Genomic DNA, 931,698 nt, shown 5'->3' with positions numbered 1-931,698 from the left:
TGTCTAGTTTATAATGCTAATTCTCTTAAAATCTCTGGCAAACCAATTTATAAAGTTGCTTGTACAAATGGAATCTATCGATTGCCCCTCAATATCTCCCCCGTGGTGCACTCTTCATCTCTCTTGCATAGGCAAAAGGCTCAGAGCGCTAAACCAATTGAGGTGTCAGCTGCAGAGTGGCACAGGAAATTGGGCCACTTAGGTACGTCTGGAATGATAAGTTTAAGAAACGGGATGGCATGCGGTGTTTGCTTTCAGGATACGGGTCTGCAGGAGTTGAAGGATTGTGCGACTTGCCTCAAAGGAAAGATGGCGAGCCAGCCTTACCCTTCGGCCTCCACACACCGTGCCAGTCAAGCGCTGCAGCTCATTCATTCTGATGTCATGGGACCCCTGCCAGTGGAGAGTTGGGGCGGCTCGCGCTATGTCGTCACATTCACTGACGACCACACGAGGATGACCCATGCCTACACTTTGAAGAGGAAAAATGAGGTACTTGCAACATTTATTAATTATAAAAATCTTGTTGAAAAACAATATGGTCTGCCAATAAGAACCTTACGTTCAGATGGAGGTGGGGAATACTGCAGCCATGCTTTTATTGATTATCTCACTAAACATGGGATTGTTCACCAGACTACTGTTCCATATTCACCTTCCCAGAATGGAGTCTCTGAACGCCTAAATCGCATTTTATTGGATAAAGTTAGATGCATGCTTTTTGAATCCGGTTTAGACAACCGTTTTTGGGCTGAGGCATTGATGACTGCGGTCTACCTAAAAAATAGGTCGCCTACATCAGCACTCTCTGGCCATACACCATTAGAGAAGCTGACTGGATTGAAGCCTAATCTCAGTCATTTGCATACTTTTGGTTGCATTGCATATGCTTTATTGCCTAAACATAAAAGGACTAAATTAGACCCAAAATGTAAAATGTATATTTTTGTGGGATATAGTGAAACTTCAAAAGGTTACAGGCTTGCAGACCCACTTGACCCCAGAAAGGTCATTATATGTAGAAATGTAGCATTTATAGAGAATACATTTTATACCAAAGACATGGATAAATTAAATTTTATTAACAATGATTTTAGAAATGATTATATTTATTATGAATTTTTAGATAATGATAATGAAATTAATGATGTCAATAATTTAAATTTATCTGATAAATCAATCAATTCTAGTCAAATTAATTGTAGTAAAGATTGTAGTCAATCTTTATGTGAGCAAAATGTAATCAGTTCGCCTCTGGTTTCAGGAGATGACGAGCACTACTGTACCGGGAGTGAACACGATGACTCCGTGTCGTCACCTGACGAGGAGTCGCCGCAGCAGCGTGTGACGTCATCCGACGTCGAGACGCCGCCGCAACGCGTTACGCCACCGTCGAGGGGGGTGACACATTCAGGGGAAGAGGAAGTCTCTGTTCCCGTGCCGCCAGTGTCTTCACGCCGTCCCGTTCGTAGCACTCGTAATAAGTTGCCAAATAGGTATGAAGATTATGATCTTAACTTTTCTCTCCTAACACAAGATGGCGCTGGGTTGCATGCGGATCCTCTAACATACGAGGAAGCCATTTCTAGCTCTGACTGTCTCCATTGGCAGACAGCTATGCAAAGTGAATATGACTCACTTATTGCCAACAAGGTATGGAAGTTAGTTGACCGCCCTAAAAATGAAAATGTTATAAAATGTAAATGGGTATTTAAAAGAAAATTTGATGCATCTGGTAAATTTGAAAAATATAAAGCTAGGTTGGTTGCCAGAGGTTTCACACAAGTTTTGGGGGTTGATTACAACGATACTTTCTCGCCTGTTGTTAGGCACAGTACATTAAGAATATTGTTTTCATTAGCAGCTGAGTTGGATTTAAATATTAATCATGTTGATGTCGCTACGGCATTTTTGCATGGTGAGCTGCAAGAAACCATATATATGGAGCAGCCTCCAGGTTTTAGTGATGGTAATAAAAGTAAAGTCTGTCTACTGTTAAAGGGGATATACGGCCTTAAGCAGGCTAGTAGGATTTGGAACTTAACAGTACATGATTTGTTATGTAAAAATGGTTTTAAGCAAAGTGATTGTGAACCATGTGTTTACACTAAAATTTCAGGTCAATCAATGACTATTCTAGCACTTTATGTAGATGACTTCTATATTTTCAGTAATAATACTAGTGATAATAAAGAGATATTATCTTTGCTTGAAACTCATTTTAATGTTAAAAACTTGGGAACACTTACCAGCTGTTTAGGTTTAAATATATGTATAAACAGAACTGAGCATTTTATAAAAGTGGACCAGTCTGATTATATTAAAAAATTATTAGTCAAGTTTGGCATGCAGAATTGCAAACCGGCCTCTACGCCTATGGCTACAAATTGTAAGTTGCAAAAGGCTGATGTGTGTCTAGATGATAATACTTATAGATATAGAGAGCTGTTAGGATGTCTTATGTATCTGAGTGTGTGTACTAGACCGGACATTGCATTTTGTTGTAGCCAGCTGAGCCAATTTAGCCACGCGTACGATAAGTCACATTGGCAGGCAGCTAAACGTGTTCTGAGGTACTTGGCAGGGACACTAAATTATAGTCTATATTTTTATAGGTCTGGTAGTTTAGACTTAACTGCTTACTCAGACGCAGATTGGGCTAACGATACTGTCGATCGTAAGTCATACACAGGTTACGTGGTTAAGCTGGGTCGTAACGTAATAAGTTGGGAGGCACGTAAACAGCGGTGCATAGCCCTTAGTACGGCCGAGGCCGAGTACCTTTCTATTGGAGATGTTTGTAAAGAACTTTGTTTCATAAAAAACTTTCTTACAGAGCTTTTAAATGTTAATTTTAATATTACTCTGTATAACGATAATCAAAGTGCTCATAGAATTGTAGAATCAAAAGAATTCTGTCACAAGCGTACCAAGCACATTGATTTGCGTTATCACTTTGTCAAAGATTTAGTACAGAAAGGATTTTTAAGTGTTAAGTATATGCCAACTGAAGAAATGGTAGCCGATGTGCTCACAAAGTCTCTAAGTGCTGAAAAACATAAGAAATTTGTTGATAAGTTGTGTTTAAAATAACTAAAATGTCTTGAATTTTTCTTTGTATTAGTATGTGGAGACTTGAATTTGTTTTTATACATTAGACTAAGCATGTAGAGCATGTAGAGTTTGCTTTATTATTTGTTTAGCTTGTTATCCTAAGGGGAAGTGTTAATAATATAGTATAACAAGCGGTGTTAACCATTTCCCAAATAAGTTCATACTGTCTCGAATAGCTTTAGCTGTCATCTTCGCTTGACAGATATGTTATCCGTCTCTCTTTGATCCTAGACACCGTTCGGTTGACATCGTTTCTTATAGCTAAGTAATAGATAAGTCTTAATCCTAAGCCATCCTTTATTTCAAGTGTTTGATATTGCTCTGGTTTAATGAATAAACTCTGTGCAACATCTATATGCGTGTTCTGGATTTATTTTCTGTCTCATCATCCTGACGTCGAGCTGCAAGTGTGCATTTCTGCCAAGAACCGGTAGCTACATATCAGCCAAACGTACCTGCACTTTAGAATTTTCCAATGGAAATGAGAAGGAGTCGATCGGTACTTGTAATACTAACAATTTTATGGCCCTAATGCAGTCTGAAATAAATATATTGAATTGAATTGAATTAATAATATTTTGTATTGAGATCACTCTGACCCACGCTTAATATTATTTTTTATCTCCCATGTAACAACAGTTTTGTATAATAAACTATATATTTTCTTAAACGTAATAAGTGTAGCTTTACAACTATATTTTTTGTTTTCAGATTCCTACTATACTTTAAAAAAAAATTGGTAAGTAATTATGAAAAAATCTAAGATACGTTTTTTAGTCTTTTCTAATTTATGCTTTTTTTTTGTTAGAAAGTGCATTGTTTTTGTTCCAAAACTAGATTCCTCATCCTTAATTTATCCGAAAATGATATATTACATGCCCTAATAGGTATAGTTTTAGAGAAATGTTGCTCCAAGTGAAGCGCGGCAGCGTCGAACTTTCCCCCTCCGCCCCCACTAAATGAGAGGTGGTTCTCGACGTTTACCGGTCTGTTTCTGCTCAAGACCAGCTAACAATCAACTGTGCCAAGTTTCAGCGCATAGTCTCAAAGTGCAAGATCCCCATACAACGGTGTGCAGTAACAAACCAGCTACAAATAGGCATCTCTGCTGATAAAATATTATTAATATTATTATGATTGTGGTACGTTTAATTAACAAAATAGTTAAAGCCCCGGCTCACGTGTTATTTTCCATGAAAATACTTTGGTTGGGGTTAGGCGGTCACATTATGACAGTCGTAGGGTTCGCTAGTTTTAATACCCCTACTAGGATTGAACCAGAAACTCGCTCTAAAATAAAATATAATACTTAAAGAAAAATGTTTAGTTTAGTTTATTTATCTCCGCAGTATAGTTTTAATACATAATGCAAAAGAATACATAAGGTATTATTTATCATATAGTGATATTGGATATATTATTTACCATTAATAATTATTTGAAATACAATATTTATTAAACAATGAGGAAGAACAACGTATAGAATGTTATGAATGTGCGAGACACGTGACGTAGATAATATTTCTTCAGATATCAGGTTAAATTACGAAGCTTTGTCTTCGATTTAATTATTATTTTATAGGACATCATAAATTTAATAAAGGTATTTTATCAAAATTTACTACCTTCAGCAATAAAGTTCGATAATTAAATATTTATTTTCATAGATTACGATTACGTTGCTCTTTACCTACGTACATACCTAATGAACTGTTTAGGTAGGTAGTCAACAATGTTTGCAGTAGGTAGAATTATTCCATATTCCATAAATTCAGAAACTAAATAAAATAAACTTGCTACATAAACATATACATATTAAAACCTAAACCGGCCAAGAGCATGGCGGCCATGCTCAGTGTAGGCACAGATTAATAAATAGTTACTATAATACGTAAGGGTTCCGTAGTTACCCGTCAATCACAATATGTAGAAAGGGGGTTATTTTAAGGGGTAAATTTCATTTACCATTAGCGGCAAAAGTGTACGTATGGCGACTTTATTAATGAATTCATTCATAATTTCTCCATGCAATTTCGCAGCTCACTTACATACTAAACGAGGAAAAGATTGAAGAGGGAGAGAAGGAAGGAACCTTCTCAACGGTTTTGCCTCTCTATCACTCGATTAAGCAAGAGCGATAGAGAGATAGATATTTTTTTGGCGATAGCCTCTGTAATAGGGAATATTACGCAAAACTCTGCGTAGAGAGCGTCACTAGGTCAATCACATGGCCTACCGTGAAACACGACAGTCGAAAGTTCGGTTTCTGCCTCTCTATCACTCTTGCCTATTCGATCGATAGAGGCAGATAAAGATATTTCGATTTTTGCGTTTCGCGGTAGGCCACCTGTAAACAAACCGCCTTGATGCATCAATGTCATAGTGAAAACTTGACAAAAAACTGTTTAAGGCCTAGTATGTATAAGTTACTCTATGGTTTACTAAACAAATTAGTAGTGTCCGACCGAAACATGTTTTTTTGCCGAAACCGAAACCGAATGTTCGGCTTTGGCTCTAGTTTCGGCCGAAACCGAAACCGAAACCGAACCTTTTGTAGACTTGTTAAAATCGTTGAAAAAATATCATAAAACCGCTTTTACACACATATTATGGGGCTGTCAACAATGCCCTTGAAATTCATGTTACTTAAGCAGTTTTTTTCAGAAAATTACTAGAGTTAGACCAAGATAATCCTGCAACGATTTTGATAACAGACGCAGTGCAAGTGTTATTTTAAACGTCAAAACTTCTATGAAATTATGACGTATAAATAACATTTGCACTAGTTGCACTGCGTATGCTATCAAAATAATTGCAGAATTTTCTTGGTTTAACTCTATTCATTCACCAGTCAAGCCAACATGATAGTAGATACAGGGTGAAACAACACGAATTTTTCGTTGACAATATCGCAAGGCCGGGTACCGATCTTCACCTGGGCCTAAACGTCCGAAGTGCCCCAGTGAGGCGAACTTTCATGCGAAGTCAAAGCCGTGCTTCAGGCTTCAGGATAAGTAGTTGAGCACAGACTCCAAGCAATGTACATTGTATTAAAAAGCGAGATATTTCCTTGAGCGCTGGTGCGACTTTAAATCCGAAGGTCGCAAGGTACAAACCCCGGCCACGTACTCTTGACGTACTCGTACCAATGAATTTTTCGGAACTTTTATACTAAATATAATTTTGATATTTACCTACTATTTGCATTTCGGTGAAGGAAAAACATCGTGAGGAAGCCGGACTAGTCCCGATAAGGCCTAGTTTATTCTCTGGGTTCGAAGATCAGTCTGATGGTAGTCGCTTTCGTAAAAACTAGTGCCTACGACAATTCTTGGGATTAGTTGTCAATTGGACCCCAGGCTCCCATGAGTCGTGGCAAAAATTCCGGGATTACGCGAGGAAGATGATGAGTTTTCTTATTATTCCTTTGCCCAGGCCCAGTAACATGCGACAGTCCTAATCTCATTTACTCCGATAGTTACAATTAGACAGTGTGCGCGTTATAGGTATTAACAGCCTCTTAAGACTGCGTCAACCGTCTAGTGGCGCCCTCATTAGTGGAATTGTGTTTTATAATAAACCTATTCATTTCTGTACCTATACATGAATCAGTATATGTAGGTACATATTAATAAATATTGTTGTCCTACTTTTTCCCCAACTTTTGGTCTTTGTCACATAGTTTAGTTTCATAGTACGAAGTACCATTTCGTTAGTTTCGGCCCGGCCGAAAGGTTCGGCCGTTTTTTGGCCGAAACCGAAACTACAGCCGAAACATGATTTTTTGGCCGAAACTGGCCGAAACCGAAACCGAACCTTCGGTCTGACACTACAAATTAGTGCTGCACTCTGGCGGCAGAACATAGCAGTAATACTCCCTATTGCGGTTATGCCGGCTACACACGTAACTATAAATCGTAGCGATTAAACTGTGCAGTCCGACTGTGCAGATGTGCAGATATACTTGGTCAAGCAGATCTTGTCAGTAGAAAAAGGCGGCAAATTTGAAAAATGTAGGCGCGAAGGGATATCGTCCCATAGAAAATTTGAATTTCGCGCTTTTTTTTACTGACAAGATTTGCTTGACCGTCTATAAATCGAACGTTCCTAATGCTAGCTACATACGTAACGATAAATCGTAGCGATTAAACTGTGCAGTCCGACTGTGCAGATAAATCGAACGTTCCTAATGCTGGCTACATACGTAACGATAAATCGTAGCGATTAAACTGTGGAGTCCGATTTGCGCAGTTTTATCTGCCGTGTGTATGACAAATCGTTGTCGATTATCGTTGATCGGTGGCAGTTGCAAATTATATTAGAAAAATCGTTGTCGATGCGTTTGCACAGTTTTATCGTTGCGTGTGGATGACGATCGGCCATTTCGGCAGTACTTCACGTAGCTTGCTTGTGTGCGCACGTTCGTTCCTCAAGTAAATAATGAAAAATGTAATGAAAAATATAAAAATGAACCCATATTTCTCTTGGTCACGGCATTTGAGGCATTAGGAACGTTCGATTTATCTGCACAGTCGGACTGCACAGTTTAATCGCTACGATTTATAGTTACGTGTGTAGCCGGCATAATGCCTCCACACGTCTCCGATATCGGCGTCGATCTTCAGTTCTCCGCAGAAGCTCACGCAAGAAACATGTTATCCATGTCATCAAAGTTAATATGGTAGTTAAGTTTTCTTAAATTTTCTAATGTTCCGCGCAGCTTTCTTATTTTTTTTCTGTCATAAGAAACTTCTCCTGACAATAACTAACATAAAGACAGTCAAGCAAATCTTGCCAGTAGAAAAAGGCGCGAAATTCAAATTTTCTATGAGACGAAGTCCCTTCGCGCCTACATTTTTCAAATTTGCCGCCTTTTTCTACTGCCAAGATCTGCTTGACCAACTTTAAGACAAAAAGAATTAGCGAAATTGGTCCACCGTTCACGAGTGATGCCGTGACCAAGAGAAATATGGATTCATTTTTATATTTTTCATTAATTTACTTGAGGAACGAACGTGCGCACACAAGCAAGCTACGTGAAGTACTGCCGAAATGGCCGATCGCCATCCACACGCAACGATAAAACTGTGCAAACGCATCGACAACGATTTTTCTAATATAATTTGCAACTGCCACCGATCAACGATAATCGACAACGATTTGTCATACACACGGCAGATAAAACTGCTCAAATCGGACTGCACAGTTTAATCGCTACGATTTATCGTTACGTATGTAGCCAGCATTAGCCTTTAAAAAATATTAGTTGTTAGGCCCCATCAAAGAGTATAATAATATATGTATTAGGCCATATTTCTAAAGGCCCCAGTACACAATGGGCCATCGCCGGCCACTCCAAGGGACGCATTTATGCGTTAGAGGGAGCAAGTGGTATTGCTATCTCATTCTACCGCATGGCTGCGTCCCTTGGAGTGGCCGGCGATGGCCCATTGTGTACCGGGGCCTTAACATAAGTAACCATTATTTCTAAAGGCCCCTGTACACAATGGGCCAGCGTGGACCAGTCTGGGGGACGCATTTATGCGTTAGAGGGAGCAAGTGATATTGCTATCTCATTCTACCGCATGGCTGCGTCCCTTGGACTGGCCGGCGCTGGCCCATTGTGTACAGGGGCCTTAACAAGTATGGTAGATCTAGGCCAGCGTTTCATGAAAGGCTGGAAATAATGAAAAATTTAGATGGTGGAAATGTAGTAGTAGTAGTAAAACACTTTATTGTACAAAAATCAATACAAAACAGATATGTGTAGTTGATTAAAAATTATATTGCGGATTCTTTCTCTTTCTAAAAACTTTATTTGCTACCCTGAAAGGTTAATCGATAGAATTAAAACAATCGTTTCAGTATTTCTGAACGCAACATAAACGTCAATGTCATATTTTGTGACATAAGGACATAACCTCAATTCCCTGTTTCTAATAATTCTAATATTTTCTTTCGCTGTAATTTATATTCGTATTTTATCATCTCATTCTCATAAAATTGCCTCAAGATGCGGCTAAGTCCTGTGCTTTTTACTGCGCCGACTGGCAAAAGTGCTAGAAGGTATCAAAGAGAACCAGTTCCATTTCAAATGCTTCTGCCATTGGAACTGAAGAAAACTGTTTCAGGGAAAAGCGATAAGTTAAAAGAAGCTGCTTGTATGCAAGAGCTGGCTGTTATGTTCGCGTGCTTTAAGAAAAACGAGTTCGACCAGCAACAGTGCTTGAAGGAAATCACAGAGTTCCAGGGCTGTTACAAAGATTTTAATCAGAGAATGTCCAGCCAGAGAGAACACGGCAAGAAAGGTATTTTGGTACCAGGAGAGACAAAACTGACGCATAGACAAATGAACCAGTTGCTGAAAGCCTTTCCTCCTAAGAAAAATTAGTATTAATAACTTGTTTTTGTGATTTCTGATGGACACTCAAGAGATATAAGTGCTAGTTTGTTATCGTGAATATAGATTTTAATTGGAACATGTTTTTTGATTGACATTATTGCTACTTCATACTTATATCCCTCTAATGGAAATCCAACTGTAAGCTAGGGGTGCCCCTTCTTTTTTGTTTTAGATACATAGGGTCATTGCATCGGTTCACCGTCCAGTGCATGTTTCCCATCCAGTTGGCGTAGTTGCCACAAAGAATTGCGTATAATTTCAATATTATACCTATATATTTAAATTATACACATGTCACATGTCAGCATGCAAATTGTTTGTTTACTTTTATTCAAATACCTAAATATACAGACTATAGTTGATAAATAAAAACCAAACAACATCATAGTCAATCCATTATTATTAGATTAAAATATTGTACAATCACATCGTAAAAAGGTACAAAATAGCACGCTTTACTTAGGGGCAGTATGTATCCATTGCGGTGAGGACACTTGCAACTCAATGCGGCACACGGTGATGAGTTCATCGTCTAATTCATGGATGTTGTAGAACCTTTCCAGCTCTTCTATGGCTTTGTCTTCCAACTGGAAATAAAAGAAATATAAATATATAATTAGTAGTGATAGCAGTACACCCTGAAATTCGGGAATCAGCTGCAAATGGTGTTAAAGGTATGAAAATCGGCACGATTAATCTTTATTTCCGTCACTTGCATTCAATTAAAATAATAATAATTTTCAAAACATACCAAGTTTGGGCTCCTCCAGATACGAAACCGTTGAATTATTTTTTGCTAAATATACCTATATATAGTTTTAGTATTTGTTTTTATTTTTTTATTATTACAAATATGATCTATCAATCTATCAATGAAACGGCCTCCTAGCCTAGTCGATAATGACCCTGCCTATGAAGCAGGAGGTCCCAGGTTCGAATCCTGGTAAAGGCTTTTATTTGTGTGTTCATCATCATCATCACACAAATAAATGCCCTTACCAGGGCTTGTATACATATGTTTGTATATATATGGGCATTTATTTGTGTGATGATGATGATGAACACACAAATAAATGCCCTTATCAGGATTCAACCCTGGGACCTCCTGCTTCATAGGCAGGGTCACTATCGACTAGGCTAGGAGGCCGTTTCATTGATAGATTGATAGATCATATTTGCAATAATAAAAAATAAAATAAAAAATACTAAAACTAAATATTTTCGAAATTAATTTCTTGGGGTTAGATATGAGGATATTGGGTATTACTTGAGGTATATTCTACAAAAAATAATTCAACGGTTTCGCATCTGGAGGAGCCCAAACTTGGTATGTTTTGAAAATTATTTTTATTTTAATTGAATGCAAGTGACGGAAATATAATAATGTGATATATTTTTAGAACCGGCTCAAAATGCCCTTTCATTTAATACCACACACGATAGGTTTCTTAACAATTTTTTTTATTTTTCCATACAAAAAAAAGATGAAGTCTTTAACTCCTTTCCGTTTGTTTTTCTTTTTTGGTGCTACGGGTCAAATTGATTCAAATGGCCTATAGATTAATCGTGACGATTTTCATACCTTTAACACCATTTGCAGCTGATTTTGGTCAACCGCTACTACTATAGTATGTTTTCTAAAACATCGGCCATATTACTTTTCCCCACCAGACAAAACAGCCATAGAAAAACTTATGCAATTTCCAATTTTAAACTTGTTTTCCAATGGCTGTACGGCTTTTATAGGCCCTCTGAGGGCCTACCGCGAACCATGTTCGACGTGTTCGCGCTTCTAAATTTGTACGTAAGTATGACAGGGAGGCAAACACGTCGACGTGGTTTGTGGTAGGCCCTCGGTGCTGGGACATAACTTCTTGAAATCGCAACGTCTTTGCGTATACGCTGCGTCAAGTCTCGGTGTGGTCGGTACTTAAATTAAAGGCAGGCGAGACAACAATGGATTGAAACGTTTTGCAATAGGCGAAAAAACGAATTAAAACTTTATTGTCTCAAACCGCGTGAAAAATTACGATCAAAACCAAAGACACGAGAGATGAAAAACATAAAAAATACTAACAGAGTAGAGTACACTGTAGTACACCTTTGTTGAGGATAGAATATGTTCTGATGTAATCTCACAGTAACACGCAAATGTATTCGACTGTTTGTTATGGTCTTTTTTATGCACTGTTTGTATTTCTTACAGGTCGAAGTTTTAATAATTAATGATATTTTTACCATATTGAACAAATTTATGGCAATTAATTACGTTAATTACAAAAATACTATTGCTTTATCGCGATCTAATAACGTGCTATTAAATTTGTGGTAATTCAATTAATTATTTAATTACGTTTTGAAAAATAAATTATTAAAATGTTATTAAAATGAATTCTTGCGTGTAGGTATTATTGGGGTTAAATACCGCAGTATCTAAATTACGTGGCACTTAATTAAAGAATTCCATTTTACTGGTGGAATGTGAGGCGAGGCTTTATTGTAATGCCTCAATGCCTTTATGTAATGTTTATTGATTTACCCGCGTTTTTACACTTAATTTGTGGTACCACTAGTATTGCCATATTAAACACTAATTAAGAGTGAATAAATAGGAAACGTTACCTGAGTTAAAAACAACGGTTTCGTCATGATCCTTGAGGAGTCACCCTTCATTTTCTTCTGATCAGCTAGGATCTGGTTGAACTCCATAGCCTTCTTCTGCTTAGGGCTGCTACTGGCCACCGGCACCTCCACTATCTTCCACGGATTCTTGGGCTTGTCCGGAGGGCCTACTACTTTACCATCCAAGTACTCGGAGAGATTCTGAGGAGAATAGTTGTTTCCTTCCATGGCTAACTTTTTCCTTTGCTTTTGCGAGAGTTTAGGGCCTATGTGGTTAATGACTAGATTCCCTGGCGATCCCCAAGCCATCTCAGCTATCGGGGATTCTTTTGGTGATACTGACATGCGCGATGACGTAGGAATCTCTGGAGTGTTAATGGCACTTGATGAACTATTTCTAGTGAGTTTAGTGAAAGACTCTACTGGACTTTCGTTTAGAATGTCCTTAGCGTTGCTTAGGGCTTTGAGCCTTGCTTGGACGACTTTCTGTTGTTTTTGCTGCGATGATGGCACTTCTATCCACTTATCTTTTTTCCCTTTAGCTGCTTTTTCGGTCTCTATAGCTATGTTACTTAAGGATAGTGTGACGTCACCAGAAATATCGTTAGATAAGTCTAAGGATGTCACAGAACTGACGGACTCATACCGCATCCTTGTTTTCTCACTCTCAGTGTATTCAATCTTTTTAGATTTCTTCTTCTTAGTTTCAACAATACTGTCATCTTTTTTAACATCTTCGGCAGTAATTGTTAAATCAACGGGGCAGTTTTTAGCAAATTCATTGATAACTTCATCATCTGGTGCGTTGAAAAAGGGTGTAATAACCCTAGAAGACATTATAGGGTTGAATTTGCAATAGTATTTAGAGATGTCTTCTAATAATTCTTCTTCTAGCAATTCAAGGAATTTGTTTTCAAGTATGCTGCTGATATTTAGCGATATGAACTCCATGCAACATTGTTTTAGCTGAGTAGCGTTGTAAGTGTGTGCGAATTGGCACAGTTCTGCGCAGTTCCGTAAGGTGATAAGGTTGGAAAGGGCCACTTCACACATTTCTCTAAGGCGCGTTATGAAGAGTTGGTCGGCGACAATGAGCAGACTGCATATAAAGTCGATGCTGTCTGAGTTTTCTACTTCGGGACACGAGTCTGTGTACAGGAAGTCTATGACTGGTAGGAGGATGCCGTGGTTGATTGGCAAAGTCACTTTTGATGATAGTTTACTCTGTAACCAAAATAATGGACAAGGTTTAATTAGAAGGCTAAACAGACTAGGTTTGTGTGTATATTTAAGACAGATTTTTGATAGACATTGAAAAATATACCACTTACAAATAAAAAGAATATTAGTTCCTGCTTTAATTCAAATAGTATCCTCAAATAGGGTACTATCGCCTAAAACCTCTCGATCAGTTCACAACAGAACTAGTTTACTAACCTCGGACCAGGAGTGCATGAACATGCCGTGGAAGTACTCGAGCCTCGCCGCAAGCACACATTTATGCGCGGGTATGAGAGCGCCATCTTTGGTGACTACACTGGTGTCAACTAATTCTTGAAGGCTGTTTCGGTCCCAGCACACTGGCGGGTTTTTGGTGAACGTCGCGCTCTCTCGAAGGCAGATTCTGCCGTCTTTGTAGCTGGAAGAAAAAAACATATTGAAGTGAATAGGATTATTGGGCTAGACCATTCGAAGGGAATTTGAAATTACGTATACATAAGTTTGACAGCTGAAAGAGTAGATGCTGTTGTAGTTTGTAGTACAAGCCCGTAAGGAGCGTGCGTGAACTGTAGGGGCCAGCACAAGAGCCCCAACGAGTATTAGCGTTAAGTAGTGAATAGAATCAGGCGTTACTTTGCGGAAATCCATATTAATTAAAACTAAAATATTACTTTGCTAATCCGCGAAAAGATAACGTGCTAGTCAATCAGTGCTAACCCGTTATACTTACTTGCGTATCTTTACATGCAATTAATATTCCCACCCACAACACACACACACACACACACACACACACACACACACACACACACGCACGCACGCACACACACACATACACACACACATATATACACGTGTCGAGTATTATTCTTTTGGTGGTGGTTTGTTATATTTATTTGCGTATTTATTTTTGCGGTGGGAGGGTGGGAATATTAATTGCATGTTAAAATACGCAAGTAAGTATAACGGGTTAGCACTGATTGACTAGCACGTTATCTTTTCGCGGATTAGCAAAGTAATATTTTAGTTTTAATTAGCGTTAAGTGTTTCAAAGTGAAGTTGTATTTTCAAAATTAATGTTGTATGCCAATTCAGGCCACGAGGCGGCAGACCTTCCAACTAGACGTGCGCGCCGCCGCGGCGCGCCGCCGCCATAAGGAGTCAGCGCGCCGCCGCCGCCGCCGGTAGTTTAAAATTCGCGCCGAGACAAAGCCCGCAAGAGTACAAATTTAAAATCAATGGACAATCATAAACTCGGAGTAATTAACAATGGAGCCGCCATTAACAGGCGTTCCCCTCTGTCGAAAATAGGCGGCCAATGGTCAACAACTTGTCAACCATATGTATTTGAGACATGGCGTCTCCGTTGGTTATATCCTCTAAGGACATAAAGCGCGTGCGACGTGCCCAGCTTTAGCGTTCCGACTGTTCCGTTTTTTTTAAATTCATTGCTTGATTTATTTTAACCCTTAAATCGATAACGTCCACTATAATGGACATCCCAAGAAAAATATTCTGCACCAAATATTAAAGCATAGCGTTACTTTCCTCTGGTAACGTAGTTACACTACCAGGAAACTACTACTACTACTAATACTACTTGAATGATATGTTAATTTTAAGTATGAGTATATAAGAAAATATTGGGAACCAGTGTGAACATAATCTTTTTGTCAAAGTCCTACAGAACGCAGAACTTGCAAGGAAGCATCCGACAGACTGACATTTTACCCATATTTCATTATTTTTTTTTATGACAGTATTAAGAAGCGTTAAAATAAAACGTGTAATAGGTTACTAACTGGTCTGTTTATTACGTGGCAATATGATTTACATAAAAATGTTTTTTGTTTATGGGTAAAACAAGTGTAAAAAGTGTAATGTCCAGTATTTTGCCCGTTGTAATCGACAACATGCACGGCACTTTTGCTAAGTCCAATATGTTAGACGTTGCCTAGTATGCGAAGAGTAAAATTATTAAATTTTCTGGTAGTTTTTGTGGTAAATAAATTAAATAGCATGTTAGGTGTTTCAAAACATTTTAAAAAGTCATTTTTTGCCGTATTACGTAATGAACCAAATAGATAAAAAAAATATTTTTATGGAGGTTTCCCTGTGGATGTGGTGTGTGTGTGTGTGTGTGTGTTTGTTTCCTGTTTGTGTGTGGATTTGTTTTCATCAAGAGACAGACCCGATTTCTCTTAAGAAATTTGTTAGTAAACTTTTGATAAAAGTGCATGCATTATTGTAAAAACCATTGCTTAGATGTTACTGCTACCTAGGATAACCCGCTGTTTGATTTAATGTTAAATAAATGACGTCAATGTCTGGTAAAATTTTACCACCTACGAGCTATAAAGTTATTCCAAAAATATAAAAATAATAGGTTTTACTTCAATTCATTACATAAGTTGACATTATCAGTAAGTGTATGTCTAATAAAAAAAATGCAATTATTCTATATTTATTTTAAAAAACATGAATTGGACTTAAAAAACCTTATGCACATAAAGTAGGTAGTCTATACTCGGCAACGTCCAAAATACTGGACGTCTTTTCATTACGCGGCGTATCTTTTTATTAACACCGATCCTGGCAACGTCCAACATACTGACATATGTTTTTAGGGTTCCGTACCCAAAGGGTAAAACGGGACCCTATTACTAAGACTTCGCTGTCCGTCCGTCCGTCCGTCCGTCCGTCCGTCCGTCTGTCACCAGGCTGTATCTCACGAACCGTGATAGCTAGACAGTTGAAATTTTCACAGATGATGTATTTCTGTTGCCGCTATAACAACAAATACTAAAAACAGAATAAAATAAAGATTTAAATGGGGCTCCCATACAACAAACGTGATTTTTGACCAAAGTTAAGCAACGTCGGGAGTGGTCAGTACTTGGATGGGTGACCGTTTTTTTTTTGCTTTTTTTTCGTTTTTTTTTTTGCATTATGGTACGGAACCCTTCGTGCGCGAGTCCGACTCGCACTTGCCCGGTTTTTTTCATGATATTTCTACAATAAACCAAAAAAACGATGTAACACAGTTTTCTTGAGATTTTTCCCGTGTTGATTTAAGTGTAAATTTTGGTTTCTCATTATACATATATTGAAAAGTTGAAAATCCCACGCCGCCGGCGTTACGCCGCCGCCGTGGATTTTAACGTGGCGCGCCGCCGCCCGATTTTTTTCGACCGGCGCGCACGTCTACTTCCAACGCGTAACAGAGCAGCACTTTGTTGCAACCAGTACTTATTTTAGGGCTAAAATCCACGTGCTTGCAGAGTCGTAAAACATAAAACCGACCGTCTCACTCGCACTCACGATCTCTAATTATCGGTGTTGCAGTTTTCTCATGTTATTTTTATTGCCCTACCGGCACGTTGGTTTTGGCCTGACGATAGTGATTTTTGATATAACTTACAAGAACTTATCGAGCAGTTTGTGTAGCCCCATGACGTGCAGCCGTTTGGCGGCGGCTTGCACCAGGCGCACAGGGTCGCAGTACAAGTTGCGCGGTGGGGTGTCCACGCTACGCTCGTTGCGTTTGGTGCGATTCTTCTTGTTTCTGTTGTCCTGGTGCTTGTAGACTTCGAACGCTGAGATTTCTGAGGCGTTATCTGTAACAAAGTTTTATTTAGTCAACATTTTACCACATAAAGAGTGCCAAAAGCGAGTAAGTTTACCATACTGATAAAAAAAAAAAAACTAAAGTGGCACTGAGTCCTTCGAGCGTTTCCCTAAGTAATTTGGCTTTATTCTGTGAGAACTTCATTCAAATACAATTACAGATGCATAATTATTTTACATCGTATTTACACGGAAACGTACGAACGTGTCTTGCTATTCAGTCAGTCTCGGTACAAAAAGCACTGAGGTTGACTGAAGTGTCATGACAAATACGAACGTTTCCGAGAAAACACGATGGAAAACAATTATGCACTACATCTGTATTTCTGATTAATTTAAGTGAGCCTCACGGATATGTGCTCATAATTCAATCAATCAATCAATCAATCAATTATTTATTGATAACAAGCGTTACACGTCATTTAACATTTTCTGTTTACACAAACTTTACATATCGAGAAAGATTTACAATGATAAAATGTCGTTATTGGTTTAGGAATTAAATTACATTATACAATCTAAGATTAGTATAATAATTTTTTTTTTTTATAATTTATTTAACAGGTGGATAGATGGGTCAGTGACTTGTAGCAGTTTACGAATTCGTCAATACTGTAGCACGCCATGTCCAACAATATCAGTTTAAGTTTTTTCTCAAATATTGAGTCCGAAGTAGCTTTTAACTCTTCGTCTAGAGTATTGTAAAGTTTTATGCCTACTATGTGTAAGGATTTCCTAGACTTTGCTAGACGTCGCGGTGGCACGTATAGGAGGTTGCGTCTACGCGTTACAGTCTGGAGTTTTTGGTGATTAGAGGGAATCCATTCGAGATTGCGTCGTATGTACTTGCATGCTTCGAGTACGTATACAGAAGGTAACGTGAGAATTTTCAGCTGCTTAAACAACTCCTTAGCATGGTAGTCTGAGGGTTTTTTAGCCATGATACGGATTGCTTCAGTTGCTGATATATCTAAGTGAGATCTGATAAAAAATTGGCCGTCGACCATTAACATACAAACGAATCACATGATACCAAGAAGTATTAATTAAAATTTTAAACATCAAGCCGCGTAAGCAAATCAGAATTAATAAAATACTGTAATGTTACTTCGCAATTGCACTTCAAACTCACCAGCGAAATTCTGTTCTTCTAACTCAATTTCCACATCCTTTTCCTTCTTTAAGCTATTCAGATCCTCCTTCCTTATCTTCAAGCTGCAGGGGCCCAGTTCTGCCACATCACAAGTCCCAGTATACATGTACCGGAGAATCCTCTCGAACACCTCTGGGTGCATTTCTATGTTGACTGTAGGTTTATCCTCCGGGTCTTTTATGGAGTCCTGGTACAGTTTGTAAAGATGCTCGCTGCTGGAGGCTATTATGAATATGTGGGCTGGGTAGAGTTTTGTGCCCACCTGTTGAATAGAGGTGATTAGTTGTGTAAGCTCTTACACTCTTACCCCCTTATTCATAAACGCGCTACAAACCACAATTAGCTAATAATCGTTTGTCCTTATCTGTCATTTTGACTTATGTATTTGTAAGAAAGGTATAAAACATAATTTAACTAAATCAGGCCCGTAAAGTTTTATGAATAAGCGCCACTTGCACCACTCCACTTTGATATACTTTGATATACCTATTAATCGATTTATTTCAAATCTTTTAAGGAAATTTTAACTCTAAAATGTCTCGTACATCATAGGGACTTTTTACCTTGAATATAACGTCATGTAAGATGTCATCTTCAGCTGCGGTCTCCATGAGGGTTTCCATGTGTTTGGGTAAACTGCTGGGCGACAGCTCAGGTAGGGATGTGAGTCCACATGTTGGTTTTATCTTGAAAATAAAAACACGCCTTTAAAATGGGGAGTAAACGTTGCTGGGAGTAAAATTCTTACTTATAGTAGAACTATAACAAAAAAAGACACCCTGTTACATTTCTGTTATAGTAGAACTATAACAGAAATAGAGACTCTGCCACGAACGGTGTGCTGGAACAACATACCTCCGCCTATACCTAACTTCAAGACACTATCCACATTTAAACACCAGTTTAGAAAATATCTCTTTAGCCTGCAATTGCCGTGCTCGTTGCGTCCCATGGATTTCTCAAATTGTCAGACATAAAAGTTTTTTACCAGAGTTTACATGAATTTAAACTAGTTTTTCAAATTTTCCGAATATGAGTATGATAAGTTCTATTATATTTCAATCTCTCAACCTCTTATAATGTCTTATACTTACTATATATAATACGAGTACCTACCCTTACCATCATAACATTAAAGCCAATTTGTAACTTTATTAGTAATTATATTATCTGTATTTTTATATATTTTTCAAATGATTATGTTTATGTTTCTGCTTCCTTTCTGCAATATTGTATGGTTGCCACTACCGTTAGGTAATAGTTCTAAACTACCCTCCACCAGCGCTGTGGTATTTATACCAGAGCATATGCTGAGTGGTGTCCTTTTGTAGCCACTATAGCGGCGCCAAATTTTATTTTTTAGTAGTTATCTTACTCCTTTTTCTTTTATTTTTCACTTTGCTGGTGGACTTGTCTATTTTTGTGTAACATTTACTTTAGCAATTACCCTGTATCTAGCTTCAAGTGTTTAGTGAGTAAGTTCTTCTCTCTTTTTTTGTAATTGAAGTGGCGCTGTATGTAGAAGGTTTTTACAATAAATGACTTTCTTCTTCTTCTACATTGTGCAATAACGAAAACGTATAAAAAAATGTAAAACAGAGGGCAAAAATGGCTGCCTTTGGCATTGCGAGTAGTAGTGTTAGTTCATAATAGTTCATATAGCATTCGCTTTCGTAAAAAACGATGGAATCATAATACTACAAGATACATTTAAATTTAATAAACCAGTTTAATTTTAAGTTGTTTTATCAAGGGTTTAGAGTGGCAGCCGCGAACCGGAGGATGCAGCCAGGAAAGACCCCCAACAAGGTGGATCAGTCTAGGCAATCTGGTCAAAATCTTAGGGAACCTTTGGTGAAACTCTTAGAGCATTTAATAACTGGAGTCGCCTTTAAGAACTTACCCCTCTGCCGAAAAACTTGCACAATTGTGCAAACTTTTGTATGGACTGATTTGTATGTTACGTATAAATCATGTAAAAATAGCGATACATTTGACGTCCCCTCCCCTGCAAAATCGGCAGACTGTTTCGTACAGAAAATAACAGCCATGACGTCTCCAGTTACTAAATGCTCTAAGATCGTACTATAGGTTGTCGTGAAGGTGCCAGAGGGCCTACTGCGAACCACGTTCGACGTGTTGCCTCCCTGTCGCACTTACGTACAAATTTACAAGTGCGACAGAGGGGCAACACGTCGAACGTGGTTCGCGGTAGGCCCTCTGAGGTCTGTGTCGAGTCGGGTCTTCGTTATGTTCCTGTAGATCAGCGGTCGGCGACAAGCGCATGCGGCCCGCGAACCTCTCACTTGCGGCCCGCGAGCCCCCTGGCTATTTTATATGTAATATTTTCAAACATCCATGTCACAAAGTCACACATATGAACAAAAGTGCGTTTCTTTACTAATATGCGGCCCTTGGCTGTTAAAAGGTTGCCGACCGCTACTGTAGATAAAAATAAAAAGTTACCTGTAAGCAAGCGAAGTTCAACCCCTCACTGTCCACCACGACTGCCACGGCTCTGTGCACATTCGGTATCCTCACAATCCGCGCTGACGTACAATCATCCTTCTCAAGGAACTTCACCAGAGCGCTCTTGTTGCTGTCTCGCTCCCTCTCCTTCCTGATTGGCTGCGGCGCGGGGGGTGTGGCCTTACGAGAGATGTAGCCAATGAACGCTTCGCCGTATTTTGTGGTAAAGTAGAACGCGTCGTGTGTTAGTGTTACGTTGGTTATGATTGTTTGGTGGTTGAGGCCGAAGACGCATCTGTAAATACAAAAGAAAACCGTACGTTGTAAGCAATAATATATAATATTGCTAAATGTAAAAAAGTAGGGGACAATCCAATCGAGGTTCGTGTTCTTCTCTCACTCTTACTGAGCGGAAGCGTGAGCGAGATGGATGGCAACCGTATTACGATCTAAAAAAGCGCTACGATTTTTCAAAAACTCCCGTTCTCTGAGCCTACTGTAACTTAATGAGGAAATTTCAGATCTACAAGAGATAGCTGTGTGCATGCCAATTAGAATTCCTTAAGTCCAAGTAAAATTGAAACATAATTTTATTGATTGACATAACGGGGTCCAGGAGTGAAATTAGCAGCTGAACGACGTCCCTGTGGACATAGGCCTCAGCCAGAGAGTGCTTTACAAAATAATTAAAAATATAATAAAATCATAATAAAAAACATTACTATTTTTAGGGTTCCGTACCCAAAGGGTAAAACGGGACCCTATTACTAAGACTTCGCTGTCCGTCCGTCCGTCCGTCCGTCTGTTACCAGGCTGTATCTCACGAACCGTGATAGCTAGACAGTTGAAATTTTCACAGGTGATGTATTTCTGTTGCCGCTATAACAACAAATACTAAAAACAGAATAAAATAAAGATTTAAATGGGGCTCCCATACAACAAACGTGATTTTTGACCAAAGTTAAGCAACGTCCGGAGTGGTCAGTACTTGGATGGGTGACCGTTTTTTTTTTGCTTTTTTTTCGTTTTTTTTTTGCATTATGGTACGGAACCCTTCGTGCGCGAGTCCGACTCGCACTTGCCCGGTTTTTTTAAATACAAATATAAATGTTTTTGCTGACCATATATTTCAAGAAGTAGTCATTTTGCGACAGTGTCATTTGACGATGTAGTCCTAATACTAAGGAGGTATTCAAGAGTAGTGGGTTTTCTTCAACATTGGCTTTCTGCTGTGTGTACATTTTCCGACGTACACAACTTTCACTGTAGGTTTTATGGCGTTATAGACAATTTGCGTTGTAGTTTTTCTGCTGTGTAGCCATTTTGCGAGGTAGGTGTTCACTCCTGGACCCACGTAACGAAATAAGAAGTCTTCAGATTACCAAATTCAGAACGAAAAAAAAAGAAAGAAGAAAGTCGTCATATTAGTAGTTTACATTTTAAGAATTCCGGTTATTTTGATATACCTAATAATGTTTCAGAGAAAGGCCTACCTGGTGAGCTGGTTGGTGGTGTCCTGCCAGAGCATGAGTTGTCCCACGTTGGTGAGCAACAGCACTGTTACTCGCGAGTATGTGCCGTTCTCGCTCACTTTCGCCTCCACGCACACTTGCCGTAGATTTATCTGTCTGGAAAATTTAAAATATTTATCGATTTTCAATATTCAATGCGTTCACATTTGCGACCCGAATTAGGGTTCACATACTTGTTAAGTGACTAGACTAATAAGCAATTCATTCGAAGGAATAGGCCCCGTGCATGAACTATATAGGGGGCAGCATAGGAGCCGTCAGATTTTTGGCGCGAGGCGTAAATGTGTCGTTTATGCTTCCGATGTAGCCCACAAGATGGCAGAACCTACTATGCACAAGTAAACGTACCGACGAGAACGGTAGATGGTAGCACTTGCTTTGGCAATGTACATGTGCACATGTTTCCGATTCAGGCCACAAGATGGCAGACCCTCCAACGCGCACGGCCCCTATAAGGAACGCGTTATGTATGTAGGCGTATGACTGTTCGTCAGGTAGACAGAGTCGTAACAGTTAAGACGAAAGTGGAGGACCCGCGCGAAATCGCCTTTTCATACAAACGTATTTTCCTCTCAATGAAGATCAATGAATGATTTACTTCATGGCAATCTTCTTGCAGATGTGCTTGTGCAGCAGATAGACGTCGCCGCGACTGGTCGTGATCACGGTGGCCGCGTCGTCGGCGCCTACTAACTGTATGCTTGTTGTTGGATATAGCCTACAATAATAACTTACTTGATGGCGATCTTCTTGCAGATGTGCTTGTGCAGCAGATAGACGTCGCCGCGACTGGTCGTGATCACGGTGGCCGCGTCGTCGGCGCCTACTAACTGTATGCTTGTTGTTGGATATAGCCTACAATAATAACTTACTTGATGGCGATCTTCTTGCAGATGTGCTTGTGCAGCAGATAGACGTCGCCGCGACTGGTCGTGATCACGGTGGCCGCGTCGTCGGCGCCTACTAACTGTATGCTTGTTGTTGGATATAGCCTACAATAATAACTTACTTGATGGCGATCTTCTTGCAGATGTGCTTGTGCAGCAGATAGACGTCGCCGCGACTGGTCGTGATCACGGTGGCCGCGTCGCCGGCGCCTACTAACTGTATGCCGGCCTCTTCTTTGTTGTTCATGGATATTGCCACCTACAATTTAAAAAATATTATTGTAACATGATATTTTTTATAGAACAGGTCATAATCGTAACATTACATTTTAATATTTGTCAGTTTGTCGTCGCAGATGTGTAGACCACAATAAATTTGTGATTGTTAAAATACTTAAAGTGTCAAGTATCTTCTCCGAATTACCCACTCGTCTGATCGCTTTATCATCTTGCGAGGAAGAGTATTTGTTCATCTTTTCCTTACATTTATTGGTTTAAAAGCTGTCACTCCTAATGATAGGTATCACTAGCTTACTGTCTATACTTGTAGATTTGATAGGGTACTTACCCGTTTGGGTGTAGTAACAATCTTATCCTCCTGCGAGTGCCCCAACTGGCCACAGTTGACGCCCCACGTGTACACGGCGTTCTTGTTCCACACCACAGCGTGGCTGCGGCCGGAGCACAGTCCTATCGGCTGGGACAGTTTGAGGAGGGGCTTCGTGGATGGCAGCCTTAGGGATGAGCTGTTGGTGACGGGGGAGGTGTCTGTGCTGTTCAGGGTGTATTGTAGTACCTGGAACGTAGAACATTGAGAGATTAATTTGAGATCACTAAAGAATTCTGTCTAGCTAGATTAAAAGTAAAACCTCAACTTTGTAAAGATAAAATTTCTTGGAACGATTTTGCAGTGTAAAACCTTTGAAAAACTATAACTTGACCATGGATTAGGTAAGTAGATTCAAATGTTGCTTATAATATAGTTTAAATGACCATAATCATCCCTGTAGTTTTGACGCTACATTGGAACACATGCAACAAACATACCTACTTCATATCTCTATACCAGATACCCATTATACTGTGTGTAGACGCAGAGACGCGGGGTGCAAGTGTTTCTCATCCGCCTATAATACTGAGAGTTTAACAATGTCCTCACCGTTCCGCTCTGCGTGAGGAATACAGTGGAATCCAGCAGCAAGGCGACTTGTTCTATGGGTTCTTGTAGACGCAGCGGCGCGGGACGCAGCAGTGTTCCCCGCCCGGCCCCCGCGCGCCCCGCTTGCCCGCAGACCCACACTTCACCGCCGCAGACCCACAGGCTGTGGAACTTGCCAAGGCACACCTGCAAAGAGCGACTTTATAAGTGTGGGAATAAGGTAAAAATTTTACAAACAACAGAACCTTCGAAAAACGATTGGCACTGATACCTTTATTGACTACAGCCTAGCCTACAGATTAGTACAGATACAGCTTAGAAAATTTAATAATGTACGTATTCTGTACGAGTTTTATTTATATGGTGATTCGTTTTGATTGAATATGAACTACCCAATATATATAAAATAACATATATACTTTGACAAAATATACTAAATACAGAAGGCTAAAAGGAAGGTGTGGCAATAAATTGTGATGGTCAGCGTAGAAATACGAAGTGCATAGTCGAGTAAAATTTAACTCTACGAAGTAGTGGCTACTTCGTTCCATATCTGCGGGCTCAGCACGGTTCCAATGCGCGTCCCTTTCGCACTTACATACTTGTTAGAACGTGACAGGCATGGTGACAAGGGATAAAAACGCGACCGTGCTAAGCCGCCTGGTCACACAAATACAAATGACAGAATAAGCGTAGGTACTTATTACCTACTACCTAATCAAAAGGATTTTCTGCAGCCATTGTTACGGTGTAATAATTGATTGGGCTATAAGTATACGTGTTTTAAGGAAAACAAAATGCAGTGTATATCACCAGCCATTTATTAAACAAACTTCTAAAACTACACTTGTTCCGGATAATATTTGTAATTCTGAAAAGGATTCGCAGCCGACACAACCCTAACGACTTTCGTCGTCGGTTCCGACGCATCGTTTACAAACATCATGTTTTGCAGAGAGCTCTCAGATTGCTCGGGCTCCGCGTGGCGCCCTCGCCGAGTTCCGTAGATATAACCATCCGTGTCAGTTATCAGAGGTTCCCCTCTCAACACGCAATAAGCAAAAGACATCAGTGAAGCATACGCACAAAGACACGTAATACAAGAAAATATTATAAGTCCTTTTCTATCCACAAACGACTGTCTTAATGCTTCGAAACATCCGTTCGGATTAATTGTACCCGGATCTACTGATAATTGACAATCTTTAACTAAAGGTATTAGATGCGTACGATTCTGTAAAACGCAACACTCTACTGGAAACAATTTATCAGGGTTCAGATTTATCCAATAAGAATCCTTGAAATCAACGAAACTGACGACTCCACAGCATTCGTAGTTTACCATTATATAGTTCCATAGCGAAGTAAACAGATCGTTCTCTCTTCCGTACTGTGTGCGTATCGTGCTTTGCAGAAACTTGCGTGTTTTATCGTTATCAGAATAGATGTTATATATGCAGGAGATATAGATAAACCAGAAAGCCACAGAGCATATAACGGAAACAAGGAAGATGTATGATTTCATTGCGCATTTGGTCTTGCAGCCAGCGCCGAGTATGCCGCAACACGACGTCAACATCGCAACGATAGCCGAAGTTATTATTACTGTTGTTAAAGGCGTTAACCACAGCTTTAGGTTCACAAAGTTAGCTATAACACCGACTAGTTCGCTTCTAGTCACAGTGTAGTTCAAGTCTCTGAATAGTTCCGTGTTGATCGCGCACCATAAGCAAATACCGAAGCCGATAAGTCCAACGAAGAAGAATAAGAAGTTGGTGAAACCTAGACAGGTTCTAGGACACATTACGGAATGCATTTTGATAAAAAGTTTTGGTTTGATTGATTATTTGTGACTTTTGACATGACTATTTGACCGGTTGTCTAGCTGCGAGTTTTCCAGCCAGTGTTATGTGCATGGTTAGCTTGTTTATGTTTACACGTCATGGAGGTTAATTCTCTGAGTATTCTCGCCTTCATTGGGGTGGTCGACCGTAGGTACTGCATTACCAAAATATATTATATCGAATGAGCTGTTACATAGATTTGAACTTTAATACTATCACGATACAGTTGCTTTTTAAACGCCATTATTGCTTTGCCACGCGCCAAAGTTGGAAGCTTGGGCTCGTCATAAAAGAAACAATGGCTTTTGTTTAACAGATTAGGGTTTTAGGCGTATAAATCATTTGAAAAAATCCACACTATAACCTGACAGACTCTGGCATTAGACTAGCTAGCTGAAACAACTTAGTAATTGGGGAACCGCTCGCGGTTGCTGCGTCCCCGTGCCCGGAGTATAGTTGCAATTGCTGCCCCATACTTTTATTTTATTTTATTTTATTTATACGTATACGTCGCTGAGTTCAGGGTGACCACTATTTCCTACAACTAAAATTCCCTGACTTTTCCCGGTTTTCCAGGCGTTTTTTCAAGTTTTTCCCTGACCATAATCTTAAATGTAATAAATATAAAATATATAATTGGAATACATTTTTGCGCTTTTGCAGAATTATCTGCTAGCAAATCACAATTTATAAATACAATGAAATAATACAAAAACGTAAATAATAAGAAGTAGTATCTGAATAGCTCAGTTGGTAAGAGCGAAAGCATAGTTAGACGGAAGTCGTGGGTTCACATCCTACTTCAGGTGACGTTTTTGTACTGTTTCATTGCATTTAAAAATTGTAATTTGCTATCAGACAGTTCTTACAGTTACCCAATAATTAATTTAATTTTTGACCATTTTTGTTAAAAGCTAGGTATACAGGAAAAACCAATTGAAACAGTAGGTACAGTCACCTGCAATAATATGTTACTCTTCGAAGGCCGCAAAAATATGTGACACGCTCTTATGGCTCAACAAATAAGATCGTGTCAGATATTTTTGCGGCCTTTTTTGTGTAACATATTATTGCAGGTGACTGTACCTCTGACTACTGAATTTATTGGATATTAAATGTATCATATAATATAATCGAGCCGCGTGGATCTTTTTTTTTCAATATTTATTTTGTATATACCGCCGTGGTAGAGTCAGACCAAGAAAAGTCTGCAGCGGATTTGATAGCCCACGCAGTGCAAGTGTTATTTTAAACGTCAAACTTCTATGAAATTATGACGTATAAATAACACTTGCACTGCGTGGGCTATCAAATGCGCTGCCGACTTTTCTTGGTCCGACTCTAGGATATAGCGTCATAAACGCGTCTTTGCGCAATTATAGACTCTTGCGAAAGATTTTCCACTAATATCTCCTTATTGATGGAAAAGCCACGCTCAGCACTATAAGCGTTTCCGTGGGATAACACCATGACCATTTTTATTAAAGTTTGCATGTCTTTATTTTCCTTTTTTATCAAACCGAGCCAAACATCATCCAGTCGGTGACCATCCTTAATGGAAAATTGTTTCATTCATTTCTCAAATTCAGGTGATTTACAAATATCATTGCAGACCATAGAAGGTAGGATCGTATAGAAGTGGTATACGCGTGCCTCCGTGAGGGACAAAACATACGCAAATGCGACACTGTGATTGGCCGAATTCATTTGTTGCCCACCATAATCCATACTAAATTTACGGTGGGGAACAAATAAAATGTGAGACTGTGACAAGGACAAACAATAATAGCTCTTTCGCTGCTACTCCTACTGAAAGATACATAAGACTATCCTGTTCGGTCACTTCTCCCCACCCTCATGCCAGATTCAGTTTTAATACTAGATTCATGTTGCAGACACTTTTGGCGTTATCTGCTTCATATCCTGAAAGCCGGTTATTTTTGACAAATATGTCCAACACTTTATCGAGCCTCTCTCGTCGGAATTCTGCATTGACTGCGATTGCGGGATCGAAACAAGATATTCCCTTAGTCAAAGCATACGAAATAATTTTAGTGGCGCGATCAACAACGCTAACGTTCTCGAGCCAACGCGGCTGCCCTAAGCAGAAAACAAGTAACTCGAAAATTTTCAAAAACAGTTTCTTTGGATTTTCGGAATCTACAATTTCAGGCGCATCATTCACCAAAAGAATAATTGTAAAATAATGTGTAGTTTTCAAAATATTCATGTTTTTAAAATCCAAGTATCTTTTTTTGACCCTGAATTCTACGCTAAATTCAAGTATATGCTCCATTTCTACGCTAAAGACAAGTAACTTAACAGAGATACTTGTAATTCATATAGATGATCGAGATACTTGAGTTTAGCGTAGATGTCCGTAACTGCGATTTAGTTTATTACAATGGTAAAACAAGTATCTCTCAACACAATCTGCGATTTAGGTTAGAAATTCGTTACATAGTTATACAAAAGGTACCTTGTTTAAAGACATACATAGAAAACAAATTTGCTTAGCAATATTCCTGTCAAAGGTGAAAAATCTGTGAAATTTAAGTTTAAAGAAAAAGAGTTGTTAAAACAATTAAAATTATCTGTATTGTCTACACTGTAGACTCTACAGCAGCGGTCGGCAACCTGCGGCTCGCGAAACTGTCACTTGCGGCCCGAGAGGCGCCTTGGCTATTTTGTATGTAATAGTGACAAACGACAATGTCTCATAAAGTCATTAACAAAGTACGGCCCGCATCACCTCCGTTAACTACTATTGGCCCTTGGCTGCTAAAAGGTTGCCGACCGCTGCTCTACAGTAATGAAAACAGAACACTAGAATACGCCAAAGAAAGAGGAAATCATAATTATGCCGTATCCGTGCCAAAGGTTTTGGAAAAAATTAGAAACAAACAACAACTGACTGTATTCAATTGACCAAAAGGCAAATATTTAATCCAGGAATAATGCCAAAATTTGAATTTTTATAAAGACACTTATTATGTGGTAAAGTGAATCATCTGAGGTCAATCGCGAGAAGTCTATTAGTAGAGTTCGACCAAGAAAAGTCTGCAGAGATGTTGAAAGCACACCAGTGCCAGTGTTATTTATATGTCATAATTTCATAGAAGTTTGACGTTTAAAATAATAACTGCACTGGTGTGCTCTCAACATCTATGCAGACTTTTCTTGGTCTAACTCTACTAATAGACTTATCGAGATTGACCTTGTGCTGTCAAAATCTCTGCAGACTTTTCATGGTTTAACTCTAGCCACTAAAGAGATCCACCAATTACTTACCATATTAATAGGTGTATATCAGCAAAATTTCAGATCGATATGGTTTTATAAGGAATATGTAAAACTGACTTGAAGGATTTAATTAGATTTTTACTTTGTTACAAGTAAAGTTAAATAGTAAATAAAGTAACTATGTACCTAAGTATGTATTTATCTATACAAGTATGTATATATCGTCGCCTAGTACTCATAGTGCAAACTTTGCTTAATTTGGGGCTAGGTCAACTAGTGTAAGATTGTCCCCAAATATTGATTTTTATGAACTCGCCAGCTCTCACCATTCCATGCACCTGCCTCAGTCCTATCAAACACGTATGTCAAATAGGACTATAAAAAATATAAGTCGGACTCGCCCACCGAGCGTTCCTTACAAATACGTTATTGATTTTTTATATTTTTTATAAATTCATAGATCTAGGGCAACGGCACTTCTCGTTGACCTAGCTACCTACTACCCACCTACTTAGGTACCCTTTAAATTTTGAATCCCTTGAGAATGTCGAAATATACTTACGTATTTTGGTATAAACCACCGTAACTTTTTTTTACGTTAATGTAGATGTTTGATTTTTTTCTATAACTTTAAGGGAATGTAGACCTGAGTATAAGGTTTTAATTTCAACTCGAAACCTCCACGCGTTTCCGAGATAAAGGATCTTGACAGACATATGGACGGAGGACGGACGGACAACAAAGTGATCTTATAAGGGTTCCGTTTTTTTCTTATGAGGTATGGATCCCTAAAAAAGAAAAGTTCGGAAGCAGGATCCTGTAGGTACCACCCATCCACGAAGACAGAGGGTTTGTTGAAGGAATGGGTCATCGTATCACAAAATAATCTCTGAAAATAAATAAAATCGATGAAATAAGTAAGTACCAACAACCATGTGTCAGAAGGTACGAGGATGGCAACATCAATCACTAATTAAAAAAAAGTCTATTTTCCAATAGAAAAGAACTTTAAAATATATAAAAAAAAAATATTTTTTTTCAAGCGTTTTATTATCTAACAGGGATTTTGAAGTCGATAAACCTGAAAGAAATAAAAACCAGTTTTCGGTAGCATATGTTATTAGCTTTCATTTGGTACCATTTCCTTCAGAATTGCATGAAAATTTGAAAAGTTATTGAGCGGAGAGCCAAATATGTTTAGTATTTAAGAAGCTAAAGTGCTTGCTATTTCCAAGCTAAACACGAGATACTTGAATTTGTGTAGAATGGTTCTGAGATTTTCGGGCAGTAAACTACACAGAAAGCATTTTATGCCCGTACAAAGTTTAATATACAAGAATAACAAAAAAAAAAGTCTGTATAAGCTTAATTTCATCGCCTTTAACATAATGATATAAACAGATGTTAAATTTTAGACCAAATACCTAACAAAACTGACAAATTACGTTTTTTTGCTCTCCTCAAAAATTTGTCAAAACTGGGTTACTTGTTTTCTGCTTAGGGCAGCCGAACGTACGTACTGCACAAAAATTTAATGGGAATGTACTCGAGCCTGAAAACCTTGTATAGTCTTCACGTCGCGCGGGGCTATAGCAGAATAGGTAGTATAGAGAACGTAAAAACGCTAACCTTCCATCCCGAGGCTTTCAGTGATTTTTTAAACGCATTGTTGAGATTATGAAGTCCACAACTCCCCATGTTGAGCAGAATTGGGTCACCTGCTTCGCCCTTACTTTTGAGTTTGGGCTTTAGGTCTTGCAAAAAAATATTATCCATCGAAACCTGCAATATTTTTTTTGTGTCATTGCCATCAGTCGTGGCAAGAAAAGCCTCCAACAAATCAGCAGCAGTTGCGTGCCCCAGAAAAGCTGAGCCGTAATATCTACTTCGGACTTGGTTTTTCTCATTGTCCCAATAACGGAAAAAGATGTCCATCTGCCCTTTCTGAGCAACTTTATTAAGGGATTCGTCAAAGCCTATGGTAACGACATCACAATCAGAACATGCTTCTTTTAATTGTCGAAAAAAATATGGCGTCCGTATACAACAGTGTAGGCTATTTTTGTTCTTTGCAAGCGCATTTTTTTTGCGATATCAGAGTCCGGAATCATCAGAGGAAAGAGATCCACGGCTTGTCCACCGCTCCTTTGTTAGCTATGACTTAGTACTTGATACAAACACCAAATGATTTCAGCCTTCGTAACTTCGTCCTTAATCAGCATTGTCATTATAACACGTTTTTCTTTAATATTAGTGTGATGTGATAGAGTGATCGCATTTACCTACTATAGTAGATATTTATAATGTTTGGAGATGGTAAAATTAATAATTTGTTTTTTTATTATGTACTTATATTATGTACAATCGACGTCAAAGATATTTATGTTTACACTTTTGCACCTTACTCCTTTGAAACAAGGCGAAAAATGTAAAGATATCTTTGACGTCGACTGTACATACAGAGACAATTTTTATTCCCTGACCTCCATTAAATTTCCCTGACAATTCCCTGACTTTTCCATGACTAGCGAAATTCCCTGACTTTTCCCGGTTTTCCAGAAAGTGGCCACCCTGTGAGTTGCGTGCCTTCATACTTGAACTAACTAATGGTATTAGCTAAACTAAAACTAACCTGTCGCACGCTGGCGTTCGAACGGCTGAAACAACTCAGTAATTCAGGAATCGCTCGCGGTTGCTGCGTCCCTGTGCCCAGAGTATAGTTGCAATTGCTTCCCCATACGTATACATCGCTCGGCTGCGTGCCTTCGTGCTTGTACATGTATTGGCGGTCTAGCATGGCATGCTCTATTGCCCTGTAGTCGTCTTTGTCTACTATGTCCATGTTAACACCTAGAACAAGGTACAAAGTTGTAAACCACCTCAATATAGCATAGAAGCGAATTTATTGTAATACTTTTGAGAATAAAGATTTCTTTAAACTGAATATATGTCTATACTTAGGTCACTTTTGACAAATCTAAGAGTCTTAAATGTTACATTCTACCAACGCCAAAAATTACCTCTGCTTTCCACCGTCACAATATCAGATAAAGCGAATCTATAGAAATATTAGGAAACACCGAAAACATCTGAGTTCTGGGTTGGGTTTTGGGGAAGGTTTTTGAAATTTCGATAACATGTTTCGGTCAAATAGCATTTTAAAAACAATTTTTCAAGAGGGCTGCTAGTGTTGTTGCAAAATTCAGGTGCAATAATTACCAATCTTCATCAAAGCAACAGCAGAGTGTATCTGTCCGTAGAAGATGCTCCGATGCAGTGGGGTGTATCCAGACTCTCTGTCCCTGGCATTGACGAAGGCTTCCGAGGAGTGGCGGACCAACCACTCCATGAGACGTGCGCGGCCGCGGGAGCATGTCATATGAAGGGCTGTGCGACCCTATAATACAATTAAATATCGATCAGGGAAATTGGTGACCTGATAGTTCTAAGAAGTAGCTTCTCATGAGGCTTTTGTTTATCTACACAGTGTCTGTGTCTATAGACTTTAATGGAGTTGTAAACATTTTTCTAGAGACAAATAGTTTATTAATGCCTTGTTTTTATCTTTAAGGAACCTGTTAAATATTTAATTACTTTAATTCCTTCAATTCTTATTAAATTAAATAGCATGCACCTTAAGTATAATATGTCATCATTCCACCAAAAGTACATATCAGTTTAGAGTCAGCTGTTTAGATACAAATTTGTCCAACTACCTCTGCAGCCTACTGTACATTACCGTGTACATTCAGTGTGAGTGAGAAATTTCTACCTACATTTAAATAAACAGAGAAGTATTTCTTTCGTTTTATAAAATTTTCATGGGAGGTATGAGGATAAAGAAAGAATTACAGACAAAAAATATTTTGCAATTGTATTAAACATAACATCTTCCAAATCATCTTATTCTTATATTACATACCTCAAAATCAAAAGCCTGTATGAAGTTAGCACATGTAGCTTTAATGAAGCTGGCCAGTGCCTGATCGCTGACAGATCTCTTCGTAATGGCTCCTGTTAGGGCTTGTCCATGACGCCGGGACCTGCACCGGCGGGTGCAATCTACGTCTATCTTACTCATAATTTTTACCCTGTTTTCTTCTAAGGGTAGTACTAGATATTATTGTAATAAAATATTTATTTGTATTTGATGTCAATATTAAATTTGTGCAAGGATGAAAATTGTTATGATATGAATACACTAAATGTATGATTTCTATAATAATTATGTACAGGAGCCTAGTGCTCGGGTAGCCCCTCCACGGGGCTACAGTTTGTGTTTAGCAGGACATAATTGTATTGATGGCAGTCTGAAAATAAGAAAAAATATTTTAACAAGAAATATAACAAACTATACTCTGTATCTTTAGGTATTTAAATAAAAGTAAACAAAATCTTCCCTCAAATGGCTCCTTAAGCCAGTTGAGGGTAGATGAAAACATTACATGATCAAATAATGTAGGTTAAAGTCAGGTTGTTCAGTGACAGATCCAGGCGCTTTTGTATTTGGTTGGTTGGTTAATCAATAAATGTTATAACTACCCGAAAATGTAAAAATTGTTTGTTTACTTTTATTTAAATACCTAAAGATACAGACTGTAAGTAGTGTCAATTTAATATTCATAGCAAGTAACTTTAAAACATAGATAATACTGATGCATTATTGGCCAATTCTTATAAGAAACTAATAATACAATACCTAACTCTACACTATGCCACACGAAACTTAAATAACCAAGAGAAGTGTGTTATAGTAAAGTGCATAGAGTAAACAAGAATATTATCAAAGCTTACGAGGTATTTTACAAATCATGATTACAATCATGCAGTCGCAAGAATAACATTTGAAAATCTACAAGGCCGTCGCCCACCGGCAGTTATTCGAGTACGAGTACGTAATACTTTTTAAATGGCAAATAGATGGGTGGTATTTAGAGTATTTAACTAATATGTTAGTGATAAATATATAATATTGCCCGTAAACATACCTTTACATTAAAACAGCTGTGTTAACTCCTTTATTTGCGAAGAAATTCTTATACATTATTATTTTACGTTAGAGAGTTGTTATTAAAATAACTACACATTAGCCGCTAATTAGCAAAGGTCACATAAATACAAGAGCGAGATTGCGCAACGAAAGGTATTAATGTCTTTATTGCAATATAAGGCATACGAAAATAAAAATTAGCCAAGCGAATTTGATCCGCCGTCAGTCAAATCCTAAATACTTATAAAACATACAGGAACAATAATATAGAGATGAAACGGGGGAGGGGCCAAACGACCGAACGAGATGCACTTATGGAACTTTCAGTAGGAGTAGCAGAGAAAGCGGTATTATTTCTTGTCCTTGTCACAGTCTCACTTTTTGTTTGTTCGCCACCTTTTTATTAGTATGGATTATGGTGGGCAACGAATGAATTCGACCAATCACAGTGTCGCATTTGCGTATGTTTTGTCCCTCACGGAGGCACGCGTATACCACTTCTATACGATCCTACCTTCTATGTTATAAAACAAATCAACTGTCAAATATTGACATTTTCTGTCAATGTGGAACACCTACGTCGTTTGAGTTAGTGCTTAAAACGTTGATTTTGCTTTCTGACGCTGAAATTGATAACTGTTTTTATATGAGCTTGAATAGAAAATTGATACCGAATAAAAATCAAAATGTCAAAATGAATTGTCTATTTTTTTGACACTTGACAGATGTCAACCGAATAAAGTGTTTTGTCGGAGAAAACGCAGAAATTTTATTTGGATTGATTGTTACGTAAAAATAATTTGCAATGTTCCAAGTAATTAGACATAGTGCTAGTCTAGCTAAGGGATCATTGACAAGGTAGGTACCAATAGTGTAAATTTCAGGCTCATGTTATAATATGTTCATGCGCCATTTCTAATGAAACGAAATTTAACAGGCCTGTCCCAGCCTTCTCAACATGTGTCCCTCGCTGGAGTACCGATCCATCCAGTGTAAATGAAGCTCCGAAGATCGACAACGATGCAGTTTTGGCGCTGCCCCAGGAAGCACGAGAGAAGACGGCGTTGGAGTCAACCATAGTGGTCCCTGAGAAGGTAACTTGTGCCTACATAGAGAACCAACGGCTTACATGCCAGTTTATCATTAAATTATTGACTGAAAGGTGCACCTCATGACCGCATTGTATTGTTTGTGTTATTCCATCTCCATTTTGAAAATTGGCCTTCCCTAAACAATTCTTATTGATTGTCAATTTCTTCTTGATTCTCAGAATGTTATTGCAAGGTATAAGAGACATTCATAATAGTGTAATAGCAATCCCCTATGTAAGTCCTACTGTCTCCTCCATATATTGATATATTGTTTACGTCGAAATAAATCATGTACTACAACATGAGCAATTGCAATCCCCATTCACTCTGAACGATGAATGGTGATCCTTACTTTATGGACTTTTGATTTTCGGGGGGGAAACAGGGGTAGGGTAGGGGGAGAGGGCTACCCCCCAGTCCACCCCCATGGCGCGGAACCCCATGGTTACGGAGATATCCTTATTAATAAAAGCATTTTAGATTTCTTTGAATAGCTGCTTAAACAAGTTGTTTGACAACATAATAATTATTTTCTAGGCGCTCTTTATTCAATTTCTACTCTTTATTGTAGGAGAAGTAATGGATTTTTCTTTCTTTCTTCTAATAGCCTGATTTTATCCATTTCAGGTGGACCTCTCTCCAGTCAACGGTGTCCCCGAGGAGCACATCAAAACCCGCCGCGTCCGCATCTACCAGCCCCCCAAGAATGCCATGCAGAGCGGCACCAATAACATCCACCACTGGCAGATGGAGTTCGACAACCGCCAGCGCTGGGAGAACCCCCTCATGGGCTGGACCTCTACCGGAGACCCACTCTCCAACATGAAAGTACAGTTCAAAACCCCCAAGGAAGCCATTGAGCATTGCGAGAAAAACGGATGGGCTTGGTTCTTGGATGTACCGAAAACCGAAAAGGGATATAAAGTCAAGAATTATGGAAGCAATTTCGCATGGAACCGCCGCACTAGAGTCTCCACCAAGTAAACAATGTTAGTACAATTTGATTGTTGATTTATTTTATACTTTAATCAGTCTCTTAGTTATTTAATACTGACTGAATATAGGTACTGCTTTCATCAAGCGTAGATCAGCTATCAGTATGTATTTATGTATATAAATTAAATTATGGGTAGTAAATTGCAAATAAATAGAAATAAAAATTCAGCGTTTCTATATTTTTCTTTAATCGTAGTTCTCAACATGGTTAATTTATATTTTGTACCTCGGAAGAAAATCATATTTCGCAGGTCTCACTTAAAGATTTTTATTTACATATGATACAATTTAAATATGTTACATAAAATTGTATGTATGAACCGTGATCAACACATGCTCATTGCAATTTCGCTAGCTACAGTAGTTTTACATGTACATCGTACATGATTATAATATATAGAGATTTAATTAATAACTAACAACCTTTTAAAGATATAACTACATAAAATTATTATGAAAAATTATTGCATTGTCTTTTTTATCTATGTATTTACATAATAATGAACAATATACATTACAGAGAAAGTCATTCCTTCAATAGTAGATAGTCTTCTGAACTAACTTTGACTACAGAATGAAAAGTGGAAAGCAAGGTGTAAAATCGTCATAAAGCGTAGTGTACAAACATTAGTACAATTTAAAAGGTGTCAGGGTCTAAAATCTAGAACAATAAATTTTGAAACAGGCCTCGAAAAAGTCTACATAAAAATTAATTACATTTAATTCAAAAGGGTTTGGTCAAGTTTGGGTAAAGGTAAAATTTGTAAAATAATACACAAAGTTGGTCCTTACTCAAAATAGCATTCGGCTAAAACTACGCGGGGTCTTACGGAGTAGATATGAAACTTTAAAAAACTGACTTGAAAGTTTTAGAATCTGAATTCTCTCTTTGCTATCAAATATATATATATATATATATATATATATAAGTGTTTACACTACATACTATAAATTAAACATGCATACCTATTGTTCGGCGCAGCTAACAACACGTAAGTAGATACGTTCTAAGCAATTAACTTGACATAGAATTTTACAGTTTTTAAGGATTATGTTTTGTATCATTTAAGTAAGTAATTTACATTCATATTACAGTGTTTAATGCACTTTTTAATACAGGTGTTTTTGCGAAGGTAATCGACACAGGATTTATCTGAGACCTTTAAACGAGCAATTCTTGTTTATTTATATATATAATTCGGGGATCTCGGAAACGGCTCTAACGATTTCGATGAAATTTGCTATATGGGGGTTTTCGGGGGTGATAAATCGATCTAGCTAGGTCTTATCTCTGGGAAAAACGCGCATATTTGAGTTTTAATGTTTTCCGAGCAAAGCTCGGTCTCCCAGATATTAGGTGTTACCTTCCTTATCTGTTAAAGCCTAATACATGACTTATTCATGTGCCTGATAGACAGGGACATAACTGCTAGAAAAAGACAGCAATATATGAAGTACGGACTTCTCGTTCTAACAATGAGCTGTGTTCCTGTCAATGAGACCCCATACGCTAGTAACAGTTATTCGCACCAGTGTCTTTGATAAACCACTTTCTACTTCAAAACGACACTTTACTTAAAGTTTCTTATCAAGCCAAACCAAGGAAGAAACATTGAATGGACGTAAGATTGCAGAATAGCTTTTGTTACACAGAAGTTTAATTTATGTATGTAGATTGTAGGGGGTCTATCAACTATTTCTTGTTACTAATTACCATGGTTACGTGAGACGTACGCGGGAACAATCTTAAAATTGAAAAGTTTTTCAACGATTTAAATTCTCCAAACCTTTTGTAAGTATATAGGTATGTACATAGTTCTTATAGTTCGTTTTTTAGCATTAGAAAAAGACTACGCGATCTTGACGTGTCTTTTAATTGAAAAACGCTTTTAAAAATCAGTAACTATTACTTATGAAAGCAAAAGAATGTAAATAACCGTATATGATTCATAATTGTTACATATTTGCCGTGACTTATTTTTCCAAAGTGTTTTTCAATGAAAAGACACGTCAAGATTGTTTACCTTTTTCTAATGCTAAAAAAACGAACTATAGTGGAGGCAGTTAGGAGTAGTCATGACCCATCTTCTAAGCATGGTACCTGGTAGAGTTAGACCAAGAAAAGTCTGCAGCGATTTTGATAGCCCACGCAGTGCAAGTGTTATTTTAAAGTCATAATTTCATAGAAGCTTGACGTTTAAAAAGACACGTGCACTGCGTGGGCTATCAAAATCGCTGTAGACTTTTCTTGGTCTAACTCTAGTAGATATGTTTATATTGTATAGATGGGTACATACAAACAGTTGTCTCCTGGCTGACGAGCTCAATATTAGCAACAAGAAATAACTGACTGTCCCATATGTCCTATTTTACTTTTACTATGCAAACATATCATTTGAAGTACACTTCGGCTAGCCTGCTTAAAGCTATTATTTCAGAATCATTTACTTACAATAACGTAAGGACGTCAAGCACGAAGAATATCGTACACTGACCCGATATTTCCTATCTCCATCGCACGCGCATAAGTATTCTTATTATTGTCCCGCTCGCACAGTGGCATTGACCGGCGATGTGCTGGATAGTACTAGGAGATAAGAAAGCGCGGGTCAGTGTACGAAATTCTTCGTTCTTGGTGGCCTTACTTTAACAAAATTTCTAAACTATCGCTGAGTAGCATAATAAGATTGAACCTCGATCTAGGTTACATTTTTCGCATGTCGGCTAATATTACAATTAATCAACGAAACTTAAATCGTGGACGGGCCCGACATTATTTAAAACATATTGAGGTATTTTTGCAGTTTCTAAAGGTAAAATAATACTGATACGTTCAATAACAATCACGAAAGATAATTCATTCTAATCTAATATTTTGTGCTTTCGTATTTTGAACTTTAAGTCCTTACGGTTACAGGTACTAAGTACAAAAAACGTGAATCATTAGAACAAATGAATCTCCTTAATAAATGCCTGCAATTAAAATTATGTACCGATGTAGGTTACTTTGATTTACAAAATAGGTAATCTACTTAATTATAGGATTAGGTAATTTACTATTTGACTTTAATTGAAGGCTATTACATATAATATTACAGTCGCTATCAAACCCATCTGAAAGGAAACTGTGCTTAGAAACATCTGTACAGGGGCCTTACCATGATGTCCTTATTGCGATTCTGTTTAGGACCTAAACTGAATTGCTAAAGGACGGAGCTAAATAACATATAACTCCGTCCATTAGCAATTCAGTTTAGGTCCTAAACATAATCATGGTAAGGCCCCAGGTCTCTTGTTGTTTTTTTGATACAGTACCTACATATTTTTTCTTGCTAGGCGGAATATTGCCGCTAAATTTGTGACTCAGGGCGTCATGTCTATATTATAAGAGATCAAAGTTGTCATTTACTAACTGAAGAGAAGGCTGTAAGTTTTCAAAATGTCGATATCCAAACATAGCTTCACGTTTTATACAAATTTATTCTGGCAAAAGTGAATTATTAAAAAAAGTACCTATGTATAACTATCTTGTGCGAGCAGGATCATTTTAAAGGTTAAATTTGAGCTAGTGAAAAAAAAAACTCAGGCGAGATTTTTGTGTAATGAATTGGAATTATCAACCTTCAATTACTAATGTTAAAGTTCAAATTCATTCGCACTAAAATCACAAAGCGTCGCTGTCTACCCGGTGTGGTAAAGGCACTGCTTGTCTTCACAATTCAATTGCATTTCATAAAACCGCGTGCCAGCTTTACGAGTGATTTAATAATATTCAGCAAACAATCGGCGTCTTAACTACGTTATAATAAATAGCGAGAGGCACTGTGAAACTGAAACGATGCCTACATCTACCATATCTATGCTATAAATTGTATAAACAATTTAATTTCTATTTCACTAAGGCGAAAATTGACGTTTCTTATTATTTTTCACTATAATTTAGCTCTGTTATAACTCGGGTTTACGCTTGTCGAGCTCTTTTCGATTCAGGCCGCGTAGCCAAGATGCCAATCGCTTACGCTCCGTAGCGATCGAAACGCAACTGTCACTGTCACCCTAATATAGAAGCGATAGCGATTGTAACCTTGGCTAGGCCGGCAGGTATTGACTACTGGCCGCGTAGCCAAGATGCCAATCGCTTACGCTCCGTAGCGATCGAAACGCAACTGTCACTGTCGCACTAATATGGAAGAGTGATAGAGAGACATAAAGCTTTTCGTTGTCGAAGCGATAGCGATTGTAACCTTGGCTAGGCCGGCTGTTATTTATCGCCGTATTTTTAAGATAGCGGTTAAACTAAACGGAGACGCAGCGCCCGTCGTAGACTTCTGTACGGTTACCATCAGTTTGTCACTGACATAAACGCCGTCGAGAACGTAATTTACTTTCTATACATCCCGTTTGCACTAATATGCGAGTGCGAGCGAGATGTATAGAAAGTAAATTACGTTCTCGACGGCGTTTATGTCAGTGACAAACTGGTGGTAACCGTACAGGTGTCGGTATCAGTCGTTCTCGTATTCTAAATACTATTTACAACAAAGTCGTCAAATACAACCATCATCGAGATTCCTCATACAACTAGTAAATATCATAAAAACAGCTGTACAATCCACCGGCGACTATGAAGCGGCGCGAATACTGAATATCTATCTAGTTTTAAAATTGATGAGACACGATAAAACGTCGCTATTGGAAGTTCCGGGTACCTACTACGCCGCACTCGTACATTAATAGACGTGGTCATAAAGCTAGATTAAATTTAAAAATCACAATCACTCCAGCCGCGCCGCGCGAGCGTCGCACGCGGTCGATAAACATTTGACACTCGGGCCGGAACACTAGACCGTCTCGGGGGGAGTCTGCGGGTCTTGGCCGACAGGCTCGGCGGACTCGGATCAGCTGGGCCGCTCGTCGCTCTCGCGGTGCACCAGCACGCGCACCACCGTCGGCGGCGCGGCCGGCGGCGGCGCGGCGTCGGGCGACGCCTCGGTCACGAGGATGCTGACGGCGCTGCTCGCGTGCGGTGACGGCGTGCGCGCCCGCGCCGGCGAAGTCGCGCGCCGCCCCGACGACCGCAGCGACGTTAGACGAAGGGAACCTGGTGGTGGTAATGTGCTTACAAAATACGCCAGCGAGTGTGATGCGAGGCTCGTCGGAATACATCATTTAAATATCAGTGAAGAACCGTTATTCGAGGTACGTTATGTCCTTGAAATTATTGATCATCAAAAATGTACATTTCAAGACCATCGTGAGACTTCTCAAACACAAGCACATTTATGTAGCGTAATAGCGGAAAAGCGTAACTTTGCTAGTAGCTGCGAAGCTGCACAACGTCATTCTCTAAGACATGTATTGTACTCCACACATTTTCATTTATAAACCAACATTATAGATGATGTTTGCCTTAGAATATCACGCTGCATTGCTGGATTGGATTAACGGCACACACACAAACAGTGGGGTGGACATTTGTAATCTACTTAGTTTCTAAAGTGGAAAATTATGTAGCGGTTTATACTAATTAACATGATTGTTTAAATTTAAATACTAAACGATTCTTACGTTTGTTAAAATCGACTGTTCAAACCTAGTTCGGGATCAAAGAGAGAGCAAAGTAACATGCTTACTCTGAGTTTGAAATTGGTTGAAATTAATATGATCTTGGTAGCCAACCAAACTTATGCGAAAACGAATTCTGATGGTCAAAATTACAATATTGAGATAGAGCGCGCTATGGTCTGCATGAGAGTAACAATGTCGAAAGTACTTGTCAGTCTGTGAACATCAAGGATGTAAAATGTAATTTAGACTTACTTGCCTGCAGCTCAGATTTAATCTGACTACATAAAGCGCTAACCACTTCCAAGTGGGTGTTAGAAAGCATCGAGTCTAATAGAGGGAGACACGGAAAGCAAAACATTACATATGAACCTGCGCGTTTGGGCCCGCCGTCCTCATCCACCGCGTCCTGGTGTCGTAGGAATAGCGGCAAACCGTACGCCGAGCGACGCCGAGGCGGCGCCGATTCGGACCCGCTCGGCACCTGGCCACAACACTCACTGTCATTCCTATACCCTAACGAATACCCAAGTTAATCTACCCCACAAGCCTAACCACAAGGTCTATTGGAGATGATTTCTTATTGTTAGAAAAGCACTATAAAGTCCTATATTTTTATCTATGAGCGCACATACAAAACTTTCGCAAACTAGACTGTCCATGATTGTGTTCGCACGTTTCTTGCGACGTTTAATTTCTAGGTGCGACGCAGGTACGAACAGTGACTGTGTCAGTGCGTGCCAGTGATTTGATATTATATCCGCCTTGTGGTAGAGTCTTGTCATAAACGAAAGTGGTTTTTTCGAAATAAACTTATGTGCGTTCAAGCAGAGGTTGAATTTTACGTTAGTCGTTTACCTGGTCACCAGGCGTGGCCCCCGGCAGGAGTAGGAGGGGCAGGTTAAGCCAAGCCCCTCCTAGCTCGCTAAGGTCCGAAGCGTCGGAAGCTCGAGAGGATTTCCGACTAGTCGACGCGTGCGACCCTCTTCGGACGTGCAGCAAAGCGCTGAGGCGACCGCCCCAACCACCGCCAGGCGACCACTTTGTACTCTCCTCCTCATTTGAAGGACTACGATTCTTTCGCCTGAAAATTAAAAAATCGTTAGTATCTCGCCAGATACTGCTTCAACATAAATGATGTTTAGAGCGTCTTACTTGATATACTCCCTAAACGTCCGTTGTATCTTTCGAGCGGCTTTGTCTTCTCTCTTCCATATCCTAGTAGACGAAACGATCTCGAGTTCCTTTCTCGTTGGAAACTGTTTCTTAAACTTGATATCCATCTGTTCCTGTAATTGCCTGAAGGTATCTGTCTCCTCAACGTGGCCGAGGACATGTTTGACTAACGAATGGAGAATGTCTAGACAGTGGATCTTGTTTCCTCTGGCAATGGGGAGATTGAAACTGACTAGAGCTACTGTATTTGGTTTCGATATTCCTAACGGTGGATCCAGAGAAGCGATGAAATCTGAGAGCTGAGCGAAACTTATAAACTGGGTTGCGTGTGGATCGTATCTGGAAATAAACAACTTAAGTTACTTATCATTATCACTCTTATCAGAAACGGATGATTTGAAGAAGATATAGTCCAAAATCAAAAGTACCTATAGTTACTGTACTGGACAAGTTATTGAAACTCTTTTTTTTGCGAATAAATTATTGTGGATTGTGGATTATGAAATTCACTTACTTAGACCATCTGATGTAGAACATTTCCAAGTCATCTTCAACTATTCCTATTTCCTCTTCCTGATGGGCTTGATTGAAGTTCTCCAAAATGATGGCTATGTACATGTTAATGACAATCATGTAGCTGATGATAATGAAGGATGTGAAGTAGGTGATGGCGAGGAGGGGGCTTCCGCAGTTGCCATTGTTGCCGTGATCGCCGTACTCGCATTCGGGGGGAGTGATCATCAATGATTCTAGAACGTCGTTCCAGCCGGCTGACGTCATGAGACTGGAAACGAAAAAAAGACTTTACCCGCCGCTAAATGGTTTAAGTTCTTATAATAATTAGTAATTATTGATTACTGATGTATTTATAATGCCCTCGGAATACCCAACTGGCGTGAAGTGACGCAGAATAGGGCAGAGTAGCGCTCTCTTGTGTCAGAGGCCAAGTTCCTCTTTAGGTCACTGAGCCAGTGATGTATGTATGCTTATGTATGTATGTATTTATAAGAACAATATTTCTTTTTCTAGAAGTTTTATGTTGGTTACTTAGTCACTTAGTCACTTAGTCGGTCGTCACTAGCCCGTCTTTCAGCTAATGGATACGGTAGAAGTCAAAAACAGTGTTTTTTTCTGCTGTTACCACCACCCACCACCACCTGATTTAATAGCTCATCTTGCTGAAGCTAGCGTGATCACTGCTGAGGTGTATGTCTCCCTGAATCTGCCCGACGGTAACCGGTGACAAGAAAAAATTCTTACCGAAAAAGCAGCTGCATGCTTCTCCCAAAGGTCTGGAAGTTGACGAGATCATCTAGCGCGCCCTGCTCCTTAACGTGGCCGAACACGGACATGCCGATGATGGCGTAGATGAACGTGATCAGCGCCAGTAACGCGCCGATATTGAACAGCGCGGGCAGGGATACCACCAACGCGAATAGCAGCTTTCTAATGCCCTTAGCAGCCTGGGAGGTAAAAGATTTTTTGTGAAATCGGATGCTTGCTGCAATTAAGACAGATGGTACTAAAGGGGAAAACATTATTTTGTCCGTTTTTATGGTTATTTTATTCGCCAACCGCCTTTATAAAAATGAGACACTCCAAAGCTCCAACGGAACTCAATGGTGCAAATTTTCAATTTGGCTGATAGCAGCCAAACTAACTTGAAATTTAGTATATGAACATGTTTCACTTGTGTCATCTGATAAAAGGTCTTATATCGATAAAGTGTGCTTATAATTTTCAAGTGACTCGTGGAACATTTCATCAGTGACGTCGAATCAGTGTTGAAATGTTACGCTTATATTTCTGAGAATGCTTGTTCCATTCCTGATTTAAAAGTAGCTTTTAAAAGAGTAGGTAATGTTTGGGAGCGGCAATCTGCTGAACTGTTCCTACAAGTACGTGTTCTCTGTTCCTGAAGTACGGTGAACCAAGAATACTCACTTTAATCAGTCTTAAAATTCTCCCTATGCGGAAAACGCGGACCACCCGGAGTAAGGTGGGGGATATCGGCAGGTCTATCATAATGTCTTCCATGAGGATGCCGAGGATAGACGCGAGCACGAGCAGGAAGTCGAACACGTTCCATGGAACCGTGAAGTAGTGGTAGCGGAGCCCTATTATTTTCACTATTGCCTCTGAAATGAAAGGGATGGAATTAGATGACCGAAGGGCAAACAACGTAGAAATAGAATCCGTGAAGGGAGGTAATTGACACAGTATAATTTATTATCTTCTTCTTCCTCGCGCTATCCCGGCATTTTGCCACGGCTCATGTGAGGCTGGGGTCCGCTTGACAACTAATCCCAAGAATTGACGTAGGCACTAGTTTTTACGAAAGCGACTGCCATCTGACCTTCCAACCCAGAGGGGAAACTAGGCCTTCTTAGGATTAGTCCGGTTTCCTCACGATGTTTTCCTTCACCGAAAAGCGACTGGTAAATATCAAATGATATTTCGTACATAAGTTCCGAAAAACAGTATAATTTATTATGTATACAAATATAATTTGAAAGATTTGAGATTGTAAACTTACCTAATCCAAATACTGTCGTGAAAAACGCGTTACTAACTTCTAATATAAAGAAAACGGAATGTGGTTGATCGTAATGTTCTATGCCCATCGTCAACATGTTCAAGAATATAAGTACGAAAATCGCAATTTCAAAACGACGCGAGTTCGACAAGTCGTAAAACATCGCGAGGAATTGATTCCTTGGCCTTTTTATCACTTTCTGGGGCTTCTTTCTGCCAAGTTTCTTCATGGCTGTGTAGTAATGTTTTTGACTTTCTGTCAGGAACATTTCTAAGACTCCACCTTCGTACTAAAACAAAGAAAAAGGATTTAGAAACAGACTCTTAATAACTACAGATTAATGGATTTGACAAAAATGTTCCAAATAGACTCACCTTTTTCTTAAGCATATTAAAATTATCTATAATAACTCCTATGAATAAATTAAGAGTGAAGAACGATCCACACACTATGAATATTACAAAATAAATGTAAGCGTAAAGGTTAGCTTCTCTGGCTGGTTGTAGGTCTACCCCTCGTGCGTCTACCGCGTCCGCCATCACTTCCATCCAGCCTTCGAATGTAGCCACTTGGAAGAGTGCCAGATACGCTATACCTACATGGTCGAACGATATTTTGGAGTTCACCCAAGAGTAGTTGTTATAGTAACACTCCCATTTATCATTCACTTCCTGAAAAAAGTAATTTTAATTTAAACTTTTAGCTAGATAATTTTCTAACCAAGGTAATTACAAAAAATAATTATCTAGTTATACTTACTGCTATAGGTAATAGCCGGTTTTCGCTATCGACACACTTGTAGAATTTTCCCCCAAAAAATTGCACACCCATTATGGAAAAAATTAACCAAAACACTAAACAGACAAGTAACACGTTGAAGATACTGGGTATTGCGTACATCAATGCGTTTACTACGATTCGCATTCCCTGCCATCTTGATATTGCTCGCAGTGGTCGCAGTGCTCGCAAAGTTCTGAGCGACCTTAACACCTTCAAGTTTTCATTTTCTTCTATTAACAAACTAAACACTGACACCTGAAAGAAAAAAAGAAAAATGATAACATAGCATTTAACCTAAAGTAGAATTCTACTCACAATTTTTTAAAAGTTACTTACAAAAACTATAGTAAAATCCAGCAACGTCCAAAAACTCGTGAAGTATCGAAAAAACCCCAGCGCGATCCATTTGAGAAACATTTCAATTACGAAAATCATACAAAAGCCGAGATTTGTCCAGTAAAGAATTTTCTTGAGCGGCTTGTTTTTCTCGAGATGTATGTCTTCGAAGCAAAGGGTTATGCTAGATGCGAAAATGAGTACTAAGACGAACCACTCAAACGCTGGCGTGTCGACATACCGCATAACGAATGTACGGAATACCATCCATCGCTGACCCATCTTTGTTTTGATACATGTATCCCAGCAAGGACAGCTAAAAGAGAAGAAAAAAGAAATTCAGCTGTGTTCAAGTTGATGTAATAAAAATATTTAATTTCAGTCATAGAGGAATTTCTTACTAATCGTAGCACTGAACCGGGTAACAATCTTGTGGAACTTTCTCCTCTTTCTGGATCCCGAATCCCGGAAAATTTCCCATTGCATCAGCGTACTGCCCCTTGGAGTTTTTTCTCCCACCTACGGTTAATTCATCTACATAAGAGACCAAAGTTTGCCACGGACGCTTCATGTCTTGGTCTTCTGGTCTTTTGCCAGATTCCTTACATGAAACGTTTGGTGGCTCCCTTCCTTGTCTCTTAGATTTTTCTGGTGTCGTCCTAGTGGACATATGCGCCATTTCGTATTGCTCGTTATCATCTGAAAAGTAACAAAAAGCGATTGAAGTACATGTACTCTAAAAATGAAATAGCATGCTTGTCTCGTTCTTTACCTATTGTCTCTGAAGGCTGCGTATGGTATCCCGAAGACATTTGATTCAATAATCTTTGCGCGTTCACCTGCTCCGTCGCTACAGACAAGTCATCCAGGTTCTCTTTGGAATCTTCTCGAATACTAGTTATTTTGTGTTCTATTGCAAAGTCCTTTACATCTTTTAAAGTTTCTTGGCTACCGTGATTGAAGTTGTTTCCGGATTGAAATAGAGTAGGGTAGTCAAATCCGACTACTGGCCTGAAAATGTTAGTAGTGGGTTAGTAATATAAACACTCACTTTTTAAAGTCGGAAAGTAGTGCGTGTTAGTTGTGTTATACATACCTGTTTAACGCTTCTTGGTAACTGTGACTATATATATTGTCGTGAGGAAACAGGGCCGTAGTCTCCTGCACATTGGAAAAGTAAGCATTCTGTTCGCTAGGTATCGACGCCTTTTTCTGCGCCGTGCGGTTTTGTATCATAAACTCGTTAACTAGCTCTTCTAACTTAGATTTCTTTTCAGTCTCTTTGCTTCTTGATATAAGAAAACCTTTTTTTCTTACTATGGAACGTATTCTATCGAAACTTTTAGCTAGCTTGGAATCCTCGCCTACTTCCTGAAAACGGTTGAAACAAAACGGTTAGCAACATGGTTTGAAATATGGATGGTGCATTAACTTAAGCGGCTGCGGTGTAAAAAGTGTCCTCTCTCACGCGCGTGTCATCGCCCAGCTTTAAAGCATGTTGTGCTCCTACAAAGTTTGTGCCGTTTGCGGTGTAGTGCCGGTGCGGTGATCGCATAAAAGAGTCTTTTTACCTTTTTGATTACCTCCTTCTTATTTTTAAGCTCTTCGCTGTTAAAGCTGTTGAGCAACAAGGCAAGGAAGAGGTTGAGCACCATGAAGTTGCCCATGACGAGAGCGGGGAGGAAGATGAAGAAGCAGCTCTCGGCGCCGTTCTCCTGCTCGGCGCGCATGCAGTCCCACAGCGGCTCGATCCACTCGCCGCACAGGATCCGGAATATCATCATGAACGAGTGGAAGAAATCATTGAAGTTCCACCTTAAACACGCATATTACAATTACATATATAGCAGAAAGGGAGATCAAGTGTATGGAATAATATGTAGAATGTAAATATGTAACTGAAATAAATAAGGCAGACGTTGAAGTACATATAGCAATAGATATATTTAATACGAAGGAAGAAAAATTAGAGACATTTAGTAAAGTGTAAGGAGAAAAGTGCAGTTCAGTAGAAGATAAAAAATTTGAAGAAACTGGTGTGGAACCAGATTTTGGGTGGTACCTGGGCACATCGTCCGGCTCGAACTTTTCGCGTGTGTACGACTTAGAGAACAGTTGCATACCGATAACAGCGAATATGTATATAACTATCACTAACACGAACGTCAAATTACCGAGAGCACCGATTGTCGATATTATAATACTCAACAACACTTTCATTGTAGTCCACGATTGAGCTAACTTTAACACACGCAACTGAAACAAATAAATGAAATTTATTCACATTTCTAATTATATTTGGTACCTTTTCGTATTCCTACATGTTGTCTCTTTCTTTTTCAATTTTCTGTTTCCCATGCTACTTTTAAGTTTGTGTGAATACTCCAAACAGCTTTGTTAATTGTACCATTACGCTAGGTTACTTGATTATTCATAAAAACTAGAACTCATTTAAAATTAATTCTTACCAAGCGAAGGCCCCGTAGCACAGAAAGGCCGTCAACAAGCTCAAATATGAGATCGAGCAGACTGGCCGACACTATGATCAAGTCGAATATGTTCCAGCCGCAGGCGAAGAAGTCCTTGCTCATCGCCATCACTTTCATTATACACTCTAAAGTAAATATTGACGTGAACACCTGGAATCAAATCAAATGTTAATATGATTTCTAGACGCGTAAAGAGACGACATCAAAAGAACAGCTGGACCAAAATGGGTACAAAAAACACAAAATAGAACAGAAAGGCAAAAATTGAAGGAGGCTTACATCTCAAGGATTGAAAAAGGCTAAAAAAAAGATTTCGAAAATGAAACTAAACTTTTAAAACATTTTGATACTTGAAATGCTTTGACTAAGAGAGGACATTAAATCTGATAACCTTACCTTATTTCCTATATCTAATACGTTTCTAACGTTTTCGCTCATGCCGTGGTGCTCCAACGCTAGGAACAGCGTATTGAGAACTATACACGTTGTTATGAACAACTCGAATAGTGGGTCCTTCACAATTCCGTACAGACAGTTCTGAAACTGCAGCCAGCCCTCGTAGTCAATACAGCAAGTCACGCAGCATTCACAGTTTCTGTCCATCAGTTCGTCTGCGATAACATTGTTCTAATTAGTCAACTTCGAACAGCAAGACTCAACACCAATAATCACATTCATATAATAAAGTAAAAATTGGAACAATCAAGAAGCCAAAGCGTAACGAAGCAGTTTCAAATCGGACGCAAAGCTTTGATTCCAAAATTGTATCTATAACTGAACGTGGCATGCATTTAAAAGCGATAGATCGGGACTAAGAGGATAATGCAGAAAAATGCACGGTACCGGTACAAACACGCCAATTGGTAAAATTTTGCACAGTCTGTGTCTAATCGGTGCAATTGCCAGTGAAGTGAAAGTCTGTGGCTACTCAAATTGTAATTGTTATAATTTTGTTTACAGGAAGAGAATCACATAGAAGAGTTGCGTGAAGAAATTATCAAACACAGGTATTTAGAATATTGTTAGTATATTTTATTATGCATGAAAGTTTGGATAGGAAACATCTCGTAACATTGAAGTGGCTACCTCTGTTTCAGTGCTTTCCTGACAATTTCTTCATCGGTCTCGCATGCGACTCCGATAATGACGATGATAGCAAAACCAATCGCAGTTACCCTGCAGTCTTCCTGTGGGGAACAGGGGTGGACTGGGGTATAGAAAATGCGTCTGTGTTTACTAACCTGTGAAGTAAGTGCAATTTTGTTCATAATTGCCCATATGAGTTTTGTGCGTGGCTGCCAATAAACTGAGCTCATTAATTTTCGTCGTCTCCGCTTGGGGGAGGTCGGGCGCGCGCTTGTATGGCCAGTCCGCCCCTGACGATATTAATGAGGTAGAAGCGAGATTGCAATAGTGTCGAACAAATGCTCAACGAGGTCGAACCTCGTCGAGAAGTGAAGCTAATGGTGATTACCAGCCATTTGACAGCTATTTCAGCTCTGATTATGTCAGTTGTATGTATATAGTTATTATTCAGATATTTTGAAACAGAGCGAAATTGCCGTTAGGTAACTTAGCGTGACTACTTAAATTATGAATTTGGCAAAAACTCTGGTCAAAATTTGAAGGCTTATGCAAACCATGTAAATAAATTGTTGCCAACTGTATATCAAACTGTTAGAATGACCATGAAACCAATTTGTGAGATTTCTTGGACATTCGTCTAGCTTCTGAAGAATTCACTTATAAAAAACCGTTTGCTCAAGATTTAGAAAACAGATGTGTGAGCGATGTTCTGAAAAAGATGCTCAAAATGAAATAATCATCAAATTGAAAATGAGACTTAGATTAGGATAGAGCAACTAAAAAGTTAGAAGTTTAGAAGTTGTTGTAGATCACTACAGAAATTTAGAATAAAACGCGGAAGTAGTCTGTACACTGTTTTCGAATAAAAGATAATTTTGCAAGAAACATAAGCGTCGAAAGTTCATAGAATCCTATGTACTAGATGTTTATTTCAAACGTGGCAGATTCAAAAGTAGGTATAGAAGGAATATACCATGCATAGAACCAGAAATATCTTACATAATTAATGCTAATCTACGTAATTTATAGTCAGCTCTTGCCAATGTCGTTTCAGCGCATGTCGTGTATTTCGTTGTTTGTCTAGTTGTTGGTGTAAGCATTCATTCTGTTATTGCAGCATCGGTTAACTTTGTCCTGTGCTCCAGAGAAGCCGTGCCAATTGGGAATAAGTGTTCTTGTGTCGTGCCATCTAATACTCAAATACGTCATTTATTATTAGATACTAAGCAGTAGAAAGAAGTAAATATCAGGAAGATTCTGCTAACGTAAAATTCCTCTGATGAACTGACTTGTTGATACAATAGACGGCAAGACACATTTTTCCAGGGTTAGAAGCTGTGCAGTAAGCATATGAATTTCTTTACCTAGCACCACGATCTGGTTGAGGTAGTCCGGGTTCAGCGGATACTTCTCTTGGATGCTCTTGTCCCCTTTCTTCTTGTCTGACGATTTCTGCTTTGATTGGGGTGGCTGTGTTTGTGCTGGTTCCTGTAAAGTACCATAAAATTTTCTCATTATTATCGTTTCAGACCTACATAGTATCGCACCACCATTATATTAGAAACAATAATGAATCATAAGTTATATCGCTATCTTTAGTATTAAAATGAATTCTGTAGGATATTATTATGGATATTGTTCAGGTTACGCGGTTGGCATATATGGATTTCAGTACTTGTCGCCGCAAATGTTTCTTTTCCAAATATTTAGTATCGCGAGTCAATACAGTTATTTATACCTGTATCGTGGAGTGCTTTAATTATGATAAGGTCGATAAGATTTAATAGGTATCTATCGTGAAAAGATTTCGAAAAACGCTGAGATGAATGATATATTGTCCTTACCCGTGGCATCAAAGCCAGCATAGTAGGCGGCTGCGGCGGCGGCGGCGGGGGCAATTGCACGTGAACCCGCCGCGGATGCGGATGAGGATGCGAGTGTGGATGCGGGTGCGGGTGCGGATGTGGATGCGGCGCCTGGTCGTCGGACGTGTGCTCGCCGTCGTCGTGGTCGTCGACGACGCCCGAATCGTCCAGCGACGACTCGCGGTTGTTGCTGTGGTCGCTGAGCTGCCGGCCCGCGGCGCTTAGCGCCCCGCGACCTGCGAAGAGTATCACTGAGGGTACTGTATAAGAGTGCTCTAACAGCCATGCACGTTTAAACATAATTTGTAAAGTGTTCTAGTGTTAGTTTGTGATGTCACAAAATAATTAATGTGTATTCAATTGGAGTTTAGAAATTTTACAATAGTTTATTATCAAGATACATAGGTAGGTAATTGAAGGTTTTATTTTCTATGAAGTTTTTGAGACTGGTAAAGAAAAAATTCTCCTAAAACCTCAATGCTGGAGTGTTCAACATACAGAAGGCAGAATGTTCACAACTAGAAAGTTTAGGGTACTTGGATCATAGAAAACATAGATATTATCAACACCGAAAATATAAAGTTCGAAGTTTGAGGGATCGTACAGGAACCGTGTAGTTCAAAATCCCTCAGACTTCGTTCGCGAACTGTAGCTACTCACACTTGGGATTTGGATAGGTACAACGAAATAGGGGCACAACAGGTTCTACTACGACAGTCTAATGATCCAGTGGGTTACCTCAGTGCATTATCTAATGCGTTGTTGGGTGAAGCGTGTGCGAGGGAGAAGGCGATGACGTGATGTAGGGAAATATATGGGAACAACAACAATACGAAGACAAACCGGGTTGGTCCTTCTTCTTTCTTTTCCCTGCCCTTATCCCACGTTTATGTGGGGTCGGCACAACATGTTTTTCTCTTCCATTCTCCTCTGTCTTTCGTCACCTCAACACTCGCTCCATTCTTTCTCATATCCTCATTCACTTTCACACAATCCATCCATCGTTTTTGTGGGTCTAACATCCGCTCTCCGTCCATCAACATTCATTCCTAACATTCTTTTGCCTATATGGCATTCATCCCTCCTCATTACATGCCCATACCACGCTAACCTACTACTCCTCATCTTCTCCGTTACTGGTGCTACTTTTAAACTTCCTCTTATATACTTACTTATTCTTAATACGATCCTTTCTTGTCACTCCACACATCCATCTCAACATTATCATTTCCGCTGCGTGCACTCGTCTTTCATTGGTCCACAACGACTAAATGAGCTGGCGCGTTACTTAGCGCGTTGTCGGGGTACAGTGTGGACTATGGACTGTGGTGAGAACGTTCAAATCTAACCAGCCCATTAAGTACATAGTGCGATGTAAACATCTAACGCATGCGGGGAACAAGGCGGTCGCGCCATATTTCAGTGTATGTAGGATAAAAAGTTGGAAAATTTCACAGGGGACAACGGAAACTTGCATTTGAGAAATGGAAAATTTCGATTCCCATGCAAAAATATGTTTTTTTTTTATATGATGAAGATTTCAAATTTTTTCCACGGCAAAATTTCGCTATTTTGGAAACTTTCCGACCAGGTTGATCCCAAACAGCCAAACGTGTTAGTGTGTTACACAGTGCGTTGTCAACTTGTCAGGTTGGAGAGTGTGCGTGAAAAAGCGGCGACGTGTAACCCAATGGCCATGAAACGCACGCTCAACGCAGACGCTGAATGCCGTACATTGGTAAATCAAACGGAGAGTGCGTCTTGTGGCCTAGGTGTTGGTGTCGACGTGCATACAACAACGGAAGGCACAAACCAGGTTGGTCCACAACAGCCAAACGAGCCAGCGCGTTACCTAGTGCGTTGTCGGGGTGCAGCGTGTGCGGGGGCGGCGGCGGCGGCGCGGGCATCGGCGGCGGTGACGCGCTCGGCGTCACGGACCGCGACCGCGAGCGGGACCGAGACCTGGAAATGTTTATAATAAAATTAAGAAAAAAATCGTAAAGATGTGACAATGGTTGGGATAAGATTGCTGAACGGTTATATGCTCCCTTCGCTAGCCCTGATAAAAAGACGAGATAATGCTGAGAAGAAGTTGACTTACTGGGCAATGATTTTGAGAGGAATAAAATATATATCTTTTTACCATACGCGGAAGATACGCGGTGACCTCAAGCGTCGATAGAAGGCATTATCTTTTTAGTGTTCCGTACGAAACTTTGTTCACGGAACACTTATTTTATAGAATTTCAATTTATGTAGGTATAAATGGGGCGATAATGGAATACAAACAGCAACACTTCTAACTGTACATCGGTGGACCTTATTACAAAAGGCATAAGGTTCATCGATGTGTAGGTTTATTGCTGTTACCACAGTTGGCAAGATAGATTCTGATAAAATTCGTTAAACTATTTAAGTTAGCAAGCAAAATTCTGATGGATTGAGAAACTGTGTTTATAACTGGAAGCAAGCGGAGTCATAGATTTCCACAATTTTAAACATCCCCCATTGTCATTCCGGTGAAAATCCGACGAAACTCTAACATACAACGTGAGAAAATGTCGGCGTTGCTGATTACGCGGAGCGGCGTAGCGCGTTGTTTGGAATTCATTAGTGGCGTAGCACTACGGCTACGGCGTAGCGGACACGGTGGCAGGGATCTACGATTATTATTCATTTACTCATTTGCCTAAATGAAAGTGCGAATATATCTTAATTATTTTGAATGAATATTATTAGTTACTATCGTTAATGTATCCTATGGGCTACTAAACCTTAAAACCAACATATTTTTTTAATAGTTGACACTAGGGACAGGCCTCAATTCTAAATGCCAAAAGAAACTTATTAGGAAAGCCACTGATAACTTCGATCCTACTGGCATTAATCTGGGATTTTATTTGTTTTATTTGTTATTTTTATTTATGTTGCTTTGCACTAACACTAAATTTAAGTATGTTTAACTTGTTACTAATATAATATGGGACTTGTCGTGAAATAAATGTTATTCATTCATTCATTAACCTCAAAACGAATTTAGCTTATTAATTAAGTATTTTAAAGGCTTTTTAGGTTTAGGTTTAAAGACATTTATTCTCATAAAGACAATACATCACTGACATGAGAACATATTTAAAAATACATATTTACATCTATTTTCGTCGTCGCAACATAACAAAAATAAGACAAGTACATATTTAATTTTATTAGGATTATCTGAAAAACATAAATTAACTAACACGTTCAACTCGTTTTATATTATAGGTCTGTCTGCAATGACATGTTTAGCAAGTTCCTTTTTAAACGAGTTAAACGCGTCGATATGTTTAATATGTGAGGGTAGGTTGTGCGCATGTATAACAACATGCGCGCACCCTCAAAAGTAATCATTGATTTGCCGTAGTTAGTACGAATCTTCGGTAAGATAAGAAAACTAGCGCGGCGGCTATGGCGAGTACAGGGGTTCGGAACATTTTTATAGTACTAGTCTGAAATTTTGATCCATATCCCACAACTATGGCCTACATTGTAGGTAAGTAACTCTCATTAGACATATAGTGTTTGTTAAATTAGTAGTTATGTAACTATGTAACACCTAAACATAAACACCGGCTCGGCAATGCCCTCGCAAACACAATATAACTTCACTTCCACAACAGCAATCGTACAGCCCGCGGCCATCGTGCCATAGACAGTGACAGTTACTATTTTATGGCATTGCAGCCAACACAAGGACACACGAGACGGCGTATGTATGCTATTTAAGCTACTCGCATAATCGCATACACTACATCCCTCCCTTGAAGTTAAATTAGATAATTAACAACAAGAGTTTTATGACCACAACAAATATATTTCTAGGTACAATACTAGAATCAGTCTTCCAAATTAAACAGTAATGAAACATATTATATGTACTTTTGAAACAGATAAATCAGGTACATATTATATTTATAAAGTATGAAAGTACATACTAATTAACAACATTACAACCACAACCAAGAACAAAATAACCAAATCATGGCACATTAAATCACAGCTACATTCGCTCATTGTCACTATCATTGTGTTCTCTATCAGTTCCTTCTTCCTGATCCTTCCTCTGAACATCTTCCCACTTTTCAGATGAACCATGTTCCTTCTGAGTATTTGCCCTGTTACATAATTCTCCACAGATACATCACCTCTATTAAAACTCTGTACAGTATGAGGTGTTGGGTTGTAGTTCGATCTGAATTTATTTCCTTTATCCATATTCTTAACATATATACTCTATCTCTTTCAGCTAGACTCATACTCTCCCCCCTTTTCTTTATGTATCTTCGCTCACGCACATCCAGGTCAACATCAGTGCTTTTAAGTCTATCAATCGATGGAAGTTTGTTCCTGTTCTGCCATCTAATGAACAGTTTTTTTTTTTTTCTGTGGATGAATGAGGCTGTACCTACATACATTAATACGCTAATATAATATAATTTTCACCACACCAGCTCGGAAAGGCTTACTTTGCACTTCAAAAACTGATAGCAAAGTTGCATTTTATTCACATGTGAGGCAAAGTAATCAAATGCAAATTTTGAGTTGTTTTCTTATGTTTGCTGGTAGAATTGACTTTTAAATGATGATTTTGGATGATAAATATTTAAAAACATTCATTTGGATTTGATTTGGTTTTGCGTGCTTTGAAACCCTCGCAACGCTCAAGATTCCATTTTCGAACTTCAACTTTGGGATCTTTCGCTCGCTCGGGTATCAATATTAGCACGAGCGGTTAAACAACAACTTTGCCCCCTTGTAAAACAAATAACTATTATACCTTAATAGGTGCATTAGGTACTCCATCAGACTTTCTTGAAAGTCCTTTGTCTCCATCCTAAATTACTAAATTTGAAACATTTTACTCATTCATATAGGGCCAATATAAGTACTAAAGAATGATATTACACTCTACACAGAACGATCAAAACTCCTCTCTTACAACCTGCTAGAGCTGTCTGAATTCAAACTTCAACATTTATTCAGCAAATAGGCCACAAGGGCACTTTTACACGTGAACATTGAATTTACATACAAGCAAAAATAATAACAATACATCAACAATTTTATAAAATACAACTAACTGCAACTACCAATTCAAACGAATGTAGGAAATTAACATAGCTAGCAGTTGTAAGCTTAGGAAATGGTTGTGACGTGACATATTCATATGAAATTTGATTGGGATGGACATTTGGTTAATTGCTCTAGCTTCTAAACTATCCAAGGCATTCAAGGTTTCCAATTTTTCTACAGTAATAAGGTTCGGTTTACAACCAGAATTAACCAGCAATATTTGTCAATCAATACATATTAAAAAATGTAACCTACTTCATCTCTAGCTTTTTTGTTTCCTTTTGTGTTCATATTTGAGTGCCTTTTCATACCACAGAATTGGCGAAAATGTCCCATTTTTCCACATATAAAACAAGTTTTTTCTAGTGCAGGGCAATCTTTGTAATGCATTTGATGATTTTTATTTCCACAACGTCCACAAGAGTTTATATTATTATTGATGTGTGTCCCTTCCCTTTTAGTTCTGTAAGTACCATATATTTTATTATTTCTATTGACTCTATTGTAAATAGCATTAACTTCTTCGTCTTCTTGTTTCTAATCTAGGTTTCCTTGTTTTTATCCTCGTATATGTATTTCTAATTTATCAGTGACATCCGCCGCGTTCAGATATATGAACAATGACCTCTTCCATCTCTTCCATTTGCTGCCGATGGAACTTCGGTCGCCTTCCAAATCTAACCCCTCCAGGGTCAGCGATGGTTGTTGATCATGATATGTATGTAATCACTTTAATGCAACCTGAAATATCAAATTTGTTGGTAACCAATAGGTGACCCATCAGACTGTTCTCAATTTAATGAAGGTTGTCAACCCGTTCCAATTTAATGGAGGTATTCATTTGAACTACCAGACATTTTCCAATTTAATGGAGGCTGTCAACCAATTCCAATTTAATGGAGGCATTCATTTGAACTACCAGACATTTTCCAATTTAATGGCGGCTGTCAACCCATTCCAATTTAATGGAGGCATTCATTTGAACTACCAGACATTTTCCAATTTAATGGCGGCTGTCAACCCATTCCAATTTAATGGAGGCATTCATTTGAACTACCAGACATTTTCCAATTTAATGGAGGCTGCCAACCAATTCCAATTTAATGGAGGCATTCATTTGAACTACCAGACATTTTCCAATTTAATGGCGGCTGTCAACCCAATCCAATTTAATGGAGGCATTCATTTGAACTACCAGACATTTCCCAATTTAATGGAGGCTGTCAACCAATTCCAATTTAATGGAGATATTCATTTGAACTACCAAACATTTCCTAAGTTAATGGGGGTTATGTTAACCAATTCCAATTTAATGGAGGCATTCATTTGAACTACCAGATATTTCCTAATTTAATGGGGGTTATGTTAATCAATTCCAATTTAATGGAGGCATTCATTTGAACTACCAGACATTTCCTAATTTAATGGGGGTTATGTTAACCAATTCTAATTTAATGGAGGCATTCATTTGAACTACCAGATATTTCCTAATTTAATGGGGGTTATGTTAACCAATTCCAATTTAATGGAGGCATTCATTTGAACTACCAGATATTCCTTAATTTAATGGGGGTTATGTTTATTAATTCCAATTTAATGGAGGCATTCATTTGAACTACCAGTTATTTCCTAATTTAATGGAGGTTATGTTAATCAATTCCAATTTAATGGAGGCATTCATTTGAACTACCAGATATTTCCTAATTTAATGGGGGTTATGTTGGGGGGGGTTATTTCTTTATTTCAAGACGAGGTAACAAAATATAAATTGGATACATGCGTATATATGTGTATACCTTACCTTGCAAGTTAAATAAAACTGAAATAAATGTTTACTTATTATTTGAGACAAACTCATTCCAACCAAAATAGAACATTTGAACCTTGATTCCTATTTCACCATCATTATCATCATCATCATCATCATCATAGGCCTTTTCACTTTATGGTGTCACCAGTGAAACACCGTTTTATTTTAGTGGCTGAATAGACCGATGCGAGACCAACATGGTCTACCACATGTCCGACAAGAGAAGTTTGCAGAAACCGGTACTGAGACACCTTGTCGTCGTTTTTACCTCTTGTCAGCGAGTGCGGCGAACCAGGTTTCATTACAAAACTAGCGACCTTCCACAACACGTTTGCGCCATTCCGTCCGCTGTTCACCGTCAGTTAAGTTGAAATTTAATAAAGTGTGCAATACATGTTTCTTATGGTGTGATTATTTAGAGGCTCACTGTGTAATTATAATTTATCAGATAATAGATATGTGTGCAACTCACAGAAAGTATTGTTTCTTACACCCATATGGTATGACCCATATACAGTTAATGAAATGATTTGCCTTAATTAAACTAGTGTTTTAAATACTATATTCTTATAATATAATTACCATTAAAATAAATGTGTTTATAACAACCCAGGAATCATTTTGTATCTGTAGGTACTAGCAGTACTTGTCATTATGAGTGAATATGGACAACTTATTTTTTAAGTACTTAATAGCAGGAGGAAAGTAAAAACCACAAGTTAAATGCAATGTTAACATATAAATGTAATAAGATTGTAGAAATCCCAGAATGAAACACTATCTGGTATTTGTAAATACTAAATAAACTAAGTAAACGCTGTCTAGGTTCCTTACTTTGTTTATATACGAGCCGGGTAAACAAACCTCGCATTTGCATTAAAAACCCCAATTACATCATAATGTATGGAATTTAATGTTAGAAACGATCGAATATATTGTAAAAACAGTGTTTTGTATACGATGCTACGCAAAATAACGAAAAGATCTTGATTTTGGAATGCAATTATAACCTTAATTTTGTATCGAGACCGGTCATCCCCTTCCTTGAAATTTTAGCCTTAAAGCTTACCTTTTTCTCGTCGCCACTTATAGTGTTTGTTAAATTAGTAGTTATGTAACTATGTAACACCTAAACATAAACACCGGCTCGGCAATGCCCTCGCAAACACAATATAACTTCACTTCCACAACAGCAATCGTACAGCCCGCGGCCATCGTGCCATAGACAGTGACAGTTACTATTTTATGGCATTGCAGCCAACACAAGGACACACGAGACGGCGTATGTATGCTATTTAAGCTACTCGCATAATCGCATACACTACAAGACATATTACAATTATAAAAATCATAAATTGTTCAACGAATTGCGTAAAAATACACACAATCATTTCTGTGTAATAATGTGATTACTTATTTCATTTTCCCACCTCCTTATGCAAAATCCCAGATTCCTGAGTTAATATAAAATGTTAAAAATTGATAATGTGCAGCACAAGACAACGGCAGCACCCTTCGCTTCCTGCTCGCCACGCCAAGTTCCGCAAACATACCTATTATCATGCAAATCCACCGTGTTGACGCCAAAACCGGGTCACAGGTGTACGCCAGTTGACACACTTAGTCGGGGCCGTTAATAATTTCCTGAGGGTTGTTAGCTGGCTTTTTAACCACTATCGGCTGGTTAATTTGGAATGTTAGCTTTTGATTAATTAATGTAATTTAACTGCGGCAATTTTACTGTGTTGTGATAGACTTGACCATGCTAACTTTGCACAAACTTGGTAGTAAGAATACATACGCATCCCTATAATCTCCATACTTGATATAAAACTTGGCATGAAAACCTAGTTAGGCCTTTTACTAATTTAGAAAATGTTTAAGTGCATTAACGCAGTATTCCTCCTTTGCTTCGCGCAGTCGGGTAATGAAAGCGTAAGGTTATTATGGTGAGTTTCAGGTTTCAGTGTCATAATACAGGGTGCCCAGTAATTAATGGACAACCTTCTAACCATCGACAGGGCACCTTAGGCTGGTCCAGAAAATGCACTTATAGGTCTAGTAAAAGTTTCGTGGTTTGCGAGATAATCGAACTTTTCTGTCTGTTTTACTAGTTAGCACCATACTACACTTTAATCACCATCTAGGCCATATCTTTGTTTGTAAAAATGTAAATAGCATTTGTGATACCATTTTAGAATCAGTATTAGATAAACTATTTTTAAGAAAGTTGGCCACTCTGTTCCATCCATTTTTTTTCACCACAAGCGATCAGACTTCTTGAAAATGTTAGAGTACAATGTAATTTTTTGGATTAAGGTCTTCTAAATATACACCTTGGCTATGGAAAAACTTTATTGTCTATTTATTGAATATTTTTCAAAAAACAGAAGGTAAAAATCTTTTCATTTGTGGCCTAAACGATCATTACAGTGAAACAAGGAACCAAAATTAGAAAAGTGCGAAGGTTATCCATTAATTACTGGGCACCCTGTATATGAGACCATTATGCCCAAAGCGGTAAATTTGTATGCATTTGTGTTTGTATTTTTTATTTGTATTTGTAATTTGAAATTTTTTCTATTAACACATTCAACACCAAGAACCCGACTGTCGGGTACACTGTTCGTAGCGACTACGCGCTACATACGACGAAACCGTGGCTACGCGCTACGAGCGTAACCCGTAGCACTTAGTGGTATTGAATGTGTTAATTAAAAAGATATTGAGTATTTAGTTTTAAAATAAATATGTTTAAATATCGCGTAAATAACTCATTCAGCGTTAATCTCGACACAATGGCGTTAAGACTCTACCTACAATATTTTAACGCCAGGGTGGACGTTGACAAGGGCCCAATTTAACTCGTAAAAGTAAACAGAGTGACGCAGCCTTTGCGCTATAGTAGCGATGTCACAGGAACGGAGCATAATGCGACACGCAAAATTGCTCGATATGACATTTGTCATCGAGAGACATCGAGTGACACAGAACTACCATAAATAAGGAGCCAAGTAACATTTTGTTATTGTTACTTTCTCGAGTTTAATCGGCCCACAGGCTTGTAAAATTAGCCACTACGGGGTAGTACGAGTATTCTGCCCGCGGTATATTGCTGCAACAGCTATTGGAAAACCCATTCAATAGTTTACCGTAGGTACTCGCACGCAACAAATTACAAATTGAAAATGGATATTTAACGGGTTATATTCAATGGCCGTTACGGCTGTTATGGCCCTGGAGGGCGATAATAACATAACTTTAGCCATAAATGCGCTATACTTATAATATCTTAGGCAAAAATAAAAAAGCAGGCGTATCGAGATCCCCCCTTTGTTGGAGTTGGTAAAAAGAAGTAGGTATCTACTTTTTACTTTAGAAATTACAATTCCTAGCGACTCACCCTTCCTTCCACAATCATGGCTAATGTCTGGATATTACATCGAAATCTATTAGCACTAAAGACCCAGACTAAATACCACCTATCTATACATAAAGGAGCCAGGACGGAATGAGATTTCTCATAGCCGCGAGCTGCAACTATTGAAAAACTAATAAATGACCCGCCATTGATTATTTTTATGGACTTTTAGGGCGGCGGTGCGGTTAGATTTGTCGATTCCTGTCGCGATTAACTTCCCGCAGCGAAATGGAATTGAATTTTCGATAAATTTAAAGAAGGTCATATGTACCATTTGCTCGGCAATAAGCGATGTGCCGCTTTTTAGGGTTCCGTAACTCAAAAGGAAAAAACGGAACCCTTATAGGATCACTCGTGCGTCTGTCTGTCCGTCTGTCCGTCTGTCACAGCCTATTTGCTCCAAAACGACTGGACCAATTAAGTTGAAATTTGGTACACATATGGAAGTCTGTGACCCAAAGACGGACATGTAATAAAAACAAATGAATTTTAAGCATAGGGGGCTCTTATAGGGGGAATATGAGAAAATTAAAAAACAAAGTTTTGCAAACCATATCGTGTTACATATTAAATGAAAGGGTTTATTTTAAGGATCTCAAATATATTTTTTTTTATAATTTTAAATGAAATAGTTTAGAAGTTATTTAAGATAATAGGCAAAAAATTACCATTCCCCCCCTTAACTCCGATACTACTGGGTCTAAAATTTTGAAAAAAATACACATAGTAGTTCTTTACCTCTAGATGACAGGAAAACCTATTAGAAATCTAGAGTCAAGCGTGAGTCGGACTTGAGAAAAAAAACGCGGTTGGGCTGTTTTAGGGACACAGCCGTAATGGTTTACGTGAAATTCGGTGTGGACAGCTTTTGCGAAGGCCCAAGGCCAAGCTACGCGTAGGGCCGAAGGCCCGAAGCATCCCCCAGTAGCTTTTTGAAACGCACGGCCGAAGGCCGAGTTGCGGGAGGTTAGTGTTCAAACACAGAACAATTATAGTACAAGTGTCTGAATGCGAAGGTCGAAGGCCCGGAGCCTCCGACATGTGCATGCTTCCTGCAAAGGAGATCGTCGATTTTGGTCTATCTTTTGTTAAGCGATTGGGCCCGATACCTATAGATTACTGGAAAAACGTATAAGAAGTCTGCAATTATTAAGCATGAGCCGGACTTAAGAATTGCGGATAAGCTCTATCAGGGCCATAACCGCAATTGATTTACGTGAAACGTGGTGTGGACAGCTAGTGCGAAGGTCGAAGGCCGAGCTCTGCGTTGGGCCGAAAGCCTGAAGTATCCAAGAGAGGTGCGCCTCCACGCAAGGTCGAAGGATGAGCTTTAGGAGGTTAGTGCTCAAACAGAACAAATAATTGGTTTAAGTACGAGTAGCTAAATGAGAAGGCGGTCTACCGCGAACACCGAAGTTCGCAAATTGCGGGGATTTCTCTTTTACTCCATACACATACACACATACACTCCGTAATTAGAGTGACAGAGTGAGATGCCAGCAATTTGCGAACTTCGAACAAAATTAAAGATAGCCAGCCGTGTGTGGAAAAATTTAATGAACAATTGAATGTACTTATGAACTTTGCTTTGCTCGCTCGTTCGAAAATGTGTGCGGTACGGAACCCTTGGGACGCGAGTTCGACTCGCACTTGACCGGTTTTTTTTCGATAGTACCTATTTTCTGTTGCTAAGGGTGGGTTGCACCAAACTGTCTGTCATCGTTAAAGTGTTCGCAAACTTTTATTGACATAGTTTAGTTAGGTACTGTTGAACACTGATCATCCGGGCTTACGCGTACATTCTAGAATTTCTAGATGGGGTTGGTACGAGTAGCCGTAGGTCTCTTTCAGCGCTAATACTACACATTCAGGCCTATTCGGATTTCGAGATAATCACAAGATCTTGAGACGATTTAGAGATCAAATAGATCTACATTAGATATCGACTAGATGGATATCTAAGTCATAACTTGTCGAAATCGTTCAAGAGGACCTCCGGAATCGCGGAAATGTCAAAATTTACATAAAATATATCTATCTTACAAATATCTTTAAATTATCCGTATCGTAACTTGTTGAAGTCTAGTAGAAATCTAATTCATTTTCCGAATCGAGCCGATTGTCGTTACGCCTTTACGAAATATTTTCGCTACATACATAGCGGGAAAACGCAACTATTTAGCAGTGAATAAGAGGAAAGGAATAATAAGGAAAGAGCGAATAGGCTATTACTAATTTTGTTGGTACCTAATGCTTTGTTTCGGTTAATTTTTTTAATACATTTATGTTATGGTTCTTAATAAATAAAATAAATTAGTAACAAGAAACTCCACTTAATGGAAAGCAAGCTTTTTTGAGCTTTCCGTTCTGTTAATTCATACCGTTTCAAATTTAATTTAACGCTCGAAACTGTTTACCAATCCTGAAACATTTATTAACAAACGAAAAGCTTTCAAACACTGATTAATAACTGTTAAATAAAGCTAGAGAAGCCCATTTATTTTCCAGTTGGAATAACTCTGCTTTGTGGAAATTTGTGGAGAATTTATCGGATCTGCTTTCGAGTGTTGCGATATTAGTTCGAAGCTCAGGGGAGTAAACCGTTTGGCTTGTAGGTAAGTGCGGATAATGCACAGAATACCGTCCTCAAGGTAGTGCAAGAGTACACAAACCAGCAGCGTGGCGGACCGTATAAGCAAGTGACGAATATATTTCACATCTAGACGTTCATTTCGGCAAAAGTTCTCGAAAAAAAAAATTATTATCGTTTGGCTATATAGATGTAAAGAAAATAGTAATACCTATTTTCTTAATGTTAACCTTTATGCGGCTAGCCGCTTTAGCCATAGACTTTATCAAGTGTCACGAAGTGCACTTAAGACATTGACATCCATCATAGGAAAAAACATTGAATACTATAAAATAGATAAAGATTGATTTTATGTAAAAGAAATAACAAAACCCTAGAATAGAGGCTTTAAATGTTGTTTCTTTATTCTTTACAGGTATAAATTACTTTATATTTCAAACAAATATTGTAGAAGATAAGATGTATTTAGTTCGGTTTTAAAATAAAACTTTATTCTTTACAGAGAAACGCAATTTCGCCTTTATTTCATGCACCATAGTGTGTCACTATTATAAAACAACATTTTCTGCAAATATTTCAAGAAATATGGAAAAGTTAAGATTTGATTTTGCTGTAAAACCTGCGGCAGATGGAAAATCAAACGTTTTGTGTATAACATCAATCGCTACACCCGGTGGGCAGATTTTTGGATTACCACCGGAACACCAGCCTGTGCAAATGCATCCAGCTATAATAAATACTTCCAACTTTGCGAAAATACGGAAATCGTTAACTAAAAGGCATCAAACAAGAAAAATTTGGATAACTTTGACAGAAGAGATATCAAAAGTATACTTGGATGAGGAGAAAAACATACAGTGTAATGATATTTATTTGGAAGAAATTTCAGAAACAAATGTTGAATCTATGCCAAGCGGTTCAAATGAAACATTGGAAAAAATTTTAGAAAAATTGCTTGACGAAAAACAGAAGAAGTCTGAAACACAAAATTTAGGGAAAATTGCAAAGGATTTCATGATTAACAAATTTTCCGGGCGAAACTCAAATGCTTACCAGTGGATACAAGATTTTAACAAAGAATGTGAACGTTTCCAAATTGTTGAAGATAGGAAAAAAATTGAAATTCTAAAAAACTTCTTGGAGTACTCCAGTGTTGATTGGTACAGTTGTATGCTATTGAAATTTACTGTAGAATCTGAGTGGAGTAAATGGGAGAAAAACTTCTGTGAGACGTTTGCAAACAAAGGATGGTCACCCATTAGATATGCTCTTACCTTTAAATATCAGGCAGGTTCGTTACTTGAGTATGCCTTAAAGAAAGAAAAACTGTTACTGGAAATAAGAAAATCAACCGATACTGGAACACTGATCGACCTTATAGCACTTGGTCTGCCTAATTATGTAGCGGATAAAATTGATCGTGAAACTTTGCAACAGACGGAGGACTTATATAATGAACTAGGAAAATTGGAACACATGGTTGGAAAGAATAAATATGATAAAAAAAATCCTACATCTCCAGATATGAAATCCAAGAAAGTTGAAGAAAAAAAGCCATGCCAAGTTTGTATAACTGAAAACAAAGGGACACGCTACCATCCCGAAGATAAATGCTGGTTTAAAGGGAAAAATCAAAAAGCAATTGTGAAAAGTGTGAATAACTCAGAATTGGAAGTTGAGCTGAATGAGCAGAATCCAAAAAACTAGAAGTACCACCATTAATAAAAGTAAAGTTGCTGTTAAATGATACATTAAAAGTGTCTGGGATTTATGACCCAGGTTCGAATGTGTCATTGATAAATTCTAAATTATTAAAGATAAAAGATAAAGAAAAGACAACTGATATAGAAACAGCAAACTTGAATACTATTAATGGTGCGAAGAAAACAAAAGGTATAATAACACTCAAAATAAAAATATATAAAATTGAGTCAAATATGGATATTTTCGTCATAGAAAATCTTCCTTATGATTTTCTAATAGGTTTGGATTGTATAAAAAAATTCAAATTAATGCAAGATGATGAATTGAACATTTTACAATATAATAGTCCAGAAGATAAAAAGAAGTTCCTGAATGGAGAGAATATAGAAAAAGAAGAGTTGATAAGTAATTCTTCAAATGTATCTAACGTCAATATTCCTGATGTACTGGGTGACGAAGATGACGATATTACTTGTACGGAGATATTACTAAATAAAGAGATTAAAAGCAGATATGAAATAAATTTTAACGAACATATTAATTCAGATGAATTTGAAATGTCAGTAAACCATCTAGATTCATATCAACAAAGAGAGATTGACAAGTTAATTGAAAAATATAAATCAGTCTTTGCTAAGGATAAATATGACATTGGCACTGTACGTGATTATGAAGCTCATATAGACTTGATGGTGGACAAGTACTGTAGCAAACGTCCATATAGATGCAACACAGAAGATAGAAAAGAAATAGAAGGACAAATATCGAAACTACTAAAGAACAAATTAATTGAAGAATCTTATAGCCCGTTTGCTGCTCCGGTGACTTTGGCATATAAAAAAGAAGATGGAAAACGAACAAGGTTATGCATAGATTTTAGAGAGTTAAACAAAATCGTCGTTCCACAGTCACAACCATTCCCGCTGATTGAGGATTTAATGGTAAAAACTGTAAACTGTAAGTACTTTTCTACTTTCGACGTAAATTCCGCTTTTTGGTCAATACCTTTGAAAATTCAAGATAGATACAAAACTGCATTTGTTACCCAAGAAGGCCATTTTCAATGGACGTGCCTTCCGTTTGGTTTAAAGACTGCTTCAGCAATTTTCCAAAGAATATTGAGCAATATCATTAGAAAACATAAGCTTTCTGATTTTGCGGTAAATTTTATAGATGACATCTTAATTTTTTCGAAAACTTTCAATGAACACATACAACATATATCTAGACTACTCGAGGCAATACTAAGAGAAGGGTTTAGACTTAAGTTCTCTAAATGTAGTTTTGCAAACAACCATGCTAAATATCTCGGTCATATAATCGAGAACAATTCAGTCAGACCACTTAAAGACTACTTAACCGCAGTGAGGGATTTTCCAGTTCCGAAAACAAGAAAAAATATACGCCAATTTCTAGGAAAAGTTAATTTTCATCATAAATTTATACCACATAGCGCAATTATTCTGGATCCGTTACACAATTTACTACGAAAAGATGTGAAATTTATATGGTCGCCAGCATGCCAAGAATCTTTTGAAAAAATAAAAAGTATGCTATGTTCAAAACCGATTCTGAAGATATTTGATCCTGAACTGCCAATGAATATATACACAGATGCTAGTATCGACGGAGTTGGAGCGGTTTTGAAACAAGTAGATAAAAACGGAGACAGTAAGCCCGTGGCATACTTCTCGAAGAAACTAACTGAGACTCAAAAAAGGAAAAAGGCCATATATCTAGAATGTCTTGCAATAAAAGAAGCTGTTAAGTATTGGCAGCACTGGCTTATGGGAAAAGAATTTGTGGTATACTCCGATCATAAACCATTGGAAAATATGAACATCAAGGCTAGAACTGATGAGGAACTTGGTGATTTGACTTATTATCTTTCCCAATATAATTTTCAAATAAAATACAATCCTGGACAATCTAATCAGGAGGCAGACTGCTTAAGCAGAAATCCAGTACTAGAAACATATGAAAATAATGATGACTTTTTGAAAGTAGTAAATTTAATAACACTAGAAGATATAAAAAATGATCAATATAAAAATCAAGACCTACAAAATGGAAAAACAAACGCGATATTGGAAAACACAATTTATTACAAAAAGAACAAAAATAGAAATAAAATCATACTATCTGAAGCACTTAGCAAAGCTCTCATCAAAGATGTTCACAATACTTACTGCCACATTGGAAGAAGCCAGATGATATATAAAATAACACCATTTTATACAGCGAGAAATATATTCACAAATATTAAAAAAATGTGTGATGAATGTGAAATATGTATAAAGAACAAATCAAGGAGAAAGTCAAAATATGGCTTATTGTCACATTTGGGTCCAGCAACACGCCCGTTTGAAATAGTATCTATTGATACCATTGGAGGCTTTGGAGGATCACGGTCAACAAAAAAATATTTACATCTTCTAGTTGATCATTTCACGAGATATGCATATATTTTGACATCAAAAAATCAAAACTCTAGTGATTTTATTAAACTGATAACTTATGTGACGCAGAGTTATAATATTGATATGGTATTAACAGATCAATACCCCGGCATAAATTCTAAAGAATTTAAAGATTACCTAAAGAGCAAATATATAAAAATGGTTTTTACGGCTGTAGATGCGCCATTCTCTAATGGTCTTAATGAAAGGCTAAATCAAACTTTAGTCAATAAAATAAGATGTACAATTAATGAAAATGATAAGAAAACAGCCTGGACAACTACTGCACAGAAATGTGTAGAAAAATATAATGAAACAGAACACACTGTCACGAAATTTACTCCAAAATACCTTTTGGAAGGTGAAAACGTAAATATTTTACCATTAGAATTAAAATCAAAATGTTCAAAAGAAGACCTGAAAAGAGACAGAAAATTAGCCTACGAAAACACAATAAGATCTCACAAATATAATAAAGAACAATTTGATCGGCATAGAAAAGAACACACTTTTGAAATGGGAGACATGGTCTATGTAGAAAATGGGAATAGACTGAATAGGAAGAAGATGGATGAATTAAGAATTGGACCATTTAAGATTCTAAGAAAAATATCAAGCTCCATCTATGAAGTTGATGCAGGACACAAGAAACTGGAATCTAACCTTTACCACATTACAAAATTGTCTCCAGTGGTACTTAGTACCTGAATTAAAAATTGCGTGATTGTTTTCTCCTATGCAATTTTTTTTCTCTAGGAGGGAGATGTAAAGAAAATAGTAATACCTATTTTCTTAATGTTAACCTTTATGCGGCTAGCCGCTTTAGCCATAGACTTTATCAAGTGTCACGAAGTGCACTTAAGACATTGACATCCATCATAGGAAAAAACATTGAATACTATAAAATAGATAAAGATTGATTTTATGTAAAAGAAATAACAAAACCCTAGAATAGAGGCTTTAAATGTTGTTTCTTTATTCTTTACAGGTATAAATTACTTTATATTTCAAACAAATATTGTAGAAGATAAGATGTATTTAGTTCGGTTTTAAAATAAAACTTTATTCTTTACAGAGAAACGCAATTTCGCCTTTATTTCATGCACCATAGTGTGTCACTATTATATAGATATTAACTTTCGAGAAAGTTTTAGGGGGTAGAATATACTAGAAAACGGGATACAATAATGTCACTTATCATCGGGGTAAATTCAACACAGAAAAGTTAGAAAACCGTGAGAGAACATATGAGACTCTTTGGGCTCAACATTCATCAATACACTCATAATGTTGAATTTTGCAATTTATTGGTAAAAAAATTAGTCCCATTTTATAGATAATATATCTATTCATAGTACTTATGGAATCTTGATGATACTATGTTTTACGGATGCCACAGGAAATTATACTTACTATATTAAACATTACTTATAAGTAGGTACCTAAGCTACTGGCGAGTCGTGAATTATTGCGAGATCCTGTTGAAGGAATCTATGTAACAATGCTACGAACAGTGGCGTAGCTAGCATGGGTGGCACCCGGGGCGGAAATTGTGGGTGTCACCCCAAAATTCAATCAAAATTGTAAAATATGTTTAATATTTTACAATTATAAAATTACGTTTAATATTCCATAGCTCACAATATACTCCATCACTTTCATTTTAGATTCCATGAACTCTCAATAGTCCACACCCTGGCGGGTGTTGCCTCTGCGCGCGTTCTATGACACGGGCAAGGACAGCATCCGCTCGGTGTAACCCACATTTCATAAGTGTCATAAGGGTCTACATGTTGGCCTGGGCTCCGCTCACGCCTCCCAAAGGTCCGAGTCATCATTGTCCCGTGAAAGATATACAAATAATTTACGTTAAAAAAAAATTAAAAACTTTTTTGCCAAGTGCGCGATTTCAAAGAGATTCTGTAAAATCCCATTTCACAATGAATTTCAAATAGTCCAGAGTCACCCAATTAGAAATAGTGACATAGCTTCTCAATTACAGAAATAATCACATAATTAAAAAAAACTTTCTGAATAAGTAAACCTACGAGGCACCAACATATTATTGTTACATACCAGGAACCCCGAGAGATTTTAACCAAGCATTTCTGAGGCCAAAATAAGGAAAAAATACTAAAAGAGTTTACGTCAATTTCGCCAAAATAAAATTGTTTTTAATTTTTTGTACATAAAATGTAAATGCTATAATTTGTAAAACTGACACACAAAAATAATTTTTACTTTTTTTTGTCAATTACAGAAATAATCACAATTAAAAAAAAACTTTCCAAATTTGCGAAACTTTCCACATGAGAATTTCTCGTTTTTCGATTTTTTGTACATAAAATGTAAATGCTATAATTTGTAAAACTGTCATCCAAAAATAATTTTAACTTTTTTTTGTCAATTACAGAAATAATCACATAATTAAAAAAAAAACTTTCCAAAGTTGCGAAACTTTCCACATGAGAATTTCTCGGTAACTTCTGAGAATGTTCTCGAGAACGAGAATTTATTTATTTATCGTAGTTTATACCATGAATATTCACGATAGTTTAGGTGTAGTATCCTTACCCCCAGAAAATTCCGACTTTTGGTCTACCGCTTCCGGTCAGAAAAATGTATGACGGCCCGGCCAAACGGTCAGACCTAGGTGGGGGGTGCTCGACCAAATGTCATATTGACGCCGCCATGTTTTTTTTTCAATATGGCCGACTTTTTTTTTTATTTTTTCAAGTTTGCACTAGCGCACTGAAATTTTTGCCACGGAATCTTGGGATCCCCTAAATACCTATCAAAAATTGTTTTTTTGGAAAAATGCTACAATTGCGGGAAAACTGGCCACTTTTATTTTGTATGGCAACTTTTAAACGGTGCGTGATAGGTGGGGGATGCTCGACCAAATGTCATAGAGGGCGCCGAGACAAAACAAACTGCATTAAAAAAAATAATGGCCGACTTTTTTTTTATTTTTTTCAAGTTGGTGCGAGCGCGCTGAGATTTGGCATGGCGGGAGATAGAGGTCTCTTGATTCCTATGTCAAAAAACAGTTTTTTTGGAAAAAATCCAAGATGGCGGAACAATAATTTCCATGTTCTGAGAACATTCTCGAGAACGTTTCCGCTTTTTGGGAATGTTCTGCAATTTGTACATTGCTATACTGGTACTACTGGACTATGAAACTAGGCGAATTCCAAAACACTTTATAGGAAATTTTAGTCTTTAAATATGATCAGGAATATTCTGTCAAAATCTCTCGGGTTCCTCGTGGGCATGTTGTATATTATTTCCTTAATGGCGGTTGTGTAATCTGCCACAGTTTTACGAATTTTTATAGATGGCACTACTGATGTTCACGGTCGGGTGTCACCCCCCAAATGGGTGACACCCGGGGCGGGCCGCCCCCGCCGCCCCCCCCCCTAGCTACGCCACTGGCTACGAATACGAATACAGACAGCGTTATCTGTGAATGCAGAGGCATCAATTATTAAAGAAATTGCAAGTACAGTTTACGAATGCTGCAAACTGCATAAAATCCTGCAGTGCTTTCTTACAGCTAGAGTAACAAATACTAGACCATCTAGCTCTTAATATACGCTGTAAATCAACATAGGTATCTCACTTCAGCGATGAACAGATACGTTAGTACTTAGGTAGTACCTACCTACTAAATTCATTTATAAAATCACCAATATTGTGATAAAATATCAATAAATAACACGATACTGGTAGGAACGCGAACACTGCAAGATAAATTGCGATCATGGCAGTTTGTGAAAAAGTTAAAATCCTTTTAAAATACGCCAAGTGCACAAAATAAAAGGTCGGTGACAGCTGGCGCGGTTTTATAAAAATCCGCGTGTGAAAAGCTTTAGCCACCGTAAACGGCCCAAAAAACTGCAGGTTTTCGCGCCTTATCTATATTGAAAATTCGTTTTGCAGTATTGCCGGGCGAATATATTTTATTTGTACTTATTTACTTTCAAATTTATCTAGTTCCTGTTGTATTTAAAGCGCGTACAGTGGGTATGTCGGTTTTTCTCTGTTTGTAACTTTACAAGTAAAATTATTTCTCCATCTTCTAGTTAATCTAATGATGGAGCTGGAAGATAAGCATTAGAAATTATTAAGACCAAGGTAAGCCTATCAAACGACAGATATATATTGTTCGGTAAAACTGCCTCGCACGCAATTGTAACGCAATCTAAAGCAGTTTATAGCTTTCCAACTCAAAATACAGTGTATTGTTTTACTTTTATAAGATATATTATCCTCGGTTCCTCGTATCACTAAAAAGCTTTGTTATCATTTATGTGTCTAAACCACTCATAGCTCGGACCCATAGGTATAAATTTATCGTCTCGTGATCAATCAATCGCGTCAACTGTGAATAACAAGCCTTTTTGGCCACGCAGAATGACGGAGTGAGTGAATTCATTGTTCTAAACTGAGCGACGGACGAGCCAGTAGCAACAGCGAGTAGGTACATTTACCTAAGTCCTGTTATTAAACTCTTTTTTTATATCCCAGATTTTTTAAACCACGTCGGTGGTAAACAAGCATATGACCCGCTTGATGGTAAGCAGACACCGTAGGCTTGGACGCCGCCGGCAACTCCAGAGGTGTTACATGCGCGTTGACAGCCCTAAAATTCTAAAATGACAGTCTACTACCCGATTTGCCCAATAAAAATGGGTCTTACACATTTTATAATTTACTTGACTCGTTCACGTCTTTCCTGTAGACATCACCTTACACACCGGATACATTTTCAGTAGATACCTACTTGCGGTTAAAATAAGAAACCAAACCCAAAAAACCAATTGGAACCAACCCCGAAACGCGAAACAAAAAAACCCGGGCAAGTGCGAGTCGGACTCGCGCACGAAGGGTTCCGTACCATAATGCAAAAAAAAAAGAAAAAAAAGAGCAAACAAAAAACGGTCACCCATCCAAGTACTGACCACTCCCGACGTTGCTTAACTTTGGTCAAAAATCACGTTTGTTGTATGGGAGCCCCATTTAAATCTTTATTTTATTCTGTTTTTAGTATTTGTTGTTATAGCGGCAACAGAAATACATCATCTGTGAAAATTTCAACTGTCTAGCTATTACGGTTCGTGAGATACAGCCTGGTGACAGACGGACGGACGGACGGACGGACGGACGGACGGACGGACGGACGGACAGTGAAGTCTTAGTAATAGGGTCCCGTTTTACCCTTTGGGTACGGAACCCTAAAAATTACACTCCCATAGAAAATGGACCAGCCAAAATGTATGAAACAGCCAAACTTTTTTTTCGCGTTTTCGGGGCTGGTCCCATAGTAAAAGTTGCTCAACGGGAATGCAGTTATTTTTTAGCCACCGTGTATATCGTCTCCTAGTACCCATTAGTATTTACAAGCTGTGCTTAGTTTGGGGCTATGTCCAAGATTGATTTTTCGTTTAAATGTTAGGTACCAATTAAAGTTACAAACAAAGCAGTTCTTACGCAAAAAATACGAGATAATTATTAAATGAGTGCGGATACCATGCATTTGACAAGCGTATATATTTAAAACGCGTTATAGCTAACATCCGACAACCAGAAACCTGCCGACCACACTTTATTAACCTAAAGCTTCTAACCTTACCATGTATTTACATACTGGAGGTTGGACTATTTGTAAGAAAACACATATCCAACTTCCAGTATGTTAAAAGCGCGCGTCGAAATAGTACAACTAGTTCTCCCTGAACCTAAATTAACTATGTATAAAAACGGGCCCCATTACCAGTCGATAAAAATATATAATAAAATCCCTGATTTTATTAAAGACGTTGAAACTTATAATATGTTTCGAAATAAACTAAAATCGTGATTAAGTGATAAATCATTTTATTCTTATCAAAAATTTATGGCACCTGACAATAATGATAACGACTGAGAAATAATTTTACTAAAACCAATAACTTTGTCTCAATGTAATGGAATGATTAAACGAATTATTATTATAAATTAATTGACATGTCTTTCCCATCACGGAACAATGGTGTTCCGGACCTTTGGGAGGCGTGCGCGGAGCCGAAGCCAACACGTAGAGGCCCTTTTGACACTTTAATGAAATGTAAGGGGTACACCGAGCGGAGGCTGCCCTTGCCCGTGTCATGGGACGCACGCAGAGGCAGCACCCGCCAGGGTGTAAGGACTATTGAGAGTTGATGGAATCTAAAATGAACTAGGTTATTGGGTGAAAGCGATGGACTAAGAACTGAGCTATGGGGTAAAAAACCGGACGCCTGCCTAATAAAACGGTATGCAATTTTATTTCCGGCAGACGGTGACTCGCCCTCACAAGATGGGCCCCCACAATAATTGACATTATTATTATTATAAATTAATTGACATTATTATTATAAATTAATTGACATTATGAGTTATTGTATCGCTTAGTGTTACTATGACTCACTACAGCTTAAATTCAATTATTAATATTTGACATCATTGCATTATATAAACAAGTATAGCATTTAAATTCGTATTGATTATTATTATATATTAGATTCCATAATTAGTATTTACTGTGATGAAACTAACTAGATATTAAGCAATTCATAATATGTTTTGTAAGGTAACTTTAAGTATTTAGCTAACTTGCCATACCCTATTCAGGGTCCATGTTGTTCAATTCAATTTAAAATACCATCTGTAAATACCATGGAATGCAATAAATTAATGAAATGAAATGAAATGAATGAAACATATATTTAAGTACACAGAAAATGAAGTGTAACAAACTGACAATTCAGCGGCGGGAGGGCGACTTTTCAATCTACGACTAAACTGAATTCCATTGACTGAGCGCTGATCTATCAGACAGATAAGTTCAGTGTCGAAAAATCGGTATTGAAATAGGAATCGGCTTGGCCGGTGACGGTTTACCATCGAGAGATCCGTACGCTTTTTTTGGCACTAATTTTTGTTTTCCATAACCGGCATTTACTCAGTCAGCCACATATGACGTCATGGATCCTAGCACGACTACGCCAATATAATAAAATGTAATGATTGCACAACTGCAACATTTTTTAGGTGCTAATTAATGCCAATAATCTCATGAATTTGCACATAAACGGCACTAAGGTGCGAAAAAATAACATCCTCACTTTACGTTAAGTGACAGACACACAGACAAACGGACATGGCAAAACTATAAGGGTAAGGGAACCCTAAAACATAATATTTGATGAACTGGGAGGGAACAGGTAAACATTAATAAATGTTGGTAAATAGGGAAAAACTACCACACCATTCAATAGGTACGCCTTTCAACACACGACATCCATAAATAAAAACGATACGAGCCATCGCAGAGTTTTATAACGCGACCTCTTTGTGGGGGAATCCTATGAAATAAGAGGTCGAGCCAGGTAATAAAATAAGGCCATTTCCTACATATCGAACATTGGTTCCAATTGAATTTGCGACAACGGACGAGTTTTCTCGGGGGCGCTTTGTAGGGTTACCAGACGTCAGAATTTTCTCCGCTTTATCAGGAATTTGCAAGTGTAACGGAAACGGGGTCACTTTGTGTTAAAATATCCGAACAAAATGACTGATTTTCATGGCTCTTGGACTGCGCCAAAATACAAAATTTTTGCAATATGGTAAATCTGAGGATGAGAGAGTTGCATAATCACTCAAAATTAAACAAAACTGCCGCCTTCACTACTGCTTCTATTTTGTCAGTTTCATTTCGGCCTTTACTTTTTAAGAGATATTAATAGTTAATACCCCCAACCGGACACTATTGGTCCTAAGGGTGGCCACTCTGTGTCCGTAATTTTTGATTAGGAATTTATATATGGGTCGGGCAACCCTATGCCCTCGTATCTATATTATGCGTCACGATAACCGCCAAACGAACAGTATCATACCTAAATTATCCGCAAAACAATAGCTGTAAGCGAAATTGAAACACAAAATCTTGTTTGGTTTGTTTTGTTTTTGCAAAATGATAGGAAGTTTAGTACAAATATTGTTTTGAGAACTTCTCTTAAGCGGAGGTTGATTTTCACTTGCTTACTCGTAAATACATTTAAGTAATAAGTTATGTATTAAATACGACAGTTTTTTAAGCCAATCAATTTCCAATCAATGCTATATATGAAATTTTAACAACTTTGGTCTTTTCTATTTGACGATGAATGTACATAGTTACTTATCGGCTACTCGGCATTTAACGGTATAAATACTATAAATAGGTACGATTTTAAGTTAATAAGGTCTTTCCCCTTTAAATTACAGATTACAGATAATTATTGTATAATGTATTTGAATTTGTTATAATGAGTTCCCGTTCTTGTTCTACGTTATATTATAAACCTTCGTATTTTCTTATGTATCGTATCATACTTTCGCAAAGTGTCATGTGAGGCATTTATTCAAATCATAATAGTATTCGCTGCTAGACATTTTTATTAACATTTCGCTCCGTGTACCGATGCAACGGCATGCAAATCGCAGATCTGTGTGACGAGACGTTGCAATTCCAATGATGCATGGAACGCCGAAGAGTGTGGTGGACATTTTTAGCGTCCTTTCAATTGCTAACCGAGCTTTGGAAAAATAGTGTAAAACTGGCCAAGTAATAGTGACGTTTGGTAATATCACCATTGATACACATGTAGTTTTGGGCCACCCTGTATGAAAATGTAGATGGATACTTATATTTCGCGTTGACACCGCTATAGGGGCTGAGTACTGAGTTTAGAGTTCTTTGGAAATCTTCGGGTACATAACTCCAGTAATCGCTTTCTAAATTCCGGAGTTGTATATTGACTCAATTTTACGCTGGTGTGCAAAGGTCTATTCTCGGCTAAGACCGCTGCGTGTAGCGTCACATAATAATATCTGGGAGACCGAGCTTGCTCGGAAAACATATAAAAACTCAAAAATGCGCGTTTTCCCAGAGATAAGACCTAGCTCGATCGATTTATCGCCCCTTAAAATTCCCATATAGCAAATTTCATCGAAATCGTTAGAGCCGTTTCCGAGATCCCCAAAATATATATATAAATAAACAAGCATTGCAAGTTTAAAGGTATTAGATAGATAGATAAATAGGAGGATATTTATCTATCTATCATCTATCTATCTATCATAACATTTATAAAGAATGCGACGCTGGATGTAGCGTATGACATCATACAGAGACCAGAACCTAAGAATATGATATCTCGGAGCTCGCGTAACGATGATAATATGGGGCTTAGTCGGGTTTAAACGGAAAGTCAATGTTCGGTAGCCGCCGGCGCCGGATGAAATGGATTTTTGAAGTTTGAGAAGTTACTTAAAAGGGTTTTACTATTTCTGTCGGTTCTGTAGGAACGTCTGTTTCTACTCAAAATCTTCATGTTTGACTTCAGATTTTTTTTAGGTACTTCAGATTTAAAATATAGGAAAAGGAGAAGGTAGATAAAGAAAGCTATGCCGCAGGTAATGGATAATTGGGTATGGCTTAGGGAAAGAAAAATGATTGCGGTAAAATGTTATATTGGTATGGTACCTATGTCCTATATCTATAGCATTGGTACCTACGCTATGTAACATAAATAATTAATCAGAGGTAGGTATTTCTTGCGCTTAAACCGGGCGACGATGTAGGTATAAATAAGCTTAAGTAAAACTGAAGAAAGCTGGCGGGATACCGCTCTGGACCGATCAAAGTGGCGTGCTCTTGTGTTGGAGGCCAAGACTCATTTTGGGTCACCGCGCCAACCAAGTAAGTAAGTAAGTAAAACTGAAGAAATATGTTTTTTGTAGGTATTCAAAAAAGTAAGAAAGAATATAACCGTAAAAAACTTTTCAGTAAAAATGTCGTCGCTCTTATTCCTGACTAATGTTATTTTTCTAATAGATACGAAGCGTTGACGTATGAGCTACCTGTTGCTGTGATCGCTATAAAGCTATCTAGTGCAGTGACTACATTGCTTTAATTGACCTGTTACACTGTCTAGGTAATAACGTTTACTTTGCGAGCGGAAAAATCTGGAGCTTGTGGGATAATAGACTTACTATCTCGATGTATCTAGTAGGGAACTCGTTAGGAGTTCTTGTCAGTTCGTTTGAAAAATTAATTTACAGTACATATGGTCCTATTTTCCCGCACTAGTGCGTAAAATAGTAAGTAGTAGTAGTAGTAGTTAAAACGTTGTACGATACACGTGCGATTAGGTAATTCGCAACTCGTGTCGATTTAAAACACTCCCTTCGGTCGTGTTTTAATTTATCGCCACTTGTTTTGAATTTCCTCTTTTCCGCACTTGTATCGTAAATAACTATTTTCTCACTGAACTAATTTTTGTTATCAACTATTACGTACTTTATTCTGCCAAATCAATTCAGTGAGATGATTCTAAAAGTCTAAACTAATTGTTAGTGAGGTTGTTTTGTTTTCTATAGGTACGAGTATGTTTTGTTACCGATTTATTCAGCTCAAATATATGGTTTTAAAACGTTTAAATCATTTCTTACTTTACCAACACAAATCTTCTAAAAATATTGGGTTCACTTCGCAAGTGAACTCGCTTTTGAGCTTCTGACAAGAAGCGCATGCTGACAAGTACCGATAATAGATCTATCACCGGCACGTCGAAGTAGTTTTCTTTTCAGAAGCTACAGTTTGATGGTCCCGAGGGTTTCCGATATCGCTTCCCATTTTACAACGAATGAGTAAATAAATAATGGTAAGAATTTGTAAGAGATACTTATGGCGTCAGTCGCTAACGAAGACGCTAGTTCAAATTCAGCCACGGCCTTTGCTATATTTTCTTTATTAAGGTATAATTATGACATCTTTTTTCATCTTATAAATTGAGGGGAGTTATTTCTGCATTTTAACGCTTAACCTATTTATTAACACAGTAAAGATGGTGTGCTTATCGACTTTTTTATCATATGAGAGAATTCTGCAGCCGCGCATGACAGCAACGCCGATACAAGACCAGCCTCAACCGTTTTTTTCTCAAAGACCACTAAAACTACGTGAACAATATCCATTCATCCTTTTCTTACCTCTCAGCCACAGCAGCAACGGCAGCGGCATGGTGTATGGCGCTCTTCCCTCGTTTGCGTCTCCTCGTCCGCTTCCGTGAATACGATGCTAATAGAAGCCCTTTGCGGGCGTCTATCCTCTTCTTTGAGTCCTTGGCTAGGGTCCTGACGGCCAGCGACGTGGGGTCAAAACTGAACGTCGAGTCGTCCCTGTGTTCGTTTAGGTCCTTTTTTCTTTCCTGTGATAAAATATGTATTGTTAGTGCGTATAAAAGGTCATACGTGGACAAGGAAAAAAAAAATTTAGGTAACTCTTTTAGTCTTAAAAGCTAAGGATAATGGATGCTGATTTCTGGTTGGTACTTCAATCACCGAAAATTTATTATTTGTCAAGCGGACCCCAAGCTCCCATGAGCCGTGGCAAAATGCCGGAATAACGCAAGGAAGGAGAAGAGAGTACCTACCACTTGCGACCTGCCTCTATTGATATGCGTCCTATCTCTTTGTGATCTGCAAACTGCAAAGTTGCAAACTATCTCTTGTGTGATTAGGCAGCATCAGGTTTATTTGGTAGAATCCCCCGACCACCACCGACAAAATTACACTCACTTCGGATCTCAGGATCTGAGATCTAGCTGCGACCAAGAGGTCGCACTCAAGAGAGTGACCTACCATTTTTGACCTGCGACCTAATCATGTGTGGTCTGATCTGCGACCTACCTCTTGCGTGATCTGCGTCCTACCTCCCGTAACTGCGACCTACCTCTTGTGTGATCTGCGACTCCTCCTCGTAGCTGAGCGCCACGACGGCCAGCATCAGGTTGATGAGGTAGAACGAGCCGAAGAACACCACCACCGTGAAGAATGACACGGACATTGGCCCGCAGGACGATAGCACCTGCAACACCATACAGTATGGTTATTTTTTTAGGGAAGAAGCTTTAATAACTAAATGGGTGAAACACATTTCAGAAAAAGGTCACTTCTGTGGTAAAGCATCAGAAAATAACGATCCGGGTACAGTCGCCATCAGATATATCGGAGCGGCCAAGGTGCTCACAAGTCACAAATATCGGAACACGCCTCTACTGTCAGGGCGTTAGAGCGCGTGTTCAGATATTGAGAACACCTTGGCCGCTCCTATATATCTGATGGCGACTGTACATATATATCACGTTTTTTTTTTAAGTCTCAGGGACTGAAGATCCCGCTATAGGTGCTGTTTAAAATTTGCTTCTGATTCTCTTAACTTTGAGATGTCTACAAGGAAAGACACGAACGAGTTAGACATACAATATAATGTGCAGGTATGACCCTAGTGTAAAATAATTAAAAAATGTTATGTTGCAAGTCGGTGTTTACGCTGTCATGCCTGTCATGGTCGGTATAACACGAAATTTGGTAAACCGCATATAAATTTGCTCGAACGCAATCATCGTTAGATTGGTTATTACTACTCTTAATATGCTATATAATATGCTCCATCTCTCTCTCTCGCGCAGTAGGTAAACAAAAAAGTTCTATTTTGTAAAAAGAAATATTTGCCTACCACGCCATAACAACAATATTTGTCGCGGGCGGTTTCATGTGTGAGCACTATAAAACCCTTTGAAAAGAACGGGCGCTGTTATTTATTCTATTTTACGCCAGCAAAATCCTTAAAAAATTCACATCATTTTTATTCATCAAAAGAACATCGAATCCCAATTTTACTAAATTGCTCCAACCAATTGTGCAGTTTGTGCGTGATAAAATTCTGTTATGATTACTTTTGACTGCACTGTGTTTATCGATAAAATTATTGTTACGCCAATAAACCGCTTCAAATAACTCATTAATTAAGGTTTGTCTCGAATTCGGCATTTTCATTAAATAGCGGGAATGGCGGTAAACGTTTCATTTGGCATTAAATGGATCTCTGGACGTCTGTCATTAAACATTTCGAAACAGAGCTCCTCAAATGATCGAGAATCGAGACTTTAATTCAATCAACGATTCGAACGTTGAAAGGTTGTCGAACTGCTCGTTGCCTTGAATGTGCTGGGTAATCTGAGCAGAAGAAAGGTAATTTCACATTAAAGTGGTTCGCTTTCCATACAAAAAACAATTGCGTTATATTAAGTAATTACACACTATTACTACCTACATAAATATGTGCGCATCTATCTACTTTCGAATGTTTATTTGCGCTAAATTGATAGTAAAACTTTGTTTCATACAGAAATCACGTTTTATTTTTTATCAAATCAATACCAAAATAACGTTTTTCGCGTGCTTTCTGTGTAAAACAAAGTTTTACTATCAATTTAGCGCAAATAAACATTTGAAAGTAGACAGATGCGAACATATTTATGTAGTAATATTTAGTGTGTAATTACAATTGTTTTTTGTATGGAAAGCGAACCACCTTAAGTAGGTATAGGCAAAGACATATGTAACTTCGTATAAGACGAATAAAGTCTAGGAAAAAACGTGCCTCGGAATTCAAGTAAAAGTCATTCTCGAATAGATGCCGCACACACCTTTAGCCTATCCTCGGCTAGATGGCGTGACGACACCGTTTCATATTTAACAATTTTAACACATAGATATCAGTGAATGAACATGGATCAAAATGATATAAAAATAATAAAATCATTTATCCATATATATACATTTTTTGATAACTTTATACGTTTTCATTTTGAGTTTTAGTCGTGTGTCGATAGATGGCAGTAAATTTACAGTGACTACAAAATTTACAATGACAGGACCCCTCTATAGCTACCATCTATTCTTTTTGGTATAGGTAATAGGTACCGTAAAATCTCCCAACGATAGTCCAAAATCTCTCTGTGAATAACGGATACGTTTTGCCTATTAATCTGTGTATCAAACCCAACAAGATACTCTGTTAATAGACTTCGGAAAATTATAATTTCAAATCAATTTAATCCGTGTTATTTCTTCGCCAACGCAATAATAATGGCTATCGCAACAATGGTTAAGTAATCAAGAAACTACAAAGTGAAATTCCCGCCGAATAGATTATTTAATCTTAATCGCGTATTATTTCAGTCGTCTCGACTCGAGCTAGGGCGCCATTTAAACTATGAGCAGCACGAAATAGAAAAGAACTCTAGTCTCCACAGAAGGGTCTTCAGTCTCTGAAAGAGTTTAAAAGGCCTTCGATTTATTATAAAGCCTTAAATAAACAATAATAAATACATAATATCATGCAGACATATTTAAACTCTGCTTTTTTTTCTTTATCTACGGCTATCTTCACGAATCTCAAAAACTGAAGACACTTTTTTTCTTTGTCTCATTCAATAGTACTTGTGATCCTGAGTCTAAATAACCAAAAAGTGGATGGTTTAAAAAAAAGTAAATGGTACCATTTTGAAAACCCCCATATAATGTTAAGTACGATGGTTTAGTTAAGAAATCGTCTCGGCCGCCCTCGCGTACACGATGGAAATACACGGCCGCTTTGATTTAAATAATTGAATCCTTAATGCTATGCCATACTTGATTAATCACATTAAATCCACATATTCCACATGCAAATATTGGTTCATTAATGTAAATTGTAAATTCGCGATCAATGACTGATTCTGAATTTGATGGCGTGTTTATTTTGCCTATTAGTTCATGTCCGTTACGCAAGTGACAGTCCTGATTGAATTAGGGTAAACGTCCTAGTGCTTACAGCCTGTTTTTCACCTTTATTGCTTGACGGATCGAGTAAGAGTGAAGGTGGCAGCTATTCGGACAGTGTCCAGCAGCGAGGCTGCTATTACATCACGATTTATGCAGTTATAATCGATGTTTTGCGGTATTTAAAAGCAATCAGTCAGTCTGTCAGCCAGTCATCTTTTAGTCAAAGTCTACAAATGGCTTCTAAACTTAGCGTTAACTTAAATCAAAAAGGCCCTTAATCAAATCCCAGCGAACATTAAATCAACAATAAATGCACAATTGTAGCCGTACCTCAGCGAAACTTACCTTAATGATTTGAAACAGAGATAGGTCAATACTACAGACTGGAATCATGGATATAAATTCGCGTTTTAATTTATTTATTTTTATTTATTTAAACTTTATTGCACAAAGTATATACAAAATGTACAAATGGCGGACTTAATGCCAAATGGCATTCTCTACCAGTCAACCATAGGGCCAAACAGACATCTACAATTGGTGCAGAGAGAGAAATATACCTATTCAGTGAATATAAAAAAAGCAAACTATACATATAAACTACATAAATAAATAAAATATATATAAACTACTACATATTTATACAATACATACTATAAATATAATAATGATGGATATTATTCGAACTCTTGTTTTAGCAAATGCTTACGCAACAACCGCTTAAAAGAAAACTTACTTGGAGCTTGTCTAATATTTAGAGGGAGTGAATTCCAAAGACGACTAGCCTGGACGGCGAAAGAATTAGTCATAAAACCAGTACGGTGAGAAGGTATGGTCAGTTTGAGAACGCGGGAGGTACGCAGCTCACATCCTGGACGAGGAGTATCGAAGACGAATTTACTTTTGAGATATCCAGGAGCAGAAGGCTCAAACAGGATTGAAAATAGGATACAAAGGATCCGAAAGGACCTACGACGACGGATGGAGAGCCAGTTGAGCTGCCGGCGGTAAAAGGAGACATGATCGTATTTACGAAGTCCAAATATAAATCTAATACAGTTATTGAGTAGACGGTCTAGTTTATTGAGTGATTCCTGAGTGGCATTAGTAGTACACACATCCCCGTAATCAATTATTGGTAACACTAAGGACTGCACTAACATTTTTTTCGTGCTTACAGGCAGAAAGTTTTTAAATTTATATAGAGTTCTAAGTGTACCTGTGACCTTCCGACTTGTCTCCGAGAGCTGACCAGACCAGGAAAGGTTGGAATCTAAAACTAATCCGAGATTCTTAACCCGACTGCTCACCGGAATTACAGTATCCTCAAAAAGGATCGGAGCAACAGGTACTGTACTCAACCTAGACATTTGCCACTGGCTACCTAAAATTATGGCTTGGCATTTAGCTGGATTTACACAAATGCCAAAGCTAGCAGACCACTCGGCGATGTAATCCAAGTCAGCATTTATGGATGAGATAGCCGTGTTTATATCTTCCACGTCAACTTGCGCGTACAGCTGAAGATCGTCTGCGTACAAATGGTAAGAGCATCGAATCTTGGCCGTAATAAGATTAATAAAAATTGAAAAGAGAAAAGGAGAGAGAATACCGCCTTGAGGTACTCCAGTACTCAGTTCAGACCAATCAGATAACGAGCGGCTGGCACGGACTGCCTGGGCTCTATCGGAAAGATATGAAAAGAACCACTTTGTGGCATCTGAAGAAACCTGCAAATGAGTAAGAGTAGCCAAAAGTAGGTCATGGTCTACCGCATTAAAGGCGTTGGAGAAATCTATCAGCACTAACACCGTAACTTTGGAAGATTCCATACCGAGTCTTATGTCCTCTGTAACTTTAAGTAGAGCGGTGGTGGTGCTGTGTCCAGACCGGAAACCAGACTGCAGCGGTGAAAGGAGACTGTTGCTATGAACAAAGTGTGAGATCTGTTTGTGGGCCGCGGCCTCCAGTATTTTGGACAGAAACGGGAGAATAGATATGGGACGAAAGTGGCTAAGTGAGCTCGGATTATTAATTTTGGGGAGTGGGATGACAAACGCCTTACGCCAGCATGATGGGAAAACGCCAGTGAGTAGAGAAGTATTGACTATGTGAGCAATAACTGGCAAGACGCTGTCCAGAATGTGAATAATCATAAGACGACTGACATTATCATGGCCAACGGCCTTAGATTTAATTGATACTATAATTTTGCGGATTTCTTCAATGGCGACAGGAGAAAACGTAAAAGGAACGATATCTGGAGAAGTAAAAGAGGCAATGAGAGATAAAGTTTTGAATTTAATTAATGGATTGAGAGTTGATGTTTTAGAAAAATGCGAATTTAACTGGTTTAATGTAAAAGAAGAAGAATCTATATCAGGTTTACCTTTACCAATGCCAAGCGATCTCAAAAATTTCCAGGTGTCAGCAAGGGATGAGTTCAAGACATTTTCGTGGATATGCCGACGCTTTGCTGCCCTTACCGTTTGGTTACAGCGGTTTCTAGCAGCTTTAAAAAGACCCCAGTTACCCTCACTCCGATCCTTCTTGTATTTACGAAACGCTTTATCCCGTTTAGCCATCGCCATCCGAACATCCCTTGTGATCCAAGGAGCAGGCGGTCGCCTCAGTCTCACTGCGCGAACCGGCGCGTGTGCATCAAATAACTTTAAGAGAGAGGAGTTAAAATTGGCTACTTTCTCATCTACAGTTGATGCACCCAACGCGGCAGCCCAATCAGCCGAAGCGGCGTCCCGCTTCAAAAGATTTATATCAAGTCGGGCAAAGCTCCGCAAATGTACGACTACCGGTTTTGGTTTGGGTGGCTTGACTTTATATGTTAAGAAAATCAAATCGTGGCGTGAGAAGCCCGGTGCCAGAAACTGGCCAGAGTTAATAACGTTATCTAACGACGATGTCAGAATCACGTCCAGCCATGTATCAGGGGAGTCAGAATTGCGGTGCGTAGCCTGCAAGGGCACTAAGGAAAAATCTGCCGCTTCAACAATAGATCTTAGATGCCGTGATCTGGATGTGTCCCTCAGCAAGTCTGTGTTAAGGTCGCCCATAATTATGTGATGTGTGCACTCTGAACCTACATCCGACAGAAGGTCTTCAAATGCTGCAAAATAGTCAATAGTGGGTGGACAGTATATCACGCCCAGAATTATGCTCACACCGTGCAACTTTATTTCAAGTATTAGATTTTCCATTTCCATTTAATGCGGTCTGATCTTCGCTAAATACATTTAAATCGATTTGGCAGTATGGTCGGTCCTCTCGATAGAAACCGCTAACGAACATACAGTTACCTTTAGGTACAGTGTTTCAGCAGAAGTTAAATCGCCTTAGAAAATGACCTTAATGGGACCTCCCTAAATAAGATGATATTTACAACCGGAAATGCAACAACCGTGATTTTTTCGAGAGACTACAGTAATAAAATTAAAGATTTCAAGAATTGTACAAGAAGGCAAAGTGCATCGCATATGGCTGCTTACCGTGAAGCGAGCCATATTTTTCACTGTTTTTTTTTTGCTTGAGTGTATCTTAACGGAGCAAATGATCTGCTCACTGGGTATATTAACTAATGGGAATTTGCATGGAACCCAGTCGGTAATATTTACTAGTCTCTTATCCGAAGCTTAGCCAACGTTGATATAATGAAGGGCCTTCCCGAAATGAACTTTAGTCTGAGCGTATTCATAATGTAAGGGCTGTTTTGCTGGGCCTTAATTAATTCTGCGAGGAAGGGCGCCCAGATGATATCATCTGTAGACGTAGTGGTGCCAACTCAGTAGGGCGGTTTCTATTTTATGTATAAAACACTTGTCTCAGCCCTAACTTTTTTGTGCTTTGTTAGTTAGAATTTTCTAACTAATAAAGCACATAGAAGCTCTATATACTTACCTAGATTACCTAGAATCTAGATTGATTCTAGGTAAGTAAATAGTGGAATAATTTTCTATTAATTTGCTTTGTAAAATGCGTCACATGAGATAATTTTAAATATTTTATTTGTTAGTTTCGTAATAAAAAGTTCTGATATAAAAAGCTAATGTATTATTAGAGTAACAATTAAGTATAAGGACCACCCCACACTAGCGTCTCCCGAGCGTCGGCGTCTACAGTCGTCGCGCTAACAGCTAATTTAATTGTACTGATCAAGCCGTTGATTTTATCATTGCTGCTGTTTATTATAGTGGCCTGTGCCGGCGCCACATTTAGAAAGCAAGCTGATACTGATTTAACAATATATTACAGAATTGATCTTGTTTTATACCTTGAAGATCGATATCACGATTGGTGCAAGCGAAATGGAAGTCGCGCATAAGGGTCCACTTTCTTTGTCCAATGTCAGTGCGTCTCACCCTCTCATTAAAGCAAAATGTGATACGCAATACACACTGGACAAAGAAATTGGATAGGTGGAAGGAGGAGGTAAGATGCGCACGAATCATCACGACGATCGTCAACGTCATATCAAAACAAGATCAAAAACATAACAAATAGCTGAATTAGAATCTACCTCCAGACCAAACAATAGCACATCTGTGCACCTGACGTCACGGAATACTCACGAGATTTGTAATAACGTCACGACGGTGAGGTTATTACAACGCCCTCGTGTTGCAGTGTTCCAACAATGCGCTTTTCAACTTAAGCTGTTTCAAATTTGACATTTATGATGAGATTACTACACTATCTCATTGTAAATGCTGTGCTACGTTAGCTTGGTCCTAGTCTAAATATGTATTTTAGTGGCAAAACATCGGCTATTCATTGTTTTATCTACTATTTATTAGAACAAATTATTTTCAGGAAACCGGATAAGTGCGAGTCGGACTCGCCCACCGAGGGTTCCGTACTTTTTAGTATTTGTTGTTATAGCGGCAACAGAAATACATCATCTGTGAAAATTTTAACTGCTTAGCTATCACGGTTCATGAGATACAGCCTGGTGACAGACGGACGGAAGCGGAGTCTTAGTAATAGGGTCCCGTTTTTACCCTTTGGGTACGGAACCCTAAAAAATCAAATTTTTCAGAGATTTTTATATTTTAGTTGGAAAAATTCAACCTATGCCGCCGTGGCCCGGTGGCCGAATGGCACAAGCACCTGCCGCAATCGCAGAGGATGCTGGTTCGATTCCAGCCTGGGGCACTGGAGGCCTTGGTCACTTTTTCTTAGTACCTATATGACATTTATTTCAGTTCATTGATTATTATTTAAAAACAAGTTATTTTCATAAAAAAGTAATTCAAATACAGTTTTTGACATTCGCTGTTGTCTGGGTCATGAATAGTCTCATGGTCGTCGTGGTAGAGGTGCGCCACAAAAGCAGGATAGCTCATGATGATTCTAAAGCTACTCACGCTAGAACGGTCCGGGTCCGGGCCGAGGCGTCTGACACTTAGTTTTCTATAGAAAGCATCACGTCGTCGCCGATCATACGTCAAAGAAAACGAGATGTCAGAAGCCTCGGCCCTGACCCGGACCGTACATGAGTTATCCTTTAATCACGTCATTTGGACCTGTGGTGGTTTTGTTGTAGTTGTAACGGTACCCGGTAAACGGGTCCACCGGACGAAACCGCCCAAAACTATTTCACCCGGGCCGTGTTTGAGTACAGGGTGTTATTATAATCTTGAGTGTCGTTACAAAGACATATGTAACTTCGTATAAGATGAATAAAGTCTAAGGAAAAAACGTGCCTCGGAAATCAAGAAAAAGTCATTCTCGGATAGATGGCGCACACACCTTTGGCCTATGCTCGGCTAGATCTAGATGGCGTGACGACACCGTTTCATATTTAATAATTTTAACACATAGATATCAGTGAATGAACATGGGTCAAAATGATATAAAAATAATAAAATCATTTATCCATATATACAGGGTGTCCCATAAGTGACACGTCACAGTGACACTGGAGGTAGACCAGGCCAAGAGGACCCAAACTAACTTAACATGACCCCAGTAAAAGTGGCAGGGTTTTCGAGTTATGGCCAAATTAAGGTTTTTCAAGAATTTTGACCGTTTTTAACATTGTTAGTGCCAGTGTGCACTCGGAAAGGTCTCGAAAATTTTTTTTTTATGTGTACGGCATCATGAATAGTTTATTTAGATAACAGAATAGGTATTTTATCGATAAAAAATGCAGAACACCGAAAAAGTACTGGTTTAATCTTGAATTAAATTCACGGCGAAACATTAATTTCGACTTTGACCACCTGTCGTGAAAAAAAATTACTAGAAAAGTAATGAGCAAATTATGTCAAGTTATTGCGCATGTTATGCAGATTCAACAATGGTAAGACACATGTACCTTCCTGCAATAAAATAGGAATTATTATCATCTTACGAAAGCCTCATAAAAAATAAGATAAAACTAGGAAATCAGCAATCCGTTGCTACTTAGTAAAAATAACGATTTATGTTAAGATATCTAATTCTGGATACAGAAATAAAAAAACGCCTATTCAGTATTTACTAGGGATGTACCGACTAGTCGCCGACTAGTCGGGAAAGCCGACTATCCACGGCCACATTTGTAGTCGGCGATTAGTCGGCGACTAGTCGGCAAAAATGGCCGATTAGTCGGCACTTCATAAGTCCCAAAAAAACAGGGCAAAAAGAAATAACAAGCAAATATTTACCATAAGCTTTTCACCTATTTTACCCAAATTCCTATTTAGGGTGCTTACGAAAACTATTGTTCGAATTATTGACCGTGTGTTCGCTTTCTTATGTTCGATTGTCGTATTAAATCGCCTCAGGTTTTTTTTACTGATTTTATTTTTTAGCGTTACTATAATATGATGAATAGCGCGACGAAAGGGGTAAAACGATTCTTAAGTGCATCTGAACCGAACTTAGATGAAACTAATTAATTATCTGGCCGACTAGCCGACTAATCGGCCATCCGAGCGCCGATTAGTCGGCTAGTCGGCCAAATCAATAGTCGGTACATCACTAGTATTTACCGAATGGCTAAAAGAAAGAGATGGAAAATTGTTATCTCCCTTTTTAAGGATATCATTGAGTTGATAAAGGTTCAAAGAAAATAAAATACTGCAGGTTGAAGTTTAATCAATTTATTAAAATATTTGCTCTCTCTTTCTTCTAGGCATTCGGCAAATACAAATTAGGCGTTTTTTTTATTTCTGTATCCAGAATTAGATATCTTAACATAAATCGTTATTTTTACTAAGTAGCAACGGATTGCTGATTTCCTAGTTTTATCTTATTTTTTATGAGGCTTTCGTAAGATGATAATAATTCCTATTTCATTGCAGGAAGGTACATGTGTCATACCATTTTTGAATCCGCATAACATGCTCAATAACTTGACATCATTTGCTCATTACTTTTCTAGTAATTCTTTTAACGACAGGTGGTCAAAGTCGAAATTAATGTTTCGCCGTGAATTTAATTCAAGATTAAACCAGTACTTTTTTGCATTTTACATTGTTTATCGATAAAATACCTATTATGTTATCTTAATTAACTATTTATGATGCTGTACACATAAAAAAAAACTACTTCGAGACCTTTCCGAGTGCACACTGGCACTAACAATGTTAAAAACGGTCAAAATTCATGAAAAACCTTAATTTGGCCATAACTCGAAAACCGTGCCACTTTTACTGGGGTCATGTTAAGTTGGTTTGCGTCCTCTTGATCTGGTCTACCTCCAGTGTCACTGTGACGTGTCACTTATGGGACACCCTGTATATGTCGCAGTCAAAAGTGTGAACTGGTCAAAAGAACTTTTAACCGACAAAAACAGGCAAAACTGCTTTTGACTGAGCATGTTGGTCAAAAGTAGTTTTACCTGAAAATAATTGGTTAATAGTAATATTGTGACTGTTACTATCAGTCAAAAGTAATAGCAGAAATAGGTAGGTTAGGGTTTTTTTTTTGCTACGCCCTAAAAACGAAACTGTTCCCAGAGATAGGTAGGTTAGGGTTATTTTTTTTGCTACGCCCTAAAAACGAAACTGCTGCCAGAAATAGGTATGATTTTCAGGTAAAACTACTTTTGACCAACATGCTCAGTCAAAAGCAGTTTTGCCTGTTTTTGTCGGTTAAAAGTTCTTTTGACCAGTTCACACTTTTGACTGCAACATATACATTTTTTTGATAATTTTATACGTTTTCATTTTTAGTTTTAGTCGTGTGTCGTGTGTCGATAGATGGCAGTAAATTTACTGTGACTACAAAATTTACTATGACAGGACCCCTAGATACTATCTATTCTTTTTGCAATCGCTTACAGAACGACCGAGTCGATGGATCAGAGTACCTACAGATGTGTAAGTTGCAGAAAGTTTCTAAAAAGTGGGAAAGTTCTCGGAAATTTCAGAAAAAGTCAGGAAATAAAGGAAAGTTTCATGGTAATGGTTCTGCGTACAAAAATATGTGATGTTCCCAAAATTTGTCCATGCGGAAATTTCGCAATTTTTGAAACTTTCCAAAGGCACTTTCAGAAGGTCAGAGTAGTTAGAGTTACAATAAAGTCTGTAAATTCGTTACGAATTTTAAGGAAAATATTATGTTAGTGGATTTAAAATTCAACGTTAACTAGTGTAATGGTTGGTCAAGCAAGACCTCGACTTAATTCGTAGGTACTTAACCCTTCTTTGCATGATTTTTTATTTTTGCCCCAAATTAATATATGTATCACGTAATTGTTTACCGATTTTAGAATAAATAGTAAAAAAAATTATATCATCGATTTTCACTGCGAAATCAGTGTTAGAAGTTGCATAGGCTAAATTATATTTTTGTAAATATATAACTATTAGTAAAGGGTAGGTATAGGAAAAATCTTACTGCCATCAGAAAGGTACTTACACTATTTGTGATATTCCTATGATAAAGTTTGTAAATATCAAATAATTACAAACCCCGAAAAATCTGCCCAAAATCACATAATTACTAAAAATCATCAACTTCTGTGCAATTTCCAAGTTTTCCGACATTTCGTCTTAAAACAAATGTAATTTTTATAAATTAAAATACTGCGTAAAGGATGATGTTCCGCTCCCATACAAGTTTGGCCCAACACTCGCGAAACATGGGTGGTATATTGTTAGGCTCCAAACATGAAATCAAAGTCCCCATAGTTATTAGAAATTCACGGACACTTCACAGAACATTATAAAAGCGGAATTTCTCAACGATTTTGAGGTTAGGAATTCTGCCTTGTATCGGGCCATGTTAAATATTATTATGCCTTATTACAAGGAAATAAGGTGCCGTAAATAGTGTAAACATATCGATGATATTGGGCGTTTAATGGCTGTCAAGGAACAAAAATCGAATGAGTTGGTATTAGATTAGGTTAATACGTTTTTTTAAATAAAATAATATATTTAATATGACTTCTTTAAATGAATAAGACATAGCATGCGAACCGGGATAGACTATAACAACTAGAGCTGTTTTATAGTAAAAATTGTTATAGCATCAAATGTAAAACCAATCGCTTAAGTAAACATATTTACTTCAATTCCAGAGAGAGAAGAAATACAGTAACAATCACAGGATTGTTATAATGAATTCGATAAGTAACTCATTCCAAAAAATAATGTTTCAAAAACAAATGTTTGCCTAAAAGGCACTTAATTATAAACTTAATTTATTTCAAAGAAGTTAGAATTCCTATTTTGTAGGTTTATCATATAGGTAATTTATAAAAAAAAGTTAGATATATATTTTTCCCTTTATTTTAATGTATTTTTAAGTTTTAACCTATAGATGGTCAAGCAAATTTTGTCAGTAGAAAAAGGCGCAAAATTCAAATTTTCTATGAGACGATATCCCTTCGCGCCTACATTTTTCAAATTTGCCGCCTTTTTCTACTGACAAGATCTGCTTGACCAACTTTATTTTCGTGTTATTCATACCCTGATATCAAATAAGGTCTTATTAAAAAAGTTAATCAATTTTAAAGAAGTAAAAAACGACTTCAGGTGGGAAAGCCGCGGTGAAAGCTAATTGTAAATTGGTGCTCTTCTAGATTTCATACAATACTATCAAATAAATATGTAATAATTAATATGAAAACACAATCCATGGCGACTCTATTCGTTCCATATTCGTTCGCTATTCACTTTTGACGTAAGTCATTTGGGTATGTTACAATTAAAGTCATTGGAATAAAAAGTTTTTACTGTATCGCAGTATTTTTTGCAATTTTGATACTTAGTGATTAAAACAGTATGTCGTTAGTGGTAATTAATGTTTTTCTTTGTAGTGAGCGTTATTAGCATCAACAGGAACATCGTAGAAAAGTATTTTTCACCTCAGCAGCTCGAACAAGGGTACTTTGCTTCTTAAAAACAGTGAGCAAAATGCGATTTTGCTCACTGTGTCATTTTGTCTCACTCAGTGAGCAAAATCGCATTTTGCTCACTGAATGAGACTCACTCAGTGAGCAAAATGCGATTTTGCTCACTGAGTGAGACAAAATGACATTCAAGTGACCTTCATAGTCAAATGTCATTTCAACATGCGGGGTCTAATACAAGTTCGATATACTTGGGTTCTATTATCTCTGTCCCTCTAGGTATGTTCTCACTGCTTAGGGTGAAAAATTTTGTGTACTACACGAGATCAAAGTTATTTACGTCTCGTGCGCTTTTGAATCCCTTACTACGCTCAAGATTCTAAATTAGATTCACTCGCTACGCTCGTGAATCTATTATAGAATCTTTCGCTTGCACGGGACTCAAAATAAGCACTCGAAGAAATATCAAACTTTGATCTCTTGTTGTACAAATAACTATTGCTGCCATACTTTTTTGTTTGGCTCTGGACGTCCATTTATGAAATGTCATTGATTCTATGTAATGGCGTGGGATGTGTTGATTTGGTTTAATTACTCTTTAACTTATTTTTTTTACTAAGAAGTGTCCGTTGAAATCTAATAAATGTATGAGATTGTAAGAAATATTATGAAATTTATCGTATATATAGCATGCTTATCGAATTGTAGGCCAAATTCGGCATGATCCTTTATGTAAAAAATCAGAAAATGGATTAGTGTTGAAAGTTGACAGTCTTAAAAATAAATATCAATCACCTCCGAAAGCACCTTTATTTCATAGGACAATCTTATGATGGAAATTTCCATCACCATGCAAAGAAGGGAGTTTAGGTACGATTTACTTTACATGTATGTCCGGTCGAGGCCGATGACAATAGTATGATAGCGGATTATTGATATTTGGATAGTTGGATATTTGTTACACATAACGAGTAGGTACGTAAAAACTAGATTAAGCAGAAGCAGTGAGTGAGTGCTTTAGATTCTTTAGAGCCATTCCTTCCAGGAAACTTTTTCAAAGTGAAGAAAAATATAGATTAACCCCTTATTCATAAAACTTTACAGGCCTTATTTAGTTAAATTATGTTGAATCCCTTTCTTACAAATACATAAGTCAAAATGACAGATAAGAACAAACGATTATTAGGTAGCTAATCGAGATTTGTAGCGCGTTTATGAATAAGGGGGGGTTTAAACTTAGTTCTTTGGTTACGTAAAACTCATTTCTAAACCTTTTAAAATTACAATAAACGTTAACTTTCGGTTGTAAAAACCGAATAACTCGGCGATAAAGTTGCATCGAGTAACAGGTGCCGAGGTTACGGCGCTCGAGAGGCGCATTCAGATTGTTCTAATACGATAACAATATCTTACAAATTTCAGCGCATGGCGCTCGCAATATTTGTTAATACTCCGGGGACTGTTCCTTCAATCTCTTTTAATTAGTTAGGCTTGATTAAAAAAAATAATAATTATGTTTTACGTACCTATTATCATATTAGTAGTAGTAAAGTTTTAGTAGTAATCACTTTATTTTACACGACACAGGTTTACATCAAATTTACAGAAATAGGGGTACAAAGGAGAATCGAGGCGAGTATATTATGTGCTAGACCTCCAAAAACATATCTACAAATATTTTACGTGACTGCTACTCCATATAAAAATGAACTGTCATAGGACTATCATTCGACGAGAGAGATATTATATAATAGAAGGATGCACTGAGAAAGAGAATATTGGTATAATGTTTGAAAAGTCTGAATGCACCTCAGAGGTTTAGAGCATTACTCATTTTGCCCCGGGAAGTGTTTTACTCAGACATAACCCATACAACCATTTCCAGTCGCCGTTACGACGCGGTGTTGACACATCTTGTGTCGACACCGTCTGTTTCGGTCACAATTCCAGTCGCAGAGTCGTCGCCGTGTCGACACAGTTACCAGAAATGGGGAAGGGTCGACACATGACACAAAGTGACATAAAGTGTGGTCGCCGTGTGCACACATTGTTTCGGGTTTGCGACTACTTTATGCCAAAATCATTCGTTCATTCGTTCATTTTGTTCCTGTCAAATGGAAACTGTCAGATGGAAAAATACTTAAATAAAAATAAGTGACATTAATACGCCATCTCTAAAATGGATTACAAGACGTAATTATATATTGTTTGCATTTATATTACAATAGGACTTAAATTATTACGGGGAATTAAACTGCTCGAGTGATTTGATAAACTAAGTGTAATATAATCAACGCGCCACCACATTGTTTTAGTTTAGCCGGAAATGAAATTGTTTACTTCTCAGTGCCTGTGTTCATAACTATATTATTTGAAGCATTTTTAGTACTTCGATGCGTATACTATACTTAAATAACAGAAATAACGCTTTACATACTACGAAACTTGTTAATTATGATGTATAAATATGGTTTAAGGCTGAGAAATATTGCAGTCACAAAGTAGTTGCAATGTTTCGACTTTGTGTCGACTCTGTGTTGACACATGACACGCGCTGTCAAAAGTAATAACAAAGTTACTGGTATGTTACTGGATTTGCAAAATGGCTCCTTGTGTTGATTTGTTTTCAGATATTCTCAAAGTGTAAAAATGCCGTGGTCAGAGATGGGCATTAATCGATTAACTGTTTATTCGACTAATTAATGGAATAAAAAAGTTAATTCTCAAATTTTAATCGCGATTAGTTTAGTCGACCTAACATAGATTGAAATTGAATTAATCTGAATATTAATCGAATAAATTATCGATTAAATCTCGATTGAAAGTTGACAGGGGGCCATTTTTGTACGTAAAAATAATAGAAATGTCTTGCATGCAGATGGTAGCAAAACACTTTGTCATAAAAGTCGAGATGGGTGTCGATATATAGGTTTTAGGGAGTGCCGATTTTGAAAATAATGACCATTTTGGAATCCGAAATGGCGGCCATGCACTGTGTCATAAAAGTCGTCATGGATGTCGTTTTATACGTTTTAGAGGGCCCCAATTTTGAAAATGATGACCATTTTGGAATCCAAAATGGCGGCCATGCACTATGTCATAAAAGTCGTCATGGATGTCGTTTTATAGGTTTTAGGGGCGAAGATTTCGAAAATGATAACATTTTAAATTTCAAAATGGCGGCAATGCACTATGTCATAAAAGTCGTCATGGATATCGTTTTATAGGTTTTAGGGGGCGCAGATTTCGAAAATGATGACTATATTGGATTCCACTTTTATGACAAAATACGTAGCCGCCATCTTGGATTGTAAAATGATCATCGTTTTCGAATTCTGCACTCCCTAAAACCTATAAATCGACATCCGTGACGACGCAAGTTATCTTTATTTTCAGATCTAACAAATTGCTACAGAATACAAAGGACAAAAAAAAAGCGAGGAGGTAATGAAACAAGCAAACATACAGATGATTCCTCGACGCAATTGGATGATTCTTAAATTGTGTCCAGATTTTTTTTGTCATAAAAGTTTTTATTTTTCACATATTACTCTCACAAGTTCCGTGACATTTCGACCTTGTGTTTTTTTAAGTAAATGTTTTTGTTTATCTATGAGGATCTCACTAGAATAGTATAATCAAGGTATGTTTATATTTGATGAATGAAATAGTAACGCAAAAAAAAAAATATATTTGTGTCTTATATTCCTGCCGAAGACTTTTATTTTACCTTTTCCTTCTACACAAGTTTGGCCAAGTAATAAGAATTTAGGGCTCTCAATTTTATTTTGACTTCTACAACAGTAAAGCTACGAGGCCATGTTTGGTATCGTTTTCGTATAAATTCGCAGTACCAAATTTAGTTAAGGTATCACATTGACACCATTCCGAAGTAAAAACATATAAACTTATTAAAATACTTTCTTTTAAACTCCTCTTCACGCTTAAACTGCTGAACAGTTTTAATTTAAATTTGGTACACATATATTTTGAGTCCCGAGACAGGATATAATAAGTTATCTCAAAAATCATCCTTTAAAGGTGTGAAATGAGGTGTAGGGGGGAATTCAGAATTGACTTCTTGAAGTTAATACTGTTTAAGTTTAGGTTTGAAGTCATGTTTTTTCATCATTTTTAACTAAATCAAAGATGTAGACCATCCCAAATTTCATATAAATCGGTTCAGCGGTTATTGATTTCCCGTACAAATTTCCACGCCACTTTTCACACCTTCAAAAGATGATTTTGGTTATAAGATCTATCCTATGTCCTGTTCCGGGACGCAAACTATTTCTATACCAAATTTCAACGAAATCGGTTCAGCGGTTAAGCGTCAAGAAGAGTTTCAAAAAAACCGGCCAAGTGCGAGTCGGACTCGCGTATTAAGGGTTCCGTACATTAAGTCCGACTCGCGCTTGACTGCACATTTCTAATAGGTTTTCCTGTCATCTATAGGTAAAGAACTATTTTGTGTATTCTGACGGACATACATACAGACGCACGAGTGATCCTATAAGGGTTCCGTTTTTTCCTTTTGAGGTACGGAACCCTAAAAAGATTTATTTTTATTTTGTGGAATGGTGTCAATGTGATATCTTAAATGGATTCAGCACCCCAGATTTATACGAAAACGATACCAAACACGTAGGCCGATACCTTCACTGATATAGATATATCAAGATAAAATTGAGAGCCCTAAATAAACTTTCAAGAGCGGATATCTCAAAAACTATTCAACATATCGAAAAAATTGACTGAATAAACTTGTAACAAATTAAATTATAGATGGTCAAGCAAATCTTGTCAGTAGAAAAAGGCGCGAAATTCAAATTTTCTATGGGATGATATCCTTTCGCGCCTACATTTTTCAAATTTGCCGCCTTTTTCTACTGACAAGATCTGCTTGACCCAGTATAACTTTCATTTTGTATAAGTGGCCATGTCGCTGAGATGCATAGTTTCCGAGATATAATCGAAAAACCGGGCAAGTGCGAGTTGGACTCGCGCACGAAGGGTTCCATACCATAATGCAAAAAACGGCAAATAAAAAACGGTCACCCATCCAAGTACTGACCCCGCCCGACGTTGCTTAACTTCGGTCAAAAATCACGTTTGTTGTATGGGAGCCCCACTTAAATTTTTATTTTATTCTGTTTTTAGTATTTGTTGTTATAGCGGCAACAGAAATACATCATCTGTGAAAATTTCAACTGTCTAGCTATCACGGTTCGTGAGATACAGCCTGGTGACACACAGACGGACGGACGGACGGATGGACGGACGGACGGACGGACGGACGGACGGACAGCGGAGTCTTAGTAATAGGGTCCCGTTTACCCTTTGGGTACGGAACCCTAAAAACCGGAAAATGGGACCTTCAAAGCCCCCTCTCTCCCCCCCACTCAAGGGCTACGGCCGGGGACTTTTGATATGTTCACCTCCTAACTTGTCAAACCGAGTTACGGAGTCAAAAATTGTGTTCCGAGCATTTCCCTCTACAACTTTTGGAGCATTCGTTGCCTGACCTAAGTAGCTTATTGAATTTCTTTAAAAACTTTTCTGTAAAAGGTTGACGGGTGTTGGGTGTTTATATGGTTTCGGTCGATTATTATCATTTGCATTGCCCATGATGACTTACTAGAATTACGAGCACACGCTACACTAATAGTAGTTTGACAAACCTTGGTTTTCAAGAGGTATTTTATATTGACATTTGCTGTCACAAATTTGCTGTCAGATTTAGTCGCAAACCGCACGCAAAGTGCACACAAATGTGTCGACACCTTGTTACGGAAAAGTGTAGACACGGCGACGACACTTTGTTTCGAAACAATTCTAGACACATTGTGTGGACTCTGTTACGACACATCTGACATTTAGTTACCACTTTGTGATTCTGCGACTGGAATGGTTATATGGGAACCACGGTTTATGTCTGAAATTTATTCAAACAACTGCTTTTGTTAGGTAAATGTGATTGCTACTTAGGACTAAACAGCGGTACCTAACTGAGGATAGTTCGGTCGGGTTATACTTTTTTTAACGAACTTATTATGATTTTGAGTTAAATCAGTGTAATAGTAATACAGGAGTTTTACATGGAATTGTTATTAACAAATTCTCTTTAGTGTTTGTTTAGTTTTAAGGCAAAAACACCGTTGACTACTACGAGTAGGCATGTATATAAAATAGTCAGGTTATATAAGTATGCATCACCTGGAGTCCTGGATATACTCATAAAGGGGCCCACAGATTACCAGCTCTCCGGACGACATCAGCCTGTCAGTTAATCGCAAAAGGTGACAGTTCCGAACAACTGACAGGCTGATGTCGTCCGGTGAACTGGTAATATGAAGGCCCCTTAATACCTAGGTATACCTATACAAAATTCAGTATCCCGAATGTTCAATTTCTCAATTTCTCCTAATTTAAAAACCAACATACCTAGGTACCCGTATTTCGCTGATTATTCCCGAACAAAGTTTATTAGTACATTCTGTTCGCTTTATAAACTATAGTTTCGAAGGTAAGTAAAGTACTTACTACACAAATTGTTAGAACTGCGAGTGCAGTAATGGCGGTAAATGAGTGTAAGCTTTACTGAAATTTGCGGATAAATGGAGGAGATTGGATGTATACATAGGTAGATATGTAGCGATGTACCTATTGTGCTTGTGCGCAGGAATACGAGGGAAATGATTTATGTAGATATGTATTTTAGTTTAGAATGAACATAACCAATATAGTTGAGGGACTGAAGAACTATGTCTAATAATTTGCGAGTGGGAATTATTATAGCTAATATTAGGAAAATCAGGTTATTGCTTTCTATTACTACCAAGTCTGTACCTAACAACTTTTTACCACGAAACAAGTTAACAAACTGAACAAAAGTCATGGTCGACAACAGCAGTAAGTATAACTTGGTATTAAGTACTATCTAGTAACAAATTTCTCGAATCTTGTTAGACAATTATATGTAATCGTTACCGCTAATATCCTATGCCAATATGCCAGCAATTAATTAATAATCGGGTGAAAGAATCGGGCCTTTTCAAGCGCACTTACCCGAATTCTGTGGTGTGGTAAAAGGTATAAAATCGAGCCTTAGCTCATATATTCATAATTATCGATAATGCGTTCATAATTTAATATTAACATATTATATTATATGTGTTTATATTAAATTATGAACGCATTATGAACATTTTATTATATAATATATGTTTGTATTAAATTATAAACGAATTATTGATAATTATGAATGTATGAGCTAAGGCTCGATTCTGTACCTTTTACCACACCACAGAATTCGGGTAAGTGCGCTTGAAAAGGCCCGATTCTTTCACCCGAGCCTCATTAATCTTTTCGAACTCCCGCTACACATTTGTAATGCGTCTATAAATTCTCGGTCAGATGGGTGGGTAAATCATTCTCCTGTGACAAACGGACGCTTTTTTGGACTTTTTGATTGAAAAATGCCTCATACACAAAGAGTGGCGTCAAAACGGTTCCCACAAGACTTGTTTCAATACTGTACGACACTACTGTGACATAATTAATCATAATAATCTGTGTAAAATTTGCTTATTCTACAATACTTACCTATAGCAAAAGTTCAGTAAGTAAGTTCATTGTCTAATCTACTTAATTAAATACTCTTACTAAAACAAATCACTAAATACCTATGTGTTTTGGGAACAATTTGGGCGTCCACTCTTAGACAGGTTGTCCGATCACCATTGGGTGGCGATCAGTGAATAATTAAGTGACATTTTTCTTTTTCGAGGTTTTAGACAAAATACTGAAAAGCCAGCGATCAAGGATGACTCACGCTAGACCGGGCCGTGCCCGGGCCGGGGCGTCAGACATGTCATTTTCTATGATGGCTGATCGGTGATCACGTGGTGCTTTCCATAGAAAACGAAGCGCCGGAAGCTCCGGGGCGGCCCGGCCCGGTCTAGCGTGAGTCATCCTTTAATAATTACAGGCATGTCTTTCATTCGCATCGACATATGTGGATGGTCGCGAAGTGCCGGCCGCCGGGCAGGTTGTTTCAGATAATAGGACTCCTCTCGCCCACCAGTTTAAAATATGCATCTCTTTTATTCGACGAGTATGTCTTATCGCCCTAATAGCCGATCACTAATCGTTCCTCACTGATCCAACTACTAGGTACCTACCTAACCTACCGTAAAATCAGGTAACTATAGTCCTTACTCCTTAAGTACACCTATGGTCCAGTTTTTAACGTTGATTCTTAACGAACCTTTATTATTTGTACTCGTTACATTTATTTTGGAGCTTAGATACACTAATACTCTTTCTATATTATATACTCAACACAATTTGAAAAATACTTAAACATATTTTACTGGTACCTGAATTTGGACCATAGTTGTAAATTGTGGACGTTAACCTGATTTTACGGTACCTAAATCTTTATCGTATCAAAACAAGTGACTCACCATATTGTACACATTCTCCCAGTAGTCCAGCGTAATAAGCTGGAATGTGGTCAGCATGGACCACAGGAAGTTGTCGAAGTTGGTGTACCCGTGGTTGGGGTTGGGGCCGATGCAGAGGCACGTGTGGGTGGGCGCGCAGTGCCGGGCGCCGGTCAGGTTGCCGCAGATGATGGGGTCGCCGTCTTCGTCCACCCACCAGTTGCGCGTGTCGTTGATCCATCTGCAGTGAAAGGCTGATTTAGTTTTGACCATTGCTATATATTGGCTATTTAAGCCAAAGAAGGGTTTCGTACTCAAATGATAAAAATGGGACCCTATTATTAAGACTCCTCTGTCCATCTTTGTCTGTCACAAGGCTGAATCTCATGAACCGTGATAGACAGTTGAAATTTTCACAGATGATGTATTTCTGTTGCCGCTATAACAACAAATACTATAAAGTACGGAACCCTCGGTGGGCGAGTCCGACTCGCACTTGTCCGGTTTTTTACCTTTTATAATAAGGTTGAGCTAATTCTGACTCCTTTAAGATATGCAGTAACTTTGTAGCCATTCGATAATTTATAATCCTGTGTTTTTCCTGATATGAGTCATGACTAGAGTTGGGATTAATATCAAAAAATAGTATTTTTTAAAAAGCTGAATACCCACTGTGGTTATATAAATGATGGTAGAGTCGGACCAAGCTAAGTCTGCCCGGTATTTGCAATGATTTCAAAGTACCTAAAGCTACTCATAAAGGCAAAAACGTATGGAAATTAATTTATTTTATTTAAATTTTAACCCTCCGTATTATAGTTCGTATGTCTAAGCACTGATCAGTGTGAATGAATTTAAACCATCTAATCAGTGCTTAGACATACGAAGGGTGGAACCTAAGTAATTGTCAATAAAGGCAACAGCACGGTGGTCTGTTTGGCATTAGAATGACGAGCACTAGGACGTTTACCTTAACAAATGAATGATTCATACTATTTTCGCAGTTCCACCCACATTCATGTGAAACATGCGTCGAATTTCCACCTTAATTGTTTCCATGAATACCGAACAGATGGCTAGTGACGTCACTTCATCAGTGCACAACCCACGCTCCAAACATTTATGCCGCAATCTGATTCCAGAGGTCACTTTCCCTCGCGTTGCTTAGACTAGCATACCTAATCACTGGCTGCATTATTATGCATTGGATGCACGGAGTTTGTGCATGTTTGCCCGGCGACCGGCCTAATTCAGACGAGGTCAGCTTAATCCTGATTTTCGTTGTTGTCGTTTGATGGGAAATGTCACATGATGAACGAGAAATAAGATTGAAAGAACGCATACACCGAGTCATTTACTTTGCATGTAAGGTCTGTCCACGATAAAAAGTGGGCAGCATTTAATAAACAATAAAAAATAAAATAAAAGACAACTGACATCTGTCACTTTGATTGTTAGATAGCGGGAAGAATAAACTATCGTTTAGGGCTATTTGGAGTTTATAAATTCGTAACATTTATAAAATGTCGTCTAGCCAACTGGACATCCGAAAAAAGATCGTGTACACCTACAACCAAAATATCGGTATATCGCAAGGAAAGTTAGCCAAATTATTAAAAGTTCCGAAGTCAACCGTGCAAAAGGTATTGGCTAATTATCAGTCCAGATTGTCTGTTTCAAGAAAAGGTGGTTCGGGTAGAAAACGCGGTCCTGCTGATAAAACTAAGGCAAAAAAAGTAATCGAGCATTTTAAGAAGAATCCAACTCTCTCTGTCCGTGACGTCGCCAGAAAATGTAAGGTATCGAAATCGTATATGTCCAAAAAATCAAGCAGCGTGCAGGTTTACGATCGTACAAGGCAACTACAGTTCCTAATCGCGATGCTACAAAGGATTATTATTATTATTGGGAGCCTATAATGTCCCACTGCTGGGCAAAGGCCTCCCCCCACTTTTTCCAGTCTTCCCGATCCTGTGCAGTCTCTGGCCATTCCCTTAAAAAGGAGTCTAACTCGTCTCGCCATCGCCGACGTGGTCTGCCAATTCCTCGTTTTGAGCTGGGCTGCCACTCTGTGGCGATCTTGGCCCACAGCTCACTCGGCATTCGGCAGACATGACCAGCCCAGTCCCACTTTAGCTTGGCCGCTTTCCGAGCTACGTCGACTATTTTTGTTCTGGAGCGCAGCGTGGTGTTCCGGATACGATCCATTAATTTCACACCTAATATGCTGCGCTCCATAGCTCGCTGGCAAACCCCTAGTTTGGACCTCTGATACGCCGTCAAGGACCAAGTTTGTGCACCGTAGGTGAGAACTGGAAGTATGCATATGTCCATGAGTCTCCGCTTAAGTGACAGGGGGAGATCGCCTTTCATCAGATGTTTCATGGACCAATAGCTCCTCCAGGCGTTTTCAGTCCGTCTTTCGACTTCCTTCTCTTGTCGCGCCTGGAAGGAAACTAGTTGGCCCAAGTAAATGTACTCCTGGACATATGCAACCGATTCTCCGTTTATCTCAATCCTACGTGGGGTGCTGCTATTTGTCATTAGCTTGGTCTTCGACATGTTCATCCGAAGTCCAACCTCGAGGCTTGCATTGCTGAGGTCTTGAAGCATTGATCGATCAATGCTACAAAGGATAAATTATGTAAAACCCGGGCTCGAAAGTTGTATACAAAATATTTGACGAAGTTTGGTTGTATTTTGATGGACGACGAAACATACGTGAAAGCAGATTTTAAGCAATTACCAGGTTTGCAGTTCTATGTGGCAAATCAAAGAGGGAATGCCGATAAAAAATTTACAACAAAAAAACTAGATAAATTTGCAAAAAAATTCCTTGTCTGGCAAGCCATCTGTACATGTGGTCAAAAAAGCAAATCGTTTGTTACTACGGGTACGATTAACCAATCCATTTACACGAAAGAGTGTTTAAAAAAACGTTTATTGCCGTTTATAAGAAACCACACCGAGCCTGTCATATTCTGGCCTGATTTAGCGTCCTCACATTATGCCAAATCTCTTTTAGAATGGTACACTGAAAATAATATCTCCTTTGTACCGAAATTAGCAAATCCACCAAACTGCCCAGAACTCCGGCCGGTAGAGCGTTATTGGGCAATAATGAAAAGAAAATTGAACAATAGTGGTAAAATTGCTACAAATGAGAAACAGTTCAAAAGAATGTGGGATACGACATGTAAAAAGGTGACCGAAAGTGATGTACAGAGATTGATGGAAGGAGTCCGAAGCAAAGTCAGGGCATTTTACCAGTGTTAATTTGTTAAACAGGAGGTTTATTAATTTTAAAGAACACTAATAAAGCTTTAATTTAAATAGCCCATGAAATTGTTTTTCTTAGTTTTTTTTCTAATTTGTCGTTATAACACCGACCACTTTTTATCGTGGACAGACTTTAGTACATCAGGAAACCCGAAAATGATTTTCTAACTTTTATGTGGAATAAAATCGATATGGGTAGCTGGGTAGTAAGTAGTTACGAACATATATATTATCTTTAGAGTGTCATCCAGATAGGGCAGTAAGGGAAAATCGGAACGACACCGACGAGCCGATTTTAGAAAATCAGTTACTCAATGAATTTTAGATTTTTCTAAAGTATTTTAAATATCTGGATGAAATATTCTGTAAATATGAAAAATATTGACACAGAATGTTGATTTACGCAATAATTTGATATTCGCGACTTTTTGCGTCGAAAATGGTTTGCCAGACTATATGTGGATTGCCGAGCTTTGCCTTTATAAAGTTCTAATTGTGACATTACCTGTACCAAGCGTCATCCGTGAAATTTTCCCCCTCCACGCCCTGGTAGTTCAGCACACACTTGTTCCTCAGTTCCCCCATGTAGACCTGCAGCGCGAACAGCGCGAACACCATCAGACAGAAGATGGTCAGCGTCATGACCTCGGCCAGCTGCTTGAAGGAGTGCAGTAGCGCGTTGATGATGGTTTTCAAGCCTGTAAATAATAAGTTTTAAAGTTAGTGTCAGAATCTGATTTTAAAATCGCTAATCACCTATACTGCCCTACCACGCGTAAAGGATAACTCACGCTAGAATGGTCTGCGCCCGGGCCGGGGCGTCCAACAGTTCAGTTTTCTGTAGAAAGCATCACGTGATCACCGATCACCAGTCATAGAAAACGAAGTTTAATGCGAGTTCTATTTATAGTTTGTCAAAGGACTGTCTCATTTCAATCATAGACAGAGAGAATCATACTATCTTTGTCTTACACTAGTACTAGCACCCAAAAGTAAAGGATGAGTATAGTTTTCCTAGTTCTTACTGACTGACAAATTGGTTTGACCAACTATATATTTGCAACTTGCGTTTCTTCAAACAAAAACGTCACTTTTGACACTGACATATCTAATCCATATCGTATCTAGATTTAGACGTAATACTTATTTGACGTATCTTTGAAATTTGAATCGGGCCGAGAATTACATTCGCATAAATTTATAATATTAGTAGGGATTGTTGCAAAACAAAACATAAATACCTTTTATTTTGTTACTTTTATCGCGTCAATTTACCAATAATTCAAAAATATCTCGATAAAACTGCAGTCAATTTCTGTATAACACAGTAAAAGTTTTTCAGTGTCCATTTTAACGAACCTAAATTATCGGACAACGGGAGCGCGAGTTAAAATACTCGTACCGCAGGCGAGGCGTTGGAAGCGGAAAAACGTGAATGGATAATAAAACTGTAGCAGTTATCCATTTTGTTTTTTGATAACAAGTTAGACCAAGAAAAGTCTGCAGCGATTTTGATAGCCCACGAAGTGCATGTGTTATTAAATTACGTAAAATATACGTCAAACTTCTTAAAAATTATGACGTATAAATAACACTTGCACTGCGTGGGCTATCAAAACCGCTGCAGACTTTCCTTGGTCTAATAAATCGGATAGAAATATAAAAAGTAGGTTAGTTGACTGTGACATTTTTGTGTAATGTTTCATATAAATTCCATAGTAGGAAATCGCTATAACAGTTCTAAAAAAGAAACTGATTTGACTAGTAATACCCTATTATTATGGTTATGAATACGTCTCTTCCTAACTCCGCATGTAAGTAAGAGACGAGCGCTTTAACACGTCCCTAATTAATTTTCATTCCACTATGACACCACATATCGCTTCGACAACGAAACGCTTTGTGTGTCTCTCTCTCTCTATCACTCTTTCATATTTAGTGCGACCGTAACAGTTGCGTTTCGATCGCTACGGAGCGTAAGCGATTGGCATGTTGGCTACGCGGCCAGGCGCGACCATAGAAAAGCTTGCTAAATACAACAACAGTTTTAACTCGAAGCGTAAATTACGGTTAATTTCACAGTATCATATCACCGCCACAATACTGCGAGCTGATAAAAAACAAAAGTGAATACCGGCCCTGCTAGGTTTATTTGCGGTCCGGATAGAGGCGGGGCGCGGAAACGGCCGGATTATGCAGTACAAAACATATATTCCAATTGGTAGATCGAGTTCCGACGAGTCGAGTTCTCGGGTTCCAGGGGGTCTAGCCAAGATAACAATCGTACATCGACAAACGCCAAACGAAAAGTAAATAAGTTTATGGCAAAAATTTCATTTTTGGTAAAGGCTTCTATCGCTGACTGTACTTACGACTGACAACTAATACTCATCGAGACAATCTAAAACCCCTAACAGAATTAGGTTGCGTTGTTTCATCACAGAGTTCTTATGGCCACCTCCTGTCTCCATCATCAGATCAGCTCAATGGTACCATAATATTGCATTGTCATCCGATTTAAACATGCATGCAAAATTTCAGCTCAATCGGAAACCGGGAAGTGTATCAAATTTAACTTGCAAGATTTGATTACAGACAGACAGACAACGGGACAGGTGAAAGTAAATAAAAGCTTGTAAAATGTGTCGGAATGACAGATGCTACGAAAAGTCACGTGACTATTTCCATACATTATTTAAGTTTCGATTGGCGTTTTCTATCAACGATTGTCACCTTGGCTAGGCCTCCAGTCCCAATTTAACGTGACCTTGAGTTTCACATCAATTGGCCCTTCTGGTGGGAAGTGACGAAAGATCGATATACCTACTTAAACTAGAATTAGATAGTCCCCAAACTGTTATTTGTATGGCGTACCGAACTATTTGAATACCTACTTTGGATGCTACCTACTATACGACGCTGACTGTACAACTGCCATTAAACAGCTTTTAAACTTGAAAGGTAGGTACTTACCTAAAAATTATAATTTACCTACCTAATATTGCGCCTAACAGTAGTACTTATTAATAAAATGCCTCCGTAATTATCTTTTAACGCACACAAATGTAAAAGAAACAAATAAGATATAAAATACTGGCATCTTCACTATCAACGCCATACGCCATGAATAACAGTATGTAATAACACCATAAAATTCGCCCGTATTGGGTAAGCTACCAGAATGACACCCCAGTGTATGCAAATGCTTGATTGCTATCTCGTTAATTCGCACCTAATCTTTTATTGCGGCCCTACAGCTGTTGGCGGTGTAAGTGAATTTCATTACAGCTTTGTAAGCGAGCTTTATGAGATTAGAATAATAAGGATTTGCATGGTTACATTGCTCAGAGACTTTATTATTTACTGCAGGAAAAGTGTGAGTATGAAAGACGACGAAGAAAAAATTGGCCAAGTGCGAGTCGGACTCGCACACGAAGGGTTCCGTACCATTATCTATAAAAACGGTCACCCATCCAAGTACTGACCCCGCCCGACGTTGCTTAATTTCGGTCAAAAATCACGTTTGTTGTATGGGAGCCCCACTTAAATCTTTATTTTATTCTGTTTTTAGTATTTGTTGTTATAGCGGCAACAGAAATACATCATCTGTGAAAATTTCAACTGTCTATCACGGTTCGTGAGATACAGCCTGGTGACAGACGGACGGACGGACGGACAGCGGAGTCTTAGTAATAGGGCCCCGTTTTACCCTTTGGGTAAGTACGGAACCCTAAAAATTACACTTGATAATTCTTAATAAACAGTTTCAGATTGGTTGGTAAAGATTATATGCATATTCTGAAATAATGATATCTAGATTTTAGAAACAATTTTATCGAAACATAATGCGCCTGCCGGAGAGACAAGAAATATTATGCATGGGTTTGTCCAAAAATTCAAAGTACCATAGATTAATCGAGCAAAATAGATTAATCGATTTTCATTATTTGACAATATCGATGCACGATTCGATTAATGGGGAGTTTATCGATTTTTAACGATAGGTTCCCATCCCTATACAATTGAATGATATGAATGAATGATTTACAACCTTGACATTTTAATATGAACTTTATTTCTATGCGCATAATCTCTGCGCATGAAGAAAAAAAATGGCGGGAATTAAGACTACAGTCTAATCTACTTTATAATTATTGCTTTGTGTAATTATTTTGCGAATAAATAAAGATGAGTTCAAGTGAAGATAGCGATACGGACCATATTTTAAACGAATGTTTGCTACCATTAAAGTCTAAACAGAAATACATAGGATCATATGAGTGTTTTATGAGATGGAAAAACAAAAGAAATGAACAAAACTTAAACGAAGACGTGTTTTTAGCATATTTCACTGAGTTGGCAAAGTCTCAAAAGCCAAGTAGTCTGTGGGCGCAGTATTCGATGCTCAAAGCAACTATGCGAATAAGGCACCACGTACTCATGCAAAACTATGAAAAACTTTTGTCATTTCTAAAGAGGTACGCGGTTGGCTTCAACAGCCAGCAATCAGAGGTTTTGACTGAAGATAACGTTTTGCAGTTTATAAACGAAGCTCCAGATAAGAAATATTTAGCGACTAAGGTAATTTGAAATTATAATTTGTTTTATTTTCCAGTATAAATGTGTTCTTACTTTGTCGACAGATCTGTCATCGTTACTCGCCATTGCGCCGCCCAATTGTATGTAAATGTTATTGAGTTTTACGAATTTGTTTATGGCTCTTATTACAAGGGCGTTAAATTATAATTTTGTAAAACAGCCACCTTGGTGAAGTGCAACATTTACTCGTACTATAAATAACGCGGGAAAACCTTATCAAATTTTCTAATTATAAGTAGATTCGATACGATGCATTCATTGGATTCGGCAAATAAGCAATGTGTAGTATGTAAAACGTTATTTTTCACTTCAACAACCAATCAAAATAGGTATCTTGTAACAATAAAATTTCGCGTTCCCATTAAATTGTTTTGTTATATATACCTTTGTTTTGTGTATTATTGTGAAGATTTCCCTAAAATTGTTACAGGTTGCTCTCATCATGGGCGTGGGCGGCGCGTGCAGCTGCAACGAACTCACCGATTTAACTGTCAACGATATCAAAACACACGGAGACGTGATGCTCGTACAGAATAATTCCCAGCACAAAAACCGTAGGTTTATAATCCGCGAGAAATTTGTACCCTTAGTGAAGAAATACCAAGCTTTGCGGCCCAAGGAAATGCCGACGGATAGATTCTTTGTAAATTATAGGGTTGGCAAATGCACGAAACAGGTTATAGGAAAAAACAAATTTGCCACGTTGCCGAAACAAGTAGCTACCTATTTAAAGTTAAACAATCCTGAACGGTATACTGGGCACTGCTTTAGACGGTCGGCGATTGCTTCTACCACTTCTATGACATATAGACTTAGACAAGCAGTACCTTTGGAGACTTTAGTGAGCCTAAACAAAGAGCGGGCTTCAACTGTTCAAGCAGAGAACAAAAATTATGAAGTAGATGTCAAGGTTGAAGAAATGGATGTATTTGAAGAAGAACCTTGGTTGAATAACGAGTTTCAATTTCCTATGGAAAACGGCAACGATATACCAACGCCTTCGCAATCATCTGTTTCTGGTCGACATTGTGGCGTCTCGCACAATAAAGACATTCATGGTGATACTCCTGATGATAACGACTCTGTTCATATCATTGAAGAAGAAATTGAAACTGTAGATTTAACAACACTACAGGAGAATCGTCAACCTGTAACAGTCACACAAGGAACTAACATTGCCGTTAACGGAAATAACATACGAATTTCTTTCTTAAACTGTGGAAATATTAGAATTAATTTTAATTAATAAAGATGGCAATTGATTATATAATTTAATTTTTTTGCCATACATATTTTCCTTTTTTTCCTAGGCTCCCATGAGCCGTGGCAAAAATGCCGGGATAACGCGAGGAAGAAGAAGACATATTTTCCTTTTAGCAGGCGCCTATATACAGGCTGATTCAGGAGACGTGAGCAGGACTAATACTGCGCATTTCGTAGATTATAAGCAACACTTTCGTATCAGTATTAGTGAGGTTAACGTTAATTTTCTAGTCACGTTGAAAAAAAACACACACATGCGTGGTCACCCTAAAATTAGAATACTAAACTACCGATATTCTGTGTCAAATTGAATGTCACCACTGTCATCGCGGTCTGGTTACTTTTGAAAACTCGTATCTCACTCAAGTTTGACAGTTTATTTTCTTCGTAATCAAAAATTAAAGAGGTTTTATGCTTATTAATTAGGTCTTGTAGGGTGACCATGATTGTAGAGGATTAAATTTGCCCTCACCAAAAAGTTAAAAAATAGGAAAAAGTGTGGTTGTTTCCCCTAAATACGACGGTGATCGATCAATTATCAGTTACTGAGTGTGCAGGATTAGTCCTGCTCACGTCTCATGAATCACCCTGTATAGTACGGACAAGAAATTGTAGAAATTTATTCAGGGCGCCACTTCCTACGTAACTGTCACATTTTTGACGGAAAATGCTTAAACATGGCAACAATTTAGTATGGAATTTTTTTAGTTCCATTTTATTTATTTTCTACTATTTTATGTCGCACTACACATTTGTCTTTCCTAACTATAAGACAGGTTGCCAAAATGTTCAGTAGGGTAAAATTGATGTTTTTCCCTACTTTAAATAAGTCGGTACTATTAATCGGAATAGTACCGACTTATCTAAAATACTAATACCTAATTTTACCTAGGTACATATATTTTTTTGAGTTGTAAATAGTAATATTATCTGGAATTAATGGACTGAGAATGTTATCGACGTCTCATCACGCTGAACTCAGAATATCTGTCATTCTCAGGTAAAACTTGACTGCTAACTGTACGGTTACCATCAGTTTGTCACTGACATAAACGCCGTCGAGAACGTAATTTACTTTCTATCCATCCCGCTCGCACTCGCATATTAGTGCAAACGGGACGTATAGAAAGTAAATTACGTTCTCGACGGCGTTTATGTCAGTGACAAACTGATGGTAACCGTACTGTTTGTATGTGTGGCAATGAATAGCTTGAATAGGTACCTTATAAGTTAAGTGTCATTCAGGTAGCTTTTTTACTAAGAATAACCATAATCATGACTTAAGTAAGTAGAACATTATTATGACTTTAGGTAACTTTGGTTCTTAACTTAAAGTTCAACAAATAAAACTCCCACGAAGTCTGCTTGAGTACAGTCAAGTGTAAAAATATGGGTGCACGAAATAAATATGTCCCATAGCTATTATGTCAGCGAATTAAGAACTATAGGACATATTTTTGAGTAAGTTATATGTACCCATATTTTTACACTTGACTGTACAAGCATAAGCAATAAAGCAAGCCATGGAACATTAACACGCTTGACAAGGCCCGTGTAGCTTTAGAACACGAAAACCGGTAGCGGAACATGATTCGCTAAACGGTGATGTGTACTGTACATATTCCTACCTACTTCAAGAGCGCAGGCGAATTTTATGACCAACCAGTGTAGCCACTCCGTCGTCGGCTCATCGCTGTTCATTTTTATTCCCTGGAACCTATTTCTGAGAAAACCCTTTCGCGAATTCTGCAATTTGAACACGAGGCGATAGTACATTTCTTCAAGAAAAGGCGTACACAGGTTTAGAATGGGTCGGTAACGCTCATATGTCACTTCAGGAGTTGCACGTGTTATAGGCCACGATAACTGCTTATCACTGGCGGTATGATGATTGTTTGCCACATACATGGTATGTATAAAATACAAGGGTTTCTAAAAGAAGTATGCATAATAATTAGTGTCCGACCGAAACATGTTTTTTTGCCGAAACCGAAACCGAATGTTCGGCTTTGGCTCTAGTTTCGGCCGAAACCGAAACCGAAACCGAACCTTTTGTAGATTGGTAAAATAGTTGAAGAAATGTATAAAACCGCTTTTACACACATATTATGGGGCTGTCAACACCCAATGTCCTTGAAATTGATGTTACTTAAGCAGTTTTTTAAGAAAATTACTAGAGTTAGACCAAGATAATTCTGCAACGATTTTGATAACACACGCAGTGCAATTGTTATTTTAAACGTCAAAACTTCTATGAAATTATGACGTATAAATAACATTTACGTCACCCACGGGACGGGAAGAAAATCTCACTTCCTGGCCAAGGCAAGACGTAAAACGTTATACAAACCACGGGCGGTAATTCGTAAAGCCCCAGATCGTATATTTATGCACACACAAACACCTGCGATCTGGAGCATTTACGAATTTACCTCCCTAGTTATGTAATGTACTATTGCACTAGTTGCACTGCTATCAAAATCATTGTAGAATTTTCTTGGTCTAACTCTATTCATTCACCAGTCAAGCTAACTTGTAGATATAGGGTCAACTAAAAAACCAACCATAAACGCGAGCGCAGCGAGCGCGAAATTTTTTGTTCACAAATATCGCAAGGCCGGGTACCGATCTTTAACTGGGCCTAATAGTCCGAAGTTCCCCAGTGAGGCGAACTTTCATGCGAAGTCAAAGTCGTGCTTCAGGCTTCAGGATAAGTAGTTGAGCACAGACTCCAACCAATGTCCATTGTATTAAAAAACCGGGCAAGTGCGAGTCGGACTCGCGCACGAAGGGTTCCGTACCATAATGCAAAAAAAAACAAAAAAAAAAGCAAAAAAAAAACGGTCACCCATCCAAGTACTGACCACTCCCGACGTTGCTTAACTTTGGTCAAAAATCACGTTTGTTGTATGGGAGCCCCATTTAAATCTTTATTTTATTCTGTTTTTTATTATTGTAAAACATTTATTTACATACAATATATATACAGTGGTACTACTAAACGAAATTAATAACTAGCTTAAATCTAAAATAGGCCCTTGAGGCATTGTACCAAGGATGCAATTCTGTTTTTAGTATTTGTTGTTATAGCGGCAACAGAAATACATCATCTGTGAAAATTTCAACTGTCTAGCTATCACGGTTCGTGAGATACAGCCTGGTGACAGACGGACGGACGGACGGACGGACGGACAGCGAAGTCTTAGTAATAGGGTCCCGTTTTACCCTTTGGGTACGGAACCCTAAAAAGCGAGACCGCAGGCCGAGCATGGCGCAGCGAGGCTAAATGCTAAGCTGATGTAGAGGACATGTGGAACACAAACCAATGGTAAATTGAGGTAAAAAGTGAGGCTAAGGTCGAGCATTCGTATGATAAACTGTACTGGGGACACTTTTAAAATTTGCCATTAGAGGCTGTATGTAGGAAAATGACTGAATAAGTTGATTGAATAAGAGCGAAAAAGACATCGTTCGACTCGGGCCGACCTGATACTGTGGGCCCCGACATGCTTAATCCGGCCCTGCTTAAAATTACCATTAAACGGTTCTAATGTCTTTATTTTTTTGACTTATGTATGTGTAAATATTTATACCTAAACCGTTAACGAGTATATTACACAAATAATACACGTTTATTTTTATTACAATAGTTTTCTTATTATTTCCTTAAGTGCTGGTGGCCTAGCGGTAAGAGCGTGCGACTTTCAATCCGAAAGTCGCAGGTACAAACCCCGGCTCGGACCAATGAGTTTTTCGGAACTTATATACGAAATATCATTTGATATTTACTATTTGCTTTTCGGTGAAGGAAAAACATCGTGAGTAAGCCGGACTAGTCCCGATAAGGCCTAGTTTACTCTCTGGGTTAGAATATCAGTCTGATGGCAGTCGCTTTCGTAAAAACTAGTGCCTACGCCAATTCTTGGGATTAGTTGTCAATTGGACCCCAGGCTCCCATTCCCATTGCCACGGCTCGGCAAAAATTCCGGTATCACGCGAGGAAGATGATGAGTTTTCTTATTATTCTCTTGCCCAGTAACATGCGACAGTGCGATCTCATTCACTCCGATACAATTAGACAGTGTGCGCGTTATAGGTATTGACAGCCTCTTAAGTCCAGTGGCGCCCTCATTAGTGGAATTGTATTTTATAATAAACCAATTAATTTCTGTACCTATACAATACATGAATCAGTATATGTAGGTATTAATATTGTTGTCCTACTTATTCCCCAACTTTTGGTCTTTGTCCGAAGTACCATTTCGTAAGTTTCGGCCCGGCCGAAAGGTTCGGCCGGTTTTTGGCCGAAACCGAAACTCCAGCCGAAACATGATTTTTTGGCCGAAACTGGCCGAAACCGAAACCGAAACCGAACCTTCGGTCGGACACTAATAATAATCAAATAGCACTTTTGCTAATTCGCTCGAGCCTTCAATCGTCGGTGCTTAGAAAGCGATTACTTAGATCGACAGCCTTTATTAAATCGGGACCAGCCGGCCTAGCCAAGGTTACAATCGCTATCGCTTCGACAACGAAAAGCATTATGTCTCTCTATCACTCTTCCATATTGGCGCGACAGTGACAGTTGCGTTTCGATCGCTACGGAGCGTAAGCGATTGGCATCTTGGCTACGCGGCCTGTCACTTGTGCCGATGACTTGGCAACGTTTCAAGTAAGAGCCAGTCAACGCGAACAAGTTTGATTCTATAATGTAATACTGTTGCATGTTCATTCAATTCGAGCTCTTGTTTGCGACGCTATTTAATGTAATTAATGACTGGTAATTAAAAAATACCTAGTCAGAAAATCAAGGCAGTAAAGGCGAGGTGCTTGGGTGCTAATAAATGGGTGTTTTATCCCATATATGGCGCAGTGCAGCTTTAATATGGATACCTACTTGAAGTAATAGTTATTTACGATACAAGTGCGATGCGAAAATAGGAAATTCGCAACGAGTGGAGAATTTCAAAACACGACCGAAGGGATTGGTCTAAATCGACAAGAGTTGCGAATTACCTATTAGCATGTGTATCGTACAACGTTTTACAGTACATGTGGCCCTTTAAATTTTCGACGTAGTTACGTAATGTGATTATTATAACTTCGGTGTCGTAATGGAGTACCAGATGTACTGTAAAAGTTTTCATTTTACCTATCTATAGTAATTATTAACAATTATTGATGTGTGTAGGTACCTACTATTTATAATTTATAAGCAAAGTAAGTGGCATTAAAATTCGATACGAATTATAACTATTATAAGGAAAAATTACGAATACTGAAATATAGTAGTATACCCTATAATGGACACGGAACCAGTAATGGGACAAAAAAACACAATTCCTCTAAAATAAGTATATAAAAGTAGTTTATAAACACTGGATATATTTTTATCATAAATAAGAGTCCTAGAGCTGATTATGTTTGAATTTTTATTAAATTCGGTTATTTTTTAAGAAATGTGCGTCAACCCAAAAGTTGTCGTGCCACTGAAAAAAAATATCACTAAAAATTCTTAACAACTTCGCTAAGAGAGGTGAGTTAATTTATTAAATTTTAATTACTTAATACTTGATGAAAACTAGAATGTGTTTTGTTAATTGCATTTACCATGAGATAAGGTATACAACACACTATGTTGTGACTCCACAGATGTAAAAAAATAGTGGTATTTGGCCCAATCCCATTATAGGAGCTGTAAAACTGCATACCTCCTATGATGGGACAATTGACATAATGATGCTTGCCATGCCATAATTTCATGTTTTAAACAATACAGAAGTAAAATGTAGTTACGAAATATGTCAACCAGGAGGTATTCTCGGACTTAGGATAAATTAATATCGTTTTTCCAAACTTTTATTTAACTTGCCTAGTTAGTTAGTGTGGGTCAAATCTTGGTAGCTGAATTTGACCCACTTTTCGATTTCCGATTCAGTTGAAATTTTGTGTAAGTACGTAATTAAGTATGCAAATCGGATGATAATGCAATATTATGATAACATGGACTTGATCTGATGATGGAGACAGGAGGTGGCCATGGGAACTTTATCGCAATAAACCCTAACTAATTGTGTTTGGGTATATTAGAATTGTCTCAATGGGTCTAATACAATAATAATTGGCTGTGGAAAGAAAAATACATTCAGCGATAAAAGCTTATATCAAAAATTGATTTTTTTGCCATAACTTATTCCCCATTTCAAAATTTTATACTGATAGAGCAATGTCCATTATAGGGGGCCCATTACTGGATCCACGTCCATTACCGGGGGCCCATTACTGGAGCTTTGGTGTCCATGACTGGAGAAAAAAAGCATAGTTTTAATTTGTTAATTATGTGGAAACTCATTGCAGTATCTTTGATACAACACGCCTAAAACATGAAAGGCGGATAGGACTTTCATCTTTTAACACGCTAAGCGGAAGACCATTTACATGTACAAGGGAAATATCATAAATACTCCAAATTTCCTCTTAAGAGCCAACAGGAGTGGTCATTCCTCCATACAAACGTAGTCCTCGTTTTCCTCCGTGGTTTTTGAAGCTAGAGCAATGATTTTTTCAACACAGATTAATATTGTCAATATCTGTGTCGGACCGTTTTGCTTTTTTTGATATTTTTGTTTTTTAAGGCGCTAGAGCCCTTCAAAAACGGCCAAAATGGCCTAATAGACTATGCCGCAATGAGAGGCGTGGTATTCAAAACTGATATCAATTAGCCAAAAAAGCAAAACGGTCCGACACAGATAATTTCATAATCATTTAGATTTCCAAATTTGGTTACGATTGGTTAAGTTTTGGGGGAGGAAAAAGAGGACTACGAAACCTCGATTTTTGTCATTTTTACGCAGGATTTTTCGCCTCAGCTGCAGTTGTCCCTATCGCACTAATTTTAGGGGCGGAGTCAAGTTTCTAAATACGTACACAGCCAGAAAAGTGATGGGCAATAGTCGACATTTAATGTCGATAATCTAGTGATGTAAGAAGTTATCGATAAACCGTCTTGTGTGAAAATATCTAGATCCTAAGATACAAGGGGTTTTGGGTTGAGAGTAGGGAACACATTTTTGTAGTTATGATATACAATCTATTATGAACTTTTTGATTCTAATATTTCAAATTAGAAATCAAAATCAAAAATATTTTATTGCATGGTTAAAATGGGTTAACAAAATTTTTAGGTACCTACAGGTACGCTTCGTAATTGTCGAGCAATTTAGGGTCCTAGGGGCTATTCATAAATTACGTCATTTCAAATTAGGGGGGGGGGGGTCTGGACATCGGATGACGGTAGCATGAAGTAGGAGGAAATGGGGTCATTTGAAGCATGATTTTTGGATGATTATAGGGGGGGGGGGGGTCCAAAATCGTCAAAAATCGATGACGTAATTTATGGACAGCCCCCTAGCTGAATTGGTTGTTCCATACTTACTCGTGCTCTATGGAATGTCCAATTTAGCTAGAACCCTAAATGGCTCAACAATCACGGAGCGTGACAGTACTAATGATTCATGTTCTGTATATCCTGCCCTACAATGGCGTTAATATTTGGTTGTCATGTCTATACTTCGTTTTTAAGCATTATTGAAAAAAAAAAAGTAAATACCTTCGAGCAACACGGAAGGGAGGCGGCATTCGCACTATTTCCCCTCTGCCGAGGTACAAGATTAGCGCGTCAATCTAATCTAGCGCGGGCAATAAAACTAGTTGCACTTGGATTTTTCACTAGACCGAGTCCAGACGCGCGCGTGAACACTGCTGCACAAAAATGCCTGTTTGCTCGGTTTTTTGTTATAAAAAGAGGTCGGGAACATCAAATTTACAAAAAGAAAGTGTTACATTTCACATGTAATATTTTTTTTACATATCATACGTTTAATTACATTCAAACACAATTATTATATTTTAGTCTCATGTAATTGTTGGATTTATCGATTTTGCTCGCTCAGTACAAATTGCGGATCGGTCGAGCGACAAATCCGACTTCTCATCTCTCAGAATACAATAACATACTTCAACGAAAATGTGTTAGTGTGCGTGTTGTGATACTTGTCACTCGTCCGTACACAAAAAGAGATCGAGGTTTGTAAGATTTGTCTTTGACGTGTGTCATTTTCTATGTATTTGTGTCGTCATTACAAATTGGATTTTGTATGTAAGTGTGTGAGAAGTGCGACTGTGTGCACCTTTCCCCCCGCGAAAAATGGCAGAAAGATTTGTACGGTGAGATATCGCTTGGGCCCCTCCCTTCCGATGTGTCGGAAGCCGGTGTTGCTCGAAGGTAAATACTAATATTAACCACTAAGTACATAACTATTACAAAAAAAGCTAAATAATTATACGATTGCATGCTTAAAAAAGACACGTCACCTTCACACTAATGCTAAACAAACGAAGAATAAGAACTAACAGCGATAAGACCGCCTGTTGCTACCTTTATCTACATTGTAAATCGGTTTTAGGGTTCCGTACCCAAAGGGTAAAACACGGGACCCTATTACTAAGATTCCGCTGTCCGTCCGTCCGTCTGTCACCAGGCTGCATCTCACGAACCGTGATAGCTAGACAGTTGAAATTTTCACAGATGATTTATTTCTGTTGCCGCTATAACAACAAATACTAAAAACAGGATAAAATAAAAATTTTAGTGGGGCCTCCCATACAACAAACGTGATTTTTGACCGAAGTTAAGCAACGTCGGTCGGGGTCAGTACTTGGATCGGTGACCGTTTTTATAAATAATGGTACGGAACCCTTCGTGTGCGAGTCCGACTTGCACTTCGCCGGTTTTTTTTAAATTTGTTTTTAGGTTTGTGGTGTAATAAAGAATATTTTAGAGTCAGACCAAGAAAAGTCTACAGCAATTTTGATAGCACACGCAGTGCAAGTGTTATTTATATGTCATAATTTCATAGAAGCGACGTTTGAAATAATACTTGCACTGCGTGTTCTATCAAAATCGCTATAGATTTTTCTTGGCCTAACTCTACTTTAAATTACAAAGTAAGGCCTAAATTATAAAATAAGGCCCATCAATGTTTTTTTTTTTGTGTTTTTTAAACTTGATATTTTGTCTATAGTATTAGCGAACATGGCCTCAAAATTTAAACCCGCTTAAGAATCGGGCCTTATTTCGTGCATTATATACAATACTACCCATTTTTGTGTAGTCATTATTTATACTATAGAAGCATTGTTTGAGTAGCCAATTATTTAAACAGTATTTTTTTAAAGGGCAACGGTGGCAATATTTTAAGGTCTGGATAATAAGATACAGATCTTAATAAGGATATCAATGTAAGTGAATGTTACCATGACTACCAAACAAACAAATGTGATAGAATTTGCCAGCTGGCATTGTAACATTCAGACAGTTATCTATGTACCTAATCTGAAATATGAATAAATTAGTAATATTTTAAACAGGAAAGTAAACCGAATTTTGGCCTTTTGCTGGACACAATCACAATAGTAATTTGTTTTACAAGAGGGCAAAGTTTATCGCCACCGGTTGATGCATTTGCAGCACCAATGGTAGAAAATGCAAGCTCATCATCAACTGCATAATCGACGTTTGATATGACTATTGAATCCGAGCTTTTTGATCATGAATCATGATAAAACAAAATTTTAGAAGGTCGCAGAATAGTGGATTTAAAATATTTATTTTCTGTGATCTCAAATATCAGGCACGATCATACAAATTGTACATTTGCTGATCTTGCCTTTGTCATTGAAAGACGTAAGGGTTTACACAGAGAATATATATTTAAGTGTAATATGTGCAAAAAAAAGGAAACGATACACTCTGAAGACCCAAAAAGAAAATGTTAGTAAATACTGCTCCTCCCCATGGTTACTTGGTTCCTTATTCAACCTACCTGAAATTAAACGAGTAGGTTAGTAAATTATATCATTTTACATTATAAAGTTAAATGTTTAGGTATCTCAATCACTTACTCACTGGTGGACATGGACGCAAAATTTTTGCCCATCTACTTATACTATCTTATAAAAAATGAAATTTTGAAAGTTAGCACGCTTAAAGTTCGTTTTTAGGGTTCCGTACCTCAAAAGGAAAAAACGGAACCCTTATAGGATCACTCGTGCGTCTGTCTGTCTGTCCGTCTGTCACAGCCTATTTTCTCGGAAACTACTGGACCAATTAAGTTGAAATTTGGTACACATATGTAAATTAGTGACCTAAAGATGGAAATGTTTTTTTTATAATTTTAAAATACATAGGTTCGAAGTTATTTAAGAAAACAGCCAAAAAATTACCATTCACCCCCTTTTATCTCCGAAACTACTGGGTCTAAAATATTGAAAAATACACAAAATAGTTCTTTACCTATAGATGACAGGAAAACCTATTAGAAATGTGCAGTCAAGCGTGAGTCGGACTTATGTACGGAACCCTAGTTTTTGCATTAAGGTAACAGATTTTGACATGTCTTATTAAAAATTACCATTGAAAAATAAGTCATAGCAAATATGTTAGAATTATAAATCATATTAATCATATTAATGAGCAAGAGCACCCTAAACCGGCGAGCGTGTATGAGGAATGTTATGAATGTGAAGGAAGCGAAAGTGGTATGTCAGGATCGTAGCAAGTGGAAATCCGTGGTCTCTGCCTACCCCTCCGGGAAATAGGCGTGATTGTATGTATGTATGTATGTATGTATGTATTAATCATATACTTTTTTATATTCTTTTGCTTTCATAAGTAATATAAACTAATTTTTGAAAGCGTTTTTCAATAATTATTAATAAAAAGACACGTCATGATTGTTTACCTTCTTTCTAATGCTAAAAAATAACGAACTATAATAACCGGGCCTTATTTGGTACAGAACCTTGATTTGATAGGTACATCGGATATTCTGGGCCCCTGAGTTTGTTACGTAAAGGACAAAATGGTGACATGTGGTTAGAGCTGATACTGTTAAACTAGTGGTTCTGTGCGCTAAGTATAAAAAATAAGCTTCAGCGAACTCATTAATCCTAGAAAAAACCCTACACCCTACTGCCACTTAAGTCAGTCTTGAGTCTTTGAATCAATTTCCGTAGTAGTACTAGTACTACTAAGGTACTAGGAGGTAATAAGGCCTATAGTAGGTATAATAAGGCCTACCTGAAAAATAATGTTCTTACAACAGTGTAACCGTGTTAGTTATTTGAGTAACATATATGTAAAGTGATACAATTAAAAGCTAACAGCAAACCAGTACATAAATTATATCTTATGTACTTCTTATGAATTACACTCTTATAAAGGTTTCGGCTAATTACGCTTAATTACTTGAATAAAGGTAGATGAATTGCGTGCGGTCCAATAGGTAACCACAACTCACGGAGTCCAAAACAATAAGCTGATCAGCAAAGTCAAGTAAACAAAGCCAAGTCACAGTAGTAGAAAGATTATCGAGTTCCGTAAACGTAAGCCGGGTCAAAAAATTCAATCGCAACACAGTAAGTAATAAGTGAACGCCTCGTGGCAGTAACGCACGAAAAATAACATTGCAAATTGTCGGCAATGAGGCGCGCGCGGGTGCAAGCGTACGCATCTGTGTGCGTGCATTACACACACAAATACAGTCTCTCACGCCCCGTCAGAGCGACGGGTATATTCAGCTTGAAATCTCAAAATTGACTTTTAGCTCAGCTCCCGTTTCGTCTTAAATGTCCCATGACTGGTGCTGTTACTATAATCATATCCAATGTAAGTACAGTCGGCATCAGATATATCGGAGCGGCCATGGTGTTCACAATATCTGAACACGCACTTATAACGCCTTGACAATAGAGGCGTGCTCAGATATTTATGAGCGCCTTTGCCGCTCCGATATATCTGATGGGGACTGTACCTACAGCTGCTTTTCGCAATGAACATAACCGAAAACCGCTTGTCACCCGCCGGACTTCCGAGCAACGTGCCGCGCGAACGGTCCGCGTCATTTCACACCCAAATACTGCCTAATTACCATCCACTTACTGTTGTTAAAACGTCGTATTTGTCTACAAACTCTTCTAACTTACGCCCTTTTCGGGATGGAATGCGCCTTCGGTCTTTATACTTGCCCTAATGGAGTTCGTTTAGACTGACGTTTTGATGTAAACGATATTGCTGGTGTTTATTCTAACAGAAGCGCTTTTAAAAGTGTTGTAAAGTCTGTTTTGATTTCACACGAGCAGTAGTGTAGTAAATAAAGGTAGTGGACCCCGCAGTAATTCCTCAGCCAGAAAAAACTTTACAGTATGATAAAGTATCAATAAGTAAAAAGTATTGTATAAATTTCCAAAGAATAATAATAATATAATTAAAGTAAATACCTAAAGTCTTAAATCGTTAATAAGTTTTTACGGAAAAATGCTCCGTTCAAACTTTCTTCACCGGACATATTCATGTAACGTATTGCAACAATATATGAAATATCAAAAAAATAACCTTGCAGAAATCCCAGTATTAATAAAATATAATTTTTTGGCGTGTCTTGGACCGGAAAATTGCTCAGTCTAATTTTTTCACTGGAATGCCATTTTATTGCCGTTTTATACCTACAAAATGAAAATCTAAAAATTTTTCGCTCTCAGTTTTTAATAGTTCTATAATACATACATTTGGGTACGCATTTTTTTTGGATTTTCTTACCCACTGCGCCAAATTATATTCTATGATCATATAAGAAGAAAAAAATGACAGAGCAATTTTCCGATGAAAATGAGCGGCAAAAAAAGGAATTATCATAAAAAAATATTCTCATGTTTCACAAAACTTTTAGATTTTTTTCTAGTATCACATACTGATACAAATAACTTATTTTGTAAAATAATTTTGGACTGAGCAATTACTCGGTTCAATATATAATCAGATTTGTGTTTTTACCTAACTTAGGAGTGTTTTTTTTTTGGATATTTATATGTTAGTCTCGGCTCATGCTATACAATAACCTAGCTAAATTTCATCGACTGAGAAATTAATGCATGGGTCTCCATACAACAACTTGCTTCATTTACTATACTACAGTAGGTATACTCAAAAAGAATAGATAGTATAGAGGGGTCCTGTCATTGTAAATTTTGTAGTCACTGTAAATTTACTGCCATCTATCGACACACGACTAAAACTCAAAATGAAAACGTATAAAATTATCAAAAAATGTATATATATAGATAAAATGATTTTATTATTTTTATTTCATTTTGATCTATGTTCATTCACTGATATCTATGTGTTAAAATTGTTAAATATGAAACGGCATCGTCACGCCATCTAGCCGAGGATAGGCTAAAGGTGTGTGCGCCATCTATCCGAGAATGACTTTTACTTGAATTCCGAGGCACGTTTTTTCCTTAGACTTTATTCGTCTTATACGAAGTTACATATGTCTTTGGTATACTATTTGTTGCAGGTATTAAGGACTGTTCACACTTATGTGCGAATTACGCCGCGATATCGTGAATGCGAAGTGTGTCGTGGATTTCGCACATTGTTCACGCCTTCACGCCTTGTTCCTCGTTTTTTGTCTCGCGACACAAACACAGAGCAACACAGGAGGCGTGTATTGCTAATATAGGGACCGTGCGCGTTGGAGGGTCTGCCAACTTGTGGCCTGAATCGGAAACATATGTGCATATGTACATTGCCAACGCAAGTGCTACCATCTACCGTCCTCGTCGGTATGTTACCCTTGTGCATAGTAGGTTCTGCCATCTTGTGGGCTACATCGGAATCATAAACGACACATTTACGCCTCGCGCCAGCAATCTAACGGCTCCTATGCTGCCCCCTATAGTTCATGCACGGGGCCTATACTTACTATACTCTTTGCTGTCTATACAGCACATACCATAGAGTAGTATTAAGAGAATACGGTACAAACAGTCAGTGTCGTGAAATATAGGAAAATAATAAAATATCGTTTCCGACAACATAGGTAATTACTACTGTACCTAATTACCTACCTAGCAGTGTTCTATGCATGTGTGCATTATTGTCTTAAGCTATAAAAGCTGTGTGAAGCTCAAAAATCCACCAGTAACAGCAGCACTAGTCCAACGGTAACTATTCCTAAGCATAAGTATATTTAGGTACTCGTTGTAATTAGGATTATTCCAGTTAAATTGCCCTCATTCTGTTGTAGCACTTTTATTAAGCGGCTTCATGCTTATACCTTTACCTAATATAAACTTAGTAAGGAGTTAACTAAGTAAAATGAAAATGAAGGAAAGCCACTTGCATCGCTGCAGGTCGCAAGCTGTTTAAAGTTGCTATTAATTTATTCAATTACGAAACACGATACGTGCCATCGACTATCACAATTCTTCGTAAGCGCTTGTCTCAAAGAAACCAGTGTCAGTTTGAGCTCTAAACCCGTGAAAAATACGAGTAATCGTGGATCGTACTACACCGGTTTTGTTTTTAGTCAACGCTGCATAGGAATAAAGGGCTGTAAATCAAGTCTTACACGTGAACGTTTGATTTATCAGTCGATAAATATCGGCTGCACGTGAGATGTGTCGAAGCGGAATAACTGAAGCGCTTCTGTTCCGTTTAGGTAACAATTTCGCTTTAATTTATTTATGATCACGGTTAGTACGAGTAGGTACCCGTGTACTTGGATATGACCTTTAACTTAACCCTTCAATGCATGGGTTTATATGTGCCTGGGGTAATAATAAGAGTGAGAGCGAGAGGGTTGGATCGCATGGATTCCACTCCCATTTTTGATAGACACCCCCTCCAGGGCGGGTCTGGTAGCCCAAGTCGCGTAACCCGAAGTGCAGCCAGTTCACGAGCCCCGCATTGACTATGACTTCGAGTGCTCAAAGGTAGTCAAGGTATGTATTAGATATGATTAACCCTGAGGCGCTGCTAACTATTGTATATTTTTTAAAGCCTATGGTGGGTGAGGTGTCCCACTGATGGGCAAAGGCCTCCCCTCTCCCTGTGCTGAGCAAGATCCCGCTATGGAACTTTGTATATAGTATAATTAAATTACCTTATTAACTTACCAGGCATGATGGACACGGTCTTCAGCGCCCGCAGCACCCTGAACGTCCTCAAGCCAGCGAGGTTCCCCAGGTCAAGGCGGATGGTCGCGTAGCCCGACGTGATCACCACGAAGTCCAGCCAGTTCCACGGGTTCCGCAGGTACGTGTACTTGTTCAGGATGAAGCCTTTCGCTATGCACTTGATTACCATCTCCAACGTGTAGATTGCGAGGAATATGTACCTGGGGAAGAGAGAAAAGTTTGAGGTCAGTGACATTAATTATGAATAATAGGTGGTTGCGTTCTCGCGCGCGAGTCAATACTTGAAGTCGCGCTTGATGTATGGAGTCGCGCGTGAGAACGAAACTCATGCTAGACCGTTAGGTATACGTACATATTATGTAAACAAAATAAAACTAGTTCTAAAATATGCTTTAAACTTTTCGCGGCGTAATGTTTTAGGTTAAAGGCAGACCCTAAGCCACGGAAATTAATATCGTCAGTAAACTATTATGTCTGCACTGTAGAAGTCTAATCCGTCAGGCGAGAGTTGGTGAAACCACAACGCTGTAGTACAAAATCGATTTCATAATACAAGGTCCACAATTTCGTCTACCAAACCCCTATGTCCGATTGTTTACTGTACCAATATAGCAGTTTATTTAGTAAATAAGTACCAGTGTTAAATAGGTACGATTTTTAATAACATATCTTAAAATATCAAGATTGTCATAAAATCTACCAATTTGCTGTTAATTTGACATTCATCATCATCATCATCATCATTGGCCACAGCATCTTGACAGATGATTGTTGCAGCGACAGTTTATTAAGAAGAGGTCTGTGCGCCGTCGGAGATCGGAGGTGCGACACACCTTTTCCTATGGCTGTAAAGTCCAATCGCAGCACGACACTTCCTGCCACAAAGATCGCAAGTGAAACGCGAATCCGTTGATGGTTCCTGTGAAGCCCGAAGTCTTTTCTGCTTTAAATCATCGAGCCAGACTTCATCATGCTTCGCTATGCCGTCATGTAAAAGTTTACGCCACTCCGCTCTTTTAAGGGCTTCCGTTTCCCAGGTGCTCGGGTCGATGCCAAAGGACAACATGTCCCGCTTGCAGGAATCCTTAAAGCAGCAAAGGGCGTCCGACTGGTCGTTTGGCGTATGCAATTTCACTCAGCATCACTGCCCGGGGAAGTCTATCTGAGTGCATACGTAAAACATGGCCCAGCCACCGCAACCTTCCTTGTTTTGTGTTAATTTGACATTATGGCGCTAAAAAACAGCCTTTTACGCTCTCTAGTCACGAAATGAAGAGAAAAACCCTACCCCATGCTGCCGCTCTGCTGCATGCTGTAAGCATTTAATACTAGCCTGCCTGCATGCAAAGGCATGCATCTACTTACTGCAGCATAACCTATTGTAGCTACTAGATACCTAGTAATATATATATATTTTAGTTTGATAACTAGTGGAGCCATAGCTGCCACGACAAAACATGTGGCGATTTAAGTTGCTAAATTCCGTTCCGCTCCGACGTCGGAGTTTAAAGCGTGGAAAATTTAGGTTTAGTGCACTCGTGTTAGAACTCTGCATAAAGTACTTTTGAAAACGACAGGCAAATATAAACTTATTTCACTAAATATAATGCCCTAGCGCAAAACCGCATAATCACATATATGTACAATGTTAGAAACAGCAAATTGATTTTAGGTACTATCAGTAACACTTACATTTTACTGAAACTTTCGATTGAGGTTTTAAATTATCTATTTCGAAATGAGCAGAAAAAGGTTTCAGCCATCAGTTTCGAAGATCAACCAAATTAAAGCATAGAAAAATCTTACTTTAACGGATAAAGGTTGATTTAAAGTATTTTGTCCTAGGCAATTAATGGAATATTTATTTACCGAAAAAAAAATTGAGATGTTTTGATGAACGTTCACCCGTAATACAAAACAAGCGTTCCTTTAAAAGGTCGGGACATTTTTTATTCATTGTTTGAGTCCCTTCCAAAGTAATTTCCGTTGAGTTTTGCTATGAGATGAAACAATTGCGTCAGGGAGTGTCGACTGTAATAAAAACGTAAGCTTTTGTAAATAAATATACTTGGAATGAAAGGTAAACCTAGCTACTTATTTTTGAAGTGAAAACTTCTTTAGCGGCGCTGTGCACTTTTTGTGATGGGAAAAAAATGTTAAACTCGCAACACGTGACCTGGGGGCCGATTATTGAATTTCGACCGCTCGATTTCGTGTATTTCGTTAAATAATATCTCCACTACTAAGCATTTAAATTCTACTAATAGAATTGAAATCGAGTGGTCAATACCAATAGATTCCAAATTTCGATCGTTCGTATTTCAAAAATTAGGATTTCGCCGTTTTCCACCGATTTTCGAGTGACGAATTCGAACGATCGAAATTCAAAAATCGGCTACCTACCTGATGGAAAAACTGTTACAATTGAGTTTTCACTTATGCCGGCACTCTCGGAGTGCAACCCGTTGTTTTTTTGTTTATATTTTGATTATGAGGGAAAAACCATATTTAGTATTTTTAACCTACTACTTATCAACTAAATTTGTGTATGTAGGTATAGCTTACTTAGTATCTAGTCATAACTTATAACTCAGATACCATGTAGTTTGAGCGATAGAACTCTATAACTAATTATCGCTAACATATGTTCAGTGCTCTATTAGAACACTATTTAACTATTTATTATTATTCAATTGTAATTTCACATTTATTCAATTGTAATTTGGTGTAATTTAATTTAATTGTATATAATTGTGTTATTCAATTTATTTATTAGGTAAGTTGACATTGTTTATATGGTAATTTTATGTTGTACTATCTTGTGAGCGTTTTGGGGCCACCTGTAAGCCCGCAAGAGTTGAACACCAATAAAATAAATAAATAAATAAATAAAATAAATAAACCTGATTGTCCTGAATTAAGTAACATAAATGTTAAGTCAAGCCAGCTTTCGCAAATTTATAAGTAGATGTAGGTACACAATCAGTATTTTAACTTCAAGTCCATAGTCTAATAAAACATGGTCTTCTCTTCCCAGAGTGACACAAGCCTAAGTCACAATAACATTGCTACTTTGTATAGCGCTATTGCATACTATTATATAGCGCTGTCGCTAACGTAGGTTTGTGTCAGTCACGTGGTCGGAAGAGAGTACCAGGCGGACTATATTATTATACCATGCTTCGAGTCTATAGATGTATTTTTTATAATAATAAATGATAAATACATTTTCTACTTAATTATTCTGAATCTGAATAACCCAATATAAAAAAACACATTTAAACCAAAATACAAAAAAGTAAACACTCTATCTATGATTATAAATTTACTTTTCATTTCCAGCAAAATCAAAACCTACAGACAACTCCTTATCAAAATATAAAGCTAGTTATTTCCTATAGGAGGCCTATTTAAAGCTTAAAAATCTGATTTGGATTCGTTATACGATGCCAAGCTGACACGATTTGAAGTACATCTTATCATTCTTATCTTTGCTCGCATGCCTGCGAGACATGTCATATTTATAATCATATCGATATCAAGTTGAATTCAGATTTTAAACTTCGACAAACCCTCGTAGACTTTGCCGCGAGGATTTCACGGTTTCGCTGAAAGTTATCTGGCGGGATTATCCCGGCGTTCGGCGGATCGCTTAAAAAGTTTTATGCAAGCCAATTTCAATTTCGGTCAAGCATTAAATACTTTGCATTTTATACATACTTTTAATCAATAGAGAATTTAGTTGGGAACGTAGAGATAAGTAACTTACCTACTGTTAAAATAGATAGGTATGTTTTACTTCCTTTTATTGTTTTTTGCTTATGTTTAGCCTATTATCTTTTATTTAATCAAATCTTCCTCTTTCTTTCCTTCCTTCCTCCTTCCTCCTCCTCCTCTTCTTCTTTCCTGGTCCTTGTAATTTGTTGACCTTATAATATAAGGTTTCGAATCAAGCCTCTTTCTCATTAATATCGATTTAAATAGGTAGAGACCTACTTAGCTGTATCGGGCTATATTTAAACACAAATTTGTCTCACGATTTTCCTAAAACACTTTAGTATTTTTTAAAGTTTTTCAAATTTCTACGTTTCACGTTGAAAATGTCAAGCTTATTTCGAGCAACCTAGTTATGGCCTTGCACTAAAGGAAGGCACTAAAAGTCGTATTTCTGCCACTAAAGTGGATGAGAGCCAGGCTGACATTCTAGTCGCTTGACGAGTACCTACGGATCGTGGAGGGCTGAGGCAAACCAGGGGGCCTAGCTAAGTTGAGAATCGTACATCGATAGAAGTCAAGAAGAAAAAAAAATCGGGATGAGAGATGCTACGAAAAAAAAATGTGACTATTTCCACACGTTATGTTTTGATTGGCGATTTATCAACGATTGTCATTCTGGCTAGGTCCTCGTTTTTTGTCAGAGGTGGAGGTAATCCTCATTGGATACTGCCGGCCCGGTATCCGGCAGATGCCTGACTCAGCTGCGTTGGAGATTTTTCTCCCAGCCGCCTACGGACTAAGCCCCTCCACCCTGTGTTTTGTTTTGTTGCCAGAAACTGGGCGCTATCGGTGTACGCGTTGTTTCTGGGGGTGTAGTTGTGTGATCCGGGAAAGATATGAGTGTAGAGTACGTGATGAATTGTTAAGTGTTATGTGTGTTTGGATAGGCCCTCAGCACCGGTAGCACTGGCAATGACAGTACTTACTTATATGAAGGTACAGACTTTTCTTTTATTTAATTAGGTAAGTAGGGAATACACTTAGGTAGACTATTTCGCGACATCCATACCACAACGATGCGAGCTCATACTCTGCGCTTGCGATAAAGAAACTAATAATACATATTTTTAGTAGGTAAGGTTCTCGAAAGCAAACATTTCTTGCAACGGCTAGTTTGCCACTGATTTCGAAGTCACGTCATTCTAAAGATAGTTTTCCCGAGACCATTACTCGCCAAGGCTCGCTTGAGCAATGGGAATGCCTCGTCTGGATATTCCTGTCCTGCCCGAAAGAGCAGCTAGAGCCAGATTAAGTGCACTACCGTAGAACCACCCAACTGTAGTCCAAATACCTACTGCAACTAGGGCCCACAAGTTTAAAAGGTACTTATTTACCTAAGTTTAGCCGTTATGAACTATTAGTATTTTTTTGAAATCTGCTCTAAGTCACTTTGAGTTTAAAATATCAAACATATGTCCGAGTAAGAAGAAAAATCCTGGTAGGCATAGCTAGCTACAAAATTGGGTACCTATTTGACTACTAGTCAAATCAGTTTCAAAACGATTTTCTACTATTAGTACTATGCCTTATGGGAAACGGTCGAAGAGATAGTTCAGAGCCGGAAACCGCTACCAACTTTTAGTATGTTGTTGGGCATGGCATTGGGTCTCCAAAACTGCCGGGAGACAGCGGCGCCGGCCATCTACTTCAGCGGAATGACGTCATCAAAATGACTCCCGCTTCGTTGCGAATATTGCATACTGCACCCAAACTATGCATGGCACATACACGTGTGGGGTATTCAATGAAAGCCAATTAAATAAACTATATTTCATTTAGACAGTGTGCACCAAAATATGCAACAGTTTAAGAGAAATTTACAAAAAAATAAAAATGACGTAAAAAAATATTCGATTATTTGGGTTTTACAACCAAACCAAAAGTCGGACGATAAAGCAATGTACTACAACATTAAAGATGACGTCTCAAGCCATATACTGATATCAATAAAATCAAAATTGGGCCAAATATGTGGAAATTATGCATCAAAATGTAGATATTTGCCCATACAAATGCATAATAGTTAAAAAAATCCAAATTGGTCATTTTCAGGATAATCCGCATAAGCTTCTAGTATGTTATTAGCAATATGACCTGGATTCTAAAACTGCCGGGAGAACATCTCTGTTGTTCCTCAGTTACAAATAATGACGTCATATAAATAATCACTGCCGAATTTCGTAAAATGTAAATTATAGCTATACCACGAGTCTCACATACACGTGAGTTACATGTAATGAAAGGTTATTAAATGTATTATGATTCACCTAAACATTGTTTGTAAAAAAAATGTACGGGTTAAGAACTATAAACAAAGAAATAACACTTTTTATGAAAAAAGTAGGTGTATATCAATTTTATAGCTAAATTAAAAATGTTAATAAAATGTTGCGTATATTATCAGAATAAACAGTTATTCAGGTTTAGGATATTGCTTAAATTTTAGATTTCCATTAAAAACTGAGAAAGTTATGCAAAAAGAACTAATGCGCGCCATCAATTCTACCTACAACGGGCTCATATTATGCAATGTACAGTCCTAAGTATTGGGCAAGAAATGAAAGTACAGAACGTAAAAGGAATTCAAATGTAATTTTTGATTTTTATTTTTTTGTAAATTTCTCTTAAACTGTTGCATATTTTGGTACACACTGTATAAATCAAATATAGTTTATTTAATTGGCTTTCATTTAATACCCCACACGTGTATGTGCCATGCATAGTTTGGGTGCAGTATGCAATATTCGCAACGAAGCGGGAGTCATTTTGATGACGTCATTCCGCTGAAGTAGATGGCCGGCGCCGCTGTCTCCCGGCAGTTTTGGAGACCCAATGCCATGCCCAACAACATACTAAAAGTTGGTAGCGGTTCCGGCTCTGAACTATATTCCCATAAGGCAGTGCACTATATGGAATTTATATGAAACACTAGCATGTGACGTCACGATCAAGTTACCTACTCTTTATAGTTTTATACGGGTTTTAAAGTAGAAATTGTGTCTAAAAATAACTGCTATCTATGTTTCTCTATTAGTCTTCTGGTGCTTATATATCTTGCATGGTGTAAAATAATTTACTTTAAATACAGTCAAGTACCCTATTGGATGGACACATAACATAATTTATTCATTCTCACAAACTTTCCGTTCATAACCAATAAGATAAATAGAATAGGCATATTTTGGTGTACGAGTAGAATTCAAACACAGAGCTGGGGATTGACCTGCCGCCGAATATAATCCTATTATCCTACTCACCATTCAGAGCATGCATCTCTTAACATTCCATAAATTCACACCTCAAATCCTTTATCAATCTCAGTTGTACGCCAAGAATACACTTAATGTAGCTCTTATTTCGTGATAGTTAAGGTCTAATATTGTTAGATGGCTAGAATCTGTTCAGCGTCTTGGGGGCGGGCGTCCAGCGTTAAATGCAATTGCGCGGGTCGTACTCGGGGCTAAACTGATTAGTCGCCCGGGCAAAGAGCCCGTGATCATTTTATGAAGGGGTCAATGGAACACTAACACTTTACACCTACAATAGTGCTGAATTAGATATAACTACCTACGTACAGAATTTTCACCGAATAAACTCAGTCAACAGTTGTTTAAGTGGATTATGTTTGTTGTTATGCTGTCCCGTTGTCCAGGGGACAATTGTGGAACAGTTTGTTTAGAACTGAAGATATGTTGTATCCTTTCTACAACACTCTACTAACATGCTTACTTAATATTGGAAATTTGCAGCGTAATCAAGCACAGAAAAACTAAAAATAACCTTAAGGACACGGGACATCAAATCATCATCATCATCATCATATCAGCCAGAGGACGTCCACTGCTGGACATAGGCCTCCCCCAAAGAGTGCCACAATGACCGGTCCTGCGCCACCCGCATCCAGCGGACTCCCGCGACCTTTACCAGGTCGTCAGTCCACCTTGTGGGAGGTCTACCCACGCTGCGCCTTCCGGCACGTGGTCGCCACTCGAGAACCTTTCCGCCCCAACGGCCATCGGTTCTACGGGCAATGTGCCCCGCCCACTGCCACTTAAGTTTAGCGATTCGGAGGGCTACATCGGTTACTTTGGTTCTGCTGCGGATGGCCTCATTTCTGATGCGATCACGCAGAGAGACTCCAAGCACAGCCCTCTCCATTGCCCTTTGGGTGACTGAGCCTTCTTATGAGGCACACAGTAGGTAAGCGGCCACGTTTCAGTTCCATATATCATCACTGGCAACAAACACTGGTCGAAGACTTTCGTCTTGAGACACTGCGGAATATTGGACAAAAAGATGTGCCGTAGCTTCCCAAACGCTGCCCAACCGAGTCGGATTCGTCGATTAACCTCTTTCCCGAAGTTGGACCTACCTAACTGGACAGTCTGTCCTGAAATTATTTGATGTCTGATGAGACATCAAATAATTTGTTAAAATTAATCGTGCGTCTAAGTATAGAATAACGTCCAATTCAATAGGTCGCTTTATAGGGACACTTTAATTTATGATAGTTTTCATTGCTCTTCAGTATATCTAAACAGCCAGTGGCCAGACAGACAGGGAGAGGGGTCGTAATGATTTTATGGCGAGACCAATGGGGTGCTTAATGTGAGGAGTGAGATTGTGGCTCGTCGGCCTCGCCCGCTTTGGTAGCCGTGATTTACGTCATTGTACTAATTGTTATTGGTAGATTAGGGTTGTTAGATAACGATGAGACGTTTGTTACCTATTCTTAGATGAAGTTAGAGGGAAATCGGGAGCCTTCTTATTCATATTAAAGCGTTAATTAGCTATGCGCGAAGTACCACGTTTATTAGCAGGATTCGATCCTCATGATTGTCCTTATTGATTCGTGCCATAAAAGTACAAGAAGTTGTTTTTTTCTTAATTTTAGTCGATTCGATTGCTGGGTGACGGATGTGTATTTTTTTAAACCGTTGAAGGCAGTTTTGTTTCTTTTCGGAAATAAATAAATGTTTCTTTTAAGTGAAATTTGCTATCTCCATTATTTAGATTTTAGAGTACTTTCCCTCTGTATTCCGGTATTTGAAAATTCCATCCTGTATGTTGACAGGTTTAAAACACCAAATTAAATAAGCATTCATTGTAGACCACGATATCAAAGATTAAGGTCGAGTTTCCATCAACCCGTATGAGAATAAAGTTGTTAGTCGCCGTGTAGAGACAAAAGGGGCTGTCGAGCGGGATTTGAGTCGATCCTGTGACGGATGCGTGGCTCATATCTGTTCCCATTGCGAGTTAAACATTGAGGCGAACCAGTGTGATTATCAAATTTAATCAAATGGCATATAAAGGAACTTGGATTTAACGTAGCATCCAACGGTAGGTATAATAATACCTACCTACGTACAAACAATTCCTTTTAAGGGGCTACCTGAGGTTTTCATCGATTCTTGACAAGTTTTGAATCGTATCTCCTTTTTTTGCACTACAGATAGAATTATAAGACAAACGGTTATCGGTTCGTCAATCTTTTATCTCCGTTTTGGTGTACCGGATTTTGAAAGGAATACTTATTATTTTATGATTTTTTTAAACATTGTCTAAAAAACACTTTTTTCGTATCTAGTTTGCTGTGAAGGATCTTACATGTACGAAATCTACATATTTGGGTTCGTCTTTGACGTCTCGAAAAATGTGTCTAGGTTTTTAATTTTAAACTAATTAACACAAAAGTTATGGGCAGAAAACCAGTTTTTTAGCCTAAAATTGTTCAACTTTGATGCCAAATATCTCGAAGACAATGAACTTTTATGTAATATGGGATATTATATTGCTAAAAGCCGTTGCTGTTAATATGATAACCTACAAAAATCATTAGAAAAGTAAGGGATTCAGATCGAAGGTCATTGGCGTGGGGTAGCCCCTTAAACTAAGTATAGAAAATTGTAAAAACTAAAAAAAACGCCACTTAGGGTCACCCCGCACTAGCGTCTCCCGAGCGTCGGCGTATAGCCAACTCTATGGCTGCCTAGCAGGTCAGCTGAGCACTCGATTGTGTTCGACTCGCATTTGCTGGATACGCAACAGGAACGCTAAGGCTTAGGACGACAAATGCTGAATTTATCACCAGCCATACCAATTTGTAGTCTATGTTATGCTCAATAAAGCCCACTTTTCCCTGAGATTGATCGGAATCGTTTTCTTCGGGATTTAGATGTAACTAACGTTAAGAAAACGGTTGAGTTATGATATTGGATGAAACGAATTGGATGGGGTTGCTTGATATTAATTGGTTGGAGATTTAAGATTCTCGAAGGCAGTTAAGTTGGTGTTAAGTGGATGAAGGGCCTTTATATCTTATAATATGTAGTTAGCTGTCCATATTTACCGTTTATATAATAGGGTATTTTCCTACTAAGTCAAATCAGTTACTATTTTAGAACTGTCAAAACGATTTGCTAATATGGAATTTATATGAAACATTACATCGTGACGTCACGGTCAACTCACCTACTTTTTATATTTCTATCCGATTAATTAAATAGAACTTGTGTTTAAAAATAACTCCTATCTATGTTTTTCTAATAATTATCTGGTGCTTTATTTCATGCATGGTGTAAAATAATTTATTTTAAAAACTGTATAATACCCTATTGTGTAGCTACAAATGATGATTTGTGCTAACTATCACAAATTTGCGCCTGACATTGTAACAGGCGTTTTTTGTTACTTTGGGTTCTGTTTTCTATTTTACGTTTAAGGCCAGAGCACACCGGCTGCGTGTGCGTGACGTGCACGTGCGCGTGCGCTAAAATATTGGAGCCGCACACGCACACGTCACGCAAGCGGTGTGCCGTCTCTCATAAGGATCTGTATACTAACGCACGTGCACGTGCACGTCTACGCACACACATTCGGTGTGCACAGGCCTTTATCCAGAGATTTTTTTAGTAGTAATAGGGCTTGCAATATCGGATGGTTTCCAATTCCGGAACTGATTTTCGATATTGTACTCCAATTCCGGAATTCCGGAACTGGTTCCGGAATTAGGGTTTATCATATTTTTATTCGATTTTTTAGTAAAAAACAACAAAAAATGTGAAATTCTGATAAGTACTTAACGTTTATTAAGATAAGTATTGTTTAAGAGAAATTGAATTTGAAGTACGTTTTTTTTTTCACCTCTTATTTTATCACCTTATTAAAATGGTACCACTTATTCACTTCTATTATAGGTACGGGGAACAAATTGGAGAAACTATAGTTGCTAGCAAACCATTCGATGCATAATTTTATAAATAATAGCTTCCTACTCTTCCTAACCTAGTATTCTCTCTGAATCGAAGATAAAACGTCCAAATATTTTTAAATTTCTAGTCTTAAAATTCACTTATGTAGGATTCAGAATATTTTGTCTATTCTAAGCAAGTAGCAAACGGAAAAGTAAAATATACCTAAACTATAGGTAGTTCACTGAATGACTAAGAGGCACTTAATAACAGCAAAAATCACCGGTATAGTGTAGTTTCTTAACAATTTTCAATAATAAACGTATTAAAACCTAAAAAAAGTACTTAAATCCAATTCCGGAATTTTCGATATTCAGTTGTATCAATTCCGGAATTGTAATATCGGAAAATTTGTCCGAGATTCCGGAATTTCGAAATTCCGGAATTCCGGAATGCAAGCCCTAAGTAGTAATAAAGATAAGTTACCTACTCAGAACTTTTTAATTTAATATACTTAGTTATCAGTGTCGGAATAGAGCACATATGGGGCATTATCTATGAAAAGGGACCTTATTGTCGATGGCGCTTACGCCGCACAGCGTCGCGCGGCATTGAATTTATATCGGAGCACCGTTCATATATGGCGTAAGCGCCATCGACAATAAGGTCCCTTTTCATAGATAACGCCACATATAGGTAAAGGTAATCTAGATATGCATACCTATATATTTGTCAATAGAATAGAGAGGTTACTAACAGTTTGCATAGTTTGACTGCAGTGGTGCAGTGCACATAGTTACATAGTTTAAATGCTGTGCATACATAGTTAGTTGCATAGCTTAAGTTTATCCGGGCTTCGCGGTGCAAGTGGTAGTGCAACAAGTGCACAAAACAGATCAGATACGTTCGAGTGCACAAATATATAGTATTAAGTAAATATATACTACTTAATACATAACATAACAGTTTAAACTTTATTAAAATGGTTTAAGATTAAGGGTAGGTACCTACCTATTAGCAAATACATATGTAACTCCGTAGGTATAAGATGAATAAAGTCTAAGGGAAAAACGTGCCTCGGAAATCAAGAAAAAGTAATTCTCTTTGCTATTAGTGAATTTGTTAGATACTTATTATCAAAGCACCACGCATGTGCTGAAAATTACCTATCAAATTACAACTAGAGTTAGACTAAGATCTAAGTCTGCAACGATCTTGATATTAGTACAAGCAGTGCAATTGTCGTTTTAAACGTCAAACTTCTATGAAATTATGACGTATAAATAACACTTGCACTGCGTGTGCTATCAAAATCGTTACAGACTTATCTTGGTCTAACTCTGAGTCAGTCTGAGTACAATAGGTATCATGTCGCAAAAAATAACTTTGTGTTTTATCGTTTGACTATAGATGGTCAAGCAAATCTTGTTGCAAGGCAAAGGCGCGAAATTCAAATTTTCTATGAGACGATATCCCTTCGCGCCTACATTTTTCAAATTTGCCGCCTTTTTCTACTGACAAGATCTGCTTGACCAACTATATTTTGTTTTCGTCTGCTCTCAATTTTTGAATGACATTAAAAATACTAACTAGTATACCTACTCTACTTACATTTCATGATTCGCATTGAAATCATCCCGTCGGAATTACCAAAATCATAAATAAAAAAGAAAGATCTACAGAAGCCTACTCAAAAGCCCAGAAAGCCGAAATAATAATAGTATTCACCCAATTTCCCTTGAAAATACGCGCCGACTGCTAAAACCATTCTGAACTAGTACCATTTTTAGTGCCCGTGAGGCCCATTCTGAGATATACGTCAAGCTAAAACTTATTAGGCAACCTCGGATCTATTTCTAAATTTGAATTAGAAAAACGACCTTGTGCCGTATGCGTTAAACCTCAGTTTTCATAAAAGGGGTTTTCATAGATACGAGCACTCTGTGGATTCGAGTTAGGCGAAGTGAGTCGATATGAAGCCAATATTTAAGGGAGTGTAGAGCCGCTTGACTATGAGGCATTTGTATATGACGAGGGTCACAACACACATCCATCCATTTTTAGGGTTCATGATTTATTCATGTGAACTTTTTCCAGTTATTTATGTCTGTATTTCTGTTTTATAGCCTTTTAATTAAATCAAAATTATAATGTGATAATAAACGTTTAATAGTAGGTACCTACACATACAATATTACTCGTATATACAGAGTCGGGAAAAGGGACAATTAATTTAACGTATGTAGATAGACCAGTCTTTCTATTTATTGGTTTTGTCCTTACTTGTCCGGTAGTTAAAAAATCATTACCTAATTAAAAAACCGGCCAAGTGCGAGTCGGACTCGCGCACGACGGGTTCCATTACGCAAAAAACGGCAAAAAATCACGTTTGTTGTATGGGAGTCCCAGTAAGATATTTATTTTATTTTTAGTATTTGTTGTTATAGCGGCAACAAGTAGGTACCCAACGTACCCCACCTTACGTACCCAAGTACGTAAGTACGCATTTAATTTAATTTAATCTAATTTAATTGTGGACGAAATAACGTAATGAACACACCTAAATAATTCGCGATAAAAAATGTTAATTGCAATCTAGACGGTGCGAGTGAAGAAACGAATCAAGTGAATGGAAAGAGTGAGAGAGATGGAACGTATGAAAGAATGATCATTTAGAGCAGAGCCACGCGAACGAACGGACTTGCCGCGCACCGTTCCCGGTCTTAACAAAATGGCGGCAAACCAATCTGTGTAGTCTGTGTCTATGTTTAGTTTCTTCTCAATAATTTGTTTGTGTTGTTCTAACTAATTAAAATGAGTTCCAGTGAAGCAAGTAACGACGAAGTGGAGAATGTTCTAGTAGAAACATTGATACCAGCGAAATCTAAAGAAAAATATTTGAATGTATACGATGGTTTTATCAAGTGGAAAGACCAAAACAATGAAAAATCTTTCTCTGAGAAAGTATTCTTGAATTACTTTAACGAAATTGCCAAGAAATTGAAACCGAGCAGTTTGTGGGGTATATATTCAATGTTGAAAACCACAATGCGTGCAAAGCACAACATTTATTTGCAGGACTATTTTAATCTTCGTGTGTGGCTGAGGAAACGCAGTGTTGGATTCAAAAGCAGTCAGTCTAAAATTTTGACTCAAGAGAATATAAGGAAATTTATAGACGAAGCCCCAGACGCGCAGTATTTAGCGGCAAAGGTCAGTACCAGTAACGTAAATATATATTTATATTATTATTAGCATTCAGAATAATCTTCACGTAAGTAATAACAATGCTTGAGAGCGCAAAGTACAGCGTTTGTGGACGGGACGGAAGCCAACAATCCTAACAAAGGGGCACCCGACTGGCAATAGTAGGCCACGAAATCTACGGTAAAAAATATTTATTTTATGAATGTACCTATATTTTTTGAGTGCCTACTTAGTGAAGCAGTTTTATTTATTTAATATAATCATATCCAATTGCATAAAATTACAGCTAAACACTTATACATATGTACTTACCTACCTACTATTTTATTTAGAAAGTAAAGTATCTTCATTTTTATTTATACATATTCATATATAACTGCTTATTTTTTCTTATCGAAACTGCTAAAATATTATATTTCCTTTCATGCATGTGTAATCTTATTATTCTATAAAATCACCAACATAATCATACAACAGTATTGGCACGCGGCCGACATTGTACGCTAGGCTGATAATTGCTTATTTCCTGGCCTCCAACAGTACGCTTGCGTCATTGCATGCTATCTCTTTCCAGCTTAACCTCGGCCGCGTGTACGAGAAAGGCAGCGAGTTTTACCGCTGCTGCTCGCGTCTCGGGTCATTGAACTACCTATATTCTGTTAACTGCTTATTTAGTAGCAAAAATAATAATTTTCAAATTTTTAATGCGTTATTATATTACTACGATTTGAGCCATTAGAACCTACATTTTACTTGTATTTAGGTCAATGTTTACATTCAAAGTATTTTTCGTTGACGGTTATTTGTTTTTAATTATTTTGTCGGTAAAAATGGAATTCTTTACTTGGATGATTAGTGTTCAAAATTGCGTTTCGGGCGTTTAGTAACAAGTTGTCCTCAAACAGGCAGACGCCGGCAATGATCAATTGCAGGCGTCTCCCGGGCCGCTCGGCCGCCGCCGGGAGGTCATCAACTCAATTGAAATCATAACAAAATTTACTCTTCAGGGTTTTATTTCGTAAATCTCATATTGTTGTATAGCAAATATTTATAATATACCTATATACAATTATATACATACATAAATACATAGGTCGCTATTTTTCATCAGGCGTTTGGACTAATTGAGCTTAAATTCGACATAGGTACACCTATTGCATAATGTGATACAGGTGGCCTAAAACTACGTCGACACTTTTTTACTGCGTCATATTGTTGATGATTTGAAATAACGTTTGCAGGAGAATATTTTAAGATATTTAATACGTTTGTTTTTAGTTAAATGATAGTAGATTTAATTTCAATGACACTTTGCAAAAGACGGGTAAGACAAATATTTGTCAAAATTCTTTGCCAACGTATATTTGGACCATTCTGTAAAATTGGACTACCTACTAAAGTATTTTTGATAGCTAGTATACAGCATGAAAAGTTGACAATATAAAATTGTTTAGTATAAATTCTGTTTTTGACAAAGTGTTTAATCTATTTTATTTTTAAAGCTAAGTATATTATAAAAGAAATCACATTTTATTAGATTTTGCTTCTTTACCGTTGATTATTTAGTTCGGGATTGGGAATATGATACTATAGGTACCTAACAATTTCTTATATCGTATCCAAACCGTTGCAGCCTCTGTTATAGTACATACATGTTCTTTTTGTTTCAGGTGGCGCTTATCCTGGGTGTTTGCGGACAGCTGCGAAATATCGATTTAACCTGTTTTAACACTAACAACATAAAAATCGTCGACGGCTTAATGATTGGAGTATTGAATGATGCCCAGAACAAGACCGAAAAAATATTTGTCATTCGAGATGAATTCATTCCATGGGTGCAAAAATATCAGGCGTTGAGGCCTCCCAACTTAGACACGGAAAGATTCTTCTTGAACTTAAGAGATGGTTATTGTACAAAACAAGTAATTGGACGTCATAAAATGGGAAACTTGCCCAAAGAAATAGCTGCGTATTTAAAGTTGTCGCACCCGGAACGTTTTACTGGACACTGTTTCCGGCGATCGGCGAATGCTATCGGTGCGGTTGTAAGCAATGTAGACAAAAGTAACAAAGAACAACTTCGAAGCACAGCCCAGGGCGAGATTTCAGATGTATTGGAGTTCGCAAGGCGATACAGGAAAGGTGATTCCGTTGAGCAAGATGTATTTTTGGAAGTTGAACCTGTCACTGGTAAGAGTAATATTCAGGCTGCAAATAAGGAACTTTTGAATGAGATTAAAAATAAAACCGAAGGAATAGATGAAGATACTATCGATGAGGTTTATGTTAAAGCCGAACCGTTCGATGAAACCATCGGGGATCCTATAAATGCTTTTGATACAAACGATTTGACAAAATCCAAACCGTCTGCTTCTGGTAGGTCTTCCCAATTGTCCGATGTTGTTATGGAGGATTGTGATGATTCATTAGATATGATTCGCATCATGAGCGATGACTTGGACCGATCGACCAGCTTGCAAGCCCTTCGGGAGGAGTCATCACAAGGAACTTCTAGCCAGAATGATACAAAAATAACTGTAGCTGGAAAAAATATAACAATAATTTTTAAAAACTGTACTAATGTCGGCAATGTAACTGTCAATGTTATTAATAAATAGATTTTAAACGTTTTGTGTCACTCATTATTTTTGCTATATCGTAATAGGGAGTATTACTGCAATGTTCTGCCGCCAGAGTGCAGCACTAATTTGTTTAGTAAACCATAGAGTAACTTATACATTGGCCTTAAACAGTTTTTTGACAAATTTTCACTATGACATTGATGCACCGAGGCAGTTTGTTTACAGGTGGCCTACCGCGAAACGCGAAAAATTTCGTTATCTGCCTCTCTATCGATCGAATAGGTGTGATAGAGAGGCAGAAACCGAACTTTCGATTGTCGTGTTTCATGGTAGGCCATATGATCAACGTCGATTACGTGGAAAATGTTAGGCAAATTACTTTAAAGTTGCCGAGTTCATATCTGGCGACCGAACATTTTTTACTAGTATACTGTAGATACATAATACATATTAAAATATTAGTGGTGGTAATTGCTATAACTATAACTGTTCCAAATTTTAGGTATCTACGTCAAACGGTCTCTGAGAAAAACGCATTTAACTGATTTGCAAGACCGAAGTGATCCCATAAGTGTTCCGTGAACAAAGTTTTGTACGGAACAGTAAAAACGTTAGTTATTGACCTATCGCTGTCACGCACCAAGTGCAGTGCAGTGCACTCAAACATCACAGGCTTTGGGATCGAAAACAGTAACTGAGGAATAAGAATGGAACCGAGATAAAAGCTAAGATTGGACAGAGGCAGAGACAGATTCAATAGTTTTTGTTAGTATTGAATTGAGCCGTTAAACAAATGTTTTATTACAAAGTGGATATTAATATGTTAATACATACTATCATCCATCTGTGTTCCAACTACGTTGCTCTTAGGCATAAAAACATTTAATCCATTTCAATCGCCCGGTTCCACAGAGTTTTGAACAATGCAAAATCAAATGTCATCTAGATCTAGAACTAGAAAACCGTTATGTATAAAGCTTTCAGATCGAGACCAAACAATATGCCTCATAATTGCTTAAGGCAATATGTGCTTTATTACAATAGCAGAAGGTGTTATTGAACGCTAAGACGTTTGTCGCAGCCTGGAGAGATTCTTCACAGAAATTTAAGCCTTATTGTTCAGTGAGGGAGGAATATATCTAGAGTTATTTTCGCGTGAAAGGTGCGGCGACGGCAACGGCATCCGACTGCTGCCTGTAAAGTTTAAATCAATAACCTGTTGATGTTGCGGCCGATAAACCGCCATATTAGCCGTATATATGTATTTACGGTTTATCGATAGTGCCTTTGTAGAGCCGACGGTTGATATGTTTGCGTTTGTGGGAAATGTCGAAATGTTTTCAATTTCTGATCGGTTTGTTTTTATAAATTTTAATGTTCTTTACTTACACGTATCGTTGCTGTAGTCCATAGCAATCCATAGTCAGCAGCAGACGTTGCTGAGGGCCGGGTGTTCACAATGATTCTCAGGTAAACAGTAACTTTATTGTTGAAGGAATTAGAGCTTGTGTAAATATTTTGAATACTTGGTCCACTTAGATTCTGCTGCTAAATCGAGTTTGTAATAATTTGCGTTGCTAGTTACCCAAAGGTTGTGTCTGGATGAGATCACTCTTTAAGAATGAGACCGTCGGTTGTCTATCATAATTAAATTTATATCTTAATTTATATCATGTTTCTTTTGATATTACATTTATATGATAAAACATACTTTTAGGGTTCCGTACCTCAAAAGGAAAAAACGGAACCCTTAAACTCGTGCGTCTGTCTGCTTGTCTGTCTGTCTGTCACAGCCTATTTTCTCGGAAACTACTGGACCAATTAAGTTGAAATTTGGTACACAGTTGAATTTTAAACATGGGGGATACTTTTGGGGGGTAAATGAGAAAGTTAAAAAAAAAAGTTTGAGAAAATAGCCAAAAAATTACCATTCCTCCCTTTATCTCCGAAACTACTGGGTATAATTTTTTGAAAAAAATACACACAATAGTTCTTTGCCTATAGATGACAGAAAAACCTATTAGAAATATGTAGTCAAGAGTGAGTCTACATAAAACGTAGGTACCTATATGCTATACATATTTATCACGCTCACCAAAATCCACATTTTAGACATGGCTTGCACTATTATCGCTTTTTAACCGACTTCCAAATCTCAAAGAAGGAGGTTATCGATTCGGTTGTATGTTTTTTTTATTTTTATTTTTTTTATGTTTGTTACTCCATATCTCCGTCATTACTGGACCGATTTTGAAAATTATTTTTTTGATTGTATGTATATGCATACAGATTGGTCCCGTTTTTGTCAAAACTCAATTCTGATGATGGGATCCATAAGGAATCGAGGGAACTCCTCAAATCTTAAAGGCATACATATAGTGATTTTTGGGTTTTTATCAACAAATCAAGCATATACATCCAAAAAAGTGACATTTGATGAAGTGGAACTGCTGATGATGATCAGAACGGAACTCTTCAAGGACGCATAGTTCACGTTTGGCGATTTTTCCTCTTCGTTATGTTTGTTAAGCAAGTTAAGTTTTTAAGCCACATTTTTGTCAAGCTCGAGTTCTGATGATGGGATCCATAAGGAATCGAGGGAATTCCTCAAATATTAAAGGCATACGTATATATAGTTTTTTTTGTATTTTCATAATAAAATCAAGCATTTACATTAAAAACTGTCGCATTTGATGAAGTGGAACTACTGATGATGACCAGAACAAAACTCTTCAACGACGCATAGTACACGTTTGGTGATTTCGAATTTCGATTTTGACTTGGACTGGGACCCGGACTCGGACCCAGAACCGGACTCATACTCGGACCCGGACTCGGACCCGGACTCGGACCCGGACTGGACCCGGACTCGGACCCGAACCTTGACCCGGAAAACCACTATGATACCTTAACTAAATAAACCACTATGATTACCTACCATAAAATGTAGGTATAAAGTATGATGATGCCAATCTTACTAGCCCCTCCCGCTCAAACCCCCGTACACCGCACCGCATGCGCCGTTAAGTGGGTTAGGTTTGAACTGCGATCCTTACAGAACCGAACAAGGGTTAGGTTAGGTTAGAACTGCGAGCCTTACAGAAACGAAATGCTAGTTGAAAAGTGGGTTTGATTAAGTTCGAACTGCGATCCTCACAGAACCGAACTGCTATCAGAGAAGTGGGTTAGGTTAGGCTAGAACTACGACCCTTACAGAAGCGAAATGCTTGTAGAAAAGTGGGTGGTTTTACCTCCTTTTCTACATAATGCACAATCTACAATAATCTTTCACCCGCCCCCATAGAAGTCGGTTTTTTTTCTTAAAAATTATAATTCCTATAAATTAGTATATAAATTACTTTTAACCATTAGTAACTTTAGAGATTCTAGAGAAGAAAATTTGTATCCAGAAGTTCACGTCTTTCGGCAGATATAAAATAATTAATAAATAAAATAAAAATAAACGAAAGCTGTCTAATACCTACCTGAAAAACATTACCGTTGTTTCTACGCCAGTCTGTTATTAGGAAAAAGTCTTAAAATATTTCTAAGAGGTAACCAACAGAGTTCAAAGGACAAGTAAAAATAAGATGATGGTAATCCTCTTACCAAAACGTCTTTGTCTAGGCACCACTGTTTGACGACCCTAGTAGGTAACTAATGCTTTTAGCTCATTCTTTATACATTGCGGCGTCAGCGCGCGCAAGGGGTTTAATATCTCAAATGTAATGCGCTTTGGATTAGCTGCCTTGCGGAAAAGTTGCAAGCTTGGTATTTTGAAGCGCATTGTGAAGGAGTGCTGTATAGCTGGGGCCTTTTACTAAAAATTGCATTTTGACGAAGAAAAACGCTTTCTTCAGAAAGGGGAGCGGTAATTATATTGGTACGAGCGTGATGCATACATTATAATTAATAACTACCTAATAACAAATCTAGATCGAACTATATTTTGGTACACCACTTATGACTACGCATGAGCTATGCAAGGAAACACTTTTATATCATTTTGGTTTAATAAAACATGCTTCGAAACGAGGTAAAATTCAGGGAGTTTTAGATGGCATAATATATGCTCCTGACACCCTGCGTAAAATTTTTTGTACATATTTAACAAACTATTTTGAACTTTTATTGAATAACTAAAATGTCCAAAAAACAACTGCGCCTGTGTCTCAGGAGGATAGATAATATGTACATATATAGGAACACTGAAGGAACGTATATCATCGTCATCTCGAATGAAATGCCTAAATTAATTCCTAAATCAACTTCCTTCCATATATATTGCTTCCTTGAGCTGAATGAATTACACCTCTACCCATATTTCAACAAGAAAGTATAATATATTTACAAGCTTTAACTTCAACTGTAAAATCAATGTAGTTAAGATCATTTTGCAACCAACTTACTGGCTGAGATATGGCCCTTCGTAATTACTATTCAATATGCCGTCAATTCGTATCTCTAATCAATTTGGGGCGTGATTGGTATTGAATTAATTCAAATCGGTGGGTTGGAATTAGTGAGAATTTACTTTACATGTAGGACAAGTCAATAAGTTAGATGCGAGGGTTGATTTTAGGTTGTATTTTATATTCTTCTTTAGCTTTGATACACAAACGCAAATATTTGTTAAATTAAAGGTACCTAGCGCAGTAAACACTTTTGTACGTATTTAAGGGTCACCGTCCTTCTAAGTCCCAGAAGCTTAAATTTTGTTTTTGAATTAGGAACCTTGTCTTATTTAATAAAAGTTAAGTTTACATTTTGGAATAAAGCCTTTATAAGGGCCTTTGGGATTCAGGTGGGTATACCTTAATTCATATAATATATTTAAATCTACCTAAGTAAATATTTGAAATGCATTATTGTATTATTTTAGGGTGCAGATTTAATATCCATTTAAATTATGACTTGAGATTGTTGATGCTATGAACGTGTTAAGATAACAAAGCAAATGTCCAATAAAGTTTAAACTCTGTCCACATCTTCGCTGGAAATTTGGCGACGTGACTTGAACTAAGTGCCCGACTTATATTACCCTACCAATGCAAAAAGGGCGTAAGTAGCAGAAACCGCAGTGTCGGTTGCAACATTTTATAATATAGCGAGGCGAATCCTATGAAATGTACGGGAGAACAAATTTAATTTGGTGTGAATGCGACTTTATGAAGATCTATTCAAATAAGCGAGTGCATTTTGAAGATCTTATTGTCATGATAATATGGCAAGCTCAAGGCCGATTGTCATTTGATAATTAGGGTTATCCGCAGATGGCCTAGAACGCAAAATGACTAGTGTGTTGTTTTGCCTAAATCGCAATTAGTCTACACCGCAAACGGTCTAGAACGCAAAATGCCCACTTTCTATATCACCACATTTTACATAGGTAGTTTAGGTTCGTTAGGTACTTATCTTCAAATGGCCGAGGGCCAAACAGCACAGAATAGGAGCCCCGCGGAAGCGGGGCTCCGTCGACATCGCTATAATAAAGTTGAGATAAAACGTAAAAAATAATGTGGGCATTTTGCGTTCTAGACCGTTTGCGATGTAATGTAATTGCGATTTAGGCAAAACAACACACTAGTCATTTTGCGTTCTAGATCATCTGCGGATAACCCGATAATTAGTTTAGATTTTGATCTTGTTTTGATAAGATTTTGACGACGAGTTTTGATACGTGCGAAATGCACACTTCAATCAGCATTTTCATCTTTGTTTAGTTGATTATAATAACACGGAGTAGTTAATCGTAATAGTAGCTGTCACTGAATGGTGAATAGGCGATATTTTCTTTTCTTAATTTTCATAAGTAAAAATGTAGGTCTTATATACCTACTCAGAATGTTTATGAACTAAAATTTTCTAAATGAACTACCTAGTACCTATATATAGTCTTCAAAGTATTTTCAACCAATGTTTTCTGGTGATACTGGTGATACTCATAATAAATAAATGGTCTACCAATTTAGAAAAGCACTAAGTAATTTGTACAGGAGATCGATCTTTCACGCCTACATGTTTCTCCCGCGTTTTTTTACTGACAAAGCTGGCTTACCATACAGTGCTGCACTAAAACTAGTCTCTTAATTAACGAAAGCAGTATCTAAAATAACAAGCTAACTTTAATTTGAAATACAATCTCGAGACATCTTGTTCAAATTGTAAATTTGATTCTGAATAAAACTCGACTCCTAACATCGTAATACAATTAAGTCAGTTTTAGCGCTACTTATTAAGGACACTTGAGTTCATCTCGTGTACGTGTTTAAGAAAGGGTTATAATATTACTATAAACTGAGATTGATGATAGAGTTAGACCAAGATAAGTCTGCAACGATTTTGATAGCACACGCAGTGCAAGTGTTATTTATACGTTATAATTTCATAGCAGTTTGAAGTTTAAAATACCTAACACTTGTATACGTGTGCTATCAAAGTCGCTTTCACTAACTATGGACATACCTACGTCCGTTAGAGTTAACACTGTCAGGCGGAGGTACCTGTCAATCAAGGCCTGTTCACTTCCTAAGAAAGTTATGTCCCCAAATAATTGCGCATGTGTGCGCCTTAATCTTCTATGTGTGCGTTGGCCTCCGGGAAAAAGTTGCGAGTAATAAAAATAAAAACATTTTTCTACAGCAACATTGCTCCCAACTCTGATTTAAATTATCACGAATTTTATACAATATTAATCATAAAACGGGACTTAAAACGCTTAAAACTTAATTACATGCGATTAAGTTTTATAATGAATATTTGCTTCCAACTGTCTTTATCAATGTTCATAAAATATATGGAGGGTAGGTACGTCTACCCACCATAATAAAAAATATATTTGTCAATGACTCTGTCCAACTGCTGTGGTTAAAGTTCATAACGAAAATTTTATTTATTAACTCTTTAAATAATACATACAACGTGTACCGCTACGTACCACTTAAGACTGTAAGTCTGTACCTACATGGATTACAGCAATGCACATAGAAAATGTGCTAAATGCGGAGCAACGGCTGTTGAAGCAGCCAGAGTGAAATTTACAACTTTAGTGGGTTCAGAAGGAACCGAGTCATAACGCATCTGGAAAGCGTATTAATTAACCGTGAAGAAATGTATGAATACAAGTTGGAAATCTGTGTAAAATGCCGTATGTAAAGTGTAGTGTATCTGTGTGTAAAGTGTAATAGGTAGGCATGCCTAATGTTATTTGTATAAAAGGTACTGAAAACTTTGTGAATGCGCTTTATTAATGTCTATTTTTTTATTAAGTTGCCAGTTGCCAGTTGCCAGTTTTCAGTGTATATTTTTATATGTAAAACATTTTTTAATAAATAATATATATAATGTTATAAACATAAACATGCCTTTTATTTAAATCAATTGATAATACCACAAACAAGGGGTAATATTTGCATCTTGCATATATTTCGTGATATGAAGATAACAAATATGTTTATCAACAGAATTACTACCTACCAATACCCGCCAGGCTAAACCGGTTGTCAACTTTAGTTCCATTGGTACACAAAGACGGCGCCACTAGTATAAACGTATAAACGGTTGGGGACATTTTTTTGTATGGAGTTACCGTTCTTCTCCTAGTGAGTATTATATTCTTTGCTGTCAATGTATCTGTATCTGCTATCGTAAAAAGCCGTTTTAAGTGGGAACGCATATTCCTTAGTTAAGATTAGATATAATATATTTATATGCATGAAAGAACACAATAGGGTATTTGTCTACTAGTCAAATCCGTTTCTTTTTTCGAACTGGCAAAACGATTTTGCTACTATGGTATTTACTTGAAACACTAGCATTGTGACGTCACTCACAATCAAATAATCTACTCTTTATAGTTTTATACGGGTTTTAAAATAGAAATTGTGTCTAAAAATAACTGCTGTCTACGTTTCTCTATTAATCTTCTGGTGCTTTATTTCATGCATGGTGTAAAATAATTTATTTTAAATACAGTCAAATACCCTATTGTACCTACGTATATTCCTAGCTATCTATCTCGTTTTTTCTTCAATGGAAGAAACTGGCAAGTGCCTATTTACCTAAGTATCATAAACATTTTCAAAGTCTTCAGTAAATTAGTTAAATCTTATTTATCGCACGTTCCGTTTACTCGTATTCATTGGCCGAAACTTTGTCAAGTGTTGCGTTACAATTGGATTATCTTTAATTAAGAGTTGTTTTGTTCAGATCTCCAGAAATTTCATAATTTGTAAAGTTGTCTGGCATTTTCCTGTATTTTTAAGATCATTATCTGGTTGTCTGTTTCTTTTTATTGTAAACTCTCTTTGACAATAATTATTAATTATACCAATATTCAGAAACACAAAGAAACTGAACAACGGCAGGCGTATTATGGATCGCTTTATCCACGTGATAAAATAACTGTCACTTTTTAACTCCGGGGGATAGAAAGTGATGGATACCGTTTTATCACGCTGTCGCGTAGACAAAAACGATTATCATATCCGTACAGCATATTTTTAAAATTAGATATTTAATAAACACATGAAATTATTTATAAGTATAAAATCTTCGAGCAACTCCGGCTAGCCTGACACGTCGAAGTATAAAACAGCCAAACTCTGCCAAATATTTCGATAGCAAACATTAAGAGAAAGATTCCATAGGATTTCGCGCTCTTAAAATGAAAGCCTCTAATTTAAACAAATACGTTGAAAATTCCAACTCGCAAATTACTGCGGGTCTTTCATAAATATAATATTTAGAATAATTTGTCGAGATGTAATTAAGATTTATTTCTCGCGCCCTAAAGAAAACGTGCCAAGCCCCGCAGAATCAACGCGATGCGTGACGATAAGAAAATTTTGTTTTATGTTATAAACGTGTGGGAATGAAGGAGCTTTAAGAATACAGTTTGTTTTTATAGTCTGTATCTTTAGGTATTTAAATAAAAGTAAACAAATAATTTGTACATTTTCGGGTAGTTATAACATTTATTGGTTAACCGAACAATTACAAAACCCTCGCGTTTTGTACACATATTTAATTACACAAACGGGTCTACCGCGATATAATTTCATTGTTTTTACCTTTAATTCCGACGTTTCAGCTGAGTTGCACCAGCTGTGGTCACGGAAAGTCTGACGTCCCAACAAATGTCAACGGAGATATTAATAAAACACCACTAAACTACCCGAAATTAGTTTATAAAAATGTTCGGGGTAGACAAAGAAATTGCAGCTACCCGTTAAAGTTTAATGTTTATTGTCCACGGCACGACACGCAACACTCACAGTATCCGTACACTGGTCCGAAGATATATCCGCTGGTTTCAACATTTAAATCACTGGTCCCCAAGTAGACGATAATTTGTACCCGTCCTCACGATTGAAATTTTTAGGGTGTATTTTAATTTCAATCGCCTCTCTCACGATCCGCGGATAATAGTGTCGCTCGTTGGAGAGGACTTTGGGTTTATGTAGCTCAATCCAGTGATTCGTTCCTGTTGTCAGCAAGTGCTCAGCTATTGCGGATTTGTTTACATGGCGATTTTTAACAGCTGCTATGTGTTCCTTCACCCTCTCTTGAACGCTGCGCTTAGTTTGGCCAATGTACGCACTTCCACAACTGCATTCTATCTTGTAGAACATTTTTATACACTAATTTCGGGTAGTTTAGTGGTGTTTTATTAATATCTCCGTTGACATTTGTTGGGACGTCAGTCTTTCCGTGACCACAGCTGGTGCAACTCAGCTGAAACGTCGGAATTAAAGGTAAAAACAATGAAATTATATCGCGGTAGACCCGTTTGTGTAATTAAATAAATTACAAAACCGCCTGGATCAGTCACTGAACGACCTGACTTTAAACCTACCTTACATTATTTGATCGTGTAATGTTTTCATCTACCCTCAACTGGCATAACGAGCCATTTGAGGGTAGATTTTGTTTACTTTTATTTAAATACCTAAAGATACAGATTATAGTTCAGACAATGATATTGTGTTTAGGTCCTGAAATAATTAGATTGGTTATGGTTATAGAAACAGGCCAACATGAGAAGTTAATTTACGCCTTGGTGCCTAGCGAAGATGCCAATCGTTTACGAATGTCGTAGCAAACGAAATTCTAATGTCTCTGTCGCACTAATATGGAAGAGTGATGGGGGAGAGATTACCGTTTCGTTAGTTACGGCGCAATCGATTGGCATCTTGGCTGGGCACCCTGATTAGCGTTTCTTCAGTTCCAGCATGAGCAAAAAACCTGTCTTAAGTTGAAATACCATATTTACCTATTAAAAGAGAACAGTACATTTACAGTTCTCAATATGTACCTATATGAAATTAATTAACTAATTATCTCTGGTAATTATAGCAAATAATTATTATAGTTTGGTTATTAAATACTCTAATTAAATGCATTTCATTTCGCGAGTTATTTGTTAGTTATTGTGCGTTCGCTGCTGTGGTATTAACTATTGTTTGCGATATTTATGTTATTATTAATTATGCGGCGAATACGACGAAGCGTACGTGTACCTATCTACAACGAACCGTCATAAGTTGATAGTTCGATAGTCTTGGACGTAGGTAGTAAGGTACGTCCGCCGCAGCAGTGACCAAGGGGACCACCAAAACAGAGGGATGCATAACGGGTTAACGGGTATAAAAGCATCGTAAACAATTCACTTACTCAGCCTCTTCGATAGTCTCGGACATGGCTAGGAAGACACAGTTGAGCAGGATGGTGGCCATGACGATGTAGTCGAAGTACTGGTTGGTGGAGAGGTAGACGCACGCCCGCCGCAGCGGTGACCACGGGGACCACCAGAACAGCGAGCGCGTGGCGGTGAAGCGGTGGATGTAGTTCTTGCGGAAACGCTTTGAGACCACGCAGAATGTCTGGAACAATTGAAAGCAAGGTCAATTATATTTGATTTGCACGTTTTTAGGTAGTAAATTTTGTTTAACAGTCAGTAGTCATTAGATCAACGAAGTGATGAGCAGTAGTATGTTTGTGCCGGTTCGAGGACAAAACTTTTGCGCTAGGGGGCGCCACTTTGTAAGTATATGTAAGAGGCAACTTGTTAGTTCGAGCAAAGATCCGTTAGATGGCGCCACTTGTTGATACAAAAAAAATATGTTAATGAGTTATGTTTTTCTACAAAAGAGGAAATCTGCAGGGTACTTATACCTACTTGAGTTTATTTTCATAACATTTATAACAGTTACTGAGTACGAGTACTTAGACAGACGGTAGCGGTAGCGGTAGAGGGCGGTCGGTAGCGGTAGGTAGGGTACCTATTGGGATACCCTCCTCCAATTGAGGGGGGATTTAAATCTTCTCGAGGCAGAGGCGTACGGTTGGAGCCGGTATAGCTTTATTTGACGTTCATAAGCGCATTGTAATATGCCTACTTGAATAAACTATTTTTTATCTTTTATCTTATCTTATCTTAGTAGGTAGTAGTAGTAGTAGACTACTGTTTACTACTATACTAAGTAGTAAACACTTTATTGCACAAAACAAGTACATAACATAGAGAGAATACAGTAAATGTGTACAAAGGCGAACTTATCCCGTTAAGGGATCTCTTCCAGCTAACCTAAGCTGGTAGGTAGATAATGTTTTGAGCCCATAACCTTAAGTACTAGCAGAGTACTAGTCAGTTTACTATCTAGGTATCCTTGTAGTATCGTTTATATTTGCGATGCATTTTTAATGTACTATTACTCCTAAATAGTATTCTAGTAGGCTCCCCAAGTAGCACAGATAGCTCTATAACTACTCACTTTTAGTTCTATCTAACGCTCTGTGCGTATTAAGACACTTATAAGAGCACACTCGTGGTCCTACAGCTGTATAATAGATCTCAGTGATATTTATATAGCTTAGGGCTGATTAAAAGCTGCATTACGGCTCTGAAAACTACCATTAATACGCAAAGAGTGATATAAAGGTATATTTGCTACTACCCTATACAGCTTTAAGGGTTATCAAATGCTTTAACCGTTATAAGGTCTGTTTAGTGGATAAAATTACGCCATGTGCTGTATAAGGAGGTAATTGTGGACTTTTATTACGTTGACTTATTAAGGGAACACAAGTGAACTATTATGAAGCTAATAGACGTATAATGGAACACATGTGGCACATAATACAGCTTGTCGCTTAACATGTTTACCCCTAAGCAGCTTTTATTACACTGACTTTTAAGGGAGCACGAGTGAACTAATATGAAGCCAATAGACGTATAATGGAACACATGTGGCACATAATACAGCTTATCGCTGAACGTGTTTACCGCTAAGCAGCTTTTATTACGCTGACTTTTTAAGGAAGCACGAGTGAACTAATATGAAGCCAATAGACGTATAAATGGAACACATGGGGCGCATAATACAGCTTATCGCTGAACGTGTTTACCGCTAAGCAGCTTTTACTACGCTGACTTTTTAAGGAAGCACGAGTGAACTAATATGAAGCCAATAGACGTATAAATGGAACACATGGGGCGCATAATACAGCTTATAGCTGAACATGTTTACCGCTAAGCAGCTTTTATTATTCTGACTTTTTGAGGAAGCACGAATGAACTATTATGAAGCCAATAGACGTATAATGGCACACATGGGGCGCATAATACAGCTTATCGCTGAACATGTTTACCGCTAAAGCAGCTTTTATTTCGCTGACTTATTATAAGAGAGAACGAGTGAACTATTATGAAACCAATAGACGTATAATCGAACACATGTGGCGCATAATACGGCTTAGCGCTGAACATGTTTACCGCTAAGCAGCCTATTATACTGCCATTGGGACTGTCTGCATAGCGGCTGTTAAAACGTTCACAAGATGCCTTATAACTGTTTAGAGGTTCACTAGTGTATCGAAATAACGACTTGGACTTTATAGTGGTTCACTTAAGTATCTTTATCAGATATATAACAGTCGTATGCTGCATATAAGAATTTTAACGGTTCACGTTGCTTTTTAACATTGACCGCCATTTTATTGTATATAACCTATAAAATTGAAATTGCTTTTCCAACTTTTAAGGGTAACAATAAGGTTTTGTGCCTGAGTTCTTAACCTAAATCATTAGTTTAGTACTTCCTATAACGTATTATTAACTTTTTATCTCATAATTCTGTCCAAACCACTGAAATAGTTTTTACACATAGCTTATTTATATCATTAATTTAAATAAATACTGATTATTTTCGTGGCGCACTGAAATTTTCTTAGATAATGTATATATATAATGTCAATAAACTTGCATTCCCAAACATCTTTCTCGCATTAATATATAAAACATAACATTTAACTAAACACTTTAACAAAATGACTTATGGTGTCGTTGCGCTTAACGTTTTTGCTTCAATATAAATATGTTCACCTCTGCGTTCGTCGTCACTATACAAAATTTAATAGCTGATTTTTAAGGCAGAGGTGTAAAAGTATGTTATTAATTATCTTTTATTCAGCCCAACGTCAATCTTTCCCGGTATTAGGGCGCACATGTGATATATTAGCTGAATAAAGGGTAACTGGTGGTCTCTTACCCAGTCAATATACACCTCTTATAACTCCTGTTACCCATTATAATTCCGTTAAATTGCTGCTACAACGCTCTTAAGTAGCTATGTGAACTTAAGGCTGCCTAATTTGTGCCCATTTAAGAGTTATAAAAGCTGAAAAGACGCTTATACAGCTCTTATGCAGCTTTTATATTCCAGCTTCAAGCGTATTCGTACGTCATTATGCGGCTGCTATACAGCTAATCTGTGCTACTTGGGTCCTTTACTTGGTCGTCCTATTTTCGGAACTATTGCAAACAAACCTTACGGAACGTTTATTAGAAAATATTTATGTGCATTGTGCTTACATGTTGGAATGTAGGTCACGTTAATATAGGGGTATGCGCTTTTAATATCCAAAGTACAATGTCGGATTTTTGTTTAGTAACAATATCGTTATTTAGTTTTATATTTATTTAACATTACCTAAGTCGTCATGTTGATAACAACACATATAGGTAACAGGTAAACGAAAGCTGCTTTCGTTTATCAGGTTAAACCCGATAAGTAAAACGAGACCCCTCTCGTTTTACTTATATCGGGTTTAACCTGATAAACCGTCATTATCTAACGTGACAAGCTCATCGTCATGGCGAAAGGTGATGATTTAGGTATTTACAGTACCTGTACCATGAGTCACTGACAGTGTCAAGACTGACATATACGCTAACTCCCTTATTCATAAAACTTTACGGGCCTGATTTAGTTAAATTATGGTTTATCCCTTTCTTACAAATACATAAGTCAAAATGACAGATAAAGACAAACGATTATTAGCATACATCGGAGACTTGTGTCAATTAGGTGGCACTAGGATGAGACATTTCTCAAGTGTCTTCTCAGGTACGATAAATTAACAATTTAATACCTATTACTTACGTACATCGTTTTAATTATGAAGTAGCTTATTAAGGTTTGTAGCGCGTTTATGAATAAGGGGGTTAGTCTCCTAATTAGTCTCTATACCTACATCTCGCTCGCAGTATTATGCGAGTACGAGCGAGATGCATAGGAAGTAAGTTGCGTTCTCGATAGCGCTTATGTCAGTGCCCAACGGGTGGTAGGTACACAGGTGGTTGTTAAACTCACCATTACTATTGCGAATGCAAACAATCGTTTACTTCGATAATACCAGGATAAGTCTGACCTCAAGATCCGTAACAACTGTGATTGTGGTTGATTAGATATTACTTATGCTATAGTTATTCTGAAGTTTATGAAATACAAAGTTGCATTCTCATCACTTTCAAATAACTGGCGAGTATAAAAATTAAGCGACCTGTGTAAAAATAAAAAATAAAAACATTTATCACTCGAGGTCAAGTAACGTAAGTGTACCCTAGAAATGGACTCGCCCTCCCGCCAAAGGCAATGAACGGCCAGGCTCGGATAGTACGGGTGTAGCGGCGCGGCGCGTGCCGGAGTGCTTTCGAGACGCCGCACTGCGTCACGCGCTAAATAAAGAACGCAGGCTTTCCCTGAGTGGTTAAATCGGTTTAGCCTCTGCTTATCTTATTTGTTTGTCGTGTAGTAACATTTAGCTTGAGGTATTTTTATAAGTGTACAGGTCACGTGACAAATTTTCAGTAGTACAAAGATGTGGTAAAAAAGCCCTCTTTCACGATTCGCGATTATATCTATGTTATTATTGCACCGGTGTGAAGTTAGCAGCCAAAGTTAGCAGCCGCCGATAACCCAACCAAATTAAGAAGTCAACATTTTTAATGTAAAAAATGTCATAGAAAACCAGTAGAAGACCACCTGATACATGTAATTACAAAGTAAACAGACCGAACAAGACTACAAGTGATGAAAAACTAAAATATGTACATTTTCGTCAAATAACTCATGCTATCTGTAATATCGCCTAGTAAAACGGCAAGCAAGCTCTAGAGGTTTTTAAAACAGGTTCCATGCAGCTAGATAACCAAGGTAAAAAGCTGCTGGGATCTATAAGTCATACTCGACCATAAACTTGGAGAAAAGGGGAGACCAAGACAAACTGAACCCAAAATATTCTAAATAGTTGCAGTATTCAAAGATTTCTAGCATGAAGGACGGCAGGCAAGGGATTTTCGACCTATGTGACAGATAGCTACTGTCATAACCTGCAAAAGATTGCGCATCGCAAGTTGATACTCGATCGATAAGACTAGTCAATTAAGAGAAAATTATAAAATTAAGATTTTCTTACTTAAGTGGCTGATGAGAGCTACAAGTGCTGAAACGGCAAGCAAGAGATTTTTGAAACCTGAACTATACCGCTAGATAATCACGCTAACGAACTGCTGAGAGCTTTAAGTGATACTCGACCGTAAACTTTGTGAAAAGGGGAGACAAAAGCTAAATGTACCCTAAATATTCTGAATAGTTGCAGTTTTCGAAGATTTTTAGCATGAAGGACGGCAAGCAAGGGATTTTCGACCTATGTGGCAGATAGCTACTGTCATAACCTACGAAAAATTGTGCATGGCAAGTTGATACTCGATCGATAAGACTAGTCAACTAACAGAAAATTATAAAATTAAGATTTTCTTACTTAATTGGCTGATGGGAGCTGCAAGTGCTGAAACGGCAAGCAAGAGATTTTTGAAACCTGAACTATACAGCTAGATAATCATGCTAAAGAACTGCTGAGAGCTTTAAGTGATATTCGACCGTAAACATTGTGAAAAGGGGATACCAAAGCGAAATGTACCCAAAATATGCTGAAAAGTTGCAGTTTTCAAAGATTTTTAGCATGAAGGACGGCAAGCAAGGGATTTTCGACCTATGTGGCAGATAGCTACTGTCATAACCTACAAACGATTGTGCATCGCAAGTTGATACTCGATCGATAAGACTAGTCAATGAAGAGAAAATTATAAAATTAAGATTTCTTTACTTAATTGGCTGCTGAGAGCTACAAGTGCTGAAACGGCACGCAAGAGATTTTTGAAACCTGACCTATACAGCTAGATAATTACGCTAAAGAACTGCTGAGAGCTTTAAGTGATACTCGACCGTAAACATTGTGAAAAGGGGAGACAAAAGATAAATGTACCCTAAATAATCTGAATAGTTGCAGTTTTCAAAGATTTTTAGCATGAAGGACGGCAAGCAAGGGATTTTCGACCTATGTGGCAGATAGCTACTGTCATAACCTACGAAAAATTGTGCATGGCAAGTTGATACTCGATCGATAAGACTAGTCAACTAACAGAAAATTATATAATTAAGATTTTCTTACTTAATTGGCTGATGGGAGCTGCAAGTGCTGAAACGGAAAGCAAGAGATATTTGAAACCTGAACTATACAGCTAGATAATCATGCTAAAGAACTGCTGAGAGCTTTAAGTGATATTCGACCGTAAACATTGTGAAAAGGGGATACCAAAGCGAAATGTACCCAAAATATGCTAAAAAGTTGCAGTTTTCAAAGATTTTTAGCATGAAGGACGGTGAGCAAGGGATTTTCGACCTATGTGGCAGATAGCTACTGTCATAACCTACAAACGATTGTGCATCGCAAGTTGATACTCGATCGATAAGACTAGTCAATTAAGAGAAAATTATAAAATTAAGATTTCCTTACTTAATTGGCTGCTGAGAGCTACAAGTGCTGAAACGGCAAGCAAGAGATTTTTGAAACCTGTACTATACAGCTAGATAATTACGCTAAAGAACTGCTGAGAGCTTTAAGTGATACTCGACCGTAAACATTGTGAAAAGGGGATACCAAAGCGAAATGTACCCAAAATATGCTGAAAAGTTGCAGTTTTCAAAGATTTTTAGCATGAAGGACGGCAAGCAAGGGATTTTCGACCTATGTGGCAGATAGCTACTATCATAACCTACAAACGATTGTGCATCGCAAGCTGATACTCGATCGATAAGACTAGTCAATTAAGAGAAAATTATAAAATTAATATTTCCCTGTCTTAATTGGCTGCTGAGAGCTACAAGTGCTGAAACGGCAAGCAAGAGATTTTTGAAACCAGACCTATACAGCTAGATAATTACGCTAAAGAACTGCTGAGAGCTTTAAGTGATACTCGACCGTAAACATTGTGAAAAGGCGATACCAAAGCGAAATGTACCCAAAATATGCTGAAAAGTTGCAGTTTTCAAAGATTTTTAGCATGAAGGACGGCAAGCAAGGGATTTTCGACCTATGTGGCAGATAGCTACTGTCATAACCTACAAACGATTGTGCATCGCAAGTTGATACTCGATCGATAAGACTAGTCAATTAAGAGAAAATTATAAAATTAAGATTTCCTTACTTAATTGGCTGCTGAGAGCTACAAGTGCTGAAACGGCAAGCAAGAGATTTTTGAAACCTGAACTATACAGCTAGATAATCACGCTAACGAACTGCTGAGAGCTTTAAGTGATACTCGACCGTAAACTTTGTGAAAAGGGGATACCAAAGCGAAATGTACCCAAAATATGCTGAAAAGTTGCAGTTTTCAAAGATTTTTAGCATGAAGGACGGCAAGCAAGGGATTTTCGACCTATGTGGCAGATAGCTACTGTCATAACCTACAAACGATTGTGCATCGCAAGTTGATACTCGATCGATAAGACTAGTCAATTAAGAGAAAATTATAAAATTAAGATTTTCTTACTTACGTGGCTGATGAGAGCTACAAATGCTCAAACGGCAAGCAAGAGATTTTTGAAAACTGAACTGTATAGCTAGATAATCATGCTAAAGAACTGCCGAGAGCTTTAAGTGATACTCGACCGTAAACATTGTGAAAAGGGGATACCAAAGCGAAATGTACCCAAAATATTCTGAAAAGTTGCAGTTTTCAAAGATTTTTAGCATGAAGGACGGCAAGCAAGGGATTTTCGACCTATGTGACAGATAGCTACTGTTATAACCTACAAACGATTGTGCGTCGGAAGTTGATACTCGATCGATAAGACTAGTCAACTAACAGAAAATTATAAAATTAAGATTTTCTTACTTAATTGGCTCATGGGAGCTGCAAGTGCTGAAACGGCAAGCAAGAGATTTTTGAAACCTGAACTATACAGCTAGATAATCATGTTAAAGAACTGCTGAGAGCTTTAAGTGATATTCGACCGTAAACATTGTGAAAAGGGGATACCAAAGCGAAATGTACCCAAAATATGCTAAAATGTTGCAGTTTTCAAAGATTTTTAGCATGAAGGACGGCAAGCAAGGGATTTTCGACCTATGTGGCAGATAGCTACTGTCATAACCTACGAAAAATTGTGCATGGCAAGTTGATACTCGATCGATAAGACTAGTCAATTAAGAGAAAATTATAAAATTAAGATTTCCTTACTTAATTGGCTGCTGAGAGCTACAAGTGCTGAAACGGCAAGCAAGAGATTTTTGAAACCTGACCTATACAGCTAGATAAATACGCTAAAGAACTGCTGAGTGCTTTAAGTGATACTCGACCGTAAACGTTGTGAAAAGGGGAGACAAAAGCTAAATGTACCCTAAATATTCTGAATAGTTGCAGTTTTCAAAGATTTTTAGCATGAAGGACGGCAAGCAAGGGATTTTTGACCTATGTGGCAGATAGCTACTGTCATAACCTACGAAAAATTGTGCATGGCAAGTTGATACTCGATCGATAAGACTAGTCAACTAACAGAAAATTATAAAATTAAGATTTTCTTACTTAATTGGCTGATGGGAGCTGCAAGTGCTGAAACGGCAAGCAAGAGATTTTTGAAACCTGAACTATACATCTAGATAATCATGTTAAAGAACTGCTGAGAGGTTTAAGTGATATTCGACCGTAAACATTGTGAAAAGGGGATACCAAAGCGAAATGTACCCAAAATATGCTAAAATGTTGCAGTTTTCAAAGATTTTTAGCATGAAGGACGGCAAGCAAGGGATTTTCGACCTATGTGGCAGATAGCTACTGTCATAACCTACAAACGATTGTGCATCGCAAGTTGATACTCGATCGATAAGACTAGTCAATTAAGAGAAAATTATAAAATTAAGATTTTCTTACTTAATTGGCTGATGGGAGCTGCAAGTGCTGAAACGGCAAGCAAGAGATTTTTGAAACCTGAACTATACAGCTAGATAATCATGCTAAAGAACTGCTGAGAGATTTAAGTGATACTCGACCGTAAACATTGTGAAAAGGGGATACCAAAGCGAAATGTACCCAAAATATGCTGAAATGTTGCAGTTTTCAAAGATTTTTGGCATGAAGGACGGCAAGCAAGGGATTTTCGACCTATGTGGCAGATAGCTACTGTCATAACCTACAAACGATTGTGCATCGCAAGTTGATACTCGATCGATAAGACTAGTCAATTAAGAGAAAATTATAAAATTAAGATTTCCTTACTTAATTGGCTGCTGAGAGCTACAAGTGCTGAAACGGCAAGCAAGAGATTTTTGAAACCTGACCTATACAGCTAGATAATTACGCTAAAGAACTGCTGAGAGCTTTAAGTGATACTCGACCGTAAACATTGTGAAAAGGGGATACCAAAGCGAAATGTACCCAAAATATGCTGAAAAGTTGCAGTTTTCAAAGATTTTTAGCATGAAGGACGGCAAGCAAGGGATTTTCGACCTATGTGGCAGATAGCTACTGTCATAACCTACAAACGATTGTGCATCGCAAGTTGATACTCGATCGATAAGACTAGTCAATTAAGAGAAAATTATAAAATTAAGATTTCCTTACTAAATTGGCTGCTGAGAGCTACAAGTGCTGAAACGGCAAGCAAGAGATTTTTGAAACCTGACTTATACAGCTAGATAAATACGCTAAAGAACTGCTGAGTGCTTTAAGTGATACTCGACCGTAAACTTTGTGAAAAGGGGAGACAAAAGCTAAATGTACCCTAAATATTCTGAATAGTTGCAGTTTTCAAAGATTTTTAGCATGAAGGACGGCAAGCAAGGGATTTTTGACCTATGTGGCAGATAGCTACTGTCATAACCTACGAAAAATTGTGCATGGCAAGTTGATACTCGATCGATAAGACTAGTCAACTAACAGAAAATTATAAAATTAAGATTTTCTTACTTAATTGGCTGATGGGAGCTGCAAGTGCTGAAACGGCAAGCAAGAGATTTTTGAAACCTGAACTATACAGCTAGATAATCATGTTAAAGTACTGCTGAGAGCTTTAAGTGATATTCGACCGTAAACATTGTGAAAAGGGGATACCAAAGCGAAATGTACCCAAAATATGCTGAAATGTTGCAGTTTTCAAAGATTTTTAGCATGAAGGACGGCAAGCAAGGGATTTTCGACCTATGTGGCAGATAGCTACTGTCATAACCTACAAACGATTGTGCATCGCAAGTTGATACTCGATCGATAAGACTAGTCAATTAAGAGAAAATTATAAAATTAAGATTTCCTTACTTAATTGGCTGCTGAGAGCTACAAGTGCTGAAACGGCAAGCAAGAGATTTTTGAAACCTGACCTATACAGCTAGATAAATACGCTAAAGAACTGCTGAGAGCTTTAAGTGATACTCGACCGTAAACATTGTGAAAAGGGGATACCAAAGCGAAATGTACCCAAAATATGCTGAAAAGTTGCAGTTTTCAAAGATTTTTAGCATGAAGGACGGCAAGCAAGGGATTTTCGACCTATGTGGCAGATAGCTACTGTCATAACCTACAAACGATTGTGCATCGCAAGTTGATACTCGATCGATAAGACTAGTCAATTAAGAGAAAATTATAAAATTAAGATTTCCTTACTTAATTGGCTGCTGAGAGCTACAAGTGCTGAAACGGCAAGCAAGAGATTTTTGAAACCTGACCTATACAGCTAGATAATTACGCTAAAGAACTGCTGAGAGCTTTAAGTGATACTCGACCGTAAACATTGTGAAAAGGGGATACCAAAGCGAAATGTACCCAAAATATGCTGAAAAGTTGCAGTTTTCAAAGATTTTTAGCATGAAGGACGGCAAGCAAGGGATTTTCGACCTATGTGGCAGATAGCTACTGTCATAACCTACAAACGATTGTGCATCGCAAGTTGATACTCGATCGATAAGACTAGTCAACTAACAGAAAATTATAAAATTAAGATTTTCTTACTTAATTGGCTGATGGGAGCTGCAAGTGCTGAAACGGCAAGCAAGAGATTTTTGAAACCTGAACTATACATCTAGATAATCATGTTAAAGAAATGCTGAGAGCTTTAAGTGATACTCGACCGTAAACTTTGTGAAAAGGGGATACCAAAGCGAAATGTACCCAAAATATGCTGAAAAGTTGCAGTTTTCAAAGATTTTTAGCATGAAGGACGGCAAGCAAGGGATTTTCGACCTATGTGGCAGATAGCTACTGTCATAACCTACAAACGATTGTGCATCGCAAGTTGATACTCGATCGATAAGACTAGTCAATTAAGAGAAAATTATAAAATTAAGATTTCCTTACTTAATTGGCTGCTGAGAGCTACAAGTGCTGAAACGGCAAGCAAGAGATTTTTGAAACCTGTACTATACAGCTAGATAATTACGCTAAAGAACTGCTGAGAGCTTTAAGTAATACTCGACCGTAAACATTGTGAAAAGGGGATACCAAAGCGAAATGTACCCAAAATATGCTGAAAAGTTGCAGTTTTCAAAGATTTTTAGCATGAAGGACGGCAAGCAAGGGATTTTCGACCTATGAGGCAGATAGCTACTGTCAACACCTACAAACGATTGTGCATCGCAAGTTGATACTCGATCGATAAGACTAGTCAACTAACAGAAAATTATAAAATTAAGATTTCCTTACTTAATTGGCTGATGGGAGCTGCAAGTGCTGAAACGGCAAGCAAGAGATTTTTGAAACCTGAACTATACATCTAGATAATCATGTTAAAGAACTGCTGAGAGCTTTAAGTGATATTCGACCGTAAACATTGTGAAAAGGGGATACCAAAGCGAAATGTACCCAAAATATGCTGAAAAGTTGCAGTTTTCAAAGATTTTTAGCATGAAGGACGGCAAGCAAGGGATTTTCGACCTATGTGGCAGATAGCTACTGTCATAACCTACAAACGATTGTGCATCGCAAGTTGATACTCGATCGATAAGACTAGTCAATTAAGAGAAAATTATAAAATTAAGATTTCCTTACTTAATTGGCTGCTGAGAGCTACAAGTGCTGAAACGGCAAGCAAGAGATTTTTGAAACCTGACTTATACAGCTAGATAAATACGCTAAAGAACTGCTGAGTGCTTTAAGTGATACTCGACCGTAAACTTTGTGAAAAGGGGAGACAAAAGCTAAATGTACCCTAAATATTCTGAATAGTTGCAGTTTTCAAAGATTTTTAGCATGAAGGACGGCAAGCAAGGGATTTTTGACCTATGTGGCAGATAGCTACTGTCATAACCTACGAAAAATTGTGCATGGCAAGTTGATACTCGATCGATAAGACTAGTCAACTAACAGAAAATTATAAAATTAAGATTTTCTTACTTAATTGGCTGATGGGAGCTGCAAGTGCTGAAACGGCAAGCAAGAGATTTTTGAAACATGAACTATACAGCTAGATAATCATGTTAAAGTACAGCTGAGAGCTTTAAGTGATATTCGACCGTAAACATTGTGAAAAGGGGATACCAAAGCGAAATGTACCCAAAATATGCTGAAATGTTGCAGTTTTCAAAGATTTTTAGCATGAAGGACGGCAAGCAAGGGATTTTCGACCTATGTGGCAGATAGCTACTGTCATAACCTACAAACGATTGTGCATCGCAAGTTGATACTCGATCGATAAGACTAGTCAATTAAGAGAAAATTATAAAATTAAGATTTCCTTACTTAATTGGCTGCTGAGAGCTACAAGTGCTGAAACGGCAAGCAAGAGATTTTTGAAACCTGACCTATACAGCTAGATAATTACTCTAAAGAACTGCTGAGAGCTTTAAGTGATACTCGACCGTAAACATTGTGAAAAGGGGATACCAAAGCGAAATGTACCCAAAATATGCTGAAAAGTTGCAGTTTTCAAAGATTTTTAGCATGAAGGACGGCAAGCAAGGGATTTTTGACCTATGTGGCAGATAGCTACTGTCATAACCTACAAACGATTGTGCATCGCAAGTTGATACTCGATCGATAAGACTAGTCAATTAAGAGAAAATTATAAAATTAAGATTTTCTTACTTAAGTGGCTGATGAGAGCTACAAGTGCTCAAACGGCAAGCAAGAGATTTTTGAAAACTGAACTATATAGCTAGATAATCATGCTAAAGAACTGCCGAGAGCTTTAAGTGATACTCGACCGTAAACATTGTGAAAAGGGGATACCAAAGCGAAATGTACCCAAAATATTCTGAAAAGTTGCAGTTTTCAAAGATTTTTAGCATGAAGGACGGCAAGCAAGGGATTTTCGACCTATGTGTCAGATAGCTACTGTCATAACCTACAAACGATTGTGCGTCGCAAATTGATACTCGATCGATAAGACTAGTCAATTAACAGAAAATTATAAAATTAAGATTTTCTTACTTAATTGGCTGATGGGAGCTACAAGTGCTGAAACGGCAAGCAAGAGATTTTTAAAACCTGAACTATACAGCTAGATAATCACGCTAACGAACTGCTGAGAGCTTTAAGTGATACTCGACCGTAAACTTTGTGAAAAGGGGAGACAAAAGCTAAATGTACCCTAAATATTCTGAATAGTTGCAGTTTTCAAAGATTTTTAGCATGAAGGACGGCAAGCAAGGGATTTTCGACCTATGTGGCAGATAGCTACTGTCATAACCTACAAACGATTGTGCATCGCAAGTTGATACTCGATCGATAAGACTAGTCAATTAAGAGAAAATTATAAAATTAAGATTTCCTTACTTAATTGGCTGCTGAGAGCTACAAGTGCTGAAACGGCAAGCAAGAGATTTTTGAAACCTGACCTATACAGCTAGATAATTACGCTAAAGAACTGCTGAGAGCTTTAAGTGATACTCGACCGTAAACATTGTGAAAAGGGGATACCAAAGCGAAATGTACCCAAAATATTCTGAAAAGTTGCAGTATTCAAAGATTTTTAGCATGAAGGACGGCAAGCGAGGGATTTTCGACCTATGTGGCAGATAGCTACTGTCATAACCTACAAACGATTGTGCATCGCAAGTTGATACTCGATCGATAAGACTAGTCAATTAAGAGAAAATTATAAAATTAAGATTTCCTTACTTAATTGGCTGCTGAGAGCTACAAGTGCTGAAACGGCAAGCAAGAGATTTTTGAAACCTGACCTATACAGCTAGATAATTACGCTAAAGAACTGCTGAGAGCTTTAAGTGATACTCGACCGTAAACATTGTGAAAAGGGGATACCAAAGCGAAATGTACCCAAAATATTCTGAAAAGTTGCAGTATTCAAAGATTTTTAGCATGAAGGACGGCAAGCAAGGGATTTTCGACCTATGTGGCAGATAGCTACTGTCATAACCTACGAAAAATTGTGCATGGCAAGTTGATACTCGATCGATAAGACTAGTCAACTAACAGAAAATTATAAAATTAAGATTTTCTTACTTAATTGGCTGATGGGAGCTGCAAGTGCTGAAACGGCAAGCAAGAGATTTTTGAAACCTGAACTATACAGCTAGATGATCATGCTAAAGAACTGCTGAGAGCTTTAAGTGATATTCGACCGTAAACATTGTGAAAAGGGGATACCAATGTGAAATGTACAAAAATATGCTGAAAAGTTGCAGTTTTCAAAGATTTTTAGCATGAAGGACGGCAAGCAAGGGATTTTCGACCTATGTGGCAGATAGCTACTGTCATAACCTACAAACGATTGTGCATCGCATGTTGATACTCGATCGATAAGACTAGTCAATTAAGAGAAAATTATAAAATTAAGATTTCCTTACTTAATTGGCTGCTGAGAGCTACAAGTGCTGAAACGGCAAGCAAGAGATTTTTGAAACCTGACCTATACAGCTAGATAATTACTCTAAAGAACTGCTGAGAGCTTTAAGTGATACTCGACCGTAAACATTGTGAAAAGGGGATACCAAAGCGAAATGTACCCAAAATATGCTGAAAAGTTGCAGTTTTCAAAGATTTTTAGCATGAAGGACGGCAAGCAAGGGATTTTTGACCTATGTGGCAGATAGCTACTGTCATAACCTACAAACGATTGTGCATCGCAAGTTGATACTCGATCGATAAGACTAGTCAATTAAGAGAAAATTATAAAATTAAGATTTTCTTACTTAAGTGGCTGATGAGAGCTACAAGTGCTCAAACGGCAAGCAAGAGATTTTTGAAAACTGAACTATATAGCTAGATAATCATGCTAAAGAACTGCCGAGAGCTTTAAGTGATACTCGACCGTAAACATTGTGAAAAGGGGATACCAAAGCGAAATGTACCCAAAATATTCTGAAAAGTTGCAGTTTTCAAAGATTTTTAGCATGAAGGACGGCAAGCAAGGGATTTTCGACCTATGTGACAGATAGCTACTGTCATAACCTACAAACGATTGTGCGTCGCAAATTGATACTCGATCGATAAGACTAGTCAATTAACAGAAAATTATAAAATTAAGATTTTCTTACTTAATTGGCTGATGGGAGCTACAAGTGCTGAAACGGCAAGCAAGAGATTTTTAAAACCTGAACTATACAGCTAGATAATCACGCTAACGAACTGCTGAGAGATTTAAGTGATACTCGACCGTAAACTTTGTGAAAAGGGGAGACAAAAGCTAAATGTACCCTAAATATTCTGAATAGTTGCAGTTTTCAAAGATTTTTAGCATGAAGGACGGCAAGCAAGGGATTTTCGACCTATGTGGCAGATAGCTACTGTCATAACCTACAAACGATTGTGCATCGCAAGTTGATACTCGATCGATAAGACTAGTCAATTAAGAGAAAATTATAAAATTAAGATTTCCTTACTTAATTGGCTGCTGAGAGCTACAAGTGCTGAAACGGCAAGCAAGAGATTTTTGAAACCTGACCTATACAGCTAGATAATTACGCTAAAGAACTGCTGAGAGCTTTAAGTGATACTCGACCGTAAACATTGTGAAAAGGGGATACCAAAGCGAAATGTACCCAAAATATGCTGAAAAGTTGCAGTTTTCAAAGATTTTTAGCATGAAGGACGGCAAGCAAGGGATTTTCGACCTATGTGGCAGATAGCTACTGTCATAACCTACAAACGATTGTGCATCGCAAGTTGATACTCGATCGATAAGACTAGTCAATTAAGAGAAAATTATAAAATTAAGATTTCCTTACTTAATTGGCTGCTGAGAGCTACAAGTGCTGAAACGGCAAGCAAGAGATTTTTGAAACCTGACCTATACAGCTAGATAATCATGCTAAAGAACTGCTGAGAGATTTAAGTGATATTCGACCGTAAACATTGTGAAAAGGGGATACCAAAGCGAAATGTACCCAAAATATGCTGAAAAGTTGCAGTTTTCAAAGATTTTTAGCATGAAGGACGGCAAGCAAGGGATTTTCGACCTATGTGGCAGATAGCTACTGTCATAACCTACAAAAGATTGTGCATCGCAAGTTGATACTCGATCGATAAGACTAGTCAATTAAGAGAAAATTATAAAATTAAGATTTCCTTACTTAATTGGCTGCTGAGAGCTACAAGTGCTGAAACGGCAAGCAAGAGATTTTTGAAACCTGACCTATACAGCTAGATAATTACGCTAAAGAACTGCTGAGAGCTTTAAGTGATACTCGACCGTAAACATTGTGAAAAGGGGATACCAAAGCGAAATGTACCCAAAATATTCTGAAAAGTTGCAGTATTCAAAGATTTTTAGCATGAAGGACGGCAGGCAAGGGATTTTCGACCTATGTCACAGATAGCTACTGTCATAACCTGCAAAAGATTGTGCATCGCAAGTTGATACTCGATCGATAAGACTAGTCAATTAACAGAAAATTATAAAATTAAGATTTTCTTACTTAAGTGGCTGATGAGAGCTACAAGTGCTCAAACGGCAAGCAAGAGATTTTTGAAAACTGAACTATATAGCTAGATAATCATGCTAAAGAACTGCCGAGAGCTTTAAGTGAAACTCGACCGTAAACATTGTGAAAAGGGGATACCAAAGCGAAATGTACCCAAAATATGCTGAAAAGTTGCAGTTTTCAAAGATTTTTAGCATGAAGGACGGCAAGCAAGGGATTTTCGACCTATGTGGCAGATAGCTACTGTCATAACCTACAAACGATTGTGCATCGCAAGTTGATACTCGATCGATAAGACTAGTCAATTAAGAGAAAATTATAAAATTAAGATTTTCTTACTTAAGTGGCTGATGAGAGCTACAAGTGCTCAAACGGCAAGCAAGAGATTTTTGAAACCTGAACTATACAGCTAGATGATCATGCTAAAGAACTGCTGAGAGCTTTAAGTGATATTCGACCGTAAACATTGTGAAAAGGGGATACCAATGTGAAATGTACAAAAATATGCTGAAAAGTTGCAGTTTTCAAAGATTTTTAGCATGAAGGACGGCAAGCAAGGGATTTTCGACCTATGTGGCAGATAGCTACTGTCATAACCTACAAACGATTGTGCATCGCATGTTGATACTCGATCGATAAGACTAGTCAATTAAGAGAAAATTATAAAATTAAGATTTCCTTACTTAATTGGCTGCTGAGAGCTACAAGTGCTGAAACGGCAAGCAAGAGATTTTTGAAACCTGACCTATACAGCTAGATAATTACTCTAAAGAACTGCTGAGAGCTTTAAGTGATACTCGACCGTAAACATTGTGAAAAGGGGATACCAAAGCGAAATGTACCCAAAATATGCTGAAAAGTTGCAGTTTTCAAAGATTTTTAGCATGAAGGACGGCAAGCAAGGGATTTTTGACCTATGTGGCAGATAGCTACTGTCATAACCTACAAACGATTGTGCATCGCAAGTTGATACTCGATCGATAAGACTAGTCAATTAAGAGAAAATTATAAAATTAAGATTTTCTTACTTAAGTGGCTGATGAGAGCTACAAGTGCTCAAACGGCAAGCAAGAGATTTTTGAAAACTGAACTATATAGCTAGATAATCATGCTAAAGAACTGCCGAGAGCTTTAAGTGATACTCGACCGTAAACATTGTGAAAAGGGGATACCAAAGCGAAATGTACCCAAAATATTCTGAAAAGTTGCAGTTTTCAAAGATTTTTAGCATGAAGGACGGCAAGCAAGGGATTTTCGACCTATGTGACAGATAGCTACTGTCATAACCTACAAACGATTGTGCGTCGCAAATTGATACTCGATCGATAAGACTAGTCAATTAACAGAAAATTATAAAATTAAGATTTTCTTACTTAATTGGCTGATGGGAGCTACAAGTGCTGAAACGGCAAGCAAGAGATTTTTGAAACCTGAACTATACAGCTAGATGATCATGCTAAAGAACTGCTGAGAGCTTTAAGTGATATTCGACCGTAAACATTGTGAAAAGGGGATACCAATGTGAAATGTACAAAAATATGCTGAAAAGTTGCAGTTTTCAAAGATTTTTAGCATGAAGGACGGCAAGCAAGGGATTTTCGACCTATGTGGCAGATAGCTACTGTCATAACCTACAAACGATTGTGCATCGCATGTTGATACTCGATCGATAAGACTAGTCAATTAAGAGAAAATTATAAAATTAAGATTTCCTTACTTAATTGGCTGCTGAGAGCTACAAGTGCTGAAACGGCAAGCAAGAGATTTTTGAAACCTGACCTATACAGCTAGATAATTACTCTAAAGAACTGCTGAGAGCTTTAAGTGATACTCGACCGTAAACATTGTGAAAAGGGGATACCAAAGCGAAATGTACCCAAAATATGCTGAAAAGTTGCAGTTTTCAAAGATTTTTAGCATGAAGGACGGCAAGCAAGGGATTTTTGACCTATGTGGCAGATAGCTACTGTCATAACCTACAAACGATTGTGCATCGCAAGTTGATACTCGATCGATAAGACTAGTCAATTAAGAGAAAATTGTAAAATTAAGATTTTCTTACTTAAGTGGCTGATGAGAGCTACAAGTGCTCAAACGGCAAGCAAGAGATTTTTGAAAACTGAACTATATAGCTAGATAATCATGCTAAAGAACTGCCGAGAGCTTTAAGTGATACTCGACCGTAAACATTGTGAAAAGGGGATACCAAAGCGAAATGTACCCAAAATATTCTGAAAAGTTGCAGTTTTCAAAGATTTTTAGCATGAAGGACGGCAAGCAAGGGATTTTCGACCTATGTGACAGATAGCTACTGTCATAACCTACAAACGATTGTGCGTCGCAAATTGATACTCGATCGATAAGACTAGTCAATTAACAGAAAATTATAAAATTAAGATTTTCTTACTTAATTGGCTGATGGGAGCTACAAGTGCTGAAACGGCAAGCAAGAGATTTTTAAAACCTGAACTATACAGCTAGATAATCACGCTAACGAACTGCTGAGAGCTTTAAGTGATACTCGACCGTAAACTTTGTGAAAAGGGGAGACAAAAGCTAAATGTACCCTAAATATTCTGAATAGTTGCAGTTTTCAAAGATTTTTAGCATGAAGGACGGCAAGCAAGGGATTTTCGACCTATGTGGCAGATAGCTACTGTCATAACCTACAAACGATTGTGCATCGCAAGTTGATACTCGATCGATAAGACTAGTCAATTAACAGAAAATTATAAAATTAAGATTTTCTTACTTAAGTGGCTGATGAGAGCTACAAGTGCTCAAACGCCAAGCAAGAGATTTTTGAAAACTGAACTATATAGCTAGATAATCATGCTAAAGAACTGCCGAGAGCTTTAAGTGAAACTCGACCGTAAACATTGTGAAAAGGGGATACCAAAGCGAAATGTACCCAAAATATGCTGAAAAGTTGCAGTTTTCAAAGATTTTTAGCATGAAGGACGGCAAGCAAGGGATTTTCGACCTATGTGGCAGATAGCTACTGTCATAACCTACAAACGATTGTGCATCGCAAGTTGATACTCGATCGATAAGACTAGTCAATTAAGAGAAAATTATAAAATTAAGATTTCCTTACTTAATTGGCTGCTGAGAGCTACAAGTGCTGAAACGGCAAGCAAGAGATTTTTGAAACCTGACCTATACAGCTAGATAATCATGCTAAAGAACTGCTGAGAGATTTAAGTGATATTCGACCGTAAACATTGTGAAAAGGGGATACCAAAGCGAAATGTACCCAAAATATGCTGAAAAGTTGCAGTTTTCAAAGATTTTTAGCATGAAGGACGGCAAGCAAGGGATTTTCGACCTATGTGGCAGATAGCTACTGTCATAACCTACAAACGATTGTGCATCGCAAGTTGATACTCGATCGATAAGACTAGTCAATTAAGAGAAAATTATAAAATTAAGATTTCCTTACTTAATTGGCTGCTGAGAGCTACAAGTGCTGAAACGGCAAGCAAGAGATTTTTGAAACCTGACCTATACAGCTAGATAAATACGCTAAAGAACTGCTGAGAGCTTTAAGTGATACTCGACCGTAAACATTGTGAAAAGGGGATACCAAAGCGAAATGTACCCAAAATATTCTGAAAAGTTGCAGTATTCAAAGATTTTTAGCATGAAGGACGGCAGGCAAGGGATTTTCGACCTATGTCACAGATAGCTACTGTCATAACCTGCAAAAGATTGTGCATCGCAAGTTGATACTCGATCGATAAGACTAGTCAATTAACAGAAAATTATAAAATTAAGATTTTCTTACTTAAGTGGCTGATGAGAGCTACAAGTGCTCAAACGGCAAGCAAGAGATTTTTGAAAACTGAACTATATAGCTAGATAATCATGCTAAAGAACTGCGGAGAGCTTTAAGTGAAACTCGACCGTAAACATTGTGAAAAGGGGATACCAAAGCGAAATGTACCCAAAATATGCTGAAAAGTTGCAGTTTTCAAAGATTTTTAGCATGAAGGACGGCAAGCAAGGGATTTTCGACCTATGTGGCAGATAGCTACTGTCATAACCTACGAAAAATTGTGCATGGCAAGTTGATACTCGGTCGATAAGACTAGTCAACTAACAGAAAATTATAAAATTAAGATTTTCTTACTTAATTGGCTGATGGGAGCTGCAAGTGCTGAAACGGCAAGCAAGAGATTTTTGAAACATGAACTATACAGCTAGATAATCATGTTAAAGAACTGCTTAGAGCTTTAAGTGATATTCGACCGTAAACATTGTGAAAAGGGGATACCAAAGCGAAATGTACCCAAAATATGCTGAAAAGTTGCAGTTTTCAAAGATTTTTAGCATGAAGGACGGCAAGCAAGGGATTTTCGACCTATGTGGCAGATAGCTACTGTCATAACCTACAAACGATTGTGTATCGCAAGTTGATACTCGATCGATAAGACTAGTCAATTAAGAGAAAATTATAAAATTAAGATTTCCTTACTTAATTGGCTGCTGAGAGCTACAAGTGCTGAAACGGCAAGCAAGAGATTTTTGAAACCTGACCTATACAGCTAGATAATTACGCTAAAGAACTGCTGAGAGCTTTAAGTGATACTCGACCGTAAACATTGTGAAAAGGGGATACCAAAGCGAAATGTACCCAAAATATTCTGAAAAGTTGCAGTTTTCAAAGATTTTTAGCATGAAGGACGGCAAGCAAGGGATTTTCGACCTATGTGACAGATTGCTACTGTCATAACCTACAAACGATTGTGCGACGCAAATTGATACTCGATCGATAAGACTAGTCAATTAACAGAAAATTATAAAATTAAGATTTTCTTACTTAATTGGCTGATGGGAGCTACAAGTGCTGAAACGGCAAGCAAGAGATTTTTGAAACCTGAACTATACAGCTAGATAATCATGTTAAAGAACTGTTGAGAGCTTTAAGTGATATTCGACCGTAAACATTGTGAAAAGGGGATACCAAAGCGAAATGTACCCAAAATATGCTGAAATGTTGCAGTTTTCAAAGATTTTTAGCATGAAGGACGGCAAGCAAGGGATTTTCGACCTATGTGGCAGATAGCTACTGTCATAACCTACAAACGATTGTGCATCGCAAGTTGATACTCGATCGATAAGACTAGTCAATTAAGAGAAAATTATAAAATTAAGATTTCCTTACTTAATTGGCTGCTGAGAGCTACAAGTGCTGAAACGGCAAGCAAGAGATTTTTGAAACCTGACCTATACAGCTAGATAAATACGCTAAAGAACTGCTGAGAGCTTTAAGTGATACTCAACCGTAAACTTTGTGAAAAGGGGAGACAAAAGCTACATGTACCCTAAATATTCTGAATAGTTGCAGTTTTCAAAGATTTTTAGCATGAAGGACAGCAAGCAAGGGATTTTCGACCTATGTGGCAGATAGCTACTGTCATAACCTACGAAAAATTGTGCATGGCAAGTTGATACTCGATCGATAAGACTAGTCAACTAACAGAGAATTATAAAATTAAGATTTTCTTACTTAATTGGCTGATGGGAGCTGCAAGTGCTGAAACGGCAAGCAAGAGATTTTTGAAACCTGAACTATACAGCTAGATAATCATGCTAAAGAACTGCTGAGAGATTTAAGTGATACTCGACCGTAAACATTGTGAAAAGGGGAGACAAAAGCGAAATGTACCCAAAATATTCTGAAAAGTTGCAGTTTTCAAAGATTTTTAGCATGAAGGACGGCAAGCAAGGGATTTTCGACCTATGTGGCAGATAGCTACTGTCATAACCTACAAACGATTGTGCATCGCAAGTTGATACTCGATCGATAAGACTAGTCAATTAAGAGAAAATTATAAAATTAAGATTTCCTTACTTAATTGGCTGCTGAGAGCTACAAGTGCTGAAACGGCAAGCAAGAGATTTTTGAAACCTGACCTATACAGCTAGATAATCATGCTAAAGAACTGCTGAGAGATTTAAGTGATATTCGACCGTAAACATTGTGAAAAGGGGATACCAAAGCGAAATGTACCCAAAATATGCTGAAAAGTTGCAGTTTTCAAAGATTTTTAGCATGAAGGACGGCAAGCAAGGGATTTTCGACCTATGTGGCAGATAGCTACTGTCATAACCTACGAAAAATTGTGCATGGCAAGTTGATACTCGATCGATAAGACTAGTCAACTAACAGAAAATTGTAAAATTAAGATTTTCTTACTTAATTGGCTGATGGGAGCTGCAAGTGCTGAAACGGCAAGCAAGAGATTTTTGAAACATGAACTATACAGCTAGATAATCATGTTAAAGAACTGCTTAGAGCTTTAAGTGATATTCGACCGTAAACATTGTGAAAAGGGGATACCAAAGCGAAATGTACCCAAAATATGCTGAAAAGTTGCAGTTTTCAAAGATTTTTAGCATGAAGGACGGCAAGCAAGGGATTTTCGACCTATGTGGCAGATAGCTACTGTCATAACCTACGAAAAATTGTGCATGGCAAGTTGATACTCGATCGATAAGACTAGTCAATTAAGAGAAAATTATAAAATTAAGATTTCCTTACTTAATTGGCTGCTGAGAGCTACAAGTGCTTAAACGGCCAGCAAGTGATTTTTGAAACCTGAGCTATACAGCTAGATAATCACGCTAAAGAACTGCTGAGAGCTTTAAGTGATACTTGCTTGTAAACTTTGTGAAAAGGGGGGACAAAAGCGAAAAGTACCCTAAATATTCTGAAAACTTGCAGTTTTCAAAGATTTTTAGCATGAAGGACGGCAAGCAAGGGATTTTCGCGCCTATTCCACTTATCCCTACCGCGATATCCCCCCCAGTGGGGATACGTGGAATATTTTTCCATGTATTTCTACTAGTAGGGATACTTTTCCATCTATCCCTACTAATAGATGCCAAATGGATTTTTTTCCGCATATCCCTACCATTTATCCCCTGGTAGGGATAAATGGATTTTTATCCACTCGTACCTACTATTTCCCCCCCTGGGGGGGACAGGTGGATTTATTTCTATGTATACTCATTGGTTTCCCCCCCGGTGGGGATAGGTGGATTTTTTTTCACTTATCCCTACAACCTCGCTTTTTGGTAGGGATCGATGGAAACTTTTCCAATCATCTTAACCTGATTGTATTTTGGTAGGGATACATGGAAACTTTTCCAATTATCTTTGGCTGATTGTATTTTGGTAGGGATACATGGAAGTTTTAGCGCAGATCACTTTAAATGTATCAATGTGTATTCTTCCTTCGAGCAGACATCTTTACCTGATTCTTATTTTGGTTGAAATACATGGAAACTTTTCCAATCATCTTTACCTGATTGTATTTTGGTAGGGATACATGGAAACTTTTCCAATCATCTTTGGCTGATTGTATTTTGGTAGGGATACATGGAAGTTTTAGCGCAGGTCACTTTAAATGTATCAATGTGTATTCTTCCTTATTTAAATTTCATTCAGGTATAAATTTGAATGCTCTGAGACCGATCTCGGAGCATCACGGAGGATTATTACTCCGCGGTATCGAGGAGCACGTTAATCCTCCTGGGTGATCTGCGCTGCCGTCCGCCAGTTTGCGCAGGCCTTAAACAGCTAGTAGCAGGGACTAGTGGAAGAAATTCCATATATCCCTACCAAACAGCAAGGTAGCAGGGACGAGTGGAAAAAAATCCATATAGGTATCCCTACCTTCGTTTTGGTAAACCCTTTTCACAATGTTTACGGTCGAGTATCACTTAAAGCTCTCGGCAGTTCTTTAGCATGATTATCTAGCTATATAGCTCAGTTTTCAAAAATCTCTTGCTTGCCGTTTGAGCACTTGTAGCTCTCATCAGCCACTTAAGTAAGAAAATCTTAATTTTATAATTTTCTGTTAATTGACTAGTCTTATCGATCGAGTATCAACTTGCGATGCACAATCTTTTACAGGTTATGACAGTAGCTATCTGCCACATAGGTCGAAAATCCCTTGCCTGCCGTCCTTCATGCTAAAAATCTTTGAAAACTGCAATTATTCAGAATATTTTGGGTACATTTCGCTTTGGTATCCCCTTTTCACAATGTTTACGGTCGAGTATCACTTAAAGCTGTCAGCATTTCTTTAGCGTAATTATCTAGCTGTATAGGTCAGGTTTCAAAAGTCTCTTGCTTGCCGTTTCAGCACTTGTAGCTCTCAGCAGCCAATTAAGTAAGGAAATCTTAATTTTATAATTTTCTCTTAATTGACTAGTCTTATCGATCGAGTATCAACTTGCGATGCACAATCGTTTGTAGGTTATGACAGTAGCTATCTGCCACATAGGTCGAAAATCCCTTGCTTGCCGTCCTTCATGCTAAAAATCTTTGAAAACTGCAACTTTTCAGCATATTTTGGGTACATTTCGCTTTGGTATCCCCTTTTCACAAAGTTTACGGTCGAGTATCACTTAAAGCTCTCAGCAGTTCGTTAGCGTGATTATCTAGCTGTATAGTTCAGGTTTCAAAAATCTCTTGCTTGCCGTTTCAGCACTTGTAGCTCTCAGCAGCCAATTAAGTAAGGAAATCTTAATTTTATAATTTTCTCTTAATTGACTAGTCTTATCGATCGAGTATCAACTTGCGATGCACAATCGTTTGTAGGTTATGACAGTAGCTATCTGCCACATAGGTCGAAAATCCCTTGCTTGCCGTCCTTCATGCTAAAAATCTTTGAAAACTGCAACTTTTCAGCATATTTTGGGTACATTTCGCTTTGGTATCCCCTTTTCACAATGTTTACGGTCGAGTATCACTTAAAGCTCTCAGCAGTTCTTTAGCGTATTTATCTAGCTGTATAGGTCAGGTTTCAAAAATCTCTTGCTTGCCGTTTCAGCACTTGTAGCTCTCAGCAGCCAATTAAGTAAGGAAATCTTAATTTTATAATTTTCTCTTAATTGACTAGTCTTATCGATCGAGTATCAACTTGCGATGCAAAATCGTTTGTAGGTTATGACAGTAGCTATCTGCCACATAGGTCGAAAATCCCTTGCTTGCCGTCCTTCATGCCAAAAATCTTTGAAAACTGCAACATTTCAGCATATTTTGGGTACATTTCGCTTTGGTATCCCCTTTTCACAATGTTTACGGTCGAATATCACTTAAAGCTCTCAGCAGTACTTTAACATGATTATCTAGCTGTATAGTTCAGGTTTCAAAAATCTCTTGCTTGCCGTTTCAGCACTTGCAGCTCCCATCAGCCAATTAAGTAAGAAAATCTTAATTTTATAATTTTCTGTTAGTTGACTAGTCTTATCGATCGAGTATCAACTTGCGATGCACAATCGTTTGTAGGTTATGACAGTAGCTATCTGCCACATAGGTCGAAAATCCCTTGCTTGCCGTCCTTCATGCTAAAAATCTTTGAAAACTGCAACTTTTCAGCATATTTTGGGTACATTTCGCTTTGGTATCCCCTTTTCACAAAGTTTACGGTCGAGTATCACTTAAAGCTCTCAGCAGTTCGTTAGCGTGATTATCTAGCTGTATAGTTCAGGTTTCAAAAATCTCTTGCTTGCCGTTTCAGCACTTGTAGCTCTCAGCAGCCAATTAAGTAAGGAAATCTTAATTTTATAATTTTCTCTTAATTGACTAGTCTTATCGATCGAGTATCAACTTGCGATGCACAATCGTTTGTAGGTTATGACAGTAGCTATCTGCCACATAGGTCGAAAATCCCTTGCTTGCCGTCCTTCATGCTAAAAATCTTTGAAAACTGCAACATTTCAGCATATTTTGGGTACATTTCGCTTTGGTATCCCCTTTTCACAATGTTTACGGTCGAATATCACTTAAAGCTCTCAGCAGTTCTTTAACATGATTATCTAGATGTATAGTTCAGGTTTCAAAAATCTCTTGCTTGCCGTTTCAGCACTTGCAGCTCCCATCAGCCAATTAAGTAAGAAAATCTTAATTTTATAATTTTCTGTTAGTTGACTAGTCTTATCGATCGAGTATCAACTTGCTATGCACAATCGTTTGTAGGTTATGACAGTAGCTATCTGCCACATAGGTCGAAAATCCCTTGCTTGCCGTCCTTCATGCTAAAAATCTTTGAAAACTGCAACTTTTCAGCATATTTTGGGTACATTTCGCTTTGGTATCCCCTTTTCACAATGTTTGCGGTCGAGTATCACTTAAAGCTCTCAGCAGTTCTTTAGCGTAATTATCTAGCTGTATAGGTCAGGTTTCAAAAATCTCTTGCTTGCCGTTTCAGCACTTGTAGCTCTCAGCAGCCAATTAAGTAAGGAAATCTTAATTTTATAATTTTCTCTTAATTGACTAGTCTTATCGATCGAGTATCAACTTGCGATGCACAATCGTTTGTAGGTTATGACAGTAGCTATCTGCCACATAGGTCGAAAATCCCTTGCTTGCCGTCCTTCATGCTAAAAATCTTTGAAAACTGCAACTTTTCAGCATATTTTGGGTACATTTCGCTTTGGTATCCCCTTTTCACAATGTTTACGGTCGAGTATCACTTAAAGCTCTCAGCAGTTCTTTAGCGTATTTATCTAGCTGTATAGGTCAGGTTTCAAAAATCTCTTGCTTGCCGTTTCAGCACTTGTAGCTCTCAGCAGCCAATTAAGTAAGGAAATCTTAATTTTATAATTTTCTCTTAATTGACTAGTCTTATCGATCGAGTATCAACTTGCGATGCAAAATCGTTTGTAGGTTATGACAGTAGCTATCTGCCACATAGGTCGAAAATCCCTTGCTTGCCGTCCTTCATGCCAAAAATCTTTGAAAACTGCAACATTTCAGCATATTTTGGGTACATTTCGCTTTGGTATCCCCTTTTCACAATGTTTACGGTCGAATATCACTTAAAGCTCTCAGCAGTACTTTAACATGATTATCTAGCTGTATAGTTCAGGTTTCAAAAATCTCTTTCTTGCCGTTTCAGCACTTGCAGCTCCCATCAGCCAATTAAGTAAGAAAATCTTAATTTTATAATTTTCTGTTAGTTGACTAGTCTTATCGATCGAGTATCAACTTGCGATGCACAATCGTTTGTAGGTTATGACAGTAGCTATCTGCCACATACGTCGAAAATCCCTTGCTTGCCGTCCTTCATGCCAAAAATCTTTGAAAACTGCAACATTTCAGCATATTTTGGGTACATTTCGCTTTGGTATCCCCTTTTCACAATGTTTACGGTCGAATATCACTTAAAGCTCTCAGCAGTACTTTAACATGATTATCTAGCTGTATAGTTCAGGTTTCAAAAATCTCTTGCTTGCCGTTTCAGCACTTGCAGCTCCCATCAGCCAATTAAGTAAGAAAATCTTAATTTTATAATTTTCTGTTAGTTGACTAGTCTTATCGATCGAGTATCAACTTGCGATGCACAATCGTTTGTAGGTTATGACAGTAGCTATCTGCCACATAGGTCGAAAATCCCTTGCTTGCCGTCCTTCATGCTAAAAATCTTTGAAAACTGCAACATTTTAGCATATTTTGGGTACATTTCGCTTTGGTATCCCCTTTTCACAATGTTTACGGTCGAATATCACTTAAAGCTCTCAGCAGTTCTTTAACATGATTATCTAGATGTATAGTTCAGGTTTCAAAAATCTCTTGCTTGCCGTTTCAGCACTTGCAGCTCCCATCAGCCAATTAAGTAAGAAAATCTTAATTTTATAATTTTCTGTTAGTTGACTAGTCTTATCGATCGAGTATCAACTTGCTATGCACAATCGTTTGTAGGTTATGACAGTAGCTATCTGCCACATAGGTCGAAAATCCCTTGCTTGCCGTCCTTCATGCTAAAAATCTTTGAAAACTGCAACTTTTCAGCATATTTTGGGTACATTTCGCTTTGGTATCCCCTTTTCACAATGTTTGCGGTCGAGTATCACTTAAAGCTCTCAGCAGTTCTTTAGCGTAATTATCTAGCTGTATAGGTCAGGTTTCAAAAATCTCTTGCTTGCCGTTTCAGCACTTGTAGCTCTCAGCAGCCAATTAAGTAAGGAAATCTTAATTTTATAATTTTCTCTTAATTGACTAGTCTTATCGATCGAGTATCAACTTGCGATGCACAATCGTTTGTAGGTTATGACAGTAGCTATCTGCCACATAGGTCGAAAATCCCTTGCTTGCCGTCCTTCATGCTAAAAATCTTTGAAAACTGCAACTTTTCAGCATATTTTGGGTACATTTCGCTTTGGTATCCCCTTTTCACAATGTTTACGGTCGAGTATCACTTAAAGCTCTCAGCAGTTCTTTAGCGTATTTATCTAGCTGTATAGGTCAGGTTTCAAAAATCTCTTGCTTGCCGTTTCAGCACTTGTAGCTCTCAGCAGCCAATTAAGTAAGGAAATCTTAATTTTATAATTTTCTCTTAATTGACTAGTCTTATCGATCGAGTATCAACTTGCGATGCAAAATCGTTTGTAGGTTATGACAGTAGCTATCTGCCACATAGGTCGAAAATCCCTTGCTTGCCGTCCTTCATGCCAAAAATCTTTGAAAACTGCAACATTTCAGCATATTTTGGGTACATTTCGCTTTGGTATCCCCTTTTCACAATGTTTACGGTCGAATATCACTTAAAGCTCTCAGCAGTACTTTAACATGATTATCTCGCTGTATAGTTCAGGTTTCAAAAATCTCTTGCTTGCCGTTTCAGCACTTGCAGCTCCCATCAGCCAATTAAGTAAGAAAATCTTAATTTTATAATTTTCTGTTAGTTGACTAGTCTTATCGATCGAGTATCAACTTGCGATGCACAATCGTTTGTAGGTTATGACAGTAGCTATCTGCCACATAGGTCGAAAATCCCTTGCTTGCCGTCCTTCATGCCAAAAATCTTTGAAAACTGCAACATTTCAGCATATTTTGGGTACATTTCGCTTTGGTATCCCCTTTTCACAATGTTTACGGTCGAATATCACTTAAAGCTCTCAGCAGTACTTTAACATGATTATCTAGCTGTATAGTTCAGGTTTCAAAAATCTCTTGCTTGCCGTTTCAGCACTTGCAGCTCCCATCAGCCAATTAAGTAAGAAAATCTTAATTTTATAATTTTCTGTTAGTTGACTAGTCTTATCGATCGAGTATCAACTTGCGATGCACAATCGTTTGTAGGTTATGACAGTAGCTATCTGCCACATAGGTCGAAAATCCCTTGCTTGCCGTCCTTCATGCTAAAAATCTTTGAAAACTGCAACATTTTAGCATATTTTGGGTACATTTCGCTTTGGTATCCCCTTTTCACAATGTTTACGGTCGAATATCACTTAAACCTCTCAGCAGTTCTTTAACATGATTATCTAGATGTATAGTTCAGGTTTCAAAAATCTCTTGCTTGCCGTTTCAGCACTTGCAGCTCCCATCAGCCAATTAAGTAAGAAAATCTTAATTTTATAATTTTCTGTTAGTTGACTAGTCTTATCGATCGAGTATCAACTTGCCATGCACAATTTTTCGTAGGTTATGACAGTAGCTATCTGCCACATAGGTCAAAAATCCCTTGCTTGCCGTCCTTCATGCTAAAAATCTTTGAAAACTGCAACTATTCAGAATATTTAGGGTACATTTAGCTTTTGTCTCCCCTTTTCACAAAGTTTACGGTCGAGTATCACTTAAAGCACTCAGCAGTTCTTTAGCGTATTTATCTAGCTGTATAGGTCAGGTTTCAAAAATCTCTTGCTTGCCGTTTCAGCACTTGTAGCTCTCAGCAGCCAATTAAGTAAGGAAATCTTAATTTTATAATTTTCTCTTAATTGACTAGTCTTATCGATCGAGTATCAACTTGCCATGCACAATTTTTCGTAGGTTATGACAGTAGCTATCTGCCACATAGGTCGAAAATCCCTTGCTTGCCGTCCTTCATGCTAAAAATCTTTGAAAACTGCAACATTTTAGCATATTTTGGGTACATTTCGCTTTGGTATCCCCTTTTCACAATGTTTACGGTCGAATATCACTTAAAGCTCTCAGCAGTTCTTTAACATGATTATCTAGCTGTATAGTTCAGGTTTCAAAAATCTCTTGCTTGCCGTTTCAGCACTTGCAGCTCCCATCAGCCAATTAAGTAAGAAAATCTTAATTTTATAATTTTCTGTTAGTTGACTAGTCTTATCGATCGAGTATCAACTTCCGACGCACAATCGTTTGTAGGTTATAACAGTAGCTATCTGTCACATAGGTCGAAAATCCCTTGCTTGCCGTCCTTCATGCTAAAAATCTTTGAAAACTGCAACTTTTCAGAATATTTTGGGTACATTTCGCTTTGGTATCCCCTTTTCACAATGTTTACGGTCGAGTATCACTTAAAGCTCTCGGCAGTTCTTTAGCATGATTATCTAGCTATAGAGTTCAGTTTTGAAAAATCTCTTGCTTGCCGTTTGAGCATTTGTAGCTCTCATCAGCCACGTAAGTAAGAAAATCTTAATTTTATAATTTTCTCTTAATTGACTAGTCTTATCGATCGAGTATCAACTTGCGATGCACAATCGTTTGTAGGTTATGACAGTAGCTATCTGCCACATAGGTCGAAAATCCCTTGCTTGCCGTCCTTCATGCTAAAAATCTTTGAAAACTGCAACTTTTCAGCATATTTTGGGTACATTTCGCTTTGGTATCCCCTTTTCACAAAGTTTACGGTCGAGTATCACTTAAAGCTCTCAGCAGTTCGTTAGCGTGATTATCTAGCTGTATAGTTCAGGTTTCAAAAATCTCTTGCTTGCCGTTTCAGCACTTGTAGCTCTCAGCAGCCAATTAAGTAAGGAAATCTTAATTTTATAATTTTCTTTTAATTGACTAGTCTTATCGATCGAGTATCAACTTGCGATGCACAATCGTTTGTAGGTTATGACAGTAGCTATCTGCCACATAGGTCGAAAATTCCTTGCTCACCGTCCTTCATGCTAAAAATCTTTGAAAACTGCAACTTTTTAGCATATTTTGGGTACATTTCGCTTTGGTATCCCCTTTTCACAATGTTTACGGTCGAATATCACTTAAAGCTCTCAGCAGTTCTTTAGCATGATTATCTAGCTGTATAGTTCAGGTTTCAAATATCTCTTGCTTTCCGTTTCAGCACTTGCAGCTCCCATCAGCCAATTAAGTAAGAAAATCTTAATTATATAATTTTCTGTTAGTTGACTAGTCTTATCGATCGAGTATCAACTTGCCATGTACAATTTTTCGTAGGTTATGACAGTAGCTATCTGCCACATAGGTCGAAAATCCCTTGCTTGCCGTCCTTCATGCTAAAAATCTTTGAAAACTGCAACTATTCAGAATATTTAGGGTACATTTAGCTTTTGTCTCCCCTTTTCACAATGTTTACGGTCGAGTATCACTTAAAGCTCTCAGCAGTTCTTTAGCGTAATTATCTAGCTGTATAGGTCAGGTTTCAAAAATCTCTTGCTTGCCGTTTCAGCACTTGTAGCTCTCAGCAGCCAATTAAGTAAAGAAATCTTAATTTTATAATTTTCTCTTCATTGACTAGTCTTATCGATCGAGTATCAACTTGCGATGCACAATCGTTTGTAGGTTATGACAGTAGCTATCTGCCACATAGGTCGAAAATCCCTTGCTTGCCGTCCTTCATGCTAAAAATCTTTGAAAACTGCAACTTTTCAGCATATTTTGGGTACATTTCGCTTTGGTATCCCCTTTTCACAATGTTTACGGTCGAATATCACTTAAAGCTCTCAGCAGTTCTTTAGCATGATTATCTAGCTGTATAGTTCAGGTTTCAAAAATCTCTTGCTTGCCGTTTCAGCACTTGCAGCTCCCATCAGCCAATTAAGTAAGAAAATCTTAATTTTATAATTTTCTGTTAGTTGACTAGTCTTATCGATCGAGTATCAACTTGCCATGCACAATTTTTCGTAGGTTATGACAGTAGCTATCTGCCACATAGGTCGAAAATCCCTTGCTTGCCGTCCTTCATGCTAAAAATCTTCGAAAACTGCAACTATTCAGAATATTTAGGGTACATTTAGCTTTTGTCTCCCCTTTTCACAAAGTTTACGGTCGAGTATCACTTAAAGCTCTCAGCAGTTCGTTAGCGTGATTATCTAGCGGTATAGTTCAGGTTTCAAAAATCTCTTGCTTGCCGTTTCAGCACTTGTAGCTCTCATCAGCCACTTAAGTAAGAAAATCTTAATTTATAATTTTCTCTTAATTGACTAGTCTTATCGATCGAGTATCAACTTGCGATGCGCAATCTTTTGCAGGTTATGACAGTAGCTATCTGTCACATAGGTCGAAAATCCCTTGCCTGCCGTCCTTCATGCTAGAAATCTTTGAATACTGCAACTATTTAGAATATTTTGGGTTCAGTTTGTCTTGGTCTCCCCTTTTCTCCAAGTTTATGGTCGAGTATGACTTATAGATCCCAGCAGCTTTTTACCTTGGTTATCTAGCTGCATGGAACCTGTTTTAAAAACCTCTAGAGCTTGCTTGCCGTTTTACTAGGCGATATTACAGATAGCATGAGTTATTTGACGAAAATGTACATATTTTAGTTTTTCATCACTTGTAGTCTTGTTCGGTCTGTTTACTTTGTAATTACATGTATCAGGTGGTCTTCTACTGGTTTTCTATGACATTTTTTACATTAAAAATGTTGACTTCTTAATTTGGTTGGGTTATCGGCGGCTGCTAACTTTGGCTGCTAACTTCACACCGGTTATTATTGCTTGGTGTTAGGTGACTCTATTGAACCTGTATATTATTCGCACATCTGTAAATTAAATGTAGATATAAAGTCTCGACCTAATATCGGATTACCTCCATTCTTTGCGATATAAACGTCTATGTCACTCGTCTGATTATTGTATCGAAATGGTAACCTAAGTACACCTAAAGTCTCCAAGACCTTATTATTATAACCTCTCAATATTGAGGGAGGTTTAAAGACCATGGAATAGATGCAAAATGTTTATAGTAAAATTTATCTGACAAGGCTGTGATAGCTGAACCTGTATCCAATTCGAAATTAATAAGCATCTCGTTAACCAAAACATGTTCCCGCATAGGTTCCCCCTTATAAGTGCGAATATTAAAGACATAATTTTTAAGAAAAAAAAAAACCGACTTCTATGGGTCCGGTGAAAGATTATTGTAGATTGTGCACTATGTAGAAAAGGAGGTAAAACCACCCACTTGTCTAGTGCATTTCGCTTCTGTAAGGGTCGTAGTTCTAACCTAACCTAACCCACTTCTCTGATAGCAGTTCGGTTCTGTGAGGATCGCAGTTCGAACCTAATCAAACCCACTTTTCAAGTAGCATTTCGTTTCTGTAAGGCTCGCAGTTCTAACCTAACCTAACCCTTGTTCGGTTCTGTGAGGATCGCAGTTCAAACCTAACCTAACCCACTTAACGGCGCATGCGGTGCGGTGTACGGGGGTTTGAGCGGGAGGGGCTAGTAAGATTGGCATCATCATACCTACATTTTATGGTAGGTAATCATAGTGGTTTATTTAGTTAAGGTATCATAGTGGTTTTCCGGGTCATCATCCGAGTCCGGGTCCAGTCCGGGTCCGAGTCCGGGTCCAGTCCGGGTCCGAGTCCGGGTCCGAATCAGGGTCCGAGTCCGGGTCCGAGTCCGGGTCCGAGCCTGGATCCGAGTCCAGGTCAGAGGCCGGGTCCGAGTCCGGGTCCGACTCCGGAACCGAATCCGGGTCCGAATCCGGGTCCAAGTACAGGTCCAGGTCCGGGTATGAGTCCGGTTCTGGGTCCGAGTCCGGGTCCCAGTCCAAGTCAAAATCGAAATTCGAAACCATCAAACGTGTACATGCATCGTTGAAGAGTTCCGTTCTGATCATCATCAGCAGTTCCACTTCATCAAATGTCACTTTTCTGGATGTATATGCTTGATTTGTTGATAAAAACCCAAAAATCACTATATATATGCCTTTAAGATTTGAGGAGTTCCCTCGATTCCTCATGGATCCCATCATCAGAACTGGGTTTTGACAAAAACGGGACTAATCTGTATGCATATACATATAATCAAAAAACTTATCACTTATCGCGAGTTAGAAAATTTGCAATCTGATGCCGAATATCCACGGTAGCCGCAGATTGTGCACGAAGCGCCAGTAGAACCGGTGGGTCGCCCGCCTGCTAAGGCGGGCGCCCTGCTGGCTGCCATCTTGTGTACGCTAAACTCGCTGTCGGCGGCGCTGGAGCCCGTGGCCCCGGCTGCGCCGGCACGCGCGCCTTTTCGGGCGCTACGAACATTTTCCGCCGTTTGCAAAGCGCTGGAAAATGTGAGGCTAGACATCGCCTCAGTGAAGAGCTTGTCCCGTTCTGGTCCCTGAACCATACCTAAAACAAATCGGTCGCGAAGGGTGTCGTCGAGCGTCGATGCAGAGAACTCACAATGTAGTGCCAAACCTCGTACTCTGGCCGCCCAATCCGAGAAGAATTCATTAGCGGACTGCGTGGCACTGTAGAAGCTATTCCGCTCCGCAAATCCACATATTTTAGGTTTGAAGTGGCCATCCAACAATAGCACAACATCTGTGTAGTTTAGGTTCCCCAGTTCTTTTGGCAATGCAAGATCTCTTAATAACTTATAGGTGCATTCCGCTAAGCTGCTGAGGAGTATGGCACGCCGTTTAGCGCTTGCTGACTTGTCATCCGCGGTTTCTCCTGCAATGTCATTTGCGACGAACCACTGCTCCAACCGATCCTTATAGATTATCCCATCCTCGTCGCCACTGTTAGGTTTGAGGTTAGGACTCAGAGAATGATACACGCACACGGTCGGTTGCTAACTAACGTTTATTGGTCCGCGCGATGCGCCTATACATGCATACGTATATAGGTAGGTACTTATAGATAGACCCTGCCTACAACTATAGCTAGATACAAATATTAATCCTAACAGTTAGGTACCTACACATAAACAATCTGAAATATAAGGTAATATAGGGCAATAGTCTAAAGGGGGTAGTTAAATAGTTCAGGTTTGTAATCAATACATAACCAAGTTTGCTAAGACTCAAGAATCTAACTAAGCACGTAGTAAACTTTAAACAAATGCATTGCGGTAGTAAACTTTTAGATGAACGGTTCGATATAAATGTCTATTCGCCGAGTTGTTTACTTGCGTTCTAGTTTTAATGAAAACTACTACTTGGTTACTTGGAAAATACGAAGTTACTGCTGCGTTTGCTTTAAATAGTAAGTGTAGTGTGAGTTAAGAGTTAATGACTTTAAAGCTCTAAGAAGAGTTACAGGTATGAGATATTTACCTACCTATATTTAATTTTTAGTGCGATAATTATAAATTAAAGTGTAATTCTATTATTTTTATGTACTAAAGTTAATGTTACCCAAAGAAAAATAATTTGTAATATACCTAATATACAATATTAAGATCCGCTATTATACAACCTTGTTTCTTATTTGTTTAATGTCGATTTCAAATTAAACAATTTATATGCAAAAAAAGTTCTCAGAGATTCGTTTCTTTTTAACTTAGTTAATACATACTCGTATATATAGATTACCTAAATCAAAGTCTGAAAAAGGCTAATGAGTGTATTGTGTACTTTTGAAAAGGAGGTAAGTGAAACGTAGGTACGTAATGTTCTGATCCAAAAAAAAAAAAACTTTTTTTTTTAAACGTAACGTGATAAAGAGCCATAGGTATTAGGTAGACATAACTTACTTCATCATATTAATCTTAAATTAAACTCACGTCCAGCAAGATAAAACTTTAAATTTAAATTAATTACACAGTAAATCTCAATAACGTGTCTATTACCATAAATTACTGTCTATAAGGCTTAATTAATACTTCCCATTATTCACAAGAATTAAAACACGGTCGAATAATTACTGGTTTTCATACAGTTGCAAAGAAAGTAACGCAAAAGTCCCGAAACAAACCCTAATTAGGACACACTGCGGTATGCAGGTCACGTACAGGCGCTGTTTGATACGCACAAAGCCGTATGGTTGCGTTTCCAATTTGCGTCTCTCTCACATTTGACGTCAAGTATTATACGGCCTTTCCTGGGCTATAACCGCGAAAATCAAAGTTCGCAAATTGAGGGCATCTTTCTCTATCACTTATTACGCCTTCATTGGAGTAAAAGAGAAAGATGCGGCGATGTTGCAAATTGCGAATTTCTGTTTTGCGGTAGGTCCCCTGGCTTGTTGGGAATCGATACAGTACGCAGTATTTTTTCCTGATTTGCGCGGGTGTAATGAGGTAGGTACTGATGTAGCATCGATTCCTGAATCCGAAGTCAGTTAAAATTACGCCCTTACCTGACTTCGTAGACAACAATTAATTTACCACACCGAATTTATCGAATTTATCGAAAACATTAACATGTTTTCGATATAATTCATATGGCAATTTGCAATATTGAAAAATCAAACTGCTTTTGCAGTTTGATTTTTGGTCACTTCTATATAAAATTATTGTTGGTAGAAACTAACGTGTTTTTTAAGCGGCGGGTGAGTAGGTATTAAATCCACAAATCGACATCTAAAATTGCCTATTTTGCGTGATAAACGGAGGCAGCCGCTACTCTAACCACTTCAGATCCCTCACGAAATGTAGCATACGTGTTGTATTATTGAATGGTCTAATGGTCATTTCCGAATACGCTCCCTCGTGGCACGAGATGTGCGCAAATCTTGTAGACGCCGGAAATTAGGCGTTCCAATACAAACACAAACATGACACTACCGTAAGTCAACTTGTTTGATTGTCTTCCTTGATTGTGGATAATAGGCTATTACTGAATTAAATAGTGAGTACATCACCTATAAGAAGGTGTATTATGGTCACGCTTATCTCGTACGATATGATATAAGTAGTAGTTACAGTAACTCGCTGTGTCAGAAATGACGTTATGCTATATCACGCCGTGGCATGGCTCATAAGCGTAAAAAATACTCTAAAAATATGTTAAAAAGTTAGCGACAACCGAATACAGAACATCTTCCTTTTTAGGGTTTCGTAGTCACCTAGAAAAGAAACCCTTATAGTTTCGCCAGGTCTGTCTGTCTTTCCGAGGCTTTGCTCCGTGATCGTTAGTGCTAGAAAACTGCAATTTGGCATGGATACATAAATCATACATTGCGACAGAAGGGTAAAATAAAAAGTACAAAAAAATTTTTTTTAGGGTACAAACAGTTTTTTATTTATTTATTTTTTGCTTGGTTCGATAGTGTGGGGTATCGTTGGATAGGTCTTTCAAAACGAATAAGGGTCTCCTAAAACCATTTTTTGACATAGTTAATATTTTCGGAAATATGCGCTCCGAAAGAAAAAAAAAAATGTGTTAAAGGGGGGGGGGGCTCTAACTTTTGAACCACGGGTCCAAAAAATATGAAAAAAAATGGCCCCAACATGCTCTTGGCCGATTATTGGAATTGAAGTGGATTAAAAATGATGACACTCACGCTATAGCGGATGGTGCTGGGACTTGATTTTGATATCTATAAATAATATAATAATAATAAATTCTTTATTTCTGAAATAGAAAATAGCAGTGTTACAGTTATGCTGACTCCCACACTAGGCATAGCCTGTCCCGTGGGAGAAATAATGCGGCTTACAGTATACAATCGGTTAGTTACAACAATGGATTTTTGAAAACAGAGAGACAATTATTTAGTTTACAATAAATTATAGAAAAGAATGGTGAGAAATGGAATTTAACTCTAAATAACTTGTAATTACAGTTCATTTATCACTTCACATATCATTCATCATCAGTTATCACATATCATCAGTTCACATATCATTTAAGCTACTAGGTCAAGTTTGGTATCGTTTTCGTATAAATCGGGGATGCCGAATTCATTTCTGATATCATAATGACACCATTCCGAAGTAAAATCACATAAAATATGTAAAAAATACTTTTTTTTAATTCCTCTTCACGCTTAAACCTCTAAACCAATTTAGTTAAAATATGGTACTGAGATTGTTTGAGTTCCAGGGCCTAGCCTACTTTAAATCTCAAAAATCATCCTATAAGGGTGTGAAAAGGGAGGTGGAAATTTGTATGGGGATTCAATAACCGCTTAACCGATTTAGATAAAATTTGGTAAAGAGATATTTTGAGTCCCGGGGAAGAACATAGGAAAGTTTTTTTCAAAAAAAATCTCTTAAAAGTGAAAAGGAAGGTGTAAGATTGTATGGGGAATCAATAACGGCTGAACCGATTTAGATGAAATCTATGTCTACATCTTTGATTTATTTGAAAATGATACTAAACTTGACATAGAACCTAAACTTAAACAATTATTAACCTCAGACGTCGCCGACCCTTAAAACCCCTCACCCCCCACCTTTATCAAAAATCTGGGTGGCTCCACTTCTTAAATACATTTTAGGAACACAAAGATTAATTCTGCCAAAGGAAATCTCTTATTCATTGAACGCCGTAGTTGACCTTTTTATGGCCTGGGCACACTTGACTATTACTAATAATTTACGTTTTAGGCTCTGCTAACCGCCGCTACACCGTCTAGGTTGAATATTTTACTACGTGACATTTCGGTATTGAGGTACAAATGCACGAAATTTGGGAAAGCTGGATTTGGCTAGCTTAAACCGATATCAAAGGTCATTATACTCATTATCTGGCGGTGGGTATTTATTAAGGGGCCCATTGATTAACAGTCCGCCGGACGGTATTGGCCTGTCAGTTAGAACAAAATTTTGACAGTTCCGAACAACTGACAGGCCGATACCGTCCGGTGGACTGTTAATCAGTGGGCCCCTTTAAACAAGTATTGCATTTAACGGAACGGAAGTGTCTCTGCAAATACGCGTCACGGCTAATGTGCGTCATCCTTTAGTGTTAACCAAGTGTTAACAAATAGCTGGTTTCCACTTTCAAGCGTATTTTTCATAAAACGCAAATATAATAGCGTTGGTAAAATAATTAAGAACGCGCCAGCGACGCGGTAATTAGTTGAACCAGACAAAGAATATTTAATTGAAAGTGCTTAATTATTATAAGTAGACTGAACATAAATTATAATGAATTTTCGCGCTCTATCTTTCTCTTCGATTCTTTAAGGCAATTAAGTACAAGCAAAGTTGAAAATGACTATTTTCACAAGATAAATCCAGTTCCGTTTTTCTTTTTCCTTAACATTTTTCCTGCTAAAATCTGTTCAGCGTCGTCTTAAAATTTAAAACTTTTCAAGTTATAGTAAGCTTTTGTATATTTTACAGTTAATTTTAAACGCAAATTGGAACGTTCACTAGCTCTACACCTACGCTCGAAGAGCTTAACAAGCTTAAGTACCTGAGAAGCTGTTTAGGAAAGTTGCATGGGGTTATGGGGTAGCTTCGGAATCGGGATAAATTCTAAAATTGTAGACATTTCCTTGAAGCCAACAAAAGTTTATGCGTCACGCTTGTTTGTGGTCGAAATTATTTGTGGACTTTAGCGATTTTATTTTTATCCAGTGTCATTTCTCTTAACAATGTTCTTAAATTAAAAGCTGAAACTGAAACTTCCGAAAAGTTTACTGTTCTTTTATTGAGTTTAACAATACGCAATAAACATTATTTGCACACTTAATTATATGACACAAGACAGATCACCATGTTTACTGGAATCTAGTTTCATTCCCCTATTTTTACGACCCCTCAACACTTAGAACACACACAGTTGACACAAATACATTCGTCTCATTCGGCTTAATGCCTTCACAGACTTCTTCATCAGTAACCAAACACTTGGCGTGGAGCCAGCCGCCGCGGAGATTTAGTGTAACCAGTGAGTAATTGACTGAAGCGTATAACACCAATAGGTTGGTTGTGTTCGAAAGTTTTAAGTGGAGGGTATTTGTCGATATCCCTTTATTTTTATCCAGTGGTAGCATTCAAAACTTTATGCTCTAGTTCAGTTTGTGGTTGATTGTGGATGAAAGTTTTTAGGGGACCGTATTTGGCGATATCATTATATTTTTATCCAGTCTAGTGGTAGCACTCTAGTTTATGCTTTTGTTCAGTTTGCGCCATTGTACAATAGAAAGTGAGACAATATTATACCATACGGCTCAAAATCAACTGATTTCTTAATTTGCTTTTCGCTCCTAAGTATATAGTACCTACCTAATCAAAAAAACCGAAAAAAGATAAGTTAAACAAAGGGGCATAGTTATTATGGTTAAAAAACAATAAACTTTGTAGGTAAATTAGTTTCCATTATGTATCCAGAGAGGAGAATGGGGATTACGTTTGTATAGTCTGACAAAAAAAGAGTAGAAATTAAAAAGTGGACTGGCAATACTGTAGTAACGTTCCGTTTTCTTCTACAGTATTGTCACTTTTTAATTTCTGCTCTTTTTTGTCAGACTGTGAGAAGCGGTCGTCCACTGGCTATCGTCTTAACTTTCGGGAATAGAAAAGGATAGTTTTAACTAACCAACCAAGGTTCCAACTTGGTTTTAACCAAGAACTCTTTAACTTTTTTTTACGTTGACTCTGCAATCTTATGTATGTAGATTTTTCTTTCTCACCATGAATTAAAAAAAAAACCCATGAAATGAATTAGTTTAGATAAACCATAAATAATAAGGAACTGCCATGCTCTGCCCGTGATTACAAATACATCCCGGAAATAGGTTTTTGTTCACAATTTTAATAATGCATACTCACGCGTCATAAATATGCATTAAGTTTTAATATCAAACGCATGCTTGAATTATGACCGGGATGTGTTTAAATAACATATTCATGCGTTCAGAATAACCCGTAATTAATTTCAACACGAGCAGGAGCGAGAAATATGGATATTACCTACAACAATGCAGTGGTACTTGTTGAAGCCGTATATTTTAATCTTATGACTTTCTTTAGTACTTCACAGTTTGACTTAATTCACCGATACATGGCGTTAGTAGTAGCGATTTTGGAAATTTATTACGGTTATTTTTGTTGGCAAAAGAGTCAATGTTAAAAACTGGTCCATAGTTGTACTTAAGGACTATAGTTACCTGAGTTTACGGTACTTGGATGCATATGCAAAACTGAAATGAATGAATTCAACAACACCCAAACTGCAATAGCACTCAGTGAGCCAACTGCGCTGTAACTCAAACGGAATATTGAATATGAGGCCGGTTAAGGGGAGATCTGCTTTTATATTTGACCATTTTTTTAAAAGGAAAATCAGTTAAATAGTTAATGAAAATGATCCGTTTCTAATATTTTGCGCCTTCTGCGCCACTAATGGGTCATATTTTATTAGAACACAAAAATATTATAAATGAAGATAAATAATCCAGTAGGTACAGAGTGAATACGGAATTTATGTTTAATTCCAGCATTGAAATATTGTAAAAATCAGTCGGATATTCCGGTATTTCGTATGGTGTCGCTCCCGACTCCTTCCTTCTGTAAAATCAAAGTAATATCAACGAAATAATTATGTAGCTATTTGAATTGTAGGTATCACTATTGTCTGTTTTGCTCTGAAATTAATGAAGTATTAGTTAATAAAATATATGGATCGCAGGAGATTGACTCCTTAAAAAGTGAACCCACACCATTATTCGAGCAGACCACATGGCCGGTCGTTGTGGAAATTCTTGAAGGAGGCCTAAAGGCCTAATTCTATATTACATTATATGGATTCATTCATAAAGTGGCCATGCAATTTTGCAGTTGGGTTTACATAGGTACATCTGTGTTCGAGAAATTATTAAGATAAGTTATCATTATCAAACTTTGAGGAAGGAAGGAAACAATTGATAAGAAACCTCTAAATCGAAGTTTATGTTTAAGTTAAAGGTCTCTGCCCACTACACCGTATCATACCATGACCGTGCTATGAACGTGTCAGGCAAAAAAATATTCTTTGTATTAAAAAGTATGAGACTATGTCCACTAGCCCGTTCCGTCACCGACCATACCCGTCGCGTGCCATGCACGGACCGTTAAAAATAGTCGGCGAGGATATTTTGCCGCTGCCGAAACGCTCCGCGCATGGCACGCAACGTTGCCAGAACGGTGCGTGCAGGCGGCGAAACCGACCGTTCTAAGCTCGTTATAAACGCGTTGCTATATTTCTTACTCGCTCTTACCAGTCTGATAACTATTCGCTCGCTCTTTCTGACGAGTCATGCTCTCGCGGATAAAACGCGGGTACTACGGGGATGAAACTCGGATGCTAGGGGGATTATAGGCGGATGCTATGGGGATGATGCGCGGTTACTACGGGCACTAAACCCGTTATGTACGGATATGAAACAATGTGGACACGGTGTAGTGGGCATAGTAGTCCGTATGGCGTTACATTCCGTGCCTGATACGTTCACAGCACGGTCATGGTATGATACGGTGTAGTGGGCAGAGACCTTTAACCCTAACTCACGTTTCCCCTTAATACGGGTATCGTCAAACTCAGTTGTTTAACATTTAATATCTTCGAGTTTATGCCGGTGTAATACTCAGCCAACATTATTATTTGGGTTATTAAATTTCACCGGGTTTTGCCTCACACCGGTATTTTATGACCTAAATATTTGTTCGTATATTGGTTATGTGAGCATTATGTGTTAAATGGTTGGTTGGGACAGCGTTGATTTTACAATTAGAAAAAGCATTTGCTGTTTCAAACCATACGAAAAACTTGTATAAACTATCCTCTTTTACCTTACATCAGCTTCCTTTTCCTTATCTGTGTCCCTTCTTATCCTGACTTATGTATCTATTCCGTGAAGTTATTAAAAAAAAACATTTATTATCCCTCCTTACGTCACGGGCATAAATACCTACGCGTCTTTATTGTCAGTGACTAACAGCCCGTAATTTATTTATTTATTCTGCTACTATACTACTACCTACCTATTTATTTTGACTTCGAACACCCAGGTAGCTTATAGTTCTTATAGTTGTTTTTAAGTTCCCGTTATTTCTATTAGAGAAAGTATGTAAAATTATCTTTACACTTAGCCTACTATTTTGTATTTTGTCACTTCTGCCACTGATTGTACCTATAGATGTAGTCGTTAAACGACCATATGTAGAGAAGTCCTTGTAAACTATTTGGAAACATAGCTAACGTACTTAATTCCCCTCTATCTGAACCGCAAATAGCTCTACAATATGGTAACGGCATCCGACCATTAGTGGTTGTTAGCCAATATTGCACTTCATTGCTTAGCTACCATATTGTTATGGTTTCAGAACATATACATATACCCCGGTTTCAGAACAATACGGACAAATTTACACATAAACGTAAATGTACTGGATTTATTCTAATGTCCATGTTAAACGTGGGATCATCGTTAACATCAACATCATCATTAGCATAAAGGATGACTCACGTTAGACCGGGCCGGAGCTTCCGGCGCATCGTTTTCTATGGAAAGCATCACGTGATCACCTGTCATGTCATAGAAAAGTAGGCACCGGAAGCTCCGGCTCTGACACGGCCCGGTCTAACGTGGGTCATCCTTAAAGATCAATGTTTAGTATTCCACCTAAATGCCATGCTAACTCATTTGAAGTAGCGCTACTGGCCAGTGACACAAAAAAAGGTCTTTAAAAAAACAATAACTAACAAATACATCAGTGTCATTAAAATTTGCTACAGCACACAACACGAATATAAATAATATTTAGTAAAAAACCTTAAGTGTTCCCAATATAAAGAAAGAACAGTAGGAATCACACCAGCAGATGCCTCTGCCAACACGAGGACCCGCTGCCACCGGTAAGCCAAGCTAGTTTTATTTGGGTTAGTGTAGAGATGGGTAGTGAGTAAATACTCACGGGTAAATACCGCGTAAATACTCAGTATTTACTCAATATACCCGTATTTACTCGTTTATACCCAAATTGGTGGGTATAAACTATTCAGAGTGCTGAAAGGGCCATATACATTTTAAATATAGGTGTATTTTGTAAGCCGCTACTGGATTAAGTACTCAAAATTGTAAGAAATGTATTTTTAAGGGGGGCACTCCATACATGTAACTAATTGTCACAAAAAAAGTTTTCAGAAACCACCTACGTGCTGCACATCATAAAATGGGTCTTTAAAAATAACTGATATGTTTCTAAGAACATTTTTGGATAAATTGAATATTTTTGAAAAAAAAAACCGTTTCGAAAGGCCAAAATAATTTTTATCTCTCTATAACTTTAGAACCAAAGTTCAGAAAAAATATGAAAACATATCGGGAGATTAGCCGTATAATAGAGTACAAAAAACAATATTTTGAACATCATCGGTTGAGCCATTTTTGAGTTTTCTTTAAAAAACCCTTAATAAAAGGTCGTAAGTGCCGCGTAAACACGCACTTTTGCGCGACATGCAGTTATCTAGAACATCGATAGAATTTGAGTATCATATTTTTAAAGTAAATACCTTCTTATTTAAAACAAAATTGTTAACTATGCATTATCACAATTTGCCTCTCACTAATAATTACCTTTTTTTCCTAAATTAAGCGTCCTATATGCTCTTTATTTTATAGATATTGTTAATACACGTTAGCACTCTTCAATAAAATACAATTTTGTTCTTAAATCTCACTTTTTGAATATTTTATAACCAATCCTGTTTACCCACCTAAATGAGTAAATACGGGTATTTATCGACATTCTATTAGCTTTACGCCATAATCAAAATAATCCAGTTGCGTTTAGCTTTCATCCGCGATCGTAATCCTGACCTCTTCTCTTCTTCATCTTGACCAAATTGTCAGTCCACCTTTTTGTCTAGTGAGTAATCATCACATAAAAAAATTGTCTTTCAACGGTTTTCGAAAATAAGCTACGCTACGCATCATTGATAATACAGTTTCATAAAACTTCTAAGCGTGACTTTTGGTTATGATGGAATTTGATAGATCTTTCATCAAACGAAAAATCTATTTCAAAAACGAAAAACAGACATAAGTACTTAATTTGAGCTCTTATAAAGAATCTGTCAAACTTACAATCTACCTTGTCTTGAAACAATCTGTCAAACATTTTCCAATGCACAATAAATATAATTGGTGTTTCTTAAACGTAACATGTTTATAAACATAGCCCATTTAAATATGCGACAATTATTTTTATTTCTAAGCATGTTATAATATTTAAAAAGTGTTTCCCATACCTACTAGGTACAGCTTTTAATCATATTTACAAATATTCAGCCCAGTGCTTAATTACAACTGTACAAATTAACTGCTAACAGCAATGGGGTGTACCTACGCGCTCAAAACCATCATACAACATTAGGGTACCTATTAAGCAAACAGTACACAAAGTTTGGATGTAAAGCCAGGCCGGGTATTATGGGCGTGCGTTACAATGAATCGTGTGTACAGTAGGCCATTATTAAAATATTGGAACTGATGCAGTTAACCCAATAAGTGCCACTTGCATCAACCCAAACCCCTGGTTAGAGTTAGACCAAGAAAAGTCTGCAACGATTTTGATAGCCCACGTAGTACGTTTATACGTCATCATTTTATATAAGTTTGACGTTTAAAATAACACTTGCACTGCTTAGGCCATCAAAATCTCTGCAGACTTTTCTTGGTCTAACTCTAACCGGTTTAACCGTTACCCCAGTGTCAAATTGTACTGGTAACAATGGTAACTCCAGGTTTAACCGGTTAACCCCGGGTTAGTGAATGGTGCAAGTGGCCCTATGTGAATAGAGTCGAAAGCGAACTCTGCATGTCATTTGCAATGACAAAGTGTGACATTGTCATCATTCATGTCATTTCTTAATGAAAATATGACGTTCATAATGACACTCCCTCACTTTGTTCTATTCAAGTCGGTGCAAAGTTAGCTTAGCCGGACTCTAATTGATGGTCATTTCTCCATACAGATGTATTAGTTATTTTTATTCTGGGTAGTGACGTATATGAAAATAACTAGCGACCCGCCCCTGCTTTGAACGGGTTAACAAATTATACACCTAAACCTTCCTCAAGAATCACTCTACTGATACGTGAAAACCGCATGAAATCCGTTCAGTAGTTTTTGAGTTTATCGCGAACAAACACAAAGACACAAACAGACAGACGCGGCGGGGGACTTTGTTTTATTAAGGTGTAGTGTAAAGTTTGTTTTATATCATACCATTCGATTTACTATTTTGCACAGCAATGCTATTTTGTTTATTCTTATGATGATTGTAACATTTTAAATTTTTTCTACTCTCGTACTTTTATTTGTCATTTAAAGGGTTGTGCACACACCTTTAAAACCCTACCTTATAGTTGTCAAGACAAGTCTTTACTCTATTCCCCAAAAAAGAATTTGTGCATACACGCAGTATCTTTTTGACGATTTTACCATAGTTCGTGTAATGCCCACTTAAAAAATATTGAATGAAATACAGTGTTGCCAACCTTATTTTAAATGTCATCTCTGACAAATAAGTGAACCATAGACATTTTTTTTTAATTTCAGTCATTCAATTATTCTTTTCCCGGCCGTACCCTCCATTTTTGCTATTTCTTGAATTAATAATATTTGTTAAATTTAAAATTTTATTTCAAAGTAAGTGGTTGGTCGTAGAAAAAGTATTGTATGCAACGTTGTTTAACTGACTCAAAAATACTCGTGGCGTTTTTATTAACAATTTTCGGCTTCGCCTCAAATTGTTACTCACGCCACTCGCCTTTTTTGACCTCTCTTAAACAACGGTTGCATGAAATACTATAAACGTTGTATTTTTTCGAATTAATCAAATTTTGCTTAAAACTTTTTTTTTAATATGCAAATTATCATTTATTTTAAGGAGTAAAATTAGGAACTACAAAATTGTATTGAGAGGTAGTAAATAGTGGCACCATAAGGGGAAATAAAATATAACAAATAAACTATATAGAGTATTTGTAAGAGGCAGCCTTATGGCTAAAAAACAATGCTATCCACGAAATACCATCAAACATGTTCTGATAATAATTGCTAATGTCTTTCGGGTATCGTCTTGGGTCGTCCCATTCGTGTTTCGTCAAGTTCTTAAATTAGTCCTATTCTGCTTTCGTCACTCATTCTATATTTGTCACAATCGTAGGTGGCTTTCAATATAGAATGAGTGACGAAAGCAGAATAGGACTAATTTAAGAACTTGACGAAAAACGAATGGGACGACCCAAGACGATACCGTCTTTCGCCGTTTTGGACTTGCTGTATTTGTTATGATAACTGTGTAGATACCTGAACAAAGCTTAGTTCCTGAACAAATAGGTTCCCAACTGAAACACAAATCACAGCGTCGGCTTAATTAATTTGTTGCTCCAAATTGCTGTAAACTTTTCTTGTAAATTCGTATTTGTTGGCCGTCAGTGCTATTTTGGGAAGGAATATTGAAAATAGAAGGCACAAGCGAACCCCAAGAGGGATACAAAATGTACAAGTGTGTGTGTAAAGTAAATCACACCTTCAAATGAAGTTTAAACTCAGGTGCGATGTTCACAAGTAAATATAATTTATTATCAATTTGATAAGATACAATACGAATTGAATGCCATAGTGAAACAATTCTAAATAAGTTGCATTAACGACATATAACTATTTTTGGACATGTATCTTTTTGTCAATGTTTGTTGACAACTATTATTAGTAACTATAAACAGCTCGTATAATGTCATGTTATGTTTCTTAATGTTTGCAGTACATTGCTGCGCGGTAAATTTTCAAAAATTAATTACAGGCTGATAATTAAGTATAACTTAAAAAAACTTCTTAATTAATGATTAACTACATGAATAAATTATATGTCTGGTTTAATTTATCGCCCGCATTGGTCTTACTTACTGTATAATTTGATTTATAAATAGACGTAAGAGTTCACGGTCAACAAAACAAAAAACAAATGTATTAAGATTGCTATCACATTTGTAGAGTCTGCATGTGCGGAAAGACAAGAGTCGTAGAATGTAAGTTACTTATTATGGGCTCCCTTACAATCCACGACTCTTCTCTTTCCGCACAAACTCTATCGTTTTTGAAAATCGACAAAAACCCACAATTTGGTTAACATCGATCACTGCTCATTCAAACAACGCTGCCGGGCCGGCAGTTGTAATAAACTGACTAAGAGCATATTGAGCTATATTAGTATAAGGGTTCCGTAGTTTAAAAAGTGATCACTTTCATCGTCTTTAAGTTCTGAACATTCGTTTACTCGTTTTTTTTTTAACTTCAATTTATTTGAGTGAGTGTGTAGAAAGGGCTCATCTAGACGTTGCGGGAACTGGCGTGCGATTTTAGTTACATTGCGGACTTATGAGGTTACATCCAATTCAGCCGACCAATCAAATACCGCTATAATTAAACACATATGCGAGTTTTCACACCGTCTAAATAAGTCCTTAGTTCTGCATTTTTTCGCGTAGGTCAGGTAGATATCTAACAATAACCGTTTAAATATGGAAGAGGAAAAATAAATGAATATATTTCGCATTTTGAAGCCAAATAATTCACTAGCCGACCCCGAAAAATGGTATTCAGCCTTCGAGCAACACCGGCTTCCGACACATCGGAAGGGAGGGGCCCAAGCGATATCTCACCGTACAAATCTTTCTGCCATTTTTCGCGGGGGGAAAGGTGCACACAGTCGCACTTCTCACACACTTACATACAAAATCCAATCTGTAATGACGACACAAATACATAGAAAATGACACACGTCAAAGACAAATCTTGCAAACCTCGATCTCTTTTTGTGTACGGACGAGTGACAAGTGTCACAACACGCACACTAACACATTTTCGTTGAAGTATGTTATTGTATTCTGAGAGATGAGAAGTCGGATTTGTCGCTCGACCGATCCGCAATTTGTACTGAGCGAGCAAAATCGATAAATCCAACAATTACATGAGACTAAAATATAATAATTGTGTTTGAATGTAATTAAACGTATGATATGTAAAAAAAAATATTACATGTGAAATGTAACACTTTCTTTTTGTAAATTTGATGTCCCCGACCTCTTTTTATAACAAAAAACCGAGCAAACAGGCATTTTTGTGCAGCAGTGTTCACGCGCGCGTCTGGACTCGGTCTAGTGAAAAATCCAAGTGCAACTAGTTTTATTACCCGCGCTAGATTAGATTGACGCGCTAATCTTGTACCTCGGCAGAGGGGAAATAGTGCGAATGCCGCCTCCCTTCCGTGTTGCTCGAAGTATTCAGCACCAATAATGTGTCATTGTAAATGAAGGTGCCTTTTCGACTACGGAACCCTAGATTGGGTACAGTACCCGACCCTTCAATTTGCATACCCTTCAGTGTCGGCAATTCAATATATCCGTGTGCGATGAATCTCGATGGGGGGCAATAGGGAAAGCCAATAAATAGTTTAACATTGGGCCAAGCGATAGGACCATTGACTGATTCTTGAAAGGACAGGATTTTATTTTCCCGTCCCAAAACAGTAAACTGGGGCGATGTGATTTTTGAAAATTATTAATAACCTAGTATTAATATCGTACTTATGTTAGGGATATATTTAGAGACTGTTCGATTTTTTTAATACCTTGCAGAGGCTGTCTAGTGCATTAAGACTGATAGATTATATTTAGCTACATGTCCCGCTATTAAAGTTTGGTTTGTTAAATTTGTGAAAATTATATCATATGTAATATATGTGTAATATCTAACTTAGATTATTAACATTTAATTATTAAAGCCGATCGCTATAGAAACTCCTCTGGAAAGCTTGCAGTGCATCGGAACGAAGACTTCGCACAGTCCTCAGTTCTGGATTGTTTTCAAAGTTAATAACTATTTCAGTTAGTTAATTAAATAAATTTGATCTGGATGCAGACTAAAGTGACAACCATTTCAAATTCATAACTTTTTAGTCAGAATACCTAAGCCGTCTAAGGGCCACTTGCACCATTCACTAACCCGGGGTTAACTGGTTAACCACCTAGAGTAAGCATGGTTACGAGTACAATTTGACACCGGGTTAACGATTTAACCGGTTAACCCCGGGTTAGTGGTATGGTGCAAGTGGCCCTAAGTGTCATATGAGCCTCATGAGACATCTCCCTCGCACATATCTATTGGTGCACGTAATTACATCAATAATAAAATGTCAAATCACAATTGGCTTCTTAAATAAGTAAAAAGATATTTTATAAAAAAAAGAACTGAAATACACACAAAGCTTTGTCAGTGGATCACTGTTATTTATTATTTGCCCCACCTGAATACGTTGTAAAAAATAAATATTAGCGATGCGAATCCAAGGTCCCGGTGTCGGCGACATATTCATTCATATTTACAACCAGATTTAGTTGTGAACCCTCGCATAATGGGAAAGTGTTTCTGGTTATTTATGGTTATTCTAACAAACCCTTTTACATATTACATTTTGTAGAACTATGCTAATGTACCTTCTACTTAGGGCATACTGAATGAATTTATAAGCCGGTTTTCATGATAATTATTTTTAATGTTAAGTAATGTATAAGAATAATAAAAAAGTTCCAATATGACTTCATGTAAGAAAGATATGGTTTTCCCTTGATTTTATCTTGTCTTATTTACTACTATTATATTGCACACAGCTGTATATCCCAGTTGAAAATCAACATAAGTTTTAAGCAATAGAATCCTTCGTTTAATAGGTATAAAATACCTTTATTTTATAACTGCACGACAAACCAGTTACCCCGGCCGCGGGTTCATTCCAGGGACGGAATTAAATTATTTGAAACGAGTCTACCCTCACCTAATACGGGTATATCTCATTTTCTACCCTCAACACCCTGGCAAACGTTATGTCAGCAATTGAAGTGAATAAACACATTGTTTAATTGTTGTTTGGACTTTGGGTGTAAATTTTAATTAGGTACCTACCGTAAAATGGGGTGAGTTGGGTGAAATTTGACTTTCAAACCTCGATAAAATTTTATTTTTACATGTGAAAACTGAATGGTGTATATAATAAGTGGTTCGGACGTTTGTATTTTATTTTGGGGAGTCCCATTTCATAACTTTGACGATAAAGAGGAAAACCCACCTCACCCCGTAGTGCCTCGTATTTGGGGTGAGAGGGGTTTTCATACAAAGGTGATTTTGGAAGATTGTTGGATCAATTTTTTTTTATTATGTATATTACTATAGCTCCATTTTAAATTGGAATACATTATTTTTGTAGCAGTAGCCTTAAAAACCCACCTCACCCCCCTCTCAATCCTTCTCTCCCCATTCATAACCCATAGCTCCCCGCGAAACCTACTCACCCCGTTTTACGGTACCTAATTTTAATGTTAATATGCATATTGTTACCTTAGCTACTTTAAAGCTTTACAATAATTTAATCCGTAATTGTGTGTCAGAATATTATGGTTGACCGAGCGAGGGCGAAGCGCAAGCGAATCCTCTCCGACTCGTGAAATTTTGTAACCAGTGGTTATTTTTAGTCATTCACATTTTGATTTCTAATTTCAAAATGGCAGAGCTATGGAGATTCCAGATTCTCTTTCACCACTAAATATTTAAATTAATTGGTTTTATAATATTAGTATTTGAATAAGAAGCTTAGTTTTATCTCGCTCGATTTTATTTGAAATGCCTATGGAAATCTCGTTGTCAATGAAATATATTCATGGCTGTCATATATTACAACTTGCCAAATATTGTTATCTTTTCCGCTACCAAAATGCATCTCAAACTATTTTCAACCTTAAACGCAAGAGCATTAAGCCTATAGTGAAAATGACAATAGCGTTTTAGCAGCCTTATCAATCTTCAGCAGACACGGAGAATGGACACGGACATTTGGTTGATAGTGGAAATTTGGATGAATTCTTGCTCTTTTCCGGGACAATAAGAGATATTTTATTTCCATCTATCTATACCATTATGCCCATATTTACAGTCAAAGAATTTAATTTCCTACCTATTTCGTACCTTGTCTTCTTCATTTTGCGTTTTCAACTATGTATTTTGATACCTCTACTTAGCGCATAAAATACGACGCTTGTCAACATGAAAGTTCACTGGTGGAAACCTGTCTGTAGTTGCGCCAGTGACTTTTCCTGACTGAAATTACTTAAACAACAAAAATAACGTCTTTGAAATGTTATGAGTTAACCCGCATACATACGAGTAACTAGTAGGACCGACGCAACAGCTAAGTCTAGCCGCTCCTCCCGGCGATGACGTCACGGCATGTCGCATTGCCGTCGCGCCCACGTGCTCCAACACTTTACTTACAAAACCTCTTATTAGCTCACATACATCCACGCTAATGTCTACTTTAAATATTCACAAACAAGGTTCGATTTATACTCACGTTGATTTACAGGTGGCTTGAATCAAGTTTCGTGAGTTTTATATTTCTTGTTAAACATTGATTGGAATTGGTTATTGAATTTAAGTTTCCGGAAAATGAAGCTACCAAAAGGAATAAAATAGAATAACATCGAGGCAATTTCATGTTGAAGCCATGTTATTCAATCCATAAAATTGTTTGCTTTATGTTTCTAGTTAACTATAGGTAGAACTTATACATTTCTTATTAAAGGAATTAACTTTATCTCGCTTTGTGTTGAATTCTGCCACAAGCAACCAAGCTTGAATATTACATGAGCTAAAAAGAATTTTAATGTTCCGAATCCAATCAGATTATTTTAACACGTTTAAATCTTGCGCTCCTTCCTCAACATTTATTCAGAATCGTTAAAAAAATGGAAACTTCAGGATCATTGTGTTTTTTTCTATACGTAGATTAAATTACGCCTACTGTACCTAGTGTATTTCCCACGTTGTACGCCATTTTTAAACTGGTCCCTGTAACTTGTATTCTAACTTTCACGGTTTTTACCGCCTAAGATGTGTTTTTGACGTGGTCCCCTCACAATATTCTTAGGCGTGTTTTACAATATTTTTAAAAACCAGCCAAGTGCGAGTTGGCCTCGCGCACTAAGGGTTCTGTACCATTACGCAAAAAACGGCAAAAAAATCACGTTTGTTGTAGTAGTACCTAGCACTAGTAGTTACATATTTGTTTTATTCTGGTGTTATAGCGGCAACAGGAATTGAAAATTTCAACTGTCTATTAGCTATCACGTTCCATGAGATACAGCCTGGTGACAGACAAACAGACGGACAATGGAGTCTTAGTAATAGGGTCCCGTTTTTACCCTTTGGGTACGGAACCCTAAAAGCTAGCCAGTCAAAGTGAAGGTATTTATCGAAATGTATTTTTAGCCAAATGTGTTTTTAATGACTGTCTGTGTATGGTCTACTATTCGGGAGTATTTGACATGGGATGGACATGGGTTACTTACAACATGTGATGTGACGTAAGTTGGTAAGGGCAGTTATTTAGGTATATGATAAGCACAGTCTTTTCCTAGAAAGTCTTGACTAAAATGTTTTCTATGGATTAAAGGTGATGGTACTAGTGTTCGGGAGCGGTGGTGGCCGAGTGGATATGACGTCCGACTTTCAATCCAGAGGTCGCGGGTTCAAATCCTGGCTCGTACCAATGAGTTTTTCGGAACTTATGTACGAAATATCATTTGAGTAAGTATCAAACTAGCTTTTCGGTGAAGGAAAACATCGTGAGGAAACCTGCATACATCTGCGAAGAAATTAAAAGGTGTAAGTGAAGTCCCCAATCCGCATTGGGCTAGCGTGGGGACTATAGCCCAAGCCCTCTCGCGCATGAGAGGAGGCCTGTGCCCAGCAGTGGGACGTATATAGGCTGAAATGATGATGATGATGATGATGATGACTAGTGCTCGACATGCTAATGCCCAATAGATGACACCCTGCTGTCACCTCTATTGACAATGGCTTAAGTTTCAAGATGACATGTATTGGGACTGGGACCGCGTCGAGCACCAATACCACAACATCCACAACCTTATATATTCAGCAAAAAATACGCATAGGCAATGTTTATGAAATCAAATCAAGGAAGATTTTCATAAATTTTTGAAAAGGCGGTTTATTTAATAGTTATAAGTTTTTTTTTCTGTTTTGAATATTTGATTCGTAATGACTGTGAAAAAAAGGGTTCCATGGATTCCTATTAGAGTGAAACATTTTTATAGCGTTTTGTCGCTTTACATTCGTAGGTACATTTACAACGAAAACATTGTTTCAGTTATCCCATTCAAAAACGTAGGTCTGTACATACAAAGACGCGCCGAAGTTACCCCTAAACACTTTAACTTTTGAAATAAGTTTCCTCACCAAAAAAATCTTAAAATGAAGATGGAACTTCACACCTCTCAAGCCACGGCCAGCATCTCAACCGCCTCGTTACTGCACGTCAAACGTGTGCGTCACGTTCACGAGTGTCGCGTCACCCGCGTCAAAGGTAATGAGGCCGCTTAATTCAGCGCCCGATGGCGCGCGCTCCTGATTACTTGCGGTCGCCGCCTGATATTGTATTAATGTTGAAGTCGTTTAACGGCGCGATTCGGGAAATGAATTAGAGATTAACTAGATATGATATAGTAAAGATATGTGACATCCCACGGGTAAAGGTACCTTATGGTGGTTTGCGCTTACGCTATTATTAAACCCCGCTCCAATATTATAGCGACGCTATGCGACGTAAGCGCCAGCCGCCATAAGGTACCTTTTGCCGTGGAACGTCACATATCTTTGCTATTTCATATCTAGTGAATTTCTAAATCATTTACTGAATCGAGCCGTAAGTTAAGGAACGTTTACGTTGCTTGCTTAACTCGGGAGTCTGGTGAAACAAAGGTTAAGCACTTTTGGTGATGTTACCATCCTGCATAAACTAATTCTCTCTCTTTTCTAACAACCCGGCAATTTTATAACTGTTTTGCGAAGTTGTTCTTTTTAAAGATAATTTCAGGGGGCCTAGCCAAGATGACAGAAAGAAAAAAATGTATCGGGATGACAGATGCTACGAAAAGTCACGTGACGATTTACATACATTATTTAAGTTTAGATTGGTGTTTTCTATCAAAAATTGTCACCTTGGCTAGGCGTCCACCAGTTCTGTCAACGACACAAGGCGGACTGATTAATGTAATTCAATAATAAATAACTATTTGAAACTTCCCATACAATATAATGTTAGCGAATGTAATTATGGTCACTGAAGGTTTGGTTCAATCGATCCTAAGAGTACGTTAATGTAACACACACGTACGAGAAAGCAATCGTGCGCGTTCACATCACGAGTAGATCGGTATAGTAAATGAGTCTGTCGCATTCAGGCCCAGTCAGTTTGGCGTGTAATATGAAAACGCGAACAAAATCAAAACAATCAACAAAATAAAATAATCACAACGTATTTAATGGCAAATTTAAACTTAGACAGTTCCTTTGTTAAAATTCGCTTTTTATGAGCAAACATTTAAATAGGTACTGGTATGAGTATATACATGCTCCCTAGATTCCCAATGTTTTGAATTTGTATGTAGTCAATCAAGTGAATTGAAAATGAGTTCAATTTTCAATACTTTCTAAACAAAGTGCTTTTTATAGGTCTTGAGACTTCGAAAAATACTTACCATGCCTTTAGATAAATAATAACTGTAAAATAAACTGTAGCTGGAACTTTAATCAGTGTGCTCCCCGCGGCAACGCTTCCAGCCAATTTCCGCGTGCACTGGATTCAATATCTTGCAACTCACGACACATCAAACTATTTCATATCCGTGCTTGCTGCCTCAGTTCTTAAAACTCTCTCGGTTCGCTTTTATAATCTCTATCGTTTTTTACAGACCCTTATAATTCAATAATATTAAACTAGTTATATTTTATGTTCTAGAAAACAGTTGAACGAGAACTAGGATTCTTTATCAATATAACTGAAGCCTTATTGTAACTCTGTTGTTGCCTGAGCCCGCAACGAAAATCGTATAAAATTATGACACAAAAAAATTTGGGTCGAAATTGGAATAACGCTTGACATACAATTTTCAAATTTGGTCTATTACTAATTAAAGTAATTATTTTTTTAACAAGCAGTAACATATTACATACTCTTCGTATCCGAACGTGGATTACGGACACGCACGCACTGATAGCTAGTTATCCAGTAGATTTCGTCCCAATCCACTTGTATCCGTCCTACGACCCCCGAGGGACGACTTGACGCTACTTGAAGCCGGTCACGGTCAATTACTGCTGTGGGTACTTATTTCAAGATATTTCGCTATCCTTATTTTATTTTATTTGAGAAAAGTGGAAGTAATTGGTTGGAAATGGATAAGTAATGTAGGTTGTTTATATAAAGACAATATGGGTTAATTTTCAATTTAATAATAGCACTTATATTACTGAAATAATTTAACCTATTTCATTTTAATTAATGGAACTCTCTGTTAATGAGTAAGATTTTTACATGTAAGTATTTAAATCTGGCTACATGAGACGCAAATTTACAGGTCCCATTTATCGATTTATCATTGTATTAACAACTTTATACCTTTTTGAAGATCATTGTTTAGAAATTTGATTTACTTGTTTATGAAAATAAATGCGTTATTTATTAAAACCAGGAACCCTTTTCTTACTTACGTGTATCTGCGACGTTCTACGGCGTAGCGCTACGCCGCTCTTGATCAGTCTGGTAAGTAATATCCGCAGACCACTTTGATGTGTGAGCGAGAAAGCACTGAGCGATGTCGCACAACGGACCGGTGTGTGGCTCCACATCCAATGCGATATTATTATTATTCAGACCCCACTGTGTCCCACTGCTGGGCAAAGGCCTCCCCTCTATTTTTCCACTCGTCTCTGTTTAGTGCTATATCTGGCCAGGCTCTCAAAAAGAAGTCCAAATTATCCCGCCATCGCCGATCCAATATGAAGACCGTCTTAATTAAATTTGTTACTGATTTCGTTATAGCTAGTTTTTATTTATCCTCCTAAGACCCGACCATATAAAGTTTTTAATTTACTAATTTCAACCTTATTCTTGTAAATTAGAACGAATTTTGTTTTAAAAAGCAATGAAACAAAAGAAATGCTACTTTATTTGGTTCATGAAAGGTTCAAATTAGGTTGCACGAATATGTACATTGTAACATTTAGTCTCAGGAGGTTATAGACAGGTATTTGTAAACATAGCTCATGTGCAAAAAAGCGTCCAAAAAACGTAATTAACTGCCGTTTTCGAACTTCAAGATATTCACAAGAGACGACACATACTAGATCCATTCTAGATACGTTATAGTTTAGATATCAACTAGTTCTCTTTTGCAGCGCAATTCGGGCAATCAATGTCACTTTTACGTTAGATTGAGTAAGATATCTATTAGATGTGAATTGGATCTCTAAGTCATATCCTGTGGAAATCGTTCAACAGTATCTCCAGAATCGCGCAAATGTCAAATTTGACAGGTTAGATCTTAAACATATCGTTATCGTATCTTGGTGATGTCTAAAAGATCTAAATCATCATCTAAATGTCTATTTCAAAATCCGAATCGGGCCCTAAGTATAACATGAGGTCCTACTTGTGATCCGATTAGACACATTTCTAAGGCATACCTTAGATAGACAAAACGAACATGTGAAAACTATTCCACTCAGCCGCGCGCCGCAGTTTCCCTTTGCTTGCACAAATCCAATTCCGGTTGCTTTCAAGTCGATCGACTTAGGTGTTAGGTTCTGTGCGCTAGATTCAGTTTGCTCGACTACGATTTGGATTAGCGTTATTCTATGTTATTTTCTGGCTTGCCCGTGGTAAATATAATGTCGATGCGATAACCTTCGCTGCGGAAATTATACTATTAGTGTAACTCGTAAATAACCATACTTTTTAGATGAAAATCCGGGCTTTTTTAACCTAACCTAACTACGGGACCTAATGTAAACTTACAAAAACTGTGCGTTCAAAATGGAAATATAGTCTTAATAAGAAATTCGAAATTGAAATGACTTTTGACGAGACCGATTTGGCCTAGTTGTTAGTGACCCTGCCTATGAAGCCGATGGTCCTGGGTTCGAATCCAGGTAGAAGGGCATTTGTTTGTGTGATGTGCACAAACGTTTCTATATTTTACAATTGCCTGCTGGAGCTTAGTCGATTTGTGTAAGAATGTCCTATAATATTTAATATTTATTTATAACAAATAATATATATCTTGATGCTAAGGGAAGATTTCGTAAAATGGAATTTAATTAAAAGTCTTCGTTTTGCATTCATAATAGGAGATATTTTCACGGCGCTTGAGCACCAACGACGCCGCACGATATGGGAATCCAATTAAATCTTAATTCCATCGACACACTCGACGCCCCTAAGTGACTTCACTCGCACAAATTACTTTCATCAAAATTACTTAGTCATCATCGAAACGCGAGAAAAAAATGTAATCTATTAAAAATAACCTGGGACCAAATCCGAAAATAGAAAACTAAAGTATATGTAGGTATTCATCCTTACGTGTCTTATCATGTAAATTGTAAACATACGGGACGTCAAAGTGTCATTCCAACAATACGATTCACTTCATTTCAATTCGACGATTCATTCGCAGTCACGATACGTTCGTAACTGCGATTATTGATAAAAAAATTATTAGAAATTATATTTTTCAGTGATTATTTGGTTGATTTCAATACTTTATGAGTTTCTTTAAGTACTACAAACAAGTAATACAACAACATTTTAATTTGTGATTATTGTGCAATTCCAGAGAAAAGTGTGATAATGTCTTCGAGAAGTGTTTGTTTACATGATAGGACACACATATGTTTACATATAAGCTCGGGACACACTTATCCCACGTACGTAACGTATGCAATGCATTATGACATCTGAACCCTGAAATTTGTACGTTTAGAAACATACTTGTCATACGCAACGCAACGCATGACAAGTATGTTTCTAAGCATACAAATTTCAGGGTTCAGATGTCATAATGCATTGCATACGTTACGTACGTATGATAAGTGTGTCCCTGCCGATATGAATTACGTGTGACAGTTGGAAACTTACTCCCCCAAAACTAGTTGGTCTTTCTTCACTTATGAATTCACAAATCATAATCATAAAAAAGTAGAGTCGCCTTTTATATTTTATCTCGTAGGTCAAAATATTCAAGTAGCTCCTTATTTATTTAACCTTTATTGCACACAATACAAAAAATTTACAAATGGCGGACTTAATGCCTAAAGGTACTTAGTAATGTCTATTTATAATATTTACTAATTTTGAATTTACCTCTCAACGAATCACGACTTGATCACAAATTTTACAGGTAACAAGAAACCTTAATTCATTTTTTCAAATAAAATCCTGAAGAGCTCATAATTCCCCGTCGCCATCTTCAAATAAGACGGCGCTTCGAGCTCAGAATTCAATAATTTAGAACAGAAATCAACCAAAACAGAACACCTGGATAATGATGTAATTTATTCAAGAAATCGCCTTTGATCTGAATCGTGTTGTGAAGGGCTTCAGGCTATATTCCCGACGATTATTGAGCACAGCTTAGATTTGGCTTAGAACCACCGGTTTCTGTGTAACTTTGAGATATTCCTAATATAACAGCATTGCTATTGCAGTTTTGCAGCACCGGGAAAAGCGCGATGTCACTGTCAATTTTCTTAATCAATTGAGTTTATCTCGTTGCCGCAATGCCGCGATTGAAACGTAACTCCATAACTCATTTTTAACGTACAATGTATCCCAAACTAAGTATAGAAATACCGATGCGTCTATATTTCTGCAAAACAGGCATCGCATCAAACAGATTACACAATCCGGTGTTTCGGGATCACACTCGCTATTATTACTCTCGGAAAGCAGCAATAAGAACCCTGAAGCCGATCACTGACTAACAGGTCGCCGGACGATATCGGCCTGTCAGTTAGAACAAAAATTTGACAGTTCCGAAAAACTGACCGGCCGCTATCGTCCGGTGGACTGTCTGTCAGTGGTCGGCTGGTCGGCTTTAGGAGCACTAGATTTCATCAAAGACACCGATATATTTCCCACTTAAAAACGGAATATGAAATTAACAAAAACTCTAACTGAAACAGATTCTACAATATCGAACCAAATCTCATTTCGTTCAAGAACGGTTGAGTTCCTCTTGAAATTTTATTGTATTGCAAGAAAAATAATTAAGTTTTTTTCTAATAGCATGGACCAGGTTTTTGAAACGAATTAAATATATGTACGTTAGTCACAATAGTTGGAGGAGACAAACAATTTATTATTTTTTATAGATTCTGAAACTCGGCGTTGTTCTTTCTACTTTCTATGCAAAGCTTTGTAATATTCATATCGTAAAATTTCTAACGTCAACCCATTGGCGATCGTCTGAGTATTGTAACCTAGCTAGTAGCGTGTGTTCACCGTATAATGCAGGGGAGCACATGACGTCATATTTGCTGGAGCATAGCGTGAATGACGCAAACAGCAAATTGACATGAAACCACCAAGTTTGAAGTGCAGCTCATGTGATCGTAAATTTTGATGCAACAGACAAAATCTGTTTATGTTATGAGGTCAAATATAATGATTATTTTGTTATTGTACTTATTTACTAGTATTTTGTAACTCTCTTTGGCCTTTTGTAGTCTAAGCAGTTTGGTAGTTTTTTCATTACATCACAAATACAGCTTGGGAAAATGCACCATTCAATCAGCTTGGGAAAAGTCCGATAACAGACGGCACGGTTCGGGAAATGAATTAGAGATTCACTAGATATATATGAAATAGTAAAGATATGTGACGTTCCACGGCAAAGGGTACCTTATGGCAGTTGGCGCTTACGCTATTATTAACGCCGATCTAATATTATTGCGGCCGCCAAAGGTACCTTTTGCCGTGGAACGTCACAAATCTTTACTATTTCATATCTAGTGAATCTCTAATTCATTTCCCGAACCGCGTCGATTAGCTAAGAAAAGAAAAAATATTGCGCCAATTGGCGTTTTGCAGACCCCCCTTCTGAAGGACAGTGAAAAAGACAAACCTGTCAAAGGAACGCTTTTCCCCTTATCGTCCTCTGTAGCGAGTGGGGTTTATAGCAGGTAGGCACCCTGATAGGTACGAGTAGGCACTCGTACCTATCGACTCGTATTGACTAGATAAATAAATTATACTTAATTAGCTATATTTATTTTGATTTCGACGAATATTAAAATGAAATCTGTTACTGCATTATTAAATTGTAAAACGGGACTTAATCGCGTATGTATAAGCGATAAGTCCCATTTTACAATTTAATAAAGTGTAAAAAAATCGTGAATGTTTAAATCAGTGAAATCTGTTACTGTATTTAGGGTAATTTGCCAGTAACTGGCCACTTTTAGTAACTGGCCGCCCTCAACTAATTCATTTTCATGTCTATTCGCGTACAAACAGGTTTCATTTTAGTATAAGATTTGAATAACTGGCCACCTTATACTAAAATGAATTCTTTTTATAGGTGAATAGAATTCATTTTTGGTTTGGGATGGCCAGTTACTAAAAGTGGCCAGTTACTGGCGAATTACCCTATATCCTGTTAAAAAAATAAAAACTCCATATTACACAATGGCTATTATTTCATTATTTTAATGGAGTTCGTATTTTGCGACCGCTGTGTAGAGTCATAAAATCTCAATTTGTAACATGAAGCTTACTATACGCTACGGTTTGTAGCCGGCTCAGAAATGAGGGCGGCCAGAATATTCGACTTGCCTTTGTCTCACTGATCTTGAGCGCGAAATTAAAACATTACCTGTGGACAAAGAATTAATTGCAATTAGTATAGTTTGTATTTAAGTTTTAATTTAAAAAAACAACCTTAATTAACTAAATATTATTATCTAGCTAAATATATTAACATTATTAATTTAGGCATCCTGTTGATTACTTGAAACGTAATTACTTTTATAGCTCGTGTCGTGACAAAGCAAATATTGTGGTGAATATAAATATATGTACATATATAATAATTATGATTAATATCGTGATATGACATAACGTAAGCAACCATAATTTCACTTCAAACCATATGCCATTTTGACCAGTCAACCAGTGATCTGGCCGTTTTTTCTCATAAAAGTAAAGTAGGTACTTACGTACTTACTGAGTATACAAAAGAAACAATTTAAAATACTAAAATTAGCCACACATAATACTCTGAGCTATTCAAAATTAACCCCAGTAAATATCAAGTAATTTTATGTTGTTATTTAGACTACGACATTGCACACAAATGTCAAATTATCGAGATTATTTTCTCAAATATTGTAGTAAATTTATCAGATTTATTGTCGCATCGTTTCTTTTAGTTAATAGTTATTATCACTCAAAATATACGATTATAAGAGTTCAGTCTTAGAAATATTCCGATTATAATAAAATAAGATATAACTTTCATACCGGGATCTTAAATTGAAAAATTACCTTAAATCATCAGCACGTCAAGATGGTTCGCCTTTTATAAATTTATGTCGTCATTTTAATTACCCCGGCTTTAATAAAAGAAGGGCCGTTTTGATCGCTTCAGGCGTAGCCGCCAGGTGGCGCGAAGGGGCCCATCTTCTCGATAATGCTGCTTTATTCCTTGGATTTACATATACCTAGTTTGCAATTATTTTTATTTAAAGTCTAAGATGTAAATGGAATAGAAACATTCCAGTAGGAAAATATGGCATGTGTTTTACATGAATAATTATAATTTTATAATTATGTACACATATTTAGTAATATTTACTTAACTTAAAAGTTGAGACTTAAATAAAATATGAAAAGAGATGGGCTCAATAGTAGGTATGTGTGGTAAAGACTCAGTATGATGTTTTGAATTAAGTACGTGTTACTCTAAAAATATAGTTACACAAACAAACAAAAAACCAAACTAACAAGTTTATATATTTACAAACAAGTACGGCTAAGTATATCGATTTAAACTTTTACGATATTTATAGAATACTATTTTTTCGTATAAATATTATATTTACAACAAAGTAGATGAAATTCTTTTTAACCTTACTAACAAGTTTATATATTTACAAACAAGTACGGCTAAGTATATCGATTTCAACTTTTACGATATTTATAGAATACTATTTTTTCGTATAAATATTATATTTACAACAAAGTAGATGAAATTCTTTTTAACCTAACATTTAATTTATAAACAACGCTGCGTCAAGTTACGGTACCATTTGTAATTTATAGTTTTATGTGTAATGCAGTAAAAATATTGACTAACCAATTAAAAGGTAAAACAAATTATTCTGAACATATTGATATCGACCGCGCAGCTTATCGGCTCGGAAACTAATTTTCCATTTACATTTTCCGCCCGAACGGGTAATCTGTCACCGCCGAGGTTTTTCTGCCCTAGGGAGATAATAGCCAGTTTAGTCTATTTCAGAGCTTGGGTCACTGCTAAAAATATTTCCATAGCTCAATTTGTTAAACGAGAGGCTTTAGGGGTTAACAGAGGGTCGTAATCGGGATCATTCTTGTTTCAATAATGGGATAAATTTCTTAAGATTTCTTTTTGATTTGAGTAATGTAATCGAACTAATATGAAAAATTATTCTGTATTATTATCATTTAAGTCCACATTATAACCTAGCTAAAAGGATTTTAATGAAATGTGAAATACCGATAGTTTATAACCTGCATGGAATAACCCAAAAGGGTAATAAATAGAGGCATGAACTTAGCACAATAATTAACTCAAGTTTGTATAAATTGTCAATGAAGTTTTAGGTGTTTACATCACTTAAAAGGAAATATTATTGAAATGATTTTAACGTTACTATTCTCCGAGATGTAAGTACTTACTAAGTAGGTATGTAGTAGTAGTAGTAGTAAAACACTTTATATTACAATAATCAAAACAAAACAGGAAAAATAACTTTCGACATTAGTACAAATGCCAAAGAGTATGTTTTACTTACTTCGATTTAGATTTGCATATTAAGTATGAGATTTGTTTGTATTTATAGCAGTTTATAATTAAAAAGTAATATAGGTACTCTGCAATCAACTTGAAACTGAAAGCATTACGTTTAAATGGAATAAATTGGAAAAGAATTCAGGTTCGTTCTAAAACAAAACATAAATCATAATAGTCACTCATAACTATCTAGACTGGACACCAGTAAAACTCTTGAAAGCCTTACAAAACGATACAATGGAGCGTCCAAGTTTGCTGTATTCATTTGCTCGCCCCTTGTTTTTTACCTGCCCGAGAATAATTCATTCTTCGGAACAAAGAAAACCAAATCAAATCGCTTTCACAGCTGCTCCATTATTTATTCCGTCTGTGGAACACTTTTCACTCTGCTGTTACTAGTAATGAACTGTCCTGAAAATGTTAACATTGTGGTGGCAAATAAACTTATGGCCTGGCTCCAATTTCACCACGGTGACAGGTGCGACAATAGGGAATATTACGCAAAACTCTGCGTAGAGGGCGTCACTCGCATACTCACAGGCCCTACCGCTAAAACACGAAAATCGAAAATTCGGTTTCTGCCTCTCTATCACTCTTGCTTATTCAATCGACAGAGAGGCAGATAACGAAATTTCGATTTTCGGGTTTCGCGGTAGGCCACCTGTAAACAAACCGCCTTGATGCATCAATGTCATAGTGAAAACTTGTCAAAAAACTGTTTAAGGCCTAGTATGTATAAGTTACTCTATGCTTTTACTCTATGTTTAGTGCTGCACTCTGGCGGCAGAACATTGCAGTAATATTCCCTATTGTAAAACATCACTGTTGTTGACGTCACAGGCATCCATGGGCTACGGTTGGCGTATGGTAAGCGGTAACCGTAGCCCATGGATGCCCGTGACGTCAGCAACAGTGATTTTACAATTGTCGCACCTGTCACCGTGGTGAAATTGGGGCCTGATGTTAAACAGCTATATATACCTATGCATTGGGCATAAAAGCTTGATACTCTAGATATGATGAGTCGAACCTTTAAAAACCTATATACCTACACCATTTTCTTGAAGAACCTCATACTGCAGTCCATCGTGAAAACCTCGGAAGGGAATTCATTCCACAGCTGGAGCGTTCGCGGTAGTAAATTTCATGGTGTGATAAATTCGCTATTGAAGCAAGTTTCATGGAAAATTTTACAATTTTATTATGTTTTATCTGTGCGTAAAATTTCATAGGAATATACTCCAATTTGTATTTTTAAGTTTTGTCAATTCTAAGCCATCCTTTGCCTAGAAAATGAAATATGTTAAGTGTAGACTTTTAAATTCATAGTTTCCTGGATCCAATTTCGGTCATTTAACTGTGTGTTTATACACAAAAGATAGGTATATATTTAATCTATGTGTCTAAGTAGTGATGTATTTATTTATCAGAGTACTATCGTCTAGTGCTACGTTTTTGTATATTTCTGGGAAGAAACTACTTTTTGGGAATATTTAACATTTATACACTATGTTTGATAACTTACTTTACTTTTGGCGCGAACGAAGGCTACAGTTTTATTACCACAAATTACAGAGCAGTGCGCATGAATGCCATCCGTTAATAAAATCAAATTATTAATAATTACTTCGAAGTGTAATACAAACGGAAAACCGCGATTACTTTGCATAATGTCGTGTAATAAATGAATGAAAGAATGATTTGTGTTCATTACAAGTACAAAATAAATTATTAGTGATTATTTTCTTATAAAATCGGCTTTATTGTCAATTTGTTTGAGTTTATCCTATCAAAAAGTATTGCACAAATCCACGAATATAAATGAATTGGTTTAGGAACATCATTTACTTTAAGATGGTCTTATTTTTAAATCATTTTTAAAAACAAAACTTGTTAAGGATTATTTAATTAAGGTTAATAAGACATACATACATACATACATTACTTTTTTGTATTAAACAGAGATTTAAATAATTCCTTCGATTTAAAATAAATTCAAAACAAAATTTACTATACTGTTAATAAATCGATATTTCTTTTAATAAACGTATTTATTGTTTTCACATCTCAAACTATAAATTATAGATACAGGCGTCTATCACAATGAAAAAATGAACTATGATCAACTTTGGCTAACGTGGGATTCGAACCCACATGTTTGGATTGCCGGTCCAACGCGCTATAAAATCCATTCCAACTATGTATACCGGGTGTGGCCTGTAACATGAGCAAAAAATTAAACTGTAGGCTGTACTCCTCATACTGACCAACATTTGTTCAGCGACTTTTAAAAATAACTTGTAGTTTGATTTTTAATACACTTTAAATTTTATTCTAAGTCGCAATGTATTGCGAATTTTGTTATGTTTAAGCCGTGACAAGCAACGTCAATCACAATGATATGGCGTGGCGATGGCGTCCATTGAAGATAATATTTATTTTGTATGAAAAATAGGGAGTCTAAATACTTCATAATTTTTAAAAGTTGTTGAACAAAAGTATCACCGTTTGAGGAATATACAATCCATGTTTTAATTATTTGCTCATGTTACAGGCCACACCCGGTATAGTTGAAATTCTATTTTCAATTGTGATAGACACCTTATATTAATTATACAGTTTATACACAATCCACTAATACTAACACTAACACTTTCAATACCTACTGTCTACTAATTATGAATCGATGTAAGCGTAGCCAATACCACGAGTTGAAATGCGGTCTGCATAATTTATAGTGCGTATTGCAGAGTCCTCCGAGGATACACACGATATCAGCTGCTGGCTAATTCCACTAATCTTGAATATTTGTGTTGCCAGGAGGTATACTCTATTCAATAACAAATACGTTAAATTATTGTCGTACGTAAGGTCCAAGAAATTCATTGGTACGAGCCGAAATACTAACTCTTGACTTCGGGTTTGGAAGTCACGCGCCTTACCGCTAGGCTACTGGCGCTAAAATTGTATTTGTAAACACACGAAACGTTTTCTCATTACAAATGGCGCAAGCAATCAACGGACTTGGGAAAAAGTGCCACATTTTCAGTAACCATCCCTCGAGGTGAAACGCAAGAGCATTCAGCGAAACAAGTAAACGCTAGCTTAAAACTAACTATGAGACTTCAGCACTTGAATCCAAAACAGCTTAACTGCATTTATGCGCTCCTATAAATTGAACAGACAAGTCTGTTTGGTAAAGGTTATAATGGAATATGTGGTTGACGTAACTTGATGTCCTTTTTGCGTCTAGCTGCAGTAATACAAGAGACAAATTGGTCCGCGCTCCTCAGGGACTGCGTGGACGGCAGCCAGTAAGGAATTCCAATTACGGAATATTAACTTTGTTATATTTTTATAAAATATTGACCGCATTTTATGTATTTGTTCAGCCGTCTAATGCCGTAGGTACCTGTGTATGAGACTAACGCCCGTTTCGAACTTTAAGATACGTCAAATATTACGTCTAGATATGATATAGATTAGATATGTCAGTGTCAAAACTGTCAAAAGTGACGTTTATGTTTGAAGAAACGTCATATTTGACACTGACATAGGTATCTAATATAATATATATCGTATCTAGCCGTAATATTTGACGTATCTGAAAGTTCGAATCGAAGTATTGAGTATTAGGTATTAGCTAGTACATATTAGTGTTGTCAAGTCCTTTGAGTCATCTGATTAAAGACTCAATTCAGTTTTTCAGATTAGTCAATAAGTTAAAACTTGAGTTCTCATCGAGTCTTTTTTGTAAATTCTTCAGCCCTTTAAAGAGAACTCTCAAATTATGGACCTACAAAAGTTTCCTAAATTGCACTGTCTCCACATGAAATACAATAATGCCTGTTTTCCTTAATGCTAAACCTAGCTAAAATAGCGACAGATAAAACCTACAAAATTTTTGACGTACTTAGTTTTTATCTGAAGTCTCAAGTCCTTTTAAGTTGCGCTTAAAGGCAATTCTGAAAAAGTACGTTAATCATTTATTTGTCTTATATCGTTGGAATAAAGTAAAGATCATATAAATACGTATATGTTTATCAGTAATTCATATCAATATGTTAACCTTTCTATACCGTATGTAGGAAAAGATCTGGCAAAAAACATTGCCCCCTAAATATTGCAAAACTATATTAGGCAGTCATAACGCAGAATAATAAAAACAACGCAGTTTTGTTACTCGTATTTTCTGTTACGACCTTGACACCTAAAGCTAAAGTTCAATGTCACAAGTGTGAGCTTTACATATGCGTCGAGAAATTTTGCTGCAGTGCATGAAATATGCTCGCTGCACACACATGCTCTAGGCTAGGCTACATACTAGACAATAGCTCTGCATTTATGGCAACAAATACAATATAAATTTAATGGCATTTCAAACTGGTTATGTATTAATTAGTGCGTCGACGTTACAGATTTGGTTAATCGTTTGATAGCGCGTAAACCATTATATTTTCAATTTAATCCTAATATCCTAATATACACGCAAAATAACGCAAATAAACGATATCTTATCTTATCTTACGTATTAATTATAGGTACCTTCATTTAACATTCATATATAATGCCACAATTACCCCGCTGGCCACATCAATACACACCCAACGCAAACAGGTTAAAATGACTCGTACAGCTTTCTAAAAATGTAATCAAAATTATATCGCAATTCACAATGAAAATGGAAAAACATTTGCTTATAGCGTAGGTGTTTTTTCCGATACATTTTAATGAAAAGCACGCAGCATTGGACAGCTCTGTAGAATCGTTTCACAATGGCGAGTAAACAATGGCCGACCTGGATCGGAGTTTTTGTTGTGAGCACCTAATTTTACAAAATGCTGAAGCACGCTCCGTTACACGACGGGTTTTTATTCGAAACGTCGGTTCGATTCCGTTGTATCGATAAAGTGCCCGGCTTGAGGCCACTTCTCGGTCTGTTAATGAAGCTATCGTTAACAAAATCAACTGCGCATAATGAGTGCGCCGTCACTGCGGTTCGTTACAGCGGAATTCGAATAACGAATCAGTTTTCGTCCCCTTTACTCTCCTGCTGTCATGAAAGTGACGGTAAATATTTGGATTTCATAGTGCACAGTTTACACAACGGCCACAAATGAAAAACGAATGAAGCGAAATCCCTTCTGAGGCCAATACGACTTTCCAAAACCGACAGGTGGCTTGGCAGCTTAATATATAGTAACCATAAAACCAGCTATGATAATCATATCTTTTGCAATAATTGTGATGCCAAATTTTGAAAGACAACAGTGGTAGTACGGTTGTGACATATCGAAAGGTTTGGTCATCTCTTTTCACGTTCTCGAGTCAAATTGGGCCTCTTTTTTTCAGTAGCACTGTCATCATATTTACGCATAGGACAATAGAAGGTTTATATCGTAGCAAGAGGTCAATAATGTTTGAGGGCATTTGCCGCGCGTTGCGCGTTGCCGCGTTGTTTATGTGGCGCGGTCACGCGATGCGGACGCCTCTACTGCCGGTTTATTGACTTTTTACTGGTATAACTAAAGGCTTCCAAGTGTTTACGATTTCTATCGTCCTGATAACTTTTTCGATTTCGTTTTTGTTCGAAGTTTTGAAGGAAGGTCTAGTTAGAAAAGAGTTAAAGTTCGGTGGGTCAGTAAGTTTTATAGGAATAAGGGCAATTACGTGTACTATTGTACATATACCTCAAATATCTATTTCCCACTACTCAGACAGGGATTGAACAAAGTAACCCGAGTGCAATTTATCAATACGTAAGTACTTAGTAGGGATTATTATAAAGTATATTTTAGTACCTTGTCAAAGTCAAATAACGAGAAGAGAGTAATTTCAAATGAGTACGAAATTTACAAAATTGCAAGACTATTTCGCGGATTAGTGGAATGCCACGTTAATTCCAGATACTGCCATCTTCCGTCAAAAATATAAACTCTAGCGAATTTACTGATACTTCTTAATATATCAACAGAAACACAATAAAAACACATCTCCCAAACATTGCTTTGTCATCACAAAACAGCACTACTTCGTAGATTTATCTCGCATTCCCGGTCGATCTATTTATTGGCGCCAATCCGCCAATACACTTCTGGAGTCTGGAGTCTAACGATGTTTGCTCTGGGATTTATCTCGACGCTCGGTGCTCGAAGACGCTTCTTTAATCACTCTACTTAATTGTATCGAATCTGTTGTGAAGCTATACTACTTAACCTTATGTTGGCTAGTTGACTAGAGTTCCGTCTGTTTTATTCAATGATTCATATGATATGATGATACTTGTGGAATAATCCATATCCATATTAAACACTGAATATCTTCAGTCTACCTCGATTTATCCTTTAGCGATGCAAACATTTTCGAATACAATCTAAGCAACCATGATTTTCTTTTAATACCGTATTTGCAAAAAGATTGCGCGAAATGGAGAGAAAATGCCAGAAAAGCTGACCCCACAATCAGATGGCAATAATAATGCTCAAGAGAGAGAGAGAAAGACCATATTACGAAAAGAATTCTTAAAATACATTCCACACACTTTCAAATCCGTTCACGATGGAATAAATAACCCGGTAAACAAACACGAATCCATTACACTTTTTACAGGCCGCCGTGTAAAAAAGGCACTTTATAGCTTATTTTATTGTGGTTTTGTCCAATAAATTTTCGGTGAAAAGCAGATATGGCCAATAACAAATCACCATTATCCGTATAAATAGATCAGGAATGCATTAGATTAAATTTATTTTCACCCTCTCACAAAAAAGAGAAGTATGTTTGAACTTATAACTACAAATCTTAATTTTTTTTTTCTTTATTAAGTGTCTATAATAAATGTTATTTCAACACTTGTGTAACAAATGTTTCTTTCTTTTATTGCCTGTCGAGTGAAAATACGCCATTTTCCTTAACCATTTCCTGTTGTCAACGGTTTTACATAATCACTTGCCTCCTCGCACGATCTCCACGATAAAACAGGCTTAAGTGGGTGTAAAATATACAAAAAGATAATGAATAATATAATTGAATGAATTCCTCTGGATTCTTTTGTGAATCAAATTTAAGCCCTCCTTAATACAAACTATTGTCCAATTCGAACTTAGATACATTTTTATGTCAACATTATGTCTTTTTGTTATTATTCGCCCGTGCATCTCGCTCGAACCAATCAATAACAAAAAAGTACGAGCGAAACGAACGCGATATTAAAATGACATAAGTTCAATGCAATTTCGAATTGGCCTCCCTGCCCCAATTTTACATCCGTGACAGGTGCGACAATTGTAAAACGGTTACATATCAGAATACCGAAAATTAACTTACCTAATGTCGAATCACCTATGCTCGATTCACCTATTTTTAAATTACCTAACGATCATTTTACCTAAATATTGAATGACCTAAGTTTATAATACCTAATCTCAATTACCCTAATGGATGAAACACCTAATTAACGTTTTACCTAATGCACATTTTACCTAACGCACGTTTTACCTAAAGCTATTATACCTAATGCATGAAACACCTAAAGCTGACATACCTAATGGACGATCCACCTAAAGCTGATATACCTAATGAACGATATACCTAAAGTTGATTTACCTAAAGGATAACATACCTAAAACTGTTATACCTAACGAACGAAATACCTAAAGTCGATATACCTAAAGGACGGAATACCTAAAATCGATATACCTAATGCATGTTATACCGAAAGTCGATATACCTAATGGACGATATGCCTAAAGTTGATTTACCTATTGAACGAAATACCTAGAGCTAATATACCTAATGCACGTAACACCTAAAGTCGATATACCTAATGCACGAAATACCTGAGGCTGGTATATGTTTTAACGAACGAAAATACCTACTGTAAATTTTGTAACAAGGAATAGACTCCGGCTGGAGCAAAAAGCTTTGGAAACTTAGCAAAAGACAACTCCAAATCATAACGGGGGTGTTTACTGGCCATTACGGGGTCAAAGGATTTCTGGCCAAGATGGGACACTCTGACAACACCGATTGTCGTATGTGTGGCGAAGAGGAAGAGACAGTAAGACACTTAATGTGTGAATGTCACGCCCTCGCCAGACAAAGAATGAAGGACTTTGGAGCAGGATACCTGGAACCAAAGGACTTTAAAACGCTACCCATGAGCTCCATCATCCGACACATGGATATGGTGGGAAAAGCTCTTGAGTAGTTGACGGATCTCTTCTAGGGGGTAACTGCACAAATGATCCCTATGGGTCGAAGTGTATCCGCAAGGGCCCCCGAAAACAATAAGATAAGATAAGATGACTTCGTTTACAGTGACATATTGGTTACCACGGTTACCATGACCTATTAAATGGAAATACCAGCGGGCTCAGCTGCCACCACCATTTAATGCCATAATAACGTTTAACTGTGGCATTACGTCTTTTTAAGTTTTTACTAGAGATGCCCCAAATAGTGAATTTGGCCGAATACCGAATACCGAATATTGGGCGACCGAATATTAGGCATGACATGCGAATATTTTAGTCACAATTATTATGAAAACTGTTCGCCAACTAAGCACAATGTTTGCGAAGATATATTTTTATGTTGAACAGAATTAAATAATCATAATCATAATCATAATCATAAATTTATTTCATAGAATATGGTATGTACAATTTTGGTGTCGTTGTGTTTTGGTATAGAACAGCATATTCTGCCATCACTGGCGTAGAAATATATAAATAGGTGATGGAATACATTAACTACAAATACTCTGTATACCATAACATTAACAAGCAATAATAAAATATACATCATTCAATAAGACGTGTCAACAATAAGAAATAAATACAAAAAAGAAGATTATTACACAAAATTCAAAATTAATAAATAATAAATGTCAGACTTCATTACAATTTAAAAATTCTGTATACCATCAATTTAAATACTCTGTATACCATAACATTAACAATCAATAATAAAATGTACATCATTCAATAAGACGTGTCAACAATAAGAAAGAAATACAAAAAAGAAGATTATTACACAAAATTCAAAATTAATAAATAATAAATGTCAGACTTCATTACAATTTAAAAATTCATGTACTTTATAGAGACATTTCTCCAGAAGCCATGCGGTTAATTTTCTTTTAAATTTTGACAAAGGCATTTCCTTAAACCGAGTCGGCAACTTATTATATATTACTATGCACATGTAAAACACATTTCTCTTACAACAATCTAAGCGAAATAATGGAGAGAAAAGTTTGTATTTGTATCTAGTGGGCCGTTGTGAGATCTCTGACTGCAATCTAAACAGTAGTGGATTATGTCTTACAAACAAACAAATCTCTTTTATATACATACATGCTACTGGTAATATCTTTAGCGAGTAAAATAGTGGTTTGCAGCTTTCCCGGTAGGGTACCCCGCAAATTGCTCTAATGCATTTTTTCTGTGCCTTAAAAATATCATAAATGTCAACTGAATTGTCCCATATTATCAGTCCGTAGCTGAGAATGGATTGTATGTATCCATAATAGGCAGTAATAGCTGCTTTTTGGGAAATAACTTGTCTCAGTCGTCTTAGGGCAAATACGAAACGATCTATCTTATCGCATACATAACTAATGTGAGATTTCCAATTTAAATAAATATCCATTTTTATACCTAAAAATGCGATTGTATCGGCTTCCTCGATTTTATTATTTTCAAAGATAACATTTAGTGGGGCTGAATTAGTTTTGTACGTTCTAAATTGTAAAATTTTAAACTTGCTTACGTTTATCTTAAGACAATTATTTGACAGCCATTGATGTATCTCCGTTAATGACATTTCAATTTAATGTAGTTAGAGTCAATCAAATCAGATCCATATTAAAAATAAAATATTTTGTAATCAACAAAATAAATGCTAACAAACGTGTCTTCGTATTTAACTACTATCCAAGAATTCATTTTAAATATTAAATATACCTAGCTTTTGGTTATTTTTTGTGTAATTTTTCGTTTTAGGTAGGTGCAATTAGATATTCGGTATTCGGCCGAATAGTAGGCAACATTCGGCCGAATATCGAATATTCGGCAAAATGGGCGAATAGGCCGAATACCGAATAGTTGCCGAATATTCGTGGCATCTCTAGTTTTTACTATGAAGCGGAGACTTTTTGCGATAACTTAAAACGGATAAATTTATCATGTTTGCTATAGTTTTCTTTGAATGTCTTTCTTAAGCTCTAGTTCCACGGTTTTTTTTATATTTTTTGGATTCATTGTTCAAATGTTAGAGGGGGACACATTTATTTTTTCTTTCGGAGCGGTTATTGCCGAAAATATTCAGTTTGTCAATAAATGTTGGTTGAAAACCCCTATTCGTTTTAAAAACCTATCCAACGATACCACACACTATAGGGTTGAAGCGAAAAAAAAATTCTATCCCCACTTTACGTGTAGACGAGGTTTTTTAAAGATTATTTTCTACGAGTTTGTTGGATTTATTGATTTATATTTTTATGTCAAATTGCAGCTTTCTAGCACTAACGATCACGGACCAAGGCCTCGGACAGACGGACAGACAGACAGACGGATATGGCGAAACTATAAGGGTTCCTAGTTGACTACGGAATCCTAAAAAATAGGATTGTATTATAAATTAATTTAAGTTTGACATTCTAATTTATTTTTGACTGCGCGTAACATTATACGATTTAAACTATTTTTTGCTTTTTGTTTTAGAGTTTTTAATTTTAATCTAAATTTAATTAATAAATGTATAGATGTTATCATTTTTAATTTAATAATTTTATTATAGGTATCTATTAATTACATTATTACAATATTATTTTTATTTTAATTATTAATGCTATATTTACTTAAATTATCTGCAGTAAATGATTTTTTATAATGACTTTAGGTATTTCGTTGATTAGATACAGTCAACTGTAAAAATATGGGTGTAGCCAACTTATTTAAAAATATGTCCCATAGTTCTTAATTCGCTGACATAAGAGCTATGGGACATATTTTTGAGATGATTTGTGCACCCATATTTTTACAGTTGACTGTACCTAATGGGTAAGGTCACTGTGGGTAAGTCCGTCTACAAGGCAAGTCCGTCAACACGTTATAACTTTTGAATTTGAAGGCGTATGCGACTTTGGAGTTCAGTCGATTAACCAGTTTTTCGCGCTAGTTCCGTCACTGTAAAACAGATGGCGCTGTAACAACCAACTTCAGAGCAATCCGCCTCAACAAGTCATTTCGTGTTTTGAACTCGAAGTCATAGTGCGACAACCGTTCGAAAAAAATTTTTTAAAAATAGTTTTTGAAAAGATTGTGCATCAAAAAGTAACTACGTAGGTAGCATAAGAACCAGTTGTCTTTATTCTATTTTTAAAATATCAGAAATTAGCTTAGTTTTGTAATTATACGTCCCACAATTTATCATATTAAAATTTGACTAAGTTGGAAAGTCCGTCTATTATGTTCAAGGCAAGTCCGTCATATGCCGGACTTACGTTAAATCAGAGATTACCAACTGTTTGTGCGACTTTAATATTATAACGATTTGATAAGGTATCAAAAAATCCTCCTGACTTTGCGCATGATGTTACTTAATTAAATTTTGATCTCAGTAAATTAATAGAAACGACTAAAATTCATTTTAAAATTACTATTGATCTTTTATTTCGGAAATCAAAAAAATAATTATGTTTAATTATTTTCCAAAAAAGGTTTACCACCCCATTTTGGTAGTATATGCCGGACTTGCCTTTGTTTTAGAAAAATGGTGTTTATTTCGAATCTGAACCGTATATTAACAAGTTTAAAATACACTTTTCATTGTCTTGATCCGTTCTTTTTAGGAATTTGACTACGAACATATACACACCCATAGATTGGCTGATATCATAACTAGACGGACTTCCCTTAAACTGCACGGGAAGTCCGTCTACTCGCCGAATTTAAAAAAATGCCATTGTTTTTGCTTAATTTGTGCTTGAAATGATCTGTCACTAAGGCTAAACTATTAATTATTAAATTATTCATCGTATGCGATTACAAGCAGTAACATAGGTGAATAATTAACGGAACTAGATCACTCCAAAGTAAAAAATAAATAAAGTATGCCGGACTTCGCCACAGTGACCTTATATCAACTGTATGTGTTACGTGCATTAGGTATATTAACTTTAGGTATTTCGTTCAATAGGTAAATCAACTTTAAGGATATCGGACATTAGGTATATCGACTTTCGGTATTACGTGGATTAGGTATATCGACTTTAGGTATATCGACTTTAGGTGTTTGGTTCGTTAGGTGTAACAGCTTTAGGTAATTCATGCAGTCGGTATGTCAGCTTTAGGTAATTTGTGCATTAGGTATATCAAAATTAGGTGTTTCGTGTATTAGGTATATTAACTTTAGGTATTTCATGTATTAGGTAAATCGGTTTTAGGTATTTTAAGCATTAGGTGTATCAAGTTTAGGTAGATCGACCATAGGTATTCTGAGCTTAGGTAAAACAATTATAGGTGAAACGTGCATTAGGCAATTCGTTCATTAGGTGTTATGAGCTTAGGTTAATAAACCATTAGGTGTTTAAAAAAATAGGTGAATCGAGCATAGGTGATTCGACATTAGGTAAATCAACTTTCGGTATTCTGATATCGTCGTTGCGCTTTTCAAAGCTGATATGTGTTCGATTTTTGATTGACAAATAGTTACCTAGCAACAAAATACATAAGATGTTAATTCATTTGATTAAGATCTCGCACATATAAGATTTGGTTAGCGCAACGACGATATGTAACCTTGTAAAACATCACTGTTGCTGACGTTACAGGCATCCATGGGCTACGATTACCACTTACCATCGGGCGGGCCGTATTCCTTCGCAAGAGAAATATCTGTTTTTTTCCGATTAATAATAAAGTTTTTTTAAATAATACAATGATGGTGGCAAACAGGAATACGGCCCGCCCGATGGTAAGTGGTAATCGTAGCCCATGGATGCCTGTAACGTCAGCAACAGTGATGTTTTACAATTGTCGCACCTGTCACCGATGTGAAATTGGGGCCAGTAGGGGTGTTAATAGATTTATGTAAATGAGGGTTAACAAATCTTTTTTTTAGCTTTCTTGGCCTTGTTCTTGAATTTATCGAGTCTGTATTCGCGAATCTGTATCACAATATTCACAATACGCTGGTTATTCTTAATGACAAGTGCGAGTCGGACTCGCCCACCGAGGGTTCCGTACAAAAACTTTTTTTTTCAGTTAAGTGTACATTTCTGTGGATTTAACACAATATTTATATTAGAAAGGGGCCGAAAACGTATGAGCTAGTGATAGCTGTGGTAAACTAACAACTTTTGATGTCTTTTAAATTATAAAGGTATAAGCCTCAATGAGACACGCCTTAATTATAGTAGATATATAGGAATTTCTAACGACATGTCGGTCGTAAGGTAGCAAAATCACAAGGTATATTTGTGTCCTATATATGTTAAGTTTACAAATAACTGACATATAAATAACAATGTCTAACCAACACTACTACATAAGTATACAAGCGTACGCATCTTTTATATAAATGTACTTATGTATACTTGTCGGATTCTCACCGTCATTAGTCGCCTCACCGATATAATAAAGAATGTTCAGAATTCAGGAAAAGGTAAACCCCATCAAAAATCATGGCGAGTCATCAGCGCGCGGGTGGTCCCATATTCCCGACGCTATTAAATTGTGGGTGAGTCAATCGGTTAAACAAAATAATATACTCGTCACCTTTTCAGTAGGCGGACACGTCTTAATATTATACCACGCCGCCGCCGAGTGTCTACTGTCTATGTGCGCACGTGATGTCTGTATACGCATCAATGTGTATAACGTCAGGTGACTCTACAGAAAACTCACTAATTACCACCACAAGTTCATAGCCATAGTGAACCATATTAGTACTAAAATAAGGTCGATTTCTATTTAATATTTTTTTGTAATTATTGAGATTTGGTTGTCGCCTGACGATAAGTTCTTTAGGGCAATCAGTTCAAAATACTTTGGAGTAACTATGGAAACGTGGTAGTAGTAAAAGTTGTTATTTACTGAAACTGACAAGTGCACCTGCACATACACAGGCATTTTGAACATTCCGTCATCGCGTTGCTAAACGAACTGAGATTCTGTCGCAGCGGGGTGAGGTAATTCCATTCGGGGCGGGAGGGGTGTACCCGTTCTTATTCTGTGAACTTGTATATATTCACTTTTACTGGTGCTCGTAAGAGCTTAAAATTAAAATAAATATAATTTATTTTCAGGCAACTAAGGCCCATTACATATAACATACCTACCTTAAAACAAACATTTTTTATTTTTTATTATTCTTTTATTTTATATTTATTGGTTCACCAACAATTGTTTACACTTTGTAAAGTATAACTACAATCGTTTTAACTATTATCGCTTAGCGTAACAATTACTTAAAGGTAAACACCACATGCATTGCATAAAGTAAGATAATTGCATTTACGTTACATACCTAATACCGTTTACAATAATAATGCGGGCATTAACTATTTACTATTGATTATTAACTATACATATAATATAACAATGATACAAACCGTTACAGTAACATTGCGTTGCGTTATTTATAAACACTTTACAGGCCTGAATCAGCTATGAATCATGTTTATCTGTCGTTTTGACTTGTGTATTTGTAAGCAAGTGACAAAACACAATTTAACTAAATCAGGTCCGCAAAATGTCTTGTTTAGGGGGAACGGACTTTAAGATGCATATTATCTATTACATTGAGTGGATATCACTAGCTTATGATATTATTTTTTGCTAAGCAGGAGCGAACAGATTTTTTAAAGTGATGCGCAGAGTCAAAGTGAATATCCATTACATGGCTACAACTATTTATTACCTTGCACAATCTTGGGACAGGTGAGTTACTGCCGTGGACCGTCCGTCGGAGCGGGGGGCACAGGGGTGTTATCGGATTGCGGGGTATTCTCTTTGGAGCACGGAAGTGCAGAAGGCCAAGGCTGCCGTCCTAGTCTAAAAGGCAGTTTTTCGACAAAAGCTAGTTTCGAGATAATCGCAAAAAACCAACCCAAACATCTTTCTTGAATTTCTACGAAACGGAAAAACTTTTTCCATTTTTTCTTTTTGTATGTGGTAGGTATATATATGTACTTATTTTAGGTATTTATAGTATGTTTCTAAACAACTCAGTTTTTTTTAATTTTATAAAAAACACTTTAGATTAGTATTAAGCTTAAAAATGTGTAGGTCGTACTAGTCAAGAAGGCGGTAAACATGCGTTATGCGGCGTTCTAACTTAGTTACGAAGTAGAAACTAGGTAAAAACGCCGTATATGTCACATGCTGCCTTTTTGCTTAGTAACAATAAATAATTCCCACTTGAAATCCTAAGTTAAAAGACCTTATAGCAGCTATTCGGCCTTTTTGGTTAGTATACTAGAAAAAATTAAGATTTTGTCCAGATTTTCGACTAGCGTGCTAGTGTAAAAAAACGTATACCACCAAAAACACCGAATATACGGTTTTATAGATTAGTATTTATGGAAGAAATGGGAATAAAAAATAGACACGTAGTTTAAATGTTTATTTATATACGAACAAAAAACGCCATACTACTAGGCTATTATTAAAAAAACGAGGTCCACCGATTACTTTTTGGATTATAAATCTTAATTACCATACAAAATTAACATATAAATTGGGTTATTCCCACTAGTTACCATCAAGTTGTTACCAGTGGTAACTAATGGGATTTGTTTCCCCGTAGTTACCACTGGTAAAAGGTGGGATTTTTTCCCCAGTAGTTACTACAATTTTGTTAGGGTTCAATAAAGCCTCTATTTTTATAGTATTCTACTTATACTGTTTTTATTACTATTTAACTATAACAACTTGATGGTAACTAGTGGGAATAACCCGATATATATGTTAATTTTGTATGGTAATTAAGATTATAATGCAAAAAGTAATCGCTGGACCTCGTTTATTTAATAAAAGCTTAGTAGTATAGTGTTTTTTGTTCATAAGTGCTGGAATAACCTTCCGCCACCTATTTGGAAGAGCATTACTGTTAGTGGGTTCAAGTCTAAACTGAAAAAACATCTATTGGCTCAACAAGGTATTGCTGCCTAAGGGCATCATTTTCTAACATATTGGTATCAGCTCTAGTTCCTTAACCTCAAAGTCGATTCCTAGTTAACCGCCGTATAATAAAATCATATGTATAATATTTTTGTAATACTTATATAAGTATTGGTATTTAATATTTTAAACACATTATTTAATCTGACAACAAACTACTCCTACTACTGACACACAAGTCGCGCAGTATGCTGTCCCGCACCGCACACCTCGCTGGCTCCGCAGAAAATCAGCGCCGTTGGCAATGCTTAGTCGTGCCAACTGCATTACTGAGTGGAGACCATTTCAGCCTCACATCTTTATCTGTAATATGTCTCTTTGTGTTCTGTATACTTCTTGTTTCACATTTTATGTTTTTTTTGTAATGGAATGATGTGTTGCCTGAATAAATATTTTTCTATTCTATTCTATTCTATTCTATATAATAAAAGACATTTAAATTGTACTGTAAAAAAATGTTGGTGGTAACTACTAGGGAAAAAATCCCACCATTTACCAGTGGTAACTACTGGAAAAAAACTTCCCAGTAATTACCACAAAACTGAGTTGGTGGTAGCTACTGGGAAGAAAGGTGGGAAATAAATTCCCAGTAGTTACCACTGGTAACAACTTGGTGGTAGATACCTAACTGGTGGGAATAACCCCATAATATGTACATAATTTTAATGTGAACAGTCTTTCTGATTTTATTTGTATCATAGGCTAGATTTACTCGACTCTACTAATGACATTACATGTACTTCTAATGAGCATGAGCAACGAAACTTAAAAGAGTCCGCAATGAGCTCAGCCGAATTATTACTTCCCATAAAAACGGAGATTCGTACTCATTTTAAAACAACGTGTTGGATTGTAATAAATTGCACATACAATAACATAAGGTATATCTATACCAGTACCTAATTAGTTTATATTCCAACAAAACTAATGAAATAGAGGAAAAATAAGTTGTGTGTATGAAAAACTTATATTCGCTGTATTTTTTTATTATGGTATCTGAAGCTACACATTAATTACAGGCATAGATATACCTTATCCTTTAGTGAGTACAAAGTTTTAGAGCAATCTACCTAATCGTTTTAAAATGAGAGCGTAACTACGTTTGTATGGAGATCCCAGCTTGCTGCTGACTTAAATCTTAGCAACCATCTATCTTTGTAGGTGACCAGTTTTCGCATACACGTAACTCACAATAATACATAATGTTTTACCGAATTCGTGGCATCTCTAATAGTTATTTTAGTTTATTTTCAATAGGCATCGAATCATCGAGAGTTTCATCGCACGGTAAGACGTTAGCGAGTTGTGTAGTCTACATTAGCAATAAAATTAAACTCGTATTAATTTCTGCACATACTCTGTCATTTATTTAATTCTAAAACGCATTTTAGCGGTTGTACCTAATTAAAAATCAGATTCAAATATTAATAAAATTATTTTTCTATTAGATTACAAACTCATAGCTTTTACTATTTTAACATACAACTATTACCTATTAACTTATTTTAAGATACATATTGTTTTTTTATAAAACCCACTTAGGTATTTAATGGCCTAATATATATATAACTCTCAGTTGGTTTTTGGATGGACCCAGGTTCCATACAAAGATGCCCATGGTCCTTTGTCCTGGTTATCTAAATACTTAGGCGGAAAATGTTATTCCATCCATAAGAATTCTCATTAAATTTCCATTTAAAACATTCTTCAATAAGATTTAAACTCTTCGTAATGTCAAATACCTACTTGGCTTATAGGGAATTAAACCCGATACAATTAGCTCTAATATAAATTTGATTTTATTTAAATAAAAGCAGTCAAACCGTCGAATGAAAAAATAAAACTTAAACAACATTTGCTGTAGAAAAGTACGTATGAACAATTTCATCAACACAAACTACGCTAGAAAGACGTATTTGCTGTCGAGCGTAAGTATTTGCGAGGCAATTTTAAAGTATATACCTTGATAAAAATGATAATACTCGAAGGTACTGATTGTAAACACTACATATTATTGATAACATATGATGGTAATGCAATAATAAAGTATTTTTCTTACTTTGGCGTTCGGTCAATATTTCGCGCGCAAAATGCCACCTCCGCTCGCATACCGGCAGCCACAAGCCTGCGCTTGCGGCTGACGGCTTTTACTTAGCATAAGGGTGTCTTTCGGCGCGCGGGGATCATGACGAAGGTTGGAGCATATACTGCGTTATAGACTAGTTAGACGCACTTTCAACCATTATAAAAGTTTGTTTGCGTTTAATACGACGTCCATACAAAATAAGAAGAACGTATAACATTTATACGTTTCTAAAGACTATTATGGTGACGTAAAAAAGTTAAGTGATACTAGGCTTAAATGACGTATGAGACATTTAAACAAAAAAAAAATACTATACGATTTTTTAGACTAGTATCAGATCTAAAATTTTGCTAAAGATCCTAATCTTAAAGCGCGTATAGCGTCTTTTACGTATTTTTAGCCTAGTTTTTGGCTTATACGTTATTTTAGGCTAGACATGGTGGATAAGATTTTACGCAAACCAGAGCGTAAAAAAAACGTATAGCTGCATATACGTTGTTTTAGCCTGGCTTTGTCAAATAGTCGCTTTTTAGACTAGGAACGCTTAGAAAATTAGTGCAAATACGGTCTTATTACGATATTTTTCTCGAAAACTAAGCCACTTATCGGAAAACGGGCCAAAGTGGTCGATGCATCTCGATCTCTACATTACGAATATCACAAAAAGTCAATTTTGGCAAAATGTCGAAAAACTGCCTTTTAGCTTAGGAGGGCAGAAGGAGTTGCGGACAGTCTATGTCATTATTCAATAATTTATACAAAAACATTGCATCCGCAATGCTTCTGCGTAGCGATAATGACTCAAGTTTAAAAAGTTTTAATCTTTGGGCATAAGAAACGGCTGTTTTGGCTTTGCCATGTGCAAAAGTCAGGTGTCGCATACATATAATAATAAAAATCTTAAAAGCTAAATAAAAATCATTTTGGCGACACAGTGTTCTGTAGCCTCGCCTGTTTACCTGTACTCTCGAAGGGCTTAGAATAACATCCCTGAACGCAAATTATCTGTTCTGTGCCGTGTCAGCGGAAACAGGAAGTGTTGTCCCGATACTATCGCTCTATCGCCCCACCGTTCATTCTCGATTGAATTAAATGGGCCAGGTTCTTCAGTTCGTTCAATAGGTTATCTTTGAAGGTTAGACAAAACAAACCTAAACTGATTGTACAATCAGTTTAGGTTTGTTTTGTCTAACCTTGTCTCCGCAATGCATGTTGCGAGTAGTAAATATATAGCGAGGTTTAGGCATTCGAGTTCTAGAGTCCTACCATTCGTAGTCGGATATGTATCACGGGTACACAGGTTAATATATGACTAAAACTCCATTTTCTAACAATTCATAGAGATTAAGGCCTGTATTTAACAGTGAAGTGGACTGGCGCATCGTGAAATTAAATGTTTCACAACGATAATCATTGAAAAACTATTCACTGCAATTTTTCTCATCATAACAGACACAATAGGCCTACCTTACAAGCACATACCTACCTACAATAGATTATACCTACGTATAATACAGCATTCAGGCAGCAGCAGCAGTTGCTAAGCTTTATAATTAATTGACTAATAGCGTCTATAGGTCATTATGACCACCTGTCATCTAACCCGCTTAGTTACTTATGCTGCTGACTGTACATCACATCGGACACCGGCGTTAGTGAGAGATGAGCGTTAAGTCATGTCATATCAATCATATCATGCGCGGTAAGCCTGCTTAACCCTTTACCAGGCCCCTAAGAACTAGCGTGTCTTTATACGTACTGTATATACTGTTACAACCGTATTGAACGCCTTGTAAAAAATGTATTTACGATAGTCGGAGATGTTCCTTTAAACCAGAAATAAAAATGTGGGTTACGGTTATCCCATCGCCTGTCTACGTAATTAACTGTCATACTCGATTTTGCCTTATTATATTCTTGATCAGGCGAAGGGATATATTCCTCCCACATCTTATATCGGTTATCATAGTCAAGGTTTAACTCCAAATCTACTACGAAACATTATCTCAATCACTGAAAACATTATTTTATGATCTTCATTCACGGCATGAGTTTTTATGACATGACAAGACAATTTACCGGGCCATGAGAAGAATAGCTCCCGCACAGTTAAACTCTAATAAGGCCATGGGATAATGTCAACCCACATCCTAATTCTTGTCATACACAATAATGCATGAATATTTAGCAATGTTTACGACTACATTACCTTTCAACACTCAAAATCTACAAAATATCAAAAAATTGTTCGACCTATGTACTTCTGTTTCATAGAAATTAAGGAAGGTGTTCGAATTTCTCCGTAGTTTACTGAAATTAGAGTTCAAGTGAATTTAAACGACTGCTAAAGATATATTACGCGATTTAGAAGCGTGTTGTGAATGAAGATCATAAAGTACTATATTCAGGGATTGACAAAATATTTTGTAGGAGGTTTGGAGTTAAAACCTGACTACGGTAACCGATATAAGATGTGGGAGGAATATATCCCTTCGCCTGGTAAAGGGTTAACGACTGCTGGTCGATCGTAGCGATCCGCTACAGAGCACACGGACGTGACACTGAATGGGTGGGCACTTTGTATTCTGCCTAGTGTCCGCGAATGAATTAAAAGCGGGGAGATATCAACCCCCGCGGTCTACAGTTTTTTTCGCTTTTCATCGCTTTGTTGCTGTGAGTTATGTTTTAAATCTATAAACAAATAAGTACCTATTTTATACTTGAGGTAAAATATTAGGGGAGTTAAAATAATTTTCTGGCTTTTCTTCATTAATTAATTCTCAGAATGAAATAAAATACATAAATTCTATCAAACTGAGTAACATAATGTTTTAACATAGTATGATAATTTATCAAAACCTACTAGTTCTTAAATTAAATAAGGTATGCACGTGTACCATATTTATATATTACCTACATATAAGTACATACTTAACAAATCTACCAAATATTGTTTATAAATGTATTAATGAGGTTTGTAAGTATAATTTTAAATTGATATTCGTTTAATATAAATCCTTTTGTTCAGTAGTATAAATAAATATCGGTTTTAAGCAAATTTCATGCGGTAAATTTTCCAGTTTAATTAAGCACTAAGCAATATGCAGCGACAGTATAAGGTAGAAGTATAATTTAATATAGCAGATACTTGTCTGTTATATTAAATTATACTAATACTAAACATCCGTAGTATTTATTCAGCATATAAGTACAGTCGAGGTCAAAGACATATACTATAGTTATAGTATAGATATACACTTTTTGCCTTATTACAAAGGAGTAGGATGCAAAAGTGTAAACATATTTTTGACGTCGACTGTAGATACATCTGCAACTATCGTATATCATTCAAATATGGCCGCATTGAGCACTAAATGCACGTCACTCGGTGCCTTTGAGGCTGGCGACTAATTGCATCCACGGCGCGGATGCATTCGGATGCACCTACAACATGAAGCTTTACTCACTAATGTGCTTTTCCTGTGTCGAAAGGTGTGTCCTTTTTCAGCGTAGTTACAGTGTACAAGTTAGTTATAAGTCATTTTTCTTTCTGTGTATGTATTGTATAACTGTGTACTTATACTGAAATAAATGGTATTCTATTATATTCTAAAGGAAAACGAAAACTTATTTGTGACGTGCGCTTATTCTTGAAGCCCCCAGCTAAGCACGTGTATGTGCAAATTAGATTGGAATTATAATGGCATTGAGTTTTCCTTTCAAAACATGGTCTGTGAATACAGTCATGTAGATGTAAATTACACGATCGTATTAAGGATCTGTGATGTATTAGAGCTCATAATGAGGCATATGACATTAACACAGGGTTGGAGTTTTCAGATGAATTTAGTGACTTGAATACGAATAACTATGTGTACCTAAAGGTCTTTAGCTTTACTGTTCATATTAAATAGAGTCTCATAAATACAGCATCATATTAAATAATAGGTATACAGTTATTGCCAAATATAGATTTATGTAGTTATGAATAAGAATGAAGTATGTCCCTTATGTATGTTAAGGTCTTTATGGTTAACTACCCGAATAAGTAGGATTGAATTTAAATACCGTAAAACGGGGTGAACAGAAATCGCGGGGTGAATAGAGAAATTTTGAACTTTTTCTTTCAAGTTGTTATATTTAAAAACGTACATCTCTAAAATTAGATGTTTTGGAATGCGTATAAAGTAGACTATTTATTCTCTACATTTATACCAAAAGAACTTAATCAAACTGCCTGAAAGTTTTGAGAGATTTTTTTGACTCTAAAGTAAGGTCTCGTCAAGCCTGTCTGAACTTTGTTCTAGCGGTAAATGTTTTGACATTAACTAAGTAAAAGTTAGCTAACCTGGTAATATAGTATCTGTAGTACCTAAATAATAAATAATATCACTAATTTTCTCTATAATAATGCATTTTTTTGCAAAAACCCAATAACAAGCAAATTTACGTGATAAAGGGGTCAGTGGACACGCATATGGGGTGAACAGTTACGCCATAGGGGGTGATTAGATACAACAAAGGGGTGTAAAGACACGCCTTGGGGGTTAAAAGACACGAAAAAATAATTTTGTGTTAAATAGCTGTTTAACAGATATATATACCATTTGCCAATAGAGTATCAACATAATAATGACCAAATTCGATGCCTATGACAGCTAAAACTTAATATTTCTATTCACCCCTTTCTTGTGTCTATCGACCCCGTTTTAAGGATATGGAGAAAACAGATAGTTTTCTTTGATTTTCTCTGAATTGGGTAGGTAAAAATTTATTTCACAAATGCAAAATTGAAGAACTAACCAAGACTCAAAATTTGATATCAAAATTATTACTTTTATCATTTGGATTATTGGCGAAAATCGTCCTTGAAGTTGAAAATCGTGTCTTTTCACCCCGTTTTACGGTACATTGTAACAATACACGGTCGATATTTTTAAGTGCATTATAAAATTATTTTTATGCATTATTTCGCACAACATTTGCACTTTTTTTAACGTTTTTCTTATATGGAATTTATTTCGTTTGTGTTTGTAAATAAAAATGATTCTCTTATATTATATTCTAAATAAACATGTCCTCTACGTAAAAATAATATATGTATGTACTTACTTTTAAGATATTGATAACGTAAATTTTAATCGCCTGGCTAACCGTTCAAACATCTAAAACCTAAAGATGACAGATTGCTAAAATTAAGCTATTCAGTCACTTTATTATTTTCACGAACTTTTAAATATCCTGGTCTTTAACAATTTTTCCAGCCAGCCTTTCCCCAGCATCAACTTTAAATTAAAAGAAAACTCCACGAGCACGGCACGTGACTATGATGCACAAAATATTTTCACATCAGCCACTAAATGCGAATATTTCAGTGTCGAGGGATAAAGGACCTTATGCAGTGAAGGGAGGTTATCGTTGTCAAATAAATGGCTTGAAGCTTGAAGAGCTATATATGTTATCATAGTTCCTTTGGTGAAAAGAAAGATTGAACGCGAGATAGTTTGAGCCATACACTGACGTATGTATAGTGAGTACACATTAGCTTATTTTTTTAGTAGATTACTAAAAAAATATCAGGAACAGGTCGATTAGTATCTACTATTAGACAAAAGCATCAGTGTGTAATAGAACATATAGAAACTACATCTACATTTCAACGCTGAAACTGAGAATCTGCAAAATGATATAGAGTCGCATATCTTATCCGACCCACCCTATAAAGAGACGTTTGTGTTTGACACTGCAACAAATTGCACGACCGCCCGCTTCGCGTTACTCACGCTACCTCCCAAAAGCTCTTATCACAACATCTCGCATCGAAACCAGATTATTCTAAAAGCAACCTTACGGCTATTCAATACAGTTTATCTTGGAGTCTGGCGCTGATAAGAGATATGAGGTTGAGAAAGTGTAAGCGTCATAATGGGGTCGCATTATCCATTTCTTCCGCCCCGGAGTGTACACTGTGATTTGCATTTTTCGGGAAATTCGTTTGAGCCTTTTAAAGACGTTTGGTGAACCTGCTTCTTGTGGTAACACTTCTGGGAAGTTTATTGCGCAGGGGCAGACACGATGATAATAAACTGTATAAACTTTAGGGAGCGGTTGAAGAGTGTTACAAGTGTTTCAATCGTTTACGTATGTTTCAAATTGTAATAATAAAGAACTTTGAGCCAATTACTTTTTTAGTAAGCGTGGTGTTTTTCTCAAAAAAAAGTGTTCGCCAGCTGTGTGAATAAACAGCAGTCAATGATTTTTCGTTCATTTTATATACTACTATCAGAGATATATGTACTATGTTACCGAGTTGATAGCTAGTCGCTTTCTTGTCCGTGTATTTGGATAGGTGTCTAAAAAGTGTTTAGAAAAAGTATTTTCTAATAATAAGTAGTAACTTATACCAATTTTGGATCTATCGACTGGATCTATAGAGAATGATTGAATGATGTATTTCTTCCATTTCAATAATAAGAATGTATCAAAAGTTCATAGTAAGTGTTCCTACTCTATACGAGTACACTAACCGAATAAATAAATAAATAAATATTATAGGATTTTTTTTTACACAAATTGACTAAGCCCCACGGTAAGCTCAAGAAGGCTTGTGTGGAATTTTAAGACACTATGCATGCTGTTATAAATAAAACCAAAGGAAGTCAATGTAAATAGTACAAATATTTAAATCAATTCACATGCTGCAGAAATTCTCGCTTCTAAAATGTGCACCTCCATTCCACCGTGGAATGCAACATAGACAAATGCAGTGCTATCTGTACAAACAAGTCTTTGTGCTAGCTGCGTCCCTGTAGACATGCACCATGTAGCGGTTGGTAATGCAGCTGCAGTATGTTACATGCGTATTGTATGTATGTCAATTGTCAGCAATATAGCTGTACCTATATAGCAAAAAAGCCGTAAAAGCCATTGGTAAACCAGTAAAAACTTGAAATACATGGCACAAGACTACTGTAAACAATTAAATGTGTTTTACAATGGCCGTTTCTGTTATTTTTCATGGCGAGGTAGTGTACAGGTTAAACTACAGTTAGTGAACGCATTAGATCATTTTTATTTATTGTTGTTAAAACAGTGATGGATACAGGTTGGCCCAAAATAAAGTTGACAAAAAAAATTTTCGTCTTTGCAAAGGTGCAAGACGCATTTTGGTCAAGAAACCAAAATGTCATTAAAAATTAAAATTACAACCATTCAACTAAAACAAAACGTATTATTCTCAAATTATTTTCCTTTAGCTTTGATACGCAAATGAAAAGGATTGTAACAATAATATTATCAACAAAATGCCGCAAATATTTTTTTGTAAAAAAAATTATAAGCCACCTTTTTAACTGGTAGCTAGGTGATTTTTTAAAACAGAGTGCCAGACCAGTTTTTAGTAATGCAAAGCCGCGGAGAATGTAAAGTGAAACTATTTCGTGCATAAAAATCTCACTTTTACTCAACCCTTTTGCCCGAAAAAATATTAAATGATAAATCTGAGGCATGGATGCATTCTTTCCATAGACTCGGAGGTTACTTGAGTTTGGGTCCGCCCATAAATTTTCCGGTCCCCAGTCGAGTCCATACCCAACCTTCTCAACGTCTACATAAACTTATAGACATAAATGCAACCTTATACTAATGGAAATAAAGTTACAAGCCCGGGAGCAAAAAGCTTGAGAACTTTCCCGTAGTTTCGTCAATATGCCTGGTGCAGAAGCGATAAATCTTCAATGGTGAAATGTGGTTGGCCTTGGGCATTAGTTATTTTAATCTGCGCTTTGTCAATTCATCTTCATCTTCCTCGCGTTATCCCGGCATTTTTGTCACGGCTCATGGGAGCCTGGGGTCCGCTTGACAACTAATCCCAAGTATTGATGTAGGCACTGCGGCACTAGTTTTTACGAAAGCAACTGCAATCTGACCTTCCAATCAAGAGGGGAAACTAGGCCTGGCCTTATTAGGATTAGTCCGGTTTCCTCACGATGTTTTCCTTCACCGAAAAGCAACTGTTAAATATCAAATGATATTTCGTACATAGGTTCCGAAACACTCATTGGTACGAGCCGGGGTTTAGGATTTTGTAGGTACATTCAATTGAGAGCATAATATAAAAAACTGTAGAATGAAACTATTAGCAAAACAAATAATTGACGAAAATGGCTGTGATTCCCGAAGTTGGTTTTCATTCAAAGAGTAAGCAATGAAAACATCGAGAGGAAACCAGTTTTATACCAATGCGTTTTTCCTCTGAGTTAGAAGTTCAAAAGGTATTAGACATGTTTAAAAAAAACGGTCAAAAGAAAAGGATCCAAATGAATTCATATGAATGCGAATCCACCAAGTATTTTTTGATTGCAAACGGTGTGCTGTGGCTAACAGGAGCAAAAGAACAAGTTTGCTTAAAATTACCCATTCCTTTTGAAACTGATAGGTTTTTTGCTGGCACCTAATTGATGTAAAAATATTCAGTTATTTAACATTAAGTTGGATAAGCGGCAGGAGTGTGGTGCTGACGCGGTGAATAAAATATGTCCCAAAATTAAAGTAGCACGCTCCAGCTAATTTACGGAGGATTCTGTTTTGACAATTCGATATAGATTCATCTTGTTATGACCTTGACCGTGAGCATCGATAATGTTAGCGGCTTACTCTGATCTATCGTATTGACGAAATGCAAGCCGAGGCCTGATTCAGATTTTAATTTCTCGTTATGAAACAATAATTCATATGATTTGGACAGATAAATAGATTATATTGATAGATTGGAAGCTCCAGAAATGTCATTGTTGACAGATCATATCCATAACCGTTTCATAGCAAGAAATTAAAATGAATCGGGATGGAGTCCTCTCATAAGGCATTTTGGTCACACTTATTGGTGCATGTGAGGTGCCTAATACGGCACCAGGTGGTATCAAAATGAGACGAAAACTATATCAAATTATTATAACAGAATCAGCCTCTGTGTTCGTATCGGAGACTGCCACTCAATTAATTATTGCCGTACGGAAAAAAATAAGGCTCGTTTATTAGTAGCCTACTTTTTAAATTTAAATGAATCTATAGAGCCTGGACCGGATCTAACTAAAGTTAACTGCTGGACTGGACTCGGATAATCGAATAAGAAAATTCAATTAGTTGATTGCATTACCTTCAGTTTGAATTTGCTCTTTCCTTTTTATAATTAATTTTGGCTTTTTATTTGCTTACAATAAAATTATTTTAGAATTTGTATGCATGTGTAAAACCCAAATGATAATAATCGCTTCAGTGAACGTGACTGAAATAAAAATTAGGATCATTTTTAACAAGCTTTTATTAGGTCGACCTGTATGTAACTAACATGTAATGGAGTCTAAGGTAACTAATTTAACCATCTTCCAAGGATCGTAGCGTCATGAAAATTGGCAGCTGTATGTAGTTCTGATGACAATACAATAATATGATACTGTCGAACTGATCTGATGATGGAGACAGGAGGTGGTCATAGGAACTCCGTGATGACACAACGCAACCTAATTGTGTTAGGGGTTTTTAGAATTGTCTCGATGAGTATTAGTTGTCTGTCGTAAGAAAAGTACAGTCAGCGATAAAAGCTTGTACCAAAAATGAAATTTTTGCCAAAAACTTATTGTACCTACAGAGCACCTTTTTTTCTCATCTCAGTTTTTCTTATCTCTTCTGTCAACATCAACAGACAATCTCGACGTTTCCTTAATCGTGCCGCTTTCATAAACGTGATGATTTTTTATATTCTCAGTTCTCATACTCCCGCCTCCCTCATCACCCTTCTTTTTAATTTATGAGTTTATGTTATGAAACTGGTGCAGGGATTTTATATTTTTGGTTTAGAACTTTCTGACTTAGTAATTATACGTCAATCAATTTAGTCTCAAAAAGTTTCCGTAGGTACCTTCAAACTTTTCGCTTAATCAAATTATGGTAGGTACTAAGTATTTATTCTACATTAATTTATTCAAAGGAGAATCATTTTACGACCCCATAGTGTTCAATATAAACACAGATCTGGATTTTATGGGAGCCATTAGAAATAAATGAAACAGATACTCTCACTCAACAAACAAGCGATTTGCTCAAAATAAACGGCTGAAATTAATTTCATTTACGGCGCTGCGCCCAAGCCGTATATTCCCATTGGTGTAAGAGTCGAGTTCTCTGGCATAACGTCAAAAATTAAAATGTTATTACACAAAAAAAATACATGACATCACAGAGTAAAAAAAATGAAAATGAAAATGTTTATTTGGGTAACAAACAAATTACAATTACAAATGATGGCTGGAATTTCCTAGTAGATGAATAGCATTCATATGTGTCAAGAAACCTCTAAGAACAGTAGGTATTAAAGATATAATTTCATTCTATATAAATAGGTGATTTGAAATTTGAATTCATTTTAAATATATGAGGTGAAATTTTTTAGATGATACTAGATTTAAATGTACGCGTTTGTATCATTTCTATGATCAATTTTTACTATAGCAACTTGAAATGAAAAATCCTAATTGTCGAAATGAACTTTTTTACAATTATAGGGTTGCTCTCATTACAAAAGTTGCATACAGTAATTAGTAGGTACTCATGCATATCCTGTCCTGTATCATCTCCAAAATTTCACCCAGTATTCTAGAAACACTATTCTTCTAGAAATAACTATTATTTTTCTCTTCTCTTCTAAAACTTTTTGTATCTATTTATACTGGTTTACTTCTTTATCACGCTTTTATTTTGCCGCTATTTTGTGAGCTATGTGAATGCCACCCCAGATTCAGCGGAAATGACCTGTTGAGACAGTGTTGAGTGCAGTTGGAATTATTTTAACGTCGCCAATCCATCACCCTGTTTCCGACCAAGCTGTTCGCGAATATTTAGTCCGAAATGTTGGAAAACTGAGTTGCTGTTTATTCAACCGGGGAAGAAGACGAGATGAGGAGATTTTCTACGTTTGTATTGTGTGCGATGTGCCTGGTGAGGGAAATACGAGCGAACACAACGACATATGGCATAGGCAAAATGTGAACTTCGTGGAACGGCATCATCCTACCATTTAAGGCGACGGTAGCGGTGGGTAAAATATCAGATTCTGTCAATTTACCCCATTTCACACACAAGCGCACTTCACGCACACTACCTCACTTTACTGGGACAGGTCAGTGACCCATCATGTTTTTTTAAGATTGGACTTTTAGTTTAGTATTGACCACTAGCCTCCTTTGAGGGTAAAAGCATTCCATTTAAAGATGAAAGAGAAACAATGCATTTAATCTTGCTTTCCTTGTCTGTTCATGTCACACGTGACGTACCTATTTAATTCATTTGATTGTTGACTGTTTTACTACCTACTATTGCTTTGTCGAGATACGCGTTTTGTACAATTAAAGCGAATAAAACAAGATGTCATTAAGTCAGATGTAAAATGTTATTTACTACTCTATACGGTTTTTCATAAGGTGCAAAATCCATTCAATAGGAATTTAAATAAATAAAGTTTCAGCAGGGTGGCAATTCCATTTTGGCGGATAAAGCGAAACAGAATAGTTCTATCGAACCTGCTTACAAATTTTCACGAGAATCAGTTGAGAAATGTGATCTGCAAAGGAGAACATACAAAAGCATTTTTGCCCAAGCTGAAACGGAGACCTTTGCTAACGCTCGGCCAATGATGGTTTAGGTACACCTATAAAAAATGATTGTCCCTGCTGTAATTTTAATATCTTTATATTTCAACCGGTATAGTTTTACCTTCAAAAATAATCGGTATCGCTAAACAATAGCGGTACCTTACTACTTATACGTTCACGAAATCGGTATCTGCATAACTTGATTGTTAGTAAACTAACCTGGAAAATAATCTCAAAATCACCGAAACATTTATGTACAGTCACCTGCAATAATATGTTACGTCATTAGCGCCAACTTTGCCTCCAGGGAAACTTTGCCCAAAACGACAATTTTAAACAAATTCGTTAATGTAGAAAAATTGATAATAGTTATGGCCACCCTGCTGTTTTTAGTAGAAAATTGGTTATATTTCTGACAAAGTATATGCCAAACTTGTGCATAACTTGACTTGGGAATTTTGAGTTTGACCGAGTTGTCTAATATAGGGTATATTTCAGCGGGCAAAAAATTGATAAATAATGAATGCAAGTAGAAAAAATTGAGAACCCTTTGACAAATATTTCCGGGTTTCAGTTATAACACATGAAGCATAGATTATGTCTATTGAGATTTAAACTAATAAGGCCTAAATACACAAAAGTTTTAGCGGTGGGCAAAGTAATCCGGTAATTTGGCATCCATACCAACATTGCCCACCACCAAAAACGGATTAGGGTTGTCATTTTCATCTAATTTACCCAACTTCGCAAGTAAAAGAAGGTTATGTTTGTACACTAAAATAAGTTTATAAGTATATACTGTATTTAATTTCTCTTATTATCCTTTATTTAGATGTTTTATCCCGTTAACGAATGAAAACACAACAAAAATCATATTAATGGTCATAAAACTATTGTAACAGATTTTCTCAAAAGTGACAACCCTAGCCTTTGTAAAATGCTTAGGCGAGCCTTATTTGGAAATGGGCAAAAACGGGTAGGCAACATTGCCCAGCAAATTTATTTAAAAGTTTTTACACTTATCGCTAAGTTATTAACAGGGAATGGTAGGATTGCCCAAAACCTTTAAGTGATCCTTAGACATCATCATCATATATACGAGCTGTATTTGAATACCAAATTGACGTGGGCAATGTTGGCGAAAACCCCGGATATTTTTTTATTTGCCCGCCCTCTAAAACGCAAAAAAATGGGTAAAAACACGATAAAAAAATGTTTTCTTCACATAAACTGATGCGTTTGATCACAATGGACGTGCTGAGCAAAAAAAAGTCATATGATGTGATTTTTTTTGAGAAATTCGTGTTTAAAAAAAAAAAGCGGGCAAAGTTGATGATAATGAGTAATGACGGTACCTACTCTTCGAAGGTCGCAAAAATATGTGACATGCTCTTATGGTTCTACAAATAAGATCGTGTCAGATATTTTTGCGGCCTTCGTTGTGTAACATAAATTGCAGGTGACTGTACATTTGGAATAATTATTTTATTTAGTTTCAACGAAAGTTTCAAGTTTAGTACGAAAATACTTCAGATATGCAATATGCACAAAATGTAGACCTAATCGAAATAAAACATTGCTTTTTATAGTAAATTTATAAAACATTCGATACATAGGTATACATAACAATAACGGCCACAACGCTATTGGCCTGTAAGCTTCATCTCGGTCTCCAAAGCCGCAAAAACTTGCTAGTACTTAGTGCTGGTCTAGCCTTTATTTTTTCTTGAAGATTTTCAGAGAACAGCACGTACACGCATTATACATATAGACGGAACGAACGGCATAATCATAATAATTTATTCGTCGCAATCCATGGTATTACAGATCTAGTTACAAGACTTTCAGGTATTACTTATACGAATTACATAACTCTTCCTGTTAATAGGCAATATTTTAATATAAAAGTTCTATAATATAATACAAGATTACAGTTGTCATCGAAATTCATTGACATACAGAAGTCAAATACGTTTTTAAAATGACGCAAAATGATACCAGCATAATAAAAATTGATCCCAATCAGTAAAGATGAGTCTTTAAACTTTTTTCATTTTAAGCGAGTTTTGAAGGAAGATAATACTTAAATTCGACTCGAATCGTATTATTTTAAGATAGTTTACTGCGGTTTTCAACAATAATGACCCGTAAATAACAGCAAATGAAATTTAAATCAGACGCGAGCTGATATTTATTTACCCTATTTTTTGAAATACATTTTATCTACTGGTATGCTTTCTCGTGTGCGTATATGATTTAATGTCAATATAATTGTCAAAAGCAAGAAAATCAAGCTGTCATTTTCATTTGAAGAAGTACACGTGTGCTCCGGTGTAGCCCCAACGGGCATCTGACTTGAAGAAGAATTTTGAGTGATGTCGTCAATGTATGGAAATTGTTCGAAAGTTTACATTTGAGATTGAATTTCTGTGTTGTCTTTGTGAGTAAAAATATAAATCGATAATAAATTGGTAGCTGAATTATCTAGCTTCCAAAATCATACAATAATTCAATTACTGTCAAAGACAAAATTGTTTTGCTTCTGTCTCAAACGGAACTCCATATTTTGATTTTTTGATACTTTTAGTGTCGATTTGTAGAGAATAACAGCAAATTAAAAATATAATGGCATAAAGAGTCGGTACACGGTTTCTTCGTGAATAAATTTACGTGTAATTTAATGCAATTATCAAACATTTATTGAACAAATTATGGTTACAAAGTGAGGTCTAAATCGAAAACGTCATATACCGGCCCCTTAACAGCTGTCAATGGGGTTGGCCGGTCGAAGTATTTTTTTTTTTTTTTTTTTTTTATTTATTTAAGGTTTACCAACAGATACAACACTACAGAAATTACAGATAAAAGCCATAAGTACATGAATAAGTGTCTATCCAATTATAGGTAAACACGACATGCGTTAATTCTTAGTACATATCTAATTAATTAAGACCTAAAGTATAAAGTAATATAACATACTTATAGTTAAATTAGATCTTATTAGCATACATGTAGCTAGCGTTATTATACTATACTACACTATAGCATTTTTATACAAGAAATTCTTAAAACTACTTTGACTTATGGATAAGATGTCGACTTGGGAGGCTTTGAATAACTTGTTGTGTTCCCTACATATTCTGGGTATAGTGCCGTGAGATCCAAGGTTAGTTCGGTAAGTTTTAAGAGCGAAAGGACGGAAGTTGACTATACGAGAGTTTGGTCTTGGCACTGAAAAACTTATTTTACCTATAAGTTCGGGAGATTCAATGATTCCGTTCAAAATTTTATGTAGCAAGAGTTGATCTGAAATCCATCGGCGCTTCACTAAAGAAGATAATTTGAAAAAATTTAGTCGATCTTTATATGACGGAAGAGAACGGACTTTCTTTTGATGTATAGATAGGAAAAATAGAAACTGTTTCTGGATTCTTTCTATTCTATCTTCATGGCATTTGTACTGAGGGTTTATTAATTTAGCAGATGGTGCCAGCATAACTTGCCCTGTCAATCCTTAGAATTGTGTCAAATTTTTGTTTTTAGAACACATTCAGTGCCAGCGCGAGCTACGCGCTACGAGCGTAGCCGATAACACGGGAAAAACCGTATGTAGCGGGAAGCGCCCACGAACAGAGAACCCGCCTAGCGGGTCGCTGGCAGTGAATGTGTTAATGTCCTAGATGCCAGCCCTTTAAGCCAATTGAATGTAATAGAAAAAGGGGCAAGCTATGATGGCGCCATCTATGCAAACATTTGACAGTTGCCAACCCCATTGTTATCTAATGTGTCCTATACCTGCCAGGGCGACGTCATCGAAACGCATAGAGCGAATACTTCTTTGACACGCGGTGCAGCTGCATGCATATTATGATCCAACTAATCGTGCATGACATGATACAAAAAACGACAATTTCTGACATTGCGCATTGGTAATGCCGTCATGTGGTATAAGTGCGACCTTAATATACCAAGTTGCCAATCGAACTGACTCATTTTATTGTTCTGAAAGTCAATTTGTAAAAGTTACATTGTTTGTGTTGTGTTATTCTTAGTTATATTACTTATAGATGTTAATAGCCTGCATACACTATCGCATTGGGAAACTGTTAAGATAGCTGTAAGATTGATAAAAAAACAAAAATCCTGATACCATGTCAAGCATAATATGGTGCATAAGCTTTGGAACACGTTTTGGAGGCGTAATTTTTTTTTTAATATTTAATATCAATTTAACATTTCAAAATAGTCAAACTAAAATTGTACTGCATCATAAAGGCTGAACACAAAAGGGGGAGACCGAAAAGCCATCGTTAAAAGAGTCGTCTGAAGAGGCGCAACAGGTCGCGTCAGCGTTGGCGGCTGATCAGATAAGCGGTACCTCCGGTCACCTGTGGCCTGTGTACACTAAATATCCACCTATATCTTTATCTATTAATACCTTTAAACGAGCAATTCTTGTATACATAGGTATATACTCGTATATATTTCAGGGATCTCGGAAACGGCTCTAACGATTTCGATGAAATTTGCTATATGGAGGTTTTCGGGGCGAAAAATCGATGTCTAGCTACATCGATTTTTCGATGCCTTATCTCTGCCTTAATGATTTTTGGGAAAACGCGCATTTTCGGGTTTTTGTTTTTATTTTTTCCGAGCAAAACTCGGTCTCCCAGATATTACTAAACTTTTGCATGTAAATAATTGACTGAATTTTAATTATTATTATTATTTATTTTGTGTTTGTAATTCTAAAATGTACCTTTTTTTATTTTGTATAAGACTGAATATTTTAAATTTAAATTTTATTATTTTAATCATTTTTAAGTGTTCCTATTTATTGTTTTTTTTTTTCTATTTATTGTGTACGTATTTTTAATTATTTTAATTTAATGTGGATTATTTGTTATCTGCAATAAAGAATTGAATTGAATTGAATTACTAACTTTTACTGTGGCGGCGTTGAATGTTGATGTTATTTATGTATACTATGATGTATAGATAAATGTGTTAATTACATTTATTGATGCTTTATAATGATGTACATACGCAACTCTGACAATGTTTTGGAACACAACATTGAATATCGTTACTAAGTACTTAAATTGAGAAGGCGGCATCAGTTGCATGCTGGCAACATGACAGCGATGATAGGTAGGTATTCATTCCAATTTCGACTGCATTTCACTTCAGCAAAAAATGAGAGTCAGAAGAGCGAAAGTAAAACTATATGACGGAGGCACATGGGTGTATACAGGATGGCGGGTGGGCGTAGTATCTCAATGTATTACTTCACAGCTAAATCAGTATGCTACCAGTGCATGAAATAAACTTTCGAACTCGTTAACCATACTAGTGCCTACTATATTTCAGTACTAAATGATTAAAACATAGATAGTCACTATTGGGATGTATTTGGATAGAACTCAAATAAAAGGATCACATAAAATTGTTCAAATCTTTATTCAAGTCAAGCTAGGCCGGCTCCAACCCTACACCTCTGACCCGAGAAGATTAAAAGATAAGAGAAGATGGAAAAGGGTATCCCAATATGGGACCGGCAACAAACTCGGCGGGACACATCTTTTGAAAACAACACTCTTCTCTTTATTTTACAAAGGTAAGCTTCTAATCACACGTAAGAAATCAAAATAACACTTAAGGTTAAAGAACGTTAGAATCTATAAGCTTTCAGAATAATCCTTCAGGTATAAGCCTTCAGGAACGTGGCGAATTAGGCACGAGGTTGGCTAACGTCCGATCTCTAGCGCGGCTTGATCAACTCTGCTCGCGGAGCCTCACCGCTCCCACCTTTAAGTCAAGTAGGCAAACCTGCTCGACCGGTCCACCAACATAACGACAAAAATGCCAACTCGTACCTACGTTCACCCAAGTTAAATCACTTGACGTTCCAAAGCCTTCTACCTGTCATCTTAGTTCAACAATACGACAATAGATGGCGTTACTCTCTACGCAACATTATGAATTTCGTTACAACCAAGTAATACGTAGCCAAACATTGCTAATCGATTTTATACAGGCGTCTAAAACTATGAACTGTAACGCTGCAATACGTCCTTCTGGAGTCACGCTCCGACATTTATATCATTTTCGTAGCAGTGAACAGATCGTAAAGCCTGAAAAACTCTCTTAACTTGTCTCATTGAAATGTTTGTATATCCTGCGGACGTCGTGGGCATCTGCAGGGTAAAATGTTATTTAAAACTTTATATTTGTAAGCATTTCTTCCATTTTTTGCTACAGAGAGCTAGGTTTACCGAAGTAAGTAAAACCTATGAAATTCAATTACAGCTGTAATCTGAATAAACTAAGAAGACTGATGTTTTACATGACACAATTTCAAGAATTAAGTATTAAGCTGTCAAATAGGATTCTTCACGATAAAAATATTTCGCATATAGTTAAAAGAGAAGTAGTTTTTTGTGAAAATGTTGTTTACAATACAAGTGACACTAAAAAGCTATTCGAAAGCTCATCGATAATGAATTCGTCAATCAATATTGAAGAAAAAATATTTAGTACCAATGCCCATTCATGTGTACGTAAACCCAAACTCTTACTGTAAACGAATATACCGTCTCCATTTTATCGTGAGTAAAAAAAAAAGATCGCAAACGACACCTATATTCGGGGGTTTGTCGAATCCACGTTGCGGTCCCTCGACAGTGTAGCAATAAGCAATCACTCAGGCGCCGTCGCAGTGACCGACAGCTCGGGGATAACCGGCGGCGGCGCGAGTGACGTTAATTGCTGCTCGGACATTACAAACATGACGAATAAAACACTTCAACAAAATTATACTACGGTTATTAAGTTCAATTAGAATTTATTATTTGCCGAATTTAAAAAAGTATATAAATTCTGCTCATGCTAATCTGGTGTAACTTTTTCATAGTCGACGCGCGCATGCGGCACTGGCAAATGTATTACATACTCGTATATGGAATGCCGACAGCGACGCTGCGGCGCAGCGAGAACGTGAGTCAGGTTAAAAGCGATTACAAGAATCCAAATAGTTAAATAATTATAAAACGTTTTTAAAATAATGTTACTTTAAAAATGTCTTTCAGTTACATTCGAAGAACTGCCCAATAAATAAGGTTTTTAGGATTGGCGAAGTTTGACAATCGATATCCACTTGATGGTAACTTCGTACTTCAGCCTAATCGGGTTTTGAGGTCGCCAATCGAATCATCCTATCAACTTTAAATTGGTTCGTCGAAAATTGATAGCTTTCAGAAAATTGTTAGCTTTTCGAGCAAGTTTTTCTAAGATTTTCTAGAGGAGTCGTCGATGCTTCACATGAAAATCATAATGTCCTAAAATAAAACTTCACCAGCCATGCAAATTATATGAAAAGCGAGCGGTGCGCGAGACATGATGTTGTTGCGTGGGATTTGTCCAAGGAGTAGTCATAATAACGTAGGTAGATAATTATAACTAAATATTTTTTTCACAGTAAATTTTCAATGAAATCAGTTTACACATTAATTTTTATTATAAGATCTATAAAGGATTATCTACCTTTATAGGTAGATGCTTATATTAATATAGACAATAAACAGTAACGCTAAGGTTTTCTTCGTAGATTGTGCAATTTTGCTTTCCTAGAAGTAAAGTATCATTACATTTATAGAGCGCGGGCTTTTTTTCTATCTGGCAGAAAACTGACGGCCAATTCAGCAGAAGTTGGAAAATAGCCAGCAAATCGCCACCGAAGGTATAGCGAGGGCAATCGGCTGGAAAAGCTGGGCTATTGGACTCCATGCATGCGGACTCCGTAGTAGGCTTTCGATAAAAAACAATTGGTAATAAAAATATGTTTTTTAAGTCCCGTTGAAGTATATATTATTGTGTTCTAGCATAAAATTTATGGATACCTATACGAGTATTTTATAGAACCAATTCTTGCAGTATCTATTTACCTACTAGGGCCATTAAAAATCTGTTAAATGGATGTACTACATCGTAAAATTTCTAATTCTTAAGATATCACTATTGTACAATGAATCAAGAGTCGAATTATAGGCAATAAAAACTATGCACCAGCATTTTCCCTTAAGTGAATTGATTCCTTTTAGGAAAATACTTCAACGCAACGTTCAAGAATGATGTATTAATGATATGAGTTCTAACTGAAAGTTTGCTATTACTTCACAATAAACCTACTTATGTTACACCTTTAATACGACGGCTACGGCTATAAATTCGCAATATTTTACGAATCGTTTAATGTCTCGTATAACTGCTCAAATCAAAGGACATAATTGCCATACAAGCCGGCGCACATTCTCGTAAATACCATTATTTTTTACGGCGCCATCCGGTTCCCACGTGTGATTCGCTCGTCAAACTGACCCTCGCCATTCTAAGCTGAACTATCCGATGAACTCAGTACCACTGTATAGGGGTCAAGTAAGGCTGGTGTTTCTGTAGTGGACGTAAGGTTAATGGGACACGGAAAGGTGGACTGTGGACAGTGGATGTGAGAATAGTACGCCATAACGGAATCCAATAATGCGACAATGTGATTCAGGGAAACCTCTTACTCTTAACAATGCACAAGTATTTATACTTTATTTATAGTATACTATAAATAAAGTATAAATACTATACGTTAACGCACTATAGTGTGCCGTTAGAGTAACTTTTCTTGGAGTTTAAACTATTATTGGAACCGTTTATAACAGACACGGAAAATTAATAGCATTAGAGCATAATTTCCGATAGTGAGTTAATGATATATATGGCCATAAAAATTTCTTCTGACGGAATTTTGGTCCGAATTTGGCATTTAAATATCCTCAACTTTCAGGAACATCTATGACAATTTAGAGCGTCTATGTATAATCTCGTTTCGCTCGCTTGGGCTGACGGACTTTCCGAAATAAGCGTTTACCGTAAGCCGAAACTAACTTATACGCGCAGAAACCAACGTCAGACTAAAATCACTCTTGCTATTACAGTTTTAGGCGTATTTTTGTACATGTCTAACATTTACGAAAAATGATTTATGAGATGCATAATGCGGCCCACTTCAACCCTCATTTGAGTGGAAATGCATAGAGTTACGCAAAATATGTAAAACTCAAATAAAATCATACCCGCCTCCGGCCGGGAGTAATATTTCACGGATTATCATAAAAGGATGCGAACAAAGAATTTTATGATTATGGACCGACAACTTTTTCAGAGTTATTATGCGCTGCCGGATTGGTAGTAACATAAAACTAGGGATATAGTTTTACAACAGCGGTTTATGGGCGGCGTTTTCGAAATAGGAAATGTTATACGGGATTGTTTGTGACACTGATCTAATCTGTTTATCTGCGAATGGTTTAGGTCTCGACGAAGCTCAACTTTACTATTCTTTACATTGTTTCGTGGTGAAAAATAAAAGTTTCCACGAATTCATAATTTCGTACAAACTGGACCCGTCACAGCCTCTTCTATAACTAGATATATTGTATCTACGTTAGGTTAGTTATATCTTTTTTACTTTTGGCACAAGTTGTTTTACCTTGATAAAGTGCCTACTGTACTAAATATACCTACCCGTATTATTTAGTCTTTGAAAACGGCAAATAGGAATAAATTCAGCAACTATTAAAAAAGTGTGCATACGTACCTACGTAAAAATATAGGTACAGTTTGTATAACTCACGCTAATTCATTATTAAACGCTAGAGTACTGACCTCATCATAAATGAAGTTGTCGATCTCCTCAAGCGGGCGTCCGTAGAGCTTGGGCGGGAAGGGTTCGTACTTGCGCGGCAGCCGAGCGCCGTCCTCGACGCTGAGGCGCCGGCGCGGCATGAAGCCGAACTCGCGCACAAGCTGCGCGCCGCGCGAGCCCGCGCGCCGCGCCGATTCGCGCGTGAACGGCGTGACGGCGGCGCGCGGCTCTTCGCGCCCGCCTGCTGGAACAACAAATCACATTTAAGTTTAGATTTCGATTGCGGCTGCAACAGCGTTACTGCTGCGGCGTTGTGCGGACAATGTTGCTGTCAATTCCTTGATAAATGTGTTACTGTCCTTTCCGCATTGCTGTTGCGATTGAAACCTTTTCAGTTATGTCGCTAATTCTATCTAGGAAATTTGACATTGTCTGTTTCCTGCAGTTGCAAATGATCAGAAACTGAACATAACCTTTATAATCTCGAAAATCTGCGTGAAATACACCATTTGTTTATTTGTGTGTAATCTTAGGTTAGATTTGGTCTCTGATGGATCGATATTTCGTGTAATGATCTAAAATTATGCTGTCTTCCCATACAATGTGATGCTGTAATCAGAGCGTAAACAGGAAACTAAGGCCTTAAATCTTCACATAGAAACATGCTTGACGATCCAGCCTTCATGTACCTACAAGTCTGTATATATCGAATATCCACGGTACGTATACGAATACAGATTTATTAACGCGGAGAACATTTGCTAAGAGCCTTGTTTGAAGCGGAATAGTTGAAATTTACTCTACGAGGTGCATTAGTCTCACGCCTACACCCATAGGTCACTTACAGCGTCGTGCCAAAAGCCACACTCATATCTATGGATTCATGCAGCGACTCGTAGCACATCGCCTTTATTCTTTCCTTTAAACTATCTTTTCCTTAATAGTAGTAAAATATATTTACGTTGCATTTTATTTTTAAATAAAATTACGATGATTATTTATAAACAGGATAACGTAAACTAACCCATGACATTGATGTTTTATGTGCAATAAAATTAATCCGTGCTCTTTTACGTGTATTAGCAACGTTGGATATTAGCCTGTACGTATTATTATAAATAAATATCTGGGAGACCGACCGTAGCTCGGAAAATATATATAAACACAAAAATGCGCGTTTTCCCAGAGATAAGACCTAGCTAGATCGATTTTTCGCCCCCGAAAACCCCCATATAGCAAATTTCATCGAAATCATTAGAGCCGTTTCCGAGATCCCCGAAATATAATAAATAAACAAGAATTGCTCGCTTAAAGGTATAAGATCCATAGCAATAAAAATATAAATTGGTATATGGGCAATAAAAATAACGTTTCCAGCTTAAGAAGGAAAACACACACTTACGGAATGATTCGAGATAAAATAGGCAGTGGACAAATAGGCCCTGACGTGAAATATACCCGGGCAAAGTATTGTGGGATCCAATCGGTCTTCGGCCGACAGTAAGCTCTATTGTATAAATTTGTCTTCTCATCAGTCTCAGATATTTTAGAATATAATAAAGACGTTATAATCATATTTTGTGTTTAGATATTAAATGTTGAGGCACGAGGCAAGCACGCATGCACAAGTCGCTTCAGAATACAGCGGAGCTTCCGGCGCATCGTTTTCTATGGAAAGTATCACGTGACCACCTGTCATGTGATAGAAAAGTAAGCCCCGAAAGCTCCGGCCCGGACACGGCCCGGTCTAACGTGAGTCATCCTGAATACAGCGGTTTACTGCCAATTTAACGCCGTAATCTGTCAATAATCCGGTAAGTTTCATGGGCATTGGATTCTTTCTCTTGAAATTACGGTCAATCGAGAAAAATAACGTCGCGGAATTGTATGTAATTTCTACAGTACACATTATATGCTCGAGACTGAAGATAGTGGAACATTTAGTGGAAATAGGTGAGAGCCGAAGCTATTTTTGTTGTATTTTTCTTTACAATAACCACTACAGTCGCGATTTTCCATGGGTATAACAATTTTAACGAGACGAGACGGTTATCAATCTCGCAAAATACACTCAGAATATTCGTTTACCCGAGTGTAGCGTCCCTGTGTCTCCAGATGCGACAGCGACTGGTGTCACCAAGCGCTATCAATCAAGCCGGATCAACACCGGATAGCTCACTCGCGTGTGATCGGCACGTCAGCGTTACAGAGCGTTTTTCATCGATCAATCGGGTAACGTATGGATTGGCGTTCAGGGGACATTATGTTGTGATTGCTGAGTAACGGTTTTGGAGTTCGGTTGATGAGAAAAATGGTAATATGATGAACAGGTAGTATGATAAGCGCTGTCATGTAAATTGATGATAGTATGTAAGATAATATGTAATGTTGGGTGAATGTTTTTTCTAGCTATCATATCTAAGGTAGGTATATCATATTGAGCGTATAACGTGTGAAAGAAAATATTTATTCACGTTTTACATTCGTAAAGCGATAGGTGCCGCTCTTGGGCAGTATGGGCAGCACCTCTCGTCGAGGCCACGCGCTTTCCGTGTGGTGATTTTGTTGTTGCCACCCCGTTATATAGAATGTAGGTAGTTGCACAACGGGTATCCAGTGATGATACTACAGATAACAAATTATAGACTAACCTTTTCCCTGCGCATCGCTGGAGAAGGTGACACCCTCAAGCGGTATACGCAACTCCTCACGCCGCGGCCGCTCGCACTCGACGTCGAGCGCATCGCGCGACTGCGAGGCGACGAGCGGCGCCGCCGCCTCCGGGTTGGTCGCCTCGAGCGTGCGCACGATCTCGCCGAGCAGCCGCGAGCCGTCGATCTCCTCGCCGGGTGAGTTGAGCGGCGCCGGCGGCGGGAACGAGAGCCGCCGCTCGTCCTCCTCCATGTCGGGGGCTACGTGCGATCGCCCATCGCTACGCGGCCCCGCGCGAGCTCACACGCTCGCACCGAATGACGACGCCATTTTGGATTACTGCCTGCGAACAAAGAGAACGCAAAGTTAATTGAGCATCTACGTACCTATGTAAAAAGATGAATAATTATTTACAAGCCATATTCGGTAGTGTTCTTCACCACCACTGCCACTGTAGGTACTCGCCTGGTTACATGCAAACACTTAATTAATTTGAAATAATTATCGGTGGGATCAGTCTCAATAATAATTATTTTCTGTAAGTAGGCAACTTGTCGCAATATTAACGTGACTAAACTCATAGGTAAATAGCAGTAAATTTAATGCCTGTACAACTCACTAATAGAAACAATTAATAGCTAAAATTAACCTATTTAGTGGCAATATTCTATTCCGAATGTAAATATGATTGCATCAATATCATACCTAATAACCAATAACGTCCCGAGCGACTGAACCGACCCGCAGTATTATGATCATTAATGCTTTCCGATTGTCCAGGTTTGCAATGACCCAATAATTCCTCGAGAAATTTCTCTGAGGTTTGTTCAAAACCATAAAATACGATAACAATTTAACTAGTGCATCGCTCGTTCACGAGATCTTTGCGTTTTTGAAGTATTTCTATTCTTTCCAAGCTACGACAAGCCTACTTGATGTATGAGTCTAATGTCTAATCAATGTTAGATCAGGTTGAAAAACACCTTTCCCACTCAAATATGATTTACATTATTGGTATACTATATTCAGAATATACCCCCTGTTATAGTAACAATTAATTTCAGCGGGTGATTATACTGTATGCGTTAGACTGACAGCGTCACCAGTGTGATGGTTATTAATTATAGGATTTACTCACTCGCATGCATGCGTTGATTCACATATCACACTTCGGAATAGGTGTTGTTACTAATGCTAACCTTTGGTGGAATAACCTTTTGTAAAATATATTTAGAATTCATATTTGAAAGGAAAACTTTTAGTTTTACTTGGCGTTTTTAGGAAAATCAGGAATTTTTTCTTTTGTGGCCTTCCGGCCTTCCCCTAGGAAAAAATATCCCAATAAGAAAACTAATCTCTTATTGGGATTAGTCCGGTTTCCTCACGATGCTTTCCTTCACCGAAAAGCGACTGATAAATATCAAATGATATCTCGTAAAGGAAAAGTAAATGAAAAGAAAGACGTGTTTAAAATATTTAGTTTTTTTTAACGAATTATGCTTAAAACAATCTATTAACTACTACTTATAGCAAATAGGTTGAGTAGGCACCGACGCGTCAGTTTAGCTTCCGATTAGCTGCCATTACGGTCGCGGTCAGTGACCCGGACACACTCGATATCCGGTTAACCGGGCTTATCCGGCACGTTTATGCTTAGACCCCGTGAAAAACCCCGGCAGTGACGCGTCCTTTCCCATATTTATTTGAAAGTAAAAATGTTCACAATAGAAATCGTCAAAATAGGCGTACGTTAGGTGTCTGGAGTGCTACAAAGGAACAAACATACACATACTGATAAACACATTACCCTCTGTTTCATCCTACTGACGGGTAGTAAGACATCTTTTATTAATCTTTAATAAATCTCATTAAATAAAAAAAACATAGAAGACACAATGACAACATAATATATGCAACAGCTGCTCCGCAGTTTGGCGAATATTTGATATTTCCATGTTATTATCGATAAAAAAAACATAACTATTTATGCGTTTTAAACTCTTTTTAAAAAAACCTTTTCTCTTTTAATTTGCATCAAACGTCGTGATATATTAATCAGAGCTCTAGAGACTAATGAAAATGCAATTGAAATCATACCAATACTCCTACCAAGCCTGTACATGAATACGAAATTGAAATACGAATAACCGTTGTAATTGCATTTCGTTAAATTAAATCATCATAACAAAACGTATGTACCAAACACATCCACGGACACTATTGTGCATTTTGGACTCGCTTAATTGCTCGTTTTTGCCGTTATCATCAAATGTACATTTGAAGGATCAAAATTGGAACGTTTTGGTTAGTTAAGCTGAGTTTTCATTTTAAAGTACGAGCTGTGTGAGAAAATTTTAATCCAGACTATATTCCAAAATTTCCCAATTATGGTCCGAAACTAACTCGAATATCTTCTTAATAGGAGTAAAGCCTAACCAGTAATATATGATTATTGTCAAGAGGGCGCTGTTATTCTCATTGTACAGGGTTACAGTTCAGTATAGTACGAAAAAATTTGTTCCAGTGAAATTCCGCAACATGGCGCGTGATCATATATTCCTGGTCAGGCTTTAACTATTAATTGAAAAACACAATCCTAAGGCAAAATATTTTCGTATGGAAGAAAATACTCAGAAAAAGAAACAAAAGGAAAATTGCTATTATCAATACCTTTGATACCTTAAAACATGTTGGGCCTTTGAACCACAGTTGTAGTATTAGACTATAGTTGGGTGGTTTTACGGTAATCCACAATACGGCGCAACGTGGGTAGACCCCCCACAAGGTGGACTGACGACCTGGTAAAGGTCGCGGGAGTCCGCTGGATGCGGGTGGCGCAAGACCGGTCATTGTGGCACTCTTTGGGGGAGGCCTATGTCCAGCAGTGGACGTCCTCTGGGTGATATGATGATGATGATGATGACGGTAATCCACTACATATACAAATTCAGTGGATAGAATAAACCCCAGTAAACACTACGACCTCGGAAACTACGATTTGCATGAATACTCGTCATTATGCATGCATCGCAATATGGGGCATCCGAAGTGAAATCAGAATCTATAGATCGTGTGTACATCCATTAACAGCAACCGACATGCACATTGAGTTAATATTTGCTACCTATCGTTGTTCTACTTTGTTTTCGACAGCTAAAAATTTGAATGACCTTATTGACAGCCATTGAAAACTATTGACTTGCAATCTTATTACGATTATTTTTATAAATACTTTAGGCATAATCCGCTAATATTGACTTCCGGCGCGATTCGGGAAATGAATTAGAGATTAAGTAGATACGATATAGTAAAGATATGTGACGTCCCACGGGTAAAGGTCGCTCCAATATTATTGCGGCACTATGCAACGTAAGCGCCAGCCGCCATAAGGTACCTTTTGCCGTGGAACGTCACATAACTTTACTATTTCATATCTAGTGAATCTCTAATTCATTTCCCGAATCGCGGCGCAAGCCGCGCCGCCATAAGGTACATTTTGCCGTGGAACGTCACATATATTTACTATTTCATATCTAGTAAATCTCTAATTCATTTCCCGAATCGAGCCGTTCAGTTCCCACAGTGAACGGTTTTTATCGCGTATCATTATTACAATTCATTAATTTTAAATACATCCTGATTTTTCGAACCGAGATGTCGAACTACTGTAAAGGGTTTAACAACGCTGTAAACGCTATATAATCCGTTCACATAGTTTTATTTCATAAATCACAAAGTTTAAAATAATAAGTAGGTACCTATACTCTGTATCTTTAGGTATTTAAATAAAAGTAAACAAAATCTACCCTCAAATGGCTCCTTAAGCCAGTTGAGGGTAGATGAAAACATTACATGATCAAATAATGTAGGTTAAAGTCAGGTCGTTCAGTGACAGATCCAGGCGGTTTTGTATTTGGTTGGTTAACCAATAAATGTTATAACTACCCGAAAATGTACAAATTGTTTGTTTACTTTTATTTAAATACCTAAAGATACAGACTATAGGTAGAGTTTTACCCTTTTCAGAGAATTAGGTAACTACCTACTCGCAGGCAGTAATTAAAACTTGTCTACCTCATACAATATCTCTAGCAAGTATACCTACTAAAACTTAAGTTATCTAAAGTCTCGTCGGTCCTCGAATCGGATAGCTATTTCATACCGTCGAAGCTAAGTAGCAGTTTCTCTCCCTGACAGCCACTCCTATACCATATATGCATTGTATATGAGACCGCATAAAGCTCGTGCGACAAAAGCACGGCGACATGCCGAGAGCTTATTGTGTAACTTCAATCGTGCCGCATCGCGTGATATTGTAAATGTATTTGTCTTGTAAAAGGAGCACCAGCGCCTTATCGTCTAACAAATTAGATTTTCGTTTAAGATAAACTAAATTTATGGTAGTTAAACCAGTGAAAACGTCAAAATTAACTCAACAGAGTAGCATTCCGGATAAGTCTATTGGTAACTTCGCATTCGCAGTCCGGAGCGACGATTTGTCGAAAATGTTTAAGAAGAAAAGTTAACCTTATCTTTCCGGCGCGGCTTTTATAAATGAATATTGAAAAATCTCTTAAAGAATCTCGTCGAAAATGTCTTGAATTTTTTTATATTGTCGTCGAAAGGACTCGGCAAACACAGTTAAAGATTTTTTTATAGACCTCATTTGAATTTCGCCTATAGAAATTAATGAGGTGCAAAAATAAGAAATGGAGTTTGGAAAGCGATTGCGAACATTTGTTTCTTTAGACAACTCGAGACTTTGGAACGGATTTTGTGAAATGGTCCTTATTACAAATTTTTTGTGACTCCTTTCGAACAGCAAAAAATGATAGTTCACACGTAATATCGCCTATAAAGAGATATGTTTGCCGTGTTACAATTTGTCATTATAAATAGGTACATTTTGTCCCGAAGGCCACGTTAGGTTTCGTGATTGACACGGGTTTGCTTTATTAGAAACGTGCTTTTCCAATTGTCTAGGGATGTCTCCGGCTAAAGGAAAACAATGTGAACTAGTAGTCATCACGTATTTAATTTAACGCAATCTTTGGGTACGTGCTGCGTTGCTGACCTAGTTCATTCAATTTATTACGTACGCATAGGACCAGATAATAAACGATTCTTACATTACTTTATATCTATGAAATAGTAAAAGTCAAATGGCGTTATTTATAAACGTGCTACAAGCCTCAATTTAGCTATTAATCGCTTGTCTTAATCTGTCATTTTGACTTAAGTTACAGATAATTAAGAAAGGGTTAAAACACAATGAATTGAGGCTGGAAGTTTTATGAATAAGCGGGTAAGAAATCATCATTATTTAAATATTCTCGTCGTTGGTATAATAATTCCACAATAAATATGTACCTACCTCGTTGTACACATCCATAGCTAATATACCCATTTATGTCTAACAAAAGGCACTAACAAGTACATAACATAGGTACCTTATTAATCACTGTCATATTTATCTTATAATTTTAGTATTATAGCTATAGCTTTCTTATTACTTACTTAATTTTACAGCGCATTGGCGCCCCTTGTGCTGGTGCTGTCCATAAATTACGTCATCGATTTTTGACGATTTTTGACCAAATACTAACTAAATTCGTCCAAAAATCATACTTCGAATGATCCCGTTTCCTCCTACGTCATGCTACCATCATCCGATGTCCAGACCCCCCCCCCCCCCTCATTTGAAATGACGTCATTTATGAATAGCCCCTTAGCTGTAATGCTGTAAAATTTTATTTCAATAAATATCAAATATCAAATAACTGCGAGAGGCGTTTTTTTTTAAATAAGTACATTTAGCAAAACTATTTGCTTAGCACCCCTGCATACATAACGTGTAAATTGGTTTTACTACCTGACTTATGATTTACTTATGACTTATATATTTGTATGCAGTGGTACTAACAGGAAGGACAAAGATATAACTACTTACTATTCATAAATGAAACCAAATCTTCTGAGTTTCAACTGTTATTATTCTCCTTCAAATACGCCGTTGATCTCACGTAATTCTACAGCGCCCACGTCTATCTGTTCGCATTTCACTCGTTGGCATAAAAAGGTATTCGTTATTGAGACCGCCCCCATCTCCCCCCATTGTACCATTGTCTCAGAGCGGCACTGTCCGGACACTAGGAAGTATTTTTACAGAGGGAAACTTTGCTCGGCGTATCTGTATAAAAATATGCCGCGAGCGCTCGAAATATGACTTTAATGTTTATTTGGCTAACGGCCAAGAGGTCGTAAGTCTTGATTTGACTAGACCACAAAATGTTTGTTTTTAACGGTCGGTGGGCTTCCACGTTACTACTAGGTTTTGAACTCTAAATGTATTTTATTAGCGGTATAAAGTTCAGTATTTTCGAGCGTGGAGACGTATGCAATTTTCGCTTTGTTGCTTTAAAATAGTTGAGCTTTATTTTCCTTGCACACAAATTTTTATATCGTGTTAAAGCGACGGAGTAATTTACAGTCGTATGCGAGTTTAAAAATTATAAATGATTCAGTTAGAAGTTTTGGAATGTAAAAGAATATTTCCACTGTGCAATTTTCCGCGAAGTGTTTTATTTTACTTCAAACTTGGTGTTTAACTTTTATTTTCAGGTGTCTATAAAATGGTGGTAAAAACTTAAATTAAAACTAATTCGTGCCGTGGGCTACAGACCAATAGTGTAGTTCTTAGAAATTTAAACTTTTATATCTGAATCCTAATTTCCATTGCGAAGGCATTATTCAACTAATAGAATCAGGCGTTACTTTGTGGAAATCCATCTTAATGTAAACAAACATACTGTATTTATTATACCTATAGGTACTAATTTATTTAATTTTAAATTTCTCAATTTTAATGTTGTTTTGCTTATGTATTTAATGCAATAACAAAAATATTACTTTGCTAATCTGCGAGTTAAAACTAGCAAAACAAGTGTGATCTCATGCTATGATAACAATTATAAGTTTATGCAATATGTAGACAAATATACCTGTCCTTGTTTTTTGTGGTTATGCGATCCGTAAGTAAATTCACACTAGATAATAAAGCCGTGATGGATGCATGCCATATAAAGTTATAACGCTTCCAGCACTTGAGATGCTCAAAGAGTGAACGAATAATAAACTTTATTTATTATACTTCTGACACCTACCATCTATCAAGTAAGTGCACGATAAAGTTGTGTGAATAGCTCTCGGCAGAGACAAGTTTATAAACGGAACATATTTTCAATGTAGATTAGAGCGGTGAGCAAGTACCTCCCTAAATCTTAAGGGGCCCACAGATTACCAGTTCGCCGGACGATATCAGCCTGTCAGTTGTTCGGAACTGTCACCTTTTGCATTTAACTGACTGGCCGATATCGTTCGGCGGACTGGTAATCAGTGAGCCCCTTTAAGAGGAAGTTAAAAAAGGCGTTGAAACATATTTTTCAAACGAGGGAATGTAAACCTCGTGAAAAGGCATTATACTGCTTCACCTTAGCGAACGAAGTCGCGGGGCAACACCTAGTAAATACATATACCGCAATTCATTGCGTCATTGTGATAACTAAATGTATCAATTACGTATGTAAGTAGACAAAGACAAGAATCACAAGCCTATTCGGATTTCGAGATAATCACAAGATCTAGAGACGATTTAGAGATCAACTAGATCTACATTAGATATCGACTAGATGTGACTTGGATATCCAAGTCATAACTTGTCGAAATCGTTCAAGAGGACCTCCAGAATCGCGGAAAAGTCAAATTTGACATATCTATCTTACAAATATCTTTAAATTATCCATATCGTAACTTGTTGAAGTCTAGTAGAAATCTAATTCATTTTCCGAATCGAGCCGTCAGTCATGAACGGTATCTAGCCTAACTGAGTTAGAATGATCTTTCTATATCTTCTATCCCCCTTATTCATGAAACTTTACGGGCCTGATTTAGTTAAATTATGTTTTATCCCTTTCTTACAAATACGTACCTACCTAAGAGACAGATAAAGACAAACGATTCATAGCTAATTTAGGCTAGTAACGCGTTTATGAATAACGCCATTAGACTTTATCACCTTACCGGTCTATGCATTCAAAAAACAGCCAGACCATTACTGTCATATAGCTTTTCCTAGCTCTAAAAATCTTAAAATGCAAAACTTTTCTTACATTTTAACGTAGCACCAGACTCAAGCTCATTGATTTCTAATTCCAATTTATATGGTTATTTCATAATACAACATGTAATCAGGATGAAATTGATTTGCACATAAAGCATCACATCACATACTTCCTCGATCAAATAACTCAATTGGCTTCAATCAGAATCACCAGCTGCGTACAGGAAAAACGGGTAAAGCTAATCTTATTGCTACCAAATGTCCTATACTCGTAAACTTAACCTAATCACAACTGAATTGCTGTGAGTTTAATACGGTAATTTCCACAATAAAGTGACAAACATTTTTAAAGATTAAACAACGGATACTAAAATTCAAATTTGATTGATCATCATTTCTACTCATTGCTATACATTTTTTGTTGAAACAGCATTTAAATTTGACTCCTAATGTCACATTTTATGGTTCATATTGCATTGATGTCCAGATAAAACTTATTGCTTTTTACTTTTCGACGCGGTGACGTTTTGCGCGCGACACGGGACCCTTAAATTTCATTTCCGACAGGGATTCCGTACCATGTTCACAGTCTGACGGGCCCGTGGTGTTAATTCGTTAAATATTATGTCACACAATGACGTAGGAGTCGTTCAACACATCAATAGTTCACATAGTTAGTTCATTAGAATCATTCATTAGATATCTATTACCTACTTTCCATCACAGCATTCATATTTGCTCTTCACTGAACTTCGCATAAAGCACTCCGTAGTTAGGTACTACGCCGCTGCTGTAGGTGCCTACTTGACATGCTACAAATCTCGCAGCGCGTTAATAGTTTTATTTAGTTCATCGTAGAGATAAATCTTAACAATAAAGTAGCTACGTACTCTGATAAAATATGACTGTGTTCTTAAGATTTTTATTTATTTATTACTACCTACACATTGTATGATATCACAAGGAATTGAATTACGTGAATCTAATATTAGGTAATTACCTACTGTATATGAAATTTTCCGTGTAATACCTGTCATAAATTTATATTACGCTCAAAAAGCGTCCATATCATATTTAACAAATAGGAAATAGTTTATATATTTCGAAAAAAGGTATGAAAAATCCAGCTCTATGTGTTAAAATTCGTGCTGGTGATATGCGACTGAATATTGTCGGTTTAATGTCCGTTTTAAATTCCACGAAAGTTATTCTGAGTTCTGAAAAATATTTTTAGACTGATATATTTTATTCAAATGTTGGTTGATTTAATGATTTCACTTCCCGTGAAAGTGCTAAATTGATATTAAAAAATGTTGAAGAAAATGGAACAATATGGGACACAAACTAAAGAACAGGTATAGTCAAGAAATTTGACGATCATTACATTATTAAAGCCGGTATCGTACTTATAAAAACCAGACTTTGAAAACCAGATTTTTGTAAGAGAAGAGTTTTAAAAATGCAACTAGGTACTCTTCTACTCGTATTTTCACAACGAAATATTTCATTTTGTACTAGTTATTTTACTCGTATGTGTAGCAAAGAACCTCCAGGGACGGCGTCCGTGGACCAGTCCCGGCGTCCAGCGCGGCTATAAACTCGGAGCGCGAAGGCTAAATAATATACTAGCCGTGCTCTGTGTATCAAGGCGTATCCAGACTAGTCAATTTTTCGCCAATCTGATTAAATTGCCCGATCGAATCAGGACGTGCGGACGCAAACGCCAATTTGGCTCGCCAAATTCATCCGCCGATAATGACCGATATTACCGATAAAATGAGGTGCGGACGGTAGAATACCAATTTGTGACGCCAGTATTTTCGGACTGGGGCATTTTTCAATTTAGAGGGCTCTAATATCACCATAAATCTAAAATTGGTCATTAAATTGGAGATTGACGCCAATTTCATTTCTGATCAAATCGGTCGATTTGATCATCCCGTCTGGATACCTCTAGTACAAACAGTAACAGTCCTAACTGTACATCGGTGGACCTTATTACAAAAGGCATAAGGTCCACCGATGTACAGTTAACAGTGTGGGCGATGGTACTACCTAAATAACAGTGCATTTTAAATATATGACATCAGTTAGATGTTATTCTGATATCACTACATTCTTATTCGCCTGTCAGTCATTATATACTTTTTTTTTTATTGGAAGGAAAATCCGTTATGGATACCTCCGCACCGCAGGGACAACGCGGAGGTTATGTCGGACTTTCACCGACTAAAAACCTCCCAGTAGTTCTCCTCGGCGCATTTCGGACGGCTCTGGGATCTCCAATGAACGCGCCAGTGCCGTCCTAGCGCTATGCCCCTTTGTGGGTCCCCTCTTTTTTCAGTCGCAGTCCCTAGCTGCGACCGTCTCCGACCCCGAGAACCCCTTTTAGTCGCCTTTTACGACAGGCAGGAGATACCGTAGCCGTATTCTTACGCCCGGGCTACAGGGCGCAAGTCATTATATACCTAGGTACGTCATATTTTCATAGAAAATAAAGAAAACAGGCCGCGTAGCCAACATGCAAATCGCTAACGCTCCGTAGCGAACGTAACGCAACTGTCACTGTCACACTAATATGGAAGAGTGATAGAGAGACACAAAGCGATTCGATGGCGAAGCGCAAGCGATCGACACCTTGGCTAGGGCGCCTGCCGCCAGTAGATTCCACAGGCCAGTTTCCGAAGTCCAGGAACATTACAAACGTGATGTGTTTTTTTATGAATATACTATCAGTGTCAAAAGTGACATTACTTCAAACAGAAACCTTTTGACACTGACAGATCATATCTATAATAAATCCAGATCAAATTTGTAACCTGTTATTACAATCGAAATACGCGTCCAGCGAGCCAATAAACTCTCGAAGTGCACTTGGTTAAATTATTCAACTAACCCATGTTGAGCCATGGTTAATTCATACATCACTAGCGAATTCGAACTTCGAAAGTTGACATCAAAATGTAAGTTTGAATCGGCCTCTTGTGCTCTTGATTTTTTAGATACCTTACAGCATGTTATAGAGGTATGTTGCATGTTATTTTGTGAAGTTATAAAGCGATATTAAATATGCAGCGATATTCTCCAGATTAAGTAAGAGCACAGTGATGCATGGCTCAGCACGGGCTAGTTGAATATTTAGAACACAGCTACATGTAGGTACATTGTACAGCATCCAGAGTAACGGATCAGACTGCGCGTCAAAAGTATCTACTAAAGTGTCATTTTATGGAACTTGCTAACTATGTAAACAAAAGTCACTAAGTAGTAAATTCATAATTCAGAGACAATTTCAATATGGCGGTTTGTTTACATAGTTAGCAAGTTCCATAGAATGACACTTTAGGTAGGTATTCTGTAGCTTAACAGAAATATATATCTAAGCTGTTAGACTTGTATGCAGAACAATTAGACTGTCGGCTCGATTCAGAAATGAATTAGATTTCTACTAGACTTCAACAAGTTACGATACGGATAATTTAAAGATATTTGTAAGATAGATATGTCAAATTTGACGTTTCCGCGATTCTGGAGGTCCTCTTGAACGATTTCGACAAGTTATGACTTAGATATCTAAGTCACATCTAGTCGATATCTAATGTAGATCTAGTTGATCTCTAAATCGTCTCAATATCTTGTGATTATCTCGAAATCCGAATAGGCCTGTGTGACTGAGAATTCCAGTATTGCAGGCCCTCAAAAATCCAATATCTTATTATGACGTGCGCGTACAGTATAAAAAATCTGTAACTGAACGAAGAATTCAAAACGATTTTGTACAAATCATTTTAATACTTTCAATGCTCCATGATGTACGACTAAGCATCGTGTTTAAATCAGACATATTGTTCGCTAACTCAATTTTCCACACGAGTACCACACCGTTACTTAATTCTTGATTTACCACCCCAGCACACCTGAGCCTATGAACAAGAAACCGATCGGAAAATTGACTGCCTCGACCCTTACCAGTGTTCAATGTTCCGCGGCTTGTTATCGCTAATTGATCAGTTGTTCCAACTTGTAGCGTCTTCTTTGCATTTTCTTTGGCAATCTAAACGTTCTAATTGATGTTATAACATTATATATGGAGTGTTATCGTTAATTGATCAGTGGTTGGAACTTGTAGCGTCTTCTTTGTATTTTGTTTGGCAATCTAAACGTTTTAATTGATGCTATGTATGAACATGATCAAGCCGGAAAATTGAATATCCCGGTCCGTTACATAATGTTTTATGCAGTGTTATCGTTAATTGATCCGTGGTTGGAACTTGTAGTGTCTTCCTTGCATTTTTTTGGCAATCTAAACGTTCTGATTGATGGTATATGATGTTTTATAGAGTGTTATCGTTAATTGATCAGTGGATTGAACTTTTAGCATCTTCTTTGCATTTTTTTGGCAATTACAACGGTCTAATTGATATTATGTATGAACAGGAAGGTGGAAAATTGAGTATCCTGACCCGTTGCATAATGTTTTATGGAGTGTTATCGTTAATTGTTCAGGAGTTGGATCTTGTGGCACCTTCTTTAAGCTGCATTTACTTATACTAAGTAGATTTTCTTATTCTTGTTCAAAACATTTTCAAGAAAGATAATTGATTTTCATGAATCATACACGTTAATGTACTCGATACATTCTTAACATTCTACTACATACAACATATATTCCTTAATACCTATACCTTGAAATAATAGAGAAATCAAGATGTAAATGGGTCCAAAACAACAATGGAATGGTAATTGCAAATTGTATACTGAACACCAAACTCGTTTTATTGCTTCCCAAACTTAAGCTAATTTGTGAGACAATACCAATGTTATTTACTTTCAAGTCAGCGGCCATTCATCATGTCTGCGGGATAACTCGTTGTTTACCTATTTATCTATGGTGTTTGCCGTGGCTCCATTTAGCCGGCAATAGCACAACAGTTTTGATTAACGACTTCCATCTCAGAAGACTTATTGTTCTGAATTAGGGAGAGTTACGTCAGTTTTTTAACAATGCATGGCACGTTCTGCTGCTTTTAGAGGAATTCTGTGTTAAAATGTTTCACATTTTGGTGCTGCAGTTTATTGCGTTTCATTCCTATATACGAGCTATTTAGGTTAGCATTAAAGCCTTTTACCATTTCTACGCTATAAATGTTAACAAATAGTGAATTTGCTATAACGGCACCGTTATTGTGTGCAACGAAACGCGGACAGCATAAATAGGTAACTGAATTCGAATCAAATTCTTTATAAATATGTAAGTACGCTGATGTATAACCAATGTATTTTCTATTGATTATATATCTTGGTATACACGTTTCTGCGTTATTTTACATCAAAATAAATACGCAGCGCCGTTGAAGTAACTACAAATCAGCGCATAAAGCGTATGCCTGTCAAAATAAAAACACAATTTAAATTGGTGGCAATTGAAATAAAAACTTGGATTAAAAACCAAGATCATAACAAGTACGTGATATTAATCACCCTTGTCGTAAGCAATGTTTTGGCTCACTTTAGTCACTTTTACCCGCCCTGGCATCTCGCCAGAGCTGAATACTGATACGGTTTGACTGTATTCCTCTACGGCCGCCTATTATTGAACATCTTTCATACTTATACGCTGCGAGCTTAAACTAATGATTACAAATATGACATGTGACCCAATTTGGTTATACCAGTTTGGTTATACCCATTAGGGCGGTTAAAGGAAAATTCCCTTTTGAAGTAATTTAATAGACGGTTTAGTAAAGATAATTATTCTTGTTTTGTAATGTGGCGTTTATTCTGTTATCATGTTGTTTTGTCTGTTAACCTTGTTGGTTTACTGCTGTTTTATTTCCACATACTTAAAATAGGGGGACAACAATATTTGCGTATTTTTAATTTTATTTTGGTGTTTTGAACTATCTAGTACGTCCAATAGCGTATATGTATATGCATTTCCAATTTTCCAGTTTAAGGATCTTAAAATATTTAGGTAAACAACTGCACAAATAGAAGTAGGTATTTTTGTAGCTTTGCAGGTGAAATAGCAGACATCTAAGTTTCATTACTCCTCCGTGGCTTGCGGCGCGATGTCGCCACTCGCCGCACGTTATATAGAAATGTATACTGTAAACAAACATTTATTAAAGGCCTGTCCCCGCTATGAAATGTTTTAGAGCAGTATACTGTCTATCTTACTCTAATAAAAAAGAGTATAAAAACGTAAGAAGCCAGACATTAATTTGTTCAAATCTTACCTATTTTTTTGTGTATATGTGTACTCCTTGCCCGATCTACTTTTTGCGGCAAATAAGGCTATACGCCTGATGGTAAGCTGTTTGGTACTCTTGCTATCCAGGGGTGTCACATGAGCGTTCACAGGTTTTAAAGGTTGAAAAAAACAAAAAAAACCTTTTTTGATTAGGAATCTCAGGTAACCATAACCCTACCATATAAGGAACCAGACATTAACTTCAGTCTTACAAACCTTCAGTTTCAAAAAATAAAGTTAGGAACTTAAGTATTGATGTGATAGAGGATACACAGCTGGCAGAAATTGCACTTCTGCAATCTCTGCATATGTTAAGGGGCATCGTTCGCCCAGTATTTCAATCGCCTCAGACAACCTTGATGAATATTTTAGACTTTGCAGACTTTAAATGGCAGGGCTGTGTTAGAAAATGTAAGAAAACAACAAAAAGATACTTTCGGCTCAATGCGAATAATGCTGACAAGATGTTATAGCGTTACGATACCGTTCAGTCTTAGAATAAACTTCAAAGTGTATTAAACATCTAACACTATGTTATTTTTAAAAGTTCCTGAACAAATGTTGGTCAGTTTGAGGAGTAGGTACAGTTTAGTTTTAGGGTTCCGTACCCAAAGGGTAAAATGGGACCCTATTACTAAGACTCCGCTGTCCGTCCGTCCGTCCGTCTGTCACCAGGCTGTATCTCACGAACCGTGATAGCTAGACAGTTGAAATTTTCACAGATGATGTATTTCTGTTGCCGCTACAACAACAAATACTAAAAAGTACGGAACCCTCGGTGGGCGAGTCTGACTCGCACTTGTCCTCTTACACGGTTTTTTGCTTCTGTTACTCTGTCTCGTTTCTCTATGCCTGTCGTATTACCGCACGCGGGCCGTATGTGGCCTCAATCGATCCTGACGTTAATAAGGCCTCGATGTCAATAAAATGCCTCTTTATTATCCGCCCTGCCGTTATTATATGATACATTCTATCGCATAAGGATAACGGAGTTTTTTGCATGTCTGCTTTAATTATTGTTATCTGTAGTACGGGAACTTGTAGTATTTATTTCCTAATACTACTCGTAGGTAACTACTACTACCTTCTACTACTACTAGTATCTAGAAATACCTACTCGTCACTAAAAATATATTTTTATCCTAAAATAGTTGACAATAAATCTCATAATCTATAGCGCATCAGAATTCCTCATACCAGCTTCATTCAAATAAGTAACACAACACACTTCGCCAGTATATTAGGTACACAAACAATAATTACCTAACAAGCTTCGTCAAAAAAACTTAAAACCTATCAAAACCGCTTCCAGGCCCAAGAGCACGAAATATGCCAGCCGCATTGCCACGCTGAATACTATGACGTAATCTCAGTCCAAAATACTCAATTAACATTGAATAGTAAAGGCAAATTAAAAAAGCAAATTATCTGAATTACAGTTAAATCGATTGATTAGTTGAATGGATTGGCACGGGCTTACAAACTTCGGATAACTAAAAAATTAATCCATTAGCGATATATAAAATAAATCGCCCTTTCTAAAGAGAACAACGAACGAACGAAAGTAATCATTCCGTTCTTTCACCGAGTGAATGGATGAATGGAAGGGTGTGGGCGTATTCATCCCTTTGGAGAACTCTGTGTAAAAGCGTTCCGTAGTCGGTGGATAAAGGTGTTTGCCCAGAGCTTACCACTGACCTATATAGGATGTGAAGTCTTGAACAGACCATAAAATGTAGATTTAGAGTAAGAGGGGCCTATTCGACCCATCAGGAGATATAAGCCATCATTTTTTTCCTGACCCTTGTCGAGTCGTTATGTTTTCACATTATTTTGTGTTACACGCTACACGCTAACAAGCTACACGTTACAGTCTGACAAAAAAGATTAGAAATTAAAAAGTGGCAATACTGTAGTGTCGTCCCTTTCAAATCAATTTGTATAAGAGAACGGGACGACACTACAGTGTTGCCACTTTTTAATGGCTGCTATTTAACTGATCACCAGATTTAGTAATATTTAATACCAAAAAAATATATTTTACCACCCTAAAATAATAAATGATCACCAAAATGATAACACCATTTTAATGTAAAATGATTACCAATTTTATTACATTTTACTATCCTATTAAAGGAAATGACACCAAACTAATTATTATTAACCCAAAAATAGTAAATGATTACCAAATTTCAAACCCCATTTTAATGTGAAATTTTTATATCTTACTATCCTATTAAAGAAAATGACACCAAAATAATCATTGTAAACCCAATAATAGTAAATGACCACCAAAATTAGAACTCCATTTTAATGTAAAATTATAACCAAATTTTGAAATCTTGCTATTCTATTAAAGCAAATTACTCCAAAATAATCATTGTAAACCCAAAAATAGTAAATAACCACCAAAATTGTAACCACATTTTAATTTAAAATGTGCACATATTTAAAAATATATCGTTATCCTATTAAATTAATGAATCCACTTCGTCACCTTTTTCTAGTAGCATTTTATTTCTGTAACAGTCGCAGTTCTTAAGGATCGCAGTTCAAACCTAACCTAACCCACTTTTCTAGTAGCATTTCTTTTCTGATAGGGTCGCAGTTCAAACCTAACCTAACCCACTTTTCTAGTAGCATTTCTTTTCTGTAAGGGTCGCAGTTCAAACCTATCCTAACCCACTTTTCTAGTAGCATTTCGTTTCTGTAAGGGTCGCAGTTCAAACTTAACCTAACCCACTTTTCTAGTAGCATTTCTTTTCTGCTAGGGTCGCAGTTCAAACCTAACCTAACCCACTTTTCTAGTAGCATTTCTATTCTGTAAGGATCGCAGTTCAAACCTAACCTAACCCACTTTTCTAGTAGCATTTCGTTTCTGTAAGGGTCGCAGTTCAAACCTAACCTAACCCACTTTTCTAGTAGCATTTCGTTTCTGTAAGGGTCGCAGTTCAAACTTAACCTAACCCACTTTTCTAGTAGCATTTCTTTTCTGCTAGGGTCGCAGTTCAAACCTAACCTAACCCACTTTTCTAGTAGCATTTCGTTTCTGTATGGGTCGCAGTTCAAACCTAACCTAACCCACTTTTCTAGTAGCATTTCGTTTCTGTAAGGGTCGCTGTTCAAACCTAACCTAACCCACTTTTCTAGTAGCACATCGTTTCTGTAAGGATCGCAGTTCAATCCTAACCCACTTTTCTAGTACCTAGCATTTAGTTTATATAAGGGTCACAGTTCCAACCTAACCTAACCCACTTTTCTAGTAGCATTTCGTTTCTGTAAGGGTCGCAGTTCAAACCTAACCTAACCCACTTTTTTAGCAGCATTTCGTTTCTGTAAGGGTCGCAGTTCAAACTTAACCCACTTTTCTAGTAACATTTCGTTTCTGTATGGGTCGCAGTTCAAATCTAACCTAACCTACTTTTCTAGTAGCATTTCGTTTCTGTATGGGTCGCAGTGCTAACCTAACCTAACCTAACCCACTTAACTGATAGCAGTTCAAACTGATAGCAGTTTAACCTACTTTTCTAGTAGGAGTAACGAAATGCTACTAGAAAAGTAGGTTAGGTTAGGTAGGTATGCGGTGCGGGGTACGGGGGGTTGAGCGGGAGGGGCTAGTAATTTTGGCATTACTTTACTTTATTTGGTAATATGTATACATTTTTTGGTAATCATAGTGGTTTATTTAGGTGAAAATATCGCATTAATTTGGTCTTCAAGATTTGGTGATCATTAATGATTTTTGGTGATCATTCAATATATTTGGTATTTGAATACAATTTGAAGTGCAGTCGTAATTAAAACGGTGGTACTCTTGTATTTTTAGGCCTTATTTTTTTGGTGTTCAGTAATTTTTTTTGGTAAGCATGATTTTTTTATTTAGGGTACCAAAGTATTTTTTGGTGGTCATTATATTTGTAGCCCTTTTTAATTTCTACTCTTTTTTGTCAGACTATACAAATGCTACAATTATTAAATTCAAACCGGCAGAACTGAAATGTATTTTGTTAATGTCAAACCTGTGTCAATCAGAACACCTATCAGTTGTAGTTTGCAGTTTTTTGAACGTTCTAATCGCGATTCGCGACACTAAGGCGGCATCGACATCGACGGCAATCATCAAGCAAGGAATCAAGGAAGGAGGCGGTATATTCCCATTTCCCGCGTTAACGCTACGGCAGTATTCATTTTAATAATAATGACGCCGAAGTCGTCATCCCAATATAATTTTAATTAAAGCAATTTTTTTTAACACACACACCAACAGCCACACGCCAACAGTAGCAAAAACAAAAAAACGCTGTCACTGTGAAGTTACCTACTTAGATCTTCTGTGTAAACGTCTCGTTGCCATATTTTGACAAAATAGGTAAGTACTTAAGCATTGACAAACCCTGCTCACATTGTATAAAGAATAAAGGAAAAGATTCATGAATAGCCCAGCGACCTAATACTCTCAGACACAGTGCTAGAACTCATCGTGGCAGTGAATGGGTCTCCTTATCGGCTCGCCCACGTCGCCTGCGAATGTTCTATTCAAGTTTACTTGCTAGTATTCGTTGTAACTCCTCCTATACACCAGGACAGGAGAAACAACTAATGTTCTTATTCATTGTTTATAAATACCTATACTTATTTATAATGTTCCATTATAATTTTAAAGCTTTTGAATAACATGTTAAGTACATCGAAAACAGACGGCAATAACTAGGGAGTGCTCCCGGTACTGGTTTTCTATACAAATACAGAACCGGAACCGGGAATTCCCGGTTCTCGCCATACAAACTCAGTACCAGGAGCATAAATTCCTAGCAGTAAAGGATGACTCTCGTTAAACCGGGCCGTGTCCGGGCCAGAGCTTCCGGCGCATCGTTTTTTATGGAAAGCGTCACGTGATCGCCTGTCATGTCATAGAAAAGTAAGCACCGGAAGCTCCGGCCCGGACACGGCCCGGTCTAACGTGAGTCATCCTTAACCCATCATAAGCACCGGTGGCCTACGGTAAGCCCTACGGCGATAAGGCGGCCTCCAAGCCGGAGGTCGAGGAATCACCTCATATCAAAAGTTTCTTGCATTTTGTGTACGAAATATTGTTTTATAATCACCAATTACGTAATGTTTGGTGAGTAAAAAAATACAAAGAAACTGGACTAATCCATACCTACTAAGTACCTACTACATACCTACTAAGGTATGGCCTAGATTTCCTTCAGTGTTGAAAGGTCAGATGACAGTAAGCAACCGTCAAACCATAGAGATGAAGAAGAGAAGATGGAATTATTATACTACTTGGCCGGAAAATATATGTATGTATAATAATATCACAAAGCCAAGAATTGAAACTAAAATGCGAGCAAAATGAATCATATGTATTAAATACGTTCCCTCTCAAGACGTTTGTTTTATCACGCTACTCTCAGAATACCTACATTGCAAACCTAAGGAGAGTGTAACATTTGTTTTAGAAGAAAGTATTTAAATTCGCCGGTCTACGGTTGAGGCACCTCAACTATGCGCCAAAGCGTTCCGGCGGTGTTTCGACGCCAGAGCGCGAAGTATCCGGGCGTTCAATTTGGATTTCAAAACGTTAACAGAACAAAAATGTAACTAACGTCTGAAAACACATTTCAGAAACAAATAAGTGCATTGTGAACTACATTTTGTAGCTCTAAAAAGAAGATTTACGGTTCAAATTGGTGCATATTCCACTACCCTGTTCATGTATCTGGCGATGGTGAGTGGGATAGAAGACATGCCATCGCTACCGTTAAAGGCGCGATTTACGTCAAAGGGTACATTCGATTCTACAATTCTAAGATACCTATCTTTCTGTTTTTTTTTTGTATATTTAGAAACACTAATATAAGGCGACGGTTTATTGCAATAAATATTTACTCCTCCTGTCTGGACTCCCATAGTATTTATAGAATCCATAAAACTTTTTGGCTACTCGTGTGTAGGTCCAAGGATTAAACACCTATAATGTCGGAAAATAACTTTAAAACCACTCTGAATAAGTATCTTGAGAGTTAAAAGAAAACTTGAGTTCCTGCCCCACTTCCCGTGGTCACGATTCAATTTCCATCCACCCGGCCATTGTTCGACGATACTTGAAAATCAAAAGGAATTCTTACAATATTCAGGTTTGAGTATTATTATTAAAAGGCGGAGCTACCAAGTGGTTCTTGAGACAGCTCATAAACGCTCTCATAGGAGCGGATAAGGCACGTTTTATTAGCCCTTCTGTGCACTTGCTTAGTAAAGTGCACATTGAACGGTGCTAATATAAACTCACGCACTTGACTTATTAAGCTTGCAAACATAGCGCAAATAATGTATGTATTTCTGAATGCGTAGAAAGCGCGTCAATACTTAGATTAAAGCTTTCGGCTCGATTCGGAAAATGAATTAGATTTCTACTAGACTTCAACAAGTTACGATACGGATAATTTAAAGATATTAGCGGTCGGAGCCCGGGAAGCCGGTTACTGGCTACATGCCCATCCTTCGCCCAATACTGGTACTTTCTTGGATCCGGCCTCCCTTAGACTGGCGAATGGTTTGCGACTCGGGGTTTCGGTGTGTACGCCACACATATGTTCTTGTGGCACGGACGTGGACCGACTGGGACACCACGGATTATCTTGTCAAAAAAGTGCAGGCCGTTTTTCGAGACATGCGTCGCTTAATGTCATAGTCCGTCGGTCTTTTGCCACCATCAATGTGCCTGCTCTTCTTGAGCCGACTGGCATTATCATCAGAGATGATGGCAAGAGGCCCGATGGAGTGTCCTTAGTTCCTTGGAGCTTGGGACGGATGTTGGTGTGGGATGCTACCTGCGTAGACACACTGGCACCGTCCCACCTCCAACGGACTACTGTAAAAGCGGGCGGAGCGGCGGAAAGCGCCGAAATTCTAAAACGTAACAAATATAAGAGCCTCGGTAGAGAGTACCATTTTGTACCATTTGGAGTTGAAACTCTAGGTCCATGGGGTCCCAGCGCGCCTAAGTTGTTCGCAGAAATCGCGAAGCGTCTGGTTGACGTAACTGGTGACCGAAGAGCTGGCGGCTACCTCGCACAACGTATCAGCATTGCGATACAGCGAGGAAATGCCGCCAGCATCTTTGGTACAATGCCTCAAGGGCCTATTTTAGATTTAAGCTAGTTATTAATTTCGTTTAGTAGTATCACTGTATATATATTGTATATTTGTAAGATAGATATGTCAAATTTGACGTTTCCGCGATTCTGGAGGTCCTCTTGAACGATTTCGACAAGTTATGACTTAGATATCCAAGTCACATCTAGTCGATATCTAATGTAGATCTAGTTGATCTCTAAATCGTCTCATGATATTGTGATTATCTCGAAATCCGAATAGGCCTGTAGGGCTACCGCCAATACCGAAAATCGTCAATTGCGGGCATTTTTCTCTGTCACTCTAATTACGCCTTCATTGGAGTAAAAGAGTAAGATCCCCGCAATTTGCGAATTTCGGTTTTCGCGGTAGCCCCTCTGATTATGACGTGTCATGAAAAGTGTCGTTTCCAAAAAGTAGTTTTTTTATTAGCTAATTATACTTCTCCAAACTAAAGGTTTTCCAAACAAATTCAGGTGAATTTCGTACCTACTTTATTATTTTATTGTCGACAGAGGAGTAAGATAAAAATTTGTGTGTACACGCTGCAGCAAAGAGTAATTAAAAACCCTTACAACACTCGGGATTTTACTGTTATTTTTTTCTGTTTCCGGAATTTCATTTTCTTTTATTTTAAGTATTTACACTAAATTTGTAGGTAGCTTGTATAGTATACAACAAACGAATATGAAGCGGATATCCTAAAAATCAGCCTCTAATTATCAATCGATGTAAACATTGTGTGATATTTGACCCTTAATGATGTTCCATTCAGGAGAAGCTAGAGTATCATAAGTATCTAATGTCAATGCCGCGTATCAAATAGTCCGGCACTCGGCGACACAAAGGCTGACCGATATCTAACACAATTTACACAACCGCGCGTGAACGTCGACATTTATCCAAGGCTGAAGATGCGGACGATACTATGCGATACGGAATATGAACCCACACCACGATATGATTTCGCAGGGAAGAAATGGCATGAAGGAGACTTTGAAAAACCCACTTGTATTATTCCGGCAGTTTCAGAGCGAAATTATATGAATCAAATGTGTGTATATTTCAACTGCTAGTAAGGTTCCTCGATTGGCCACATACCGAAAAGCGCAGCATGGGAAGGCCCCAAACGATTTGAAATACCTCTGAATTTACATTTCCAACGTGCATTTTATTTTATTTATACTAAGATTGATATTAAATAAAACCCAGCCCGAGTTCCTACCATCTGGCAACCTTCCCAAAGTAAATATTTGTCTTTCGTACGCGTAACGCTTTTCCGCCGCTTTGTTTAGAATTATTCCTCTGAATGAATGTTTTCGCCATTTCAATTTCGCGAGGTTACCATTTTTATTGCATTTCCAGGATGTTTTGATTTGATTTTGACGCATAATTTAACACGTTAGCAATGTTCGTTTATTTTTCCTCGTAAGTAGCTTTTAGAAAAAATTGGATAACCAATAAAATGAAATGACTACCTACTGGCACGACAGTGGTGCCGCCTGGCGCATTTGTGATTCATTATTTATTTAGGAGTTGATATATTGTGGAATAGGGCCCGGATTTGTTTTATGGTATGCTACAGTGTGCGCTGTGATGTAATACCATTCAATATAACAGTTGTACAGAAAATTAGTAGAAAAGGAAACTGATGTCATCATCTATTGCGTTTTGTAGTATTTTTTTGGAAATCTATACCTACCTATCTAATAAAGTAAACCTAATTATACTTTTACAACGTCTAGTCAATATTTCAATATTTAACCAGTAAGAACTCTACAGAACGGTCAAAGTTCCCAAACAGATCGGGTGTTAAAATTGAATTAACCCTTATCTTGGCATTGTAACACCCGTGATACATGGAACTTTAAAAAATCTAGCAGGTCCACTTTATTACCTAACAAAACAATTCTGTCATTATTATGTCAAGCTACCCTCCTTTATTATAGAAAAAAATAATGGACACAAGTGTCATTGTAAATTAATTAGTAATAATCAATATGGCGCCACGGAAACAACAGAGTTCGGTTCGCACTGGAAGTTTTGCATTTATTTCTTATATTACTATATATTTTTCCATAATCTACATTTTGATGCATTTACTATCTGTTAGTGCATACATATTTACAATGCGTATGAATTTAAAAACATTTAATATATAGAACCTTACATGAAACTGTTATGTATTATATTTGATACATTGCAAAGAACTCAGAAATGTACTTATCGAAGGGATTGTATTACATTTAATACATTGCCAAGTTGTCGTCAAAATAGTTTTACATATTTTTTAAGTTTTTTTCTATTTGTGGGGTTACAAAACATGTTTCAAGTATTTAATATTAGTTGTCTTATTATTTAGTTATTCAACTTTGATTTTTTTAAAGTGCTTGATGTTATTTAACTGTATATTCGTACGCTGTAGCATTATTGCTACGCCGTAGCCCGTAGCACGGAAGAATATGTGTATGGCAAAAAATGCCCCCAGGGTAAAAAAGTTTTTTTTTTTCACTTTTAAAATATTTATATACTTTTCATATTTTACTCAACTTATTGCTGACGACTTTTATGAAACTTTACGGCATGAAATTTTCCGCCCATGTGATCAGGTATTCGTAGATATAATTAATTTTTACAGGTGTAATAGTCATCTGATGATTTAGATTGCGTTTAATTAGCAATAAATGATAATTTCTGTTGCATTACATGTTTTATTTTTATTAAAATCGACATTTTTCTTTTAAAAAGTAGGTAACTATTTTGTCGAGAGATTGGCATTGTATCAAATATGATACATATGATTTTCCGAAACAGGAAAATCCTGGATTTTTTCCCTTATTTTTTAATAGTCTAGTATGCTCAATAGGTGACGAAAAAGTAGAAAAAATGTTTATATTTAAGATATTTTGAGCCTTGCCAAGATAAGGGTTAAGCTCTCTTTAGAGGTTTCCGCGCGGTTCCGTCGTCGTGCTTATATTACGGAAGCCGCCGCGCCCGCCGCGGTAGCGCCGGTGCTATTAAGCCCCCTCCAGACTATGCGCGTGAATCGCGGGCGAAGCCGCGAACGCAAGTGTGGAGTCGATTTTCGCAGACAGCGAAATCGACTCCACACTCGCGTTCGCGGCTTCGCCCGCGATTCACGCGCATAGTCTGGAGGGGGCTTTACAAGTCATTTGTCATGGGCGGACGTTACACTAACGCTGTTGACCGTACGTGCCGGTCGCACGGTACTCGCTGGTACTCAGGTTTACATAGGTTATCAAGCATGATACAAAAAGTAGGTGAGTTGACCGTGACGTCACGATGTAATGTTTCATATAAATTCCATATTGGCAAATCGTTTTGAAAGTTCTAAAAAACCAGCCAAGTGCGAGTCGGACTCGCACACGAAGGGTTCTGTACCATTATCTATAAAAACGGTCACCCATCCAAGTACTGACCCCGCCCGACGTTGCTTAACTTCGGTCAAAAATCACGTTTGTTGTATGGGAGCCCCACTTAAATCTTTATTTTATTCTGTTTTTAGTATTTGTTGTTATAGCGGCAACAGAAATACATCATCTGTGAAAATTTAGCTGTCTAGCTATCACAGATTACGAGATATAGCCTGGTGACAGACTGACGGACGGACGGATGGACGGACGGACGGACGGACAGCGGAGTCTTAGTAATAGGGTCCCGTTTTACCCTTTGGGTACGGAACCCTAAAAATGAGGATGAGGTACTGCCACTAGACTGGATGTGAGTATACCTACTCGATTTTTTTTCAATAAGATGCTAATGCTGTAACCGAACATACAGAAGCAATCAAGGATTGCTATGGTGAATTAAAAAAAAACCGGGCAAGTGCGAGTCGGACTCGCGCACAAAGGGTTCCGTACCATAATGCAAAAAAAAAAAAAAAAAAAACGGTCACCCATCCAAATACTGACCACTCCCGACGTTGCTTAACTTTGGTCAAAAATCACGTTTGTTGTATGGGAGCCCCATTTAAATCTTTATTTTATTCTGTTTTTAGTATTTGTTGTTATAGCGGCAACAGAAATACATCATCTGTGAAAATTTCAACTGTCTAGCTATCACGGTTCGTGAGATACAGCCTGGTGACAGACGGACGGACGGACGGACGGACGGACGGACGGACAGCGAAGTCTTAGTAATAGGGTCCCGTTTTACCCTTTGGGTACGGAACCCTAACAAGACGAATCCAAGACAATAAGCCGATCCCTATTGCTGACTTCACTAATTTGGTTCAATTTAATTGCAATGTTAAAAAATACTCTAGTTATATGTAAGAAATCCGCAACGCAGGCTTCGTCCGGTGGCTACAAACGCAAATCAGCAACATGCTTCGTCCCAAACATACCAAGGATGATATCCGCAACACGCTTCGTCATTATAAAATCTAGGTTAGACAATATAACCTAACTACTAATTTAGTTGATATTATTATCGTATCGTTTGATTGAAAACGCCACACATATTTTTTGTTATGAACTACTGTACATAGCGAACGAAATACAATAACATAGGTATTACGTATAAAGAAGGCAGAAAGAGGCGGTGTTATTTGTTACTTTCTGTTAATTGAATACTGATACTAAGTTGAATTTAGCTTTTGCAGAATCAAGGCTTAAAATGTCCCTCACAAGCACCCTCGACAAGGGATACAGGGACACATAATCGCTCAAACAAATTGCGTCCCAGAACCCAGCATGTTTTGTGACCCCCTTATATTTAGCATGCTCTTAATCCGACCAACATATTATGTAAACAAACAGTTCTAAATAAAGCAAACGATGTTCCAGATTTCTTTACATCCTCAAATACAAAGTAACTTTTAACAATTTCTTCATAAGTCTACCTGTCTATCTATGCCACAATCATTAGAAAGTTAGAACCTCATTACTAGATTATTCAATGCGAAGAGCTTTTTTAAATACCTAATGCAATATATTAGAGGCATTCTATGTGAAATATATTTAATACATTTTTATACTATACCTAAACTCAAACTCAATAGGAAGTGGAAATTGGCAACTCCTTAGTTATTTTTAATACAAAACGTTAAAGTTACCTTTTGAATATTTGATAATACTAGCAAAATTAAGGCAAAAGTTCCTTAAACTATATCTACACTATTTAGTGTGCTATCATTCTAACTTTCCTCTTCCTCGTAGTGCATGAAGAAACCCAGACCCTAAGTAGTATATGTCCCTGTAACAGTACGAATCAATACGATATTCGTTTGACGCTAGTGGGTTTGAAAATTGAAGACGCAATATGAAGATGAATGCATACTAGTGTGAACATATTATTAACTTAAACAGTAGTGTTGTTAACAGTAAATATGTCAAGCACCTCGGGAAGCCAAATTAACACTATAACAACATTAACATATTTGTTTAGCGGCTTCCGTACAGAAATTAGATTCTTCACCATCTACTGTTTATATTTGTAATGGGAACTCATACGGCTCGATTCGGAAAATGAATTAGATTTCTACTAGACTTCAACAAGTTACGATACGGATAATTTAAAGATATTTGTAAGATAGATATGTCAAATTTGACGTTTCCGCGATTCTGGAGGTCCTCTTGAACGATTTCGACAAGTTATGACTTAGATATCCAAGTCACATCTAGTCGATATCTAATGTAGATCTATTTGATCTCTAAATCGTCTCAAGATCTTGTGATTATCTCGAAATCCGAATAGGCCTGTTAGGCTGTTTGCTTGATAAACAGAGCGTGTTTGTGAATTATTCGCGTGTGGTAGGTACCTAGTTTTGTATTTACAACGTTTTAGTTAGTTTCTTCTGCCCCGCCCAATATTCGTCGGTGTCAAGCTAAAATTTTTCATGCAGCGTAGTTGGGTGCAAGGGCAATATTAGTTTGTCTTATAAACTGAATCATCATTCTGGTATCAGTCATAACATTTGAGAATCTACGAAGTCATTTCAGCACAATCAAATATCTGCAACTGGTTAGATATCTGGAATTGATGCTTTGGGAAGTATAATTTTAATAAAATCATAAAAATTTAATGTACCTATACTTTTATGTGTTTGGTGTCATTTACCCCGGGCTAGGTTAGGTAAGTATCTCAACTACCACATGGTTACAATCGATGGCCATTCCCACGATAGCTTGCCAGTAAACCGGTAATGATGTCATTGGACTCAATTATTATTAGTTATTCCATCGATTTTATATGACTTGTGATCAATTATTCATACTGCATAGACATTGTCATAAAGGGACACCGCGATTGCGACATGTAATGCGACCATTTTTAAGGTCGACTTTAATGGGTTAGGTTAAAACTAGGCCTAAGGCCCCATTTAGACGGTTCAAGGACTTGCACGTAATTTTCAATACATTACTACTCGTAATTAATTACACAGTAAAATAAAATCCTGTCGATCGACCAAATACCGCAATTAACAAAAATCGCATGCAAGCTCTTGAACCGTTTGAATGGGGCTTTAGAGCCGTTATAATTTTACGATGGAGTTAATATACTTAATGACCTTTTGTAACATGTTTCAAATAAAAATCGTTGTGATTTTGTAGTTTTAAGTAAAGGACTTTTAATTCAGTGTATCGCGCTCTCTTCATAGGATTACGCATGACTAAAAAAACACGCCAACAAGTATAGGTACTAATACAACGAAATACTATAATTACATAGCTACAAGTTTTTATTTACTCTTCTATCAATAATCGCATTCCAAAATAGAGCTTACAAAGGTACTTTTAAAATTCCAAAAACTAGCGTCGCGTGTTAACAGCCAACGGGCATTCCTTAAATGTAATTACTATGCAGTGATTTTTACTTGACAAAATGTAACTTTTCAAAATAAGTTCTGCATTATTAAGTTAAGCAGACGTAGTAGTAAGCTTAATTTGATTTGAGTAGTTATTTAATCATTTCAATGTGCAATAAAATTAATACAAGTGAAAACAAAAAATACCTAAAGTAGTCTTTAATGAAGCCAAGCATAAAAACTCACGAATAACGCTGAAAGAAAACCCTAGTAAAATAAAAAGTAGGTCATGTTGCCGGACCGTTGCAATGGGCTAACACCTGGCCGGAATATTCTTTATTTTAATATAGGTACATTTAATGTTGTTCACACAAATGTGCATTTTATGACCGGCGATTTAAAAACGAATATGCCTTAGGGAGGATCTGCCGCAGTGTCCTCACAACAGACTACAAAAGAAAATGCTGTAAAAATAAAATGGAGGTACTTCCACCTATAATCCTAGAATCCTACTTTGCCTGACTTTGGATATCTACCTAGTTACTTCTTTTTGTTGTGTAATATCATAATATGATATCAAATCTTAATTCATGCCTTTCTTACACTTAACACTTAACAGAAAGTCTCATTCCACAAGTCAACAAAAAAGTGATTAAATGCTGTTTTTATGTAGTTTCCTTTAATTTCCAATAATTCATATATTGTTTAGGCAGTTGTAGTTTGTTTCGGTTAGACCTAGTTTGTTGAATAACTAAGGTATGTTTCGCGATAATCTCCAACGTTTGTAACCGACAGTAAAGTTGTGCGCTAGACTTACGGCCTCCCTGCCATTAGCCGCCCTAAGGGATCACGGAGGCCGGATGACCTAGTTCGTCGACTACAGGTTTTTGAGAGGATTATCTGACAATCAGTGCCTAAATGTCTTTTTTCTCTTAGTAAATATATTGAGACGTTAAAATAAATAATATGCAGTAAACTTAAGGTTTACTCGTAACGTCTCAAAACACAAGAACGCTCTGCATAAACAGTCATGCGACTGTATGAACTTACGTGCATGTAATTTCAACACTTTCAAGAGTGATTCAGAGCAACAATATTCGCAGAAACCTAGAGTTGGGCCAAACTAACTCTGCACAGACTTTTGCAATGAAAAGGTATTGAACTATCACCATAAACGTCAACATTCTAACGTTTATTATGACACTACCACATTTTGTCACTTTACAGACTGTGCAAAGTTAGATAGCGTTCTTTGCTCTACTTAGACAAGGTATACGACTAACTTTATCTTTGCCTTATTTTCCACCTTGATACCAGTTGACCTTCAAATAGTTGAAATGTGTACCGAAAATCCTCAATCAGCGTCATGTGAATTATTCGTCGGACGAAGGTTGCACCATTTGAACCAGCTAAATCGGGTTAATGGTGCCCAACGAAGCTTGCTTAAGCCGGGTCGACGCAGCCCTAGCGAGACAATTCTCTGTCCCCAAATTTCCTGTCGCTTACCGAGTACTTGCCTCGAGCCGTCCAGAATAAATAAAACCTTGGGATAGTTTAAGCCTCATCTTAGCCTTCCAGGATTCGTTCCGAAAGGCTTGCTCCTTTCTTAGTTAACCCGTTTGACGTCGTAAGATTTTGAATAGGCAATCATGTATTAAAAATAAATTATTTTACACCATGCATGAAATAAAGCACCAGATAATTATTAGAAAAACACAAATAGGAGTTATTTTTAAACACAAGTTCTATTTAATAAATCGGATAGAAATATACAAAGTAGATGAGTTGACCGTGACGTCACGATGTTATGTTTCATATAAATTCCATATTAGCTGCATATTAGCAAATCGTTTTGACAGCTCTAAAAAAGTAACTGATTTTACTAGTAGGAAAATACCCTATTTTAGTCAAGATGAAGCCTGCTTTCTCACAATATTTTCCTTGTTCTTAATATCAAATAACTGGCCATCATGACTGATGGTGGTGATCGTAGTTTGAAAACGAATGCACTGTCATCCCATCATTACATTTTTCATCGTCATAGAATAAAATCCCATGCACCGAAAATAACTATAGGTAACGTATAGATTCCAAATCTTATTTATACAGTATGTCCTATGTGAATGCTCTGTAAGTGCTGAAAATAACAGGCTGGTCCCTTTTTCGGAGTCTTGGGTAGTTTCTTCCTTCCTTAGTCAAAATACACGTATTAGTGCCAGTTTCTGTAATTGAAAGGCGAATTCGTTTAATTCTGCCATTGTCGTGGAGTAGTCAGTAGGCTCGATAGACTTCGATAGACTCGTGTCGGTGCTAAACAATAGTTACATAGGTTCAAACAAAATACATGCTAGTATTTATGTAAATTGTTTTTCCTTTAAAATAACTGGGCAATAGCCGACACGGCTTAACGCATTCACTGCCAGGGGGCGTGGACTAGGAACAAACTTGTATGACGGTGGACGAACATGTGCGTCGGGGGCAGTGAAAGTGTTAAACTCGTGATAAAACTACACTTTACAACAAATACTGACACGAGTTGTATATTTGTAAAGCAAAGACTGATGAAAGTTCCCACAAACTGCTGAAAAATTCTTTGTCGCTAGATATTTTAACGCTGCCTTCATTTTTAATCCTGCAAATGACAGTGCACCAACAAACAAAACGAGCACAATTTCAGTACCGAAAAAGCATAAGCCATAGCCACGCCAATACCCTTTTTTTCTCTAAATGTGGCATTATTTTCTTTGCCAACCCGACGGTGGTAAACAAACTATGCAAATATGATGCTAAATGGACTAGATATGATGATTGATAATGATTCTTTTTGAGGATTTGATAATACAATCTCTTAACAAGTTAAAGGGCAAATGCACCTACTCTCACCGCCGGTACACCGGTCCGGTGACAGAAAAACCTCGAGAGCTCTGGCAACTTTACTCACAATCTGGACACACTTTAAGGCATTGAGGTTTTTACCCACGGAGTAAATAGTTATAATCACATTACTATTACAAATACAAATCACATAAATAGGTATCTACATTACATTGTAAACATTAAGTAACCCTGTGAATATATTTAACACACTACGAGTATCTTCAAGCATCAGTGAGATGACTTATAAAAACGTTATATAATCAGAACTTAGGTAACAGGAAAGTAGCACTAAACATAAGTGCAGAGTACACAGACTTGAGACAAATACTTGGAGTCCTAAACACAAATATTTGTGAAAGTTTCCACGGGGAACTGTAATGACATTACTTCCATGTTATTCCTGCCTTCAGCTTTATGTTTTAGTTTCAAACTCCTACAGCAGATTTTAAACTTAACTATTTCATGGAATACTCATACTTGCATGCATGTGCTTTCGAATATTACAACTAACTTAGTGATGCTTTCAGGAAATATTGAAAGAATAGTAATTTTAGAAATGGGATTGTACGATTTGAATAAGAGTATTACAAAAATGACCTGAAGGTATCTCCTGTTCAAAATACATCTAATTTTCTGAGAACAAACAAAATAATATTTGCATTTTCTGTTGTGTTTTAACTTTGTATATACAACAAAGAATAATTTTACAAAATTACCTTCTGTCTTGTGCTAGCAAGGAATTAAATAGAAAATGTTACCATCTAATTTAATGTAATCAGACCTGTAGGCGTATTTATAGATGGCTTTATCCAAGTGATAAAATAACAGTCTCTTTTTAATGCCGTGGGATAGAAAGTGACGTATACCGTTTTATCACGCTGCCACGTAAACAAGAACGACCATCATATCCGTGCTAAGTATGAATATATAGAAATAAAATATTTTAATCTTTAGTCATTAACCTCAGTTAACTACCTATGCTTGCAAATGTTGAAATGAAACTCGCTTTCCATTCTAAAATTATAATTTAGTTTTTCATCAGTATCTCTCCGCAAATCAAGATTCAACACTCAACGCCTATTAATTTCAAAGTACCTAAACCATTTCCAAATGCAACTTCAAAGTCCCCCGTTTGTACAGACGCCCTTAGCAAAGCTATCGTTACAATAGAAGGCTGTAGGACTAGTAGAAGCACGCACCCTGGTTCTGAAGAGTCGGTACAATTCTCGAGGTCACGTTAACCTGGTTGCTTATGAGAACTCGAGTCACTAGCGCTACCCATAGATATAAACATCCAGTGGCGCCGGAAGCCGGTGCGATTGCCGGCTCCCACGGGTCCCTAATTACATTTTCGATAACGGATAGTCACTGGGGCCAGATGCACAGATGACATAAAACCTTGTTGATACTGAAGCGACACCATAAAGCACCAAATTCAACCATATCAAACACAATTTTTAGTTTCCCTAATTATTATAAATAAATTTCAGTGAAAACTCTAGGTTGCTTTGTTTCTGGTTCTATATAACGTTACAATATTTTAAGCTAAATACATTTTACTTAAATAAAAAAAAAATTTAGTTTACATGTTCCATAAATAAATACCTTGCGTCCACATGGAGTTCATTTGAGGGCTAACTTACCGAACATCGGTAAGTTAGGTTCGTCGTAAATTTAAGAGTTAGACTCTTGTCGGTGTAAGTTAGGTTGGCGGATCATATTGGGTTCATTTGGGGCACAATTACGGCTTTTCTAGATAGCCAAAAATGAAAAATTTTTAAAATGCAGTTTGTATTTATTTCAAATACAATCGCAATCGCATCAGCAACGTATGCAAATGCACCCGACACCATTTCTTTTCAAAATAAATTTGAAATATACTAAGTTTCAGATGCGTATGTGACATACTTATTAAGCGAAATTATTTTTTCATAATCGTAATCATAATCATAAATCATTTATTTTGCTTAAAACATGGTATAATAGATGGTCAACAATTATAAGTGAAGCACACGCTTCACCAGTAACTGGCATGCAAAATTTACACCTATTGATCAGATTAATCGGATTTTCAAAGCTTAAAACTACTTTTGTATGGCAATGCTGTATCTGCTATTAGTAATATTTAATCCATGACTAAAACTCCAGCCCCTCCGCCTGTCGACGCCTCTGCTTCAATGCATGCAACTGACCTTAATTATTCCGAGCTGTCAAAGGAGAATTGCAAGACCGTTTGGGAGATTTATTCTAATTGCGCTTTATTGGATCGTAAATCTAGATGCTTGAAAAATTACAGTATCATTGACAGTCGTAGATGAAGTCGGAGCTCACAAATAGTGTTAAATTAGGGTTTGTATTGATATTGATACAAATCAGAACGTACGGAGCAGCAACTTTCGTACTGAAATCAAATCTCACGGCAACCCTTTGGGGTTTTTAAGTTTGCTCTCAGAGTTTAAAGATCAGATCGGTTAAAAAGTAATACTAAGTCTAGTAAATATCTACTTAAATTAAATCGAGTGAATCAGTTAAACGGATTCTGGACTCCTATAGAATACAACGAGAGACCACTTACGTGAGGACATCAAACAAAATATATAAAACGGATTTACTCACGTAATTTAAGTCGATTATTTCTTGACAGGTTTTGATCGGTTTTGATATGTTTGAGTATCACGTTTGTTTTATAATCAGTACTGGTAGTTAAAATAACTGATTGTTTTCATTTCAGTTACTTGGAATTACTGTTTTTGATTGCATGAATACGTAATTGGCACAGCACGAAGTTCCCGACCTGTGGCACGTCAGTTGAAGTAAACTGTTTACACACCAACCGCGAAACTTTCGGGTAGATGCAAGTATGTGAGTGTACGTGTGTGCGCTAGGCGTCGAAACCGCCAAACTTAGCACCAACTTTGGCCTATTACATGTTCCAAACCTCGTTGGAGGACGGTTTAAAAAGAAATACGGTACAGATGTAGTGTTATATTCCATCATATTTTCACGGGAAACTTACGAACGTGTCTTGCTATTTCAGTCAATCTCGGTACAAAAACTAATGACATATTATTACTGAACTAGCATGACAAATACGAACGTTTCCGAGAAAACACGATGGAAATCAATTATGCACTACATCTATAATAGTGCTGTTTTGGAAGGTATAATATGATATGTAGGTAGTTGTATTTTTTCCGACAGATCATTTAATGTAGGTAGGCACTTACACTCCCAAATACAAGGTGTAGTTAATAATGTATCCTGTATGTATGTTTCCTATTTTTATAACTCGTTAATAATATCCGCCAAATTATGACCGCATAGCAGTGCGAATAATAATTGCCACAAGATAAGAATAGAGAAGCAGGAAATGAGGTATATTTTTCCTGTAGGTACATTATAATTTTTTGCAATACAATCGGCACAAAAGGGTAAATATGGAGCTAAATTGAGCACGAGGCTACTTTTTTGTCTAACCTCTTTCTTTAGAGAGAGAAACGAATGAGGAGTACAAACAATTTCCTTAACCAATGATTTCGGAAATTACGAAATAAGTATATTTTTAATATTATTTTTAACTCTTAAACCTGGTTATAAGTAACATTGGCAGCATTTCAATTGTACTCAGCTAAAGTTCGCTTGAATTGTTACAAAACTATTAGCAGAATTGGCAATACGAAAATAGTTAAATGAACAGTTGACGGCTGACGGCCGAACGGAACCGAGGAGTTCCAATATCCAATTATTAGGCGATAAATTAGGCGTCGTCAAACGGAACTCAAGGAATTTGTGACTCAGAGGCGTATTCTGATGGTAATGGAATTTGATCCGGATTTGTTATGGGTATGTTCTGTCAGTGTCAAAAGTGAAAGTTCTTCAACCAAAAACGAAACTTCATCTACTAAGTATAGGTATATCGACCAAAAACTTAAAACTGTTTTTTGTAGGTGGGTAGATTTTTTTCATAATAATACTGAATTCCGAATCGATGGGCATATCTACTATGGATTCCAATCAGCTCTATCCAATTGTAGTAAAAAACTAGACAGATTGGGTAGTGATTTTAAAATATTGAATCCTCGTATAAATTAAACAGAGCTTACAGAGTACAAAGCAGTGTTATTATAGCAATGGTCTTCTTAAGGTACCCACTTTCCCAATTTGCTTTTATACATGTCTATATTCTGACCATGATAAACCAAATTGCCCTCTTTATCAATGAGCCAGGACTAGTGGTCGTTAGGAACCATGACAGCCGGCAACGCCATTCAAGGCGGTGAAGGTCGCATCGATCGCACGCACCGCGGCACACGATGTGTACTGTACTACCTAATGAGCGACCAATAATAACCCCACTCTATGACTTATATCACACCTTTTTAAGAAGCCTTCTAAAAAACATACCTTTTTAAAATCCTATTTTTTTTTTAACTATTACAAAAGCTGCCGAAGGTTGTCAAAAATTCTGAAAAGGCACCATGGGTGTAGCTGTTCATGACAGCGACACACGATGTCTACATAATATCTACTAATCATCAGCGAATAGTGAACCGCACTGTATGAGTAGGTACTTACATCAAACATTTTTAAGAATCATCTTCTTCTTCTCTGTCATATCGCTCTTGACAGAGCGGTCGTGGTCACGTTGAGGCGTCCGCATCGGTAGTAGAGGCGGACACAGCTCTTGGCACGATCTCCCGCCATCTCTCCCTGTTGGCAGACTGTCTGGCACAGTCAGATACGCGGTTTCCCACTGCGGATTTTACTTGGTCAGTCCAGCGCATAGGTGATCTGCCGCGCGATCTGGTTCCCTCCACTCTTCCTTGTACGACCAGTCGCTCTATAGAGTCGTTATCTCGACTACTCGTTAAGAATCATACTACAGCTAAATTAATATTAAGTAATGATTTGACAGAAAGCATGAAAACATTACGTTCCCAGCTCTAAACATCATAGTTTAAAACGATTTTAAAAGCCCCCCGGTGATGTCGGAAATTCAGAAGACACACTGGGGGTGCATTTGTCTCTAACCTGTCACCACAGTGCACTCTTTCTAGTCTTTAGTGCAGTTGCGAGCGAATTATAAACTACGGGGTTTCCGGTCCGTTTCTATGAGACCGTCCTGGTATTAAAGAAAATACCTAAGCTGTCACTAAAATTCAGCAAACACTGAATGATTTTATAAATAAATAAGCCTGTGGTTGCATCTAATTACCACCATCATTTTCATATGTTGAATAGTGAGTCATGGCAGTAAGATTGCATTTAATTCTTTACAACAATGAATACATTATTAAATAATTCAGTACCTATGTGTGCGTGGTAAACAAAATGATTCCCTAAAAAATAATATGTTAATGTTGCAAAAACACAACATTAACATATTATTTTTCACAACTGGCGGCCACGTATATGTAGGGTTAGAACTAGAACCAGTATACCTAATGTGGAACGAATTGGAATGAGAGCTCAAGACCGGTCTTATTGGCGACCGTTGTGAACACCCTCTGTCCTATCTAGAGGACACAGGACAGATTTAGTGCAAGTACCTAAGTCAATTTTGTTAATATAATGCTTCTCAGAAACTAATAGCTAACCTCCAAAATAATTGCGTTGAATCCATAGATGATGACTGCTTATATAAGTCAGGACTGGGTGTTACCTGCGAATGAAAAAAAAACATGAGTTAATGAGAGCTGACAGATAACCATTTTTTTTTACTAAACAAATAGTATGAATTGTACCAATATTTATTTGAAATGCCAGATTTAATACACATTTCCCGCTTTAACCATATCATCAGTAACTAATACAAAAAGCTGACAAAACGTTTTAATGAAACAGAACACAATCAACGGTTAGTCAAGCCCGGACGTCGCCACTGCATGATGACGCAGCAACACCCGCCATGACGAGCAGGAATGAAAATTGTCACAAATTCGTACCACGCCTCACCGTTCACTTAAAATTACACCTTATAACAGCAACCAAAAGCTGTTTTTCGAAGGAAACATTTTAGCGCACTAGGAGCTTTTAAAAGTCACGGCTGGTTTTGTAGGAGCCTTTGTTTCTACCCCTACAAATGGGCCTTGACGCGCTTGGCTCATAATTAGCCAACCTTTGGGGCAAAAACAGGATTACTTTTCAGCAGGGGTGCGGATTAATTTTTCTTGTTTTTCAAGATCCAAGTTTATTACGTGAGGTTGGTGGTTCGACTCGAACTCTGATTTTGCTTATAAGATACTTAGTTTGAATCAGTATCTATCAAACATGCTCATCGAAATTTAAGTAATGTATGGAATTGATGACGTCTTTTACTTTTCGTCGCATCTGTCGTCCCAGGTCCAAGTATATTTTTACTTTTCGATTGGCGTTTGTCAATAAACTATTAACATCTTTGCTAAGCCCCCTATTCTATACATACATACATATACTTCTATATCAACCGCCCACAAATCAAATATTGCCAAGGCTAATGCAATTCAGATTAGTCTAAATAGACTCAAAATAAAATGGAACGGGAGGTCTTATTATAGGTTCCAGTTTGTTCAGAAATGTTGACGTCACAAAAGTGATAAGACCACTTTTTTTTTTTTTAATTCTATAGTAAAATCTTACATTGAATCAAACAGAAAAGTGCCATGAAACCCTATCGGGTTTGTACCGACACAACATTCGTGGATAGGTACATTTTACATTAAGGCGACGGTAGCGGTGGGTAAAATTTCAGATTCTGTCAATTTACCCCATTTCACACACAAGCGCACTTCACGCACACTACCTCACTTTACTGGGACAGGTCAGTGACCCATCATGTTTTTTTAAGATTGGACTTTTAGTTTAGTATTGACCACTAGCCTCCTTTGAGGGTAAAAGCGTTTCATTGAAAGATGAAAGAGAAACAATGCATTTAATCTTGCTTTCCTTGTCTGTTCATGTCACACGTGACGTACTTGCCTATTTAATTAATTTGATTGTTGACTGTTTTACTACCTAATATTGCTTTGTCGAGATACGCGTTTTGTACAATTAAAGCGAATAAAACAAGATGTCATTAAGTCATAGTATACGGTTTTTCATAAGGTGCAAAATCCATTCAATAGGAATTTAAATAAATAAAGTTTCAGCAGGGTGGCAATTCCATTTTGGCGGATAAAGCGAAACAGAATAGTTCTATTGAACCTGCTTACAAATTTTCACGAGAATCAGTTGAGAAATGTGATCTGCAAAGGAGAACATACAAAAGCATTTTTGCCCAAGCTGAAACGGAGGCCTTTGCTAACGCTCGGCCAATGATGGTTTAGGTACACCTATAAAAAATGGTTGTCCCTGCTGTAATTTTAATATCTTTATATTTCAACGGTATAGTTTTGCCTTCAAAAATAATCGGTATCGCTAAACAATAGCGGTACCTTACTACTTATACGTTCACGAAATCGGTATCTGCATAACTTGATTGTTAGTAAACTAACCTGGAAAATAATCTCAAAATCACCGAAGCATTTATGTACAGTCGCCTGCAATAATATGTTATGTCATTAGCGCCAACTTTGCCTCCAGGGAAACTTTGCTCAAAACGACAATTTTAAACAAATTCATTAATGTAGAAAAAATTATAATAGTTATGGCCACCCTGCTATTTTTAGTAGAAAATAGGTTATATTTCTGACAAAACTATATACCAAACTTGTGCATAACTTGACTTGGGAATTTAGAGTTTGAGCGAGTTGTCTAATATAGGGTATATTTCGGCGGGCAAAAAATTGATAAATAATGAATGCAAGTAGAAAAAATTGAGAACCCTTTGACAAATATTTCCGGGTTTGAGTTATAACACATGAAGCATAGATTATGTCTATTGAGATTTAAACTAAAAAGGCCTAAATACACAAAAGTTTTAGCGGTGGGCAAAGTAATCCGGTAATTTGGCATCTATACCAACATTGCCCACCACCAAAAACGGATTAGGGTTGTCACTTTCATCTAATTTACCCAACTTCGCAAGTAAAAGAAGGTTATGTTTGTACACTAAAATAAATTTATAAATATATACTGTATTTAATTTGTCTTATTATCCTTTATTTAGATGTTTTATCCTGTTAACGAATGAAAAACACAACAAAAATCATATTTTTGGCCATTAAACTATTGTAACAGATTTTCTCAAAAGTGACAACCCTAGCCTTTGTAAAATGCTTAGGCGAGCCTTATTTGGAAATGGGCAAAAACGGGAAGGCAACATTGCCCAGCAAATTTATTTCAAAGTTTTTACACTTATCGCTAAGTTATTAACAGGGAATGGTAGGATTGCCCAAAACCTTTAAGTGATCCTTAGACATCATCATCATACGAGCTGTATTTGAATACCAAATTTACGTGGGCAATGTTGGCGAAAACCCCGGATATCTTTGCCCGCTCTCTAAAACGCAAAAAATGAGTAAAAACACGATAAAAAATATTTTTTTTTTTCAAATAAACTGATGCGTTTGATCACAATGGACGTGCTGAGCAAAAAAAGTCATATGATGTGATGTTTTTTGAGAAATTCGTTTTAAAAAATAAGCGGGCAAAGTTGGTGATAATGACGGTACCTACTCTTCGAAGGCCGCAAAAATATGTGACATGGTCTTATGGTTCTACAAATAAGATCGTGTCAGATATTTTCGCGGCCTTCGTTGTGTAACATAAATTGCAGGCGACTGTACATTTGGAATAATTATTTTATTTAGTTTTAACGAAAGTTTCAAGTTTAGTACGAAAATACTTCAGATATGCAATATGCACAAAATGTAGACCTAATCGAAATAAAACATTGCTTTTTATAGGTAATTTATAAAACATTCGATACATAGGTATACATAACAATAACTAGAGCGCTATTGGCCTGTAAGCTTCATCTCGGTCTCCAAAGCCGCAAAAACTCGCTAGTACTTAGTGCTGGTCTAGCCGTTATTTTTTCTTGAAGATTTTCAGAGAACAGCACGTACACGCATTATACATATAGACGGAACGAACCGCATAATCATTATCATTTATTCGTCGCAATCCATGGTATTACAGATCTAGGTACAAGACTTTCAGGTATTACTTATACGAATTACATAACTCTTCCTGTTAATAGGCATTATTTTAAGATAAAAGTTCTATAATATAATACAAGATTACAATTGTCATCAAAATTCATTGACGTACAGAAGTCAAATACGTTTTTAAACTGACGCAAAATGATACCAGCATAATAAAAATTGATCCCAATCAGTAAAGATGAGTCTTTAAACTTTTTTCATTTTAAGCGAGTTTTGAAGGAACATAATACTTAAATTCGATGTAATCGTATTGTTTTAAGATAGTTTACTGCGGTTTTCAACCATTATAACAGCAAATCAAATTTAAATGAGACGCGAGATGATATTTATGTACCCTATTTTATGAAATACAATTTATCTACTGGTATACTTTCTCGTGTGCGTATATGATTTAATGTCAATATAATTGTCAAAAGCAAGAAAATCAAGCTGTCATTTTCATTTGAAGAAGTACACGTGTGCTCCGGTGTAGCCCCAACGGGCATCTGACTTGAAGAAGAATTTTGAGTGATGTCGTCAATGTATGGAAATTGTTCGAAAGTTTACATTTGAGATTGAATTTCTGTGTTGTCTTTGTGAGTAAAAATATAAATCGATAATAAATTGGTAGCTGAATTATCTAGCTTTCAGAATCATACAATAATTCAATTACTGTCAAAGACAAATTTTTTTTGCTTCCGTCTCAAACGGAACTCCATATTTTGATTTTTTGATACTTTTAGTGTCGATTTGTAGAGAATAACAGCAAATTAAAAATACAATGGCATGAAGAGTCGGTACACGGTTTCTTCGTGAACAAATTTACGTGTAATTTTATGCAATTATTAAACATTTATTGAACAAATTATGGTTACAAAGTGAGGTCTAAATCGAAAACGTCATATACCGGCCCCTTAAACATTGTTGTGATACATAGGATAATCAAAAGTTATATAAAATTACTTAAGTTCTACAATAAATAAATTAGCGGGTAAAACTAAATAGCCGCCCACTCGAGTACGCAACCGGCCGTTCATTCCTTATCGCTGTGCGGTTTACGTGTCAAGAAAGTCTTAAGCGGCTCCGGTTTTCCTTAAGGCGTATGCCATTAATTGAGTAAGGCGTTAATTACAATAGATCGAACGAGTTTGAGTATGCACCGAGTGGGGCGTGCAGCGGTTACAGGTGATCTAATTTATTCAGTTAAAAACCTCTGGTAAGAATATTCGAACAACACATTTATTCCCTCAACAATGCACTGATTATGAGTCACGATCACAGTTTAATCGACTTAGCCCCAACGTCGGCTAACAGCTCCGTCGGATGATTGACGACAATTTCACTGATGGCCAAAGTTGGACAAATAGCTTACAAATACCCCGGAAAGGAACTTGAGGCCCATCCTGATTTATCAATTTGTTACGATTTTGATCTTTGTATGATACGACCTTGACCATCGTTCACGCTGATTGGTGCGCACGAAATGCAGTGGCATTATTATATATTATTTATTTAATAAAATACTGAGTTATTCTTAAAAAATAGTCATAGTTTGACTGTGGGGTTGATGTCCCCACACTCCCCGCAGTCAAACTCATTGTCTCTAGTTATGTAACTTAATAACTTATAGTAGGTAATTAAATTACTACAATATATTATGATAGTGTTTTTTAACATAGTTCTAAATTTAGGTTTATTATTTTCACGTCTTCAGACAAACTATTAAGTAAGTATGAGCCGTGTCATTAGGCAATAGGCACCTCGCTCGCAATTGTTGGTGCGCGTGAGATGCACTGCCAGTCAACGAGACGTGTCAAGGTCGTATCAAAACAAAATGAAAACCGTAACATATTCTTAAATAAGAATCCGCCTCTTGCCCATAAAACGTCTTTCTTGTAGGAAGTGTGGAAACTGACAACTGGAAATGGCAGGTCGAGCGGAGATTGGATCAGAACATTATTTCCTGTGAAAATATAATATATTCTCGTAATTTTGAAATTGGATGACGACTGTATTTTTAACCTTACTTAGACCCCAATTCAGATTTAAAAACTGATCTTATTTTGATATAAATAAATAAATATTAGGGGACATCTTACACAAATCAACTAGCCCCAAACTAAGCAAAGCTCGTACTATGGGTGCTAGGCGACGATATACAATACTTATATAGATAAATACATACATAAACACCCATGACTCAGGAACAAATATTTGTGTTCATCATACAAATAAATGCCCTTACCAGGATTGGAACCCAGGACCATCGGCTTCACAGGCAGGGTCACTAGTATCACTAGGTACCCACTAGACCAGGTTGCCAATCATATGACCTTGAAGATGGCTTACACTGAATGATGCAAGCTTAATCCACCAAACCTGGCATTTAATAACTGGAGTCGCCTTTAAGAGCTTACCCCTCTACCGAAAACCTTGTACAATTATGCAAACTTTTGTATGGACTGACATGGCTATTTGTACGGTACGTAGAAATCAGAATATATTTGACGTCCCCTCCCCCGCAAAAATCGGAAGACTGTTTCGTACAGAAAATGACATGACAGCCATGACGTCTCCAGTTACTAAATGCTATAAGTGTAAGGTCGTATCAAAACTATAACAAATCGTTAAATCAGTGTCATCCTATTTATTGCATAATACAAAATAGTACGGCTGGATGACTTAAGGGTTGTCCGATTTCTTTGTCCAATGTCAGTGCGTCTCACTCTCTTCATTAAAGCAAAATGTGAGACGCGATATACATTGGACAAAAAATTGGATAGGTGGAATACCACCCTAACGCACGACATGATAATAACTCAGATCATTGAAGCATGTCAAAACGTAATGCATATTTTTCGTGTTTTTGTAGTACCTATCTTTTTATGAGTATAAAATTTGATATCTACTAAAAATGGCGGTCGCCATCCTTCCTGTCTTACTCTCTGACCCAGATGTCAGCTTAAAAGCTCTAAAGCCCTCACGTGCCTTGCCACTAAGGCTCATTCTATCATAGGGTCTTATCTGCTCCTTTTCTGGGATCATTAAAAATATGCCGATGCTGCTATATTTAGACCAATGGCAGCGTAGATTTTTTCATTACATATAATACGTATTGTATTGTATCTTATTTTATATCCTAAACTCCGGCAACGCACTTGCAACCCGTCTGGTGGTGCGGGTGTCCATGGGCGGCAGTTATCGCTTACCATCGGGTGACCCGTCTGCTCGTTAGTCTCCTATATAATAAAAAATATCCTGGTGTAAACATGCGTACCGCACTTCAATGATTCGGAATAAAATTTATCGAATGTAATATTACTAGTTATTTCAGTAGTGAATTTATAGAATTGTTACCAATAATTACTGATATAGGATTAATTTGATTGCATTTAATAAAACCAAACAAACCGCAGCACTCAGCTAACCCAACAATCGCCAATGTAACTAATTTTCGTTATTGTTTTTATACCTAATCCTACCGAAAGCTTTTGTAATCATTAGTATAAAACAAAACATAAAAGCGAGGAACTACATTATTTTTACAAGGTTTTAGTTTGATTTCCTGTTCTGGAATCAAAATTGTCTAAAGTCAAATCGGGCGAGTAATGTTTGATCTAGTTCCCAGTTTCCAATTAAGCTGAAATATGATTAACACACCATAACCTTGAGCAATATTAAATCAAAGCAAAGGTTTGAAGCTGGTTTTATTATGGAAACCAGAAGGGTTATAGCAACTCTGTGGGAATAAAACAACACAACCACTTTTTAAGTCCCAACACAGCCAATGGGCTTGTTAGAATCTTGTTGATGTATACAGGATATATAGAGGATAGTAGGCGGTAGTATGATTGTCTAATGAAAAGTAAGGTTAACGATGAAAGCTTGTATCGAAGACAACAAGAAGCAGATCGTAATCAAATAGTTATGTCGTTAAGCTTGAACTTGTTCGGTCTCTACTTTCCTACCTCCTTAAGTTTTTACAGGTTATGCTGAACATTCCGTAGTCAAGCGTATCTTTGTCTTCGCTTGCCGTTTCTAGTGGAATATTAAATCACTGTTTGAATGTTCCGGCTTCTCTGTTTCCCAAGAAAAAGGACCTAAGCATCGTTGAAAGGTTATGAACATACGCTTATATGCTGGAGGTAAACAGGCAGAGTCGCACAGTTTGAGCGACGTCAGGCAAGTTGAAGTTCGAGACAAGTTCGACTTGCGGAATTATTTATGTATGCCAAGTTTCCGGGAAAACAGTGGCTGACAGAAGGAGATGGCCATTGTGACATTTTAATGAACTAATTAGATATTGAAATAATCATTTGTGACAACATTATTCGCAAATAAATGAATAGACCAAATTTTCAAATGAAAACTACACGGGTTTAAAAATTAATTTGAATTAAATACCTACACGAATATTTCTCAAAATGAAAGTAAGAGGACACATAGTTAAGACTAGTCGACATTTTTTATAGTCGTATGTGAGTAGGTTATTTTTAAACATTATTCTGTAGTCGGTTAACTTGTTTCTTGGGAGTGACGAATTAAAATGACCATAGACAACATTTGGTTTATCTAATTTAACTGTTAGAAGCAAAATATTGTTCAGCAAACGAAAAAATTAAAATTCACTTTGCGAGAAAATATCATTTTATTTTCGTTAGCCAGTCGATCTTATTTCGAATAAGGATCAAGAGCCTCTTGGCAAATTACCTGAACTTATTCCTTAGAAATAAACGATGTGGAAAACACATTAAAAAAAACCGGACCAGTGCGAGTCGGACTCGCCCACCGAGGGTTCCGTACTTTTTAGTATTTGTTGTTATAGCGGCAACAGAAATATATCATCTGCGAAAAGCCTGGTGACAGACGGACGGACGGACGGACGGACGGACAGCGGAGTCTTAGTAATAGGGTCCCGTTACCCTTTGGGTACGGAACCCTAATAATGCCACCTATAGCCAAATAACACCTGGAATATTAAAGTCGAACCCGTAGAATCCACGATGATATTAAACCTTAAACAACGAAAACTTAAAATGTAATTAGTCTGGCTCATGCATTGTTAAGCAGGGGATTCTAAGCCCGCAGTAATTCGGTTTAATCAGGGAAGAAATAACTTATGGTAAGTTTCGGTCCATTTTATGTAAATAAATCTATTCAAGTTGCCTGCAGCAAAAATTAGCCTGCAGGAAAAAAAGAGAAAATGTAATTGTAGCTAGCTTTGATCCTGTTAAAGTGGTGAATGTTACAAAAGCCCTTTTTCAAATAGGAAGTTATTGAAGTGATTCAGTACAGCTAAGCCGCTTGAATCAAATCGTCCGTCCGTTTATATAAAATCAGCTTATCGGACGCTGCGATGTATTCAATGAAACTGCGCAGTAATTGATAAACGGTAATACAAACTTAATTGGTTTATGGATGCCCCGTAGATAAATCGACATGTTTCAATTAGCTGAACCGTAGGCGCTGTAATTTGAAATCGCGATATTAGTTCATTAACAACTAACTAATTTGATAGCGGGTATTTTTTTCTTTCTGATGAAGATGGCCGATAGGGTCGAAAAGTGCTCGAGTGGAGACCACGGACTAGCAAGCGCAGCGTAGGACGTCCACCCACAAGATGGACAGACGACCTTGTTAAGGTCGCCGGAAGACTAGGGTTTGCACGACGGATCCGAAATGTATGGGAGGATCCGCGGATCCGGATCCAGATCCGGATAATTTCATACATTTCGGATCCGGATTGCAAACCCTACGGAAGACGCTGGATGCGGGTCGCTTCTAACCGGTACGTATGGAGGTCCAAGGGGGAGGCCTATGTTCAGCAGTGGACGTCTTATGGCTGAGATGATGAGGAAAGTTTTCAATTTGTAACTGTAGCTGATTTTACAGTCAATTAAATGAAAGCTTTTCGATGATTTTTTTTCTTTTAAACTCACCTATAAAAATACAATTATTATTAATTTCAAAGAACCACATGTAATTCCTTTCACTTCGGTGCTTTTTCCTTTCACTTTAAAGAGCAGTACGACAAATCATTGTAGGTCGTGTAATTAAATTAACTATGATTTTAGCATTCAACTAAAACAATAACTGGTAATGCTCACAAGAAACGCAGACAGTATTAACAATGACTTATTTCAGTAGAAACTTTGCTAAAATTAGTAGATTTGTTTAAAACTTCCGCGACGGCGTCTCCAGAGATTACGGACTCGCTTCTGATTTAACTTGTTCTACGCTAGTTGCTTTTAATATGAGATCAAACACCAACAATCCATAGATTCCGCTAGGCTCCTGTTTCACCACACTGTTGACAAATGTCACCTGACGACCCGTCCGACAACCCGACGTTGGTAATTCACCGTACATTAATAGTTCAAAAAGTAAACGACGCTTACCTGTTTACCGTTGTACTCGCCAAAACATGTACGAACAAGACATGTACGAGATAAATGCACCCGCGAAGGATTCACCAATTCGAACGTAAATTTTGTCATGAACTCTATGCATAAATTATCACTGCGCTGTAGGGTTGATTCGACCCCGTACAAGTATGAGTGATTGCATAATGAAGCTAATAACTATAGCAATTGTTAAATATATAGGTTTCTATTCAAACACGCCTCAAACAAGTCTCCCTGAAATACAACTCCTAAAACACGGATTCAGTTTATTCATTCAGCACATTTCGATTCCGCTCGTTTTTAATTTAAGCGTGAAAAAACCGGCCAAGTGCGAGTCGGACTCGCGTTCTAAGGGTTCCGTATATTACACAATTTTTAACAATCAGTGCCGGATTAAGATATGTTGATGCCCTAAGGATTTCTAGGTGCCCCCTCTCCCTCGGGTCATCAAGATTACATTGATTTTTTGGTAAATTGAGAGAAGTTCATTGCCGCGTTACAGCTGAGAATGGAAATCAGTCACATCATTTTATCACGAAAATTGACAGTGCCGCAGCAGTAATGTTGCAACAGAGTACCTAATGCTGTTGCAGTCGCCACCCGAATGTCACCTTTATCATAACTTAGAAAGTAATAGAAACGCGAGCGAAGCGAGCGCGGAAATTTTTTGATATAAAAACGCAATATGATAGACAGTTGTAAATTTTTACTTTTAGTATGGAAATCAGTCACATCATTTTATCACGGAAGTTGACAGTACTGCAGCAGTAACGTTGCAACAGAGTAATGTTGCTGCAGTCGCCACCCGAATGTCACCTTTATCATACCTTATAAAGTTATTGAAAACGCGAGCGAAGCGAGCGCGAAAATTTTTCGATATACAAACGCAATTTTACTTTTAGTCCCAACCAGGCGCGAATCCAGGATTTCATACAGAGAAGGGATGGGACAGTTTTCTATCAGCCTAGCTTCGCATAGGGCTCGATATTTCTTAGGCTTCGATATTCGAGGTTGTTTTCATGCATAAAATATGCAAGAAAGCAGAGCTTGGAATTGAATTGGCGAAGTGTGAGAAAGGCAGTAGGCCTAGCTGCGAAAGAGGAAAGCTTGGATTTGGATCCACGCCCAAGTGTAATTAAGGCAGAAGGCCTCGCATAAGACCTAACGCCGAACCGCAAAAGAGTGGGTTGAAATCGAATCTATGCATTGTAATCACGACTCTTCTACTGCTACCGATTGTTTCCCAAAGAATTACGCGCCATTATTTTTGCAAATTAACTTTTGGACAGCTAAAAAAAATCGTGTGGTAAAAACGATGTGTCTGTCCCTAATTTTAAAATTTGTTCACCTTTTTCAACCTGGCATTTTGGTGCCCCTCCTGAACGTGGTGCCCAAAGCACGTGCTTGTTTTGCTTATTGGTTACAAAGTCTTTATTAATTCAACCATTAAAGTCGACGAGTACAAAAAACTTTAAGCTAGCTCTCAATTTAACATTTTTTTTAAACATTATTTTTAATTTGACCTTACAATTACTCGTAAGTAGGTAAGACCGTTAAATATTTAAAATGATTATCTTATCAGAAAATTATCACCAATTACTCTAAGAAAACTACTACTCTAAGTAATCCGGCACTGTTAACAATGTATTTTTTATGTGAAACGTGAGTGAAATCTCTTTAAAAAATCCGTAGGGGTCGGATTAAAAACTGTAATTAAGTCCGACTCACGCTTGACTGTACATTTCTAATAGGTTTTCCTGTCATCTATAGGTATAGACCTATTTTATGTATTTTTTTCAAAATTTTAGACCTAGTAGTTTCGGAGATAAGGGGGGGGGAATGGTCATTTTTTGCCTATTTTCTTGAATAACTTCTAAACTGTTGATTCGAAAATTATAAAAAAAAATTATTTGAAATCCTTACAATAAGCTCTTTCATTTGATATGTAACATGATATAGTTTGAAAAATTTTTTTTTTTATTTTTTCATTTACCCCCCAAAAGTTGCCCCCATGTTTAAAATTCATTTGTTTACGTTACATGTCCGTATTCGGGTCACAAACTTACATATGTGTACCAAATTTCAACTTGATTGGTCCAGTAGTTCCGGAGAAAATCGGCTGTGACAGACGGACAGACAGACAGACAGACAGACAGACAGACAGACAGACGCACGAGTGATCCTATAAGGGTTCCGTTTTTTCCTTTTGAGGTACGGAACCCTAAAAACACAATATTTATGTGTTAGCTATAATAGCGCATTTTCCTCAATAGAAAATAATAGAAACGGGATATTTCCCTTAGAATATAGTAACTAATTTTCCGGGAACATTACCCATGGGAATATTCCCACAAATTGGAATATCGGCTCTAAACGTGACACATCAAAGTGAATTGACATTACGTGCATCCGATAAGCATCGATTAGCGGTTGGCGTGCTCAACGTTTTTGTGCGAGTAATTACTGCGATGATAATTGTGTTTTGATTTTTATAAATGGCTGTCGGAACCTGAAATATAATATAATATTGCAGGCTTACTTAGAAAATTATAAACTTTCCAATAAGCACTGCACATCATATTTATCATTTTATATGTATACCACATACGCATATATCCATCCATACCCTCACATCAATACCTATAGCCATCAACTTTTTAGAGTGAAATATCAAATAATTACTTGCAGACTAATAATAAGCTATAGCGTAGCTACAGGCTGTAGCGTAGCTCTTTTAGCATAGCAGTGAATTCCGTTAACGTTGCTTCTGAATTATAATATAACTAGATCCGGCGATCTAAATTATATCAATTCCTTAATTTAGTTGAACAACACTGGACAGCTGTTTTCACCTAAATTTCGTTAGTTCATTAAAATTGCAATTACGTGGCGAGGTAAATTGTCAGGGCGATCTCAGCATAAAGGGCAAAATTTATCTCGGTAACCTTAATCAGAGGAAGTCGGCTTTACTCCTTTCCAATTTCCCTTAATCGTGGGCAATTATCGTCGGTACCTACGTAACTTGCGTAATACCTACCTACGATTTACATCAGAAACCCACTAAACGAGCTTGCGGCAAAGGATTTTAAGCTTTAATCGAAAGCCTTAAGGTGATTGTTTGCGTGGAGGGGTTAGGAGAGAAGGCGAGATTAGGTTGATGTTTTGTAAGCACTTGTACCCGGGTAAAGGGCTGCATTGAAATAATCAGTGGATAAATATGCGGGCGTTGGTGGAAGTTCTACTAATATGTCGGTCGTGAAATCTCTGGGTATACCGGTTTTTTATCAGATTTACAAAAAGGAGGAACTTCCCATTTCCAACGTACGATTAATAAAATTCAAGTTATTGAAGAAAAATACAAAATATGTACCTAACAAGGAAGTTGAAAAGTCAAAAGGAATTTAGACAAATGTTTAAAGTGTTGGTTGTTATTTTACGAACATTTTTCAAACCAAATCTTGGCCCGAGAAAACCGATCCCATGGAGAAAGTAATGATCTTTTGATTAGTTTCACCATTCCTAATTTCAGGGCTACACTGCGCCAACATGACACCATTTTATTTCACGTTCCCTACATTGAGCCTAATCACAAAAGGCTTAAAATCCAGATTCGTTTGAGAGATGGTTTAATGATATCAGTTTTGAGCAATGGCGGCAGTCACGCAGGGTTATAAATCAGATAAATAGGTGGTATGATTAGCTGTGGTGTAAGTGTGGGCGTTACAGCCAGGGAAGGAACCCAGGACGACTCGCAACGTCGGGTTAGCCACAAGGAAAAATGAAAACTTAATGATTGAGACTGTTTTGTGTCATTATGTTATATTTTTCGTATTAACCGACTACAACTGCGGCGGCGACTACAAAACGGTTATGTGTGTATGAATAACATGTTGTTATTAGTCTTTTTTCAAGTTGAAACGAGACGGGAACATTAACAAAATAAAAGTCAAAATTTTGATTTTAAAAGTATTTATCCTTGCAAGCCCAGCGAGTAGGTTATTAAAATGAAGGATTTTAAAAGGTTATTGCAAAAAATTATAGGCTTAAAACCTGGGTACAACTTATAAAACTTACATAGTTAAAAATAAAGAAGGAAGTACCTAGGTACCTATACAATAAAAAATTGTAAGGGAGCGAAAATAGAAAAGCATTATTTATGAAAATTATGAAAAAGTGAGATGCCGATTCAGATCAGCAATGATTTGAGCAGAATTCATGAGAATTCGTGAACTCAAGACTCAAGACTGTTTGACCTTTCTCTGTTTCATCCAAGTGTACTGAAACAACCGACCTGAACGTCCTCAATGTCCTGCCACCCTAGTGACGCAGATTTTTGTGTCAATATTTTTTTATCTACATAGGATCATTGAGAAAATCTGTACGATGTAAATTATAACCAAAATGATTTTATTTAACCACTTAATTTAATTTTGAACTTCGAGATAAAAGAAATAACAAACCTCTTCCGTCGATCAGAAAAAAAATGTTTTGTATGTCAGTCAAATATAGCTACTTTAGTATTTTACTATCGTTAACGTATTCACCTACTAATTAATAGTCTCTTGTACAATCTCTTATCTAATAAGTACGTCTATATACCTAAAATTAGGCCAATTCTGCAGTAAAATACAGCTTTTGTTTTTATAACATGTTGGCTCTTCAAAATAAGCTTAAGTTACAAAACAAGAAGACGCCGGTCGGGAAAGCAAATCGATATCGCATTGAACATTAAAGATCCAGGCTCTCGGCAGAATACCTCCAAATACTTCAGCGCGCATGCCGAGATACCGCTCGCTTTACTATTCCAATAAACGACTACTATTTTTAGCATGTAACAAAACAAATTCTACTTAGACATGTATAAGACTGCCATGAAAATTTATGAGCTGCCTTTGATATCATGGCTCACAACAAACGAATTAAGCTGTGCTTTGTGTTGCTGTAGGTACTTGAAAGCGATTTTGGCAATAGTTGTGTATTTTCGTACTGCAAAGTTATGCTAGTAACGCTAAGTCCACATGTGTCTTGGCGTGTGTTGAATGAATGGTAAATTCGATAGTAAATAGGTAACTATAGAACTAAAAACTATTGAAACATAGACATCAGCTTTTGCTAGGTCTTGTAATGCTCGCAAGTTTATGCTGGCAGATGTTTAGATTGGCGCGTATTTAACCTGTTTTAAACAAAGAAAAAAGGTAAAAGTGAAAGATAATAGATAATCAAAACATATAATCCGGCAGCCTTCTAATCAAGAGTGAAAAGGCACCTTCTCGGCGAGCTCGCTCCATCGTAGGTCACGCCTATGCCTCGGCTAGTCTGTGGCCATGAGTAAGACCATTTATAATAAATAAAAAAAATAAAAACATGAGCGCGAGTAGACTTGTAGAACATAATTAGTATTTTGCGAATTTACGAAATATTCTTTTCCGAATCAAAACCTTCATGTATTGGCTTATGCCAAGAGAAAGTTCGCTTGCTTCAAGCGCTCTAAGCGATGTTTGACGTGCACTTGTGAGATTGCAGCGGCACCGGATTAGTTTCAGAGGGTCTACCGCGAACCACGTTCGACGTGTTGCCTCTCTGTCGCACTTGTTAATTCGCACGTAAGTGTGACAGGGAGGTAACACGTCGAACGTGGTTCGTGGTAGGCCCTCAGGAGACGGTAAATCGTTTTTCGATAGCTTTGTGGTGCTAGATGCCTCACAGCAACAGCCATGACGCAAGTGGCTGCTGAAGTACTTTAATCTGTGCTGCCCCACCACGCATTTGAGCTGTAACAACAATTGGAGAACTCATTCAGTTGTTCAATTATGTTAGCATGTATCAAATTCGAAACTTGTTTGACGGGATTTTTTTAAATAATTTTTGTAACTACACAGACGTCCCTTCTGTTACACCCCCAAATTAAAGGCCTATAAAGCCTAATTTTCTGATTAAACCCTTATCCTCGTAACCTGCTAAACTCCTTATCTAATAATTAGTGTAATAAAATAATTACTTAAAATGTACACCAGCTATCAACTATTACTTCCTTGCCCTTAAAAGCTTTTGCTCAACCTGTATACAATTTGACATTTCTAATTGTCATTTCATTTCAGTAGAACCACGTACCTAATTTACAAAATCAATTAAAGTAGATAAAGTTATAAAATCTTTTTTTATTTGATATTAATGATATTACTCGCAATGCTTATGCGCAAACTTACATATTGCTGCGAGGGAAATGACAAAAAGCAATGTGAAATACATAGGTAATATATCTAGTAATTATCGTCCCAGCTCTTTGAAGCCCTCAGGTGCTGAACCTACCTCTGTAGGTACGCGCTCTCCATTTCAAGCGCCGTTATGCGGCCCGCAGGCTTTTGACAGGCCTGTCATCTGCCATTATCTACCGCCGATAGCATGCGCCTCTCAAAGTAAAAGCATTTAGCGTTATATTGATTTGTACTTGGACATTTTTCACACATTATTTTAGCAAAACGGGTTTTGCCCGAGTACTACCGACATTTATTTTTCTTGGCGAATGGAACGTGACACTGGGGTACGATCGTGGTCGCAGAACGACACACTAGACTTAGTGCGAATAAAACTCAACGCCACGTACGTAATAGAAGGTGTGAAGTGTGAAGGTACTTCTTATTCAGAAACCAAATTCTCTTTATTGAGAACTACGGCTTTGTCAAAGTGGCAATATCATCCTATCGTCGACGAACTGTTAATATTTAACAGGAATATCGATTATTAGGCATATTCTGACTCCTAAGTATCTATTTAAGAGCCCGTCAACGTGATCACTAGCGCCACTGCTAAATAATTGTGATTATTTAAATTTAACGATAGATCTTTAAAAAAAGGGGGGCGCTATGTACTGTATTTTGTATTTAAACACCTTTTGAATACATCAAACTAGTTTTATGTCGCTGAATTCGTCGATCTATGAACTCAAAACAAAAACGGCCGTTTTAACTTTGGACGCATAGATTGTCGAATCCAGCAACGTAATAGTACATTACTACAGAGGCCGGGACGAAAGGGGTTGCCGGCCGAAGACATATAGACAGCCGAGCGAAGCGAGGCCGGATAGGTCTGAGCGCGGGCAACCCCATTTCCCGCCGAGGTATGTATAGTGCTTTTCTCAAACATGCAATGAAATAAATAAAATAAAAAATCCACGAAACCCAAGTTTTATTTATAGAAAAAACAAAAAGCAAACTACACCCAAAATATAACGAACACGTACCTATATCATTATCACGCGTATGTTTTACACGAGTCGTGTATTTTTACTACCCGTATATTTTCATGTATCTTTGATTTTTTCGCCTTGTATCCGTCTGACTGTCGTTTTCGTCACATAAGTTTACATAGTCTTTCATGTTGATATCGTGTTTCACATACATCGTTGCTTTATGCATGGAGTAAATAAGTATAATTTCCACAGTGTTGACGAATTTGTAATTACATTCATTTAAAATATGCCACAAAACTGTTTCTAATAAACTGTAAGCCATTTTTCTTAGTTTCTCAAATAATAAAATTGCCATAAGCAACCATATACATACTTCGTCTTTGACTTGGCGGCAGAGGCAGCAGGTTATTAAAATCAATTCTGCTTACGCTGCCAATTCCAACACCTACGATTACAATGAATATTAATTTCATTATTTCGTCGGAACTCATATTAAAGTCAAAAAATCAACAACGCACCATAAATTCAATAAAACAGAATGAATATTTTTCAACTTTACCTCCATAACAATTTAAAAAATATAACTACGCGTGTTTGAGTAGACCTTTTTACCGCTAACGTTTAGATGAAATATTTTAAATGTTTTTATTTGTGTAGTTAAATTTATAATTTAAAATTATAAAATTATAGAATGTATTATTTATTAAGTTCATGTTGATTTTATACAAATAAAACTGCAAATTATAGCAAACATTGTTTTTTGTTTTTTTTTATAGGCGTAGTGGCAGTGTCATTACGAACCATAAAGCAAATACTGCCTCTAGTTTTTTTTAATGGATGAATGCCACGATGCTGTGTCACAAATATCTGTGAAATGAAAATTAAAAAAAAGGACTTTGCCGGCCTAGGCCTGCAAGATGTGTATGAAATTCCATTAACGACCTTTTGTCCTAGCCGCACCTGAAACGTCATACTTCGCAGCCTATTATAAGGAACATAACATCAATATTTCATTGCATGTTTGAGAAAAAACTATTATAATGTATTCAAAACGTACTTAAATACAAAATAAATATGTGATTATTCAACATCAATTCGTCGGATATTAAAATTAAGACGTCACAATTTACATTTCTGAATACGTCCCCATGCCCTCGACTCGCCATTACTTTCAAATATTTCAGAAACTAAAACACTCGTAAATGTATATCTTTTCTCATTACCCATAATACCCTAGTAGGACGAACGTGTCCCGGCTTCCAAGTGCCTCAGTCTGGAGCTATTCCTATTCGATACGCTTCGCTAAATAGGATTTATATTTCTGCCCTTCGTCGGAAAAGGGTTAACAATTCACATAATGTACACTTCATAGACAAATGACTACACTTTGTTTGACATAATGTCAACTAAATGCGAATTACTTATGCATTACAATTGTAAGACTTAGATAATCATACGAGTCTTAAATTATGTAAATAAAGATATTTTTTATTTACAAACAAGATATATACAGAGGTATTACTAAAATAAATTAATAATTAGTCTAAATCTAAAATACGCCCTTGAGGCATTGTACCAAGGATGCTGGCGGCATTTCCTCGCTGTATCTCAATAAAAAAACACTCAGTCGTTCAGCCAATAACGATACCTAATTACGGCAAGGAAATTTCAAAATGAATATTGATGCCTGGATTTTCGATATTTGCTGCAGCAATACTGCACACAAGCAACAACGCTGGTCCAGTCTAAATGCGAATGTTACATTAACTATACCAATTTCAACGCGTTTCTCGCACTCATGGATTTATGTCAAAATCCAATTCACCTCCCAAATGTAGTCCATGTAAGCGCAACGCACTTACAACCAAATCAATGAATCTATGTAATAAGATTAAATCAAGACACAAAACGCATGGCCTAAGTAATCACGGGTGTAAACCTAACATTTATTATTTGTCAATAGAAAACAAATAAACCCAGTACCAGAATTAAATCTCTTTGTTGGCAGCAAACACGGTGTCACTGTTTAGCCCCCGGCCGAGGGTGCTTGAGACGAGAGCCCGAGAGGCGCGTGTCAAGAGCCGCGCCTACGCCTGTCGACCTCGATAATATTTTAATATCGGGACCAGATGTCATTCGGGGGTGATATGTGCTCTTCAACCTTTATGGTGGTAGGTAATATAGCAGAGAGTAGATACGTAATAGCGTAATATAACCACGTTACGACTCTGAGCACATTTTAAAACATTAAATTTGACTAAAGATGCTTTTATAACTCAGATAGCATACAAGAATTTGATTTGTTGGAAATATAATATAATTAAATTTCAAATACATTCCTGCTGAGGGAATTTGCCACGCGAAGGGTTAAAGGTGAATTAGAAGACATTCCATATAAGTCGCTTAACTTCAAACTCGGGTAAATCCATCTGTCAGATTATACGATTTTGGTATTAAGAAAATGTAATAGGGTAGATATTTGCTGAGAGGGTCAAATGGATTTAAAGCTAAGCGACACATATGTAGAGTTATAAACGGATAATGTTATTATACTCTAGTGTCAATATATGTAAGATCAAAACTTTAAACAAGTTGTTAAATCAGAATCCGCCTCCTTATATGAGTGAATTGCAAAAAAAATGTATGTAATTAAGCGCAGTTAAGAAGCTGTGATTAGTCTTAACTTAATTGATTAATTTATGTTACGAAAATTAACTATGTAAATTGTATTGTATTGCATTTATTGTACTTAATTCGTACACATATATGTCTATAGCATACGCTAACACACTTTCATGCATCTAACTTAAATAGAAATGGCTTATTTGTGGTAACACAATGGAATCAATTAACTTTAGACTAATTACAGGTGCTTAACTATGTACAATTTTTTTGCAATTCACTCATATTTTACAGTTTAATTTCAACAGAAACATTACAAATATCCGTTTATTAAATTGCTGAAACAAATGACAACGTCACCCAGTGAGACTGCGATGTCGTTCGGAAATGAAAGTGCACTTTTATATTGTGCAGTATCGTTAATCATTATGCATCGTGGACACGTTATGCTTTTATTTAAATTCTACGTTCATTTCATTTGTGTGAATGTGTTAGCAAATTCGCAATGTCCCGCATTTGGTAATATGTACCTATTGAACAGAAACCCAAATTGTTGTAGCTAAAACTGTTCTCTGATTTGCAGGCTACTTTAAAGCGACACTAGGTAAACTTGCAGCTTAACTCAATTACTTATTTCATGACTAACTAATGAAGTAATGATATGAATAAATAATTAGTAAAGGAAGTTGAAATATACTTATGTATCTTTAAAACCGAAATTACATTTAAGTGAAAATTAACAGTTACAGCAAAAAAAAACGTGAATGTGATCAACTATTCATCATCATCCTCCTAGCGTTTGTCCCGTAATGTGACGGGGTTCGCTTTCCTGCTTTCTACTATCATTTAGTAAATAGGTGCTGTTATTTAGTGTCTAATAAATTTCTCATATTATTGATAATTAATAAAGCAACGATATAGGCATATCAAGATCCATTACTTGTTTGTCATTCTGCAGCACCTTCTGATAGCGATCCAAGAGTTGCTCACGTCTAGTCACGTATGTCAAAGTTCAAATGAAAAAAAGAGATTTTTAGAGAGTTACCGGAGAAAGACAGATAGTTAAGAATAATTTTAACTCACCTATATCCGTGATTATTCTGGTTGTGTCGAAAATTGAAATATTTCCGTTTGGGATTCCTTACATATGAGTGTATGTATATTTTAGATTGCTGCATATTATATATTGTATGTGAAAATTTTACCTTTTTAAACAGGGTGAACTCACAATAAGCACGAATTAAAAGTCAGTTTCTGGACGAGTTCCTCCCCAAATCTAACGTAATAGAAAACGTCGATGGCCGAAATGTCAATGTTGACGTGGGTCGCTTGAGGCCGACCCATCTTTAACGTATAAAGACATGGGCCGCTTAACATACTGTGAAATATGCCCAGAAGAGTGGGTAAGGCTATTATTCTTAAAGGACGTCGAGATAGATTTACATATCGAGGTAGACTCGAAGGATTATAGACAAACAGGTAACTTTGTAAGTACGAAATTATACTCTTCTCCAAATAAGTACCTTTGCATGAAGTTTTTGGTACACAATTTATGCGAGAAAACAATGAAATAGCCTAATTCAATTTGGGTATTGGTAGATTCACGAAAGCTGGCACGGATTTAATACGAAAATTATGCCAGCCGGCCTTGCCAAGGCGACAATCGCTATCGCTTCGACAACGAAACGCTTTGTGTCTCTCTATCACTCTTTCATATTTTAGTGCGGCAGTGACAGTTGCGTTTCGATCGCTACGAAGTAGAGATGCACCCGATATTCGGTTACTATCCGGTATCCGACCTATCCGGCCATTATTTTAATATTCTTTATTCTTTATTGTATTGCAGTCATGTTCATAATTACATTAGGTGTTACAATTTGAGGATAGTAGGTACATGACACCCTGTAAGGGCATTCAATATATCTTAAGTCTAGGTATTAAGTATTTAGTACATGCATGCATCTTATACCAATAGCAATAAAATCTATATTCATAATTTTAATCCGTGTATCCGGCCGGATACCGGATAGTGGCATACTATCCGGCCGGATACCGGATAGTAACATTGCTTGATTTCGGAGTAAACAAAATTGGAATAAGAAACAGTCACGATTATAATCGTACTGGTTTATTATTTTAAAACAATTTAAACATTCCACTCACTAGCACGCGCACTCATTTTGAACCTAGAAATGAGTCCGCACGAACGTTCACTACGAAACACGTCAAAACCTGCATAATGCGCACCTGAGAAACCGAAATGTAGGTATAGTTCCGCCGGCCGAATATTCGGCCGCCGGATACCGGATATTCGGCCAATGGTAAGGCCGAATATCCGGTATCCGGTATCCGGCCAAACAACTATCCGTTGCATCTCTACTACGAAGCGTAAGCTATTGGCATGTTGGCTACGCTGCCAGTTCATAAAAAATACGTGTTTACTTACTAACTGCGGAGTTCTCTGTATTAAAATAAATGGTATAGCTAATATCTGTTTGTTTATGAATAATACTTTCATCATATCCCTTTCCCATTATAATAAATATAAAACCAGGCCTAGGTTGTTCTATCAAGTACAGTAAAGACTCAAAGGGCGAAGACAGAGTGTATTTACAAATTAATATGAGGACAAATCCATCTGATCCGCCGAATTACCGAGCTTAGTGAGGAGTCGAAATTGTCTCTTGCTCAACAAAGCCTTAAGCGCAACTCACACGACATGACAAATATGAACCAGTTTAATTCATTACGCTAGAGGTTGTTATACGATGTAGTTAAGCAGTTAGTTGCGTAAACTAAAAACAAGAACGGTAACATTCACTGTAGTTATTTATCTGATTGAACCAGTAGATTTATTTTGACGATTAAGCTAAAAGCAACGCTCAAAATGTGTTCTGACACTGACAGTCTTTAATGGAATCTCTAACTTTTAACTAAAATTGAACTTTTAAACTTGTGTTTTACTGTAAATCTTATTATTAAATGACAGAATTGCTTCAAACAAATATTGCAGTAAGAAACACCATTGAAACATTGGACACGTTTTAACCAAATTCAGTTCTAAGTGCGTTTCTATTTTATCTTAACGCCTTGTGATACGAAGACCGTAAAGTGCCTGACATTTGCCCCGGGGAATTACGGTCATGCAGTAGGCACTCCGGGAGATAAGCAAAAGATTAAGCTACCTGCGCCCAAACACGACGCGGGTATAAGTTGCTAATCCGATACTGAACCGAAGGGAACTATAAGGATTTTATGACGATGCTACATTAGTAAGCTTAAGAGTATAATTTATAATAATGAATATAATGATTGGTGTCATTGTTATGTCCTCTTATTTAATACTTAGTACGCATTACGTAGGTGAGGATTTGGAATCAAACACAAATTACTTAGCCAGCCGGTGCGTTCCCAACAGCACGGATCTCTATCGTAATGGCGGACCTTCCAGTGTTGCCAACGCTGCCGCGCTCATTTATTCCAAGACACCACAGTCATAACCAAACAAAGTCTCAAACTATTAAGCTAAATAATCAAATATCGGAAATAGGTCACATCTCTCCAAGCAATTCAGTTTATCTTTTTCATTAATAGGTATTAAGTTATTTAAGCGACGGTACCCTATAGCAAGTTATTAAGCTCTGCCAAACATATCCCTGACGACGAAACACTGTGTTAAAGCTGCGACCGCCACAGTCAGCCATAGTCGACATGGTTTATAAAATTAACCTTAATACAATCTAATAAAGTTTACTATTGCGTGTTGTAAAAAATACCCGTGGCAGTCAAAAGGAGCTGCGACCATCCGTCACGGAGTAAATAATGAAGACCGCAGGGAAAAATCCGGCGTTCGTCGATGCTCGTCAAACTTGTAAACAATAGCTTCCGGATGTGGGTCGGGAGGTTAGACGTGTAATGGAATTCTGACATTTTGTGTCGGGAGTCAAACAGTTAGAATGCAGTCGTTAATATTAATGTAAGATGTATAAATAATTAATACATGCGAGTACGTAGACATGCGATTTTACTTATCAGCTCAGGAATTTAAATGCAGTAGTTATTAAGAAAGGGAATAACGTATCCGGAATCTCTTAACAGAACTATTTATCTTTCTCTAGCGAATGTCTTAATCTTATCTCGCCCTCATGACTACTCTGCTTACGACCTCTGCTGCCTTTTTTATTAGCCGCTACAATACAATATCACCAGCGTAATGACAGCTATTACCTACACAGAGCATAGCAGCGTAACATAGACAATGGTGGAATGTCTCTCAATGCAAGATAACCGGATATCCGCCCACTCGTCACGTCCTGCGTCTGAACGTGGCTTTATAAACCTTCAAGCCCACTTTAAACCGTAGGTGTATTCCAAACGCTAACAAAACGTGGGTAAGTGCAAAGCTCTGTTAAGCCAGTGTATATGTGGACCCCTCTACTTAAAGTTACTGCGGATCTCAAGCTCACGTTTCACTGGTGCGTCAAGATAAATCGCCACGAGCTCGCGCTATCAATAACTAGCCTGGAAAAGCATGATTACGCTCCTGCATTTACAATAATGGGAAACTACCCTAATGCTCTACCTGCGCGGTGGCATTTTACCTAGTTACTTTGCAGAATATATCAAGCTAGAAGCTCCGTGTTACCTTATACAGGTATTCTAAACTAGATGCTTCCATTGTGGATTAAATTCGCTATTCCTCTGTGCAACCAAATTTGAGGGTTTCATCCTTCGAAAGCTTATACACCAGTATAAGATTAGTTACTTAGTAATCTTATTCACTGTAGGCTCCTTTGAAGGAAATTGTAAAAACGGAAAGATGAAGAAAGGAAAGGAGGGACAAAAACGACTTATTTGTCAAAGAGTTCCAAATAAATACTTTCAATCAATCACATACGCTTGGTCCGTCGCGAGATAGTGCCACTGAGACTGACAAATAGTTGGACACAAATCGTCGACAAGCACCCGCTATTCAGGCACAGTGCATGCCTATTTTATAAGGCTTTTAGACTGTGAGTGAACTGGCAAAAAACAGTCTAGGCAGATGCTTTGGATAATTTACGTACCTATTTACTTCATAAACCGAGCATTCATCTCCGGGAGATAAATCTAAGATAAATGACAAAAACATAAACTGACCAAGTAACGAGGGCCAAGGGCTTCATTTAAACACCCTGATAATCTATAAATAATGCCCTGACGAAAATATTATTGTAGAGATTTATCGTTACAATACAAAGTAAAAGTAAATTCATAAGAGCTGGAGTGAGATTTTTATTCGCAAATCAACTTATACACTATTTAAATCCTTTCGTGTTCCTTCCAACTCTTCAGAGTACCATTTATAGCGGTTTTTAACTAACTGCTACCAGCGTTGGCTGAACAACCATCCAATTTGAACATCTTTGCATACAAATGAATTAGTTCTACATAAAATGGTTGTTCGGACAAAGGTTCGGATTGACGCAAAAACTTAATTACGACGGAAGCGGCTCCGTTCCAGCTGACGGAAATGGGCGGCAATGGTGACAAGAGCTAGAGTACCTACCATAGAGAAATATATTAAGAATAGAGTGCTCACTCCATACATCAGTTTTGGTACCAAAATGACTATTATTTTCGCATCAGTACCGCTACTCGATACTAGAATTCTGTAATGTCGCGACTTAGAATTTTTTTATTGAACAACATTTTACAACTAATATTAAAAGCAGAAGTGGTTGAGAATAAAGTTCCAGTTAATCTTGTTATAATATTAGCTGAAAATTGTTGAGCATTAGACTGTTCGGTCGGTGTTACTTATATCTATTGTCAAGTAGCAATACTGATAATTCCGCTACTCGATGCTAGATGTCGACTACGAAAATAATAGTCTTTTTGGTACCTACTAAAATTGAAGTATGGAGTGAGCACTCTACGTATTTTTGCTCTATGGTACCTACACTATAAGCGGCATTTGAAATTTTTCTTAATCAAATTGATCTAAATATCATTTCATTTTATATATAAACGAATCCCAACACCGTCTGCGTAGAATGATGGTTTCTGTGACAAAAGGAAGGGAAGTAGGATCCTCATTTCTCAGGACTCAAACTATTTATCTCCATACCAAATTTCATCTACACAGGTTGCGCAGTGAAGAAGCAACGTACTAACCCTAAGTATTCATAAAACTTTCCGGGCCTGATACAGTTAAATTATGTTTTATCCCTTTCTTACAAATACATAAGTCAAAATTAAAGTGTCATTCTATGGAACTTGCTAACTATGTAAACAAAAGTCACTAGTAAATTCATCATTTTTTGACAATTTCAATATGGCGGTTTGTTTACATAGTTAGCAAGTTCCATAGAATGACACTTTACAGATAAAGACAAACGATTATTAGCTAATCGAGGTTTGTAGCGCGTTTATGAATAAGGGGGTATGTCACTTTCTAATGTATAATATTAATAATAGTGATGCAAGCCAGTTATGCACTGAAATCTTAGTTAAAAAAAAGCTATTTTTGTGCTTAGTAACTAGTTCATGGTAAACGAACGAAATAGTATCTACCTACCCAACGCGACATGCAACTTGGAAATTATAAATAAATGTCGATGCTAGAGTGCACGATACTTACATTTATTTAATTTTTCTTTTACAGATTTAGCGTTTCAAACTAAAATACTTATTCTCTGTCATTCAACCATTTATCTAAAGAGTGCAAGTGCAAGATCATAACGTATAAGTACGGTCGACGTCAAAGATATGTTTACACTTTTCGCCTTATTACAAAGGAGTAAGGTGCAAAAGTGTAAACATATTTTTGACGTCGACTGTACAGTCATATTTTACACAACGAAGGCCGCAAAAATATCTGACACCATCTTGTTTGTAGAGCCATAAGAGCGTGTCACATATTTTTGCGGCCTTCGAAGAGTAACATATTATTGCAGGTGACTGTACCTACACATTCATCACATGTCAAGCTATTTCCAGTACGTCGTGTTGAATTGGCAAAAAAACGTCTTAAAGCACTAAATATAATATATAATAGTTTAAAAAAAGAGCGCATCTGATAAACAGAAAAGTTTAGCGCAAAATTTTATCATAACGTTGTTACATAAATACTTACATATATGTATGTATTATGGGCTGCTAACATTCTCAACTAAAGTGTCGACGAAAGTTTGAACAGGCGTTTTTATTCAGATAATAAGGAGTGCTTTCCCGCAGTATCCAAAGTTTCCCAATTCACCCCAACTTGCTACATACTTGTAGTCGAAAGCCGAAGCCGAAGTTTAGCGAGACCCTAGCCTCGTTAACATGTCAGTCACAAATATTATTACACGAAAACGGTTTGTTTGCCATCGTAAGGGACAATGATTAAACTCTGGTTCAGTCATTACAGAGTTAGACGTAATAATAGGGTAGTTTAGGGGGCGATTAGGAAAATATAACCGCGCGTTAAGCGCAGTTCACCATTAAGAAGAGTCTATGTTTAAAGTTTTGACTTGATTTGTCATGGTTATGATTTATGATACAACCTTGGTACGACTCGCCAGCTTGAGCGAATAAGTGTTTTTTTTTTTAAGTGTGAGCAGCATACCTTATAGCTATACGTTTTTGATGACGTAATGATGCGTCGAATACGTGTTTGAATATAGACTGGTGTTTGGTTGAAAGCGGTTACCCTATGTCCGAAGAATAGCTGGACTATATGACATTTTGTGACTTTTACTATATCAATAACTGCTTATTATTTAAACTATTTAGTCCTAATCTTTATCTTGTAAATCGACAAATGTCGGTACAAAAATTACTGAGGTTTTCCATGAGGACGTGAAAACGATTTTAGCTAGATCTATTTGTCGCTTTTGTTGATGTCTCTATATCAATCCATTTTTGAGAACTCATATAAGTATTTCTCTCTCTTCTACTATTTTAGATTTAAGCTAGTTATTAATTTCGTTTAGTAGTACCACTGTATACCGGGTGTGGCCTGTAACATGAGCAAATAATTAAAACATAGATTGCACTCCTCAAACAGTGACACTTTTGTTCAACAACTTTTAAAAATTATGTAGTATTTAGACTCCCTATTTTTCATACAAAATAAATATTATCTTCAATGGACGCCATCGCCACGCCATATCATTGTGATTGACGTTGCTTGTCACGCCTTATACATAACAAAATTCGCAATACATTGCGTCTAAGAATAAACTTTAAAGTGTATTAAAAATCAAACCCCAAGTTATTCTAAAAGTCGCTGATCAAATGTTGGTCAGTATGAGGAGTACAGCATACTGTTCAATTTTTTGCTCATATTACAAGCCACACCCGGTATATATTGTATGTAAATAAATGGATAAAAAATTTCTCGATTAATTGTGTACGATATTGATTAAGTATCTACCTTTCAAACTAGAAAAATCACAACAAAATTAGCCAGCTATTAATTGTCTGCTGAATTTAATTTAAAACACAGTTTCTCATTGTCCAGCTATCCTGACGTTCATACCGCAAATCGGATATCGGTTATTGCACGTTTGAACAGGCAGCTCGTTTCCGATGGCCGGCCGCTAACTAGCAGGGTCACAGCGCTGTGGTTGAACCAAATACCGATTCCAACCGATTTTTGCACTCGGAAATGAGAGCCGAACGTCCTTTAACTTTGACTGCTTCAAACTTGGAAGATATAACCAAACGGAGTAGGTATTAACAGGCGTTTCCCTCTGTCGAAACTCTATGACCAATGGTCACACGTTGTATGGACTGACGTGTATCTGACATAGCTATTTTAACCTTACGTATACATTTGACGTGCCCCTTCCCCGCAAAAGTCGGCAAACTGTTTTGTACAGAAAATTACAGACAAGGCGTATCCAGAAGTTGGCTTGTCTGCCTGGCAGTCCTAAGTCCGAAATACGATGCTCCAAAGCAGCAAAAAAAAGGGATAGTTTATAGAAAAAAACTAGGTATCTCGTAAGGAAAAATATCACAAGAAATTTGGTCAGATGTTGTACTCTCATGGTCGTCATTCTGACGTTCACTACCGCAAACCGGATATCGGTTATTGCACGTAGCAGTAGGCAGTTCGTTCCGTCGAGCCGCTCACTAGCAGGGCCGCAGCGCTGCGGTTGAAGCAAACACCGGCACTAACCGGTTTTTACACTCTAACATTAATCGATTTTATTTAACTTTAAACGTTTGGATAATATTGATGCCAAATCTCGATTAAATTAATGCACAGAAGTGAGTGGCTTCTGTTCTTGACAAAATTTAGACAACAGGAAATAGTTTTTTTTTTCAATTTAGATATATTATTGACAATGCATTTACACATGTCAAAACCTAGTTAGTAAGTATACTGGGTCAAGCAGATCTTGTCAGTAGAAAAAGGCGACAAATTTGAAAAATGTAGGCGCGGATATCGTCCCATAGAAAATTTGAATTTCGCGCCTTTTTCTACTGACAAGATTTGCTTGACCATCTATAGATACTGCTGTTACAGAGTTTTCACTTTATGGCTTATATTTTTTTATCGGTTCATAAAGTTTGATGAAACAGACATTCAAGATAAATAAAACGACCCTTTGAAAATATTGCCTGCGTAATGCCATTTTCTCAAAGCGCTAGAAAAGCGGACGAAAAAATAAATAAACACACAAGTGGGCTTAAAACACCGCCTTACGTGAATCCGTAGCGATGATATTTATACTCTGACCTATATTCACATTTTCCTGTTTCAGACTTGATGTTATATCTGTGCAGATAATATTTAATACTTATAACAAATAAGCTGCGCTCTCGAGCCTCGACGTGGCAGCATAAGTCGCGAGTTTATTATATGTTTAAACTCGCGTACCTATTTAAGTTGTGGTCAAAAATCGTGGTTTCAAACCTTGATCGTACCGTTTAAGTACAAAAAATCGTTCTCGAAGAAACTCAAAGAGTTGACTAATAATTTCGTCGGGATCCCTATAACCTTAGATCTCAACCCTCTACAATGTAGAGTCTACACTGATGTTGCCTTCGAGCCATCATACATGTCCCTTTGTGTGGGGGCCCATCTCGAAAAGGCCATGAGGTAGCCTAGTTATACTGGTTTCTATTTACCTTCAACAGCCTTTAATTCTGTGTACTGTTGACAACGACAGTATCCAATTGGTGTACGCCTCACATTCCATTAAATTGTCGAAAGGGTCTCTATTATATTCGCATCGGTTCCGCACACTCTTCCCACATGTCCGGAACACCATTTTAAATATATAGCATTTTTAAATATTACGTTGCAATAAGGAACTTAAAAATTGTTATAAAAAAAATATTTAAATAGTTATGTATTTATAGTTGCTTTATCTAAAACCTACCTTTTATACACGAAACCTTCTACTCAGGTAACAAATTCATGCTACGCCGTAGGCGTCTACGAACTGCTACGAAGCGAGTTGTACTTGAAATATCCGTAGGGATGTTAGAAAGCTTGAACAGTCGGAAAAGTAGCTACGGACATTGGCATACTCAAAATTATACAGGGTGGATCATTTCTAGAGACTGAGCTGAAAGGATAGTGTTATCTAAGTAATCTACAATCGAGTTATTACAATAGTAAAGCTTGATTCAAAAGTAAAATAAAATCATTAAAATGAAATATTTTTATATCAGTGACAACCCTACAAAGTTATTTACATTTTAAATTGACACATGTCATGTCATTGTATGATCTACCTGCTAGGGTTGAAACATACAGATTTTCGCACTAATGTTTAACAAACCGTATCTCAAAACCGGTTAGAAATATGGACGAGATTAATAAGTGAAAAATAAAGTACGTAGCCTGAACAATTCCCAGTTTGCGTAAAAGTCCTTCGTTCAGTTCCACCCGATGTATAGCCACGTCTACAGACATTATGTACTTTTTTTTTTTTTTATTAGACATTATGTTTTTTTACTTTTATTAAACTTCTCAAACAACACTCACAGTTCTTCGTCAAGTAACTAACGAAACTAGTAATAAATTAAGCCCTGGCAACTAGCAGGGCCCAAAACAATTCTATACATAAAGGTGAAAAGTAAAAACGTGAAAGTTTTGGCTATCAGCGATTGGTCCTGCGGGATAAGTACTTTTTCCCAGTATACAAAAAAACCTGTATACGATGACAAATCATCTAACTTACGTCTTTTCTCTTCTGAAATAAAATAAGTGTAGGGAGGGATTATTTATCGAGATCCCACCAACTTTTAATAGTGCCATCTTCTACTGTTTACCAGCAATTCTTAAACCTTAATGCAACGGAACAAAGTCCGCGGTCGGTCAATTAAGAGTGTAGAGGTTAGTCCGCTGCGTCCAGATTAAATCAGGTGCTTCTTAGAAATAAAAGCCCGTTACCCGTTATTTATACTCTCAATGTCTTGTTATTTATTTAGTTTAAGCGTGTTTTAGTCGCCGTGAAAATATTTAATTTAATGCTTATTATTTATTAGATTGGATTGAAAACGAAGAGATAATCCAATCCAATTTACACAATAAAAAACATGCTTCCGATTGTACTAACATTCTATAATTTATTTATCTAAAATATGCTTCCGCAATATATGAGTACCTATAAAACATGCTTCCGATGAAACATTCCACGATCATAGCTCTAAAATAACCTTAAAATAAGTCCAAAAATTTAAAATTAATTGCTTATAAAACAACACAACAACAGATAACGTGGAACAACAAATAACAAACAAACAGTATTTAATAAACATGAGCTTGTTCATTTAACCGTTAACTCCCCATCAAACATACCGAAATCTTCCAAACCTCCCAATAATATACCTGCCACAGAACACGCGTAACGAAAGTACACTGTTCACGATATATCTTCTTGTTATAAACATAATAGTAGTACCTATATACCACAGCTTACGCATAGCAAGAGGGTTCACCAAGCTAATAAGGCTTTGCGCGCTAAGCCGTTTGCTCATTTAGTCAATCTGTTAGCAGATTTCCCGATCGGCAAGTTAATGGAGTAAACATCGGTATCGATCTAATTAATGGGATATAAATTTTATTAATGATGGTAGTACTTGATTCTCTAAATATTATTACTTTTCCGTTTCTGTAAGTATATAAACGTTGGATTAAGGAAGTACGTTTCAAGAATTTACAAAAAATACGTAACTTTAAAAAACTTATAAATCCTTCTTTTAATATTAATAGATTCATTTATTTTTTCGGCTTAGTAAAGTGAAATAAAATATTTTATTTTAGTACTAATAGCTCCTCAAGTTCTGAGAAAAGTGAACCGATCTCGAACAATAAAGATTAGAGCGCTGTTAGAAGGTATCCAGTTATTGGAAAAATAACTTTATTTTATTTACGACGCCTATGCCGCCTACTATGGATATGTTGAATCTGTATTAAGATATGGCTTGATTCTTTGGGGCAATAGTGGTGACATCCAGAGAGCTTTTGTTGCCCAAAAAAGATGTATTCGTGCTATGTGTGGAGTTAGCCCGTTGGAAACTTGTAAACCTTTATTCTTTAAATTGGGTATACTACCTCTTGCATGTTTATATATTGAAGAAGTGTCTAAATTTGTAAGAAAGCACAGAACACTTTTTAAAACTGCTAGTGATTTATATCCACGGAACACAAGAAACGGTAGCCGACTTGTGGTGGACAAACAACAAAAAACAAGCCGATTTAGGAAGAATTGTACGGTGATGTGTGTAAACATTTACAATAAAATACCACAACAGCTCAAAGAAGTGTCCGATGGCCAATTTAATAAAAAAATGCATGAGTGGCTTTTAGAACGCAGATTTTATAAATTAAATGATTTCTTGCAAAATTAATGTAAACTATAATTATTTGAATGTAATGTTAGAAAAATATTATTTGGGTAAATAATGTTATTTAATATTTAGTAAAGTTTCAATTGAAATTGTACATATGTAAATAATTGTGAATATTTTGCATGCAATAGATTATGGCTAATTAAGGAATGTGCATAAAAATATTGTAATAACACCTGTAAACCAACCCTTATTATAGCAAAATAAATTGATTGATTGATTGATTGATTGATTGATTGACGCTAGAAAAACAGGGTATTATCGAGGCTCTTATATCTACTACTAACATCTGCCCACGGCTTTGTCCGTGAAAATTCTTAGATAATGTCACTTTAATACAAACTTCCACTTCACATTTCACCCCCTTTGAGGAAGATCTTGAGGGGTTATAAACTACGAGTAGGTATAATATATTTAAGCCAAATTACTTATTAAAACCTCCATTGACTTATTTTGCTTAGATATTAATTCATCTAAAAATATATTTTGGTGCGTTTTAGTATAGTATTAGTATGAATAAGTGTATAGTAGCTTTAAGAAAAATTACAGTAGGTACGTAAAAGGTAATATAAATGTTTGAGATTAGTCTATTTACAGCCTTTTTGCTTTGGAATACTGGCGTATAAATTATCGTTTCCTGTTTTCTATTACGAGCACCATTATGCTTAATCACGCCTGGATATGATTTATTATCTATCGGCCAAAAAAAACTACATATACACGTATTTCGGTACATGAGTACCCGACGGAACATAATAAACTACCGTTGAATACTTAGTGTGACTCAAAATATCTCCATATCAAATTACTTAAGTATTATAGAAATACAAATAGGTACACAACACACATACAAACACATATTAATTAGTAGGGACTTACATTTTTAAGTAATTATTTGCCAATATTAATTGATCAACTAAGTAATGACCATTTGAACTTGATAGGTACATTACCTACTTTAATTTTCACCCAAAATGCCACCATTTAAACTAGGTATCCAGTTTAACCTAATAATGCCAAATAGATTGTGAGGGCCGCTAAAATTCATGACCAACGTCATATTTCCGCTTGTTATCACCAACTCATTTTTATGGTTCCGTAGCCAAATGACAAAAAACGGAACCCTTATAGATTCGTCATGTCTGTCTGTCTGTCTGTCCGTCCGTATGTCACAGCCACTTTTTTCCGAAACTATAAGCACTATACTGTTGAAACTTGGTAAGTAGATGTATTCTGTGAACCGCATTAAGATTTTCATACAAAATCAGAAAAAAATCAATAATTTTTTAGGGTTCCCCATACATAGAACTGAAACTCAAAAAAATTTTTTTCATCAAACCCATACGTGTGGGAATCTATATGGATAGGTCTTCAAAAATTATATTGAGGTTTCTAATATCATTTTCTTCTAAACTGAATAGTTTGCGTGAGATACACTTCCAAAGTGGTAAAATGTGTCCCCCCCCCCCCCCTGTAACTTCGAAAATAAGAGAATGATAAAACTAAAAAAAATAAATGATGTACATTACCATGCAAACTTCCACCGAAAATTGGTTTGAACAAGATTTGGTAAGTAGTTTTTTTTAATACGTCATAAACCATAATCCGCAATTTTATTATGTTAGTTACTGTTACGGAACCCTTCATGGGCGAGTCCGACTCGCACTTGGCCGCTTTTTATAAAACACCACCTTACAGACATGGCAGGTTTTTCTGGAATAACCACGTCAGTCTTTGAAGGCAGGGGTATTTCACAAATGGCCGCTGCTTATAACACAATATGTCTTATACGTCACGACCTCTGCCCTTTAGTTCCGAGATAACGAAGAAAAACGTATAAACAACTGAGAGATAACAAACGTTTCGCACTAAGGGGGAACCATTTTGTTATATTGGTTGAGTAACGTAATTACGTTATGTGTTTAATAAATAAGGTACCAGGTATGAGGGGAATTTCTTACACGTATAGATATTGAGTGTCATATTTATCCAATATTTATCTGATTAATCGAAGATCAGGCAGGCTCTGGATCATGAATGAAGCGTTTTTCAATAAATAAACCTAAGAAGGATTTAAATGAACAAAATACAACTACCAAAATTATGTTAGGTGCCAAAAAGAACAATTCAATCGTGATATGCAAATTTATTAGCATTTATGGGAAACAACCTGCAATTTTATAGGCTTAACGGGCCACAAAGCGCTTTGTGGAATGCAATTAACGGTAGGCAATACTAAATTATTCCCATTTAACCAATTTTGAAACACGTAACCATTCATTGTCTTCGTAATCATTTTTGGAACATTGTACTTAGTGAAAAATATACACACAGAACAATAATAACTCGGTATATACTTCCCTTTGGTAACAGGTTTCCTCTCAGGCTCCAGAGGAATCTGGCTATGCGCTGGTCCAAAGCCAGTTGGGGACTTTACACCTTTGAATTTCTTCGCGGAAGAGACATAAGCTAGTATAAAAAGTAGACAGACTAAATTCGCCAGCAGCTTCGGCTCACATTGTAACTCACACCACTCGTCCACCTCAAGAGAGAGACTATTCTAGAGGGAGTCTATTCACACCTACTCATTAACACTACGCTTCAAAACAGATTAAATAACGACGAAGAATATACCGTTGAACATCTCTAGTTGCGGCGCTTTCCGAGAGACGTGGAACTATAGACTACGCTAAAGGCGTTAATAATAAATGAGGCAGCGTGGAAAACATTTCAATTTATGTTGCTTTGCTATACAGGCAAAAACGGCAGGAATAAACCTTCACGCACACGTACACTGCAGTAATAGAATTACTTTCTCGCTTTTGTAAGTGTAACAATGACAGGTATCTGTTGTTTTTAAATGTGGAATATTTTAAGCGGTAATGTTATGGAAGGATTAATGTAAAATGTAGCGCTACTAGACTACGTACCTACTATAGTCTATTGTGATAAAATTATTAAATTGTAGTCTTAGTAATGCTGTCTAAGTACATTATATACTTAAATTGAAATTTAAAATAAAAAAACTAGAGATGCACCGGATATTCGGTTACTATCCGGTATCCGGCCTATCCGGCCATTAAATTAATATCCGGCCGGATACCGGATAGTAATATTGCTTGATTTCGGAGTAAACAAAATTGGATTTAAGAAACGGTCACTGTCATAAATTCATAATCGTACTCGTTTATTATTATAAAACAAATTAAACATTCCACTGACTTTAGGGTGTTTCATTTTTCCGAATTTTCGATTTTCATCTGACTTTGCTCGAATTCTTGTTCTAACTGATAAGAAAATATTATACGTTAAAAAAAATTAAAATCGGTAAACATTTAGAGGTTGCACAACTTCAACAAAGATTTTTCAAATAACCAACGACTCTACATCGGAGGGTAGAAAATGGTTTAAGCGGCTACCATCAAAGCGGAGAGTAGTGTGATACTGAACCTTCTACATATAAATAAATTGTAAAATTAGTAGTAAACTTAGATTTTGGTTACTCGATAAATGTTCTAATTAAGATTTTCCAGTTTTTCCACCTGTTTCCAAAGGAAAAGTGCTTTTATCGTGTTTTAGACGCAAAATTCAGTTTTCTCATTCGATTTTAGTATTAGATCATTATATTTTGTCATTTTAGAACATAGTTCATTTTCACGCAATGTATGGGGTTCTCACTCTACCTTTTCAACTTGTGCAACCTCTAAACGTTATTCGATTCTTTTGAAAATTGAAATAGATAGTTTTTAGTGTGGGGAGACTCCATTGGTGAGCAAAGTCAGGAAAAATATTACAACTTTTTTTTCTCCATACAAAAGTGAATCACCCTAACTGACTTGCATGCGCACTCATTTCGTTCGAACCTAGAAATAATCCGCGCGAATGTTCACTAGGAAACAGGTCAAATTAAAATTAAAAATAAATTAAATATCAAAACCTGCACAATCGAAATGCAGGTATAGTTCCGCCAGGCCGAATATTCGGCGGCCGGATACCGGAATTTCGGCCGATGGGCAGGCCGGTTATCCGGTATCCGGTATCCGGCCAAACAACTATCCGTTGCATCTCTAAAAAAAACTATAATTGTTTTTGCATGGTGAAGCAATGACATGTTGAATCCAAAAACTTAATTAATAATTGACATTTGGCAAAATACAGGAAAGGCTTTCGCTTTGGTGACATCAGTTTGGCTACGGAACGCTAAAAAGCAACATTTTTAAAATAACTCAGCTGATATCTTACTAACCTCTCATCGATTTAAATTCCTCCCTTGTTTTATTTATAAAAGAACAATAAGTCAATATTCCGTTTAAAAAGAGAATAAAAGAAGCGGGTTATTTAAAGCACCGCGAAGGGACTGAGGTATGCTACCGGAAAGTATTTCGCTTATTTGTTTAAAAAATATATTGTTTTTAGGTACCTATTAAGTACACGGGCACACAAAATATACGTATTCATCGGTACATAACAACAAGTTATATTTTATTCTACGTACATTAAAAAAGAGTTTGTTAAAAAAGGTATTTTTTTTCATGCATGCGGATTTGGAATAATTAATTGTAAAAAAATCTAATTTGAAATGTTTTATACCTATGTAAGTATTTTACTCTCAGTGGCGTCATGCTGTTCATTCCGCTTGGAAACACCGTAACTTATTTTTTCTTGTAAGACCCACAGTATTCCACGCAACTAAAACACTAGGGGCCCGATTCGGTTTTTGTAATAGACATCTATTAGACATCTTTTAGACATCACCAAGATACGATAACGATATGTTTAAGATCTAACCTGTCATATTTGACATTTGCGCGATTCTGGAGATACTGTTGAACGATTTCCACAGGATATGACTTAGAGATCCAATTCACATCTAATAGATATCTTACTCTATCTAACGTAAAAGTGACATTGGTTGCCCGAATTGCGCTGCAAGAGAGAACTAGTTGATATCTAAACTATAACGTATCTAGAATGGATCTAGTACGTGTTGTCTCTTGTGAGTATCTTGAAGTTCGAATACGGCAGTAGGGTCATTTTCAAACAACGACATGGCAGCCATATTGCCATGCACAATGGCACAGTCTCGGAGACTTTACCCATGTAGGAGACTTAGGTGGTGTCGTTAGGTGATTGAGTGCTGTAAAAATAAATATTGTGATTTTGGTACTTTCCTTTAATAAAAGCTTTCAAGTCTCCCGGGTTCCCCTTGCCCTGCCTCAACCTAATATGGACTTGTTAAACTCAGGTAATAAATCCCCGATTCGCAAGTAACAGCGTTAAGTTTTGATCGCTCCTGGAGTCATTAATATCTGTTACAACGTCGATTGCCGGCGTTGTCCCCGGGGAGGATCGATTCGTCGTTGTTTTTTTTTATTATGTCAGATTGGGTCACGTGACATTCATCTGGGCATTTTCACTTAAAAGTGTATCATTTACCTACTTTTTTTTCGAAAATTTATCAACTTTTGGGTTATTGCTACTCAGAATCACGAGGACTAACGATTTAAAAAGAAAAAAATGTGTCCATAAAAAAATTCACTTTTGTAACGCATTTTCACATTATATTTTGTATAGACCGTTACAAAACCCAAAATTTGTATGAAAAACTGGGGACACTTTTTTTCTTCGTCTCATTCGATAGTATTCGTGATTCTGTCTAAATAGTTAAGTTAAGTTGATGTTTTTTTTTTAAAGTAAATGGTACCATTTTTTCTGAAAACCCCCATCTTTAGCCTGGGGGGTAAATTTGGCTATTGAAAATTAATTAAGAAGAATAAGTACCTCTTAGTTTTATTGCTATTTACTAATGGTGTACACTATCCAATGTTACTTTGATATTCCGTCATAAAAAAATGTAAATATTTCTATGAAAAACCTACCTATAAACCTAAAAAAAAAACCCTCAATTAATTATCCCACTTCTTCTATTTTATTTGAATATTGTGTTTCAATTTACAGCAATAATACTCACCCTGCGTCTATTTAATAATTCAAAATGTTTAATACTATTTACTAAAAACAAAATGAGAGAAAGGAAACCGGAAATCCAATAAGGAACTTCATTTCTGCTCGAACAAATTGTGCTATTGGTAAATATTTAACTAACTCCAAAAAAGGTCCTTTGCACCCTACGCGAAAATCAAAACATTTCCGAGTAAATAATAAATACTGCGTCAAAGAACTGCGGAAAAGGGTTAATAACAAGCTTTTTATAAGGAGTATTAATATAACCCGCATGACGCTACCTCCGGAACGTGTGTATGAATTATTTACTAAATTACTGCGCTTTGCTGATATGGATTAAGTTCTTATTCCAGTGCCTTGGGTTTTGTGTACGCTGCAATTTCGCGTGCGCGCTATTAATATTATTGCATAAATATTTAAATGAGAAAAAGAAGGAAATCGAAGAGCGTACAAAATCAGATCGTTCGGTAAAAACGGGAGTCTTTTCTGTGGACAGCACAATATTTAGCAATTTAGATATATTTTACTAAAGCTTTCACCATACTGCATATAAGAAGTAGAAGGTTGAAAGTCCTTTTATTGTATGATGAAAGACGCATAACACTGAACAAAAAAAAACGGTGTAAAAGGTGTAGGTAAGGATAATTAAAATAGTACTATAATAATAATTTATACTTCACGACATCATTACTACTACCTAAATATGTAACTTGTGCTTTTGATAATATAATTATTTGTGACTATACAAGACGGCTTTACTTATCTTCGCCTCAACTGAACCAGCACTATCCACCTCACCGCTGAACATTGGTGAGATATAATAATAATTTAAAGGGGAGGGCCCCCGCTCCGAGTCGTTCCTTGTGCAAAGGCTGTCCGTGGTGATCCAGCGTGGAAATTCTGCGAGCATCATGGGCACCTTTGCACCGGGAGCGGCAGGGAGCGGTTTGTTTTTTTAAATTTATAGTTTTAATTTTTATTTGTAAGTTATAGTTGTAAGTTTATATAAAAATTATTCATATTTAATCACGATACATATAATATAAATACATATACCTAACATTTAAATATATACAATAAAATATATAAATTAAAATAGTATTTCACAGAAAATAATCAGGTCGGGTTTGGTTTGCGGTTATTATTTCACCTAAGTAGGTATCTACGGTACTACTTCCTTTTATTTTTGTATTATAAAAAGATACAATATTTTTTGTCAACCGTCAAAATAAATACTTCCTTCAAAAAATTCTGATTTGCCCAGCGGATTGCTGTTTTGCTATACGACTAGTTTTTTTGCTGTGCAATTCGTTCCTCATAAAAACTTCTTAAAATACGTAAACACTCTCGTCAGTTCCCATATGCAAAACCGACAAACGTCGCGCCAATCGAGCTGCGAGTATATTGCGCAACTTTTCTCATTACTGCAGTCCCCACAGGTTTACGCATGGCGAGTCGTAAACATAAGCTATGTCACAGCGTTTTGCTTAAAACAAAAAAAAAATGTACTAACACTTCTAAAATATTCTGGAAAAAAACCGGCCAAGTCGGACTCGCGCACGAATAGTTCCGTACCATTTACGCAAAAAACGACAAAACATCACGTTTGTTGTATAGGAGCCCCACTTAAATATACATATTCTGTTTTTAGTATTTGTTGTTATAGCGGCAACAAAAATACATCATCTGTGAAAATTTCAATTACTATGCCTAGCATCTAGCCTAAATCTAGCCTAGTTATCACGGTTCATGAGATACAGCCTGGTAGCTAGCATGAGATACAGACAGACAGACAGACAGACGGACAGCGGTCTTAGTAATAGGGTCCCGTTTTTACCCTTTGGGTACGGAACCCTAAAAAATATCAAGTTATGAAACTCTTGTAAAGAATGAATGACTAGTTATTGACAGACAGACAGACAGACGGACAACGGTCTTAGTAATAGGGTCCCGTTTTTACCCTTTGGGTACGGAACCCTAAAAAATATCAAGTTATGAAACTCTTGTAAAGAATGAATGACTAGTTATTGACAGACAGACAGACAGACGGACAGCGGTCTTAGTAATAGGGTCCCGTTTTTACCCTTTGGGTACGGATCCCTAAAAAATGACAAGTTATGAAACTCTTGTAAAGAAAATGAATGACTAAGTTATTCTCAAGATATCATCATCTTTCCCGGCTTTTTGCCACGACGCATGGGAGCCTGGAGTTCGATTGGCAAATGTAATTGAATATTTTGAGAACTATTAAACAGATATTCTTAACTTTTACTCGTAGCGTAATAAAATTAGTAAATTAATTTGATGAATAGATTGAACATGATTATTTTAAGTAATTGGATAGTAATTGGATATACCTATCTAGTTTTGTGTTCATCACTGTTAGTGGCCCTATAAACTTTTGTTAATGTGCAACTTCAATTCAATACTAAACGCCACGTCTTCAAAGGGCTCATTACAAAATGGCGCTATTTTTCAAATTTGCTCAACAAACCGGAGCCCCGCAAAGTCGGAAGTCACGTTTGGTATAGAAATTGTAACAATGCTATTCGACGTATTTTAGCTCGACGAGCCTGAGGAAAACAAGGAAATTGAGAGATATGCGACAAAAAGAACTACGAAATAAGAGTTTGTACCCAATATGGATACTTGTGAGACAATCATTGCTTTATAGACTACTTCTTCTCTAATTTAAATGTTCTGAAATCTGAAATCTTCATGTAACAGTTTTGAATGATTCACGCGCGGTTACTTAACTAGGCTTATATCGACCGGGATATGAACAGTGATTACCTGTTGTTTTGTATTTATGGTCATTTAGTCTCTCTTTCCTGTAAGTAGTTAGTTCCTGACAAATTTTAACACATTAAAGTTTTTCAATGTATTAAACCGCAAATAGCTGAACTGGAATTCACAATTTGATATTTGAACTCTTAAACCTACACATGCACGCAATATATTGCCACTCAAAAAAAAAACATAAATTAATTGCATTCAGTTAGTTAAAGCTAAATTAAAAATTCCTTTTAAATTCGTTTCATAGCCTCGTTTCGATTTTCGGTGGTATTAAAAATTAACGCTTTGACACAGAATAAATAATAGTACTAGGTACAGAAGACTTACTCTCTAACAAAACGCGTCTGTTACGATCAGGACAGATATGGCCGCTAGGTGGCGACAGCGCCACGCGCGGCTAATGGCTAGCCACCAAAATTGGTGTGAATCGGATGTACTTTTAGCTACCCGTAGCAATGCGACGAAATCGCGGAGTGAGCCACGCCGGGCTTTGATCGAAATTTCTACTAGTCCCGAATTTGTTCGCAAACACGGCGATTTTGTAAAAACACAAGTTCACTCCAACCACATTCTGGCACTGCTGCACCCAACGACGTCTAATCTCATTCTTCATTAATTATTCTATTTATTTACACGGAAGCCACCCCAAGAGACCTTTCTAATTAACCAGTAAAACATTTTACGGCAGACGTCATGGCTTTAGTACAATGTACAACGAGAAATAAACACCTCCAATTTTAATAAAAAGTTAATATCTCCAGAGCGCTTTAAAGGATGATTCACGGTAAACCGGGCCGGGGCCGGGCCGGAGCTTCCGGCGCTTCGTTTTCTATGGAAAGCACAACGTGATCACCGATCAGCCGTCATAGAAAATGACATGTCGGACGTCTCGGCCCGGGCACGGCCCGGTCTAGCGTGAGTCATCGTTATTGGTGTTTAGTGATCTCGATTCTTCGGAGAGGTCATACAATATTCCCGAGTCGTACATATGTAATGGTACGCCAATCTTCATTTAATGTTCTGATGTGGATAATCTTTCGAATAATTTGGTAACACGAAACTTCCAATCGATTAAGATGTACTATTTTAGGTACTCTCGAATACTATCTACTAATGCATTGGGATCACGTGGCATGTCTTGTAGGATTGTAAAATCTTATCTTTTTTCTGTTCCTTGTAAAATATTCCTTCTTCTTCTTCTTTCTCGCGTTGTCCCGACATTTTGCCACGGCTCATAGGAGCCTGGTGTCCGCTTTGACAACTAATACCAAGTATTGACGTGACATGACATGACATGAGCTGAAATAAAGATTTACTACTACTACTACTACTACTACTACGTAGGCACTAGTTTTTACGAAAGCGACTGCCATATGACCTTCCAACCCAGAGGGGAAACTAGGCCTTATTGGGATTAATCCGGTTTCCTCACGATGGTTTCCTTCACCGAAAAGCAACTGGTAAATATCAAATGATATTTCGTACATAATAATAACTTCTGAAAAACTCATTGGTACGAGCCGGGGTTTGAACCCGCGACCTCCGGATTGAAAGTCGCACGCTCTTACCGCTAGGCCACCTGCGCTTTCCTTGTAAAATATTCCATTAAGTATATTATGGAGGTATTTTTACATATTATGTCGACACCATCTAAAATAACTTTGCACCGACTTGAATATAATAAAGTGAGGAAGTGTTATTACAAACGTCATATTTTCATAGAAATATGACATTGCCACACTTTGTCTTTGCAAATGCCATGCAAAGTTACCTTGGCCGGTTTAGGCGGAGTATGTCACATTCTTGACTGTGACGATCTCAGAAAGTGACAAACTCAGAATGTGACGTCCTCAGAAAGTGACGTCCTCAGAAAATGACGTCCTAAGAACATACTCCGCCTAAACCGCTTGCCCCGACTCATGTTACCTCAGGTTGCAAATTTTATGTTCATGCAGCTTCAATACTCATATCACAAACTAGATATACTTTCGTAACATGGCTCAAAAAGATCGAACCTGTATTCTACATTGAATATATCATGGCTTACACGTGCTTGATATTTGGTTGTTAAATGTTCTATTTAAGCAGCTCGAAATCGATATGATTTGGTGACATACGAGTATGTGAGCTCAGAACAACGTAAGATGTTACACAAAGGCCTTTTGTGCGCGCCAGTACTCACCGCATGTCTCTAACGGCGGCGGCGCGATTCGGGAAATTAATTAGAGATTAACTAGATACGATATAGTAAAGATATGTGACGTTCCACGGCAAAAGGTACCTTATGGCGGTTGGCGCTTAAGCTATTATTAACGCCGCTTCAATATTATTGCGGCGCTATGCGACGTAAGCGCCAGCCGCCATATGGTACCTTTTTTCCGTGGAACGTCGCATATCTTTACTATTTCTTATCTAGTGAATCTCTAATTCATTTCCTGAATCGCGGCGCCAGCCGCCATAAGGTACCTTTTGCCGTGGAACGTCCCATATCGTTACTATTTTATATCTAGTGAATCTCTAATTCATTTCCCGAATCGAACCGTAAGTATGTAACCAACGTGAAATGATTGTAGGTATTCTCCTACCCACCAACTCCAAATAAATATTCTTATTTTCCGCCTCAAAAGAATAATTTATTTTCCCCACCTGTTTACTCCTTTCTCCGAGCCGAGTTTAAAATTTCATGGAACCGTTTCTTTTTAATATTCAAGAAAAAATATATCAATCAGTAACACGTGTCCTGAATTCTAATTCGGCATTCCTTTTGATTAAATATTGGAGTAATGGCAAACGAGTCCTCTATCATACGGCGCGATTCGGGAAATGAATTAGAGATTCACTAGATATGAAATAGTAAAGATATGTGACGTTCCATCGCAAAAGGTACCTTATGGCGGCTGGCGCTTACGCTATTATTAACGCCGCTCCAATATTCAGCCGGGGCAAAGGTACCTTTTGTCGTGGAACGTCACATATCTTTACTATTTCATATCTGTGTATCTGTATCTTTCATATAAGTGAATCGCGCCGATAGTCGCATCTTAATGTTGATCTTTGACCTTTTACCTATGTTTAGTGTCGGCAATCGGAGCCGGGAGATGTATCGGTGTTGCGTCAAGTGTTGAGAGGTTGTTGAAATCGATTTAGTGTTGAAATAGGTCAGGACAGGTAGCACTAGCCCTTCGCGGCTCCACAAGTACCCAGCGCTGCGGCATCGGCGGCTCCGCAGCGCTCCTCAACAGTTTGACCGAAATCTATTACTGTACCATTCGTAAATAATGTAGCGGCATTTACGCCGACAAATATCGATCTCGTGACGCAAAGTTAATCGATTTCACATTAAACAAAGTTAGTAAAGCTCACCTGTGATTTCCGTGGTAGGGAACGTTCATGTTAGTCCAGTTATAGGGGTTAGACGGGCGCGGGGTCGCACGCGGCGGCGGCAGGCGCGCGCATGGTCACACACAGCACAGCACGGCACGCGGTCGCGGAGGCGAGCGCGGCGCGGTCTCGCGGGTACGGGCGGGCGTTCGGCGCGCGGCGCGGCACGGACTGGCCCGGGCGGGGGCCTCCGCCCGCGCCGCCGCCCGCGCCCTAAATTCGCGTTACAGCCGCCGCACAATAATTGTCGTACAGCTGCAGCCGCGACGGCCGCCTATCGATTCGCTCCGTAACGTGTACGTTTCGTGAAAGTAAAAAGTTAACTCGATCGAATACAATGCGGACTTGTTTTCCATTGGAAACGAACCCGCTTTCTGGGTCGTAGACGGGTAGAAAACATTTATTAAAAGAGTTCCTCAACTCTCTTCCTACAGTCATGTTTTTTTATCTAACCTGACACTAACTTGAGTTTTGAAGATAACTTTAAACTTGAATACCCAACTTTGGTTAAAGTTGAAACTATTCCCTGACCGCATAAAAGCTTTCTGTGGTAACCTGACAACGGTTACGGATGGCATGACAGGCTATACTACGCTGCTACGCGCTACGCCGCTACGTCACCGCTGCTACGTGTGCTACGAGTGAAAATGCGTGTATTATTCGCCTAGTCATCGGAAACTAGAATCGTGTATTGAAAAAGCAGTCATAGAAAGTTATATTTCAATTAAATATTTGTATTTTACTCATACATTTTTTTTTCTACTGAATCGAATAAATAAATTTTGTAATACGTACCTCCTTTTTAAAAACGCAAATGAATATTAAAAAGAAAACATAAATCATATGATATTTCTACAATCAAAAACGTCACTATTGACACTGACAGATCAGTATCATATTGGAAACAGATCGTATAACTAAAACTCGAATTGGCCTACTGAGACGAATGTTGAATAGCCAAATAAGGGCCAGATAATATTAAAATGTCAGCATGCAGCTGAATCTCATCTTCAGCGAGTCTTGTACGAAGGTTTCATTAAACTTGTCGTTTTAACGAAATGCCTCCTACTGGAGTAAAGCAATGAAACAGAGTAACAATTGTAGCCCCTGTCTAGAAATGATTGAATTTCCTCACAACATGGTTGTATAAAGCTGATGCTCTGTTTTTTAATTCCTGTGACGCCCCTCGGGAACCCTCTAATACGTCTCGGAAGGCCTCTTAATTAAAAATCTGTTGACATCCAAATTAAGCCCCAGGCCTTGATACGATACTGAAATAACGCCAAGCCTGTTTATATTATTTTATTTTTCTTTTTATGATTTAGGAGGCAAACGAGCAGACGGATCACCTGATGGTAAGCGATTACCGCCGCCCATGGACACCCGCAACTCAAAGTATGGATGGATGGATGTATGGATTGGTTGTTATTATGTTACCCGACGATGTTTAAAACGAAGGGCCATGTTTATTTCTATTTATTTAGTGGTTTATTCATATACAGTACGATACACAACGAATTGATATGAAGCATTATGTTTGTACCTATAAAAATGTTTGTGTTGCGATTCAATGAAAATAACATACCTACGTGCACAGCATAATGTATGTAACTATGATATTATTTCAAAATGTATACAACTTAAATTTCATGAGTATTTATTGATCCTTGAATTCGTGTCAGTTATATATTGTACCTACCTATATTGCATAATATTTATTCACGTGTTTTCATCAGAGCATTACGAAAAACTAGTTTTAACCAGGGAAAACGCGTTTTGACTTAAAACGGGGTTTTATGAAAACATAATATATACAATCATAAAAATTAAACTTATACTATCTAAATTCTACCTACAATGCTAAATATTTAAAGCAACGTTTTAAAACGATACGCTAACTAGATGTGGGTTAAAATCGATAGGTATGGAAGATTTTATTAATATAATTTGTTACAAGTGAAGTTAACATAAGTGTGTGAAATAGTCGCAGCTATATTAAATGTCGCGTCTTGAAAACTGTCCGTTTACAAGCTGCAGATGCAAAAGTGGAGGAATAATTTATGAAACGTTCTGAACTGCCACTAGACACTAGAGAACTCAAAAGGAAATAGCAACCTCTTTGCTGTACACTTTTCTTGAGAGAATTTTAACTTTTAGCCAAGGTTTACATGAAGCTACGTAAGTTACGAAAAGTTTGAATAGGGTATTAATATTTTGACTACTAGTCAAATCAGTATCTGTTTCCAACTGTCAAAACGATTTTGCTACTATAGAATTTATAGTTTTATACGGGTTTTAAAATAGATTTTGTGTCCAAAAATAACTGCTGTCTACGTTTCTCTATTAATCTTCTGGTGCTTTTATTTCATGCATAGTGTAAAATAATTTATTTTAAATACAGTCAAACACCAATACCAAATACAAAGTATGAACTCATATGAAGTGTTTCATTATTTAAACTTTAAAGCATTGATTACAAACAACCATAAACGTTATGAGGAAATTTGTCTTTTTCCGACTTTTCTTACACATTACCGCATCAGTAAGTAGTCGGTGTAATTTAATAATATATTATTATAACATCACACGAGGTGTTATTGGTTCACTGTATAGTACTTAGCACAAGTTACAGTGAGCATCAAAAGTAGCGTATCAGACTAATCGTCAAAAGTATGTCTACCATTCTCTGATAGCTTAAGACTGCGTCGACCGTCCAGTCCCTCATTAGAGGAAAAATGATTTCTAATAAACCAATTAATTTATGTATAAATCAGTATATTAATATTGTTATCCTACTGATTCCCCAACTTTTGGTCTTTGTCACAACATAGTTTTATTTTGCTTTAGGTATCACCTAAACGGAAAAATGTGGCCACCATTTGCCGTTTAATTGATAAAGCAAACAATAAGCAAATCCTCAGTACAAAGGTAGTCTAATACATATACAACATATTATTGGCTGGTGTATGGTTATCCGTACATACATAGGCTGTAGTGCGGTTGACCAGCGCGGCTCGCAGCCCTCGTGTTCGCGTGCCGGCGGTGCGTGTGCGGATTGAAAACTTATAACCGCTAATATACCACCGACAAATGCTAATATGTATATAGTAAGTAGTAAAATTTAGCTTTTCTTTGAATAATCTTACGGTTTAGACTCACTTGTATTAAGTCACTCGCGCGACATGTTTCGGAGAGCCTAGACTGACTGAGCCTGGAGTGACTTAATACAAGTGAGTCTAAACCGTAAAATTCTTCAATGTTAGTATGTCTCACAACAGTTTAAATTCGATTTGGCTCTTCTGTTGAAATTGAGGATTTTAATATAGTGTCTTCTGCTATGAATGCTTGAGATAAAGGCGTAGCTAGCCATATAAAGGATGACTCACGTTCACTCATCATAGAAAATGACATGTCGGACGCCCCGGTACGGTACGGCATCCTTAATGTAGACGTCTATGGACATTACTGTCCCAATACATATTCTAAAAACAACAAATAATTTAAACTACGAATATGTGAGGTGTGTAATAAAGAGTATTGTATTGTATAAAGTATGTTTAATTGGGACATAAAAATACAAACTAAACAATAATAAAACTAAACTACATGCAATATAAAACTTAAAATAATCTTATAAATAGATTTATAAATAAACTTATAAATAAACTTACAAATAAAAAATGCTCCCTAGATCGCTGTCATGTGCTATGGTGCACAGTTGACTGGCAGCGTTACCTCGTTGGATGGCCAGACTTAGTCTCTGGCCGAAGTAGCTGCCAGCCCTCTGGTCACCAGACGCATCTATAAGGCGCTCGGAAATGTATTGTAATACATGTAATGCCATTTTTAAACTTACGAGTACGTCATTAGCAATAGAGGTTACAATGGGGTTGTCATCTACTCATCTATAAAAACATTAGCCCGTCGAACACTGACTGTCTGTGACTCACTGATACGTTTATTTTACTGGACCTGATATTACTCAAATTAGGCATAACTAATCGAATAACATGTGATTTGAGCAGGTACCTACTTTAAGGGTGACTCACGTTAGACCGGGCCGTGTCCGGGCCGGAGCTTCCGGCGCATCGTTTTCTATGGAAAGCATCACGTGATTGCCTGTCATGTCATAGAAAAGTAAGCCCCGGAAACTCCGGCCCGGTCTAACGTGAGACATCCTTTACTTGTTCATTCATCGGTGGATTCTGAATTTCTTTGCAACGATAGTATTCCACAAGCAACAAGTACCTTCTTACATACCATTGGGGTGGGTACAAATCCGTAGGAAAGCTGGATAACATAATTTGGCTTAATTTTCCTAAAAGGATTGGAAGATAAGGCGCTTAAATGGCAAACGGTGGAATTACGGTTATATGGATGTCACTGCACACTTGTAGGTACTACCATACGAAATATACAACACTTAGGTCAAATTAAATACATAAACTCATCTTTTTTTAAGTCGAAAATGGTAGGTTTGTAGGTTTTTTTCAAATTAGGTTAGTTTTGTATTTTTAGTTATTAGTTTAATTCATTTTTGTTTGTCATTATTATTTAGTTTATATTTATATTTAAGTTTAGTTTTTAGGGTTCCGTACCCAAAAGGTAAAACGGGACCCTATTACTAAGCCTTCGCTGTCCGTCCGTCGGTCTGTATGTCACCAGGCTGTATCTCACGAACCGTGATAGCTAGACAGTTGAAATTTTCACAGATGATGGATTTCTGTTGCCGCTATAACAACAAATACTAAAAACAGAATAAAATAAAGATTTAAATGGGGCTCCCATACAACAAACGTGATTTTTGACCAAAGTTAAGCAACGTCGGGCGTGGTCAGTACTTGGATGGGTGACCGTTTTTTTTGCATTTTTTCCGTTTTTTTTTTCATTATGGTACGGAACCCTTCGTGCGCGAGTCCGACTCGCACTTGCCCGGTTTTTTTAATTAGTTTTATGTTTACAGACAATAAATAGTCGAAAATTGCTTGAGGATCTTTAACTGGAGCTACATGCGTTGTTATTAAATTGACTCATTTTGCGCTAATCACGATTGTCATTACAATCTACATCTACATCAAATAATTGATGTTGTCTTTTTCAACCGACGAAAAAAAAAAACGGAGGAGGTTCTCAAGTCGACGCGTATATTTTTTTTTTTTTTTTTTTTTATGTATGACCACGCATAACTTTTTACAGAGATGTTCGATTTTGATAATTATTTTTTTATTGGAAAGGGTATACCCCGAAGTTGGTCCCATATAAATTTGGAAAAAAAAATCCAGCCTTAAGGGTAGGAAAATAGGGGATGATTGATTTTTTCACTCACCGATTGTAACGTATGACCACGCATAACCTTTTACAGAGTAGTCGTAATAATAATAAAAATTTGGAAAAAATCCTACCCTAAGGGTGGGACAATAGGGGTAATTTATTTATATTACAGAACAAAATAATAGTTAAAGTAGGATTATTAATATAACAGTTAATAGCTAAAGCAAGGTAGGTAGCTATTTTAAAAGTAATCAAAAATTAAGCATGTAATAATTTGTATAAATTATAGCCACAGAAAATTATAAAATAAAAACTTTTTAACAAAAAAAATAACCACCGAAAAAAAACTAAAAGGAAATGGAGTCGGTGCAGGTGCTTCACTAAGGTGCTCAAGTTTGTTTGAGGCTGGCACCGACTCTAAAAATAACAGATTGTAAATATATAAATACGCAGATTTGTGTGATTGATTTCAGAAGTATGTATATACATAGTTCATAGGTATTCACTTGCGTTATTGAAGACAAAATAATTATTTTTTTCTTTTCAGTGTGCTATTGTTTTTGTTGGTCGACTCGTTTCGTGTTAGTGCCGGTTTTTTTATTTCCTTTTAGTTTTTTTTCGGCGGTTATTTTTTTTTTGTGCCAACCATTGCATAACTTTGTTGTAATTCGTGGATAATGTCCTTGGTTATGCATAAAGTTAATTTAAATTGTACTACTAAATGTAACATTATATTGTTATTCCTAAACTGAATAAAATAAAATGTAATATAATTACACGTTGTGATGAAGCATTTCCGATAGAGCTCGGGAAATCCATGCCTGGGCTACGGCGTAGCGCTATGAGAGTATTTTTGCAAGGAATGTGAGCTATTTTAATATTTTTATTTGTGTATTGTATAGGTATATAGTTTATTATGTTTTTCAGTTGTTTGCAATAGGTACTCGTACTTCCAAATCAAATTCTCTTTGTTTTCTTCTTGGACCTGCATTTTTATTACATCTCTGTTTAGCCCTGTGGTTGACTGGTACAGAATGCCTTCAGGCATTAAGTCCGCCATTTAATCACTATTAAAACTTAAATCCTTATCTTATCTCATCCCAAATATTAGTCACCCATATTTCATAAGTACCTATTCAAATATCTCTCATATATGAATCGTACTTAATAGCCGCTTTCCAAATTTCAATGGCACTGAGGTGATTTCGTGGGATTCAGGAGCCTAATTCAATTTACGGTTAATGTGAGTAAAATTGCTATTACGGTTAAAGGGTTAGTTCAACGTCGGGACCGCATAAGTAAACTTTAATAATTTAGTTCATTCTGGTATTTAATTGTATTTATAAAGCTTTTAATTTTGACGATTACAGTGCAAATATTACTAAAACTTAAAAATTGGCTTACTATTCATAACCCTCTGCAACTGTGGTGACTTTTTTAGAGAGATTCTACTGATGAGACGTCATTTTCGATAATTCATTAAAAATAAACTAATGGTAATATGGTAACTATTGTTTTATATAACAATCAATCCATTTATAATTTAATAAATTCAATTATAAAATACGTTTAAAATAAAATACATAAGAAATATATAATAAATTTTAATGAGATCACAGTTTCTTACAATTTGTACTTAGCCTAACAAAAAAATTTAAAAAAAACTTAACAATCAACAACTTCAAGTAACTTCTTTAATTTTCCTTCTTTTGAACATTATATTTATACTTTTAAAAAAATACAGAAAATCTAAAGACAGAATAAGGCACTAATCAGTCCTGAAGTTGGTACTTATTTTAAAGGATTTTTTGTCTCTCAGACACTATAAAAACATTACTATTTTGTGAGGTGACGTCTGATAGACACCATAATTACTATGAACCAGCTATGAAACAGTACATATTTTTATGAGGTGAGGTCTGTCAGACCCAGGACTTATTGCTGTGCTCACGTCTGTGGGACACCCGCAGCTCATATCTCCCGATGCATGCACCACATTGCCGCTCAGGCATCACTGTCCGATGCCGCGAGTCGTTTGAGGAAGGTAATGAGCGAGACAGAACTATATCGCGCCGCACGCTGACATAGCAACAAAAAAAAATTTGGCGGTGTCTGATAGACCGCACATCAGTCGCAGAGGGTTAAAGGTGGTATTCCACATGTTCAATTTATTTGTCCAATTATTTGTCCAATGTATTTTGTCTTACATTTTGCTTAATGAGGGAGTGAGACGCAATGACATTAGACCAAGATATTGGACAGATGGAATACCACCCTAACCGACGAATAACTATTTATAACGGTTACGTTTCTCGTGTGAATATAAAATACATACGCTTGTATATGTAGGTTTGGTGTTATGGAATCTTTTACATATTTATCTGCTTCAATAAGGTTGGTATTGTATATAGGTATTATTCAGCAATCCTTTATCTAATAAGTTGAGTCCTATACTCAAGTTTAATATTACTCACTTGCCGTTGACTTTTTGCCCTCAGGGTTAACTTTACGGGTTCACTATGATATATATAAGATACAAATTCGGTCACGTTTACGTACTTACGGTCGTAAACGCTAGGGATATTAAAACGCGGGCGGCATTTTAGTCGCAGTTTCGTGATAATCGCCCCTTTATTTTATGTACTCGTACCTATCTGGATTAAGGGAAGTCGGTAGGGGCTAAGATCCCGTATAGCACGATAAAGGGTTGTGGTTTGTGTTATCTCCAGCAATAAGTCAAAAATGATGATTTCGCGTGATGCCACTAAATAATATCGCTTATTTTCTATGACAAAGTGTAAAAAAAGTGTGTAAGTGTTCATTTCTTCAATATGAAGATAAGAATATAGGTACTACCTACATAATTATAATAATAGTCCACATCCATATCCGTTTAGGCGACGATGGCAAGATTCGTGGCCGTATGAAGCTGTATGAAGACTTCTCAGTGGGGGGCAATGAGAGAATCCATTGAAAACTAATATTTAAGCTAGGTACACGCTTTACCTATTACTTACTACGATAAAAATTTACAAATCATAACACTCGATACTAATAAATATGTATAACAGTTAACGAGCTTTCTATTGAAGACCTATTAGCTGCAACTAAGTAGCAATGCCGAAGCTTAGTTCGAGAATATCGTAAAGTAGGTTATATTATTCCATAGTCGCGTAAACCTGTAAACTTTCATACCTCAAATTGATTTAATAATTGTAAATGCATACTATTTTAATAGTAAGCTCATATTACGTTGTTTACGATAATCAGGAACCACTTGTTCGTGTTTCAGATGCCCGAGCCGTTCTAATTTGAGTCATCCTTTAACCAAAGAGAATAGAGTGCATAGAGACGGATTGTCAAAGTAAATTATGTAGCCACTGTTTTACTGCCATCTTTCGACAGAAAATAAAAGTGTTAGAATGCCATTTGACTTTGATGCTTATTCTTTCAATGATACGTGTTAACTTATTCAATATTAATATTAACGCCATCTAGGTACTCGACTATAGGCCAAAGGTATGGTGCAATCTTTTCGAGGGATGGCGCCATAACCTTCAGTCTATTCTCGAGTAGATGGCGTTAATATTAATATTTAACAAGTAACACATATCAGTGAAAGAATAATGATCGAAGTCAAATGGCGTTCTAACAGTTAATCGTCTGTCGAAAGATGGCAGAAAATGTACTGTAGCTACATAATTTACCATGACAGTAACTCTCTCTTTCAAATTCTCTTTGCTTTAACCAAGCCACACTGCGTACTAAAACTTCATCTCTAAGCTCTCATACAGTCTATAACAACAGTAATAGTTAGTATAAAAAGTCTACGGTCAAAGTTAGCCTACGCTGTGGCTTCATAATCCCCCGTTAGACCGATTATATCGCCGATAAATGATAGGCCACAATGTACGAGTAAGTACTTTTACAGTACTTTGATTTACTTACTACTGTAAAGGACAACCAGACACAGGAACATTCGTTAGTTTTTATTCTACAAGATACAGAGATCACAATAAATTATGTGATGACCTAATTTGTCGTTGTTGGTTCACTCTTTAGTTATAAAAAATCAATATCAGACATGACAATGTTACTGAATCATAAATATGCTTTAATTAGGTACTGTGTTACCGCGCGGTTCTAACATACCGTCCTGGCTTGGTTGTGATCATATTTCCCCCAGATCACCACCATACACTTAAGTTGATAGTTTTATATTCCTACTTAGGGATTTCTCGATATAAAATGATATAAAACGATTAGTCGAATGAAAAGGTCTCGCTATAAAATTTTGTACTGGTTATGACTTGACTGTGGAATAACAAACTCTATGCTAACGTCGTGGTTGTCGCCGGCTTGCTTGGGCGCCTGCCAGGTCGCGCCGGACCATGAACTTTATTAGGCAGACGGCCCTCTCGATTTACACCCCAATATATTTGCATCTGCGGCCGCATAAGGGGGGCGCTAAACGATTAAGTTTGTTGAGCAAGATGCTGCACAGTGTCCAAGAAATTTGGCAGAAAAGTTTAGTGGCTTCGAGGCGCGCAGCAGAACGGAAATTTCACTTTGACAATTGGAGACACTCGGAGCTAGGAGTGGAAAGAAGGAAATTAAATAAAGCTTAATTAATATCCATCGAATACCGTCAATATAATGGTCACAAAGAGTTCCTAGTAAGACGGATATTACATGACTGTTTAGATGAGTTGCTGAGTGTACGCAATTCCGCTGTGGACGTAGTTCACCATCATGCTGACCCAAGAGGAGAGCGTGGCGACGACACCAGCGTCCTCGGGCGTGTTCACCGTGATGGAGACGACGCCGTTGTTAAAGATCTCGCCGTTGACCTGGGGAGTGTCGGCAACCTCGGGGAGCTCCGCGACGGCAACCGGTTCCGGGGCCACTTCGGGGGCGACTTCAGGGGCAGCGGGCTCAGGCAGCTCGATTGGGGCAGGGACGACCTCAGGGGCAGCGGGCTCGGGCAGGACAACAGGCTCAGGAGCCACCTCAGGTGTAGCAGGCTCAGGCAGTACGACGGGGTCGGGGATAACCTCAGGGACAGCGGGCTCAGGTATAACTACAGGCTCAGGCACCACCTCAGGAGTACCAGGCTCCGGCAGCACGATGACCTCAGGGACCTCAGGGGCCACAGGCTCAGCAATCTCAGGCACAGCAGCAGCTTGTTCAGCTTCGGCGGCGATGGCAGCCTCAGCTAGTCCTTGGGCGGTGAACGGGTGGAGAGCGTTAGCGACGGCGGCCACCTCTCCATCGACGATTTCCTGCACTTTGACGTCGACGATATGCCCGATGTCCAAAGCCTCGCCCTCGGCTAAGCCGTTGACGACCACTTCCACGGCATCTCCGGAGGGATCCGTGGGGATGGGGGTGGCGAAGCCCACCGCAACGAACAAAGTCAACAGTAGAAGTTTCATGGTGTGTTGCTTACCTAAAATAAACGTTACTAATATTAGTAGGTAATTTAGTTAGTAATTAGACTAATTAGCAAAGATTATTTTTCAGTAGTACAGAACAATAGAAGTAGGATAAATAGTAGGTATATAAAGTCATTGAATAAACTTGAGCTTAGGGTTTGTCATACGGTTCTAACTAGTATGAAATTAATGAAATTATTCGCATCCGACTCTAACACATATTACTCGTAACTACAATCGGATGAGGATCAAATAGTTGAACTCCGTTTTTTCAATACCACAGCCTGACTATTTTATCTTTCAATAACAAAATCTTAATTAGCTCTTACATAAATACATAAAATAACGACAGTCCTTAATATTACCTACAATATATTTCGACAATAAATTATATCAGCTGTTTGGTAGTATTCATAATTTTATGTCAATATTATTTTACATGAATCGTCTTACCTGCGCTCTTGACGAAGGATATAAGCCGTATGGCACACAACCCAATTTCGCTTTAGGTAAATTTTGTCCCAACATCAAAGCCGATAGCTTAATCTCCATGGATTTAGATCAGCCAGCTCTATAAAAATGTAATGGTGATATATAAGCAATAAACCGATAAGTAATAAACTACCTTTGTCAAAGATTAAACTTCTAGTGTCGTTAATAATTAGATATCGGCTCCTACCGTATCTAAATGAAACATTTAATTGTGGCAAAACGAATAGATAGTATAGAGGGGTGCTGTCATTGTAAATTTTGTAGTCACTGTAAATTTACTGCCATCTATCGACACACGACTAAAACTCAAAATGAAAACGTATAAAGTTATCAAAAAATGTATATATATGGATAAATTATTTTATTATTTTTATATCATTTTGATCCATGTTCATTCACTGATATCTATGTGTAAAAATTGTTAAATATGAAACGGTGTCGTCACGCCATCTAGCCGAGGATAGGCTAAAGGTGTGTGCGCCATCTATTCGAGAATGACTTTGACTTGAATTCCGAGGCACGTTTATTCCTTAGACTTTATTCGTCTTATACGAAGTTACATGTCTTTGATTGTGGGTACACATTTACAAGCAACTTTAAAGTAAATATACATAGAACCATATAACGTTTTCTACTTAACTACATACATATAAACTACTGTACAGTTAGTGTATAAAAGTAGTTAGTGAAGGGCAACTTATTAATTACTTGTTTGTTTATATTGTTTTATAATTTATTGCTTACTTATATCTTAGTTTTTAGGTCTGTATTTATTATTAATTTTAAATGATTATGGTTTTAATGTTTAATTACATTTTGTAAAATAAAGTACCTAACAAATTTAAAAGGAACGAAACATGTGAAGCGATAGGTTATGTGGTCCGGTTTTAAATATTTTAATATATTAATCTCATGGGAGTTTATATTTGAAATTAAATTATTTGATTACTTGTTTATTCCTCATGTTATGAAGGTACTATACTTGTAGTACTTCACCGATAATACGACTGAAGAGCTTATTACTGCTTTAAGCAATTTTTTATATTGAGTGTGTCCTTGAAAATAAATGTAACCACAATTCTTGTTGAAGTTTTTTCTTAATTAACTAGGTATATTAGTGACATAACCTTTGATTTTTCCAGTCAGACAAAATGGCTGATCTATAGCAAAATATTAAGCATCATCGCCGTCCATATTTCATTCAACGAATCAACCAAGTCAAGTCATCTAAGTACATATTTCGACCAATAGACTCTATTCCAATTGAATAGGGACTTGAACATATGGAAGATATATCGTTCGACTTCGACCGATATCTACTTGCTTCAGTAAGGCAAATATTGGCCAAGACGGCAGCGTCCGATCCGAAGGCGTAGGTACTATGCGTATCGGATTTGCAATGATTGAATAGGGGCTGGCAAAACTAAGTTTACTCGTAGACTTGTAATTAATCCAATTATTTGTTTATCGATGTTGGAAATTAAATTGTTAATGTGTGCACAAGCCGTAGTGGGGACGATTCTTTTCGAAACTGGCACACTAATACAAGTAGGTACATCACACTCGACGTTTGTTGCGCCATTTAGGGTCCCTAAATTGGTTGTTCAATACTTACGCTATAAAATTGCCAATGTAGTAAGAACCCTAAATGGTATAACAATCCCGTGTGGTGATTGTACATATGTACTTTATTTCATAAAACTTTAACTGATATCTTGCATAGTTCAGAAAAGTTGAACAAGTAGGTAACTGCGAAAAATCAAGATATGAAGAAAAATTGAGAAATCAAGATGAGAAGTGTTCACTTTTCAACCAGATAAGCTGTACGCTTGTTTGCTACTGCTGTAGTAAAATCGCTAAATTGAAAAACTTTTAACGAACATAATATAACAAAAGAAAAGTGTTCCTTAGGTATAATATAAACAACGTAAGATGGTAATGTTAAATATTTTATGAGTTTATTGACTTAATCAATTTTATCATACAGTCACATCATAAAGTGACGTATCTTAGCGACTGATACTTTCCGTCTTTTGTTTCCTTACGTGGCAGGGCAATAGACGATTTTATTACCAGTGATCGTTAATTTTCCAGCAATTTTGGTGCAGCATAGTAAAAATAAAGGATTTTCTTCAATTTTTTTCTAGGGAGAGGATTGGTTAAGGTTAATATTACTGTTATTAACCCTAATTATCTATTCCACCTAGAGTAGGGCATACAGATGCTTTTAACCAACAATGCTGCACCAAAATTGCTGGAAAATTAACGATCACTGCTTATTACCTACCTTTCCATAAGTCTATGTACGAGTTTAAAAAAAATCAACTTTGACCAGACTTTGGCAGTAAAAATGCATATTCCTATACCTAAACTCCATAATTGATGAAAATAGTATGAAAATGAAAATTAAAAAATAAATTCATACCTACTTGGTATATGAAAATTTTGCGTGGACATTATACAGATTACGTCATAGGTCCGTCTATGCTAACTTTACACTATCTTGACAAGCGACAAGACTCGCGTCACCATAAACGACAAATTTCTGTTAAAATAAATAAATGTTGAATAAATGTTAGGGGAGATCTTACACAGATCAACCTAGCCCCAAACTAAGCAAAGCATAAATACATACTTAATACTTATATATATATATAAATACATACATACTTATATACATAGAAAACACCCATAACTCAGGAACAAATGTCTGTGTTCATCACACAAATAAATGCCTCTACCGGTATTCGAACCTAGAACCATCGGCATCACAGTCGGGGTCACTACCCACTAGGCCAGACCGGTCGTCTGATATGAAAATAAAAACTCTGATCTGTTTCAATAAATCCACAACAGATACGTGTCCCATAAAATAACGATTTGTAATGTTGTTACATTGCCGGCAGTTTATCACAATGTCAGTAAAACGGTAACAAATGAGATCACTGCAAATGCAAAGTGTTGCTTTTAACAGGTTTACTCAACATTCCGTTATATCGTTCCGATGTAGACCAGTCAACAAAAGATTTCTGTCTTACAATAATAGCGTTTTCACATTCTCCGATCCGGTATCGGATGTAGGATCCTACATCCGTGTAGTCAGGCCGCGCGGGGGCGCGCCCGGGCGCCGTCTTTAGCGGTCACGCACAGTCCAATAAACATTATACCTACACATACGCACCCAAACAAATATTACTTATCGGTCCGACAGCTGACGGGGGGCTCCGACATGGCAGAATTTATCGAAAGCGTCCTTCCGATATCGGATATTGGAAGACGCCTATGACAAAAACAGCTGCAGGAGAGTGCCATTGGCATTAAGTCCGCCTTTTTTGTGTTGTCTATCGTTTGTTATATTATTATAATAATGATATTTTAAATGTATAAATAAATACAGAGAAACACATATTTCTTACATTTACTTCCTTCCGACATCCGATAACGGATCGGACAATGTGAAAACGCTCTAACGAGGCCGATTCTCATTTTATAAATTGTTAAGATTTAGATCTTATTATTATTATTATTATTTCGTTTTAGACAGGCAGCTGATGCTGGTGCGTCTCATCATCATTCAAATCATAGTTCACTTAGCACGATTTCACTGTTTAGATAGTTTATCCAGTCTATTTTTAAATTGATTCACGCTTGTAGAGTATCTTGTTATGATATGACATTGATGATAGCTCACGCTAATTGGTGCGCGCAAAATGCACTGAGGATTGGTGTCATTAAGTATCTCTCTCGCACTTATTGGTGCGCGTGAGATCGTGTAGGTACTGAGAGTCTGTGAAGATCGTATCATATCAAAATAAAAAATGTAACAAATTATTATGTGAGAATACTGAGAATATCCGTTGAATGTAAATGCTACATTTAATTAATAATAATTAGTGTCTTGACGGTCTATATGATAATTAGTCAAAATATTACTGTGATAATAATATAATTATAATTTAATAAATGTGGTAGTAAGTAGGTACTTCAATCCCTTATGACTTTGCACGTGATGAATCAGATCTACATGTGCATAAGAGTCATTATATGTCTGGTCATCTGGCACAAAAAAAAAATTGCATTTCCTTCTATTTACAATCTGGCATCTGGTTATCTGATTTTTCAGTTACTACATTGGCATTAAAGTTTACCTACAGTAGTTGACAAGCTAGACTGGGTCCTTCTCAAAAAGGAATCTATACATATAGCCTACCTACATTGATTAGAATAGATTACATAGTGTTGTGATTCAGCAACACGTATGGCATTGCCTGTAGAATGTACGAGTGTACAAGCGTTCTATTTACGATTGATCGTAACAGATGTTCACGTAAACAAAATAAAATAGATCTAAATGCGAATAACTACTCGAGGCTTATTCGACCGCTCCCGAGGGCAATTAGTGATATGGCAACAAATTCAAATACAAATAATTTATTTAGAAAAGTATAGTACAGTGGTTGTTTTTAAAGACTAAGAATTTATATAGAGACAAGTGGTACGTCGAACAATACGTCGACTATGGCGAAATGGGGGTCTGTTCGACTTATCCGATCAACAGCTGTGCCGTGACCTAATGTTTATTTTTTATAAATTTACATTGAAATGGACATATGGTGGCCATGTTACGCTCTTTCACTTGCAGAGTCGAATTGCCCCTAGGCCAAATCTGAGTACTACTAAGAACAACGACATGGGCTCAAAGTCTCATCCAATCCCGTATGATTGATTTTATAATGTATACCTACACTATTTAGAACTTGTTAATAAAACGATTCTACATATGGCTTAAATATTTATTTCTTAGTTTAATCAAAATCGTGTACATTTAAAATAGACATAATAAAATGATGACATAACATAATATAAACAAAATGGTTAAATGGTTACAAGTATTAAGGCATGAGGAGTGTGCATCATTTGGACATTTTGGACGTAAATCCATGCTCTTCGTTGACTCGAGTGGTGGCCAAAATATTAAATGTTATTACTATTAATTAGTCCTTACAAGCACCAGAACTGGTGTTAACTTTGCATCCCAACTGCCATCATTTTCTTGAGGAGTAAGATCACCACTCTTAGCTTTTTCAGAGATTCTGACAAACACATCTTTATAAAGTTTCCTCGTGGTGCCATCAGCAATTGCCTTATCTACATCTTCAATGGTTGAGCCAGTGGGGAGAGCAGTTTTTCCAGTGGTGTAGGGTGTTACTTGTCTGTACAGGAGGTCCATGAAATCGTTTAGGACTCCTTCTAGCACCTTCTTGCACGGCGCATTAGTGTTGGTGTCCTCGATACCAGTAGAAAGCTCGGACATGGTTATGGTGGCCATGATGATTTGTCTGTGAAGATGAGGTTCCATTATAATAGTTATAGTACAGATGTAGTGCATAATTGTTTTCCATCGTATTTTATCGGAAACATTCCTATTTGTCATGCAAGTTCAGTCAACCTCTGTACTTTTTGTACCGAGACTGACTGAAACAGCAAGACAAGTTCGTACGTTTCCATGAAAATACGATGGAAAATAATTACTTATGCACTACATCTGTAGAACATTTTACCTATAGTTCGTTTTTTTAGCATTAGAAACAAGGTAAACAATGTTGACGTGTCTTTTTATTAAAAACACTTTTGAAAAATAAGTCACGGCAAATATACATGTAACAATTATGAATCATATACATACAATTATTTACATTATTTTGCTTTCATAAGTAATAATTCGTTACTGATTTTTAAAAAGCGTTTTTGAATTAAAAGATACGTCACGATCGCGTAGTCTTTTTCTAATGCTAAAAAAAAAGAACTATTAGTCAAGTACCTATTTTTAATAAAGCAGAGTCTGATCATTGCATTACGTTGACGGCACTCTATTATCTTTGCTATTACGCAATTAAAAATTAAATCAATTACAGATTTTCAAAATCGGTAGGTATAGGTACCTGTACCTAATAATATGTAGGTAATGCAACACAGTTTTAGCGTGCATGTTTATATTATGTACGAACTCTTTGATAATTGAAATATTTCCCTCGGTTAGTTTTTTTGTAAACAATCAGGTACTTTACTAATTGATAAAATGGTATGGGTAGTTTACCTAAATGTTTTAGGTATCATTGTTCTCGGATTCGTAAAAAATAATAAATAATTGATAACAATTTATGTCTATAAAATATTTAGATAGTTATCACTCCATTTTATCATCAGCGACACAACATGGAACATAACATTTATTATTTATTTATTAGTTTCATTATCTACATATTTATTAGGTAGGTATATTTTTGATTGGAACATTAACGTGACAGAACTCACTTGTAATGACAATAATGAACATGGATCGACAGATCACTGGATATCACCGGCACAGTTGCGTATTAGCTTCACCTCTATGTATCACCACTTTTATACAAAGCACAATCAGGGTCTGGCGTTTCATCGGTCGAAACCAAACCGTTAGTTATCTAGCGCGATAAAAAATCGCATTATGCATGATTTCGTTTACATACAACGCCACGGAATAAATAATAGTACTAAGTACAGAAGACTCACTCTCTGCTCTCTAAGAAAACGCGTCTGTTACGATCAGGACAGATATGGCCGCTAGGTGGCGACAGCGCCACGCGCGGCTTATGGCTAGCCACCAAAATTGGTGTGGAACGTATGTACTTTTAGCTGTATGTGCTACAGCAAAGCGACGAAATCGCGGAATGAGCCACGCCTGACAACGCTGATAACGAGCCCTAACAATGCAGCATGTGACATCTACCTTTCCACAAGTCTATGTACGAGTATACATACCTACATAATAATTCAACTTTGACCAGACAAATTTGGCAGTAAAAATGCATATTCCTATATAAAGTGTACTAGGGGGGGCTCGGGGGCTCCACAAGGAGCTCAGCAAACCCCTAAGGCAGGCCACATGTGACCCTCGCGCGGGCAGCTTTCTCGCGCAAAGATTGGCCATAGCAATCCAGCGCGGGAACGCTGCCTGCGTGATGGGCACCTTACCAAGGGCGCAAAATTTTGAAAAGTATTTTTAATTTTTTAGCTTTTAAAGTTATTACTAGTTGTAGTCAATTTTGGTTTTATATTCATTTTATAACACTTATTATACAATAAATGATTTAATTACTTAAGTGTACTTGACGAAATAGTATGAAAATGAAAATAAAAAAATAATTTCATATTTGGTATGAAAATTTAGCGTAGACTTTCTACAGATTGCGTCTAAGGTCCATGCTAACTTTACACACATGTTGGCAAGCGACAAGTCTGTAAGCGTCACCATAATCAGCAAATTCCTATTAGAATATGGCATTCAATTGGCGCAAAATTAGCTTATTATATTATTTATAGTTCTGTGTATCGCTAAATTTAAGTGGCAGTGGGCGGGGCACATTGCCCGTAGAACCGATGGCCGTTGGGGCGGAAAGGTTCTCGAGTGGCTACCACGTACCGGAAGGCGCAGCGTGGGTAGACCCCCCACAAGGTGGACTGACGACCTGGTAAAGGTCGCGGGAGACCGCTGGATGCGGGTGGCGCAAGACCGGTCATTGTGGCACTCTTCGGGGGAGGCCTATGTCCAGCATTGGACGTCCTCTGGCTGATATGATGATGATGATGATTATTTATAGTTCGATGGACTCTATAAATAAATATTAGGGTACATCTTACACAGATCAACCTAGCCCCAAACTAAGCAAAGCTTGTACATATGGATACGAGGTGACGACATACATACTTAATACATACACATAATAGATAAATACAGATAAATACATAATAAATATAGATAAATACATAATAGATAAATACATACTTATATACATAGAAAACACCCATGACTCAGGAACAAATATCTGTGTTCATCACACAAATAAATACCTCTACTGGTATTCGAACCCAAAACCATCGGCATCACAGGCAGGGTCACTACCCACTACCCACTAGGCCAGACCGGTCGTATATATGATATGAAAATAAAAACTCTGGTCTGATTTAAAAAATCCACTAACAGATACGTGTCCCATAAAATAACGATTTGTAATGTTGTTATATTGCCGGCAGTTTATCACGAATATCACGATGTCAGTAAAACGGTAAAAAATGTGATCACTGCAATGTGTTGCTTTTAACAGGTTTACTCAACATTCCGTTATATCGTTCCGATGTAGACCAGTCAACAACAGATTTCTGTCTTACAATAAGAGCGTTTTCACATTGTCCGATCCGATATCGGATGTAGGATCCTCCATCCGCGTAGTCAGGCCGCCCGGGTCACGCACACTCCAGTAAACATTATGCCTACTGCCTACACATGCGCACACAAACAAATATTATCGGCCCGATAGCTGACGGGGGACTCCGACATTGTCAGAATTTATCAGAAGCGTCCTTCCGATATCGGATGTTGGAAGGTGCCTATGACAAAAACAGCTGCAGGAGAGTGCCATTGGCATTAAGCCCGCCTTTTTTTTGTTGTCTATCGTTTTTTAGTAATAATCATTTATTAAATGTATAAAGGATGACTCACGTTAGACCGGACCGTGTCCGGGCCGAAGCTTCCGGCGTTTACTTTTCTATGACATGACAGGTGATCACGTGATGTGTTCCATAGAAAACAATGCTCCGGAAGCTCCGGCCCGGACACGGCCCGGTCTAACACGAGTCATCCTTAAATAAATACAGAGAAACACATATTTCTTACATTTTACTTCCTTCCGGCATCCGATATCGGATCGGACAGTGTGTAAACGCTCTAACGAGGCCGATTCTGATTTAATAAATTGTTAAGATTTAGATCTTGTTATGATATGACATTGATGATAGCTCACACTGATTGGTGCGCGCAAAATGCACTGGGGATTGGTGTCATTAAGTATATCTCTCGCACTTATTGGTGCGCGTGAGATCGTGTAGATACTGAGTCTGTGAAAGTCGTATCATATCAAAATAAAAAATTCACAGATTTCGTGCCTCACACGACTATCGAGCACATTGGAAATGAATCTACGGAATTCGAAAAAATATTGAGAAAAATTACGAGAAAGTCTGGATAAGGAAAAAGTTACAAAATAAAACTACAACGTTGAATGATAATTATTTTATTCTTAGACTAACACAAGTATCCTGGACATAACGCATGTGAACTAACAAATTGCAAAATTTCCACACGCGTATCCAAGTTTGAATAATTGTCGCCGTGGCGCATAAGTATAGGTACATATTTCATTTTTCGATTAATAAGCAGGATATATTAATGTTCAAAGTACAAGAAAATTATTACACGGCAAATCCGTAGTCAACTCGAGAAGTGGTGATCGGCAGCGGCGCCAGCGGCCCATTTGCTGCAAGATATGAAATTTTCTTGACAGCAGTTTGACGCGACGAGAGATGACCATAACAGCGTTTGTCTATGTTGCACCAAACCTGAGTTCCAATAGGTACTACCAGGGTTCAGCATCAGCTATCTTGGGTAATGCTCATCATGACGAATCGGGTGTCCAAAACAGCGTGTGCCTATGTTGCACCAAACCTGAGTTCCGCTAGGTACAACCAGGGTCTCTCCCTCTCCCTCTCCCTCTCCCTCTCCCTCTCCCTCTCCCTCTCCCTCTCCCTCTCCCTCTCCCTCTCCCTCTCCCTCTCCCTCTCCCTCTCCCTCTCCCTCTCCCTCTCCCTCTCCCTCTCCCTCTCCCTCTCCCTCTCCCTCTCCCTCTCCCTCTCCCTCTCCCTCTCCCTCTCCCTCTCCCTCTCCCTCTCCCTCTCCCTCTCCCTCTCCCTCTCCCTCTCCCTCTCCCTCTCCCTCTCCCTCTCCCTCTCCCTCTCCCTCTCCCTCTCCCTCTCCCTCTCCCTCTCCCTCTCCCTCTCCCTCTCCCTCTCCCTCTCCCTCTCCCTCTCCCTCTCCCTCTCCCTCTCCCTCTCCCTCTCCCTCTCCCTCTCCCTCTCCCTCTCCCTCTCCCTCTCCCTCTCCCTCTCCCTCTCCCTCTCCCTCTCCCTCTCCCTCTCCCTCTCCCTCTCCCTCTCCCTCTCCTCTCCCTCTCCCTCTCCCCCTCCCTCTCCCTCTCCCTCTCCCTCTCCCTCTCCCTCTCCCTCTCCCTCTCCCTCTCCCTCTCCCTCTCCCTCTCCCTCTCCCTCTCCCTCTCCCTCTCCCTCTCCCTCTCCCTCTCCCTCTACCTCTGCCTCTATCTCTATTTCTATTTCCACCACCACAAGAATGCATAGATTGTCGAATAGTGCGTTATCTACGTAACGCCCGTCTCAAACAGGATAGATAGAGTTAGACCAAGAAAAATCTGCAGCGATTTTGAAAGCCCACGCAGTGCAAGTGTTATTCTGCCGTCATAATCCCGATAATTCACAACAAACACCGATAACGAACTTTGCGAAACATGAAGTCATAAATGTCCTGTGAAAAATGTCGTTCTGACTTTTTGACTATTTTAAGGTTAGGCTACAGGGCAAACCCTTAACCCGATCGTCTTTGTTTTAGGCTCAAATTGTAGCTGACTAAATTGTCCAGAGCCGTTTTTCTCAAATTTTTGATATCATTCTTCGTTTCCAAATTATCGAGCACCAAAATCAAAAATTCGGAAAAAATTGAATTTTATTTTCACTATTTCGACCATAACTTTTTTTGTTTTTGACTTTCTCGAATAATTATTTTTGCACCTTACAGCTCTCGTGATTATGCGTCTTTTGAGCCTATTTTTTAATATCATATCTTCACAACTTTCCGAGATATAAGGGGATCGCACTTTTTCGTGAAATCGGACCGTATACTGGAGCGAACGAAAAGACATTTCCAATGTCAAAATGTAACAAATTATTATGTAAGAATATCCGTTGAATGTTACATTTAATTAATAATAATTAGTGTGTTGACGGTCTAACTCTATCTGATAATTAGTCGAATTATTACTGTGATTATTGAAATTCATAATTTGATAAGTGTGGTAGTAACTACATGGAAGCCTTATGGCGTTATGACTTTGCATGTGATGAATCAGATCTACATGTGCATAAGAGTCATTATGTGTCTGGTCATCTGGCACAAAAAATATTGCATTTCCTTATATTTATAATTTGGCATCTGGTTATCTGTTTTTTCAGTTACTCCATTGCCATTAAAGTTTACCTACAGTAGTTGACATGCTAGACTGGCGGCCCGATTCTAACTTTAAGATACGTCAATTAATAGATCTAGAAACGATATGGATTAGATACGGAGTCCGATGCCACGCTGTGACTCAACCAGGTTCCTCGGATTCATAATCAACGCCAAACTGAACTGGAAAGCACACGTAGACCAGTTGTGTGAAAGGCTGTGCAGTGCTTTATTTGCACTGCGCAAACTGAACCCAATTGTTTCTAGTGATGCATTACTTCAGATTTATTATGCATATTTTTACTCAATAATGTCGTACGGTATAATTTTGTATGGTAACTCGACAAATTCAGACAGAGTATTCATACTTCAAAAACGTGCCGTACGTATTCTGGCAGGTGTGAATCCGAGGTACTGATGTCGAGAGTTGTTCAAAAAGTACCATCTATTGACGCATTACTCGCTTTACATATACGAGGTAATTATGTTCACGCGTTTAAATATTAACTCGTTCAAACGTGCAAATATGCCCGGCAGAATAACCTGCCAGACGGGGAGATTACTACCAGTGCGGCGGCGGCTCGCATTGTTAGATAAGTCTCCGCGAGTGATCGGTCCGTCGTTGTATGAACGACTACCCGCCAGCCTCAAAAACGAATCCTCAAATGACAAATTTGCACATGAACTGAAAGAACTTATAGAACTTATAGAAAAGTCGCTATATACAGTTAAAGAATATAGTGGAAAATAATTTATTATAAAATAATTTTATATTGACTTTATACCTATTTTATTATTGTGACATTTAATTTAATTTGATATGAATTCTGACATTGCCATTAATATTTTTTAGCTATTAAGATCATTGACATTTAATATATATTTTTATTTTGTTTTTGATTTATAATATCTGTTAAAGTTATTTATAACTTAGTATTTTTTGTAAATAATTTTGTTCATTTGTTTTTTCTTGTTCTTGACATTCGACAATACCTAGGTTTGCCCTAGCTAAGTAAACCTGCTTACATTGTCATTTTCTTATTTGTGACATTGTTTTATTTATTAATTTTATATTCTTTTTTAACCGACTTCCATTTCATAGAAGGAGGAGGTTCTGTACTCGGTTGTGGCTATGTTTTTTTTTTATGTATCTTCACCGATTACTCCGAGACCCGTGGGTCGATTTGAGTAATTATTTTTTTGTTCGAAAGAAGGTACTTCCAAGGTGGTCCCACATTAATCTGGTGCTGTTCTGATGATGGGATCCATGAGGAATTGAGGGAACTCCTCAATTTTTCAAAGCACATGTATGGTGATTTGGGTGTTTTCTTAAGCAACTCGAGCATTTTCTCTCGAAAAGCACCAATTTGATGAAGTGGACCTGATGATGATGATTGTTTTGATGATAATCATGACGATTTCTTAAAATGTAGGACGTTCAGCGATTACTCCGAGACCCGTGATCCGATTTGAGCAATTCTTTTTTTGTTCGAAAGAAGGTACTTCCAAGGTGGCCCCACATTAATCTGGTGCTGTTCTGATGATGGGATCCATGAAGAATTGAGGGAACTCCTCAATTGTTAAAGGCACATGTATGGTAATTTGGGTATTGTCTTAAGCAAATCAAGCATTCCCTCTTGAAAATCACTAATTTGATAGAGTGGACCTGATGATGATGATTGTTGATGATAATAATGATGATTTTATAAATGTAGATTATTCCGAAACCCGTGGTCCGATTTGAGTAATTCTTTTTTCGTTTGAACGAAGTTACCTCTAAGGTGTTCCCATAACATTGTTGGTTCTAATCTGATGACGGAATTCATAAGGAAATGAGGGAACTCCTCAAGTTTTAAAGGCACGAGTATGGCGACATCGTTGTTTTCTATAGTAACTTAAGCATTTACCCCCGAAAATCACCAATTTGATGAAGTACAACTGTAGCCCTACCAAGAGTTTAACACTACTACATATTCGCTAACGTCTTCGTAACTATCTCGTTCGCACTAATAGGATGCCAGCACGACGCATAGAAAGTAAATTACGCACACGCTAGCGAATACAGGGTGAAATTTAAATCACTGGCCATATTCATTCCAGGCACTAGGTTACACTTAAGGAATCTATTTAGCGAAAAAAAAGAGTACATTTTTTTTTAATTTTCATTTTTCAATTTTTAAATACTTTCCACGAGTCGTGGTCACCCTATTACCACAAATGTAAACAAACCTAATAGTAGGTTTTAACAACAACATCAGCAAAACCCTTATCTGACCTTCACTAAACCTTATAATCGTTGCAATAGGGTCCACCTAGTTAGTGTTGGCGATGGTAGGCAGGTTTATCAATTTCGAGGGTAGTCTAAACCATTCCGCGCTAGCGGTAAACATAACGGTTAGCATAAATTATTAGTCACTCGTCACTCGCCAACCTTAAAATAATAATCGCGCGCGTACTAAGGTTTAAAAAAATGTTTTCGAACCGGGAATATTAGGAAATGGTACGGTGTTATTTATTAAGTGGTGAGTGTTTACGTGGTGCACAAAGATTATACGAAATGGAATCAGTTCCACGCCTTCGCAGACAAGGATTGAATCCAAGAGTACCATCTCGTGGGACTTTCGTTAATTGCGTCGACTTTTAATCAAATGTAAGTACATAAGATGATTCAATTTTTTAAATACGCCTGAATGCAAAGATTCCTGACCTAGTTTTTACTCATTGTTTTTAAGCCACGGACGTTTTGTTAATAATCATTAGTCAGAAATAATATTTTAGATTAAAAATGGGTTGCCTTTGCATTTTGATGGCTCTAAGCCCGTTAAAGTATGAAGGAAAAATTAGCAACTTATGTAGGTAAGCGTCTTATCTCGCTGCAATAGGGTTCATAATTGGTGACGCGATTGCAAACAGCGGGAGGGGCGGGGTGTCAATGACCTTAACTGATAAGAGAGAAGCGGGTGTAGTGGGTAGTTGTCGGTTCACCATAACGTACGAGGTTTTTAGGACAACTTGATGATGAGTTATTTCGAAAAAAATGTACTGAGCGGTATTAAAAGAAAAAACACGTGTTTAATATTTTTTCGAGTTCTTTCGGGTGTTTCAATTTGGCCAGTGAATTAAATTTCACCCTGTATGTCAGTGTAAGACTTATGGTAAGGCTACTGAGGAGTCGGGAAATGGCGGTTGAAAGGTTGGTGGTTCAGGGTCGAGGGGTTCCGTGATCAGGGGTTGAGTGATCGGGGGGTTGAGGGATTGGGGGGTTGAGGGATTGGGTCAGTGGCGGGGCGGAGGATGGATTTTGTGTGTGTGTACTGACAGGAATAATTTCGAATTTAGTGATACGCATTATTATGCTTTTCATTCATGCGTCACACGTCACTCATAAGCTTTTAACAATGCCTTAAAACTAAAAATTGAAAAATAAAAACTTTTACAAAAAAAAAAGAAAACCGACTTCAAAAAGGATGAAATAAAATATTATCCGTTTTTAAGTATATGCGTTACCAACTGATATGTTTGAAGTCGGTGCCACGACAAATAGTAACAATACCGGTCAAAAATAATCAGGTTTATGTCTATAATTCACATTACAACTTTACTAATATTATAATGGTGAAAGTAATTCTGTCTGTCTCTTTGTCACCGTTTCGGCTAAACAACTGCCATGTAAACTGGTGAAATTTGCCATGCAGGTAAAAAGTTAAAGCCCTGTAGATGGTCCTTGGATTGTTTTATATTTTGAAATCAAGTTTTCTGGATAAGAGGCGGGAAATAACTCAGTCCCAATCCCACACCAGAGTACTATGGACAGTTCGAAATTTTGTAAAAATTGCTCTTTAAAAAACATATCGGCAATCGCATTGGTTTTATACTAGTCAGTTCTCTGGATAAGAGACGGGAAATAACTCAGTCCCAATCCCACACCTGAGTACTTACTATGCCTATGGCCAGTTCGAAAATTAGTAAAAATTGCTCTTTAAAAACATGTCGGCAATCGCATTAGTTTTATACTAGTACGGACAAACATGGTACGGACTGCGCCAAGGTGGCTTGACGGTGTGTTCTTAGGTATCTACAGAAAGTATGATCATTGCTGTCGTGTGGTGTAAGGTAGGTAATCCAACGTACATACACACATACATTCTTACACGTACATTCTTATCGAGTCACCCTAAAATCATGGTATGCTTCAAATTTGGCTTGGCACCGACTTCAAACATATCAGTTGGTAACGCATATACATACTTAAAAACGGATAATATTTTATTAACCGACTTCAATTTCATAGAAGGAGGAGGTTCTGTATTCGGTTGTGGCTGTTTTTTTTTTGTTATGAATGTTCACCGATTACTCCGAGACCCGTGGACCGATTTGACTAATTCTTTTTTTGTTCATTAGAAGGTACTTCCAAGGTGGTCCCACATAAATCTGGTGCTGTTCTGATGATGGGATCCATGAGGAATTGAGGGAACTCCTCAATTTTTAAATGCACATGTATGGTAATTTGGGTGTTTTCTTAATCAACTCGAGCATTTTCTCTCGAATACCACCAATTTGATGACGTTGACCTGATGATGATGATTGTTTTGATGATAATCATGACGATATCTTAAAATGTAGGACGTTCAGCGATTACTTCAAGAACTGCCTCCAAGGACGTCCTACATTAATCTGGTGCTGTTCTGATGATGGGATCCATGAAGAATTGAGGGAACTCCTCAATTTTTAAAGGCACATGTATGGTGATTTGGGTATTGTCAAGCAAATCAAGCATTTTTGACGACCGGTCTGGCCTATGAAGCCGATGGTCCCGGGTTCGAATCCTGGTAAGGGCATTTATTTGTATGATGATACAGATATTTGTTCCTGAGTCATGGTTGTTTTCTATGTATTTATATATTATATATATCGTTGTCTGAGTACCCACAACACAAGCTTTCTTGAGCTTACCGTGGGGCTTAGTCAATTTGTGTAAAAAATGTCAAAAAAAAAATCCTCTTGAAAACCACTAATTTGATGGAGTGGACCTGATAATGATGATTGTTGATGATAATGATGATGATTTTATAAATGTACATTACTCCAGAACCCGTGGTCAAATTTTAGTAATTCCTTTTTTGTTTGAACGAAATTACCTCCAAGGTGTTCCCATAATGTTGTTGGTTCTAATCTGATGATGGAATTCATAAGGAAATGAGGGAACTCCTCAATTTTTAAAGGCACGAGTATGGTGACATCATTGTTTTCTATAGTAACTCAAGCATTTCCTCCCGAAAATCACCAATTTGATGAAGTTCAACTGTAGCCTTACCACGAGTTTGACACTACATATTCGCTAACCTCTTCGTAACTTACTTTCTATACATCTCGCTCGCACTAATAGGATGCCAGTACGAGCGAGACGCATAGAAAGTAAGTTATGCACACGCTAGCGAATATGTCAGTGTTAGACTTATGGTAAGGCTACTGAGGACTCTGGAAATGGCAGTTGAAGGGTTGGTGGTTCAGGCTTCAGGGTCGAGGGGTTCCGTGATCAGGGATTGATGTGCTGTGAGGTTGAGTGATCGGGGGGTTGAGGGATTGAGTCAGTGACGGAGACTCACGGGGCGGAGGATGGATTTTGTGTTTGTGCAGTGACAGGAATGATTTCGAATTTAGTGATACGCATTATTATGCTTTTCATTCATGCGTCACGCGTCACTCATAAGCTATAAAACTAAAAATGGAAAAATAAAAACTTTTACAAAAAAATAGTAAACCGACTTCAAAAAGGATAAAATAAAATATTATCCGTTTTTAAGTATATGCGTTACCAACTGATATGTTTGAAGTCGGTGCCAAGCCAAATATTAATAATACCGGTCAAAAATAATCAGTCCCCGAGCATTACATAATGATTGTCAAAGATATGTACCACCAAGTATCAACCAAAGTGCGAAGTCCGGCTGGAACAAGCGATGAATTTGATGTAAAGGTTGGCGTGCACCAAGGTTCCGCACTCAGCCCGCTGCTATTTAATATTGTAATGAACCATCTCACCTCAAATCTGCAACGAGCGCCGCCATGGGACATCCTATATGCGGACGACGTCGTCATCATCAGTGAAGATGTGAACAACTTACAGCAGATTCTAGAAAAGTGGAGGGAAGCTCTGGAAACATCAGGTCTGCGAATAAGCAGAGAGAAGACCGAGTATATGCATTGCAACTTTAGTGGCGTCAACAGCAAATACACCATCTGTCTGCAGAACACCCAGCTAAAAGAAGTGGACCATTTCAAGTACCTAGGGTCAGTCATCAGCAAAGATGGGTCAATAGACACTGATGTCACCCATCGCATCAATACCGGGTGGTTGAAATGGAGAGAACTATCTGGCGTGCTATGCGACAACCGAATGCCCGTGCGCATAAAGGGACGAGTATACAGAGCAGCCCTCCGACCGGCCATGACATACGGAGCCGAATGCTGGCCACTCAAAAAGCAGCACGAAAATCAATTACACTGCGCAGAGATGAAGATGCTTAGGTGGGCAGGTGGTGTAACTAGGCTGGATCATGTCAGAAACACACACATAAGAGGCACCTTCAAAGTGAGACCTATCCCAGATAAACTACAGGAGAGCCGTCTGAGGTGGTACGGACACGTTATGAGGCGACCATCCGATCACATGACCAGAAAAGTGCTAGATATCGAAACTAAACCCCGAGGACGAGGAAGACCCCGAATCACATGGATGTCCGTAGTAAATAAGAACCTCAAAGAAGCCCAAGTCACCAAACAGACGACCCAGGACCGAGCTACCTGGAGACGCATGATACGGAGGGCCGACCCCAAATAAAATGGGAAAGGGCCAGGCAAAGAAGAAGAAGAGACCGGTCAAAAATAATCAGCTTTATGTCTATAAATCATATTACAACTGTACTAATATTATAATGGTGAAAGTAATTCTGTCTGTCTCTTTGTCACCTTTTCGGATAAAAAACTGCCATGTTAACTGGTGAAATTTGCGATGCAGGTAAAAAGTTAAAGCCCTGTAAATGGTCCTTGAATTGTTTTATATTTTGAAATCAGTTCTCTGGATAAGAGACGGGAAATAACTCAGTCCCAATCCCACACCTGAGTACTTACTATGCCTATGGCCAGTTCGAAAATTAGTAAAAATTGCTCTTTAAAAACATGTCGGCAATCGCATTAGTTTTATACTAGTACGGACAAACATGGTACGAACTCCGCCAAGGTGAATTGACAGTGTGTTCTTAGGTATCTACAGAAAGTATGATCATTGCTGTCGTGTAAGGCAATCCAACGTACATATCATATCATATCATATTTATTTATTGCAACCATGGTATTTCTATAGATATTACAATGTCTGGGTAGTTCCACATGGACCCTGTTAGGGCATAGCAATATTACATGCTTAGGATCTAATCTTAAATCTATGTACATAGCTACATATAGCCACATTCTTATCAAATCGCCCTAGAAAATCATTGGTATCCTTCAAATTTGTCTTGGCACCGACTTCAAACATATCAGTTGGTAACGCATATACTTAAAAACGGATAATATTTTATTTTATCCTTTTTGAAGTCGGTTTACTTTTTTTTGTAAAAGTTTTTATTAATGTAAATGTTAAGTCTGACGATCTTTTAGTGAAAGCCTTTGTTTTATCTTTTGTGTAAAATACTGTGTCTTTTTCTTTAAGAAATAAATATATCTGATCTAATCTAATCTACGTCAGTGTCAAATTTGGCGTTTCTTCAAACAAATACGTCACTTTTGACACTGACACAAATAATCCATATCGTTTCTAGATCTATTAATTGACGTAGGTATCTTAAAGTTCGAATCCGGCAGTGGGTCCTTCTCAAAAAGGAATCTATATCTATACCTACATTGATTAGAATAGATTACATAGTGTTGTGATTCAGCAACACGTAGGTATGGCATTGCCTGTAGAATGTATACAAGCGTTCTATTTACGATTGATCGTAACAGATGTTCACGTAAACAAAATAAAATAGATCTAAATGCGATTAACTACTCGAGGCTTATTCGACAGCTCCCAAGGGCAATTAATTAGTGATATGGCAACAAATACAAATAATTTATTTAGAAAAGTATAGTACAGTGGTTGTTCTTAAAGACTAAGAATTTATATAGAGACAAGTGGTACGCAGGGGCGTATTATGAAATTTGGCGCCCCGGGCCAATACGTTTCGCCGCCCCAAAAGTCAAGGAAGAAAAACAAAATGCAATCCGCCAGGGGTGGCATCCCAAGTAACATTTTAGTCCTATAATTCTAGTTTTTATCGCTAAAAGCTTGTATAGAAGTCGTATTAAGGTTTCAGAGGTGACCACCTGTCGTATAAAAGCGCTTGGCAACACCTTTTTGCTCTATAGGCTTATACAGCTAATATATTCTATAAGCAATTGATGTAAAGGTTTATTTCATCATTTTATAGAGCCGTTATAGGCGTGTACTATAACAGGTTCAAATATAACCACTATAGAGCAATATTACTGTATAATAGTATTTGGAATCACTTTCATGCAACTAATTTGCGCTATTAAGGTTCCCTGCCAAGCCGCTATAGTTTTATGTTTTAACAGTGACAAAAACCCAACTATACAACGATTTTAGGATATAGTGGCTTTAGAGATCACTGCTATAGTACATAATACTTTAGTAGTTTGCGCTATTAAGGTTCCCTGCTAGCCGCTATAGTTTTGTGTTCTAACAGTGACAAAAACCCAGCTATACAACGATTTCAGGATATAGTGGCTTTAGAGATCACTGCTATAGTACATAATACTTTAGTAGTCATATGAACACTATTATAGAACTGTTTTGCTCTATAGTAGCGTTTTTGGGACATATTTATAGCGTTAAAAAGCGCTTTAGTAGTTTTTAAATCCCTATTATATCTCATCGCTGTAAATGTCACAATGATTCTTCTATATCACAAAACTTGTATAGTGGTTTTGTTTTTTCTTTCAAAAGACAACAGCGTTATAGTTGAGTTTTTATGTCTTTTATAAACCAAGTTAGATACATAAAGGTAGAAAACGACTACTTGTAAATGATAAATTTGATCTGTAATGGCTACTTATATCTTGCTTATATAAGTTCAGGCCTAAGCCACATAATGTGGTTCCGTACAAAATATTTTTATATTTTAATGAATTGATAAAAAAGACCCCAGTAATATTAGTGACTGTAGGTGAGATTTATCATCAATGATTTAATACAAGCTTTATGCTTGTCGGTTTAGATATTTATCGGCATCCATTATTAGCACATTTTTTTTACCAATCACACTGAAAAAGGAAACAACAGTAATGACTACATCTAAATTTAAAAAAAATCCTATATCTTTCTAAAGAGTTTGTAGGTGTAACTGGGTCACAGCAAAATTCTATTGGAACCCTAATTTTAATCATGATGGCGGTGAATATTTCGTCGTAAGTTCTATAGTTAGCCTATAAAAGCGTCGGATTTACTTCTTGGCTGTATAGTAGTAACAATGGTGAATATCATAATATTTTATTAAATTATTTTATTAAAAACATAAATAAATCGAGGGGGCATTTAAAATTCCTCATTAAACTAATACTATTCTAACGGTAAAACTTCCGTCCCATATACTTTTTGCACTAAGGACCGAATTATTCGACATCTAAATGGCGCATATTAATATAAAGTATTTACTTATCACCATTTTACTTAGTACCGTTTTTGTGAAGTAAACACACAACAAAACCACTCACAACAGTTGATGGAAAACTTGATAGCAAATTTCGTAGTAAAGGAACTATGAATTCTACAATAGTATAAAAAAGCACTATAATACAATTTCAAATACTACTATAGTCTAAAACAAGCACTATAATGGAATCTCAAATGCCACTATAGTATAAATTAACACTATAATGGCGTTACTGACAACAAATTAGCACAAAAGTGATCATCACATCACTTTTATAGACCTAAAACGTCACGACTGACACTGCTACAGGTCTACTATATCACTGAATGGCACATAAGATGCGCCATTTCGGCTTTATACAATCTTCTTTGGTCTTTTATAGGACCTTAGGTGGTATTTGGGAAACGTTCTATCGACTACTATAGAACCACAAATTGTTACTTGGGATATGCCGCCCCCTGGGGGTTGGCGCCCCGGGCCATGGCCCGGATGGCCCTAGGGTAAATACGCCCCTGGTGGTACGTCGAACAATACGTCGACTATGGGGAAATGGGGGTCTGTTCGACTTATCCGATCAACAGCTGTGCCATAACCTAATGTTTATTTTTTATAAATTTACATTAAAATGGACATATGGTGGCCATGTTACGATCTTTCATTTGCTGAGTCGAATGACCCCTAGGCCAAATCAGAGTACTACTAAGAACAACGACATGGGCTCAATATCTCATCCAATCCCATATGATTGATTTTATAATGTATACCTACACTATTTAGAACTTGTTAATAAAACGATTCTACATATGGCTTAAATATTTATTTCTTAGTTTAATCAAAATCGAGTACATTTAAAATAGACATTGTTCCGTACGAGACCCACAGCGACATCTCTGGTAGGAGCGACTCAGTTGCGTATGTCGCGTCACACATATCGCGGCCAATACGGAGCTCTATATACGCCTTCGTCACCCTACGTCACGACATATTGTCCCCCTCTACCCCAATATCCTCGAATCATGGACACGTAGATTAAGCTTCTAGAATTATAAGAGTAAGCACGTTAAATTTCGGATTTTTATTTCACCATCCAAGAAAAAGTCGAACTCTCAAAAATACGCAGCGCCTAGTCACGAACATATTGGTCCTTCGAGCCGGATATAATCAACGGTTTCTTCGCCAATCGTCGAGTACGAATTGAGAGGCCATTGAGAAGCAGCACCTTTGGAAGAGAAAGCGCATCGACATTTTTTCTTGGACGGAAGGCGCGTATGCAGCACGAAGACACCCAAGGACGCGCTAATTTGGGAAACTGCGGATAGCTATAGGACGAGAACTGGACATCCAACGATTTTAAACGCGCATATTTCGGTACGGACATCCAGCCACCCTATACCTAACCCTTTGTCTTCAGTTGCTTAATACCGTGCTTAATCAATTCCAGTGAGCCCGTGACGAGTAATCTTTGCGTGACCGGTATTGGGACTCCTTTTCGCCGCTACACAACGCGGAGTTGCATCAGGGTCCAAAGTCCACACGTGAGTACTCCAGCTTTCTATACTAAACCTAACCAAAATGGGGCTAGATGATATTGTAGTACCAAATACTAGTAAACCACGCGATAAATCGCCAGCTAGGGCCATTTGCGATGCCGCGATTGAACCTCAAGTTCGCGAATTGGTGAAAAAACGTGGCATCATAAAGGCTAGACTCACAAAGTTCGCAACCCACATTCAAAGCTGTAGCGATAATTTAGACGCTTTAACTGAGCCTTGTAGAATAAATTTAAAACTACGCATACACGGAGCAGAGACCCTGTACACTGAATTTAACGATCTTCAAACTCAAATCGAAGCGTATGTGTTCGAATCGAGTCTCGATGACCAGTTAACGCAACGAGAACAGTTTGAGGATAGTTATTTCACAGCGCAGGCCCTCGCCGAGTCTATTCTAAGTCAATTTAATAGTACAGAAAGCAAAAGTCCCACTGTTACGCAAAACACAACAATGAAGGCCATTAAACTGCCAGTTTTATCACTTCCCTCTTTTGACGGCACGTATGAAAACTGGCTCGCATTTAGAGATATTTATTTATCACTAGTTCACAATTCGAAGGATCTCTGTGACATCCAAAGGTTCCACTACCTAAAATCATCGCTGACTGGTAGTGCTTTGTTAGTAATAGAAGCGCTCGAACTAACGTCAAGTAACTACGCGGTGGCATGGGATCTCCTTCTTAATCGCTACAATAACAACAGGTTATTAATCCACAATCACGTCAAGGCACTATTTACGCTTCAGTCGCTGCCTAAAGAATCGCACATACTTATTAGAAAGTTAATTGACACAACACTAAAGAATTTACGCGCTTTAAAAGTCCTAGGCGAACCTACATCGTCATGGGATACTCTGATTATTTACATCTTAGTGTCAAAGCTCGATAAAACCACTGAACGCGAGTGGGAACAACATAAAAGTAGCCTTACGAGCGGCGACACTCAGATGAAGATTAAATTGGATGATTTATTGCAATTTTTACGAAACCGTGCAGATATGTTAGAAACATTGCAGGCATCACATTCACAAGGTTCGAGTTTACGCGATAAGCACGAAGTGAACAAAAAACATATCACTCCTAGCTCCACTCATAATTACAATAATAACAAAGTGCACTGCAATGTTTCTACCAACAGCAAACCACAAAAATCACAGCACAAATCGAAATTCGCGTGCCCTATGTGTAAAATGAATCATCCACTTTATTCCTGTGTCAAATTTCTTGATACTAACTACGAATCTAAACTTAAGTTTGTTGCCGACAACAAGTTATGCACTAACTGCCTACGAGCGGGTCATTCCGTGGAGTCATGCGTATTCGGTCCGTGTCGCAAGTGTAATAATAAACATAATTCAATTATCCATCCTCCTAGTGATGAGTGCACTCGCGTCCCTGCCCCCGCTGACGTCACGGCCCCCGCTGCATCCACTTCGGCCGCCGCCGCTGGATCTAGTTCGGCCGCCGCCGTGTCGGTCAATGTGCATTGTCAGCGAATTCCTTCGCAGCCGCCGACCTTGAGGCCGGTCTTGTTGTCAACTGCGCTTATCGACGTGATTGATAAAAATAATAAACCGCATACTGTTATCGCTCTTATTGATAACGGCTCACAACGATCTTTTATAAAAGAATCCTTACGTGATTTATTAGGCGCACAATTAGTACAGTCCACTCACGAAATAAGCGGTGTAGGTCGCACTGTGACGCAGTGTACGCAAACCTGCAATGTCCAAATAAAATCGCGCATTAGCGACTACACAACAAATTTACATTGTTTTGTTTTATCGGAAATAAACACATCAATGCCAGTTGTATATGAACATTGCGCAAAATTCGATATTCCAGAAAATATACAACTGGCAGATCCGCAATTTTTAGAATACAAAGATTTCGATATCTTAATAGGTGGTGAAAAGTTTTGGGATTTGTTTACAATGGAAAAATTAAAATTACGTAACGGTCCTTACTTATTAAACACCGAATTTGGATGGGTAGTAGCAGGTCCTATCAATTTAAACGCACGCATTGAAGGCCACATCCAATGTAATTTTACGCAAACAACAGATTCGCTATTACGGCGGTTCTGGGAGATTGAGGAGGTACCTACCACTCGGGACGCATTGTCTGACGAAGAGAAGGCTTGCGAGGAGCATTTCGTTCGCACCACTACGCGCGACAGCGAAGGAAGGTTCTGTGTTAGCATGCCACTCAAGCAGCCACCCGAAATGCTAGGAGAAACTTATCCTCAAGCTGAACGTCGTTTGCTGGCGCTGGAAAAACGATTACAGCGTTCAGAAACGTGTAAAAAATTATATACTGACTTTATGCATGAATACCTCGATTTAGGGCACATGAGTAAAGTTACGTCATATGACTCACCGCATTTCTTCTTGCCACATCATGGAGTTTTTCGTGAATCCACAACTACACGATTAAGAGCAGTCTTTGATGCTAGTGCGGCATCTAGTAGTGGTACATCACTGAACGATCTTCAAATGGTAGGTCCCGCGATCCAGGGCGACCTTCTGTCGATTCTTTTACGCTTTAGGCAGCATCGTTACGTGGCCTGCGCGGACGTAGCTAAAATGTATCGTCAGGTACTGATGGCAGAAAATCAACGCGACCTTCAGCTGATCCTTTGGCGCGACAGCCCCGATGAACCGATTCAAATTTATCGTTTAAATCGTGTCACTTACGGTATGGCGTCGGCGGCTTTCTTAAGTGTCCGTTGTTTAAAACAGTTAGCCACTGAATGTACCGATCCCGACGTTAAAAGAATAATTAACGAAGATTTTTACGTAGACGACATGATAACTGGGTCACAGGATAAACTTGAATTGTTACGATTATGCAATGAAACCGCGCGAACATTGCAATCAGGTTGTTTTCCGTTACGAAAGTGGGTATTTAACTTTAGCGAGCCGTCGTTAGAGTCTAATTTCGCACTGCTGTCTGACGCGCAAACTAAACTAACGTTCGATAAAGACTGCAATTCAAAGACATTGGGCATAGGTTGGAATAATTACTATGATCAATTTTATTTTAACTCGCAACTTGATTTGATGAAACCCAATGACAAAGTAACCAAGCGTATTATTTTATCACATATTTCGCAAATTTATGACCCTTTAGGTTTACTAAGTCCAACCATTATGCTAGCCAAGGTCTTACTCAAGTGTTTATGGCTTCTTAAACTTGATTGGGACGACGAAGTCCCTTCTGACGTCATGCGCACCTGGAATGATTTTACTAAATCATTATCATTTGCCATAAGTACTATCCGTGTGCCGCGTTATGTAATGGGTAGCAATAATTATACGCGCATAGAAATGCATATCTTTACAGACGCGTCACAGGTTGCTTATGGCACTTGCATTTATATTCGCACAATAAATGATGATGATGAAGTATGCTCACGATTGTTATGTTCGAAAGGAAAATTATGTCCCATTAAAGTCCTAAGTACGCCCCGATTAGAACTTTGCAGTGCACTTCTAGGCGCTAAATTATATGACAAGGTCATAAATAGTCTTCACTGCAAATTTGATGACGTCATATTTTACTCCGATTCGACTTGTGTTTTAGGGTGGTTGCGCATGGCACCTAATTTATTAAAAACTTTCGTGCAGAATCGGGTGACTGAGATCCATGAACTGACCAAAGGGCTTCCATGGCGCCACGTCAGCGGTAAAGTTAACCCGGCTGACTTAGTTTCGAGAGGCGTTCGATTGGAAGACCTGGCTGGATCCAGTTTATGGTGGAAAGGACCTGAATTTCTGCAGGATTCTAACTTTGACCCTAAAAACATGCCAAAATTACCGAGTTCGAATGATACGCACGACATACTGCCGGAGGTCAAATCTAACGTAGAATTAGCGCTTACCGCTACCACTGAAGTGTCATTATTCCCTTTCGAACGGTTTTCTCAGTTCTCGCGCATGATACACGCCGCATCTTACGTTTTACGCTTTATTTACAACGCCCGCAATAAAAATAATAAGCGTGCGGGCAGTATTAGCGTCGAGGAACTGCGGGAATCAACAAATTTATTAGTCAGGCTGTCTCAATTTGAATCGTTCCCAGATGAGTACAAGCTATTGACTAATAAACAAACAGTTAAATCTAAGCATAATTTAAGTAAATTAAATTTGTTTATCGATGAAGATCGTGTCATGCGAGTCGGCGGTCGCATTGGTTATTCGCAATACTTTACGTATGAAAAAAGGCACCCTATATTAATTACAAGCAAACATCACTTTACGCTTTTATTATTTCGCCACGAACATAAGAAACTTTTACACGCTGCGCCTCAAGCCCTTCTTTTTGAACTGCATGATGCTTGGTGGCCACTAGGTGGTAGGAATCTTGCGCGAAAGATCTTTTATGATTGTGTTGTTTGCAAGCGATTGAGAGGGAAAACCCTTACTCCTTTCATGGGAAATTTACCCGAGGAGAGAATTACGCCTACATATCCCTTCTTAACTTGTGGTGTGGACTATGCATGGCCAGTTTTCATATTAAATCGCAAAGGCAGAGGTGCTCAAACTGTTAAAGCATATATTTGTTTGTTTGTATGTTTTGTTACGCGAGCCATCCACTTAGAGCTTGTCAGTGATCTGACCACCGATGCTTACCTTCTAGCTCTCAAACGCTTTATAGCTAGACGCGGCAAGCCTAACGAAATATTTTCGGATAATGGCAGGAACTTTGTGGGTTTAATGCACGATTTTGCCAAGTTTTTGTCTCAATGTAGTCCCGACATCATAGATTACGCTACTAGTTGTAATATTAAATTTCATTTTATTCCACCTTACGCGCCCCATTTTGGTTCCCTATGGGAAGCTGGAGTAAAATCTTGCAAATTTCATATACGTCGTGTTATTGGAAACGCTCACCTCACATTCGAGGAATTTAGCACGGCGTTAAGCCAAATTGAAGCCGTCCTGAATTCCCGTCCTTTGTACGCCATGTCATCGGATCCGCACGACTTCCTTCCTCTGAGCCCTGCGCACTTTCTCGTCGGTCGCACTTTGACATCGCCCGCCTCAGAGGACCTTCAGCACGCGCCTGCTCATCGACTCAACCGGTACCAGATGGTGGAGAAGATACGGCAGCATTTTTGGACCCGGTGGTCCAAGGAGTACGTCTCCGAATTACAGACGCGATCCAAATGGAGAAGCCACTGCGAAGACCTGAAGCCGAACACACTGGTTCTCATAAAGGACGACAACCTGCCTCCGCTAAAATGGCATCTAGGACGCGTCGTCAAGACTATCCCTGGGCGAGACGGTGTGTCAAGAGTGGCAGACATCCATACCGCATCTGGCATCATAAGACGCGCCTACACCAAAATCTGCCCCTTGGTGTCTCAGCCTGATGAAGAGAGGAGAGAAGGCCAAGAATCCTCTTGAAAGCCAGATCTTTCAAGGCCGGGGGCATGTTCCGTACGAGACCCACAGCGACATCTCTGGTAGGAGCGACTCAGTTGCGTATGTCGCGTCACACATATCGCGGCCAATACGGAGCTCTATATACGCCTTCGTCACCCTACGTCACGACATATTGTCCCCCTCTACCCCAATATCCTCGAATCATGGACACGTAGATTAAGCTTCTAGAATTATAAGAGTAAGCACGTTAAATTTCGGATTTTTATTTCACCATCCAAGAAAAAGTCGAACTCTCAAAAATACGCAGCGCCTAGTCACGAACAGACATAATAAAATTATGACATAACATAATATAAACAAAATGGTTAAATGGTTACAAGTATTAAGGCATGAGGAGTGTGCATCATTTGGACATTTTGGACGTAAATCCATGCTCTTAGTGGATTCTACTACAAAAAATAACCTTATATAGTGGTGGCCAAAATATTAAATGTTATTACTATTAATTAGTCCTTACAAGCACCAGAACTGGTGTTAACTTTGCATCCCAACTGCCATCATTTTCTTGAGGAGTAAGATCACCACTCTTAGCTTTTTCAGAGATTCTGACAAACACATCTTTATAAAGTTTCCTCGTGGTGCCATCAGCAATTGCCTTATCTACATCTTCAATAGTAGAGCCAGTGGGGAGAGCAGTTTTTCCGGTGGTGTAGGGTGTTACCTCTCTGTACTCGAGGTCCATGAAATCCTTTAGCACTCCTTCTAGCACCTTCTTGCAGGGCGCATTAGTGTTGGTGTCCTCGATACCAGTAGAAAGCTCGGACATGGTTATGGTGGCCATGATGATTTGTCTGTGAAGATGAGGTTCCATTAGTAATAGTTATAGTACAGATGTAGTGCATAATTGTTTTCCATCGTATTTTATCGGAAACTTTCGTATTTGTCATGCAAGTTCAGTCAAGCTCTGTACTTTTTGTACCGAGACTGACTGAAACAGCAAGACAAGTTCGTACGTTTCCGTGAAAATACGATGGAAAATAATTACTTATGCACTACATCTGTAGAACATTTTACCTATAGTTCGTTTTTTTAGCATTAGAAAAAAGGTAAACAATGTTGACGTGTCTTTTTATTAAAAAACACTTTTGAAAAATAAGTCACGGCAAATATACATGTACTAATTATGAATCATATACATACAATTATTTACATTCTTTTGCTTTCATAAGTAATAGTTACTTATTTTTAAAAAGCGTTTTTGAATTAAATACACGTCACGATCGCGTAGTCTTTTTCTAATGCTAAAAAAACGAACCATAGTCAAGTACCTATTTTTAGTAAAGCAGAGTCTGATCATTTGCTTTACGTTGACGGCACTCTATTCTCTTTGCTATTACGCAATTAAAAATTAAATCAATTACAGATTTTCAAAATCGGTAGGTATAGGTACCTGTACCTAATAATATGTAGGTAATGCAACACAGTTTTTAGCGTGCATGTTTATATTGTTTATATTACGAACTCTTTGATAACTGAAATATTTCCTTTGATTAGTTTGTCTTGTAAACAATCAGGTAATTTACCAATTGATAAAATGGTATGGGTAGTTTACCTAAATGTTTTAGGTATCATTGTTCTCGGATTCGTAAAAAAATGATATTAATTTATCGCAATAAAATATTTAGATAGTTATCGCTTCATTTTATCATCAGCGACACAACATTGAACATAACATTTATTATTTATTTATTAGTTTTATTACCTACATATTTATTAGGTAGGTATATTTTTGATTGGAACATTAACGTGACAGAACTCACTTGTAATGACAATGATGAACACGGATCAAAAGATCACTGGATATCACCGGCACAGTTGCGTATTACCTTCACCTCTATGTATCACCACTTTCATACAAAGCACAATCAGGGTCTGGCGTTTCATCGGTCGAAACCAAACCGCGAGTTATCTGACGCAATAAAAATCGCATTTCGCATGATTTCGCTTACATACAACGCTGATATAATTGAGTCATTGTAGGTCTGGTCATCTGGCACAAAAAATAGGTATTGCATTTCCTTCTATTTAAAATCTGGCATCTGGTTATCTGGTTTTTCAGTTACACCATTGGCATTAAAGTATACCTACAGTAGTTGACAAGCTAGACTGGGTCCTTCTCAAAAAGGAATCTATATGTATACCTACATTGATTAGAATAGATTACATAGTGTTGTGATTCAGCAACACGTATGGCATTGCCTGTAGAATGTATTCAAGCGTTCTATTTACGATTGATCGTAACAAATGTTCACGTAAACAAAATAAAATAGATCTAAATGCGAATAACTACTCGAGGTTTGTTCGATCGCTCCATAGGGCAATTAGTGACATAGCAACAATACGTCGACTATGGCGAAATGGGGGTCAGGGGGCCGATTTTTGAATTTCGACCGCTCGATTTCGTGTAATTCGTTCAATAATATCTCCACTACTAGGCATTTAAATTCTACTAATACAATTGAAAACGAGTGGTCAATACCACTCGATACCCAATTTCTATCGCTCGTATTTCAAAAATTAGCATTTCGCCGTTTTCCGCCGATTTTCGAGTGACGAAATCGAGTGATCGAAATTCAAAAATTGCCCCCCTGTTCGAATAATCAAATCAACAGCTGTGCCGTGACCAAATGTTTATTTTTTATAAATTTACATTAAAGTAGACATATGGTGGCCATGTTACGCTCTTTCATTTGCTGAGTGGAATAGCCCCTAGGCCAAACCTGAGTACTACTAAAAACAACGGCATGGGCTCAAAGTCTCACCCAATCCCATATAATTGATTACATAATGTATACCTACACTATTTACAACTGGTTAATAAAACGATTCTACGTATAGCTTAAATATTTATTTGTTAGTTTAAACAGTAGTACATTTAAAATGGACGTAAAAAAATTATGACATAATATTTAAACAACACGGTTAAATGGTTACAAGTATTAAGATACGAGGAGGTGCATAATTTGGACGTAAATCCATGCTCTTAGTGGACTCTAGTACAAAAAATAACCTTACATAGTCTTGGCCAAAGTATTAAATGTTATTAGCCCTTACAAGCACCAGAACTGGTGTTAACTTGGCATCCCAACTGCCATCATTTTCTTGAGGAGTATGATCACCACTCTTAGCTTTTTCAGAGATTCTGACTAACACATCTTTGTAAGGTTTCTTCGTGGTGCAATCAGCAATTGCCTTATCTACATCTTCAATGGTTGAGCCAGTGGGGAGAACAGTTTTTCCGATGGTGTAGGGTGTTTCCTTTCCGTACGCGAGGTCCATGAAATCGTTAAGGACTCCTTCTAGCACCTTCTTGCAGGGCGCATTCGTGTTGGTGTCCTCGATACCAGTAGAAAGCTCGGTCATCGTTATGGTGGCCATGATGATTTGTCTGTGGAGATGAGGTTCCATTGGTAATCGTTATAGTACAGATAAGAATAAGATGTAGTGCATAATTGTTTTCCATCGTATTTTCTCGGAAACGTTCGTATTTGTCATGCTAGTTCAGTCAACCTATGTACTACTTATGCACTACATCTCTAGAACTTTTTACTTATACATAGTTCGTTTTTTTAGCATTAGAATTACAAGATTGATTATCTTGGCGTGTCTTTTTATTGAAAAACACTTTTGAAATGAAAAATAAGTCTCGGCAAATACCTACCTATGTAAAAAATATGAATCATATAATTCGTTTACGATTATTTATATTATTTCTTACGATTATAATTCTTTTGCTTTCATAAGTTGACTGATTTTTAAAAGCATTTTTTAATTACAAGACACGTCAAGATCGCGTAGTCTTTTTCTAATGCTAAAAAAAAACGAACTATAGTCAAGTATTTTTAATAAAGCAGAGTCTGGTCATTGCTTTACGGTGACCGCACTCTATTCTCTTTGCTATTGCGCAATTAAAAATTAAATCAACTACAGATTTTCAAAATCGGTAGGTACGAGTATAGTTTAGGTACTTATACCGAATATGTAGGTATACCTACCACCTACGACGAATATGTATAGTCAGACCGTAAAAAGTCTGCAGCGATTTTGATAGCCCACGCAGTGCAAGTGTCATTTTAAACGTCAAACTTCTATGAAATTATGACGTATACATAACACTTACACTGCGTGGGCTATCAAATCCGCTGCAGACTTTGTTTGGTGCGACTCTATATGTTACCATGCAACACAGTTTTTAGCGTGCATGTTTATACTCGTATTACAAACTCTTTGATAACTGAAATATTTCCTTCGATTAGTTTTTCTTATAAACAATCAGGTAATTTACTAATGAATAAAATGGTATGGGTAGTTTACCTAAATGTTTTAGGTATCATTGGTTTCGGATTCGTAAAAAATTGATAGGTAATAATTTATGGCAATAAAATATTTAGTTATCGCTCCATTTTATCATCAGCGACACAACATGGAACATAACATTTATTACTTATTTATTACATATTTATTAGGTAGGTATATTTTTGATTGGAACATTATAACGTGACAGTACTCACTTGTAATAACAATGACGAACACGGAAAGAACACTGGATATCACCGGCACAGTTGCATACTACCTTCATCTCAATGTATCACCACTTTTATACAAAGCACAATCAGGGTCTGGCGTTTCATCGGTCAAAACCAAACCGCTAGTTATCTAGCGCGATAAAAATCGCATTTCGCATGATTTCGCTTAGTTGACAACGCTGATAACGAGCCCTAAAAATGCACTCATGTTTTCATGCGAACCACGTCGATTCGAGCTTCTTATCTTAACAAAAGTAGATAATATTATGACACACCTAAGATACACTATCAATTATTTAGTGGTTAGATTATCCTTAATTTTTTCCGTATAAAAATAACAAATATAGCGGCACATTTACCAACTATTTATTAATGTTCTAAATAGGTAGGTACTTGCTTGGATCTTTGTTTTCTACATATGTTCCCCCATTTCTATTAAGATTAAGTATCAGATATAAAACCACTTTAAAACTAATTATAATTATATTTTTTCTTTGTAATTTTTTCCCCATAATAACGATCCTTCTACCTCAAATGTTCTGTAAAAGTTACCCTAAGAAATACTACAAGTTTATAGGTACTTACATATAGTCTTGTTTTATAAAATATATGCCTTTCATCCCTTGGTTAATAATCTACTCGTACTATTCTGACATAACATGTAGGTACCTATTAAACTGGCAGGTCTTACTCAACATTTGGGTACCTACTTTTAAACCTCATTTATAAAATGTTACACGGATCTTTTTATGCTCCATTTATGATTATCGCAACTACTTGCATCAGCTTGATTGATATTTTTCAGTGACCTCTATTATTTAATAAAATAAGGGTGGCAGCTGGCAACTACAGTTGCCAAAAGCATATGAGTGGCAGTGTCATCATTATAGAAGTACTTCGTCTGCGTGCAATTAGTAATAGCAGCTAGAGTAAGTATAGCGCCTGGATAAAGTCTAAAGGCAATCATTCAAATTGACAATATGCTTAATTGCTTACATCAATTAACAGGCAATTCATTAATTTTCTAATTTTCACCCCCCTTTTACCCTCTTTAGGGATGACTTCCGACATAAAAACTATCCTATATGCTTCGCGGAGACTCAAACTATCTCCATGCCAAATTTAAACTAATCCGTTCAGCGGTTTAAGCGTGAAGACGTAACACACAGACAGATACACTTTCGCGTTTATAATATTAATATGGATAGTATGGGTGGATAAGTTAATTGTTTAGTATAAATGTAAATCAATATATTTTCACATAAAATTCTTAAGTTTAGACGACGACGGGCGCGGGCGCCAGCAGATCAGCGGGGTTGACCTCGGGGGTCTCGACGACGGGCGCAGGCGCCAGCAGATCAGCGGGGTTAACCTCGGGGGTCTCGACGACGGGCGAGGGCGCCAGCAGATCAGCGGGGTTGACCTCGGGGGTCTCGACGGCGATCACGTCAACGGGGTTGACCTCGGGGGTCTCGACGACGGGCGAGGGCGCCAGCAGATCAGCGGGGTTGACCTCGGGGGTCTCGACGATGGGCGAGGGCGCCAGCAGATCAGCGGGGTTGACCTCGGGGGTTTCGACGGCGATCACGTCAACGGGGTTCTCAGGAGCGGGCACGATCTCGATGGGAGTGGGAGCGGGCACGATCTCGATGGGAGTGGGAGCGGGCACGACCTCAACGGCGATAGGAGCGTCCACGACCTCAACGGGGGTAGGAGCGACGGGCACCTCATCGACGACTATCACGGGGGTAGGAGCGACGGGCGCCTCGTCGACGACGATCACGGGGGTGGGCTGGATCTCAACGGGAGCCTCAGGGACTACCACGGGAGAGACCTCAACGGCGGCGGAGGACTCCTGAAATATTAAAATAATTGAAAATCCAGTTATCTAGTGGCGTTTTTTGTTTTAAGTATTCGTCAGTTTTCGATTTCTCAACTGTATTGAATTAAAAAAATAATAAGAAGATTTACACAGATTTACTTTAATGCCATATTCTGAGATTTCTGAGCAGACCCTGGGCTCGTTTATAAACGTGAAACCGCAGAGAGAGATATAGGAGTTGAACATACCTGGTTGATGTTGACGATGATCTGGACAAGGGGGTTGCCAGAAGCGTCGTTGATGGCGGCGGGGACGATGGGCTCAGCGACGACGCCGGGGGCGACGGGGGCGATGGGGGTGTCGACGACCTCGACGGGCGTCACGATAGCGGGGGAGGCGATCTCGACGGGCAGGAGACCGACGGGGGTCAGCACGACAGTGGAGTCCTGCGGATTTTGTTTTATATTTTACACGAAGTTCAAGAAGAAAACGTAAACCCTACTTACCTAGGTAAGTAGGGTTTACAAGCGTTTTATTTAGATATTTTTTCTTAACCAACCCATTTTTTCTCTCCTACTAAGCACCTACATGAAAAGCGGGTTTATTGTTGGTCTGTGAAGTAGTTAATAAGTTTGTTAGGTCTCTTTACATGCCCGAAGAGCATATCTCATAGGAATAGAAGCCCTACACATCGGGCTCAATCGACATGATACCCTGGTACCATGGTAACCTACAATTATGAATTACAATCTCTGTTATATGGCAAAAAAATATGTATGAACTTACAGCAGGCTGGCCAGCGAAAAGCATTTCCATCATGTTGTTAAGGGCGTGCTCGAGGTAGGGCAGATACTCGGCGGGGGTGGCCGGGTTCTGGATGGCCTCAGACAGCTCGTTGAGGGTCCATTGGGTGGTGGGCGCGGCGGCCGCGAGGGCCAGGATGGCAGCGAAGACGGCGAAGAATTTCATTGTGAAATTTATATTTGCTGGAATTAAACGTACTGGTCAGTTGTCACGCCAAAAAAATCAATGAGGCTCCATAAAACTTGTAAATGAAGTTTATTATGAACTTCCTATCCTAGTTTCCGAATACAGTCTGCTCTCGAATTCCGAGGAATCTTAAGATAGCCTTGTGACAAAGTAGAATTAACTTAAATGCAAATCAGAAGACTTAAGTGGTACGTACAAATTGACTACTTTGGAAATTCCTAGTTACCGAGAAAGCCGCGACTATTTGTTAGAATGAGAAGGAAAAAATGTATGTATTTAATTACTAACTCGTTTTGACCGATAGCAGTATTCTTTAAATGGTAATAAGATCTTAGAATAGGGTAGACTGAGATGAATTGGATCACAGGGTGAATCGGATCATAATGAAAAATCCGGTGAAATTCGAAGTATTGATAGGAGTGCACTAAAATAGCGCTGTATATCACATTTCTTCTGTTAGTTAGCCCTGCGACGCCAAGCAGAGCAATATTTTTTTTTTTTTATCAATACAACATTTTTTTAGTCTGACCCGATTCGCCCTGTGATCCAATTGCCACGGTCTACTATAATATATAGTTTGACAAATAAGTAGAATATTTGAACCAAGTATTCCCTGTATAAGTACCTACTTAAAATTCGGTAGGTATTAGTGAAAGAAAATGTGTTTTAATGAAATTGTATAAAAATTTGTCACTTAAATTATTATCCGGAGACGATTGGCACTTACCGAATCGCTGAACGATTTAACTTTCGCTTCCCCGTTCTCAATATTTATACCATTTTAAATTGATAATTATTGAATATCAGCAGTTTATGAGGGGATTAGCAAATTAATCAGCCAACATTACGACCATAGATTTAAGTGTAAAATTTATGATAGATAACTTTATCATTAACCTTTTAACCGCCATAGAATTTTTCATCGAGCGTGCTCGTGTCACCAGTACCGTCTTTACCATAAGGGCACACGAGGCCCGTGCCCAGGGCCCCCATCCTCAAGGCGCCCCGAAGGATAGACAGTAAATAGTAGTTTTCACATCACCTAATCGGAAAATGGATTTTTCTTCCCTGCTAAGAGGGATCAAAGTGGCACTTTTCTGTTCAACGACTTTTCATTGCCAGTATAAAATATTAATATAATTATTATAATTAACTATGAACATCGTATACTGTACAGCCTGGCAAAAAAGAGTAGAATTTAAAAAGTGACAACACTGTAGTGTCAACACTAAGATTTATTTATTTTCCTCATAGTTGATGTGAAAAGCAGTATGTGTCACGCGGTATCAAAATTATTTCGTCTTGGGCGTTAACACTTGAATCCCTCATTACGCTCAGGATTCTACTTTAGAATCCCTCACTACGTTCGGGATTCTATTGTAGAATCCATCGCTTCATTCAGGATTCAATGTACGCCCTTGACGGAAATATATCATTTTGATCCCTTGTAACACAAACTACTATTGTGTTACAATTTAAGGGATCAAAATGATATATTTCCGTATATCCATACAATAGAATCCCGAAAAAGTAGAATCCTAAGCGTAATGAGGGATTCAAGGGGCCAAATTCGACATGTGCAACTGTCGGATTTCGCGTCAACTTCAATTCAACAGTTGAAGTTCATCAAGTGCGGATAGTTCATTTGGAACAACCAATAATTTAGCAAAAAACAACTTTGTTTTATTATTACTTTAAGGTTTATAATGGTTTAGTTTGGTTGTCACCTAACTGTGGATTGCTAATGTCAAATTTTGAAAAGTAATGATGCGATTCAACGGAAGTTCAACATGCGACGTCAAAAGTGGCATGTCGAATAAGGCCCAAGTGTTAACGCCCAAGTCGAAATAATTTTGATACCGTGTGACACATACTGCTTTTCACATCAACTATGAGGAAAATAAAAAAATCTTAGTGTTAACACAATCTGATGCTTAAACAGATTATTAAAGCTAAAAAAATTATGTGCAAAAAATTTTAAAAATAGTGTGCTAGAACAGAAGTGTTACGTTGATCCAAAGAGTATAATAATACCGGGTGTGGCCTGTAACATGAGCAAAAAATTAAACTGTAGGCTGTACTCCTCATACTGACCAACATTTGTTCAGCGACTTTTAAAAATAACTTGTGGTTTGATTTTTATTACACTTTAAAGTTTATTCTAAGACGCAATGTATTGCGAATTTTGTTATGTTTAAGGCGTGACAAGCAACGTCAATCACAATAATATGGCGTGGCGATGGCGTCCATTGAAGATAATATTTATTTTGTATGAAAAATAGGGAGTCTAAATACTTCATAATTTTTAAAAGTTGTTGAACAAAAGTGTCACCGTTTGAGGAGTACAATCTATGTTTTAATTCTTTGCTCATGTTACAGGCCACACCGTGTATATGTATAGTAAAAGAGAGCCAACTCGCGAGTAAATGTCAAAAAACCTCGACACTAACGCACCTAGCGGAATTTTGTTACAAACCTTTACGTATGTGTGCGTGGCACACATGCATACTAATAAAAACTATGGCGCCTTTTTCCTTGACCGTTTACAGTGTACTACAATGAGGGTTCCATTCTTTCACCTTCTTGCAAAGCAATCACGTGAAAAATGAATACACCTCATTGTAGTGCACTGTACACGGTCAAGAAAAAAGGCGCCAATATATTATGTACTATAATACCTATTCATTCAGTGACGATTTACTACCTACCTAGACCAGTATTTTATAAATGTTCATACCAAAGAATATTTTAGTCGCCAAAGTAAAAACACGATGTGTAAAAATGTCATTTAATTTTCATTACTTACATGCGTAACAAAAACAAACCATAAAAATATTTTCTAAGGGTTCCACTTATTATACCTAGTAAATTAGTTCGAAATAATACAAATCCACTATTAAAACTTGGACGTAAATTTGACTAGCTACCACGAGCCACGAAGCATTGATGAGTTTTCGAGTCATTTTGTTTTAATTCGCACAGCCGAAAAGGTAATAACTAGTGATGTACCGACTATTGATTTGGCCGACTAGCCGACTAGCCGACTAATCGGCGCTCGAATGGCCGATTAGTCGGCCGACTAGTCGACTAGTCGGCCAGATCATTAGTTTCATAAAAGTTTAGTCATTGTATTGTATTGTATTGTAGTTCGGGCGATTTTCCGCAACTCGACGTCTTGCGCCTATTTTGCGTGATAGGGGGTGGACTAGTCTTGCCAGCCCAGCTCCTCGAGGTATCCTATCAGACCTTTGATGTTGAGTAGGACCTCGGGGAGGTCACTCGGGGATCCGAGATGTTTTGCCCTGTATGGGGCCAATCCGCTGCATTCCAACACCACGTGAGAGGCTGTTTCTTCTTCCTCCATGCATCCACGGCATAGGGGACTGTCTGTGACACCTGTTATAAAAAGATGTTTGTTAAAAAGTCCATGACCTGTTATGACACTGGTTACCATACTCAGTCGAACCTTTCCTAGTTGAAGGAGCGCCCTTGTGAGCTTACCGTTCATGCTCGGCATGGCTTGCTTGGCCTGTCTGCATCCAGTTTGGTTTAGCCAGTGTTCTGTGTGTAGTTTCCCTGTACGTGCCAGCAGCATTGAGCGTACCTTACTAAACGGTATCGGGAGGATCGGTTCCGGGCCAATCGCCCCCGCACCCGATCCTTGTCTGGCGAGCTCGTCCGCGGCGTCGTTACCTCGGGATCCACTGTGTCCTTTGATCCATTGTAAGGTGATCTTATTGTTCTGACATACCTCCATTAGTCGTTCGTGGCATTCGTGTATAAGTTTGGATGTGACTATATGGCTTTTTAGGGCCATTAAGTTTAGTCATTTATTCGATATTGTATTGTCATGTACATAATAAGGTGTTACAATTTAAAGGGCCAGTTCATGACACCCTGTAAGAGCACATAATAATAGTAGGTACATACTTATTTACAGTTTTATACGATTTAAACAAGTCTATATGATGATATAGTTCAGGTGAAAAACAATAGTTTTGCTCCTTTGCTTGCGCTATTCATCATATTAGCTTGGCTAAAAGGTGTTCTCTACAGGTTCAAAGACCTACCTATTACAAGAATCCTCGTTCAATTTCTTTCTTTTATTTGCGATCCTGAGCAGACCGTCAGTACAGCTTGTAGGAGGTATTTCCAAGGGTCTATTTCCCGTACGTAGTCGCCAGTTAAGAACCTATCTTTACGAACAACGTGCCCTGTCTAAGTCTCTAAGTTTCCAATAACATTAACAGTTCCCCATGGCTCCACCATTAAAAAAAAAAACAAAAACTGAATAATAATAAAATCACTTAATATCGAACTTGGGCATGAAATTACACGAGAATCAGTTGAGATCGACCTGTAGAGGAAAACACCAGCCCACGAATACGCTAACGATAACGATCAAACGGTCAATTATATGAACAAAAGTTTTTGTATGCACCCTGAATAGGTATTTTAGTAAAATAGACATAAAACATATGGTAAATATTGACTGTTGATTTTTTTTTTCTGTTTTTCTTTCACTAATAAAGTGCCGACTAATCGGCCATTTTTGCCGACTAGTCGCCGACTAATCGCCGACTACAAATGTGGCCGGATAGTCGGCTTTCCCGACTAGTCGGCGACTAGTCGGTACATCCCACCCTAGTAATAACGTTTCTTTCTCCCAGGCGCACTCATTTTCATAAATTTTTATAGTGATTATACTTCAAATTATTAATTAAAATTACAAAAATTTAAATTTTCTGTTTGACTTTTATAGTTTGACTTGGTTTGACGGTTACTATAAGCTGGTCAAGCAGATCTTGTCAGTAGAAAAGGCGGCAAATTTGAAAAATGTAGGCGCGAAGGGATATCGCCCCATAGAAAATTTGAATTTCGCGCCTTTTTTTACTGACAAGATTTGCTTGACCATCTATAGATACTGCTATTACACCTTAGCGATTGCTGCAAAATAATAATTTACTTAAGGCCATGATTATTCCGATCATGCTTCTTTAATTTAGGGTTTGTCTCAAAAATACATAAAAATAAAGTAAACAAACACTTCACTTGACGTGGCAAGTAGTAAGGCCCCATTCGCACGACAGCTTAAAAAGCGTTGCGTTAAAACCCGACGTTGGCGCTTTTTTACCGTTTCCAATATTTGTGTTCATATGAACGCTTAAAAATCACTTCTGAGTCGTACTGACACGTACGCATCTCAGCAAAGCCATACTTTATTTGCTATTACGACGTATTATTTGAATATAGCTTGAATATTTCAGGAATTTGTAAGCATAAGTTGACATTTTTAAGGTGAAACTAATAATAATCTTGACGATTGACACCAAAAATTGACACTTGACAGCCAACTGACAGCAGCGCCGGCGCTTTTTTAACGCTTGTGAGAACAGATACACGGAGTTCCGTATGGTCTATTCAATTTGACGCCAACGCTCAACGCCGAAAATCGAACAGTGCTCGATAAAAAAGCGCCGCGCTTAAAAACCGCCTTCGTGTGAATACATACATGGTTATCCATTTGTGTCATTCAAACGCTTTTTTAACGCGCGTTGAAAAAGCTGCCGTGCGAACGGGGCCTTAATTACTTGTCATGTCAAATTAAGGTGGACGGCGTACATTGCTGCTCGGTAGGATTAAAAAAATTAATTACACCCAATTAATAACACTATTTAACAAAATGAATACATTATACGATTTGTATGATCTGATACTAAAGGCCCCGTTCGCACGGCAGCTTTTTCAACGCGCGTTAAAAAAGCGTTTGAATGACACAAATGGATAACCATGTGATGTATGTATTCACACGAAGGCGGTTTTTAAGCGCGGCGCTTTTTTATCGAGCACTGTTCGATTTTCGGCGTTGAGCGTTGGCGTCAAATTGAATAGAGCATACGGAACTCCGTGTATCTGTTCTCACAAGCGTTAAAAAAGCGCCGGCGCTGCTGTCAGTTGGCTGTCAAGTGTCAATTTTTGGTGTCAATCGTCAAGATTATTATTAGTTTCACCTTAAAAATGTCAACTTATGCTTACAAATTCCTGAAATATTCAAGCTATATTCAAATAATACGTCGTAATAGCAAATAAAGTATGGCTTTGCTGAGATACGTACGTGGCAGTACGACTCACAAGTGATTTTTAAGCGTTCATATGAACACAAATATTGGAAACGGTAAAAAAGCGCCAACGTCGGGTTTTAACGCAACGCTTTTTAAGCTGTCGTGCGAATGGGGCCTATATGTTTTTTGTTTTAACGTTTCCTTTCACGTAAGGTATTTAGCAAAACTATTTAGTTAGTTGTTGTTAATAAAAACGATTATATTATTTTAATATAAATAAAATTATATTAAAACGATTAAAAAATGTGAGGTACCTAAATTAAAGCCTGACAACATTTTATTTGACCCTCGCCATTTTGCGGATTTTCAATGGTACTAATTTCTTTTACTGGCAACAAGTACTCTTTGACAACGAACGTTGGATGTCATCGAATGTCACCGATCTAAACAAACGGAAAATATCTACGAATATATTCAAATATAAACAGTTTTATTACAAAAATGCCAAAAATATTACCAAAGATGCAAAAAAAATTGTTTTGAATGCAATCAAATACTTACAGCTTAAAAAAGACGAAGGATTACATAGCATTCCAATAAACAATGTTTTAAAGTTGGTTGTTGACATGACCGGTATTGACATTTTATAGTGCGGTTTTATTGAACTGGTTAGTTGTTTGGTTTAAACTTTAATATTTCATTTAAGGTTTATGTAGATCGACGATAAAAATCCTATAATCGAATTGGAGACTGAACGTTTTATAATCGAGGTTGGTGGTCCTGAAAGCTACACAACATCTCGATGAAAATCAGACTTCGTCAGAGTCAGAAAACGAAGAATATATAAAATTGAATATTTAGAATCAGATTTTGACGAATAGGTAAATTGAAAGAACCGAATTCTCTGTAAGCAATGTTTTGATATTATACGAGTATCAACATGAAGCCAATGCCATAGACCTATATAAAGCCCCTGCTACACGGCAGCCGACAAGCCTACTAACCGTCTGACCTTGGTCTGTCCTTGGTGTGTGGGTCCGTCTGAGTTGTCTGGCTAGACGGTGGCAAACCACAGTGTGTTCAGAACTCGCGGACGGACAACACGTATTGCAAGCGCACAAAATGGCCCCTAACCTTTCAGAAAGTTGGCGTGGCATTAGTACCTACTCAGTGGCGTATGGCTCTAAGGGCGGCGTATGCCACCCCTGGCGGATTGTATTTTGTTTTTCTTCCTTCACTTCTGGGGCGGTAAAACTTATTGGCCGCGGCGCCAAATTTCATAACCTACCTACTCATACTAGTGCAATGACTATAAAATAAGTTTTTGGCAAAAAAATAATTTTTGGTACAAGCTTTTATCGCTGACTGTACTTTTATTTCCAGAGGCAACTAATACTCGTCGAGACAATTCTAAAAACCCCAAACACAATTAGGTCGCGTTGTTCTATCACAGGGTTCCTATGGCCACCTCCTGTCTCCATCATCAGATCAGCTCTATGGTACCATAATAATGCATTGTCACCCGACTTATATATGTATGCAAATTTTCAGCTCCATCGGAAACTAGAAAGTGGGTCTAATTTAACTTGCAAGATTTGACCCGTACAAACATATTTACATACTTACGATTAGGTATATTGCAAGTTAATAAAAAGTTTGTAAAAAAAGAAAAGGGTATATGAATGAAACGCTGGCTCAAAAAACGGCAGTCATTTCAACTTAATGAATTCGCTGGACTACGCTACGGGGACATACATAACTTTCTGAGAATGAAGAGGAAAGTATTTGATAAATTATTAGAAATGCTACTGAGTGAGTACCCATGGCATGGCTATTAACCACACGAGCGCACACGGCGCGTCCTTCAAGCGAAATGGCCTAGTGCGGTCGGCGTCGGGCGGCTACACGGTTCCGGACCGACCGCTCAGACCGCGGTCGCTGGCGCGCGCTCGCATGCCAAGGGCGTCCGGAGGTCAAACGAAATTTTGTTGGTAACAACTGTCTACACGGTCCGGGACAGACCAAGGCCACGCGGTTTGGGGGCTTGTCGGCTGCCGTGTAGCAGGGGCTTTATAGAAATAGCACCCATTTTGACGGCACACACATAAATATATATCTATCTCGTTTTTACTCAGCACTGTAACCCGTAGCAAAAAAAGGTGACAGTATTTCAGTACGGACATAAAGTGTTCCATGAAAATACGTAAATACCTAATGCGGCCGAAAATCCGCCATGTTTAGTCACGCAAATGTCATTGTCTGTCAGTTCAGCAGGTACTTGTCCTGTCAAAAAGTCGTGGTGAAAATTAAAATTATTAATTATCTTTCAATATTTTGCTTGTGATTGAAAATAATTGAAGCCAAATGTGAATAATTACGTCGCGAATATGCCAGTGTGTAGTGTATTAGGGTGCGGCATAAGAAAACCACCAAATCAGCCATCTTTAACCATACACAGGTACGCTATAATTTACATGAAAAATATTGGTTATTGTTAATGTTCCTGGGAAATTTAAGGATGTTTCACATTATAAATAGCAAGGTTCTTCTGTGCAGTTATAGATCATGAAGTGATTGGATTTATTTAACTATATTTTTACGCTTAAATAATGTAAACATTTCAGCTAGGGTTGTACTTTATTTATCGACTTTGATATCGATATATTATGATTGCCTATTTATATTTTCTTATTTTATCATGCTACCCCCCTTCAAACCAACTAAATTATCTTAATTTAATAATTAAATCATTTTTATAGCTTACCAAGAAATGAACATAAAAAGAAAGAGCTGGAGATGGAGACCCTGACCGACTCTCGGGAGCACTCGGGTCCGTGGGGTCGTTACTCCACAAGCTGCCCTGCGGGCTTTTTTATATCATTATTATAGTTTTTTTATATAATTCGACATTAAGAGACCATATACATATAGTTGTAATTTATAAAATGGTTAATGTATTGTTATTATTTTGACGTATAAAAATGCCCTTGTGGCCTATTTGCTGAATAAATGTTGAAGAAGTTGAAGAGCGGAAGTCATTCCTTATTTTTGTAATAAAAAAATGTTCTGAAGGTGTTTTGTTTTTTTTCACCCGTCGCTTAATAAGCTTGAATTTTGTATCGCTCTCACTTATAGATACGGCGCACCAAGGTCGAGGTGCAGTGCGGTAGTGTGTTACAGACTTCAGGGTTAGCAACACAACAAAATTGATTGTAATAGAGAGGTAAAGTCCAAGAAAAACACGTACACTTATTCTGACATCCAAAACAGATGGCGCTGTACTGCGCCATGTGTTTTGCGGTCACTAAGTTGTCAAACGTCAACTTTTGAAAATCAGTGTTACCGCAAAAATCGCAATATGTATTGAGTAGTACAGCGTCATCTCGTTTACCTGTCAAATTTGAAGCACGAAATTGTCCTAGACTCCACACATCTTACTAAATCAAAGTATCTTTTCACATAACAATATACTAATAAAGAATTTTTATTTATTTACTTACTTCCTATTAAAACATAAACTCCACAAATAATACATACTTAGTATTTTAAATAAAATGAGCCGAGAACGTTAAAAAGGTATCGATGTATCGATAAAACCTAGTAACAGTAAAAATCTTCTGGGCAGCACTAAAACCGCCATGTTTAGTTCTAAGATGACGTCACAGTGGCACGCATTATTCGTTGACGTTTCACTTCCATAGGTTTCATATTTCAGTGGCCAATGCCCGTGGTACCCCGACTATACATGACGTACGCACATTATTGCCATACGTAAGCTGTTTGCAGCGACACTATCTCAGGGTTAAATAAACTGTTGTCAGGCTTTACATACAATTTTAAACGTTTCATACCTACTTGAAACGGAATTTGTGATAAAAATGCAAAGACAAAGTTTTTTTTTCTTTTTAACAATTATGGCCCGGATGCGTGTTTTTTAAGACACCACAGCAAACATGTTTTTCTGCGGTGACACCATCTAGTTGATTTATATGGAAGCATCAGGTGAGCAAATTTTGTCATTAATATGACTCCGACGTCGCCTGTTTCTATGTAAAAAAGCCCCCCTTTTAAGTTTCGCCCCCCTGCGTTGATCCCTCCTAGCAGGGAAGAAAAGTGCCACTTTGATCCCTCCTAGCAGAGAAGAAAAAGCCCTTTTCCGAATAGGTGATGTGAAAAGTATATTTATTACCCATAATAAATCAAAGATCAAATATAGGTAAAAAAATATTAGTTAAATTCGCTTTCTTTACTTTCCAAAAGCGTTTCCAAATTCTTATGTGCCCAAGGGCCCCTTCCTCAGCGAGTATGCGCCCACTGTTGGGCATACGCCTCTCCAAAACTCCTCCAAGCAGCCCGATTTGCTGCTTCTCTCCTCCAGAGTGGGCCTGCTATCTTTTTAATGTCATCCTCCCATCTTTTTGGAGGTCTGTGATCTGGTCTTTTTGAACGAGGCCTCCACGCTAGGACACGCTTGCTCCATCTCATATCATCTCTGCGACATATGTGCCCGGCCCAGGCCCATTTAAGAGTAGCAATCCGTCGGCCGATGTCTACTACTTTGGTCCGTCGCCGAATCTCCTCGTTTCGAATTTTATCGCAGAGAGATATACCGAGCATACTGCGTTCCATCGCTCTTTGTGCAACTTTGAGCCTCTTCATTCCGCACATCGTTAGTGTCCACGTCTCGCAAGCGTAGGTCATAGCGGGCAGTACGCACTGGTTAAACACCTTGGTCTTCAGTGATTGTGGTATTTTGGCTTGGAACACATTCTTTAGTTTACCAAAGGAAGACCAACCCATCTGTATCCTCCGGCTGATCTCCGCCATCATGGAGTCCGCCCCAAGCCTTATTTTCGGCCCGGGCACGGCTGGGTCTAGCGTGAGTCAGCCTTTTAAGACGGCGCTGCGTGTCGCCGGCGGTACAAAGTTACACGAACTTTTGTCTTATTTATCCATTGACGTTTATTATCTCAGGATGGGCCTTACGGGCACTAAAAATGGTACTAGTTCACCGGTGTCACTCACGAACTCCAGCCAATCGTGCAGTCTAACGCAACTAGTTGCGACCAATCGCGCGCGTGATGCGAACTCATCAACCAATCGCGGTGTGGCGGTGTCACACCGCTGTGCTGGTCCCATTCATGCCACATTATTAGTGCCCGTAAGGCCAGTCGTGAGATACACGTCAATGTATTTATCATACCGCATCGAAATGACCCCGATTTTGTATGTCTAATATATCAGTCTACGGCGGTTAAGAGATTAATAAAAAATATCTTCGTGAAAGGGTTGTATTCGAGAATGCTTCTGTAAGCATCAAAGGCTCCCACCGCCACCTTGGTTGCTTGGTTGGTTGGTGGTTTGGTTGGTTGGTTGGTTGGTTGGTTGGTGGCTTGGCTGGTTGGTTGGTTGGTGGCTTGGCTGGTTGGTTGGTTGGCTTGGTTGGTGGGGGCTCCTACAGAACTCCACTCTAACTTGAACTTTTATTTTATACAGTTTTGGTGTTTTTGGTTGTGTGGTGGGTGGTAGATAGATTGGTCATATTTTTCATAAAATCGATTTCGACTGGCAAAGCATATTACTTTTTGGCAACCGGGTTTTTCAACCTAATTAAACCCCGCTGAATCCGAATTTGCCGGTTGCTCAATCGAAAGGAAGTGAGATATTTGACATTAAAGGTCCCTTGTTCTGTACACTTTTTCGCTTTTTTGTTGACAATTTTATGTATAATATTTTTTTTGCAGCGGGCCACCATTTACGAGTTATTTACGAAAAACTAAAAAAAAGTGACCTGTGAACTGATTGTAATTAACTTTCTTCCTTTAATATCGCTTTAAATATTGATCCTAGAGAAAAGTGCTCCAGATGTTTTTTGGAGGAAATTTTATGTAGATAATTTATTCTTAAAAACCTATTCTGCTATGGGACACCGTTTACGAGTTATTTACAAAAAACTAAAAAGGGACTTTAAAATTGATTATAATTAACTTACCCGCTGCTTTGTCTTTTTAAATATTGATCCTAGCGAAAAGTATTCTAGTTTCTTTCTCTAAATTGTAAGTTTATTATTTATGTATAAGATTTTTTTTTGCTACGAAAAAATTAAAAACAAGGAACCTTAGAATTTATTATCCCCCACCTTATTAGCACTTTCCCTCTTATTATCTTTTTAAATATTGATCCCTGCGAAAAGTGTACTGAATCTTTTTCGTTTAAAATTTTGTGTAGATTATTTAACGTTTAACAACATTTTTTGATATTGGCCATCGTTTATGAGTTATTTACGAAAAACTACAAAAAGGGACCTTAGAAGTGATTATAATTAAATTTCCCCCGTTAATATCTCTTTGAATATTGATCATAGCGAAAAATTGTACCGAATCTGTCTTGTAGGCAATTTTATGCAGATTACTTATGTAATAGAAAATTTTTTGCTATGCGCCACCGTTTAAGAGTAATTTATGAAAAACTAAAAAAAGGGACCTTTAATGTCAAATATCTCACTTCCGATCAGGATTTCGATCAAGCAACCGGCAAATTCGGATTCAGCGGGGTCTAATTAGGTTAAAAAACCCGGTTGCTTAAAAGTAATATGATTTGCCAGTCGCATCAAGAAGGAGAGCGATTTTGAATTTTTTTGTCTAGTCTATGGCGGTTGATACAAAATAAAACAATTTATTTCCTCATAGAATTTATTCGTAATTTTTTTTATCTTTATATTATATGTAACTTATAAATATAATTTAAGTATGAATATATGTATCTGTATTATATAATAGTAAGTTTTCAAAACTCATATATAGTGAACAACATTTACACGTAACAGTTAAATTGTGCTTTAAGCCGTTTCATTTTAATTATACTATTGATGTTTTAATAGACTATCGTACGTTAAAACCAGAAGGATTTATGTGTATGGCTAAAATGAGGCCTAGTCGATCTCAAAATGGTTTAACTTTCTTCTACTCTGAAAGGTCAGATGACAATTGCATTTGTAAAAACTAGTGCTTACGCCGATTCCTGTCGAGCGTATCCTAGGCTCCCTTTGCAAGCCATGGCAAGCCAGGCTAAGAAGCTGTTTATGAGATGCCATAATTGTAAATACCGGAAAACCACCCAACTTTAGTCCAGTACGGCTACCACCAGTTTTGACATTGACATAACGCTCACGTTTACGTAACTTACTTTCTATGCATCTCGCTCGTACTCGCATATGCGAGCAATAGTGGAAGCGAGATGTACAGAAAGTAAATTACGTAGACGTGAGCGTTATGTCAATGTTAAAACTGATGGTAGAGGCTCTGCACAGATATCATGGTCGCGTTTTTACCACTTGTCATGTCATGCGTCACGTTCGTACCTTCATACTTGTTAGAACGTGACAGGCATGGTGACAGATGATAAAAAGGCGACCATGTTAGCCTTGCATTAACACGTTTGTATGCTGTTAGCAACACTCCTAACTGTACATCGGTGGACCTTATTACAAAAGGCATAAGGTCCATCGATGTACAGTTAACAGAGTGGGCGATAGCACAGCTGCCGTCTACATGTTCAATACAGCAATCTTCTTCTTAGTGTTGCCAAGTTTTTTATCATTTGTGAAAATATTTTGTCTCAGAACTGCGACATTAAAATAATATTTAGAAGTATTTAGTTGAGAGATTTTGGACTATAGGTGGTTTCACAGTAATACTTAAACATAACATATTACTTGCAATTGTGTCGCTTAACTTCAAACTCGGATAAATCCATTCGACCCTCTCAGCAAATATCTACCCTATTACCTTTTCCTAATACCAAAATCGCATAATCTGACAGGTGGATTTTCCTGAGTTTGAAGTAAAGCGACTCTATTCTGGCCGCGTAGCCAAGATGCCAATCGCTTACGCTCCGTAGCGATCGAAACGCAACTGTCACTGTCGCGCTAATATGGAAGAGTGATAGAGAGACATAATGCTTTTCGTTGTCGAAGCGATAGCGATTGTAACCTTGGCTAGGCCGGCAGAATTCAGAAGTAGCGTCATTTTTTGTGGAGGCATACATAATTTACAGTTATACCTTACATAAGCATTGTTTTTTTTTTAAGTAAGTGCCTAATATAGGTACTGCCATGTACTTCAAAATAAAGTAACCAATTTGATTTTCAGACCCAAGAGGAGATTATTATGACATTTATATTCTTGTTACTTGTATACACACGAAATTGACTTAATCTAAGGAATAATCCCGGTGGATCTTATTAGCGTAATATACAAATATGGTCTCGTATCCTAGGTAGGTACAACATCAGTCAAAATTCCAGGAGCAATTCTGAAACAACAAAAATAATATTCATCATTACAAATGCAAAAGTACGAGAAGCACGATCGAAAATGAACCTTACACTACAAACCGTACCGTTCATATTTCAGCGGCGGACACCGCTAATAGTTTCTTGTAAGAGCCAGCTAGCGACCGCGCCGCTAGCAGTAGAAGCTCACGCCGGCTTACACCAGTGCTAGCTTCATGCCACTGCGTGTGGGGAACCTGCGGACATTGGCTGAGGTTACTTTTTATTTTTCTGATTACTTACTAATTTTAGAAATTTTTGCTTAATAAATATTTTCCATTTTACACAAAAAGGGCAAATTTCTGGTTTAATCCTCTAGAAAATAGGTTTGATTATAATCAACAACGAATTATTTAACTAGATTAGCGTAATCTTATTGGTCAATAAACTGTGCGGCAGTAAATACATTTATCTGTACAGATTATTAGGTAAACACATGCCACTTCAAATATTTAAAACAAATATATTGCCTACTGTAAACTACAAATTTCCTTAGTAATTTCAGCTATTTGACATCGTGATCGTTATCAACATGACGGCGGCCACGGTGATGCTGAAGCCGGTTTATTTATGGGCATAGTCTTCGGGCGGGTATAGGGCAGCCTTGTGACTAAAGCACTAGTAATGTATGGAAGGTACCTGCAGACTGTCGGCCATGACAGACGGCACGGTGACGCTAAACCCTGTCTGTATGTGCGCGTAGTCTTCGGGCGTACTGGCGCGCGCCGCCGCAACTGCGGCCGCGGGTACTGGGCATCCTTGGGATTGTAGTTGCAGTTCTATGCCAAGGGAAGGCTGGGAGAGGACTAGCAGGTCTATCGCGTACCATCTATCGACAAAATACCTATTCAAAATATCGACATCTATTGACAAATGAGCATCGTTTATTTAGGTTTATTAGAGTCTCGTGTGTAAGCTGTTCGACAGTTTCGTAAGAATTTACTTTATATTAGGTTCATCTTGTTTAAGTTGCCGTTTTGCTTGTGGCGTCTTCTCTAACTTTCTACATGCTGCATTTTAATAACTAGCCTACTAAAATCCAAATATCCTGGTCACGGCACCAATTTTTACACGTACGTAAAAGAACGTATTGTTCCAGTAGTGTCATTATTAGAAGTATTAGAACAAATTAAATTATTTTCAGTTTAGTAGTGTAATTATTCTTTTTTTTTTAACTTAAAAATATACTACGTACAGTATCAAAATAACACATAAATGAAGACTCCAACTTATAAATAAACAAAAAAACAAAATTTAAGCTAATTCTATAGTTCGTTTTTTTAGCATTAGAAATAAGGTAAACAATCTTGATGTGTCTTTTAATTGAAAAACACACTTTTAAAAATAAGTTACGGCAAATATGTAACAATTATGAATCTAATACGATCATTTATATTCTTCTGCTTTCATAAGTATTAAATTTTGATTTTTAAAAAGCGTATTTCAATTAAAAGACTTGTCAAAATCGCTTACCTTCTTGCAAGTTATTTCTAATGCTAAAAAAAACGAACTATAGTCAAATAAGTTCCCGCTATACCGTGCGCAAAGGTGCACAATTTTTGCATCAGGTAAGAACCTCTCCTTAATTCAGCGCCCCATTTCCTTAATAAAGGCTATATGTGACGTTCCACGGGAAAAGGTACCTTATGAGGGTTTCTAGTTTCGGAGATATGAAATGTTTTGTAAAGAGGTGAAAAAATGCTCAATTTTTTTTTATTGTGTGATCTGAAACCTTATTGCGTAACGTTTGTTTACCTGTTTTTATTTTTGTTATAAGTTAGTTATAAGCCTAGTAATGTCGTCTCAGAGTTTAGTAGAAAAGGTACCTTATGGAAAAAAGATTGAAAATTCCCAAAAAAACTAGTCAATACGGGAAAAGAAGTTTGGTAGAGAACTGTATTAGCATTCTGCAAAACTAATTTGATAATTTCAGTTCTGGTTGGGGCGCCTCGCAAATATTATAACCGTACATAGACCGACATCACAAACCCAAGTAGACTGCTATTATACCAAAGTTACTCTCGTCAAGTCTTTCTTAACTAGAATAATCTTCATTTGGTTTGGTCGCATGCAGTAAATCAGCCATTGGTTTGCTGAAAAATGCCAATACCCGACGCATTACCTTATGGAATATCTGAGGTCATTGAACCTCAATGCCGCTTATCTTCAATAGCAACCGAAATATATTATTGATAAGAAATAGACGATTTATACCATCTTAAGCCCAAAATATTATTAGTTTATCCTAACTGTTCCATCATCATCATGCCTCATCATGTAACTTGACCACAAGGTACCTTTTCATTACATACAAATTATTGGTCTTTTTTTTAAGATTATTATGACGAAGAACTAATTAAATTTGGGGCAGTTTAATGTAAATTAATATTTTCTATTCATAAAAGATAAACTGTAATATGATTGATATTTTGTAGTGATGTATTATTAGATTTATTTCCATAAGGTACCTTTTCGTAAATGTATGGAGCAAATACTGTTATTGTTATGTAAGTTTAAAGTGGCATAAGGGGTTTAAATATAGTATTTAGTTGGGGTTTTAGGATTTATTTCATTTGAATGACAGAATTTCTTTCATATGTGCTCAGAAAAATTGATTGTGTGTCACATTAAAAGTAAAAATATTCAATTTTGTGATTTTATATGAAAAAGTCAGAAAATACATTTTCACCTCTAAATCGGTATTGTTTTTTGCTTAAACTGTCTGTCAGTGTCGTTTTCTAATAGATAAAATTTAAATCTTGAGAGCTCATTGCAATCAATCGTGAAAATGAAATAAAACTTTATTTTCAAGAGATTGGTTAGTATACACATAAATCAGTCGATATCAAAAGTTTCTATTTGCATTACAGAACAAGTCGCAATATTTTTTTAATCTCAGATATATAAGGTATTATTATTTGTAGTCAACTATGTAACTTACTTCAGGAACATAGTTTTTTAGGCGGCTAAACTTAAAACTTCTCTATCGTAAAGTTGCTCATTTCACAACATTATTTTCAAAAAATCATATCTCTGTAACTACGCAACCTAGAAGGTTGATCTTTTGTGTTATCGATAGCTTATTTATTGTAGATTACTGGGGTATGCATAACTCCATACCCGCCATAAGGTACCTTTGACCGTGGGACGTCACATATAGCCTCCGACGCCTAGCATAGGACGCAAGAGGTAGGTCTCAAACGCAAGAGGTACGAAATAATAATTAGATAATTATAATCAAATGTGCAATATTTACCCCGCTAACAATTAGTAAGAATAGCCCAATATCCTGTTCGCGGCACCAATTTGTAATGCGTCATCATGACGCTAATTTGGATAGCTATTGAGCACTTTTAGACACTATTTGAAAAGACGGCAACGATGGGTATATTGTTAAACACTTCGCTGTGTGCTGAGCGGATGTGCGCGATGTGTTCCTTGACCGCCGCGTTGAATATTACTAACACATTGAGTGTCTATGTTGTAGTTATTGAGCACTTTACAGCACTGTTTGAAAATATGTGTGTTTATTTACCTGTCAGCTACAGCTTCATGCAAGAACCCCTCGACGGCAACGATGGGTATATTGTTATGCACTTCGGTATGTGCTGATCGGATGTGCGCGATGCGTTGCTTGGCGGCCGCATAAGCAGCGGCGTAGCCTACTGGTTGCGCTGCTGTTACGTCGCTCTGGGCCTCGTAACCTCTAAAAATACTCTGTAGTCTATATTATGTACTAACATCCGCCTGGCCGGAAATGGAAAGTTGGAAACACTCAACTATGTATGATATTCGAGTAGGTTCCGATGTTCAATTGTGGAGCCTACCTGATAACTTTTTTAATGTTATGTAGTTAGTTTAGTTATTGAAGGCATCCAATTTTACTGCATAAAATGTAACCTTATAATAAGGCCGAGGTAATATATTTCCCACTGTGATTTTAAACTTTATTGCAAAGTGATAGGGTTGAATTTTGCGTAATTTCTGACACCCTTATGCCCTTAAAGGCATAATACCTAAGATATTTGCTAAAGAACTTACGTGACAGTTGCTTTGCCGAAAACAATTTGGAATGCCTCTCGAACTGGTGATATTTTGACATCCTTGTCTGAAGCTACCACTAAGTTCACGTCGCCACCGCTATCTGTAGGTAATAACAAAGTATTACTAAAAGTAGTATGTATGTTTTATTTTAAAAATAATTATAAAAAAAAGAATTGAACAATGCTTCTGAGGTGATATTTGGATGGTCTCAAAGACTGACAAAGCACTGTAGTCATGTTAATCCGCGAGTAAATCCGTCTACACTTTCTGGGCCTACAACATTATTATACGCCTACTAATTTTAAAACCACGTATGTGACTACTTTAAATTTTAACTAGCAGACTGCATAGAAATGAAAGATTTCCTCTTGACACTGTTTAGTGTCTAGACTTGTACAAACAATTGACATATTGTCAGAACGCACAAGTGCACAATCCACTCACTGCAGAATCCGGACATCTTCTGGGTTAAGAGGCTGTCAATACCTAAAACGCACACACTGTTTATTTGTATCACGGTAAATGTGATAGCACTGTCGCATGTTAAGGGGATAATAAGAAAACTATTGAAATAAAATAAAATGTGGATTATTTGTGTAATAATACTCGTTAGCGCTTTAGGTATAAATGTTTCGAAATTGTGATTTTAATTTCAGACCAGAAAATAAAGACATAGAACCGTTTAATGGTGATTTTAAGACCAATCTTTACAACAATTTCTTATCAAGCTGATTTCGTTAAATCAAGTATCGATTCCGTCCACAGTCTTTGAAATATAATGAATATTAACAATTTTTTTTTACTTTACTAAAACAAACAGTTTTTCTTATTAACTGGTTAAGTAACATCAATTTCAGGGACATTGGGTGTTGACAGCCCCTTAATAAGATTTTATGTGATACGAGTGTACGTACTTAGGTACTCCTTCATCTGTGGGTCGAGCGTGGTGATCATAGAGTCGACGGAGTTCTTGGCCTTCTCGGCAACACGCTGTAGGATCCCGCCGGACGATACAGCTCCCTTTACCCAAGTAAATATGCCACTGCCTGGCATTATGTCGCCTGCCAACAAATCACCATGTTTCAGGTTTGTGCCAAGTCGAGAAACAATTGCCATCAATGTGAGTGGAATCTTATGAATTCGACAGTTAAAGTTCAAATTTGCATGTGACGGATATCAATTAATTAGTGTTTGCAATTAGCTAAAAGGCATACATTTTTTGAAAGACGTCAATTAATTCTGCTCTCCATGAAATCCAAATCCAAATCTAATAAACCTGTTGTACGCCAGAAACATCTAAATTGCGAAAATAAATAAAACCGCGAGTAAAAACAGCCTGTACCATATAAAATGTATGATAAACAATCATGATTTTTTTAGATTAATTTCGTGTTGGTGAATGTGTTTATCGAACAAACTTTATAAAATATTTTTTGCTTATGTAGCCTATTTTCAGTGAGACATTTCAGTTTCTATAGAATAATTTCCAGTATGCAATTACAAATATTTTAGAAATGAATTTAAGTTTAAAATTTAATTTTTATATTAGCATAAACTCGTTAAGAAGTGACTTGATATTTTTAAAGCTATGAACATTTTCTGTAGGAGATAATTCTAGTAGGAGTTGGATAAAATAAATACATACCAAGTTTATCAACATCAGACATTGAATCTGGCAAGGAATCAGGTGACTGTGTAGTTTGGGAATCCTCTGGAGACCTTATTGACAGCATAGGTTCTCCTTTACTTGGTGGTATTGCAGGGCTGAGGAGAAATAAGAAAATAAATAAAATTTTGGACAATCTTAAACAAATCAACCTAGTCCCACTGTGTTACTGTGACCTTAAGCTAAATAAAGCTTGTATTTTGGGTATTAGACGAAACATATAACTTTATGATCAAATACCTGATGCCACATTAGATGAATAGCCAGTTGCACCAAATACAACTAATAAAACTATAAAACTTTTCATACAATAAAATTTAGGGAACTTTTTAATTTTGACAGACGGTTTGGTGCAACTAACCCTAGTACTGTTGATTATTAAAGATCTTGGTACATAGTAGGTATTCCGCAATAAGACAAATTATATGCTGGGAGCAGGATATAGTGCACAGCAAGGGGTCAAACAACAACAAGTTTTGTAATCAACACCAAAATAGGGAATAAAGTTTGCTTTGAAATTAAATTGATGCTTAGAAACTTAATTAAGCCTTATGTTTATAGACTTCTCCATACTAAGCATTTGCATGTCTCAACACATCAACAGGCCTGGATTTAGACACCTAGGGACTTGGTATGGGACTAAGAATTTAGGGGGTCCCCTTCTACATCTCAAAACCATTGCTAGGTAGCCTGGGCCCCTAGGCTCGGGCCTTGTGGGCCTAGTCAGAAATCTGGCCCTGTGTCCCAATCGGTAGCATTAGTGCTTTTTAGAAAGAATTACCAAAATCTCTCTGGCGAGTCTGGCTGCATGGTTGATACAACAGGAATTTGTGCAGGAGCAATAGGCACTGATGTAGGAGCAATAGGCGCTGGTGTAGGGGCAATTGGCACCGATGCAGGTGGGGCAGGTGCTAAAGTAGCTGCCAATTGCGGTGGTAGCTGTGGTGCCTGTAATTTTTAATATACATAATTACATGTTATTGTTAAACTAAACATTGCTTCATTGCTTAAACACGCTGAAGACCGTGGCAAGTGGAGGCGCATTGCGAGGGCTGCGTTATCCACGATAGATACGTCTCATCATACAACCACAACCACTCTGTCAAGAGTGAACGACTGAGGAGGAGGAGGAAACATTGCTTACAAAATATGACAAAGGGACTTAATATTTTGATGAACACAACACATGAGTTCAAAGATCATGTTACTGGAATAGTAGTAGCCTATGAAGTGATACAGTAACCTAACAGTTATTGTGGCAGCATGAGGACAAAGCAACTAAGAGAACAGTACGACCACCCCATGGTTTTTAATGCTGTTAACCTTTTGAACACCACAGACGGCAATTGACGTCAACGCAAAATCGTGACAACGACGCCAAAGACGGCATTTGACGTCGATCGTTTTTAGGGTTCCGTACCTAAAAGGTAAAACGGGACCCTAGGGGTCATCCATTAATTACGTCACACGTTTAGGGGGAGGGAGGGGGTCAAGAAAATGTGACATATTGTGACATGGGGGAGGGGGGAGACACAAACTTTGTGACGTCACTTTAACTTCATCAGTAACCGAAATTTTTTTTTTAATTATTTTATTCGCTGTACATTTAAATAACAAGTTTTTAAAACGATAATCGTTTTTATTCTTTTAATTTTCTTTCCTAAGCAGTTTTGGGTTATAAAATTACTAATATTTATATCGTCAAAAATATTTTGATAAAATATTAATAATACTTAGGTACTTACTTAATTCGATTTGGCGATTTCGTAGAAAAAATGTGACGTCACACTAGGGGGGAGGGGTTTGCCAAATGTGACCAAATGTGACAAGGGGGGGAGGAGTCAAAAAACCTAGAAATTCGTGTGACGTAATTAATGGATGACCCCCTATTACTAAGACTTCGCTGTCCGTCCGTCCGTCCGTCTGTCTGTCACCAGGCTGTATCTCACTAACCGTGATAGCTAGACAGTTGAAATTTTCACAGATGATGTATTTCTGTTGCTGCTATAACAACAAATACTAAAAACAGAATAAAATAAAGATTTAAATGGGGCTCCCATACAACAAACGTGATTTTTGACCAAAGTTAAGCAACGTCGGGCGTGGTCAGTACTTGGATGGGTGACCGTTTTTTTTTTGCATTTTTTTCCGTTTTTTTTTTCATTATGGTACGGAACCCTTCGTGCGCGAGTCCAACTCGCACTTGCCCGGTTTTTTTGGTGAATATCTACTGAAAAACACCCCACTTTTAGATTGGTATTATTTATTCACAAAACTAAATAATACCCCCGTGGCGTCTGTGGCATGGCAAATGGATGCGCCGTTTGGCGTTCAAGGGGTTAAAGCATCCATTTCAATGATATTGTTTATAATTATTGTTCATCTTATTGATAAATCTACTGGAATTTCCTAGAGTCCTCACCACACAGGCTTGACCTAGTGTGAGGGCTACTGCTAACCAAATTGTAATGTTTTAAGTGAAACTGTTTTGTTTTATCCTATGTTTCATCTATGCCTGGTAACGAAATATTTTTTTTGTATATTTGTATTTTTTTTGTATTTGTATACAACATGTGAAACAAATTTTTAAGCACTACACATTTTAAAAGGAATAATAACCGTACCACAGCAACTGCCATGGGAGCCGGACTGGTAGTCACAAAGTTGGGGAGCTGTGAAGGAGGCGCTACACTCGACAGCAAGTTCCCCGGGGCCGCCGCCGGCACTGGCGCGTCGGGGATACGTTTCTTCTCATTGTTGCTCATGTTTGTTTTCTACAGCCAGCTGTTTTGAAATATAAACATGTTTATAACAATTACACTAAGGTTGATAAGAAAATAAGTAAACAATTTTAGAAAACATATACTTGTTTGACATTACCAGTATGTTTTCAACTCATTTATTTCTTAGACAAGCTAAAGTGATTCCTATCAGATATTGGTTTTCTAACATTCGGAACTCAGTGAAGGCAGTCAATTTCCGAAACATTTCCAATTACTTTATAAGCGCTAGTGAAGCATACCGTGTTTACTTCTGCGATTCACATCAAACAAACATCAAACGCTTATTTTCTAGGACACGTAAGTTGCGTGGTGTCAAATTGATATTTATGGACTATTTATATATCACGAAATAGTTCATATCACAGTCGAAATTGTAGCAAATAATTAAATTCGAGATATTCTACAATGGTGTATACCTACAAGGAACAAAGAATAATTGATTCCTTTCTTTTATGTTGAAAAATAAAATGTTATGATGGACTTTTTGATTGTTTGACATTGACACTGACAGCACAGCTCAGCTGACAGTTCAGAAATTACTAACATTCTATTTTATGAGCGTTTTAATTTTGTCAAACTGTAGTGTCATACAATAATACAGCTTTTAATTCATTGCCTCAAACAGACAACTGCGACATGTCTATAGAAAAAGAGAAAAACAGTTATCTTTCTTTTCATTTTAGCTCATCTCGGTGTAATTGAAGTGAATTCTGCTGCTGTTTGTGATAACGTTGCTCTTGTAGTTTAAATAGTGTATTATTTAATTCGTGCATAGCCGCTCAACATGTCTGAAGAGCCTGATACGCCGCCCTTCAGCACTGTCGATATTAACAATGAGAGCCGTGATGACGAGGATCTTTTTGCATCAGCGGTCCAGGTATCTTACTAGAATCCTGTTTGTTTTGTTATACGTGCCTTTGTCGCCCCAAATCTAATCGTATCCCGCGAGCCGGCTTCGCAGCCGTCAACGCCCCCTTGTTCCTGTCACATACACCCATTATTTTCTTTAAATTGTAATTAATGTCTGAATTGGGATGTTACTAATTGGCTATTATTGCAGCTCTGCTGAATACTTAATTAGCGTTTTCAGGTTAACAGTCACCTTGAACATCATTGAGTTTCTAGTTTGTTTGTAGTTGTAGGATGCCAAACAAGTTTAGTCTTATTAGTTTACCATCACAGATACAACTTAAATACTTGTTTGTAGCTTAGTATGATTAGGTATTTGAGATATTGTTGCAGATGATAATTAATCCAGCGAATCATCTTTATATTTATATGCAATGCATTATTAATGAACAGCTTAGTAATTTTTACCTTGTATTATAAAATATAGTGAAACCAGCACATTCATAACTTTATAGTAATGTCACATCAACATAAATTGTTTACACTTACTTAAGTCAATATTTTCTGACTTCAGTGCTTTTCAACATTCAAAGTGTGCCTAAAACAGTAAAACATGATTTATTTAAAAGTTCTTATTACCAATAGGTACAATGAATGCATAATGACTATACAGCTTACAAATATACATAAAAGAGTTGTTTCAATAAAAATATTGTATAATTAGATCAAAATTTTAACATTTATGTTGTGCCACTCTTTCATATAAGCGATTACCTCTTAACTTAGAATGACCCAGCACACAAAAGTAAATTTACAATATAATCACCAGCAAATATTAAAAACCTAAAGTTGCCTGGGGCATCATCCCCAGGACGCTTGCTGCGTTTCCCTGCTGTATTGCCAGACTTGTTTAAAGCTCTCAACTTGTTTGTATACAATTAACAGCATATAAGGGTGTACAATGGGTGCTGCTGTGTTATAAAGCTAATAGACATAAATGAGACTTCACAATAGAATAGAATAGAATAATATTGATTTGAAATAAACTTATTGACAATAGACTTATAAACATATTTACTAAGCAATCAAGAATATTATCTATGTTTAGTCAATACTGGTTTGTTAAATTCCTTATTATACACTTAACAAGGGCCCTAATTAAAATATTATCTATAAGGAAAAATATATTTATCCTTTTCCATAAACGCAACTATAAAACATGTAACATGAGGTTGTTACTCTTTATTAAACAAGTGGTCCTTATACCAAATACAAAAATTATTAATATGGTTTATTGGTATTCTCTCAAACGTTTATTAGTGAGTTTTTCTACAGATTTCTATTCTAAGAAATATACTCACGTGTCAGAACTGTATTATGTGTGTTTCATTGTTCAATATTGAACTTGAGATCATTTAATGTGAACTTAAAAAAATCTAAACCTAGTGTGAAAATACCCAAACAAGAATTTTTGATATTTCAAAAATTTATTTGATTTTAATTTTCTATGTAATTTAGTTTTAACAGCTTAGCAATAGGCCTGATGACAAATTTTGAAAACCCTTTTAATATCGTCGGTACACTTGTATTAGTTCCGAAAAACACTATATTTCAGTTATACTCATAAGATTTAACATAGATAATTGCATTTTATTATAGCTAGTTTAAACTTCGCGCGAAAACGCCTCGCATGCCATTTGTGACGTCATCATTTAGTTGGTGGTAGGGTGGTAGATATTGTTTACATACTTACTGTTACGAATTTCCCTTGAATCCGAATGATATTGTTAATTCAGCACCATATATTACGATTAGGGATAATAAATACATTACAAAAATGTATCACAATAACTCATTTTACACAAAAACTCTCACACGGTTGCAGTTTAAGATGAATTATTTAGATACATGTAAATTTTGAGTGAAAATCACCGAACGCCGGTTTTACTTTTTAATTTTTCATTTTTTCTAGTTACGACAGCCAACATGGCAATGATAGTTCCATTCAGCCAAATAATTAAAAAAGTTTGTTGTTGAAATATCGTATTATTTAGCATTTTATTTAAATAATAACAAATAGATATCTACTTTATATCGTGTAATAATATTTTTTGGACGTAATAAATGTTTAGTGGCGAAATAACATTTTTCTTGCACCTTTCGAACTCTTTGGTGCCCACGTATAGATTTCGGTCAATGAGGTTGTCTATGTTGCTCTAAGAAATATGTTATGGATTGATGACGTCACTGTTTGGAACGTTTCTGATTGGCGTTTCAGTAAAAATGGCCGATTGGAGAATTTTGCAGTTTTATTTTATTGAATATATCAACAATCTTTCAGTGTATACTGAGATTGGGCCATTTTTTAGAATCATATTAACATATATGTTTCGTTGAAACATTTATTTCCATGATTCTTTGTTACTTGCAACAGGCCTATTCTATGATTTAATTTTTATTACAGGAAGTCAGCTTGGACCCAGAGGTGAATGGGACCCGAGAGACCCTGGATCAGATTTCCATCAGTGATGCTCCTGTCAACACCGGGTCTATTGGAAGCCCTATCATGGAGGAGGTATGTTACAAATTTTTTAATCATAAATTGCTTTATAGCTATAGTAAGGGCACCAAGCATGAAGAATTTTGTACATTGACAGTCCATTTCCTATCTATGCGACAGCATGTGCTTATATTAACTCACATTTATAGACGGGTCTAACGCGAATAAAAGAAAGTTTAAAATATTATATAGCATGTGCATAATTAAGTAGCTGTCCCACTCGCACAGTGGCATTGACCACCAACATTGGGGAAATTCTTCGTGGTTATAGCATCCTTACTTACCTAAAGATAATTATTAAGACATTCAGGGCCAAGAACCCAACTGTCAGGTACACTGTTCGTAGCGACTACGCGCTCCATACGGCGAAACCGTGCCTGCGCGCTACGAGCGTAACCCATAGAACTTAGCCGCAAAGAATGTGTTAAACAGCAACATTTCAAATTCTTCAATGATAAAAAAATTCCAATTCAGAAGAGTGCAATAGAACTTATAATATTTACACTCAAGAGCAATGAAAATGGGTTGTTTTTTAAATAGCCATACAAATCAACTTATTGTTCGCTGTTATTAGTAAGGTTTCCTAAAAATGATGTCAGGTTTGCTAAATTTTTTAGTGTCAGTTGTCAAGTAATAAATATTTCATCTGTGTTTGTTATTCATTAGTGTAATCAGACTACAGTTGTATTCAAAGTCATGTTTTGAACAATGATTGCCAAATATTGTTGTCACTGGCATTGTTTTTCACTGATAATGAAACAGATGTTATCTTTCTATAGCACTATTGGGAAAAATAAACCACGTGCATATGGCTTGTATACATTATACCAAAGAGAATAAAGTCTATAGAGACGGATTGTCAAAGTAAATTATGTAGCCACTGTAAATTTACTGCCATCTTTCGACAGAACATAAAACTGTTAGTACGCCATTTGACTTTGATCCTTATTCTTTCAGTGATATGTGTTAACTTATTAAATATTAATATTCACGGCATCTACTCGACTATAGGCCAAAGGTATGGTTCCATGTTTTCGAGCGATGGCGCCACAACCTTCAGCCTATGCTCGAGTAGATGGCGTGAATATTAATATTTAAAAAGCTAACACATATCAGTTAAAGAATAAGGATCAAAATCAAATGGCGTTCAAACAGGTTTAATCTTCTGTCGAAAGATGGCAGTAAATTAACTGTAGTTACATAATTTACCATGACAGTAACTCTCTTCTTCAAATCCTCTTTGATTATACTATGCTCTGTATGTTTAGGTACTTAAATAAAAGTAAACAAATAATATGTAAATTTTTGGGTAGTTATAACATCTTTTGATTAACCAACCAAATACATAACCACCTGGATCTGTCACTGAACGACCAGGCCCCTATTTCACCAACGTGACAGGTGCGACAATTCGACAAGTCTCATTGTTGCTGACGTCACAGGCATCCATGGGCTACGGTTATCGCTTACCATCGGGCGGGCCGTATTCCTGTTTGTCACCATCATTGTATTATTTAAAAAAACTTTATTATATCGGCAAAAAACAGCTATTTCTCTTGTGATGTTTATGATGATAATGATGACAATTGTCACAAGATTTCAAAGAACTTTCGGTAATTCTTGACAGCAAATGAGTTCTGTGTCGGAATTTCGTGACAATTGTCGTATTTCTTGTGACAATTGTCATTAGCTTCGCAAAATAAGTACTTATTTACTGGCGATATAGTGGAGTTTTTTTTAATTAACATGTTGGTGGCAAACAACCACACCGCCCGTCTGATGGTAAGCGGTTACCGTAGCCTATGGAGGCCTGTGACGTCAGTAACAAACAAATGACAACTGCGACATTTGTCACGTTGGTGAAATAGGGCCCTGACTTTAACCTACATTATTTGATCATGTAATGTTTTGTTTTCATCTACCCTCAACTGGCTTAAGAAGCCATTTGAGGGTAGATTTAGATTACACTTTTTTAAATACCTAAAGATACAGACTATAGTTAATACAAACAGATTAATATGAAAGCATTGTATTAAAACAAAGATTAATTAATGAAAGTTTTGAACATTGTAGACAGTTAAAATAATGCCAATAAAAAACCAAACATTTGACAAATGTAATTTTTATCATTTTGATTACTAGAAGTTTAGAAGGATTGTTAAAGTTATTTTAGCTAAGTTTCTGATTTAAATCTATTTGTTGGGTCAATTATTTATTCTTAGTTAGTTAGTTACTACCCAATAATAACAAGTACATAGAGTATAGGGACCGTGCGTGTTGGTGGTTCTGCCATCTTTTGGGCTACATCTGAAGCATAAACTTCACATTTACGCGTCGCGTCAAAAATCTGACGGCTCCTATGCTGCCCCCTATTATTCAGGCACGCTCCCTATTCCACTTTATGACCTACGAAAATCATATTTTAAGCTTACCTACTTTATGCGTCTGGGAGAGCTGTCACTCACATACAATTTTACTTTATGAAGTCACAAACTATTCCAGAGTGAAAGTTGTTATAGGTACAGTAAGAACTGGAAAAATATACTTTGTCAAAGAAAACCACCTGTTTCAGATTGCCACAGAGAGGGCCAACAACATAATAATAACAGTCACAGAGCCACAGAAAATTGGAGAAGGCATGAGCTCTTATGTGGCGTATAGAGTACTAACCAAAACCAATATGCCTATATTCAGTAAACACGACTTCTCGGTGTTGAGACGTTTCAGTGATTTCCTTGGGCTTTATGAGAAGTTGATGGAAAAATATTTACGCTCAGGAAGGATCATACCGCCGGCGCCTGAGAAAAGTATTGTGGGTAAGAACACGTAAAAAAATGTAATCATATTAACTTTATATTTTATACCAGAAACCCCAAATTATTATGTACCTACCTAATGAAAAATAAATAATATGTAAACAAACCTGTTTGCTTAGTGACGCAGAGGAAATATTTTCACAACCAATATCTAACAGGATAACTAAATGTGAAGTTATCCATGAAAAGGGACCTTATTGTCGATGTCGCTTACGTCATTATTAACGATGCTCCGATATAAATACAATGCCGCGCGACGCTGTGCGGCGTATGCGCCATCGACAATAAGGTCCCTTTTCACAGATAATGCCCCATATTTTCCTATTAGATTTAATATAAATTTAATGCAATTTTTAAAGCGCGCGCTCTACTAAAAATGACCTACGCCGACATCTAGTCTTCACCGACGACAAAAGTGCCTCGACCTAATCTGTTATTAAGTTCTGTAGGAGCGTAAACATGGACAATATGGACATCATACGTATTAGTTGTATGTGACCTACACAAAAATACGTCTTACTGTTAAACGCAAAAATACGACTTAACCTTTCGTAAGCTTCTGTAAAATGTTGGCTGTACAAAACATGAACCTAATGTTGCGATGCTTAAGTTGAATTTAGGCATGCACTGATCAGTGCTAAAGCATACTAAAATCAATTTTTTTTTACCTGACTACGGGAAGTGTTACCATTTGTAATAAAAGGTGAAAGTTCTAAGTTCAACAAAAATTCGTAATCGTTCTATAGTTTTCAAAGGGTGAAAAGTTTAAAAAAATATTTATATTTTAGGAACAACAAAACTAAAAATGACGTCGACGCCCTCAACGGAGAGCGCCAACGGCGGCTCAGCCTCCGCCAATGTCCAATCGCAGTTCGTCGAGCGACGGCGAGCGTCTCTGGAGCGGTTCCTGAATCGCGTGGCGCAGCACCCCGTGCTCTGTATCGACCCGGACTTCCGGCAGTTCCTCGAGTCTGGTAACTATAGATGGTCAAGCAAATCTTGTCAGTAGAAAACGGCGCGAAATTCAAATTTTCTATGGGACGATATCCTTTCGCGCCTACATTTTTGAAATTTGCCGCCTTTTTCTACTGACAAGATCTGCTTGACCCAGTATATTTGTATAGCACAACCATAGACTAATAAGGAATACTACTACGTTGTCTAATGCTAGTTCGTCAATTGACGAGCGTCGCACTTCTAATGACTTCTTAAATTGTTAAAAGTTATTTTAAAATTGCATTAACATCTTGTATATACATTTAGATACGGAGCTGCCTAAGGCGACAAGCACGTCAGCGCTCAGTGGCGCTGGAATGGTGCGGTTTTTCAACAAAGTGGGCGAGACTGTTAACAAGATCACATATAGGATGGACGAGTCGGACGCTGTAAGTTTTTTTTTTTTTTTTTCAAAGTATTGTCACAGATTATATAATAGTTCTTACGAACAGATACTTATCTCTCAAAGAAAACGCAAATACCTACCGTTTTGATACCTACACAAAAATACAATGGAATGACCTTCAACGCGCCGCTCCCCGCACCACGCGCACCGGCACAAAGCTAGGGTTGCCGACGCGACGTTTATAGCCGGTTTAGACTCTCGCGCGAGCCACGAGACGATCCGCGAGCCGCGCCACGAGACGCGAGTGTAAGCGGTGGGCTCGCGGCTCGTCTCGTGGCTCGCAAGCTCGTCGAGCTAATATAATTTAAACACTAACAGCACGGCATAAGGTTTATAACCGAATGACAAGCCGAACGCGAGTGTGTCGAGGCGAGCCACGAGACACGCCGCGAGCCGAGCCGCGAGTTTAAACCGGCTATTAGAAATGATTTTACAAATAAGTACCTACCTACTTACCTAAACTATAGATTTCCTAAGGTCGGGGTACTTTAGCTCCCCAAAATAACTCGGAGCAAGATTAGTTGCCATAAGTAATTAAAATAGGTATTCCGCGCATAAAATTATGAAACGCATAATTTCATTCCTACGAGTGACTGCGAAACATTTTAAAAGGTCATATCTCCCTGTAGTAACCGCAGTGTTTACGTCGGTTTATAAACCGCGCAATGAATCAATACCACCTACGTAGCTTGCAACTATCGTAAAAATGATATTTATACCTATTGAGAATGTCTACTTACTTTTTCTAGCTATAGGAAGAGCAAAAACGGTTTTTTTTATTAGTTTTGTTGTTTTTGCAACCATTCACACTACAAGCTGTGTTATTTTGTTCGTGACGAAGACATTTCTTTCGCATACATTTTGATATATTCGAGCGGGCAGCGACGCGACGTGCGTGCGTGAGCGCGTGTGGCAACCAACTGGCTTGCTTTTCTACCGTGAACGGGAAGAGTTTCGTAGGTATAAATCCGAGCTCGCGCGGAGAGTTCCATAGGCCTGGTATTGTATAATACACTCGGCGTCACGGAAATCGCACACCCACGGATTTTTGTTTCAAGCCGTTATAAACCTTATGTTGTTGAAGGTAAAGTATGAGTGTGTGGGATCATTTTAAAGAGAATTTAACCCTTCATTTAAAAACAATGCAATAGTTACTAAAGAGTAAAAAAAAGGCACCTTTTTTAATAAGAAATAAAAATCGTATATTCATGCAAAAAAATCAACAAATTAAAACACAATAAAATCAACAAATATCGGAATACAAATGCCTAAAACTAAACTTAAAACCTAGTGTTGCCTCCTCTGGCCTTAATGACTGCCTCCATGCGAGCCTTCATGGACCTCACGAGAGACACGACGTATTCTTGAGGAATAGCATCCCACTCTTCAATGACGGCATCTCGAAGCTGTTCCAGGGTCGCAGGTGCAGGATTACGTGACCGCACCTTCCGTTTTAGCTGATCCCAAAGGTGCTCTATGGGATTCAGGTCCGGACTCCTTGCTGGCCACTGCATGACGGTGATCCCAACCTAATCAAGGTAGTCCCGAACAATCAACGCTGTGTGGGAGCGGGCGTTATCCTGCATGAATGTGAATCCAGGACCGACAAATTCGGCGTATGGAACCACATGGTCCTCCAGGATCTCTGTGATGTACCGATGAGCAGTCATGGATCCCTGGCCTCGACCACCACCAGTGCGGGAAACACAAACGAGCTCGGTTTTGCCGGCGAGGGAAATGCCACCCCAGAACATGCAGGATCCTCCTCCGTATCCGACGGTTTCTTCAAGACAGGCCTGTGAATAACGTTCCCCTTGCCTCCTGTACACTTTTCTGCGCCTATCGTTGCAGAACAGGCACACCCTGGTCTCATCGGAGAAGAGGACAGCCTTCCATTGGTCGACCGTCCAATCCTTGTGTTCGCGAGCAAACTCACGTCTGACTCGCCGATGCTCTGCCGTCAATTTGGGACCCGTAGCCGCTCTATGGGGCATGATCTTCTTCTCCCGCAACCTTCTTCTTACTGTAGAGACACTCACCACCGTTCTCCGAACTGCTTGCAGCTGCTGCTGCAGCTGGACAGCGTTGGAGAAACGGTTCCGCAAAGACGTCGACACAATAAAGCGGTCGTCTCTTTCGGAAGTGCAGCGTTGTCCTCCGGATCCAGGCTTCCTGGTGAAGCTTCTAGTCCTCTGGAATCGATGAACTGCTCGGAGAACTCGGAAACGGCTTATGTTGAGTTGCCGAGCAACCGCAGACTGCGTCATTCCTGATTCCACCAGGGCTACTGCTTGAGCTGCTTCTGCTTCCGTGGTATCCATTTTCTTGGGGTGTTTTCTTTCTCCAGCTGTTCCGGTGTGACCTCTGTGAACTCTGGATACCGAATGACCCATATTCCACTTTTACCCCCCCCCCCCTTTTAAACCTATCCAAGGTAACGCAACTAGCGACCCTTACAACGCGTATTGTAGGTGTTCTTTCAGAACGCCGTAATTTCGTGATTATTATTATTTTTCCCAAAAATGCTTTACTCATGTTTTAATGCTTATTATCTTATTAATTGTGCTTTTAAATGATGTATATATTGTGAGAGTATAATACATATGATAAGAGCTATATTCGCTTAAAACAAAAATCGGTGGGTGTGCGATTTCCGTGACGCCGAGTGTATGATACATTGTGATACAGGCTTTCTTATTCAGCTCGCGCGCACAATATCGCCTCGTGTGTAATGACACAATTGTACGAGGATCACAATGTACTAATTATTAATTAGTTACGTTAACTTGATCGGATTGCGATACGATAATATAATAAAAAAATCACGCGCGTGTAATATCTAGGTATATAAGCCTAAAAGCGGTTCAATAATTTCCACATTACGAGCGAGTGTGTTGAAAATTACTATTTGTAATGCAATACAAGCCGATTCGATTAAAACTTCTATAGTATTTTTTTATAAGAAGGTTTACATTCAACTTCAACATTTATTCAGTAAATAGGCCACAAGGGCACTTTTACACGTCAACATTGAATTTACATACAAGCAAAAATTATAATACATCAACAATTTCATAAAATACAACTAACTGCAACTATCAATTCAAACTAACGTATTACAATTACTTAGAGATGTATATGGTATCTTAATGTCGAATTACATAAAAAAAACTATAATAATAATATTCCAAAAATACAGATAACAAAAAAAAAATTGTTAATGTCTCTAGGTGTCAACTATAAGAATATATAGTTTATCTAATTATCCTTAGAGATGTATAGGGTCTCCAAGAGTCATTCTGTGTAGAAGAATACATGGAACTACTTATCGTTTCCACAGTGGTTCGAGGAGCGCGCCGGGCGCATCGAAGCCCTGGAGGCGTGCCTGCGGCGGCTGTGCGGCGCGTGCGAGTCGCTGGCGGGCGAGCGCCGCGAGCTGGGCGCGCGCGCGCACGAGTCGGCGCGCGCCGCCGCCGCGCTGTCGGGCGCCGACCCGCACGCGCCGCTCTCCCGCGCGCTCAGCCACCTCGCCGACCTGCACGAGAAGGTAGGGACATTATACAGTGTGGGGCCCTGGAGGCGTGCCTGCGGCGGCTGTGCGGCGCGTGCGAGTCGCTGGCGGGCGAGCGCCGCGAGCTGGGCGCGCGCGCGCACGAGTCGGCGCGCGCCGCCGCCGCGCTGTCGGGCGCCGACCCGCACGCGCCGCTCTCCCGCGCGCTCAGCCACCTCGCCGACCTGCACGAGAAGGTAGGGACATTATACAGTGTGGGGCCCTGGAGGCGTGCCTGCGGCGGCTGTGCGGCGCGTGCGAGTCGCTGGCGGGCGAGCGCCGCGAGCTGGGCGCGCGCGCGCACGAGTCGGCGCGCGCCGCCGCCGCGCTGTCGGGCGCCGACCCGCACGCGCCGCTCTCCCGCGCGCTCAGCCACCTCGCCGACCTGCACGAGAAGGTAGGGACATTATACAGTGTGGGGCCCTGGAGGCGTGCCTGCGGCGGCTGTGCGGCGCGTGCGAGTCGCTGGCGGGCGAGCGCCGCGAGCTGGGCGCGCGCGCGCACGAGTCGGCGCGCGCCGCCGCCGCGCTGTCGGGCGCCGACCCGCACGCGCCGCTCTCCCGCGCGCTCAGCCACCTCGCCGACCTGCACGAGAAGGTAGGGACATTATACAGTGTGGGGCCCTGGAGGCGTGCCTGCGGCGGCTGTGCGGCGCGTGCGAGTCGCTGGCGGGCGAGCGCCGCGAGCTGGGCGCGCGCCGCCGCCGCGCTGTCGGGCGCCGACCCGCACGCGCCGCTCTCCCGCGCGCTCAGCCACCTCGCCGACCTGCACGAGAAGGTAGGGACATTATACAGTGTGGGGCCCTGGAGGCGTGCCTGCGGCGGCTGTGCGGCGCGTGCGAGTCGCTGGCGGGCGAGCGCCGCGAGCTGGGCGCGCGCGCGCACGAGTCGGCGCGCGCCGCCGCCGCGCTGTCGGGCGCCGACCCGCACGCGCCGCTCTCCCGAGCGCTCAGCCACCTCGCCGACCTGCACGAGAAGGTAGGGACATTATACAGTGTGGGGCCCTGGAGGCGTGCCTGCGGCGGCTGTGCGGCGCGTGCGAGTCGCTGGCGGGCGAGCGCCGCGAGCTGGGCGCGCGCGCGCACGAGTCGGCGCGCGCCGCCGCCGCGCTGTCGGGCGCCGACCCGCACGCGCCGCTCTCCCGCGCGCTCAGCCACCTCGCCGACCTGCACGAGAAGGTAGGGACATTATACAGTGTGGGGCCCTGGAGGCGTGCCTGCGGCGGCTGTGCGGCGCGTGCGAGTCGCTGGCGGGCGAGCGCCGCGAGCTGGGCGCGCGCGCGCACGAGTCGGCGCGCGCCGCCGCCGCGCTGTCGGGCGCCGACCCGCACGCGCCGCTCTCCCGCGCGCTCAGCCACCTCGCCGACCTGCACGAGAAGGTAGGGACATTATACAGTGTGGGGCCCTGGAGGCGTGCCTGCGGCGGCTGTGCGGCGCGTGCGAGTCGCTGGCGGGCGAGCGCCGCGAGCTGGGCGCGCGCGCGCACGAGTCGGCGCGCGCCGCCGCCGCGCTGTCGGGCGCCGACCCGCACGCGCCGCTCTCCCGCGCGCTCAGCCACCTCGCCGACCTGCACGAGAAGGTAGGGACATTATACAGTGTGGGGCCCTGGAGGCGTGCCTGCGGCGGCTGTGCGGCGCGTGCGAGTCGCTGGCGGGCGAGCGCCGCGAGCTGGGCGCGCGCGCGCACGAGTCGGCGCGCGCCGCCGCCGCGCTGTCGGGCGCCGACCCGCACGCGCCGCTCTCCCGAGCGCTCAGCCACCTCGCCGACCTGCACGAGAAGGTAGGGACATTATACAGTGTGGGGCCCTGGAGGCGTGCCTGCGGCGGCTGTGCGGCGCGTGCGAGTCGCTGGCGGGCGAGCGCCGCGAGCTGGGCGCGCGCGCGCACGAGTCGGCGCGCGCCGCCGCCGCGCTGTCGGGCGCCGACCCGCACGCGCCGCTCTCCCGCGCGCTCAGCCACCTCGCCGACCTGCACGAGAAGGTAGGGACATTATACAGTGTGGGGCCCTGGAGGCGTGCCTGCGGCGGCTGTGCGGCGCGTGCGAGTCGCTGGCGGGCGAGCGCCGCGAGCTGGGCGCGCGCGCGCACGAGTCGGCGCGCGCCGCCGCCGCGCTGTCGGGCGCCGACCCGCACGCGCCGCTCTCCCGCGCGCTCAGCCACCTCGCCGACCTGCACGAGAAGGTAGGGACATTATACAGTGTGGGGCCCTGGAGGCGTGCCTGCGGCGGCTGTGCGGCGCGTGCGAGTCGCTGGCGGGCGAGCGCCGCGAGCTGGGCGCGCGCGCGCACGAGTCGGCGCGCGCCGCCGCCGCGCTGTCGGGCGCCGACCCGCACGCGCCGCTCTCCCGCGCGCTCAGCCACCTCGCCGACCTGCACGAGAAGGTAGGGACATTATACAGTGTGGGGCCCTGGAGGCGTGCCTGCGGCGGCTGTGCGGCGCGTGCGAGTCGCTGGCGGGCGAGCGCCGCGAGCTGGGCGCGCGCGCGCACGAGTCGGCGCGCGCCGCCGCCGCGCTGTCGGGCGCCGACCCGCACGCGCCGCTCTCCCGCGCGCTCAGCCACCTCGCCGACCTGCACGAGAAGGTAGGGACATTATACAGTGTGGGGCCCTGGAGGCGTGCCTGCGGCGGCTGTGCGGCGCGTGCGAGTCGCTGGCGGGCGAGCGCCGCGAGCTGGGCGCGCGCGCGCACGAGTCGGCGCGCGCCGCCGCCGCGCTGTCGGGCGCCGACCCGCACGCGCCGCTCTCCCGCGCGCTCAGCCACCTCGCCGACCTGCACGAGAAGGTAGGGACATTATACAGTGTGGGGCCCTGGAGGCGTGCCTGCGGCGGCTGTGCGGCGCGTGCGAGTCGCTGGCGGGCGAGCGCCGCGAGCTGGGCGCGCGCGCGCACGAGTCGGCGCGCGCCGCCGCCGCGCTGTCGGGCGCCGACCCGCACGCGCCGCTCTCCCGCGCGCTCAGCCACCTCGCCGACCTGCACGAGAAGGTAGGGACATTATACAGTGTGGGGCCCTGGAGGCGTGCCTGCGGCGGCTGTGCGGCGCGTGCGAGTCGCTGGCGGGCGAGCGCCGCGAGCTGGGCGCGCGCGCGCACGAGTCGGCGCGCGCCGCCGCCGCGCTGTCGGGCGCCGACCCGCACGCGCCGCTCTCCCGCGCGCTCAGCCACCTCGCCGACCTGCACGAGAAGGTAGGGACATTATACAGTGTGGGGCCCTGGAGGCGTGCCTGCGGCGGCTGTGCGGCGCGTGCGAGTCGCTGGCGGGCGAGCGCCGCGAGCTGGGCGCGCGCGCGCACGAGTCGGCGCGCGCCGCCGCCGCGCTGTCGGGCGCCGACCCGCACGCGCCGCTCTCCCGCGCGCTCAGCCACCTCGCCGACCTGCACGAGAAGGTAGGGACATTATACAGTGTGGGGCCCTGGAGGCGTGCCTGCGGCGGCTGTGCGGCGCGTGCGAGTCGCTGGCGGGCGAGCGCCGCGAGCTGGGCGCGCGCGCGCACGAGTCGGCGCGCGCCGCCGCCGCGCTGTCGGGCGCCGACCCGCACGCGCCGCTCTCCCGCGCGCTCAGCCACCTCGCCGACCTGCACGAGAAGGTAGGGACATTATACAGTGTGGGGCCCTGGAGGCGTGCCTGCGGCGGCTGTGCGGCGCGTGCGAGTCGCTGGCGGGCGAGCGCCGCGAGCTGGGCGCGCGCGCGCACGAGTCGGCGCGCGCCGCCGCCGCGCTGTCGGGCGCCGACCCGCACGCGCCGCTCTCCCGCGCGCTCAGCCACCTCGCCGACCTGCACGAGAAGGTAGGGACATTATACAGTGTGGGGCCCTGGAGGCGTGCCTGCGGCGGCTGTGCGGCGCGTGCGAGTCGCTGGCGGGCGAGCGCCGCGAGCTGGGCGCGCGCGCGCACGAGTCGGCGCGCGCCGCCGCCGCGCTGTCGGGCGCCGACCCGCACGCGCCGCTCTCCCGCGCGCTCAGCCACCTCGCCGACCTGCACGAGAAGGTAGGGACATTATACAGTGTGGGGCCCTGGAGGCGTGCCTGCGGCGGCTGTGCGGCGCGTGCGAGTCGCTGGCGGGCGAGCGCCGCGAGCTGGGCGCGCGCGCGCACGAGTCGGCGCGCGCCGCCGCCGCGCTGTCGGGCGCCGACCCGCACGCGCCGCTCTCCCGCGCGCTCAGCCACCTCGCCGACCTGCACGAGAAGGTAGGGACATTATACAGTGTGGGGCCCTGGAGGCGTGCCTGCGGCGGCTGTGCGGCGCGTGCGAGTCGCTGGCGGGCGAGCGCCGCGAGCTGGGCGCGCGCGCGCACGAGTCGGCGCGCGCCGCCGCCGCGCTGTCGGGCGCCGACCCGCACGCGCCGCTCTCCCGCGCGCTCAGCCACCTCGCCGACCTGCACGAGAAGGTAGGGACATTATACAGTGTGGGGCCCTGGAGGCGTGCCTGCGGCGGCTGTGCGGCGCGTGCGAGTCGCTGGCGGGCGAGCGCCGCGAGCTGGGCGCGCGCGCGCACGAGTCGGCGCGCGCCGCCGCCGCGCTGTCGGGCGCCGACCCGCACGCGCCGCTCTCCCGCGCGCTCAGCCACCTCGCCGACCTGCACGAGAAGGTAGGGACATTATACAGTGTGGGGCCCTGGAGGCGTGCCTGCGGCGGCTGTGCGGCGCGTGCGAGTCGCTGGCGGGCGAGCGCCGCGAGCTGGGCGCGCGCGCGCACGAGTCGGCGCGCGCCGCCGCCGCGCTGTCGGGCGCCGACCCGCACGCGCCGCTCTCCCGCGCGCTCAGCCACCTCGCCGACCTGCACGAGAAGGTAGGGACATTATACAGTGTGGGGCCCTGGAGGCGTGCCTGCGGCGGCTGTGCGGCGCGTGCGAGTCGCTGGCGGGCGAGCGCCGCGAGCTGGGCGCGCGCGCGCACGAGTCGGCGCGCGCCGCCGCCGCGCTGTCGGGCGCCGACCCGCACGCGCCGCTCTCCCGCGCGCTCAGCCACCTCGCCGACCTGCACGAGAAGGTAGGGACATTATACAGTGTGGGGCCCTGGAGGCGTGCCTGCGGCGGCTGTGCGGCGCGTGCGAGTCGCTGGCGGGCGAGCGCCGCGAGCTGGGCGCGCGCGCGCACGAGTCGGCGCGCGCCGCCGCCGCGCTGTCGGGCGCCGACCCGCACGCGCCGCTCTCCCGAGCGCTCAGCCACCTCGCCGACCTGCACGAGAAGGTACCTAGGGACATTATACAGTGTGGGGCCCTGGAGTTCAATAGTAGTTTGTGTTACAAGAGATCAAAATGATATATTTCCGTCAAGGGCGTACATGTAATCCTGAATGAAGCGATGGATTCTAAAGTAAAATCCTGAGCGTAATGCCTGAGGGATTCAAGTGTTAACACCCAAGACGAAATAATTTTGATACCGTGTGACACATACTGCTTTTCACATCAACTATGAGGAAGTTGTTATGTTCCAAAATATGTATTATTTGACCTAAAAAAAATAAGTATGCAAGAAAGAATAAATCATGTCCTAGAACAGAAAAGTACAACTTTGATCCCTCCTAGCAAGGAAGAAAAGTGCCACTTTGATCCCTCCTAGCGGGGAAGAAAAAGCCCTTTTTCAAATAGGTGATGTGAAAAATATATTAGTATTGTCTATTCTCATATACCAGCGACAAGTCAAATGTGACATAGCTGTCATTTTCTCTACATCCGGCCTCTTTCGATCATGGCTTCAACCCATTAGCCACCTATTTTTGTGTCGTCCATGTTTTTGTTTAAATAATTACTATCATATGTGTTTTACAAGTTTAAATTTATATCGTTTTAAATATTTTTACATTAGATTCATGTGAAATTAAACAACTATATTCAGAAGACAATTGCATTTTAATTCTTCAAGATCTCCAATCACGCGTCAGCCACTGCACCATGATCTGTTTAACAGGTAGGGACATATATACAGTGATAAAAATTAATCTCGCCCGAGAATAGGAAAGCTAACTTAAGGTTTTAAGGCAATTTCCCTCCAGGGCCCATTATTTTTTTTCTACCCTGTATATGACTGCATTTTGTATACGGGGCACTGAGGGCGACTACCTGATCCAGTGCTTCTACGCGAAAGCAGTCTTATGAAACCTTCCCCAACTTTTTATACCCCCCACAATAAATTCGAATGTAGCTGGCCAGTTTAATTTTGTAATAATTTTACTAACTAACCACATGGGTACAAAGACACCGACGTACCAACAGCAGAAAATCATATTCTTATAATTTTTCGAACTCGACAATACGTACGTATGTATGTACTTTGGGGTGATATTCCACCTGTCCAATTTCTTGATCCAATGTGTATTTGTATCTCACATCTTGCTTAATGAGAGAGTGACACGCATTGATATTGTACCAAGAAATGGGGCATGTGGAATACCATCTTTAATCAAAATTGAATAAAATATATGTGTTATATTTCAGATAGAGCAGTTAAGAATTGAGCAGTCAAACACGGACTTCTACGTGCTAACAGAGCACATTAAGGACTACCTCGGGCTCATCCAAGCCATCAAGGACGTGTTCCACGAACGAGTCAAGGTAATACAAATTACAATAAAATAATGGGGTTGGCAACTGTCAGATGTTTGCAGTATCAGTTTGCATAGATGGCGCCATCATAGCTTGCACCTTTCTCTATGAGATTTGGCTTAAAGGGCATAAAATTCCATTAATAAAACAAAAATTTGACAATGGGAGCTATGCTAGCGCCATCTACTAAATACTTCAACCGGCCAACCCCATACTACACAATCCTACTATCGACTCTGTTCACTCAACACCATTCTGGATTTTAAAATTCTGGCAAGATTCAAACTCGAGACCGTCCGGCCCGGAACATCGGTCCGATTGCTCTTTACAACAGCTTGCCAGACCCATGTGAATTATTTAATTCTTTAGGGTTCCGTACCCAAAGGGTAAAAACGGGACCCTATTACTAAGACTCCACTGTTCGACTGTCTGTCTGTCTGTATGTCACCAGGCTGTATCTCATGAACCGTGATAGTCATGAACCGTGATAGCTAGGCAGTTGCAATTTTCACAGATGATGTATTTCTGTTGCCGCTATAACAACAAATACTAAAAACAGAATAAAATAAATATTTAAGTGGAGCTCCCATACAACAAACGTCATTTTATTTGCCGTTTTTTTGCGTAATGGTACGGAACCCTTCGTGCGCGAGTCCGACTCTCACTTGGTCGGTTTTTTGTTTCTACGCCTTAAGATATTCTATTGTTGTATAAAATCTACCGCGGATGGAGTATCGATACAAACCTTACTGGTTTAATGATACTTTTGTAATTAAGTTTAGATATTGTGTTGTAATTACCTGAATAAATAAAATAAAAAGGAAGGCACATTGCTACAATAACCATAAGACAAAAAACCCTTGCTTATTTTCAAAATTTGTAATATCGCGTGCAGAAATATCTTCTTACAACTTTTGTTTGAAATTGTCCTTAAGGGGCCGGTATAAATAAAATAATAATAAATAATAAATATTGGGGACATCTTACACAGATCAACCTAGCCCCAAACTAAGCAAAGCTTGTACTATGGCTGCTAGGCGACGATATACATACTTATATAGATAAATACATACTCATATACATAGAAAACACCCATGACTTAGGAACAAATATTAGTATTCATCACACAAATAAATGCCCTTACTGGGATTCGAACCCAGGACCATCGGGTTCGCAGGCAGGGTCACTACCCACTAGGCCAGACCGGTCGTCGGTATATGACGTTTTCGATTTAGACCTCACTTTGTAACCATAATTTGTTCAATAAATGTTTAGTAATTGCATTAAATTACACGTATTTTTTTTTCATGAAGAAACCGTGTACCGACTCTTCATGCCATTATATTTTTAATTTGCTGTTATTCTCTACAAATCGACACTAAAAGTATCAAAAAATCAAAATATGAAGTTCCGTTTGAGACAGAAGCAAAACAATTTTGTCTTTGACAGTAATTGAATTATTGTATGATTTTGAAAGCTAGATAATTCAGCTACCAATTTATTATCGATTTATATTTTTACTCACAAAGACAACAGAGAAATTCAATCTCAAATGTAAACTTTCGAACAATTTCCATACATTGACGACATCACTCAAAATTCTTCTTCAAGTCAGATGCAAAGAGTATAATAATATATGTATAGTAAAAGAGAGCCAACTCGCGAGTAAATGTCAAAAAACGTCGACACTAACGCTCCTAGCGGATTTTTGTCACAAACCTTTACGTATGTGTGCGTGGCACACATGCATAGTAGTAATAAAGACTATGGCGCCTTTTTCCTTGACCGTAAACAGTGAACTACAATGAGGGTTCCATTCTTTCACCTTCTTGCAAAGCAATCACGTGAAAAATGAATACACCTCATTATAGTGCACTGTACACGGTCAAGGAAAAAGGCGCCAATATATTATGTACTATAATACATATTCATTCAGTGACGATTTACTACCTAGACCAGTATTTTATAAATGTTCTTACCAAAGAATATTTTAGTCGCAAAAGTAAAAACACGATGTGTAAAAATATCATTTATTTTTCATTACTTACATGCGTAACAAACCAAAAAAATATTTTCTAAGGGTTCCACTTATTATAATAAATTAGTTCGAAATAATACAAATCCACTATTAAAACTTGGACTTAAATTTGACTAGCTAGCACGAGCCACGAAGCATTGATGCGTTTTGGAGTCATGTTGTTTTAATTCGCACAGCCGAAAAGGCAATAACGTTTCTTTCTCCCAGGCGCACTCATTTTCATCAATTTATAGTGATTATACTATAAATTATTAATTAAAATTACAAAAAATTAGAATCTTCTGTTTGACTTTTATAGTTTGACGGTTACTATGTTCTTTGTTTTAACGTTTCCTTTCACGTAAGGCACTTGGCGAAACTATTTAGTTAAATGTTCTTAATAAAAACGATTATATTATTTTAATATAAATACAATTATATTAAGACGATTAAAAAATGTGAGGTACCTAAATTACTGAAAATATTAAACGTTTCATACTTGAAACGGAATTTGTGATAAAAATGCAAAGACAAAGTTTTTTTCTTTTTAACAATTATGGCCTGGATGCGTGTTTTTTAAGACATCACAGACAAAGCGGTGACACCATCTAGTTGATTTACATGGAAGCATGAGGTGAGGAAATGTTGCTGTAAACATAATGCTGTCTGCGCTAGTTTCCATATATAAGGTACCCCTCTTTGAAGTTTCGTCCCCCTGGTCAGATGCCCGTTGGGGCTACACCGGTGCACACGTGTACTTCTTCAAATGAAAATGACAGCTTGATTTTCTTGCTTTTGACAATTATATTGACATTAAATCATATACGCATACGAGAAAGCATACCAGTAGATAAATTGTATTTCAAAAAATAGGGTACATAAATATCAGCTCGCGTCTCATTTAAATTTGATTTGCTCTTATTTACGGGTCATAATGGTTGAAAACCGCAGTAAACTATCTTAAAACAATACGATTACAGTCGAATTTAAGTATGATGTTCCTTCAAAACTCGCTTAAAATGAAAAAAGTTTAAAGACTCATCTTTACTGATTGGGATCAATTTTTATATGCTGGTATCATTTTGCGTCATTTTTTAAAAACGTATTTGACTTCTGTACGTCAATGAATTTTGATGACAATTGTAATCTTGTATTATATTATAGAACTTTTATCTTAAAATATTGCCTATTAACAGGAAGAGTTATGTAATTCGTATAAGTAATACCTGAAAGTCTTGAATGGATTGCGACGAATAAATTATTATGATTATGCCGTTCGTTCCGTCTATATGTATAATGCGTGTACGTGCTGTTCTCTGAAAATCTTCAAGAAAAAATAACGGCTAGACCAGCACTAAGTACTAGCGAGTTTTTGCGGCTTTGGAGACCGAGAAGAAGCTTACAGGCCAATTAGCGCTGTGGACTGGTTATTGTTATGTATACCTATGTATCGAATGTTTTATAAATTTACTATAAAAAGCAATGTTTTATTTCGATTAGGTCTACATTTTGTGCATATTGCATATCTGAAGGATTTTCGTACTAAACTTGAAACTTTCGTTGAAACTAAATAAAATAATTATTCCAAATGTACAGTCACCTGCAATTTATGTTACACAACGAAGGCCGCAAAAATATCTGACACGATCTTATTTGTAGAACCATAAGAGCATGTCACATATTTTTGCGGCCGCTTTTTTTTTTAAACACGAATTTCTCAAAAAATATCACATCATAATTCTCACTTTTTTTTTGCTCAGCACGTCTGAATAGACATAATCTATGCTTCATGTGTTATAACTCAAACCCGGAAATATTTGTCAAAGGGTTCTCAATTTTTTCTACTTGCATTCATTATTTATCAATTTTTTGCCCGCCGAAATATACCCTATATTAAACAACTCGCTCAAAATTCCCAAGTCAAGTTATGCACAAGTTTGGTATATCAGTTATGCACAAGTTTGGTCAGAAATATAACCTATTTTCTACTAAAAACAGCAGGGTGGCCATAACTATTATCAATTTTTCTACATTAACGAATTTGTTTAAAATTGTCGTTTTGGGCAAAGTTTCTCTGGAGGCAAAGTTGGCGCTAATGACGTAACATATTATTGCAGGTGACTGTACATAAATGTTTCGGTGATTTTAAGATTATTTTCCAGGTTAGTTTACTAACAATCAAGTTATGCAGATACCGATTTCGTGAACGTATAAGTAGTAAGGTACCGCTATTGTTTAGCGATACCGATTATTTTTGAAGGTGAAAAACTATACCGGTTGAAATATAAAGATATTAAAATTACAGCAGGGACAACCATTTTTTATAGGTGTACCTAAACCATCATTGGCCGAGCGTTAGCAAAGGTCTCGGTTTCAGCTTGGGCAAAAATGCTTTTGTATGTTCTCCTTTGCAGATCACATTTCTCAACTGATTCTCGTGAAAATTTGTAAGCAGGTTCGATAGAACTACTCTGTTTCGCTTTATCCGCCAAAATGGAATTGCCACCCTGCCGAAACTTTATTTATTTAAATTCCCATTGAATGGATATTGCACCTTATGAAAAACCGTATAGAGTAGTAAATAACATTTTACATCTGACTTAATGACATCTTATTTTATTCGCTTTAATTGTAGGTACAAAACGCGTCTCTCGGCAAAGCAATATTAGGTAGTAAAACAGTCAACAATCAAATGAATTAAATAGGTACGTCACGTGTGACACGAACAGACAAGGAAAGCAAGATTAAATGCATTGTTTCTCTTTCATCTTTAAATGGAACGCTTTTACCCTCAAAGGAGGCTAGTGGTCAATACTAAACTAAAAGTCCAATCTTAAAAAAACATGATGTGTCACTGACCTGTCCCAGTAAAGTGAGGTAGTGTGCGTGAAGTGCACTTGTGTGTGAAATGGGGTAAATTGACAGAATCTGAAATTTTACCCACCGCTACCGTCGCCTTAACACATTAATTGCCACTAAGTGCTACGGGTTACGCTCGTAGCGCTTAGCCACGGTTTCGCCGTATGGAGCGTGTAGTCGCTACGAACAGTGTACCCGACAGTCGGGTTCTTGGCGCTGAATGTCTTAATGGATGAGTTGTCCCCAGGTGTTCCAGAACTGGCAGCACGCACAAATGCAGCTAACCAAGCGGAGAGAGAACAAAGCGAAGGCCGAGCTCGCCAACCGGCCCGAGAAGATCGAGCAGGCCTCGCAGGAGATCATTGAGGTATTTACCAGTCACCTTTTAATTCCCTTCTTAATTTCTTATTGCATGAAGCAAAGAGTGGTTGATGAAGTAGATGTCGCTATGGTGCTGTGGTGGTAAATGATGCGGTTAATCTGATTATCAATAGTTGAGTATCAAAAATCATTTATTCATGGCAAACTACATTTCATACAAGCGTATTGTGTTACAAAAAAATAAATTTAAACAAAGTAAAGGTTGTCTGCAAGAGATCGCCTCTACATTTATTCAATTGTTTTTTTCTTTTGTATATTTTTACTGAGGTATGCCAATAAAGAGTATTCTATCTATCTATCTAGTTTACCAGGAAATGGTCCCGCCTCAGAATAATGCTAACCTTAATGTCAGCGCTGATCTTCCGGCGAGAACATTTGTGGGCAGCTTGACAATGCAGCTACCACAAAACACAGCGTTGTATAGAAATATCTAGTTAGGGTCCCAAGCTTGGAAGCACAGATTTTTTATTAGATTTTACACCTCTTACACAATCAGTTACACTTTGCATGAAGATCGCATTCTAGCTCCGTTCGCATGAAGATATGGGACTATTTTATACAATTTACAGCAGTTTTAAATGTATCATTTTCAGTGGGAATCGAAAGTGGAACGCGGGCAACAGGAGTTCGATCAGATCTCGCGAGTGATCAAGAAGGAGCTCGAGCGCTGGGACGAGGTGCGGGTTGTAGAGTTGAGGGGCACACTGCTGCGGTACCTCGAGGAACACATGAAGCACCAGGCACAGGTATTAATCTTAATATTTCCTTAATTTTTAACTGTGCGGGAAGATGTAAACAACTGGGGGCAGCACAGGAGCTCCATTTGACCCAAATGACCTATTTACCTAACACAAGTACGTAACTCGATCGATAAAAACATTATAACTCGATCGTTGCCAAACAAAATCATTGGTGTTATAAAACCAGTATAAACTATTTCAGGCAGAAATACATGATGAAGAAGCTCAAGAAGTATTACAAAAACTCAAGTTGTCTATAAATAGTCACAGTTGGTCAAAAATACATGAGTTTTTAGGGTTCCGTACCTCAAAAGGAAAAAACGGAACCCTTATAGGATCACTCGTGCGTCTGTATGTCTGTCTGTCCGTCTGTCACAGCCGATTTTCTCCGGAACTACTGGTCCAATCAAGTTGAAATTTGGTACACATATGTAAGTTTGTGACCCGAATACGGACATGTAACGTAAACAAATGAATTTAAACATGGGGGCCACTTTTGGGGGGTAAATGAAAAAAAAAAAAAAAAATTTTCAAACTATATCATGTTACATATCAAATAAAAGAGCTTATTGTAAGGATTTCAAATAATTCTTTTTTATAATTTTCGAATCAACAGTTTAGAAGTTATTCAAGAAAATAGGCAAAAAATGACCATCCCCCCCCCCCCCCCCCTTATCTCCGAAACTACTAGGTCTAAAATTTTGAAAAAAATACATACAATAGGTCTATACCTATAGATGACAGGAAAACCTATTAGAAATGTACAGTCAAGCGTGAGTCGGACTTAATTACAGTTTTTAATCCGACCCCTACGGATTTTTTAAAGAGATTTCACTCACGTTTCACATAAAAAATACATTGTTAACAGTGCCGGATTACTTAGAGTAGTAGTTTTCTTAGAGTAATTGGTGATAATTTTCTGATAAGATAATCATTTTAAATATTTAACGGTCTTACCTACTTACGAGTAATTGTAAGGTCAAATTAAAAATAATGTTTAAAAAAAATGTTAAATTGAGAGCTAGCTTAAAGTTTTTTGTACTCGTCGACTTTAATGGTTGAATTAATAAAGACTTTGTAACCAATAAGCAAAACAAGCACTTGCTTACGGCACCACGTTCAGGGAGGGCACCAAAATGCCAGGTTGAAAAAGGTGAACAAATTTTAAAATTAGGGACAGACACATCGTTTTTACCACACGATTTTTTTAGCTGTCCAAAAGCTAATTTGCAAAAATAATGGCGCGTAATTCTTTGGGAAACAATCGGTAGCAGTAGAAGAGTCGTGATTACATGCATAGATTCGATTTCAACCCACTCTTTTGCGGTTCGGCGTTAGGTCTTATGCGAGGCCTTCTGCCTTACGGCAAAGTTGATCTTCTGCCTTAATTACACTTGGGCGTGGATCCAAATCCAAGCTTTCCTCTTTCGCAGCTGGGCCTACTGCCTTTCTCACACTTCGCCAATTCAATTCCAAGCTCTCTGCTTTCTTGCATATTTTATGCATGAAAACAACCTCGCTGAGTCCCTTAAATATCGAGCCCTATGCGAAGCTAGGCTGATAGAAAACTGTCCCATCCCTTCTCTGTATGAAATCCTGGATTCGCGCCTGGTTGGGACTAAAACTAAAATTGCGTTTTTATATCGAAAAATTTTCGCGCTCGCTTCGCTCGCGTTTTCAATTACTTTATAAGGTATGATAAAGGTGACATTCGGGTGGCGACTGCAGCAACATTACTCTGTTGCAACGTTACTGCTGCAGTACTGTCAACTTCCGTGATAAAATGATGTGACTGATTTCCATACTAAAAGTAAAAATGTACAACTGTCTATCATATTGCGTTTTTATATCGAAAAATTTCCGCGCTCGCGTCGCTCGCGTTTCTATTACTTTCTACGCTATGATAAAGGTGACATTCGGGTGGCGACTGCAACAGCATTAGGTACTCTGTTGCAACATTACTGCTGCGGCACTGTCAATTTTCGTGATAAAATGATGTGACTGATTTCCATTCTCAGCTGTAATGCGGCAATGAACTTCTCTCAATTTACCAAAAAATCAATGTAATCTTGATGACCCTAGGGAGAGGGGGCACCTAGAAATGCTTAGGGCATCAAAATATCTTAATCCGGCACTGATTGTTAAAAATTGTGTAATATACGGAACCCTTGGAACGCGAGTCCGACTCGCACTTGGCCGGTTTTAAATTTGGGGCCTCTGCTGTACCCCCACATCCGCTCCTCACAGCGAGTCAGGTCGAAAATGCACGTCTTAACGAAGCTTATGTTAGAACTGTGCAGTCTGTGCTCTAATATATGTATCCACTTTTCTATAGGTACAGTTAGTATGGCGACATGGGTACTTAAGTTGTGGCACATAACGACCGGTCTGGCCAAGTGGGTAGAGACTAGAGACCCTGCCTGTGAAGCCGATGATCCTGGGTTCGAATCCCGGTAAAGGCGTTCATTTGTGTGATGAACACAGATATTTGTTCCTGAGTCATGGTTGTTTTCTATGTATTTATATATTACATACATATATCGTTGTCTGAGTACTCACAACACAAGCCTTCTTGAGCTTACTGTGGGGCTTAATCAATTTGTGTAAAAAATGTCCTATAATATTTATTTATTTATAACATACTATGTATACATATAAGACTGACACTTGTTTTATATTTCAGGCTATCCGCTACTGGGACGCATTCCTGCCCGAGGCGCGCGCGATCAAATGAGGCACGCTCTGACGGCGCCTGCACACCGGCTAGGCCGAGCCAAACTGAACCCTAGCGCCCTACGAATAGACCTCATTCTACCTTAACGTTCGGATGACAAGACTGGGACCGAGAAGTTGGAACGAAGCTCGGTAGATGTCGCTAACAGTAAGTATTTAAGCAATGTAGTGAGGTCACTGCGCAGTACAAGTAACGCGAGTCACCTATTTATTGCGTATTCCTTTTGTTTATGACGCAATTTTATTTTTATCTTTAGGTAATTGGTGAAATTTGTATCTATATTGACATTATTAAAATGTACATCATTAATTAAAACACGTGGCTCGCATTACTTTTTCGTGATGTGACCTAAACACTATAAAGAAACTACATTAGTAAACTTCCTTTGACGGTGTTCACATAAAATAAGTTAATAGCGGCAGCCACAAAATTGTTGAACAATAATATGCATTTTGTTTTAAACTTATACATAAGAATTTAAATATAGCTAAGTTAAGTTAGGCTTAATCGCAAATTTCCCTGGAAATAAGTATTTGTTGATAATTAATGGTTGCCAAATGAAAATATTGACTTAAATATTAGCGACATCTACTGAACTACGTTTAGTTTTGATTATTAGATAAATTAAATAAATAATTGTTTATTGATATATAATGTAAAATGTTCATTCCCATTATATTGTACATTACATTGTATATTACTTATATTTGATATATTTCATCGCAGTAGGAAGTCCAAGCGCTAAAAATCATTATTTGTTAATGTATCTGTACATTACTATTACAAAAGATAGCGTAAATTACACTGTTCTGATGAAAATTTGATACCTCCAGAGTTTTTTTAGTAGGTATATATTTTCGCATTATCAAGTGACTTAAGTTTTGGTTTTTAAAAACAAATATGTTGCTTAACCCTTGGCTTCTCAGCGACAGTGCCGACACGACAACGAGTTAGCAGAGTTGGAAGGTCAAATGGCAGTCGAATTCATAAAAAAACTAGTGGCTACGCCAGTGGTTCCCAAAGTTGACTGGGCTCCGACCCACCTAACAAAACCTGCCATTTTTGGTTCCCTCTTGGACGTTTTGAAAAGAGGGCATAAAACATTATCGCTTAGATTTCCTAGTAATTTCAGGGGCCACTTATTATTCGCTCGCGATCCATAGTTTGGGAAATGCTGGGCTACGCCAGTTATTGGGATTAGTCGTCAAGCGAACCCGAAGCTCCCATGGCTCGCGGCAGTCGCGGCTATAATCTGAATAAATTATTTATTCTGAAGTAGTTGCTTTTTGAGTGGCCTGTGTTGTTTTTTATCAAATTTTGACAGACTAAATAATTATTTCAACCCTTTTAATTAATATTTTAACATCAGTACAGTGTAGTTAATGCGAGTGGATTTAAGAGAGTTTTTATCCTTTTTTAATGACCACCATTAGACAGTTCAGATTAATAAAACCTGTGTGTCTCATTATTCGGTGACTAGATTTATCTAAAAAAAAAGAGATCTGTTAAACCGCAGACCAAACTATGTTTTTTTTATTAAGTCTACATAAAGCCAACAAAGAACAACTAATTATAAATTCGAATGAAAAAAAAATTTTTTTTTTATAATAAAATTACCTGTGTACATATATTACTTTTTAGTTTATCGAAATTCGTTCATAGATTTTTTTAATGTTTAACAAAAGATTGAAAGAGTTGACAGGTATTTCAGTGGGCTAAGAAAGATGTAAGTTTAATTTTTATGCTTTTTGAGATTTACTTTAGTGAAATACATTTCCAAGATCGTTCGGTAAGAACATAATATGTAAAATATAAGTATTTAGACATTTAAGTTTTATGCTTAATACAGACGAGATAGTGTTAAATACTTACTTACTTAAATTGCCTCGAATCGTTAGATTTTCATTCTGCATTAACAAACATTCAAAAATAACCTGTCATGTAAAAAAGAGCTATGTCTTAAGCCAGCCATTCAAAGTGTGCTCCGCGGACCTCTAGGGCTCCGCAAAGCCTCTGTGGGGTCCCCGCGAGAAAAAGCGAAAGCAAATTAATAAGTTTTTCTATATCTCTGGTCCACAGTTAATTTGTCAAACGAAAACTTTTAATTTGGGGCTCCGTCAAATATTTTGCTTTCCAAAAGGGTTCCGTCGCCTAAAAAGTTTGAGAACCGCTGGCTTAAGGAACTAAAATGTCATGAATGCACGAGTAATAATCTTATCATTCCATTTTCGATTTTCCCTGAACTTATACATAGTTACAACTAGTACCTATACCATTATTGTGGCACGATTTTAACCTTTCATTTAGTTGTTCCATTTCATTTTCTGTTTCTAATCAAATGTCGCATTTTAATTCAATAACTCTCACAAAAGTTTTTTCATAATATCGCCAGGGCAGTTTTTAACACACAATACAACATCAACATATTTCTGTAAGTACAATAAACAGTAAGGCCTACATAATTATGTATAAACTTTTTCGCCTTAAGGCTCCGTCACACAGGCGCGTTTTCCGGGCGGGCGTGAGCGGGGCGCGCCGCTTTTACATATAAAACGCTCACGCCGCGCTCACGCCCCGCCCGGAAAACGCGCCTATGTGACGGAACCGTTAATAAGTGTTTATAAGGTGAAATATTGTAGGTTCCGTTCCGACTTCATTCACACTAACCTACACTAAATAGCTTCCAAAAAAATTGTACTCAATTCCAAGATAGATAACATGCTCACATTGTTTTTACTTTTTCAGTTTAAAAAAAGTTTTAAAATATTCAAATGCTATTTATGGATACTAAAATAAATAAATAAAACATTAAAATATGTACTAATATACGTATTACAATAGTTGGGTTTTTTAATGCTCAGGTCATATAATTTTAATTTTCTTCTGATTATTGACCCTGTGGCTAAGCCAAAGGTACTATTTCGACATTCTTCAGTAGGTTATTTCAGCTTGTTTCTATGTGTTGGTATTTTCATGCTATCTCTACATTCCCATGCAGTTGGAACGAGAATGGTAACACTTCGCTGGCCCAATATTACAGGGTTCTATCTTTCACTTTTATCTAACTGAACTTTGAACATTGTCATAATGACATTAAGGCGAATTTCAACTATCTTGAAAATGCAACATACGACTTTGTAATATTGAGCCAGCGACATGTTTGATTAAGTTTAAATCTTTTTTATCCTTTCATGACATCATTCCACGGCCATCTTGGGAACGTAGAGCATGGTGAAATTTCTAATTTGTAAAGAGAATAATTGAGATTTTCTCCTCACAAATCAGAAATCACTGTGAGCATGCTTTAGACTAAGACTATTCAGATTTTGTTATATCCCTGTATATTTTTATAGTCATTCGTTTTTATTACTTATAATTAAATTGAATATTAGGTCGCGTATTAGAAATTGTATAAACATAAAAATGAATGTATATAATAGGTACCCTAGATCTATATTAGTTAGCATGATTGTAAATCTCGAGTCTAACGTATTCCTTATTTTTTATATTGCCAAATATATTTAGCGGTAATCGATGTATTGGAAGAGACGGATACCTAAATATGTATATCAATAAAGTATATAATGTTGATTTCAAATACAAACACTTGTTTTCTTTGTGTTTTACCAAAATATTTATTATCATGGACACTTGTTGTATTCTAAATGTTGAGCAAGCTACGAAAATATTGAGATTACATTATCATCGAAAAATACAACCGATTAATATGAAAAAGGGCCATGCTCAACTTTGCCCTTATCCCGAAGATAAATATCCTTATCTTTTGTTCCGAAGTCGGCTGCCACGTCACAGGCTTAGCCTAGTGTGGGGCCACAGGATACCTATTGATATTTGTTAACAAGGTCCTTTTCAAATAAATATTATTCTTATGCTTATAATTGCTGCTCAGGGGGCCGATTTTTGAATTTCGATCGCTCGATTTCGTCACTCGAAAATCGGTGGAAAACGACGAAATGCTAATTTTTGAAATACGAGCTATCGAAATTTGGAATCTAGTGGTATTGACCACTCGATTTCAATTCTATTAGTAGAATTTAAACGCCTAATAGTGGAGATATCATTTAACGAAATAGAGTGATCGAATTTCAAAAATCGGCCCTCAGCCGCGGTCTAGGCGCTGTTCTTCCAAAATATTATTGTGTGCACCTTACCCCTTTGTTATAAGGCGCAAAAAGTAAACATATCTTTGACGTCGACTATACCATCGCCCACACTGTTAACTGTACATCGGTGGACATTATGCTTTTTGTAATAAGGTCCACTGATGTACAGTTAGGAGTGTACAAGAAGTTTTAGAAACTGGTAAACCTATGGAAACCTTGTACCTACCCACACACACCTAATACCTACCTACACCTACCTACACAGTACCTAATACCTACTCTTTTATCACATTTTGAGAAAACAATTCAAACGATGAAATAATAAGACCGGTTTTCCCGAGTACAAGTTTGGTATTGTTTAATTCAAAACATATTTATTTAGGAAAACCTTATTAGATAGTCGAAGGATAATCAGATCTGATTTAGCCACGTCACTGTTTAATAATTCAGCGATTTATCAGTTATTAACAGGTACAGACTTAATCACAACATAATTTACTGATTTCTTAATATGTGTAGATTGGCAGTGTATAAAAATGTCATCAACAAATCTTTAGTTAATCAAGTGAGAAGTTGTGAAATATAATAAGCCTAGGTAGCCGAATCTAGTAGCTCTGTGAGCTGCAGACCTCGCGAGCATAGCTTAAAAATGAATAAATGCATGACTCCGCCATTAAAAAAAAAACAAATAACTGGTCGACAAAAAATATTTAATCATGGAACCTGCTGGCAAAATTTCACGAGAATCGGTTGAAAATTGTGACCTGTAAAGGAGGACATTCGAAACCATTTTCGCCCAAGCTGAAACGAAGACCTTCGCTAACGTTCGGTCTATAAAAGCTAGTGGATCTTAAAAAAGAAGAGTGTCACTCACACTGGATAATAGCTTGTGTGTGTGTGTGTTGAGTAATGATTTTTAAAAGATTATTAGCCAGTTATGGGGATGAGGGTGCAATCAGAAAATAAGGTTTTATGGCCCTTAACTTTTGGCTACAGGAGAGACGTAGGTAAACCCAATTGCTGTGTAAGTCCCTTATCTGAAAACGACTATTGTTAGCTCTATCTGGCTCTACTGATACGTAAAATATATTTTTCCATTTATAATTATTGAATGTATTAATCCTTTAAGCTACGAAGATTAAGAAAAACAATCAGTTACATGAAATCAGTACATACGTGGACTAATCACTTTTAACTGATAACTCATGGTCCCTTATCATATCAAGCGATATCACAGAACACTTCGAACCTATATAAATAAGTTATCTATATCAGATATCGCTTTGTTGTTGGACAATTAGTGACAGGTGAGTGTGTTATGTTATTTTTATTGTTAAAAATGTTTGTGGAAGTTTCGAGAAGAAGGTAGTTGTAATATTCTCGCTAAAGAACCAAATTAAAATAAGAATTATCATATTTTTATTTTATGGCGCATTTTGAAAGCAAGTTAACTGATAACCAAATCACTATTTTAGCTTTAGTACCTAATTCTAAATGTAATGAATTACTAGAAATAGAAGCTAATATTATGATTATGAATAAGACAATAAAACAACTAAAAGATAACTAATTGCCATAAATACGGTACTACTAGCGCCATCTAGTTAAGATTAAGTTACCTCTACAAAATTTTTTTATTGCTTGCGTTCGCGCTAGTAAAAATATATAAATAGGAAATAAATCTCATAAAATGAATGTCTTACAGTTGTATCAAAGATGAAGTACCTGCTAGCATTCGCCCTCGTCGCCGTGGCCACGGCGCTCCCCGAGCCGGTGCGGCTACCGCAGCCCGCGCTGCCCGAAGTCGCGCCCCTCCTGATCCCCCAACCGGTCGCGTCTCCAGTCGTCGTAGACGCCCCTGAAGCCGCCGCACCCGTAGATGCTGTGAAGGTTGCCGATGCTCCCGTCGAGGCCGTCCCTGCCGACTTCACCCTCAACATCGTTGATGTAGTCCCAGAGATCGCTGAAGCTCCCGTGGAGAACTTCGCAGTCAAAATCGTTGATAACGCTGATGTCAATGTTGCCGCTGAAATCGCCAATGTCGCTGATGTTGACGAAGAGACCCCCTCTTACATCCCAATCGATGTCCCCTTCCAGATTAAGATCGTGGATATGCCCCTCCCTGACTCCGTGGTGATGCCTCTCCTACAACCTGTGAAGATTGAAGATGCCCCCGTGGAGAGCAATGACTTCGCGGTTAAGTTTGTAGATGTGGTTCCTGAGGTTCCCGTCATGTCCCCTAAGCGTTACCCTGACCCAATGTGGCGTTCCGCTGAACCAATGAGGCATTAAGAATAGTTTATTTTTAAGTTTCAGCGTTTAAGAACAGTGTAGGTTTTTTTAACGTTATTTTGTAACGATTACGATCCATCTTTTCGTTTCATCTTTCCTACAGAAAATAAACAACCGAAACAACATGAGTAATAGTTTTATTTTTCCTAAAATCATTCTATTTATCTCTTTTCAAAAACTCCATAATCATTATCAAACTATACAACGGGACTTAATCGCGTATTTAAGTTTTAAGATTTACCTCCGACGTTTCGAGGACGGCGTTGTCCCCGTGGTCTCGGAGAAGACTCAAACTTAAATACGCGATTAAGTCCCGTTGTATAGTTTGATAATGTTTAATAATCGTGAAAGTTTAAATCAGTGAACTCCATAATCAATTAATCAGTCATGGTCCACATGGCATGAACTTTATTTAATATGACGCTTTGGCACCCAAAATTGGATACCACCTACGGTTAGGAATGGTAATGGTGTGGTGTAGTTTAAGGCATTCACTGCCAGGGGGCGTGGCCTAGGAACAAACTTGTATGACGCGGTGAACGCTTATATGCGTTGGTAGCAGTGAATGTGTTAAGCATTGTTTAGGGCTGATGAAAATCAACATACAAATTGTGCCCTATGAGAGCGACTCGGCGGTTGACGTCATTGACTCATTATCTTTCGATTTCACTCCATTAATCACTAGTCATCCTTATCCGGACTGACGTGACCCTAATCAGGCTAGTCCGACTAGTCCACTTCAAATACGCAGGTTACAAGGAGCAAGTTCAATAGCTAATACGCAATAGTGCTGCTATAGCGTTAGCGTTGCAATAGCGTTAATTACGTTAATATTAACCTTAATTTACCATTTTACTTGAAATTATCTATACCAATTCCGTTAACACCCTCTGCTGCACCAAAAATGCTGGAAAATGTACTATCACTGGTAATTATGAATCATGTCCAATAATTGTCCAGCCAATCCGGGCCTATTCATAATTGAGGCTTGTGTTACATAATACTTATATTATATGAATATAAAATAAAATAAATCTATTTGGTTAAGCCATATTACTGCACTTATCAATGGACTTGCACTTAAATCTTATTTTTCTCAATAAATAAACAACTACATTAACTTTAAAGTTTTATTTACTACACTTTAATCCTAATCTATATACATATATTTAAAAAAAGAATTATTTAAGGACGTAATCTTCAGGATACTCCATGACTTTAGGGAATTTCTTCACTTCCTCTTCAGGTATGTGGTCAAGTCTGTCTGGAACCCTGCGGATCTGACGGATCTGGTTGCTCACATTCTGGACGATGTCTTCTGGAATATTTCCACCTGGATAGACAAACAGCCTTTCCATGGTGTGGCGTCTTTGGAGATTGCCTTTCATTGATCTGTAGACAGCTTTCTTAATAATCTGGAATGAAACAAGAGTTGAGTAAATAGACCATAAAGGACTAAATTTAACTCATAATATAAGGGTTTAAATTTACATGAGTTCAACATTTGTATGGCTACAATACAATAGTATGTAGTATGTTGCTGCAAAGATTGGCTACGTCAGTCACCTAAGAGCGCACCAGCAACACTCTCAGCTGTAGCAAAGCAGTCGCTGTAGCCGAAAACGGAGTTTGGAGTTTATTTGCTTCATCTTGCCTATCGTTTTTTTTTCAGTGAAGTCAGTAGCACTCATTTTGATATTAACTGTTTCATGTAAGAAAATATTCTCATAAAGCAAATATCCTTGTTCTTGTGTAAGAGAGTCTCCCACAGCTTCCAAGAAAGAAGACTTACATTTTCAGAGTATTTGTCTACCTATACATGAACAATACTAACCAAAGTAGGGTCCTTGTTATGCAATTCCCAAGCTAAAGTCCAGCTAGCACCACCTGGGTACCCAGTGTGGTGGAAATACGCTCTCTGCCGCCAATCATCACCACGCAACGCAATGTCCCGGCTATTTATGCACACGACCACATCGCCGCAGTCGTTCATCGGATGGTAGATGGGTTTGTGCAATCCCATAAGATACTTCTTAATAATGTTCGCAGACTCATAAGGGTCCTGCCATTTGCAGTCGAATATGTGCCAAGTGCGTGCGAATGTAGCCCATTGCTGGAATTTTAATTTAAAATGAGAACAGAAGGATTAGGTTAGACTAAGTACCTACGAAATTTATTTCACCGCCGATTACCTGGACTCGTTTTGCCGCTGACATTCCAATGAATTTATGCAAAGATAAAATTAGAAAAGGCAGAAAGAGCACTATTATTTTAGTAAGTAACAAATAATTTTATTTGGATTGTTTATTTTTAATTATTTTGAGGTTAGGTTAGGAATAACCATAGACTACATTCAATGACAGTTTTCTTTCTTTGAAGTCATATCTAATTTAGGCCAAGGCTATACTTTAGTCCGAGTGATATGCAGAATCGATACTTTTTTTTAATAACGATTCGGTTTAAATATTCAAACGAGCATAACCGCAAAAATATTATTAGAGATTTGATCAGACTAGGGATAGCTCCCATTACTAAATTTGTATTCCAAATGAAAACCGGAAATTTCAGGTTCCGTACCCAAAGGGTAAAAACGGGACCCTATTACTAAGACTACTGTTGAAATTTTCAGATGATGTATTTCTGTTGCCGCTATAACAACAAATACTAAAAAGTACGGAACCGTGGGCGAGTCTGACTCGCACTTGTCCGGTTTTATAAAATACACGGGGTACACGCCCTAGATGGGACCCTTCGGTTTCTTACTTCTCATTGTAACTAATGTCTTTTTAGGGTTCCGTACCCAACGGGTAAAACGGGACCCTATTACTAAGACTTCGCTGTCCGTCCGTCCGTCCGTCCGTCTGTCACCAGGCTGTATCTCACGAACCGTGATAGCTAGACAGTTGAAATTTTCACAGATGATGTATTTCTGTTCCCGCTATAACAACAAATACTAAAAACAGAATAAAATAAAGATTTAAATGGGGCTCCCATACAACAAACGTGATTTTTGACCAAAGTTAAGCAACGTCGGGAGTGGTCAGTACTTGGATGGGTGACCGTTTTTTTTTTGCTTTTTTTTCGTTTTTTTTTTTTTGCATTATGGTACGGAACCCTTCGTGCGCGAGTCCGACTCGCACTTGCCCGGTTTTTTCTTTTTCAACTCTTACATCTCGTTCGTCTAGGTTAACCGTGGACGTCTTTAGCGGTCAAAGAGTAATAGCGTTGAAACTGTTAAAAGCGACGTCTACAGTTTTGTATCGACATTCAAAATAAACAAACAGACATTTCAATAGAACATTATTTTATTCACATCTCACTTAACAAAAATGTAAAAAAATAATCAGCTTACATGAATAAAAGAATACAAAACTGTATTTATCTAATATTTCATTTTATTAATTATTGAGATGCAAGTCTTTCCGCACTGTGTACGCAGACACATGCATCATGTATTTTTCGTTTTCTAAGAAATTGTTTATGGCTTGCTGTCTCACTTCTTCCCAGGCGTAAAGGTCCCTGTATATCGGTCGCACGTACTTCATACGGCCCTGTTTGTTGACGAAATCTAATGCTTCGGGTAGTTTGTCGAGGTCTTTACTTCTGATGCACAATCTCAGCCATCTAAAAATAAAAATAACGTTATTTAGTGTCAAGTAACGTGGTTATAATTACAAATTATGCAGGCATTAACCCCCTTATTCATAAACGCGCTACAAACCTCAATTAGCTAATAATCATTTGTCCTTATCTGTCATTTTGACTTATGTATTTGTAAGAAAGGAATAAAACATAATTTAACTAAATCAGTCCCGTAAAGTTATATGAATAAAGGGGTCAGTCTTTAGCAAAGAGAATTTGAAACTACACTCTATTCTCTTTGGTTTTTAGTTTATATACCTATTATCTATTTAAAAATATCCAACTCACAACTTTCTTTTGTTTCTATGAGTTTCGAAACTCGAATTGAATTTGTACTTGACCGTACACGGAGACTTAAAAGGCTATAAAAATCTAAGATGAATCTTGGGGCCCACCTGTACTTAATTTCAGCGTTTTTACTTGTAACCAGTTTATACGCCTTTCCCATACTGCGCAGACTATCCACAGACAATGGCGGACGATCGATCAGTTCTTGTAGCAGGTGAATTATTTGGTGGGGCGTGAACACTTTGATGTCGTTGAATTTGAACTTGTGGCGATCGTTGATTTGTCCCAATAGTGTTGTGATGGCTTTGGTCATTGAAGTATCATAGCTGGAATACAAAATTTAATTAGTATTTCGAATGCCCTTGATGAAATGATGCTGCTGGACATTTTAGTCTACGAGGAGAGATGACAGACGATGAAACGAGTGGCGCCACTGGCGAGTAATTACATAAACTTACTCGCCAGTGGCGCCAACTAGTGGACAAAAGAATACTAAAGCCAAGTTTTCACTTAGTGTTCTGAGTAAACATTTTGTTTTGAGCAAATGTTTTCTCTTACCATTTACTATTAGAGCAAGTGTTTCCATTAACTGAACGAATGAACGATTGCTCGCTCAGAACTAAGTGAAGATGCGTTTAGTGTATAATAGTAGTGTAAAGAGTACATTATGCGGTAACTAGGTTGATAATTCAGTTAAACCACATAACTTATAGCACCGTACAGGAGCATTTGCTATTTTTGTAGCCTACTTTGTATTCAGCTAGCTACTGACCATCTACTTCAGCGGCCTAGATTTAAGGCTGTAACATTTTGCTCTTTATGCGTCCTATTATTTCGTCAGGTGAAAGTCAATACTCTCTAATTGCAAAGAAACTCATTAATTACTTACACAAAAATCAACCTTATTTATAACCTAGTACGGTTCACTATGTTCTGAAGTCGTGGTAGTAATTAGTGACTTTTGGTTGTCGCCTGACGAATTTTACCTATTGCCAAAATAACAACTCACTCAGGAATAACCGGAGGCATGCCGCTGGTGTTCAGCCACGCCTTCCAGTCGACCGCGTTTAATTTCTCGTTGTCGCTGAAGTACTTGAGCAGATAGGCCTTGAACTGGTCCGTATCCAGGGACTTCACCGCGAAGTGGTTCAGGTATGAGGTAAACAAACTCACTCAGGAATAAGCGGAGGCATGCCGCTGGTGTGCACCCACGCCTTCCAGTCGACCGCGTTTAATTTCTTGTTGTCGCTGAAATACTTGAGCAGGTAGGCCTTGAACTGGTCCGTATCCAGCAGGGACTTCACCGCAAAGTGGTTCAGGTATGAGGTAAACAAACTCACTCAGGACTAACCGGAGGCATGCCGCTGGTGTGCACCCACGCCTTCCAGTCGACCGCGTTTAATTTCTTGTTGTCGCTGAAATACTTGAGCAGGTAGGCCTTGAACTGGTCCGTATCCAGGGACTTCACCGCGAAGTGGTTCAGGTATGAGGTAAACAAACTCACTCAGGAATAACCGGAGGCATGCCGCTGGTGTGCACCCACGCCTTCCAGTCGACCGCGTTTAATTTCTTGTTGTCGCTGAAATACTTGAGCAGGTAGGCCTTGAACTGGTCCGTATCCAGGGACTTCTGCGCGAAGTGGTTCAGGTACGAGCGGAGGAAGTCGTTGAACACCTCTGTAAAGGGAGAAGGAATGTTATTAAGGGTGAAGATTTTTTAACCCGGGCTTTAAGCACCAAGGACGCAAAAACACGTTACGAAAAGTTGCACATAACCCCAAGACAAGAACGCCTATAGTTGTTATGATGTCTGCTGACAATGGAACCAATATGCTTCCAAGTTAGGTTTTGTAACAACAAAATTTTATTTCTTTAATTTTCAATATTAAATAGCATGCGACTCGTATGCGTTTGATACCCTTAACGCCATCTAGTGACCGCAGTCGTATTCACGCAGCGCCCTATCGAACTAAACTTGGCCCGTGTTGCTAGATTCAAAATAATTTCGGTTTCTTCCTACCTTTGTTTTTTTTTTTAATCGCAGGTCGTTTTTGAAAAAAAATTGTCTTCAAATATTCCTTTATTCGTCTGCGCTTTGTATTAATTAATATTTTAAGCAAACTAAATAGGAAAGAAAGCGTTTTTTTGTCAAGTCATGAGTGTTAGCCTTAGCTCCGTTCGGGCTCTGGTAACCCCGTCGTTTCATCTGTCACCGATGGCTCGCCACGTCGAGAGCCGTTCTTTTTGGATTCGGAAGAGATCGTAGCAAGGCGTGGTTGTTTCCTTTTCCCAGCGGCCTGGTGCCGTCTGATGGCTTCTACCTATATCGCGGTTTAAGCCGCCTAATCGTAAGTAGCTCGTCGATTCCTAAATTATTTTGTATGGGTTTGTTAGGCAGTGCTGATTGTTTTTATATTATTGCAGCTCGTTGGATGTGAATCGTCCTGTGCAGTTGAAGCCCCGGGTGCATTGAAATTATGCAAGTCCTTTCCTACCCCCGCTTATTGTCTGCCCCGGGTAAGCAGCGACCTACACGCAGTCCAGTATATTTATTCGATTCTGTGAATGTCTGTTCTGTTACTTAGTAGTTTAATAAATTTCAGGGTTTCAAGATTTACCGTCTTTATTACAAGTGTACGGTGTGGCCTCAAGATGCCAGCTTCTGCAAGCCGAGCTACCAGTGGCAGGGAGCTGTGCCTGGCGTTTCCCTACTTCCACGTCGAGGTTCCTGGTCAACGTGGCGGTTGTATTGTTTACGGTCTCTCGAAGTTTTGGAGGTTAGATCGACCCTTTATTTAATATTAATTACTGAACCAGAGATGCTGGTTCTGGCGCCCTCATACCCCTTACTACCGTTTAAATTTGTCCGTCAGTAGGCCGCTTCTACCAAAACATTTTTTTATTTTTTATTTTTTTTATTTTATTTTATTTATTTGGAGAACCAACAGCTATGACAATACCATAGAAATTATAGTGGATACAGAAAGCCAATTATAGGAACTCACAGTTTTAAATAAGAGTTCGCTATACCCATAACTGTTCCCTCAACACTTAAATAACAGTCTGGTGCTCATGTTATTTAGATAAGAGCTAGTTTACCTTAAGATCCTGTCGTTAAGGCCCTTAAGGCTCTCCGGGTTAATTTCAAAATAATTGGAATAAATGTTTTAACCATATTGCCTTGTTTTGTTAATTAATTAAGGAAATATTCCATATTAGTACCCCTAGAATAATAGTTGTAACAGTTTATGGAGCTTTTTCAATGTTTAACCATACTGTGCCAGATAATATGATATAATATGCATTTCGGCTGATCTGACGAAGTATAATTTTTGCTTCGACAAAAAATGCGAATGACAATGGCCATAATGTTACGGCCTCTCTATAGTGACACACCTACAGCATCTTTTTTTATACTACTTACATATTAAGTGCCCTGGGACATAAGCTATGGATGTCAATTATATGATATTCATAATGATAAATCGGTGATACCTACCCCTAATACAACAAAAATCACAATGCAAAATGGAAAATCGAACCACCCTTACCCGGCCCGCCGACTAGATCCTCTAAATATCTCAAAAACAGCGACCCTTTCTCATAAGGGACCGTCGAGAACGCATCATCAGGGTGAACACCTTTCAGGTCCACCACCAGCCGTGTCAGCGGGTTGGTCTGGCCAAGTTCACTGACCTGAAATGTTAGATAGTGTTAGATCATCTTACCGGGGCCACCGACTAAATCTTCGATGTAACGGAGGAAGAGAGAGCCCTTTTCGTAAGGGACACGGGAGAATGCGTCGTCCGGGTGGATTCCTTTGAGGTTGATGTGTAACTGGGTTAGGGGGTTGGTGGCACCGAGGGTGTTCAGCTGCAAAATTAGGGGGTTTAATATTCAACTGCTCTAGTGCATTAGGGTGGATTTAAAATTGGCGTTATTTTAATTTATTTAGTGATTATTTTTGTATCAATATAATTTTAAATAGCTGACAGTTTTAAGTCTATGTTACACGACGTGTTGTGTGCTCTAAGGTTGTGTGTAGCCTTTATAGTGCGGTACGAACAAAAAGCATAAAATCTGATGGTAAGCAGTTATCGTAGCCTATGAACGCGTACAACTCCAGAGATCTTTCATTGCCGACGCTTTAAAAACCTGTTCATTCCGTTTTATAGTTCCATAGGCAACCAGCAACCCTTTCAGTTTCTTCATGCCCGTCTGTCCGTTTGTTAGTCGGCTGCTTAACACTTTCGCAACCAGGCAAAATTTCAAACAATACCCCAGAAACCGACAGTACTCGCTAGTCGGGCAACGACGTGCAACTCAATGCCGCACGCCGCGAATCCGCTAGTCGGGCAAGCGGCGGACGCTCAGGGCTGTGCCAAGTAACTTTCGTATAAGTACGTGGATAAAATTAAATCTGCTGTCTCATCTGTTTAGGCTCCCCGTTTTGTTCTTCTCCTAATTCTAACTCCTATTGATACATACCCGTGTATGCAATTTCACGTAACCAACTAATAAGAATTTTTATTTTGTAATCGCATTAGGTAAAGTAAATAAAAATACAAAGTGAAGTAATAAAATATAATAATCAACTGTACCAACTTTTCGACCACATAATAATCAGAAGACTTACAATTTTTTCTGTTAGTGGCAGTGGCAGCCCTGAGGTAGTGAAGATGCAATGCTTGCCCGCCTGTCGGGCACTTCGGCGTCGCGTGTAGGTTTATAGCTCTTGCCCGACTAGCGGGTATGCCGGCATCTGAGTAAAGTTTACGAGTGCCCGAGAGTCGGGTACGCGGTGTCGAATGTGTTAACTCAGGGTTAAAAGTACCCTCAAGACGAGATCTCCAAAAATTCCGACAAAGAGGACTAACACAACAGTTTGATTCATATCCTATTAACCCTACGTGTTACAGATAGCCCCCTCTGCAGAGCATGCATGGAGGCAGAGGAGACAGCCGCCCACGTCATTCTCGAATGCTCAGGGGTGGCAGAATACCGGGCACAACACCTCGGCTCACAGGGGTCTCTCCCAGAAGTCGTCGGCAACGTCAAGGGTCTGCTAGGCTTCTTGGTAGAGTTGGGTTGGCAAGAATAGTGCCGTCAACCCACCACGCAAAATAGGCGCAATAATATGACGTCGAGTTGCGGAAACCAAGCCCGCGAGAACCTATAACCTATATAACAGTTTGATAGCACTCACCGCCTCAGTCAACTCCTGGAGCCCCAGCAAGCTTTGGAAGTCCCTGCTTTTCTTGGCCTCTGCGCTATCATCGATGAGCGAGGCGCCGACCTTCCTCTCGAGGAACACGGTGAAGCCCTCGTTGAGCCAGAAGTGCTCGAAGTTCCTGTTGGTGACCAGGTTTCCTGTCCAGCTGTGCATGATCTCGTGGACTAATACGTCTGCTAAGCTTCTATCACCAGCCTGAAAAAAGGATATTTGTAACGAAAAGTCGGTTACGAGTTTGTAAGTTATGTTATAAGACTTATAACTAAGTGTCCGATCGAAACCCTTCGGCCGAAACGGAAACTTTTATACAAGATCTTAATTTGAAACATACATGAAATAGGTAAGCATTCCAACGAAACCGATTCATTTACTTCTTGGCTAAAACAAATAAGCGTAGCGCGAAAAATTACGATTGCAGTTTCGGTTTTGGCAAGTTTGGCGGCGAAACCCCCCGTATGGAAAAGAGGGGGGCAATACCAGGTGATCGTACTGAGTCCATCCATACGTAGGGCTCGCACAATCGCTCGGCCGCTTGCAGGTTCTTATCTATCTGTGTATTACAACAACTTATTCTCACCAGTAAAGTAGGCGTGACGAAAGTCAAGCACGGGTTCTCCATCCCCCCGTAAGGGAAAGAAGGGGGCAGCACCAACAAATCGTATTGCGTCCACACGTACGGCCCGCATAACCGCTCGGCCGCTTGTAGGTATTTCTCCGTCTCCGCGAATTCCCAAGCGCTCTTTTCGATTTCATCCTTTTCTGACCATACTCGGGACCTGCGAAGATTAGGTATTATTTTAAAATAAAGGAACCACTTGTTTAATACGACGAACCACGAGTTTCCTTACCTTGGCCCCAGCAGTTCCCTGGACCAGAACAACTAGAGAATAGTAAACTTTTTAGGAGCTCCGTCCTCATGGTACGTAGCCTTGATAACATTCTTACCTCGGCCCGGCTCGGCTTTCTCCACGGAGAGCACTTATAAGAACAGTGACCTCTTCAGGAGCTGTCACCTGAATGTAACCTTAACTGATAGTATCCTTACCTCGGCCCGAGTTCTCTAGACTCCAGCACGCCCACAGCGATAGCCAGCAGATACGCCGGTATAGGCACAGGCTGCTGGAAGGTGGCTTTAGCACCGCGGCTCTCTCCACGGAGAGCGCTTATGAACAGTGAACTCTTCAGGAGCTGTCACCTGAATGTAACCTTAACTGATAGTATCCTAACCTCGGCCCGAGTTCTCTAGACTCCAGCACGCCCACAGCGATAGCCAGCAGATACGCCGGTATAGGCACAGGCTGCCGGAAGGTGGCTTTAGCACCGCGGCTCTCTCCACGGAGAGCGCTTATGAACAGTGAACTCTTCAGGAGCTGTCACCTGAATGTAACCTTAACTGATAGTATCCTCACCTCGGCCCGAGTTCTCTAGACTCCAGCACGCCCCCAGCGATAGCCAGCAGATACGCAGGTATGGGCACAGGCTGCCGGAAGGTGGCTTTAGCAGCGCGGCTCTCTCCACGGAGGGCGCTCATGAAAATAGTGAACTCTTCAGTTGTCACCTTATCGTATGTAACCTTATAATATCCTTACCTCGGCCCGAGTTCTCTAGACTCCAGCACGCCCACAGCGATAGCCAGCAGATACGCAGGTATAGGCACAGGTTGCCTAAAGGTGGCTTTAGCACCGCGGCTCTCTCCACGGAGGGCGCCCATGAGAACAGTGAACTCTTCGGGTGCTGTGACTTCCGCGTCGTATGTGAACTTCACGGCCGGCGTGTCTTGGCAGGGGATGATAGAGCGAGCGTGAATAGGCTGTAAACAGTTAATAAAATTGAAATTGTAGAATGGTTACACAGTTTAAGAAAAAATCGTGTCCCCAAGTTTGACGCTAAAGTATGTGACGCTGTTTGACGAATCGTTCTGTGGTAACTGGATTGTCATACGTCAACTTTTGACAGCCAGACAACATAATGTATCGAACCATACAGAGCCCTCTATATCAGCAGTAGAAATTTATTTTTTTTGCTAAAAGAAAGTTAAAACTAGAGATGTTGGAAACATACTTACCTAAAAAGTAATAAGTTCAAACAAACATGTACATATTAAAATATCAATAACAATATAAATAGCTACATACTTACATACGAAATTATAAAATCATTCCAATATAAATAAATAAATGCATGCTTTCTTTTCTACTAACCATAGTATACAGGGTGATTGGAAATTCGCCGTATTCCTTGAAAGGGGTTATTCTATGGGTCATTTGCAATGATTTAAGTCCAGTCAACCAGGGGTCAAAACTCATTGGTTTTCAAGTTATTTCAGTTTTTTTTTAGTTTTCTGTTTAAAAAAAACCGCCTTTCGACAAAAAAGTGATAATTGTGAAAAAACTACTCAATTTTGGCATTAAAAAAAGCATTCATCTAATAGCCAATAAACTACTGATTAAGAGAAATAAAAAAAAATGCCAAAACTTTCGAAGATTTTCCAAAAAAAAGGATTTGAAGTCACAATTTTTTTGTAATTTTCCCAAGACTGTAACATTTTAAGGCATTACTTAAAAAAAAGTATGACACTTTGCGTACAAAATACAGAAATGAGTTCCTCAGTTCCTCAGCTTTCCAAAAAAGTACGAATGTCGACATTTTCTCTTAAACTTTTTAAAATAATAATAATAATAGCAGAGCAGGCGGAATATTTGACCTAGCGTACGTGACCATTAATCGGTTGTTTATGTCACTTTATTATCTCCATGGGCTTTATTTGTCCCTTAATCGGTTTGTTTATGTCATTTTAGTATCTTCTTGGGCTTTATTTGTCTTCTTTACCTTATCTTATCTTCTTGGGGTAGGGGTCACACCCTTGCCTTCGGTAATTAGTTTCTACGTAAGCATTTTTTATCTTCAGTACCTTATCTTATCTTATTTTCAAGGGGTGGGGGTGCTTTCCATGGAGTAGGGTTGTGACCAACCGAGCCTTATTTAATCTTCGTGCAGTAAGTAATCAATCACTTAGTTTCAACTTTCTTTACATGGAAAGCACCCCCACCCCTTGAAAATAACATAAGATAAGGTACCGAAAAAAAAAAATGCTTATGTAGAAACTAATTACCGTAATGACCCTTAATTAGTTTGTGTCACCGAAGGCAAGGATGTGACCCCTACCCCAAGAAAATAAGATAAGATAAGGTAACGAAGACAAATAAAACCCAAGAAGATGCTAAAATGACATAAACAAACCGATTAAGGGACAAATAAAGCCCATGGAGATAATAAAGTGACATAAACAAACCGATTAATAGTCACGTACGCTAGGTCAAGTCTTCCGCCTGCTCTGCTATTATTATTTCAAAAAGTGTAAGAGAAAATGTCGACATTCGTACTTTTTTGGAAAGCTGAGGAACTGAGGAACTCATTTCTGTATTTTGTACGCAAAGTGTCATATTTTTTTTTTAAGTAATGCCTTAAAATGTTACAAAGTCTTGGGAAAATTACAAAAAAATTGTGACTTCAAATCCTTTTTTTTGCAAAATCTTCGAAAGTTTTGGCATTTTTTTTTATTTCACGTAATCAGTAGTTTATTGGCTATTAGATGAATGCTTTTTTTAATTCCCAATTTGAGTAGTTTTATCACAATGACCACTTTTTAGTCGAAAGGTGGGTTTTTTAACACATTCAACACCAAGAACCCGACTGTCGGGTACACTGTTCGTAGCGACTACGCGCTACATACGACGAAACCGTGGCTACGCGCTACGAGCGTAACCCGTAGCACTTAGTGGTATTGAATGTGTTAAACAAAAAACTAAAAACTCAAATAACTTGAAAACCAATGAGTTTTGACTAGTGTCCGACCGAAGGTTCGGTTTCGGTTTCGGTTTCGGCCAGTTTCGGCCAAAAAATCATGTTTCGGCTGTAGTTTCGGTTTCGGCCAAAAAACGGCCGAACCTTTCGGCCGGGCCGAAACTTACGAAATGGTACTTCGTACTATGAAACTAAACTATGTGACAAAGACCAAAAGTTGGGGAATAAGTAGGACAACAATATTAATATGTACCTACCTACATATACTGATTCATGTATAGGTACAGAAATTAATTGGTTTATTATAAAACACAATTCCAGTAATGAGGGCGCCACTAGACGGTCGACGCAGTCTTAAGAGGCTGTTAATACCTATAACGCGCACACTGTCTAATTGTATCGGAGTAAATGAGATAGCACGGTCGTATGTTACTGGGCCTGGGCAAAGGAATAATAAGAAAACTCATCATCTTCCTCGCGTAATCCCGGAATTTTTGCCACGGCTCATGGGAACCTGGGGTCCAATTGACAACTAATCCCAAGAATTGGCGTAGGCACTAGTTTTTACGAAAGCGACGCCATCAGACTGACCTTCGAACCCAGAGAGTAAACTAGGCCCTATCGGGACTAGTCCGGCTTCCTCACGATGTTTTTCCTTCACCGAAAAGCAAATAGTAAATAAACATCAAATGATATTTCGTATATAAGTTCCGAAAAACTCATTGGTACGAGCCGGGGTTTGTACCTGCGACCTTCGGATTGAAAGTCGCACGCTCTTACCGCTAGGCCACCAGCGCTCAAGGAAATATCTCGCTTTTTAATACAATGGACATTGGTTGGAGTCTGTGCTCAACTAGTTATCCTGAAGCCTGAAGCACGGCTTTGACTTCGCATGAAAGTTCGCCTCACTGGGGCTCTTCGGACGTTTAGGCCCAGATGAAGATCGGTACCCGGCCTTGCGATATTGTCAACAAAAAATTCGCGCTCGCTGCGCTCGCGTTTTTGGTTGACACTATTTCTACATGTTGACTTGACTGGTGAATGAATAGAGTTAGACCAAGAAAGTTCTACAATTATTTTGATAGCATACGCAGTGCAACTAGTGCAAATGTTATTTATACGTCATAATTTCACAGAAGTTTTGACGTTTAAAATAACACTTGCACTGCGTATGTTATCAAAATCGTTGCAGAATTATCTTGGTCTAACTCTAGTAATTTTCTTAAAAAACTGCTTAAGTAACATCAATTTCAAGGACATGGGGTGTTGACAGCCCCATAATATGTGTGTAAAAGCGGTTTTATGACATTTTTTCAACGATTTTAACAAGTCTACAAAAGGTTCGGTTTCGGTTTCGGTTTCGGCCGAAACTAGAGCCAAAGCCGAACATTCGGTTTCGGTTTCGGTTTCGGCAAAAAAACATGTTTCGGTCGGACACTAGTTTTGACCCTGGTTGACTGGACTTAAATCATTGCAAATGACCTATAGAATAACCCCTTTCAAGGAATACGGCGAATTTCCAATCACCCTGTATAAGTCACGATTGTAAACATTTACCTTAATATTAATTAAGAGTTGATTGCGGCGCGCCAACCAACTGGTTACTCCAGTTTGGCGCATTTATTGTATACTCGTATATGTAACGTTGTAATTGTTTATATGAATAAATGAATTACTTAATTAATAATTCTTCTGGTAAGATATTTTCAACCCCTCTTGGACGTTGGTCTAGTCTATTTAAAAATAGATTAATCATCGAATAACAGAAAATAATCAGTTTATCTCACCTGGCATTGACTGAAGAGGTACGGGTGCTTCTTGCCCGAGGTCTGGCTTGGTTCCAGCCATTGCAGAGCAGACGCGGTTTGCGAAGACGCGTAGTCTATTTTAATCTTTAACCTGCAACAACATTATTAGTGTAAACAATGAAGGATTATGGTGATATTCGCCGCATGGGGGTAAACTTTGGTAGTCTAGTTACGAGTAGTACGGTAGAGCAAGATGAGAAGAGTTCGAATCTTGCATGAGACAGTGATTTTGCCATACCTACTTCCAAAACATAATCAATTTTTAATATTCAGATACAAGAGAAAAATATGTCATCATCATGAAATTAAGAGATTATCTTGTATGTGGAGTTATTTTATTAGACACATATCATATTTTCAATCGTCGTCGTTATTACGATTTTTTAACTAAGTACGTAATCAATCTTTAGGTAGAACTACTATTTGCTACACATTTACGTTGCAAAAAACAATGCGATACGATACAGAGCAAACAAATACCGATAAATCGTAAAATTCTTATCATAATGAATGTAGCGAAAGTTATAAATATTACTAACAATGACAGTATTATATTACTACACTCTAATGTGGTATCCAGAATCAAAATTTGATGACCGGTCTGGCCTAGTGGGTAGTGACCCAGCCTGCGAAGCCGATGATCCTGGGTTCGAGTCCCGATAAGGACATTTATTTGTATGATACCACAGATATTTGTTCCTGAGTCATGGTTGTAATCTATGTATATAAGTATGTATTTATCTATATAAGTATGTATATCGTCGCCTAGCACCCATAGTACAAGCTTTGCTTAGTTTGGGGCTAGGTTGATCTGTGTAAGATGTCCCCTAATATTTATTTATAAAAAATGAGTAAACTGACGATTGCGGGCGTGTATTTATTGTTTAGTGAGATTAACGTCTTTAAAGTATTTACCTATGAATTTGTTTTTTTCCAGCCCATAGACTTGACACAAGCAGTAGAACGACATCCCGTTTGTTAATGACTGTGCTCTGACCAACATAGTTACAGCGATATAACTAGAAACTCTAGAAAGGCACTACCTAGTTACCTACATTAGCTATCCTACGGGCTATACTTCCGACAGACTTGACAGGAGCAGGCGGCAATTGACATTAACTACAATACGGTGCACTGAGCAACTTAAATAGTTGCATTGACTACAATAAATACCTACCTAGCTACCTAGACCTACAAATACTACCGACATTTATTGCTAACCTACTCTTGATGTCGGGTGGCTGTTCCGGGCCATACTTCCGACACACTTCGCACGGACAGCAGGACTCGGACGACTCGACCGAGTCGACCGACTGCCGCCGAGCGACCGGCGCCTGACACCCGAGACACCCACTTATTGGCGACGGTGGGGACGGACACTGGGTGCTTGCTATTTTGTAAAACATGTCGTGGACCGACAGGGATGTACATCCTGCCATAGGTGACGTGGTACTCCTAGGATATGTAGTGACACCAAAAATAAGATTAAGGGCAGAAAAGTAGGACTATAGATAGATACCGCTCCCTAAACGTACTGGAGTATATATTCCTTATTTTCAAAATTAACAACTATGATATCTAGAATATGATTTCAAGGAGGTTTTGTATTTTATTGTAATTACAAAATCTCCAGGCAACTCATCCTAATCTATTGAATGTCATAGTTCTTTGGTGTCAGTTGTTAGCACAAGCTAAGATGCCGTCTACAAAAGAGCATTGATCTAAAATTGATTCCGTTCCATTAACGTATATATCTATGGACTGGCCTTACGGGCACTAAAAATGGTACTAGTTCAGCGGTGTTACTCACGAATTCAAGCCAATCGTGCAGTCTAACGCAACTAGTTGTGACCAATAGCGCGCGTGATGCGAACTCATCAACCAATCGCGTTGTACCGGTGTCACACCGCTGTACTGGCCCCTGTCATGCCTCACTATTATTGCCCGTAAAGCCAGTCCCTAGATATCTATGTCAATGTTCCGTTCCCTAAAATTACTGAATAAGACTGGCAAAATTGAATCTATTTTGAATACCATTATTTACACTTAACATCAGAAATATACAAGATTAATGGTTGGGTACATATGTAGTGCATAATTATTTTCCTTCGTATTTTCAAGGAAACGCACGAACGTGTCTTGCTTTTTCAGTCAGTCACGGCACAGAATAAATAATAATACCGTACAGAAAGGACACATCCTTCAAAAACGAAGTTTGACAGAGGACACGGTACCTACATAAAGTACTGAGGTTGACTGAAGTAGCATGAGTCATGACAAATACGAATGTTTCCGATAAAATACGGTGGACAACAGTTATGCACTAAGTACATACTTACATCTGTAATTCAGGCCCCCCTGTATTAATGTGAAAAGATTTAGAATTACTTACGTCTCTCCCGCTATCTCTGTTTTAGGCAGCTTTATAGTCAACTTGGAGCCAAAGTTGGGTAAATCATCCCCAAGTGTGTACTTCAAGGGGGTGCCATCTTCTAATTCTATTGAGTGGATGGTAAGATTGCTTGTGTCTAGAATCTGTAAACAATATTTATATAGAGACGCCACGAATATTTGGCCTATTCGGTATTCGGCCTATTCGTCCACTTAATCGGTATTCGGCCGAATGTTGCCTACTATTCGGACGAATACCGAATATCTGTTGCACCTGCCTAAAAAGAAAAATTACACAAAATAAAAAACCAAAAACTAGGTAAATATGTAAGTATATTTAATATTTCAAATGTATTCTTGGAAAGTTGTTGAATACGAAGACCCTTTTTTGAGAATTTGTTGAATACCTACTAAATATTTTATTTTTTATCATGGGTCTGATTTGATTGATTCCAACTACATTAATGAATCCTGTTCAACAATAGTACATTGTGCAACATGGGGCGTAAGTTGAATATTGCAAACGAGAGTAAGTTAAATCGCGACGGCTTGCCGGAGCGATTTATAGACTCGAGTTTGCAATATTATTACGCCCCGAGTTACACACAATGTTTTTCATCACACTTGCGATACAAAAATTAAGTATAAAGACAAAAAACTGTTAATTATGTCACTAGAAACTTCATAACTCCCTAGGGAGAACGCTTTTTCTATAACTCCCGCTAAACCTGCGTGCAATTCCACATTTACTGGGCGAGTGTGATGAAAAAAATATATCTTAGGAAACGTTGCACAAAGAGTTTTCATAATAATTGTGACTCAAAATGTTCGCATGTCATGCCAAATATTCGGTATTCGCCCAAAACCACCATTCGGGGCATCTCTAATTTATATTAGAAAGGGTATAGTTGTATTTGTATGGAGAATCAATCCCAGATATCAAATTAATTGTCATTTTTATTGAGTGATTCATCTAGATCATCATCATCATCATCATCTCAGCCATAAGACGTCCACTGCTGAACATAGGCCTCCCCCTTGGACCTCCATACGTGCCGGTTGGAAGCGACCCGCATCCAGCGTCTTCCGGCGACCTTAACAAGATCGTCTGTCCATCTTGTGGGTGGACGTCCTACGCTGCGCTTGCTAGTCCGTGGTCTCCACTCGAGCACTTTTCGACCCCATCGGCCATCTTCTCTGCGTGCAATGTGGCCTGCCCATTGCCACTTCAGCTTGCTAATCCGGTGGGCTATGTCGGTGGCTTTAGTTTGTCTACGGATCTCCTCATTTCTGATTCGATCACGTAGAGAAACTCCGAGCATAGCCCTCTCCATAGCTCGTTGAGCGACTTTGAGTTTTGAGATGAGGCCGATAGTGAAAGACCACGTTTCGGAGCCGTAAGTCATCACTGGTAACACACATTGATTAAAGACTTTCGTCTTGAGGCACTGAGGTATGTCGGACGAAAAGACATTACGTAGTTTCCCGAACGCTGCCCAACCGAGTTGGATTCGGCGGTTGACCTCTTTCTCGAAGTTGGACCTACCTAATTGGACTACTTGTCCTAGGTAGATGTACGAGTCAACAACTTCGAGTACCGAGTTCCCAACAGAGACTGGGATGGGCACAACATTGGCATTTGACATAAGTTTCGTCTTGTCCATGTTCATTTTCAAGCCCACCCGTTGTGAAACTCGGTTGAGGTCATCGAGCATCATGCTGAGTTCCTCCATCGACTTTGCCATGACTACGATATCGTCGGCAAACCGAAGGTGAGTGATGTATTCGCCGTTGATGTTGATGCCAAGTCCTTCCCATTCCAGGAGCTTGAAGGCGTCTTCCATTACGGCAGTAAACAGTTTCGGAGAGATAACGTCTCCCTGCCTTACGCCTCTTCGCAATGGAATCGCCCTCGTGCTCTGCTCCTGTACTCGGACCGACATGGTGGCGTTACTATACAAACACTTCAACACTTCGATGTACCGATAGTCAATATGGCATCGCTGAAGAGACTCAAGCACCGCCCATGTTGCCACCGAATCGAAGGCTTTCTCATAGTCCACAAACGCTAAGCATAATGGCAAGTTATACTCTTCGGTCTTCTGTATAACTTGCCGCAGCGTATGGATGTGGTCTATGGTACTATAGCCTTTTCGGAAACCGGCTTGTTCGGGAGGCTGGAAGTCATAAAGTCTGTGTTCGAGACGGTTCGTGATGACCCTTGAAAACAGCTTATAGACATGGCTCAGAAGCGTGATGGGTCTGTAGTTCTTCAATAGGTTGTTATCACCTTTTTTGAAGAACAGCACCACCTCGCCTCTACTCCATGTTTCAGGCGTTATGCCCTCGGACAAGACGGAATTAAAGAGCTTCTGGAGGACTTTAAGTACCGGTGTTCCACCCGCTCTCAGAAGCTCTGAAGTGATTCCGTCTTTGCCCGGCGCCTTGTTGTTCTTAAGCTGCTTCAGGGCCATCCTAATCTCGTACAGACTGATGTCCGGGATATCTTCGGTATAATGTCGGGACAGCTTGGCTCTTGGATCTCCTACCAAGCTGTCAACGGGCTTTGCGATCGAAGTGTATAACTGTCCATAGAACCTCTCGATCTCACCTAAAACCTCCGCTTTGCTCGACGCTATGCTGCTATCTTCCCGTTTCAGCTTTGTCAGCTGGCTTTGCCCAATAGACTTGTCCTTTGCGAACACTTTGGAGCCTTGGTTTCGCTCAATAGTCTCTTTAATACGGTTAGTAATTCATCTAGATATAGCATATAATTTCACCAATATACGTTGGTATATATATACTGGTACCATATGGAGAATAACCGGACAAGCACCCGTACACAAGGAGATCCAGACGCGGAAATGGCGTTGGGTTGGGCATATCCTCAGGAAACCTGACACTTACCTATCCAAAGTGGCCCTGACCTGGAAGATGCCCGGCAAACGGAAACATGGTCGCGCTAAATCTACTTGGCGCCGTTCTGTGAAGCAAGAGCTGGGTGTATTGGGGATGGGGTGGGAGGTGGCTACCCAAGCTGCCCTGGACCGGAGTCAGTGGAAGAAAAAGATTCGAGCCCTACACCCCAGCAGGGGGCAACAGGATGGAAAGAAGAAGAAGATACCAGCACTAAAATGCTGCAGGTTTTTGTAAAAAAAATGTTTTTTTTTTTTATATACATATATGTATAAACTACTTAACGGATTTTTATGAAATTAAGACACAATATTTAAATGGTTAAGGAAATGTAAAGGTTGGATTAAGATTTTGGTTTCAGAGTGTTAAATAATTATAATCATTATAGTGTATAGATATCTGAAATTTGAGATCAAAACGTAACGTAAGTAACAACATAAGTTCCTATACTTACTATACAGAGAGGTAGATGTCAAAGATGACATGTTTAGCACAGTATTATCTCTCAAATGATAGTGTCAATAGGATGACACTCTAAAGATGTTACTGGATTAGATAACAATGACACTTAGTTTTTGATACATTTATTAACTGGTGGAATTTGCCTTATAATATTACCTTGGTATGACCATAATTTCTGCCAACCTTGTAGTGGCCATCACATAAACTATGAAAAATAATGTAAGTTTGTGATGACTATTACTATAATAAAATACAATATAAATCGTCTTTATTGCTCAAGCTCAAATAAATTTACTAAGGAACACACATAAATACAGATAAACAACAAGCAGTTTTATTGGTAAAGAGTGATCTCTTCCAGACAACCTAGACTCATATTAGTACAGAAAATATTAATATTGCAATTAGGGTTTTTAGTTTCTCGCACTTTTTTATTTCTCGAGGCACGGGAATTCTCGACCAGAATTTCTCGAGTTTCTCGAGTATCTCGAGAAATTTTGAAAGTTTATAAAACCACCATGTTATTTTAAATTTTTTGCTTAGTTACAACTGAGACTCATAGGAGTGAAAGCGGAGGTGAAATCAATAATCAAACAAGTGGTAAAAGTTTAGTTACCAAGCACTTAATAATCAAAAATGTAACAAGAAACAATAAAAACTATAGGTGCAGGCGTGCGCGCCTTCCATGTGATACGCTATAGTGTATTTCTTTAGGTATTTAACAAAATGTACACAAACCATAGTATGGTAGGCAAGAATATTCATGTCAATTAATTTAACTTGATGTGACAAACTTACAGAAGTTTTACTACGTAATATTAATTCTTACTCAATATAACAATGCAGCTGCTAAAATTGTGCTAATTTGCTAATAGGAATATATCGGAATGATTTGTTTAATCCACAGTCATTTAGTTTTTTTATTCTTTAAACATTTGAGGGTAGTACGTCAAAGTTTCAAAACATGAAAATCGGTTGAAGTCAGAACGATAGGGGACGGAACAAGGTAGTTTTTTATTTGTTTATTTGGTTGGTTAACTAATAAATGTTATAAGTACCTGAAAATCTAAAACAAAACATTGTTTACATATTAACTCACATTTATAGACGGGTCTAACGCTAATTTTATTACCCGTCTATAAATGTGAGTTAATATGTATTCAAAACGCGAAAGTTTTTAATATTATAAAACATTGTTTACTTTATTTTGGCTACCTATAGAAATACACTATAGACACATCACGTGTTATACGCGTATTTTTTTTTACTTAACACAAGAGATTTATTTCTTGAGTTCTTGAGGCATTGAGTTTTTTTTTCCCCGTCTCGACAAAGGGCAAATTTCTCGAGATTTCTCGCCTCGGGAATTCTAGAGCAAAAACCCTAATTGCAATGCATTCCATTGACATTACTCTGTTTATTAAAATCAGGACACTCCAGACCAAGTTATTTCAGTATTTAGCAGACTTTAAATTGAATGACATAGGGTAATTCATCAATAACTGGCCACTGTTTAATAACTGGCCACCTGATAATAAAAATGAATTCTATTCACCTATTAACAGAATTCATTTTAGTATAAGGTGGCTAGTTATTGAATCGTAGCCAGTTATTGAAACCTTATACTAAAATGAATTTTGTTTATAGGTGGTTACATTCATTTTTAGTATAACATGGCCAGTTATTGATGATTTACCCTACTTAACAACGATGTGTAACTGTGTTGTATGTCACATGTTGAAACATTGAATAAAAATAACAAAATCTGTCTTACCAATTCACCAGTGTCTTGCAAAACATCTACAGTGATTAAAGCTGACCCACTTAGTACTTTCTTCTCAAAGTCCACATTGAGGGAGAAAGAGGTGTGTTTCACCACAGCTATATCTGTAAATGTATAATTCAACATCTTTATGTTATATTAAAATATAAAAATGTTTATTGTTTAATGGAATATTAATGTATTTTATTTTCAGCCAAGAGATTTTAAATATATCCTACTGCTATAGAAATGCAATATTGTAGTAATGCTATATTACTCTGAAATAAATGTGACGTTCCACGGCAAAAGGTACCTTATGGCGGCTGGCGCTTACGTTGCATAGCGCCTCAATAATATTGGAGTGGCGTTAATAATAGCATAAGCGCCAACCGCCATAAGGTACCTTTACCCGTGGGATGTCACAAATCATCTGTACATTCAAGAATGTGGTACCTTTTGTCTGAAAACAGTTCATTTATTTATTGAAAGTGCTTAATTCCGCCATGTAATCGCTATTTCATGATTCCCAAAAAAAGTGAGCTAATGTAAAAAGTAATGTTCAGGGAATAGATTGCCATAATAACCTGACAGAGTCTTACTACCATCAAATAATAATAATATTGAATAGATTACTTAAACTTAGTCATTAGTCAATTAAAGTAGTTTTAAACGTTTTTTTACCACTGAATTTCAATAAAGACAACAAATAAATTAACAAGTAACAAATGTACCATTCTTAAAATGCAAATTATCGTAATTAATCATATAAATTGTATACTTACCAGGCCGTGAGTATGAAGAAGGATCCATAGGACTCAAAGCACTCATGGTTGATGCGTGGCTTAAGAATAAACTGTAAAAGAATTTAACTAATGTTAAGAATTGTATTTTACTTATATTGCCCATTGTATTCACGGAGCTACTGACGAATTTACGAGTCACAGTTATTACTGCAATACATCAAGTAGTCAACTAGAGTGACAAGACTAGAATGCTGCTTGTCAACTGCCTATAATGTCAATACATAATGTAATCAAGTAGGTATAAGCAATTCTTTTGGTCACTATCAACTTTACTATCACTCACTACATTTCGAAAGTGGGTGTGTGTAGGTACGTTTAGAAGAGGCAGATACAGACATATATATCTACAGACAGATGTGTATGTGTGATGATATATTTGATAACCTAACAGGTCATTCCAGTTATTCCGTTATGTATATTACAATATAGTAAGATCTGTTTATATAATAAGATTATAAAATTAAATTACTCAAATTTTAGTTGTTTATACGATTTTGTGTTACAAAAATCATTCCAGTACTAAGTTTATATTTTATTAAGTTCTTATTTTAAAAGTATTATGATATTATAACTTACCGGCGGGTAGTAAATGTAAAATACTGATTGCAACAGATGAGATTAAAGTAACTCCGATAATAATAATAAATATTTGTTATTAAGTGAGTAATCAAATAATAATGCTGATAATGATAAGGAATCACGAGAGAACAACCATTAAATTTATACCTGTGGCAGTTGCGTTTTGTTTAGTTAGAAATACACAATAAAGAAAAAGGTTAAATATACCTAAGTATGAGTATGTGATGAAATGAATACTGTATTATCATTTTAGTTTTAAAATAAGTGTACAAAAGATACATCGAAATTCAGTCATTATGATATGAAACTATAGCTTAAGAAATTTATTTGCTATCAACATTTTAGTTAAAGCAATAACTAAACTTAAATGTACAAAAGTAAGGCAGTGTTGCCAGATGGTCACAAAAGTCACATTTTTCGTGACTTTTCGCCTTCTCGTGTGACATGTGCGTGACTTACGATTTTGAGGCAATTTTTGTGACTTTTTAAGCTAGTCGAATTTTAGACAAGTTTAGTTCTGCTATTTGTATTATTTAGGAACGCAGTGAACGCACCCAAGTTGACACTTGCACTGAGACCTTGACGTTACATCCACCATCATGTTTATTATAATAGTCGTGGCAAGATGAGACTTGTTGCCTTGACATGACGGTGTCATTTAGTTTGATAGTAGTAGTTATTTTTTTTAGTGTATGATTAATTTCTTTTAGCCTCATATCTTGAATATCTGTACGAATAGCATTGTAATTACTTCGGACAAAAGTTTTATCACAAAATTTTCTAAAAATTTGGTTATGTTCATTTTTACTCTGCGATCAATACTTTAGGAGCTACAGGCTGTTAAAGTTAAATAAGAGATAAAAAATAGACGGTTTAAGAAAACGTCGTTTTTTCGTAATTGTTCATTATAAATAAAAAAAAAATAGTTTAGGATAAGCAAGCTAAGCGACCTGCTGATATAATATTAAAAAAAAACCGGCCAAGAGCATGTCGGGCAATGCTCAGTGTAGGGTCCCGTAGTTACCCGTCCGTCAAAATAGACTATTTGCAAAAACTCAAAAACTGCTAAACCGATTAGGTTCGCTATATTTTTCCTTGAAAGTCTTTACTAAGTTTTACTTTCACGATTTTTTAAATATTTTTTGGACCCATGGTTAAAATGCTAGGGGAACTAAAGTGGAAAACACAACTTTTTTTCTATCAGATCGATTATTTCCGAAAATATTAAGTTGATCAAAAATGGTCCTTAAAGACCCTTATTCATTTTAAAAGACCTATCCAAGACACCCCACACTATAGGGTTAAAGCGAAAAAAAAATTCATCCCCACTTAATGTAGGGGAGTCACCCTAAAAAAATATTTTTTCTAGTTTGATTTTACGACTCTGTCAGTGTAACAAATTTATATATTCACGCCAAATTTAATAATAGAAACTAGAAAAAAATATTTTTTATGGTGGCTGCCCTACATTAAAGTTGGGATGAATTTTTTTTCGCTTCCACCCTATAGTGTGGGATGTCGTTAGATAGGTTTTTTAAAACGAATACGGGTCTTCAAGAATTATTTTTTGATCAACTTAATATTTTCGGAAATAATCGATCTGAAAGAAAAAAAGTTGTGTTTTCCCCTTTATTTCCCTAACTTTTGAACCATGGGTCCAAAAAATATGAAAAAAATCATAAAAACATAGCTTAGTAAAGACTTTCAAGGAAAAATATAGCAAACCTAATCGGTATAGCTGTTTTTGAGTTTTTGCGGAATAGTCTATTTTGACAGACGGGTAACTACGGAACCCTACACTGAGCATGGCCCGACATGCTCTAAGCCGGTTTTTTTTTATATTTTATCAGCAGGTCACTTAGCTTGCTTACTCCAAACTAAAATTTTTGTTTATGATGAACAATTACGAAAAAAACGACGTTTTCTTAATTCGTCTATTTTTTATCTCTAATTTAGCTTTAACAGCCTGAAGCTCCTAAAGTATTGAACGTAGAGTAAAAATAAACATAACTAAATTTATTATTATTTATTATTTTATTTGATACACTAGCAGCTCTTAGAGCTGATGCGTGTATATCGAAGCACTTGTATTTTATTTTGCACTTTTTAAAGTTCTAAAATGTGTATCTAGTCTATTTTTGAAAGTGTTGACCGATGGTGCACTAACAACAGTTTCTGGTAGAGAATTCCACACATTTACCACACGATTCGGCAGGAAGTGTTTTCTAGGGTTACTAGCACACGGAGGTTTGACAAGTTTTTTAGAGTGCCCTCTCAACCTTACATTCTGGCTCAATATTTGGAACATTGTAGTGTCCGGACAAGATTTTGTAAGTCTCAATAAGATCGCCTCGCTTCCTTCTGTCCTCTGATGTTGTAAGACCTAATTCTTGAAGCCGTTCTTCATATGGTTTATCTTTCAATGAAGCAACCATTTTAGTTGCTCTTCGCTGAACTCTTTCCAGCATTGTAATGTCCTTTTTAAAGTAGGGGGACCATATCTGAAAAGCATACTCAAGTAAAGGACGAAGATATGACTTGTATATTCTAATAAATAGGTCTTTAGTAATAACATGGAATGCTTTCCGGATCATATACAGCATACAATTTGCTCTCTTGGTGATTTTGGTGATATGTGTGTCCCATTTCAAGTTATGTGAAACAGTGATGCCCAGGTCTCTTTGACCAGCTACTGCTTGCAGGGGAACAGAGTCAATGTAGTAATTTAGTTTAGGATTTGTTTTCCCTATGTGTAGAACTCTGCACTTGTCAGCATTTAGTGATATGAGACAGTCTTTAGTCCACTGAATTATGCGATCTAAATCGCTTTGGATAATATTGTGACTTACTAATGGATTACCCATAACTTTGGTGTCATCAGTAAATATATTTGTAGGAAATTGTATGATAAAACTTTTATCCGAAGTAATTATAATGTTATTTGTACATATATTCGAGATATGAGCAAAAATAAGAAAAAAGGTACCTTTAACCCTCCCTGCACCCTCAGCACACCCTCACACACACCCTACCCTCGAGGACTTTTAGCATGTTTATCTGGACACCACAAGGTATACCTGTACCAATTTTCAAAACTACACGAATTATTTCCGCAGATTTTTCTAATTTGCTTGGGTTATTGAAAATCTTAATTTTTTTACTTTCTCATTGGCCCCCCAAAAGTAGCTTAAAATTCATTTGTTTACGTTACATGACTTAGGTACATGTCCGTCTTTGGATCACTAATTTGACTAATTTCCACCAATTTGTACCAAATTTCAACTTAATTGGCCCAGTAGTTTCCGTGAAAATAGGCTGTGACAGACGGACAGACAGACGCACGAGTGATCCTATAAGGGTTCCGTTTTTTCCTTTTGAGGAAAAATCATAAAAGGTTAGTAGATTTTTTGAGATATATAATTTTTTCTGAATTTCTTCTAACAAAATCGATTTACCTACCCATACAATACAATAATATAAAAATGTGACTTGAGCAGCAAAAATGTGACTTTTAGGGAAACGAAACGTAACTTATGACTCCAGAGCCCTGGCAACACTGAAGTAAGGTTATATATAATAAAATTACTGCTGTAGTCCTTTCAATTTACCTGTTGTTTAAAGGGTTTATTTTTCTGCTTATAATACTTTGCACAGGAGTGTTAAATGTATACTTCAATTTTAAATTAGCTGATAATAAACCATAACTTCTACTGCTTTGAGTTAATAAGGATAAACGTAAAGTAGGGCGAAAAAATGTAAACACTTTACCGGTGACAGCCATGATTACGTTTCGTTTCATTTCAGTCAATTCACTATCCTTTGAATGGCAATGTAGGAGTTCAATTAGACAGCATAAAAAGGCTCAATGCTGGCCTTTTATCATATAAGAGATAAAATTATTAGTAATCTATATTACTTAAATGTAAGATAATTGGAATTGGAATTTATTTTTAGCCCTTAACAATTTTCCGTAAACATGGAAGCTGCATGATTAGAAATGATTTACAAATGTCGATCAGCAGAAAAAAACAGTTGTCAATGTCATGTTAGTACTGTCTGGTACTGTCACTTACTTCACTAATGTCAGTTGGTTGTGTCTGATGAGAAAGCTGCAAAAGATTTCCTGGTTTTGTTAAATTCGCAAAAGCTTGATGATCATTGTTATCGTTCGTAATGTCTAAAAATGGGGCATTCAAACCGTTCATTTTATCGTCCCAATAATATGTAACTAAAATTAGTGTTAATTTGTGTTAGTTCACCTGATGTGTCAGTAAACATGTTATCCAGATTTCACCACTATCACGGCTCGAACATTATTCTGTTTGAAGAGAACACAGTAGCTTACCGAAAGGCTAGTTTTGCCCATGGATTGACTTTTAGTGAGAAACCTCTGCTGCCAGGGGAAATATTTTTAGTAGAGATAGAGAAAACGGAACGCGGGTGGAGCGGTCATATGAGGCTGGGTCTCACGCTTCTAGATCCACAGACAGCAGCTTTAGGAGATAAGGGCTTGCCGCAATATGCGCTCCCAGATTTGGCGAACACGGGTATGTCCTGGATTTTCCCTATTTCAAAGTCTCAGAACAATGTACTAATCGAACTTGTAAACCAAGCGAGTGGGCGGCGCGAGTGCGAGCCCCGCGTATCTGTGCTGGGCGACGGCCACAGCGTCAGAACACCTCGCGGCTACATATCTAAAATGGTTCTAAAACCACAAACTTTATCTCAAAATGGCACACCACAAGGCATATTACCTATGGATGCTGGCAGTCGCATTGGTGTTATGTTTGTTCCATGCCCAAAGACTAGTAAAGATGATCCTGATTTGGCCGAGATGCATTTCATTATTAACGGTGAAGACCAGGGGCCTTGTACTAAAGCTATACCATACTCGAGAGGACCGCTGCATGCTGTGGTTGATGTTTATGGAACTACAAAACAAGTGAAGATTGTTCAACTTTATGGAGGTAAGAATTTACTCAGATAATTTACACCTTTTTTCCTTAATTTTTGTATACTTACTGAACTTGTGCAATGAAACATACTAAATATTTTGTCATGCTCAAACCTACAAACTATGCTATATTGGAAGTAAACATGATTAGCTTAGCTGGTAAATATGTACTATTATTGTCAATGTTTATTACCATTTTTATAAGAGTCCCATTTGTTTCAGTGAAAACCCTACAGTTAGTCTGCAGAGATGCAATACTCCAGTATGTGCAGGATGGCTCTGTGAAGTCATTGCCCTTGCCAAAATGCATGAAAGACTTTCTACTCTCGTAGATGAGGCTAAAAGCTACAATAAGTCAAGAGAAGACAATAAGGCTGTTAGTGAACAACTGCGGTAGTTTAAATTGGCACAGGATTTAATAAGCCCTTCATTTGACTATAGTGTGAGTAAAAGCTGAATATTTTCGAAATATCATTTCATGGGGCTATTTGAAACCCCTGGGGCTTTTTGAAACAATTGAGAACATAAGTTTTGAGTTTTTTTACACTAGTAAAACTTAACAGACTCAACAAAGTTTATCTCCCAAATAGTCCTAAGAGTTAAAAATAAACTTATGCATTGTTTTCCTTAAATAGTCAGATAAGCGTGTTTATGTTGCTGTTTGATAAAAAAGTTATTGAAGTCATTATGTTTAAAACAAATATAGATACAGGGTAAAGACGAGTTTTTTCTTCATTTTCGGTATAGAACATACATGAGGGCTCTTAAGTTTATTTTTCTACTTGCATATTGTTATTGCTGAGGATACTGGTGGCAAAAATCTATTCTAATTACAAGTAGGGTTTCAGTCCTTTGGTACTTACTTCTGCACAAACTTAGTATTTCATTGTCTCATGATAAGATAGGCTTTGCATTTGCAAGCTGGAGCACAGTTTAAAATTAATTTATTTTAATAATTTTAAGTCACTTTTATCTCACATTTTATTGTTTTACTTGAATGGTAGCTATAATATATTGCTTGCATTCTGCCATTATTTTTGATACTGTATGATGATGATTTCTCTTATTTGATATTGTTTCTCTTTGGGATAGAATATCCTAATCAGCTTCTTATATTCTTTCAAAGTCAAAGAGTCAATTTTTGTTGTGTAATTTTTCAATTCCTAGCCTTGAGTATAGTTATTCAATAGGTGGGTCCACACAGAACGACTGCTTTGCGAGGAATAGCCGCGCGGTGCAGCTCGGTCTGTGGACACGTGCCTCGCCCGAGGCAATGCGGCTGAGGCATGTTGACACAGACAGTGCTGCTTCCCGCGGCAATTTCCTCGCGAGGCTGCTGGTTCTGTGTGGTCCCGCCTAATAATACTTGTGATTAATGTTATAAAAAATATCAAAACATTCCACCTATGTTCTTACATAATTGTGTCTAATATTTGTTAGTTTATATTATTAACACGACTAATAGATCTTCATAAAAATGCATATGTGTATTTTATGTTTAACATGAAAATTTCAACGAATTTCCTAATTTATGATGTTTTTATGAGCCACAGTTGATCTGAAATTTGTAAATAATTATTACAATATTTGAATTATAGTTTTCAAAACTTTCTGGGGCTAATTCAATTTCTAAAATAACAGGCTCCTTTTTTCCTTTAAACAATATACAAGTTTTTGTAATATATAGTTAGGTAATTAGCAATTTTCTTAAATTAATTGAGAGACAAAGTTTGCATATCTCCTAAAATTGCAATGTGAATAAGGGATCGGTATTCATATCATTTGAAAATCACCCTAAATGCGTAATATCTCAAAACGTCTTAAGATGACTCTAAAATAACGTATATTTAACACCGAATTATAAGCCGACTTCTATTGACCCCACTGCGGCGCACGACTACATCCACACTATAATAAAGATTTGAATTGAATACATATGTATTCAATAAACTATAACTGTTAGAATGGGGTAATTGTATTGCAGGCAGTGTATAGGCTAAATTGAGTCACTAGTGGAGTTATGCAGCCTTTATCTTTTTAACTTTTACCAATTGTTATAAATTTCTAATTATCGTCTAAAATATCATGGGTCGTTCTTGCATTCGTGTGTACCGTGCGCTGCTGTGGGTATCCGTCCTCATGGCCTCTACAAACGTCACCGATACTCGGATGCCTCATACCGTGCCGGCAATTTCCTAAAATCGCATCGCATGCCGATTGTTGCTAGGTCTTTAGCCAAATTTTTAATTGCAGACTAATTGGCTTGAATGAATCCTATCGCTTTGGAATTGATACGACCATTATAATATGTGTACTCATAAATTGGTTCCTCGATTATAGTCAGACAGATGTCACTTATTTTATTGTTAAACAAATCTGTAAAATAAATTGGAAACGTAGATTGTACTACATATGTAGTTAGTGATAGTTAAGTATGATTAAAATGCATATATTATAATTTATTGTTTAAAACATGACCGTTGTTTTTTTTAATGTTATTTCTAACGCGCTTCTACTTTAAAAAGCCCCCACATTTAATTGATTTCCATAATTAATTCCATTGGTTTGATATAACTACAATAATTGATCATTTACCAAACAGCGAGACTTGTAGATAAATATTGGAGCGACATATTGATGATGAACAATATAAGTGATAACATAACAATAAAATTAAGTGCCTACCAACTTGTGTTAAGCTAATTTAAACAGAGACTGAAAATCAAAACAAAGCTATCCGGTTCGAAGGACCTTTATTTAATATTAGACTTAAAGAAAACCTATTAAGCTAAAAGAATCTCAAAATACCAGATTATCAAATCATTATTATATCAAGATAAAATAAATATTGTAGCAAATCGGTTCTAAAAGGGTTGAGTATTTGTTATAACTAAAATAAAAGTATATACTTAAATCGAAGTACTATCTCAATAGCGCTTTAGGTAAAGGTAGAGTAAATGGTACAAATCCTAAGTTCTTGTTGAAATTTCTGTAGCCCAAGAGGTTGTCCGGTTCGATATGCTGTACCCAATAGTCTTCAAGCTCTGGGTCCAGTGTACCCGTCCAGTGCTGTCAAAAAACATATTTTTAACATGTGTATCCAGATATATCGACGCGGAATCGGCAAAAGCCGTTAGGAAAACCTTTATGTCTGCGCAATAAGAGCGAAAAAGCCGTTGACTCTTCGGCAGGCGTCGGCCGATGCGAGCCGAGCCGAACAACGACCTTTTCGCCACCATATTTTGGTGGTCGTTCGCGACGTGCAAACGGTGCGCACCACGTGCAAGCACAATAATTCACAAAATACAATTTCGAATGTCCCATATTTGCCATACAATTGGAGATCATTATGCATGTTGTATACTGGTTAACTGTGGCGATCCGCTCAGTAAGATTGTGTTTACTCGTGAATTTGAGATACTATTTCACATTGAGATAGTTCACCGACCTTTGACACCGTTTATACTTAATGCGAGTATGTCGCTTTGTCTCATTAGCGAAATAGGTACACAACAATTTCAGCCTTAATATTACGGGCATAAAATATAATTCCGATTGTAGATACCAACCTGCCGCGTATGCTCCGCCCAAATTAGTATTGTTCCTTCAGCTAATTCCTTTGCAAGTTCAAACGTCTTCTCTAAGTGGCTACGGGCACGGAACTTGTTGCCTCTTATGATGTTAAAGTAGGCCAGGAGAAGAAAATATCTGTAAATCAAGTCACAGGGAATTTAATATTATTCGGTTAGGTCAGGGGTTGAAAAACAGCGGCTCGCGAGCCGCATGCGGTACTTAGACGTAAGTACATTTACAATACGATTGCGGCATTTTCATTCCCCTAATAAATTGATGCTGCCTTTAGATGGACCATTATCTATTGCGGTTGTTGTTTCGTTGATTTTTCCTGCGGTTGGCTCTTCGTCTCAAACGTTTAAAAGGTTATTAAGGTCAATTTGGAAAGACCCTTCCCATACATACCTAAAGAGTAAAGACCAATGATTGGCCCTCTGAAGCAATGGCCCCTATTTTTATAGGAATGTCACCATTTACCATTGCTGTCTCAATGTAAGACTGGAAGGGAAAATTGTTGGAGATGGACGGCATTAGTAGAGTCGTGTGCTTGTATACATACCTAGGATCTTACCGGCCGACTGTCTCTGGAGCGGTTTTAATCATCCTTTTTAGGGTTCCGTACCCAAAGGGTAAAACGGGACCCTATTACTAAGACTCCGCTGTCCGTCCGTCCGTCCGTCCGTCCGTCTGTCACCAGGCTGTATCTCACGAACCGTGATAGCTAGACAAATACTAAAAACAGAGTAAAATAAATATTTAAGTGGGGCTCCCATACAACAAACGTGATTTTTGACCGAAGTTAAGCAACGTCGGGCGGGGTCAGTATTTGGATGGGTGACCGTTTTTTTTTTTTGCATTATGGTACGGAACCCTTCGTGCGCGAGACCGACTCGCACTTGCCCGGTTTTTGGTTTTAAAATAAACAATCTAACCTCGGTTGATATATTGGTGCTCTCCGACAGGACTTGCTCATCGTTCCGAACATATTCTTAATTGTTTCTTTAATAATTGTAATCTGGCTCTCGTTCATTGCATCAATCTGTAATATATTGCATGTTTAGTAGTCCGTATATTCCAATTACCAATATATAAAAATGATTTATATTTAATTATGATATTATTACGTTTATGAATATATACAAAGTAACCACAACGCGTAAAGTAGTGCAAAATAACGAGTGAAAATTTGACAGCTGAAGTAGAATGGCTCTGTACGGCTACATACACGGCAATTAATGTTTATTACGCGCTAACGTTTGATAATCCAGTTACCACTTACCACTAATTCTCTGATTAAGTACAGCGCCATCTACTTCAGCAAAAGTTTTTGTAAGGAAACAAAACTTACCTCTCTCACTAACATTATAAGCCATCCCTCCAACAAAATTAATTGCAGGTGAATCTTGTATTCAATTTGTTTATTCTCGGTGGACATTATTTCTTTTACTTTCTTTTCCCATAAAACCGAAGTCTCCCACGCGCATACTCGGACAGTTCTGTAAGAAACATTTTTTGAAGGAGTTTTTAGTAGGTGCATACGATTCATACTCGTAGAAGCTCTAAGGAATAATAGCTCTGGGAGAACTTGAATTCGTGTGTGGTCTTACAAAAAATAATTCCGATAACTGCGAAGTGGACGTTAAAAAACTGGAAAGCGGACCGTGGACTCCGGAGCTGTAGAGTTAGACCAAGAAAAGTCTGCACGCATGTATAAATCGGATGACAATGCAATATTATGGTACCATCGAGCTGATCTGATGATGGAGACAGGAGGTGGCCATAGGAACTCTGTGATGAAACAACGCAACCTAATTGTGTTAGGGGTTTTTAGAATTGTCTCGATGAGTATTAGTTGTCTGTCGTAAGAAAAGTACAGTCAGCGATAAAAGCTTGTACCAAAAATGAAATTTTTGCCAAAAACTTATTTATACGTCATAATTTCATAGAAGTTTGACGTTTAAAATAACATTTGCACTGCGTGGGCTATCAAAATCGCTGCAGACTTTTCTTGTTCTAACTCTTATCTAGTATTTTAACCTCTTGTCTGTGCATGATAATAAAGATCCTGCTTTTTTTTCGATTCCGATCTTTTCTGCCGACTGAGGTTTAAACCCACCATTTTTGACCACCACACACATGGAAGGTTAATAGCAATCATACAACCGCCGGGATTTACAAACAATACAAACAGGGGTTGCTCTTACATAAGTACAGGAACTTGCTTGAACTTTTTGCGAGTTCCTATAATTGGCTCTGTAAAGCAATCTAAAAGATTTAATGTAGCTTTCATAGCTGTTGGGATTTCTTGTATAAATAAATTAACTTACATAAGCCACATACAACCAAAGTAGTCCCATGCGGCGTCTTTACTCTTGAACGCCAGGATGGTGTCTCCGTGTTGCATGTAGAACCTTTCACATTGCTGGTACGACTCAACGCAGTACCCAGTCTCAATTAGTATCATTAACGAGTACGTGTAGTACCAGGTTGTCGCTGAAAAATATGTAGAACTGCGTCTGGTACATACGTAATGCACGTGAGCAGAAAGTGTCTTTATGAAATGAAAGTATATGCATATGAAAGCATATTCGGAGTAAGAAACTGCTAAGAACTTACAAAATTACCCCCAATTTTTCTTTGAAAAAATATGTACCTATACCTATACGTAGAAATGGTTTTATCTACCACTAGCGACCCGCCCGGCTACGCACGAGTTAACAAATTATACACCTGAACCTTCCACAAGAATCACTCTATTGGTGGTGAAAACCACATAGAAATCCGTTCAGTAGTTTTTGAATTTATCGCGAACAAACAAACACATGAAACAGACAAAGACAGACGCGGCGGGTGACTTTGTTTTATAAGGTGTAGTGATATAGAGCAAGAATTACTATTCCTCTACTACTTATCTCATCTCTCTCGTTCACTAAATTATGTTCACGTTTAGCAGTGACAGGGGTGTCACCCTATTTCACAGACAGAAATTTCATAGAATATCGTTTCTCAGAAATTATTTCATATATTATTTATTATTTGGTTTATATACTTTCAGTTCCAATATTATTGTTTCATAGACTATTTACTTGGTTGAAACATATTTTACAGAAATTCAGTTGAATGTATATTACTATCAAACTTTTTAAATTTAAAAACCTATCAAACAGTAGAATTATGTTTCGTGTATTGTTGTTTCGTAGACACAGATTTCATAGATTGTTGTTTCATAGGAACTGTTCAATATAATATTTAGTTCGAGTATTTTCTTTTCAAATAATATTATTTCAGAACTTATGCACTTCATTTAAAATTATTGAAAAGAAACACAATGCAAAGAATTGTAATATTAGAACTGCGACCCCGCAGAAACAAACTGTTGCCAGAAAAGTTGGTTAGGTTAGAACTGCAACCCCGCAGAAAAATAGCTGTTGCCAGAAAAGTAGGTTAGGTTACGTTAGAACTGCGACCCCTGCGGAAACAAACTCTCGCCAGAAAAGTAGGTTAGGTTAGGTGAGAACTGCGACCCCCGCAGAAACAAACTGTTGCCAGAAAAGTAGGTTAGGTTAGGTTAGAACTGCAACCCCCGCAGAAACAAACTGTTGCTAGAAAAGTAGGTTAGGTTAGGTTAGAACTTCGACCCCTGCGGAAACAAACTGTTGCCAGAAAAGTAGGCTAGGTTAGGTTAGAACTGCGACCCCTGCGGAAACAAACTGTTGCTAGATAACTAGGTTAGGTTAGAACTGCGACCCCCGCAGAAACAAACTGTTGCTAGAAAAGTAGGTTAGGTTAGGTGAGAACTGCGACCCCCGCAGAAACAAACTGTTGCCAGAAAAGTAGGTTAGGTTAGGTTAGAACTGCAACCCCCGCAGAAACAAACTGTTGCTAGAAAAGTAGGTTAGGTTAGGTTAGAACTTCGACCCCTGCGGAAACAAACTGTTGCCAGAAAAGTAGGCTAGGTTAGGTTAGAACTGCGACCCCTGCGGAAACAAACTGTTGCTAGATAACTAGGTTAGGTTAGAACTGCGACCCCCGCAGAAACAAACTGTTGCTAGAAAAGTAGGTTAGGTTAGAACTGCGACCACCGCAGAAACAAACTGTTGCTAGAAAAGTAGGTTAGGTTAGGTTAGAACTGCGACCCCTGCGGAAACAAACTGTTGCCAGAAAAGTAGGTTAGGTTAGGTTAGAACTGCAACCCCCGCAGAAACAAACTGTTGCTAGAAAAGTAGGTTAGGTTAGGTTAGAAATCCGACCCCTGCGGAAACAAACTGTTGCCAGAAAAGTAGGTTAGGTTAGAATTGCGACCCCCGCGGAAACACTGTTGCTAGAAAAGTAGGTTAGATTAGAACTGCGACCACCGCAGAAACAAACTGTTGCTAGAAAAGTAGGTTAGGTTAGGTTAGAACTGCGACCCCTGCGGAAACAAACTGTTGCCAGAAAAGTAGGTTAGGTTAGGTTAGAAGTGCGACCCCCGCAGAAACAAACTGTTGCTAGAAAAGTAGGTTAGGTTAGGTTAGAACTGCGACCCCCGCAGAAACAAACTGTTGCTAGAAAAGTAGGTTAGGTTAGGTTAGAACTGTGACCTCCGCAGAAAAAACTGTTGCCAGAAAAGTAGGTTAGGTTAGGTTAGAACTGCGACCCCTGCGGAAACAAACTGTTGCCAGAAAAGTAGGTTAGGTTAGGTAAGGTTACAAAGATCTACGATTTAATTTTTGACAAAGTAAGTATTGAGTTACTGAGCCCTCTATGAAATGAAAATACTAAGTTTAATAAAATATGAAACAAAATTCTATGAATATGCAGGCTTGGAAACAAGTTTTATATAAACTTAATATTATAAGGAATCATAATATATGACCTGAAATTTTATGACATGAATTTCGAAACATTAATTTTCTGAACTATAAAAAATCTACAAGTACAGCTTCTACAATGTAAGTGCAGTGGAAGTTGATCATTTTATGAAATGATAATATGAGAAACATTTTCTATGAAGCGCAATTCTACGAAAATGTAGTATAAGAAACAACCTACAACCAGTGACATGACTGGTTGAAAAACCACAGTTTAAGTAAACGTACAGCTCAAGTCAAACTCGCCATCCATATACAAGTTCTCCCTCATAAGTAGCACCATCTCATTAATGTGTAGATCACTGAGCAGTAGCCTCAACACTGATACCACGAGACGCACGCGCATGCTCGACTCGTGAAGCATGGACACCATGTGCATCACCGGCAAACCGAACTCTAGGCTTTCGTTCTTCTTGCCGTAATCCACACTGAAATGATAAAGTTACGTTAGATTACATCAGACACCGGGGGGCATACCCATAATTGTCAGTGATGAGGTACATGACATGACAGATGGATGACAAAGAGATATCGAAGAGGAAAACATGGTTCGCCGACCCGAAGCAAAAAGGACCAACTAATGATGGTGTTATAATTTTACATTGTAATTTGTAATACAAGTGGAAGTCCCTTTCTATCAAAAGATGTCAAAAAGGGACTTCCACTTGTATTACAAGTTACAAGCTTTTGATGAACAGGGCAGTCTACCTGTGAAAGAAAACACTGTTGCAACACTAGGTGAAGCATTAGGTAATTTTTTCCCGCGGGGCCTTACATTCGTGGCACTAATTACACCGTAAAAAGAACATTCGATATACAATTCTTAAATTTTAAGTATCTGTGTTTTTAAGAAAAAGGAGAAAACATAGAAAGGTACTAACTAAAACAAAAACACGGTTGTGTAGAGAACGCAGACCGCGCGCGCTTCCGCATCGTCCAATCTACCGCGCTTCCGCCGAGAAAGCTCTATGGCCATGTTTACTATCTTAACACATTTAGAGAACTGGAAACAACACAATTTTAATTTAATTACTATTACTAATAAACTTTTTTACGCCTTGCGTCATTTAATAAACCTTCACTGACACGCGTTGATTTTGGGCTCTCGAGCCAATATAAACCTTGCCTGACACTCCTGACAGCATTATGAATATTATAATGACATATAGCGTACCTATGCGATACTTTATGCGTTCTTGGCGCTATGGGCTATTATATAATCTGTGCTATGGGTCTAATTTACGACAACTTAAGCGCTCTTGAGACTCTGACGTAAAAAGAGTTAAATATTGAGGTGAAAAACAACGTTTCAGATAAGTTTTGTGGTTTCGACTGAGTCCCAACGAAACGTGTTGTAATTGCAGTAACAATATTTTGCACTACTTAACGCATCTTAGTATTCTTGTTTACGGTAATGTGTAAAACTTGCTCAAAATCGTACTTCCTGATTGTTGAAATGAGTAGTAATCATGTTTCCATAACATTCGCAGAGGAGTTTGAAGTTCGAGTTCCTCCGTAGGGCGTAGTCAAACGACCATTTCGCCGTTAGTTCAGCATTTGAATATTCTTTGCACCCCTAAAAATGAAACCAGGTACCAACTGCAATAATCAATACACCGAAGCGAGCAATATCTAATAAATATAGTCACACGTTTACAACTCTACAAATTCTATAAAATACTAGAAATATATTCTAGAAGACATTAATGCGGGGACTGTAGTAGAGATTGCTGATACTAATAATAACGTTGATAGGTCGTAAATTGGTTAATTGTACACCTCGCGCCTCGTTATCATCAGCAGCCGCTCCGTTGCTATAAAAATGTTTTTAGCAATTGACATGTACGAGTATATGATGTACCAACAAGTACATATATACAGAATTACGAGAAGCCAAGATACATACTATAAATAATGTATAGAGCCGGTTTAATGTGATTGCAACTTCTTCGTAAAAAAATCCAATCAAGCCGTCCTCTGTTCCGACAAAGGCTTTCGGCGCAACTTTAAAAGCCATCCATTGCCGCACGGTAATGTGCATATTGCGGATCATTTGCTGATATCTGAAAACACAAGACAAGAGATTAAACATTGAACCTGAAGAAATGGGACCACCTAAATACCCTTTCAGCCCAGTCGTCGTCGAGAAATCGGGGATCATAAAAACGCGACGAATTGAGAACCTCCTACTTATTCGATAGTTACCTATTATAAATTCGGTTAAAATATAAAAATTTTACCTTCCAATAAAATTGATATTTATGTTTCCTTTCCACATCTGAGATCTTCATTGAGAGAGTAGCGCGATCGTTGACCGGTCGATGCCGCTAGCGTCTATGTAGTCGCTCCGCCCCACGCCGTGAGGTAGTTCCGCTTATCCCCCCTGCCAACCATTGCTCGCTTCCCGCTACTCGCCACCGCCATGACATTGTTGAGGAGAAGTACCGTGGGCATAAAAGTAGCCTAGTAGCCTGCTAGGAAGGCATTACTCAGATCTCCGATATGGAAAGAGACCTGTTTATTATCTCCTGGTGGCGAGTCAGCGGGCGCGCAAGCGTTAGGGCTACACGTACTGTCATAGAACTCAGAGAAAGAATAAATATATATAAGCCATATTGCAATGCAACCCATGAAATCACAGTGACTCGTTATAATGATGCATTACAGGAAATTGAGAATTTAAATTGTAATCCCAGGTTCGAATCTGACGTTAAACTGGTTTGAGAGATTTCTCATTTCTCATCCGAACCGCAGAATCTCGGCGAGTCGTGTTCCCAATTAACTTAAGCCAAAATATCGCTAATTAGGTAGCTTTCCAGCCAATTTAGTTATTAAGTACATCGTGGATCAAAGCAATCTTAGGCGAGGCCGGCTTAGATGAGACTGTGGCTGAAAGAAATAAACGCTGTGCCTAACATTTGTGTAATTCTCGCAAGCTGACGTACCCAGACTACCTACTTACTGGATCTATACTTTATTCCGGAGCTTCTAAGAGTCCAGTCGGTAAGACACGTTATCTGGTTTAGAGCAGAATTTCGGCCACAAAATAATAGCGTGAAAGTTAACTATGTAATTGCCCGGACTACAGTGTAGTAGAGTAAGGTCATTGACCCTGCGGCCTGATGCTAACAGTGCGGCAGCTCTTCTATCGTACTTCTTCTAACGTACCTAACGTTGTAGGGCTATTCAAATTAGGGCAAGTAGATTTCTCGCGTCCCAAGCTGGTGGTTTGGGAGGCGCTGGTCTCGCTATTAATGGCGTTGGAAGAAGGCATAGTGTCCGATAGTGGTTCACATACAGCACTTGTTACAGGCTTATGAACAAGTATCGTTCTGAAAGCTAACATGAACAATAGAAATAGATGTCTGAGATAGCTCGCTACTTCACTGGGTATTAGAAGTACCTGGCAGTCGATCTTATTTTTGATGCACCATGAAGACCATTTCTACATTGTGGGCGTACAGGCGGCCTAGACAAGGGGACGATCTAGGGAGTGCTCCCGTTACTGGTTTTCTATACAAACATAGTACCGGAACCGGGAATACCCGGTTCCTCCATATTAGTGAGACTGTAGATGAAGTGTTCGATATTGTTTAGTCTCAAGTGTTGATTTACTTGTTTTTGTTTAGTTTTAAGTGTATGTGTAAAATGCATTTTCAAACACAATCCTGTATTGTTTATGAATAAAATAAATACTAAATACTAAATACTGTGACAGTTGCGTCTCGTTCGCTACGTAGCGTTAGCCCTTGGCATGTTGCATGCATGCGCCAGTCACGTCAGTAGGTACATCACAGCGGACGTCATTCCTGATCCCGCCAGCTCGGTGTTGGAGCGTCCTATCTGACAGGAGCTACGCCTCATTCTTAAGGTCGTTGACTCGTAAGAGAGGGCGGTCTGACGCTGTGTTCACTAGGACCGTCAGTAAATTGCAAGCTTACCACAGCTGCGTGAAGGCTCTCCTTATCACGCCGTCACAGTAGACAGACTAGGCTGGGAGGTGGAGACATCCATACCAAGTCACCGGCAGCTGCCAGACGCGACGTGGTAGCAGTTCAGAGTCTGTTAAGAAATACCGTGACACAGTGCGAAGGTTCTCAAAAGCGGAGGCTGGCCAACAAGGCGCCTATCAGGCGAAGATAGTCTAGGCGGCTTCTGGGCGTAGCTGCCACTCGGGCGCGCAGTGACATCTTGATAAACCGTCGCCCTCGGGGGTTGTACCGACCTGGTAAGTAGCAAGGAACCAGCGCGACCTGTAGAAGATCTGCTGGCATCGCCGTCGTTTTATGTATACTGTAGTGGTGCGGTTGTATGTTTACACTCCTGTCGTCAGCGCTGCAGATGTGGCCCGTTAACGGTTACTCTTCACTGAAAGGGCCTTACCTCGTACATTGTCTACCAATACTGGAGATTGTAACGGACTGCTTGCATAAGATGAGGGAGGAAGTGGCGCGAGGCTTTCGGCAGCTTCGTGTTGCTGGGGACTGCGAAGGTGTCACCTTCCTCCATGAACTAAAGTTTGTGAGTTTGAGACTGAACAGGAGGTATTGAGTCTCATTTCTGCGAGAAACTCGGCAGCAAGGCAGGCCTGTATGTCGCGAAAAAGAAAACTTTCAATCGGGGTGTTGTGCCGCGTGTCCCACGTTATGTCTAGGAGCGTGATAGTCTAATTCGCTTTATCCGAATAAACACCCTATATCGAGCTAGTATAGGGGTATGGTCGCATGCTTTTAAGGAAATCGAACTAATGAAATCAAGTCTAAAATCGATTTTAGCCCTTGCGTAACAAAACTGTTTCCATAAAGTCGAAGACAGACAGATGTAAACTGTTGGAGTCCTCCTAGCCCCTTTCTCTTAGCACCGGAAACTCAAGTTTGTTCAGGCGCAACGGGTTTATTTATCCCATTTTGTTTATTATGGGCTTGGCGCACGAGAAAGACTTTGTAAGACGGAACTTAAGCTGGAGAGCGCGGGCAAGCAGAGATAATTATGTGAAGTCTGCAGACCTTTTCGATGCCTTTCACCTCGGTTTTGAGCGGTCGCACAGGGCCTTGTCGCTAGCTGTTCTCGGGTTGGATCACTCCATGGCCTCGAGAAGTCGTAGGAACCTCGAAGTGGCACGGCTCCTCGTCGATCAGCACCTTTATGAAGCCCGGGAACGCGACGTATTTTCCTCTGAGTATCGACATATCTTACCGCTTTCAACTCCGGGCAGTCGAGCCACGCTAGGACGAAGCTCCTTACGACCTTTTCTGCCGTCACCGGAGGATTCCTTAACCGAAAACAAGAGCTTAGCCGTCTGTTCGTGCTGTGGCACCATAGCTATAGGCGCCTGCGTACCTCAATGGGACCATGTGGACAGGACAAAACTGATACTGTGGCGCCCAGCGCAGCTTGGTGGCCAGCATCGGCGGCAGGTAAGTTCGCGGTGGTATTCTTGCGAACAGAACATGGGCGCCATTGCAAGGGACGACATCGTCGTGGTTGCAGCATCGGTGGAGAGCATCGACGTGATTGTCGGTGCCATCATGGCAACCGCTGCCGCTCAGGAGGCGCCGGTGCGTGAAGCTAGAGGCGCCATCATGGCGGCCGGCTCGGGAGGCACCGGTGCGTGAGGCCGGGCGGCGCTATCATGGCGGCCGCCACTGGTTCGGGAGGCGCTGGTGCGTGAGGCGAGGACCCATCGTGGCGGCCCGCTCTAGAGGCGCTGTCGCGTAAGGCGGGCGGCTCCATCGTGGCGGCCCCCGCCGCCGGCTCGGGAGGCGCCGGTGCGTGAGGCGAGACGCGCCATCGTGGCGGTCAGCTCGGGAGGCACCGGTGCGTGAGGCGGCCGCCGCCTGGCTCGGAAGGCACTGGTGTGAGGCGGTGGTGCCATCGTGGCGGGCGGCGCCGTTGTGGCGGCCGCCGCCGCCGGCTTGGGAGGCGTCGGTGCGTGATGCGAGAGGCGCCATCGTGGCGGCCAGCTCGGGAGGCACTGGTGCGTCGGCCACCGTAGCCAGGCTCAGGTGCGTGAGGCGAGAGACGCCTTCGTGGCGGCCAGCTCGACAGGCGCCGGGCCGATGGCTGGCTCGTAGTTGCACTCATCATCACGGCGACACTGCTGCCCTGCGCGTAGGTCACCAGCGACGTCATGACGGACGGCAGCCAACGCGGCGATCGTCGCTGTACTCGTAGCGTTTCCACTGCTTCCACGTAACTTACCTTCCTTCCACTCGAGCAGTCGGGACGCAGAAGCGGTCCGCCTTCACCTTGGCGCCAGGACGGGATCGAGAGGTCCGCGATCCACCCGCGCCGCGACCGCAGCAACAGGAGCGGGCGTGTGCCTCTCGGAGTCCCGCGGACTGGAAGCGCCCGCAGCCACAGGAGCGGGTGTGTGACGTCTCTCGGACTGGAAGCGTCCGCACCGCGACTGCAGCAACAGCAGCGGGCGCGGACTGAGGAGCGGGCGCGGACTGGAAGCGTCCGCACCGCGACTGCAGCAACAGGAGCGGGCGCGGACTGAGGAGCGGGCGCGGACTGGAAGCGTCCGCACCGCGACTGCTCTCGCGGACTGGAAGCGTCCGCACCGCGACTGCAGCAACAGGAGCGGGCGTCCCGTGGACCCCGCACCGCGACACCTCGGGCTCCGGCCCGCAGCGTCGCGGCGTCTCGGAGTCACCTTGGACGACAGCAGAAGAAAGTCGACGGCGCCGGCGCGCGGGGGCCGGGGCCCGGGCGGGCGCCGGGCGGGACAGGGGAGCCCCTGTCGCACCACAACTAACAACACGAGGTACTCCCAGGTTAATACGATCGAAGTAACTTCTGAACGCCAATAAAACTAGAATATCATTAAACTGGCTCACCGGATGGTTCGAGACAATCCAAACCTCCTTATCAGCGAAGCGCGGCACCCGAAAGCGGCGCGCGCAGGCTGTCCACCTCCGCGCCACCCCGGGCGCCGCCCCCGCCGCCGCAGGCACGACGACCGCACGTTCCCTCTCCGATGCGGAGCGACTTGCGTTACCACTTGTTAACGAAAACTACTGACGCACTTCCTACTTCGATCTCGAAAATGCGAGTTAACGGTAACGATTTTAGCAGCATGGAATGTGAAAATTAATTTAGCAAGAAAAAAGTGGGTAGAATCGAAAAGCACCGTTCGATGACTTCGATCGCGAGACCGCCAAAAGACTAATAGTAGCGATATCTGCTATATCTCACTATTTAATCGACCGAGCTTTGGATCGGAAATGTTAAAGCACCATGCTGCAAAATATACGCAAAAAATATTTGCGGACCATCGGTCAGACGGTCGACGAAACAATGGCATGGCGGTGGCGAGTAGCGGGAAGCGAGCAATGGTTGGCAGGGGGGATAAGCGGAACTACCTCACGGCGTGGGGCGGAGCGACTACATAGACGCTAGCGGCATCGACCGGTCAACGATCGTGTTAATCTCTCAATGAAGATCTCCGATGTGGATACGGAACACATAATAAATATCGTTAGAATCCGTCTAAGCTAACTTTGCACCAACTTAAACAAAACAAAGTGAGGGTCTGTCATTATTAACGTAGGGACATAGGAATAGGCCATAGGTAGGTACAATAAACTATTACTTACATTACACCGCATGATGTAGTAGATTCGTCGCCTTATGAAACGTGGTGAATGCAAAAACTTATTTACTTCATACCTATATGAGTAAACGTGGGTTGACCGCCAAAATAACTGAATTTGAAGTTTATGAAAAAGCATCAGACCTCATTGGCCAGTTAAAACAAAAAAACAGCTTACTTAGTTGTAGGGAACGGATCGCGAAACAATTCCAACGCGCGATGTAGGTGTTTCCTAGCTTCGATAAGCTCTCCAGACGCGAGCATGCAACCGCCTCGGAGCGATACAATACGTCCCAAGCAGAAGTCCTTGAACCAGCTAATTTTGCAATTTAATCGACAGTGGGACCAGTATTCGTCACTCTGCAACAAACATATTGCTGAATTAACTGAGTGAACATATGTAGTCAGGTCAGGAGGCCTAACACAAGATTCACAAGGTTCAATGAGTCTCAATTAGAATTAAGGTTGGGGCAGTAACCGTCGCCAAAACTCCTCGGTTCGCCGCCCACAACTTCCACAAGGCATCAACCATAGGTAACAGAAACGGCTCCACACCTCGGATATCTTACCTACGGCTGGGCGACAGCGCACTTACAGGCCTGTGCATGGGGCCGCGGCGCCTGAAGGGAACCCACATGACGACATGGCGACGGCTAGTCAATATGATAATCGTTGATAGTCAACGACAATCGAAACTTAAATAATATATGGAAATAATCACGTAAATTTTCCTAGCATCTGTCATCCCGATGCATTTTTCTAATCTTTTTGCGTTTGTCGATGTACGATTGTCGTGTTTACTAGTCCACCAGATATACACGGTGGCTAAAAAATAACTGCATTCCCGTTGCCAGGGAGGTTTTGGGATTATACTGAGCCACTTTCACTATGGGTCCAACGCCGAAATCGCGAAAAAAAATTTACCCTCCCATAGAAAATGGACCAGCCAAAATGTATTACACTGCCAAATATTTTTTTCACGATTTCGGAGTTGGTCCCATTGTAAAAGTTGCTCAGTATAATACTAAAACCTCCCTGGCAATGGGAATGCAGTTATTTTTTAGCCACCCTGTATACAAGTGGAGTTATTACGAAATGTCTACGCACTGCTTAATAGCTTGTGTCAAGACCACGCCGTGTTGTTCTGTTATTAACAGTCTTTATCTGCCATTGCCATTACATTAATCTAAATAGGTTTAATTGTATAACGTTACATGTTAATCTCCTGTCGCCTATACGAGTTTAGCCTGAACCTTTGGCAACAAAGCTTTAAAAGCTTACCATAATAACGGTTTCCGCTTCATTCAGCAAGCAGAGTGCTTGTGGTGTGTTCGAATTTACACACAAATCCGCATATTCTAAGTAAGCTTCAAATAATTTTTCGTGCTCGCCTGTAATCATCATAATCATAACATAAAATTCACTCTACTGCGCTTATGGGGAATGTCTACAGAAAGACTTAAATAGTTGAAAACAACGACACCGCCCTAACCTTGTCTAGATTGTTATTCTTTAATATTTATTAGACCTTCCGTGACTTTCTTTCTAACATATCTCCGAAGGTTGTCTGACTATCTCGAAGGAAGGAAAGCCTTCTGTGTTCTGTGTCATAAAAGCTTACGTTTAACTTTGAATACAAGCGTTACTCTTCCTATACAATCAAGTCTTCTTATTCAAGAGACTTCCACTTCGATTGCAAGTTAGATTATTTCATTAAACAGGCTGTTTTGGGTCTGCTTCTGGATCTTACCTATGTTTAACAAATAAATAATTTGGAATTTGGAATCAAAGATAAATAGAAGTTTTTATACCATATGTATTACGTTCAACAATACTTTCTTTTGATGAAAACACGTATAATAAAATACAAATTCACCTGCTCCACGACAATGAACAATAAGCTGAACATAAGCTGCCAAAGCTATTGAAAGACATTCACAATTGGCTACGTCCAGTGAGGAGAATGACCGCACGTGAGTATCAGATTTCGGTAGAACGCCAATTTCACTTCCTTGGCCTGTAAATAATGTTTTTATTTATAACTAGCTTTTGCCCGCGACTTCGATCGTCTGCGTGGAGTTAGTAATTTGGGCAGCTTATTTTTTATCCAATCTGCTTTTTATCTATTCCCCATACAAACGTCCACCCCCCTTTTCACCCCCTTAAAGGGTGATTTCTGTGATAAAAACTACCCTGTCCTTCCTCGGGACTCAAACTATCTCCATACCGAAGGGTATAGCTGGTATAGCAGGATAGCCTTTGAAAAATTGCCCCCAGCGTTTTTGGGTCGAAACTATAATCAAAATATACCTTTTGAAGAGGTAATACCCTGCATAAAGTTTCATCACTCTGTTACCCCCTGGGGGTGAAAAACACCCGATTAACCCCAAAACTGTTTTATTTATTTTTTCCTAAACTATAAAAGTGACGTATTTCAAATTTTGTACAATAACTAATGAGACCAAAAGCTATATATTAAAAAAATATGACCCCCCTAACCGTTTAAATTCTTGTAAAAAAATAAAAAAAAACAATTTAATCATTCTGTATAACATGTTCGACTCTTGGTACTAAACGGCGAGATCGTCATCCATCGGTGTTTGACATCACTACGATAACCGACAATGTCACATCACTAGAGGTGGTCGTCCATCTTAGATTCAGTGTTGCCAGATGGTCACAAAAGTCACATTTTTCGTGACTTTTCGCCTTCTCGTGTGACATGTGCGTGACTTACGATCTTGAGGCAATTTTTGTGACTTTTTAAGCTAGACGAATTTTGGACAAGTTTAGTTCTGCAATTTGTTTTATTTAGGAACGCGGTGAACGCACCCAAGTTGACACTTGCACTGACACCTTGACGTTACATCCACCATCATGTTTATTATAATAGTCGTGGCAAGATGAGACTTGTTACCTTGACATGACGGTGTCATTTAGTTTGATAGTAGTAGTTTTTTTTAGTGTATGATTCATTTATTTTAGCCTCATATCTCGAATATCTGTACGAATAGCATTATAATTACTTCGGACAAAAGTTTTATCACAAGATTTTCTACAAATTTGGTTATGTTCATTTTTACTCTGCGATAAATACTTAAGGAGCTACAGGCTGTTAAAGTTAAATAAGAGATAAAAAATAGACGGTTTAAGAAAACGTCGTTTTTTCGTAATTGTTCATCAGAAAAGAAAAAAAGTTTAGGATAAGCAAGCTAAGCGACCTGCTGATATAATATAAAAAAAAACCGGCCAAGAGCATGTCGGGCAATGGTCAGTGTAGGGTTCCGTAGTTACCCGTCCGTCAAAATAGACTATTTGCAAAAACTCAAAAACTGCTAAACAGATTAGGTTCGCTATATTTTTCCTTGAAAGTCTTTACTAAGTTTTACTATCACGATTTTTTAAATATTTTTTGGACCCATGGTTAAAATGCTAGGGGAACTAAAGTGGAAAACACAACTTTTTTCTTTCAGATCGATTATTTCCGAAAATATTAAGTTGGTCAAAAATGGTCCTTAGAGACCCTTATTCATTTTAAAAGACCTATCCAAGACACCCCACACTATAGGGTTAAAGCGAAAAAAAAATACATCCCCACTTAATGTAGGGGGCTGTCCATAAATTACGTCATCGATTTTTGACGATTTGTGACCCCCCCCCCCTAAATTCATCCAAAAAACATGCTTCGAATGACCCCGTTTCCTCCTACGTCATGCTACCATCATCCGATGTCCAGACCCCCCCCCCCCCTAATTTTTAATGACGTTATTTATGAATAGCCCCTAGGGGAGTCACCCTAAAAAAATATTTTTTCTAGTTTATATTTTACGACTTTGTCAGTGTAACAAATTTATATATTCATGCCAAATTTAATAATAGAAACTAGAAAAAAATATTTTTTTTATGGTGGCTGCCCTACATTAAAGTGGGGATGAATTTTTTTTCGCTTCCACCCTATAGTGTGGGATGTCGTTAGATAGGTCTTTTAAAACGAATACTGGTCTTCAAGAACCATTTTTTGATCAACTTAATATTTTCGGAAATAATCGATTTGAAAGAAAATAAGTTGTGTTTTCCCCTTCAGTTCCCCTATCTTTTGAACCATGGGTCCAAAAAATATGAAAAAAAATCATAAAAACAATACTTAGTAAAGACTTTCAAGGAAAAATATAGCGAACCTAATCGGTATAGCTGTTTTTGAGTTTTTGCGAATAGTCCATTTTGACAGACGGGTAACTACGGAACCCTACACTGAGCATGGCCCGACATGCTCTTGGCCGGTTTTTTTTTATATTTTATCAGCAGGTCACTTAGCTTGCTTACTCCAAACTAAATTTTTTATTTATGATGAACATTTACGAAAAAAACGATGTTTTCTTAAATCGTTTATTTTTTATCTCTAATTTAACTTTAACAGCCTGAAGCTCCTAAAGTATTGATCGTAGAGTAAAAATAAACATAACCAAATTTGTAGGAAATTGTATGATAAAACTTTTGTCCGAAGTAATTATAATGCTATTTGTACATATATTCGAGATATGAGCAAAAATATGAAATAGGTACCTTTAACCCTCCCTGCACCCTCAGCACACCCCCTACCCTCGAGGACTTTTAGTATGTTTATCTGGACACCACAAGGTATACCTGTACCAATTTTCAAAACTACACGAATTATTTCCGCAGATTTTTCTAATTTGCTTGGGTTATTGACAATCTTAATTTTTTAACTTTCTCATTGATCCCCAAAAGTAGCCCCCATGCTTAAAATTCATTTGTTTACGTTACATGACTTACATGTCCGTCTTTGGGTCACTAATTTACATATGTGTACCAAATTTCAGCTTAATTAGTCCAGTAGTTTCCGTGAAAATAGGCTGTGACAGACGGACGGACAGACAGACAAACAGACGCACGAGTGATCCTATAAGGGTTCCGTTTTTTCCTTTTGAGGAAAAATCATATAAGGTTAGTAGATTTTTTGTGAAATATATTATTTTCTGAATTTCTTCTAACAAAATCGATTTACCTACCCATACAATACAATAATATAAAAATGTGACTTGAGCAGCAAAAAGGTGACTTTTAGGGAAACGAAACGTAACTTATGACTCCAGAGCCCTGGCAACACTGCTTAGATTGGTTCTGCGCGAGAGCGTTGTCGCATATTATTTTCAGACCTGTACTCTCATATTTGTGATTCCCTAATAAAATATTGTTTAAAGTGGTGCCTGGTGTTTTTACTCTTACAGCTTCAGAAGTGAGATAGTGATTCCTCGCCTACTACGATATAATTTGTCGGAAATTGGCATTACGAAATTAACCGCGCGTAGTCATTCCTTGTTTCATTGTTGTGCACGTTATCGTTATATAAAATAATTAATCTGATTGTAATGAGTGAACGCATCAACACCACTCATCACTCTCATCAGTTAGGGACTTAAATAAGTATGCAAAGTCAAGGATAACTTACAAACTAACCTAACTAAACTAAACTACTAAACTACTACCGGCCTGCTACCGGCTACCTTTGCCTTGTCTTGTGTTTGCTTTCAGATATCTATTGCAGTTTATGTTGCAGTGTATGTGTTTATGTTGCAGTCAATGATCATGACTGTCTAAAAAAAATACATATTGACCGTGTAGCCGTGTAATAAAACTGATTCCATGATGATGATGAATATTACAATATTCACAGCAGAGGATCACAAGACATAGGATGACAGTATGGTGTGATGTTGGTATGAATAAAATAAATCCTTGGGATTACAAAGTAAGAAAGTTAACTCAGGTAAGAAGTTGTTGATCCAACACCTAAGAATACTCCAGGGCCATAGTGGTAAATATTCACTGCCTCTCTTATATGTTGTGTTACTTTTGTGATTCATGTGCTTTCAGATACATAACAATGTGATTATATACACATGACATATTAACACAATGCTATGATCATTTTCTAATGGCTGTGTTACATTGAGAATTACATTCAAGTAAAAGTCATACAAAACAAGTTTGGTAATATAAATTTAGCCTTGATTGATACTATGTGTATGGTGGTATTATGCTTTCACAATTAACAATGAGTGCTACTTAATACTTTCCCTTTACAGTCAAATTAAAATAGATTGCAAGTTTTCAAAAACACAAATCAATAAGGAGAAATGAATTGTTGTTTCATATATGTGTGTGTGTTAAGCATGTATAAACATCCTTATTGCAACTGAAATAATGCTTTGTTAGTATGTTTTTGGGTTGTGTAATTTCCAGAAATTTGACAGCAATGATTCTTGTGTGAAGTGAATTACCATACCGTTGAAGGCATTAGAGTGGCTATCAGCTCAGACCTCTATAATGAACCCAAATCGACATGGATAATACTTTAAAGTTAGTTGGTTATGAATGCCAGGTATATTATGTTCAAGTAATTCATTATATGCAGAAAATATGTTGACTAATCTCTGATGTCATGGAAAAAGAGGTATTTATTTAGAAATAAAATTATTGTTCATGTTTTACATGTATACTAACAGTTATTAGTATGTGTTACATTGACTGTGGGTTGGTAAAATGCACATTGTGAATAAGCAAAAGGAATTATTGACATCTATTTCAGCTGCAAATAATTAATATTGTCTGTGACAAATTTAGTCGCTCCATGTGTCCGGAGGCTCCTCGGGCTGAATACATATTTTAAAAGACAGTCCATATCACATTATAACCTCATACATCCTTGCAATTCATATTAAGTTGGAGACATACTGATATAGTAAAAGGCAGTATCTCAGTAAAAATGGCAAGGAAAGTAACAAGGATAATTTCAGTGTTTGTACATATTATTTTATTAATTATGAATAAAATGTTTCTCCAACCGTTGCATACAACTTATAGTATGTTGTGATTGTTGTTTTGTTCACTGGGATGTTGGTTTAAGTTGGCATTGCAAATATTTTTCACAAAATGTCATGTTATAAAATGAACCAAAGACATATATTTAAACAGACTTACCAAATAAAGAAAATGTTATTGCTATGACATTGTCAAGTGTTTGAGTTATTGACAATGATTATCATTTGTGTTCTAGCAGTATTTTTCAGATGCATTTCCTTATAACAAAACTTGATTGCTGGTGAAGTTATGACCATAAGTTGTAATCATATACTTGCACTGATGAATTATGATTACAGGAGATTCCAATGTTTAAATCTTGTCAAAAAGATGGACATATTGTATTAGATATTAATTGCGCTGATTGGTAAAGCAGGTTGCTGCTAATGGTAAGCAAGGTGAATTCTTTCAGGAGTCAATATAGACTTTGACGGTCTACATGATATACATGTCTTTTACATACAATTGCTGCTGGACTCTAAACGTACCGGTCAGTTAAATGATAAATGGATGAATATTAAACGAAGGTAAATAGCTTGGTTAAAGCTTTCTAAGTAACTATTTTAACCCATTCACTGCTACTGAACATTGACCAATGGATATCATGTCATCATGAGCTACTGTTTGAAGTTATTAATGGTTTTCGTCTGAACTTGTAGTGTGTTATGGTACTGTTTGCATTATAAAACAGTACACTTTTATTGCTTCTGGGTTTCATAAATCAGAAGTAAAAAAAAATAAAAAATAATAATGTTTCACAAATTTTGTGGGTTCACTAAGTATCTATTTCATTGTTTTGCAAACTGCATAAATTGTGGTTTATTATGTTATGAACTCATTTACCTTAAAATGTGTGCTTGCATGGCATTTAACAAAATTATTTAGTTTTGTGCAGGTACAAGCTAACATGGAGAATGATGTGATGAGTTACCTACACATAAAATGCACATGTACAGCTGAAGAAAATTAACCATGTGTGTCTTGGGATTGGAAACTTTATGGTTTAAGCATATGTGCCATTGATTCGGCTGATTGATCATTATCAATATACACTTTCATGATGGTTGGAAAATACAATTTGTGAAACCTCGGTAAGGCGAACCTGGGTAACAGAGGAACCTCGATAACATGAACTTCTGTTCAGGGTCTACTGTAGTTCAATCGTGGTATAGTAAGAGTGTGGCCTTTATTTATGGGCACGGAAGAGGCACGCCAAGTTGCACATGATCATTTTACAATTGGTTGCATAGTAGCAACTGCTTATTATTTTATGTTTTCAATGCTAAAGGCAAATGCTGTTATTTCAGATACTGTTTTCAGATTAAGAACTGACTATATTTTCAGACTAAGACTGAGTTATACTTTTATTAAAAACTCGGATTGAGAACTGAGTCTTGATTTTATTTATATTACTTACTCTCGGATTGGGAACCGAGTTATGATTTTGTTTTATTGCAGATTTAGAACTGGGTTACTGTTGTCATACTAATGTGTTTTGTTAACGGGTTTGCCGACTAATGAAGGCAAATGCTATATTTTCAGGTACCGTTTTCAGATTAAAAACTGACTATATTTTCAGACTAAGACTGAGTTATACTTTTATTAAAAACTCGGATTGAGAACTGAGTCTTGATTTTATTTATATTACTTACTCTCGGATTGGGAACCGAGTTATGATTTTGTTTTATTGCAGATTTAGAACTGGGTTACTGTTGTCATACTAATGTGTTTTGTTAACGGGTTTGCCGACTAATAAAGGCAAATGCTATATTTTCAGGTACCGTTTACAGATTAAGAACTGACAATATTTTCAGACTAAGACTGAATTATACTTTTATTAAAAACTCGGATTGAGAACTGAGTCTTGATTTTATTTATATTACTTACTCTCGGATTGGGAACCGAGTTATGATTTTGTTTTATTGCAGATTTAGAACTGGGTTACTGTTGTCATACTAATGTGTTTTGTTAACGGGTTTGCCGACTAATGAAGGCAAATGCTATATTTTCAGGTACCGTTTACAGATTAAGAACTGACAATATTTTCAGACTAAGACTGAATTATACTTTTATTAAAAACTCGGATTGAGAACTGAGTTTTGATTTTATTTATATTACTTACTCTCGGATTAGGAACCGAGTTATGATTTTGTTTTATTCCAGATTTAGAACTGGGTTACTGTTGTCATACTAATGTGTTTTGTTAACGGGTTTGCCGACTAAACCTAGAAAATAAACACATTGTGCTTGATCAAATATTGTAGTAACCATGGTAATGCTTGCGATATGTTATTTATGCCACCCCACTGTTAGCCATTTTACTCTAAAGGCTGGTTCATAATTCTACCGGTTGCTTCAATGTCTGCTATAGAGCTTTAATTATTGTGTGCTCTTTAAGAAGTGCTATTACTTTTGTCTTGGCAAGGGATGCTATCCTTAAGAGGCTAGTTCCTGGCGCCGGTAATCGCAACAAAGGCTTAAAGGAGCGGTCCGTTGCTTGTCACTATCCTTAAGAGGCTAGTTTGTTCCTGGTATCTGCAGTGCAGGCCTTAAGGGGCGGACCGCTGTATGTGATATAATACTATCCTTAAGAGGCTAGTTTGTTCCTGGTATCTGCAGTGCAGGCCTTAAGGGGCGGACCGCTGTATGTGATATAATACTATCCTTAAGAGGCTAGTTTGTTCCTGGTATCTGCAGTGCAGGCCTTAAGGGGCGGACCGCTGTATGTGATATAATACTATCCTTCAGAGGCTAGTTTGTTCCTGGTATCTGCAGTGCAGGCCTTCAGGGGCGGACCGCTGTATGTGATATAATACTATCCTTCAGAGGCTAGTTTGTTCCTGGTATCTGCAGTGCAGGCCTTAAGGGGCGGACCGCTGTATGTGATATAATACTATCCTGCAGAGGCTAGTTTGTTCCTGGTATCTGCAGTACAGGCCTTCAGGGGCGGACCGCTGTATGTGATATAATACTATCCTTCAGAGGCTAGTTTGTTCCTGGTATCTGCAGTGCAGGCCTTAAGGGGCGGACCGCTGTATGTGATATAATACTATCCTTCAGAGGCTAGTTTGTTCCTGGTATCTGCAGTGCAGGCCTTAAGGGGCGGACCGCTGTATGTGATATAATACTATCCTTCAGAGGCTAGTTTGTTCCTGGTATCTGCAGTGCAGGCCTTAAGGGGCGGACCGCTGTATGTGATATAATACTATCCTTAAGAGGCTAGTTTGTTCCTGGTATCTGCAGTGCAGGCCTTAAGGGGCGGACCGCTGTATGTGATATAATACTACCTTAAGAGGCGGTCCATTGTATGTGTTATGAGATTATCCTTAAGCGGACCATTATTTCTACTACCGATAACTGTTTATCTATATCGTACTATTTGTTGTTGACCTTGAGAGGTTGGCTTGAGACTTTGTTTACAAAAGGATAATTTAATGACCTTAAGACTGATGATCTCAAGGTTACCTTGAAAGGGTTGCTTGCACTAATACCTTCTAGAGATCGCTGGCGCAGTTCCGGATCCAGTAGAGGTTGAGGTAGTGCTTGTTCAAAATGCCCAGTAGAACGAGTGCGTGCAATGGGCTCCGTGACAGCCTTATCGTGAAGGGCTTTCTACGGTCGTTGCCCCTACAAGGGCAGTGGTATTCTAGCCTGCATGTGGTACTTTAACACGGTAATGTTTTCTTTTTGTCCAATAATCAAATCTGTGGTTATCTGCCATTAGTCACGATGCTAGAAAGTGGTGACATGAAGTACCTGCTTGATTACGTCGCCATTAAGGGTGAATATGTAATTTATTAACAAGTTTCTAAAGAGCGCTCATGAGTTCTGCCCGATCATAACTGCATCTTTCTCATGTAATTTACAGAAGTAGACCTTTTGACTGTCATGGTTATTACAGTATAATTTTATGGCTATTAAGCCGGACCTGTGATCAAGGGGTCTAACTGTGCCAATATATCGTCGAAACCTTATCATGGTCATTTTGTACAACATTGGTGGTATACTAATGCCAAAGCCTGTCGATGGCTCTAGTTCTAAGGGTGAATTATAATGCCTTGTTGTATTAAGGAACTGAGGCTTTTCACATGTATGTTACAGAGTTTCGTGAATAAGAGTTTGTACTGTTTACATGTGCTGTATCGGAGGGCACCTATGCACATGCATGAGACGTGTCCCACGTTAGCCTCCCACCAGTTGAGGACCCAACTCAACGGAAGAGTCAACTAGTAACGAACTGGTGGAGGTTACCGCCACCTGGTGAAGGCCCAGCTTGCTGCGACTGCGTTGGCTGCGGCAGTCTTCAGTGGCGGCCTTGATAACGGTGACCTGACGGGACGTAGGTCGGGTCAGAAGATGGCCGAGCTAAACGGCGAGATCGTCATCCATCGGTGTTTGACATCACTACGATAACCGACAATGTCACATCACTAGAGGTGGTCGTCCATCTTAGATTGGTTCTGCGCGAGAGCGTTGTCGCATATTATTTTCAGACCTGTACTCTCATATTTGTGATTCCCTAATAAAATATTGTTTAAAGTGGTGCCTGGTGTTTTTACTCTTACAGTACACACACCATTTTTTTCAAATATGAACCAATTTATATTGTACATCATACAAAATTTTCATCGACGTATCCCAGAAGGAACATTGCGAAATTTAAATGAATGTACTATTTAGTAGGCACTACTCATTATACAGGGCGTCCCACGGCTATCCCACATGGAGGGAAAGTACCCTGAATATTGTAGATGGAACATTTTACTGAAAGAAGACATTATTTTGATTTAATGAACAATTTAAACTGCATTCATAGATTTTTCAATAATTACATGGTTGAACCGGGAATCGACGCCCGCTACACGAGAAAAAAAAATATCCTGTAGCTTTATCATACCGGTCGAAAGGCTTCATCATAGGGATTATTTTTTGCTAAATAACATAGTATCAGAAATAAAAGGAAGACCATGAATCACTTTAACAAGCTGGGTCGTCGCTTGCTTGAAAGGGGCCTTGACCCCCGCTCCGGGTTTTTCGATGCAAAGGTTGTCCATCGCAATCCAACGCGGCAACGCAGCGAGCGTGATGGGCACCTTTGCGTCGGGGGCAGCCCGGGACGGGCTTCAGTAGGTAATTTATTTTATACTTATTTAGTTTATATTTAAGTTTAGTTTTTAATTAGTTTTATGTTTAGTTTATGTGTTAATAGTTTATAAATTGTCTATTATTAGTAAAAGAAAAGAATTCAAATAATTCACTTGTCGTTTTCGAATTAGGTACATATTTATTCTCGATTTTATTCTTTTCTTGTAATATTTGCAAGTGTGTAACATTTGCTAGCTAAATTCAAAATTAATCAATTTAATTTATCAAATGCTCAAAATGAGTCCCATTCTGTTGAATACAAAGTCGCACTTTTTTGATTATTTCGCTAAATTTCATATCAAATGTTAAAATTCATGGTCTTCCTTTTATTTCCGACACTATGTTATTTAGCAAAAAATAATCCTTATGATGAAGCCTTTCGATCGGTATGATAAAGCTACAGGGTAATTTTTTTACTCGTGTAGCGGGTTAGATTCCCGGTCCAACGGTGTAATTATTTAAAAATCTATGAATGCAGTTTAAATTGTTTTTTAAATTTAAATAATGTCTTCTTTCAGTAAAATGTTCCATCTACAATATTCAGGATACTTTCCCTCCATGTGGCATAGCCGTGGGCCCTGTATAATGAGTAGTGCCTACTAAATAGTACATTCATTTTAATTTCGCAATGTTCCTTCTGGGATACGTCGATGAAAATTTTGTATGGTGTACAATATAAATTGGTTCATATTTGAAAAAAAAAATGGTGTGTGTATCAAGAGTCGAACTTGTTTTACAAGAATTTAAATGGTTAGGAGGGTCATATTTTTTTACTATATAGCTTTTAGTATCATTACTATTTAATTTTATTACTATTTATTTAATTAATATTGATCTACAATTTATCGCCGCACCTGGCCAACACGCAAACAGGTTCATTGATATAACGACAGAGGGCGTGAAAATTAAAATGGAGGAACTCAGCCAAATGCTAAAACAAATACAGGCAGACATGCAGCAGCTTAAATCCGATAATAAAGATATGGAACATAGAATTACAAACACAATCTTACGAAGAATCGACGATAAATTCGAAAAATTAGAACAGAAACACAAGGGGTTGGAAGAAAAAATAGAAAAACATGGATATAGGCTCAGTTATATTGAAAGAGAGATGAGGAAGAAAAATATCTTGCTTTTCGGAGTCGCAGAGACGGAAACGAGCTACGAAAAACTGGAAAATATTTTGATCGATATCTTTACAAATACAATGAAAATACAGTTAACAAGACTAGAAATAGAAGCTGCAGCAAGAAGGGGAAAAAAAGAAGAAAATAAGATCAGACCTATTGTGGTAACACTATCCACACTTGGGAAAAAAATTCTAATTTTAAAAAATAAGAAAATGCTAACTAACTTAAACTATTACATCAAGGAGGATTTTTCGCCTGAAATACAAGAAAAGCGCAAGCTCTTATCAGGAGAGGTAACAAGGCTGAGAGACGAGGGGAAAAACGCTGTACTGAATTATGATAGAATCGTCATCTTACATAACAAACCTGCTAGTCATACAAAAAACCAAATAAATAACAACAAACGCACCCTATCGTCCTCTCCGGAGACCCCAAATACATCATCTGGCAAGGATAAAATTAACAAAGCAAACAAGAAGAATAAAACCGCCAACAGCACCATTACCTCCTACTGGCCACCTAAGTTCATAACACCCCAAGAAACGGAGACCAATCAAGAACACCAAGAACAAATACCTCAAAACTCATAGCAACTAGAGTTAAGGCCTCTCTCTATCAACGAAAATCTATCAGAACAATCAGAACAAAACAATCACAATACCTCTCCCAATACGGCTGGTCCCCGCGGGAGCTGTAGACCACCACCCTCCATACACCAAACACATATAGGAACACTAAACGTAAGATCGTTAGTAGGAATCGGACGTCGAGAAGAATTGGAAAATGCTCTACAAAACATAAAATGGGATATTTTGGGACTCTCAGAAATAAAATTAAAAGGAACAAATATAACAGAACACGACAATTACATCCTATATTACACGGGAAGTAAAAGCGGGAGAAACGGCGTGGGATTTATGCTGAAAAAATACCTAAAAAGTAATATACTAAGTTTCAACGCCGTGTCAGATAGAGTTGCCAGGCTAGACACGAAACTTACAAACTCTACATTCAGTATCATACAGGTTTACGCACCGACAAAAAAGGCACCCGAGAAAGAAATCGAAATTTTCTATAATGACATAAGAAAAGCACTGAAAAATACTCTGTCGCATGTAATACTAATTGGCGATTTCAACACAAAAATAGGTCAACAAAAATCAAACGAAAAATTAGTAATGGGACAATTTGGCTACGGAACTAGGAATGAAAGAGGGAGCTTATTAATTGATTTCTGCTTGGAAAACGAGATCTACATATTAAACTCACACTTTAAGAAAAACCTGAAGACAAAGTGGACCTGGAAATCCCCTAATGGAATCACGAAAAACGAAATTGATTTTTTCATAACACGAAGACGCGATATTTGTTGTATAAAAAATATAGAAGTGATAAACACAACTCACCCGACTGATCACAGATTATTACGAGCGACATGGATTTTGAATAGTAAACCAAACAAATCCAGAGCCCACTTTAGACGAAAACAATCCGAATTTCAACCAATCGAGAAGGAAAGCCTCAGGAACATGTTTTTAGAAAAATCGGAAACAATACCTGACGCAAATAATATTCAAGAGGCCTATACAACAATCGTTGGCACTATTAAAGAATGCGTCAATAAATTACCCCCCTTACAAAAGGAAAACAAACTGGATCTTGTCGTTACTGACCACGTAAAAAGCTTAATTAAAAGAAGGACAGAACTAAAACAAAAATCAAATCTATCTACACTAGAAAAGAAAGAAATTAAACGACTCTACGAAAAAATCAGAAAAAACCTAAAAAGAAACAAATGTCAGTATAAATACAATGTACTTAAAGAAGAACTAAGCAAAAGAAGATCCGTAAAAAGAGGATATAAAAGAATAAATAATGGGAAACAATGGATTCCGGCACTGAAACAAGAAACAGGACAATCTGCAACAAACAGACATACTATCATACAGGCAGCTACAACATTCTACCAAAATTTATACAGTGAAAGGCAACGGTCGTCAATTTATACTCTAGAATCAAATCAAGACCTGGATGACAGCGAAGAAGACATTCCGATTATACTAAAAAGCGAAGTATGCCATGCAATAAATTCATTAAAAACAATGAAAAGCCCTGGTGAAGACAACATAACAAACGACGTTATCAAAGCGATAAACGAACCTTTAACTCCTTTTCTTACTAAATTATTCAATGAGATCCTAACACAAGAAAGAATACCTAAACAATGGGAATCGTCTGTAATAACCCTACTTTACAAAAAGGGCGACCCTCACAATATAAGCAATTACCGTCCAATAAGTCTACTTCAAAGCACATATAAGCTCTTCACAAATATAGTGCCGTAAACCGGGGTTACTTTGATCAATTTTAGAGATTGGCGCCATTTTTTGACAATCCTAATATACGTAAAAATATGAAATAAAAATATAATAATCGGTTTTCCCTCTTCTTTCTGCCTGCCAAATAAAAAAAAAATTGGACTTATAATTTTTTCGGAAATAAATAAAAACAACGCGATCAAAGTTATATTGAGAATGGGGTTACTTTGAAACCACTAATTTTTTTGCTGACAATCTAAAGTAGACCCGCTAAAAAGCCCGTAAAAAATAAAAAAATAAAAATCAGTCAAGTACTTTTTAAGTTATTTATATTTTTAAGGTGTGGGGTTACTTTGATATCATACTAATTGATACAAATTAAAAAAATGAAGCGCTTATTAGATTATTTACTATAAATAACGTAGGAATTTAACTTATCATCGCATAAGTGCGATAACAAATCGCTAAGACAACACATTTTTGAATTGCAAGCTTTTCCGTTCAGTAAATTTGGTAATCAACTCCTACCTACACACAAACTTACAATTCTACAACCTCTACCTCTTCCACTGACTCAAACGATACCTATTTATTATATAACTATTAAAAAAAATACGTAAAAAAATCGTAAGCTGTCAAAATAATTCATGGTGTTGCTTTAATCTTTTGATCAATTTCACCACGTATAAGTGATCAAAGACACCCCGACCCATGGATTCCCTGGCTACGTGCGCATGTGGAGGTTGTCGAATTCAGGTTTTTTTTTATAAACTCGCGAATAAACACTGATTAACCTAAGACACTATAAAATTACATGTATTTATTATTGACACAAATACAGTCAAAGTTTTTCAACCAATAAAACCAGGAAGAAAAGCGTACTCGCCATGAATATTTTTTTTCTAGACGTAATAATAATATTACACTCGCATCCGCTTACTGCGCGGTGAAACAACTATCAGTGTTGCCAATAAAGAAAAAATAGCTGCGAAGTTATTTTTCAACTCGTTAAAACAAGGACTTTAGTAGCGGAGAGAAGTTGCTATCAAAGTCGACCCGCAAATCAAAGTAACCCCGGTTTACGGTGCTCTCGAGAGTGAGGAATGAACTAGAGTTTCAACAACCTAAAGAGCAGGCCGGGTTCAGACGCGGCTACTCTACCCTGGATCACATATTTACAGTGAGGCAAATCATTGAAAACTATACAGAGTATCGTAAACCGCTCTACCTATGTTTTATAGACTACTCGAAGGCGTTCGACTCTATATCTCATCAAGCACTCTGGGTCGCCTTAAAGGAACAGGGAATACACAAAAAGTACATAAACTGAAAGTTATCTATCAAAGCAGCAGAGCGCTGGTGAAACTTGACAGAACTGGCGATACCTTTGAAATACAGCGAGGAGTGAGGCAGGGCGACCCCATCTCACCAAACCTTTTTAATTCACTTCTAGAGCACATTTTCAGGAAAGTAGAGTGGTCAAAATTAGGAATTTATATCTACGGCGAGTATCTGAATCATTTACGCTTTGCTGATGATATTGTTTTGCTATCTGAAAGCCACAAAGATCTCCAGTACATGATCGAAACGTTGAATTTTTACAGTAAGGAATGTGGTCTGGAGATGAACTTAGAAAAAACATGCGTCATGACAAATAGGAAGAAGGAGAGTTTACACGTAGAAAATACCAGTATCGAATACGTGACTGAATATAAATACTTGGGACAAGTTATCTCATTTAGTGGTCGCTATGTAAATGAAGTGGAACGTAGAATTCAGAAAGCTTGGAACTCATATTGGTCACACAAACATATTTTTAAATCCAAACTAGACATCACACTGAAAAAAACAGCTATCGACACTCTAGTGACACCGACCCTTCTTTACGGATGCCAAACATGGGCAATAAACAAAGAAATTATCGACAAAATTCAGAAATTTCAAAGAGCCATAGAACGAAGCCTACTCGGTATAAAAATAAAAGACAGAGTAAGAAACACCGATATTCGTAAGAAGACAAATATAATGGACGCAGCGGAAATGGCATGCCGCCTCAAGTGGCGATGGGCCGGACACACAGCGAGAACGAAAGACGACCGGTGGAGCAAAAGAGTTTTACACTGGTACCCACCAGATGGCGGGCGAGGGCAAGGTCATCCGCTCCGCCGCTGGCGAGACGACATAACCGAGCAGGCAGGCATAGCCTGGGCCAGTCTGGCCGCCGACAGAAAACTATGGTGTGACATGGAGGAGGCCTACGTCCAAAAATGGACAAACCCACATGAAAATACTTAGTAATACTTAGTAGTTTTTAAATTCTTTTCTTTGTAACTTTATTTCAAAATAATACTCAAACTCTAAATTTAATTGTAACATTTATATTTGGGAAATAAAAGGCTTTTATTATTATCTCCTTTATTCAATTAGGGTCTTAGGTTAGGTTTTTACAATGTGAGTATAAAAGTAAAATATAAAAACACTTACAAAACATAACAAAAATATATAAACACATTATAAAAAACCTAACCTAGGGTGCCGCCAGCAGCGGGGCAAGGCCCAAGCTACCGGTGGTCAGGGCTGCAGAGAGAGGAACCGGCGGACTATCCGCGCCGTGTCCAAGATCACCGCCTTCTGCATCTGACCCTTGATCCAACCACCCAGCGAGAGTCTCTCTAGGTGTTGGTCGAGACTCTTCGCTATGAGACCGTTCGCTGACACAACTATCGGAACAATGATCGTCGAGTCAACATCCCACATGGCGGTAATCTCATGAGCTAAGTCTAGGTACTTGCTGGACTTGTCCTTCTCGGCCTTCACGAGATTCTCATCATGGGGGATGGTGACGTCGGCGAGCACGGCCCGGCGCTGCGATCGGTCTATCAGCACGATGTCAGGCTTATTGGCGACAATAGTCCTGTCAGTGATGATAGATCGATCCCAATAGAGCGTGGCACGACCATTCTCGAGAACAGGTGCAGGTAAGTACTTGTAGTACGGTACTTCGCGGTCCACAAGGCCGTATAGAAGAGCAAGTTGCTGGTGAATAATCCTGGCTACGAGATTATGTCTGTGCAAGTACTCACCGTTAGCAAGATGAGAACAACCGGAAATGATATGCCTGAGTGACTCTCCGGGACGGCGGCATGCCCGACAAATTTCGACCGTACCGTCCTTCAGGATATATTTCCGATAGTTGTTCGTCATCATCACTTCGTCCGCAATTGCACAGGCAAAACCCTCGGTTTCTCCGAAGAGGTCCCCGAATCGTAACCAGTTCACCGACGCGAGCAGGTCCACATCGGGTCCCGTGAGGGCCTTGTAGAACCGCCCGTGTAGCACCTTATTCTCCCATGCCGCCTTGCGATCCGCAGTACTTAGTACCACAGGTTTGCGCCAGTTCTCGTTTGCCAAGGAGAGCGGCGTGAGGTTCCTGTCTACTGCCACCACATCACGATGCATCCCACACTCGTTGTTAAGGAAATAATTCCTGAGATTGTACACCTCGCGGTTGTGGAGATCCTTGGCGTTTAGGAAGCCTCGGCCTCCACACTTCCGTGGGATGTACAATCTCATAACTGACGAGCGTGGGTGTAGCATGCGATGTGTGGTGAGCAGTGATCGGACCCTCCGATCCAGGGCGTCCAGCTCGGTCTGAGTCCACCTTAGTATGCCAAAGGAGTATGTGAGGAGGGGCATTACCCAGGCGTTGAAGGCGCGCACTTTGTTGCCTCCTGACAAAAGACTGTTAAGGACTTTTGTGAGCCGACTGAAAAAGCGCTCCTTCACCGACCGTCTAATACCCTCGTCCTCAATACCCAACGACTGTGACATACCAAGGTATTTATAGGTTTCTGATTCAGAGATAGATCTGAAAGACATTGTCTCAGAAAGTTGTAAATTTGTTGAATTTACAACCCTCCCCCGCTGTACATGCATAACCGCACATTTATCGACACCAAACTCCATGTTGATGGCACTACTGAAGACTTCGGTGGTTTTCAGTAGCTCCAACAAGCCTTGGGTATTTGGTGCAAATAATTTGAGGTCATCCATGTACAGAAGGTGAGAAATAACTTCACCCTCTCTCCGAAGCCGGCAACCTAGTCCCAAATCCTTCAGCAGGGTGCTGAGGGGATTCAGAGCTAGGCAGAACCATAGCGGACTCAGACTGTCGCCCTGAAAGATTCCTCGCTCAATCCTTATAAAATCCTGTGGGCCAGGTTGGTCATCCCCGCCTCCTGGTTGACGAAGGACTGTGGTCCACTGCCCCATACACGCGCTTAGGAAGGCTCTCAAAGCTGCATCAACTTTGTACAGCTCTAAGACCCTCCCCAGCCATGAATGAGGCACCGAATCATAGGCCTTCTTGTAGTCAATCCAAGCGGCTGAGGGCCCCCTTGGTCCGCCGGATTTGTTGGCAGATGGTCATGTCTATGAGGAGGAGCTCTTTAGTACCACGGGACCCAACCCTACATCCATTTTGAGCAGAGGCTAAAATATTGTTTGCGACAATGTGCGCGTTGATTTTTGCTCTCAAAATGGATGTAAGGAGCTTGTAGAGTGTAGGCAAGCATGTGATGGGTCTGTAGTTCTTCGCTTCCGTGGTACTACCGGACTTATAGAGCAGAAAGGTGATACCAGTTGTTAAGGAAGGTGGGAGAGAACCAAGCTCGAGGGCTTGTTGAAATTGTGCTGCCAAGCAGGAGTGCGAGCATCGAAACCATTTTAGCCAGAAGTTGTGCAATCCATCCGGCCCAGGACTTTTCCAGTTCTGGGCCGTGCGGATGGCACAACTTACGTCATCGGGGCTGATGGTAACTGCCCCCATAGGTTCGATGGACTCGCACTCACGCTCGATAACACTCATCCAACTCCCCTCGGTGTGTCCGACAGGCATCGACCAGATGCTACGCCAGAAGTCAGTCATGGCAGTAGCATCCGGCGGCTGCGTGTCGGGCGTACGAAGGTTGGTTTCCTCCCACTTTCGGTACACCTTCCTTTGGTCACTTTGAAAAAGGCGATTCTGCTGGAATCGCTCCACACGCTCTCTGTAACGGCGAATACGGTTTGCCCATGCATAGACTTTCTGCTTTAGAAAGTCGATGCGCTCTGTGACATTGGCCATGTAGTCGCGGGGCCTGATATCCGTCCCCGCGAACGCCTGGTTATTATTATTATTATTTATTATCATTACTATTTGTACAAAATTTGAAATTCGTCACTTTCGTAGTTTAGGAAAAAATAAATAAAACAGTTTTGGGGTTAATCGGGTGTCTTTCACCCCCAGAGGGATGAAACTTTACTAAACGTTTGATTATAGTTTCGACCCAAAAACGTTGGGGGCAATTTTTCAAAGGCTATCCTTATACCCTTTAAACTAAATCGGTTCAGCGGTTTAAGCATGAAGAGGTAACAGACAGACAGACACACTTTCGCATTTATAATATTATATATTATAGTAGGGATTTGGTTACCATCCCTGACCCCCAGAGACACCGTCAGATTTCGAATTATTTAAAATTGTAGATGTTTGGCTTGTGCCTGCTGGACAAACACGGCAGTTATCGAATTATTTCTGATGAAACTGGCCATCAGGTACATACTTTTTATTCATAACTACTATGTTAGTCAAATGTAATTTGACGATTTAAATTTAATGATCCATTATGAAAGCGACACAGTATACATTTCGCCACATAAAGCTCCGGCCTGCGGGAGCCAGCTCCAGGGGTTCAGCCCTAACAGCAGCAACCAGATACATCCCCCCCCCCCCCCCCCCAGCGCCGACGGTGGCCCGCGCGAAAGTTTCTGACGCGCAATATGGCCCTCAGTTTGGAGACCTGCTCTGCCTTAGAGAGTAAAATTAGAAAATGTGTCCGTTTACCTGGGAAACGGAGTAATTCTTCCGAAAAAATCCGTATCATTACCGATGATTGGAACTGAAAACAAAATAGAATTAGGTATCTTTCGTAATGTATTTATGAGTTGTTATAAAAATATTCTTTACATAATACATGTACAATATACTTAATAAATGTTACAAATGAATAGAATATTATAAGCTAAATACATGTGTGAGGTATGATGGTTTCTAATTCCATTTAAGAAGCTTAAATATAGGTAAGTACCTACTAATTAAAATAATACGGTTTACTAATGTGTTGCAGAAAGTTTTTTGACATATTTTTGTATTGCATAATGTTACTTGGCAGAAATGTCGTTTGGCGGAATTACCTTTCGCATAGTATCATTTAGCATACAATCACTTCGCAGAGTTTTATAATCCAGAACCATATTTTGACATACTGTTGATGATCATAATAGTATTTTAAACGAATATTGATTTCGTAAATAAATGTATTGCATACTATTTTGGCGGCATAAAGCTATAAACTAATATCAAGTTTAATTAAAGGTGATGATAAATGGTTTTAATTGACTTACCAATGTGCTGCAGTACCTAGTATACGCTAACATAATCTGTTATAGTTGAATTATCGAGAAGATGGAATTGCATTTGTAGTGGTTGTATGCTGATAGTACAAGAAAATAGAAAATTCAAATATAGAATGCCTGTAAACAAACAATACTACTACATATGCAATTCCACGCTCTCGATGATACGACTATATTATGGCAGTTGATCTTACTTTTCTAGTAGCCGTTCTTTTTTGTAGGAGGTCGCAGCTCTAACCTAACCTATTTTTCTGTCAGCCATTCGTTTTTGTAAGAGGTCGCAGCTCTAACCTAACCTAACCTTCTTTTCTGGCATGCGTCCAATTTTGTTGGTGTCGAACTTAACCCACTATATTCTGCTAGCAGAAAAAATCATTACGCCATAATAAGAGTACAGTAGCGATCAAAAGTATTTTGACAATGATAATAACTTTGGTATTGTATGAAACATATTAGTTTTTTCAAATGAATTTTTGATAATTTAATCAATGGCTTAAAAGCTTCTTGAAACACGTAATAAACTTAGTTTCATCGAATGAAAATATAAACTTGGCAACAAACAATGACAATTTACGGGTTCTAAAGTATTTTGACACGGTTCTTTTTTACAGTTTTTTTGAGAACAGAGCTGCAGAATTTAAATATTTTGGAAGTAATTACATCTGAATACCTCTCTTAATATGCCAAACATTAAAGCATATTCGAACGATTTCAAGCAAGCTGGTGCGGCTGCACTTTAGAAAGATAAGTAGCAAGCTGAGGTTTCGCGGACTTTTGGTGTATGACTGCATCTGATTTCTGTCTGGAATAAGCAGTTCAAGGCTCGAAACTGCATCACCGAAGCGGTTGTCCTCGAAAAACGACTTCTACAACTGATCGTGTAATAAAAAAGATTTCAGTACACAACACCCATGGAAGCGTACAGATACAATTAAAAATTAACTAGAAAAAAACTATAACGTAAAGGTTGTTGTTTTTACTATTAAACTACTCTTAATAGAGCATGGATTACATGGTCGACGCCCATTAAAAAAATATACATATTTCAGCAAAGAGTAAGGTACTTATCCCAATTAGCATTCGCGATTCGTGACAAGTTGTGGACAAGTGCCGATTGGTCAAAAACTTTATGGAGTGACGAAAGCAAGTTTAATTTAATGTCGTCGGAAGGTATCAAGTATGTGCGTCGTCCAAATAACAAAAGACACGTTGTGCGATACCAGGTACCCACCCAGTCTAGCCTGGTGGCATTGGTGGCCCTAACGTAATGGCATGGCGATATTTTTCTCGCCATGGAGTCGGGCCTCTCGTACGAATTGATGGGATAATGGCTCGATATGTATATGATAATTTACTCTACACACAAATGATACCATATACAAAAGAAAATATGCCACTTCGCTGGGTTTTTCAGCATGATAACGACCTCAAGCACAAATCCGGTCATGTAAAGGCTTCTTTAATGCAAAATAATCTAGGTTTTTGAGTGGCCTAGTCAAGGTACTGATCTTAATGCTATAGAGCTTTTATAGGAAGCGTTGGATAGTCCAGTGTGAGGTCCAGAAATAATTCAAACAATGGGGTTTTTTCCAAGGTCTTCAGTCAGAATGGGCGAACAATACTATATGATCATATACAGAAGTTAGGGGACTCTATACCGTCTCGATTTACTGCTGTGAGGAAGGCCAGAGGATATGCCATTAAATATTAATGAAATGTTTTTTTTTTACCGTCTGCCCGTTCAGCAAAAGCATTTCATTAAAGTGTCAAAATACTTTTGATCTAACTGTAGCGCAAATTATCAGTTTTAATTCTAAGTCTGTTGTTTAGTTTTAGTAATCTAAGTGGAAACGTAACAAATGAAGGGTGAATAAGATGTAATCGTAACGTAATGATTAAATATATACCCTATTCATAAACATATTGAAAGAAGTTCGTTTGTCAAAATACTTTTGATCGCTACTGTATGCTGCTGCAGGATGATTATGGTACATAAAATTATGCTAAACGAAAGTCGACAACAGTAATCTTCTGCTTAATGATATGATGCAAAATGTATTGTATGCGTAGTAAATAGTAATGCCAAGTAATAGCTATGCAAAATTATCATTGGACTAAAAGTGTTTCTGCGATACTTACATGTTATGCGAAATTTATTTCTGACAAACAATATTATGCCAGATGAGGGGAACCCATACAATTTTCTTTACGTACTTAAATATTAAAACACGGTCACATACCATGTGTTCCAGCGACTTCGTGGACCGAGTTAATCTTCTTGTCACATGACGCGACTCCTCTGCCAGACTTTGAATCATTTCTTGCGTATTTTTCAAGTCTGTCGACTCATTGACGAGACCCTGTTCGAAAACACATTACATTACAATGTAGTTAGTTACCAACATGCCAACCTGTAATACGGAAATTATGGAATTATATTATATTTTACAACTTGATTAATTTGTAACGTAGCTCTGTTTTATAAAGCCCCCTCAACACTCGTGCGCGAATCGCGCCGTGAAGCCGAGTGGGCCGAGGGGGCTTAACATTCGTTGTGCGGGACCCGTAGCTAGGCAAGGTGGACCAAAATGATAACGGATCGGAGGCCGCTATTAAATGAAAGATTCGCCTGGCGTCCGTAATCGATGGGTGGACGATATTTGAAAGATTGCCCACTTCCTGATAAGATTAGCCCAGGACTGATATAAGTGGTGAAAATAGGCTTATGCAATGGGTGATAAGGCGCTGAAATTATCACGATGAAAACATCATGCTCTTCCTCGCGTTGTCCCGGCATTTTGCCACGGCTCATGGGAGCCTGGGTTCCGCTTAGCAACTAATCCCAAGAATGTAGGCACTAGTTTACGAAAGCGACTGCCATCTGACCTTCCAACCCAGAGGGTAACTAGGGCTTGTTAGTCCGGTTTTCTCACGATGTTTTCCTTCACCGAAAAGCGGTAAATATCAAATGATATTTCGTACATAAGTTCTGAAAAACTCATTGGTACGAGCCGGGGTTTGAACCCGCGACCTCCGGATTGCAAGTCGCGCGCTGTTACCGCTAGGCCACCAGGGCCCCGTTTCTAACAAAAGCTGTCAAAAAGTGACATCCGCTTGTATTACAAGTTACACGCTTTTGAGAAACGGGCCCCAGCGCTTCATCACGATGAGAACATATTCAAGAGTATTAATTAAGCGAAATGTCTTACATCATTAGTGCACCTGCCGAGCAGCTTGTGGAAACAACCTTCTCCGCAGTACCAACACCGTCGAGTGTACTGCTTCAAAAACATCATAGCTCGAGCGTGCAAATCATACTGAATACAAAAAAACATCAAAATATGATTGATCCCCACCATAATCCATACTAAATTTACGATGGGGAACAAATGAAATGTGAGACTGTGACAAGGACAAACAATAATAGCTCTTTCGCTGCTACTCCTACTGAAAGAAACATAAGACTATCCTGTTCGGTCACGTCCCTCCACCTTTCATGCCAGATTCAGTTAAGTATATACTAGATTCATCTATCTATCTATCTATACATATAATAAAGCTGAAGAGGGTCGAAAGTCTGTACATGGAAGATATTTGAAAAAAAGTTGGCTGGGTATACTTAGAATTGATAACAGAACACGTTCCAACAGTTTTTAGAATTTTTGTCTGTTTGTCTGTTTATCTGTTTATCTGTTTGTCTGTTTATTTGAACGCGCATCACGTGAAAACGGCTGAACGGATTTTGATGAAAACTTTACTAATCTGTCGAGAAAATCCCCAGCCAGGTTATAGGCTATAAAAATTCAACCCCTAAAAGGGGGGGTAGCCACAACACTCGATTGACTTAAGTTTGCCCCTGAATCGTATGGCGCTACTTAGGAAGGAGGGGCAAACTTTTTTCAAATATGTGCTAACACTATAGAGTACCCTGGTCCCTGGTAAACTAACAGATGGCGCTGAATTTAATACGATGTGACATAAATAAGCCACCGAGGAAGGATTTTGCCAAATTAACTCTAAGTTTAGAAGACCCCTCTTCTAAAATCTCAATCAATCGTGGATATCAACAAATTTAATTGAATAATTGTGTTGATTTAATAATACAACAAAATTAAACGACAGTAAATTAATTGCCCCTCATTGCACAGTGCCATCTTTTGGGGAGCTGAGTAAACATTAAGTAACCAAGAAAACTAAAAATGGGTTTACATAGTTACGTATACGTAGTGGTAAAATTGCATAAAATTATTTATTTTCTTCGTCATGAATTAAACCTAATCCTAATTATATCGCATCCATATCAAATCCATATTCATACGTATCGCCTCCTTAAGCACTTAATAATGGCCACGAAGGTGGGTACTTTGAAAAAAAAACAATGACCTTTGTCATTTGCAGTGCCGAATTAACCCTTTTAAGCAAAATAAGCACTTGCTTAGGGCACCATGTCTAAGGGGCACCAAAAATTATCGAAAAATTTTCGCGCTCGCTTCGCTCGCGTTTTCAATAACATTCTAAGATGTTTATGATAAAGGTGACATTCGGGTGGCGCCTGCAGCAGCATTAGGTACTCTGTTGCAACGTTACTGCTGCAGCACTGTCAATTAACGTGTTAAATGATGTGACTGATTTCCATACTAAAAGTAAAAATGTATAACTGTTTATCAAAATGCGTTTTTTATATCGAAAAATTTTCGCGCTAGCTTCGCTCGCATTTTCAATAGCTTTCTAACATACGATAAAGGTGACATTCAATTTACGTGATATAATGATGTGACTAATTTCCATACTAAAAGTAAAAATGTACAACTGTCAATCAAATTGCGTTTTGTTATATCGAAAAATTGTCGCGCTCGCTTCGCTCGCATTTTCAACAACTTTCTAAGATATGATAAGGGTGACATTCGGGTGGTGACTGCAGCAGCATTAGGTACTCTGTTGCAACGTTACTGCTGCGGCACTGTCAATTTTCGTGATAAAATGATGTGACTGATTTCCGTACTAAAAGTAAAAATGTACAACTGTCTATCAAATTGCGTTTTTTTATATCGAAAAATTTTAGCGCTCGCTTCGCTCGCGTTTTCAATAACTTTCTCGGGTATGACAAAGGTGACATTCGGGTAGGGACTGCAACAGCATTACTCTGTTGCAACGTTACTGCTGCAGTACTGTCAATTTTCGTGATAAAATGATGTGACTGATTTCCATACTAAAAGTAAAAATGTACAACTGTCTATCAAATTGCGTTTTTTATATCGCAAATTTTTCGCGCTCGCTTCGCTCGCGTTTTCAATATCATTCTAAGATGTTTGTGATAAAGGTGACGTTTGGGTGGCGCCTGCAGCAGCAATAGGTACTCTGTTGCAACGTTACTGCTGCGGCACTGTCAATTTTCCTGATAAAATGATATGACTGATTTCCACACTAAAAGTAAAAATGTACAACTTTCTATCAAATTGCGTTTTTTTATATCGAAAAATTGTCGCGCTCGCTTCGCTCGCGTTTTCAATAACTTTCTAACATATGATAAAGGTGACATTCGGGTGGTGATTGCAGCAGCATTAGGTACTCTGTTGCAACGTTACTGCTGCGGCACTGTCAATTTTCGTGATAAAAAAATGATGTGACTGATTTCCACACTAAAAGTAAAAATGTACAACTGTCTATCAAAATGCGTTTTTTATATCGAAAAAATTTCGCGGTCGCTTCGCTCGCGTTTTCAATAACTTTCTAACATATGATAAAGGTGAAATTCAGTTTTCGTGATATAATGATGTGACTGATTTCCATACTAAAAGTAAAAATGTACAACTGTCTATCGAATTGCGTTTTTTTATATCGAAAAATTGTCGCGCTCGCTTCGCTCGCGTGTTCAATAACTTTCTAAGAGACGAAAAAATTAAATGTAATCTTGATGACCCTCTAGGGAGAGGGGGCACCATGGTCTAGAAATACTTAGGGCATCAAAATATCTTATCCGGCCGACTGGTCATTTGCGGAGTCAAACGATTTGGGACTCGCATTTTATACGCATTACCATGCCTTCCCGAAAAAATCGAATCATTCGCGAAAGTTTCGCAACGCATTGAGGTTACAAGGGGCACGTGGTCTTCCTCAGGACTCTGAAGAAGACCACGGTAAGTGGCGCTCTAGCCAGGCAGGCCGCTTCGCTTTTGCTCGCGCGCGTATACCTTACTGTATCGTCCGATATTCACCTGCTACTCTGTCGTTTAAATCCTTAGAGAATATAACCAACGGAGACGCCATGTCTATAATTTTCGGTACAAAATAGTCTGGCGTTTTTTGCGGGGGAGGGGCACATCAAATGTGTACCTATGTAACGTAAACATAGCCATGTCAGAGAAACGTCGGTTGACCATTGGCCGCCTATTTTCGACAGAGGGGAACGCCTGTTAATGACCACTCCGTTTGGTTATATTCTCTAAGTTTAAATCACGTGTAAAATTTGAATAAGGGCGAATAAAACTATTGATTTTGGAGTGTAGTTTTATTTAGTGGTACCTAATTGTAAAATATTTTATCTGGACTTCAGTCATCTAGCATATCCATCAGCCAACTTTACTTCAAGTTCCGCCTCCAGGGTAGAGGGAGAGAAATTAATAGGATTAGAAATTAGCCGCTTACTGACACAGACCGAATTACACGCGGGCGGAGCCGCGGGCACAGCTAGTGAATAATATGGTTATTTTTCGGTTGAATCTACAGTGTTGCCAGTAAAGAATAAAAGTTACATTGCAAGTACTGTGACTAGTCGTATGCCTATTGCCTAGTATTGGCCTCATTTTTCATTACAAAACACATAAAATAGAAAGAAATACCTTGTAGTACTAAAGTCCTCTTCAGTCGCACATATCATTCATAATTCCATCTAATATTCTAACAACTGAAACTTGAGGCACTTAATTCCATGGATTATTACCTATCACATGTCTTTGTTTTTCTTTTTTTTTATCTTTATTTTAACTTAGAAATAAACAAAATAAAACCTCGGGAAATAATCAACACCAAATTAGTATTGACGTTGACAATAAAACTGATGATGACAGCTCGACGTTCCGTTACGCTGATGCTTTAGTACAATTTCGAAACATAAAATCTAAAAATTCATAAGATTAATAAAAATATTATAATAATTACTCCTCTAAATTCCGGATGTCTTAAATAATATATTTGATACTAATAAACATAAAATACTTCAATACATGGACGTTTTTCAGAAATAAACTTAAAATATCTCAAAGTAAAATAATGCTTACAAATTCGTACGCGATGAGTTTTCGAACGTTCCCTTTTATCGTAATTTAGTCCATGGTATAATAATATACTCCGCCTGGTACTCCATTCCCGTCTTTTCTAGGTCACCTAACTGACACGGGCCTACGTCATCATGCGACAACGCTATATGATAATATGCGATAGCGCTATATATAACGGCCATGTTGTTGTGACGTAGGCCCGTGTCACTATGGGAATGGAAGACCATGTTTTATTAGACTATGATTTAGTCTACTCCAACTGACTACTCGACTATTGCCTATGAATGTGTGCGTAGATGTCATTAAAAATAGCTCCGTCTTTCTCTAAACTGCGTGAGTAAAAAGGACATGATTTATACTCTGAAGTAAGCAATAGTGAACGTTAATATTTAGGACATATGGTTCAGTAAACAACCTGTAACTTATGATCTTTCTTCTTGAATCGAACCTTGTTACCCGCCCGAGGCAAACGACCTCTTCTGCAATTCTGGTATCCTGGTACTTTTGGAATAATGTTTATCTTTATATGTCGCCGTTATGTCGCCATTCAGTCGCCGTTCAGTCGCCATTCAGTCGCCACTCGGTCGCCGCTCAGTCGCCACTCGGTCGCCATTCAGTCGCCATTCAGTCGCCGTTCAGTCGCCACTCAGTCGCCGCTCAGTCGCCATTCAGTCGCCGTTATGCGCCAGTATGTCTTTGTATTGATTCAGTCGCCGTTCAGTCGCCGCTCAGTCGCCACTCAGTCGCCAATCAGTCGCCATTCAGTCGCCGTTCAGTCGCCACTCAGTCGCCATTCAGTCGCCACTCAGTCGCCACTCAGTCGCCATTCAGTCACCACTCAGTCGCCACTCAGTCGCCGCTCAGTCGCCATTCAGTCGCCACTCAGTCGCCACTCAGTCGCCATTCAGTCGCCATTCAGTCGCCACTCAGTCGCCGCTCAGTCGCCGTTATGTCGCCATTCAGTCGCCATAGTAAAAAGGTATAAAAGGCCGGTGCGGAGCGTTGGGAGTTTCATTCATTCTTCGACCGGGCTAGCAGTGACTGGTTTTCGGGTGTAACGTAGTGCGGGGAGGTGAAGTTTCTCCGCAACTTTTTCTGTGTTTGTTTTTACTTGGAATTATCCTAGTGAATTTAAACTTAGAATTTGTGTCTGTGCTTGGTTTTGCGGGGATTTTAATCGTCGTAACGCTAAGTTTAGACTGTTGTGGAGATTCTTTACTACCATGTGTGGGTTTTTAGTTATTGTGAAGTTTTCTCTACGCTGTGTTATGCAGGGACAATGTCAATGCATAGCCCGGGCTTGGAATAGTGTCTGTGTTCGGTTTTGCGGGAAGAAATTCTCGTAACGTTAAATATAGATGACAGTGTTTAAGGGAATTTCACTTTTCTGTTGAGTTAGTTTAATTTAGTGATAACTTAGTTATTTTAGTGTTTTTCTATGGGGTATTTTTAGTGTTTTTCTATGGGGTATTTTTGCTATTTTAAAAGCCAGATCATTGTTTGGACTGACAGTTTGTCCAGCTAAACATTCACTCCGCCTAACGGTGCCAAAAGATTGGATGGTTAGGAGTCTATTGCTCCAAGTTTGAGAGGACTTGGTGTCTCTTTTATATCAACATAAGAGACGAATTATCTCACTAGTCTCAAGGCCCAGCTGTTTAGACGGATGTGGGGACGTCACGTGCGCGTCATTGGGTGTAAATCCTGCCCACTGAAGTCGACAGTAATTGAGACTAGGTCTCCTATTAAATTAATTTATATATTTCGGTGCTCCGGTTCATGCTAGTGCTGGTTGCGGGGAAAGGCTTCTGTCGTGACTGATATTATACTTATAGTCTTTGTCTCGGCAGAGTTTTCCATGTGATCAGTATGTGTGTGTGCTAGGGTACTGATCCACTTATATACACGGAATAGGGCCGGCTTACTTTCTGCATCCTAGCTTGCGAGCGCAGAAGGGGGAGCTACACAAAACACTGGCCTGTAGGTTGCCTTATCGGTCTCGCCTGCCGAACTTTACAGCTTCTCGTAGGGACTAGTGCAGGACTAGGCACTTGCGTATATTACAAAGCATTAGGTCGATGGTAAGAACGAACTATGCTTTGAATATACTAGATTAGGGACAAAGGGTAGGATTAGGGTAGAATCACACACTTGTTTGATGTCTATTAACGTTCTTTTTTAGTTAGGGTCTATAAATTTGAAATGGTTGATATATATTTATCTTTAAGGGTTTTAAAATATGGTTTCTTAATCCTAAAATATGTGTGTTTAAAAGGTAAAGAGTTTAACTGCCTAAATCTTTCTAATTTCTCATATTATAGAATTAGTTCTTCTATAAAATTTTATTTCTACTTTTCATTTCTGGTTGTCTGGTGTAGGAACGAGGTACTGAGTAATAAAATCAGGTATTTACAACATAAACTCTTAATTATCAATCTGGATTTAGGAACGCAGACTATTCTGGGATTGAAGAACGGTTTGTTTTAGGGAACCTTTGTCAGGCAAGAGCAGTACAAAGGATTTATTGAGTGAATACTCAATTTCGACCTCTACTAAACATAATAGTTAACAAATAAACTCGGTGTTTCGTTTATACATCTAGAGAACTAGGAATTCTGTCTAGATTATCAGCTTTGGGGAATGGGATTAAGGGATTAGCATCCCTAGCTTTTGAATATAAAAAAGATAAGTAATTATGATGACTGATGGATACTTTGACAATTCTTTTCATCATCATCTAGGTGCGCTTAGGTTACGAAGTGTTGGTTATAGCCCTTCCGGCTAAACTGGTAGGGTAGGTGTTCCGATTAACACTTGCAAATCGGACTAAGAGCTTCCAGACCTGCATCGGGCGTACGGAGCAGCACGTGTGAATAAATCACACATCGTTTAGAAGATGATAGTTAATTATAATTAATCCTTGAAATGCTAGGGTGTAAAAGAGCTTATCTCAGGAGTGCTGCTTCTTCCCGGAAGCTTAATAGGTGTGGCAGGATTTTACCAACAACATTTTTATATATTTATATCATCATATATGCTGTAATACTTAAATACATTATAGTAAATTTTACACCATCATTTACGTTGCACTAATAAATTCTGAACAATTTTCTATTTCTCTGAATAATTTTCTTTAGATTATTTCTTACTTCCATAAATAATTATTTTATTACCATAAATATGTTCTCAAAATCTAGGTAATAATAAATAGAGTCAGAGTCCAAGATTTAGTTGATACTCATTAAAGAATTTGAGTTTACTGCGGTTCACTTCAGAGGGGTCCTAACTACTAGCTAGACGATCACATGGCCATATTTTAGGGGTAAATCTAAAAGGGGTGTTTATACTATGGGTAAGTTAGTTAAGTGAGGGGTGGGAGTTACAGTACCTATATTTTTCATTTTACCTTTTGTATCTCTGTGAGTAAATCGTATGTGGTGGTTTGGAACAAAGTAGATTTAAACCTCATGTAACCACAAAATGCATACTTCGGAAGGTCAGCGCAGTCGACTGAAACAAATATATGGGCAAAAATATAGAAAAAAAGTAAAATTAAAATAATAAAATACTAATAATATTAAAATAATATAATACTGAAAACTAAATAGAATAAGTAAGTACTGTCGTAACTAAGGGACTATTCTTAGTTACGTCATTTCAAATTAGGGGGTAGCATGAGGTAGGATGAAACGGGGTCATTCGAAGCATGAGTTTTGGATGATTTTAGGAGGGGGGGGGGGTCAAAAATCGATGACGTAATTTATGGACAGCCCCTAAGATGACTCCAACAACTATATTACAAATATTACAGTTAATATTTATACTTGAACGCTGATTTCTTACTCAATTCTTCAGTGCCGCGACAGTAGCAATATGGTGACTCAGCATTTTGAATCTCCGGTGACCGATGCACCAACACCTTGGATGTCTCTTGGGTAAAATCACCCCCTTCACACTCCAGAACACGATCTGAGAATAACTTCGCTACAGCTAAAATAAGAATGTTTGGTTGTGTTAAGGCCTGCACACACGTTGTGTTAGGTTACGTTATTTTTAACGTTAATGTTTATCAATTTTACCAATTATTTATTTTCAATAGTCTTATTTAGTTAATTATTTATGGTTTACACTAGTAACATTTATGGTTTATTTCAGGCAACATCGCTATAACGTGATTGGTTGATGTCTTGGCGGGCGAATAATATCGTTCAACGATTGGTTGACGTCATCGATATCACGCGATGTCGTCCACCAATCGCGAGGCTCTATTTTCCCGCCATATTGGCAACGGTTCTTGGTCGGTTTGATCAAACTCGTGCATTCTGTTTGGAGCGTTCGTGGAAATAGGTAGCTTATTCGGAGTGACGTGCTCACGGCTGTGGGTAACCTAGGTTGCCTAGGCTTGCTAGCTAGCTAAGTTAATTAATTGATGTGTAAACGAATGTTGAGTTTAAGTGTCTAGAGTAATAAAGTAAATGGATGTTGAGTTTAAGCGTCTAGAGTATTAAACAAGTGAATGTAATCAAGTAGTTGAAATAAACATTCCTAATCTAACCGTTTGGAGTTTTCCTTTGTTCCGGTGCCTAGTAGTTGGTCGTTCATAGTTGCAATAAATTGCATGTGATTTAAGATAATTGCCGGCTAAGCTGGCGCAAAAAATTAAATCGGTCGTATAAATGCCGCAATGTAACGAAAAGCAAATGCAATAGTTAGTGACGTGACTCGTAGTGGATGCTTTTAGTACATTCGCTACACTACACATACAAATTCTTGTCCGTCTTATCAATCGTATAGTTAATTATTTAAGTACTGCGGAATGGAGTATCGAGACAAACCATTCTGGTTTAACGATGCTTTTGGATCATAATATTATGTAATTGTGATTTATCTCTAATAAAAAAAAAATCTCATGATAATACGAAAAATCAAGACTCATCATAATAGAAATAATAAGAAAAATCAGCCTGATATACACGTCCCACTGCTGGGCACATGTCTTTAGATCTTTATTGTGTAAATACTGTACTATATTTACACAATAAAGATCTAAATTGTTTGAAGTTCATGTAATTTTTGCTACCTTTTGCAATTTTTCTTCTGGACTCACACTCTACCAGATATTCCATCATTTGTCGAGGAAAAACAACACCCAAAACGGAACAACATTTTAACAGCATCTTTTCGAACGCAGTGAGTGAGTCATAAGTCTTCATGATCATTACTGGAAGATATAATCATTAGGTATTTATTTATTTTTTATTTATTTAAGCTAAAATTATTATGTAAGTACTCGTAAGCATTTCTGTCTGTTAATTAGGTGTTCAATATGTTCACCAACCACACTTAACAGACTGATCAACATCACTCAACAGAGAACTATGAAAATTCCCATACCCTCGTAAGACCCAAGCCAATTTTTGCGCTTTTCAATTTGGAACTTTCTTTTATTTCTATAAGAGTTCATAACTCAAATTTAATTTGTACTTGTACAAGTACGCGGGGCCTTACGAGGATACAATATAATTTAGCAAACGCTTTAACGGTAACAAACGGTGTGGTGCAACCACAGACAAAACATCCTCCAGACTTAGCATAGTCGCGCTGCCCCCTCTGCCACGCATACGGTAATTTTACTCCATGTTCGAGTCGAAAGTGTCTTTGTGTGACGTCCGTGAACTCGTTCGTCGTTTGAACGGACCAATCACGGCACGGGACTTCGCTCACCTCGTCCCGCGCACCCCCGCATTTTTGACATCATCGATTGCATGAAATAATTGCTCTAAACTCGGTCTAGAGGATTCCTAGTCTATGGGTGCAACCGACCCTTTATCACGTTAAACCTGACTATAAAAAAACGTAATATTTCCTCACCATCCTCATCAACGGACATCCGAATATTCAAAACGTCGAATGTGTCCGCAAGAACTGCTATCTGAATGTGCTCATTTGGGTTTAGAGCAAGTACTTCATTACTTTTAAATTTATTGGTACCATGAGATTCATGAGCATTCAATTTATCTAAAACTTCCTAAAACATCAATATAAAACAAAAATAATGTAAGTATTTTTCTGGAGTGTAGGTAAACAGAGGGAAAATAAAATTAATTCATCCCACTGACTTGTATACCTATTACATCCTTCGTAAAGATGGACATTACGGGTGATACGAAGTGGGCCAGTAAATTGGTGCGCAAATCGCGTCGTGTGTGTATAGTTGCTGGTGTTGAGCTAATTAAGCATATTTTCGATGCCTGGGAGGAGTCACGAGATGCTTTAGGTGTCTTCTGTGATTTATCTAAGGCCTTCGACTGTGTTTGTCATGAAACATTAATCAGGAAACTTCATTATTACGGAGTTAGAGGATCGGCACTGAATTTACTTAAGTCCTACTTAAATGGTAGAATACAAAGGGTCGATGTGAATGGACAGCGATCACCTGGGTCATTGGTCTCTATGGGTGTACCACAGGGGTCAATATTGGGGCCTTTCCTGTTCCTTATCTACATAAATGACTTGCCATTCCTTGTTAAGACCCACCATGATATAGTATTGTTTGCAGACGACACCTCACTTATTTTCAAAGTCAAACGACAGCAACAAGCTTACAATGATGTAAACAATGCTATTTCAAAAGTAGTAAATTGGTTCAATGTTAATAATTTACTGTTAAATGAGAAAAAGACTAAATGTATTAAGTTTGTCACTAGTAGTAACGTAAGGCATGTGCAAACAAGTGTCATTGTGAAGGATGAGGAATTGGAATTAGTTGATAGTACAGTTTTTCTTGGTATAACTTTAGATTCTAAACTCCAGTGGGGTCCCCATATTGCTACTCTTTCGAGTAGACTGAGCTCTGCAGCTTTTGCAGTGAGCAAAATCCGTCAGTTAACTGATGTGAAAACAGCTCGATTAGTATATTTTAGTTACTTCCATAGCATTATGGCATATGGTATTTTACTGTGGGGCGGTGCTTCAGAGATAAATACCATTTTTGTTCTGCAGAAGAGGGCTATTCGAGCAATATACAAAATGAACCATAGAGACTCACTTAGAGATAAATTTAAGGAAATTGACATAATGACAGTGCACTGTCAATACATTTATGAGAATATTCTGTATGTACATAAAAATATTGTAAATTTTAGGAAAAATTGTGAAATTCATAATATTAATACTAGAAATAAACATAAGCTCGCAGTGCCCTTCACTCGGCTCCATAAAATTAAAAAATCATTCATGGGTAATTGTGTAAGATTTTATAATAAACTTCCTAACCATATTACTGAATTATCTATTAATAAATTTAAGAATTATGTAAAGCGTAAACTTATTTCTAAAGCTTATTATACCACACAAGACTACATGAATGATATTACAACGTGGGATTAATTGTTATTCGAAATGATTATTAATTTATTAGGTATATAAATGGATATTCCGATGTAATACTATCTACTTCTTTTGTTACTTATGCTTTTTTTTTGACATTTAGATTTTATTCTAGAAATTCTAGACTAGTATTTTTTTATAGTATTTTTTTTTTAATGTTTGACGATCCTTTTGTGAAATTTTTAGTGTTAAATTTGATATGTATAATAATCCAATTTTATTATGGAATAATATTAACATCAATAAATTGCTCTGATAATTAGATTAAGATTAATTACGATTCATAAGAGCTTGTAGCTAGGCCTACATGAATAAAGTAAATTTTATTGTTGTTGTTGTTTGTTGTGTTAGACTGCACGACTGGCTGGCATTGGTGCACACGACGCGTGTTGCACAACAATCTACTGGTCCACTTCGCGTCGCCCGTAAGGCCGATATTTTGACATTTACATATTTTTACATGAATTTATTTTATTTTCCACTTGTTTAGATAGAGCTGCCTTCCAGTATAAAAAAAAATAGTTACGAGTACAATCAATCGTAGCTTTCGGGTACCTATACCTAACAGACAAGGAAAAGTATTTAACTATCAGCAGTGTTACAGTCGCCATCAGATATATCGGAGCGGCCGAGGTTGTCAAAAATATCAGAACTGTAACATCTTGACAAGAGGCGTGTTCAGATATTTGTACCTGTGACTGTCAGCTGAGGTGGGCCGCATTAACATTGCGTGCTAAAACTCACCTTAAAATACGCGTCTAACGAAACTTGGTTATCAATAGTTGTTGCCAAAGCTACCGTCGTGTACAGTAAAGATGGCGTTGGCATAACAGCTCCATGCTCCAGCGCCTTAGCCCTGGTCGTGGTTTCCACAGACAAGTCGCCTTGCTGGACGAGCGATATGACCAAGTCCTGGATCCAGCCGGGCACACCGTTGCTTGCGCTTTGTATTAACCTGAAGTCACAGTTAAGTCTGTCCAAGCGACCTCTGCACCGAATTGGCGAGGGACAGAGCTTGTAATTAGAACACTATTAAATCGATGCAGAGTTAGCTTAGCTTAATTTTAAGTGAGATCTATTTTCTAAAAAAATAATATATTTATCACTATACGTCGTCGACGAGAATATATCTATGCCAAATTAGAGCACCAATGATCAATGTGATGAGCAGACATCGTAAATTTTATAGCATTTTCGGTGCGTTTCGGTGGTGATGAGCTTAGCACAGTGATAAATGAGACAGGCAAATCTATAGACGGGCGAACAAAGTGAACATGGTCAAATTATAGCCTACCTCCCCCCCCTCCTACCTCTCCCCCCCCACCTACCTCTCCCCCTCCCTCCCACCTACCTCTCCCCCTGCATATGGTTTTCGGCCTCGGGAGCTCGAAAACAATACAAAAGGTAATCACGGTTCATATCCCGGTCGATATAAGTCTAGTATAGCCTACCTTTATAAATGAAAGGGGCTACGGTTACCACTTACCAGCACTTTCAACGTGACGCAATTTACTAATATCGTAAATAATTAGCTAACAAGCCTTATCTTATACAAAAAAAAAATCCTAGAAAAGAAACGAATAATTAGTTCGCTCGCCCTATCACTATGGAGCTCGGGTTTTATACAACATAGGCACACGCTGTTTTGGTCATGCAACTCGTCTTGATGATTACTTAGGAAAGTAGTACCCAAGATAGAGCTAATGCTGAACCCTGGCTGTACCTAGTGGAACTCAGGTTTGGTGCAACAGGCACACGCTGTTTTGGACATCCGACTCGTCATGATGTGCACTTGGGAGAGCAGTACCCAAGATAGAGCTGATGCTGAACCCTGACAGTACCTAGTGGAACTCAGGTTTGTTGCGACATAGGCACACGCTGTTTTGGTCATCCGACTCGTTTTGATGAGCACTTAGGAGAGTAGTACCGAAGATAAAGCTGATGTTGAACCCTGGCTGTACCTAGTGGAACTCAGGTTTGGTGCAACATAGGCACACACTGTTTTGGTCATCCGACTCGTCTTGATGAGCACTTAGGAGATTAGTACCCAAGATAGAGTTGATGCTAAACCCTAGCTGTACCTAGTGGAACTCAGGTTTGGTGCAACATAGGCACACGCTGTTTTGGTCATCTGACACGTCTTAATGAGTACTGCACTGGGAAGAGCAGTACCCAAGATAGAGCTGATGCTGAACCCTGGCTGTACCTAGTGGAACTATGTGTGTTTGTTTATGTGCGGAGCAGCGTGATTACCGCCAGTAGGTGTCCAGATGGGATAGTTTTTCGCTCAATTGTGTGGAGTGGACGCAAAAATAAATTCAAGGACATTGGCTCGCTGACCCAACATTAGATATGTAGGAAAGCCAGTTGGCTTCCTTACAAAAAGTACTGGGCGACCGTGTAGGATGTAATAAGCACTTATGAAATTGTATATTAGGTACGTGTGGATGATATTGGCAATTTGATTTTGTCATCTGGACACGTTTTCAATAGACAAAGTAAAAGCTGTAACACTAACAGACAGGCGTACCGGACAGCAACCGGGGTCCGGTTAGTTAGTATATTTCTTGCTCTTGCTTATAGCTGCGTTATTACGTACCTACCCACTCGATCGAACATGAAACAAGCCTCGGATTGGATCAAAATCGCGGCCCGGTACGTTTAGGTAGAAAAACTCCGCGAGCCCTTACAAAGCTCTGCTTTTTGTTGCTAGTACGGTCTACATTATCAAAGATTAAAAAGTAACAAGAATAAATACTTCTCCAAATCTGTGGGAACAGCTTGTACGTCAAGGAACTGGCAGGCAATAACCAAGTGGTAGCAATGGCTCAGTCCGGAAATCGGCATTTGAAGCAGCTTGTTACTCGATAAGCATTGGAGGGCCACTTCTGTAGACAGAAATTTATTTGTTTAGGTAGGTACATAGGTTTTATCGTGCATCAACCTGTTTCCCTACCTAATGGCCCAGTCATCTTAAGCCTAAAAAGAGGGTCAACCTCGGAATGAGAGACAATAAGCTGGAAACTCGTATACACCTTCGTTATGGCATTTTAAAGGTTCTCTTAAAAGTCGACGCATATAGCGTGTGCGCGTCAGAAGTTATTCAAGGTCAAAGTTCATGAAAATCGGTTTTTCGCGAATATCAAGATGCACCAACACTGTTTACATGTAGGGAAGAGTTGTAGAGCATAAAATTTGTGACACGTTAGGTATCGAATTTTTTTTCATGAGATTAGCCGTTTTCAAGATATAGGGCACAGAAAGCGCAGTGATCAGACATACGTACTATTAGTTGGTTTGATAGTGAACGACACCTTGCATTTTGTGACTATGGGCTGAAACTTGGCACAATTGATTCTTAGCTGGTCTTGAGTAGATTCTGACTGGGAGCTATCGAGAACCACGGCACATTTAGTGGGGGGGAGGGGGGAAAGTTCGACGCTGCCGCGCTTCAATTGAAGCATCATTTCTTTAAAGCTATACATATTAGGGCATGTGATATATCATTTCCGGATAAATTAAGAATGGGGAATCTATTTTTGGAACAAAAACAATGCACTTTCTAACAAAAAGAATTAATGAGAATGAACTGAAAACTACTTCAACTTGCTATTTTAACTACAGATAAAGATTTCGGGAGTTAAATAAAAGCATGTGAAAACATTTTCTTGTACTATTAGTACTTAAAATGTACCTCTTTCCTGTAGAAATACCTTAAGTTAGAGGCTATAAAGCTTAATTTCCTGATTAAACCTCAATAAAGGGGTACCGTTTTTGTATTACATAAACTATGTAATAAAATCATTACATATATACACACAAGCTGTTAACTAATGTCCACAGGAGGGGCCACTTTTGTTTTAAAATCTATGTATTATTCATAAGTGTCATTTTAACGATTAAAAAACTTTATAGAACGTATTATTCACACAGATTACCAGCTCGCCTTACATAGTCATAGTGCATTTTCCGTGCCGCTGCGCCTTCTATGCCGTATATCTTGAAAACGGCTAATGGCATGAAAAAATGTTTGATACCTAACTCGTCGCAAATTTTATGCCCTACAATTCTTACCTACATGTAAACAACATTGGAGCTAAGTATAGAAAATTTGATATCCGCGAAATACCGATTTTTATGACCTTTGACCTGGAATAACTTCCGACGCGCACACGATATATGCGTCGACTTTTAAGAGAACCTTTAATACGTCATAACGAAGGTATATACGAGTTTCCAGCTTATTATCTCTCATTCCGAGGTGAAACCCTTAATTTAACTGGGCCATAACTATATTGGACTTGAACATCCCAGCAATATTTGACGTTCCAGCAAAATATGTAAGAAGATAATAAGATACAAGTGGGTAGAGTTAGAAAAGTCCTCAGAGATTGTGATCCCACGCAGTGCAAATGTTGTTTTAAACGTCAAACTACTATGAAATTATGACGTATAAATAACACTTGCACTGCGTGGGCTATCAAAATCGCCGCAGACTTTTCTTGGTCTAACACTATACTCGTATAAACTACCCGACTTAAGAAAAAACAACGGGTTGCACTCCGGGAGTGCCGGCAGAAGTGAAAACTCAATGACATTGTAACAGTTTTTCGATCAGGTCACGTGTCCGTCTTACGTATTACGAATCTTACGGTCACGTGACCTGTCGCGAGTTTAATATTTTTCCCCATCACAAAAAGTGCACAGCGCTGCTAAAGAAGTTTTCACTTTTAAAAAAATTGGGGGTACTTAGTGTGTAGATATCAGGGATGTTGCGAACATCCGCATCCGCATCCGCAACCGCGGAACTTCCACATTATTTTCAACATCCGCATCCGCATAAAATCGATGCGGAGCTTATGCGGATATTGCGGATGCGGATGTCGAACAAGTCGGTACAGGAACGTCTTAGCGGCGGCGTAAGTGCTAGGTAATTTCGTCATTACCTATAACCAAAGACATATGTAACTTCGTATAAGACGAATAAAGTCTAAGGAAAAAACGTGCCTCGGAATTCAAGTAAAAGTCATTCTCGAATAGATGGCGCACACACCTTTAGCCTATCCTCGGCTAGATGGCGTGACGACACCGTTTCATATTTAACAATTTTAACATATAGATATCAGTGAATGAACATGGATCAAACTGATATAAAAATAATAAAATCATTTATCCATATATATACATTTTTTGATAACTTTATACGTTTTCATTTTGAGTTTTAGTCGTGTGTCGATAGATGGCAGTAAATTTACAGTGACTACAAAATTTACAATGACAGAACCCCTCTATACTATCTATTCTTTTTGCTATAACGAAATCGTCTAGAACCAGAAAAGTCGGCCAAGTTACTGTTTATTAAATATAACGCACCTATATTCTTGCTCAAATACTAAACGTTTCGTTTTTTTTAATAAAAAAATACTAAAAATGTAATATTTGACGTTTTCTAAGTACCTAATCTTGACATCCGCATCCGCATCCGCGGATGTGAGCCTTGAAATATCCGCATCCGCATCCGCAGATGTCAAAAAATCTGCATCCGCAACATCCCTGGTAGATATCACCAATGATCTACGATTCGGCTGCTGGATGTCACAAAATGCGATCGACTAATAATAGCGACAAAATGCGGTAGGCATCACTTTACCAGACATGCTTGTTTGATCAGTAAGAGTAATGATGACGAAAATTGTTTTGATATCCAATAGAACCAAAAGTAACCGCCAAGACTCATCATCTATATTAATTCCCTCTTCTATCGCCACTATACACATTGAAGGAATATTCTGTAAATAACCAATATAAGATAGGTAATAGACCGGTACAGATGAGCATATACATACAGATATAGTGCATAATTGTTTTCGTATTTTCTCCGAAACGTTCGTATTCATTGACGTTTATACGTCATTATTTTATACGTCAATGTTCGTATTAGTCATGCTACTTCAGTCAACCTCAATACTTTTTGTACCGAGACTGACTGAAATAGCAAGACACGTTCGTACGTTTCCGTGAAAAAACGATGGATAATAATAAGTATGTACTCTGCATCTGATTTATAGAATTAAAAAAAAAAACATTTTAAGTATCTGCATGCCAGTGCATGCTGATGGTCTTTTGTCACCTAAAGATTGACTAAGCAAAAGTTATTACAGTCGATAGGTATTAAAATTCTCATCTTCTGCTTAACTTTCTAAAATCTTTTCTACTAGAGTCTGAGCGGAAAGAGAAGAGTCGTAGAATGTATGGGCTCCCTTACATTCCACGACTCTTCTCTTTCCGCACAGATTTTAAAAAACATTTACAATAGGTAGTAGGTATGTAGATATCTACGGACTGTTGTTAAGCGGGAAAACGCTGCTACGAGGCCTACGGCCAAGCGCGCACCACGACTTTTTGTCGCGCGATAATTTAGTCGCAGAAATGTAACGTATGTGTTTATATGGCAGTGCGCGCATATGCGACAAAAAAATCGCAGCATTTTAAAATTGTGATTTGTCACATTTTTCCGCGACTGCTCGCGACGCGATTGTCGCAAAGTGAATTGCAGCATACGGAGTTGTATGGCCCCGCGCGCACTGCGATAATAAAATCGCACCCCGGACCTCAGTCGGCATTTCGCTCTCCGAGCGTCAACATATCGGAACCTGCTACTCCAATGGAATCACAAGATGAGACGCTAGATGTTGACCGTTTAATTATAGAAATAGAAGGAGATCACCTTTGTGGTATAAATACTCAAAGTCATACAGCGATTGCATATTGTTTCACGACAAGCGACTGGTACGAAATCCATGTCGAGAATGAACAAATCGTCGACTTTTCATCGCAGTGCGCGCAGTGAATTTTCTGCGATAAATTACAGCGCGATTCTAAAATCGTGTCGCAAAAATTAAAATCGTGGTGCGCGCTTGGCCTACGAGTACGCGGTACAGGGTAGGTGGTACGCCGTGTAACAAATCGCTGGAAAGGGTCAAAAAGAAATTGATTGTTACAAAATGAAAAAAATATGGGTTCCTACTTACATTTTTGAAAATTTTACGCACTAGATTTTTCGTGCTACTTTCTTCGAGAATGTCATCCGGAAATTCGAAATTGTCGGGCAACTCCAGGCGACAACCGAATATGACATTTATAGCATAAAGCTCAACTGGGGTCAATGTGCTGAGGTCCAAACTGGAGTGTTCAATTTAACAATATACAGGCTGTCCATAGAAGTATGGATTAAATCGGATAGGGGTGTAGAGGAGGTCATCCTAAATATTTTCGACTAACATTTACTATTATACAAGTGTTACTAGTTGATATATTATATGACATTTTGTTATGAATTTTCGATGTTTTAACGCTCTCAGAAATACACAAAACGTACAATGGTTCACATACAATTTAACCAGTTTGTGTCGAAAACACAAACGTAAATTCTAAATGGATACTTTATTTAATTTTTTCTGCAGTTTCGGCCCTCTTCGGATTTTTTTAATTTTTCCGACCCCCCACGAAAAAAGTTTGCCCACCACTGCGGTAGATCTTTCAACCTGACAACCGATTTCTAGGTTTTCAAACAGGTGCTGTTCAATGAATGGAATCAGAGCAATAAAATTGGTTGTCAAAAATTTTATTTTTCATACAACCATGCTGTACTTTCTTTTAAACAGGCAACTAATGCTTATCGAGACAATTCTTACACACCTAAACTCAATTAGGTTGCGTTATTACATATATCACAGAGTTCCTATGGCCACCTCCTGTGTCCATCATCAGATCAGTTCGATGATACCATAATATTGCATATTGTCACCCAACTTACACTTATGACTTACAACTTACAGTCAGCAGCAGAAGTTGCTAAGCGGGCGAGGTGTTCAAAATTACCTTGACACGCTCTTATTCTGTTACCAATAAAGTCGCGTCAAGATCATTTTGAACACCTCGCCCGCTTAGCCACTTCTGCTGCTGACTATATGTGAAGTTACAGCTCAATCGAATAGGCAGTGGGTCTAATTTAGCTTGCAAGACAGTGTTGACCTGAACTGCCCGAACATACATAGGTACATAGAAAGTTAAAAAAAAGCCTTGTAAAACATTCTGTGTTCTTCTGAAAGCGTTAAAAGCAAGATTTCTCATAGTACCTTTTTAAGATAAATGTATAAAAATTCAAAATAAAATTTTCGCATGACTTAGCATAATAGTACATGTGGTAGAAAATTCCCAGAATGGCCTTCTCTACATCCCCATTCGATTTGACCATACTTCCAGGGACACCCTGTATAACAGCACTGCACTGTGCTTATTCCAATATCAAAGTCAATGCTTGTAAACCTTGTCCGTAATTGGTTTTCGCACTTGTCTCGTTCTGAGGAACTGCCTGACAAAGTTTTGAGAGCAATCAGACGGAACAATCCATATGGTATCTGTATGGCGAACACAAATAATTATAATAGGGCCTGTGCGGAAAGAGAAGAGTCGTAGAATGTATGGGCTCCCCGCTCCCCTACATTTCACGACTCTACTCTTTCCGCACAGACTCTACTAAAAGTCTATAGTGGAGGGTGACTTTTCCATACATTATGCAAAAGGTATTCACACAATTTGATGTATATTAACCATAGCTATGCGTCTTGGTTTGACTTTTTTAGATTTTTTCATTATTACAAAAATAAATTCCATACAAATTTTAAAATGCTCCTATATTTGATAATAATTAAAAAATAAATAATCTAACAAAGGGGCATAGCTGTGGTTACCTTACATAAAATTGTGTCAAAAGATTTTCTATAATACTGATATCAGTTGATATCCAGAAACCAAAATAGGGGAGTACATTTGTCGCGATCGCGCGGGCCGTTCACTGAGCTTATCGGCGCTTAACCGACCCTTGGTTTTCGAATTCAATTTTATTTTAAAGAGCAACATGTAGGGTTATTCCCACTAGTTACCACCAAGTTGTTACCAGTGGTAACTACTGGGAATTTTTTTCCCACCTTTTACCACTGGTAACTACTGGGAATAAAAATTCCCAGTAGTTACCACCAACTCGGTTTAGTGGTAACTACTGGGAATTTTTATTCCCAGTAGTTACCACCAAAATTTTGTTAGAGTTAAATACTAATAAAAACACTATAAATAGTGTAGTATAAATATATAGAGTAATTTAATAAATAATTATAAGTCGATTAGTGTTTTAGTAAACTCCCTTAAAAGTGACCAAAAATATTGAAACAGTTTAACCGGTACTAGTACAAAAACTATGATATATGTACTTAAGGATAAATTTAATAATCCATTTAGATGATTTTTCAAGTGATTTTATTAGGTAAATCAAAATAACTCTATTTATATACTATTCATACCTACTGTTTTTATTAGTATTTAACACTAACAAAGTTTTGGTGGTAACTACTGGGAATAAAAATTCCCAGTAGTTACCACTAATCCGAGTTGGTGGTAACTACTGGGAATTTTTATTCCCAGTAGTTACCAGTGGTAAAAGGTGGGAAAAAAATCCCAGTAGTTACCACTGGTAAAAACTTGGTGGTAACTAGTGGGAATGGAACATGTAGGTTATGAAGTTAAATTATGATATAGGTAAAAAAAAACTCACCTTTTCAGTTTCCGTTAAAGATATTCTTACAATCCTAACACAATTTGGCGTAAGATATATGCATTCTTCCATTAATCGCTTTTTACCTACTCTAAGAGGTCCCTGCGGAGAAAGCATTTTTTCTCTAAATAGTGTAACTCTCTTAAAAGATGTACCTATACTCAAAAAAAGTCCTGCCCTCTTGTTTGTAAGCTGAAATTGATGACGGTGTCCTACGTCATATGTCATATATATTCTGTGGTCACTAAATTGGTACTAATGTCGTACTTATCAACATCTAACAATGAGTTACAGGTGTATAGTGCATAATTGTTTTCCATCGTATTTATTCGGACACGTTCGTATTTGTCATGCTACTTCAGTCAACCTCAGTACTTTTTGCACCAAGACTGACTGAACGTACGTTTCCGTGAAATTACGATAGAAAATAATTATGCTCTAAGACATAATGTACCGCATATAATGTAACGAAGTCGTACAGTACACCATCTACATTAGCTGTCAAACTAGAACCACTCATTTTTCTTAAATATTTCACATCAAATAAATATTACGATAAGTAAATGAATTTTGGTCACTTCTCTACAATTTTTGCTATGAAACTGCCGTTAGACATTTTAAAATACACGACTCGATCGCTCGATTAGTAGACGCGCGGTGCAAGATCTTCAAAAACGAATCGAAATATATCGAGCGTTATTCGAGTGTGTGAGTAACCCTTTTAAAATATTTTTACAACTATGCAACTCTACAAGTTCTACACTCTACAAATCAGAGAAAAAAAAAATTATTCACAAACAAGTGGGCGCGCGCACGCACAGCACAGTTACCTCTGTGCGTATACTCGCAATTTGTATATGTCTTTCCCATCACGGAACGATCGTGTTTCGAACCTTTGGGAGGTGTGCGCGGAGCCGAAGCCAACACGTAGAGGCCCCTTTGACACTTTAATGAAATGTAATTACAATGAACACTACTCCGTAGATAAGATCCTGTTGATTTTCAACCGGCTCATGTTGTTGTTCCATGGCTTTCTGGAAAGCCAGTATGATGGCTCTCAGCTCCTCCTCCCTGCCTAGGATAGGCTGGCGTATGCCGCTTGGCTTTTCAGGCCATCTGCGTTAACATTTGAACAATAAATGTAGTTCACAGGCAAATAAACCTCCGTGCGGCAGGCGCTTAGGTAGTAACTTAACTAATGCCTGGGCCACACTAAAGGGGCCCACTGATTAACAGTCCACCGGACGGTATCGGCCTGTCAGTTGTTCGGAACTGTCAAAATGTTGTTCTAAACGCCAGTGTGGCCGTATGAAATGGGTCAATTATCGCGATAATCAACGGCGTTTCCCGTTAGTGTGGGCCCGGTATAGGTATGCCGCCCAAGTAGCATTGCAAGCTGTATATAAGCTGTATTAAAGTTTATTTGTATACTATAAGCTGTACAGTTAGGCTGTACAAAGGCTGTATAAGCGCTTATACAGCCCTTATAAGTAAAAAAAGGGCCCAAATTATACAGCCTTTGGCGTTATTAGAGCTGTAGAGTAGCTGTATAAGCAATACATAAGCTGCATAATAGCTGCATTACAGCTATATTTCGGTGTAACAGGAAACCTTAACACTACAGATAATCTCTTATAAGTACGATATAAGAATATAAGTTTTAAATGAGTTATAAGAAAGAATTACAAGAGAATAATAATCATTTAAGAAACTAAAACGTCTTAATCTTGTTCATTCGTAATATAGTAATGGCGACAATAAAGTGTTATAGTGGATGGTAAAAGTAAAAGTAAATATTATACAGGACTTGAATGGAATATTACATTATTGGTAAGTGCGGATTATTATTTATTGTGAACCTGTGTATCTTTTCTGGCAAAATATTTACGCGCCTGCAAAATAACAAAGAGAAACCAAAAGGAAAATATCAAAAATCGGTAAAGTTGCTGTTTGTTTTTAAGGTTAGAGTATCAAAAATATGTATAAATATTAATTCTAAGGCTAGACAATTTATTTTAGCTGGTAATCATAACACGGCGTTAGTCTGCTAAATATTTGCAAGTATTTCTTTAATTATATTTACAAATACGTTTTTTTTTTATTGTAAAATGGCGACAATTTTTAAACAGCCTACAGGATAGTTGGAGAGCATTATAATCTTAGTAGCTGTGCTGTGTAAAAAATGGAGTGTCTTTTACAGCTTTTGTAATTAAAACAGCTTTATAATAGAATATTTGTATTCGTTTGGCTGTATTTCGGTTCTCCGTACATAAGTTATAATTCTCTTTAGAGATCCGTATAACTGTTGGGTTATTACCGGGTCGATGATGAAAACTAATACTTGTACCAATATTTTAACTTTATTCATTTGTTATAAACATAATAACAACCAATTTACAATCAAATATTCAAGACGTCTTCACTCTAACTTGTCCGTACTCGAACTGGCCACTTGTCACTGGTATACCCCCTTTTTATTACAATTCAACATGGCGGGAACCAGTGACACGTATGAGTCAATTGATACTCTTTTATAAATTATTCATAAACAAAAGTAAGAATGATCAAAATATAAGCTATTAATAAATAATGATCCTTACAGCTCGGCCATCCTGTTCGAGGCGAGACCCTTCGCCAAACCTTAATATAAAATAGTTAAAAATAATGATAAAAATAAAGACAAATTTATGAAAATAATGAATCAAAATGTATACATTAAAACAAACCAAGATTCACTGATCCAATATTACTATGTGAATGATATTTATGCACATAATATGCATATTAAATAATAATAAGTAACAAGAGAAAATAAAATTACAAACACGTAATACTCATGTGCACTCATGATTGCACGATATATACTATTAATAAGATTATAATTATAATGTGTATTATTGTTAATTATTAGGCATTAATAAAATGATAATTAATGATAATTAGGAAATAGGTGGCCGATACCAGAACATAATATTATTAATCGTTCAAATTATGGTTTTCGAAGAATTTTCACAAGTCTGTTATCAAGGTTATAGAAACTATATGTCATCATAGAAACGAATAAATTTAATTAGTTCGGCCTGCAGAAATATAACAAAATATTAAACAATAGAAAATTCATACGATAAGCGTAATAGACGGTACACTATGTTTCATTATGTAATAGTAAGATTACGCAATCTAGCATTATTAAGTTTTCTTTAACACTTGTTAAATTTCAATAATTATGATCAAGAAATATAATATAATATACGTACACAACACCATTCACTTTCGCACGTAAATATTCAAACCGCTATACATGGATCACTTCCCCAACAGAAGATAGTTGCGTCACCGCGGGTTGCGCCGTCTGCCTAACCGACGCCACGTTCTCATTAACTGCAATGGTGCCACCGATCACGCAAGCTCTGCCCACTGCGATAGTGCCGTCGACACATCTGAAGCTGTCCTCGATGAAGATGCCGCCAACCACGCTGATGCTGCGCAACACGGGGCACCGGATCTCGTGCCGCTACTAGCCGCAGCTTCGCGTGCCATGATGCCAGCATTCGAAGACTCTGCGGTGTAGTCAACGATCGTACTTCTGCGTAGAAGCACCTTAGTTCTGCTAAGGAACAGGAATGTCATCACCCTGGCCATCTCACCTAGGCACTCCTGGGTCGGAAGTGATTCCACACCCCGACCCTCTCACCTGGGCACTCCTGGGTGGTAATGGAATACCAAACCCTGGCCCTTTCACCTGGACGCTCCTGGGTCGTTCTGAAACTTTCAAGACTTTCTTTAGATATTTGAAATTAAAACTTCCTTTTTTAAATTATTATTGAATACTCGTGGTTTTATTTCATTGATTTATTTAATCATTAATCTTTATAGTTATATCGATTTAAGCATGTTATGAATTTATTGTTTCACGTTTCAATTATTTTAGTACATAAACGACATGGCTACCAAATTGTACCTAATTTGTATTAATTATTATAATATTTGTAAATAAAATAGTCCACAATTCACTATATCATGTATTGCGCAATAAGGTTTAATAATGAAAATAGGACATAAGTGTCACATCTCTATAAAGAATGCATGGTTCTGATTTTATATCTTCGGGCCCAGCCCGTAGTTGACATGAATGCAATCATAAAAGTGACAGATTATGTATTTTTTTGTTTGGGCTACTGATTATCTGATGATATAATATGTTGATTTAAATTAACACAAACTTTTGATATTACTTCGAACGTTACCTGCTGCCAACGATATTTTTTTTTATTATGATATCTTATTGTAGAGGTAGTTCTATTAACCTGCTATTATCAACAGTCAAAGTTTTATATTTTAATATGAATGCGACCGACTAATCCTCATTACACGCCTTAGGTCATAAATATAGCCATTAGAGATCCATCAAGTAGGTATAAGAACATAAACTAAGCAACCGTTAGGTTTTATAAATTTGAATGAACGAATGAATAATTTTATTACACAAGTTCATAACTTCATTACAAGAACAAATTCCTCATCACGTAAAATGGATTTAAACATCAGACATAAACTAGTTAATTAATTATTCCACATGAATGATGAACATCTACATTGCGATTTATTTTTAAAAGTATTTGGTCATTATAACAATACTCTTAGCGAATCTAGATCGAATAATATTCATGTTACAAAGTGACTAAGAAATACTATGTTTGTTTTTTTTTCAACAGGTTTTATCTGAACCAACAAGTTTATTATTGTAGTTGAGGTTGAATACCAAATATTTAATTTCCAGCTATAGTCGTGTTTTTTTTTTATTTTTCAGAAACTAAAGTCTAATAGGTATTACGGTGCATTTGTTATCCTAATTCCTTATTCGGACATATCTAAAGAATTAATGATAATACTAATTAAATCAGATTCGACAATTAATGCTTGTAATTATGTATGTATGCTTGGAGTATGTTTATTATTAAAATTATTCTGGTTTTACGAAAATAAGACTTATTTATAATACTATTTTACTAGATCGAGATATTCGTACATAATTAATGTGAGACAAATTAAGAACCGTTTTCTGAAGCCTTATTAAATAAAAACTATATATTTAATTTTTGTAACTTTATAACTTGTATTGAAATTGACATTCAAATAAATGGGACTTTCTTATGAATTATCGATTATCGAACACGGTATTAGAATACATATAAAAATATGTAAATTCACATATGCATAATAATCATGTTTAATTGTCAAGTAATATTGAACAGCTTGACAGTATATTAAAAGCGAAGCACCTTATCAATTATTATTTGATATATAAAAGTTCATAATGATGTTGTACTATGGTGGTTTAAATAATGGAAGAAATGAGTTCCCGTGTAAATTTAAAAGCTTTACTTATGAATTAAACATAACAACATTTATTTCTTTTGCAAAGAATTTACCGTATATTCCTCAGTAATAACCATTGGTTTTATATATATTTTACATTATGAATGTCTAATCTCTATGGCTCACGCGCCCAGCCAAGTTCAAGTTGAACATTAAGAAAACGGGCATCATTAATCTACTCGTATATCGATTTCCATTACATGTAATTTTATATTTACGAACGAGCGATAATCGTTGTTTCCTTTATTAATCAAGTGTCGTTATCTATTTCCTTCGTCTCTTTTTTTTTGTGAATATAAAAGTATTATTACAATCTTAGGATTTTAGCAACTCGTGTATAACACACATAATATGATATTTCATACCGTTTTAATCTAAACTGCACTCAGATGAGAACTCAACATATTAGTAATAGACGTGTAGAAATTTTATTAATTTTTCTTTGCTTATTATTACTGTTTATTATGTTTTTATGATTAAATTATACTGATATATGGTTGACTAATTATTTTAAATTGTTGTAAATATGTATATTTATGAAAGTTGGAATAAAAGTGTAGCGCATTCATCCACGCGCGTCAAGTCTCACACGTTCATCCACGCGCGTCAAGTTTCACACGTTCATCCACGTGCGTTTAAGTCTCGCACGTTCATCCACGCGCATTAAAGTCTCACACGTCCATCCACGTGCGTTGTATATTGTGTATACCTACACAAACACATCGATTCCACAAGATTAACATGGCGCTTCTTATCTACTGATACTAGTGTCTGCACATACGTCATCGACTCTTTATATGAAAACCACTCAACGTATAGCTCTGACTCTATACTTATGACTCATAGACTCTACATAAGACTCTACATATGACTCTACATATGACTCTACATATGACTCTACATATGACTCTACATATGACTCTACATATGACTCTACATATGACTCTACATATGACTCTACATATGACTCTACATATGACTCTACATATGACTCTACATATGACTCTACATATGACTCTACATATGACTCTACATATGACTCTACATATGACTCTACATATGACTCTACATATGACTCTACATATGACTCTACATATGACTCTACATATGACTCTACATATGACTCTACATATGACTCTACATATGACTCTACATATGACTCTACATATGACTCTACATATGACTCTACATATGACTCTACATATGACTCTACATATGACTCTACATATGACTCTACATATGACTCTACATATGACTCTACATATGACTCTACATATGACTCTACATATGACTCTACATATGACTCTACATATGACTCTACATATGACTCTACATATGACTCTACATATGACTCTACATATGACTCTACATATGACTCTACATATGACTCTACATATGACTCTACATATGACTCTACATATGACTCTACATATGACTCTACATATGACTCTACATATGACTCTACATATGACTCTACATATGACTCTACATATGACTCTACATATGACTCTACATATGACTCTACATATGACTCTACATATGACTCTACATATGACTCTACATACGACTCTACATATGACTCTACATACGACTCTACATATGACTCTACATATGACTCTACATATGACTCTACATAAGTTACAACTTTACAGTACTACACAATAAGTTACAACTTTACAGTACTACACGCAACTTCAAAGATATCCACAGAATACACTATTATTCCAATTAAGGTCCTTTGTTTTTCATTTAGGTACCTAAGTATGATTTGAATTTACTACTATTACAGAAAAACAAAAATAATAAAAATGTAGCAAACGATACTGTCCTGTCAGATAAAACACAGGAGATTATTAGTGGTTTGCAAGACAACGTCATTCAAAATATTCACATCCTATAAATAAAAGGGGTAAATGAGTTTCTAAATGTTTAAAGTATGCGTAGCTCGCAATCAAATATTATACTCGTATCAAATAGTTAAGCATATCGATGTCCCATCGACCTCGCATTTCTCCATGATCATCATGGTAACACACATACATTTATATACATTGATTAAGTACTCGTACCAAAATTACTGGCCCTTACAAGGTTGTTATGATAAAAAACTGATTACATTAAGACTTGATGACATACAGTCATACAGTCTAAACAAAAGGTGACAGGTTATTAAATTGAATCCATTGAGATGCAAGTTCACGATATCTAGTATGTGTAAATTGACACAAAAAAATACTTAATGCTCAGCGCACAAAGTTACGAGTTACGTATCTTGAGGAGTGTGCAATAGTAAAACAATAGAAAAATATTATATAAGTACATTCGTTAACGAGTTACTACTCGTGTATTCAACAAACGACATACGCTCCATAACATGGAGATTTAATATAGATGTATGTTCATACCAGAGTTGGGCAAAATTAGTTAAATTAAATAAAATGAGAATGGTAACGTTAGTTTTAATAACGGCAACTTATTTTGTCAATTTATCATGAGTTTATCAATTAGCTTGGATTCGACATGACACACTTATGAATTTATCATCGACATGGTTTTGGAAGTATTTTAATTATTCGAGCAGATGGTTATCATGGTTATTCAAACTAACGTTTTAGTTGAAGTTAGAATAAGGTTCGTTTTACGACCGCTACTTCCTTTATTCCTTATGAAATCATTTGACTGAGCTTTATTTTAGTTTAATCACAGATTGCAATTATAAGTGCCCAACTCTGATTCATACTATTGATACGTTTAATATCCGATATGTCATAAAGGTGTTGTATTTCCATACAAGAAGGGAAAATAATTATAACTACGTGTTCTAGTAATTTAGCTTCATCGAGGCTTTCATAAGTAATGCTGCGTTGGGCAGCGTCGCTGAATGAAAACCGATATCGGTATAAAAGCACTAGGTTAAAAAAAACCATGTTAATAGCTAATAGCACTAGGTACACAAGTTACATAACGTAACCCTGCATTATGGTTTCCAATTTGGACTTAGATCGTCACGTTATTTTCTTTTAAATAATGTATCGTCTTGTCGGTCTTGTGCGCATGGAATCGCAATATTATGTATAAACTTACATATTCACCAGGATGATTTTAAAGTGGAGTTCCGAAAGGTCATATATTATAATGCCCAACATTTTAATAAAAGCAATATCTTAGATGCATTCGTAACAATATTACGTTATACACTGACGCCAATCGCGTTTAAAAACTTCATACTAGAGGCATTGCTAATACAAACTCAACAGGGGTTTACTTCAGAGGTATTCAATTGGCAAGATTTAATTTTTAGTTTACTCATCGGTGTCACGGTTACAAAGCCAGTGTATTCATACAATTTTAGTACCGCAAACTGACCTCAAAAGGTGCAACAGATCGTAAATCTTAATGTACATAAAACAATATCCTACTGTAGTTTGCTACTACAGTTGTACTATGCTATTTTGCTACGCAACAAAACTAAATAATGAGTCCTTAGCCTGAGTTTGAAATAATCGATGTGGTACACCATCATACAATCGAGTTTGATAATATAGAAACATTATAATGACATTCGATCTAATTTTCACTGACTCATATGTAATATTCAAAAACGCTTAAATGACAACTGTAGATTTTAAATTTCATATTTTTATTATAAGTGAGACTACCTGGCATCCGTTCGTACGTTCTTTCTACACATACATATACCAAAATTGGGCAAATCATCATCATGATCGTTAATAATATATACAGTATATTTAATACAGATATGACGGTAGGTTCTTAAACCAATTTTATTTAAAATGAAAGCGAGTAAAAAAAAATATATAAAGAAATGACTTACCAAAATTTAATACACTTTCCGGTAAACATAGTTTACTCACTGATACAAACGAAAAAGAAAAGAAAACCTTACGTTCGTGCGGCGTGGCAAAAATCCTATCGATTTTTGTTAGATCCAACTTCTGAAATTGTTGGGTTATTACCGGGTCGATGATGAAAACTAATACTTGTACCAATATTTTAACTTTATTCATTTGTTATAAACATAATAACAACCAATTTACAATCAAATATTCAAGACGTCTTCACTCTAACTTGTCCGTACTCGAACTGGCCACTTGTCACTGGTATACCCCCTTTTTATTACAATTCAACATGGCGGGAACCAGTGACACGTATGAGTCAATTGATACTCTTTTATAAATTATTCATAAACAAAAGTAAGAATGATCAAAATATAAGCTATTAATAAATAATGATCCTTACATAACAAATAAAAAACCTGTACTGTAACTGTCATGTATTCCTTTAGTTTTATAATACACTTATTTTCAGAAATCATTACACTACTATACTTATACGAGTGTAAAATTACGCCAAAAGATTGTTATAAGCGACTCTATCAGTAATACAGAAAAAAGCTGTACTATAGCTGCCATTTATTCATTTGGTTTTATAATACCCTTACAGACAGAAGTTATACAACTACTATTCTTATAGGAGAGTAAGATTACGCCATTAGAAATAGCTTTAAAACGGGGTTGACAGATACATTTGTACAGCTACAAGTGCCAAGTGATACTACAATACATCCTGTATACAGCTTTTACGATAAAATTAGCTTGTAGTGTTTCACAACACTTAATGTTTTAAAACGGAGTTGACAGATACTTTTGTACAGCTAAAAGTGCCAAGTGTTACTACAATACAGCCTGTATACAGCTTTTACGATAGAATTAGCTTGTAGTCTCTCACAACACTTTTAGTTTTATAGTAGATTTTTTATATTCTGATAAAGCACCCCATGCTTCCGCAGAATCCTTTATAATGATTTTATACAGCTTGAGCTGTATAATGTCTGTAAAGTACCTTCTATACAGCTTAAATCTTTTCTGACACTCTTATACGTCCCTTAAATCACTCTAAGTTCTTAATTGGCTGCTATATTGATGTTGCCGACACTTCCATGCTACTTGGGCCATTATGCCCATCTCCGACTTTCGCAACGCAAACCTCTGGTCTAGGCAACTGAGCCCTTGAAAACGGTGTATTTATTAGGTACCTCAAACCGTAATTTTATTGTAAGCAGTTATAGTCAGTGGCAACGAAAACTTAGCGTAATAGCACGAAGCCAGTGAATTTTTAACCTCTGCATAAGTAACTAAGTGAGAGAGGTTTTCAGAAGTATCTGTACCTGGTCTACACGTTCTTATCATCACAACAAAGTAAAACCAGCCTAAAATGAATTCTGGATGACGATGCATGAGACTTATGTGATATGATATACTTAATACCATAAGCCGTTGGTAATGTATCGATTTACTGACCCATATTTGTTGAACTCATAAACTGGTCCAGGCCTCTTAATGCCTTTCATTGGGATGAATTCCATCAACCTAAAAAAATCTTGATCCATTTTGCTTCTTAAGAATGTTTCCTTGTCACATACTAATTTGTTACGATACGCTGTCATTAACCGTGCGGCCTGGAAAATTTAGTTAACGAAATAATCAAGACCGAAAATAGCCATACGATATTTCGGTACTCCTACAATACTTACCTGATGGCTCCTCTACACGATGGGCCAACGCCGGCCACTCCAAGGTACGCAGCCATGCGGTAGAATGAGATAGCAATACCACTTGCTCCCTCTAACGCATAAATGCGTCCCTTGGAGTGGCCGGCGTTGGCCCATCGTGTAGAGGAGCTATGAGACCTATGCCGTAACGTGAGGAGACAATCCGTAGTAATATTATAAATGCTTAAAGTAAACTCTCTGTCTGTCACCTCTTCACGCTCCAACTGCTGAGCCAATTTAGATGAAATTTGGTACGAGTAGGTATGGAGATTGTTTGAGGTCCGGGGAAGAACATAGGATAGGAAAGTGTTAAAATCAATCATCATCATAATTCCTCGCAGACAAAGTCGCGGGCAGAAGCTAATATGTTTTGTATGACGCTAGAAGGGACTGAAGAGATCACGCTTACAAAGTAGGTAGAGTCGGAACAAGCTTTTACACAGTGTGACAATCCCATCATAAATGTCCAGTCCCTAAGTCTGACTAATGGCCAGAGGCGTAGCGTGAACTAATTCTAGCCGTGGGCGAAATCGCATCTGTGAGGCCATTTTCTTTCAATGTGCCCGAAGGGGCCTCGCACGAGGCTCTTTTGGGCGCGAGGCCGTGGGCAATGGCCCACTTCGCCCACGCCTAGCTACGCCACTGCTAACATATGGCACATTGTGACAAGTCGTCGAACTTAAAGCTTGACTACGGTAAACTCTACATTGATTTTGAAGTCACAATGTGCCTGTTGTAAAACTTAACTGCAAATGAAACAAAACAAGTGTTTAACATTTGGTATCACGAGGTTATTACCTTATTTGCTGCTGTTCCTATAACTGTGTATTCCCGCCGGAGAACATGGCCAACCACACCGCAGTATGTTGTTCCTACAAACCATATGGCGAATAATCTTCAGCCTACTCTCGAGTAGATGACGTTAATATTAATATTTAACAAGTTAACACATATCAGTGAAAGAATAATGATAAAAGTCAAATGGCGTTCTAACAATTTCAATCTTCTTTCGAAAGATGGCAGTAAATGTACTTGTAGCTTACATAATTTACCATGACAGTAACTCTCTATTTCAAATTCTCTTTGCTGGCCCCGTAGACAACATGCTAATCGCTAACGCTCCGTAGCGATCGAAACGCAACTGTCACTGTCGCACTAATTTGAAAGAGTGATAGAGAGACACAAAGCGTTTCGTTGTCGAAGCGATAGCGATTGTCACCTTGGCTAGGCCGGCTGTTACGGTAACAAATTGGTGGTAACAGGTGGAAATAATCCAAATACAAATATTTTATTAATAACAAAAAGTTACAAGTCGTGATGGGATAGTGGGTACATTCTGTTCATTCATTCCAAATTAAGGGAATAATATTTACCCTATGGCCTAGATGGCCATAGGGTAAATATTATGACCATGATGTGGTCATTATCCACGGGAGAGACGACTCCAGCCTCTACGTCAAACCCCTTATTGGGCCAACCTTGGTCAGCCGTCAACAGAAAAATATAAACCTAAAGGTTCCGTCACACTGGCGCGTTTTTAATTCTATTCTATTCTATTCGGGGCGGGGCGTGAGCGTTTTATATGTAAAAGCGGCGCGCCGCCTGCAAAACGCGCCTGTGTGACGGCGCCTTATACATTCTCACCAGACGAAATCCCAATTGAGACTGATATAATGTCAGGGTCGATCAGCCTCTCCTTCAAGGCTTGAGCACAGAGCAGGCTCTTTTGGGCCTCGTCACCGTGCGACATCCCTCGGAGGCCGAAAACGAGTAGAAACATCAGGTCTTTGTCGAACAATGACACTTTGTTTAAGAGGCCGCCTGCTGCTGACGATGTGCTGAAATAATGGATCATATGATGATAGATGGTAGTCATGGTAGCTCATATCTCGGTGATACCGAGTACTGATATCAACACTGACAAATGACAGTTCTCGATAGAATGCAGATACCGCATCTTCGCTATACGCTCTGGTTTATGAAAATGAACGACGGGTACGGCCAAGGATTTAATTTCAGTGCCATTTAGTACCTTGTCACAGTGACAATAGTATGAGGTCCCTAGTGACTTTCATATTGATTGTCACTGTAACTGTAACAAGGTATGTAAATTATTTGACTGTACCACCTTAAAGTTCGTCGTTATATAAGCGTGTAGAATTGGACTAAGAAAAGTCTGCAGGGATTTTGACAACACACGCACAGTGTTCGATTTCCCTCAAAAAATTTCCCTATGCTGTTTATTGCATAAATCAATCAAGGAATGCATTTGAAATGCAAGACTAGAACACCCAGAAGTCTATTTCAAATACTTTTTTTTATAAAAAATAAATTATATTTCATGAGCTTGACATCGAAAAATTACTAAATAAATTCTACAAAAGTATCTGATGAAGAAGTCGCTTTTTAATCAATGTAGTTTGATAAAGAAGCCTTTGGCGCATATTTTCTAGTTCTTAGTTTTGGAATTTACCCTCTGCTTACCGAGTTATTCATATAAATACAGATTTTTTATTTCATTTTTTTTCTCCTGAAAAACTCAAAAGTGCGACTTGTAACTAGCACTGAAAGATGGCTCTTAACTAGGTCTACCACTGGTAAAAAAATCACGTTCCACTATCGCGGCGTTTGGGAGTTACGTATAAAGGTCAAATTATACTTTTTAGGGTTGTTACTTAAAGGTCAAACAAATATGAAAGGTCGGAGTAATTAAAAAATCTGATTAAATTAAATTAAGGAACAACATAAGAAACTTTATTTATATTTATTTATTTAACCTTTATTGCACAATACAAGAAATTACAAATGGCAGACTTGCCAAAAGGCATTATCTACCAGTCAACCATTGGGCCACGCAGAAACTTTTAAGTGCAGTGCACTTTGTTAAACAATAAAGTCATTAAATTCAGAAAAGAAAGAAAGAAATTCAGAAGTCAAGTTATAGTTTCTTTTCGCAAGTTGGTCTCAGATTTTATGTATTTTGTGGCTCATACAAATCATTTTCATTTTCGAGAACTAACGTGCAGTCGTCAACATGGGATGGATTTTCATCACCGTCTATTAACGAAGATCCATCATTAGCTAGATCTTCATCATCGACTTCTTCTTGTAAGTTTTCTTCATGAATCGGCTTCAGAAGTTCACGAACTGCTTCTGGTAGACTAATCCTACTGGACGATTTTTGTAAGTATAAATGAAAGAGGTTTGCACACAATTAAATGTATTCAAACTTAGCCATTTTGATAATGATGGATAAAATTGTTTTTTACGATTAGTCGATTTTTAATTAATCACTAGCACTGGTGCACTTTTGCCCCCGTCAATCCAGTGTTCCTGTATTTTTATTTATGTACCTGGAGTATGTCTAAACAATATACAGTTTTGTAATAGAGGAAAATTTTGAATTAATTCTGACTAAAAATTAAAGGTCAAGTTGAGGGTCAACCCTAACACTGTATTTTTAAATTCGATAACTCCCAAACGCCGCGATAGTGGAACGTGATTTTGTTACCAGTGGTTGACCTAGTTAAGAGCCATCTTTCACTGCTAGTTTCAAGTCGCACTTTCGAGTTTTTCAGGAGAAAAAAAATGAAATAAAAAATCTGTATTTATATGAATTACTCGGTAACCAGAGGGTAAATTCCAAAACTAAGAACTAGAAAATATGCGCCAAAGGCTTCTTTATCGAACTACATTGATTAAAAAGCGACTTCTTCATCAGATACTTTTGTAGAATTTATTTAGTAATTTTTCGATGTCAAGGTCATGAAATATAATTTATTTTTTATTAAAAAAAGTATTTGAAATAGACTTCTGGGTGTTCTAGTCTTGCATTTCAAATGCATTCCTTGATTGATTTATGCAATTAACAGCATAGGGAAATTTTTTGAGGGAAATCGAACACTGTGACACGCAATGCCAGTGTTATTTATGCGTCATAATTTCATAGAAGTTTGACGTTTAAAATAACACAGTCATATTATTATGCTGTCAAAATCTCTGCAGACTTTTCTTGGATTAACTCTAGCACTGTGTACGGAAAATTTTACCATGGCATAAAGGCGAGTTAAAGCTAACCAATTTTCTATAAAGGGAACCTTACGTTACGTACCTATAGAGTACCTAATCGAGTGAAAGTTAATATTTTCACCAGATGTACCGAACTAGTGACATTGGGCAGCAATGGACTAACTCAGTATTTTTCTTGGTGTGTTCACCTTTTTGGGTAGCCAAGGAACTATATCGCCGGTTGAGAATACGTTTGTGCCATATCCATTTTTGGCAAAATGGTTTTTTATTAATTCCTAAACTAACAAAAAATATGCTATAATTGACAGTAATCGGTTTTTGAAAAATGTTGAGCCATATCCGCATTTTGCTATAGGATAATTACACTCTTTTAACAGAAAATTATCACAAAAGTGTGACATATCCAAAACGTTTGTGTCATATCATACATTGTACGTTTAAAGCCTCCTCCACACTCGCGCGCGAATCGCGGCGTTCGCGGCTTCGCCCGCGATTCACGCGCATAGTCTGGAGGGGGCTTAACATTTACTCATCAAAAACGGATATGGCAATACTAAAAATGCTTTTATTTTATGATTACCACTATATTTACAATATTTGTATGGTACTATAAATAGTAAACATATGTGCCTAAATGATAAATAAGTTCAATATTTCCTAAATAAAAAACTTTTCGAAATATATTTTTTTTGCTTCTCTTCGCTCTCTTGCAAACCAATGTAAGTGGCGTACGGCACAAACGTATTCTCACCCGACGATATATAGGTATCATATCATATAGCAAGGTCTAGCATAAGTTGCGTTCTCGCGCGCGAGTCCATACTTGAAATCGCGTTTGATGTATGGAGTCGCGCGCGAGAATGCAACTCATGCTATAGAATAGACCGTCAGTTATGATTAACCGTCATTTGAACGGATATGCTACAAAGTATTCTGTAAACCGTAACCTCCACCAACCTATAAACGCATTTATACGCAGTATCGACAATTTCGACAAGCTTTTCAGCAGTCACAGTTTTGGTCACAATGTTCAAGAATATGACGACCACTCGGCGTATCTCTGTCAGGAATTCCATGGGTTCGTCATTCTCCACGGCCCAAATCACCGGCTGCACCATGAACTTGCGAAGCGTAGGCCACCATAGGCTACGTAACGCTGATACTATAACTGGCCGAACTGAAAATTTCATAATTATAGCCGGATAAAGTTTGTCAGCAGCAAAAGGCGCGAAATTCATTTTATATAGGACGATTATCCTTCGCGCCTACATTTTTTTAAATTTGCCTCGTTCTTCAACTGACGAAAATGGCTTGACAGACTATATATCAAACATTTATTTATCGTAGAAGAGTTCTAAATTCTAAATAAATACTGTTCCCATAGTTTGACAGCTAAGGTAAAAGGCGTTACATTGCGCAATATTTTTTTGTAATAACTGGATTGCAAACTGTAAAATTTTGATAACCAGACTAGTTTCCTCATACTGTACGAAGCGGTATAACGCCATCTACACCAGCTGTCAAATTCGGAGGGCTAACATTTCTTAGACTTCACAATTCTAGTTTTATATTAACTCTGTTTATGTATGTTGAGCTGAGGCCTCTATCTAAGGGACCACCCGTGCCTTACGTTGTAGATGGCGCCACTTAGGTTGGTATTCCACCTGTCTAATTTATTGGTCCAATTCCAATGTGTGTTTGCGTCTCACATTTTGCTTAGTGAGAGTGAGTGAGAGAGTGAGACGCAAGACGCAATGCACATTGGAATTGGGCCAAGAAATTAGACAGGTGGAATACCAACCTACAGCGACAGGTTGACGCCAAGAGACTAGTTGGCGCCATCTCCAACGTAAGGCACGTGATTTTTAATAAATATTTGGATTTTGGGTCCTATTAATGATAGTCTAGTACTCTCTAGTACTTAACAGTCAGTAGCAGTAGTAGGAAAATCTTACGTGCAAATTTTTTGTAGTATTGCTCCAGGTCGCCAGCTACGTCTATATTAGCTGGTAGAAGCAGTTCTTTGTCTAAAAACAATGGAGTGCCAGATATTATTAATATAATATATGTATATATATGGAGATACAAAAATACGATCATAATACAACCGGCGATTACCGTTAATAAAAGAGGGCCTGAATCTCTTCCATGGACCTGCGGTTTGTAGCACCTACAAAATAAATGGTGTCAGTAGGAATAATAATATATAATAATAATAGCAGCCTATATAGATACGTCCCACTGCTGGGCACAGGCTTCCTCCCATGCGCGAGAGGGCATGGACTATAGTCCCCACCCTGGCCTAATGCGGATTGGGGACTTCACAAATACCTTTGAATTTCTTCGCAGATGTATGCAGGTTTCCTCCTATGCTTTCCTTCACCGAAAAGCTAGTGGTAAATACCAAATGATATTTAGTACATAAGTTCCGAAAAACTCATTTGTACGAGCCAGGATTTGAACCCGCGACCTCCGGATTGAAAGTTGAACGTCATATCTACTTGGCCAGCACCGCTCTGTTAATAAAGGCCTGTGCACATCGGCTTGTGTGTGCGTGACGTGCACACGCACACGTCACGCAAGCGGTGTGCCGTCTCTCATCACGCCGCACGCCTTTTTACGCAAAACTCTGAACGACTATTTCGATTTTTATAAGTTCGCGGGTACAGCCTTGAATACAAAATAAAAATACTTCACCCTCGTATGAGTTCCATCTCCAAACGACTCCGAGATATATTCCGCCTCGTTGGCATGCCTCCACGCACTGGGCGATGCGATCACGTCACCGGCGACGGCGAGGTTCTCCGCCACCTTCAATATTCAGTAGTTATTTCAATTTAATATAGGTACCTACATAAGAATAACGATTCCTTTATTAACTATGTAACGGCACTTTAATTAAAAACACACATTCTTAACAAGTATCTAATAGTAAGACGTAAGACTGACATAATATTCGATTGTCATTTTCGAATTGTCAGGCGCCGTCTAAAAGTTTCCAATATTGCGATATTTCCACGTGGGAAAGTTTCGGAAGGTTATGAGATGCTTTTTCTATAGGAATCGAAACTTTCCACGTCCAAAAAGAAAATTTCCTTTATTTCATGTGAAATTTTCCTGAAATTTCCGTGAACTTTTCCAACTTTTAGGCAACTGTCTGCAACTTGCACATCTGTAACCTTTATAATATACCTACAGTAGGTAATGTTTAAATACCTTGACGTCCCACACCGGCTGTCCCAGGACCACGTAGTGGGAATGCGCGGCGTCGCCGATGAGCGCGAAGTGTGACACGCCGCAGGATATCGCTACCTTCACTGCGAGGAAACATGCAGTGTTGAAAGACTTGGAGGGGCCCTAGCCAAGATGTCAATCGTACAGTCCCCTGCAATAATATGTTACACAACGAAGACCGCAAAAATATCTGACTGGATCTTATTTTTGTAGAGCCATAAAGGCTACGTCACACAGGCGCGTTTTCCGGGCGGGGCGTGAGCGGCGCGCGCCGCTTTTACATATAAAACGCTCACGACCCGCTCGGTAAACGCGCCTGTGTGACGGAAAATTAAAAGCGTGTCACATATTTTTGCGGCCTTCGAAGAGAAACATATTATTGCAAGTGGCTGTACATTGACAAACGCCAATCAAAAAGAAACAACATATCTACGAAAAGTCACGCATTATTTAAGTTTCGATTGGCGTTTTAACGACAAACCACAGTTGCTAGGTAGTAGGTAGGTACCATCGCCCACACTGTTAACTGTACATCGGTGGACCTTATACCTTTTGTAATAAGATCACCCGATGTACAGTTAGGAGTGTTGCTGTCTCTGTGACCGATTACACAGTTGTCACAGTTAGCAACAAGGGTAAGGTGTAGGTATATACCTACATAAGCTAGAGAAGAATGTTTGACATCACTCAGTCTCGTCTCTGCATGGTAGAACACGAAGATTTTCTAATCCTCTTCTACTGGATTGTGCAGTAAATAAAATAAATGAACACGACTAAAGAGACCATTCCTACATATTAAATTAACTATAGGTATACTAACTAGCTCGTCACTACGTACGACAGTCAGGCGTGGCTCACTCCGCGATTTCGTCGCTTTGCTACAGGTAGCTAAAAGTACATCCGTTCCGCCCCAATTTTGGGGAAAGCCATAAGCCGCGCCCCCCTAACCTTGACACTGGCAAAATTGTCTCAGCGGACAGAAGCCATAAGAACTAAAAACTGAACTGAACATAAGCCGCGCGTGGCGCTGTCGCCACCTAGCGGCCATATCTGTGCTGATCGTAACAGACGCGTTTTGTTAGAGCGTGAGTCTTCTGTACCTAGTACTATTATTTATTCTGTGGTACAGCGCGGCATAGGTATATGGTACGACATTATGTATCATAAAGAACATATCAGGAACTTGCGTCTCACGGGAGTTTTATAGTTAAAATATCAGGAACGATTTAAAGTTTGTACTGTGTTCTATAATACCTAGTTATTTAGGCTCACCTACCTAATACTACAATCTTCGAACTAGCTACCTAAATATTTATCAGTTTTCTAAGCACCAACCTCTAAGTACAACGCCAACATCAGAATGGAACGTCCCATTATTCTTCTGAATATTCAATCCACAATCTATAGCCAAGTGCACGACGGTCTGCAGGGACAAGCCAGGCAATCTCTTCCACATAGAGAGAATAGCGTCTCCAGAGAAGTTCAGTATATCGCCGCCGTGTGAGAGTATCTCCTGGACCATGGCTCCGATGTATGAGTTCAGGACTTGGGTGAGCCGGGAGGGGCTGCCGTGGTCAGCCTTGGTGAAATTCTCGCAAAGATCCGTGAATCCTATACACAGGTACATTAAGTACCTATATTTTCTATCTACTATCCTACTATAATAGGGAGCGCGCATAAACTGTACACTCGGTTTCCAAACAGACAAATTGAATCAGTAATGCCCTAAATCCATCAGGTTATGGGCCCAGCATGTTTCTACTTACTTAATAGTCGTATGGTTTTAAAATGTCTCTCGTTAAACCAAACCGCTAATAATTACCTGTGCAAAATGAAATGCAATAAGCAGTAACAACAAAAGATTCCATACAGATAACAACTTCACCGCTCGAAATAGAGTTAAAATGGAATAGAGTGTAATCTCTCGAGTGGATCCCGACATTTTAATGGAATAGAGTGTAATCTCTCAAGTGGATCCCGACATTTTAAAACCATACGACTATACCTACAGATTTTTATTCAAGACCTCTATAATATGATATCGACGCTTAAGAATCAATACTGTCTATGTAACAAATAATTTAAAATTTAGACAATTATGGCATACTATTCGTTATTTTTTTCTGCACCTAACTGCATTAAAAGGTAAAGCACTACGTCAAAAATGTTAGTTAGACAGTACTGATTCTTAAGCGTCGATATAGTGCTGCTCAATAGACATAAAATAGGCAATTAGGCAAGCAGCGTGTTCTATGAGTGCCCCACTACACATATCTATGTATATGGGAATTAACAAACCTGAGACATCTAACAACAAGAGTGCAGTCTCGTACTGCCTGACTGAGTAGTTAGAATGCTGGAGTATTATCTCGTCGGGCACCATAGACGCGATGATGCTTCCTCGCCTAGCGGTCTCTAGGGCGTCGGTCATGTTGCCTTCATTGCTGTTGATCATAATAGGTATGTACTAACCCCTTTATTCATAAAACTTTACGGGCCTGATTTAGTAAAATTATGTTTTATCCCTTTCTTACAAATACATAAGTCAAAATTACAGATAAAGACAAACGATTATTAGCTAATTGAGGTTTGTAGCGCGTTTATGAATAAGGGGGTAAGACATTTTGAGGCCATGGTGTGCGCCCCCCCTTTCTTCATAGGGTCATCCATCAGATTCAATTGTTTCCATTTATTTAGGTAAGTATATCGGCTAATCCGACACTGAATATAGGCCGGTAAACTAGGTAGAGTTAGACCAAGAAAAGTTTGCAGCGATTTTGATAGCATACGCAGTGCAAGTGTTAATTTAAACGTCAAACTCCAATGACACTAATTATGACGTATAAATAACCCTAGCACTGCGTATGCTATCAAAATCGCTGCAGACTTTTCTTCGTCTAACTCTAACTAATATATAGAGTTCTAAAATATCGACAAAATATGTGTACCTACACGAAACCCTAAATCAAAATCAAAAATCAAAATTACTTTAATCATGTAGGCCTAGCAACAAGCTCTTATGAATCGTAATTAATCTTAATCTAATTATCAGAGCAATTTATTGATGTTAATATTATTCCATAATAAAATTGGATATTGTATAATAATACATATCAAATTTAACACTAAGAATTTCACAAAAGGATCGTCAAACATTAAAAAAATTTTGCATTCAACAGATGGCGTTTTGGATCAACGCATTGCACTAAAACGGCTGGTCACATTATGTCAATATCTACTACCCTGGCTGCAGAGGCGCAGACGTTCAGAAATTCCGTACGGAAAATTCCGAACGTCTGCGGCCAGGCTATGAAGACATGGTTTTGTAAATATGGCAACTCATCTAAATGGCGCCAAGATCATAATAGGATTGGCCGATGGAAGTATTTTACAGATGCCGCCAACATAAGTTTTGACTTTCAATCCGTAGAACGGTGTTTAATACTTGTTTTTTTTTTTTTATTTGGTGGCTTGGGAGCCAAATCCCATGAAACAAAACTAGAGACAGGAAAAACCTATGCTGGCGCCATCTATGCGATGATGATTTAAACCAACTCTCCCGCTTATAGCAACCTGCTGCAGATGGCATACTATGTGAATAATGTAGTATCTTACAAGTCAGAAGGTTTCCTGTCCCGCTCTGGCGGTGACTCGCTGGCATTTGTTGTCGTTGATTCCCTGTGGGCTCGTTTCATGGCTAACAGACACTCATTGTATCGGTCGCCTGGCTCCATTTTGTCTAGAAATGATCAATATATATATAGGTCACTCTCTCGGTCCTTAACCTCTAAATCACTTTTAGGGCGCCACTAAATTTTCCCAAGTTGCAGTACGAAATAATATCGACGTTTCAAATTATCGCTAGGACGCGTAAAGTAGTGCAATATATTGATAGCCTAAGCAGTGGCGCTGTATTTACATCTAATTAAGGTAGGAATCGATCAGTACACGACGCCGAGCTCCAAAATTAAGTCTTGTTTAATAACGAGCGAAAATTAGGGTAATAATGGCAGCCTTTGGGCACTGTAGGGAACGTGCGTTTGTGCCACCTATAGGCGGCTTCCGATCTACTTGCAGCTCCCTTATTAATTTAGAGCCACTTAGGCCACAAGGGAGAATCAAAGAGAATACCTACTGGTAACGGATCCTCCACACGCACGCCCCCTCCGAAAGATGTTCTTCTTATACAAAACTCATCCAAGTAGAGATAGTAATTACTTATGCTGATAAGGAATACTTACTCCAAGTGTTATCTGCTTTATACTTACAAAATTCTCTGCACTTTCCGTTGAGACCGAAGAGTTGACAGAAGATATTTTTGTCATATTACTGACGTTTTTTTAACATCTTTACAAGTAATCTAGAAAGTGCAAGTAGGTTTGTTGGCTTTCACTGTGATGTCCAAAGAACTCGGAGTGACTCGGAGCTAAAGAATATAATACTCACGTGATGTCCATCCTTGGGTATCAGTTTTTTTAATTAATATGTACCTAAGACATGCTTTGCTAGAGTAACTAGGTAATAGGAATTGCCGTCAGCTCAATTGAAGAGCATATGCTGACAGCGATGGTGGGCCACTTTACGAGCAATAAGTACAGGGCTATAACCGCGAAAATCGAAGTTCGCAAATTGCGGGCATTTCTCTCGGTCACTCTAATTACGCCTTCATTGGAGTAAAAGAGAAAGATCCCCGCAATTTGCGAATTTCGGTTTTCGCGGTAGCCCCTCAGATTCCATCAGAGCTACGGAGCGAAGGTGCTCAGTTTAAATAATAGGGCATGTTTAATTTGAGTACTGCACTGTAGATTCAGATATTAGACAGCAATATTATGTATATCAGCATCATCCTTCAGTTTTCCACGGCACAGAATAGACGGCACACGGGGAGCCTGAGGTCCGCTCGCGAACCATAATATTATCTGATATTATTTAATGGCTATCATCAATCATCATCATATCAGTCAAAAGATTAATTTACCTTTTGGACCAAGGACCTCTGGAGTTAATTAAAAAACAAAAATACTGTCAGCAGGCAAATAGTCATTAGACTCAATTAGTCATTAAAGCCAGACCAAGCTAACTTAGCAGCTATTTTGATAAATTCATAGAAGTTTAATGACATTTAAAATAACACTTGCAGTTTGTACTATCAAAATCGCTGCAGACTTAGCTTGGCCTGACTCCTAGCACCTACTCCTATATATTAAATACCTCAATAACAGCTAAAGTCAGGTTTGACGTGTATAAAAATAAAACAAAACTTTTTTAATTATTTTATTGATTTCATATCACATTCTGAGTTGGTAATAGAATGAATCACTCGTGTAGTTTACCTAACCAAGAATACCTACTAGATAATTCCACCACACGTCGTTGCAGGCCGACCTGTAGTGAGGGACCGTGTCGGGTAGGTTTTCCGTGAGTTCAGCATCGTCCATTCGGGATCAAAGAAATAAAACTTGCAGGGCAAGATGGCAGCTTTCAATAACTAAGGTTAAATTTATGTCCATCCGAATATAACTTAGTTCTGTGGGACAAATGATTTCAATTAACTAACGAATCAAAATTTAGAGACATTAAGAGATACTTTAGCAGAGAAATGTTAATGACAAACTTAATGTACTTAACTGCAGTTAAATCAGTTGGAACGAACTATCAAGTCGAAAATTTGACTTAACTACCTTAGTCAACCTCAACACAGTGTGGAGCCTCACGCTACGCCAGAGAATTAGAGGATAGAGCGTAAAGAATAAGAGGTAGATTCAGACTTCCGATGTTTTTAACTCGTTAATATCGTTTATAACAGCATAGTTACGCATAGCATGACTCATCTGCCTTATGCCAGATATAAAAGGTAAGGAACCGGTCACCACAACGTCTAACGTGAAATTGAATCTCATAATGCAAAAAAGTCGCTATTCATTTCAAGCTACATCGAAGTAGCTAGGCCGTCGATGAGTTTTTTGAGGCCAAGGTTCACCTCGAAGATCGGCTACGTCAGCCATCTTCGGGCGCCCGAGCGCCGAGCAAGCTAGGAGTCGAAGTTGTCGCCATGACCAAAATCGGCCGGAAGGATCATCTTCATCACCAATATATTCCTAGTCATTTCTACAATATTATACTCCTCTTATGTATGACGTAGGCCTGTAGATGGTGGGGTGAGCGCCGACCAGGTACGACGTCTATAATTGGAACATCGATGCTGATTCTCTGGAAATCCAAGCACAAAATAGTATACACTGCATACCTATTTACATATATAACCATTTCCCCTTTGAATGCCAAGAACCCTAACCCTAGGTGTCGTATGAGTTGGTGTGCCCATAGAGCCAAGAATGCTATGGCGTTGGTGCGTACGTACCTAAGCTGTAAAATTAACTTTCGTGCTTTCAAGTTATATTGTTGCTTACAGTGATGTATGTGATTACGCCGGATTTGAACTTTTTGGGTTTTTAAGTTCTTCGTTAACTCCGCAATGAAACTAGAAGATATCTCCACTCCACTATTTCCAGCTCGCTTCTATGTATCGCTGCGCCCGTCAATCTACATTAAGGGAGGTGTATCCAGCTCTAGCCAAACTGCTAAGTATGTACTTATACGCGTGGCTACAAATTATTTCAGAGATTAAATTCTACTTTAGGTAGGTTGATATGCCCCAACTGCCCGATAATGTAATGAGCGGAAATTTGCCTAATTAGTGACCAATTTAATAGAAAGACCTTAATTTTACTATTCTGATAACTTAGGGATATGTAGGTGCGTAGGTTAGTACACATAGTACCTATTGGGTATTCTCTAAAAGAGCAAGTAAGGTACATGACAAAATAAGTAATTAGGTATAAGGTCTATGATATAGGTAGATACTAGATAAGTACCTACATTAGGTGCACTGCACTCAGCATCAGAAGTAGCTTAGTGGGTGTGTTGAGAATTAGCCCGGCAAGACTTTTTAACAAGCTTTTATTAGGTCGACCTGTATGTAACTAACTATGTAATGGAATCTAAGGTAACTAATTTAACCATCTTCCAAGGATCGTAGCGTCATGAAAATTGGCAGCTGTATGTAGTTCTGATGACAATACAATAATATAGTACTGTCGAACTGATCTGATGATGGAGACAGGAGGTGGCCATAGGAACTCTGTGATGAAACAACGCAACCTAATTGTGTTAGGGGTTTTTAGAATTGTCTCGATGAGTATTAGTAGTCTGTCGTAAGAAAAGTACAGTCAGCGATAAAAGCTTGTACCAAAAATGAAATTTTTCCAAAAACTTATTATTGTCAAAGAACAGTGTGTAGATCATAAAAGGGAACGCCACTTAATTGAATATTTTTGAAGGTAGGTAGGTAGAATTCATTCATCATTGAATTATAAGTTTGCATATTATAACACTGTACACCTGTTTATGGGGGACAGTTAGTTTTAATCAGGCTAAGAAATATTAGAAAGGTACTAAATAATTAGAATCAGTAAAGTGTCCCTTAAAAACAATAATACCAAGCTTGGCCAGCACAGTCATAGAAACTGCCAAAAAAGGATATGTTATGGCTTTCAGTAAGGCATTTGTTTCCAATACCTATTAGTTTGTACCAGGAAGAGCCCAGTAGCGCCCTCAGAATCAGAATTAGGAAATATTATGGCATACATCCTGGTTATCCAAATTTGCTGGTCAAACCATAATATTAAAAATTTGGTTCATATGATAACAGACCTTGGCATCCATTGTTTGTTACTCACCGATAACACTCAACTAGAGTACACAGAACAATACAATAGCACTTTTCACTGCAAACTACTTCACCTTGGTCTAAATAAGCTCTCATTCAAGTTTCACAAAACTTAAGGTTCTCGTTTAAGAAGTCTACAGGCACATATAACTGCACAAACATCAGTGGGGATTAACACATTGAATAGCTACTTCACTGTCACCCCAGCTTGGGTAACCCACTAGGTGGTACCACCAACCCACTGGTAGGTTCAGTGCATCACATTTTTAACAACACAAAATGAGACACTGAAGGTTGCACTTCCGCTATCACTGTCACAAGGTATAAAAAAACTACAACTTCAGAAGGAATAGGTAATCTATTTGCATGTTCACACACTTACACTAGCACCTCACCTACCATACACTAGTTTTACACTATAACTGAACATATAAAAAACTGAATTTATGTCACTATCTCATAAATACACTTGAACAATTTTTAGTCATCAGTTTATCATCTTTTGATTGTTATAATACTAGCAAACTAACACCTATTATTTTTTTTTGTTTGTAACAATTATTGCTGAACACTAAAACTGTGGACAAACACAGCACTTGCACAATTCAAAATTGGTTAATGAAACCTCCACTTAACTAATTTTACATACACCTCACAACAGCACTACACAACACAAGAATACAGAACAAAAGTGGAAAACATTTTGAATTTATAAAAAATCTTAACTAATAATCATTTTGTTTACATAATTTAAACTGTCATCTTTTTTAAGCAGAGCCTCCGCGTACCACCACAATCACCAAGTGGTCCTCTTTCAGACTGTCCTCTGTCAAATTGTGACAAGTTCTTTTCAGTAGATCTGTAGAAAAGTCACAAGGGGGGAAAGAGTATAGGACTCCTGTGGCTTCTGTCTCTTTGTTTAACAGTGAGATGACGCCAGCCGCCTCTTTTTGTTTCAAATATGATACCAAATTCCTCATTGGCCTTGTCTGAATGCTTGTATCTTCATTGGTTATAGAAGCTGTAGAGCCTGCCACACCTAAAAAGATAGCATGGGAACTAGATGTAGCAATTCTCTTCTGCACATCATCTAGTTTTGGCTGGTCTAGTCTCAATCTTTGTGTAATTCGCAGCTGGTTTTTGCCATCTTCATCCTTCATAAGACTGTCAATGATTTCAGAATCACCATCTGTGAGATGCAATTTTGTTGGAAACAAGGAATTTTTAAGAATGAGTGCACCATTCCAAATTGTGGTTGCTTTTCGTACAACTTCTGGTAGTGTACGGGCCGAAGCTAGCATGCCTCCACTTCGGCGCGGCGAGCCATCTGAGTCGCTATCGGGAGAACGGCGCCGCGGCGACCGTGAACGCGAGCGGTCCACTCCAGGCTCTCGTGAACCAGAACGACGAAGTCGGCCTTCATATTCTCCATCAGCAGGAGCGCGGCGCCATTCGTCGTCACGGTAATCTCCACTGCCGTGATAAACGCCTCTAAACATACCACCGCGACCACGGCCGCCCCTACCTCTACCTCTGTAACCAGGTGTACCATATGCATATCCGTCCTCCCAGGTGCCCTCATAACCTTCATAGCCTTCCACAGGCCTCCCATCTTCACCAACTGGTGGTGCATAGGTTTTAGGTCTGTATGGTCCACCATTACCAACATCAGCAAAATCTATGCGAAGACGCCTATCAGGACCGCCAAGTGGGAATCCTCTCATTTCCTTGACTGCTGCTTGTGCTGCATCAATGGAGTCGTACAAAATGTAGGCATGGGCTTCACCCTTTGCATACTCAATCTTTTTAATAGCTCCAAATCTATCAAATTCTCTTTCCAGCTGGGCCACTGAGGTCCAAGGTCCTAGACCACCAACCCAAACTCTTGTTGTTGGTGTTGCCTTACCATATCCAATCTTACATTGGAATTTGCCAATGTATTGACCGGAGAGCTCTACTTTGGCTCTATGTGCCATGTCAAGAGTTTGATATCTAACAAATGCAAAAGCATTACCTGTGCCTGGGGGTGGCCGTTTAATGTCAATATCCTCAACAATACCATATCTGCCAAATATGCGTCTCAGTTCCTCGTCAGATATGTTTATCTCCAGATTGCCTGCAAACAGTGTCCTGGTAGCTAATGGATCATCTTCGGGGTGGACATGGTGCAGGTAGTTAGGGAACTTGTCTTTCTTGTTCTCCATTTTCTCAAAAGGAGGGTGATGAGGTCTTGGCATGTATGGGCGAGGCATGTAGTGGGGATGCGGAGGGTGATGCATGGGTGGGCGGTGATGCATTGGAGGCCCATGAGGACCAGCCATGGGATATTCATGCATGGGTGGGCGGAAATCTCTGTGATGGGGTGGCACAGTGGGTGGAATGCCATAAGCTCGGTCATCAGGTGGGGGTCGACGGCGCTCTGGAGCTGGAGACCAAGCATAGGAATAGGGGCGGTCATAATCGGGTGGTGTAATACTGCGGGGCCTGCTCCGGTACTCTGAACGTACGGGCTCATAAACAGGGTCAACAATAGCAACTTTATCATACAATATTATACGCGGTTTGGCATGTTTGGCGTCTCGCGCATCTTCAACGCTACGGAAACACACGTAGGCGACGCGTTCGTCTAACTCATGGGAAATTTTGATGCTGAAATCTCCAAACTTTTTATACTCCCTGTACAACGTATCCTTTACGATTTCGTCTGAAGCTTTGGGGTGAAGTGCACTAACGCAGAGAACCTTATAGTAGGGTCTTGAAGACTCCTCGCGGACTTCACGAGAGCGCACATAATCGTCGCGATGCGGTGACACGTAGCGGCCCCGGGGACTCGGGGAGCGGACCCTCCGCCGCACCCGCTCCGGTGTGACGCGCTCATCCGAGCTGTCGTCGTACCTGCCTATGCTACTGCGAGTCCTCTTCGAACGCGGCATACTATCCCTGGACGAGCTCCTCTTCATGTTACGAATTTTCACCGTTATACGATCTCTATCTCTATCGCTACGCGGTAATCCAATCATGAAAGCTCAGTACGATGAACCACTATCTGAAATGCACAACATTACACGTCACTTCAAAATGTCGCCATGTTCCAGAAAATGTACAATCACTGCAGCACACAGAGTTATTGAAGTCTTACCACAAACTATTAGTCACTTTTCTCGGATCACTCAACACCGTAACACCTCCACTCCACGAAAATAACACGCGACTTATTGAAATTCACAAGAACACTACTATAGTGTCACTCACTAACATTTCTTGACAAATCAAAATGGCGTCATCTGCGTTGTACGTTTTGGTCTTCGCCATCAGCCCATCACGCCATATAGCATAGCGCTGCCCCACCCGTTTCATTCAGTAAATGAAGGATTGGTGATTGGTTGGTTCGTTCCATTCGTTCGGTTGGTGGAGAAAAAATGTTACCAAACTTAAAAATATTTAAAGTTTGTCAAAGGATTGTCTCATTTCAAACATAGACAGACAGAATCATACTGCCTGTGGCCTATTTTATAAAGCTACAAGTTACAATTTACAAGCGGAAGTCTCGTTCTAACCCTATGTGTTAGAACGAGACTTCCGCTTGTAAATTGTAACTTGTAGCTTTATAAAATAGGCCACTGGTGGCGCTACTGCGCCAAATTCCCGTTCGACCTATTTTAAATCAAAAACTCTACGGTGACTGCTAGCCACGTAGACATGACGTGGACATACTGACTTACTGACAACAGACTTCAATATTGAAAATCGCCGCATCAAGTACTGATTTCCTTCGTGATATTATAAGAAGAATCCTGAAGTTTAATATATAAATATATCGCTCCGCCCGCTACAACATAATATTACACCGCTCTTGGATTTCGTGGACAAAGGACGACGGACGAACGGGTATGTCACCTGCGAGTATAAATTTTGTTTAGAACCGCACACCGCAGTATCGGCTCCAGTTCCCGGATTCTCCGTATTCTTCCAAATTCTAAAGTCCACGATAATCTATCACTGCCTCTGTCTTACACTAGTACTAGCACCCAAAAGAAAAGGATAAGTATAGTTTTTTTGTTCTTATTTACTGACAAATTTGGTTTGACCAACTATAAGTACTAAATCATCGAAAGAAGAATCGATTTATATTTTTCGATTCGATTATTCCTGCCAAAGCTAAAAAAAGCATATTCGTCTCTACATTGTTTATGATAAATTTGTAGCTTAGATCTAGACTAGTCTGCGGTCTGCGATTGTTGACTTTGACTGTGTCACTTGTCAGTCCACTAAACTTATACTGTGCTGTGTAGTTTGACTACATTGCTGTGGATAAAGGAAATTCATAAAACGGATTAGAAAAGCGAGACAAAACTCTGAAGATATTAAAATTATTAAGAGCAACTTGATCAGTTAGTCACAAAGCAATCTTTTTGCAAGAGTAAACTATATAATTCAAAATTGCTGGGCGAAAATTAAAAATATAAACATTGAGCCTAGAGGGTAAAGTTCGAATAACAAAGATATGGATATTATAATTAAAGTAAATAATCAGTCCAACGGTAGAGATAAATTAGCTAGGTAAGCATATTAACATGATTCAACACCAAAGAAGTATCGTTTTTTCTGGTCTTTATTAATGTAATAATTTAATTTGTGAATTTCAGATTATTCCAGTATACTAGCCGGCTTATATGGCATCAGCTAGAAACTAGAAATGCTAATAAATATTCAATTGACAGAATTCGAAATCTAGAACTTGCTCTCAGTTCTTTCCGTAAAAGTAAGTAAACAACATACCTCATTTCATTATGTAGATAGTACCTAAGTAATTGATCAATTAGTTATTAATACATTATACGATAAGAGTTTCTCAGTGCCAGATAGCAAACTTATTTATTTTTTCAGTCTTACGTCTGGGAAGATGTATAGATATTTGCTACACTGCCTTGGACAGCATGCATATTGAGGACCCTTTTCTCAGAATATCACTTACAGTTAGCAAACTGGCACATGGACTATACTTATATGCGGACCATGTTGTATGGCTAACCAAAAGTGGATTTCTAAAAACAGATTCTGATAACTGGAACAAAACTGCAAACCGATTTTGGTTACTGTCTATTATAGCAAATTTGGCTAGAGACTTCTATGAAATATTACATGTCTTGGAATTAAATAGGTCATCATTTTTAAAACCTTCAGAATTACTTGGTGTAACTTCTAGGCAATTTGATCTGTCTTCCAGTTTAAAACATGTACATGCATTTATTTCTTGTCACAAAGACATATTTATAGATACTGTTAAGAATTCTTGTGATTTGTTTATACCTTTAACAGCTCTGGGTTTTACAAAGCTCAGTCCAAGTGCCGTTGGTACATTAGGAGCTATATCATCAATAGCTGCCTTGGTCACTATTATAAAACCAATAACTAAGTTAGTTCCATAATCTCATACAGTATAATATGTTAATTTCCTGAATCTAATTGAACTGTAAGGCTGGTTTCATATTATTTTGTGGTGCTGGGTAAGGATTGTGATGTTTCTTAAATACCATTTATATTGCTCGTTGGGAGGGTTATTTGTTAGGTTTTTTTTATCATAGATATCATGTACTATGATATTAATGTATTCTATGTTGCATCATTATAATCATGTTGATTAAATGTTACAATTTAAGATTTTATCACTTTTCTTGTTTTATTTCATTGCTCCTTGCTTAGGTTAGGCCCCTATGCGTTTTACATGGTCTCAGTTGTGTTGTGCATATGGTAAATAAACACTTTAGTTTGTTATTTAACAAATGATTTGATTGTGTAAACAGTCAGTTTAGTAGTGATGTAATTAACCACCTTAAAAAAAAGGAGGTTCTCAGTTTATTTACCAACTATGATCATGCTAACCGAATACACGAGAAAATCAATCTTCCCTTGTTTGACTAAATATCCGTAACAGACTACCGCACCGCGCCCTTGGTGCTATCAACTTATCTCTACTCGCTCTAACTTATAGCTGCTTCTTTAACACATTCAATACCACTAAGTGCTACGGGTTACGCTCGTAGCGCGTAGCCACGGTTTCGTCGTATGTAGCGCGTAGTCGCTACGAACAGTGTACCTGACAGTCGGGTTCTTGGTGTTGAATGTGTTAACGCACGTACGGCGACCACCTTAAAGCCGTAACCACTACTAAGTTCGCGTGCGGTGCGGTCGTGTGTTACGGCTATAAAATTTGGGGTGCGTTCCGAGTATAGTCTCGTCAAGCTATTTATGTCAGTAGAAATAAGCGACATATTTAAAAAATGTAGGCGCAAAGGCGTAATCTTCCATAGAAAAGTTTGAATGTCGCGCCTTTTACTGCTGACAAAGTTGTTTGACCGGAGTTATAGTTTGGCACACATATAGACGGTCAAGCAAATCTTGTCAGTAGAAAAAGGCGCGAAATTCAAATTTTCTATGAGACGATATCCCTTCGCGCTTACATTTTTCAAATTTGTCGCCTTTTTCTACTGACAAGATTGCTTGACCAAGTATAGCTCTTGGCACAAATTACTAAGAAGATACTATGGCTCTTGGTATCCAAACGCACACCTTACTGTCAATGTCAAAGACAGAACCTATAAAATCAAATAAAATAATTGAGATTTTCATTATCCTCATTCCTCAATAATTGTTGAAAACAAACTAAAATGGCCCGTAATGTGGCTGAAACAGCAAGAAAATTCCTTTTAATGGGACAATGCGTCCCGTCTGTTAAACAAAATGCAGCTAAAATTAGAGTGAAGAGGTTAGAATTGGATGAAAACTTACTCATGGTTAGTATAAAATAATACTTTTTAGGAACTCTAGATAAAATAATTCCTTATTATCCATATTCGCATTGTTTGTTCTGTTAAAGTATTTCAGGAAAGACGAATTCTACTATTGCCATGATCCTACAAAGAAATGTAAAACTGGAGACATAGTTTTAATCCAATCTTTGCCTCAAAAGCTGACTAAACTTATTACCCATGAAGTAAAGGAGGTTGTTTATCCATTTGGCGATGTGACCGATCCAGTAACAGGCAAAAAAGTGGCTAAGGAAAAATATAGAGAAGATATTGACAGAGAAGCAGAATTGTATGGAAAACTGAAGTCTACCTTTGATTATAAGAAAGCTCCTCCAAGAGGCTGGCAAGACAACAAAAAAGACTTTTCTTCTAAACCTACTTACACGAAGTTCCATGTATTTGATGAAAATGATCCATATGCTATTTAAGTAGTTTGTGTTTAATTATTTTATAGTTTCCGTAGGTAAATAAAATTATGTAGATATTATAATGGTTATTTTTTTATCCTATCTGAAGTTACCTGCATCCTTTACTCATAATAGTGTGGCACTTATAACAAAAATAAGATTTATTTTGTTTAGTACAGTCAAGGTACACTTTTGATAACCCACGCAGTGAAAGTGTTAATTTAAACATCAAACTTCTATTAAAAAATGACATAAATAACACTTGCACTGCATGATCAAAATCTTTTTCTTGGTCTAACTCTTAACAATGTGCCAAAAATATGTACACTCAGCTGCAGGAGATAGTTGACCCCTTCGGCTACAATAAAGTTCTAAATACAACAGCTCCAAACATAACTTGGTTCTTACGTGGATAAGAGTCTGCAGTCATTACCTCATTACACAACAACGATAAACTGTAACAGGCTAAGGGCCAGTTGCACCAACCACACTTAAATAACAGACTAAGCAATATCACTCAACAGAGTATTATGAAAATTCCCATACAGCGAACGCTTTAACACTTTCGCAACCGGGCAAAAAACGGCGCACTACCCCAGAAACCGGTCGTCTATATCTGCGTACAAAACAACCCGCTGGGCGGGTTGTCCGGCATCTGAGTAAAGTTTACGAGTGCCCGAGAGTCGGGTACGCGGTGTCGAATGTGTTAACGGTGACAGACGGTTTGGTGCAACCGACCCTTAGAGGTCATAGGTGTTAAATGGGTTTACTTACAAAATGAAACAATTGACAAGTGATAACTCAAAAATTAATTTATTCAGCCCGCATTTGTTCAAAGTAAACCAGCATCATTCAGCCAAGAACTCTCTCTCGAGCGCCGCGCCCATGAGGTTCCAAGAGCTGTCATCATCGGCGTCGTCGGGCGGCTCGGAGTCCGACGGCGGCGACCGGCGCGGCCTCTTGCGGCGGGTCTCACCATCTGCAAAGAAATTAAACACACTAGAGGTCCAACCATACTATATTCAAATCAGTACCACACCACTAGTACCACAAAGGTGAAGATTTGGGCCAGATGCCGGATGCAGTTTTCATAACTTTTAAAATCCTTGACATTTATTCGGTTAAGTTAGTTAATGTCATACTGTTGTCATAGCCATAGCACAGGTTGCAAAGTTTTTTTTTAATAGAAAGTCAATCATTTCCGTTTTATAGGGGTTGGTCGAATTATTAACCCATTTCCAGGCTGCACCAACCTACAAGGTATTTCCAAAAAAGCCAAATTTTTGTTAATCCAGCTTTGATGATTAATTTGAAGAAAATTCATATTTTTCGAAAGTTCAATCTTATCAGAACCTTAAATCGGATTGTTAAGGTTGAAATTTTATTGGCGCGTATGTGGTCGATAAATCGTACTATGTCTGCAAAGGGGTTAATTAGTACACTACCACCACATTTTCGAAAGGTGCTCATACAAACTCATTTAAAAATTATGTCCTACCCACTACACTAGTTATTATGCCCTTTCGTATGACCTACATCGTTCAATTCACCGAATAATGGCTACAAAAGTGATATAATGAAATTTTTAAGACAACAGACACGATTGTTTATTTATTTATTTATTTTATTTAAGCCTTTATTTTTCCTTAAGTAGACACGATTGTTACTTAGTTGCAAACCAACCTGTGTCTGATTCACTGGAGTTTTCACCGTCCCGCGTGTCGTCTAGTCTACTGTCTTCATTTTCTAGTGTGATCAGCCGGTCTTCCGGTGGATTCTCTTCATCATCCAAGTCGTCATCCTTCGCACCGGTCGCTTCGTCGTCCGACGAACTCTCATCAGATTCATTGAAGATGTCCTCAACCTAAATAAGTGTAAAATTATAATGTGAAAAATTCCAATATATTGGTCGCTAAGTAGGTTGACAGTGGCAAGCTGGTATAAGTCAGGCGGATTTCTGAATTCATAATTGTCCATAGTAGTTATTTGCCTTTCTATCATCCTTGCATATTCGAGCGACAGGGAGGCAGATAACGTTTTTCGCTTTCGACGTTGACGGCAGACCTTCGGATCTGGCGAACGCGTGCACAGTTAGTCTGTTCGGAAAGAGAAGAGTCGTGGAATGTATTGGACCACATACATTCCACGACTCTTCTTTTTCCGCACAGACTCTATTCGCTAATCGTGCGTGTACTGCAAATTGTACCACGAAATGCTCGCGAGTAGGCAGTGATACTCTTGAAAACTGTCGAATAGGGTCACATCAGCCTTAGAGCTCATTGTTATTGTGAAACGAGTCACCGGGGGCACTCTAACCGGACGATTCACGTTCGATCTACCGGTTAGCGATCGCTCGTTACCTCCCGGTCCATGTCGGCGATGTCGTCGCTGGAGAAGGAGAGCAGCGGGTTGATGGTGTCGGCGAAGCGGCCGGAGGCGGTGCGCTTGCGCGCGGCGGCGACGGGCGGCGCGGGCGCGGGCGGCGGCGAGCTGCAGTGCGCCGGCGGCCGCCGCGACAGGCTCTGCGGGATGCACCATTACTATTTATATTGTGCGAATTTCTCGTCTAGACGTTATCAAAATATAGGTACCTATAATAATGTAAACTACACGCGAATAGGACAAACTGTTTTCCAACTGTTCACTTTCATTTAATTCTCTCGTGAATGTACGTATGTAGTGACGTAGTAAAAAGAACTGGCGACCAATTCTGATTTAACAATTTGATACAGTTTCTATATTATTCTGATACAATCTTGATGATACCACACGCTAATTGGTGCGCGTGAAATGCAGTCTGAGTCGTATCTAAATAGTATCGTACCGAGATCAAAATTATAACAAATTGGTAAGTCCTATTTAAATGAGTCTTCATTTAAATAGGACTTTACAGATGACTAAGAGCTGATCTCAGTGACAGACAATCTACAGATATACAGGGTGTAATCGTTAAGTGTAGCCAGGCGATAATTCAGTAAATATAACACATATCAGAAAACTTCAAATTGATATCGAAAGTGCGTTACCCAATGAGTAAAATTACATTAATAACTTTTTTAAATAAAAACAGAAATATCCCAAACTTTAACTTCAAACCCTCCCATACATTTAGTACGACGACTCACCCCTCAAAGAACGCCGTCGGTGTCGTAAGAGATAAAACTGCTTGAGATCCATTATTTGCGATAGTAAACTGTAATAAAATAATAAAACTACCGTTTATGAAATAATAAATCTAACATTTAACTTATTTTTTAAGGAAATACATTTTTTTGTTTACAGTAGTTGCTCGAAGTGACGCCCTTCTTGTGCGATACATTGACGGACTCTCTTAAATGTTTCTAAATGAACTTTTCTTAAAATTTACGTTGTGATTAAAAAATAAATGTTAGATTTATTATTTCATAAACGGTAGATTTATTATTTTATTACAGTTTATTATCGCAAATAATGAATCTCAAGCACTTTTATCTCTAGGGGCGCAGTCTAGGGGTGAGTCGTCGTACTAAATGTATGTGAGGGTTTGAAGTAATGTTTGGGATATTTCTACGTTTATTTAAAAAAAGTTATTAATGTAATTTTACTCTTTGGGTAACGCACTTTCGATATCAATTTGAAGTTTTCTGATATCTGTTATATTTACGGAATTATCGCCTGGCCACACTTAACGATTACACCCTGTATACTTTACCTGTCCGCCTCTTTGTAGGGGGTATAATCTTTCGTCAACCCGCTCCCATCTTTCCGCGCACGCCCACAGCCATTCTGGTGTCACAACGTGTAGTTTGTTCTTTCCTTCGCCCATACGCCTACTTGCGTGCACTTTTGCAGTTCCTAAAAGTTGAATATAAAATATAAACTATCAAAGTTGTAGTACAATCAACCCATCGAGTCCCCTTGCCGAGGACAAAAAGTTACTTCTAAATCCCATAGACGCGTTATCGTACAGTCACCTGCAATAATATGTGACACAACAAAGGCCGCAAAAATATCTGACACGATCTTATTCGTAGAGCCATAAGAGCGTGTCACATATTTTTACGGCCTTCAAAGAGTAACATATTATTGCAGGTGACTGTACAAGCGATACAAAATGTATTAAAAATTAAAAACCTCTAGTCTTAGGCGCTTGGCACACTGGATGCGATTCGCACGTCGCTCTGATGCGCGAGTAGGATGTGGCTATAATACGCGCATAGCGTTATCTCGCTCAAACATCGGAGCGAACGTGAGAATTGGATCCATTATGATAAGCGCCTTAGAGGTTTTTGACTTTGGCTGGGACTCATGAAAGTACGTCCAAAGTAAGTCCAAAGTCTTGACAAAATAGAGATAATATTCTAGCTGAGACTTGAAGTTTTACAGCCTGGCAGGAAAGAATAGAAATTAAAAAGTGGCAACACTGTAGTGTCGTCCCGTTCTCTTATAAATTGATTTGAAAGGGACGTCACTACAGTGTTGCCACTTTTTCATTTCTACTCTTTTTTGACAGGCTTTATAAGATGGAGGGAATATATTTCCCTCTAGGATTTTGCACTTTATTGCAAAGTGATAGGGTTAAATTTTGCATAATTTCTGACACCTTATGCCCGTTAAAGGCGTGTAATGTGCTAACGGGAGAAACCTAAAAAGTAGTCTTCATGAATAGTCACATACCTGACCGCACAGCTACTAAATGAGTTGTTTTCTCAGTGAAATCTTGCGTCACTTCGGCTCCTAGACTTCTTGCTACTAAATACGCCCTAGAAGTTTCTAATCTCTGGTGCGTGGGCACCAGCCCGCTGAAAACTAAGGTAGCCCCTTCAAGAACTTTGCTCTTCACTTCTGGTATGACGGTCTTCAAGTCTGGTATTTGTTTACCATCCATTTTGTCATAAAGTTCGTAGAAAGATCTAAAAAAAATCATGATTAATTTTATTTTCCTTGCCAAAAGTTCATAGCAATTCCAGCTCAGATTGGTATGAAATTCCTATACTCTGTATCTTTAGGTATTTAAATAAATGTAAACAAACAATTTGTATATTTTCGGGTAGTTTTAACATTTGAATACAAAACCGCCTGGATCTGTTACTGAACGACCTGACTTTAACCTACATTATATGATTATGTAATGTTTTCATCTACCCTCAACTGGCTTAAGGAGCCATTTGAGGGTAGATTTTGTTTACTTTTATTTAAATTCCTATAGTAACAAAATTAGATTTTAATTAAAAAATGCTTTTCGTAAATCATTTCCAAGTGACACCCAAAACATTTTCGTTTGCGTTCACAGCCTTACACACAGACTGAAGTGTTTTTTAACTTCTTACAAAAAGGGTCCTTACTTGTGTATTCTCAACAGAATATCATCCAAATATATTAAATAGTCATCAGGATCCTCAACTTCTATTTGTCCATCCGCTGTCTCTACCCATTTAGGCTCCTGCGCCTCATTGGCTACATCTTCATCTTCTTTTGCTTCTGATTTATCTTCCTTATCTTTATCATTAACAATTTTCCCGTTATCACCATCCTTCTCGGCTGCTTCTTCCTTCTCTTTCTTATCACTATTGCTTTCTTTGTCCTTCTTTTGTTCTGGTTCGGGATCTAATGTGGGCATTTGATTGCCAGGGGATACTTGGGAACCGTTTTTACCACTGATAAGCTTTGCTTTCTCGTCAACTGGAATTAATAATGATTCAATTAAAAATGTGTCTTACGATATGAACTTATTAAGTAGAAAAGAAGTATGGTAATGTAGTCCTCGTATCTGTCTCTCTTTTAAGGCTTAATACAAAAGAAAGTCTTCAGAAGGACCCTTAGTTAATATTTGGACTGATCAGTAAGATACATCTTATTATTCCAAAATGTATCTCTGAAACAGTATCAATCAATCCACTTGCGTTTCTCGTGAGTGGCATGATGGTATAGTAAATATGTATATGCTAAATATGTCACCAATATCCCATTTCATACAGGAATCTGCCGCGCTATGACGTATAATCACAATGTCAAAGCTCTTGGTGCAAATCTCAGCAATTAATATACAAAGTGGATCTCCAATGACAAATTCTTTACCAATAGGCGGGTCTACACAGAACGAGGCGCCTCGCGAGGAAATTGCCGCGCGAAGCAGCTCGATCAGTGGAGACGCACCTCACCCGAGGCATTGCAGCCGCGAGTGAGTTTACTTTGCGCGAGGCAAGTCTACACAGGCCGATCTGCTTCGCGCGGCAATTTCCTCGCAAGGCAGCTCGTCCTGTGTGGATCCGCCTAATATTTTGTTTAATTATATACTTACTGGCTTGAGGTGGTGCATTGATGTCTCCCGTGGACTGAAAGAATGAGTATGGCCTCACATGGATCAAGTTAGACGCGTGCCGCCACACATCCTCTCTATCATCTATGATGCAGACCATGTTGTCTCCACAAGGAAATAATGCCCTGAAAAAAAATATATATTGAGACTAGAATGTTTTTTGTTTCTTAATGCTCTATCTCTTAAATTGATACCTAATCTTTATTCATGTCAAACATTATTGGTAGGTGCATTCCAAGTCAATCTTAAAATCGACTTAAATGTATCTCTTAAATGCATCGGTACAAGCGACGTGGAAGACGGTAATGTTTGTTTAAATGTAAGAAGTACAGACCGCATCCAGTTTTCATTTATTTTTAAATACAACTTTTCTAATAAAGGGTCAAGCGCTAAACATGCTATTTGTTTAGTTTATCTGAGTATATTAGGTGCGTGTTTAGCACTACATATCTACAAATTCTTCAATAAAGTGAGATGAGTCTTAAGTAAAAAAAAAGTAAGTACTTACTTTAAATTTGCAGATTTTGTTCTAGCATCAAAACACTCATCTCTTGACAATATCCTATGGGAAAAGTACTTCTTTTCAGGATCCAACAAGTCAGCTATAGCATGAGCGTACTGTCGGGCGCCAAATGTACAGACATGGAGCTCATAGTGTTTAGATGCTGATTCAAGGAACTCCTGGGTCCGGGGCCTGAGTCTGGTGTGGCACCAGCGCCCTGGGCTGCCTGGACCTCGCAGGAAGAAATGCAGTACATCCTGTAATCAAGTATTAAAATAATGTTACTACTGTTACCAGAGCAACACCTGCATATAATTTAAATTTTACCTTATCATTTTCTTCTGTAGAGAAGTAAAATGATCATTTGATCAATATGAAGCCTTAGCAAAGTTGTCAGTAAATAAATATTTTTGTTACTTCATTTGCGGCCTTGACTCCATATCCCGGAATTACTTATAGAAAACGAGGAATCTAATATTTCTAATTGACCTGTCTGGAAGAAAATTTTGTGTGTATCATAGTGTTTGGGTTACTTTCCCCTTTGTCTTTGTACCTCAATTTCCGTAAATTGTGTTGATTTTGACCTGTGCTGTGTACAGTAAAATGATTACTACTATTATTAAGCGTTTGACCGCCAAAGATCAAACTAACGCGCGCGGCTACAGCGTGTAGCCAATATTAACCTTCGTGCATTCCTTGTCGGAGTCACGATGACGCGCCGCACTTGAATGGCGTGGCGTCCATTATGTATAAATGCGCCAAATAATATCCAAACTTTACCTTCAAATTAGGTGGAATATTATCATTAGTTGTATGCACTAATGTCTGATCCAAGTCTACTAGCAGCACCAGCTTGCGATCTTTAAGAAGGCGGTCCGCATCCTCCCGGCCTAACTTTTGAGCCAGCTCCTCGGAAACCTAGAAAATATATGACAATAAAAATCATTTATTTGTTGCAAACCATGGTTATGTATTCGTTTTTGCTGTTGATTATTAATCGCGAAAAAAATGACATGCTTATAGTTTTATAGATAAGAGTGAATCAGATATTTTATTGCAATTTTCTGTGTTAGATGTTCTTGCATGTGAATGTGACAATACCAAAATGGGTATCATATACAGTTTCAATTTCATTATGAAGATTCATGAAAATAATATGGTCATTATATTAATATTACAATTGTTTTATTGTTGTAAATATACTTTTGGTGTTTTGTTTGCCATACTTTTGTTGTTAGTAATGTTTGTATGATTATCTGGTTATAAAGTCTCATTGAACTAATCTAATGAACCATAAAGTTTACTTTGATAAGTATGATCCCAAATCTGATTAGCGGGGTCCACATAGAGCGAGCATAAGTGCGAGGCAATTTCCTCGCGCACAAAACGGCCAGTGTAGACGTGCCTCGCGCGCGCCGCCTCGGCCGAGGTACGTCTAATTGCCTCGCGCGTACTCGCTCTGTGTTTACCCGGCTATTTGGTAATCAGGGGACAACTTTTGTCTGAAAAATTAATATAGATGGGTAAATCAGAGTACCTTAAGCTCAGGTACGGAATGCACCATGGGCACGACCGCCACGTCCCTCTTGGGGGCCTCGTCGGTCCGCAGGTCGGCGCCGCACTCCGCACACATCTCCTTCATCACTGTCGGGTGCCGACATTCTTCTAATTCTGCTATGGGCGTCCTGTAAGAGTAATGTTTTGGTTAGCAGTCATTTGTATAAGTGCTAACATATCCACAAATGTTGATAGTGCGAAATTTGACACTGGTATTTAATAGGAAATTTTGAAGTATTTATACTATTAAGTTCTACAATACTCACCACACGACTCCAATTATAAAAATATGAGTAGTAAATTTAGTAAACAAAAGTAGTTCAAATTTGGCGCGAAAGTAAGATTAACATGGCCGCGCCAGAAAGAGATATAGCAAAGTACACTTTAGAAAATTACGTGTTTATTATGAATGAAATTGTATTGGAATATGAAAGCAAAAATTATAAGAGTAAATACAAGATAAGTTTATGTGACGTCACTCACCCCGGCTCTGCAATGTCGCCTTCCTTTACCTTGATGCACGATATCGTACCAGCGCGAACAGCTTTGTATTTCTTTGTTTCACTACTTTGGCCTGACGAATCATTGTATAAAAATAATATTTGGCCTTGTGATACGAATGCACCTTCTTTCACTTTCCATTTTGTGAGTTTCACAGGCTTTTCTGATGGAACAGAAATAGGCACAGTTTGGTCGGCCATTTTGAACGGATATTGCGCTTTGTTTATTGTAAGAACGATATCTTATTGGTCAGTAACAATATATTTTGGCGGTATCTTAATATCTACCAATGAAATAATACACAATCACATCTAGTATGTTTCTGATTGGCTCAGTTCTTGGATCACATGACAGCCGGAAGTAACGCACTGCGACAATGTGCTAAATAACTACGGTGTTACTAAGCTTTAAAAAATACTATCGACTGCGGTGAAATCGAATTATTTCAAAACGATTACGATTTTAGTTTTTATGTTGTCATACTGATGACGGAACGTCAGGAACGTGACTATTTACAATTTATTGTGTCATTATCTGTGCAACTTTTAATTCGTCGTCGCTGACGGTCGAATATTTGTTGTTATTTTTATTTTCTACTTTTTTTCTGTGTAGAATTTATGTAAAAATATCTGTGAATTTGGTTTTACTATGTCTGAAGATAATTTAACTGTGAGTGATACCTCAGACATCGAGGAAGGCGGGAATGCTGAGCTTCGTGGATATCTGAGTAAATGGACAAACTATATTCACGGTTGGCAGGACAGGTTTATTGTTTTGAAGGATTCAACTTTATCATATTACAAAAGCGAATTAGAGAGCAATCTTGGATGTCGCGGTGCCTTATGTCTGAAAAAAGCTAAAGTTAAGGTAAATATGATTAATTACTCGTCCGTATCCGCGCCGCACAAAAAATGTGTTTGCCCTTGCAATGACTAGTTTCCTTCCTACTCACTCCGGTACATTTTAATGGTAAACAAGTTAGTTTTAAGATGTTTCGTTCGATACGGCCTTGTGATTGCTTATTATTACCTCCTATATATTTAGTTTGATGAATCCTCACTTTGTTGCAGCCCCACGAGTTTGACGACTGTCGTTTTGATGTTTCCGTCAGTGATTGCGTGTGGTACTTGCGAGCCTCGAATCCCGAGGAGAAACAGCAGTGGATTGATGTTTTGGAGTCATTTAAAGTGAGTAACTACACTAAATCCCAAATTATTTAAGGTGTAATCAAATTTCAGAAGCTATGATAACATGAGTGTGTCCTGTGGGTTTGCCGTGGCATGGCAAGCATGTAAACGCGCCATCAAATCAACAAATCGTAACTCTTTTCAACTAAGTTATAATCGCCTCTGTTACAAACATAATTGAGCGACCAATAGCCATGGCCTGGAGGGTAAAGAATCCTAAATAATGTATTCAAGTGCAATTGTCTATATACATAATTAGCAACAGGATCATTAGCAACAGGTCATGACTAGGTAATTCCACTAATTGCCTGTGATTGTTTCATCTCAAGCCATAATGAGTTGATTGATTGTCAGGACTAAAGATCACAATGCAATGTAAAAGATGCAGATTGGTCTGACCAACAATTAGTATTCTTCTTAATCATTTGTGGGCTCCTCCTTTTTACATTTATGAATATATAACTTATGTGTTAAAGGCACTTGCTGCGGCAATTAGTGGAACTCATGGTTTGGCATATTAGAGCATGAGCTGCGCATGTTCAAAATGTAAGTCTTTATAAAGAGTATTGTATGTGCAACATCCATAGAGTCGCCCATAATATTGTCATGGTGATTTATAATTGAATTACCATATTCTATAATGGTAATATGCATGGTTCATTAAAGTACTACCCTGCATTCTAGAATTTATCAGACTCTTATGAGTTTAACAGAAAATTTAAACTAAATAATGTCTTTAGTTGTCTGCAGTGGTACTCAAAAAGATAGGCAAGCTTTGTTAAAGTGAACGTAATTTGGGTTTCCATTTGGTTTATAATCTGTGGGCTAAATGCTCAATTGTCTGAAAATTAGGCAAGCCTAATCCAATTTAAACTGTCATGAGACATACTAACATTAAGCTAATTTTACGCTTTAACTCACATGTTTTTAGTCACTTGAGCGACATGTTTCGGATAGGTCTCCCTTTTCAAGCACTAACAGTTGCTCATGATGGCCGCGCTACTCAAGCGCTATTAGTGCTTGAAAATGGAGACCTAGGCTCTCTGTAACATGTCACTCGAGTAACTAAAAACATGTGAGTTGAACTGTAAAATTAGTTTGATGTGAGGCAAGCCTGTTGGTATCGAGTTCTATAGGGGCTCCGCTACTGATAGAAATCCAGTTTATATTAAATTATTACCTCACATCATATTAAATTTAGCCAATGCCATATAATATTCAAATGCATGTGAGAAACAACACATTGAATAGTTTCAAGGGGAACTAGAGGTTTTAATAATCAATATCTATTAAAAAATTCAATAATACTACCTACTATATACACTTCTGACAAAGCATCCTTATATCCTACAGTAGATAAGATAAGATATAAGTATTATGGTAATCATCTTATCTACTGGCTTTAATTGTCACCTATGTAGGCAATGAATCATTATTGTCAGGTGATTATGACTAGCAAGGTGTATAAAATTGAGACATTGAAGTTTGTAACTCATTATCATAAGAAAGTTGGTGAAATCTGATTAATTAGGCAAGATTTATTAAAGTAATTAGAGCTCTAGAATTAATCACTAAGCAGGCTATATCATTTACTGTATGTGAAGCTTATTTTCCTAGCACATTCTATTTTCTCTACCTTATGGACCAAGTTATTGATGTACAATCAATTTTTTCGCGTTGCTCCTATTCAAAAATTTACTGAATGGACGTTTGGGCTTACGGCTTTATTTTATAACGTCCTCTCGTATAATGCTATAATACAAATGCGACATTATGCGACAATTGCAAAAGTAATCTTACCTTTCATATGGAAAGCCAGAAATAAGTTAGAATACATAGGGTATTTCGCCAGTAACTGGCCGCCCTAAACTAAAAATTAATTCTAGTCACCTATAAACAGAATTCATTATCAGTATAAGGTTTCAATAACTGGCCACCTTATACTAAAATGAATTCTATTTATAGGTGAAAATAATTCATTTTTGGTTTGGGGTGGCCAGTTACTGGCGAATTACCCTATATGAAATAATATACCATCGTAGTTGTGTGTGTAACAAGTTGATAGGTACCTAGTACTTACATTTTCAATTGAAATTATATTTAGAGTCGTAAACATCGAACAATCATGTTATTTGCATATAATATGAAACCGCCACTTTTCTGTCAAGGTTATTTGATAATACGATAATATTATCCTTTATTGAATTTAAAGTGGATCTCCACTCGAGCGGTTTAATGGATTGTCTCTATGTATTAATTTGCTTTGATTCGGTCATGCGTAACGTCTGTATAGTGTATAGCATTCTCGCCGAGTTACTAATGTAACAAATATAACCGTAATCAGTCGTAATTGAATTACGATTTCGGTTGTGTGACTCACGGACTAAACATGCTATTGTGGACTCGTAACATTTCCACCCGCTTTATCAGTTTTATCAGTTTATCAATCGTATCGACGAGGATTTCAATATTGATGACTAGTATGATAACAAGCCGAACAGGTACTTGACCACGGGACGTAGGTATATTATTACCTATTGTATAGTAGGTATGTATAAGAGGAAAGGTAATAACTATATAAAACGATAATTAAAGTCATAGGAAAACTGAAAAATCTGTGTTTCATAAATAAAAAAGGGAAACAGTCTCGACGGCAATGTTTTTCGGATGTAGGTATGTTGTATTTGTATTTGAGTATCTACTGTCTATTTTATGACACAATCAGCTTAAATAAGTTGACCTCCTAAATTATGGATCTATATCTGAATCCCTAAAATCTTTTCTCCTATCTTTGCATTCCCTAATATTGTTTGTCATAATGATCAGATGTCCTAACGCGCGTATTCCCTAATTTTGGTTTCCCTATTATCGAATGGGCGATTTTTTTTGTCCTAATATCTTTTACCTAATGACACTTTCCATATTGAGTATTTATCCTAATGTTATGTAGCATAATTCTTTTTTTGCCTAATTATTGTTAGGCCTAAAAATTATATATCCTAACCATCATGTTACCTAATTTCACTTAGCCTATCGTTGCTTGACCTAACACTCGTATGCCCTAATTTTGATTTCCCTATTGCGTTTCGTTTTTACAATGGTCGCAGTTCTAACCTAACCTAACCCACTTTTGTGGCAGCAGTTCGTTTTTGCGAGGATCACAGTTCTAACCTAACCTAACGCACTTTTGTGGCAACATTTCGTTTTTACAATGGTCGCAGTTCTAACCTAACCTAACCCACTTTTGTGGCAGCAGTTCGTTTTTGCGAGGGTCACGGTTCTAACCTAACCTAACCCACTTTTGTGGCAACAGTTCGTTACCATTCATTATGGAAAGTAATTGTTATGACAATTGATCAATAGGAAAAGTAACTGTTATGACGATTGATCATTAGGGTAATAGCCATTAGGTCAAAACAGTTAGAACATGTTATTTTATGCCAAACATTGTTAGGGATTTCGAAGAATATGGTAAAAAACATTAGGGATCTTGATAGTTATGGTACAAATGCTTAGGGCAAATGAGTCTTAGGCTAACCATTACATTATGGAAAATAATCGTTATGACAATTGATCATTAGGGCATGTGCCCATTAGGACAAACCAGTTAGGGCAAGTGACTTTAGGACAAACGTTGTTAGGGATTCAGAATGACACCCCTAAATTATAGCTATTATGGTTAAAGGCTAGGCTGCATGAAGCTGATTTAACATAGGTAATAAACTAATTTAGTCCCAAAACCAAGCTACCCCACACAACTTTATTATAGGTATCCTATTGATAGTAAAGAAGATTTTTTACGAAACTAAAAACGAATCTCACGAGGCTTACAAGGAAGGGTACCCAACTGGTCAGCTCCAATTTGATTTATTTTTATATATGTTATAGAGTAGTCTAAAATAACGGACACGTATTTTTTTTTAGCTGCCCATACTCAACTTACTGGGAGAAATTGGCCTCCAAAGTACTGAAAAGTGACAAAACGCTCTGACTTCTGTAGAGTTTTCTTCAAGCAAATTGCTAGTTAATTACTGGTTTGAATATATGTTGGAGAACATGAAAAAATAATGGACACGTGTTTTGCTATTTCGGCTCAAATTCATATTATACAAAAAAAAACGCACTTCAAAATTTCATACTTCTCATCGTTTCACGCGCTTCACTTCAGTACCGTGTGTTCACGTCGCCCGCCCGGCGCCGCCAACGCGTTGCCGCGCGCCTGCAGCTCCGCGTTCACCATGATACCGCGCGCCTAACAGACTATTCAAATATTTCAAATGTACCTACACTTTTAGGATCTTTGATGTTTCAAAATATGCTAGGACTTAATGTCCAAACCGGTTAACAACCATGACAACATTCTTCACTACCTGGAAGTTTTTAGTTTTCATTATAAAAAAAACCAACAAAATAACCAACGTGAAATTCGAGTAAGGATGAGAATTATGAAACTTTGAAGTGTGTTTTTTTTTGTAAAATATGAATTTCAGCCGAAATAGCAAAACACGTGTCCATTATTTTTTCATGTTCTACAACATATATTTAAACCAGTAATTATCTAGCAATTTGCTTAAACAAAACTCTCTACAGAATTTAGAGCGTTTTGTCACTTTTCAGTACTTTGGAGGCCAATTTCTCCCAGTAAGTTGAGTATGGGCAGCTAAAAAAAATACGTGTCTGTTATTTTAGACTACTCTATAACATATATAAAAATAAATCAAATCGGAGCTGACCAGTTGGGTACCCTTCCTTGTTAGTCCGAAGCGCGTGCTAGAGGGAACAAAAACTTTAGTTGTATTATATTTTTATAAGACTAGTATTAAAGACTGTTAAATAACTTATAAATGTTGCGGCGGGCGGTGTTTCACTGACGCTCATAGCCAATAGCGGCACTAGATGATCCAGTAGAGTCAGTGTTAGCATTATTTTGACGTGATAACGTCTTATAAATCGATGAACACCGGTAGCATGCACGAAAAAGTGTCACGTTGTGGACAGATCTCCATGGTAACGTTACGTAATGTAGGTAATGGTAATGTTTTCTTATGACGTTATCACGCAAAATTATCGTCCGTAAACCGACTTTAAGAACAACCATTTATTTAAATACCTATGTGTTAATTTTATGATTTATTTCAGTTCCGACTCAAAAAATGTTGTTTCCTCTCTTCAGGTGGAGTCGGGATATGGCACAAGCTCAGACAGCAGTTCCAACGGCGGCGGTTTGCGGCGTCACGGGTCCGTCACGTCCTTACAGTCGACGGGTTCCCATGGTAAGATTATTTTTATTTTACCCGACTACTGCAATCGATAGGGTTATGATTTGAGGATCGATCACATGACAGCGCTGCTCTAAAGACGTGGACGCACCGTTAACGTAGGAAAATGTATGACAAAACCGCAACGGATAAGACATGTCACTGCCTATACATGTGTGGCGTCAAGTTCCGGTGTGGTAGGCCTTTAAGTGGTCTGTATACATTTTAATATGTAGGTTCCCCCATTGAATGAATGAAAATGAATGAAATTAATTTATTCCAGAATGTGAATCCATATGTGATTAAAACATTTAAAACTAATTACACCATTACCATTGCAACGGTGGTTATGAACAAGGTTATTTTTATGATTAAATGAGCTCTCTTAAGGTTCTTCACGAAAAAAATCCTTTATCGGGTCCAACTTTAAATCTTCTCAATCTTGGTAGGGCGGTTAATTGGTACAGCGCCGTAAATTGCCTTACATTGTTTGTCTTGGCATTTAGTCCATGCTACGGGGAATCGTAGTCTGAGGCTTCAATGTTATACACAGACTACACAGATATTATATTAGGGAGCGATTATGAGGAGCGCGCAGTCATATACTCTGTCCCCAGTGCCACCACTGAGTTGCATACCCTACACTATTTTATACTATGACTAGCGACCCGCCCCGGCTTCGCACGGGTTAATAAATTATACAACTAAACCTTCCTCAAGAATCACGCGAACATACAAACAAACATACAAACAGACAGACGTGGCGGGGGACATTGTTTTATAAGGTGTAATGATAGTGATAAGTTGATAACTCACGCTCACCCCTAGACTAGAACTCCAGTTTCATAAATATCTTGAGTTTACACCAGTGCAGGTAGAAAACGTGGACGCAACTGAATTCATACTAAATTAGTAGGTACAGTACCGCTTGCGTGACTTCAAGTTGTCTTTAATTCTTCATCTTATAGTTGAGACAGGCGTGGCTCACTCCGCGATTTCGTCGCTTTGCAACAGGTAGCTACAACTGCTACAAGTACATCCGTCCCACACCAATTTTGGTGGCTAGCCATAAGCTGCGCGTGGCGCTGTCGCCACCTAGCGGTCATATCTGTCCTGATCGTAACAGACGCATTTGTTAGAGAGTGAATCTTCTGTACCTAGTACTATTATTTATTCTGTGGTTGAGATGTGATGTGGTGTGATGTGTGTGATCTTATATTATTTGCTGTGTTTGCTGGTCGCCAGTAACAATGAACTGGCAATTAAATCCGTTCGCTACTACGTTGGCGTCTGTTATATCAACCTCATTGATATGACTTTGAGATAACATAGGAATTTGTCCTGTGGCCTGCGAATAATCAGCAATAATTTATTTTTAGATTTGCAATCATGCTTTTGTAAACCAGAACTACAGGATATGGGTTCATTTATCCTTTATAACTTACTTTAGGAAATGTTACATATTTAATCATACACTTTTAAAATCTATAGGGAAATTAAAAAATAAATATTGTGTATCTTTATACGTTAAGTTTATGACACAGCACATCCTTACATGAATATTCATCACTTATATTAAGTCGGTATCTGATTATAAAAATATTTTAATAAATGTTCAGCAATGTATATAAATTCATTAGTGACAATGGCGACCTTTCTAAACCAAGCTCACTCATATTATAAATACGAAAACTCTGTCTACTCGTACCAGTCTGCCGGTCTGATTGCCGGTTTCGTAGAGCTAATCTACATATTAGACTGATTTTAATAAAATGTGGCTAGTATACAAAATTACAAAAATAATCACTCGCGGGTAGAGACGTAGGTACAAACATAACATAGGCACAGCTTGTATTATCATACCTACATATAAAGTTTTCTTCATCATGCATCATGCAGTTGCCTACATTATAGGTAGGTAGTTAAGTACATTGTATCATTTATTTAACCTTCACAAGTATCATAAGCAAGTAGTTTTTTTCGTTTTAAATTGTATTACACTGTAACGGTAACCAGTACTGTGTTACAGCTTTCACGATTTTTACACATTATTAAATTGTACTTAAATACGCGATTAAGTCCCGCAGTAAGTACTGTATTGTGGTTTATATTGAGAGTTCTGTACCTAAAGGGCAAAAGGAATGCAATTTTTTTTTATGATGTACAATTTACACACGTATTAAAAAACAAGCGGCCAAGTGCGTGTCGGACTCGCCCATGAAGGGTTCCGTAGCAGCAAGTAACATAATAAAATTGCGGTTTACGATTTATGACGTATTAAAAAAAACTACTTACTAGATCACGTTCAAACCAATTTTCGGTGGAAGTTTGCATGGTAATATTAGGTCATTACCTACGAAACACGAATTTCCATACAATTAATTTTGCGGATATTTTTTTGATGGCTAATTCAAACCAAACAAAATTTTTCCAGTAATTTTTGACACCTTTAAGGTATGTTTTCAATATCTCCATTTCTTGAAAATTGGTACCATTAGAAAAATATAAGTAATTTTAATACTCGAACCGACAGCACATGAAAAGACCTATTTTCAAGGCTTAATTCTGAACACTTAACAATAAAAAATAACAATTAATTGCTGTCAAGCAGTTTGGCGAAATCATATTGTAGTTTTATTGTAATTGTGTATGTACTTTTGTAAAAAAAAAAAAACTAGGATCAGACTTATATCTATGAACAAAAACGCCAATTTCATAGGTAAGGACCCAATATACATCATATATTTTTTTTAGTTTTATCATTCTAGAAACCTCAATATCATTTTTGAAGACATATCCATAGATACCCCACACGTATGGGTTTGATGAAAAAAAATTTTGAGTTTCAGTTCTAAGTATGGGGGACCTCAAAATTTAGTGTTTTTTTTTCTATTTTTGTGTGAAAATCTTAATGCGGTTCACATAATACATCTACTTACCAAGTTTCAACAGTATAGTTCTTATAGTTTCGGAAAAAAGTGGCTGTGACATACGGACGGACAGACAGACAGACAGGCAGACAGACATGACGAATCCATAAGGGTTCCGTTTTTTGCCATTTGGCTACGGAACTAAAAACACGTAACGAAGCGAAAGTACGAGTAGGTTACATGGCTATATGTAGGCATGTGTGCAGGCGCATTAGCGTCTCGATGCTAATATATTATACATATAGTTACCTATTAGGTTTTCTCCTACTATATAGGGCTCGTATTAATTTCTTCTATGTTTTAATTTTTGCAGTCGCGCGCATGAATTTCAGAACATATGCTATGAAAACGGTTGTGAACGGGGGATGTGTACCTACATTAGCGCTAATTGATGCGAAGAATGAATTATCACGTTGAAGTTTGTGGTTGTCACCAAGTGCCGGTCCCTATAATGCACAATGGAGCGTCCGTGAAGTATAATAGGAAGCCGTATTTGCTTATTAACCTGACGCGCACTAGCTCTATCCTGCTAAGACCCAAGGTCCTACCTATAGAACTTATTCAGTTCGATGAAATTTAATTTGGAACAGAGTCGGTTTTGTTTTGTTTCGTTCAATTTTCAAACAAAACCAAAATCAACTCTATTCCCTGCACTAAAGGTTAAAATTTCAGTGGCAAATTCTAGATTTCTCATTTGCATGGCTGGGCCTTAGAAGGCTATTAGAAGATCACCCAATGATATAAGGCATTACTTACTATTAAGCTTACAATGTGAGAGGATCGATTATCTAAGGAAAGATAAGTGTAGTAACTATTGACTACTAGCCAAGTGTAGTCTACTCTTAAATTAAATTTCATACTTCATTGACATAATTTTGAATAAGCAATTTCTTCGAAGAATACTATTGCTGCTATTTATAAATTGCTTTTACTTCGCAGGACGCACATCTCGCCGGCTGGCCGAAAAGATAGCCGAACTGGACACATACGGCGAACTGCTTTCAAAACAATCGACACAACTACAGCAGTACTTCGACATGTGCGTGGCCAAGCTACCGGAGATCGGAGACGACGTCACCGAGGCTATCGACGCCGTTGAGTTGGCTGATGGTAAATATTGTCATAGACCTTATTATATTGTTTACTACTTTCGGAACAGTCGACACAACTACAGCAGTACTTCGACATGTGCGTGGCCAAGCTACCGGAGATCGGAGACGACGTCACCGAGGCTATCGACGCCGTTGAGTTGGCCGATGGTAAATGTTGTTATAGACCTTATTAGTAGACTACTTTAAAAATTGTCGACACAACTATACTCTAAATCATAATTAGATTCCAAAAAAAGTAAGACAATGTTGCCACTTTTTACTAGCGCGTCTTGTATTTATGTAAAAATAAGTAAATAAAAGTACTGTTTTAAATCGTAGGCGTAAAATTACCAATAAATAAATTATCTTAGCGTATTTATTTATAAAAAGGAATTTACTATTCTACAAACAAATGATTGCAGTGGCAACATTTTTTGAAATCTAATTATGATTTAGAGTTTACAGCAGTACTTCGACATGTGCGTGGCCAAGCTACCGGAGATCGGAGACGACGTCACCGAGGCTATCGACGCTGTTGTTGGCTGATGGTAAATGTCATAGACCTTATTATAGTCTACTACTTTAAAAATAGGCGACACAACTACAGTAGTACTTCAACATGTGCGTGGCCAAGCTACCGGAGATCGGAGACGACGTCACCGAGGCTATCGACGCCGTTGAGTTGGCTGATGGTAAATATTGACATAGACCTTATTATATTGTTTACTACTTTCGGAACAGTCGACACAACTACAGCAGTACTTCGACATGTGCGTGGCCAAGCTACCGGAGATCGGAGACGACGTCACCGAGGCTATCGACGCCGTTGAGTTGGCTGACGGTAAATATTGTTATGGCTCCTCTACAGTACTCTACACGAATGGCCAACGCCGGCCAATCCAAGGGACGCAGCCATGCGGTAGACTGAGATAGCAATATCACTTGCTCCCTCTAATGCATAAATGCGTCCCTTGGATTGGCCGGCGTTGGCCATTCGTGTAGAGGAGCCATTATAGACCTTATTAGTCTACTACTAAAATAGTCGACACAACTACAACAGTACTTCGACATGGGCCTGTGTTGCTAAGCTACTGGTATGGTAAGCATTGTCATATACTCTATATTGTTTACAAGATACTTTCAAAACAGTCAACGCAACTACAATTGATTTAGGTGACGGTAAGGATTTTTTTGTTAGGCTTATGTCTGTCGCCTACTTGACAAATCATATAACAGTAACCGTAATCAAAACAAGCCCAACATTGGAATCTAATGTCTTGCCTCACTTTTTTTTATTTTTACGTTAAGTAGCTTTCGAAACATCTGTATTGCTGTATTACTTAATAATTATTTAACGGTCGCTAAGCCAGATTATTGGCGTTTAGAAGTCAGAATATTGATATTATTGATGCTATAGGTACTAAAAGCGTTAAATGATATTGCAGTGGTCTCGTGTCCTCGTTTGACACATTGGTGTTAATGGATCGTAAATTTACGCCGATTAGGGAATATAAATATTATTGATATCTGACTTCCAATACCATACGCACTTCCAATAGGTACTATATTTGTTAAGTGAGTTATTTATCGTGTGTTAGTTGTAAACAGTATAGATATGTTAACCTTCACTTAAATTCTTTACATATTTTGCTCTTTATTTAGCCACCGGAGTCACATAGCGACATCTACCGTGAGAAAGTTAATGCTTCGTAAACGGCACCTAATGCGCTGTGCCTACTACTAAGTTTTTTGTGTGTACTTACTAAGTACAATCATCTGCTAATAAAATTGTACCCACCTGTTGATTGAAAGTATAATTTTTTAGGTTCATGCAGAATTAGACCTTTTTAGATTTAGCCTTGCGACTATTTAGCGTACTAACCTTAAAATACGCGGGTCGTGTTGCAAATGCGCGCTTATAGCCGGCCACCTGAACTCCGTCTTAATGTCGTTAACTTGTAATAAGATCCTTCGTTTTTTCTATCTCCTGATACACGTACAAGGAGGATCTACACCTTATTATTATAAACTTGTGTATAGTTTAACCTAATAGGGTATTTGACTGTATTTAAAATAAATTATTTTATACCATGCATGAAAGCACCAGAAGATTAATAGAGAAACGTAGACAGCAGTTATTTTTAGACACAATATCTATTTTAAAACCCGTATAAAACTATAAAGAGTAGGTATTTTGATTGTGACGTCACATTGTAGTGTTTCATATAAATACCATAGTAGCGAAATTGTTTTGACAGTTCGAAAAAAGAAACTGATTCGACTAGTAGCACAGAATAAATAATAGTACTAGGTACAGAAGACTCACTCTCTAACAAAACGCGTCTGTTACGATCAGGACAGGTATGGCCGTTAGGTGGCGACAGCGCCACGCGCGGCTTATGGCTAGCCACCAAAATTGGTGCGGAACGCATGTGCTTTTAGCTACCTGTAGCAAAGCGACGACATCGCGGAGTGAGCCACGCCTGCTAGTAATAGTCAAATACCCTATACTCTATTTTTGTATGCAGGTAACCCGCTAAGCCTGCACGCAGGCGAAGTGCGCGCGACGAGCACGTCGTTCAAGGCGACGGTGGCCGCGACGCTGGGCACGCTGCAACACTGCGCCTCGCTCATGCGCCGCCGCGAGCGCCAGGCGCGCCAGGCCGAGGAACTCTACATGTGAGTGTAGCACACCCACACCCGGGCTAGCTCCCGCCTTCAGGGCTCATTTAGACGATGCGAGAACTCGCATGCGAGTTTCATTACATTGCGGTATTTGATCGGTCGGTTGAATTGGACGTCACCAACAGTCCGCAATGTAACTAAGATTGCATCCGAGTTCGCGCCGTCTAAATAAGCCCTCAGTGTCGCGTTCAACGGTTGTAGCATGGTCGCATTTTTATCACCTTTCACCATGTCTGTCACGTTCTAACAAGTATGTAAGTGCGAAAGTGACAGGCGGTAAAAATCCTACCATACTACAGCCGCAGGTGCCGTAGGTCAGAGAGCGGAGTTTTTGATAAATCGTACCGCTTTTACGGTACACAATACGGTTGTCACAAATTTTATTAGCAATCTTGAGGATTTTATCTAGTGACTTCATCGATTCGAATCCTGACTTTCGCTTGATAGAGACAACTCACGTACATAGGTTTAAAACGCACTTTTAAAAAAAATTACTATTTATAAAGTGCGTTTTAGATACTTTAAATATGTATGGCACTATTCCTTTCGACTACCGTAAAATGGGGTGAGTAGGGTCAAAACTGAAATTCAACCCTCGGTAACAATTTATTTTTACATATGAAAACTGAATGGTGTATATAATAAGTGTTCCGGATGTTTGTATTTTAGTTTTTTTCCATTTCATAACTTTGACGATAAAGAGGAAAACTCACCTCACCCCGTAGTACCTCGTATTTGGGGTGAGAGGGGTTTTCATACAAAGGTGATTTTGGAAGATTGTTGGATCGATTTTTTTTATTATGCGTATTACTATAGCTCCATTTTAAATTGGAATACATTATTTTTGTAGCAGTAGCCTTAAAATCCCTTCTCACCCCCCTCTCAAGCCTTCTCTCCCCATTCATAACCCACCTCTCCCCGCGAAACCTACTCACCCCGTTTTACGGTATTAACTGTTGTCATTGTCAAGTTTGCTCGTTGCCAACGTCAAGCAACGCCACAGACTATACAATCAAGTTTTGCCATCCCTAATAATTCCTCGTTGCAACGCTGAGCCGAACGCAGCCGAGAGCGCTCGAATCCCCCATTGATTCTGGTCACAAGGTGGCAGACTCCAACTGCAAAAGTGACAACCAACTTTTGCAGCTCGCTGGACCTACCTCAATGGAACAGTCAGCAGCAATAGTTGCTAAGCGGGCGAGGTGTTCAAAATGATCTCGACGCGACTTTATTGTTAAGAGAATAAGAGCCTGTCAAGGTAATTTTGAACACCTTGCCCGCTTAGCAACTTCTGCTGCTGACTGAACAACAAGTTAAAATTTATTTATGTCCGATTTCCGTACTTTCAAATATTTATTTAAGTTTGATATTAATGTTGTTGGATTGAGATCTAAAACATTCATGTTGTTGCAGGGCTTTGAAGAACCAGCTAACAGAAGCGAGGTTGGCGTCAAAACCAGGCCCTGATCACGAGGTATGTCTTACGCATAAATCTTTACTACATGGGAGCCAAAATCATCTGTCCTAAGTAGGAATTAGTTTTATAGGACTTTTCACTTGTGCTTTGACCGTCTCGAGACGCATCTCATGCTTTCTTAGATGGTTATCTTACCGTAGCTAGCTGATCAGCTCAAAAACATCGTAAGGAAACCGGACTAATCCCAATAAGACCTAGTTTCCCCTCTGGGTGGGAAGGTCAGACGGCAGTCGCGTTCGTAAAAAATTACTTCCAACGTCAATTCTTGGGATAAGTTGTCAAGCGGACCCCAGGCTCACATGACCCGTGGCAAAATGCCGGGATAACGCGAGGAAGAAGAGGAGAGCTCAGCTAGCTAGATCATATTTGGCTCCCGCCGTGTATCAGTATCACGTAGTTCTTATATTAAATTACTCCTGTTTTTATGCTCTTTTGTAGTACGAGTTTATCTTAGATTTTACACATCTTATACAATCAAGGAATCTTTGCGTTTAACTGACCAATTGATCATCGGTTGATCTTACGTTTTTGCAATAAGATTTACGAATTGTCAGTTAACCGATGCAACGCGTTAAGGGAACGTTTTCGTTAGAGCGTGTATCTTGATATTTTGCGTTTCATTTGTAAATTATATAAAGGCTCTTCAATATTTAAAATAAAATTTGAATGGCTGACTTAATTCTGGCTACAGGTAAAATCTAGTTTAGGAAAATGTGCACTGCGGTTAACCTGACCCGATCATACCACAAGGTTTATGAACGTTTCTAAGTGTAAATTGTGTTCTACAGTACCCATGACACCCATATTTAAATATTACAGTTTTATGCATGGGCACATTGGGCTTGTAATTTTGTAGATGCAATAAAACCAAGGGCGAATAGCAATTTCATGTAGTTGTGTTATTACAGGGTTAAGATAGGTCTGTATAATAATATCAAAGAGAATAGAGTGTATAGAGACGGATTGTCAGAGTAAATTATGTAGCCACTGTAGGCCAAAGGTATGGTGCAATCTTTTCGAACGAGGGCGCCATAACCTTCAGCCTACTCTCGAGTAGATGGCGTTAATATTAATATTTAACTAGTTAACATATATCAGTGAAAGAATAATGATCAAAAACAAATGGCATTCTAACAGTTTTAATCGTCTGTCGAAAGATGGCAGTAAATGTACTGTAGCTACATAATTTACTATGACAGTAACTCTCTATTCCAAATTCTCTTTAATAATATTATTAATTTAACGACGCGTGTCATAGTTTAGATATATTGTTTTATTGTCTTCCTTCAGCAGTTCTCAAACTTTTGTGACGAAACTAAAGAAAAACACTGGAACACCAAATTAAGCCTCCTGATACTGAGCTATGTAAGAAGATTTTTTACTCTTTTTAATGTGAATGTCCAGCGGTAAATGTAAAGTAGTATTATGAAAATGATTTGTACTCGTAGATTGTACAAAATAAAATAAAAATATATAACTTCATAGGTTCTAGAAGAAAGTTGTTTTTAGCTGTCCGGTTCAATATTAAACACTATTTCTTTGTATTTGAATAACGGTAACAATACTATTAGGTATAGTTAATTATTATGTGCACATAGCCATGGCTAAATGTGAAATGTAGGGAAATGTAACAATAATTACGCACTTACGCAGTATTCATAATTATTATAATTATAGTCTCCTACGATTAACTTGCGGCTTTACAATTAAAAAGAGACCTGTAGACCATGGGCGTACGCAGCATTTTTTAAGGGGTGGGGTAGAAGCAGGGGAGGCTGGGTACGTTGTAACAGGGTACGGTTGAAACAGAAATTCTTAGCTTATGGTCAGAGACCAGGGTGGGGCAACTGCCCCACCTTGCCCCACCGTGGGTACGCCTATGCTGTACATTGGTAGGCGTCTTCGGTATTTAGATGTAGACAATACCTATAGCTCTATCGTTTTTAGTTACATTTCTTTAGTTTCGTTCGATTTCATAACAAAAATAAATCCAACCATATTTCCTTCACAATTGGCTTCAAATTCAACTGGTATTTTTTTTAATTCGGGGCCTAGGAGGTTAAGTAAGATGTAATATATAAACTAGTTTTATTCCCAAAACTCAGTTACTACTAGAAAATCACTGCGCAACTTCTTTACCAACCCCGTGGTTGACCTATAGTACAGTCGCCATCAGGTATATCGGAGCAGCCAAGGCGTTCACAAATATCTGAACACACCTCCATTGTCAAGGCGTTAGAGTGCGTGTTCAGATATTGTGAACACCTTGGCCGCTCCTATATATATGATGGCGACTACCAACTTTAGACAAAACAATTCAAATGGGTCAGCGGTATCGAAGTGTTGCTTATTGTGGCTATATTTGTCTTATTATGCATATTTAACCCTTTACCTACGGGCTATTAAATCGCTCCGTCACCGCCCAATACGGGCATGTTTTGGCGAGAGTCAGCGGTTAGGCATAATTTCACTTACTTGTAACATTTGAAGTATTACAGCTACACACTTGAAACTTCACACACACAATAAGTATAATGTGTTTAATCAATAAATAATCACTTGGAGTAATAATATTCACTAGTTTTTCTGCCATCAAGCAATATACCAGTCACTAAGAAATTGAAGATTTTTAAGTTACTACTCGCGGATTTCACAAGTTTACGTTTAAGAACATTAGTTTATAATATACTTAACACAAATAAACGCTTAAATAACGATAATTATGAAAATAATGCATAAATATCAATCACAAAAAACGTTGCACTAAAACAATTTGCCACTTATGGAAAATAGTGATGTACGTCTATCGACGCATTTGTCGATATATCGATAACCTAGTAAATGTAAAACTGAAATTTAACAAGTGATGATTGTGGTGAAATTATTATTAGGTACAATAGTACCTAATAATGATTTTATAACATGTTAAATTCCAATATTTTAACCAAAAACGGTAAAAAAACACTAAAAATAACACTCCAAACACTCCCACGCCGTACTCTCATATCGACAACAAGTCGATGAAATTTGAAAACAACACTATTGTCCGCCATATTGAATTCAATTATTAGCACCTCTGCAGTACGGGTGTCAACTCCAGTTGCCAGCAAAAATGCGGTAATTTTAAAATTATGTTTATGTCAGAGCCATCTACCGAAATATTATGATATTTTTTTCTTCGTATCTATACTAATCACAGTGCATAATGTGACCGCTATTACCAAGCCACAAGGTCTCGTTTTGTTTAAAAAAAATGTTGAACACGACCATTACTTCGATCAACTATAGTTGACACCCGTACTGCAGCGGTGTTGCCTTACTGGCAACTCTGGTTGACACCCGTAGGTAAAGGGTTAATGCACTGCATCGTTACTACTGAGTCACAGGGGGCAATGACCTCTTATTGACTGCAACTAAATTAATTACGACCTAATGTATGTAGAATGTAGATAGTTACTGCAACCTTTTCATTTAGTCTGTATTTAACTGTTTACCACATAAAATACAATTTAGCAAACAAAAAATATTATTAACTAAAATTGATATTAGTGGGCATCATACTTCTTTCCGTTGTATTTATTTTTGAGATACTTCATTAGATTTATTTTTTAGAAATATTTGCATCACAATTCTAATTAATCCGAAATGAGTAAAGGCCCATTTACATTATACAATACAACTTTCTTGCACTTTCCATACAATAAAATAGAGGCAATAAAATATTGCTCAGTCTAAACCTAACGTGATATTCTTGAATATTGAAAGCAACTTAAATACAATACTGGCGTAGGTGTAAACAGAGACCAAAAGTTAATTGCATGCCAGAATTGCCGTCCACTTTCTGGGTATTACACACCAATTTCTGGGTATTAGTTCCACAATAAGTAATTCATCATTAAAATAATTATTGTAATTACTTTAATAATGAAGGTACGTTATTTATACGTTTGAATATAATTAATACGTTTGTGCCTTATCTATAACAAAATATTTGACACTAACCGCATTATGGAAAAAACATTATTTTTCGTAAATATTGTTCCATAATAAAATAGAATAATCACTTTCTGTTTACAAAAAAAGTACATACAATTACAAACGGTCTCACCCGACAAAATATGTATAATATTAAATAGTCAACACTAACAGTTAAAAATAAAAAGACGTAGGTACATACCAAATTCGATGTAGTTTCTCTTGCTTCCGAAGTTTTCCTTAAAAATGAATCAATCAAATTGTACCAGGCAAGTTTTGGTTTATAAACATCATTACTTCCGGATCCTGTACCCATAGAATTTTTCACCTTCTTCTTTTCAGCGGGATACTGTGTTCTTATGTTTTTAATTTTATTGATAATTTCTTTGGGACCAAAATCTTCAATCCCAATTTCGATGGAAAATGATTTTAGTGCAGCATCGCGGGCCTCTCGACTTTTTTAATGAATGTTTTCCGTGACCCACAAACATTCGTGATTTCTGTATATTTCTATAAATTTTATCATATCCGAATAACCAAATTTAAATACGTTTTTGCTCATATTCACAACTCACAACAGAAAATTACAAAAAATCACAAACAAATATTCAATGAAAATTTGCGGTGGCAAATACATGCAATAATTGCAGCAATACGTCATTTATTGTACAATTAAAAGGTTTAGACTTGTCAAGACTTGCATGCAATTATTTCCGTGCAATAATGTCATTATTATTATTTATTTATTACAAGGAGATAAAACAGAAGCATGCAAGTGAAGAACAATATAGATAGAGTATACGTAACTAGTACAATATAGATTATGCTGTTTCCTTAAACATATCTCACCGAGAACATAAGTGGTATTTAAATGTAAACCTAGTAACATGCAAACACTTAACTATTTCAACTACAACTACTAAAACTACTTTAATTTACCTACAGTTAAACATAATAATTTATATTATGAAAGTTACGATCTATAATTATCTATCTTACTGTTTACTTATTGTTTTTTTTTTTTTTTTTTTTTTTTGTACAATTTTGTGACAGCAGCCTTGAATGAGGCGCGGGAGCATGAGAATAAATCTACATTAGAGAGTAGCTTGTTGTGGTGGTCGCAAATTCTGTGTATGGGAGCCCGTTTGCCTGCGTTGGAACGCGTAATCGGGAAACTAAATAAATGTTTGGACCTGGTCAACTTCTGCGGAGTGCGGAACTGTAGGGCCGCGAGGAGCTGCGGGCAGTCTACATCGGCTACGCAGATGTTGCGCAGCATCACTGCGTCAGCAACGGCTCGTCGGTCCTCCAGAGACAGAATGTTATACTTGATCAAAAGATCAGCGTATGAACAACGTGGACTCTTCATTTTAAAATTTAGGAAACGTAAGAATTTCTTCTGCACCATCTCTATTTTGTCAATGTAAATTTGATAGTATGGGTTCCACGCTACGGAAGCATACTCAAGATATGATCTTACAAGTGATTGATACAGTAGAATAAGAGTGTCCTGTTTTTTGAATGCTTTAGATGTACGTATAATGAAGCCGAGCATCTGATACGCTTTTTTTACAACGCTGTCTACGTGTACATCAAGGGTCAATTTCGAGTCTAAGTGCATACCTAAATCACGAGTACTTTCAATAGTTTCCAGACGGTTTTGATTTATATGATATGAGTTACGAATTATGTTTTTCTTTTTTGTAAATATCATATGTTTACATTTGTTGAACGCTAGAAATAATTTATTTTTTTTGCAATAGTCATAAAGCTTATTTAAATCATCTTGTAGTAAGGTGGTGTCTTCATGACATTGCACCCTTTTATAGATTTTGAGATCATCAGCATATAATAGGATGTGACTGTGTTCGAAGCAGGACGAAATGTCATTAATAAATACTACAAATAGCAGGGGCCCTAAAATTGACCCCTGGGGCACACCAGACGTTACGGCTGTAGGTGACGATGTGAACCCATTCACTACAACAAATTGGGTGCGATTCTGTAAATATGAGGCAAACCACCTAAGAAGATTCCCTTTTATGCCGTTGTAGGATAGCTTGTTCAAAAGCATCAAATGATCCACTTTATCAAAAGCTTTCTGGAAGTCTGTATATATTGTGTCAACTTGCTGTGTCTCATCTAAAGATCGAAAGAGGTAATCAGTAAAAATAATGAGATTAGTAGATGTGGATTTACCTGTAACAAAACCATGCTGTTCGGACAGTATCGAATTTTTAGCAGACTCATAAACCCGGGAGTGAACTAATTTTTCAAGTACTTTAGGGATACACGACAAGATTGATATAGGGCGATAATTCTGAATATTGTCTTTCGGGCCAGATTTGTGGATAGGGGTCACGTTTGCTACTTTCCATCTCTGGGGGAAAATTCCTTCTTTCAAACATTTATTGAATATGAGCTGTAGCGGCAGCGCTAAAGCAGAACTGGTTCTTTTTACGAAAACTGGGCTGAGTAAATCGGGACCAGGACCTTTATTAGCATCAATCTTATTTAGGGCTGAGCGTACTTCGTCAATTGAAAATGTAATGCTAGACAATGTATTAATAGAGTTACTATCATGAGACTGTTCAAGAGTGTCTAAGTTATAGCTATTTGGTGAATTTGCCTCAAACACAGATCGAAAGTAGGTCGCGAACATGTTACATATCTGGCCTGGACAGTTAGAAGTTATGTTTTCTAACTTCATTGCTTGTGGATAGCCTGCGTTTGTTTGTCTTAGATTCGCAGAATATTTCCAGAACTGTTTAATGTTATTACTAAGTGAACTTTCTACGCTATGTGTATAGTTATTAAAGCAGTTTTGAATCTGAGTTTTAGCCCTGGCACGCAAGAGTGAGAACTCCTGATAGTCTCGTTGAGACCCATATATAGTCCAACGATGGTGAACTTTACACTTGCGTCTCAATGTACCAATCAGGCTTTTTGAGAACCAGCTGGGGTAGCGTGTACTTTTAGGTTTAGATAAAGGAACAAAAGCGTCGATGATTTTATATATTTGTGTATAAAATTTAGAAACACAGGTTTCAGGATCATGAGTGAGTTCTGACACCCAATCGATTGAGTTCACTTCGGATATTATTTTATTATAGTCAGCTTTATAGAAGTTGTGTTTCGGTCTTGTAGCCATACCCAACGTTTTCGGTTGCGATAGGTCAAGTATTATGGTTAATGAAGGATGATGTGGCACATTGTGAAGCAAGTGATCCATGGGTTTGGACAAACGACATTCTTGTATATTGCTGAACACTAAATCTAAAGTTCTGTTGTTTTCATTCAAGACGTGATTGAACTGCCTGAGATTGGTGAAAGCCATTGTACAGGAAAGCAATTTAACAGTTTCGCTATCGCAGCTAAGAGGTGAACTGGCAGGCATATTATCGATAAATGACCAAGCGACGCCAGGTATGTTATAATCGCCTATTAACAGTAATTTGCAGGGACACATACTGGAAAAAATGTCTTGTACTTTTAACAAATGTTTTTCATAGATTTCTTTTTTGGATGAAGGCGGTAAATAACAGGCACACATTATTAAGGTATCTGCAATTATTGGAATCTGAAGATATATTTCCTCAAGATCGTTCGCTTCCAAGTCCAGGCGCCTAGTAACATTAATATGTTTTTTTACTGCAATTAAAACACCGCCGCCACTCTTTTTGAGTGAGGTTTGTAGGTTACGGTCACGTCGAAAGAGATTATAATCGCCGGTAATGATCTCTGCATCCTGTATGGAATCATTGAGCCAGGTCTCAACCATAACTATAACATCGTAGTTAGAGGACAGTAAGTTCATTCGTAATTCGCTAAGTTTTGATTTGAGACCACCACAGTTCTGATAGTAAATAGAGATGTAGTTATTATTTATAACGAGGTGAATCATTAAATGAGGTATAATAATAAATCAAAGTGTTGCTCCCTGCTGCAGTCAATACATAGAAACACAATTTAAAATGTAAAATATTCCATAACTTAGTATACCGCCATATACGGCAACATAGTCACATTTTTAATAGATCGTTTTCACTACGAATATTAATAACTCGAGAATCGTCAGTTTTTCGCACCATTATATTAGCGTTTTTAACCCATACGTATTTATAGCCCTTTTCACTAGCCTGCTTGCGCGCCTCAACAAATAAAATTTTTTTCTTCAGAGTTAAGTGTTCATTTATATAAAATCGTTGAACCCTCGCAACGTCAGCTGCAGTAGTCTTGGGAAAGAGATCGGCGGTAGAGAGCTCGCGGCGAGCGCGCGCCGCCGCGATGACGTCGTCGCGTAGTCGCCTGCTATTGAGCTGGATGACGATATTTTTCGGACGGTCGCTGGGTACATTGTGTGCCGTGCGGTGAATAGCTTTGATTTTATCATCTGAAAGCGGTATTCCAATTAGCCTTCCAATATCGCCGGCGAGCTGTACGAGATTTTCGCCTTTCTTTTCAGGGATATTTTGTACTTCGATGTTACAGATACGCGCAGACTGGTCCAAATCGTCGAGTTTAGTCTGCAGGACGTCCAGGTCTTTCCGAAGGCGTTCATTCTCGAGCCTTAGCTCGCTGTCATCTTGTACGTCCATGGAATCAAGTTTTTGGTCCAGTCGCTGTACATTTTCCTCGCACTTTGTAAGTCGGTTATCGAGTTTTTCCAGGTCGCCTTTTATACTCTTTGTCGCCTCGCTGATTGCTGCGTTGATGTCGTCGCGCCACTGCTCACGCAGCTTTTTAAATTTGATGTCTAAATAAGCAGTGAGTGCGTTAGTATCAACGTTCAAGATCGAAGTGTTCTCAATGTTCTCATCCAACGGCTGTTTTGGGGAGCCGATCGTGGAGGTAGTAGAAGCGGACGTTAGATTTTTTTTCATTTTACATGCAGGGCATTTCCATTTAATTTTATTCATGGGAAGAATTTTTTTAAAATCTGATTCTTGCATTTCGGCACAATTGTAGTGCATGTGTTGTTGACAACCAGAGCATTTGATCGCATCTTTCTCTGCTAGAGGTTTCGGGCACTTGCCGCATTCCATATTGGCAACACAAGTAATTATTTCACGAATATTTATTTATATTTCAATTTCCCGTACCACGAACCGCGGCGATACGTAAACGACAGCACTATTGCAGTAAGATATCACGAAACTCAGCGATACGTAAACGACAGCGCTGTCACAGTAAAATATCTTGGTATCGGGGCGAGTCTCTGCGCAGTCTGCGGGTAGATAAGTCGCGCACTTGTTTACGTTCGTGAGCGAGTAGTTGAAAAGAAGTGAACGGATTTTTAACACTGTGATAACTTTACTGTTTGTAGTAACTTTTGAGTGCTGTTTAGTTTAACAGAAAGATGGAAACACGCACTACACACTGGTATACTGTACGAGTTACAAAAACAATAAAAGCCATTTTAAAAGATAAGATGGAGCAGTTAAAAACACTGTTGTCGTTCGCGAGACGTAGGTACGTATATGAATGTAAACAAAGTAGGGTAGCAATTATTTCCAGGCAATGATTGCATTCAATAATTGTATGCAAGTTTTAGATTATTGCTCATGTGTAAACACTATGGTTCTATTATTGAATACAATTTTTGAAAGGCAAGGCTTGTATGCAAGAATTGTCGTTTCTTGTACAAGAAAGTTGTATAATGTAAATGGGCCTTAAGGGCTCATTTAGACGATGCGAGAATTCGGCATTCTCATGCGAATCTCATAACATTGCGGGTTTTGATCGGTCGGTTGAATTGGACGTAACCAACAGTCCGCAATGTAACTAAAATCGCATGCGAGTTCGCGCGCCGTCTAAATCAGCCCTAATAGTCAATATATCACACATCACACTGTTGATTGCGTCATAGCCACTCTCGGCTCGATTCGAACTTTAGGATACGACAAATGTTACTGCTAGATACGATATGTTAGTGTCAAATGTGACGTTTTTGTTTGAAGAAACGTCACATTTGACACTGACAGATCTAATCCATATCGTATCTAGCCGTAATATTTGACGTATCTTAAAGTTAGAATCGGGCAGTCTGTGCTATTAATCTTTAAAAATAGTAAATGTTTATCTAAACGTTTGTGGGTTATCTAATGTCGCCCTTTGATTTCTAAGAAACTTTTGATCCTGGACAGAAATGGAATCGTTTCGCATAAAGAATAAAGCCAATATTTACGATTTCGTCGCTGAATGTTGTTTTTTTACGAAATCCGCAGTGGTAAATCATTGTTAAATAAAAAGTTAAGGAGGGTCTCCTAAGACCATTGTGGCATAGCAGCACAGAATCTGATAGTTGCCCTCAGTGCCCCATTTAATAAATCCATCCTGTATATTGGCAAAGTTCTAACCCATAAAACATTTACACGCAAGATTAAATACCTTTTGCCAATTTTATAAATGCATGTGACATGTGAAAGCATTCCTCACATACATGTGTATTGCGTATGATATTATTAATTTATTCGCATTGTGACATTCATCAATGGTTTTTTATCCACTTTACGTTCTATGTAGTAAACTTTTTTACTGTTCTTTCTTATTTAGGTATTCTGATCATCGAATTATCTCAATCGAATTTAATTCTGTTATTCAGTCCAGTACCCAGCATATAAAAAGTAGGATTATGATATAACAATAACAGCATTAAAACAATCAAAACTTTCCCATTTGTATTCTCTTAAAACCATAAAACTCGTCTCATGAATCAAACATTACGCGACTATAATACTGATATCAGTGTTGTTCCACTTAAAGTGCATAATTCCTAGAATTCTATAACAAACTATAGATAGAATTATCCGCAAGTATCTCTGAATAAACTTTACAATACTAACTCACGCTTACGTAAAACAAACAATAAACTAAACCCTATAGATAAACTTTACTGAAACATATGTAAAATAAAAGCCGCATCGCGTTAGTTTGCACCAATTGTACCCCTCACTCGGCTCGGACCGGTCGACGCCGCCAGACGTACCGTGTTAAAGATTTTGCGTATCGTAAACATCGTATCGTAAACGAAATCGGTTAGCATACGGTCAAGTGCGTGAAATCAATCGGTTCCGATGTGTTTTGTGATGATATATTGCTACTGAAAATATTTCTGTTTTATCAAAATGAAGTTCAAACTTTTCAAGAAGAGCATTCGTCAGGTGAGGATTGTTGAAACAGATGCGTTTCAGTGTTTACGTCATTTTAATTAAGTACCTAAACTTCCTAATTAGAAAAAGATATATTAAATATTAAAGTTATCCACGTAATTTAATTACATTTGATAGTGTAGCTCGTTACGAGATATAAATCGGCACCGCAATCATATTTAACTAAGTTTAAACAGACACTCATCAATAAAACATTGTTATAACCTACATAAATGAGTCCTGTATTCTTATCAGTGAAACATTCGTTGTGTATATTTTGTGTTATATATTGTTCACTATTGAACCTATTTATTTTCAATAGTATTTAATGTGATAAGTAGTTTACGCTTGGTCCTATATTTTGTTTGGATTTCAGAAACAAACTACCGCTTTCAATATGCTCAAAAATAACATAATTGCAGAATCAGATATTTTATATATATTTTTTGTGCAACTACGACCAAATTGCTTACGTGATTTACAACCGAATTCCACTAGTGTTAGTCACAAATAGTTAGTAGGTAATAGAATACGGACCAATTTTAAAGATAACAATAATATGTATTTTTTTTAATACGTTTCGTTGTCGGATGTTTTTCGTCCTTTGTTCACCAGAATTAAACCATTTGAATTTCGATACAAATATGTTTTACATACTTGCTTTTGAGTTTGACCAGAGCTAACCAGCTTTTTGTACCAAAACAAAAACACTACCTTAATGCAAAAATGTCGAGGGAGCAATCCAATCCTGGTTACTTTCCATGCCAGACGATTTACTTAACTGAATGCCCTTCTAACGACATGTCGCGACATAGGAAAGTTTGCACAAGAAATGGAGAAATTCCTTGGCCCCTGCAAAAGCTTCACGTGTGCATCGCAATGCCATGCCAATGCCGGTTTGCTCTGACCCACATTGACGCTAGGGCTACCATAACAACTTTATTGCACGGGACATTCATATTACGAGATTTTCACTTGTTTTTTTTTATTATGGTGAATACTTATAAAGAAAACGGGATATTATAAAATGTCGGCACTTCAAACTTACGCCTTTATTCATAAACGCGCTACAAACCTCTAATAATCTTTTGTCCTTATCTGTCATATTGACTTAAGTATAAGAAAGGGATAAAACATAATTTAACTAAATCAGGCCCGTAATATGAACAAGGGGGTTACTGTATAAGAAATGGTAATCATAAAATGTGGTTGTTAATATTTCGAACCGCCATACTCAAGGTGTATTTATTGGAGAAACCGCAAGATCATAAGATTTCTGCCAATAAGTTCCAAAAAAGTTATCTCCAAACTGTTTAAGAAAAGAAGCTTATATTACCTACAAACGCTTAATATTACACAAATACCTAAAAATACAGTACAACTACATTCCTATTAAAAAAAAAAAATTATAACCAAGGACTAATCCTATAAAAATACTGGCAAATGGGTACAATGCAGTTGCATTCTGATTATTTAACACCGCGTCAAGTGCAAACCATACGCAGAAAGGCTTGCTAGCGAAAAATGCAATCATTTATGTAAGAAATTACTTCAACGATTACATACTTTGATTTTGTACAATTTTATGTAAAAGCTACAATTATCTAGGGAGAGATTCTTAAGAAATTCCTAATCAATACCAGTTCCTTACTAATAAACCCAATGATGTATCTAAGATGTATGTAAGAAAGGGTTGGCAAGACATGCAAAATTGTAGTTTTATTATGAGTTGAACGCAACATCACATGAATCTTATAATTAAACTATATGTAAACTTTACTTTGAAGTCACCTTGGCTATCACAATTACATGAAACGTTACGCTATATTCATTTTAATGATCACTCTTATACATACACATTAACGTCCTCGAACTTCCCGTACGGTAATCCTCTATTATTTAATACTGACGTAACTATTGCAATGTCGTTAATACGGTAACGAGTATGCCAAAATCGTGGCCAGCGAGGTGGGATAAAGATTGGCCATGCGATTATTGCATTCTTGGTAGATGAACGTCCTATGTGTCAAAAGATTTCATATTTACACACATTTTTATACTACATATGTACTTGGATGTTGTGATCGTATGGTTATTTCACGCTCGTGAAAGTCGTTGTCTCTGTATTAAAAAAACAATACACCTACTCTTACACCTTTACGTTTCTGTTAGGTAAGGTTCCCCTTACTGCATGTAATAATAAATATTTGATTAAATGAGCAATTCTCAAAAAGTTTGTACGTTTCTGGGACATTTTGGGAAATGTGGTGGAAGTTGTTCAGCTTCATGTACTTTACCAGCATACCAATTTTTATAGAGATCTAAGATGTGATCGAAATGTACAAACTTTTTGAGAATTGCTCAATTTTGAACTTTAATAGCTGTCAAAGGAGTTGAATATCATATCCGCCATATATGGCATTGTAGGCGGTAAAGGGTAACATTTTCATGCGTTTTGTGAATTAGGAAGTATCAGCAAAGCTTTAGTTATTATAGTTGGCGTTTAGCGCTGTTAAGAGTTCAGTGTAAACTTAATTATCGAGCATCAAAACATTCCTCACGTTGAAGCGAATCGAAACATTTGGTTCTATTCGGTAGCGTAATAAAAGAGGCACGTTCGGAGAATCCGTTTTAAATTTTGTAGATTCGTTTTTTTTGTAAAGGGACAAAAGCACAAAGAATGTGGGCTAGGGTGTCGGTTTTTGTGCCCCTAGTAGGTAGAATAGGATAAAAAGAAAATTCAACAATGATTCGATTTATTAGAAAAAGTCGGACGAACCGTGGGCTTTGAACTTGAATAACTAGGTAGGTATATCATTTCTACTTTACTTCCCATTGGTTCACGTAAAATAAATGAATATGCTCAAAGCGCGACCGTCGACCCATTCCCAGTGTTTCCGCGAGGCTTCTTCAAGTGTTTATCATGTTTTATAAAACTTAAACCAGATACATATTGAAAAAAAAATCCAAAATTGAACAATAATCTAAATTCTAATTCTTCCGAAAAATAGCCATAGGAAAAATTCGTAAGCGGAGTCACGATCCTCAGCAGTGAGGGACCGACTTAGAAGAAGAGAATCCGTCCGAAAGTCCGAAGTTAGTACCTTCCTAAATTACTGAACGCGTCACAAAATTTTTGTTTACCTTTTTTGCATTTCGCAATAATGACAACTAATGATTATAAGCACGAAATTCTTTGTTTTAACCACGTCGCCCTCAATGCGGGCGATTTAAATTGCGCGTGTGAAAACAGCAGTGCATTGCGAAATCATATTAGGGTCACATTTGTTACGTAGCAGGGCTGCGGTTACCGTAACTCGATACGCTATCACAGCATAATGGAGTCCATCTGGCACCGGGCCTAGGTCGCCCGGTGCGCTTGGTTCTAGATGGGTCTCGAATGTAGTTTGCGTTGTGGCTTGTGCAGGATTAGGTATATGTATAGATGTATAGATCGAATGAGGCGGCAAGGAGAAATGATATAATGTCAAGTAATGTGTATAACATATGGCAAATGGGTGGACGCGCTCATCAATTCTAGATATTAGATATCTATTACGTAAATGTTGGCTGTGAAATTTGGGCTTACCAAAGTTATTTTTGGTCACAACATGCATTTTCGTCGCTTTTAATTCTTCCACCGATACTTAAATGACAGTAAGTTTGAACAGATTGATGCCACATATTTGTTAGCTTACGCTCGTTGCTTAATAGTTGAACTATTGATTAAAGTATCCTTTATTCATATCATATTGTGTGCTAACAGTCCCTTGGGGTATACGATTGTGTACCTTTTAGTGGTTGGCAGTATTCAATTGCGCCTTTTCTCGTGCAGTCTACATTCGAAATTCAATTTTATTGTGCTAACCGTAACGTTTATGTTTGAATGATTTTATTGATTTATAGGAAGGATTTGGATTGGGTAACGCCGAAACTATGGCTAACTGTTAGAAATTCCTCTAGCAATGAATTGTCCTCGTTTATTATTCTTGTCACGTTTGACACGAGAAGCAGCTACGAAAGGATATTTGGTGCTGTATATGTTTGTAAAGCATTTAACTTTGTTTTCAAATTAACACAACTTATATCTGGTATTTATTAAACAATTACAACTGATTTTGAAAGGAATAAAGAGAGTGAAATTCCGTATGACGGCACAATATATGAAGTGAGCATTTGAAATTCAGTGTACCGAGAAATACATTCTCATCGGAATTTAATTTAATGTGATTGAACTGATATTGGATTTCTATTGATACTTGTAAATACTTCCTGATTTGATTCATATCATTGACCTCGTGGCATTTGCTGTGGCTATAGCGGCGCTGAAATTGTTAATTCTATGTGTACTGGTTGTGTAAGTGTGTATACCCGTTTTATCAGACGACCACAAAGCCAAAATGAAGGCTTCTTAGGGGTTGGGTTGAAGGGAATCTTATGATTTTAGCATATCTATGTGTGTGAGTAGGTGGATACGTACTTATGTGTGTTCCACCATAGTGTCAAAACCACTGCGCCGGTTTTGATGAATGAGGTGCCGATCAATTCGTTTTTGTGGCCCTAGTGACACTGGTGTTTCTTACAAAAAACCTAAGCCGGTTTAAAGTTCTTTGACTTTTTTTACTAAACTTTTTTATCGATAGCAGTTAAGTAGAGCGCTCGAGATGTGTACTCGTAACTTTAATTTCGAGATATTAGGTATAATAGGGTAGGGTAGTAGGTTTAACTAATACTAATGTGGGTTCCCCATCTAATCATTGGTCCCTTTAACTCTATTTTAAAGGCAGCCGCGGTGATTTTCCTACAACAATGAGGGACTTTAAAGGGCCAATGATGTAGTTCACCATATGAGTCATCATATGACTCATAAGATTACTGAAGAGTTCTTTCGCCTGAACTCGTCTACACTCAGCGATGTTTTTTCAATACCACCATGGTCATGTACAAAATGATCTATTTAGTCAGAAGCAATTTCCTATTCATTGTTTTTATTGATAACGATGTTTTTATAGTCCAGAACGCTGTAGTATGTCATTGGTGACTAATTTAAGACGATGACGTATTGACGACAACAATACGAGTATTTTGATCTATTTCAGGAGTTGAGTTAGAAGATGTAGTTTGTGAGTTGACACACGATTGGTAGGTACTAAATGAATCTGTCAATATTTTGTAATTTTTTTCCATCTTCCTTCTGAAAAAAAACGATATCTATGACTTTAGAAAAATTGTTAAGCGTAGGCACATTGGTGAACGTAACTACAGATATTTCGTTCAAGTCAATAATCGATAAAAAGAAAGTTCCTACAATGTACTAAAACCTTACGCCTCGTTTTTACCCCAAGACAATTGACGGGATTGTATGACGTCACCTTTAATATGCTAATTCCCACACGAGTCCCAGAACAAAGACCTTATTGTGGCGGGCCCGGCTTTTTACCGGCGGCAGTGATGTAATGTAAATCTCTGACCTTGTCTTGCTGATAGATAGGCTCTGGTATAGTCAGAGAGGCGTATATACTTTCAAGTGAAGAATGTGTCTATGCCGTTTTGGAATTGCATATGAAATTATGTTCAGCAAATGTGCTCCGTTTTTCGCGCGTTTATGTTTTGTTTTGTTTCTCTTAGTATTAGTACAGCGGAATTTTGTATGCGTAGCCAAATTAGGTACTGGTAATATATTAAAATATTAACGAAATGTATACTTATCTTTATATATAACTGCCTGCTCTCACTTTAGTCTTATTTTTTTGTAGGTACTAGTAATTAAAAAAATAGGCTGTGACAGACGGACAGCCAGACACATGAGTGATCCTATAAGGGTTCCGTTTTTTCCTTTTGAGGTACGGATCCCTAAAAAGGACAATAAATATCTTAAATTAAAGAATTACTCTTTAGCCCGCGGACTGGACGCAAGCTGTCTTAAATCTTTTAATGGTAGAATTAATTATCTCTTTGCGAATTGCATGTAGGTTACATATTTTATGCACGAGCTTCATCACGACTTTACGAGCTATATAACCTTATTCCATGATGTCCATGTTAGTGAAAAGTGCAATGAACGAATAAGAGCGTCCATGATATTTAGATTGCGTGCTTCACACCCGAATGAGACATGGGAATGGCTATTATGTCAGTCATGGGTAGTCAAACTGTCTGTCCGTCCAAAAATAGACGTTGTCAGGTCAGGATGGTGGATGGTATAGTTGTGTAGAGTGGGGTGCGGGGTGACGTCATCGGTTCAAATGGTCCGACACGCCATAAAGGGGTGTGCCTCCCTCGGAACGATGATACCTTGCCGCCTCTGCTTTCGATTAGTTTCCAAATAATTGTAGCGTAGTGTCGTCCCTGAACCGATTACAAATCATAATATCGACAGGTGACAAGCATAAGTCACTAATTACAAAAAAAAAATTAAACTTTAATCGACCTTCTTTTAGTACTAATATGATTCACTATGGCTATGAACTTGTGGTGGTACTTAGTGACTTTTGCTTGTCACCCGACGAATATATAAATTTAGGAGGAAATAAAAACGATGAAAAGTATGACAACGCACATGTTTTAATTGTCAAATTATTGCGGCCTATTACCGATCCTGTGAATACTGTATAACAATAATTGAACGTTAAAATGGACCTTTTGTTTGAATTAATTTGGAAAATGACATTTCGGTCGCCTACATAAAAAACCGGGCAACTGTGAATCGGACTCGCGCACGAAGGGAAAAACGGCAAAATATCACGTTTGTTGTATGGGAGCCCCACTTAAATATTTATTTTATTCTGTTTTTAGTATTTGTAGCGGCAACAGAAATACATCATCTGTGAAAATTTCAACAGTCTAGCTATCACGGTTCATGAGATATAGCCTGGTGACAGACAGACGGGCAGACAGACGGACAGACAGACGGACAGACAGATAGACAGACAGACAGAGTCTTAGTAATAGGGTCCCGATTTTACCCTTCGGGTACGGAACCCTGAAAAGTACATATTTTTGTAATAAAATAATATTGATATTCCACCGTACGCGATCTGATTCGAATTGAATTCTCCACTGCTGATCATATCGTAAGCAAGCGTTTGAAGATTCCAAGTAGTTTGCTCAGTATGCCCGTTAATTGTGCTCGTCCCTGAAACGCATCAATGCCGCTGTCTTCAGTTATATTTAGCGGAGAAGGCCGAGATATTGTTTATTTTCAAATGACTGATAGCGGCTGTGGCGTGTTTTCTTATCTTCAGTTAAAGTAAATAGTACCTTCTCTGCTACGGAATAACACGAACTTTATTGCAGTTTTACTGCCACTTGGTTATATATTATATATAAAAACGGATTTTTGTGGAGAAATATGCTCGTGTGGTTCATAGTTTTATGTCAGCGTAAAACATTTAGATGAATTATACAGTGTACTTATCTTGGGGCTATTCACAAATTACGTCATTTCAAATTAGGGGGGGGGGGTCTGGACATAGGATGACGGTAGCATGAAGTAGGAGGAAATGGGGTCATTTGAAGCATGATTTTTGGATGATTATAGGGGGGGGGGGGGGTCAAAAATCGACAAAAATCGATGACGTAATTTATGGACAGCCCCCTTGCAGCAAGATAAGCCAGGGATGCAATGTGACTAAGCCGTTCGTTTAAACATGATTAGTGGGAATTTTACGTTTTAGCAACGTCAACAAAAACGTAAATAATGACCAGTGAATACCTATATTACTTATTTATTTTATCAATAAATAAATAAATTTATTTATGTAGGGTGTGGAGACTGTCACGTCACACACAACCGGAAATCGGTAGTCTAATAAAACGTACTAATATTAACCGCACATATACGTACCTATCGATACCATGTAATACACACCCCATATGATGTTTTTAACAATAACAATAACAATATTTTTATTGACTGTAAAAGTTTAACAAGCACGTTACAGTGAACCCCGCACTAGGCATGGCCTGTATCGCGGGGGTCATGATCATCACGAGTTACCAGTGATAAAAAAATATAAATATATTAAACATAAGAATAGGAATTAGGAAAGAAAGAGGATGTGAACTAGTGTGTTTGTAAGCTTGTTGTGAGAAGGGAGTGGAAAGTGTGTGAATGAAAATCTAAGAATGTAATGAATGTAAAAGTTTGTTAGATTTCAGTGTGTTCGAGCGTTATGAAAAACTGAAACTGAACTCGAAGAGGAATGAAGAGGTAATCCTATGAGTACGTGGAGTAAGGAGTCACTTGGGAAGGATTCAGAATTTCTTCTGATTCCTCGTAGTTCCAAGACTTTAGCAGGTTTAGTATACGATTCTTTGCCTCATATACGTTTCATCACAGGGATTAGGCCAGGGTTCACCAATTAGTTTCTTCAGGGGTTTTCAAAATAATATGACCATAGCGGTCCGTTTCTACTTGAGTTTATTAAATAAGTAAAAAAATTATATAGGTCCGAATCTCGGTCCGCCATTTGATGACCCCTGGATTAGGGAATCGACGATTGACGTTCTGCGGGCTTCACATAGGTTACCTAAATAATTAACTAGGCTTCGCTTTCGAAGTACTTATCTCGTTTCATTAAGGTAACACAAATAAAGCACAACAAACCAAAAGTTATCCTGCTACTTGTACTTATCTACCAAGACAGTCATTTTGTTTATTCTTCAGGTACGGGCTTCCAAGCGTATCAGGGCGAGGCCACACCGTGTCACTAAAAGAGTGAATCCATTTCATTATTCCGATATAGGTCACCGGTGCAAACCCGCTTAACCTACATTGTCCACAATAGGAATCGGCTACGATAGTTTGTGTGGAAAGTTTACAAACTACGAGTTGCACTGTTGGGTGTTACCGACGTGTATAAATGTATTCGCTCTAGGGTTGGCAGTTATCTTCCACCATACTTAGGCTGGTTATAGTGTCACGAGGACCGTCCGTGCGGATCGCTCCGCACCGGACTAATATGTATTAAGTTCAGGGAGCGTTTTAGAGTACCTAAAGCTGACGGGACAGGACGGTCCGCGTGATACTAAAACCAGCCTATTGTCTAACATTTTACCCTGAGTGGTACACGGCTGAACTCATTTGTGACATTAAACGTAAACATACATTGCATAAACAATATAAAATGTGTAGAACTGATTACAATTATGAATTATTTTCAAAGTGTAGGGCTGCTGTTAAGGTTGCAATAAAAGCAGCGCATGAAGCATACATGGACCGTGTTCAGAAACATTTAGCAAGGGAACCTAAAGCCTTTTGGGATTTTATAAGAAGTAAGAGAGGGAACGTTACTAAAAGAAAACTAGTAGTGGACGGACGCCAACTATCGGATCAGGAATGTGCTAGGAAATTTGCCACTTTCTTTGAATCGGTTTACAATCCAAACCCGGCTCGTCTGGAAGTTAAAGCGGCGGACGCCTCCTCGACGGCGAGCAGCGCGAGGGTGCACGTCGCGAGCCTGGAGCTGGCGGAGGTGCAGCGGGCCCTAGCAGCGCTCCAACCCAAGCGGTCCGCGGGTCCCGATGGTATCCCACCTTACGTTTTTAAGGACTGTCGTAGTGTTCTGGCTGAACCATTGCATTATATTTTTAATACTTGCCTTAAATCCAAAGTGTTTCCTGACAGGTGGAAGTTAACTAGGGTGGTGCCTGTACCGAAAGGTCGCGGCGGACCGAATACCAGTGATTATCGTCCGGTGGCAGTATTGTGTACGGTAGCTAAGGTATTTGAGTCTGCGATTTACCAATCGGTTCAGGCCCAAGCTAGCGGCCAAATGACTGACGCGCAATATGGCTTCCGGAAGGCGCGCAGTACCACAGGTAACCTACTGCGTCTCATGGTCAATATAGTGCCGGCAGTGGATGCAGGAGACCAGGTGGACGTGGCGTACTTCGACTTCCGGAAGGCATTTGATACCGTCGACCTTGATGTCTTACTCGTGAAATTGGCAAACGCGGGTTTCACTCCGCATACTCTCACTTTCTTTGCCAGCTATATGAGTAACAGGCGCCAGTATGTGGACTGTGCTGGTCACGTGTCAGAACCATATTTCACGAGGTCTGGCGTAAGTCAGGGGAGCAATTTGGGTCCCTTAGAGTTCATTTTAATGATAAATGACCTTCCTGACGTTGTTAGAGACTCCATTTGTCTACTCTTTGCTGATGACCTCAAGCTTGTCTGCAGAATCAATGACAGCTCTGACTGTATTAAATTACAAGAGGACATACATCGAGTGGTTAAATGGAGTAAAACGTACAAGCTACATTTCAACGCGGCAAAGTGCGCCATACTCTCATTCACCAGATCTCGGAATCCTATTTGCTACCAATATGTGTTAGAAGAGACACCGATGCAGCGTGTGGAAGAAGTGAAGGACTTAGGGGTGTTGCTGAAGTCCGACCTCACCTTTCGAGACCATATTGTTTCAGTATGTAAAAGGGCTTTCCGAAATCTGGGGTTTGTGATGAGACAGGCTCATGCGTTTACTAACATCAATGCGATACGTGTATTGTACGAGGCAATTGTCAGGAGCCATCTAGAGGGTAATGCGGCCATCTGGAGTCCACACGAGTCGAAATATCGGCTAATGTTGGAAAGAATTCAAAATAAATTTATTAGGTTTATATATTTAAAATTATACGGAGTATACCCTTTTTATCCATTAATGTATCCTACATTGTTCGTGTTAGGAATGGTAGGATACAATAAACTTGAAGTTAGAAGGGAACTGGGGCTAGCTTCATATATATTTAAGTTGGTACGAGGGAAGTTGTGCAATCCTGGAGTCCTGGCAGAGGTGCGTTTGAACGTACCAGACCGGTATGTGTGGCGGCGGCGGCGGCCGAGCCTGCTGGCCGAGCCGCGCGCTCGAACGCAACTCCTTCGCCAGGCCCCCTTTACGCGCGCAATTCGGACCCTTAATCGAGTAGCGATCGAGTTAGATTTGTTTTTTTGTTCTTTGAACGAATTCACAAAGGCCACGTTATATGTATTGTGTTACTGTAATTTGTAACAATGTACCTATGTTGTTTAGTTTCTTTTGTGTTAAAATTCCATACTGTCGAATTAGGATAGCCTGTAAAGATGGTTGTGTGTATGTTAAATAAAAAAAAATAAAAAAAAAATTTTGAGACCTAATTTATTTATGGTATAGAAAACAAAACAGCAAGCACTTTACATCTTTCTAGGTTTAGTACTTACACCAAAGGTTAGTATTGTTATAAAAATGTATGCGTATGTAATACTGAACTGCAAAGGCTTATCGGCCGTTGCTGATTGACGGTTTGCATATGTAAGCATAATTGTGTCATATTGTTGAGTTGGACGTTTGCGTGGCTCCCACAACTCAACAAACAGCAGTTTATCTCTGCGTCTGTCTGCGTGTAATTAGTGACAGCAGCTAAAGTAGGTATAGCGCGTGGATAATGCATTCAATTCGCGCATTGCTTACTTCAATTATTAGGCAATTCGTTAACTCTTTCAATTCTATGCTCTTCAGGGATGATTTCTGACATAAAAACTATCCTATGTCCTTCCCCGGGACTCAAACTATCTCTATACCAAATTTCATCTAAATCGTTTCAGCGGCTGAAACGTGAAGAGGTAACAGAGAGACAGACAAACAAACACACTTTCGCCTTTATAATATTAGTATGGATTAACGTCTTCCGACTCAATAAGACTTGCTATTAATTTAGCATACATATTTTTCCCGCCTTTCCCCGCCTATATATTGGCAGCCTACCATAAAATTTTCAGGTTTTTTTTTTTCACTTTGTAACAACTATTATTTTTACCACGTTGCAATAAATGATAATGCGATTATGTTGAAGTCTGTTAGAGCACTAATTTAATTTAGGAAGTGCCGTTATCGTGGTACCTAATCCCAATTACCTAGCTTAATGTTTGTTTACTGTCTATCATTGACTATAAGTTGGTATAGGTAATTGAACTAACCTAGGTATTGTTTTTATTTGTTTTGTATTTAAACTGAGCTTGCATATCTGATCAATGTGATTGTTTATACTTTCACTGTGATCGGTGGGAGGGTGGATTTCATCACCAAAAATTTCACCATACAAAAAAATATTTTTTTCAAATGTTTAATTTAACACGATTCTAGCTGGGAAAAGTAATAGGGGGCTGTATATTGAGGATATTTATGGTATTTATACAATCATTTGTGGCTTATATTTGAAGTTATCGCTTTCGGAAAATAAAAACGCAAGACGGTGATGACAATCATGGTATGGTAATGACTCTTTTATAGACGGTAATGACACTGCATGTACGGTAATGACGATTTGGGAACTAATTTATATATGTATTAAAAACGTATTTAAAAAACAAAAACTTTTTTTAATTGTAAGGCTTTAGAACTTTAATAAACATTACAAATAACATGTTTTTGAACATAAGACTAGCTACATAAATTATTTTTAGAAAATTATAAAAAATACATTTTATTCATATAAATAAATATATAACAAGTATTTTTATTGTATAATTTTAAATAATTTATATTCAGAAATAGGCAATTTATGTATTCATTTATTTTTTTGGGTTTTTTCAATGTTAAATCATATTAACAATATTGTACTCTTATTATCAGTTTAAACCAGCATCTTCTTTTATCTACTGCATAATTTGGTATTTATATCATATTATAAAATTGCTGGCTTACCAGTGAGCTTAATTTTTATGATATATTACTTTTTTTTGATAATTTGATTCATTGCATAAGTTTGTATTTTTGTTGTTTTATAAATTAACTTTAAAAATAGCTATAATGATTTAAATCCATATATATATTGTTTAATAGCTAAACATTAATATATAATCAGTGTTTTATAAGTTGCAAGACCCCTACTTGTAATGCATGTCATAAGTTACAAAATGTTAGGTATTGGGTCCGGTGACTACCCAATGGTATAATTATTAATTGCTGTAATTATATACATCAATTAATATAATATTATCAAAAAACATAAGGCCATTACGATAGTGAGCCAGTACCGTAGCCTATGGTCGCTTAAAACTTAACATATGTTGCTTGTTTAAATACTTTGTTTTAACACGACTAACATGCAATTACAGACTCTAAGTTGCGCGATTTACATTATTAGATAATAAAAAATAAACATTTGTATGTTCTAAGTTCTAAGTGACCTAAATTTTGCCTACTTCAGTCAAAATGTTATTTAAAACTAACCATCCTCTAGTGTGAAAAAAATAGTCATATCTTCTTCTACATTTATAAGGTAGACATTATATAGTGTTAGAAGACATAGAGAACGTTTTTCAAACATACAGCTTAATTTCATAATGAATTATAGCAAAATAACTAGAAAAGTTTCTGAGAACCGTCATCACCATACACATGAAATCATCACCGGTCGTCATTTTTTCCCGGTGATGATGGGTATGGTGTTGACGATTTGAGAGTTTCTTGTTTTTATTTCTAGAATACGAATAATAGTAGTTAATGTCTATGCTACACAATAAACTTCATGTAGTTTGCCATTCATTTCAATAATTATTTCTAATCTATCATTTGTAACTTTTTTAAACCAAAGCATAACGGTGATGATGCTCTGTTGTGACAAACTACGTTTTACAAATTTGTTCGTAATATTTCTCACGATTCAATGATGTGACTTTATAGTGAAATCATTTTTGGCATTCTATATTAAAGTGAAAAATAGGGCAAGGACCTTTAGCGGTATTTCGTTGTTCATACACGGAGATAAGCTCACATTGACATTACCATGACGGTGTTGACGAATATTCGTGACAAAATTTTAAATATTTTTAAATGTACTTTCTCGGTGAAGGAATTATTGCATATTTTCCCATGTGTTAAACAACAACATGGAAAAGATATAAGTAAAAGAAAAATCGCAATCGTACGATAGGTATGCTATAATTTTCACTGCAAACAATAAGGTTCAGATTTTTCCAGTAGACGGTGATGATTTTAGACACATAAAACATTTTATATAAAAAAAACTATTAAGTTATTGGAGATGGTAATTGAAGGAACATGAAGATAATAGTTCTTAAAAACATATAAAAAAGTTGCAACTCGCACAACCTACTAGTTTTTTTTATAAAGACCGAACCATAAGTTTTCGCAGGATTTTGAAATCCACCCGGGAACGATTTGTGCTGTTTCAAAGTTAATGTGACCTTGTGATTTTCGTGAATTTGTACCATCAATCGATACTAAACTTGTTAGTAGACATTCAACTGGTAACTTTTATACAGATAATTATCTTTCATTATAAAAAAACAGTGGCAGTTGCACGTTCCAAAAATGTATCATGCCCTGTCATTTTAACAGGTCTTTAGTTTTAACTTCATATTTATTTGTCGCGACCTTCAATTCCAGTTTGACCCCATAATCGTAACGCTTATCAAGGTTACATATGGGAATCGATCATAAGGTTAACGCACCTTATCAAGTTATCATATTTTTTGTAATGAATGTTGAAATTATGTTTAGGAGCTCGAATAAAATTTGGCTGGCCAGAAATGCCAGAATGGCTCACTGGGGAATGAGTCCGAATGGCCGGTTTTCTTCCATTTGAGTATATGTGATCTTTATCGTTGATAGCATAACCGTCTATTGCTTCAAGGTCTCTTTTTATACAGAATGACACATTATTTTGCACCTGATAGTAAGATCAAGATGTACTTGTATTCTACAAATAAATTTTTGGGTGTGTGTTTTTTAATGTATGTGATATAATTTACTATGTCATTAAGTTCATTATTCTTCTTATTGTAACAACATAGTATGATTAACATTATTGTGTTGATCCATTTATGATACTGTGCAGATCTGATTGATGATATCCGAGTCCGCTTCCGGTCAGTTAAGTTCAGGAAATGATTACCTTTACTATACATTGTCGTAATTTCTTTCCGTATTTACAGTAGGCATAACGATAGGTACAATTATATTAAGACCAATTTTATTAAGTAATACGAGTACAAGTTTTTTGCTAACTTCAACTTTGATCGGCTTTTGGCCATGGTTCGCCATTTTGGCTTAAAGGCCTGTCCAGACGGGAACAATTTTTCGCCAATCTGATTAAATTGTCGGATCAAATCAGGTGGTGCGGATGCAAACGCCAATTTGGCCACTTTCACCAATTTTAGATCTATGGTTTATTTGAGCGCTCTAAAATAAAAAAAAATGCCCCCGAACACGAATACTAGCGTCACAAATTGGTATTCTTGCGTCCGCACCTCCATTTTATCGGTAATATTGCTCATAATCGGCGGTCGAATTCCGCGAGCCAAATTGGCGTTTGCGTCCGCACGGTGTGATTTGATTGGGCAATTTAATCAGATTGGCGTAAAATTGTCCCCGCCTGGAATGGCTTAAAGTAAAAAGGCATTTGCTTTAAAGAATACCATTTTGCGAAGTTAATCTGCTAATGACAACCAAAGAGTATAATAATATATGTATGACGACTAGTACCTTTTATTTTTATTTTTTGTGTAAGACTGAATACTTTAATTTTTAATTTTATTATTTTAATCATTTTTAAGTGTACCTATTTATTGTTTTATTATTGTGTACGTAATTTTAATTATTTTAATTTAATATGGATCATCTGTTATCTGCAATAAAGAATTGAATATGAATATAATAGAGATGCAACGGATAGTTGTTTGGCCGGATACCGGATATTCGGCCTGACCATCGGCCGAATATTCGGTATCCGGCCGCCGGAATTCTACCGGCGGAACTATTTCATGCTACTACGCCGCACCTGCGAGTAAAAAGACGGACAAGTGCACAAGCCAATCATCCGTTTTTTTCATGTCACTGCGCCGCACCTGCGAGTAAAAAGACGGACAAGTGCACAAGCCAATCATCCGTTTTTTTCATGCCATATCGGACCATGAAAACTCAGACTGCCGGACAGTAAAATTCATTGTAGTGCACAATCGCCCTATCGGTTTTTCAGGTGCGCATTGTGCAGGTTTTGACCTGTACGGTTACCATCAGTTTGTCACTGACATAAACGCCGTCGAGAACGTAATTTACTTTCTATACATCTCGTTCGCACTCGCATATTAGTGCAAACGGGATGTATAGAAAGTAAATTACGTTCTCGACGGCGTTTATGTCAGTGACAAACTGATTGTAACCGTACTGTTTCCTAGTGAACGTTAGCGCGGACTCAACTCTAGGTTCGAAATGAGTGCGCGTGTAAGTCAGTGGAATATATAAATTGTTTTAAAATAATAAGCGCGTACGATTATGACCGTGACTGTTTCTTAAATCCAATTTGTTTACTCCGAAATCAAGCAATGTTACTATCCGGTATCCGGCCGGATAGTAGGTCACTATCCGGTATCCGGCCGGATATTAAAATAATGACCGAATGAATGAATGAATGCACCGGATACCGGATAGTAACCGAACATCCGGTGCATCTCTAATGACGACCATAAAATGATGGCATTTCAAACAGTGTAATGCAGTCGGGTTATTTTTTTGTTAAAAGGTTATATTGCCAGCCACATTGTCCAAGGACACTGTTTTTATGATGTAGTAACACTAACACCATTCTACAAGAACTAGGCCGCTAACTTGTCATGCTAGGCATACAACTACATGTAATCAACAGAATTCGTTTCCTAACGACGTCCTTTGGTACCTGGGTTGACGTGTGGGGAATTATAATATCCCTCATTTATTTGGGACACATTATTTTTCTTTTTAATGCGATAGTCCTCGTGATTCTGAGTAGTAGTAATCCAAAAGTTAATCGATTTTCGAAAAAAAGTAAATGATGCACTTTCCACTGGGCCTTTTCCAAAATTTTAGTAATTTCAAATTCCTAGTATGTCCATTTCGGATGTGACGAGATTAATGATTTGTACTAACGAATTATTTAGGAATAAAATTATACCTCCTGGAGTCCGTCTATGCTAAGTTTGCACCAATTTAAGCAGAAAGTGTGGGAGTGTCATCATTGTATAGGTACGTAATATTTTCACAGAACTTTGACATTAAAGATGACATTGCCACACTTTGTTCTTGCACTTGCGATGCTGGGTTAGATGGTCTTGGCTTGGTCCGACTCTAGAAAAAAAAGTAAGACCAAGAAAAGTCTGCAGCGATTTTCATAGCCCACGCAGTGCAAGTGTCATTTTAAACGTCAAAGTTCTATGAAATAAGACGTGTAAATAACACTTGCACTGCGTGGGCTATCAAAATCTCTGCAGACTTTTCTTGGCCTAACTCTATCTATTTCAGAACTTTTCATTACCACAGACAATCGAACAGCCACAGACAGTTGTCAAACGTCAACAGTTGATAGAGTTGACAATCCAAAAACCACAAATTGTGGCGCCGTTTCCGCGGCATTCATGAAGTTGTTATATACGTATGAATGAATTTGTGTTTAATTATCTCCCTGTAGCTTTACTTACAAACGTGATAAATACAACAAAGTATTTAATAAAAGTCTTTGTCTTCAGGAGGGACCGCACTCGACGTTGCCAGACGATGAGTTCTACGATGCCGTGGAGACAGGGTTTGACAAGATGGAAGAGGAGCGGTGTGCACGCGTGGTGTCTCCTACCGTACACACGCGAGACCAGGTCGACCTACCGCCCCCTGCTATTGATAACCGGCTCACCGTACACCCGCTGTGGACTGAGGTAATACACAATAGACGGGGTTTGACAAGATGGAAGAGGAGCGGTGTGCCCGCGTGGTGTCTCCTACCGTACACACGCGAGACCAGGTCGACCTACCGCCCCCTGCTATTGATAACCGGCTCACCGTACACCCGCTGTGGACTGAGGTAATACACAATAGACGGGGTTTGACAAGATGGAAGAGGAGCGGTGTGCCCGCGTGGTGTCTCCTACCGTACACACGCGAGACCAGGTCGACCTACCGCCCCCTGCTATTGATAACCGGCTCACCGTACACCCGCTGTGGACTGAGGTAATACACAATAGACAGGGTTTGACAAGATGGAAGAGGAGCGGTGAAGCGGTGTGCCCGCGTGGTGTTCCCTACCGTACACACGCGAGACCAGGTCGACCTACCGCCCCCGGCTATTGATAACCGGCTCACCGTACACCCGCTGTGGACTGAGGTAATACTACACTAGACAGGGTTTGACAAGATGGAAGAGGAACGGTGTGCCCGCGTGGTGTCCCCTACCGTACACACGCGAGACCAGGTCGACCTACCGCCCCCTGCTATTGATAACCGGCTCACCGTACACCCGCTGTGGACTGAGGTAATACACAATAGACAGGGTTTGACAAGATGGAAGAGGAGCGGTGAAGCGGTGTGCCCGCGTGGTGTTCCCTACCGTACACACGCGAGACCAGGTCGACCTACCGCCCCCGGCTATTGATAACCGGCTCACCGTACACCCGCTGTGGACTGAGGTAATACTACACTAGACAGGGTTTGACAAGATGGAAGAGGAGCGGTGAGCCCGCGTGGTGTCTCCTACCGTACACACGCGAGACCAGGTCGACCTACCGGCCCCTGCTATTGATAACCGGCTCACCGTACACCCGCTGTGGACTGAGGTAATACTACACTAGACAGGGTTTGACAAGATGGAAGAGGAACGGTGTGCCCGCGTGGTGTCCCCTACCGTACACACGCGAGACCAGGTCGACCTACCGCCCCCTGCTATTGATAACCGGCTCACCGTACACCCGCTGTGGACTGAGGTAATACTACACTAGACAGGGTTTGACAAGATGGAAGAGGAGCGGTGTGCCCGCGTGGTGTCCCCTGCCGTACACACGCGAGACCAGGTCGACCTACCGCCCCCTGCTATTGATAACCGGCTCACCGTACACCCGCTGTGGACTGAGGTAATACTACACTAGACAGGGTTTGACAAGATGGAAGAGGAGCGGTGAAGCGGTGTGCCCGCTTGGTGTCCCCTACCGTACACACGCGAGACCAGGTCGACCTACCGCCCCCTGCTATTGATAACCGGCTCGCCGTACACCCGCTGTGGACTGAGGTAATACTACACTAGACAGGGTTTGACAAGATGGAAGAGGAGCGGTGAAGCGGTGTGCCCGCTTGGTGTCCCCTACCGTACACACGCGAGACCAGGTCGACCTACCGCCCCCTGCTATTGATAACCGGCTCGCCGTACACCCGCTGTGGACTGAGGTAATACACAATAGACAGGGTTTGACAAGATGGAAGAGGAGCGGTGAAGCGGTGTGCCCGCGTGGTGTCCCCTACCGTACACACGCGAGACCAGGTCGACCTACCGCCCCCTGCTATTGATAACCGGCTCGCCGTACACCCGCTGTGGACTGAGGTAATACACAATAGACAGGGTTTGACAAGATGGAAGAGGAGCGGTGAAGCGGTGTGCCCGCGTGGTGTCCCCTACCGTACACACGCGAGACCAGGTCGACCTACCGCCCCCGGCAATTGATAACCGGCTCACCGTACACCCGCTGTGGACTGAGGTAATACACAATAGACAGGGTTTGACAAGATGGAAGAGGAGCGGTGAAGCGGTGTGCCCGCGTGGTGTCCCCTACCGTACACACGCGAGACCAGGTCGACCTACCGCCCCCGGCTATTGATAACCGGCTCACCGTACACCCGCTGTGGACTGAGGTAATTAGGGATTGCAAACCGGATTGATTTTCAATCCGGCCGGATCCGGCCGGATTTTGGCCTCAATCCGGCCGGATCCGGCCGGACCGGATCCGGTTAGGTATAAGGATATTAAAGTTAATTAAATGACGTATTTTTCAAGTTTTATGCGTTATATGAGAAACAAAGGGTATTTTTACAAATGTATTCATAAAACAACAATTTGAAGTTAATAAGAAATAACTTTTTAACAATAAAATAAAACTAAGTATTAAAAAGTGTCACATAGTCAATTGATCTCAATTTAAAAATAAAATTTGAAATCTAAGTCGTTTATTAATTTTATTATATTTAATCATTCACATCCTGCTCAAATTTATACGTTTACAATAAAAATATAAATTTGATTAGATTCCAAAGCCTGTTCATGGGATAATTATGGGATGGGAATTGGAGAACTCCTTGAAAGGACAAGTTTTCGTAACTGTTCTTTGATGGAATTATTTGTAACGCTGACATCCATTCTAGTAACAAGATATTTTACTTTTAACTAAAATTGTATGAAATGTGCTCCAATATTATCGTGCTTTCATTTTTTATCCGTGAAAATAGTTTTATAGCCTAAATCACACATAAATAAATAATTCATGAATAAATTTTTGGGGACAATTTTATACATCAAGCACTGACGCAAATGATTTGTTTATAATGCAAAAGAAATGCGTCCGTATTCTGACAAACACACGAATACCAAACAGCAGTCGCCCGCACTTCGTAAAACATAGATTACTTACGTTACCGTGTATATATATACTTGAGTCTGCACTTTTTGTTAGAAACCACTCGGAATTGTTTAAAACCAAAGGAGAAGTCTGTAAAACTAATAGTAGATCTAAAAATCAGCTAGCCTTACCAAATACCAAATTAGCTATGTGCAGAAAGGGGCCCTATTACCAATGTATTATAATGACAAATAAACTCCCTGACAGTGTAAAACAGGAACCGAGCGACAAACAGTTTAAAAATACGCTTAAAAAGCTTCTTCTAGAGAAAGCATATTATACAATAGACGAATTTCTAAATGATCAAACACTGGAATAATGCTATACTATGTACTTACCCAAATTAAATTATTTAAATTATTATTATTTAAGTTTTATTGAAATATTATTGTAAACATCTATCGACATTCATGCATTCTCTAAAAACGACTTAATAGTTAATTAATTAATTGATTAATTAATAGTGACTATATTGTCTATTGTTTATTACTTAAATCTATTTATAAATTAACCTGGACATTTAATATAAATAATCATCATAATCTTATTATTTTACTAGCTTTATAAATGAACTTGACATTTAATACTGCATAAACGTCGATAAAATATAAAATATTAAAATTATGAATATAGATTTTATTGCTATTGGTATAAGATGCATGCATGTACTAAATACTTAATACCTAGACTTAAGATATATTGAATGCCCTTACAGGGTGTCATGTACCTACTATCCTCAAATTGTAACACCTAATGTAATTATGAACATGACTGCAATACAATAAAGAATAAAGAATAAAGAATACAGATCGACCTACTCGTAGCCTAAGCAAAGCTTGTAATATGGGTACTAGCTAGCTCTAGGTAGTACTACTAGGCGACGATATATACACGTATAGTATATTGATAAATACATGCTTATATACGTAGAAAACACCCATAACTCAGGAACAAATATCGGTGTTCATCACACAAATAAATGCCCTTACCGGTATTCAAACCCAGGACCATCGGCTTAATAGGCAGGGTCACTGAATGGTCACTACTCACTAGGCCAGACCGGTCGTTACAAATGCCTTCCATGGCATCTCCATCCTTTAATTTTTACTTCTAATTATTTAAGTAATCGTCGTATCGTGCCGATTCGTGCCACCAACATGAAAGAAGACGAAATCCTCTTCTGTTCTCAATCATCGTCATATTAAATATCTTTTTATTTTACTAAATTTGGATTTTTTCATTCGTTCTTTATTCTGTTTAACTGCTTTCTTCTATCCGTCGCCTTTATCTTACCTAAAACGCGCAGTGGGTGCTGCGTGCGGTCTTTTTTTCTATTTTCCCGGATCCGGTCCGGATCCGGTGATTTCAACCGGATCCGGTAGCTCCTAAAAAGTGCCGGATCCGGCCGGATTACCGGATCCGCCGGACCGGATTGCAATCCCTAGAGGTAATACTACACTAGACAGGGTTTGACAAGATGGAAGAGGAGCGGTGTGCCCGCGTGCTGTCCCCTGCCGTACACACGCGAGACCAGGTCGACCTACCGCCCCCTGCTATTGATAACCGGCTCACCGTACACCCGCTGTGGACTGAGGTAATACACAATAGACAGGGTTTGACAAGATGGAAGAGGAGCGGTAAAGCGGTGTGCCCGCGTGGTGTCCCCTACCGTACACACGCGAGACCAGGTCGACCTACCGCCCCCTGCTATTGATAACCGGCTCACCGTACACCCGCTGTGGACAGAGGTAATACACAATAGACAGGGTTTGACGAGATGGAAGAGGAGCGGTGAAGCGGTGTGCCCGCGTGGTGTCCCCTACCGTACACACGCGAGACCAGGTCGACCTACCGCCCCCTGCTATTGATAACCGGCTCACCGTACACCCGCTGTGGACTGAGGTAATACACAATAGACAGGGTTTGACAAGATGGAAGAGGAGCGGTGAAGCGGTGTGCCCGCGTGGTGTCCCCTACCGTACACACGCGAGACCAGGTCGACCTACCGCCCCCTGCTATTGATAACCGGCTCACCGTACACCCGCTGTGGACAGAGGTAATACACAATAGACAGGGTTTGACGAGATGGAAGAGGAGCGGTGAAGCGGTGTGCCCGCGTGGTGTCCCCTACCGTACACACGCGAGACCAGGTCGACCTACCGCCCCCTGCTATTGATAACCGGCTCACCGTACACCCGCTGTGGACTGAGGTAATACACAATAGACAGGGTTTGACGAGATGGAAGAGGAGCGGTGAAGCGGTGTGCCCGCGTGGTGTCCCCTACCGTACACACGCGAGACCAGGTCGACCTACCGCCCCCTGCTATTGATAACCGGCTCACCGTACACCCGCTGTGGACTGAGGTAATACACAATAGACGGGGTTTGACAAGATGGAAGAGGAGCGGTGAAGCGGTGTGCCCGCGTGGTGTCCCCTACCGTACACACGCGAGACCAGGTCGACCTACCGCCCCCTGCTATTGATAACCGGCTCACCGTACACCCGCTGTGGACTGAGGTAATACACAATAGACAGGGTTTGACGAGATGGAAGAGGAGCGGTGAAGCGGTGTGCCCGCGTGGTGTCCCCTACCGTACACACGCGAGACCAGGTCGACCTACCGCCCCCTGCTATTGATAACCGGAACCGGCTCACCGTATACCCGCTGTGGACTGAGGTAATACTACAATAGGAAGATATTTGCTGCGTCTCGTCTCCTATTGTATCATCCTAAACAATAATACTAAATTAAGTGATGTTATTAGTACACAAAAGTTACTTATTTTTTTATAACAAAAGACCTACAATAAATGTACAATAAATTTAAAAGCAATAGGGAGGACCAAATACTAATAGGGCAACTCGGGTCCCTACGCGCGCTTTAGTGGCTTGGGGTGTGTGACACGCACGCCATACTGACGTCATGTATCTATTTAGGTCACTTATAAGGTGTCATGATCATTTCGAACGTAGCATCTAAATTGGTGCTATTCATGACACTATCACTTAAATCATAAATAAGTTATAAATAGGTATGTATTTCAGACCTCGTCGGAATATGGTAATTGATTTGTATTGGTAATTTTTAATATGGTTTATTTTAAAGGTATATTTTTATGTTACTTGCATCGAGATAATTTTGTTTGCATTAGTCTGAAAACTAAGCGGCTCTGAGCGACGTAAGTATGTTACGCGACTAATTTAGTTTTTCGCATTCAGAGAATAGAGAGAAATAAAAAAGAACTATGTTTGTTTGCATGAGAAATTCTTTCTGTAGAGGTATGCAACTATGCATAGCGAAATTAGCGCGGTTCGGCCGCCGCTAACGAAGTGACACGATGAGTGGCTCCGGATAAAGTATACCCATCTTGAACGAGCTCCTCCCTTTATCCAAGAGACTCTTATCTAATGTATAGTTGCCTTAATCAAAATCTATATTATATATTAGCATGCGAGTCAAATAAGGTCCATTTTGCGTTGTCTGTGATACAAATGCCTAAATGTGTTTGACATTTGGTTTGACAAGAATATTTTGTTTCCAGATCGACAGAATATCAACAGAGCAGATCCAAGCCGCGTTCGAGGACGTCGGAGGCGGCAATGGTTGGCAGTTATTCGCTGAAGAAGGCGACATGAGGATGTACAGGAGGTACGCGTTTCTATTCTAAATATATGGGGCATTATCTATGAAACGGGACCTTATTGTCGATGGCGCATACGCCGCACAACGTCGCGCGGCATTGTATTTATATCGGAGCATCGTTAATAATGGCGTAAGCGCCATCGACAATAAGGTCCCTTTTCATAGATAACGTCACATATTATGAACTACTAACTACTACACTACACTACTACACCACACTACACTACTACACCACACTACACTACTACACCACACTACACTACTACACCACACTACACTACTACACCACACTACACTACTACACCACACTACACTACTATACTAGGTACATAAAATATCTAACAATCTAGCATATACCTTAAAAGAAAGCATCACACGACATAAACTTTTTCTAGTTAGGAATTAGGTGTAATTTTAGTGCTGAACTCAATTGCTGTCCCCTGACCTTATTCTGTGTTTGTCTAGTCTAGTTTGAGGCAATTATGTTTAGGGTATACATACTTCGAAACACCTCGAACCAGTGGTGTGACGGGCAGAGGGTTTTTTAGGTGAATTCTGGCGAACCATATAATGTGTCTTAATACTATGAGCTTACAGTTGTTATCCCATTGACAATGCAGGCTGCATTTCTGGAAAAATATCGCGACATTTAGACGATCGGGACTGTAACGTAAAAACTTGTAAGTTTCGTTTCGTTATGCCACGGACTAGTCTACTAGGACGAGCAATCGCCATATTGAGTAGCGTGACTTTATATTTAGTTCCCAAAAGTACAGCTGATGTCTCTAGTAGTGTCAAATGTTGCAAATGGTTGCAATAAGTGTGATTCTGTATTAATGTCATCTGACGGGTTTGAATGACAACTATCGTCATGCTCTCGTCTTGCCTCAATGTTGATAATAGATTTCGTGAGATGGCGCTTCGACCATACCCGTACTTGCCCGTACTGAGGGCCTACCGCGAACCACGTTCGACGTGTTGCCCCTCTGTCGCACTTGTAAATTTGTACGTAAGTGCGACAGGGAGGCAACACGTCGAACGTGGTTCGCAGTAGGCCCTCTGAATGCGTTTCGTTTGACGCATATTTTTTGAAGCTGTTTGATATTAAAAAAATATATAAATATATTCATACGGATAATAGCATTAGCGATGTCTTATTAATTTTAATAACTGTAATACATTTTTCTTTCACATAATATTAATGTTACCGACGCGCGGTAACACGATACATTACATTTAAGTATTTTTACCTATTTGTAATATATAGATGGTCAAGCAAATCTTGTCAGTAGAAAAAGGCACGAAATTCAAATTTTCTATGAGACGATATCCCTTCGCGCCTACATTTTTCAAATCTGTCGCCTTTTTCTACTGACAAGATCTGCTTGACCAAGTATATTTGATAATTTTTCGCAAATTAAAGTTCTATTTTTCTACTGACATAATTATTTATTTACACTGGATACCATGACAACCTCAAATATTATACTCGTAACATAATTATATTAATTATGTAATAAAAAGGTAAGTAATGCTGGATATAGTAACAGTTAACTACCTACAAAAAAGTGATAGATATCTTCGAAAAGTCGAATAGAGTTGGACCAAGGAAAGTTTGCAGCGATTTTGATAGCCCATGCAGTGCAAGTGTTATTTACACGTCATAATTTCATAGAAGTTTGACATTTAAAGGCCTTTGCACACCGGCTTGCGTGTGCGTGACTTGCAAGGCCCCAACGTTGTCTGTTCACTTTGACGGCGCAGCAACTAGTATCTCTTCTCTCTCCTCGCTCTTTTAACAATGCCATTTGTCAAAAAAGGACAACATACTGTTGACAAGATGAACTACTCAGAATCACGAGTTCTTTCTATCCTAATAGGAGAAAAAAAGTGTCCCAAGGTTTTTTTCCCATTCCGTTACCATTTTTTCATAGACTTTGTATGTATGGCGGTTTCGGAATGGAAAGATCGAAAAATGTATGGAAATCTTTGGACACTTTTTTCTCCTATTAGGATCAAAAGAGCACATGATTCTGAGTAGAAATAACACAAAAAATCCCAATTTTGAAAAAAAAGTGTAGGGGACAACTTTAAATAAAATGGCCCATGTGTGCTCTTTTAGGGATGTGAAAAGTCGATTTTAATCATGTTATATATCGATAAACGCTACACAGTGGAACGAAATAGCTATTAATTGAAGCTTCAATATCTTCGTTAAACATAAACATAATTAAAATGCTAATGGATACTGAATATATTAGAAGACAAACAATAAGAATATAAAACTAAAACTAACTACAATTAAAATAACTAAAACTAAAAATTAAAAATACCTATCAAAATTTGGTGCCCTCGGGAGGGTGCCCAACACGCAGGCAGCGTTCCCGCGCTGGATTGCAATTGAAATTCTCTGCGCGAGAAAGCTGCCCGCGCGGGGGTCGCCCGTTGCCTCCCTGTGGAGCATCTGTGCGCCTCTGCCCCACGAACCAAGCGTCTCGACGCCAAACGCGACGAAGTCGTATTGGGCGCCGAGACAGCTGTACTTGGCTACCTTTTGACGCTCCCGAGTGTCCGCCGCCGCGCCAGCACGCCTGCTGGTCGATGGGACGTAGGACGCCGCTAGCGTGTCAGCGCAATATATTAGAATATAATAAAATAATTCAATTATTGCGGAACACATATTTTAGTAGGTATTTATGTATTTTAATTAAATATCTGAACTTTCCCTTCGTTCCCTGCTGGGGCGTGACGATAAAATTGTGATCTGATAACCACAATAAAGAATAAAAGCGTTTTTATTCATTTTAGGTATCGTTAAACCTTTGAAGTAAAATTAAAATTGCAAGAAATGTCGATAGTTTATCGTTATGACTTTATCGACATGGCTACAGCAAGGTGGAGTTACATTGTTAATCGTACACTAAACAAAAGTGGTTACAGTGACAGCTCGCTTAGACGTAATCTTTAAGTATATTATATCTATGGTGACGTGCACGTGCGCGTACGCCGCGCACACGCACACGTCATGCAAGCGGTGTGCCGTCTCTCATAAGGATCTGTATACTACAACGCCGAACGCGCACGTGCTCGTCACGCACACGCAGCCGCACAGTGAGGGATTTTCGATCAGTTTTGACCACCTTCGTTTTATATTTTTATTATATGCTTTATAATATTTTACATCCCACTGTAAAACTCCCGTGTGATTATCTTGCTTAGTTTACGTAAAATATTTTTTTTTGTAGATGAGGTCAATGACCTTAAGAAATCATGTTTATCGGTTTATTTCCTAAAGTATTGTCAATGTGGCCGCAAGTTTTATTACTGAGTTTAAGTGAAAGATACTCAATAATTGTACAAAATATCAGCATCTTAATAGTGCCTTTGAATTAAAAGTTATAAGATGCTAAAGTTTTTTAACATTTTTTTTATTTCTCATATATTTTCCAATATTAGCCTTTTATTTTTTATAGAGTGTAATTAAAATAAGGTAAACTATCATCATACATCATCATCATATCAGCCTTTTATCGCCCACTGCTGAGCATAGGCCTCTCTTCGAGTACGCCACTTATCCCGGTCCCGAGCCAATCTCATCCAGAAGTGACCCGCAGTCTTCCGGATGTCATCCACCCAACGAGCCAACGGACGCCAGGCACTCCTTTCGTCTGTAAGCGGCCACCATTCCGTTAACATTTTGGCGCACCTGTCATCACTCTGCCTGGCAACATGTCCCGCCCAGCTCCACTTGAGTTTGGTAATGACGTATCCGACTATAATTCCTAAACTAAAATAGACTATAAACTATAATTCCTCAAAATTTCAAAAGCTAATCTTGCGGGATTTAGGATTTATAACATTTCTAAGTTTTTTTCCGATTTCTATGGAAATAGGGTTGTCAAGTTTGAAGTTAAGAAATAATACTTCAATAGGTATAGTTTTTGACAAAGAAAATTTTGAATTTAACTCTTTATTGAGAATTGTCATAATTCATCATCATTATCATCATCATCCGAATGAATAAGAATTTCTTCTTCTATCTTGCTGCTTTTGACAAAACCATGACATGTTTCGACAGCAATTTGTGTAACGTTCTTCACAGTCGTGTGTGAACTTGATAACAATTTTTTAGAGTTGCGTACCTCAAAAGGAAAAAACGGAACCCTTATAGGATCACTCGTGTGTCTGGCTGTCCGTCTGTCACAGCCTATTTTCTTCGAAACTACTGAACCAATTAAGTTGAAATTTGGTACACATATGTAAGTCTGTCACCTGAAGACGGACATGTAACGTAAATAAATTAATTTTTAACATAGGGGGCACTTTTGGGGGGTAAATGAGACGATTAAAAAAATGACCATTCCCCCCGCCCTTTAGATCCGAAACTACTGGGTCTAAAGTTTTGAAAAAAAAAATACACAAAATAGGTTTTTACCTATAGATGGCAGGAAAACCTATTAGTCAGGCGTAAGTCGGACTTAATTACTTAGTTTTTGATCTGACCCCTACGGGTTTTTAAAGACATTTCACTTACGTTTCACATCAAAAAATACATATACGAGGGACGCCTTCCCAACACCACATCATATTCTTCATCAGAGATATGTCACAGTGGCCTGATATGGCCGTTCGTTCTACTATAGAGTTAATGCTTTTCAGGCAAGCGTAACAACAAAATACTCTACACTCAAACAACAACGAAAACACACTAAACAATCTAAATACTTGATGTACCAAATAAATGCTTAATTATTACAACAATAAATATTTTATTGTGTTACTACGGTTTTCAGATACGGCTGCTTGTGTTTCATTTGGATTTACAGACATTTTAACTATGTAGGTACACCACCGGAGATAAAGGTGACAGCCCTGACCCAAATATTAAAAAATACATATTTCGGCAATCCTGCGTTATTTTCGTTCAATTTTTTTTTCAGTACTGCCTATCGTAGCATAGAACCGTTTTGTTTAGAAATAAAATGCTAAAATTGTAGGATTATCGAGAAAAAAAAATATTTTTCTATATGTAATAAAATATATATATCGCCATTCTGGATCATAGATTAAACTTTTTTTTGATGAATGGAATACCTCAGAACAGCCCTAATAGATCTAAAATAGAATATTTAAAAAAGATGCACGTAAAATGAGAAATTACATTTCTTAGGTTTCTATGGACATTTCTCGAGTTTTTGATTATCTCCAAAACTATGCATGATAAAATTTTGGACCTTCACTTTGAGCATTAATTTGATGAGGTTAATGCGATGAATTAAAAAATGAAGATAGTCAAAACTGATCGGAAATCCCACACTGTGAGCCGGTGTGCAATTATTGTGTGCCTTAAAATGACACTTGCACTGTATGGGCTATCAAAATCGCTGCAGACTTTTCTCGGTCTGACTCTAGGTAGTCATGTTAAAGAAAATGAATACAATATGTACTTATGTATACAATTCATCACAAATTACAATACCTATTGACATCTTCAAAAAGTGATTTATCCTGTCGGGCCTGATCAAATTGGTCGATTTGATCAGAAATGTAATTGGCGTCAATCTCCAAGTTTAGATTTATGGTGATATTAGAGCCCTCTAAATTGAAAAAATGCCCCAGAACGAAAATACTGGCCTCACAAATTGGTATTCTTGCGTCCGCACCTCATTTTATCGGTAATATCGTTCATTATCGGCGGGTGAATTCGGCGAGCCAAATTGGCGTTTGCGTCCGCACCTCTCGATTCGATCGGGCAATTTAATCAGATTGGCGAAAAATTGTTTAATCTGGATACACCTTTACGTATCAAATATATCTTCGAAAAATCGAATAGGTAGTCAAGTTTTCGGACATTTGGGACCGACCATGCACGACCACAGCGCCACCTAGCGAGCGCAACTTTCTATCTTTCTTTCGCGAGATATTCTGTCACAAAACTTTCAAACGAGAAGTAAGTAAACATCGTAATAATTTCAATGAAATCGAATGATGTTACAGTATATTCGACATTTTTGGACGATGGCTGTATTGACAATTACATTAGCATTGTGGTTTTTAGTTAAAATGAACGTGCTTGTGACGGGAACAGGGTTTCGTGCCATAACCCATGAAATTGTCTTCCAGCTCGAGACAATGAATAAGGGCAAAAATTTGGTGTTAGCTGGGCACGTACTGGAGGTGCAAGACATTTGGCAAGGCGCCAGGCCAGGAGCTACATAATCAAAGCCCGAGTGGTTCGTCAAGCCTCTGTGACGGCGACTGCGTACAAGGCAGCCTTAATTCTTAATATCAATCGTCATGTTACTAGTGTAACATGCGATTGTGTTTATTACAAAAGTGGCAAATGCAAGCACATTGCAGCACTAATTTACTACATCAATCACCACCACTAAAACCAGCCAGGAACAAAAATGGGGCAAGCCAAGTGTCCCACAATTTACGAACGACAAGTATTCCAAAGGGAGATACTTCCACGAAATGTATCCTACATCAAAGAAACACAAGTGTGAAGCTTTTCAGTTCGATGTCTCAGATTTAAAGGAAGATTGTGCCTTAAAACGTGTACTTACTGGAAGCTGCTGAAATAAATTGTACAGAAGATATTGAAATTTCCGTTAGCAAAGTTATCCAAAATTTAGTAGAACACACTGATATTAATATTCAAAAAGAAGATTGTGTTACATGTCTTGAAAACTTTAGTATTTTTAGAAAAGAGTTTGATGTGTACCAAAGTGAAGCTAGTCTAGTTATAGAAAAAACATTAAAAAACTTTTATGAAGCATATGTTGTGTTGGCAGATAAAGAAATTTTTAAATTATGTAGTGACACAATAGAACAATCAATGTGTCAAGAGTGGAACTCGGCGAGGAGACTAAGAATTTCTTGTGTCAGAGTTAGGGTTTGCAATCCGGATCCGAAATGTATGAAATTATCCGGATCTGGATCCGGATCCGCGGATATTCCCATACATTTCGGATCCGTCGTGCAAACCCTAGTCAGAGTGATTGTTAGCAAAGATCAGCCTTGGTTGTGCACTAGTGTAGACGGTGTTGTTATACATATGCAATGAATGTGTCAGAATGTTAGTAGAAGTCCTGTATCTTGTAAAAACCAACCTATTGTAGATTTTGATAAACAACAATATAATTAGTGTAATATTTGCAGTTTGTGAATGATCAACCAGAACTAAAAAGAAGCAAACCATATTATATTATACCCAAATTCAAGTGCAAGTGTATGACACTGGTATGACTATTATATGTGTGATTTCTTTATATATTCACCAAAAGGTAGTTGTATTGTATAGTAAGAGCAGACAGAGACGAAGACTTTATTAAAGCAGCAATTCTAAAAAGTGAAGAATTTTACTTCGCTCATTATCTACCGCTCTTGTATTCTACAAGAACAAACCAAACTTTGAGTGAGAAAAACCAGCCAAAGCATAGTTTTACAGGTAAAAATATAATCAATACAATGTTAGGTAATTAACTTTTAAAATATGTAATAAAAGGTAAGGTACTACTGATCTCAATAAGTACAGTTAGCATCATTGTCATACAGGCATGAAGCATACTGATTAATTAAGTTTAGTTAAAAATAATAATTTATATGTTTAAATGTTGTTAACTCAAAATGTTTATTACTGTTTTTTTTTATATGTAAGTATAGTAAAGTAGCCGAATATTGCAGTATCACACTTTGTTAAAATTAGCAATACACATACCTAGCTGTAAGTAAGGAACTCAACATTTTAATATCTTAGAATCCTAGCATACCTAAATATTAACCTGACCTTATTTGATTGTTTTTGTTTTGTTTTAATGTTTGAATCTTTAGACTATGTTTGATTCTGATGTATGTATTGTCCCTATCGCATAAGCGTTTTGGCATCCTTAGCTGTAAGTTTATGCATGTGACTGAAATAAAGAAATATATGACAAATGGTATGTACAGTCGAGTTCATAAATATGTATAAATTTCTTTACCTTTATCCATTGTAATATGGTGAAAAAATGTACACACATTTATGAACTTGACTGTACATTAGACTTATGAAAATGTTGATCAGTCCAGTGCTTGGTCATATTAAACCCTAACCTGACTGACACATTTTCATAGGTCCACGGGCCCATGTTATAAATATGTGGCGGTCAATGTCTGTGGTTCCTTATGCTCCATGTGCAATAAGGGTCCTTCAGACATGAAAAGTCACATAACATTTACAGGTTTTGTGTGAAATAAAAACAAATTTAAATTAAAAATGTTTTAATAGCTTTTTAAATAATGTAAATATTGTAAAAAATAACTGTTGTTTTATTTGTTTGAAAATATAGGTGGTTGCAGGTTTACCAGTACACAACAAACATGTAATATATCATCAATATGATAAAATAAATTTACAGGTATTTTATGTAGTATCTGATAAATTTTTAAGTGCTGCATTATTCTTTCGGCATGAATTCTGACTCGAGCTATTTTTTATAAGTTGCATCGGTCTCTTCCCTTGTAAATTCACCTTTATTCTGGAGAAAATGTGGCATAATAATAGCAATTTCTTTTCCACTTTCATCAATTACCTTCTTTATTGCCGGAAATCCCTTATCAGCCAATACAATATCCCCATTTTCTAAGTAGTCGACTAATCCTGACTACCGTTATTTGGGAGACACTTTTTCTTTCACCACTTACTTTTGACTTGAACGAAATGAAGCCTCTTGGAGTAATACTAATAAGCACTTTTTATAGAGTGAGTAGCAATACACACGATTATCAACACTTGATGGTACTTCTATAGGAAACTCTGTACAATCAATAATGACTAGTGTTACTATACTCCGGACGGAAGCATTCTGGCATTGTCTGCTGCACAACATTTTTGTCTGGCCAAAAAACCTAATTTGATGTACCAGCTGCTATTTCTTCAACATACGAGCAGAATATTCTTGACACTGTTTTCCAGCAATTCAAAGTCACTTGTATTAGTTATATTAATAGCATTAACTGCTTCTATTTTTTTCGCGTTTCTTCGTTCCATATAACGTTGAAACCTCGATATTGCCGCATTTTCGTCAATCCGTTTTGTTTTTTACTGCGGGGGAAATATCCTTGGAACATAACTGGGACTGACTTGTTCATCAGCCTTTCTACCACCGATAAAGTGAGCACTGCAAATTGGGTGCCATAGAGATCCATCGGGACTGTAACAAAATAATTCACCGTTAAAACTTCATACGATTATAACATAAATCAAATGATTGCGTATTTAAGGAAGGTAATATGATTTTAGAGGTTAGGTTAGGTGACTTACTTTTTTGTCCTTACGGCAATTATCCATTTATTGCGCTGTTCTTGTTTCCACACTACTTTTGGAAATCTATAAAATTTGCAGTCACTACTTCTGCTAGTGTTTACACGATTAACAATAACACATCTTGCTGTGAAGTGAAGACCATTTTTATCTAAAACATCGAATGTTTACTGCAAAGCATAGTCTAATAAAACATGGTCTTCCATTCCCAGAGTGACACGGGGCTACGTCACAACAACATGGCCGCTATATATAGCGCTATCGCATATTATCATATAGCGCTGTCGCATGATGACGTAAGCCCGTGTCAGTTAGGTGACCTAGAAAAGACGGGAATGGAGTACCAGGCGGAGTATATTATTATACCATGCTGCAAAGCAAAGCAACTAACTCACACAATGACACGTGTACAGATGCGCTGTTCACACATAGAAACGCATATGATGAGGTAGTATACAAATTATTGCGCCATCTATCCGCTCGTATAAGAAAAACTAAGAACTACACCAACTACACCTAACAACTACAACGTCTACAACTCTTCTAGTGGCAGCGACCTCTTGCGGAATACACTACACAACCTACAGCCCGCTGAATGACAAACGCCATCTAAGTTTAATACAAAAATAATGTTTTCTTCCGGGGTACGCTACTCAATATGGCGATTGCTCGTCCTAGTAGACTAGTCCGTGGTTATACTTATTAAAGAGGAATTTCTTATTAAGGCGTGCTCTTACCATGAAATCGGTTTAAACCTGGCCAGTTTGGTTTGTAAACAGCGGCGAAGGTTGATCGCGCGCTTGGCATGTTTATTATTCGGGATAAAAATGGACCGTGTTGCAACTGACTGACGCAATCTTGATTGATTAAAGCAATGCTCTACACCTGTATTGTACTGTACTAATATACCAGAGACAGGCTGAATTTATTAAGCATGCAGGCAACCAATAACCAAAAGTCATTTTACTAGCTGTTTGATTGTCTTTGAGGTAGACGCGTTGTACGATGTACACATCAGTGAGAGTTTATTTGAAATACTGTATTCGGTTGTATCGTGAGTATAGAGGAACTTCATCTATATTCAGCATTTTTTTCCCGGTAGGTATTCAGAGAAATTTCTCAGTACAGGCACAGTAGACGTACAGCAAGAGTAGGCAAATAACTTGCCGAGCGGCCTTAGATTCACTACTGTTCTTAGTGTACTGTGGTACAGGTGACTACCATCGTTAGTAGGGTGAATCAACTTTTGCTTGTCACTAGTTGCCGTGGTTACGGTCTCCTAAGTCACTCTTAAAATACTAGTTTTTTCGTATTTAAATGAACCAAACTTTGTGTTTTTTGGTAATTATACTAGTTATAAGGCCTTTCCATAATGGGACATCTACTAAGCACGTTTTCACGCCACTGTTCGGAAATGTGGCAAAAGATGGTCTAAAACCAAGCTGGAAAGTAGGCAATAGCTGTAGCACCTGAACCACCACTACTACAATGTTTCATTGTTATCATCATCTGTCATTGGTGACGGTTCGCTACAGCAATGAGTATCATTTAAAACATAAAAATCAATAAAAGGTCTTTTTTGGCGCAACTTTTTCCTTCAAAAATAAAATTAGGTTATTTTTAGGACCAATTTCTTGTTTAAAAAAAATATCTGTCAAAATCATTCAGTTCAATTTTTTTTAACAATTATCCATTCAGTTCACGCTTAAGGCGTTTTTTACTTTTGTAGCTGTTTGTGTTTTTTTTAGCAAAAACGCTTCTAAGTTTAGAGTCGGTTTGAAGCAAATAACAGAAAAACGCCAAAAGCGATAAAAAAAAGTAATAAAAAAAGTTAAAAGTGATAAAAAAAGTAAAAAAGGCGGGATCTGAAAATACTTACTGAATTGGATAGTGTAAATTGTGTTTAACTAAAAAATACAAGAAACACGTATCTACGCTCGCTATAAAAATGAGTTCTTCTAGTGAAGAAAATTATATTCTTTCGCTGACGCCTACCGAAATTCAAGAGACAGCACAGGCAGTGGCTAGTAATTTGCTACCAGAGAAATCGCGGGCTAGTACTTATAGTTATGCAAATGTTTTCTTATTTCCTCGCAGTAGTCATGAAAAGCACTATGTAATGCCTCGGCCGGAAACGCTAAAGATGGACTCGTATTATTTAAGGGCCTCCACTAACGTGTCGGCCCTCAAACGACTCGTCCATCTTTTATCGGTTTTCCGTCCTCTCCTACAATGTACTATTGTAGAACATGGTACAGCAGTTCTTCTAACAAACTATGCTACTATTGTCTCCTGGGTGATGGGACAGAATAACAACAAGAAATAGTTGATCGACCCAGTACGTATAAGGGGGCCGGACAGTCGTACTAAGGCAACTCTGCATAGACTTTGTAGCGACAGACTACGGAAGGTCAAACTAGTATGAAAATATGACGTTTAAAATAACACTTCAAAGGCATTCGCATCAAAGTCGGTGTAGCCAAAGAGAATTTGAAATAGAGGCGGATTGTCAAAGTAAATTATGTAGCCACAGTAAATTTACTTCCATCTTTCGACAGAAGATTAAAACTGTTAGAACGCCATTTGACTTTGATCCTTATTCTTTCGCTGATATGTGTTAATTTGTTAAATATTGAAATTAACGCCATCTACTCGACAGTGGGCCAAAGGCGCCATAAACTTTGGCCTACTGTCGAGTACAGTAACTCTCTATACACTCTATTCTCTTTGGTGCTGCTTAGCCTAGTTAGAGTGACTCTGCCATGACGATAAAGTTATTTAAATACCTTAAGCGCCACTTGCACCATCCCACTAACCCGGGGCTAGGCGGTTAAACCGTTAACCCAGTGTGAAATTGCACTGGTAACCATGGTAACTCCAGGTTTAACCGGTTAACCCGAGGTTAGTGAAATGGTGCAAATGGCGCTAAGCATAGTTATCGTAACAAATTATTTGTTCGTTAACGTTGCGCCTCGGGTATATTTAGCGAAGATAAACTCAATCCCTATTGTTATGTAAATATGTAGTGTTATTTTAAACTATGTAATTATTATAGACACAATATTGCTTTGTCACTGGATAAGTTTGCGTTAAGCGATTTACTTGTAACAAATATCACGTGCCGTTTAAACGATCGGTGCAGCTAAACCTTGTTTGTTTCAACAATATTGTGTACCCTTTACTGGGGCGTAGGTCAAACTTACTATACATCACGAGAGCTTGATTTATGATCATCTTTTTAGTTGAATGGATACAGTGAATCAAAAATAATGGGTTGTTTTATCCATTTTAGTGTCTGAAATTATCTGTTTAAAAGACGGTGACGCTGCGATGTCTGGCCTTTTTCGCGATTTGGTGTTTACAACGCAATACTTATATTTTTTTAAACCGTACCATTTCATTCAATTGTAAGTTTCTGTTTAACCCAATTGTTGACTGGTAGAGAATGCCTTAAGACATTAATTTCGCCATTTCTACTTTCTTGTATTGTGCAATAAATGTTAAACAAAAAAAAATAACCGACTGAATATGCTTGGACATGGAATGTATGTAATAAATAATAAAGTCTACATTTGCCGCGTCGATCTTTTTGTCCAGAAGCTACCAAAAGAGTGATTTCACAACTATCCGTAAATTATTTTGTTTTTACTTCTTCTACGTAGGTAGCTGCTTCTGCTGTCGATGGTATACTGCGTTATTGTATAGCAGCTTCCGTCCGCTATGATATATTTTTATCCCTTAGTGTTGTTTCAGAGAGGTCGAAGTGGACGGGATGGTGATGGACCCCTTGAAGGCGATGCACAAAGTGCGCGGAGTGTCGGCGCGCGAGATGTGCCACTATTTCTTCAACCCCCGCTACCGGTACGAGTGGGAAAGTAAGTCGACGTTCATTTCACTCACTTCTTTTATTAATATCAAAGCTACTACAGTATAAATAAGAACTTTTTATTATATATATATGACTAACTATCCAATAAAGTGTTAAAAAGGTATCAGTAAGTTAAAAAGGTGTAAGTAAGTTGTAAATTCCAATTGAAAGTTACTGCGGTTTTAAAGTGTATAAGTTGTTGCGGTTTTAACTGATAGAGTTTATATCGCGGAATATACGTTAATAGAACGGAATAGAAAATTTCCTCATTTTTCTCATGGCAAGAACAGCCAACGTAAAAGTCGTAAAAGCTCTGCCCTGTTACAGCATAACAGCGTATCTATATACTTTTGCAGTAACAGGGCAGAGCAGCTACGTCTACACTTTGCACCTTACTTCTTTGTAATAAGGCGAAAAAGTAATAAAAAATAATGGACTTTTTTGATGTTTTATGCAGTCATAACATTTTGCAGTCCTCTTTGATAGCAATGTAAATGCATAAATTATAGATGTAAAATCTGATTTTTTAAATATAACGTTAACATTCCAGCGACACTAGAGAACATGAACATAGTGGAGGAAATATCGTCAGACACATTGGTGTTCCACCAGACGTTCAAGCGCATCTGGCCCGTCTCCCAACGTGACGCGCTCTTCTGGTCGCACGTGCGCGCCTCCGACGACGACACGTATGCGGTCATCAACCATTCCACCACCAACCCCCACTACCCGGTGAGTAACAAACACCCAGTCTCTTCTGTAATGAAACTGTTAGTTATTCCCGTCCCGAATTGACATTTGTCAGTTGCTTGGGCTTGGAATACGTGTGAAATAACTTTGATGCGACGACTGGTCTGGCCTAGTGGGTAGTGACCCTGCCTATGAAGCCGATGGTCCTGGGTTCGAATCCCGGTAAGGGCATTTATTTGTGTGATGAACACAAATATTTGATCCTGAGTCATGGGTGTTTTCTATGTATATAAGTATGTATATCGTCGCCTAGCACCCATAGTACAAGCTTTGCTTAGATTGGGGCTAGGTTGATCTGTGTAAGATGTCCCCTAATATTTATTTATTTATTTATATCTATTATCGAATACTTTCGGTTCGGACATCAGGAACCTATTCAAGTAAACGTCTATAGATTTTAAGTCGCGAGCTTCATTGCTAATAAGTGTGTGTATTCACATAAGTAGCCAAATCAATAAACTCTAATTTCAACACAATTTCATGTAAGGTAAGGTGGGGCAAGACTAACAGTATGAGGATTCCATACAAGTGACAGTCTTACAGTTTTGAATGATTCACGGTTAGTTTCACTAGACTTATACGTCGAAATATCGGAAGCTCGAAAACAATACAAAAGGTAATCACGGTCTATATCCCGGTCGATATAAGTCATAGTCTTATCCCACCTTACCTTAGTGATAACTTAACACAGGTATAGTTTAGACAAATATCATGATTGTATATTTTGCGTGCAGCCCAACGCGAGCGGCTGCATCCGTCTGTTCGTGACGGTGTGCCTGGCGTGCCGGAGCACGTACCCCGCGGGCGAGCAGCCCACCCGGCAGAACATCACCACCAGCATAGCCTACTGCAGCACAGGTGGGTTCCTTGCTCATTTTGCGTGCAGCCCAACGCGAGCGGCTGCATCCGTCTGTTCGTGACGGTGTGCCTGGCGTGCCGGAGCACGTACCCCGCGGGCGAGCAGCCCACCCGGCAGAACATCACCACCAGCATCGCCTACTGCAGCACAGGTGGGTTCCCTGCTCATTTTGCGTGCAGCCCAACGCGAGCGGCTGCATCCGTCTGTTCGTGACGGTGTGCCTGGCGTGCCGGAGCACGTACCCCGCGGGCGAGCAGCCCACCCGGCAGAACATCACCACCAGCATCGCCTACTGCAGCACAGGTGGGTTCCCTGCTCATTTTGCGTGCAGCCCAACGCGAGCGGCTGCATCCGTCTGTTCGTGACGGTGTGCCTGGCGTGCCGGAGCACGTACCCCGCGGGCGAGCAGCCCACCCGGCAGAACATCACCACCAGCATAGCCTACTGCAGCACAGGTGGGTTCCTTGCTCATTTTGCGTGCAGCCCAACGCGAGCGGCTGCATCCGTCTGTTCGTGACGGTGTGCCTGGCGTGCCGGAGCACGTACCCCGCGGGCGAGCAGCCCACCCGGCAGAACATCACCACCAGCATCGCCTACTGCAGCACAGGTGGGTTCCTTGCTCATTTTGCGTGCAGCCCAACGCGAGCGGCTGCATCCGTCTGTTCGTGACGGTGTGCCTGGCGTGCCGGAGCACGTACCCCGCGGGCGAGCAGCCCACCCGGCAGAACATCACCACCAGCATAGCCTACTGCAGCACAGGTGGGTTCCTTGCTCATTTTGCGTGCAGCCCAACGCGAGCGGCTGCATCCGTCTGTTCGTGACGGTGTGCCTGGCGTGCCGGAGCACGTACCCCGCGGGCGAGCAGCCCACCCGGCAGAACATCACCACCAGCATAGCCTACTGCAGCACAGGTGGGTTCCTTGCTCATTTTGCGTGCAGCCCAACGCGAGCGGCTGCATCCGTCTGTTCGTGACGGTGTGCCTGGCGTGCCGGAGCACGTACCCCGCGGGCGAGCAGCCCACCCGGCAGAACATCACCACCAGCATCGCCTACTGCAGCACAGGTGGGTTTCCTCTTCATTTTTGTTGGGAAAAAGTAAAAAAAAAACTTGTTTGATGTTTTATGCAGTCATAACATTATGCAGTCGTAGTGGATTTTAAAAATTATATCTAGAAAAAAATCCAAAGATCGTGTAGACAAGAAGAAAAAAAATATTGGAGCGGACACTAGCGGTCATTCATAAAAACTTTACAAGGCTGAATTAGTTAATTTACGTCCCTTTCCTTCCCTATCCCTTTCTTACAAATATAGTCAAAATGACAGATTAGGACAAACGATTAATAGCTAGTTCTAATTGAGGATTGTAGCGCGTTTATGAATAACGTCTAAGGGTGGTATTCCACCTATCCAACTTCTTTGTTCAATGTGTGTTGCGTCTCACAAAATTTGCTTTAACGAGAGAGCACTGACATTGGACAAAGAAATTGTACAGGTGGAATACCACCCTAAAGATCAGAGTCATTAATGATTTGGAGGCAACACTCTTTACTCGGCTTCACTCTGCAAGCAGCATTTACTTGTAGATTTTATGTAAAATTCACATCAAACTGGCTGGCTGGAGCCTTGTCAAAGGAATTTGAACCTTGTAGTGTACGCACTAGATTCGCTAACGTAATTTTCTCCTCCCAGTGAACCCCGGCGGCTGGGCACCGGCGGGCGTGCTGCGCGCCGTGTATAAACGCGAGTACCCGAAGTTCCTAAAGCGCTTCACCGGCTACGTCGTCGACCAGTGCAAGGGCAAGCCTCTCGCCATCTAGCGGCAGCTCACACACCCTATCCAGGGAACTGTCACTTGACTTACTGTGAGCCGAATGGACTGTACGTTAATCAATCCTGGATGTCGTATGACGCTGGCATACTGGAGATTTCAACAATCAAAAGCTGTTAAAGACGCGTTCACATAAGGTTTTCGGCTCGTGGTGAATTAACACCCGTGTGATGAAGAGTTCGAACTGCGGCAGATGCGACCGGCGATAAGATTAATGTGAACGCGCTCTTATGTCTTCAATGTTTAAGTTGTTTACTTGTCACTGAAAAAAACATTGACAAAGACCTACGTCTGAATAATACGAATGTCTTCGGCCTTAAAATGAAATGACCACGTATTATGCACATACATTATACAGATGTTTTTTTTAATCGTCTAGCTCTTCCCACGAACTGTAATCTTTTTCAAGATAATTTTGACTGTTATGACTGGTGTAGGCTTTGAACTGTTCGTAAAAAATATAATGTTGGGAAAAAATACATAAGTCGTCAACAGAATTCCCAACGGTCTTACGTTATGTAGTATATAAAGTATATGGTTCATTGAAGGGATCAACGGCCGCTACATGCGGTAAGTGAGGTAAATTCCTATTTGTATTATATGCACGTATTAGATATAGTCAACGAAAACAAAATAACTATAGTAGACGTACTCTGTTAAAGATTATATATTGACGTAGTTTTGCTAGCTGACATAGATGGCGCATGTTGTAGAGAAAAAATGTAATAGGGACCCGCCCGGCTTCGCACGGGTTAATAAATTTTACACTTAATCCTTCCCCAAGAATCACTCTATTTATAGGTGAAAACCGCATGAAAATCCGTTCAGTAGTTTTTGAGTTTATCGCGACCAAATACAAACAGACAGACGCGGTGGGGGACTTTTATTAGGTGTAGTGAGTAGTAGCATGAATGGCAAACTTGCTAGCGATGGGATACGTATGATATGTTTGAACGCTATAAGAGGTCGGCTGATGGAGTCTTCACCGTGGAGTCCTTGTGACCGCTCAAAATGGAGACAAATTACATTTGGTCGCAATCCTCAGCAATGAGGGAACTAGCAAGAAGATGGTGTTACAAAGCGCTGTAATTTTTGTGATATCAAAATTGCCAAATGGTAGCAAAAAACAATTTAGTTACCGCAACTGTACGACAATCGCCATCTATTTCAGATATTAAAGGCAATACACGATTTCTTCAATGTTTACGTCGACTATAGTTAAATTTTGTATGTAATCAGGTTAGATTAATTATTTAATTGTTGTAAATTGTAAAGGTGTTATGTGTGTCGCACATGGGTGTAGTCAGATGAGATTTTTCTCTGTTTTCGTCGGTTTAGTGTGATGACATGATGAGTTACAGTTCATTTACATTAGATCTAAATCACTCTTAGCCTGTTATTGGGCTGTCTAATGGGCCCTCACACAAGGACCGGTTTTTTACTAATATGATTATTCTAAAAATATTTTTTCTGCTCTATACAACCCAACCGAGGTTTGAACCCACGATATTTGACCACCACACACACATATGAAAGGTTAAATAATCGCAAATAACCAAAAAAAGTGATTTTGGTTTGAATGTAAATGAACAGGAGTGTACACTCAGTTTGTTGTACCTGATTATCGCACAACTTGTCCGACGATCAGTCTAGATAATGATCTCGTTTTAGGATTGCGACGCGCATCTTTAAGGCCAGATTTTATAAAGTTCCCTTAGATGTTATCTCAAAAATGTACTGATTATTTGATTTATCATAAGCCTTAATACCTAAGGGATCCTTATAGAACCGAGGCTTATACTACTTATTTTAATCTATGGATTTATGTTATATGAAACTTCATGCTTAAACTGAAATACCGAGTAGCCACTAGGGTTGTGTCCCCAAGTACATTCTCAGTGTTGTATGGGGATACGTTATTGCTCGAAAATCTTGTTAACGGATTATTAGTTAACTGTGTGGATGATACTATGATCGTATCGTATTCAGGAATTACATTATATTGTTTTATTCGTTTTCGTGATGCGTTTGTAATTTTATTCCAAACTTCCAAAGAGTAAAAACTATATCACCATCATATTTAAGAATACAGCGAATATGTACAGCGTAAGCTGACTGTACCAGGATTATGAAGTTGATTTATAAACTGTCAGGCTCTTCCAATCATTAATAAAATCAGAATACTAAATGTACAATTGATGAAATGAATGATGATTCCATGCTGCTTTCACTATTATAATTGAGCACTGAGGCGAGGGCAAAGCGGTAAAACTAGGGCATGCTCCCGGGAATTCCCGGTTCTCAAATTCCCGGGAATTTGATAGTGTCAAAAGAACCGGTACTGAAGACCCGGTACCGGTACTTCCCGATTCTCATCATATGACTATTTATTCCCATTTCAATAGTAGTAATGTTTAATTGTTTAGTACTTTAGCTCGGGACATTAAATAACATTTAATAATGGTGCTATGAAACGGGGGACCCAAATAACCCGACAAACTAACCTAGTAAAGTAGGCATACGTGCAGGCAGGCCGTGTCGTCATAGTGCTGAGTGCATCGACTACGCTACGGCGGCCGTGTGGCTCGGCCCAGGCGGAGGCAAAGTGTGCCGGTTAATTTCGTAAAATAGGTTGGAACGCCAATTGTTTTTTTTTTAATAAAATAAGCCATTTATTAATTTTCATGCAATAATTTATATGAAAATAAGTCATTCATAAAGAGTACGCTAACACAAACAATTTCTTAAATGTAATCAAAAGATGCGTTGAGAACCGGGAAGAACCGGGAATCCCGGTTCCGGCCATGCCCAGAACCGGGAAATGAAATTCTTGGTACCGGGACCGGTACTGCATGCCCTAGGTAAAACCCGAGTCAAGTAAATAAAACAAGGCTAGCAGGTTTTACATCTTAATTTCACTATCGTAATTTGTCCAATTAAGACAACTATTGAAATTATTGAATGCCAAATCCATTGTATAATAGATTTCTTATACAGGGCTGGAAACTTAAAGGGATATATCGTAATATCATAAATGTTGAAACTATGAATGTTTTGTATAAAAAATATATTTTAAAAGCACCATTATATGTAAATAAAGAATAATACATACCAAGGGATTACCCACCTCTCGATAGCTTTCTCCTTCATTCAGATGTCACCGGCGGTAACTGTAATAGTTGAAACCTAATCAATGGAATTTGTGTTTTCGAAGTATGACTTATTGTTGTATAAACAATGATGCCTTTTTATATGATAGCGTACGTCAGTACCTTATTTTATTATAGTAGGTATTCGGTTAATTTCTTATATTGTTATCCTAGTGGTTCTTTGTAATTATGAAACATACTTTTTGAAATTGCATATTATTTCCATTCCAGCCGTTTGACGCTGACTTTGTACAGATTTCATGTAAATTAAATCCCGGTTATACAAAATATTACGGGATAATATATAAATTGCATTTATAATATATAACGCGATGTTGGAATTGTAATAAGTTATATAATGTAAAAATATGTTTTTTAATTATTGTTTGTAATAAAATGTTTTATGATTGAAAAACTGTTTTTAATTATTTCCAATGAAAAACTGAAATTGTAAATATTTCTTTTATTTTACAACACTTAACAATTTGCGTTCATATTACTCCAAACATAGACATTCATTCAAAATGTAGGTATTAGTGTGTTATTCAAAACTGCTGCTTAAGATTTAATGTTGCAATTTAATCTGTCTAAATCGTACATAGTTAAATCTCAAGCAACAGTTTTTGTCTCAATTTATCTATATTATGAAAGAAATACTTTTCGTCGCTTTATACCTTTATACTGTATTGACCGAGAGGTACAATGGCTAACTCGGAGTAAATGGCTAATGTAAGGAGAGGTACGAGTAAGCCGATTTATGATGCTTACGATTCGACTTTGTATCAAGAGAACGTGACCATTTAGTATTGTCGTTACCTGAAGCACATAAACGTAGATAGGTCGATCGATTTATAAGAACTGGCGCGAGATTTGTTAATAAAAATCTTAAGTCTTCTGTCAAAATACTAATATGTATAAAACTAATTATAGAAACAAAGTTCATATCGGCTTTAATAAAATTATGACTATGCCACATTGACTCTCAGAAACTCTCAATCAATAAGTATTAACCTTTTATTTTAGCGCCACCCACCGTAACAGCGAGTAAAGTTTAAAATTCACTTTCACTCATTCCGATAAGGTTTAAGGTGGTGGTAGGTACTGGTGCTGACGTGGTCCCAGTACATGTCATCTTGAAACTTAAGTCATTGACAATAGAGGTGACAGCAGGGTGTCATTTATTGGGCATTAGCATGTCGAGCAATAGTACCACCACCATACTATCGCGAGTCATAAGTTAAAAGGTTAAGGAATAAAGCGACGACCTGATGCATCACTTCTCTGGGAAGCATTAGAATTTTAACTTTATAATAACATTGATTAATTGGTACTTATACAACGCATAGCTTCGCATATAAAATTCACAACAACGTAATTACTTAACTCCACAATTAAATATAGGGACCAGCCCCCTTATTCTTAATTAGTTATTACTAAAACGTGACAATTAAAAATAAATTAACAGAAATATACTGTCGTGTTGGTTTGAGAAAGTAGGAATTTATGTCGCTATTACAATGTAGTATATATTCCTGGCGATTCCCCTGTGAGAATATGCAGTTGCAGGCAAGTCGGACAACTATATTAATTAAGAAGGAGATTTTACGGTCTTCAACTGTTTGAAGATGTAAGTAGGTACTGATGGGGACACTTATCACGTAATAAAACATCACTACTTATATTTACTACATCTCGATAGAATGGCGCTTATATATTTGGCACGTGTTAACAACAATACTTTCAAATAATATTATACTTGGGAAAGAATGTCACATTTGCCGATATCAACGGTTATTAGGTATTGCTATTAAAACGCGGCTCCTGCTTTCTGAAACCAACAAGTAGCCAGTTATTCTACACAGTAAATTGAGCTAAACAGCGATTATAACAATATAATAATTCAATCATCTAATTTGGTATCATATACTGTTAGTAGGCAAATATTTAAAATATAAAGTGGGCATTTAATGAGATTGAACAACCGCGACCTATAAGTAACACATTGAAATAAGTGGTTACACAATATAAATAAGTAGAAAGGTATGAATATAATAGTAAATATTAATGTTAGACCGTTATGTATTGACATTGAGCACAAGGAAGCGTATTCTTATTCTCATTAATTAATTATTAACTACAGAATACAAGTTGGTAATAATTAATTTAATATTAGACCAGCGTCGCGCAGACGATTGTATATAGAACAAATGTTTATCAATATATTAGACCTTATTCGAAAATTAATTAGGTAGCTACAGCAAATATTCAAGTGGTTCATGTATACAATATATTCGTAACTAATGTTACAACTACTTATATAAATAGGTTTAGACCCAACTGTACAAACGCTTATCTAGACTTTGATTTGCACATTGACGTTTAGAGCATGCCACTTAAGCCGACCACTGACTAACAGGCCGCCGGACGATATCGGCCTGTCAGTTAGAACAAAAATTTGACAGCTCCGAACAACTGACAGGCCGATATCGTACGGCGGACTGGTAATCAGTGGGCCCCTTTAGATCTGGAGTTGTCTGACTTGAGTGATTCAATTAGAACATTGGATTTTAAAGCGTCATTCTGACAATATATTATGTAATCTATTTTTGTTTGACGGGAAGTCAGTTGCCTTTAATCAATAAAAGGTTAAGATAGTTAACTAAAACCATGTCAAAGCAAAACAATTACTTAATTATTTCTACGTTCCATGCTTAGATGCAAGCCCTGAAAGATCTTCACTTGACAATTTTCAACCGTGAAATTATTGCAAAGATCGTTTTTTTGACAATGTTTACTCGTCCAAATACACAACAGAAAGTAAAGGCTAGATTAGCGTTGTAGGTTTAACAGTGGCGAGGTCTCAAAATTATTTCCGGAGGATTAGGCTTATTCAATAACTTGTGTCCTTACCTATCACAACATGCTGTATCTAATTAACATACGCAAAACCGCCTCGAAAGGATATAATAACACCTCACCACTGGTATATAAAGTACAGTCGGTTGAAAATATAGACATTTTCAGGAGTGAAAAAACCGAAAACTTAAATTGGATGGAAAATTTGGAAGTAGAATAAAATACTCAAAAAGTCCTATTAAGATTGATATGAATCCGAAAATTTAGAAATACTATAAAAAGTTTATAAAAATAGGAATTCTCTGAAAGCTCAAGTGTATAAAATGGACCAATGTTTTCAATTTTCATACTATAAAGTGACAGTCAATAGTTAGAGAATGGTTTGGCAGAAGTTTTAATATATTAAAACTAAATGGATATACTGTCATGGGATGCAGTGAAATATGAGGGATAGAATGATCAGTGGATACGATTGGCCAATGTTCTATATGGCACCTTTATCACGGATTACTCTAAAACATACAATAAAAGTAGCTAAGTACACGACGAATAGTAGAAGGCTACTAAACTTCGTCACCATAAATAATATTTGTACCTATTAAAGATTATGCCAATTATTAACATCTATAGTAGAATAATGAAAATCAGTTTTGGTATGATGGGGTATAAATATAGTAAATATTTTGGATTCAATATTACCTAATAAATATGGCTACTTAAAAAAGTAGATTAACTATTATATCAATGATATTCACACTAACATGGATATAAGTATAAAATAAGCGTATTTTCGGACACGTCCGTTAGGCGTCGTTCGTCTATCTATGTTCCATTTCAGATTTACCTGTTGTTTATGCGCACACCGATTACCTTATCAACTTCTTTCCTAATTGGTACCGGTGCAAAAGCAACCTTGCTTCTTACATAATAAAGTATGAATTCCAAAATTACGATAAAGAGAAGTTTAAAATTGAAAAAGTAATCGGTCAGCATGCAACTGCGGGTAGTCTTAGACGCCCAGTCTTTTCGCGAACACTCCAAATTTAATCCAGACAACAGAACGTTGTTGGACTATCAACCCTATTCATATACAAGTAAAGTATATTTTACTTGGTATCGTTTCTGGCCTTATAAGTGCCACATCAAATTCTTCAGTTAGGCACTACATGTTCACAAGAACATTATATAAATTTTATAGATCTTCAGAATTCCGTGTTACACCCGTAATTGTTGCATTTGCGTAGATTTTAGTAAAATCGAGATTTATTTTTGCTGTCGATTGTCGAAATTGATTCCTTTAGTAATTTATCTTTTTTCTAGGTTTCCGAGTAGAGACGACCATACCTAGGTACTAATAGTAGATGTAGGAACCTACCCAAGTTTTTATAAACCATTTAGTTGTTGTTATATTTTACTTGATTATTTTCAAATTTATTTCAGTGCGAGTTTATCGCTGAATCATCTGTTCCTTTAAAAGGGACAAGGTACTTTCCCATTATCCTCACGCCTGATGAATATTAATATACATAAAAGCCGTTTTAGTTCTTAGAAAATGCTTATTTACCTATGTCAATATTTGAATCTCAATGCATGTATTTAAGTGAGCGATTAGGTACTACGTTCACAATGAACCAAAGTTCTCATTCAGTGTTGCCCAGTCTATCAGATGTAAAAGAGTTCTTTAACTTTTGATATTCGATGCAACACACACCTATTTGACGTCATACTAGGCATGAAACTGGTACCACAGCAGACATTGTTTAAAACACTGTTACAGATATTTATTTAAAATCCGAAGGACTTTTAAAGCTTTCTAAAAGTTGTATCTGGCGGATCACTACTTGTACAATTCTGTAGCAGCACAGCATAGAATACACTCGATGTCTCGATAAGTCGATACGCCAACTCTTTCACCGCACATGACGCGATACTGACGCGATCTTTAGGCGTTTCAATGAGTTTTCGAGAGAATCGTGTCGCTACTCGATACGAAATTAGTTGCACAGGGAACACCCCCTAGCGAATCAGATGACAGACAAATTAGAATTTATTTTCGAACGAGAATCATCCAGTGTTCAGAAGTGTGTCGGCCGTTGACCTCTCGGTTACTCCTCGACGGTGGAGTCCGGGGCGGGCAGCGCGGCGGCGGCGGTGACGGACGGGGCGGCGGCGCGCTGGGCGCGGCGCACGTCGGCGATGGTGGTGACGCCCGCCTCGTCCAGCTCCTTCCAGCGCGCGTGGTTCTGCTTCGCGTGCGTCACCAGCTCCGGCATGTCGATGAATACTGAAACAGAAATAAATGAGAAATGTATTCGAATGGTCTAGGGTTGATGACGTGGACTTGAAGTATAATTTCGCCCGCCCCCTAGATCTGCGAGCTCCTTTGTCAGCGTGTTTAAAAGAACGAATCGAGTATCTAATCGCGCCCTCGACTATGGAGCCGCCGACGCCATTCTGCGAGTATCTATATAAACTAATGATGAGTATTTTGTCTTCTGGCATCATACCTAATATACTTTACTCATTCCACTTTTTTAAACAGCCGGACCATATAAAAATAATAGAGCACTTACCGGCCCAGGCATCCATCATGTCCTTAATGATGTAGTCAATGAAACCGATCTGCGAGCGCGGGATCGAGCACGTTGCTCGGTCGAACATCGGCATCACCACTGGCAGGTCTTTAGCCTTCTCCTCGTCTGTTTGTAGGAAGTACTCCTCCGCAATTCTGTGAAAAAGGTATTATGATAACTTTATAAATTTAATCTTTAAATTTAATGTAAACTTTATTTACCTATTTGTACCAAATTTGTAACCGTCAATTGTGTCGCTTAACTTCAAACTCGGGCAACACAACACAAAATCCATTCGACCCTCTCAGCAGCACCCTATTACCTTTTCTTAATACCAAAATCGCATAATCTGACAGATGGATTTATCTGAGTTTAAAGTTAAGCGACTCAATTGTGTTTTCTATTAACCAGAGAGTGAATAAGTTCAAAATTCTTTAGTCAATATTACTGACTCTACACTGTTCGGGTCATACTAATAAGGATTTCTCTTACCTTCTAGCCCACTCAAAGGCAAACTTTTGCGGCCGCGAAGCGTTGGACACGTCGGCGCATTTAATCATCATGCGTTTCACCAGCACCACGTTCTCCGGCTGAGTGAAGGCTCCCGGGTCCAGCGAGGGAGGATCCTGGAATCATAAAATTGGGAGCTGAAGAGGTTTATCAGATCAGGATCTGTGGAATGTTGGCAATGCAGTAGGTATGAAATTGGTAAATAGAGAAAATTGTTGATTTCAACTCTATTTCGCGGTTGCCTCTCTTGATAGAAATAAGAATTTGCCATTTTAGACGGGGTCTACGTAGTGGGCGAAGCCATTTTACAAAGCATTTCTCTGCCTTCCATAACCTGAATCACAGTCTTCCGTCCTTATCTGACTCACCACATCAGTATTCATGTTGTCCTCCTTGCTGCCCCCCACGTTGCCCTTGGCGTAGAACACGTTGACGAACTTGGCGAGGTGCTCGTAGTGACGCGTCATCTCCGTGGCCAGGATCATGTCCACGACGTTGTGCCGCACCGTCTTGTACGTGTCGCGGTCGAGATTCTTGAATATGTTCACGCGGTCGTCATCTGAAGATATTGAATTATAGGTTTAAAAAAATAAGATTTGGTGTCTCAAAAAACCTACGTAACACACAAATTGTTAAGTAATTACTTAGGGTGGTATTCCACCTGTCCAATTTCTTTGTCCAATGTGTATTTTGTCTCACATTTTGCTTAATGGGAGACAAAATCCGCAATGACATTGGACCAAGATATTAGCCAATGGAATACCATTCCTTACCTAGATTTATTTTTTTATTTATTGATGTCGTATTTCTGTGGTTCACATTACGGACTTTCTGATCTGCTTCGCCGCAAAAAGCAACTCTGTAGGTCAGCAAAAGGTGTATCTTTGGTGTGCTTTGGTTAATCATAATCTGAAACTAATCCTACTAAAATATTATTAAAGGAATAGTAACTGAGTGTGAGCTTGAAGGTGAGTGCCGCATGGTGCGACTCCAGCACGCTGATGTCGTTGCACAGGATGGTGAGCGGTGCCGCGAGTTGCAGAGGAAGGTGCACGTGGTGCCGGAGTGGACCACTTCGTGTGTATTCGCCGCCTCGATAAGTCCTAGCACTTTGTGTTCAAGCGGGTCTTATCAAGGAAGTGTGCTACTGTCTGAAAGGAATACTTACTAAGAGTGAGCTTGAAGGTGAGCGCCGCATGGTGCGACTCCAGCACGCTGATATCGTTGTACAGGATGGAGAGTGGGTGCCGTGAGTTGCAGAGGAAGGTGGACGTGGTGCCGGGGTGGTCCACGTCGTGGGCTGCTGCGGAGATGAGGGCAGCTGCCGCCTCGATGGGTTCTAGCACTGTCTTCAGGCGGTCCTTCTCGAGGAAGTATGCTACTGCCTGAAAATAATGATTGATAGGATCGTATTACAGTCTATTCTTATACACACATACATACATCACTGGCTCAGTGACCCAAAAAGGATCTTGGCCTCTGATACAAGAGAGCGCCACTCTGCCCTATTCTGCGCCACTTCACGCCAGTTGGTCATTCCGAGGGCGGACAGGTCTTTTTGGGCTTCGTCATTCCAGCGGTATCTGGGACGCCCAGACGGACGTTTTCCGCCCACCCGGGCGCCCCACTATTCTTATAAAAGAAAGTATTTTATGTCACAGATATTCTGAGTGCGACTGCCGAGAGCCATGCTTTGATGTGATGGGAGATTATTTTTGATGTGTAAAAGGAAAATTTATTGGTTTGCAATACACCTGGATTGATTATTTGTTTGGTTATAAGTTATAAGTAACAGTAACGTACCTGAAGAACATCAGCGGCGTGAGTCGAGTTGTGGTACGTATTGACGGCGTGGTAATTGGTCTCTATAACAGTCAGCCAGTGCAGCAGTGTGCGCTCGTCACACTCGAGAGCCGAACACACATCAAAGCGACCTCCCATGAGGGCTAGACCGAGATGAGCCAGCGGCCGTCCGCGTGTTAGCTCTTCGAGTCGGAAGATCTCGAAGTCCCAGTTCAGCGCTGTATCAAGAAGTTCTCGGAGTTGCCCTGACGTCTGAAAGATTATCACCATTTTTTAGTTTATCGCATTGTTGATCTATGCACTACCTAATTACTTATAAAGGCCCGTCAGGCCGCCTCTGAAGCTGGTTATAGATAGACACATATTTCATGTTAAAGATATCGAGTGGCAGCACAGGCGAGCCAATCACAGTAGGTATAGTGTAGTTTAGGGTTCTAGGCCCAGTAACTCTAAATAATTATGAAATACTAAATCCCTGTGGAACAAAAGGGCAAAGTTGTTGTTCCTTTCGTGCTAATATTGACACCCGAGCAAATGAAAAGTGGAATCTTGAGCGGTGCGTGGGTTTCAAGACACTAATTGGGTTAAACAAACTGTGCTACCGAGTGAAACAAAATGTTTCCCCATCCAACGCAAGGCAATTACAAATCAAATCAAAATGAACGAGCTATTAAATATTTAAACCTGAAGAAAGAACTCAAAATTAGCATCAGCTTACTTTGCCACTCTTGTGGATAAATGCAACTCTCTCATCAGTCTTTGAAGAATAAAAAGAGCCTTTACGAGCTGATGTGGTATAAAGAATTTTATGACTTTACCTTATGCTTGATGTTTGTCCTATTGTTCTGAGAACGCACGACGGTAGAATCGTTGCTGCTTCGCCGCGACGATAACACGTTTGATGGTCCTTGCTGCAACATTAACATTTAACTTGTAAAATTTTACAATTGTAAAAGCCAGACGAAAGTCCAAGTACCTAAAGACAATTTTGGAAGAAGTTTTGCCAATTGTGTTCAACTCACAATACTTCTATGAATTCTATCTACAAGAGAAAAGTGACAGATAGGCAAACTACTGACGATTACTGTTTACATTTAGGGTATTGTTCTACTTAGTAACTTGCACATTTAAAAATGAAGTCGACGGGCAACTTAGGAATATCTAAATTAAAACATATAATAGATTATTGTTAGTACATTAATTAATATATTTTGGCGACGTGCGGTGAGTCGAATAATTAGTAACGACGGTGAATTATCCAGCGACGTTAATTGTTAATTACCCTTTTGTACTTGTTATTGTTAGTAGCATTAATTTGGGAAAGCATAATAAATGGTAGGTATATAGGTATTTTATTATGTAATTGTAAGGTAAAGTTCTAATTCGTATATATTAACGTGACGGTTTTTAGATAAAAGGCTTGTTGTTTGTGAATAAGATCGATTTTTAATTAAATCTCTATGGCAGTAGCGCCATGGGGATTACGTATTGATGGTAATTACATATAGTTTACTAATAAGTAGGTGCCCTTTCTAAAACGGAAAATATTATATTGGAATTGACAGTAAGTAGATGCTTAAATTGGGTTTATATTTCAAAACCACAATCTATTTTATAAACAGTTTTATTACAAAATACTATTAACTGTTTTATCGAGAAGAAAGTAGGGAAAGGACCCCATTTCATAAAGCTACAAATTACAATTTTATGTGTAAACCACAGCAACACTGGTCATTAAAGGCCACCCGCTATTGGTCAAGCCGGTTTTAATCGCTTCAATGTTGCAGGCTTACAACCGTAAAATTGTATTAGCTCTATAAATTACGGTCCTTAGGCCGGGATCATGAAAGCTTATAACTAGTAATATAAGCGGAAGTCTCTTTCTATAAAAAAATATTTAAAAACAGGTTTACGCGTTTACTACAAGTTACATTCATAAATGGGCCCCGGGAGCGGCTTCCAATTTTACAAATCTGTTATTTCATTTGATATTGACATAACTCTTAGTGGCCTTAGTGCATATCGCTAGCGTATATTTCATTGGCGGAAGCGCGATGCAGTGTGAGTATTTTCATATCGATATGATATATAATAGATTCCTGAAATCGGAATGCTGCTCCTGATGGTCGTAAAAGCTCCAGAATTTGGCTTTCTAATCTAACCCCTGATTGAGTACAATTCCATTAGGCCTAAACGTACAGCAAAATCGCATTAGGGGTCCCTTTTCTCTAACTAAGGTTCGATTGGGATAGCAACACATATTTATTGCACGGGTAGGTTTACGAAAAGATACTCAACCAGGAAGAAACTAATCAGCTAAGAGAGATGGTAGAGTACACAGATCTCCAACAGTAAAGTATCTTGATACAAATGTAAGGGAAATTATATCGCGGTAGACCCGTTTGTGTAATTAAATAAATGTAAGGGAGTTTTGTGTAGGTACACGGATCCAGATAGATAACTAGACTGGATAGCTCGCTTTGTTTGTGTACTTAAAGTCATTGATTATAGTTTCTGTCTAACACAACTGTATTGTTGTTGTGTTAAAATTTTCGTTTGTTAAGTTGTAATTTGACAGCAACTTACATTTCCATACAATATTTAAGTTTCAATTGAAGTCTTTAACAAACTTTTGTTACTAGGCTAGGCCCTCAAAACAACAAATATCGTAAAGAGATGAATATTTCAGAGTATAAAGATACTGTACTATTTTTGATAAGTGTACTGTGATAAACTGCAGAAAATGGAGGCTAGAGAGAAGTAGGTACAGCATGTGCTATATTCAAACCTCCTACCATATAAAATAGATTTGTGTTCACTTGCTCCCGCTTTTCCAGGTCGAACAGGATCATAAACAAATAAATATCAACGTTAGTGAATACAGTCTACCCTCTACGGTCAATATTTTGCCTGAAATGGAGCTGTGACAATGTTGCCCAAACGGTAAAACGGTAATAAAAACTTAATTGCGTAATTTAGTTGGTCTCTACATGTTCGGGAGAACAACTTAGATCTCATGGTTCATTCACAAGTTGTGAGTTACAGTCACTTTTTTTTGTTATACTCGTATGATAGAAAAAACCCACCGACTTATATGGATAAGTACGTTGGGTCTTTCGTTAAGAAGTAGATATTTTTAGGTCGTAGATATTAATTTGGTCTGAAAACTTTACATTTCTTAGAGTTTAATTATCTCTCAAACTGTGAACAACACAGAATATACTTACGTACTCAGTTATTGCGGATACACGTATATTGTCACAACTCAATTTTTCGGCTCACATCACGGCTACACATGCTATTTAATTATTAATTTCCTACATACATACGTAGGTAGTGTAGTTATAAACAAAAACGGATACTGAGTAACTTCACTTCACATATTATGTATTAATACGGGGAAGACGTAAACATTCGCCACTAAACTAAGTACCAAACCCGGAGTGATTTAGCATAATAAGTACCTAAGATATCTTTCATGGAATCGTGAAAAATATTTACATAATTTTATAAAATATATTTATTAATAACCAAAAACCCAATAGCCACCAAAGCGGATAAAGTAAACGCATGCAACTCCTCTAATATTTAATTCTGGCGCGCGTGATCGTATTTCTCCAATTATGGCTTATTTCGTATTTACAGCAGGATGAGATTTTATGAGTCCTGCATGCCGCAATGCAGACTCGACGTTAAATTTTTCGCGTTGCGCCAAAACTTTATCAACATAAAACCAGTGCAGCAAAAGATTTTACAGCTCATTTTTATGAACGACTTTTGGAGTCAAGAGAATTTCTGTAGATTTTCTGGGTTATGTGCTTTTTATTTGAGTTCTTTAAGTTTTACAAGTCTGCTTGGCTCTGAATTAGCTGGGGAATACGGTAATAAGAACGTTAAATAAGAAGTTAAACTCATAAACAAACCACTTACCGACAGCAATGCGCCAATAAGATCAGTAGCGATGGGATCTTCGACTCGCAGTTTGGGCTCATCTTTCATTTGTGGAGAGTAGAGCTCGGAGGTTCTAAGCATGTCCACGGCGCGCTCGATGCAAGCTATCGTGGATGGAGGGGCGCCATCTGTGGCCGTGGATAGGAGGGATATCACCTGGAACGTAATGATTTGGTCATTTACAAATGGTAACAGGGGTCAGCTTCAAACAGCTTACCTTGTTCTACCTCGCAATACTTTGAAAAAAACTCGTATCTTGTTCTATCAATGAAAGGAAAAATAGCATGGGATGCATGCATATAAAAAAAACTATGTATGAGATGCATATAAAGTTACCGCGTTTCGACTTTGAGTAGCAAGTGTGAGATACTTATAGCTGCTTTAAGCTTTAGAATTTGGTATGTGAGTATAAACTCAAAGTGTCCGCTGAGTACTCCGAATTCCATAACGTTACCCAGCTTTTAAGGCATTGAGAACTTTTAAGGCTTACAAAAGCTAACTAACATGAAACGTACCTTAGTGATAGGAGCTTCAAGTGGCAGGCCCTGTAGTTTGGCGAGCGAAGTCCGCCGTAGCCCGTCAGAGGCCACGGAGCGCACGTCCAGCGAACCGCGCCGGATCGAGTGGAGAGAGCCGCGCGCCGCACCGGCCTCGGTGGCATTGCCAGGCTCACACACCAGCACGAGGTGAGATGTGCTCCTGTGAACAAAGGCAAATGTAAAGTGGAATTTACATGGGACCTCACGAAGTTTGAGACTCCGCGGAGAATCCTAGGAAGAGTTGAGTATTGAAGGCCAAATTATTAGAATTGAATGCACCACCACGTCTGAAACTACGTAAATAATTCTATGGTTGTAACAAATCTTAAATTAGCATATCGTCGGTGCGAATAAAAAAATCGCCCTGTATTTTTAGCTACTTTTCAGGAGACAAAAAAAACTGTTTATTTTCCTGTTTGTATATTTGTTGCACCTGATTTTTTTCTGGTAGATCAATGGTTTTTACATGATACTTGTTAGCGACGCTACGACAAGACGCGGATAATTATAAGTTAGATATAAGATCAAATTCGATTAAGACTGTATTCTCAATAAAGATTTTATTTGATAGGTAGGGAAAACCGCGATTAGATTGTCAGTAGTCATAAGTATTCGAAATATTCGTTATTTAAGTCGTAGGTTCGTAGTAAGTTTTAGGTCACCCAGTAAGTTAGGAAAAAACATGGTTAAACTTATTTCCCAATTCCTAAGTAGATTCCCAAGTAATCACTATAAACTTGGTAAAATAATGTAGACTCTGTCATTGGTTAACCAAAGAAGGGCGGATCAAGACAAGGAAGTCTCAATTTGTAAGGGACAGACTGATCGCTTCTCATTGGTCGGCCAAAATTCGAGCTCAGCGCTCCGATACAGCGTAATTTTCACTTAGAAACATACACGTTTCACTAATTAATTCGTAACCTGTTAAAGTTACATCATAACAATATTCGTAGATATTATAGATCATTAGCCTAGTCACCTAGTTAGATAAGAATCATAAGGCAGTCACAGGTAAACAAAGACCCGCGAGCGGGCGAAGGGCCATAAACCACCCATTGTATTAATTCCGGCCGCTTTCCTATCTATTGTAAGCCAAGTCGTAAGGGTTAGTGAACTTGTTATCGTTTGTTTTTATAACTAAATGAACGTAGTTAACTATTTGTAATAGTTTTAAGTCAGTAATTAATCGGATGTATGTAATATAGGTCACAGAACGATAGCGGGATAATGTAAATTCGAATAGAAAAAAAGCGCGGGAGCTAGCGTGCAGTACAGACGTGTTACTTGTCGATCTAATTTTTACGAAAATACTTGCATTCAAAACTGCACCTTAAAGTTATTCCTACAAACCATAAAAATACTTACCACGTCGCGCAAGTGATACAAATAATATCTAAATAAATATTTTATTTCCGGACATCCAAATATGAACCTAAAGTGAACAAACAGTGGTCTTACTTTAAGACGCTCCGTGAGTGTGCTCAACATCTACAGCGGCCGAACGAGTTATGGCGAGACAAGGAGTTACGATGGACAATCTACTCTCGCGGAATGGAGGCGGCATTTCGTCCGAGCTCAGTGGATCACAGCCCGACTTATCAGCTGCTTCGAAAACTTTTCGTAATAAGCGCAAAGCCCAGGATGATGATGAAAATATTATGACCGAACTGTCAGACCTCAAGAAGCAAATGGCTGAAATGATGGCCCTCATAAAGACAAGCAGCAGCACCCAAAAAAATAGTATAGAGAAGCTGTGTCTCGATGTAAGCTCAATAAAATCTAAAGTCGAAAATATTAGTACCAATATGGAATCTATAACCATTGAACAAGAAAAATTAAAGAAAGATATGGCAAATTTAGTGGACACAACTAATACTCTTGAGTTGAAAGTTGAGGCCTTAGAAAAAGATATAGACCTGCTTAAGTCTTCAAAATCTCAGCAGACGATGGTACCTTTATCATATAATACATTGGTCACGGAATGTCAGGAGCGTGCAACCCGGGCAAGAAATATTATCATAGCGGGAATCCAAGAACCACTTTCCAATGTACTGACTGAGAGAGCAGATCATGACAAAAAAGAAGTACAAAAAATTACGGAATTGATCAAAATTGACTGCCCCGAACCAGAAAGGATAATCCGCCTGGGAAAATATCAACAAAATAAAGCTCGGCCAGTTAAAGTATGCTACAAATCGGATGAAACACCTAAGTTGATTCTCAGAAATAAAGACAAAACAATGCCTGCAAATGTTAAAATATACTCCGATCAGACTCCTCTACAACGAGATACATTAAACCAACTAAAACAAGAACTTGAAACACGATTAGCAAACGGAGAATGCAATCTTTGTATAAAATATGTAAAAGGTGAGCCCAAAATAGTATCAAAAAACTCAATAACGGCGGCAGTAGCCGAGCACCAACCGGAAGCCCCTTAATCGGTCCTAGCGACAACATCACTTATCAAACAACCAACGTATACTCACATATTGAAACATCAAAAAAGTCCTTAAGCTTCTTCTACGCGAACATACGCAGCATCGTTAAGCCAGGAAAATTCGACGAGCTGAAGTGCATCCTCAAGTCAATCAATAATAAAGTACACATTGTTCTTCTCACAGAAACTTGGATAAAATCTGAAGACGACGCGATAAACCTACAATTACCAAATTACTCACATTATTTTAATTATAGAAATGACATGCGAGGAGGAGGCGTGTCCATTTACATTCACAATGATTTAAAACATAGAGTAACAAAAAATAAATACCTTACAGGAAACAATTATCTTTGGGTATATATAGACCAGTACGCGCTACACGTTGGACTCGTGTATAAACCAGGCCACACAAATGTGAGTAGTTTTCTGGTTGATTATGAATTACAACTGCAACACAAACATCGTGCTATTGTGTTTGGAGACTTCAATCTGGACCTATTACAAGACGATAAAATGACAAAGACGTACCAACGACTGCTAAACGAAAATGGATACAAAATCATCAACAAAATAGACAGACAACATTGCACGCGCGAAACGTCTACAACGTGGTCGATTTTGGATCATGTAAGCACTAATTTAAGTGACAATAATTTCCACTTGGCAGTCGTTGAATCGTCTCTCTCGGATCATAAACAAATCTATACCGCCCTTAAAAAACAGATTAAAGCGCCTAAGAAAAAGATTGAATATAAATCGATAAATTACGACAGCTTATACAAAGGATTTGACTTACACAAACTGGATAACACGAAACATGATTACAAAATACTTGAGAACTTTATTAAGGAAAACATACACCGAAGTACAAAAACTAAAACAAAAATACTAAACTTACCAAGAAATGACTGGATTAATAAAGACATTATTACTGGAATAAACAGAAGGAATCGACTTTGGCAAGAACTAAAAAGGAACCCCAACAATGAAGACCTGAAAGCGAAATTTAAAACCGAGAGAAACAAAGTAACACGAAATATACTCAGCGCCAAGAGAAGTTTCTACTTAAAAGAATTTCAAAAGAGCTCTAATAAACCAAAGAAGACTTGGAACCTCATCAATGCCCTTGCCACGAACAAAACTAAAAATATAATATGTAAACCACCGACGATCTCTACTAACCAAGGACCTATAACTGATGAAAACCGTATCTGTGAATACTTCAATAGTTTCTTCTCTACCATTGGTACAACATTGGCAAACGAAATTTCACCGCAATACCATGAAAATAATACCCAAACGTTATCAACTAAACACACGAATAACATTCTCTTATCAAAATTAAAACCCTGTAATCCGGATGAAATTAGGAAACATATAGATAGTTTAGACGCCAATACTGCCACTGGTATAGATGAAATTAGTACTAAAGTACTCAAATGCCTAAAAGAATCCATATCCATAGAATTAAATCACTGCATAAATAAGTGTATGGATGATGCGTGCTTCCCTAACAGTCTAAAAATTGCAAAAGTGTCCCCAATCTTTAAATCTGGATCAAAATCTGACGTAAACAATTATCGCCCTATATCGGTCCTACCCGTGATATCCAAAATTTATGAAAAAATCCCATATGACCGCCTTAACAAACACCTAAATCAAATTAAATTCCTTTCCGAACGCCAGTACGGTTTCAGACCTAAGTCAAACACACTTTCGGCAACAACAGATCTTATAACTACGATAAAAACAAACATAGATAAAAAAAATATAGCTCTTGGAGTATTCATCGATTTAAAAAAAGCATTCGACACGGTTAGCCATACTTTGCTTCTAAAGAAACTTAAGAGCATAGGCCTGACTGATTCTGCGTACACGATATTCGAATCTTACCTAGCAAATAGAATCCAAATTGTTAAAATAGAGGAATACCAAAGTAAACCCTTTCCAATCGTTTGCGGAGTCCCTCAAGGCTCTATCTTGGGGCCATTATTGTTTTTAATTTATATTAATAACATACAGGAAGTTCCTCTTCACGGTGACTTAACTCTATACGCAGACGACACCTGCTTATTTTATTATGGAATTTCCATCAGTGACGTACTAATCAAAGCGCAACAGGATCTTGACATCTTAAATGAGTGGTTCCAATACAATCTATTAACAATAAATGCCAGTAAAACATCTTACATAATTTTTAAAGCTAAAAACAAAGTTATTCCTGATTTTACACCACTTTATATAAATGGCGAGTCGTTAAAACTGACTAAAGAAGAAAAATATCTAGGTTTAATTTTGGACGACGGTCTGACTTGGAAACCACAAATCGAACATGTCAAAAATAAGTTATCGCGATTAGTGGGTTCCTTACGCACGACTGTTCGGTGTTTTCCCCGTAGAGTGTCCTATATGATATATAACGCACTGGCTAAACCTCATTTACAATATCTAATAGAAATGTGGGGCAGCGCTTCTAAAACTAATCTAAAAGAACTACAGCGTACCCAAAACAAACTAGTTAAAAAACTTTTCCATTACGATCACTTGGCACCAACTGTAAAAGTGTATAACGAGACTAAACTTATGTCCGTTAGACAACTGTACACTTTTAATATTTGCTTACTTGTTAGAAAAATACTACACAAAGACATACACTCAAAACTAACGTTTACAAAAAAGAAAACCCTACATAATTATCGTAATAGAAACGCTGAAAACTTAATTACTACCTCATCAAGAACCACAATTGGGCGACGAAATGTGACTCAAGAGGGTGCTCAACTGTATAACCAGCTACCTGTAGAAATAAGAAACTTAAAACATCTAAACGTATTTAAGAAAAAGTGTAAACAATTTGTCCAAAATAATATTTCCTTAATATAGTCCATTTAGCCCCATATATTTTTAGTCTAGCGTTACTTTTGAGTTCAAAGTTTTTGTCCTACGCGCGATATGCCGCATCCATCCGATCACACATCAATGCCCTCGTAGACGTGTTATCTACGACCGGCCAGAACAACTCAATGCACACTGTCCTGCTTAGCAACTAAAAATTACCCACATATTTAGACGATATTATATTATTGTTAATGTTTAGATTAAGTTACTAATAACCTTATCGTTAAATACTGCACGCTAAAACTAACTAGATATGTATATTTCTCATGTAAGCGAATTTAATGTAATTCTTTTGAGAATAAAGATTTCTTTAAACTGAAACTGAAATTCACTCGAAAATGACCATATGACGTAATCATCCAATCACAGGCCGATTAATTCCGCGAATTAAGACATGATTTTATCTCCCTATCGTAGGTGACTCTCTTTCTTGATTTTTCGTATAAAAGTAAGACGGTATCGCTTCGGATCGTACAGTACACCAGGAGCAGCCGAAAAGGAAAAACCAAAAGGAAGAAAACCAAAGGAAGACCTGAAAGATCCGAAGCTGTACCGCCTAATCGTTATAGGAGTATTTTTATATTTGTACCGCGTAAATAAAAGTCAGTTTTTAAATCGTGTAGTTTATTTCTTAACGCGAGGCGGTTGAAGATATTCGTCGAGGGCTTCGCACCGGGGCATCGAGTAGGCTGGGGCGACTGCGGTTTCGAGCGAGGCGCCAGTAGACCAGTTACCTTCTCCAACTGCTATCGTCGGCTATATTGTACGTTGAGAGTTCAATAATACTTATGAAGAAAATAAACAGTTATTTTCGTAAATTTTTACAATATAAATTATTTTAACCAGAATTTTGCTACATAGCGACTTAAATTTGGTTCAATTAAAGTCGTCATGTGTAAAGTTTACACATTGCGATTTGTTGCCAAAGTAACGTAGCACGAAAACGTCAATGTCGGTTAATTCACTCTACAATAAATCGTTTTTTGTACAAATGTTGTTAGTTATTTTCAAAACTAATAAAGTTTTAAAAAAATATTTATATGGGTCGATGGGAAATTGAAAAAGGAATTAAAATATCCAAAATGAAAAAATCGTAAAAAACACATAGCGATTGTTTTATTCGCACCGACGATATAGGGTTGTAATACAGTAAAATTATACATTTTGCGTTTGCGTCAAATCCGGTAGTTCTGATTTTTTGCAGGCTTGTTTATGATGTTGGCCCAATGAATAATCCAAGTTTGTGACCTCGAGCGCCGAACGCAACTTTGTCAAAAATCGAATAAACCGCAATTTTTTTAGATTTGGGCGATTATAACCCTAAAGTACTAGTTTTTGGTAGTAACTTCCTAGGGCGTTTTTAAAGTAGACTAAATTTGCTACAATAAGACACTAGAATTGTCTCTGTACATCTAATATTTTCCGAGATAAAGCCTTTAAAAATTTTATAGTTTTACATCAGTTCTTAGCTATAACATAAGGGTTAGATTGGTAATTTATATGGAATTCATCACTGGCACGTTCTACAAAATATTTATTTTCCATAAAAAAATGTATGAGTGCCTATTTTGAAAAAATATTTTTTTAAGGAAAATAAATATTTTGTGGAACGTGGCGGTGATGAATTCCATATAAATTACCTGCCTAACCCTTATATTATGCCTAAGAACTGATGTAAAATTATAAAATTTATTATCTCGGAAAATATTAGATATACAGAGACAATTCTAGTGTCTTATTGTAGCAAATTTAGTCTACTTTAAAACGCCCTAGGAAGTTACTACCAAAAACTAGTACTTTAGGGTTATAATCGCCAAAATCTAAAAAAAAATGCGGTTTATTCGATTTTTGACAAAGTTGCGTTCGGCGCTCGAAGTCACAAACTTGGATTATTCATTGGGCCAACATCATAAACAAGTCTGCAAAAAATCAGAACTACCGGATTTGGCGCAAAAGAGCCAGGTTACAAAATTCGACAAAGTTACTGGATTATTGGTCGAGCGGTTATATGAAATTATATGCGCCGAAGTTACCCACATTGCCTCAAGATCATGGTGACGCGCTGAGACAACGTGACCAGCGTCGTCCGTTCACGCGCGTCGCTTGCTGCCAATCCCATCGCCTCGACACCCGCAAAATCTGCAAGCTCGGCTCGAGTCTCCATGCTTACCTGTTCAAGGCTATAGAAGCACCTCGGCATGGCAGCAGCAGCGGATCTGGAGCGCCGCGCCGACGCAACGTGACCGGTGCCTCCCACTCGCGCGCGCCGCTAGCAGCCAGTCTCATAGCCTCGCCACCCGCCGAATCTGAGAGCCGCGCTCCGTCCTCGGCCCGCCAGCCAAGCACTCGGCACCAGGCTTTGTTTGTCACCTTACATATAACACATTTCATCAGTTATTGAGTCGAATCAAGAGCGTACACGAGAGCGCTTAATAATTCTAGCCACTCTTTAAGAAGCAATACGGCCTACAGGAGGACAAAGCATGCGATGAACATTTACGGAGTTCGTAGTATTTTTTTTTGTTTGGTACCAAACCAAAACTACACCCTACTAAACGTACTAAAACTCTCTTATGTTAGTAAGTTTCTTACCATTGAATACATTATTAACCAAAAAAATAAAGCAGACCTACCTACCATCATGGTCTAATAAAACATGGTCTTCCATTCCCAGAGTGACACGCGATTACGTCACAATAACATTGCCACTTTATTTCAACATAACATGTTACATGGGTACATTATACCTATGGTTAATAAGTTAAAATATTTCTTTATAATTTTATAATTTTCATTTATATGTATTTTAGCTTAAATTTTACAATAACACGTCATTTTTAATTACTCGTTAGCAATATCTTCCGATTCACGAAAGAAATTTCAGACTTTCGGGTAATTCTGTTTATACTACTGGCAACACAGGATAGCGCTGTGGACATTTGACAATTCGGATCTAGATAACTTCATGCCCTGACCGTCATCCTTGTCGAACGCGTGTTAATTGTTATTTCCTTCTCGCTCAGTGTTAGCAGTCGCAGTGTTTTCCAAACTTTTCACGTCGTAAGCTTGGTAATTAATGTGTAACTGTGAATTAGTTTTTTAAACGTTTGTCTTGTATAGATAAATAAAGTTTAATTTAATACATTAGATTTGTTTTATTTTACTATGTTTCTACATGAATAACTTAAAATTAATGCCGTTAAAATAATTTTCACCGTTAGTTAAAATTCTCCCACATTTCAAAGTTTGAGAACCTGTAAACAGCATGATGACGTAGGCGCGTGTCAGTTAGGTCATACGCGAATCTCGGAATGGAGTACCAGGCGGAGTATATTATTATACCATGCCTACCATCAGTTTTTCTTACCTATTCTTTCTGACATGTATGTTATAACGTTTTAAAACGTAACACGCGTTACATTTAATTAAAGAAACTAGAAAATTAATTCCTATTTTCTATTATAATTTCATTCACGAGAAAAAGTGTCTCCGCCATAAAGCTTATAGCTTACCAATATCCTCTGCTGGTCGTCGGTGACGGCGACGAGGTCGCGGCAGCGGTCGGCGGCGGCGGCCAGCGCGGCGATGGCGGCGATCTGAGAGCGTGCCGCCGCCGCTGCGGCTCGCGCCTGCAGCACCTCCGCGCACCACGCCGTCGCGCCCACTGTCTCCACCATCACCTGGGATTAAGGAGAATACCATTCTTATTGGTTGCAGATATCTTTACATTATCTTAATTTTGTATTATACCAGGGATCCGGCAGACCTCGTCGGCAATGGCGAGATAACTTAAACTACTTTTTCTGACTATAGAAGTAGCACAAAACTGGGATGAATGTACGAACGTACATACATTAAGTTTTAAAAAACTCATTGGTACGAGCTGGGGTTCGAATGTACCTAAAATCTTCGAAACTAAAAACTAATTTAGGTAGGTCATGTCAGTATCTAACCGCTCAATGAAAAAGCATAGATACTTATGAAGTTTAGGTCGCGTGTCTAACAAATAACATTACAATTATGTACCTACAGAAGACATAGACTTCTCAATGTCGCCATTATAAAATATCCCTTGTAACAACTCCGAAATGTAAGCCAACAAGGAGAAAGGAATTTACCGAATTGTAAAGACGTGTTTTGTCCGTAATTTAGGGTAATTCCAATTGGCATAATGCCTGTAAAGTAGGCAGGTTACCAAAGTTTCAATTTCTTTTATCAAATCAAGTCGAAGGCACCAGTCATTAGTGTTGAAAGGCAAAGTAATAAGCGTAGGTAGTTATTTACGTAGGTGCTGTAAAATGGGGTGAGTTGGGACAAATCTGAAGTTCAAACCTCAATAAAAGTTTATTTTTATATGTGGCACATTGACTTGAAAAGTGTTCCGGTAGTATGAACTTTAGTTTTTCAATGACAATCTGTCGTTTCATTACATAGATTCAACGATAAACACAGAATAGTAGGAAATCCCAGCTCACCCCGTAGTCGGGGTTATGGGGGGATAGGAATTGAGTGAGATGGGACAATTGCTAGAATTTACACAATATTACAATAGCTTGACTTCTCAAGAGAATAAAGCATTTACGTAACAATGTGATAACTCTGAACTAAAAATACCATCTCACCCTACCATCCCTTCTCACCCCATTTTACGATATTTAATACCAGAATATTATAATTAAGTAAGGATTTTACATTTCTATTTAGAAGAAAGAAAATTTCAAGTTTTATGTAAGTAAATTAATATTTAGCTGTACAACAAGTACGCTTATTACGAGGAGAACAAGTTTTTAAGAAAGCAAATATTTGCATAACATAAATACGTAATTTCTGTTATTTCTGATTATTGACTACATTTCAAAGCAGGAATAAAAAAATATCGCCATTTCAAACGTAGTTTGTTCCGCCTAACATTAAAAGTTTAATTATTGTACCCGTTTGTTATGGGCGGATGTAGGTACACTGAAAAATTGAAAAGCGAATAACAATCGATAAGAATGCTAAAGTGAGGTCAGGGAAAAAAGTCTAAATTCTCGAAAGAGTGAACGCAAGGAAGCGAAGTTCTTATATTCCACTTCGTCGAGGTACATATACCTCATGCCATTTCGAAGTTTTTTGATTTTGGATAGTTTTTTCCGTAATATTTTTAGTTTTATATTTGTTCTAATTGAAATGAAATTAGGTATAAACGTAGTATAGGGGATTATATTTATTAAGTTCGACGACCGGTCTGGCCTAGTACTAGGGTTGCCAACCGTACTATATTATATAGTATTGTACTATATTTTGGCTCTCTGTACTATATACTTTTGGAAAAATATATAGTACGCTAAAATACTATATTTCCGATTAAACGTATATTACACTCATGTTTAGTATTTTATCTAAAAGTACTTTTTAGAAATGTACTATATTTTTGATGCCTTATTCTGGAAAAGACTATATTCCACCAAAAAAAAGTTGGCAACCCTACCTAGTACAGTGACCCTGCCTGCGAAGCCGATGGTCCTGGGTTCGAATCTCGGTAAGGGCATTTATTTGTGTAATGAGCACAGATATTTGTTCCTGAGTCATGGATGTTTTCTATGTATTTAAGTATTTTTATATTATATTTATCGACGTCTGAGTACCCACAAGCCAAGCCTTCTTGAGCTTACCGTGGAACTTAGTCAATTTGTGTAAGAATGTTCTTATAATATTTATTTATTAAAAAAAATACAAAAAAGTTCTAACATGGGCAAGGTCGATCGAGGGGTTATGGAACCGGAAGGCCCAAAAGCGATTCGATGAGGGGTCTTCCTATAGGTACTGGTCAACTCGTTATGAGCTACTAAAAAATAGGTGTGTACTTACCCTATTGAAACCCACTTCCAGATAAGGCAGTGTAGCGAAGTCATCTTTCAGGTAGGCGCTAAAACAAAAACAGACCGTATTTAGCTAAAGTGTTTTAACAACTTCCGAAGATTTCTGTTACAACAGCAAACAATTCATTAAATAGTTTTAGAAATATTAAGAATTCGGTTGATAATTTTGAGCCAATTTGATGAGTAAAGTCTATCGGTTTACGACTGACGAGTTATCTTTTTGGTTCTCACTTGGTTCATCTTTAAAATTTTAGAGATAATGATGAGTAGGCGTGTCCAGACGAGTAAATTTTTCGCCAATCTGATTAAATTGTCCGATCGAATCAGGCCGTGCGGCTGCGGACGCAAACGCCAATTTGGCTCGCCGAATTCAACCGCTGATTATGACCGATATTACCGATAAAATGGAGTGCGGACGCAAGTATACCAATGTGTGACGCCAGTATTTTCGTTTTGGGGCATTTTTCCGTACCTCCAAAGGAAAAAACGGAACCCTTAACGGAACGGTGACGGATATATATGTAGTATGCCAAAAAATTACAAATAATTCGTAGTTTAACCACCTGCGAGGATATTACCGTTTGTTTTGTGGTTCTTGAGTAATATTGATTTCTTTTTCCTGCTCCATACATTTTTATTTTTAAATTCGTAATTCGACAATTTTCATTCCAAATCGTCTAAAATTCATAGGTTACCATAACAATACTAGCCAAAATCTATTTCAATCAAAAAACATAAAAACAACAACTTCGGTTTCTATGTCAATGAGAGCCGAATTTCAGCCCACAGAGGGAAGCTCAGAGCTTTCAGCTCAACGCGGAGCTCTGCCTTCAGTTTTCGCATTTGGACACTTGTATTGTTCGGCATGTTATCTTCCTATCCAAGCTACTTTGCATAGTTGCAGAGATATAAGCAGGCATCGGAGTTTTTGTCGCATGGTAAGACTAATAGCAAGCTATGGAGTCGACATTTGCCATAAATGTAAACTCTTATTCATACTCATACTCATGATTAATTTTATTTAATATGAGAACAGATTACTAAATAGTTACTGCGTATATGAGTTTAATTTATTAAACCTCATTTGTTGCAATATAGCCGAAAGTGAATGGAACTGTCACCTAAGAAAATAACCTTCCGCAATTAAAAAAGTTATGAATTAATTCTATCACTACTGTCATTGATTAGTTGTTTACTTGAAAGATATTTTACTTTTCAACATGTGTCCGTCTATACTTTCATACTTATTTCAACGAGAAATTGGAAAGATTAATCAGATGTGCGATTTGGTACAAGAACGAGAGGAACATAATATGTATACAAAACACTATGGATATAAATAACTACTACGTTTGCAATCACCAGTGATTGACACATGACAAATACTAATCTATTTTATCAGCGGTCAGTACCTACATGACATTAGGTCTTTCGCAGCGATGTAGTTTTTATAGTTGTATGTTAAAATAGTTGAAGTTATGAAATCATAATGTAATAGAAAAATATTTTTTTATATAATTCGACTAAGATAATATACACGACCGACCGTTCTAAAGGCATTTTAAGATAAATTAAATAAATGAGTATGAGTATGAATAAGAGTTTACATTTATGGCAAATGTCGACTCCATAGCTTGCTATTAGTCTTACCATGCGACAAAAACTCCGATGCCTGAATCCCACCGCGCCGTAACACTACATGTTACGTCTGGTTTTAGATCTGACCCATTCGGGTTTTTCAAGACGTTTCACTAACATCACGTTTCACGTAGAAAAAAAAATTGTTAAAAATTGGTTGATGTACGGAACCCTTGAAACGCGAGTCCGACTCGCACTTGACCAGTATTTTTTCAATTTAGAGGGCTCTATGACATCACCATAAATCTAAAATTGGTGATTAAATTGGAAATGGCCAATTTCATTTCTGATCAAATCGGTCGATTTGATCACCCCGTCTGGACTCCACTTTATGAGCTAATAAAGTACCCAATTGATCTCTGTAACGGACAGTGTGACCTAAAGATATAGGTAAGGAAAGATTAGCATCAGGACTCAGAAGCATAAAATTAAATCTTTAGGTTTTTTTCTAACTAACCTTAACTTTAGTAATTAATGTCATAAATACTCGTGTAATTCATATTTAGTTAGCGAGTCAACGAATTGTGGTGAAAAATAAACGCATATATATATATATATATAATATGTAAACATTATAATTATCTTGTCAAAATATTACAACAGGGACCTACATAACTTGCCTAGACTAAAATTTTGTGGACACGTCGGAAATATAATTCAAAACTCTATTGTTACTTGAAATAATAGCTTTACTATGCGTATCGGTAGAGAAACAGCAACACGGTATGAAAACGAAAGCATATTGTTACATTAAACAATAGTAAATGCGGTGTCCACAGTGCCGGAGACCCGGCCCGTCACTCACAAATCACAACACCAACGTCCGACATGTAGGTCGTACAATACCGTACATATACACGGTGTGGCCTGTAACATAAGCAAAGAATTAAAACATAGATTGTACTCCTCAAACGGTGACACTTTTGTTCAACAACTTTTAAAAATTATGAAGTATTTAGACTCCCTATTTTTCATACTAAATAAATATTATCTTCAATGGACGCCATCGCCACGCCATATTATTGTGATTGACGTTGCTTGTCACGCCTTAAACATAACAAATTCGCAATATATTGCGTCTTAGAATAAACTTTAAAGTGTAATAAAAATCAAACAACACGTTATTCTTGAAAGTCGCTGAGCAAATGTTGGTCAGTATGAGGAGTACAGCCTACAGTTTATTTTTTTGCTCATGTTACAGGCCACACCCGGTATACATAGGTACCTACATATGAGGTAGATATTTACACAAAAGTGAACAGTTTTTTAAACAACAGATTTTTATTTGGCGCCACTTGTACTATCCCGTTAAGCGGTTAAATAGTTAACCCAGTGTCATATTGTACTGGTAACCATGGTAACTCCAGGTTTAACCGGTTATCCCCGGGTTAGTGGAATGGTGCAAGTGGCGCGACATATTCTGGCAATATTTAACAGACTTTCTGATAATGAGGTGAAATCGAAAATATAATTTTCACCAGCTCGGAAAGGCTTACTTTGCACTTCAAAAACTGATAGCAAAGTTGCATTTTATTCACATGTGAGGCAAAGTAATCAAAAGCAAATTTTGAGTTGTTTTCTTATTTTTGCTGGTAGAATTGAATTGAATTACTGATAACAAAGTGCAACTTTGCTATCCGTTTATGAAGTGCTTTAAGCCTTTCCCAGCTGGTGTGGTGAAAATAACTATTAACTATCATGTCCTTCCCCGGGCCTCAAACTATCTCCTTACCAAATTTCATTTGGCTGCCTAGCCTACGTGCCAATCGTTATCTCTCCATAGCGTAGCGTATGTAGTCATCTCTCTCTATCACTCTTCTATATTAGTGCGACAGAGACAGTTGCGTTTCGCTACGGAGTGTAAGCGATTGGCATCTTGTCTACGCACCCTGAATCGGTTCAGCGGTTTAAGCGTGAAGAGGTAAAAGACAGACAGAGTTACAATCGAATTTATAATACCGTAAAACGGGGTGAAAAGACACGATTTTCAACTTCATGGACGATTTTCGCCAATAATCCAAATGATAAAAGTAGTAATTTTGATATAATTTTTTGAGTCTTGGTTAGTTCTTCAATTTTGCATTTGTGAAATAAATTTTTACCTACCCAATTCAGAGAAAATCAAAGAAAACTACCTGTTTTCTCCATATCCTTAAAACGGGGTCGATAGACACAAGAAAGGGGTGAATAGAAATATTAAGTTTTAGCTGTCATAGGCATCGAATTTGGTCATTATTATGTGGCTAATCTATTGGCAAATGGTATATATATATCTGTTAAACAGCTATTTAACACAAAATTATTTTTTCGTGTCTTTTAACCCCCAAGGCGAGTCTTTACACCCCTTTGTTGTATCTAATCACCCCCTACGGCGTAACTGTTCACCCCATATGCGTGTCCACTGACCCCGTTATCACGTAAATTTGCTTGTTGTTGGTTTTTTGCAAAAAAATGCTTTATTATAGAGAAAATTAGTGATATTATTTATTATTTAGGTACTACAGATACTATATTATCAGGTTAGCTAACTTTTACTTAGTTAATGTCAAAACATTTACCGCTAGAACAAAGTTCAGACAGGCTTCATTTCTTACCTCGGCGAGACCTTACTTTAGAGTCAAAAAAATCTAACTTTTAGGCAGTTTGATTAAGTTCTTTTGGTATCAATGTAGAGAACAAATAGTCTACTTTATACGCATTCCAAAAAATCTAATTTTAGAGATGTACGTTTTTAAATATAACAACTTGAAAGTAAAAGTTCAAAATTTCTCTATTCACCCCGCGATTTCTGTTCACCCCGTTTTACGGTATTAATATTAGTAGGGATTTTTGTGCTCCTTATGTATGAGTATAACCTATCTATAGTTATATAATATCATTGCTGTAGAAGTGTAGACATGCACATACGGCAAGGGACGGCTGAGACACAGCCGCGACAAAGGCAAGTCCGGTGTCCGGTCTGCAAGGGCTCATACAATATTGTGATCATTTGACAATGGAATCTAAGGGTTACAGATAGAGATGGGCCGAATGGGCTTTGCCAAATACAAATATTCGGCCGAATATTGTATTCGGTTGGGCTAAAACTGCCTAAAACGCTGAAAACAAGTTCATACGGGTCTGCGATCTACACTCCTTGTGTTTTGGACTCTCTGGACCGGCTGGGAATGGTAAAACGGAACCGTCTCATGCCTGACCGCGAAGTGCACCTGCGCCAGCTAGCGGACGCCCTTAAAAAATAATTTGTTTATTCGGTAAATATTCGGCAGTTTGAACCGAACTATTTGGGGTCATCCATTAATTACGTCACACGAATTTCTAGGTTTTTTGACCCCTCCCGCCCTCCTTGTCACACTTGGTCACTTTTGGCAAACCCCTCCCTAGTGTGACGTCACATTTCTTCAACGAAATCGGCAATTATTTATTTAATATTTTATCAAAATATTTTTGACAAAAGAAATATTAGTAATTTTATAACCCAACACTGATTAAGAAATAAAATTAAACTAATTAAAACGATTATCGTTTCAAAAACTTGTTATTTAACTGTATAGCGAATAAAATAATTTAAATAAATTTTCGGTTACTGATGAAGTTAAAAGTGACGTCACAAAGTTTGTGACTCCCCCCTCCCCCTTGTCACAATATGTCACATTTTCTTGACCCCCTCCCTCCCCCTAAACGTGTGATGTAATTAATGGATGACCCCTTTGGCCGAATACATACATTGAAAAATATGTCGAATACCGAATAATTACCGAATATTCGGCCCATATCTAGTTACAGATAAAATTATCACAGCCAGCCTTATTGTATTATTTAAACTTTAGGTAAAAGTACCTATTATTATAAAACAACATAGTACGTAGTTGTAGAAGTCATATTCAGAACAAATAATTTTAAGTTGGCCTTAAACGGAGCAACGCTGTTCTGTCGCCAAAATAGTGTTTAGTTCTTAAGTTTATGATATTTATTTGTTTGTTAGTCTATAAGGTACATATATGATAATATGTATTATAGGCCTTGTTAACTGATTTAAGTTTTAAAATAAATAATTAAACGTTAATATTAACAGGCGCACCTACAATATTTTACATGGATGTCTAATTTATTGTGAGTAATATTACTACTGTAGACACTATAGTAAGTACATATAATGCCTCACACCTCCGAATTCGGAAACAGCATTTATAGTGACGACGGCACATGATGTCAGTTTTGACCTAAGCCTTGAATCCCTTCCTATTTTACGATGGACGTTATATTATTTCTCCTTATTTCACGCTTGTCACGCAACATGATATGATTTTCTTTTTTTTTCATTTATTTATTTCTATTCTATAACAATATGATATTGTGTTAGAAAAATCTTACAAACTAATACATGCACATAATTAAAATTATACAATAACAGCGGGACCGGACATGTCAATAATTAAAATTCCAAAAACACACTTAAACCAACAAAAAAAGTACAGATAAAGTAATAAAAATGTCATTATTAAAAGTGTAAAGTTACATGCATGATAATTTTGTAAAAATCTGTTTAATTTGCAAAGATCTCGTCAATACTGTAAAAACATAAGGATAAGGGCGAAAATATAGTCTTACGCATACAGACATAGAAATACCTATAATGAATATTTTTTTAACTTAAAAACAATTTGAACAATTAAAAATGGCTCCCAATAGTTTCGTATTGAGATACACCGTGTATAGAAAAATTGTACGAAAGTCGATATACAGCACCAATACATTTATGAGTAGGTACGATTCAGAATATTCGATACACCCTAAATTTGATATTTGGTCCCTAATAAGGATAAGATGCAAACAGGGTATAGATAAGTAGGTTACCTACATACTTTAACAGATCTTACGCTCTAAGTGCTTCTTAAGGGCTGATTTAGACGACGCGCGAACTCGCATGCGATTTTAGTTACATTGCGGGCTGTTGGTTACGTCCAATTAAACCGACCGACCAAAACCCGCAATGTAATGAAACTCTCATGCGAGTTCTCGCATCGTCTAAATGAGCCCGTCTTAAAACCCCAGGGACAAAGCGGTTGAGTAAACCCCGCAACGTTTTCCGGATATCCTTTGTTTGAACACGTCGTGTCGGAGCCGTGTCGTTGAGTGCTTGTTTACTTTCCATTATCCCTGATTTGAAACTATACTTGAAAAGCCTGAAGCGCTTTTAACGACTTTTTTTACGAAACAGGTTTGAAAATGGAAGCTATTCTTGTTAATTAATCGAGGTTGGATGATTATAATTAAAAGTAAATGTAAGGTGACATAGTTATCGTTTTGTTAGTTAACCACATAATATCAGAGTTTAATTCAAACACAAACTACATATACCTACCAATCGACCTAAAAACTACATATACAAAAATATGGGGTGGTAAACGTTCGTTCGACGCATAGATATAAGATTCTTAAGTAGCTGCACATTTTTCAAGAGACACGATGGCTGGCCAGACTATACCTACTTATTTGTTTCAGTGGCGTAGCGTGAACTAATCTAGCCGTGGGCGAAGTCGCATCTTCGAGGCCCTTTTCTTTCACTGTGCTCGAAGGGGCCTCGCGCGAGGCCCCCCTTGGGCCGGGAGGCCGAGGACGAGGGCACACTTCACCCGCCAATTATTTATGCTAGGCTACTTGTCAAAAAATCAAGATACTTCGGAAATCCTTTGCACGTTCTGACTCTACTTAGTTTAATTACTTAAGTATTAATGGTTTACGAATCCAATTAGATCGTTTTAGTACAACTGCATGTAGAGTCTGTGCGGAAAGAAAAGAGTCGTGAAATGTATAGGTACCAATACAAATCTAAAACTCTAATCTAAATGTAGCTAAAATACATTGTGTCGATACAGTCAGCAACGAAGCTTTAGTAGAAATACGAGTAAGCGTTCTGCAGTTGCTAGCTGTACGTATATTTGTACTTTAATCCCAATGCCTGCCCTAAGGTTCAAAAGGTTCCTCTGCCTTTAAAACTATAAGGTGATATGTACATATTAGTTACAAATACAATTTATACGTTTTTCTTTTCAATCTAATGGTACATAATTTTTACTTTTGTTACGCACCGTTTTTGTGCTTTTATGATTGCATAGGTAAACTGTTTTTGTTTACGCAAAATGTAGTAAAGGAGCATAGTTTTCAGCGGTTACTAAACCCTTGGGAAAAGTTTAATTCATGAAGGAAAGTTATAGGTATTTTGACTAACAATACCTAACTGTCTAGGGTTATGGTATGCTTAGTTAAAAGTTGTGGGAATATTTTAAAGTATTAATATAACGAGTCTTTGAGTCCCAAATTCCCAATACATTTACCACTAAAATATTTGAAACCAGGGTGCCGTTACAGGAGACGTAGCCACGAGACTAGAAAACGTAGCCACATTTCAAAACGTAAATTCCCATATATGTAACAGTATATTAACATTTAGAACTTCAATATAATGCTTGTTCAGCGTACCAAATAAAATAGGAGTGGTTTATTAGGAACTTGTTCCTTTCGGCCCGGCCACGACATCGCGCGGCGGCGGCAACGGCGGCCATAGTTTGGAGCGAGACACGGCGATCGGACCTTTCGTTCCCACCTATGGTTGCCGCCGCCGCCGCCGGTCGCGCAATGTCGTGGCCTGGCCTTTAGTGTGTTCAATGTCCAGGATATTAATTTCAAAACATATGAAAAATATGCTTTGTTATGAGTTTTTCCTTTGTAATTTTCAGGTTAGTGCATGACTTTTACAGCAAATTCATGATACCTATAGGTATTACGGAAGACATATTATGCGTTTTAAAAGAAAAATGATATTAATACATAGGCCTTTATATCTTATTGCACAGTGCACACAGCTTTAACGCAGAAAACTTTTATAGGCCATTCAGTATTCATGTCGCAGTCAAAAGTGTGAACTGGTCAAAAGAACTTTTAACCGACAAAAACAGGCAAAATTGCTTTTGACTGAGCAATTTGGTCAAAAGTAGTTTTGCCTGAAAATCATTGGTTAATAGTAATTGTGACTGTTACTATCAGTCAAAAGTACTCGCAGAAATAGGTAGGTTAGGGTTATTTTTTTTTGCTACGCCCTAAAAACAAAACTGTTCCCAGAGATAGGTAGGTTAGGGTTATTTTTTTTTTGCTACGCCCTAAAAACGAAACTGCTGCCAGAAATAGGTATGATTTTCAGGTAAAACTACTTTTGACCAACATGCTCAGTCAAAAGCAGTTTTGCCTGTTTTTGTCGGTTAAAAGTTCTTTTGACCAGTTCACACTTTTGACTGCAACATTCATACCGTTTGATCTCGATATGATTCAAGAGACCGTCAGCGTGCTCTATAAAGAAATTCTAGAAAGGAAAATACGCGCAGGAATTATTATAGGTAGGTATTATTTATTTAGGACAAGGATAAGACGGAATGTTATTGCCAAGGAGATGATGCCGGATAAACCGTTGCGAGAAATTCAAAAATCGGATATAAAACCCATTAGAAGTAACAGTGGTGTACAATTCAATTTATGAAACTAGCAGAATAAATTAAACAAGGGAAAAGTTCTTAAATAAATGGTATAATTTGTAACAATTTATAAACTAAAATAGATGTCAATGTCAAATATTAAAGAAAACCGGCCAAGTGCGAGTCGGACTCGCGCACGCAGGGTCCCGTACCATTAAGCAAAAAACGGCGAAAAAATCACGTTTGTTGTATGGGAGCCCCACTTAAATATATATTTTATTTTGTTTTTAGTATTTGTAGTTAAATTATAGCGGAGAAATACATTATCTGCGAAAATTTCAACTGTCTGGCCATAACAGTTCACGAGTCAGCCTGGTGACAGACAGACTGACGGACGGACAGCGGAGTCTTACTAATAGGGTCCCGGTTTTACCCTTTGGGTACGGAACCCTAAAAAAGTGACGAAGTCCTCCAGTGGTGAAGGCCGATTCAAACCGGCGTCTTTAGCTAACGCGGCTTGTACAATTTGTAAATTTTTTTGGAGTTTCTAAATAAATAACTTGTTTAAAAACTTTACCAATTTACTAATGTAGTTAACGTCATCGTCAACCTTTCGTAAAGTTTAAAACTGCATTAGCCGAGAGTGGCATCTGGCATTAAATGTGTCTGTCTTAAATTATCGGAGTCATGCAGACGGATCAAAGGGGCGGGAATGAACGGGCTCAAGATACCTACTATATTGACAGAAATGAACAACCTTTGGGTTGAGTTTCAAAGGGCTCCAGGGTTGGAATTGCTTAGTTTTCATTTTAAAGTTTCGAAACCTTACAGTAGGTAGGTACACGAAAATACAAAATCAAGGTAATTAATTATTGGGTAGGCAACAATTGATTGTCTGGTCACGAAATTTAATAATGCATTGCATTTTTAGCTAAAAAGATCGCAGATAATTTTATGTATCTCATTTCTAGCATTTTATTACCTAATAAATTCATATTACCGTGAAGGGATCTTAAAGCGCTTAATCGATTAAGATGAAATTTGGTATGGAGATAATTTGAGGCGATCATTTGTTTTTATCAATCATTATCCAGCATTACACGCAGACGAAGTTGCAGGCAGAAGATATTATTTTACAAATGTGAATATAACTCTGTCTGTCTGTCTGTCTGTCTGTTACCTCTTCACGCTGATATTGCTGGACACTTTTAGATGAAATTAAGTATAGAGATACTTTTTTTTTGACATTCACCTAAATTATTAATAATTCTAATTTTGACATAAACATTATATTCAAAGACATGCATTAGAAACAATATATTCTACGCCATCAAATACCGCCGATTGTGACGCACTTTATGTAACATGAACATCATTTCCATTACTCACTTTCTGACAATAAATGATTTGTGTTTGTATTTTTAGGCCAGGGGAAGGACATGGGATAGTTTTTGTCAATCATCATCATTCCACGCAGACAAAGCCGATAGCAGAACCTAGTATTACGTACCTTTGTTGTAAATGTGTCAGCCCTACCATTTTCAGCCGGTCGCTGGACCCTTTATAGCCAGTAAAAGGGATGGCTTCATTAAATTTGGGAGTCCCAATGAGGCAAAGGATATTGCATCGTATTTTATCGTAAGGCGACTCAGAGTTTATCACTGTACCTACTAAAGTATGTTCGATTTACTGTCCAAGTTGAATTTTTTAATATTCCATTTTACCTTCACCGTAGTTAAAGCTTCAAAAGCCCTCGCTTTTATCGTTTAACTACTAACTTCTTCTTCTTCCTCGCGTTATCCCGGCATTTTGCCACGGCTCATGGGAGCCTGGGGTCCGCTTGACAACTAATCCCAAGAATTGACGTAGGCACTAGTTTTTACGAAAGCGACTGCCATCTGACCTTCCAACCCAGAGGGGAAACTAGGACTTATTGGGATTAGTCCGGTTTTCTCACGATGTTTTCCTTCACCGAAAAGCAACTGGTAAATATCAAATGATATTTCGTACATAAGTTCCGAAAAACTCATTGGTACGAGCCGGGGTTTTGAACCCGCGACCTCCGGATTGAAAGTCGCACGCTGTTACCGGTAGGCTACCAGCGCTAACCTAACCTAACTACTAACTATACTTAAAAAAACAGCCTTATCTTGAATCTGCTCACGTCACGATCTCGTTCAAGTCGATTTCAAGCAAAATACGAGTATCTCGACCGTTAAAAAATGTCGGTATTTTAGAAGTTACTATGTTACGAGGCAGATAACACTTATAACATTTCTCTATCGTTAGAGAATATCCTGTGTTGATTGCATTATCATTATTACACGCAGACAAAAGTCGCTGGCAGAAGCTACTAAGTACATAAATATGTGATGTTACACGGGCAAAGGTACCTTATGGTGGTTGGTGCTTACATCACATTGCCACTGAATTAGTATCGTTAATAATAACGACCTAATAAATAGCACCCTTTATCCGTGGAACATCACATATACCTTGAGGTAAATATTTGGATTATCAAGTAAACTTGGGAAAATGAGGTTTCCCACGAAAGAAGCCTTGCCAGAATTGTACCTACTCTAATTTAGACTGTCAGTGACTGTTAAAGCATTCGCTAAATTTTAATCTATGCAGATTTATGTATATTTAGTTCACTGCTGTAGTTGGTGCAACTGCCCTAACATATAATTCCATTATAATGGAAGGGTCCTTATATTTATTGGGTATTTTTATAGTCAGTATCCCAGCTCATAAACTATGTACCTAGTGAGTACACGTGTTTATAGCTCGAATCTTCTTTTTATGATTTGTGCATATAAACAAAGTCATCGATAACTGTATCTGGCAAGGATGCGTAGGGGTGGACGTATGGCCACTCGTTGGGCGGGCAGAATAACGTCAGAGACAAACGCCACATTGCAGGCTAGCATGCACTCGGTCCAGGACAGAGCGGCTTGGAGAGCACTAGTGAAAAGTGTACACATTCGTCACGTCCCTCAGCCATGAGGGACGACAAGGAAGAAAAACTGTATTACATCGTCAAATATATGGGTGCCCGACGTCGTCGTCGGTGTGAGAATGGGAGTTGGGTTCATTTTGTTCACTTTTGTAATACAAATTATAGGAGTTGTTTACTTGGTTTCTGCGAGTGTCTAACAACTCTGCAAAACAAATTTTCCCAGAAATTAAGCCTAGCTTCGTTTTCAAGAACTGATTTATAAATCAACTGCTCATTTAGTATTATACAATAGATAGATAGATAGATAGATAGATAGATAAAACCATTTATTAGCTTGCCACAATACACACATTGATAGAAAAAACAGAAACAATAACAATATCAAACTAAAACTAAAATCAGGAACAAGATGTATCAATAGGTAAAAGTGCTGTGTGCGTTGCAGCAAAACAAACGAGTTCTGGCTCAGCAATACGCTCCACTCTTTCGGGTGAAGCACTGATGATTCTGCCAGCACCCAGATCACGGACAGATTATCGATGTATAAAATAATAATAATAATATAAAAATACAAAAATATTTAAAACTTGCCTATTAAATAATAATCATTGTCTTAGTACCTACGGATTGTGTAAAAGTGTGGTGCCTGTTAGTGTATAGTATGATATCAGACGAGGAATAAAAAACGGCCTACAATAACATAAAGTATTTTGTATATACAGACTAGATCCGGTAATCTGCAACCAGATACCCGTGCGGAATTCCTATATTTTGTTTATTTAAAAGGTATATTTTAAAATGAAACTTGAAGGATTGTTTTGTTTTAAGACATCTTAATGGTGGAGGGATATTATTCCAGCACTTGGTTGCGAGATACCGGAAGCAGCCCGTAAAAGCGACAGTTTTGTGTGGGTGTGTTTCTAAAAGACAACGCCTGGTGGATCTAGTGCCATGTCGTCTGTGGAATGAAGAAACATGTATTTTCGAATATAAATATTCCGGTTTTTTGTCGTTCAGGACACTAAATAAAAGACTTGCAAGGTGTAGGTGTCTGCGAGATGTCATATTAAGTATTGAAGCCTTATTTAGATGCGGTGTAATGTGACTCCTAGGCGGGACTGAATAACAAAAACGGTAACAGGCATTCTGAACTCGCTGTATAAGACGACGAGTTTTTTCTTGAAGACGTGGCCCATACACTATGTCCCCGTAATTTAGTTTGGAGAGAACTAGTGATTCGCATAGAGTCTTACGTACTTGTTCACTTAAGAGGTTTCGAATTTGGTATAAGACTTTCAGGCGAAAAAAGCACGACTTGACCAACTCATTCACATGTTTTTCGAACCGCAACTGGCTGTCGATCACGAGCCCTAAGTTCCTAGCCTCCTCCACTCGTTCTATTAATGAACCTCCTATTTTTATCTTTGGGTCAAGATCCAAAATTTTTGATCTTTGTGATTTAGAACCTAATACCATAAACTTGGATTTGAGAGGGTTCAGTAATAATCCATTTTTATCTGCCCAAGTAGATATACTTTCCAGATCCGCATTTATTTTGTCAATTGATTCGGCTAGATCACTAGGACGGGTTGAAAAGTACAGTTGTACGTCATCAGCATATAGGTGGTATTTGCAGTAATTAATACTTTTTATTATATCTGCACAGTAAATAATAAATAACAATGGACCAAGTATAGAGCCCTGGGGGACTCCCCGGGTTAAAGATCTGGCGTCAGAAACCGATGGAGTACCATTTTCGTTATACAGTTTGACAGACTGCGTTCGCTCACCAAGGTAACTACTAAACCAAGCTAATGACTTTAAGTCTACTCCATAGTAACTCAGTTTTGAGAGTAGCAAGGCAATATTTATACAGTCAAAAGCGCGCGAAAAATCTAAAAGTACCAAACAGGTACCCTTACCTGAATCCTGTTCAGAAAGAACATTATCAACGACATCAATTAGAGCAGTTATGGTACCCATTCCCCTACGAAAGCCTGATTGCACTTGAGGTAGGATATTTGTGTCCTCTACATACTGGTATAATTGATCGTAAACAGCTTTTTCTAGTATCTTAGATAAGAATGGTAATATGCTTATTGGCCTAAGGTCTTTAAGTTCATATGCATTATCCACCTTAGGCAATGGAGTAACCAAAGCAGATTTCCAGATAGCTGGCACCTCAACGGTAAGAATTGACCTATTAATAATAGCTGTGATCACAGATAATGTACGGGGTAATGTGAGCACAACCATGTCCCTACAGATAGAGTCAACACCAACCGCATTCGTTGTAACAGATAATATATATTTTCCAACCTGTTGCTCGTCGACAGGTTTAAGACTGAAAATTGTATCCCCAAATCGGTTACACTCAAAGTCCATTATTGTTGACAGCGAAACCCTATCACAACCAGGAACATTGAGAAAGTGGTCATTGATCATATTAGGGTCATTAAAACGATCAGAGAGACCTTGTCGGCTATTAGAGTCATCTAATACCGTTTTTTTAAGATTTTTCCATAGGGACTTCGAGTCCCTACACTGAGAATTTATCTGGGTATTATAATAAGATTGTTTTTCATGAAAAATGCTCTTAACAACAAGCTTTTTTAAGTCATTGTAGTATTTTTTGCTGCTATCTGTTCTGGACTTCCTATATTTCAAATGAGCTTCATTACGTTTCTCAATCATTACCTTAATAGTGTTAGTTATCCAGGGCAAGTTACGATTTTTTCTTATTGTTAAAGATTTCATTGGTGCGTGCTTATCAAACAACGTTATTAATAATTTATTGAATAAATCTAACATACACTCGACCGAATGGATATTCAAAATAGATTTTAACACACAATAGGTTTTAATTGCACGTCAAGTTTCGTCACAATATAAATTTATCTTATTTATCCAGCAAAATAACAACAAATAACCGCTGAAGGGCGTAATGTAAATGCGAATTAGTGGGTCGCTTCATTAATTGTAAAACATTCAAATAATGTTTTTTTTTTGCTCGTAAAACTCAGTTCTGTTTTGACGCCTCCGAGCGCTAGCCGAGCACGGAGGAGTCGGGAACCAGCGAACGCTGCTCGATTACGGCGGTATTCCATCTGTCCAATATCTTTGTCCAATGTGTATTGCATCTCACATTTTGCTTAATGAGAGAGTGAGACGCAATTACATTGGACAAAGAAATTGGACAGATGGAATACCACCCTTACGCATACTTGTTATCTAATCTACTGATCTCAATGCCACGTTACACTGGTTCTCTCGAGAACTTGTTTCATTCTCACTCGTGTAGCCAATGTGAATACACGGCGAGGAAATCGCTCCCCATGGTCCAGCCAAGCGGGGCCACTCTCCTGCGCTGAATAAATGGTTTCCATTGACAATTTAACCGAACGTGCTCCATTGAATAATGTGGTCACAGTATTCAGGTGTACTCTGCAGCAATTTTAACTTTGCAGCTGCAATTTTGTGCATGAAATGAAAGCAATTTCAACTTAAAAGGCCGTGAAAGTTTTGAATAAATGAATACAATAGGCAGAAACTACACTGAGAGACATGCATACAGGGTCCAAGGGCTGAAAACATATACAGGATGATTCATGAGACGTGAGCAGGACTAATCCTGCACACTCAGTAACTGATAATTGATCGATCACCGTCGTATTTAGGAGAAACAACCACACTTTTTCCTATTTTTTAACTTTTTGGTGAGGGCAAATTTAATTCTCAACAATCATGGTCACCCTACAGGACCTAATTAATAAACATAAAACCTCTTTAACCGTAATGGCATTTTGATTACGAAGAAAATAAACTGTCAAACTTGAGTGAGAATAGTGAGATACGAGTTTTCAAAAGTAACCAGACCGTGATGACAGTAATGTCATTCAATTTGACACAGAATATCGGTAGTTTAGTATTCTAATTTTAGGGTGACCATGCATGTCGTATAAAATTAATAACTTTTTTTTTTCAATACGGCTAGAAAATTAACGTTAACCTCACTAATACTGATACGAAACAGTTGCTTATAATTAACGATATGCGCAGTCTTAGTCCTGCTCACGTCTCCTGAATCACCCTGTATATTGTATTTATAGGTATTAAGTAAGCTTTTTACTCGGCTCTTCATTCATTCATTCATTATTTTTCCGTTAGAGTTAGGAATGAGTCATTTTTAAGACTACAAAAGGAAATAATTGAATTAATCTTATCATAAGATTAGTATACTACTGCTCAGATTCCAATGTGATTTTTAATGCATACAATAGTTATTCGAGTGAATCTGATAAGATTCACTGATAACAGCTTTATTTTGTATTTTATCTTTTAGTATTTACAGAGATTTCGAACTTTTACAATAGTGCAGGTGTCAAATACATAAAAGTGATAAAGCCCCCATGTGGCCTTATAGATCTTATCTAGTAGAATCATTCTTAATAATATCAGCCCACGGAAATCCAAGCCATGTACTTAGGAAATGTAACAGCGTTTTTATGACGCCGTCAAAAAGCCAAAACGCTTTCCTACTTGTTTTGCGCCAGGAGTTTTATGCGATAAATAATATCTTTTTAATGTCAGATTTAAGTTTGCTCTGCATGGAACCTTCGTTCTAAGAATCAGCTACTCTTACCCAATTATTAAAAAAATAAGTATTATTTATATTTTTACTCATTACTCATTAATAATAATAACTCCACGGCAGATTCGGCCACGGCGACTGCTATCAACTCCGTTGCTGTCTCTGGCGTGCTCGCAAGTGGCTGACGTAGCGATCTTGTTACTAAAAGTCTGCGAACATTGCGGGCATGTGAGCACACCATTTGTGTAATTATAATGTATTGCCGCAGGTAGTCTGGCTTTTACTTCGTCGCGCTTGGCATCCAGCTCTAAGCGCCGTCGCGATTCAAAATCAGTTACGTTGGCATTTATTACTGCCCGCCATTCCGTTCGTATGGCTGCCTGCTGCTCCCATCGCGAGGGCTCTATACGACACTTTTTCATCTAAGCACTGCCTCTAAGAGTTTAAGACGGATATCTACGATTTGAAATCTGCCAGCTGCTGAGCATCCTAACAAGCCAAGTCAAGAGCTCGTATGCAGTTTGAACTATTCAATTCGGATCTGTGGTGGATAATCCGCAAATACGAATTCGACTGCTCATTAAAGTTGGCTCAAAGTTTTATTTTATTACAAGAAAAAGTTTAGCTGTGTATAGGTAGCTTCGTAACGTTTAGGTACAAGATACTGAACGATTAAGAAAGAAAAATGCGTTCCTAAACGTCCGGGCAATTTTACATGTCAAGTGAAAGCTGTCTGCTATAGCAAAATACTACTACGCCACGCCATTTTATGGTCATTTCTGTCTCGACCAAAGTTTTCGTAAATAATTGTAAACACAGTAGGTAACAAAATAATGTCACGTTCTAAGTAAAGTACTGACATTTCATAATCTCCCAGAATCTACCTTGAAAAAGTAAAAGCTAAGTGGCGCGCTGGAGAGCAAATCCAGCTTTCAGCGGGGAGAGGGGTGTTTTATGTCTTAAGCCGCATTAAATCTGATCATAAAGCAACATGGCCGTCACGTGGCCCGATAAGTACAATCAGTATCCGTTTATGGGCTTACCTACTTCTCTTTAAAAAGTCTTTTTGTGCAAGGGAATATATGAGGGAACCCGTTAACGTGGTAAATATGATCGTAGTTTCCTACGTAATGAAAATCCATGGAGAGATCATTTTCCAACAATGAATACATATTACTTGATGTTGAAGTTGATGATTGATGATGATGATGAATGATGATGATAAAAAGAATAGAAAAGAGAGTGAAGAATGCAAAAGGAGCAGTAGGTACATACAGGTACTTACTTCTTTTCTATTTACCTGTTATGTTCCCTTAAAGGGATCAGTTTGACTTGGAACTTCGCTTTTCCTAACTGTATGTGTTTTTGTACAATAAAGAGTTTACTACTACTACTACTCTTACTGTAGGTGTAGGTAACATGTGTTGCAATAAAAACATTAATTCTGAGTAAATATTTCATTTTAGGCACCCGAATAAATGTTATCATGTTTATATGGAACCGAAGAGATTGGCAGCAAAGAAGCCAAAGAATATCAGATTTAGAGAACGCGACAAGCAGACAATAATGAAATCAGTGCCGTGTACGATGTCTATAAGGTCTATTCAGAAAAAAAAAAGATTTTGCCAATATAAGTAATACTCGCATCGCATCCCTCTTGCACAAATATATAAGTTTAAGGGCGAGCAGGAGACCCTGTGATTGAAATTGGCATGTAACGTATTTTTAAAATCTGTCAATGCCTGAACTTACCTACTCTGAGACCTTTCTCGCAAATACGAGTATACGTATATCTTTCATTATTTATACGTGTTTTTATACGCTTCGTTTACAGTAATATATTGAATTTAAGAAGAGGTTATTAGATGAAGGGAAATTTCGGCATATTTATTAAATCATATATGTTTGCAGTTGAAGGTAGTAGGTAATAGGGTGTTTGGTCCATCGTTTGCCAAATTAAAATTGCGGATAAGTGGGGTAGTTTTCTATCTTTTCACGCCCTTTAAAAAAATTATGGGCCGACGTGTATTTTTTCTTTGCTTTTTTTGTTGTTTTTTAAAAATCTTCAGGGCCGACTCGTTTAAACTTAAATTTAAAAAAAAGTATATATAAGAGATGCAACGTTTATTGCGTCGTGATGTCTAACGTTAAACGGTTTTATCAAAGTCAAAATTACTGACATTTAACCTCTAGTTTTTTTTTATTAACCCTCAAATGTTTTACAACATGTAAAAATTTACACCAAGGTCAATTTTGATTTTCAATAAAAAAAAAACAAAAAGAGACCACGTTCTTGAAATTACTTTACAAAATTCTGTGTTCTGTCCTCTTTCTAATGATGTACAATAATCCCAAAAAAACCTTTCATGAACTTCAATTTTCCTGATGTTTTGTAACGGACGCAATAGGCAAAAATTATCGATGCCTAAACAGTAAACATTGACGCTGTAATCTCCTTTGAAATCCCCTTTGCCTATCCCCACGCGGGTTTTTTTTTCAGCGATGAGGTATGCTGGTTGTGAAGATTTTTAAAAAACAACAAAATAACCAAAAAAAAAAAATACACGTGGGCCCAAATTTTTTTTAAAGGGCGTGAAAAGATAGAAAACTACCCCACTTGTCCGCCATTTTAATTTGGCAAACGATGGACCAAACACCCTGTATTTATAGAAGTACGCGAGCCAAGGATTGCGGCTAATTAATGATATGTAAAACACGTTAGGTACGCGAGATCTTTGTCATAATTAATATCAAATTAAGAAGGCAATTGTTTGCATTTCATTTATTAACATGCCAAAGATGAGAGAAACCTCAGAATCTAACATTTTAGAATGATAAAAACATTAGTTCGACTTGGTATTTTTCCAGTATATATGTAATTATAACGAATCAATCCTGAAGAATTAATATAATTTGTCTAATTATAACTGAAAGTATTGAAATATGATGAGTGACTTTTTTATATATATGTATATTTTTTAATTTTATAGACATTTTGTTGTATGAATGATTCTTTACCGTTCATACGACAACATTAGTAGGTATATGTATATATATCATCAATATTTTATGATACCTATTGTATAGGTATTTAAGTATTTGATATCCTTGAAATGGGCACAGAACACAGATGAGAAAATGTTTAAACGGACATAAAAATAAATATATCATATATGTACTCGCAGCTACAATATAAGTTATTACCAAACTCCGCCAAGTCACTAACAAACTCCGCAAGTTACTTCGAAGTGGTAACATAATAGGACAACTTATTAGTTACATAAATGGCGGTCCATTTATCCGTTAATTTTATTTCTCAAGCGTCTCGTAGAAGTAACAAAAAGAAATGATGACTTTGTCAACTCTCGGGTTGTCCCTCGAGCCATGTCTGTTAGATGAGTAAATTCTCTGGTATAAATAATAAATCTCTTGTGCAATTTAGTTGAAATTTCTTAAAAGTAAATCATTTGAACTCTTGTTAATAGCAAAAGTTTTTAGTTTTGCGTTTGGGTTATTTGTCGACGCCCAAAACACCACTTTTATGCATGGGTAGGTATTGCGTTAATCAAAAACATTGAATCGTGATCGTATTACTAAAATGACTTAAATTCTTAGTTGGCATTAGGTAAGTACCCAAATAATAATTTCAGGGAGTTTCAGATTAGTTTCGACTTAAGGTAATTAGTCAGTAACTGGCCACCGGCCAATAACTGGCCACCCTAAACTAAAAATGAATGCTATTCACAGTATTCACCTATAAACAGAATTCATTTTAGTATAAGGTTTCAATAACTGGCCAGCCTTCAATAACTAGCCACCTTATAGTAAAATGTATCCTGTCTATAGGTGAATAGAATTTATTTTTAGTTTAGGGTGGCCAGTTACTGGCGAATTACCCTAATACACATTGTTATTTATTTCGTTATCCATTTACATTCTTCTACACGTAAATACCACTGTAAATTAATAGGTACGATTATAGACATCGGTTACACGCTAATTCTGGCGTCAGTTCAGTCCATCAGTCCATTCGAGTTTCAGTCAAGACCATCAGTCCATCAGTCCGCGTGTTACACGATAATTCTCCCGTCAGTCTGACCAGACTGATGGACTGAACTGACGCCAGAATTAGCGTGTAACCGATGTCATAGATGTTATGCAAAGTCTCAAGTTCACATAGCGTGGTTTAACATGGAAGTTTATGCAAGTAAAATCTCGAGTTCACGAGTATTAGCGTCGTTTAAACTATAAAACATATTAGACTCGAGCTTAAGCGCAGCGAATTTAAATTCAAAGAGTTGTATGCTAGTTTTGCATAATCTCAACGCAGACGGGACAAATGTATGCAAGGAAACCATAAGTACCCTACGGTGAATACAATATTCATAACTCTAGAAAACTGACTTTAATCTTACGTTCTTTATAATTAGTTATTCTTGTTCGATAGTCGAGCTACTAATAATATAATTTTATTTTGATTCTTATTTCGATTTGCTGAATAGAGGTTTTCAAAATATGAAAATACTAAGGTAAACGTACTGGTGCTCGACGCGGTCCCAGTACATGTCATCTTGAAACTTAAGTCATTGTCAATAGAGGTGACAGCAGGGTGTCATCTATTGGGCATTAGCATGTCGAGCACTAGTACGTTTACCTTAATTGTAGCAGCATCTACGCATACAGCGAAAGAGAAGTCAGCCATAACCTGCGTTCTCGTCCGTGTATCAATAAGTACATACTTAATTGTAAAATCTGTCTTCTCTTTTATTCTGTGCAGCTGCTCTGGCCAACAATAATACGATTTAATAATTCTACTACATCTAATCTATTTATTAACACATTTGTGACCGTTACCGAGGGTCTTGTTTGCTTTAAAGTTGTTACATATTAGTGTCCTGAATAAAGTAGAAACACTGTCTTTTCATGCATTCATATTTAAATAGCAGTGGTAAACATCAGTTAAAATCATATTGTAAACTGAAATAAATGTCATATAAAGAAAAAGTGACCAAGGCCTCTAGTGCCCCAGGCTGGAATCGAACCAGCGTCCTCTGCTATCGCGGCAGGTACAGGTGTTAGTATATGACATTTATTTCAGTTTATAATGTATATACTTAGTAGTGTTTCTACTTGAAATAAAAACAAATTAAAATATTTTCTGAAAATAATTTAATTTGATCTAATACTTCTAATAAAATCATATTGAGCTGTACCGTATAAATAAAATATACGGTCCGTAAAACTGCGTGGTGTTTTTGCACCCTCTTGTAGGCATTACGTTTTATGATCCTCTCAGCGTGTCAACGGCTCTCAATTACAGCGACATTTTCTAATTTTCTTTTGGAAAGTGGCGGAATTTTGTAACTTTTAAAATAAATATCTGCGCGGGAATATTGATTTTCCTTATACCTCTAAAATGTCATTGGTTTATACCTCGCAAAGTTAGAAACTTCTTTCACAATTTCCAGGAGATATACGGGCTAAGTTGTTAAGTAACTTTAAAATGTTTATGAAGAAAAATATATAAGTATATTGGTTAACGATTCAAAATAAGAAATCAAACTCAATAACAAAGTAGCGAAACTTAGTTAGGGAAAAATGTAAGTATTAGACTTTTCTTTTTATTGTTTAAGCTTAATTTCCCAGTTGTTATATGGGCATGATTAGCCCGTGTATTAATTGAACAACTCATACAATATTTTTAAGTACCTATTTTTTTTTATGCTGCGCTGCTACTTGCGTTAGGTCTATCAATGGCGCAATTACACTGCGTCAATTATAATTATAAGTCGTTCGCCGAATAGAATCAATAGAATGTCAGTTGAGTGGGGGCCTAGCCAAGATTACACTTTGATTCGCTGACAATTGTACCCGAAGTATACACATGTTATTTAGTTTTATAGTCTGTATCTTTATGTATTTAAATAAAAGTAAACAAAATCTACCCTCAAATGGATCCTTAAACCAGTTGAGGGTATATGAAAACATTACACGATCAAATAATGTAGGTTAAAGTCAGGTTGTTCAGTGACAGATCCAGGCGGTTTTGTAAGTATTTGGTTGGTTAACCAATAAATGTTATAACTTCCCGAAAATGTACTTATTATTTGTTTAATTTTGTTATTGAAAAGAGTTTATTCCGTTCAAGAAGTCACTTAAGACCGTGAAGTACAGCATTAAATAATAAAGAATAACCTTTTACACGACATATTATTATATGTTCATTAAAAACATGAATTAACATAACTACTGGCGAGACTAAGTACCTAATTAAATCGAGACTAAGTACCAAAGCGCACAACAAATTATAAAGAAAACTATAGGCAATTAGATATGAGAGGTATTAAACCATATATACCTATTTAATTAAATGCAGACTTTATGTAAATCCCCGGCAAGCGTAATATAACGGGCGGTTTTAAAACGGCCTGACTTCGCTATGAATTAAAATAAATTGCGCATTTGATATCATGCGATGTTGAAAAATATTATTTGGTGAAGGCTTAAAACTTTTGAAATATAACACCAGCCCTGTTAACGAGGTTTAAAATTTTACGGGTTCGGTCGTAATTTTATGGGTTCGGTCGTAATTTTATGGGTTCGGTCGTTCGTGGAAGAGAGTTTCTTCCTAAAATAAGATAAATATAAATATGAGAACTCACCTTTTCTTGACAACTGCTATGAGAATTATGTGCTGAGTGTTCTTGGCTTGTCGTATTGTTCTGAAACGAAGAAAAATATTATTTGTTAACGAACGTATAAAATATAAACACCTTGAAATAACGTATATTTCAGGAGCTAATCCAAGTACAAGTATGTGGAACGATAGAAGTCATCTGATAAGTTTTCCAGTTGTCATCATAATATTTTATTTCTTTAAAAATTATGATGCCATAAAGTTCAACCATAACACAACGATCAAACTCTAAAGGTTATTGAGACACATATTTATTAGGTAATTAATCTAATCTATAATGTTGCTTTGAAGGGTAAATTGAGAGGGTGAAAATGGGGTTGAATGCTTAAACGACGTCTACGCTACGTATTGGTAAAGGTAGGTTAGTAGTATCCATAATCCCCTAAGAATATTTAGAGAATCTTGTTTGAAAGGTGTGCGGTGATAGAGCCCTCCGATCCCAACAAGCGGATTATGGCAGAGAGCGACCTGCGCGAAAAAGTAAGCTGACATGACAGAGGTGAGAAATCGATTTCTACAGTTCCATAAGCACACAAGGATAAAAAGATAATTTCGTTTAAAAACTTGAGGTGTTTTATATAAGATGACATAAAATAGGTGTAGATGTTAAAAAAAATGCGCTTGATATGGCAAATGAGTTTTTGATTTTATTTTCGTGGAGAAAGACGGCAAGTAAGGTTTCTGGTAAAAACTAGTAATACCTATGATATTATGATAACTAGTAGTTCTAACCAGTAGGAAAACAAACCTACCACACATTAGTATTTTGCTTTCATAAAACATTTATAATTACACATGATACAATTAATAAAAATACGTAATTGTAAAACGACAAGCGTATACAGTATGTCTTACATATTAGAAATTTCTGTCAGGTGTTCAAAATATTCATCATGTTATATTATTAAAATAACCCTAAAATATACCAAAAAGAGCTTTGTAATGGGTAGGTATCATATATCGCAAAATGAAGGTAAACTTTCTGAAGCGCACGTAATAACACAGCAAATATTATCGTTATGCTTCACCATTACAAGCTAATATTACATTTTAATTGGCACTTGAAATTATGATGTTGGGTACGAAATTATCTGGAAAACCTTTTTAGTTAAGTACCAGAGCAACTCTGCTACTCACACTACGGTTTTCTGTTCTTAATTAATCGGTAGGATTAATTAAGCTATTTCTGGCTAATACACTGGCCGGTTGGATATTAAGTATACAGTTTTTAGGTAGGTACCTACTCGACTACTATGAATATACTATGAAAGATTGTAGATGTCATGTTTATCAGATATATTAGGATGAAAGGAAGACCTGGATCATATAAAAAAAACTTACTTTTTCGCATAAAATACCCTAATTTTAAAATCAGACATCGACCAGTCTATTATTATTCAAATTAACAAAATCTTGCAAATCAACCCCATTAGCACGAATTTCCAACACCATTAGCAAAAATTAACAGGAATTATAAAATAAGTGCTCGTGAAATACCGACGACATTGTTTTAGTCCTATTTCCTTACTCCATAATACTCCCTACGTTAAATTGACATAACGTTGAGCTCGTAAAACTCGCGAATGTTTGAATTTTTCGTCGTATTTTACCCTTAATTGAAGAAAAGGTAAAACTCCGTAAAAACGGTTTAAAAATAAAAATGTACCCCTGAACCCGTGTTACGTTTTTTACAGTTTATTATATTTTATAATTAATGACTGAGTGCTTTAGCATATTCTAATGTGGAGTTTATGAAATGATTAATTACTTGGTAGGCGTGTTGGTTTGCTGGAGCTTAGGAGGTATTAATTTCAGTTGGTTACCCGGTATAATCCAGCAGAGGGTCCCGACCCAGCTCTTATTCCTAATGTATTAGTCGGAATATCTCTCTAATTTAAGGCTATTTTTCACATACCCAAATTTTTAATGTTTCCTATATTTTAATGACAGTCACAGGCCTATTCGGATTTCGAGATAATCACAAGATCTTGAGACGATTTAAAGATCAACTAGATCTACATTAGATATCGACTAGATGTGACTTGGATATCTAAGTCATAACTTGTCGAAATCGTTCAAGAGGACCTCCAGAATCGCGGAAACGTCAAATTTGACATATCTATCTTTAAATTATCCGTATCGTAACTTGTTGAAGTCTAGTAGAAATCTAATTCATTTTCCGAATCGAGCCGTCAGGCATTTTGAGAACGGTATATATCGGTAGTTTAGTACTCTAATTTTAGGGTGACCATGCATGTCGTAAAAAAATTAATAATTTTTTTTTCAACACGACTAGAAAATTAACGTTAACCTCACTAATACTGATACGAAACAGTTGCTTATAATTAACGATATGCGCAGTGTTAGTCCTGCTCACGTGTATATAAAAATTATTCGTAATTTTATTTTAGACACTGTCAAATTGATAAGTCGACGCGTAGTATTTAAGTAGGCATTTTTACTTTTTAGATTCATAAAAGTTGCAGATGCTTAAGTGAATTCACTATTACGTCTATTACATTTAAAAAAACAATGTAATGGCAAACCAAAAACAAAAAGAACCGAGGACTGCGCAACAAAGAGCTATTAATTTACTGTTAAAATATTCCCTAAAGGATTTTTCTATCGAAATTGTTAACAGGAAAACCGCAACTCAGTAAAAGGGGCTACTCTGGAACCGTACTGAAATACTTTCGTTAAAAATAAAAGAGGCCGAAAAATAGACCGATTGTTCGCATAAAAACACATGGATTTGATCTTCCGATATTTTGCAGGGTACTACTTACGAGTAAAGCTCTTTAAACACCCGCCAAGCACGGAGGTGAATCCCATTATAAGTTTATGAAAGTCCTTGGGATGTAAATACAGGGAATAATATAGGTGTCCGGGAAATATACCGAATGGAATGAATGCCGGTGCAATAAATCCGTGTGAGTACCGTAAAATGGGATGAGTAGGTTTCGCGGGGAGAGTTGGGTTATGAATGGGGAGAGAAGGGTTGAAAGAGGAGTGAGACGGGTTTTTAAGGCTACTGCTACAAAAAAAATGTATTCCAATTTAAAATGGAGCTATAGTAATACTCATAATAAAATAAAATCGATCCAACAATCTTCCAAAATCACCTTTGTATGAAAACCCAATTCACCCCAAATACGAGGGACTACGGGGTGAGGTGGGTTTTCCTGTTTATCCTCAAAGTTATGAAATGGAACTACCCAAAATAAAATAAAAACTATACAAACGTCCGGAACACTTATTATGTAGACCATTCAGTTTGCATATGTAAAAATAAAATGTTATCGAGGTTTAAATGTCAGTTTTGCGCTCACCCCATTTTACGGTACATACGATAGTTTCGTGTACATATGTAGTTCTTTGTGGTTCACGATGATAGTTCAGAGAGAGTACCTAGAAGGTCTACACTATCTGTGGGTTTCAAATTCCAATTCAAAATATATTTATTTCAAGAAATTAATATTACAAGAGAGGCAGTAAGTCAGAAGAAAGTCTTACCCACATATTCATAAACTTAGCAAGCTTTGTTAAACTTTGACCCTTTCTAGCAAATAAAAATCTCAAAATGGCAAATAAGGACCAATGCCTTTAGAATAATGAGAATTATAATTATAAGTGATTAATTGATTATTTTTACAACGTAACGTAACACATACCAAGCCGTGGGACTTGGCACCACTGGGGGGACTATCTTGAACGATTGGGATGGCGGGAGCTAAGTTTGAATAATTAATAACATCGTAATAACATAAACGTTATTTTTATCTATAACGTTCAATTATGTGAATTAAATGTTCTTTTGGCTATGATGATAAATACATTTTTTACGTCGAAAACGTATGTAATTAAAACATTAATTGATTTCGCTGTATGTTTTGACTTGTGCCGTATTCGCATAATATATCATCGCGTGGAAGAGTTTTACTACTTGGCGGGGATAAGGGCCCTAGCTCGCTAACTTCGCCATGCGGGTGAATCACAGATCACTTACATTACCACATATCAATTTAACACTTTGTAAAAATATGAGAACACATATTTAACCTCATTCAAGCATTTAATAACTGTATAGTGAACTGCAGAGATAACCGACCCCCCAAACTTGTTTGCAGGGCGGAGGTGAGTTATCTCTGCAGCTTACTGTACATAAAAATGTGAGCTAAATGGAGTGGTAGTAATTAATATATTAGTGTAGCATAAATTGAGAGATGCGGCTCACGACTTTGCGTTGTTGTTCTGTTCTTTAGTTAATATGTATTAGGGTAATTCGCCAGTAACTGGCCACTTTTAGTAACTGGCCGCCCTAAACTAAAAATGAATTCTATTAACCTATAAACCGAATTATCTTTAGTAGGTACAAGGTTTCAATAACTGGCCACCTTATACTAAAATGAATTATATTTATAGGCGAATAGAATTCATTTTTGGTTTGGGGTGGCCAGTTACTAATAGTGGCCAGTTGTGGCGAATTACCCTATATCCACCTAAAAGTGACTGTATGTGGGGACTGGGATCTTTTTGTATGCTTCGTAATACGGAGTCTAGGAAGGAAGTCCATGAGGCAGATACGTGAACTTTGAAAGAGCGGTTCGTCCAGAAGTTTAAAACTAACTACATACACATAATTTTGAACAATGCACTAGCAGACATATTTTTTTATGAAAATAAAACTAATTAAGCTTCTTACTTCTTACGTAATGTACGTATTATTTACCTATCTAGGCGACAGCTTAATATACTCGAGGGTAAAGCATGAAGAGGTGAAGCATGATTTTATATGTACGTTAATTAAGGAAGTAAATTTAACTTTTAAAATGTTTAATATACGCATGTGATGTTATTATAATTTAAAAATACATGATAATAGTAATTTGAATAGGTGCAATAGTTATATTAGCAAGCGATTTATTGTACAATTCAACAATGTAATCACTCACTTATTCGATGTTATAATAACAGGCCTATTCGGATTTCGAGATAATCACAAGATCTTGAGACGATTTAGAGATCAACTAGATCTACATTAGATATCGACTAGATGTGACTTGGATATCTAAGTCATAACTTGTCGAAATCGTTCAAGAGGACATCCAGAATCGCGGAAACGTCAAATTTGACATATCTATCTTACAAATATCTTTAAATTATCCGTATCGTAACTTGTTGAAGTCTAGTAGAAATCTAATTTATTTTCCGAATCGAGCCGTAACAAGCTAATTTCATGATCACGTCATCTAATCGTGTTACTGTAAAGTTGACTTTAGCTGTACGAGTACAAAGTCTATAAATTTAATGAATTTCATGCGTATGATAATGAGATCCCCTGAAAGTCAGCTCGATGGGTTTCCCGCATTTGCCTCATCATATTATTTAATGCTTGACGTGGCTGCCCTTGACTCCAATTATTAAATAATGAACCATCCAAGCCTCACTCTGATAAAGAACAATTTAATATGGCTCAAATTTAAAGCATATTGAATAGGTATTTAAGAAACTAATATCTATAACATATGATATCCGTATAATATGCGTATAGTGTGTATTTTTAATACAATCGAGTCACAATTTATTTAGTACACTAGCGACACGCTCCGGCTTCGCACGGGTTACACAAAACCTTAACGAATACACGTAAACCTTCCTCAAGAATCACTCTATTGATAGGTGAAAGCCGCATGAATATCCGTTCAGTAGTTATTGAGTTTATCGCGAACATACATACACACAAACAGAAAGAAGCGGCGGGGGACTTTCTTTTATAATTATAAGGTGTAGTGATCATTTCAGTTTCAGGTACAATACAATCCTTTCAAGTTAACGAAGAATTCAGGTTTATTTGACAAATGGAGGGCTGTGTAAAATGATAACTTATCATATTCCTCGCAGTTGATTGGCCCATTCGTTAATGTCCCGCGCTCGCCGGTGCGTTTTCAGTCCATCAACTCGACGGGCTCGGTCGGGCCAAATTACGCAGAAACGCCAGCCTTCAACGGGCACTGCATTATTACTGAGAAAATCACGAGTGGGTTGTTTAAGGATGACTCACGCTAGACCGGGCCGGGGCCCGGAGCTTCCGGCGCTTCGTTTTCTATGGAAAGCACCAGGCGATCACCGATCAGCCGCCATAGAAAATGACATGTCGCCACGGGCCCAGCCACGGCCTGGTCTAGCGTGAGTCATCCTTAAACAACCCACTCGTGATTTTCTCTTAGAAACATAATGATGCCACATTTATTTATTGCCTTGTTGGACATGGTAACAAAGGGATAGAAAACGTAAGTACCTAGGTACTTGGTATAACAGTACCTACTCGTATAATACGGGGCCTCACGTAACGGTGTAAATATATCTTTGAATACAGATTCCATATACCATCCAAACAATACGTATCATATTAGGTAATCTCAATATCATAAGAGCAACAATCTTTAATTACTAAAACGTATATCATTTGTCCAAAATACAGAAAATACCGAATATCTACATCAGAGAAAAGAGGAAACAAAAAAAGATATTTATCTGATATGATCACGTGCGACATCAAATAATAACAAAAGGATCACGAGCAATCTATTTCATGGACGCGTCAGCACCCCTGCAAAGTGTGAACCCTTTTGCGTGAACAATGAACATTTACCACCTGACCGATTTTTTACTCGCGTCGCGTAAAAGGGACCCATAGGTATTTGTGATTTTGCCGTTACGGAATAATTTATAAGGGAACGAAATATATGGAAATGTGTAGACATTCTTGTGATACGCAGCACATATACTATAAGTACTCGCAATTCACGAGAATATTTCGCGTTCCATAAGGGGATATAGTGACTGAGCGATTTATCAGTTGACTATATTTAAATGTTGAGCGCTTGGCAAATAGAAAGATTGCTTGTACAGCAAGCAATCTTGTAGCAGCAGAAGTTGCTAAGCCGGCCAGGTTTTAAAAATGATCTTGACGCGACTTTATTGTTAAAAGAATAAGAGCGAGGTGTTCAAGATGTCAAGGTCATTTTGAACACCTCGCCCGCTTAGCAACTTCTGCTGCTGACTGTACGTTATCAAATCCTTAAGCACTTGTCCCACTGCCGTCGACATAGCGAACTGTAGTGCGAATAAAAAATAGGCATGTATTAAGCGCCTATCGCTGATTATTTAAGATGAAACTAGTTCATCGCTACTCCCTTCTCGCAAATCAGTGGCGGTGGGACAACAGCTTTAATATTCTCCAATAAATATTGGTTTTAGTTGCTCTGGTTAACTCTACAGCGCAGCCTCGTTTGTGTGAGCGCAACGCACTTATATTTTGTATATATTGAAATGTATTATTGAATTTTCTTTTGTGTATATGTTTCAGAAGCGATAGCAGATAATAATATAATTCACGTTGGTATTATTTTGTCTATTTCAAAATGGCTTATCAATTGATTCTTTAAACACATTCGCACTATGTTTATCAAGCAAAAACAGCGATCTTAGCAAATCAATTTGAAATAGAAAAAAAAAACATAGTTCAGTGCAGAGCGAGGAGCTGTTCGACTTTTGCTTAAGGCGGTGTTTATTTAAAAAAATATGTTATTTTTTAAATGTTTAAAGGTATATATCTAAACCCATTTATGATAAACTTATACATATATACATATGGAGAGGAAAGCGGAAGTAAGTTATAAAAGCTTAAGGATGACTCACGCTAGACCGGGACGTGCCCGGGCCGAGGCGTCCGACATGTCATTTTCTAAGACGGCTGATCGGTGATCACGTGGTGCTTTGCATAGAAACCGAAGCTCCGGAAGCCCCGGCCCGGTCTAACGTGAGTCATCCTTTATTCCATTGACGCGTCCATCGGAATTCTAGCATATCCCAGCCATCAGCATAAAATATGCTATAAAAGTACTTTTATGTCTGGTGGGTGAGTTTTAAATATTAATGCTAGAGATCCTCCTATATGTAAGCCACAAAAAAAACCTAGTCAAATGGTAATATTTGTGTGACTTAAGGTTTCAATATAGGTAGAGTTGGACCAAGAAAAGTCTGCAACGATTTTAATAGCACACGCAGTGCAAGTGTGATTTTAAACGTCAAACTTCTATGAAATGATTACGTATAAATTGCACTGCGTATGCTATCAAAATCGTTGCAGACATTTCTTGGTCTAACTCTACCTACCCAAAAATATATACAAAAAGACCTGTAGGTACATAGTATATGTTTGTTTTCATAGTCAAATTATTTAAATATAATTAGGAAGTGAACGGATAATTTTCCTTTTGGGGAGGCAAGAATAGACACAGACAGGAAGATAGGTACGACGGTGTATTTTTAGGAGAAGGGTTGTGTTCATAAACGTCTCTTTCTTTTTAAAGCTATTTACATAATTACATTAATTATGTTTACGACGACCAGGAAATGTCACAATTTAATTAATTAAGCAGATATTTATATTCTATTTAACAAGACAAAATAATTATATTTTCAGCACACCGAGGCGTAAAGAGTTGTACTCCAGGTGTAAGTACCAACATAATATATCTCATGTTTTATGTTATGTTACTATGTATGCGAACCAAAGTGCTTTTAAAGATGACCTACTCTTTATTTGTATTGTTCTATATAACTATATTCGGGTAATCTCTATTTCGAGATTGGTAAAATTTGGAACTACCTTCCTTGTTACGACGTTACAATTCAAGAAATATATTGGGGTGTCCAAAAAATTTTTTTTTTCATAAACGTTTTTATTTTTCGCATATTATTACATATATCAAAAGTACATACAAAACGGGTTGGGCGGGTCGCTTCCAACCGGCACGTATGGAGGTCCAAGGGGGAGGCCTATGTTCAGCAGTGGACGTCTTATGGCTGAGATGATGATGATGATGATGACATACAAAAAGCAATTTTTTGATTCATATGGTCAAGCTTAATACCCTCAGAAAAGGTAAATAAAATGAGTACATAAACACGGTTGTGACAGAGTGTCCCTCAGTCGTGACATTTCGGCATTGGTGGCCAACTCGGCTATTTAGATTTATATAGTTATTTTAACATAGCCTAAGTCACTCCTATGACTACGACAAACCTAATGACAGCTCAGACGTTAAAATCCGTCAAACTATAAAGGCTGTAGAACGTGACAAAGAATTCGATACACATCATACATACATACAAGCGAAAAACATTTTTTTGCTTTGGCAGTCGGGCAATAACAGCAAATGATCTGTAGCTAATAAAAATGCATTTCTGAAAAGTGCATGTGCCTCTAAATTAATCAAACGAATTAAGAATGGCACGACCACGTATCTATATGTCACGAACGTGGACTCAAAAGTCCGTGGCGGTGACAGATTTTTGAGGCCACGGTCGTGATAATTTGGAACATGTTCGATATTACATAAACATTTCCTTTGATTTTGCAAATGTTAAATAATTAGCTTGGGCTAGCGTGGGGACTATAGCCCAAGCCCTCTCGCGCATGAGAGGAGGCCTGTGCCCAGCAGTGGGACGTATATAGGCTGATTATTATTATTATTAAATAATTAGCTTAATCTGCAATGTATGAGGTATATCTTATGTTAAAAACAATAACGTGAAACTGCAACTTACTTTTAAAACTCTAACACGGCGGTGACGCGTTAAGGTTGACCGTTTTTTCAAATGAACACAAATAAGTAATTTTCGACAAAACTTCTCCGTTCAGCCATTTGTAAACCTGACAACAACACAGGGGTGCTGTTCTAAAAAAACTTTAATAAGGCTGCCAGTAGTAAAGATAATTTTCTACCGAGTACCGCATGTTTATATTACCACGCGCGGTGGTGACGCGAAAACTAATACCAAAATGTATGTTGTTTAAAATTATATAAAATCGTTATAAATCCATACAATTTTTAAACAGTGTTGTAGAACAAGGATTAGTGTTTAATATTTGATAAAAATTATTACAAAATTAATTCATATTTTTTCAAAAAAAGATCAGATATCACAAAATCTGTGGAAGTCACACTACACGGTCCGTGACATTTCGCATTTGTAATTTTTTTTATATGTTTCTAATACTCTTAGGACTATACATTTAGGTTGGCCTAAAACTAGAGGTAAATTGCCAAGTATATTGATATAGAGTTTACTTATTTTCATAAAAATACATGCTATTCTTACGTGCTACACAAAAAATGCATAAGAATAAGAATTACCCTTTGACGTCAGTGGAGGCTTAATAACTTGGTCCTATTAGCACCTTTGGGCAAAGTAACTCGTAAAGTAAAACTGTGGGATTTCTCACTCTAATATTTTTACGTACGTATATTCAATGGATACCATACCATCGAGAGAATTATGAATACGGGGTCATCCATTAATTACATCACACGTTTAGGGGGAGGGAGGGGGTCAAGAAAATGTGACATGTTGTGACAAGGGGGAGGGGGGAGTCATAAACTTTGTGACGTCACTTTAACTTCATCAGTAACCGAAAATGTATTTAAATTATTTTATACGCTAATTATAATTTAAATAACAAGGTTTTGAAACGATAATCGTTTTTATTCGTTTAATTTTATTTCTTAATCAGTTTTGGGTTATAAAATTACTAATATTTCTTTTGTCAAAAATATTTTGATAATATTTTAAATAAATATTTCCCGATTTCGTTGAAGAAATGTGACGTCACACCAGGGGGGAGGGGTTTGTCAAATGTGACCAAGTGTGACAAGGAGGGGGGGAGGGGTAAAAAAACCTAGAAATTCGTGTGACGTAATTAATGGATGACCCCTACGCTGCATTTATTGAATATATCACGAGCATTCGTGTCAAAGCTAGATACTTCAAAGGAAACGCGATATTATAGATTAATTCCACGTACTAGCTGAATATCAAATTAATTGCATTGCGGCTTTGTAAGCGACGCTTAATTAGACGTCACATATATACGTAGACGTAACGTTTGTAAGTTTATGCTAGATACGCATATTATATGCGTGTATATTAATGGCATAGTAATTAAATTAAACCTATTAATTAATGATCGTTAAGACCGCGTAGAGTTTTTAAGACAAGGCGTACTCCATTAAAATTTTGGTTGATTAGGTACATAATATGTTTTATCAAATTTCAGATCAATACGATACCAGGGCTAGCAAAACAATTTTTGCAAAATTATAAGATAACTTACATACAAACATAGTATGTTAAATATTCAAAAGCTTATAAGAAGATCCGCCCGACTCCGATACATACATTTTGGACAGTAAAATATTACATTTTGGACGTGCTATTGCTTACCAAATAGGAAATTTTCGCGATCTTTTATGGAATATGGTCGTCCTACGCTACCATATTTTTTACGTTAAATTAAAGTTATTAGGCTTTTTTAATGTCATTTTACCCCAATACCAGGAAAAACGCCGATACGAACACGGGGAGAGGTAGATAATGAATCCAGTTATAAACAAAATTATAACGATATCTCGGTGAAAATAAAATTCTTAGCGAACGCATTTATCGGCATCCCGAGTTAAAGAGGACTCCTAACGAGCCATTACCGCGGCTGACGATTATCCTCGATGGACTAATGACGACGTCTTAAAATTGTTCACTGAACAATGGTAATTGACAAACAGCCAGTTCACTTCGCAAAATGGAACTCTGGGACACCGTGGAAGTATTTTTAATTGACAAAACGTATAAATTCAAGTTACGTTTTTTTAAGTGAAAAATAACGTTTGGCGCCCGAATGGTTAGACCGGGCCGGAGCTTCCGGCGCTTTGTTTTCTATGGAAAGCACCACGTGATCACCGATCAACCGTCATAGAAAATGACACGTTGGACACCTCCGTCCGGGCACGGCCCGGTCTACCGTGAGTCATACTTATACAAACTCCATCTAGCAGTTTATGCTGCAAAGTAAAGCAGCTGAAGATGAATTCCTGGAAGTCTTGATGACATTTTCATCAGAAATACAGCATAATTATGCAACTAACTTAATTAAAATAGAATATATGCACGCTCTCACGTAAAAGCATATATTTTCAATGAAAGGCATACGCAAAAGGTCATTACGCGTGAGATAGTGTCGCACTGAGGCAATAAAGTGTCGTCTTTCAGAGCTGGGGTGATATACTTACTACTAACCAAACGCAGGCGCATCGAGCGCTAAGAAAAACTAGTGTAAGGCGCAACACACATGGGATGAATTTATCAGAAATTCAGCACCGGAACGTCTATGGTCGAGGAATACATTCAGATAATGTTGTCATCTAAGTTTTCCATACCAACAGCCTTCAATATTAATTCACCTGTTCGCTCTTCACCTAGGGCCGCATTTTGTATGTACCTACAGGCCGATAACCTGTAGGGTAGGTAATCGCTGTTTGCCTCTTATAACATATGTATAAATGTTACAAAGAGACACAGTTAGCCAATATTTACAGGATTTTTATAAAACATTACCTGAGACCTTTTGACTCTTCTACGCTCGGAAAGCAATAGGAATATTGGACCAATTTACCACCATCACTGGATGTACTGACGTCACTACCATGGCATTGTGTCCACTGATTACCATACCTAACGCGTTATTTTGGAATCAAGTTAAACACGACAGCAGGCTGTACATGAAGTGTAAAAAGGACATTTTCCTACATAATGACAAAATAGAAATAATAACTTACTTACTCCGTTGGCTCAGCGATCCAAAATGAGACTTGGCCTCCGACACAAGACAGCGCCACTTTTTTCGGTAATAACGTCGAATAATAACATCGGACTAATTTTATTAAGAGTATTTATGTTGCCTATAGGCATTGCATATGAAGAACATCATAGTATGTAGAAGGAAACATACCGGTCAAAATCATAACCCTCCTTTTGCGTTGCCGTAGTCGGGTAAAAATAGAGGGAAAGAGAAGAAGAGGAAGACCGAGAGTAAATTATTTCAACCAAATAAAAGAAAAGGTTCAGGTCGTGTTATGACCAGAAGGTTATGGAGTTGGCAGAGGACCGGACGAGTTGGAGATTGCTCCACCGACAAGAGCACAGCTTTTAAATATAAAGAAGAAAATAGGCATAAGCCATGTGATGGTACATTACTAGGTCATCTTATTTTAAAACTAACCTGGCGAGATTCGCAGCATCAAGCGCCTGCGGTTGCCGCGCGTCAACCACGGCGACATGCGGCAGCCGCGCGTCGCCGTCGCGCCGCAGCGCGTCGATCGCCTCGCGCGCCGTGCGCACCGCGCGCGCCTCGCCGCCGGAGCGCGCCGCCGCTGCGCACGCGGCTGCGCATACGCGGGAGGCACGGTCCGGGAACACGCATAGCAGCTGGACAGGAAATTGTGTAAGTTTAATAAGGATTAACGCGGAAAAGTAAGCTCAGGGGCCAGTTACTCAAAAGCTTGTAACTTATTGTGACAAGCGGATGTCACATTTTTACAGCTTTTGTTAGAAAGGGACTTCCACTTGTATTACAAGTTACAAGCTTTTAAGAAACGGGCCCCAGATAACGCATCTGTCTGTTTCCAACCAAAAAACTAAACAAATGGTTTTGTTTTGTTTGGCAGCTAAGTACGGTGCAGATAAGCAAGCGCAGAGAGCGGAACTTAGGTGTAACAGTAATACCCGTAGTTGCCGATTTTGGTATACAAATTTGCTATGGCTTTGATCTTGATATGATACGACCTCGACATAATATACAGTGCATCTTACGCGCACCAATAAGCAGGAGGTGTTGTTTTTGTATGTTGGCGCTAACATCGAACGGAAATTCAAGAAGACTTTAGAAGGAGTCTTATCTATAAATCAAAGTTCGTGATAATGATTATCGAAACAGGTAGACACAACAAATCATGCGTATTATAATATCTGCGGATTATTCGCCAGTAAACAAGATATTCCCAGAACGGATTATTCTGTATAGGTACTTGAAGAATAAGGAAAAGGCTTTTCCGTAACTGAATTTTTGGTGATGTGTGATCTGATAAGGTTATTATGTTGATATATCTTTACTTACGAGTAGACAAAGATATACGAGTATAAAGAAAGCTGCATAATGAAAAATGTCGCCAGCAACATGCTGAGGTGAGACCATTTCGTGGCACTTTCTCCTTTTTTTTATGTCTCTGCTTCTATAATTTTCTTTCTTGTGTTTGTGCTCACGAATAAAAATATTTCTATTCTATGCTATTCTAAAACGTAAGTAATGTGCTTTGGAATAACTTCGAAAGCGGGATAATTTTGATATGAATATATTTGATATGTAATTTTGTAAATGGCTTATATCTACTAAATCAGGAATGTTTCAACTTTGGTAACAGTAGGTACAGGTACGCTGCTGCAACGCTTATCATGGCATCTCATGCATACCTACTGTTGGTGTTCCTAATTGTGTTAGTAGATATTATCAATCACGAATTTTAAAATCCTAAGTAGATGTTCTTCTCCTAACTATTCCTTAACCTATCGTAGAAACATAGCTCAACTCCTACAGCTAAAAAATAAGTGCATATATCTAGTAAGTTGCATACTTCAAAAACTATAGATTTCGTGCTACGGCGTAGAGGTTGAGTAACTACGAGTTACGAGTTACTTCAAAAACTCCGTACAATCTACGAGTACATGAATAATGCTACGCCGTAGACGTACAGGCCAATTCGAAAGTGCATCTGACATCGAAACGATATTTGAATCATATCAGTTAGCTGACATTCGCGCGTTCATTTCGATAGGACTTGTCCGTACATATATACGCGAGACGCCCGCGCCAATGACAGCTAACTGATTTTGTTTTGATTTGTGTGTAAATTTCATTCGATTTTGTATGGGATTTTGAGTTTCCAAAACGTCCCGCTTGCCGCGCTGTTCAAAATCCCATCTTTGAGTGTTGCCCTACTTCACTTTGCTGTAGATTGCTACTGACATACTTTGCTTGACAGACTATACCATCTATACTATTTTTTATTAATCTGATACGTCAGCAAACGAAACGATAAGGTAAGAAGTGTAATTTTAGGCGGTTAGCATGCTGATGCGACTTCCGAATCCGGCGCCGAGATAATAACCGCCTTTTTCAACGGGACTAATAAGGCTGAGTTGCACCAAGCCATCTGTCACAATTGAAATGTGCACTCAATTTTTTGTATGGAATACTTCATAGTTCTTCTTACTGCTGTTGGTCAGACCGTCATTTGTGGTTGGTGCAACCGGGCCTAAATAAGTTAGGTATACTTATAAGGTACCTCGAGAGGCTCCGGCGGCGCGTAGAGCAGGGCAGTAGGGATGTGCGCGGGCGGCGGCGACCTGTTCTGCAAAGAGACAAACGGGTCATACACACGCAAACACAAAACAGTTGTCTCTTCTGCTTCCGAAAGTTAAAGATATTTCGGCTATGTCAAAATTATGGCCATTCGTCAATCTTCTAACTTTCTGGAACAAAAAAGACAAATCAAAACCTTTTGACTTTATTTACATAAATTAAAATACCTCTTTGGTAAGGTATTTACAGGTAATTACTCAAACAATGAAAGCCACATTAAATGTACAGTTATTACACTTTTCTTCTTGCCAGTAGGTGTGTTATGGTTGCGCTCATCGTGCATGACATGAGATAATACAGAGTAGTAGTAAAGTACATGTATAAAAACGAATCCAAAAGAGGGTAAACCGTTATCGTGGCTGGAGAGACCACAATAAAACATGTAGCACGGCACGACAGTTAATATGTACTTCGTGAAGATAGTCTTGACAATAGAGTCGTCGTCGTAAATTTAAGAGTTAGACTCTTGTCGGTGTAGCTCTCTCTATTTGACTCTATCCAGGGCCGCCTCCTTGACAATATAGTAGCGTTCCGTATATCTATGAATGTGAGCATCTTTATTCGCTCTGATATACATATATTTGATGGTGATGAAACTGATGAATACCTATTATGAAAGTTGGGCGTACATTGAATATAAGAGCGTTGAGAACCGCTGGCAATATCGGGGCCTTATTAATTTACACGTTTCGAAATAAGGCCTCGGGGGAAATTTGGAGCTACGAGTGGAATCCTCTGCGGTGGCTTTGGTGACTCGTACACGTGACTATTACAGATACACGCTTAGAACATTCGAGGAAAAAAGTCGGACGAAATTTCTAAAGATAACTAGCTTTATTTCCGTTAATTTTGGAGCATTTATTGTTTTAGAGCACGGTAAGTATAAACTGAAATAGATGTCTGATAGTTACTAAAGAAAAAGTTGGCCAATGGCAGTTCCTTCAAGTGCCTTTTGGTTGGGCTTAATTAAAAAAAAAATCGACAAAATAAGTTTTTTATCATAACTTAAATATTACATTTCTAGATAAATTAACTAATGAGCTAAACTTTCAATACACGAGCTACAAAAAGATTACCTACTAGCTGGTTTGTTACTGCACACCGTTGTATGGGGACCTTGCACTTTGAGACTATGCGCTGAAACTTGGCACAGTTGATTGTTAGCTGGTCTTGAGCAGATACAGACCGGGAGCCGTCGAGAGCCACCTCTCATTTAGTTGGGGGAGGGGGAAAGTTCGACGCTGCCGCGCTTCACTTGGAGCAACATTTCTCTAAAACTATACCTATTAGGGCATGTAATATATCATTTTCGGATAAATTAAGGATGAGGAATCTAGTTTTGGAACAAAAACAATGCACTTTCTAACAAAAAAAAGCATAAAGTAGAAAAGACTAAAAAACGTATTTTTGATTTTTTCATAATTACCAATTTTTTTTTAAAGTGTAGCATGAATCTGAAAACAAAAAATACACTCGTAAAGCTACACTTATTACGTTTAAGAAAATATATAGTTTAATATACAAAACTGTTGATAAATGGGAGATAAAAAATAATATTAAGCGTGGGTCGGAGTGATCTCAAAACAAAATATTATGAATGTGGGAAAGTTACTTATAATTTGTTTTACAATCGTTTATTTTTCTTGTTTTTCGTGAATAACTCGTAAACGGTAGCCCACAGCAAAAAAATAACTTTTACGTTAATAATCTGTTTCAGATTTCTTATAAAATAAGTACTAATGTTTTTCGCTACCATCAATATTAAAAAAAATATTGAAGGGAGAAAATAAATACTTAGGTCCCCTTTTTTAATCATTCGTAAATAACTCGTAAACGATGGCCAATAGCAAAAAATTTTTTAGTACATGAATAATTTACATAAAATTTCCTACAAAAAAGGTCATTCAAACTTTTTCGCTAGGATCAATATTAAAAACGATATTAAAGAGAGAAAATAAATTCTAAGGTCCCCTTTTTAAATATTGATCCTAGCGAAAAAGTTTGAATAACCTTTTTTGTAGGAAATTTTATGCTAATTATTCATGTGTTAAAATATTTTTTGCTATTGGCCATCCTTTACGAGTTATTTACGAATGACTAAAAAAGGGGACCTTAGTATTTATTTTCTCCCTTCAATATTTTTTTTAATATTGATCTTAGCGAAAAAAAGTAGCAATTATTTTATAAGAAATCTGAAACAGATTATTTACGTAAAAGATATTTTTTTGCTGTGGGCTACCGTTTACAAGTTATTTACGAAAAACTAAAAAAATAAACGATTGTAGAACAAATTATAAGTAACTTTCCCACATTAATAATATTTTGTATTGAGATCACTCTGGCCCACGCTTAATATTATTTTTTAACTCCCATGTAACAACAGTTTTGTATAATAAACTATATATTTTCTTAAACGTAATAAGTGTAGCTTTACAACTATATTTTTTGTTTTCAGATTCCTCTTACACTTAAAAAAAAAATTGGTAATTATGAAAAAATCCAAGATACGTTTTTTGTCTTTTCTACTTTATGTTTTTTTTTCTTAGAAAGTGCATTGTTTTGGTTCCAAAAAAAAATTCCTCATCCTTAATTTATCCGAAAATGATATATCACATGCCCTAATAGGTACAGTTTTAGAGAAATGTTGCTCCAAGTGAAGCGCGGCGGCGTCGAACTTCCCCCCCTCCCCCCCCACTAAATGAGACGTGGCTCTCGAGGTCTCCCGGTCTGTATCTGCTCATGACCAGCTAAGAATCAACTGTGCCAAGTTTCAGCGCATAGTCACAAAGTGCAAGGTGTCGCGCACTAACAAACTTGCTATACGTCACCTACGTGACAGCTACTCCATATAAAAATGGACTGTTATAGGGACTATCAGACGAGAGCTAGGTATAAGCCCTCTAGTGACACAGATAAAAAAAACAACGGGTTGCACTCCGGGAAAGCCGACAGAAGTGAAAACTCAATGACTAGTCCAAAATGTCTGCAGCACTATGTATAATTGACCCATCCTCCTTTCTATTGAAAAACTTTAGTTCCGAAATTGCTGGTCAGTGACCTTGTTTAAAATTCGAAATTCAAATTTGTAGCGTTAAGGCGCGGTGTGTAGTAAAATGCGCTTTTTTGTCACCATATTTACAGACTTTTACAAGGATTTCATGCATTATTTTCTAGTATGTATAACTTCAGTCCTTGAACTACGTTATTGCTTGTCAGAAACACGACGGCTCATAATTTTCTCGATAGAATCTTAAGTTGAAAACATGCCTAACACTGTCTTTATTTCCTTATATTAGAAGTACTACGACGAAAATGTATATGAAACTTACTTCAGTCGATAGCTTTTAAGTAAATCTTCATTATTGCTTGTCCTTTAATCGAAACGTTAATGTTTTCATTCATCATTTGATGAATTCAACATTTTGCTTACTAAATTACACCCTACGCGGCAATACCTTGCGCCCATTCCTCACGCCAGTACGCCCGTGACCACTGTCGGCGTCGGACCTATGCTAGTTTAACGGACGTTTCATAAAATGGATAATCACAGTATAAATATGTTATACACACAATGTTTTTCAACATGCTTACGAAGAAAAGCAAAATAATTCTTAAATACGGTGACATTTCAGACATTCGTCCGTCATATTGTCATTTTATAACAAGTTGGGCAGCAAAGGCACACACCCATCTAACCAATCCGGAATTCAGTCAAGATTGATAAATTGTGTAAACATATTTTAAAAGGCTATAAAATTAATCAAATTGAATAATTTTTAAACATAGATATACAAGATTCAAATATTTTAGACTGGTCATATTTTTCATAATATCGATTTCGACTGGCAAATCGTATTACTTTTTGGCAACCGGGTTTTTTAACCTAATTAGACCCCGCTGAATCAGAATTTGCCGGTTGCTTGATCGAATTATTGACCGGAAGTGAGATATTTGATATTAAAGGACCCTTTTTTTTAGTTTTTCGTAAATAACTCTTAAACGGTGGCGCATAGCAAAACATATTCTATTACATAAGTAAAAGTTAAGCAACGTCGGGCGTGGTCAGTACTTGGATAGGTGACCGTTTTTGTTTTTGCATTTTTTTCCGTTTTTTTTTGCATTATGGTACGGAACCCTTCGTGCGCGAGTCCGACTCGCACTTGCCCGGTTTTTTTTAATATTGATCCTAGCGAAAAGTGTGCTACATGTTTCTTGTAGGAAATTTTATGTTTATTATTTATGTATAAGATTTTTTTTGCTATGAGTCATACTTTTCAAATTATTAACGAAAAAATAAAAACAAGGAACCTTAGAATTTAATATAATTAACTTTCTCTCTTTATTATCTTTTTAAATATTGATCCCTGCTAAAAGTGTACTGAATCTTTTTTGGACAAAATTTTGTGTAGATTATTAACGTTTAACAAGATTTTTCAATATTGGCCACCATTTACGAGTTATTTACGAAAAACTAAAAAAAGGGACATTCACCCCCCCCCCCCCTCTCACCCCTACACCCTCAGCACACCCGCTAAGCTCGAGGACATTAAGTATGGTTATCTTGACACCACAAGGTATAACTGTGCCAATTTAAAAATTATACGAATTATTTCCGCAGATTTTTTTTATTTTCTTGAGCTATTAACAAACTCGAATGTCGAAGTAGAAGTGTTTTTTGTCATTACAATCTTTAAATGCTTGACTTTTACTCGTCAATTCAAAATTAGAAAAATAGTAAGTATTACAGTTAGAGTTATAAATTGTTATAATTCTTTCTTGTGAAGACAGCTAATTTTATGTAGTTATTGGAGCTATGCATAGCTCAATAGTCCCACAAATTATCTTAGCTTTGCTAGTATTCTTCCTTATTTTCACTACCTACTTGCCCGAAATTGACTGCTAGAGTTAGACCAAGTCTGCAACGATTTTGATAGCATAGGCAGTGCAAGTGTTATTCATAATTTCATAGAAGATTGACGTTTAAAATAACACTTGCACTGCGTGTGCAATCAAAATCGTTGCAGATTTTTCTTGGTCTAGCTCTATTACATTTTTAATGTCTATTAGTATAAGTACTATTTTTTGTCTCATAATAATTTGGTAGGTATCATTTGATTAGATTCTCAGTTTGTCGCGGTATACACTTATATTGTATATAATTAATAATTATTTACACTCACCGTCTTACCTACCATTTTTAATTTCATTAAGTACTCATCAAAATTCGAATTTGCTAATAAATCTTATTCAATATTAATTGCCGGAAAAAATCCCGGAACTGACAATTTAGAATACCGATGTCGTCAGAATAAGGACGTAGACGTGCTGCGCGGGAATGGTGCGGTGCGCCGCGCGGGGCGCCCGCCTGCCCGTTCTACCACGCGTCTGCTTCACCCCCTTGAAAACGTAAAACTCGAGTATAAGAGCGCCTTAATTGTTTAAAATTCGAATAGAAATTGTAAAGTTACCTTGCAGACCTCGCATCTAAATATATTTGGTCATGATATTTTGAGTTTTATTCACCAGTACTAGAGTTCACTTTTATTAGCGATTTCATCAAGATGTAGCTTTATTGAATTATATTTGAGATATAAAGTTAGAATGTAAGGTCTAGCGCGCACTACGATTTTTTGTCGTGCGATAATTTTGTCGCAGAAATGCAAAGTATGTGTTTATATGGCAGTGCGCGCATATGCGATAAAAAAATCGCAGCGATTTTAAAATTGTGATTTGTCACATTTTTCCGCGACTGCTCGCGACGCGATTGTCGCAAAGTGAATTGCAGCATACGGAGTTGTATGGTCCCGCGCGCACTGCGATAATAAAATCGCACCCCGGACCTCAGTCAGCATTTGGCTCTCCAAGCGTCAACATATGGGAATCTGCTTCATCAATGGAACCACAAGATGAGACGCTAGATGTTGACCGTTTAATTATGGAAATAGAAGGAGATCACCTTTGTGGTATAAATACTCAAAGTCATACAGCGATTCTTGCATATTGAAGACACGTTTCACGACAAGCGACTGGTACGAAATCCATGTTGAGAATGAACAAATCGTCGACTTTTTCATCGCAGTGCGCGCAGTGAATTTTCTGCGATATATTACAGCGCGATTCTAAAATCGTGTCACAAAAATTAAAATCGTGGTGCGCGCTTAGCCTAACTGTGAGATCCTCGTATTTCAACCCGTACAAGATTAGAACCTTTTTTCATGTAATGTCATTGAGCGTTTCTTTATTGATTTAAATGCCATCTAAATGAGTGGGGCCATCTAAACCTTACGGTCACGTGATCGCCTTACGCTGTCTCGAGTTTATCATTTTTTCCCCACCTCCAAAAGTGCCCAGCGCCGCTAAAGAAGTTTTCACTTCAAAAATATACGTAACAACTTGTTAATTAATATAATTTGTACACAATAACAGTTCAAGGCCTCGTATAGTTCAAGGGCGACTTTGGTAACGCGCATCCGACATAGGAATCGCTACAGATATGTTTGGATCCTGTGCTTTACCTCCCTGAATTTCTGACCGATATTCGTAATATTATTACATTTAAATACAACAGTTTTACGTTATTCATACCTGTACCTACATATGATAAAATTTATAAAATTTTCTTGAGTTATGAGAATCTAAAAGCATCGTGGGTTTCATTTCTGCTAAAGTAAAATAAATTGTACACGGTAAGGTAAAATATATTGTATATTTTTGCTCTTTTTTGTTTAGCTACCGTCATAGTTATTCTAGGGATTACTTAGTTGCTAGTGAAACTGTAAAAAGTACTTAATTAATATCGTGTACTTGTATGTAACTCTTGCAGGACTCGAACTCTGTACTGTAACATCTTCATCGTCGGAACAACGACACTCATTTTGCAGCATTTTAGTAATGCCCTAAAATAAAAAACATTTTTTACAAAAAAAGTCATTTGTGTAGCTATACGATTACGATTCTCGTAGCAAGCAGTGAAATAATACGAAAATATTTCAGAAATAACATAATATGATATGGAATGCTCTAGTCTATATTCAGTCGTAAACGGTAATTTTAAATACATAATATATGTTAGGGCTTAGGCACTATTATCTGTAAGTATAGGTATCTAACGAAGATGAACAGTCAGCAGCAGAAGTTGCTAAGCGGGCGAGGTGTTCAATATTACCTTGACGCGCTCTTATTCTCTTAACAATAAAGTCTATTCAAGATCATTTTGAACACCTCGTCCGCTTAGCAACTGTTGCTGCTGACTGAACCAGGATTTGCGTATAAGTCACGAGTGTAACAAATAATTCAGTAGGTACATATCGACCAAACTACTGTTTCTATCTTTGGTTAATACATTGTATTGCAGGTTATATTATAAGTCAAAAACTATAAGGGGATATGATGCGATACGAACCAGTAAATATAATATCACATTCGTTTGCAGCTCAAGTAAATTTTAAGTATTCCCTCCTTGTACAATTTCTTTTATCTCGCAAAATAAGAAAGTGCCTCGTATATTGTTCGGAATTGACATTCATACGTGTCACGGCTCACGGCCCCCTCGTTGTGCTAAACGAAATGACAACGAGCTAAGGTGATTCCATCTGTCCAATGTCATTGCGTCTCACTCTCTCATTAAGCAAAATGTAAGACAAAATACACATTGGACAAAGAAATTGCACACAATACCACCCTAAGGTACGTGAACGGGATGCTTCGTCGACGTACGCGAGCGTTCTAATATCTCATTCTTTATCCACTTAACACGAAGGATTCAGTAAGGTAAGGAAACTTGACGGTATGCCTTTAGAGTCGTATTGCTTATTCAGTATGAGTTAAGGCACTTATGACATTCCTGTGGACATATAAACGGATTTTGAGGCTTAATTTTCGTACTTTCTCTTTATAAATAAAGTATGATAAGTCTTATAAAAATGTATCCAAATCATTAACTTTTGTAATGTCCATGGAACGCCGGTTTTCCCGAACGCTTTTGACCCATATAATTATATGACCCTTACATTACTTAATTATGTTGATACTTATATGAAATTCGTAAGCCATTATTTAACTTTTTTTAATTATTTAATTAATTTAATTTAATCGTTTGGATAAATCTTTATACGTTTGTATACACATAACTATTAAACAAGCTTTTTATAACTTTTTTATACTACGTGTACGTATATACTACAGCTAATGCAAATCATAAAACAAAACAAAAGTATAAAATATATGTCAAATATTAATCAAATATATTTTAGTAATATCGTAATAATTTAATAGCTAGTTTGTTTGTTTGTTTGTATTTTTATTTTTATTTTTAATTGATTCACTGCCTTATGAGAGTTATGAGCCATGTTGCTTGAATTAAATGTATTAATAATAATGTGTACTTACCCACATAATCATAACGTCATAGACAATTATTATACCATTAACCATTCGCGCCATGGCCCATGTCAGATATTACGTAGGTCTCAACTGCCTAATGTTATGGACGCAATTCGCAATATTTTCTTAGGACTACTTAAATTTCAGGTTTTTTTTAGATATATTACATACTTCCTTAGTTGCCGGCTACTACATTCTTCATCTAGAAACTAACCGCAGACAGAAGATAAAACACCTTTTTCGATGATTAGTCTTTTCATCTAAGGAAAAAGGTGTCCTATTTTCTTCAGATTGCAACCCAGATAGATGATTGCAGTCATTACCAAGCACAGATGTTCGTCTCTAAAGTTTCCCTCGAGAAATAATGTTCACACTCTACGCTTTGTGGGAATGATCATATGGCCAGAGACAAGTCTATAATAAAGACAATTAATTTCCATAAAAATCAGATTATGAATATAATGAGTATCATTTCCATGGGTAAGTATTCCTAACAGAGACAGAGGCCTAGAAATAAATATTAAACAAATAAATACGAGTAAGTAATATCAGCCTTAATCGCACAGTCAGCTAAAATAGCTAAATGAAGGCATGTGTTGCAGGTATAAGACGAGGATATAGGTAATAAACAGAATCGATAAAAAGTGACATAAATAATAGTATGCAAGTGCGAAAAGTAGGAAGTATGCAACGAGAGGCGATAAATTAAAACACGAACAAAGGGAGTGTTTTCGATAATTTCGATCAACACGAGTTGCGAACTTTGTATTCGCACTTGTATCGTACAACGTTTTACAGTGCATAATGTGGCCCTTTACATTTTGGACATAGGCACGTAAAGTGATAATTACCGCACTAGTGCGGTAAAGTAGCACCATAATATGCACTGCAAAAAGTGTTCTATCAATCTGTCTAGTTATCAGGATAATTCGAACGTACACTGACATCAGAATGATACTTGACGCATGCTATTTAATTATCGTGCTCGCTCGCTCCAAAACATAGACGTACTAGTACGAGCGAAATACACGATAACTAAATAACATAATTCCAACATCATTCTGATGTCAGTATAGGTACGTTTGAATTGGCCTGTCTGTTTCACTTATCTCTGGTGTCAATGATCGTATTACGGAACCCGGTCGAGTCCCCCGCGGGCGGGATTCCTGGCGGGATTGCCGGGTATGTGCGATCGGGATCTTGGAGATTGCCGGGACGCTAGTGGCAATATGATCCGATTATTTATAGTGCTCCGCGGCTATGCATTGGAATTTAAAATGACGGAAAATGTGAGCAACGGCTATAAGGAAAGCTACTTATTGCTACTTATAGGAATATTATAGCTACTTATAGGAAGGTGGTGTAATGGATTTATGATGTACGTGAAAATATAAATAAACATTATTACACGATTACACAAAACAATGCCCCGCATATATAAGGCATCTGTTTAAGTAAGGTCAAGCGGCTAAATCGGTCTGCGGGAAACTCCATACAGGAATGTATTTTTTTTATTTTTTCAACCGTCAGCTACATAGTACCACAATGCTTTCACTGCTGAAGCAAACAGCAATATATAGCTGTTTATTGATGGAGTTGACAATAGTGTACTGTTTTTAGAAATACGCATTCGTATAAGGATGTTACGTGGGCGCAGAAGCAAATAATCGTGATCTTCATTTATTTATTGCGTCTAGCGGGATTCGAAACTAAAGTCTGTCAGTTTTTTAGGAAGTCTTTTCTAACTTAGCCTTTCACATCGCCAAACCACTTCTATTGACGTAAGAGTTTAAATTAGTACCTACTTAAAAGGGTACAATTTAGGAGGTACTTCAAATTATTTCTAAAGACATTGTCTTTGAAGAGAGGTATCCATAATGACGTTAATAATTAACACAGGTAATAGATATTATCATAGATTATGATAACGTACTAGCAGTACTAGCATTAGTTCTCGGTATTAGAGTAATTATTAAGCATGCTGACTTCACATTTCTGATATTTATTAGCCAGTAGTTAACTACTGCTACAAATAAAGGACCGAACATACCGGAAGGTGACTCAGCGTACCTATGTATTAAGCGTCACGCTGTGGTGATCTATCTTGTAGGTAAGCTGATATCTGCCACACATGCTGCTTTTATCTTCAGTTTGGTGGATCCCTAAAGCCTGCTGTATACAAATCTTGTTTCATGCTCGTACGAATATTGCAACCTTTAATTTTTTTATATCAATTCCTAAAAGTCCAAGAAAGAGTCTGGTTTAAAAATTTGTTACCATTCGCAAATATATATGTTAAATAAAGACAGGAAAATTCGGAACTAAAAGCCTTGTAAGAAGGATTTAAAAAGCGAACATTTTGTTAAATGGATATTGTTGTTCATTTATCCTCCCTTTCTTAATGTTTTCCCGAAAGGAACCCTACTACTCTATTCCTACCCAGAGGGGATACTAGACATTAAAATGATTAGGATTACGATTAGTCCGACTTCTTCACGATGTTTCCAAATAGCGAAGCATAATACCTGTACCAAATGATTATTTTCTGTTGTAATTTTAAATCGCAACAATATCAATATGTTTTAACACATCAAAGGCTATTAGCGCCATCATGCCTCTCCCTATACTCAATTTAATTTGTCTCCATGGTAAAAGCTTGTCCGAACAATTTATTATTTCTACGTACTCGTTACTACGTAGCTTAACACGGTTTTAATGAAGTAATTAACGCTGGAACCAAGGTTTTAAGGGAGAGGTGAAATAAAAGCTTAATGGCATATTAAGCTATGATAAAGCATTAGATTATTATCTTTTTAAATTAATATGATGCCTTCAATTCATTTTTGGAGTGATATAGTTTGAAAATAATCATCATTCGCTTGCCCTTATCCCATTCATTTGGGGTCGCGGTTGGCCCAGCATGTCTTTTTCTTCCATACCTTTCTGTCGCCCGTCATCTTATCATTCACTTGCGTTCGTTTCATATCATCTCTTACAAGGTCCATCCACCTTTTCTTCGGTTTTCATTTCCTCTTACCTCCATCCACATTCATTCGTAATACCTTCCTCGTCACATGCCCGTACCACGCAGTCTAAAAATAATATTATCTACGAGTAGATGCCAGTTATTTAATATCAGGAGAAGGCAGAAACCATGTTATAGGTATGTATAATGTACACGTACAAGAAACAGTAAGTTTTAGCATTATTAAATGCAACTGGGATGCAAATAAATGTACAAAATATGATGCAAACACTGCAAATTAGATGACTGATGGTAGTCTGAAAGAAAGAAAATGAATAAGTAACCGTTTTTTTAATTACTAAAAGTAAGACTTACAGACAATCAATTCAATAAAATATCTTTTTACTTTTCCACGATTGCCTCATGTCCAGGAGAATTCTAGAATCTAGGATCACTAAGACTTTTGATACTACTACGGTGAAACTAGAAGTAATTTCACCGTAGTAGTATCAGAAAATCTTAGCGCCATTTGCACCATCCCACTAACCCGGGGTTAGCCGGTTAAACCGCCAAAAAAAGTTACCATGGTTACCGGTACATTTTGACACTGGGTTAACGGTTTAACCGCTTAACCTCGGGTTTGTGGGAATGTGCAAGTGGCCCAATTAACATAACAATAACGTCCAATTGTATTGTAACCTCAAGGCCAAGGGGAAACACTCCATTCGGCCGGCAATTGTGCGAAATCACTGCTATTTCGCCGGCTACTTCACCGCGCGGCTCTTTAATTACGACTTACGACTATACAGTCATTTTATACGTAGGTACTACATGCTCTCACTTAATACGGTTGACCTTTAGCTACGGGAATGTAATTATTTGTCTGATACCAAAGATTTTAATTATATATATTGGAAAATGATGCTTGATTTAGCCGCTGGTCTATTACTTTTACAAGTACTTTGTAAGTAATCAGAAAGTTAATACATATGTAATCAATTATCACATTATACGAACAATGATAACATAGGCTCAAACAAATCTCTTTAAAGGCTTATAAATCTTATAATCGTGGATGAGATTCGATTTTCTCGGACGAAACAAGTCTGACAATGAGACGAATCTATTCTCACTGAGGAATATATAGTGCTTTCCTCCAAACATGTCAGGAAGGAAATAAGGTAAAATAATCAATTATTCAAGCTAATCAAGCTTCATGACCGTGCACTAGAATCTTAACATTAAAAACGTCAAACAATATAATCCACCTTCATATTTATTTAATATTTAGGTGGATGATAGTACTACAATACGACGAACATTTCCGAGCACATTGCAGGAAAGTATTTTTAGGGTTCCGTACGCAAAGGGTAAAAACGGGACCCTATTACTAAGACTCCGCTGTCCGTCCGCCCGTCTGTCTGTCTGTCTGTCACCATGAACTGTGATAGCTAGACAGTTGAAATTTTCACAGATGATGTATTTCTGTTGACGCTATAACAACAAATACTAAAAACAAATTAAAATAAATATTTAAGTGGGGCTCCCATACAACAAACGTGATTTTTTGCCGTTTTCTGCGTAATGGTACGGAATCCGTCGTGCGCGAGTCCGTCTCGCACTTGGCCGGTTTTTTATTTATATTATAAATACTGAGGTCGCTGTTTCTTTTGACACACTTTGCAATATCTAAGTAAGTACATACATATTTAATCATCTTCTTTTATGTGAAATTCTCATATCTGAGGGTCGTAATCACCTTAAGTAGCTCTATGTTGTAGTGCTTTCCATCCTGGCCAATTTTACCTTCCTAATGAAGCCCTAGAGTCCGACTCGTGTTACTGCATCGATTGCATTAATAGGCTAGGAATCCTCTAGACGGAGTTTAGAGCAATAATTTCATGAAACCGATGCTGCAAAAAATACGGGGGTGCGGGGGACGAGGTGAGCAAGGTCCCGTGCCGTGATTGGCCCATTCAAAGACACAGACGTCACACAAAGTCACTTTCGACTCGAAAATGGAGTAAAATACCGTATTTGTGGCAGAGGGGATAGAGTGCTCAGTCTGGAGGATGTCTTGTCTGTGATTGCATGGAACCAGGAGCACGATTCAGATTTAAGTAATTGTTAAGGTTTTTATCTTATTTTGACACGACCCTAAATTTCGCTTGCGAAATGAAGTGAAAGGCGAGCGTGAAATGCGCGCCGTTCATCAAGACGACCGTCATAGTCGTATCAAAACCATTTCACTCTTGTCCTGACTCGCTCGCTTCGCTCTCCTACACCTTACACACACACACATACACACACACATATCACATAATTTTTGAGTTATCTAGATTTAATTTATCCAACTGTTACATAGGTACTCTTTTTGTTAAGCCCCAAGATACAGGCTCAGCCTAGTTTGGGGCTTACTGTGTTCCCAATTATTATCAATAAATTATTCCTTAGGGTGGTTCACGTTTGTATGGGAAAAATTCAAACTCTAGTTAGAAGAAGCGGCACCCCCTCATTTTGTTACACTTGTTATGTTGACAAAATACGCCAAGTTTTGTAATCTTATCTCAACTACAAGGGGGTGCTACAACACTTTGAAATTTTTCAAAGTTGTATGATATCCAAAAAAAAAAGTATTTATTATTCAGAATTTTATTTAAGTATCTGGTTTCACACTATTTGCACATGTGATTTATAAGTTTTTAAGTAGAAAAACATTTTTATTTCTATTTTTTATAATTTTTCAAAAGTAAGATTTTTATTTTTTTTTAGATTTTTATGTAAGTAGTGGTTTTCACATTAGTTGAAAGTGTGATTTAAAAGTTATTAAGTAAAAAAAAATTTTATTTCTAGTTTTTATGACTTTTTTAGGCGAAATTCTAAAAAATCTTACTTTTGAAAAATTATAAAAAATAGAAATAAAAATGATTTTCTACTTAAAAACGTATAAATCACATGTGCAAATAGTGTGAAACCAGATACTTAAATAAAATTCTGAATAATAAAAACTTTTTTTTTTTGGATTTCATACAACTTTGAAAAATTTCAAAGTGTTGTAGCACCCCCTTGTAGTTGAGATAAAATTATGAAACTTGGTGTATTTTATCAGCATAATAAGTGTAACAAAATAAGGGGGTGCCCCGTAGGAAAATAAAAAAAAATGTTTTTTGAACCACCCTATTATTCCTATTCCTATTTCAATACCGTAACAAGTATTTGAACCCGTATTATTTGAACCGGGCTCCAGATTTAATCATGTCATTCTAATATATGTACCTATTTATATTGTAAGGATATCCAAGAACCAACCACCACAAATGCGGTGTTATTCGAACCGTTTGCAATAGTATCGAAACCTATGTAATATCACTATAATAATATAGTTCCAATACTTCCAATATAGTGAGCAAATAGAGATGCCCCGGATTTGCAAAACTTGTTAAAATCTATTTGGGTTTATGAATTTAATACATTTAGGCATTTCATGGCATTCGCTTTATGGATTTTGCGTCCATTCAGGATTTAGGTACTTGTTAGTGATAGATATTAGCTTAGATAAGGATTTCGTCGGCTTTTTCGTTTCAACGAGCGTTAGAAATCCTTATTTTATATTTTAAACTCAAAATGCATGTAGCAGATAAAAAAATAAATACTTAGGTAAGGTCGACATGGATAAATGCAACTATGAAGGTTTTTGCGTCTATGTGAATTATTTTTTTAAGCAACGTGAATTATTAAAGCTTTGTGGTATACTGATAAAACTTGAGCTCTTGGAAAGAAAACCTTGGAAATCTTATTCGAAAAATAAATACCTAAAAGACGCATATCTCCATAGCTGCATTTAGCCCGGTTGAACTTCTTAGGTTTCTACCTATATTTAGGTATTATTTCTTGAACTTGAACTAGAAACTAAAAAAGAGCGAAATCAAAGTAATCTAGAGTATTTAAGGTGCTTTTTACACATTAGCATACTTAATTTCCTACAAACTATTCGAGAAGATCAGTTTCTCTGCAGCTGACTGTGCCAGTGTGCCTACTGCTTGCGTTGCGTGGCGCTTAGTGCTAATATTTCTATTTAGCAAGCAAACACGAAAGAGCATTAGGAATTTTCCTGTGAATGAAATATGTTTTTTTTGAACAAGTAAAACTTATGCATCACAACTGACTGATCTAAAGTCGAACCAAGGTATCTGCACGAACTTTTCAGTGAAAGAGTAGAAATGCCATTATGTAGAAAATATGACGTCTCTAGTGGCACTGTCTTACTTTGTCACTTCAAAGTCTGTACAGTGTTAGCTTAGATAGACTTTGCAATATCTGTGCCGTAGCTAAGATAGTAAGAAAGGTCTATTTTTGTAAAAAGTGTTGTTTTTCGTGAAGGTGGGCGACGCAGTGATCTTTAGTCACGTTATTAATGAAATCCCCGAATTAGACTTAATGAAAATTCCACCGAACTCCCACCTCCCCGTTTGGACACGTCAATTTCGTTTCCCAAATGGATATTTTATCACGCGCGTTAATGGGAAGATATTACAATATCTACAGCTTAGGAGAAGAACCTCTAATTTACAAAGTTTTTGTTAATGATCCTCGGAAAGGTATAGAAAACTTTGGTAAATTGGTTTCATTAAGTACTCGTAATTAAGTTTCACCTGTTTCGATAGCTATGGTGATGTGTAATCAAAACTTACCTACAAACTAGGCCTATTCCAAAGAGTATAGTAGGTATATTAGGTAAGTAACCTATTATATTCCCTGATATTCGGTAGTTGTAGTTGAAAGTTTTCACATAAAATAAACTACTTTCACAAAAAAATACTATAGAGCTACTTAATCGGACATAGCACATACTATGTATTTTGGTAAGAAATTTGTGTTTGAGCTTATAAATCAAGTGCTATTTTCTTTATAATGTAGTGAATTATATTGTCCAAAACTGTTACGCATTCATGTTTACCTTAAACTATGAAACTCCATTAAGCTCGTATTTAATTTGCATGCGTTGCCATAACGATTCTTAAGACACGAAAGAAAAGCAATATGAATAGGAAATATTACGCAAAACTCTGCGTAGAGGGCGTCACTAGGGCAATCACATGGCCTACCGTTAAACACGACAGTCGAAAGTTCGGTTTCTGCCTCTCTATCACTCTTGCCTATTCGATCGATAGAGAGGCAGATAAAGAAATTTCGATTTTCGCGTTTCGCGGTAGGTCACCTGTAAACAAACCGCCTTGATGCATCAATGTCATAGTGACAACTTGTCAAAAAACTGTTTAAGGCCTAGTGTGTATAAATTACTCTATGGTTTACTAAACAAATTAGTGCTGCAGTCTGGCGGCAGAACATTGCAGTAATACTCCCTATTGAATGTTGAAGATAAATGTTAAATATAAAATGCTTTAGCGTGTGTATATTGAATACTTATTCAAATCTGAATGTTTGCATTAACATCGGCCGTCAACCGTCATGTCATCTGAACAATAATAGTCCGCGCTAACTTGAATGCAAATTAGGATGTAAATGCCCGGAGCTGCTTAACACAATAGAGCCTATAAATTACGATTCATTCGGCGCGAGAGATTCACTAGATATGAAATAGTAAAGATATGTGACGTTCCACGGCAAAAGGTACCTTATGGCGGCCGCAAAAATATTGGAGCGACGTTAATAATAGCGTAAGCGCCAACCGCCATAGGGTACCTTTTGCCGTAGAACGTCACATATCTATCTTTACTATTTCATATCTAGTGAATCTCTAATTCATTTCCCGAATCGCACCGCTTGTTTATTTGCGACATTTTGGACTGGCTCGGTGGAGTAGCACGTAACAACTAAACGCTGGGTAATTAGTATTCAGTGGCTTATCTACTACCTACTTGCTACTACTGAAACGATGCCATTGTGGCCATGAAATCGAAGTATCTTCTTTCGAGTAAAGAAACTACCCAAATGGCTACTATTGGTTTTGAAAAAATATTTTTTGACACTAACTTAAGGTAAACGTACTAGTGCTCGACATGCTAATGCCCAATAGATGACACCCTGCCGTCACCTCTATTGACAATGCCTTAAGTTTCAAGATTCAGAAGAAGGGACCGCGTCGAGCACCAGTACGTTTACCTTATAGGATAAGAAATCCTTCAAAGAAATCCTGTAAACTTGCAAAGAAACAAACAAAAATGCTGACTTAGAAAAATTAAATAAACATTTCTTTTGATTTAGCATGAGGAATAATATTGTAGGTAGTTCTTTTGTCGAAGATGAAAATGGACTAAGTATACACAAGAACACTAGTACAGGTACACGAGTAAGTATTTATGAAGTCAAGTAACTATGATTGTTCCATCCACATTTTACGATGTAAACAATTCAAGTACCGAAAGGTATAAATATTAATAGCTTTTTAATAATAAACACTATATATCTGGGAGTAAACCAGCTATCGTGCCTAATGATTTCATTAACTTTTATTGTGCTGATTTAACCTATAAAATATAGGACTAGAGATAATTAATAAAGAAGAGACGCGTTCCACATAGATTTTCGTACATTGAACCGCCTGTTGACAACTCTATTGCACTCGCATTATTAAGTATATTGCTGTCAAGCTCACACAGTGACTTTGACAACTAGCATCATGGACGGGACAGCAGTATAATTACGCGAGTGCTATAGAGATGTCAACAGCCGGGTCAATGTACGAAAATCTACGTGCAACGCGTCTCTTCTTTAATAACTCGCCTGCATTTCCCCGTCTCTTTAACATGCTGCTGGCTTCAACGATGTTTTTAGAAGGTGTAATTTATTCAGAATTATACAATATGATACGAATATTAGTATCAAGATCATCAGTGTCTCATTCTAGCACACTTGTAGCGAAATTTCTGTGCAATGAATTCTCTTGAAGTAAAATTCGTATTTTATTCAAAGATTCTGAATACCAACCCAGGAAATTATTAAACACCCTTAAAACCCGGCTAATTTAATGTCTTGTGTACACAAGCGACCTTGTTACATACAGGGGTCTCATAATTAATAAAGCAATTATGCCTTTAAATACGCAAAGGAATGTTATAAAGTTTGAAACCTTTGGGGTCTGTGACGTAGCCCTTAGGCACCAGCCCCTTTGAGTAAGTCATCGGAGAACAGTTAGTCTTACTTTCAAAGGTAGTATAGCCGACGTCGGCGATGGACGGGACTCAAACTTTGACTAAAATTTACTATGGTATACAACAAGCCCTCTGTTTAACGCGTGATGTATTGTGTTTGACAATACTCAAAAATAAGCGAATAAGATCGAAAAGAAAATAAAAACCGGAATCCGGGCAACCAAATTCTAATACTTAAATTAGCATTTTTTTCGATATGAGCGATTACTCCCAAGCACATTGGACATATTCAGCTTGTGAAGTATGTTGGCCACTTACCTAAAACTTAATAGGTACATGCGTGGGAAACAACAACCTGTATAAGTGATAACAGCAGCAGCCTAAACTGTCTGTTGGTAGACCTTACCTTATTGCAATAAGGTTTACGATGTTTCAACAAACTGTGTCGTCGATGGTACATAGCAACAGTACTGTCTCGTCTTTGTTTACTAATTGCTTTGATGCCAATGACGTCGCTATAGTGCCCGGAACGTGTCTTGGCCACCGTCTTTAGTGTGGCATAGGCTATTCAGGGTATTTAGTGTTTGGGAGTACGGAGTACGCTGCCTTTGGCTCGCAATTGACTTTAATAAACTTAATAACGTTAATGGAACCTAGAATCGATTTAATTTCCATCCTACGGTAAATGGTGAGGCTTCCAAGTCGGAGGTCGTAGATTTAAACCTCGGCTCGTACTAATGAGTTTCATGGAAATGCGAAACATCATTTGCTATTTATCAGTTACTCTTCGATGAAGGAAAACGTCTCAAGGAAATCGGACTAATGTCAATAAGAAGCCTAGCAGTCTGGGTTAGGAAATTCAGGTAAAAACCAGTCAAGCTCAAGACCCGAAGTACAAAATTGAGAAAGGGCTGTCATAAAGAGTCTCCTCTCTTAGCACTTTCTCAATTTCACAATATAATCATAAACTATAAAATGTAGAAGTTGAGTTTTGCGATGTGGCCGGAAAACGGAACACAATCATTAAACAAATCGTCAACAATTTTTAAAACAAAAAAGAACAACAACTCTTCTGGGCGTAAACTGTTGACCATAATTTACGTTGTTGAGCAAAGTGTAAGCGATCATTTATTCTCGTAACAGTTTTATTCGCCTTATTTATGGTTAGTAAATCAGGACTGAGGCTTGCCAGCCGGCCTACGATATACGAGACAGGTGTCGAAAGATAAACAATAAGCAGGCGGAATAGGTACTTAATCCTAAAACTGCCAATCACTATTGAACAATCAGATTCCATGTTACGTTTTAGAATAGGTATGTGTGTAACACGTAAAGCTAAGTACCTTAATTAATTTTAATAATGCTAGGGTAAGCATAAGCATGTACATATTTCAATTTAATACAATTCCGACAATACCTACGTACCTACGCGGTATATGAGAATACTCGATTACTCGTAGGTACTATGATTTTACTGATACAAAAATGAATCAGAAATTTACTAGTAAACGACTACCTAGTCAAAGTAATAATGATGACAAAGAAATGCATTATGACAACTTGCGGCATATCGCAAACGTAGTGATTGACACATTGAATCAAGGTGAACTCACCCATTTTAAATATCATAATATATCTAAGACTGTTGATAATGATTTGCTATATATCGTAAATAAATTGTTCAAACTATTTAGTCATAAAGTGCAACAAATCCACTAGTCTATTTGTGCCTTGGTCATTTTAAAACAACTAAGTAATTCACCATACGAGTACACTACTTTACTAATTGTTTACCAGTTATTTAAAGACACGCCTCGTATTTTGAATATATCCCCAACAATCTGTGCAAATAAATTTCAATTTAGCACACAAACAGACGGCGGATTTGTTTAGAGGATCCCATTCCAGTCACGTAGGAGTATGGCGATGCGGGCTTAATGCCAGGATTTAGGCCTAATCCACCGAATGGAGAAATACTCCACATTTATAATCAATGCCACACTTGATGGGACTTGGATTAGCATCAAGTTCTTGTGGCGTAAGTTGATGACGTCTTAAAATACATAGCTATGTTACTAGCCCATATTTAACGTAGACTTTAAGCCTAATTTACTGCATGAATAAAACAAATACTCCACAGCTCCACACTATACGCTAAACCCACATTGATTGTTCAGTACTTAGCCATCAGATATATCGGAGCGGCTAAGATGTTTACAGATATCTGAACAAAGCCTCTATCAGGAATTCAGGAAGTAATTAAAGTGCATGATCAGGTATTTATGAGCACCTTGGCCGCTCAGATATACCTGGTGGAGACTGTTCCATAAGTTTATGACGTATAGAATATACCTACATATACGAGGCAGTGTTAAAATCTAAATACATAGCCTTCAAGTGATAATACTGATTATGTATACTGTATTTACTTCTTTTACGTGTTCATACAATAAGACAATTACTTAGGAAGCCATTGAAATTTGGCACTGTAGGCCATTGAAATTACGTTACTTACCTAAACTTGGCAAGGTAAACTATTATGGTCCAATACTACGTGGTCCGAACTCTTGTCGACATAATACGAGCTTCTTAAGACGAAACAGGAGCTGAGTTTTAAATATTGTAGGTGAATATACCCATCTCGCTAACGGAAGCGGCACCTAAAAGTAGTGCGATAAGGACAAGGCGAAAAATCCTGCGTAAAAATCTCAAAAATCGAGGTTTCGTACTCCTCTGTTTCCTCCTCCAAAACTTAACCAATCGTAACCAAATTTGGAAATCTAAATGATTATGAAATTATCTGTGTCGGACCGTTTTGCTTTTTTGGCTAATTGATATCGGTTTTGAATGCCACGCCTCTCATTGCGGCATAGTCAATTAGGCCATTTTGGCCATTTTTGAAGGGCTCTAGCGCCTTAAAAAACAAAAATATCAAAAAAAGCAAAACGGTCCGACACAGATATTGACAATATTAATCTGTGTTGAAAAAATCATTGCTCTAGCTTCAAAAACCACGGAGGAAAACGAGGAGTACGTTTGTATGGAGAAATGACCACTCCCGTTGGCTCTTAAGTTTTAAAGCTAAAGTCACTATATAGTTACTTTTTCATTTATTTGTCGCCCAAAAAACTATTACTTCGAAAATTATAATTCCAGGGTTAAATTGTGTAAAAACTTCCTACGCAAGTATCCGTTTACTACGTAAGTTTAGAATAATACTATGGTACAATGATACGAGCCCCGATGCATATGTTCTCGTCTTTTCTCGTTTGTACAAAAATAAATATGTAGGTACAGTGAAACAAAAGATAAGAAAAAGACTCCAGTCGAAATATCTGCATGCGATTTCTAAGAACTTGTTCCAATGGTTCATTAAAAACCGTCGCTACCTACACCCGAATTCGGCGCTACACCCGAAGTCGCTATATCCACATGAATCTTGTACTAAAATATGCTTTAAATTCATGGGACTTGGATTTTACGTCGCTATAGCCGAATGGTCGCTACAACCAAGGTCGTAATAAATGAAATCTACTGTAATGACAAAATAATTTTTGGATAATTACGTAAAATCTGTTGATATATCGTTTTCTATGTCATTTTAATAAACAAATGAATAACGTTTCAAACTTTTGGTGTTGTTTGATTAGCTATAGAATGATCTACAATATAAAATAAAATAAATAAATAAATGTTATAGGACAATTCTACACAGATCGATCTAGTCCCACAGTAAGCTCAGTAAGGCTTGTGTTGTGGGTACTAGACGACGATATACATAATATACACAAATATATAAATACTTATCTACATTAGAATACATCCATAACTCAGGAACAAATATTTGTGATGAACACACAAATAAATGCCCTTACCAGGATTCGAACCCGGGACCTTCTGCTTCGTAGGTAGGGTCACTACCGACTAGGCTAGGAGGCCGTTAAATATAGTTTCATTCATGCCCCATAGCTCTATTATTTTAGGAGATTATTCAAGTATATCGTACTGACCCGTATTCTTTGTCCGCGAGTGTAGATATTAAACATTACTAATATGGATCCCATTACTGAGTCGTTTGATCTACATAAGTATTAAATAATATTTGTGTATTAACTAGACGAACTCCACTCCACTGCATCGGGGCTCGTATATGTACATATATTTTACATACACCTAGTCAGTTTCCTGTTTTTGCGGTATCACCTTGTTCGTATTATGATGTGACTAGTGGTTTTGAACAAAGAAAGAATATCGATTCCGGCCTCCCACAACGCTACCGGTGAGATTGGATGTTCAGATTTTCTTTCAATAACTGATATTTACATACACTGTGCAGCTATTCCTGCTCCATATAGTACAATAGATTAATACTTTCAGGTCAAGGTATTGTGTGGAACCATGCCAGGTAAATCAGTAGGCTTTGTCCGAGTATTGTTTGACAATAAATGGACTTAATACCGTTTTCTCGATTGAACTACCTACATAGCTTAGGTACTTAATGAATGGAAATAGGTACGGTTGGAGGTTGTGGCAAAAAATATGAGATTATTCGTACAAAAGCGTTAATATTAATAGTTAGGTAATTGCATTTTGTATTATTTTATATTATTGCAGTTTTGATTTAAGTAAACTATATTAATAGGTATCCGAAAACCCAGTATAACCCCTAAAATGTGCCCATGCACGTGACACAATTATCTTAAAATCTGTAACGTGAACGTACGTGTGTTTTGGTTACTAAATGAGAGAAACACGTAAAATACGGGTATTACATCTAACTGCTCTCTGTCCGACAAGCTTTACTTAATCCCACTTTGTAATTCAGACAATGTGCCCCTAATGAACAACGGAATCGAAAACGATTTAACTTCAGTGAACAAAATTAAATCAGTAGATTTATCGTATTTTCTAACCGCACAATTTTCTCATCTCCTGATAATTATTAGAAAAACACAGATAGGAGTTATTTTTAAACACAAGTTCTATTTAATAAATCGGATAGAAATATAAAAAATAGGTGAGTTGACCGTGACGTGACGATGTAAAGTTTCATATAAATTTCATATTAGCAAATCGTTTTGACAGTTCTAAAAAAGTAACTGATTTGACTAGTTGGAAAATACCCTATTAGTCAAGTCGTGTTCCGCAGGCAGACAACGTTTCGTTTATATTGCCTTGCTGCTGTTTGCCAAAAAAATGTGCGTATTGGATTTGATAATACAGTCTAATGAGCAACATCATGCAATAAGATTAAAAACTAAAGTTAAAAACTGAACAAATCTAAATTAAAATAAATCTAAAAAAGGCCCCCGCGGCATTGTGCCAAAGATGCTGGCAGCATTCCCTCGCTGAATGGCAATACTAATGCGCTGCGAGAGAAAGCTGCCAGCTCTCTGGTCACCGGTAGAATCGACTAGCTTTTTCGACAGTTCTTTAAAAAGAACATGTGCGCTTGGATCCCACGGCCCCAGTGTCTCGACACCGAATGCCACAAAATGGTATTGAGAGCCGAGACCTTGACATTTGGAAATTGGATTTGTTTAAATATAGGTAATTGTTATGAAAGATACATAATCTTGAACCAAATAATTCTCTCTCAAAACTCAGTTGTAGACTTGAAAATTACTTACCTCTTCTAATTCATCTTCTGACTCATCCACTTCAGAGTCTTTAACACTATTTGTTTCTTCTTGTATATTCGTCAAGAAAATACTGGGCCTAATGGACACACGATTTCTGTACTTCGAGTGCCTCTTTTGAGACTCGGTAATTTCTAACGAATTATCGTTACTAGCAAATTGGTCATAAAAATTGTCAACGTTCTCCTCTTCTTCGAAATGTGCCACTTTTTCTTGAAAAGCTTTCCGTTTCTCTTCAGAAGAAAGCCGTCTTTCAGTGACGCGTCTGAAACCATCAGAGTGACGCCCAGTTTCGAAGGCGTGCAGCGCAGGAGAGCGATATTCGTACTCCAGATCAAACCCCCTGTCTTCAAATAAGCTTTTGAACTTGGCCCAACATCCCAAATTCTTTTCTTGTTCTTCTTGATTTTCAACTTGAACTTGGTTAGTTCGAGTTTTATTCACATTATTTGCCATACTGTTTATCGTACAAACGATGCTGCTTTACTGACGAGGCTTCTGAGGATTATCCTCGGGAAGTATTATAATATTTAATCCGCTTACTATCCGATAATACTGTGATTGACGAACTATAATAGTACGATTTCGATAGCGGAAAACGTATCTACCTGCTACCTAAGTAGACTGTTAAATCACTTTCAATGACTCAATCAAAGTTAAAACGTCATGGCGCCATTCGATCAACCATTTGATAAATTGGACTGGTGACAGAGGTATCACTAGTTCAACTATTCCGGTCACGTTGTGTTACAACTATTACACTTTCTGCAACCCATTCACAGATATCTTATTTTAACACATGTCACATTTTGTATACATTTTCTTGTTTTTGAATAACTAACTAAATATAAATTAACGCGCCACCGAACGTTTGCGCAATGGCGGACTCCAAGAAAGACTAGTACAACCATTCATAATAATGATTGTCTTAATGTCTGATAGTCGTGATAAGAATATAACACCCGCATTATCAATCAGAGCCCCGCTGATTAAAATAATTTAATCATTGATTTTCATCAGTATGCCGAAGTATTTTGAATCAGTTATCACAATCGGCGCTGTTAACCTAGATAATAGACAAGATACCTTCTAAGTTAGTTAATAACTAAATTATTTTAACTTATACGAGTAGGTATTTAATAAAGGCGGCCGGCCAGTGTCCTGGGAACAATGCCTCAGGCTAATTTAGGTTTAGACTTCTGATCATTTCTATACTTATATGTCAGATAAATAAACAACGTACCATAAAGGCGATAAGTAAAATAAACGCATGCAAATACGTCAATACAAGTCATGAACTTATTACACTTTTTTTTATCGACTTTAGCGTACCTAGATGTTTTTTTATTTAAAGGGACTGTCTAAATACTAAAAAGTTCCAACGATTTCAAGAACAACGAAACTAGACCACTACTTCAAACCTAGAATTCTATAACTTGCATCCTTCAAGTGGCCTGTATTCTCTGACCTCCAGCTGCCAGATGCCTGGATCCCGTAATAAGGATAGTATAACAAACTAGTTAACCAGACAGGTTTTATTGCCTTTGAAACCCTTGACCACTATCCGGGGCTAGCTCTTAGTCTTTCACATGTTATTTACTCATTCATGAATAAACTAGTTCTTTCATGTAAATAGTATCCATAGCTTATAGAGTATAAGCTAAGCTCCGACAAAACATCCGGCCGCTGCTCCATTCTGCAGAATTGCTAAACTAAGCCGTTCGAAGGTTAAGAGGATATTAAAATAGTACATTCCTGTTTTGCTCCCTGAATAATGACATTAAGAAAAATGGGTTTATTTTTCGATATTTCAATTCCACCTCCGTTGCAGCCTCCAAAACTTCAAATACTTTATTTGTTACACGTCAACAATGTCACAATTGATGTTTGAATGCGCTTAAGACTAGAATTCTCGATTTGCCGAGGAAAATAAGTGAAACCCCTAAAACTCAGAATACACGGAGCATAGATGCTGAGACAGGACTTATAATAAGGTTTACCCATTCGCCGCTCAGCTTTGGAGTTGTGTAAATAGGAAAAAATCGGCGTGTTATGTTATGATATGAACACAGTTTATTATTAAGGGGCCCATTGATTAACAGTCCGCCGGACGGTATCGGCCTGTCAGTTAGAACAAAATTTTGACAGTTCCGAACAACTGACAGGCCGATACCGTCCGGCGGACTGTTAATCAGTGGGCCCCTTCAGGCCCATGGTCAGGCGTGGCTTACTCCGCGATTTCATCGCTTTGCAACAGGTAGCTACAAGTACATCCGTTCCACACCAATTTTGGTGGCTAGCCAATAAGCCGCGCGTGGCGCTGTCGTCACCTAGCGGCCATATCTGTCCTTATCGTAACAGACGCGTTTTGTTAGAGAGTGAGTCTTCTGTACCAAAGAGAATATATATAATAATGAAAACGTATAAAACTATCAAAAAAATGTATATATATATTATGGATAAATGATTTTATTATTTTTATATAATTTTGACCCATGTTCATTCACTGATATCTATGTGTTAAAATTGTTAAATATGAAACAGTGTCGTCAACGCCATCTAGCCGAGAATAGGCCAAAGGTGTGTGCGCCATCTATCCGAGAATGACTTTTTCTTCATTTCCTAGGCACGTTTTTTCCTTAGGCTTTATTCATTATATATGTCTTTGCTAGTACTATTATTTATTCTGTGCCATCGTAAAAACTACTACTACTACTGATTGAGATATTGACGGTAGTGATAAACGCATCCGTAAGGTAAGTGCCCGATTTCAGTAAATTAATGTTTAACCACACTAGTTGCGTATGTAGCAATGATCGCTTAACATCACAACGCAATACGCAGGGCACGCAACGCAAGCAATATGACAGCTGACATATTTATATCGCATTACAACCCGCCTTTGCACATGCGACTACGCAAAGTGCCGGAACAATGCTGCATAAGCATGTATTGGCAGTTTGGACCTACATAAATGACGTATAATGTACTTGTAGAAGTACGACTGCAAGATATTTAAAACGAATCGCACCTGTCAGAGATAAGAGAGAGTGAAGAGAAGACGCGTACTTACGGTGACGTCGACTAGGGGCTCGTCCTCGGGCGTGAGCGCCAGTGAGGACCGCCGGCCGGCGCGCGCGCCCGGCGACCCGCTCGAGCTGCCTGCAAACAACAGGAACCACGGTTAGGCACAGAATGAGTAATAGTACTACCGTACAGAAAGGAAACTTCCTACAAAACCGAAGCTTGATAGCGGTTCAGGGTCTAATCATGCTGTCCCTTTCTAATATATGTCACTATCCCATTCGGCTATTTAGGGTTGTCAAAATTCAAACCATTATCTTATCTGTGTTCGTGCACGCAAAGGGACGTCAAGTTGTGTCAACCCTAATAATTGCTCGGAGCAATGCTGAGCAAAGCGGAGCCGAGTTTGGCCGAAGTCAGGAGTTTCGCACCCCTGGTTTAGGGCAATTATTCGGCTAATGTACGATTCCCACCGACCGGCTGGAGTCGGGCCGCGCTGGCGCGCATTTTCAATGTGTTATGTTATATTATGTCTGGCAAAAGCGATGGAATGCGTTCGGAGCCGACCGCGTCCGCGAGCAGCCGACTGGCTTGCAGCCATACAAATGTGAAATGCACTCCGACTCCGCCCGTTCGGTGGGAATCGTACTTAAGTTTTCAAAATTACTTTCATTACTCTGAACTCGAGTCCAACTCGCACGTGTCCGGTCTTAATCGATAAGTAGGTACAGTTTTGTATTGATAAGTCATCATCCCTATTATATGTATAAGAACAGCCAATGTCGATTGTCGATAAACACAACACTGCACCGATCACGTGAGTGGAACCTTTTTTGTGTCTTACATTACAAATAATTGTAAAATCTGATTAGGTAATAGTATTCTGCGCCTGTACTAAGTATACTACTATACTAGGTAGGTACTTTTTTTTTTTTTTTTTTTTTTTGTCGCAGGGGAAATGCATTTACGCATCCACCCCGGGCTGGAGGGGCCCATCATGGGGTGGTATGTGGGGCTCGCTCCTCCCGTAACTCCCTCTGCTAAACAGAGGGAGGGGGAGGAGAATACCCACTAAAACCCCTGCGGCGTTACCCTCTCTGCCGTTATAGGGGAGCACCGTGAGGTCACTAATATTCTACCACGATGCTCCCCCGGCCGCCCCGGCTGTTCACCGGGGGCACCCTCAGATTGGAGGAGGAGGGATGTAACGCTACAACCCCTCCTCGAGCGTGTAGAGCCTTATTTACGGGTCCCCAGCTCGCAGCTCTACTGGGGAATCAAGGCATTGACGAATTGCCGCCGCCTGACTCCCCTCCGTCTTTGTCGTAGCGGATGCGCATCGGCTCTGTCCTCGCGCGCCCGCTCCGCTTCTTCCTTCTTTCTCATTACTTTTTCGGAAAAGTTATGGAATGCCGCCCAGGATCTCTCGCTGACTAGGGTTCTTGCTACTATATTGTGCAGCGAGAGATCATCCACGTTCAGGGCCATTTCCAGCTCCCATCTCTCAGGAGCCCAGGTTGGGCATTCCACCATCGTGTGATAAGCAGTGTCATCATCGTACCCGCAATGGTGACAAACCGGCGAAGGTTCCCTCCTTATTGTGTACAGGTAATGACCGAAGCAGCCGTGTCCAGTCATTACCTGCACTTGTCTATACGTAAGAGTACCACTTTTTCGGTCTAGCCAGCTGTCAAAAGATGTGAGGAGCGCCGCTATGGTATACGTACCATAGGGCTCGTCCTCCAGCTGGCTTTTCCAACGATCCCTCGCTCTCTTCTTTTCCGCATCAAGCCGAGCCTCCAACTCCCTGGGAGCCAGACGCTCATCGGCGATGCGTAACCCCGTCCGCTGGTTGTACCTCTCGGCCAGGAGTCGGGCGTCAAGCTCCCACGGTATGGTGCCGGCGAGGGCGCAAGCGGCTGCGTGCCCTATTGTCTTGTACCCTCTTATGATGCGTTGCGCAATCACTCTCTGCGGCCTTCGGAGGAGGGCCCTCGTTTTGCTGTTAAGCCTCCCGGCCCATATAGGTGCCCCGTATAGTGCCATGCTGCGAACGACGTTCGCATATAGGCGTCGGCATGGAGCTTGGGGGCCTCCTACATTGGGCAATAGACGGCTCAGCGCCGAGGCGGCACCAACGAGCCGAGGAACCAGGTTGGCAAAATGTTCCTCGAACTCCCACTTGCTATCCAAGACTAGGCCCAAGTATTTGATGTGGGCCCTCAGGGGGACCGCCTCACCCCCTACTGGGATCACATCGTTGGGCCGCAGTTTCCAGCCTCTTCTTTTGAAGACCACGGCGTCAGTTTTATTGAGGGACACAGCAAGCCCTAGGAGGTTGATGCGTCCCACCGTGAGTTCGGTTGCGACAGCGGCTCTCCTCAAGGTTTCCTGGAACTGCTTTCCCCTCACGGCCACCATTGTGTCATCGGCATAACAAATGGTGACCATGCGGGGAAGCTGCTCTCCTCGTATTGCCCAGTCGAATCCGATGTTCCAGAGCAGGGGCCCCAGAACCGACCCCTGTGGAACACCACATTCCATCCGTCTTTCAAAGCGTCCGCCTCCCGATTCATAGAGCACTACCCTATCAGTAAGGTAGTGCTCTATGATCGTCCTTAGATAGAGAGGGACGCCGTGGTACCGGAGCGCCTCTTTTATAACTCCGTAAGGGAGAGAGCCAAATGCATTGGCAATGTCTAGAGACACTGCTATGGCTCCCTCCTTTTTCTCTGCTGCCAGATCGCTGAATTTCTTCAACGTGCCTACTGCGTCTATTGTAGACCGCCCCTCGCGGAACCCAAATTGCCGTTCACTAATGTTTGGGCCCGTGTCCTCCAGATGCTTAGTGATACGCTTTGCTATGATGCGCTCCAACATCTTTCCAGTTTCATCTAGGAGGACGATGGGGCGGTATCCTGAAGGAGAGTCAGCTGGACGACCCTCCTTTCGCAGCAGGCACAGCCTACCCTCCTTCCAGCAACGAGGGAAAATTCCCTCTTTGAGGCAGTCATCGAATAGCCCGCGGAGTCGGACTCCAAGGTGTTTCAATGCCAGGGAGAGGACTCTCCCTGACACACCATCCGGCCCAGGAGCCATACTAGGTAGGTACTTAACCTAACCCAGCTACCTAGCACCTGAACCTATGTCACAGCGACGTTAGTTAGGTTTTACTTTACCAAGCCTCTACGTCACTCTCAGTGCAGTACCGAAATAAAATAGTGACATATTTTACTGGGAACTGTTGAACACCATAGAATACTCGCCCATTAGCTTATTGAACTTTATTGCGAAATGCATAAAATGTGTTCCTCGTGCGAGGTCGGGTATAAAATATCGTATTCAACAAGGACCAGCATCGGTATTCCAACTTTCTCAATTCAATTTGATCTCGTGCATATTACGTTGTGTGTGTCGTAATGTTAGCAAAAGATACGAGCGAAATGTACTAAAAATAATGTCAAATCATATCATATCAAGTCATGCGGCTCAAGTTGTTTAGGTAGGTATACAATAACATACTATACTGCCTCTGATATTGCCTAGATATTTTTTTTGTGCCCAATCTATTCATCTTCCCGTACCTGTTGCGTGAGTAGGTATTTAATCTCAAACTAGCCTAGATTTCTCTTCTCAGAAGTCCGCAAAATTCTCGGGAAACTGTGAATACCTATAGGTATTTAGGTATACGTTATTAAAAGCCTAATCGACTGGTAAAAGTAAAGTAAACTGGGTCAGGTCCTTTTTAGGGTTCCGTACCCAAAGGGTAAAAATGGGACCCTATTACTATTAAGACTCCACTGTCCGTTTGTCCGTCTGTCCGTCTGTCTGTCTATCAACAGGCTGTATCTCATGAACCGTGATAGCTAGACAGTTGAAACTGTTGAAATTTTCACAGATTATGTATTACTGTTGTGTTATAACTTATAACAAATACTAAAAAGTACGGAACCCTCGGTGGGCTAGTCCCACTCGCACTTGTCCGGTTTTTAATCAATAATTCATTGTTAAACTTATAATTGGTAGCTCAGCTTTATTAAAACATACGTAAGCAATTGATATGCTTTCACATTGTGCAGTAAGAACACATATTGATAAGGCGCAGTCATTAAGTCATAATACACGAAAACATTAACTAAATATGTGATTAAAAATATTTCATTAATTAACCTAATTGATATTTATACCTACGAATGGTATTAATATCAATCATCGCATCTGGCTAATAAGCTAATTAACCTTCGTATATTGTGTTAATATTGTTAATAGCATGGAAATGATACAATATAGGTATCTACTTATACCGATAGTACGAACTTAATGGAAAATATGCATCTCGGCAAATTAATTTGTTTTGCGCACTCAGATGCTGAATTCGACATATTTTAATGACAGCACGTGACATTACCCATACAACCATTTCCAGTCGCCGTTACGACGCGGTGTTGACACATCTTGTGTCGACACCGTCTGTTTCGGTCACAATTCCAGTCGCAGAGTCGTCGCCGTGTCGACACAGTTACCAGAAATGGGGAAGGGTCGACACATGACACAAAGTGACATAAAGTGTGGTCGCCGTGTGCACACATTGTTTCGGGTTTGCGACTACTTTATGCCAAAATCATTCGTTCATTTTGTTCCTGTCAAATGGAAACTGTCAGATGGAAAAATACTTAAATAAAAATAAGTGACATTAATACGCCATCTCTAAAACGGATTACAAGACGTAATTATATATTGTTTGCATTTATATTACAATATGACTTAAATTGTTATGGGGAATTAAACTGCTCGAGTGATTTGATAAACTAAGTGTAATATAATCAACGCGCCACCACATTGTTTTAGTTTAGCCGGAAATGAAATTGTTTACTTCTCAGTGCCTGTGTTCATAACTATATTATTTGAAGCATTTTTAGTACTTCGATGCGTATACTATACTTAAATAACAGAAATAACGCTTTACATACTACGAAACTTGTTAATTATGATGTATAAATATGGTTTAAGGCTGAGAAATATTGCAGTCACAAAGTAGTTGCAATGTTTCGACTTTGTGTCGACTCTGTGTTGACACATGACACGCGCTGTCAAAAGTAATAACAAAGTTACTGGTATGTTACTGGATTTGCAAAATGGCTCCTTGTGTTGATTTGTTTTCAGATATTCTCAAAGTGTAAAAATGCCGTGGTCAGAGATGGGCATTAATCGATTAACTGTTTATTCGACTAATTAATGGAATAAAAAAAGTTAATTCTCAAATTTTAATCGCGATTAGTTTAGTCGACCTAACATAGATTGAAATTGAATTAATCTGAATATTAATCGAATAAATTATCGATTAAATCTCGATTGAAAGTTGACAGGGGGCCATTTTTGTACGTAAAAATAATAGAAATGTCTTGCATGCAGATGGTAGCAAAACACTTTGTCATAAAAGTCGAGATGGGTGTCGATATATAGGTTTTAGGGAGTGCCGATTTCGAAAATAATGACCATTTTGGAATCCGAAATGGCGGCCATGCACTGTGTCATAAAAGTCGTCATGGATGTCGTTTTATACGTTTTAGGGGGCCCCAATTTTGAAAATGATGACCATTTTGGAATCCAAAATGGCGGCCATGCACTATGCTATAAAAGTCGTCATGGGTGTCGTTTTATAGGTTTTAGGGGGCGCAGATTTCGAAAATGATAACCATTTTGGATTCCAAGATGGCGGCCATGCACTATGTCATAAAAGTCGTCATGGATGTCGTTTTATAGGTTTTAGGGGGCCCCGATTTAGAAAATGATGACCATTTTGAAATCCAAAATGGCGGCCATGCACTATGTCATAAAAGTCGTCATGGGTGTCGTTTTATAGGTTTTGGGGGGCGCAGATTTAGAAAATGATAACCATTTTGGATTCCAAAATGGCGGCCATGCACTATGTCATAAAAGTCGTCATGGGTGTCGTTTTATAGGTTTTAGGGGGCGCAGATTTCGAAAATGATGACCATTTTGGATTCCAAGATGGCGGCCATGCACTATGTCATAAAAGTCGTCATGTATGTCGTTTTATAGGTTTTAGGGGGCCCCGCTTTCGAAAATGATGACCATTTTGGAATCCAAAATGGCGGCCATGCACTATGTCATAAAAGTCGTCATGGGTGTCGTTTTATAGGTTTTGGGGGGCGCAGATTTCGAAAATGATAACATTTTCAATTTAAAAATGGCGGCAATGCACTATGTCATAAAAGTCGTCATGGATATCGTTTCATAGGTTTTAGGGGGCGCAGATTTCGAAAATGATGACTATTTTCGATTCCAAGATGGCGGCCATGCACTATGTCATAAAAGTCGTCATGGATGTCGTTTTATAGGTTTTAGGGGGCGCAGATTTCGAAAATGATGACTATTTTGGATTCCACTTTTATGACAAAATACGTAGCCGCCATCTTGGATTATAAAATGATCATCGTTTTCGAATTCTGCACTCCCTAAAACCTATAAATCGACATCCGTGACGACGCAAGTTATCTTTATTTTCAGATCTAACAAATTGCTACAGAATACAAAGGACAAAAAAGAAGCGAGGAGGTAATGAAACAAGCAAAAATACAGATGATTCCTCGACGCAATTGGGTGATTCTTAAATTGTGTCTAGATTTTTTTTGTCATAAAAGTTTATATTTTTCACATATTACTCTCACAAGTTCCGTGACATTTCGACCTTGTAATTTTTTAAGTAAATGTTTTTGTTTATCTATGAGGATCTCACTAGAATAGTATAATCAAGGTATGTTTATATTTAATGAATGAAATAGTAACGCAAAAAAAAAATATATTTGTGTTTTATATTCCTGCCGAAGACTTTTATTTTACCTTTTCCTTCTACACAAGTTTGGCCAAGTAATAAGAATTTAGGGCTCTCAATTTTATTTTGACTTCTACAACAGTAAAGCTACGAGGCCATGTTTGGTATCGTTTTCGTATAAATTCGTAGTACCAAATTTAGTTAAGGTATCACATTGACACCATTCCGAAGTAAAAACATATAAACTTATTAAAATACTTTCTTTTAAACTCCTCTTCACGCTTAAACTGCTGAACAGTTTTAATTTAATTTTGGTACACATATATTTTGAGTCCCGAGATAGGATATAATAAGTTATCTCAAAAATCATCCTTTAAAGGTGTGAAATGAGGTGTAGGGGGGAATTCAGAATTGACTTCTTGAAGTTAATACTGTTTAAGTTTAGGTTTGAAGTCATGTTTTTTCATCATTTTTAACTAAATCAAAGATGTAGACCATCCCAAATTTCATATAAATCGGTTCAGCGGTTATTGATTTTCCATACAAATTTCCACGCCACTTTTCACACCTTCAAAAGATGATTTTGGTTATAAGATCTATCCTATGTCCTGTTCCGGGACGCAAACTATTTCTATACCAAATTTCAACGAAATCGGTTCAGCGGTTAAGCGTCAAGAAGAGTTTCAAAAAAACCGGCCAAGTGCGAGTCGGACTCGCGTATTAAGGGTTCCGTACATTAAGTCCGACTCGCGCTTGACTGCACATTTCTAATAGGTTTTCCTGTCATCTATAGGTAAAGAACTATTTTGTGTATTCAGACGGACATACATACAGACGCACGAGTGATCCTATAAGGGTTCCGTTTTTTCCTTTTGAGGTACGGAACCCTAAAAAGATTTATTTTTATTTTGTGGAATGGTGTCAATGTGATATCTTAAATGGATTCAGCACCCCAGATTTATACGAAAACGATACCAAACACGGCCTAGCACCTTCACTGATATAGATATATCAAGATAAAATTGAGAGCCCTAAATAAACTTTCAAGAGCGGATATCTCAAAAACTATTCAACATATCGAAAAAATTGACTGAATAAACTTGTAACAAATTAAATTAACTTTCATTTTGTATAAGTGGCCATGTCGCTGAGATGCATAGTTTCCGAGATATAATCGAAAAACGGGAAAATGGGACCTTCAAAGCCCCCTCTCTCCCCCCCCCGCTCAAGGGCTACGGCCGGGGACTTTTGATATGTTCACCTCCTAACTTGTCAATCCGAGTTACGGAGTCAAAAATTGTGTTCCGAGCATTTCCCTCTACAACTTTTGGAGCATTCGTTGCCTGACCTAAGTAGCTTATTGAATTTCTTTAAAAACTTTTCTGTAAAAGGTTGACGGGTGTTGGGTGTTTATATGGTTTCGGTCGATTATTATCATTTGCATTGCCCATGATGACTTACTAGAATTACGAGCACACGAGACACTAATAGTAGTTTGACAAACCTTGGTTTTCAAGTGGTATTTTATATTGACATTTGCTGTCACAAATTTGCTGTCAGATTTAGTCGCAAACCGCACGCAAAGTGCACACAAATGTGTCGACACCTTGTTACGGAAAAGTGTAGACACGGCGACGACACTTTGTTTCGAAACAATTCTAGACACATTGTGTGGACTCTGTTACGACACATCTGACATTTAGTTACCACTTTGTGATTCTGCGACTGGAATGGTTATATGGGTACGATCGTAAGCTTTATTTGATTTTGTGAAGTAGCAATATCTACCACCAAGAGACATACATTTGTCTTTTTAATGCCGTTGCCGCTTATAACATAGATTGACGTAAAATACATTTTTAACTCAAAAATCATACTTGAAAACAGTGATAAATTCACATTTTCGACTCGAAAAAAGTTGGTGGCGGGCAAACGCTATAATTTTAATCACTCAAGATTATTCTTTATTTTAAATTCTTTTGAACTGTATAAAACAGTTTCTCAAACAATAGGTACCGAAATTTGTTAGGAAAGAAAATTTTTATATTTGAATACATTACACAAAATTCCCGGAATGAAAGTTAGTTGTGGAAGTTGTGTGAATGACGTCGCCAGCCATCTCCTGGCTTTCAGTATTGAATGATTAATTAGTTAGCAACTTAATAAAGATGGAAATTAAGTATTTAATGTTTAACTGTGTGAAAAGTTAAGTGAAATTGTAATTTATAAATCGTGAATTTTAAAGAGTAAGCTCTTATTAAAGTTTCGTTTAAAACTAGACTTTACTTTTAAATGGATCTCAATAATAGACAGATAAATGTAGGTGATCTTCGTGAAAAGTACCTAATGTATAAGTAAGTAAAGTACCTAAGTGTTATTCTTACCTTCAAAGCATTTTTATCCTTATGATAAGACTATAGAGCCGATAATATAATGAAATTTTATGGTATCTCATAGCTGTTTTTCTACTGAGTGCATTCTTTTTGAGTGTCGATGGTTGTTAAATTCAAAAAAAGTTAGGTTAGCCATTATTTAGTTAGTGTATCTTGTAGTCTATTGTTTAAATAAATAGAGTCGTTAATCTATACTAACATTTCAAGGCGCTTATAATCTGCTTTTACTACGAGGTGATTATCCTAATTTGTGGTTTACCACTCAATGGTATTGTATTCTTGAGACTCTTTGAGTAAACTAGCTCAGATCGCTTGATTCACACTATACAATACAATACAATACAAATACTCTTTATTGCACACCTCAATAAAAGAAGACAATACAAAAGAAAACAGAAATACAAGCAGAGGTAGACAACAGGCGGTCTACTATACCTATATTGATTAACCAGTAAAGTTACGCTGGTCTTCCTAAAGTCTGTTGAATTTTAGTCCCTGTTACATTTCATGTCCCTTCATCAGTCTACTGCCTACTTACAGTCCAAAAGTTAAATTATACATTTTTGAAATTAAGAGGCCTTTTTGTATTAAGTTTGTCGTATTTTTTGTCAAATTTTATACATACTTTACGTATAAATAAAAATAAATTAATAAAATATAGTTAAAATAAAGCACCTGTCTCCGTGTCATCGCTGCTCCTTCGTCGCATCAACCATCGCTGCACTATGTCGATGCTGGTCTCCTCACCAGCCAGCATTTTCCATTCACATATTCACATTCATTTCACTTCATAAGTTTCACTTTCTATCATGCCAGTATTTTGGCAACTCGTTTCACATTACACCAACAACTTCAAAAACAGAACGGGTAATGTTACGTTAAATACCTCACAGACTATTTTTTGAATGCTGGCAGTTGGGCAAATTACACGCGCGATTATAAAATAAACGTTTTAAAACAAAACTAACTTCCATATATGACAGAGTGCATTCGAGTATTGAATTAATTAAATGACGATCGTCAAGCGAGTGTAAACAGATTGACAAGGCAAGTTTAATATTGCCATTTCAAAATTTACTTTCACGGGATGTTTGACCTTAGTGTTCACGTATTAAGAGCTGTGTGTCATTTCGGTGATTGGTAGGTTTGTTGTTATAGCGAGGAGTTTGTAGAGCGGCCGGTTAGGTAATGGTCGTCAAGTCGAGACACTTGATCGAAGAAGGGGGGTGAATGTAGGACGAGCGTACGAGTACGTCTGTGAGATCGCCGTGTGCTGGAAGCGACTGTTTGCGACACTGCTTGTTATGCATAATAGGCAAAAGGGGAATATGTGACGAGAGTTTAGAACCTCAGCAGATTCCGTATAGTGTCGCGATTTCACTTTTATGTCATGTTAGAAGTAGAGATACTGATAATTAGAATAAAAAATCACATAGGTAGAATAGATACCTAAATGTTGAACGTTGTTGTTTCGCCTGGAAACCAGTAGGTAGCTACTTAATTAGAAAACGCAAAATACTTTTATGTTTAGTAAATTTTAAATTGCCGATTTTTTTATTTTTTTATGACTTTATTTTTAAAGTTAAAGTTAAAGTATGTTAGGTACTTCCAGCGAGCCTAAATCGGCAAAACTCCTTTTATGCATTATATCGAGGTGCGTTTGTCGTGACTTGTACCTAGACGCCGTTTGCTAACGAACCGGCTGCTCGGTTCGATAGGCCATCGTATTGATTCTAGCAATATTGCCACTGCCGCCGACGCCGACCAATGTTTGATTTGACGATCTATATTGTTGTTTTAGATAGATTATAATTTACTTCTTTATTGAGCAATTTGACTCAAATGTTTGAAACCTCACAAAAATGAAAAGTTTTATTCTGTAATTCTTATTGTAAAGATGCGTTTTTGTTTAAACTGTGATGGTTGATTGTTTGACTGCTGATATTCGTCAGTATAATAATATGTATAGAAAGACGTATAATTCAAAAGGGCGGTCATAAAGAAAGCGTCAGATGAGACGTTTATTGTTTTCACCTCTAATTTACTATTCTCTGGGGTGTTATATTGTTTACCGATCGGCGCCGTCTAACGTTCGAGTGAACCAGTGTAAGGGTGCTCAACGATACATAGTTGGAATCTTAAGACGAAACAGGAGCTGAGTTTTAAATATTTTAGGTAAATATACCCGTCTCGCTAACGGAAGCGGCACGTAAAAGTAGTGCGATAAGGACAAGGCGAAAAATCCTGCGTAAAAATCTCAAAAATCGAGGTTTCGTACTCCTCTGTTTCCTCCTCCAAAACTTAACCAATCGTAACCAAATTTGGAAATCTAAATGATTATGAAATTATCTGTGTCGGACCGTTTTGCTTTTTTGCCTCATTGATATCAGTTTTGAATGCCACGCCTCTCATTGCGGCATAGTCAATTAGGCCATTTTGGCCATTTTTGAAGGGCTCTAGCGCCTTAAAAAACAAAAATATCAAAAAAAGCAAAACGGTCCGACACAGATATTGACAATATTAATCTGTGTTGAAAAAAATCATTGCTCTAGCTTCAAAAACCACGGAGGAAAACGAGGAGTACGTTTGTATGGAGAAATGACCACTCCCGTTGGCTATTAAGGTCTGGAGTAAATGTACCTACGCTACCGTAGACTTTTGGAACGTGACAGTTTTAGCTTCTTCTTGTTGTTGCGATAAATTAATACGAGTCCCGTTTCATCACAAAATGTTCTAAAACGGTAAGTTTGTAGATCCAGGGCTACATACCAGTGGCGGCGCGTCAAACATATCCATAGGCAAGCCGGGGCTAATTTGGCTTACATATTTCCTTTACAACTCTGCTCAAACGTCCAAAAACAGGCAAGCCGGTGGGAATCGGCTTTTATGGACGCGCCGCCACACTATTTAAGTAGGTATTAATTGACTGTACTGAGAATAATAAGAATACACGGAGTCATTCTAAGTCTCTCTCCATCTCACATTGGCTTGTTCAACACTAGACTAACTAACGTTTGGTATTATGGAAATTCACGGCCTGATATAAGGCCGCTCGTAAGACATAATACAACCCTCCGTGAGCTGTAATCAAGATGCGCTTGGCTCTTCACATGACAAGTCGGGCTCCCCATTAATAATTGCCCACACCAATGGTTCCTCTTAATTACACGGCCGGTAATGCCCCCCACCCTTTAATTAGTTTGCTGTTGTCGTGATGAATGCCTTGCTCAAGGAATGCGTATCTAAAGGTATTCCAAACTTATGTAGCAACCAAATTGCTTTATACAATATTCATGTACCCTTTGAAAATGAATTACTATCTAGATTTAACGAGCATGCATATTTAAAATTCTATTAGAAACTAAGACGTATTGAAATTTTTAAATGTATTAGACAATAGGTAAGGGTTAAAACTTTGGAGAACGCATTAGAAAAACATATAAAAATGCTATGTGTTGCATTTTCTTGTGAATGTGTGAATCACGTAACATAACGTGATGTATAGAATTGCATGAATATTAGTACGATTTCCGAAATGTCTTTAATTTTCGTTTTATGCCAAATGTACCTTGCATTGAGTAGGTAGGCTCTGCGTGCGTTTTTGAAGTAGGTTTGAGTATTACAAACTTGTAGTTTGGTTTGGAGGCCAATTTGAACGTATATTTGACATGACAATGGTATTTAAATGATGTCATTTAATTAAAACCAAAATATTACTTTGCTAATCCGCGAAAAGATAACGTGCTAGTCAATCAGTGCTAACCCGTTATACTTACTTGCGTATTTTTACATGCAATTAATATTCCCACCCTCCCACCGCAAAAATAAATACGCAAATAAATATAACAAACCACCACCAAAAGAATAAACCTCGACACGTGTTTCGCCTCTCTACGAGGCATCCTCAGGAGTTGTTGACGGTCTGACGCCCGGCAACGGAATGACCTGTCTAGAATGGTCGGCCATATTTATACCTTGACCACTCCCCCTACCGTGCAAGTGTGAGTGAGATGGAAAAATTCGTAATAACGGCGATGACGCAACATTCAATTGTTCGTTAAGAATCATGCCCCTATTGTTGTACCTAATTATTTCCAGTTGTTCCAGAACACCCAAACGCAATCCCTTTTCGCAAACATGTAAAATATCAAAAGAATGATTCTCCGATAAAGTGTGACCTGTATCTAATAAGTGCTTTGCAAAATTGGACTTCTCTGGATGGTTATGTCTATATGACGCAACATGCTCTTTATACCTAGTAGTGAAACTACGGCCCGTTTGCCCCACATACACTTTATTGCAATCGTCACAGGTAAGCTTATAAACTCCAGACTTTTTCCCATTCTCGATCTTATCTTTGCCATTGCAAAGCTTCGAGTGCAAAGTATTATTTGTCTTAAAGGCCACAGGAATGTCGTTAGACTTCAAAATTTTGTAAATTGCATCAGACAACTTGCCAACATAAGTTATGCTCGCTTTATATTTCTTAATCGGTTCAGAGGATCGTGCCGCATACAACATAGTGTTGACCATACTATTCCGCTTTTTCCTGATGATACCATCCACAACAGACTTATCGTAACCATTCGAAACTGCTAAGTGATAAATATTATTTAATTCAATCTGATAGTGTTCATCAGAAAGAGGCACAGTCAACATTCTATGCACATAACAATGAAAAGCAGCCAACTTATGCTGCCACGGATGCGTGGAAGAAGCCGGGATAACTGTATCGGTATGTGTAGGCTTACGGTAAATTTTGAACTGATGCCTGTTGTTTACTTTAGTGATTGTTAAATCTAGAAAATTCAATGAGTTGTCTTGCTCTAGTTCCTTTTTAAACTTAATTTTTGGATGCTTACCATTAATTTCAGCAATAAATGCATCCAGCAGGCCCATACTACCCGTCCAACAAATAATCAAATCATCCACGTATCTAAAATAGTATAATATATTATTGTTGCCCGCAATATGCTGGTTCTCAAAATGGTCCATAAAAATATCAGCCATTAAAGGACTTAGTGGTGAACCCATAGCCAAACCATCACTTTGCAAATAATACTGTCCCCCAAATCTGAAATAATTTTGTTTCATACAATGTCATTTAGTTATCATTCTCGCACACATTTCGCTCGTAGGTACTTCTCCGTGCATGTATGGCCTCGAGCGAGACGCACAAGCGAATGAAAACAAAAATACCTACATCGTAGATGTCAAACAAAATGTAAGTCCTAATTGGCCTCTTGGTTAAAAATCGCCTTGGGCAAGATACTTACATGAAAAAATGTGATGTGCGCCCTTAAACCGACTCTCAGTTTAGTAAGCCCGGGGCGAGCCCCCTTTTACATCGAGAAATTACATAAGAAAATATCATCAGAAACATTTAGTTTTAAATAAAAGTGAGTAGAAGCGGTGGTGGCCGAGTGGATATGACATCGGACTTTCAATCCGGAGGTCGCTGGTTCAAATCCTGGCTTGTACCAATAAGTTTTTCAGAACTTATGTACGAAATATCATTTGATATTTACCACTAGCTTTTCGGTGAAGGAAAACATCGTGAGGAAACCTGCATACATCTGCGAAGAAATTCAAAGGTGTATGTAAAGTCCCCAATCCGCATTAGGCTAGCGTGGGGACTATAGCCCAAGCCCTCTCGCGCATGATAGGAGGCATGTGCCCAGCAGTGGGACGTATAATATAGGCTGATTTTTTTTTTTAGAAGTGAGTACCTAATTATGAAAGTAAAATTCGCTAATAATGCAATTATATGAATTAGGATTTATGCACAGCATAGATTTATGTATACCTTAAACGAGCAATTCTTGTATATTTATTTATATCTATATTTATATATTTCGGGGATATCGAAATCGACTCTAACGATTTCGATGAAATTTGTTATATGGGGGTTTTCGGGGGCGAAAAATCGATCTAGCTAGATCTTATCTCTGGGAAAACGCGCATTTTTCGGTCTCCCAGATATTGTACTTAGTTATATAATAGAATAAGACCGGCGTGAAGGTAAGTAAGATATAGGTATGACAATTTTTAAATTCACTGAACTCATACTATGCGAAATGTACGACCAAATGAATATATATGTAGATGTGTGATGTAAATATTTACAAATGTTAACGATTTCTAATGCAGCATAAGCAAGCCAGTTATTTTTTATAAAAAGTGTAAGTGTAAGTTGGACAAAACAAAACTGTACCTAAACACAAGAGTACAGAAAAAAAGTACATACATTTATGTTCAAAAGTACCTACGTATAACTTTTTCCTTGGGCTTTATTCTTTTTTCCTATAATAAATAGTGTTTATTGATTGTAAACAGGCTGATTTAAAATGTAAGAATGTGATGTATTTATTATCGTTTTTCTTTAAACCTTCATAACAGTTACGCTGTATTTGTGATTAGTTTAGGTAAGTACCTACCTACGATCCCGTCAGATATCTCTGCAAATGTACACCAAAGAGAATTTTGCTGTACTTGAATCAAATATCTAAATTAAGATATATAATGACGGATCATCTGACGCGATGTTTGATAAAAGCGCGGTGGCACGGTGGCAACTTCGAACATTTCATATAAGTATCGAAAATGTTTTTTACATTTTGCACTTTAAGTATCATTGAATTGTTAAGTACTAAGCACATGTACTAGTTCTAATATTTAAATGTAAATGACTGTATGATTGGACGTTTGTTACGCAAATGCAGAAACAGCTGAATGAATTCAGATAAAAGGCATATGTATTTAGATTAATTAGAACCAGAAGATTCGGTTTGTAAGCTATACCTAGGTACTATGATGGCGTTATTCATAAACTCATCACAAGACTGAATTACAGATTTAGTGCATAATTTTTTGCTATCGTACTTTCTCGGAAAAAAGCGCTGGTGGCCTAGCGGTAAGAGCGTGCGACTTGCAATCCGGAGGTCGCGGGTTCAAACCCCGGCTCGTACCAATGAGTTTTTCGGAACTTATGTACGAAATAAGTATCATTTGATATTTACCAGTCGCTTTTCGGTGAAGGAAAACATCGTGAGGAAACCGGACTAATCCCAATAAGGTCTAGTTTTGCCTCTGGGTTGGAAGGTCAGATGGCAGTCGCTTGCGTAAAAACTAGTGCCTACGTCAATTCTTGGGATTAGTTGTCAAGCGGACCCCAGGCTCCCATGAGCCGTGGCAAAAATGCCGGGATAACGCGAGAAAGAAGACTCTCGGAAACGTTCGTATTTGTCATGCTACTTCTGTCAACCTCAATTTGTAAGAAAGGGATAAAACATAATTTAACTAATTCAGACTCGTAAAGTTTTATGAATAAGGGGGTAAATATTTATGTTTACCTATATAAGATGTTTATAAATATATTGTTCAGTGCCTATATATATATATATATATATATATATATATATATATATATATATACATAGTGTTAGGTATACTATAGCTATGTTCGTGGATTATATTTGTAAATAAGTTTTTGGCAAAAATTTCATTTTTAGTACAAGTTTTTATCGCTGACTGTACTTTTCTTACGACAGATAACTAATACTCATCGAGACAATTCTAAAAACCCCTAACACAATTAGGTTGCGTTGTTTCATCACAGAGTTCCTATGGCCACCTCCTGTCTCCATCATCAGATCAGCTCGATGGTATCATAATATTGCATTGTCATCCGATTTATACATGCATGCAAAATTTCAGCTCAATCGGAAACCGGGAAGTGGATCAAATTTAACTTGCAAGATTTGATTACAGACCGACAGACAGACAACGGGACAGGTGAAAGTAAATAAAAGCTTGTAATTAAGTCTCAATATTTTGGAGTCTTATCATAAATTAAGGTTTAGCTATCATAAAAACTTATTGAGTTAAACCGTAACCTGCTTCGAGCAACACCGGCTTCCGACACATCGGAAGGGAGGGGCCCAAGCGATATCTTACCGTACAAATCTTTCTGCCATTTTTCGCGGGGGGAAAGGTGCACACAGTCGCACTTCTCACACACTTACATTCAAAATCCAATCAGTAATGACAACACGAATACATAGAAAATGACACATGTCAAAGACAAATCTTGCAAACCTCGATCTCTTTTTGTGTACGGACGAGTCACAAGTGTCACAACACGCACACTAACACATTTTCGTTGAAGAATTTTATTGTATTCTGAGAGATGAGAAGTCGGATTTGTCGCTCGACCGATCCGCAATTTGTACTGAGCGAGCAGAATCGATAAATCCAACAATTGCATGAGACTAAAATATAATAATTTTGTTTAAATGTAATTAAACGTATGATATGTAAAAAAAATATTACATGTGAAATGTAAGTGTAACACCTTCCTTTTGTAAATTTGATGCCCCCGACCTCTTTTTACAACAAAAAACCGAGCAATTAGGCATTTTTTCTGCTGCTGTGTTCACGCGCGCGTCTGGACTCGGTCTAGTGAAAAATCCGAGCGCAACTAGTTTTATTACCCACGCTAGATCAGTTGATCCTATACCTAGGCAGAGGGGAAATAGTGCGAATGCCGCCTCCCTTCCGTGTTGCTCGAAGGTAACCTGCAATTACCGAAGTATTCAAAAGAAAAGACCGAAGCTTACGCTAATAAACAAATCACAAGAATGTTTAAATAAATGAGATTATGCAACAAATCACAAAAAATATCTAAAAAGTAATGTAAACGTACTAGTGCTCAACATGCTAATGCCCAATAGATGACACCTTGTTGTCACCTCTATTGAAAATGACTTAAGTTTGAAGATGACATGTACTGGGACCGCGTCGAGCACCAGTACGTTTACCTTACCTATGTACAATACAGTAATCCATAAGCTCAAATCGATAGAGCTGCCTCTTGAGCCAAAATGAAGTTTCGTTCTTGACCCGAATTCTTTTTTGTCAGGGAATTCGTATTCGCACCCCTCAAAATACCTACTCTTTAAAAATGTAGCGAAACAGAAAATAGAAACAATATAGGTACAGTCACCTGCAATAATACCTATATTACTGTTCGTTGGCCGCATAAATATGTGACACGCTCTTATGGCTCTACAAATAAGATCATGTCAGATATTTTTGCGGCCTTCATTGTGTAACGTATATTGCAGGTGACTGTACTAATAAATGAGAAAATTAGAGCCAGACCAAGATAAAGCTGCATGGCATTTGCAATGGCAAATTATGGCAATGTCATCATTAATGTCAAATTTCTATGAAAATATGGTGTTTATAATGATACTCACTTTGTCCTATCCAAATCGGTGCAAAGATAGCTTAGACGGACTCTAAACAGTTTTCACTGAATATACTTACCTACTGACAGGATGTTCAGTCGGATCTCTGTTGTTTCCCATAAAGTATTAAGTCATAATAATGTATTGATTGTCCGCATTTTCGTTAGTCAGAATTTGGTTTTACTCAAAAACGCGTAATTTTTCAGGATTGCCATAAAACAAACCTAACCTATTCAGATCAGAATTATGATTAATGATCAGACATCGTAAATTTTATAGCATTTTCGGTGCAGCGGAGTGGTGTTAACTGTTGACGGAATTGTTATACTTAAACAATTTCAACCCTAATGATTAATTCGTGTTAATTACGTTAATATTAACCTTTATTTACCATTTCAGTTGGAATTATCTATACCTATTCCGTTAACATCACTCCGCTGCACCAAAAATGCTAAAAAAATTACGATGAGATAATCTGACAATCCGATACATTATGACTTCCAATAATTATGTCAAACAAAGGTATCCGTGTTCAGTCGTTATCATTATATCAACTTCATAAATTACCTATTCCCGTTTATTAAATTTGTAAATCTAACGATAATATTAGTACACGTTTAAGTTTAATAGTTATAACGTTGTGGGAAACTTGATACCGCTGACCTCACCATTGTGTTTCACCTTAGACTTGTATAATACCCTTCGGTACATTACGCGCGTGACAGCTTTTGTCTGATAATACCGTGATCTCTGACTTTTACGGCGTAATCTTGTACTAATGCCTCCATAATTAATAATGGAGCCGAGATATCATTTGATGCTAAAATGCCTATTTCGAAGGGATTTTAGACAATAGTAGGTTTTATATAAAGATCTATGTCATGCTTCACAAGTTCGCAGGACTGGATATTTCGACCTATAACGTGCTACTAGAAGGGATTGAAAAGAAAATACGTGAAAAAAGATCCTTTTATTTGCCATCAGTTTCTCAAGACTATGGGCCTGATTCGGATTTTGAAATAGACATCTATTAGATATCTTTTAGACATCACCAAGATACGATAACGATATGTTTAAGATCTAACCTGTCAAATATGACATTTGCGCGATTCTGGAGATACTCTTGAACGATTTCCTCAGGATATGACTTAGAGATCCAATTCACATCTAATAGATATCTTACGCTATCTAACGTAAAAGTGACATTGGTTGCCCGAATTGCGCTGCAAAAGAGAACTAGTTGATATCTAAACTATAACGTATCTAGAATGGATCTAGTACGTGTCGTCTCTTGTGAATATCTTCAAGTTCGAATACGGCAGTATGTTATCGAGTTATTTTATTAACGTCGGCAGAGATTGGAATTTTAGTAAACACTAAGCATGATTAGGTACTACTATTAACAGAAGAACCACAACAAAAAGCTAATGTTATTGTTACCGCGTTTTAGCGCAATACCTATATCCCAATTACGAATTTATCATTTTACATTAGATAACCCGTAACGGCCGTAAACGTCATGGTTGTTCACATAAAACCATTGAAACAAAAAATAAACAATCTTTAATCCAAATCGGGAGGAAATCTGCTTATTTCCGTTCTCAAATAAAGAGACGACATCTTTCCAGGGAATATCGTACACATATGTAGCGAGTTTGTATACATAAATTCTCAATCAAATTGAAATGTGTTAAGGCGAGAATGCGAGATCCAATGCCATCCAGTGGCCACTCGACAGTAATTTAATCTTTTCATAAAAACTTGTTTATAAATGCACAGATAAAACTAATTTGTCTCAACTTCGATTATCGCTTCGCTTAAAATGAACGTGAAATTAAATTCAAGTAAAAAATTACAGGTATAATACTTAGTCACGACTTGTAAAATACAATTGAATCTAGATTACTTTACTCATATATACAAAATGTTAAAGTAGAGCATATAATATCTCATTAAATTTTTTGTATCCGGTTTCATCCGAATACCCACAAGGGGTGAAGTCACATTTGTTAAATTGTCGTGATTGTTGTTTTATCTCTTAAATTTGACCTCATTGAGTTTGCACTGAATGATAGTCAAGTACTTGATTTGGATGCTAAAACATTTTTAAACATATCGCTCTAAAATAATTATTCATGATCTAATTTCCTTAAAAAGGGGGTGTCACTCCTTTCCCCCAAATATTTACGATTCCAATGTTTTTTACGTTCATATACTAGGGTAACATGCAAAATTAAATCTTATAAGCAAAATATTCAAAGTTGCATCTCTCATTTTCCTCAATTTCGTAAAACCAAATGAGAATCAGTATGATTTTATTGAACACGACACTTTAAGTGAGTAGTTGTGCATACTAAGTTACTCACCGAAATACATAAATACAGTGAGATCACTTTGTACTTATGAAAACCGAATGCTATGAAACTATCTATAGTACCTATGTAACCTATATAAAAGCGTAACAAATATAAGAGCCTCGGTAGAGAGTACCATTTTGTACCATTTGGTGTTGAAACTCTAGGTCCATGGGGTCCCAGCGCGCATAAGTTGTTCGCAGAAATCGCGAAGCGTCTGGTTGACGTAACTGGTGACCGAAGAGCTGGCGGCTACCTCGCACAACGTATCAGCATTGCGATACAGCGAGGAAATGCCGCCAGCATCCTTGGTACAATGCCTCAAGGGCCTATTTTAGATTTAAGATAGTTATTAATTTCGTTTAGTAGTACCACTGTATATATATTGTATGTAAATAAATGTTTTAAAAGCGGTGTATTATATTCAGTATTCAGTATTCAGTATATTTATTCAACACCATGTTGTTTTTACAAGGTGTTAAGGTATCTCATTTCTGGATCAAACATGAACCCTGTTAGGGCATAGCAATCTTATAACTATATCTTATATCTAATAATATACATAGTAATACAATTCTTAAAAATAAAAAATAACATATAACATTTGGTGCAAATCATATTTAAAAGTTCAATATTAACTTGATTAAAAGTATAATAAGTAATTACAAAAATATATAAGCATAAACATCTAATTGTGAAATATGCGTCAAAATATTGGCTTACAATTCATGTTCATTAATAGTTCATGAAACATTCAAACATTCATTAGAATTATACATTGAGATTATAGTGTTCATTAAATCAGGTATAAAAGTAAAAAACGAATTGTCAGTTTTCCGAAAAAAAATCTGCAGTGGATTAAATGTTCTTTTGTATTAAATATTTTTTTAACTGGGTTTAAAATTTGGGTAGACTAGTTTCATTTTTTAGGTTAGCTGGTAAATTATTATAAACTTTGACGCACATTGCAAACGGGCCGTTATGTACCATTTGTAACTTTGAGGTTGGTCTTTCCAATTTATTTCGTGGACGTAAGTTTTCTGGTCGCGAATGTTGCGGAAATAAAATTTATTAATAAAATATTAATTAAAGGTAATAAAAAAGTGACAGTAAATGAAGCTAAAATAAAAATAAATAAGAAAAAACTTTTACAAAAAAAAAGAAAACCGACTTCAAAAAGGATAAAATAAAATATAATCCGTTTTTAAGTATATGCGTTACTAACTGATATGTTTGAAGTCGGTGCCAAGCCAAATTTGAAGCATACCATGATTTTAGGGCGATCCGATAACAATGTTTGCCATAACAAGGATTGCCTTACACGACAGCAATTATCATACTTTCTGTAGATACCTAAGAACCCACTGTCAATCCACCTTGGCGCAGTCCGTACCTACCATGTTTGTCGGTACTAGTATAAAACCAATGCGATTGCTGATATGTTTTTTAAAGAGCAATTTTTACTATTTTTCGAACTGTCCATAGTACTCAGGTGTGGGATTGGGACTGAGTTATTTCCCGCCTCTTATCCAGAGAACTTGATTTCAAAATATAAAACAATTCAAGAACCATCTACAGGGCTTTAACTTTTTACCTGCATGGCAAATTTCACCAGTTTACATGGCAGTTGTTTAGCTGAAAAGGTGACAAAGAGACAGACAGAATTACTTTCACTATTATAATACCTATTAGTACAGTTGTAATGTGATTTATAGACATAAAGCTGATTATTTTTGACCGGTATTGTTACTATTTGTCTTGGCACCGACTTCAAACATATTAGTTAGTAACGCATATACTTAAAAACGGATTATATTTTATTTTATCCTTTTTGAAGTCGGTTTTCTTTTTTTTTGTAAAAGTTTTTATTTTTCCATTTTTAATTGTAAGGCATTGTTAACAGCTTATGAGTGACGCGTGACGCATGAATGAAAATAATAATGATGCGTATCACTAAATTCGTAATCATTCCTGTCACTACAGTGCACAAACACAAAATACATCCTCCGCCCCGCCACTGACCCAATCCCTCAACCCCCAGATCACTCTACCTCACAGCACATCAACCCCTGATCACGGAACCCCTCGACCCTGAAGCCTGAACCACCAACCCTTCAACCGCCATTTCCCGACTCCTCAGTAGCCTTACCATAAGTCTAACACTGACATATTCGCTAGCGTGTGCGTAACTTACTTTCTATGCGTCTCGCTCGTACTGGCATCCTATTAGTGCGAGCGAGATGTATAGAAAGTAAGTTACGAAGACGATAGCGAAGATGTAGTGTAAAACTCGTGGTAAGGCTACAGTTGTACTTCATCAAATGGGTTATTAACGGGAGGAGATGTTTGAGTTATTAAAAAAAACAACGATGTCGCCATACTCGTACCTTTAAAAATTGAGGAGTTCCCTCATTTCCTTATGAATTCCGTCACCAGATTATAACCAACAATATTATAAGAACACCTTGGAGGTAACTTCGTTCAAACAAAAAAATAATTACTCAAATCGGACCACGGGTTCCGGAGTAATCTACACTTATAAAATCATCATCATTTATCATCAACAATCATCATCATCAGGTCCACTCCATCAAATTAGTGGTTTTTAAGAGGAAATGCTTGATTTGCTTAAGACAATACCCAAATCACCATAATCGCCTTTAAAAATTGAGGAGTTCCCTCAATTCTTCAGGGATCCCATCATCAGAACAGCACCAGATTAATGTGGGACGCTCTTGGAGGCAGTTCCCTTCAAACAAAAAAAGAATTGCTCAAATCGGACCACGGGTCTCGGAATAATCATCATCATCAGGTCCACTTCATCAAATTGGTGGTTTTCGAGAGAAAATGCTCGAGTTGCTTAAGAAAACACCCAAATCACCCTACATGTGCATTTAAAAATTGAGGAGTTCCCTCAATTCCTCATGGATCCCATCATCAGAACAGCACCAGATTAATGTGGGACCACCTTGGAAGTACCTCCTTTCGAACAAAAAAAGAATTACTCAAATCGGCCCACGGGTCTCGGAGTAATCGATGAACATACATAAAAAAAAAAACATAGCCACAACCGAATACAGAACCTCCTCCTTCTATGAAATGGAAGTCGGTTAAAAATAAATATTGGGGACATCTTACACAGATCAACCTAGCCCCAAACTAAGTAAAGCTTGTACTATGGGTGCTAGGCGACGATATACATACTTATATACATAGAAACACCCATGACTCAGGAACAAATATTAGTGTTCATCACACAAATAAATGCCCTTACTGGGATTCGAACCCAGGACCATCAGCTTCGCAGGCAGGGTCCCTACCCACTAGGCCAGACCGGTCGTCATCGATTTACTCGTACATGCGTTTTGTAACAATAATTGGTTTTAATGGCAATAGTTTATTCAGGCAACTACTTTTATTTGTTCTAACTAGAGCGCGGTCTACACAACTTTGACACCCACCCGCTATCTTCAGTTGAACAAGAAGCAAGTAACTGCGTCGAAATATCGGGAGCTCGAAAACAATACAAACGGTAATATTGGTCCATATCCCGGTCGATACAAGCCTATTCATAATATATCATATCGTTTATCACAATTTCTGATCTTTCGAACGAAATTTTATCGCAAAACCATTCTGTCGAGCAGTTTGTCGTAATAGCGATCTGCATCTCATCGCTCATCGCAAGTTTGAATTCCGAAGTTCAAAGTCGCACTCCTATCATTCGTCTCAGGTGCATCCGCTTGTTTTATCTCAGCTGTGGCACACTCAACTAAGTGACAAGACTATAAATACTAACTAAGGTCTTACTCATTAATATTCAACGACTTAAAGGTTAGCGAACACAGGGGCTCCGTAGTCAGATAGTAGTCCACGGTTTAATGGAAAGCGATTGACCAACCTGAGCTTAAACGATCCATCTTTATGAATACATTATTAGGATTCTGTATTATACCTACGTACCTAATATTAAAATCAATATGTGACGTTCCATGCCTAAATGGTCCTTAGTTTATTATGTACTTAAATATTTTATTTATGTATCAATTTCTAGTTAAAATGTAAATACATATAGGTAAAGTTATATATATTTCAGTGTAATACTAACCCCCTTATTCATAAACGTGCTACAAGCTTCGATTAGCTAATAATCGTTTGTGTTTATCTGTCATTTTGACTTATGTGTTTGTGAGAAAGGGATAAAACATACTTTAACTAAATCACGCCCGTAAAGTTTTATGAATAAGGGGGTAGCAAAATTTGTCATATTTGTGTACATTATTTGCCATTTATATTAACTAAACAAATTATTCGTTCGAGGTTTTTATTATTTTAAATTCTATTTACTTTTACTACTTTTTGTAGAACATAATCTTAGTAACAGGATTGTGATTGTTATCTTTAGCGTACGGAGTCATAAATTGGGGATAATTAAATATTTGGAATTCTGTTTGCCTTAAAGTCATATCTAAACGTGCGCGAATGCGACGCTGATGATCAGATTTCAATTTCAAGTTGGTATTAAATTGATTGTTGCTTGCTTCTAAATTTTGCGGATCATAAAACTGAGCATAAATTTACGAGTCTATTTCAGTGGCATGGTCACCGCGGATTACGACCACTATAAATAATAATAATATGTAAAATTAGCACAAGGCTGGGAGTTATCTCCGGTGTGCGCGCCTAATCGCCCCGTCACGCGTGTGATCTCACATGGTCGTAGATTTTTGTACAAAACAACTTTTCGAAACTTTTTAGTTTATCTGTTTCTTACTCCGTAGCGTTGGTATACTGATATTACTGATTCTGACCCGCAGACCCCGCAATGGGTCGTAATGTTTTTCAATGTTTATTATTTATTTTTTGTTTGTAATAAAATCTGTCCCAAAACAAGTGCATGAATATTTTTTCTGAAATATTGTTACCGGTAATTTTCACGGTAACAATATTTCAGATAAAATATAGTAAAAACCAGTTTTCATTGATGTTTTTTAATAATTAGTTTTTTAAACTACCTAGTCTACACCAAAGCACAACTGTAGGTATTCCCTGATCGTTACCGTAAATAAATTTTAAATGGTAAAATCGCTTTTTCACTAAGGCGTTTCGGTAAATTTTTGTAGTTATAACTATGGAATCGAGGTTTTACGAAAACGATAGCAATAATAAAAAATGAGTGGAAATGTTTTACTTGCTCAAAAAACTGGAAATATCCGGTAACTGCACGATTTAACCAAAAAATTAACATTACAACGTGGATAACTCGAACCTCGATTGGACGAAACCTTCGTTTAAAGCCCAAAAATCGAAATATTTAACCTCATTAACGTAATTTACGAAGTAGGCCGTGGATACTTAAGTTGGGGCATAGGTATAACGACTGAAAAGTCCTTATTCTTAATGCGGTTGTAAAATTACCTCTCTACTACGAATTTCCAATCGTTTTATTTCTTTAAGACGAACAAAAAATATGAGAAATTCTCTAAGTCGATACCTTGTCTATAAGACGAAAACTCGTTAACACGAAGTTTTTGGCATTTCTCTTGAGATTCCTGCTATCGGGGTTCCACTGTATTATAAATGAACTCCAACTGCACCGCGCGTGTTATTTTGCACTGTATTAAAAACAGCATGTTGCTAAAATGGGTCAATGCCGCCTTCTGACCTTGGCAATGATGTGGCATTACTTATAATAATTACCTAACATTTAGGTAGGAACAGTTATATTCTTCTGCTTTTAAATGTCTCGAAGCTTCATGGAAATATGTATATTATAGTATTTAATCAAGTGCTTTTAAAAGATCCTCTGGCATCTATATTTTAATACAATGAAGTCAAGACAAAATATTTGTCTAATTAATCAAAAAGTGAGGGAAACCTAGCTTATTATATCGTTCAGAATTTGCACGTAAATACTTTATTACATTAAAATTTTACAGTGGAAAAGCTATTAAATATGCGGAATTAATTAGTCTTTCGAGAGTGACTAAATAAATCTTGAGTGCGACTAAGGCCCACTTGCACCATTCTACTAACCCGAGGTTAACCGGTTAAACTTGGAGTTACCATGGTTACCAGTACAATTTGACACTAGATTAACGGTTTAACCGCTTAATCCCGGGTTATTGGGATGGTGCAAGTGGGCCTAATGATATGTTAGAATTTATAAAGTCCTTTGCTGTTCTCTCTGAAACTTAAATAAAACCTTACATATCAAATTATTACTTGTATTTAAATCGTTTTGAGGAATGATAAATGTAAACATGTACAATATTTGTACAAGTAACCGAGTCTATTCCAAAGCAACAAGTTTGTAGAAAAAAGATTCTCATGTGCGTCATTCCTTTGGGGAACTACGCAACAAAACGCCTAAGCGCCACTTCGACTATCCCACTAACCCGGGGTTAACCGGTTAAACCGTAAACCCAGTGTCAAATTGTACTGGTAACCATGGTAACTCCAGGTTTAACCGGTTAAACCCGGGTTAGTAAATGGTGCAAGTAGCCCTAAGTGGCTTTAAGCATATTTAGATTTCAATAATATTATCGATCTTGGGGCGTCCCTCTCACAAATTGGTGTGACTGGTGTGAGATATATTGATATCAGTGAAACACTCAGTGAAAGCGAAAGCCATCGAGACTATCAGATTATGTAAATCTGAATATGCGCCCGTAAAATACCCGATACGTTATGATAACAGTTCTACGCATCTGATGTCATTATACGCTGCCCACTAATTAAAACATTATCATATTTAAAAAAGCTCTATCACTGTCAATGTTGACAATGACGTCTGTCATAATCCGTGATACTAATTAAATAATTATCTACTTATGTGTACATGTATTTCGGCCGCATTTTTTTAAATTCCTACGTTTTTAGCGACAGTTTTCATTTAGGGAGTTTATTTTCGCGGTGGGAGTAGCAAAGCAATTTATATACATATATATTTATTAATAATATGAATTTCCGCAAAGTTATGCCTGATTCTACCTAGTATTATTTGTAGTTTTAACGGCAAGTATGCTTGAAAACTTAGAGGATATTAACAGGCCTTCCCCTCTGTCAAAAATAGGCGGCCAATGGTCATACACATTGTATGGACTGTCGTTTAATTGACATTGACATGGCTATTTTTACGTTACGTATACATTTGACTTGCCCCTCCCCCGCAAAAATCGGCAGACTATTTTGTACCGAAAATTACAGACATGGTGTCTCCGTTTGGTTATATCCTCTAAGCTTGAAAACGACAGATTTTTAATGATACTTTATTTTTTGCGAACATCGCTTCGCTTGTATGAGTTGTATGATATATAATATAATATATATTCTTATTAATATCCAACTTGTTGCTCCACATATACAATCTGTGTTCTATTGCGCAACGAACAAGGTACCCATTAAAACTTTCGCCAACAAATTTGTCACATGATCGTAGAACATGCCTCGTTAATTGCACGAGTTTTACGGCGCATTAGATACAGAGGGCCTACCAACCACGTTCGACGTGTTGCCTCTCTGTCGCACTTTTAAATTCGTACGTAACTGTGACAGGGAGGCAACACGTCGAACGTGGTTCGCGGTAGGCCCTCAGGTTGGTCCTCATTAGTCCACAACTCCCTAGTCGCATTAGTTGATAGGACAAGCGAAAAATTAATTATTTTCGAAAGGTACCTATACAGGTTGGCTAAAAAATATGTGCATTCCCGTTGCCAGGCAGGTTTTGGGATTATACTGAGCAACTGTTACTATGGGACCAACCCCGAAACCGCGAAAAAAATTTTTACCCTCCCATAGAAAATAGACCAGCCAAAATGTACGAAATAGCCAAAATTTGTTTCGTGATTTCGAGGTTGGTCACATAGTAAAAATTGCTCTGTATAATCCCAAAACCTCCCTGGCAACGGGAATGCACTTATTTTTTAGCCACTGTGTATATGACCAACTACGTGTTGGACGAAATGCGAATTAATGAAAAGATGTGATTGATTTTTGCTTTTTAATGCAGAGCATAACTCAATACTGATAGAACATAAGCATAAAACAAGGGCAGTAACCGCGCGAAAATTTGAAGTCCCCCGGGTTAGTAACTATTTTGGTGACAGAACTCTTAGGAAAAGAATTCCGTATTTCCTGAATAGTCTACCCGGGAACATTCGGCATGAGCCAAATAAGAATAAGTTTAAAAGCGCCTTAAAACTGTACCTACTGCAAACACTTAAGTGACAATTGCACATGTGCAAGTGCCAGTTAAGTGTTTAGATTTAATAATAATTTAAAATTAGTACTCACTTACAATACATGTGTATGTAGAGACTCTTACCTGCAGGCAAACTGTATATACAGTTTTGCAGGGACCTGTTCAATTATATGTTCTGTACTGTGTATTAATAATAATTTAAAAACAAATATGGACGAACTGCGTATTGGACGTACACACGTTTGTTTTACGACCTTACTTTTCTTTAAACAATGAATTAGTCATTATTGTGACGATTGTGATAATAATTGTGACAATTCTAAAGATTATACCCAAATTCGATAAGTATGTTAAAAACATAGTTTTAATGAAGTACCTAACCTTTGATTTCCAGAATAGCATGATAATCTCAAAATATTGCATTGTTTAAAAATTAAGAAAATATGAGATTAAGTTTTCTTAATTTGCTCAGTTTCGTTACGAATGTTAGCTATACAAATTTGCATTTTTGTATGGTTAATTTTCGTTACGAAACTGAGAATGTTAAGAAAAAATTAGACAAAGGTACAATAAAATTGCAAATGACCCTGCATAACCTCGAAGGTTTGTTATACATATAGGTGTAACAAAGTAACCTATGAGAACCTACTGGGAACTGTGAGAACTAACTTTGACATTTTTAAATGATTCACGGTTAGTGTCACTAGACTTATATCGACCGGGATATGGACCGTGTATTGTTTTCGAGCTCCCGATATTACAAAAGGTGCATGATCACGGTCCATATCCCGGTCGATATAAGTCTAGTGACTTTGACCTGTAATTTATGTTGTGATACAAAAGCCAATCAACATTTTCATTAGGCAAAATAAAGGGTAAACAATGACCGTAATTGGCTTACAAATCAGCAGTCTATCGCTTTCGTGACTCCTAAATAGATTGGCCTCGAACTGGGGTCCATTGCAATCGCATACCGAGCATGGGCGGGTCATAAACTCCGATAAACCAATATAAACTACTTACTTTTTTTTTACTATGGCTTTCCCCTCTTGTACGTCTTGGCAGGAGGTATTTTGCCAATGGTGACATTTCAAGACATTGGTATTGGCACGATAAGAATGGTAGGTGTGTAAGAATTTAGATTTTGTGATTTAATTATATTTATAATAGTCGTTAGTATTCTTAGAGGACGAGGGGCCGCTGCCCCACCGGGCACCGCCTCAGTGAGCTTAGCTACCCAGCGTTATCGCAAGTAATGAGAATACGTACCCGACTTGCATTAGATTCGAATGCATACTCGTATAAGGTCCGCTCCACACAACCGGTCGGGGCCCAGGTGTGTGTAATAAATCATTTGGCATTATCTGAGCGAACTGGTCACAAATGATTAATACTATATTTGAGTGACGTAACGTTTTCACACATGAATGAGCTAATCTGATCGGAGAACCGTTTTCATTGATAAATATACTTAATAGTGGCAGTAAAAGCGTCTCTTAGTAAATAATATTATATTTTCAGTTCCGATTGCTTGTTGCTACGATTTCCAACTAAAGCTCATTGAATCGTATTATTAAAGTAAAAGATACGAAGAGTTTTTCTAGGATATTGAATCCATAAATAGAATAAATCAATAGAGCAAAAGTTTATAAAAGGGTATGAAACTGGAATAGTGTGGGTGGAAAAAATCAAACTAAGTCTTAGATAGAACCTGATTCAACAAATATACAGAGAAATAAAGAAATAATGTTGAATACGGAGTAACATTTTAATACTTAGGTATAACTATAAATCAGATAAAGATTTTTTCTATCAATAAAAGTGAAGGTCTTCAAGAGAAATATAAAGAAAAAAAACCTTTACTTTATATGATTATACCAACATTATAAAAAAAATCACATAAAACGGTTATTAGGTCTTCATCTTCCTCGCGTTATACCGGCATTTTGCCACGGCTTTTGGAAGCCTGGGGTCCGTTTGACAACTAATCCCGAGAATTGACGTAGGCACTAGTTTTTATGAAAGCGACCGCCTTCTGACCTTCCAACCCAGATAGTTAACTAGACCTTACAGAAAGTTATTTTATTGTAAAAGACAGTAAAAAGACAAATAAATAACTTATGAACTAAATACATCTATGAATAATACTAAATTAAAACTAACAACCCTAAATATATCTAAAATAAAACAAGGAATATAAAAACTACTGAAAGAGGCCTCCCCGCGCTACCCCCGGTAAAGGTGCCCATCACACTCGCTGCGTTACCGCGTTGAATTGCAAGACCTTATTGGGATTAGTCAGTGTCAAAAGTGACGTTTTTGTTTATAGAAACGTCACTTTTGACACTGACATATCCGATCCATGTCGCAAATTTTTGACGTATCTTAAAATTCTAATCAGGCCGTAAGTTTCATTTATAAGTGGTATAATCTACCTACAGTGGAAATCATTTTAAATAATCCCACAAGTTGAAGCGAACATTGTTCGAATGCGTTGTTTGTGTGCAACTGTGCAGTCGAACTGCAACCGCACGCAACTCAGTTCAGCAAGTCAATCTTCGCAACATGCAAACATCGCCAGTTTATTGGTTAGATTAGTTTATGCTCCAAGGATTAATTAAGCAGATGACGTGTATTACGTTATTATACTACTAAGGTCAAGTCAAGTTGAAGTTTAACTTATATTATTTGTTTTGACCGTGGTCATACGAGTAAACTATAGGAGTATAGGTATTAGTCACGTTTTCAACTAAAAGGTTGTCAACACATTGTCGACTGTCGATAAGCTTGAAAACTCAAATTGAAGCTTTATGGGAATAGCGTCTTATTGACAACCAATAATAATAAGTACACTTTTGGTTGAAAACGGCACTTTTAATGTAAGTAGGGTAGGCGTAAGTAGTGTGGACAGAGAAAATAACACTAACTGGACCGCTGGAGCTCTCCTTTCTACCTCTTTTTGGGGTTTACATTACACAGCTGTAGACCGCGTAATACCTATCTACCGTCTGCTCGTTTGCCTCCTCATCATAATTATAATCTAGATATTAGGTACTAAATGGGTAATTTTAGTATTTTATTTTGAACTAACAGACAATCGTGACATAACGCCTCATGCAATGCCTGGGTCCAAAGAGCAAACTAAAAAGATAATCCAATACTAACTAACATGGTAAAATATAATGAAAATGCGGTTCGAATTCTCACACAAAATACTCCATTATTTTTTGCTTTTATGTGTAACCTAATCGATTATTCCTGCATCAGGTAAATAAACGGCATGCAAGGTATAATTCTCCTTTAATTAAATGGCGTTTTGCCGGTAGGCATATAACGTAATTTTGTGAACTATTTCATTATTTACTTAACAAAGTACGGATTTCATGAATTATTAGAAATAGGTAACATTAAGGTATAAATGTGAGTAAATATTTCCCATTTCTTTTTCAAACAACATAGAGATGGACCAAGATAAGTTTGCAACGATTTTGATAGCACACAATGCAAGTGTTATTTATACTTCATAATATCATAGAAGTTTGACGTTTAAAATAACACTAGCACTGCGTGTACTATCGAAATCGTTGCAGACTTATCTCGGTCTGACTGTATCTTTTTTGTTTTCCAAAAACAATATTTATTTCTAAAAACTATTAGGCCGCATTTCGTTTCGTTCCGGTACAACTTTGACAGCTAGCAGTTAGTTACATGCCATAGAACATTGTACTTACATGTTGTACTAGCTTTTGCCCGCGGCTTCGCACGCGCAGGAGAGTTTTTTTAATTTTGTTTTTTTTTTACGGACTGAACAGTGACTGACCTTAGTCTCACCTGCTGGAAAGTGATGACAAGGCCGAAGGTGTAGCTCACTATTTCAGTAAAAGCTTATTCACAGTATTCACTCTTGACTTGAAGACACCAGTACGGTTACCATCAGTTTGTCACTGACATAAACGCCGTCGAGAACGTAATTTACTTTCTATACATCTCGCTCGCACTCGCATATTAGTGCAAACGGGATATATAGAAAGTAAATTACGTTCTCGACGGCGTTTATGTCAGTGACAAACTGATGGTAACCGTACTGAATTGTAATTATATCGATTAATCGAGCTCGACTTATTTAATATAATCTAATGTACGTTTTGTACCTAACACCTTTTAATTTATATTTTTTATTTATGTAGTTGTAGCCTTTTGTACCTATAGCACCTCCTTATACACTATATTAGTAGTTCTCCCTTGGATTGCTAGAGGACGATAAACATTGGGACTCAACTTTAGAGGAAGCTGCGTTGTGCGATTCTCCCTTCAAGCTGCGTGAACTTTTCATAATAATGTTAGTTTTTTGTCAACTTACTGACCCGTTAAGTCTCTGGGAAAAATATAAGGACAGTTTTTCGGACCACATTAAACGGCAACTTGAGAGAGAATTGCAAAATGGTGCGGAGTTTTACATGGATGAAGTGTATCAGTGTGTGTGATTTGCTGATACCTAGCGGAGGTGTCACGGTTTACCTCGGGGTGGGTTTGCTGATACCTAGCAGAGGTGTCACGGTTTACCTCGGGGTGGGCTTGCTGATACCTAGCTACTGCTTCTCTGTGTACATCAGGGTTCATTTTTTGGTAATTGCTTACGGCAGCTTGGTGATCTGATGATTTGTTTTGCATATATTTATTTGCGGCAGCTTTTAGTTGTTTGTTCCGTGTAGTATTCGTGAACCTGGCACGGCGTTTTTTAGTAACTGTTTTGGTAGCGGTAAGAGATAATGATGAGTCTGATTCTAAATGGGGTGGTGGGGTGGTAATCTCTTCATTCCTTCTCGTGGTAATCTTCTTGGCAACCACAGAGAGGAGTGAAGAAGGGGGCTCTGATATTGTGGGTCTTACGAGTAATTCACTGCGAATATATACGTCAAAATGACCGCTAGACAAATCACTTGAAAATCTTAGTTGGCCCACCGGATTACCCACAGTACCAACTCTCATATATAGCTCATTGTTGCGGTAAACTTCGAAAACCCACGGAAACAGTTGTCCTGCCGCTACCAACTCGCAGAGACTACCGTAAGTAAACGGGCGCGACATTTCAAGGCAGTATTCAACGGAGCTGGAGTAATTATCACCGTTACTGTTATGAGACATAATAACAAACTCCTCCCAGTTGGCCACCACGTGACTAACGATTTGCTCGCGCACCTCCCTGGCCATCACCTGCGTATCATACAGAAGATAGGAGATGGCGCGAAACAGCCGGCCTAGCCAAGGTTACAATCGCTATCGCTTCGACAACGAAAAGCATTATGTCTCTCTATCACTCTTCCATATTAGCGCGACAGTGACAGTTGCGTTTCGATCGCTACGGAGAGTAAGCGATTGGCATCTTGGCTACGCGGCCTGACAGGCTCCATCTCCAATTATAGGTACTACGGTGTGAGCCAACATGGTCCCATCAATATCCAACGATTCAACAGCCATTGTAGGTATTAGTGAAATTTTCCCTGAGCTAATAGCTAAAAAAATTTACTTTAAGGCATTGCATTCTCAAAAGTCTGGATCACGTGTGGCTGTAAATCAGCGTGTATGTTACAACCATCTATGCTATCTTCGTAATTAGCATTCCCCACCAGGGGCCATAGTTCACGTCGGCTACGTTATATTTTAATTTTGATCCCATTTTTGTAATTAGCGTCCCACAAAACCATGGAAATGATACCCATATTGATATTTTGAAATTTCAACCCCATTGCACCTCCACCAGGGGGATGATTGTTCACTTCGGCTACGTTAATTTTAATGTTGATGCCATTTTTGTTATTAGCGTCTCAAAATACTATGAAAACGATACCCATATTGATATTTTGAGATATCAACCCTATTGGGGACTTTTCCCCCTCTTAGGGGTTCAATTTTCAAAAAACCTGAAACACGTGTTTACTCATTTATCTTTAGGAATACTCCTGTGAAATTTGGAATAAAATAGTCTAACTAATCTTGTTTCCCCATACAAACTTTGGACCCCTTTAGGGGATGAATATTGAAAAATCCTTTCTTAGTGGACACCTAGACCTTATAAGGAATCTAGTTGCCAAATTTGGACTTTCTAGTCCCAGCGGTTTGGGCTGTGCGTTGATTTAAGTCAGTCAGTCAGTCAGTCAGGTCTTTCACGTTTATATATTTAGATTAAGTACAAACAACCTGCTGATTGTACCACCCATTTGTAGGTGATAAATTATTTTTCAGCTTTTTAATTATCTGTAACTTTACATGTTTTTGTTATTTCCCCAAGAGTTAAGAGCTTCCATTATACTAGTCAGCGAAGCGAACTGGCGTATAAAACAAACAAATTGGATAGGTAAGGAACCCTCCTCACAGGAGTGTTCGTCTTTCTTTCCCGCATTAACCTAAATTAAATCCTCAACACATGTAAATAAGGGTCATAACTAGTTTGACAGTGGCAGTCACGATAGTGGGAGTCACACGAACTTGACTTTTGTAACAATGCAGATTCGTCACGATTGTCGTGAGACGCACTTATTAGTGATGTAGTATGAATTATCGTGATAATTTAATATTGATTTAAGAATAGTCGACCTAGTTGACATAAGTTGGAACTGGTTAGAAGCGTGAGGTTCAATACGAAAGGTATTGGTTCGAACCGCCCGTTCCTATTCCGATAACCGTCGGGTTTGAATCAGGCGTTAATCAAATACAGATATGTATGTGTATCTGAGGTGATATACTGATATAGCAAAGTGACAATCGTTTACAGAAAACGTGGCCTTTCGTTCAAATCTGTCATTCTGATACATTTTTTACTTTTTCGATTAGCTTTTGTCACGAACCCTTTATGTGCTCATAATAATTCTGCTGGTGACCAGAAATTTCCAATGCCCGTGTCACGAGTGAGACAACACCAGCCAATTTACTGACAACGTGATATTATCGATAATTGGATTAATTACATGATCAAAATCAAACGCCAACCGTTTAATTAACTTGATTATTAATGTTAACCGTACCGTATTTCCCTACACATATAAGTAAATACATTAAATAAATATAGGTTTTTATGAAAAGGTGATTTTGCACGGGTCCTCCACTTTCGTCTTAAAACCTGAATCTTTGTTTCTCTCACCATTTTTGGTACAGTTAAGTGTAAAAATATGGGTGCACAAATCATACCCAAAAATATGTCCCATAGCTCTTATATCAGCGAATTAAGAACTATGGGACGTATTTTTGAGTAAGTTTTTTACACTCATATTTTTACATTTTTACTGTACCTACTCGTGGATAGCTTAGCCCTTATAACGCAGATAATAAAAAAAAAGATACATTTATTAATTTACCTCATTGGATTACTTAGTGTGTTTTTCAAATGTTTGTGCTTTACTTACAGTGTTCGTTATTTGAACAAATCGCCCAACGTGATACCGGCGGTGCAAAATGGGAAAAAAATAAAGGATTTTACCCGCACGGGTAACATGAAACTATGATTTTTGCGGCGCTGAGCGGAGGCAAGGCTTAAGAGGATTAACTAAGAATGTAGGCTACAATAAATTAGTGTAGCAGCAGCGAAATTCGGAGAAATCCTGTTAAACAATGATAAGGCAAAAGTGATTTTGATGGCTACCTGTTCAAGACAACGTCAGATAATCAATTGAAAATTTAGGATTACGGTTGCGCTGCTACGTGCCGTATTTCTAATGAAATTGTTGCGGGCAAGATTGGCTAAAGGATGACTTACGCTAGACCGGGCCGTGCCCGGACCGAGGCGTCCGACATGTCATTTTCTATGACGGCTGATCAGTGATCACGTGGTGCTTTCAATAGAAAACGAAGCTCCGAAGCTCCGGCCCGGCCGCATCCCGGTCGCATCCTTAATACTTTATAGGATGACTTTATCCGCCCTCAAGATTGGCAAAAAAAGTGGCTTAAATGATAATTTAAAAATTCTTCTAAATAAAATGATGCGTAATATGATCACAATGGGTGCAGTAAGCAAGAATAAATGTTAGCCTTTCGTAGATTTATTCATAAAATTGTGTTTTCTCGAAAAAAGCGGGCAAAGTTGGCTAGTTTCACGGTACCATTAAGTTCATATAAAACATAAGAAAAATATAGCGACGGGTCTGCTTTGGCGCAGGTACCTTACGTGGTTACGTGTTGTTGTATATCTTCTGTACTCAAGTACTGTATTCACTGCGTAGGTACGCCATAGTTTCCAGATTCGCTACACTTGAAAACTACCGGTACCGCTGAATTTGCACAGGCTATAAATTCATATTTACCTGCTGTGGCAACTTTTATATTCGACAAAAGTGTAAAAACACAAACAAATGTGAATATTATTGAATTAGGTATATAAATCTTGTTGATTTTCGTTTGAATATTATCAGACACATATTTTTTTTGGTTTTATGAACTTTGAAACTGAACACATCAATTTTCTTCAACATTTTCTTTGCATAAAATATTCTATTATAGTAAATCTTCTAGTACAGATGGCACCAATAACCTAAGTAATAACGGGGTCAGAAGTATCTTGTACACCGATACTTTATTATTTTAATATTTTTATGACTTAAGTATTGGATCAAGCTTACTTTCATGTCTTTCTATGTATAAGAAAATATGACTTTTATAATGACACTCTCTCACTTTGTTCTATTCCGGTGCAAAGTTAGTTTAGACGGAGTCAATGTTGTCGCTAATTAGAATAAATACCTTAGTACACAGCTGTCCTTATCTACAATTGACTAAGTGTTATTTTACTAAGGTTACCATTATCTTACATTATACCACCTCTGACACTGTAATTTGCGCACTACCTTACATTGACACGCTTTTATTATATCCACAGCGATTTTATAAAATTAGCGTCTATCAAGCCATTTTGCACTTTACGTTTATCACTAAAATGTCTTTTTTGGCTTGCACCGGTTTGTGCAATATCGATTTAGAAAAGGCGTGTTAATCGCGTAGAGTTTCGTGATAAACTGTCAGAATGATTCTGTAAGCATGCTGCGGTATAGAGTAGTCACGGGTGTCAGAGCTCGCACAATGTTTTAGTTGCACGAGAAACGGTCGCGCCTTGTATAAATGGTGACAAGATGGATCGTAGACAAGTCTGGGGATAACTATATATAAATTGAAAAAAGGATACCTTAAAAGAAAGCATATAAAGCTCTTCTATTTAATAGAGAAAACTATATCTGTCCCGTCGAATGATGGTCCCTGTGACAGTTCATTTTTATATGAAGTAGCTGTAAGGTAAAATGTTTGTAGACATGTTTTGGAAGTTTAGCACATTAATTTATTTAGAAATGTAACATTTAAGTCATACTTACGGTAAAAATTTTATATTATTATTTTTAAATTAAGCTCAAAGCTCAACCAAAAGACACTTGAAGGAACTGTTAAAGGGACCCTAATTCGGCACAAGAGGTATAGATTTACCTACAGTAGTAAATATATAATGCATGCTCCTTACATTGAATACAACCTTGAAGATGTAGTGAAAGTCGTACGTAAGATTTACGCCAATCATGAAGAGGATCGTCTAGGTCGTATCAAAACCATCTCATAATAACAAATTGTTAAATCAGAATCAGCCCCCTGTTCGGTATCCGACATATATAGTTCAGGGTTTCATACTTAAAAGAAGACACTGGGATCAATAAATTATAGAGAAAGTTATTTTATTAAAAGTGATTGTTCAGATTTAGATTATTGTGAAAAATAGGTACCGTAAAATGGGGTGAGTAGGGATTACGAGGGCAGTTGGGTTATGAATGGGGTGAGGAGGGATGGTAGGGGGTCGAGATGATATTTTTAGACCCGAGTTATCACATTGTTTCGTAAATACTTTATTCTCTTGAGAAGTCAAGTTATTGTAATATTGTGTCAATTCTAGCAATTGCTATCCCCATCTCACTCAACTCCTATCCCCACTAATCCCGACTACGGGGTGAGCTGGGATTTCCTACTAAGTATTTTGTGTTTATCGGTGAATCTATGCAATGAAACGCCAGATTATCATTGAAAAACTAAAGTTCATTTTACCGGAACACTATTCAAGTATATAAATCAAAGTGCCACATATAATAATAAACTTTTATTGAGGTTTGAACTTCGGATTTGTCCCAACTCACCCCATGATTTGTCCCAACTCACCCCATTTTACTGTACTTAAATTCCATAAGACTCCACAATAGTGGAACTACTGACAAAATATACTTGCTACATAGAAACATCGAGCTCATGGTTCCAATTAGACCGTAGGTGCTAAGCCCAGGCCAGACGCCTTGACCAAGACTCGCCGCGGCCCATACGCAGCCACTGGTAAAGATATCTATAGCGATTGACATGCCAATGGCTTTATTTATGAAAGGAATGGAGTCTATTAAGGTATTTTAATTAAGAAGTGGTGATTTTGAATTTCAAAAGCAAACTGGAAATGGAAACAGAAGCCTTGTAAAGACTCAGTTAATTAGTTACTTTCGTATCTTAATGATAATTAATTAGGATGTATATTGTCTCGCAGAGAAACCTCAGAGTTAGCTAATGAAGCCGTACAGGAAATACATCTAACATGTATTTAATATATTAAAACAATATATTAAACGCCGTGCTTTTATTTTGCATACTAATCGCTCACATGTAGCAATGTACAAATTGCAGAACATTCCCAAAAAGCGGAAACGTTCTCGAGAATGTTCTCAGAACATTCCTGCAACATGGAAATTATTGTTCCGCCATCTTGGATTTCTTCAAAAAAAATTTTTTTGTCATAGGTCATAGGATTCTAGAGGCCTTTATCTACCGCCATGCCAAATCTCAGCGCGCTCGGACCAACTTGAAAAAATTAAAAAAAAAGTCTGCCATTTTGATTTTTTTTAATGCAGTTTGTTTTGTCTCTGGGCCCTCTATGCCATTTGGTCGAGCACCCCCCATCTATCACGCACCGTTTAAAAGTTGCCATACAAAATAAAAGTGGCCAGTTTTCCCGCAATTGTAGCATTTAAAAAAAAAATCATAGATGTCTAGGGGATTCTGAGATTCCGCGACCAAAATTTCAGCGCGCTAGGACAATCTTGAAAAATAAAAAAAAAGTCGGCCATATTGAAAAAACATGGCGGCGTCAAAAACTGCCAGGGTCCCTCTATGACATTTGGTCGAGCACCCCCCACCTAGGTCTGACCGTTTGGCCGGGCCGTCATACATTTTTCTGACCGGAAGCGGTAGACCAAAAGTCGGAATATTTTGGGGGTAAGGATACTACACCTAAACTATCGTGAATATTCATGGTATAAACTACGATAAATAAATAAATTCTCGTTTTCGAGAACATTCTCAGAAGTTACCGAGAAATTCTCATGTGGAAAGTTTCGCAACTTTGGACAGTTCTCGTGAGTGCATTGCTACTCACATGTGCCCGGCGCGGCAGCGAAAGGGTTAACCCTAAACAAAAAAAACGGTTTTTTGTTTTACAAGGGGGCAAAGTTGTTATTTAACCAATCGTGCTAATATTAATACCCGAGCAAGCGAAGATCACAACATTGAAAAAGATTCGATCAGTGTAAATCTTGAGTTACGGGACTTTAAAGGCACGAGGGTTAAACAAACTTTGCTACCGAGTGAAACAAAAAATGTTTCACCACACCAGCAACGAAAATACTAACTGTATACATTACAAATAAAATCCACGTGTGATTTATTTTTGCAATGTTTAACACAAATTTATATTTAAATAATAGTGGTCACGTGAAGGCTACCAAAAACGTGTTTCAAAATTACCACTTAAGTCAATTCTACTAGCCAACATGAGGAAACCATTCAACATTCACTCTTGTTATTTTATAATAAGTATTTACGTTTTCGCAAAGCTCGCTTAATGGTAACATTCCATTTCTAACCGCAGCTGCACTACCAGTACTGAACGCGTCGCTGTCATTGTTCAATTTCCATAGTAAAATCAAAGACATATCTAACTTCGTATAAGACGAATAAAGTCTAAGGAAAAAATTCACAGATTTCGTGCCTCACACGACTATCGAGCACATTGGAAATGAATCTACGGAATTCGAAAAAATATTGTCGCTGAGCGACGAGAAAGTCTGGATAAGGAAAAAGTTACAAAATAAAACTACAACGTTGAATGATAATTATTTTATTCTTAGACTAACACAAGTATCCTGGACATAACGCATGTGAACAAACAAATTGCAAAATTTCCACACGCGTATCCAAGTTTGAATAATTGTCGCCGTGGCGCATAAGTATAGGTACATATTTCATTTTTCGATTAATAAGCAGGATATATTAATGTTCAAAGTACAAGAAAATTATTACACGGCAAATCCGTAGTCAACTCGAGAAGTGGTGATCGGCAGCGGCCCATTTGCTGCAAGATATGAAATTTTCTTGACAGCAGTTTGACGCGACGAGAGATGACCATAACAGCGTTTGTCTATGTTGCACCAAACCTGAGTTCCAATAGGTACTACCAGGGTTCAGCATCAGCTATCTTGGGTAATGCTCTACCATGTGCTCATCATGACGAATCGGGTGTCCAAAACAGCGTGTGCCTATGTTGCACCAAACCTGAGTTCCGCTAGGTACAACCAGGGTTCAGCATCAGCTCTATCTTGGGTACTACTGTCCTAAGTGCTCATCAAGACGAGTCGGATGACCAAAACAGCGTGTGCCTATGTTGCAACAAACCTGAGTTCCTTTAGGTACAGCCAGGGTTCAGCAGCAGCTCTATCTTGGGTACTACTCTCCTAAGTGCTCATCGAGACGAGTCCGATGACCAAAACAGCGTGTGCTTATGTTGTATTAAACCCGAGCTCCACTAGGTACTGCCAGGGTTCAGCATCAGCTATCTGCTAGCAGCCGCCAGCAACATGCTGAGGTGAGACCATTTCGTGGCACATTTCTTTTTTATGTTTCTCTATATAAGTTTTTATTTTGTGTTTCTCCCTCTCCCTCTCCCTCTCCCTCTCCCTCTCCCTCTCCCTCTCCCTCTCCCTCTCCCTCTCCCTCTCCCTCTCCCTCTCCCTCTCCCTCTCCCTCTCCCTCTCCCTCTCCCTCTCCCTCTCCCTCTCCCTCTCCCTCTCCCTCTCCCTCTCCCTCTCCCTCTCCCTCTCCCTCTCCCTCTCCCTCTCCCTCTCCCTCTCCCTCTCCCTCTCCCTCTCCCTCTCCCTCTCCCTCTCCCTCTCCCTCTCCCTCTCCCTCTCCCTCTCCCTCTCCCTCTCCCTCTCCCTCTCCCTCTCCCTCTCCCTCTCCCTCTCCCTCTCCCTCTCCCTCTCATAGTGAAAATAAAATCAAAAAAATTGATTTTATTTTCACTATTTCGACCATAACTTTTTTTGTTTTTGACTTTCTCGAATAATTATTTTTGCACCTTACAGCTCTCGTGATTATGCGTCTTTTGAGCCTATTTTTCAACCGACGAAAAAAAAAAACGGAGGAGGTTCTCAAGTCGACGCGTATATTTTTTAATATCATATCTTCCCAACTTTCCGAGATATAAGGGGATCGCACTTTTTCGTGAAATCGGACCGTATACTGGAGCGAACGAAAAGACATTTCCAATGTCAAAACGTGCCTCGGAATTGAAGCAACGGTCATTCTCGAATAGATGGCGCACACACCTTTAGCCTATCCTCGGCTAGATGGCGTGACGACACAGTTTCATATTTAACAATTTTAACACATAGATATTAGTGAATGAACATGGATCAAAATGATATAAAAATAATAAAATCATTTATCCATATATATACATTTTTTGATAACTTTATACGTTTTCATTTTGAGTTTTAGTCGTGTGTCGATAGATGGCAGTAAATTTACAGTGACTACAAAATTTACAATGACAGGACCCCTCTATACTATTTATTCTTTTTGGTAAAATGAACAGTATTGCAGCTGCAGTTGGAAATGGACTGTCACCTTAAAGCTTATTATACAGATGAGTTTTTATCCAGAAGTATATACCTATGTATGGAGTGAGGTTATTTCTCTACGCCGTAATCTAACTTCGATTTTGGACTAATACTGGTGCAAACGGCCCTTAGTGATTTCATTAATAATCAGATCAGTGAAACCTGTGTCGAAACGTCGGTAAATAAAGGTACCTAATAAAATAAATTCGCTACAGACCCGTCTATAAATGTGAGTTGATCAGATTGTATTAGGATTCCATTTGTTTGTTTGTACCTACGTTTGTTTCTAAATATAGGACTTAGCTTAGGACCTGTAAATTTACTCGGTTTGAACTCTTAGGCCTATGCACTTGCACCATCCCACTAACCCGGGGTTAACCGGTTAAACTGTTAACCCAGTGTCAAATTGTACTGGTAACCATGGTAACTCCAGATTTAAGCGGTTAACCCCGGGTTAGTGGAATGGTGTAAGAGGCGCTTGGTGACTTATTCCATAAAGTAATTTTAATTCTATCTCAACATTCAATATGTTAATTCAAAGTGAATTACCTTCGTTTTCCATTAAATTGTATCTTAACTAAACAAGCTCCACATTATCAATCTGTCTGTCAGTATTTAGGGCAAGCGCTGATCGTCAGTCAATTTAATGAGCATGTCATGTCCATATAAAGTGCTGGCGTATACTCGTAGGGTAGACAAATAACTTTCGAAATTCAACTTTATTGCAATTTACGTAAAATCTAAATTCGATACTAGTCTTTGATGTTTAGGAATAAATGAATTTCAACGCACATTCCTTAGGTACTTGAATTGAAAAGATGGGGGAAAAAATGGGCCATTTTTTTATTTGCTGCTTCTTTTTTCGCCAGATTTTGATAAATTTTGGTGCATGGGTAGAATTCCCTATTCTGTATAATATAAGCGCAATTTCGTCGTATATCCTAAAAAAATCTTCCTCGGAGTTACGAAAATGTATGTACTGGCGTAACGCAACGAAAAATTACATATATATTTGTCCCAAATTGGGATTTCATATTATTCCACCCAGAATGAGGAGCTCTTCAAACTAAGCAAATTTATTAAAAATCAGACAAAAAAAGACGATTAGAAATAAAAAAATGCCTAATTACTATCAGTAATTATATTCTATTCTAGCTTTACCCTTAAGTATTAGGTATTAGGTATGTACCTACAGAGTTCTAATCGAGTATAATAATTTAAGTACTTATAAATCTTCTACAGTTTAAAATGTGCTAATTATTTATGTTTAGATGTCAATATTGTAATTTGTGATGAATTGTATACCTATTGTTTTCTTGTTTTTCTGTGTAAGTTAGCAGTGGTTTGGAATTTTTACTGTTATGCTGTTTAACTTGTTTGAAATAAAAATAAATAAATAAAAATCTTACTTAAACCTACTTCATTTAATTCTATCGAAACTAACTTAAACTTGGGGTAGCATCCCTACTATTAACTGGCTGGTTAGTTTTCCATATTTTTTACTGAGTGCCAAACTCCATGTTTTTATAGAGTGCAAACTGCAAGTAGATTTCGCAACCAAGTAGCTCAAAAGTAGGTATAGGTATCTACATACTCGTAAAAAGAAAAGCTAAAATCAAATTAAACATGCTGCATACAAAAAATATATATAGTTATGGTATAGTCTAAATTTATATAGAAATAATTTGACCATCTATATGGTACGACTACTTCCTTATTTATTATATTTCATTGAAACTGTTTATCTCTGTTTGGTGAAATGATAATTATTGTATTTCAGGTACTCGAGGGAAATCTCTACTAAGTATATTTAATATCTTATAGCGAAATGTTTCCAACTTTAATAGGTACTGTATTGTAATACATTTGGAATAAAAAAATCGCTATGTGTTTTTTTACGATTTTTTTTATTTTGGCATATTTTAATTCCGTTTTCAATTTCCCGTCGACCTATATAATTATTTTTTTTATATCATTATTAGTTTTGAGAATAACTAACAAAATTTGTACAAAAAAATAGCTATGTGATTTTTTTAGCACATAACGAAATTAAATGCCTTGTTTTCCGTCGAGGGTGATGACGATTATGTTGCACATGGCGATTTATTGAGCCTAAAATCCGCTATGTATCATTTCTCGTACTACGTTACTTTGGCAAAAATCGCTGTGTAAACTTTACATATGACGATTTTAAGTGAACCAAATTTAAGTCGCTTTGTAGCAAAATTCTGGTTAAAATAATTAATATTGTAAAAAATTACGAATAAAACTGTTTATTTTCTTCATAAGTATCAGGTAAAAACCATTTATCTACCAGAAAAAAAAATACAGGTGCTACAAATATATTACAAACAGGAAAATAAACAGTTTTTTTTTTGTCTCCTGAAAAGTAGCTAAAAAATACATGGCGATTTTTTTATTCGCACCGACGTTATTTCGTTTTAACGCGGCTATCGCGGCCATTACTTGAACGTTTGCGCCGTCGCTCAGTGCGGTTCGGGGGGTGAAAGTGAGTCGACGTGTTTGTAATTAAGTAAAATATTACGGGGATTTTGGTTAAAATGATTGTTAGGGTTTTCTTATTTAAGAAAAGTAAGTTTTTTTCAACAAACATGTAAAATTGCAATATTTACGGTGTGTGTATCGATTTTATGGTACTTAAATAAAATTTGGTTTTATGGTATCTGGTGAAAGTTTGTTTTGTCTAAAGTGGACTTTTATTTTATAAGAGAAATTAGAAACCGCTTTTTTTAAGCGACGTTGTTATAAGCAAAGTTAGATTTTGATCTCCCATTACCTTATGTCTTTTCCATAGTGGACTTCTTATTTTTTATTGGTTTTACAATGAGATTATAAGATTTAATTATGTTCTTGAATATTAAACAAAGGTTATGTGTTTTGTTTGGTCTTAAGAATGCTCATATTGATTTTAATAATTCAAATCATCATAATAGATGTTTAATTTTCGTTTATGAAGCCCGGAAACATCTTCACATTTTATAAGTATACATTTAAAAAGTCGTGAAATTTACTTTAAGATGCCATTAAGGGCGTGATAAAATTTTTGGCAATACATTTAATGCATTCTAAATTGCTTACAAAAAGAAAACAAATACGAGGGGTGATCCAAAAGTAATGATAACTGAATACTTATTGAATCGGATTAAAATAAATAGGTATGCCGTTACTGGCCATAAAGACTCCTTAGTTAATTAAAAAATGAAAAATTAAAAAATAATTATGTATCTGTCAGAGAGTTGCAGCTGTTTTTTCACGAGCAGTCGGAACAATAACGCAAAAATGGAGAAAACTGAGGTGAGAGCGGTGATTAAATACTTCTGTTTGAAAAAAATGTATACTTATACTAAAGATATATACGCTGAATTAGTGGGAACACTGGGCGAGTCCGCTCCGCCGTATTCCACAGTGGCACGGTGGTCAAATATTATTTAGGGCAAACCTTGGCTTATCGGTGATACTTGGTAATTCGGTGATACTCCGTTATAATCTCACACAGTTCTCACCATGAGGAAATGCGAGCTATAAAATCGTTGGCAGCTGTCAGTTTTGATGCTTGCAATCGGGTTGGCAGCGATTTAATTGCTTACATTTCAGCATTGTGAGCTGAGCGTAATTTAACAATGCATTATCACCGAATTACCAAGTATCACCGATAAGCCAAGGTTTGCCCTAGGTATCTATAGGCATAGGGTCATCTATAAGTACTTTAGAATTTTTATAAGTAGGTAGTCTAAAATGTCGGCATAATATACAGGGTGATTCAGGAGACGTGAGCAGGACTAACACTGCGCATATCGTTAATTATAAGCAACTGTTTCGTATCAGTATTAGTGAGGTTAACGTTAATTTTCTAGTCGTGTTGAAAAAAAAAGTTATAAATTTTTTTACGACATGCATGGTCACCCTAAAATTAGAATACTAAACTACCGATATTCTGTGTCAAATTGAATGTCGTGACTGTCATCACGGTCTGGTTACTTTTGAGAACTCTTATCTCACTCAAGTTTGACAGTTTATTTTTTTCGTAATCAAAATGCCATTACGGTTAAAGAGGTTTTATGTTTATTAATTAGGTCCTGTAGGGTGACCATGATTGTTGAGGATTAAATTTGCCCTCACCAAAAAGTAAAAAAATAGGAAAAAGTGTGGTTGTTTCTCCTAAATACGACGGTGATCGATCAATTATCAGTTACTGAGTGTGCAGGATTAGTCCTGCTCACGTCTCATGAATCATCCTGTATATCAACAGAAATATCACAATATAATAAATTAATATCTTGAAATTTGGAGGAAATTCTGGAGAAAAGTTATTTTACGATAGTTATTTATAGCGCGTTAATTATAGATAGCTATGCAGACCGACCCTCATCTCAGAGACATTTGTATTTCGATATTGAGTTATCAACTCGACTCGACGGGGTCGGATACCAGGCGCCTGGTGCTCAAGAATTAGAATAAGGTAAATAGAAAAGTGAGACTCGGAGTTGAAAATTCCAACATAGAACCTTATTAATGTTTGAGAATTCGGACAAACTTTTACAGTAACTTTGTAGAAGGCGGGATTTTGGAATAACAAATGTCAAAGAGCATTCTCTTTATTATCGGCTGAATTTTTAAACTACATGTTAAAATTTCAGGGCAAATATCTATTTCTATATGAAAAAATTTATTAAAAAAAAAATTAAAGTTTGTGATAGCAAAAACACACAAGTTTGTAGTTATTCTGCAGTTCTACATAATAACTAGAACTAAGCTAACACTGCACAGATTTTGCCATGACAAATTGTGGACGTGTCACCATAAATGTTTAAATAGTTATTTGTTTTACAAGGGGGCAAAGTTATTGTTTAACCGCTCGTGCTCATATTGATACCCGAGCAAGTGAAAGATTCCAAAATTGAACCACGAGCGTAGCGAGTGGTTCGAAAAATGGAATCTTGAGCGTTGCGAAGGTTTCAAAGCACGAGGGTTAAACAAAATTTCCCCCCGAATGAAACACAAAAATTTTCACCACACCAACCCGAAACAAATATTAAATGTAAAATATCAAACAAAATCAAATCCAAATGAATGTTATTAAATATTTATCATCCAAAATCATCATTTAAAAGTCAATTCTACCAGCAAACATAAGAAAACAACTCAAAATTGGCATTTGATTACTTTGCCTCACATGTGAATTACTGATAGCAAAGTGCAACTTTGCTATCCGTTTTTGAAGTGCAAAGTAAGCCTTTCCGAGCTGGTGTGGTGAAAAATAATATATGATGTTAACTTTAGCACTTCCGCACTTTGTTACGCCAAAATCTGTGGAGAGTAAGTTTGGTCCGAGTGGTCCGACTATACATAAATACATAATAATATAGTTTTGTTTTACTTGCCTAAAGCTGCTAGCACTTACTTTTATAATATCTACTGGATCGTAATCGTAATTTAATCGCTATTCGGCAGAAATGTAATAAGAGATAAAGTCAGGTGGAATAAGAGTGATTAGAAACGGAGGAAGGAACGAAACGTTTAACAGCGTCTTACCCCAGAGTAAAAACAGGGGTAAAAACAAGTAATGTTCAACTTACCCCACTTGACCATACCTAAAACAATAGTTTCAATCAAATACAATTTCAATGAGTATTAATAGCAACTACTTGTTACGAAACTACAATAACTATTAATTACATTATTTAATCATACCTCTGGCACAATCAGGTTTAGGTATTAATAAAATTACTGTACTCATTTATTACCAGAATCTCTCGTTGCAGAATGCGAAAAAGCTTACCTGAAACAAAAAAAAACACATTTTTGCTGGGTCAAATTTTTTACAAGTGTATTGTTTGCTCCTTTGAAAGGACAGACCACCTCACTCTCAACTAATACTGGACGGAGCACGTAAGATAATCGACACATACTCGTAAGGCGCTCTCGTACAAATTTAGTATGAGAGCATCGAACGCTTATTTCAGTTGCGCACATGACTGGTTAGATCATTTTCCCAAAATCATAATTTACCTGTAGCATAATTTCTATTCGTATTTTTTCCTATTCTTAATTTACACCAGACGCATTAATTCCTAGGTTAAATTTTTCTCATAATTAATACTTTCCAAGTCGTGCTATTCGAATTATTTTTATTTCTTAGGCGATAATATTACCATGGTCCCACCGCACTGTTTCTTTTCAAAAAAACATTTAGTTGACAACTTAGCTAGACGGAGCCCCGCTTCGCGGGGCTCCTATTTCTGGGCGGTTTGCCCTTCGGGCATCTGAAGCTACCTAACGAACCTAACCTACCTACACTTTTTTCCCCAAAGTGTAATGTTTTCATGGACGTCACACAAAATTAATAGGTTAGGTAGGTTAGGTTCGTTAGGTAGCTTCAGATGCCCGAAGGGCAAACCGCCCAGAAATAGGAGAAATAGGGGCTCCGTCTAGCTAAGTTGTGAGCTAAATGTTTTTTGAAAAGAAAGTGGGGTCGGGTAATCGATTTTTTGATTATAGAATAAACGCCGTAAGAAATATTTGTGAGTGGCTAAATTGTCTAATGGGAAAATATACGAATGGAAAAATCATGTTAGGAATTAATGCGTCTGGTGTAAATTAAGAATAGGAAAAAATGCGAATAGAAATTATGCTACAGGTAAATTATGATTTTGGGAAAATGATCTAACCAGTCGCGCACATAGCTATACAAAAATTAAGCTGTACGAATGTACCTCAGCTGTTTTATAGTATGAAATGGTGTAAAATAAAACTCACTGTGTGGTCATCGCGTGCTCTTCATAATGCGATGTCTGTGTCGTCTATGTTTGAAGGTAATAATGACATGAGCGCGAGCGTACCGTAAACCAATTTTGTCCCTAAGTAACCGAATCGAAAGTTCCATCAGGCCTAAACAAACAAATGCGTACAGTCCATCGGAAAATGTAACACCTAAACAACGTAAGTAAGTTCTCCTTTAGTGTACAGTCAACTATTCGTGTGGTGAATTATTTTAACAATTTCACCAAACTGTAAATTTCCTGTCCATTTCGGGATTGATAAGTAACGATGGTTCTAGACTAGAGCGTCAATATTTAAGGCCTGTGCACACCGGGTGCGTGTACGAGCGCGTTGTAATATACCGATCCTAATGAGGGACGACACACCGCTTGCGTGACGTGTGCGTGTGCGGCACCAACATTTTAGCGCAAGCACACGTGGACGTCTACGCACACGCAGTCGGTTTGGCCGGTACGGCAAATTGTCACTGTCAGGTGACAATTGTGACCTATCTGTCGGGTGACAATTGTGACCTATATATGAAACAGGGGTCTGGAGAACTATTAACAAAGTATTATTTAAATATAATGATTTCAGATTATCAAAACTTAGTGTCTTATTTACTTTTAAGACCCCTTATCCACTTATTTCAATAAAATTAACTATACTGACATTTAAGTAAAATAATGTAACTGACGTTTAACGGATCTTTGTAAAACTGATCCTATAGACCCCTAAGAAGCCGTTCTCACCGCCGGTTGGAGCTGCCTTAGGTGGGGGTAGAACAATGTTGTGGCGTACATTCTGCCGAGTGTACGTTGACAACCGTATTAGGACTAATGGCTTGAGGGACTTTGGAATTGAATCGTGACTTCGATTTGCGCGCTCAGAACATTTGTGGCGTAAAGCCGCTTCTGAGGCGTTCTGATCAATGGCGACGTTTTTAAATTACACTGCTTAGGTTCTACCTCTGCCTACTACTAAACTTGCAGTCTGTGCTATCAAAATCGCTGCCAAGCTAGCTTGGTCTAACTCTATAAATAAACCAGTAAACCTAGATATAAAGGACAGTGTAAAAACCTAAAAGAATTTCAAAGGTGTATGTTAACCCTTATTCATAAAACTTTACGGGTCTGATTTAGTTAAATTATGTTTTATCCCTTTCTTACAAATACATAAGTCAAAATGACAGATAAGGACCAACGATTATTAGCTAATTGAGGTTTGTAGCGCGTTTATGAAAAAGGGGGTAAGTCTTTAACTCTCTTTAAGCTAGTATGGGCACTATAGCCGGTCAAACAAGTTTGTCAGTAGAAAAAGGCGCGCAATTTAAATTTTCTATTGGACGATATTTAACCCTTGACATTGCTTGACCCCGAAATTGCTTGACAGAGTATAATAGCTAGCCTCCTTCGATTATCAAAGAAGAGAGAAGGCATTGAGATATTTGAGATGTATAGAGGTCGGTGACGATAATAAAGCTGTCCTTACGGATTTACATGTTTAGGGGTCAGTAAATGAGTGGCATGATGCCAATTCTTCGACCTCAACTTAGAAGGGTTATTAGGTTATGGGCATTGGCGCATTTAAATTCTAAGCGTATTGCCAACAATACATGAAATAGAAAATTGAATAAGGATTGTAAATAGAATATTGTTGATCAAAATGCCGAACTCGTTTCTGTAAGTGGCAGTAAAGTAAACGTACTAGTGCTCGACATGCTAATACCCAATAGATGACACCTTGCTGTCACCTCTATTGACAATGACTTAAGTTTCAAGAAGACAAGTATACTGGGACCGCATCGAGCACCAGTACGTTTACCTTAGTAATCAGATGATAATAATATAATATATACATGTTTTAAGAGTTAGTAAAAAAGAAAGACGTATCAATTGTTAAAGTTGAATTACTCTTCTTCTTCCTTGCGTTGTCCCGGCATTTTGCCACGGGTCATGGGAGCCTGAGTCCGCTTGACAACTAATCCCAAGAATTGACACAGGCACTAGTTTTTAATTAGGAAAGCGACTGCCATCTCCAACCCACCCAGAGGGGAAACTAGGACTTATTGGGATTGGTCCGGTTTCCACACGATGTTTTCCTTCACCGAAAAGCAACTGGTAAATATCAAATGATATTTCGTACATAAGTTCCGAAAAACTTAATTAAGTACAAAATTACTATTTTAAGGAAAAAACTTAACTATTAAAAGGTTAAAGTTGAATTACTATTTTGAGGAAATGCGGGCAAGTCGTATTAGCATTTGCATATGTAAATTTATTACACATTTAAAACACATTTTCTAGGTGCTAATAATTAATTGTGTGTCAATAAAGTATTATTATCAATACTTTATGTCTTCTTTATTTAAATAATGTCGTATCATATACGTACATATGATACCGCTGTCTAAGTGTGCTCGTTTAAAAAATGGACGAGTAAAAATCGCAAGTTTGTTTATTGTTACCTCTGCGTATCTTGGAAGGCCGGTAATACATAGTGACCTCACGAAGTCATTTCCCACAGCACAAAAAAATAAACACTATTAACACAATTGTCTCGGTTCAACGCAAAAACTGAAAGGAGAGGAATTCTCCTTGCGCGTGTTATCAGCATGCGATCTGACGTAGACGCCGATAACGATAGTGACTCCTTCGAGTCAGTCCGTGATTAACGTGGTCGAGGTCGCGAGTTCAACGTGTAATAACATATCGCTTATCAGCTCACGGCTGGGAGAATTACCATTTGAGCGGTTTAAGACAAACTTTGAAATGAGGTTTCCACTACTATAGCAAAGAGAATAGATAGTATAGAGGGGGCCTGTCATAGTAAATTTTGTAGTCACAGTAAATTTACTGCCATCTATCGACACACGACTAAAACTCAAAATGAAAACGTATAAAATTATCATAAAAATTTATATATATGGATAAATGATTTTATTATTTTTATATAATTTTGACCCATGTTCATTCACTGATATCTATGTGTTAAAATTGTTAAATATGAAACGGTGTCGTCACGCCATCTAGCTGAGCATAGGCTAAAGGTGTGCGCGCCATCTATCCGAGAATGACTTTTTCTTGATTTCCGAGGCAGGTTTTTTCCTTAGACTTTATTCATCTTATATGAAGTTACATATGTGTTTGACTATAGTCTGTATCTTTAGGTATTTAAATAAAAGTAAACAAACAATTTGTACATTTTCGGGTAGTTATAACATTTATTGGTTAACCAACTAAATACAAAACCGCCTGGGTGTGTCATTGAACGACCTGACTTTAACCTACAATATTTGATCATGTAATGTTTTCATCTACCCTCAATTGGCTTAAGGAGCCATTTGAGGGTAGATTTCGTTTACTTTTATTTAAATACCTACAGAGTATAGAAAATTCAACTCCTTGCATCTGTATCCCTAGTGTACATTTCATTCGATAGCGTGACGTGACGTGACGTAAGCGTTTGCGTTAAGTGTCATTTTGTATGGGATGTGGAGTTTCTAAAACGTCGCGCTTGGCGCGCTGTTCAAAATCCCATGCAAAAATAGACATAACGCAAACGCTAATGAAATCTACACTAGGGGTTCTGAAATAGCGACGCTTCATCATCATCATCGTCAGGTGCTCATTAATATATAACAGCAGGTAAGCATGAAATGAATCATATTCAGAACTTGTGGTTTCAGTGCTTACAATCTTCAGAATAATAAAAACATGCTTAAAAAGAAAGAAAACAAATATTGTGTCTACCAAAGATTACTGCTTGATGAAAATGCAGGTGATCCTTCTTGACTCAAAATTAGTGTTTTACAACTAAACCAGTTTTCACAGACGCCGAGCTCCCGGAGATCTGCCTTCACTTGATCCGCCCACCGATATTTAGGACGACCTACGGCGTGAATCCGCGGAGGACCGAGTAAAATAGCGTGCTCTTGTGTTGGAGGCCAAGACTCATTTTGGGTCATCGCGCCAAACTAGTAAGTAAGTAAGTACAACTAAACCAGTTACAGAATGACGCTTCGAACACGTGGTGATAATAAATGATTACGTATTATAGGTACCATTATCATATCAAGAATGAATAATAATATCTACGTTTGAAAAATATATACCTAAAATATACAGACTTAAAATCATGTTTTATTAATTCCATTGCGTTTTAAACTTTGTCCATAAAAAATAGCAAAATTACACTAATTAACATTTTTAATACCCAAAACAATAGTTCCTACATATAAATTAACTTTTACCCGGACAAAAGGCATTTTTTTATTTCATTTAGTTAGTTCACCAAGTTCAATAAATGTAATCTAGACCAAGTTCAACTCGAACAGATCGTTCTGAAACTCGATGTCAAATATCCATTGTTTCCACATGATTGATGGTTGTAAAAACAAATGATTATAGTGGCACCAATCTGCACTTATTACATAGTCGTTATTGAGAAATCACTTTAATTGATAGATTACAGCTCGCCGAAGGGAAAACAATTGCTTAATAAGAGAATGATGTATTTAATTTGAAAAATACTTGCACTTCAGTTCAGATTTCAGATTTCTCGAAATCTAGATATGGATGCACTACGGTGCACAGACTTGGTCTTTGACTAAAGCTCAGAAGTCCAGACTCGGGGTTTGCCAACGAGCCATGGAGCGTAGCATATTAGGCGTCAAATTGGTGGATCGAGTCCGGAACACCACGCTACGCTCCAAGACCCAAATCGTCGATGTAGCTCGGAAGGCGGCCAAGCTAAAATGGGACTGGGCTGGTCACGTCTGCCGAATGCCGAATGAGTTGTGGGGCAAAATCACTTCAGAGTGGGAACCCGAAAACTCAAATCGGGGATCTCGCAGACCCTGCCGGCGATGGCGGGATGAACTAGACTCCTTCTTAAAGGAGTGGCCAGACATAGCACTGGACAGAGATTTGTGGAGAAATTGGGGGAGGCCTTTGCCCAGTAGTGGGACACGACAGGCTCCGAATAATAATAATAATAATGGATCAGATCCGTCAGTGTCAAAAGTGACGTTTATGGTTGAAGAAATGTCACTTTTGACACTGACAGATCAGATCCGTATCTAATCTAAATCGGATTCTTTAACCTGTTATTAAAATCGGAATACGCCTTAAAGTTAACAACACATCATAGTTTTATGGAAAGTCTGCGTTAATGTCAACGTTATAAAAATCTTTAGTCAACGAAAGAAACGAACGACGAATAAGAGCAAGAAAACCCGTGAAAAACGAACGAGACTTATTAAGAGAGAGGTTAATTACAGTATTTGATCAAAGAAGACAATGAAGGATACCGGGGTATCCTTCATTGACAACACAACACAATACAAGATCAATAAAGAACAAGTGCCGAATATAGATTGATACGAAATTAGCAATAAATGAAAGAGACGAGCTATGATGATGCCATTTAATTATTTTTCTATCAGATTATCGAACAGATTCCGCATCGTTAAATGCGGCGATTTCCTTAGAAAAGCAACAGAACGGGTTTAATTACTAGAGAGCGTTAGGGCGTGTAAACGCGGACAGTTTCATCGAGCCGTGGCCTGCGGCCAATAACAAACTAATACATGAATAAACAAACATGCCGCTCGCGTGTTAACATGCGTGCAATCTTACTAATTTGTCAGAATACAAGGCAAGGAAGAGATTAATTTGTTTTGTGAGTACTTTGATTATTTTTGTAGCGGAAATGAGTGCAAATTATTTACAAACACTTTCAATAAACAGTTTTACAAATGATAAAATAAGTGATTGTTGTGGTCGATTTCTTTAGGGCACACACGTATTACTAAATTGAAACATACATAATTAATCCTAAAACTAGTCCTTACGTAAAGAGATTTAATTTGATTTTGACAGCAACACAAGAGAATCGGTTCGCCACTCTGTCGTATTTCCCTTCTATTTTTCAACATTGCTAGGGTTCAGTAATGGTCAGAATATAATCCTTTAATAAGACACTGAAATATCTTGTGATTTAAATAAAATAAGTATAAAAGACGCTCTTAAAGGACGCAACGACAATAACAAAATGCAATATTAAATCATGGAACTGTTTAACACGAAGTAACTCTATAACAGGCGTCTGATTGAGGTTGATTTACATCTGAAATGCAGTTTCTACAAAGAGAGTGAATCCTCCAAACGAAAATGACTTCAAAGAATATTCTTCGCACAGCATACTTGATCTTACATTTAAACATCACGGTTGAGTTTATTTAAACTTAACATTTCAACTGAAGTCCTTCTTTACCGTGACTGCTTCGGAGAAATATGAACTAAGAATCCTCTCGGTAAATTTCAAAGTTGTACGAGCGTAAAGTTTGCATTTATCTTGACTACTATTTCTGCATAAGTAATATGTATTTGGCATTTGCTTGCATATAATGCACGCCATCGCGCAAATTGGATCACACGGAGTCAGATTGTAAAAATATGTACTTACTAATTTGATATTGCTCTCAATGCTTCCCTCTTTCACAAATATATGAGTGCCAGTAAAAGTAACATTCCATTTCTGACCGCAGCTGCACTACTGCTTCGACACGTCGATGTTATTGTCAATTTCCATAGTAAAATGAATGACAAGACAATGAATGACAGTAACGTCGCAATGCAGTAGTGCAGCTGTCGTTGGAAATGAACTGTCACTTTTAGACGGACGGAGATAAAAATCAAATCAATATAATATTATTTTTAAGATCTGAATTCGCTTCCTGGACGTATGTATACCTACATCAGCCTACGGTTCCTTCAGAGATGTGGTTAGTAGAGGTTTCCCGTTTAATAAACTGAAGTTTCGTAGTAAATGTAATTTGGGAGCTCTGGAGCTTTTCCATTTTCTAGTTCATTTCTGAGTGGAAGCACTTCACTTGGAAACTTTTACTGAGTTGCCTATGCAATGCGGATTCTTGTTTGTTTTGGAAAGATTTGATTTTATGTTCTTTTTTCTGTAGCGTTTGTCGAAGCGGCTACGTTAGAAGCTCGTCTGAGTGCCTTTGCTAAAAGCCGTGGCAGACTGGCAGTCTTCAAAACGCCAAAGCCACATAAAATAGAATATCTGATGTAAAAATAGCATTTAGATTTATTTTTTACGTAAAAAGATTTTTTTACCTGTGTTCTTCAAATAGCGTTAGGTATAATTTATGCATATGTACAGTCTGGTGTGGTAAGGTTATAAATAAATGCTTGTTGTTGTAAAGAAACGAATGTAGTGATTTGAGAACATTAATGGTGAAAAAGTAAATAAGTACGTTCTTCCATTGCTTCTAGTATAATAACAGTTATTATTAGAACTCGCCCCTAGTGTAACCTAACCTAGGTTCAACATGCTAATTAATACATACATTCTTAATTGTAACCTTTAGGTACATAATAAAGTCATGGTTACTAAAGTGCCGGCCCGCTTCGAACTTTATGATACGTCAAATATTACGACTATACTCCAATACGTAATTCAAGACCAAAAAAAGTAAGAACATGTTGCCACTGCAATAATTTGTTTGTAAAATAGTCAATTTCTGTTGATAAATACTCACGCTAAGATAATTTATTTATTAGTAATTTTACTCCTACGATTTAAAAAAGTACTTTTATTTACTTATTTTTACATAAATACAAGACGCGCTAGTAAAAAGTGGCAACATTTTCTTACTTTTTTTGGTCTTGAATTACGTTTTGGAGTATAGATACAACAAGGATTAGATATGTCAGTGTCATTTTTGTTTCTTCAAACAAAAATGTCCCTTTTGACACTGACATATCTAATCCATGTCGTATCTAGTCGTAATATTTGACGTATCATAAAGTTCGAATCGGGCTGTTAGTGCATTTATCATGAATCCAATTTTGTAAAATTTTCTGTTAGGATGGTAATAATACTTACTAATAATTATCCGTCTAAAACCTGCAAATTTTTATTCCAGCCAAGTGTTGTCTTAATTACGTTGTATTTGCAATGTTATATAAAATTTCCTTGACATTATTTAGTTGGAACAGTAATATGACTGAATTTGCTTTTTATAAATCAAAAATAATTTTCTTTATAATGTTATCTAGGTGTCTTTAAGGACGACTCACGCTAGACCGGGCCGGGGCCGGGCCGGAGCTCCCGGCGCTGCGTTTTCTATGGAAAGCACCACGTGATCACCGATCAGCCGTCATAGAAAATGACCATGTCGGACGCCTCGGCGTGAGTCATCCTTTACAGGGGCTCCATATATATTTACTATAGGTAGGTATCTATTATCTAATGTGGGGCCCAATTTCGGGATGCGGAGTTTTAATTATTTTAGCGTTCTCCTCACTTTCAATACAACATGAAATTATTTCTCTTCACTCTCTTCAGCAGTATTTAGATAGAGTAAGCTAAAACGAAACCCAGGCTTTCTATGTATTCCCATTGGGAATTTCCCAATTATAATTGCACGAAAATGACAATTTTTTTTTGTAGCCTATATTGTCCCACTGCTGGGCAAAGGCCTCCCCTGTCTTTCGCCACTCGTCACGGCTTTGTGCATGCTCGCGCCAGTCGCCACAGAATGAGTCCAGGTCGTTTCGCCATCTCATTTTTGGTCTGCCTCTGCCTCGGGAGATCTGTGGTGCCCATTCGGTCGCTATTTTGGCCCATCTGTCCGGGTGCATCCGACAGATATGTCCCGCCCAATTATTAATGACAGATTTTTTTTAAATGTTTATTCTATCTAATTCTGAATACCACTGTAGCAATAAAGTAGATTAGGCTGTCATCAGGTGGCTAAGGTATGACATTCCACGGTAGCATTGTCATTATTGGCAGATGTCCAGCGTGATACTATTCTATTTCGAATTATCGTAAACACCGTCCCGACGACTTCACGCAGTTTGCGGTAGCATGAAACATGGACTCATTCTTTAATGTCTATTTGGCGCTCCAAAATGATAATGAATACACATTGACTGTGTGTTTTCGGTAAATCTAGGGCCTGTCTAATTTTTCTTCATCTTATATTAAATTACGGACGTGACATTGCGCAGGCATCCTGATAAAACAATAGTTCTGTTGCTTAAAACGAGCACAAATACACTGACGCAAGAAATGAAATGGATGGTAGCGCCCTAAAAACATGGACGATAGATCATATTTTTATTATGGCGAAAAAATTCTTAAATTCTTCTTTGTTGTTTTAAATATAATTTATAATATATAAATTATAATAAATGTTTGTGTGTATTTACGTAGTCAAATATTGAGGTGACTCAAACGTGTCCCTATTGCAACCCGGATTTTCAAAAACTGCATTAACTGCAATTTAAACTGCATTATATTTATAAAATAGTTAACATAATTATGCAACGAAAATTATGCAAAAGGGGAATTTACTTATTTGGTTTTAAATGAAAATCATTTAAGATGCATTTAAGGTGTCTCTGTAGTATTATATTGGTATAGGATGATAGTTTCTGAATACGGTCCACAAATACTTTTCTTTGAATTGGACATACGTATTGTGTAGCTAATTTATTTGGAACTTTATATGCTGTAAACGTCCTTCACTTTGATGTTTTACGAAATATTATGACTGAAACAATTACCTCAGTAGTCTCAGTACGCGCTTGGATGCTTCTGAAGCGTTTTAATACATTCTCATTGTCATGCCAATACGGATTATCTTTGAAGTTATTGCAGGGTTGTAGACCTTACGTTCCTTATTATATTGTTGTCTTCTGTCTTTTATCTTTCGAGTAGGATGAAAGAATTATTTACTTATAAAAATAAATTGGCATAATAAGGTACACGTCCGAATGCTCGTCAGCCTCAATAGAGGTGTCTTCTATTGAGCATTAGCCTGTCGAGCACTAGGACGTTTATCTTATTTTATATTTATCTGTTGTTATGACGGCAATGGCATTGTAACTTGCATTCTTTTATCCATAAGGACGGGTTATGATTTTAGCTGCTGGGTCTATAAGTCTATAAGTGTGTAATTTTTATGGTTCCCAATCGGTAGTCGATGACAGTTTTACTCTCTGGGTTGACTAGTCTGTGTGGAAAGAGAAGAGTCGTGAAATGTAGGGGAGCCCATACATTCTACGACTCTTCTCTTTCCGCACACACCCTACTAATGTAGGTATCTCGGCCTTAAGTTTGAATGGTCTGGAAAACCGACGGACGTGAACGATTGTCTCATGATGCACTGAACGGGAAGTTCATGCGTTTACATACCTATCGATAATTTATGACGTCAACTGACTTGAAAGGACGCCGGTCACACTGTACACGAGAATTTACTCTGGCACATTTTTTTCTGGCTTTTACTCCCGTGCTGTTTGAACATGGTGGATTTGCTAATGTCGGTAATGACTTTCACGAGTGAGGAGAATCTAACATTTGCACCGTAGTGATATACATTTAGTAGAGAAGATATAGCCTTTGGGGTCAAAATAATTCCCACAAAGACGGGGTTTGATTTTTTTAGTTCTTTGTTTGTATCTTTTTGACATACTAAAAATATATCAAAATATATGCATGCAAAACGCATTTATTGACATTTGAAATTTGAAAAATCAAAAAATATATTAAAAATCGCGTGTCAAATGACAGGAAATTACACGCTAAAAAAGGTTGTGACGTTGATTTTACAAAATAAAAATAAAAAACAAAGTGGTGGCTGAAAAACTGATTTTTTTTTCAATTGAAAATTATTTCCTACATTGAAAACTAAACTAAACTATAATAGTTTTACACATCAAAATACATTGTGTTAAAGAAAAGAATATTTAATTCATGAATACCTATTTTTCATTATATTAATATAATATGAAAAATATAGGCTCTATATTAATTTAAATAGTTTTATCAATAAACTGAACGCACATCAGAGGAGATGCTTGGCAGAATATAAAAAACAAAAATCTATTGTGACTAGTCATATTTTTGTAAAAATCGATCGACTGGCAAATTATATTACTTTTTGGCAACCGGGTATTTTACCCTAATTAGACCCCGCTGAATCCGAATTTGCTCTATCGAATTCTTGACCGGAAGTGAGATATTTGATATTGAAGGTCCCTTTTTTTTAGTATGTCGTAAATAACTCTTAAACGGTGGCGCATAGCAAAAATGTTCTTATACATAATTAATCTGCATAAAATTGCCTACAAGAAAGATTCAGTACAATTTTTCGCTAGGGTCAATATTCAAAGAGATATTAACGCGGGAAAGTTAATTATAATCACTTCTAAGGTCCCTTTTTTTAGTTTTTCGTAAATAACTCGTAAACGGTGGCCAATATAAAAAAAAATTGTTAAATTTTAATAATCTACACATAATTTTCTACAAAAAAGATGATGTACACTTTTCGCAGGGATTAATATTTAAAAAAATAATAATGAGGGAAAGTGAATTATAATAAATTCTAAGGTTCCTTGTTTATACTTTTTCGTTAATAATTTGAAAAGTATGACTCATAGCAAAAAATCTTATACATAAATAATAAACATAAAATTTCCTACAAGAAATATATAGAACACTTTTCGCCAGGATCAATATTTAAAAAAACAAAGCAGCGGGTAATTTAATTATGATAAATTTTAGTCCCTTTTTAGTTTTTCGTAAATAACTCGTAAACGGTGTCCCACAGCAAAATAGGTTCTTATGAATAAATAATCGACATAAAATTTTCTACGTAAAACATATTGAACACTTTTCTCCAGGATCAACATTTGAAACGATATTAAAGGAAGAAAGTTCATTACAATCAACGACTTTAAAATTTATTACAATTAACTTCCCGCTGCTTTGTTTTTTTAAATATTGATCCTAGCGAATAGTGTTCTATATGTTTCTTGTAGGAAATTTTATGTTTATTATTTATGTATACGATTTTTTTTGCTATGAGTCATACTTTTCAAATTATTAACGAAAAAGTATAAATAAGGAACCTTAGAATTTATTATAATTCACTTTCCCTCTTTATTATCTTTTTAAATATTAATCCCTGCGAAAAGTGTACTGTATCTTTTTTGTAGAAAATTTTGTGTAGATTATTACAATTTAACAACATTTTTTTATGTTGGCCACCGTTTACGAGTTATTAACGAAAAACTAAAAAAAGGGACCCTAGAAGTGATTATAATTAACTTTCCCGCGTTAATATCTCTTTGAATATTGACCCTAGCGAAAAATTATACTGAATCTTTCTTGTAGGCAATTTTATGCAGATTAATTATGAATAAGAACATTTTTGCTATGCGCCACCTTTAGAGTTATTTACGACATACTAAAAAAAGGGACCTTCAATATCAAATATCTCACTTCCGGTCAAGATTCCGAATCCGAATTCTTGACTCAAGAATTCGATCGAGCAAATTCGGATTCAGCGGGGTCTAATTAGGGTAAAATACCCGGTTGCCAAAAAGTAATATAATTTGCCAGTCAAAATCGATTTTTACAAAAATATGACCAGTCACAATAGATTTTTGTTTTTTATATTCTGCCAAGCATTTCCTTTGATGTGCGTTCAGTTTATTGATAAAACTTTTTAAATGAATATAGAGCCTATATTTTTCCTTTTATATTAATATAATTAATTAAATATTCTTTTCTTTTACACAATGTATTTTGATGTGTTAAACTATAATAGTTTAGTTTTCAATGTAGGAAATTATTTTCAACATTGAATAAAAATACAGTTTTCGGCCACCACTTTTTATTTTATTTATATTTTGTAAAATCAACGTCACAACCTTTTTTAGTGTGTAATTTCCTGTCATTTGATACCACACACGATTTTTAATATTTTTTTTTGATTTTTCAAATTTCAAATGTCAATAAATGCGTTTTGCACACATATATTTTGATATATTTTTAGTATGTCAAAAAGATACAAACAAGGAACTAAAAAAATCAAACCCCGTCTTTGTGGGAATTATTTTGACCCTCACCTACAAATTTTCATACAACTCCTCTAGTAATTGTAAAGTATTTTTAGTACTATCTACTGACATATTTGTATACGACTTTACCAGCATGAATAAAAATATCACATTTTATTTTCAGTTTCTTCACCTTAAATTAAAATGATCATACCCCAATTATTAATAAAATTATTTTAATTAAATCTTTGCTTGATTCATTTTCGGGGCTAAAAGATCGACGTAATTATTTTTGTAATTTTGGATTTTACTACAGGAAAATATTTCGCTTTTAATCGTTATGTTATGATGTACGTACGCACGGTAACAAAACAATGCAACCAATAATAGCATATACATATAAATAAACATGTGCTCTGATTGTGGTCATAATATTTTTACGTAGCTAAGCAAATAATTACAGGCAGTTAATAATTTGCAAAAAGATTAACTAGAATGTAATATATAAATAATATTTTATATGACCTAGGATAGAGCATCTTTATCTACGACGAGATAAACGTTATCTAGGCAAGAGTGCGCGTAGAAGTTATTATTGATTTTTGTTCAAATCTCTATAGCTATGGTAGCTAGATAACCTAAAACGTGAACTTTATCTATATAACACGGCCGATTTGTATTCAGCCCTGAATGCGAGGAATATGGCACTTGATTGAATGGACAATTCATTGTATTGGCTTCAAGCCAAACTGCGTGAATTGATTATTATTGAACCATTGACAAGGCTTAGCTGAGTGTTCAATAGATTATAATAACTACTAGTTTCATATTCATTGAAATCTCCGTAATATATTATTGTGCTTGGGTTATATATACAACATTTTAAGGAAAATATGAAAATAATAACACATTACGTCCCTCGACAACGTGTCTCGAAACTGAGTTTAACAAGAAATTAATTATTTAATTAATTACCTTTAAATTCCAAGGTATCTATCTCCATTTCCAGCTATGCATGCTTCGATCTATGAATATAATACATATGTCATAAGACTGAATTTAACACATTACACTTGCACTTAAACATACACTAATACTGGAAGTTTACACAGAGAATTCGATGACTTTAAGGAAGCTTTATAAAATTGGCTGGTTATAAACTTGTAAAAAATAATGCGGATTTACTAGAGGTTTTTTTGAAATAAGAACAGCGAGTGTGGATAAAGCGCGGTACACACGATGGGACGCGGTAGCCGCGGCGTCGCTCTAACTCTAACACTATCGCGGCGGAGCGATCGAGTCGGTGACGCCTTATCGCTTGTCATATGATACACTCGTAAACAATACGGCAGCGTGTGCTCAACAAACCACGCGGATAACCTTACGGCGCGGCGATAGATTGAGTTACATTGATACAGTGAATATATTGATCGTATTAATAAGGTTGCAGGTGTTTCAGACCAACTTTGAAAAGGAGTAAAACTATGGAAACGGATTAAATCGCGTATAAGGAATTAATAAGAATACATCCCGACGTTTCGAAAACTTTATACCACCACGAACGCTGTAAAGGGTTCGAAACGTTGTACATAGTTGAAAACTACGTTAATACCTACTTAATTACAAATTTAATAACGATCGAAATAGTTTTACAATCTTGATTGCTATCGCTATATTTTATATATCGATTATCTATTAGTTATGAAGGAATATTTTGAATGAAGTAACGACCACATTAATGATATAATAAAAAATACCAATTTAACATTTTATATTCTTCTTGAAATTACAAGACCTACATATAATTTAAAAGTACCTAGCTAATTTTCGTTGCATTACCCCATTGTTGAAGGTTCCTAAAATGACAAAAAGTTAATTCCTAAATGTACTTATAATTGTATATGTCCATCTGTCCGCCCCCTCTCTAACTTCTGAACAGTATATACAACATATAATATATAGTCAATATACGCGATATAATCCGTTTCAATAGTTTTATTTCATGAGTAACTATCGCGGTAACCGAAGACAATATTCAGAATATTCTGAACAGTACCTAAGTAATATGAAAAACTAAAGAAAATAAATAATCCACAGGCTAGGTAAAAACTTTTGGAATAATTGAGTACTTACCTATGTAATAAATTATGTACGTACACACATGTCAACTGTCTGAAGAATTCTAGTAATCGCATGAGATGGACGTGGTCATGAATATTGAATATATATTGCTATCCTTAGATCATTTTCCACCTATGTGTAGGTATGTCTTGTTAGGCATATTAGGCAATGAGAAAAATATAAAAATTTAAACGAGAAGATAAGAAAACATCCTTAATAATTTTGTAATGTAGGCAAACAGTTATACAACAATAGTTCCTGAGTCCTCTTTAGAAAATATTTACAATAGCAGTAAAAGTGTTCGTTCGCAGTGAAAAGACCTTTGTTAAACTGCTTTTAGGAATGTCGTAGAGCTTAGGTATAGTTACAATATTAACTCGTAAGATGCATTAGAAGAAGAGCTTTTTTTCTGATATTGTTTACCAACTGATTAAAAATTAGGATAAAATAGATTTTCTAGTAATTTAGACTTGAAAGGTTTTTGACCCTTAAGCCTTGGGCTTTTCATAACGTCTTGTTGATATAATAAATGTTACCACACGGTCAATTTTGCTACAGAAGACACATCCTACGCCTGGTTGACGTATTGTAAGTTGGCAACGGAATTATCACACAATAATGAAATTATACAAGATACGAAATTAATCTAGTGATTACTAAATACATGATGTTTAATAGGTAGATTATTTGGGCGAAACCTCACTCGTAAAATTACTTATTCGATATTATCAGATAAAATAAAAGAAACCGTCAAAATGCATTTCTTAAAGTTACTTGGAAGTGAAAGGGTTAAACAGTCTCACATTGCTGTGTCGGCTTACGTTTCACGTGCGAAATAGTACCCAGCGGACTTATTTCCTTTTAGTGCAATTCACTTAATAAGCATTCCGCAAAATGGAAAACACCGGAGAGAATTGCGCTTCGTGGAGCTTTAAAATGAATGTGGAACTGTTGTCAAGTGTAAAAGGAGAAGTGGGTTGAACCGTTGTAATAAGCAGTAAGTAATGTTCTAGAACAAAAAAGTTTCAAATCATAGTTTGTTATATCAGCTAAAAGTGTCCAGTATATGATGGTCGCTCTTGTCTACGTGACAGCGTGATAAAACGATGTCCGTCACTTTCTATCCCGCGATGTTAAAAAGTGTCAGTTATTTTATCACGTGGATAAAACCATCCATAATATGCCGGCTGCGCTTGACAAAGAGCATAGACAAATAACAGATTTAAAAAGGACCACAAATACATTTTTTTAAATAACTACCTCTTATTAGTTGCATTTATAAAATAAAACTGAAGTAACTGCCTTGCATATGTGAAGGTATGTACTTCGTGTTCGTGCTTAAATTTCACAATGATGCGGGCCGTTAGTTGAAAAATTTTTGGTATTCGATTTATGTAAACCTATGTTACTTAATATCAGGATTTTTTAAAATCCCTACCTATGTAACTTAGTAATACATATGTATGTTTAATTTAAGATTCTAGAGATAGTTCGAAAAGTGTATATATGTTTATGATACTGACTATTTATTAACAGCGTAAGTGTCTTGGCATCCTGCAGCTATAAACTTATACCTATATAGTGTTTATTTGAATAAAGAATAACGTTGGCCAAAATTCCATAAAACATGACATCGATTTCGATCACAAACAATCTCTTGAAATAGGCATTCGCTCTTTATTGTCCTTTGACTGACTTTCAGTATACTTCTGAGGCAATATGAGAGGGAACGCGTCTCGGTATTCAGTAAGTATTTACCTACCCACTTGTCAAAACTTAGTAAATTTATACCCCTATACTGTGCCAAATGTAAAAGAAGAAATGGGAATGATGTTCGAGCGTACATTACTTTGCCGAACTTCACAGCCTTTGATATCCTCCTAAGACCCGGCGTACAAATTTGTGTACATATTCCACAATCTATTTTGAACTTTTATTGTATACTATGTGTGATACTTTTAGGGTTCTAAATTCAAAAACAAAACAACTGTCATTGGGTCTCAGGAGGATGTAGTTGAATTCACGTTGATGACCTGACCAAAGCATCATAATTATCATCCCGGTGGGTTTTTAACATTCTATTCACGAGAGCAATTTATGAATGGGAAACTACTTTTTAACATTGGTTAAATTTCTACGGTTAATTATAGTCGCTGCGCCTAATTAGCGCTAATAAGTTTTCTCAATTTTTGAAAACTGAAATGAAACCATAAAACGCTATAGCAGAATTTTACAAACGCAACGACGTTATGGCGCAAAGAAGAATTTTCACTCTGACAATAAACATCTGACAGAAGGCATGAAACCGGGGCGGTGCCACAGAATACATAATAGTACTAAGGCACCGTACAGAAAGGACACTTCCTACAAAACCGAAGTTTGACAGCGGTTCAGGGTCGAATCATGCTATCCCTTTCTAACGTATAGCACTGTCCCTTTCGGCTATTTAGGGTTGTCAAAATTCAAGAGATTATCTTATCTGTGGTCGTGCACGCAAAAGGACATCAAGTGGTACCAACCCTAATAATTGCTCGGAGCAATGCCGAGCCGAACGGAGCCCAGTTTACCCGAAGTGGAGTGTCTCCCCACTGGCGGTGCGCGGCGTTTAGGTGCTCGTGGTACCTACGTTGCATCTCTGAAAATGACACGCGAACTGACTCTATGTATTTATTTGTATTTACTGTGACTGTGACTATGTATTTATTTTGCCGCCAAGTCTCTCAACAAAGTGAGCACATGGAAAATATTTTCATCTTTATCGGGGCTAATAGTGAACTGTTTATCGAACATACGTCAGCGACGCACACGAGACTGGAGGTCGGTTGATAAGCATGCCGCCGACGCGAGGTAACATTTACTATATTATACACGTGAAAGTTTGGATGTTTGTTACACGAGCAAGCAAAACGGCAGAATAGTTATATGTGATACTTGGCTTATAGATAACGTATAACTGTTCCAAAGCATTTATTCGTAAATTGGTATTGTATGTAATTAGTTTGATACTAATCTGACTGTTAAGTATGATACTTACATTAGGTACCTACTATACTCATTGTAGGTGCCAGGTGCCCTAATCAACACATGAGTGTTTTGACTTTTGCTATGCTTTAGCATTTATCAATCCTGTATATTCAAATTGAGCACGTCAATATTAAAGCACATGGCTTTAATAAATTCCAACGAGTTTGTCTGTACTTAGATACAAAAGGTTAAGATTTGTCCAATATTAGGTCACATACCTATTGCAACCATACGTATACTTGCATTTTAAGAAGGCTCATTTAGACGGCGGGATTCCCATGCGATTTTAGTTACATTGCGGTTTAGAGCATTTAGTAACTGGAGACGCCTTGGCTGTCATTTTCTGTACAAAACAGTCTACCGATTTTTGCGGGGGAGGGGCACATCAAATGTATGGCTATTTGTAAATGATTTGTACGTACCGTACAAATAGCCATGTCAGATAATAAACGTCAGTCCATACAAAAGTTTCCATAATTGTGAAAGGTTTTCGGCAGAGGTACCCCTCTGCCTTATAGGCCAAGAAAGGTACGCTCGGCTAGTATGGCGGAATGGAAATAATTAGTAATAGCTGAAATTTTCGGTGTATGGGACAGATAATAAATCTAGTGATTACGTCGACACATAATCCAAATAAATATATTACATTTAGGTATTTAAAAAAAAATGTAAAAATATAAAAAATCACAGAAAGTTTGTAAAAAATATTAATAACATTTTTTAAATTTATACTCATAGAGAAATATTTGCTTTATGACATTAAGCATGAATCACACAAAAAATAATTCTGTATCCTACATTTAAAGTAAGTAACCTACGGTTATTATTAAATTCAGTATATTTCCGTCCTCAAAAATGGTAATAAGCTATTTTTTCTCTCATTATTTCCAAATTACAATAAGTACAAGCGTTGCAATTTAATCGTACACTAAATAATACCGTATGGGAGGTTTTATGGGGTTGTGCATTAATTGCCTGGTTAAAAATGGTAATAGATCAATATCATATGGGATTTTTATTATGAGTTCTCCTTCATCGAATACTGTAAAAATCGGCTTGAAATATGATTCGTAACACAAAAAACCATCAAAAACGTTATCGTTGCTTTAAAGTTGCCGCGCACGAGCCAGCGAGCTAACGCGATTGGACGTTGCATGGAGCGGGGCGACGGAACGATGAAACTTCCATCGCCCCGAGCGCGAATATTTAAAAAAGTATTTAGTATATTTACTATTTACTCGGTCAAAACATATGTACCAGTGAACGTAAAAAATATGGGAGACTAGATTCGAACTAATTATCAGCTTTAATCTGGGCAAGAGTGCTGTAACTAAGAAAGTAAATTTTACGTAATTGCAGGCTTTCCCTCTTTGCGTGCGCGTTAAATTTAATACAATAATAGGCCAATTATATAGGGCTATTATACTGACACACACCCAATTTGATAGCAGAAAAAGACGCGAAATTAAAATTTTCTTAGGGAAATCAAATCTTTGCGCCTATAAGTTTAAACTTTAGGTTTCAATAGCGGTCATTTAAGTACCACCCCTCACCACTAAAATGTAATTATCAAAAACGACAGTTGCTAATGTTCCCCAAAGTAAGCATTTCTAGTTAATGCTGCAATACAGTGGTACCGGGCACCTTGCGACGCAAGGCCGAGCAGGAATCGCAAACCTTAAAATATTTGCACTAATTAATTGAGTTAGGATTTTGTTAGTACTCTTTAATTGAATAGCAAAAAATATAAGTTATGCATTAGAAATACCGTTTTTATTCGATTTTTAATTAAGTAATTATTGTTAAACTTATTTTTACCGTGTGGTGTCGGTTAAAATTTCACTAGTAACATCATTTGGCGACTAGGGCAATAAAAGTCGACACCACAACCAACAAATTAATAAACAACAATAACCAACAAATTAACAAACAACAAAAATTTGCAGTAATATTCCAAAACTCGACTGAACGCAAGCGCACCGAACCGTGTCGCTCCCCTGACGCGACTCAGTGTCATAAAACGTAAGGCCGTGGTATTAACGACAGCGGATAGCTGAGCGGCGAGCGGTGACTGCAGGCGGCAATAAGGTGTTCAGTTAATGTTTTTATAATTTGAAATGACTTCGTTTCCATGTAGAAATAACCAAACAGACTTTAGAAGCATTTAATATTTTATTTGTGGCCGTATAAATTATGTTTTATTGGTAAATTAACTACAATTATTCATATTTGTGGATAAAACAATATACATACTATAATTAATACTAAATTAACATTAAATAAATACATTATTTATGACATAAAATACATTGCGCGTATTTAACTACTTAGCACTGTTTAATTACGATACTTGCAAGCAAGTAGTAAAGTATATGGCTCCATCCTATCCTGTACCACGTAATACAAGCGATAACATTTTTGCGACAGTTTTGTATAGATAATGGATTTGTCGCTAGAAAATTACGATATCGAGATAAAAGTCAGGTCTCTGAGCGCTATTGAAACCTAACGCTATACATGTTTTAAATTTGCCGCGCTTTTTCTAGTCAAGCTGAATGTGTTTCACTATAGAATAGTAATCGAATTGGTTCAGATTTAACGTTTAATGCATATAAATAACATAATTAGTAAATAACATAATTAGTAAATAACATAATTTTGGACTAAGTACATTATACATACCTACATGACATCAGGCTATGGTTTGGCGCACCGTGACCCTGAACGGCGCGGTAATGTGTTACGGCTGTTAAGTGAAGTCCAGACGGGATGATCAAATCGACCGATTTGATCAGAAATGAAATTGGGGTCAATCTCCAAATTAAGCAACAATTAAACAACTGTACCGATATTTGGAACCTCAGAATAATATACCCGGCCGGATACCGGATAGTAACTTTGCTTGATTTCAGAGTAAACAAATTGGATTTAAGAAACAGTCACGGTCATATTGTACATTACTCGTTTATTATTTCAAAACAATTTAAACATCCACTCACTTGCACGCGTAGGTACCTACTCATTTCGAACATAGAAATGAGTCCGCGCCAATGTTCACCACGAAACAGGTTAAAACCTGCACAATGCGCACCTAAAAACCGAAATGTAGGTATTGTTAAATTTAGTTTGTAGTTAATTAGTTTTTTGGTGTAAGTGTATGAACCAAGGTCTGAAATAAATGATTTTTTATTTTTTTTATTGTTCCGCCGGCCGAAGATTCGGTGGTCGGATACCGAATATTTGGCCGACGGTCGGGCCGAATATCCGGTATCCGACCAAACAACTATCCATTGCATTTCTAATTGAGAGTGGCAACACTATCGTAGGTCGTATTGCCTTTTCTAGCATATACGTCCCTCGCTCCTACACTCCCACCACACAGGCAGGTTGCTTTGTCAGTTATACAAGGCAAATTTTCAAGTCATTGGCATGCTGTTTTTCCATCTGGAAGGTCGTGAAGCTAAACTGCTGGTGAGTTTTTGAATTTGTACCTCAGTTTAGCTGACTATATTGAAATAGTTATTTATTTTACAAGGGGGCAAAGTTGTTGTTTAACCGCTCGTGCTAATATTGATACTTGAGCAAGTAAAACATTCGAAACATGGAATCTTGAGCGTTGCGAGGGTTTCAAAGCACGAGGGTTAAACAAAATTTGCCCCAAGTGAAACACAAAATGTTTCACCACACCAACCCGAAGCAAATATTAAATGTAAAAATATCATACAAAATCAAATACAAATGAATTTTATTAAATATTTATGATTTAAAAGTCAATTCTACCAGCAAACATAAGAAAACAACTCAAAATTTGCATTTGATTCCTTTGCCTCACTTGTGAATAAAATGAAACTTTGCTCTCAGTCTTTGAAGTGCAAAGTAAGCCTTTCCAAGCTGGTGTGAAATAAATAATTAAATTTTTCACGCCACTGTTCGGAAATGTGGCAATAGATGGTCTAAAACCAAGCTGGAAAGTAGGCAATAGCTGTAGCACTTGAACCACCACTACTACACTCGCGTGCAAAAGTATTGCATCACTTTGCATTTTTTCGTCCGCACCCAATATCTTTGTAATTCTATACCCGATTCTGAAAATTTTGGTATCAACTGAAAGCTTATAATGTAACGCATTAGAAAAATGGTAAATTCAATGAAATTTCGAATCTGAAGACTATAAAAAATCATAAAACTGAAAGTAGTCGCATAATGCTCCAAAAATAAATCCGGAAACTTGAGAATAAAAGTCATTTTTTTAATACAATATCGTTTATTATTATTAAATTAATACTTGGTATTGCCACCTACAGGCCTCCTTTCACAAACCAAGTGGTTTTTCATAGACGTAATTAATTTTCTAATGTGATCATGAGGAATAGCGTCCCACTCCTCCAGCAAGGCTCCCTTCAACTCCTCAACATTGACCAGGGCAGGATTCCGCTTTCGAACCCTCCTTTTTAGGTAGTCCCACACGTGTTCAATGGGGTTAAGGTCCGGGCTCATCGCTGGCCAGTCCATTGTGTCGATGCCCACTTCGAGAAGGTAGGCTGCGGTGGCCCTAGCGGTATGAGACGGGACATTATCCTGCATTAGGATGAACCCCTCATCAAAAATACCGGCATAAGGAACAACATGTTCCTCCAGGATATCAGTGATGTACTTGGCAGCGGTCAATCCACTGTCACGGCCCCCGCCAGGCACGAAAACCAGTTCTGTCAGCCCGTCGTAGGAAATGCCGCCCCAGAACATTACGGATCCACCGCCATAGGCGACCCTTTCGGAGAAGAAACATTGAGCGAACTGTTCTTCTGGCCTTCTGTAGACTCTTCCTTTTCGGTCACATCCATTCAAACACATTCTGCACTCTTTCAAGAAGAGAACTGGGGTTCATTGCTCAATGGTCCAGTCCTTGTGATTTTCAGTAAACTCTCTTTAGGCTGTACGGTGTCGCGCCAGCAATCTGGGCACCGCTGCGGGCCTCCTGGGTGTCAAGTTCGCTTTCTTAAGTCTTCTTCTTATTGTCTACTCACTGGCAGCCACTCCTCGTACCTCACGCAGACGCTGCTGGATGGCAATGCTGGTCTGGTGTCGATCTCGGAGAGATGTTGTGACAAAGAAGCGGTCGTCCCTCTCTGATGTACACTCTCTGCGGCCGCTTCTTGGTCTTGAAGTAAAGGATCCAGTCCCCTGGAACCTCTGGTAAACTCTGCAAACTGCAGATTGGCTTAAATTCAGCTCGGCAGCTACTGAACGTTGGCTACGCCCCGCTTGCAGGGGCTGGATGGTTTGGCGGACTTCAGCTTCAGTGGTTTCCATTTTTCCAGGTCTTTTTCACGGGAAAATACGCGGAGATAAGTAACGATCGACTTCTGATAAGTGACTGATAACAACCCCTTCTCTACCCCCGTTTTATAAGGGTCAAGGGTAACGCAACTCGTGCGCGTGATAACGTGACACCGCTCACAAATCGGGAAAATGCCGATAATTTGAAAAATACTGGGCCGATTTCCATGTTTTTTTACTTTTCGTAAAGCTAAAACTTCAAGGAACATGATTACATTAAAATAATTTAGAGAAATTAACCAGTTTACAAATATATTGGATGCGGACGAAAAAATGCAAAGTGATGCAATACTTTTGCACGCGAGTGTACAATGTTTCATTATTATCATCATCTGTCATTGGTGACAGTTCGCTACAGCAATGAGTATAATTTAAAACATAAAAATCAATAAAAGGTCTTTTTTGGCGCAACTTTTTCCTTCAAAAATAAATTTAGGTTATTTATAGGACCAGGCGTTTTTTACTTTTGTAGCTGTTTGTGTTTTTTTTAGCAAAAACGCTTCTAAGTTTAGAGTCCGTTAAGCGTTTCTTATACTATAAAATATAAGAAACGCGTATCTACGCTCGCTATAAAAATGAGTTCTTCTAGTGAAGAAAATGATATTCTTACGCTGACGCCTACCGAAATTCAAGAGACAGCACAGGCAGTGGCTAGTAATTTGCTACCAGAGAAATCGCGGGCTAGTACTTATAGTTATCCAAATGTTTCCTTATTTCCTCGCAGTAGTCGTGAAAAGCACTATGTAATGCCTCGGCCGGAAACGCTAAAGATGGAGTCGTATTATTCGAGGGCCTCCACCAACGTGTCGGCCCTCAAACTCACTCGTCCATCTTTTAGCGGTTTTCCGTCCTCTCCTACAATGTACTATAGTTGTCCGTTAAATTATCTAGCAAATAAAAACGATCCGGAATAGTGATGTGAAAGTGCAAGAGGATATTAGAAAGAGAGATGCCTAAGAGTAGCATACCATAATGAATACATGTGTCTTAGCTGTATATTGTATTGTTATAAATAATGTTAAAAATGCTTTATGTTGTTAATGTGTTCCAAATTGTGCTGCTTTGGCATTAGCTGTAAGGTGCAATTTGTTATTTGAATTAATAAATAAATACAATAAATGTTAATTTTACAAAATGTACCTATCAAATTGTATACTTTACTAAATATCTCTCTCCTCACAGGTGTTACAATAAAGGGTGTACGTACTACATTATTAATTAAACACTCATAATATAATTATATTACATACACATAATAAGTATATCATAGGATATGTATAATCACATTGGTTTGGCGTCTTCCCACCACCAGGCGATAACAAACATGTTTCAATATTATTCTTAGGTTCCGAATATCGGTACAGCTGTTTAATGACAGCATTTACACAAAAATAAAACGCTAATTAAATAACTTATCATATTCGGAACTACAGATGCAACGGATAGTTGTTTGGCCGCATACAGGATACGGGAGGTACGGCCTGACCATAGGCCGAATATTCAGTATTCAGCCGCCGAATATTCGGCCGGCGGAAATATTCAGGTTTTTCAGGTGCGCATTGTGGAAGTTTTGGCCTGTTTCGTAATGAACTTTCGCGCGGTATATAGGTCTATCACTAGGTACGAAATTAGTGCGCGAGCTAGTGAATGGAACGTTTAAATTGTTTTAAAATAATAATCGAGTACGATTATATTCCGATATCAAGCATAGTTATTTAGTACCCTTATTTTAGTATCCGGTATCCGTCCGGATATTAAAATAAGGGCGAGATAGGATACCGGATAGTAACCGAATATCCGGTGCATCTCTATTCGGAACCTAAATTTTTAATCCTGCATGGTGCAAATATGTATAATATTGAGACAATGACTTGAAAATTTGTCTTGTATAACTGACAAAGCAACCTGCCTGTGTGGTAGGAGTGTGGGGTAGAGAGGGAGGTATATGCTAGAAAAAGACAATACGACCTAGGGGCTGTCCATACATGACGTCATCTATTTTTGACGATTTTTGTCCCCCCCCCCCCCCCATAAAATCATCAAAAAATCATGTTTCGAATGACACCGTTTCCACCTGCGTCATGCTACCATCATCCGATGTCCAGACCCCCCCCCCCCCAAATTTGAAATGACTTAAATTTATGAATAGCCCCCTACGACAGTGTTGCCACTCTCAATATTATTTATTCTTAGGTTCCGAATATGGTAAGTTATTTAATTAGCGTTTTATTTTTGTGTAAAACGCTGTCATTTTAAAGCCGTACTTTTCGCCTTATTGCAAAGGAGTAAGGTGCAAAAGTGTAAACATATATTTCACGTCGACTCTTATTATACTATGTTATACTTATTATGGAACTTACTATGTTATACTTATTATGGAACGTAAACTATGAATTGAAAGAGCACGAAATAGTCAATATAATACGTTTGTTGAAAAAAAAAGTCTACAGACGCTTAGGCGCGAAGGGTTATTGTCTCATAGAAAATTTGAATTGCGCGCCTTTTTCTACTGACAAAGTTGTTGGATAGACGTTAATATCAAATTAAAGAGTGGGCCTACACACTTCGCTGTGACAGAATGTGAAAGTGTCACCAAAACTGTCAAATGACTACGATAATAAGTATTCCTTTTATAATGCCACTCCACACTATGCCATTCTGAAATTAAATAAGAACGATAGATAGTCATGCGCAATTTTTATTTTTGTAGTGGGTCATAATTGACGTATATAATTACGAATATAATTTGAACATCAACCAATAATATTGGATATGATATCAGTTATTTTTAATCAGCTATCATTCACGCGCGCGTTCATTTTGCTCAGACTTGGCCGCACAAATATTTGGTGCGAGCGAGACGCCCGCGCACGTTCGAATTGGCCTGTCACTTGTAGCAACTTGTAGGTAAGTACATACTTACCTACATACTATCCACGCGTCCTTGGCACGAACTCCCGCCACCGCCCGCATTGAAACTGTCCCCGCGCGCCGCAAGGAAATGTAATCCTTAGCATTAGCGCAAAGAGTTCAAATTTGGTAGTTTCATTTAGCGAATTTGATAAAATGCACATATTTATTACATTGACCATATTTTTGTGTGATTATGTATTGAATATCACTTTGAACGTTATCAGAACAAAGTCTGCAAGAAATTATATCTATAACCATTTTTTCTAGCATGTTTAAGGCGTAAATATATATACAAGTGTTACAAATCATATTGATGTCGGATTCTCGGATAAATAGCTTAATGAGGTAGTTTTATGGTAATTCAATCAAAGACCTAATTATTACTTTTTTTTTATATCAAGTTACGACGTATATCCGTGAGGCCCCGCCATTTATTGAATTAGTTATTTTCCGTGTTAATATTTTGACTGATTCCATTGTCGACTCATTATAAATATTATTTTCGTCACGTTTACGAACTAAAAATACTATTACTATTTTTAACAAACAAGAACGGCTCTTTTTTTTAACTATTTTTTTTACCTACTTCCGGACAGAAAGTTTTTTGGATTCGAAAATAAAGTATCTTAAAATGATCTAAAGAACAGGAATAAAAAAAAAAATGCCTATAACTAATTAATGTTTAACGTAAGCGTATCTTTACTGGAGTATTAAGCTCTTAATGGCGACTCCGTTTATTAAAATGCTCTAAGCATTGCGGACTATTGAGGTTACATCCAATTCAGCTGACCGATCAAATACCGCATGTAATGAAACTCTCCTGCGAGTTCTCGCAACGCCGTCTTAATGCGCCTTTAGTAATTCTTACCCACTATATTATGTCTCTGTCGTAGTCAGATCGTATAATCCGCCGTATTACAACACGGCTAGCCGTTTTCAAAAACAGGGGCGTTTTGAAATGCGGCGGTTCGACGATTAGCCGGATTGTCATTGCGATACGTTCTTCAATAAGGCGGCCTACGTTTAGCCGCATCGTACTACTATTTTAGATTGTAGGGTGACCAGTTCTTTCGGTCGCCTACGTAACCGGAGTTTGACAATGTTTGCAATTTAATTTATTTTTACCATGGTCCCACCATGGTTACAGGAAATGTTTTGGAAAAGAAACACATGTAGTGCACATGTGTTTCTTTTCCAAAACATTTCCTTCACAACTTAAATAGACGGAGCCCCGCAAGCGGGGCTCCTATTTCTGGGCGGTTTGCCCTTCGGGCATCTGAAGCTACCTAACGAACCTAACCTACTTACCTACCTACGCTTTTTTCCCCAAAGTGTAATGTTTTCACGGACGTCTCACTAAATCAATAGGTAGATAGGTTAGGTTCGTTAGGTAGCTTCAGATGCCCGTAGGGCAAACCGCTCAGAAATAGGAGCCCCGCGAAGCGCCACGGGTGTTAAAAATGGGAACTAAAAACTGTCAAACCGGCGGCTGTATTACAGCTAGCCGTGTTGAAGAACGTATGGCGCCGAATACATTAAGGCGGATTCTCATTCAGCCACATTCAATCCGGCTAATCGTTAAACCGCCGCATTTCAAAACGCCCCTGTTTTTGATAACGGCTAGCCGTAATGTAATACGGCGGATTATACGATCCGACTGCGACATCTCTATAACATAATATGTCTTTCAACTCTCTGGAAATCAAAGAAGCCTTAAACCACCACAATCTTAATGATACAATGATCCCAACAAAGAAACTGCTTTTGTGGAAAGAGAGCATGCTCTTTTTGGTGGCTTAAATTATTTTGATGGTGGAGGTAGTAACGACGAGTAGGATGACGCTTCCTTGCTTGATGTGTTAAGTTTAAGGAGATAATTATATTAATTAATTAGTGTTGGTTTCTGTAGCCAAATAAAGCAAGTGAGATATTTTGAGGATTGGGTGAAAAATCTTAGTCATAATGTGTTGTCTACATACAATAGTTTAGATTACATTTTATAATATGTAGGTATGTAAGTTTTAAAGTATGTTTCCATAGAAATCCTTAACTGCCTGATTAATATTTACTTGGATTAAAAAGTGGAATTTTCGGGACATTATTTATTTACCGTATTATAGAATTTATTTTATTTGAATTAACCACTCGCAGTCAGAGAATCAAATGGCAATCCTTCAAACTGTATTCATTAGCTTTGGCGCGTAAGATTCAATTATGCTAATCTGTTCGTGATTTCACGTGAAAACTGAATTAGGACTAGCCTTGTTTGCATGCCAATGCTATTATACTATTAGTGCATTCCCCTATGGATTACGGATTCCTAAAGGAGACCTCACGTGTATTTTTCTACAGTGAACGAAACTAAGAAAAAATACCTACCACATGAGTAATTGATAATAAGTATAATATGTAATTATATCATCACATTCATTGTTGTGCTTGGTAGTTATTGAAATGTAAATTTAGTACTATAAATTTAGCATAATATTAATACGCATGTATCCAATTTACATTTTGTTACCTCGCCTTGAAATAAAGAAATAAATAAATAAATAACGTAAATAGAAAAATAAACAAGATTTATTATATACAATACTTTTGTACGGATTTATCATAAAATTAGGTCGAATGAAAAAAAAATCAACAAAATACACGCGAGGCTATGTGGGGCCTCCCCCTCCCCCAGGTAGCCAAAAACCTCACCAAATATCACCAAGGGGGAGGGAGGAGTTAAAAAGAAGCCGAAAACACCTCGCGCGATTTGTGCACAGCCCCTAAGCTATACATAATTATAGTTGTGTATAGCCCGGTACGGTACATAATGTATACGTTTTAAATCCCCACATTTACTATTTTGGTAAAAAGTATTGAAACGCGTTTTCTCCAAACTTTCCAAAATTCAGCTCTTATCACGACACTGTAGGTACTTGTATTTAATGGTCATTTGGCAAAGGTGGGTAGCATCATACTCGCATACAATAAACCAGTCTCAGCTCGGTGCCCGTGTTTGATTCACGACTCCCAACTGCGTACCTTGACAGACACATTGTCGTTTCGCTTCTCTGAAGAATTTATTTTCGCTTTATTCTATTTTTATTATTCTATTTATATATGCTCCTAAGACCAACCTTACAAAAAAAAATGGCCAGTTTAATTTGAAATCTATACCTACTGAAATAAATATGATAGAATATATTTTATTTTGAAATTGAATGAAAAAAAAAAGAAATGCAACCTAGTACATTAGTACTACAGGTGGGCATTACGATATTTACGAGGATATACCGGGTAACACATATTGTTAGCTACGACGTAGCGCTACAACCGTTGCTGCACAAAAATGCGGCAAAGGCGCAACGCTCCTTTTTATGCCTTACGTGCGTAAAATGTATGAGTATCCATAGTTCCGTTAATAAAATTAATTTGAAACTAGTTTATAGTAAAGTTAATAATATCGCATCGGCAACTATTAGCTGGGAAGCTTGTTAGGCGCCGAGGTTGTCGCCTCGCGCATGGCTAATTAGATTCAGCGCCTAACCTGACTTAACTGCATTATTCACGTCTCGGTACTTACTATCTATAAGTAAGGAAGACGTTGAACTTATTATTTAGTTAAACTTTATTGCACAGTAAAAGGTGTAAAAAGGCGACGTTAATGCCAGAAGACTTTCTCAACCAGTTAACCATTTGGCCTAACATAGATCAAAGAGTAATAGTTGCGGGAAATAATAAAATTACAATGTAAGTATAATTATTGGTGCTCATTTATTTTGTTCTAGAACGAGCATTTATACAAAAGTGCATGGTATAATAATATACTCCGCCTGGTACTCCATTCCCGTCTTTTCTAGGTCACCTAACTGACACGGGCCTACGTCATCATGCGACAGCGCTATATGATAATATGCGATAGCGCTATATATAGCGGCCATGTTGTTGTGACGTAGGCCCGTGTCACTCTGGGAATGGAAGACCATGTTTTATTAGACTATGCAAAAGTGCTCTACTCATAATACATTTCTGTAATTAGTAGTATTAGCTTTTCATTGTGTTTTTCTTCGCGCAACCTATGAGTGAAAGAAAATTTGAAATGTGACAATATTTTAACCTAACTGTTAAAAAAAGTAAGTAAGATTATTCAGAACTTTATATACAGGGTGGAAAGATAAGTCGGGCCCTGGAGGGAATATTTAGTACTCAAGATTTTTTAAGACAAGCCAAATTGAAGAAAAAAAGAAAAATACTTTGAATGTAGTTTTGTTTCTTTTTAAAAATAAAGGAATGTCTCCTTTAAGTAAAATGAGCCAGCTTAAGGATTTAAGGTAGTTTCCCTCCAGGGCCCGACTTATCTTTCCACACTGTAGAATGTCAGATTTTATTTACATAGGTTGTGTTGTACTGCGGCGACCTATATAAAAACTAAAAGGTGTCCGTCAGCGAACTGCGTCATTGATAACAACTGATAAGCTCCAACTCACACACCACGTAATGCAGCATCGAGCCAAATGTCATGTAGCCACAAATATAGGTGTACCATATTGTAACTGTAATGTTAAATTTAGGATAAGCACAGTATAGTCTGATATGATCTTAAGCATAGCGAAATGAGGAACCTTAGAGTGCTCACTCCATAAGTACATAGATAAAAACCCAGCGAAAACCTATTAAGTACGAATAATAAGATTTAAGCTTAATAAGTATAAGATTATATGAGAGTTTAAAACTTATTAATAAAGCATGACTCACGCTAGACCGGGCCGGGGTCGGGCCGGAGCTTCCAGCGCTTCGTTTTCTATGGAAAGCACCACGTGATCACCGATCAGCCGTCACAGAAAATGACATGTCGGACGCCTCGGCCCGGGCACGGGCCGGTCTAGTGTGAGTCATCCTTGGAACTAAAACATTTAATAAACATACATTACATGATCTCAATTATTTATATCCTTTTCGTATGATCCATATCAATAAAATGTCAAATAAACATTTGATACATTTGACACATGCATACATTTGAAAACTGGATAATATCAGACAAAAGTTAACGTAATACAAACACGAAACTTATTTTGTTGTTTATGTTTCCACAGGGAAATAAAGGGAATTCACATTTGTTCAAAGAAAATATGTGGATAAGTAAGGCTGTGGTAAATATAAAAAAATCTCTCTTACTCTTGAACTAAAAATAAGCCAGTTAATTATTAGAAGTTGTGCCGAATCAGATTTCATTTTCGTGGAATCCTTAGAATTTAATAGTGCTAAGTACATAAAGAAAAATATATATCTGTATATACAGGGTGTCCCTACCAGTATGCAAAGTATCATAACAATCGGTGTAGCGGTTACGAAGAAATTAACAAATTACGATTTTTTACTTTGGAGCAACCTGTATGTGCTCTAGCTCCTGAGTTAATAAATAGTATGAAACCTTCTTCGACCGTTTTGATTATCTTTTTTATTTATGACATTAATAAGATTCTGACTTTTGACAAATGTCATCATTGCCGCACATTTTCAAACAAATTGTCAAAAGCACTGCCAATTGATTAATACTCACAGTATGTTTCTTTTTGTTGTCGATTATTGGAAATAACTTTTGTTTGATAATTAATTTTTTTATCTTTTGTTCTAACTAAAAAAATATTACCGTTAGAGCATTTCTGAGAAGTAACCCTACGTGGGATTTCAGGGTTTGTCCAATGGCTAAGGTCATCCTGTATAAATGCATTGTCCTAACTCCTGACTGACCGACTCGACTCATCAACGCAGAGCAAACACAAAAACTAGAAACTTGAATTTTGCATTGAGATATATTTATAATGTGTACCTACAAGAAATAAGAAACTGGTACAATTTGTAGTTTAAGCTAAGAACTTCAAACTTCGTAAAAAAATATTTTACTTATTGTAATCCAAAGGCGTTTTCAAACAATATTTTACAAAGTTAGTGAAAAGGGTGTTGAAAGTTTGTAATGGGAACGAAAGTTTATTGAGTGAGGCTCTAGAAACTTCGTAGAAATAAACAATATTAGCGTTTTAAAAAAAAATATGCCCTTAAAGGAAAAGGGGTTGAACGTTTGTCTTGGGCACAAATATTTTTTCACCACACCAGCTCGGAAAGGCTTACTTTGCACTTCAAAAACTGATAGCAAAGTTGCATTTTATTCACATGTGAGGCAAAGTAATCAAATGCAAATTTTGAGTTGTTTTCTTATGTATTGCTGGTAGAATTGACTTTTAAATGATGATTTTGGATGATAAATATTTAATAACATTAGTTTGGATTTGATTTGGTTTGATTTTGTTTGATATTTTACATTTAATATTTGCTTCGGGTTGGTGTTTAACCCTCGTGCTTTGAAACCCTCGCAACGTTCAAGATTCCATTTTCGAACCACTCGCTACGCTTGTGGTTCAATTTTGGAATCTTTGGCTTGCTCGGGTATGAATATTAGCACGAGCGGTTAAACAACAACTTTGCCCCCTTGGAAAATAAATAACTATTTTTAGGTATAGCTAAACGCTTTTAAAAATCCGTACCCTAAGATGGTTAAAAAAGAGTTACAAGTTTGTATGTATTTTGCTCTTATTTATAGGTGTTGAAAATTTTCTGGAGGTATTTCTGGAGAAACTTACTACTATTATTATGCTAATTTTGAGGTTCATGGCGTGAAACTCATAACTATGCCGTAAGGTCTGTCACGTGTGCCATCGTGATTTCCGTAAATTTATACGTAAACTTTGTAACATGTCAATGTTGTTAAGGCGCGGTGTGTAGTAAAATGCGCTTTTTTGTCACCATATTTACAGACTTTTACAAGGATTTCATGCATTATTTTCTAGTATGTATAAGTTCAGTCCTTGAACTACGTTATTGCTTGTCAGGAGCACGACGGCTCATAATTTTCTCGATAGAATCTTAAGTTGAAAACATGCCTACCACTGTCTTTATTTCCTTATGTTAGAAGTACTACGACGAAAATGTTTATGAAACTTACTTCAGTCGATAGCTTTTAAGTAAATCTTCATTATTGCTTGTCCTTTTATCGAAACGTTAATGTTTTCATTCATCATTTGATGAATTCAACATTTTGCTTACTAAATTACACCCTACGCGGCAATACCTTGCGCCCATTCCTCACGCCAGTACGCCCGTGACCACTGTCGGCGTCGGACCTATGCTAGTTTAGCGGACGTTTCATAAAATGGGTAATCACAGTATAAATATGCAAATATGTTATACACACAATGTTTTTCAACTTGCTTACGAAGAAAAGCAAAATAATTCTTAAATACGGTGACATTTCAGACATTCGTCCGTCATATTGTCATTTTATAACAAGTTGGGCAGCAAAGGCACACACCCATCTAACCAATCCGGAATTCAGTCACGATTGATAAATTGTGTAAACATATTTTAAAAGGCTATAAAATTAATCAAATTGAATAATTTTTAAACATAGATATACAGGATTCAAATATTTTAGACTGGTCATATTTTTCATAATATCGATTTCGACTGGCAAATCGTATTACTTTTTGGCAACCGGGTTTTTTAACCTAATTAGACCCCGCTGAATCCGAATTTGCCGGTTGCTTGATCGAATTCTTGACCGGAAGTGAGATATTTGATATTAAAGGACCCTTTTTTTAGTTTTTCGTAAATAACTCTTAAACGGTGGCGCATAGCAAAACATATTCTATTACATAAGTAATCTGCATAAAATTGCCTACAAGAAAGATTTAGTACATTTTTTTGCTAGGATCAATATTCAAAGAGATATTAACGCGGGAAATTCAATTATAATCACTTCTAAGGTCCCTTTTTTTAGTTTTTCGTAAATAACTCTTAAACGGTGCACATATCAAAAAATGTTGTAAAACGTTAATAATCTACACAAAATGTTGTACAAAAAAGATTCAGTACACTTTTCGCAGGGATCAATATTTAAAAAGATAATAAAGAAGGAAAGTTAATTATAATAAATTCTAAGGTTCCTTGTTTGTATTTTTTCGTTAATAATTTGAAAAGTATGACTCATTGCAAAAAAAATCTTATACCTACATAAATAACAACTTACCCGCTGCTTTGTCTTTTTAGGGTTCCGTACCCAAAGGGTAAAACGGGACCCTATTACTAAGACTTCGCTGTCCGTCCGTCCGTCCGTCCGTCCGTCTACCACCAGGCTGTATCTCACGAACCGTGATAGCTAGACAGTTGAAATTTTCACAGATGATGTATTTCTGTTGCCGCTATAACAACAAATACTAAAAACAGAATAAAATAAAGATTTAAGTGGGGCTCCCATACAGCAAACGTGATTTTTGACCAAAGTTAAGCAACGTCGGGCGTGGTCAGTACTTGGATGGGTGACCGTTTTCTTGTTGCATTTATTTCCGTTTTTTTTTTGCATTATGGTACGGAACCCTTCGTGCGCGAGTCCGACTCGCACTTGCCCGGTTTTATTTATATTGATCCTAGCGAAAAGTGTCCTACATGTTTCTTGTAGGAAATTTTATGTTTATTATTTATGTATAAGATTTTTTTTGCTATGAGTCATACTTTTCAAATTATTAACGAAAAAATAAAAACAAGGAACCTTAGAATTTAATATAATTAACTTTCTCTCTTTATTATCTTTTTAAATATTGATCCCTGCTAAAAGTGTACTGAATCTTTTTTGTACAAAATTTTGTGTAGATTATTAACGTTTAATAAGATTTTTTTATATTGGCCACCATTTACGAGTTATTTACGAAAAACTAAAAAAAGGGACCTCCACCCCCACTCCCCCCTACACCCTCAGCACACCCGCTAAGCTAGAGGACATTAAGCATGGTTATCTGGACACCACAAGGTATAACTGTGCCAATTTTCAAAATTAAACGAATTATTTCCGCAGATTTTTTTTATTTTCTTGAGCTATTAACTAACTCGAATGTCGAAGTAGAAGTGTTTTTTGTCATTACAATCTTTAAATGCTTGACTTTGCTTAGAGTTATAAATTGTTATAATTATTTCTTGTGAAGACAGCTAATTTTATGTACTTATTGGAGCTATGCATAACTCAATAGTCCCACAAATTATCTTAGCTTTGCTAGTATTCTTCCTTATTTTCACTACCTACTTGCCCGAAATTGACTGCTAGAGTTAGACCAAGTCTGCAACGATTTTGATAGCATAGGCAGTGCAAGTATTATTCATAATTTCATAGAAGATTGACGTTTAAAATAACACTTGCACTGCGTGTGCAATCAAAATCGTTGCAGATTTTTCTTGGTTTAGCTCTATTACATTTTTAATGTCTATTAGTAAGTACTATTTTTTGTCTCATAATAATTTGGTATAATTTGATTAGATTCTCAGTTTGTCGCGGTATACACTTATATTGTATATAATTAATAATTATTTACACTCACCGTCTTACCTACCATTTTTAATTTCATTAAGTACTCATCAAAATTCGAAGTTACTAATAAATCTTATTCAATATTAATTGCCGGAAAAAATCCCGGAACTGACAATTCAGAATACCGATGTCGTCAGAATAAGGACGTAGACGTGCTGCGCGGGAATGGTGCGGTGCGCCGCGCGGGGCGCCCGCCTGCCCGTTCTACCACGCGTCTGCTTCACCCCCTTGAAAACGTAAAACTCGAGTATAAGAGCGCCTTAAAGCGCGTCACTCTCAATCCTAGTGTAACCATAGAGAAAAAAATACAGAGACTGCTCACTTCATACATCAGTTTTAGTACCAAAACGACTATTATTTTCGTAGTCGACATCTAGCATCGAGTAGCGGAACTATCAGTACTGCTACTTGACAATAGATGTTGCAACGACCGAAAAGTCTAATGCTCAACAATTTTCAGCTAATAATTTAACCAGATTAACCAGAACTATTTTCAACTCCTTCTGCTTTTAATATTTGTTGTAAATTGTTGTTCACTAGAGAATTCTAGTATCAAGTAGCGGTACTGATAATTCCGCTACTCGAAGCTAGATGTAGACTGTGAAAATAATAGTCGTTTTAGTACCAAAACTGATGTATGGAGTGAGCACCCTATTCTTACTAAATTTGTCTATGGTGTAACCGAACTAAACCAGCACACGTCGGTCCTCGTTTGTTTCTGTTTGCTCCAGGTTTTCGATTAAAGCGGTTTATGTATGTGACGTCATCGTATTTAACGCATGCCCGTGCGAAATAATGCCGCGTATAATTAGATTTAATACGCGTATGCTGGCTGCAGTGCGCAATGCTTGACGCTTGCAAGGTTTATCGGCGTTTGCCATAACATCCCATAATTATTTTTTGGCTATAGTCTGTTTTATTTAACTAGTACTGCCTATAGGAAATAGTATGGACCACTCATTTGTTCCTTGCATAGAAAATATATAGATAGTACATACTTTAGATGTTAAAAAAACACACACTATACCTTTTCTATACACTTACCTATACACTTTTCTGAATAATGGGTTGAATTGAATGCGAACATCATCGATTTTTTGCAAACATGTAGTCGTCTAAACGTCATGAGGTTAAGTTTTCGTATAATACACTTGCTATATTACTTATAAGGCCCTATGCTAACAATATTCCCTTTTTAGGGTTTCGTACCCAAAGGGTAAAATCGGGACCCTATTACTTAGACTCCACTGTCCGTCTGTCCGTCTGTCCCCAGGCTGTATCTCATGAACCGTGATAGCTGGACAGTTGAAATTTTCACAGATGATGTATATATGATATAACAACAAATACTAAAAATTACGGAACCCTCGGTGGGCGAGAGAATTAATTATGATTGTATCTAAATGTGTTCTACAGGACTTTTCATTTATGCTTACCGACATGCATTTAAGTAATTGCCCAGCAGTGGGACACTAAATTATGCTACCGCTAAGCTAAAAAAACCGGCCAAGTGCGAGTCGGACTCGCGTTCCAAGGGTTCCGACACATTAAGTCCGACTCACGCTTGACTGCACGTCTAATAGATTTTCCTGTCATCTATAGGCAAAGAACTATTTGTGTATTTTTTTTCGAAATTTTAGAGTCAGTAGTTTCGGAGATAAAGGGGGATTGGTCATTTTTTGGCTATTTTCTTAAATAACTTCGAACCTATGTATTTTAAAATTAAAAAAATATATATTGGAAATTCTCAAGATGAGCTCTTTCATTTGGTATATAACACAATATAGTTAAAAAAAATTTTTTTTTTAACTTTCTCATTTACCCCCCAAAAGTGGCCCCCATGTTTAATTAAAATCATTTGTTTACGTTACATGTCCATCTTTGGGTCACTAATTTACATATGTGTACCAAATTTCAAATTAATTGGTCCAGTAGTTTCCGAGAAAATAGGCTGTGACAGACGGACAGACAGACAGACGCACGAGTGATCCTATAAGGGTTCCGTTTTTTCCTTTTGAGGTACGGAACCCTAAAAATATATTTACGACTGTGTTCCAAAAGCACTGAATTACATTTTATTTGAAATATTCAAACCTCCAGGAGCTGACATTAATGAGATGAGATTGAGCTAGGTTCATGTATTAGAAAATTCTTCTTCACGGTCCGGGATACTTTCATTAAATATATTTTGAGAAAAATCTCTTCGTACATTTTCCCATTTCAACCGTAATTTAGGAATCCGGCTACCTGTACAAACTTGTTAAGGGAAAATTTCATGTGACCTTTGCAGATTTGAGATTACCTTCCTTTGCTTGTGTTTGACTTACTGTTTTTAGTGTTCCGTACCCTAAGGGTAAAAACGGGACCCTATTACTAAGACTCCGTTGACGTCTGTCCGTCCGTCTGTCTGTCTGTCACAGTTGAAATTTTCACAGATGATGTATTCCTGTTGCCGCTATAACAACAAATAGGGACTCCCTCTGGTCGCATAACAACTTTTGTCATATTTTAAATTGTCATAACACTTTATGCATAAAATTGTAAGTCATAAAAATCTTCAGTCAGAATTATTCCTGAGCATAACTGGGTTTTTGTCATAAATGAGTTGTCATAATTTTTATAGTCATTAATTTAATTCGCATACAATTTTAAGTCATATGCTTGATATCCATAATTGTTTTTCGTTCGAAATATTGCAGTGCATAGTATTAATATAGACATAAAAAGTTAAGTCATATATTTATAGTGGTCATAATATGTTTTTTTCATAAAGTTTCAAAAGTTTCAAAATTTTTGTAACCAAAGCATGAATAATAAATATGTATAGTTGTGAGCAACCTATGAAGCAAATATTACTTAAGTCATAAATATCATAATCGTAACCACACAAAGACCGTATAAAAGAGGAGATCGAAGGAGAGGAGCCCCCTCCAGTAGGAGAAACGGTTTTATAAAAGAAACTAATTAGGCCAAGAAAGGTACGCTCGGCTAGTATGGCGGAATGGAAATAATTAGTAATAGCTGAAATTTTCGGTGTATGGGACAGATAATAAATCTAGTGATTACGTCGACACATAATCCAAATAAATATATTACATTTAGGTATTAAAAAAAAAATGTAAAAATATAAAAAATCACAGAAAGTTTGTAAAAAATATTAATAACATTTTTTAAATTTATACTCATAGAGAAATATTTGCTTTATGACATTAAGCATGAATCACACAAAAAATAATTCTGTATCCTACATTTAAAGTAAGTAACCTACGGTTATTATTAAATTCAGTATATTTCCGTCCTCAAAAATGGTAATAGGCTATTTTTTCTCTCATTATTTCCAAATTACAATAAGTACAAGCGTTGCAATTTAATCGTACACTAAATAATACCGTATGGTAGGTTTTATGGGGTTGTGCATTAATTGCCTGGTTAAAAATGGTAATAGATCAATATCATATGGAATTTTTATTATGAGTTCTCTTTCGTCGAATACTGTAAAAATCGGCTTGAAATATGATTCGTAACACAAATAACCATCAAAAACGTTATCGTTGCTTTAAAGTTGCCGCGCACGAGCCAGCGAGCTAACGCGATTGGTCGTTGCATGGAGCGGGGCGACGGAACGATGAAACTTCCATCGCCCCGAGCGCGAATATTTAAAAAAGTATTTAGTATATTTACTATTTACTCGGTCAAAACATATGTACCAGTGAACGTAAAAAATATGGGAGACTAGATTCGAACTAATTATCAGCTTTAATCTGGGCAAGAGTGCTGTAAATAAGAAAGTAAATTTTACGTAATTGCAGGCTTTCCGTCTTTGCGTGCGCGTTAAATTTAATACAATAATAGGCCAATTATATAGGGCTATTATACTGACACACACCCAATTTGATAGCAGAAAAAGACGCGAAATTAAAATTTTCTTAGGGAAATCAAATCTTCGCGCCTATAAGTTTAAACCATTTAAGGTTTCAATAGAGGTCATTTAAGTACCACCCCTCACCACTAAAATGTAATTATCAAAAACGACAGTTGCTAATGTTCCCCAAAGTAAGCATTTCTAGTTATTGCTGCAATACAGTGGTACCGGGCACCTTGCGACGCAAGGCCGAGCAGGAATCGCAAACCTTAAAATATTTGCACTAATTAATTGAGTTAGGATTTTGTTAGTACTCTTTAATTGAATAGCAAAAAATATAAGTTATGTATTGAAAATACCGTTTTTATTCGATTTTTAATTAACTAATTATTGTTAAACTTATTTTTACCGTGTGGTGTCGGTTAAAATTTCACTAGTAACATCATTTGGCGACTAGGGCAATAAAAGTCGACACCATAACCAACAAATTAACAAACAACAATAACCAACAAATTAACAAACAACAAAAATTTGCAGTAATATTCCAAAACTCGACAGAACGCAAGCGCACCGAACCGTGTCGCTCCCCTGACGCGACTCAGTGTCATAAAACGTAAGGCCGTGGTATTAACGACAGCGGATAGCTGAGCGGCGAGCGGTGACTGCAGGCGGCAATAAGGTGTTCAGTTAATGTTTTTATAATTTGAAATGACTTCGTTTCCATGTAGAAATAACCAAACAGACTTTAGAAGCATTTAATATTTTATTTGTGGCCGTATAAATTATGTTTTATTGGTAAATTAACTACAATTATTCATATTTGTGGATAAAACAATATACATACTATAATTAATACTAAATTAACATTAAATAAATACATTATTTATGACATAAAAATACTAACTACTTAGCACTGCTTAATTACGATACTTGCAAGCAAGTAGTAAAGTATATGGCTCCATCCTATCCTGTACCACGATATAGAAGCGATAACATTTTTGCGACAGTTTTGTATAGATAATGGATTTGTCGCTAGAAAATTACGATATCGAGATAAAAGTCAGGTCTCTGAGCGCTATTAAAACCTTAAATGCCTTTTACTTATACATGTTTTAAATTTGCCGCGCTTTTTCTAGTCAAGCTGAATGTGTTTCACTATAGAATAGTAATCGAATTGGTTCAGATTTAACGTTTAATGCATATAAATAACATAATTAGTAAATAACATAATTTTGGACTAAGTACATTATACATACCTACATGACATCAGGCTATGGTTTGGCGCACCGTGACCCTGAACGGCGCGGTAATGTGTTACGGCTGTTAAGTGAAGTCCAGACGGGATGATCAAATCGACCGATTTGATTAGAAATGAAATTGGGGTCAATCTCCAAATTAAGCAACAATTAAACAACTGTACCCATATTTGGAACCTCAGAATAATATACCCGGCCGGATACCGGATAGTAACTTTGCTTGATTTCAGAGTAAACAAATTGGATTTAAGAAACAGTCACGGTCATATTGTACATTACTCGTTTATTATTTCAAAACAATTTAAACATCCACTCACTTGCACGCGTAGGTACCTACTCATTTCGAACATAGAAATGAGTCCGCGCCAACGTTCACCACGAAACAGGTTAAAACCTGCACAATGCGCACCTAAAAACCGAAATGTAGGTATTGTTAAATTTAGTTTGTAGTTAATTAGTTTTTTGGTGTAAGTGTATGAACCAAGGTCTGAAATAAATGATTTTTTATTTTTTTTATTGTTCCGCCGGCCGAAGATTCGGCGGTCGGATACCGAATATTTGGCCGACGGTCAGGCCGAATATCCGGTATCCGACCAAACAACTATCCATTGCATTTATTGAGAGTGGCAACACTATCGTAGGTCGTATTGCCCTTTTCTAGCACATACGTCCCTCGCTCCTACACTCCCACCACACAGGCAGGTTGCTTTGTCAGTTATACAAGGCAAATTTTCAAGTCATTGGCTTGCTGTTTTTCCATCTGGAAGGTCGTGAAGCTAAACTGCTGGTGAGTTTTTGAATTTGTACCTCAGTTTAGCTGACTATATTGAAATAGTTATTTATTTTACAAGGGGGCAAAGTTGTTGTTTAACCGCTCGTGCTAATATTGATACTTGAGCAAGTAAAACATTCGAAACATGGAATCTTGAGCGTTGCGAGGGTTTCAAAGCACGAGGGTTAAACAAAATTTGCCCCAAGTGAAACACAAAATGTTTCACCACACCAACCCAAAGCAAATATTAAAGGTAAAAATATCATACAAAATCAAATACAAATGAATTTTATTAAATATTTATGATTTAAAAGTCAATTCTACCAGCAAACATAAGAAAACAACTCAAAATTTGTATTTGATTTCTTTGCCTCACTTGTGAATAAAATGAAACTTTGCTCTCAGTTTTTGAAGTGCAAAGTAAGCCTTTCCGAGCTGGTGTGAAATAAATAATTAAATTTTTCACGCCACTGTTCGGAAATGTGGCAATAGATGGTCTAAAACCAAGCTGGAAAGTAGGCAATAGCTGTAGCACCTGAACCACCACTACTACAATGTTTCATTATTATCATCATCTGTCATTGGTGACAGATCGCTACAGCAATGAGTATAATTTAAAACATAAAAATCAATAAAAGGTCTTTTTTGGCGCAAGTTTTTCCTTCAAAAATAAATTTAGGTTATTTATAGGACCAATTTCTTGTTTAAAAAAAACACGAAATGTCACACTATTCATTAATTCAGTCAGTTCATTCGATTCACGCTTAAGGCGTTTTTTACTTTTGTAGTTGTTTGTGGTTTTTTTAGCAAAAACGCTTCTAAGTTTAGAGTCGGTTTGAAGCAAACAACATAAAAACGCCTCTTAAATGTGATAAAAAAGAAAAAAGGCGGGATCGGAAAATTCTCACTGAATTGGATAGTACTATAAAATATAAGAAACACGTATCTACGCTCGCTATAAAAATGAGTTCTTCTAGTGAAGAAAATGATATTCTTACGCTGACGCCTACCGAAATTCAAGAGACAGCACAGGCAGTGGCTAGTAATTTGCTACCAGAGAAATCGCGGGCTAGTACTTATAGTTATGCAAATGTTTCCTTATTTCCTCGCAGTAGTCGTGAAAAGCACTATGTAATGCCTCGGCCGGAAACGCTAAAGATGGAGTCGTATTATTCGAGGGCCCCACCAACGTGTCGGCCCTCAAACTCACTCGTCCATCTTTTAGCGGTTTTCCGTCCTCTCCTACAATGTACTATAGTTGTCCGTTAAATTATCTAGCAAACAAAAACGATCCGGAATAGTGATGTGAAAGTGCAAGAGGATATTAGAAAGAGAGATGCCTAAGAGTAGCATACCATAATGAATACATGTGTCTTAGCTGTATATTGTATTGTTATAAATAATGTTAAAAATGCTTTATGTTGTTAATGTGTTCCAAATTGTGCCGCTTTGGCATTAGCTATAAGGTGCAATTTGTTATTTGAAATAAATAAATAAATACAATAAATGTTAATTTTACAAAATGTACCTATCAAATTGTATACTTTACTAAATATCTCTCTCCTCACAGGTGTTACAATAAAGGGTGTACGTACTACATAATTAATTAAACACTCATAATATAATTATATTACATACACATAATAAGTATATCATAGGATATGTATAATCACATTGGTTTGGCGTCTTCCCACCACCAGGCGATAACAAACATGTTTCAATATTATTCTTAGGTTCCGAATATCGGTACAGCTGTTTAATGACAGCATTTACACAAAAATAAAACGCTAATTAACTAACTTATCATATTCGGAACTACAGATGCAACGGATAGTTGTTTGGCCGCATACAGGATACCGGATGTACGGCCTGACCATAGGCCGAATATTCGGTATTCAGCCGCCGAATATTCGGCCGGCGGAAATATTCAGGTTTTTCAGGTGCGCATTGTGGAAGTTTTGGCCTGTTTCGTAATGAACTTTCGCGCGGTATATAGGTCTATCACTAGGTATGAAATTAGTGCGCGAGCTAGTGAATGGAACGTTTAAATTGTTTTAAAATAATAATCGAGTGCGATTATATTCCGATATCAAGCATAGTTATTTAGTACTTACCCTTAGTTTAGTATCCGGTATCCGTCCGGATATTAAAATAAGGGCGAGATAGGATACGGGATAGTAACCGAATATCCGGTGCATCTCTATTCGGAACCTAAAGTTTTAATCCTGCATGGTGCAAATATGTATAATTTTGAGACAATGACTTGAAAATTTGTCTTGTATAACTGACAAAGCAACCTGCCTGTGTGGTAGGAGTGTGGGGGAGAGAGGGAGGTATATGCTAGAAAAAGACAATACGACCTAGGGGCTGTCCATTCATGACGTCATCTATTTTTGACGATTTTTGTCGCCCCCCCTAAAATCATCAAAAAATCATGCTTCGAATGACACCGTTTCCTTCTGCGTCATGCTACCATCATCCGATTAGTGATTGCAATCCGGATTATTCGAAGTTCAAAAATCCGGATTTCGGTGCGTTTGAAAATCCGTTTTAAAATTCGGATTTTGAAAAGAAAAAACCGGTTTTTCGGATTTTTTCCCACCAGTACTAATTTGCTCAAAATTAATGCTAATGCGAAATAAAAAGTGGTGCACATGAAGCGGTAACGCGGGAGAGCTATTGCCAGCCGGGCATTGCGCGTCGCGCACTCGCTCGCACCTGTATGCTTGCCCCGCGTCCGCTTTTTTTATTGGCGTAGCAGCTCAAGTAACAAAATTTGGTACTATAAAAGTCCTGAGAACGTTTTGGAGCGTGCTAATTAGTGTTCATGATTAGCACTATAATGGTGTTGTCTTCTTCTTTATCGTCACACTCTTGTCAGAGTGGTCGTGGTCGTCATGTCAGGGCCGGTGGCAAGCTTCACAATCCGTCGCCATTCCTCCCGTACTGTAGCCCTTCTTGTACATTCATGGCGTGGTTCATTGAAAATGGTGTTGTAAACGTTTACAAAACCCCAGATAGGCCCTAGTTTTATCACTGATTTATTCTATAAACATTACATAAAGGCTCTCACGGTGATAAATCAGCTCTATGGTTGAAATGTAAAAGTGACGAGAAACGCTCTTTAGTACTAAAATAGTGCTGTCTGCAACGTTTATGTCGCAATTTGGAATTATAAAATTAACCAATGAAACATGTTTATAGTGCTATTTTGCACCGTAAACGATTCCAGTGATCTTTTTTATCATACTTGCGTCGTGGGTGCCTAAAATATTAAATAAGTTCATTCGCCATTGTTTCTTATAGTGACATTTGTATTTAGGTAATAAAAAGGATGTACTAAAAAGCATTTGTGGACCGTTACTATGCCGGTACATTGTACATGCGAAAATAATTGTATCGGTAGTATCATTATGCTGATTTCAAACTTGACAATGCGCTCTCATAATTTTCATGTTTTAATTAAATTAAAATTGATAAAATAAGGACTTGTTCCAACTGTGGCTGCTATAGTACACATAGGCTCCAGCCGTGCCGCTAATGTGCTATTATGGCAGAAAACAGCAGCCATTTTTTAAGTTACGATTTAAGTTATTTAGCAACGTACCAGGTAACTTTTATGGTACTATATAGCACTATAGAAAAACTTTCATGACTTTTAGAGAACTCTTCTAGCCTTATAGCGATGTTAAGAGAGCTTTTAAAAAGCTAAAACGTTACGTAATGGTCGTGGAATGTCCTTTTATAGTGCAGATTGATCCTCTAATGGTGTTTACGATACTGCTACAATACTAGTACTATAAAAGTTACTTTGACGCATTATTAGTGCAAAATAGGTACATAAAAGCATCCGTAAAGTCGTCTATAGTATTAAATAGTACCATAATCGCTTTTTGCATGTCTATTACAGTGCAGCACTTTAAAGATTCTTTTGTATGATCCTATAAGCGTTCTAAGAGCTAAATTATAGTACTTAAAAGGTCTTTAATCTTATAGAAACAAAACGCTTTGTTAAAAACCTTTATAGTACAAGCAGTCACAATGGTTACCATTATAGGCCTACTATATCACTGTTTGGTGATAAAATGCCTTAGTTATAGAACCTTTTGTTACTTGGGAGTATAAGTATGTATTTTGTTTTTATTGTTTTTTAAAGATTTTGTTATTGGCGTAGCAGTGTACGCATACTGTTTTTTTTATTTTTAATAAAAACAACTTAATTTGATTGTTTGTTTCACTTTGCCTTTATGCCACATATTCCTTTCTTAAAATCCGGATTGAATCCGAATTTCGGATTTCGGTCAAACCAAAATCCGTAAATCCGGATTTGAAAAATGTTCACGGATTTGCAATCGCTACATCCGATGTCCAGACCCCCCCCCCAATTTGAAATGACTTAAATTTATGAATAGCCCCCTACGACAGTGTTGCCACTCTCAATATTATTTATTCTTAGGTTCCGAATATGGTAAGTTATTTAATTAGCGTTTTATTTTTGTGTAAAACGCTGTCATTTTAAAGCCGTACTTTTCGCCTTATTGCAAAGGAGTAAGGTGCAAAAGTGTAAACATATATTTCACGTCGACTCTTATTACGACCGGTCTGGCCTAGTGGGTAGTGACCCTGCCTGCGAAGCCGATGGTCCTGGGTTCGAATCCCAGTAAGGGCATTTATTTGTGTGATGAACACTAATATTTGTTCCTGAGTCATGGGTGTTTTCTATGTATATAAGTATGTATTTATCTATATAAGTATGTATATCGTCGCCTAGCACCCATAGTACAAGCTTTGCTTAGTTTGGGGCTAGGTTGATCTGTGTAAGATGTCCCCAATATTTTTTTTTTTTTTTTATTTATACTATGTTATACTTATTATGGAACTTACTATGTTATACTTATTATGGAACGTAAACTATGAATTGAAAGAGCACGAAATAGTCAATATAATACGTTTGTTGAAAAAAAAAGTCTACAGACGCTTAGGCGCGAAGGGTTATTGTCTCATAGAAAATTTGAATTTCGCGCCTTTTTCTACTGACAAAGTTGTTGGATAGACGTTAATATCAAATTAAAGAGTGGGCCTACACACTTCGCTGTGACAGAATGTGAAAGTGTCACCAAAACTGTCAAATGACTACGATAATAAGTATTCCTTTTATAAAGCCACTCCACACTATGCCATTCTGAAATTAAATAAGAACGATAGATAGTCATGCGCAATTTTTATTTATGTAGTGGGTCATAATTGACGTATATAATTACGAATATAATTTGAACATCAACCAATAATATTGGAAATGATATCAGTTATTTTTAATCAGCTATCATTCACGCGCGCGTTCATTTTGCTCAAACTTGGCCGCACAAATATTTGGTGCGAGCGAGACGCCCGCGCACGTTCGAATTGGCCTGTCACTTGTAGCAACTTATAGGTAAGTACATACTTACCTACATACTATCCACGCGTCCTTGGCACGAACTCCCGCCACCGCCCGCATTGAAACTGTCCCCGCGCGCCGCAAGGAAATGTAATCCTTAGCATTAGCGCAAAGAGTTCAAATTTGGTAGTTTCATTTAGCGAATTTGTTAAAATGCACATATTTATTACATTGACCATATTTTTGTGTGATTATGTATTGAATATCACTTTGAACGTTATCAGAACAAAGTCTGCAAGAAATTATATCTATAACCATTTTTTCTAGCATGTTTAAGGCGTAAATATATATACAAGTGATACAAATAATATTGATGTCAGATTCTCGGATAAATAGCTTAATGAGGTAGTTTTATGGTAATTCAATCAAAGACCTAATTATTACTTTTTTTTTATATCAAGTTACGACGTATATCCGTGAGGCCCCGCCATTTATTGAATTAGTTATTTTCCGTGTTAATATTTTGACTGATTCCATTGTCGACTCATTATAAATATTATTTTCGTCACGTTTACGAACTAAAAATACTATTACTATTTTTAACAAACAAGAACGGCTCTTTTTTTTAACTATTTTTTTTTACCTACTTCCGGACAGAAAGTTATTTGGATTCGAAAATAAAGTATCTTAAAATGATCTAAAGAACAGGAATATAAAAAAAATTGCCTATTACTAATTAATGTTTAACGTAACCGTATCTTTACTGGAGTAAATAGGTAGGTTAGGTTCGTTAGGTTTCTTTAGATGCCCGAAGGGCAAACTACGCAGAAATAGGAGCCCCGCGTGAGCGGGGCTCCGTCGAATTAAGTGTTTGGACGGATATTAGGGAAAAGGTTTTTTTCGAGGAGTTGTTGAGAGGCTAAAATTATGTAAACCATTATGGTTGAAAATTATTATGCTACAAAACGTTATACGTAGAAACATTACAAGTATCGATAACTATGCTTTTAGCTGGTATGACATTTGATTCATTATAATCAAAACCTATATGCACAAAAAATATATGACAAATGCTGAGTATGTCATCAAATATTATGGTTAAAAATGTATGACACATAATAATATGACTTTTAATTTGTATGCGCATTGATGATTATGACACAAGTTGTTATGCGCATCGAAGATATGACCTAAACTTGTATGCAACCCAATATGGACCCCAACAAATACCTACTAAAACAAAATAAAATTAAATATTTAAGTGGGGCTCCCATACAACAAACGTGATTTTTTTTGTCTTTTTTTGTGTAATGGTACGGAACCCTTCTTGCGCGAGTCCGACTCGCACTTGGCCGGTTTTATTATAGTCTTCCATTGCTACAACTCAGTATTTTAAAAATAAAATTTTTAGACATAATCCAAAGAGATAATTGGAAAAACATTCCCTTTTTCAGTTGCGGTGCTGGCTTTGGGCATATAGAAATATAGTAAGAATAGAGTGCTCATACTCCATACATCAGTTTTGGTAGCAAAAAGACGCGGAATTATCAGTACCGCTACTTGATACTAGATGTCTCTTGAGTCGCGATTCACAGTACTGAGCGTTTCATTTCGTTTTCCGCAAACGAGTGTCATCTAGGCCCAGTGATCCGCTACTTTTGATTCTGACTGTACAATTTTTACATATTACGTTTGCATTGTTGATGTTATTGCATGTCTACCCTCACTTATTGATCATGAGTGACGTGCCGTGAACTGCATGCAAACATTGCAAACATCCGTGTTTTGAGCACAATGCCCTTTCGTAGCTAGTCTACTCAAAAAAATATCAGACTCTAGCCAAGGCATAGAAAATTTTCTAAATGTAAAGTTATGGACAAACATAATACAGATTGAACATAATTAGGGGAGATGTGGGTATAATGATCCCCTTAAGGGAGAAAATTTACTGTGTTCAAAGTTGAAGAGATAAACACAAGATTTAGATATTTATGAATAGTCCATTTACTTATCTAAGTAACTGCATACTCATTTCTCATAGTAGTATAGTAAAGGATCATTTTATACATATGCATGGGTAAAACGATCCCTAGGGTAGGATTAAAATGATCACAGATGATGCCTTTTGATATCAGTATTTCTTTGTCTAAATACTCTAAATCAGCGGTCGGCAACCTGCGGCCCGCGGGCCGCATGCGGCTCGCGAAACTGTCACTTGCGGGCCGAGAGGCGCCTTGGCTATTTTGTATGTAATAGTGACAAACGACAATGTCTCATAAAGTCATAAATATTAACAAAGTACGGCCCGCGTCACCTCCGTTAACTACTATTGGCCCTTGGCTGCTAAAAGGTTGCCGACCGCTGCTCTAAATCATTTAGGCCGGTCGATTCCACAGTGTTTTTTTATTTTCAGAAGATAAATGCAGATTTTTTTCTCTTTTGGCCCTCTTTTTAACGCCATCAGAGGCACAGATTCTGCTTGCTATTTTAAAAGGCAATCAATAATTTAATCGCATTAAGAGCCCTTAGCATTTCTTCCTAAGGTAATTTTTTAGGAAGTAGGTAAGTGGCTTTGCGCACATACATTCGCGACGTGGTATGTTATGACCTGTACAGGAAATGCTCATAGTAAATTACTTAGGGGGTAAAATGATTCCAGGGATCATTTTACGCCTATGAATAGGGATCATTTGACCTCAAACACCAAATTTGAAATATCGACAAAAATATAACTTTCAAATTCAACTTGCTTCAGTATAAACATCCTTAAAGTATAGATAAACATCATTAAGATCCGACAGTGAAACATAATTTGAATAAAACGCAACATGCTAAAAGTAATGGAATTCGGAAAATAGGCATACCGTAGATTAGACATACCTATATTTTTTAATTATTTCCTAATAAAATCTCGCTGCATGCTCGTACCGTTATGACACTTTAAGAGGCAACTGGCGGGGTCACAGGGCATACGTTTATTGCATATTTAGATAGATGGCACCAGTAGTTGCTCAGATACGATGGGGAATCATTTTACTCCGTGGGATCATTATGTCCACATCTCCCCTATAGATAATTAGTTAGATGCATGATTTTTTGGAAAATATCAAACGATTCTACTTCCTGTGAGAATCAAATGTTTTTAATACTTAAACCCGTTACTATTGTGCCCTAGAAACAATTAACTCGTAGGTACTAGTCCAAAACGTAAATGAAACCTAAGTAGTGGATGTCGTTCGATACCCTTTGTTGTAAAGTGTATGAGTGGCCTCTTCAGCATCTCTGCTTTGAAGGCTGTGTCGGGTCGCGACCGCACCACAAGGGCGGTCGTTCATCGTCTCTTATGAGTGACGATTGTGGGATCTGGTGGCATGAAACCTAACTACTATTAAATTACTTACCAACAGTAGCAGCATCTTCATAATATGAGCTAACAAAGCCAACTGGCGCTTTATTACATGCGCAAATAAAAATTTAATTACAAAGTTAGCGCAGACGCCGTATCCGCAAAATAACGCAGTTACGGTAGGAAACCAACAGCATATTATTATATTATATTCAAGTCCTTATAATAGTACTGTGGCCACGGGACTTTTTAATCATCAAAAAGGTTTAGCTCATACAATTGTTGTGATAGCACCCCAGAGAATGCCAAAGTACAAGTCTTAAATATTGTAAAATTTTAGTTTCAAACTCAACTTGTACGACGAGTTATAATGTTTCGACGAGTTAGGGCCTTTAAGAGAGAATTATTAAGATTCTCTTAAAGTTTATAAGTCCCGTATCGGTTATAAGTCCAATGACTTATGTTATGACTCTAGGTTTCAAGCCGAGTAAAATAACTCCTACTTTACGTGAAGGGAAGGTTCCCTTATTAAACGACTTAATTTTATTTTTATTATTTAAATTCATTTCATAACTTTGTCGGTGTGATTACTATTTATAATATCACATCACAGCTTTTTAACTCTTATGGTTATTGTCCTAAGCCGCGCATAAACGGTTGTACATGGAAAAAATATTGTACCTTATTGACTACGGAAACCAAAAAAGAGAAGCGAAAAGGTGAAGAGGGCGGAAGGAGAACTGTATTAGGAAATCACCTTTATAAAAAGGGATACTGCAATTTATTTTGGGTTAATCGAGCGGCCACAATGAATATACAAGCGTTTTGTAGCCAAGATAAAATTTAATTGCCTTCAAAGAAGGCAACAAAAGATAAACAAGGGGGACAACTTTGATAAAGTCAGGCTCAACCATTGTTTTTTTATTTTATGAATAAACGATTCTGCTCATCATTTTTCGCAAGCCACTACATTTTCTGCAGAATTAACAAGAATGATTACTTAACATCCCTTTGTTCTAAGATATGGTAAAAAACGATTTATCATTGGAACTCATGTATACTATTGATCTACTGTAATTAGCGAAGAACAAAATGCAGAAATATTTAGATTTTTTAGGTAGAACATAGGTAGGTAACAGAGTCACCTGCAATAATATGTTACTCTTCGAAGGCAACAAAAATATGTACCACGGTCTTATGGCTCTACAAATTAGATCATGTCAGATATTTTTGCGGCCTTCGTTGTGTAACATATTTGCAGGACTACTCCCCGATCATTTTCTCAATGTAATGTACTTAATTATTTTTGAGCCTTATACCACTACATTATACGAAGTTTACTTTTACATAAATAACGTAGAATGTTCACTTAGACTAAATTTGATATACATAGTAATACATACATAGGTACATCACTGGCTCAAACAATTCTAAACGTTTAATTAATATGACATAATTGTTTAATTGCTTACTGCAGGGTATTTTATGCTTGCTGTTTTGCGCTGGAAATTCCAGGAATGAGTCCCGATTTTTCCAATAACATTTACACATCGAAATACTGTCTACTGTCTTAAAAATACAACAATAAATTGTGATATATATTTATACAACCAACTACCAAATGTTATTCAACAGTTTATCTTACTCTGAATTAGCGAACATAAGACAATTATAAACCCACAGCTAATTATACAATAGTACCTCACAACGATGTTTTTCTTTTAGTTTTAGAAATATTTCATAAGCTTGCAACACTCTTAATTTACTCTAAAAAATGTTTCAAAAGGTTCCGTTTTAATAACCCTCATAGCTACGGCATTATTATAAAGGTAAATAATGAAGTTGCACTAGGGGCCCGATTCGGATTTTGAAATCTGAAAAATTTTGAAACTTGAAAAAAGACATCTATTAGGTATATTTTAGACATCACGAAGATACGATAACGATATGTTTAAGATCTAACCTGTCAAATTTGACATTTGCGCGATTCTGGAGATACTCTTGAACGATTTCCTCAGGATATGACTTAGAGATCCAATTCACATCTAATAGATACCTTACGCTATCTAACGTAAAAGTGACATTGGTTGCCCGAATTGCGCTGCAAAAGAGAACTAGTTGATATCTAAACTATAACGTATCTAGAATAGATCTAGTACGTGTCGTCACTTGTGAATATCTTGAAGTTCGAATACGGCAGTAACAGGCCTATTCGGATTTCGAGATAATCACAAGATCTTGAGACGATTTAGAGATCAACTAGATCTACATTAGATATCGACTAGATGTGACTTGGATATCTAAGTCATAACTTGTCGAAATCGTTCAAGAGGACCTCCAGAATCGCGGAAACGTCAAATTTGACATATCTATCTTACAAATATCTTTAAATTATCCGTATCGTAACTTGTTGAAGTCTAGTAGAAATGTAATTCATTTTCCGAATCGAGCCGTAAGTATCGCGTCCTATGCGACCTCCCGCCGCAGCGCTGAGAAATTTCATAAAATCCGACAGGCGCCGCTCAGGTGCTGTCATGAAATTACAAGCACGCCTTCATTGTAAATAGTTTCGTACATTATGAAATCAGCTTTAAAATGACAATTCTGCTAACTTAATAATAATAATATTTAGCCTATATACGTCCCACTGCTGGGCACAGGCTTCCTCTCAAGCACGAGAGGGTTTGGGCTATAGTCCCCACGCTGGCCCAATTCGGGTTGGGGACTTCACATACACCTTTGAATTTATTTATTCCAGTTTATTTGAATCTAATAGACATAACATTTGATTAACAGTGAATCACGCTGTCATGCCTAAAGGATGGACCGGGCCGAGGCGTCTGACATGTCATTTTCTATATATAACGGATGATCGGTGATCACTGATCACATGGTGCTTTCCATAGAAAACGAAGCGCCGGAAACTCCGGCCCGGCCTCGGCCCGGTCTAGAGTGAGTCATCCTTTATAATAATTTCATAATATTAGATTTCCCACCGAATTTAGGTATTCAATTAGGCATTGTACTCTACGAACTTTGAGATTACTGAAATGTGGCCTAAAAATTGTAAATTTTTAAGTTATTTATATTTATTTACTACATACTCGTAGGTATTATTCATACATACCTATGGAGTTATTTAATAAAAACGCAACGTCAAAGAGACTCGGTCTCTACGGGAAATTACTTTTAAAGCGGCAGGAAAGATAACACACCGGAGACTAAAGTCTATAAAATTAACCTCTTTTGCAGCCAGGGGGAATTACATAAATAATGTACCTACTTAATTTATTACGCTGGCTTCAAAGAAAAATAATTGAACGTGTTCCACAAACCAGGAAAATGTTAAGCTTTTCTATCTAGCCAAATTTGAGTACCTATTGGTACCTACATATAGAAAAACTAATATTTTTCATCATATTATTGTCTTCGGTTATAGCGACAGTTACCTACTCATGAAATAAAACTATGGAAATGGATTATATCGCGTATAATGAATTTATAATACATCCCGATGACCCACCCGGACCAGAAGTCACCTGTTGACCACGAACCACCCACGAACCATAATATACGTACCTATACTTACTCTTTGCCACGAACGCTGTAAATGGTTTAAAATGTCGGGATATATTACAAATTCATTATACGCGATGTAATCCGTTTACATAGTGTTATTTTAAAATATTTTTCATATTTAGACATCTGGTTGGCGCCTCACGCAAGTGTAACAAGATTTCAATACACGTCTAACGTTATACTGTACTGTATTCGTGATTAACGCCTATTAATACCAGCCAGCAATAAAGCCACGCGCGGAATGTTTTCATACTTTTTTACTAGGAATAAGTATAACATTTGCAACTCTCGCGTTTTGTACACATAATTTGTGACGTCCCACGGTCAAAGGTACCTTATGGCGGGTATGGAGTTATGCATACCCCAGTAATCTACAATAAATAAGCTATCGATAACACAAAAGATCAACCTTCTAGGTTGCGTAGTTACAGAGATATGATTTTTTGAAAATAATGTTGTGAAATGAGCAACTTTACGATAGAGAAGTTTTAAGTTTAGCCGCCTAAAAAACTATGTTCCTGAAGTAAGTTACATAGTTGACTACAAATAATAATGCCTTATATATCTGAGATTAAAAAAATATTGCGACTTGTTCTGTAATGCAAATAGAAACTTTTGATATCGACTGATTTATGTGTATACTAACCAATCTCTTGAAAATAAAGTTTTATTTCATTTTCACGATTGATTGCAATGAGCTCTCAAGATTTAAATTTTATCTATTAGAAAACGACACTGACAGACAGTTTAAGCAAAATACAATACCGATTTAGAGGTGAAAATGTATTTTCTGACTTTTTCATATAAAATCACAAAATTGAATATTTTTACTTTTAATGTGACACACAATCAATTTTTCTGAGCACATATGAAAGAAATTCTGTCATTCAAATGAAATAAATCCTAAAACCCCAACTAAATACTATATTTAACCCCTTATGCCACTTTAAACTTACATAACAATAACAGTATTTGCTCCATACATTTACGAAAAGGTACCTTATGGAAATAAATCTAATAATACATCACTACAAAATATCAATCATATTATAGTTTATCTTTTATGAATAGAAAATATTAATTTACATTAAACTGCCCCCAATTTAATTAGTTCTTCGTCATAATAATCTTAAAAAAGACCAATAATTTGTATGTAATGAAAAGGTACCTTGTGGTCAAGTTACATGATGAGGCATGATGATGATGGAACAGTTAGGATAAACTAATAATATTTTGGGGTTAAGATGGTATAAATCGTCTATTTCTTATCAATAATATATTTCGGTTGCTATTGAAGATAAGCGGCATTGAGGTTCAATGACCTCAGATATTCCATAAGGTAATGCGTCGGGTATTGGCATTTTTTAGCAAACCAATGGCTGATTTACTGCATGCGACCAAACCAAATGAAGATTATTCTAGTTAAGAAAGACTTGACGAGAGTAACTTTGGTATAATAGCAGTCTACTTGGATTTGTGATGTCGGTCTATGTACGGTTATAATATTTGCGAGGCGCCCCAACCAGAACTGAAATTATCAAATTAGTTTTGCAGAATGCTAATACAGTTCTCTACCAAACTTCTTTTCCCGTATTGACTAGTTTTTTTGGGAATTTTCAATCTTTTTTCCATAAGGTACCTTTTCTACTAAACTCTGAGACGACATTACTAGGCTTATAACTAACTTATAACAAAAATAAAAACAGGTAAACAAACGTTACGCATTAAGGTTTCAGATCACACAATAAAAAAAAATTGAGCATTTTTTCACCTCTTTACAAAACATTTAATATCTCCGAAACTAGAAACCCTCATAAGGTACCTTTTCCCGTGGAACGTCACATTTAAGTTACTAAGGGTCACTTGCACCATTCCATTAAGGTGGGTTAACCGGTTAAACCTGGAGTTAACCGCTTAGCCTCGGGTTAGTGGGATGGTGCAAGTGGCCCTACAGGTCTAATGCGACCACAGCTAGTGCAACCTGGCTGAAACGTCGGAAAAAAGGTAAAATAATGAAATTTAATCGCGTTAGACCATTTAGTAACTAATATTTTTTTACTAAGAATATAATTATGTAAAAAGTAGGTTGATAACCAAGTAATAGTACAAAATACGGTCATTTTACCTAAATTTAAATTAACTAGACACTGCTGAAAACTAAGAACATTAAGAAAATATGACTGAACTTATTTCTGCCCGCGAGTTGTATACGTAGGATGATTATTTCTGTGATGCAAACTGTGTCCTTCCCTTTTACTCAAACTATCTCCATACCAAGTTTCATCTGAATAGACCGAGTTGCTTTTGCATACATGATATTATATATATTTCTAAGTACAGATATGGAATTGTGCCCTGCTCATGCTCGGTGCTCACGTTATCTACCTACAATCATAACAGAATGGAATAATTATTATTTCACCATGGGAAAATTATTCCAAGGTTCGAAACCGATGCAGTACTTGCTTCATATATATATTACTTCTATGCACATATATAGGTATTACTTTTACGAATCCTACACTCCTGCATTCAGAAAAGACAAACATTAATAGGATGAGAAATGAAAATAGAATAGGGAATATTAGGCAAAGCTCTGCGTAGGTGGCACCTTTGTGGCACATACAGTAAACAAACCACATTGACACGTGGCCTACCGCGAAACAAGAAAATCGAAATTTCGTTATCTAATCTCTCTATCACTCTTGCATATTCGAGCGATAAAGAGGCAGATAACTAAATTTCGATTTTCGCGTTTACCGGTAGGCCCTTGTTAACAATCCGCCTTGATGCATCAATGTCATATTTTATTGTCTGTGAAAACTTGTCAAAAAACAGTTTAAGGCACAGTATGTATAAGTTAGTCTATGAATTTACTGAGTCGGTAGTGCTGCACTCTGGCGGCAGAACATTGCAGTAATATCCCCTATTGGCAACAATTTCCGAATTTAAACTGTTGCTTGTGAGACATATTAACATTAAATAATTTTGGGTATTTTTTATTTTAAATATATATGTCTAGGCTCTCAGAAACATGTCACGCGAGTCTGTAGTAGAGAAAACAAGTGAGTCTAAGCCGTAAAATTATTTAATGGCTAGAATTTAGAACATTTCACTTTCACGAACTGTCTCGAACTTTATTCTGTAAGTACAGAACGTGTAACACATTACGTGCTCGCGACTTCCATACTGAAATACCCAATTACTTACCTATCCCTGGACGGTGTATTCCTATTGACTAACGAGCACATGCGAATTGATCTTGAGGTTCCTACATTGAGGTTAACAATAATATAGTTAATTGAGAATTGTAAATAAAATATAAATTTCTAGTTAAAATACCTATAGGTATTCATACTTACTTAATATTTCACTGAAAATAACCTATGTTTAAAAAAATTTAGGTTACTACCAGTTACATATGTCTTTGTTACTACAATGTTACATGTCAAATGTTAACTAAATCTGTCATATTTGTTGAAATTAGTAGTAATTTTACCGGTAACCTATGTTAACATAGGTTGTTTTCAGTGAAATATTAAGTATGAATATTAGGTATTTTAACTAGAAATTGATATATTATTTACAATTCGCAATTAACTATTTATATTATAGTTAGATTGATTAAGTCCTTCACTTTCAGTTTCAATCGCGTGGTGTTAAAAGTGAGAGTTATTTTATCGCGTCGATAAAGGCATCCATCACATACTTACTGGACGTAAGACTCGCCGAATGAGGAATTACACCAAGGGTTCCGTGGACAAGTGAATCAACGAACAAAGTATCGAGCTACGTGACTGCACCCAAACGTAACGAGTTTAAATCATTAAATCATTTATTCATTTGCAAGAATGTAGTACACAAAACAAGTTCTTAACAATATAAAAATGTCCAATACATTCTGCTTAACAAAGCATGCTTAAACTAAACTTAACTAAATTACAAATATTTTAAGTCAGGAGATACAAATATGTCAATTATCAGAATTCCAATAAACAAGGAAAAATAAAGTAAGTATTGCAAAATAAAGTAAAATTAGGTACATAAGTCATTTATTAGAATATCAAATTTTAAATCACATATAAATATAATTAATAGAAATATTCATCCAATAATTAAATGGCATTATAATTAAAATATTCATTTAGGCTGTAGAAACAATTTTGTTGAAGCCATTTTGTCACTTTTTTCTTAAAAATATTGAGGCAGTCTTCTTTGAATTCTGATGGCAGTTTGTTATAAATTCTGATGCACATATAATATACATGTTTTTGGCTACATACTAGGCGGTAAAATGGTGCTGCAAGTTTATAGTTATAAGTATTTTAATAAATAATTTCGGTTCTAACCGAGAGCCTAAGATAAAATCACCAAAACCAATATTTGATTGGTTTTTTATTCTGTTTTCGCGATTCTAATTCATGAAATAAAATAATTTGGACACATAGATAGATATTATAGTATGTTTATTTGTTGTTTTGTACATATTAAACATAGTTTACTCGTAAGCTTTTATGATTTTTTTCCCTTATTTTTCGCCTTGGTATTGAGAAATTAACTTTAAAGACAAATCTCGCGATTTTTTATAACAATAACAAAGATAATCGGTTTAATTTGAAAACGCGGTATGTTCTGTCCTTCATTACTTAAATCTAAAACGCGTATAGCTCGCAACAATGTTATGTTATGCCGCTATTCCTGGACCAAATTATCAACAGATCTACGTCATTAACAATTAGGTTGCCTTACCAAAACTTTTCTCGGAACACTTTGCTCCCACGCGCTATTAGAAAATACACAAAACAAACAAAACACCTCAATATTTCAAATAATATTATGATATAAATAAAGCTTAATAACAAGGGAAATGGGCTCTCGCCATGAAATGTGCTTGATAAAGATTATTTAAAATGTACCTAATGACGCGTGGGTATTTTAGACTACCGCAATCAAATCTAATAAGTATCGTAAACTTGCTAAAAAAAAACATTACCTACCTTTTGCCTGGCATGAAACAAGTGATTATCTCTCTATCAACAAGTCATATACAGAGTGTTACATTTCTAGAGATTGAGCTGAAGGTATAGTATTATCTAAGTGATTAAAACCAAAATATTACTTTGCTAATTCGCGAAAAGATAACGTGCTAGTCAATCAGTGCTAACCCGTTATACTTACTTGCGTATTTTTACATGCAATTAATATTCCCACCCTCCCACCGCAAAAATAAATACGCAAATAAATATAACAAACCACCACCAAAAGAATAAACCTCGACACGTGTTTCACCTCTCTACGAGGCATCCTCAGGAGTTGTTGACGGTCTGACGCCCGGCAACGGAATGACCTGTCTAGAATGGTCGGCCATATTTATACCTTGACCACTCCCCCTACCGTGCAAGTGTGAGTAAGATGGAAAAATTCGTAATAACGGCGATGACGCAACATTCAATTGTTCGTTAAGAATCATGCCCCTATTGTTGTACCTAATTATTTCCAGTTGTTCCAGAACACCCAAACGCAATCCCTTTTCGCAAACATGTAAAAATATCAAAAGAATGATTCTCAGATAAAGTGTGACCTGTATCTAATAAGTGCTTTGCAAAATTGGACTTCTCTGGATGGTTATGTCTATATGACGCAACATGCACGTTATCTTTTCGCGGATTAGCAAAGTAATATTTTGGTTTTAATTAGTATGGATTTCCGCAAAGTAACGCCTGATTCTATTCACTATTATCTAAGTGATTTACAATCGAGTTATTATAATCTGAATTAAATTAAAAAGTTAAATAAAATCTTTAAAATGAAATATTTTTATATCAGTGACCTACAAACGGCTCGATTCGGGAAATGAATTAGAGACACACTAGATATGAAATAGAAAGATATGTGACGTTCCAGGGAAAAAGGTACCTTATGGCGGCTGGCGCCGCGATTCGGGAAATGAATTAGAGATTCACTAGACATGAAATATTGAAGATATGTGACGTTCCACATTAAAAGGTACCTTATGGCGCCCGGCGCTTACGTCACATAGCGCCGCAATAATATTGGAGCGGCGTTAATAATAGCGTAAGCGCCAACCGCCATAAGGTACCTTTATCCGAGGGACGTCACATATCTTTACTATATCGTATCTAGTTAATATCTAATTCATTTCCCGAATCACGCCGAAAGTTATTTACATTTTAAATTGACACATGTCATGTCATTTAATAGGATCTACTTGCTAGGGTTGAAACATACAGAGTTTTGCACTAATGTTTAACAAAATGTATCTCAAACAAAAAAGAAATATTAAAGCGATTAATAAGTGAAAAATAAAGTCCGTAGCCTAAACAATTTCCTGTTTGCGTAAAAGTCCTTCGTTCTGTTCCACTCTATATACGGCTCGATTCGGAAAATGAATTAGATTTCTAACTACTAGACTTCAACAAGTTACGATACGGATAATTTAAAGATATTTGTAAGATAGATATGTCAAATTTGACGTTTCCGCGATTCTGGAGGTTCTCTTGAACGATTTCGACAAGTTATGACTTAGATATCCAAGTCACATCTAGTCGATATCTAATGTAGATCTAGTTGATCTCTTAATCGTCTCAAGATCTTGTGATTATCTCGAAATCCGAATAGACCTGTATCTCTCTACCAACAAGTTATATACAGACTGGTTCATTTCTAGAGACTGAGCTGAAAGTATAGTATTATCTAAGTGATTTACAATCGAGTTATTATAATCGTAAGGCTGGATTAAAAAGTAAAACAAAATCATTAAAATGAAATATTTTTATATCTGTGACAACCCCACAAAATTATTTACATTTTAAATTGACACATGTCATGTAATTTAATAGGATCTACTTGCTAGGTTTGAAACATACAGATTTTTTCACTAATGTTTAACAAACTGTATCTCAAAAACGGTTAGAAATATTAACGTGATTAATAAGTGAAAAATAAAGTATGAAGCCTAAACAATTCCCCGTTTGCGTAAAAGTCCTTCGTTCTGTTTCACCCGATATACTCGTACTACTCGTATCTAATGTCTAGCAGTAATCAAAAACCGGGCAAGTGCGAGTCGGACTCGCGCACGAAGGGTTCCGTACCATAATGAAAAAAAAAACGGAAAAAAAAGCAAAAAAAAAACGGTCACCCATCCAAGTACTGACCACGCCCGACGTTGCTTAACTTTGCTCAAAAATCACGTTTGTTGTATGGGAGCCCCATTTAAATCTTTATTTTATTCTGTTTTTAGTATTTGTTGTTATAGCGGCAACAGAAATACATCATCTGTGAAAATTTCAACTGTCTAGCTATCACGGTTCGTGAGATACGTACAGCCTGGTGACAGACAGACGGACGGACGGACGGACGGACGGACGGACAGCGAAGTCTTAGTAGTAGGGTCCCGTTTTACCTTTTGGGTACGGAACCCTAAAAAGTGACCAAGCAATGTCAAGCAAGTTTACGGTACTCCGAAGATTCATAACAAGGTTAACAAGTAGTAAGTAGTAAAACAAAGTTACGTCAATTAGTTAAATGTAATAACTAGTAAAGAGTATTGCTTTACAACAACGGTAAATTTAACATAAAATATGTCTATATTTATTAGAGGACAGTAAATTAAAATCTGAAAATATATTGTGTTAGGTTAAATAGAAGGTACAAATCAAATTGAAGTATTTTAAACTTTTCTTTTTAGTAATGAAAGAAATAAACAGAGATGAAAACGAACTTTCTCTTACTTTACAATTGTTATTAGGTATTTAATATTTCAGGTCATCCAGGTTAAAAGGTTGTCTGGGTCCAGCAGTTGAACGTACGCAACAGAAAAAAAACAACAACTGACTACACATTAGCGTTTTATTAGGAATCGTTTATCAATTAACCCACTCATTAAAATAAAATAGTCACGACCAATTAAATTTCGAAATGTACTTTACCAAGTTTGCTAATGTACCTACTAATCAGCTTTAAATCATTTCAGTCAAACTGTTGGGGCATATAACTACTATGAACACACACGTGGCAAGTAATTTTAAATGTTTTGTAATAGATAGTTTCTTCTGGTTTAACAATTATTTTTAGGTCTGTACTTAAAATATTAAGAATTTGCATAAATAAACTCTCCAATAAATATGAAAAATAATATAGGTGCTTGCAATATAAATACGTAATCACATCAACGGTAGTAGTAGATCATGGAAGGACTTTGCCCAGCAGTGGGATACTTTAATAGGCTAAGAAAAAAAGATCATAAATACTTAGGTACTTTCTTACATTGCTATTCCGAACATCTTACACAATCTTTTGATATAAAACTATCTTAACGGATTATATCGCGTATAATTTAAAATACCTACATCCCGACAATAAATTCATTATATACCTAGCGGTTTTATATGTTACACGAAAAAATATATCTACCTAATAGTTTAATTTGATGAGTATCTATCGCGGTAATCAACGACAATTACACAATTGCTGTTTATTTTCAGGCTAATATGATGCTAATTCTACTGGTAACTACAAGCAGCCTAACCCAAAGGCTAAAAACTAAGACAAAACCACCAAAGACAAAAACCACAACCGACAGAAATATTAATATTTCACACTGGGAACGATACGGACTGAAAGAAGAGATCTCACTAAGAAGCTTTAGAAAGATTATGGAGAATGTTGCAGCATATGATGGCGTTCGAAACTGCCCACTTGGCGAAAATCAGTGTGATTATAAATCTATAGATTACGTACTACCAAGATTAATTATGAGAGTGGCGAAGACAGCCGAAAATCATCTTACCAAAACAACAGACATTAACTGTGTTCCACATGATGGATCCCATAAAGAAGGTGAAGATTCTACAAGTAAATCTAATAACTAACCGAAAGATAAAATGTTAGCTCTACTTTCCAAATCAGGGTTTGAAGTTACAGTGGAATGCAACCTTAACCTTAGTTAGGTTTTTTTGGTGGTTTCTGAATAATGTCTTCAATTTAAACATTTTATTATTCAAATTAAATAAATTTAAATGGAATAAATTTATCATTTTTATTTACCTCCGTATTTAGACCTTTACCTTATGAATAAAGTAATTAAAAGTCTTAAAAGAAGCCGAGGAAGGGAGGGGTGTTTTTACGGAGGAGGTTCATCATTATTTTTTTTTACTTTCGCCATGCTTATGTTTAAAACTGTTTAGCTAGAAGATGCATATAAACAGGCAATCCGGCAATTATTGGTCGACGCAAGGCTACCAGTAGCCATTAATTAATTAATCATTGCCAACAGCAGTCAATCAATGTTTCCGATAAGCGATTTGGGATTACTTTTAACTCCTCTCACATTGATGGGCTATTTAGCTCGTTTTGGAAATAAAGATGTTTTTTTCTCAGCTGCATAGAGATGAACAAATTACATAGATGATGTGATTAAGAAGTAATATATTTATTTTACCTTTTTTATGTCATGTTCTGTGTCTATCCGCCGGTCAGTCAGTCAGGCGTATGTCATTGGCATTTTACTCAGAAACTCTAAAATCATATTGACGATTTTTATGGCATAATTCATAATCATAATATAAAGAAGGTTTATATTATGATTTAAAGCCCTCTAAAGGTCCTCTACGTGTTCGATCTATATCCCCACGCAAGCCTATCAAAAGACCGGGATTTATATGCCCGTGAAATCCAAAATCATAATATCTTTATTGCATTCATGTTGATACACATAAATACAGGTGAAACTTACAAAATTAAGGCGTGAAATAAAAACAGTTCTCAATTAAATATTTTTTCAATTTGTTAACAAATATATTTTATTTATATATTTTAAATATGAATATTAATATCGGTCGAACGAATCTAAATTGCCTGTGATAATCGTTTGTCTATCTATATGTACACCATTTTGGAATCGTATTGTTTTTTTAAATTACAACCAACACGTCCAATAAGCTAGGTACATACTTCAGACTTTAGATTCGTTTATGGCATCTAATTATTTAAAATTTAGAATCGCAATTTGTACCTGATATGGACGGAATCTTGCACAGAAAGTTAAATAGCTGTACATGTCAAATTAGGAGTGATTACAAGAAATAAGGCAGATAACGATTTGGGTGCTAATTGAAATTGATATTTTACGTTATCGGCGAAACAAATTAATTAGTATCAGTATGTAAGTAGGTACTCAATGTACATTAATATACCTTTTCTTTTCTCACTCAGTTTTTCAGTTCAGAGGGTCTCAATCAGAGGCCAGATCAAACATGAAAGGCGGTGCGGTAAGTACGTTAAAATAATACTGTAATATCTACAAATGACAAATTTGTGTGGCATAATATCCTCCTTTACTTCGTTTTTTAGCATTAAGTAGAAAGAACTTCGTAGAAGTAAGCTTGAGGTTCGAGCACTTTTTGGGGTAAAATTTTGAAGTAAATTATTAGCAGCTATTGGCCATGCTACATTAGAAAAATCCATTATTATTAACAATTAAGGAGATACTGACAGAGAGAAACTGCACGCTTTCTTCTGTACATTTCATTGTAATGCTAAAAAACCGAAGTATAAATATGAAAATAAATAATAACAATTATGAATGAATACGGTCGTGGTACTAGTGCTCGACATGCTAATGCCCAATAATAGATGACACCCTGCTGTCACCTCTATTGACAATGTCTTAAGTTTCAAGATTATATGTACTGGAACCGCGTCGAACACCAGTACCACCCACCTTATATGAAATACATGAATAATATTGAAATATTTTGGCAGGTGTTTATTTTCGTCGTTTTTGTATTATTATCGATAAATATGTGCAGTTGTCAGGAAAAGACAAATAATAAGCTCGATAATAAAAAGCTTGATCATCAAAAACTCAACAGTCACGACGGAAAGAAAGTTAAGGTGACAAACTGGGGAAATTACGGCTGGAAAAGCGAGCAAGAGGTGGACGCGAAAATTTTAAAAGAAATTCTTAATAGCCTTGCATTATTCGAAAGAGGATTTTGCCCCTTTGGAGAGGGAAAATGTGAATCAGTATCGGCTGCATATGTCTTATCTAAACTAATAAAAGACTTGTTAAATAAAAAAGATAATGACTGCAATGAAAATGGAGATTGTGACCCAGGTGAAAACGAGCATAATGATCCCGAAAACTCAACGAAATTATCGTCAGATACGTCTAATACTCCAGAATCAGAACCAATAGAAACAAAACATTTAAACGGTGGGCCTGAGAAACCGAAACATTTAAAAAAATTGTATTTTGTATCGAATAATTATAACCAAAAAAGGTTATTAAAACGAAAAGGGTTCTTTTTGTAATATGTAATTGAAGTTGTATAAAAAATAACTCTACTGAGTTAATTCTATGAAAATACATATCAAGTATGATGCATTCTTAAAATCCCGAATACTTCACGTTTTTGTAAACTTCAATAAATTGTCATTGTATGACACCTGAAACTAAGCATAATTTTATTTTATTTAACGATAGCTAAATAGCTACAGATCCCGGGTCAGCTGCAAATTGTGTCATCTAAGTACTTTCACGCTCCGTGATTGTTACGCTATTTAGAGTTCTAGCTAAATTGGACATTCCATAGCGTAAGTATGGAACAACCAATTTAGCTAGGACCATAAATGGCGTGAGCGCGGAGCGTGAATTCAGTGTTGGCCGAAAGTTAATGCAAATTGAAAATGTTGGCCATTAACCATTATAAATTGAATCGTAAACTGTAATCGTCCGTTACGGTTTAAAGTTCAGTTTATAATGGTTAATGGCCAACATTTTCAATTTGCATTAACTTTCGGCCAACACTGCGTGATGGTACATTTTCGCTTACGCCTATAGTAATGACGACAGAGAACTCTTACGCTACGCTACGACTACACAGTGTTCGATTTCCCTCAAAAAATTTCCCTATGCTGTTAATTGCATAAATCAATCAAGGAATGCATTTGAAATGCAAGACTAGAACACCCAGAAGTCTATTTCAAATACTTTTTTTTATAAAAAATAAATTATATTTCATGAGCTTGACATCGAAAAATTACTAAATAAATTCTACAAAAGTATCTGATGAAGAAGTCGCTTTTTAATCAATGTAGTTTGATAAAGAAGCCTTTGGCGCATATTTTCTAGTTCTTAGTTTTGGAATTTACCCTCTGCTTACCGAGTTATTCATATAAATACAGATTTTTTATTTCATTTTTTTTCTCCTGAAAAACTCAAAAGTGCGACTTGTAACTAGCACTGAAAGATGGCTCTTAACTAGGTCTACCACTGGTAAAAAAATCACGTTCCACTATCGCGGCGTTTGGGAGTTACGTATAAAGGTCAAATTATACTTTTTAGGGTTGTTACTTAAAGGTCAAACAAATATGAAAGGTCGGAGTAATTAAAAAATCTGATTAAATTAAATTAAGGAACAACATAAGAAACTTTATTTATATTTATTTATTTAACCTTTATTGCACAATACAAGAAATTACAAATGGCAGACTTGCCAAAAGGCATTCTCTACCAGTCAACCATTGGGCCACGCAGAAACTTTTAAGTGCAGTGCACTTTGTTAAACAATAAAGTCATTAAATTCAGAAAAGAAAGAAAGAAATTCAGAAGTCAAGTTATAGTTTCTTTTCGCAAGTTGGTCTCAGATTTTATGTATTTTGTGGCTCATACAAATCATTTTCATTTTCGAGAACTAGCGTGCAGTCGTCAACATGGGATGGATTTTCATCACCGTCTATTAACGAAGATCCATCATTAGCTAGATCTTCATCATCGACTTCAGCCTCTTGTAAGTTTTCCTCATGAATCGGCTTCAGAAGTTCACGAACTGCTTCTGGTAGACTAATCCTACTGGACGATTTTTGGCGTTGTCTGTAGTGTGCCATAGACACGAACGGATCTGATGATTCTAGTGCACGGTGAAAGAGATCTATCATAGTTTTTCTCCTGTTCATTTTCCGGCAATGGTGTTCCCTATCACAAGTGACTCGACACCGTCAATGTCAGATATCGGTTGTTTATACTTGTGATAAGTATAAATGAAAGAGGTTTGCACACAATTAAATGTATTCAAACTTAGCCATTTTGATAATGATGGATAAAATTGTTTTTTACGATTAGTCGATTTTTAATTAATCACTAGCACTGGTGCACTTTTGCCCCCGTCAATCCAGTGTTCCTGTATTTTTATTTATGTACCTGGAGTATGTCTAAGCAATATACAGTTTTGTAATAGAGGAAAATTTTGAATTAATTCTGACTAAAAATTAAAGGTCAAGTTGAGGGTCAACCCTAACACTGTATTTTTAAATTCGATAACTCCCAAACGCCGCGATAGTGGAACGTGATTTTTTTACCAGTAGTTGACCTAGTTAAGAGCAATCTGTCAGTGCTAGTCACAAGTCGCACTTTTGAGTTATTTAGGAGAAAAAAATGAAATAAAAAATCTCTATTTATATGAATAACTCGGTAACCAGAGGGTAAATTCTAAAACTAAGAACCAGAAAATATGCGCCAAAGGCTTTTTTATCGAACTACATTGATTAAAAAGCGACTTCTTCATCAGATACTTTTGTAGAATTTATTTAGTAGTTTTTCGATGTCAAGGTCATGAAATATAATTTATTTTTTATTAAAAAAAGTATTTGAAATAGACTTCTGGGTGTTCTAGTCTTGCATTTCAAATGCATTCCTTGATTGATTTATGCAATTAACAGCATAGGGAAATTTTTTGAGGGAAATCGAACACTGCGACTACGCGTCGTGTGTAGACTTGTTTGAACTTGTACAGTCAGCAGCAGAAGTTGCTAAGCGGGCCAGGTGTCTAAAATTACCTTGATACGCTCTTATTCTCTTACCAATAAAGTCGCGTCAAGATCATTTTGAACACCTGGCCCTAGAGATGGGTAGGGGTGAGTAAATGGTATTTACTCAAAGCACCCGATAAATACCCGTATTTACTCATTTAGGTGGGCAAAAACGATTTCTTATAAAATATTCAAAAAGTGAGATTTAAGAACAAAATTGTCTTTTATTGAAGAGTGCTAACGTGTATTAACAATATCTTTAAAATAAAAAGCATATAGGACGCTTAATTTAGGGAAAAAAGGTAATTATTAGTGAGAGGCAAATTTTGATAATGCATACCTACTTAACAATTTTGTTTTAAATAAGAATGTATTTACTTTAAAAATATGGTACTTAAATTCTATCAAGGTTCTAGATAACTGCATGTCGCGCAAAAGTCCTTGTTTACGCGGCACTTACGACCTTTTATTAAGGGTTTTTTTAAAGAAAACTCAAAAATGGCTCAACCGATGATGTTCAAACTATTGTTTTTTGTACTCTATTATACGACTAATCTCCCGATATGTTTTCATATTTTTTCTGAACTTTGGTTCGAAAGTTATAGAGGATAAACATTATTTTGGCCTTTCGAAACGGTTTTTTTCCAAAAATATTCAATTTACCCAAAAATGTTCTTAGAAACATTCCAGTTATTTTTAAAGAGCCATTTAATGATGTGCAACACGTTGGTGGTTTCTGAGAATTTTTTTTTGTGACAATTAGTTACATGTATGGAGTGCTCCTCTTAAAAATACATTTCTTACAATTTTGAGTACTTAATCCAGTAGCGGCTTACAAAATACACCTATATTACATATTTATATGCCCCTTTCAGCACTCTAAATAGTTTATACCCACCAATTTGGGTATAAACGAGTAAATACGGGTATATTGAGTAAATACTTAGTATTTACTCGGTATTTACCCGTGAGTAATTACTCACTACCCATCTCTACCTGGCCCGCTTAGCAACTTCTGCTGCTGACTGTACGTGCTCGTAGCGCTCTCGTTCTACGCGCGTATTACGCAAAGCTCACACCTACGCCTCGTGTACTGAGGGCCTAAGTACTGGTATTTCTATGGTGCGCCTGGTCATTTATTTCAGCAACCGTACTTAGAGTTAATTGTAAGCAGGATTGTCATTCAGTGCAGGCTTAACATTAAGTACCTACAGATGTACTTAGTGTGCGACAAAGAACTTACCCGATATCCTCTTTATATGCAACTGCGTAGCGAAGTTGTTCCCCATCTGCGACACATAGCTGTCCTTCTTGCTCGACAGCTGTATGCTAAAGCCGTCGGACTCGAGCGACGCTCGCGGCGCCCGCGCGGCCTGCACCGCCTTGTTGCACACAGGCGTCGGCGCGACCTTAGCCAGCGCGGCCTCTTGGGAACCATTGCTGTCGCGCCGCCGGCTCTTGTGGTCTAGGAGCATGCTTGGCGTGCAGCCCATGGTGGCACATTTGTACTACACTTTTGCACTAGCACTGGCACTGAACGACTTCATTTTATCTGGAACAATAAAAAAAAAGTCGATTGAATTTAAAGTGACTGGTAATAATAGTCGAGTGGGTGAAGTCCGACATTCGGAGCGCGGGAACTTTCGCATTTTGAACACATAATCAGGTCAGGCATGACGCATGACGCAAATTTATTTTGTTATCTTTATTTCCGACATTTCGACACAGGTTACAATGCGTCGGCAGAAGTCGGAAATCTCGTAAGTCCTCCGAAGGAGTTACGAAGTTTGCGACTTTAGGTACTGTTGGCTAAAGTAGCAATTACCAATTTCCTTGAAATGGAGTTACGAGGTTTGCGACTTTAGCCGAGGTGGTCGTACGTAGCATTATCATCCTGGAATCATGCTCACCCCAGAAAGTTAGGCAATATGGTTTAACTTATCGCGAACTTGGGGACCTGTGATGCAGAAATTAAAGCCATGGGATTTGTCTTCGGATTTATATGCGAATGTAGTTGAGTGTTGCGTGTCGAACTATTGACAACGATTTTATAATAGTATATGTGTGATGGGTGGTTGGAATAGATAATATGACTTAGACTTTTCTAGTGGTAGCACAAATCTCTAATTTGACATGTATCGTATCATTTATTTCATAAAACATAATTTAACAATAGGTAGTTACGCGTTTTAGTAGGCTTTGTTGGCGTATAAAGGATGACTTACGTTAGACCGGGCCGGAGCTTCCGGCGCTTACTTTTCTATGACATGACAGGCGATCACGTGATGCTTCCCATAGAAAACGATGGAACTATTATAAGGTGAATTAAAACTTCATCCTCAATTCCTAATTTTTTGATAAATCAACGGCCCCTTTAAACAGTCCGTTACAGGCGGTATATTACCATCTCTTTTTCTAAAGCTGTAAGTAAGCAATGGCATTAATATATTTGCTGTCTTTAGCCTTATATTAGACACGAAACTTTTCTAATAAAGGTCTCTTCATGAAGCTTCCGCTTTCTTTGTAGCTTTATTGTAAACTTTATGGGGGTGCTGGCTATATTTTTCAGCTTACAGCAACTTACACAGGTTTAGAGGAAACAAGTTTAATTAAAAATTGTAAATGAGGGGAATGAATCCATTTCAGGCTAATAGCTTATTTATTTTGCAAGCGTACTGAATCTACACAAAATGTTCTTAAATATGCTAAGGTTTTAAAGAAGGGATGGGTTTTAAAGTATCAACAACGAGCATTCTTACTCTCCCGGAGTTTCAGGCGTCCATACGTTATGCCGCTTACCATCAGGCGGATCGTATGCTGGTTTACCACAAAATAGCGGGAAAAAATAATAGTGTTTACTGCGTTTTGCAGATTTTATAGCTATACTTACGATAATTAATGTAATTGTTAACGCTGTTTTGATATTTTGTGAAACGGAATATTTAGTCCCATTTAGGGATTGCAATCCGGTCCGGCGGATCCGGTAATCCGGCCGGATCCGGCACTTTTTAGGAGCTACCGGATCCGGTTGAAATCACCGGATCCGGACCGGATCCGTGTAGATTGAAAAAAAAGACCGCACACAGCACCCACTGTGCGTTTTAGGTGAGATAAAGGCTACGGATGGAAGAAAGAAGTTAAACAGAATAAAGAACGAATGAAAAAGTCAAGATTTAGTAAAATAAGAAGATATGTATTTAATATGACGATAATTGAGAACAGAAGAGGATTTCTTCTTCTTTCATGTTGGTGGCACGAATCGGCACGATACGACGATTACTTAAATACTTAGAAGTATACTATAGAAGTAAAAATGGATGGAGATGTCATGGAAGGCATTTGTAACCGTAAAAGGTCTGGCCTAGTGGGTAGTGACCATTCAGTGACCCTGCCTATGAAGCCGATGGTCCTGGGTTTGAATCCCGGTAAGGGCATTTATGTGTGTGATGAACACAGATATTTGTTCCCGAGTCATAGGTGTTTTCTATGTATATAAGCATGTATTTATCAATATACTATACGTATTTACTTATATCGTCGCCTAGTAGTACTACCTAGCTAGCTAGTACCCAAAGAACAGTTACGAAAACTTGTTCTTTCAAGGAGTTCCAATTCCCATCCCATAATTATCCCATTAACAGGCTTTGGAATCGAATCAAATCTATAATTTTATTGTAAACGTAAATTTGAGCAGAATGTGAATGATTATATATAATAAAATTAATAAATGACTTCAATTTCACATTTTTTTTTTAATTGAGATTGACATTGTAACACAAAAGTAGATTCTTATTAACTTCAAATTGTTGTTTTATGAATACATTTGTAAAAATACCCTTTGTTTCTCATATAACGCATAAAACTTGAAAAATATGTCATTTAATTAACTTTAATATCCTTACACCTAACCGGATCCGGCCGGAATGTGGTCAAAATCCGGCCGGATCCGGCCGGATTGAAAATCAATCCGGTTTGACATCCCTAGTCCCATTGCAAAGGACACAAAGGCTTTGAAATAACTCCTATTACTACCAACCAACGTAGGAGTCCCTTTTATCTGGGATCATAATATACAGATCTTCATCTGGGTGAATTAGCAGGCTACGCAGGTAGATCCGGTAAGATACGAGAATGCCAACAAGTTCCAATATCGAATAATATACGGCACGATGACTTCCTTCCTTCGACCTTTCCGTTGCGACCCTTTCCGTTCCATTTCCCAACATCCTCATATACCTGGTCATCTGTTAGTAGGTATACAATTTGTTAGTAGGTACATGGTAGGTACGGTAACATACAGAATGTAGGTATAATGTAACAGATATCTGAAAATGAAATAATTATTTCTACAGAAGGGCGTGTTTTTATGTGCCTGTTTCACTGTTTTTTTAAAGAAAATAATTCAAGGCTACTACATTGGATGCTGATAAGCAATAATGTGTCAACCCACATTCATTTTGCAATAAGATGTCATCTCAAAAAAATTACGCTTAAAGTTGACATTTAATTGCAAAATTAATGTGGGTTGACACATTTTTGCTAAACAGCATATTTTATAGAGTGGAAGAAGTAGCACATTGTGCTTTAGGGAACGGCACGCACTCTTAAATATGGTTTAATGTTATAAATAACTATTATGTAAATGGATCTTTTAACATCTAACAATTTCAGTCAATAGAAAACTTATACATATCTTATATTAATATATCAGTATCACACTCCTATCAAAATCAGGCCTACAACAAGAATATTGTTGTAAAACTTTATGGATATTATTATACCTTTGAAAGTGATGATACAAATATAAGCTTTGCTTCAGTCAAGTAAGCAGAAATTGTTTCATAATCCTAGCTAAAGGATGACTCACGTTAGACCGGCCCGTGTCCGGCCCGTGTCCGGCCCGGAGCTTCCGTTTCATGTCAGAGGATCTGAGATGCGACTGAGGTAAATTAGCTAAGAACTATATTTCCGAGGTAGTAGCTTTTGATTTTTTCATATTCTATACTAGAAATGAAGGTTTCCATCATGTAGGTATATTAGAACGAGGGTCATATCAAAACTGCACTTAGGAAAGTGAGACTATGACAAGGACACATATTAATAGCGCCTTCTGCTACTCCTACTGAAGGTTCTACAATATTTACCATCTCATTCGGTCATCTCCCACGTCTCCCCTTGTCACATCTATAGTATAGTTCCCCTGAGGGTCTAACTAAACTATCAATTTTAAAACCTTGTACTGACAGGTAACTCACGAAAGCTTTGTAAAACTGACATTCATTTTTAAATAAATACCTACCTATTTAACAAAATGACATAAATTAAAAGTTTCAAGTTATAATGAAGTCTGCGCTGTTTGCCAGTAAACAAAAGCGAATAAACAGACTAGAAATGCAAGCAACCTGACTTCGAACGCTTTCGTAAAGTGTTATTAATTGGATCTAACTGGGGCAACCGAGCCTCATTCAATATGTATTTCAATGAAGATTCCTTTGTTCTAAGCCAGTCAGCTTCGTGAGGAATTAATTTATTCCAATAACAGAACAACAAAACGCCTTCGAGAGTTGTCTGAGAGGGGCGGTAATCGAGGCGCTCCGAAGCGTCAAGGAATGTATTGACGAATGAATATATCTATAGACAAAACAGTTAGCACACAATGGAGGGGTGTCAGTGTGATATATAGTAAAATAATTGTAAGTTAGTGGAGTAAGTTTCTTGGGAAGCAATTGATGTCAGCAGCGAAATTATTGGGGTAGGTTAATTTAATTCATATGTATTCCAGCAGCACTTATGTACCCAGAGGCTGTGGAAAGTGTTACAGCTGGAGGTATATGATAAATGTACCTATGCACTTAATCGTGGTGATAAACATTAAACATATATTCACGTAGCGTACCTAAATGTAACTTAGCTACGAATGCTACGATATCTCTCACATCAGCTTCTACATTTGAACTTTTGAGAAACTAACCAAACATATCACTGAATATCCGACACGAAAAAACTTCCACCCCAGAAAAGAGAAACAACAAGTTGTGAATGTATCATTTGTCAACATACACTATTGATGCGTCTTCTTTATACAGATATTTACATGGACGAAAAAATAAGGAAGTCTCCAGGGAACTTACTAGGTATAGGTAAGCCTTTTCAACCGCCGATGATGTTTATGGCGCGAGATTTCCACATTTCCGTCTATTCCCTAATTTTCGCCCTCTATTCGACTTTCTTATCTCACCCCGAGGGAATATAATTTTCTTTTTCCGTCACAAAGTAAATTGAATCGGGATTTAGATGGTGAATTCTGCGAGTGCAAATTGGTCATGCATTTGTTATCTCCATGATAAATCACGTCAAGGAACCAGGGTTAAGTGCTAAAACGAATAATATGACATTGATTTATTGATCAAATGATAGTCATACATGGTATATAGGCTAATTATAATGATATTCAGAATTAGTAGGTAAGAGTGACATGACAGTAGTTCTAACAATATTTTCGGACACGTATTAATGAGAATGTGTATAAATAATCCCAAAAATAATTCAAAACTATCCATCATATAATATTATTGATGTTATAAAGGCCAATGATGAGTGTTCTGAATATTTACAACACTGTCCACTACCTTTTTACTGCATATTTGACTAGGAATAGGAAGTAATTGACTTGAGTGGCGTAAGAGGGCAATGCTAATATCTGTCAATGTAAGTAATTATTATGACTTTAAACTACTTTTAAGCGTTAAAATATTTTTTTTAATTTTTGTAAAAAAACTAGAGATGCACCGGATATCCGGTTACTATCCGGTATCCGGCCTAACCGGCCCTCTTTTTACAATCCGGCCGGATACCGGATAGTGTCCTACTATCCGGCCGGATACCGGATATTAATTTTGCTTGATTTTGGAGTCAACAAATTGGATTTAAGAAACAGTGACGGTCATAATCGTAGTCGTTTGTTATTTTAAAACGTTTTAAACATTCCGCTATTGCACGCGCACTCATTTTAGAACCTATAGAAATGAGTCCACGCGAACATTCACTACGAAACAGATCAAAGCCTGCACAATGCGCACCTAAAAAACCGAAATGTAGATATAATTTCGGCGGCCGGATACCGGACATCCGGCCGATGACCAGGCCGAATATCCGGTATCCGGCCAAACAACTATCCGTTGCATCTCTAAAAAAAACATATGTTTGAGAGAACATTTAAATTAGTCTTAATTTTTAAAGAGTTCTTGATCACGCTTACCCGCCAACTTTATAGTGTTATGTTTGTTTAAGTACAAAGGACTAATTGCTTAACTTTTATAAAGTGTTAGTTATTGCGCTACGAGACAACAAATGGGAAAGTTGAATTTGCTCCATTTAAGGGTTGGCAAAGTTACAGAAACTAAATTAGTTCACTGGATCTGCATGTTGAGTTTTCAGTTAGATTCTTTGAGAGGCATTTTTACAGGAAAATATAAAAAGTTATATTACCTAATAAATAAACATTTGCATAATCACCTGTGAATAAGGATAGGGTTTGCCCCGATCACGTTTCCGAAATCATCCAGTATTCCTTCATTTGCCGATAAACATAACAAAGGTGAGGTCCCAAAACCCGGAGCGCTGAAATTTTGACAAATTACGTGTAATATGCCCGTATTCAGAATAGCAATGAAAATAAATTTAAAACTCACCCAGGTATCTCAATTTTCTGGTCCAATTGCGAAGGAAAGTTTTTAACTCGTTTCGGTATTTTTACGAAAGTAATGTCGATGTAAAATTGATTTTTCACATGAGAAGAAATAAACATTTAATGTTTACACAAAATTGGAAGTAAAAAATGTACCTACTCATTCAACTACAAAGTTTTATCTGGTTCTAAGGCAAATGACGGTAAGAACCTATATTTAAATACATGTATACCTAGGTATGTATTTAAATTGAACCCCATTGGTAAATGCAAGCGTTGTGAGTGTATGTTTGACAACCGAGTAATAACCAAAGATGTGAATGCCAACATTCTTTATTTGTAATTAGGGGGCAAAGTAGCGTCCGGAATATAAACACGGATAAGTTATATTGATGGTCTAAACATTTAAACGCCTGCATTACTATGCACACTCAATTCTGCGTTAAACAATCGTTAGTACAATACAAGGCACATATTAAGTAAGTACCTATAGCAACAATGAATACGTTCTAATGAATGGTTCATCCATCTATTGTGCAATGCCACAAATAGGATGAATATATGTAAAGTGAACACAGGCTATGTATTTCTTGTTCGAACGTATCGTTTATGATGTTATTCTGTGCGTGGCTTTTTCTTATTGTGATTATTTCAAATTAGATAACCTATCTAAATAGATATCGGAAACAATATTGTTTACCGTTTAATTTGAACGGTTGTTATTAAAAGCGTCACATAAAAGCAAATGCTAAATAACTCTGTATTTCACGCTACTTGGCAACTGTTTTCATCTCATTCGATTTATAACCTGTCATTAAAGATCTTCTAATAGATAAATATTGTGTCTATTGGCCACGTGGGAGTTAAATGGCGAGAAAACTAAAAACAATAACACTTTAGCTGCGTTAAAGCTCAAAAATACGAACACTCATGAGGAAAAAGTATTTTACAGTACATATGGTCCTATTTTCCCGTACTAGTGCGTAAAATGGCCACTTTTCGTGCGTATGTCAAAAGTTTAAAGAGCCATATGTACTGTAAAACGTTGTACGATACACGTGCGAATAGGTATTTCATATATTTCCTCTTTTCCGCACTCGTAAATAACTATTCTATAGGTACATATTAGTTTGTTGAGATGGCATAATTTATTTATTTATTTATTGATCAACATACACAACATGGACAAAATTCAGATGAATAAAATCATGTTTATTAAAATGTACGAGTATGTACTTGTATTTAATCGTATTTTTAATGGATTTATAGTTAATATTGCCAAGTGCTCGAATAATAAAGTAGTCCTGTAATCATAAGACGTTTATTTTTGACACAGATGGATTTATTGTAGCGCTAGGCGTAAATTAAAGTGTTTTATATTTTTTCATAATGGTTGCGTTCATAACTCATAACTCCTGAATGATGTTAGGTACGATTGGATCTAAATGTGACGTTCCACGGCAAAAGGTACCTTATGGCGGCTGGCGCTTACGTCGCATAGCGCCGCAATAATATTGGAGCGGCGTTAATAATAGCGTAAGCGCCAACCGCCATAAGGTACCTTTACCCGTGGACGTCACAAATTAAGAATTTTATCAACGTTTTTGCGTAATAGAAAATTAATAGGTGAAATAATATATTTTGGTTAACACCCGTAGAGAATTGTGTGACTGACACTTTTTTTTATGTTATGAGATATTATTTCGGTGGATATTTTTATTATTAGTTAAATGAAAAAAGTTGATAGCGTTATGCTTTTATTTATTGACTCATATACTTTCTTTAGTTATTACTTCGATTCTTTATTGACCGAAGCGAAGAAGGTCTACGTTTTGACTCGGGCATTTTGCTTTCGTATGTCCGGATGTTCTCCTCTACAGGTCGCAATTCTTAACCGATTCTCGTGAAATTTTGTGACCGAATTTTATGACTAAATAAAATTTTTTTGTCAATCCGGTTTTTGGAAATTTTTAAAAATGGCGGAGTCGTGATGCCTGGCGCCTAACCAAATAGTGGTATCGGTACCATACGAGTGTTTTCTTTTTGTGATATGTTTATAGATTAAATGGCCAAAAATTCAGAAAATTTATTTCGCTGGTTTCGGAGGTATTGAGATATTTAATTTTAACTAATTTTAATTTGAGAAGGAGTAGCTAAATTTCGTCAACCCATCTAAGAACTATTTGGCTCAGTTTGTAAACGTTCGCTTTTTCTGTTTGCACAGAGGGTCTGGGTTCGATCCCCAGTAATTGTATGCTGGGATATTATATCTTTTTGTATTTTTTTACACATAAATTTCGTATTGTTTTTTTTTAATTTACTATATTTAAAGCTCTTAGCACCATGTTATTTAAAGCTCTGCTCGCGAGGTCTACAGCTCACAGAGCCACTAGTGTATGTAGAGGAATAGGATCTATTACATTTTTGCAACAGGCAAACATCAAGTACCTACCTATTTGATAGCAAAATAATTAGGCGTTTCACACACTGATACCGCGACGTTCGCAAGCCACCTTATTCGTCCGTCCCGTTTACTGTTGCGTCCTCAGTGTGTTGTACCGAGCACTTTTATTAACTAGGCGTTAATACTTGTAAATAGGTATTGTAAAATCCAGGGAAGCAAATCGAGGTTTCACCTATGCAATGATTATGGATCCCGAGATTCCCGACTCGGGAATCCCGGGGTCCAGCCATACTGGCCATCTTAATAGTTCACTCGCCCGCGTTCGCACAACTATTGGAATCACATGATCTGAGGCCGAAGCCACCCACCTGTTGAGCTTTGGACGCTCTCCAAGCTTGGTGGTCCATTGTCGCTTTCGATTTATAAGTTATTATGATGCAGTAAATGATAATTCACTTCCATTTTGTAGAGATGCTAAAATCTAGGCGACCGAGCAATTTGGAACGAGACCTAATACTAAATGTCGGTCGCCTCTAATGATGGGTCCATTCAATTATGTCTGCACTTTAGAGGGCCAATCATCGCGGAGTTTACTCAAACACAAATGTCAGTATACCTTAGCAGTTACCCTACCCAAATACAAATACAAAAAAAATACTGTCAACCTCGTCTCTTTATGGGAATATTTACTTCGTTGTAACTAATTTCCTTAAAGGTCCACTATTATTTATGTAACTGTGTATGTGTGTATTATGTATTTACATGTAACAGAGCATAGGTGTACATATAATAAATGAATACATATTTACGAATCTTGCTCATACTATGACTACTGTTTCAAACAGTCTATTTGTTTTCTGGCAGTACTTAGTTACATGACGACGATTTCTTTCAAATTTAACGAGGATTTTCCCAATTAATTCTCAATCACTTTGTTGCGCGAAACCGAAGTGCAGGTTCAACATGTAGCCATATGCGTGAATGTTTGTTACCTTGACCGAGAGTACCGAGACCCGCCCTTCGTCTGCCCACCTGTCCAATAAATTCAGCTTGAGTGGGTCCTCCACTTACCTGAACGATGTATAACCTTGTCGCAGTAACACTCGTAGTATGTTTAGGAAAGTGTGTTTACTAACAGAAATATTGAAGTTTAGAGAATTACTGAATGAGTTCGGCTAATTATTTTTTCAGTGTGGTCCTTATTCATTAACAAGAATGAGTTCAGTGTGGTATTCCATCTGTCCAATATATGTGTCCAATGACATTGGACAAAGAAATTGGACAGGTGGAATACCACACTTAGATAGTAATAAATAGTGAGGTGGGACTTTCTTATACGATTATCTCACTGCCACATATATATACCGGGTGTGGCCTGTAACATGAGCAAAAAATTAAACTGCAGACTGTACTCCTCATACTGACCAACATTTGTTCAGCGACTTTTAAAAATAACTTGTGGTTTGATTTTTAATACACTTTAATGTTTATTCTAAGACGCAATGTATTGCGAATTTTGTTATGTTTAAGGCGTGACAAGCAACGTCAATCACAATGATAAGGCGTGGCGATGGCGTCCATTGAAGATAATATTTATTTTGTATGAAAAATAGGCAGTCTAAATACTTCATAATTTTTAAAAGTTGTTGAACAAAAATGTCACGGTTTGAGGAGTACAATCTATGTTTTAATTCTTTGCTCGTGTTACAGGCCACACCCGGTATAGCCTTAGCCATTATGGTAGGGGAGCCCAAGAGGGGATTTTTGTGTTTACTCGAGCGCGTCAGATTAAGATATGAGTAATATCTTGCTACCCCTACTATTAGCTTGATTTCCTTTTATCTTTAATTTTACCTACATGTTTTTATTTTTAAATTTTAACCTTTTCTTAGAGTGCCATTTGGGGCCCCATAATGCTTAATATGTGAAATATGGAATATATTTCGATTAGTTCGATTAGTTCGAAATATATTCCATATTTCACATATTAAGCATTATGGGGCTCCAAATGGCACTCTAGTTGAAATTTTCCGCATTCGAAATTGTCCCTGCACCTTACACCATCCGTCCGGCCAAAACGTCAGTCTGAAGTCTTGAAGAGGCTGTATTTTTGTAGACGTAGATATAGTCAGGGAAGTAGTGTCATAAGGTGCAAATTTTGGTATCGGATGAATTCACTTAGCACAGATGTAATATACGTAAAGCTAAGCTAATTGAGCCCGGTAGACATCCGCCACCCCCTGGCAGGTAGGCAGGGGGGGCAGTCAAAGTTATTTGTAATGGATTCAAGCTTTCAACTCCTTTTTAACCCCGTTAAAGGAAGAATTTTTAAAAACGCTGAAATTACTTTTCTTGTATTCTAATAATATGCGCATATAAAAAGTTTCAAGCCCCACACTCGAAAAAAATTTTGGTCTCCATACAAAAATTCAACCCCTATTTCGCCACCTTAGGGGATGAGTTTTCAAAAACGCTGAAATTAGTTTTCTTGTATTTCAATAATATATCTTTTAACGAAGTTTGAAATTTCTAGCTTAAAATAAAACATGAACCCCATACAAATTTTCATCCCCTTTTTAACCCCCTTAGGGGTTGAATTTTTCAAAATCGCTTCTTATCTCTTGTACACATTATAAATGTAACCTGGTGTGCAAATTTCAACTTTCTAGCATTTGTAGTTTCGGCTGATAATAGTAATAGTTGAATAAAAAAAATAGCAAACCGATTTTGATTTGAGAGTCAATATTTTTATTATTTCTATTAAACTGTACATTAAATGTCTCAAATATGAATTCCTCATGCCCGATTTATCTGGAAATGATACCAAACTCGAGGTGGTAAGTAAATAGAAGCCGATAGAAGGCGTGTAACTTTGGATGCCCCCCTGCCTACCCACCAGGGGGTGGCGGATGGTTACCGGGCTGGATTGGCTTAGCTTTACGTATACTTCATCTGTGCCAAGTGAATTCATCCGATACCAAAATTTGCACGTCCCATACATTGGGTGACACTACTTCCGTCACTAATAGGCATTTGGAATATTATAAGTTCGAACCTACTTTTAATATAATTTCGCCAGAATATATGTTTTACTTTTCATAAAAATTGTTTTGACATGAAACATCACCCAGACATTTTTTTGTTCACTTTGTATCTATTTAAATTATTATTGTATACGAAGTAATGCGTTTCCATTGCTGTTGAATGTAGTCTGGCCAAAAGTATTTCGTAAATTCAATTTATTTTGTAATCATTATACCTATACCACTCGTGCGAAGCCTCTTAAGTGCATAATGGTTTTAATTACTCGCAAATGTTTTGTAAGAGCGAATATTTATTTACAAAATTACACAATGTTTTATCATTCGCTTTACCAAAAACAACTTTCCTAGGAGCATCTTAAGGCTCCATTTAAAAAACGTAAACTAGATATTATACGAGCTTGTTAGAACGATTTGCTGTTTAACCGTATAATAATTGCTCATTTAATAAACATCAAAAGATGCATTCAATGCCCGTTTTCGTTTTACGAGGGAGGATGGTAAAAGTAGGTCAAAGTCAGACGAAAATTGCCAGGGAAACCGAGGTTTCAATAGAGGTAGGTGCATATGTAAAGTTGACATACCTAGGTGGCTCGAGAATACGGGACTTCGAGAGTTAGTTCTATGAACAATCTTCTATGCAATCTTGTATCTTTGCCATACGAATAAATAATAGTTGTCGAGAGCGAGCTAAGGCCCATAAATACAGCTGTCTCGGCGCCAACTACGAGTTCGTAGCTTTTGGCGTCGAGACACTCGGAACGTGGGGTAGAGGAGCACGCGGGCTCCTTAAGGAGCTTGGTAAGCGGTTAAGGGAGGCAACAGGGGACTCTCGCGCGGGCAGCTTTCTCGCGCAAAGGATTGCCATCGCTATACAGCGCGGGAATGCTGCCTGCGCGATGGGCACCTTGCCGAGGGGCCTAGGCTTAGAAGGTAGGTTTTAGGGATTTTTATTTTTTTGTTAGGTTTAGTTTTAGTTAATTTATTTTATAAGGTACCTACTTGTATTAAGTTTGTTGTATAATTGTGTTTAAATATAATTAAAAATAGTTATTTGTTTTACAAGGCGGCAATGTTGTTGTTTAAATGCTCGTGCTACTATTGATACCCGAGCAAGCGAAATATTCCAAAATTATTCGAAAAATGGAATCTTGAGCGTTGCGAGGGTTTCAAAGCACGAGGGTTAAACAAAATTTGTCCCCGAGTGAAACAAAATTTTTCACCACACCAGCCCGAAGCAAATATTAAATGTAAAATATCAAACAAAATCTAATCTAAATGAATGTTATTAAATATTTAACATCCAAAATCATTATTTAAAAGTCAATTCTACCAGCAAAAACATAAGAAAACAACTCAACATTTGCATTTGATTACTTTGCCTCACATGTGAATAAAATGCAACTTTGCTATCAGTTTTTGAAGTGTAAAGTAAGCCTTTCCGAGCTGGTGTGGTGAAAATAAATATGTAATCTTGGCTAACCGGGTTTTATCTAACTCCTCGATAGGTACCACATTCCATATATACAAGCATAAAAACTATATGTTAAAGCATCATGTTCCAATTTCCAGCATTATCGAGTGCAAAATCACATACACAAAATTTCATCTGAATCAAGTTTCATTACGTTTCGATCCCGAATTCCATTAAAATTTTGATGTGTTGTGTTGAGCAGCGGAAAGCCAGAAATGTATAATTTGTAGGATTGCATCGTAAACACATAACTTTACTTCTGGGAACGTTTGATTGCGAACATATTTAGTTACTGTTACTGCAGTGAGATGCGCCCGGCTTTTATGTGGCCCGTGTTTATGCTGAGACACACGGCTTAAATCGAGGCATGTTGCTAGTCATATACACCCAAACCTTCCTCAAGAATCACTCTATTGATAGGTGAAAACCGCATGAAAATCCGTTCAGTAGTTTTCATTTCATTTCATTTATTCTGTTCTTAAACAATACAATCATTGTGTCAGAAATCAATCACATTAAATATATTTTATAAATAACAACAATAAACCGCCTATAATAATACTAAATACCTTATGTTAGGACCTATCATATATTTCCTCAATACTATAGGAGCATCTAGTCAATAAGAACGACTTCAACTTACGCTTAAATAAAAACCAGTCCGTTATGACTTTTAGGTCAGTAGGGAGCTTATTAAATAGAGTGACTGCCTGATATCTTGCACAATGTTTAGCTACCTGAAGCTTTGGAATGAAGCTGTGCTTTATGTTTTTTGCCCTTGTGGCTAGGCGAGACTCCTGTTCTTCAACTGTACAAACTTTAGCAACGTCTTTCACAAACTGGGTAAGAAGAATGAGGACGTACAAGCTGGGACCAGTGAGAATACCCAGTTTACGAAAATACTCTCTACATGAACCCAGAGTAGGAATGTTTACCATTGCTCGAATTGCTCTTTTCTGGGCAATCAAGGCTCCGTTTATATTATATAAAAAACTATTTCCCCAAAACCTTATACTATACCGCAATCTTGACTCTACTAGGGCATAATAAACAATTTTGAGTTGATCTAGTTTTGACGTGATAACGTCTTATAAGTCGATGAACACCGGTAGCATGCACGAAAAAGTGTCACGTTGTGGACAGATCTCCATGGTAACGTTACGTGATGTAATGGTAATGTTTTCTTACGACGTTATCACGCAAAATTATCGTCCGTAAACCGACTTTACAGACAAACGTATTTTCTTGAGTTTATCGCGAACATACAAACACACAAACATACGGACGCGGCGGGGGACTTTGTTTTATAAGGTGTAGTGGTAGTTTACTCGGTGAAGTCTAATTTTGAGCGAGCCAGGTCATTGTGATACGCGTAATTTGAAAACTCTTTCGCGCAATTTATCAATTAGTCCCAAGCTCGGCAAGCGATTGATCTATACCCCTGTTTTTGAGGCAACAGATCTAATATAACTGTGTGTAATATGTGAAAAGTTATTTCAGGAAAACACTAATTGTTTTCACAGTTTGCGAAAATATTAAATGATAACCTCTAATGCGTTTCTGTGGTCGTATCATAACCAAATGGTGGTACCAAATTACCATTGCAGTAGGATCCAGTGATTATGAAAACTTAAACAAAAACTCATTTCAGATAAGTATCATCTCGTCTAAGTTCTAAAAAGCTATTTCACAGCAGAACACGTCCCACATCGAATCTAAGATGAGCTTTAACTGGTATAGGGTAAAGTGAGTATAAAGTTAACTCGTTTATTTACGCTCAGACTCAAGTCTGGCAAGTTTGAAATACATTTACTTTGAAAAGTTATGATTTCAGGCAGGTTATTTTGATTGTGGCAAATAATTTCAACTGTTGGGCAAAAACCCCTTCGATTTTCATTTCGATTTTGGGAAATCTCTGGCCAGTCTTTGAGATATGAGCCCAGGTCGTCGCTCCATGTCCACTAGCTTCTCTACGACTTCTAGATCCATTTTTCGACTTCATTATCCTGTCTCTAATAGTTTCTCCGCTCATTCTGGATCCATTCTTCGACTCCTTCTAGCTAGACACTAAGAAAACAGTTTATTTAAAAGTACATACATACTTAAACATAAAACGAAATATTTGGTCCAATGAACCATTTTAACTCGATGTTGTTATTTGCAAGTGGGACTGCCGTCATGGCGCTAAGAGCCACCGCAAACTTCCGGTCGACAGATCTAAACAGGATCTAATAAAAATACTTTTAATTTTGTTACGAGAGCCGGTTGAGGTGATTTGTGGATTTTACATTAATAATCAGATTTGTCTTGTTTATTTCCGCAGTGATGACGTGAAGTCGGTTTTGAAAACATCTTAATTAATCTTAATTAAGAAGAATTAACAAAACGTCTGCAAATATGTTAACCGAAGAAGCCTATTAAAAATAAAAGTACCTGCATACTTTTGTTTAAAAAAAAGATAGTAATTCGATAGAATGAAGTTGTGATACTCAACATTAAGTTTAAAAATAAAATGAAAACTTAGAAATGCATTGCATGTTAACTATTATAGGTACTCGTAGATTTCATTTATGTACCTACATAATGACGCTAATTAAGCGATAAAAGTTGTTAAGGGTCATAAAAGAAAATATTACCGGAATGAAAACTTATTTTCAGTCGTTTACGTTTGTGGCTAGTCATTAGAAGCCGGGAGCACTATTAACTTATTATTTCGTTACACTAATTTTCATCCAATTATGCAAACGAGAACGATTATGTTACTTAAATTTGCGCAATCTAACTTAAATTATATTTTATCTCTGTTTCTTAATAATATATTGTGTTCTATTTGGCAAATTTTTCCTATAATCATTATTTTATAGCACCATACATACCTAAATAAGGATAGATATTGAGAAACTATTTAACGCATAGTGTTTTTTGTATTGGTTCCCTTATTTAGATTAAACCTTGCAAATTAGAATTAAAACAGTTACAGAATGAGGTTCAGAATAAGTTTAGCTTTTTTAAACGTCTTGGTGAGTATTGTAACGAAAAGTAGGTACAATTAGCGATAAACAGGCCATTTCCAACGTATTTACACCGACATCAGAATATTTGAATCATGATATTTAGTTATCATGCGTCTCACCCGCGCCAATGTTTACATGTAGGTACGGATAGGTGCGGACAAGTACGAGCAAATTGCATGATGATGTCATTGTTCTGATATGAATGTACGTTCGAATTAACTTGAAAAGCTTGTAGAGTCTGCGCGGAAAGTGAAGAGTCGTGATTCGTGAAATGTATGGGATCCAATACATTTACGACTCTTCTCTTTCCGCACAGACTCTAGGAAACATGAAAATCATGGCACAAACTTGTCTCTTACTTTCTTCGATGTTATATTCGTTTGTTTGTGCTGTCGTATATTTAGTACAAATGCGTGGGTTGCTATTAAAGTACATTTTTCGACGGCAAATCGGAAAAGTATAAAAATAATGTTAGAAGCCTCGTAACTTAGAAACCTTATGACAGGGACTTATTTCTTGAAAATTAAATTAAGTAACCTGATAAAAGGGGCTCAGTTCTAATAAATTACCTCTAGGGAGATATTAGCTTTTTAAAGGAAAGCTTCTAATTTCAGATTCCCAATGAAATCCAGCGCCACGGACCGCCGTGGCATTATGCTGAGGCAACCTATTTTAGCGTCCAAATTTTTTTATGTATGTCTATTTAATAAGTACCGTAAAATGGGGTGAGTAGGGTTCGCGGGGAGAGTTGGGTTATGAATGGGGAGAGAAGGGATTTTAAGGCTACTGCTACATAAATAATGTATTCCAATTTAAAATGGATCTATAGTAATACCATATAATAAAGTATGAAAACCCATCTCACCCCAATTACGAGGGACTACGGGGTGAGGTGGGATTTCCTGTTTATCGTCAAAGTTATGAAATTACACTACCCAAAATTAAATAAAAACTGAAATACAAACGTCCGGAACACTTATTATATACACCATTCAGTTTGCATATGTAAAAATTAAATGTTATCGAGGTTTGAATGTCAGTTTTGCGCCTACTCACCCCATTTTACGGTACCTACTACGTTGTGGCACTTGTGGCGTTAAACAAATGTGTTTTATTTCTTCTTTCTTGTATCAAATGTCACACTGTAAGTATATCGGGTAAGTATAGGTAATCAAAGTTCTGCAGTATTATTTTATCCGTGCATCTCTCTCGCGTACGTTCCGATTCGACCCGCACATATCTTCCACGATACGTTTACCGCGTCCTCTGTTACGTACTCGTGCATTACGAGGACTCGGGAATCGAGACTAATTATTGAACATATAGCGGATAAGTACCTATAGGTACTTAATGAGGGTTGAGGTATGAAATTGCCGTTTTCGGAATTGACCACAAAGAAGTTTTAAACATGTTGGTTACATTGAGACATTACTGGACACGTTGCGTCAAATTTTGGGTTCTATAACATAATGCCCAATGAATGAATATTAAGTTTTGTTATCGTTTCGTGATTTATTTTACACGCTAATTTCCTTTATAGGTAACTAAGAATTTTTCACGGCGGTATAATATAATCTTGGTCAAGCAAATCTTGTCAGTAGCAAAAGGCGGCAAATTTGTAAAATCGCGGGTTAGCAACACTGTTTTCGAATAATTCCAAAATTACGTGTCATCTGTGTTTTATCTGTGTGGATCATGTCGTGGGTGACAGCCATCTTGTTTGTTTACATTCTGACTCGTTGCTATTTCAAGAGAATTTTTCTGCTGTCACCATTAAATACTAATATATTAAATAAGATTGTGCATGAACTTAAGCAAAGTAGAGGCCCAACGGAGCCGACATGTCTCATTGATAAAGGCTTATTTTAAATATGTAGATTAAAAAAAGTTTTTCTTAGCGTAATACTGCATTCAGACTTATATTGACTTATACTGCTTAGCGACATACTTTGCTTGACAGACTATATATAGTACTTAGTCACTATTGAGACGTTAGAAATAGCCAGTGATAATTACTACTAATACGAGTATACTATTATGTATATTTAGATTGATAATTTACCATCATATTGAGCTTGAGCAAAACCTGTTTTATAATTTGATTCTTCAGTGTGTTTTACTGTAGAAATCTTATTATTTAAAATTGCGAATATGCTAGTCTGCAAGAAAGAAATCTTATACTCGTAAGGTGTCTATGCGTTCATTTCTCTGTCCAGTAAAAACTCAAACCTGAAACTCGTACACAATTTTAATACTTAATTCGTATGGCTTAAGTTTGAAAACTTAATGGATTTGTCATTTAATTGTTGCCGTTTGATTCTTAAAGCGCGTGTTTACATGTTTACAAGCCGCGCATGTGCTACGGAACGGCAGTAGGTAATTAGTGGCAATTAATAACATTTTTACTACAGACGCCTTCCAGATGCGAGACAGCACAAAAGAACTTTCGGTTTTCCTTGAACCATAATAATGTTTACGTTTGGGTTGCCAAAGGCGATGAACGCAATGCAAACAGGAATTCTGGAGGATTATTATTGTATTCTGAAGCGGTTTTATCGTTTATTTGAACTTTTGCTATACCTACATAATTATGTTGGGGAAAATGTACAAAGGAAATTAAATATTTAGGCAATAACAGATAACAACAAGCTTAAGTATCTAAGAATAATATATTCAATTGCGAAGCGACCAAAGATGTATAAAGGCTTCTTCAAATACCTGGTCTATTGTAAGTAGTATCTATTACCTATAAAATAGTGTTGTAATGTTATTCTTGTAATATTAACTTTATATATCTAGTGGAATTTTTGATGTACCTAATAGCTATAGTTCTTGTTTTTAGCATTAGAAAGAAGGTAGACAAAATGTCTGTTTATTAAAAAACACTATTGAAAAATAAGTCACGGCAAATATGTTACAATTATGAATCATATTATACGATTATGTACATTATATTGCTTTCAAAAGTAATAGTTACTGATTTTTAAAACGCGTTTTTCTATTAAAAGACACTTCAAGATCGCGTAGCCTTTTTCTAATGCAAAAAAACGAACTATAATCTTGACATCTTGAAGTAGGAGTGCTTTTAAATGTCACTACAACAAACAAAACTGAGGCACCATAAAAAGCAACGTTAGTATGAAGGGAACAAAAGAACTAATTATGTCTAATGAAAATAGTACAATTCCAGCATCATAAATTGTTAAAGGACCGTTACCCCTCTACTTTACAGAGGGATAAACTTCCCGTAAAGTAAGTTTCTTTGATACAATTTTGGCATAAAGATACCCAAAGGTCTATTAGGAATGAGCGACTGCATAATTTAGTGGTTCAACAACTTTATGGACCTTAAATTAGCGATTAAATTTAGAATTAGGTCAAAAACCGTACCCGCAGGGAGGCCTTCGTATAATTCAGGCCGTTATTAGGATTATGTGGTATACAGAAAATGCAATTAAATTAAATTTAATGTATTAAATGACATGATTAATCAGGACGTTTAATAGTTGAGAAACGTAATTACACCGAAAAAAATAATTTTCTACAATACTACCAGAACGTATAATAATTAAAAATATAGTTATACCTACTAAAATCCGGTAGTAATGACAAAAAATGTTGTATCGTGTAAAACTTGTTTTTTAAACATCACTGTTTAATTCTAGTTAAATGCAATTTAGTACTGCTTACAATTTCGTTGTATATGTAAAGATGCAAGTGTTGTAAATATTAAACGTTTGTCTCGTTTAATATATGCATCGTAACACTAACTATTGATATGTAAAAATAAAGATACGAGTGTACACGTTACAAGTTATTATGTTGTGGTTACTATAATGCATTGTAGTCTGAACGAATCAAACAGTTGTGCCAACACCACGGTGTATGCGCGGGTGGCGGGGGGCGGAGAAAGGAATTGCGCAATTCACAGAACGGCAGCCATTACGCCAGCGTCTTACGTTCCGGCCGGTCGATGTTTTATTTACGTAGATCCTGTCCATAATTTTATTGTAAACTAGTACAAGTGTATAGTATAAGTGCGTGTTGCTGACACAGTGAAATGTGCGGGCTCCGATTAAGGAAAAGTCCTCCCGCACCGATGTGGATAAGGAGGGATTCAAACTGGTGGAAAGGAAACGCAAGGCGCGCAGGGCGCCTCGTAAAACTCGGTGTGGCACTGCGGAGCCGGTTAATTCTGGCCTACGAGTTGCGACACCGAGTAAGGCGCTCTACGTGTCTCGCCTGCATTACTCCGCCGGGGCCGACGAGGTGGTGGAGTACGTCCGCCGGAAGACTGGCTACACGCTGAGGGTGCACCAGCTACAGTCGCGTCACTATGTGCACTTCAGTTCATTTGTAGTGCGCGTGCCGCGGCCTCTGCAGGACACCATCGCAAGCGCGGACTTCTGGCCGAAGGGTGTGGTGTTTCGGCGGTTCCGGGGCAACCTGCCGAATCCTACGCCGAGTCAGACGACGCTACGGAGCCACGCTGTTACGTCGTCGCCCAAATCCAATGTTTAATTTGTATGTCATTTTTGTGTCTATTGTTTTCTTTGTGGAGACAAAATGTTTTTTTCTTTTGTAGTGTCACAGTGCCTTGGTTTTACTGTAATGCTGTGTTACTTATTTGATCAATAAAATAAAAAAAAATAAGTGTGTAAAACTTGTCTGTCTAGTAAATACTAGAAGAGCAGTGTACTGGTTATATATTGTTCACGTAACCAGAACCCACTGTGCTGAAGGGACTTCTAAACGGGCCATATGTTCACTGCAATATGTGGCCGACAACTATTAGTGTCCCTCTCTAACATGTGAGTAAGAGGACACCAATAGTTGCCGGCCACATATTGCAGTGAACATATGGCTCGCTTAGAAGCCCCATTAGCACAGAGCGTTCTGGTAACGTGAACAATATAAAACCAGTACACCGCACAAATCGTTCAGTTACATATACTGAATACCTTGTTATAACAACAGGACAGGAACGTATATGTTACTGTATTATTTAGTAACCATTAACAGACCGGCTAGTTGGGTTTACTAAAAGTCTTATACCCACTACTATACACTTCATAGAATTAACAAATTTAATTTAACAAGAATGGTCTGGTTATGTTTACAAAGTGTCCTGTCGTCACATATACAACAAGACAATATAGTACAGCTAACCAGATTCTGGTTACCAGTACCAGGTTTTTTTTTCAGTGTAACTGACAGTAATTATCTAATTATGGTTTATTAAAAAGTGTTTGTTGTATAAGGTAAAATGTACTAGTGCTCGACATGCTAATGCCCAATAGATGACACCTTGCTGTCACCTCTATTGACAATGACTTAGTTTTAAGATGACTGGGACCGCGTCGAGCACCAGTACGTTTACCTTATAGCTTCGACGGAAAGTTCTATGCATGGATCTCCGAATTTAAAAACTGACATAATGCCGACGTTTTTTGAGTTTATTCAGTACTTACATCAATTCTCCTTAATTCTTGTTTTAATTTGGCGCACTTAGAGTAAATAAAACCTAGTGATTCGGTCAAATTGTGTTTTTTGAAAAACTAATTATAGCCAGCCTTTTATGAATGTAGTATGATACCTTTGGGTATGCTTTACGCACGCTGGCGTCCCCTTCCCTCCCCCTGCCGCAACCCCCCCTTTTTGCATGAAATATGTCCCGGTTGACGGTTTTTATTAATTTTTGAGAAAAGTATTAGAATTAGGAATAAAGTGTCAAGGTAAGAAATAATCCTTAATAAATTCTAAACTCTCGCTCGTACACCGGCAGGTCGATCTAACTAAGGTTAGACCAAGAAAAGTCTGCAGCGATTTTGATAGCCCACGCAGTGCAAGTGTTATTTAATACGTCATATTTTCATAGAAGTTTTACGTTTAAAATAACACTTGCACTGCGTGGGCTATCAAAATCGCTGCAGACTTTTCTTGGGTTAACTTTAAACAATTTGTTATAATTTTGATACGATTTTGACTTAAGACATTCCTTAAAAATACTAACTGTTCTGTTTCGACAAACGCCCATAAATACAAAAAATAAACCATACAAAAATGAATCGAACGATTACTCTTTGCCGATTGGCATTTATTTTTAGCAGAATGGAAGTAATGGAACTCATTAAACTTTCAAAACAAACTCATTGTTTATGTTTGTTCTAAAGAAACGTGTTACGCGCATAATGGAATAAGGTATCAAAGAACTACAAAATAATGTTTGTTACGCATGGATTTGTAAAAATAACCGCTTTTTAGGTTCGTCTATGTGTCGACTTCCGACTTCTACGACTAATTTATCATTTTACTGTGTCACCTTGTAACCAAAACAGCCAATTTGTCATACCAACACAAAATATTCTCACAATAGGCATATTAGTTCTAATTGTGTGTGTGTTAAGGACGGTAATTCTGTGTTTTAATTTTTTCTAGTGCCCCAATTAGAAGTGTGAAGCGTCAGCGATTTGGTACATGGAGTAATTTACATACCCATTAGATAAATTACGCGATCAGTTTGACTTGACAGCAGCTATTAGAATTTATGGGTCGCATTTTACTAACACTGCATGTGCGAACATTGTAGAACAGTACCGTTACAGATACAATTATACTTTGTAAGAACACCTGAAATGATTTATTGATGTAAGTAAAGATAAAATAACCAGAAGTACCTATTTTTATCAAACAGGAACGTCTGCGAGCGATACTACCAATTTTTAAATTAAAGGAAAATGGAAAAATTCACACCCCCTGTAGAACTCGTAGCTGCGACTATTGAACCTGTGTTCCAGTAGTAGGAGTCCTGCCGGAGGTGTGAATTTTTCAAGTACCTCTAAACGCCGTTAACAAAATTAATTTGTATGAAAAGCAAAACGTAGTGTTAAGATTCAACAACTTTATGTTTTCTTTCAGGACAATGAGCGTATAAATAACATTTATTGCAATTTTACATAAATAAACAAGATGTTAAATAATGATTTTAATGGAGCATCCACGGGCAGGACTGGCCCGAAACCTTTTATTAATCAGGCTCCCGTTGTCTGTCATAATTAGAGAGCGAGAAACCACTTCCTTGCCCTTCTGGGGATACTTGGGAAGTAAAAAAAATTGTAAAGTTTATTATAAGCCTTTCACAGATTTTCTCATCACACCAGATCGTAAAGGTTCTCTTTATTATTCAAAAACTGGTGACAAAGTTGCATTTTATTCACTAGAGTGGCAAAGTAATCTGATGCATTAGGTAGATTTGACTTTTAAGGAATGATTTTGAATGATAAATGTTTAATAAAGTTTATTTGGATTTGATTGTAGGTACTGTTTAACAGTTAATGTTTTCCTCGCCTATGTGTAGTGATTTGATTGATTTTCGTGTTTCACTTGGCAACAAAGTTTGTTTAACCCTCGTGCATTGAAACTCTTCGCAACACCCAAGATTCCACTTTTCGAGTACCTATTTCGCTTGCTCGCCTGCTCGGGTATCAATATTTGCACAGAACAACGACTTTTCCCCTTTGTAAAACAATGAACTATATTCTAATATCGATCTAGTTCCACACAAATACACGGTTAACTTGTAATAAATGAGTATCTTTCTAATTGTGCTCGTCACATGCAATTATATATCCTGACTGAGATTTTTACCCGAAACCGCCACATGCTACCGACTCTCGTATCTCGCTATAAATAATGATAAGCTATTAATTACTGAAACAGGGTGCTATAAGGTCGGGTGGGGTAAGAGAAACATATAATTTTGCTCTAATAATACTTATGGATATACTGGATACTGGGTGAAGGGAATTATACTGAAGGCTACTTACCTATTCTAACCAACATTGTATGTATTGTATGTGAGTATATCCTGAATACATATTACCAAAATAGTTATAAATATGTGCAGACTATCAAGACAAACCGGCACTCACATGAAGATAAATGAGAGGTTTATTTTTATACGCGTCGGCTTTCCTAAAATCTTTTGATCCTACTGACAAAAATGGGTTCCACGATACGTCTATGTTCAAAAGGTATTCTATTTCTTTGTGAAATTCGTGTCCTTATTCTATCTTAACTTGATATGTGTGTACTGTGCTGGCGGCGATGGACTCTGCATTTATTAATACAGTGAATACTTGTGCCTATATCTGCTAGTTGCTCTGTGAGCTGTAGGTCTCGTGAACCCCCGTGATTATCAAACCTGCTCACAAAATTTCATTAGCATCGGTTGAAAAATGTGACCTGATTGAGAACAATAGAAAGCATTTTTGCCTAAACTAAGCCGCTTTGCTCGCGCTTCGCACTCGCTCGGACAATTTTGAGCTGTTTCTATTGAATTTTATCTCAATTAATTAAAGTGTACTGTATCTGAGCAAGATGAAATGAATCAGCGAGCTGCAAACGCGTTTCTTGCTCATTTTAGCATCTCCAATGAACACAGAACTTCAGCATAGGTCCATGAGCAAAGTCGATGTTTTTTTATTCATATTCAAACACTTCTGTAATATATAGATATATAATTATTTAAAAAGTATAAGAAAATCAAATATTTTAATGCTTTCATTTTGGTTTAAAAAACAATTAATTGACGAAACGTTTTATTCAAATATTAGGAGCATATTATTATAAGTGATCGTTCTTAATAACCCGGAAAAGGACACAATAGGAAGCTTTACAGGATACTCAGTAATTGGAGTCTTTTGTACCATTTCTCGATTGTCAGCGACATTCGTTCTCGTTTTCGGTATTATAATAATATCGACTAAATACAAAAGCTATATGACTTAGAGTACTACGATATAGCCAGATTACCTACGCGTTCTTTAGAGATGAGAAATGCTGATTTAATTCTTGAAGAAAGTTATCAAATTAAGGAACTCCCAAAGTTCCCTGAAAAATTTAATTCGAATTGCAAGAGAGTTATTTTTGTCAGTATGCGGTAGGTAGGTACTAGCGATAAGCTTCAGGAAAAAAGCGTTTTTTAAAGAGTTTGGACATCAAACAATGCAGACATTTTTAAATACCGTAAAACGGGGTGAAAAGACACGATTTTCAACTTCAAGGACGATTTTCGCCAATAATCCAAATGATAAAAGTAAAAAATTTGATATCATTTTTTGAGTCTTGGTCAGTTCTTCAATTTTGCATTTGTGAAAAAAATATTTACCGACCCAATTCAGAGAAAATCGAAGAAAACTATCTGTTTTCTCCATATCCTTAAAACGGGGTCGATATACACAAGAAAGGGATGAATAGAAATATTAAGTTTTAGTTGTCATAGGCATCGAATTTGGTCATTATTATGTTAATACTCTATTGGAAAATGGTATATGTATATATGTGTTAAACAGCTATTTGACAACAAATTATTTTTTCGTGTCTTTTAACCCCCAAGGCGTGTCTCTACACCCCTTTGTGGTATCTAATCACCCCCTATGGCGTAACCACTCACCCCATATGCGTGTCTACTGACCCCTTTATCACGTAAAATTGCTTGTTATTAGTTTTTTGCAAAAAAAATGCTTCATTATAGAGAAAATTTGTGATATTATTTATTATTTAGATACTACCGATACTATATTACCAGGCTAGCTAACGTTTACTCAGTTAATGTCAAAACATTTACCGCTAGAACAAAGTTCAGACAGGCTTCATTTCTTACCTCGGCGAGACCTTACTTTAGAGTCAAAAAAATCTAACTTTTAGGCAGTTTGATTAAGTTCTTTTGGTATCAATGTAGAGAATAAATAGTCTACTATATACTAATCTAATTTTAGGGATGTACGTTTTTAAATATAAAAAAAGTTCAAAATTTCAAACAAATGTAATTTTAGAGATGTACGTTTTTAAATATAACAACTTGAAAGAAAAAGTTCAAAATTTCTCTATTCACCCCGCGATTTCTGTTGACCCCGTTTTACGGTATGTATGATTAGGTTCAAACTCGACTGGTAGATAAATATCAAATTTTATATAATATGTAGTTACGAAAAACTTATTGGTACGAGCCGGGTTTGAACCCTCGAGTTCCGGGGAAAGGTTTTGCTCCCATCCTCCCTTCCCCGTATATCCCGGGAACTCAATTTTATTGGATATTTGTATTAGGCATGTTTACGTTTACGTAAACATAAATAGTTATATGCAACTGAAATGAGCGTAATTTTCTTGAGCCGCACCTTTTCAAAATGTACGCACTGCTTACGTAGCAAGACTGCAAGATGTATGACTAAAACATCATCATTCTCTTGCCCTTGTCCCATTCACTTGGGGTCGGCGCAGCATGTCTTTCTCTTCCACACCTCTCTGTCGCCCGTCATTTCATCATTCACTTGCGTTCGTTTCATATCATCTCTCACACAGTCCATCCATCTTTTCCTCGGTTTTCCTTTCCTCCTACTTCCCTCCACATTCATTCGTAATACCTTTCTCATCACATGACTTTAATCCCTCCGCATCACATGCCCGTACCACGCTAGGCGATTTGGAAACTCATAAAACAAATCACTTCATATCATGTGGTCCGTCCCTTATTTTGCAACGTTTCGACTTCAAGTTAGTTAATTGGAATGTAGTCAAAACTTGTAGCTTGTACCATAATTTGTAATTCTGAGAAGTCTCTTGTGTGCTATGAAAAGTCTCGTACTGTGGCAAACCTGCATACTGCGGAGACACTAATTTGTTTATGTAGCGTAACTAGTGCGCGTAATTGATATTAATGGAACAACGTACTATCGTCCAATAAATAGACCTTTTAACTGGACATGTAATGAAAATAAATACACTATAAAGTCACTTGTCAGGGACAGTCGTTGGTCGTGACCACCAAATGGAGCTTATTCCCACTATTCCTTCAACAAAGTCATCATAAGGTAAAATTTTTGATTCGATTTTCTTTCGAGCGAACTATACATATTTAGTCGTATATTCAGCGTTAAAAGTATCTTTCCATCCTTTTCCTTCTCTAATACCTTAACAAAACGAGACATGTTTGTAAGAGATATTTATACAACAATTAGACTGTGGCAAATATATACTTACTTTTGAACGCATACTATTTGGAAAAGAATTCAAGTGTGGCTACTTTTGGCGCATTTGTTTCATCAGCTAGGCACTTTTGATAATGACTATTCAGCCATATCACAGAATAAGTAATAGTATTATCATACAGAACGGCAACGCACCGCCCCGCCCCGACTCGCATTACCTCGCCCGGCGACTGGCCGCGACATGAATCTGGCGGACTTTTGGCGTCCTCTCAGTAAAGCAACTTACCCACACATACACAATGACGCGTGTACAGACGTGCCGCGCACATATATAAACGCAAATGATTTTTGATGTATGGCGTGTCCACCCTGTGGCCATATATGTACATTAGGGATGTACCGACTAGTCGCCGACTAGTCGGGAAAGCCGACTATCCGGCCACATTTGTAGTCGGCGATTAGTCGGCGACTAGTCGGCAAAAATGGCCGATTAGTCGGCACTTTATTAGTGCAAGAAAAACAGAAAAAAAAAGAAATCAACAGTCAATATTTACCATATGTTTTATGTCTATTTTACTAAAATATATATTTACCTATTCAGGGTGCATACGAAAACTTTTGTTCATATAATTGACCGTTTGATCGTTATCGTATGTTGGTGGGATGGTGTTTTCCTCTACAGGTCGATCTCTACTGATTCTCGTGTAATTCCATGGGCAAGTTCGATAATTAAATAATTTTATTATTATTCAGTACTAGCTTTAGCCCGCGATTTTGTCTGCGTGGAATTAGTGACAAAAGCCAAAGTACTCGTAGGTATAGCGCCTGGATAATGCTAATAGCAATCATTCAATTCGCGCATTGCTTACTTCAATTATTAGGCATTTCATTAACTCTTTCAATTCCACCCCCCTTTGCACTCTTCAGGGATGATTTCCGACATAAAAACTATCTCTATACTAAATTTCAACTAAATCGGTTTAGCGGCTTAAGCGTGAAGAGGTAACAGACAGACAGACACACTTTCGCCTTCATAATATTAGTATGGATAGTATGGATTTGTTTTTTTTTATGGTGGAGCTATGGCGAACTATTAATGTTATTGCAAAATTTAGAGACTTAGACAGGGCACGTTGATCGTAAAGACGCTGACCACAGGGGATAGGTTCGTAACTGGCGACTACGTACGGGAAATAGAGCCTTGGAAATACCTCCTACAAGCTGTACTGACGATCTGCTCAGGATCGCAAAATAAAAGAAAGACAGGAATTGAACGAGAATTCTTGTGATAGGTCCTTGAAGCTGTAGAGAACACCAAGCTAATATGATGAAATAACGCAACCAAAGGAGTAAAACTATTGTTTTTCACCTGAACGATTCGAAACCAATGATCTGGCCGACTAGCCGACTAGTCGGCCGACTAATCGGCCATTCGAGCGCCGATTAGTCGGCTAGTCGGCTAGTCGGCCAAATCAATAGTCGGCACATCACTAATGTACATACATATATTTAGCAAACATGGCTGTGTAAAAACTGGATCAAAAATTTGTAAACTAATTTTGGAACCTTCGTTGATTTGATGTTTCGGCTTTTGTTTACAGTACGTACTCGTACTCTACTTTTCTAATAAAAGGTGTCATGTAAATTCTATTTATCTATATTGTGCAAACCGCTACTTCTCGTCGTTTCACAAAACTTCGGCTCCAGGGACGCGTAATTACTCGAGTTTCACGTTTGTTTATGTACATTTGTTGTTTAATATACTCGTCGTCCATTTAGTTCCGGGTATTAACTTTTGTTTCCTATTTGAAAAGGGATTGGCTACATGATTAGAATATTTTACAACCATTTTATAATTATCAGGCAAGTTCGACCGAGTATCAAAATTTACTAGATTAAATTTAACTCTGTCAAATTAAAAAAAGAACAAAATTTAATTGGATAGACTCGATTAAGTTTTGTCAGGCTAATGAAATTAAAAGCATAGTGACATGGATTAGGTAAACCATAAAAAAATATTTTTTATATCTAGAAGTAATGAAGTTTTTTTTTTAAGTTACCTTTAAATTATTTTAGAGCTGAAACTCGCGCTGCCTCTGTCACACTGAGGACACACGCATTCAATTATTCACTCTATAAGAGGCAGTGAACACAGTAGGCTTCTATATTAGCTAATATTTATAAAAAACCTGGATTTAAAGTGTTATTTATTCAGTAAAAGGTTTTCCATCCCTGGGTTCATCTTACAGAACGTAGCATTTTAATGGATCTTTTTAAAGCTTTCTTCTATTTTGCAGCTTTCCTATTAAAAACAGTCGGACTAAGCAAAGTGGTGAAACAATAGCAGGTTTGGCTTTTAATTACTGTTTGGTTAACAACAGTTCGTTGTTTTTAGAATTTTAACGCTTCGCACGGCGTTTCACTTTTTTACGTCTGTTTACTAAGTAGGTAACTAATTAAGAGAAAAATTCGCTCTATTCAAATCTTTGCAATTAGTAATCCTTTATTTTTCGCTTACTTATCGCTTTTTTTTTATTGAATTATAAGAGTTCCATTGGTAGGTAATTATGTACGTATAGTATGTAGCCTAAAAAAACAAAATTCAACTACAAAGGCTTTATAAAAGAGGTTAATAGTTAGGCAAGTGCGGAAAAGAGGAAATTCGAAACGAGTGGCGATAAATTAAAATACGACCGAAAGAAGTGTTTTAAATCGCCACGAGTTGCGTATTACCTATTCGCACGTGTATCGTACAACGTTTTACCTGGTTTATCAGTAGGTACATATGGCTCTTTAAAATTTTGACATACGCAAGGAAAGTGCTCTTTCCCGCACTAGTGCAGGAAAGTAGGACCATGTGTACCTACTGTAATAGTACATTTCAATGCAAGTGTGGAAAGTGTGTTATTATTTACGAGTCCCGAGATGTCCCGAGACGGGACAAGTAAATAATAACACTTCCACACGTACATTGAACGACGTTTTTTAATACATTTGCGAAAAAATCTAAAATAAACAAATATTGGTTACATGACATGAGTTACACTTACAGTTACGAATTTTCCCTTGAACTTGAATAATATTGTATACTAGATGAAAACCCGGCTTCGCTCGGGTAAAATAAATAATAATAATAGATACTCATTTTGAATTAAGTAATTATTTACTTTTAGACTTCAAACCTTCATCATGGCGGTTACATACCTATCTCATCTCAGAAAACTTTAAATCCGTAACATACAGTTATAACTCTAAAAACTTACTATTTCGATATATCTAAAAACAAATATGTAATTAAAAAACCTAACCTAACCCACTTTTCTGGTAACAGTTCGGTTCTGTAAGGGTCGCAGTTCTAACCTAACCTAACCCACTTCTGGTTGCAGTTTGGTTCTATAAGGATTACAGCTCTAACCTGACCCACTGTTCTGATCGCAGATCGGTTCTGTAAAAGCCGCATTTATAACCTAACCCACTTTCCAATCTCAAAAGAGGGAACCCTTTTGTACCTACCCTTCATGGCACTAAAATAAAAGTACATATGGAAATTATGACTACGATTTCATTCTTTAATATTAAAGCCTGTCCGTTAAATATTAAATTCGATTACAAAAAAAAATAAACAAAAACTGGATAAGTGCGAGTCGGACTCGCCCACCGAGGAGGGTTCCGTACTTTTTAGTATACGGCAATAGAAATATATCATCTGTGAAAATTTCAACAGTCTAGCTATCACGGTTCATAAGATACAGCCTGGTGACAGACAGACAGATGGACAGTGGAGTAAACTGAAATAAAGGTTCCGTCACACAGGCGCGTTTTCCAGGCGGGGCGTGAGCGTTTTATATGAAAAAGCGGCGCGCCCCGCTCATGCGCCGCCCGCAAAACGCGCCTGTGTGACGGAGCCTTAAATGTCATATACTAAGAAAACCGGCTAAGTGCGAGTCGGACTCGCGCACGAAGGGTTCCATACTTTTTAGTATTTGTTCTTATAGCGGCAACAGAAATACATCATCTGTGAAAATTTCAACTGCCTAGCTACCTATCACGGTTCATGGGATACAGCCTGGTGACGGACAGACAGACGGACAGTGAAGTAAACTGAATAAATGTCATATACCTACTAAGAAAAACCGGCCAAGTGCGAGTCGGACTCGCGCACGCAAGGTTCCGTACCATTACGCACAAAACGGCAAAAAAATCACGTTTACTGCATGAGAGCCCCACTTTATTTATTTTATTCTGTTTTTAGTATTTGTTGTTATAGCGGCAACAGAAATACAATATCTGTGGCAATTTCAACCGTCTAGCTATCACGTTTCATGAGATACAACCTGATGACATACAGACGGACAGAGGAGTCTTAGTAATAGGGTCCCGTTTTTACCCTTCGGGTATGGAACCCTAATAAGAGTGTATAGATTTGTAACCCGTCAGCAATGTAAGTCCCTTGGAGATGCAGAGATCTAGTCTAAAGTCCCACTTACCATCGGCACTAACAGCCTTGTATGCTTGTTTGCCACCAACATGGCATTTTAAAACATATGAATAAAAACTTACTCATTTCATTTGTCATATCCAGTCTAGCATTGGCCCCGGTTAAATATTTATTTAATTTTGTTTTTAGTATTTGTTGTTATAGCGGCAACATAAATACATCATTTGTGAAAATTTCTACTGTCTAGTTATCACGGTTCATGAGATCATGGTGACAGACAGACGGATGGACAGATGGACAGCGGAGCCTTAGTAATAGGGTCCCGTTATTACCCTTTGGGTATGGAACCCTAAAAAGTGATCATGGCCTCCAGTGCCCCAGGCTGGAATCGAACCAGCATCCCCTGCTATAGCAGCAGGTGCCTGTGCCATTCGGCCACCGGGCCCCAGCGGCATAGGTCGAATTTTTCCAAGTATATGCACTACTTACTGAAGGCTTATGGTGCCCCCTGGCCATCCCTGAGCCTAAATTAAATATTTTCTGAAAATAATTTGTTTTGTGTTAATAGGACAGTGAAGTCTTAGTCCCGTCCCATTGCCCTCCCCGTCCCGTCTCCCGGGGGGTCCCGTATTTACCTTTTGTGTACAGAACTCTAAAAATCAACCTTGTTTACTATGTACTAAGCTTCACTATGACTCTGAAATTTTAGCAGTATATTGTTTTAGTTGTCACCTGACTATTTATTAAAGTCAAACTCTGAAGTTGTTATTTACACTTTTATTTGAATAAGCATAAAATATATCTTATTATATATACTATCTATGTATATATCTTATTATCTTTTAACCTTATATTCAACTTACATTGTCTCCGGAGATCACTTATTAATAAATTAGCTTCATTCAATTCACTTCCCGATTCACTGATACGCCTCAAGTTTGATTCTTTGAAGCTAGTCTAAAGCACACATATCAAATATGTCCACCATACACTGTAGTTGTTCACACTGTTTTACACTGTCCATATAATCAGAGTGGAGTCAGCCGGTTCTTTAACTCGAGACTTTCTTTGAATTACTTTTGTGACTTCTTCTCACTTCACTTTCATCTCGCTCACTTATTAGTTTGTCATGCAAACTCCTTCAAGGTTGCTTTCCGTCCAGGTGGCTAGCAGTGCCATGTTTGAAGCCTTTCTGAAATTAAATACAACTTAGTAGACATATTCAATATAAAATGTTTGTCCGGTCTGGCCTAGTGCGTGGTGACCTTGCCTATGAAGCCAATGGTCTTGGGTTTGAATCATGGTAAGTGCATTTAATTGTATGATGAGCCCAGATATTTGTTCCCGAGTCATGGATGTTTTCTATGTATTTAAGTAGGTACTTCCAAAGAGACTGAGATTTGTGTAAGAATGTCCCTATAATATTTATTTTTATTTATTTGTCAAATATATTTAAAGTGTTGACACTACATACATAATACTGATTATAAGGTAATGTATGTAGGTGTAAACTATCTCATACGTTAAGTAAAGAGAAATTGGACGTTGCTCACGACGCTATAAGTTATGAACTTTGTAACATGTAATGCTAATGTGTCTCACATATGCAATACAATGAGAACTATTGTCTTATAAACTAACAAAATAATAAAACAAATACTTACTCGCCCAGGTTAAATCCAAATTTTAACATCCGTTAAACTTGTAACTTCGGTTTCTACAAAGGCTGGTAAGTACAAAACGTAATGTAAATCACTGTTTATCGTTATTTATACAGTTTTTACACTTCAAACTACACATTTCAGGGTGATTTCAGGCCTAACTGATTTTATTTAGTTTAGATTTCAACATTTCAACACTCAATTATTCAACACAATGTAATGACGTTGACGTGACAGAAGACCGTTCGGAAACTCAAACTCCTCTTTAGAGCGCTTCAATGTCACAATAAATGGGATGGGTGCAAGATGAGATTGACGCCAATTTCTTTTCGGTCGATTTGATCATCCCGTCGACGCCTTTTTAGGCGTAATTAGAAAGAATGACAGAGATAATTTGCGAACTTCGGTGTTCGCGGTTACAATCCAGCTAACTAACATGCAACATATTCTGAACTGAATTCTGAACGCATCCATAGCTGTCAAATCTCAACCAACAAACTGAGCCTTTAGCATTGATTGTCGAAATTTTTTCACTTTTAAATGCAAAATACGCGACAATACGAATTTTGCGGATACATGTTCTCGATTCAAAAGTGATATTTTTTCAAGCTCTTTCGATTGAGCATAATTTAATTTGTTTCTACCGTCAAAGCCGCTCGCGTTTATATATAAGGATTATACAGCACTATAAACTACGTTCAGCATTGATTTACATTGCAAAATTAATCACATTAACTCATTTCATACAAAAACACTCTTACAGTTGCAATTTAAGTTAATTATTTTGATGCAACTAAATTTTAAGTGAAAATGGCGGGCGCCGGTTTAATTTACCTACTTTTAAATTTTTCATTTTTTCTGTTAACGACAGCCAACGTGGCAATGATAGTTCCATTCAGCCAAATAATAAAAAAGGTTTTTAGATCGTATTATATAACGTTTTATTTATACAGGGTGAAATTTAATTCACTGGCCAAATTGAAACACCCGAAAAAACTCGAAAAAATATTAAACACGTGTTTTTTCTTTTAATACCGCTCAGTACATTTTTTTCGAAATAACTCATCATCAAGTTGTCCTAAAAACCTCGTACGTTATGGTGAACCGTCAACTACCCACTACACCCGCTTCTCTCTTATCAGTTAAGGTCATTGACACCCCGCCCCTCCCGCTGTTTGCAATCGCGTCACCAATTATGAACCCTATTGCAGCGAGATAAGACGCCTACCTACATAAGTTGCAAATTTTTCCTTCATACTTTAACGGGCTTAGAACCGTCAAAATGCAAAGGCAACCCATTTTTAATCTAAAATGTTATTTCTGACTAATGATTATTAACAAAACGTCCGTGGCTTAAAAAACTAGGTCAGGAATCTTTGCATTCAGGCGTATTTAAAAAATTGAATCAACTTATGTACATTTGATTAAAAATCGATGCAATCAACGAAAGTCCCACGAGATGGTACTTACTCTTGGATTCAATCCTTGTCTGCGAAGGCGTGGAACTGATTCCATTTCGTATAATCTTTGTGCACCACGTAAACACTGACCACTTAATAAATAACACCGTACCATTTCGTAATATTCCCGGTTCGAAAACATTTTTTTAAACCTTAGTACGCGCGCGATTATTATTTTAAGGTTGGCGAGTGACGAGTGACTAATCATTTATGCTTACCGTTTTGTTTACCGCTAGCGCGGAATGGTTTAGACTACCCTCGAAATTGATAAACCTGCCTACCATCGCCAACACTAACTGGGTGGACCCTATTGCAACGATTATAAGGTTTAGTGAAGGTCAGATAAGGGTTTTGCTGATGTTGTTGTTAAAACTTACTATTAGGTTTGTTTACATTTGTGGTAATAGGGTGACCACGACTCGTGGAAAATATTTAAAAATTGAAAAATGAAAATTAAAAAAAATGTACTCTTTTTTTTTGCTAAATAGATTCCTTAAGTGTAACCTAGTGCCGGGAATGAATATGGCCAGTGATTTAAATTTCACCCTGTATAATAACTAATAAATATTTACTTTATATCTTGTAACAATACTTTTTGTACGTAATAAATGTTTAATGGCAAAATAAAAATATATAAAGGTTTTGAACATCCAAACTCTTTGGTGTGGACGTATCGATTACGGTCAGAATTAAATTTAAAAAGCTGGAACAGTAAAAAGCACAAGTTCGCAAAAACCAACTTTGCGAACGCTAAACAGCTACGAAAAGTAGCACTTTTTGAGCAACTGTTAAAAAAAATCGATTTTTCCTTACCTAATAACAACGTAAACGTAAAACAGGAAAATAAACAACATTCTAAAGAATTTACACATACCTATCTAACAAAACACATCATAGAGCTAAAGATTGTAAGGTAAGTACTCCTAATCTTACGTTACATCCTTGTATATGTCTTCTTGCAAATCCTAGTAAGGGTCTGACTTTATGTTAATGAAGAGCCCTCGCAGAGCCCTGGCCCTTATTATTAGCTTTAAACTAGAATTGGAACGTAAATAATCTCGTTTAAGCGTAATTGACAATTTACACAGCCCTGTTTTCGCGGAAGAAGGAAACTGTTTAATTAACCTGAAAAATTGCTTTAAGAAATGCCATTGGTGTTTCCAAGCTATCTACAAAAAACTCAATGATATAAAATATTTCTTTCACTGAAAAAAATATTTCTTTGATTGTAATTTTGAAAACAATTGTCGGCAATAAATCTTAATTTGGCTTAATATTTTATAGTTATTTTAAAAACCTCCACCATAAAAACATTACCAAACATTTGTAGAAATTGGTTTCGCTGAAATAATCTATACTTAAAACTGTTTCCCCCTGAAATAAAACTATTGAAACGGATTATATCGCGTATATTGAATACATATTACATCCCGACGTTTCGAACCCTTTACAGCGTTCGTGGTCAACGGGTGACTGAGGAAAAACTGTACTGTGCAAAAACTACCCACTTACAAAATAATGAACCATCATAAACTATAAATTATAAGGCCAGTTATACGTGCAAAATTGGTTCATAAGGCTAGTTCTACATTACAACTATTTTCAAGTAAAGCAAAAAACGCGATAAAAACTATGCCGGCTCTAACCTTACACCTCTGCTCTGCTCTAGTTTTATTTCATAAGTAACTATCGCGGTAACCGAAGACAATATTAACTGTTTCCCGGGTTTTCCACTAACGTCATCAGTTTATTAATCCTCAATGATCGGGACCGACAACGTTTCGCTCTCAACTGTTTTAATATTGTTAATTCTAGACGAGGGCTAATTGACGGAGGCTCGGTTCCATTGACCAGCTAAGAGGGTTTTCGAATCACGGGACTACAAAGTGTAGATTTGGAATAATCGTATTTCATTGAATTACTATTACATACATATAAAAACAATAAAACATAATAAAAACAGGTAAGTTTTATACACGTTTACAAGAGACAAAGACATAAAAATAAATACAAAAACATAAAAAAATATTTACGCTCTTTCTCGCCGGATAGTTACCTACCTAATAAATACAATTTCCTTCGGTGTGTGTTTTTTTAATTTTCTTAATTAACTGATGGCTCTAGAGTTTAATTTAAGGGTAGTTACTAATTATTTACTTTCAAGTCCAACATTAATCATATACCTAATCAAAATTTAATAATTCACTCAAATATTTAGTTTGAAATATAATTTGAAAATCAACGTCGTCCCAGAATGCCAAATAGGCTACAATCGTGTAGCCAATCACTAATAACGAATCGAATTATAACATCGCCACTATCTCCAGTTTAATACCTACCCAAATTAGAAACCTAGAACCTAGAACAGGTCGCAGAATAGAATTTGAAACCTAATTGACGCTTTCATCTGATTGATTGATGTAGTGAATTGTAGTGAAAGGTCCTTTTGTCAGCATTAAAGCTCTATTATGAGGCTTACGCGACAGTGTAGCTTTAAATTACCCCCACTGGCGTAAAATACGACTATAGGACTCTCCCTGAAGCTGTATTTTATAGCTTGAGCTCTTGTAAAATATAGGATGAGTAAATCAGGAGCCAGCAAGGCATGCTCTAGTGATTGTACCTAAATAAGTATTCTTTATTGCACCACAAATGAAAAACCAACTCAGAAAGAGATTTACAATGTGTATAAAGGTAGCAAGCAACAAGCGATCGCAACGCAGCGGGGGCTTGGAAAGCTTTTAACAATTAAAAATATTTTTTATTTTATTTTACTACCACGTAAGTTCTTATTCACCAACGTTAAAAAGATTGGAAAGCCCTGGGGAAACAATATGATTGATATGAATGATGTTACAGCGCACCATGATCATCACAGTCACACAGTAGTCGCGCTCGGTCACACAATTATATAAGTAATTAGGCTAATTTTACATACATTTGTCCGTACTCATACTCATTCAATTTTTTATCAAGCAGATACGTCTGCGAGCGATATTCCAAATTTTGTATTAAAGGAAAAAATGGAAAAATTTACGCTTCCGGCATTTAGTATGGGTTAGCACATTGTTACTGGTGAATTCTCAATGCAACTTGAGACTCCGGTGCCGTTAAAAGATGTAATTGTCTTTCGGTAGATGTCGCTATACGCCACCCCAAAGGCGTGTTTACATAAAGAATGGAATGGAAAGATTTGCGATGTCCTGGTAGGCTTCCGTAGCTCAATTGGTTAAGAGCAACACACGGATTGTGGAGGATGCGGGTTCAAGTCCTGCCGGAAGCGTAAATTTTTCCATTTTTTCCTTTAATACAAAATTTGGAATATCGCTCGCAGACGTATCTGCTTGATAAAAAATTGATTTAGTATGGGTTAGCACATTGTTACTGGTGAATTCTCAATGCAACTTGAGACTCCGGTGCCGTTAAAAGATGTAATTGTCTTTCGGTAGATGTCGCTATACGCCACCCCAAAGGCGTGTTTACATAAAGAATGGAATGGAAAGATTTGCGATGTCCTGGTAGGCTTCCGTAGCTCAATTGGTTAAGAGCAACACACGGATTGTGGAGGATGCGGGTTCAAGTCCTGCCGGAAGCGTAAATTTTTCCATTTTTTCCTTTAATACAAAACTCATACTCATTCTTTATTGGTTACGATTACGACACGTATGCACGTCACACGTCATTCATAAAATGAGTGTCTCACTGACTCCAAATCAACCTCATGCCCTTTCCAAGTAAGCTCCTCACCTTTTTGCTAAGCCATCTTGGTCTGGTTTACGGAGTGTGTGTCACCGTGAAAACCCATTTTTAGTGAAAATGCATTTTCCCTAGTTATAGCTTTGGGGTTTTACATAAATTTATTTTATTTAGTTTTTCCGTATTTTTTACTTATTTTCTTAGGTCTAAATAAAGCATTTTTCTATTGAATCTAAAGAGACAGTGTATTGATTTCCACATTCAGTGTGCCGAACTAGGCTGGCCATGTCGTGTATGCATGACATGCTCCTAGCACTACATAAAGCTTTGAATGGACGGACCACTGTTGATTGGATAAATGGTATTTCAAATAATTGAAATTCGGTTTCACTCGAATCGATGAATGAATCTGCTCCAAGGGTTTTACATTTTAATCCTTGAATTTGAATTGCAAAAAATTTGTAAGTACATAGCATCGGTGCGAATAAAAAAATCGCCATGTATTTTCAAGCTACTTTTCACGAGACAAAAATAACTGTTTATTTTCCTGTTTGTAATATATTTGTTGCACCTGTATTTTTTTCTGATAGATCATTGATTTTTACATAATACTCATGAAGAATATAAACAGATTTTTTTGTAATTTTTTACAATATGATTATTTTAACCAAATTTTGCTACATAGCGATTTAAATTTGGTTGGAAAAAATCGTCATGTGTTAAGTTTGTAACACATAGCGATTTGTTGCCAAAGTAACATATTACGATATATGATACATAGCGGATTTTAGGGTCTGTCGGGTAATCCATTCTACAATAAATCGCCATGTGCAACATTATTGCCATCACCCTCGACGGAAAACAAGACATTTAACCCCTGGAGCGCCCCAGAATTACCGTAGTATGGAACTCCTATACTAGTTACCAGCACACGTGTCTGTTTAGGGCGCTCCACGGGTTAATATCGTTATGTGCTAAAAAATCACATAGCTATTTTTTCGTTTCTGTTCTGTTATTTTTTTGTACAAATGTTGTTCTGTGTTCACATAGCGGAATTTTTATTTTCAAAACTAATAAAGATATAACAAAAATATTTATGTGGGTTGACGGGAAATTTAAAAAGGAATTCAAATATGCCAAAATCAAAAAAACGTAAAATAACACATAGCGATTTTTTTATTCGCAGCGACGATTGGTAGTTAAGGACCTGTAATTAGTCTAAAGTTAATTGATTCCATTGTGTTACGACAATTAAGCCATTTCTATTAAAGTTATTTGCATGAAAGACTTAAATATATGTGTATGAATTAAGACAATAAAAAAAACAACGGGTTGCACTCCGGGAGTGCCGACAGAAGTGAAAACACAATGACTAGTCCAAAATGTCTGCAGCACTATGTATAATTGACCCATCCTCCTTTCTATTGAAAAACTTTAGTTCCGAAATTGCTGGTCAGTGAGCTTGTTTAAAATTCGAAATTCAAATTTGTAGCGTTAATTGTTTAAAATTCGAATAGAAATTGTAAAGTTAGGTACCTTGCAGACCTCGCATCTAAATATATTTGGTCATTATATTTTGAGTTTTATTCACCAGTACTAGAGTTCACTTTTATTAGCGATTTCATCAAGATGTAGCTTTATTGAATTATATTTGAGTGATATAAAGTTAGAATGTAACTGTGAGATCCTCGTATTTCAACCCGTACAAGATTAGAACCTTTTTCATGTAATGTCATTGAGTTTTTCTTTATTGATTTAAATGCCATCTAAATGAGTGGCCATCTAAACCTTACGGTCACGTGATCGCCTTACGCTGTCTCGAGTTTATCATTTTTTCCCCACCTCAAAAAGTGCCCAGCGCCGCTAAAGAAGTTTTCACTTCAAAAAATATAATACATGTACAATTTACATGGTTATATTTCGTAACACAAATGAATCAATTAACATTAGACTAATCACAGCGTCTTCAAACATTTCGCAATTAATAAATTTATGTTAAACGGAATTCGTTTATCCCGACAATAGAGTATCCAGTTTTAAAATTATAATTTATTGCGTTGTTTCATAATTAATTGCTCGTTTTCAGACAGTGTTGTAAGTTTAGTTATTTTATAAGATTCTGAGAAATTCTAGGTCGTTCCTAATTAAAATTATAATTAGTTACACACCGATGATGTCAACTTTAGCCAGTCTTCTCCGAGACCACGGGGACAACGCCGTCCTCGAAACGTCGGAGGTAAATAAAAACTTAATTATACGCGATTAAGTCCCGTTCTGCTAATTAATAATACTGATGATTTTATTAGTAGAAAAATAAACAAAAATGTACCTACATATATAAGCAGTAGTAGTAGTAGTTAGAAGTAATCACTTTATTGTACACAACACAGGCTTACAAAATAAATTACAGTAATGGAAGAACAAAGGCGAACTTATCCCTATAAGGGATCTCTTCCAGCTAACCTTCGAGTAGATGAGAGGAAAACTCCAGTCAGGTCAGATAGATAAACTTACGGGATGTACAGTAATATTTAAAAAAGTAAACTAACATATTGTCAACTCATAAAATACATAAATAACATTATAGAATAAAATACATACTAGCATACATACATACAATACAAAATATATATCAGCGTCGTATCCTTACGTAATTCTACGTAAGTAAAACTACTACTTACTAGGTAGTTACTGACTGTTGTCCTTCTACTAAATACCTAATACGCTTCACAGACTGTTTTCTTGTAATATTTCTCGTTGCGAACTTTGTTTATAGCGCTTATTTATATGTGCTGTTATTCCGAGGATATTCTTAAGAATAGCGCAAAGCTAATGCGGCTAATGCCATGAACAATCGCTGTTTGAGTTCAAGCCAAGCCACATGTGCTGGACGCCTCGCTCACAGAATATGGAATCAATCCGTACCGTGAAATCGTCTGTTTTTGCTCTGAAGGGACAAATGTACATAATGGATCAACAATTCTAAAGATAGGAGGGTATAAAGTATTATATATTAATGAGGTTTACTTACCTACAGTTTACTAACAGTTTACAGACTTATTTTGCTCTTTATAAACGTTTGATGGCTGGGAATAGTGGGAATAATTACCCCGTAGGTCCAGGAGTCTTACAGGCCTATTCGGATTTCGAGATAATCACAAGATCTTGAGACGATTTAGAGATCAACTAGATCTACATTAGATATCGACTAGATGTGACTTGGATATCTAAGTCATAACTTGTCGAAATCGTTCAAGAGGACCTCCAGAATCCAGAATCACGGAAACTTCAAATTTGACATATATATCTTACAAATATCTTTAAATTATCCGTATCGTAACTTGTTGAAGTCTAGTAGAAATCTAATTCATTTTCCGAATGGAGCCGTTAGAATGCATTTATGAATGTCAATAACGAAATACCACCGATTCTAACACTACACCACAGTCCCGAGAAGATACCGGCGCAAGAAACTCGGTGGGTCGTATTTTATTAAAAGGAAACATACATCAAATCTATAAATACATAGTACAAAAATTATACACAATCGAGATGACTGGGGACATTGGCATTTTGTGTTGCTGATCGTACTCGTATAGTAATTAAGTAAGTTGGAATCACTTGAACCTAAATAAATACCAGCATCCAAAATGAATAGGCACCTCCACCCTTACTCGCTTGATCAACTGATGAATATTGAATTCCATTCCCATGGGTTTCCACCTTAATTAAGAGAAGCTAATGTGTTAACGGGCTCGTACTAAATGATTTTCAACGTATTTTGATACAGCCGCTATTTACCGCAAGATGAGGTTATATTTAGTCGCATAATTAATTAATATGGTTCGTCATAATTAATCTACATTTTAGTTTCAGAAATCAGAAATGGGTGTTTTAGTTTTTTTTGTGTTGTACTTATATCTCAAAATATTTCACCATGAGTCACAGTTTATCAAAGGTTTTGGTCTGAGAACACGGAGTTGAACTAAACTAGTTATGTTACGTTCAAATCAGTGCAGCTTGATATTCAACTTATACTTATTAGCTATACAATTTGATCTATAATATAAATGTCATTTATTACAGAAAGTGTCCAAGCCCTCTAAAGGTCGAGGCCATATTCGAACTGGTCTCTTCAGCTTTTCTACCATATTTCCATTCACGGCGGCACCCGTTACAAATTTCTCAAGTATATGCAATCTTTGCCTCCGTCCTGCGTCATGAATTACAGTTACACGTCTTAAATATGACATACCCAAACTTGATACAACATTCATTCAGTCGAAACATAAACTGGTGTAGACATACCTATTGATCTGATAGGAAACCGACAAACACAACGACGGCAGTGGAACTGATAAACCGATAACGAGAGAACACGTCCCTTAACGAAACTGACGTAAAATCAAGCCAATTACAATTCTCATTGGAGAGTCGTTATATATTTTGCCTTGTTAAGATATTACGGGGGCGCGGAGTTTGTTTAATCTTGCCCAATCTTAGCCTTAATGGAGAATTACTTTTAAACCAAAAACGAGGCACAGTTGGGGTTGTAAAGGGTGAATTTCATTTATATCTTGTCTTAAGTACTTAAATAGCCCGGTTTAAAGCTTGTTGCCAGTTTAAACTTTCAAAATTTAATACTTTTATAAGTGTGAATGGGTTCAAATTTTGCGTCCATATTCGCTAGTACCTACTGTAGACAAAACTGCAAATTCATATAAAAAAAAGATGGGGTCATCTTAGGCGCAAGTACCTTAGTTTATGCCCTAAAATCAAATGTTCTTCTGACGCATTTCACTAATGGTAATAAGAAATTTCTTATATTAAGCTTCTATATGCCTTTGAGGTTTGATGCTTACTGTACGTAGGTATCTGGGATATAGAATCATAGTCAATAGATTAGTAGGTAAGCGTTTATGTAGTACTAGCTAGTATTTAGTATCGCACTGTTTTACCCAGGTGTCGTTACCAGATACCGAGGACTGAGCTAGGTTTAACGAGATCTATGTGGTGTTTGAGCATTCTGAACGGTATCTACTCGACGATGCTCATGATAAATGCTTTAAACATTACCACCTATAAATATTAAAGTAGAACTTATGACTGTGGGGTTAATATTAGATAAAAATAGTGGAAGAGTATGCTAAAAAGTAGTAAACTGGGTCTCTTGCAAAATATTAAAGTAAAAATGGAAAAAATTCACCACCTCCGGCAAGAGTGTTTGTTTTTTTTTTTTCATTAATATAAAAATAAATTGGTAACGCTCTCAGACGTTATTGCGTGCTAAAAATTAGTTTAGATAAAGTGAAATTAAATTTTACAAGACCGTAGGTCAAAGGTATACCTATACAAATAGACAAAATACACATGCCCACGTATAGGTAAACAAATATTAAATAAAGCGTGCCTTATTTGCAAACTAAAATAATTATAAAGGCTAGTTCTGTAACTGCACCGTGCTTGTACTTTCCCAAAAACTGCTTAAACTTGTAGGTTTCAAATAATATAATAGACACAACATATGTATCTCTTAGGTACCTAAACTTAGGTACTATCAACACTCAAACTTGGACAAATACAAATGGGAGAAATCCAAAGCATTTCCATACCACCCGCCCTTTTCTCTTCATAAGATATTATCTTGTGAGACATCTTAGAAGAACGTCAGAATAACGTTTCTATATTTCCGTCCTCGAGTTACGCAATATCAATAAAACCAATCAACACGTCCACAAGCCGCGGTAATGGCGATCTTATTCCCATAGCATACATATAAGCACTTGCATCAAACAATCTAATAATATACAGGGTGGCCCATTTAGATCGGTCAGTACCTATGGGAAAATCTGAAACTATAAGACATACGACGACCTCTTCTTAGGAACCATGTCATCGATTTTAGTAACAAGAAAAACTGCATTCATACATTTAAAAAATGTGTACTCAGCTCGGGAATCGAACCCGGACGTTTTGAAAAATAAAACTAACACTATTTCTATTTAGATATCGATTATGTAGGTCTTAAGCAGTAAATGTTACTGTGAAACATCATGTCTGAAATGAATAAAATGCATTGTTTTCATATCCTTTAATTTATTTTAGTAAGTTTTCGAAATTACCACCATTTTTTCAATACATTTTACATACATTTTGTTTAAATGTATGAATGCAGTTTTTCTTGTTACTAAAATCGATGACATATATGGTTCCTAAGAAGAGATCATCGTATGTCTTATAGTGTCAGATTTTCCCATACTGACCGATCTAAATGGGCCATCCTGTATGTATAGTCTCAATTTGTAGCAAGTATGTTTAGTGGTGAAAGTGCTCAACGATGTGAATCACTGCTGCTGATTGTTACATTATTTATTCTGCCAAGCTTATGCTAGAAGGCGCACAATACTTCACACTAGTAACTACATACTTACATAATCACTTAGTTTAATATTTAGTTTAACAAGCGACATCATAGTTTATAAATCTCTCTCATTCTGTTCGTGTTGCCAGCAACAACGCTTGTTCTTTTCCCCTCGAGAGTTGATTGGATGCGTGGCGATTCGCCACATATGCATAAACGGAGATCGCACAAATGACTCTTATTGAGGCGATAAATCGATAAGTTTGCCCCCGCGGAAGAAAGTCACATGCTTCACGAGTGACTCCTTTCCTAGAATCCTTCTGACGATCGGGTATCAAAATTTGCCAGTTTAAATTTAACTGTCAAGTTGACATAGAGTCAAAAATTTATCGGGAACTATGTACTACCAGTAGGACGCTAATAGTAGCTAACCATAGGTACTCTTACACTGGTCCGCGTGAACCATGGAGTCGTTCGTGTTCGGAAAGTTGAATAACACCATAGGTAGGGTCCTAATTGCAGGGTGATGGCGGGTTAATCGCTCAATGAAGAATAATTACGACCACCGTTCCGACCTCGATGGGTTTTCAGGATTTATTTAATGGAGCGATGTGCGCTTTTCAGGCTTAGACTTATTACTGGAGTCTCTATAACTAAAAGTTGGCACTACTTCTCTCTGTCTCAGTTGTTATGATAATGATAATAGAAGCTTAGCATTTTCTTCTTTTTTTTAGGGTTCCGTACCCAAAGGGTAAAACGGGACCCTATTACTAAGACTTCGCTGTCCGTCCGTCCGTCCGTCCGTCAGTCCGTCCGTCCGTCCGTCCGTCCGTCCGTCTGTCTGTCACCAGGCTGTATCTCACGAACAGTGCTAGACAGTAGCTAGACAGTTGAAATTTTCACAGATGATGTATTTCTGTTGCCGCTATAACAACAAATAGTAAAAACAGAATAAAATAAAGATTTAAATGGGGCTCCCATACAACAAACGTGATTTTTGACCAAAGTTAAGCAACGTCGGGAGTGGTCAGTACTTGGATGGGTGACCGTTTTTTTTTTGAATTTTTTTCGTTTTTTTTTTTGCATTATGGTACGGAACCCTTCGTGCGCGAGTACGACTCGCACTTGCCCGGTTTTTTTCGAGTACCTATCACGCGATAGTTTCTAAAATAGTCGGTAAATATTAGTGATGCAACGAATAGTACTTTGATGAATACGAATTGTCTCCATACCCCGATGTCTACCAACTGCAAATATAACTTTTTCATCAAAGAAGTACAGTTTTCGGATTTCATCCTGTATAAGACATTTTTTCTTGTCTAATTTCATGTTTTTAAGTCCCCGGGAAGCATCTTATGTTTTTAAATGTTGGTTTTTAGGGTTCCACCGCCAGAAGCAAAGCCGAAACTGTAATTTTATCCACCCATCTTCGTCTGTCCGTCCAATTAATAACATAATAATATAATTGAGATGATAACATTGAAAAAGAAGTCTCTCCATACATGTCAAATAAAAGTGTGAAAAGATTGGTTCATCAAAAATTAAAGAATGACATATCATTCGATAGATCTTTAAAAATAATTTATAGCTTTCTGAGAAAGTTTTTTGAATAATATAATGTATGTGTGTCTGTGTGTGTATCCCTTGATACGTATCTTCATGCATTCTAGACAAACTATGTCGAAATAAACAAAAAACTCCTTTAATAATAATAACACTCGTCACGATATCTACTTCGCAGTCAGTATTCAATTCAGTTCAGTAGAAGGTACGAAATTCTTCTTCGTTTGTCATTACCATTACCCCGTCCTATAAAGCTCACAGTCACGTGGCACTGAACAAACGGATGACAGCGCCAAATTGCCACGAACCTCACGCGAACATCCTACACTATACAGGGTGGAAAGGCACGACGATCCTTTCCGGAAATGGGAGATAGTTTAGCCTAAGCTCTATATTTTCTCCATAGAAACTATGTTAATATGGGCAACCGTTTCTAAATTATGACCTTTTAAACATCCACGCAAAAAACTACTTTGTTCTAACCCTAACAGGTGACAGGGTCAATGAACTTACTTGTAAACAATCAGTATTCGACAGGAAATTATGCTAATTTGTTGCCATCTAACCATTTTTAGGTCTGCTTACAGCACGGTAAGAATCATTGCAGGATTTTCGCTTTCTTAGTGGTTCCACTTGTTCAATACTTGAATGAAATAGTTATGTTATTCCTTAATATTAATAATACTAACCACAACATTGTTTACAACGACAGTTCAAATGGTGACATTGACAACCACTCAAAAGTACGCAATCGTCTTATAAATATCTCTGGTTTCCTTGACTGATAAAAAGGTTTTAGTTTCTTAACACGTTTCACAAAATTATTTTCGAATAATTGGAAACTATTTAAAATAATAAAAAATTACATGTAGGTTGTGTTAGTTGCACCAAATGAACTTGCAAAAATGAAATACTAAGAATAAATCAAGAATAAATACTTCTTCAATACCAAACTAACAAACCTTCTTGCGTGGTAGGAAATAGACAAGACGTCTGATGTTTGAAATTAAATTTTCATTGAACTATACTTATTGAATGTCATATTCTTCAAATAAAAATGTTAGATGCTCGTGGCTATTTAAATTTGTGGGGCTGTGTAAAAGATATGGTGTACCAAACCAAACGGAATGTGAAACTGCGGACGAAATGAGACAAAGGCTAATTGGTGCTTTCTGCGGAGGATAAATGACGAAGAGCATACACTATATCGCATGTGCATCGACATACTCGGGTACGGGCTGCGGCGGCGTTGTAATACACGGAGGTACATTTGAACACCGTATGTGAAAAGAAGATAGTATTAAATATTGGAAAAAAGTAATTATCTAAGAAAGTAATAAAATTGTTTGTAATATTTTTGCATGCATTTGATTTATTTGACATTTATGCGTCATTCATACATCATTGCGATACTGTCAACGATCGGAAAAAAGTGTAAAGTCCCGAGCTTTCCCGACGGAGATCCTTAATCTAGCCGTCATGTGCACATGCTATAGGGTTATCACCACAGTTAAAAAGTAGTATTTTTGCAATTTTTATTTTTTACTCAATTAACGATTCTTACCATTACCAATAGTCTCTGTATCACTTAAACGACCTAATACTTCCGGGAAGGATCGTCGTGCCTTTCCACCCTGTATACGTTAGGTATATACGTACCTCCTTAAGAAATGAAGCATCTTTTCCTAAACTCATAAGTCACACGCGCGCTTGATCCAATTTAAACTCAAGCACCAGGTTGTACAGCTTATTTTGCAATATTGGCTTCACTGAAATGAGACTTTGAGAAAGTAACTGGAGAAGTTTAATACGAGACGCGTAAAACGTATGAAGCTAAGGAAGTTATTCACGCTTTCCATTTGGAGGTGTTTTAGAAGAAGACTATGGGTAATTGGGTACTATGCCGAAATGTAAAGATGTGTCTCCATTAACACGTCCAATGTTAAAGCACAAAGTAAACCGAATTAACTACTTACTTAATAAATAATAATACAGCAATCGTGAGAAGCAAGGTGCAAAAGCAAAATCTACACCTACTTACTTCATATTCTCCTATAACTTATCATCACTAGCGCACATAAATAATGTTAGCAAGACATGTCAACGAACATTCAACATATAAACATCTGACGATTGGTTTGTTATCCAGATAAATAACGCAGGAACCGTATCTCATTTCCATATAAAGATACTACCTTCCGATAATTCGCTCCAGCGGGGCCACTTGACTCTAATAAACCGAGTAGGACGACGCCAAAAGCTATGACAAACAATTGTTACCGTGATTTAAATTGACAGCTTGTTATCGAAACTGAGAATTGGTGCCAACAACATGATGGGGTCCCTTAATCTTAATTACGACTCGACCACATTTTTATTATAATTAGTTTACATTTCAAACCGACAAATCAGTCAGATGCACCTAAAAACATCGTAAATTCCGAGATTCGACGTAGTGTTTTGAATGTGTGTTTAAAAAGATTTCAATTTCTTGTTATCACCAGAGAGAAGTAATTCTATTCTATCACGCTTCGCTTAAGACATTTCGTTACTTTGGTATTATAGTTAGTATGATATCTATAGGTTTTTGTCCAATGATTAATTTCCCAAAAACTTTAGGAATTCATATCTTTATAGTAATTAAATTGACCTCAGTTGTTTGGAAGAGCAATATTTGGCGATAAGTCATCTTTTATTTTTATTTTTTATCTAGCAACCATTTTTTTAGGGTTCCGTAGCCAAATGGCAAAAAACGGAAGCCTTATAGATTCGTCATGTCTGTCCGTCTGTCCGTATATTTATTATAATATTTATAATCCATAGAATTTAAACAATTACTGTGTGATGGAAAATATTTGTAAATAAACTTGTAAAATAGGTAACATATTTTACGAAATCTACCAAAGCAATTTTTGACAACGATTAAGTATGCGAGATAAGTATCTAAGACATATATTTATAAAGACTGGGTGGATTCTCATATTTCAGTCCGTAATTTATTCATCTACTTATCATAATTCGTGCGTACATCTTGAATTACATTATTATTCTCATTGAACGCTCAGATTCTTTGCCTGTAGGTATCATATAAGCCAGGCATTTTAGTGTAAAGATAATATTCTTTATATTTGTACACTATGAAGCCGTCGAACACGTCACTCTAGTCGCGGCATTTTATAAAGCAAAGATATTTTAGGAACGTGCAGTGATTCTGACTAATAAAATATTGTCTGGTGAAGAAATGTAAAAATATAAACGCCTATTAAAATCACGAGAATGTAGATAATTTGGCGACCGATCATGTGACGGTTTTTGAAACTCGAAATAAAAGTACCTATTGCATAGACCATCATAGACAAGGTTACATCATCATATTTTTAAAACGACAATAACAACTCATAATAAAGACAAAAAATATTGTGTAAGTAGTGTGGTACGTTTTGCTTGAAGCTTGCAAGAATTACATATCGTATGCTAAAAGAATGAAATACTTTTGCTCCGCCATATTATTTACGAAAGTTAAAGCAATTCGCGGGACCCTCTTCGCAGCTGATAATCGGCTATAGCTTCGGGCGAAGCTATTGCTGAGAATCGGCTATAGCTTCGGGCGAAGTACGTACATATTGTTAAGAAAAAGTTCGTATCTTTCCAATTACCATTTTCATCTGTCGATAGGGGGATCTGGGTAGTAGTTGTAATCGCTTACGGAGCGCAAGCGAATCGAATCACATGAACCGGTACAAATGCGCACTGCAATAGCACAATCCTGTCACAAATCTAGAGGTTACGTTACAGTTGTTCGCCATAGGCTAGTGCTCGTTCGCCCAAAAATATATAGGTATATAATATATGGCCTGGGCTGTCATCCTGAACCCTTTCCCTTGGAGGTCCCTTGAGATTCGCCTCGAGGCTGAGGAACAATGTCGGGAGACATCGACTTAAAGCCATGTATATTCAATGAAAAGGGACAAGGATTCAGAGCGACCATATAGATACGTAAATGTATGTTCCATCACAATGAGTATCTATTTTTTGGAGTACAAACTTTTTGAATAAGGAGTAAAATGTTTAAGTAGTACGAAACAAATAGGGGCCTATCCCTTTCCTTCGCTAAGAACCCTATTTCCCTAGAAATTTTCAGATAGTTTGACACAAGGCTGTTGCTGACTGCTTTCATAAACTCAGGGTTTTTAAGTAAAATAAGCTTGTATGAGCAAAAAAATTAACGCAAATTTACCCATAACTAGTTAACGCCCATTATTCATCTTTATTGTGCTTATTTATAATTGCGGTAAGTATTTGTTTGCTCTAAGTCTGTGTGTGTGGTTGTGCCGTCGCCGTCGCCGTCGCCGGCGGCAACAATACCGAATTGTTTCTAAGATGTCTTTCTACAGAGCGGTTTTCTAAGACGATTTTGTGTTTAGGTTTATGGTCTGACCATTTTATAGATACAGTTTAAATAAACACAATACAATGCCCTGATATAGACTCGTAGACGTCTCACAATAACGATGATTATTTATTTGAAGTTTTTTCAACGAAAGATACTTAAGGTAAGTATGTGCGCAGCATAAAGAAATATAAGTCAGCTTCCTCGCACAAAGAATAAGTATTGCGATACAGCGAGGAAATGCTGCCAGCATCTACGGCACCATTCCGCAGGGGGATATTGTAATTTTTTATTTTAAGTTTAGTTTTATTTATTTTTAGATTTAGTTTTTAAGTTTTGTAGGTTAGTTATTTAATTATGTTTTTTTTTCTAGTTATGTATATTAAGTTTGTGTGCACTAGTAACTACATTCAATAAAGCTTATCCCTAGTATCTAAAGAAAGAGTGGTCACTCCATACATCAGTTTTCTTACCAAAACGCGTGTTATTTCCTAGTCGACATCTAGCGGCAAGTAGTGGATTTATCAGTAAAAATCAGAATCTGGTCCAAAATTATATCCAGGTTAATAAAATTCACCAATAATAAATTGGAATGCGATTAAATAAGTTATAAATAATAATTCCTGCGTTTATACTATTAGGTACTAAGGTACCGGACCCACTTAAGGCCCACTTTATTTATTTTAGATACAAAACCAAAACCATGAGAATAAACAATAATATTTATTAAATAATTTATTGAATCATCAACTTTCTAATAGCAGCTTTGGCTTATAAATCGGGAATGTAAATCGGTTATAATCGTAACCGAAATAAACGGTTACAACAGATAAGAAATTTGTTGTAACAAAACAGTTTATATGTATTCTGGCAGTAATTTGCAGTTTTTGCACGCATCACTAAGGGTTAATGATATGTGTATAAAGGATGACTCACGTTAGACCGAGCCGTGTCCGGGCCGGAGCTTCCGGCGCATCGTTTTCTATGAAAAGCTTCACGTGATCACCTGTCATGTCATAGAAAAGTAAGCCCCGGAAGCTCCGGCCCGGTCTACCGTGAGTCATCATTTAAGTGTTCGTTTCTCTCTTTTATGCGAATTGCTCGTGTAGCACATTTGCTCACCCTAAAACTCAACACCAACTATACCTCATTCAACTTAAAGAGTTAGTATTGGAAATCTCAGAATGCACGTCATTGGCCTAAGATAAGACCGCTGCATGCGCATATGATGGGTTTACTGGCTCCCAAATTTTAGTGCAATGCATACAAAAGTGCAAAAGAGAGGGCGCTTTGCTAACTCTTTAAACTGAACGAGGTATAGTAAGTAGGTAGTAAAATTAAAACTATTACGCTCTTGCAAGTAGACCCTTCAGGGACTGTCGTTGCGACCTCGACAGTCAGAGAAATTGGACCCCTTTATAATTTGTCACCATTCCTACAACCCTCTGTAGCACCTCGAAAATTCATTGTACAACTAATTTGAACCTTGTTTCCTGGTAATTAGAACCACACTTTGAAAAGCTATTATTTTCACCGTCTCACTCCCAATGGATACTTAAGTATCTGGGGCAAAGGTATTATTACTTAGAAGAAGCCATCCTTTGACTTTGCTAATCATAAAGTTGTGATAATTACTTACCATATTTATGCTGAAAGCATTAAATAATATTCTAGGTTCATTTTACAGGTAGGTACCTGTAAAATTAACTTTAAATTTAGCAATTCCACGTGGCGGCTTTTTGTAGAGAAGCAAAGCTACGAAATAAATGGCTTTAGCAACCTACAGGATTTTTTTCTTTAATTTCGACAGCTTTGAATATACGGCACATTTAAGGAGACGGAATGACATATAACAGTTCGCTTTTGCAGGTGCAGTATAAATATTTTATAAACAGCTAAGAAAGGCCGAGTGCCTTTACATACCTACATTAAGAAAAAAGTGAACGACCGACGAATATCCAGAAACGAAAATGAGGACTACATTTGTATGGAACAGCGGCGGTCCATTATCTATTAAGATTTTTGTTAAACACCTAAGTATTCGTATAATAAAGGTAAAAAATCATCACATATGTAGACGAGCCTTAGGTACCTACCTACTTACGAGTAACCCTTTACCAGGCTAAGGGATATATATTAGAGATGCACCGGATATTCGGTTACGGCTACGCCTATCCGGCGAGTATTTTAATATCCGGCCGGATACCGGATAGTGACCTACTATCCGGCCGGATACCGGATAGTAACATTGCTTGATTTCGGAGTAAACAAAATTGGTTTTAAGAAACAGTCACGGTCATAATCGTACTCGTTTATTATAATAAAACAATTTAAACATTCCACTGACTTGCATTTCGAACCTAGAAATGAGTCCGCGCGAATGTTCACTAGGAAACAGGTCAAATTAAAATTTTAAATAAATTAAATATCAAAACTTGCACAATGCGCACCTGAAACACCGAAATGTAGGTATAGTTCCGCTGGCCGAATATTAGGCGGCCGGATACCGGATATTCGGCCGATGGGCAGGCCGGATATCCGGTATCCGGCCAAACAACTATCCGTTGCATCTCAAATATATATTTCCCACATACGTTATTCAAAATAAATGACGAGCGTTACGCTTAACTCAATAAGCGAAATGCACCTAATCAGAGAAAAGCCCATTAACTATTTGTTTTTTAGCTGATCATTGAAAGCGTGGTACCGTTAAATGGGGTGAGTAGGTGCAAAACTGACATTCAAACCTCGATAACATTTTATTTTTACATATGCAAACTAAATGGTGTATATAATAAGGACGGACGAGTATTCCGGACGTTTGTATTTAAGTTTTGAATTTAATTTGGGTAGTCCCTCGTATTTGGGGTGAGTTGGGTTTTCATACAAAGGTGATTTTGTGAGATTGTTGGATCGATTTTTTTTTATTATCAGTATGACTTTAGCTCCATTTTAAATTGGAATACATTATTTTTGTAGCAGTAGCCTTAAAATCCCATCTCACCCCCCTTTCATCCCTTCTCTCCCTATTCATAACCCAACTCTCCCCGCGAACCCTGCTTACCCCATTTTACGTTAAATGCACAATAATATTCACGATGACTTATGAAATAATTTCCGTTCAACAGAGAGTTATGGTGCACTCGGGCACACCAGTTGCAATTCCCTGCTGTAATTAATGCACAGATATCTGCATCTGTTCACAGTGTATTTCATTTCATGCAGCTCTTTAGATTAAAATACTGGACATGAAGTTATTGAATTTCATTCATATAGAGGTACCTAGCTAACTATTTTATGAACATGGATAAAAAAAACCGGACAAGTGCGAGTCGGACTCGCCCACCGAGGGTTCCGTAGTTTTTAGTATTTGATGTTATAGTGGAAACAGAAATACATCATCTGTGAAAATTTTAACTGTATAGCCATCACGGTTCATGAGATACAGCCTGGTGACAGACAGACGGACAATGGAGTCTTATTAGTAATAGGGTCCCGTTTTTACCCTTTGGGTACGGAACCCTAAAAATGCACCAAATGATAGAATCATGCACCCTTTCACAACGGTGACGACAGAATGTAATATAGATCTAGATATAGATAGTATACTTATTAGGGATATACCGACTATTAGGCGCCGACTAGTCGGGAAAGTCGACTATCCGGGCTCATTTGTAGTCGGCGATTAGTCGGCGACTAGTCGGCAAAAATGGCCGATTAGTCGGCACTTTATAAGTGACAGAATAACAGGGCAAAAAGAAATAAACAACAAATATTTACCATAAGCTTTTCACCTATTTTACCCAAATTCCTATGTAGGGTGCTTACGAAAACTTTTGTTCGAATTATTGACCGCTTGGTCGCTTTCTTGTCCGATTGCCCGTTTGTCGTATGAGATATAGCCTTAGGAATTTGTTATTTATGTATTTTATTTTTCAGTGTTACCTATATACTATTTATAATATGACGAATAGCGCGACGAAATGGGTAAAACTGTTGTTTTTTAAGTGCATCTGAACCGAACTTAGACGAAACTAATGATCCGGCCGACTAGCCTACGGCCGATTAGCCTATTAGTCGGCTAGACGGCTAGTCGGCCAAATCAATAGTCGGTACATCACTAATACTTATATATACATAGTGTATATAGTGTCAAAAGTGACGTTTTTGGTTGAAGAACCTTAACATTTCTAAAATCCTAAATATTGTCCTAATGTTTCATTTGCTGAATTAGCATCCCTTAATATCCCTCAGTTTTTAAGTATCGAATTTTCGGAATCGGGTCGCAAACGCAACATTCGGAAAAGTTTATTATTTAGAACCTCTGCTTTACCTGAATCGAATGCCTACAATTCTAACGTTACATCACAAACTTATTTTATTATTGAGCAGATAATAATATAATAAAGCGGTATTAATGATGATGATGATGATGCCCGCCTGACCGATTTCGGCCACAGCGACTAGTCGCACAGCTGTGTGCTCTGGAGTAGGCAATTTTTAACTCGTGTTATTAGAATGTAGCTGACTCACTCTCTGGTGCGCCCTTAGGTGGCTCACGTACCCTATCTTCTTGCTAAATACTCGAGCGGTACCAAAGCGGTATTATGGTATAATATTGATAGCGCATAATAGAGGAATCCAGTTTCATGAAATAAAATCCTTTGAAAGGATATCTCTGTCAGAGTTCGGGGAAATCTCTGAATAGTGAATGAAATATGGAATTAAAACCTTGGTTGTCCGATCGTATTGGATTTCCATCGGCATTCATGGCTTTTGTCTGGGTTTGTTTCATTCCCGATCGCCTCGGGACTGGGATGGGTGGAATGGAATGCCTACATTAATTGAATGGATGTTTTTAGGAGACTTTAAAAAACAATAGTATTTACATGTGTTTTTACTAACAGCGAACATGGTTAGTTTTGTTTATATTAACATTCGATTTTCGGCATAATTTGTGATTAAAATGATCTGTCACTATAGCTAAATAGTGTAGTAAATAAAGGTAGTGGATAGTATTTAAGTAAATACCTAAAGTCTTAAATCGTTAATATCTTTTTACGGATAAATGCTCCGTTCAAACTTTCGTCTTCACCTGACATATTCATGTAACGTATTGCAACAATATATGAAAAAAAAATCCCAGCAGAAATATACCAATAACTTATTTGGTAAAAAAATTTTGGACGGAGGAATTACTCGGTTAATTATATAAACAGATTTGTATTTTTACGTATACATACCTAACTTAGGAGTGTTTTTAGGGTTCCGTACCTCAAAAGGAAAAAACGGAACCCTTATAGGATCACTCGTGCGACTGTCTGTCTGTTTCTCACAGCCTATTTTCTCGGAAACTACTGGACCAATTAAGTTGAAATTTGGTACACATATGTAAATTAGTAACCCAAAGATGGAAATATTTTTTTATAATTTTAAAATACATAGGTTCGAAGTTATTTAAGAAAAAAATACAAATAGCCAAAAAATTATCATTCCCCCCTGTATCTCCGAAACTACTGGGTCTAAAATTTTGAAAAAAATACACAAAATAGTACTTTACCTATAGGAGTGATTCTCAAAATAGTGGCATCTTAACCTGTCATCGAGTTTTTGAATTGAATGTATGTTTATTTGCTCTTTTTCATATGAAACAAAAATGTATCTAAACTAAAACAATGTTTATCGAGGCCAAGTCATTCTTTTTATTTAAATTTAATACTTATATTTATAAAAAATAAAGAGTAGCACTTTTTACTGTAACCTGTCTTGTCCGCATCGCTCTTCCAGTTTTAGTTCTTTAGATTTTATAAGCACCAATTTATGTAAATAAAATATCATGGTATATAATAACATAAACAATACCTTTTAAAATGTACTTTGCACAGGCCTTATATATATTTTTTTTTTACAACAATATTCACGCATGAAGTTTGTCCAAAGATATTTTCTCTGTTAACCTGTACATGCGCGGTATTGCATCTGACTCATACACAGAAAAAATTATTTAGATCATAACTATGGCAAAATATTAGGTAAGTATCAAGCTAACCACCGTAGGGTACCATTATGACCCAAGTGTCGTAGTTTCGTAGAGACAAGTGGTTAAAGGCAGAAATCTGGGGTTTTGTAACGGAATGTTAACTTTAACTTGTCTCGATTATTTTACGAATTTGGTATGGGGCCTAATGTAGTAATATCATTTTAATATTGTATGAAGGTTTATTCATCTATGCTAAAAGTGAGACATTCGTATTATTATCCGTTCAAGGGAAAAAATAAAAATGAATGTATTTTTTACTGTAACCTGCTTATCTTTAACCAGTGTTCAATGTATAGGTTATTGTACGTCTTGAAAATAACTTCTTCATTTTCCGTTCTCTTTTGAAAATTTGGGGTACTTGAAGTGGTAAAACATATGTTTCATTATTAAAAGTAAAAAAAATAAAACAAAAAAAAAATTTCATTTACTTTAACCGACAAGTTTTTAAGAATTTACTTTTTTAAGAATCATTCATAGATGACAGGAAAACCTATTAGAGATGTACAGTCAAGCGTGAGTCGGAATTATGTACGGAACCCTAGAAACGCGAGTCAGACTCGCACTTGGCCGGTTTTTTTTTTTATATTTATATGTTAGTTAGCACTCCTTGCACCTGAAGTGGATGTGGGCCGGCCATGTGGCACGTGCACCAAAGGATAGATGGACTAAAAAGGTTACTACATGGTCTGGCCCAGTTAACTATAGAAATAAAGGGCGCCCCCGGGAACGGTGGGCTGCATGACGACATAGAAAAAACAGCAGGAAAAGACTGGCAAAACAAAGCAGGAGACCGTAAAATATGGAGATCACTGGAGGAGGCCTATACCCAGACAGGGGCCTTAAATTACTGAGACAACTTATAACTACATATTCAACAAACGCAATTGAAAAATATTTGTAATTTAAGGAAAGAAAAAGGCTTACAAATATGTTAGTTTCGGCTCATACTATGCAATAACCAAGCAAAATTTCATCGACTGAGAAATTAATGCATGGGTCTCCATACAACAACTTGCTTCGTTTCCTACACTAAAACTATTAATTATTAAATTCTTCGTCGTATGCGATGACAAGCGGTACCGTAAGTAAATAATTAACGGTTCTAGAAAAATAAGTATGCGGGTGGCAAGACCCGCATACTTTGTACTTACTTTGTACATACACAGTGATTATATTTAATAATTCCAAAATTTTAAAAGCCTTTAATAAAACCTGAAAACAGAACCAATTCGTTTTCAATAACGTCAGTGTCAATTAAACAGTAACAGCATATCTAGTTTAAATACAAACGAGCTTTCCGTCTCCGCTATACATCTATCGATAAACAGCTCTATGTACAGTAAAACCATAGTACACTTGCGTCATTGTGTTACCGAGGAAACACAAAGCGTGCCTCGCAGCTTTATTGGAAACCCGTCACGCTGACACGTCCGTGTGTGTGCCTTATGCTTTTATAAGTTTGAAATCGTCTCATTGTAGAGCATGTCGATCAAAGAATATAATACTCACTAGGAGATTTTAACAGTATTGATGACATTTCGTTACCTGTCGCCGGAGAAACAAGTACATGAAAACCTCGTGTTACCTCTTTGATTTAAATCTTTATAGCAATTATAGCTCACGTGCGCAAAGTTGAGTACGTCGTTCTGAGACTGTAATCATGTTTTATCATATTTGACAAATCTAAATGTGTTTTAAAACTCTTAAACCAGGCTTCCTGAATAAAATGCAAAAATAGCTTCGCGAGCAGACCCGCAATTAAGACTGCCGGAAAAGTAAAATTGATTTCTCTGAACTAAACTACCAGAGGCTTTGGAAGTGGTCAAACCAATGATTGGGTACTGCTGCACAATATTTAGCCACGTTAAGTGCCCAGGGCGCGGCAAAGCCAACCGAAGAAGTATGAGGGTAAAACTGTTTGCACTTGAGCCATGTTTGTATTTGCGTCAGCCCAGAAATTGGAATCACAGTATTTTGTTGCCGAGGAAATAAATTGAAATTGAGAATGTTTTTTCTTTGTGTAATCTTTAATGGGGCTCTGATGGATTACGCTTACTTTTATACGTTATATGGAATCTAATTTGTTGTTTCCCGTTTGTACCAGTTGCTGTATTTTTTTTTTTATGTTTTTTCAACTTCGTACAATTCAATTACGAGAAAATGGATATAATTGAAATTGACGTTAAAAGGGCGAGGTTCAACCGAATAGGAGAGGCTTTATTTGATTTTTTAAATGTGAGTTTGATTAGATGAAATATAACATATTGTTATTAATTTTCTACACCATTCAGTTTGCATATGTAAAAATAAAATGCTATCGAGGTTTGAATGTCAGTTTTGCGCCTATTACTCACCCCATTTTACGGTAGTTACATAAATAAACAGGGTGGAAAAAATTAAAGGTCCATAAATTTTTCCCACATTGTTTATTCAAAAAGATTAACACCGAAATATTATAAAATAAAAATCAAGACAAAAATATGATTGTTGTGATTTTCTAAAACTTTATAGGTTATTTATACAAATATATTTAACATTCAAAAATATTTTTATATAGGTTTGTTTAAATTTGCGTATGTAGGTAGGTATTAACATTAAAATAAAAATATTTTACTAATATCTAAGCCAAACAGCAGAAAAAGATTTTGTATTTAAATTGCACTAAACGCTTGTCTTATACATATTATCCTAGCCACCTGACAAATACCTCTGTAATATATAGTATATTTTACCTACCTACGTCACAGAGCTGCATTAGAACTAACCTGCATAAGTTTCTCGATTAGTATGCAAACGAGCCCTCTTACGCCTCACGTGTCGACCAGAGGTTTCGTTCCAAATGCTGCAGGCGAGTCGAGCACGCATGCCAACCATTACTATATGCTTCTTATAGTTCTTCTCTCTCTTCTAAGTCGGTCCCTCACTGCTGAGGATCGTGACTCCGCATACTAATTTTCTTTATGGTAGCTCTCCACTTCTCCCTGTCAATGCTTTGAGGAAAGCGTTGCTACGTTTAGTGTGATATCCATCTGGGCGATTATTTGATCACACCATCTCGTTGGACTTAGTTGCCTGAAAATAAATATTTTCATTTCATTAGTCCTATACACCCCTCTGCCACCACCACCATCACCATCACCTTTCCGATCACCATAAGTCTCTCCAAGTTGTCAGGGTCAGGGTCTCTGCGAGCTATGTGACCGAAGTATCTCAGTACTCGTTGAAGACAGATGGTGGATAGTCGAGGTTCCTTTTCCAATTTGAGCTGCGCTAATATGGATACAATAGTGCGGCGTGCAGTCTAGGGTATTCGGAGTGTCGCATCCTTGTGTCGCAAAATATATTGCATAAGCATAGGGTTTGGACTATACAATGCTAAAGTTAAAATTTGTCTGGAGGTGATGACGTCCCAGGGCGGCAGGAGGCTATTTAGACTTTTATTGCTTCTGTCACTGCCGACATGCTGCCTGAAAGTTGCCGCAAATCATGCCACAGCATGATCGACGGCAGTGAGTGAGGCTCCTCGTTCTGCTGCGGACTTGTAACGTTCCTGCTTAGGGCATATAACGCCGGGAAAACTGACTCTGACGACAACCTCGGGCTGCGGCACAGCGTTAGCAGCATGAGCACGAAGACGTTTACAACATATCCAGCGCCTTGCCCTACTCAGACTCACTCACTTCTCCCCAGCGGCGTAGGTAGGCACTGGTTGCTTGGAAACTCGACTCGGACTCACTCCATTGGGAATACAGGGCCGGCCATTACTGTACTTATCTACATCGATGCATTAGTTGAGGTAAGTATAGAAAGTATTACACTCATTCTACTTAGGATTTTACATAAATTGACATTTTCGAGTAGAAAGTTTGAGACGTCGAGTGTACAGAATCCATTCGAATCAATTAAAAATTTACGACATAACATAGCTTCTATCGACATCGGAAAAAGTCCTCTTTTCTCCAAGCCGAGAAATAGGCATTGGAACCATAGATTTATAAGGCATAGATAGAGTGTTCGTACATACCAAGTGAAGCCATTTCAAGTGCGACGTCACGTCGCACTCGTGTCACCGTATTCGAACGGCCCTGGCAGTTCTCAAGGTCAAATCGGTTTGTGTACACCTCCCGTTTAAAAATCAAAAACACAGGAAAGATGGTTGTTTGTGCAGTGAATGGGTGTCACAACGCATCATATCATAAAAACAGACAGACTGACATTACATTTCACGCGTAAGTATCGAGCTTAATGTGATATTTTTACGTAATCGTAAATACAAAAATACAAAGTTTCGTCAGCCGCCATTTGTTATAAATGTTGCCAGTGTAGTGAATATTTTTTCCTCAAAATGAGACATGACGTTTACATTCTAAAATGAATACGCTTAGTTGAAGTTCCTTGTATAATTCTATAAAAAATATATTTTTTTTAATATTTCATTATTTTATTTCAATTTATGTATTATTTTTATTATTTTATGCACATTTTAAATAAAAAATAGTAATAATGTATCAGTTTTTTAATTGAAAACTACTGAAATGCAAAAAATCCTTTAAAGGAACATAAAAAGCTTTTGCTACAAAATCAAATCTACACACTTACAAATTATTACAAATAACCAAGTGTTAAGGATGTGGTTAAAATACCCTACTTTGACGGAAATATCTATATACTGGCCACACGTTTTTGTATATATGTGTGTGTTGCTGAGCGTAAAACACCAGCCTCGCACGCACACATCGATCGTGTTTCGGCTTCACTTTTGACAGGTTAGCCGTATGCGGACTATCTGTCTATGCGTTATTAGTTTAAGATTGGAACAATACTTGAAATCGCACGTAAATGGAAAATTACAGAAACATTTATAAACATTAACTACCCAGTTTTTGTAATTTCTGAAGTTTACAGTGGAATAGTTCAGCTGCTGAGAAAATTAACTACATAATTGCATATCGTCGTTGCGCTTACCAAATCTGATATGTGCGAGATTTTATTCAAATGAATTAATACCTTATGTGTTTCGTTGCTAGGTACCTATTTGTCTATCAAAAATCGAACACATATCAGATTTGGAAAGCGCAACGACGATATACAAAACATACATAGGTACTTAGTATATTTATATTACATATGTATATTATATGTACTTGTCGATCTTAATTTCGTGATTTGCATTGAATGAAATCTCTGCATATAAAATGATCATGTTAACCTTTTATTTGTGTGGCGGACAAAAATCGTGGGTTCGAACGTCGGTTGTGTTATACACAGTGCACGGAAAACCGTTGTAGAAACTAAATACAAAAAGATGACTAAAAATTCGGTGAGGATCCTTATTAAGAGGTTAATTGCTCTAAATGACGATACGGATAGGTAGGATAAACCACCATGATGACTGATCAACAAATTCTCTGAAAACCACGACCTTATTTTATCCTCGGTCAAGCAAAATTGATTTCAGTAGAATAGCCTTTGAACAACGCCCCAGCTGCAGAACAAGGAGATCGAATTAGAACAACAACAAATATCCGGGTAGTAAAGTGAGCATTAACCAGCAATCTCAATATGAAACATAAAACCGCCGAGCACGCGTCACCGAATAATGGACCGAGCAATGTGGCGGCCACTGCGTTCCCTCCTTAGAGATGTGCACTTACATATGTCAAAAATACTGTTTCACTGATAGGTTATTTTTTTTTATTGTCAGTTGAATTGAAATATTTTAGTTAGGTAACAATACATTTTATAAGTACTTAATCTGCTGACGACTGGGTTTCAAAATTTGCCAGCTTAATATTTACCTCGATCAAACTGACAACTTCAGCGAACTGGAGACTCTCGCAACTTAAATGAACCTACTCCGTGTAGGACGCAAGTCGTCAGGAGATTAATAGACTCATAAACAAATATGTAGCTACAAAAAATGTTAAGCCAAGTTTCAGATGCCGTGGTTATGAAATCATTGATTGTGCCATTTTACGAGAGGAAAAATCAATTATGCATTGATTACTATTACAAGATGAATCTTTATCCATCGGCATCAATCAATCATGTAGTGATGCTGAGATAAATAGTATTCAATCGGACCTAACATAGGTATAAATAAATTCATCCACAAGATATTAATAGCCACTTTCAATGTTAATTTTCTCACTTAACACTTCTTTTCGAAGTTTATCACCCTCGTTTACGGTAGCATTCTCAAGAACTTAAGCCCAGGAAGTGTTATTGTCTAACTAAACGATAAGATACAGTTTAGTACTTAAATAATATAGATAGCTTAATTGATACTGTCGTGGCATTCTTTAGCAATACCTACTGAAGTGGAACTCCAATACGCAATGTTATAAAATTAAATTAATTTTGTGATGTGTTAAATTCTTTACATTAAATTGCTGATAGCAACAATTAGTGGAGCGGGTTATTTTATTTGTAATAAGGACCGTACGAAATAAATGGTCTTTTTAACCACACTAAAATTTTATTTCTTAAAGTTTTTACATTTTCTCGACAAAAATTAGGTAGAACCCGCCCTTATTCACAGCGATATACGATAAAAGTGTGACCGTCATAACTTGATAAAACCTGACAAAGCGGCAGCGGCACTTCTCTAAAGGAATCGGCCCGCGTCACATCTCCAAACACGTCGTAAACCACCAACTATTTTAAGACTGCATGACGTCTGACCCGAGATAACTCCCGGTTAAAGTGTCCCCTAAATGGTCTCTTATCAGCGAGATAAACCGCTGATAACGCGGTGATGAGACCGCTTATCGTCCTACGGCGTACTATGTCTAATGCATGCTGCTACTATGTTTTGTATGATAAATATTTTCGTGATCGTGCGATGAAACACGTATTTCAATTTAATGTGTAGTAACGTTGTTGATGTTTTTCTCAATGTTACGTAGAGTTAGACCGAGGTATATGTCTGCAACGATTTCGATAGCACACGCAGTGCAAGTGTTATTTATACGTCGTAATTTCATAGAAGTTTGACGTTTAAAATAACACTTGCACTGCGTGTGCTATCAATCGTTGCATACTTATCTCGGTCTGACTCTACTTGCCAGCGTATTTCGTCGCTCCTAAGTATAGGTTACCCAATTTATTTTGTACCTACTTATTACAAATATGGTGCCTTACTAGGGCGATACAGGTAGTAGGTATGAAAAATACTTATTACATTCCTTCCCTCTCTCTAGCAAAAATGATTTGTTTTTGAACAAAAAATTAATTGTGTCGATAAAGAATTAATTGCTCCACTATTTCGTTAAATATGGTAAATATCAAATGATATTTCGTACATAAGTTCCGAAAAATTCATTGGTACGAGCGATTTTTGAATTTCCATCGCTCGATTTTGCCACTCGAAAATCGGTGAAAACACGAGACCTTTGTTACCACAGAAATACGGATATGTTCCGATATATTTGACCACTTTGACCGTCACTATCTATTTGATACTGACTGCTCGTGTAGGTACTCATAGTATTTGAAATCATAATACATATGTAATGTAGTAACGTTAGATAAAACACTTAATAAAAAAAAATATTTTATGGAAATAGGCTTAAACTATATCTTATGCTATTTGTATAGGTAAGGCCTGAAAAATATCACTAAATATATTGTGACCGAAAAATTAATTTTAGTAAACAGATTGATTTGAACGTCGTGCCTATATTGTTAACAGCTGAGCCTCACAACACAATCGAGAGATACGAGTAAGAATTGGTTTGACATAAACCTCTTTATCACAATATATACAAGTGCTCCATTACTCATACAGTCACCTGCAATAATATGTAACACAACGAAGGCAGCAAAAATATCTGACACGATCTTATTTGTAGAACCATAAGAGCGAGTCACATATTTTTGCGGCCTTCGAAGAGTAACATATTTATGCAGGTGACTGTACATACCTACACTACAGGGTGTGGCTACTGAGGCTCTGTGGCCTGAAGGCCTACCGCGAACCACATTCGACGTATTGCCTCTCTGTCGCACTTGTTAATTCATACGTAAGTGTGACAAGGAGGCAACATGTCGAACGTGGTTCGCGGTAGGCCCTCTGTAGGCAGACGCGTTTAAAAAATGTCCTCAGTTACCTAGCTACCCAATTAACGGTTTGAATTATAAGAAAATATATACCGTAAAATGGGGTGAGTAAGGGAGAGTGGTAGAGAGTTGGGTTATGAATGGAAAGAGAAGTGATGCCAGGGGGGTGAGATGGTTTTTAAAGGCTACTGCTACCTAAATAATGTATGTATTCGTATTACAAATGGAGCTATACGGCGCGATTCGAGAAATGAATTAGAGATTCACTAGATATGAAATAGTAAAGATATGTGACGTTCCACGGCAAAAGGTACCTTATGGCGGCTGGCGCTTACGCTATTATTAACGCCGATCCAATATTCATCGGGCGCAATGGTACCTTTTGCCGTGGAACGTCACATATCTTTACTATTTCATGTCTAGTGAGTCTCTAATTCATTTCCCGAATCGCGCCGATAGTGATATTCATAAGGAAAATAAATCGATCCAACAATGTTCCAAAATCACCTTTGTATGAAATCCCATCTCACTCCAACTACGAGGTACTACGGGGTGAGGAGGGATTTTGTATTTATCGGTAAAGTTATGAAATGGAACTACCCAAAATCATAAAAAAACTAAAATACAAACGTCCGGAACATTTATTATATATACCACTCAGTTTACATATGTAAAAATAAAATATTATCGAGGTTTAAATGTCAGTTTTATCCCTACTCACCCCATTTTACGGTAATGAAAAACTCTGATTATTATCGTCATTCGCTAATAACCTGTTTATTCATGGATATCATATCACTCATGGATATCGTAATCCTTCAATATTTCTTAAACGCAACCTTAGCCTTTCTCCCAAATGATTGAACGACGTCCGTTATAAAAGTCTGAAAAATATCAAATAAATAGGTATAAAAGGGCAGTATCGTTGTGAAGCGGATACCGTGTATGTGAAAGTTTTGATTATATTTTCCATGGAGCAAACTTAATGTAGGTTAGGTATAGCAAACTAACTAAAGTTCTTAAAATATTAATAACTAGCGACCCGCCCCGGCTTCGCACGGGTTAACAAATTATACACCTAAACCTTCCTCAAGAATCACTCTATTGATAGGTGAAAACCGCATGAAAATCTGTTCTGTAGTTTTTGAGTTTATCGCGAACATACAAACACACAGACAGACGCGGCGGGGGACTTTGTTTTATAAGGTGTAGTGATTCTGTAGAAAATTTTACGTATAGGTTTTGGCTCTGCCTGGGGTCCGCTTGACAACTAATCCCAAGAATTGGTGGAGGCACTAGATTTGCGAAAGCATTATTGGGATTAGTCCAGTTTCCTTACGATGTTTTCCTTCACCTGCAACTGGTAAATATCAAATGATATTTCGTACATAAGTTCCGAAAAACTCATTGGTACGAGCCAGGATTTGAACCCGTGACCTCCGGATTAAAAGTCGCAAACTCTTACCGCTAGGCCACCAGCGCTTCCTTTTTTTTGTTTTTCTGTAATTATTTGGTTATATTTTGTATGTTATGAACAGTAATGTTCAAATACTTAGTAATATACAACATAACATATACAATAAATAATATACAATACTTAAACTTTTTATTCTTTATTCCTTAGTTCTATAGTGTATATATTATTTATGTTGTTCACTTTACCCACCTGAAGCACTACCACCAGTTTTAACATTGACATATTCACTCACGTTTAAGTAACTTACTTTCTATGCATCTCGCTCGTACTCGCATATTAGTGCAAGCGAGATGTATAGAAAGTAATTTACGTAGACGCGAGTTAATCTGTCAATGTCAAAACTGGTGGTAGCCGTACAGGTGAGATGCCTAATACACTATAGTCTGTATCTTTATGTATTTAAAAGTAAACAAAATCTACCCTCAAATGGCTCCTTAAGCCAGTTGAGGGTAGATGAAAACATTACATGATCAAACAAAATGTAGGTTAAAGTCAGGTCGTGCAGTGACTGATCCAGGCGGTTTTGTATTTGTTTTGTTATCCAACAAATGTTATAACTACCCGAAAATGTACAAATTATTTGTTTACTTTTATTGAATTACCTAAAGATAGAGTATAAGTGTAACCCATCCCATAATCCGATCTCACAGTGAGTTTTATACTATTGATGGTTAGTAGGAAGCTACCGCAAATCTGTCTTCCGATGCCGAAGCTTTGATCTTAGCAGGTTCAAAGCTGTCAGAGGATTCATTAGTAGGTATTAGGTACTCAACTACTCACCTACTTTTTCATGTAAAGATACCTAATTACATTCATGGCTTTACAAGTAGGTAAGGTTTTTATGGTAGAGTCGAGTACACAAACACCTTTACAAGCCTACGTTCCAAAAATATATTTACCCGACCTTAGAGCTTTTTCCCACTGACGTCCAGTTTTTTGCGGGTACGGTTTTCTGCAGGATCCAGTTTTCTGGTGTATGCGTGCAGTAATTCCGAGATTCGCGTATGACCTAACTGACACGGGCCTACGTCATCATGCTGTTTACAGGTTCTCAAACTTTAAAATGTGGGAGAATTTTAACCAACGGTGAAAATTATTTTAACGGCATTAATTTTAAGTTATTCATGTAGAAACATAGTAAAATAAAACAAATCGAATGTATTAAATTAAACTTTATTTATCTATACAAGACAAACGTTTAAAAAACTAATTCACAGTTACACATTAATTACCAAGCTTACGACGTGAAAAGTTTGGAAAACACTGCGACTGCTGACACTGAGCGAGAAGGAAATAACAATTAACACGCGTTCGACAAGGATGACGGTCAGGGCATGAAGTTATCTAGATCCGAATTGTCAAATGTGACAGCGCTATCCTGTGTTGCCAGTAATGTAAACAGAATTACCCGAACGTCTGAAATTTCTTTCGTGAATCGGAAGATATTGCTAACGATAATGTACCCATGTAACATGTTATGTTGAAATAAAGTGGCAATGTTATTGTGACGTAGGCCCGTGTCACTCTGGGAATAGAAGACCATGTTTTATTAGACCATGGCACGTATACTACTAAAACGGGATCCTGCAGAAAACCGTACCCGCAAAAAACGGGACGTTAGTGGGAAAGAGCTCTTATTGCAAGTGTCTTAGAGGCGTGTAACTATATTTTTGGAACGTTGGCTTGATTTTTGTGAACTCGACTGTAGGTACATAATTACTTCTTAGAGTCTGTGCGGAAAGAGAAGATTCGTGAAATGTATGGGATCCCATAGGTACTTATTCTACGCTCTTCTCTTTCCGCACAGACTCTACAAGTATAGTTGAATCATCGAGAGCGTGGAATTGCATATGTAGTAGTATTGTTTGTTTACAGGCATTCTATATTTGAATTTTCTATTTTCTTGTACTATCAGCATACAACCACTACAAATGCAATTCCATCTTCTCGATAATTCAACTATACTTACCTATAAAAATAAACGAATTAGGAAATATAATACTTAGGTGGTACTTATCTAAAAGTCATTTCCTTTTAAGCTAATTTTAATTTATTTGTAGTTTTAGTTTATTTAAATAATTTAGTTTATATTTATGTTATTTAAGTTCATTTCCGCAAATGAAGTTTAAACATCTTTACACACAAACACCAAATTAAGAAACGCATTGTACCTAGATCAATACATCGTTTTTTTAGCATCAGAAAAAAGGTAAACAATCTTGACATGTCTTTCAAATGAAAAACACGTTTTAAAAATAAGTCACGGCAAATATGAATCTTATATGATCATTTATATTCTTCTGCTTTCATAAGTAATAGTTACTGATTTTTAAAAAGCGTTTTTCAACTAAAAGACATGTCAAGATCGCTTACCTTCTTTCCAATGCTAAAAAAAACGAACTATAGGTACACATATATTATAGCATTCACTCGTACTAACAAATTCTCACTTTCTCTTGCCACGTTCTATAGGTATGTACATAATCTCGGCTTTATAGAGGCTGCCTGAGCTAAAATCAGTTATCTGTGATATCTAACTCGCCTTCAGGAAGTCGGCCGTCGATCTTGTGTCAACAGCGCCTTATGACAAGCACGACTAAATGATTAGCACACTTGATGCTGTTTACTCTATACAGAGTTCCCCCGCTTTCAACTACTTGCAAAACACGTCGGAGAAAATCACTAAAAAATTCCACGCCGCTAGTGAAATAAACTGTAACCCACATTACATATTGTGCGTAACGTGGATTATTTTAAAGAACCCGGCTTGAAAATAAATGCTAACTCACCTCTCAAAACACTCAAGCTTCTTACGCGATAACGTTCCAAAATGGTCACTAAAAATCCAAATACTTCGTTCACTTCAATGAAACACAAAATTCTTTAAGAGCCTGTAAGCCTTTTCAAAAATGGTTTAAGGGTAGGAGAAGGTTCGTAACTAACGAGATTTTACGCGAGCGTGCGCACGTGAGAGCACCGAGCGTGCTCTCTGAGCGGAGAGTGCATGCCGACTGACGTCCCGCCGCCCGCCCAAGCTTCGCCGCCGCCCAAGCGAAAAATGTTAGCATAACCACTCACGTTTAATACGACTTTTAATACCGTTACATTATTAATATGCTAATTTTCTTATGGGCCGGCAGCGGGCGCGGGCGCCGAGCGACTACGCGTAGTAAACATGAGACAGGGCGAGTACTTGCTATCTTTAGTTGCATTGTTTTGTAGAGATTGGAGCAACACTTGGTAGATATTAAAGTCGAGCAACGTGACGTTTAATCGAACTAATGGTTATTTCTGATATTCGCACGAAAGTTAATTAAATTTCATACTTAAAATTATGTAATTATTACAGGGTCCACCTGTCCAATTTCTTTGTCCAATTTGTATTTTGTCTCACATTTTGCTTAATGGAGAGAGTGAGGGGCAATGACATTGGACCGATATATTGGACAGATGGAATACCACCCTAATATAAGACCAAACTGAGACATTTATACTTATGATACTTTCTTACGTAGTAGTCGTTGCAGAGTTAGCTTGGTTTTGCAATTATAGTTTCGGTTGTATAGTAGGTTTATTGTTTATTATCAAACATTATCTTTTACAATATTGAGTTCCTTTTCCCTGCCTGACTGTACTGGCCGATTCCGATTCACTGTTAATATATTTTTCTCAAACGTACTCCGAAATGCATGCGTTAATGTCACGAAATGAAGACATGAAGTTCCTCATTTATGGCTCCTTACATTACTTCTTGACCTAGGCCAAGAAGTAATGTAGGGAGTTAGTATGAAACGTACATATGTCCGCTGCTCTAACTTTTTAAATTTGCTCACTAAGATTAGACTGACAAAGGAAATATTACATACAGCCAACGGCCACTCTCACTGTAAGCCTAGTATTATATTCTTTGCTGTAAGCTGTAAGCATACCTGCGACATTAAACATAAAAAAAAATCAAAATCTATGGACCTTGGAGCGTCGCGCCCATAAGTGAGAGCGAAAAACAGATATCTCTTTCTCGCTCTCACTTATGGGTGCGACGCGGTGCGATAGTGTGTTACCACTTTTAAAAAAAGTATAGGCAGTATTTACTTTATGGTTTATGGTACGATTTCTTTTTTTTTCATTTTTATAGGGCTGTATCTCCTAAACCGTGCGTCGTAGCGCAAAAATAATCAAATTTTCGTTCCCCTTTATGAAACCCCTAAGCACAGATTATATAATAGTTCTTACGAACAGATACTTATCTCTCAAAGAAAACGCAAATACCTACCGTTTTGATACCTACGCAATAATACAATTGAATGACCTTCGACGCGCCGCTCCCCGCACCGCGCGCACCGGCACAACGCTAGGGTTGCTGACGCTTAGAAATGATAAATAAATACCTACTTAAACAGCGGAGTGAAATAAAAGGAAAGCTAAATCTTAAGTTATAATAGGTACCTAATATTCCGTTTATGCGATAGTGTTTGCGAAATACTCATTTTAAAAGGTCATATGTCCCTGCACCTGCAGTAACCGCAGTGTTTACGCCGTTTTATTATCCGCGCGCTTGATCCCAGCAAGAATTAGTTTTAAAACTTCGTGTAGTTTAAAACCTGTTAGAGATTTACGTTACATAATAGAGAAAACATCAATACAGGTATTATAAGACAAACAGGGCATAGTTTAGTACTTAATACCTACATTGAAATAGCAGTAAGTACCTACTTTCGTTAAAATAAACATGACAGTACCAAAAGAACTTAAAAGTTAGCTACTTACCTACTTGTTTCAAATAGATACTTAGATAGGTAAGTATATAACTATAAAATATGTGTCATTAGAAACATTACATCTTTAAAGAAATTTCGTAGCTTTTTAACTATAGTAAAAATAACGGTAGGTTTACTCATGGTATAATAATATACTCCGCCTGGTACTCCATTCCGAGATTCGCGTATGACCTAACTGACACGCGCCTACGTCATCATGCTGTTTACAGGTTCTCAAACTTTGAAATGTGGGAGAATTTTAACCAACGGTGAAAATTATTTTAACGGCATTCATTTTAAGTTATTCATGTAGAAACATAGTAAAATAAAACAAATCTAATGAAATAAAATAAATTAAACTTTATTTATCTATACAAGACAAACGTTTAAAAAACTAATTCACAGTTACACATTAATTACCAAGCTTACGACGTGAAAAGTTTGGAAAACACTGCGACTGCTGACACTGAGCGAGAAGGAAATAACAATTAACACGCGTTCGACAAGGATGACGGTCAGGGCATGAAGTTATCTAGATCCGAATTGTCAAATGTGCACGCGCTATCCTGTGTTACCAGTAGTATAAACAGAATTACCCGAAAGTCTGAAATTTCTTTCGTGAATCGGAAGATATTGCTAACGAGTAATTAAAAATGACGTGTTATTGTAAAATTTAAGCTAAAATACATATAAATGAAAATTATAAAATTATAAAGAAATATTTTAACTTATTAACCATAGGTATAATGTACCCATGTAACATGTTATGTTGAAATAAAGTGGCAATGTTATTGTGACGTAGGCCCGTGTCACTCTGGGAATGGAAGACCATGCTTTTCCTCATTTGTCGGAAGAGCAAAAAACGATAATTTATTATTTGATTTGGTATTTTTGCAGCCATAAACACTACAAGCTGTGTAATTTTTTTTTCGTTGCGATGACATTTCCTTCGTATGAATGATCTCACAGGGATATTCGAGCGCGCGTGCGTACGTTAGCGCGTGTGGCAACCAACTGGCTTGCTTGTCTACCGTGAACGCGAGCGGATTCGTAGGTATTAATCCGAGCTCGCGCGGCGAGTTCCATAGGCCTGCCCTAAGTAATATTTAAAAAACACGAAAAAGAAAAAAAAAAAAAGAAAATGTTTATAGGGTTGTATATCCTACACCGTGCGTCGTAGCGCAAAAATAATAAAATGTTCGTTCCTCTGTAGGAAAACTAGGAAACCCCCAATTAATATTTAAAAAAAAATAAAAAAAAAAACAAAAAAAACTTTATAATGCTTTATTTTTATCTCCTAAACGGTACCCTGTAGCCCAAAAATAATCAAATTTTCGTTCCCGTTTCAGAAACCCCTAAGTAATATTTAAAAGAAACCAAAAAAGAGAAAAAAAGCAAGAAAAATATTTATAGGGCTGTATCTCCTAAACCGTCCGTAGTAGCGCAAAAACAATAAAATGTTCGTTCCTCTGTAAGAAACCCCTAATTAATATATTTAAAAAAAGAAAAAAAAAGCGGCAATTTAAACATTTTTTCTTACAATGTTTGAGAAAAGCACTATACAATCCTTGGCCGGAACAGGAATTGCAAGACTCGCTTTATGCGGCCTCGTCTACGACTCGGCCGTCTACCACAATCTCGTCCTGCAATCCCTTACTTCACGGCTTCTGCAGTAATGTACTATAATCAAAGTTATCCCACATTTCTCTTATAATTGTTGTGCTTCTCAGATATCCGGCCATTTGTTCAGTGTGATGTTCTTGGAAATAATTTCCAAGCTCTTGTATTCAATATTTATCAAAGATAAGTAAATAATAGACTGTCAGTCTCCACATAAATTCGTTCTTCTATTGATGTCGATGGACTTATCACGCGCCACTTACCCACTTACCAAGATCTCAAAGCCTTTGTAAGTACAGTGCCGTCCTCTGACCTATTTAAAAACCCACCCTCTTTACCCTCTATGGAGTTAGATATGAATATGACTTATACAAATGGCGATACAGTGCACGGTGCGATGAATTATGTTATAAATTTATTTTGCCGTACCTATTTGCCCAAATACGGACCTTGCTTACTTGTTTTTATATTTAATTACAAAGGAAAATGATGCTTTATGTAAGATTTTGGGTAAAAACTGCAATGTGAATTGCTAGCATAGCACAATCCACAGAACAAGGATAGCTAAGAACTGTGACGCCACAACAACATTGACTGACGAAACTTTGTCTGAAGATTAACAATCTTTAATTTATTAATCTCTGGTAAGTACTTATGGAAAGTATTCCCAAGCCACGCATTCTGTATTTATCTAGTATTGAAGCAGAGACAGATTTTCAGGTGCAGCTGTTAGTTTACGTTCCTTGGCGCGGCGATTTTCAGATATCCGGAATTCTGTTACTACTACATTTTAATTATATTACCTATAGTTTCACTTACGGGGACCGATAACAAAGATAGTGATGGCTGGTAGCTAATAGCAGTTTATTGGAACTTATGTAGGTACCTACACCCACCTATGCACCTATTTGATAATGGCTATTACTAGTAAATATAAGGAAAACGAAACCGGGATAATTCCAATAAGACCTAGTTTCTTCTCGGAGGAAGATTATGGCAGTCGCTTTCGCATAATTAGTGCCTGCGCAAATTCTTCGGATTAGGTAGCCAAAAGCCTAACCGGGTACGGGTAAATGAGGAGGGAGAGAATGATGAGGAGGAGAGGAGTGTGCTGTTTAGGAATTTTCTCCTATAAACTCGAGAATTTCTCCTATAAAGATCGGCAAATTTGGTAAAATTTAATTTGTCTTCATGCGATAGGTATGCTTTTCATTGAAACATGGCCACATTCACGATGGGCAATGGAGCGTGGAAAAAACGAAATGGAATTAGTATAGCTTATTTTAAAAGTTCTAATAAAAAGCTGCAGATCAAAAGGTCCACTCTTTGAGAAATCGATCCTTAGATAAGTACAGTCAGCAATACTTTTAATTAGCTTAGAAATTTGCATACAAACTTCTATGCAGGGGTGGTCTCTGCAGCTGACTGTACATATAAAGGATGCATCGAGCATTTAATAACTGAAGTGGCCATTATAGAATAGAATAGAATAGTTTTTTATTCGTAAACACACAGACAACAGACATACATAGAAAAAACATAGTGAAAAATAAAGTGTCACGAAATGGTCCCATCTCAGCATGTTGCTGGCGATTTCCAGCGCTGATCTTCCGATTAGACCATCAAGTGAGAAATAATCACGGAAGGTAACAGACAAAAAAACAAATAAGTAAAGAAACATAAAATAAACCGAAAAATAGATTACACACATTTTACAGAGCTTACCCCTCTGCCGAAATACTTGCACAATTGTGCAAACTTTTGTATGGCTATTTGTACGTTACGTACAAATCATGTAGAAATAGCAATACATTTGACGTCCCCTCCCCCGCAAAAATCGGCAGACTGTTTCGTAAAGAAAATGACAGAGATGACATCTCCAGTTACTAAATGCTCTAAGAAAGGATGTGATGTGTTTAGATATTCTTTTCGCCATCGCTCTACGCGACAACAATAACATTTCCATATTCACGAGATTCAAACCTTCCAGAAAAGAACGATCAAGTGTTACATATGTGTCCACGGGCGACGGTAATTGCTTACCATCAGCTGATTAGTCAGCTCGTTTGCCTTTCTATATCATTTTTTTTTTGCTAGCCTATTTGTCCCACTGCTGGGCAAAGGCCTCTCCCCTTGTCTTCCACGACTCCCGACATAGCGCCTGCTCTGGCCATGCAGTTACTGAGAAAGGTGTCTAGGTCGTCCCGCCATCTCCGTCTGGGTTTGCCGCGTCCGCGCCCTTGTTCTGGCATCCACTTGGCAGATACACTAGCCCATCTGTCTGGATGCATGCGGCAGACGTGACCGGCCCAGTCCCATTTGAGCCTAGCAGTCTTCTCGCCGACGTCAGCAATATGGGTAATCGTAAAACACAAATAGTAACGTACGCGACGTTACGATGTATTATGTTTAATAAAAATGTGTTTTGATTAACCACAATATAAATATTATTGCCATTATCAGCGGAAAGTAGTACAAGCTGTTTTTATTTTATGCTTTGAGATCAGAGATCAACTCAATCCCGGATCTCGCTTTAGAGGTGTATTCAGTTTTTATAATATAGTATTGATTTAATATTAAGTAGTCCGTACGTTCCGGAATGTACAGACTTATATCAAATCTTGTCTATGAGTGAGTGCGAACCGGATGGACTGTTATAAATATTAAATGAACATCGTATTTTTAACCGACTTCAATTTCATAGAAGGAGGAGGTTCTGTATTCGGTTGTGGCTATTTTTTTTTTTTTTTTTTTTTTCTATGTACGTTCACCGATTACTCCGACATCCGTAGTCCGATTTGAGTAATTCTTTTTTTGTTTGAAAGGAGCTACCTCCGAGTTGGTCCCATTTTAATTTGGTTCTGTTCTGATGATGGGATCCATGAGGAATTGAGGGAACTCCTCAATTTTTAAAGGCACATGCATGGTGTTTTGGGCGTTTTCTTAAGCAACTCGAGCATTTTCTCCCGAAAACCACCAATTTGATGAAGTAGACCTGATGATGATGATTATTTTGATGATAATGATGATGATTTCTTTAAATGTAAGTATGTTCACCGATTACTCCGGCACCTGTGATCCGATTTGAGTAATTCTTTTTTTGTTTGGAAGAAGTTACCTCCACGGTGTTTCCGTATTATTTTTGGTTCTGGTCTGATGATGGAATCCATGAGGAATTGAGGGAACTCCTCAATTTTTAAAGGCACGTGTTAAGTGATTTCGGGGTTTTCTAAAGTAACTCGAGCATTTGCTTCCGAAAACCACCAATTTGATGTACTGCAACTGTAGCCTTACCACGAGTTTGACATTGACATATTCGCTAACGTCTTATGCATCTAAATGTAACTTGTTATGCATCTCGCTCACACTAAGGTCAGTACGAGCGAGATGTATAGGAAGTAAGTTACACACATGCTAGCGAATATATCAATGTCAAACTCGTGGTAAGCTGGTAAGGCTATTACTGATCGGGGGTTAGGGTTAGGAGTTAAGGGGTCAGAGATTAACGGGTCGGGGAATGGCGGTTGAAGGGTTGCTGGTTCAGGATCGAGGGGTTCCTGGATCAGGGGTTGATGTGCTGTGAGGTTGAGTGATCGGGGGGCTGAGGGATTGGGTCAGTGGCGGGGCGGGCGGATGGATTTAGTTGACAGGAATTATAATTTCCCAGACGGACTCGAGAAAATTCCTGGTTCAGG

At 37.6% G+C, this 931,698-nt stretch overlaps 22 protein-coding genes and 5 long non-coding RNA genes across 39 annotated transcripts; 13 read left to right on the top strand and 14 right to left on the bottom strand.

Annotated features, from left to right (window-relative positions):
* Window positions 1-9,035: 9,035 nt before the first annotated feature.
* Window positions 9,036-9,593, top strand: LOC134797882 (small ribosomal subunit protein mS37). The gene has a single exon (XM_063770231.1). It carries the CDS (start codon window positions 9,128-9,130, stop codon window positions 9,503-9,505), a length of 378 nt encoding a protein of 125 aa, XP_063626301.1. The 5' UTR covers window positions 9,036-9,127; the 3' UTR covers window positions 9,506-9,593.
* Window positions 9,594-9,899: 306 nt separating this feature from the next.
* Window positions 9,900-34,498, bottom strand: LOC134798277 (inhibitor of Bruton tyrosine kinase). Its single transcript, XM_063770666.1, has 15 exons — window positions 34,263-34,498; window positions 33,197-33,584; window positions 32,494-32,671; window positions 31,907-32,124; window positions 24,188-24,373; window positions 23,597-23,824; window positions 23,151-23,287; window positions 22,103-22,237; window positions 20,607-20,904; window positions 18,704-18,826; window positions 18,120-18,402; window positions 16,782-16,977; window positions 13,577-13,778; window positions 12,140-13,363; window positions 9,900-10,104 (listed from the first exon to the last, which is right to left on the bottom strand). Exons 2-15 carry the CDS (start codon window positions 33,353-33,355, stop codon window positions 9,973-9,975), a joined length of 3,699 nt encoding a protein of 1,232 aa, XP_063626736.1. The 5' UTR covers window positions 33,356-33,584; window positions 34,263-34,498; the 3' UTR covers window positions 9,900-9,972.
* LOC134798278 (tetraspanin-1-like) lies at window positions 24,988-26,140 on the bottom strand. The gene has a single exon (XM_063770667.1). The coding sequence runs from the start codon at window positions 26,001-26,003 to the stop codon at window positions 25,029-25,031; it is 975 nt and encodes a 324-aa protein (XP_063626737.1). The 5' UTR covers window positions 26,004-26,140; the 3' UTR covers window positions 24,988-25,028.
* A 484-nt stretch (window positions 34,499-34,982) lies between the features above and the next one.
* LOC134798276 (NADH dehydrogenase [ubiquinone] iron-sulfur protein 4, mitochondrial) lies at window positions 34,983-36,356 on the top strand. The gene is made up of 3 exons (XM_063770665.1): window positions 34,983-35,122; window positions 35,202-35,358; window positions 35,983-36,356. Exons 1-3 carry the CDS (start codon window positions 35,070-35,072, stop codon window positions 36,337-36,339), a joined length of 567 nt encoding a protein of 188 aa, XP_063626735.1. The 5' UTR covers window positions 34,983-35,069; the 3' UTR covers window positions 36,340-36,356.
* A 4,494-nt stretch (window positions 36,357-40,850) lies between these two features.
* On the bottom strand, window positions 40,851-342,980 carry LOC134798247 (sodium channel protein 60E-like). 5 transcript variants are annotated; one of them, XM_063770627.1, is made up of 32 exons: window positions 342,628-342,980; window positions 261,229-261,572; window positions 258,598-258,821; window positions 154,323-154,531; window positions 126,869-127,089; window positions 106,491-106,683; window positions 102,728-102,947; window positions 81,081-81,215; window positions 80,339-80,556; window positions 54,037-54,146; window positions 52,164-52,435; window positions 51,684-51,807; window positions 50,475-50,609; window positions 49,630-49,844; window positions 49,213-49,383; window positions 48,807-49,000; window positions 48,316-48,559; window positions 47,841-48,115; window positions 47,517-47,755; window positions 47,351-47,443; window positions 47,146-47,263; window positions 46,745-47,060; window positions 46,388-46,663; window positions 46,003-46,299; window positions 45,629-45,917; window positions 45,037-45,230; window positions 44,353-44,555; window positions 43,607-43,876; window positions 43,072-43,431; window positions 42,775-43,000; window positions 42,289-42,400; window positions 40,851-41,452 (listed from the first exon to the last, which is right to left on the bottom strand). In XM_063770627.1, exons 2-32 carry the CDS (start codon window positions 261,479-261,481, stop codon window positions 41,250-41,252), a joined length of 6,609 nt encoding a protein of 2,202 aa, XP_063626697.1. In that variant the 5' UTR covers window positions 261,482-261,572; window positions 342,628-342,980; the 3' UTR covers window positions 40,851-41,249. The 5 variants fall into 5 exon arrangements, with proteins under 5 accessions (XP_063626697.1, XP_063626695.1, XP_063626696.1 ...); XM_063770625.1 differs by having other exon boundaries at window positions 47,146-47,443; XM_063770626.1 differs by having other exon boundaries at window positions 47,146-47,443; window positions 52,164-52,420.
* Window positions 65,435-69,932, top strand: LOC134798275 (uncharacterized). The gene is made up of 2 exons (XR_010145171.1): window positions 65,435-65,532; window positions 65,620-69,932. It is a non-coding gene; the product is annotated as an uncharacterized LOC134798275 (long non-coding RNA).
* On the top strand, window positions 139,204-822,335 carry LOC134798273 (uncharacterized). The gene is made up of 3 exons (XR_010145169.1): window positions 139,204-139,213; window positions 264,981-265,234; window positions 822,227-822,335. It is a non-coding gene; the product is annotated as an uncharacterized LOC134798273 (long non-coding RNA).
* On the top strand, window positions 140,618-143,696 carry LOC134798255 (uncharacterized). Its single transcript, XM_063770647.1, has 2 exons — window positions 140,618-141,072; window positions 142,737-143,696. Exons 1-2 carry the CDS (start codon window positions 140,674-140,676, stop codon window positions 143,682-143,684), a joined length of 1,347 nt encoding a protein of 448 aa, XP_063626717.1. The 5' UTR covers window positions 140,618-140,673; the 3' UTR covers window positions 143,685-143,696.
* On the bottom strand, window positions 352,570-353,897 carry LOC134797881 (magnetosome-associated protein MamJ-like). The gene is made up of 2 exons (XM_063770230.1): window positions 353,805-353,897; window positions 352,570-353,365 (listed from the first exon to the last, which is right to left on the bottom strand). The coding sequence occupies exon 2, from the start codon at window positions 353,349-353,351 to the stop codon at window positions 352,617-352,619; it is 735 nt and encodes a 244-aa protein (XP_063626300.1). The 5' UTR covers window positions 353,352-353,365; window positions 353,805-353,897; the 3' UTR covers window positions 352,570-352,616.
* Window positions 387,474-389,057, bottom strand: LOC134798013 (calphotin-like). The gene is made up of 4 exons (XM_063770347.1): window positions 388,806-389,057; window positions 388,268-388,465; window positions 387,876-388,052; window positions 387,474-387,842 (listed from the first exon to the last, which is right to left on the bottom strand). The coding sequence occupies exons 1-4, from the start codon at window positions 388,986-388,988 to the stop codon at window positions 387,474-387,476; spliced, it is 927 nt and encodes a 308-aa protein (XP_063626417.1). The 5' UTR covers window positions 388,989-389,057.
* LOC134798258 (protein PRRC1-like) lies at window positions 403,367-412,382 on the bottom strand. Its single transcript, XM_063770648.1, has 10 exons — window positions 412,317-412,382; window positions 411,738-411,897; window positions 409,895-410,061; window positions 409,093-409,211; window positions 408,362-408,508; window positions 407,445-407,547; window positions 406,939-407,109; window positions 404,043-404,232; window positions 403,472-403,600; window positions 403,367-403,384 (listed from the first exon to the last, which is right to left on the bottom strand). The coding sequence occupies exons 2-9, from the start codon at window positions 411,876-411,878 to the stop codon at window positions 403,475-403,477; spliced, it is 1,164 nt and encodes a 387-aa protein (XP_063626718.1). The 5' UTR covers window positions 411,879-411,897; window positions 412,317-412,382; the 3' UTR covers window positions 403,367-403,384; window positions 403,472-403,474.
* On the top strand, window positions 412,560-438,468 carry LOC134798272 (sorting nexin-2). Its single transcript, XM_063770664.1, has 11 exons — window positions 412,560-412,773; window positions 415,210-415,320; window positions 417,878-418,121; window positions 418,910-419,095; window positions 419,385-419,506; window positions 422,864-423,003; window positions 428,833-428,851; window positions 429,477-429,614; window positions 434,729-434,848; window positions 435,456-435,608; window positions 438,286-438,468. Exons 1-11 carry the CDS (start codon window positions 412,681-412,683, stop codon window positions 438,334-438,336), a joined length of 1,377 nt encoding a protein of 458 aa, XP_063626734.1. The 5' UTR covers window positions 412,560-412,680; the 3' UTR covers window positions 438,337-438,468.
* LOC134798265 (calphotin-like) lies at window positions 443,599-444,880 on the top strand. Its single transcript, XM_063770657.1, has 2 exons — window positions 443,599-443,767; window positions 444,166-444,880. Exon 2 carries the CDS (start codon window positions 444,177-444,179, stop codon window positions 444,750-444,752), a length of 576 nt encoding a protein of 191 aa, XP_063626727.1. The 5' UTR covers window positions 443,599-443,767; window positions 444,166-444,176; the 3' UTR covers window positions 444,753-444,880.
* Window positions 445,871-447,106, bottom strand: LOC134798266 (large ribosomal subunit protein uL13m). The gene is made up of 3 exons (XM_063770658.1): window positions 446,945-447,106; window positions 446,587-446,865; window positions 445,871-446,167 (listed from the first exon to the last, which is right to left on the bottom strand). The coding sequence occupies exons 1-3, from the start codon at window positions 446,966-446,968 to the stop codon at window positions 445,934-445,936; spliced, it is 537 nt and encodes a 178-aa protein (XP_063626728.1). The 5' UTR covers window positions 446,969-447,106; the 3' UTR covers window positions 445,871-445,933.
* On the bottom strand, window positions 448,039-468,050 carry LOC134798269 (leukotriene A-4 hydrolase). The gene is given in 11 exon segments (XM_063770661.1): window positions 448,039-448,376; window positions 448,790-449,008; window positions 450,187-450,358; window positions 452,233-452,554; window positions 453,888-454,109; window positions 454,492-454,690; window positions 455,504-455,724; window positions 459,506-459,617; window positions 461,919-462,061; window positions 467,070-467,182; window positions 467,840-468,050. Coding segments are annotated over 11 exon segments (2,073 nt in total). The 5' UTR covers window positions 467,964-468,050; the 3' UTR covers window positions 448,039-448,150.
* Window positions 450,625-451,579, top strand: LOC134798274 (uncharacterized). The gene is made up of 3 exons (XR_010145170.1): window positions 450,625-451,029; window positions 451,106-451,198; window positions 451,285-451,579. It is a non-coding gene; the product is annotated as an uncharacterized LOC134798274 (long non-coding RNA).
* On the top strand, window positions 472,518-475,870 carry LOC134798246 (neuralized-like protein 2). Its single transcript, XM_063770624.1, has 2 exons — window positions 472,518-473,406; window positions 473,616-475,870. The coding sequence occupies exons 1-2, from the start codon at window positions 472,716-472,718 to the stop codon at window positions 473,723-473,725; spliced, it is 801 nt and encodes a 266-aa protein (XP_063626694.1). The 5' UTR covers window positions 472,518-472,715; the 3' UTR covers window positions 473,726-475,870.
* LOC134798249 (adenylate cyclase type 10-like) lies at window positions 476,130-533,393 on the bottom strand. Of its 3 annotated transcripts, none has more exons than XM_063770631.1 (23): window positions 533,045-533,393; window positions 531,664-531,802; window positions 528,772-528,901; window positions 526,758-526,968; window positions 524,496-524,652; window positions 523,705-523,845; window positions 522,468-522,614; window positions 522,031-522,134; window positions 514,557-514,664; window positions 513,588-513,707; window positions 510,776-510,830; window positions 491,290-491,430; window positions 490,695-490,804; window positions 489,592-489,773; window positions 483,723-483,879; window positions 483,258-483,392; window positions 482,698-482,819; window positions 482,045-482,244; window positions 479,294-479,459; window positions 478,315-478,462; window positions 477,899-478,005; window positions 476,963-477,101; window positions 476,130-476,462 (listed from the first exon to the last, which is right to left on the bottom strand). In XM_063770631.1, the coding sequence occupies exons 2-23, from the start codon at window positions 531,788-531,790 to the stop codon at window positions 476,316-476,318; spliced, it is 3,054 nt and encodes a 1,017-aa protein (XP_063626701.1). In that variant the 5' UTR covers window positions 531,791-531,802; window positions 533,045-533,393; the 3' UTR covers window positions 476,130-476,315. The 3 variants fall into 3 exon arrangements, with proteins under 3 accessions (XP_063626701.1, XP_063626703.1, XP_063626702.1); XM_063770632.1 differs by lacking the exon at window positions 476,130-476,462 and adding an exon at window positions 477,526-477,698 and having other exon boundaries at window positions 476,965-477,101; XM_063770633.1 differs by lacking the exon at window positions 531,664-531,802.
* On the bottom strand, window positions 534,106-557,571 carry LOC134798012 (adenylate cyclase type 10-like). Its single transcript, XM_063770346.1, has 14 exons — window positions 557,453-557,571; window positions 556,136-556,281; window positions 555,173-555,448; window positions 553,820-553,920; window positions 553,301-553,414; window positions 552,722-552,773; window positions 552,559-552,630; window positions 551,561-551,780; window positions 548,219-548,412; window positions 547,373-547,446; window positions 546,324-546,481; window positions 536,589-536,739; window positions 535,624-535,725; window positions 534,106-534,433 (listed from the first exon to the last, which is right to left on the bottom strand). Exons 1-14 carry the CDS (start codon window positions 557,569-557,571, stop codon window positions 534,200-534,202), a joined length of 2,013 nt encoding a protein of 670 aa, XP_063626416.1. The 3' UTR covers window positions 534,106-534,199.
* On the bottom strand, window positions 561,910-564,859 carry LOC134798245 (RNA-binding protein spenito). Its single transcript, XM_063770623.1, has 2 exons — window positions 564,706-564,859; window positions 561,910-564,612 (listed from the first exon to the last, which is right to left on the bottom strand). Exon 2 carries the CDS (start codon window positions 564,584-564,586, stop codon window positions 562,334-562,336), a length of 2,253 nt encoding a protein of 750 aa, XP_063626693.1. The 5' UTR covers window positions 564,587-564,612; window positions 564,706-564,859; the 3' UTR covers window positions 561,910-562,333.
* On the top strand, window positions 565,832-567,235 carry LOC134797880 (peroxisomal membrane protein 11B). Its single transcript, XM_063770229.1, has 3 exons — window positions 565,832-566,126; window positions 566,213-566,328; window positions 566,454-567,235. The coding sequence occupies exons 1-3, from the start codon at window positions 566,071-566,073 to the stop codon at window positions 566,993-566,995; spliced, it is 714 nt and encodes a 237-aa protein (XP_063626299.1). The 5' UTR covers window positions 565,832-566,070; the 3' UTR covers window positions 566,996-567,235.
* LOC134797879 (small ribosomal subunit protein uS17m) lies at window positions 568,171-568,865 on the top strand. The gene is made up of 2 exons (XM_063770228.1): window positions 568,171-568,360; window positions 568,444-568,865. The coding sequence occupies exons 1-2, from the start codon at window positions 568,235-568,237 to the stop codon at window positions 568,801-568,803; spliced, it is 486 nt and encodes a 161-aa protein (XP_063626298.1). The 5' UTR covers window positions 568,171-568,234; the 3' UTR covers window positions 568,804-568,865.
* On the bottom strand, window positions 569,580-577,959 carry LOC134798243 (RNA polymerase II subunit A C-terminal domain phosphatase). Its single transcript, XM_063770621.1, has 11 exons — window positions 577,623-577,959; window positions 577,120-577,267; window positions 576,363-576,500; window positions 575,589-575,839; window positions 575,063-575,205; window positions 574,107-574,443; window positions 573,439-573,674; window positions 572,474-572,616; window positions 571,143-571,304; window positions 570,466-570,646; window positions 569,580-569,761 (listed from the first exon to the last, which is right to left on the bottom strand). Exons 1-11 carry the CDS (start codon window positions 577,838-577,840, stop codon window positions 569,631-569,633), a joined length of 2,088 nt encoding a protein of 695 aa, XP_063626691.1. The 5' UTR covers window positions 577,841-577,959; the 3' UTR covers window positions 569,580-569,630.
* Window positions 578,157-644,772, top strand: LOC134798244 (ceramide transfer protein). Its single transcript, XM_063770622.1, has 12 exons — window positions 578,157-578,507; window positions 578,711-578,827; window positions 584,001-584,100; window positions 587,955-588,125; window positions 590,635-590,785; window positions 592,205-592,265; window positions 620,901-621,083; window positions 627,348-627,454; window positions 640,509-640,630; window positions 641,174-641,355; window positions 642,108-642,231; window positions 643,922-644,772. The coding sequence occupies exons 1-12, from the start codon at window positions 578,289-578,291 to the stop codon at window positions 644,047-644,049; spliced, it is 1,665 nt and encodes a 554-aa protein (XP_063626692.1). The 5' UTR covers window positions 578,157-578,288; the 3' UTR covers window positions 644,050-644,772.
* Window positions 636,468-636,910, bottom strand: LOC134797878 (uncharacterized). The gene is made up of 2 exons (XR_010145124.1): window positions 636,756-636,910; window positions 636,468-636,645 (listed from the first exon to the last, which is right to left on the bottom strand). It is a non-coding gene; the product is annotated as an uncharacterized LOC134797878 (long non-coding RNA).
* Window positions 644,981-647,624, top strand: LOC134798242 (uncharacterized). Its single transcript, XR_010145168.1, has 2 exons — window positions 644,981-646,325; window positions 646,922-647,624. It is a non-coding gene; the product is annotated as an uncharacterized LOC134798242 (long non-coding RNA).
* On the bottom strand, window positions 649,734-855,432 carry LOC134798250 (high affinity cAMP-specific and IBMX-insensitive 3',5'-cyclic phosphodiesterase 8). Of its 7 annotated transcripts, XM_063770638.1 has the most exons (19): window positions 800,024-800,185; window positions 784,988-785,002; window positions 736,488-736,576; window positions 709,240-709,305; window positions 707,121-707,326; window positions 693,963-694,022; window positions 670,633-670,690; window positions 668,295-668,462; window positions 666,953-667,152; window positions 659,418-659,601; window positions 658,882-659,058; window positions 657,747-657,779; window positions 655,770-655,862; window positions 654,952-655,203; window positions 654,317-654,533; window positions 653,517-653,707; window positions 653,131-653,264; window positions 652,639-652,793; window positions 649,734-652,349 (listed from the first exon to the last, which is right to left on the bottom strand). In XM_063770638.1, the coding sequence occupies exons 1-19, from the start codon at window positions 800,049-800,051 to the stop codon at window positions 652,171-652,173; spliced, it is 2,505 nt and encodes an 834-aa protein (XP_063626708.1). In that variant the 5' UTR covers window positions 800,052-800,185; the 3' UTR covers window positions 649,734-652,170. The 7 variants fall into 7 exon arrangements, with proteins under 7 accessions (XP_063626708.1, XP_063626706.1, XP_063626710.1 ...); XM_063770636.1 differs by lacking the exons at window positions 784,988-785,002; window positions 800,024-800,185 and adding an exon at window positions 855,115-855,432; XM_063770640.1 differs by lacking the exon at window positions 784,988-785,002 and having other exon boundaries at window positions 800,024-800,187.
* Window positions 855,433-931,698: the final 76,266 nt, after the last annotated feature.

This window comes from Cydia splendana, chromosome 16, assembly GCF_910591565.1.
Source record: "Cydia splendana chromosome 16, ilCydSple1.2, whole genome shotgun sequence".
In the NCBI taxonomy this organism is placed as follows: domain Eukaryota; kingdom Metazoa; phylum Arthropoda; class Insecta; order Lepidoptera; family Tortricidae; genus Cydia; species Cydia splendana.
The sequence above is the reverse complement of the archived record's forward strand: the minus strand, read 5'-3'. Positions and strand labels throughout refer to the sequence as shown.

What these genes read in the sequence shown, in the direction of transcription:
- LOC134797882 (XM_063770231.1), top strand. Translation starts at nt 9,128, where the DNA reads ATGCGGCTAAGTCCTGTGCTTTTTACTGCGCCGACTGGCAAAAGTGCT.
- LOC134798278 (XM_063770667.1), bottom strand. Translation starts at nt 26,003, where the DNA reads ATGCATTCCGTAATGTGTCCTAGAACCTGTCTAGGTTTCACCAACTTC.
- LOC134798277 (XM_063770666.1), bottom strand. Translation starts at nt 33,355, where the DNA reads ATGAGTAAGATAGACGTAGATTGCACCCGCCGGTGCAGGTCCCGGCGT. An exon ending in AGAAGAACAGAATTTCGCTG is followed by an intron (nt 16,978 to 18,119) that starts GTGAGTTTGAAG and finishes ACTTTGTTACAG; the next exon opens with ATAACGCCTCAGAAATCTCA. An exon ending in AACCGTTGTTTTTAACTCAG is followed by an intron (nt 10,105 to 12,139) that starts GTAACGTTTCCT and finishes TTTTATTTCCAG; the next exon opens with TTGGAAGACAAAGCCATAGA.
- LOC134798276 (XM_063770665.1), top strand. Translation starts at nt 35,070, where the DNA reads ATGTTCCAAGTAATTAGACATAGTGCTAGTCTAGCTAAGGGATCATTG. An exon ending in GCTAAGGGATCATTGACAAG is followed by an intron (nt 35,123 to 35,201) that starts GTAGGTACCAAT and finishes GAAATTTAACAG; the next exon opens with GCCTGTCCCAGCCTTCTCAA. An exon ending in CCATAGTGGTCCCTGAGAAG is followed by an intron (nt 35,359 to 35,982) that starts GTAACTTGTGCC and finishes TATCCATTTCAG; the next exon opens with GTGGACCTCTCTCCAGTCAA.
- LOC134798255 (XM_063770647.1), top strand. Translation starts at nt 140,674, where the DNA reads ATGAGTTCCAGTGAAGCAAGTAACGACGAAGTGGAGAATGTTCTAGTA. An exon ending in CGCAGTATTTAGCGGCAAAG is followed by an intron (nt 141,073 to 142,736) that starts GTCAGTACCAGT and finishes TTTTTGTTTCAG; the next exon opens with GTGGCGCTTATCCTGGGTGT.
- LOC134798247 (XM_063770625.1), bottom strand. Translation starts at nt 261,481, where the DNA reads ATGGAGGAGGACGAGCGGCGGCTCTCGTTCCCGCCGCCGGCGCCGCTC. An exon ending in GACCGTGTCCATCATGCCTG is followed by an intron (nt 106,684 to 126,868) that starts GTAAGTTAATAA and finishes TATTATTTACAG; the next exon opens with GCTTGAAAACCATCATCAAC. An exon ending in GGGCCACGCCTGGTGACCAG is followed by an intron (nt 42,401 to 42,774) that starts GTAAACGACTAA and finishes TGTTGTGGCCAG; the next exon opens with GTGCCGAGCGGGTCCGAATC.
- LOC134797881 (XM_063770230.1), bottom strand. Translation starts at nt 353,351, where the DNA reads ATGAAACTTCTACTGTTGACTTTGTTCGTTGCGGTGGGCTTCGCCACC.
- LOC134798013 (XM_063770347.1), bottom strand. Translation starts at nt 388,988, where the DNA reads ATGAAATTCTTCGCCGTCTTCGCTGCCATCCTGGCCCTCGCGGCCGCC. An exon ending in TTTTCGCTGGCCAGCCTGCT is followed by an intron (nt 388,466 to 388,805) that starts GTAAGTTCATAC and finishes CAAAATCCGCAG; the next exon opens with GACTCCACTGTCGTGCTGAC. An exon ending in TCATCGTCAACATCAACCAG is followed by an intron (nt 388,053 to 388,267) that starts GTATGTTCAACT and finishes TTAATATTTCAG; the next exon opens with GAGTCCTCCGCCGCCGTTGA.
- LOC134798258 (XM_063770648.1), bottom strand. Translation starts at nt 411,878, where the DNA reads ATGAGCAACAATGAGAAGAAACGTATCCCCGACGCGCCAGTGCCGGCG. An exon ending in GACTCGCCAGAGAGATTTTG is followed by an intron (nt 409,212 to 409,894) that starts GTAATTCTTTCT and finishes ATTTCTCCTCAG; the next exon opens with CCCTGCAATACCACCAAGTA. An exon ending in CATGAAGCTGTAGCTGACAG is followed by an intron (nt 404,233 to 406,938) that starts GTAAATAAACAC and finishes TTTTGTCGATAG; the next exon opens with ATGGTACGCGATAGACCTGC.
- LOC134798272 (XM_063770664.1), top strand. Translation starts at nt 412,681, where the DNA reads ATGTCTGAAGAGCCTGATACGCCGCCCTTCAGCACTGTCGATATTAAC. An exon ending in CCGGCAGTTCCTCGAGTCTG is followed by an intron (nt 419,096 to 419,384) that starts GTAACTATAGAT and finishes ATATACATTTAG; the next exon opens with ATACGGAGCTGCCTAAGGCG. An exon ending in ACATGAAGCACCAGGCACAG is followed by an intron (nt 435,609 to 438,285) that starts GTATTAATCTTA and finishes TTTATATTTCAG; the next exon opens with GCTATCCGCTACTGGGACGC.
- LOC134798265 (XM_063770657.1), top strand. Translation starts at nt 444,177, where the DNA reads ATGAAGTACCTGCTAGCATTCGCCCTCGTCGCCGTGGCCACGGCGCTC.
- LOC134798266 (XM_063770658.1), bottom strand. Translation starts at nt 446,968, where the DNA reads ATGTCAGCGGCAAAACGAGTCCAG. An exon ending in CAGCGGCAAAACGAGTCCAG is followed by an intron (nt 446,866 to 446,944) that starts GTAATCGGCGGT and finishes TTAAAATTCCAG; the next exon opens with CAATGGGCTACATTCGCACG. An exon ending in ATAACAAGGACCCTACTTTG is followed by an intron (nt 446,168 to 446,586) that starts GTTAGTATTGTT and finishes GTTTCATTCCAG; the next exon opens with ATTATTAAGAAAGCTGTCTA.
- LOC134798246 (XM_063770624.1), top strand. Translation starts at nt 472,716, where the DNA reads ATGTTATCCAGATTTCACCACTATCACGGCTCGAACATTATTCTGTTT. An exon ending in GATTGTTCAACTTTATGGAG is followed by an intron (nt 473,407 to 473,615) that starts GTAAGAATTTAC and finishes CATTTGTTTCAG; the next exon opens with TGAAAACCCTACAGTTAGTC.
- LOC134798249 (XM_063770631.1), bottom strand. Translation starts at nt 531,790, where the DNA reads ATGTGTATAGTGGCGATAGAAGAGGGAATTAATATAGATGATGAGTCT. An exon ending in TCGGCAGGTGCACTAATGAT is followed by an intron (nt 513,708 to 514,556) that starts GTAAGACATTTC and finishes GTTTTCGAACAG; the next exon opens with GGTCTCGTCAATGAGTCGAC. An exon ending in CGAAGTCGCTGGAACACATG is followed by an intron (nt 510,831 to 513,587) that starts GTATGTGACCGT and finishes TTTTGTTTTCAG; the next exon opens with TTCCAATCATCGGTAATGAT.
- LOC134798012 (XM_063770346.1), bottom strand. Translation starts at nt 557,571, where the DNA reads ATGGAGCCAGGCGACCGATACAATGAGTGTCTGTTAGCCATGAAACGA. An exon ending in CAGGCCCTCTTTTATTAACG is followed by an intron (nt 552,631 to 552,721) that starts GTAATCGCCGGT and finishes CATTGTTTTTAG; the next exon opens with ACAAAGAACTGCTTCTACCA. An exon ending in CTTTAACGGAAACTGAAAAG is followed by an intron (nt 534,434 to 535,623) that starts GTGAGTTTTTTT and finishes TTCGCCATACAG; the next exon opens with ATACCATATGGATTGTTCCG.
- LOC134798245 (XM_063770623.1), bottom strand. Translation starts at nt 564,586, where the DNA reads ATGATTGGATTACCGCGTAGCGATAGAGATAGAGATCGTATAACGGTG.
- LOC134797880 (XM_063770229.1), top strand. Translation starts at nt 566,071, where the DNA reads ATGGATATTATAATTAAAGTAAATAATCAGTCCAACGGTAGAGATAAA. An exon ending in GGTAGAGATAAATTAGCTAG is followed by an intron (nt 566,127 to 566,212) that starts GTAAGCATATTA and finishes TGTGAATTTCAG; the next exon opens with ATTATTCCAGTATACTAGCC. An exon ending in TCTCAGTTCTTTCCGTAAAA is followed by an intron (nt 566,329 to 566,453) that starts GTAAGTAAACAA and finishes TTATTTTTTCAG; the next exon opens with TCTTACGTCTGGGAAGATGT.
- LOC134797879 (XM_063770228.1), top strand. Translation starts at nt 568,235, where the DNA reads ATGGCCCGTAATGTGGCTGAAACAGCAAGAAAATTCCTTTTAATGGGA. An exon ending in TGGATGAAAACTTACTCATG is followed by an intron (nt 568,361 to 568,443) that starts GTTAGTATAAAA and finishes GTTCTGTTAAAG; the next exon opens with TATTTCAGGAAAGACGAATT.
- LOC134798243 (XM_063770621.1), bottom strand. Translation starts at nt 577,840, where the DNA reads ATGGCCGACCAAACTGTGCCTATTTCTGTTCCATCAGAAAAGCCTGTG. An exon ending in CCCTACAAAGAGGCGGACAG is followed by an intron (nt 571,305 to 572,473) that starts GTAAAGTATACA and finishes TGCATCCCGCAG; the next exon opens with AGCCTGTCGCGGCGGCCGCC. An exon ending in CTCCAGTGAATCAGACACAG is followed by an intron (nt 569,762 to 570,465) that starts GTTGGTTTGCAA and finishes ATTTCTTTGCAG; the next exon opens with ATGGTGAGACCCGCCGCAAG.
- LOC134798244 (XM_063770622.1), top strand. Translation starts at nt 578,289, where the DNA reads ATGTCTGAAGATAATTTAACTGTGAGTGATACCTCAGACATCGAGGAA. An exon ending in CGCCGTTGAGTTGGCTGATG is followed by an intron (nt 588,126 to 590,634) that starts GTAAATATTGTC and finishes TTTTGTATGCAG; the next exon opens with GTAACCCGCTAAGCCTGCAC. An exon ending in CTACCGGTACGAGTGGGAAA is followed by an intron (nt 640,631 to 641,173) that starts GTAAGTCGACGT and finishes TTAACATTCCAG; the next exon opens with CGACACTAGAGAACATGAAC.
- LOC134798250 (XM_063770634.1), bottom strand. Translation starts at nt 733,870, where the DNA reads ATGGCAAATAATGTGAATAAAACTCGAACTAACCAAGTTCAAGTTGAA. An exon ending in TGGAAGTGGGTTTCAATAGG is followed by an intron (nt 668,463 to 670,632) that starts GTAAGTACACAC and finishes CCTTAATCCCAG; the next exon opens with GTGATGGTGGAGACAGTGGG. An exon ending in CACCTTCAAGCTCACTCTTA is followed by an intron (nt 653,708 to 654,316) that starts GTAAGTATTCCT and finishes CAATATCTTCAG; the next exon opens with ATGACGACCGCGTGAACATA.